This window comes from Lissotriton helveticus, chromosome 1_1, assembly GCF_964261635.1.
Source record: "Lissotriton helveticus chromosome 1_1, aLisHel1.1, whole genome shotgun sequence".
NCBI lineage: Eukaryota > Metazoa > Chordata > Amphibia > Caudata > Salamandridae > Lissotriton > Lissotriton helveticus.
The window spans coordinates 1,326,214,194-1,327,367,626 of NC_136057.1; the positions used below are offsets into that span (position 1 = coordinate 1,326,214,194).

The window sequence follows — 1,153,433 nt, forward strand, 5'->3', positions numbered from 1 at the left end:
TCTCATACAAGAGAAATGGATCGATATTATTGCAATACTTATAGTTAAGTAAAGTGCATACATTAAAAGAAATAGTATAAAATAATACTGTAAAAACATTGATATGGTTTCTAAGCCATAAGATGTTTAAAATGAATAAAATATATTACATACACATATACATTTGACTAAACGTACTCAACTGGTGTTTCTAAATACGCCTACCCCGTGTACCTGACCTAAGTCTAATACGTGGGCGGGAATAGAAAGTTACAGTTTAAGTTAGGTTTGTTTTTGCCAAGTGAATAACTAAAGAATTCTCTGTGAGGGGTTATTCAGTTCTGTACCTGGAATCTAGGTTGAATGAGGGATGGTATCTCTCGTCTCTGGTCTCGATATTCCAGGCTGCCTGCGAGGGCTACCCAGAAACGCCGGTGCTGGATTTCTCGGCAGGAGAAAGCAGCTTCTCTCAGCGCGTCAGAAAGGCGGGGCTGCGCCAGCGGGGTCTGCTCTGCTCTTCGCTTCGGCAAGTATGGCTGCTCCGTCTCGTCACCACGCGTGCGTTTGCATAGGGCAATATCGGTAATATTTATACCTTTAAGGTGCCGAGATTGACGTAAGGATGGACATAGATACGTCATTAAGGATGTCATACGACTTGCTCGTTAGCACATTCATTTACTGAAGTTCTCGGTGAAATCAAAACAATGGCCGCAGGGTTTTGCCCAGGTTGTCATAGGTTTGATTTGTTATGAGAACTCCGTATGCCTTATCAGGGGCTGGAGGAATATCGCTTGTCTAATTAGATCGCAAGCGTTATGACCTAATCAGATAACACGTTCCTGTGCCGTAGTGTGACTGCGTCAGATAACGGTATCTGCATCATGGGGGTTTTCTGCCTCATGGGCTGACTGCTAGTTAACTTGTTGGTTTGTTTAACCAGAATAGGGTCAGGAATAGGGGGATCGATTCAGAACCTATAGGAATACATGACACCCACTCCACGCTAACTATGGTCATATTTACTAATCTATGCATAGTATAACATAGTACAACATACTATAGAGTATAGTGTATACCTTACCACCCCAAAATACATAAATGCATTTTGAAATTTTCAAATATACGGAAAAATTGCAGTCATATGTATTGTATGCACTCAAGCTGTAGAATAATGCCAAAGTAATCGCATTTGTATACATTATTGCTATTTTGTATATGAGAATTACACATGAAATGGCTCTTAATAGAGAAGAAAAGTTCGAGACCATTTCATCACAGAATATAATAACAATGAACATACCAGCGGGCAGCTAATGTCTATAAGCTATCTAAAATTTAGAAACCTTAGTTCTCTAAGAATAGTTCTTACTTTATTTACAACAAGGGGTGGTGATGGACAGAGTCTCTGAATTAAGCAGAGTACTCTCACCCAGTCAAGAGATCAGGGCTAGATCCAACACCGTTTTTTAGCTCATTGCACCATCCCAGTTTCAGAACCTGGCTGTATGCAAATTAGTCTGTCCCTGGCCCAGTGCATCATGGGAACAGGGCAGACCAGACTACAAAAGCCAATTCTTACACTGGGAAGGAAACAAGCTTCCGGGGACCGGTTTCTGCCATTTCAGGCGTCTTCGGCCCGGCTTGCTTGAATCCTGATGGTGCAATGAGCAAGGGACTCACATCTGAGTATACCCTTCCACGCTTAGGGTGGACAAAATTATTTACAACAAGGGGTGGTGATGGACAGAGTCTCTGAATTAAGCAGAGTACTCTCACCCAGTCAAGAGATCAGGGCTAGATCCAACACCGTTTTTTAGCTCATTGCACCATCCCAGTTTCAGAACCTGGCTGTATGCAAATTAGTCTGTCCCTGGCCCAGTGCATCATGGGAACAGGGCAGACCAGACTACAAAAGCCAATTCTTACACTGGGAAGGAAACAAGCTTCCGGGGACCGGTTTCTGCCATTTCAGGCGTCTTCGGCCCGGCTTGCTTGAATCCTGATGGTGCAATGAGCAAGGGACTCACATCTGAGTATACCCTTCCACGCTTAGGGTGGACAAAATTATTTACAACAAGGGGTGGTGATGGACAGAGTCTCTGAATTAAGCAGAGTACTCTCACCCAGTCAAGAGATCAGGGCTAGATCCAACACCGTTTTTTAGCTCATTGCACCATCCCAGTTTCAGAACCTGGCTGTATGCAAATTAGTCTGTCCCTGGCCCAGTGCATCATGGGAACAGGGCAGACCAGACTACAAAAGCCAATTCTTACACTGGGAAGGAAACAAGCTTCCGGGGACCGGTTTCTGCCATTTCAGGCGTCTTCGGCCCGGCTTGCTTGAATCCTGATGGTGCAATGAGCAAGGGACTCACATCTGAGTATACCCTTCCACGCTTAGGGTGGACAAAATTATTTACAACAAGGGGTGGTGATGGACAGAGTCTCTGAATTAAGCAGAGTACTCTCACCCAGTCAAGAGATCAGGGCTAGATCCAACACCGTTTTTTAGCTCATTGCACCATCCCAGTTTCAGAACCTGGCTGTATGCAAATTAGTCTGTCCCTGGCCCAGTGCATCATGGGAACAGGGCAGACCAGACTACAAAAGCCAATTCTTACACTGGGAAGGAAACAAGCTTCCGGGGACCGGTTTCTGCCATTTCAGGCGTCTTCGGCCCGGCTTGCTTGAATCCTGATGGTGCAATGAGCAAGGGACTCACATCTGAGTATACCCTTCCACGCTTAGGGTGGACAAAATTATTTACAACAAGGGGTGGTGATGGACAGAGTCTCTGAATTAAGCAGAGTACTCTCACCCAGTCAAGAGATCAGGGCTAGATCCAACACCGTTTTTTAGCTCATTGCACCATCCCAGTTTCAGAACCTGGCTGTATGCAAATTAGTCTGTCCCTGGCCCAGTGCATCATGGGAACAGGGCAGACCAGACTACAAAAGCCAATTCTTACACTGGGAAGGAAACAAGCTTCCGGGGACCGGTTTCTGCCATTTCAGGCGTCTTCGGCCCGGCTTGCTTGAATCCTGATGGTGCAATGAGCAAGGGACTCACATCTGAGTATACCCTTCCACGCTTAGGGTGGACAAAATTATTTACAAAATTATTTACAACAAGGGGTGGTGATGGACAGAGTCTCTGAATTAAGCAGAGTACTCTCACCCAGTCTGAAACTGGGATGATGCAGTGAGCTAAAAAACGGTGTTGGATCTAGCCCTGATCTCTTGACTGGGTGAGAGTTTTCTGCTTAATTCAGAGACTCTGTCCATCACCACCCCTTGGTGTTAATTATTTTGTCCACCCTAAGCGTGGAAGGGTATGCTCAGACATGAGTCCCTTGCTCACTGCACCATCAGGATTCAAGCAAGCCGGGCCGAAGAGGCTGAAATGCCAGAAACCGGTCCCCGGTAGCTTGTTTCCTTTCCAGTGTAAGAATTGGCTTTGTAGTTTGGTTTGCCCTGTTCCCATCATGCACTGGGACAGGAACAGACTAATTTGCATACAGCCAGGTTCTGAAACTGGGATGATGCAGTGAGCTAAAAAACGGTGTTGGATCTAGCCCTGATCTCTTGACTGGGTGAGAGTTTTCTGCTTAATTCAGAGACTCTGTCCATCACCACCCCTTGGTGTTAATTATTTTGTCCACCCTAAGCGTGGAAGGGTATGCTCAGACATGAGTCCCTTGCTCACTGCACCATCAGGATTCAAGCAAGCCGGGCCGAAGAGGCTGAAATGCCAGAAACCGGTCCCCGGTAGCTTGTTTCCTTTCCAGTGTAAGAATTGGCTTTGTAGTTTGGTTTGCCCTGTTCCCATCATGCACTGGGACAGGAACAGACTAATTTGCATACAGCCAGGTTCTGAAACTGGGATGATGCAGTGAGCTAAAAAACGGTGTTGGATCTAGCCCTGATCTCTTGACTGGGTGAGAGTTTTCTGCTTAATTCAGAGACTCTGTCCATCACCACCCCTTGGTGTTAATTAATTTGTCCACCCTAAGCGTGGAAGGGTATGCTCAGACATGAGTCCCTTGCTCACTGCACCATCAGGATTCAAGCAAGCCGGGCCGAAGAGGCTGAAATGCCAGAAACCGGTCCCCGGTAGCTTGTTTCCTTTCCAGTGTAAGAATTGGCTTTGTAGTTTGGTTTGCCCTGTTCCCATCATGCACTGGGACAGGAACAGACTAATTTGCATACAGCCAGGTTCTGAAACTGGGATGATGCAGTGAGCTAAAAAACGGTGTTGGATCTAGCCCTGATCTCTTGACTGGGTGAGAGTTTTCTGCTTAATTCAGAGACTCTGTCCATCACCACCCCTTGGTGTTAATTATTTTGTCCACCCTAAGCGTGGAAGGGTTTGCTCAGACATGAGTCCCTTGCTCACTGCACCATCAGGATTCAAGCAAGCCGGGCCGAAGAGGCTGAAATGCCAGAAACCGGTCCCCGGTAGCTTGTTTCCTTTCCAGTGTAAGAATTGGCTTTGTAGTTTGGTTTGCCCTGTTCCCATCATGCACTGGGACAGGAACAGACTAATTTGCATACAGCCAGGTTCTGAAACTGGGATGATGCAGTGAGCTAAAAAACGGTGTTGGATCTAGCCCTGATCTCTTGACTGGGTGAGAGTTTTCTGCTTAATTCAGAGACTCTGTCCATCACCACCCCTTGGTGTTAATTATTTTGTCCACCCTAAGCGTGGAAGGGTATGCTCAGACATGAGTCCCTTGCTCACTGCACCATCAGGATTCAAGCAAGCCGGGCCGAAGAGGCTGAAATGCCAGAAACCGGTCCCCGGTAGCTTGTTTCCTTTCCAGTGTAAGAATTGGCTTTGTAGTTTGGTTTGCCCTGTTCCAATCATGCACTGGGACAGGAACAGACTAATTTGCATACAGCCAGGTTCTGAAACTGGGATGATGCAGTGAGCTAAAAAACGGTGTTGGATCTAGCCCTGATCTCTTGACTGGGTGAGAGTTTTCTGCTTAATTCAGAGACTCTGTCCATCACCACCCCTTGGTGTTAATTAGTTCTTACTTTAAGCAGAAGATAGTGTCCCGAAAAATATTAAAAATATTCTGGGGCTGCTGAAAAATTGCTGTCCGTGAACTGGAGGGGAAATTGTTCATGTGACTTTATTTTTGTAAAGTTGAAGGCCGAATTCAGGGAACGCCGTGTGCGAGCTTGTTCAAAAGTCTCTATTTCTGTTCTGGCGAGAACATCATATCATTTAGGCTTTCGAAAAAACTGTCAACAGCTTCCTGGGAAAGTTCCACTAACTCGGATATAGGTGTAATCATGCATTCGTGCGCATGATTGTCTCCATTGACATTCTGATTCGCATTGCTGACAGAAGGTCGTACCTGATCGATGCTGCTTTCATCTTGAACTTCACTACCCATCAATCGTAGTGGTGAAGCTTCCACGAATGCCGTCATCAGGATTGGTAGCCTTTGAGGGCAGCACAAAGCATGAACCTTGATCGGGCTCAACAATGTTTCTGCATCCATTGGCGCATCCGATTGTAGCGTCAGACAGGTGTCTAACACGCATTCTTCTCCGCATAGCAGACACCTTAATACAGGTAAAACACATCTTTGCCACATTGGTCGAAATGATAGAAACCAAGTCAATTCAATTCAATTAGTCTTTATTTCGAATGATAAAAATTCATAAAAGACAATATACGATCATGTACAATATAAAATACACTAGAAAGCCCTAGGGCTTAAAAAAACACAATACACAACAGTATACATAATATACATCTAAATGGGACGATCAGTGCAAAGGTGCATTCAGTTTCTTAATTCGGATCAGCCAAGACCATCCCAGGAATCTAGCAACACAAACCACCACAATTTCCGATCTTATTACTTGCAATTTCCTGAGTGCATCACGATAACCACTACAATTCAAGGATGCACATATGGGTTTTAGCCACTTATTTCTAGGATCACGATAAACAGGGCAACCAAAAAAAAGATGACCAATGCTTTCTTCCTGGTCAAAACACCAAGGACATTTACTTCCTGTCTTCGAATCCCATTTAGCAGTAAAGGAATTGACTGGCAAGGTGCCAGTACGAAACTGATGATAGAGCTTACGATCTAACACCTTGGGTATCAAATCCCAATACTGCTCTAATACGGGAGTGACCTTGTGCAATAAAAATATTCCTGTTAAATTAGTGTCCAGGGATTGGGTTACCAAGATGGATTTTTTCCATGCCCAGAAGAGCGCTTTGAACTCAGATTTGGATGGAAAGGTAGACCCCCCTGGATTTGACCAAAGCTCAGGAAGGCCCATCATATGTAGGGTGTTTCTAACTTCCCTAAACCAGTATAATTTTTGTGCACCCCATAATGATTTTACCTCGTCTAGTTCCCGAGCAAAAAGACTAAGCTCGGGAGTGGACCAAAGGCGACGCCATAGTGACACTATGCGATACTGGGCCAGATCATTGATTGGTCTACAACCTAGGTCAAGTAGTAAAGGTTTTATGGGTGCAGACTGCGGGAGACCTACCAGGTTCCGTAGGAACCTATTTTGTGCCACAGCCAAGCATGATAGATCTTTATGACCCCAGACTTCGGCTCCATATAAGGTTGCAGAAAGGACTTTAGCCTCGTAGATCTTAAGGGCGGGGGTAATACGTTTTGTAAAAGAGTTCTTTTGCTCAAGAACCAAACAACCGGCCAGCCTATTAAATTTCAGTTTGGACGTCTCCAATTGGGAGTTCCAATCGAGATGATGATCAAGAGTCACACCAAGATATGTCATAACCTTGACCTGCTCAAGTTGGACCCCGTTTAGAGACACCGAACAAATCGGGGGGGTTTTCTTACAAAAAACCATAAATTTGGTCTTTTCAACATTTATTTGTAAGTCGTTTGCATTACAAAACTCTGAAAATCTATTCAGGGCAACCTGGAGCCCTCCTCTTGTTTTCGAAAGGAGGAGGGTATCGTCTGCAAAAATAAGCATAGGATATTTGCGACCACCCAACATTGGTGCATCGGTCTGTGTATTGTTAAAATATTCGGCCACCTGGTTGATAAACAAGAGGAACAGGGTGGGTGCCAGGACACAACCTTGACGCACCCCACGTTGTACAGGGAAGCATTCGGTCACCTGCCCCTGGCTACCCCATCTTACCTGAGCGAAATTGTCCTCGTGTAAGCGCTGGACAAGGCTCAAAAGCTCTAAGGGAAGACCCATTGATCTGAGAGCTTCCCATAGCTTCTTCCTTGGGACTAAGTCAAAAGCCGACTTAAGGTCGACAAACGCGGCGTATATTACGCCACCGCCCAACAGAACCACTTTCCAAAAAAGAAGTGAAAACCGGAGAACCTGGTCAATAGTACTGATGCCAAACCTAAACCCTGCCTGCATAGGAGAAAGTATGTTATTGGTGTCGATCCATTCCTGGATTCTTACTAAAATCATCCTAGACACAATCTTCTGAATCGCATCGATCAGACTAATTGGCCGATAATTATTTGGGACGGAGCGATCACCCTTCTTATATACTGGCAGGATTTCCGCACCTTTCCAGGATTTTGGAATCACTGCGCCTGCGGCTATATTGTTGGCCAATAGTGTAATATAAGGAACCCATAAGTCAGGGTTAAGCTTAAAAAGATCAGCGGGGATAACATCTAGGCCGGGGGCTTTTCCCGACTGGACTGACTCAAGAGCTTGTAAGGCATCAGTTTCCAGAAAGGTAAGTCTATCTCCTGTTGGTTGTAGAGGACTCTGTGGGAAGGTTGCTATAGTGTGATCCAGAGCTATATTTGGGTCGTTGAATTGTGCCGAAAAAAATTCAACCCAAGATTGCGCTGACACGTGATTGTCGGGTGTTTGGGCAACTGAAGCCCTTCCCCTCCTCACGATCAGCCAGAATTCAGTTGGATTGGAAGACTCACAGGCTCTAAGAAGAGCGAGCCAGTAAGAGTCATCCCAATCCCGCTTGGCCGCCCAGAGAGTTTGTTTATAACGCTGCCTAGCAACCCTAATATCTGTGGTATTCCTAGCCTTAACAGCATCTATTAGGCTACTATGAGCTGCTCTGCAGCTCTTGTCATACCATTTTTTGTGCGCCTTAGTGGGGGCAGCTTTAGAGGGCTTAGTAAGGAGGTTTTTGAGACTCATAAAACACTCCTCATGGAGATCGATGACGGTTGGATCAACAACACCAAAAGGGGATAATGGTGGCATCCTGCTCCTCGTGCTCCTGACCTTCTCCTCTATCTTGGCGATAAGCGCTAAATCATCTAACACTCTGGTCCACTTTACACGACGTCTGTTGTCACACAAGACTACGTCTGACGTCAGGCAATTGGTTCCACAGGCTTGCGCACCCAAGCCGGAGACCAAAATCTCGAGTGAAAGAGGATTATGATCGCTCTCTGGACGGGGCTCTACCACCATATCTCGCACAATCGACCAATATTCAATATTGATCAATATGTAGTCGATACGGCTAGAGCTTAAACCATTATCAAAGGTATTTGTCCCTAATCTATCTGAGCGCGTGCGCCCATTAACAGCCCGAAGGCCCCGTTCCAAACAGAGGCCCAGCCAATGAAGTGCTGCCTCAGTACCCCTAACTCCCCTAGAGATAGTTAACGGGGGAATGTTCCAGGCTGTGTCCTCCTCTGCACCCACGTCCTCTGCCAGGGTGAGTATGGGCTCAAAGGAGGAATTCAAATCGCCCGCTACCATAACGATCTGATCGGCTGTGAGGTTCTTCAGTACCCGGTCAAGATCGTTCAACACGGTTTGTTTCCTCCCACCCTGGCAACCACGGGCATAGACGTTAACCAGAAAAAAGTCAATGGCATTGACTTTGCTCAAAGTGATGCACAGAAGATCCAGGCTCTCTACCAAAGTTTCCTTGCCATGAAAGCCCAGATTATTTTTAATCCAGATGGTTAAGCCACCAGAGGCCCTACCCTTGATACTCAGGGTGGCGGGTTTTGAGAAATTAAGATAACCCACCCTATATAAGGGGACTGTTGACCAAGTTTCCTGGAAGATAATGATATCATATAGGTCGATAAAGTTGGTCCAGTCGACGTTATCCAGGCGTCCCCTTAGCCTTGCGATGTTCCAGGATACCACTCTCAATGGGTTATCCGTACCATTTATTTGATAGGTGGAAGCCAGACCCTGCGCGTCAAACCCAGACATAGCCAGAACAACGCTAGGGTCAGGAGATGGACACAAGTTTCCAGGCATAGTGGGGCCAGTACTTAACGATGTTAAGGTAGTAGGTTGGGCTGCCTCCCTAGAATAGGGAGAGTTCGTCAGATTTCTAGGAGGAGTTAAATTGACACTAGATTTTATAGGGGTGGCAAATGGGCCTGTCTCCCTAGTGTGAGGGAGGTTCCTTAATGACAATATGTCAACAGACCCCCCATGTCAATCGACATCCTCCAGACAACCAAACATATTTGATGTCGGTACCCCCTGCCACCAATTATGCTGGGTGTACCCATCAGCCATATAAGTTGGCCGTCTAGAGTGCTGAACATTTGACCATAAGCCCTCCTTCATAGGTTGATATCTAGGAGGGTAAAAGAAAGTAAGTGGCCTCACAACGATAGTAGAGTTAGCTCCATAGGATGGCCGTACGCAGAGATGCTGGGCTGTGTGGGGGTCGGCAAAGGATACCACAACACAGTCACCCGCTATAGACTTATGCGTGGGGCCTATCCAAGGCACTCTCCGTACCATTAGGACACTACTTCTATACTGACCAGGGAGCTGTTTATTAGTATTAAGCCAATGAATGACCTTGTTTTTTAGGGAAAGATCATTCTCCTGAGAATGAGGGTCCAATTCAGGAACACCAGCTAATATAATTACATAGGACCCAGCTTCAGGGGGTAAATCAATAAACCCTCCACGAAAGTTAGAGCGGGTAGCCTGTCGTGGTAGGTATTTCGCGCGTTCAGGCCTTGAATATTGGTGGACTGCTACTCTTGGGACAGGATTCTGTCTATTGGCAGGTTTTTGCGAAGGAAGTGATAATGGTACATCTAAACTAGGAGTGGGTACTGCAGGATTGGCAATAATAGTGCGGGGCTTAGGTGTTGGTTTTGGTACTGACAAGGTCACAGGATTGCTTACAGATACATGCGGAGGGGATGGTATGGGAGCAGGTGCCTTGGGTTGGGAAATAGGGTCGGTTACACATGGGAGCTTAGCTTCCATGTTTTTTAGGCTCAAACTAGCCAGTGTGACTATGGTCCTGTCCATTTCCAGCAAGTTGTTCTCTATACGGGAAAGTCTTAATTCCAAAGGGGATAGTAATTGCTTAAGCGTGCCCCAAACTATCTTAAGGAATTCTTCATCCCCCTCCCTTCCATTCACGGGACAGCTCACCCGACTCTCCAGATTAACCACACTATTCTTCTCTGGGGGGGTGATAAGGATGGTATCTTCCACCAGGCTAGATGAACTGGGGATGTGTTCCCCCCCCATACCACTGGGAGTCATTTTATGACTATCATCTTTCGCCCCAAGAGAGCCCATGGTACGTCTGCGGTTAAAAAACTGTGATCTTGCGATTTTGGCTTTTTTCCGTGCATAAATAGACCTCGCTAGACATTTCTTTTTAAAGGTTGCTGCTTTCTTGGCACTACACGATCTAGTGATTGGGTTAGTTTTGGGAAAAGAAATGGAGCCTGTACCATCAGTTAGTGGGACAAGGGCTTTGCTTTGCTGCACTAGAGGTGGGATGGGGGTAGGGGGGGAATTTATAAGAGTTGATGGCGGTGCGGGATGAATAGCTGCCGTTGTTATTAAGGGCCGGGGAGCTATGGTACGATCAGGAGTACGGGCAGATGCAATATTCCCCAAGGATGATTTTTTTGTGCTGGCTATATGTTCTGACAGCCTTCTTGCAGCATCAAGTTCTAAGGAAACCTTGTGCTGCATTTTACTGATTTCTTGGTCAATAGCCAAATTGGTTTTGACCAAGAAATCATCCAGGGTTCTATTACAATTGCTAGCAGCCATGAGGGTTTTGCTCCGACTACCCCGTGAGCACATTTTACAGAATACAAGTGAATAAATAACAATACAAACAACAATAAAACTGTATAATGTGACAACAAGGGGGGGTGGCCCAGCCCAGCCCTCTTAGTCCTCGAACGGCCTCAAACGGCCCGCTCTTTGCCCGGTCTTCGCCCCGGGCTGCGTCCCGCGCTGCGGGAGTGTTGGGACAATAAATAAGTGGCCGAGTAAAACAAGGGGGCGTGGCAGCAGGGAGAGCGGACCGGATGTCAAGCAATGGTCTAGCAGGGACTCCTGGGCAATGGAGTCCCCTGCACGCTCGCAGCCCCGCTGACCGCACTCACCCGGTAGCCGGTGTCCAAAGCAGCGAAGCGGCACCCGCAGAGCGGGTGCGGCGAGTCGTCCTGCAAAGTCCTGCAGAGTCCTGGAAGGTACAGGGAGTACCGCTGTGGTTACAGGGTCAGCGACCAGAAGAGCCTCGAAAGTGCCTCAGTGCTTGTAATTGCGTCCCGCAGGTGAGGGGAAGAAGAGGGTTTTTAAACGGCAGAGGGCGGGGGGCGGCAGCAGGGAGAGCGGACCGGATGTCAAGCAATGGTCTAGCAGGGACTCCTGGGCAATGGAGTCCCCTGCACGCTCGCAGCCCCGCTGACCGCACTCACCCGGTAGCCGGTGTCCAAAGCAGCGAAGCGGCACCCGCGGAGCGGGTGCGGCGAGTCGTCCTGCAAAGTCCTGCAGAGTCCTGGAAGGTACAGGGAGTACCGCTGTGGTTACAGGGTCAGCGACCAGAAGAGCCTCGAAAGTGCCTCAGTGCTTGTAATTGCGTCCCGCAGGTGAGGGGAAGAAGAGGGTTTTTAAACGGCAGAGGGCGGGGGGCGGCAGCAGGGAGAGCGGACCGGATGTCAAGCAATGGTCTAGCAGGGACTCCTGGGCAATGGAGTCCCCTGCACGCTCGCAGCCCCGCTGACCGCACTCACCCGGTAGCCGGTGTCCAAAGCAGCGAAGCGGCACCCGCGGAGCGGGTGCGGCGAGTCGTCCTGCAAAGTCCTGCAGAGTCCTGGAAGGTACAGGGAGTACCGCTGTGGTTACAGGGTCAGCGACCAGAAGAGCCTCGAAAGTGCCTCAGTGCTTGTAATTGCGTCCCGCAGGTGAGGGGAAGAAGAGGGTTTTTAAACGGCAGAGGGCGGGGGGCGGCAGCAGGGAGAGCGGACCGGATGTCAAGCAATGGTCTAGCAGGGACTCCTGGGCAATGGAGTCCCCTGCACGCTCGCAGCCCCGCTGACCGCACTCACCCGGTAGCCGGTGTCCAAAGCAGCGAAGCGGCACCCGCGGAGCGGGTGCGGCGAGTCGTCCTGCAAAGTCCTGCAGAGTCCTGGAAGGTACAGGGAGTACCGCTGTGGTTACAGGGTCAGCGACCAGAAGAGCCTCGAAAGTGCCTCAGTGCTTGTAATTGCGTCCCCAAGTCATGTTCAGGTCTCTAAGCCGGGAGAGTCCCAGGATTTTTGATATCCGGTCCCGGTATCCAATGGCTAGGATTGTTTCTTCCCTTGTCGCAAGAGTTTTGTCTGTGACATCGGTTGCCATAACGAAAAATAAGGACTAAGAATAGGATTCCTGCAATTAGTCCCAAGATCAGGGGAAGTCCGCCAAAAATCGAATGGACGAAATCTGGAAAAATACCCAGTATGGCTTTGAATGGTGTTAATGCCATCAAAAATACTGTCTTAAATACCTTTGAGACCCCATTGGTATCAGAAATATTTAAGATTTCGTTTAGAATTTCTGCGAAATGTATGGGGGAATTAGTTGATAACAATGAATGTATCTCTGCAGTCGTCCTTGCGACTTGTAGATCATACGTTTCTTTTGATGACGTGAGCCATGTAGGCGTCTGAAGAAGCACTGTTTTCATTCTGCTTAAAGTATCTATTCGAATAGAAGTAATTTTCAAATTGGGCCATGCCCTTGCCTCCCTGTCTGGAAAGGAGCTGGGGAACAATGAGCGTCCACAGCACTTGACCTTCGCAGTCGTAGTTACTAGATAAGGAGTCCCGGGCATAAGACTACAACATCTGCGGTCTACAATTAGAATGTAACTCCCATTATAGAGTCTTTGAAAGAATGGTTCTATTTCTGTTGCAGGTGCGCCTTGCTGGTGACATGAAAGGTTGTATGAATTCCCTTCACAGGCTCCATGCAAACTAATTCCGTTACACAGAAGTGTGCCACTTAGTGACATCGCACAATTGTTGCCACTAAGAAACACTTTCTGTCCTTTATTACTGACACATGCATGTGAATAGGGCAGGTTCCATGTTGTTTTAAGGTACCCCTTTCCCAATTTCTCGTACATGCCAGCCTGTATATATTTTTGGCAGTATTGAAACCTGAAGGTTGAGATTGGAATATTTATTATCCCATGTATTATCCATTCACTGACAGGTCGTTCTGACATTGTCACTGGTAATCTTTCGAGTTTTTCAATGCTCAAGATTGTATAATCAGCACCCTTTTGTGCCATACTGATTTGTCTATCAGTAAGGTTAAAGATTTGGAATAGTGACGTTGTGTTGATTAAACGCCAAGGCACATAGCCTGAACGTAGATTTTGTAACGTCCAGCCAAGCTGTACAATAGAGCGCAATTGTGACTGACCGTGTTGTAATAACAGTAAGTCTTGCGACAATATGTCGATTGCTGAAGACACAATGCTGTCCAAAGAAAAAATTCTGGAGGACAGAGTCATTAACCCATTGTCCACTACAGAAAGTGATTTTTCCAAATTAATACGGTCAATTTCCCGTATTCTCTCTGCTGTTTCAATTTGAGTAACCTTCCAGGCCTCATTGTATGCTGCATATACAGAGGCTGCTATGAAACGTTTTTGACGCTGTTTGCGCGGTCCCATAATGAAATCACGCAAGTCAGCACCATCAGTAAGTAAAGTTAGGTGTTGTTTAATTTCTGCCAGTGTGGAAGTTTGTAGCCATTGAAGGCATAATTTGCCCACACTGTAGGTTGTTATTATCCCTGGGTGATGTCTTTGAGGATATCTAGGGTCTGGCCTGGTCATTTTGAACCCCTGTGTTTTATTCAGGAATCTGTCTTGACAGTTATTAGTATCTGTGGGCCAGATCAACCATTGTTTCCAATCAGGATGTGTTCTGTTTTGGTTTAATACATAATTTACGTCTATCTCTTCATCTGTAGAGCTATTGCTGAGCATTGTTGGCTTTGGAATAGACGGTTTATTTAAGTCTTTGATTTTGGCTAGGCCAAGACAGGTAGTTTGTTGAACAGTGTCATTTAAAAATATCATTTGTTCTGGGATCATGCAGGCTCTAAACAAAGATTCTATACCCTGCACTTGCCATTCTTTTGTACCCCAAACACTTTTCAATTCAACATTTTTGTCCCAATAATCAAAACCAAAAGTATTCATTTGTTCAAAAAATGAGTCTGAATATATCAATTTTGTGTTGGTTATCATGGTCTTTGTCCCTGTCTTGTTTGACAATTTAAAATAGAATGCTTCAGAATTACTTGTGTTAAAACCTGAAAAGTATGAATATTTGTCATAGAAGGTCCTTGAGCTTCCTTTTGGAGGGGTTGCACAATGTTCCCATTGATTATAATTTAAAACATTTCTAGGTTGTGCAGATCTATGTAAAAAATGGTTACCATAGTGGTTATAACAGTACATACTATCATAATTTGTAGAACCCTGCAAATAATCATGTTTGGTAAATTTAGCAGACATTACTAAGTCAGACATCATATTATTAATGCTTTCGAAGTCCCAATCATCAGCAAATGAGCTTGGTTTTACAAAGTCACTCAAGGAGATCTTAATTTGGTGTGGATATTTCAGGATTTCGACCGGACCATAAATTTCATAGTCAGTGTTGTCCCAGGCTACCCCACCCGGTATCGGATTGGCTGTGAAGTTGACTGAAGAAAGTTCTCTTTTCTCGATGTGTGAAGATGTGTGTGGTTTGAGGATCAAGTTGATTTTCTGACTTGCTGTGTCCATTTTTGCATATTTTCCCTCAATGAAGCGTCCCAAAGTTAGTATCATGATGAGCCAAAGTAAGAGGATAAATGCACCAAAACCCACCCAAAATTCAATCCATGGGGAAATCAGATATGTTTCTTTCAGTTGTTTCAAAAGTTCCTTCGCTTTGTCTTTAGCTTTATCTTTAAAGGTTTTTGATGATGGCTGTGTCTTTGATTCACTGAAGCCTTCAGAGGAATCATCGAAGTTTATGAAGTAGCCGGATGCTGTTCTGTCAATTGTTCCAATTGCTTCAGGATTACTGTTTCTTGCATTTTCACTTGGTACTTCATTATAGATTGGTGTGTCTCTGCTAAATGTTTTTATTTGGGTTTTCAGAGGTCTGAGTTCTATTGCATTGTTGCATAGTCCTTGTTGTTCTTCTATAGGCGTTTCGAATGTGATGAGCCTCTTCGTTAGGACCTCTGTACTGGTAGCAAACCTTGGTGTTCTGCTACTTATTGGGAGTCCACTTGGCCTACTGTTTGTTATCGGCCACATGTTGTGGTTTTACCAGGTCGATGGATACAACTCGGTTCTCCTTTTTTCCAGCAAGTGGCGGTAGTACAACTGATCTTGTCCCGTTGACAGACAAGACAGGAACTGCTTTTCTATAAGAAGGCCCAAATTCCTTCTTTACCGCGATCTTTTCCCTGACTAGATCCCCGACTTTTGGAATCCAGACAGGTCTTGCTGGGACAGGTGGTGGTTCTTCATTGGTTGTTGGCTGTTGTTTCAACTTTATGTTGCTCAGGTCTTTTCTTGTTTTGTTTAAGTCCTGCAAAATAGCCAAACGGTCTTTGATATCAAAGCTTTTTTCTTCTACCACTGAAGTCTGATTATCAATGTCAGAGATCAACATCCTAGTTCCAAATAATAATTCGTACGCACTGAATCCCTTCAGAGAATTTATTGGCAAGTTATTTAGACTACGTTGGACACTTATTAGATGTTTGACCCACCCAGCTCCCGAACCTAATATCCTTTCCGCTATAGATTGCTTTATTCCTTGGTTTTTTCTTTACACCATCCCGTACCCTCAGGAAGGAAGTGAGAAGATTCCCGCTGGGCTATGCTCATTTGGTCATCTTTCCCCTCAGGCTGTTGGGCTAGAGTGAAGACAATGGTCAAACGTAGCATGCTCTTAGCGTATATGCCATTTAGACTCGCAAATCTTTGTATAACAGTCCAGACGTCAGCCGAGTGCTGGTGATCTACATTATAAGTGGAACTAGCCTGTATATGTTAATCGCAACCCTTCCTTTTTACTCCTGATTTTTCCTGGAGTAAACCGACGAGGTATTAAACTGTTTCTCTCCCCACTGCGATCTCTGTTGCAGTTTGGGCAGTTTTTTACAAACATGGTGTGACGCAGGCTCATGCCTCGCCACCAGTACCGTGATTGTAATTCTTCCAGAGAATCTTTTAGTTTGAGGTGTCTGAGACCCTCGCCCATATGTGCGTCTGCGATTAACAAGTTTCTCCTGTCCATGTTTGGAATCACCCTATCTCCCACTCCAGGGATTCGAGCAAAAGGGACGGAGTTTGCATCGATTATGTATGTATAATTGAGTGGATAGTTGATCGGTAACGCTGAGCAGTCGCCTTTTGATGACGTTTTCACTGCCAGCACTGTTTCACCGTCAATGTATTTTAATGTACGCTTTTTTCGATCTACGGGAGCCAATTTAGTGGCTGCCGCTGTGGCTGTCTCAGCCAATGAATTCCCTGCAACGTGAACGCCATCACGCTGATGACTCAGTGAGTGTGTCACGTGAGTCTTTGGTAGTTCTTTTTGTAAAAGAGCTATTTGTTCCCAGAGCAGTTTCTGCTTTATTGGTGCATCTGTGTCATCTTTGTAACCGTTTCGAATCCATGTCTGCAAATCCTTGTTATATGATTTGACGCAGTAATATGAATCTGACACTATAAGTGTCGGGAATTCGCGATCTGCATTATCTAGCGCCATTTTCAATGCTAGTATTTCAGTTTGTTGTTCTGAATTAGTTTCTACTGAGTGTGTTTTTGTTAATAGAGGTTTTAGTTTACCTCCGCGCCACACTTCTTTTGTAATCCCACATGTGGGGTTGTATGCCTGTTCGCCCCAAACGGGGGGTTGAGCATGTCCGTCTGTATAAATTACACAGGCGTAATGTCGTAAAGGCAGAATATCGATTGGCAGAGGATATGTTTTTTCATATTCTAGATTTTTTAATTCTTCTAGTTCTGGATCAAAGTAGTAGAACACTTTGTCCGTTGTGATTGAATTCACCCATTGTATCCATTCCGGATTCAATGTTGTTGTTGGTAAATTACACGGTGTTGTTAGTGCCTCAAAGGCTGATTCTGCTGTTCTGACTGTGATATGTCTACCGTCCGCTTGATCTTTTTCTCTAGCTATTGCGGTTTGAACTGCATGAACCATTTTTTCTTTGTTGCTGAATTTCTGTTCAGCTTCTGTGTACAAGTGTGATTTGAATGCAATTGGTACCTTTTCTCCCTCATTAGAGGTCAGGTATGTGAATCCGCATCTCCCTGGGATGACTCGAATCACAAGATTGCGTGTGTTATCACGTGTTTCTAATTTTGTTTTAATTAGCATGTCTGTTTGTAGGGATCTCAAAATTTCTGTGTGTATTTGAGTCCAATTGGATCTTTTAAAATCTGGTTTTATCAGATCATATAGGGGTTTGACCCTTTCTACGTAATTCGCAATGTATGTTCTTCCGAAATTTAGGAAGCCTAGAATCGACTGTAGGTTTTTTAGTGTTCTAGGTGCTTGGATTACGGCACATTTCTCTAGGAAATTGTCAGCCAGGCTTTTGCCTTCACTTGATAATTCATATCCTAAGAACAGGACTGTCAGATGGGCAATTCTGGATTTTTTAAAGTTGAATTTGTAACCCTCTGCAGCGAACCCAAGTATTATGGTGTTCACTCTCTTCAAGTGAGTCTCCAAGTCATCATCTGTTAAGTAAATGTCATCGACATAAGATAATGCTTCATCATCATATATTTGTAGTAATTCTGTTACTCTCGCTGAGAATACTCCCGGGCTGTTCTTGTACCCCTGGGCTAACCGACAGAATTGTTTTTGAGTGCCATTTATTGAGAATGCAGTTAAATATCTGCTCTCTGGTGCTATGTTTTGACAAAAGAATCCATTAGAGATGTCTAATGTTGTTTTGTATTTTTTGCGCACTATGTTATTCATTAGTGCAGCACTATGTGAGTTTTGCACTGCAAAAGTTTTGCAACATGTGTTAAGGTGTCGGTAATCCAAAACTAGACGATATGAATTGTCTGGTTTGGAGACCGGAAACAAAGGGTTGTTCATTTGTGAGGTGCAAGTTTCAATCACCCCCTGGTATTCTAGCTGATCTAGTATTTCATTTACCTGTTTTTTAGCTTCTTGCTTAATTGGGTACTGCCTTTGTGCAGTAGGTTGTGATTTTAACTGGATTTTGTGAGGAAGAGAGTCCTCATCCCATCCCACGTGATTTTTATATAAAGCAGGAGCTAGAGCTACTGCCCACTTTCTGGCAAGTGTGTATTTTTTATGAATTGGGATATGATTTGAGAAGGCAGGCATAATTACTTCTTCGCCATGAGGGCACTCCCTGACAAACTCTGGTGGCCAGTCTTTTTCAGCTAGAAGGATATCATAGCCCTTGGAGAGATTATCCCAAAATAGTCCCCTTATTTTCCTAGTCTTATCTCCCTCTATACGCAATGTTATTTCGTATATTTTGTGAGGTTTGCTAACTCTGGTGTCCGCAGTTTCCACTTGAAGATATTCATTCGTGTCCACTGTCTCCAGATGATTCATAAGGACTTTGCGAGCTATGCTCACTTCTGCTGCGCTGTCTAGCATTGTCTGAGCCCATTCTCCGTTTTTCAGTTGTGTCCTCAGTATTCTCGGCATTGTTAACTACCTTGATACTGGCTACCTTCTTTTTTGGAAATTGTAATTTCTTTTTTAGCTGAGCAGGTTCCTTGTCTTTGGACTTGGTGTGCTCTTCTCTTTGTTCTGATCGTCCTCTTCTTTCCGATTTCTGCGAGGAAGTCTGAAAAGATTGAGAGGGACGTGTATCAATGTCTTGATATCTATCAGGCTTTTTAATATTATCCCTATTTCTAAGGTTATATCTTTTCCCAGAGGGGTCACTCTGAGGTGACCTGTGTCTTTGGTTCGGAGATTTTTCTCTTCGCCTAGGAGACCTTCCTCGGGACTGGAATTTCTTTTCTTTAGGATTGGATTGTTTGTTTCCATCCCAGTTCTTTTTTGGTGATGTATAATTATTATTAAAAAATATTTTTTCAGGACTTTCAATTAGTTGCGGTTTTACTGGTATTCCACCTAAACTATCTCTACCTAGTTCCTCATAGGATTTTTCGATGATTCTGGCAATTTCAGCTGGTTGGTCTGCTATATCTGTCTCTTTTAACCTCTGGCGGATCGCCACATTTGCTGCTTCACCTTTTATGTTGGCTAATAATATAGCCGAGACCTGCTTGAAGTCTTTTAGTAATTTCATACCAAGAGTTAAAGCGGGTTCAGGACCATATTCATCTTGAATTTGTTTTAGCACATCTGGTATTACCGAAATGGATGGAACACCGTGCGTTTTTGTGTAGATGGAAGCAAAGACTGTACCCCAAGTGTCACAGTCCTCAATGTGTGGTGCGATTCCCATTGGAAGACAGATAGTCAGAATCCTGTGCTTTTCTAGCGGGGTGGTGTCTGGAAACACCGCCTCTATTTGGGTGATTTTCTGCGCTAGCCAGAATGGTATTTGTTCCCGTTTAGCCGGTACTTTACCTAGGCAGGACTGGATGTTCTGTGGTGTAATTTTATTTGTGTTCCCCTGGTGAGGGGTCAGCTGTGGAAGTTTAATCGCTGGCTGAATTGTTGAAGTCCGCATCACATATTGGACTAATTGTCTGTGTATTTTTATTAGTTGTTTTAGCTGTGTTAAAAGGTTTGGTGCAGACATCCCATCGATGTCTGGATGTGGTGTGTATCCGGCTAGGACCGGCCACGTTGCTCCTGGTCTACCTAAAGGACCGAGCCTGGTGATGTGATTATTGTGTTTTAGGGCGCCATCAAATAAGAGCAAATGCTCTTGAAATTTGAGTGGTACTTCCACCTCCTCGAAAGGAGTGTACGTTTCAGGAGGTTCCTCTATTTTGTAATAGTGGAAGTACTTTGTTACAGGATTTGCTGCTGGAAAATTTATCCATGAATAGTATACCTCTGTCTGCCGATATTCGTGTGCCTCAATTACGAATATGACTGTACCACCTCTAGGTGTCAGTCCATTTTCTATAAGTTTTATGGTTATAGATTTCCTTTTAATGACAGGGATGAGTATTATATCCTCGTCTGCTGCCTGCATGGTAGCATCAGCTGCTGCGAGTTCAGTTGCTAATCTAACTGCCTCTCTTTCATCCTCATTGTCTGACATTTTACTGTCCAAAAGGTTTTTTCTTTTGTTTGCAGATCAGGTTTCTTATGGAAACAAAGATTAGATGCACAATATTTTGGAACCGTGTATCCTTCAACGTTGACTTGTACCAAGAACCATACATAGGAGTTCCCTCCTGCGAGGTCTGGCGGATATAACCTTTCACCCACTCCAGACGTCTTTGGAGTATTTGGGAAAAGGGGTCTGAAATGAGAAAGCACGACTGAGTTACTCTAAATGTCTTACGTTAGTTTTATCGCCCTTTCCAAACGCGTTGGGCGCCATGTAGTGTAGTTTCTATCATCCCAATAGGCTCTGCGCATTGGAATAATACCTACAGCAGTAAAGGCCTAGACCAGACGTTAACTAGGTCTACTACTGTCGATACTAGACTTAAAGTTTTGGGTTTGCCAGCTTAGCTCAGAGTTCACTAGAAACTTTCTCGAATGTTCAAGGAGGACTTAACTTCCCTGATTAGACAAGAAGGGATTTAGTTTCTGACAACCATAGAACATGACAACTTTGCTCTCCCCTAATCAAGAGTATATCTCGAGAGTCGTGTGAACAAAAGGCAATTTATTTTACTCAGTCAGTACGTGCATTCTTAGTCTCATCAGATTGTAGAGAAAAGGAAGAGACGGGCGTGTTCAATAAAAAGGTGTTATTTATTGATCAGTCTCTTTTCTCATACAAGAGAAATGGATCGATATTATTGCAATACTTATAGTTAAGTAAAGTGCATACATTAAAAGCAATAGTATAAAATAATACTGTAAAAACATTGATATGGTTTCTGAGCCATATGATGTTTAAAATGATTAAAATATATTTACATACACATATACATTTGACTAAACGTACTCAACTGGTGTTTCTAAATACGCCTACCCCGTGTACCTGACCTAAGTCTAATGCGTGGGCGGGAATAGAAAGTTATTCAGTTCTGTACCTGGAATTTAGGATGAATGAGGAATGGTATCTCTTTCTCTGCTCTCGATATTCCAGGCTGCCTGCGAGGGCTGCCCGAAAGCGCCGGTGCTGGGTCTCTCGGCTTGAGATAGCAGCGCGTCTCTCAGCGCGTCAGGAAGGCGGGGCTGCGCCAGCGGGGTCTGCTTCTGCTCTCGGCTTCGGCAAGTATGGCTGCTCCGTCTTGTCACCACGCGTGTGTTTGCATAGGGCAAGGTCGGCAATATTTATACCTTAAAGGTGCCAAAATTGACGTAAGGATGGACATAGGTACGTCAGTAAAGATGTCATACGACTTGCTCGTTAGCACATTCTTTTGCAAAAGTTCTCTGTGAAATCAAAACAATGGCCGCACGGATTATCCAGGTTGTCATAGGTTTGATTTGTTATGAGAACGTCGTATGCCTTATCAGGGGCTGGAGGAATGTCGCTTGTCTAATTAGATCTCAAGCGTTATGACCTAATCAGATAACACGTTCCTGTGCCGTAGTGTGACTGCGTCAGATAACGGTATCTGCATCATGGGGGTTTTCTTGCCTCATGGGCTGACTGTTAGTTAACTTGATAGTTAGTTTAACCAGAATAGGGTCAGGAATAGGGGGACTGATTCAGAACCTATAGAAATACACGACACCCACTCCACGCTAACTATGGTCATATCTACTAATCTATGCATAGTATAACATAGTACAACATACTATAGAGTATAGTGTATACCTTACCACCCCAAAATACATAAATGCATTTCGAAATTTTCAAATATACTGAAAAATTGCAGTCATATATATTGTATGCACTTAAACTATGAATTAAATGCAAAAGTAAACACGCATTTTTATGCATTATTGCTTATTGGTATATGAGAAATACACATGAAATGGCTCTCAATATGGCTATACAGAAAGGAAGTTCGAGACCATTTCATCACATAATAAAATATTTGTGAACATACCAGCGGGCAGCTAAAGTCTATATAAAGTATCTAAAAATAGAAATTTTAGTTCTCTAGGAATAGTTTCTTACTTTAAGCAGAAGATCAGTGTCCCGGGAACAATATAGGAAGAAAAATATTTTAGGGGCTTGCTGAAAAAATTGCTGTCCGTGAACTGGATTGTAATTGTTCATGTGACTTTATTTTTAAAAGTTGAAGGCCGAATTCAGGGAACGCCGTGTGCGAGTTTACTCAAAAGTCTCTATTTCTGTTCTGGAGAGAACATCATATCATTCAGGCTTTCGAAAAAACTGTCAACAGCTTCATGGGAAAGTTCCACTAAGTCGGAAATAGGGGTAACCATGCATTCGTGCGCATGATTGTCTCCATTGACATTCTGATTCGCATTGCTGACAGAAGGTCGTACCTGTTCGATGCTGCTTTCATCTTGAACTTCACTACTCTTCAATCGTAGTGGTGAAGATTCCAGGAATGCCGTCATCAGGATTGGCAGCCTTTGAGGGCAGCACAAAGCGTGAACCTTGGTAGGAACCAACAGTGTATCTGCATCCACTGGCGCATCCGATTGTAGCGTCAGACAGGTGTCTAACACGCATTCTTCTCCGCATAGCAGACACCTTAGTACAGGTAAAACACACCTTTGCCACATTGGTCGAAATGATAGAAACCAAGTCATGTTCAGGTCTCTAAGCCGGGAGAGTCCCAGGATTTTTGATATCCGGTCCCGGTATCCAATGGCTAGGATCGTATCTTCCATTGTCGCGAGAGTTTGATCTGTGACATGGGTTGCCATAACGAAAAATAAGGACTAGGAATAGGATTCCTGCAATCAGTCCTAGGATCAGGGGAAGTCCGCCAAAAATCGAATGGACGAAATCTGGAAAAATACCCAGTATGGCTTTGAATGGTGTTAATGCCATCGAAAATACTGTCTTAAATACCTTTGAGACCCCAGTGGTATCAGAAATATTTAAGATTTCGCTCAGGATTTCCGCGAAATGTACGGGGGAATTAGTTGATAATAATGTATGTATCTCTGCAGTCGTCCTTGCGACTTGTAGATCATATGTTTCTTTTGATGACGTGAGCCTTGTAGGCGTCTGAAGAAGCACTGTTTTCATTCTGCTTAAAGTGTCTATTCGAATAGAAGTAATTTTCAAACTGGGCCATGCCCTTGCCTCCCTGTCTGGAAAGGAGCTGGGGAATAAAGAACGTCCACAGCACTTGACCTTCGCCGTTGTAGTTACTAGATAAGGAGTCCCGGGCATAAGACTGCAACATCTGCGGTCTACAATAAGAATGTAACTCCCATTATAGAGTCTTTGAAAGAATGGTTCTATTTCAGTTGCAGGTGCGCCTTGCTGGTGACATGAAAGGTTGTATGAATTCCCTTCACAGGCTCCATGCAAACTAATTCCGTTACACAGAAGCGTGCCGCTTAGTGACATAGCACAATTGTTGCCACTAAGAAACACTTTCTGTCCTTTATTACTGACACATGCATGTGAATAGGGCAGGTTCCATGTTGTTTTAAGGTACCCCTTTCCCAATTTCTCGTACATGCCAGCCTGTATATATTTTTGGCAGTATTGAAACCTGAAGGTTGAGATTGGAATATTTATGATTCCGTGGATTATCCATTCACTGACAGGTCGTTCTGACATTGTCATTGGTAATCTTTCTAGTTTTTCAATGCTCAAGATTGTATAATCAGCACCCTTTTGCGCCATACCGATTTGTCTATCAGTAAGGTTAAAGATTTGGAATAGTGACGTTGTGTTGATTAAACGCCAAGGCACATAGCCTGAACGCAGATTTTGTAACGTCCAGCCAAGCTGTACAATAGAACGCAATTGTGACTGACCATGTTGTAATAACAGTAAGTCTTGCGATAATATATCGATTGCTGAAGACACAATGCTGTCCAATGAAAAAATTCTGGAGGACAGAGTCATTAACCCATTGTCCACTACAGATAGTGATTTTTCCAAATTGATACGGTCAATTTCCCGTATTCTTTCTGCTGTCTCAATTTGAGTAACCTTCCAGGCCTCATTGTATGCTGCATATACAGAGGCTGCTATGAAACGCTTTTGACGCTGTTTGCGTGGTCCCAGTATGAAATCACGCAAGTCAGCACCATCAGTAAGTAAAGTTAGGTGTTGCTTAATTTCAGGCAGTGTGGAAGTCTGTAGCCATTGAAGGCATAATTTGCCCACACTGTAGGTTGTTATTATCCCTGGGTGATGTCTTTGGGGATATCTAGGGTCTGGCCTGGTCATTTTGAAACCCTGTGTTTTATTCAGGAATCTATCTTGACAGTTATTTGTATCTGTGGGCCAGATCAACCATTGTTTCCAATCAGGATGTGTTCTGTTTTGGTTAAGTATATGGTTTACGTCTATCTCTTCATCTGTATCAGAGCTATTGCTAAACATTGTTGGCTTTGGAATAGACGGTTTAATTAAATCTTTGATTTTGGCTAAGCCAAGACAGGTGGTTTGTTGAACAGTGTCATTTAAAAATATCATTTGTTCTGGGATCATGCAGGCTCTAAACAAAGCTTCTAAACCCTGTACTTGCCATTCTTTTGTACCCCAAACACTTTTCAAATCAACATTTTTGTCCCAATAATCAAATCCAAAAGTATTCATTTGTTCAAAGAATGAGTCTGAATATATCAATTTTGTGTTGGTTATCATGGTTTTCATCCCTGTCTTGTTTGACAATTTAAAATAAAATGTTTCAGCATTACTTGTGTTAAAACCTGAAAAATATGAATATTTGTCATAAACGGTTCTTGAGCTCCCTTTTGGAGGTGTAGCACAATGTTCCCATTGATTATAACTTAAAACATTTCTAGGTTGTGCAGATTTATGTAAAAAATGGTTACCATAATGGTTATAGCAATACATACTATCAGAATTTGTAGAACCTTGCAAATAATCATGTTTTGTAAATTTAGCAGACATTACTAAGTCAGACATCATATTGTTGATGCTTTCGAAGTCCCAATCATCAGCAAATGAGTTTGGTTTTGCAAAGTCACTCAAGGAGATCTTGATTTGGTGTGGATATTTCAGGATCTCGACCGGACCATAAATTTCATAGTCAGTGTTGTCCCAGGCTACCCCACCAGGTATCGGATTGGCTGTGAAGTTGGCTGAAGAAAGTTCTGAAGAGAGTTCTCTTTTCTCGACGTGTGAAGATGTGTGTGGTTTGAGGATCAAGTTGATGTTCTGACTTGCTGTGTCCATTTTAGCATATTTTCCCTCAATGAAGCGTCCCAAAGTAAATACCATGATGAGCCAAAGTATGAGGATAAATGCACCAAAACCCACCCAAAATTCAATCCATGGAGAAATCAGATATGTTTCTTTCAGTTGTTTCAAAAGTTCCTTCGCTTTGTCTTTAAAGGATTTTGATGATGGCTGTGTCTTTGATTCACTGAAGCCGTCAGAGGAATCATCGAAGTTGATGAAGTACCCGGATGCAGTTCTGTCAATTGTTCCAATTGCTTCAGGATTTCTGTTTTTTGCATTTTCACTTGGTACTTCAGTATAGATTGGTGTGTCTCTGCTAAATGTCTTTATTTGGGTTTTCAGAGGTCTGAGTTCTATTGCATTGTTGCATAGTCTTTGTTGTTCTTCTGTAGGCGTTTCGAATGTGATGAGCCTTTTTGATAGGACCTCTGTGCTGGTAGCAAACCTTGGTGTTCTGCTACTTATTGGGAGTCCACTTGGCCTACTGTTTGTTATCGGCCACATGTTGTGGTTTTACCAGGTCGATGGATACAACTCGGTTCTCCTTTTTTCCAGCAAGTGGCGGTAGTACAACTGATCTTGTCCCGTTGACAGACAAGACAGGAACTGCTTTTCTGTAAGAAGGCCCAAATTCCTTCTTTACCGCGATCTTCTCCCTGACTAGATCCCCGACTTTTGGAATCCAGACAGGTCTTGCTGGGACAGGTGGTGATTCTTCAGTGGTTGTTGGCTGTTGTTTCAATTGTATGTTGCTCAGGTCTTTTCTTGTTTTGTTTAAGTCCTGCAAAATAGCCAAACGGTCTTTGACATCAAAGCTTTTTTCTATTACCACTGAAGTCTGACTATCAAGGTCAGAGATCAACATCCTAGTTCCGAATAATAATTCGTACGGACTGAATCCCTTCAGAGAATTTCTTGGCAAGTTATTTAGACTACGTTGGACACTTATTAGATGTTTGACCCACCCAGCTCCCGAACCTAATACCTTTGCCGTTATAGATTGCTTTATGTCACGGTTTTTTCTTTCAACAATTCCGTTCCCCTCAGGGTGAAATGGACAAGAGTACCGCAATTGCACGCCCATGCTGACCATGGCCTCCTTATAAGCCCGAGAGCTAAAAGCAGGACCATTGTCCGAATGCAGAATGCCAATTGCGTATGTGCCGATGAAGACCCGCAAATCTTTTATAACAGTTCTGGCGTCAGCCGTTCGCTGGGGCCACATCCATATAAATCTCGTGCATGAGTCCACTGCGACCAAGATATATTTATAGTTACCATCCCTTTGTAAGGGACCGCAGTGGTCTAGATAAACACAGGCTAATGGTTTATCCGAGATTAGAAGGGGCGTCTGCGCTGGACGTCTCACCGTTGATACTTTCATTTTTTGACATATTTCACATGCTAGAACATAGTTCCTTGTTTGTCTTCTCATCTGTGGCCACCAGTATCTCTGTTTTAATAATGATACTGTGGCTGAGACGCCAGCATGAATAGAAGCAAGCCCTTCGTGTGCCGCTATTATTAGTCCTAACCTATGTTCCATGTTTGGAATTGCCCTATCCCCCACTCCAGGGATTCGAGCAAAAGGAACATTGTTTGCATCAGTTATGTATGAGTATTTTACTGGAAAGCCTTTAGGGAGTGGTTCTATCGAATCCTTTTCTGAAGCGCTGACAGCTTGTAATATTTCGCTGTCTATTTTTGTTTTTGACCGGGTGACGGCAGCTACGGAAGCCGTTTGCACAGCTGCTTTCGCGGCCTCATCAGCCAATGAATTCCCTGCAACGTGAACGCCATCACGTTGATGACTCAGTGTATGTATCACGTGAGTCTTTGGTAGTTCTTTTTTCAAAAGAGCTACTTGTTCCCAGAGCAGTTTCTGCTTTATTGGTGCATCTGTGTCATCTTTGTAACCGTTCTGAATCCATGTCTGCAAATCCTTGTTATATGATTTGACGCAGTAATATGAATCTGACACTATAAGTGTCGGGAATTCGCGATCCGCATTATCTAGCGCCATTTTCAAAGCTATTATTTCAGTTTGTTTTTCTGAATTAGTTTCTACTGAGTGTGATTTTGTTAATAGAGGTCTTAGTTTACCTCCGCGCCACACTTCTTTTGTAATCTCACATGTGGGGTTGTATGCTTGTTCTCCCCAAACGGAGGGTTGTGCTGATCCGTCTGTATATATTATACAGCCGTATTGGTCTAGAGGCAGAATTTCGGTCGGCGGAGGACATTCAAATTCATATTGGAGAAATTCTTGTGTTTTTAAGTAAGGATCAAATTCGTACACCACGTCTGTTGCAGCAAGAGAGTTAGCCCATTGTATCCATCTCGGATGGAGTGCTTTAGCATTTAGAATGCTTGCCTTTGTTACCGCCTCTAGGGCTGGTATCGGTGTCACGATTATTATTCGTTTACCTTGTGCCAGGGCTCGTTCTTTTGCTATAGCTGTCTGTGTCGCTGTAAGAATTTTTTCCGTTGGGCTAAATTTCATTTCAGCCTTAGTGTACAAGTGTGATTTGAATGCAATTGGTACCTTTTCTCCCTCATTAGAGGTCAGGTATGTGAATCCGCATCTCCCTGGGATGACTCGGATCACAAGATTGCGTGTGTTATCACGTGTTTCTAATTTTGTTTTAATTAGCATGTCTGTTTGTAAGGATCTCAAAATTTCTGTGTGTGTTTGAGTCCAACTGGATCTTTTAAAGTCTGGTTTAATTAGATCATAAAGGGGTTTGACCCTTTCTGCGTAATTTGCAATGTATGTTCTTCCGAAATTTAGGAAGCCTAGAATTAACTGTAGGTTTTTTAGTGTTTTAGGGGCTTGGATTACGGCACATTTCTCTAGGAAATTGTCTGCCAGGCTTTTGCCTTCACTTGATAACTCATATCCTAAGAATAGGACCGTCAGATGGGCAATTCTGGATTTTTTAAAGTTGAATTTGTAACCCTCTGCAGCGAACCCAAGTATTATGGTGTTCACTCTTTTCAAGTGAGTCTCCAAGTCATCATCTGTTAAGTAAATGTCATCGACATAAGATAATGCTTCATCATCATATAGTTGTAGTAATTCTGTTACTCTCGCTGAGAATACCCCCGGGCTGTTCTTGTACCCCTGAGCTAACCGACAGAATTGTTTTTGAGTGCCATTTACTGAGAATGCAGTTAAATATCTGCTCTCTGGTGCTATGTTTTGACAAAAGAATCCATTGGAGATGTCCAAGGTTGTTTTGTATTTTTTGCGCACTATGTTATTCATTAGTGCAGCACTGTGTGAGTTTTGCACTGCAAAGGTTTTGCAACATGTGTTAAGGTGTCGGTAATCCAAAACTAGACGATATGAATTGTCTGGTTTGGAGACCGGAAACAAAGGGTTGTTCATTTGTGAGGTGCAAGTTTCAATCACCCCCTGGTATTCTAGCTGATCTAGTATTTCATTTACCTGTTTTTTAGCTTCTTGCTTAATTGGGTACTGCCTTTGTGCAGTAGGTTGTGATTTTAACTGGATTTTGTGAGGAGGGGAGTCCTCATCCCATCCTACATGATTTTTATATAAAGCAGGTGCTAAGGCCACTGCCCACTTTCTAGCAAGTGTGTATTTTTTATGAATCGGTATTTGATTCGAGAAGGCAGGCATAATTACTTCTTCGCCATGAGGGCACTCCCTGACAAACTCTGGTGGCCAGTCTTTTTCAGCTAGAAGGATATCATAGCCCTTGGAGAGATTATCCCAAAATAGTCCCCTTATTTTCCTAGTCTTATCTCCCTCTATACGTAATGTTATCTCGTATATCTTGTGGGGCTTGCTAACTCTGGTGTCTGCAGTTTCCACTTGAAGGTATTCATTCGTGTCCACTGTCTCCAGATGATTCATAAGGACTTTGCGAGCTATGCTCACCTCTGCTGCGCTGTCTAGCATTGTCTGAGCCCACTCTCCGTTTTTCAGTTGTGTCCTCAGTATTCTCGGCATTGTTAACTACCTTGATACTGGCTACCTTCTTTTTTGGAAATTGTAATTTCTTTTTTAGCTGAGCAGATTCCTTGTCTTTGGACTTGGCGTGCTCTTCTGATCATCCTCTTCTTTCCGATTTCTGCGAGGAAGTCTGAAAAGATTGAGAGGGACGTGTATCAATGTCTTGATATCTATCAGGTTTTTTAATATTATCCCTATTTCTAAGGTTATATCTATTCCCAGAGGGGTCACTCTGCGGTGACCTCTGTCTTTGGTTTGGAGATTTCTCTCTTCGCCTAGGAGACCTTCCTCGGGACTGGAATTTCTTTTCTTTAGGATTGGATTGTTTGTTTCCATCCCAGTTCTTTTTTGGTGAATTATTATTATTAAAAAATATTTTTTCTGGACTTGTAGTCAGTTGCGGTTTTACTGGTATTCCACCTAGACTATCTCTGCCTAGTTCTTCATAGGATTTTTCTATGATTCTGGCAATTTCAGCTGGTTGGTCTGCTATATCTGTCTCTTTTAACCTCTGGCGGATCGCCACGTTTGCTGCTTCACCTTTTATGTTGGCTAATAATATAGCCGAGACCTGCTTGAAGTCTTTTAGTAATTTCATACCAAGAGTTAAAGCAGGTTCTGGACCGTATTCATCTTGAATTTGTTTTAGCACATCTGGTATTACCGAAATGGATGGGACACCGTGCGTTTTTGTGTAGATGGAAGCAAAGACTGTACCCCAAGTGTCACAGTCCTCAATGTGTGGTGCGATTCCCATTGGGAGACATATAGTCAGAATCCTGTGTTTTTCCAGCGGGGTGGTGTCAGGAAACACCGCCTCTATTTGGGTGATTTTCTGTGCCAACCAGAATGGTATTTGTTCCCGTTTAGCTGGAACTTTACCTAGGCAGGATTGGATGTTCTGTGGTGTGATTTTATTTGTGTTCCCCTGGTGAGGGGTCAGCTGTGGAAGTTTAATCGCTGGCTGAATTGTTGAAGTCCGCATTACATACTGAACTAATTGTCTATGAATTTTTAGTAGTTGTTTTAGCTGTATTAACAGCTCTGCTGCAGGCATTCTTTCGATGTCTGGATGTGGTGTGTATCCGGCTAAGACCGGCCACGTTGCTCCTGGTCTTCCTAAAGGACCGAGCCTTGTAATGTGATTGTTATGTTTTAGGGCGCCATCAAATAAGAGCAAATGCTCTTGGAATTTGAGTGGTACTTCCACCTCCTCGAAAGGAGTGTACGTTTCAGGAGGTTCCTCTACTTTGTAATAGTGGAAGTACTTTGTTACAGCATTTGAATAGTATACCTCTGTCTGCCGATATTCGTGTGCCTCAATTACGAATATGACTGTGCCACCTCTAGGTGTCAGTCCATTTTCTATAAGTTTTAAGGTTATAGATCTCCTTTTAATGACCGGAATGAGTATTATATCCGCGTCTGCTGCTTGCATGGTAGCATCAGCATCTGCGAGTTCAGTTGCTAATCTAACTGCCTCTCTTTCATCATCACTCTCTGCCATTTTACAGACAGGATGGTATTATGTTTGTTTGCAGATCAGGTTTCTTTATGGAACAAAGATTAGATGTACAATATTTTGGAACTGTTTATCCTTCAACGTTGACTATACCAAGAACCTTACATAGGAGTTCCCTCCTGCGAGGTTTTGGAGGATATAACCTTTCACCCACTCCAGACGTCTTTGGAGTATTTGGGAAAAGGGGTCTGAGTGAGAAAGCACGACTGAGTTACTCTAAATGTCTTACGTTAGTTTTATCGCCCTTTCCAAACGCGTTGGGCGCCATGTAGTGTAGTTCCTATCTTCCCAATAGGCTCTGCGCATTGGAATAGTACCTACAGCAGTAAAGGCCTAGGCCAGACGTTAACTAGGTCTACTACTGTCGATACTAGACTTAATTTTTGGGTTTGCCAGCTAAGCTCAGAGTTCGCTAGAAACTTTCTCGAATGTTCAAGGAAGGATTAACTTCCCTGATTAGACAAGAAGGGATTTAGTTTCTGACAACCATAGAACATGACAACTTTGCTCTCCCCTAATCAAGAGTCAATCTCGAGAGTCGTGTGAGCACAAGGCAATTATTTTACTCAGTCAGTACGTGCATTCTTAGTCTCATCAGAATGTAGAGAAAAGGAAGAGACGGGCGTGTTCAATAAAAAGGTGTTATTTATTGATCAGTCTCTTTTCTCATACATGAGAAATGGATCGATATTATTGCAATACTTATAGTTAAGTAAAGTGCATACATTAAAAGCAATAGTATAAAATAATACTGTAAAAACATTGATATGGTTTCTGAGCCATATGATGTTTAAAATGATTAAAATATATTTACATACACATATACATTTGACTAAACGTACTCAACTGGTGTTTCTAAATACGCCTACCCTGTGTACCTGACCTAAGTCTAATGCGTGGGCGGGAATAGAAAGTTACAGTTTAAGTTAAGTTTGTTTTTGCCAAGTGAATAACTAAAGAATTCTCTGTGAGGGGTTATTCAGTTCTGTACCTGGAATTTAGGATGAATGAGGAATGGTATCTCTTTCTCTGCTCTCGATATTCCAGGCTGCCTGCGAGGGCTGCCCGAAAGCGCCGGTGCTGGGTCTCTCGGCTTGAGATAGCAGCGCGTCTCTCAGCGCGTCAGGAAGGCGGGGCTGCGCCAGCGGGGTCTGCTTCTGCTCTCGGCTTCGGCAAGTATGGCTGCTCCGTCTTGTCACCACGCGTGTGTTTGCATAGGGCAAGGTCGGCAATATTTATACCTTAAAGGTGCCGAGATTGACGTAAGGATGGACATAGGTACGTCAATAAAGATGTCATACGACTTGCTCGTTAGCACATTCTTTTGCAAAAGTTCTCTGTGAAATCAAAACAATGGCCGCACGGATTATCCAGGTTGTCATAGGTTTGATTTGTTATGAGAACGTCGTATGCCTTATCAGGGGCTGGAGGAATGTCGCTTGTCTAATTAGATCTCAAGCGTTATGACCTAATCAGATAACACGTTCCTGTGCCGTAGTGTGACTGCGTCAGATAACGGTATCTGCATCATGGGGGTTTTCTTGCCTCATGGGCTGACTGTTAGTTAACTTGATAGTTAGTTTAACCAGAATAGGGTCAGGAATAGGGGGACTGATTCAGAACCTATAGAAATACACGACAGTTAACTTGTTGGTTTGTTTAACCAGAATAGGGTCAGGAATAGGGGGATCGATTCAGAACCTATAGGAATACATCACAGTATCCGTCCCTCTATCTCCCTCTGTCTCCCTCCCTCCCGCTATCTCCCTCTGTCTCCCTCCCTCTGCCTGTCACCCTCTGTCACCTCACCCCAGCTTGCTGGGCACACACACAGCCACACAGAGTACTTTGCAGGTCTTTAAAAGACCATTTACTTGTTAATGGGGCTTTGTTGTGAGTGTCTCAGGAGTCCGCGCTGCTGCTGCGGACTCCGAGACACTTTCAAAGGAATTCCTCCTAATTAGCAGCAGTTATGTGCTAAGTGCCCTTAATACTGGTGTTATCCTGTGACACACCCACCATTTGCAGGCGACACAGTACTGTGTCGTGACACACAGTTTGGAAAGCTATGGCCTAGGGAGTAAGCCAGAGTCTCCATGCCCCTAGGGAGAGCTCCCACAACCGACACTATTGGAATTATATTGGGGTGTTGTTTGTTCTTTGGGGGGCTGGGCATGCACAACCTAATTGGTGGGTTGGTGTGGGTGGGAGGGGAGAGTTTGGGGTCACATTGCAACATAGAATTGTTTGTCAATTTAAAATTACGCTCACAACTGCAGATGCGCAGACCATTGTGTTCTACTACTGAGGAGCATACACACACAGTTGGTTGCCAATTACCGCACCGATCAGAACGGGCTGGGCGACACTACTTAGATCGTAAAATCAGAGGCGTGACAGTCCATTTCATTCCATGCATTAAGAGCCATGGCGATATTTAAGTTCTTAACATGGAACATTAGAGGTCTCACTGACCACAGGAAAGCCAAGCTGATTCAAACGTACTTGACCTATCACAATATCGACATCTGCTTCCTTCAGGAAACTAATTTGAGCACCACGTCAAGTACCAAAATACAACACAGATATTGGGGGAACATCTACTCAGCGATCTACTCGAATTATGCTAGGGGGTGGCAATCCTTATTCGCGCTGGTTAAAATGGATAACGTCACGTGTACAACTGGATACTAAGGGGAGGTTCGTTATCTTCAGGGGCTCGTTGGGTGGGACCGAGATGGGATTGGTAGCTATCTATGGCCCCAGCACTGGTGAGCCTGAATTCTTTTATAACATCTGGGCACACCTCGAGGGGTTAGGATGTGATACTATTATCCGGGGAGGGGACTTTAATGCCATACTGAATGATACCCTGGATAGGCGAGGCTCGATACAAAAACTACACCCCAGGGCAAGCACAAGTCTCAACACGCTCATACGGGACAATGCGTTAATAGATTTTTGGATTAACTAGAACACTGATGGTATAGAGGGCACATAACTTCCCACCACAGTGCCTGGTTGAGACTTGATTATTGGTTGGTCACCATAGATGTAATGGCGTGGAAAATAGATGTCCACCTGTCGCTCAGAATGCTCTCTGATCATGCCCCTTGCCTGTTACAAATTAGACTTTTTTTCGACACCGAGGCGGGTATTTAACCGAGGCTCCCACCTTTCGCTTTACTAGACTCGGCCGGCATTCCGAGAGGAAATCAGAACAGACATAATTGATTACTTTGCAGTGAACGAGGGGTTGGTGTCCTCAGCGAGCACGCTTTGTGAAGCCTTCAAGGTAGTAATTAGAGGGAGTTGTGTTGCCAAACAGTCCAGAGTTCTGAGGTCCATTAGGCAATCACTAAAATCCCCATAGACCCAGATCAAAGAAGAGGAAGAGCAATATTTTAAGACAGGGGGAAAAGTCACCTGGCCCCACTTAGGACTATACTTTCCGAACATGAGGAGGAAGCAAATTGCGAAGTGAACTTTCTGGGGAAATACAACACAGCCAGGAGATATGGGGAGGGAGACCGTCTAGGTAGAACCCTAGCTAACATGCTTAGACCACCACGAAACTCGGCATACATTACTGAACTTTGAGACAACACCGGCCCACCTACGAGAGGATCCCAGCAAATTCTTGAACACCTCACGCACTTTTACACTGAGTTGTGTTCTACCACCGCACCAGATATTTCTGCCAACCTACAGTCATATCTAGATTCTATAGAATTGCTATGGCTAGGTAATGCACACAGAGACTATTTAAATGAACCCCACTCCACTGAAGATATTATACAGGTCATAAATAGCCTACTTAATGACAAAGCCCCAGGCCTAGATGGCTCAACCACATTATTTTATAAAACATATTGCACAATGCTAGCGCCACACCTATTGGACGTATATCAAGAGTCACTAAAAATCAGTCGTCTTCCACCAACTATGCACGAAGCGCTGATACTAATGCTATTACAACCTGGAAAAGACCCGACTAGTCAGGATTTCTATCGCCTGCTATCACTCATAAATGTTGATAATAAAATATATGCAAAACTCATAGCACAAATACTACAGCCGATCTTCTACCTCATCGCCAGACCAGATCAATCCGGCTTCATACCGGGTCAATCAACTGCGCATAACTTAAGAACATTTTTGCAGTACTTCACTACCTTTGACCCCAAACACCTACACTAGCTGTGGTATTAGATGCCACTAAAGCTTTTGATTCCCTTGAATGGGCATATTTATTTACTATTCTGGCCTGAATAGGCATCAGCCCGGCATTTATTCGGCATATCAAGCTCCTGAACACTGAACCTACTGCCCGTCTGAAAGTTAATGGCCTTATGTCAGAGAGTTTCTCTAACCCTAGGAACACGAGGCAAGGGTGTCCTCTATCACCACTCCTTTTTCCTATAGCATTGGAGCCTTTAGCAGCACGCCTCCGACTACACCATGCAGCCAGAGGGCTGGGATTTACATTGAGAAGCCTGATAGTCTTGCCGATGATGTGACACTATACATAAGCATACCGGAGGAAAGCACAATCCCTGTACTCCATGAGATGACCAGGTTTATTGGACTGTCTGGTGTACATATCGACTGGTCAAAGTCAACTCTGTTCCCCTTAACAGACTACCCCTAGAGTGGGCCGAGGGGCTGGTTAAGTATTTAGGTGTCTGGCTGAGCTGTGATGTGCAGGAGCTCTGGGATACGAACTATGGTCGTACTGTGGGCTGGATTGAAGGGAAGATAAAAATCTGGTCTGACTGCCGCTGTCATTGGCAGGTAGAATAGCCATTGCCAATATGATCGTGCTGTCTGAACTATGATGATTCTTTGTTAACCTTCCTCTACCCCTCACTTAAACTTTCTTGAAATCTATGAGATCCCTGATGATTAATCTGGTCTGGGCTGGGAAACAGGAGAGAGTCCCTTTGGAGCTGCTGACACTACCACTTAGCCAAGGTGGACTGGGCGCGCCGGACATCCTGTGCATGCTTACTGCTTGCAAGGACATTTTCTACACTAGTGGATGTATCCCACCCCTTTCCAACCACATGTAGCGATTGAGTTGGATCGCACAACCTCTACCCCACTAAATCTGGTGATATTCTCCAAATTTCGAGACCTTGAAATGAAATAGACACCACTGAAACGCTGCTGGGCATGGGATGGGCTTCGTTTAAGACAGGGCTGGAGACGCTATATACCCCTCTGCCTCACTGGTACACAACCCCCAAATTACAGCGATGGCTGATAGGGGTGAGGTTATGCGGGCTGAGAGGATAGGCTTGAAAACATTTGCAGATATATTACCCTATGGTCGCTGAACTCTGAGGTTAAAAAAGAACTCACGTTCAAAAGCACAACAGTCCTGATCGAAATTAAGGGAGTGGACGCACCCCGTTCCTGATGTTTCTCCAGTGAATGGTCATCTTCGAGGTCATAGACCTTGGGTAAGCTGAGGAAGTCCCACAAGAAGCAGGAAATCCAAGCATGGATCTCCTTCACCCCACCACCCCCACTACTCAGAGATGTGATGCCACTAGCACCTCCAGACTGTAGAGTTGTTCCCTACGTAGGAACCGATCCTGATGCTAGTATCACTTCAGTCCCACCCTGAATGAATAGTAACACCATAGCACCTCCAGTAGCTAAAGTGACCAGAGACCTGATTTTTGGTGCTACACTGGATCACCTTTCTGCCTTCAGGTCCCACAGATCCGAGGGGACCGCCAGTCGGTCTGCTGTCGGCAGGTCTATCATTGATGTTAACTGCACCCTTTGACCTAGACTTGAGACCAACTTTGTCTCTGGCTTGGGCGTTACCAAACCATGTCCTGATTCTATCTACGGCTCCATACTTGGCCCCATGCACAATGCTGCGTTTGGTGCAACAACCAACGCTGATCGTCACATATGCTAGAAGGGGAACTGGTTGTACTGTCAAATTCAGAGACCCGCGCTCTACCACCCAGAACATTTGTCCATTCTGAGGCAGATTATGCCTCACATTACAAATTGGGCTATCTTGATCAGGATGACGATGAACAATATGACAAGAGCACATCTTTGAAGACCTCCAGGATACCAGTGGTCTAGACACCTTCCCAGACATTGATCTCTCCTCATCTAGTTCTGGAATAGCTACTGAAGAGTCCAAATCCTTGGGGCGCGGTCTCACCGAGCAGCAAGATGGCCACTCGTTAAGAGGGCTCAGTTGGCTTAGACAAAATCCGTTAAAAATCTAATGCTGCTGAGAGCCAACGACACAGGATAGCACACATGTCCGGCTGCCCAAGGGCCACTGCACCGGAAGGGCCGTTGTGGACACGCATTGCAGCACACTGAGCCGATTGCTAGGAGCTGGGCCTGCCAGACCTCTGCACGGTGGAGCGCCTGAGTGCTGTGGTCTGGGCGAGATAATACGGGGCCCACAGTTCTTGCTGCTGTGGAGTAACAGAGATTTGCTATGAGGCCGGCAGATCCTTTCTGTCTTGCCGATGAGTTCCGGAATCCCTGCTAGGAGCTGACCTGCTGCGAGGATTGCGGTGCGTCGGCGAGGTGCGGAGACCATTCTGGAGAGTGGCTCCTCGCCGAGAGGTGTGGGATGGTGCAGGAAGCTGCCACGCTTGGGTGCAACATCAGAACATAGCACTGTGAGCCGTCCTAGAAGCCCAGAACCTGAAAAAGGCCACAGCTGCATTTGAACAGAGGTGTAGCCACTGGTCCGCAAAACAGTGTTGAACTCAGAGGGGCAAGGTGGAATGTGATGTGACAACGGTAATCCGGAAGCAATCGGTTCAGGGCAAAGCGGAGAAGTCACTGCTCTGAATACCCTTGCTGAAGAGGGGATATATGGTAAATCCCAAACAGGGACCCAAATTAAATGAGCCAAGGTGACGGACAGCCGACTCCTTACTTACGTGTCTATTTGGGTCCTATGTAAACCTTGCTTAGTAAAGCACAACAACAAGGCCGCAAAGCACAGCGGCGTATCAATCGGTCGAGAGGAGAGCCTTAAGTTGGCAGAACTCAAGATCGAGGACAGCGGACCTATCGAGGCCCCCACAAGCCCAAAGACATGGGGAAAACGATCATGAAGAAAACAAAATTGCCCTTTGAGAACAAAAGGCTTACCCGCCAGGCAGACTCGAAACCCAACATGGACACCGAGAATAGAGAAGGTGCGGCTGAGAAAGGGGACGACCTCCGATCTATCCTTTTAGAGGTAAAATCAAGTCTAAAAATGATAGACACCAAAATCGATAAACTCACGATTGACTGGATCAAGTTAAAAAACAGGTAGACACCCATGAGCTGTGCCTCCACAAGCTGGAAAGTCGTGCTTCAGACGCCCATGAATTCCACGAGGAATCTCGGCAGCAATTGCTGAACATGGAGAAGGTCTTAGAGGTAATCAAGGCCAGAAATTATGATTTAGAGGCCCGATCCTGCAGAAATAACATTCGCATCACGGGAATCCCAGAGAACCACTGCTATGGGTAAGATGGAGGACTCTGTGGAGGCTTTGTTATGCAATCTGTTTGGAAAAGTACTTTATAACATGTTTATAGTGGCGCAAGCTCACTGATCCCCAGACCCGAAATCACTGGTGGGATCTACACCCAGACCCATCCTTGCACACCTGCTTAATTTCCGTGATCATGATGGAATTCTCTGCACCGCCAGGGACATGGGGCAAAAACGCACCAGGGAAACCAGATCTCCATCTATCTGCACTTTACCCCAGCCCTTTAGTCGGCAAGGAGGGAGTTTGTACCTTCCAAGCAAATTTTGAGACAGGCCAGGATTGTATACGCTCTGTTATACCCAGCCAAGATAAAGGTCACTCACAAGGAAAACCATCTTTACCTCTCAGATGCGGTCAGCCTTAAAATTTGCTTACCACCTGACAGGAAATAAACTCTCTGCAGGCCCCATGGGGTGAGTGGAAGAGGCGCTCAGTGACAATGATTAGCACTGCTGCTTTAATCCTATATTCCAAACTGATAACTACACCAGGGGCTGCGGTAAAATGGGTTGGTCGGGAGGTCAGCGAATCGAGAATACTTCTGAGTGCTACACTGGGCTCTGACTGACTTTGGGATCATTACTAAGTGTAGATATTTGTCATAATTGGTTTCTCATTAATATCTTAGCCACCTGGCCTTTGCCGAGGGCACAGCTTTCCAAACTTTTCATGTTGGGGACACACTTTTTGGAGATGCATCATTTTGGGACACAGTAAGTGAGTGTAGCGAGCAAGCGTAGTATAGCGAGCCCGAAACACCTAAGATTGATTCGGGGGGGTTCTCACTCACTCTGTCTGTCTCCCTCTCTCTCTCTAACTGTCTCCCTCTCTGTCTCCCTCTGTCTGTATCAGTCTGTCTCCCTCTGTCTGTCTACCTCCCGCTGTCTCTCTCTGTCTCTCTCGCTCCCTCTGTCACCCTCCTCCCTCTGTCACCCTCTTCCCTCTGTCACTCTGACTCCCTCTGTCACTTTGACTCCCTCTGTCACTCTGACTCCCTCTGTCACCCTCCTCCCTCTGTCACTCGGACTCCCTCTGTCACTCTGACTCCCTCTGTCACTCTGACTCCCTCAGTCTGACTAACTCCCTCTGTCACTCTGACTCCCTCTGTCACCCTCCTCCTTCTGTCACTCTGACTCCCTCTGTCACTCTGACTCCCTCTATCACCCTCCTCCCTCTGTCACTCTGACTCCCTCTGTCACTCTGACTCCCTCTGTCTGACTGACTCCCTCTGTCTGACTGACCCCCTCTGTCGGACTGACTGACTCCCTCTGTCACCCTCCTCCCTCTGTCACCCTCCTCCCTCTGTCACCCTGACTCCCTCTGTCACCCTGACTCCCTCTGTCACTCTGACTCCCTCTGTCACTCTGACTCCCTCTCTCTGACTCCCTCTGTATCTGTCTGTCTCCCTCAATCCCGCTCTCTGTATCTGTCCCTTCCGCTCTCTGTATCCGTCCCTCTATATCCGTCTGTCTCCCTCCCTCCCGCTCTCTGTATCCGTCCCTCCCGCTCACTGTATCCGTCCCTCTGTATCCGTCCCTCTGTATCCGTCTGTCTCCCTCCCTCCCGCTCCCTGTATCCATCCTTTTGTATCCGTCTGTCTCCCTCCCTCCCGCTCTCTGTATCCGTCCCTCCCGCTCTCTGTATCCGTTCCTCTGTATCCATCTGTCTCCTTCCCTCCCGCTCTCTGTATCCGTCCCTCTGTATTTGTCTGTCTCCCTCCCTCCCGCTCTCTGTATCCGTCCCTTTGTATCCGTCCTTCCCGCTCTCTGTATCCGTCACTCTGTATCTATCCCTCTGAATCCGTCCCTCTGTATCCATCTGTCTCCCTCCCTCCCGCTCTCTGTATCCTTCCATCTGTATCCGTCCCTCTGAATCCGTCCCTCTGTATCCGTCTGTTTCCCTCCCGCTCTCTGCATCCTTCCCTCTGTATCCTTCCCTCTGTATCCGTCCCTCTGTATCCGTCTGTCTCCCTCCCTCCCGCTCTCTGTATCCTTCCCTCTGTATCCGTCCCGCTGTATCCCTCCCTCCCGGTCTCTGTATCCTTCCCTCTGTATCCGTCCCTCTATCTCCCTCTGTCTCCCTCCCTCCTGCTCTCTGTATCCTTCTCTCTGTATCCATCCCTCTGTATCCGTCCCTCTATCTCCCTCTGTCTCCCTCCCTCCCGCTATCTCCCTCTGTCTCCCTCCCTCTGCCTGTCACCCTCTGTCACCTCACCCCAGCTTGCTGGGCACACACACAGCCACACAGAGTACTTTGCAGGTCTTTAAAAGACCATTTACTTGTTAATGGGGCTTTGTTGTGAATTGCCTGGCCCCCATAGCGCAGAGTGTCTCAGGAGTCCGCGCTGCTGCTGCGGACTCCGTGACACTTTCAAAGGAATTCCTCCTAATTAGCAGCAGTTATGTGCTAAGTGCCCTTAATACTGGTGTTATCCTGTGACACACCCAACATTTGCATGCGACACATTACTGTGTCGGGACACACAGTTTGGAAAGCTATGGCCTAGGGAGTAAGCCAGAGTCTCCATGCCCCTAGGGAGAGCTCCCACAACCGACAATGTTGGAATTATATTGGGGTGTTGTTTGTTCTTTGGGGGGCTGGGCATGCACAACCTAATTGGTGGGTTGGTGTGGGTGGGAGGGGAGAGTTTGGGGTCACATTGCAACATAGAATTGTTTGTCAATTTAAAATTACGCTCACAACTGCAGATGCGCAGACCATTGTGTTCTACTACTGAGGAGCATACATACACAGTTGGTTGCCAATTACCGCACCCTTCAGAACGGGCTGGGCGACACTACTTAGATCGTAAAATCAGAGGCGTTACAGTACATTTCATACCATGCATTAAGAGCCATGGCGATATTTAAGTTCTTAACATGGAACATTAGAGGTCTCACTGACCACAGGAAAGCCAGGCTGATTCAAACGTACTTGACCTGTCACAATATCGACATCTGCTTCCTTCAGGAAACTAATTTGAGCACCACGTCAAGTACCAAAATACAACACAGATATTGGGGGAACATCTACTCAGCGATCTACTTGAATTATGCTAGGGGGTGGCAATCCTTATTTGCGCTGGTTAAAATGGATAACGTCACGTGTACAACTGGATACTAAGGGGAGGTTCGTTATCTTCAGGGGCTCGTTGGGTGGGACCGAGATGGGATTGGTAGCTATCTATGGCCCCAGCACTGGTGAGCCTGAATTCTTTTATAACATCTGGGCACACCTCGAGGGGTTAGGATGTGATACTATTATCTGGGGAGGGGACTTTAATGCCATACTGAATGATACCCTGGATAGGCGAGGCTCGATACGAAAACTACACCCCAGTGCAAGCACAAGTCTCAACACGCTCATACGGGACAATGTGTTAATAGATTTTTGGATTAACTAGAACACTGATGGTATAGAGGGCACATAACTTCCCACCACAATGCCTGGTTGAGACTTGATTATTGGTTGGTCACCATAGATGTAATGGCGTGGAAAACAGATGTCCACCTGTCGCTCAGAATGCTCTCTGATCACGCCCTTTGCCTGTTACAAATTAGAGTTTTTTTCGACACCAAGGCGGGTATTTAACCGAGGCTCCCACCTTTTGCTTTACTAGACTCGGCATTCCGAGAGGAAATCAGAACAGACATAATTGATTACTTTGCAGTGAACGAGGGGTTGGTGTCCTCAGCGAGCACGCTTTGGGAAGCCTTCAAGGTAGTAATTAGAGGGAGTTGTGTTGCCAAACAGTCCAGAGTTCTGAAGTCCATTAGGCAATCACTAAAATCCCCATAGACCCAGATCAAAGAAGAGGAAGAGCAATATTTTAAGACAGGGGGAAAAGTCACCTGGCCCCACTTAGGACTATACTTTCCGAACATGAGTAGGAAGCAAATTGCGAAGTGAACTTTCTGGGGAAATACAACACAGCCAGGAGATATGGGGAGGGAGACCGTCCAGGTAGAACCCTAGCTAACATGCTAAGACCACCACGAAACTCGGCATACATTACTGAACTTTGAGACAACACCGGCCCACCTACGAGAGGATCCCCGCAAATACTTGAACACCTCACGCACTTTTACACTGAGTTGTGTTCTACCACCGCACCAGATATTTCTGCCAACCTACAGTCATATCTAGATTCTATAGAATTGCTATGGCTAGGTAATGCACACAGAGACTATTTAAATGAACCCCAATCCACTGAAGATATTATACAGGTCATAAATAGCCTACTTAATGACAAAGCCCCAGGCCTAGATGGCTCAACCACATTCTTTTATAAAACATATTGCACAATGCTAGCGCCACACCTATTGGACGTATATCAAGAGTCACTAAAAATCAGTCGTCTTCCACCAACTATGCACGAAGCGCTGATACTAATGCTATTAAAACCTGGAAAAGACCCGACTAGTCAGGATTTCTATCGCCTGCTATCACTCATAAATGTTGATAATAAAATATATGCAAAACTCATAGCACAAAGACTACAGCCGATGTTCTCCCTACTCGCCAGACTGAATCAATCCGGCTTCATACCGGGTCAATCAACTGCGCATAGCTTAAGAACATTTTTGCAGTACTTCACTACCTTAGACCCCAAACACCTACACTAGCTGTGCTATTAGATGCCACTAAAGCTTTTGATTCCCTTGAATGGGCATATTTATTTACTATTCTGGCCTGAATAGGCATCAGCCCGGCATTTATTCGGCAAATCAAGCTCCTGAACACTGAACCTACTGCCCGTCTGAAAGTTAATGGCCTTATGTCAGAGAGTTTCTCTATCACTAGGAACACAAGGCAAGGGTGTCCTCTATCACCACTCCTTTTTCCTATAGCATTGGAGCCTTTAGCAGCACACCTCCGACTACACCATGCAGCCAGAGGGCTGGGATTTACATTGAGAAGCCTGATAGTCTTGCCGATAATGTGACACTATACATAAGCATACCGGAGGAAAACACAATCCTTGTACTCCATGAGATGACCAGGTTTATTGGACTGTCTGGTGTCCATATCAACTGGTCCAAGTCAACTCTGTTCCCCTTAACAGACTACCCCTGGAGTGGGCCGAGGGGCTGGTTAAGTATTTAGGTGTCTGGCTGAGCTGTGATGTGCAGGAGCTCTGGGATACGAACTATGGTCGTACTGTGGGCTGGATTGAAGGGAAGATTAAAATCTGGTCTGACTGCCGCTGTCATTGGCAGGTAGAATAGCCATTGCCAATATGATCGTGCTGCCTAAACTATGATGATTCTTTGTTAACCTTCCTCTACCCCTCACTTTCTTGAAATCTATGAGATCCCTGATGATTAATCTGGTCTGGGCTGGGAAACAGGAGAGAGTCCCTTGGGAGCTGCTGACACTACCACTTAGCCAAGGTGGACTGGGCGCGCCGGACATCCCTGTGCATGCTAACTGCTTGCAAGGACATTTTCTACACTAGTGGATGTATCCCACCTCTTTCCAACCACATGTAGCGATTGAGTTGGATCGCACAACCTCTACCCCACTAAATCTGGTGATATTCTCCAAATTTCGAGACCTTGAAATGAAATAGACACCACTGAAACGCTGCTGGGCATGGGATGGGCTTCGTTTAAGACAGGGCTGGAGACGCTATTTACCCCTCTACCTCACTGGTACACAACCCCCAAATTACAGCGATGGCTGATAGGGGTGAGGTTATGCGGGCTGAGAGGATAGGCTTGAAAACATTCGCAGATCTATTCCCCGAGGATGCATTTGTTGCTCTGCCGATGCATGCTGGGGACTCCAAGTCGCACTCTTCGGGTCTGCTGCTTTATTATCATATAAGGGCATCGTGCCATCAGATAAACAGCTCCTTCCCTGCTCCCCACCTACACTACCAGCCTTCGAGCAAACATTGTCTAACTTATCGCCGCACAAACTAATAAAGTAGATTGAGTGCGGTTGGCGAGGAAGGTCAGGAGGGCCCTGGCTGTGTGTCTTTTCATTCTTTGTTTCAGTAGTCAACCATGCCGTATAAGTAATTGTAAGTTATTTGCTTGTTAGCATATGGACTCGACAATTGATGCAATGTTGTCCCCTAATGTTGTTCTTTTGTTTTTTCTTATTGTTTTCTAAGTATATACACTGCTATCATTGCTAATGTGATATCTGCAAACATGCTATTGATGATTTTCTGTGTCAGATGTATTCAAATACCAATAAATATATATATATATATATTTTTAAAGAGTCCAAATCCTTCGCCACAGGGTTTTGAAGGGTGGCTAATGCAACTGACCTCAACCTGGCAACCAAGGAGGTCAGAACTACTTATCTAATAAAGGTCCTTAAACCTGCACAATCTACTCAGGAGCCTCTACTCCCCTTTAACTAACGTACAGGAGGGCACCAAGTTAAAAAGCAGGTTGTGGCCTCCAGTCAGTAGGCAGATAATGAGGCTGCATAGACCAGCTTCAGGGGTTCCAGGCTTCCTCTTGCAGCGTCCCACCCTAGAGAGCTTTGTTCAAGCATCAATGAGGCGCTTGAACCCAAATGAATTCCTTACCAACCTGCCAGATAAAGAATAAGAAAGAATGAAGTCACACTTGACTCCTTCTCAACGTCTCCCCTTCATTAGAGCCATTATGGATATGGTGTTTTACGAGCCTTCCCTCTGCTTAAACATGTCCAGGACATTCAGCTACGATCCCCGTGTTTCAACCCCTGACCTGAATCTCAGTGCAGACAGCTCTTAGACTTATAGGCCTCTTGGCCTCCGGCATCCTGCTCGTGAACCATACCAGGTGGCACATTGAGGCTCTGCAGTGAGATCTGAAGTCTCAGTGCGCTCAACAGAAAGGCGGCCTGTCAGAGTATACCCAGGTATTAAAAGAGGCTGCTCAAAGCCTGCAGTGGTGGCTGCTCAACTGCAGGTGGTCCGGAAGAAGACCCATCTCCCTACCCCATCCAGAATGAATGGTTGTGACAAATGCATCATTACTGGGTAATCTGGGAGAGATGGAGATCAAAGGACTCTGGTCTCCAGCGGAAGATCACTGTCATATCAACTTGTTGGAGTTGCAAGTGATTCACTTTGCGCTGAAAAAATTCCTCCCCACCATCAAGGGGGACAGGTACTGGTGCTCACAAACAACACAACCGCCATATGGTACTGCAACATAAAGGGCCGCATGGGGTCGTGGACCCTGTGCCAGGAGGCTCAACGTCTCTGGAAGTGGGTAAAAGCTTAGGGCACATCCCTGATTGCACAACACCTGGCATAATCTTTACACAGCATAGCAGATTAACTCAGCTACCGTTGCCTAGTGGATTACGAATGGCAGATAACCTCACATGTGGCACAGGGCGTTTTCTACCAATGGAGAAAACACTGGCTCAAACTATTACCGCCACAGAGAACGTGCTGTGTTAAAGCTTTTGCACTGGAGTTCCCAAGGCAGTCCTCTCTAGGAGATTACTTCCACCTACAATGGGGCTGAGGACTCCTGTATGCCTTTCCACCTTTTCCTCTTCTGTCCAGAGTACTTTAAAAGAAGTCCAAGTCATCTTAGTCGCTCCAGACTAGGGGGCGAAGTGTGGTATCCAGAACCTCTGGCCTTAAGAAATTGTCCTCCGATCCATCTACCCCTTTCGGAGAGCCTCGTATCACAGAAGTAGGGATTGGGCCTGCACTCAAGCTTTCACAACCTACACTGCCATGTGTGGAGACTGAGCAGAAACAGTTGATGGCTTTTGATCTTCCTCCGAAGGGGTTAGCGTCATCTTGGCAACAGGCATCGTTCAACCAAATTGTTTTATGCAGGATGCTGGGAGAAGATTGTTGTCTGGTCCTCTTTCCCTAAAAGTTCATTTATCAGATGTTCTCCTGTTCTGTTGGTCAGTGGCCAAGTAAGGCTTTGCTGTGACAACAGCTAGAAGTTACCTTTCTGCTCTTTTGGCCTTCTGGCGTTTACCTGACCAGACATCGCTCTTCAAGTCATGTGCTGTAATGTGTTTTTGAAGGAACTGGATTCCAGGCATTGTCTGTGGTTCCCAGGCATATATCTTTCGTCCAGTACAAATGTGTCCTCTGGACAAAAGAAGCGATCCTGCCCACAGTAGTCAGACCCTTCCACATAAGGCAATCCATCACCTTGCTGGATTTCTGTGCACCGCCTCACTCCTCAAAAGATTCCTCACCGATCTCAAACTCCTCCCCATCTTGAAGGATAGTCTTAGGCAATTCAGTTGATTGCACCACACCTCAACTTATATGGTAACGTTTTTGTCCTCCCACCTCACTGGTGCAAAAAAAATGGATTGAAAAGTGAATCCTACACACAGGCGTAAGCACTTTAGGGATCCGGTGGTGTCATGACGATGTTGTTTCTGGTGCAATGTGAAGCCTGCACCCCCTACTGGTGTGGAAAAACAATGGAAAAGTTGCCAGATTCAGTCTGGTACCTGGAATATTCAGAAGGTGAAGAGTCTGCAGATAGATAGAACATCTACCAGAAAGATAGTTATCAAAGGTGAGTATCTTTTTCGTACAAGTGAGAAATTAGGACCCTGGGATCCAGGTTACTAATCAACTGCATCAGAAAGGTAAGAATATAGATAGGGTTTCCCGTTTTCAGTTGAAACTGATAGAGCCCAACCAAAGTAAATATTTTCTTAGTGGCAACTGGAAAACACTGGATTTTGGAGCAGTTTTACTGCTTTAGTCCCCTCTGGTGTCAAGGTATGTCAGTGCAGCCTCTAACTCTAAGCACTTTTATGTGGTTGATCTCCTCCTATGACCCACTCAAGACATGGTAAGCTATTTGAAGTGCCCAATTGATCATCAGCAAAGTCACTGGATCCCCTGTAGTACTGGAGCTAGTTCCACTCCTGTTTAGGGAGTATAGCTCTCATATGGATTCACTGACTCACTGATCACTGTGCATTGCTGTGCAGTGACTAGCAGGTTTCCAGCTGAACCTTGAGCAGGGTCTCAGTCCAGGGTAAGAGGCACCACTTGGATGCCATTCATTCTCCTTGACTGATAATGCGATGGCTTTGCCTTCTCAACCTTCAGTCATCAAGATACGGCCATAAAGAACATTGTGCCTACTGATGCCTCTAAAATCTATGTTCTCCTATTTAGCACTGTACCCAACTCCCCTGTTTTTAGTTTTACGTTGTGATGGTCTGAACAGAATGCCTGTAGGACCTGCAAACCTCATACAGAAGGCACTCAATAACCCCATCATAAAAATCTTCATCATCCATTCATAACCCGAGATAGGGTAAATGTGGCCATGTTGCTGTAAATGTTCTGCTTACACTGCATTCATACAATCAGAAAATGTACAAGATAGTATACAAGCTGCATTCATAGTGTGAATTGCACAGGCAAATGACCCTAGGAATCCTGCTAGTAATTTTTCATCTTATACTAGACAGAGATTCCTTACCTTTGGATTTTCCCCAGGCGTCAGATTGGATATGAAAAACCTTGAGCAGTACCTCAGCGCACCGGTAGATCACATCGATCAGCTCTGCATAAGTGTGTCTGTGTCAGGAGTGAAGTGTGCTGTGCCTATATAGTTGCCACCCCAGGGTGCTGACATCAGTTCTGAGCTCCCAGTATACATCGGGATGTCCCCTAAAAAACCTGCGTGGTTTAAAGTCTGTGGTTCCTGTCACAGGCAAATGTATGAGGCAGACCCCCACCTGGTTTGCTTGTGGTGCCTGGCCACAAATCCTAGGCCTGCCCAAACTATAAAGCAAATAACCCCAAGGCTGTCTCGGTGTGTGCCCTAAAGCTCCTGGCTGCCGACAGCAGACGACTGCGCACCACTTCAGGTTCCGGCCACGAGGAAGGTTCCGTGCCGGTTTTGGAGTCATTCTCACCGGTCATCGCCATGCTCCAAACCATCATGGGGTGAGTCCCACAAGAAAAAGAAACCGAAACCAAAGCTCTTTTGGCTGCGCCTCACCAGTCCAAGCCATAGGACGAGGAGGGGGAACAACACCACAAATCTAGGCCCATTCAGACACATCAGCTGCGAAGCCTGGCAATTTATGTAGTGTACCACATGTAGGGGTACACCATGCAAATAGTCCAGATGACCCTTATTCCTTTACAGGCGCTTACTTTAATAACCCCAAGTGCTCTTCTAGTGGTAGTGTGGGCGAGCAGCTTAACCTTATCAAACGAGAGTGTTGATCATTTGTACACAGATACTCAATAAATGACACACAGACTCAACAAGAAATCCGAGACTGATTTAGAAAAATAACACAGATTTTTATATAATTTTAGACAAGATAATCGAAATCAGGTAAGTATGTTCAGTGTTATCGATTTTTGAGGTATTAGAAAAATACAATCACGTAACGGTTTTGAGTTATGAGCCTTCGAACACGGTAATATTACCCTATGGGAGAAACATACACTGCATAGGTAGACTTGCAAATAGTTTTGGAGCATACCAAGGTTAAAGAAACACCGAGCAGTTTGGTTTACCTACCCTGGTGTGTCCGGGTGTAGAGGTGCTGGTCACGTTAGTAGCCTCGAGCACCATGCGGTAAAGTCAATGGCAAAGGCACCTGCAAAAGAAAAGCTGCAGTGGGGACTTGGGGACAAGTTCGGCAGAACCCAAAGGGAGGGCTCAGCTCTTGAGGGTCTCTGGAGTACAGGGACACAGTCGGTTTCAGTGAACCTGGGCCGGAGGTGGGGCTTGGGTGCAGAGGTGTTGTGGTTAGCGGGTTGCTGTGCTTAGAGGCTCTCACTTGGCTTGCTGACCTGAAGAGGGAGAGACTATCGGACATCAGGGACAATCTTGGTGTTGGCCACCGTGATCCTGATGTCCTTATTCCGCTGGTCGCCATTCAGTGGTGTATGGCGTGGACACACAAAAGGCCTTGGTTGCTCCAGTCCCCAGGGTGTTGGTGCTGGGCGAATTTTGGAGGGCCTGGCGTCTCCAAACTCGGCAGGGAGATGGATCTGACCTCCTGGAACAGCAAATACTTCTTACTGGCAAGATGCTACCTCCGTGGATCTGATGGTCGGCAAGTCGAGGTACATGGTAAGTGTGGTCGATACCTGCAGCTGCAGGGGAATGGCTCCTCCACCCCAAGGGAGATGCTGCTTGGTTGTTGAAGTACTGGACAGTCCTTCATGGGCTTGGGAGAATGCACAGCTTTTGGACGTGCTTGGCCAGTGCAATTGTCGAAATACCAGCATCAAGGCAGGGTTTGGCGCCAAGTAAAGGGTAAATCCTCAGATATCGCGGTGGCGGCTTTCTTCTGTTCTTCTTTGGTTCCCAGGTAGACAAATCTGAGTTCCTGATGTAAAGGGACCACCTAAATACTGAATTTAGAGGTGCTAAGGGGAGTGTAAGGTAGTAACCAATGGGTTACCTGTCCTTGGGGTGACTAAACTCGTATATGACCACTTCCTGTGGACAACAGGCATAACCCTGACCCAGAGTTTTTAGTTTCACCAAACACAAGATGGTGAAACCCTTCGCCGAGTGTCCATTTTAGGTGGCCCAACTTAGGCTGATAGTTTGACACGCTTACTAACTAGCTAATTTTCCCACCTGCTCTGATACCAAATGGGCCCCAGGGCAGGGCTGGCATTCTCCAGGTCTGGAGGAAGCTGGAGTCACAAATCAAAGGCGGCAGAGGCATTGAAGCCTCTGGCCTTGGTATGCTAATTCACTAGCCATCATGCTGGAGTAGGTATGATCACCTTCCTCAGGAGCATGCATTGTTCCTGACCTCTTAGAGCATTGGCTCTCCCAAGCAGGGGTTCAGAAGCTAGTCTGTTGTGGCAGGCTTGAAGAGTCCAGTCAGTCTTCACACTAGAAGCCTGGTAGGTTTTACGCAGTACCTCTAAGGTGCCCTCTGGGTGCATGTCATAATATATCCAACACTGACAGTGTAGATTTATTAAGACAAGGTGTTTGATACCAAACAACATTATTTTCAGTGAAGCCATTATGTAGTTGGGTAACTTGTAATGACCAGTGCCCAGTACATATGCTTAAAATGGCTTCCTGATCACTTGCAATGTAGTGGCAATGGATCCAGACATCACAGGGGGATATCTGTTCATGTGGATATGTCCTCAAATATAATATAAATCCACCCTGCCGTAGGACACTAAGCCCTGCTGTAGGGGTGACTTACATATAGTATATGCAGTGTGCATGGGCATGGTAGACAGGGAGTGTGCAATGTCATGTTTTCAAAAGTGGTTTGCACCATTCTACGCATTCTGCAATGGTGGTCTGCATGTAGTTTTTGTGTGGGTCCTAGGGGGTGGCATAATACATGCTGCAGCCCACAGGGACACTCTTTAGTACACATGCCCTGTGTGCCTTAGGTACCCTTTACTGGGGACTTACACGGATGCTAACGTTCTTGACAATTGAATTACAATTGAACATGTCAGTTTAGGGGCAAGAACACTGGCATTGGAGCCTAGTTAGCAGGCTTCAGTGCACTGTCAACGTCAAAAAACACAGTATCTAGTAGTTCAAATAGGAGCAAAAGAGGGAGAGACATTTGCAAACAAGTCTAGCTTACTACAGTCTCCCAGAGCGACCCCAGCATAGCTTAAAGAATTTTATGAGGTCATGAACCTCATATTTGGGCAGGCCAACCCCTCTGGAGCAGCTTCGGGCCCCACCTGGAATTCTGCTGGTGGGTTCGCACTTGACGCCAGTTGGGCCCTTTGGCTCCTTTCCTGGATCCGGATTCCCTCCAGTCATAAGTCCATGACCTTTCCCAGAGTCCATTCCAGTGGCGCAATTCCTGGTACTGCTACACCCCTTGGCGGTGCCAATTCCATTGTTGTACACATCTCCAATCCAGAGCTAGACCAGCATTATCCGACTATCCGACGTCTACTTCAGTGTCAACCGGACCAAGAAATAGTGTCTCCCTTTACTGAGAGGCCATGTGAAGAATACGCGTGGGCTGGATCTAAGGATCCATATGTTTTGGTTTAAAAAAAAAGTTTTATTGAATTTGTACAATGTAACAGTACAAACAATAGACCAACGAGTCAGCTACAGCCATCATCAACTATGCACAGAAGATTCAGACAGTAATACATTAACAGATCCATAGATTAGCATCATACTTTTAGCTATCTCATTTGCCATTGTCTATGGTATAGCTTGGGTGACACCAGTCCTCCCAGGTTAGCAGAGACCTTATCAGTAATTACATTTATGCGTCCATGGAGGTGGTGGAATCATACTCGTCCATGGAGGAGTGTTGCCTAGATCTCTCAAGGGCCAGAAAATTAGCGAGGAGCTCCCCGCAAACCTCAAGATCTTCTTCCACTTTATCATTGTGCCTACAATTTTTTAACCGCTTCTCCTCTGCCGCCACCTATTCAGTCACATTTGTCGTCCAGCGCTCCAAGCTGGGACCACATTGACGCATCCAGGTAATCGCCATAGCTAGTAACAGTAACAAATGTGAAAAAGTAAACACTATTTTCTTGGCTTTCTGTCTAAGGATGTCTCCCAGGAGGCAAACGGTGGGCTGCGCAGTAAGTGGGATTTGAACTACTTTTCTTACCTGAGCCAACAATGTCATCCAAAATGTCTGCATAGGTGGGCATACCCATGCAAATGCAAAAACAAAGCAACAGGACTCCGACATCAGGGGCAGCAGAGGGGCTGAGCAGGGTTTTTTTTATGAAAGAGCACAGGTGTTATGTATGTGCGGTGTAGGAAATGGAAGTGAGTGAGTCTGGACGTAGCATTACTCAGGATGGATATCACTAATGGACAAATTCTCGCCCGTTGTGCATCTTCACAATGTTCCCACAGGTCATTGTTCCGGGGGGGGGGGGGGGGGAATGGATGGGGGTTGGTGGACTGGCTTGACTTCTGGCTGCCTGTCCCAAGTGGTCTGTGGTAACAATGTCCTTGGCTTTGAAAATACTGCAAATCTTGCTGGACATGGTGGCTGGGAGTGTAGAGACAGGGTTGGAAACCCTTTATGTTGGCATGAAATGGGAAGAAGGCAGACTGGGTTGTTGAGTGGCCATAGAAAGGCCAAGGGTCTGGCTGTAGCCCTACTGTCCTTGAAACTCTCCAGCGCTGAGTCTGCCTTCTCACCAAACAGACAGGAGACATAAAAGTGCATGTCCATGAGCAAAGCTTGCACATCCCCATAAAAAAGCCAGTGGTTCTCAGCCAGGTGTGGTGTCTAAGGGCCACTGGCGAGGAATTCGTTCTGCCCTGCTAGTCAGTCGTATCAGGCCCACATCATATGGTGAACTTGGCTGTATCTCTCTCATCAGCAATTGACTGAGATAGTATGACTTGGGCCTCTTTCAAGGCCACAGGCAGCACCTGTCCACCCAAGTTCCAGATTGTATGGGAGTATCGGCCCAAGAGGTATGCAGAGTTTACTATCCACAATGCTTGGCTAGCAGAAGAAAACATCCTGTTACCATAGGCACCCAGTCTTTTGAATTCCCTATCCAGTTGGGTGGTAGGAAATGTGGCAGGGTTAGTTTTTGATATAAAGGCTTGGAGCACGTAGCCATCCGAGTTGGGGAGCTGTGTGGGAAAACAGGGGTTCCCTGTGGCGGGACTAGCGCAGTAGGCAATCAGTGCATGGCTTGAACTCGGCCCGAGAAGTACAACTGTAAGGGGTTCATGAAATTGAAGTATTAGTTCTGCGGGACCAGCTCCCGGCTGAAGCACCTCCATCAAGACATTTCTCTTGATTGCCACTGAGAGCAGCGTAAGGTCCAGGACCTCCCTGTCTTGCTGATGGAGGAAGAGAAGGTGCCTCCGGGCGCGCCCTATATTATATGCCAGGTGTGTAGGCTATGGGATATGGTGGTTGCTAGACTGATATGCTGGGCCCCGTAGGCACATTAAGATATATATTAAAATTTGTGACTTTAAGAGACGAAGCGTCTCGGTACACCTTCAATAGGAACCTTTCAAAAGCCCATGAGGTGTCACTATGCACTGTTGCACTTTTGCAGGCCTGGTCTCCAGCGCACTGGAAGCTCTTTTTAAAACATATGATCCCAGGAATAAGCTATGAAATGGACAAAGAATATTGTATCTAATTGAAGCATTACAAAACCTTTTCGGAAAACATAGTATTTAAAACCCCCGAACTTAATCCACAGTTTCAGTAAGAGCACATTGTAAGGCGCTGTATCCTTTTGCAATTGGGTATTCTCACTTTAAAAACATATTCCATCAGATGGGACGCCCCAAATAATCCTCTAGGCAAATGTGACTTGTGCAATGGCGGACCACAAGATCTGTACCATGTATTATTAATTTGTCATAACCCGACATTGGTAGAGGCTAGGCGTCGATATATAAAACCAATCCATTTAAGACATAACTCTATTTTAGCTCTAGATCTAATCATGGTGTGTGTCTCCCCCAAATGTATGTTGTTCGTGCCGACCACAAACTATTTACTTGTCTTTTCTTATAAAGAGTTTTTAAAATGTTTTTACCTACATAATCTAACATAATCTAACACTTTCTATTTTAGGTACTCATATTTGTTGGCCTCAGTTGAGGTCTGAATCAAATACAATTATTTGTCATTATTTGTTATTTGTATGGTGGAATTGGAACTAGGCAGGACGGGGCATTGCATGGGAGAATTTTTGTCTCATGGTTCTAAAAAATTGTCAAGAGCAGGGGATGGCTGGGGTTGTTGGGGAACGGTTGCTGATTGCCTTGATAGATTCAAAATGGTAGTGAGCCATAGCTGTAATTGTGACATGCCTATGTACCTTGTATCATCAAAACTATAAATAAAAATGATTTATAAAAAAAGGTCTCGAACCTCAGCTGCCCTCCACACCATACGAGGCACCCTCCTCAATAGCCACAGTAGATGAAGCACCCAGGCCATTGTCCGGGGGTATCCAGGCCACTGGCATCCGCCAGTTCCTCATACCAGATGTCCTCAGGATCTTCTGTTTGATAGCCATAAGGGTCGGCAAATCCCTCCCATTCATCAACCAATCAAGACCTATCTTAGCAATAAGCCCCTGGCTCAGATATCTGAAGTTTACCCCCGGTGGACGGCCGTAGTGGACAACACCCTCTGTATCGGAATCAGGAATGATGATGAGGTGGTGCCACCAATGGGCATTGGTGGAGCTGAGGGTGTCAGCACTGGAGCAGGTAACATGGAAGGTCAAGGACAATTGACCGTCACCGCTATAGATCTGTAACTGGATCCCTGGGGCCCGACTGGTGCACCTGTCATTTGACGACCAGTCGGGCCTCTCTCAGACACGTGGGGCCTCAGGGACACCAGAGGGGTCAAGCCGCCGAAGATGAGCTACATGGCCTGGTTAAATTCTTTCAGTTGGGCGGGAGTCGCTCTGACTACTGGAAACTCAGGAAGGCTCGGAGATGGCCCAGGCTCCACCACAACTCAGTCAAAAAGTGACAGGAGAGAGCCCTCTCTGGATCTGCGCTGACTGGCACGGAAAGAAAAGAACTGACATCAGTGCACTGGGATGGTGCCTATATGGAACAGCACACGTCACTTGCAGCGCAGGCAAAGTCACTTAGACCCGAACTATGCCACCTACTGGCATGTAGGGGTACGGCTCACCAAAAGTTTACGGATCCAGTCTGACACCTGGGAAATATTCTAAGGTAAGGAATCTGTGGCTAGAAGTCTCAATCAGATATACACAACTTTTGTGAGCACATCTGTAGCAATCACATTCATCATCCAAACTCCTTACATACAACCCTCTCTACTCATGCGGCATCCAACCACACAAGGATGTTCCAGCTAGCAATCCATTAAATAAGGCAACAGCGCTCCAAGACCACACTATTGGCACCTCTGCAAATAGCACATAACAACAACATAGCACAGGTCATTTTCAGTAAGGTGGGAAGAAATATGTGCCCGATATCTCTCTGGCTTCTTTCCTATGTGTCCATATAAGTCAGTACACACATCCCGGGGAAATATGAGGTCACCTGTGTGTTGGGCACTCTGGCAAGGAACAGCGGTACCCCACCACATATCCATGCTGGTGTGGGTACTTGTGAAGATTATTGGCTACTAAATGTCTTGAACATCTCTGTAGAAAGTCCTTTCAAGAAATTGCAAAGCAAAGACTTCAATTAATGTAAAGCAGAGTTTGAAGGTTTATTTCCACAGCAGAGACCCACAACAGTTCCAGTAATAGTTAGGCACAGAACGAATAATGCATAACAAACATTCTGGATTACAGAATCCTGTCTACATAACATTCTTATTACAACGTTTAAAGGTACACACATATACAATTAAATAACACTCCTCTGGAATATGTCAGACTCAGCTCTCTGGCAGTTCACTAGAGAAAGGGCAGCTGCCTTAGAACATTCACATTGACTGCTATCAGTTCCTTTGGTAAAACGTCTCTGTCAAGATGACCTCCCCGACTTCTGGTCATTCCAAATAGTTTCTAAAAACAGGCCCACATTATTGTTTTAATAGAATGGGGGTGTGAGAAGTGGGACTAGATAATCAGGAAAAAAAATGTATTTTGGCTTAGTCTTTTGCAGGAGAATAGCGCGCACAGATGGAGGACGAAAAGAAAAGGCAAAGTGTGTGGACCCTACACCATCATTACACAGATGGCCATCCTCAGGCCAAAAAATGCTCATTAACATTTATTTGTGTTTAAGCTTGGATACAGTGGAACACTGCAGTCCCACGAGCTGCCCCAGAACATGGGCCTGTGGTGTTGACATCTGTTTCCATGGCAGCAGGTATGAGCTGTCCCATTGTGTCCTCACGAGAAGTGATCCTGAACTTGTTCAGAATCGCTGACCTCTGCCAGCCGCAGTTATGATTGCCTAGGTCTTACTGTTGGTGGTGATTATGGAGGAGAGAACTTAGGAAGCGGCACCCTGATGTCTCATTTTTGTTCCAGGAGCTACTCGGATGAACTGCTCAGATGAGCGACTCCTGGGCTTTACCTGGTGGAGATGGATGAGGGTCAAGAGCTGGTAAGGGAGCCTCGTTCAATCCACAACAAACAGCATGAAGACAGACCAAGTGATTTCAGATTGAGCTCAAATATGTCCCAACTACAGTGTTAAGAATACTTAACAGTCCCCATTAGTAAAATGAGTTTATGTGACAAAAATGTCAAAATACATTAATAACCCACAGATAAAACTGTCATGACATTCAGGGGACAGAGCACTCTTTTACTTAAGTCTTAACAAGAATTGGAAAGACAATGTGTATTTATGTGTGTGCTGCCCTTGGATGTGGGGTGTATGTATGTGTTTATGTGTGTACTGCCCTTGGATGTGGTGAGTCTGTGTGTGCTTATGTGTGGGCTACACTTGGATGTGGTGAGTGTGTGTGTGTTTATGTGTGCTGCCCTTGGATGTGGTGTTTGTGTGTTTATGTGTGTGCTGCCCTTGAATGTGTGGAATACTCTGAAGACTGGTGGAATGTAGGGCAGTTGAAACAAGGGAAGGCTTACCTGTTCCCACTGTCTCCTTGGACTCCTGGTTAATTTATTTTAAAGTTTTGTACAGCGCGAACTAGACCCCAAAGGGTATCAGAGCGCTTCACAGTAATGGAAGGGGGAACAAAGTAGGGGAACGATTAGGTAAGAGAGGCTAACATGTTGAACAAATAAGATTGTACATAAATGCAAGCAAAATATAACTTAAAAAGTTAAGGCAAAACGTTACTTAATAAGTCAGGCAGAGCATCCTAGACATTACCAGTTAATAGGAAAAGAAAACAAGAAAAAAATACAAAAAAACGGAAATTTAAAGAACAGATGAGCCATGATCCAGTTAAGTCAGGAACTTGTTCATTAGGATTGTTTTTACTTTCTGTTTGAAAGCCACTATGTCTCTATTTTCTACTTTCTATTTCCTATTATATTTCATTGACAATATGTGACTTATGTGATTGCAGAATTTTTTTTCTTGGGGATTGTTGGGTGGAAATAAAGGTAAGGAGGTTGTTGAGGAGGTTGTTGTATTCTGTACTACTCTGTATCTCCTTTCTCCCTGCTCCTCAGCCTGTGTGTGTGATGTAATCAGAATGTTCATGGATGCATGGTTTGAATGAGTGGTCAGCAGGACGCGGCTCCCGGTGGGGCCTTCTTTACCATTCTACTTGTTATGAATAAATCTACTTAACTACACATCTGGCTACTGGATTACTTAACAACAAGAGCCCGTTCTTCGATGTAAAAGAGGTTCCTGTGGTAAAATAATGGATGTATTAGAGAATATTACAGCCTATTAATTTGTGATGTTATGCATCCAAACCAACCGTATTTTCAGTATTCTGCTATTTCTTTTGCATGATGAATTTGTCATGACCTGATCTATAGTATAAGTCCTTGTGAGAAATGGGATAAAATTGCTAAAAATATATATATTTTTTAATTGCCACTGTGTAGGGGATTTTGCAGATTTCCGGAATGAGAGGGTTCCAGATCTTGGGGGCGTGCCCAAGAAGGCTCTGAGTCTTGTTTTCTTTTCGCGTAAAGTCTGTGGTTTTGAGTAGCAATGAGGTAGCACTTCTGGAAGGTCTGCTACCACCTGATAATTCCAGTTTTGAGCTGGGTATCCAGGTGTTTTGAAATGGAGGGCTTTGTGCGTCAGACAAGCAATCTTTAGTTGTATTCTTGCTTTGTAGGGAAGCCTCTTTAACGATCTTAAGGCTGGGGGAATGTGCTAGTTTCTTTTAGTGTCAGTGATCAGCCTAGCAGCGGCATTCAGTGTGTTTCAACTACTGGCTTTCAAGTTCCATTAAGTTTGGAAGAAGAGTACCAGACCCACTTTTGTCTTCCTTGTGTCAACCCAGAACTGTCGAGGAGGAGCAGGATAAGCATAGGGTTGTTTTCAGACCTACATCAGTGGTGGAGCCAAAAAGCTGAATCATCATGTTACCACGTTGCATTCTTCCCTCGTGTGTGTGCCAATTCTACTGGTGAGGAAAGTGAGATGTATTCAATCTGAATACAGGAGCATTCCAGAGTGCATGTTCCGGTACTAAAACAAGCCTTTTGGACTAGCCAGTGTAGCATAGGAGTCTCAAAGGATCACAAACAAGATCTTCCATTGACACTGGGATTATGCATTTTCTACATAATGATGGATATGCTGTATTTGCTACATATTCCATCATCTTCTACATAGTTTGCAGATATTAACAAACCAACATTGTTTCTAGGTGCCACTCAGTGACAGCCCTTCTCCATGCAGGAACAGGTCATCTTTGTTTTGCTGTTTAGATGAAACCTCTGAAGGGGCTGTGCTAACATTGTAAAAAAAGACAAAATGATGAAGTAACCCTGCTACAAAAGACTGGTATTAAACCACATAATATATTTCTTCTAACCATAGAATTCAGTGAACCCTGTCTCATTATGAGTTCCTTCCCTCCAGCATAATTCAGGTGGCCCCAAGGCTTAGAGGAAATTACTCATTTGGTTGCATTTCAAGACAATCAGCTAGATTCATGAAGCCAAATTGCGATCACAATAGCTGCCAATTAGCAATTGCGATCGCAATTCGAATAAAAGGAATTCATGATAGTGAAAATACCCAAAAAGCGAATTTGCTAAAGAAATTTTGCGAATTCGCAAATAAATTCGCAGAATCCTTGAAAAAGCCCATTTGCGAATCTGAAATTGCGAGAAACCATGGATTCCGCGAATTCAATTGCGAACTCGCAAAATAATCACTATCGCTATTCATGGAAAATCGCTAAATGCGAAAAACCTGAAAATCGCAAATTGTGACGCGCAATTTAAGGAGAACCCAAACCAGGTGGTAATAAGTAAGGAAAAAAAAAATATTAAAAAAAACGTTAACAAACTACCAACAGGTGCAGGCCTGATCAAACACACTTGAGGACATGCAGCTGGAGCATGAGGACTCTCACAATGCCAGGACTCTACATGGTGGTCAGGCGGCGAAGGCTACAGCGAGCAGCACGGAACAGACGTAGGATCCAGGAGCGGATATTCCGCCAGGGGGTCACCCTTCTGGGCCAAACCAGGGAGCAAATTTACGCTAAGTACAGCCTGAATGGGGCAATGATCATCAAGCTGATCCGGGACCTAGACCGCCTGATGCAGCACCCAACAAGGAGGACCAATGCCGTGCCCACACACGTCCAGGTATTGTGCAGCCTGCACCTTCTGGCCTCCGGAAGCTTCCAGGGGATAGTCGCTGTTGCAGGGGGGATATCCCAGCCCACCATGTCCCGCTGCCTATGGAGTTTCCTGGATGCAATGCTGACCCGCTACACCACTACATCTCATTCCCCACCAGCCAACAGGACTTGAAGGACACCAAGCTACAATTTTACAACGTAGCACAATTTCCACATTTCATAGGATGCATTGACTGTACCCACATCCACATCTGCCCACCAGCACAAACGGAATACATGTTTCGCAACCGCAAGTGCTACCACTCCCTCAATATCCAGATGGTGTGCAATGCCAAGACAATCATCACGGACATAGTGGCACAGTACCCGGGGAGCACACATGACTCCTTCATATTCCGGCACCGCGGCATTCATACACGACTGGCCTGGGGAGACTTTGGAGAAGGACACCTACTAGGTAAGTACACATGACCCACAATAGTACACTGTGATAATGTAGCTGCGCAGAACAGGCACTCACCCTCGGCTCCCATCATACAGGTGACAGCGGCTACGCTCTCCGTGAGTACCTCCTCACCCCATACCTCAACCCTGCAACACCACAGCAAAGGCGTTACAATGCTGCACACATACGCACAAGAAATTGCATTGAGAGGACATTTGGCCTTTTGAAAAGCAGATTTCGCATACTGCACAAGACTGGTGGGGCCATGAAACACGAGCCTGAGGTCTGCTGCCGCATCGTAGCCGTGTGTGCAATCCTCCACAACATTGCTACCAAGCGCAAGATACCTGTTGACATCTCTGGCAGTGAGTCAGAAGGGGACAACCAACCACCTGCACATGTGCATCACGCACGCGGGGAGAATCCTGCAGAAGGACACAGGCGCCGTAACCAAATCTGCATGAACTATTTCTAGTGCACCCACTCCCCACACCCATAACTTCACTCATGCATGACAATAGTAATAATGACATGAGTCAGATTAAGTTAGACAGCATGTATGTTATTGTTATAGCACAATAAAGTGGGGATTTCCCAAACTGTTACATGATTGACATATTTCGTCATATGTCCCGTGTTCCTGTGGAGGGCATGCTTGTAGCAGCAGCATGGCCCCTAATGGTAATGTTCAATTGTTCAATGCCGCCTCCGGGCAGATGCTCCCAACCTCCTTTCACCATCCTCCTCCTGATTCGGCCGTGAGGCAGCAGAGAGCCTGCTGCTGCGGCGGGGTGCTACCACCGGTGGCACGGACTGGCTACTATGGCTGGAAGTAGCCTCACTGGTGTTGTCACCCCCCCCCCCCCCCCCGCCTGGCCATGGACAGTTGCCTGCATGGCCTGTACTGCTGCTGTCACCTGCGCCAGAGCTCTCGCAACGTCCTGACAAAACTGGACCATTTGGACCTGCATGGCCAAGGAGCGTCGCGAGAGCTGGGAGGTCGCGTAGCCAATTATGTAATTGGACCGCGTGTATGCTGACAGGCGGGTCAGCAACTGCTGGTGTCTGCGCCGTTAGAGGTGGCGCTGGCTGTACATGGCCTGGGTGTTGGCGTCCATAGCAACTGTCATCCTCTCCATGCGGTCAGACATCTGACCAACATTCCTGGCGGTCTTATTTAATTGGAGGTGTATAGCCGCCAAATGACGGGCTTGGGTTTGATGCACATGGAGCATACAGCTCACAATAGAGAGCCCACCTGGTCGCACGTTTGCTCCCCTGCCAGCGTGGGATGTGTTGTTGTGCTGCTCCCTCACCAGTCCGCTTGACTGGCTCCTCACAGCCGCAGGGCGGCGGGTTTGTTGGCGTGATGCTGCTGGTGTTGACAGCACCACTGGTGGTTGTGTGACGCGCTGTGGTACTGCTGCGCCTGTTGGCGCAGAGGTGGCACTGTCCACAGGGGCAGGTGGTGGAATGACCGCTGGTGCGGCAGCTTGCCCTGATGGTCCTGGCTGTGGTGATGGATTTAAGTCTCCCTCAGTGTCCTCTGGGATTTCCTCAATTAGCAGGGCATCACTGTCGGAACTGGGGACTTCTGCGCCACCTGTGATGTAAAGTGGACGTTGATTAGTTACATGTTTCTTCCACAATTGATCTTCCTACATGCATGCAGGCTAACATTCCCTGACTCACTGTTGGATAGACTCTCACTAAACAGGTCTAGCTTAATGGGGCTAGATGGTAATTGTGGCCAGACTACATCTCCCACAATGCAATAGCGCTTTTGTGGTATGCTTTGGCTACATGACTGGGGTTTGGGATGGGATGATCTGGAGTCAGGGACATTGTTAGGGGACAGGGGGCCGCAGTCGCATGGCACTTACCTTGTGTATCTTGTGTGGGTCGGGAGGAGTCCAGCTGGATCACCCCCACGCATGCCTGCGGATTAATGGTGTTCTCGACTCTGTCCTCGAGTGGTGTGTTTGGTGGGACAGTGGGTTTCCCTCCACCTGTCGCAGCACTCTCCCCCAGCCTCTCAGCAATCTTCTCCTTTGCCCGCCCTCTGAGATCGTACCAACGTTTCTTGATCTCATCAACAGTGCGCTGAGTCACCCCCACAGAGTTCACTTTTGCGCGGATGCGCATCCATATCCGCCTTTTATCGGCTTCAGGCACCCTTCGGGAGTCTCTACCAAAGAGACGATTATGGTCCTTGCAGACTCCCTGGATCCAATATTCGAGCTCTTGCTCGGAAAATTTAATTTTCCGTTTTCTTCCGGTGGAAGTTTCTCCTGCAGCTTCCTGTGACATGCTGGCCACTTGGGTGTCTCCTGGTTTTCACCTGTGGGCACTCTGGAGGGGAGCCCTGGCAATGCTGATTCCACTTCAGGCTCTCACTGCTGAATGAGGGTGGAACCTGCCTACTTCCTGGTTGTGATGTCATCACTGTGCTCTGAATGCGACTACCCGTTTTTGCGATCTCGCAATTAGCGAGATCGCAATTTGCGATTTCGGTAATTGCGAAATCGCAATTTCAACACGGGTATCGGCCGATTCTGCGATTTTTTAGCGATTTTTGTGAAGTCGCAATCGGCGATTGCGGACGATTGCGATTCGCTTTTTTTTCTCGCATATTATCATGAATGCCATTCTGCGATTTCTAAATTGCTATTCGCTATTTTTCGCAATTTAGAAATCGCAGATTTTGACATTGATGAATCTGGGTGAATATTCTTTAGTAGGAACAAGCTTGTGAATGTTGCAAACCTGGCAAAGAGAAAGCGTTAACCCTGATAATAGAGAAGTGTAAATTCATTTGCCTCGAGATTGAGTCCTGGGCTATTACACTACACATTTGGGAATTAAACCTAAACACAGTCATACTAATGCAATCCTTGTACAGAAATGCATTGTGGCAGTGGATTCTAGCAGTACAGGCATTAGTACAGGAAGGCACGGTGGCAGTGGATGCTAGCAATACAGGCATTAGTACAGGAAGGCACTGTGGCAGTGGTTGCTAGCAATACAGGCATTAGTACAGGAAGGCACGGTGGCAGTGGATGCTAGTAATACAGGCATTAGTACTGTGTTGTGTCATCAGCAAGATCCAAATGAATAGACTATGGGACGTGGCTCTGGAACATTAGGTGGGGCTGCAAAACACTATTCTGTAATCAAGAAAGGACTTCTGCCTCGAACTGGGCTACAGAACACCACTATGTGTTTCTGGGGTGTTAAACGTTAGTCCTCTGAGCTGCTCATAAGCCTTCAGTTAGTGTATTCTCACTGTTAGGGGGAAAACTTTCCAGATTTGTGGCAAAACTCAAGAGTTTCCAACTGGTTATTTAAACCTGGTAATAACAACCCTCATGCTGATTGTATGTCTAGGCCCTGCCTTTACAGACATGGTTGAACTTCAGCATAAAGTATTGTGTATACATATCTATATGTACAAATGATGCATATAAGAGAATGACTTTAGAATTTGGATAAAGGGATCTCTGCGGATGGGTGGAGTAAGGAAATGGAGTTGGCTGTTGCCCGTAATTTGGCAATCAGGGCTGGCCTATGGAACGCAAACTCCAAGGCAATGTATTTTTTTTTTATAAAGTTCAAGTGGATTTGACCATGGAAGGGGGAATACTATTGAGAGGAGGTAAGATTGACCCCCTCAGCTTGAAAAGATGTACTGTGGTGAAAAGTTGCGAGGGCAGCTCTGTAAATCTGGGAAAAAACGGAGAGTGATGGAACAATATTGGTGGGCAATTATGGATGATATGCTGGACAGATGATTCTAAGTTGTGCAGAGTCAGCAACAAATCTGCCAAACTGCGTTCCACTTTGTCACAACCTATCAACTTACCGAATGGGCCTTGGTGCAAGACTGGTGTGGATGTAGCTGGTCCATTTACCTTTTAGCCAAGGAAGGAGAGATGAGCATTAGTAGTAGTTATTTACTTCTCTAAGTAGCCAAAGCCGAGGTTGCTACTGATTGTGTGATCAAGTTTGTGGATGATTTTGTCTGTCGGGAGATTTTACCAGAAGACGTTGCAGTCAACAGTACACAATTTCGTACAGTAAAGAAGAGGAACGTTTGAGTTGATGTGTTAAGGACATCAAAGTGGGTCAATGGATGAAGATCCCACAACCTAAGAAATTGAGGAAAGGCTCTCCAAGTTGGTCAGATCCTGTTAGGGTGAAAGAAGTGTTGCATGGTGTGTTGAGGACTAAAAATGGTTCAGTTTGAAACCCGGGGAGGGTAATATGTATGATGAGAAGGAAGATTTTGGGTGTCAAGTGAAATCCTCTAGGTTAGATGACAAGGTTGATGATTGAGATGTGTTTGTTGATTTACCTTTGGAGGGCTTATTTGAGTCGCAAAATATTAGGAGAGATGTTGCAGTGCTGGGAGAGTGTGTTAGGTGAAGAAGCGGTTCCTACTAATGTGGTATAAGAATCTACCAGTCAGTAGGAACACTCCTGTGTCAACAGAATATAATTCCTATTTGAGGAAATTACCTGGCAAACTTTCTATGATTTTGTCTTGTTTTTTTTCTGGGAACGGTGCAGCGGTCTCTTATTATTATTTGTTGTGTGTTGTTTTGCACATTAGTGTTTTGTTCTTGTTTTTTTATTATTTGTTTTGTTAAAGGGGAAGATGTGCATTAGTCTTGTTTCGGTTAAAGGTGGCTTAAAGAGGGTTAGGCTGGCACATGCTTATTTATGTGTGTGCTTCCCTAAATGTATGGAATACTTTGTAGGCTGGTGGAATGTGATGCAGTTGGTGCAGGGAAGACGTGTAGTTCGTACCATCGCATCACTCTCCTGGTTGTTTTTAATACAAGCTTCCAGGTGTCAATGCATGTGTCAATGCAACACTACATGGTTAGCAAATGATGCTAGCAAATATTTTTAGCAGAACAAACCGAGATTGCCACAAGATAGGAAACTATGTGTGTGGCTTTCTTGTAATATTCAGAAGTATCCAAATGGATCCAGCACTCAATGTTGCCTCAAAAGGCTTTTGCCATAGAGATCAATTCCCCCGTGATGTGAAAGAGGGCCAGATATACAATTAGAGTTTTATCAAAAAGTGGTCACACATTGCACACTGAATGTTTTGAAATCCAGTAAGATTTTGAAAACCTACTTATGTACTATTAGGGAAGTTTGCAAAGTGCTGCATCGCAAAATGCGATGCAGCGCGCGCTACGAAATTCGTTTTATTAATTACATTGTTTACTTACCTCCAATTATCCATATGCCGGTTTTTAGCACCCTGCCTCTCCCCGCCCCGCTTCTCTGCCTCACCGCAACTCCCTCCACGGGCCGCGGCTGACTCCAACTGATGGCCATCACAGGGATGGTAGTCAGCTGGGGTCATCAGAATACTGAGTGCTTTAAAACAGCATGAATCACATACAAAGGTGTGAAATGAGAGGGAATGAGGAAAATGAGCAGTAGCAATGCATGTCAAGTTGGTGACGACTAATGATTAGGGGCCAAATGTAGGAAGGCTCTTACCGGTCGGTAACGGCCGAAATTAACGAATTTTGGCCGTTACCGACCGGTAATAGGCTTTTCTGATGTAGGTGCCGAAAATAAGGATTCGATAATTTACCGAATCGGTAATTTAAGGAATCGGTAAATTACCGATTTCTTAAATACCGATTCGTTAAATTACCGAATTCCTAATGTAGGGAGCACTTAAATGAGTGCTTATCCCATGTTAGGATTCGTTATTTACCACCAACTACAATTTGGTGGTAAATAACTAAAAGACCCCAAAAAGCAATTTTATGCAAATTGCTTCAGTACCATGTTGCAGACATATATGCCCTTAGGGCATGTATGTCTGCAACATGTGCCCCCATAAACAATTGAGGGGTGCAACAGGGTGTCAAAGTGACACCCTGCCGGGTGTCAAAGTGACACCCTGCCACTCTTCAATGTTTTCCCCCATTTACCGAATTGGTATTTACCGAATCGGTAATTGACATTCATTCCTATGGGCCTCCAGGCCCATAGGAATGAATGGCAATTACCGAATCGGTAAATACCGATTGGGTAAATACCGAATTTTACAGATTCGGTCAAATTTACTGAAAAATTACCTACATACTATTTACCTATTCTTAAATACGGAATCAGTAAAATTCAGTATTTAAGAATAGGTAAATAGTATTTACCTACATCTGGCCCATAGAACCTTACCTACTGCCCATCCCTACTGAACAGCGTATTTACTTGATAAGGTTTCATCTCAGCATGGCACTTTTTCTGGTATCATATCCAGCATCCGCCCACTGGGAAAGTGATTGGGAACCTTGTCCATGTGGTTCACACATGGCTCAGTCAGAATTACACCTTTTTATTTTTTGTAGCCTTTACAGTGCACCTAAAAAATGTATACTTAGGCCGCTGCTTAGGATATTAAACCTTAGGCAATGTAGGCCAGTGCTGTTGTATTTGTAATTGATGCAAACTGAGCTACTATGTTGTACAGTTTGTAGGAAAGTAGGATCTGCTTCTCATAGTTACCCCTACATTTTGCTTGATGTTTCACTGTTTTTGACTAGTCTGACTGGGATCCTGCTAATCAGGACCTCAGTCAATCTGCTTTCTCACTTAAATTGTCATGCATGTACTTTGGTACACTCCAGATTTGATACTGGGGTACCCTTATCAGTCCCTAGTATATGGTACCCATATACCCAGGGCATAGGTACCCCAGAGGCCTCCCATGGCCTGAAGCATGTATTGTGCCACCCATGAGAGGCCATGCAACCTGTGTAAGATGGTGCTTGCACCACTTATGGCAGATATAGGTTCACTTTATAGGTCACTACACTTAACACTTATAAATCACCCCTATAGCACGCCTTATCAATCCTGAAGGCAGGGTGCTGGGATTTTAGTGAGGGGGTGCCCCTGCATGAGCAGAGACCCTCTGCAGCCTTTGGAGACCATTCTCCCCGGTTGTCTGGACTCAGCCGGACATATAGGAAGAGGTGCATTATAACCTCACTGTAAATGCTATCTCGAAAACGGCTGCATGGAAACATATTGTGTTTGGTATCAACAACCTTGGAATCCTACCTCCACACCGGTAATTGGTGTGGGAGGTATGATTCCACCATTCTGAAGCAAGTTTCGTAGGGTCACTGGTCTATCCGGTGCCAGCCTTCTCGACCCGGTCAGCACAAAATGGATGCTGCCGACCAGAGACACATTTCTGCCCTCCTGCTGCTGAGCCAAGCTCAAGGAGAGGAAGGCAGCACAATAGGCATCCTGTCATGGGGAGGTGTTTCACTGTTACCGAGTGGGAAGAGTTTTGGCCCCACTGTTATCAAGTGGGTGGAGTTTCAGCACAGACCAGAGTGTGAGGCGAAGTGCCGTGCCGCCAATTTGGAAGAGCTCAAGGAGAAAGACGGCACCCTGCTTATCTCCACAGCGTGTGGGTGCACGATCCCAGTGTCATCCCGACACTCACCTGAAAGATCTCCACAAGATATGCCTGCCACCTGGGCGGAAGCTCAGGGTGCTTCATTGATTGAAATTGATAGGGCTCCTCCATGGGCATCACCTAATAATGTAAAGCACCATGGTCTCTAATGTTAGGATGAAGGTTCAGTGTTTGCGTGTTTACCTTTACTCCTTTTCAGGGCAGTCAGACAAGGTTCTAACTTGAGTAGAATTTATATTGTAATGATTTGAACATGGAAACAGACGCGGAGGCAATGTTTAAATTACTTACGGGTAATTCCATTACTAAGAAACCATTCTTCCTTATCCCAGTCCTTTAATAACCTCCTCCCTCCCAGTTGGCTTCCTAGCCAGGCCGACCTGAGGGTGGGGGTGGTGGGGGTCTGTACAGTACAGGAGATCTTCTTAATACATCTGTACAGTACTGGAGACATTCTTAGTAGGTGGTTGTAGGAAAGTGCCACTTTTGGCATGGTCCCCATCAACTTTTGCTCACTGGTACTGATGTTGTTGATTGGTTTGGCACTGGGTTCCTGCTGACCAGGCACCAAAGCCAGTGCTTTTTCCATAAACAATACAAATGCTGAATTGTAACCTAATTGGCAAGGACTTTAGCACCCCTGTAAGTCCCTAGTAAAAGGTACCCTCAGTACCGAGGGCATGGGTACTAAAGAGGGTCCCTAGGGCTTCAGCATGTATTATGCCACCCAAAAGGATACATACACAAACTGGTGCAAACCATTCTGAAAACAAGACGTGGCACACTCACTGTGTGCCATGCGCCTGTACACTGTATGTATTATGGTAAGTCACCCCTACAGCAGACCTTAGAGCCAAAGGCAGGGTGCATTATATTACATGTAAGGACATATCTGAATGAGCAGATGTTCCTATTTATCCCTGGTTCCATTCCTAAGCATTGCAATTGATCAAGAATCCATCCTAAGGTATGTACTGGGCACTAGTCATTATGAGTTACCCAGTTACATAATAGCCTCTCTGAAAATATTGATGTTTGGTATCAAACATCTTGTCTTAATAAATCTTTACTGATGCCAGTACTAGATTTATTCTGACATGCACCCAGTGAGCATCTTAGAGGTGCCCTCTGACACCCTACTAGTCACAGAGTGTGCTGGCTGACTAGTATCTTCCAGCCTGAAACTGCAGACTGCTTTCTGACCCCCCTGCAGGTGAAAGCCCACGATCTCTGAGGCCAAGAACAATGTCTGTCTGGCAAAAGGTGGTCACGCCTCCTCCAGCAGGATGGCTAGCAGGTTAGCATTTCAAGGCCAGAGGTTTCAAAGACTACACCACCTTTGAAATGCAACCACGGCTGCTTCCACCAGACCTTGCAAATACCACCTCCTGCCCTGAAGCCCTTTGGCACCAGAGCAGGAGAATTAGCTAGTCAGTAGACATTGTATGTATGTATGTATGTATGTATGTATGTTTGGATTTATATAGCGCTTATAACCCAGGGGTCTCTAAGCGCTTTGCCTTGGGAACCCGTCCTGGCTTTTCCCTGTGAGATAGCCCCTGCAGGGCATCCCCAAGGTGAAAGCCAGGCATCCCGCCGCGGGGGGCCGTTGTGGAGATTAAGCAAGCTTAATGCCCAGAGTTGCAGAGTGTGAACCCATGATTAGGTCAGGCACCGAAGCGAGAATTATCGAGTCCGTGGACATTTGAGCTCGAGACCCTGCAGCGTCGGGAATTGAACCCTGGTCCCGGGTCTGACCTCTGCTTCAGGGTCTGCCTGCTCTAACCCGTGAGCCACACTTCTCCACAGACATTTTGCGCTATCAGGTTGGGCTCACCTCTAAGGTGGATCACCTGAAGTGGAAATTCGAAGAAGGGTATGACCATCTTGGTTTTGGTGAAACTGGGAAATCATGATCAGAATTATGCCCACTCTTTGCAGGAAGTGGTCATATGGGGGTGTAGAAATCCCAGGGGTAGGTAGCCCATTGGCTACAACCCTACACTCCCCTAAAAGCCCCTAAATTCAGTATCTAGGGCCCCCCACAACACCAGAGGTTCATATTTGTCTACTTGGGAACAGAAGAAGGACAAAGAAGAACTGACACCACAAGAATAGAGGACATGGTCCAAAACTGGTGCCAAACCCTGCTTAGCTGCTGGTAACCTCAACAATTGTCAGACCAACTCGTCCAGAAGATGAACCTCCTCCCTAAACCCTTGAGGGTCTGTCCAGCTCTTCACCATCCACTTAGCATCTCCCTTGTGGTGGAGGGGGCATCCCCCTGCATCTACAGGCACTGACCGCACTTGTTCGATACTTCGTTTTGCTGGCCTTTGGGCCCACAGTGGGAGCATCTTGGCAGGACGAGGTCACTGTGGTTTCAAGAAGTCAGCCCCATCTCTCCAGTGAGTTTCGAGATGCTAGACCCTCCAGGAGCCCCCCTCACCAATACCTGGGTACCGCAGCATTTGCTGCAACCAAGTATTGTTGAGTCTCTAGCCCGGACACCACCGCTGCCAAAACCGACCTACCCACCAAGGGACATCAAGACTGACCGGGCTCAAATCAAGAGTGGCCCTGCTGTCTGTGTTCCTCCCCTCTGCAGGTCAAGAACTAGAACAGTGAGAGCCTCCAACTTGAGTGGGTAGCCGGCCAAACACGTCTGCACCAAGCCCTACAGCCCTGGTTCACGAAAACCAACTGCGACCCCTTGCTCCAGAGTCTCTCACAAGCTGAGCCCCCCTTTGGGATTTGCCTGACTTGTCCCCAAATCCCCACTTGCAACCTTTTTTGTTACAGGTATTTTGGACAAAAACGTATTGAATTCAAGCCTACCAACACGACCAGGACCTCTGCAGGGCAGACCTGGGCAGGTAAACCTGGACTGCTGGTGGCTCTTTGGACTTTAGGCCCCAAGCACCTTAAATCCTGAAGGGCACCCTCTACAATAGCTTGCGTGCATATGTATGCAATACATGTCTTTCCTCCCATTAGATAACAGTAACGCCTTTGAGGCTCATACCTCCAAAACAGTTATTTGAGCATTTTACTGTTTCTATGCAAAATTCATTACTCCGAAAGTTGATTCCGATGATCTTTGTATATAAAAATATATAAAAATCTGTTATTTTCATAAATTGGTCTTGAATTTCTTCTTGAGCGTGTATACCATTTATTAACTCTACGTGTGCAACAAATACTTAACACTTCCCTATGATAAGCCTAAAATTGCTTGACCACACCACAAATAGACCACTTGGGATTATTAAATTAAGCCCTGTAAACCAATAAGGGTTGTCTGGACTTTTTTCGTGGCGTTCCCCTACAATGGCCCACTACATAAAAAGCCTGCTTTCTACATTGGTGGTCCAGCAGTGGGATAGAAGACTTTGTCATTAGTCAAAAATGTTTTTACGAATTTTAGATTTTTTCAAATATTCTAATCTGAACTGTTAGGGCCATATGTTAAATCCCCAGTCCATTGCTGTTAGAAATTTGAAACGTTTCATAGATATTTAAGCTTTAAATGTCTTTTTAGAATTTTTTCTCAATTTTTCTAAAAAGGTCCCAACTATTCTAAATATATTTGGCACAGAGGAGATAGTACTGGAACTCAACCTGACTCCTTATCTGCAGCTTAGTATGCAGCAGTTATGGAACCTCTGTAAAGTTAAAACTTGCTTAAAGCCTACAAAAGCAAACCTCCAGGAGGCTCATTCAGAATTCGATGCAGCCCAGTTGGAAAAACAGTCCTGACCCTCTTGAAGAAGAAGTGGACAGTGACCATAAGACTTTTATCAGTACTGCAGGGGACAGTTCCCCTACCTACACCACAGAGGATGAGGTAGCAGGCAGACACCTCTATCCTAAAAATGTTCCTGGAGTGCCTTCTGCAGGAAGCTGGCTATTTATGTAGTGCTACAAATGTAGGGGCACACCAGGCAAATAGTCCAGACAACCCTTATTGGTTTACAGGTGCCTACTTTAATAATTCCAAGTGCTCCTCCAGTGGTAGTGTGGGCGAGCAGCTTAGGCTTATCAGAGGGGAGTGTTGAGCATTTGTTGTACACACAGAGTTTATAAATGAGTCACACTCAAAAAGAGATCCGAGTCCAATTCAGAAAAATAACACAGATGTTTATATAATGTTAGACATCAAAATCTTCGGGATCAGGTAATGGGGAACTTGGAGACAAGTCCGGCAGAACTCAATGTGTTGGCGCCAAGGAGATGCAGGCAGATGTTTTGTAGTTGGGCCGTGTGGGTTGGGTGCAGAGATGCTGACTAGCTGTTCACTTAGGGGTCGATTCCGATTTTGGGAAAACCGCTCCGAATAGCAGTTTGGAGCTTTTTTCCCGTACGAACCGTACCCTGCAACGTCCCCCGTACGTACGACCAAGTACGATACGTACCAGGAGCTGGACTCCGTATGAATCGCACAGAGACCGTACGACTCAAATCCCCGTACGAATCTCCCTCGGAACCCGCTGTACGCGACATTCGTATGGTTCGCGGCTAGTTTTTCCGACCCAGCTAGTACGATTCGTGTCGGGTACGCACCGTACAACCCTTTTTCTACGGGAGCTGAAAACAGCCATAAAAGCAGAGTTCGCCTCAAAACAGGTACGGAACAGCCCCCCCGGGTACGGTGCGTATACCCCATGATCGCAGGGGTGCAGTGCGTACCCCTGCGATCATGGGGTGTACGCACCGTACCCCGCGATCATGGGGTGTACGCACCTTACGCCATGTTCGCTGGGTATACGGACCATACCCTATGTTCGCTGGGTGTACGGACCGTACCCCATGTTCGCTGGGTGTACGATGCGTACACCCTGCGATCGCAGGGGTACGAATTGTACCCCCGCAATCATGGGGTGTACGAACCGTATGGTGTGTATGTGATTGTGTGCTTTACCGTACGAATTGCCCTTACCTGACGTGGATCGTACGAATCGCATCCTCATACCCCGGTCCAGATCGTACTCGTCGGGTCGTACGGCATGTTTACTTTTCGTATGGAGAGGGCTCTGGATACAAATCGTACGGACGGTTTTTTTCCAGGATCCGAATCGACCCCTTAGTGTTTGAGGCTCTTAAGGTTCTTGGGGTACCTGCAAAGGTGGAAAAAGAAACATAGCAGGGCTAGTCTCGGTGTGGAGCTTGGCTCCCCTGAAGTTTCTCAACATGCAGGTATGTTTTTTTCTGGCTGTGGTGTTAGGATTAAACCCAAACAGGTCATGGTGGACATGAGTTGCCCGGTAGTCAGGATATTGGTGCAGGGGGGCTCTTGGAGAGTCTAGCATGTCAAATTTCATCAGAGAAAAGGGGCTGGCCTCCTAGAGCCTCAGGAACTCCCTCCTGTCATGCTGCTCTTTTGGTGGCCCCGATGGCCAACAGTATGGTTTACCAGAAAGATGATTTTGGTGCCTACAGATGCAGGGGGCCGCCCTGCACCCCAAGAGAGATGCTGCCAGGTTGCTTAAATTGCCGAATGGTTCTCCACAGCTTTGGGAGCATGCACAGCTTCTGGACAAGTCAGTCAGTTCAGTTGTCGAGGTTCTAGCAGCAAGGCAAGGTTTGACGCCAAGTCGTGTTAACATCCTCCGTTCTTACAATGACTGCTCTTCTCTGACGTTCCTTCGGTTCCCAGTAGATGAATCTGAGTTCCTGATGTCAGAGGGCCACCTGAATGTTGAATTTAAGGGTGTTATTGGGAGTATAAGGTAGTAGCCAATGGGCTACCAAAAGCCGGTGTGACTACATCCCTTATATGACCATTTCCTATGGAGAGTGGGCTTACACCTGACCCAGAGTTTGTACTTTCACCAAAAACAAGAAGGTGAAACCCTTCTTTGAGTGTCCATTTCAGATGGCCCATTTGTGCCCAACCTGATAATGTAACAAGCCTACTGACTATCTAAATTTCCCACCTGCTCTAGTGCCAGTGCAGGGAGTGGCATTTTACAGATCTGGAGGAAGCCGGATCACATATCAAAGATGGCAGAGGCTTTGTAGCCTCTGGCCTTGATATGCTAATAAACTTTCCACGCTGCTGGAGGAGGCGTGATCACCATCCTCTGGAGCAGACAATGTTCCTGACCTCTGAGAGCATTGGTCTCCCAAGAGAGGGTCAGAAATGTATCTGCGGTGGCAGGCTGAAAGGTTTCAGGGGGAACATCTAAGGTGCCGTCTGTGTGAATGTCATAATAAATACACCACTGGCATCAGTATGGTTTTATTAAGAAGAGGTGTTTGATAACAAACATCATTATTTTTTGGTTAAGCCCTTTTGTAGCTTGGTAACTTGCAATCACCAGTGCTCAGTACATATGAGTAAGGTGGCTTCCTGAACTCCTGCAGTGTAGTAGCAATGGAACTAGACATCAAAGGGGTATATCTGCTCCTGTAGATATGTCCTCACATAAATTATAATGCACCCTGCCTTAGGGCCCTAAGCCCTGCTGTAGAGGTGACCTACATATAGTATTGTATTATATATAACTTTATTCGATATACAATATCATAAAAGTATAAAAACATTGTAAAAAGGGTGAAGGGGAAAAACTTCTCCCAGTTAAAAAACAATACCGTTTCCTGTGGGCTGGAGGGGCAGCCAGGGTGGCGCTGCGTACATGCTTCTTATCTACGTATTGCGGAGGACTTGACACCACGGACCTTCTGTCCTACTACCAAGCTTCCCATTTGCTTATCCTAAATGACTGGTGGTACAGCGACAGTAGTGATCCGGCCTACGCTCTAGAGTGCGCATTGATGGGCGATTATGCGCTCCACACGCTCCTCTACTCAGTCCGCCTGCGGCGGACATTGCCTAGAGTTACGAACACTGTCTTCATAGTGTGGCGACAAGCATTACGCCGCATGGGATGGTGGGGTAGACTAACTGCGGAAACACCGCTGTGGCATAACGGACGACTCCCAGAACTGGCATCACTGTCAGGATTCGACGGCTGGGACATGATCGGGATCTCGCTGCTGGGACATGTGATGTCCGGGGTCACACTCAAATCCTTCCAGGAACTTAGTGCAGAATTCCTCATGCCTCAGACCCAGTTCTTTCGATATCTGCAGTTTAGACATGCCCTGGCACCCAGCATTGCCAACCTAGACTCACTTCCTGAATTTAGCCCGATTGAGGCGAAAGTATTCATGGGTGACCTCGGAGACAAAAAGGTGTCCCGCATCTACCAGATGTTGGTCACCCACTGCTCCTCTACCCTCCTTCCCCTACGGACGGCCTGGGAGACTGACATTAGCCCTATGGATGACGATGATTGGCGGGAGGCCCTGGAGTCCCCGCGAGGAACTGCCATAGCAATGCGGCTCAGGTTAATCCAATTCAAAATCCTTCACAGGGCGTACTATACCCGTGAACGGTTGTGGAGAGCAGGGCTGATTGAGTCGGCGGAATGTTTGCGTTGTGAGGTGGAAGTGGGTTCACTGCTCCACACTGTATGGTCGTGCCCAAGAATAGCTGGTTTCTGGAGAGGTGTGTGGAGCTGCCTGTCTGAAGTACTGGATTGGGAACTTCCGCGCACTCATCGTCTGGGGCTACTTCACATCCTTGAAGGGGTCGGGGGGAACGTATATAAACGCCACTTGTTGCTTCTGGGGCTCGTACTGGCTAAAAGGGATCTGGCACGTGCTTGGAAAGATGAGAGGGCCCCCCCTGTGTGCATGGAGAGCTGGATTGGACTTTTGTATGGATCTGGAACGACCAATATTTGAGGCACGAGGGTGCCCCCGCAAGTACTTCAAAATATGGAAGAGGTGGGCTGCCTACAGGGAGTTGACACTTGATCCCCCAGTGGAACCTGAGGAAGATCCCTAGACACTCACCTTAAAGTTGGCCTGTGAAATGCGTCATATCTACCACACCAAGGTCAAACACTGCTGCTCCTTCTACACACGTGCACAGGGTTAGGGAGGGATAACCGGGAGGGACGGGGAAATGGGTGGTGGGAGTTGCGGGAGTGGGGGCGGGGGGGGGAAACATTCCTATTGTTCATGTGTTACTATAATTCACGATTGGACTTAGGTCCTGTGATGTAACTGTATCAAGATGACTGGTGGTTTCTCCTGATTGTGGGGTGCCACATTGATTGCTCTGCCTAACTCAATCAATAAAATGTTGTTGTGAAAAAAAAAAACAATACACAATATTTACAAAGGTGCAATATATAGCAAAGTCCATACATAATATATAATACATAGTACATGCATTGACAGACAAATTAGTCATGTGTTGGATGAGCAGTTAAAAATGGTTTGTCATAAAGAGACAAAATGCACATCGTTACAGGGTGGCAATCGGCAGTTCCACAGCCTATGCTTGGCTCATCCTAGAAAGTTTCATCCTCCTCAACCAGGCACAGCCAAGATATTTAGCCACCCCACAAATTAGGCTGGGAATCGAAGTCTCTGATGACAGAATACGCTGCGTCACCCTGTGGTCTCTACAACCTAGGTTAGAACAAACAGGTTTCAGCCATTTCCTCCTCGCCTGGCCATAAGCTGGGCCGGCGAAGAGGAAATGGGCGACCGATTCCGTAGGGGAGGCGCAGCCCGGGCACCCCAAGTCACTCCCCCTCAGGTGCCGCCAACCTGCTCTAAAGTCGTTCAATGGGAGGGTGCCAAACCTGAACTTCAGGTACAGGGCCCTGTCTTTCGGGGACTCGATAAGATCTAGGAGAGATTCTAGTTTAGGCGCAGGCTTAACGCTCAAGTAGATTTCTGTCAGTGTACCGCGGTTCTCACTTCTTACAGCGGCCGCGGCCACCCAATCCCAATAGGCCTTTTTTACAACTACTTTGGCAGCGGGTTCTGACTCACCCAAGCTTCCTCCAGATCTATAACCCCCACTAGCTGTTTCAATTTGGATAGCCAGACTATCTTGTGGCCCACGTCAAGTTCTATTAGTCCGGTAAATGCAGTAGCATAGTGGCATAACTCCAGGGACCTTCTAAGGGGTGTCCAAAACAATAAAGGGCGCAATCTTGCCACCTCGTTTATTGGATGTCTCCCCAGGTCATAGCGGAGAGGAACCAGTGGGGTCGATGGAGGAAGCGAGACCAAGTCTCTAAAGAACTTGTTCTCTGATATTACTAGGTCTGTGACCTTCTCCAAACCCCACAGTTCCGCTCCATATAGTGATGAGGGCAAGGCCTTACCCTTGTAGACCTTAATGGCGGGGGCCACAGGTCGACTATAGGAGAGGCGCTTATGTTTGGAAATAGCCCCCGACACTCTCTTGTGATTGAGGTGCATTTTGGCCAGGTGCGAGGACCAGGTCATCCGACTTTTTAACCTCACTCCTAGATAGTCAAAGGCCTCGACAAGTTCTAAGGGGGTATCATTTAATCTGATGTTGTTTTTAAAGTTTTTCGATGGTGCCAGGGCCATTAGTTTGGTTTTGGTTGTATTAATAATCAAGCCTCTACATCACAAAACTGGGTGAAGCGGTCAAGTAGTTTTTGTAGCCCCATGGGACTTTTTGAAATCAAAAGCGTGTCATCCGCAAAGAGCAGAGTGGGGATTTTTTCCCCTGCCAGGGTTGGGGCGTCGGCCCCGTCCTCCCTCAAGTGGTCCACCACTCCATTAACGAATAGGGAGAACAGGGTCGGGGCCATAACACAGCCCTGGCGGACCCCTCTCTTGACCGCTATCCTCTCAGTCAGTTGGCTCTCATTACCCCACCTCACTCTAGCGTAATTCCCCTTGTGGAGCCTTTTAATGAGGTCCAGGATTGGGGCGGGGGTGCCAAGATCGAACATTGTCTGCCATAGCTTGGCACGAGGGTCCAGGTCGAAGGCCGTTCTTAAATCAATGAATGCCAAATAAAGGCTGCCCTTTTTGATTGTAACAGACTTCCAGTAGAGAGCAAGAAATCTGAAGACCTGGTCCATCGTGCCAATCCCCTGTCTAAACCCAGCCTGGAAAAATGACAAAATGCCCTCTTCGTCAATCCAGGACCTCAGTCTTGTCAGAAGGACCCTACCAACTACTTTCTGGGCTACATCGATCAAACTGATCGGTCTATAGTTGGTGGGGTCCTCCCGATCCCCTTTCTTATAAATGGCCACTACCTCAGCACCCTTCCATGAGTCGGGCACTGGGTGTCCACTCGGAATGAGGTTGAGGATCCGGAGAATAAATTGTACCTCTCTTAGTCCAAACAGATGAGTGTGGGGCTCAGGAGGGTAGATCCTAGCGCCAGCTCAATGGGTGTGTTCTCTGCCCCACTGGAATACAGGCCATAAAAGTGCTCATACCATTGGCGCCCCACTATATGGTTTGCTGTATGGTCTACTCCTTTTCTGGTGCCAATGCTAATTAGCTCCCAGAATCTAGTGGAGTCTTTCAATTGGGCAGCAGATTCCAAATCTTGTCAGTGCATTTCCTCCTAGAGATGTTTGGCTACATCCACCGTCCGATAGTAGATTTTTCTCGCTATGACTATATTGGGTTGGTCTTTTTCTCTTAGGGCCTTTGACAGTTCCCGCCTCCTGGTCTTGCAGGCCAAGGAATATCAAGGGTTAGCAGCCCTTGGACGAGGGGCCTTACGGCCGCCCGTTTTCTTTGACCAGGAATAACTCGCCTACCTTCCCCATGACCTCCTTGTAAACTTTCGTAAGCTTTGACTCCTGCGGGGCCACTGGGGGGTGACTCGTTATGTCATCGAGTTCCAAGATGCTATGATTTATGGCCTCCCTAATACTTTCCAGGGTGGGTTCCTGCTTGGCGACCTTACTCCATCTCAGGCGACGGTTACAATTGGACGGTAATATCTCCCTTGTCAACTGCCTCGAGGGGCCAGGTGGCTCGATAGATGTAGTATCCTGTGCACGCTTCACCCGCATACATAGCGGATTGTGGTCGCTTTCACACCTGGGGACCATCTCCATGTCAATAAGGTCGACCCACGACCCTACATCTAATAGAATATAGTCGATGCGTGATGGGGACCTAGATCTAATGTAAGAGCATGCGCCCATAGAATCCGATCGAGTTCTACCATTTGCCGCTCGCAGATTATACTCCTGTGTTAGGGCATTAATTTGTAAAGCTCTCTGGGTCCATCTCTTAATAGGGACCAGGCAGAGTTGGGGTATGGTCCACTTGGAGTCCTCGTCCCCAATACCCAAAATATCCTTGTTGCATAAGGGTTCAAAGGTGCAGTTGAAGTCACCAGCAATGATGATCCCAGTGTTGGTATTGATGGATGGCAATTCCATCTCTAGTGTTGATATGGTAGAACTAGCCTGGGCACCCAAGGACCCTCTAGCATAGATGTTAAAAATTTCCAGATTGGCATTAGCCTCATTCCCTACAATTGAAATATGGAGAATGTCCTGGGATGGGGTATCACGTTTTGATACTCGCCAGTTCAGCTCAATGTTCACCCAGATAATGAGTCCCCCTGATGGACGCCCCCTGCCTGAGGTGGTTGCGGGGATATGGTATGTAGTGAACCCAGGCTTGTAAAGAGGGACCAGACTCCATGTCTCCTGGAATAGAATAATATCATAGTTATCTATGAAATCATTCCAATCCTGGTCGGCTAGGTTTTTTTGTAAGCCTGCTATATTCCAAGATATGAACTAGATGACCCCCGCTGTTCTCTGTCTGGAGTTCTCATCGTTAGCTGGACTTCTCCCTAGTCGATCGACCTTGTCCGGCGCCAAATCCCCGCTAGTCGAGGAAGCAACAACTGCTTGTTCCGGGGGGGCCTGACTCGGGTAGTTTCTACCTGGTTTGTGCAGATCTTGGGCCAAGGGGAGAGTGTGTGTGTTTGCTAGTCAATCAATTTGACTCAGCCCTGAGTCCTCTGGCGCACGAACCGGTGTCCAGAGGGGAAACCGTTGGATCTGAATAGAAGAGGGGTCGGGAGGTGATGTTCTGTAGTCAAGGGTTAAAAGGTTCTCTGCTATGGTGGAATCTGAGAATTCTATCTACACACAATCTGTTATGGAATCAGCCCTAGTTATCCTCCTTACTCTCGTCATGTCGTCTCTTATAATAGATCTACACCCCCTTGTGTGCCTCAACCAATGAATAGATTTATTGTGTATTGATTCGTTGCTTTCATAGCCCCCTACCATAATTAATTTGGGAACATGGGTCATATACACAATTGGCCTTGCCACGGGGCGGGGTGGCAAAAACCCTCGAGCACCTATGGATGATGAGGACCTGTTTGCATCTGGAATGTAGCGAGCCGCTGGTTGTTTAGGCCTCATGGAAGGAGCTTGCCCCAAAGAAGGCCCTGGTAGCAAATTGTAACTCAAAGAATCAGCATAGGACCTAGAGGTATCTGGTGGTCCACTTGCCCGCCCACCACCCTTCATATCATTAGTCTTAGGAGGAGGGACTTTTGGTGGCGCTACTCTCTGTGGGACACAACCAACCATGTTCACAGTTATTGGTTTCCCCCGAGGAGGAGGTGCGGGGGGGTCTGGACCCCTTATCATACTTCCTTTTACCAGACCCTCCACCTTCTCCGCTAGGGTTGGCACTAACTTTTCCAGGGATTGTATCCTATCAAGAAGATCCAACTTGGTGGTCATACATAGGTTACCACTGAGTCACCCCCCCCCATTTGCTCTATCACAATTGCCCCCCGGTGGTACTCTGGAATTTTCCACTATGACTGCACAATCTGAATCAAGAGGAGCAAACCTATTAGAACATTGAACCAATGGGAGTATAATTAACCAGGTCCTGATCCGTCCCTTCACTGGGATCTGGCTCTGATGTTTTTTGGGCAGTAAGATCAGGGTCTGGACCTGCTTTTAGCAAAGCGCTGGGGCTCTGCTTGCGAGGGTTCTGGCTGGTAAACATGGTGGGGATACATTTCTGTTTCAGCTTGGGTGTAACAACAGGGGACATTTGGACGACAGTGGCTAGAGCCGTGGTACTGTTACTGGCTAGGGTCTGTTCACACTCAGCGACTATGTCTTTAACTCGAGTTAGGACGCAGTTTATGGCCGCATGGGGCGTTTTTTGAGCTTTTTTCCCCTTTTTACTGGTGGGCGCACCCCCGCCCTCCATAACCTTTCGTTTTCCCATAACTCTTAACTAATGATATAGGTAGTGGATGGAGAGTTTTGGGGAACGGGGATTTGCCAAACTCAGGGGGAGCAATAGCAAACTGTCCCTTGGGATGCAAAAGGATTGTCAGATAATCAGACAGGCAGGGAATCCAGCCCCTCTTCCAGCGTTGGGTGTTAGACAGTTTGGAATGAACAGTACCTTTAATGGCCTGCAGCAGCAAACAGCAGATGAAATGGGGGTGGCTCGGCCCGGCCTCCTGTGGCAACGGACGGCCACAGACGGCCTCCCATTTGCCCGGGCTTAGCCCGACACACGCCCGCGCGCATCCCGCGGGGCCGGAAGTATTGCTTGCTTAAATCACCCCCGATGTCAAGGGGAAGGGTCCGCTGCACTCGTGGACTCCCTTGTGGCTCCTGGGTCCTGCCACCGCAAACGCTGCGTCTCCCGCGTAGCGGGAGGCGCGAGGTCAAAGATAATGCCCCCGGTGTCAAGGGGGAGGGTCCGCTGCACTCGTGGACTCCCTTGCGGCTCCTGGGTCCTGCCGCCGCAAACGCTGCGTCTCCCACGAAGCGGGAGGCGCAAGGTCAAAGATAATGCCCCTGGTGTCAAGGGGGAGGGTCCGCTGCACTCGTGGACTCCCTTGCGGCTCCTGGGTCCTGCCGCCGCAAACGCTGCGTCTCCCGCGAAGCGGGAGGCGCGAGGTCAAAGATAATGCCCCTGGTGTCAAGGGGGAGGGTCCGCTGCACTTGTGGACTCTCTGCGGCTCCTGGGTCCTGCCGCTGCAAACGCTGCGGGTCCCGCGAAGCGGGAGGCGCGTGGTCAAAGATAATGCCCCAGGTGTCAAGGGGGAGGGTCCGCTGCACTCGTGGACTCCCTTGCAGCTTCTGGGTCCTGCCGCCGCACACGCTGCGCTGAGCTAAATAACTGTGTTGACTTCATAACTTCTAGGTCAACATATTATATATAAGGAGCTGAGAAAATCGTGTATCTGTGTGTGGGGGAGGGGCAGCATGCATCGGCATGGCACACCGGGAGTGTGCCATGTTGTGTTTTCAAAATGGTTTGCACCATTTAATACACTGGTAGTATGTATGCAATTTGTGTGTGGGTCCCTTAGTGTGGCATAATACATGCTGCAGCCCTTAGGGACCCTTTTTAGTACCCCTATCCTATTTACATGGATTACCATTTACTAGGGACTTTCAGGGGTGCTAAAGTCCGTGACAATAGGATTACAATTAAACATTTACCTGTTTGAAAGGAAAAACCACTGGCACTGGGGACCTGGTTAGAAGGGACCCAGTTCACTTACAGTCGAAAAGCATCTGTACTAGGGCAAAAAGTGGGCGTGGCCATGTCAAATGGAGACACTTTCCTACGCCTTCCCATCTGGGGATAGGTCATGTCACATAGAAGAACTAGATGATCAATAGGTATTTCTTAAGAGATTAGCCATAAGAGTAGCCCTAGAAGCCAACATCCTGACTAGAGAAAGAGAGAGGGCTGAGATGGGTCTAACACCCATGGATGGTGGCAGCAAAGTAAATAAGGAGATAGAGGAAACTTTTGACTCCAAAATCCCCAAAGGGATTGTCCTCAATATGTGGAGGGTGATGACATCACTAAGAGGTTTACAGCCTTTCGAGAGAGCTTGTAAAGTAAGGACGTTATACCAACTCTGGGACTCTCTAATGTGGGAGTTATTCTCAGGAAAATGCATGGATAGACTCCTGACACTTAGGGCCAGATGTAGGTCACCCAATACCGGTCGGTAATGGCCGAAATTACCGAATTTTGGCTGTTACCGACCGGAATTGTGCTTTTTAGATGTCGGTAGCATTTTTGTAGGATTCGGTATTTTACCGAATCGGTAATTTAAGGATTCGGTAAAATACCGAATTCTTAACATACCGATTCGGCAAATTACCGAATCCAGGATGTAGGGAGCACTCAAGTTAGTGCATTCCTCAGTTAAGGATTCGTTATTTACCACCAACTAGAAGTTGGTGGTAAATAATGAAAACCTTTGATAAAGCATTTATTTTGCTTTTCCAACAGTGCCATTTTGCAGACATACATGCCCTTAGGGCATGTATGTCTGCAACATGTGCACCCATACACAATTGAGGGGTGCAACAGGGTGTCAAAGTGACACCCTGCCACCCTTCAATGTTTTCCCCCTTTTACCGAATCGCTATTTACCGATTCGGTAATTGACATTCATTCCTATGGGCCTCCAGGCCATAGGAATGAATGGCAATTACCGAATCGGTAAATACCGATTCGGTAAATACCAAATTTTACAGATTCGGTAAAATTTACCCAAAAATTACCTACATACTATTTACCTATTCTTAAATACCGAATCGGTATGATTCGGTATTTAAGAATAGGTAAATAGTATTTACCTACATCTGGCCCTTAATGAGGAAGATGCTGAGTCCTATGACCTCATGAAGGATACCCCAATTGAGGGCTTTGGATTCACCACTGAAGAGTACAGGATCAACTTTAGGGAGGCTCACAAAACCTTTAATCAGTTCTGGGTAGATTTTGTTAACTTCTCAGTCAAAACCCTAGGTGGCTTGTTGAAAGGCAGTAAGGTGCAAGATTATTATGGGCTCTATATTTTGATAATGAAGGAGCACCTGTTAAGTATATGTACTTCTAAAAACCTGCATCAGTACCTAGTGTACTTAGGGTTTGACTTTTCTCAAGAGTTGGGGAAGAAGGCTGGCCATTGGGTCAAGAGTGTCCAGAAAGACCCAGGGTGGGGGTGTCCAAAAGAAAGGCTTTACTGCTCCCCCATGGGAAAGATGTGGGACACAAAGGGGAAAACCCAAAGAATCTTATAAAGGCCCCTAAACTTCTGTTCATGAGTATGGGCCAGAGACTCTTCCCAATTTAAGGGTAGGTACGAGGGTAAAAACTTGGTTTCCAAGAAGGCATGGAGCCATCTCTGTAAGCAGAATGGTCACCAAACTGGGGGATCTACTTGTCCCAAAAGGGTTAACACTAGTCTAGCACCCACAGGGGTTGCTAGTCTCCAGATGGTATCCTTGATGTGCCATTACAAGGCTAATTCGAACGCTAAAGCTTTTTTAATCTCGGTGGGTGGATTTGGCTATCCTAGCTGTTTGGCCCAGTAACCAGGAGAAAAACAGACATAATCCAATCATAATTGGTGAAAAAGAGCTCTTGGAGCCTGGAATAATGATTCAAACCGCCAGAAGAAAAGGCAGGAAGGCTGGGAACCCAACATCTGAAAAGACACAAGCTCAGGTCCCCACTCCTCAGGAGGAAGACCTGTCAACCCTTGAGGAAATTGAGCCTCCGGAACTTGGGCCTTACACGGCAGAGCTCCTAAGACCAAGGTTACCCTCTAGGAAAGGTCTGTGCCAGGGACAAAACAACCTGTCCCTCTCCTGAGAGCCTGAAACAGCAAGCTGGCGCATGGAAAAGTGGGGATGTCTGTGATTCTCACAGGACGTATTGGGAGGAAGGACTCCTTTACACTAAAGCCAGAGATCCCAAACCTGGTGCCACTAGGAGAGTGTAGTGCCTCATTTGTAAAGGGAGTTTCTACTCACTTTGTCCCATGACATCTCTCTAGCTGGGCATCTAGGCCGGACTAAAACATGGAATGGTTGGTTGCCCACTTCTTCTGGCCAAACATGTCCCAGAAAGTCAAGGAGTTCTGTATTTCCATGGTTACCTATCAAATCAGTGGCAAGACAGTTCACAAACTAAAGACTCCCTTAATCCCACTACCACTGGTTCCCTTTGCAAGGGTAGGGGTTGACATTGCTGGCCCCCTGGATCGACAGCCAACTTCAGGCAACAGATTTATTCTGGTAATCATGGATCACACCACCAGATTTCCTAAGGCTATTCCCCTTAAGACTGGCACTGCTGCTGAAGTTGCAAGGCCCCTCTTCAGCATTTATTTTACTAGAGTGGGTTTCCCCAAGGAATTGGTTTCAGACAGAGATAGGATCTTCATGTCTGCCTAACTGAAAGTAATGTGGGCACAGTGTGCAGTAACATATAAGTTCACCACCCCATATCATCCACAAACAAATGGCCTTACTGAGAGGTTTAACAAGACCATGAATGGCATTATTATGGGACGCCCTGACAAACTCAGGCGGAGATGAGATGTCCTATTAAAATGCCTGTTTTTTGCCTACAGAGAGGTGCCACAGAAGGGAGTGGAATTTAGTCCCATTGAGCTTCTGTTTATCCATCATGTTAAAAGTCCACTGAGTCTGGTTAGGAAAAGCTGAGAGAAGCCTCTCAAAATAGTCTATGTGCATGGCCTTCGCTCAAGGATGTCTGAGTACATCGAAAAAACAAATCACAACCTTGAAGCAAGCCAGGAGCTACAGATGCAATAGTGTGACCAAAAGGCTGCACTGGTTGAGTTTTGGCCAGGGCAGAACGTATGGGTATTAGAACCTGTGGCAACTAGGGCCCTCCAGGACAAATGGTGTAAACCCTACCCTATCTTTGAGAAAAAAAGGGGCGGTCACCTACTTGGTAGACCTTGGCACTTCCAGGAAACCCCTGAGGGTTATCCATGTAAATCACCTTAAACCCTTTCATGACAAGGCTGATGTGACTCAGCTCATGGTCACTGATAAGGATAAAAAAGATGAGAATGAACCACTCCCTAACCTCCTCTCTTACAATCCTAAAGATAGGTCTGTTAAAGGAGTTGCCTTGTCATACACCTTCACGGCCCAACAGCAAACTGACTGCAGGCAAGTCCTGGGACAGTAGTCTGAGCTCTTTTCCCTAACACCTGATCAGACAACCTGGTGCAAACATTATGTGGAGACTTGGAACAGCCTTCCTGTCTAAAACAAAATTTACAAGCAGCCGGACCAATTTAAAGAAAGCAGCAGAGCTGAGGGTAGCAAGATGCTGGAGTTAGGGGTGATTGAACCCTCAGAGTCCTGGGCCAGCCTAGTGGTCTTAGCCCCCAAACCTCATTCCAAAGGAAGTAAACCAGAGCTGAGCTTTTGTGTGGGCTACAGGGGTTTCAATGCAGTCACAAAGACTGACGTACATCCTATCCCAAGAGCTGATGAACTAATTGACAGGTTGGGTGCAGTCAAGTTTCTTAGTACCTTTGACTTAACCTCAGGATACTAGCAGATTGATCTCACCCTAGAAGCCAAAGAGAAATCAACATTATTGACCCCAGATGAGCAGGCTGATAAACAATTCCTGGCTGGCCTGGAGTCTTTTAGTGCAGCATATCTTGATGAAATCGCTGTCTATAGCTCACTTGGCAGGATCACCTGATCCACCTTGGAATTGTACTTGAGGCCATGCAGAAGGCAAGACTCACTTTCAAGGCCAGTAAGTGCCAGATAGGACAGGGATCAGTTGTATACTTGGGCCACCTTGTAGGTAGAGGCCAAGTTCAACACCTGCTCCAACCACCCAGACTCAAGTCAGGGTATTCTTTGGCTTAACTGGGTACTACAGAAGGTCTGTGAAGGGGTATGGTATTGTGGAAACCCTCATAGAATTGACATCCAGAAAGTAACCAAAGAAAGGTAACTGGATGGTGAGCTGTCAAAAGGCTTTTGACACACTGAAGGAAGCAGTGTGCTCATCACCAACTCTAAAAGCTCATGGTTATACAAAGCAGTTCATTGTTCAGACTGATGCCTCTGAGCATGGGATAAGAGAAGTTCTATCGCAGACCAACGATGATGGCCAGGACTAGCCTGTTGCTTTTATTAGCAGTAGATTACTTCCCAGGGAATAACATTGGACTGCTATTGAGAAAGAAGCATTCACTGTGATTTGCTCCCTGAATAAGCTGAGACCGTACCTGTTTGGTTCTCACTTCCTAGTTCAAAATGACCACATACCTCTCAGATGGCTCATAAAAAAAGGTGAAAACCCCAAACTGTTGAGATAGTCCATCTCCCTACAGGGAATGGACTTTACAGTAGAACAAAGGCCTGGGCGTGCACTTGCCAATCCAGATGACCTTTATGGAAAAAAGACTCTCTTGGGAAAGGTTAGTCTCATTCTCTTTCATTGGGGGGGTGTAGGAAAGTTCCACGTTTTCACTTGGCCACCCCCACTTTTTGCTCACTGGTACTGTTGTTGATTGGTATGGCATTGGGTTCCTGCTGACCAGGCCCCATGGCCAGAACTCTTTTCCTAAAAAGAAGTCTAATGTTCAATTGTAACCCAAATGACAAGGACTTTAGCACCCCATAAGTTCATAGTAAATGGTGCCCCCATTACCCAGAGCCTGAAGGCAGGGTGCATTATATTACATGTGACGGCACATGTGCCTGAACAGATGTGTCCCCGTAATGCTGAGTTCCATTGCTAAGCATAGCAAGTGGTCACAAAGCCATATTAAGATATGTACTGGGCACAGGTCATTACGAATTACTCAGCTACATAATGGCTTCACTGAAAATACTGAGGTTTGGTATCAAATATCTTGTCTGAACAAATCCGTACTGATGCCAGAACCAGATTTATTCTGACATGCACCCAGAAGGCACCTTGGAGGTGCCCCCTGGAAACCTACTAGTCACAGAGTGTTCTGGCCAATGGGTAACTTCCATCCTGCCGCCACAGACAATTTTCTGGCCCCCTGTGGGTGAGAGCCAGGAACAATGCCTGTCCGGCAGAAGGTGATCACACCTCCTCTAGCAGGATGGCTAGCAGATTCACATCTAAAAGCCAGAAGCTTCAAAGCCTCTATCCTTTGAAATGCGACCATGGCTTTCCCCCAGGGCTGGGATTGACCACCCCCTGCCCTGAGACTCATTTGGCATCAGAGCAGGTGGGAATTTAGATAGTTAGGAGGCGTGTCACACTTACATGCTAAATATCTAATGAGGGTTTTGACCCATAATCAGTAAGGCTAGGCCAATTATTAACAAGCACACAAGCCAGTACTGATTTTTAATTTATCAATATTTCATTAGAGCACACACGACAACTTAATGTGACCCAGAAACATTTGTTTTTATTTCTTTTCTTTTATTTTGAGGGTTCATTTTTCCAAGACGGAAACTCAATTATTTGTAAATGTATATCGGATTTCACAAGAACAACATATAAAATAATATATCAACAGACCACAAACTCAGTTTTGAAAGAAATAATACAAAAAATTGACTATCACAAATTATATCTTTGGACAAGTCCTTGGCGTGACATAAACAACAAATTAGACATTCAAATGAATAGGCTAGAGTGCAATGCTTTAAAAAAAAGAGAATGAACACATTTAATAACAGAGTAAAGGATTAACTGAACACATTGGTGAAACAAAAAATATACAATAAAGCCCAAACAGGTTGAGATTACAGGCTAGGCACACCCCTAAGGTGGTCACCTAAAATGGACAGTAGAAGAAAGATTTCATCATCTTGGTTTTGGTGGAACTAGGAACCCTGGGTCAAGATTATGCCCACTCCTTGCAGGAAGTGGTTATATAGTATATTAGACACCCCAGGGTAGGTTGCTCATTGGCTACTGCTCTACACTGCCCTAAACACAGCCTAACTGCAGCATTTAGGGATCCACACAACACCAGAGCTTCAGATTTGTCTATGAGGGAACAAAAGAAGGACAAGAAGAGCTGACACTGCAAGAACAGAGGATGTGCTCCAAAACGCTGCCAAACCCTGCCTAACTGCTGGTAACCTCGACAACTGCCGGGCCAACTCATTCAGAAGCCAAACATCCTCCTCAAACCCTTGTAAGTTTGTCCAGTGCTTCAACAACCACCTAGCATCTCCCTGGAGGTGGAGGAGCCATCTTCCTGCATCTACAGGCACCGACTGCACTTGTTTGATACTTTTGTTTGCTGGCCATCGGGCCCACAAAGGGAACATCTCACCAGTAGGGGGTCTTTTTGGTTCCAAGAGGTCAGCCCATCCCTCCAGAGAGTTTTGAGATGCTAGACCCTCCAGGAGCCCCCCTGCACCAATATCCTGGGCACTGGAGCATTTGCCGCCAACCAAGACTGGTTGAGTGTCCAGCCAGGACACCGCCACCGCCAAAATCGACCTGACCACAGAAGGAAATCAAGAACGATGAGGCTCACATGGAGAGTGGCCCTGCTGTCTTTTTTCCTCCCCTCTGAAGGTCAAGACTGAGAACAATGAGAGCTACCACCTCAAGGGGCCAGCCGGCCAAACACCTCAACACACCCATTGCCCTGATTCATGGAAACCGACTGCGTCCCCTTCCTAGAACCAAGTCTCCCTTTGGGTTCTGCCAGACTTGTCCTCAAGTCCCCACTTGCAGTCTTTCTTGTTACAGATACTTTGGACTAAACCGTATAGCGTATAGGCTAACAACATGACCAGCACCTCTGCACCCAAACACACCAGTAATTATCAGAATTATCACGATTACGGGTACCAACAACACCAGTACAATCCTTTTTTAGGACAACGCCAAGCTCCATGGCGCCCACCCCGTGGCAGGGGCAACAACTGGGGCAGGGGCCAACAGCGCGGCCCTGGACAGAACTTGACCAACTGGGATGGTGGCAGAGGTCAGGCGCCCAAGCAAGTTCACTTCCAGTCAGAACAGCACGGAGAGAGAACCACCCGCAACAAGACCTACCGATGGTAATTCTTCCAGAGAACTTGAATCCCGTAATCAACATATCTCAACACAACTTGGATACAAATGAAATGAAGGTTCTAAGTAAAGGATTGTCGTATGTTCCGACCAATCGACCCGACAACTTCACGATACGCACTGAACTCTTCAAGTTCTTTCGCAAAATACGGTTGAAATACTTTTTCCGTGCGTCGGCAACACAGTCCAACCCTTCACTCACGGGACTACGAACACCCTCAACCTTTGTTCCGCATTCTGGTGCTATGTCATCCAAAATATTAGCCTATGAGGCAGTGGTTAGGAGAGATGTGCAGCAAACATTGGACACCAAATCTTTCACCAAACATAACATCAGCAAAGTTGAAAGGACAGCTTTGCAGTCACTCGCCCGCAATAATAAAGTTGTGATCAAGCCAGCGGATAAAGGCGGTGCGATAGTGATTCAGGACATGCTTGATTATGAATCCGAAATCCTCCGCCAACTTAATGATGGGGCAAGCTATCAACTATTAAGATCGGACCCAACCAAAGCTATCGCTACCGAGATTCAACTACTGACACAAGCTGGTCTGGACCAGGGTTTCTTGTCTGAAAACGAGTGCTCATATCTGAATCAGAAACATCCTCGACTTGCAACTATTTATACCATACCGAAAATACATAAAAGCATGATCAAACCACCTGGACGCCCCATCGTTTCGGGATGCGGGTTGATATTGGAACCACTTGGGAAGTATATCGATTTCTTCATCAAACCCTTGGCAGAGTCTTGTCAATCATACCTACGAGACACCATGCATACTATTAAGATCATCGAGAATCGACCTTTTGATCCACAGCGCCAAATATTGGCCACATGTGATGTGTTATCCCTCTACACCTGCATTCCTCAACAAGAAGCACTAGCAGTGATAACTAGATGTCTGAATCAACGACCAGCCCCGGTACAAGTTCCAACTGAATTTATCATAGCTCTACTGACGATAGCTATGACCAAAAACTTCTTCATTTTCAAAAATAAATTTTACCTTCAGATCTCCGGAGTAGCTATGGGGGCCCCATTCGCTCCGGACGTGGCAATTTTGTATATGGAGGCATTTGAGAACGACACTGTGCTGAACAACTTGAATCCATTCAGAGACCAACTCAGTCTCTGGATGCGATATATAGATGACATCCTTCTTTGGGGGGCGTGGCTGGCTGCATACTAGCGGAGCTCCGGCGTGATCCCACACTCAGGGGTTAAATTATCCGGCGAAATTAACACATAGGTGGCCCAAACTTGCAGCGAGTGATCATGAGGCGCTGACACAGCATCGGACCAAATCTTACGGTCCAACGAGCCCCGGGACCGCACCGGCACCAGCGAGGCCGCCATAGCCGAGGGAGTGATCGCGGACCCGGCCAGACCCGACAGGAAAGCCCGGTGCTGGAACCGGAAAAGTGGGCCACACAGACGAAGCGCCCGAGTGACGCGAGCTGAGGCGGCGGCACTGGGGCACACCAAGCGGACCGACCATTGGCGGATCATCGGAGGCGGAGGCGACCCGACAGGCAACGCACGGAGGGCAGAGGAGTGGCGCATCACCGGACAACTGGGGCCGCCATCCGGACTGCTGCGGCGGACCTGGACACGAGGAGGAGCCCATCCCCCACTCGGCCCACACCCGCGGAGCGGACCAGCACTGTGATCAACGGACCCGGGAACGGTTGGGTCGCCTGCTGGGCTGGCCGCCCATCAGGTCCCGGTGGAGCGGAGCCCGGAGGACCCGAGCGCCCCTCGGGTCGGAGATCGGATCCCCGACGCCGCCTGCTGTGACCTTGGGTGGTGAGTGCCGCGGCGCGAGGCGTACCAGCAACAGCAACTGCCTGACGGACACAGAGCGTGGGCTCACCGCGCCTAACACAGCGGAGCCTTAGCAGCACCTGCCCGACGGGCATAGAGCGTGGGCACACTGCGCCCAACTCAGCGGAGCCTGCCGGCCCGGACTCGCACGGCGGCGACGACCAGGCCTGGCACGCAGGCACCCAAGAAACAACTACCAGGGCGCCCAGTGGGCCGTGCCCGCGACCCACAGCGCAGGACGATCGCAGGGTAGTGCCAGAGGGAGCCGCTGACCGATTGCAGGGCTCGGGGTCCGACTGACCACGTCATCCGCCACAGCCACGGACGGCCGGAGGGCACTACTGCTGACCACACGCACGGAACTGTGGGGGCTGCTGGGTGTAGTGAGCGCCGTGGGGAGACACTGCCTGCCGCGCACTGCACACCACTCAGGTGCCCTTGAGATCACGGCGTACCTGGACGCCCGACGCAACAGGGGGTAAGCACGAAGCCCAGAACACATCCAACTGCGGGAGGGGCACAGCATAGCCCATTGCCAGAGCCTGAAACCGTACTGAGCAGAATAACGGCCACCACCGAATCACGCTGCGTTGTGGACGGCTCGACCACACAAGAGGCTCTAAGACGACCGTAACCTGCCCTGGAAACGCCACCGAAGCACCGGCCAGTGGCTCTGGTGATCGACGAGACCACGGACCGCCCCCCCATCCGGATCCTCCGAGAATCAGTTCCCTCTCATGTCTGGAGGTGCCGGGAAGCGCACCGGAACGGGGAGCACGTCCCAAAAGGGCAAAATGGACAAGTCGCAGAAGCAAACGGACTCGGATCCGGTAACGGCCAGACTGGACTCGGTACTGGCGGCCATGGAACGCCTGGAGAATTCCATCCAGTCCACCCGGACATCCCTGGAGGCGAAAATAGACGGAGTCGCCATAGACCTCACGCACTTGAAGGAGGACCATAAGAAACTGGCTGAGCGCACCAAAACCCTGGAAACCACAGTGACGGGCATGGAACCTCGTGTCGCCCAGTCAGACAAACATATTAAGGACCTCCTCAACAGGGTGGAGTTCCTGGAGGACAGGGCGGAGGATGCAGAAGGGCGGGCGAGACGCAACAACGTCCGTATAGTAGGTTTACCGGAAAAATGGGAAGGCAAAGATCCGACCGCCCACGTAGAGGACTGGCTACGCACCCTGTTACCCGAAGGCACCCTCTCGCCATATTTCGTGGTGGAACGGGCGCACAGAGTCCCGACCAGGCCACTCCACACCGGCTCTAACCCACGCCCTTTTCTGATTCGAATCCTGAACTATAGGGACCGAGACACTGTACTGCGAGAAACTCGAAAACTAGGCACCATTCAAGTTGAAAATGCAAACATAATGTTTTTCCCAGACTATACAATCCAGGTGCAGCGCCAGAGGCACTCCTTCCTAATGGTAAAGCCGAGGCTACGCCAACTGGGACTTACATACTCCCTCCTCTTCCCAGCGAAACTCAGAGTGATAGCGAATGAGAAAACACACTTCTTTGACTCCTCGGAGGACGTGGAAGCCTGGCTGGACAATGGGACAGACAAGAGTACGGGAAGATCGGGAAACCCGGACAGGCCCAGGAGACGCAGGAGGTCCAGGAGGAGACGTGGCGCCAGGTCACCCTCCCCAGCGGCCAGCAGCGGCCAGCACGGCGCAAGCCCACCGGAAGAGGAAATACGCAGGGAACAGCGGGAAGCCCTACGGATGGTCTCGGAGCTCAGCGGCTCCCCGTCACAGCGTTCCCCGCCTGCCACCAGCCCTAGGATATTACCGAGCGACGACGAAGCGATATATGGTCTCCCGGATTCGCAATTCTCAGGTGGGCTGCCAGACATCACCCCACAAACGGCGGACCTGTACGGCTGAAGAAGTGCCGCACTAAGGGGCTCTTAGCGGTGGAAACATTGACACGGTACTGCCTGGTGGTGACGGACGCTGAACACGCAGTAAGTTAAGATAACGTCACGCTTGCAATGATCCACTGCGGAGCGGACGCCCCATGGTGATCACACCGATTGGGCCACCGCATTGCAGGGTCCCTATGGGTGGGCGATGGTTACCAGCTACAAACTTGACCAGGGTAGTGCCCCCGTGTCTTTACGAATCCACTGCTCCATAAACGATGGGCCAACCTGCTGGCCGTTCAGACCTATAATCACACCCCCCTGGGAGGGCACTCACGCCTTCACGCTCAACAGACACTCACTGGCTGCTTGGACTGCGTGATGGACAGCAACCCCCCAGAATGGACTGTTCGCATTTTTTGCAGAATGTTTGGACGGCTGCCCGTTTGGCAACCGACCCGATGGTGTTATCCCCAGTTAATGTTTGCCCCCCTTTTCCCTATTGTGAACCGCTGCATGCATGGCCCACAGGAGTGCTTGCTAGACTATTCCAGGGGTTGCTCGGACAAGGGTGGGGAGGCTCTGGACCGGGATGTTGGAGGGCCCATTGAGAGGGTGCTTGAAGCAAGGGGGAGAGCGGGAGTGACTGCCTTGTTACACGCTGATGGCTGAAGTCATAATGTGTACCTGGAATGTACGCGGAATACACACACCCGCACGCAGGTACATGATTTATTCATACTTGAAGAGACACAAGGTGCAGATAGCACTCCTACAGGAGACACACCTGACGGCCCCAGAGGTACACACCCTGCGCAGGCGGTGGCGAGGTCAGATCTATGCGACTGGGTTCTCCTCTTATGCCAGGGGGGCGCTGATATGGGTGAGACCAGGGCTCCCGTTTGAAGTTGAAGACTCACACATAGACAAGGAGGGGAGGTTGGTGGCAGTGAGGGGACGCCTGGATGGACGACCGCTGGTGGTGGCGTCGCTCTATGCCCCTAATACAGACCAACAGAGCTTCCTCGAAATGGTGTCCACAACCCTAGCGTGCTGGCACGGGGTCCCCTGGATATTGGGGGGGGACTACAATAGTGTATTGGATACCACACTGGACCGCTCATTCCCACCTCTACCAAGCGCACCAGTGGTGGGTGCCATGAAAGCTCTTATAGCCTGGGCCTCGCACTGGAACTTACATGATGTGTGGCGTCACCGAAATCCAACGGCCAAGATATATTCGTACTACTCAGGAGCCCATACCCTGCACACCCGATTAGACAGATTCATGCTCACAGATGATCTACTCCCGCTAGTGACGGAAGCGCTTTACATGGGTAGGACACATTCCGACCATAACCCACACATGTTAACGGTCTCATGGGCGAACACTCGCCCCCTGTCCCCAACTGGAGACTGCAGCCGGACCTCCTGCTAGACGCACCCTTCCGGGACTCACTGTTCGCACATATTGTACACTACTTTGAGGATAATGCAGGTACAGCCACCTCTCTACAGATGGAATGGGAGGCGTTCAAAGTGGTCATTAGGGGACAGTGCTTGGGCACGCAGGGGAACCTCAAACGGCAAGTGGAGAGGGACTTACATAGGGTGGAGGAGGAATTGAGTTGGCACGAACGGGACTCGGTGGGAGGACACATCACTGGGCTTCAAAAAGCGCAGGCGACCCACGAAAAACTGCTGGAGAGACTCAGATGTCTGATTTTCGCGGCTCATGCGGCGCGCACACACGATAGGGGGGACAAACCCGGTAAGTTGCTGTTGTGGCTCATCGCTAGGGAAGACCGGACGAAGCCAGTCACAAAAGTACTAGACGCGAATGGGGTGCCCTTACATACGCAGTCAGAGATTCACGGAGCATTCACCACACACTACAAAACACTGTATCGCTCTTGCCTGCCCACACCCGCCCCGGACACGGAGGAATATCTTGACCAGGTACTGCTGCCGTCCCTTACCGATGCCCAACGTACCGTCCTAGCGGCACCCATTGCCCCCGAGGAGCTCCGGGAAATCATAGCGGCGCTCTCCAACGGAAAGTCCCCTGGCCCAGACGGACTCCCAGCGGAGTTCTATAAAGCATACCAAGACCTCCTGATTCCTGAACTCGTAAAACTGTACGAGACGGCTCTAGACGACTCCTCCCTGCCCCCATCTCTGAGTGAAGCTACCCTGGTCTCCCTCCTGAAACCGGGTAAAGATGAGACACTCATGGGCTCATATAGGCCCCTTGCCCTCTTAAACACGGACTACAAAATACTAGCCTCTACGCTAGCGAGGAGACTGGCCCAATACACACCTACCCTGGTCCACCCTGACCAGAACGGGTTCGTACCCACGCGCAGCACATCGCACAACATCCGCCGGCTGTTCAGAGTGCAGGAGTACGCGAGAGGCCCTTGGCCACTATCGGGTTGCATAGTGTTAGACCTGGAAAAGGCATTTGACTCGGTGGAGTGGCCGTTTCTTAGGGCGGTTATGCAAAAGTTTGGACTGGGAGACGCATATCTGGACATGGTGGGACTCCTATACCAAACGCCAACCGTTCGGGTCCGGATAGGGGGCCTGATATCGAAGGCCATACAGGTGAGGCGGGGCACACGACAAGGCTGCCCGTTATCGCCTCTACTCTTCTCGTTGGCCATGGAACCGCTGGCGGAGATACTGAGGATGCAGGGCGCCGAGTGGGGCATCCCGTTGATTGATGGGGTACACGCGGTTTCCCTATATGCCGACGACCTACTCCTCTACGTCAGAGACCTAACACGGATACCCCCGGGACTCACCGACGCTCTCCGTGAATTCACAACACACTCGGGACTGAGGGTCAACTGGGGTAAATCCGGGGTCTTCCCCTTCCACCCGGATATGCAGGAATGCGCAGTACAGCTAGGAGACACAACCCTGACATGGTATGCCGGTACCTTCAAGTACCTGGGCATCCACATATATAGGAATGCAGCAGATATACTGGGTGGCAACCTGATTCGAGCCATAAATTCCTTGCGGGCCCAGATCCAATTCTGGGGCACACTCCCGCTCAATGTCCCGGCCAGAATCACCCTGTCCAAAATGATAGTCCTACCTAGACTCCTGTACTATTTCTCGAACATACCGGTGTATGTCCCAGCTCGGGTCTTTAGAGACTTGGAGACCCTAACGCGAACACTAATCTGGAATGCGGGGAGACCAAGGGTGGCCCTGAAGAAATTGTATGCCCCGACGTCCTCGGGGGGGCTAGCGGTCCCGAACCAGGAGCACTACTACCTTGCCGCGCAGCTCCAATGGGTGGTGGCCTGGCTTGCGGGTAGGAACCTAAATGACACGGCCTCAACAGTCCCAGCCCTGACCCACGCGGAAGCTCTCGCACTGTTCCACCCCCTCAGAGGCGCGACACGCGAGACGCAACTACACCTAGCAGTGGCACTGAGATGCTACAGACGTGCACTGCGATTGACCAAGGACACTACCCCCTACGCTCCAGCCCTGCCACTAGAGGGACTGCCAAGGCCTGGGGGAGTGGTGACTGCAGCGCGCCTACATGACTGGGTGCAGGTGGGGCTTGAGACACTGGCGGACTTATATGACGACGGGGCCATGGTACGGTTGGAGGGGCTAGTGGAGAACCCAGGACTGCCAGCGGGACACTTCCTGATGCATGCATCAATGATACGGGTCCTAACGGACCACTGGGGCGATATGTCCGTGGAACCCGAGACACACCTCTTAATACAATACCTGCACGTTATGGGGCGGGGTCACATGTTGTGCACTGGTTAACGCAGGCGCTGAGATCCCACACAACAGCCTCCCTTCAGTCGCTCAGGGACAGGTGGGCCACAGACAGGGGGAGGGACTGGTCGGATAAAGAGTGGGAAAGGATCCTAGAGGGCCCGCAACACGTTCCCCGCAATTCGAGATTCAGAATCATACAGTTCTATATCATGCACAGGGCATATCTGTCCCCGGACAAGATTAACCGCTACTTTGGTTTGGATACCTCCAAATGCCCGCGATGCGCGCTACTGAATGCGGATCTCCTGCATATGCTGTGGGCATGTCCCAAGCTACGGACGTACTGGTATGATGTTAACACACTGTTGACGAAAGGGACGGCACTGGGCCTACGTCACGACTGGGACACCTGTGTGCTGGGCCTCCTCACCAGGACAAAGCATAACAAAGCGCACATGAGGTTCTGGGATCTGGGGCTGATAACCGCCAAAAGACTCATAACCCGTCACTGGAAAGCCGCGGAACCACCCCTGACGAAACATTGGAGTGCCTCCCTCATCTACTGGGCAACCGCAGAGGGAACGGTGCTACGTAGGGAAGAGACGGCGGGAAGGAGGGCCATACCGATAGCCCAGACATGGGAGGGCTTCCTGAGAGCATTCACCAGGGCCTGCCACGATAAAGGGGTGTTGTAAGGAGATGGCTCCTCCACAGTGGAACGGAGGGGACATGACCGAGCCACAGGCTGCGTAGTGAGAAAGGGGAGAACCGGGAGCCACACGCATACGGACATGAAACACCACCCCTGCAGTCCATCGCTCGCTCCCATGACCCCCCCCCCTTTTTTTCCCCTCCCCACTCCCCCCCCCCCAACTCCTCCGCCCATCCCGCCTTGCCCTGCCCCCCCCCCCACTTGTCAGCGGAGCCCGCATACACAGTCGGCCCCACCGATACGCCCCCACCCGAGACCTAGAGCTACCACACACCACTAGTACCTTCTCCCCGAGCACACTCGGAGCCAGCACCCTGCGAGACTATTGCGCCCGAAACTGACTAGACAGGACCCACACTGCAGCACCCCCCCCCCCACTTACCCCGAGATCGGAATCTTTACACCCTCACCTACTCTCCTGGTTTTCCCCAGTTTGCATTGGTGGTAACTACGGCAAGGACACCCCCCAGTTGTCCACGCTGGATCTGCCTTTCCCACACACGCCTTTCACTTTTGACACACGGCGACGAGACACAGGAGTGCAGCGCACATGCAAGCCACTGCCGCAGCCTACTACCTCGCGGGGGCGTACCACTGAACCTCCTAGCCGACCACAGCACACATACAAGTTGCCTGGAACCAGGCCCGGTTGGTTATCCACACCACTGGGGGACATCATGCTATATCACTAACCAGTGAGTGGCGAACAACGGGGGTGCGGCTGGCCATCAGGCTGCCCGCCCTGACGGGTGAGGTCAGGCACCATAGTAAGGTAGGCAGGGCGCATTGCACTATACAGTAGCAGTGAAGCGAATGGTTTGATGAATGCAGTGACCGCCCCATGACAACGAGTGCATTTATTGACTTTCAACCGTCGCCAACATTCGCATTGATGATGTACGTGCTACTCCAATTGTTGTTTCCCCTTTTGATTATGCACACAAGAATCGTAACTGTATGCCATGTGTACCAATAAAACAGATTTAAATAATAAAAAATAATTGAAAAAAAAAAAAAAAAATAGATGACATCCTTCTTATCTGGAACAGCAACTCGGACGAACTATCAGCATTCTTTATGTGGTTGAATCAACAATCACCACATTTAAAATGTACCAGTCAATCAGACAACAAGAAGATTAACTTTTTAGATATCACCATTTACGAAGAATCTGGAATCCTATTGACCACATTGTATCGCAAACCGGCTGAGAGGAATTCACTGTTACAATACAGCAGCCATCATCCCCGTGCCCTTCGCGATAATTTACCATTCGGACAGTTTCTTCGGATCCGAAGGAACTGCTCCAATAAAGAACACTACCTCCAGGAATCAGAAGATCTGGCCAACCGTCTTCAACAACGAGGATATCCGAAAAGATTGGTGAAGAAATCAAGGAAGCGTGCCTGGTTCTACCCTAGAGAAGAACTACTCATTCCAAAAGATAAGAAAGCGGTCAATGAGGAAAGGATAGTATGTGTAACCACGTATTCCACCAAAAGTAATCAAATCAAACGCATTATCAACCAGCATTGGCAATTGATATCTGATGATTCTAATCAAAGAGGATCTCCTCTACATGCATTCAAAAGAGCTAAGAGTGTGAAAGACCATGTGGTGCGTTCCGTTCTATCTGGCCCCGAAGACCCGAAAATCACTTCATTATGGAATCTTCCACCTGTTTTTGGCCACTTCAGGTGTGGGAAATGCAAGGCGTGCGACACAACTATTCAAACGAAAGAATTCGCACATCTTCAACATAGAATCCCACTCAAATTCCATAGTAACTGCAATACGTCCAACATCATTTACGCCATTGTCTGTCCATGCGGACTGATATACATTGGTCAAACCCAACAAAAGGCCAAAGTACGAATTCTCCAGCACATGAGCAGGATAAGATGCGAGGTGCAGGGGGCACCTCTAGTTGACCACTTCAAGCTCGCCACCCATTCCCCTGAGAGCCTAAGATGGGTGATACTAGAGAAGGCAGTGCTGGGACCACGGGGTGACAATATCTCTAATATTCTGAATATCCGTGAAATAAAATGGATGCTTCGCTTTGATTCAATTCAGAACGGACTCAATGAATATGACAGCTCCTTTTCACAGTTAGCGATATTACCTTAATATGTACTTCTATAACGCAGTGCACACAATTACAGGTTACAATTATTTCAACTGGCCTTTACCCTCATGTGAGAGGTACGCCTCATAATTGTGTCTAATGACCTTACCAGACTGTATACCTGTTCCACACCAATGTTTATAATGACAATGATTTCTTTAATTTCCTTAATGTTTTCCTAGTTTTGGAACTATTCCATTTGACAATTATAACCATCATATAATCGTATGGGACTTTACCCTCATGAGAGAGGTACGCCCGAATAACATGCACGGAGCGTACACCAATGCACTCTATTGAAGTATGAATTGTACATTTTTGGGTGTTGTACTGACCTAGACAATACGCTACTCATACTGAAATTATTGCAAACTTTGGTGTTGTTTCACTTTGCTTATTTTTACTTGTGAATTAACTCCAATTTTTCAATTATGCTATTACATAACCTCGTGTGAATCTACTTTGCCCATGAAATGTCCTTTTTATACAAGTCTTTTTTCATTGTCCATTAGATTGTTCCCATGGTTACCCCATACAACAGCCCCATCTTCTCCGGATACTGAGCTAGACAGTATGCATATGACCCTGGGACACACATTTAGATAACACCCAATCTGTATTGTCTTGGTGTCAATCGTCCTGAACAATACCCACGTCACCGTTGTCATTCACTCTGACGCGGGTCTGTCTTCAATGTCTATTTCGACTCAGACAATCACGTGCCCTGGCTTCCATGGTTACATACCTAACCAGGAAGTTTGCCTCGCCACGTCAGACGCGAGCGCATTTTGATGCTTGATCCGGTCGGCACTCGGTAAGCCTCTTCCTATGTTCCGCTATTTCACCATTTACAAACCGTCGTGGCCACATTCTTTGCTTCCCATTTGAAATGTTTTAAACTTAATGGCCCTTTATGATGTTGATTCCTAGGTCAACATACAAATCGATGTTGGAACCGCATACATTTTTTGAACCATCGCCGATCCTCCTGGACGACGCTGGTAAGCCTCCATGAGCCCGCAATGTGTAATAACCTGTTACAGTATAGATTGATTGCATATTTTGAAGTCAGACCATTATCGCTTTTCAGATATTGACTTGCACGCCGCCACATATCTTTCAACCATCGCCGATCCTTCTGGACGACGCTGGTAAGCCTGCCCTCCCTCCATGAGCCCGTAATGTTCAATAACCTGTTACAGTATAGATTTATTGCATATCCTAAAGTCAGACCATTATTGCTTTTCAGATATCGACTGGTACGCCGCCACAGGGCCGGCCTCTTCCTCCGCCTCTCTCTTTTTCACCTTCACTAAAGTAAGGATCAATTCATAATTGTTTGGATCACTTTGATTCAGATTGACTTAACTCCTCTCTCCGATTTTAATACCCAACAACTATTGATTTCTCCTTTACCCCTAGCTATGATAATATTCTTCATGACGGAAGCTGTGAAAAGATAGAGCGATAATCATAACGGTATGCTCTTTGTTGTGTGCTACATTACTTGAATTAATTCGGTCACTTGTAATGGACACTTTCTGCTAATTGATTAAACAATCCCTCTATATACATATTCATTAGGTTGCCTGCCCAGCTCCTTGTCCTGATGAAGACCCCGCTGCAAGGGCTCGACTAACCCTGCGATCATTTGAGGGTCGAAACGTCGACAACGTCTCCCTTTACGTCAACTCCATACACATATTTGACATTGGTTGCATTATTGGAGGATGACAAGTGTATATATCGTTATAGTGAACCACCAGTCCATTGCTCCTTTTTGTATTGTAATTGAAACACGAATGTATTTTTTGATATTGTCTTGATTTTATTGTCACAATCCTGTACCACACCATCCTCACACAACCACCTTCCCCCCCCCTTTTTTTCCCCTTTCTGGGCACTGTTCAACCTACTAAATGCTCTGATGAAGTGTTAGTATATTTGCTATATTGCTCCTCATTGTGAATTAAAACAATGTCGGCTTCATTCATTGTTGTTTGATGAATTCCTTCTAAAGTAAATCAGTACAATTATTGTTCTCACACTGAGACCCCTTCCTCTCAGTACCCAAACACACCAGGGCAGATAAACCTGAACTGCTGGTGCTTCTTAGGACCTTGGGTCCTAAGCACATTAAGTACTAATGAGCACCCTCGACAAACGCTTGCAAGTATATATCCAGTACATGTCTTTCCTCCCATAGGATAAAATTACTGCGTTCGAGGCCCATACCTCCATAACCGCTATTTGCGCATTTTACTGTTTCTTTGTAAAATGCATTACTCCGAAAGTACTTACCTGATGCTGATGATCTTGATGCCTACAAATTTATAAAAATCTAAGTTATTTTTTATAAATTAATTAGTGTTTGCCTTATTTGGAAACTAACTACCCAAAGATAATTTAATAAATACAAACAAACCAATAAAAACACTGCAAATTCAAATGAACCAATAGAAAACTAACTACTAACTCAAAAAAACACTATATAAACAATCACACACTAAACACAAACTACAACAAAAAAGAGAAAAAGACCAGAGACTCAAGATAACTTCAACTACACCTATAAGAAAACCAAGAAATAACTTCACATTCAACAAATTAAAAGTAAGTACCTAAACTAAACTAAATAAAACTAACAGCTAAAACTAAAATAAATATAAAATAATCTAAATAGTAATGAATATCTACTTTTTATGTTCTCCTACCACTACAGATTATTCTACAGAAAATCAACAAAGAACAGAAGTCACCAAAAAAGATACATATAAGAAAGTAAGTATCTCTAAACCACAAAAAAAATGTAATAACTCTGAGCTAAAACCAAAAACAAAAACTATCACTGCCACCTACAAAAAATATCTAAACAATTAATACAAATAAATGTACTTTTATTTTTTAGAAAACAGCATACTGAAAAAAAATATCACAACTGAACAGTAAAGAACATCAAACTGAAAAACAGATTTATCAACAATGTAAGTATATACTATAACGATGTTTTTTAAATTGAATTTCTAATACATAGAACAAGATCTTAAATAACTATAAAATATATTTCTTATAGATTAACAAACAGCAAAATGACAGAAGGAGCAGAATTTGTAACCAGCCAAAAGGGAAATTATTACTGTGCTATATGGGTTACACCTATACACAAGAAAAACAATTTGGTTTGAAAGTGAACTGGAAATGTTGTAAATATTACTCCAACAAATGTTACGGAAGGGCAACAACTAGAGAAACAACAGTACTTTATACTAGGGAACACAACCACCCACCAAACGTAACAGAAATTGAAGTAAGAACAGCATTACAAAATATAAAAGAAGCTAGTACCGCTTCCCAAAAACCAACAAGCGTCATTTTAAAAGAAGACATTCCCCTAATCCCTAAAACAGCCACCACACAAATGCCAAATATAGCTTGCCTAAAAAGAACAACTGCACGTACCAAAAAAACTACTACCACTACCACTCCACCTCCCAGAACATATAGCGAAATAATTTTAAATCCTGACCAAATCATAAGTTTAAACAAACAACCATTTGTCATTTATGATAATCAAAACAATGACAAAAAGCTAATAATATTTGGCACTGCTAATAACCTCATAAAACTACAGGAAAGCCACCATTGGATGATGGATAGGACTTTTAATATCTGTCCCAAACCTTTTTTCCAATTATACACAATCCATGGTGTAGTGTAGTTCCTATCATCCCAATAGGCTCTGCGCATTGGAATAATATCTTCAATAGTATAGACGTAGGACAGAGGTTAACTAGGTCTTCTACTGACGATATTAGACTTAAAGTTTAATGTTTGTGCCAGCTAGCTCAGAGTTCACTAGAAACTTTCTCGAATAGACAAGGAGGAGTTTAACTTCCCTGGATAGACAAGAAGGGATTTAGTTTCTGACAACCATAGAACATGACAACTTTGCTCTCCCCTAATCAAGAGTGTATCTCTAGAGTCGTGTGAAAACAAAATACAACTTATTTTACTCAGTCAGTTCAGTGCATTCTTAGTTTCACCAGATTGTAGAGAAAAGGAAGAGACGGGCGTGTTCAATAAAAAGATGTTATTTATTGATCAGTCTCTTTTCTCATACAAGAGAAATGAATCGCTATTATTGTAATACTTAGAGTTAAGTAAAGTGCATACAGTAATAACAGAATTATAAAATAATACTGTAAAAGCATTGATATGGTTTCTTAGCCATATGATACTTAAAATTGATAAAATAGATACATACATATATACATTGACTAATCGTACTCAACTGGTGCTTCTAACTACGCCTACCCCAATGTACCTGACCTAAGCCTAATACGTGGCGGGAGTAGATAAGTAGCAGTTTAAGTTAAGTTTGCTTTGCCAAGAGTCTGCTTCAAGAATTCTCTACAAAGGATGATTCAGTTCAGTACCTGGGAGTTTAGAAGGCTGGAAGGCTGGTATCTCTATCTCAGGTCTTGATATTCCAGCTGCCTGCGAGGGCTGCTTGGAAGCGCCGGAGCTGGATTTCTCGGCAGGAGAAAAGGCAGAGTCTCTCTCTCTCAGTGCGTCAGAAAGGAGGGGCAGCGTCTGTGGGCTTTGCTGTCAGCTGGGCTCCTCGGCAAGTCTCGCTGCTCCAATCTTGTCACCACCTCGTGTGTTTGCTTAAGGCAATGTCGGTATTATTTATACCTGAAAGGTGCCGGGATTGACGTAAGGATGGACATAAATACGTCAATAAGGATGTCATACGAACTGGTCGTTCGCACATTCTTTACTGAAGTTCTCGGCTAAATCAAAACAATGGCTGTGGGGATTTCCCAGGTCGTGGTAGGTTTGATTTGTTTTGAGAACACCGTATGCCTATTAGGGGGCTGGAGGAATAGTGCTTGCCTAATGAGATGGCATGCGCTATGACCTAATCAGATAACGGGCTTCTGTGCCGGTGTGTGGCCAATCAGATAACGGGTTTCTGTGCAGTTGAATGGCTGCTAGTTAATTATTAACCAGACAAGGGTCAGAAATAGGGGGATCGATACAGTACCCATAGTAAATACACCACACCCACTCCACGTAATCTATGTCCATATTTACAAGTCTAGGCATAGTAAACATACTAGTAGTGCATGTGTAAACCGAACCACCCCAAAATACAATCAAATGCATTTTGAAATTGCAAAATGGGAAATACACGAAAAGATGAGTATAGTCACTATATGCACTTCAAGCAGTATAATAGAGCTAAATCTAAACGCATATTTTGAAATCAGCATGAATGAAATGCGGAAATTACACATGAAATGGCTCTTAATACAGAAGAAAAAGTCGAGACCATCTCATCACAAAAATCATAATACTCGTGAACATGCTAGAGGGTAGCTAATGTGTCTTGAGTAGCTAAAGATAGAAATTTTGTTCTCTAAGAATAGTTTTACTTTAAGCAGAAGATAAGTGTCCCAAAAAAAAATTCGTAAATATTTTGGAATGGAAGGGGAAAAAATGTCTCGCTCTCTGTAAAAACTGGTGAGAAAATTTCTTTTTGCTTTATTTTCAAAGTTGAAGGCCAAATTCAGGGTGTAGGGAACGCCGTGTGCTAGTTTGTTCAAAGTCATTCTTTCTGCTCTGGTGAAAACATCATATTGTTGAGACTTTCGAAAAAACTGTCAACTGCTTCTTGTGAAAGTTCCACTAACTCGGATACATTTTGTAACATGCATTCATGAGCATGATTGCCTTCATTGATGTTTCGATCAGCATAGCTGACAGAAGGTCGTACCTGATCGATGCTGCTTTCATCTTGAACTTCACAACTCTTCAATCGTAGTGGTGAAGTTTCCACGAATGCCGTCATCAGGATTGGTAGCCGCTGGGGACAGCACAATGCATGAGCCGTTACCGGACCCAACAAAGTCTCTGCGTCCATTGGCACATCCGATTGTAGTGTCAGACAGGTGTCCAACACGCATTCTTCGCCGCATAGCAAGCACCTTAATACAGGCATAACACAACTTTGCCACATCGGTCTGAATGAAAGAAACCAAGTCATGTTTAAATCTCGTAGCCTTGCTAGTCCAAGGACTTTAGTTATGCGGTCCCGGTAGCCAATAGTTCGGATTGTTTCTTCCATTATCGCTGGTGTCTTGTCTGTGACGTGGTTTGTCATAGCGAAGTAACAGGATCAAAAATAGGATGCCTGCCACTAGTCCCAAAAGGAGAGGAAGTCCGCCAAAGATGGAATGGACAAAATCAGGAAAAATACCCAGGATGGCTTTGAATGGGGTTAAAGCTCCCGAAAACACTGTCTTAAATACATTCGCGATTCCGTTTGTATCAGAAATATTTAAGATTTCGCTCAGTATTTCTGCGAAATGTATGGGGGAATTGGTTGATAACAGTGAATGAATCTCAGCCGTTGTCCTTGCAACTTGGAGATCATATGTTTCTTTTGATGACGATAACATGGTTGGCGTCTGTAGGAGCACTGTCTTCATTCTGCTTAAAGTATCAATTCGAATAGAAGAAATCTTCAAACTGGGCCACAACCTTGCCTCCCTGTCTCGGGCATCGTTCGGGTACAATACTCGTTCACAGCACATGACCTTCGTAGTCACGGTTATGAGATAAGGTTTTCCGGGCAGCAGACTGCAACATCTGCGATCTACAATTAGAATGTAACTCCCGTTCGAGAGTCTCTTAAAGAATGGTTCTATTTGTGTTGCAGGTGTGCCTAGCTGGTGACATGAAAGGTTATTTGAGTTCCCTTCACAAGCTCCATGCAAACTAATACCCTGACACAGAAGTGTACCGCTTAGTGACCTTTCACAATTATTGCCACTAAGGAACACACTTTGTCCTTTATTACTAACACATGCCTGTGTATAGGGCAAGTTCCATGTTGACTTAATGTATCCTTTACCCAACCTTTCATACTGGCCTGCCTGTATATATTTTTGGCAGTATTGAAACTGGAAAGTTGTTATCGGAATATTTATTATCCCGTGTATTATCCATTCAATGACAGGTCGTTCTGACATTGTCAATGGTAATCTCTCAAGTTTTTCAATGCTCAGAATTGTATAGTCAGTGCCCTTCTGTGCCAAACTGATTTGTTTATCAGTAAGGTTAAAGATATTAAATAGTGACGTTGTGTTGATTGAACGCCAAGGCACATAGCCTGAACGCAGATTTTGTAACGTCCAGCCAAGTTGTACAATAGAACGCAATTGGGACTGACCGTGTTGTAACATCAGTAAGTCTTGCGATATTATATCGATTGCTGAAGATACAATACTGTCCAGTGAATATATTCTGGAGGACAGAGTCATTAACCCATTGTCCACAACAGAAAGTGATTTTTCCAAATTAATACGGTCAACTTCTCGTATTTTTTCTACTGTCTCAACTTGAGTTACTTTCCAAACTTCATTGTAAGCTGCATATATAGAGGCCGCTATGAAACGTTTTTGACGCTGTTTGCGTGGTCCCATAATGAAATCACGCAAGTCAGCACCTTCTTGAAGTAAAGTTAGGTGTTGCTTAATTTCTGCAAGTGTGGATGTTTGTAGCCATTGAAGGCAGAGCTTGCCCACACTGTAAGTAGTTACTATCCCTGGATGTTGTCTTTGGGAATATCTAGGGTCTGGCCTGGTCAATTTGAACCCCTGTATTTTGTTCAGGAATCTGTCTTGACAGTTATTTGTGTCTGTGGGCCAGATCAACCATTGTTTCCAATCAGGATGTGTTCTGTTTTGGTTTAAAATATGGTTTACGTCTATCTCAACCTCTTTTGAGTTATTACTATTCGTTGTTGGCTTTGGAATAGACGGTTTGTTTAAGTCTTTGATTTTGGCTAAGCCAAGATAGGTAGTTTGTTGAATAGTGTCATTCAAAAATATAATTTGTTCTGGGATCATGCAGGCTCTGAACAATGATTCTATACCTTGTACTTGCCAATCTTGTGTACCCCAAACAGTTTTTGTTTCAATGTTACTGTTCCAGAAATCAAAACCAAATGTATTCATTTGCTCAAAAAATGAATCTGAATATATCAATTTTGTGTTTGTAAGCATGGTCTTCATACCTGTCTTATTTGACAATTTGAAATAAAATGTTTCTGCATTACTTGTATTAAACCCTGAAAAGTATGAATATTTATCAAAAAATATTTTGGAACTACCCTCTGGTGGAGTAGCACAATGTTCCCATTGGTTATAATTTAAAACATTTCTAGGTTGTGCAGATTTATGGAGATAATGGTTACCATAGTGGTTATAGCAGAACATTTGATCATAATTAGATGAACCCTGTAAATAATCATGTTCTGTAAATTTAGCAGACATTACTAGGTCAGACATCATATCATTAATACTTTCAAAGTCCCAATCATCAGCAAATGTGCTTGGTTTTACAAAGTCACTTAACGAGATCTTAAATTGGTGTGGATACTTCAGGATTTCAACCGGGCCATAGATTTCATATTCAGTATTGTCCCATGCTACACCGCCTGGTTGGCTGTGAAGTTCACTGAAGAAAGTTCTCTTTTCTTGACATGTGAAGATGTGTGTGGTTTAAGGACCAAGTTGATTTTCTGGCTTGCTGTGTCCATTTTAGCATATTTTCCCTCAATGAAATGTCCCAAGCATAGTACCATGATGAGCCAAAGTATGAGGACAAATGCACCTAATGTCACCCAAATTTCAATCCATAGAGAAGTCAGATAGGTTCTCTTTAGTTGATGAAAAAGTTCCTTTGCTTTGTCTTTAAAAGTTTTTGTTGATGGCTGTACTTCTGGTTCGCTTTGTTCTTCTGAAGAATCATCGAAGTTGATGAAGTAGCCGGATGCCGTTCTGTCAATTGTTCCAATTGCTTCTGGATTACTTCTTGTTTTTGGCTTTTGCTTTGTTTCATTAGAAGAATCTGTAGTTACATCATCGTAGGTTGTTGTTTCTTGATGAAAAGCTTTGATTTGGGTTTTAAGAGGTTCAAGTTCCATTGCTTTGTTGCATAGTCCTTGTTGTTTCACTGTAGATTTTCCAAATGTGATCAGTCTTTCAGATTGAACCTCTGTGGATGTAGCAAACTTTGGTGTTCTGCTACTTCTTGGGAGTCCACTTGGCCTACTATTTGTTATCGGCCACATGATTGTGGTTTAACCAGGTCGATGGATATGACTCGGTTCTCCTTTTTACCAGCAAGGGGCGGTAGTACTACTGATCTTGTCCCGTTGATAGACAAGACAGGAACTGCTTTTCTGTAAGAAGGCCCAAATTCCTTCATTACCGCGATCTTTTCTCTGACCAGATCCCCGACTTTTGGAATCCAGACAGGCCTTGCTGGGACAGGTGGTTTTTCTTCAGTGGTTGTTGGCTGCTGTTTCAACTTTATGTTGCTCAGGTCTTTTCTTGTTTCATTTAAGTCCTGTAAAATAGCCAAGCAATCTTTGATATCAAAAGCATTTTCTTTAACCACTGAAGTCTGACTATCTAAGTCCTGGATTAACATTCTAGTCCCAAACAATAGTTCGTACGGACTGAGTCCTTTCAGAGAATTTCTTGGCAGGTTATTTAGACTACGTTGGACACTTATTAAATGTTTGACCCACCCAGCTCCCGAACCTAATACCTTTGCTGTTATAGATTGCTTTATGTCACGGTTTTTTCTTTCTACGATTCCGTTTCCCTCAGGATGAAATGGACAAGAATACCGCAATGCAATGCCCATGCTGGTCATGGCCTCCTTATAAGCTTGAGAGCTAAAAGCAGGACCCTGATCAGAATGTAGCATGCCAATTGCGTATGTGCCGATAAAGACTCGCAAATCTTTTATAACAGTTCTGGCGTCAGCCGATCGCTGGGGCCTACATTATAAGTGAAAATAGTCTCTTCATGTTAATACGACGCATTATTCATACTGGGTTTTATTTTTTTGTTGATTTGATACATTCTGGAGTGAAACGCCATGACATTAAACCGTTTCTCTCGCCACTGCGATCTCTATTGCAGTCTGGGCAGTTTTTTACAAAAATGTGATGATGCAGGCTCATGCCTGGCCACCAGTACACTGATTGTAATTCTTCCAGAGAATCTTTTAGCTTAAGGTGTCTGAGACCCTCACCCATATGTGCGTCTGCTATTAACAAGCCTCTCCTGTCCATGTTTGGAATTACTCTATCCCCCACTCCAGGGATTCGAGCAAAAGGGACTGAGTTTGCATCGATTATGTATGTATAATTGAGTGGGTAATTGATCGGTAGTGCTGAGTAGTCGCCTTTTGATGACGTTTTTACTGCCAGCACAGTTTCACCGTCAATGTATTTTACTGCACGCTTTTTTGTAGCTACGGAAGCTGATTTAGTTGCTACCGCTTTGGCTGTCTCAGCCAATGAATTCCCTGCAACGTGAACGCCATCACGCTGATGACTCAGTGAGTGTATCACGTGAGTTTTTGGTAGTTCTTTCTGTAAAAGAACTACTTGTTCCCAAAGTACTTTTTGCTTTATTGTTGCACCTGTGTCATCTTTGTAACCGTTTTGAATCCATTTCTGTAAATCGTTATTGTATGATTTGACGCAGTAATACGAATCGCACACAATAAGTGTCGGGAATTCGCGATCGGCATTATCTAGCGCCATTTTTAACGCTATTATTTCAGTTTGTTGTTCTGAATTATTTTCCACTGAGTGTGTTTTTGTAAGTAGAGGTCTTAATTTACCTCCGCGCCACACTTCTTTTACAATTTCGCATGTGGCGTTGTAAGCCAGCTCTCCCCAAACTGAGGGGTGAGCATTTCCGTCTGTATATATTACACAGGCGTACTGTCGTAAAGGCAGAATGTCGATTGGCAGAGGGTATTCTCTCTCATATTCTAGATATTTTAATTCTTTCATTTCCGGGTCAAAATAGTATTTTTGTCTGTAGCAACAGAATTTACCCATTGTATCCATTCTGGATTCAGTGCTGTTGTCGGTAAATTACATGGTGTTGTTAATGCCTCAAAAGCTGATTCTGCTGTTCTGACTGTAACCTGTCTACCATCGGCTTGGTATTTTTCTTTTGCTACAGCTGTTTGAACCGCATGAACAATGTTTTCCTTAATGCTGAACCTTTTTTCAGCTTCTGTGTACAAATGTGATTTGTATGCAATTGGTACCTTCTCTCCCTCATTAGAGGTCAGGTATGTGAATCCGCATCTTCCTGGGATGACTCGAATCACAAGGTTGCGTGTGTTGTCACGTGTTTGTAATTTATTTTATTTTTTTATTTTTTTTTTAAAGTTTTATTGTTTTATTGCAAGGAAATACAGCAAAACGTTATACTCAACAACATAAACAGAAAAAAAGCATGTAAGCAAAAAGAGCAGATTATTTTCAAAGAAAAGCAAGTTATATGACAGGATTTTGGCAGAAAACAAATTAAAATAGCAACTATAAAATACATAGATTTAAATCAAATCCACTCGGCAATTGGTGGCCATATTTTTTCTCCCATATTTTTTTTTTTAACCCCCTTGAGCTTGTAGATAGCCGACTCTATATTAAACATAAATAATAGTTTTTCCTTCCACATCAAAAAAGTAGGGGGTTCCTGGCTAATCCATTCCTTGGTGATACAAGATCTAATTGCGGCCATACACAGAAAAAGAAAATAAGAGATTGGTCTAGGCCGAGTAGTAGTATGATCTATACCAAGCAATACTAATTCATTGGTTATCTTTATATTACTTTTCAAAATAATAGACAAAAAAATTTCAATTTGTTGAAACAACGGCACTAGCTTAGGGCAAAAAAAAACAACATATGTAGTTCATCAGCTGCATACAATCCACATCGGCTACAATTCGTGCCTGCCATCGTGCTCCATTTAACTACTTTTTTGGGAGTATAATAAAGGTTGTGAATACACATAAAGTGTTGAGATTTCATCATCCCAGTTATGAGACATTCTGCAGCCATTCTAATTGACAATAAAACATCAACATTTACTATGTCTAGACTATTGGCCCATTTGGTCTGACATTGGCCTAGATCATCACCAAATTCCTGCATTAGGCTTAGATATATAGGACCTATGCGAGGTTTTCTTTGTAAAAGCTCTAATAAAGAATTTTTAATCAATGGAGTAACAGGGTGGCGCTGTAGGAAACTACGTAGTTGTAGATATTTAAAAAAATCATTTCTTCCCACGGAAAAGTTGGCCATTAGATCCTGGAACGAGATCATTTGCCCATTGCAAAATAAATCCCCCAAGTACTTAATTCCTTTCTGCTGCCACCTGTGCATAGTTAAATCAAAAAAGACTTCTGGAAATAGCTCCGTTGATATAAGAGGAGTATAGAGATTTAATTTCGCTAGTTTAATATGTTTTCGGATTTTCTGCCAGACTCCAAAAGCAGATTTCAAAGTCTTATATTTAGTTTTTTTGTAGTAGCTGGGTTCTACTAGTCTCAAAAAGCTACCCTTAACTTTCTCACCTAGAAGTAGTTGGTAAATTGATGGGGTCTGGCATTCTGCAAGCTCAGTTCTTTCACCTAAAATGAGAGGACCAATATATTGTAAAGCAGCAGAAAAGTAATAAAAAAGAAAAAACGGTACATTCCAGCCGCCACATTCCTTACTAAGAATCATTTTTTTAGCTGCTTTTCTATGGCGTTTATAGCCCCAGAGAAAGCGAAATGTGGTTCTTTCTAAGATTTTGAGAGAGTGTAATGAGAAATCCAAAGGAATTGTGCGAAACAAATATAAAACCTTCGGTAGGACCAGCATTTTTAAGATGTTGGAACGGCCAAAGAGGGACAATCGCAGATGATCAAGACGCTGTAGTAGGATGTTAATTTGGGCAATAATAGGGTTTAAATTACGTTCTGCAATTTTTTCTATAGGTAGTGAGATTTTAATACCTAAATAAGTAACTTCTGAAGAAGTGGGGATATTAGCAGGTAGGTTTTCTCCAGAACACAAAACTTGGGTCTTTTCTAGATTAAGTTTGTAGCCCGAAAAGTATCCGAACTGTTTGGCAATTAGATCAATAATAGGTAAAGCTGTTTGAACGTCTGTAGTTGAAATCACAATATCATCGGCGTAAGCAAGGACTCGGTAATTAATATTGGCTAAGTGTATGGGTTTGATATCCATTTCCGAAAAAAAACGATTAATTAAGGGATCTATATAAAAAGCAAAAAGTAAAGGGGAACAGGGACATCCTTGACGGGTACCTCTGGAAATTGATAAAGGTGAACATAATTGTCCATTAATTCGAATATACGCTTTTGGGGTAATATACAAGGTTTTCAAAGCTTTAACAATCCCCCGACCTAATCCCTTCCTGAGCAAAATTTCCCAAAGATAATCCCAAGCAACCCGGTCAAAAGCTTTTTCAGCATCTAAAAATACTAGTCCCATATTAGACCGAGTTGCTTGAGACCAATCCAAAAAAGAAATCACACGTCGAATATGATCAGCGGTGTCTCTAGCTGGAATAAAACCATGTTGGTATTTAGAGACTAAAGGGGAAATAATATTAGAGAGTCTACCCGCTAGGATTTTAGAAAAATTTTTACTATCGGAATTTATAAGTGAGATAGGGTGAAAAGATGAGGGCAATAAAGGAGGTTTCCCTTTTTTGAGAAACACCGTAATGATAGACTCATGCCAGGATTGAGGAGAGTTCCCTTGCTGTGCGTTTAAGCATAAATCTAATAGTTCTGTTTTTAATACTTTCCTAAAGTGTTTATAAAATTCTAGCGGAATGGCATCAGGTCCTGCAGCTTTTCCTGAGGCTAGGGACATTAAAGAGAGTTCAACCTCCTCCCAAGTGAATGGCAAATCTAGTTTCTCCTTCTCTTCAATAGAAAGAATACTATTCAGTACTGGATTGACAAATTGGTTGATCTGGTCTAAACACTCAGGACGAGCTTCGTCCGTATACAGTTGGGAATAAAAATCTCTAAAAACTCTCAGAATATCTTCAGCTCTGCTAACTGTTGTCCCTAAATGATTATCGATTTTATCAATACTAGCATAAGCTGCCTTCTGCCTTGCCCTCTTTGCCAAAATTTTTCCTGAATTTTCCCCCACTTCATATAGCTCTGTCCTGAATGCAGAGATCTGTTGTGCAAGTTTCGTAGCATATCGTTGATAAATCGTATTTTTAGAGCTATTAGTTTCTTTGTGGTATTTTCCGTAGATGACCCTTGCTTACATAGTTGCATAAGTTGAATCTCTAAAGCTCTGAGATTTTTAAATTCAGAAGTTACCTGATTTCGGGTCTCTTTTTGTTTATTCAAAGAATAACTAAGTGTTTCGCCCCGAACCCCACATTTAAAAGTATCCCAAACTATTTCTAATGATGTAGAGTCTTTATTGTGGTGAAAAAATTCTGGAATCCAAGCATTCATACGCTCAACATAACCAGGGTCATACAATAATTTGCGGTCAAAAGGCCATGCACGGGTAGTATTAGCCATATTTAAAACAAGCTTAAGTATTAGAGGGTTATGGTCTGAAATGACTTTTGGAAGAACCTCAAATTCCATTTGTACTAAATCATCATATAATCCCTTATAAACAAAAAAGTAATCTAATCTGAAAAATCTTTGATGCGGTGCAGAAAAAAAGGTATGCCCAAATATGTTTCCTCGCTTCTCATGCCCTACATCAGCTAATCTATACTCTTCGATGATCCCTTTAAGTGCTGTAAACACCTTCTTCTTCCTCCCCTTATATGGAACCCTACTATAAATATCAAAAGTTTCTACGAGGTGCAAATTAAAGTCTCCACAAAAAATAATATTGGGTGACCATTGTGCCAGCTCTATACTTAAAAAATCCAATGCACCCGAATCATCTAGTATAGATCCATACAAGGAGCATATAGTAACTACCAAACCTCCAATTTTAAGTCCTGCAATTACCCACCGTCCAGTTGGATCCTCTTTAACTCTTTTAACTTCACCCAATCCACGTCTCTTAAGTATTGCAACCCCACGTGTAGTGGAACCATGACGAGTGCATCCTACCACTTCCAGCCCAAGATCTTTTAGGGTCCCTCTATTGGACCAAGCAATGTGAGTCTCTTGAATGCAAACTACATCCACCCGCATAGTTGATAACATCTGGGCCAGTATACCTCTTTTCCTTTTATCATTCAAACCACATACATTAATGGAATATATTGATAATTTAGCCATTATAAAATATTTTTGAATAAACTAAGCTAAACATAAACATATGAGCAACATCTGCCATAATTCGATATCTGCCAAAAATAAGCCTTATACAAAAGTCAACATTCCAGCTGTATAGCCTTGCACCCCAAAAAAAAAAAATCTTCCCACCCTCCCACCCCATTGTTCCCCCCCACCCCTCCCTTCCCACACCACCCCCCCACCAGAAGCGTAAGGGCTAATGCCCTCATTGATGGTATGTGAGTATCAGCTGTGAGTTGCCCTCGGATCTGACCCTCCTGATAAAAGTAGCCTAAGGAAGCCTAAAGAAATACAATCCCAAAAAAAAAAAAAAAAAAAAAGCACCAAACCCCAATACTGCTTGGAAGATCTGTCTGTTTGGAGTAGCTGAATCACAACCGATTAAACATAGCTTTGTTCCTACAGCATTTTACTACATAGTCTCTAGATATTGTTGAGCCTTTATCTCTGATACAAAATATATAGTTCTTCCTTTATGCACAACTTTAAGTTTAGCTGGATTGAGTAAGAAAGTTTGACCCCCCTTAGCTTGCATTGGTGCCATCAGTTGTTTTAGTCTCCAGCATTGTTGGACAGTTGCAGCACAGAAATCTGGTCTCACAAAAAATTCATGCCCCAAGCCTTTTCTGGGTTTCGAAGGTCTTGCTAAGTCATACAGAATCTCACGGAGAAGATAATTCTGCACACAAATGAGAATAGCTCTTGGATATTTGTTCCTGCCTTCCTGGTCAGTCTTTTGGTTAAATGGAAATCGATGAGCTCTTATAATCTCCTTATCCCAATCCCAACCAGTGAGATCCTGAAAGGCATCAGCAAACAAGTCTATTACAAAGCGTCGAGTGTCTTTCCCTTCAGATTTTTCTCCAATTCCCAGGACACGTAAATTGTTACGTCGGGCGCGATTCTCTAAATCAATTAGCTTCCAGTCCACGTCTTGCCTGGTGCTATCCAGATCTTTGATTGAATTCTTATGTAGCGTTAACTCATCTTCTACTGCTGAAATACGCGTTTCCGTCTCTTGCACTCTCACGTTAGTATCCGTGCTAGACTTAGCCAGGCGTCGTACTACATTTTGAAGTTTTCGAACTGCTCCCTGAGTCCGAAGACCTTCCGCCTTGGTTTCTTCTCTATGAGTTAGTATCATACGATACATGGAGGCCTGTAGCTTGTATATAGATTTTAAGGTAATCTCCTCAGACTCTTCTAGTAACTCAGGAGTTTCAGAGTTTTCATCAACCGCTTCATTATTATTAGCACTGGCCCCGTCCCATTGAGGTTGGTCCATAACTAATATTTTCTCCTTAGATTTTCCCTCTATGACCTTGCGAACTGTGTTTGAGACTCCTTCATTGGTTAGGAAGTCAGGGCCTAGCATATCTTCCTCTGTAATTTGATTACACTCCTCCGCCCAATCTTTGACCTGAGAGTGTTCTTCTTCGCTGAGGAGTTCCTCCTCCATATCACCTTCTGAAGCAACAGATAGATCAGACATAGAAAAGAATTGGCCCCCGGATTCTACCGATTCTGCATCATGTTGTTGTTGTGGGTCATTTGATCTGGGTGAGACTCTAACTCCCTCTACTGCAAGGCAAAGCTCTGATACTGCGTCATCGTTGCTACCTTCCCCCCTTACACCATCTTCATTGACGTTGAAGTTAGCTCCTGCTAAGCCAGTATCATTTTTGGATGGTTGGTTCACATTGGATTTATCAAGGTTAGAGCATTCAGTAGCCCTTGCAGGGGTCGCTTCAGTTGTAGAGCTTTTATTAAAGGTAGTCGTAGGTTTTTTCTTGAATAGCTCAGGTATTGTGGGCTCTTTTACAACCCCATTAGACTGTGAATTACGACGTTCCAGATATGCTACTGTGGTGCTTGTTGGAGCATTTGCAGTACTCGAAGCATTTGCAGAATTGGCTAAGTTAGAGGCATTCTTTTTAGTAACTCTGCCTTTGGGAGCCATGTTGAATATTTCTATACAAGAGAAATCTTCTTTTCCCAGTGCAATCTAAAAAGTACAAACTTTTGCTGGGCTTTGCTAACTGCACAAAAAGTATTTTACTACGTGCAACCAGTTCGACAGTATAGCACAGAATAGCAAATTCAAAAAAAAGTGTGTACCTCACTGTAGAAGAATGGGTATGTAGCGAGAGGAAGAAAGTTGCAACACTTGCGGACCGCTAGAGTTGCAAGTACTGTCGTTATACACCTTAATCGTGTTCACGCGGCAGCCAAAACCATTATCCAAATCCTTCGAATCCTTCGTGAATTGGTACTGGCAACTAAGTATCCACAATGTCCGCAATGTAGCAGCAGGCGTCCCGAGTTGCTACAAACACTCTCACAGCAGTTCCGCAGCGATTTCCGCGACTCAGTCCGCCCGGTCCACAGCTGATTTCATCCTACGGGCGCCGCGGTTGAGAAACGCCGCGGGCGCTTGAAAAGCACTCAGGCCCTCCCACCAGCCGGCAGGGAAGGCGGTTAGCACAGTCCGGTAGCCGGGACCAGCGGCTTCAGCAGTGTACACGAGGGTCGGCCGACCCTTCTCGTTTCTTCTTACTCCTCGGTGCCACAAAAAAAGCTTCGTCACACGTCTCGGCTCCACAAAGCAATCAGCAGCGGCGGCAGAGCACCTCTCTCACGCCAGGACGGGACAGATCTCCGAGGGAAACACGCGCAGCTCCTCACACGGCTGCAGTAGCGGCCGCCATCTTGCTACGTATAATTTTGTTTTGACTAACATATCTGTTTGTAAAGATCTCAAAATTTGTGTGTTTTTGAGTCCAATTGATTCTTTTAAAATCTGGTTTTATAAGGTCATAGAGAGGTTTAACTCTCTCTGCATAATTTATAATGTAAGTTCTTCCGAAATTTAGGAAACCTAGAATTGATTGTAAGTTTTTTAGTGTTCTAGGTGCTTGGATTACAGCACATTTCTCTAGGAAATTGTCAGCCAGGCTTTTGCCTTCACTTGATAGTTCATATCCTAAAAACAGGACAGTTAGATGGGCAATTCTTGACTTTTTAAAGTTGAATTTGTAACCCTCTGCTGCGAACCCAAGTATTATGGTGATCACTCTCTTCAAGTGAGTATCCAAGTCATCATCTGTTAGATAGATGTCATCGACATAAGATAATGCCTCATCATCATATATTTGTAGTAACTCTGTTACTCTTGCTGAGAATAATCCTGGGCTGTTCTTGAACCCCTGGGGCAAACGACAGAATTTTTTTTGCGCGCCATTTATTGAGAACGCGGTCAAATATCTGGTCTCTGGTGCTATATTTTGACAGAAGAATCCATTAGAGATGTCTAATGTTGTTTTGTATTTTTTGCGCACTATGTTATTCATTAGTGCAGCACTATGCGAGTTTTGTACTGCAAAAGTTTTGCAACATGAGTTAATGTGTCTGTAGTCCAAAACAAGACGATATGAATTGTCTGGTTTGGAGACAGGAAACAAAGGATTATTCATTTGTGAGGTGCAAGTTTCAATCACCCCCTGGTATTCAAGTTGATCTAGGATCTCTTTTACCCGTTTTTTAGCTTCTTGCTTAATTGGATACTGCCTCTGAGCAGTAGGTTGTGATTTTAACTGGATTTTGTGAGGAGGAGAGTCCTCATCCCATCCCACATGGTTTTTATATAATGCAGGAGCTTGGGCTACTGCCCACTTTCTTGCAAGTGTATATTTTTTATGAATTGGAATATGATTTGAGAAGGCAGGCATAATTATTTCTTCGCCATGAGGGCACTCCCTGACAAACTCTGGTGGCCAGTCTCTTTCAGCTAGAAGGATATCATAGCCTTTGGAGAGATTATCCCAAAAGAGACCCCTTATTTTCCTAGTCTTATCCCCCTCTATACGCAATGTTATTTCATATATTTTATGAGGTTTGCTAACTCTGGTATCTGCAGTTTCCACCTGAATGTATTCATTCGTGTCCACTGTCTCCAGATGATTCATAAGGATCTTGCGAGCTATGCTCACTTCTGCTGCGCTGTCTAGCATTGTCTGAGCCCATTCTCCGTTTTTCAGCTGTGTCCTCAGTATTCTCGGCATGGTTGATTACTTTAATACTGGCTACCTTCTTTTTTGGAAACTGTAATTTTTTATTTTGATGAGCAGGTTCCTCGTCTTTGGACTTGACGTGCTCTTCCCTGTGTTCTGACCGTCCTCTCCTTTCCGATTTCTGCGAGGAAGTCTGAAAAGATTGAGAGGGACGTGTATCAATATCTTGATATCTATCAGGTTTCTTCAGATTATCCCTATTTCTAAGGTTGTATTTTTTCTCAGAGGGCTCCCTTTGGGGAGACTTGTGTCCTTGGTCCGGAGATCTTTCTCTCCACCGAGGAGACCTTCCTCTGGACTGGAATCTTTTTTCTTTAGGAGTGGATTGTTTATTTCCATCCCAGTTCTTTTTGTGAGTGTTTAGATTATTTTTAATAAATATTTTTTCAGGTTTTTCAATTAGTTGGGGTTTCACCGGTTTTCCACCCAAACTATCTCTTCCTAGTTCTTCATAGGATTTTTCTATGATTCTGGCAATTTCAAATGGTTGGTCTGCTATATCTGTCTCTTTTAACCTCTGGCGGATTGCCACATTTGCTGCTTCTCCCTTTATATTGGCTAGTAATACTGCCGAGACCTGCTTGAAGTCTTTTAGTAATTTCATACCAAGAGTTAAAGCAGGTTCTGGACCGTATTCATCTTGAATTTGTTTTAGCACATCTGGTATTACTGACATGGATGGAACACCATGTGTTTTTGTGTAAATGGAAGCAAAGACTGTACCCCAAGTGTCACAGTCCTCCACATGTGGTGCGATTCCCATTGGAAGACAGATAGTCAGAATCCTGTGTTTCTCAACCGGGGTGGTATCTGGAAATACCGCCTCTATTTGAGTGATTTTTTGTGCTAACCAGAATGGAATTTGTTCCCGTTTTGCGGGTACTTTACCTAGACTGGACTGTATGTTCTGTGGTGTAATTTTATTTGTGTTCCCCTGGTGAGGGATCAGCTGTGGAATTTTAATAGCTGGTAGGACTGTTGAAGTCCGCATTACATATTGGACTAATTGTCTGTGTATTTTAATTAGTTGTTTTAGCTGTGCTAAAAGATCTGGTGCAGACATTTCTTCAATGTCTGGATGTGGTGTGTATCCGGATTGGACCGGCCACGTTGCTCCTGGTCTACCTAGTGGACCGAGCCTGGTGATGTGATTATTATGTTTTAGGGCGCCATTAAACCAGAGCAGGTGCTCTTGGTATTTGAGTGGTATTTCCACCTCCTCGAAAGGAGTGTACTCATTTGGAGGTTCCTCTATTTTGTAATAGTGGAAGTCCTTTGTTACAGCGTTTGCTGCTGGAAAGTTTATCCATGAATAGAATACCTCTGTCTGCCGATATTCGTGTGCCTCGATTACGAATATGACTGTACCACCTCTCGGTGTCAGCCCATTTTCTATAAGTTTTAAAGTTATAGATTTTCTTATGTTGACCGGGATGAGTATTGCATCCGGGTCAGTTTGCAGTAGAGTATTGTCAGCTGCTAGGAGTTCAGCTGCTATTCTAACTGTCTCCCTTTCTTCTTCAGTTTCTGACATTCTAATGTCAAGAAAGTTATTTTATTTATTTGCAGATCAGGTTTCTATGGAAACAAAGATTAGATGCACAATATTTTGGAACAGTGTATCCTTCAACGTTGAATAAACCAAGAACCATACATAGGAGTCTCCTCCTACTAAGTTTGGCGGATTTAACCTTTCACCCACTCCAGACGTCTTTGGAGTATTATGGGGAAAAGGGGTCTGTGTGAAAAAGCACGACTGAGTTACTCTAATGTCTTACGTTAGATTTATCGCCCATCCAAACACGTTGGGCGCCATGTAGTGTACTTCCTATCATCCCACTAGGCTCTGCGCATTGGAATAATATCTTCAATAGTATAGACGTAGGACAGAGGTTAACTAGGTCTTCTACTGACGATATTAGACTTAAAGTTTAATGTTTGTGCCAGCTAGCTCAGAGTTCACTAGAAACTTTCTCGAATAGACAAGGAGGAGTTTAACTTCCCTAGATAGACAAGAAGGGATTTAGTTTCTGACAACCATAGAACATGACAACTTTGCTCTCCCCTAATCAAGAGTGTATCTCTAGAGTCGTGTGAAAACAAAAGACAACTTATTTTACTCAGTCAGTTCAGTGCATTCTTAGTTTCACCAGATTGTAGAGAAAAGGAAGACACGGGCGTGTTCAATAAAAAGATGTTATTTATTGATCAGTCTCTTTTCTCATACAAGAGAAATGAATCGCTATTATTGTAATACTTAGAGTTAAGTAAAGTGCATAAAGTAATAACAGAATTATAAAATAATACTGTAAAAGCATTGATATGGTTTCTTAGCCATATGATACTTAAAATGGATAAAATAGATACATACATATATACATTGACTAATCGTACTCAACTGGTGCTTCTAACTACGCCTACCCCAATGTACCTGACCTAAGCCTAATACGTGGCGGGAGTAGATAAGTAGCAGTTTAAGTTAAGTTTGCTTTGCCAAGAGTCTGCTTCAAGAATTCTCTACAAAGGATGATTCAGTTCAGTACCTGGGAGTTTAGAAGGCTGGAGGGCTGGTATCTCTATCTCAGGTCTTGATATTCCAGCTGCCTGCGAGGGCTGCTTGGAAGCGCCGGAGCTGGATTTCTCGGCAGGAGAAAAGGCAGCGTCTCTCTCTCAGCGCGTCAGAAAGGAGGGGCAGCGTCTGTGGGCTTTGCTGTCAGCTGGGCTCCTCGGCAAGTCTCACTGCTCCAATCTTGTCACCACCTCGTGTGTTTGCTTAAGGCAATGTCGGTATTATTTATACCTGAAAGGTGCCGGGATTGACGTAAGGATGGACATAAATACGTCAATAAGGATGTCATACAAACTGGTCGTTCGCACATTCTTTACTGAAGTTCTCGGCTAAATCAAAACAATGGCTGTGGGGATTTCCCAGGTCGTGGTAGGTTTGATTTGTTTTGAGAACACCGTATGCCTATTAGGGGGCTGGAGGAATAGTGCTTGCCTAATGAGATGGCATGCGCTATGACCTAATCAGATAACGGGCTTCTGTGCCGTTGTGTGGCTAATCAGATAACGGGTTTCTGTGCAGTTGAATGGCTGCTAGTTAATTATTAACCAGACAAGGGTCAGAAATAGGGGGATCGATACAGTACCCATAGTAAATACACCACAATGGCCTGTATCAAAACTGCAACATACCACTACTTTATGCACTCCTACCAAATAAAATGAATTCCACATATATGGAATTATTACAAACAATAAAACAAAAAACTAATGACTATTCCCCTGAAAAAACTAATACTAGATTATGAACAATCTATGCTTTCAGCTATCCTAAAAATACATTCCCATACCTGTATCCAAGGCTGTTATTATCACTTTAACCAGTGCCTATGGAGAAACTTACAAAAGACAACACTAAGCATAGAATATGCAACAAATGCATCTTTTGCCTATCAAATAAAAAAACTAACAGCACTTGCCTATGTCCCAGAAACAGATGTTGCAGAACACTACAACATTTTAATCAACAGCAACTTTTACAAACAAAATGAAAGTAAACTAAGTCCACTATTGGACTATTTTGAGGATACATGGGTGGGTAGACTCCATATATCTGGCCACAGAAGAAATCCTAAATTCTTAACACCCTGGTGGAACGTCTACAGAAGTACAATAAATGGAGAATCAAAAACAAACAACGCTGTCGAAGGATGGCACAATGCCTTACTTCAATCAACAGGCAGAACTAAACCAAGTTTAGAAAAATGTATTAAATGCCTACAAAAAGAACAAAGTTATCAAGAATTCAGAATGGAACAGTCCATTACTGAATTAACTCCCAAAAACATCTAAACAAACCAAACAAATGCATAAATACCTAGAACAACAAGTAAAGTTGTACCCTAGCACAAAAGGCATTGAATATCTCAACATAATAGCCAAAACACTCCTCTAAATTACTACCACCAACAAATCAGTAACAATAAAATATCAACAATAAAATGCATATAACAGTAATATATATTATCACAAAAATAATTAATGTGTGCAATATATTTCTAATATTTTATAAAATATATATATACACATTAATAATATTTGTAATAAAATAAAACATAACAATCATGATAAAAACATTACCCACCCACAATAAATAAAATGAAGAAACTTACCATGCATATTCCAAAGACTGTAGAATCCATTTTCACCAACATAATCCACTTATAAATAAAGGTTGCCCAAAAAAAATGTAAAAATACAACTGTACGAAAACTGAAGACTCGATGTATCGAGGGTCCTTCAAATAGCCATAAAAAAAAACGAAAATATATGAAAATAAAATAGAAACGCTCCAGGAAAACCGAAAAATTTAAAGAAGTGTTAAAAAGACATCAGTCAATAAAACTAACAAACACTTCTTTAAAAAAAAACGACTCCTCCTGATAGTAAAAACCTCTGAAATAAAAATACGTAAAACAAGTAACATACATTCCCACCCACATAAAACAACACATAAACACCTACTAACAATAATACTAACCTTATATTTCACCTAAATATACTTTAAACATTGCAACACTTAGGGGTCCATTAGGATATCGGGTGGATTGCCTCCGCCTGGGTGGCGGTGGCCACCGCCACCCTGGCGGAGGCAATCCGCCCGCCAACCCTTCTCGTTTTCCCGTCCGCCAGATTAGGATGCGACCGCGGCGGTAATAGATTAATATGGTGACGGTGTCCAATGGACACCGCCAGCCATATTACGATGGCAAAATATGTGGGCCTTTCCGCGGCGGCAATGCCGCCACGGAAAGGCAGGCGGAGATTGCTGTGGGGGCCCCCTGCAGGGCCCCCAGGTTGCCGCCACTGTCGGGGGGCACAAGGGGGGGACCTATGGTACCCCCCCACATTTACATATGCAAAGCGGCAGGCATCGCACGGTGCCTGCCGCTTTGCATGTGTGAATGCGTCAACTTATGTTTTACATTGTGGCGGGCGGTGCAGAGAGCACCGCCCGCCACAATGTAAAACATCTAGGATGTGCCCGCCACTGTGGCTTGCACATCCTAATACCCTCAACGGGACCCCCGCCCTTATGGCATGGCGGGCGGTCCCGATCTCCGTTAGGGTGTCCGCCCGTCATCCTAATGGACCCATAACTCTATAAAAAAGCCTATACAACGATGAAAATACGTAAAACTACCACACGTAAATACAACTTATCAAAACGCCTAATACAACAAACTAACTTCTAACTACACACAATAGTATTGAACTAGTACCTAAATTAATAAAAATTTAAAACATATAAAACAAACCTTACCTTTAGCGACGTGAAGAGTCTCCCAACCGCGAGCTTCTCTTCAATCCAAATGACACAAAACGACCTAGACCGGTTACAAAATAAAGGACCCAAAACAAAACAAAAAGGTTAACATTACAAATGTATAATGTTAAAAATTTAAATATTACTTTACACATGAAAAAATTCAATACTATGTCTAAAAATTGTATTTTTTTCCTTGTATAAAAATATATAACAAAATATACATTTATTGTAAAATTATAAAAAGAAATATTATGAACAAAATAATATTTATTAATATAATTAAAAAAATTATAAGAAATGTACAAAAAACTGTACAAATGTTTTTCAAATTGTATATAATTGTACATGTGTTAAAAAAATGTATAATTTAAAAATATAGTTTAATAAATTAATATTAATATTTTTAATGATAATATTAATTTAAAAAAAAACAATGGGGCCCATTATGATGTCGGGCGGATTGCCTCCGCCAGGCTGGCGGTGGCCACCATCGGCCTGGCGGAGGCAATCCGCCGACATCCATGTCCTGATTCCCCCGCCAGATTAGGATGGCGGAGGGGACAGCGGCGAACGGAAAGACCGTCCGCCGCTTTACTGCCGCGGTCGCCTTGCGACCGTGGCGGTAATAGATTAATATGGTGGCGGTGTCCAATGGCAAAATGTAGGGGCCTTTCCGCAGCGGCAATGCCGCCACGGAAAGGCAGTCGGCGATTGCTGCGGGGGCCCCCTGCGGGGACCCCAGATGATGGCAGTGCCTGCCGCTTTGCATATGCAAATGCGTGCTGACACGTTTATCATTGTGGCGGGCGGTGCTGAGTGTACCGCCCGCCACAATGATATACATGTAGGATGGGCCCACCACTGTGGCGGGCACATCCTAATTCCCCCTACGGGACCCCCGCCCTTATGGCGGGCGGTCCCGATCTCCATTAGCGTGCCATCCTAATGACCCCTATATATACCCAACATATATTGCAGTGCTAACATTGTATATTGTATGTGAAAAATGTTACTTTCTTTTTATCACTTCATACAAAATGTACTATTGTATTAAATATAATTTGTTAAAAAAATGTGCAATTTCTTACCAAATAAAAAACACTTAAAAAAAAGTTACAAAAAATGTAAAATGTACATAACAAATATTTCCAAATATATGCATTAATATATTTGAATGAAATAAAAATATAATAAAATTGTTCTGTTTCATTTTACTCATGTTAAAAAATAAAAATATTACAACTGTAAAAAAAATTGAAAGAAATCTATTTTTTTTACTTCTTTTAATTAATATAAAATTATTTTACTATTCCCACTCCAGTCTACATGAAATTGAGATAGGTGCTGGACACTAATTAAAAATAATTTAATATTCCCACTCCAGTCTACATTAAATTGGGGTAGGTGCTGGACACTAATTAAACATAATATATTATTCCCGCTCCAGTCTACATTAAATTGGGGTAGGTGCTGGACACTAATTAAAAATAATTTACTATTCCCACTCCAGTCTACATTAAATTGGTGTAGGTGCTGGACACTAATTAAAAATAATGTACTATTCCCACTCCAGTTTACATTAGATTGGGGTAGGTGCTGGACACTAATTAAAAATAATGTACTATTCCCACTCCAGTCTACATTAAATTGGGGTAGGTGCTAGACATTAATTTAAAAAAATTTACTATTCCCACTCCAGTCTTCATTAAATTGGGGTAGGTGCTGGACAATAATTAAAAATAATTTACTATTCCCACTCCAGTCTACATTACATTTGGGGTAGGTGCCGGACACTAATTACACATCATTTACTATTCCCACTCCAGTCTACATTAAATTGGAGTAGGTGCTGGACACTACTTAAAAATAATTTACTATTCCCACTCCAGTCTACATTAAATTGGGGTAGGTGCTGGACACTAATTAAAAATAATTTACTATTCCCACTCCAGTCTACATAAAATTTGAGGTAGGTACTGGACACAAATTAAAAATAATGTACTATTCCCACTCCAGTCTACATTAAATTGGGGTAGGTGCTGGACACTAATTAAAAATAATTTACTATTCCCACTCCAGTCTACATTAAGGGGCTCATTAGGATGGCGGACGGACTTGCGTCCGTCCGCCACCCTAGAGGAGGAGGGACCGTCCGCAGGGGCCGCGGCGGTCCCTCCAGTGCAATTAGGATGTGACCGCCAGCCTGGCGGTCACATCCTCAATATTTAACATTGCGGCGGGTGCTGCTTGAAGCAGCACCCGCCGCAAGGTTAAATATGCATGCTTAGCATTTGCATGCCGCGTGGTGCCTGCCGCTTCGTGCACGCAAATGCAGGGGGGTACCATAGGTACCCCCCATGTGCACCCCCACCCCCCCAATCTCCCTGGGGGCCCGCAACGGGCCCCCAAATAAATCACCGTATGCCTCTCCGAAAGGCATCTGTTTTCCGCCATCCTAATATGGCTGGCGGTGTCTGTTGGACACCGCCAGCCATGTTAGAGCTATTCCGCCGCAGTCGGAAGGCGACCGCGGCGGAAAAGCTGCGGACCGATTTTGAGACCCACCGCCATCCTAATTTGGCGGTGGGTCTTTTGTGCCTCCCCGGCGGTTTTCCCGCATCCTCCGGGCCGGCGGTGGCTTCCGCCGGCCCGGAGGATGCGGGAAAACCGCGATCCTAATGTGCCCCTAAATTGGGATAGGTGCTGGACACTAATATAATTTAAATATAAATATTTAAATTTTAAGAAATAATCACATTTTATAACAAAATATTGAAAATATAACTCTTAAAAATTATACTACTATAACTCCACACCCTTATCCCTTATAAGCTCAAATTCTTACTTAAAATATTTTGTTTTTACATTTTAAAACAAATTTAAATTTTAATTTTAAATTTGTTAGTTTAAAAAAATCCCACCCTTATGACCTATAAACAACACATCCTACATCAACACATTTTTAAATAACATCTATATAATAGTTTATTTGTTCAAATTTTTTAATTAATATTTTTTTTAAATTGTCAAAAATGTCTAAATTTTCAATTGCATTTATAAAATAATTTACTTTTTTTTTAAAACAAAACAAAAAAAGTACAAAAAAATTAAAAATTTAAAATATCTGTAAATTTTTTTAACATTTGTATTAAATTATTTAAAGACTCATTTTTTCGAATTATTTCTCCCTTATTCCCTATAAACACCAAAAATAACTCCTAATTTTTTCTAAAATTTGAATTTTAAAATTGTTATTTTTTAATGTAAATTTTTTTTATTTAAATTTAAATTTTTAATCAAAATGTTTAAAACACTCCCCACCCTTATCCCCTATAAACCCAACATCCCGCTCCTAAAACTATGGGCCTCATTAGGATGTCGGGCGGATTACCCCCACCAGACTGGCGGTAGCCACCGCCAGCCTGGCGGGGGTAATCCGCCCGACATCATAATGGGCCCCTATATATCAATTTTGAACTAACATAAATTAAAATTATTCAATACATTTAAATAAAATAAAAAAATACAAAAAAATTATCACATAAATAAAATTATTGTAACTAAAAACAACACTATCGATATTTATACACTACGATATTTTTACATTCGATATCTGTTACTTCGATATAAATATACACATACAAAAAACAATATTTTTAATAACGATATTAAAGATTTCGATATATTTTACTATCGATATTAAAGCATCGATATTTTGTCACATCGATATAAAAAAATCGATATTTTAGTATCTTACTGTGTAAGGTGATTAGTTATTGCATGGCTCACAGTGCATTGGAAACGTCAATAGGTCTTGTCTTTGGTCCTATTGGCTTTGCGAATGGGTTTTAGCAATGCTGGAAAAGTCAATAGGTCTTGTCTTTGGGTCCTATTAGCTTTGCCAATGGGTTTTAGCGATGCTGAAAAAGTCAATAGGTCTTGCCTTTGGGTCCTATTGGCTTTGCCAATGTTTTTAGCGATGCTGGAAAAGTCAATAAGTCTTGCCTTTGAAAGCCAATAGGTTTTAGCGATGCTAGAAAAGTCAATGGGGCTTGCCTTTGGGTCCTATTGGCTTTGCCAATTGGTTTTAGCAATGCTGGAAAAGTCAATATGTCTTGCCTTTAAGTCCTATTGGATTTGCCAATGGGTTTTAGTGATGCTGTACACTATGGGTACTTGCAAACATTCTCCCAGAGGCCAAAATCTATAGTCTGTGGTTTGGGCGATGGCTGCACTGATGTCAGCAGGGTGGGGCTCAGGGTAAAGGTAAATGAAGGTGGAAATAGGATGCGCAAAGCATGAACATGGTGTGGACTGTGAGTGATGGAGTTATTTAGAGGCTTTTGCTCCATACTGCCCTCTAAACCGAGCTGGGGGGGCACCGTTTTTGTAAGAATATTATGGTTTTACAAGCACCTCCTGCTGCATTCCTTGCTCCAGCAATTTTCAGGCAACAATAAAAATGTCAAGACAACTCCCCTGATTAATGTTCTTTCTGGAGAGAGATCACAGTTTTGTCTAGTGGAAGGTGGACTCATCGTAGGGCAGTACAGAGGGTTAATGTGCCTGCTGCAAAGAACGTGTATCATGCAGATCAAGTGCGTATAATGTAAATAAGTCCGTGGGTTGTTGCTTTAGTCAGAGAGATCCTTTGTTTCTTGCAGTTTGTACATTATAATCCTAACATGGAACAGTGAGCTATTAACTGTCATCAAAGAGCTGCATGCAAACTGCAGGGTATATGTTAGAGTGTTATGATTTTTTCCTCAGTTTTTCATTATCCTAATGTTGGAAAAAGGGTTCATTTGGTTAGAAATCAATTCTTAATATTAAAGAGAACCCACAACCATGGTGTTACATTTTAGTTTACGAGTTTGTGCTTCTCTAGACCAAGCACTCTTAAACTATACTGTCCACCAGTATGGATGATATGTGACTCTTGCAGCTTATTGTCCTCTGTCTTATGTAATATTTCCTATACACTGATTTACACAAGTATGCTTGATTTTGTCTGTGTAATGTGTGTGTGTGTGATGTAAAGTGTTTTGACACCTTACATTGGTATGAGTGGTGCTAAAAAAACAAATTAAATGCGTCTGAGAGAGAGTGGTTATGGGGACTTGAGGGGCACTGTTAAAGGGTGATAGTGAGAAAATCTGTGGCGGAGGTGGTCAATGGAGGGTGCCACACCGGGCGCCACCAGTGCTAAAGCCAGCCCTGCCTCTAAGAGACACAGATTTGACAATATTATGCTATGCTGCATCTGACTCGCAGTGTCACTATTACACCCTAGAGTATGACTTCTCTGCTTGCAATCGTTAACTTTAGCGAGTCAAGTGTGCAAAGGTAATAACTTGATTATTGAAGTAGAATGAAATAGATTCTTATGCCTCACAACCTCTTAGTTCTTTATTCTCTTGTCTGTAAAAAATAAATTAGTAATGCTTAGAAGCAGGCTCAGCTAAGGTAGCAAGTGTTTTAGAAACTCTGTGACAAAGACCCCCACTTTGTCAAGACTTGCACGATAAGTGTGCCTGATAAAAGGAGCATATGTATATGAATATGTGTTACTGCATTGTTTTCAGCTAGTCCTATTGACAGCTGTTATAATGTTTTGTTGAGATGTGAAGTACAGATGATAATAAAGTAATTTGTAAATATGCTTCATTGATGAAAACTAGTCTCTTTCAAACCTTGTGTGTCAACACTCAATACTGAAGTAAAAGCTAAGAAGTGTGCACTAGCTATTTGAGCAAATTCTATTTAAATCATAGTATGTCACTGTGGGACCTATTCCCAGCACGTACGTAAGGAGCATCAGACTGGTGCCGCGACCCTGGTGGCGCAGGACGGCTGTCACTGGGGCTGTTGTGGTGCATGTGTGGCGGCTGACTCCTGCGACGCATTGGGGCCTGTCCTGGAGTTGCGGGGTGGGGCCTGGAGGTCGCGGTCTAGTGCTCAGCTGGTGCCGGGGCTTTGTGGAGCCAACGTCCCTTTCTCCTCTGGGTGTGGTTGGCCCTCATCGGCTGCTGGAGCCGCCAGGGATTGCGGCTGCACAATGGAGCATTGGACTGCTCCATTGGTGCTGAAGATATAGGGCCATAAGTAGGTAATCACTATTTATCGATTTTTAAATACCGAATTTTACCGATTCGGTATTTGAAAATTGGTAAATAGTATGTAGGTAATAATTCGGTAAATTTTACCGAATCGGTTATATTTGGTATTACCGATTCGGTATTTACCGATTCGGTAATTCCCATTCATTCCTTTGGGCCTGGAGGCCCATAGGAATGAATGGGAAGCCATTCAGTATTACCAATTCGGTAAATACCGAATCGGTAATTTTGAGCATGAAATCGTGGGAAACTGTGTCGAATGCCGAGGATAGGTCCAACAGCACAAGAATCATAGAATGCCCCATATCCAGGGACATTCTGATGTTATCAGTCACTGAGATAAGTGCTGATTCGGTGCTGTACCTCGGCCTGAACCCAGATTGGGAGGGGTCAAGACAATCAGTGTGTTCAATGAAGTTCAACAGATGTGTATTAATGTGTTTTTCAGTCAGTTTGCTCAAGTAAGGAAGGAGTGAGATGGGACGGAGGTTGGACAATTCTGACCATGGAATGCTGGAATTTTTTGGGATGGGTCTCATCTGGGCAACCTTCCACTCTTGCGGCACAATGCCCTCAGTGAGGGATACATTGACTAGGGTCTGTACTATGGGGCCAAGTTGTTTAGACAGCAATTGGCTAGTTATGGCTGGGATAAAATCCGAGGGGGAGCCAGATTTAATCTGGCACATCAGGGTCTCAACCTCAGTTATGGTAATGGCAGGGAAGTTGTCAAGCAGCACATGATTTGCAAATTTGGGGGTGTGTGAGAGGACAGTATTGCTCACCAAATTTCCTGTTGTTAAGATTTTATCATATATCACCTCTATTTTGTGGGAAAAATAAGAGGAGATCTCATCCACATCTTTTGAGAAGGGGCTTCTAGACTTTCACATGCCTTGGGTTTGGTGAAAGATTGTAATATTTGATATAGCATTTTAGGTGAATTACCAGCTTGTGCCAATTGTAATGATATGTGCATTGTTCGTGCTGATCTTATATTCTTATGGTAGTTGGTCAAGGAACAGTGGTATTGGGTTCTATCCGATTCGGTATGTGAAGTTCTCCAGGCTTTCTCCAACTTCCTACAGGCTTGTTTTTTAGTATGCACAGTTGGTCTGTAAACCATACTTCCTGGCGATGACTAGGGCGCTTCCTACCACATTTAATAGGGGCTAACTGCTCAATCGCCTTGTTCATAGCAATGTTAAATTTGGATAGGGCTGTCTCAGTACTATCAGTGGCATCAAACTGAGGGGCTATAAACACATTCTGAAAGTTGTCCGCTGAGACCTTGTGCCACTGTCTTCTCGAATAAGATTTGGCCTGGGTCTGATTATTGTGTATAGTCAGATCTCGCATGTGAAATTCAATGATGAATTCGGTAATTTACCGATTCGGTATTTTAAGGATTCGGTAATTTACCGATTCCTTATATCCTGCCACCTACATCTCAAATCCCTAAATACCGGTCGGTAACGGTGAAATTTACCGAATTTCACCGTTACCGACCGGTAATACCCCACCTACATATGGCCCATAGTGGTGGCTCCCCAGGGAGTGAGGAGGGGCTGCAATGGCCCTGCTAATTTCCCTTGCTAATTTGGCCTAGGAGGAGTTGCCAGATTAAGTTCCATGACAGTGCCAGGGGCCCATGTGCTGCCAACGAGGGTTACTGCATCGGCGATGCCTCATTCACTATAGTGGGACACCGGTTGGCCACAAGTACACATACCCCGCAACTGGCAAGGATAAGGTGCAGTGGTTGTTTTATGAGGGGGCCCCTGAGGCACTGTGATCCAGCCTGACTGTATGTTGCAATAAGCAGCGCCCGAAGTGTATAGATCTCACCCCCAACAGACACATCCCTTGGTGCGATATGTTGCAAGCTGCCTCTCAAGGTGGTTTCATGCGTAGACATTTGAAGGTGCAAGGTGTGTGCAACTTACCTGGCAGTGACTAAAGTGAATGGCCTCCGATGCAACCTGGTGACTCTGCTGTTACGGCTGGCTGCTACTGTGCTGTTTTCTCCCTCTCTGGGGGTTTACCTTGGGGTTGTCACTGACAGAAAGTTTCACCCCCCCCAGGGGTAAGGCCAGGCCTCAGGGCCCGTGTCAAGGCAAAATTATGGAGCACTGAACCCCAGAAGAGCAATCACAGACAGACACGACAGAGTATTCTTCCATAGTAATATCTGAGCCTAGCGTATTCACAGATACTCATTATGGACAATAAGGAATTATTTGTGTTCGGTACTCAAAGAATAAAGCCTCAACCTCACTTAGGGCCTCATTAGGATGACGGGCAGGGGTCCCGGGGGTGCTATTAGGATGTGCCCGCCACAGTAGCAGGCACATCCTGTATTTTCAGCATTGTGGCGGGCTGTGCTCTCTGCACCGCCCGCCACAATGCTGAAAATGCACTTTCACATTGTCATTTACAAAGCGGCAGGCACCGCGCGGTGCCTGCCGCTTTGTAAATGACAATGAAGGGGGGTACCACAGGTACCCCCCATGTGCACCCCCACCTGTACTTCACTCTGGGGGCCCCAAAAATGTGAAGACCGCATGCCTTTCCGTGGCGGCATCGCCGCCGCGGAAAGGCACTGTAAACCAGACATCATAATATGGCTGGCGGTGTCTGTCAGACACCGCCACCATATTATTCCTTTTCTGCCTCGGCCGCAAGGCGACCGGGGCGGAAAAGTGGCGGACGGTCTTTCCGTCCGCCGTGGTCCTCCCCGCCATCCTAATATGGCGGGGGGAAATCTGGTTATGATATCGGGCGGATTGCCTCCGCCAGGCTGGCGGAGGCAATCCGCCCGATATCATAATGGACCCCTTAGAGTTTCATAGGAGTGTGTAATAGTACCACAAATTGCTCATACCATTCCCACACCCGGCATTCTTGCTGTTGCTATGATTTTATATTAAAATGGGAACTGACATGCACAATCCATGAATACACCGTTCTCGCTGTCAAATGAAAGCCCAGCTTGGCAATGCTGTATTGCTGAATATAAATAAAGTACAACCTCACGTTAAATAGTGAAAATATTTCAAATATGCAGCAATCCCCTTACGGTATGATAAACATCACGTTTCCTCGGATATTACCTATATAAGTGGCTGTTTCATAGCAGTTCTGTGGGCTATTGAGGCAAAAATTGCAAATGAGAGAGCTCTACATTTTAGATCATATATTTTCTTTCTTTCTGACTTTTTTTCCCATTAGAACCTGCTTCACAGTGCTGTAGAAAGTGAAGAAACCAGCATGGACACTGTAAATAATTCAATTGTATATCACACCATTTTAAAATTAAACCCCCACGAATAGCATAAAGTTAGTGAACGTGTTAACCATCTCCATATGGTCGGTCACTCAGGGTCACTCATGCTTATTTTCTCCCTCTTACAGCACTGAAGACTCTCCCCTTTGAGTTCTATATTCGCAACCTCTACCCTTTTGCCTCCCCAATTCAACTCTTCATTCCTAGTCTACGAGAATTCTCCGGAGTTTCATGGACATTTGTGGACTGCTATTTTGAAAAACAATTTATATTCAGAGTATGTTCTTTAAGTCTCACACAGTTGTCCATTTCCCATCAGTTTAATTTTTTATGGAAGAATCTTTATCCATTCATTTTGCAAAATTGTCTTTTGGCTACCACCCATGGTTTCACCACCAATGACGAAAAGGTCACAGCTGATAAAGTTCTATCTTGTAGTGGTATCGAAGTGTAAAATTATGAATACACATAAATTTGTCCTTGTAAATGTTAGTTAGTTTTGGTTTCTCCCAGCCACCTTCTTCTAATGTTGCCAGCCAGAAGCTGGACCAGACAATGGAGGAAACATCACTCAATGAGGTTTGGGTGTTCAGCGAATGATAGACATTTGTGAAAAATGCTGGAGTGGCCTGTTTGGTTTGAGCCACTCATGCTTTTCACAAAAAGTGAGACCTAAAGAGACACTTTCTCCATCATCTACAACAGACTATGAATCAATTTCCTAGTTAAATTCTCTAACTCCTGGACCTTCTTGGCTTTTCTGATGCACTCGTTTCAAAGCTCAAAAGGCTTACGCCTTGCGTAGTGATTCTGGAACATAATGAGAACAGTTCCTGGATACTTCCTTCACATTATGTATTAATTCCTCATTTCTCCGGTTTCGGTGGCCCTTATCAATTCTTTTTGATTCCCGATCCTTCCGTATAGTCTACCCATCATACACACAGTGTCGCCTGAGGAAGAATGGGGAGAATATGATCAATTTGTGGTACTATTACACACTAAGTTGTCAGGGTATGCTCAGACATGAGTTCCTTGCTCACTTTGCCACTGGAGTCAAGCAAGCCCGGCTGAAGACGGCAGTAATGCCAGAAACCGGTCCTGGGAAGCTTGATTCCGGTCCAGGGAAGACATGGCTTGGCAGTTCGGGCTGGACTGTTCCCATGAGGCACAGGGTCAGACTGATTTGCATATGGCCATGTCTGAACTGGGGTGGCGGAGTGAGCTAAAGAACGGTGTTGGATTAAACCCAGATCAGTTGACTGGGGGTGAGTGTTTGTATTGTCAACGCTCCGTCCATCACCACCTTTGGTTTTTCTTTGTTCGCCCTAAGTTGGCAGGGTATGCTCAGACGTGAGTCCCTTGCTCACTTTGCCACTGGAGTCAAGCAAGCCCGGCTGAAGACGGCTGTAATGCCAGAAACCGGTCCTGGGAAGTTTGATTCCGGTCCAGGGAAGACATGGCTTGGCAGTTCGGGCTGGACTGTTCCCATGAGGCACAGGGTCAGACTGATTTGCATATGGCCATGTCTGAACTGGGGTGGCGGAGTGAGCTAAAGAACGGTGTTGGATTAAACCCAGATCAGTTGACTGGGGGTGAGTGTTTGTATTGTCAACGCTCCGTCCATCACCACCTTTGTTTTTTTCTATTACACACTCCCCATGAAACTCTAAATGAGGTTGAAGCTTTACTCTTCGAGTACCGCACACCAATTACTCCTTTTTTCCATATTGAGTACCTATGAATACGCTAGGCTCAGATATCACTATGGAGTATTACTCTGAATATTTATTTTCTTTATTTAATTGTAGTATTTCTAAAGCATGGACCAGGCCACAAGGGCAGCGGAATGCTTTAAGATAGATCATACCATAACTCAAAACATTATGAAAGAGAGCAGTAGCCAAAGTAGAGAGAAAATAAGATGAATTAATCAGGAAAGCAGAGTTTCGTTTAGAATGGGGAGTGCCATGCAGAAATAGTGTTTCTATAAGATTTCCTGACATGTAAAAGTGCAGCCTTTTAATGTAAAAATTGCAAGGCATGCATGGATTCTACCGGAACATCTTATAGAGGCCATCCAGGGAATGTTGTCACAATACATCTCAAATCCCTGGCTGATATCATCAGACAAACATTCTTGATTAGAATATCTATTGTTGCCAATTGATATTTAGATATGCAGATCGGGGAAAAAAAACAGTTTTTTTCCTTATAATAGTATTTACATGACCGCAATAACTGCATAATGATTGCTGTTCGACCCACAAACTGACACTAATAATGAAGTTTAAAAAACAAAACTGTGAAATTAGCACCAGCTCTTTGCTGGTGATAAAGGATTCGATTTACCATATTGAAGTGCTGTATTATTGTGCCAGACATGGAGTGCAATCCCTTTACAGCACCTTCAACATTGGCTTTATCCACATGAGGGTGTTACTGCAGTTGTGCGAGTGATAGAGGCTCTGACTCCACCTTTACATTAATGATCATAGATTGCCTCTCATGGTGAACTCTTTCTGACTTTTTCATTTACCATTAGAGCTCGCCTCCCAGTGCAGTGGATGGTGAAGAGGCCATCAAAGGCACAGTAAGTAGTTTGGCCTATAATAGTTATGTTGCTTTAATGATTAAATCCAAAACTATTTCACAGTGCAAAGCATGGGTTTTCCTAAAAGCAGAATGCAATCATATTATTGTTTATTTTGTTATATATCTCCATGTGAGAGTCCATTTTATGGCATTTGTGATAATTTGTTTCCTACTGCAATTCTCAAAGACTCTCACTCTTTTAGCTCTATATTGACAACCCCATCTCCCCTTCACTCTTCTCTTCGTCTCCAGCCTGTATAAAATAGTATTGAAACATACAAGGACCTGTTTCCCAGTTAGAATCTTCATCGTCTGGACCTTCGGCTTTGCTAATGCATACACTTCAATGCACATAGAGGTTTATGTCTTGTGTTTTTAGTTTGGTACACAGCAAGAACCAGTTCCAGGTTATTCCCTTCAACATATCTAATTAACCCTCTGTTCTCTTGTGTAGTCAGTCTTTACCCATTCTTAGACTCCTGTTCCTTCAGTTCAATCCAATCATCAGGCATGCCACGTGTCCAAGGTCATTTCTCATCTTTGCTTGTATGTGGTCTTTTAACACATTATCATGTCCTCCCAGCCAGTTTTCTATGATTTCTGGATATGCATTTTCTGTTCCATAAACACAGTTTGAGGGTATTTTGCCACCGTTAAACGTGAGCTTAGCATGTTCACGAATAATCATTATACGTAATGAGTTAATATTGGTGTCAGTACCCATGCTGTAACCGCAAGACCCATTTAGAGATTGATGAAAAATAAGTAACAATACCAAAAATTGGTGATAGGATTCCCACACACGGTTTACACATTCATTTGTAAAAAAGAATATGGAATTAGCACAAGCTTTTTGTTGGTAATAAAATAATTAGTTCTTCCTGTTGTAATGCTGTAAAATTGTGCCATAAATGCAATATTAAATCTTTACATTGCACTGAACATTGGTTTTAGCTGGTCTGGCCTTATGTGAATGAAGTTAACTCTACAGTTGTTTAGGTTATAGAGACTATAATTGCATCTGTTAAAACTCAACATTAATTCTCATAGTCTGTCATTCATTGAGAAGACTTTTCTATATTTTCTTTTGCCATCAGAGTGTGCCTCCCCGTGCAGTGGATAGTGAAAAGGCTACGAGGGACACAGTAAGTAGTTTTGCTCTGTAATGATATGATGAAAGCCATTTCTCAGTCCATTGAAGCTTGGACGTCCGAAAAGCAGAAAACATTTATAAAGTTGATCATGTCCCTACATATCTGTACTTGAGAAGCCGTTCAATGTAATTTGTGCTTATTTTCTTCTTCTTAAAATCCTTTCGCTCTCTATTCCAAATCTCTTCCTCTTCACTCATCTCTTTTCTCATGCTTTACTACTTTATCCTCAATCTGTATATAAAAGTAATGTAAACATTTTCTAGTTTTCATGAACTTTTCTGGAAATCTGTTAATTTTGATGACTATTTATATACTGTGACTATTTTTAAGATTCTCATACACATGCCCATTTCCCATCAGCCAAATTAATTTCTTGGAGTGGTCATCGCATACCTCCATTTGTAAAATTACTTTTTACTTACACTTATGGCTTCATCATCAATGGTAAAGAGGCAGGGGCATTAGAAACCCAGGAATCATACCAGATGAAAGTCTTTATTGACTGAAAAAGAAATGTAAAATGATGAGCACACATCATTTTGTCTTGTTGTAAATGTTAGTTCTTTTTTGGGTTTCTTCCAGTCACCTACACCCAATGTTGCTGTCCAGAAGCTGGATCAGACAACTGAGGCAAACTCACTAGAAGAGGTTAGTGTATTAAGTCTGTGAATATACATTTGTGAAAAACTGAACAATGTCCTGTTTGCACTGAGTTGCCAATGCTTATGATGGGTCTGGGTTCCATGTCCTAGATTTTCCCGGGAACCCATGGTCAACAGACCGTTGGTTCTTGCTTAAAAGGGTAGAGGGGAGAAATATCTTATCTAATTAGATTTCACAATTCGAATAACCCATGACTCCTAAGAATCACTGACTCCAGGTTCTAAATTTAGATAGTTTATCACAATGCCAAGAAAAATTGGACACACAAACACCTCAGAATGAGGGTGTAAAAAAACATTAGAACTAATACAAAGCCAAACCTAAGGGCAACGTTCAATCTATGCAACATGCAGAGAATGACCAGTTCTAAAATCAGAATGCAGATGATCACTGCGTCGACATCTAGAGTATTCTTCATTTGAGATTCATAAGTAAAAGCATTAGTCTGTCCCTACACTAACACTAACATGACATCCCTACTTAGCATTTCCCCAAGCAAGTTAAGGAAAAAAGTGTCAGTGTGTGAAGACTTCCTAAGAAGTGCACTCACGTTGAATGGGCCAAGTAGCATAAAGCTACGGAGCTCATTCTACTATGCTCCTTCTCTCTCTGTCAGATCTCCTCTTCTAACCCAAAAACCCCAGGGCACTGTTCCCAATCAACATCACAATCCTAGTACACGCCCATCTTTGCATCACAAAATCATCCCATCCAGCTAGACACCTCCTCGTAGGTAACTTTCCATTCAGTTTCGATACTCTTGGAATCTGGCTTGATGACCCTGATTCTCAGGCCTTCTCCAGTGAGAAAGAGCATCGTCCCTCATTATTAGCATTCCTTGTTCAAATGTATCCTCTCCTCCCAATGCCTAATTCCTAAAACAAAAGCGTTATTCTAACTAACAAAGAGGAATTTTTCCACCTGCAACAGAAACGTGAGAAATATACGATTGTGCATACACATGAATATTGCAAATGTTGTGAGAGCCAGGAAGAAATACACATGAGGCCTACACAACATCAGCTAACTTAAGACTCGTCATAGATCTTCCTTAAACAAACATATACAAGAACATTGTTACTGTGCACCTTTAAATCAGTGCATTACATGTCAGTAAATGAATTTCTCATTTATCACTTGTAAAACGAACATTAAGACTTTACCATTCAATGCACAATTACAATGATAATTCCTCCATGTTGCACGAAATCCCTCTATCACATTACTTTAAACGCTATTACATTTCACACTCTAATGATCAAATGTTCACACAACCAACACAAGAATATATGCAGGTGCAGACTACTCGTGATTATAATGCACCCCTTGCTAAGAGAGAACACTAGAGATACACTTTGTCCATTATGTATGACAGAACAGGACCTGGTTCCATGGTTAAATTCTCCACCCTCTGGACCATCTTGGGTTTGCTGATATTCAGAGCCTACTGAGAGTGAAGTCTTGTGCAGTGACTTGGGTACACAGCATAAACTGTTTCAGGCTATTCCCTTCACACTATTCATTCCTCCGTTCTTTGATTTAGGCAGCCCTTCTTCATTTTTATGACTCCAGCTCCTTCAGTCCAGCCCACCCCTCAGACATCAAGTACCATCTGACCAAGGTACCATCTTCTGCAATTTGCACCAGCTTTTGTTGGTTCTAAAAGGATTAGGTTCCTATTAAGCAATGCTGCATTACAGTGTCACAAATGCAGTATGGTTTTATATGAATCTGACATTGCCTAAATGTCGGCACAACTACACTTGATTTGGTCACAGAGACTAACATTGCACCTGAGAAAACTGTCATCAATTATCATAGTTTGCCTTTCATGGAGGTCTCTTAATCACTTTCTCTTTTACCTTTAGACTATTCCTTCCATAGCAATCAATAGTGAGGAAGCCACAAGGGACACAGAAAGTAGTTTTGTTCTCTAATATATGTGCTGTTTTTATGTTAAAGCCAAAAACATTTCATAGTTCACTGAAGCTTGGGTGCATAAGCTTGGAATTCCTGTAAGCACAATATATTTATTTATTTATTTTGTGTTGACATTTTTTATTAAAAGTTTTAGATGAAAATACAAATGCACATACAGATGCAAGGAGAAAATATCATAAGATATTGATAAATGAAACATAGTACAAATGAGAAAACTTTACATAAATACTATAATTCATAAGGCAATGAAAAAAGGAAAACACGAGAAGGAATGTAATAGAAGAGAAGAGGGTAGAGAAAAGAAAAGAAAAAGGAAAGAAAAGAAAAGAAAAGGAGAGAGAAAATGGAAAAAGAAAAGGAAAGTAAAGAGAAAAGAAAGAAGAGCCCCAGAGTAACAAAACTAGTAAGGAAGATGAAATCAAGAAAGATGAGAAGAGGTGAAGAACAAAGGAACAGGAAAAGGGGGGACCATGACGATAATGGGATTAGGAAGGGATAGCAGTCGTAGGAGAGGAAGGAGTGGAGACAGAGCCACTATCCACTGCGGTTTCCAGAAATGGGGACCAGGTTTGGAGAAAAATGGAAGCCTGATCCTGCAAATTATAGATTATATGTTCGTGAGAAGCTGTTTGTACCATTGCCACCAACCACTCTTCCTGAGAAGGAGGCAAGGAAGACTTCCAATGACGTAATATACAAATTTTGGCCGTAGCCAAAGAAGTATGAAGAAGACGAGTCTGTGATTTAGAAAACTTCGGAAGGTCACGAAAATAATGCAACATAATATTAGCAAAAGCAAAGGGCAAAGGCAATGAAATGGAATTAGCCAAAATCTTCCTTATAAAAAGCCAAAATGATCTAGTACGGGGACATTCACAAATAATGTGCGTAATATCACAACCGGAAGCAGAGCATCTCCAACATAGAGAATGTGAAAGCAACTTAGCATGATGCAATTTGACTGGAGACCAGTGCCATTCATGGAGGATTTTAAAAATGCTAAATTTAAGGCGAGCTTCTCGTACCCCCTTATGCAATCCTTCTAGAATTTGATCCCATTGAGTATTTGAGTGTGTAACTGATAAGCGTGATTGCCATTTCAGTTGAAGAGCTTTTGAGAGGGGTTGAGAAAATAGAGGATGCAAGAAAGTCTTATAAAGACCAGAGGTTACACCTTTAAGATTTTCCCACAAATTCAGATAGGACAAAATAGGAGAGACAGATAACAGCTCAGGTGGGGAACCTAGATGTTTTGTGATAGCTTGTTGAAGTTGAGAATCTTTACAGGATTGTGTGGGTGGTAAGTGGAATTCCTCACCAGGGGGCCCATTACGATCGCGGACGGACTTGCGTCCATCCGCGATCCCTGTGTAGGAGGGAACGTCCACATGTGCTGCGGCGTTCCCTCCTGTGCAATTAGGATGTGACCGCCACCCTGGCGGTCACATCCTCTATATTTAACATTGCGGCGGGTGCGGCTTCAAGCTGCACCCGCCGCAATGTTAAAAACACATGCAGTGCATTTACATGCAGAAAGCGGCAGGCACCGCGCGGTGCCTGCCGCTTTCTGCATGTAAATGCAGGGGGGTACCATAGGTGCCCCCCATGTGCACCCCCCCACCTCCCTTCACCCAGGGGGCCTGCAACGGGCCCCCAGAGTGAAGATCCGTATGCTTTTCCACGGCCGAGAACCCCCCGCGGAAAAGCATCTCTTCTACGCCATCCTAATATGTCTGGCGGTGTCTGAGAGACACCTCCACCATATTAGAGCTTTTCCGCCGCGGTTGTAAGCCAATTGCGACGGAAAAGCAGCAGAAAAGCTGCGGACTGAAACCAGGACCCACCAGCCATCCTAATGTGGCGGTGGGTCTTTGGTGGGTCCGCCGAGGATTTTCCGCATCCACCGGGCCGGCGGTGGCTTCCGCCGGCCCGGAGGATGCGGGACATCCTCCATCATAATGTGCCCCTAAGTTGGGAAAAGGATTTAAAATCATTACCATGAAACAGTTGCTGTAGATAATGAACACCAGCTTCCTGCCATAGAGGCCAGAACAAAGTACGACCACGAACCCGAATAGCCGAGTTGATCCATAGAGGAGCTTTAATATGAAGCCGCGAGTTAGATTTAAGTATACGATGACTTCTTTGCCAAGATTTATACATTGCAGATAATATAGGATTTTTTGGATCGGAAGGACTGGAACCCTTACCATATAGAAGGGATAAACCAGTACCAGGGTCCAATAAATGGCGTTCAAGTGGAACCCATTGAGAGATGTCTTTAGACTTAGGCAAAAAGAAGGAAAGTTGTGAAAGATGAAGGGCAAGGGAGTAATGCTAGATGGAGGGACTACCCAATCCCCCTTGCAATTGGTGGGATTTTAATTTGGCCAAGGTGAGACGCGGTTTGGCCGTACCCCAGATACAAAGTTTAATTTTCGAGTCAATGGACCGAAGAGTAGTTAAGGGAATGTTCAGAGGGAGCATACCCAGAACATAAAGAAAGAGTGGTAGGGTAACCATCTTAACCGCCTGAACCCGTACCCAAAGTGATAAACCTAGGGCCTTCCATTTATCAAAGTCTCTTTGCATTTGTGTGATTAAAGGGGTTAAATTGTCCATGACAATATTATCCAATCCTCTGTTAATCAATATCCCTAAATATTTAAGCCGAGATGATTGCCTATGAAATGGAAAACCAGAGATTGCATCTTTTGTAGTACCAATGGACATGGGTAATGCTTCACTCTTATCCCAGTTTATTCTATAGCCAGAGAAGGAAGAAAAATCATTGATGACGCGGAGGAGAGCAGGAAGAGAGCGGGGAAGATCAGTAAGTGTGAGAAGAATATCATCCGCATATAAATACATTTTAGAGTGACCAATTGGAAGAGGAATGCCTACTACCGCAGTCGATTGACGTATTGCAGAAGCCAGAGGTTCCCTTGCCAAAAGGAAGAGAAGAGGGGAAAGTGGACAACCTTGACGGGTACCTCGCCGAATCGGAAATGGAGTAGAAAGGAAACCACCGCAGTTAACTTGAGCTGATGGGCTGTCATAAAGTAGTCGTACTTTAGCTATAAATTGATCGTCTAATCCAAATCTTTGCATTATGGTAAAAAGGTACTCCCATTCAATGCGGTCAAATGCTTTTTCAGCATCCAAAGAAAGAAGTAGGGCATCATCAGCAAGATGTTTAGCTGACCATAAAGCATGAGAGAGAGTACGTAAATGATTCCCGAATCTACCCTGAATAAACTGCAGCAAGTGCAGAACGCGGCGGCCAGGCTTTTGACGGGTCTTCCCAGGCGTCAATCTGCTCGCCCGGCGTTGAGGGCATTGCACTGGCTCCCTGTGAGGGACAGGGTGAAATTCAAGTCACTTTGTATCGCTCACAAAGTTCTGCACGGGGTAGGCCCACCTATTCTGGAGGAGATGGTCCAGCCTTACAAGGCCCCTCGCTCTCTTCGCTCTGACCATCAACATCTCCTTCAGGTTGGCAGGGTGAAAAAGGCAAGAACGGGTGGCAGAAGGTTTTCAATAAATGTGGCCTCTTTGTGGAACTCGTTGCCCCTACAACTGCGCTCGGAAGCTAGCCTTCTTCGGTTTCGAAAACTTTTAAAAACTTTTTTGTTTTCTGTTTAATCCCTTCATTCTCTAGTAGTGTTATGTTCTGGTAAGCGCTGGGATGCCTATAGGTAACCAGGCGCTATACAAAACTCAGAATAATAATAATAATAATAATAATAATTCCGAGATGAATGACCGGGAACAAAACCTACTTGTGAGTTATGGATTAAAGAAGGTAAAACCTTACGGAGACGTGATGCAAGAATGCTAGCAAGAATCTTAACATCAGTATTTAAGAGAGATATAGGACGGTAACTACCGCACAACAAAGGATCTTTACCAGGTTTTGGCAAAACGGCTATGATGGCCTTGTTGGAAATAGAACCAAGAGAAGATTCCTCTACGGCTTCCTCAAAGGCAGCATATGGAGTATCCATCATACTCTGACCAGTCCACTTAAAAAATTCAGGAGGAAAACCATCATCGCCCTCAAGGAGGGCTATGCCATCATCTGAGAGTCGTGGAAGATGCACCGCATCTAAAAATTTGGACATCGCTAGTGTATCTACGTGAGTGCTTGGGGAGTAGAGGGATCTGTAAAATGAGGCAAATTCTTCAACGATTTCTTGTGGTCGAGTAAGTATATCATCACGACTTGATTTTATAGCTGGAATTGCCATAGCGGCCTCTCTCTGATGCAGCTGGGCAGCCAATAGCCGACCAGCCTTTTCCCCTTGCTCGTAGTGACAACCTTTCATCTTTTGTAAGGCATATTCAGCCTTAGAAGTAAAAAGATTATTAAGAGACATGCGCGCCTGTTCCAATAACTTACGGTTTTGGAGAGTCGGTTTTGAAATATATAGCTGAGAGAGCCGACGAATGTCTTTCTACAGATTGACTTGTTTGGCAGCGTTTTCCTTGTTATAAAGAGCAGCATCCCGCATAAGTTGACCTCTGATGGTTGCCTTAGCAGCTGCTCAAACCATCCTTTTAGAGGAAATTGAGTCCTCATTATTTATAAGGTAATCACGCAAGTGTGACTGTAAAAGAAGCTTACCTGTTGGTGTTTTATATTTGTTTATGTTTAAACGCCACGACTTGCGCCCTGGACTCAAAAGACACAAATCAAGAGATAAGAAAACAGGAGAGTGATCAGATATGGCTGCTTCTAAAATTTCGGAGTCTGTAACCAACCGGACTGAATGGTGCGAAAGAAGAAAGTAGTTGAGACGTGAAAATGTACCGTGAGTATAAGAAAAGAACGTGTATTCTTTATCTTGTGGGTGGCTGAGTCTCCAATGGTCAACAAGACCAGTGTCAGTAAGAATGTCACGTAAGATGGCTCTATCGAGGCATTGACGGTATCAATGCAACCTGTTCTGTCAAGAGCAGGGTCCGGAGCCAAATTCCAATCACCTCCAATGAGAAATTGAGAAGCATTTATTTCTGCTAGAAGACGATTGAGTCGAAGGAAAAATTGTTTTTTGGGCCCTAGCGGGGCGTATACAGAACCAAGACAAATGAAGGAATTTCCAAGTTTCAGCTTAACAAAGACATATCGACCTACTGGATCAGACCATGTCTTTGAGATTGTGAAAGGAAGTGACTTCCGAAAAAGGATGGCTACCCCACATTTACGAATAGGGTTAGGGTTAGTGGGATCAGGTTTAGAAACACTACTATGAATGACTTTACCAACCCAGTCTCTGCTGAGCTTACTAGATTCAATATCGTCTAAGTGAGTCTCCTGCAATAAAGCAACGTCTACGTGTTTAGAGTGCAAATAAGAAAGAACTTTCTTATGTTTTATATAATGGGTGAGGCCATGAACATTCCAGGAAATCACAGATAACGGATGAGTAGAAGACATGATAATAGGATTCAACAAGTAAGGAATGAGGAAAAGAGGAAAGAAATAAATAGAGAGAAAAGAAGAGAGATGTTACTCTGGGAAACAAAAGACAAAAGGTGTGTAGAAGTTGGAAAAACCTGATTGGGGAAGATAAAACGAAAGAGGAGGGAGAAGGACAGAGAAAAGAAAAAAGGAAACGGAAAAGTAGGTTAGAAAAGCAGAGTACAGATCTGGAATAGACAAAGTACTTAGAAATAGAAGAAAAGAAGAATTAGAGATAGAGATAAAAGAAAAAGAGAAAGAAAAGAGAAAAGAGAAAAGCAACCTAGACTGTTAACTACGGGTCTGGGCGCACTTAGAGCAGCGCCAAGGGAGGCCGGACCCCCTTCGAGTAAAGAAGAATGGGGATCTAGGGGACAAATGATAACCTGGAATATGTGAAACTCAATGGAATAAAATTACATCATCAAAATTGTAAACCCCCCCCCATAAGAAATTGTCATGAAATATAGTGAGGAAAGTAGAAAAAGCATTAAAAACTCCATGACCTGAGAATCATACGATAAGAGCATGATACATAATAGAAGAGGTGTGGAATATAGAGTTAAAGAAATATGAAAGATAAAATAGAGGAGGAAATAGATCCAATCATTCCAGAAAAAGGGGGGAGAGAAAGAAATAGAAAGTAGAAAAAGAGGAGAGAGGAAGCCCATAGGGGAATGCATGAGAGTGGAAATATGAGAAATATCAGAACCTAATGGAAAATATATATGAAACAACAAAATAAATAGATACCGTACAAGAGCAGAATAACTATTGAAGTAAGTATATAATATCAAACTTAACAACAGTAAGAGCACCATAGGGAGAGGGATGAACAGGAAAAAGAACCTCCATAAGGGAGGTAGTAGCTATGATCGAGACCTGCAAATATATAAATACTCTTACGAGGCTGAAAGTGCCCAATGGAAAAATATAAAAGAACAATAAGATATAAACCTCAATATGAAACAAAAAACAAAAGTGACCATATCACAAAAACGCGACAGAAGAGCAAAATGAGACAAGAATGATAGGAGAAAAAGAAAAGACAGCAAAACAAGTGAAAAATAAAAGAAAACATGATACATAGCAAAAGAAACAACAAGCCAGCACTACCATATAAAAGAAAGAAAAAGGAAGAGGGAAATATGAAGTTATGTATGAGAGGAGAAATAGGAGAAAATAACAAAACTCGATCTAAACACATGAAACAATGAAACAAAATAGATATCAAGCAGGAACGGAATAGCTAATGAATGAAACATATAATGACAAACGTAACAAAAAGAACAACATCAGAGGAAGGGGAATGTAGAGGAAAAACAACCCCTCATGGAAGAGGCGGTAACCCTGTAGTATGTAATAAGCAGAATTTGAAAATAGATAAATAGCTGCAAAACTGTAAATAGTACAGAAGTAGAAAATATAAAACAACCGTGAGGCAAAGAGCACTATGTAAAACATGTAGTAGAAATGACCACATTAAACAGCGCATTGGATCCTCAACTGGCAAATCAAGCATCAAGAGCATTACCAACAACAAGGATTGCTACAAACTTTTGGATTCAGAAAAAGAAAACAGTAGAGCATAAAAGGAATTCAGTCAGCATCAGAAGGCTTCTTGAGAGGCTATCTAGACTTGTCTCTTTGCTGTGTGTGAGTGAGGGAGGAGACGGAATGTAGAGCTGAGTCCCTATCGTCCTGAGAGCGAGGCAGACGGGTGAGATCCCTACCACATTGCCTGTAGTCAGTAGATACATTCAAATGAGATGTTGGCAGATTCTTAGATGAAGTCTTGGATTGAGAAGGTTGAGAATAGGAAGAAGATTGAGTTTCCATATCATCGGACTTGATATCATCCAAAACTGCTGAAGAAGGGCAGGATAATAAAAGTCTTTAGACTCCCCATTTATGATAATACGAAAACGTGCAGGCTCAAATAACCCATACTTGATGTCCATTTGGCGTAGCTGGGGCCGTAGGGAAAGAAATGCCTTCCACCGTTCATTTGTTTCTTTAGAGAAGTCTGCAGCCATGTGGATGGTATGACCTTGAAATATAAAGGAGCCACGTGAACGAGCCATTGATAAGATCTGTCTGGTCTGTTCATGCCGAAGAAAACAGGCAATAATTGGTCTGGGTCTTGCAGAGGCACCAGAACGTGGTGGACCAAGTCTATGAGCACGTTGGATCTCAAGAGGAGGAGCAAAAGAGATCCCAGTCAAACTGGGAAGAGCATCACATAGAAAGTTCTTCATGTCTTGCTTTTCAATATTTTCTGGAAATCCGAAAAAACTGATATTGTCTCTACAGCTGCAATCTTCCAAATCGGTGATCTTACTGTGTAGAAAGAGTAGGTCTTGATCTGAACCCTGAACAGAATCCAGTCGACTTTCCATATCCATTATTTTAGAATCAATGACGTCAATCCTTGTATGAAAAGTAGTGAGTTCTGCCTTAATTGACTTAGTCTCTGCAGCTAATGATGTCATGGTAACATCCAGACCCTCCAGTCGACGGTTAACCCCAGAAAGTTCTTGTAAAATGTGTTGCATAGTATCAGACAAGGACTTGTCACTCTGAGGTGATGCAGCTTACGATGAAGGAGGCGACACAGAGCCACTACCTTTAATTGTCGAAGTAGAGGGTTGTTTTACCACTTCAGTGAAAAGTGTCTGCTTAGGTCCACGACCACCATTTCTGTTATTAGACATTGCAGTGCACCGTTGTAGAGACGGTCTACAATAGCGAATTGATGAAATATTAGAATATGAGGCAATGATGAAACCAATGACGCATCAAGTATCAAAGAGGCAGTGAAACATATGTAGCAAGTTAACCCCTTCCACGCTGATGACGAGCTGGGCTCGTCATGAGGTAGCCTCCTGGTACGCTGATGACGAGCCCAGCTCGTCATGTAACATGCGCTTTTGAAAACCTCCGCGTACGAGCGGAATTCCGCCCGCACGCATGCGGTTAATGCCCACTACAAACAGCATGTATTTAATGCTTGAAAGTGGAAAACAATACAACTTTGCCACAAAACACCAAGTATTATTACACTAAACCAGCGCAATACTGGAGGAACAAATCTTGCGCGCCAAAACTACCTCAGGAATAAAGCCTGTGGGTGCAATAAATGAGTGCGACAACAGACCAGTAATGCTATGTTGATAAATTGGCCTGTACACAGGAAGTGCATCTGTTAAGCTGGCAGTAGTATATGAGAGAGCAGAGTCATGTAAAACAACAAAAATGAAGTGATAAAATCCAATGGAGGGGTTAATTAATTGTCACCGACTGTCAGTTAGAGGCATCATAATGAAGGATGTAAAGCTCATTTGAAAAGATTCAAAAAGCAAAAGCAAACTGAGGCAGAGCAGAAAGTCCTGTGAGAAATACTTCAAAGGCCTCCAAAAGATGAAAGTCACCGTGAAAAATAAACCTCAGAGTGCTTCACCACAGAACTTCGAAGAAATCCTCTTAATAATGCATTTGAAGAGGGCGCCGTGTGTTAAGAATACACACAATGTTATTCACAGCATGTTCACAGTCAAAGGAGGGAGTGCGGCCGAAGGCATGAGAAAGCCCGGCCCTAAAGTTACAAGAGGCGTGGCTTACCCTGACAAGAGGCGCGGCGTCATCAACGCGCAAATCGCGATGCGCGCACCGGAGCAGGCAGTCACGTCGTCATGTCACCGGAGGGCAAAGGAATCCAGCGCTGCCCCACAAAAAAGACCGTTGCTGCGTTCCTCACAGTCTCCGCTGGCATAGGAGTACGAAAAGCAGGATCCCGGTTGCCAGGTAAGAGAGGGAAGCTTATCAGGGGTCCGTCCCTCGGCGGAGCTCTTCCCTCAGGCGGCCATCTTCCTGCGTGGCCAGACCACGCCCCCCAAAATATATTTATAAAATTGTTCCTGTTGTTACGTATCTCCACTCAAGAAGCAGTTCAATGTAATTTCTGCTTATTTTCCTCCTAGAATCCTCGAATACTCTCAATTAAGTATGGGTGAATTTTGCGGATCTGTGGTCCGCGAATTCACGGGAAATCGCAAAAAAGTCCGCTGATTCGTGGATTTTCCCGCGAAATCTTGGATTTTTTCGTGATTTCCATCTACTCAACTGGAGTACTTTCTACTGGCTAATCAGTAAGTGCTACCTCGTTGGGTAAATGTATAGTGCTTTTCCTACACTGCAGCTGCGTAAAGGGCCAGAAGATTTGTCTCCACTGACCATGTGTGCCTGTAACTATGCCACCGCGCCATAAGGCGCCGAGGTCCCTTGAGTGAGCTGTCCATCATGGTTGGGATTGGGAAAGGGCGGGAAGACGTTTGATACCGCTAGTGTGTGGTGCGTGGCTTCTATGCGTGTCAACATGCCTCTTGTGTATAAAGGGTCAGAGAGCGAGCAGGGCAGCAGGTGAGGAGAAAGCAGCCTCCTGGTCACAGGAACTACACGGGGATTGCGCTCGAGAAACACAGGGATGCATAGACCTCCCTCGGGTATCACAGCTAATTTTCGACTGCAGATATGGGGTTAAAGCACATTTGCCCAGCCTCGACCCTGCTCACTAATGCTTTTGGGCTGATTAAAACGTTACTGAATTTGAGCTTCAACTCGGGCACCTGCTTTATTTATATCTGTATGTGCTTCCTGTTGAGGTTTAATTTTTGTGACAGGAGCCTCGTGCCAGAATCAATCCTGCCCTGCATAGTTATCCACGAAGATGCCACCGTTTTGTGCAATACCTCTACTCAACTGGAGTACTTTCTACTGGCTAATCCAGTAAGTGCTACCTCGTTGGGTAAATGATAGTGCTTTTCCTACACTGCAGCTACGTAGGGCCAGAAGATTTGTTTCCACTGACCATGTGTGCTTGTGACTTTGCCACAGCGCCAAAAGGCGCCGAGGTCCCTTGAGTGAGTTGTCCATCATAGTTGGGAAAGGGCGGGAAGACGTTTGATGCCGCTAGTGTGTGGTGCGGGGCTTCTATGCGTGTTCACATGCCTCTTGTGTATAAAGAGTCAGAGAGTGAGCAGGGCAGCAGGTGAGGAGAAAGCAGCCTCCTGTTCACAGGAACGCGGATTGCGCTCGAGAAACTTAGGGATGCAAAGACCTCCCTCGGGTATTACAGCTAATTTTCTACAGCAGATATGGGGTTAAAGCACACTTGCCCAGCCTCGACTGTGCTCACTAATGTTTTGGGCTGATTAAAACGTTACTGAATTTGAGCTTCAACTCAGGCACCTGCTTTATTTATATCTGTTAGTGCTTCCTGTTGATGTTTAATTTTTGTGACATGAGCCTCGTGCCAGAATGAATCCTGCCCTGCATAGTTATCCACGAAGATGCCACAGTTTTGTGCAATACCTCTACTCAACTGGAGTACTTTCTACTGGCTAATCCAGTAAGTGCTACCTCGTTGGGTAAATGATAGTGCTTTTCCTACACTGCAGCTGCGTAAAGGGCCAAAAGATTTGTCTCCACTGACCAAGTGTACCTGTAACTTTGCCACAGCGCCAAAAGGTGCCGAGGTCCCTTGAGTAAGCTGTCCATCATAGTTGGGAAAGGGCGGGAAGACGTTTGATACCGCTAGTGTGTGGTGCGGGGCTTCTATGCGTGTCAACATGCCTCATGTATGAAGGGTCAGAGAGCGAGCAGGGCAGCAGGTGAGGAAAAATCAGCCTCCTGGTCACAGGAACGGGGATTGCGCTCGAGAAACTCAGGGATGCAAAGACCTCCCTCGGCTATTACAGATAATTTTCTACGGCAGATATGGGGTTAAAGCACACTTGCCGAGCCTCGACCGTGCTCACTAATGTTTTGGGCTGATTAAAACGTTACTGAATTTGAGTTTCAACTCGGGCACCTGCTTTATTTATATCTGTAAGTGCTTCCTGTTGAAGTTTAAATTTTGGCCCACAGGAAGCACTTACAGAGTTAAAGCAGGTGCCCGAGTTGAAGCTAACTTTGTAACCATTTTAGAATGGCGCCAGCAAGCCCTCTGGCAGCTTGCCGGCGCCATTCTAAAATGGTTACAAAGTTAGCTTCAACTTGAGCACCTGCCTTAACTGTGCTTTCTTTGGGTCCCCCAAAAAATTCCGCCCGCTCGCGAATTTGCTAATTTTTCGGCAATTTCGTGAGATTCGCGGATCGCGAAATTGCCACAAATTCGCAAATTTCACGAGCGGAGTGGATTTTGCGCCCATACCTACTCTCACTGCTTTAGCTCTTTATTCCAAATCTCATACTCTTCACGGATCTATTTTATTTTGCTTCAGCACTTCATCCCCAATTTGTATTTTCAAATTTTTCTGAACTTTTCTGGACAGCTTTTGTTTTCGACTATTCATATTCTGAGGCAATTTTTAGAATGCTTTTACACTTGTCTGTTTACTATCACATACTTCCATTTCTTAAAATTAATTGACTTACACTTATGATTCTGTCACCAATGGTAAAAATTAATGATTTGTAAAAAGAAATGCAAAAGGACAACCATACTTAATTTAGATTTGTTATAAATGTCTATTTTTTTGTAATTCTTTCAGCCTTCTACACCCAATGATGCTGATCACAAGCTGGATCAGACAATTGGGGAAAAACCCCTTGATGGTGTAAGTATATTCAGTCCATTGAAATACATTTGTGAAAAACTGATGAATATGCTGTTTGCCACTGCGCTGCATTGCTCATGGTTATCATGCTAACAGAGAACTAGAGACACTCTTTGTTAATAATATATGAAAAAGCTGGACCTAGTTCTAAGGTTAAACTCTCCACCATCTGTACTATCTTTACTATGGTGGTGCACACATTTTAGAGGTTATTCAGTCTAAAGTCTGCATTGACTTGGGCACGATGAAACCCACCAATATATACTCGACTATTTCAAACTAAACAAGCACTCTGTGGGAACCATCCTACACTATGGGAAGCCTTTAGGGCCTTTATTCTTGGTTACTGCATTTCCAAACAATCCAGCATATTACGGTTGACCCAAAACACTCCAAACTGAAAAGCGTTAGTCTAACTCCAGATACATGGGACTTGGCAGGCCTGCACTGGTAATTTAAATTGTACGCATCTGGCGTTAGACTACCGCATTTCAGTGTGGTACTCCGCATTACCACACTGAAATGCATTGTCACGCCTTTACTGTCATGTCCCCTGTCACTAAAAGCATTGAGTGAAACTTAGTCTGTGGCAGAGTGCGCCCGTGGTTTGCGCCCGCTGCTCTGGCAGGCTTTGAGCTCGCAGCTGCTGGCAGCCTCACTCCACTGCAACAGTGTATCATGCTGGTCATTCCAATCCCGAGGCGTGGCTCTGACTGTCCGCCTGGCGTCATCGCAGGGGACATCACATCCTGTTACGGAGCACGGGGAGTTTGTTTTGAGCGCGGAAAGGCGGCTGCCACGTTTGCGCCGTGTCGGGCAGCGCGGCCGATCATGGTTGGAAGTAATGCCACGTATTACCGCGGCCAAAGGGAGCGCTGCCCACTACAGAGGCCAAAGGAAGGGCTGGATATATTACCGTGGCCGAAACGTTGCGAATAATCATGGCCGCCCGTAGCGCTATAAGTCATCAAGGTGCCGTCCACGACGCTCTCTGCGCCGCCTGCAGCAGCTCGCACCAGCCCAGGCCGCCCTGTGCGATCAGCTGTTGTTGCCTACCCCCTGCGGAATTCAATATTTTACAGCAGACGGAGACTGGACGTCCTCGCCCAGGACACACAGGAGTCAGGATGGGACATCGGCCTGGACGGCTATCACTACTAGTGGTCAAACTTGAATTGCCAGGGCCCGCGGTGGCTCGCGGCCTGAGCCTGCCTGCAGCCAGCTTTGTAGACCTCAGTCTACCTGCAATTAAAGAGCGCCCGAGACCCGAATTGGATAAGAGGGTTATAGGAGCCCGGAACCATTGCCCTGCTTCTAAAGGTGCCCGGCGTCTCGTGAGCAGACATTTGACATGTATACATGAATAGTAAATGGTAAGACAATTTTTCCTGAAGTTGATATTGTGAAGTGAATAGAGGGATGTTGACCTCGAGCTTTGCGAGGGAGAGGTTGGTGTTTTTCCTCATTAGAGGTACCAAATACAGTGACCCGCCGTTTCCTAAATGCGTTTAAAACAAGATCTGTATTATATTTTATTAGCTCTTCTGGTTTTGCCTTCACAATCCTGAAGCACTGTAATGTTGCACTGAAAATTGTAACCTGCATTAGTCTAGTTAAGCAATATCATTTGAAAAGTAATTCCTGCTAAATACATGCGCAAGAAACTATAACAGTGCACATTATATTTTATCGCCAAAGCAACAGCTTTAGCCCAGCATCAATCCACAGACCTGCATATACCTGAACTCACTGTCTCTCGAGTGCATCTCTCTTTCATTCTCTCTGTGATTGACAGGCTGGCCTGTTTATGTGCTAAAGTACATATATGATATGTTTCCCTCGTCTTCATTGCTTGATTTTGCTTGTGAGAAAGTGTCACTCATAGTCATTGAATGTCACTCATAATTACACAGAAATGATGGGAAAGTCGCACATAGCAATCTGGAACCTTGGCAGCTATGCCTGGCAGCAATCTCACGATTTCTAAGGCGGTCAAATACAATTTCCATATATTCACAAAGGATAGTCGAAGAACGTATGAAAGGTTTGTTTAAAGAATTTCCTCCAGTACAAAGATTAGCACCTGAATGAGAGTTTAATACACTCTTGGCAGGATTGCTAAAAGCTCAGTTTGAACAAATACACAGAGTATCATTAATGCATTTAACATAAAAGACCGTTCTTTTATTTGCAATAACATCTGCAAGGAGAATAGGCAAAAGCAGGCTTTAAGATGCAGAGAACCATATTTAAAGTTTAGAAAAGAGAATGTGATGCTTATGACAATCCCTAAGTTTATACCAAAGGTACCAACTGTTTTTCATTTAAGAAAGAAGATAATATTACCAAAATGTTTTGAAAATCCTGCAACAGCAGCGGAAGAGGCGTTACATTCTTTGGACATTAAACAGTGTCTAAAGTTTTTTTTGCCAGCTACCAAAGACGGACAGATGGATCGACTGTTTGTTGTATATTGTTTGGGACACAAAGAAAAGGCAGTACCCAAACAGACATTAGGAAGGTGGTGGATTGTGACATGTATTGCTACAGCACAAACGTTGATGAACAGGCCACTGACAAGGAGAGTCAGGGCACATTCAACTAGAGAAATGGCAACGTCAACGGCTTACTTTGCAGGAAACTCATTGGAGAATATTTGTAAAGCAGCAACATAGAAGACAACACGTGCTTTTGTAAAGCATTATTGTGTGAACTTGCAAGTAAGCATAGACGTGAGAGGCAGTTTTGAGAAATGTATTTGCGTATGTTAAACCTCATTTATGGTATCTTTCAGAGATTCACATGCAGCCCTCCCACCTCCCTTTGGATGAGACTTTTAAGTGTGCGGAGAAATAACTAGGAATTAACGGTTTCGAATACAGTTGGAAGCTTCAGTGGGCAATCAGCTGGATGTAGATCATTTTGATTGGCTGGAGTTTAGATTGTAAATAGATGAGGATGACCTGCAAAAGATGGCTGTTGGTTTATGATGGTATGTTATACGTTAAGTATGCACTGCTGTGGGAAAATACCAGGGGTTCCCAGTCTGACGACTGGAATTATTCAATCATGTGAGTCTATGAAAGATAACAATGCTGGAGGACCGGAGTTACAGGTATGTAACTTATTTCCTTCTTCGCACTAGTGCATCAAGTGGATCCAGAGCTCCCTGCTGCTCAGAAAGCATTTGACTCACTTTCAATGACGTGCATTTTTTAGACACTTTCCTAGATGGGATTCAGAAAAGACCTCTTAGTGTGGATTCAGCTACTCTACCCCAGTACCAATAGCAATTGTGTAGACAAATATACAGCCTAGAATAAGTTGAGCCACATGGATACACTCTTACTCTAGGGGTTGAATAGCTGCCTACAATGTATAGTATTATTACCCAGTGTCCCAAGCCAAATATTTCTTTCACTGAATTCACCCAGCATTTCATCTCCCCTCACATATTAGTAAGCAATTAATGGTGGGTGCCACTCCTGTGATCACTTTTCCATCCAGGACCATAAATCTGACCAATTACTCTGATACCATCAAATGGACATTCCCATGCAGGATACCCTTTAACACATCATGCAGGTGTGAAAAGAATTCTTCTCCCCTTGGCCCCCAATTCACAATAACCATATTCTGCTGTTGTCCTATGAACCAAAAGTACAACAACAATTAGCGGCCTTAGATATTAAGACCCTTGAAGATCTGTTGATTGATATTAAATACCTGACACTCAAAATTTTTAAACAGAGTGTGAGAACCACCCCAATGGATGGCGTATTAAAAGAACGCCACAAACCCACTAAACACACTTCCCAAACCATCCACCCACCTTCGCAGCCTTGACCTTGTCCTTTGCCTCAGCATCTCTTTGGGTTAAAAAAAAATACATCTTTATTGATTTTCATAACAGAATAACAATGCAGTTCAACTACGGTCCCATACTTCCCAACCCCACTCCCCCCCAAACAGTCAAAGAGATGTAAGTCACAGCATAAGTTATCAGGTATAAATCCATACATGACATAAAGGTTGCTTAACCCCTTCCGTGCTCATGATGGAACCACGCCGTCATGAGCCACAGGCAGCGTGTGCCCATGACGGTGTGGTTCCGTCATGCTGCGGCCGCTCCGCCCATCCGGCACTGATTCACCGCTTGTGCAGGCAAATTGATGAGTGGGCGTGGTTATGACGAAACCACGCCGTCATGAGCACACGCCACCCATGACTCATGACGGCGTGGTTCCGTCATGAGCATGGAAGCGCCGCACTCACCCCCTAGCCCCCCCGCGCCGCGGCAGAATTCACGGTGCAGGGAAGGGGTTAAAAAAAAATTGGTATAATCGTTTCCAGGTGTAATACATCTACAACTTTACCACATTTGCCATATATCAAACATCCGGTTGATCCGCACTTTGTCCTGGCTCAGGGCCCTCCATTTCTTGTTGTTATCTGACCTCCCCTAAGTCCCATCCACATTTCCTCCCTGTTCAACTACGTTACAGACCAGTCTTTAACCCCTTCGATGCTGATGACAAAGCCAGCTCGTCATCAACGTTACCTGCGGTGCGCGGATGACGAGCTGGCTTTGTCACGATCGAGCCATTTTTGAAATTCCCGCGTACCGCGGGAAAACGCGGTAGCGCGGTAGCGGTTAAAAGGTACCCCACATTCAGCTCGTACCAACCTCGTGAATTCCCTTAGCCATTTTTGGCGTGGGCAATGGTTTGGTCACCCATCTCAAGGATACACACTTTTTTGCCATGGTGAGGCCAAGTTTTAATACTTTCTCTGCTTGTTTAATATGCTTAGTACGTGTCATTAGCCCCAATAAGCATATTTGAACCATTGGTTGCAGCTGTTTGTCAGTTAATATTCTTAGGGGCAGATTTAGAAGCCCCTTGCGCCACCAGATTTACAAGGAGAGGACAAGTCACTGTGCGTGACTTTTCCTCTCCTTGTAAATACGGCCCCTTCACACGCAGCACTTTGCGGTGAAGGGGCTTTCCATGGGTGTTGCTGTGGGTGTTCCCACTCAACACCCATGGAACAAGACACATCTCCAAATTTACAAGAAATCGTAAAACTGGAAATGCATCTGAATGCTATGCCACCCTAGAGGTGGCATAGCGAGGTGCAACGAGGAGAATTGTTTTAATTTCTATATTCTTCCTCTTTGAATGCGTGCTGCATTCTACAGCACGCATTGAAAGAGGAAAAAGCCTTTAGTGATTGTTGTTGTGCAGGAAGTTACCCCTTCCTGCACAAAAACAATCTCCCCATGGCGCAGGCATCCTTGCACCATGGTGCAAGGGTGCCTGCGCTGGCGCTTGGCAGCTGTTTCTGCGCCAGCGCAGTGGAGAGCACAGGAAGGTGACATATCATTGTAGATATGTTGCATTCCTGTGCTCTGAAAGTGTCGCAGCGTGGCGCAGCCAAAGGGCTGTGGTGCCACGCTGCGCACTTTCTTGTAGATCTGTCCCCTAGTGTCTGAATTATCTCACCCCAAAAGGCATTCCTGCCTGGGCATGTCCACCACATGTGAAGAAAGGTTCCCTCTGTTATTTTGCATTTGGAACACCATTCTGGTTTGGAGGGGTTTATTTTATGTAGCCACTGTGGTGTGAATTAGTCCCTGTACTTTTCTGCAATTTTTCATTATAGTTGTCCGGTCCCCATCCAAGTCATCTTCCCATTGCGACCTTAGTGTGAAGATGCGTGCATTGCGCACTCCCGGGCACTGTTACCTGCATAGGATAAGGAACTGATTTATATGCATTTAGTAGGAACCCAGAGTGCTCCTCCACCTGAGCCAGTACTGTATACCGCAGGCCATGTAGTCACTGGGTTTCTCAGTGTTAACAATATATCTTTGGCATAAATTAAGGTCAGTTTCCGTTGACCTCCTAACACTAAACCGCTCTTTGTGTTCTGGTGCATAAAATTGTGACAGCAGTTCTATAATCAGTGGAACTATCAGTGGTGAGAGGGGTCATCCCTGCCTAGTCCCTCTCTCCAGCGGCCAGCTGTTTGACATTCTATTGCCTACTTTCACTCTCGCCCTGCTCTTGGTATTCGGAGTTTAATTACTAGACTCTATAATGCAGCAGCAGGGTCATCAAATGGCCCTGAATCATTATCGAGAGCGAAATGGGAGCGAAACCTGAACCTATCTCTTAATGATACCATATGCAAATACTGCTGTCAGTAAATTCCGCAAAAAGCACTGAACAGCAGGCATAGAGTCATTCAATTTCAACATCTACATAAATTACATTCCACTCCTGTACCAGTGTATGCTAAAGGCCTTGCCGCAGATGTGAGCTGTCCCAAATATCATCATGTGGTCCTGCCCACCTATCTTCGCACTCTACAAATCGATATTGATAGATATCTGGCTCCCTCATGCTCCGGATGTCTTTGGCGTATGTCAAAAGCATTCCCAGACAGTCGAGAAGGTTCACAGGACTGGCCATTCTTTTTGCACAGGGCAGAGTTCCTATGAGGTGAGTGAAGGATCCTGCTCCTAAGAACACGGACTGTATCAACGACCTCATCTGCTACAAGGACAAGATGGATACTTATGCGTCCACACTCCTTTGTTCCTCATGCCTCAAGGATATTTGGATTCCTCCTTCCTTCATTCTTGTTGTCTCATGATACCCCTACATCACCCAAATTGAGCTAAGGATATTAGCTACATAACTTATAAATTGCATGATATGGGCTACTCAAATGTACATAATTACCTATGAATGTAAAAATGATCGCTATCATTTGAGGCTCTCGTAAGCAATAAAGTTATTTATATATTCACAAAAAAACAAAAGGTTAAAGATAAGTTATAGTTAGGAAAGCTTTATGTTTGATATACAAACCCAACTTAAACTACACAGACATTAGACATTCTAAAGTTATGGTTCCATTTTTAATTTTTCATTTGTGCACCCCTTTCAAATTAATATTTTATACTCATAACTCACATTTATACTATACACATCACCTTACAATTCATGTAACTTGTGCACCTCCGTACACAGTGTTCACACCTCACTCGCCACATTACATTAAATTTAACACACCCCTTCTTTATGCACTTATACCATATTAAAAACTTTAAAGCATGTGAAATGATTTCATTTATACCAACACGTATGACATCTGACATTATATAATGTGGCAGAACATAGTGCATGGTACAGTGACAAGGTTAGTTAATATAGTGTGATGATTGAGGTGAGAAGACTGTGCATGGCAGTGCGTTAGTTATTTGAATTTTAAGGTGGTGCATAAGTATAAATGTGAGTTATAAGTATGACATTTACTGAAAGTGGTGCATAAACTATAAATTAAATGTATAACTATAACTTTAGAATGGCTAATGTTTGTGTAGTTTAAGTTGCATTTGTGTAGAAACATAAGTAAAGTTTTCCCAACTATAACTTATCTTTAACCTTTGTTCTTTTTGGGAATTTCAATGGTTTTTCTAATGTTATTGACAAATTTGAAACAGTCATCCACTTTAGTTTTGTGGAGTACTGTTAAGTTGAGTATGGTACAATATACTGGAGGACAGTGGTGTAAAGTCTACTATGGTACAATAAATTGTGGTATAGTGGAGGAGAGTAAAGTGAAATCAGGTATACCGTAGAGGCATACAGTAGAAGGGTATAGAGTGGAGTGGCGTAGATTGAATTAGGATACAGTAAAGTGGCGTATATTGCAATGGTATAGAGTGTGGTGCCGTACACTACAGTGTTATACAGCGGGCTTGCATTGAGTGATAGATTAAAGAGTGGTAAAGGAGAGTTAAGTTTTTTAAAATTCTTGTTGCTTGGCATTCAATTGACAAAACAAGATCGTAGAGTTTTGGAAGTAGGGATTTAGTTGGACAGTTATTTTTAGCTTGATGAAATTCTCAAGTCTTCTGTTCTCTTTTTTCCTTCCATCTAGAACAATTGGAGGTCTCGTCCACCAGCACACCCGGAACAAGGACACAAGCCACAGGTAAGTTTCCTATACTTTTCCCTAGATTAATACTAATACAGGTACCCTTTTTTTCTGGGTATACGTCTCTTGTGGGGTTGCTGGGATGTGAGCGGTTTGATTTCTCTGTAGTCATGATGACCAAACAAAATGGTAGTGCCCAACTGAGAGTAAAAAAAGAGAAAAAAGTAGGAAAAGAAGGGAAAGAAGGAATCTTCTTTTTTTAACGTGCTCTTGGTCTTTCTTGCAAGTTATATGGTTCTTTTAGTCTTTGATGGCCCGGCTCGATTTCCATGCAGGTCAAGTGAGTAAGGGGGGTCGCTTTAGAGTGGGATAAATCGCCAGCTCCTACTAATCTCAGAAGAGATTCCCAATCTTAACGTGGCTTGGCAGTTTTAGGACGAATGAAGGAGTTTCATGCAGCATGAGAAACCTAACAAAAGAAGAGAAGAAAACTTGCCCATAATTTATGACACTCCACCTCCCCCTCCGCTAACACTGAAGTTCCAATGTGGGCTTATCTTAGGCTCCAAGTAGACCCTTGTGTGACCCCCTCTATCCACCCGGGCTGGAATAGCAACCAGTCACGTCCCTGAGCGAGCGGGCGGGGCTGGGTGAAGAATGAAGCCGGCGGCCCTCATGCCGTGCACAAATCCTCACGTCAGTGTCTTCATTCCCCTGGACTCCGTACAGCATGTCAGTTACCAGGTGTTCTCCAGTCGCAGTGTAATCCTGAGCACCCACACGCCCTTGGTCTCCTGCACTCGGATTTAAGGGCCTTGTAGGAGTAGTATCCAAGAAAGACTCCTCCCCTTCCTGTTTTCTTGTACCAACCAGGATAGGATTTCCTGTTGTCCCTTCAATTGAAGTGTGACCTTGTCCTTCCTTTTTTCTGTGATATCCTTGAAGGCCTGAAAAAGTGAAAGGGTGTTGTTGGTGTTTCAGTGGCAGCGCCGGTCAGGGACTAGGGCACATCATTGTTCAGCCCTTCACCCACTCCATTGTGACATATCCCCTTTTGGGAGGGAGGTGGGCAAGCCAAACCGAGACCCATTTTGTGTGTGAAAAAGGCTGCTTTATTGAAACAGGTGCATATTACAAAATAACCAACTGGCAACTGCCTTACAAAACTAAAGCCTTGCTACACATCAACTAGCTGAACCCTGATCCCCCTGCCCCTACGATTCCCTCAAAAGTTCCCCACCCTGGCATTAACATAACAACAACATTACACAGTATTGCAGTTAAAACCTTTCCTCCAATGACACCCCGTTCCCTACCTGCCTTCCTGCAACTGTAACTAACAAACGTCTATCCTGAAACTTAGACTACCTGCCCTTTTCCTGCCCTGCTCACAAACTTCCAATTCTTATCGAAAAACCTGTGCCAACCCAGGCGAACTTTACTAAACCCCGAAAGCACCTGTTCCAAGCGATAACCTCCATAAGATCCCTTATGCATCTGTCTCCACAAACCTGGTCTAAACCAAAGAATAAACCCCAAATACTCCACCCAGCTAAAATTCTTAAAAAGCGGGATGGGAGGGTGGGGCCAAGAAAACTATTACTAGCTACCCTGCTGCCAGCCACCAGGTCACCAAAACCTAAAATGGTGGATGGCCATTCCCCTCATAGGATTATGTAGGCATAGGGCTACTTGGGCTACAATTGGGCTATAAATGGGCTATAATTGGGCTACACCCTGAAAAAGCCCCAAACCACAAAATGGCCAATCCGGCCAGCCCAGGCCCCTCTAAAACTGCCCGGGGGCAGACCTCACTTCGTTTGGCTGCCCCCAAACTCCCCTAGGGCGGGAGGTGGCAAGTCTAGCCAAGAAACATTTTGTGTGTGAAAAAGGCCGCTTTATTGAAACAGGTGCATATTACAAAATAACCAACTGGATACTGCCTTACAAAACTAAAGCCTTGCTATACATCAAATAGCTGACCCCTGATCCCCCTGTCCCTACAATCCCCTCAAACGTTCCCCCACCCTGGCATTAACATAACAACAACATTACATAGTATTGAAGTTAACACTCTTTCCCCAATGACACCCTGTTCCCTACCTGCCTTCCTGCAACTGTAACTAACTAACATCTATCCTGAAACTTACACTACCTGCCTACCATTTTCCTGCCCTTGCTCACAAACTTCCAACACTTAACGAAAAACCTGTGCCAACCCTGGCCTACTTTACCAAACCCAGCAAGCACCTGTTCCAAGCGACAATCTCCATAAGATCCCTTATGCACCTGTTTCCACAAACCAAGCCTAAACCAAAGAATAAACCCCAAAGACTCCACCCAGCTAAAATTCTTAAAAAGAGGGATGGGAGGGTTGGGCCAAGAATCCCCTCATAGGATTATATAGGGATAGGGCTACTTGGGCTACCATTGGGCTATAATTGGGCTACACCCCGAAAAAGCCCAAAACCACAAAATGGCCAATCCGGCCAGCACAGACCCCTCCCAAACTGCATGGGGGCAGACCTCACTATGTTTGGCTGCCCCCCAAGTCCCCCTTGGTAGGGAGGCGGCAAGCCTAGCTGAGACCCATTTTGTGTGTGAAAAAGGCCTCTTTATTGAAACAGGTGCATATTACAAAATAACTAACAGGCAACTACCGTACAAAACTAAAGCCTCGCTATACATCAAATAGCTGACCCCTGATCCCCCCGTACTTACGATCTCCTCAAAAGTTCCCCCACCCTGACATTAACATAACAACAACATTACACTGTATTGCAGTTAAAACTTTTCCCCCAATGACACCCCGTTCCCTACCTGCCTTCCTGCAACTGCAACTAACAAACGTCTATCCTGAAACTTAGACTACCTGCCTACCCTTTTCCTGCCCTGCTCACAAACTTAAATACTTATATTCCAATACTTAACGAAAAACCTGTGCCAAGCCTGGCCAACTTTACTAAACCCAGGAAGCACCTGTTCCAAGCGACAACCTCCGTAAGATCCCTTATGCACCTGTCTCCACAAACCTGGCCTAAACCAAAGAATAAACTCCAAAGACTCCACCCACCTACAATTCTTAAAAAGAGAGATGGGGCCAAGAAAACTATTACTAGCTACCCTGCTGCCAGCCACCAAAACCGAAAATGGTGGCCAGAAAATCCCTTTATAGGATTACATAAGCATAGGGCTACGTGGGCTGCTTGGGCTACAATTGAGCTACAATTGGGCTATAATTGGGCTACACCCCTAAAAAGCCCCAAACCACAAAATGGCGAATCCAGCCATCCCATGCCCCCCGAAATTGCCCGGAGGGGGCAGCCCTCACTACGTTTTGTTGCCCCCCAAGTCCCCCTTGGGAGGGAGGCGGGCAAGCAAAACTGAGTCCCATTTTGTGTGTAAAAAAGGCAGCTTTATTGAAACAGGTGCATATTACAAAATAACTAACTGGCAACTGCCTTACAAAACTAAAGCCTCGCTATACATCAAATAGCTGACCCATGATCACCCTGGCACTACGATCCCCTTAAACATTCCCCCACCATGGCATTAACATAACAGCAACATTACATAGTATTGCCGTTAAAACTTTTCTCCCAATGACACCCCGTTCCCTACCTGCCTTTCTGACACTGTATCTAACAAACATCTTTCCTGAAACTTAGACTACCTGCCTACCCTTTTCCTGCCCTTGCTTACAAACTTCCAATACTTAACGAAAAACCTGTGCCAACCCTGGCCAACTTTACCAAACCCCGCAAGCACCTGTTCCAAGCTACAACCTCCATAAAATACCTTATACACCTGTCTCCACAAACCTGGCCTAAACCAAAGAATAAACCCGAAAGACTCCACCCAGATAAAATTATTAAAAAAAAAAAATATTTTTATTTGCATTTTTCAAACCCTAGAAACATAACAAGCATGTCACATAAGATTGTCCACCAAAACCTGCCCTCCCCCCACCCCCCGTCTCCACAGTTGCACACAGCAGGTCTCTTTGCCTGCATACAGTAACGTGTCATCCACTTCTACAATACGTAACAGCAGCCGAGTCCCTCCCCCGAATGCCAGGGCTAAAAGCAGGACACTTCGCACTCTTTCAAAGCCCCCCATCCAAACCATGATACCGTTTCCACATCCCCCACACTCTATTAAACTTCTTCAGGCAACCTCTAGCTTTGTATGTAACCCTTCTGGCTGCCATGTATATATGCATTCCCCTCCTCCATTCATCTAGTCTCGGGGGGTTGAAGCTCATCAGGCCTCAGCCACATCCCTCTTAGCTACCACTAAGGCCAATGTTAGAAAAATTAAGTGGGGTCGGGTCAAATCCACATCATTTGTTATCCCCAAGAGAACCAATTTAGGCTCCATTGGTAGGGCAGTTTCAAGTATTTCACCAAGTTCCCCCATTATCCCGGCCCAGTAGCTCTGGATGACTCTACATTCCCATATAGTATGATAAAAGTTTCCCTCTGCATTTCCGCATCTTACACAATTAGCGTCGCTAGCTCGTCCTATCTGATGCAAACAATATCTATCATAATAGACTCTATGGAGAATTTTAAATTGGATGAGTTGGAGCCGGGATTTTATTGCCACTTCCCTAGGATGCATCAGGGCAGTCTCCCAGTCAAGTGTGTCCATCTCCCCCAGATTTGATTCCCACGTATCTTTCAATTTCACCAGTTTGTCCGGCATGTTGTTAAGCAAAGTTTTGTAAGTCAAGGAAACTAGTTTCTCCGAGATCTGTTCCTGCAGTAGACGACCCTCTAGTGGAGCATACTCCAGCAACGGGCCTTAGAGCGCCCCCTCTGCCTGCCAGGCATGGCGTACTTGTGCATATTTTATACCCAGATAAAATTCTTAAAAAGCGGGATGGGAGGGTGGGGCCAAGAACTCTATTACTAGCTACCCTGCTGCCAGCCACCAGGTCACCAAAACCTAAAATGGTGGCTGGCAAATCCCCTCATTGGATTATATAAGCATAGGGCTACTTGGGCTACAATTGGGCTATAATTGGGCTGCACCCTGAAAAAGCCCAAAACCAAAAAATGGCCAATCCGGCCAGCCCAGCCCCTCCCAAACTGCCAGGGGGCAGACCACACTACATTCGACTGCCCCCCAAACCCCCCTTGGGAGGGAGGCAGCAAGCCTAGCCGAGACCCATTTTATGTGTGAAAAAGGCTGCTTTATTGAAACAGGTGCATATTACAAAATGACCAAATGGCAACAGACTTACAAAACTAAAGCCTCGCTATACATCAAATAGCTGACCCCTGATGCCCCCCGCCCCTACGATCCCCTCAAAAGTTCCCCCACCCTGGCATTAACATAACAGCAACATTACATAGTATTGCAGTTAAAACTTTTCTCCCAATGACACCCCGCTCCCTACCTGCCTTCCTGCAACTATATCTAACAAACATCTTTCCTGAAACTTAGACTACCTGCCTACCCTTTTCCTGCCCTTGCTCACAAACTTCGAATACTTAACGAAAAACCTGTGCCAACCCTGGCCAACTTTACCAAGCCCCGCAAGCACCTGTTCCAAGCGACAGCCGGGAAACATCATTTACCACGAAGGCATTACCACTACTCACGTTTACCACGTGACACTTACCACGCAGGGTGCCTTCCACGCAGGGTACCTTCCACGACGTCTTTACCACGGGCTAGGGGGGAGACGTGGTATTCCTTCAAGTCGATCTGCGTGGGCATGGGGGGGCAGAGGGAGGGGGGGGGCTCGGAGGGGGGCTGGGGGGGGTCTCCCCCCCCAAAAATAACAAGCAGGTTACTTTAACAAAAAAACGAACATAAATTTAAAAGAAAGAGGAAAGAGCCTCCCCCAAAGACGTGCCGTGTACGTCAAAAAAGCAGTCCTTTTTTTATTTTGGTATACGTGTTTTGACGCTTGTTTCAAAGGAGGATGGAAGTAAGGGCTCGTGGAGAAAGACGTGAAGGTAAGACGTTGCAACGCGTAGTAAAATGCTACGTTGTAAATACCAGCGTGGTAAAACCACTTGCGAGGTAAAATTCGCGTGGTAAAGCCATGCGTGGTAACTGAAATCGTGGTATAATCATATATTCGCGACAGCCTCCATAAGATCCCTTATATACCTGTCTCCACAAACCTGGCCTAAACCAAAGAATAAACCCGAAAGACTCCACCCAGATACAATTCTTTTTTAAAAATAAATTCTTTTTATTTGCATTTTTCAAACAATAGAAACATAATAAGCATGTCACATAAGATTGTCCACCAAACCCTGCCCTCCCCCCACCCACCACCCACCGTCTCCAGAGTTGCACACAGCAGGTCTCTATGCCTGCATACAGTAACGTGTCATCTACTTCTACAATACGTAAGAGCAGCCGAGTCCCTCCCCCGAATGCCAGGGCTAAAAGCAGGACACTTCGCACTCTTTCAAAGACCCCCATCCAAACCATGAAAACGTCTCCACATCCCCCACACTCTATTAAATTTCTTCAGGCAACCTCTAGCTTTGTATTTAAACCTTCCGGCTGCCATTTATATATCCATTCCCCTCCTCCATTCATCTAGTCTCGGGGGGGTTGAAGCTCCCCAGGCCTCAGCCACATCCCTCTTAGCTACACGGCCAAAGTAAAAAAAAATAAGTGCGGTCGGGTCAAATCAACATCATTTGTTATCCCAAGAGAACCAATTTAGGCTCCATTGGTAGGGCAGTTTCAAGTATTTCACCAAGTTCCTCCATTATCCTGGCCCAGTAGCTCTGGATGACTCTACATTCCCAGATAGTATGATAAAAGTTTCCCTCTGCATTTCCGCATCTTACACAATTAGGGTCGCTAGCTCGTCCCATCTGATGCAAACAATATCTATCATAATAGACTCTATGGAGAATTTTAAATTGGATGAGTCGGAGCCGGGATTTTATTGCCACTTCCCTAGGATGCATCAGAGCAGTCTCCCAGTCAAGTGTGTCCATCTCCCCCAGATTTGATTCCCACTTATCTTTCAGTTTCACCAATTTGTCCAGCATGTTGTTAAGCAAAGTTTTGTAGGTCAAGGAAACTAGTTTCTCCGAGACCTGTTCCTGCAGTAGACGACCCTCTAGTGGAGCATACTCCGGCAACGGGCCTGAGAGCGCCCCCTCTGCCTGCCAGGCATGGCGTACTTGTGCATATTTCAGACCCAGATAACATTCTTAAAAAGAGGGATGGGAGGGTGGGGCCAAGAACTCTATTACTAGCTACCCTGCTGCCAGCCACCAGGTCACCAAAACCTAAAATGGTGGCTGGCAAATCCCCTCATAGAATTATAAAAGCATAGGGCTACTTGGGCTACAATTGGGCTATAATTGGGCTACACCCTGAAAAAGCTCAAAACTACAAAATGACCAATCCGGCCAGCCAAGGCCCCTCCCAAACTGCTGGGGGCAGACCTCGCTACGTTTGGTTGCCTCCCAAGTCGCCCTTGGGAGGGAGGTGGGTAAGCCAAACCGGGACCCATTTTGTGTGTGAAAAAGACAGCTTTATTGAAACAGGTGCATATTACAAAATCACTAACTGGCAACTGCCTTTCAAAACTAAAGCCTTGCTATACATCAGATAGCTGACCCCTCATCCCCCCACTTCTACGATCCCCTCAAATGTTCCCCCACCCTGGCATTAATGTAACAGCAACATTACATAGTATTGCAGTTAAAACTTTTCTACCAATGACACCCCGTTCCCTACCTGCCTTTCTGACACTGTATCTAACAAACATCTTTCCTGAAACTTAGACTACCTGCCTACCCTTTTCATGCCCTTGCTCACAAACTTCCAATACTTAACGAAAAACCTGTGCCAACCCTGGCCAACTTTACCAAACCCCGCAAGCACCTGTTACAAGCGACAACCTCCATAAGATCCCTTATACACCTGTCTCCACAAACCTGGCCTAAACCAAAGAATAAACCCGAAAGACTCCACACAGATAACATTCTTAAAAAGAGGGATGGGAGGGTGGGGCCAAGAAAACTATTACTAACTACCCTGCTGCCAGCTACCAGGTAACCAAAACCTAAAATTGTGGCTGGCAAATTCCCTCATAGGATTATATAAGCATAGGGCTACTTGGGCTACAATTGGGCTATAATTGGGCTACACCCTGAAAATGCTCAAAACTACAAAATGGCCAATCCGGCAAGCCCAGGCCCCTCCCAAACTGCTGGGGGAGGCAGACCTCACTACGTTCGGTTGCCCCCCAAGTCCCCCTTGGGAGGGAGGTGGGCAAGCCAAACAGAGACCCATTCTGTGTGTGAAAAAGACAGCTTTATTGAAACAGGTGCATATTACAAAATACCTAACTGGCAACTGCCTTACAACGAAAGCCTTGCTGTACATGAAATAGCTGATCCCCCTGTCCCTACGATCCACTCAAATGTTCCCCCACCCTGGCATTAACGTAACAATAACATTACACAGTATTGTAGTTAAAATGTTTTCCCCCAATGACACCCTGTTTCCTACCTGCCTTCCTGCAATTGTATCTAACAAACATCTTTCCTGAAACTTAGACTACCTGCCTACCCTTTTCCTGCCCTTGCTCACAAACATCCAAAACTTAACGAAAAACCTGTGCCAACCCTGGCCAACTTGTCTAAACCCCGCCACCCAGGAAAAAAGGGGTGACAGCCACTACTGCCTAGGCCCCTTTTTTCTGCCCTCACCTGTCCTATAGGCCACTGAGTTTCTAGGGTGGCTCTGAACATTTAACATTCTGGCTAAACACCTTCCTAATGTCCAACAAATAAAGGTCCATTCCCAGCCTTGACAAGTGGACCCCGTCTCCTCCCAAAAATTTCACTGCATCAAAGCGAATGTCCCTGTGCACAATTCTACCAAAACTCAATTCCATGCAAAAACGAGACATCTCTGTTTTAAGCTTCCTCCTGACTCTGTCCACTGCTCCTGGATTAACTGCCCCCGCCAGACGCGGCGGGGCACAACATAGTCCATACCACAAAACATCCTGACCACTGTTGTTTAATTAGTGCTAAGTCCGTCTTCATGCTTCTCCTCAGGACTATGCCCTTCTCTTTACAAAAATTGTTTCCACCCAAATATATGACCAAAATGTCCGGACACCGACCCCGAACTAGCAGACCGTTAAGACACGGAATGAGCTCCTTTCAAAACATGCTCCCTCTTCTTTTCCGTAACACTTTAAACAGTTTATTATTATAACCAAGATTCTGTCCAAAATAACTTTCTCGTGCTTGTACGTGGGCCAACTTCACAAAGGAGTGTCCCATAACCCAGATTTACATTTTCAACGAAAGGGGGGCCAGCCACCGAACCTGAAACGAGAACCATTGCGTGAATTTATGCATTGAAACAACTGCGCTAAATTCCTTATCCCTGCTGTACAAAGTATCGCTTATAACAATCTGAGGATCCCCTCCCCAAGCGCATGATATCACCCTGTTTCCACCCTCTATTGCTTGCCTCAGATGCTGCCCCAATCTGGAAAGAGTGAGCCCCAATTCCTGCACTGTGTATGCCAATTCCTTCAGGGCCTTCCTCAGCACAGCTGGCTGCAGAAGGCTGCAACTCTTTTCCCATTCGCATGCACAAAAACGGATTCCCCGATCTCCTTGGATGCTGCTCGTCAGTGAAGCCCCCATCTATAAGGGCAAGTAAGTTTAGTCAATGGAGCCTACAACAACACCCATTTTCCCTTGCCCTTTAGATCCCTTTTGGACTTTTTTTTACCGTATATGTATACCCGCATTGCGCAAGACCACATCTTCCCACCCGATCCCCCCACCCCTTCCGTCCCCTAATAACTCAGACACTCTAAATGCACCAAAAAACATCCACCATCAGTGTTGAAAACAGACGTGACTCAAAGGCATCCGTGCAAATCCTAGGCAAAAGCTGTATTACGCTGCTCAGCAACTGCCATGACAAGGGTCTCCTGACTGTATTCAGCTGGCCACGCTCCCTGGCCCACCCTTCTAGCATCCTTGAGTCAAATTCATCCACCGAAGGCATGTAACCCCAGAGCAATTTACCCATGGATGCAATTCCTGCTAATTTCCTTGCAATTGATACCCTGGGTAAGCCTTTTCCAATCATATCCAGGATAAACTGAATCACATTGTTCCTTCGCTGTAACTCATTCGAGCGCCGCTGGCTGGTCCTGGTCAAGACCTGTCCCGTGAGCCCCCCTACTAAGCTTTCTGCTGCCCCCGCCTTAGCCCCCCTTCCCCCTCTTCTCAAATTTAAACCTTTGCCCTCCAAACCAGCTGACCCTCCCTGTGCAAGGTAAGCATCCACTTGACCCACTCTCCTAATGGCCCTCACCTCCTTATTCCATGAGGTGAAAATATCTAGCCCTTCCCAGGCATTACTGATAGAGATCGCAGGTCACCCGACCAATAAATTTACCACTTATGTTCTCGGGCCCATATACTTTAATTCATCCTATACATTGATCAGATGACCTTACAATCCACTATCAATAATTGTGGGTCCCTTTCGATTATTTCCAGTGTACCCAACTTACCATCCACCATTATGGGTACCTATGACCACGATGGGTCAGGGAGCTAGCTGTAAAAGGAAAGGCAACAAAATACAAAACCCAACATAAAATTACTTTGATATTTCATCAAATGACCACGGACAACTGGGAAGTTTTAAGTTTCTTTATCTAGGATTCAGTTTTGGAAAATCATAGCGTTTACAGTAAACAGTCAATAGTCAGAAATTATACTATGGAAATATTTCATGAATATGAATGAGAAATGAGGATCCTAAACAGCTATAGTAAGGGTGATAAGTGAAACCACGCTATAACTCTAGTAAAGTACTTCAGTTAGTTTTATACGCGAAAAGTATAGACCATATTAGGAAATTGCAAACTGCAATGGAGAAAATGATTTCTAAAAGGTAGGGTAACATAGGAACACGCTATGAAATTAAATGCAAATAACTTTATGATATGCAATGGTTGCGGAAAGCATGGAAAATTATCATATGCAAAGTATGTCTTTATTGAAGCAAAGACAGAAAAATAGAAAGGTGCAGTTTAGAGTTTTCGGCAAGATATTTACCTAGACTGGTGTGAAAACCAACCCTGGCCACGGGTCAGTTAAGGACAGGAAACACCCCAAGGAATAGCAGTCATCAATGGGACAGCAGGTGCAGTATGGACACCCCAAGACAGGACAGGAAACCCAGATTAAGATCAGGACAGGACCACCAGGACACGACCAGCACCGGCAGTTCGGAAGCAACGCCTGCGCTCCACCCTCTCTGCAGTTATCGATCAGAACCCCGATTGGGTTAGCGAACTCCCCAGCAAAGTGCTCCGCCAGCACTTTAAGGTTTAGTAAAACCTTAGTCTATGGTCAAATTCGGACAGAGTGCTCCGCAGCGCTCTGTATATTCAGTCACCTATTGAGTGCGTTGGGTCAGTGACAGGTCAGCTATTCGGACAAGTCGGACAAATTCCCTAGGTGAACCTAGGCTAGATATACTGTTTTGGGACAGTGTACCACCCCCCAAATGTTGCAAAGTGTCAGAATCCCCAATTTCGATTGGTCCTAAGGTAGGATTTGGTTAACACACCAATCAGAACAGACTATTGTAAGACCTATTTTGCATTCTAAGGTGCCGCCTAGCAAGATTGGGGTTCCCACGAAAAGTCGCACTGAATACAATGGAAAGAAATACAATGTATACAATAGAGTACAATCTAGTCCCTCTTGCTGGGTGAAGGTGCATCTTCCCATGCAGGCTTTGGCAGGAACCTTCTTTGGCTTGGTTTCAATGCCACCTCGTCACGGCTGGTCCTGCGCAGTGCTGCCCTCCAAGATGGACTCCCAAGCCCCCATCACCCCTCAGTACCGAGGATACGTGAAAAGTAAGCGAAAACAAATTAGCACATAGAAATAAAGGAATGTATTACATGTCATGATTTTGTATTTCAGTTTTATCATTATAAAAATGTACTATGCAATTTAAGTATTAGTGCAATATATAACGACACGAGAGCAATAGCACGAGCTTCACTTCATTATCACATTAAGCTGCCATTTTATGGCGATTACGCATGCGCACCCTTTCCCTCCAAAACTATCTCTACGTGAAGTCACGTGTGTGACTAACGCATGCGCAGAAGAGGAAAGTCAAGCAGCGGCCATTTTAGGAACAAGGATTAATCGTATTAGTAGAACACATAGGCAAGCATCTCTATGATACCCACACACATTCAAAATACATAAAATTAGTTAAAACGAAAGTTACGAGATTATAATAGATTTTTCGAGGTTCTTGACTCGAGCAAGTCGCGATGCGAAATCTTGCTCTATCAATCCCCTCTTTGATGATATTTACTATCATCAAAAAAATGGAACCAGATGCCAACTTTCTTTCATACCTTGTACATTTCTATCTCTTCCAACAGGCGATTCAGTTTCTCTTTCTCATTTTTGGTAGGGTGAGAATTTTTCACCTTTTTATAAATCTGATTATTCATTTCTTCCAATTCAAGCTCATCCGCACTCTGTTTCACTCCTCTCGCATTCACTTGGTATTTCTTTGTGTGTTTGCGACATTTGCAACAGACGAATATGAGAAATAGGATAAGACCTATCACTCCAATTGGCATCAGTACCTTAAGTAATAAGCTTTTACCTAAACTAGCAAACCAATGACCTACATTGGAGAGACCATCAACCAGTCTCTTCCAGGCACTGTCAACCTCGAGTGGTTTGAGTTCCTTTTCCAAATTAGTAATGTTTTTCACATATCTTTTGAGCTGTACGGAATGTAAGTGCAACAATGTTGCGCCTTCAACATCCGGCAGACTCCGCCCTCTTTTGCTAATAAGGTGTCAAGAGCAAGTCTGTTCTGCAAAACCATTGATCTGATGGCAACCATTTCAGTATTGACCAGCAGAAATCCATGAGCCGTGTCCGTAGACAACACATCCACTATTGTGGATAATTTGCAAATTCTGTGAGTGTTCAGAACCACTCCCACTCCAGGTATCAGTGCACTAAAAATACTACCCATTATTTCACCTACGCTTTCTCTTTTACTACGCACTTAGCCATTAGTGTTTTCGTTGCTTCCAGCCATTTCATTCACGTGGTATATTTTCGGGAAAACAATGCCAAAATAGCAGCTTCCATACCAATGATCTGGCAATTTGAAATAAGCCTTGTTTCCACATACATAATAAATTCCGGGAAACACAGGTTCTGACCCATTTTTGAAACCCCAACCTCCAATTACCTTGTAATTATGTTCACATTGACTGGAACCAATGAAAATATTATTATAATAACTAGTCTTCTCGCGATGAAGACAGAGTTTCCCTTTTTTTTCGAAATCCAGCAACAAAGCAGGCCCTGCCCCGCCATTTGAGGTGCTTTCCATGTCCTCAGCCCATTTTGGTGTTTTCTGTCTTTTGTCATTTGCCTTTCTTTGGTAACTCTCCCTTCTCTTCTCTGCCATGTTCAAAAATATATTTTCTTGTTCATGTAATGAACAGGTCAAGTTGTCTCTGTGTGCTTCATTTAAGTCTATTGTACCTATAGTCAGAAAGTATTCTCCCATATAACGTGTAACGTCACTTTTGGTATGTACAGGATTCAGATTTCCACGTATACGAAGTTCAGAAAAGATCACGTCATTGTTAGAGTAATAGTACTGTAACAGTCCTCTTTTGTAAAATAAGCTTGCTAAAATACTACAGGAGATTCCATAGGTCAGAGGTAGGTGATGATATGTCACGCCTTCAGCCACAGAAGTAGGTAGCTTCATGCAGACATAGCAATCTTCTATTTCCATAGTTTCTACATAATGCACTAACAGGTTTGCGAAAACATTTAAATGAGTCTGGTTTCTAACTCCGTGGTAATGTAGTCCTTCCTCATCTGATGCTTCTAAGTCTCGTTTTGTCTGTCTGAGTGCTTTTTCACGTCTTTCTACACTTCGTGTTGTCAGTTCTTCAGTGTCGGTAGTCTGAGTAGGGTCAATATTAGTATTTTTGCTTACCATAAAAGGAATGAAAACTGTTAATCCTATCCAAACTATTATTACTATAACTATACTACATATACATACCTTGCAGCATGTTTTGCAACAACTGCGGCTAGGTCTACCATTCACGCTTGAATCAGACATTTTGTCTCAGAAGAAGTTTTCAACCCCTCTTTGTGGCCTTGCCCAGGTACCTTTATGCTGAGCAATTTCACGGCGGTTCGTCCTCTTCCTCTGCAGAGTAATCAGTAATCGGTTCCCTGTCGCTTTCGTCAGTAATATCAAGATCCTCTAAATTTTCCAGAATCAGGTATGTCCATTCAGGATCCTGGTATTTCTCATTCAGTCTTTTTATTCGATCACTCCTTCTTTTGGAGCTTTCTCCAGCTTTATCTGCTATTCGTATGCTTTTTCTTCTGTCAGCAAGTTTCTCTTCTACTGTTTTTATTCTCAGTCTTAGTCTCTTAATGTATCTTGGTTCGATATTTTTCTTTTTCTTGAGTCTTTTGGTTGGCCCTGTCAGTGGACTTTCTTCTAATGTCTTTTGTTTTCATTCGTTTGTGGCGCTTCTTTTGTCTCTTCCCTTCCTGTCTGGCTAGTCCCAGGTCTTGTATCTAATTCTTCTGCCTGGTTACTATGCTGGCCTGGTTCAGGAGAATTTTGGTTCTGGCTTTTAAATGTCTCTGTTTCTATGTCCTGAACACGTTCTTCTAGTTCTGTCTGATCCTGTTCAAGCACTTTGATCTCTTGATTTTCTTCCGCCTCGAACTTTTGAACTAGTTCTACTCTGTCCCTTTTCAATATCAGGAGTCAGTGGAGGAGTATCGATCACTTGTTCTGTCCCTGTCTGACCTCCCTCTTCGTCCTCAGATTTGATGTGAATCTCAATGATCTGAGGGTCTTCGCCTGTGCCTGTCTCGACCTCTCTAATCCACTCTCTATCTTCGTAGATTCGCTCTCTTGTTCTGATTGGGTCTTCAATGAAATCGATTATAGGTATCCAATCATCTTGGCTGGTGCTCGGTTGCTCGTCATCAGCTACTTCCGGACCAACGTTTACAGGACCCTCAGCTGGACTGGTGCTTGGTTGTTCGTCTTCAGCTACTTCAGGACCGACATCCGCAGATCCCTCAGCTGGACAACCTTCAGCTCCAGGCTCCTTGTCTGGAATTACCTTTTGAGTATGGCTGGCATGGATCCACCTGGGAATGCCTGCACACTTCACTGCTGTCGTGGTCACCAGTATTACTTGGCGTTTTTCTCCCCACCTCGGTGCCAGGCAACTCGAACGAGTATGCTTCTTTATTCTAACCCAGTCACCTGGAACCAATTTGTGAACTGGAGTTGTCGGGTTGGCGACGGCGTCTTCCCCAATCTGGCGAGAGATAGAACGCACTTGGTCACCCAGTTTCCTGCAGTACTGAAGTACCAAATCATCAGAAATGCTTAACAGTTTGTTTCCTGGTACCCATGCTTGTCTCATCACTCTTCCCATCAATATTTCATGGGGGCTCAGGCCTGTTCTCCGATCTGGAATACTTCGGAGTCCCATCAGAACAAGAGGCAAAGCAGTAATCCAATTCATTCCAGTTGAGTCACACATTTTGGCCAACCTTGATTTAATAGTGCCATTTATCTGCTCTACCACTCCAGAAGCCTCTGGACGATGTGCACAGTGCAATTTTTGTGTGATTCCAAACGCTTTACAGAGTTGGTCCAACACCTCATTCTGAAAATGTCCGCCTCTATCTGATTCAATAGTGACTGGCACCCCGAACCTAGGTATCAATTCTCGTAGTAACAATTTGGCTACTGTTAAGGCATCACTGTGTGGGACAGGGTAAGCTTCCACCCATTTGGAAAATAGGCAGACCACTACAAGGACATATCTTTTTCCCTCGCAGCGTGGCATGGTGATGAAGTCAATTTGTATTCTCACAAAGGGACCCCCTGACTTTCCAATTTTCCCCAGTTCAACTACTGGTCTCTTGCCAGCGTTGAACTGTTGACACGTCATGCACCTCTGGCAAAGGGATTCTGCTACCTTCCTGAATTTTGGGTTATACCAGGTCTGTTGAAATACCAGAACCATGGCATCTCTACCAATGTGTGATCCTTCATGTATCAGTCTGGCCATAGGGGCAAGCAGGTTCCTAGGTAACACAGGCATACCATCTGGGCCCACCATGACACCATCCTCACGTCTTGGTTGACAACCAAGTCCCTTCCACTTCTCTTTCTCTTCCCAGGGCACAGCATGCTGCCATTCTCTCACTTCATCCCAAGTAGGCACTTCTTCAAACACCATAAGTTGGCAGCTGTTTCCAGTCCCACCCCGTCTGATATTCATTGACATGCGATCCATAGCACATTGTTTTGCTACCCGATCAGCAAAATCATTTCCCAATGACACAGGGTCAAGGCCCTTTTTATGAGCAACACATTTGACCACTGCCAATTCCTTTGGTAATTGGATTGCCTCTAGAAGGTCTTGGATAACTTTTCCATTTCGAATGGGAGTACCTGATGAAGTCAGGAATTCTCTTTGTAGCCATAATTGGCCAAAGTCATGCACAACCCCATAACAGTACTGGCTGTCAGTATACACTGTTATTCTTTGGTCTTTTCCCAATTTGCAAGCTCGTATCAAGGCAATTAGTTCGGCTACTTGTGCAGACTTTATTCCAAATAAACAGGATGCTTCTTTAACTTTGTCTAACGCAACCACAGCGTAGGCAGCACTTAGGCATACAAGTTCGTGTCTCATGCATGAACCATCCACAAACCATTCCTCATCATGTACAGGCAAGGGTGTTTCTTTAATGTCTGGGCGGGGTTTAGTACTGAATTCTGTCAGGTCAATGCAGTCATGCTCATTCTCTCCCTGGTCTTCTAAAACCATTGAGTCAGGGAGTAGAGTGGCAGGGTTCAGTATATTACACCGAGTGATGGCCACATTTGCAGCACCCACGAGAATCCTCTCGTATTTAGTCAGCCGACTAGGGGTGAGATACTGAGTCTTTGTTCTGGTTAGTAAAATCACAACTGCATGTGGAACATACACAGTTACAGGATGTCCCATGACAATAGATTCACTCTGTTCTAAACTTGTGCATGTTGCAGCCACTGCTTTCAAACATCCAGGTAATCCAGCAGCCACTGGATCCAAAGTGGCAGAAAAATATGCCACTGGCCGTTTAGTTAAGCCATGTTCCTGAGTTAGGACTGACAATGCACAATTGTCTCGTGTGTCACAGAACAGAGCAAACTCCTTGGAATAATCTGGCATTCCCAAAGCAGGAGCGGTACACAGACAATCCCGTAGTTTAGTGAATGCTGTTAAGCTTTCATCATCCCATTCCACAGGGTCCGATGCTCCTTTCTTTGTCATTTTTATTAAAGGCTTTGCATGGACTGCGAATCCCACAATCCATTGCCTGCAGTAACCTACAACTCCAAGGAACATTCTGATTTCTTTCTGAGTACGGGGTAACTGCATCTTTTGAATTATTCTGACTCTCTCTGAGGTGACTTTTCTGATTCCTTTTTCTATCTGGTGCCCCAGATATTTCACTGATTTTGAACAGAACTGCAATTTTTCAGGGGCCACTTTATGTCCCTTTTCACTTAGGTGATTCAGTAGGGCAATGGTGTCAATCACGCAATCCCTGTGACTTTTGGACGCCACCAAGAGGTCGTCAATGTATTGCACCAACACTGACTTTCTAGGTAAGACTAAAGTTTCCAGGCATTTTTTCAAGATCTGATTAAAGATAGAGGGGCTCTCTGTGTACCCCTGGGGGACCCTGTTCCAAACGTACACGTGACTGTTGAAAGCAAATGAGAAAATAAATTTGCTATCTGGATGCAATGGGATCGAAAAGAATGCATGACATAGGTCAATCACAGTGAACCATTCAGCATCCCAGGGAATCTGATACAGAATCACAGCTGGGTTTGGGACAATAGGACAGCAAGGAACCACAATTTTGTTTACCTTTCTCAGGTCCTGCACTACTCTGTACTTGCCACTAGGTTTCTTGATTCCGATTATTGGGGAATTACACGGGCTACTCATCACTTCTTGTATGATGTTTGCTTCTAGCAATTTCTGTATTTCAATGGCAACTCCTGCTCTTACTTCGGCACTCATTCTGTAAGGCTTAGTATTGGGGTAGGCTGCATTTTCCTTTATGACTATTTGTATTGGGTCTACATTGGCCATTAATCCTACATCCTTTCCTGTAAAGTCCCATACTTCTGGCTTCACTGTCTGTTGGAGTTCTTCAGGTAAGTCCTGTATAGTCATTCGTTTAATTTCTGAGTCGGGTCTGACTAACATTAGCTTGTAAATACCATCTTCGTCTGGGGTTTGAATCTCAACGCCCTTTGGTGTGCAAAAGATAGTACAGTTCATTTTGCACAGCAAATCACGTCCCAGTAAGTTCACTGGACTGGTATCACAGACGACAAATCTGTGCATTTCTTTGAAGTTCCCTATTGATATCTCCATGGGCTCGGTAACGGGGGTACTAATCAATTGATTAGATACACCCACTACTTGGATTGCTTCTCCCGAGAGGGGTAGGTTTGGAACGTCTGCTGTTCTCACAGTAGAACGGGTAGCACCAGTGTCCAATAGAAAGGTGACATCATTTCCATCAACCTTTCCTTCAATGTATGGCCCTGACTGGTCTACCGGCAAGGAGGCGCCAAGTACGCACTCCTTGTCCTCCCCTCTCAGGCCCCGTCAGTACTCGTCGTCACAGAAAAAAGTGTCATTCAATAAATATTGCGAAGTTGCTGCATTTCTGTTCTCATTGCCCCCCCAGATCTCTTTATCATCTCCCTGCGGTGATTTTCCCTTAAAAGTTGGCTTTGGCGCTCGGGGTATTTGAATCGTTTTTACCTGCTGCTGGGTCTTTCTTGGCTTTTCATTCTGCGTCTGTGGAATTAAATCAGGGGTTTGGGTATTATCGGACTGCAAATACGGACACTCGTCTCTCCAATGTCCAATTTCCCCGCACTGGTGGCAGGGAAATTTCTTTTTGGCTTCCTCTCTGCTCATTTTTGCTCGGGGCTTTCCTCCACCCCCACCCCCAGGGCTTTGGTTCTGAGTAATTTTATTTAACTTACTCAGTTGCTTTTCTTGCTGTTCTGCGAGCTTTACTTGTGCCCACATCACCTTCTCCTTTAAAGCCTTTTTCTTTTCTGCCATTTCGTCCTCACAGTACTTTGCATACCGTAGGACCTCGTCCATTTTCTTGGACTGCCAACAGATTTTGTTATCCTTTATCCATTGACAAATTTCGGGTCTTAAACCGTTTACAAACCTGTAAATGAAATGCTTCATGTCCTTCATTTCGATGTTATCTATACCACTGTACGTTTTGAACACCTGCAACAGCCTTTCATAAAAGGAATGCACAGTCTCGTCCCTTTCCTGCGTGGTTCTATCTATCTTGGTCCAATCAGTTTCCTTTGCGGGCACTTTTAGCTTCAGATGCTGAATTACTTGTTCATATTTCCTCATCACCTCAATAGACGGTTCACCTGTTTTGGAGTCCCTCTGGTATTCCTCACTAGGCCAAGCTATGGCTATTTTACACTCAGTCCACAGATCTACAGGGACCACTATGTCGAAGAATCCATCCAGGTCCTTCCACAAGCACTTTTGCACTTTTACAAATCTTTCCACCTGCCGGTACCAATCGACTGGCTTTTCTCGCAATTTCGGGAAATCATTGGTAAAGGAAACAATATCCTGTCGGGACCATGGAACATGTACATATTTTCCTCCTGGCACTTCGCGCATAGGGCACAACTGTTCTGGTTTGTCTGCTTCCTTTAGGACGAATTCAGGAGTTACCTGCTTAGACCTGGCCTCATCTTTCTTTCGGGCCCATCTTGCTTTCCATTTTTCTACTTCTCCCCATTTCTGTAACACTGTCAATAGTTCCTTGACCTGTGCCTTTTTTCCTGATATATTCAGGTTTTCCAAATCTTTGTCTGAAAATTCTGCTCTGTATGGTTTCTGCAAGGGTTTCGATTTTGAAATATCTATTCCCATGCTAGCAGCAGTATCTGTCAATTTTTCATGAAGTACTCGGGCATTTCGGGTAAGACTTTTGCACATAAATAACAGCTCTTCTTCAGAGTAGGTATTTAATCTGTCTAATCCTACATTTCCTGCCATTAGTTCTTCTATTTCTACTCTCAGTTTGTAGAGGTCTAAAGGTTTCGTCTGCGAAGTTTGTTTCTCTAATTCTTGGCTCCATCTTTCGATTTCCTCAGGTGTGACCAAAGTGACACTTCTAGTACCCAAAGTCGATTCCATTTGAATCTCCCTCGCATTGAAAGGATTATGTATTTTCTGCATTCTTTTCCCTGTATTTCTTTTGGGCAGATCCATTAGCGAGACTTCAGACTCTCCCTCGCTTGTCTGTTCATCTACAATTAAGGGTTCCGGTCTTGGCTGGGCTATGACTGGGGAAATGACTGGAGGTTTTGGACTTTCATGCCGATCCCCGTACAATGGAACCACGGGTCCGATTGTTACTGGGATTGTCAATGCCTCAGGACTGGTATTTAACTGGGACATTTTCTGAATTATCTCAGTTCTCTGCTTTGCTAGAATTTCTTGCTCCTTTTCTTCCAGTAATCTCTCTAAGGATTTGTCATGTAACACCTGCGGGGTCAGAGTGGGAGCATAACTCGGGGCAGTGGGATGAGTCTCACTGGGTCCTTCACCATAATTTGGTCTTGGGAACAAACTTCCTGTACCTAGGGACCTTGGTTCTCTTTCATATAGAGGCTGTAAAAATGGCATTCCTGAACCTGAGGGTCTTGGTTCACCCTCATAGGGAGGTCTCGGGGAAAAATCGCTTTCACGGGAGTACCTGGCATCCCCACTAGCTGATATTCTTGGATAGATATCCCTTGTATCTACGGGACCTAAGCTCTCGGTATAAGGAGGTATGGGGCAACCCCCTCCTGCACTGGCTGATCGGGCCTCATCCTGGGGATGAAGTCTTCGGGAATTGTCCCCCTCACTGGAAGGTCTATTTCTTTCATTATAAGGAGGCGGACTTCTCATAAACAGGTCATCTAATAATTCATCATCCGACTCTCCAATAGGTACCCAATGTTTGCACTTTTCTGTTTTCTTCTCCCCCCCAGGAGGACCACATGCTGGCATCATGGGAAACAGTCCTTCTACAATCATATTCTGTCTCCACTGTTTCATCTTTTTGGCTCTGGCTTCCTGCTTCAACTTTGGATAAAATTTAGTTAACCCTTTATCCATTCGGGGCTTATCCCTTTCAAAAGCCTCGATTTCCCATTCCTCTAGTGCTTCATACTGTGTTAACCTAGGTCTGGGATGTAAGTCATTCATTCGGGTTCTCAGATTGAATAGAATCCTACTGTTAAAGGTACCTTCTAACGGAAAAGCCAATACTCCATCATCTTTCGTGTATTCTGCCCAGTTCTCCAACCATACACATGTGTTGTACCCTTTATCGAACATCATGAAAGATGCGGGAGTGTTGGGTGGCGGTATGACAACACCTTCTCTAGTTTTAATCGGCTTGTCCTTTTTGAAATAATTCTTCACTTTGTTTACAAGAGACACTTTTCTCTTATTTCCGTACATAATATCGTTTTTAACGCCTTTCCACTGATCGTTCTCAAATCCCATATGCCGTGGATCAGGTCTGGTATGCGGTCTATACGAATGCCACATACGATTTTTACGAGTGACTTTGTTTACAAAATCACTTCCAATCCGAGTGCGTCTATTATTTTCGTGCGACCAATGAAATGCACGAATTCAAATAATTTCGACCAATGGGTGCGCGGCCCTTTCGCGAGACAGTTCCCACGCTCCGGCGCTCACCCCTCCTTTACAATTTCAGCTCTGCTACCAGCTCGCTACGCCTACCAATCCCAGCGCGGCACGGAGTGACGTCAGAGCAGCTTCGCGACTGACTCCCTCCTTCACAAGGTAACGGAAACTTTCTTTCTTTCTAAAGTGCTTAGTGCTTGGTTATTTAACAACGAATACACATTCGCCACTGTGCTCAAGTGTCTAGACAGTAAAGAGTTTTGTTTCACTGCAAGTAAACTACTTCCATTTACTTTTCACACTCTACGGGTAGATCTCTTCCGCCTACCCTTCACACTAGCATTGGGGCACCTGCTACTTCCCTAGACTCATCCACCTATCCGGGATATATCCAAGTCTAAAGTTTCACCAGCGAGCCCTTTTGCTTTCACTCAAGCTCCGATGAACCTGCTACTCTTCCGGTGTGACCCTCACTAGGTTATGCCACAATAGGAATTTTGCCAATGAACCTCGTTACTAACATTTATTCAATCATACATTCAGAAAAAACCCTAGTTAGTGCTTCTAGTTCTGCCTAACCTGCACCAACTTTCCTTGAAAGCCAGTGACCTCAAAGCAAGTGGATTCTATTCACCACTCGCTATTCAATTCCCCGGGGATTTCCGACAACATAGAAAGCGTTTTACATACGAATGGATTAGTACATATAACAGTATAATAACAAGAACAATGATTTTAAAACATTTCATAATTTTTCAAAGCAAACATTTCAAGTGAGTGATTAGATCCCCCCGAATTGCTTACTCTCGTTAGCAGCAAATAAAGTTTCCTACCTAGCAGCATCCAACTTAGCTAATCTAACTAGTCCTACCTATCCTTTAACTATTCCCTAACCATCCTCGATGCTACCAGAAAATTACTGATAGAGATCGCAGGTCACCCGACCAATAAATTTACCACTTATGTTCTCGGGCCCATATACTTTAATTCATCCTATACATTGATCAGATGACCTTACAATCCACTATCAATAATTGTGGGTCCCTTTCGATTATTTCCAGTGTACCCAACTTACCATCCACCGTTATGGGTACCTATGACCACGATGGGTCAGGGAGCTAGCTGTAAAAGGAAAGTCAACAAAATAAAAAACCCAACATAAAATTACTTTGATATTTCATCAAATGACCACGGACAACTGGGAAGTTTTAAGTTTCTTTATCTAGGATTCAGTTTTGGAAAATCATAGCGTTTACAGTAAACAGTCAATAGTCAGAAATTATACTATGGAAATATTTCATGAATATGAATGAGAAATGAGGATCCTAAACAGCTATAGTAAGGGTGATAAGTGAAATCACGCTATAACTCTAGTAAAGTACTTCAGTTAGTTTTATACGCGAAAAGTATAGACCATATTAGGAAATTGCAAACTGCAATGGAGAAAATGATTTCTAAAAGGTAGGGTAACATAGGAACACGCTATGAAATTAAATGCAAATAACTTTATGATATGCAATGGTTGCGGAAAGCATGGAAAATTATCATATGCAAAGTATGTCTTTATTGAAGCAAAGACAGAAAAATAGAAAGGTGCAGTTTAGAGTTTTCGGCAAGATATTTACCTAGACTGGTGTGAAAACCAACCCTGGCCACGGGTCAGTTAAGGACAGGAAACACCCCAAGGAATAGCAGTCATCAATGGGACAGCAGGTGCAGTATGGACACCCCAAGACAGGACAGGAAACCCAGATTAAGATCAGGACAGGACCACCAGGACACGACCAGCACCCGCAGTTCGGAAGCAACGCCTGCGCTCCACCCTCTCTGCAGTTATCGATCAGAACCCCGATTGGGTTAGCGAACTCCCCAGCAAAGTGCTCCGCAGCACTTTAAGGTTTAGTAAAACCTTAGTCTATGGTCAAATTCGGACAGAGTACTCCGCAGCGCTCTGTATATTCAGTCACCTATTGAGTGCGTTGGGTCAGTGACAAGTCAGCTATTCGGACAAGTCGGACAAATTCCCTAGGTGAACCTAGGCTAGATATACTGTTTTGGGACAGTGTACCACCCCCCAAATGTTGCAAAGTGTCAGAATCCCCAATTTCGATTGGTCCTAAGGTAGGATTTGGTTAACACACCAATCAGAACAGACTATTGTAAGACCTATTTTGCATTCTAAGGTGCCGCCTAGCAAGATTGGGGTTCCCACGAGAAGTCGCACTGAATACAATGGAAAGAAATACAATGTATACAATAGAGTACAATCTAGTCCCTCTTGCTGGGTGAAGGTGCATCTTCCCATGCAGGCTTTGGCAGGAACCTTCTTTGGCTTGGTTTCAATGCCACCTCGTCACGGCTGGTCCTGCGCAGTGCTGCCCTCCAAGATGGACTCCCAAGCCCCCATCACCCCTCAGTACCGAGGATACGTGAAAAGTAAGCGAAAACAAATTAGCACATAGAAATAAAGGAATGTATTACATGTCATGATTTTGTATTTCAGTTTTATCATTATAAAAATAAATGTACTATGCAATTTAAGTATTAGTGCAATATATAACGACACGAGAGCAATAGCACGAGCTTCACTTCATTATCACATTAAGCTGCCATTTTATGGCGATTACGCATGCGCATCCTTTCCCTCCAAAACTATCTCTACGTGAAGTCACGTGTGTGACTAACGCATGCGCAGAAGAGGAAAGTCAAGCAGCGGCCATTTTAGGAACAAGGATTAATCGTATTAGTAGAACACATAGGCAAGCATCTCTATGATACCCACGCACATTCAAAATACATAAAATTAGTTAAAACGAAAGTTACGAGATTATAATAGATTTTTCGAGGTTCTTGACTCGAGCAAGTCGCGATGCGAAATCTTGCTCTATCATTACTACCCCCCCCCGGCGGTTTCCCAATCCCCCAGGATTCCCTCTTCTTGCTCCCAACATCCATTTGAGCCCGGGCCTTGCCCAAACTCCCTCTATCTTCCTCCGCTCTCCGCTCTCCACTCCCCAAACCCAAGTTCCCATTCAAAATCCCTCAGGCCCTCACCCAACCGGGTATACCGCCTCCCAAATCCCAAAACCGCCCTTGCACACTCTCGCCGGAGCCTCAAAATGCGCAAGAGGCTCTGGTGCATGTTGGGAGAAAGGGGGCGCTCTTCTGGCCTAAGAGCAGCCCCTAAAACTCCCAGTTTTTCTTCTCGCCCGCCTAGGGGACGTGCAGGCCAAGACGGCGGCTGCCATTCACAAGAAAACTATTACTAGCTACCCAAGAAAACTATTACTAGTTACCGTGCTGCCAGCCACCAGGTCACCAAAACCTAAAATGGTGGCTGGCAAATCCCCTCATAGGATTATATAAGCCGCTCTTCAGGCCTAAGAGCAGCCCCTAAAACTCTGTTTTTCTTCTCGCCCGCCTAGGGGACGTGCAGGCCAAGACAGAGGCTGCCATTCACAAGAAAACTATTACTAGCTACCCATGAAAACTATTACTAGTTACCCTGCTGCCAGCCACCAGGCCACCAAAACCTAACATGGTGGCTGGCAAATCCCCTCATAGGATTATATAAGCATAGGGCTACTTGGGCTATGATTGGGCTACAATTGGGCTACACCCCAAAAAAGCCCAAAACCACAAAATGGTCAATCCGGCCAGCCCAGAACCATCCCAAACTATCCGGGGGACAGACCTCACTATGTTCAGCTGCCCCCACAAACCCCCCATCTCGGACAAGAAATCTGCGTTACAGTGATCTGTGGTGGACCTCAAACCAAAACGGGTGCAAGGAAATAAACCACCTCAGTATTCTAGGGTTATTCCACTTAGTTCGGCTCATCCATGTCAAGGGGGCATGCTCTGTGTATAGAATGAGTGGGTTACCCTCCAGGTAATATCACAACATTTTAAAAGCCAATTTAAGGGCTGAACATTCTATTTCAATGACCGGGTAACATTGTTCTGTAGGAAAGAGTTTTCTGATGATGAATAGGACGGGACTTCAAGACCTTCATTATTAGACTGAGAAAGGACCGATCCTATCCCCATGTATGAGGCATCTGTCAGAAAAAGAAAGATTTTAATACAATTTGGAGACGCTGAGACTGGACTCAAAGTGATGGCCTGCTTCAGTTCCTTAAAGGCTTCTATGGCTGCAGTGGAGGGTGGTTGGTGGTCCTTATTGGTCACTCCTTTTTTTAGCAGATTGGTTAGGGGTCTGCTTTGTCAGAATAATGGTGTAGAAACCTATAGTATTCTAGAGGGCCAAGAAAGACTTCCCATTTAATATGTGGAAAAGGAGTTTAATGAGACCATTACCTAAGACATACTCCAAAGACCTCACTTTCCTATATCCTGCTCTTGATTTTTTTGCCTTGATATGCAAGTTAGCTTTTCCCAGTTCTTGAAGGATTGCGTGAAGGTGGTTAAGATGGTCTTTCAAAGTATTGCTGAAGATGACGATGTCATGCAGATAAGCGGAGGAGGAAGCTTGATGGTTCTTTAATTCTCGGTTTATTAACTAATAAAATGTAGGGGGTTCAGTGAAGGCCAAAGGGCAAGACAATAAATTGAAATAAGCTGTACAGTATAGAAAAGGCTGTCTTTTCTTGGTCCTCCTTTTTAAGATGTACTTGCCAGTATCCCTTGGTAAGGTCAATGATAGTATTATAACATGCTTTTCTTAGTTTTTATTATCAGCTCATCAATCCTGGGGAGGGAAGACCCATCAAATTTGGATACCTCTGTTGATCGCTCTGAAGTCAATGCAGAAATTTATAGTGCCATCTGGCTTAGGGACCAATACTCTAGGGGACAACCAATTGCTTTGTGACGGTTCTATTACGTCCATCTGCAACATTTGTTCAACTTCTTTCTCGATTGCCTGTCTTCTAGCAGCAGGTATCTGATATGGTTTTTATGTTTTATGAAAAAAAAACACTTGTGTGGGGATGGCTTGTTCTGCTAATTGCTTTCTTCCTGGGAGATCAGAAAACAAAGAGGAAAAAGGTTGAAGTGTTTTTAAGAGCCCACTCTGCAGTTATTCCTTCAAGAATTCATTGAAGGGATGCTGCCCCAGAGTCCTAGGGGGGCTCTCCACTGCAGTCACTGCTTGTACTTATCGGGTAAGAGGTCCCAACCATTTCTTCAATAGATTGACATGATAATTCTGCTCTTTGTTAGGGGATATACGTAAATGATAGGAAACTTAGACCTCATTTTCTAAAACCAAGAAATAAAAGAGTCCCCCTCAGAACACATAAAGACCAATAGCGGAATGAGACAGTAGTTAGTCCCTGCTGCCTGGGAGTAACGGAAGAGAAAAAGGAGAGACAAAGAGGCAGCACCAACCACTATCAAGCAAGGATTTTTAAAGGACAATGAAACAAACAAATCAAAAGCAGGGGGATGGCTTTAAGCCAACATGACAAAATACAACAGGTCTTGAATGCTCAACCTAAAAAGAGTCTTTGGAGTATATCCATGTAGGCCTCTTTCGTTTTCTAGATCTTATCCGGTAAATCTCGTAATCAATCCCTAGATAGTTCCATATGAATTTCTTTATTTCCTTGAATGGGGTATCTCCCTGGGTGTTCATTATTTGGTATGCTGCCTGGGTTTCTCTAGTCAGAAGACGGAGGAGAAAAAAATAACACTTTTCTCTAGGCTAAGCATGAGTCCTAGCAGCTCATTTGAAGTATAACAATAAAGCATCAGGGTTTTTGCCCACAATATGCTTTTGTAAGTATAATGTGGAAGTAGAACCAAACCAGAAGTCAATTGAAACTGATCTTTATTCAAATGGTCCAACTGTGACTAGACCCCATTGCAGAATATCTCTCGGTCCGCTTTGGTCGAGGACATTTGCCTCTCTAATACCCATTCTAATTTCCTCTGTCCTTGTACTAATTGCTGTTCCACGGTATCAATTATGTAACAATGGAGGGCTGCCTGCTTTCTCAACCATGGGTTGCTTGGCATCTGATTGACAACACAAGATAGTTGGGTTTTGGAAGTAGGTATTTATTTGTACAGTTATTTTTACCTTGATAAAATTCTCAAGTCTTCTGTTTTCTGTTTTCCTTCTTTCTAGAATGGCCGGAAGTCTGGTCCATGGGCCCCCTCGAAACAAGGAAACAAGCCACAGGTGAGTCTCTTATACCTTTTCCCAGAGTAAGGTTAATACAGGTGACCTTGCCTTTCTCTGGGTATACCGTCTCTTGTGAGGTTAGTGAGGTGTGAGGGGTTCGATTTCTCTATAGTTGTGGAAGCCAAATAAAAGATAGGTCCCAAATGTGAGTAAGAAAAGAGAAACAAAATTGGAATAGAAGGAATCCTCTTCTTTTAACATGCACCTGGTCTTTCTTACAAGCTGCATGGTCCTTTTAGTCTTTGATGGCCCAACTCAATTTCCAACCAGGTTGAGTGAGTAAGAGCGGTGGTTAAAGGTGGTGCTCCAGACCAGCTACTTCTAGTCTTAGAAGAGATTTCAGATCTTAACCGTGGCTTAGCAGTTTTAGTACAAGTGAAGGAGTTTCATGTAGCATGCGAAACCTCATAAAAGATTAAACGAAAACCCACCTGTAATTTATGACACTCCACCTCCCTCCTCCGTTAATACTGAAGTTCCCATGTGGGCCTTATCATAGGCTCCATTTAGATCCTTGTGTGGCCCCTCCATCCATCAGTGCTGGAATAGCAACTGGTCACGTTCCTGGTGCGTGGCTGGGTGAAGCATCCTGCCAATGTCCCTCCTGCCATTAAGAGATCCTCCCATCAGCATTTTTATTCCCCTGGACTCCGTTCAGCTTGTCCAGTCTCAGATATTCTCCCATTGTAGTGCAGTCCTCAGCATCCACACCCTTTTTGGTCTCTAGGTACTCAATCTTTTTTAAAGGGTCTTGGGTGAGCAGTATCGGGGAAAAACGTATCCTCTTCCCGTGTTTTTGTAGCAATCAGGATAGGATTTCCTGTTGTCCCTTCAAATGATGCCTGACTTTGTCCTTCCTCTATTTCTGTGATATCCTCGAAGGCCTGAAAAAGTAAAAGGATTTTGTGATTTGGTTTTTCAGGGGGAGCGCCGGGCACGGGCCAAGACACGTCATCCGGTAAGTCCTCATTGTTCAGCCCTTCACCCCCTCCATTTTGACACTACTGTAGAGTATATTTGCATCCACTAAACTGGTGTACAGTGGAGTGCTATAGACAGGAGTATTGTACAGTCTAGGAGCATGTATTGGAATATCGTATATTGAAATAGCATACAGTTGAGTGGCATACAGTAGACTCAGGTACAGTGAAGTGGTGTAAAGTGGAATAGCGTACACTGGAGTGGAGTACAATGAAGTACCATAAGGTGGAGTGACATATAGTTTAGTAGTGCACAGTGGGCTTACGTAAAGTACGTAAATTGGCGAATGGCGAATGTCCAAATGGGGGTATAACCGGGCTCCAGTCCATCCGTCTCTCAGGCTGCAAGGCTGCAGTAGGCCCCGTTACTACTCCAGGCCCCACGTGTAGGCGTACACTCCCCCATTCTCCCTGTTGAGGCCTGCAGATGGGGGAGCCTCGCACAAACCAGCCGAGTAGCGCTTGCTCTGTCACTTCCTCTCACTGCCAGCACACGGAGTCCCTAAAGCTCTTCACTGATAAAGAGGGTATCCCCTTCAGGGAGATGTGATAGCCCCGGGTCCCTTATGTAGCTTCTGGTGGTGTGCTAGCTCTAGGCCGGATCCAGGCCCCACCGCCCGCAGCTCGGGACCGGCCGCCACCACACTCCGGCCCAGACTCCTCCCGTGCTCCTGTACGGATCACGAGCGCCAGCTGACCCCACTGGCCGAAGCTCTGGCGGTCGGAGGCCCGCTGTGCACCCGCCTCAGGGCCGCCCTGTACCCGCCGGAGACCCAGCTGCGTGTGGCTCGCCAGGCCCGGCTGCTACCCAGGGATCCAGCCGCTCACCTCCGTTGCTTCCACAGTGCACTCTGCACCAACTCACTAGCGGCACCTCTCACCTTCACCACCAGGCACCGGAGAAGTCGCCGCCAGCCCCAAAAGCCGCCACCAGCTCGCTGTCGGGGACACAGGATTTTGCCGGCCTCACCAACACAGTCCAGGCCCGGCTGCCATTTTCGCCTCTGCTGCCTCCGGCCACGTGGATTCCTCTCTCACCGTCCCACTAGTCACTCGGCTCCACCGGAGCAGTATCGGCGGCACTCAGAGTCCAGGAGTGAGCTCCCCCTCAATACCAAGCTGCTGGCTGGAGGCAATGCTGCTGCTGGCCAAGTTGGGTGCCGGAGAGCGGGGAGAGGATGTGGAACACATCTTACTCGTTCAGCATCTTGGCCACGCCCCCCAGCCATATAAGTTTAATCACAATTTTCCATTGTTGTATGGTCAGCGTTTTGCTAACTTATGGGTTAGGGTGTTATATATAATTAAGTATTACGTTGTATTGTTATTTACTACCTAATACCACTTTGTCAGTTGTAATAGGTTACCTTTTTGTTTACAAATGTGTAGATATTATCGACCTATGGATTTTTTGATATTTTCTCCTTTAGTAATGTTGGGCCCGTTTGTGGAATCTCATTGAAATGTAACATACTTGTTCCACCCGTTTTATTGTGGAAGTTGTAGAAGTTTTGTATGGTTTGGTCAAGGGGATCCAATAAAAAGAAGGTCCCAAAACGTGTGTAATTACAATATATTTCACGTACACTTTTGTATTTTCCGTTCCGTGGAAACCACCAGTCACATTTTGTTACAATGTGGCAGAATTACATATTATAGTGTCCACATGAATATTGTGTGTAGGTTAGGTAAGTAGTGTAACTAATTTGTAAGTTTTAGGGTTTTTAAAGTTAGTGATATCTGTTGTGCTTTTTAGCGAAATATGGAGGTATTTCGAGATAATATCACAGTTCATAGTGTTTACAAGTCATTAGCTGATTGTGTAATCTTTGGCTTTAGAAAAGTTAAACGCAGCTATGTTTTTGGGTACACTTTGCCCATTTTCTTTGTTACGCCTTCAGATGTAGGTAAGTATTCATGGGGTTGTATTTTTGCCCTAACTATTACCACTTTAGTGTAAAATATTTAAATATTTCTATATATTTTTAAAAAAACACAGAGAGCACGGTAGTACCGTGGTAACCTAAAAATATTTTGTAAGGTTAACATTTTTCTTTTTTATTTCTATAAATGTTTATAGCAGTGTATTCTAAGCTGTGTTGTTTTGTAAAGTAGCAGGGTAATTTTTACCTATTAGCACGCTACTCCATACAGAATTTTACAGTTTTTTGTATATATTCAAATATGCATAAAATGTTAAATACACTTTAGCACATTATATTTATAAAATATAGTGTCTGCTTTTTTGCAATTTTTTGAAAATATTTTTTTACGGTACTTTGGTACTTCCGATTAAAGAAAATATATATTTAAACTTATAAATATTTTTCTCTACCTATTACCCTTTTCCTAAAGTGGTAATAGGTAGGGAAAAATACCAAACCTAATACTTACCTACAATGAATGGTGTAATGCAGAACACAGGGAAACTTGAACTGAAAATAACATGGCTGCCTTCAACTTTTGTAAAGGCAGTCATTAGCCAATCAGCTAATGACCTGTCATCATTATATACCTGGAAAGTACTGCGGTACTGCTGTGGCCACAGATATAGCTAAATTTAAAACACTTAAAACATAACAAATACTTAACCTACTTACCTCCAGTACTCACAATATCATCTGCACACCATTACATATAATCCTCCCAAATGTTGTGAAATTCAGACTTACAGTTTTCCTGCTAAACGAAATACAAAAGTCTATGTAAAATGCATTGGATTTTACACCCATTTTGGAATCCCACTTTTTTCTTTGCACCCCCTTGATGAAACACAATGAAACCTTCAGGACTTTCAGAATAACACGGGGCAGTAGGTCTGCAAAGTTTCACGGATGTTCGTCAAACGGATGCAAAGAGATTAAGGGACAGAAATCTCTATCTCCAGTCACCCCAACTATAACTACAGAATGGCTACTGCCATAATACCTTAACTAGGAGTACCTCTGTCTGTACCAACAACCAATTAGTGTTGATGGGACATGTCTACTGTTGCTGATTGTTAGAGAAGAAATATTTCACAAAAAAAGCTTTTTTTGCATTAGGTGTTCTCTTTAATGTTTTCAACATGATATAAAATCATATAATGTTTCCCTTTTGACCTAAAAATGAGGATAGCAAATAATTTTTTTTAAAAGTGTGGAATTAGCATTCACTTTTATTGGTAATAAAATGATTAGTTTCCATATTATGCAATGCTGTATTATTGTTCCACAAATGCAGTATAATGCCCTTACAACTTGCTCAGCATAATATGGACCTGACTTTGCGGAAATGAGAGCACCACCACACTTGATTATGTCATAAAGACTAAAATTGAACCTGAGAAACTTTTATTAGTTAGCATAGTTTGTCTTTCACTGAGAACTCTTTCTGACTTTTTTTTTTTACCATTAGAGTTTGCCTCCAACTGCAGTGAATAGTGAAAAGGCAATGAGACGCATAATAAGCAGTTCCTCCTCTAATATACTGCTTTCAAACAAAATAAATCTAACAATGTTTCCCAGTTCAGTGAAGGTTAAGTGCAGTGGCGGCTCGCACAGGTAAGTGGGATGTATCGGGGCAGGGCGCAGCGGGGGGGAGTCGACCTACGACATAATGGGTATTATTTTTTTATTTAATTATATATATTCCGTAGTCTGTCGACTTCCCCCGCCCACCCTGCCCCGCCCCCACTCAGCCTCACCGCATTTACTCGTGCCGGCTGCTGTTGGTTAAGTGGACCAGCGAGGATTTTCTAAAACCTGAGTTCAACAATGTGATTGCTCATCTTGTTACGTATTGCCACCAGAAAGTTCATTCAATGTTATCCGTGTTTATTTTTGACCGCTACAATGTTCAAAGACTCTAATTCCTTTACCCTCATATAACATACTTAATCGCCAGTTTGTATATGATAGTAATGTAAACTTTTCCCAGAATGTCATGGCTTGTTTCTGACATGTGCTATTTTTAAAAGTTATTTGTATGCCAAGACAAATCTTTAGGTGCTTATACATTTATCATTTCCCATCAGTGAGATTAATTCCTCGTGGTGGTATTGACATATCCAAGCTCTTAAATGTATTGCATGGCCTTCACTCATGCCTCTATCACCAATGAAAAATAGTTTGAAAACATAAACCAAAAGTTGCACTGTTATAATGGATGTGTAATGCCACTCATGAATAGACCGCTTTTACGTAAACATGTCCTCGAAGTTTGAATAAAAACAAGTTAAAAAAAAACAATGAGAAAGAGGTCAAGGGCCTCAAACACCCTGTAATCAACATAGATAAAACTGATCGATTTGTGAAAGCAATGTGTAATATGAGGAGTATGCATTATTGTGTCTTTTTGTAAAAGTTACGGTATTTTTTTTTATTTACTCCAGCGACCTATTTCTGATGTACTTGTGCAGAGGCAAATTAAAATAGCTGAGAAAACATCAATTGAACAGGTTAGTATATTCCGCCTGTTGATATATATCTGTGGAAAACGTTTATGTATTATATTCAGAAGTGATTCACTCATGCTTATCACACAAAGAGAAAGCCAGAGAGAAGTCGGAGAAAGACCTGGGCCCCATGTTATATTCTTCATCGTCTGTACTTTCCATGTTTGCTAATGCACACATTTCCGAGCACAAAGAGACTCTTGTGTAGTGACTCTGGTACATAGTAAGAACAATTCCAGACTATTTCCTTTGTCTGTATTTTTACTTGGTTTCAGGGTATTTCTCCACAGAGAAACCAAAACCTTGCATGTTCCTGAGCATGATTATACAGAACGAGTTCATATCTGAGTTTATTACTCATATTAAAACCTTCAGACCCATTTAGAGAGTCATGAAACAGCACCATGAATTGGAGATAGGAAACCCACACGTGGAATTAAAGGTATTAACCCAATTGTAGCTAAGAACAGTGTGTAACAAACACAAACAGTGTTTCTAAAGTGTTTCTGATATTTAAAAGATTAGTGTTTTAACATAAAAATGGACAAGACATGAGTCTGCATCCACTTCGCCTTCCAGAAACCCACCACACACCACGGCACCCAACAGATCCCCCGCCGCTGCTGGAGCAAAATCACAGAAGAACAACTACACGCAAACATCGCTCTCAGCCCATCCACCGAACCCTACAATTTTGATGACGCTGCCCACAGCCTCAGACACTGGATCGAGGACTGCGCCAACACCCTCGCCCCACTGAAGAAACCCCACCACAGAGACACCAGCAAGAGGGCCTGCTGGTTCACCCCAGAACTCCTAGCCTCCAAGCACGCCTGCTGGAAACTAGAGAAGAAATGACACAGTGAACAAACTCCGGACAGCCACGCAGCACACAAGGACGCCATCCGCAACCACCACCACCTCATCAGGGCGGCCAAGAGGACCTCCTTCAAAGACCGCCTCGACAACAACGCACACAATAGCAAGGAGCTCTTCAACATTGTGAAGGAACTCTCCAACACCAACGACATCCCGCCGTCGCAAGCCCTGTGCGAATCCTTTGCCACCTTCTTTCCCCGCAAGACAGCAGACATCCACGACAGCTTCAACACCCAGACAGCCCTAACAGACAGCAACACAACAGACCCTCTGCACATCATCGACCGCGACCCCCTGCTAGCCTAGGCCAGCGTGAGCATCGATGACACCATCAAGACCATGCACACAATCCACTCCAGCTCTCCGTCAGACCCATTCCTGCACCACGTCTCCAGCAGAGCAAGCAGCTCCATCGCTCCCCACCTGCGCAACGGCATCAATCTCTCACGCGAGACCGCGACCTTCCCAGAGATCTGGAAACACGCCGAGATCAACGCCCTACTCAAAAAAGCTAAGGCAGACCCATGAGACCTCAAGAACTTCTGGCCCATCTCTCTGCTCTCCTTCCCGGCCAAGGTCATCGAGAAAACCGTCAACAGACAACTAACCCGATACCTCGAAGAAAATAGAATCCTGGACCCTTCCCAGTCAGGGTTCCGCAGCAACCACAGCACCGAGACTGCCCTCATCGCCGCCACCGACGACATCAGGACCCTGCTGGATAACGGCGAGACCGCAGCACTCATCCTCCTAGACCTCTCTACTGCCTTCGACACCTTCTGCCACCGCACACTACGTGCACACCTCCATGCCGCAAGGATCCAAGACAAGGCTCTGGATTGGACCACCTCCTTCCTCCCCGGCAGAACCCAGAGCGTCCGCCTCCCCCCATTCTGTTCCAAAGCCTCCGAGATCATCTGCGGCGTACCCCAGGGACCCTTCCTTAGCCCGACGCTGTTCAACATTTACATGGCCCCACTCAAACAAGTAGCCCGACAGCACGACCTCAACATAATCTCCTACGCCGACAACACTCAGCTGATCCTCTCCCTCACCAAGGACCCCATCACAGCCTAAGCCAACCTCCACGAATGAATGAAGGCCGTCGCCATCTGGATGAAGACCAGCCGTCTGAAGCTGAACTCGGACAAGACAGAGGTCTTCATCCTCGGCTCCAACCCTTCACCCTGGGACGACTCCTGGTGGCCGACGGCACTGGGGGCAGCCTAGACACCCACCGACAACGAAGCAACCTGGGAATCATCTTTGACTCAACGCTCTCAATGAGCAAGCAAGTCAACGCAGTCTCCTTCTCCTGCTTCAACACCCTCTGCATGGTCCGCAAGATCTCTAGATGGATCCCGACAAGAAAGACAGTCACCCAGGCCCTCGTTAGCAGCAGACTCGACTGCGGAAACACCCTCTATGCGGGAGCCTCGACCAAGCTCATCAAACGACTACAACGCTTCCAAAACGCCTCGGCATGACCGATCCTCGACGTACCAAGCCACAGCCACATCACCCCCCACCTGAGAAACCTGCACTGGCTCCCCATCAACAAGAGGATATCCTTCAAGCTCCTCACCCACGCACACAGGGCACTCCACAAGACCGGCCCAGCCTCCTTCTACATCCCCAACTGCCAGCTACACTCTCCCGACCTCTCACTCGCCACCGTCCCGCGCATCCGAAGAACAACCACCGGTGGGAGATCCTTCTCCCACCTCGCCGCCAAGACATGGAACACCCTCCCACTGAGCCTACGACAGACCCAAGACCTGCTGACCTTCAGGAGGATACTCAAGACCTGGCTGTTCAATCAGTAGCGCCCCCCAGCGCCTTGAGACCCTCGCTGGTTTGTTGTGCCCTTGAAAATAATTGATTGATTGATTGTATTGTATTGGAACTATTTAAGGGTGTCTACATAACTGATATAAATATTTAATAATTACTGTTTGACCAAAGAGTTACCAAAAATCGATTTTTTTCAATGTGGAATTAGCACTAGTTTTTTGTTGATGATAAAATGATTAGCTTTTCCATGTTGTAATGCTGTACAACTGTGTCACAAATGCAATATAATATCTTTACATCACACTCAACACTGGTTTTAGCTGGGTCTGGTATTGTCTTAACTAGGGTACCTCTGTTGTTGTGTGGGTTATAGAAAAACCAAGGGTGATGATGGACGGAGCGTTGACAATACAAACACTCACCCCCAGTCAACTGATCTGGGTTTAATCCATCACCGTTCTTTAGCTCACTCCGCCACCCCAGTTCAGACATGGCCATATGCAAATCAGTCTGACCCTGTGCTTCATGGGAATAGTCCAGCCCGAACTGCCAAGCCATGTCTTCCCTGGACCGGAATCAAGCTTCCCAGGACCGGTTTCTGGCATTACAGCCGTCTTCAGCCGGCTTGCTTGACTCCAGTGGCAAAGTGAGCAAGGGACTCACGTCTGAGCATACCCTGCCAACTTAGGGCGAACAAAGAAAAACCAAAGGTGATGATGGACGGAGCGTTGACAATACAAACACTCACCCCCAGTCAACTGATCTGGGTTTTACATAGTATTGCAGTTAAAACTTTTTTCCCAATGACACCCCGCTCCCTACCTGACTTCCTGCAACTATATCTAACAAACATCTTTCCTGAAACTTAGACTACCTGCCTACCCTTTTCCCGCCCTTGCTCACAAACTTCGAATACTTAACGAAAAACCTGTGCCAACCCTGGCCAAATTTACCAAGCCCCGCAAGCACCTGTTCCAAGCGACAACCTCTATAAGATCCCTTATATACCTGTCTCCACAAACCTGGCCTAAACCAAAGAATAAACCCGAAAGACTCCACCCAGATACAATTCTTTTTTAAACATAAATTCTTTTTATTTGCATTTTTCAAACAATAGAAACATAATAAGCATGTCACATAAGATTTTCCACCAAACCCTGCCCTCCCCCCACCCACCACCCACCGTCTCCAGAGTTGCACACAGCAGGTCTCTTTGCCTGCATACAGTAACGTGTCATCTACTTCTACAATACGTAACAGCAGCCGAGTCCCTCCCCCGAATGCCAGGGCTAAAAGCAGGACACTTCGCACTCTTTCAAAGACCCCCATCCAAACCATGAAAACGTCTCCACATCCCCCACACTCTATTAAATTTCTTCAGGCAACCTCTAGCTTTGTATTTAAACCTTCCGGCTGCCATTTATATATCCATTCCCCTCCTCCATTCATCTACTCTCGGGGGGTTGAAGCTCCCCAGGCCTCAGCCACATCCCTCTTAGCTACACGGCCAAAGTAAAAAAAAATAAGTGCGGTCGGGTCAAATCAACATCATTTGTTATTCCAAGAGAACCAATTTAGGCTCCATTGGTAGGGCAGTTTCAAGTATTTCACCAAGTTCCCCCATTATCCTGGCCCAGTAGCTCTGGATGACTCTACATTCCCAGATACTATGATAAAAGTTTCCCTCTGCATTTCCGCATCTTACACAATTAGGGTCGCTAGCTCGTCCCATCTGATGCAAACAATATCTATCATAATAGACTCTATGGAGAATTTTAAATTGGATGAGTCGGAGCCGGGATTTTATTGCCACTTCCCTAGGATGCATCAGAGCAGTCTCCCAGTCAAGTGTGTCCATCTCCCCCAGATTTGATTCCCACTTATCTTTCAGTTTCACCAGTTTGTCCAGCATGTTGTTAAGCAAAGTTTTGTAAGTCAAGGAAACTAGTTTCTCCGAGACCTGTTCCTGCAGTAGACGACCCTCTAGTGGAGCATACTCCGGCAACGGGCCTGAGAGCGCCCCATCTGCCTGCCAGGCATGGCGTACTTGTGCATATTTCAGACCCAGATAACATTCTTAAAAAGAGGGATGGGAGGGTGGGGCCAAGAACTCTATTACTAGCTACCCTGCTGCCAGCCACCAGGTCACCAAAACCTAAAATGGTGGCTGGCAAATCCCCTCATAGGATTATATAAGCATAGGGCTACTTGGGCTACAATTGGGCTATAATTGGGCTACACCCTGAAAAAGCTCAAAACTACAAAATGGCCAATCCGGCCAGCCCAGGCCCCTCCCAAACTGCTGGGGGGCAGACCTCACTACGTTTGGTTGCCTCCCAAGTCGCCCTTGGGAGGGAGGTGGGTAAGCCAAACCGAGACCCATTTTGTGTGTGAAAAAGACAGCTTTATTGAAACAGGTGCATATTACAAAATCACTAACTGGCAACTGCCTTACAAAACTAAAGCCTTGCTATACATCAAATAGCTGACCCCTGATCCCCCCACTTCTACGATCCCCTCAAATGTTCCCCCACCCTGGCATTAATGTAACAGCAACATTACATAGTATTGCAGTTAAAACTTTTCTCCCAATGACACCCCGTTCCCTACCTGCCTACCTGCAACTGTATCTAACAAACATCTTTCCTGAAACTTAGACTACCTGCCTACCCTTTTCATGCCCTTGCTCACAAACTTCCAATACTTAACGAAAAACCTGTGCCAACCCTGGCCAACTTTACCAAACCCCGCAAACACCTGTTACAAGCGACAACCTCCATAAGATCCCTTATACACCTGTCTCCACAAACCTGGCCTAAACCAAAGAATAAACCCGAAAGACTCCACACAGATAACATTCTTAAAAAGAGGGATGGGAGGGTGGGGCCAAGAAAACTATTACTAACTACCCTGCTGCCAGCTACCAGGTAACCAAAACCTAAAATGGTGGCTGGCAAATTCCCTCATAGGATTATATAAGCATAGGGCTACTTGGGCTACAATTGGGCTATAATTGGGCTACACCCTGAAAAAGCTCAAAACTACAAAATGGCCAATCCGGCCAGCCCAGGCCCCTCCCAAACTGCTGGGGGAGGCAGACCTCACTACGTTCGGTTGCCCCCCAAGTCCCCCTTGGGAGGGAGGTGGGCAAGCCAAACAGAGACCCATTTTGTGTGTGAAAAAGACAGCTTTATTGAAACAGGTGCATATTACAAAATACCTAACTGGCAACTGCCTTACAAAACGAAAGCCTTGCTGTACATGAAATAGCTGATCCCCCTGCCCCTACGATCCACACAACTGTTCCCCCACCCTGGCATTAACGTAACAATAACATTACACAGTATTGTAGTTAAAATGTTTTCCCCCAATGACACCCTGTTTCCTACCTGCCTTCCTGCAACTGTAACTAACAAACATCTATCCTGAAACTTAGACTACCTGCCTACCCTTTTCCTGCCCTTGCTCACAAACATCCAATAATTAACGAAAAACCTGTGCCAACCCTGGCCAACTTGTCTAAACCCCGCCACCCAGGAAAAAAGGGGTGACGGCCACTACTGCCTAGGCCCCTTTTTTCTGCCCTCACCTGTCCTATAGGCCACTAAGTTTCTAGGGTGGCTCTGAACATTTAACATTCTGGCTAAACACCTTCCTAATGTCCAACAAATAAAGGTCCATTCCCAGCCTTGACAAGTGGACCCGTCTCCTCCCAAAAATTCCACTGCATCAAAGCGAATGTCCCTGTGCACAATTCTACCAAAACTCAATTCCATGCAAAAACGAGACATCTCTGTTTTAAGCTTCCTCCTGACTCTGTCCACTGCTCCTGGATTAATTGCCCCCGCCAGACCCGGCGGGGCACAACGTAGTCCATACCACAAAACATCCTGACCACTGTTGTTTAATTAGTGCTAAGTCCGTCTTCATGCTTCTCCTCAAGACTATGCCCTTCTCTTTACACAAATTGTTTCCACCCAAATATATGACCAAAATGTCCGGACACCGACCCCGAACTAGCAGACCGTTAAGACACGGAATGAGCTCCTTTCAAAACATGCTCCCTTTTCTTTTCCGTAACACTTTAAACAGTTTATTATTATAACCAAGATTCTGTCCAAAATAACTTTCTCGTGCTTGTACGTGGGCCTTACTTCACAAAGGAGTGTCCCATAACCCAGATTTACATTTCCAACGAAAGGGGGGCCAGCCACCGAACCTGAAACGAGAACCATTGCGTGAATTTATGCATTGAAACAACTGCGCTAAATTCCTTATCCCTGCTGTAAAAAGTATTGCTTATAACAATCTGAGGATCCCCTCCCCAAGCGCATGATATCACCCTGTTTCCACCCTCTATTGCTTGCCTCAGATGCTGCCCCAATCTGGAAAGAGTGTGCCCCAATTCCTGCACTGTGTATGCCAATTCCTTCAGGGCCTTCCTCAGCACAGCTGGTAATTAGAAGGCTGCAACTCTTTTCCCATTCGCATGCACAAAAACGGATTCCCCGATCTCCTTGGATGCTGCTCCTCAGTGAAGCCCCCATCTATAAGGGCAAGTAAGTTTAGTCAATGGAGCCTACAACAACACCCATTTTCCCTTGCCCTTTAGATCCCTTTTAGACTTTTTTTTCCCGTATATGTATACCCGCATTGCGCAAGACCACATCTTCCCACCCGATCCCCCCACCCCTTCCGTCCCCTAACAACTCAGACACTCTAAATGCACCAAAAAACATCCACCATCAGTGTGGAAAACAGACATGACTCAAAGGCATCCGTGAAAATCCTAGGCAAAAGCTGTATTACGCTGCTCAGCAACTACCATGACAAGGGTCTCCTGACCGTATTCAGCTGGCCACGCTCCCTGGCCCACCCTTCTAGCATCCTTGAGTCAAATTCATCCACCGAAGGCATGTAACCCCACAGCAATTTACCCTGGGTAAGCCTTTTCCAATCATATCCAGGATAAACTGAATCACATTGTTCCTTCGCAGTAACTCATTTGAGCGCCGCTGGCTGGTCCTGGTCAAGACCTGTCCCGTGAGCCCCCCTACTAAGCTTTCTGCTGCCCCCGCCTTAGCCCCCCTTCCCCCTCTTCTCAAATTTAAACCTTTGCCCTCCAAACCAGCTGACCCTCCCTGTGCAAGGTAAGCATCCACTTGACCCACTTTCCTAATGGCCCTCACCTCCTTATTCCATGAGGTGAAAACATCTAGCCCTTCCCAGGCATTACTACCCCCCCCCCCCCCCCCCGGCGGTTTCACAATCCCCCAGGATCCCCTCCTCTTGCTCCCAACATCCATTTGAGCCCGGGCCGTGCCCAAACTCCCTCTATCTTCCTCCGCTCTCCACTCCCCAAACTCAAGTTCCCATTTAAAATCCCTCAGGCCCTCACCCTGCCTAACCCAACCGGGTATACCCCCTCTACCTCCCAAACCCCAAAACCGCCCTTGCACACTCTCGCCGGAGCCTCGAAATGCGCACGAGGCTCTGGTGCATGTTGGGAGAAAGGGGGCGCTCTTCGGGCCTAAGAGCAGCCCCTAAAACTTCCAGTTTTTCTTCTCGCCCGCCTAGGGGACGTGCAGGCCAAGACGGCGGCTGCCATTCACAAGCAAACTATTACTAGCTACCCAAGAAAACTATTACTAGTTACCCTGCTGCCAGCCACCAGGTCACCAAAACCTAAAATGGTGGCTGGCAAATCCCCTCATAGGATTATATAAGCCGCTCTTCGGGCCTAAGAGCAGCCCCTAAAACTCTGTTTTTCTTCTCGCCCGCCTAGGGGACGTGCAGGCCAAGACAGCGGCTGCCATTCACAAGAAAACTATTACTAGCTACCCATGAAAACTATTACTAGTTACCCTGCTGCCAGCCACCAGGCCACCAAAACCTAACATGGTGGCTGGCAAATCCCCTCATAGGATTATATAAGCATAGGGCTACTTGGTCTATGATTGGGCTACAATTGGGCTACACCCCAAAAAAGCCCAAAACCACAAAATGGTCAATTCGGCCAGCCCAGAACCATCCCAAACTATCCGGGGGACAGACCTCACTATGTTCAGCTGCCCCCACAAACCCCCCCATCTCGGACAAGAAATCTGCGTTACAGTGATCTGTGGTGGACCTCAAACCAAAACGGTTGCAAGGAAATAAACCACCTCAGTATTCTAGGGTTATTCCACTTAGTTCGGCTCATCCATGTCAAGGGGGCATGCTCTGTGTATAGAATGAGTGGGTTACCCTCCAGGTAATATCACAACTTTTTAAAAGCCAATTTAAGGGCTGAACATTCTATTTCAATGACCGGGTAACATTGTTCTGTAGGAAAGAGTTATCTGATGATGAATAGGACGGGACTTCAAGACCTTCATTATTAGACTGAGAAAGGACCGATCCTATCCCCATGTATGAGGCATCTGTAAGAAAAAGAAAGATTTTAATACAATTTGGAGACGCTGAGACTGGACTCAAAGTGATGGCCTGCTTCAGTTCCTTAAAGGCTTCTATGACTGCAGTGGAGGGTTTTTGGTGGTACTTATTGGTCACTCCTTTTTTTAGCAGATTGGTTAGGGGTCTGCTTTGTCAGAATAATGGGGTAGAAACCTATAGTATTCAAGAGGGCCAAGAAAGACTCCCCATTTAATATGTGGAAAAGGAGTTTAATGAGACCATTACCTAAGACATACTCCAAAGACCTCACTTTCCTATATCCTGCTCTTGATTTTTTTGCCTTGATATGCAAGTTAGCTTTTCCCAGTTCTTGAAGGATTGCGTGAAGGTGGTTAAGATGGTCTTTCAAAGTATTGCTGAAGATGACGATGTCATGCAGATAAGCGGAGGAGGAAGCTTGATGGTTCTTTAATTCTCGGTTTATTAACTAATAAAATGTAGGGGGTTCAGTGAAGGCCAAAGGGCAAGACAATAAATTGAAATAAGCTGTACAGTATAGAAAAGGCTGTCTTTTCTTGGTCCTCCTTTTTAAGATGTACTTGCCAGTATCCGTTGGTAAGGTCAATGATAGTATTATAACATGCTTTTCTTAGTTTTTATTATCAGCTCATCAATCCTGGGGAGGGAAGACCCATCAAATTTGGATACCTCTGTTGATCGCTCTGAAGTCAATGCAGAAATTTATAGTGCCATCTGGCTTAGGGACCAATACTCTAGGGGACGACCAATTACTTTGTGATGGTTCTATTACGCCCATCTGCAACATTTGTTCAACTTCATTCTCGATTGCCTGTCTTCTAGCAGCAGGCATCTGATAAGGTTTTTATGTTTTATGAAAAAAAAACACTTGTGTGGGGATGGCTTGTTCTGCTAATTGCGTTCTTCCTGGGAGATCAGAAAACAAAGAGGAAAAAGGTTGAAGTGTTTTTAAGAGCCCACTCTGCAGTTATTCCTTCAAGAATTCATTGAAGGGAAGCTGCCCCAGAGTCCTAGGGGGGCTCTCCACTGCAGTCACTGCTTGTACTTATCGGGTAAGAGGTCCCAACCATTTCTTCAATAGATTGACATGATAATTCTGCTCTTTGTTAGGGGATATACGTAAATGATAGGAAACTTAGACCTCATTTTCTAAAACCAAGAAATAAAAGAGTCCCCCTCAGAACACATAAAGACCAATAGCGGAATGAGACAGTAGTTAGTCCCTGCTGCCTGGGAGGAACTGAAGAGAAAAAGGAGAGACAAAGAGGCAGCACCGACCACTATCAAGCAAGGATTTTTAAAGGACAATGAAACAAACAAATCAAAAGCAGGGGGATGGCTTTAAGCCAACATGACAAAATACAACAGGTCTTGAATGCTCAACCTAAAAAGAGTCTTTGGAGTATATCCATGTAGGCCTCTTTCGTTTTCTAGATCTTATCCGGTAAATCTCTTAATCAATCCCTAGATAGTTCCATATGAATTTCTTTATTTCCTTGAATGGGGTATCTCCCTGGGTGTTCATTATTTGGTATGCTGCCTGGGCTTCTCTAGTCAGAAGACGGAGGAGAAAAAAAGAACACTTTTCTCTAGGCTAAGCATGAGTCCTAGCAGCTCATTTGAAGTATAACAATAAAGCATCAGGGTTTTCGCCCACAATATGCTTTTGTAAGTATAATGTGGAAGTAGAACCAAACCAGAAGTCAATTTAAACTGATCTTTATTCAAATGGTCCAACTGTGACTAGACCCCATTGCAGAATATCTCTCGGTCCGCTTTGGTCGAGGACATTTGCCTTTCTAATACCCATTCTAATTTCCTCTGTCCTTGTACTAATTGCTGTACCACGGTATCAATTATGTAACAATGGAGGGCTGCCTGCTTTCTCAACCATGGGTTGCTTGGCATCTGATTGACAACACAAGATAGTTGGGTTTTGGAAGTAGGTATTTATTTGTACAGTTATTTTTACCTTGATAAAATTCTCAAGTCTTCTGTTTTCTCTTTTCCTTCTTTCTAGAATGGCCGGACGTCTGGTCCATGGGCCCCCTCGAAACAAGGAAACAATCCACAGGTGAGTCTCTTATACCTTTTTCCAGAGTAAGTTTAATACAGGTGCCCTTGCCTTTCTCTGGGTATACCGTCTCTTGTGAGGTTAGTGAGGTGTGAGGGGTTCGATTTCTTTATAGTTGTGGAAGCCAAATAAAAGATAGTGCCCAAATGTGAGTAAGAAAAGAGAAACAAAATTGGAATAGAAGGAATCCTCTTCTTTTAACATGCACCTGGTCTTTCTTACAAGCTGCATGGTCCTTTTAGTCTTTGATGGCCCAGCTCAATTTCCAACCAGGTTGAGTGAGTAAGAGCGGTGGTTAAAGGTGGTGCTCCAGACCAGCTACTTCTAGTCTTAGAAGAGATTTCAGATCTTAACCGTGGCTTAGCAGTTTTAGGACAAGTGAAAGAGTTTCATGTAGCATGCGAAACCTCATAAAAGATTAAACGAAAACCCACCTGTAATTTATGACACTCCACCTCCCTCCTCCGTTAATACTGAAGTTCCCATGTTGGCCTTATCATAGGCTCCATTTAGATCCTTGTGTGGCCCCTCCATCCATCAGTGCTGGAATAGCAACTGGTCACGTTCCTGGGCGAGCCACGCTCCTCCTGGTGCGTGGCTGGGTGAAGCATCCTGCCAATGTCCCTCCTGCCATTAAGAGATCCTCCCATCAGCATTTTTATTCCCCTGGACTCCGTACAGCTTGTCCAGTCTCAGATATTCTCCCATTGTAGTGCAGTCCTCAGCATCCACACCCTTTTGTTCTCTAGGTACTCAATCTTTTTTAAAGGGTCTTGGGTGAGCAGTATCGGGGAAAAACGTATCCTCTTCCCGTCTTTTTGTAGCAATCAGGATAGGATTTCCTGTTGTCCCTTCAAATGATGCCTGACTTTGTCCTTCCTCTATTTCTGTGATATCCTCGAAGGCCTGAAAAAGTAAAAGGATTTTGTGATTTGGTTTTTCAGGGGGAGCGCCGGGCACGGGCCAAGACACGTCATCCGGTAAGTCCTCATTGTTCAGCCCTTCACCCCCTCCATTTTGACACTACTGTATAGTATATTTGCATCCACTAAACTGGTGTACATTGGAGTGCTATAGACTGGAGTGTTGTACAGTCTAGGAGCATGTATTGGAATATCGTATATTGAAATAGCATACAGTTGAGTGGCATACAGTAGACTCAGGTACAGTGAAGTGGTGTAAAGTGGAATAACGTACACTGAAGTGGACTACAATGAAGTACCATAAGGTGGAGTGACATATAGTTTAGTAGTGCACAGTGGGCTTACGTAAAGTACGTAAATTGGCGAATGGCGAATGTCCAAATGGGGGTATAACCGGGCTCCAGTCCCTCCGTCTCTCAGGCTGCAAGGCTGCAGTAGGCCCCGTCACTACTCCAGGCCCCACGTGTAGGCGTACACTCCCCCATTCTCCCTGTTGAGGCCTGCAGATGGGGGAGCCTCGCACAAACCAGCCGAGTAGCGCTTGCTCTGTCACTTCCTCTCACTGCCAGCACACGGAGTCCCTAAAGCTCTTCACTGATAAAGAGGGTGTCCCCTTCAGGGAGATGTGATAGCCCCAGGTCCCTTATGTAGCTTCTGGTGGTGTGCTAGCTCTAGGCCGGATCCAGGCCTCCTCCGCCCGCAGCTCGGGCCCGGCCGCCACCACACTCCGGCCCAGACTCCTCCCGTGCTCCTGTACGGATCACGAGCGCCAGCTGACCCCACTGGCCGAAGCTCTGGCGGTCGGAGGTCCGCTGTGCACCCGCCTCAGGGCCGCCCTGTACCCGCCGGAGACCCAGCTGCGTGTGGCTCGCCAGGCCCCGCTGCTACCCAGGGATCCGTTGCTTCCACAGTGCACTCTGCACCAACTCACTAGCGGCACCTCTCACCTTCACCACCAGGCACCGGAGAAGTCGCCGCCAGCCCCAAAAGCCGCCACCAGCTCGCTGTCGGGGACACCGGATTTGCCGGCCTCTCCAACACAGTCCAGGCCCTGCTGCCATTTTCGCCTCTGCTGCCTCCGGCCACGTGGATTCCTCTCTCACCGTCCCACTAGTCACTCGGCTCCACCGGAGCAGTATCGGCGGCACTCAGAGTCCAGGAGTGAGCTCCCCCTCAATACCAAGCTGCTGGCTGGAGGCAATGCTGCTGCTGGCCAAGTTGGGTGCCGGAGAGCGGGGAGAGGATGTGGAACACATCTTACTCGTTCAGCATCTTGGCCACGTCCCCCAGCCATATAGGTTTAATCACAATTTTCCATTGTTGTATGGTCAGTGTTGTGCTAACTTATGGGTTAGGGTGTTATATATAATTAAGTATTACGTTTTATTGTTATTTACTACCTAATACCACTTTGTCAGTTGTAATAGGTTACCTTTTTGTTTACAAATGTGTAGATATTATCGACCTATGGATTTTTTGATATTTTCACCTTTAGTAATGTTGGGCCCGTTTGTGGAATCTCAGTGAAATGTAACATACTTGTTCCACCCGTTTTATTGTGGAAGTTGTAGAAGTTTTGTATGGTTTGGTCAAGGGGATCCAATAAAAAGAAGGTCCCAAAACGTGTGTAATTACAATATATTTCATGTACACTTTTGTATTTTCCGTTCCGTGGAAACCGCCAGTCACATTTTGATACAATGTGGGAGAATTACATATTATAGTGTCCACATGAATATTTTGTGTAGGTTAGGTAAGTAGTGTAACTAATTTGTAAGTTTTAGGGTTTTTAAAGTTAGTGATATCTGTTGTGTTTTTTAGCGAAATATGGAGGTATTTCGAGATAGTACCACAGTTCATAGTGTTTACAAGTCATTAGCTGATTGTGTAATCTTTGGCTTTAGAAAAGTTAAACGCAGCTATGTTTTTGGGTACACTTTGCCCATTTTCTTTGTTACGCCTTCAGATGTAGGTAAGTATTCATGGGGTTGTATTTTTGCCCTAACTATTACCACTTTAGTGTAAAATATTTAAATATTTCTATATATTTTAAAAAACACAGAGAGCACGGTAGTACCGTGGTAGCCTAAAAATATTTTGTAAGGTTAACATTTTTCTTTTTTATTTCTATAAATGTTTATAGCAGTGTATTCTAAGCTGTGTTGTTTTGTAAAGTAGCAGGGTAATTTTTACCTATTAGCACGCTACTCCATACAGAATTTTAAAGTTTTTTGTATATATTCAAATATGCATAAAATGTTAAATACACTTTAGCACATTATATTTATAAAATATAGTGTCTGCTTATTTGCAATTTGTTTAAAATATTTTTTTACGGTACTTTGGTACTTCCGATTAAAGAAAATATATATATTTAAACTTATAAATATTTTTCTCTACCTATTACCCTTTTCCTAAAGTGGTAATAGGTAGGGAAAAATACCAAACCTAATACTTACCTACAATGAATGGTGTAATGCAGAACACAGGGAAACTTGAACTGAAAATAACATGGCTGCCTTCAACTTTTGTAAAGGCAGTCATTAGCCAATCAGCTAATGACCTGTCATCATTATATACCTGGAAAGTACTGCGGTACTGCTGTGGCCACAGATATAGCTAAATTTAAAACACTTAAAACATAACAAATACTTACCCTACTTACCTCCAGTACTCACAATATCATCTGCACACCATTACATATAATCCTCCCAAATGTTGTGAAATTCAGACTTACAGTTTTCCTGCTACACGAAATACAAAAGTCTATGTAAAATGCATTGGATTTTACACCCATTTTGGAATCCCCCTTTTTTCTTTGCACCCCCTTGATGAAACACAATGAAACCTTCAGGACTTTCAGAATAACACCTGGCAGTAGGTCTGCAAAGTTTCACGGATGTTCGTCAAACGGATGCAAAGAGATTAAGGGACAGAAATCTCTATCTCCAGTCACCCTAACTATAACTACAGAATGGCTACTGCCACTGTGTAATACCTTAACTAGGAGTACCTCTGTCTGTAACAACAACCAATCAGTGTTGATGGGACATGTCTACTGTTGCTGATTGTTAGAGAAGAAATATTTCACAAAAAAAGCTTTTTTTTGCATTAGGTGTTCTCTTTAATGTGTTCAACATGATATAAAATCATATAATGTTTCCCTTTTGACCTAAAAATGAGGATAGCAAATTATTTTTTTTAAAAGTGTGGAATTAGCATTCACTTTTATTGGTAATAAAATGATTAGTTTCCATATTATGCAATGCTGTATTATTGTTCCACAAATGCAGTATAATGCCCTTACAACTTGCTCAGCATAATATGGACCTGACTTTGCGGAAATGAGAGCACCACCACACTTGATTAGGTCATAAAGACTAAAATTGAACCTGAGAAAGTTTTATTAGTTAGCATAGTTTGTCTTTCACTGAGAACTCTTTCTGACTTTTTTTTTACCATTAGAGTTTGCCTCCAACTGCAGTGAATAGTGAAAAGGCAATGAGACGCATAATAAGCAGTTCCTCCTCTAATATACTGCTTTCATACAAACTAAATCGAACAATGTTTCCCAGTTCAGTGAAGGTTAAGTGCAGTGGCGGCTCGCACAGGTAAGTGGGATGTATCGGGGCAGGCTGCAGCGGGGGGGGAGTCGACCTACGACAGAATGGGTATTATTTTTTTTATTTAATTATATATATTCCACAGTCTGTCGACTTCCCCCGCCCACCCTGCCCCGCCCCCACTCAGCCTCACCGCATTTACTCATGCCGGTTGCTGTTGGTTAAGTGGACCAGCGAGGATTTTCTAAAACCTGAGTTCAACAATATGATTGCTCATCTTGTTACATATTGCTACCAGAAAGTTCATTCAATGTCATCCGTGTTTATTTTTGACCGCTACAATGTTCAAAGACTCTAATTCCTTTACCCTCATATAACATACTTAATCGCCAGTTTGTATATGATAGTAATGTAAACTTTTCCCAGAATGTCATGGCTTGTTTCTGACATGTGCTATTTTTAAAAGTTATTTGTATGCCAAGACAAATCTTTAGGTGCTTATACATTTATCATTTCCCATCAGTGAGATTAATTCCTCGTGGTGGTATTGACATATCCAAGCTCTTAAATGTATTGCATGGCCTTCACTCATGCCTCTATCACCAATGAAAAATAGTTTGAAAACATAAACCAAAAGTTGCACTGTTATAATGGATGTGTAATGCCACTCATGAATAGACAGCCTTTACGTAAACATGATACAACATGTTAACTTTGCTGGCTGTATACTGCTTATAAGATCCTGAAAATGTACATGTATGTTTTTTGTCCTCGAAGTTTGAATAAAAACAAGTTAAAAAAAAACAATGCGAAAGCGGTCAAGGGCCTCAAACACCCTGTAATCAACATAGATAAAACTGATCGATTTGTGAAAGCAATGTGTAATATGAGGAGTATGCATTATTGTGTCTTTTTGTAAAAGTTACGGTATTTTTTTTTATTTACTCCAGCGACCTATTTCTGATGTACTTGTGCAGAGGCAAATTAAAATAGCTGAGAAAACATCAATTGAACAGGTTAGTATATTCCGCCTGTTGATATATATCTGTGGAAAACGTAAATGTATTATATTCAGAAGTGATTCACTCATGCTTATCACACAAAGAGAAAGCCAGAGAGAAGTCGGAGAAAGACCTGGGCCCCATGTTATATTCTTCATCGTCTGTACCTTCCATGTTTGCTAATGCACACATTTCAGAGCACAAAGAGACTCTTGTGTAGTGACTCTGGTACATAGTAAGAACAATTCCAGACTATTTCCTTTGTCTGTATTTATACTTGGTTTCAGGGTATTTCTCCACAGAGAAACCAAAACCTTGCATGTTCCTGAGCATGATTATACAGAACGAGTTCATATCTGAGTTTATTACTCATATTAAAACCTTCAGACCCATTTAGAGAGTCATGAAAAATAAGTAACAGCACCATGAATTGGAGATAGGAACCCCACACATGGAATTAAAGGTATTAACCCAATTGTAGCTAAGAACAGTGTGTAACAAACACAAACAGTGTTTCTAAAGTGTTTCTGATATTTAAAAGATTAGTGTTTTAACATAAAAATGGACAAGACATGAGTCTGCATCCACTTCGCCTTCCAGAAACCCACCACACACCACCGCACCCAAAAGATCCCCCGCCGCTGCTGGAGCAAAATCACGAAGAACAACTACACGCAAACATCGCTCTCAGCCCACCCACCGTACCCTACAATTTTGATGACGCTGCCCACAGCCTCAGACACTGGATCGAGGACTGCGCCAACACCCTCGCCCCACTGAAGAAACCCCACCACAGAGACACCAGCAAGAGGGCCTGCTGGTTCACCCCAGAACTCCTAGCCTCCAAGCACGCCTGCTAGAAACTAGAGAAGAAATGACACAGTGAACAAACTCCGGACAGCCACGCAGCACACAAGGACGCCATCCGCAACCACCACCACCTCATCAGGGCGGCCAAGAGGACCTCCTTCAAAGACCGCCTCGACAACAACGCACACAATAGCAAGGAGCTCTTCAACATTGTGAAGGAACTCTCCAACACCAACGACATCCCGCCGTCGCAAGCCCTGTGCGAATCCTTTGCCACCTTCTTTCACCGCAAGACAGCAGACATCCACGACAGCTTCAACACCCAGACAGTCCTAACAGACAGCAACACAACAGACCCTCTGCACACCATCGACCGCGACCCCCTGCTAGCCTAGGCCAGCGTGAGCATCGATGACACCATCAAGACCATGCACACAATCCACTCCAGCTCTCCGTCAGACCCATTCCTGCACCACGTCTTCAGCAGAGCAAGCAGCTCCATCGCTCCCCACCTGCGCAACGGCATCAATCTCTCACGCGAGACCGCGATCTTCCCAGAGATCTGGAAACACGCCGAGATCAACGCTCTACTCAAAAAAGCTAAGGCAGACCCATGAGACCTCAAGAACTTCTTGCCCATCTCTCTGCTCTCCTTCCCGGCCAAGGTCATCGAGAAAACCGTCAACAGACAACTAACCCGATACCTCAAAGAAAACAGAATCCTGGACCCTTCCCAGTCAGGGTTCCGCAGCAACCACAGCACCGAGACTGCCCTCATCGCCACCACCGACGACATCAGGACCCTGCTGGATAACGGCGAGACCGCAGCACTCGTCCTCCTAGACCTCTCTGCCGCCTTCGACACCGTCTGCCACCGCACACTACGTGCACGCCTCCATGCCGCAAGGATCCAAGACAAGGCTCTGGATTGGACCACCTCCTTCCTCCCCGGCAGAACCCTTCAGCCTGGGACGACTCCTGGTGGCCGACGGCACTGGGGGCAGCCTAGACACCCACCGACCACGAAGTAAACCTGGGAATCATCTTTGACTCAACGCTCTCAATGAGCAAGCAAGTCAACGCAGTCTCCTTCTCCTGCTTCAACACCCTCTGCATGGTCCACAAGATCTCTAGATGGATCCCGACAGATACAAGAAAGACAGTCACCCAGGCCCTCGTTAGCAGCAGACTCGACTGCGGAAACACCCTCTATGCAGGAGCCTCGACCAAGCTCATCAAACGACTACAACGCTTCCAAAACGCCTCGGCATGACCGATGCTCGACGTACCAAGCCACAGCCACATCACCCCCCACCTGAGAAACCTGCACTGGCTCCCCGTCAACATGAGGATATCCTTCAAGCTCCTCACCCACGCACACAGGGCACTCCACACGACCGGCCCAGCCTCCTTCTACATCCCCAACTGCCAGCTACACTCTCCCGACCTTTCACTCGCCACCGTCCCGCGCATCCGAAGAACAACCACCGGTGGGAGATCCTTCTCCCACCTCGCCGCCAAGACATGGATCACCCTCCTACGACAGACCCAAGACCTGCTGACCTTCAGGAGGATACTCAAGACCTGGCTGTTCAATCAGTAGCGCCCCCCTGCGCCTTGAGACCCTCGCTGGTTTGTTGTGCCCTTGAAAATAATTGATTGATTGATTGTATTATATTGGAACTATTTAAGGGTGTCTACATAACTGATATAAGTATTTAATAATTACTGTTTGACCAAAGAGTTACCAAAAATCGATTTTTTTCAATGTGGAATTAGCACTAGTTTTTTGTTGATGATAAAATGATTAGCTTTTTCATGTTGTAATGCTGTACAACTGTGTCACAAATGCAATATAATATCTTTACATCACACTCAACACTGGTTTTAGCTGGGTCTGGTATTATCTTAACTAGGGTACCTCTGTTGTTGTGTGGGTTATAGAAAAACCAAGGGTGATGATGGACGGAGCGTTGACAATACAAACACTCACCCCCAGTCAACTGATCTGGGTTTAATCCATCACCGTTCTTTAGCTCACTCCGCCACCCCAGTTCAGACATGGCCATATGCAAATCAGTCTGACCCTGTGCTTCATGGGAACAGTCCAGCCCGAACTGCCAAGCCATGTCTTCCCTGGACCGGAATCAAGCTTCCCAGGACCGGTTTCTGGCATTACAGCCGTCTTCAGCCGGCTTGCTTGACTCCAGTGGCAAAGTGAGCAAGGGACTCACGTCTGAGCATACCCTGCCAACTTAGGGCAAACAAAGAAAAACCAAAGGTGATGATGGACGGAGCGTTGATAATACAAACACTCACCCCCAGTCAACTGATCTGGGTTTTACATAGTATTGCAGTTAAAACTTTTCTCCCAATGACACCCCGCTCCCTACCTGCCTTCCTGCAACTATATCTAACAAACATCTTTCCTGAAACTTAGACTACCTGCCTACCCTTTTCCTGCCCTTGCTCACAAACTTCGAATACTTAACGAAAAACCTGTGCCAACCCTGGCCAACTTAACCAAGCCCCGCAAGCACCTGTTCCAAGCGACAACCTCCATAAGATCCCTTATATACCTGTCTCCACAAACCTGGCCTAAACCAAAGAATAAACCAGAAAGACTCCACCCAGATACAATTCTTTTTTTAAAATAAATTCTTTTTATTTGCATTTTTCAAACAATAGAAACATAATAAGCATGTCACATAAGATTGTCCACCAAACCCTGCCCTCCCCCCACCCACCACCCACCATCTCCAGAGTTGCACACAGCAGGTCTCTTTGCCTGCATACAGTAACGTGTCATCTACTTCTACAATACGTAACAGCAGCCGAGTCCCTCCCCCGAATGCCAGGGCTAAAAGCAGGACACTTCGCACTCTTTCAAAGACCCCCATCCAAACCATGAAAACGTCTCCACATCCCCCACACTCTATTAAATTTCTTCAGGCAACCTCTAGCTTTGTATTTAAACCTTCCGGCTGCCATGTATATATCCATTCCCCTCCTCCATTCATCTAGTCTAGGGGGGTTGAAGCTCCCCAGGCCTCAGCCGCATCCCTCTTAGCTACACGGCCAAAGTAAAAAAAAATAAGTGCGGTCGGGTCAAATCCACATCATTTGTTATCCCAAGAGAACCAATTTAGGCTCCATTGGTAGGGCAGTTTCAAGTATTTCACCAAGTTCCCCCATTATCCTGGCCCAGTAGCTCTGGATGACTCTACATTCCCAGATAGTATGATAAAAGTTTCCCTCTGCATTTCCGCATCTTACACAATTAGGGTCGCTAGCTCGTCCCATCTGATGCAAACAATATCTATCATAATAGACTCTATGGAGAATTTTAAATTGGATGAGTCGGAGCCGGGATTTTATTGCCACTTCCCTAGGATGCATCAGAGCAGTCTCCCAGTCAAGTGTGTCCATCTCCCCCAGATTTGATTCCCACTTATCTTTCAGTTTCACCAGTTTGTCCAGCATGTTGTTAAGCAAAGTTTTGTAAGTCAAGGAAACTAGTTTCTCCGAGACCTGTTCCTGCAGTAGACGACCCTCTAGTGGAGCATACTCCGGCAACGGGCCTGAGAGCGCCCCCTCTGCCTGCCAGGAATGGCGTACTTGTGCATATTTCAGACCCAGATAACATTCTTAAAAAGAGGGATGGGAGGGTGGGGCCAAGAACTCTATTACTAGCTACCCTGCTGCCAGCCACCAGGTCACCAAAACCTAAAATGGTGGCTGGCAAATCCCCTCATAGGATTATATAAGCATAGGGCTACTTGGGCTACAATTGGGCTATAATTGGGCTACACCCTGAAAAAGCTCAAAACTACAAAATGGCCAATCCGGCCAGCCCAGGCCCCTCCCAAACTGCTGGGGGAGGCAGACCTCACTACGTTCGGTTGCCCCCCAAGTCCCCCTTGGGAGGGAGGTGGGCAAGCCAAACCGAGACCCATTTTGTGTGTGACAAAGACAGCTTTATTGAAACAGGTGCATATTATTTAATACCTAACTGGCAACTGCCTTACAAAACGAATGCCTTGCTATACATGAAATAGCTGATCCCCCTGCCCCTACGATACACTCAAATGTTCCCCCACCCTGGCATTAACGTAACAATAACATTACACAGTATTGTATTTAAAATGTTTTCCACCAATGACACCCTGTTTCCTACCTGCCTTCCTGCAACTGTAACTAACAAACATCTATCCTGAAACTTAGACTACCTGCCTACCCTTTTCCTGCCCTTGCTCACAAACATCCAATACTTAACGAAAAACCTGTGCCAACCCTGGCCAACTTGTCTAAACCCCGCCACCCAGGAAAAAAGGGGTGACGGCCACTACTGCCTAGGCCCCTTTTTTCTGCCCTCACCTGTCCTATAGGCCACTGAGTTTCTAGGGTGGCTCTGAACATTTAACATTCTGGCTAAACACCTTCCTAATGTCCAACAAATAAAGGTCCATTCCCAGCCTTGACAAGTGGACCCCGTCTCCTCCCAAAAATTCCACTGCATCAAAGCGAATGTCCCTGTGCACAATTCTACCAAAACTCAATTCCATGCAAAAACGAGACATCTCTGTTTTAAGCTTCCTCCTGACTCTGTCCACTGCTCCTGGATTAATTGCCCCCACCAGACCCGGCGGGGCACAACGTAGTCCATACCACAAAACATCCTGACCACTGTTGTTTAATTAGTGCTAAGTCCGTCTTCATGCTTCTCCTCAGGACTATGCCCTTCTCTTTACACAAATTGTTTCCACCCAAATATATGACCAAAATGTCCGGACACCGACCCCGAACTAGCTGACCGTTAAAACACGGAATGAGCTCCTTTCAAAACATGCTCCCTTTTCTTTTCCGTAACACTTTAAACAGTTTATTATTATAACCAAGATTCTGTCCAAAATAACTTTCTCGTGCTTGTACGTGGGCCAACTTCACAAAGGAGTGTCCCATAACCCAGATTTACATTTCCAACGAAAGGGGGGCCAGCCACCGAACCTGAAACGAGAACCATTGCGTGAATTTATGCATTGAAACAACTGCGCTAAATTCCTTATCCCTGCTGTAAAAAGTATCGCTTATAACAATCTGAGGATCCCCTCCCCAAGTGCATGATATCACCCTGTTTCCACCCTCTATTGCTTGCCTCAGATGCTGCCCCAATCTGGAAAGAGTGTGCCCCAATTCCTGCACTGTGTATGCCAATTCCTTCAGGGCCTTCCTCAGCACAGCTGGTAATTAGAAGGCTGCAACTCTTTTCCCATTCGCATGCACAAAAACGGATTCCCCGATCTCCTTGGATGCTGCTCGTCAGTGAAGCCCCCATCTATAAGGGCAAGTAAGTTTAGTCAATGGAGCCTACAACAACACCCATTTTCCCTTGCCCTTTAGATCACTTTTGGACTTTTTTTTACCGTATATGTATACCCGCATTGCGCAAGACCACATCTTCCCACCCGATCCCCCCACCCCTTCCGTCCCCTAACAACTCAGACACTCTAAATGCACCAAAAAACATCCACCATCAGTGTGGAAAACAGACATGACTCAAAGGCATCCGTACAAATCTTGGGCAAAAGCTGTATTACGCTGCTCAGCAACTGCCATGACAAGTGTCTCCTGACTGTATTCAGCTGGCCACACTCCCTGGCCCACCCTTCTAGCATCCTTGAGTCAAATTCATCCACCGAAGGCATGTAACCCCAGAGCAATTTACCCATGGATGCAATTCCTGCTAATTTCCTTGCAATTGATACCCTGGGTAAGCCTTTTCCAATCATATTCAGGATAAACTGAATCACATTGTTCCTTCGCTGTAACTCATTCGAGCGCCGCTGGCTGGTCCTGGTCAAGACCTGTCCCATGAGCCCCCCTACTAAGCTTTCTGCTGCCCCCGCCTTAGCCCCCCTTCACCCTCTTCTCAAATTTAAACCTTTGCCCTCCAAACCAGCTGACCCTCCCTGTGCAAGGTAAGCATCCACTTGACCCACTCTCCTAATGGCCCTCACCTCCTTATTCCATGAGGTGAAAATATCTATCCCTTCCCAGGCACTACTACCCCCCCCCCCGGCGGTTTCCCAATCCCCCAGGATCCCCTCCTCTTGCTCCCAACATCCATTTGAGCCCGGGCCTTGCCCAAACTCCCTCTATCTTCCACCCGCTCTCCACTCCCCAAACCCAAGTTCCCATTCAAAATCCCTCAGGCCCTCACCCTGCCTAACCCAACCGGGTATACCCCCTCTACCTCCCAAACCCCAAAACCGCCCTTGCACACTCTCGCCGGAGCCTCGAAATGCGCACGAGGCTCTGGTGCATGTTGGGAGAAAGGGGGCGCTCTTCGGGCCTAAGAGCAGCGCCTAAAACTCCCAGTTTTTCTTCTCGCCCGCCTAGGGGACGTGCAGGCCAAGACGGCGGCTGCCATTCACAAGCAAACTATTACTAGCTACCCAAGAAAACTATTACTAGTTACCCTGCTGCCAGCCACCAGGTCACCAAAACCTAAAATGGTGGCTGGCAAATCCCCTCATAGGATTATATAAGCCGCTCTTTGGGCCTAAGAGCAGCCCCTAAAACTCTGTTTTTCTTCTCGCCCGCCTAGGGGACGTGCAGGCCAAGACAGCGGCTGCCATTCACAAGAAAACTATTACTAGCTACCCATGAAAACTATTACTAGTTACCCTGCTGCCAGCCACCAGGCCACCAAAACCTAACATGGTGGCTGGCAAATCCCCTCATAGGATTATATAGGCATAGGGCTACTTGGGCTATGATTGGGCTACAATTGGGCTACACCCCAAAAAAGCCCAACATCACAAAATGGTCAATCCGGCCAGCCCAGAACCATCCCAAACTATCCGGGGGACAGACCTCACTATGTTCAGCTGCCGCCCACCTCGGACAAGAAATCTGCGTTACAGTGATCTGTGGTGGACCTCAAACCAAAACGGTTGCAAGGAAATAAACCACCTCAGTATTCTAGGGTTATTCCACTTAGTTCGGCTCATCCATGTCAAGGGGGCATGCTCTGTGTATAGAATGAGTGGGTTACCCTCCAGGTAATATCACAACTTTTTAAAAGCCAATTTAAGGGCTGAACATTCTATTTCAATGACCGGGTAACATTGTTCTGTAGGAAAGAGTTTTCTGATGATGAATAGGACGGGACTTCAAGACCTTCATTATTAGACTGAGAAAGGACCGATCCTATCCCCATGTATGAGGCATCTGTCAGAAAAAGAAAGATTTTAATACAATTTGGAGACGCTGAGACTGGACTCAAAGTGATGGACTGCTTCAGTTTCTTAAAGGCTTCTATGACTGCAGTGGAGGGTGGTTGGTGGTCCTTATTGGTCACTCCTTTTTTTAGCAGATTGGTTAGTGGTCTGCTTTGTCAGAATAATGGGGTAGAAACCTATAGTATTCAAGAGGGCCAAGAAAGACTTCCCATTTAATATGTGGAAAATGAGTTTAATGAGACCATTACCTAAGACATACTCCAAAGTCCTCACTTTCCTATATCCTTGTCTTGATTTTTTTGCCTTGATATGCAAGTTAGCTTTTCCCAGTTCTTGAAGGATTGCGTGAAGGTGGTTAAGATGGTCTTTCAAAGTATTGCTGAAGATGACGATGTCATGCAGATAAGCGGAGGAGGAAGCTTGATGGTTCTTTAATTCTCGGTTTATTAACTAATAAAATGTAGGGGGTTCAGTGAAGGCCAAAGGGCAAGACAATAAATTGAAATAAGCTGTACAGTATAGAAAAGGCTGTCTTTTCTTAGTCCTCCTTTTTAAGATGTACTTGCCAGTATCCCTTGTAAGGTCAATGATAGTATTATAACATGCTTTTCTTAGTTTTTATTATCAGCTCATCAATCCTGGGGAGGGAAGAACCATCAAATTTGGATACCTCTGTTGATCGCTCTGAAGTCAATGCAGAAATTTATAGTGCCATCTGGCTTAGGGACCAATACTCTAGGGGACGACCAATTACTTTGTGACTGTTCTATTACGCCCATCTGCAACATTTGTTCAACTTCTTTCTCGATTGCCTGTCTTCTAGCAGCAGGCATCTGATATGGTTTTTATGTTTTATGAAAAAAAAACACTTGTGTGGGGATGGCTTGTTCTGCTAATTGCGTTCTTCCTGGGAGATCAGAAAACAAAGAGGAAAAAGGTTGAAGTGTTTTTAAGAGCCCACTCTGCAGTTATTCCTTCAAGAATTCATTGAAGGGAAGCTGCCCCAGAGTCCTAGGGGGGCTCTCCACTGCAGTCACTGCTTGTACTTATCGGGTAAGAGGTCCCAACCATTTCTTCAATAGATTGACATGATAATTCTGCTCTTTGTTAGGGGATATACGTAAATGATAGGAAACTTAGACCTCATTTTCTAAAACCAAGAAATAAAAGAGTCCCCCTCAGAACACATAAAGACCAATAGCGGAATGAGACAGTAGTTAGTCCCTGCTGCCTGGGAGTAACGGAAGAGAAAAAGGAGAGACAAAGAGGCAGCACCAACCACTATCAAGCAAGGATTTTTAAAGGACAATGAAACAAACAAATCAAAAGCAGGGGGATGGCTTTAAGCCAACATGACAAAATACAACAGGTCTTGAATGCTCAACCTAAAAAGAGTCTTTGGAGTATATCCATGTAGGCCTCTTTCGTTTTCTAGATCTTATCCGGTAAATCTCGTAATCAATCCCTAGATAGTTCCATATGAATTTCTTTATTTCCTTGAATGGGGTATCTCCCTGGGTGTTCATTATTTGGTATGCTGCCTGGGTTTCTCTAGTCAGAAGACGGAGGAGAAAAAAATAACACTTTTCTCTAGGCTAAGCATGAGTCCTAGCAGCTCATTTGAAGTATAACAATAAAGCATCAGGGTTTTTGCCCACAATATGCTTTTGTAAGTATAATGTGGAAGTAGAACCAAACCAGAAGTCAATTGAAACTGATCTTTATTCAAATGGTCCAACTGTGACTAGACCCCATTGCAGAATATCTCTCGGTCCGCTTTGGTCGAGGACATTTGCCTCTCTAATACCCATTCTAATTTCCTCTGTCCTTGTACTAATTGCTGTACCACGGTATCAATTATGTAACAATGGAGGGCTGCCTGCTTTCTCAACCATGGGTTGCTTGGCATCTGATTGACAACACAAGATAGTTGGGTTTTGGAAGTAGGTATTTATTTGTACAGTTATTTTTACCTTGATAAAATTCTCAAGTCTTCTGTTTTCTGTTTTCCTTCTTTCTAGAATGGCCTGAAGTGTGGTCCATGGGCCCCCTCGAAGCAAGGAAACAAGCCACAGGTGAGTCTCTTATACCTTTTCCCAGAGTAAGGTTAATACAGGTGCCCTTGCCTTTCTCTGGGTATACCGTCTCTTGTGAGGTTAGTGAGGTGTGAGGGGTTCGATTTCTCTGTAGTTGTGGAAGCCAAATAAAAGATAGTGCCCAAATGTGAGTAAGAAAAGAGAAACAAAATTGGAATAGAAGGAATCCTCTTCTTTTAACATGCACCTGGTCTTTCTTACAAGCTGCATGGTCCTTTTAGTCTTTGATGGCCCAGCTCAATTTCCAACCAGGTTGAGTGAGTAAGAGCGGTGGTTAAAGGTGGTGCTCCAGACCAGCTACTTCTAGTCTTAGAAGAGATTTCAGATCTTAACCGTGGCTTAGCAGTTTTAGGACAAGTGAAGGAGTTTCATGTAGCATGCGAAACCTCATACAAGATTAAACGAAAACCCACCTGTAATTTATGACACTCCACCTCCCTCCTCCGTTAATACTGAAGTTCCCATGTTGGCCTTATCATAGGCTCCATTTAGATCCTTGTGTGGCCCCTCCATCCATCAGTGCTGGAATAGCAACTGGTCACGTTCCTGGGCGAGCCACGCTCCTCCTGGTGCGTGGCTGGGTGAAGCATCCTGCCAATGTCCCTCCTGCCATTAAGAGATCCTCCCATCAGCATTTTTATTCCCCTGGACTCCGTACAGCTTGTCCAGTCTCAGATATTCTCCCATTGTAGTGTAGTCCTCAGCATCCACACCCTTTTGGTCTCTAGGTACTCAATCTTTTTTAAAGGGTCTTGGGTGAGCAGTATCGGGGAAAAACGTATCCTCTTCCCGTCTTTTTTTAGCAATCAGGATAGGATTTCCTGTTGTCCCTTCAAATGATGCCTGACTTTGTCCTTCCTCTATTTCTGTGATATCCTCGAAGGCCTGAAAAAGTAAAAGGATTTTGTGATTTGGTTTTTCAGGGGGAGCGCCGGGCACGGGCCAAGACACGTCATCCGGTAAGTCCTCATTGTTCAGCCCTTCACCCCCTCCATTTTGACACTACTGTAGAGTATATTTGCATCCATATGTAGCTTCTGGTGGTGTGCTAGCTCTAGGCCGGATCCAGGCCTCCTCCGCCCGCAGCTCGGGCCCGGCCGCCACCACACTCCGGCCCAGACTCCTCCCGTGCTCCTGTACGGATCACGAGCGCCAGCTGACCCCACTGGCCGAAGCTCTGGCGGTCGGAGGCCCGCTGTGCACCCGCCTCAGGGCCGCCCTGTACCCGCCGGAGACCCAGCTGCGTGTGGCTCGCCAGGCCCCGCTGCTACCCAGGGAACTGTCCGCTCACCTCCGTTGCTTCCACAGTGCACTCTGCACCAACTCACTAGCGGCACCTCTCACCTTCACCACCAGGCACCGGAGAAGTCGCCGCCAGCCCCAAAAGCCGCCACCACCTCGCTGTCGGGGACACAGGATTTTGCCGGCCTCACCAACACAGTCCAGGCCCGGCTGCCATTTTCGCCTCTGCTGCCTCCGGCCATGTGGATTCCTCTCTCACCGTCCCACTAGTCACTCGGCTCCACCAGAGCGGTATCGGCGGCACTCAGAGTCCAGGAGTGAGCTCCCCCTCATTACCAAGCTGCTGGCTGGAGGCAATGCTGCTGCTGGCCAAGTTGGGTGCCGGAGAGCGGGGAGAGGATGTGGAACACATCTTACTCGTTCAGCATCTTGGCCACGCCCCACAGCCATATAGGTTTAATCACAATTTTCCATTGTTGTATGGTCAGCGTTTTGCTAACTTATGGGTTAGGGTGTTATATATATAATTAAGTATTACTTTATATTGTTATTTACTACCTAATACCACTTTGTCAGTTGTAATAGGTTACCTTTTTGTTTACAGATATGTAGATATTATCGACCTATGGATTTTTTGATATTTTCTCCTTTAGTAATGTTGGGCCCGTTTGTGGAATCTCAGTGAAATGTAACATACTTGTTCCACCCGTTTTATTGTGGAAGTTGTAGAAGTTTTGTATGGTTTGGTCAAGGGGATCCAATAAAAAGAAGGTCCCAAAACGTGTGTAATTACAATATATTTCACGTACACTTTTGTATTTTCCGTTCCGTGGAAACCGCCAGTCACATTTTGTTACAATGTGGCAGAATTACATATTATAGTGCCCACATGAATATTTTGTGTAGGTTAGGTAAGTAGTGTAACTAATTTGTAAGTTTTAGGGTTTTTAAAGTTAGTGATATCTGTTGTGATTTTTAGCGAAATATGGAGGTATTTCGAGATAGTACCACAGTTTATAGTGTTTACAAGTCATTAGCTGATTGTGTAATCTTTGGCTTTAGAAAAGTTAAACGCAGCTATGTTTTTGGGTACACTTTGCCCATTTTCTTTGTTACGCCTTCAGATGTAGGTAAGTATTCATGGGGTTGTATTTTTGCCCTAACTATTACCACTTTAGTGTAAAATATTTAAATATTTCTATATATTTTAAAAAAACACAGAGAGCACGGTAGTACCGTGGTAGCCTAAAAATATTTTATAAGGTTAACATTTTTCTTTTTATTTCTATAAATGTTTATAGCAGTGTATTCTAAGCTGTGTTGTTTTGTGAAGTAGCAGGGTAATTTTTACCTATTAGCACGCTACTCCATACAGAATTTTACAGTTTTTTGTATATATTCAAATATGCATAACATGTTAAATACACTTTAGCACATTATATTTATAAAATATAGTGTCTGCTTATTTGCAATTTTTTTAAAATATTTTTTTACGGTACTTTGGTACTTCCGATTAAAGAAAATATATATATTTAAACTTATAAATATTTTTCTCTACCTATTACCCTTTTCCTAAAGTGGTAATAGGTAGGGAAAACTACCAAACCTAATACTTACCTACAATGAATGGTGTAATGCAGAACACAGGGAAACTTGAACTGAAAATAACATGGCTGCCTTCAACTTTTGTAAAGGCAGTCATTAGCCAATCAGCTAATGACCTGTCATCATTATATACCTGGAAAGTACTGCGGTACTGCTGTGGCCACAGATATAGCTAAATTTAAAACACTTAAAACATAACAAATACTTACCCTACTTACCTCGAGTACTCACAATATCATCTGCACACCATTACATATAATCCTCCGAAATGTTGTGAAATTCAGACTTACAGTTTTCCTGCTACACGAAATACAAAAGTTTATGTAAAATGCATTGGATTTTACACCCATTTTGGAATCCCCCTTTTTTCTTTGCACCCCCTTGATGAAACACAATGAAACCTTCAGGACTTTCAGAATAACACGGGGCAGTAGGTCTGCAAAGTTTCACGGATGTTCGTCAAACGGATGCAGAGAGATTAAGGGACAGAAATCTCTATCTCCAGTCTCCCTAACTATAACTACAGAATGGCTACTGCCACTGTGTAATACCTTAACTAGGAGTACCTCTGTCTGTAACAACAACCAATCAGTGTTGATGGGACATGTCTACTGTTGCTGATTGTTAGAGAAGAAATATTTCACAAAAAAAGCTTTTTTTGCATTAGGTGTTCTCTTTAATGTTTTCAACATGATATAAATCATATAATAATTCCCTTTTGACCTAAAAATGAGGATAGCCAATTTTTTTTTTTTTTTAAAGTGTGGAATTAGCATTCACTTTTGTTGGTAATAAAATGATTAGTTTCCATATTATGCAAAGCTGTATTATTGTTCCACAAATGCAGTATAATGCCCTTACAACTTGCTCAGCATAATATGGACCTGACTTTGCGGAAATGAGAGCACCCCACACTTGATTAGGTCATAAAGACTAAAATTGAACCTGAGAAACTTTTATTAGTTAGCATAGTTTGTCTTTCACTGAGAACTCTTTCTGACTTTTTTTTACCATTAGAGTTTGCCTCCAACTGCAGTGAATAGTGAAAAGGCAATGAGACGCATAATAAGCAGTTCCTCCTCTAATATACTGCTTTCATACAAAATAAATCGAACAATGTTTCCCAGTTCAGTGAAGGTTAAGTGCAGTGGCGGCTCGCACAGGTAAGTGGGATGTATCGGGGCAGGGCGCAGCGGGGGAGGGAGTCGACCTACGACAGAATGGGTATTATTTTTTTATTTAATTATATATATTCCGTAGTCTGTCGACTTCCCCCGCCCACCCTGCCCCGCCCCCACTCAGCCTCACCGCATTTACTCGTGCCGGCTGCTGTTGGTTAAGTGGACCAGCGAGGATTTTCTAAAACCTGAGTTCAACAATATGATTGCTCATCTTGTTACGTATTGCCACCAGAAAGTTCATTCAATGTCATCCGTGTTTATTTTTGACCGCTACAATGTTCAAAGACTCTAATTCCTTTACCCTCATATAACATACTTAATCGCCAGTTTGTATATGATAGTAATGTAAACTTTTCCCAGAATGTCATGGCTTGTTTCTGCCATGTGCTATTTTTAAAGGTTATTTGTATGCCAAGACAAATCTTTAGGTGCTCATACATTTATCAATTTCCCATCAGTGAGATTAATTCCTCGTGGTGGTATTGACATATCCAAGCTCTTAAATGTATTGCTTTGCCTTCACTCATGCCTCTATCACCAATGAAAAATAGTTTGAAAACATAAACCAAAACTTGCACTGTTATAATGGATGTGTAATGCCGCTCATGAATAGACAGCTTTTACGTAAACATGATACGACATGTTAACTTCGCTGGCTGTATACTGCTTATAAGATCCTGAAAATGTACATGTATGTTTTTTGTCCTCGAAGTTTTAATAAAAACAAGTTAAAAAAAAAACAATGAGAAAGAGGTCAAGGGCCTCAAACACTCTGTAATCAACATAGATAAAACTGATCGATTTGTGAAAGCAATGTGTAATATGAGTAGTATGCATTATTGTGTCTTTTTGTAAAAGTTACGGTATTTTTTTTTATTTACTCCAGCGACCTATTTCTGATGTACGTGTGCAGAAGAAAAATAAAATAGCTGAGAAAACATCAATTGAACAGGTTAGTATATTCCGCCTGTTAATATATATCTGTGGAAAACGTAAATGTATTATATTCAGAAGTGAGTCACTCATGCTTATCACACAAAGAGAAAGCCAGAGGCAAGTCGGAGAAAGACCTGGGCCCCATGTTAGATTCTTCATCGTCTGTATCTTCCATGTTTGCTAATGCACACATTTCAGAGCACAAAGAGATTTATGTCTTGTGTAGTGACTCTGGTACATAGTAAGAACAATTCCAGACTATTTCCTTTTCCTGTATTTATACTTGGTTTCAGGGTATTTCTCCACAGAGAAACCAAAACCTTGCATGTTCCTGAGCATGATTATACAGAACGAGTTCATATCTGAGTTTATTACTCATATTAAAACCTTCAGACCCATTTAGAGAGTCATGAAAAATATGTGACAGCACCATGAATTGGAGATAGGAACCCCACACATGGAATTAAAGGTGTTAACCCAATTGTAGCTAAGAATAGGGTGTAACAAACACAAACAGTGTTTCTAAAGTGTTTCTGATATTTAAAAGATTAGTGTTTTAACATAAAAATGGACAAGACATGGGTCTGCATCCACTTCGCCTTCCAGAAACCCACCCCACACACCACCGCACCCAACAGATCCCCCACCGCTGCTGGAGCAAAATCACTGAAGAACAACTACACGCAAACTTCGCTCTCAGCCCACCCACGAACCCTCCAAATTTGATGACGCTGCCCACAGCCTCAGACGCTGGATCGAGGACTGCGCCAACACCCTCGCCCCACTGAAGAACCCCCCCCCCTCAGAGACACCAGCAAGAGGGCCTGCTGGTTCACCCCAGAACTCCTAGCTTTCAAGCACGCCTACCGGAAACTAGAGAAGAAATGGCGCAGTGAACAAACCCCGGACAGCCACGCAGCACACAAGGACGCCATCCGCAACCACCACCACCTCATCAGGGTGGCCAAGAGGACCTCCTTCAAAGACCGCCTCGACAACAACGCACACAATAGCAAGGAGCTCTTCAACATTGTGAAGGAACTCTCCAACACCAACGACATCCCGCCGTCGCAAGCCCTGTGCGAATCCTTTGCCACCTTCTTTCACCGCAAGACAGCAGACATCCACGACAGCTTCAACACCCAGACAGCCCTAACAGACAGCAACACAACAGACCCTCTGCACACCATCGACCGCGACCCCCTGCTAGCCTAGGCCAGCGTGAGCATCGATGACACCATCAAGACCATGCACACAATCCACTCCGGCTCTCCGTCAGACCTATTCCCGCACCACGTCTTCAGCAGAGCAAGCAGCTCCATCACTCCCCACCTGCGCAACGTCATCAATCTCTCCTGCGAGACCGCGACCTTCCCAGAGATCTGGAAGCCGCGATCAACGCCCTACTCAAAAAAGCTAAGGCAGACCCATGAGACCTCAAGAACTTCTGGCCCATCTCTCTCCTCTCCTTCCCGGCCAAGGTCATCGAGAAAACCGTCAACAGACAACTAACCCGATACCTCGAAGAAAATAGAATCCTGGACCCTTCCCAGTCGGGGTTCCGCAGCAACCACAGCACCGAGACTGCCCTCATCGCCGCCACCGACGACATCAGGACCCTGCTGGATAACGGCGAGACCGCAGCACTCATCCTCCTAGACCTCTCTGCCGCCTTCGACACCGTCTGCCACCGCACACTACGTGCACGCCTCCACGCCACAGGGATCCAAGACAAGGCTCTGGATTGGACCACCTCCTTCCTCCCCGGCAGAAACCAGAGCGTCCGCATCCCCCATTCCGTTCCAAAGCCTCCGAGATCATCTGCGGTGTACCCCAGGGATCCTTCCTCAGCCCGACGCTGTTCAACATTTACATGGCCCCATTCGAACACGTAGCCCGACAGCACACCTCAACATAATCTCCTACGCCGACGATACTCAGCTGATCCTCTCCCTCACCAAGGACCCCATCACAGCCAAAGCTAACCTCCACGAATGAATGAAGGCAGTCACCATCTGCATGAAGACCAGCCGTCTGAAACTGAACTCGGACAAGACAGAGGTCCTCATCCTCGGCTCCAACCCTTCAGCCTGGGACGAGTCCTAGTGGCCGACGGCACTGGGGGCAGCCTAGACACCCACCGCCCACGAAGCAACCTGGGAATCATCTTTGACTCAACGCTCTCAATGACCAAGCAAGTCAACGCCGTCTACTTCTCCTGCTTCAACACCCTCTGCATGGTCCGCAAGATCTACAGATGGATCCCGACAGATACAAGAAAGATAGTCACCCAGGCCCTCGACAGCAGCAGACTCGACTGCGGAAACACCCTCTATGCGGGAGCCTCGACCGAGATCATCAAACGACTACAACGCTTCCAAAAAGCCTCGGCATGACCGATCCTCGACGTACCAAGCCACAGCTGCATCACCCCCCACCTGAGAAACCTGCACTGGCTCCCCGTCAACAAGAGGATATGCTTCAAGCTCCTCACCCACGCACACAGGGCACTCCACAAGACCAGCCCAGCCCCTTTCTACATCCCCAACTGCCAGCTACGCTCTCCCGACCTCTCACTCGCCACCGTCCCGCGCATCCGAAGAACAACCACCGTGGGAGATCCTTCTCCCACCACGCCGCCTAGACATGGAACACCCTCCCACTGAGCCTACGACAGACCCAAGACCTGCCGACCTTCAGGAGGACACTCAAGACCTGGCTGTTCAATCAGTAGCGCCCCCCAGCGCCTTGAGACCCTCGCTGGTTTGTTGTGCGCTTGAAAATAATTGATTGATTGATTGTATTGTATTGGAACTATTCAAAGGTGTCTACATAACCAATATAAGTATTTAATAATTACTGTTTGACCAAAGAGTTTCCAAAAATCGATTTTTTTCAATGTGGAATGAGCACTAGTTTTTTGTTGGTGATAAAATGATTAGCTTTTCCATGTTGTAATGCTGTACAACTGTGTCACAAATGCAATATAATATCTTTACATCACACTCAACACTGGTTTTAGCTGGGTCTGGTATTGTCTTAACTAGGGTACCTCTGTTGTTGTGTGGGTTATAGAGACATATAACCAGTACTTTCAACAGGCCTGTACTGTTCGGTACGGAATACAAGCACTTTTTTATGTTGAGAAGAAGAGTACCAGCAATAGCTTGAATTGGAGAGCACCAGCACTTCGCTGAAAAAAGCAGGTACTCTGGCACAGAGTACCTGCACTTCTGTTTTTCCATTTCAAGCACTGGATTTATTCCACACCTCTGAAAACTCTACATTAATTCTCATAGTTTGTCATTCATCGAGAACTCTTTCTGATGTTTTCTTTTACCACTAGATTCAGTCTAGTGCAGTAGATAGTAAAAAGGTCACGAAGGACACAGTAAGTTGTTTGTTATCTAATATATACTGTTTTATGCTAAAAAACCAAAACAGATTCTTGTTAATTTAAGAGCAGGTGCATCAGCTTGGATGTCTTAAAAGCAGAATACATTTATACAATTGTTCATGTTGTTAAATATCCATACATGACAAACAATGTATTTCAACCTTATTTACTTCCTTTTAGAATTCTCTAAGACTCTCACTGCTTTAGCTCTTCACTCCAAATCTTTCCATCTCTTTTATCACCATTTCAGCACTCTTTATATAAAAGTATTGACATTTTTTTCCATATTGTGAACTTTTCTGGAAATCTGTTCTTTTCAACTACTATCTATATACTGTGACACTTTTTAAGGATTTTCATACACCTGCCCATTTCCCATCAGCCAAATTCAGTTTTTGGAGAGGTAATCACATACCTCCATTTGTCACATTATTTTATATTCACACTTATGGCTCCATCACTGGTAAAGTTCTCAGGCTTAGAAAGAAACCCAGTGATCAGAGCAATTGCAATTCTTTGATGTCTGTAATTGAAATGTAAAATGATGAGCACACATCATTTTTGTTGTTGTAAACGTTAGCTCTGATTTTTTATTTCTTCCAGTCACCTGCATTCAGTGCTGCTGTTCAGAAGATGGATCAGACAATCGAGAAAAAACCCCATGACAAGGTTAGTGTATTAAGTCTGTTAATATACTATTGAGAAACGCTGAAGAATATCCTGTTTGGCACTGAGTTGGTAATGCTTATCATGCTAAGAGAGAACATTAGAGACATACTTTGACTTTTATACAGAAAAGATCAGGACCTGGCCCGAGCATAGGTTATCCACCCTCTGGAGCATCTTGGTTTTGCTGATGCACACATTTCAGAACCTATTGAGGCTGAAGTCTTGGGCATTGGCATCGCAGAAACTGTTCCAGGCTATTCTCTTCATGCTATTCACACATCTGTTCTCTGATTATTAGTGCTTCATTTGAGTTGGTGAGGGCCACTGACACTCATTTTGGGGACCGGCACTTATTTTTCTTCATCAGACATTTACTGAGAAAAAGAAAGGAAAAAACAAAAAGCAGAAATTCAGAGGAAGAGAAAAATGGAAAAACCATCACTAAGAGAGAAAGCAATTACAGGCAAGTGTAAGAAAGGAACAGGGAGTGCCCGGTAGTAAATTAAAAGGCATGAAGTGGATTTAGGACTGTGCAGCCTTGATCATTTTCATGTCAACCTTTAATTTACCGGCATCCATCTTCTGAGCAGTTTTAGGCACTGGCCCTCAACCATTCTTTATTACTCCTGCTCCTTTAGTCCAGTCCACTCCTCAGACATGAATTACACCATCTATCCGAGTTTGCATTAATTAGTTATTATGAATGAATAGTTGTCTTCTGTATTCATACTATGCACCCTCAAACTTATTTAGAGATTTGTAAAGATTTGTGACAGTACCACACATTATTTAGAGAATTCCCACAGAAGGTATTCAAAGTATTAACACAACAATAGCTGAAAATGGGTAGTTCAATGCAGAGAGAGTGTTTCCACAACTTTTTTGACATTTTTGTATAGAATTTGGATGTAAAAAGTGACAGACATCAGTGGATCCCAAAGGAACATCTTAAGAGTGACGTCTTCTGAACGATGTTACAATACATCTAAAACAACAGCTGATGTCATCAGCAAAGAGGTTAGAATGCCTACTGTTGCTGATTGTTATAGATGCACAAGTGGGCAAAATACATTTCTTTCTTTACCCTGGACGGCTTCTTTAAGGGTGTCAACATGACCAAGGAAACTATTTAAGGATTCCTATTTGATCAAAAAATGATGATAAAAGTGCCCCTTCAAATAGTAAGGAATTAGCACTAGCTGGTAATAAAAGTATTAGGTTCCTATTAAGTAATGCTGTATTATTGTGTCACAAATGCAGTTTAATAACCATACAGCATGTTCAACAAAAAGCTGTCATCAATTATGAAGGATTATCTTTCATGGAAGTCTCTTTCTAACTTTCTCTGCTACCATTAGAGTCTTCCTCCCGCATTGGACAGCGAAGAGGCCACGAGAGAAACAGAAAGTAGTTTTGTTCTCTAATATATATGCTGCTTATATGAGAAAAGCCAAACAGATTTCACAGTTTATTGAAGTTTGGTCTTCCTAAAAGCAGAATATATTTATAAAATTGTTCATTTTGTTACGTACCTCCACTCGAGAAGCAGTTCAATGTCATTTGTACCTATTTCCCTCTTAAAACAATCGAGGACGCTCACTGCTTTAGCTCTTTTATTCCAAATCTCTTCCTCTTCACTCATCAATGTTAATATTGCTTCAGCACTTTATCCCCAAACTGTACATAGAAGTATTGTAAAGGTTTTCCAGAGTTTCATGAACTTTTCTAGAAATCTGTTGTTTTTAATTACCATCTATATTCTGAAACAATTTTTAAAATGCTCATATACCTTTCGATTTCCCATCAGTCACATTAATTTCTTGAGGAGTTAATCACATACCTCCATTTTTTAACATTATTTGTTGTCTAATGCTTCTGATTCCATCACAAACCTAGTGATCACATCAAGAAAATTCAAGGATTTGTAAAAAGGTAATACACAATTGTGAGAAGTTAGCCTGGCATATGATATCCACTATTCTAGTGGGCACCTTGCACCAGTCTAATCAAACCTTATTGATGGTGGTTGGAAAGTCAACCTTATAGACAAGCTATCCTAGTGGTAGCATGGACCAGCAGTCTTAGGCTAAAACTTCAGAGAGCATGTGAAGCCAGCTGTTTTACCAATTATAATCCCTTGAATACCAAATGAAAGGACACCACACCAGGTATATATCAAATATATATGTATTTATTTCTAACACAACCCCTCTGCACTCTTTATGAGGTCAGAGATCGAAGTACATCACAAGTTACTTAATTAGCATACGATAAGTTGCACACATACAGTTTTGCCCTAGGGGCCTCACAAACCATATACTAAGTAAGTGGTATAAGGACCACTACAGAAATAGTGAATAGGCCTATGGAATCACTGAGGCTACACTACACAACCAGAGGTTAGGAAGGAGGAGACCCACGGGAGACTCCTGCAGTGTCTAAACACAGGCGCGGGTTCCCATTGACTCATAATGGAGAACGAAGAAGTTACAGAGTTACTCTTTTAGGGCACTTCCGGGTGGACTATGACAAAACCCCTTTAGACTAGGACACCGCGAGAGTCAAGACCCACGGGAGCACCAGAGTACTCGTGTTACCTCACCCAGGGAAGCCGGGTGCATAGGTGCCTTTTGGTGTCGGGTTTTATCTGAAAGAAACAGGTTAGTATTAGATTCCTTACCTTAGAATATCCCCAGGCGTCAGTCTGGATCCGGAAACTTTTGCGTAGCAGTACCCCTGCGCGTCGGTAGGCATCGTCTGCAGGCGTCCCCTGCGGCTCCGCGTCGTCGGCGTCGTGCGCCGTGATGACGTCGCTGGAGTATATAGACGCCGCCTCCGCGCGCTGACGTCAGTTCTTCTCTTTTCCGCGCCAGTTAGCGCAGATCCGAAGAGCAGTACTCCGGTCTTTTGACCACGTTTTTGTTACATCTAACTCTATCTTCAGGTGCCGGTAGGATGCCCGGTTTTAAAAGTTGCGACGGGTGCGACCGCCTGATGTCGGTCACCGACCACCATCGACTCTGCCTCCGGTGTCTGGGCGCGGACCACGACGTGGAGTCCTGCGTCGACTGCCGGGCCTTGACAAGTAAAGCTAGGCGGGAGCGGTCCCGCAAGCTGCTCGAGCTCCGGGTGTCGGCCCCACGTCGAGAGCGGTCCCGGTCCGGTCGGAGGTCGAGGGAGCGGTCGAGAGAACGATCGCGGAGCCGCCATGAGCGCTCCGGGAGTCGCCACCATTCCTCCGGTTCCTCAGGTAAGCGCAAGAAGTCGGGGCGTCGTCATCGTACCCCCGACTCCCCCCGACGCCCGCGTGATGCGGCCGGGGGTTCGGGTGGCCCCACCCCCGCGGCCCCGCGTGGGTCGCCGACGCCGTCTGCCCCATACCCGTCGGTCCCTGGGGAAGGCGCGTCGCGCGAGGAGATTGAGGAGTTCCTCATGGCTATGAGGGCGATGTCTCCTCCGGCGGGGCCTACGGCGCCTGCGGGCCCGTCGGTCCCGTCTGGGGGCCCGAGCGGTTCGGGTGCACCTGCCCCGACACCGCCGGGTGCTCCGGCCCCGACGCCGCCGGCGGCTCCGGCCCCGGCGCCGCTGGGCCCTTCAGGGTCGTCGCCGGCTGGTCATCCGGCCTCTCCGGCGCCGATTCCATCGGGGCAACCCGTGGTGCCGCCTCCGCGCGGCGCCGTGACTCCGCCGTCGGTTCCAGCCGGCGTCGGGGTTCCGGCGCCGCGCGGCGCCACCCCCATTCCCTCTCTGACTCCTGACGCGGAGTCGGACCGGCATCGTCCGACGCCGAGTCCGGCGCCGTTGGGGCCCCTTGGCTCCGAGGAGCCGGTCTATATCGTTGACTCGAACTATGGCGATGAGGACGATTATGGAGAGGGTTGGGAGGGGTCTGAGGACCCTTTGTCACGAGCATGCCAGTACGACGTGGACTGGGTAGGTGACTTAGGTGAGGCCAGTGGTCTGGACGAGTCGCATAACCCTGGGTTTGTCTCGCCTCCCACTGTGGCGTCGGAGGCTGGGGCTGCCTATTCGGTGGTACTGATGAGGGCTGCCAAGGCCTTGAGCCTTGAGCTCCCCGTCGCTAAGGTGAAGCCTAACATCCTCACCGAGGTATTTAAACCGCAGTCATGCCCACAGGAGCCTCTGCTGCCGTTTAATGACGCCCTGACGGATGTCCTTTTGGGCACCTGGTCCAGGCCCGCTTCCGGTTCACCTGTTGACCGAAACGTTGCCAGGCGTCACCGTCCGTGTTCGGACGACCCTGCCTTCCTCTCCACCCATCCCTCCCCGGAGAGTCTGGTGATCCAAGCCTCCACTTCCCAGTCCGCATTCCCGACGGCCCCGCCCGATCGGGAATCTAAGCGTTATGACCAATTTGGCAAGAAGGTCTTTTCGTCTTTGAGTGCAGGACTGCGGTCTTGCAATACCGCATGCCTCTTAGGCCGCTACACCCACTCTCTGTGCGATACGGTCACGGAGTGTATGCCGCAATGCCCGCAGGAGGTGCGGGACAAGCTTAACCAGGCCTTGATTGAAGGCCGGGACGCGGCGAGATATTCCATACGGTGTGGTCTTGACACGACCGACTCGCTGGGGCGGGCTATGTCCACGACAGTGGCGATTCGTCGCCATGCTTGGCTGAGATCCGCCAACTTCTCGCCGGATGTCCAGAATGCCCTCATGGACATGCCTTTCGATGGCAGTCGCCTGTTCGGTGACAAAGCGGACAACGCGCTTGAGCGCTTCAAGGACTCCAGGGTCACGGCCAAGTCCTTGGGTCTTTCGACCCAGCGCCAGCAGACGGGTTCGTTTCGCTCCTTTCGTGGCCACGGAAGGGGCGGTCCCACACGTGCTGCCAGCCACGCACCGCAGAACGCTCCTCAGCGCGGTGGCGGCCGTGGATTCCGCCGGGGTGGCGGTAGGGGACAGCGGCGAGGTCAGTCCACACCTCCCCCCGCAGCAGCCTCCAAATCTTCCTAGTCCGAGCTTTCGGGCCCATGTGACGCCAGTGGGTGGCAGGGTTCGCCATCACCACTCCCGCTGGCGCACGATTACGTCGGACAGGTAGGTGCTGCAGCTCGTCCGAAGGGGCTACTCCCTCCCCTTCGAGTCCACACCTCCAGCCATGCCACCGCAGAACCACCGTGTATCGGGGGACCACTTGACACTTCTGCAGGAGGAAGTTACGGCCCTCTTGGCCAAGGGGGCCATCGAGCGCGTTCCTGGGCCAGAAGTAGGGTGTGGTTGCTACTCCCACTACTTTCTGGTACCCAAGAAGGACAAAGGGGGCCTACGTCCTATCTTGGACCTACGGAACGTCAACGGCTTCCTCCGGAAGGAGAAGTTCAAGATGTTGACTTTGGCTCAGGTCTTGGCTGCTCTAGACCCACAAGACTGGATGGTGGCGTTGGACTTGCAGGATGCGTATTTTCACATCCCCGTCCTGCCGGCCCACCGGCGTTACCTGCGGTTCACGGTAGGCCACGGGCACTTTCAGTTTATCGTGCTCCCATTCGGCCTTACCAGCGCCCCACGGGTGTTCACGAAAGTGATGGCGGTGGTCGCAGCTCATCTGCGCCGGTTAGGGGTTTCGGTCTTCCCCTACCTCGACGACTGGTTGTTGAAGGCGGGCTCGCCCCAGACAGTCGTCCACCACCTTCAGATGACGGCAGACCTCCTGCACGAGCTGGGGTTTTCCATCAATGTGCCGAAATCACACCTGTGTCCCTCTCAAAAGCTCCTTTTCATCGGAGCGGTTCTCGACTCGGCGCAGTTTCGGGTTTATCCTCCGGAACGGCGGGTCCGGGATATTCAGGCTCTGATTCCCATCTTTCAGCCGTTGTCCCAGGTTTCGGTCAGGTTGACGCTGCGGCTTCTGGGGCTGATGGCCTCCTGCATCCTTCTGGTGCATCACGCCAGATGGCGGATGCGGGCTCTGCAGTGGGACCTGAAGTTTCAGTGGGCCCAGCATCAGGGCAACCTGTCCGACCATGTCCTGATCTCGGAGGGCACTGCGAGACAGTTGCAGTGGTGGCTTACGGACCGCGATTGGGTCAGGGGCTGATCCCTCTCCCTTCCCCAACCGGAGCACGTAGTTGTGACGGACGCGTCCCTCCAGGGCTGGGGAGGCCACTTGGGAGAGGCGGAGATCAGAGGCATCTGGTCTCCGGCGGAGTCCCGGCTCGATATCAACATGTTGGAGCTGCGGGCGATTCGCCTAGCGCTGAAGGCATTCCTCCCCTTTGTCAACGGGAGTGTAGTGCAGGTGTTCACGGACAACACCACCGCCATGTGGTACTGCAACAAACAGGGCGGTGTGGGGTCGTGGACCCTTTGCCAGGAGGCTCTGCGCCTCTGGCAATGGCTGGAACGTCAGGGCGTGACTCTGACGGTTCAACACCTGGCAGGTTCTCTGAACGCCAGGGCGGACGAACTCAGCCGTCGGTGCTCGGTGGATCACGAATGGCGTCTGAACTCGGACGTGGCGAACGGCCTCTTTCAGCAATGGGGAGAGCCTTGGTTAGATCTATTCGCCGCAGAAGAGAACGCGCAATGTCATCAGTTCTGCGCGTTGGAGTTTCCAAGACGGCACTCGCTCGGCGACGCCTTTCGGCGCGAGTGGAGTTGCGGTCTGTTGTACGCCTTTCCGCCTATACCACTTCTGCCCAGAGTGCTGAAGAAGATCAGGCGCGACCGGGCCCATGTTATCCTTGTGGCTCCGGACTGGGCTCGAAGATACTGGTATCCCGAGCTACTCAGCATGTCAGTCGGTCCCTCGATCCGCCTGCCCCTTCAGGAGGACCTTCTGTCGCAGCAGCAGGGGACGGTCCTCCACCCAAACCTGTCCAGCCTCCACCTCCATGCGTGGAGATTGAGCGGCGACAGTTGAGGCCATTCGACTTGCCTCCTGAAGTCTGTGATGTGATTCTGGCAGCCAGGCGTCCCTCCACAAAGTCGGTATACGCCTGCCGGTGGAACAGATTTGTGGCATGGTGCACAGCAAAGGCTGTGGATCCCCTTTCTGCCCCTCTTTCCGAGGTTCTCCTCTTCCTTCTTTGTCTTGCCCAGCAGGGCTCTGCTCTGGGCACTATCAAGGGCTACCTTTCTGCCCTTTCCGCCTTCTTAAGGCTACCTGATCAGCCATCTTTATTCAAGTCCCCTATTGTACTGAGATTCTTGAAAGGCATCACGCACATGTATCCACCTGTTCCGTTCGTGATGCCTCAGTGGGACTTGAACCTGGTTCTGACATTCTTGATGTGTGCTCCCTTTGAGCCGCTTCATTCCTGTCCTCTCCGTCTTCTCACTTTAAAGACGGCCTTCCTGGTTGCCATCACCTCTGCCAGGAGAGTGAGTGAGCTCCAGGCTCTTTCTGTTAAACCTCCTTTCTTGTCCGTCCATCCTGACAAGGTGGTTCTTAGGACTAGGCCTTCTTTCCTGCCCAAAGTAGTTTCTGCTTTTCACATCGGGCAGTCCATCACCTTACCCTCCTTCTTCCCGCCTCCGCATCCTTCAAAAGATGAAGAGCGGCTCCATTGTCTGGACCCAAAACGTGCGCTTTCATTTTATATGGATCGCACACGCCAGTTCCGGGTGGATGACCAACTGTTTGTTGGCTACGTGGGTGAGAAGAAGGGAAGGGCAGTACAGAAACGAACCATCTCTCGGTGGGTCGTCCTGTGCATGAAAGCATGCTACTCTTTGGCTCGGAAGGAGCCTCCTGTTGGGCTGAGGGCCCATTCCACTCGGGCCACGGCGGCTACTACTGCCCTGGGCCGGGGAGTCCCTTTGCAGGACATTTGCCAGGCGGCTACGTGGGCCTCGCTGCACACCTTTGCGAGGCATTACTGCCGGGACAGTCAAGTCCGGAGGGACGACTTCTTTGGCCGTTCGGTCCTCCAGGATTTTCTGGTGTAGGATTGTATTGGTTCGCAGACCCACCACCGGGGTTGGTATTGCTGGGGTATCTATTCTAAGGTAAGGAATCTAATACTAACCTGTTTCTTTCAGATGAACAAGTTACTTACCTTCGGTAACGATATATCTGTAAGAAACAGTAGTTAGTATTAGATTCCTTACCGCCCCACCCGTCCTCCCCGTTCTGCGAACTGATACCTAGGGTTAAGGACATCCCTTTCAGGGCCCTAGTTTCAAATGGCACCAGTGTTAGTTCTCACATGGCTCTGCGTGTTCTGGCGCGGAAAAGCTGTGTGCAAAGAACTGACGTCAGCGCGCGGAGGCGGCGTCTATATACTCCAGCGACGTCATCACGGCGCACGACGCCGACGACGCGGAGCCGCAGGGGACGCCTGCAGACGACGCCTACCGACGCGCAGGGGTACTGCTACGCAAAAGTTTCCGGATCCAGACTGACGCCTGGGGATATTCTAAGGTAAGGAATCTAATACTAACTACTGTTTCTTACAGATATATCGTTACCGAAGGTAAGTAACTTGTTCGTCGATGCTTTCAATGGAGATCTGCAAAGAAGTGCTGCAGGCGGCCAGAGGAAGAGTGTCCGGGTGGATCCAAGGGTGGATCGAAAAACTGAAGAACCTGAAGGCAGAGGGGACAGAGTCTGGGTCACTAGCCAGTGACCAGGAAGGAACCAGGCGATGTTGCGATGATCTCAGGTGAAGAGGTGAAGCTTGACTCTGCAGCCACGAGGACCAGAAGGGGTCGACGACAACCAGGCGCTGGATTCGAGCTGCGCCACAAAGGATCTAGTTGACTGCGGTGTCGGTATCCGGACTGGACCCAACAAGCCTTGGCAAACGCAATCCACGCAGGAAGTGAAGATGGGCTTCCGGTCAGACCAGCAAGGTTTGGGGAGTTTCTCCTTTGCAGGGAAGCTGGAGCAAGCCTGGAGCAACCAGGAAAGCAAGGTTTGTCTTCAGGGGGCTCACTAGCCAGAGGGCTAGCAACCGGGAAGACGCATCAAGCTGAAATGCAAGAGCGGGCCCCACGCGGCACTCGTGGAGTGAGGGGTGCTGAGCTTCGGTGCAAATGGTGCTCGGGTCTGGGGCTTTTCGTACTCAAATGCACAACTGCAAGGGTACCTTGGTAGTTGAGCTGTTAGCAAAATGCAGGATATCCAGGGAGTCCGGTCCCACGTCTCTAGTGTCTGCCACGGGTCTCAGCTTTGCTGTGGATGTGGGTTGGAGTCAGAGAAGTCTGGAAGTCTAGTTCCTGTGTCACTGAGTCTTCGGGATCCATCGGGAGCAGCGACAAAGCAGACCGGCAAGTTACTGATGGTGCCTGTTTGCACAGGGTGGTCACTCCTTGACCACAAGGAAGATGTCTTCAGCCTTCTAGTCGAAATAGAACGTCGAAGGTCCAAGAGTTTGTATCAGATAATCTAAAGTCCTGGGGACACAGCTCCTATCTTTACACTAATCTTAGGGCCTGGATTACCTGCTAGGTCCCTCCTATGGGTGGAGCTTGGAAGGGGGTGGTTAAACACCCCTTTCCCTTTGTCCAGTTTCGCGCCAGAGCGTGGCTGGAGTGCCCCAGCAACTGGTTTGAACCGGGCTATGCATGGAGCACCTTGTGTGCCCCAGGCAGTGTCTCGTTTTGCAGCCCTCCATGCCCCAATACACTAAAAGCCTGTCTGGGGAGGTGCTAGCACCTCCCAAGGCAGGAAACCTATTGTCCAGGCCTACCCTGCCGGAATTTCGTCCAGCAGCAGGAGGTCAGACTCGTGTCTGTGGCAGCAGCATCCATTTTGTGATGCTGAGGCTCTGTTTAACTTTAACCTGGTAAAGCAGTAACCAACATGTCTTCTCCCTCTAGAAGGGTGGAATGCTACCCCCGATGCCAGAATTGGCAGGGGGGGGGCAGTATTCCAAAGTGTTTGACACCTTACATGACATGTTTTGATAAAGCCAAACCAAAGTGAGCATTAACCGTGAGGGTTATAATGCACTTAAGAGTATATGATATGGCTATATCATAGAACAGCTATAAGGAGATGGTTCAGAACGCTGCAGAGGGGCTCAGCTCATGCCAGAGCACCCTTTCACATAAAACCAAGCACTCTGCATCCAGGATTGTCGAGGCATACCATAGGAGTGACTTATAGGTGCATATGTGTCTATATATAAGGTAGATATAGGTATACTATATCTAAGTAAGGGGTGATTACACCACCTTACCCAAGCTGAGTGATCAGCCTGTGGTGTCAGTTTGGATGGCCAGCCAGGGGTGGCATAATACATGCTGTAGACCCTGGTAGGCCTTGGATGCACCTATGCCCTGGGTACCTATGGTACACTATACAGGGGCTCACAGAGGGGACCCAATTCCCAATCAGGTATGTACCTAAAGTACATAGTGTCCATTTTATAGAGAGCCGATAGCCTGGGGACTTGAATAGCAGGACCCCAGGCCAACTAAGTCGAAAACCAGCAAAACACTAGGCAAAATGTTGGGGTAACCATATAGTCAGATATCCACCTTCCTACAACAATCACAAGCACCCATAATATTTTTTTCTTTAACATTTTGGTTTTGATTTGGTTTCTTCCAGTCACCAATACCTAATGTTCCTCACCAGAAGCTGGATCAGACAATTGATGAAAAATCATGTGAAGAGGTTAGTATAACCAGTGCGTTAATATATATTTGTCAAACACTGAGGAATACTCTGTGTGGCACTGTGTTGCTCATGGTTATCTTGCTAGGAGAGAACTACAGACACACTCTGTCCATTATCTATAAAAGACCAGGCCTGGATCCACGGTTAAATTCTTAATCTTCTGCACCATCTTGGTTTTGTGGATGCACACATTTCAGAGCTTATTCAGGCTAAAGTCTTATGCATTGACTGGGCACATAGTATGAACTGTTTCGGACCATTCTTTTCACACTAGTAACCTCTCTGCTCTTTGGTTTAGGCAGCCCTTATCTATTCTTTATAACTCCTGATCTTTCAATCCAGCCCACCCCTCAGGCACGAAGTACTGTCTGTCCAAGTTCTTTTTCAATTTCCTGTATGCGACCTTTTAAACACATGTACTTCTTTATATGTATTTCGTATCTGTCATTGATCAAAGATTGTTGGATACGTATTTGCTGTTCCATAAACCCAGTTTCAAGCTAATTTGCCTCAGTGAATCCTGAGCCAAGCATATTTACGAGCACTCATTATAGGGAATGAGTTAATAGTGATGTTCATACCATGAATTTTCAAATTTGTTTGAGGATTCATATAAAATGAGTGACAGTACCACAAATTCCAGATATTAACACAGTCATAGCTCGGAATGGGAAGTTCCATGCAGAAAGAGAATTCCCACAAGTTTTGCTGTTATTTCAAAGTCCGAACTTTCCATGTAAAAATGTACAAGACATGAGTGATTTCAGTTTGAGTATCCTAAATGGACCACCCGGTGAGTTACATCATAATATATTTTAAAACCCTTATCATCAAACATTATACAAAGCCAACTGATGATGATTGTTAGAGTGTGCAAATAGATATTTTTTTTCTTTGAACTTAATGGCTTTGGTAAGGGTGTTGACATGAGCGGCAGAACTATACTATGATTTCTGCTTGACCTAACAAGATAATAAAAATGAATTTTCAGAAACAATGTGGAATTAGCATGAACTGTTGTTGGTGATAAAATGATTATCTTCCATAGTATGTAATGCTTTATTATTGGTTAACAAATGCAGTATAATACCCTTACAGCATGTCCAACACTGCTTTTATATGGGTCTGACCTTGTGGACATAAGGACACCACTGCACTTGATTTGGTCATAGAGACTAAAATTGCACCTGAGAAAACCTTCAATAATTACCATAGTTTGTCTTTCATGGAGAACTCTTTCTGACTATCTCTTTTATCATTAGAGTTGGCCTCCAACTGTAGTGGATATGGATAAGGCCATGATTGGCATAGTAAGCAGTTACTTCTCTAATATTTATACTGTTTTTATACTAAAATCTAACATTGTTCCCAGTTCAGTGTAGATTAAGTGATGAAGTGGCTCAGAGAGGATTTCTTAAAAACTGAGTTAAATTGCATGGCTGTTCACCTTGGTACATATTGGCACTCTAAAGGCCATTCACTGTCATTCATGCATATTTTCGTCCCCCTAACTCCCCTTGACTCTTAACTCCTTTACCTCTATATACCATACTTCTCCCCCTTCACCTAACCCCTGATTTACCACTTTTGCGCTTTATCCCCAGTTGGTATATAATAGTATTGTATACTTTTTTAGGTCTCGGCTAGCCGCGCGGAAGCGCGTCTCCGCCGAGAACTTATTGTGGCCGTGTCTGCTTCCCAGGAGACACTCCTGGCCGCGCGCAGGCGATTCCAAACTGGCACGCGCACAAGTACGAGCGCTGCGCGAAGCTCTCACACAACACACGCATGCGCATACACAGAAACACACACACAAGCGCACACGCACGCACATACATACAGAACCCCACCCACGCATACACACACGCGCTCACACACACACACACGAGTGCACCGCCCCCCCCCCCCCCTTTTAAACTTACTGTGGCAACCTGGGGTACTCCGCTCTCAGCACGGGCAGGCAGAGTTGACGCTGCGGCTCTTGGCAGCTCCTTTCGCGGGGCTCCCTCTTGGTCAAGGGAGCCCCGCAACACGTGCGCAACCTCCTGTTGTCGGCCCCGGGGCTCTCCACCGCTCACAGGAGCCCCGGGCCGCTCGACGCATTTCCTCCGCCTGCCTCCTCTTCCGGTCAGGACGCGGCTCCGCCCCCGTCACAGGCGACGTTGCCTGACTTCCGGTGCGGCCGCGGCGGGATTCCGGGGGCAGTAAGAGTTATTTGTTTTTCAATGCTGTTTTATTTCCGTCGCACGTATTTATATATTTATTAACATGCCTTATATATTTATTAACATGCCGGTTCTTAGTAAAGTACATGTCAAAGGCTAAGAAAAGTAGGTTATTGCAGTGAACTATATTAATAATGGCAAACCCTTGTTTTTCAATGCTGCTGTGAGTGTGCAGTGAGCGCAAAGTAGTGAGTGCAGAGTAGTAAGTGCAGAGTGAGTGTGCAGAGTAGTGAGTGCAGAGTGAGTGTTCAGAGTGCAGAGTAGTGAGTGCAGAGTAGTGAGTGCATAGTAGTGAGTGCAGTGTGCAGAGTAGTGAGTGCAGAGTGAGTGTGCAGAGTAGTGAGTGCAGAGTGAGTGTGCAGAGTAGTGAGTAGTGAGTGCAGAGTAGTGAGTGCAGAGTAGTGAGTGCAGAGTGAGTGTGCAAAGTAGTGAGTGCAGAGTGAGTGTTCAGAGTGCAGAGGAGTGAGTTCAGAGTAGTGAGTGCAGAGTAGTGAGTGCAGTGTGCAGAGTAGTGAGTGCAGAGTGAGTGTGCAGAGTAGTGAGTAGTGAGTGCAGAGTAGTGAGTGCAGAGTAGTGAGTAGTGAGTGCAGAGTAGTGAGTGCAGAGTGAGTGTGCAGAGTAGTGAGTGCAGAGTGAGTGTGCAGAGTAGAGTGTGCAGAGTAGTGAGTGCAGAGTGAGTGTGCAGAGTAGTGAGTGCAGAGTGAGTGTGCAGAGTAGTGAGTGCAGAGTGAGTGTTCAAAGTGGTGAGTGCAGAGTGAGTGTGCAGAGTAGTGAGTGCAGAGTGAGTGTGCAGAGTAGTGAGTAGTGAGTGCAGAGTAGTGAGTAGTGAGTGCTGAGTAGTGAGTGCATAGTAGTGAGTAGTGAGTGCAGAGTGAGTGTGCAGAGTAGTGAGTAGTGAGTGCAGAGTAGTGAGTGCAGAGTAGTGAGTGCAGAGTAGTGAGTGCAGAGTGCAGAGTAGTGAGTGCAGAGTGAGTGTGCAGAGTAGTGAGTGCAGAGTGTGAGTGTGCAGAGTAGTGAGTGCAGAGTAGTGAGTAGTGAGTGCAGAGTAGTGAATGCCGAGTAGTGAGTAGTGAGTGCAGAGTAGTGAGTGCAGAGTAGTGAGTGCAAAGTAGTGAGTGCAGAGAAGTGAGTGCAGAGTAGTGAGTAGTGGGTGCAGAGTAGTGAGTAGTGAGTGCAGAGTAGTGAGTAGTGAGTGCAGAGTAGTGAGTAGTGAGTGCTGAGTAGTGAGTGCATAGTAGTGAGTAGTGAGTGCAGAGTGAGTGTGCAGAGTAGTGAGTAGTGAGTGCAGAGTAGTGAGTGCAGAGTAGTGAGTGCAGAGTAGTGAGTGCAGAGTGCAGAGTAGTGAGTGCAGAGTGAGTGTGCAGAGTAGTGAGTGCAGAGTGTGAGTGTGCAGAGTAGTGAGTGCAGAGTAGTGAGTAGTGAGTGCAGAGTAGTGAATGCCGAGTAGTGAGTAGTGAGTGCAGAGTAGTGAGTGCAGAGTAGTGAGTGCAAAGTAGTGAGTGCAGAGAAGTGAGTGCAGAGTAGTGAGTAGTGGGTGCAGAGTAGTGAGTAGTGAGTGCAGAGTAGTGAGTAGTGAGTGCAGAGTAGTGAGTGCAGAGTGCAGAGTAGTGAGTGCAGAGTAGTGAGTGCAGAGTAGTGAGTAGTGAGTAGAGTAGTGAGTAAGGAGTAGAGTAGTGAGTAGTGAGTAGAGTAGTGAGTAGTGAGTAGAGTAGTGAGTAGAGAAGTGAGTAGAGTAGTGAGTAGTGAGTGCAGAGTAGTGAGTAGTGAGTTGAGTAGTGAGTAGAGTAGTGAGTAGTGAGTGCAGAGTAGTGAGTAGAGTAGTGAGTAGAGTAGTGAGTAGTGAGTAGAGTAGTGAGTAGAGTAGTGAGTAGTGAGTAGTAAGTAGTGAGTAGAGTAGTGAGTGCAGAGTGGTGAGTAGTGAGTTGAGTAGTGAGTAGTGAATGCAGAGTAGTGAGTAGAGTAGTGAGTAGAGTAGTGAGTAGTGAGTGCAGCATAGTGAGTAGTGAGTAGAGTAGTGAGTAGAGTAGTGAGTAGTGAGTAGAGTAGTGAGTAGTGAGTGCAGAGTAGTGAGTAGTGAGTGCATAGTAGTGAGTAGTGAGTAGAGTAGTGAGTAGTGAGTGCAGAGTAGTGAGTAGTGAGTAGAGTAGTGAGTGCAGAGTAGTGAGTAGTGAGTGCAGGGTAGTGAGTAGTGAGTAGAGTAGTGAATAGAGTAGTGAGTAGAGTAGTGAGTAGTGAGTAGAGTAGTGAGTAGAGTAGTGAGTAGTGAGTAGAGTAGTGAGTAGAGTAGTGAGTAGAGTAGTGAGTAGTGAGTAGAGTAGTGAGTGCAGAGTAGTGAGTAGTGAGGTGAGTAGTGAGTAGTGAGTAGTGAGTGCAGAGTAGTGAGTAGAGTAGTGAGTAGAGTAGTGAGTAGAGTAGTGAGTAGTGAGTAGAGTAGTGAGTAGTAAGTAGTGATTAGAGTATTGACTAGTGAGTAGAGTAGTGAGTGCAGAGTAGTGAGTAGTGAGTAGAGTAGTGAGTAGAGTAGTGAGTAGAGTAGTGAGTAGTGAGTAGAGTAGTGAGTAGTGAGTTGAGTAGTGAGTGCAGAGTAGTGAGTAGAGTAGTGAGTAGTGAGTTGAGTAGTGAGTGCAGAGTAGTGAGTGCAGAGTAGTGAGTGCAGAGTAGTGAGTGCAGAGTAGTGAGTGCAGAGAAGTGAGTGCAGAGTAGTGAGTAGTGGGTGCAGAGTAGTGAGTAGTGAGTGCAGAGTAGTGAGTAGTGAGTGCAGAGTAGTGAGTAGTGAGTGCAGAGTAGTGAGTGCAGAGTAGTGAGTGCAGAGTAGTGAGTAGAGTAGTGAGTAGAGTAGTGAGTAGAGTAGTGAGTAGAGTAGTGAGTAGTGAGTAGAGTAGTGAGTAGTGAGTAGAGTAGTGAGTAGAGTAGTGAGTAGAGTAGTGAGTAGAGTAGTGAGTGCAGAGTAGTGAGTAGTGAGTTGAGTAGTGAGTAGAGTAGTGAGTAGTGAGTAGAGTAGTGAGTGCAGAGTAGTGAGTAGTGAGTAGCGTAGTGAGTAGTGAGTAGAGTAGTGAGTAGTGAGTGCAGAGTAGTGAGTAGAGTAGTGAGTAGAGTAGTGAGTAGAGTAGTGAGTAGTGAGTAGAGTAGTGAGTAGAGTAGTGAGTAGTGCGTAGTAAGTAGTGAGTAGAGTAGTGAGTAGTGAGTAGTGTAGTGAGTGCAGAGTAGTGAGTAGTGAGTAGAGTAGTGAGTAGAGTAGTGAGTAGTGAGTGCAGAGTAGTGAGTAGTGAGTAGAGTAGTGAGTAGTGAGTAGAGTAGTGGGTAGTGAGTGCAGAGTAGTGAGTAGTGAGTAGAGTAGTGAGTAGTCAGTAGAGTAGTGAGTAGTGAGTAGAGTAGTGAGTTGAGTAGTGAGTAGAGTAGTGAGTAGAGTAGCGAGTGCAGAGTAGTGAGTAGTGAGTAGAGTAGTGAGTAGTGAGTAGTGAGTAGAGTAGTGAGTAGTGAGTAGAGTAGTGGGTAGTGAGTAGTGAGTAGAGTAGTGAGTAGATTAGTGAGTAGAGTAGTGAGTAGAGTAGTGAGTAGTGAGTTGAGTAGTGAGTGCAGAGTAGCGAGTAGTGAGTGCAGAGTAGTGAGTAGTGAGTAGAGTAGTGAGTAGTGAGTAGAGTAGTGAGGTGAGTAGTGAGTGCAGAGTAGTGAGTAGTGAGTAGAGTAGTGAGTAGAGTAGTGAGTAGTGAGTAGAGTAGTGAGTAGTAAGTAGTGAGTAGAGTAGTGAGTAGAGTAGTGAGTGCAGAGTAGTGAGTAGTGAGTTGAGTAGTGAGTAGTGAGTAGTGAGTGCAGAGTAGTGAGTAGAGTAGTGAGTAGAGTAGTGAGTAGTGAGTGCAGCGTAGTGAGTAGTGAGTAGAGTAGTGAGTAGTGAGTAGAGTAGTGAGTGCAGAGTAGTGAGTAGTGAGGTGAGTAGTGAGTAGTGAGTGCAGAGTAGTGAGTAGAGTAGTGAGTAGAGTAGTGAGTAGAGTAGTGAGTAGTGAGTAGAGTAGTGAGTAGTGAGTAGTAAGTAGTGAGTAGAGTAGTGAGTAGTGAGTAGAGTAGTGAGTGCAGAGTAGTGAGTAGTGAGTAGAGTAGTGAGTAGTGAGTAGAGTAGTGAGTAGTGAGTAGAGTAGTGAGTAGAGTAGTGAGTAGTGAGTTGAGTAGTGAGTGCAGAGTAGTGAGTAGAGTAGTGAGTAGTGAGTTGAGTAGTGAGTGCAGAGTAGTGAGTGCAGAGTAGTGAGTGCAGAGTAGTGAGTGCAGAGTAGTGAGTGCAGAGAAGTGAGTGCAGAGTAGTGAGTAGTGGGTGCAGAGTAGTGAGTAGTGAGTGCAGAGTAGTGAGTAGTGAGTGCAGAGTAGTGAGTAGTGAGTGCAGAGTAGTGAGTGCAGAGTAGTGAGTGCAGAGTAGTGAGTGCAGAGTAGTGAGTAGAGTAGTGAGTAGAGTAGTGAGTAGAGTAGTGAGTAGAGTAGTGAGTAGTGAGTAGAGTAGTGAGTAGTGAGTAGAGTAGTGAGTAGAGTAGTGAGTAGAGTAGTGAGTGCAGAGTAGTGAGTAGTGAGTTGAGTAGTGAGTAGAGTAGTGAGTAGTGAGTAGAGTAGTGAGTGCAGAGTAGTGAGTAGTGAGTAGCGTAGTGAGTAGTGAGTGCAGAGTAGTGAGTAGAGTAGTGAGTAGAGTAGTGAGTAGAGTAGTGAGTAGTGAGTAGAGTAGTGAGTAGAGTAGTGAGTAGTGAGTAGTAAGTAGTGAGTAGAGTAGTGAGTAGTGAGTAGTGTAGTAAGTGCAGAGTAGTGAGTAGTGAGTAGAGTAGTGAGTAGAGTAGTGAGTAGTGAGTGCAGAGTAGTGAGTAGTGAGTAGAGTAGTGAGTAGTGAGTAGAGTAGTGGGTAGTGAGTGCAGAGTAGTGAGTAGTGAGTAGAGTAGTGAGTAGTCAGTAGAGTAGTGAGTAGTGAGTAGAGTAGTGAGTTGAGTAGTGAGTAGAGTAGTGAGTAGAGTAGCGAGTGCAGAGTAGTGAGTAGTGAGTAGAGTAGTGAGTAGTGAGTAGTGAGTAGAGTAGTGAGTAGTGAGTAGAGTAGTGGGTAGTGAGTAGTGAGTAGAGTAGTGAGTAGATTAGTGAGTAGAGTAGTGAGTAGAGTAGTGAGTAGTGAGTTGAGTAGTGAGTGCAGAGTAGCGAGTAGTGAGTGCAGAGTAGTGAGTAGTGAGTAGAGTAGTGAGTAGTGAGTAGAGTAGTGAGGTGAGTAGTGAGTGCAGAGTAGTGAGTAGTGAGTAGAGTAGTGAGTAGAGTAGTGAGTAGTGAGTAGAGTAGTGAGTAGTAAGTAGTGAGTAGAGTAGTGAGTAGAGTAGTGAGTGCAGAGTAGTGAGTAGTGAGTTGAGTAGTGAGTAGTGAGTGCAGAGTAGTGAGTAGAGTAGTGAGTAGAGTAGTGAGTAGTGAGTGCAGCGTAGTGAGTAGTGAGTAGAGTAGTGAGTAGAGTAGTGAGTAGTGAGTAGAGTAGTGAGTGCAGAGTAGTGAGTAGTGAGTGCAGAGTAGTGAGTAGTGAGTAGAGTAGTGAGTAGTAAGTGCAGAGTAGTGAGTAGTGAGTAGAGTAGTGAGTGTAGAGTAGTGAGTAGTGAGTGCAGAGTAGTGAGTAGTGAGTAGAGTAGTGAGTAGTGACTGCAGAGTAGTGAGTAGTGAGTGCAGAGTAGTGAATAGAGTAGTGAGTAGAGTAGTGAGTAGTGAGTGCAGCGTAGTGAGTAGTGAGTAGAGTAGGGATTAGTGAGTGCAGAGTAGTGAGTAGAGTAGTGAGTAGAGTAGTGAGTGCAGAGTAGTGAGTAGTGAGTTGAGTAGTGAGTAGAGTAGTGAGTAGTGAGTAGAGTAGTGAGTGCAGAGTAGTGAGTAGTGAGTAGCGTAGTGAGTAGTGAGTAGAGTAGTGAGTGCAGAGTAGTGAGTAGAGTAGTGAGTAGAGTAGTGAGTAGAGTAGTGAGTAGTGAGTAGAGTAGTGAGTAGAGTAGTGAGTAGTGAGTAGTAAGTAGTGAGTAGAGTAGTGAGTAGTGAGTAGTGTAGTAAGTGCAGAGTAGTGAGTAGTGAGTAGAGTAGTGAGTAGAGTAGTGAGTAGTGAGTGCAGAGTAGTGAGTAGAGTAGTGAGTAGTGAGTAGAGTAGTGGGTAGTGAGTGCAGAGTAGTGAGTAGTGAGTAGAGTAGTGAGTAGTCAGTAGAGTAGTGAGTAGTGAGTAGAGTAGTGAGTAGAGTAGCGAGTGCAGAGTAGTGAGTAGTGAGTAGAGTAGTGAGTAGTGAGTAGTGAGTAGAGTAGTGAGTAGTGAGTAGAGTAGTGGGTAGTGAGTAGTGAGTAGAGTAGTGAGTAGATTAGTGAGTAGAGTAGTGAGTAGAGTAGTGAGTAGTGAGTTGAGTAGTGAGTGCAGAGTAGCGAGTAGTGAGTGCAGAGTAGTGAGTAGTGAGTAGAGTAGTGAGTAGTGAGTAGAGTAGTGAGGTGAGTAGTGAGTGCAGAGTAGTGAGTAGTGAGTAGAGTAGTGAGTAGAGTAGTGAGTAGTGAGTAGAGTAGTGAGTAGTAAGTAGTGAGTAGAGTAGTGAGTAGAGTAGTGAGTGCAGAGTAGTGAGTAGTGAGTTGAGTAGTGAGTAGTGAGTGCAGAGTAGTGAGTAGAGTAGTGAGTAGTGAGTGCAGCGTAGTGAGTAGTGAGTAGAGTAGTGAGTAGTGAGTAGAGTAGTGAGTGCAGAGTAGTGAGTAGTGAGTGCAGAATAGTGAGTAGTGAGTAGAGTAGTGAGTAGTAAGTGCAGAGTAGTGAGTAGTGAGTAGAGTAGTGAGTGTAGAGTAGTGAGTAGTGAGTGCAGAGTAGTGAGTAGTGAGTAGAGTAGTGAGTAGTGACTGCAGAGTAGTGAGTAGTGAGTGCAGAGTAGTGAATAGAGTAGTGAGTAGAGTAGTGAGTAGTGAGTGCAGCGTAGTGAGTAGTGAGTAGAGTAGGGAGTAGTGAGTGCAGAGTAGTGAGTAGTGAGTAGAGTAGTGAGTGCAGAGTAGTGAGTAGTGAGTGCAGAGTAGTGAGTAGAGTAGTGAGTAGTGACTGCAGAGTAGTGAGTGCTGAGTAGTGAGTAGAGTAGTGAGTAGAGTAGTGAGTAGTGAGTAGAGTAGTGAGTAGTGAGTGCAGAGTAGTGAGTAGTGAGTAGAGTAGTGAGTAGTGAGTGCTGAGTAGTGAGTAGAGTAGTGAGTGCAGAGTAGTGAGTAGTGAGTGCAGAGTAGTGAGTAGTGAGTGCAGAGTAGTGAGTAGTGAGTGCAGAGTAATGAGTAGTGAGTCCAGAGTAGTGAGTGGCTGGCCCTGTTTCTAGCTCAAGCGGCACCGGCACCTGTAGTCTAAAGATAATACCTCTGCCTCAAGTGAAGTACTCTGGTACCCAAGGATGACCAGCAAACAATATTATTCACAACGTTGCTTACTATTCAGCAACATTTGACAGTTTGCAAATCATCTTTATAAAACAATTCAGAGTTTGATAACAAATTAATGCAACACATTGTAATATACAATGCCAATAGCTCAAACTTTAATGCTGCGAGACCTATTGCATTGTAAATGCTTGTTTCAGATTGTCATGAGCTTTCCATGACATCTGCTATTTTCACAAACTATTGTATACAAAGACAAGTCTTTGAGTTCTAATACAATTATCAATTTTTCATCAGTGGAATTATACTTTACAATGGTATTGACATACCTCCATTTCTTAAAATTATGGTTTGGCCTTCACTCATGTCTCTGTCGCCAATGAAAAAGAGGTCAAGGGCCTCAGACAACCAGTATTCATCACAGATCAAATCTGATGGATTTGTGAAAGTAAAGTGGATATAAGGAGCACACCTAATTGAGTCTTGTTGTAAATGTTAGGGGTATTTCTTTTTTTGTTTCCTCCAGCCACCACCTCCTGATACTGCCACCCAGAGGCCAGATCAAGAAACCGAGGAACCATCAATTAAACAGGTTAGCATATTCAGACTGTTGAAATGCATTGTGCAAATCTTAAAGATATCATGTTGGGCACTGTGGCACTAATGCTTATCACGCAAAGAGAGAGGTAGATTCACATTTTGACCATCGTCCTACACAGAAAAGGACCTGGTTCCCTTGGTTCCGTTGTTACATTCTTTATTGTATGGACCTTCTAGGCTTTGCTGATGCACACAATTCAGAGCACAGAGACCTTTACCTTGTGTATTAGCTTTGGTACACAATATAAACTGTCCCAGACTATTCCCTTTGTCTTATCTATTTACATCTCAATGCTGTGGTGTGGTCAGTCTTTATCCACTGTTTCACTACTGCTCCCACAGTGCAGTCCAACCCTGAGACATGAGGTTCCATCTGTCAGATGTAGTTTATCGGCTTTTTCTACATGTGGCCTTTCAGATACATTGTGATCCTCTGAGCTGCTGTTCTATGATTTGTGGATATGTATTTGCTGTTCCATAAAGTCAGTTTCAGGTATTTTGTCGCAGAAAAAACAGAGACTTCCATATTCACAGGCCCTCATTATGTGGAATGAGTTAATATTGGTGTTCAGTGCTCATACTTACACCTTCCGACCCATTTGGAGAGTCACAAAAATAAGTAACAGTACCATGATTTAGTAATAGGATTCCCACAAATTGTATTTAAGCTATTAAAACAATTTGTAGCTTAGACTGGGGTGCACAAAACAGAAATAGTGTTTCCACAGATTTTGATGACATTTGCATGAGTAGTGTTTCAACGTAAAAATGAACAAGACATGAGTGTATTCTACTGGAACATTTTAAGGTGACTAAATGAACGACCAAAGTGTGTAATGATTACTGTTTGGACAAAAAATAATAAGGCAAATCCATTAAAAAAATGTGGAATTAGCACAAGCTTTTGTTGTTGATAAAATAATTAGATTTTACATGTTGGAATGCTGTATTACTTTGTCATAAATGCACTCTTAGCCCCTTACATCACACTTAACACTGCTTTTACGTCGATCTGGCCTTATCTAAATAAAGGTGTCACTGCAGTGATGTGTTTTATAGAGACTATGATTGCACTTGTGAAAATTCTACATTAATTTTCATAGTTTGTCATTCATAACACTTCTTTCTGACATTTTCTGTTGCCTTTAGAGTCTGCCTCCTAGCGCAGTGGATGGTGAAAAGGACACAAAAGACGCAGTAAGTAGTTTTATTCTCAGATATATACTGCTCTTATGATAACAGTTTCCCAGTTCTTTGAAACTAAATTGCATCAGCTTAGATATTCTAAAAGTAGAATTATTGTATAAAATTGTTCATATTGTTAAGTATCTCCAGTTAAAAAGTGAGTCAATGTAATTCATGCTCATTTTCTTCCTCTTCGCATCCTAAAAGACGCTGACTACTTTAGCTCTTAATTCCAAATGTCTCAATCTCTACCTCTTCACTTGTCTATTTTATCATCGCATCCTTTTCTAGAAATCTCTTTATTTTCAACAAAGATTTATATACTGTAGTATACAAAAAAGTGATGGATAGAATATTTGAACTAATTTCAGCTATTGTTAATTACTCGGGGCTGAGTCTCTGATTTTGCATATCACTGGGTTTAATCTGAAATAGCATGGTTGACAAAAGAATGATGGGTTGGAATGCTACACGAAGCGACTGCCAGTGTTTAGACTAATTGTAATCATTCATTCCATCATATTTTATTTCTGATAGATACATCTGCCAGTGGATTCCTCACCTTGTGAATATCCCCTGCGCAGCAGCCAATCGGAAACGTTTGTAGCTCTCCACGCCGGCGAGGTCATGGACGATGTCACAGAGGGTACGACTCCGCTTGCGACGCCGCTGACGTCACTGGATCCATAATAGGGCCTTGTCGGCGTGATGACGTCCGTTCCCTTTTTTCCGCGCCGTCGACGCCAACGGTTTCTTGGGACTCTCCGTAGTTACATTGTTGTTATAGTTGTTCTTGTCTGTTCTTCTCGTTTCCTTTCGAAGATGTCTGGGAGGAAATCTGGTTTCAAGCCCTGCAGGGAGTGTGGGAAGCAGATGTCAGTTACTGATCCGCACGAGGACTGCGTATGGTGCTTGTCTTCTGATCACGACATCGATGGATGTGCGTGTTGCAGGAAGATGACGTCTAAGGCTTTAAAGGAATGGGAAGCAAAGTTGTTCATTGCTAAAATGAAGAAGAGTAAGAAGGCGAGTAAAAGAAGATCGAGGTCGAGGTTGAGATCTCGGTCTGAGTCCAGGTCAGGCTCGAAGTCGGCGTCGGGACACTCGAAGTCGAAGAGGCATAAGAGAAAGAAGCGCTCTTCACGGCGTCACTCTGATAAGGAACCGGCGCCAAAGTCGTCTTCTCCTCGACGTCGCAGTAGTGATGTCGATCCTTCTCATTCAAAACCGGGTTCGCCAGAGAAGGAAGTGCCTCCTGAAGTCGAGGTCTCTCGTTCTCCGACGCCGGCGCCATTTGATTCGGTCCATTCTTCGGATCCGGGTGAAGCCGAGCCAGAGCAAGAAGATCAGGAGCAGCCTGAAGAGGTTCCTTTGTCGGCGCCGACGGGCCCGACTCCAGGTACACCGGCTTCGGAGCCGACTCCGGGAAATTATCCCCCTTTTCCGGCTCCAGGCCAAGACCCATCACACTATCTGAACGCAACGTATGGTGTCTTTGCAAGGGCTATGTACCCCTCTGGTGCGCCTGCGGGCCCCATAGGTCCTTTTGCCTTTAATTTGGGTGTCCCTCAGGCATATGCCCAGGCTACATTTATGCCCTTTCTTCCAGTTACGCCTGTAGGAGAGTGGGGTCTGCAATCCTATGGTCACCCCAGATTTTTGCTTCACTGGTTTACGACTTTCCCTGGCTGTGGGCCTGCTAATCAGACCCACAGCCTAGCTGTTCTCTCTCTAAATTGACAACCATGTACTTTAGGTGCATTTACCAATTGGTACTGGGCCACCTTATCAGTCCCTGTACAGTATACCTTAGGTATCCAGGGCATAGGTGTACCCAGGGCCTACCAGGGGCTGAAGCATGTATTATGCCACTCCTGGCTGGCCATCTAAAACTGACACAACTGGCTGCATGACAGCTGGGGCAAGGTGGTGTAATCACCCTTTGCTATAGATATAGTATACCTATATCTAACCCTAAAATGGACACATATATTCCTATCAGTCACTCCTATGGAAGGCCTTATCAATCCTGAAGGCAGAGTGCTTGGAATTATGTGAGATGGTGCTCTGGCATGAGCTGAGCTCGTTTGCAGCTTGCGGAACCAAGTCCTAATAGCTGTTCCATGATAACGCTATACCATATACTCTTAAGTGCATTATCAACCTCGCGGTTAAATGCTAACTCTGGTATAACATTATCAAAACATGTCGAGTAAGGTGTCATACGATTTGGAATACTACCCCCTCGCCAATTCTGGCAACGGGGGTAGCATTCCACCCTTCTAGAGGGACACGACATGTATGTAACTGTGAACCCCGGTTAAAGTTAACTCGAGCCTCAGCATCACAAAATGGATGCTGCCACCACAGACACAAGTCTGACCTCCTGCTGCTGGGAGTCCTTCCAGCAGGGATGGCTTGGACAAAGGGTTTCCTGCCTTGGGAGGTGCTAGCACCACCCCAGACAGGATTTTGTGTATTGAGGTAGGGAGGCCTGAAAGGTATGAGACATGCCTGGGGCACACAAGGTGTCCTGTGCATACACCGGTTCAAACCAGTTGCTGGGGCATCCCTGCCCCAGCTCTGGCACGAAACCGGACAAAGGATAGGGGGTGTAACCACCCCCCTTCCTGGTCCCACCCAGGGGAGGGACTTAGTCAGTAGTGCAGCCCCCTTTAGCAGAATAAAGGTAGGAGCTGGTCCCATTCCAAATTAGATTATCCTGAACAATTCTACAAGAAGAAACTCTGGACTTCGACGTTCTGCTCCACAGAAGACTGAAGAATCTCCCTTGTGGACAAGGAGTGTCCACCCTGCAACTGCAGGCACCATCAAGCGTCCAGCGGCTTCACTTTGTCGTCTTCCCTCGAGGATCCAGACTTCAGAGCCCGACGAGACCCAGATTCCCAGACCTCTCCGACCTCAACTCACATCTGCAGCAAAGCTGAGACCCGTGGGTGCGACGAGACACGTGGGACCAGCCATCTTGAACGAACCTGCACTTCGCTTCCAGCACGACTCCCGAGGTAAACTCGACCAAGTGCTTTGGGGATTGAGAAGCCCCAGCCCCGAGCAGCCCCTGCACCAAAGATCAGACCTCCAGCCTCCACGAGATCTGCGTGGGGCCCTTCTGCTTGTTTGCTACTCGACGCGTTGCCTGGTCACTTGCCGGCTGGCTAGTGGCCTCCTAGATGACGAACCTTTGAATCTTTGCTGCTGGTCTGGTTGCTCCAGACTGGCCCTTGCTCCCTTCCAAAAGAGGGGCACCCCGGACTCTCCTAGTCCGCACCAGACGCTTTCTTCACTCACCGCGTGGGTTGCCTTTGCCGAGGCCTGTTGACGCCGATTCCGAATCCAACACCGCCGACAGCGAGAGCCTGCGTGAGACAGCTCGTGCCTCCATCCTGGTCGTTGAAGACACCTCCTGGTCTACGTGGTTGCAGAGTCAAGCGTCCACTCTTCACCTGATCGCTAAAACAGCACCTGGTTCCTTCCTGGTTCCACACCGGTCACTGGCTAGTGACTTTGAACACTGTCCCCTCTGCTTTCAGGTCCTCTTCTTCACCGATCCACCCTTGGATCGCACCGGACATCTTCCTCCTGGTCGCCTGCAGCATCTTTTCTTCCAGGCTCCATTGACTTCAACGCGAGAACCCGACACACTTTGGCACCTATGCACCCGCAGCCCGTGGGTGAGGTAACGAGAGCATTTCGGTGCTCAAGGGTAGTCTAAATGTCCTAGTGTCCAATTCCACAGTCATTGTTGTCCTACCTAGTCAGGATTGTCTGTACTTACCTTTAAACTTGAACTGTACTGTCCATAGACGTTGTTACGCATCTCGCGTGTGAGTTCACACTCTGCACACGCGTTCCGTGGGCCTCCTATTACTTACCTGAAGTTAGTGTAGCGTGGTCCCATCTATTCAACAGCCTCTGGACAGCTCCATTCCTTTTATCGACTTTCACATTCCACTTACTTAGTATATGGTTTGTCGTGCCCCTAGGGCACCATTGTAATTTTGTGCAACTTGTCGTATTTTTCGTAAGAGATTGTCATGTGCTTAGCCCTCTGACCTCATAAAGAGTTCAGAGGTGTTGGTATTAATAAATATACTGTTTATTTTCATAACAACCTGTGTGGTGTCCTTTCATCTGGTATTCAAGGGGTTATATTGTGGTAAAACAGCTGGCTTCACATGCCAAAAGAGTTTAGCCTAAGACTGCTTTGTCCATGCTACCATTAGGATAGCTGGTCTATAAGGTTGACTTAAAACCAATCACCATAAGGGTTGTTTGGACTGATACAAGGTGATCACTAGAACTAGTGAGCATCATATATCAGGCAAACTTCTCACATTGGTGTGCAGCGGTTGGGTTTGAGCTTGCTGTTGTTTTTGCCACATATAATCTTGAAATATCATTTGAAAGATCACATAAGGTACTCTAGGTACATTAACAAGCTTAGAAATACTCTGAGTTCTACTGAACCAGCTGTTGTAGTAGAAAGGGCCTAGCACACCCTGACTACAACTCTTAGCAAGGGATCAGTAGGTAAACCCATAGTGTAGGTAGGTGCATCACTTACACCTCACTAGAAAGCATGTCTGCCCATGGAGAGACTTCAGGGACTCCCCTAGTGGTTAGTGACCCTCCACAGGTCCTTTCCAGATATGCAGCTCTCAGTTTCCAGGAGATGAGACAATTGTGTACCTCCAGGAAATTGAAACAGGGTTCTAACCCTACCAGTCCCTTTCTGTTAGGTCTCTTAGAGACATATGATGCTAGAAAGGCTTCTAACACAGATGGGAGCATGCCAGCTTTAGAAGGTACCCTTGGTGATCCAGATCTCCCTGAAACAGAGAATGTAGAGGAGGAGGAGGAGGAAGAAGGGGACACCTATGGGGATGAGGTAGACAAAGGTCCTGAGATAGTCAGCAGACTAACCAGGGCCAACTTAGACCTACATAGGGAAGGATCTTGGGGACCCCCAGTACTGACCCTGAGCAGGCCTAACTATGGAGTTAGAAGAGATAGGTCTCATTCTAGGGACTCCATTAGATCTGTGCACTCTCGTGCCTCTCATGCATCTGCTCAGAGGAGGATGACTTCCCCTCAGAGGAGAGAGCATGAGGCAAAGATGAAGGAAGCTAATCTGAGGATCCAGAGGGAAGAACTTGCCCTGGCCAAAGAGAAGCTTGCCTTTGCTAGGGAGCAACAGTTGAGTGGGGTAGTCCCCACTGGTGGCAGCAATATCCCTAGGGATAGAGACAGGAGTTTTGATAATAGACACCTGAGGAAAATAGTGCCCTCCTATAAGACAGGAGATGATATCCACAAGTGGATAACTGCTTTGGAGAGAGTCTGCAAAGTACAGCAGGTACCCCAGAGTCAGTGGGCAGCTATCTTGTGGCTCTCCTTTGAAGGTAAAGGTAGAGACAAGCTCCTCACTGTTAGAGATGAGGATGCTAATGATTACCAAGTCTTGAAAACTGCACTGATTGATGGGTTTGGCTTAACCACTGAAGAGTACAGGTTGATGTTCAGGGATACCCAGAAAACACAGGCTCAAGATTGGACTGACTTTGTTGATTGTGCCACTAAGGCTCTGGAGGGCTGGTTACTGGGAAGTAAAGTTACTGACTACACAGGATTGTATAATCTAATTATGAGAGAGCAAATCTTAAATAATTGTCAGAGCCAGTTGTTGCATCAGCACTTGATTGACTCAGATCTGACCTCTCCCCAAGAATTGGGAAAGAAGGCAGACAGATGGGTCAGGACAAGGGTCAAGCAGCAGAACCAGAATCAGGGTGGTGGCCAGAAGAAAGTAGACCAGAAGGGTAATGAGAATAAGCAAAATGACCAGAAGTCTTCAACAGGGCCCCAACAACCTAAGGAGGGTGGGTCCCAAACTTCCCAAAAGAAGAAGAATGATGGTCCTAAGAAACCATGGTGCCAACTGTAAAAGTAAGACTCACTGGTTTAGTGAGTGCACCAAGAAAGGCCAAACTCCTACCACTACTGTCCCTAAGACACCTGCACCCCCTAGTACAGTTAGTAGTGGTAGTGTACCGCCCAAGGCTATAGTTGGGTTAACCCTGGGAACTGAGGTGGGTTCTGACTTAGTCAGAACTCCTACTCAGGCAGTTCTTGTTTGTACTGGGGACATAGATATGACCCCCTACTGTAAGTCCTAGTACTCTGGGCAAATACAGGCAAACGCCTTTAATTATTGGAAAGATGGCTCAGGCCTACAGGGACACATGTGCCAGTGTCACCATGGTGACACCAACATTTGTGGACCCTGACCAGATCATGCTAGGTTCAGATTACCTATTGACCAATGCTAGCAATGTCACTACCAATCACAGTATGGCATTTGTTAATTTCTCCTGGGGAGGGGTAACTGGCCTCAAAAAGGTTGTAGTTAGTTCAGACCTCCCAGTAGATTGTCTTTTGGGCAATTATTTGGAATCCTCACTGTGCTCAGATGTGGAGTACAGGACTCATGTAGAAATGCTAGGTCTCTCCTCACATGTCCTTGCTGTGACTAGGTCACAGGCCAAGAAATGCCCAGCTGAACAAGTGCTGGATCCTGGAAGAATGGACCAGACACTACCCAAGAGAAGGAATGGTAGGGTTAAGGCAGAGCCTTCCCCCCTGCCTCAGGTTGAGGATCAGCCCTCTCAGGAGGCTGACCCAGAGACCTCAGAAGGAACTGTCCTAGAAGAGCTTGAACCTGATCAGGTTGTGTTTCTTGGGACAGGGGGACCTTCCAGGGCAGACTTGAGGCAGGCCCATTTAGATTGCTCCTCTCTTGAACCCCTCAGACAGCAGGCTGCTGCTGAGGCTTCAGGGAATGCTACAGGTGCCCATAAGGTATATTGGGATGATGGACTCCTATACTCTGAGGCAAGAGACCCCAAGCCTGGTGCTACCAGGAGGCTGGTCATCCCCTTGTCTCTTAGAGGTTTCCTTCTCACCTTAGCCCATGAGATTCCCCTTGCAGGTCACTTAGGCCAGAACAAGACTTGGGACAGGCTTGCCCCACACTTTCACTGGCCTCATATGTCTGAAGACACCAAAGAGTTTTGTCGCTCATGTATCACCTGCCAAGCCAGTGGCAAATCAGGTGGCACAACAAAGGCCCCCCTTATACCACTACCTGTGGTGGGGGTACCCTTTGAAAGAGTGGGGATAGACATTTTTGGACCAATGGACCCCCCAACAGCATCTGGGCACAGATTTATACTGGTGGTAGTGGATCATGCCACCAGGTATCCAGAAGCTATTCCCCTTAGGACCACTACAGCTCCTGTTGTGGCCAGGGCCCTACTTGGAGTTTTCTCCAGAGTGGGGTTTCCTAAGGAGGTTGTCTCTGACAGAGGTGCAAACTTCATGTCAGGATACTTGACTGCTATGTGGAAGGAGTGTGGAGTAAATTACAAATTTACCACACCCTATCACCCACAGTGCAATGGGCGTGTTGAGAAATTCAACAAGACCCTCAAAGGGATGATAAAAGGGTTACCTGAAAAGCTCAGGCGAAGATGGGACATCCTTTTACCCTGCCTCCTGTTTGCTTACAGAGAGGTCCCACAGAAGGGGGTTGGTTACAGTCCTTTTTAACTTCTGTTTGGGCATCCTGTAAAAGGACCCCTATGTCTTGTGAAGGAAGGATGGGAGTTACCTCTCAAAAAGCCTAAGCTTGACATAGTGGACTATGTACTTGGTCTCCGCTCCAGGATGGCAGAGTACATGGAGAAGGCATCTAAAAACCTTGAGGCCAGCCAAGAACTCCAAAAAGCTTGGCATGACCAAAAGACTGTCCTAACTGTGTACCATGCAGGACAGAAGGTGTGGGTGTTGGAGCTAGTGGCCCCAGCAGCTCTCCAAGACAAATGGTCTGGACCCCATACCATCATTGAGAAAAAGGGAGAAGTCACCTACTTGGTGGACATGGGAACTCCCAGGAGCCCCCACAGGGTGCTTCATGTGAACAGGCTCAAGGCATTTGTCAACAGGGAGGACATGGGCTTGCTCATGGCCACAGATGAGGGGCAGGAGGAAGAGAGTGACCCTCTCCCAGACCTGCTCACTCAGAACCCTGATGATGGGTCAGTAGATGGTGTAGTATTTTCTGACAGCCTCTCTGAACATCAACAAGAGGATTGTAAACAGGTTCTTCAATCCTTTAGACAAATGTTCTCACTGACCCCCAGTCAGACAAACGGGTGCACCCATGAGGTGGACACTGGTGAAAGTCTGCCTGTCAAGAGTAAAATCTACAGGCAACCTGACCACGTCAGGGACTGCATAAAGAAAGAAGCCCAAAAGATGTTGGAATTGGGAGTCATTGAACCCTCAGAGAGCCCTTGGGCTAGTCATGTAGTTCTAGTGCCTAAAGCTCACACCCAGGATGGTAAGAGAGAGATGAGGTTTTGTGTAGACTACAGGGGTCTCAATGCTGTCACTAAGACAGATGCCCATCCAATACCTAGGGCAGATGAACTGATAGACAAGTTGGCTTCTGCAACTTTCTTAAGTACATTTGACCTAACAGCTGGTTATTGGCAGATCAGGTTAGCTGAGGATGCCAAGGCCAAAACAGCATTTTCTACCCCAGGAGGTCATTACCAGTTTGTGGTGATGCCCTTTGGTTTGAAAAATGCACCTGCCACTTTTCAAAGGTTGGTGAACCAAGTTCTCACTGGGTTGGATGACTTCTGTGCAGCATATCTAGATGATATTGCTGTCTTTAGCTCCACCTGGGAGGATCACCTGATCCACCTGAGGAAAGTTTTGGAGGCCCTGCAAAAAGCAGGCCTCACTATCAAGGCTACTAAGTGCCAGATAGGGCAGAGTCAGGTTGTGTACCTGGGCCACCTTGTGGGTGGAGGCCAGGTTCAACCATTGGAGAGCAAGATACAGGTCATAAAGGACTGGGCTCCTCCAACCACCCAGGCACAGGTCAGAGCTTTCTTGGGCCTGTCTGGTTACTATAGGAAGTTTGTCAAAAATTATGGGTCCATTGTGACACCACTTAATGACATGACAAGCAAGAAAATGCCAAAGAAAGTTCAGTGGACAGTTAGCTGTCAGAAGGCATTTGATGACCTAAAGCAGGCCATGTGTACTGCACCTATTCTCAAGAGTCCTGACTACTCCAAAACCTTCATTGTCCAAACAGATGCATCTGAGTTGGGTGTGGGAGCTGTTCTATCTCAATTGAATATTGATGGTCATGACCAGCCCATTGCTTTTATAAGCAGAAGGCTGACCCCTAGAGAGAAACGTTGGTCAGCTATTGAGAGGGAGGCCTTTTCTGTGGTTCGGGCCCTGAAGAAGTTGAGGCCATACTTGTTTGGAACTCACTTCAAGATTCAGACAGACCATAAGCCCCTCTTGTGGCTAAATCAGATGAAGGGTGAAAACCCCAAACTTCTTAGGTGGTCCATTTCCCTACAGGGGATGGACTTTACAGTGGAGCACAGACCAGGGACTGACCATGGCAATGCAGATGGTCTCTCCAGGTATTTCCACTTAGAACAGGAAGACTCACCTGGTCAAGGTTAGTTTAATGTTCCTAAGTTTGGGGGGGGGGGGTTATGTAGGAGAGTGGGGTCTGCAATCCTATGGTCACCCCAGATTTTTGCTTTTTGCTTCACTGGTTTACAACTTTCCCTGGCTGTGGGCCTGCTAATCAGACCCACAGCCTAGCTGTTCTCTCTCTAAATTGACAACCATGTACTTTAGGTGCATTTACCAATTGGTACTGGGCCACCTTATCAGTCCCTGTACAGTATACCTTAGATATCCAGGGCATAGGTGTACCCAGGGCCTACCAGGGGCTGAAGCATGTATTATGCCACCCCTGGCTGGCCATCTAAAACTGACACAACTGGATGCATGACAGCTGGGGCAAGGTGGTGTAATCACCCTTTGCTATAGATATAGTATACCTATATCTAACCCTAAAATGGACACATATATTGCTATCAGTCACTCCTATGGAAGGCCTTATCAATCCTGAAGGCAGAGTGCTTGGAATTATGTGAGATGGTGCTCTGGCATGAGCTGAGCCCGTTTGCAGCTTGCGAAACCAAGTCCTAATAGCTGTTCCATGATAACGCTATACCATATACTCTTAAGTGCATTATCAACCTCGCGGTTAAATGCTAACTCTGGTGTAACATTATCAAAACATGTCGAGTAAGGTGTCATACGATTTGCAATACTACCCCCTCGCCAATTCTGGCGACAAGGTAGCATTCCACCCTTCTAGAGGGACACGACATGTATGTAACTGTGAACCCCGGTTAAAGTTAACTCGAGCCTCAGCATCACAAAATGGATGCTGCCACCACAGACACAAGTCTGACCTCCTGCTGCTGGGAGTCCTTCCAGCAGGGATGGCTTGGACAAAGGGTTTCCTGCCATGGGAGGTGCTAGCACCACCCCAGACAGGATGTTGTGTATTGAGGTAGGGAGGCCTGAAAGGAATGAGACATGCCTGGGGCACACAAGGTGTCCTGTGCATACACCGGTTCAAACCAGTTGCTGGGGCATCCCTGCCCCAGCTCTGGCGCGAAACCGGACAAAGGATAGGGGGTGTAACCACCCCCATTCCTGGTCCCACCCAGGGGAGGGACCTAGTCAGTAGTGCAGCCCCCTTTAGCAGAATAAAGGTAGGAGCTGGTCCCATTCCAAATTAGATTATCCTGAACAATTCTACAAGAAGAAACTCTGGACTTCGACGTTCTGCTCCACAGAAGACTGAAGAATCTCCCTTGTGGACAAGGAGTGTCCACCCTGCAACTGCAGGCACCATCAAGCGTCCAGCGGCTTCACTTTGTCATCTTCCCTCGAGGATCCAGACTTCAGAGCCCGACGAGACCCGGATTCCCAGACTTCTCCGACCTCAACTCACATCTGCAGCAAAGCTGAGACCCGTGGGTGCGACGAGACACGTGGGACCGGCCATCTTGAACAAACCTGCACTTCGCTTCCAGCACGACTCCCGAGGTAAAATCGACCAAGTGCTTTGGGGATTGAGAAGCCCCAGCCCCGAGCAGCCCCTGCACCGAAGATCAGCCCTCCAGCCTCCACGAGATCTGCGTGGGGCCCTTCTGCTTGTTTGCTGCTCGACGCGTTGTCTGGTCACTTGCCGGCTGGCTAGTGGCCTCCTAGACGACGAATCTTTGAATCTTTGCTGCTGGTCTGGTTGCTCCAGACTGGCCCTTGCTCCCTTCCAAAAGAGTGGCACCCCGGACTCTCCTAGTCCTCACCAGACGCTTTCTTCACTCACCGCGTGGGTTGCCTTTGCCAAGGCCTGTTGACGCCGATTCCGGATCCAACACCGCCGACAGCGAGAGCCTGCGTGGGACAGCTCGTGCCTCCATCCTGGTCGTCGAAGACACCTCCTGGTCCACGTGGCTGCAGAGTCAAGCGTCCACTCTTCACCTGATTGCGACGACAGCACCTGGTTCCTTCCTGGTTCCACACCGGTCACTGGCTAGTGACTTTGAACACTGTCCCCTCTGCTTTCAGGTCCTCTTCTTCACCGATCCACCCCTTGGATCGCACCGGACATCTTCCTCCTGGTCGCCTGCAGCATCTTTTCTTTCAGGCTCCATTGACTTCAACCCGAGAACCCGACACACTTTGGCACCTATGCACCCGCAACCCGTGGGTGAGGTAACGAGAGCATTTCGGTGCTCAAGGGTAGTCTAACTGTCCTAGTGTCCAATTCCACAGTCGTTGTTGTCCTACCTAGTCAGGATTGTCTGTACTTACCTTTAAACTTGAACTGTACTGTCCATAGACGTTGTTACGCATCTTGCGTGTGAGTTCACACTCTGCACACGCGTTCCGTGGGCCTCCTATTACTTACCTGAAGTTAGTGTAGCGTGGTCCCATCGATCCTACAGCCTCTGGACAGCTCCATTCCTTTTATCAACTTTCACATTCCACTTACTTAGTATATGGTTTATCGTGCCCCTAGGGCACCATTGTAATTTTGTGCAACTTGTCGTATTTTTCGTAAGAGATTGTCATGTGCTTAGCCCTCTGACCTCATAAAGAGTTCAGAGGTGTTGTTATTAATAAATATACTGTTTATTTTCATAACAACCTGTGTGGTGTCCTTTCATCTGGTATGCAAGGGGTTATATTGTGGTAAAACAGCTGGCTTCACATGCCAAAAGAGTTTAGCCTAAGACTGCTTTGTCCATGCTACCATTAGGATAGCTGGTCTATAAGGTTGACTTACAACCAATCACCATAAGGGTTGTTTGGACTGATACAAGGTGATCACTAGAACTAGTGAGCATCATATATCAGGCCAACTTCTCACAACGCCGTCCTGGAATTTTCCCGCGCCGAGGGCCCCAGCACCGTACCGAGAATCTCCGACGCCATATCGAGAATCTCCGGCGCCGTCTGTTCGCCCTCGATCGGCGCTAGCGGCGCCGTCGGATCCACGTTCGACGCCGGTTCCGAATCCGATGGAGTCGGTTGTGGATCCATCAACTCCGGTCCCGAGGATCCGCTCCAGGAGGGAGGCCCAAAGAGGTGTGGAAGAGGCACGCTATCAGAAAGACATGGAGGAAGGTGAACTTCCTGATTCTGAGGACTATTTTGCGGAATTGAAAGATGCAAGTGGTCTTGATGTCTCCCCTGAGTGGCACTTTTCTCCTGGTTCGGATGCTCCTTCAAAGGAGGTTGTCCCATATCACACAGTCGTGAGAAAAGCTGCGGAGTTATTGGACATTAATCTTCCAACCACTGAATTTAAGTCCAATCTATTGACTGAAGTGTTGCATTCTCCTTCCTCTGAGACTGAGCCTTTGTTACCATTTAATGAGGCAATTCTGGAGCCGGTGTTGGAGGTTTGGAAAAAACCTTTATCTGCTCCTGCTGTCTCTAGGACTGTGGCACGGAGATATAGAGTGGCACCGGAGGATCCAGAATTTTTGTCAGCTCACCCTTCACCTGAGACCCTTGTGGTTCAGGCGGCTTGCTCAAAGAAGTTTTCAGGAGCTTTTCCGCAGGTTCCAGCTGACAAGGAATCAAAAAGGATTGATCAATCCGCTAAGAAGGTGTTCTCATCAGCGAGCATGGCACTGAAGTCATCAAATGCAACTTGTCTGATGGGAAGGTATATCCATGCCTTGATGGATTCCTCTAAACAGTTGCTGCTGAAACTTTCTGATGATGACAGGAAGAACTTTCAGGAGGTTTTGGATGATACCCAATCTGCTGCGCGCCAGGTCATTCAAAGTGGCCTGGATACAGCCGACTCGGTGGCTAGGATTATGGGCTCTGCAGTAGCAACAAGAAGGGGGGCTTGGCTAAAGTCCTCAAACTTTTCACAAGATGTGCAGGCTACTTTATTGGACTTACCATTTGACGGTACGGGTCTGTTTGGTAAGAAGGCTGATGCCGCACTTAAAAGATTCAAAGATAGTAAGGCCACGGCAAGATCACTTGGCTTGCAGTCCCAGTCTAGAGGATCCTTTCGTAAATACAGAGGATTCAGGGAGTCATCCTTTCGTTCACAAGGGAAGCCTCGTCAGCAGCAACAGCAGCAGCAACAAAATACGCTGTATAAGTCTTATAGAGGAAGAAACAGAGGTCGTCCACGAGGTCGCCAACCCTCCTCCTCCTCTTCCTCTACCTCTCCTTCTATCACCGCAGCAAAGCAGCCCTAGATTCTCCATTCCCAGTCATGTTGGTCCTGTTGGGGGTCGGCTTACCCATTTTCTGTGGGATTGGGAATCGGTCACTACAGACCAATGGGTTCTCAATCTTGTGGCAAATGGGTATGCTCTTCCCTTCAGGGAATTCCCTCCGACTTACCCTCCTTGTCAAGGGGCTTGCTCAGAGGAACATCTCCGTCTCCTTCAGGAGGAGGTTCTGACCTTGATATAGAGAGGCGCAATAGAGGTGGTTCCAGAGCAGGAAAGGGGTCACGGATGCTACTCCTGGTATTTCCTGATTCCCAAGAAGGATGGCAGGCTTCGTCCAATCCTGGATCTCAGGCTCTTGAATCTTTATCTGAAAGAAGGAGAAATTCAAGATGCTTACTTTTGCGCAGGTTCTTCAGGTGCTGCTGGAAGAAGACTGGATGGTGTCGCTCGACTTGCAGGACGCGTATTTTCACATCCCAATCCTGAAGTCGAACAGGCAGTATCTCCGTTTTACGGTGGGGTCGCAAAACTACCAGTTTGCGGTCCTTCCGTTTGGTCTTACTACTGCGCCTCGAGTCTTCCACAAGGTGATGGCAGTGGTGGCAGCCCATCTCAGGAGGTCGGGGATTCCTGTATTTCCCTAACTGGACGACTGGCTGATCAAAGCAGAGTCTCCGGAGAGGGTGCTCCATCATCTGCAAGAGACAACTCAGTTGTTGTACAGGTTGGGTTTTTCGATAAATGTACCCAAGTCTCACCTGGTGCCCTCACAGCGCATCCTGTTTATAGGGGCAGTACTGGACACTACTGTTTGTCGGGCATTCCCTCCTCCTCAAAGGATTCTCGACATTCAGGAAATGATTCCTTTGTTTTACAATGGAGCGGTCGTTCCAGTCCTGAAGGTCCTTCGCCTGCTCGGTCTGTTTGCTTCCTGCATTCTGCTGGTCAACCATGCACGCTGGCACATGAGGGCGCTCCAGTGGTGCCTCCGCAGGCAGTGGTATCAGCACAACGGGGATCTCAGGGAGTCTGTGAGGATCTCCAGAGAAACTGCAGCGGATCTGTCTTGGTGGAGTGTGGAGGGCAAACTGTCTCAAGGAAAGCCCTTTCATCTGCCTCCATTGGTTGTCACAATGATCACGGATGCCTCCACTCTAGGGTGGGGTGCTCATCTGGGGGATCTGGAGATCAAGGGTCTTTGGTCTCAGAGGAAAGGTTGCTTCACATCAACCTTCTGGAATTGAGGGCGATTCGTTTGGCACTCAAGGCCTTCCTCCCTTCCCTTCGCGGTCAGTCGGTTCAGGTCCTGACGGACAACACGACTGCGATGTGGTATGTCAACAAGCAGGGAGGAGTGGGGTCGCAGTGTCTCTGCGTCTCTGGTCCTGGGTTCAGGACCACCAGATTTGTCTGATGGCAAAACATCTGGCCGGAGTTCTGAACGTTCGCACAGACAGTCTCGGCAGTTCTCAGCTGACCACGAGTCGAGGCTTCACCCAGAGGTGGTTCGTCACGTCTTCCGGACGTGGAGAACTCCTCAGGTAGACCTAATCGCCACTCGCGAGAATGCTCACTGCCCCTCATTCTGCAGTCTCCAGTATCCATTGCAGGGAGCTTTGGGGGACGCGTTTCAGTTGAGTTTGGGGCTCACAACTCCTTTACGCGTTTCCTCCCATACCCTTGATTCCTCGGGTTCTGAGGAAGATTCGCCAAGACTGGGCCCAAGTTATATTGGTCGCCCCGGATTGGCCCAGAAGGTTGTGGTACACAGATCTTCTCCACCTCTCCTCGTGCCTGCCGCTCCGTCTCCCTCTCACGGCAGATCTCCTCTCCCAGATGGAGGGGCAGGTTCTACACCCCCACCTCCAGACCTTACACCTTCATGCCTGGAGATTGAACGGGGCAACCTGAATTCCTTTTCTCTCCCGCCTGATGTGGTGGATGTAATTCTTTCGGCCAGGCGTCTTTTCACCAAGTCCATCTATTCTTATAGGTGGTCCAAATTTGTTTCCTGGTGTGGAGAGAAATCCATAGACCCCTTGAGAGCTCGTTTGTCTAATATACTTCAGTTTGCCCTTTCTTTGGCCCAGCAGGGTTTTGCTGTCGCGACTGTAAAGGGTTATTTATCGGCCTTGTCGGCTTTCCTTTGTTTGCCTGACCAGCCGTCATTATTTAAGTCACCTATTGTATTACACTTTATAAAAGGTCTTTGTGAGAAGTTGGCCTGATATATGATGCTCACTAGTTCTAGTGATCACCTTGTATCAGTCCAAACAACCCTTATGGTGATTGGTTGTAAGTCAACCTTATAGACCAGCTATCCTAATGGTAGCATGGACAAAGCAGTCTTAGGCTAAACTCTTTTGGCATGTGAAGCCAGCTGTTTTACCACAATATAACCCGTTGAATACCAGATGAAAGGACACCACACAGGTTGTTATGAAAATAAACAGTATATTTATTAATAACAAACACCTCTGAACTCTTTATGAGATCAGAGGGCTAAGCACATGACAATCTCTTAGGAAAAATACGATAAGTTGCACGAAATTACAATGGTGCCCTAGGGGCACGACAAACCATATACTAAGTAAGTGGAATGTGAAAGTCGATAAAAGGAATGGAGCTGTCCAGAGGCTGTAGGATCGTTGGGACCACGCTACACTAACTCTAGGTAAGTAATAGGAGGCCCACGGAACGCGTGTGCAGAGTGTGAACTCACACGCGAGATGCGTAACAACGTCTATGGACAGTACAGTTCAGGTAAAAGGTAAGTACGGACAATCCTGACTAGTTAGGACTAAAACGACTGTGGAACTGGACACTACGAGAGTCAATCTACCCTTGAGCACCGAAATACTATTGTTACCTCACCCACGGGCTGCGGGTGCATAGGTGCAAAGTCGTGTCGGGTTCCGGCATTGAAGTCTATGGAGCCTGGAAGAAAAGATGCTGCAGGCGACCAGGAGGAAGATGTCCGGTGTGATCCAAGGGTGGATCAGAGATGCTGAAGACCTGAAAGCAGAGGGGACAATGTTCACAGTCACTGGCCAGTGACTGGAGTGGAACCAGGAAGGAACCAGATGTCGTCGTCGCGATCAAGTGAAGAGTGGACGCTTGACTCTGCAGCCACGTGGACCAGGAGGTGTCTTGGATGAACAGGATGGAGGCACGAGCTGTCCCACGCAGGCTCTCGCCGTCGGCGGTTTTGGTTCCGGATTCGGCGTCAACAGGCCTTGGCAAAGGCAACCCACGCGGTGAGTGGAAAAGGCGTCTGGTGCGGACTAAGAGAGTCCGGGTTGCCCCTCTTTTGGAAGGGAGCAAAGGCCAGTCTGGAGCAACCAGACCAGCAGTGAAGATTTCAAGGTTCGTCGTCTAGGAGGCCACTAGCCAGCCGGCAAGTGACCAGACAACGCGTCTAGCAGCAAACAAGCAGAAGTGCCCCACGCAGATCTCGTGGATGCTGGAGGGCTGATCTTCGGTGCAGGGGCTGCTCTGGGCTGGGGCTTCTCAATCCCCAAAGCACTTGGTCGAGTTTACCTCGGGAGTCGTGCTGGAAGCGAAGTGCAGTTTCTTTCACGTGTCTCGACGCACCCACGGATCTCAGCTGTGCTGCAGATGTGAGTTGAGATCGGAGAGGTCTGGGAATCCGGGTCACGTCGGGCTCTGAAGTCTGGATCCTCGAGGGAAGACGACAAAGTGAAGCCGCTGGACGCTTGATGGTGCCTGCAGTTGCAGGGTGGACACTCCTTGCCCACAAGGGAGATTTCTTCAGTCTTCTGTGGAGCAGAACGTCGAAGTCCAGAGTTTCTTCTTGTAGAGTAGTTCAGGATTAATCTAATTTGGAATGGGACCAGCTCCTACCTTTATCCTACTAAAGGGGGCTGCACTACTGACTAGCTCCCTCCCCTGGGTGGGACCAGGAAGGGGGGTGGTTACACCCCCTATCCTTTGTCCAGTTTTCGCGCCAGAGCTAGGGCAGCAACTGGTTTGAGCCGGTGTATGCACAGGGCACTTTGTGTGCCCCAGGCATGTCTCATTCCTTTCAGGCCTCCCTACCTCAATACACAAAATCCTGTCTGGGGTGGTGCTAGCTCCTCCCAAGGCAGGAAACCCTTTGTCCAAGCCTCCCTCGCTGGAAGGACTCCCAGCAGCAGGAGGTCAGACTTGTGTCTGTGGTGGCAGCATCCATTTTGTGATGCCAAGGCTCGAGTTACCTTTAACCGGGGTTCACAGTTACATACATGTCGTGCCCCTCTAGAAGGGTGGAATGCTACCCCTGTCGCCAGAATTGGCGAGGGGGTAGTATTCCAATTCGTATGACACCTTACTCGACATGTTTTGATAATGCTATACCAGAGTTAGCATTTAACCGCGAGGTTGATAATGCACTTAAGAGTATATGGTATAGCGTTGTCATGGAACAGCTATTAGGACTTGGTTCCGCAAGCTGCAGACGGGCTCAGCTCATGCCAGAGCACCATCTCACATAATTACAAGCACTCTGCCTTCAGGATCGATAAGGCCTGCCATAGGAGTGACTGATAGGAATACATGTGTCCATTTTAGGGTTAGATATAGGTATACTATATCTATAGCAAAGGGTGATTACACCACCTTGCCCCAGCTGTCATGCAGCCAGTTGTGTCAGTTTTAGATGGCCAGCCAGGGGTGGCATAATACCCGCTTCAACCCCTGGTAGGCCCTGGGTACACCTATGCCCTGGATACCTAAGGTACACTGTACAGGGACTGATAAGGTGGCCCAGTACCAATTTGGTAAATGCACCTAAAGTGCATGGTTATCAATTTAGAGAGAGAACAGCTAGGCTGTGGGTCTGATTAGCAGGCCCACAGCCAGAAAAGTCGTAAGCCAGTGAAGCAAAAAGCAAAAATCTGGGGTGACCATAGGATTGCAGACCCCACTCTCCTACATAACCCCCCCCCCCAAACTTAGGGACATTAAACTAACCTTGACCAGATGAGTCTTCCTGTTCTAAGTGGAAATACCTGGAGAGACCATCTGCATTGCCATGGTCAGTCCCTGGTCTGTGCTACACTGTAAAGTCCATCCCCTGTAGGGAAATGGACCACCTAAGAAGTTTGGGGTTTTCACCCTTCATCTGATTTAGCCATAAGAGGGGCTTATGGTCGGTCTGAATCTTGAAGTGAGTTCCAAACAAGTATGGCCTCAACTTCTTCAGGGCCCAAACCACAGCAAAGGCCTCCCTCGCTATAGCTGACCAACGTTTCTCTCTAGGGGTCAGCCTTCTGCTTATAAAAGCAATGGGCTGGTCATGACCATCAATAGTCAGTTGAGATAGAACAGCTCCCACACCCAACTCAGATGCATCTGTTTGGACAATGAAGGTTTTGGAGTAGTCAGGACTCTGGAGAATAGGTGCAGTACACATGGCCTGCTTTAGGTCATCGAATGCCTTCTGACAGCTAACTGTCCACTGAACTTTCTTTGGCATTTTCTTGCTTGTCAAGTTATTAAGTGGTGTCACAATGGACCGATAATTTTTGACAAACTTCCTATAGTAACCAGACAGGCCCAAGAAAGCTCTGACCTGTGTCTGGGTGGTTGGAGGAGCCCAGTCCTTTATGGCCTGTATCTTGCTCTCCAAGGGTTGAACCTGGCCTCCACCCACAAGGTGGCCCAGGTACACAACCTGACTCTGCCCTATCTGGCACTTGGTGGCCTTGATAGTGAGGCCTGCCTTTTGCAGGGCCTCCAAAACTTTCCTCAGGTGGATCAGGTGATCCTCCCAGGTGGAGCTAAAGACAGCAATATCATCTAGATATGCTGCACAGACGTCATCCAACCCAGTGAGAACTTGATTCACCAACCTTTGAAAAGTGTCAGGTGCATTTTTCAAACCAAAGGGCATCACCAAAAATTGGTAATGACCTCCTAGGGTAGAAAATGCTGTTTTGGCCTTGGCATCCTCAGCTAACCTGATCTGCCAATAACCAGCTGTTAGGTCAAATGTACTTAAGAAGTTGCAGAAGCCAACTTGTCTATCAGTTCATCTGCCCTAGGTATTGGATGGGCATCTGTCTTAGTGACAGCATTGAGACCCCTGTAGTCTACACAAAACCTCATCTCTCTCTTACCATCCTGGGTGTGAGGTTTTGGCACTAGAACTACAGGACTAGCCCAAGGCTCTCTGAGGGTTCAGTGACTCCCAATTCCAATATCTTTTGAACTTCTTTCTTAATGCAGTCCCTGACGTGGTCAGGTTGCCTGTACATTTTACTCTTGACAGGCAGTCTGTCACCCACCAGTGTCCACCTCATGGGTGCACCAGTTTGTCTGACTGGGGGTCAGTGAGAACATTTGTCTAAAGGATTGAAGAACCTGTTTACAATCCTCTTGTTGATGTTCAGAGAGGCTATCAGAAAAGACTACACCATCTACTGACCCATCATCAGGGTTCTGAGTGAGCAGGTCTGGGAGAGGGTCACTCTCTTCCTCCAGCCCCTCATCTGTGGCCATGAGCAAGCCCATGTCCTCCCTGTTGACAAATGCCTTGAGCCTGTTTACATGAAGCAGCCTGTGGGGGCTCCTGGGAGTTCCCATGTCCACCAGGTAGGTGACTTCTCCCTTTTGCTCAATGATGAGATGGGGTCCAGACCACTTGTCTTGGAGAGCTGCTGGGGCCACTGGCTCCAACACCCACACCTTCTGTCCGGCATGATACACAGTTAGGACAGCCTTTTGGTCATGCAAAGCTTTTTGGAGTTCTTGGCTGGCCTCAAGGTTTTTGGATGCCTTCTCCATGTACTCTGCCATCCTGGAGCGGAGACCAAGTACATAGTCCACTATGTCAAGCTTAGGCTTTTTGAGAGGTAAATCCCATCCTTCCTTCACAAGACATAGGGGTCCTCTTACAGGACGCCCAAACAGAAGCTCAAAAGGGCTGTAGCCAACCTCCTTCTGTGGGACCTCTCTGTAAGCAAACAGGAGGCAGGGTAAAAGGATGTCCCATCTTCGCCTAAGCTTTTCAGGTAACCCTTTTATCATCCCTTTGAGGGTCTTGTTGAATCTCTCAACAAGCCCATTGCACTGTGGGTGATAGGGTGTGGTAAATTTGTATTTTACACCACACTCCTTCCACATTGCAGTCAAGTATCCTGACATGAAGTTTGCACCTCTGTCAGAGACAACCTCCTTAGGAAACCCCACTCTGGAGAAAACTACAAGTAGGGCCCTGGCCACAACAGGAGCTGTAGTGGTCCTAAGGGGAATAGCTTCTGGATACCTGGTGGCATGATCCACTACCACCAGTATAAATCTGTGCCCAGATGCTGTTGGGGGGTCCATTGGTCCAACAATGTCTATCCCCACTCTCTCAAAGGGTACCCCCACCACAGGTAGTGGTATAAGGGGGGGCTTTGTTGTGCCACCTGATTTGCCACTGGCTTGACAGGTGACACATGAGCGACAAAATTCTTTGGTGTCTTCAGACATATGAGGCCACTGAAAGTGTGGGGCAAGCCTGTCCCAAGTCTTGTTCTGGCCTAAGTGACCTGCAAGGGGAATCTCATGGGCTAAGGTAAGAAGGAAACCTCTAAGAGACAAGGGGATGACCAGCCTCCTGGTAGCACCAGGTTTGGGGTCTCTTGCCTCAGAGTATAGGAGTCCATCATCCCAATATACCTTATGGGCACCTGTAGCATTCCCTACAGCCTCAGCAGCAGCCTGCTGTCTGAGGGGTTCAAGGGAGGAACAGTCTAACTGTGCCTGTCTCAAGTCTGCCCTGGAAGGTCCCCCTGTCCCAAGAAACTCAACCTGTTCAGGTTCAAGCTCTTCTAGGACAGTTCCTTCTGGGGTCTTTGGGTCAGCCTCCTGGGAGGGCTGATCCTCAACCTGAGACAGGGGGGAAGGCTCAGCCTTACCCTTACTGCTCTTCCTCTTGGTTAGTGTCTGGTCCATTCTTCCAGGATCCAGCACTTGTTCAGCTGGGCATTTCTTGGCCTGTGACCTGGTCACAGCAAGGACATGTGAGGAGAGACCTAGCATTTCTACATGAGTCCTGTACTCCACATCTGACCACAGTGAGGATTCCAAATCATTGCCCAAAAGACAATCTACTGGGAGGTCTGAACTAACTACAACCCTTTTGAGGCCAGTTACCCCTCCCCAGGAGAAATTAACAACTGCCATACTGTGATTGGTCGTGACATTGCTAGCATTGGTCACTAGGTAATCTGAACCTAACATGATCTGGTCAGGGTCCACAAATGTTGGTGTCACCATGGTGACACTGGCACATGTGTCCCTGTACGCCTGAGCCATTTTTCCATTGAATAAAGGCGTTTGCCTGTATTTGCCCAGAGTACTAGGACTTATAGTAGGGGTCATATCCATGTCCCCAGTACAAACAAGAACTGCCTGAGTAGGTATTCTGACTAAGTCAGAATCCACCTATGTTCCCAGGGTTAACCCAACTATAGCCTTGGGCGGTACACTACCACTACTAACTGTACTAGGGGGTGCAGGTGTCTTAGGGACAGTAGTGGTAGGAGTTTGGCCTTTCTTGGTGCACTCACTAAACCAGTGAGTCTTACTTTTACAGTATTGGCACCATGGTTTCTTAGGACCATCATTCTTCTTCTTTTGGGAATTCTGGGACCCACCCTCCTTATATTGTTGGGGCCCTGTTGAAGACTTCTGGTCATTTTGCTTATTCTCATTATTACCCTTCTGGTCTGCTTTCTTCTGGCCACCACCCTGGTTCTGGTTCTGCTGCTTGACCCTTGTCCTGACCCATCTGTCTGCCTTCTTTCCCATTTCTTGGGAAGAGGTCAGATCTGAGTCAATCAAGTGCTGATGCAACAACTGGTTCTGACAATTATTTAAGATTTGCTCTCTCATAATTAGATTATACAATCCTGTGTAATCAGTAACTTTACTTCCCAGTAACCAGCCTTCCAAAGCCTTAGTGGCACAATCAACAAAGTCAGTCCAATCTTGAGCCTGAGTTTTCTGGGTGTTCCTGAACATCAACCTGTACTGTTCAGTTGTTAAGCCAAACCCATCAATCAGTGCAGTTTTCAAGACCTGGTAATCATTAGCATCCTCATCTCTAACAGTGAGGAGCTTATCTCTACCTTTACCTTCAAAGGAGAGCCACACTATAGCTGCCCACTGACTCTGGGGTACCTGCTGTACTTTGCAGGCTCTCTCCAAAGCAGTTATCCACTTGTGGATACCATCTCCTGTCTTATAGGAGGGCACTATTTTACTCAGGTGTCTATTATCAAAACTCCTGTCTTTATCCTTAGGGATATTGCTGCCACCAGTGGGTGCTAACCCACTCAACTGTTGCTGTCTAGCAAAGGCAAGTTTCTCCTTGGCAAGGGCAAGTTCTTCCCTTTGGATCCTCAGATTAACTTCCTTCATCTTTGCTTCATGCTCTCTCCTCTGAGGGGAAGTCATTCTCCTCTGAGCAGATGCATGAGAGTGCACAGATCTATTGGAGTCCCTAGAAGTAGATCTATCTCTCCTAACCCCAAAGTTAGGCCTGCTAATGGTCAGCACTGGGGGTCCCCCAGTTCCTTCCCAATGTAGGTCGAAGTTGGCCCATGTAAGTCTGCTGACTAAAGGTTGCCCATTGTCTGCCTCATCCCCAGATACATCCCCTTCTTCCCTATCTTCATTCTCTGCTTCAGGGAGGTTGGAGTCTGGATCACCAGGTGTACCTTCTAAAGGGGGGCATGCTCCCATCTGGATTACAGGGGCCTGCGGTAGCAGCCCTTCTGGCATCATATGTCTCTAAAGGACCTAACAGAAAAGGAGTGGTAGGGTTGGAACCCTGTTTCAATTTCCAGGAGGTACACAATTGTCTCATCTCCTGGAAACTGAGACCTGCATATCTGGAAAGGACCTGTGGGCGGTCACTAACCACTAGGGGAGTCTCTGAAGTCTCTCCATGGGTAGACATGCTTTCTAGTGAGGTGTAAGTGATGCACCTACCTACACTATGGTTTTTCCTACTGATGCCTTGCGAAGAGTTGTAGTCAGGGCGTGCTAGGCCCTTTCTACTACAACAGCTGGTTCAGTAGAACTCAGAGTATTTCTAAGCTTGTTATATGTACCTATAGTACCTTATGTGATCTTTCAAATGATATTTCAAGATTATATTTGGTAAAAACAACAGCAAGCTCAAATCCCAACCGCTGCACACCAATGTGAGAAGTTGGCCTGATATATGATGCTCACTAGTTCTAGTGATCACCTTGTATCAGTCCAAACAACCCTTATGGTGATTGGTTGTAAGTCAACCTTATAGACCAGCTATCCTAATGGTAGCATGGACAAAGCAGTCTTAGGCTAAACTCTTTTGGCATGTGAAGCCAGCTGTTTTACCACAATATAACCCCTTGAATACCAGATGAAAGGACACCACACAGGTTGTTATGAAAATAAACAGTATATTTATTAATAACAAACACCTCTGAACTCTTTATGAGATCAGAGGGCTAAGCACTTGACAATCTCTTAGGAAAGATACGATAAGTTGCACGAAATTACAATGGTGCCCTAGGGGCACGACAAACCATATACTAAGTAAGTGGAATGTGAAAGTCGATAAAAGGAATGGAGCTGTCCAGAGGCTTTAGGATCGTTGGAACCACGCTATACTAACTCTAGGTAAGTAATAGGAGGCCCACGGAACGCGTGTGCAGAGTGTGAACTCACACGCGAGATGCGTAACAACGTCTATGGACAGTACAGTTCAAGTAAAAGGTAAGTACGGATAATCCTGACTAGTTAGGACTAAAACGACTGTGGAACTGGACACTAGGAGAGTCAATCTACCCTTGAGCACCAAAATGCTCTTGTTACCTCACCCATGGGCTGCGGGTGCATAGGTGCAAAGTCGTGTCGGGTTCCGGCGTTGAAGTCTATGGAGCCTGGAAGAAAAGATGCTGCAGGCGACCAGGAGGAAGATGTCCGGTGTGATCCAAGGGTGGATCAGAGATGCTGTAGACCTGAAAGCAGAGGGGACAATGTTCACAGTCACTAGCCAGTGATTGGAGTGGAACCAGGAAGGAACCAGATGTCGTCGTCGCGATCAAGTGAAGAGTGGACGCTTGACTCTGCAGCCACGTGGACCAGGAAGTGTCTTGGACGACCAGGATGGAGGCACGAGCTGTCCCACGCAGGATATCGCTGTCGGCGGTGTTGGTTCCGGATTCGGCGTCAACAGGCCATGGCAAAGGCAACCCACGCGGTGAGTGGAAAAGGCGTCTGGTGCGGACTAGGAGAGTCCGGGGTGCCCCTCTTTTGGAAGGGAGCAAAGGCCAGTCTGGAGCAACCAGACCCACAGTGAAGATTTCAAGGTTCATCGTCTAGGAGGCCACTAGCCAGCCGGCAAGTGACCAGACAACGCGTCGAGCGGCAAACAAGCAGAAGGGCCCCACGAAGATCTCGTGGATGCTGGAGGGCTGATCTTCGGTGCAGGGGCTGCTCGGGGCTGGGGCTTCTCAATCCCCAAAGCACTTGGTCGAGTTTACCTCGGGAGTCGTGCTGGAAGCGAAGTGCAGTTTCTTTCAAGATGGCCGGTCCCACGTGTCTCGTCGCACCCACGGATCTCAGCTGTGCTGCAGATGTGAGTTGAGGTCGGAGAGGTCTGGGAATCCCGGTCTCGTCGGGCTCTGAAGTCTGGATCCTCGAGGGAAGACGACAAAGTGAAGCCGCTGGACGCTTGATGGTGCCTGCAGTTGCAGGGTGGACACTCTTTGCCCACAAGGGAGATTTCTTCAGTCTTCTGTGGAGCAGAACGTCGAAGTCCAGAGTTTCTTCTTGTAGACTAGTTCAGGATTAATCTAATTTGGAATGGGACCAGCTCCTACCTTTATCCTGCTAAAGGGGGCTGCACTACTGACTAGGTCCCTCCCCTGGGTGGGACCAGGAAGGGGGGTGGTTACACCCCCTATCCTTTGTCCGGTTTTCGCGCCAGAGCTGGGGCAGGAATGCCCCAGCAACTGGTTTGAACCGGTGTATGCACAGGGCACCTTGTGTGCCCCAGGCATGTCTCATTCCTTTCAGGCCTCCCTACCTCAATACAGAAAATCCTGTCTGGGGTGGTGCTAGCACCTCCCAAGACAGGAAACCCTTTGTCCAAGCCTCCCTCGCTGGAAGGATTCCCAGCAGCAGGAGGTCAGACTTGTGTCCGTGGTGGCAGCATCCATTTTGTGATGCCAAGGCTCGAGTTAACTTTAACCGGGGTTCACAGTTACATACATGTCGTGCCCCTCTAGAAGGGTGGAATGCTACCCCCGTTGCCAGAATTGGCGAGAGGGTAGTATTCCAATTCGTATGACACCTTACTCGACATGTTTTGATAATGCTATACCAGAGTTAGCATTTAACAGCGAGGTTGATAATGCACTTAAGAGTATATGGTATAGCGTTATCATAGAACAGCTATTAGGACTTGGTTCCGCAAGCTGCAGACGGGCTCAGCTCATGCCAGAGCACCATCTCACATAATTCCTAGCACTCTGCCTTCAGGATCGATAAGGCCTGCCATAGGAGTGACTGATAGGAATACATGTGTCCATTTTAGGGTTAGATATAGGTATACTTTATCTACACCACCTTGCCCCAGCTGTCATGCAGCCAGTTGTGTCAGTTTTAGATGGCCAGCCAGGGGTGGCATAATACATGCTTCAACCCCTGGTAGGCCCTGGGTACACCTATGCCCTGGATACCTAAGGTACACTGTAGAGGGACTGATAAGGTGGCCCAGTACCAATTGGTAAATGCACCTAAAGTACATGGTTGTCAATTTAGAGAGAGAACAACTAGGCTGTGGGTCTGATTAGCAGGCCCACAGCCAGGAAAAGTCGTAAACCAGTGAAGCAAAAAGCAAAAATCTGGGGTGACCATAGGATTGCAGACCCCACTCTCCTACAGTCTTACCAACAATTTCCCTCCAACTCCATGTATTGTGCCTCAATGGGACTTGAATCTCATCTTGACCTACTTGATGGGTTCACCCTTTGAACCTTTACACAAGTGTCCCATGAGACTTCTGTCTTTTAAGACGGTCTTCCTTGTTGCAATTACCTCGGCAAGGAGGGTAAGTGAGCTTCAAGCTCTTAGTTCAAAACCCCCGTTCCTGACCATTCATGCTGAGAGAATGGTACTTAGGACCAGGGCTACTATTCTGCCTAAGGTGGTAACTCCCTTCCATCTAGGGCAGTCCATTACCCTTCTTACCTTTTATCCTCCCCCTCACCCTTCCAAGGAGGAGGAGCGGCTTCACCGCCTAGACCCTAAGAGGGCGGTGAGTTTCTACCTCGATAGGATTAAAGACTATCGTGTGGACGACCAGCTTTTTGTTGGATTTGCTGGCTGTAAGAAGGGGAAAGCGGTGCACAAGTGCACGCTGTCGAGATGGATTATCCTGTGTATAAAGATTGAATGTTTTTTATAATGGATGTATTATATATTCATGCATATTGCATTGTTTTCACACTATGTGTGTTGGTCTGAATACTGTGCACTATGTATACTATTACTGTTTATGTCGGTCCATCCGTGTGCCTCGGGGGCACGGAAAAAAAGGGCAGAACTGACGTCATCACGCCGATGAGGCCCTATTATGGATCCAGTGACGTCAGCGGGGTCGCGAGCGGAGTCGTACCCTTTGTGACGTTGTCCATGACCTCGCCGGCGTGGAGAGCTACAAAAGTTTCCAATTGGCTGCTGCGCAGGGGATATTCACAAGGTGAGTGTGAGAAGTTGGCCTGATATATGATGCTCACTAGTTCTAGTGTGTATAGGATAAACAGGAGGGAACCCATAAACCAAGTTGGGATGGGTGTAGACTGTAAGTGTAAACAATTCCCAACAGGTATCAATAGGAAGACAGTTCAAAGGGTGTATGCAATATGCATTACAAATGAAAAGAAAAGGAGTCACTGTAAACTTGAGAACAAACGGGTATTATTCACCATTTAGAAAGCTAGGCAGGTCTTTTTACAACGTCATACAGTTAAACAGCACTGTATACAATAAATGGGGTGACAACCCGGTGGCACTTGGTGCAAGCGGTATATACATGAATATGTACAGTGAATAGTGACGGTGGTGCAAGTGCAGGGGTGAAAACAGCGTGGTCGGCGCGAAGTGACAGTGAAAAAATACACAGAGTAATGGCTCCAGGGATTTAAGTAATAATCACTTAAAACAAGATTCAATTCCAGGAGTACAAAACAGGTAAAGCGCCATAAAATTAGGCTGTATTGTCGACGGCGTTTCGATCCTCATCACTCGGGATCATCATCAGGACGGGGTTGTCGGGGGAAGACAGTGCTGTGGGGTAAGAGAGGACGAGTCAGGGGAGAACCTAAGGACTGACGGACGCGCGAGTGGCTTGCTGCTGACTGGGACGAGGCTCGGATAGCAGGGGGGCAACAAGGGCCACTGTGGGAGATACCAGGGTTCTAAGTAGGTTTGGAGCAGTGCGGCACGCGGCCGGGGACAGAACCTAGGAATGGCGCTTGTGGAGACGCTACAATTGAAGGGATAATGGGAGACGCTGCAGGTACCGGGATTGTGAGCAAGCTGTCTGGGGTCTCTGGTGGGTAGCAGACGGCTAGCGTTAAAAGCCGGGTTGGCGCTGCGGAGGGAGACTGGTAAATAAGCGTGGGCGTGGAACCAGCAAAACTGTCTGGGTTCGCGCTTCAGAGGGAGACTGGAAAATAAGCGCGGGCGCTGAGAAGGCAAAACTGTCTGGGGTCTCTGATAAGTGGCAGAGGGCTAACATTAAACCCGGGACTGGCGCTGCAGCGGAGGTCTAGAGGTTAGACGCGGGAGCTGTGCGGGAGGCAAGAAAGCAATAGCTTAAAGCGTAGATGAGCGGTAAACTTACAGATCCGCTGCTGTCAAGGTCGTGCAGTCGGAGGGGCTGGAAGTAAAGGTCCGGAGCTGCACAAAAAGGTGTTTTAATGTTAAAGAAGGCGGTAAATGGAGGAAAGATAAGTCGAGCCGAGGTGGCTTTGGATTTACCTGAATGCAGGGGAGACTTGAGTAGACGGTGGAAATCTGCGTCTGGGAGGGGGAAAAAGGGGGGTCATTAACCTTCAGGAAACTCTGGGAATGAAGTAGCCAACGGGGGTGGCGGGTGGGTGTACAAGGTGGCTTACCTGAATGAATCAAAGGTATGCCGGGTGGGTTATTCCAGGGTGTAGCTTCAAGCAATGAATGCGGGAGCGGAGCGCGGACAAAACAGCGCTGTTGAAGAAAGCGGTGGGCGGGGGGCGGGGCGGGAGGCGGGACACTGCGCGCGCACTGAGGGGTAGGGGGAGTGGCTGCTGGTTACCGCGGCAACTCTAGTCACTAGGAAAGGAAAGGAAAAGACGCGCGCATTTTCCTAACAGAGGCTGGTTGATATGGCAACCAAGGAAGCCGTGTCAGGGCGGATTGCCAGTGTCTAAGATGGAGCAGGGCGGTGGTTAATAAGATGCAAGGAGATGCATCAAGGTAACTCGGTCCTGTAAACCGGACAATAAGCCATCAGCAATTCACAATTACCAGGAAATATATACATTTACATATACACAGCCGGCGAAAAGAATTAATTATAAGCAATGTAGAGTTGCTTGAAGACATTGAATCTCCTATAGTCTGGCAATGACACATGTAAACATCAATCAACAAACTTGAAGTCGATGTGGAGAACAGCTGTATAAAGTTCAACCGTGTTCAAGCGGTAGGTGGCTGTTTACAAAAATCAATGTTCCACAGCAAGTCTTGGACAAGGGGGACTGCAGAGTAAACATACAAGCAGGCCCAGACAAGCAATATTATCATATGTACAATTTCAGAATGCATGCTGGATTTGATTATTGGAACATATGGGCATGAGAACTGCATGTGTGTACAAGGTGAAGGCAGGGGGTTTCAAGGATACCCAGGGCTCAGGTTGCATTTCAGATGAGAATAGTATTGTTCCACTCATCAAAGGTGTTTAACCCATGGTTCACCGAGTCCACTCTAGAGATCCATTTACATTCTGCTCTGTTGAGGAGGGCGGTCATGTTGCCACCTCTAACGGGTAATGTAGGTTTCTCGATGACAGTCCATCTGAGATCTGTGTCCGCATGTGCTTTTTCCAAGAAATGTGCAACTAGTGGAGCAGTTAGTACCTTGCAATTTATCCTACTTTTGTGTTGAATTATGCGTTGTTTCACCATTTGGGTGGTTTGGCCGATGTAGAGTAGGTCACATGGACAGCGGATGGCATAGACGACATTCTGGGTTTTGCAGTTAGAATGGTGCGTGAGTTGATGGCTTTGGCCATTAAACCGGAATTCTTTGGTGTTTGCAGTCAGGTCACAGACACTGCATGATTGGCATTTGAAATGTCCGATAACTGGCTCCAGTCCCCATGCAGAGGTGATGGTGTGTTTTTCGGTTGAGGTGGTAGCCCATGTGATTGCACGTACCAGGTGGTTGGCGATATTATTGCCCCTTTGGTAGGAGAAAAGGGGGGGCTCGCGGAATTGTTCCTCGCAGCGTAAAATCGGCCAGTTCTTCTTGATTATTTTGGACACTTTGTTGCTGTCCGGGCTGTATACCGACACGAAGGGAATTCGGGTCATGGTCTTCTTGTTGCTGTTGGGAACTAGTAGATCCTCGCGATGATTGTACCAGGCTCTCTTTTTGGCTTTGGTCACAAGGCGTCTGGGGTAGCCTCTGTTGGTTAATTTTGTGACCAGGATATCTGCTTCTCGAAAGTAGTCCTTACGCCATTTGCAATTACGGCGGATTCTTAAGAACTGTCCGTAGGGTAGGCCGTCTCGTAAGCCTCTGGGGTGGTAGCTTGAGTAGTGCAAAAGAGTATTGCGTTCTGTGGGTTTTCGAAAAAGGAGTGTACCCAGGGCACCGTCTTCGGCGTGAATGGTGACATCAAGAAATGGTAGATCATTCTTGGTCCATTCGCTGGTGAATTTTAAATGTTCCTGGGCAGTATTCAGCCAATTGACAAAAAGTACAAGGGTGTCCGATGTTCCATTCCAAATTAGTAGAATATCATCAATGTACCGGCGCCATAGATGGATTTGCGGCCGGTACAGATTGATGGGGTTGAGGATTAAGGATTTTTCCATCTCATGAACAAATAGAATCGCAAAATTCGGAGCGAAGCAAGCGCCCATGGATACTCCTTTCACTTGTAGGTAAAAGATGTTCTTGTACATGAAGTAGTTGTTCTGTAGGGCAACCCTTAGGAGATCCATGATGAAGTCAGATGGGACCCGGCTGGATTGAGGTCTGGAGTTTAGGAGTTTTTTAATGACCTCGAGTCCTTCTTGGTGGGGGATATTTGTATAGAGGGACTCGATGTCCATACTGACTAGTAGCTGGGATTCTTTGTCAAATGGTTGGTCTTCTATGGTGGTGATAAGATCCATCGTATCACGTATGTATGTATCTGTGATGGGCACGAAATCTTTAATGATCGCGTCCAGGTATTTACCAAGCGGTTCCAGTACTGATCCACAACCAGATACAATGGGGCGTCCAGGAGGATTCCTGGCATCCTTATGTATTTTGGGGAGGACATACAGAACCGGGGTTCTGGGATGAGGACTATTTAGATATTCAAATTCTTTCTTTGTGATAATGTCCCGATCCTTGGCTGTGGTCGTGATGGATAAGATCTTCTGTTTTATATCCGCCAAAGGGTCTTTAGATAAAACACGGTAATGTTCAGTGTTGGTAAGTTGTCGTTCGATCTCATGATCATATTGGGTGTTATTTAACACGACGATGCCTCCGCCTTTGTCCGCGGGTGTTATGACAATTTCGCTGTTGTTTTTAAGGGACATAAGTGCTTCCTTCTCTGTGAGGGGTAGGTTGTACGGAATGAACCGAGGTGTTGCCTTGAGGTCCATGACTTCCTTCATTACTAGTCTCTCAAACGCCAGTATTTCTGGTGGCATTTGGTTGGATGGAGGGTTGAAGGTGGAAGGCAGCCTGAACGGTGAGATGGAGACCGTGTCGGTGTCTGCTGTATTGGCAAAGAATTGTTTGAGTCGGATTCTCCTGAAGAATTTGAGGAGATTTGATTGCAGCTCTAGAAAGTTGGTTCTAACAGTGGGAACAAAGGATAATCCACGCGACAGTAGAGTGGTTTCTTCATGTGTCAAGATGTGATCAGACAGGTTGAAGATGGGGATAGCCATATCGCTGGAATTAGATGTGGTATTCATTGGGGGGGCCCCCATTGGTAATAGCGATTGCGTGTCTGTCGGTTGCCTGGTACCTGAGGCTGGTATTGTCTTGCTCTGGTGGCGGGGTTTTGCGGTGGTGGTTGTCCTCTGCCCCGGCCTCGGGCTAAAAAACCCGGTGGTAAGAGTGGTTGAGGTCCTGAGGTTGAGGCGGATGTAGAGGCGTCTGTATCGTCTCCAGAACTGTTAGATGAGACGGAGAAGGTGACCCGTTGGTTATTCCTGAAGCGGCCCCAGTAGCGTGTTCTTGGAGGATTCTGTTGAATGCTGTAGAATTCCTCGTCTAGGTAGGGGTACGTATTCTCTACTTTGTAGTTCTTTATGTCCCTTTCTATTTTGGTCACTTTCTTATTCACTTCAAAAGTGTTGAAGGTGGAGATGGTGTTATTGATCTTTTCCAATAGACTTTTGGCGTCGGTGATGGTGGTGTCTGATTGAATCTGTTTTTCTAGTTGGTCAATTTCTTCTAGTTCCAGACGGCTGTGTTCGATGGCTGTATCAATTCCTAGGACCATCCAATGTCTGGAGCAGGTGGTGGCTAGATAGCTAAAGTTTGTTCTGAATTTTGGGTCCTGGGTGAAGATGGCTGGGGTGTTGCGTATTTGCAATCCAAGAGGGATAACTCCTGAGCGCAAGTAGTCCGTCAGCATTCGTGCATGAAGGTCCGTTCTGATCTGCTTCTTTTTGAGCTTTTCAAGTTTGTCCAGTAAAACACGGGAGGTGTTTGGGGGTGGAGCAGTAGACGTGGATGTTGACGCTCCTGAAAGTAGGGAAGGGCCTGCCAGACGTGATTGAATGTATTCTTCTGAATAAGTAAGGGACTCCTTAGACATCTTGTGCAAACCGACAGGTTTTGTACCGATGTGTGCCTATATAAGTGAGGCAAGAAGGTAACGTACACTGGGGTACTACTCTCGCAGCTGTGCAGCTGCTCCTAACATGTATAGGATAAACAGGAGGGAACCCATAAACCAAGTTGGGATGGGTGTAGACTGTAAGTGTAAACAATTCCCAACAGGTATCAATAGGAAGACAGTTCAAAGGGTGTATGCAATATGCATTACAAATGAAAAGAAAAGGAGTCACTGTAAACTTGAGAACAAACGGGTATTATTCACCATTTAGAAAGCTAGGCAGGTCTTTTTACAACGTCATACAGTTAAACAGCACTGTATACAATAAATGGGGTGACAACCCGGTGGCACTTGGTGCAAGTGGTATATACATGAATATGTACAGTGAATAGTGACGGTGGTGCAAGTGCAGGGGTGAAAACAGCGTGGTCGGCGCGAAGTGACAGTGAAAAAATACACAGAGTAATGGCTCCAGGGATTTAAGTAATAATCACTTAAAACAAGATTCAATTCCAGGAGTACAAAACAGGTAAAGCGCCATAAAATTAGGCTGTATTGTCGACGGCGTTTCGATCCTCATCACTCGGGATCATCATCAGGACGGGGTTGTCGGGGGAAGACAGTGCTGTGGGGTAAGAGAGGACGAGTCAGGGGAGAACCTAAGGACTGACGGACGCGCGAGTGGCTTGCTGCTGACTGGGACGAGGCTCGGATAGCAGGGGGGCAACAAGGGCCACTGTGGGAGATACCAGGGTTCTAAGTAGGTTTGGAGCAGTGCGGCACGCGGCCGGGGACAGAACCTAGGAATGGCGCTTGTGGAGACGCTACAATTGAAGGGATAATGGGAGACGCTGCAGGTACCGGGATTGTGAGCAAGCTGTCTGGGGTCTCTGGTGGGTAGCAGACGGCTAGCGTTAAAAGCCGGGTTGGCGCTGCGGAGGGAGACTGGTAAATAAGCGTGGGCGTGGAACCAGCAAAACTGTCTGGGTTCGCGCTTCAGAGGGAGACTGGAAAATAAGCGCGGGCGCTGAGAAGGCAAAACTGTCTGGGGTCTCTGATAAGTGGCAGAGGGCTAACATTAAACCCGGGACTGGCGCTGCAGCGGAGGTCTAGAGGTTAGACGCGGGAGCTGTGCGGGAGGCAAGAAAGCAATAGCTTAAAGCGTAGATGAGCGGTAAACTTACAGATCCGCTGCTGTCAAGGTCGTGCAGTCGGAGGGGCTGGAAGTAAAGGTCCGGAGCTGCACAAAAAGGTGTTTTAATGTTAAAGAAGGCGGTAAATGGAGGAAAGATAAGTCGAGCCGAGGTGGCTTTGGATTTACCTGAATGCAGGGGAGACTTGAGTAGACGGTGGAAATCTGCGTCTGGGAGGGGGAAAAAGGGGGGTCATTAACCTTCAGGAAACTCTGGGAATGAAGTAGCCAACGGGGGTGGCGGGTGGGTGTACAAGGTGGCTTACCTGAATGAATCAAAGGTATACCGGGTGGGTTATTCCAGGGTGTAGCTTCAAGCAATGAATGCGGGAGCGGAGCGCGGACAAAACAGCGCTGTTGAAGAAAGCGGTGGGCGGGGGGCGGGGCGGGAGGCGGGACACTGCGCGCGCACTGAGGGGTAGGGGGAGTGGCTGCTGGTTACCGCGGCAACTCTAGTCACTAGGAAAGGAAAGGAAAAGACGCGCGCATTTTCCTAACAGAGGCTGGTTGATATGGCAACCAAGGAAGCCGTGTCAGGGCGGATTGCCAGTGTCTAAGATGGAGCAGGGCGGTGGTTAATAAGATGCAAGGAGATGCATCAAGGTAACTCGGTCCTGTAAACCGGACAATAAGCCATCAGCAATTCAGTTCTAGTGATCACCCTATATCAGTCCAAACAACCCTTATGGTGATTGGTTGTAAGTCAACCTTATAGACCAGCTATCCTAATGGTAGCATGGACAGAGCAGTCTTAGGCTAAACTCTTTTGGCATGTGAAGCTAGCTGTTTTACCACATATAACCCCTTGAATACCAGATGAAAGGACACCACACAGGTTGTTATGAAAATAAACAATATATTTATTACAAACAAACACCTCTGAACTCTTTATGAGATCAGAGGGCTAAGCACATGACAAGACTCTTAAGAAAAATACAGTAAATCGCACAAGTTACAATGGTGCCCTAGGGGCACGGTAAACCATATACTAAGTAAATGGTATAAGGAAATCGATAGAGGAAATGGAGATGCCCAGAGGCTGTAGGATCGCTGGGACTACACTACCGTAACCTTAGGTAAGTAGCAGGAGGCCCACGGGACGCGTGTGCAGAGTGTGAACTCACACGCGAGATGCGGAACAAAGTCAATGGGCAGAACAAATTACGAAAAGGTAAGTAACAGACAGTTCCGACTAGTTAGGACTAAAACCTGGACACTAGGAGGGTCAATCTACCCTTGAGCACCAAAATGCTCTTGTTACCTCACCCACGGGCTGCGGGTGCATAGGTGTCAAAGTGTGTCGGGTTTCCGCGTCGAAGTCTATGGAGCCTGGAAGAAAGATGCTGCAGGCGACCAGGAGGAAGATGTCCGGTGCGATCCAAGGGTGGATCGAGGAAGAAGAGGGCCTGAAAACAGAGGGGACAATGTTCAAAGTCACTAGCCAGTGACCGGTGTGGAACCAGGAAGGAACCAGGTGCTGTCTTTGCGATCAGGTGAAGAGTGGACGCTTTTCTCTGCAGCCACGTGGACCAGGAGGTGTCTTCGACGACCAGGATGGAGGCACGAGCTGTCCCACGCAGGCTCTTGCTGTCGGCGGTGTAGGATCCGGATTTGGAGTCAACAGGCCTTGGCAAAGGCAACCCACGCAGTGAGTGGAAACGGCGTCTGGTGCGGACCAGGAGGGTCCGGGGTGCTCCTCTTTTGGAAGGGAGCAAGGGCCAGTCTGGAGCAACCAGACCAGCAGTGTAGATTTTGTGGATCGTCGTCTAGGAGGCCACTAGCCAGCCGGCAAGTGACCAGACAACGCGTCGAGCAGCAATCAAGCAAAAGGGCCCCACGCAGATCTCGTGGATGCTGGAGGGCTGGTCTTCTGTGCAGGAGCTGCTCGGGGCTGGGGCTTCTCAATCCCCAAATCACTTACTCGAGGATGCCTCTGAAGTCGTGCTGGAAGCGAAGTGCAGTTTCTTCAAGATGGCCGGTCCAACGTGTCTCGTCGCACCCACGGGTCTCAGCTGTGCTGCAGATGTGCGTAGAGGTCGGAGAGGTCTGGGAACCCGGGTCTCCTCGGGCTCTGAGGTCTGGTTCCGGCAGGAAGGACGACAAAGTGAACCACTAGGATGCTTGATGGTGCCTGCAGTTGCAGGGTCGACACTCCTTGCCCACAAGGGAGATTTCTTCAGTCTTCTGTGGAGCAGAACGTCGAAGTCCAGAGTTTCTTCTTGTAAAGTTGTTCAGGATAATCTAATCTGGAATGGGACCAGCTCCTACCTTTATCCTGCTAAAGGGGGCTGCACTAGTGACTAGGTCCCTCCCATGGGTGGGACCAGGAAGGGGGGTGGTTACACCCCCTATCCTTTGTTCGGTTTCGCGCCAGAGCTGGGGCTGGAGTGCCCCAGCAACTGGTTTGAACCGGGGTATGCACAGGGACACCTTGTGTGCCCCAGGCATGTCTCATTCTTTTCAGCCCTCCCTACCTCAATACACAAAATCCTGTCTGGGGTGGTGCAAGCACCTCCCAAGGCAGGAAACCCTTTGTCCAGGCCTCCCTCGCTAGAAGGACTCCCAGCAGCAGGAGGTCAGGCTTGTGTCTGTGGTGGCAGCATCCATTTTGTGATGCTGAGGCTCTGCTTAACTTTAACCGGGGTTCACAGTTACATACATGTCGTGTCCCTCTAAAAGGGTGGAATGCTACCCCCGTCGCCAGAACTGGCGAGGGGGTAGTATCCCAATTCGTATGACACCTTACTTGACATGTTTTGATAATGCTATGCCAAAGTTAGCAATAACCGCGAGGATTATAATGCACTTAAAAGTATATGGTATAGCGTTATCATGGAAACAGCTAAAGGACTTGGTTCCCGAAAGCTGTAGACAGGCTCAGCTCATGCTAGAGCACCATCTCACATAATTCCAAGCACTCTGCCTTCAGGATTGATAAGGCCTGCCATAGGAGTGACTTATAGGAGTATATGGGTCCATTTTGGGGTTAGATATAGGTATACTATATCTACAGCCAAGGGTGATTACAACACCTTGCCCCAGCTGTCTTAGCAGCCAGTTGTGTCAGTTTGGATGGCCAGCCAGGGGTGGCATAATACATGCTGCAGCCCTTGGTAGGCCCTGGGTACACCTATGCCCTGGGTACCTAAGGGACACTGTACAGGGGCTGATAAGGTGACCCAGCATCCAATTAGGTATGTACCTAAGGTACATGGAGTCCATTTTACAGAGAGAGCAATTAGTCTGGGGTCCTGAATAGCAGGGCCCCAGGCCAACTAGGTCGAAAACCAGCTAAACACTAGGCAAAAAGTTGGGGGCAACCATAGTCAGATATCCACCTTCCTACAGTGAGGAATCCACAGGCAGATACTGTATCTACCAGAAAAAGCGTTACTGAAGGTAAGTAACTTGTTCGTTAGGTATATACTGTTACAATTTTTAGACTACTCATACACCTGTCCATTTACCATCACCCAAATGTATTTCTTGTCGAGGTATTTCCATAGCTCTATTTCTTAGAATTATTTTCTAACTTGCACTAATGACTCCATCCCCAATGTAAGGAGGTAAGGGGCATTAGAAACCCAGTGACCACATCAGATAAACTTCAATGATTTGTGAAATCCAAATGCCAAATTACCCCACACACAATTTTATTTTGTTGTAAATGTTAGTTCTTTTTTGTTTCTTCCAGTTACCTACAACAAATGTTGCTGACCAGAAGCTGGATCCAACAATTGAGAAAAAATCACTTGAAGAGGTTAGTATATTCAGTCTGTTGATCCATGTTTGTGAAAAGCTGAAGAATATCCTGTTTGGCACTGATTTGCTCATGCTTACCATGCTAAGAGGGAACTAGAGATACCCTTTGCCCATTATCAATGAGAGACGAGGGCTTGGTTCCAAGGTTAGATTTTCCACACTCACGACCATCTTTGTTTTGCTGGGGCACACATTTCAGAGTCATTTAAGACTAAAGTCTTGTGCACAGACTTGGGTACTTAGTTTCTGTAGTAGGGGATCTCTGTGTATAGTCATAATCTAGTGAATAGTCCCGCCCATGTGCGTGGACCCCGGAGCAGTCAAAAATAATCTCTTAAGTTGTCAAAACATGCAGAAATGCACAGACACTTAAGAGAGAATTTAGATAATGCAGCCTATATCCACAGGCTACACTGTCCAGTACTTCAACTAGAAATTCCACCAATCACCCACAAACAGCACAGCCTGCCCAGGTTTCTCCACAAAGAAAAACCTTGCCTTTAACAGCAAAACCCTCTGGAATGATAGAGAGGAAGAAGTGGACAGACAAGCCCCATAGGCTGCCATTATGTGGCTCAGAACAGGATACTGTGCCTTTAAGAGAACTTTCCAGAAGTTTCACAGTATCCCAGAATGCACTGCAGGTCCCTTTTACTTTCAGTTCTTTTTTCCGGCTCCTGCTAGCAGGATCCTGGAGCATTGAGCTCTCCCTTTCTAAGGGTTTATTTGGTGATTTTTCACTTTTTCAAGTGTTTGAGTGTTTTCATTTGAAGTACTTGGTGCTCTCTTCCTTGTGTGTGTTTCTGAACACCCTTTTTTTTGTCAAAATGCCTGCTTTGTTTGACAAATACCCAGAGTGTTCGAGGAAGAAGGCCAAGTCGGACCCAAACGAGGTGTGCATCATCTGCCTTCCCTCATCTCATGTCCCAGAGGAGTGTGACATTTGCCAGGGCTTCTCCAGCAGGACCCTGAGAGATAGGATGAAGATCAGGCTCCAAGGCCTGGAAGACAGAAGACTGAAGGCACAAGGTAGGTCTGGGCAGACTTCCTCTGCCCATGCTGAGGCCTTTGGGGGGGCTTCCCAGGGGCAGGAAGACAAGCAAACGTCCCTATTCTCCGTCGGCGTCGATTGCATCGACGACGGCGTCGAGAGGGATGACTGCAGCCTGTTCCCCGTCTCCCTAGGGCTCTGGGTCGAAGCCGCGTCGGCGCTCGGCGTCGAGGGAACTGAATAGACCGCCGTCGAGATCTCCGGTGACGATTTCATTGTCGTCGGCGTCGTCGTCGAGTGATCGACGTCGAGAGGTGGCCCGGCGTCGGCGCTCGCCGTCGAGGCGACACCGTCGTTCACCGTCGGCGAAGAGGAGGAGGTCGTCGTCAAGGGGATCCTTGACATCGAGGATGACGTCGAAGTCTCGCAGGCGTTCAGCGTCGAGGAGACGCTCGTCGTCGTGGCGTAGACGGTCGCCGTCAAGGCGAAGGCGTTCGCCTTCGAGGAGGAGGCGTTCGCCGTCAAGAAGGAGGCGTTCGCCGTCGAAAAGGAGGCGCTCGCCATCAAAAAGGAGGCGCTCGCCGTCGAGGGACCGACGGTCGCCGTCGGGGCGACGTTCTTCGACGCCAAAGAGGCGCAGAAGGAGTTCTGGCGCCAGGGGTCATTCTAGCCAGCGGCATGTGCCGATAGGGGACTCTCCATCGCCTAGGAAGAAGGGAAAGTCACCGGGCTCGGTGTACTCTGAGGTGTATACGCCTCCTAAGCCGAGGTCGACCCCTCCACCTCCTCCCTTGCCCAAGGAACCTCCACCGCAGACTCCCCCCGCCTCCGCTTCCACCTCAGCCTCAGCCTCAACCTCAGCCTCAGCCTCAGCCTCATCCTCAGCCTCAACCTCAGCCTCAGCCTCTTCCTCGGCTTCCACCTGGCGGACCGCCTCCGGTTCCTCCAAGGACAGCTTCACTGCCACGGTACCCGACTCCACCTAAGGGGACCCCTCAGCCGAGGCCCCCAGTCAGGCCAAGGTCGACTACTCCTGTGAGGCCTGTGGAGCGTCCGAAGCCAAGGAGAGGGAGATCGCGGAGTCGTCACAGGTCATCCACGAGATCAAGACGACGCCACAGGAGGCGCATATCACGGTCCCACGCGGACTCTTCTGGGACCAGGGACTACTCACCGACTGTGTCGGAATCCCCTGGGACGAGGGTGTCGCCCGTAGACGACATCGTCACATTCCAGGATGTTCTGCTGAGGGGTGCAGCTAAGTTGGGCATCACAGTGATGGTGCCTACGCCCACGACGTCCGTGATCTTCGAGACGCTCCACAAAAAGCACCTGTCTCGGCCATTGCTGCCTTTAGTACCAGGATTGGTAGAGCCCGCCGGGAAGTTGTTTCTCACTCCCGCGGTGACGAAGGCTGCTCCCTCCAGGCTCCTGAAGAAGTACTGGGCCCCGGATTCTGACCCGGCTTTCCTTTGGATGGATCCGACACTGGACTCTGTCATAGTGACGGCGGCTAGGAAGCAGCATGCCACAGCTCAGTCCTCTAGGGTACCTCCTGATAAGGAGAGCCGCTGGATGGACTCGGCAGGCAGAAAGGTCTGTGGGACGGCATCTACTGCGATGAAGGCGGCTAGTGCCACGGCTTTGCTAGGGCGATATGATCGAGCTCTATGGGAGTCCCTCCAACAATTCACTGAGCTCCTTCCTCAAGAGAAGAAAGAGGATTTTCAGGAGATTCTGAAGGAGGGTATGCTGGTGTCGAACCAACTCATCAGCGCGGCGGCTGATGTGTCTCTTCTGGCGGCACATGGGTACTGTCAACCAAAGACGCCACGCTTGGCTTCGCCTTACATCGCTCAAGCCAGAGGCTCAGCAGCAGGTGGCCAATCTGCCTTTCTCGGGGGAAACCCTGTTTGGCAAGCATGCGGATGACGAGATGGCCCGCATGAAGGCGGAGGCCGAGACCCTGACGGCTGTCGGGTTGGAGAAGCCCAAGGAGAAGAAGACCTACCGCCCATTCCAGAGACGGTTTGGGCGCAGGGCAGAGGGCGTGGGCAGTCTTCAGGACAGCAGCAACAACAGCAGCAGCATTTCCGAAGGCCCTTCCAGAAGCGCCAGAAGGGCAGGGGCGGCCAGCAGTCCGCAGCAGCGAACAAAGGCCCTGCTGGGTCTCGACCCTGAGAGGTTACTTCCCCTACATCCGTTACCAGCTCCGGTGGGGGGAAGCGTTCAATTTTTTCTGGCAGATGAAGAAAAATTACTCAGGACAAGTGGGTGCTGAATATTGTTTGCAGCGGATACAGTCTTCGGTTCACCAACCCGCCTCCAGCAATTCCTCCGGTCAGCTCGCGGTTTCAGCTGCGCGAGCTCCAGGTGGAGGCCGATATCTTGTTAAGGAAAATGGCGATAGAAGACGTACCTCTGTCTCGAAGGGGAAGAGGTCTGTACTCCCGGTTCTTTCTGGTTCGCAAGAAGGACAAGAACGAGTTCAGGCCCATTCTGGATTTGCGACAAGCAAACAAGTGGATTCGCAGAGAGAAGTTTCGCATGCTGTCGTTGCATCAGATTTATCCGAAGCTGCAGCAGGGAGACTGGCTCTGCGCTATAGACCTACAGGATGCGTACTTCCATGTGCCCATTGCACACAAACACAGGAAGTTCCTGTGATTCCAAGTCGGCGCCAATCATTATCAGTACACAGTACTGCCATTCGGGCTGAAGTCTGCGCCCAGAACATTCTCAAAGTGCATGGCAGTGGTAGCTGCACACCTGAGGAAGAACAAGGTGTTTGTCTACCCGTACCTGGACGATTGGTTGATCAAGGCCTCCTCCTTCTCGGAAGCTCAAGCGCACTTCCAGAAGACGTGCGTTCTCTTGAAAAGCTGGGGTTGCACATCAACATGTCCAAGTCTGTCCCGACTCCGGTCCAGTGCATACAGTACTTGGGAGCCTCCATCAATACGCTGTCAGCAAGCGTGTCTCCTCCGGAGGAGAGACGATTATCACTCCTTGGGAAGGCTCAGGCTCTTATGACCGCTCCATCTACAACAGTGAGGACGGTGTCTTCTCTACTGGGGTCGATGGCCTCTTGTATCTTCCTCACGCTACACGTGCGGCTGCACATGAGACCATTGCAGGAGTGCTTGGAGGATCAGTGGGATCAGAGGAAAGGATCTTGGGACGGCAAGATACGACTGTCTCTGCATGCTCTTCAGTCTCTGAAGTGGTGGTGTTCAGCGGAGAATCTCCTCAGAGGGGTTCCCCTCCACAAGGACATTCCCACACAGACTATCGTGACGGATGCGTCTCTCCACGGCTGGGGGGCGCACTACGGAGACTTACAGATACAAGGAACGTGGTCCTCGACGGAGTCCACTTATCACATCAATTTCCTGGAACTCAGAGCTGTTCACTTGGCACTGAAGGCCTTTAATCCGTCCTTCCAGACCAACTCTCTGCTGGTACAGACGGACAATACGACTACGATGTATTACCTCAACAAGCAGGGGGGCTCGAGATCGCACACTCTGTCGCAGGAGGCCCAGGCGATCTGGCACTGGCTTCTAGCCAGAGGACTGACGATAACAGCTACCCATCTGCCAGGTGTGCAGAATGTTCAGGCCGACGCACTGAGCAGACTGATTCAGATAAACCACGAATGGGTCATAAACAACGAAGTACTAGGAGAAGTCTTCGCAAGGTGGGGGACTCCAGACGTAGATCTGTTCGCCATCGCCGAAAACAGCAAATGCCGGGACTTCGCCTCCAGGTACTACCAGCCGGGGACACTGGGAAATGCGTTATGGATCAACTGGTCGAACAGCTTTCTGTACGCTTTTCCACCCATTCCCCTGATTCCGGCTGTGCTCATCAAGCTGTCCCAGTCCAGGGCGCGGATGATCCTGATTGCCCCGGAATGGCCCAGGCAGTAGTGGTTCACGGACCTGCTTCACCGGTCTCTCCTTCCTCACATACGGCTGCCGTGCTGGCCGGACCTTCTCACAAAGTTCGGGGGGCAGATAGTGCACCTCAACTTCTCGTCTTTGAGTTTGGCGGCATGGCTCCTGAGATAGTGCAATATGGCCATTTGAATCTACCAGAAGATTGTATGGACATACTGAAGGAGGCTAAGAGACCTTCCACCTGGACTTCCTATGCTTACAAGTGGAAGAGATTTTGCATCTGGTACAAGTCCAAGAACTATGACCCAACGACGTGTAAGGAAGATGTTATCCTTCCGTATGTTCTACATTTGGCGCAGTCTGGCCTTAATGTCCATTCCATTAAGGTTCATCTCGCTGCGCTGACTGCCTACAGGAAATGCCCTTCATAGACTTCCTTCTTCCAGATCCCTGTGATCAAAGATTTTTTGGAAGGCTTGAAGAAAGTGTTCCCTCCTGTCCGGCTTCCTTCACCTTCATGGGAATTGAACGTGGTGCTGTCCAGATTGATGAAGGAGCCTTTTGAACCTATTCATAAGGCTTCGTTGCAGCACCTATCCTGGAAGGCGGCGTTCCTCGTGCCCATTACATCGGCCCGCAGGGTGAGTGAAATTCAGGCGTTGTGTTGCCAAGAACCTTATACTGTATTTCATGCTGTTAAGGTTGTTATGCGTACTCACCCTAAATTTCTTCCAAAGGTTATATCTGATTTCAATGTTAACCAGACCATAACTTTACCTACGTTTTTTCAGAACCCTTCATCTCCAGCGGAAAGGTCCCTGCATTCCCTGAATGTTAGGAGGGTGTTGAAATTTTATCTTGATAAAACCAAAGATATTCGTAGGTCAGACCAATTGTTTATCAATTATGGAGCTGTCAGGACTGGTCTTGCTACCTCAAAGCAGTCCATCTCGAGGTGGATTGTGTCCTGTATACAATTGTGTTACCAAAAGGCTAATAAGACCTTAGGGGGTACACCTAAGGCTCATTCCATCAGGGGCAAAGCTGCCACGACTGCTTTGCTGCGTAATGTTCCAATTGCAGAAATCTGCAAGGCGGCCACTTGGAAGTCGGTCCATACCTTTGCTAAGCATTACTGTCTGGACACTGATGCCAAGGCAGATGCTCAGGTTGGGCAGGCTTCGCCGCAAAATCTGTTTGCACAGTAGTGGTGTTATTTCTTTTTTCTCCACCACCGCTTTGGTGTGGGGATGGGCTTGCCATTCTATTCACTAGATTATGACTACACACAGAGATCCCCTACTACAGAAGGAGTAGTTTCTGTCCTGTAACTCCAGTTCTGTAGTAGGGGTATCTCTGTTTTAGTCATAAGCGCCCGCCCTCCTCCCCGGTGGTTAGAGATATTCATGTAAGGAATGCTACAGGTCTGGCATGTTACGCCTTCAGAAAGAACTGAAAGTAAAAGGGACCTGCAGTGCATTCTGGGATACTGTGAGACTTCTGGAAAGTTCTCTTAAAGGCACAGTATCCTGTTCTGAGCCACATAATGGCAGCCTATGGGGCTTGTCTGTCCACTTCTTCCTCTCTATCAATCCAGAGGGTTTTGCTGTTAAAGGCAAGGTTTTTCTCTGTGGATTAACCTGGGCAGGCTGTGCTGTTTGTGGTTGATTGGTGGAATTTCTAGTTGAAGTACAGGACAGTGTAGCCTGTGGATATAGGCTGCATTATCTGTCTTTAAATTCTCTCTTAAGTGTCTGTGCAGTTCTGCATGTTTTGACAACTTAAGAGATTATTTTTGATTGCTCCTGGGTCCACGCACATGGGCGGGACTATTCACTAGATTATTACCATAACAGAGATACCCCTACTACAGAACTGGAGTTACAGGACAGAAACTACTCCAGCTATTCCCTTCACACATACACCCCTCTGTTGTTTGATTTAGGCAGCCCTTATTAATTCTTTATGACTCTTGCTCCTTTAGTCAAGTCCACTCCTCAGACATGAAGTACCATCTCTCCAAGGCCCTTTTTCGTCTTTTCCATGATGCAGCCTTTTGAACACATTCACTTCCTCGTATATATAAATCAGCACTGCCATTGATCTGTGATTCTTGAATATGTATTTGCTGTTGCAAAAACCCAGTTTAAAATATTTTGCCATAGTATATTTACGATTGCACATTATGGGTGATGAGTTAATAGTGGTGTTCAGTTTGTTTACTGGGACTCCTCAAACTCATTTAGAGATTCATGAAAAATGACCTACACAACCACAAATTAGTGACAAAATGCCCACCCAAGGTATCCAAGGTATGAACATATTCATAGCTTAGAATGGGGAGTTCCATGGAGAGGTTGTGTTTCTGCAAGTTTCTCTGACATTTAAGTGTTTAATGTCGGGCTCACCCTGAAAGGCACATCCACTAAAGGGCACTCACTCTTCTTATTCCTGCTTACAGTGTGGTACCACAGAACCCATTTTGGAGATGATACTTTCTCCTAGCAGAACCCAGTCATGGTCTTGCGAAACTGCAGCCTAGTCGGGTGTGTTCCACTGGGGAGGTAGTCCGCTGACCTGCCTCAGTCACTTACCTGACGCTAGGCGATGGAGACTGACTACCACCCTCTGCAGGGTGCTGGAATGTGGTGTGTAGGCATGCCTGGACAGCTGGAAACCAGAGCTGTGTGCTGTGGAGTGTGGCTGGGGCACGCCCGCAACAACCGCTCGGGCCAGTGGAGCTGCCTCTTTGTGAATTCCTGCGGGCTACAAGCCTACTTCCTGGGACCTGAGTAAGCCTAGCAGCAGTGAGATATTGGCGTCTGTCATGGGGGTGGAGTGGCACAGCAAGGTGAGAGGCTGACCGTCCGGGTTTGGGTGCTTCCGTGGCTACCGTAGTCTTGTGGCCGCAGCTGGGGTGCACAGGGGCTGCTGTGGCATGCTGACTCGCTGCAAGGTGTGCGGACCACTGTGTGATCACCTGCCTCAACACTGGGGACTTGGATCGAGTAAACTGTCCCGTGGCACTGCTGGCAGTACCGGCGCTTATAGGTGAGCCATCCCTGCGCCACTACAGTAACACTAGCACTGTGGAACATTCTGTGGCCTAGAGTTTATACCCTAATATCACTCTATAGATTGTTTGGATTCTCCACCATCATGTTCAACTGTAATTTAACACAGTAGGCCCCTTGAGATCTGGGTTTGTACCCCTCATTATTCCCCTGGCAAATCTTGGACCGCAGGACTTGCTCCGGGACTCTGACTTCTCGCAGAGGTGCTGATCCATTTTCTTACCAGCCCGCAGCATAGCAAGTGGATAAAATTGATCATCAGCAGTCAATGACCAGGGTGAGGGGGGCACCAACATAGGCTCCCCAGATATCTGTACATTGCTCCTAAATATGCAAAGTAGCCTGCAGGCAACAGATAAAAAAATATATACACTTATATCGCGAGCTGTCTTCATGCAGCACCACCTGGACAGAGCTGGTGAACTTATAAATGGCGCAGAACTTGACATATCTGAATTGGGCCATGGCCCTACTGCATACTTCAAAATGCATCAATGCCTTGAAAAACGTCTTGATGGAAATACTAATCCTTAAACATTACACGCACCAAACAAAGATCTCGAGCCATGGTCACTCCACAATGATTTGCACATTGTGGGGCTCCCGCATTCTATGACTGTTGGACTGATGGAACTGTTTGTAGGAAAGATGCTCCGCATTCTTGTTTGGCACAGGCAACCTATGATCTATGTCCCTAGTTGTAAGGGTGCTTCGATCCCTGGGTGTTTGCCCTCCTCCAGTAGCACCATCTAGACCTATCATAGCGCTTGTGCTAAATTATAGGGTCTGGCACGCTATTTTTCAGCTGTCAATTGCTGTTCAAAAGTCACAGCAGACCTTCCTCACATCCTTATATGCCAGGGACATAATACTGTAAAAGGTTTATCCTGTGGACAACCAAAACCCTGTTCTAAGAGAGATAATTAAACCTGGACAATTCTTTGGACTTCAAATTAAGTGGGATAAGTCCATGATCGTCCACTGACGTGCACTGTATCCCAATAAATTATAAACTTCCCCATGTTTTGGTGTCATAATTCAACGCTTTATCTCGGTATACAAATACACCGAAGGGTTTAGGCAGCCCTTATCTATTCTTTATAACTCCTGGTCTTTCAGTCCAGCCCACCCCTCATACAGGAAGTACTGTCTGTCCAAGTTCATTTTCAATTTCCTGTATGTGAACTTTTAAAGACATGTACTTCTTTATATGTATTTCGTATCTGTCATTGATCAGAGATTGTTGGATACGTATTTGCTGTTCCATAAACCCAGTTTCAAGCTAATTTGCCTTAGTGAATCCTGAGCCTAGCATATTTACGAGCACTCATTATAGGGAATGAGTTAATAGTGATGTTCATACCATGAATTTTCAAATTTGTTTGAGGATTCATATAAAATGAGTGACAGTACCACAAATTCCAGATATTAACACAGTCATAGCTCGGAATGGGAAGTTCCATGCAGAAAGAATTCCCACAAGTTTTGCTGACATTTCAAAGTCTGAACTTTCCATGTAAAAATGTACAAGACATGAGTGATTTCAGTTTGAGTATCCTAAATGGGCCACCCGGTGAATTACATCATAATATATCTATAAACCCTTATCATCAAACATTCTACAATGCCAACTGATGATGATTGTTAGAGATGCAGGAGTGTGCAAATAGAACTTTTTTTTCTTTGAACTTGATGGCTTTGGTAGGGGTGTTGACATGAGCGGCAGAACTATACTATGATTTCTGCTTGACCTAAACAAGATAATAAAAATGAATTTTCAGAAACAATGTGGAATTAGCATGAACTGTTGTCTATATCTATATCTATACTAATATTATAAAGAGAGAGCCCTAACCTTTGAGGCGGGTAATCTCAGTAACCACAGCACCAATCACAACACCCAATACAGCATTGGCAAGGGCAGTTGCAGCAGAAGGACATAGGCTATACAGATGGCCACCATATATATTTGAAAGGTAAAAGAACCTTGCCAGCAAAGTAGTCCCTTGTGGGCGTTTGCGTGGGCGGGGCGCGGCATGACGACAAAAAAAAATCGTTCCTTAAACGTATGCGTTGTGCTGGGGGCGTGTGCTGGGGGCATGACAAAGCCTGGGGGCGTGTGCTAGGGGCATGACAAAAATGGGCGCAGCAATTGCACAATTGCGCGAGAGCAAGGGGCAAGACAAACAACAATGGGCGCGGCAATTGCGGAATTGCACGGGAGCAAGGGGCATGGCCAATTGGCACGGAAATGTACGGGAGCAAGAGCGTTCAATGGGCGTCTGAGTTCAGCTGGAGGCGCGCCAATTGCGCAATTGTGCGGGAGCAAGGGCCGTGACAAACGACAATGGGCGCGCCAATTGCGGAATTGTATGGGAGCAAGGGCCGTGGACATTGGGCGCGGCAATCGACCGCCAACAATCGCGCCACATTCAAAAATTATGATGCCTTGCTGGTGGGGCGGTCAGAGTAGCGCTCCGCACCTGTTTCCTTTCCACGTATTGCGGGGGTCTGGCGACTTCGGACATCCTATCTTACTACCAGGCTTCCCATCTTCTCATACTAAATGACTGGTGGTATGGAGACCGGGGAGACCCGGCCTATGCCCTTGAACGATACCTGATGGACCCGGACACGCTCCACACCATCCTTTATTCGGCAGGCAAGCGGAAAAAACTCCCAATTGTTACTCAAGTGGTTTTCCGAGTGTGGCGGGGAGCCCTTCGCCGCATGGGTTGGTGGAATGTCTTGACGCAAGAAACGCCCCTTTGGCACAATGGACGTCTGCCGGCACTCGCGGCTCTCCAGGGGTTCCGGGGCTGGGATGACATAGGCATCTCGACACTGGGACACGTTATGCAAGGCACGACCCTTAAATCGTTTCAGGCTCTGCGGGATGAATACGATATGCCGCAGACCCAATTTTATAAATACCTACAATTCCGCCACGCTCTGTCCCCCTCGCTGTTAGGACTGGACAAACTGCCCGAATTTAGTCCCGTGGAAGCCAAGGTCTTTATGGGGGAACTGGGGGACAAGAAAATCTCCAATATATATCAGACTCTGGTCACGCACTGCTCTGCCTCACTAGATAAGCTACGCAAGGCATGGGAGGAAGATATTGGTGCCTTAGACGAGGATGACTGGAGGGAGGCCTTAGAGGCGCCACGAGGGGCGGCTGTTGCGGTGCGACTGAGATTTATTCAGTTTAAATATTTGCATCGTGCGTACTACACCAGAGAACGGCTGTGGCGAGCTGGCCTGATTGCTTCCCCTGAGTGTCTGAGATGTGGTAGCACGGTTGGAACGTTCTTACATACAGTGTGGTCATGTGTGCGGCTGACGCGGTTCTGGTCGGGTGTGTGGGACTGCCTGTCTGAGGTGCTGGGCTGGGACCTCCCCCGCTCCCCTAAACTGGGTCTCCTTCACGTAATGGAACAAGTGGGAGGGAATATCTACAAACGCCATCTGCTACTCCTGGGCCTTACAGTAGCCAAACGGGATGTGGCTCGTGCCTGGAAAGACCCCCGGGCTCCTGTACTGGAGGTGTGGAAGAGAGGGTTGGACTTTACAATGGGGCTGGAACGTCCGGTCTTTGAGGCCAGGGGGTGCCCCCGAAAGCACTTTAAAATATGGCAGCGCTGGGCTGAATATAGAGGGCTCTGGCTGGAACCGCCAGTGCAGCGGGACTCCGATGTGGACCACTTACCGATTGATTCTGGGTGAAGGGGCCAACACACTGATTGCGACTCCAAGAACTAATACTTTGAATCATACGAACACTGTGCCGGGGGGGGGGGGATCCGGGAGGGGAGGGCCAGGGTGGGAGTAGGGAGGGGGGAGTTGGTGGGGATCCTGTCCTTTGAAAATGTTGATTGCACTGCTGTTGTTTATTGATTACCTGCTTGTTCATTGGACCCCTGATCCATAGGGGACGGTGACCTGATTATATGCTATTTCAACGAAATAAAATCTGTTATGAAAAAAAAAAAATTATGATGCCAATCGTGCACCTGGGCGTATGCGTTCAATGGGCGTCTGCGTTCTGCTGAAAGCGTGGTAAGTAACCGTTCGCTCTACTCACTTGTGGGCCTGCATGTTGTGCTGGGGGCGTGGCACACATAATGGGGCCGAATGCAGTGTGTGCCTTGTGCTGGGTGCGTGTCAAACAGTCTGGGGCCCAATGCCGTCGGTGCCTTACTAAATTGCCGTTACGTTCCTGCCTTCACACCATGCGGGTCCTAAAAAAATAATAATACCGGGAAATAACTTTCAAGGGTCAAATAATTCGCATTGTAATACGGTCGCCGCTGGAGCCGGGCCTCAAGCTGGGGCACTCGCCACTGAGCGTGCCTGCGAGACAACAACTGCAGCGTCTCCTGCGCGCTGTCACTCAACTCTCTGCATAAACGAATTTACACACGGCGCACAACATCAACCAGGGCTGAAGCCGGCCTCAAGCGGCGGTTGACGCGACTAAGCGGCCCTGCTGGTACACTAACCTTCAAACTGACTGCACTTTCCCACACGCGCAGCGTCTCTAGCGCGACCTGTCACCCACTCAACTCTTCATACAAGGACAACGTCGGGACGGGCTGCTAGTTGGTGATAAAATGATTATCTTCGATAGTATGTAATGCTGTATTATTGGTTAACAAATGCCAAATGCAGTATAATACCCTTACAACATGTCCAACACTGCTTTTATATGGGTTTGACCTTGTGGACATAAGGACACCATTGCACTTAATTTGGTCATAAAAACTAAAATTGCACCTGAGAAAACTTTCAATAATTACCATAGTTTGTCTTTCATGGAGAACTCTTTCTGACTATCTCTTTTATCATTAGAGATGGCCTCCAACTATAGTGGATAGGGATAAGGCCATGAGTGGCATAGTAAGCAGTTACTTCTCTAATATGTATACTGTTTTTATACTAAAATCTAACATTGTTCCCAGTTCAGTGTAGATTAAGTGATTAAGTGGCTCAGAGAGGATTTCTTAAAAACTGAGTTAAATTGCATGGCTGTTCACCTTGGTAAATATTGGCACTCTAAAGGCCATTCATTGTCATTCATGCATATTTTCGTCCCCCTAACTCCCCTTGACTCTTAACTCCTTTACCTCTATATACCATACTTCTCCCCCTTCACCTAACCCTTGAAACCACTTCTTCTTCCTCTTTGCATCCTAAAAGACGCTGGCTACTTTAGCTCTTACTTCCAAATCTCTCAATCTCTACCTCTTCACTTGTCTATTTTATCATCGCATCCTTTTCTAGAAATCTGTTATTTTCAACAAAGATTTATATACTGTAGTATACAAGAAAGTGATTGATAGAACATTTGAACTAATTTCAGCTATTGTTAATTACTCGGGGCTGAGTCTCAGCCAATCGTTATTTAGCATATCACTGGGTTTAATCTGAAATAGCATGGTGGACAAAAGAATGATGGGTTGGAATGCTACACGAAGCGACTGCCAGTGGTTAGACTAATTGTAATCATTCATTCCATCATATTTTATGTTAGGTATATACTGTTACAATTTTTAGGCTACTCATACACCTTTCCTTTTCCCATCACCCAAATGTATTTCTTGTGGAGGTATTTCCATAGCTCTATATCTTAGAATTATTTTCTCACTTGCACTTATGACTCCATCCCCAATGTTAGGAGGTAAGGGGCATTAGAAACCCAGTGACCACATCAGATAAATGTCAATGATTTGTGAAATCCAAATGCCAAATTACCCCACACACAATTTTATTTTGTTGTAAATGTTAGTTCTTTTTTTGTTTCTTCCAGTTACCTACAACAAATGTTGCTGACCAGAAGCTGGATCAGACAATTGAGAAAAAATCATTTGAAGAGGTTAGTATATTCAGTCTGTTGATATATGTTTGTGAAAAGTTGAAGAATATCCTGTTTGGCACTGATTTGCTCATGCTTACCATGCTAAGAGGGAACTAGAGATACCCTTTGCCCATTATCAATGAGAGACAAGGGCTTGGTTCCAAGGTTAGATTTTCCACCCTCACGACCATCTTTGTTTTGCTGAGGCACACATTTCAGAGTCATTTAAGAATAAAGTCTTGTGCACAGCCTTGGGTACTTAGTATCTGTTCCCGGCTATTCCCTTCACACATACACCCCTCTGTTCTTTGATTTAGGCAGCCCTTATTAATTCTTTATGACTCTTGCTCCTTTAGTCAAGTCCACTTCTCAGACATCTCTCCAAGGCCCTTTTTCGTCTTTTCCATGATGCAGCCTTTTGAACACATTCACTTCCTCGTATATATAAATCATCACTGCCATTGATCTGTGATTCTTGAATATGTATTTGCTGTTGCATAAACCCAGTTTAAAATATTTTGCCATAGTATATTTACGATTGCACATTATGGGTGATGGGTTAATAGTGGTGTTTCGTTTGTTTACTGGGCCTCCTCAAATTCATTTAGAGATTCATGAAAAATGACCTACACAACCACAAATTAGTAACAGAATGCCCACCCAAGGTATCCAAGGTATGAACATATTCATAGCTTAGAATGGGGAGTTCCATGGAGAGGTTGTGTTTCTGCAAGTTTCTCTGACATTTAAAAGTGTTTAATTTCAGTCTCACCCTGAAAGGCACATCCACTAAAGGGCACTCGCTCTTCTTATTCCTGCTTACAGTGTGGTACCACAGAAACCATTTTGGAGATGATACTTCCTCCTTGCAGATCTCATTCATGGTCTTGCGAAACTGCAGCCTAGCCGGGTGTGTTCCACTGGGGAGGTCGTCCGCTGACCTGCCTCAGTCACTTACCTGACACTAGGCGATGGAGACTGACTACCACCCTCTGCAGGGTGCTGGAAGGTGGTGTGTAGGCATGCCTAGACAGCTGGAAACCAAAGCTGTGTCCTGTGGAGTGTGGCTGGGGCACGCTCGGGCCAGTGGAGCTGCCTCTTTGTGAATTCCTGCGGACTACAAGCCTACTTCCTGGGACCTGAGTAGGCCTAGCAGCAGTGAGATCTTGGCGGCTGTCATAGGGGGTGGAGTGGCACAGCAAGGTGAGAGGCTGACCGTCCGGGTTTGGGTGCTGCTGTGGCTACCATAGTCTTATGGCCGCAGCTGGGGTGCACAGGGGCTGCTGTGGCATGCTGACTCGCTGCAAGGTGTGCGGACCACTGTGTGATCACCTGCCCCAACACAGGGGACTTGGATCGAGTCAACTGTCCTGCGGCACTGCAGGCAGTACCCGCGCTTATAGGTGAGCCATCCCTGCGCAACTACAGTAACACTAGCACTGTGGAACATTCTGTGGCCTAGAGTTTATACCCTAATATCACTCTATAGATTGTTTGGATTATCCAAAATCATGTTCAACTGTAATTTAACGCAGTAGGCCCCTTGAGATCTGGGTTTGTTCCCCTCATTCTTCTCCTGGCAAATCTTGGACCGCAGGACTTGCTCCGGGACTCTGACTTCTGGCAGAGCCGCTGATCCATTTTCTTACCAGCCCGCAGCAAAACAAATGGATGAAACTGATCATCAGCAGTCCATGACCAGTTTTTGAAGAGAAAAAAAAACAGCAGCAAAAAGTGATGATGAGGATGGCTCCTCTCTCCCTAAGGGTGAGGGGGCACCAACATAGTCCCCCCAGATATCTGTACATTGCTCCTAAATATGCAAAGTAGCCTGCAGGCAACAGATAAAAAACATGTATACACTTATATCGCGAGCTGTCTTCATGCAGCACCACCTGGACAGAGCTGGTGAACATATAAATGGCGCAGAACTTGACATATCTGAATTTGGGGATGGCTCTGCTGCATACTTCGAAATGCATCAATGCCTTGAAAACGTCTTGATGGAAGTACTAATCCTTAAACATAACACGCACCAAACATAAAGATCTCGAGCCATGGTCACTCCACAATGATTTGCACATTGTGGGGGTCCCGCATTCTATGACTGTTGGACTGATAGAACTGTTTGTAGGAAAGATGCTCCTCATTCTTGTTTGGCACAGGCAACCTATGATCTATGTCCCTAGTTGTAAGGGTGCTTCGATCCCTGGGTGTTTGCCCTCCCCCAGCAGCACCATCTAGACCTATCATAGCGCGTGTGCTAAATTATAGGGTCCGGCACGCTATTTTTCAGCTGTCAATTGCTGTTCAAACGTCAGAGCAGGCCTTCCTCACATCCTTATATGCCAGGGATATAATACTGTAAAAGGTTTATCCTGTGGACAACCAAAACCCTGTTCTAAGAGAGATGATTAAACCTGGACAATTCTTTGGACTTCAAATTAACTGGGATAAGTCCATGATCGTCCACTGACACGCACTGTATCCCAATAAATTATAAACTTCCCAATGTTTTGGTGTCATAATTCAACACTTTATCTCGGTATACAAATACACCGAAGGGTTTAGGCAGCCCTTATCTATTCTTTATAACTCCTGGTCTTTCAGTCCGGCCCACCCCTCAGACACGAAGTACTGTCTGTCCAAGTTCTTTTTCCATTTCCTGTATGTGACCTTTTAAACACATGCACTTCTTTATATGTATTTCGTATCTGTCATTGATCAAAGATTGTTGGATATGTATTTGCTGTTCCATAAACCCAGTTTCAAGCTATTTTGCCACAGTGAAGCCTGAGTCTAGCATATTTACGAGCACTCATTATAGGGAATGAGTTAATAGTGATGTATAGACCACGAATTTTCAAATTTGTTTGGGGATTCATATAAAATGAGTGACAGTACCACAAATTCCAGATATTAACACAGTCATAGCTCGGAATGGGAAGTTCCATGCAGAAAGAGAATTACCACAAGTTTTGCTTACATTTCAAAGTCTGAACTTTCCATGTAAAAATGTACAAGACATGAGTGATTTCAGTTTGAGTATCCTAAATGGGCCACCCGGTGAATTACATCATAATATATCTAAAAACCCTTATCATCAAACATTCTACAATGCCAACTGATGATGATTGTTAGAGATGCAGGAGTGTGCAAATAGAACTTTTTTTTCTTTGAACTTGATGGCTTTGGTAAGGGTGTTGACATGAGCGGCAGAACTATACTATGATTTCTGCTTGACCTAAACAAGATAATAAAAATGAATTTTCAGAAACAATGTGGAATTAGCATGAACTGTTGTCTATATCTATATCTATACTTATATTATAAAGAGAGAGCCCTAACCTTTGAGGCGGGTAATCTCAGTAACCACAGCACCAATCACAACACCCAATACAGCATTGGCAAGGGCAGTTGCAGCAGAAGGACATAGGCTATACATATGGCCACCATATATATTTGAAAGGTAAAAGAACCTTGCCAGCAAAGTAGTCCCTTGTGGGCGTTTGCTTGGGCGGGGCGCGGCATGACGACAAAAAAAAAGCGTTACTTAAACGTATGCGTTGTGCTGGGGGCGTGTGCCGGGGGCATGACAAAGCCTGGGGGCGTGTGCTAGGGGCATGACAAAAATGGGCGCAGCAATTGCACAATTGCGCGAGAGCAAGGGGCAAGACAAACAACAATGGGCGCGGCAAATGCGGAATTGCACGGGAGCAAGGGGCATGGCCAATTGGCACGGAAATGTACGGGAGCAAGAGCGTTCAATGGGCGTCTGAGTTCAGCTGGAGGCGCGCCAATTGCGCGGGAGCAAGGGCCGTGACAAACGACAATGGGCGTGCCAATTGCGGAATTGTACGGGAGCAAGGGCCGTGGACATTGGGCGCGGCAATCGTCCGCCAACAATCGCGCCACATTCAAAACTGATGATGCCAATCGTGCACCTGGGCGTATGCGTTCAATGGGCGTCTGCGTTCTGCTGGAGGCGTGGTAAGTAACCGTTCGCTCTACTCACTTGTGGGCCTGCATGTTGTGCTGGGGGCGTGGCACACATAATGGGGCCGAATGCAGTGTGTGCCTTGTGCTGGGTGCGTGTCAAACAGACTGGGGCCCAATGCCGTCGGTGCCTTACTAAATTGCCGTTACGTTCCTGCCTTCACACCATGCGGGTCCTAAAAAAATAATAATACCGGGAAATAACTTTCAAGGGTCAAATAATTTGCATTGTAATACGGTCGCCGCTGGAGCCGGGCCTCAAGCGGGGGCACACGCCACTGGGCGTGCCTGCGGAGACAACAACTGCAGCGTCTCCTGCGCGCTGTCACTCAACTCTCTGCATAAACGAATTTACACACGGCGCACAACATCAACCAGGGCTGAAGCCGGCCTTAAGCGGCGGCTGACGCGACTAAGCGGCCCTGCTGGTACACTAACCATCAAACTGACTGCACTTTCCCACACGCGCAGCGTCTCTAGCGCGACCTGTCACCCACTCAACTCTTTATACAAGGACAACGTCGGGAAGGGCTGCTAGTTGGTGATAAAATGATTATCTTCGATAGTATGTAATGCTGTATTATTGGTTAACAAATGCCAAATGCAGTATAATACCCTTACAACATGTCCAACACTTCTTTTATATGGGTCTGACCTTGTGGACATAAGGACACCATTGCACTTAATTTGGTCATAAAAACTAAAATTGCACATGAGAAAACTTTCAATAATTACCATAGTTTGTCTTTCATGGAGAACTCTTTCTGACTATCTCTTTTATCATTAGAGATGGCCTCCAACTGTAGTGGATAGGGATAAGGCCATGAGTGGCATAGTAAGCAGTTACTTCTCTAATATGTATACTGTTTTTATACTAAAATCTAACATTGTTCCCAGTTCAGTGTAGATTAAGTGATTACGTGGCTCAGAGAGGATTTCTTAAAAACTGAGTTAAATTGCATGGCTGATCACGTTGGTACATATTGGCACTCTAAAGGCCATTCATTGTCATTCATGCATATTTTCATCCCCCTAACTCCCCTTGACTCTTAACTCCTTTACCTCTATATACCATACTTCTCCCCCTTCACCTAACCCTTGAAACCACTTCTTCTTCCTCTTTGCATCCTAAAAGACGCTGGCTACTTTAGCTCTTAATTCCAAATCTCTCAATCTCTACCTCTTCACTTGTCCATTTTATCATCGCAACCTTTTCTAGAAATCTGTTATTTTCAACAAAGATTTATATACTGTAGTATACAAGAAAGTGATTGATAGAACATTTGAACTAATTTCAGCTATTGTTAATTACTCTGGGCTGAGTCTCAGCCAATCGTTATTTTGCATATCACTGGGTTTAATCTGAAATATCATGGTGGACAAAAGAATGATGGGTTGGAATGCTACACGAAGCGACTGCCAGTGATTAGACTAATTGTAATCATTCATTCCATCATATTTTATGTTAGGTATATACTGTTACAATTTTTAGGCTACTCATACACCTGTCCTTTTCCCATCACCCAAATGTATTTCTTGTGGAGGTATTTCCATAGCTGTATATCTTAGAATTATTTTCTCACTTGCACTTATGACTCCATCCCCAATGTTAGGAGGTAAGGGGCATTAGAAACCCAGTGACCACATCAGATAAACGTCAATGATTTGTGAAATCCAAATGCCAAATTACCCCACACACAATTTTATTTTGTTGTAAATGTTAGTTCTTTTTTTGTTTCTTCCAGTTACCTACAGCAAATGTTGCTGACCAGAAGCTGGATCAGACAATTGAGAAAAAATCATTTGAAGAGGTTAGTATATTCAGTCTGTTGATCTATGTTTGTGAAAAGTTGAAGAATATCCTGTTTGGCACTGATTTGCTCATCCTTACCATGCTAAGAGGGAACTAGAGATACCCTTTGCCCATTATCAATGAGAGACAAGGGCTTGGTTCCAAGGTTAGATTTTCCACACTCACGACCATCTTTGTTTTGCTGAGGCACACATTTCAGAGTCATTTAAGACTAAAGTCTTGTGCACAGCCTTGGGTACTTAGTATCTGTTCCTGGCTATTCCCTTCACACATACACCCCTCTGTTCTTTGATTTAGGCAGCCCTTATTAATTCTTTATGACTCTTGCTCCTTTAGTCAAGTCCACTTCTCAGACATGAAGTACCATCTCTCCAAGGCCCTTTTTCATCTTTTCCATGATGCAGCCTTTTGAACACATTCACTTCCTCGTATATATAAATCATCACTGCCATTGATCTGTGATTCTTGAATATGTATTAGCTGTTGCATAAACCCAGTTTAACATATTTTGCCATAGTATATGTCCAATTATGGGTGATGAGTTAATAGTGGTGTTTCGTTTGTTTACTGGGCCTCCTCAAATTCATTTAGAGATTCATGAAAAATGACCTACACAACCACAAATTAGAAACAGAATGCCCACCCAAGGTATCCAAGGTATGAACATATTCATAGCTTAGAGTGGGGAGTTCCATGGAGAGGTTGTGTTTCTGCAAGTTTCTCTGACATTTAAAAGTGTTTAATTTCAGGCTCACCCTGAAAGGCACATCCACTAAAGGGCACTCGCTCTTCTTATTCCTGCTTACATTGTGGTACCACAGAACCCATTTTGGAGATGATACTTCCTCCTTGCAGAACTCATTCATGGTCTTGCGAAACTGCAGCCTAGCCGGGTGTGTTCCACTGGGGAGGTCGTCCGCTGACCTGCCTCAGTCACTTACCTGACACTAGGCGATGGAGACTGACTACCACCCTCTGCAGGGTGTTGGAAGGTGGTGTGTAGGCATGCCTGGAAAGCTGGAAACCAGAGCTGTGTGCTGTGGAGTGTGGCTGGGGCACGCTCGGGCCAGTGGAGCTGCCTCTTTGTGAATTCCTGCGGGCTACAAGCCTACTTTCTGGGACCTGAGTAGGCCTAGCAGCAGTGAGATCTTGGCAGCTGTCATGGGGGGTGGAGTGGCACAGCAAGGTGAGAGGCTGACCTTCCGGGTTTGGGTGCTGCTGTGGCTACCATAGTCTTATGGCCGCAGCTGGGGTGCACAGGGGCTGCTGTGGCATGCTGACTCGCTGCAAGGTGTGCGGACCACTGTGTGATCACCTGCCTCAACACAGGGGACTTGGATCGAGTCAACTGTCCCGTGGCACTGCGGGCAGTACCCGTGCTTATAGGTGAGCCATCCCTGCGCAACTACAGTAACACTAGCACTGTGGAACATTCTGTGGCCTAGAGTTGATACCCTAATATCACTCTATAGATTGTTTGGATTATCCACAATCATGTTCAACTGTAATTTAACGCAGTAGGCCCCTTGAGATCTGGGTTTGTTCCCCTCATTCTTCTCCTGGCAAATCTTGGACCGCAGGACTTGCTCCGGGACTCTGACTTCTGGCAGAGCTGCTGATCCATTTTCTTACCAGCCCGCAGCAAAGCAAATGGATAAAACTGATCATCAGCAGGCCATGACCAGTTTTTGAAGAGAAAAAAAACAAAAGTAAAAAGTGATGATGAGGATGGCTACTCTCTCCCTAAGGGTGAGGGGGCACCAACATAGACTCCCCAGATATCTGTACATTGCTCCTAAATATACAAGGTAGCCTGTGGGTAACAGATAAAAAAATTTATACACTTATATCGCGAGCTGTCTTCATGCGGCACCACCCGGACAGAGCTGGTGAACATATAAATGGCGCAGAACTTGACATATCTGAATTGGGGGATGGCCCTGCTGCATACTTCAAAATGCATCAATGCCTTGAAAAACGTCTTGATGGAAGTACTAATCCTTAAACATAACACGCACCAAACATAAAGATCTCGAGCCATGGTCGCTCCACAATGATTTGCTCATTGTGGGGGTCCCGCATTCTATGACTGTTGGACTGATGGAACTGTTTGTAGGAAAGATGCTGCTCATTCTTGTTTAAAAGGGGGTCAAACTATCCAGGCTGATGAAGGCTGATAGCCAGAAACCGGTCCTTGGATGCTTGATTCCGGTCTGGGAAAGACATGGCTTGGTAGTTCGGACTGGACTGTTCCCATGAGGCACAGGGTCAGAGCTGATTTGCATATAGCCAGTGTCTAACCCAGGGTGGTGTGGAGTGCAAAAAAACGATGGATTTAGACCCAGATCCTTGTACTGGGATGAATGTATGACATTGTTCTACATTCTGTCCATCAACTGTGTTTTTTGCAATTTTCACCCCGTGTGGGCTGGGTATGCTCAGACGTGAGTCCCAGGCTCTCCACACCACTGGAGTCAAGCTATCCAGGCTGATGAAGGCTGATAGCCAGAAACCGGTCCTTGGATGCTTGATTCCGGTCTGGGAAAGACATGGCTTGGTTGTTCGGACTGGACTGTTCCCATGAGGCACAGGGTCAGAGCTGATTTGCATATAGCCAGTGTCTAACCCAGGGTGGTGTGGAGTGCAAAAAAACGATGGATTTAGGCCCAGATCCTTGTACTGGGATGAATGTATGACATTGTTCTATTCTGTCCATCAACTGTGTTTTTTGCAATTTTCACCCCGAGTGGGCTGGGTATGCTCAGACGTGAGTCCCAGGCTCTCCACACCACTGGAGTCAAGCTATCCAGGCTGATAAAGGCTGATAGCCAGAAACCGGTCCTTGGATGCTTGATTCCGGTCTGGGAAAGACATGGCTTGGTAGTTCGGACTGGACTGTTCCCATGAGGCACAGGGTCAGAGCTGATTTGCATATAGCCAGTGTCCAACCCAGGGTGGTGTGGAGTGCAAAAAAACGATAGATTTAGGCCCAGATCCTTGCACTGGGATGAATGTATGACATTGTTCTACATTCTGTCCATCAACTGTGTATTTTACAATTTTCACCCCGAGTGGGCTGGGTATGCTCAGACGTGAGTCCCAGGCTCTCCACACCACTGGAGTCAAGCTATCCAGGCTGATGAAGGCTGATAGCCAGAAACGGGTCCTTGGATGCTTGATTCCGGTCTGGGAAAGACATGGCTTGGTAGTTCGGACTGGACTGTTCCCATGAAGCACAGGGTCAGAGCTGATTTGCATATAGCCAGTGTCTAACCCAGGGTGGTGTGGAGTGCAAAAAACCGATGGATTTAGGCCCAGAGCCTTGTACTGGGATGAATGTATGACATTGTTCTACATTCTGTCCATCAACTGTGGTTTTTGCAATTTTCACCCCGAGTGGGCTGGGTATGCTCAGACGTGAGTCCCAGGCTCTCCACACCACTGGAGTCAAGCTATCCAGGCTGATGAAGGCTGATAGCCAGAAACCGGTCCTTGGATGCTTGATTCCGGTGTGGGAAAGACATGGCTTGGTAGTTCGGACTGGACTGTTCCCATGAGGCACAGGGTCAGAGCTGATTTGCATATAGCCAGTGTCTAACCCAGGGTGGTGTGGAGTGCAAAACAACGATGGATTTAGGCCCAGATCCTTGTACTGAGATGAATGTATGACATTGTTCTACATTCTGCCTATCAACTGTGTTTTTTGCAATCCTCATTCTTGTTTGGCACAGGCAACCTATTATCTATGTCCCTAGTTGTAAGGGTGCTTCGATCCCTGGGTGTTTGCCCTCCTCCAGCAGCACCAACTAGACCTATCATAGCACGTGTGCTAAATTATAGGGTCCGGCACGCTATTTTTCAGCTGTCAATTGCTGTTTAAAAGTCACAGCAGGCCTTCCTCACATCCTTATATGCCAGGGACATAATACTGTAAAAAGTTTATCCTGTGGATAACCAAAACCCTGTTGTAAGAGAGATAGTTAACCTAGACAATTCTTTAGACTTCAAATTAACTGGGATAAGTCCATGATCGTCCACTGACGTGCAATGTATCCCAATAAATTATAAACTTCCCCATGTTTTGGTGTCATAATTCAACACTTTATCTCGGTATACAAATACACCGAAGGGTTTAGGCAGCCCTTAACTATTCTTTATAACTCCTGGTCTTTCAGTCCAGCCCACCCCTCAGACACGAAGTACTGTCTGTCCAAGTTCTTTTTCAATTTCCTGTATGTGACCTATTAAACACATGTACTTCTTTATATGTATTTCGTATCTGTCATTGATCAAAGATTGTTGGAGACGTATTTGCTGTTCCATAAACCCAGTTTCAAGCTATTTTGCCACAGTGAATCCTGAGCCTAGCATATTTACGAGCACTCATTATAGGGAATGAGTTAATAGTGATGTATAGACCATGAATTTTCAAATTTGTTTGGGGATTCATATAAAATGAGTGACAGTACCACAAATTCCAGATATTAGCACAGTCATACCTCGGAATGCGAAGTTCCATGCAGAAAGAGACTTACCACAAGTTTTGCTGACATTTCAAAGTCCGAACTTTCCATGTAAAAATGTACAAGACATAAGTGATTTCAGTTTGAGTATCCTAAATGGGCCACCCGGTGAATTACATCATAATATATCTAAAAACCCTCATCATCAAACATTCTACAATGCCAACTGATGATTATTGTTAGAGATGCAGGAGTGTGCAAATAGAACTTTTTTTTTCTTTGAACTTGATGGCTTTGGTAAGGGTGTTGACATGAGCGGCAGAACTATACTATGATTTCTGCTTGACCTAAACAAGATAATAAAAATGAATTTTCAGAAACAATGTGGAATTAGCATGAACTGTTGTCTATACTAATATTATAAAGAGAGAGCCCTAACCTTTGAGGCGGGTAATCTCAGTAACCACAGCACCAATCACAACACCCAATACAGCATTGGAAAGGGCAGTTGCAGCAGAAGGACATAGGCTATGAAATGAAATGAAAAAGAAACTTAATTAAGCGCACTGTGGCCAAGCGGCTTCCTGGCGCTGGGGGGTAAGGGGGAGAAGGGGAAGGAGTGGGAGGGAGGGGAGGGGGGGAGGGAAGGGAGGGGAAGGAAAAGAGAAAACGGGTTTGACACTACAAACAATAGGGCTAACCAGGGAAGGCCTGAAGAAAAAGAAAGGTTTTTAGTGCTTTTCGGAAAAACGGGTAGGTGGGAATTGATCGGATAGAGAATGGAAGACTATTCCAATACTGGGGGGCCAGCACCGAGAAACGGGTGCCGCCAATGCGAGCTTTACGGAAGCGGGGGACTTGAAGAAGAAGTTGAGAGGACGAACGAAGAGTGCGAGAAGGGGTGTAGGGAGTGATCAAAGAAACAATAAACAAAGGGGCAGAGTGGGTGAAGGCCAGAAAAGCTAGGCAAGCTAATTTGAAGGAAGAACGAAGGCGTACAGGGAGCCAGTGAAGGGACTTGAGGACAGGCGTGATGTGAGAGAATTTGGGAAGTTGAAAGATGAGCCGGGCGGCCTGGTTCTGTATGGCCTGAAGCCGGCGCATTTCATAGCCGGGGATGCCGGAGTAGAGGGCATTCCCGTAATCGAGACGGGAGGTAATGAGGGCTGAGATGATGGATTTGAGGGCATCAGTGGAGAAGAATCGGGATATCTTACGAATGAGGCGGAGGGATAAGAAACAGGATGAGATGACAGCACTAACTTGCGAATGAATGGAAAGGTCACTGCTGACTTTGAGGCCTAAAGTACGGACAGTGGGAACTGGAGTAGGGGGAGTGCCAAGAGAGAGGGGCCAGTAAGAAGGGGACCAGGGATTAGAGGGACCACCAGTGAGGACAAGCTCCGTCTTGTCGGGGTTTAATTTAAGGTGGTTCATGATCATCCAGTCCGAAATGAAAGTTAAAGTGGTACTGAAAAAAGAAGAAGAATCAGGAGTGGAGAGATCGAAGATGAGCTGGAGGTCATCAGCGTAGTTATACACGGAGACCCCCAGCTCACGAAGAGAGAAGATAAGAGGAAAGATGTAGAGATTGAAGAGGAGAGGGGAAAGAGAGGAACCTTGGGGGACCCCACACACCAAGGGGCGGGGAGGGGCGGAAAAACCAGCAAACTGGACTGCCTGGGACCTACCCCGAAGGAAGGACTTCAGCCAGGATAGTGCTGACCCCCCGATGCTGGCTGCGCTGACACGGTCGAGAAGGATGGCATGATCAACCGTGTCAAACGCAGCCGACAAGTCGAGGAGCACCAGCGCCTGGGGGGAGTTGGAATCAGCCCCTCCCTTAAGTTCATCCAGGACAGCAGTGACGACCGTCTCAGTAGAATGACCCGGGCGGAAACCCGCCTGGTGAGAGGCCAGAAGGCCATGCCTCTCGATGTAAGAGGAGAGGCAGGCGGTGACGTGGCTTTCCACAATCTTCCCCAGGTAGGGGAGGAGAGAAATAGGCCTAAAATTAGAGGGTGAAGAAGGGTCTAAACCGGGTTTTTTTATTATGGGAAAAACAGAAGCTATTTTGAAAGAGGAGGGAACAGATCCAAGGGCCAGGGATGAATTAAGGAGTGTGAGAGGGGGTCCGGGGGAGTGAGAAAAAAGGGTTTGAAGAATCCGGGCCGGCGCGACGTCAGCTGGCGATCCCGATTTGACCTTGGCCAGCAAAGCAGAGAATTGTGCAGTAGTAATAGGGGGAAAGAGATCTAATGAAGAGGGTGGGGGGGGAGGCGGGAAATCCAGGGTTTGAGAGACTGCAGGAATATTGGCTTTAATAGCAGAGATTTTATCAATAAAGTGATTATTGAGGGAGAGACAGAATGAGAGGGAAGGGGCGACACTAGCGCTGGTACGGTCGGACGTGGCCAGTTGCTTCACAAGTGAAAAAATCTCTCGAGATTTGTTGGAAGAGCGAGCGACTTTTCCAGAGAAGTATTCCTTTTTTGTCAAGATGATGGCTTTTTTATAGTCATTAAGTAGTGCCTTGTACTTAACGCGAAGGAGAGGACAATAGTGATGCCTCCATTGGCGTTCTGATCGTCTAAGATTGAGTTTTAACTCTTTGAGTTCACTAGTGAACCACCGGTGGGCCTCATGGGGCCGACCAGATTTGATGTTTTTCAAAGGGGCGACGAGATCACAGGAGGAGGATAACCAGGCACCAACCGCATCAGCTTGATCTTCCAGGGAAAGGTCGGTCAAGTCAGGTGTGGTGGAAGTCAGAGAGGAAGAGAGAAGGGAGAGATCTGTCTTGTTCCAGCAACGTGCTGTCAAGTTCTTGGGGTAAGGGACTTTGGGATGAGAGAAAGAAGGAATGTTAAAAGAAATTAAAAAATGATCTGACCAGAGACAGGGAAGGATGGAAAGAACAGAAAGGGGGCAACGCAGAGACCAGATTTGGTCCAAGGTATGACCCTTAGCATGAGTGGGTGAAAAAACGTGAGGTGAGAAGTTTAAAGAGCAGAGCGTTGCAGAGAAATCTTTAGAAGTCTGGCTTTCTCGAGGATCGTCCGGCCAGTAGTTGAAGTCGCCTAATAGGACGACTGCCGAGTTATTAACTGATAAAGTGGCTAAAATATCTTGAAAAAGGGGAACAAATTGGGGCATTGGCGAAGGGGGCCGGTAGACAAGGACAAAGGTAAGGGGGTCAGTGAGATTAGTGGACCGAGCGACCAGGAAATCCACGTTGGGAATGGGAGAGAAGTCAAGAAGCTGAAACTTCAGCGTAGACCGAATGATCATAGCCACTCCACCGCCGGTCTTGCTGGCCGGTCGGTCCGCACGGAGGGCGTAATATGTGTCAGGGAGAATAGCACGAAGGTCGGGGAGAGAATCAGGAGAAAACCATGTCTCCGTGAGGAAGAGGTAATCGGGGGAATCAGTGGAGAGAAGATTGAAAAGTTCAATCTGATGCTTAGCAGCTGACCGGGTGTTTAACAAAAGTGCCGAGGCTCCAGGGGAAGACAAGGGGAAGGAAGGGGATGCTTGACAAATTATTGGAGGGGGGGTGATAGGTAAGAGGGAAGGGGATAAGGTTGGACAGAGAGGAGCAGAAATGCCGAGTGAGGCAATGCGCGCAGCTAACGAAGGAGGGACAGTGAAGGAAGTTGTGATTGCAGATAGTTGAGCAGAGGTGTAGGACACAAATTGGGCAGGACCTGTGGCCCCTGGTCCCGGCCGGTCGCGGACGGGCGCAGACGGGCTTGCCTTAGGCGCGCCTTCGGCGCGCAAACGGCGCACCCGCTGCGCCCGTCCGCTGCGCGAACGGTGGAGACACATGGTAAATAGGGCTGCAGAGGGGCGTGTCCAGAAAGAGTGGGCGTGGCCGGGGGAGCGGCCGCTGAGGGCGGCGAACGGGGACTCCTGGGTCCGCTGCAGCGTCAAGCTCGGCTGCGCGGAAAGGCTGTAGCAGGGAGGGGTCCCTGGAAGCAGGTGAGAGTGATTAGAAACAAAGCGCTAAGCGAGCGCTATGCTGGCTAAAAATAAGTAAAAGAGTCAGGACTTTGGCTAATACTCCCGCGGAAGGCAGGGGAGGAATCCGTCTGATTACCTGAGCTCGTATTCAGCTCCTATCAAGGTTTCCAGGGGGCGTGGCCAGAAAGAGTGGGCGTGGCCGGGGGAGCGGCCGCTGAGGGCGGCGAACGGGGACTCCTGGGTCCGCTGCAGCGTCAAGCTCGGCTGCGCGGAAAGGCTGTAGCAGGGAGGGGTCTCTGGAAGCAGGTGAGAGTGATTAGAAACAAAGCGCTAAGCGAGCGCTATGCTGGCTAAAAATAAGTAAAAGAGTCAGGACTTTGGCTAATACTCCCGCGGAAGGCAGGGGAGGAATCCGTCTGATTACCTGAGCTCGTATTCAGCTCCTATCAAGGTTTCCAGGGGGCGTGGCCAGAAAGAGTGGGCGTGGCCGGGGGAGCGGCCGCTGAGGGCGGCGAACGGGGACTCCTGGGTCCGCTGCAGCGTCAAGCTCGGCTGCGCGGAAAGGCTGTAGCAGGAAGGGGTCCCTGGAAGCAGGTGAGAGTGATTAGAAACAAAGCGCTAAGCGAGCGCTATGCTGGCTAAAAATAAGTAAAAGAGTCAGGACTTTGGCTAATACTCCCGCGGAAGGCAGGGGAGGAATCCGTCTGATTACCTGAGCTCGTATTCAGCTCCTATCAAGGTTTCCAGGGGGCGTGGCCAGAAAGAGTGGGCGTGGCCGGGGGAGCGGCCGCTGAGGGCGGCGAACGGGGACTCCTGGGTCCGCTGCAGCGTCAAGCTCGGCTGCGCGGAAAGGCTGTAGCAGGGAGGGGTCCCTGGAAGCAGGTGAGAGTGATTAGAAACAAAGCGCTAAGCGAGCGCTATGCTGGCTAAAAAAAAGTAAAAGAGTCAGGACTTTGGCTAATACTCCCGTGGAAGGCAGGGGAGGAATCCGTCTGATTACCTGAGCTCGTATTCAGCTCCTATCAAGGTTTCCAGGGGGCGTGGCCAGAAAGAGTGGGCGTGGCCGGGGGAGCGGCCGCTGAGGGCGGCGAACGGGGACTCCTGGATCCGCTGCAGCGACAAGCTCGGCTGCGCGGAAAGGCTGTAGCAGGGAGGGGTCCCTGGAAGCAGGTGAGAGTGATTAGAAACAAAGCGCTAAGCGAGCGCTATGCTGGCTAAAAATAAGTAAAAGAGTCAGGACTTTGGCTAATACTCCCGCGGAAGGCAGGGGAGGAATCCGTCTGATTACCTGAGCTCGTATACAGCTCCTATCAAGGTTTCCAGGGGGCGTGGCCAGAAAGAGTGGGCGTGGCCGGGGGAGCGTCCGCTGAGGGCGGCGAACGGGGACTCCTGGGTCCGCTGCAGCGTCAAGCTCGGCTGCGCGGAAAGGCTGTAGCAGGGAGGGGTCCCTGGAAGCAGGTGAGAGTGATTAGAAACAAAGCGCTAAGCGAGCGCTATGCTGGCTAAAAATAAGTAAAAGAGTCAGGACTTTGGCTAATACTCCCGCGGAAGGCAGGGGAGGAATCCGTTTGATTACCTGAGCTCGTATTCAGCTCCTATCAAGGTTTCCAGGGGGCGTGGCCAGAAAGAGTGGGCGTGGTCGGGGGAGCGGCCGCTGAGGGCGGCGAACGGGGACTCCTGGGTCCGCTGCAGCGTCAACCACGGCTGCGCGGAAAGGCTGTAGCAGGGAGGGGTCCCTGGAAGCAGGTGAGAGTGATTAGAAACAAAGCGCTAAGCGAGCGCTATGCTGGCTAAAAATAAGTAAAAGAGTCAGGACTTTGGCTAATACTCCCGCGGAAGGCAGGGGATGGCCACCATATACATTTGAAAGGTAAAAGAACCTTGCCAGCAAAGTAGTCCCTTGTGGGCGTGTGCGTGGGCGAGGCGCGGCATGACAACAAAAAAAAGCATTCCTTAAATGTGTGCGTTGTGCTGAGGGCGTGTACTGGGGGCGTGACAAAGGCTGGGGGCGTGTGCTAGTGGGCGTGACAAAATGGGCGTGGCAATTGCGCAATTGCGCGAGAGGAAGGGGCAAGACAAACGACATTGGGCGCGGTAATTGCGGAATTTCACGGGAGCAAGGGGCATGGCCAATGGGCGCAGAAATGTACGGGAGCAAGAGCGTTCAATGGGCGTCTGAGTTCAGCTGGAGGCGCGGCAATTGCACGGGAGCAAGGGCCGTGACAAACGACAATGGGCGCGCCAATTGCGGAATTGCACGGGAGCAAGGGCCGTGGACAATGGGCGTGGCAATCGGCTGCCAACATTCGCGCCACATTCATAAATTATGATGCCAATCGTGCACCTGTTCAGAAAAGGGGGTGGTGATGAACAGAGTGTCTGAATTAAGCAGACCACTCTTACCCAGTGCAAAGATCACGGCTTGATCCATCACCGTTATTTAGCTCACTGCCCCATCCCAGCTCAGAACCTGGCTATATGCAAATTAGTCTGTCCCTGGCCCAGTGCATCATGGGAACAGGGCAGACCAAACTACCAAGCCAATTCTTCACCAGAAAGGAGACAAGCTACCGGGGACCGGTTTCTGGCATTTCAGCCTCGTCGGCCCGGCTTGCTTGAATCCTGATGGAGCAGTGAGCAAGGGACTCATGTCTGAGTATACCCTGCCACACCTATAGTGGCCAAAAACGATTCAGAAAAGGGGGTGGTGATGAACAGAGTGTCTGAATTAAGCAGACCACTCTTACCCAGTCCAAAGATCAGGGCTTGATCCATCACCGTTATTTAGCTCACTGCCCCATCCCAGCTCAGAACCTGGCTATATGCAAATTAGTCTGTCCCTGGCCCAGTGCATCATGGGAACAGGGCAGACCAAACTACCAAGCCAATTCTTCACCAGAAAGGAGACAAGCTACCGGGGACCGGTTTCTGGCATTTCAGCCTCGTCGGCCCGGCTTGCTTGAATCCTGATGGAGCAGTGAGCAAGGGACTCATGTCTGAGTATACCCTGCCACACCTATAGTGGCCAAAAACGATTCAGAAAAGAGGGTGGTGATGAACAGAGTGTCTGAATTAAGCAGACCACTCTTACCCAGTCCAAAGATCAGGGCTTGATCCATCACCGTTATTTAGCTCACTGCCCCATCCCAGCTCAGAACCTGGCTATATGCAAATTAGTCTGTCCCTGGCCCAGTGCATCATGGGAACAGGGCAGACCAAACTACCAAGCCAATTCTTCACCAGAAAGGAGACAAGCTACCGGGGACCGGTTTCTGGCATTTCAGCCTCGTCGGCCCGGCTTGCTTGAATCCTGATGGAGCAGTGAGCAAGGGACTCATGTCTGAGTATACCCTGCCACACCTATAGTGGCCAAAAACGATTCAGAAAAGGGGGTGGTGATGAACAGAGTGTCTGAATTAAGCAGACCACTCTTACCCAGTCCAAAGATCAGGGCTTGATCCATCACCGTTATTTAGCTCACTGCCCCATCCCAGCTCAGAACCTGGCTATATGCCAATTAGTCTGTCCCTGGCCCAGTGCATCATGGGAACAGGGCAGACCAAACTACCAAGCCAATTCTTCACCAGAAAGGAGACAAGCTACCGGGGACCGGTTTCTGGCATTTCAGCCTCGACGGCCCGGCTTGCTTGAATCCTGATGGAGCAGTGAGCAAGGGACTCATGTCTGAGTATACCCTGCCACACCTATAGTGGCCAAAAACGATTCAGAAAAGGGGGTGGTGATGAACAGAGTGTCTGAATTAAGCAGACCACTCTTACCCAGTCCAGCCACACCTATAGTGGCCAAAAACGATTCAGAAAAGGGGGTGGTGATGAACAGAGTGTCTGAATTAAGCAGACCACTCTTACCCAGTCCAAAGATCAGGGCTTGATCCATCACCGTTATTTAGCTCACTGCCCCATCCCAGCTCAGAACCTGGCTATATGCAAATAAGTCTGTCCCTGGCCCAGTGCATCATGGGAACAGGGCAGACCAAACTACCAAGCCAATTCTTCACCAGAAAGGAGACAAGCTACCGGGGACCGGTTTCTGGCATTTCAGCCTCGTCGGCCCGGCTTGCTTGAATCCTGATGGAGCAGTGAGCAAGGGACTCATGTCTGAGTATACCCTGCCACACCTATAGTGGCCAAGAACGATTCAGAAAAGGGGGGTGGTGATGAACAGAGTGTCTGAATTAAGCAGACCACCCTTACCCAGTCCAAAGATCAGGGCTTGATCCATCACCGTTATTTAGCTCACTGCCCCATCCCAGCTCAGAACCTGGCTATATGCAAATTAGTCTGTCCCTGGCCCAGTGCATCATGGGAACAGGGCAGACCAAACTACCAAGCCAATTCTTCACCAGAAAGGAGACAAGCTACCGGGGACCGGTTTCTGGCATTTCAGCCTCGTCGGCCCGGATTGCTTGAATCCTGATGGAGCAGTGAGCAAGGGACTCATGTCTGAGTATACCCTGCCACACCTATAGTGGCCAAAAACGATTCAGAAAAGGGGGTGGTGATGAACAGAGTGTCTGAATTAAGCAGACCACTCTTACCCAGTCCAAAGATCAGGGCTTGATCCATCACCGTTATTTAGCTCACTGCCCCATCCCAGCTCAGAACCTGGCTATATGCAAATTAGTCTGTCCCTGGCCCAGTGCATCCTGGGAACAGGGCAGACCAAACTACCAAGCCAATTCTTCAGCAGAAAGGAGACAAGCTACCGGGGACCGGTTTCTGGCATTTCAGCCTCGTCGGCCCGGCTTGCTTGAATCCTGATGGAGCAGTGAGCAAGGGACTCATGTCTGAGTATACCCTGCCACACCTATAGTGGCCAAAAACGATTCAGAAAAGGGGGTGGTGATGAACAGAGTGTCTGAATTAAGCAGACCACTCTTACCCAGTCCAAAGATCAGGGCTTGATCCATCACCGTTATTTAGCTCACTGCCCCATCCCAGCTCAGAACCTGGCTATATGCAAATTAGTCTGTCCCTGGCCCAGTGCATCATGGGAACAGGGCAGACCAAACTACCAAGCCAATTCTTCACCAGAAAGGAGACAAGCTACCGGGGACCGGTTTCTGGCATTTCAGCCTCGTCGGCCCGGCTTGCTTGAATCCTGATGGAGCAGTGAGCAAGTGACTCATGTCTGAGTATACCCTGCCACACCTATTGTGGCCAAAAACGATTCAGAAAAGGGGCTGGTGATGAACAGAGTGTCTGAATTAAGCAGACCACTCTTACCCAGTCCAAAGATCAGGGCTTGATCCATCACCGTTATTTAGCTCACTGCCCCAGCCCAGCTCAGAACCTGGCTATATGCAAATTAGTCTGTCCCTGGCCCAGTGCATCATGGGAACAGGGCAGACCAAACTACCAAGCCAATTCCTCACCAGAAAGGAGACAAGCTACCGGGGACCGGTTTCTGGCATTTCAGCCTCGTCGGCCCGGCTTGCTTGAATCCTGATGGAGCAGTGAGCAAGGGACTCATGTCTGAGTATACCCTGCCACACCTATAGTGGCCAAAAACGATTCAGAAAAGGGGGGTGGTGATGAACAGAGTGTCTGAATTAAGCAGACCACTCTTACCCAGTCCAAAGATCAGGGCTTGATCCATCACCGTTATTTAGCTCACTGCCCCATCCCAGCTCAGAACCTGGCTATATGCAAATTAGTCTGTCCCTCGCCCAGTGCATCATGGGAACAGGGCAGACCAGACTACCAAGCCAATTCTTCACCAGAAAGGAGACAAGCTACCGGGGACCGGTTTCTGGCATTTCATCCTCGTCGGCCCGGCTTGCTTGAATCCTGATGGAGCAGTGAGCAAGGGACTCATGTCTGAGTATACCCTGCCACACCTATAGTGGCCAAAAACGATTCAGAAAAGGGGGTGGTGATGAACAGAGTGTCTGAATTAAGCAGACCACTCTTACCCAGTCCAAAGATCAGGGCTTGATCCATCACCGTTATTTAGCTCACTGCCCCATCCCAGCTCAGAACCTGGCTATATGCAAATTAGTCTGTCCCTGGCCCAGTGTATCATGGGAACAGGGCAGACCAAACTACCAAGCCAATTCTTCACCAGAAAGGAGACAAGCTACCGGGGACCGGTTTCTGGCATTTCAGCCTCGTCGGCCCGGCTTGCTTGAATCCTGATGGAGCAGTGAGCAAGGGACTCATGTCTGAGTATACTCTGCCACACCTATAGTGGCCAAAAACGATTCAGAAAAGGGGGTGGTGATGAACAGAGTGTCTGAATTAAGCAGACCACTCTTACCCAGTCCAAAGATCAGGGCTTGATCCATCACCGTTATTTAGCTCACTGCCCCATCCCAGCTCAGAACCTGGCTATATGCAAATTAGTCTGTCCCTGGCCCAGTGCATCATGGGAACAGGGCAGACCAAACTACCAAGCCAATTCTTCACCAGAAAGGAGACAAGGTACAGGGGACCGGTTTCTGGCATTTCAGCCTCGTCGGCCCGGCTTGCTTGAATCCTGATGGAGCAGTGAGCAAGGGACTCATGTCTGAGTATACCCTGCTACACCTATAGTGGCCAAAAACGATTCAGAAAAGGGGGTGGTGATGAACAGAGTGTCTGAATTAAGCAGACCACTCTTACCCAGTCCAAAGATCAGGGCTTGATCCATCACCGTTATTTAGCTCACTGCCCCATCCCTGCTCAGAACCTGGCTATATGCAAATTAGTCTGTCCCTGGCCCAGTGCATCATGGAACAGGGCAGACCAAACTACCAAGCCAATTCTTCACCAGAAAGGAGACAAGCTACGGAGGAAACCGGTTTCTGGCATTTCAGCCTCGTCGGCCCGGCTTGCTTGAATCCTTATGATGGAGCAGTGAGCAAGGGACTCATGTCTGAGTATACCCTGCCACACCTATAGTGGCCAAAAACGATTCAGAAAAGGGGGTGGTGATGAACAGAGTGTCTGAATTAAGCAGACCACTCTTACCCAGTCCAAAGATCAGGGCTTGATCCATCACCGTTATTTAGCTCACTGCCCCATCCCAGCTCAGAACCTGGCTATATGCAAATTAGTCTGTCCCTGGCCCAGTGCATCATGGGAACAGGGCAGACCAAACTACCAAGCCAATTCTTCACCAGAAAGGAGACAAGCTACCGGGGACCGGTTTCTGGCATTTCAGCCTCGTCGGCCCGGCTTGCTTGAATCCTGATGGAGCAGTGAGCAAGGGACTCATGTCTGAGTATACCCTGCCACACCTATAGTGGCCAAAAACGATTCAGAAAAGGGGGTGGTGATGAACAGAGTGTCTGAATTAAGCAGACCACTCTTACCCAGTCCAAAGATCAGGGCTTGATCCATCACCGTTATTTAGCTCACTGCCCCATCCCAGCTCAGAACCTGGCTATATGCAAATTAGTCTGTCCCTGGCCCAGTGCATCATGGGAACAGGGCAGACCAAACTACCAAGCCAATTCTTCACCAGAAAGGAGACAAGCTACCGGGGACCGGTTTCTGGCATTTCAGCCTCGTCGGCCCGGCTTGCTTGAATCCTGATGGAGCAGTGAGCAAGGGACTCATGTCTGAGTATACCCTGCCACACCTATAGTGGCCAAAAACGATTCAGAAAAGGGGGTGGTGATGAACAGAGTGTCTGAATTAAGCAGACCACTCTTACCCAGTCCAAAGATCAGGGCTTGATCCATCACCGTTATTTAGCTCACTGCCCCATCCCAGCTCAGAACCTGGGTATATGCAAATTAGTCTGTCCCTGGCCCAGTGCATCATGGGAACAGGGCAGACCAAACTACCAAGCCAATTCTTCACCAGAAAGGAGACAAGCTACCGGGGACCGGTTTCTGGCATTTCAGCCTGGTCGGCCCGGCTTGCTTGAATCCTGATGGAGCAGTGAGCAAGTGACTCATGTCTGAGTATACCCTGCCACACCTATTGTGGCCAAAAACGATTCAGAAAAGGGGCTGGTGATGAACAGAGTGTCTGAATTAAGCAGACCACTCTTACCCAGTCCAAAGATCAGGGCTTGATCCATCACCGTTATTTAGCTCACTGCCCCATCCCAGCTCAGAACCTGGCTATATGCAAATTAGTCTGTCCCTCGCCCAGTGCATCATGGGAACAGGGCAGACCAAACTACCAAGCCAATTCCTCACCAGAAAGGAGACAAGCTACCGGGGACCGGTTTCTGGCATTTCAGCCTCGTCGGCCCGGCTTGCTTGAATCCTGATGGAGCAGTGAGCAAGGGACTCATGTCTGAGTATACCCTGCCACACCTATAGTGGCCAAAAACGATTCAGAAAAGGGGGGTGGTGATAAACAGAGTGTCTGAATTAAGCAGACCACTCTTACCCAGTCCAAAGATCAGGGCTTGATCCATCACCGTTATTTAGCTCACTGCCCCATCCCAGCTCAGAACCTGGCTATATGCAAATTAGTCTGTCCCTCGCCCAGTGCATCATGGGAACAGGGCAGACCAGACTACCAAGCCAATTCTTCACCAGAAAGGAGACAAGCTACCGGGGACCGGTTTCTGGCATTTCATCCTCGTCGGCCCGGCTTGCTTGAATCCTGATGGAGCAGTGAGCAAGGGACTCATGTCTGAGTATACCCTGCCACACCTATAGTGGCCAAAAACGATTCAGAAAAGGGGGTGGTGATGAACAGAGTGTCTGAATTAAGCAGACCACTCTTACCCAGTCCAAAGATCAGGGCTTGATCCATCACCGTTATTTAGCTCACTGCCCCATCCCAGCTCAGAACCTGGCTATATGCAAATTAGTCTGTCCCTGGCCCAGTGTATCATGGGAACAGGGCAGACCAAACTACCAAGCCAATTCTTCACCAGAAAGGAGACAAGCTACCGGGGACCGGTTTCTGGCATTTCAGCCTCGTCGGCCCGGCTTGCTTGAATCCTGATGGAGCAGTGAGCAAGGGACTCATGTCTGAGTATACTCTGCCACACCTATAGTGGCCAAAAACGATTCAGAAAAGGGGGTGGTGATGAACAGAGTGTCTGAATTAAGCAGACCACTCTTACCCAGTCCAAAGATCAGGGCTTGATCCATCACCGTTATTTAGCTCACTGCCCCATCCCAGCTCAGAACCTGGCTATATGCAAATTAGTCTGTCCCTGGCCCAGTGCATCATGGGAACAGGGCAGACCAAACTACCAAGCCAATTCTTCACCAGAAAGGAGACAAGGTACAGGGGACCGGTTTCTGGCATTTCAGCCTCGTCGGCCCGGCTTGCTTGAATCCTGATGGAGCAGTGAGCAAGGGACTCATGTCTGAGTATACCCTGCTACACCTATAGTGGCCAAAAATGATTCAGAAAAGGGGGTGGTGATGAACAGAGTGTCTGAATTAAGCAGACCACTCTTACCCAGTCCAAAGATCAGGGCTTGATCCATCACCGTTATTTAGCTCACTGCCCCATCCCTGCTCAGAACCTGGCTATATGCAAATTAGTCTGTCCCTGGCCCAGTGCATCATGGAACAGGGCAGACCAAACTACCAAGCCAATTCTTCACCAGAAAGGAGACAAGCTACGGAGGAAACCGGTTTCTGGCATTTCAGCCTCGTCGGCCCGGCTTGCTTGAATCCTTATGATGGAGCAGTGAGCAAGGGACTCATGTCTGAGTATACCCTGCCACACCTATAGTGGCCAAAAACGATTCAGAAAAGGGGGTGGTGATGAACAGAGTGTCTGAATTAAGCAGACCACTCTTACCCAGTCCAAAGATCAGGGCTTGATCCATCACCGTTATTTAGCTCACTGCCCCATCCCAGCTCAGAACCTGGCTATATGCAAATTAGTCTGTCCCTGGCCCAGTGCATCATGGGAACAGGGCAGACCAAACTACCAAGCCAATTCTTCACCAGAAAGGAGACAAGCTACCGGGGACCGGTTTCTGGCATTTCAGCCTCGTCGGCCCGGCTTGCTTGAATCCTGATGGAGCAGTGAGCAAGGGACTCATGTCTGAGTATACCCTGCCACACCTATAGTGGCCAAAAACGATTCAGAAAAGGGGGTGGTGATGAACAGAGTGTCTGAATTAAGCAGACCACTCTTACCCAGTCCAAAGATCAGGGCTTGATCCATCACCGTTATTTAGCTCACTGCCCCATCCCAGCTCAGAACCTGGCTATATGCAAATTAGTCTGTCCCTGGCCCAGTGCATCATGGGAACAGGGCAGACCAAACTACCAAGCCAATTCTTCACCAGAAAGGAGACAAGCTACCGGGGACCGGTTTCTGGCATTTCAGCCTCGTCGGCCCGGCTTGCTTGAATCCTGATGGAGCAGTGAGCAAGGGACTCATGTCTGAGTATACCCTGCCACACCTATAGTGGCCAAAAACGATTCAGAAAAGGGGGTGGTGATGAACAGAGTGTCTGAATTAAGCAGACCACTCTTACCCAGTCCAAAGATCAGGGCTTGATCCATCACCGTTATTTAGCTCACTGCCCCATCCCAGCTCAGAACCTGGCTATATGCAAATTAGTCTGTCCCTGGCCCAGTGCATCATGGGAACAGGGCAGACCAAACTACCAAGCCAATTCTTCACCAGAAAGGAGACAAGCTACCGGGGACCGGTTTCTGGCATTTCAGCCTCGTCGGCCCGGCTTGCTTGAATCCTGATGGAGCAGTGAGCAAGGGACTCATGTCTGAGTATACCCTGCCACACCTATAGTGGCCAAAAACGATTCAGAAAAGGGGGTGGTGATGAACAGAGTGTCTGAATTAAGCAGACCACTCTTACCCAGTCCAAAGATCAGGGCTTGATCCATCACCGTTATTTAGCTCACTGCCGCATCCCAGCTCAGAACCTGGCTATATGCAAATTAGTCTGTCCCTGGCCCAGTGCATCATGGGAACAGGGCAGACCAAACTACCAAGCCAATTCTTCACCAGAAAGGAGAAAAGGTACCGGGGACCGGTTTCTGGCATTTCAGCCTCGTCGGCCCGGCTTGCTTGAATCCTGATGGAGCAGTGAGCAAGGGACTCATGTCTGAGTATACCCTGCCACACCTATAGTGGCCAAAAACGATTCAGAAAAGGGGTGGTGATGAACAGAGTGTCTGAATTAAGCAGACCACTCTTACCCAGTCCAAAGATCAGGTCTTGATCCATCACCGTTATTTAGCTCACTGCCCCATCCCAGCTCAGAACCTGGCTATATGCAAATTAGTCTGTCCCTGGCCCAGTGCATCATGGGAACAGGGCAGACCAAACTACCAAGCCAATTCTTCACCAGAAAGGAGACAAGCTACCGGGGACCGGTTTCTGGCATTTCAGCCTCGTCGGCCTGGCTTGCTTGAATCCTGATGGAGCAGTGAGCAAGGGACTCATGTCTGAGTATACCCTGCCACACCTATAGTGGCCAAAAACGATTCAGAAAAGGGGGTGGTGATGAACAGAGTGTCTGAATTAAGCAGACCACTCTTACCCAGTCCAAAGATTAGGGCTTGATCCATCACCGTTATTTAGCTCACTGCCCCATCCCAGCTCAGAACCTGGCTATATGCAAATTAGTCTGTCCCTGGCCCAGTGCATCATGGGAACAGGGCAGACCAAACTACCAAGCCAATTCTTCACCAGAAAGGAGACAAGCTACCGGGGACCGGTTTCTGGCATTTCAGCCTCGTCGGCCCGGCTTGCTTGAATCCTGATGGAGCAGTGAGCAAGGGACTCATGTCTGAGTATACCCTGCTACACCTATAGTGGCCAAAAACGATTCAGAAAAGGGGGTGGTGATGAACAGAGTGTCTGAATTAAGCAGACCACTCTTACCCAGTCCAAAGATCAGGGCTTGATCCATCACCGTTATTTAGCTCACTGCCCCATCCCAGCTCAGAACCTGGCTATATGCAAATTAGTCTGTCCCTGGCCCAGTGCATCATGGGAACAGGGCAGACCAAACTACCAAGCCAATTCTTCACCAGAAAGGAGACAAGCTACCGGGGACCGGTTTCTGGCATTTCAGCCTCGTCGGCCCGGCTTGCTTGAATCCTGATGGAGCAGTGAGCAAGGGACTCATGTCTGAGTATACCCTGCCACACCTATAGTGGCCAAAAACGATTCAGAAAAGGGGGTGGTGATGAACAGAGTGTCTGAATTAAGCAGACCACTCTTACCCAGTCCAAAGATCAGGGCTTGATCCATCACCGTTATTTAGCTCACTGCCCCATCCCAGCTCAGAACCTGGGTATATGCAAATTAGTCTGTCCCTGGCCCAGTGCATCATGGGAACAGGGCAGACCAAACTACCAAGCCAATTCTTCACCAGAAAGGAGACAAGCTACCGGGGACCGGTTTCTGGCATTTCAGCCTGGTCGGCCCGGCTTGCTTGAATCCTGATGGAGCAGTGAGCAAGGGACTCATGTCTGAGTATACCCTGCCACACCTATAGTGGCCAAAAACGATTCAGAAAAGGGGGTGGTGATGAACAGAGTGTCTGAATTAAGCAGACCACTCTTACCCAGTCCAAAGATCAGGGCTTGATCCATCACCGTTATTTAGCTCACTGCCCCATCCCAGCTCAGAACCTGGCTATATGCCAATTAGTCTGTCCCTGGCCCAGTGCATCATGGGAACAGGGCAGACCAAACTACCAAGCCAATTCTTCACCAGAAAGGAGACAAGCTACCGGGGACCGGTTTCTGGCATTTCAGCCTCGACGGCCCGGCTTGCTTGAATCCTGATGGAGCAGTGAGCAAGGGACTCATGTCTGAGTATACCCTGCCACACCTATAGTGGCCAAAAACGATTCAGAAAAGGGGGTGGTGATGAACAGAGTGTCTGAATTAAGCAGACCACTCTTACCCAGTCCAGCCACACCTATAGTGGCCAAAAACGATTCAGAAAAGGGGGTGGTGATGAACAGAGTGTCTGAATTAAGCAGACCACTCTTACCCAGTCCAAAGATCAGGGCTTGATCCATCACCGTTATTTAGCTCACTGCCCCATCCCAGCTCAGAACCTGGCTATATGCAAATAAGTCTGTCCCTGGCCCAGTGCATCATGGGAACAGGGCAGACCAAACTACCAAGCCAATTCTTCACCAGAAAGGAGACAAGCTACCGGGGACCGGTTTCTGGCATTTCAGCCTCGTCGGCCCGGCTTGCTTGAATCCTGATGGAGCAGTGAGCAAGGGACTCATGTCTGAGTATACCCTGCCACACCTATAGTGGCCAAGAACGATTCAGAAAAGGGGGGTGGTGATGAACAGAGTGTCTGAATTAAGCAGACCACTCTTACCCAGTCCAAAGATCAGGGCTTGATCCATCACCGTTATTTAGCTCACTGCCCCATCCCAGCTCAGAACCTGGCTATATGCAAATTAGTCTGTCCCTGGCCCAGTGCATCATGGGAACAGGGCAGACCAAACTACCAAGCCAATTCTTCACCAGAAAGGAGACAAGCTACCGGGGACCGGTTTCTGGCATTTCAGCCTCGTCGGCCCGGATTGCTTGAATCCTGATGGAGCAGTGAGCAAGGGACTCATGTCTGAGTATACCCTGCCACACCTATAGTGGCCAAAAACGATTCAGAAAAGGGGGTGGTGATGAACAGAGTGTCTGAATTAAGCAGACCACTCTTACCCAGTCCAAAGATCAGGGCTTGATCCATCACCGTTATTTAGCTCACTGCCCCATCCCAGCTCAGAACCTGGCTATATGCAAATTAGTCTGTCCCTGGCCCAGTGCATCATGGGAACAGGGCAGACCAAACTACCAAGCCAATTCTTCAGCAGAAAGGAGACAAGCTACCGGGGACCGGTTTCTGGCATTTCAGCCTCGTCGGCCCGGCTTGCTTGAATCCTGATGGAGCAGTGAGCAAGGGACTCATGTCTGAGTATACCCTGCCACACCTATAGTGGCCAAAAACGATTCAGAAAAGGGGGTGGTGATGAACAGAGTGTCTGAATTAAGCAGACCACTCTTACCCAGTCCAAAGATCAGGGCTTGATCCATCACCGTTATTTAGCTCACTGCCCCATCCCAGCTCAGAACCTGGCTATATGCAAATTAGTCTGTCCCTGGCCCAGTGCATCATGGGAACAGGGCAGACCAAACTACCAAGCCAATTCTTCACCAGAAAGGAGACAAGCTACCGGGGACCGGTTTCTGGCATTTCAGCCTCGTCGGCCCGGCTTGCTTGAATCCTGATGGAGCAGTGAGCAAGTGACTCATGTCTGAGTATACCCTGCCACACCTATTGTGGCCAAAAACGATTCAGAAAAGGGGCTGGTGATGAACAGAGTGTCTGAATTAAGCAGACCACTCTTACCCAGTCCAAAGATCAGGGCTTGATCCATCACCGTTATTTAGCTCACTGCCCCATCCCAGCTCAGAACCTGGCTATATGCAAATTAGTCTGTCCCTGGCCCAGTGCATCATGGGAACAGGGCAGACCAAACTACCAAGCCAATTCCTCACCAGAAAGGAGACAAGCTACCGGGGACCGGTTTCTGGCATTTCAGCCTCGTCGGCCCGGCTTGCTTGAATCCTGATGGAGCAGTGAGCAAGGGACTCATGTCTGAGTATACCCTGCCACACCTATAGTGGCCAAAAACGATTCAGAAAAGGGGGGTGGTGATGAACAGAGTGTCTGAATTAAGCAGACCACTCTTACCCAGTCCAAAGATCAGGGCTTGATCCATCACCGTTATTTAGCTCACTGCCCCATCCCAGCTCAGAACCTGGCTATATGCAAATTAGTCTGTCCCTCGCCCAGTGCATCATGGGAACAGGGCAGACCAGACTACCAAGCCAATTCTTCACCAGAAAGGAGACAAGCTACCGGGGACCGGTTTCTGGCATTTCATCCTCGTCGGCCCGGCTTGCTTGAATCCTGATGGAGCAGTGAGCAAGGGACTCATGTCTGAGTATACCCTGCCACACCTATAGTGGCCAAAAACGATTCAGAAAAGGGGGTGGTGATGAACAGAGTGTCTGAATTAAGCAGACCACTCTTACCCAGTCCAAAGATCAGGGCTTGATCCATCACCGTTATTTAGCTCACTGCCCCATCCCAGCTCAGAACCTGGCTATATGCAAATTAGTCTGTCCCTGGCCCAGTGTATCATGGGAACAGGGCAGACCAAACTACCAAGCCAATTCTTCACCAGAAAGGAGACAAGCTACCGGGGACCGGTTTCTGGCATTTCAGCCTCGTCGGCCCGGCTTGCTTGAATCCTGATGGAGCAGTGAGCAAGGGACTCATGTCTGAGTATACTCTGCCACACCTATAGTGGCCAAAAACGATTCAGAAAAGGGGGTGGTGATGAACAGAGTGTCTGAATTAAGCAGACCACTCTTACCCAGTCCAAAGATCAGGGCTTGATCCATCACCGTTATTTAGCTCACTGCCCCATCCCAGCTCAGAACCTGGCTATATGCAAATTAGTCTGTCCCTGGCCCAGTGCATCATGGGAACAGGGCAGACCAAACTACCAAGCCAATTCTTCACCAGAAAGGAGACAAGGTACAGGGGACCGGTTTCTGGCATTTCAGCCTCGTCGGCCCGGCTTGCTTGAATCCTGATGGAGCAGTGAGCAAGGGACTCATGTCTGAGTATACCCTGCTACACCTATAGTGGCCAAAAACGATTCAGAAAAGGGGGTGGTGATGAACAGAGTGTCTGAATTAAGCAGACCACTCTTACCCAGTCCAAAGATCAGGGCTTGATCCATCACCGTTATTTAGCTCACTGCCCCATCCCAGCTCAGAACCTGGGTATATGCAAATTAGTCTGTCCCTGGCCCAGTGCATCATGGGAACAGGGCAGACCAAACTACCAAGCCAATTCTTCACCAGAAAGGAGACAAGCTACCGGGGACCGGTTTCTGGCATTTCAGCCTGGTCGGCCCGGCTTGCTTGAATCCTGATGGAGCAGTGAGCAAGTGACTCATGTCTGAGTATACCCTGCCACACCTATTGTGGCCAAAAACGATTCAGAAAAGGGGCTGGTGATGAACAGAGTGTCTGAATTAAGCAGACCACTCTTACCCAGTCCAAAGATCAGGGCTTGATCCATCACCGTTATTTAGCTCACTGCCCCATCCCAGCTCAGAACCTGGCTATATGCAAATTAGTCTGTCCCTGGCCCAGTGCATCATGGGAACAGGGCAGACCAAACTACCAAGCCAATTCCTCACCAGAAAGGAGACAAGCTACCGGGGACCGGTTTCTGGCATTTCAGCCTCGTCGGCCCGGCTTGCTTGAATCCTGATGGAGCAGTGAGCAAGGGACTCATGTCTGAGTATACCCTGCCACACCTATAGTGGCCAAAAACGATTCAGAAAAGGGGGGTGGTGATGAACAGAGTGTCTGAATTAAGCAGACCACTCTTACCCAGTCCAAAGATCAGGGCTTGATCCATCACCGTTATTTAGCTCACTGCCCCATCCCAGCTCAGAACCTGGCTATATGCAAATTAGTCTGTCCCTCGCCCAGTGCATCATGGGAACAGGGCAGACCAGACTACCAAGCCAATTCTTCACCAGAAAGGAGACAAGCTACCGGGGACCGGTTTCTGGCATTTCATCCTCGTCGGCCCGGCTTGCTTGAATCCTGATGGAGCAGTGAGCAAGGGACTCATGTCTGAGTATACCCTGCCACACCTATAGTGGCCAAAAACGATTCAGAAAAGGGGGTGGTGATGAACAGAGTGTCTGAATTAAGCAGACCACTCTTACCCAGTCCAAAGATCAGGGCTTGATCCATCACCGTTATTTAGCTCACTGCCCCATCCCAGCTCAGAACCTGGCTATATGCAAATTAGTCTGTCCCTGGCCCAGTGTATCATGGGAACAGGGCAGACCAAACTACCAAGCCAATTCTTCACCAGAAAGGAGACAAGCTACCGGGGACCGGTTTCTGGCATTTCAGCCTCGTCGGCCCGGCTTGCTTGAATCCTGATGGAGCAGTGAGCAAGGGACTCATGTCTGAGTATACTCTGCCACACCTATAGTGGCCAAAAACGATTCAGAAAAGGGGGTGGTGATGAACAGAGTGTCTGAATTAAGCAGACCACTCTTACCCAGTCCAAAGATCAGGGCTTGATCCATCACCGTTATTTAGCTCACTGCCCCATCCCAGCTCAGAACCTGGCTATATGCAAATTAGTCTGTCCCTGGCCCAGTGCATCATGGGAACAGGGCAGACCAAACTACCAAGCCAATTCTTCACCAGAAAGGAGACAAGGTACAGGGGACCGGTTTCTGGCATTTCAGCCTCGTCGGCCCGGCTTGCTTGAATCCTGATGGAGCAGTGAGCAAGGGACTCATGTCTGAGTATACCCTGCTACACCTATAGTGGCCAAAAACGATTCAGAAAAGGGGGTGGTGATGAACAGAGTGTCTGAATTAAGCAGACCACTCTTACCCAGTCCAAAGATCAGGGCTTGATCCATCACCGTTATTTAGCTCACTGCCCCATCCCTGCTCAGAACCTGGCTATATGCAAATTAGTCTGTCCCTGGCGCAGTGCATCATGGAACAGGGCAGACCAAACTACCAAGCCAATTCTTCACCAGAAAGGAGACAAGCTACGGAGGAAACCGGTTTCTGGCATTTCAGCCTCGTCGGCCCGGCTTGCTTGAATCCTTATGATGGAGCAGTGAGCAAGGGACTCATGTCTGAGTATACCCTGCCACACCTATAGTGGCCAAAAACGATTCAGAAAAGGGGGTGGTGATGAACAGAGTGTCTGAATTAAGCAGACCACTCTTACCCAGTCCAAAGATCAGGGCTTGATCCATCACCGTTATTTAGCTCACTGCCCCATCCCAGCTCAGAACCTGGCTATATGCAAATTAGTCTGTCCCTGGCCCAGTGCATCATGGGAACAGGGCAGACCAAACTACCAAGCCAATTCTTCACCAGAAAGGAGACAAGCTACCGGGGACCGGTTTCTGGCATTTCAGCCTCGTCGGCCCGGCTTGCTTGAATCCTGATGGAGCAGTGAGCAAGGGACTCATGTCTGAGTATACCCTGCCACACCTATAGTGGCCAAAAACGATTCAGAAAAGGGGGTGGTGATGAACAGAGTGTCTGAATTAAGCAGACCACTCTTACCCAGTCCAAAGATCAGGGCTTGATCCATCACCGTTATTTAGCTCACTGCCCCATCCCAGCTCAGAACCTGGCTATATGCAAATTAGTCTGTCCCTGGCCCAGTGCATCATGGGAACAGGGCAGACCAAACTACCAAGCCAATTCTTCACCAGAAAGGAGACAAGCTACCGGGGACCGGTTTCTGGCATTTCAGCCTCGTCGGCCCGGCTTGCTTGAATCCTGATGGAGCAGTGAGCAAGGGACTCATGTCTGAGTATACCCTGCCACACCTATAGTGGCCAAAAACGATTCAGAAAAGGGGGTGGTGATGAACAGAGTGTCTGAATTAAGCAGACCACTCTTACCCAGTCCAAAGATCAGGGCTTGATCCATCACCGTTATTTAGCTCACTGCCCCATCCCAGCTCAGAACCTGGCTATATGCAAATTAGTCTGTCCCTGGCCCAGTGCATCATGGGAACAGGGCAGACCAAACTACCAAGCCAATTCTTCACCAGAAAGGAGACAAGCTACCGGGGACCGGTTTCTGGCATTTCAGCCTCGTCGGCCCGGCTTGCTTGAATCCTGATGGAGCAGTGAGCAAGGGACTCATGTCTGAGTATACCCTGCCACACCTATAGTGGCCAAAAACGATTCAGAAAAGGGGGTGGTGATGAACAGAGTGTCTGAATTAAGCAGACCACTCTTACCCAGTCCAAAGATCAGGGCTTGATCCATCACCGTTATTTAGCTCACTGCCGCATCCCAGCTCAGAACCTGGCTATATGCAAATTAGTCTGTCCCTGGCCCAGTGCATCATGGGAACAGGGCAGACCAAACTACCAAGCCAATTCTTCACCAGAAAGGAGAAAAGCTACCGGGGACCGGTTTCTGGCATTTCAGCCTCGTCGGCCCGGCTTGCTTGAATCCTGATGGAGCAGTGAGCAAGGGACTCATGTCTGAGTATACCCTGCCACACCTATAGTGGCCAAAAACGATTCAGAAAAGGGGTGGTGATGAACAGAGTGTCTGAATTAAGCAGACCACTCTTACCCAGTCCAAAGATCAGGTCTTGATCCATCACCGTTATTTAGCTCACTGCCCCATCCCAGCTCAGAACCTGGCTATATGCAAATTAGTCTGTCCCTGGCCCAGTGCATCATGGGAACAGGGCAGACCAAACTACCAAGCCAATTCTTCACCAGAAAGGAGACAAGCTACCGGGGACCGGTTTCTGGCATTTCAGCCTCGTCGGCCTGGCTTGCTTGAATCCTGATGGAGCAGTGAGCAAGGGACTCATGTCTGAGTATACCCTGCCACACCTATAGTGGCCAAAAACGATTCAGAAAAGGGGGTGGTGATGAACAGAGTGTCTGAATTAAGCAGACCACTCCTACCCAGTCCAAAGATTAGGGCTTGATCCATCACCGTTATTTAGCTCACTGCCCCATCCCAGCTCAGAACCTGGCTATATGCAAATTAGTCTGTCCCTGGCCCAGTGCATCATGGGAACAGGGCAGACCAAACTACCAAGCCAATTCTTCACCAGAAAGGAGACAAGCTACCGGGGACCGGTTTCTGGCATTTCAGCCTCGTCGGCCCGGCTTGCTTGAATCCTGATGGAGCAGTGAGCAAGGGACTCATGTCTGAGTATACCCTGCTACACCTATAGTGGCCAAAAACGATTCAGAAAAGGGGGTGGTGATGAACAGAGTGTCTGAATTAAGCAGACCACTCTTACCCAGTCCAAAGATCAGGGCTTGATCCATCACCGTTATTTAGCTCACTGCCCCATCCCAGCTCAGAACCTGGCTATATGCAAATTAGTCTGTCCCTGGCCCAGTGCATCATGGGAACAGGGCAGACCAAACTACCAAGCCAATTCTTCACCAGAAAGGAGACAAGCTACCGGGGACCGGTTTCTGGCATTTCAGCCTCGTCGGCCCGGCTTGCTTGAATCCTGATGGAGCAGTGAGCAAGGGACTCATGTCTGAGTATACCCTGCCACACCTATAGTGGCCAAAAACGATTCAGAAAAGGGGGTGGTGATGAACAGAGTGTCTGAATTAAGCAGACCACTCTTACCCAGTCCAAAGATCAGGGCTTGATCCATCACCGTTATTTAGCTCACTGCCCCATCCCAGCTCAGAACCTGGGTATATGCAAATTAGTCTGTCCCTGGCCCAGTGCATCATGGGAACAGGGCAGACCAAACTACCAAGCCAATTCTTCACCAGAAAGGAGACAAGCTACCGGGGACCGGTTTCTGGCATTTCAGCCTGGTCGGCCCGGCTTGCTTGAATCCTGATGGAGCAGTGAGCAAGGGACTCATGTCTGAGTATACCCTGCCACACCTATAGTGGCCAAAAACGATTCAGAAAAGGGGGTGGTGATGAACGGAGTGTCTGAATTAAGCAGACCACTCTTACCCAGTCCAAAGATCAGGGCTTGATCCATCACCGTTATTTAGCTCACTGCCCCATCCCAGCTCAGAACCTGGCTATATGCAAATTAGTCTGTCCCTGGCCCAGTGCATCATGGGAACAGGGCAGACCAAACTACCAAGCCAATTCTTCACCAGAAAGGAGACACGCTACCGGTAACCGGTTTCTGGCATTTCAGCCTCGTCGGTCCGGCTTGCTTGAATCCTGATGGAGCAGTGAGCAAGGGACTCATGTCTGAGTATACGTGCACCTGGGCGTATGTGTTCATTGGGCGTCTGCGTTCAGCTGGAGGCTTGGTAAGTAACTGTTCGCTCTACTCACTTGTTGGCCTGCAAGTTGTGCTGGGGCGTGGCACACATACTGGGGCCGAATGCAGTGTGTGCCTTGTGCTGGGTGCGTGTCAAACAGACTGGGGCCCAATGCAGTCGGTGCTTTACTAAATTGCCGCTTAGTTCCTGCCTTCACGCCATGTGGGTCCTAAAAAAATAATAATACCGGGAAATAACTTTCACGGGTCACATAATTCGCATTGTAATACGGTCGGCGCTGGAGCCGGGCCTCAAGCGGGGGCACACGCCACTGAGCGTGCCTGCGGGGACAATAACTGCAGCGTCTCCTGCGCGCTGTCACTCAACTCTCTGCATAAACGAAATTACACACGGCGCACAACATCAACCAGGGCTGAAGCCGGCCTCAAGCGGCGGCTGACGCGACTAAGCGGCCCTGCTGGCACACTAACCTTCAAACTGACTGCACTTTCCCACACGCGCAGCGTCTCTAGCGCGACCTGTCACCCACTCAACTCTTCATACCCAGACAACGTCGGGACGGGCTGCTAGTTGGTGATAAAATGATTATTTTCGATAGTATGTAATGCTGTATTATTGGTTAACAAATGCAGTATAATACTCATACAGCATGTCCAACACTGCTTTTATATGGGTCTGACCTTGTGGACATAAGGACACCACTGCACTTGATTTGGTCATAGAGACTAAAATTGCACCTGAGAAAACGTTCAATAATTACCATAGTTTGTCTTTCATGGAGAACTCTTTCTGACTATCTCTTTTAGAGTTGGCCTCCAACTGTAGTGGATAGGGATAAGGCAATGAGTGGCATAGTAAGCAGTTGCTTCTCTAATATGTATACTGTTTTTATACTAAAATCTAACATTGTTCCCAGTTCAGTGTAGATTAAGTGATTAAGGGCCATATGTATCATCATACCGTTTAGCGATTCCTAAATAGCGATTTTTAAGGAATCGCTATTTAGGATTCGCAAAATGGTATGTATGTACAAAATCGCTTTTTTATAGCGATTCCTTACCATTCCTAATTTGCGATTAGCAAATTGCTAATCGCAAATTACCCATTCATTTCTATGGGCCAGGAGGCCCATAGGAATGAAGGGGCAATTTGGGTTTAGCAATTTGCTAATCGCAAATTAGGAATTTTTTCAAGGGTGCAGGGGTGTCTCAACAACACCCCGCTGCACCCCTGAAAATGACATTTGGGGCATATGGCGCACATACATGCCCTAAGGGCATGTATGAGCGTCATATGGCACCTTTGGAATTTAAATAAATTGCATTTTTAAAAGAATTCGCAACTTTCCACCAACTAGAAGTTGGTGGTAATCTGCGAATCCTTATTGGCATTTTTGCATTAATATTTGTTTGATACATTGCATTTAAGGAATCGCAAATTTTGCGATTCCTTAAGTGCAATCGCAAAATAAGGAATAGCAAAATGTGCGATTCCTTATTTTGCATCAAACATGTTACATACATACCATTTTGCTAATTAGCATTCGCAAAGGCCGAAATGCTAATTAGCTTGATACATATGGCCCTAAGTGGCTCAGAGACGATTTCTTAAAAACTGAGTTAAATTGCATGGCGGATCACGTTGGTACATATTGGCACTCTAAAGGCCATTCACTGTCATTCATGCATATTTTCATCCCCCTAACTCCCCTTGACTCTTAACTCCTTTACCTCTATATACCATACTTCTCCCCCTTCACCTAACCCCTGATTTACCACTTTTGCGCTTCATCCCCACTTGGTATATAATAGTATTGTATACTTTTTCTAGATTGTCATGAGCTTTCCATGACATCTGCTATTTTCATAAACTATTGTATACAAAGAGAAGTCTTTGAGTTCTAATACAATTATCAATTTTTCATCAGTGGAATTAAGTCTTTGCAATGGTATTGACATACCTCCATTTCTTAAAATTATTGTTTGGCCTTCACTCATGTCTCTGTCACCAATGAAAAAGAGGTCAAGGGCCTCAGACAACCAGTATTCATCACAGATCAAATCTGATGGATTTGTGAAAGTAAAGTGGATATAAGGAGGACACCTAATTGAGTCTTGTAAATGTTAGGAGTATTTCTTTTTTTTGTTTCCTCCAGACACCACCTCCTGATACTGCCAACCAGAGGCCAGATCAAGAAACCGAGGAAACATCAATTAAACAGGTTAGCATATTCAGCCTATTGAAATGCATTTGTGCAAATCTTAAAGATATCATGTTGGGCACTGTGGCACTAAGGCTTATCACACAAAGAGAGAGGGAGATTCATACTTTGACCATCATCCTACACAGAAAAGGACCTGGTTCCCTTGGTTCCTTCGTTACATTGTTCATTGTATGGACCTTCTAGGCTTTGCTGATGCACACAATTCAGAGCAAAGAGACCTTTGCCTTGTGTATTAGCTTAGGTGCACAATAAAAACTGTCCCAGACTAATCCCTTTGTCTTATCTATTTACATCTCAATGCTGTGGTGTGGTCAGTCTTTAGCCACTGTTTCACTACTGCTCCCGCAGTGCAGTCCAACCCTGAGATATAAGGTTCCATCTGTCAGATGTAATTTTTCGTCTTTTTCTACATGTGGCCTTTCAGATACATTGTCATCCTCTGATCTGCTGTTCTATGATTTGTGGATATGTATTTGCTGTTCCATAAAGTCAGTTTCAGATATTTTGTCGCAGAAAAACCGGAGACTTCCATATTCACTGGCCCTCATTATGTGGAATGAGTTAATATTGGTGTTCAGTGCTCATACTTACACCTTCCGACCCATTTGGAGAGTCACAAAAATAAGTAATAGTACCATGAGTTAGTAATAGGATCCCCACACATTGTATTTAAGCTATTAAAACAATTTGTAGCTTAGACTGGGGTGCACAAAACAGAAATAGTGTTTCCACAGGTTTTTATGACATTTGCATGAGTATGGTTTCAACGTAAAAATGTACAAGACATGAGTGTATTCTACTGGAACATTTTAAGGTGACTAAATGAACAATCAAAGTGTGTAATGATTACTGTTTGGACAAAAAATAATAAGGCAAATCCATATAAAAAAATGTGGAATTAACACAAGCTTCTTTTGTTGTTGATAAAATAATTAGATTTTACATGTTGGAATGCTGTATTACTTTGTCATAAATGCACTCTTAGCCCCTTACATCACACTTAACACTGCTTTTACGTGGATCTGGCCTTATCTAAATAAAGGTGTCACTGCTCTCATGTGTTTTATAGAGACTATGATTGCACTTGTGAAAATTCTACATTAATTTTCATAGTTTGTCATTCATAACACTTCTTTCTGACATTTTCTGTTGCCTTTAGAGTCTGCCTCCTAGCGAAGTCGGTGGTGAAAACGGCACAAAAGACGCAGTAAGTAGTTTTATTCTCAGATATATACTGCTCTTATGATAACAGACCAAAACGTTTCTCAGTTCTTTGAAACTAAATTGCATCAGCTTAGACTTCCTAGAATTAGAATTAATGTATAGAATTGTTCATATTGTTAAGTATCTCCAGTTAAAAAGTGACTCAGCGTAATTCATGCTCATTTTCTTCCTCTTCGCATCCTAAAAGACGCTGGCTACTTTAGCTCTTAATTCCAAATCTCTCAATCTCTACCTCTTCACTTGTCTATTTTATCATCGCATCCTTTTCTAGAAATCAGTTATTTTCAACAAAGATTTATATACTGTAGTATACAAGAAAGTGATGGATAGAACGTTTGAACTAATTTCAGCTATTGTTAATTACTCGGGGCTGAGTCTCAGCCAATCGTTATTTTGCATATCACTGGGTTTATTCTGAAATAGCATGGTGGACAAAAGAATGATGGGTTGGAATGCTACACGATGCGACTGCCAGTGGTTAGACTAATTGTAATTGTTCATTCCACCATATTTTATGTTAGGTATATACTGTTACAATTTTTTGGCTACTCATACACCTGTCCATTTCCCATCACCCAAATGTATTTCTTGTGGAGGTATTTCCATAGCTCTATTTCTTAGAATTATTTTCTCACTTGCACTTATGACTCCATCCCCAATGTAAGAAGGTAAGAGGCATTAGAAACCCAGTGACCACATCAGATAAACTTCAATGATTTGTGAAATCCAAATGCCAAATTACCCCACACACAATTTTATTTTGTTGTAAATGTTAGTTCTTTTTTTGTTTCTTCCAGTCACCTACAACAAATGTTGCTGACCAGAAGCTGGATCAGACAATTGAGAAAAAACCACTTGAAGAGGTTAGTATATTCAGTCTGTTGATCTATGTTTGTGAAAATTTGAAGAATATCCTGTTTGGCACTGATTTGCTCATGCTTACCATGCTAAGAGGGAACTAGAGATACCCTTTGCCCATTATCTATGAGAGACGAGGGCTTGGTTCCAAGGTTAGATTTTCCACACTCACGACCATCTTTGTTTTGCTGAGGCACACATTTCAGAGTCATTTAAGACTAAAGTCTTGTGCACAGACTTGGGTACTTAGTATCTGTTCCCGGCTATTCCCTTCACACATACACCCCCACTGTTCTTTGATTTAGGCAGCCCTTATTAATTCTTTATGACTCTTGCTCCTTTAGTCAAATCCACTCCTCAGACATGAAGTACCATCTCTCCAAGGCCCTTTTTCGTCTTTTCCATGATGCAGCCTTTTGAACACATTCACTTCCTCGTATATGTATATCATCACTGCCATTGATCTGTGATTCTTGAATATGTATTAGCTGTTGCATAAACCCAGTTTAAAATATTTTGCCATAGTATATATACGATTGCAAATTATGGGTGATGAGTTAATAGTGGTGTTCAGTTTGTTTACTGGGCCTCCTTAAATTCATTTAGAGATTCATGAAAAATTACCTACACAACCACAAATTAGTAACAGAATGCCCACCCAAGGTATCCAAGGTATGAACATATTCATAGCTTAGAATGGCGAGTTCCATGGAGAGGTTGTGTTTCTGCAAGTTTCTCTGATATTTAAAAGTGTTTAATTTCAGGCTCACCCTGAAAGGCACATGCACTAAACGGCACTCGCTCTTTTTATTCCTGCTTACAGTGTGGTACCACAGAACCCATTTTGGAGGTGATACTTCCTCCTAGCAGAACTCAGTCAAGGTCTTGCGAAACTGCAGCCTAGCCGGGTGTGTTCCACTGGGGAGGTCGTCTGCTGACCTGCCTCAGTCACTTACCTGACGCTAGGCGATGGAGACTGACTACCACCCTCTGCATGGTGCTGGAAGGTGGTGTGTAGGCATGCCTGGACAGCTGGGAACCAGAGCTGTATGCAGTGGAGTGTAGCTGGGGCACGCCCGCAACAACCACTCGGGCCAGTGGAGCTGGATCTTTGTGAATTTCTGTGGGCTACAAGCCTACTTCCTGGGACCTGAGTAGGCCTAGCAGCAGTGAGATCTTGGCGTCCGTCATGGGGGGTGAAGTGGCACAGCAAGGTGAGAGGCTGACCTCTGGGTTTGGGTGTTGCTGTGGCTACCTTAGTCTTGTGGCCGCAGCTGGGGTGCACAGGGGCTGCTGTGGCATGCTGACTCACTGCAAGGTGTGCGGACCACTGTGTGATCACCTGCCTCAACACAGGGGACATGGATCGAGTCAACTGTCCCTTGGCACTGCGGTCAGTACCCGCGCTTATAGGTGAGCCATCCCTGCGCCACTACAGTAACACTAGCACTGTGGAACATTCTGTGGCCTAGAGTTTATACCCTAATATCACTCTATAGATTGTTTGGATTATCCACCATCATGTTCAACTGTAATTTAATGCAGTAGGCCCCTTGAGATCTGGGTTTGTTCCCCTCATTATTCTCCTGGCAAATCTTGGACCACAGGACTTGCTCCGGGACTCTGACTTCTGGCAGAGCCGCTGATCCATTTTCTTACCAGCCCGCAGCATAGCAAATGGATAAAACTGATCATCAGCAGTCCATGACCAGTTTTTGAAGAGAAAAAAAACAAAAGCAAAAAGTGATGATGAGGATGGCTCCTCTCTCCCTAAGGGTGAGGGGGGCACCAACATAGGCTCCTCAGATATCTGTACATTGCGCCTAAATATGTAAAGTAGCCTGCAGGCAACAGATAAAAAAATTTATAGACTTATATCGCGAGCTGTCTTCATGCAGCACCACCTGGACAGAGCTGGTGAACATATAAATGGCGCAGAACTTGACATATCTGAATTGGGGGATGGCCCTGCTGCATTCTTCAAAATGCATCAATGCCTTGAAAAACGTCTTGATGGAAGTACTAATCCTTAAACATAACACGCACCAAACATAAAGATCTCGAGCCATGGTCACTCCACAATGATTTGCACATTGTGGGGGTCCCGCATTCTATGACTGTTGGACTGATGGAACTGTTTGTAGGAAAGATTCTCCCCATTCTTGTTTGGCACAGGGAACCTATTATCTATGTCCCTAGTTGTAAGGGTGCTTCGATCCCTGGTTGTTTGCCCTCCTCCAGCAGCACCATCTAGACCTATCATAGCGCGTGTGCTAAATTATAGGGTCCGGCACCCTATTTTTCAGCGGTCAATTGCTGTTCAAAAGTCACAGCAGGCCTTCCTCACATCCTTATAAGCCAGGGACATAATACTGTAAAAGGTTTATCCTGTGGATAACCAAAGCCCTGTTGTAAGAGAGATAGTTAACCTAGACAAGTCTTTGGACTTCACATTAACTGGGATAAGTCCATGATCGTCCACTGACGTGCACTGTATCCCAATAAATTAGAAACTTCCCCATGTTTTGGTGTCATAATTCAACACTTTATCTCGGTATACAATAACACCGAAGGGTTTAGGCAGCCCTTATCTATTCTTTATAACTCCTGGTCTTTCAGTCCAGCCCGCTCCCTCAGACACGAAGTACTGTCTGTCCAAGTTATTTTTCAATTTCCTGTATATGACCTTTTAAACACATGTACTTCTTTATATGTATTTCGTATCTGTCATTGATCAAAGATTGTTGGATACGTATTTGCTATTCCATAAACCCAGTTTCAAGCTATTTTGCCACAGTGAATCCTGAGCCTAGCATATTTACGAGCACTCATTATAGGGAATGAGTTAATAGTGATGTATAGACTATGAATTTTCATATTTGTTTGGGGATTCATATAAAATGAGTGACAGTACCACACATTCCAGATATTAACACAGTCATAGCTCGGAATGGGAAGTTCCATGCATAAAAGAGAATTCCCACAAGTTTTGCTGACATTTCAAAGTCCGAACTTTCCATGTAAAAATGCACAAGACATGAGTGATTTCAGTTTGAGTATCCTAAATGGGTCACCCGGTGAATTACATCATAATATATCTAAAAACTCTTGTCATCAAACATTCTACAATGCCAACTGATGATGATTGTTAGAGATGCATGAGTGTGCAAATAGAACTTTTTTTTCGTTGAACTTGATGGCTTTGGTAAGGGTGTTGACATTAGCGGCAGAACTATACTATGATTTCTGCTTGACCAAAACAAGATAATAAAAATGAATTTTCAGAAACAATGTGGAATTAGCATGAACTGTTGTCTATATTAATATTATAAAGAGAGAGCCCTAACCTTTGAGGCTCGTAATCTCAGTAACCACAGCACCAAACACAACACCCAGTACAGCATTGGAAAGGGCAGTTGCAGCAGAAGGACATAGGCTATACAGATGGCCACCATATACATTTGAAAGGTAAAAGAACCTTGCCAGCAAAGTAGTCCCTTGTGGGCGTGTGCGTGGGCGGGGCGCGGCATGACGACAAAAAAAGCGTTCTTTAAATGTGTGCGTTGTGCTGGCGGCGTGTGCTGGGGGCGCGACAAAAGCTGGGGGCGTGTGCTAGGGGCGTGAAAAAAATGGGTGCAGCAATTGCACAATTGCGCAAGAGCAAGGGGGAAGACAAATGACAATGGGCGCGGCAATTGCGGAATCGCACGGGAGCAAGGGGTGTGGCCAATGGGCGCGGAAATGCACGGGAGCAAGAGCGTTCAATGGGCGTCTGAGTTCAGCTGGAGGCGCCCCAATTGCGCAATTGCACGGGAGCAAGGGCCGTGACAAACGACAATGGGCGCGCCAATTGCGGAATTGCACGGGAGCAAGGGCCGTGGACAATGGGCGCGGCAATCGGCCGCCAACAATCGCGCCACATTCATAAATTATGATGCCAATCGCGCACCTGGGCGTATGCGTTCAATGGGCGTCTGCATTCAGCTGGAGGCGTGGTAAGTAACCGTTCGCTCTACTCACTTGTGGGCCTGCACGTTGTGCTGGGGGCGTGGCACACATACTGGGGCCGAATGCAGTGTGTGCCTTGTGCTGGGTGCGTGTCAAACAGACTGGGGCCCAATGCCGTCGGTGCTTTACTAAATTGCCGTTACGTTCCTGCCTTCATGCCAATTGGGTCCTAAAAAAATAATAATACCGGGAAATAAGTTTCAAGGGTCACATAATTCGCATTGTAATACGGTCGCCGTTGGAGCCGGGCCTCAAGCGGGGGCACACGCCACTGAACGTGCCTGCGGGGACAATAACTGCAGCGTCTCCTGCGCGCTGTCACTCAACTTTCTGCATAAACGAATTTACACACGGCACACAACATCAACCAGGTCTGAAGCCGGCCTCAAGCGGCGGCTGACGCGACTAAGCGGCCCTGCTGGCACACTACCCTTCAAACTGACAGCACTTTCCCACACGCGCAGCGTATCTAGCGCGACCTGTCACCCACTCAACTCTTCATACCCGGACAACGTTGGGACGGGCTGCTAGTATCTAAATAAAGGTGTCACTGCAGTCACGTGTTTTATAGAGACTCTGATTGCACTTGTGAAATCTCTACATTCTGTAGTAGGGGATCTCTGTGTATAGTCATAATCTAGTGAATAGTCCCGCCCATGTGCGTGGACCCTGGAGCAATCAAAAATAATCTCTTAAGCTGTCTTCATTGCAGTCCTGCATAGACACTTAAGAAAAATCTAAAGACAATAATGCAGCCTGTACCTACAAGGCTAGAAATGCCAAGGATATTCCACCAATATCACCTTAAACACAATCTGTCAAGTTTCACCCATAGAGAAACTTTCCCCCCTCACCAAATCCTTGGAATGATAGCGAGGAAGGGATGGACATACAAGTCTCCATAGGCTGCCATTATGTGTCTGTAAAAGGGATACCGTGCCTTTAAGGAACTCTCCAGAGACCCTCGGTATCCCAGCATGCACAGCCAAGTCCTTTTACTTTCAGTTCTTTTTTCCGGCTCCTGCTAGCAGGACCCTGGAGCATTGAGCTCTCCCTTTTTGGGTGTTTTGTCTAGTTTTTGGCACTTTTCAACTAATTAGAGTGTTTCACTCGACATATTTTCTCTTCCTCTTCCCTTTACTTGAGTTTTCTGGTGATTTTGGCCGCTCTTTTGTCAAATATGCCTGCCTTATTTGACAAGTGTCCTGAGTGTGCCAGGAAGAAGGCCAAATCAGATCAACACAGGCTGTGTATACTGTGTCTCCCTTCCTCTCATGTCCCGGAGGACTGTGAGATCTGCCAGCAGTTCTCCAGGAGGACCCTAAAGGACAGAAAGAAGATTCAGCTCCAAGGACTGGAGCAAAGAAGACTGCAAGGTCAAGGTGGGTCTGGGCATGAAGGGACCTCTTCCTCTGGCCGTGCTTCGGCCTCTGGGGGGCTCCCCAGTAAGGAGAAGGCCAGAAAACGGCACCGGACTCCGACGGCGTCAATCGCCTCGACGTCGGCGTCGAGAGGAATGACCACCGTATGCTCCCCATCTCCCCAGGGCTCTGGGTCAAAGTGACGTCGACGTTCGACGTCGAGGGGATTGACGACGAGGCCTCAAACGGGGTCGACGTCGAGGACTACTTCGTCGTCGAGACGCCATCAACATCGAGAAGGGTCCAGTGGCCACCGGCGCTTGCCGTCAAGGCAACACCGCCGTTCGCCGTCATCGTCTACTCGTCGTTCGAGAAGAAGATCATCGACGTCAAAGAGGAGATCAGCATCGAGAAGGGGACAATCGACGTCCAGGAGACTAAGGCCAGGACTGAATGCCAGGGCTCCATAGTCAGCCTATCCTCGGCTTCCACGAGTTCACGGTCACGGCGGCGCCGTCGCTCGTCTACGAGGAGACTGGCCTCAAGGTCACCCCCTTCAAGTCCGGCATGGAAAAGAAGGAGAGGAAAACAGTCTCCGGACTCGGAGTACTCTCAGGTCTATTCATCCTCCAGGCCCAGGTCACCTACGCCTCCCCCGTTGCCCAAGGACCCTCCTCCGCGTAATACTACTCCTCCTCCACCTCCTCCTCCTCCTCATCATCCTCCTCCTCCTCCACCACCACCTCCGCCGAGGTCTCTCTCTTTGCCACGTTTCCCGATGCCGCCTACGGGGCCTCCACAACCCAGGCTCCCGTTTTGGCCTCCACAGCTCCCTCCTCTACGGCCTATGGACCGCCTGAGGCCGAGGAGGTCGAGATCTCGCTCCAGACGGCGGGACAGATCCAGAAGTGGCCATCGCTCTTCCACGAGGTCCAGACGTCACCACAGGAGGGACAGGTCAAGGTCCCGCTACACGGACTCATCCAGTGACAGGGACCTTTCGCCTACACTGTTGAATTCCCCTCGGACGAGGGTGTTTCCAGTAGACGACATCGTCTCCTTCCAAGTGGTGTTGTTACTAGGGGCGACGAAGCTGGGCATTACACTCACGATGTCTGCGCCATCGACTTCGGTCATCTTTGAGACACTGCACAAGAGGCAATTGTCTCGCCCCTTGTTGCCCTTGGTGCCAGGGTTGGATGAACCCGCCATGGAGCTCTTCCTCACCCCTGCAGCTACAAAATCGGCACCTTCCAGGCTGCAGAAGAAATACAGCAGTGCCCCTGACTCGGACCCGACTTTTCTTCGTTTTGGACCCTGTGCCGGACTCGGTGATTGTGACTGCAGCGAGAAAGCAGCACGCCACCACCCCGTCATCGACAGTGCCTCCTGACAAGGAAAGCCGCTGGATGGACTCGGCAGGCAGGAAAGTCTGCGGTACGGCCGCCACTTCAATGAAGGCCGCGAGTGCCTCGGCACAGTTGGGCCGTTACGACCGGGCCTTGTGGGAGTCCCTACAACAGTCCCTGGAACACCTTCCCAAGCATAAAAGGGAGGATTTCCAAGAGATCATTAATGAAGTAATGATGGTCTCTACCCAGGTGATAAGCTCGGCTGCGGATTCCTCTCTCTTGGCAGCCCACGGTTACTGCCACGGGATCAACCTGAGGCGCCACGCCTGGCTGCGTTTGACATCATTGAAGCCTGAGGCGCAACAAAGAGTCACCAATCTACCGTTTTATGGAGTGACCCTATTTGGAAAACATGCGGATGAGGAGATGGCTGTCGGGTTGGAGAAGCCTAAGCAACAGAAAAAGACCTTCCGCCCGTTCCAGAGGCGTTACGGGGCACAAGGCAGAGGGCAAGGTCGGCAGGCTGGACAGCAGCAACAACAGCAGCAGCAGTACCAGCGGCGGCCTTTCCAAATGCGCCAGAGGGGCAGAGGTGGTCAGCAGTCCTCCTCCGTGACCAAAGGCCCGGGCGGGTATAGGCCCTGAGGTGCTACTTCCCCCTCGTCCGTTACCCACTCCGGTGGGTGGAAGCATCCAACTTTACCTGGCATAGTGGAGAAACATTACTCAGGACAAGTGGGTGCTGAATATTGTTTGCAATGGATACAGTCTTCGCTTCACCAGCCCGCCTCCGGCGAATCCACCGGTCGGCGCGCAGTTCCAACTGCGCGAGCTCCAGGCGGAGGCCGATACCCTGTTAAGAAAAAGGGCGATAGAAGACGTCACTCTGTCTCAAAGGGGAAAGGGTCTTTACTCACGTTTCTTCCTGGTCCAGAAAAAGGACAAGAACGAGTTCAGGCCCATTCTGGATTTGCGACAAGCAAACAAATGGATTCGCAGAGAAACGTTTTGTATGCTGTCTCTGTTATCCGCAGCTGCAGAGGGGAGACTGGCTGTGCGCGATAGATCTGCAAGATGCGTACTTCCATGTGCCCATTGCACTGAAACATCGGAAGTTCCTGCGCTTCCTTGTTGGCCCCAATCACTATCAGTACACCGTACTACTGTAGTGTAGTTCCTATATTCCCAATAGGCTCTGCGCATTGGAATAACATAAACGATAGTTTAGACGTAGGACTTAGGTCGACTAGGTCTCTATTGAATATGTTAGACTTAATTATGAATGCCAGCTAGCTCAGAGGTCACTAGAAACTTTCTCGAGTAAACAGGAAGGTGTTAACTTTCCTGAATAGAATAGAAGGGATTAGTTTCTGACAACCGCATAAACATGACAACTTTGCTCCCTCCAGAATAAGGAGTATATATCCAGAGTCACGGAAACAATAGATAACTATTTCACTCAGTCAATCGTGCATGCTTAGTTTCACCAGAAGCGCAGAGAAATAGATAGACGGACGTTTTCAATAAAAGTGGTCATTTACTGAACAGTCTTCTTTCTCATGCAAGAGAAGTGAGTTGCCACAATTGCAATACTTGTCATAAAGTAAAGTGCGTACAGTAAAAGGAGTATTATAAAATAATACTGTAAAAGCATGGTATGGTTTCTAAGCCATACGGTGTTTAAAATAGATACAATATATACATATATAAAACCATGACTAAACATACTCAACTGCTGCTTCTAAGATACGCCTACCCCGGTGTACCTAACCTAAGCCTAGTACTTGGGAAGGAGTAAGTGAGCTGCAGTTTAAGTTAAGTTTTTGCCAAGAATCTAAATCAAGAATTCTCTAAGGGTCTAATCAGCTCCGTACCTTGGTTATAGAATGAAGGAGGTCTTGTATCTCTTTCTCAGGATTCGATCTCCCAGCAACCCGCAAGGGTGACTGGAAACACTGGAGCTGGATTTCTCGGCAGGAGAAAAGACAGCGTCTTTCTCAGTGCGTCAATGGAAGGGTCGGCTTCCTTCGGCACTTGCCACAGCAGGGCGTCGGGCAAGTAGATAGCTGATCTGCTCCAAACCACTGTGTGTTTGCTAGGGCAGCTGTTGGTATATTTATACCTGGAAGGTGCCGAGTTTGACGTAAGGTTGGACATAAGACGTCACTAAGAACTCGCAGTTCTTTTAGGACTCCAGGAGTTCTAGGACAAATCAATACAGAAGCAGGGGGAATTCCCGGGCTGCTGGAGGCTTGGTTTGTTTAAGAACGCGTTGTGCTTTCTAGGAGTCTATGGGAGTAGCCTTGCCGTATTTGGACTGCATTGGCTATGACTAAATATGGATATGATTCTTATGTCTATATAAGGATATGTTTTGTTATAACCACATAAGGGCATAAATCGGGTCCTAGATACGTTTACAACACCCACTCCACGTATAATGTCCATCATTACTAAATACTAAGCAATTTTAAACATATGACTATGCATGTGTTTTCCATCCCACCCCAAAATACATAAAAATGTATTTGAAATGGTATATACACGAAAAATTTGTAATATACTGTACGTTTTCAAGCAGTGGTATAATTCAGATAATGCATATATAGTACGTTGAAATATTGGCTGAATGAATCACGAAAATTACATTTATGAAATAGCTCTTAATACAGAAGAGAAGGTCGAGACCATTTCATCACATATTTATACAAGATTGTACATGTGCTAGAGGCTGAATCAAAATATTGTCTCTAGATTTTCAAAATAGAAATCTTGTTCTTTAAGAATAGTTCTACTTTAAGCAGAGTATCATGTGGCAAAAAAAAGGTAAATATTTTGGGAACGGGGAAAAATAATTTCGCTCTCAGGGCAAAAAATAGTTCCTCAGTTTTTTAGAAGTTGCCGTTTTTCCAAATTGAAGGTCGAATTCAGAGTTCAGGGAACGCTATGTGCTCAAAAGTTATTCTTGTTGTTAGGAGAGAACATTAACTCAGATAGGCTGGCAAAGAGCAGAAATAGTGCAGATATGAGAAGCATTACTGTCATCGGTGTTCAGATCAGCAATGGTCACAGAAGGTGGTACCTGTGTGCCCTTTCATCTCGTACCTCACCGTCACCTAATCGTAATGGTGAGGTCTCAACGAATTCCGTCATCAGAATAGGTAGCCGCTGGGGATAATACGTTGCATGAGCCGTTACCGAACCAAGCAAAGTATCGATATCCAAAGGTACTGCTGATGGTAGTGTGAGACAGACGTCCAACACGCATTCTTCTCCGCATAGCAGGCCTCGTAGAACAGGTAGGATGCAATCTTGCCAGATTGGTCTGAATGAAAGAAACCATGTGGTATTCAGATCTCTTAGCCGAGCTAAGCCGAGTACTTTAGTTATTCTTTCTCGGTATCTCATCGCAAGGATCGTTTCTTTCATGGTAGCCTGAGTTTTGTTTGTGGCTGGATTTGCCATATCGGAGCAGAAGGAACAAAAATAAAATTCCTGCTACGAGTCCCAAGATGAGAGGGAGGCCGCCAAACACAGAGTGCACGAAATTCGGGAAGATGCTCAGGACTGCTTCAAACGGTGCTAATAGTCCCGAAAAAATTGTCTTAAATACATGTGCGATGCCACTGGTATCAGACATGTTTAAAATTTGACCTAACATTTCCACGAAATGCACGGGGCAATTTGTTGATAATAATGCATGTATCTCTGCCGCTGTCCTTGCAACTTGCAGATCATACGTTTCTCTAGACGAGGTTAAAGGCACAGTTGTTTGTAAAAGAATGGATTTTATTCTGCTTAAAGTATCAATTCGAATAGAAGAGATATTCAGAGAAGGCCATATCGTTGTCTCCTTGTCTGGTTTGCTGTTTGGATACAATACTTGCATACAGCAAGTGACCATGGAAGTTACACTGACGAGATAGGCCCTTCCTGGCACCATGCCACAACAGCTGCGGTCACTTAGTATAACGTAACTGCCATTGGAAAGTTGTCTGAAAAAAGAGGCTCTATCTGTGTAGCTGGGGTGCCGTGCAGGTGGCATGAAAGGTTATTTGATGAACCTTCGCAGGCTCCATGCAAGTTAATTCCTTGATAGTCCAAAAATTCCCTTGAACCACAGTACATGCAGGTTTATAAACACATTCCTCCAAATATATAATACACAAAAAATCTTAGGAAATAAAAAATCATTTATTGTGAATACATTGAATATAAAAACACAGATATTGGGCTGACTAATCTAGTGCCCTAATCTAAAATACATAAAAACAATACGGAATAATCAATTATGACCTGCACAATTGAAATTAGAGACAGAAACAGTAAAACATAAAAATTGTTAAATACAAATTGTACATTCGGACTCAATTATGTTTCCATCCATGTTATGCTACTGCAGTATCTGTACATCAACATCGATGTTAGAGTCTTGAATTGTACCCAAAGTGGCGTTGACACGTTTTGGTGGATTATAATGGATATTACCACCTTTTTCAAGACTTTCTTATTTTCTGTCACACACAGGGAGTCTTTCAGATCTTCCTATAATGGATATATATACACATAATTAGAGTGGTCGGTGAGAACTATATATTTGCTCACTGTGCAGCCAATGTGATACCAACTAATGCTTACACTGTGCTTCTTAACAGTCAATGATATTCTTATTAGAGAGGTCAAGTTAAGTCTACATTATTAAACTACCTGAGTTTTGCTTAGAGAGAAATTTATTTTATTACATACAAAACAGCTGATACATATAAACATTTTGATGTATAGAGAAGAAAATAGTTGATTAAACCACTGTTCGCTACCCCGGTTTAATAGCCCATATAATCCTAAACATGTGCCCCAAAGTTCACTTATAAGAGACATGTAGATCAACATGATCGTCATTAATAAAGCTGGATGGCAAGTATGTATCGAGTCTACTTCAGATCTAAGAATTAGCCTCTCTAGACAAGTAAAACTATTTATTACTAACTGTCTAACTGGAATTGTTTGTCCACCCTTGTGTGGCCACATTGTATGGTGCTCTTACCCTAGTCTTTCGGGTGGCTGATGTGGTGGGTAACAAAATGTGCTACTCTTATTGGTCCTGTTCTCTGTTGGGAGTCACGGGAACTGTACAGTTAAAATTGTAACCTAAATGGGTGATATATATAAAGAAGGATTGAGAATCGCTAGGTTAACAGATAAACCAAGTCCTAAGGTCTCGATCATAACTCAGACACCCACCTGTTGCGGGCTTTCAATCGGAAGATCATTACTTCATTCCAAGATGAAAACAGAATTTCGGGGGGAAAAGGATTTCCAAAGATTACTAGTATTCTGGTCTTTGTTGATCTAATTGGGAAAAATTGTGAAGAAGGACTTGTAAAAAAACGTTTAAAATCTGCTAAGCTAAGGTTATATCTACAAGTTGCTCAAGGTGAGAAAAGTACCTGCAGCGGTATCTGGAAAAGATCAGATACTCCCGTTTCTCAAAGTTGTCTGTAGGGGAATACCGTCTTACTCACTGTCCTGCTAAAATCAGCAGCCTTGAGAATAAGAAGAAAACCAAAAAGGCCTCATTAGAATATATACTGGTACCGGAGGAATCGTGGTCTAACTGCGTCTATCGGCGTGGAATCCATTAAAAGGTCTTACCTCGAAGCGCTCGCTGTAGTGGCGTGTGATGGGGTTCCGAGAGGAATACACACAGGAACGTGCCGCTCACATTTAAGAGCATGTGTGTGTTCAATGATTGGTCGAAAAGCCTGTCTCTATCAGCCAATTACGGGAGGACTTTTGAAGTCGTTACCGTGCATGTAAAGTGACTAGCAGTAGTGAAAGCTGATTGGTCCTTACTACATGCAAGGGTTCCCTTTCTGGTCCGGGTTTGCCCGGATAGATAGGTACGGCTACCATTCAAGCCGGCCTTCCCATTGGTTTACTAATACATCATCTCCGCTTGCTAGAGTTATCCTATCTGTAATGGGTGGAGGCGGGCTTTGAAACAGGAAATACTGATGCAAGTTAGAATAGGAAAAAATGGCTCGTGCGTGTAATCACACTACGAGTTAAAAAGGTTATGGCTTGACTTCAAATTGCTCGTGTGAGCCTTGTGAAAGAAAAAATGTATCAAAATATGAAAAGAGGATTGAAGAAGAATATATGGTAAGGATAATAAGAAGGGTATTGATACTAAACCTAAGGTCTCATCTGGCTGTGGATATCGTTCTAACTTAAATCGTATTGATTAAGAGAATCCACATAAAAGTGTCTGCAGTCTGTACCGTGTTCATAGTGAGTAACATTAAAGGCATTTAGCCCAATCTTCCCTCGTGTTCAGGCCTTTTAAGATGGTATTAAGATGGCAAAAATACCATTGTTCTCTGGTCTTTCTTATTTTATCAATGTCCCCGCCTCGCCGATTGGTCCTAATTTTTTCGAGAATAAACCATCTTAAATCCTCGCAAGAGTGGTTAAGTTTATTGAAATGTTCAGTCAGTGGTGCATTACATTTATTTGTACGGATGGCTGATTTGTGTTCTAGGACACGGGTACGTAGTTCCCTACTAGTTTCACCTACGTACCCCAAGTAGCAAGGGCAGAGGAGTAGATACACCACATTGGGGCTACGGCAATTGTTAAAGGTTGTAGAAGTCAATTTCTTCCCATTATATTCAAAGGTTTTACTGTTAATACAGTGGGGACATATGGAACATGTCCCACACTTGTAGTTGCCAACCGCTAGGTTCCCAGTCAACGTTAGTTGGGTTTCCTTGGTGGGCTTGTATGTATGAACTAGACAATTTCTAATTGTCTTGTTTCTCCTGAAGGAAAATAAAGGTTTATTGAGATGCTTCTCAGTATTGAAATTTAAAATTTTCCAATGTCTATTCACAATGTTTTTAATTTGATTGCTCACATGAGAGTACTGTGTAACAAAAACCACTCTGTCCAGAGAGGCATTGTTTCTATTTGTAGTTTTGTTTTGATCTAACAGACTGTCTCTATCATAAAAACATGCATGTACTGTGGTTCAAGGGAATTTTTGGACTATCAGGTTGGATAACCTCATTTCCCTTGACTAGCTTAAGGGGTACCTCTCTCTTCAATACACAGTTAATTCCTTGACACAGAAGTGTGCCGCTTAGTGAATTTTTACAGTTATTACCACTAAGAAATACCTCTTTTTTCCCCCCACTGTAACATTTATGTGTATAAGGTAGATTCCAGGTCGACTTGATGTAACCTTTACCCAACCTTTCATACAGGCCTGCTGGTATATGCTTTTGGCAATATTGAAACTGAAAAGTCGTTATCGGAATTGTAATTGTGCCATGTATTATCCATTCAATGACTGGTCTTTCGGAGACTGTCAATGGCAATTTTTTTAGTTTTTCAATGCTCAGCACCGTATAGTCTACTCCTTTTTGTGGCAAAGAGATTTGTTTATCAGTAAGGTTAAAGATAGAAAATAATGACGTTGTGTTGATTAGATGCCATGGCACGTAGCCTGAACGCAGATTTTGTAACGGCCAGCCTAACTGTACAATAGAACGTAATTGGGACTGGCCATGTTGTAACATTAGCATATCCTGTTCTATTATATCAATAGCAGATGATACAATGCTGTCCAGTGAATACATTCTGGAGGACAGAGCCGTTAACCCATTGTCCACTACAGACAGTGATTTTTCCAAATTAATACGATCAATTTCTCGTATTTTTTCTGCAGTTTCAATTTGCGTTACTTTCCAAGCTTCGTTGTAAGCAGCGTATATACCGGCGTATATGAAACGTTTTTGACGCTGTTTGCGAGGTCCCAATATGAAATCTCGCAAGTCAGCACCTTCTTTAAGTAAAGTCAAGTGTTGCTTAATTTCAGGCAGTGTGGATTTCTGTAGCCATTTGAGGCATAGTTTCCCTACACTGTCTGTTCTAATTATCCCTGGATGTTGTCTCTGGGAATATCTTGGGTCTGGCCTGTTCTGTTTGAACCCCTGTCTTTTATTCAGGAATCTATCTTGACAGTTATTAGCGTCTGTGGGCCAGATCAACCATTTTCTCCAATCAGGATTTGTTCTGTTTTGTTGTAAAATATGGGATACGTCTATTTCCGCATCTGTAGAGCTATTACTATCAGGTATGGGCTTTGGTATAGACAGTTTATTTAGGTCCTTTTTCTTAGCTTGGCCAAGACAGGTTGTTTGTTGAATGGTGTCATTCAGGAACATTATTTGTTCTGGGATCATGCAGGCTCTAAATAATGATTCTAGACCTTGTACCTGCCAATCTTTTGTACCCCAAATGGTTTTTGTTTCAATGTTGTTTTTCCAAAATTCAAAACCAAATGTAGACATTTTTTCATAATATTTTGTGGAATATATCAATTTAGTGTTTGTCAACATGTTTTTCATTCCTGTCTTATTTAACATTCTAAAATAAAACGTTTCTGGATCAGTGATGTTAAACCCTGAGAAGTATGGGAATTTCTCATAAAATGTTTTTGAACTGCCTTTTGGCGGTGTTGGACAATGTTCCCATTGATTATAAATAAAAACATTTCTAGGATTAGCAGATTTACGCAAATAGTGATGCCCATAATGATTAAAGCAATACATTTCTTCATAGTTTGATGAGCCTTCTAAATAATCATGTTCTGTAAATTTTGCTGACATTTCTAAATCTGACATCATATTATTAATATTTTCAAAGTCCCAATCATCAGAGAAAGTACTAGGTGATACAAAGTCACTTAATGAAACCTTGAACTGATGTGGATATCTCAAAAGTTCAACCGGGCCATAGATGTCGTAATCAGTAGCGTCCCATGCTACACCACCAGGTATAGGAATGGCTGTGATGTTTACTGATGATAGTTCTCTTTTTTCAATGTGAGAAGATCTGTGAGGCTTTAGGACCAAGTTGATGTTCTGACTTGCTGTGTCCATTGTACTATATTTTCCTTCAATCATTCTTCCCAAGCTTAAAACCAAAATGAGCCAGAGTAGGAGGAAAAGTACACCTAACACAATCCATAATTCAATCCATGGTGAAATCAGATATGTTTCTTTCAGTTGATGAAAGAGTTCAGTAATTCTTTCTTTGAAAGTTTTAGTTGCTGGCGTTTCTTCATGTTCACTTGGATCATCAGAAAAGTCATCGAAATTGATGGAGTAGCCAGATGCAGTTCTGTCAATTGTTGGAATTGCTTCTGGATTTTCATTAATCTTTGCATTTGTATAGTCAGAGGCTACATCATTGTAGATTGGTGTTTCTTGACAAACTGTTGCAATTTGGGTTTCAAGAGGCACAAGTTCCATGTCTGTTGCATAGTCCTTTTTTATTCACTGCAGGTTTATCAAATGTGATTAGTCTCTCAGTTTGAACCTCTTGAATTGTACCAAGGTTTGGTCTTCTGCTACTTCTTGGGAGTCCACTGGTCCAACTACATATTATTGGCCACATGATTGTGGTTTTACCAGGTCGATTGATACAACTCTGTTCTCATTTTTACCAGCAAGGGGCGGTAGTACTACTGATCTTGTTCCGCTGATAGCTAAGACAAGTACTGCTTTTCTGTAAGAAGGCCCAAATTCCTTATTCACCGCGATCTTTTCTCTGACCAGATCCCCAATCTTTGGAATCCAGACAGGTCTTGCTGGGACAGGTCGTTTTTTTTCAGTGGCCGTTGGCTTTAGCGTTGTGTTACTTAGACTTCTTCTTGTTTCATTTAAGTCCTGTAAAACAGCCAAACGATCTTTGATATCAAAGGTTTTTTGTTCTACCACTGAAGTCTGACAATCGAGGTCTTCGATTATCATTCTAGTACCAAACAAAAGTTCATACGGAGTGATTCCCCCCAGAGAATGTCTTGGCAGATTATTAAGACTACGTTGGACACTTGTTAGATGTTTAACCCACCCGTCACCCGAACCTAATACCCTCGCTGGTATAGATTGCTATATGTCACGTTTTTTCTCTCCACTACCGCATTTCCCTCCGGATGGAATGGACTAGAGTACCGCAATGCAATGCCCAAGCTGGCCATGGCCTCCTTGTAAGCTCGGGAGCTAAACGCAGGATCCTGATCAGAATATAGCATGCCAATTGCGTATGTGCCGATAAAGAGTTGTAAATCTTTTATAAAAGTTCTGGCGTCAGCCGAGCGCTGGGGCCACATCTAAATGTATCTCGTCTTAATAATTATGGGATCGCATTTTTCCGTGTGGATGTCTGCGTGTAGATAGCCTAATGCTGTCTAATAGAGGTGTCTGGGCTGGTGTCTGGTCCGGTTCACAACTGCGATCTCTGTTGCAGTCCTGACAATCCATTGCAAAGTTATACATTTGCAGTCCTGACAATCCATTGCAAAGTTATAAATTTGCACGCTCAACCCCGGCCACCAGTATTGTGATTGTAATTTTTTTAAACACCTTTATTTGGAACTGAAGGTTATACACAGCTTGCAGCCTACAACCCCAAGGGCCGGCAGCGAAAAACTTAAATAACTGGACTGCCGCACAGTCCGATAGTACACAGCCATGATGCCGACAACCCAGGGGCCCGGCGGCATACACCCTCCTTAAACAAAATCATAATTCAACATAATAGATATCTCACTGCATTTCCCATCTGCTGTGTTCCACGGCATCTAATAGGTCTATACCGCAGATAACATATCCTAGAACAATAGTGGCAGCGGTGTATTTTGATAGTCTGAATCAACTCTCACCTGTGCATAACCCACTGAAACTACCCCCCCCCCCCCGAGTGGAAACCTCTGAGCCCCCCCCCCAACAACGATAACCTGTTCCCAAGCCTGCGTGCCTTTGACATGTCTTACTACATGTCCCGCCTGTCCTTATTTCCCCCCCATTAAGTAAAGGCCCACCTGTGTAGGTCATGAATGTGTCTCCCCAGTTTAAGCTTACCAATCTGGAGATGTGAAGGACCTCCCAGTAGTGCCTAGCCCCAGATATCGATTGTCTGTCCCCTGTCACAAAGTCCCTGACCAGTTTCCCTCCCCAACCCTCTGGATGATCACCCGTTGTGGGGGCACAATGGAATTACATTTAACTGTACCACTATTCTGTCTCTTCCTGTCTGTCAGCTTGTGTGTCAGCAGTGCCCACTCTGGTGCTCCTAAAGGTTTGATATAGGCTCCAGAAGTTCTTCGTGCGGTCCGTGGGGGCGAGTAATTCACTATAATGCTCCGATTGCGTGCAGCAATATAGCATGTCTCAAGCCCACTGTCTCTTTGTCGGTATCGGGCCCCTCATCCAGCATTGCGCCACTATTCATCGAGCCATCAACATGCCCATGTCTGTCAGTCGTCTAATCGCCACGGGCAGACCCCTGGAGTGGCCAAGCTGTGCCAAAGCAGGGTCAGCAGGCAGTTCTATTTCCAGTATCTCTCCCATCTCCGCGAACACCTCCTCCCAGAATGTGCGTATGCTAGGGCATCCCCACGCCAAATGAAAGTCTGCGTTAGGCGCATGCCATCTCTCACAATCTGAAGACTGCCTGAGACCATAGTGGTGTAATCGTTCCGGAGTGTAGTACACTCTTTGCAGAAATGGCTTTCGAGGGATCAATTTTTGTGATTGTACCGTTTTAATGACGTGGGTAAGTTCCGGTAACTCCGGAGGCTCTTCCAAATCTGGTCCCAGGATATCCCTCAGCGCACTGCGGACCCTGTGAAATTGAAAACGCTGTAGCAGCGTAGCCCCTTCCGATGCGTGAGCCACTTGTCCCCAAGTCCTCGCCTTTCCATCTACAAATAGCTCGCCAGCCGTCTTAATTCCCAGTCCATGCAGCGCCTGAACCGCACCCTCCTCCTCGACAGGTGGTATCCACAGCGACCAGTCTACGGCCATCAAAGGGGAGTACATCAGGGTCCCATCTCTGGCCTTTAACAGCGCGTACCAAGCATGTTTTGTGGCAGTGATCGAGTCCAGGACTCCAGTTCTGCGGTCCATAGGAGTGCATATCGTGGCCGGCAACGGGAGAGAGTTCGCGAATAGCCGTTCCATACATACATGAGGGATGCCCTCTCCACCGTGAATCCACGTGTGCAGATGAGCAGCCTGCGCTACTCTGTAAAATCGTTCCATTTCTGGAGCTCCCAGGCCTCCCATTTCGTATGGAAGCGTGAGCGTAGACCATCGCACTCTTGGTTGTTTCCCGCTCCAAGCCAAGCGAACCATAAGTTTCGTCAGGTTTCCGAAGAAAACTTTTGACAGTACAATGGGTAAGTTATTAAATAGGAACAGGAACCGGGGCAGCACCACCATTTTCATAATGGCGATTCGGCCCATCAGTGATAGCGGGAGTCTACACCACTTCTCTACGTCATCTTCGAGTTTACTGAACGCTACTCCATGGTTCTCGCGGAACAGGACTTCGGCATCCGTGTGAATCATAATGCCGAGATATCGCACCGGGTCCGTTGACCAATGCAGTGGATATTCCATATCGAAACGTTCCGTAACTGGGGTCAGCGGGAACACCACTGATTTAGTCCAATTTATTTTGAGCCCAGAGAGCGCTCCAAATCGGACCACCTCCCTCAGTACCGGAGTGAGGTTCACCTCCGGATTGCATACATAAAGCAATGTGTCATCCGCATAGGTCGAGATTACAATTTTATACGTTGGGAAGCTTACCCCCCGGTGCCAATGGTACTCCCTTAGCGCACATGCCAGCGGTTCAGCCACCAACGCATACAGTAAGGGCGAGAGTGGGCATCCCTGGCTTGTGCCCCTGCTAATCTCAAAGGGGTCAGATACGCGATTACCTATGCGCAGTCTGGCCGTTGGCTTCCAGTACAATGCCCCGATTATTTGTAAGAACGGTTCACCTAGACCCAGCCGACGCAGGACCCGCAACATGAATGGCCACTCCACAGAGTCGAAGGCCTTCTCCGTGTCCAGGAAGATGGCAACCGCTTTCGCATCCTGCCTAACATGCTGTTAGGTCCCCAGTACAGTGAGGATATTGTAAGTTAGGTTCCTCCCGGGCACAAAGCCGCCTGCTCCGGAGCCACCAGTTCAGGGGCTAATAACGCCAACCGAGTAGCTAGTATCTTGGCGTATATTTTCGCGTCTACATTTAGTAGAGACAGTGGCCTGTGCGAGCCGCACACATTGGGGGGCTTGCCAGGCTTAAGAATGGTAACTATTAAAGCCTCACGCATCGACTGTGGCATACTACCCTCCACACACACATCGTCAAAGAGAGTGGACAGCTGAGGAATAAGTTTTTCTTTGAATGCGTTATAAAACTCTACTGTCAGTCCATCCGCCCCAGGGGCGCTATGCGCGCGCATGCTAGCTAGTGTGTCCGATATCTCATCTTTTTGTACAGGGAGCATTAAGAACTCCAGTTGTGAGTTTGTTAAGAAGGGCATTTGTATGTGTTCTAGATAATCATCCATGTCCGCCTCCATATTCTCCGTCCTAGACATGTATAGCCCCGAAAAGAATTCTCTGAATTCTTTCAAAATCTCATCGTCTGTCGTGACAGTGCCACCGGCAGTCGTTTCAAGTTCGGTTAATTTCGGGGTACACTTGCTGTTACGCAATAATTTGGCTAATAGAGAACTTGGACGCTCACTCTCCCCATACGTTCTCGCTGTCGCATATTTCCCCATGTGACGCACTTCCCTATCTGCCTCTTCGTTGAATTCTGCAATCAGGGTCTTTATTTCTTCCGCTATGGAAGGATTGGGGCCGTTTAGCTGTTGCTTTTCTAGTTCGGACAACCGTGACTCTAAGTATTTCAAGCGCTGGCGAATAGATTTTAGGACGCTGGAGTGCTTTGCCATAGCTACTCCGCGTATAAATACCTTGAACGCTTCCCACACTGTTTGGAAGCTGTCTACTGACCCTATGTTTGTTTCAAAGAAGGAATCAATCTCTACAGCAAGCTCCCCTCTAAAGGTTTCATCTAGTAACGAGTACGGGGGAAAGCGCCATGTGAAGGGGGGGATTCGTACTAGCGGGGTCTCTAGCACCAAGAGTAGTGGCGAGTGATCTGAAAGTGTGCGTGTCAGAACCGTACACGATAGTATGTGTCTGGAGACTGAGAAAGAGGCCAGCCAGTAGTCAATCCTGGTATGAATGTCGTGATATGCTGAGTAATGCGTGTACCCCCCTCTGTCAGCGTTCCTGACTCTCCATACATCAACAAGATCTAGCGTCAGGAACTCAGCTTGGAGTGCCACAGCCGCCGCCGAGGGACGTCGCTGGGGGCCTGAAGACCTGTCTAGGTCCGGGTCTATCACTAGGTTGAAGTCACCCCCCCAGAGCATCTGCGCCGTGGAATATTCTCGGCAGCACTTCGCCAAATTCTCGTAAAAGTCTGGGGAGTCGTAATTTGGACCATACACATTGACCACAATAAGATCATGCCCCTTCCCCGTGCATCTCGAAATGAGATACCTGCCCTCTGAGTCTGCCTGCAACAAGCCCAGTTCTAACTTGGATCTAGGATTTACCCATGTCAGGACCCCTCTGGAATGTGTTGTGAATCCCGCCACCGTAGTGTTACCTGATAGACCTCTACATAGAAGCATTTTGCTCGTAAGTGGAAGATGAGTCTCTTGAATAAGAGCTAGGTCAATGTGATGCCTCTGCAAATAATTCAACACTTTCCTGAGTTTCCGGTGATCGTTTAGCCCCCTCACATTCCAAGTTAGCGCTCTAAGGGTTTCCGTAGCATCACCTGCATGCACTTCGGTATTGCTGGTCATTTGTGCCATAGGGATGGGCAATGGTAACAAGGCGGCTCTGTGCAACATGAAATCACCCTGCCAGCAAGCAGAACAAACAGTAGTTCTTCAATCTTTTTCCCCACCCCAGAACCCCCCCTCCCCACTCACAGCACACCTACCCCAACCTGGTCCATCAGAAGTCTGGCCCCCACCCCCCACCCCAATCTCAGAACCCCAACTTTGAATACTGACAGCACACCCATGCTTAACGCGCAGGGGCAAAGGTAACCTTGTGTCCTAGTCGCTACCCAAGCCGCGGGTCACTCGTTCAGCCCACCGCCTGCCCCCGCCATGTACAGGATATGTAATCAGAGCAACGCATTTCTCATCTTAAGCAGTAATAATAACACCCCCGCTACACCTTCCTATGCATAAAGCTCTGCACGACCAATGTCCTTTGTGCAGTACCAAGCATTGCAAAGCGATCAGAACCACATGCTGTGAAAATTAAGCGTCCACCAAGTGTCCGAGTTATCAACCCTCCCCCCCATTCCCAAAACTACTTATCTTTGTAGTCCTCATTCACCGGAGTCAAGAACTCTATCTCTTGTGTCCTTGCCACTGGGCTGATGAGAGACTGCACTCGTCGATCACATCTCCAGTGCGCGGCAAATGTCTGCACCGTGGATATTCTCAGTCCTGATCGTCCAAACGGCTGCCACTCTCGCCCATGTCCGGCTCCTCAGTTCTGGTCCCTCGACCACCGCTTCATCGCCTGTTGCAGTTCCTTGGGGTCCGTAAACATGTGTGAGTGACCTCGCCTATTTACACGGAATTTAGCTGGGTATAGCAGTGCATAGTCCATGCCCATCTCTCTGAGGCGCTTCTTGTGCGGGATGAATTGCTTGTGCTCTTCTTGGACCTTCGCCGTGAAGTCTGGGTACAGAGATATGGCTGACCCTTCATATTGCAGCGCTTGTTTGGACCTAGCCAACCTAAGAGCAGTGTCCCTGTCACGGTAATTGAGTAGCTTCGCTATTATGGGCCGAGGAGGCGCTCCTGGTTTGGGGAGCGGGCCTAGGGACCTATGCGCTCGTTCCACTATAAACATGTCCGAGAACACACCTTCTCCGAGGAGAGTTATGAGTAGCTTCTCCACAAATTGCTCCATTGGGCCTGTGTGTGTACTCTCCGAAAGGCCTGTAATGCAGAGATTGCTCCGTCGCGATCGCGCTTCCAAGTCCTCAGTCTTGTCCTGTAGGACTTGTATCATCCTCTCCATCTTTTTGTGCGCTGTGTCCAAGTCTGTCTGCGCCTCTTCCACTTCCGTCACTCTTCTCTCGGCCATGTTGTGTCTTTCAGCATGTTTATCCAGACGTTCCGCCATGCGATCCATTCTATATGTCATGGCATCCATTTTGGTGCCCAATGCAGAGATGCTAGACTGGAGACTCTGCTCCATGGAAAGCAGCATGTCTTTAATGTCCGCGCTCGCCCCCGGCGATTCCTCTAGTCGCGTTTCAGCCCTACTCTCTGGCAGTGGGCTGTGCTGTTGCAGTCTCCTCTGTGCAAAGGGCAGTCTGCTCTGGGTCTTATCGCCTTTGCCCATCTTGTGTCCAGCAGCCCACACGTCGTCGGTGAGATCGCTCATTCAGCCCCCTGTGCTGAGGGTTACACCTGATACTGTGCCGCAGAGCCCCGCTCCACGATGTTAGAAGTCACCGCCACTCCGTTCGAGGGGGAGGGGGGGTAAGCTCTCAGGGCAACCTTGCAAGCACTCAGCCTCCAAGCTACAGTCAAGCCACCTTGTTCGGTCAGAGCAGGGTCCAGCTCCACTCCGCAATTCAGCTGCCTCACTGGGGGGCGTCGAATGGACTCACCGCAGGCGTCCCCCCGAGAAAGCGGCCGCACTCCCTATGCTCGTTTTAGGGCTCCGCACTGAACGCAGGAGGGGAGGGGTACGTCGCCTCACCCTCCTGTCATGGGGGGCGGTAGTAGCGTCGGCGCAGGACCCAGGTTCGCCTCAAGGACAGATCCACAGAGGAGAAGGCTAGCCACAGTCAGCAGTCGCCCGCCAGACGCTTTAGGGGGTCTCACGTCGCCAAAGCACTTTTGAGCAATACTCCGGGGGGGGGAAGAAGACTCGTCTTCCCTCCGAGGAGACCTAGGGGCCAATCCAAGCTGGAGACTGTCCTAGGGATCAGGCGTGCTCCTAACAGTCAGCTCAGGCCATATAGCGGCGCACATGCACGGGTCAGACCATGCGCACCCACCTTTCGCGTCGCCTTAATCCCACTCTGCCTTGTGGCCTTACGAGGCCCTGTCGGGGGGTTGATCACAGTCCTCTTGCTGCCGGTCACCGCTGGGCGCACAGGGCACTGCGCCTACAACACCAGATCACCGGAAGTACGGACGACGGAAGCAACGGGCCCCAGCGGCCGCAATTCCCCACCGCTGCTCTAAGGCCGATCTAAGGCCTCCACCGCCTCCAGGCGATCCCCCGGTGCTGCGATGGTTGGAGGGGGGGGAGGGGTAGGCGCCACACGGGTATGACCGCTCCGTGCAATAGCTACGAAACGCGCCCTCTACCTCTCTTCCTCATGCGCAGTGGTCGGCAGCCGTCTTTCAGATGGCGCACAGTGCTCCGGGTCACCCTCACTCCGGTAGCCGCACGTCGTCTTACGTCGCCCAGGCTCAGAGTGGACGTAAGACCGCGGCTCCTCGGCCAGCCAGGTCCCAGGATTCGTCGATCTGCGGCTCCTTCTGAAGGTCGCTCCCTCGGAGTTTTAGGGGTGTCGCCGGTTGCCCCCCAGGGCGACCAGGGGATCGGGAAGTGGGCTTTTATCGTCGCTCTAGTTTAATAATTGCAGGATTATTTGGCTGTGCATGGCGGAGCTTCGGCTTCAAGCGTCCATCTCGCTTGCTGGCTAGCTCCGCCCATCAGTATTGTGATTGTAATTCTATTAGAGATTTCAAGATCTCTTGGTGCCTCAGACCCATTCCCATGTGTGCTTCTTGAATCAAGTAAGCCCTCCGGTTCGTGTTTGGAATTACTCTGTCCCCCACTCCAAGGATTTGAGCAAAAGGAACGGAGTTCGCATCAATTATGTATCTATTGTCGAGTGGATAGTTGAGAGGTAATGCTGCATAGTCGCCTTTTAATGAGGCTTTTACTGCCAGCATGGTTTCTCCATCTATTTCTTTTTTAGAACGCTTTTTTGTAGCTACGGAAGCCGGTTGAACCGCTACCGTTCTGGCACTGCTAGCCAATGAATTCCCTGCAACGTGAACGCCATCACGTTGAAGACTCTGCGTATGTATCACATGAGTCTTTCGTAGTTCTTTCTGTAAAAGAACTACTTGTTCCCATAGTTTTTTATGCTTTATTGTGACACCTGTCTCATCTTTGTAACTGTTTTCAATCCAGGTCTGCATGAAATTATTGTAAGAGTGGACGCAATAATACGAATCGCACACTATTAGTGTGGGGAATTCGCGATCGGCATTCTCAAGCGCCATCTTTAAAGATCTTATTTCAGCTCGCTGAGCTGTACAGTTTCTAAGTGATTCAGTTTTAGTGACCATCGGTCTGAATTTACCTAAGCGCCAGCGACCTTTAACAATCGCGCATGCTGCATTGTAAATTTGTTTTTTCACAACGTAGTGTTGTGCGAATCTGTCCGTGTAGATTACACAGGTGCACTGTTCGAGAGGCAGAATTTCGATTGACAGAGGACATTCATGTTCGTATTCCAGATCTTCTAGTTTTTTCATTTTCGGATCAAATGCGTGTTTCACGTCTGTTGCAGCAAGAGAACTTTCCCATTGCATCCATTTTGGATCTAAAGCTTTAGCATTCGGAATGCTTGGTCTTGTTACTGCCTCAAGGGCTGATACTGCTGTTAAAACAGATATGCTCTTCCCTTGGGCTAGGGCTCTTTCTTTTGCTACAGCAGTTTGAACCACAGTCAGAATGTTTTCAGTAGAACTGAATTTCATTTCAGCTTGTGTGTACAAGTGTAATTTGTATGCTATTGGTACCGTTTCTCCCTCATTAGAGGTTAGGTACGTAAATCCGCATCTTCCTGGGATGACTCGGATTACAAGGTTGCGTTCATTTGCGCGTGTTTGCAGTTTTGTTTTAGTTAACATATCTGTTTGTATTGATCTTAAATTTTTTGTGTGTTTCTGAGTGCAATTGATTGGTTTGAAATCAGGTTTTATTAATTCGTAGAGAGGTATTACCCTCTCTGCATAGTTTAGAATGTAAGTTCTTCCAAAATTCAGGAAACCTAGAATTGATTGTAAGTATTTCAGCATTTTTGGAGCTTGGAGTACTGCACACTTCTCTAAGATGTTGTCTGCTAGGCTTTTGCCTTCACTTGATAATTCATATCCTAACAATAGGACAGGGAGGTGGGCAATTCGTGACTTTTTAAAGTTGAATTTGTACCCTTCAGATGCGAACCCAAGTATAATGGTGTTCACTCTTTTCAAGTGTGTCTCCAGGTCATTGTCTGTAAGATAGATGTCATCGACATAAGATAATGCCTCATCATCATACATTTGTAGTAATTCTGTTACCCTGGCTGAAAATAATCCTGGGCTGTTCTTGAATCCCTGTGGGAGACGACAAAATTGCTTCTGGGCCCCCATACAGGAGAAAGCAGTCAAATACCTGCTTTCTGGTGCTATCTTTTGACAAAAGAAACCATTTGGGATATCTAAAGTTGTTTTATATTTTTTGCGCACAATGTTATTCATTAGTGCTGCACTGTGTGAGTTTTGTACTGCAAATGTTTTGCAGCATGAGTTTAGATGTCTGTAGTCCAAAACTAGATGATATGACTCGTCTGACTTGGAGACAGGAAACAAAGGATTGTTCATTTGTGAGGTGCAGGTTTTCAATCACCCCCTGATATTCAAGTTGATCTAAGATCTCCCTGACTTGTTTTTTAGCTTCTTGCTTATCAGGATACTGCCTCTGTGCAGTAAGTTAATTTTTTAACTGAATTTTATGGTGAGGAGAATCCTCATCCCATCCTACATGATTTTTGTATAATGCAGGGGCTTGGGCCACTGCCCATTTTCTAGCAAATGTGTATTTTTTATGAATTAGAATGTGATTTGAGAAGGCAGGCATAATCATTTCTTCGCCCTGTGGGCACTCCCTGAAAACTCTGGTGGCCAGTCTTTCTCTGCTAGCAGGATATCATAGCCTTTAGATAGGTTCTCCCAAAAGAGACCTTTTATTTTCCTAGTTTTGTCCCCTTCTATACGTAATGTTATTTCATATAATTTATGGGGCACTCTAACTCTGGTGTCTGCAGTTTCCACCTGAATGTATTCATTTGTGTCCACTGTCTCCAGAAGATTCATCAGGATCTTGCGAGCTATGGTCACTACTGCTGCACTGTCTAGCATTGTCTGGGCCCATTCCCCGTTCTTGAGTTGTGTCCTCAGAATCCTCTGCATGTCTTATTTTAATACTGGCTACCTTCTTTTTTGGAAATTGTAATTTTTTACTTTGATGAGCAGGTTCCTTGTCTTTGGACTTGACGCGCTCTTCTTTATGTTCTGACCGTCCTCTTCTTTCAAATTTCTGTGAGGAAATCTGAAAAGATCGAGAGGGACGTGTATCATTATCTTGATATCTGTCAGGTATTCTTAATTTATCCCTATCTCTAAGGTTGTATCATTTTTCAGAGGGAGTGGAGACCTGCCCCCCCGTTCTGGAGATCTATTTCTCCATTGGGGAGACCTTCCTCTGGACTGGAACTGTTTTTCTCTGGGAGTAGTTTGTTTATTAGCCTCCCACTTCTTTTTTGGAGTAATGAGATTATTTTTAATAAAGCTCTTTTCAGGATTTTCAGTTAGTTGTGGTTTTAGTAGTTTCCCACCCAAACTATCTCTACCTAATTCTTCATAGGATTTTTCAATTATTCTGGCAAGTTCAAAAGGTTGTTCTGCTATATCTTTTTCTTTCATTTTTTGGCGGATCGCGACAGATGCTGCTTCTCCTTTTATGTTGGCTAATAGTATAGCCGAGACTTGCTTAAAGTCTTTCAGTAATTTCATACATAGATTTAAAGCAGGCTCTGGACCATATTAATTTTGAATCTGTCTTAGTACGTCTGGTATAACCGCCATAGATGGAACACCATGTGTTTTTGTGTATATCGAAGCAAAGGCTGTGCCCCAAGTGTCACAGTCCTCCACATGTGGTGCGATCCCCATTGGAAGACAGATAGTCAGAATTCTGTGTTTGTCATGAGGTGTAGTATCAGGAAATACTGCCTCTATCTGAGTAATTTTTTGAGCTAACCAGAATGGAATTTGTTCCTGTTTTGCGGGTAATTTGCCAATGACTGATTGTATAGTCTGTGGTGTAATTTTATTTGTGTTCCCCTGATGAGGGGTGTGCTGTGGAATTTTTATTGCTGGTTGGACTGTTAAAGTCCTCATGACATATTGGACCAATTGTCTATGTATTTTAATTAGTTGTTTTAGCTGAACTAAAAGTTCTCTGCTTGACATTTATTCATTGTCAGGATGTGGTGTATAGCCAGCTAGAACTGGTCATGTGGCTTCTGGTCTACCTAGTGGACCGAGCCTGGTGAAGTGATTTTGATGTTTTAGGGTGCCATTAAACCAGAGCTGGTGCTCTTGGTATGTTAGTGGAATTTCAATGTCCTCAAGAGGAACGTATTCCGTTGGAGATTCATCTATTTTGTAGTAGTGAAACTCGTGTGTCACAGCATGTGTTGCTGGAAAATGTATCCAGGAATAGAATACCTCTGTCTGCCGATATTCATGGGCCTCTACCACAAATATGACTGTACCACCTCTTGGTGATACTCCATTATTTATAAGTTTGTAAGTTACACTCTTCCTTACATTGACTGGGATGATTATAGCATCCGGATCATCTTTCCGGAGACTTGTGTCTTCCACTAAAAGTTGAGCTGCTAACGCTTCTCTTTCTTTATCCTCTTCACCTTCTGACATTTTGCTGACAGAAAGTTAGTTTGCAGAGCAAGTTTCAAGAAAACAAAGATTAGGTGCACAATATTTTGGAACACTGTATCTTTCAACGTTGACTAAACCAAAAACTAATACATAGGAATCTATTCCTACTAAGTTTTGGCGGATATTAACCTTTCACCCACTCCAGACGTCTATTGGCGTATTTACGGGAAAAAAGGGGTCTGTGTGAAAAGCACGACTGAGTTACTCTAGTATCTAGCGTTAAATTATCGCCTTACCAAACGTTGGGTGCCATGTAGTGTAGTTCCTATATTCCCAATAGGCTCTGCGCATTGGAATAATATAAACAATAGTCTAGACGTAGGACTTAGGTCGACTAGGTCTCTATTGAATATGTTAGACTTAATTATGAATGCCAGCTAGCTCAGAGGTCACTAGAAACTTTCTCGAGTAAACAGGAAGGTGTTAACTTTCCTGAATAGACAAGAAGGGATTAGTTTCTGACAACCGCATAAACATGACAACTTTGCTCCCTCCAGAATAAGGAGTATATCTCCAGAGTCGCGGAAACAATAGATAACTATTTCACTCAGTCAATCGTGCATGCTTAGTTTCACCAGAAGCGCAGAGAAATAGAGAGACGGGCGTTTTCAATAAAAGTGGTTATTTATTGAATAGTCTTCTTTCTCATGCAAGAGAAGTGAGTTGCCACAATTGCCATACTTGTCATAAAGTAAAGTGCTTACAGTAAAAGGAGTATTATAAAATAATACCGTAAAAGCATGGTATGGTTTCTAAGCCATACGGTGTTTAAAATAGATAAAATATATACATATATAAAACCATGACTAAACGTACTCAACTGGTGCTTCTAAGATACGCCTACCCCGGTGTACCTAACCTAAGCCTAGTACATGGGAAGGAGTAAGCGAGCTGCAGTTTAAGTTAAGATAGTTTTTGCCAAGAATCTGAATCAAGAATTCTCTAAGGGTCTAATCAGCTCCGTACATTGGTTATAGAATGAAGGAGGTCTTGTATCTCTTTCTCAGGACTCGATCTCCCAGCAACCCCCAAGGGTGACTGGAAACACTGGAGCTGGATTTCTCGGCAGGAGAAAAGACTGCGTCTTTCTGAGTGCGTCAATGGGAAGGTCGGCTTCCTTTGGCACTTGCCACAGCAGGGCGTCGGGCAAGTAGATAGCTGATCTGCTCCAAACCACCGTGTGTTTGCTAGGGCAGCTGTTGGTATATTTATACCTGGAAGGTGCCGAGTTTGACGGAAGGTTGGACAAAAGACGTCACTAAGAACTCGCAGTTCTTTTAGGACTCCAGGAGTTCTAGGACAAAGCAATACAGAAGCAGGGGGAATTCCCGGGCTGCTGGAGGCTTGGTTTGTTTAAGAACGTGTTGTGCTTTCTAGGAGTCTATGGGAGTAGCCTTGCCGTATTTGGACTGCATTGTCTATGACTAAATATGGATATGATTCTTATGCCTTTATAAGGATATGTTTTGTTATAACCACATAAGGGCATACATCGGGAATAATTAAATAGGGTCCTAGATACGTTTACAACACTACCGTTTGGACTGAAGTCTGCACCCAGGACGTTTTTGAAATGCATGGCTGTGGTGGCGGCGCACCTGCGAAAGAACAAGGTGTTTGTCTACCCTTACCTGGACGACTGCTTGATCAAAGCCTCCACCTTCCAGGAAGCACAATTGCATTTCAACAGGACGGCCGTTCTGTTGAGCAAGCTGGGGTTGCACATAAACATGTCAACTCTGTTCCGACTCCTGTCCAGTGCCTACAATACTTGGGAGCCTCCATCAACACACTGTCGGCAAGCGTGTCTCCTTCGGAGGAGAGGCGCATATCCATCCTTCGGAAGGCTCAGGCTCTCATAGCTGCTCCATCTACAACAGTGAGGACGGTGTCTTCTCTACTGGGATCGATGGCCTCTTGCATCTTCCTCACTCCGCATGGGCGCCTACACATGAGACCGCTGCAGGAATGCTTGGAGGATCAGTGTTTTTTTTTTTTTTTTAAGGGAACAAATGGTCCTCAACAATTCAAAGTAAGCAACAAAATATTAAATAGACCACAATGGGCTACTATTAAGTTCACAGTCCCTTGTCCAGCCGGACAGGGAATTTTAATAATCAAATACGTTTGTTATATATAAGAGTACAAATCTTAACCTAGCATGCAGGTTACAGTAGGGCACAATCCTGTACCGTACAGAGAAGGAAGTGAAAAGAGTGAAAAAAAGTCAAAGGAGTGAACAAGATATCAGGCAAACAGAGTGAGCTTGCAGGTCACTGTTACAAATTTAAATTAACAGTGTATCCTGGAGTCAACCATACATAGAATACTAGAATAGGGTGAAATGTATGATCACTCAAAGGAGTCGACGTTTCGATCCCACTCTCAATTATATAAGGGGATCATCTTTAGGACTTGGAAAATAATGTTGCCTGAATTGGACTTTTTGGACGCCACTCGGGGATAGGATGGCGGTTCAACACATATGGCATGAGCGGTTTCAGAGCATTCGGCAGTGTGATGCGATGGTCGGGCCACCGTTATTAAAACCAGGGGCTCTGAGAGATAGAGAGAAGGCACAGCCAGGGATCCTCTGGTTTGCAAGGTGCGTGGTGGCACAGTACGTATTAGGATGCGTGCATCTCGTGTATTTTCTGTCCTCAGTCAGAGATAATTCGGGGGTCCGGCGTAAACAGTGGCGCCGTCTATGGAAGCGCGGCCAGTGTGGTGGCTGATCCGCGGGTAGTTGGAGCGATGTCGGTAACGGGCTGTGCCTTGCCGGAATGCACAGCCCGTTGCTTACTTTGAATTGTTGAGGACCATTTGTTCCCTTAAAAATACTTGATGCCCATGGTCCTGAGCTACCTAATGGGTCTCCCTTGTCCTTTCTAAATGGAGGATCAGTGGGACCAGAGGAAAGGGTGCTGGGACGACAGGATCCAGTTGTCTCGTCACGCCCAACAGTCCTTGAGATGGTGGTGCTCGGCAGAGAATCTTCTCAGAGGGGTTCCTTTCGACAAGGATATCCCTACTCAGACTATCGTGACGGATGCGTCTCTCCAGGGCTGGGGAGCGCATTCAGACGCATCTACAGATCCAGGGAACGTGGTCTCCGGCAGAGTCCACGTATCACATCAATTTCCTGGAACTCAGAGCGGTTCACTTGGCACTGAAGGCCTTTCATCCGTCCTTCCAGACCAACTACTTGCTTGTACAGACGAACAATACAACCACGATGTATTACCTCAACAGGCAGGGGGGATCAAGATCGCACACACTGTCACAGGAAGTGCAGGCGATCTGGCATTGGCTGCTAGCCAGAGAGCTGACAATAACGGCAACTCATCTGCCCGGTGTGCAGAATGTTCAGGCGGACGCCCTCAGCAGGTTGCTCCAAGAAAACTACGAGTGGGTCATAAATGACGAGGTGCTCAACGACATCTTCGCCATGTGGGGCACTCCAGACGTGGATATGTTTGCCACCGCCGGAAAAAGCAAATGCCGAGACTTCGCCTCGAGGTATTACCAACCGGGGACTCAGGGAAACGCGTTATGGATCATCTGGTCGAACAGCTTTCTGTACGCTTTTCCACCCATTCCTCTGATTCCGGCAGTGTTCATCAAGCTGTCCCAGTCCCGGGCGCCGATGATTCTCATTGCTCCGGAATGGCCCAGACAGTGGTGGTTCACGGACCTACTTCACCGGTCGCTCCTACCTCATCGGCGGCTGCCGTGTCGGCCATACCTTCTCACGAAGTTCGGGGTGCACCCCAACCTCTCATCGTTGAGTTTGGCGGCATGGCTCCTGAGATAGTGCAATATGGTCACTTGAATCCTCCTGAGGATTGCATGGACATATTGAAGGAGGCTAAGAGGCCTTCTACTAGGACCTCTTATGCTTACAAGTGGAAGAGATTCTGCATCTGGTGCACGTCCAAGAACTATGATCCGACGACCTGCAAGGAGGATGTTATCCTTCCATACCTTCTGCATTTAGCTCAGTCTGGCCTTAATTTTCATTCCATCAAGGTTCACCTCGCTGCATTGACTGCTTACAGGAATGTCCTTCGCAGACATCCTTCTTCCAGATTCCTGTGATTAAGGATTTTTTGGAAGGGTTGAAGAAGGTGTTCCCTCCTGTTGGGCTTCCTTCACCTTCGTAGGAGCTGAATGTGGTGCTGTCCAGGCTTATAAAGGAACCTTTCGAGCCTATTCACAAGGCTTCACTGCAGCACCTGTCTTGGAAGGCGGCGTTCCTTGTGGCCATTACATCGGCCCGCTGGGTGAGTGAAATTCAGGCATTGTGTTGCCAGGAACCTTATACTGTATTTCATGCTGCTAAGGTTGTTATGCGTACTAACCCTAAGTTCCTTCCTAAGGTGATCTCTGATTTTCATGTTAATCAGACTATAACTTTGCCAACGTTTTTCCAGAACCCTTCCACTCCAACGGAACGGTGTCTTCATTCCCTGGATGTCAGAAGGGTGTTGAAATTCTATCTGGATAAGACCAAGGATATTCGTAGGTCCGACCAATTGTTTGTCAACTATGGGTCGGTTAGGACTGGTCTGGCTACTTCTAAACAGTCCATCTCCTGGTGGATTGTGTCATGTATCCAGCTATGTTACCAGAAAGCCAACAAGACCTTAGGGGGTAAGCCTAAGGCTCATTCTAGCTGGGGCAAAGCAGCTACAACAGCTTTGCTTCGAAATGTTCCCATTGCAGAGATCTGCAGGGCGGCCACTTGGAAGTCGGTCTACATCTTTGCTAAGCATTACTGTCTGGACTCTGATGCCAGAGCAGATGCTCAGGTTGGGCAGGCATCGCTGCGAAATCTGTTCGCACAATAGTGGTGTTGTCTATTTTTTTCTCCACCGCAGGGTTGGTTTTTGGATGGATTTGCCATTCTATTCACTAGATTATGACTATACACAGAGATTCCCTACTACAGAAGGAGTCGTTTCTTACATGTAACTCCAGTTCTGTAATAGGGGTATCTCTGTTATAGTCATAAGCGCCCGCCCTCCTCCCCGGTGGAGAAAATCTTATCTTATCTTATCTTATCTTAGGGGAAACTTATATAGCGCTCTGTCACCATAGGTTTCCTGGCGCTGGGTGGAGCTGAGAGATGTTAGAGAAGGGGGGCTAGCCAGACTGTGTAAAGAGAGTGGTTTTTAGAAGTTTTCGAAATTCCAGCAGAGCCGTGGAAGTTTTAAGCGATAACGGCAGCTGGTTCCAGAGTTTGGGAGCCAGATGGGCAAATCTGCAGCCACCGTATTTTTTTAGTTTAATTGGAGCCACAGTCAAAAGTTGACGATGGGAGGACCGTAGGTTACATGCCGGACGGTAAGGAGTCACTAGGGATCTTAGAAAGGCGGGAGACGTACCAGTCACGGCTTTGTAAGTCAGGCAGCCGATCTTGAATGCGGCTCTCTGTTCGACCGGCAACCAGTGGAGTTTGCGGAGCAGTGGTTGTGCCGACTGCCACTTTGAGGTCTTATAGGCTAGTCGGGCTGCCTGGTTCTGCACCACTTGCAGCCTATGAAGCAGGTATTTCAGTAGGCCGTGATACAGGGAGTTGGAGAAATCCAGGCGGGATAGCACAAGGGCGATCAGGACTTGTATCAGGGCTGCAGGCGAGAGGAGGTGGGAGACTTTCCTGATTCTCCGGAGCTGAAACATACAAGAAGATACGACTGCACCAACCTGAGGTTTGAGGGAGAGCTCCGAGTCTATGATCACCCCCAGACTCTTTGCCGACTTAGCCGGGACGGGCGGAGGGCCCAACTCTGAAGGCCAAAACTGGGGACCCCAATGGATGGAGCTGCTGCCCGGGAGAATTAGTTCTGTCTTCCCTGGGTTCAGCTTAAGCTGATTGAGGTTCATCCATTGCTGGATATGTAACATGACCGCCTGACAGTCGAGAGCTGCATTAAGGGTGTTAAGAGGAAAGATGATTTGCAGGTCGTCTGCATAATTGAAGACGGTAATGTCCCAGCTCTTCAAGGAAAGGATGAGCGGGCGAAGATAAAGATTAAAAAGCAGGGGAGACAGAGACGAACCCTGAGGCACGCCACAAATGGAAGGTTCCCTAGTAGCTGTGAAAGGACCCAGGTGGACAGCCTGGGTTCTGCCTGTCAAAAAGGATTTAATCCAAGCCAGGGCTGACCCCCGGATGCCGGCTTGTTCGACGCGGTGGAGAAGGATGTCATGGTCCACCGTGTCGAACGCTGCCGACAGGTCCAGCAGGATCAGAGCCTGAGAGGACCCTTTGTCGGCATTGCTCCTAAGGGAGTCCATAACCGCCAAGATCACAGCCTCATTAGAATGGGCAGGTCTGAAGCCGGCTTGGTTAGGCTCAAGATAGCCGGTGGACTCGATGAACTGGGAGAGTCAACAGGTGACATGCGCCTCCAAGATCTTAGAGAGATAAGGCAGGAGAGAGATAGGCCGATAGTTGGCAAGGTCCTCTGGATCGGCTCCGGGTTTTTTCAGCAATGGTACCAAGGCGGCCTCCTTAAAGGAGTTAGGTACAATGCCGGCCTCGAGAGAGGTGTTGAGTAGAGGCAAAATACAGTTCGGCAGAGCCAGGCAGATGTCCCTGAAGACAGAGGGAGGGCAGCAATCATAAGGGGAGCCAGATTTGACTCGAGAGGCGAGTTTGGCGAGGGAGGGAGTGTTAAGGAGGGGGAAGTGTGATAGTGAGCATGGGTTACCAAGGGAAGGGGCAAGAGGAGCGGCAGGAAGGGCAGGGGGAATGGTGTTCTTGATCTTAATGATCTTTTCAGTGAAAAAGCTATTTAAAGCATCACAGGAATGTTGGGTGGGGACCTGGGAAGGGAGGGTTCTGGCATCATACGTCAACTCGCCCATAATTCTGAATATTTCCTTGGACTTGTTGGGGGCAACAGAGATTCTTTCGGAGAAGTACGAAGATTTCGCAGCTATAATTGCGCTTTTGTATATTTTTCGTGCCTCAATGTAAGCCTCTCTGTCGGATGGTGAGTAGAGGCGCCTCCACCTGCGTTCCATCTGACGCAGTTTAAGCTGCTGGGATTTCAAAGAGGGATTGAACCACCTATGTGACTTGCTGTGGCGGGAGCGGGGAAATTTGGAGAGGGGGGCGAAGAGATCACTGGCTTTGTTGATCCAGCTGGAAAGATCGTTTTCCAAGGCCTGGACTGTCGCATTGCAGCGCAATGGAGGTTGAGTGTCAGCCAGGGAGGACAGAAAACCTTGCGAGTCGAGGGTGCCCCATTTGCGAGTGACCCCGCCTGCTACTGCAGGAGCTTTAACATGGCCCCTGATTGTAATCACCGTGTCGATTAAATGATGGTCCGACCAAATGCAGGGGGTAACCACAGGACAGGAGAGAGTGAGATTGTAGGCCCAGATGTGATCTAATATATGACCCTTAACATGAGTGGGGGAAGAGACAAGTTGATTCATGTTAAAGTTAGAGAGGACTTCGAACAGCTCTGCAGCATGGGGGCCGGCATCGCTATCGTTATACTAATAGTTGAAATCACAGAAGATAGCGAGGCGGGCAGATGAGGTGATCAGGTTGGCTAGTTGTTCGCTAAAAGTGGCAGAAAACAAAGGCATGGGGGACGGGGGCGATATAGGACAATAAGAGTGAGGGCTCCCTCTCCTGTTTCAAGACTGATGATGAGATTATCTCCATCAACAATAGTGAGGGAGGATGTAGAGATGAATTTAAGCTCCTTCCGTATGACAGCTGCCACCCCGCCACCAGCACGGCCGGGGGGACGATTGATGTTCAACATATAGTAGTCTGGGGGAAGGGCTGCCAGAATGTCAGGGAGGGAGTCATCAGTTAGCCAAGTTTCAGTGATTAGGAGGATGTCAGGGCGCTCATCAGTGAGTAGGATAAAAAGATCAGCATGATGTTTTACAAAAGATCGTGTGTTTAAGTATAAGACACGTATACGGGAGTCTTGATTATCCGTGCATACTGGGGGGTAGGCTATAGGGTGAGGAGAGGAGGCTGTGCGCGCGATGCCCAATAAGTAGATGCGATCCAGACAGGCAGGGGGTAGGTTACAAGGTTTGGGCTGTAGGTTTCTCAGGGCAGAGGGAGTATATGTAATAGTGGTGACAGAGTCCCTGGTCCCTGAGCCCGACCGAGCGGGGACGGGCGCAGACGGGCAGGACTCTGGCACGACTCCGGCGCGAGTCGGGCGCGCCCGCAAAGCGCGTCCGCTGCGCGGAGAAGTGGACATCCCTTTTATGCGCAACTAGAGTGCGCTAAACCCACCCACACACACACAAGATGGCCGTCACAGTTCTGTGCCCGGGACCAACTCCACAGCTTCAATACTCGGCTGGGAGTGGCCCAGGGCAGCGGGGAAGAGGGGGAAGGAGTCTGCAGGTCGAGCTTCTTCAATTCAAGCTATTTAGACCAAGTTGCAAAACGAGTGAAAAAACGCCGATTTTTGCAGGTATTATAAGTTTTAAAAACAGGTAAAATCAATATAGCACAGAACAGCACAACCTCCCGACTTCCGCCTCTGGCGGGACTCAGAGCACACACAATCAAGCGCCTGGCCGATAGGGACCCCTTTTATGCGCAACTAGAGCGCGCTAAACCCACCCACACACACACAAGATGGCCGCCGCAGTTCTGTGCCCGGGACCAACTCCACAGCTTCAATACTCGGCTGGGAGTGGCCCAGGGCAGCGGGGAAGAGGGGGGAAGGAGTCTGCCAGTCGAGCTTCTTCAATTCAAGCTATTTAGACCAAGTTGCAAAACGAGTGAAAAAACGCCGATTTTTGCAGGTATTATAAGTTTTAAAAACAGGTAAAATCAATATAGCACAGAACAGCACAACCTCCCGGCTTCCGCCTCAGGAGGGACTCAGAGCACACACAATCAAGCGCCTGGCCGATAGGGACCCCTTTTATGCGCAACTAGAGCGCGCTAAGCCCACCCACACACACACAAGATGGCCGCCGCAGTTCTGTGCCCGGGACCAACTCCACAGCTTCAATACTCGGCTGGGAGTGGCCCAGGGCAGCGGGGAAGAGGGGGGGAAGGAGTCTGCAGGTCGAGCTTCTTCAATTCAAGCTATTTAGACCAAGTTGCAAAACGAGTGAAAAAACGCTGATTTTTGCAGGTATTATAAGTTTTAAAAACAGGTCAAATCAATATAGCACAGAACAGCACAACCTTCCGGCTTCCGCCTCAGGAGGGACTCAGAGCACACACAATCAAGCGCCTGGCCGATAGGGACCCCTTTTATGCGCAACTAGAGCGCGCTAAACCCACCCACACACACACAAGATGGCCGCCGCAGTTCTGTGCCCGGGACCAACTCCACAGCTTCAATACTCAGCTGGGAGTGGCCCAGGGCAGCGGGGAAGAGGGGGGAAGGAGTCTGCAGGTCGAGCTTCTTCAATTCAAGCTATTTAGACCAAGTTGCAAAACGGGTGAAAAAACGCCGATTTTTGCAGGTATTATAAGTTTTAAAAACAGGTAAAATCAATATAGCACAGAACAGCACAACCTCCCGGCTTCCGCCTCAGGAGGGACTCAGAGCACACACAGTAATGTATGCTACAGGCCTTGCTTTATGCACCTTCAAAAAGAACTGAAAGTAAAAGGACTTGGCTGTGCATGCTGGGATACCGAGTGTGAGAAGTTGGCCTGATATATGATGCTCACTAGTTCTAGTGATCACCTTGTATCAGTCCAAACAACCCTTATGGTGATTGGTTGTAAGTCAACCATATAGACCAGCTATCCTAATGGTAGCATGGACAAAGCAGTCTTAGGCTAAACTCTTTTGGCATGTGAAGCCAGCTGTTTTACCACAATATAACCCCTTGAATACCAGATGAAAGGACACCACACAGGTTGTTATGAAAATAAACAGTATATTTATTAATAACAAACACCTCTGAACTCTTTATGAGATCAGAGGGCTAAGCACATGACAATCTCTTAGGAAAAATACGATAAGTTGCACAAAATTACAATGGTGCCCTAGGGGCACGGCACACCATATACTAAGTAAATGGAATGTGAGAGTCGATAGAAGAAATGGAGCTGTCCAGAGGTTGTAGGATCGTTGGGACCACGCTACACTAACTCTAGGTAAGTAATAGGAGGCCCACGGAACGCGTGTGCAGAGTGTGAACTCACACGCGAGATGCGTAACAACGTCTATGGACAGTACAGTTCAAGTAAAAGGTAAGTACGGACAATCCTGACTAGTTAGGACTAAAACGACTGTGGAACTGGACACTAGGACAGTTAAACTACCCTTGAGCACCGAAATGCTCTCGTTATCTCACCCACGGGCTGCGGGTGCATAGGTGTCAAAGTGTGTCGGGTTCTCGCGTTGAAGTCTATGGAGCCTGGAAGAAAAGATGCTGCAGGCGACCAGGAGGAAGATGTCCGGTGCGATCCAAGGGTGGATCAATCAAGAAGAGGACCTGAAAGCAGAGGGGACAGTGTTCAAAGTCACTAGCCAGTGACTGGTGTGGAACCAGGAAGGAACCAGATGCTGTCGTCGCGATCAAGTGAAGAGTGGACACTTGACTCTGCAGCCACGTGAACCAGGAGGTGTCTTCGACGACCAGGATGGAGGCACGAGCTGTCCCACGCAGGCTCTCGCTGTCGGCGGTGTCGGATCCGGGATTGGAGTCAACAGGCCTTGGCAAAGGCAACCCCTCAGGGTGAGTGGAAAAGGCGTCTGGTGCGGACTAGGAGAGTCCGGGGTGCCCCTCTTTTGGAAGGGAGCAAGGGCCAGTCTGGAGCAACCAGACCGGCAGTGAAGATTTCAAGGTTCCTCGTCTAGGAGGCCACTAGCCAGCCGGCAAGTGACCAGACAATGTGTCGAGCAGCAAACAAGCAGAAGGGCCCCACGCAGATCTCGTGGAAGCTGAAGGGCTGGTCTTCGATGCAGGGGCTGCTCGGGGTTGGGGCTTCTCAATCCCCAAAGCACTTGGTCGAGTTTACCTCGGGAGTCGTGCTGGAAGCGAAGTGCAGTTTCTTTCAAGATGGCCGGTCCCACGTGTCTCGTCGCACCCACGGGCCTCAGCTTTGCTGCAGAGGTGAGTTGAGGTCGGAGAAGTCTGGGAATCCGGGTCTCGTCGGGCTCTGAAGTCTGGATCCTCGAGGGAAGACGACAAAGTGAAGTTGCTGGACGCTTGATGGTGCCTGCAGTTGCAGGGTGGACACTCCTTGCCCACAAGGGAGATTTCTTCAGTCTTTTGTGGAGCAGAACGTCAAAATCCAGAGTTTCTTCTTGTAGAGTAGTTCAGGATTATTCTAATTTGGAATGGGACCAGCTCCTACCTTTATCCTGCTAAAGGGGGCTGTACTGGTGACTAGGTCCCTCCCCTGGGTGGGACCAGGAAGGGGGGTGGTTACACCCCCTATCCTTTGTCCGGTTTTCGCGCCAGAGCTGGGGCAGGGATGCCCCAGCAACTGGTTTGAACCGGTGTATGCACAGGGCGCCTTGTGTGCCCCAGGCATGTCTCATTCCTTTCAGGCCTCCCTACCTCAATACACAAAATCCTGTCTGGGGTGGTGCTAGCACCTCCCAAGGCAGGAAACCCTTTGTCCAATCCTCCCTTGCTGGAAGGACTCCCAGCAGCAGGAGGTCAGACTTGTGTCTGTGGTGGCAGCATCCATTTTGTGATGCCAAGGCTCGAGTTAACTTTAACCGGGGTTCACAGTTACATACATGGTGTGCCCCTCTAGAAGGGTGGAATGCTACCCCCGTCACCAGAATTGGCGAGGGGGTAGTATTCCAGTTCGTATGACACCTTACTCGACATGTTTTGATAACGTTATACCAGAGTTAGCATTTAACCGCGAGGTTGATAATGCACTTAAGAGTATATGGTATAGCATTATCATGGAACAGCTATTAGGACTTGGTTCCGCAAGCTGCAGACGGGCTCAGCTCATGCCAGAGCACCATCTCACATAATTCCAAGCACTCTGCCTTCAGGATTGATAAGGCCTGCCATAGGAGTGACTGATAGGAATATATATGTCCATTTTAGGGTTAGATATAGGTATACTATATCTATAGCAAAGGGTGATTACACCACCTTGCCCCAGCTGTCTTGCAGCCAGTTGTGTCAGTTTTAGATGGCCAGCCGGGGGTGGCATAATACATGCTTCAGCCCCTGGTAGGCCCTGGGTACACCTATGCCCTGGATACCTAAGGTACACTGTACAGGGACTGATAAGGTGGCCCAGTACCAATTGGTAAATGCACCTAAAGTACATGGTTGTCAATTTAGAGAGAGAACAGCTAGGCTGTGGGTCTGATTAGCAGGCCCACAGCCAGGAAAAGTCGTAAACCAGTGAAGCAAAAAGCAAAAATCTGGGGTGACCATAGGATTGCAGACCCCACTCTCCTACATAACCCCCCCCAAACTTAGGGACATTAAACTAACCTTGACGAGGTGAGTCTTCCTGTTCTAAGTGGAAATACCTGGAGAGACCATCTGCATTGCCATGGTCAGTCCCTGGTCTGTGCTCCACTGTAAAGCCCATCCCCTGTAGGGAAATGGAGCACCTAAAAAGTTTGGGGTTTTCACCCTTCATCTGATTTAGCCACAAGAGGGGCTTATGGTCGGTCTGAATCTTGAAGTGAGTTCCAAACAAGCATGGCCTCAACTTCTTCAGGGCCCAAACTACAGCAAAGACCTCCCTCTCAATAGCTGACCAACGTTTCTCTCTAGGGGTCAGCCTTCTGCTTATAAAAGCAATGGGCTGGTCATGACCATCAATATTCAGTTGAGATAGAACAGCTCCCACACCCAACTCAGATGCATCTGTTTGGACAATGAAGGTTTTGGAGTAGTCAGGACTCTTGAGAATAGGTGCAGTACACATGGCCTGCTTTAGGTTATCGAATGCCTTCTGACAGCTAACTGTCCACTGAACTTTCTTTGGCATTTTCTTGCTTGTCAAGTCATTAAGTGGTGTCACAATGGACCCATAATTTTTGACAAACTTCCTATAGTAACCAGACAGGCCCAAGAAAGCTCTGACCTGTGTCTGGGTGGTTGGAGGAGCCCAGTCCTTTATGGTCTGTATCTTGCTCTCCAAGGGTTGAACCTGGCCTCCACCTACAAGGTGGCCCAGGTACACAACCTGACTCTGCCCTATCTGGCACTTGGTGGCCTTGATAGTGAGGCCTGCCTTTTGCAGGGCCTCCAAAACTTTCCTCAGGTGGATCAGGTGATCCTCCCAGGTGGAGCTAAAGACAGCAATATCATCTAGATATGCTGCACAAAAGTCATCCAACCCAGTGAGAACTTGGTTCACCAACCTTTGAAAAGTGGCAGGTGCATTTTTCAAACCGAAGGGCACCACCACAAATTGGTAATGACCTCCTGGGGTAGAAAATGCTGTTTTGGCCTTGGCATCCTCAGCTAACCTGATCTGTCAATAACCAGCTGTTAGGTCAAATGTACTTAAGAAAGTTGCAGAAGCCAACTTGTCTATCAGTTCATCTGCCCTAGGTATTGGGTGGGCATCTGTGTTAATGACAGCATTGAGACCCCTGTAGTCTACACAAAACCTAATCTCTCTCTTACCATCCTGGGTGTGAGGTTTTGGCACTAGAACTATAGGACTAGCCCAAGGGCTCTCTGAGGGTTCAATGACTCCCAATTTCAACATCTTTTAAACTTCTTTCTTAATGCAGTCCCTGACGTGGTCAGGTTGCCTGTAGATTTTACTATTGACAGGCAGACTGTCACCAGTGTCCACCTCATGGGTGCACCAGTTTGTCTGACTGGGTGTCAGTGCAAACATTTGTCTAAAGGATTGAAGAACCTGTTTGCAATCCTCTTGTTGATGTTCAGAGAGGCTGTCAGAAAAGACTACACCATCTACTGACCCATCATCAGGGTTCTGAGTGAGCAGGTCTGGGAGAGGGTCACTCTCTTCCTCCTGTCCCTCATCTGTGGCCATGAGCAAGCCCATGTCCTCCCTGTTGACAAATGCCTTGAGCCTGTTTACATGAAGCACCCTGTGGGGGCTCCTGGGAGTTCCCATGTCCACCAGGTAGGTAACTTCTCCCTTTTGCTCAATGATGGTATGGGGTCCAGACCACTTGTCTTGGAGAGCTGCTGGGGCCACTGGCTCCAACACCCACACCTTCTGTCCTGCATGGTAAATAGGTAGGACAGCCTTTTGGTCATGCCAAGCTTTTTGAAGTTCTTGACTGGCCTCAAGGTTTTTGGATGCCTTCTCCATGTACTCTGCCATCCTGGAGCAGAGACCAAGTACATAGTCCACTATGTCAAGTTTAGGCTTTTTGAGAGGTAACTCCCATCCTTCCTTCACAAGACATAGGGGTCCTCTTACAGGATGTCCAAACAGAAGCTCAAAGGACTGTAGCCAACCCCCTTCTGTGGGACCTCTCTGTAAGCAAACAGGAGGCAGGGTAAAAGGATGTCCCATCTTCGCCTAAGCTTTTCAGGTAACCCTTTTATCATCCCTTTTAGGGTCTTGTTGAATCTCTCAACAAGCCCATTGCATTGTGGGTGATAGGGTGTGGTAAATTTGTAATTTACACCACACTCCTTCCACATTGCAGTCAAGTATCCTGACATGAAATTTGCACCTCTGTCAGAGACAACCTCCTTAGGAAACCCCACTCTGGAGAAAACTCCAAGTAGGGCCCTGGCCACAACAGGAGCTGTAGTGGTCCTAAGGGGAATAGCTTCTGGATACCTGGTGGCATGATCCACTACCACCAGTATAAACCTGTGCCCAGATGCTGTTGGGGGGTCTATTGGTCCAACAATGTCTATCCCCACTCTCTCAAAGGGCACCCCCACCACAGGTAGTGGTATAAGGGGGGCCTTTGTTCTGCCACCTGATTTGCCACTGGCTTGGCAGGTGACACATGAGCGACAAAACTCTTTAGTGTCCTCAGACATATGGGGCCAGTGAAAGTGTGGGGCAAGCCTGTCCCAAGTCTTGTTCTGGCCTAAGTGACCTGCAAGGGGAATCTCATTGGCTAAGGTGAGAAGGAAACCTCTAAGAGACAAGGGGATGACCAGCCTCCTGGTAGCACCAGGTTTGGGGTCTCTTGCCTCAGAGTATAGGAGTCCATCATCCCAATATACCTTATGGGCACCTGTAGCATTCCCTACAGCCTCAGCAGTAGCCTGCTGTCTGAGGGGTTCAAGGGAGGAACAGTCTAACTGTGCCTGTCTCAAGTCTGCCCTGGAAGGTCCCCCTGTCCCAAGAAACTCAACCTGTTCAGGTTCAAGCTCTTCTAGGACAGTTCCTTCTGGGATCTTTGGGTCAGCCTCCTGGGAGGGCTGATCCTCAACCTGAGACAGGGGGGAAGGCTCAGCCTTACCCTTACTGCTCTTCCTCTTGGTTAGTGTCTGGTCCATTCTTCCAGGATCCAGCACTTGTTCAGCTGGGCATTTCTTGGCCTGTGACCTGGTCACAGCAAGGACATGTGAGGAGAGACCTAGCATTTCTACATGAGTCCTGTACTCCACATCTGACCACAATGAGGATTCCAAATCATTGCCCAAAAGACAATCTACTGGGAGGTCTGAACTAACTACAAACCTTTTGAGGCCAGTTACCCCTCCCCAGGAGAAATTAACAACTGCCATACTGTGATTGGTAGTGACATTGCTAACATTGGTCACTAGGTAGTCTGAACCTAGCATGATCTGGTCAGGGTCCACAAATGTTGGTGTCACCATAGTGACACTGGCACATGTGTCCCTGTAGGCCTGAGCCATTTTTCCATTGATTAAAGGCGTTTGTCTGTATTTGCCCAGAGTACTAGGACTTACAGTAGGGGTCATATCCATGTCCCCAGTACAAACAAAAACTGCCTGAGTAGGTATTCTGACTAAGTCGGAATCCACCTCAGTTCCCAGGGTTAACCCAACTATAGCCTTGGGAGGTACACTACCACTACTAACTGTACTAGGGGGTACAGGTGTCTTAGGGACAGTAGTGGTAGGAGCTTGGCCTTTCTTGGTGCACTCACTAAACCAGTGAGTCTTACTTTTACAGTATTGGCACCATGGTTTCTTAGAACCATCATTCTTCTTCTTTTGGGAATTCTGGGACCCACCCTCCTTAGGTTGTTGGGGCCCTGTTGAAGACTTCTGGTCATTTTGCTTATTCTCATTACCCTTCTGGTCTGCTTTCGTCTGGCCACCACCCTGGTTCTAGTTCTGCTGCTTGACCCTTGTCCTGATCCATCTGTCTGCCTTCTTTCCCAATTCTTGGGGAGAGGTCAGATCTGAGTCAATCAAGTGCTGATGCAACAACTGGTTCTGACAATTATTTAAGATTTGCTCTCTCATAATTAGATTATACAATCCTGTGTAATCAGTAACTTTACTACCCAGTAGCAAGCCTTCCAAAGCCTTAGTGACACAATCAACAAAGTCAGTCCAATCTTGAGCCTGAGTTTTCTGGGTGTCCCTGAACATCAACCTGTACTGTTCAGTTGCTAGGCCAAACCCATCAATCAGTGCAGTTTTCAAGACTTGGTAATCATTAGCATCCTCATCTCTAACAGTGAGGAGCTTATCTCTACCTTTACCTTCAAAGGAGAGCCACAATATAGCTGCCCACTGACTCTGGGGTACCTGCTGTACTTTGCAGGCTCTCTCCAAAGCAGTTATCCACTTGTGGATATCATCTCATGTCTTATAGGAGGGCACTATTTTACTCAGGTGTCTATTATCACAACTCCTGTCTTTATCCTTAGGGATATTGCTGCCACCAGTGGGTGCTAACCCACTCAACTGTTGCTCTCTAGCAAAGGCAAGTTTCTCTTTGGCAAGGGCAAGTTCTTCCCTTTGGATCCTCAGATTAACTTCCTTCATCTTTGCTTCATGCTCTCTCCTCTGAGGGGAAGTCATTCTCCTCTGAGCAGATGCGTGAGAGTGCACAGATCTATTGGAGTCCCTAGAAGGAGATCTATCTCTCCTAACCCCAAAGTTAGGCCTGCTAAGGGTCAGCACTGGGGGTCCCCCAGTTCCTTCCCTATGTAGGTCTAAGTTGGCTCTTGTAAGTCTGCTGACTAAAGGTTGCCCATTGTCTGCCTCATCCTCAGATACATTCCCTTCTTCCCTTTCTTCATTCTCTGCTTCAGGGAGGTTGGAGTCTGGATCACCAGGTGTACCTTCTAAGGGGGGCATGCTCCCATCCGGATTAGAGGGGCCTGCGGTAGCAGCCCTTCTGGCATCATATGTCTCTAAGAGACCTAACAGAAAAGGAGTGGTAGGGTTAGAACCCTGTTTCAATTTCCTGGAGGTACACAATTGTCTCATCTCCTTGAAACTGAGAGCTGCATATCTGGAAAGGACCTGTGGAGGGTCACTAACCACTAGGGGAGTCTCTGAAGTCTCTCCATGGGTAGACATGCTTTCTAAAGAGGTGTAAGTGATGCACCTACCTACACTATGGGTTTTCCTACTGATCCCTTGCTAAGAGTTGTAGTCAGGGTGTGCTAGGCCCTTCCTACTACAACAGCTGGTTCAGTAGAACTCAGAGTATTTCTAAGCTTGTTCTATGTACCTAGAGAACCTTATGTGATCTTTCAAATGATATTTCAAGATTATATGTGGTAAAAACAACAGCAAGCTCAAATCCCAACCGCTGCACACCAATGTGAGAAGTTGGCCTGATATATGATGCTCACTAGTTCTAGTGATCACCTTGTATCAGTTCAAACAACCCTTATGGTGATTGGTTGTAAGTCAACCTTATAGACCAGCTATCCTAATGGTAGCATGGACAAAGCAGTCTTAGGCTAAATTCTTTTGGCGTGTGAAGCCAGCTGTTTTACCACAATATAACCCCTTGAATACCAGATGAAAGGACACCACACAGGTTGTTATGAAAATAAACAGTATATTTAGTAATAACAAACACCTCTGAACTGTTTATGAGATCAGAGGGCTAAGCACATGACAATCTCTTAGGAAAAATACGATAAGTTGCACAAAATTACAATGGTGCCCTAGGGGCACGGCAAACCATATACTAAGTAAATGGAATGCGAGAGTCGATAGAAGAAATGGAGCTGTCCAGAGGCTGTAGGATCGTTGGGACCACGCTACACTAACTCTAGGTAAGTAATAGGAGGCCCACGGAACGCGTGTGCAGAGAGTGAACTCAAACGCGAGATGTGTAACAACGTCTATGGACAGTACAGTTCAAGTAAAAGGTAAGTACGGACAATCCTGACTAGTTAGGACTAAAACGACTGTGGAACTGAACACTAGGACAGTTAAACTACCCTTGAGCACCGAAATGCTCTTGTTACCTCACCCACGGGCTGCGGGTGCATAGGTGTCAAAGTGTGTCGGGTTCTCGCGTTGAAGTCCATGGAGCCTGGAAGAAAAGATGCTGCAGGCGACCAGGAGGAAGATGTCCGGTGCGATCCAAGGGTGGATCAATGAAGAAGAGGACCTGAAAGCAGAGGGGACAGTGTTCAAAGTCACTAGCCAGTGACTGGTGTGGAACCAGGAAGGAACCAGATGCTGTTGTCGCGATCAAGTGAAGAGTGGACGCTTGACTCTGCAGCCACGTGGACCAGGAGGTGTCTTCGACAACCAGGATGGAGGCACGAGCTGTCCCACACAGGCTCTCGCTGTCGGCGGTGTCGGATCCGGGATTGGAGTCAACAGGCCATGGCAAAGGCAACCCACGCGGTGAGTGGAAAAGGCGTCTGGTGCGGACTAGGATAGTCCGGGGTGCCCCTCTTTTGGAAGGTAGCAAGGGCCAGTCTGGAGCAACCAGACCAGCAGTGAAGATTTCAAAGTTCGTCGTCTAGGAGGCCACTAGCCAGCCGGCAAGTGACCAGACAACGCGTCGAGCAGCAAACAAGCAGAAGGGCCCCACGCAGATCTCGTGGAAGCTGGAGGGCTGGTCTTCGGTGCAGGGGCTGCTCGGGGCTGGGGCTTCTCAATCCCCAAAGCACTTGGTCGAGTTTACCTCGGGAGTTGTGCTGGAAGCGAAGTGCAGTTTCTTTCAAGATGGCCGGTCCCACGTGTCTCGTCGCACCCGCGGGTCTCAGCTTTGCTGCAGAGGTGAGTTGAGGTCGGAGAGGTCTGGGAATCCGGGTCTCGTCGGGCTCTGAAGTCTGGATCCTCGAAGGAAGACGACAAAGTGAAGCCTCTGGACGCTTGATGGTGCCTGCAGTTGCAGGGTGGACACTCCTTGCCCTCAAGGGAGATTTCTTCAGTCTTCTGTGGAGCAGAACGTCGAAGTCCAGAGTTTCTTCTTGTAGAGTAGTTCAGGATTAATCTAATTTGGAATGGGACCAGCTCCTACCTTTATCCTGCTAAAGGGGGCTGTACTGGTGACTAGGTCCCTCCCCTGGGTGGGACCAGGAAGGGGGGTGGTTACACCCCCTATCCTTTGTCCGGTTTTCGCGCCAGAGCTGGGGCAGGGATGCCCCAGCAACTGGTTTGAACCGGTGTATGCACAGGGCACCTTGTGTGCCCCAGGCATGTCTCATTCCTTTCAGGCCTCCCTACCTCAATACACAAAATCCTGTCTGGGGTGGTGCTAGCACCTCCCAAGGCAGGAAACCCTTTGTCCAAGCCTCCCTTGCTGGAAGGACTCCCAGCAGCAGGAGGTCAGACTTGTGTCTGTGGTGGCAGCATCCATTTTGTGATGCCAAGGCTCGAGTTAATTTTAACTGGGGTTCACAGTTACATACATGTCGTGCCCCTCTAGAAGGGTGGAATGCTACCCCTGTCGCCAGAATTGGTGAGGGGGTAGTATTCCAGTTCGTATGACACCTTACTCAACATGTTTTGATAACGTTATACCAGAGTTAGCATTTAACCGCGAGGTTGATAATGCACTTAAGAGTATATGGTATAGCGTTATCATGGAACAGCTATTAGGACTTGGTTCCGCAAGCTGCAGAAGGGCTCAGCTCATGCCAGAGCACCATCTCACATAATTCCAAGCACTCTGCCTTCAGGATTGATAAGGCCTGCCATAGGAGTGACTGATAGGAATATATGTGTCCATTTTAGGGCTAGATATAGGTATACTATATCTATAGCAAAGGGTGATTACACCACCTTGCCCCAGCTGTCTTGCAGCCAGTTGTGTCAGTTTTAGATGGCCAGCCAGGGGTGGCATAATACATGCTTCAGCCCCTGGTAGGCCCTGGGTACACCTATGCCCCGGCTACCTAAGGTACACTGTACAGGGACTGATAAGGTGGCCCAGTACCAATTGGTAAATGCACCTAAAGTACATGGTTGTCAATTTAGAGAGAGAACAGCTAGGCTGTGGGTCTGATTAGCAGGCCCACAGCCAGGGAAAGTCGTAAACCAGTGAAGCAAAAAGCAAAAATCTGGGGTGACCATAGGATTGCAGACCCCACTCTCCTACACCGAGGGTCTCTGGAGAGTTCCTTAAAGGCACGGTATCCCTTTTCCAGACTCATAATGGCAGCCTATGGAGGCTTGTATGTCCATCCCTTCCTCTCTATCATTCTAAGGATTTGGTGAGGGGGGAAAGTTTCTCTATGGGTGAAACTTGACAGATTGTGTTTAAGGTGATATTGGTGTAACATCCTTGGCATTTCTAGTTGAAGTACTGGACAGTGTAGCCTTGTAGGTACAGGCTGCATTATTTTCTTTAATTTTCTCTTAAGGGTCTATGCAGGACTGCAATGAAGACAGCTTAAGAGATTATTGTTGATTGCTCCGGGGTCCACGCACAGAGAAAAACCTTGCCTATAACAGCAAAACCCTCTGGAATGATAGAGAGGAAGAAGTGGACAGACAAGCCCCATAGGCTGCCATTATGTGGCTCAGAACAGGATACTGTGCCTTTAAGAGAACTTTCCAGAAGTCACACAGTATCCCAGAATGCACTGCAGGTCCCTTTTACTTTCAGTTCTTTTTTCCGGCTCCTCCTAGCAGGGCCCTGGAGCATTGAGCTCTCCCTTTCTAAGGGTTTATTTAGTGATTTTTCACTTTTTCAAGTGTTTGAGTGTATTTCATTTGAAGTACTTGTAGCTTTCTTCCTTGTGTGTGTTTCCGGGCAGCCTTTTATTTGACAAATGCCCAGAGTGTTCGAGGAAGAAGGCCAGGTCTGACCCACACGAGGTGTGCAGTGCATCATCTGCCTTCCCTCATCTCATGTCCCAGAGGAGGGTGACATTTGCCATGGCTTCTCCAGCAGGACCCTGAGAGATAGGATGAAGATCAGGCTCCAAGGCGTGGAAGACAGAAGACTGAAGGCACAAGGTGGGTCTGGGCACACTTCCTCTGCCCATGCTGAGGCCTCTGGGGGGCTCCCCAGGGGCGGGAAGACCAGCAAACGTCCCCATTCTCCGTCTGCGTCGATTGCACCAACTACGGCGTCGAGAGGGATGACTGCAGTCTGTTCCCCGTCCCCCCAGGGCTCTGGGTTGAAGCGACGTCGACGCTCGGTGTCGAGGGAGCTGAATAGACCGCTGTTGAGATCACTGGTAACGATTTCATCGTCGTCGTCGAGTTATCGACGTAGAGAGGTGGTCCGGCCTTGGCACTTGCCATCGAGGCGACACCGCCGTTCGCCGTCGGCGTAGAGGAGGAGGCCGGCGTCGAGGGGATCCTTGACGTCGAGGATGGCGCCGAAGTCTCGCAGGCGTCTGTCGTCAAGGAGACGCTCGGCGTCGAGGCAAAGGTCACCGTCAAGGCGAAGGTCGCCGTCGAGGCGAAGATGCTCGCCGTCGAGGAGGAGGCGTTCGCCGTCAAGGAGAAGGCGCTCGCCGTCGAGGGGCCGACGGTCGCCGTCGGGTCGACGTTCTTCGACGCCGAAGAGGCGCAGAAGGAGTTCTGGCGCCAGGAGTCATTCTAGTCAGCGGCATGTGCCGATAGGGGATTCTCCATCGCCTCAGCCTAGGAAGGAGGGACAGTCACCGGGCTCGGTGTACTCTGAGGTGTATACACCCCCTAAGCCGAGGTCAACTCCACCGCCACCTCCCTTGCCCAAGGAGCCTCCGCCGCGGACTCCCCCCGCCGCCGCTCCCACCTCATCCTCAGCCTCAACCTCATCCTCAGCCTCAGCCTCATCCTCCTCCTCGGCTCCCAGCTGGCGGACCGCCTCCGGTTCCTCCAAGGACAGAATCTCTGCCACGATATCCGACGCCTCCTAAGGGGACCCCTCGGCCGAGGCCCCCAGTCAGGCCGAAGTCGCCTACGCCTGTGAGGCCTGTGGAGCGTCCGAAGCCGAGGAGATTGCGCTCTCGCTCCGGTCGGAGGGGTAGATCACGGAGTCGTCACAGGTCTTCTACGAGATCGAGACGACGCCACAGGAGGCGCAGGTCACGGTCCCACACGGACTCTTCTGGGACCAGGGACTACTCACCGACTCTGTCGGAATCCCCTGGGACAAGGGTGTCGCCCGTAGACGACATCGTCACGTTCCAAGATGTTCTGCTGAGGGGGGCAGCGAAGTTGGGCATCACGGTGACAGTGCCTACGCCCACGACGTCCGTGATCTACGAGACGCTCCATAAAAAGCACCTGTCTCGACCATTGCTGCCTCTAGTACCAGGATTGGTAGAGCCCGCAGAGGAATTGTTTCTCACTCCCGCGGTGATGAAGGCTGCTCCCTCCAGGCTCCTTAAGAAGAACCGGGCCCCGGATTCTGACCTGGCTTTCCTTCGGATGGATCCGACACCGGACTCTGTCATAGTGACGGCGGCTAGGAAGCAGCATTCCACCACCCCGTCTTCCAAGGTCCCTCCTGATAAGGAGAGCCGCTGGATAGACTCGGCAGGCAGAAAGGTCTGTGGGACGGCATCTACTGCAATGAAGGCGGCTAGTGCCACGGCTTTGCTAGGGCGGTACGATCGTGCCCTATGGGAGTCCCTCCAGCAATTCGCCGAGCTCCTTCCTCGAGAGAAAAAAGAGGACTTTCATGAGATTCTAAAGGAGGGGATGCTGGTGTCTAACCAACTCATCAGCGCGGCGACTGATGTGTCTCTTCTGGCGGCACATGGATACTGTCATGGTTTCAACCAGCGACGCCACGCTTGGCTTCGCCTTACATCGCTCAAGCCAGAGGCTCAGCAGCGGGTTCTGGGATACTGAGAGAGTTCTGGAAAGTTCTCTTAAAGGCACAGTATCCTGTTCTGAGCCACATAATGGCAGCCTATGGGGCTTGTCTATCCACTCCTTCCTCTATCATTCCAGAGGGTTTTGCTGGTAAAAGCAAGTTTTTCTATGTGGAGAAATCTGGACAGACTGTGCTGTTTGTGGATTTTTGGTGGAATTTCTAGTTAAAGTACTGGACAGTGTAGCCTGTGGATATAGGCTGCATTATCTGTCTTTAAATTCTCTCTTAAGTGTCTGTGCAGTTCTGCATTCTTTGACAACTTAAGAGATTATTCTTGATTGCTCCGGGGTCCGCGCACATGGGCGGGACTATTCACTAGATTATGACTATAACAGAGATACCCCTACTACAGAACTGAAGTAACAGGACAGAAACTACTCCTTCTCCCCCTTCACCTAACCCATGATTTACCACTTTTGCGCTTTATCCCCAGTTGGTATATAATAGTATTGTATACTTTTTCTAGATTGTCATGAGCTTTCCATGACATCTGCTATTTTCATAAACTATTGTATACAAAGACAAGCCTTTGAGTTCTAATACAATTATCAATTTTTCATCAGTGGAATTAAGTCTTTGCAATGGTATTGACATACCTCCATTTCTTAAAATTATTGTTTGGCCTTCACTCATGTCTCTGTCACCAATGAAAAAGAGGTCAAGGGCCTCAGACAACCAGTATTCATCACATATCAAATCTGATGGATTTGTGAAAATAAAGTGGATATAAGGAGCACACCTAATTGAGTCTTGTTGTAAATGTTAGGGGTATTTTTTGTTTCCTCCAGCCACCACCTGCTGATACTGCCATCCAGAGGCCAGATCAAGAAACTGAGGAAACATCAATTAAACAGGTTAGCATATTCAGCCTGTTAAAATGCATTTGTGCAAATCTTAAAGATATCATGTTGGGCACTGTGGCACTAATGCTTATCACACAAAGAGAGAGGTAGATTCATATTTCGACCATCATCCTACACAGAAAAGGACCTGGTTCCCTTGTTTCCTTTGTTACATTCTTCATTGTATGGACCTTCTAGGCTTTGCTGATGCACACAATTCAGAGCATAGAGACCGTTGCCTTGTGTATTAGCTTTGGTACACAATAAAAACGGTCCCAGGCTATTCTCTTTGTCTTATCTATTTATATCTCAATGCTGTGGTGTGGTCAGTCTTTATCCACTGTTTCACTACTGCTCCCACAGTGCAGTCCAACCCTGAGATATAAGGTTCCATCTGTCAGATGTAATTGTTCGTCTATTTCTACATGTGGCCTTTCAGATACATTGTCATACTCTGAGCTGCTGTTCTATGATTTGTGGATATGTATTTGCTGTTCCATAAAGTCAGTTTCAGGTATTTTGTCGCAGAATAAACGGAGACTTCCATATTCATAGGCCCTCATTATGTGGAATGAGTTAATATTGGTGTTCAGTGCTCATACTTACACCTTCCGACCCATTTGGAGAGTCACAAAAATAAGTAACAGTACCATGAGTTAGTAATAGGATTCCCACACATTGTATTTAAGGTATTAACACAATTTGTAGCTTAGACTGGGTGCACAAAACAGAAATAGTGTTTCCACAGGTTTTTATGACATTTGCATGAGTAGTGCGTGAACGTAAAAATGTACAAGACAGGAGTGTATTCTACTGGAACATTTTAAGGTGCCTAAATGAACGATCAAAGTGTGTAATGATTACTGTTTGGACAGAAAATAATAAGGCAAATCCATTTTAAAAAATGTGGAATTAGAACAACTTTTGTTGTTGATAAAAGAATTAGATTTTACACGTTGCAATGCTGTATTACTTTGTCATAAATGCAGTCTAAGCCCCTTACATCACACTTAACACTGCTTTTACGTGGATCTGGCCTTATCTAAATAAAGGTGTCACTGCAGTCATGTGTTTTATAGAGACTATGATTGCACTTGTGAAAACTCTACATTCATTTTCATAGTTTGTCATTCATAACAATTCTTTCTGACATTTTCTGTTGCCTTTAGAGTCTGCCTCCTAGCGCAGTGGATGGTGAAAAGGGCACAAAAGACGCAGTAAGTAGTTTTAATCTCAGATATATACTGCTCTTATGATAACAGTCTAAAACGTTTCCCAGTTCTTTGAAACTAAATTGCATCAGCTTAGACTTCCTAAAAGTAGAATTATTGTATAGAATTGTTCATATTGTTAAGTGTCTCCAGTTAAAAAGAGACTCAATGTAATTCATGCTCATTTTCTTCCTCTTCGCATCCTAAAAGACGCTGACTACTTTAGCTCTTAATTCCAAATCGCTCTATCTCTACCTCTTTACTTGTCTATTTTATCATCGCATCCTTTTCTAGAAATCTGTTATTTTCAACAAAGATTTATATACTGTAGTATACAAAAAAGTGATGGATAGAACGTTTGAACTAATTTCAGCTATTGTTAATTGCCCCAGTATTGGACTTTCATAGATTCCCATGCTTTGTATCATTCCCCGGTACAAAAGGGGGTGGTGATGGACGGAGCATCAGAACCAATCAAACACTCACACCCAGTCAAAAGATCTGGGTTTGATCCATCACCGTTCTTTAGGCCACTCTGCCACCCCAGTTCAGACATGGCTATATGCAAATCAGCCTGACCCTGTGCCTCATGGGAACAGTCCAGCCCGAACTGCCAAGCCACGCCTTCCCTGGACCAGAAACAAGCTTTCGAGGACTGGTTTCTGGCATTGCAGCCGTTTTCAGCCCGGCTTGCTTGAATCCAGTGGCAAAGTAAGCAAGGGACTCACGTCTGAGCATACCCTGCCACACTTATTGCGGCCAAAGCGGTACAAAAGGGGGTGGTGATGGACGGAGCATCAGAACCAATCAAACACTCACACCCAGTCAAAAGATCTGGGTTTGATCCATCACCGTTCTTTAGCCCATTCTGCCACTCCAGTTCAGACATGGCTATATGCAAATCAGTCTGACCCTGTGCCTCATGGGAACAGTCCAGCCCGAACTGCCAAGCCATGCCTTCCCTGGACCGGAAACAAGCTTCCGAGGACCGGTTTCTGGCATTGCAGCCGTCTTCAGCCCGGCTTGCTTGAATCCAGTGGCAAAGTGAGCAAGGGACTCACGTCTGAGCATACCCTGGCACACTTATTGCGGCCAAAGCGGTACAAAAGGGGGTGGTGATGGACGGAGCATCAGAACCAATCAAACACTCATACCCAGTCAAAAGATCTGGGTTTGATCCATCACCGTTCTTTAGCCCACTCTGCCACCCCAGTTCAGACATGGCTATATGCAAATCAGTCTGACCCTGTGCCTCATGGGAACAGTCCAGCCCGAACTTCCAAGCCATGCCTTCACTGGACCGGAAACAAGCTTCCGAGGACCGGTTTCTGGCATTGCAGCCGTCTTCAGCCCGGCTTGCTTGAATCCAGTGGCAAAGTGAGCAAGGGACTCACGTCTGAGCATACCGTGCCACACTTATTGCGGCCAAAGCGGCTGATGAGGATTATGAATCCAAAACCGGTCCCAGGATGCTTGTTTCCGGTCCATGGAAGACATGGCTTGGCAGTTCGGGCTGGACTGTTCCCATGAGGCACAGGGTCAGACTGATTTGCATATAGCCATGTCTGAAATGGGGTGGCTGAGTGGGCTAAAGAATGGTGATGGATTAAACCCAGATCAGTTCACTGGGGGTGAGTGTTTGATTTGCTCAAACGCTCCGTCCATCATCCCCTTTTGTATCGCTTTGTTCGCCCTAAGTGTGGCAGGGTATGCTCAGATGTGAGTCCCTTGCGCACTTGGCCACTGGATTCAAGATAGCCTGGCTGATGAGGATTATGAATCCGAAACCGGTCCCAGGATGCTTGCTTCCGGTCCATGGAAGACATGGCTTGGCAGTTCGGGCTGGACTGTTCCCATGAGGCACAGGGTCAGACTGATTTGCATATAGCCATGTCTGAAATGGGGTGGCTGAGTGGGCTAAAGAATGGTGATGGATTAAACCCAGATCAGTTGACTGGGGGTGAGTGTTTGATTTGCTCAAACGCTCCGTCCATCATCCCCTTTTGTATCGTTTTGTTCGCCCTAAGTGTGGCAGGGTATGTTCAGACGTGAGTCCCTTGCTCACTTGGCCACTGGATTCAAGATAGCCTGGCTGATGAGGATTATGAATCCGAAACCGGTCCCAGGATGCTTGTTTCCGGTCCATGGAAGACACGGCTTGGCAGTTCGGGCTGGACTGTTCCCATGAGGCACAGGGTCAGACTGATTTGCATATAGCCATGTCTGAAATGGGGTGGCTGAGTGGGCTAAAGAATGGTGATGGATTAAACCCAGATCAGTTGACTGGGGGCGAGTGTTTGATTTGCTCAAACGCTCCGTCCAACATCCCCTTTTGTATCTCTTTGTTCGCCCTAAGTGTGGCAGGGTATGCTCAGACGTGAGTCCCTTGCTCACTTGGCCAATGGATTCAAGATAGCCTGGCTGATGAGGATTATGAATCCGAAACCAGTCCCAGGATGCTTGTTTCCGGTCCATGGAAGACATGGCTTGGCAGTTCGGGCTGGACTGTTCCCATGAGGCACAGGGTCAGACTGATTTGCATATAGCCATGTCTGAAATGGGGTGGCTGAGTGGGCTAAAGAATGGTGATGGATTAAACCCAGATCAGTTGACTGGGGGTGAGTGTTTGATTTGCTCAAACGCTCCATGCATCATCCCCTTTTGTATCGCTTTGTTCGCCCTAAGTGTGGCAGGGTATGCTCAGACGTGAGTCCCTTGCTCACTTGGCCACTGGATTCAAGATAGCCAGGCTGATGAGGATTATGAATCCGAAACCGGTCCCAGGATGCTTGATTCCGGTCCATGGAAGACATGGCTTGGCAGTTCGGGCTGGACTGTTCCCATGAGGCACAGGGTCAGACTGATTTGCATATAGCCATGTCTGAAATGGGGTGGCTGAGTGGGCTAAAGAATGGTGATGGATTAAACCCAGATCAGTTGACTGGGGGTGAGTGTTTAATTTGCACAAACGCTCCGTCCATCATCCCCTTTTGTATCGCTTTGTATCATTCCCCGTCATCGGAATTGGAGCCTCGGTAATAGAAAAATACCATAGCAGTAGGTACAAAAGTGAAAGACAGGCCTAGGCCTCATCTAATTTTGTAGCCTCTCCGCCTCTTTTTGTAAAAGAGACCAACAAATTTGCAAAGACAATCAGAGTAGCCTCACCCAATAGAACCCTCCTGAGAGAGCCTCAGAGCCTCAGATTTTCTACCGCATGTCGTGCTAAAGAAGTCTCCTCTGAGCTCTGCTCAGATTTCTCTTCAGTTTTGGAATTTTCTTCTTTTTTCTACTCTAATATGTCTGATAAAGAGAAGAAGGCATTATTCAGAGCTTGTGCTACCTGTTCTAAGAAGAGGCTTTACATTGAGGACAAGCATAAGGACTGTATCTACTGCTTGTAACCGGATCACAAGGCCACAAGTTGTAAGATCTGCAGGACTTTCTCTACAAAGACCTTGAGAGACCGGGAAGGCGGCTGGTTACCCTGGTTGCAGAAAATGAAGTCTTGTAAGGAGGTTATATCATCCGACAGTGAGGATTCTTCCTCAGCTTTGTCCTCCAGGAGATCCAAGAAAAGGGGTAGGTCCTCCCCTTCAACATCTTCTGAGCCCCCTGTTAAGGCCCTGCAAGTGACCTCTGATAGGTCTGAGAGGCCTAGTCCCAAACAATCTCCTCACCGAGGTGTAAAGGAGAGGCTGAGACGGACTGAGGAGACGCAGTCATCAAAAATGGTATAGAAAACTCCTTCTATTGCTTCTCCACCATCTGATAAGGAGAAGGTATCCAAAAAACCTGCTACTGTCCCTCAGGAAGGAAGATCGGAAAAGAAATTTCGTCCTTCGAGGACGAAAATATCTGGTACGTCGACGACGACTTCCAAAATTACCTTGGGTTTTGTTACAGCTCCGTCGACAGGACCGTCGACGGCAGCTTCGTCGACGGCGGCTGCAGTGATATCTTCGTCGTCATTTAAGGTTCCCTTCTCGTCGACGATGGTGCTTACTTCTTCAACGTCGACGATGATAACATCATCCGGAGAGACCGCATCAACCAGACAGGAGGAGGCATCGCCATCATCCACAGGAACTCCATCCGCATCACGACCAACACCGACGACACCCGAGCACCTGCACTTCCAGATCCACATCAACCCCAGGACCACCCTCAGAGGCACCCTCATCTACAGACCCCCGGGACCACGCACACAATTCAGCGAGGACATCGCCGACTTCGTCAGCCCGCATGCCCTCCCCTCCGCTGACTACATCCTCCTCGGGGACCTCAACTTCCACCTGGAGAACAACAACGACCGCAACACCACCACCCTGCTGGACAACCTCGCCAACCTCGGACTCAAGCAACTGGTGACCACCCCCACCCACTACGCCGGACACACTCTCGACCCCATCTTCTCCTCCAGCAAGGACATCGCCTTCTGCCACGCCACCGGACTCCACTGGACGGACCACAGCTGCGTCCACTTCAGCTTCAAAAGGACCACGATCCACCACCACCAGCAACAGGTTGCACACAGAAGCTGGAACAAGATCACAGCCGATCAACTCGCAACTTCCCTGAGCAAGAACCCACCCACCAGCGCAGCCAACCCCAGCCAAGCGGCCACCAACCTCACGATGTGGATCAGCGACTGCGCAGACGACCTCGCCCCTCTGAGGACCCCGCCTAACAGACCCGGCAGCAAGAAAGCCCCATGGTTCACCGACGAACTCAAGAACTCGAAGAAGAACTGCAGAGCCCTTGAGAAAGCCTGGCGCAGAGACCCAACACCGGACAACATGACTACCCTCAAGCTCGCCACCCGAAAACACCACCAACTGATCCACGCCACCAAGAAAACTGCATTCAAGGAACGACTGGACAACAACGCACACAACAGCAAGGAACTCTTCCACATCGTCAAAGAGCTCTCCAACCCCAACGCCGGAAACAACGACATCACCCCTTCGCAAGGCCTCTGCAACTCCCTCGCCTCCTACTTCCACGACAAGATTACGGACATACACAACAGCTTCAGCACTCAACCGACGCACGCCACGACCAAACCACCGCTCCCCACCACCACCCTCCGCGCCTGGACCCCGATCAGCACCGAAGACACCATCCGCACGATGAACACCATCCACTCCGGATCTCCGACCGACCCTTGCCCTCACCACGTCTTCAACAAGGCCGACGCTGTCATCGCACCCCACCTGCGGGACATCATCAACACCTCCTTCGACACCGCTACCTTCCCGGAGAGCTGGAAGCACGCCGAACTCAGCGCCCTACTAAAGAAGCCATCAGCCGACCCCTCCGACCTCAAGAACTACCGACCCATCTCGCTGCTCCCGTTCCCCGCAAAAGTCATCGAGAAGACCGTCAACAAGCAGCTGGCCGCCTTCCTCGAGACGAACGGATCCCTCTACCTCTCGCATTCTGGCTTCAGGGCCAACCACAGCACCAAGACCGCCCTGATTGCAGCCACCGATGACATCCGAGCTCTGCTCGACAACGGAGAAACAGCGGCCCTCATCCTCCTAGACCTCTCCGCGGCCTTCGACACCGTCTGCCACCGTACCCTAGTACAGCGCCTCAGCAACGTCTGAATCCGGGAGAAGGCGCTGCAGTGGACCATCTCCTTCCTCGCTGGAAGGACACAGAGAGTCCGCCTCCCCCCGTTCAGATCAGAAGCCACCGAAGTCATCTGCGGCGTCCCTCAAGGCTCCTCGCTCAGCCCAACCCTCTTCAACGTCTACATGAGTCCACTCGCAGCCATCGCACGACAGCACAACCTCAACATCATCTCCTACGCCGACGACACCCAGCTGATCCTCTCCCTCACCAACGACCCCGCCACCGCCAGAGCCAACCTACACGAAGGGATGAAGGAGGTAGCCGAATGGATGAAGAACAGTCGCCTGAAACTGAACTCGGACAAGACGGAAGTCCTCATCCTGGGATCCTCACCCTCCGCCTGGGACGACTCCTGGTGGCCCCCCGCCCTGGGCAGCGCACCCAAACCAACAGACCACGCACGCAACCTGGGCTTCATCCTGGACTCATCCCTCTCCATGACCAGACAAGTCAACGCCGTCTCCTCGTCGTGCTTCAACATCCTACGCATGCTACGCAAGATCTTCCGGTGGATCCCCACCGAGTCCAGGAAGACGGTCACCCAGGCCCTCGTCACCAGCCGACTGGACTACGGCAACGCCCTCTACGCCGGAACCACCGCCAAACTCCAGAAGAGACTCCAGCGGATCCAGAACGCCTCAGCAAGGCTCATCCTGGACATCCCCCGCCGCAACCACATCTCCGGACACCTGCGAGACCTGCACTGGCTCCCGGTCAACAAGAGAATCACCTTCCGTCTCCTCACCCACGCACACAAAGCCCTGCACAACCAAGGACCAGGATACCTCAACAGCCGCCTCAATTTCTACGCTCCCAAACGCCAGCTTCGATCGACCGGCCACGCCCTCGCCGCCGTCCCCCGCATCCGAAGAGTCACCACCGGGGGAAGGTCCTTCTCCTACCTCGCCGCCAAGACCTGGAACTCCCTCCCGACCCACCTCCGCCTGACCCAGGACCACCTCGCCTTCAGGAAGCAGCTCAAGACCTGGCTGTTCGAGCAGTAGCGGCCCCCCCTCCCCAAGCGCCTTGAGACCCTCCGGGTGAGTAGCGCGCTATACAAATGCTTTGATTGATTGATTGATCGAAGATAGCGTCGACGGCTACAACATCGACGATGTCAGTGACGTCGACGACGACAGCGGTGATGATCATGACGACGAGATCGCCGACGACACCGTCAACTCAGTCCACCGTCGACGAGGTCCATCTTTCCGTCGACGGACCGCCGCCGACGATCTCGTCGACGATTTAAAAGGTCCACATTTCTATAAAAAGACAGCAGATCACCCCAGAGATGACCTCGCCTCGCAGAGTAACACTCTTACCTCCAACTTTGCTTTTCGAGGAGGAATCAGATGATGAGGATGGCCCTTATGGGGATGCTTATAGCCCATCCCAACTTCAAGTGAAGTACCATGATTCAGACTCTGAGGACTACTATACGGAGGAACGCCAGTTTGTTCAGCAAGAGAGGCCTCAACAACAACGAGACATGGTGTCAATGCCTTCTTCTCTCATAACGGATTTGCATTTGATGCTACAGGACTACAAAAGAAGATTTCCGTCTCAAGCTTCGGACCAGCAAGGGCAGCTTCCTCCTCCTTCCATTCCTGTTACTCCTCCAGTTCCAGTAACACCTCATGTTTCCCGAGCTTCGGAGCCAGATCCAAAAGAAAGCCATGGGGAGGTTATTGCTATTCAGGATGATGATAACTCAACTGATAACGATCATCAGGTAGATCAAGCCCCTGACCCGGATAGAGATTGGGACGAGTATGTTATTCAGGATCCAGTCTCACCATTGATGGATCCTGCTACGTCTCCTCCAGCAGACATTGGAGGTTTCCATAACCTTATGGAGAGAGCGTCCAAGAGATTTGGTCTTCCTATTACTACAGTACAGTCGGACTGTTTCCTTTACGACTTTAAGGAGCCTTACAGAAAATCTATCCGTTCATTTCCGATAGTTGAGCATGTGTGGTCGGAAGGTACTAAAGTAATGCAGAATCTAGCTACGGTCATTCCTGTTCTTCCCCGGCTGGAGAAAAAATATAATGCTCCAGAAAACAGTCCCGCTTGCCTGACTGTTCAACCAAAGCCGGATTCAGTTATTTCCCAGGCGGCGCAAGGAAAGCCCAAGAATCCCTTAGCGCCTCTGAAGTCACCGCCAGAAAAAGAAGGGAGAAGCCTGGACAATGTGGGAAAAAGGTTCTCCTCAATGGCCAGCCTTCTAGTCCGAGCTACAAATGCTCTTGCAATCTTGGGTAGATATGATCGCCAGATGTGGTGCGATTTGTCCCCATTTGTTGACCAACTTCCGGATGTGGCAAAGGAAGAGGCCAAGAAAATTCTGGAAGGAGGACAGCGTTCATCTTCAGAGGTGATAGATTATGCTATGGACATAGCAACCACCGCTTTCCGAGCTCTTGCGGGATCAGCAGTTTTAAGACGGCAGGGCTGGCTTCGGGCAACCTGGTTTCGCCAAGAAGTCCAAAATAAGATTTGGACTTACCTTACGATGGAGAAATACTTTTTGGTAAGCATATAGATGATGCCCTTCAAGACATCAAGAAGGACACGGATACGGCAAGATCTTTGGGGTCTTTGAATTACCGGAAGGTTCCTTTCAGGGGTGCAAGAGGAAGATGTTTTTCATCTTACAGAGGTGGCAACCAACAGCGCTACTCTTCGTACTCTCAGTCCTCTCAGTCGTACAAACCCCAATACTCACAGCGCCAGGGTCAATCTGCGTCTTTCTCTCGCCAACCATCAAGAGGACGACAGGGACGTCAGTGGAAAGATAAGTCTAAACGACAATAGAGGCTACATGGCTCTGTCTACTGTTCCTCCCCCTCTAGTAACATCAGTGGGGGGCAGGATATCAGAATATCTCCACAACTGGAAAATGATTACATCGGATCGGTGGGTCCTCAACATCGTACAATTCGGCCACACACTAGAGTTTCAAGAATTTCCAATAGGCTGCATTATCTATCTTTAAATTCTCTCTTAAGTGTCTGTGCAGTTCTGCATTCTTTGACAACTTATGAGATTATTTTTGATTGCTCCGGGGTCCGCGCACATTGACGGGACTATTCACTAGATTATGACTATAACAGAGATACCCCTACTACAGAACTGGAGTTACAGGACAGAAACTACTCCTTCTCCCCCTTCACCTAACCCATGATTTACCACGTTTGCGCTTTATCCCCAGTTGGTATATAATAGTATTGTATACTTTTTCTAGATTGTCCTGAGCTTTCCATGACATCTGCTATTTTCATAAACTATTGTATACAAAGACAAGCCTTTGAGTTCTAATACAATTATCAATTTGTCATCAGTGGAATTAAGTCTTTGCAATAGTATTGACATACCTCCATTTCTTAAAATTATTGTTTGGCCTTCACTCATGTCTCTTTCACCAATGAAAAAGAGGTCAAGGGCCTCAGACAACCAGTATTCATCACATATCAAATCTGATGGATTTGTGAAAATAAAGTGGATATAAGGAGCACACCTAATTGAGTCTTGTTGTAAATGTTAGGGGTATTTTTTGTTTCCTCCAGCCACCAACTCCTGATACCGCCATCCAGAGGCCAGATCAAGAAACCGAGGAAACATCAATTAAACAGGTTAGCATATTCAGCCTGTTGAAATGCATTTGTGCAAATCTTAAAGATATCATGTTGGGCACTATGGCACTAATGCTTATCACACAAAGAGAGAGGTAGATTCACATTTCGACCATCATCCAACACAGAAAAGGACCTTGGTTCCCTTGGTTCCTTTGTTACATTCTTCATTGTATGGACCTTCTAAGCTTTGCTGATGCACACAATTCAGAGCATAGAGACCTTTGCCTTGTGTATTAGCTTTGGTACACAATAAAAACTGTCCCAGACTATTCCCTTTGTCTTATCTATTTACATCTCAATGCTGTGGTGTGGTCAGTCTTTATCCACTGTTTCACTACTGCTCCCACAGTGCAGTCCAACCCTGATATATAAGGTTCCATCTGTCAGATGTAATTTTTCGTCTTTTTCTACATGTGACCTTTCAGATACATTGTCATACTCTGAGCTGCTGTCTATGATTTGTGGATATGTATTTGCTGTTCCATGAAGCTAGTTTCAGGTATTTTGTCGCAGAAAAAACGGAGACTTCCATATTCATAGGCCCTCATTATGTGGAATGAGTTAATATTGCTGTTCAGTGCTCATACTTACACCTTCCGACCCATTTGGAGAGTCACAAAAATAAGTAACAGTACCATGAGTTAGTAATAGGATTCCCACACATTGTATTTAAGGTATTAACATAATTTGTAGCTTAGACTGGGGTGCACAAAACAGAAATAGTGTTTCGACAGGTTTTTATGACATTTGCATGAGTAGTGTGTTAACGTAAAAATGTACAAGACAGGAGTGTATTCTACTGGAACATTTTAAGGTGACTAAATGAACGATCAAAGTGTGTAATGATTACTGTTTGGTTGATAAAAGAATTAGATTTTACATGTTGCAATGCTGTATTACTGTGTCATAAATGCAGTCTAAGCCCCTTACATCACACTTAACACTGCTTTTACGTGGATCTGGCCTTATCTAAATAAAGGTGTCACTGCAGACATGTGTTTTATAGAGACTATGATTGCACTTGTGAAAACTCTACATTCATTTTCATAGTTTGTCATTCATAACAATTCTTTCTGACATTTTCTGTTGCCTTTAGAGTCCACCTCCTAGCGCTGTGGATGGTGAAAAGGGCACAAAAGACGCAACAAGTAGTTTTATTCTCAGATATATACAGCTCTTATGATAACAGTCTAAAACGTTTCCCAGTTCTTTGAAACTAAATTGCATCAGCTTAGACTTCCTAAAAGTAGAATTATTGTATAGAATTGTTCATATTGTTAAGTATCTCCAGTTAAAAAGAGACTCAATGTAATTCATGCTCATTTTCTTCCTCTTCGCATCCTAAAAGACGCTGACTACTTTAGCTCTTAATTCCAAATCTCTCTATCTCTACCTCTTTACTTGTCTATTTTATCATCGCATCCTTTTCTAGAAATCTGTTATTTTCAACAAAGATTTATATACTGTTGTATACAAAAAAGTGATGGATAGAACGTTTGAACTAATTTCAGCTATTGTTAATTGCCCCAGTATTGGACTTTCATAGATTCCCATGCTTTGTATCATTCTCTGGTACAAAAGGGGGTGGTGATGGACGGAGCATCAGAACCAATCAAACACTCACACCCAGTCAAAAGATCTGGGTTTGATCCATCACCGTTCTTTAGCCCACTCTGCCACCCCAGTTAAAGACATGGCTATATGCAAATCAGTCTGACCCTGTGCCTCATGGGAACAGTCCAGCCCGAACTGCCAAGCCATGCCTTCCCTGGACCGGAAACAAGCTTCCAAGGACCGGTTTCTGGCATTGCAGCCGTCTTCAGCCCGGCTTGCTTGAATCCAGTGGCAAAGTGAGCAAGGGACTCACGTCTGAGCATACCCTGCCACACTTATTGCGGCCAAAGCAGTACAAAAGGGGGTGGTGATGGACGGAGCATCAGAACCAATCAAACACTCACACCCAGTCAAAAGATCTGGGTTTGATCCATCACCGTTCTTTAGCCCACTCTGCCACCCCAGTTCAGACATGGCTATATGCAAATCAGTCTGACCCTGTGCCTCATTGGAAAAGTCCAGCCCGAACTGGACATCATCTCCTACGCCAACGACACCCAGCTGATCCTCTCCCTCACCAACGACCCCGCCACCGCCAGAGCCAACCTACACGAAGGGATGAAAGAGGTAGCTGAATGGATGAAGAACAGCTGCCTGAAACTGAACTCGGACAAGACGGAAGTCCTCATCCTGGGATCCTCACCCTCCGCCTGGGACGACTCCTGGTGGCCCCCCGCCCTAGGCAGCGCACCCAAACCAACAGACCACGCACGCAACCTGGGCTTCATCCTGGACTCCTCCCTCTCCATGACCAGACAAGTCAACGCCGTCTCCTCGTCGTGCTTCAACATCCTACGCATGCTACGCAAGATCTTCCGGTGGATCCCCACCGAGACCAGGAAGACGGTCACCCAGGCCCTCGTCACCAGCCGACTGGACTACGGCAACTCCCTCTACGCCGGAACCACCGCCAAACTCCAGAAGAGACTCCAGCGGATCCAGAACGCCTCAGCAAGACTCATCCTGGACATCCCCCGTCGCAACCACATCTCCGGACACCTGAGAGACCTGCACTGGCTCCCGGTCAACAAGAGAATCACCTTCCGTCTCCTCACCCACGCACACAAAGCCCTGCACAACCAAGGCCCAGGATACCTCAACAGCCGCCTCAATTTCTACGCTCCCAAATGCCAGCTTCGATCGACCGGCCACGCCCTCGCCGCCGTCCCCCGCATCCGAAGAGCCACCACAGGGAGAAGGTCCTTCTCCTACCTCGCCGCCAAGACCTGGAACTCCCTCCCGACCCATCTCCGCCGGACCCAGGACCACCTCGCCTTCAGGAAGCAGCTCAAGACCTGGCTGTTCGAGCAGTAGCGGAACCCCCCTCCCCTAGCGCCTTGAGACCCTCCGGGTGAGTAGCGCGCTATACAAATGCTTTGATTGATTGATTGATTGATTGATTGACTACCAAGCCGTGCCTTCCCTGGACCGGAAACAAGCTTCCGAGGACCAGTTTCTGGCATTGCAGCCGTCTTCAGCCCGGCTTGCTTGAATCCAGTGGCAAAGTGAGCAAGGGACTCACGTCTGAGCATACCCTGCCACACTTATTGCGGCCAAAGCGGTACAAAAGGGGGTGGTGATGGACGGAGCATCAGAACCAATCAAACACTCACACCCAGTCAAAAGATCTGGGTTTGATCCATCACCGTTCTTTAGCCCATTCTGCCACCCCAGTTCAGACATGGCTATATGCAAATCGGTCTGACCCTGTGACTCATGGGAACAGTCCAGCCCGAACTGCCAAGCCATGCCTTCCCTGGACCGAAACAAGCTTCCGAGGACCGGTTTCTGGCATTGCAGCCATCTTCAGCCCGGCTTGCTTGAATCCAGTGGCAAAGTGAGCAAGGGACTCACATCTGAGCATACCCTGCCACACTTATTGCGGCCAAAGCGGTACAAAAGGGGGTGGTGATGGACGGAGCATCAGAACCAATCAGACACTCACACCCAGTCAAAAGATCTGGGTTTGATCCATCACCGTTCTTTAGCCCACTCTGCCACCCCAGTTCAGACATGGCTATATGCAAATCAGTCTGACCCTGTGCCTCATGGGAACAGTCCAGCCCGAACTTCCAAGCCATGCCTTCCCTGGACCGGAAACAAGCTTCCGAGGACCGGTTTCTGGCATTGCAGCCGTCTTCAGCCCGGCTTGCTTGAATCCAGTGGCAAAGTGAGCAAGGGACTCACGTCTGAGCATACCCTGCCACACTTATTGCGGCCAAAGCGGCTGATGAGGATTATGAAACCGAAACCGGTCCCAGGATGCTTGTTTCCGGTCCATGGAAGACATGGCTTGGCAGTTCGGGCTGGACTGTTCCCATGAGGCACAGGGTCAGACTGATTTGCATATAGCCATGTCTGAAATGGGGTGGCTGAGTGGGCTAAAGAATGGTGATGGATTAAACCCAGATCAATTAACTGGGGGTGAGTGTTTGATTTGCTCAAACGCTCCGTCCATCATCCCCTTTTGTATCGCTTTGTGCGCCCTAAGTGTGCCAGGGTATGCTCAGACGTGAGTCCCTTGCTCACTTGGCCACTGGATTCAAGATAGCCTGGCTGATGTGGATTATGAATCCGAAACCGGTCCCAGGATGCTTGTTTCCGGTCCATTGAAGACATGGCTTGGCAGTTCGGGCTGGACTGTTCCCATGAGGCGCAGGGTCAGACTGATTTGCATATAGCCATGTCTAAAATGGGGAGGCTGAGTGGACTAAAGAATGGTGATGGATTAAACCCGGGTCAGTTGACTGGGGGTGAGTGTCTGATTTGCTCAAACGCTCCGTCGATCATCCCCTTTTGTATCGCTTTGTTCGCCCTAAGTGTGGCAGGGTATGCTCAGACGTGAGTCCTTTGCTCACTTGGCCACTGGATTCAAGATAGCCTGGCTGATGAGGATTATGAATCCGAAACCGGTCCCAGGATGCTTGTTTCTGATAGATACATCTGCCGTGTGGATTCCTCACCTTGTGAATATCCCCTTGCGTCAGCAACATTCGGAATTTTTTCTTCGTAGCACGCCGGCGTGGACGACGTCACAGGAGCACGGCATCGCGCGCGACTCCGTCTGACGTCACCGACTCCTTATCAGGCCCACGTCGGTTTGATGACGTCAGTTCCCTTTTTTCCACGTCGTCTACGCTAACGGTTTCTGGGATCTTCTGCGATACTTTGTATCTTCTACTAGTTATAATATTACTGTTTCATCTTTGTTTGCTCCTTCTTCATCGAGAATGTCGTCGAGGAAGACAGGATTCAAGCAATGTGGATCTTGCGCTCGTATGATGTCGATCACCGATCCTCATAACGATTGTCTATGGTGTCTTGGATCGGACCACGATGTTAAAAACTGTCGATCCTGCTTCAAGATGAATCATAAGGCGTTACGTGAACGTGAAGCAAAACTTCTTCTTGCGAAGGTAAAGGGAAGAGAGACTGGGAGATCTTCAAGGTCGACGTCGAGACGCTCGAAGTCGAGACAGAAGTCGCGTTCGAAGTCGAGATCGAGGTCGGCTTCGAGGTCAAGGTCCAGAGCGAGGTCGAGATCCAGAGAGAGGTCGAAGTCTGGATCCAAGTCGGCTTCGGGTCATGCTTCGAGTTCCTCTAAGAGGAAACACAAGAGGAGAAAACACAGTTCCAGACATCATTTTGGGAAAGAGTCTTCGGATTCGAAGAAGAAGTCTCGTAAACATCACAAGGACTTCACATCTCCTTCTCCCTTACAGTCTATCGGAGGTTCCCCGGTTCCGGAGCAAGAACCGGATCCGGTGTCACACCATTCTTCGGAGCATGAAGATGAAGAGGAAGTTCCTCGAGCTCCGACTCCGGTAGAAGCCCCTGTAGATCAAGAGGGTCAGAATGTACTGATGTCGGAACATCCTCCAGAACATCCAGTAGGTTCGTATCCTCCCTTTCCTGGTCCAGGACAGGACCCCTCGCATTTCCTTAATGCGATGTTTGGAGTTTATTCGAGAGCAATGTACCCCACTGGTGCGCCGGCTGGTCCATTGGGTCCATTGTCTTTCAACTTGGGCATTCCTCAAAGTTATGCTCCAGCTCCTTTTATGCCGTTTATGCCGGCGCCTTACACACCTTGGCTCGGTACGGCTCCACCGAGGTCTTCGACTCCGCATACGGCTTCGCCGACTCCGGACGACCTTGTAATTTGGATCGAGGTACCACGCCGATCCGTGAGTCTCGTCCTCCATCTGCCCCGGCTCCTCGTTCGACGTCGGATCCGGCTCCGTCGGAGTCGTTACCGGATCCATCGACTTCGGTTCGTGTGGAGTGGTCGAGGCGCAGGGCTCAGCGTCTCTTGGAGGATAGAGATGTGAAGAGTCTGATGTTGAAGAAGGTGAACTTTTAGATCAAGGTGATTGTTTTGAAGACCTTCACAGTGCTAGTGGTCTGGAACTCTCTCCTGAGTGGGGTTTACCATCTGTTTCTGATGCACCATCTAAGGACGTGGCACCCTACCATGTGGTTATTAGAAAAGCTGCAGATCTACTCAATCTGACCTTACCTACTGTGGAGTATAAACCTAACCTCCTTACAGAGGTTTTACACTCTCCTTCTTCTATTATAGAGCCTACACTCCCATTTACTGAGGCTTTGACTGATCCAATAAAGGAGGTCTGGAAGAGACCGTTGACTGCTCCTGCTGTTTCAAGGTCTGTGGCAAGACGCTACAGGGTGGCACCTGGTGACCCTGAGTTTCTCTCTTCACACCCTTCACCAGAGAGTCTTGTGGTACAGGCCGCTTGTTCCAACAGGTCTGCAGGTTCTTTTCCTCAGGTGCCAGCAGACAAGGACTCTAAAAAGTTGGATCAGTCTGCGAAGAAGATTTTCTCCTCAGGTAGCATGGCTCTAAAATCCACTAATGCTACTTGCCTTTTGGGGAGATATGTTCATGCGTTGATGGACTCTGTGAAGCAGTTGTCATCTAAGCTTCCAGAGGATGACAGAAAAAACTTTAATGAAGTGGTTTCTGATACTCAAGCTGCTGCCCGCTTGGTGATTCAGAGTGGGATGGACACAGCAGACTCTGTTGCCAGGATTATGGGCTCTACTGTTGCCACCAGAAGGGGGGCATGGCTGAAATCCTCTGATTTCTCTGCAGATGTACAATCCACGTTGTTGGACTTGCCTTTTGATGGGACAGGCCTTTTTGGGAAGAAGGCGGATGTGGCTTTGGAGAGATTCAAAGATAGCCGTGCTACTGCAAGATCTTTGGGTCTCCAGACAAGAGGTTCTACCACTAAGAAATTTAGAGGGTTTGGTAGATCCTCCTTTCGTCCCTTCAGACAAGGTCAGCAACAACAGCAGCAGCAGCAGCAGAACCCTCTGTACAAATCCTATAGAGGTAGACAGAAGGGTCGTGGACGTGGTCGTCAGCTCTCCTCTTCCTCTACTTCCTCCGGTAATACCCAACCCCCACCTACATCAGCAAAGCAGCCCTAGATCCACCATTCTGGATCATTTGGGTCCGGTAGGGGGTCGGCTTACTCATTTTCTACGAGATTGGGAATCGGTTACATCAGATCTTTGGGTTCTCAATCATGTAGAAAATGGGTATGCACTTCCTTTTCAGGAGTTCCCTCCCAATTACCCCTCCTTGCCAAGGTTATTGTTCGGAGGACCATCTTCTTCTCCTGCAGGAAGAAATCCTGGCACTATTCAGAAAGGGTGCGATAGAGGTGGTTCCAGAGCAGGAAAGGGGTCAGGGGTGCTACTCCCGGTATTTCCTGATACCCAAGAAGGATGGCAGACTTCGGCCAATCCTGGACCTCAGGATTTTGAACCTCTATCTCAAACAGGAGAAGTTCAAAATGCTCACACTTGCACAGGTTCTTCAAGCGCTGATGGAAGAAGACTGGATGGTGTCGATCGACTTGCAGGATGCGTATTTTCACATCCCAATCCTGAAGTCGCACAGGAAGTATCTCCGTTTTACGGTGGGATCGCAACACTACCAGTTTGCGGTCCTTCCTTTTGGGCTTACTACTGCGCCTCGAGTTTTCACCAAGGTGATGGCAGTGGTGGCTACGCATCTCAGAAGATCGGGGATTCCTGTGTTCCCCTATCTGGACGACTGGCTGATCAAAGCGGAGTCGCCGGAGAATGTGCTTCATCATCTGCAAGAGACAACTCAGTTGTTACACAGGTTGGGTTTTTCGATAAATGTACCAAAGTCTCACCTGGTGCCCTCCCAGTGCAACCTGTTCATAGGTGCGGTACTGGACACTACTGTATGTCGTGCATTCCCTCCACCTCAAAGGATTAACGACATACAGGAAATGATTCCTTTATTTTACAATGGAGCGGTTGTTCCAGTCTTGAAGGTCCTTCGTCTGCTCGGTCTGATGGCTTCTTGCATTCTGTTGGTCAATCATGCACGCTGGCACATGAAGGCACTCCAGTGGTGCCTCCGCAGGCAGTGGTATCAGCACAACGGAGATCTCAGGGAGTCAGTGAGGATCTCCAGAGAAACTGCAGCGGATCTGTCTTGGTGGGGCGTGGAAGGCAATCTGTCTCAAGGAAAGCCTTTTCAACTTCCTCCATTGGTGGCCACAGTGATAACGGATGCATCCACTCTAGGGTGGGGCGCTCATCTGGGGGACCTGAAGGTCAAAGGGCTTTGGTCTCCAGAGGAAAGGTTGCTTCATATCACCCTTCTAGAATTGCGGGCGATACGTTTGGCGCTCAAGGCCTTCCTCCCTTCCCTTCGGGGTCAGTCGGTTCAAGTCCTGACGGACAACACGACCGCGATGTGGTATGTCAACAAACAGGGAGGAGTAGGGTCACAGTGTCTCTGCAGAGAGGCTCTGCGTCTCTGGTCCTGGGTTCAGGATCATCAGATTTGTCTGATGGCAAATCATCTGGCCGGGGTACTGAACGTTCGTGCAGACAGTCTCAGTCGGCAGTTCTCTGCCGACCACGAGTGGAGGCTTCACCCGGAGGTGGTTCACGACATCTTTCAGATGTGGGGGACTCCTCGGGTGGACCTGTTCGCCACTCGCGAGAATGCTCACTGCCTGTCATTCTGCAGTCTCCAGTTTCCGATGCAAGGAGCCTTGGGGGACGCGTTTCAGTTGAGTTGGAAGAATCAACTCCTTTACGCGTTTCCTCCCATACCCTTGATTCCTCGGGTTCTGAGGAAGATTCGCCAGGACCGGGCCCAAGTCATATTGGTCGCCCCGGACTGGCCAAGAAGGGTGTGGTACACAGACCTTCTCCACCTCTCCTCTCACCCGCCGCTCCGTCTCCCTCACAGGGCAGATCTCCTCTCTCAGATGGAGGGGCAGGTTCTACACCCCCACCTCCAGACATTACACCTTCATGCCTGGAGATTGAACGGGGCAACTTGAATTCTTTTTCTCTCCCTCACGATGTGGTGGATGTCATTCTTTCTGCCAGGCGTGACTCCACTAAGTCCATTTATTCGTATAGGTGGTCTAAATTTGTCTCTTGGTGTAGGGAGAGAGATGTTGACCCTTTGAAGGCTCATTTGTCTGACATTTTGCAGTTTGCTCTTTCTTTGGCGCAGCAAGGATTTGCTGTTGCCACGGTCAAGGGGTATCTTTCGGCTTTGTCGGCTTTTCTTTGTTTGCCGGATCAGCCTTCTCTTTTTAAGTCTCCAGTGGTTTTAAGATTCTTGAAGGGACTCACTAATAGATTCCCTCCTACTCCTTTTGTTATTCCTCATTGGGATTTGAATCTTGTGTTAACCTATTTGATGGGTTCCCCCTTCGAACCCTTACACAAGTGTCCCATGAGGCTTTTGTCTTTCAAGACGGTCTTCTTAGTAGCAACCACCTCGGCAAGGAGGGTGAGTGAGCTTCAGGCTCTTAGTTCCAAACCCCCATTCCTGACCATTCATGCTGAAAGGCTGGTTCTTAGGACCAGGGCTGCTTTTCTGCCTAAGGTGGTAACTCCCTTCCATCTAGGACAATCCATTACCCTTCCTACCTTCTATCCTCCCCCTCACCCTTCCAAGGAGGAGGAGAGACTTCACCGTTTGGACCCTAAGAGGGCGGTGTCTTTTTATCTGGACAGAGCTAAAGACTTCCGGATGGATGACCAGCTGTTTGTTGGTTTTGCTGGCTGCAAGAAGGGCAGAGCGGTGCACGAGCGCACACTTTCCAGGTGGATAATCCTGTGCATCAAGATTTGCTACTCCTTGGCGGGTAAGGACCCTCCTGAGGGTATTAGAGCACATTCAACTAGAGCAAAGTCTGCAACATCTGCTTTGTCTAGAGGTGTTCCTGTTGAGGACATTTGTAGGGCTGCGACTTGGGCCTCCCTCCACACTTTCGCAAAACATTACTGCTTGGATTCCGAGGTGAGGAGGGACGGCCACTTCCCGCGCTCTGTTCTCCAAGATTTCCTGGTATAGCAGAGTGGTCACCCTCCTCCGGGAGTGGGGACTGCTGTGGGACTCTATTCACAAGGTGAGGAATCCACACGGCAGATGTATCTATCAGAAGAACAAGTTACTTACCTTCGGTAACGCTTTTTCTGGTAGATACAATATCTGCCTGTGGATTCCTCACATGCCCACCCGCCTCCCCGTTGTCCACTCTGCTATACCTGGTTTTATTGTTTGTTTATATTTTGGGTTTTGATGCCTTTGCTATGCACTGTGTGCTATTTTGGTTTGTATGTACTGTGTACATTGTATATATGCATATTTACTGTCGTTGATCCGTCCGGGTGACTCGAAGGCACGGAAAAAAGGGCGGAACTGACGTCATCACGCCGACGTGGGCCTGATAAGGAGTCGGTGACGTGAGACGGAGTCACGCGCGATGCCGTGCTCCTGTGACATCGTCCACGCCGGCGTGCTACGAAGAAAAAATTCCGAAGGTTGCTGACGCAAGGGGATATTCACAAGGTGAGGAATCCACAGGCAGATATTGTATCTACCAGAAAAAGCGTTACCGAAGGTAAGTAACTTGTTCTTCCGGTCCATGGAAGACATGGCTTGGCAGTTCGGGCTGGACTGTTCCCATGAGGCACAGGGTCAGACTGATTTGCATATAGCCATGTCTGAAATGGGGTGGCTGAGTGGGCTAAAGAATGGTGATGGATTAAACCCAGATCAGTTGACTAGGGGTGAGTGTTTGATTTGCTCAAACGCTCCGTCCATCATCCCCTTTTGTATCGTTTTGTTCGCCCTAAGTGTGGCAGGGTATGCTCAGACGTGAGTCCCTTGCTCACTTGGCCACTGGATTCAAGATAGCCTGGCTGATGAGGATTATGAATCCGAAACCGGTCCCAGGATGCTTGTTTCCGGTCCATGGAAGACATGGCTTGGCAGTTCGGGCTGGACTGTTCCCATGAGGCACAGGGTCAGACTGATTTGCATATAGCCATGTCTGAAATGGGGTGGCTGAGTGGGCTAAAGAATGGTGATGGATTAAACCCAGATCAGTTGACTGGGGGTGAGTGTTTGATTTGCTCAAACGCTCCGTCCATCATCCCCTTTTGTATCGCTTTGTTCGCCCTAAGTGTGGCAGGGTATGCTCAGACGTGAGTCCCTTGCTCACTTGGCCACTGGATTCAAGATAGCCTGGCTGATGAGGATTATGAACCCGAAACCGGTCCCAGGATGCTTGTTTCCGGTCCATGGAAGACATGGCTTGGCAGATCGGGCTGGACTGTTCCCATGAGGCGCAGGGTCAGACTGATTTGCATATAGCCATGTCTGAAATGGGGTGGCTGAGTGGGCTAAAGAATGGTGATGGATTAAACCCAGATCAGTTGACTGGGGGTGAGTGTTTGATTTGCTCAAACGCTCTGTCGATCATCCCCTTTTGTATCGCTTTGTTCGCCCTAAGTGTGGCAGGGTATGCTCAGACGTGAGTCCCTTGCTCACTTGGCCACTGGATTCAAGATAGCCTGGCTGATGAGGATTATGAATCCGAAACCGGTCCCAGAATGCTTGTTTCCGGTCCATGGAAGACATGGCTTGGCAGTTCGGGCTGGACTGTTCCCATGAGGCACTGGGTCAGACTGATTTGCATATAGCCATGTCTGAAATGGGGTGGCTGAGTGGGCTAAAGAATGGTGATGGATTAAACCCAGATCAGTTGACTGGGGGTGAGTGTTTGATTTGCTCAAACGCTCCGTCTATCATCCCCTTTTGTATCGCTTTGTTCGCCCTAAGTGTGGCAGGGTATGCTCAGACGTGAGTCCCTTGCTCACTTGGCCACTGGATTCAAGATACCCTGGCTGATGAGGATTATGAATCCGAAACCGGTCCCAGGATGCTTGTTTCCGGTCCATGAAAGACATGGCTTGGCAGTTCGGGCTGGACTGTTCCCATGAGGCACAGGGTCAGACTGATTTGCATATAGCCATGTCTGAAATGGGGTGGCTGAGTGGGCTAAAAAATGGTGATGGATTAAACCCAGATCAGCTGACTGGGGGTGAGTGTTTGATTTGCTCAAACGCTCCGTCCATCATCCCCTTTTGTATCGCTTTGTATCATTCCCCGTCATCAGAATTGGAGCCTCGGTAATAGAAAAATACCATAGCAGTAGGTACAAAAGTGAAAGACAGGCCTAGGCCTCATCTAATTTTGAAGCCTCTCCGCCTCTTTTTGTAAAAGAGACCAACAAATTTGCAACAACCAATCAGAGTAGCCTCACCCAATAGAACCCTCCTGAGAGAGCCTCAGAGCCTCAGATTTTCTACCGCACGTCGTGCTAAAGAAGTCTCCTCTGAGCTCTGCTCAGATTTCTCTTCAGTTTTGGAATTTTCTTCTTTTTTCTACTCTAATATGTCTGATAAAGAGAAGAAGGCATTATTCAGAGCTTGTGCTACCTGTTCTAAGAAGAGGCTTTACATTGAGGACATGCATAAGGACTGTATCTTCTGCTTGTACCCGGATCACAAGGTCACAGATTGTAAGATCTGCAGGACTTTCTCTACAAAGACCTTGAGAGACCGGGAAGGCCGCTGGTTACCCTGGTTGCAGAAAATGAAGTCTTGTAAGGAGGTTATATCATCCGACAGTGAGGATTCTTCCTCAGCTTCATCCTCCAGGAGATCCAAGAAAAGGGGTAGGTCTGGTACGTCGACGACGACTTCCAAAATGACCTTGGGTTCTGTTACAGCTCCGTCGACAGGACCGTCGACGGCAGCTTCGTCGACGGCGGCTGCAGTGATATCTTCGTCGTCGTTTAAGGTTCCCTTCTCGTCGACGATGGTGCTTACTTCTTCAACGTCGACGATGATAACATCGAAGATAGCGTCGACGGCTACAACATCGACGATGTCAATGACGTCGACGACGACAGCAGTGATGATCATGACGACGAGATCGCCGACGACACCGTCAATTCAGTCCACCGTCGACGAGGTCCATCTCTCCGTCGACTGACTCGTCGGCGGTCCCGCCGACGACGATCTCGTCGATGATTCAAAAGGTCCACATTTCTATAAAAAGACAGCAGATCACCCCAGAGATGACCTCGCCTCGCAGAGTAACACTCTTACCACAGACTTTGCTTTTCGAGGAGGAATCAGATGATGAGGATGGCCCTTATGGGGATGCTTATAGCCCATCCCAACTTCAAGTGAAGTACCATGATTCAGACTCTGAGGACTACTATACGGAGGAACGCCAGTTTGTTCAGCAAGAGAGGCCTCAACAACAACGAGACATGGTGACAATGCCTTCTTCTCTCATAACGGACTTGCAGATGATGCTACAGGACTACAAAAGAAGGTTTCCGTCTCAAGCTTCGGACCAGCAAGCGCAGCTTCTTCCTCCTTCCATTCCTGTTACTCCTCAAGTTCCAGTAACACCTCATGTTTCCCGAGCTTCGGAGCCAGATCCAAAAGAAAGCCATGGGGAAGTTATTGCTATTCAGGATGATGATAACTCAACTGATAACGATCATCAGGTAGATCAAGCCCCTGACCCGGATAGAGATTGGGACGAGTATGTTATTCAGGATCCAGTCTCACCATTGATGGATCCTGCTACGTCTCCTCCAGCAGACATTGGAGGTTTCCATAACCTTATGGGGAGAGCGTCCAAGAGATTTGGTCTTCCTATTACTACAGTACAGTCGGACTGTTTCCTTTACGACTTTAAGGAGCCTTACAGAAAATCTATCCGTTCATTTCCGATAGTTGAGCATGTGTGGTCGGAAGGTACTAAAGTAATGCAGAATCTAGCTACGGTCATTCCTGTTCTTCCCCGGCTGGAGAAAAAATATAATGCTCCAGAAAACAGTCCCGCTTGCCTGACTGTTCAACCAAAGCCGGATTCAGTTATTTCCCAGGCGGCGCAAGGAAAGCCCAATTATCCGTTAGCGCCTCTGACGTCACCGCCGGAAAAAGAAGGGAGAAGCCTGGACAATGTGGGAAAAAGGTTCTCCTCAATGGCCAGCCTTCTAGTCCGAGCTACAAATGCTCTTGCAATCTTGGGTAGATATGATCGCCAGATGTGGTGCGATTTGTCCCCATTTGTTGACCAACTTCCGGATGGTGCAAAGGAAGAGGCCAAGAAAATTCTGGAAGAAGGAGAGCGTTCATCTTCAGAGGTGATAGATTGTGCTATGGACATAGCAACCACCGCTTTCCGAGCTCTTGCGGGATCAGCAGTTTTAAGAGGGCAGGCCTGGCTTCGGGCAACCTGGTTTCGCCAAGAAGTCCAAAATAAGATTTGGACTTACCTTACGATGGAGAAATACTTTTTGGTAAGCATATAGATGATGCCCTTCAAGACATCAAGAAGGACACGGATACGGCAAGGTCTTTGGGGTCTTTGAATTACCGGAAGGTTCTTTTCAGGGGTGCAAGAGGAAGATGTTTTTCATCTTACAGAGGTGGCAACCAACAGCGCTACTCTTCGTACGCTCAGTCCTCTCAGTCGTACAAACCCCAATACTCACAGCGCCAAGGTCAATCGGCGTCTTTCTCTCGCCAACCATCAAGAGGACGACAGGGACGTCAGTGGAAAGATAAGTCTAAACGACAATAGATGCTACATGGCTCTGTCTACTGTTCCTCCCCCTCTAGTAACGTCAGTGGGGGGCAGGATATCAGAATATCTCCACAACTGGAAAATGATTACATCGGATCGGTGGGTCCTCAACATCGTACAATTCGGCCACACACTAGAGTTTCAAGAATTTCCAATAGGCTGCATTATCTGTCTTTAAATTCTCTCTTAAGTGTCTGTGCAGTTCTGCATTCTTTGACAACTTATGAGATTATTTTTGATTGCTCCGGGGTCCGCGCACATTGGCGGGACTATTCACTAGATTATGACTATAACAGAGATACCCCTACTACAGAACTGGAGTTACAGGACAGAAACTACTCCTTCTCCCCCTTCACCAAACCCTTGATTTACCACGTTTGCGCTTTATCCCCAGTTGGTATATAATAGTATTGTATACTTTTTCTAGATTGTCCTGAGCTTTCCATGACATCTGCTATTTTCATAAACTATTGTATACAAAGACAAGCCTTTGAGTTCTAATACAATTATAAATTTTTCATCAGTGGAATTAAGTCTTTGCAATGGTATTGACATACCTCCATTTCTTAAAATTATTGTTTGGCCTTCACTCATGTCTCTTTCACCAATGAAAAAGAGGTCAAGGGCCTCAGACAACCAGTATTCATCACATATCAAATCTGATGGATTTGTGAAAATAAAGTGGATATAAGGAGCACACCTAATTGAGTCTTGTTGTAAATGTTAGGGGTATTTTTTGTTTCCTCCAGCCACCACCTCCTGATACCGCCATCCAGAGGCCAGATCAAGAAACCGAGGAAACATCAATTAAACAGGTTAGCATATTCAGCCTGTTGAAATGCAATTGTGCAAATCTTAAAGATATCATGTTGGGCACTATGGCACTAATGCTTATCACACAAAGAGAGAGGTAGATTCACATTTCGACCATCATCCTACACAGAAAAGGACCTTGGTTCCCTTGGTTCCCTTGTTTCCTTTGTTACATTCTTCATTGTATGGACCTTCTAGGCTTTGCTGATGCACACAATTCAGAGCATAGAGACCTTTGCCTTGTGTATTAGCTTTGGTACACAATAAAAACTGTCCCAGACTATTCCCTTTGTCTTATCTATTTACATCTCAATGCTGTGGTGTGGTCAGTCTTTATCCACTGTTTCACTACTGCTCCCACATTGCAGTCCAACCCTGATATATAAGGTTCCATCTGTCAGATGTAATTTTTCGTCTTTTTCTACATGTGGCCTTTCAGATACATTGTCATACTCTGAGCTCCTGTTCTATGATTTGTGGATATGTATTTGCTGTTCCATGAAGTCAGTTTCAGGTATTTTGTCGCAGAAAAAACGGAGACTTCCATATTCATAGGCCCTCATTATGTGGAATGAGTTAATATTGCTGTTCAGTGCTCATACTTACACCTTCCGACCCATTTGGAGAGTCACAAAAATAAGTAACAGTACCATGAGTTAGTAATAGGATTCCCACACATTGTATTTAAGGTATTAACACAATTTGTAGCTTAGACTGGGGTGCACAAAACAGAAATAGTGTTTCGACAGGTTTTTATGACATTTGCATGAGTAGTGTGTTAACGTAAAAATGTACAAGACAGGAGTGTATTCTACTGGAACATTTTAAGGTGACTAAATGAACGATCAAAGTGTGTAATGATTACTGTTTGATTGATAAAAGAATTAGATTTTACATGTTGCAATGCTGTATTACTTTGTCATAAATGCAGTCTAAGCACCTTACATCACACTTAACACTGCTTTTACGTGGATCTTGCCTTATCTAAATAAAGGTGTCACTGCAGTCATGTGTTTTATAGAGACTATGATTGCACTTGTGAAAACTCTACATTCATTTTCATAGTTTGTCATTCATAACAATTCTTTCTGACATTTTCTGTTGCCTTTAGAGTCCACCTCCTAGCGCAGTGGATGGTGAAAAGGACACAAAAGACGCAGTAAGTAGTTTTATTCTCAGATATATACTGCTCTTATGATAACAGTCTAAAACGTTTCCCAGTTCTTTGAAACTAAATTGCATCAGCTTAGACTTCCTAAAAGTAGAATTATTGTATAGAATTGTTCATATTGTTAAGTATCTCCAGTTAAAAAGAGACTCAATGTAATTCATGCTCATTTTCTTCCTCTTCGCATCCTAAAAGACGCTGACTACTTTAGCTCTTAATTCCAAATATCTCTATCTCTACCTCTTTACTTGTCTATTTTATCATTGCATCCTTTTCTAGAAATCTGTTATTTTCAACAAAGATTTATATACTGTAGTATACAAAAAGTGATGGATAGAACGTTTGAACTAATTTCAGCTATTGTTAATTGCCCCAGTATTGGACTTTCATAGATTGCCATGCTTTGTATCATTCCCCGGTACAAAAGGGGGTGGTGATGGACGGAGCATCAGAACCAATCAAACACTCACACCCAGTCAAAAGATCTGGGTTTGATCCATCACCGTTCTTTAGCCCATTCTGCCACCCCAGTTCAGACATGGATATATGCAAATCAGTCTGACCCTGTGCCTCATGGGAACAGTCCAGCCCGAACTGCCAAGCCATGCCTTCCCTGGACCGGAAACAAGCTTCCGAGGACCGGTTTCTGGCATTGCAGCCGTCTTCAGCCCGGCTTGCTTGAATCCAGTGGCAAAGTAAGCAAGGGACTCACGTCTGAGCATACCCTGCCACACTAATTGCGGCCAAAGCGGTACAAAAGGGGGTGGTGATGGACGGAGCATCAGAACCAATCAAACACTCACACCCAGTCAAAAGATCTGGGTTTGATCCATCACCGTTCTTTAGCCCACTCTGCCGCCCCAGTTCAGACATGGCTATATGCAAATCAGTCTGACCCTGTGCCTCATGGGAACAGTCCAGCCCAAACTGCCAAGCCATGCCTTCCCTGGACCGGAAACAAGCTACCGAGGACCGGTTTCTGGCATTGCAGCCGTCTTCAGCCCGGCTTGCTTAAATCCAGTGGCAAAGTGAGCAAGGGACTCACGTCTGAGCATACCCTGCCACACTTATTGCAGCCAAAGCGGCTGATGAGGATTATGAATCCGAAACCGGTCCCAGGATGCTTGTTTCCGGTCCATGGAAGACATGGCTTGGCAGTTCGGGCTGGACTGTTCCCATGAGGCACAGGGTCAAACTGATTTGCATATAGCCATGTCTGAAATGGGGTGGCTGAGTGGGCTAAAGAATGGTGATGGATTAAACCCAGATCAGTTGACTGGGGGTGTGTGTTTGATTTGCTCAAACGCTCCGTCCATCTACCCCTTTTGTATCGCTTTGTTCGCCCTAAGTGTGGCAGGGTATGCTCAGACGTGAGTCCCTTGCTCACTTGGCCACTGGATTCAAGATAGCCTGGCTGATGAGGATTATGAATCCGAAACCGGTCCCAGGATGCTTGTTTCCAGTCCATGAAAGACATGGCCTGGCAGTTCGGGCTGGACTGTTCCCATGAGGGTCACACTGATTTGCATATAGCCATGTCTGAAATGGGGTGGCTGAGTGGGCTAAAGAATGGTGATGGATTAAACCCAGATCAGTTACCTGGGCGTGAGTGTTTGATTTGCTCAAACGCTCAGTCCATCATCCCCTTTTGTATCGCTTTGTTCGCCCTAAGTGTGGCAGGGTATGCTCAGACGTGAGTCCCTTGCTCACTTGGCCACTGGATTCAAGATAGCCTGGCTGATAAAGATTATGAATCCGAAACCGGTCCCAGGATGCTTGTTTCCGGTCCATGGAAGACATGGCTTGGCAGTTCGGGCTGGACTGTTCCCATGAGGCACAGGGTCAGACTGATTTGCATATAGCCATGTCTGAAATGGGGTGGCTGAGTGGGCTAAAGAATGGTGATGGATTAAACCCAGATCAGTTGACTGGGGGTGAGTGTTTGATTTGCTCAAACGCTCCGTCCATCATCCCCTTTTGTATCGCTTTGTTCGCTCTAAGTGTGGCAGGGTATGCTCAGACGTGAGTCCCTTGCTCACTTGGCCACTGGATTCAAGATAGCCTGGCTGATGAGGATTATGAATCCGAAACCGGTCCCAGGATGCTTGTTTCCGGTCCATGGAAGACATGGCTTGGCAGTTCGGGCTGGACTGTTCCCATGAGGCACAGGGTCAGACTGATTTGCATATAGCCATGTCTGGAATGGGGTGACTGAGTGGGCTAAAGAATGGTGATGGATTAAACCCAGATCAGTTGACTGGGGGTGAGTGTTTGATCTGCTCAAATGCTCCGTCCATCATCCCCTTTTGTATCGCTTTGTTCGCCCTAAGTGTGGCAGGGTATGCTCAGACGTGAGTCCCTTGCTCACTTGGCCACTGGATTCAAGATAGCCTAGCTGATGAGGATTATGAATCCAAAACCGGTCCCAGGATGCTTGTTTCCGGTCCATGGAAGACATGGCTTGGCAGTTCGGGCTGGACTGTTCCCATGAGGCACAGGGTCAGACTGATTTGCATATAGCCATGTCTGAAATGGGGTGGCTGAGTGGGCTAAAGAATGGTGATGGATTAAACCCAGATCAGTTGACTGGGGGTGAGTGTTTGATTTGCTCAAACGCTCCTTCCAGCATCCCCTTTTGTATCGCTTTGTTCGCCCTAAGTGTGGCAGGGTATGCTCAGACGTGAGTCCCTTGCTCACTTGGCCACTGGATTCAAGATAGCCTGGCTGATGAGGATTATGAATCCGAAACCGGTCCCAGGATGCTTGTTTCCGGTCCATGGAAGACATGGCTTGGCAGTTCGGGCTGGACTGTTCCCATGAGGCACAGGGTCAGACTGATTTGCATATAGCCATGTCTGAAATGGGGTGGCTGAGTGGGCTAAAGAATGGTGATGGATTAAACCCAGATCAGTTGACTAGGGGTGAGTGTTTGATTTGCTCAAACGCTCCGTCCATCATCCCCTTTTGTATCGCTTTGTTCGCCCTAAGTGTGGCAGGGTATGCTCAGACGTGAGTCCCTTGCTCACTTGACCACTGGATTCAAGATAGCCTGGCTGATGAGGATTATGAATCCGAAACCGGTCCCAGGATGCTTGTTTCCGGTCCATGAAAGACATGGCTTGGCAGTTCGGGCTGGACTGTTCCCATGAGGCACAGGGTCAGACTGATTTGCATATAGCCATGTCTGAAATGGGGTGGCTGAGGGGGCTAAAGAATGGTGATGGATTAAACCCAGATCAGTTGACTGGGGGTGAGTGTCTGATTTGCTCAAACGCTCCGTCGATCATCCCCTTTTGTATCGCTTTGTTCGCCCTAAGTGTGGCAGGGTATGCTCAGACGTGAGTCCCTTGCTCACATGGCCACTGGATTCAAGATAGCCTGGCTGATGAAGATTATGAATCCAAAACCGGTCCCAGGATGCTTGTTTCCGGTCCATGGAAGACATGGCTTGGCAGTTCGGGCTGGACTGTTCCCATGAGGCACAGGGTCAGACTGATTTGCATATAGCCATGTCTGAAATGGGGTGGCTGAGTGGGCTAAAGAATGGTGATGGATTAAACCCAGATCAGTTGACTGGGGGTGAGTGTTTGATTTGCTCAAACGCTCCGTCCATCATCCCCTTTTGTATCGCTTTGTTCGCCCTATGTGTGGCAGGGTATGCTCAGACGTGAGTCCCTTGCTCACTTAGCCACTGGATTCAAGATAGCCTGGCTGATGAGGATTATTAATCCGAAACCGGTCCCAGGATGCTTGTTTCAGGTCCATGGAAGACATGGCTTGGCAGTTCGGGCTGGACTGTTCCCATGAGGCACAGGGTCAGACTGATTTGCATATAGCCATGTCTGAAGTGGGGTGGCTGAGTGGGCTAAAGAATGGTAATGGATTAAACCCAGATCAGTTGACTGGGGGTGAGTGTTTGATTTGCTCAAACGCTCCGTCCATCATCCCCTTTTGTATCTCTTTGTTCGCCCTAAGTGTGGCAGGGTATGCTCAGACGTGAGTCCCTTGCTCACTTGGCCAATGGATTCAAGATAGCCTGGCTGATGAGGATTATGAATCCGAAACCGGTCCCAGGATGCTTGTTTCCGGTCCATGGAAGACATGGCTTGGCAGTTCGGGCTGGACTGTTCCCATGAGGCACAGGGTCAGACTGATTTGCATATAGCCATATCTGAAATGGGGTGGCTGAGTGGGCTAAAGAATGGTGATGGATTAAACCCAGATCAGTTGACTGGGGGTGAGTGTTTGATTTGCTCAAACGCTCCGTGCATCATCCCCTTTTGTATCGCTTTGTTCGCCCTAAGTGTGGCAGGGTATGGTCAGACGTGAGTCCCTTGCTCACTTGACCACTGGATTCAAGATAGCCTGGCTGATGAGGATTATGAATCCGAAACCGGTCCCAGGATGCTTGTTTCCGGTCCATGGAAGACATGGCTTGGCAGTTCGGGCTGGACTGTTCCCATGAGGCACAGGGTCAGACTGATTTGCATATAGCCATGTCTGAAATGGGGTGGCTGAGTGGGCTAAAGAATGGTGATGGATTAAACCCAGATCAGTTGACTGGGGGTGAGTGTTTGATTTGCTCAAACGCTCCGTCCATCATCCCCTTTTGTATCGCTTTGTATCATTCCCCGTCATCGGAATTGGAGCCTCGGTAATAGAAAAATACCATAGCAGTAGGTACAAAAGTGAAAGACAGGCCTAGGCCTCATCTAATTTTGTAGCCTCTCCGCCACTTTTTGTAAAAGAGACCAACAAATTTGCAACAACCAATCAGAGTAGCCTCACCCAATAGAACCCTCCTGAGAGAGCCTCAGAGCCTCAGATTTTCTACCGCACGTCGTGCTAAAGAAGTCTCCTCTGAGCTCTGCTCACATTTCTCTTCAGTTTTGGAATTTTCTACTTTTTTCTACTCTAATATGTCTGATAAAGAGAAGAAGGCATTATTCAGAGCTTGTGCTACCTGTTCTAAGAAGAGGCTTTACATTGAGGACAAGCATAAGGACTGTATTGTACCCGCATCACAAGGCCACAGATTGTAAGATCTGCAGGACTTTCTCTACAAAGACCTTGAGAGACCGGGAAGGCCGCTGGTTACCCTGTTTGCAGAAAATGAAGTCTTGTAAGGAGGTTATATCATCCGACAGTGAGGATTCTTCCTCAGCTTCGTCCTCCAGGAGATCCAAGAAAAGGGGTAGGTCCTCCCCTTCAACATCTCACGAGCCCCCTGTTAAGGCCCTGCAAGTGACCTCTGATAGGTCTGAGAGGCCTAGTCCCAAACAATCTCCTCACCGAGGTGTAAAGGAGAGGCTGAGACGGACTGAGGAGACGCAGTCATCAAAAATGGTATAGAAAACTCCTTCTATTGCTTCTCCACCATCTGATAAGGAGAAGGTATTCAAAAAACCTGCTACTGTCCCTCAGGAAGGAAGATCGGAAAAGAAATTTCGTCCTTCGAGGACGAAAATATCTGGTACGTCGACGACGACTTCCAAAATTACCTTGGGTTCTGTTACAGCTCCGTCGACAGGACCGTCGACGGCAGCTTCGTCGACGGCGGCTGCAGTGATATCTTCGTCGTTATTTAAGGTTCCCTTCTCGTCGACGATGGTGCTTACTTCTTCAACGTCGACGATGATAACATCAAAGATAGCGCCGACGGCTACAACATCGACGATGTCAATGACGTCGACGACGACAGCGGTGATGATCATGACGACGAGATCGCCGACGACACCGTCAATTCAGTCCACCGTCGACGAGGTCCATCTCTCCGTCGACTGACTCGTCGGCGGTCCCGCCGCCGCCGATCTCGTCGACGATTCAAAAGGTCCACATTTCTATAAAAAGACAGCAGATCACCCCAGAGATGACCTCGCCTCGCAGAGTAACACTCTTACCACAGACTTTGCTTTTCGAGGAGGAATCAGATGATGAGGATGGCCCTTATGGGGATGCTTATAGCCCATCCCAACTTCAAGTGAAGTACCATGATTCAGACTCTGAGGACTACTATACGGAGGAACGCCAGTTTGTTCAGCAAGAGAGGCCTCAACAACAACGAGACATGGTGACAATGCCTTCTTCTCTCATAACGGACTTGCAGATGATGCTACAGGACTACAAAAGAAGGTTTCCGTCTCAAGCTTCGGACCAGCAAGCGCAGCTTCTTCCTCCTTCCATTCCTGTTACTCCTCCAGTTACAGTAACACCTCATGTTTCCTGAGCTTCGAAGCCAGATCCAAAAGAAAGCCATGGGGAGGTTATTGCAATATAGGATGATGATAACTCAACTGATGACGATCATCAGGTAGATCAAGCCCCTGACCCGGATAGAGATCGGGACGAGTATGTTATTCAGGATCCAGTCTCACCATTGATGGATCTTGCTACGTCTCCTCCAGCAGACATTGGAGGTTTCCATAACCTTATGGAGAGGGCGTCCAAGAGATTTGGTCTTCCTATTACTACAGTACAGTCGGACTGTTTCCGTTACGACTTTAAGGAGCCTTACAGAAAATCTATCCGTTCATTTCCAATTGTTGAGCATGTGTGGTCGGAAGGTACTAAAGTAATGCAGAATCTAGCTACAGTCATTCTTGTTCTTCCCCGGCTGGAGTAAAAATATAAGGCTCCAGAAAACAGTCCCGCTTGCCTGACTGGTCAACCAAAGCCGGATTCAGTTATTTCCCAGGCGGCGCAAGGAAAGCCCAAGAATCCGTCAGCGCCTCTCACGACACCGCCGGACAAAGAAGGGAGACGCCTGGACAATGTGGGAAAAAGGTTCTCCTCAATGGCCAGTCTTCTAGTCCGAGCTACTAATTCTCTTGCAATCTTGGGTAGATATGATCGCCAGATGTGGTGCGATTTGCCCCCATTTGTTGACCAACTTCCGAATGGTGCAAAGGAAGAGGCCAAGAAAATTCTGGAAGAAGGAGAGCGCTCATCTTCAGAGGTGATAGATTGCGCTATGGACATAGCAACCACCGCTTTCCGAGCTCTTGTGGGATCAGCAGTTTTAAGACGGCAGGGCTGGCTTCGGGCAACCTGGTTTCGCCAAGAAGTCCAAAATAAGATTTGGACTTACCTTACGATGGAGAAATACTTTTTGGTAAGCATATAGATGATGCCCTTCAAGACATCAAGAAGGACACGGATACGGCAAGATCTTTGGGGTCTTTGAATTACCGGAAGGTTCCTTTCAGGGGTGCAAGAGGAAGATGTTTTTCATCTTACAGAGGTGGCAACCAACAGCACTACTCTTCGTACTCTCAGTCGTACAAACCCCAATACTCACAGCGCCAGGGTCAATCGGCGTCTTTCTCTCGCCAACCATCAAAAGGACGACAGGGACGTCAGTGGAAAGATAAGTCTAAACGACATTTGAGTATACATGTCTCTGTCTACTGTTCCTCCCCCTCTAGTAACATCAGTGGGGGCAGGATATCAGAATATCTCCACAACTGGAAAATGATTACATCGGATCGGTGGGTTCTCAACATCGTACAATTCGGCCACACATTAGAATTTCAAGAATTTCCAATAGGCTGCATTATCCGTCTTTTAATTCTCTCTTAAGTGACTGTGCAGTTCTGCATTCTTTGACAATTTAAGAGATTATTTTTGATTGCTCTGGGGTCCGCGCACATGGGCGGGACTATTCACTAGATTATGACTATAACAGAGATACCCCTACTACAGAACTGGAGTTACAGGACAGAAACTACTCCTTCTCCCCCTTCACCTAACCCATGATTTACCACTTTTGCGCTTTATCCCCAGTTGGTATATAATAGTATTGTATACTTTTTCTAGATTGTCATGAGCTTTCCATGACATCTGCTATTTTCATAAACTATTGTATACAAAGACAAGCCTTTGGGTTCTAATGCAATTATCAATTTTTCATCAGTGGAATTAAGTCTTTGCAATGGTATTGACATACCTCCATTTCTTAAAATTATTGTTTGGCCTTCACTCATGTCTCTGTCACCAATGAAAAAGAGGTCAAGGGCCTCAGACAACCAGTATTCATCACATATCTAATCTGATGGATTAGTGAAAATAAAGTGGATATAAGGAGCACACCTAATTGAGTCTTGTTGTAAATGTTAGGGGTATTTTTTGTTTCCTCCAGCCACCACCTCCAGTCTAAACAACCCTTATGGTGATTGGTTTTAAGTCAACCTTATAGACCAGCTATCCTAATGGTAGCATGGACAAAGCAGTCTTAGGCTTAACTCTTTTGGCATGTGAAGCCAGCTGTTTTACCACATATAACCCCTTGAATACCAGATGAAAGGACACCACACAGGTTGTTATGAAAATAAACAATATATTTATTAATCACAAACACCTCTGAACTCTTTATGAGGTCAAAGGGCTAAGCACATGACAATCTCTTCTGTAAAATACGACAAGTTGCACAAAATTTCAATGGTGCCCTAAGGGCACGGCAAACCATATACTAAGTAAATAGTATAAGGAAATCGATAGAAGGAATGGAGCTGTCCAGAGGCTGTAGGATCGCTGGGACTACACTATCCTAACTTTAGGTAAGTAATAGGAGGCCCACGGAACGCGTGTGCAGAGTGTGAACTCACACGCGAGATGCGTAACAACGTCTATGGACAGTACAGTTCAAGTAAAAGGTAAGTACGGACAAACCTGACTAGGTAGGACTAAAACGACTGTGGAACTGGACACTAGGATAGTTAAACTACCCTTGAACACCGAAATGCTCTCGTTACCTCACCCACAGGCTGCGGTGCATAGGTGCCAAAGTGTGTCGGGTTCTCGCGTTGAAGTCAATGGAGCCTGAAAAAAAAGATGCTGCAGGCGACCAGGAGGAAGATGTCCGGTGCGATCCAAGGGTGGATCGGTGAAGAAGAGGACCTGAAAGCAGAGGGGACAGTGTTCAAAGTCACTAGCCAGTGACCGGTGTGGAACCAGGAAGGAACCAGGTGCTGTCGTCGCGATCAGGTGAAGAGTGGACGCTTGACTCTGCAGCCACGTGGACCAGGAGGTGTCTTCAAAGACCAGGATGGAGGCACTATCTGTCCCACGCAGGCTCTCGCTGTGGGCGGTGTCGTATCCGGGATTGGAGTCAACAGGCCTTGGCAAAGGCAACCCACGCGGTGAGTGGAAAAGACGTCTGGTGCGGACTAGGAGAGTCCAGGGTGCCCCTCTTTTGGAAGGGAGCAAGTGCCAGTCTGGAGCAACCAGACCAGCAGCAAAGATTTCAAAGTTCGTCGTCTAGGAGGCCACTAGCCAGCCGGCAAGTGACCAGACAAAGTGTCGAGCAGCAGACAAGCAGAAGGGCCCCACGCAGATCTCGTGGTTGCTGGAGGGCTGATCTTCGGTGCAGGGGCTGCTCGGGGCTGGGGCTTCTCAGTCCCCAAAGCACTTGGTCGAGTTTACCTCGGGAGTCGTGCTGAAAGCGAAGTGCAGGTTCTTTCAAGATGGCCGGTCCCACGTGTCTCGTCGCACCCACGGATCTCAGCTGTGCTGCAGATGTAGGTTGAGGTCGGAGAGGTCTAGGAGTCCGGGTCTCGTCGGGCTCTGAAGTCTGGATCCTGGAAGGAAGACGACAAAGGGAAGCTGCTGGACGCTTGATGTTGCCTGCAGTTGCAGGGTGGACACTCCTTGCCCACAAGGGAGATTTCTTCAGTCTTCTGTGGAGCAGAACGTCGAAGTCCAGAGTTTCTTCTTGTAGAGTAGTTCAGGATTAATCTAATTTGGAATGGGACCAGCTCCTACCTTTATCCTGCTAAAGGGGGCTGCACTACTGACTAGGTCCCTCCCCTGGGTGGGACCAGGAAGGGGGGTGGTTACACCCCCTATCCTTTTCCGGTTTCCCGCCAGAGATGGGGCTGGAGTGCCCCAGCAACTGGTTTGAACCGGTGTATGCACAGGGCACCTTGTGTGCCCCAGGCATGTCTCATTCCCTTCAGGCCTATCCTACCTAATACACAAAATCCTGTCTGGGGTGGTGCTAGCACCTACCAAGGCAGGACACCCTTTGTCCAAGCCTCCCTCGCTGGAAGGACTCCCAGCAGCAGGAGGTCAGACTTGTGTCTGTGGTGGCAGCATCCATTTTGTGATGCCAAGGCTCGAGTTAACTTTAACCGGGGTTCACAGTTACATACATGTCGTGTCCCTCTAGAAGGGTGGAATGCTACCCCCGTCGCCAGAATTGGCGAGGGGGTAGTATTCCAATTCGTATGACACCTTACTCGACATGTTTTGATAATGTTATACCAGAGTTAGCATTTAACCGCGAGGTTGATAATGCACTTAAGAGTATATGGTATAGCGTTATCATGGAAACAGCTAAAGGACTTGGTTCCGAAAGCTGTAGACAGGCTCAGCTTATGCTAGAGCACCATCTCACATAATTCCAAGCACTCTGCCTTCAGGATTGATAAGACCTGCCATAGGAGTGACTGATAGGAGGATATGTGTCCATTTTAGGTTTAGATATAGGTATACTATATCTACAGCAAAGGGTGATTACACCACCTTGCCCCAGCTGTTGTGTAGCCAGTTGTGTCAGTTTTAGATGGCCAGCCAGTGGTGGCATAATACATGCTTCAGCCCCTGGTAGGCCCTGGGTACACCTATGCCCTGGATACCTAAGGTACACTGTACAGGGACTGATAAGGTGGCCCAGTACCAATTGGTAAATGCACCTAAAGTACATGGTTGTCAATTTAGAGAGAGAACAGCTAGGCTGTGGGTCTGATTAGCAGGCCCACAGCCAGGGAAAGTCGTAAACCAGTGAAGCAAAAAGCAAAAATCTGGGGTGACCATAGGATTGCAGACCCCACTCTCCTACATAACCCCCCCCCCCCAAACTTAGGGACATTAAACTAACCTTGACCAGGTGAGTCTTCCTGTTCTAAGTGGAAATACCTGGAGAGACCATCTGCATTGCCATGGTCAGTCCCTGGTCTGTGCTCCACTGTAAAGTCCATCCCCTGTAGGGAAATGCACCACCTAAGAAGTTTGGGGTTTTCACCCTTCATCTGATTTAGCCATAAGAGGGGCTTATGCTCGGTCTGAATCTTGAAGTGAGTTCCAAACAAGTATGGCCTCAACTTCTTCAGGGCCCAAATCACAGCAAAGGCCTCCCTCTCAATAGCTGACCAACGTTTCTCTCTAGGGGTCAGCCTTCTGCTTATAAAAGCAATGGGCTGGTCATGACCATCAATATTCAGTTGAGATAGAACAGCTCCCACACCCAACTCAGATGCATCTGTTTGGACAATGAAGGTTTTGGAGTAGTCAGGACTCTTGAGAATAGGTGCAGTACACATGGCCTGCTTTAGGTCATCAAATGCCTTCTGACAGCTAACTGTCCACTGAACTTTCTTTGGCATTTTCTTGCTTGTCAGGTCATTAAGTGGTGTCACAATGGACCCATAATTCTTGACAAACTTCCTATAGTAACCAGACAGGCCCAAGAAAGCTCTGACCTGTGTCTGGGTGGTTGGAGGAGCCCAGTCCTTTATGGCCTGTATCTTGCTCTCCAATGGTTGAACCTGGGCTCCACCCACAAGGTGGCTCAGGTACACAACCTGACTCTGCCCTATCTGGCACTTAGTAGCCTTGATAGTGAGGCCTGCCTTTTGCAGGGCCTCCAAAACTTTCCTCAGGTGGATCAGGTGATCCTCCCAGGTGGAGCTAAAGACAGCAATATCATCTAGATATGCTACACAGAAGTCATCCAACCCAGTGAGAACTTGGTTCACCAACCTTTGAAAAGTGGCAGGTGCATTTTTCAAGCCAAAGGGGATCACCACAAAATGGTAATGACCTCCTGGGGTAGAAAATGCTGTTTTGGCCTTGGTATCCTCAGCTAACCTGATCTGCCAATAACCAGCTGTTAGGTCAAATGTACTTAAAAAAGTTGCAGAAGCCAACTTGTCTATCAGTCAGTCAGTCAGTCAAATACTTTATTCGATAAATTAATATCATGTAAAGACAATTGCACAAAACATAGATCACCACAAAAACATTACAAAAAGTAGAGTGTGCTTTCTAACATAATTGTTATATACAAGTTAAAAATCACATATCATCAACAATCCAATATATTTACACAATAAGTACAAAAATATTTTATATGTTAAAAAATGGTTAAAAGATTTAAGATGAAAATTTCATAAAATATCATAAAAGAGGTTATTTTAGATCAGTCGTCACAATCCTTTCATATTTACAAAAACATCAGATGAATCATAAAATAAGATTTTCAATGCAGAAGGTAGGTGCCTTTAGTCATTCATTATGATGCTATGACAGTTGGGTTATTTAACAGAAACCTCTTTTTTATCCTAACAGCACCCACTAAAAAATTAGCGACGTGGAACATAGTCCTTGGGGTCTGTAGTAGCTGTAGGAACATAAGTGCTGGTTTAACCTGAATGAACCCTGCCTCCTTTAAAATAGGGATCAAATATTTTCTTCTTGCTGCAGTGTAGTGTTCACAGAACATTAAGAAATGTAATGTGTTTTGGATCGAGAAATTATCACAACTACACGGCCCTGCGTTATCTGGGGTGCTCCAGGTTGGAAAGTGACCAAGGGTCAAGTGGATTAAATTAAGGCGAAAACGCGTTAAAAGAAATCGGTGATAAGAGTTGTTTACCGTTGTTAAATACAACTCTGGGCCGGCCTGTGTGCACAAAATAATGCTTGCCCTCACCGTAGGTTTCTCAAGTTCCATTTGTTCCCTCTCCAGTCTTAACCGGTCCCCCATCATTCCCTTTATCAACCCAATGTCCCTAGTGGTTATGGAGTCCGGTGAGGAAAAGAGCTCTGGACGCCCCAGCTTTACGAAGCTGTCTTTTATGTAGGTTAACCAAGGAATTTTGTTAGCTCTGTCTAACTGCAGGCAGTCTTTTAAGATACTGTGGTTTAGAGTAATTTCTTGATTCAGCCAAGTTTTTAGCCAAGTCAAGACCGGTGCCATTTTTATCTGATCCGTGATGTATCCCACTCCTAGTTCATTATGAACTGTATATGTCGGAGTGGACTAAGGGACTGAGAGAACAGCTCTTAGGAATTTGTTCTCCGTAATCTGGATATTAACAGGAGAGCAATATCCCCAGATTGGGCTCCCATAGGTGGCCACAGCAAGACATTTTGCTTTGTAGATTTTTATCAAAGCTGCTATTGGCCTAGCTCCCAGTTTCTTCGCAAAACCATGTAATGCAGAGGCTGATCTAGCGAGAGATAGATTTCTGTTTTTAAGTTGGGGGCCCCAAGTTCCTCTTTCGTCAAATGTTATCCCTAAATACGGAAAGGTGGCTACCCTACATAATTCTTGCTCACCACAAGTAAATGTTTTTGAAGTCTTATGCTTGCTTGCCTTGCCCATTATCATAACTTGGGACTTCCTTACATTAATTTTTAGGTCTAAAAGTCCCATAAAGTCTTCAAAGGAGTCCAGGAGGCGTTGAAGTCCAACACCAGTCCGTGAAAGCAGCACGGCATCGTCCGCGTACAGAAGGACTGGGATTCCCAGACCTCCTACACGGGGGACGTCAAGTGTTGCTTCCAAAAGGGCTGGTTCTAGACCGTTTATATAGATGGTAAAAAGGAGGGGTGCCAAAATGCACCCCTGCCTCACCCCCCTTTCTGATTTAAAGTGACTTGTGCATCGTCCCTCTGAGGTGACTCTAACTGATGCTAAGAGGTCTGTATGTAGATCCGCTAAGAGTTTGACAAGTGCTCTGTCTAGGCCCATCTTGATTAAGATATGCCACAATTTAGTACGGTTTACCAAGTCAAAAGCAGAAGAGAGGTCCATGAACCCCAGGTACATGGAACCCTCCTTTGCCCTAGTATACTTGTCTATTAGTAGATGTAGATTCAATCCTTGATCTATCGTGCTTCTCTTTGGTCTGAAGCCATACTGAACATTAGATAAAACCCCCTTTTCGTCCAGCCAGTCATTCAGTTTGGAAAGGATCACCCTGCCCAATATTTTCACTGAGGCATCGATCAAGGATATCGGTCTGTAACAGGAGGGGTCTTGCCTGTTACCTTTTTTAAAGACCGGTATAATGATAGACCTCTTCCATGTGGCCGGGCAGCTATCCTGTTTCAAAGCATTAAAGACATTACACAGGACTCTAGCCCAAAATTTCGGAGCATATTTAAAGACATCTCCAGGAACCCCGTCAGGGCCTGGCGCCTTATTTTTTATTGTCATCTCTATAACCCTCTCAACCTCAACCGCATCAAAATTAATACCAGGGGTCTCTTCAGTTTGTAACTCCATGTCGTCTATTTCCAGTATACCCATGGAGACAACAGAGCGGCTACTTTCCGCATAGATCTGTTCAAAGTGGTTAATCCAGGCCTCATCCGGTATATTAGCCTCCAGGGGAGTAGTCTCGTCCTCAGAGAATAGTGGCTGGTTAATAATTTCCCAAAATATGCCACTATTTTTGAGTGTGCCAGGATCAAGAAGTTGGTCCCAGGCTGTATTTTTCAGATCCCTTTTTCTATCGTGGATGGCTTTTTTATATGCAGTCCTGGCATTGATTATATTGGCGCGATTTTTTGGTATGGCCTTTAGTGCTTTTAGCAGATTTCCATGCGCCTTTGTACAGCTATTGTTAAACCATCTTTTGCCCTTTGATAACCTCTGCCCTGATTTGCTCTCTAGGCTGTGATTTATTTCTGAGCAGATATTATCAAAAGCAACCATTAGTTCTTTATTTTGGTTTCGATTAGCTAAGCAGATGCCTACTTCATCCTCCACTCTAGACAGGATATCTGGGAGAAATGTCTCATTGATTATTCTAGTCCATTTCAGCCTACGTTTTTGATCTCTGGTAACGACATTAGTTCCACCCCTATGTGTCACCGTTCTCAGGGAAATGAGTTTAGTATGCTTCACTTCAAGTAAAACAGGATTATGGTCACTAAATACTGAGACCTCTGTACAATACATTAACACACTATACAACAAAGAAGAAGACATAAAAATAAAATCTATGATAGTGCCGTCATCATTACACTTAAAGGTAGGGGACCGTTTTGTACCATTCCCACAACTTGACTCATAACGATTCCATCTAGCAAGGAAGATTTCAAGGAGCTCCCCTCTCCTGGAGTGTTCCATATGTGTTGGTATGGAGAGGGACGGACCTTCATCCTCCTGAATCAAACATGGTGCGGTACAAGGGTGAATATTAAAGTCCCCTAATAGCATTAATTCAAAAGTATTTCCATTAGCACTGTGTGCTGACAAAGATTTATCTAATACATCCAAATTGTAACTAGTACATTCATTTGGGTTAGCATTATAAAAATTCACAAAAAGGATCTTGGCCTTATCCTGCGTTGTGAGTTCAACAATTAGGCAGTTTTCATCGCCCGAGCGGCATTCCGTTAGTTGGCCTTTAATGTCCAATTTAAAAAGGGTCAGCAGGCCTCCCTTAGCTCTTCCTATAGTACTAGCAATTGCAGGGGAAAAAAATGCCTGTAACCATCAAGGGAGAAACTGTTTTGTTGGTCCCAAGTTTCTTGTAGTGCAATAATGTCAAATGATTTCATGATTTTAATCCAATCAGCATTCCCCATTTTGTTTTTGATCCCAGCAACATTCCATGTTCATCTACCCTAGGTATTGGATGGGCATCTGTCTTAGTGACAGCATTGAGACCCCTGTAGTCTACAGAAAACCTCAACTCTCTCTTGCCATCCTGGGTGTGAGGTTTTGGCACTAGAACTACAGGACTAGCCCAAGGGCTCTCTGAGGGTTCAATGACTCCCAATTCCAACATCTTTTGAACTTCTTTCTTAATGCAGTCCCTGACGTGGTCAGGTTGCCTGTAGATTTTACTCTTGACAGGCAGACTGTCACCAGTGTCCACCTCATGGGTGCACCAGTTTGTCTGACTGGGGGTCAGTGAGAACATTTGCCTGAAGGATTGAAGAACCTGTTTACAATCCTCTTGTTGATTTTCAGAGAGGCTGTCAGAAAAGACTACACCATCTACTGACCCATCATCAGGGTTCTGAGTGAGCAGGTCTGGGAGAGCCTCACTCTCTTCCTCCTGCCCCTCATCTGTGGCCATGAGTAAGCCCATGTCCTCCCTGTTGACAAATGCCTTGAGCCTGTTTACATTAAGCACCCTGTGGGGGCTCCTGGGAGTTCCCCTGTCCACCAAGTAGGTGACTTCTCCCTTTTTCTCAATGATGGTATGGGGTCCAGACCATTTGTCTTGGAGAGCTTCTGGGGCCACTGGCTCCAACACCCACACCTTCTGTCCTGCATGGTAAACAGTTCGGACATCCTTTTGGTCATGCCAAGCTTTTTGAAGTTCTTGGCTGGCCTCAAGGTTTTTAGATGCCTTCTCCATGTACTCTGCCATCCTGGAGCGGAGACCAAGTACATAGTCCACTATGTCAAGTTTAGGCTTTTTGAGAGGTAACTCCCATCCTTCCTTCACCAGACATAGGGGTCCTCTTACAGGATGCCCAAACAGAAGCTCAAAAGGGCTGTAACCAACCCCCTTCTGTGGGACCTCTCTGTAAGCAAACAGGAGGCAGGGTAAAAGAATGTCCCATCTTCGCCTAAGCTTTTCAGGTAACCCTTTTATCATCTCTTTGAGGGTCTTGTTGAATCTCTCAACAAGCCCATTGCATTGTGGGTGATAGGGTGTGGTGAATTTATAATTGACACCACACTCCTTCCACATTGCAGTCAAGTATCCTGACATGACGTTTGCACCTCTGTCAGAGACAACCTCCTTAGGAAACCCCACTCTGGAGAAAACTCCAAGCAGGGCCCTGGCCACAACAGGAGCTGTAGTGGTCCTAAGGGGAATAGCTTCTGGATACCTGGTGGCATGATCCACTACCACCAGTATAAATCTGTGCCCAGAGGCTGTTGGGGGGTCCATTGGTCCAACAATGTCTATCCCCACTCTCTCAAAGGGTACCCCCACCACAGGTAGTGGTATGAGGGGGGCCTTTGTTGTGCCACCTGATTTGCCACTGGCTTGGCAGGTGACACATGAGCTACAAAACTCTTTAGTGTCCTCAGACATATGAGGCCAGTGAAAGTGTGGGGCAAGCCTGTACCAAGTCTTGTTCTGGCCTAAGTGACCTGCAAGGGGAATCTCATGGGCTAAGGTGAGAAGGAAACCTCTAAGAGACAAGGGGATGACCAGCCTCCTGGTAGCACCAGGCGTGGGGTCTCTTGCCTCAGAGTATAGGAGTCCATCTTCCCAATATACCTTATGGGCACCTGTAGCATTCCTTGTAGCCTCAGCAGCAGCCTGCTGCCTGAGGGGTTCAAGAGAGGAACAGTCTAATTGGGCCTGTCTCAAGTCTGACCTGGAAGGTCCGCCTGTCCCAATAAACTCAACCTGCCCATCGACAGAGAACTATATGTTGCTGCGAGAAAAAAATATAAAGATGCAATTATGGCAGCTAAAGCTCTTCACATCTCGGAAAGGATCCTCACTGCTCATAATAAACCCAAGGAGATCTTTTCAGTCATGAGGGAGCTCACGTCTGATGCAAGGACTCTCCCCTCTCAGACTCCGACGCAAGAATCTTGCAATGCCTTAAATAGTTTCTTCATCAAAAAAATCGCCAAGATCAAGAATACTATCCCTTCTGTCTCTCCTGATGATATGCCAGCTTCCCCCCCGAAAACCCGCTCTCATTACTCTCTTTCCCTGCCCTCGAACCCAGCACTTTGGCTAAACTTGCGGCTCGGGTCAAATCCGGCTCGCCCAACGATTGCTGCCCTCCCTCTGTTTTCCGTGACATCTGCCTGTCCTTACCGGACTGCATCTTGCCTTTGCTAAATGCCTCACTGGAGGCACGAGCAGTGCCCAATTCCTTCAAGGAGGCTGTCCTTGTGCCCTTATTGAAGAAGCCTGGAGCTGACCCGGACGATCTCGCCAACTATCGGCCTATCTCTCTCTTGCCCTACCTATCCAAACTCCTGGAGGCACATGTTACTAGCTGCCTATCTGAATTTATCGAATATTCCAACTTTCTCGAACCTAATCAAGCTGGCTTCAGACCAGCTCATTCCACCGAGGCTGTGATCCTGGCAGTTATGGATATGCTTAGAGCTAATGCCGATAAAGGGACATCACAGGTGCTCGTCTTATTGGATCTGTCGGCCGCATTCGACACGGTGGACCACAACATCCTCGTCCACCGTGCCGAGCAAGCCGGCATCCGAGGCCTGGCTTCTGCCTGGCTCAAATCTTTCTTGTCGGGCAGAATGCAGGCGGTCCGGCTAGGTCCCTTCACAGCCGCGAAGGTCCCATCCATCTGCGGAGTGCCTCAGGGATCTTCCCTGTCCCCTCTGCTTTTTAATCTCTACCTTCAGCCGCTCATTTTTTCCCTGAAGAGGTGGAATTTCACCGTATTCAACTATGCAGACGATCTGCAAATCATCTTTCCGCTTAACACCCCCAATGCAGCTCTCGATTGCCAAGCAGTGATGCTACACATCCAACACTGGATGAACTCCCACCAGCTTAAATTGAACCCGGGGAAGACCGAGTTAATCCTTCCAGGAAACAGTCTCACTCACTGGGGCCCACAGTTTTGGCCGACTGAGCTTGGCTCCCCGCCCGTCCCGGCTAAGTCAGCAAAGAGCCTTGGGGTCATAATCGACTCGGAGCTCTCTCTTAAGCCTCAGGTGGGTGCGGTTGTGTCATCATGCATGTTCCAACTCAGAAAAATCAGGAAAGTTTCTCACCTCTTGACCCGGAGTCTCTGATACAAGTCCTGATTGCTTTGGTGCTCTCCCGCCTGGACTTTTCAAACTCCCTGTACCACGGCCTACCCAAATCCCTCCTTAATAGGCTCCAGATTGTACAGAACCAAGCGGCAAGACTGGCCTATAAAACCCCGAAGTGGCAATCTGCGAGACCACTGCTTCGCAGACTCCACTGGTTGCCGGTGGAGCAGAGGACTGAATTTAAGATCGGCTGCCTGACCTTCAAGGCTGTGTCCGGGACCTCCCCTGCCTTTGTCAAATCACTGGTCGTCCCCTACCGCCCAGTACGTAATCTCCGTTCTTCTCATCGCCTACTGCTAGCTGTCCCTCCTACCAAACTTAAAAAATCTGGCGGTCGGAGATTCACTTACCTTGCTCCCTCCTTTTGGAATCAGCTGCCCCTCTCGCTCAAATCTGCCAACTCCCTCCTGGCATTTAGAAAACTTCTAAAAACGTACCTTTTCACGCAGACAGGCTAGACCCCCGTCTCCCCATCTCATAGCACTCAACCAGCGCCAGGAAACCTTTGGTGTCAGTGCGCTATATGAGAGCCTCTTAAGATAAGATAAGATCAGGTTCAAGCTCTTCTAGGACAGTTCCTTCTGGGGTCTCTGGGTCAGCCTCCTGAGAGGGCTGATCCTCAACCTGAGGCAGGGGGGAAGGCTCTGCCTTAACCCTACCATTCCTCCTCTTGGGTACTGTCTGGTCCATTCTTCCAGGATCCAGCACTTGTTCAGCTGGGCATTTCTTGGCCTGTGACCTAGTCACAGCAAGGACATGTGAGGAGAGACCTAGCATTTCTACATGAGTCCTGTACTCCACAGCTGACCACAGTGAGGATTCCAAATCATTGCCCAAAAGACAATCTACTGGGAGGTCTGAACTAACTACAACCCTTTTGAGGCCAGTTACCCCTCCACAGGAGAAATTAACAACTGCCATACTGTGATTGGTAGTGACATTGCTAGCATTGGTCACTAGGTAATCTGAACCTAGCATGATCTGGTCAGGGTCCACAAATGTTGGTGTCACCATGGTGACACTGGCACATGTGTCCCTGTAGGCCTGAGCCATTTTTCCATTGATTAAAGACGTTTGTCTGTATTTGCCCAGAGTACAAGGACTTATAGTAGGGGTCATATCCATGTCCCCAGTACAAACAAGAACTGCCTGAGTAGGAATTCTGACTAAGTCAGAACCCACCTCAGTTCCCAGGGTTAACCCAACTATAGCCTTGGGAGGTACACTACCACTACTAACTGTACTAGGAGGTGCAGGTGTCTTAGGGACAGTAGTGGTAGGAGTTTGGCCTTTCTTGGTGTACTCACTAAACCAGTGAGTTTTACTTTTACAGTATTGGCACCATGGTTTCATAGGACCATCATTCTTCTTCTTTTGGGAATTTTGGGACCCACCCTCCTTAGGTTGTTGGGGCCCTGTTGAAAACTTCTGGTCATTTTGCTTATTCTCATTACCCTTCTGGTCTGCTTTCTTCTGGCCACCACCCTGGTTCTGGTTCTGCTGCTTGACCCTTGTCCTGACCCATCTGTCTGCCTTCTTTCCCAATTCTTGGGGAGAGGTCAGATCTGAGTCAATCAAGTGCTGATGCAACAACTGGTTCTGACAATTATTTAAGATTTGCTCCTGCATAATTAGATTATACAATCATGTGTAATCAGTAACTTTACTTCCCAGTAACCAGCCTTCCAAAGCCTTAGTGGCACAATCAACAAAATCAGTCCAATCTTGAGCCTGAGTTTTCTGGGTGTCTCTGAACATTAACCTGTACTGATCAGTGGTTAAGCCAAACCCATCAATCAGTGCATTTTTCAAGACTTGTTAATCATTAGCATCCTCAGAGCTTATCTCTACCTTTACCTTCAAAGGAGAGCCACAATATAGCTGCCCACTGACTCTGGGGTACCTGCTATACTTTGCAGGCTCTCTCCAAAGCAGTTATCCACTAGTGGATATTATCTCCTGTCTTATAGGAGGGCACTATTCTACTCAGGTTCCTGGTATCAAAACCCCTTTCTCTATCCCTAGAGATATTGCTGCCACCAGTGGGGACTACCCCACTCAACTGTTGCTCTCTAGCAAAGGCAAGCTTCTCTTTGGCAAGGGCAAGTTCTTCCCTTTGGATCCTCAGATTAGCTTCCTTCATCTTTGCTTCATGCTCTCTCCTCTGAGGGGAAGTCATTCTCCTCTGAGCAGATGCATGAGAGTGCACAGATCTATTGGAGTCCCTAGAAGGAGATCTATCTCTCCTAACCCCAAAGTTAGGCCTGCTGAGGGTCATTACTGGGGGTCCCCCAGTTCCTTCCCTATGCATGTCTAAGTTGGCCCTGGTTAGTCCGCTGACTACTACAGGACCTTTGTCTGCCTCATCCCCAGAGGTTTCCTCATCTTCCTCCTCCTCCTCTACATCTTCTGTTTCAGGGAGATCTGGATCACCATGAGTACCTTCTAAGGGGGGCATGCTCCTATCTGGATTAAAGGGGTCTGTGTCAGCAGCCCTTCTGGCATCATATGTCTCTAAGAGACCTAACAGAAAAGGAGTGGTAGGGTTAGAACCCTGTTTCAATTTCCTGGAGGTACACAATTGTCTCATCTCCTGGAAACTGAGAGCTGCATATCTGGAAAGGACCTGTGGAGGGTCACTAACCACTAGGGGAGTCTCTGAAGACTCTCCATGGGTAGCCATGCTTTCTAGTGAGGTGCAAGTGATGCACTTACCTACACTATGGGTTTTCCTACTGATCCCTTGCTAAGAGTTGTAGTCAGGGTGTGCTAGGCCCTTTCTACTACAACAGCTGGTTCAGTAGAACTCAGAGTATTTCTCAGCTTGTTATATGTACCTAGAGTACCTTATGTGATCTTTCAAATGATATTTCAAGATTATATTTGGTAAAAACAACAGCAAGCTCAAATCCCAACTGCTGCACACCAATGTGAGAAGTTGGCCTGATATACAATGCTCACTAGTTCTAGTGATCACCTTGTATCAGTCCAAACAACCCTTATGGTGATTGGTTGTAAGTCAACCTTATAGACCAGCTATCCTAATGGTAGCATGGACAAAGCAGTCTTAGGCTAAACTCTTTTGGCATGTGAAGCCAGCTGTTTTACCACAATATAACCCCTTGAATACCAGATGAAAGGACACCACACAGGTTGTTATGAAAATAAACAGTATATTTATTAATAACAAACACCTCTGAACTCTTTATGAGATCAGAGGGCTAAGCACATGACAATCTCTTAGGAAAAATACGATAAGTTGCACGAAATTACAATGGTGCCCTAGGGGCACGATAAACCATATACTAAGTAAATGGAATGTGAGAGTCGATAGAAGGCATGGAGCTGTCCAGAGGCTGTAGGATCGTTGGGACCACGCTACACTAACTCTAGGTAAGTAATAGGAGGCCCACGGAACGCGTGTGCAGAGTGTGAACTCACACGCGAGATGCGTAACAACGTCTATGGACAGTACAGTTCAAGTAAAAGGTAAGTACGGACAATCCTGACTAGTTAGGACTAAAACGACTGTGGAACTGGACACTAGGAGAGTCAATCTACTCTTGAGCACCGAAATGCTCTTGTTACCTCACCCACGGGCTGCGGGTGCATAGGTGCAAAGTCGTGTCGGGTTCCGGCGTTGAAGTCTATGGAGCCTGTCTGGGGTGGTGCTAGCACCTCCCAAGGCAGGAAACCCTTTGTCCAAGCCTCCCTCGCTGGAAGGACTCCCAGCAGCAGGAGGTCAGACTTGTGTCTGTGGTGGCAGCATCCATTTTGTGATGCCAAGGCTCGAGTTAACTTTAACCGGGGTTCTCAGTTACACACATGCGTGTCCCTCTAGAAGGGTGGAATGCTACACCCTTCGCCAGAATTGGCGAGGGGGTATTATTCCAATTCGTATGACACCTTACTCGACATGTTTTGATAATGTTATACCAGAGTTAGCATTTCACCGCGAGGTTGATAATGCACTTAAGAGTATATGGTATAGCGTTATCATGGAACAGCTATTAGGACTTGGTTCCGCAAGCTGCAGACGGGCTCAGCTCATGCCAGAGCACCATCTCACATAATTCCAAGCTTCACATGCCAAAAGAGTTTAGCCTAAGACTGCTTTGTCCATGCTACCATTAGGATAGCTGGTCTAGAAGGTTGACTTACAACCAATCACCATGAGGGTTGTTTGGACTGGTACAAGGTGATCACTAGAACTAGTGAGTGTCATATATCAGGCCATCTTCTCACATTGGTGTGCAGCGGTTGGGATTTGAGCTTGCTGTTGTTTTTACCAAATATAATCTTGAAATATCATTTGAGAGATCACATAAGGTACCATAGGTACATATAACAAGCTTAGAAATACTCTACTGAACCAGCTGTTGTAGTAGAAAGGGCCTAGCATACCCTGACTACAACTCTTAGCAAGGGATCAGTAGGAAAACCCATAGTGTAGGTAAGTGCACCGCTTACACCTCACTAGAAAGCATGTCTACCACAGGAGAGATCTCAGTGGCTCCCCTTGTGGTTAGTGACACTCCACAGGTCCTTTCCAGATATGCAGCCCTCAGCTTCCAGGAGATGAGACAATTGTGTACCTCCAGGAGACTGAAACATGTTTCAAACCCTACTACTCCTTTTCTGTTAGGTCTCTTAGAGACATATGATGCTAGAAGGGCTGCTAACACAGGCCCCTCTAATCCAGATGGGAGCATGCCCCCCTTAGAAGGTGATCCAGGTGATCCAGACTCTAACCTCCCTGATACAGAGAATGTAGATAGTAGGGAAGAAGGGGACTTATCTGAGGATGAGGCAGAAAATGGCCAACCTTTAGTCAGCAGACTTACCAGGGCCAACCTAGACCTACATAGGGAAGGAACTGGGGGAGCCCCAGTGCAATCCACAAGCAGGTCTAACCATGGGATTAGAAGAGATAGGTCTCACTCTAGGGACTCCAACAGATCTGTTCACTCCCATGCCTCCCATGCATCTGCTCAGAGGAGGATGCCTTCCCCTCAGAGGAGAGAGCATGAGGCAAAGATGAAGGAAGTTAATCTGAGGATCCAAAGGGAAGAACTTGCCCTTGCCAAAGAGAAACATGCTTTTGCCAGAGAGCAACAGTTGAGTGGGGTAGTCCCCACTGGTGGCAGCAATATCCCTAGGGATAAAGACAGGAGTTTTGAGAATAGACACCTGAGTAAAATAGTGCCCTCCTATAAAACAGGAGATGATATCCACAAGTGGATAACTGCTCTGGAGAGGGCCTGCAAAGTACAGCAGGTACCCCAAAGTCAGTGGGCAGCAATATTATGGCTCTCCTTTGAAGGTAAAGGTAGAGATAAGCTCCTCACTGTTAGAGATGAGGATGCTAATGATTACCAAGTCCTGAAAACTGCACTGATTGATGGGTTTGGCTTAACAACTGAACAGTACAGGTTAATGTTCAGAGACACCCAGACAACTCAGGCTCAGGATTGGACTGACTTTATTGATTGTGCCACTAAGGCTTTGGAAGGCTGGTTACTGGGAAGTAAAGTTACTGATTACACAGGATTGTATAATCTAATTATGAGAGAGCACATCTTAAATAATTGTCAGAACCAGTTGTTGCATCAGCACCTGATTGACTCAGATCTGACCTCTCCCCAAGAATTGGGAAAGAAGGCAGACAGATGGGTCAGAACCAGGGTCAAGCAGCAGAACCAGAACCAGGGTGGTGGCCAAAAGAAAGCAGACCAGAAGGGTAATAATGAGAACAAGCAAAATGACCAGAAGTCTTCAACAGGGCCCCAACAACCTAAGGAGGGTGGGTCCCAAAATTCCCAAAAGAAGAATGATGGTCCAAAGAAACCATGGTGCCAATACTGTAAAAGTAAGACTCTCTGGTTTAGTGAGTGCACCAAGAAAGGCCAAACTCCTACCACTACTGTCCCTAAGACACCTGCACCCCCTAGTACAGTTAGTAGTGGTAGTGTACCTCCCAAGGCTATAGTTGGGTTAACCCTGGGAACTGAGGTGGGTTCTGACTTAGTCAGAATTCCTACTCAGGCAGTTCTTGTTTGTACTGGGGACATGGATATGACCCCTACTGTAAGTCCTAGTACTCTAGGCAAATACAGGCAAACGCCTTTAATCAATGGAAAGATGGCTCAGGCCTACAGGGACACATGTGCCAGTGTCAGTATGGTGACACCAACATTTGTGGACCCTGACCAGATCATGCTAGGTTCAGACTACCTAGTGACCAATGCTAGCAATGTCACCCACCAATCACAGTATGGCAGTTGTTAATTTCTCCTGGGGAGGGATAACTGGCCACAAAAGGGTTGTAGTTAGTTCAGACCTCCCAGTAGATTGTCTCTTGGGCAATTATTTGGAATCCTCACTGTGGTCAGATGTGGAGTACAGGACTCATGTAGAAATGCTAGGTCTCTCCTCACATGTCCTTGCTGTGACTAGGTCACAGGCCAAGAAATGCCCAGCTGAACAAGTGCTGGATCCTGGAAGAATGGACCAGACACTAACCAAGAGGAAGAGCAGTAGGGGTAAGGCTGAGCCTTCCCCCCTGCCTCAGGTTGAGGATCAGCCCTCTCAGGGGATGTATGACATTACAACGCATGCTTTTACATCGCATGCCTTTACAACGCAAGTATTACAACGCAGTCCATTACATCGCATAGTGCTTTGGGGTGCTGGATAGTGAATAGTTTAATTTACTATTCCAACTCCAGTCCCCGTGGACACTAGGGAAGGTTATTGGATAGTAAATTAACCTATTCCCTATCCTAGAGCGCCCCCCAGAGCAATGCGTTGTAATAGTTTGCGTTGTAATGGTTGCGTTGTAAAGGCTCTGCGATGTAAAAGTTGCGTTGTAAAGGTTGTTTACCCTCTCAGGAGGCTGACCCAGAGACCCCAGAAGGAACTGTCCTAGAAGAGCTTGAACCTGACCAGGTTGAGTTTCTTGGTACAGGGGGACCTTCCAGGGCAGACTTGAGGCAGGCACAGTTAGACTGTTCCTCCCTTGAAACCCTCAGGCAGCAAGCTGCTACTGAGGCTGCAGGGAATGCTACAGGTGCCCGCAAAGTATATTGGGATGATGGACTTCTATACTCTGAGGCAAGAGACCCCAAACCTGGTGCTACCAGGAGGCTGGTCACCCCCTTGTCTCTTAGAGGTTTCCTTCTCACCTTAGCCCATGAGATTCCACTTGCAGGTCACTTAGGCCAGAACAAGACTTGGGACAGGCTTGCCCCACACTTTCACTGGCCTCATATGTCTGAGGACACTAAAGAGTTTTGTCGCTCATGTGTCACCTGTCAAGCCAGTGGCAAATCAGGTGGCACCACAAAGGCCCCCCTCATACCACTACCTGTGGTGGGGGTGCCCTTTGAGAGAGTGGGGATAGACATTGTTGGACCAATGGACCCCCCAACAGCATCTGGGCACAGATTTATACTGGTGGTAGTGGATCATGCCACCAGGTATCCAGAAGCTATTCCCCTTAGGACCACTACAGCTCCTGTTGTGGCCAGAGCCCTACTTGGAGTTTTCTCCAGAGTGGGGTTTCCTAAGGAGGTTGTCTCTGACAGAGGTTCAAACTTCATGTCTGGATACTTGACTGCAATGTGGAAGGAGTGTGGTGTAAATTACAAATTTACCACACCCTATCACCCACAGTGCAATGGGCTTGTTGAGAGATTTAACAAGACCCTAAAAGGGATGATAAAAGGGTTACCTGAAAAGCTTAGGCGAAGATGGGACATCCTTTTACCCTGCCTCCTGTTTGCTTACAGAGAGGTCCCACAGAAGGGGGTTGGCTACAGCCCTTTTGAGCTTCTGTTTGGGCATCCTGTAAGAGAACCCCTATGTCTTGTGAAGGAAGGATGGGAGTTACCTCTCAAAAAGCCTAAGCTTGACATAGTGGACCATGTACTTGGTCTCCGCTCCAGGATGGCAGAGTACATGGAGAAGGCATCCAAAAACCTTGAGGCCAGCCAAGAACTTCAGAAAGCTTGGCATGACCAAAAGGCTGTCCTAACTGTTTATCATGCAGGACAGAATGTGTGGGTGTTGGAGCCAGTGGCCCCAGCAGCTCTCCAAGACAAATGGTCTGGACCCCATACCATCATTGAGCAAAAAGGAGAGGTCACCTACCTGGTGGACCTTGGAACTCCCAGGAGTCCCCACAGGGTGCTTCATGTAAACAGGCTCAAGGCATTTGTCGACAGGGAGGACATGGGCTTGCTCATGGCCACAGAAGAGGGGCAGGAGGAAGAGAGTGACCCTCTCCCAGACCTGCTCACTCAGAACCCTGATGATGGGTCAGTAGATGGTGTAGTCTTTTCTGACAGCCTCTCTGAACATCAACAAGAGGATTGCAAACAAGTTCTTCAATCCTTTAGACAAATGTTCTCACTGACCCCCAGTCAGACAAACTGGTGCACCCATGAGGTGGACACTGGTGACAGTCTGCCTGTCAAGAGTAAAATCTACAGGCAACCTGACCACGTCAGGGACTGCATAAAGAAAGAAGTTCAAAAGATGTTGGAATTGGGAGTCATTGAACCCTCAGAGAGCCCTTGGGCTAGTCCTGTAGTTCTAGTGCCAAAACCTCACACCCAGGATGGTAAGAGAGAGATGAGGTTTTGTGTAGACTACAGGGGTCTCAATGCTGTCACTAAGACAGATGCCCATCCAATACCTAGGGCAGATGAACTCATAGACAAGTTGGCTTCTGCAACTTTCTTGAGAACATTTGACCTAACAGCTGGTTATTGGCAGATCAGGTTGGCTGAGGATGCCAAGGCCAAAACAGCATTTTCTACCCCAGGAGGTCATTACCAATTTTTGGTGATGCCCTTTGGTTTGAAAAATGCACCTGCCACTTTTCAAAGGTTGGTGAACCAAGTTCTCACTGGGTTGGATGACGTTTGCGCAGCATATCTAGATGATATTGCTGTCTTTAGCTCCACCTGGGAGGATCACCTGATCCACATGAGGAAAGTTTTGAGGCCCTGCAGAAGGCAGGCCTCACTATCAAGGCCACCAAGTGCCAGATAGGGCAGAGTCAGGTTGTGTACCTGGGCCACCTTGTAGGTGGAGGCCAGGTTCAACCCCTGGAGAGCAAGATACAGGCCATAAAGGACTGGGCTCCTCCAACCACCCAGACACAGGTCAGAGCTTTCTTGGGCCTGTCTGGTTACTATAGGAAGTTTGTCAAAAATTATGGGTCCATTGTGACACTACTTAATGACCTGACAAGCAAGAAAATACCAAAGAAAGTTCAGTGGACAGTTAGCTGTCAGAAGGCATTCGATAACCTAAAGCAGGCCATGTGTACTGCACCTATTCTCAAGAGTCCTGACTACTCCAAAACCTTCATTGTCCAAACAGATGCATCTGAGTTGGGTGTGGGAGCTGTTCTATCTCAACTGAATATTGATGGTCATGACCAGCCCATTGCTTTTATAAGCAGAAGGCTGACCCCTAGAGAGAAACGTTGGTCAGCTATAGAGAGGGAGGCTTTCAGGCTCCATAGACTTCAACGCAGAAACCCGAAACGACTTCGCACTGATGCACCCGCAGCCCGTGGGTGAGGTAACAAGAGCATTTCGGAGCTCAAGGGTAGATTAACTCTCCTAGTGTCCAGATTCACAGTTGTTTTAGTCCTAACCAGTCAGGATTGCCCGTACTCATCTTTTTCTTGAACTGTACTGTCCATAGACGTTGTTACGCATCCCGCGTGTGAGTTCACACTCTGCACCCGCGTCCCGTGGGCCTCCTATTACTTACCTAAGGTTAGGATAGTGTAGTCCCAGCGATTCTACAGCCTCTGGACAGCTCCATTCCTTCTATCGATTTCCTTATACCATTTACTTAGTATATGGTTTGCCGTGCCCCTAGGGCACCATTGTAATTTTGTGCAACTTATCGTATTTTTCCTAAGAGATTGTCATGTGCTTAGCCCTCTGACCTCATAAAGAGTTCAGAGGTGTTTGTTATTAATAAATATATTGTTTATTTTCATAACAACCTGTGTGGTGTCCTTTCATCTGGTATTCAAGGGGTTATATTGTGGTAAAACAGCTGGCTTCACATGCCAAAAGAGTTTAGCCTAAGACTGCTTTGTCCATGCTACCATTAGGATAGCTGGTCTATAAGGTTGACTTACAACCAATCACCATAAGGGTTGTTTGGACTGATACAAGGTGATCACTAGAACTAGTGAGCATCATATATCAGGCCAACTTCTCACAGACTCAGCTTTGGAACACCTCCAACAAGGAAAAAAGCATAGAAAACAGAAAAGGAAGGGAAGAAACCAAAAAATAACAACAGCGGTAATAGCCTGGGGCAAAGGCGCCACCAGTGTGAAAGCGACATCCAACCCATCGCAAGACGGGCTGATTGAGACGTGAGACGCTACAGACACAGAATATAACACTCCAGAAACCAGAAATCGGGAAGGGGGGAAAAAACCTGAAAGAAAACCGTCACTAGAAAGAAGGCCTACCACTAGCCCCTCCCATAAAAGCGAGGAAACAACATCGGACCAACCACAAGAAAGGCCGAACTCGATGAGAAATGACACAGAAAGGGCGTACAACCAACAAGAAACTGGAAACCTGGAAGACAGGATAATCCCTGAAAGGAACCCATCTCAAGACCAAAGCCCTATCTTTAGCCCTACCCAGATAAAGGAAGAAAGACAACCCCGAGGAAGCCCTCATCGGGCGGCAACTATGGCAAGCCCGCTCAGACTAAAACCAACGAAGAGTAGTGAAACGAGTAAAAAAAGATATGCAGTGGGAATCAAGGAACGCCACGGCTCAGGGGAGGACTCGACTAATGCTGACAACTGCCGGACACAAGATGGGGGGCAAACTGGCACAACCTCAATAGTCTTCCACCCGGAGTACAAATCGAGGGGCACAATAGACACCCTAAATAGGGGTAATATGTTACGCCTACTGAAAACTATCGATAGCCTCAAAAACATATCGACCAGCGATTTGGAATCGGTAGAATTTGTAGAACTCTCGGGATACTCAGAGGTAGAAGCAACAAAAACAGTATGGGCTACAGCAGAATTTCCGGAGAGACTGCTAAATGAACAAGCAAAGTTCGACTCTTGGGGAATAAAACTCCAGCCATTTCTTAAACCAAGACACCCAGATCCTTTGACACTTGATAACCAGCAAAGAAAAAAAGCAAATGGGCAGCCAAACCTGAATACAGTTCTAAGAGGGGCTCGGAGTAAAACCCCGGAGAACTTAGCCCATCGAGAACAGTCAAATAAGAGACTATCTGACAACTGTAGTCCGACCTCGCAAAAGTGGAGCGTGCTATCGAGAACTCTAAATGTCAAAGCCACAAACCAATGACATAGTAACGCAAAAGCAAATAACACACCCAACACCCTTAGCATGTGCTCCTGGAACATCAATGGCCTAGGAGACAAATTCCCGGATGTAGAACTAAACATCTACCTGCAAAGATTTGTCATCATTACACTGCAAGAAACCGGGTCCGATATCCCACCAGCACTGTCGGGATACAATTTGAACTTTCTGCCACCCACACAGAGCTCATTGTTTGGCCATAAGAAAGGAGGTCTTGCCACTTACTGCGCGCTACAATCTATTGTCGAAGTAGTACCCTGGCTTACAAGCTAGCCCCCCCAAATGCAATGCAAGCACTGCGACTGACATTTCGCAAACAGAACAAAAAAGAGGATATAACCCTAATAAACCTCTACTTACATCCCAAGGAAAAAACCAAGGGAGCAAAACAGCTGAAGGAAGAACTCGCAAAATTAATAAAAATTGAGAAAATGAACAGTTTGATCATCACAGGAGACTTCAACTTAAACATGCTCAGCAACCCAGCCTCCGAAAGTAACGACGACGAGGACCCCGTTGCCTGGGAGCAAAGCCATCAAGACCCCACCTCGGGAGGCAGAAGCTCAAAAACAGCTAGGAGCCTATTGGCGAAACTAGAAGAGCTGGGCTTCCGAGCACTCAACGGCAGATTTCCAGGTGACCGACCCCAATCCGCGACATTTCACAGTACTATGGCCAGCTCTACAATTGATTTTACCTTCTTCGCTCGCAGCATGTATCAAAGGGTAAAAGATTTCCATATCAGCACGATGGACTACAGTGATCACCTCCCTCAGGAAATCACGATCGAGGCACCAACAACACTAAGCCCTCCTGGTGCCAACAGATTAGGCTTAGATTTCTCAACAAATGAAAGACGGATAAAGTGTAAAACTAAAGATCCACAAAGCCTCTTACTGCAAACAAAACAAGCTTTAGGAGAGGCACAATCCGCATCCTCAAATTTAATTATATGCTGGGAGGCGTTCACAAAAAACTTGAGAGACAAAGCAGAAATAAACAAAAGCACCAGGACGGATGAAAAGGTAAACTCCGCGAAAAACAAGAACCATCATAACTTCAGAAACGATATTCGGCTAAAAAGGTTAAAGACCCAGATTAACAACACTCTCCGGAGAGCTGGGACAGACCCCACTGCCTGCCAAGTGCTGAGACAGCTAAAAGATAGCCGCAGGAAACTTATATGGCAACTCAAAAAAGATGCTGACGAGGTTTTTTTGGGGAAAACTCCTACACAACGCCAAAACAAACAACAGCGCACAGTTTTGGCAAAAGATCAACAGTTTGATCAGTGAGCGAAGCCAGGGGATTGAATCCCATGCGACGGAAGAGGCCTGGATAACATTCCTTGGCACACACTTTAATGACGGCAAGAATTGTGGAATGAACCATTTAATCCTAGAACCGGCTCTGAAGTACAGAAGTCTCCATACAAAGAAATTCCTGCATGTGACGAGGAATTCTCAATCACGAACTTACAAATATGCAATAGAATCTCGAAAGGGAGACGAGAGGGAGCACCAGGCCCAAACGGCATACCCCCAGTCGTATTCAAACAAGAGTCAGAATACTGGGCCGGTGTTTTCAAAACAATGTTTGAAAAAATCTGGCAGACCTCAACAATTCCACGATCCTGGAGGGGAGCAATTATCTCCCCAATCTTTAAAAAAGGAGATAGGAACGATTCAAGAAACTATTGCCTTATAGCCCTACTTGACAATGAGGCAAAATACTACGCTGGCCTCCTACTCCATGATTTAACATCTTGGGTGGAAGAAACAACAGCAATCCCATACAACCAAACCGGCTTTCGGAAAATATGGGGACGACAACAAACATACTAGCCTTATCGCTTTTGATTGACTCAGCTGTAGCGGCAAAACAACCTCTATACCTGTGCTATATTGATTATAGCTCCGCCTTCGACCATGTAAACAGAAACATGTTGTGGCAAAAATTAAAGAGAATGAAAATTCCACCATTGTTGCTGAACCAACTAATTCTCTTGCACAGCAATATCTGGGTCCAGGTTAAATTAGGAGCAGGAGACTTCTTATCTAAGAAGATCCCCACAAGCACAGGAGTACAGCAAGGATGCGTGCTTGCGCCAACTTTATTTAATCTTTTTATGGCTGAACTATCAACCTTGCTGAATGAAAACAACTCCCACGCACCAAAGCAAGGGGGCATCCAGCTGTCCAATTTATTCTACGCGGATGACTTGGTGTTGATCAGCCGGACTCCGATAGGCTTACAGCTGTTATTAGATATTACCTCCCAATACTCTAAAACAAACAAACTCAACATTAATCATGAAAAAACAAAAGTTATGTGCATTACCCATGGTAAAAAGAAATCAGCACCCAGCTGGTTCCTGGATACAAGGAAACTGGATGTAACAAGTAAATACAGATATCTGGGGGTCATTGTAGACCACAGGGGCAGCTTCATCCCACAACGCGATGAAATAAAAAAGAGAGGACTAATGACAGCTGTATCTCTAAGAAACTTAAAAAATAAGATCGCTGGACCAAATCTCGCTCCTCTAAAAAAGCTGATTCAAGCAAAACTGATTCCATCTATAACCTACGGAAGCAAAGCGATGAGAGGAAGGGATGCCGAAACAGTAGATGGAACAGTAACAAAAGCGATGCGCATGATCTTTGGCCTGCCGAGGTACACCTCACAGGCACAAATTAGACTTGAATTTGGGTTGGCAAAGGAAGAGCTGGCACGCAAAGGAGTATACCTAAAAAGCTGGTATAAAATAAGCAGGGGAGAAGCAACCACGCTCAACGCTCTCCTTTGGAAAGAACTGCAAATTAAAGAAAATTGCCCGGCCAGGCTTTTTCTAGAGGACGCAATAAAACAACTGGGGGTGCAACAATTGTGAGATCTACAAGGACCTCTGGCAGGCTTCAAAAAGGCAGTAAACAACATTGTCAGAAAAGAATCTCTCTTGCAGGACAAAGCTTCATTGTCGGAACGAGCACACAGCTGGCTAACTATACAATCTTATACCAAACCCAGCCCACAAACATACCTTCAGACAAGCTTCACCAAAAAAGTAAAAGAGACATTTTTGAAATACCGGTTAGGATTATTGCCCTCGGCAGACCACATGGCCCCCTGGCTGCGTCCCCCAAAGCCAGCAAAGTGCCACCGTGTGGGAATGACGAGGAAAACATCTTACACCTCAATACCACCTGCAAGGAGCTGCAGCAAGATCGCCGGAACCTTCTGAGACCATTATTTAACAAAAAAGGGATCAGGTCCTGTAGGCAAGCGGTCCTTGCATGTTTCTCGGATGATGAAGTTCAAATGACTTGCAGACTGGTAAAATACATTGAAGTTGCAGAAGCCCGACTTAACAAAAAGACAGAACAAACGGAAAAAGCCAAGTTGATGGAACCCAGTGTACCATCTGTATCCACAGAGTTAAAATAATCGGATCACACAGAGGCACAGCAGGATCGCAGGAGCACACGAGGACAGATCTCCATGAAGCACAAGCACATGGGGAAGAGAATGTCTTGCCTCTCACACGGACTCCGGACTGCAATAATTAAATGCACTCCAATGGGGAAAGTAGGTCAGCCGAACTATACAAAACCCCCCAAGAGGAAAATAGAAGTGCCTCAGTGGCGGGCCAACTTTCCCTCCTACCTGCTTCCTCTCTTTTAACAGTTTTTAATCTTAGTACTTTTTTATAGCTTTTTTACAATCTATCAGAGTATTTCTAAAAACTTTCCATGCTGCTACAGACATTCAAAATAGTTTTTATTGATGTTGGTTTGTAATGGTTTTTATTAACTGTACAATAAAGTATAATGATGATACTTCAAAATGCATCAATGCCTTGATGGAAGTTCTAATCCTTAAACATAACACGCACCAAACATAAAGATCTCGAGCCATGGTCGCTCCACAATGATTTGCACATTTTGGGGGTTCCGCATTCTATGACTGTTGGACTGATGGAACTGTTTGTAGGAAAGATGTTCCTCATTCTTGTTTGGCACAGGCAACCTATTATCTATGTCCCTAGTTGTAAGGGTGCTTCGATCCATGGTTGTTTGCCCATCTCCAGCAGCACCATCTAGATCTGTCATAGAGCGTGTGCTAAATTATAAGGTCTGGCACGCTATTTTTCAGCTGTCAATTGCTGTTCAAAAGTCACAGCAGGCCTTCCTCACATCCTTATATGCCAGAGACATAATACTGTAAAAGGTTTATCCTGTGGATAACCAAAACCCTATTCTAAGAGAGATCATTAAACCTGGACAATTCTTTGGACTTCAAATGAACTGGGATAAGTCCATGATCGTCCACTGACGTGCACTGTATCCCAATAAATTATAAACTTCCCCATGTTTTGATGTCATAATGCAACACTTTATCTCGGTATACAAATACACCGAGACTCTGCTCTAGTTTTACATGCTAATTATGGCCCAACAGTCCACAAAATCAAGCAGCAGACACAACACTAGGCTCCTCTCATTCTGTCTCTAGCATTCTTTCTCCCCAGACTGCTTTACCTATTTGTAATTGCTCCACTGCTCCTTACAAACACCTTTTTCAGCACAATCTGCTCCATTTGTATTACTTTTGCATAGGCCAACAAACAGGCTAGAATACGTTGAGCCATGCTGATACTACCTTACTCCAGGGGTGGAATGGTACGCACAATTTAGAGTATTATTACATCGTCTCCCAATCCAAATATTTCTTTCCCTGGATTCATCCAGCATTTCATCTTCCCTCACATACTCACGAGAAAGATATAGCAGGTGCCACTCCTTTGATCTAAAGTATGAGAGCCCTACAGTACCATAACACTATTGTATAGTAGTTGGTAAGTGATTCCCATTTGGGAGGTGAGTAAGCCACCGCCTCATGATAAAATAAATACTTTTTGATTACAAATGCTAAACATTCTATATTACATGTCTTGAACTTCGTCAATTCATTAGGTAAGCATTCTAAATTCTTCAATGAAGTAGATTAGTCATCTATTTGTATATAAATCATCTTGAAGATCTGCACAGCCAACAAGAGTTTCGCCGCTTTTGATACACAGGCCTGAGGTCTGTTCAAGGCGTTCTTGTTTCAATGATTTGTGCTATCTTCCCTAAGAAAAGGTTCCACGTCTGAACAGCTTCTCACTGTCAAAAAGGGGGTCGGAGGGGTGGAATGGGGGTATAGAGGTACCCCACTCATTATCAGTCAGATCAAGTCTCCGACTGGTCCAACATTATCTATGCTCCAATTGGTTCCCTGAGACGGCCAGCCGCGGCCGCTGCAGGTAAGAGTGGTGGGGCCAGGTGAGGGGGGATTTCGAGAGATGACCACGAGGGAAAATTAAATAAATAATTTCCCCTCGTGGTCGTCTCTCGAAATCCCCCCTCCTCACCTAGTCCCACCTCTCCTACCTGCATCTGCTATTTTCAATGAGTAAATATATGCCCAGATAATTCTTTGAATGCTTGTAAAGCGACCAATTTCCATTCAGCCCAATCAATTTCATGAGGGAGTATTTCGTCTTTTTCTCAAAATTCTCTTTGAGCTGCCAGCCAGAGCGCCTCCCACAATTGCAATCAACTACTGGATAAACTTGGAAGTACAAGAGATAGAGCTCTAAGGATTTGAAAAAGCAAAGTGTAAAATTAGAAGCAGATATAAGTTTTTCTCGTTGTAAATGTTAGTTGTTTTTTGGTTTCTTCCAGCCACCTTCTTCTGATGTTGTCAACCAGAAGCCGGATTTGACACCTGAAGAAATTTCACTTAAAGAGGTTTCATATATTTAGTCTGTATATATATTTGTGTCGAAAATGAAGGTTACCATGTTTAGCACAGAGTATGTGATGGTTATATACAATGAGAAATCTAGAAGCATGCTTTGTCCATCATCTACCACAGAGTAAGATCGGGTTCTCTTGTTAGACTCTCCAGCCTCTGTACCTCTTTGGCTTTGCTGATCCACAAATTACAAAGCAGATACAACTTTGTTGCTTGTGCAACAATTCTACTTTTTAATGAAAACAGTGCCAGGCTTTTCTCTTCATGATATTTATTCAACCCTTAGTTCCAGGATTTGTTCAGCATTTATTTAAGCTCATAGGTCCTGTCTTTCAATCCAGTCCACTCATAAGACTTGCAATTTTTTTCATGTTTCTAGTCTCCTTGATATGCTTTTCTATAAACTGAGGTTCTTGGGATTTCACCACAGTGCAACCTGAGCAAAGCATTTTGAAAAGTGCCTGTTATGGAGGATAAGACGTTATTGGACTATAATACTTATACTGAACCTATACCTATACTTAACACTGTCTCTGTCATTTAGAGATTCAGGAACAATGAGTGAGAGTACCAGAAATTGGTTAAAATAAAATAAAACTTACTTTGCTGCTGCCGTTGAGTTCCACGTCTTCTCTCCTGCTTGCCTGTGTCCGCCTCTAGGTTGGAACAGGAAGTAGGAAGCCAGACTCCCACACCTAAGCCAATCACAACGCTGCAATGCAGCGATATGAATAGTTTGAGTGCCATGACATGTCGCTCAGCCAGGGGCTGGAGGTGTGGACATGTTCTCCATTCAGGCTCTAATGCAGCCTGCATGGAGAACAGGGAAGTGTACATGACTGTTTTGGGTGGCCCGAGAGGGCAGACAAAACAGTGATTGCACACAGGAGTGTTCTACCACTCCTCCCCTGAAGCTCCACCCGCCCCTTCATGTACTGCCACAGAATGAGGAAAAAATAAAAGGATAATAATGTTATTATCATTTTATTATTTCCTTTCTTTGCTGCTCCTGTCAGTGGGGCAGCGCTCTGCCGCCTTAGCATAGGAGCCCCCACTGATCTATTGATAACTTGCTTTTTAATATAAAAGTTGTAATGATTTTATAACATGAGCCAAAACAATATTCTAGTTCATTGTGGGCTTCGTGCACCAGCCAGAATGTCTTGAAATGAGAGTACAACTATAGGCGTTTATATTGTTACATAATGTCGCCAGTGCTTGCTTTCCTCCTCTTACATCCCCAATGACTCTCCATGTTTGTTCTCTATATTCCCATCCCTCACCCAGTTCGCCTTCTACATCATGAATCCAAAACCGAATCTCTGGTCTTCATATGCAGGTATTGTAAACTTTCTTCAGGTTTTCAAGAACCTTCTTCGACAAGCACCAATTTTTATATTCTTTACCGCGGCTAGACTTTACGCTCAGAAAGTGGTCCATACCAGCTGAAGCAGTTGTTTGTGAGTTTATTTATATAGCTCTATTTATTTCATAAAAATATTGTTTCCTACAAATAGCATCTGTGACACATCGGTCAAAGTCCATGCAAAGCCAATATTCTCTGAAGGGAGAATTCTTTTCAGTTTCCTCCATCTAACTTCTGAAAGTGTTACTGCCCAGAAGCGGATGTATGACGTTACAACGCATGCTTTTACATCGCATGCCTTTACAACGCGGTTTTTACATCGCATACCATTACAACGCATAGCGCTTTTGGGTGTTGGATAGTGAATAGTTTAATTTACTATTCCAACTCCAGTCCCCGTGGACACTAGGGAATGTTATTGGATAGTAAATTAACCTATTCCCTATCCTAGAGCGCCCCCCAGCGCAATGCGTTGTAATGGTTTGCGTTGTAATGACCGCGTTGTAATGGTAGTGCGTTGTAAAAGTTTCGTTGTAAGTGATGTTTCCCCCCAGAAGCAGGACTAGATACCAGAGGATGTATCACTTGAGAAAGTCAGTATATTCAGACGTTTATATACATTTGCTGAAAGCTTTAGGGTTTCCAGGTCTGCACCGCATCACATCTCAATCCGGAGTAGGCTGGGGAGCAAGTTTGTCCCCCTGGAATGCCTTTTGACCTCCATTATCCATATGGGTCCAAATCAGGTTTGAAGCCTACGTAATTGCTGCCTAGTAAATCTGTTTATTCATTCCTGAATCACTGTTTCCACAACGATTCCTTCACGTTGTATTTATCTCACACATTTCACCATATTTTTTGTGGTGAAATTTACATGTGGGAAAAATTGGAAGTGCTGTATTCTTGCATTACTTTTCACAATTAAGGCGGCACTACCAGCCGCATCAGCATAACTTCTGCACTTGGAATAGGGTTGCTGGTGTCCTGCTCTAGCAGACTTCCATTTGAAACGCATTAGTTGTCCACTCCTAGGAGTGCCGGCTTTAGTGCGCAGCGGCCTGTGCGGCCGCACTGGGCACTGACCTGGAGAGGGGACACTGACCTCAAGGGGGCGCTGTGTTTAGCAATATGTTTACCATTTAAAGGCACCTACTGCAGAGTATCTTGTGCTCCCAGGTTTCAGGCAGTAATAAAAATGTCAAGATAACTGTTGCGATTAATATTCCTGCGAGAGAGAGATGGGAGTTTTGTCTAGTGGCAGTTTAGACTCGTTGCTAAACCCGGCCCTTCTTCCGCGGTGTGCACAGCCCTCAGCACTACTCTTCACCAGTTCATCCAGCCCATTCACTTGTTATATGTCGTCATTTCTCCAGCCTCATTCTTTCCCATGCTCAATGCAGCCTTGTTTCATTTCTTACCACTGTGCTTCTGTATGCCTGTATCTTTGCCTTGAGTTCAATGTGTTTCCATGGTTATGTGTAGGTCTAGTACATCCACGATGTAGACATGAGTCATTTTTGGTGCTCTGTGGTCATGCTAGACATCTTAGGACTGATTCACCAAACCATTTTCGTTCATAAAAGCGCTTTTGCAATCGAAATTGGCTGGATTATTTCTCACAATAGACTCACAAAAGGTGACTATTCAGACTCAGATCCATTTACTCCTACATAATATCACCCTACATTCTCATAACATTCAAAAACTCATCCCTGACCCTTCCACTATTTGAATAGAGGTGTAGATTTACACCCGACAAATGCTGGACTCAATCCCTTTCTATGATGTGAAGAGGAAGAGACCTCACCCAAACCTCCAGGGCTATAGGGATAGTTGATTCTCCAAATAGAAAAATGTTTTCTGTGTATAAAAAAACAAGAAGAAATAAACATGCAATTGCACAGCGGCGCTGCACAGTGTGTACAATTCCAATCTGTGAGGAGTACCTAACCACAAAAAGTTTCAAGACTATCTCAAGGGCCCATCTAGAATACTGTGAATGGCACAGCTTTCCAAATATACCACTGGTAAGGATTCAGAAGAGCCAAAAATTCTTAAATCTGTGCATATGCTTAGGAGTAGATGCACAGGAGTTGCTTTGTGAATCTGGCCTCCGGTGTATTTCTGTGGATTTATAAATCTAAAAGTGTACATGTATAGGTTGTACAGTAACACATTTCCACTACTTAAAGACTTCTTTTCTGTTTTACTTTTAGACTCCTTCCAGCAGTACTCAAAAGAGGGTAGATGTCAGACCGAAAATAGTAAGTCTTACGCACAAAACAGATTTTTGAAATCTGGTAGAATGCTTTTCTGCCCTCCGAGGCCATGCACACTTTTCACAAAAACAAATGTACTACTTAAAAAAGATTGCATGTTTAATCAAATTAATGCCTCCAGCCAGGAGCCATTAACGTACATGGCAACATTTAGAAACACAAGAGGGACACACAGAAAAATAAAAATCTGGACAATGTATTTTCCCCACTGACCTGCATTGAATTGGAGGTAATTTTAGGGGGAGACCACTAAAATAAAGTCGGGATAAATAAAGTTGGGAGTCTCCTGGCTGAATCCCGTGTGTGGGCATGCATGCACCAACCACTTCAGGATTCTCAAGTAACCCATGAGCTACGCCTCTCTGCAGCTCAGCTTACTAAATTAGAGGCTTTTGTTTGATTTAATTAATGTATGTATACCAAAATTTAAAAGCATAAATTCAGGATTAAAACCCATGCACTCTGAGAACATTTAAGGTGATGTTTGGTGAAAAATGCTAGTGTGTGTGTGTAGTTATGTTAGAGGGAGGCATGCTCAACGTTTGGAATTGAGCAGGACCAATTTCTGATAGCACGCCATGTCCATTATAATACATGTCCTCCTTACAGCATATTCAACTTTTTTAAAGCTATTATTTGACTGCTAAATCATGCGGTGTTGGGGAAATTTAATATTAATACTATGCCAAGAGCATTGCTACTATGGCTGGTATGTATTACCCATATACAGATATTCCATATTAGCAAAGCCTTTTTTACGTTTCGCCTGCACAATGCTTGCATTGTGCTTGCAAAATCTCTTGTAATGAAAAAAAAACTTAAAAGAGGCTTAGAGCCCGTCCTTTAATTACCGTTATTTTCTGTTGGCTGGCTTCTACATCTCTTACGGTTCCTCTCTTCTTATTGGTCAGCCGATCCTCCTGCCATCCAACTTCCTCCTAGGCTTCAGAGTTCTAGTCCAAGTTGTGGAGCTTGTACCAAGTACTGCTTCCTATGTCCTTTCACTGGTTGCAGGTACTCTTTTTTAAATTTACCACAGGCACTCTTACAGAGTGCGTGTCTGGAATCCTCTCCATGTGTCCGCAGTCACTTGACAGTTTAGCCCCCGATTCCATACCTAGCAGCACCCCTGCTTGTTCCCTCCTCTCTGACCTCTAATACAGCAGCAGTTTCTTGAACTTCAGCACCGCCTTCTCTCCGTCATCTCGCAGATTCTAAACCCCTTGGACAGCTCGGCTGCAGCTTTATTCTTGCCACTCACCGTGCGGCCCATCATGCGCCTCAGTCCCCACATCTTCCCAGCTGACAGAGACCCGAGCCTAGGACCGCAGCAAAGAGGCACGCTGACTCTCTCACAGGAAAATTCTGTTTAGCTGAGAGCCACTGTGCCCAGAGCAGCCCAGAAACCAGCCAGAGCCTTGGACGCTCTCAGCGCCGCCTACTGACACCCCTACCTGCACACACAGAGGTCGAGACTTGGCTCTACCCACTCTCTCCTTGCTCCCCAGGGACTATCTGCCATCCTCCCGCTCCACTCAGAACCCAACTCTGCCCACCATCTCTCCACTCCCCAGTGGCCAGCTACCATCTCGGTGCTCTGCTCAGGACTTGACCCTACCAGCTATCACTCACGTTAACATCTTATTCCTCCTCAAAAACCTTTCTTTGTCCTCCCTTATACATTTCTTCGTTTCACTATTTTCACTCACTAGTCTCGCTATATATTCTCTCCTGTAAGACTTCCTATTCTAGGATCACAGGATGTTAAGCCGATGCCGAGACTCTAACCTGGTTCCCTAAGTCTGCAACTCTTTCATTTATGCTACATCTATATACTCACATGCAGGGAGAGTAAATGATTTGCCCACAATCACAGGATGTTGAGTTGACACCAAGGATCACATCAGGATCTCAGCTCCAAAGTCTGGAACTCTTGCTGTTATGCCACATCCGATCCCTACATTGACAAACCCAATAGCTTTTGCAGGCGAAACAAATCTATTTGCTTTGCCGATGCTTGCTACGTTACTGTTGACAACTATGCCTGATGAACTGAAGTGATCACTGCTCGTATATTGCATATGGTGGCCACTAATGTGCCTGATGTGGTCCTTAATACAACTCTAATAATATTAATAGTTCGGGATGATTTTCATCCAACATAAGTAGCTCTAATCACAGAAAACGTTGGAGATCCCTGAAGCAGTTGTATCTGAAAGAGACACGTTAGTGATAGATTCCTTACCTTAGAATATCCCCAGGCGTCAGACTGGATCCGGAAATGTGTGCATAGCAGTACCCTTGCGCGTCAGTAGGCGTCGTCTGCGGCTCCGCGTCCGTCGTCGGTGTACTTAGACGCCGCCTCCGGCGCCGTCTTCGGGCGGCGCCGTCCCCGATGCCTCCCTCGATCCGGTTCCGGCGCCGCTCTCGACGCCGTTTGGAGAGTTTTACTTCCATGAACCTGCCCCATCATTTGACACCCCTGAATATCAGGAGATGGGTTATGAGGAGTATTGGGAGGGGTCTGAGGACCCTCTGACACGTGAGTGTCAGTCCCAGGAGGACTGGACAGGTGGACTTGGGGATGCCAGTGGTCTGGACACCTCGCCAGACACTGGTTTTGTCTCACCTCCTACCGTGGCTACGGAGGAGGGGACAACCAACAGTGTGGTGTTGACGTGGGCGGCCATGGCCTTGGGCCTTGAGCTTCCCGTCGCGGCCGTGAGGACTAACCTCCTCACTGAGGTCCTTAAACCGCAGTCAAGCTCGGCTGAGCCTCTGCTGCCGTTTAATGAGGCCTTAACCGATGTTCTTTTAGGCACTTGGTCCAGGCCCGCTACAGGTTCGCCTGTAGATAGGAACGTGGCCAGACGCCACCGCCCGGCCCCGGGCGACCCTTGTTTCCTGTCCAGCCACCCCACCCCTGAGAGCCTGGTTATCCAGGCTTCGAATTCCCAGACCGCACTCCCGTCGGCTCCACCTGACAGGGAATACAAGAGGTATGAGCAATACGGCAAAAAAGTATTCTTCTCCCTAAGTCTGGGACTGTGGTCTTCCAACACAGCATTCCTCTTGGGCTGCTACACCCACTCTCTGTAGGATACAATCGCAGACGTGCTGCCACAATGCCCGTTGGAGGTACGGGCTAAACTCGGCCGGGCCCTTGTGGAGGGCCGAGATGCAGCGCTGTATTCTATCCGGTGTGGGCTGGATACCACCGACTCACAGAGTAAGATCGGGTTGTCTTGTTAGACTCTCCAGCCTCTGTACCTCTTTGGCTTTGCTGATCCACAAATTACAAAGCAGATAAAACTTTGTTGCTTGTGCAACAATTCTACTTTTTAATGAAAACAGTACCAGGCTTTTCTCTTCATGTTATTTATTCAACCCTTAGTTCCAGGATTTGTTTAGCATTTATTTAAGCTTATAGGTCCTGTCTTTCAGTCCAGTCCACTCATAAGACTTGCAATTTTTTTCATGTTTCTAGTCTCCTTGATATGCTTTCCTATAAACTGAGGTTCTTGGGATTTCACCACAGTGCAACCTGAGCAAAGCATTTTGAAAAGCGCCCATTATGGAGGATAAAACGTAATTGGACTATAATACTTATACTGAACCTATACCTATACTTAGCACTGTCTCTGTCATTTAGAGATTCAGGAACAATGAGTGAGAGCACCAGAAATTGGTTAAAATAAAATAAAACTTACTTTGCTGCTGCCCCTGAGTTCCACGTCTTCTCTCCTGCTCCCCTGTGTCCGCCTCCAGGTTGGAACAGGAAGTAGGAAGCCAGACTCCCACCACTAAGCAAATCACAACGCTGCAATGCAGCGATATGAATGGTTTGAGTGCCATGACATGTCGCTCAGCCTGGGGCTGGAGGTGTGGACATGTTCTCCATTCAGGCTCTAATGCAGCCTGCATGGAGAACAGGGAAGTGTACATGACTGTTTTGGGTGGCCCGAGAGGGCCGTCCAAACAGTGATTGCGCACAGGAGTGTTCTACCACTCCTCCCCTGAAGCTCCACCCGCCCCTTCATGCACTGCCACAGAAGGAGGAAAAAATAAAAGGATAATAACATTCTGTTATTATCATTTTATTATTTACTTTCTTTGCTGTTCCTGTCAGTGGGGCAACGCTCTGCCGCCTTAGCCTAGGAGCTGCCACTGATCTATTGATAACTTGCTTTTTAATATAAAAGTTGTAATGATTTTATAACATGAGCCAAAACAATATTCTAGTTCATTGTGGGCTTCGTGCACCAGCCAGAATGTCCTGAAATGAGAGTACAACTATAGGCGTTTATATTGTTACATAATGTCGCCAGTGCTTACTTTCCTCCTCTTACATCCCAAATGACTCTCCATGTTTGTTCTCTATATTCCCATCCCTCACCCAGTTCGCCTTCTGCATCATGAATCCTATACCGAATCTCTGGTCTTCATATGCAGGTATTGTAAGCTTTCTTCAGGTTTTCAAGAACCATCTTCGACATGCACCAATTTTTATGTTCTTTACCGCGGCTAGACTTTACGCTCAGAAAGTGGTCCATACCAGCTGAAGCAGTTGTTTGTGAGTTTATTTATATAGCTCTATTTATTTCATAAAAATATTGTTTCCTACAAATAGCATCTGTGACACATCGGTCAAAGTCCATGCAAAGCCAATAATCTCTGAAGGGAGAATTCTTTTCAGTTTCCTCCATCTAACTTCTGAAAGTGTTACTGCCCAGAAGCAGGACTAGATACCAGAGGATGTATCACTTGAGAAAGTCAGTATATTCAGCCGTTTATATACATTTGCTGAAAGCTTTAGGGTTTCCAGGTCTGCACCGCATCACATCTCAATCCGGAGTAGGCTGGGGAGCAAGTTTGTCCCCCTGGAATGCCTTTCGACCTCCATTATCCATATGGGTCCAAATCAGGTTTGAAGCCTACGTAATTGCTGCCTAGTAAATCTGTTTATTCATTCCTGAATCACTGTTTCCACATCAATTCCTACACATTGTATTTATCTCACACATTTCACCATATTTTTTCTGGTGAAATTTACAAGTGGGAAAAATTGGAAGTGCTGTATTCTTGCATTACTTTTCACAATTAAGGCTGCACTACCAGCCGCATCAGCATAACTTCTGCACTTGGAATAGGGTTGCTGGTGTCCTGCTCTAGCAGACTTCCATTTGAAACTCATTAGTTGTCCACTCCAAGGAGTGCCGGCTGTAGTGCGCAGCGGCCTGTGCGGCCGCACTAGGCACTGACCTGGAGAGGGGACACTGACCTCAAGGGGGCGCTGTGTTTAGCAATATGTTTACCATTTAAAGGCACCTACTGCAGAGTATCTTGTGCTCCCAGGTTTCAGGCAGTCATAAAAATGTCAAGATAACTGTTGCGATTAATATTCCTGCGAGAGAGAGATGGGAGTTTTGTCTAGTGGCAGTTTAGACTCGTCGCTAAACCCGGCCCTTCTTCCGCGGTGTGCACAGCCCTCAGCACTACTCTTCACTAGTTCATCCAGCCCATTTACTTGTTATATGTCGTCATTTCTCCAGCCTCATTCTTTCCCATGCTCAATGCAGCCTTGTTTCATTTCTTACCACTGTGCCTCTGTATGCCTGTATCTTTGCCTTGAGTTCAATGTTTTTCCATGGTTATGTGTAGGTCTAGTACATCCACGATGTAGACATGAGTCATTTTTGGTGCTCTGTGGTCATGCTAGACATCTTAGGACTGATTCACCAAACCATTTTCGTTCATAAAAGCGCTTTTGCAATCGAAATTGGCTGGATTATTTCTCGCAATAGACTCACAAAAGGTGACTATTCAGACTCAGATCCATTTACTCCTACATAATATCACCCTACATTCTCATAACATTCAAAAACTCATCCCTGACCCTTCCACTATTTGAATAGAGGTGTAGATTTACACCAGACAAATGCTGGACTCAATCCCTTTCTATGATGTGAAGAGGAAGAGACCTCACCCAACCCTCCAGGGCTATAGGGATAGTTGATTCTCCAAATAGAAAAAATGTTCTGTGTATAAAAAAACAAGAAGAAATAAACATGCAATTGCACAGCGGCGCTGCACAGTGTGTACAATTCCAATCTGTGAGGAGTACCTAACCACAAAAAGTTTCAAGACTTTCTCAAGGGCCCATCTGGAATACTGTGAATGGCACAGCTTTCCAAATATACCACTGGTAAGGATTCAGAAGAGCCAAAAATTCTTAAATCTGTGCATATGCTTAGGAGTAGATGCACAGGAGTTGCTTTGTGAATCTGGCCTCCGGTGTATTTCTGTGGATTTATAAATCTAAAAGTGTACATGTATAGGTTGTACAGTAACACATTTCCACTACTTAAAGACTTCTTTTCTGTTTTACTTTTAGACTCCTTCCAGCAGTACTCAAAAGTGGGAAGATGTCAGACCGAAAATAGTAAGTCTTAGGCACAAAACAGATTTTTGAAATCTGGTAGAATGCTTTTCTGCCCTCCGAGGCCATGCACACTTTTCACAAAAACAAATGTACTACTTAAAAAAGATTGCATGTTTAATCAAATTAATGCCTCCAGCCAGGAACCATTAACGTACATGGTAACATTTAGAAACACAAGAGGGACACACAGAAAAAGAAAAATCTGGACAATGTATTTTCCCCACTGACTTGCATTGAATTGGAGGTAATTTTAGGGGGAGACCACTAAAATAAAGCCGGGATAAATAAAGTTGGGAGTCTCCTGGCTGAATCCCGTGTGTTGGCATGCATACACCAACCACTTCAGGATTCTCAAGTAACTCATGAGCTACGCCTCTCTGCAGCTCAGCTTACTAAATTAGAGGCTTTTGTTTGATTTAATTAATGTATGTATTCCAAAATGTAAAAGCATAAATTCAAGATGAAAATGCACTCTGAAAACATTTAAGGTGATGTTTGGTGAAAAATGCTAGTGTGTGTGTGTAGTTATGTTAGAGGGAGGCATGCTCAACGTTTGGAATTGAGCAGGACCAATTTCTGATAGCACGCCATGTCCATTATAATACATGTCCTCCTTACAGCATATTCAACTTTTTTAAAGCTATTATTTGACTGCTAAATCATGCGGTGTTGGGGAAATGTAATATTAATACTATGCCATTGATGCCAAGAGCATTGCTACTATGGCTGGTATGTATTACCCATATACAGATATTCCATATTAGCAAAGCCTTTTTTACGTTTCGCCTGCACAATGCTTGCATTGTGCTTGCAAAATCTCTTGTAATTAAAAAAAAAACATAAAAGAGGCTTAGAGCCCGTCCTTTAATTACCGTTATTTTCTGTTGGCTGGCTTCTACATCTCTTACGGTTCCTCTCTTCTTATTGGTCAGCCGATCCTCCTGCCATCCAACTTCCTCCTAGGCTTCAGAGTTCTAGTCCAAGTTGTGGAGCTTGTACCAAGTACTGCTTCCTGTGTCCTTTCACTGGTTGCAGGTACTCTTTTTTAAATTTACCACAGGCGCTCTTACAGAGTGCGTGTCTGGAATCCTCTCCATGTGTCCGCAGTCACTTGACAGTTTAGCCCCCGATTCCATACCTAGCAGCACCCCTGCTTGTCCCCTCCTCTCTGACCTCTAATACAGCAGCAGTTTCTTGAACTTCAGCACCGCCTTCTCTCCGTCATCTCGCAGATTCTAAACCCCTTGGACAGCTCGGCTGCAGCTTTATTCTTGCCACTCACCGTGCAGCCCATCATGCGCCTCAGTCCCCACATCTTCCCAGCTGACAGAGACCCGAGCCTAGGACCGCAGCAAAGAGGCACGCTGACTCCCTCACAGGAAATTTCTGTTTAGCTGAGAGCCACTGTGCCCAGAGCAGCCCAGAAACCAGCCAGAGCCTTGGACGCTCTCAGCGCCGCCTACTGACACCCCTACCTGCACACACAGAGGTCGAGACTTGGCTCTACCCACTCTCTCCTTGCTCCCCAGCGACTATCTGCCATCCTCCCGCTCCACTCAGAACCCAACTCTGCCCACCATCTCTCCACTCCCCAGTGGCCAGCTACCATCTCGGTGCTCTGCTCAGGACTTGACCCTACCAGCTATCACTCACGTTGACATCTTATTCCTCCTCACAAACCTTTCTTTGTCCTCCCTTATACATTTCTTCGTTTCACTATTTTCACTCACTAGTCTCGCTATATATTCTCTCCTGTAAGACTTCCTATTCTAGGATCACAGGATGTTAAGCCGATGCCGAGACTCTAACCTGGTTCCCTAAGTCTGCAACTCTTTCATTTATGCTACATCTATATAGTCACATGCAGGGAGAGTAAATGATTTGCCCACAATCACAGGATGTTGAGTTGACACCAAGGATCACATCAGGATCTCAGCTCCAAAGTCTGGAACTCTTGCTGTTATGCCACATCCGATCCCTACATTGACAAACCCAATAGCTTTTGCAGGCGAAAAAAATCTATTTGCTTTGCCGATGCTTGCTACGTTACTGTTGACAACTATGCCTGATGAACTGAAGTGATCACTGCTCGTATATTGCATATGGTGGCCACTAATGTGCCTGATGTGGTCCTTAATACAACTCTAATAATATTAATAGTTCGGGATGATTTTCATCCAACATAAGTAGCTCTAATCACAGAAAACGTTGGAGATCCCTGAAGCAGTTGTATCTGAAAGAGACACGTTAGTGATAGATTCCTTACCTTAGAATATCCCCAGGTGTCAGACTGGATCCGGAAATGTTTGCATAGCAGTACCCTTGCGCGCCAGTAGGCGTCGTCTGCGGCTCCGCGTCCGTCGTCGGTGTACTTAGACGCCGCCTCCGGCGCCGTCTTCGGGCGGCGCCGTCCCCGATGCCTCCCTCGATCCGGTTCCGGCGCCGCTCTCGACGCCGTTTGGAGAGTTTTACTTCCATGAACCGGCCCCATCATTTGACACCCCTGAATATCAGGAGATGGGTTATGAGGAGTATTGGGAGGGGTCTGAGGACCCTCTGACACGTGAGTGTCAGTCCCAGGAGGACTGGACAGGTGGACTTGGGGATGCCAGTGGTCTGGACACCTCGCCAGACACTGGTTTTGTCTCACCTCCTACCGTGGCTACGGAGGAGGGGACAACCAACAGTGTGGTGTTGACGCGGGCGGCCATGGCCTTGGGCCTTGAGTTTCCCGTCGCAGCCGTGAGGACTAACCTCCTCACTGAGGTCCTTAAACCGCAGTCAAGCTCGGCTGAGCCTCTGCTGCCGTTTAATGAGGCCTTAACCGATGTTCTTTTGGGCACTTGGTCCAGGCCCGCTACAGGTTCGCCTGTAGATAGGAACGTGGCCAGACGCCACCGCCCGGCCCCGGGCGACCCTTGTTTCCTGTCCAGCCACCCCACCCCTGAGAGCCTGGTTATCCAGGCTTCGAATTCCCAGACCGCATTCCCGTCGGCTCCACCTGACAGCGAATCCAAGAGGTATGAGCAATACGGCAAAAAGGTATTCTCCTGGGACTGTGGTCTTCCAACACTGCATGCCTCTTGGGCCGCTACACCCACTCTCTGTAGGATACAATCGCAGACGTGCTGCCAGAATGCCCGTTGGAGGTACGGGCTAAACTCCCTTGTGGAGGGCCGAGATGCAGCGCTGTATTCTATCCGGTGTGGTCTGGATACCACCGACTCACTGGGCAGGGCGATGGCAACGACGGTGGCGATTCGTCGCCACACCTGGTTGAGGTCCGCCAACTTCTAGGTCGATGTCCAGAATACACTCATGGACATTCCGTTTGATGGCCGTCGCCTTTTTGGCGACAAGGCAGACCATGCACTTGAGCGCTTTAAGGACTCCAGGGCTACCGCCAGGTCCTTGGGCCTCTCGGCCCTGCGCCAGCAAACGGGTGCCTTTCGCTCCTGTCGTGGCCAAGGAAGGGGCGCCCCCACACGTGCTGCCAGCCACGCACCGCAGACTAACATCCAACGCGGTGGCAGCCGTGGAAACCGCCGTGGAGGCAGTCGGGGACAACAGCGAGGCCCGTCCACACCCTCCCCCGCAGCATTCACCTCAAAACCCTCCTAGTCCGTGCTTTCAGGCCCATGTGACGCCAGTGGGGGGCAGGGTTCGCCATCACCTCCTCCACTGGCGCACTGTCACATCGGACAGGTGGGTGCTGCAAATCGTCCGAAGGGGCTACTCCATCCCATTCGAGGCGACCCCACCAGCCATGCCACCGCAATACCACCGCGTATCGGGGGATCATTTGCGACATTTGCAGGAGGAAGTTACGGCCCTCTTGGCAAAGGGGGCCATCGAGCGCGTTCCTGGGCCAGAATGTAAATGTAAATGTCATGGTACTTATAGAGCGCACTGTCACCAGACGGTCACCTTGCGTTGTCGCCTATTCGGCTTCCTGGCGCTGATACTCACACCGCTGTGGAACCCCTCCTGGCTTTCCCTGTGAAGTGTCCACTCCTGGGCACCCCCAGGGTGAAGCCAGGCATCCTTAGCGCTGTTGGGGCCGGTGTGGAGGCTAAGCAAGCTATTGCCCAGAGTTGCAGCGTGGGGCTCGTGATTAGAATAGGCACTGAGGCGAGAGAATTAACAGGTCCGGGGAAATTGAGCCCGAGACCCCGCCGAGGCGGGAATCGAACCCTGGTCCCTGACCAGAACTCTGCATCAGGGTCTGCCGCTCTAACCATTGAGCCACACTTCCTCCAGAAGTAGGGTGTGGTTGCTACTCCCACTACTTTCTGATACCCAAGAAGGGCAAAGGGGGCCCACGCCCTATCTTGGACCCACGGAACCTCAACGGCTTCCTCCGGACCCAGGAGACTGGATGGTAGCGTTGGACTTGCAGGACGCTTATTTCCACATCCCCGTCCTACCTGCCCACCGACGCTACCTGCGGTTCACGGTTGGCCACGAGCACTTTCAGTTTACCGTGCTCCCCTTCGGCCTTACCAGTGCCCCACGGGTGTTCACAAAGGTGATGGCGGTGGTCGCAGCTCAACTGCGCAGGTTACGAGTTTCAGTCTTCCCCTACCTCGACGACTGGTTGTTGAAGGCGGGCTCGCCCCAGACAGTCGTCAGCCACCTACAGACGACGGCAGATCTCCTGCACCAGCTGGGGTTCTCCATTAATGTGCCGAAGTCACACCTGTGCCCCTCTCAGAAGCTCCTCTTCATCGGAGCGGTTCTCGACTCGGCGCAGTTTCGGGTTTATCCACCCAAACAGCAGGTTCGGGATATTCAGGCTCTGATTCCACTCTTTCAGCCTTTATCCCGGGTTGACGGTGCGGCTTCTGGGGCTGATGGCCTCCTGCATCCTTCTGGTGCATCATGCCCGGTGGCGGTTGCGGGCTCTGCAGTGGGACCTGAAGTTTCAGTGGACCCAGCATCAGGGCAACCTATCCGACCATGTCCTGATCTCGGAGGGCACTGCGAGACAGCTGCAGTGGTGGCTCACGGACCGCGAATGGGTCAGCGGCAGATTCCTCTCTCTTCCCCAACCAGAGCACGTAGTTGTGACGGACGCGTCCCTCCAGGGCTGGGGAGGCCACATGGGAGAGGCAGGGATCAGAGGCCTCTGGTCTCCGGCGGAGTCCTGGCTCCATATCAACCTTTTGGAGCTGCGGGCGATTCGTCTAGCACTGAAGGCATTCCTCCCCTCTGTCCGGGGGAGTGTAGTGCAGGTGTTCATGGACAACACCACCGCCATGTGGTACTGCAACAAACAGGGCAGGGTGGGGTCGTGGACCCTTTGCCAGAAGGCTCTGCGCCTCCGGCAGTGGCTGGAACATCAGGGCGTGACCCTGGTGGTTCAACACCTGGCAGGTTCTCTGAACGCCAGGGCGGACGAACTCGGACGTGGCGCAAGGCCTCTTTCAGCAGTGGGGAGAGCCTTGGTTAGATCTATTCGCCACCGAAGAGAACGCGCAATGTCATCAGTTCTGCGCGTTGGAATTTCCAAGGCGGCACTCGCTCGGAGACGCTTTTCGTCGCGAGTGGAGTTGCGGTCTGTTGTACGCCTTTCCGCCTATACCACTTCTGCCCAGAGTGCTGAAGAAGATCAAGCGCGACCTGGCCCAAGTCATCCTTGTGGCTCCGGACTGGGCACGAAGGTACTGGTATCCCGAGCTACTCAGTATGTCAGCCGATCCCCCGGTTCGTCTGCCTCTTCAAGAGGACCTTCTGTCGCAGCAGCAGGGGACGGTCCTCCACCCGAACCTGTCCAGTCTCCACCTCCATGCTTGGAGATTGAGCGACGACAGTTGAGGCCATTTGACTTGCATCCTGAAGTCTGTAATGTCATTCTGGCAGCCAGGCGTCCCTTCACAAAATCGGTATATGCCTGCAGGTGGAATAAGTTTGTGGCATGGTGCACAGCAAAGGCTGTGGATTCACTTTCTGCCCCTCTTTCTGAGGTTCTTCTCTTCCTTCTTTATCTTGCCCAGCAGGGCTCTGCTCTGGGCACTACCAAGGGCTACCTTTCTGCCCTTTCCACCTTCCTAAGGCTGCCTGATCAACCTTCTTTGTTCAAGTCCCCTATTGCAACTTGTTTTCTGAAGGGCATCACACACATGTTTCCTCCTGTAACTGTTGTGATGCCCCAGTGGGACTTGAACCTTGTACTTACGTACCTGATGTGTGCTCCCTTTGAGCCGCTCCATAACTGTCCTCTCCGTCTTCTTACATTGAAGACTGCTTTCCTGGTTGCCATCACCTCTGCCAGGAGAGTGAGTGAGCTCCAGGCTCTTTCTTCCACACCTCCTTTCCTCTCTGTTCATCCGGACAAGGTTGTGTTGCGGACAAGACCCTCTTTCCTGCCCAAGGTTGTCACGGCCTTCCATATCGGGCAGTCCATTAACTTGCCCACCTTCTTTCCACCTCCGCATCCCTCAAAAGAGGAAGAGAGGCTGCACCGTCTGGACCCAAAACGTGCGCTCTCTTACTATCTGGATCGCACACGCCAGTTCCGGGGGGATGACCAACTCTTTGTTGGTTACGTGGGCGCTAAGAAGGGAAAGGCGGTGTACAAGCGGACCATCTCTCGGTGGATCATCTTGTGTATCCAGGCATGTTACTCCTTGGCTAAGAAGGAGCCCCCTGTTGGATTGAGGGCTCATTCCACTCGGGCCACGGCGACTACCACTGCCCTGGGCCGGGGAGTGCCCTTGCAGGACATTTGCCAGGCAGCTACGTGGGCCTCGCTGCACATGTTTGCAAGACACTATTGCCTGGACAGTCAAGTTCGGAGGGATGGCTTCTTTGGCCGTTCCGTCCTCCAGGACTTTCTGGTGAGATTATTGGTTCGCAGACCCACCACCGGGGTTGGTATTGCTGGGGAATCTATTCTAAGGTAAGGAATCTATCACTAACGTGTCTCTTTCAGATGCACAAGTTACTACTTGTGTAACGATATATCTGTAAGAGACATTAGTTAGTGATAGATTCCTTACCGACCCACCCATCCTCCCAGTTCTGCGAACCGATATCTAGGGTTAAGGTCATCCCCTTCAGGGCCCTAGTTTCAATGGCACCAGTGTTGGTTTTTAACATGGCTCTGTGTTTCTGGCGCGGAAAAGCTGTGTCTAAGGACTGACGTCAGCACGCGGAGGCGGCGTCTAAGTACTCCGACGACGTCATCACGGCGCCCACGATGCCGACGACGGACGCGGAGCCGCAGACGACGTCTACCGACGCGCAAGGATACTGCTACGCAAAAATTTCCGGATCCAGTCTGACGCCTGGGGATATTCTAAGGTAAGGAATCTATCACTAACTTGTGGAAAAGTAAATTTTGCCATGTTCTGTGTCCCTACGCCTCATCCATCATATGTTATGTGTGCATGACCAATATGCATATGTTATTCCCCATGTCCGATTAATGACGCAATTACAGTTGTGTCCACCTCTGGTATGTTAGTTTCCAGTCCTCGTGAATACTACGAATATCAGGCCTATGTAAAGTAATGTTGCCACGTTTCTCAGTGTGCACGTTATTCCATTATAAAATCCCCGTTTCTAGGCCTCAAAAGGGCCCGGACCCTGGATTCAGCTCCTGTCTCCTGAAAGCCTCGCTGAGGAGCGATACAGCCCCCACCTGTATCCTCGACCCTTCACTTACTTCCTGCCTCGCAGTGCCCGGTGCAGCTTGGCTCTGCCTCTGAGTCTGCCAAAAGTATGTTATAGTTCCAGCTATCAGTTCAGTCCTCCTCTTCTGCATTCCTAAGCTACTGAACTGCATCAATAGTTTCCGTCATTGTCTAGCCTACTCGGCTCCACGTTAGAGAAATACTGTATTTAATGGTCATTTAGTATTCTTCATCACGCACTACATGTAGAATAATGCATGGTCCAGTCTTAGAGTCAAGTTAGCCTCTCCCCTCATGACTTCTAGTTCATATCAACATGTTCCCTAAACATCAGATACCAGATAGGGTTTGGGTACATGTCGCTCCGACCCTCCAGACTCTAGTCTCTGCTCCTAGCACAGAGTTCGTAGCCCCCAGCTTCTCCTAGTAATACGTCATTGCCAGTTTTCGCGCACCATTAGGTTAGAGGTCCCGGCTCCTTAGGTAGCCCCCTCCTATGTTTCCGCCCATTCATGACATATTCTGTTACGTTCGCATCACATGTCTATGTATACTCCCAGTTACACCTCTTTTTACTGTTATCTTTCGCGACTGCTACGCGTCACGCCTTCTGCTCCACCCACTGTTACGCCTACTGCAATGTAATGCTATGTGTTCGCACTATGTATATATGTCAATGTTTTGTTATTAAATGTGAGCGCGCTCATCCCAGACCTACCCCCAGCAGCTGCTGGGCCTCTTTTCCCCTGCTGGGCCCCAGTTGTCCTGCTGGGCCCTGTCATTCTGTTCCTATGCAGGTTGTCCTGATCCTGTCCTTATGCTGTAATAAACCTGCAGAAACTCCTACTACCTCGAATCTTGACTCTTATTTATTGAGCTATCTGTTATGCTATAAATCTAGTCAAAAATAGGGTATTATTTATTTATTTACCACATAATGGCGCCCGAATAGGGACTTGCCCTTTCCCCACGCGTCGGTGAAGCCACGCCGACCCCCTGACCCTCTGCAGTCGTGACGGAACCATACCGTGCACTGGCAGATATTTCTGCTCCAAGTATCCCTCAGGCCCACGGAGGAGACGGAGGAGGCGGTCCAGCATCCAAACGAGACGGTGGAGGAACGCGGCGAGTCCCGACCAGAGCCCAAGCCGAGAGTCCAAGGTCCGAGGTATCCGGAGGCCCACCCGTAACTGAAGTCCGAAGTCCGAAGTCCGTCGTAGTCCAGTCCCGTCCGAGGCTTTCCGTTCCGTATTGCCCGGTGAGTACCATTGCTGGGGTAGTATCTAGACAGGGTCAGTCTAAATTGACTCCTGGTCCGTGGGTTGGTGGTACCCAAGCCCACAAACGAAGTGTTCACCTAGGTGGATACGGGTCTTGATGTGTTCCTTTATGGGACCGGTATGTTCCGTACTGTTATAGCAGTGCATCCAGCAACTCTAGTCTGTTCCGTTCTCGAGAATTCTGTTCTGTTTCTGTTTTCAGTATTTTCAGGTAGTATTCTGTTCGAACTGTTATGTTATGATATTGTTTAACGTATTTCCAATGTCGTGGTATGCCTGAATTGTTTTCCCAATTGTTATTGTTTTTCGTGTATTGTATTGTGTTCCGATTCAAGTTTAGAATGCCGCTCTTTTCCAAGTTACGTCAGTTAAAAACCAGAAAGGGTCTGTTAGAGGAAGCAGTTCCTGTCCCGCCTAGGGACAGTCCAGGTCACTTTATGTATCAGAAACATGGCATAAGCGCCATAATGTATCTAGATTTGTGGGTAGAGTATACCAAACAGTTAGAAGAAAAGTATAGATGGCCCGTATCGGGTACATGGGATGCCGAATGTATCATGCGAGTAGAAGAAGCATTATGGAAAAAGAAAGCCAGACAGTCACAGAAAGATGCCATCGAGTTATGGCGTAAGGAAGCTCATAAAAGAACGGAAAAGGAAGTCAGAAAGTCAGAGTTAAGTAGAGAATCCCAAGAACGAGCCCAAGAAAAAGAATTAATCGAGATAGGTGAACAAGTCAAAACCGAACAGTCAGACAGACAGAGGCATGCCCTTATTAAGGGTATGTATCCTCTTCTTGCCGAAGGTGTGCAAAAAGCGACCCCAGAGGCATCCAGTAATTTCCCGCCACCATTAGTTCCGACCAAGCTACGTCACAAACCGACCGCAGCTGATATTTTTATTTCGTCCTATTTGGACGACACAGTCCCCGAATATGCCAATCCTGTTCGCGCTCCGCCAGTCCCTGTAAACCAGGTAATTCATGTTCCTCCAGACACCGGAGTACCTGTTACGGTACCCCCGGTCCAGCCTATAGTTCCACTTCCCACTCTGCCAGGACGTAGAGCCTCAGTAGACGACTCCAGTTTAGGGGCCGCAGGAGGAGCTGCTCCTCAAACCCCGCCGCCACACAAGCGTTTATCAGCACTCGAATTACATGCTCAAGCATCACAGCGTACTCCTAAAAGTAATAAGTCTGTTACAGAAATCAGGCAAGCCCTTAACGAATGTGTTTATGATCCAGTTCCAGGCGAATATACTATGGTTTTATATTCCTTACGTGTAAGGAGAGTGACCGAGTATCTAGTCACCTTGCCGAATATGAAAGAAGATCTAGACAGAATATATCGTTTCATCCGTACAGGGGATGATCCAGAAAGTATTGGCGAGATTATGTCTCAAAGGAAAGCCGAGATTCAGCTCATGATATTAAAGTTCCTGATCAATTGTCTAATAAGAGAACAAGATTACCCGTCTAAAGATCCCGCCGAAATGAGAATCCTGACAAGGTGGAGTGATAATATAGCCGAGGGTAAGCACAAGACCGTCAGTGCCATGGAGAGTATGTACAAGAAAATTCGTAAAGAAATAGTAAGGTTACACGAACAGCGTAAAGTAGCACAAGTAAGCGAGAAAGAAAGTATCTCTGATCCTGAAGAGGAAGACGAGAATTCTGCCAGAATAGCGTATGTAGGAAAATCTAGATTTCCAGATCGCCATTTACGTCTAGAACCCAAGTCTATTTTTCATCATTCAGCAGCAGAACAAGGTTCTCTAGAACAAGTATTTCAAGCTACCGATCACATTCTGAAATCACGAGTCGGTTATAGTGAGTTAAGTACCATGCATGAACAAGAACTAGCCCGATCAGCAGTCCGATGGATTACTGATTCTACCACTTTTCCAGACGAAATAGTGGCACAAATGTTTCTGAAACTGCCCCCAGCCGAGCAGCGACTGGTGGGTATGTATATGATCCAGCACCTCATTACTCTGTATGAGTGTCAACATTCTGATCCAGGCCCGTTACACGATATCCTGAACGAGTTACTCCAGTATAAATGGAGAGGTCTAGGTACCGATTTAATTATTGTCATTCTAGAACAGCGCCACAAATATAGAACGTTTTTGAACCCGCATTTTGTTCATGTCTCACCCCCAGAAAGTAAATCGTTTTACATAGACAGACAGAATCCGTTACGAGAAGTCCACCCAGTCCAAGGGGCGGGTGGCGTAATGCAACGAGTGTTTGTATACACTCCGATTTCAAAGATGGAACTCCTCGAGATGAAGAAATTAATTCCCTGCCATGACAAAGATCCAGCAGGGTTCCATAGAGAATTAAAAGACATGCTCCGTATGGGAGAATACACTTACCCAGATATCATTAAAATGTTAAAGGTCCTGTTACCCGCAGGGGTGTATGAAAAGTTAAAAGAAAAAGAATGGGAGGTGGGAGAGAAAAAGATCGATTGGGCAGCTCTAGAAGCTGAAGACAAGGCACGAGTACCAGGTACCGGTCTTGGAGATAAATGTAAAGAATTACCAGAATTATTGATTCAAGTTTTACCCAGATTATTGACAACTAGGAAAGAAGACTGGGATGCAATCTCAGCCTGTAAACAGAAACAAGATGAAGACATTAGTGATTTTTATTCTAGATTCGAGAAATGTTTCAGTATTAACAGTGGTCTTAAGACAAGTAGTGAGTCATACCCTCATCTTTTCGTTACCAAATTAGTCGAGAATTCAAGTCCACAAATTAAAAACCGAGTTTTGAAAGTCGAAAGCACCTGGCAAGCAAATACTCCGTCCCAGATGCTCCAGATGCTCCAGTATCACCAGAATAGAATCAGAGAAGAGCAAGAACACGAGAGAAAACGTATGAAAGACACGAAAATGAAAGTGCTAGTTGCACAATCTGTTCCTCAAGACAGTCAGAAGAGGGGTCCGAATCAAGCCAGTCATCCTGCAGCTCCCGTTAAAGGGAACTGCAATTATTGTAAACAGCCAGGTCATTTTATAAACGAGTGTGCAGTTCTGAAACATAATATAGCTACTGGTAAGACTAAAGAAAGACCACGTCCGCCTAGACAAGAACAAGTTTCACAGATTCCTCAGCCACAGAATGCACAACAGACAGTTACAGTACCGCAGCCTATTGCTGCAACACAGCATGTTACATCGCAGATGTACCAGTATGCACAGTCTGAGTATCCAGAGTACCAGTCATATTCATGAAACAGCCTAGAGAGGGAGGTAGGCTTGCCTCTCATCGAGATACCTGTAGATCAAGAAGGTCCCTATGTTCACAGCCAAGTATTAGGGAAAGACAGAAAATTTTTGATCGATACAGGGGCAAGTAGGACCACAATTAGTCATGCCGAAGTTCCAGGGGCTCCGCTCTCAGGCTCAAGAAATGTTTCCCTTGGATTTTCAGGAAAACCCATCGTTAATGAGATATCAAAGCCAGTTACTCTAGAAGTAGGTCCATTGTCCCGTACTACTGATCTGTTACTTACTAAGTCATGTCCAGAAAATCTGTTAGGTATTAAGACACTGAAAGAGTTAGGTGCAGTTATTTGCTGTTCCCCAGAGGGAATACGTCTGTTCCTACGTGACTTTAAGGGTCACTATGTGTTACGAGATTTTGATTCAAGATTGTCTAATGTTCCGCAGCATTTATGGGCGCAAGGTCCAACTGATGTAGGTTACATGCAAATCACACCCCATCGTGTGACTCTCAAGCCAGGTGTAGTGTTACCCCGAATCAGACAGTACAGATTGCCACCTGAGGCTGTAGCAGCCTTATCCAAAATTATTGACGAGCTCATGGCTCAAGGAGTAGTTGTAGAAACTGACTCCAATGTATGCAATTCTCCGATCATTCCAGTCATGAAACGTACTGATCCAAATGCACCCCCAGTATATCGATTAGTGATTGATTTACGAGAGCTTAATAAATGTATAATTCCTCAGTACCCAGTTGTTCCAGACATCTCTTCCCTGTTAACAGCCATTGATTCCGAAGCCATGTTTTTCACTGTCATTGACCTCAAGAATGCATTTTTTTAGTGTTCCAATTCATCCAGACAGCCAGTTTCTTTTCGGATTTTGTTTAAATGGAAGGAGCTATATGTTTACACGCGCTCCTCAAGGTTTCACAGAAAGCCCTAGTATTTACAGTCAAGCACTCAAGAGACAACTAGACAATATTCACATGCCAACTGACACTGCCCTGCTCCAGTATGTCGATGATCTACTGATCACAGCCCGTTCTGAACGTGCTTGCGAGCGAGCATCACTTACAGTTCTGTATTTTCTAGCCGAGATGGGGCACAAGGTGTCACCTTCAAAGCTTCAATTCTGTGTCCAGCAAGTGGTATACTTAGGACACTTGCTGTCCAAGAGGGGTAGGCAGTTGACACCCGACCGTATCCAGTTAATAGCGAGTCTTCCCCAGCCCAGAACCCAGAAGGAGGTACGTGCCTTTATCGGCCTTACTTCTTATTGTAGACAATGGATTCCCCAGTATGCATTTCTAGCCAAGCCACTGATACAGTTAACGACACAGGAGGCAGCCGTATCGACTGTCCTCCCTTGGACATCTGAACATACACTTAGTTTCAACGAGTTAAAGAAAGCCCTATGTCAAGCTCCAGTTCTAGCTACACCGAACTACAGTAAGCCTTTTACACTTTTTGTTACTGAACGCGAAGGTACAGCATTATCTGTTCTCACACAAGATCAAGCAGGTCAATACAAGCCCTGTGCTTATTTTTCGAGCACATTAGATCCAGTCGCCCAGGCGTTGCCTGCGTGCCTCAAGTCAGTTGCAGCCACAGCACTAGCTATCAGACAAAGTGATTCCATAGTTTTAGGACATTCCCTGACAGTACAAGTTCCACATTCAGTAGAAGTTCTTTTAAACCGAACACAAACTCAGCACTTGACAATTGCACGTTTAACAGGTTATGAATTGACACTGTTCCAGCCACACATAGAAATTAGACGCTGCAACGTTCTGAATCCTGCTACACTGTTACCATCAGTTAATTCAAATCCAGACCCACATGATTGTGTGGAAGTAGTTAACATTACGACAAAACCAAGACAAGACCTGACAGACATTCCGTTACCAGATCCTGACCTGACACTTTATGTGGATGGTTCATGTATGAGAACTAGTACAGGAGAACTAGTCGCCGCGTATGCAGTGACTACTGACACTGAAGTTATTGAAACACACCGTATTGATACTCTGTCCGCTCAAGCAGCAGAGCTAGTTGCTCTGACACAAGCCTGTATACACGCCAAGAACCTGAAAGTTAATGTTTACACAGATTCACGTTACGCATTCGGAGTTGTACACGACTTCGGAGTGCTCTGGCAGGAGAGAGGTTTCATGACTTCTCATGGAACCAAGATTCAGCATGGTCTCCTTATTCAAGCCCTGTTAGATGCCATACATTTACCGACATCTATTGCTATCATGAAGTGCAAAGCACATACGAAAGTCACTGACATTATTTCCCAAGGTAATGATCTAGCAGACCGCACAGCCAAGCTTACAGCACAGACTCCAGACATTCCAGTAAACATGACACATACTCCAGATCTGATTACATGCATGACAGTTAAGGACCCTACACAAGATGTCATAGATATTCAGTTACATGCTACCCCCGATGAAATCAAGAAATGGTCTGTACAAGGAGGGGTCCAGACAGATCAAGGATGGTTAACGAAGGGTAGAGCCACATGGTTTCTCCCCGATTCTATGGTTCAAGTCATTATCAATACCGCACATAGTCCAGCACATTTAGGAGAAAAAGCTATGTTAGACAGTATCCAGAACATTTGGTTCAACAAGCATTTACGAGCTGCAGCCAAGCAGAAAGTCCGTACCTGTATGATATGTTGTCAGTTTAATCCAGGTAAAAGTGTCCCGGTGGAACAAGGTGGTTTCCAGCCCCCTGACCACCCTTTTGAGGTCCTCCAGATGGATTATATTCAGATGGAGCGATGTCGAGGTTTCAAGTATGTCCTTGTAGTAGTATGCGCTTTGTCCAGGTGGACAGAAGCATATCCAGTCCCAGATTACACAGCCGCGACCACTGCCAAGCAGTTGGTTCGTGAATTTTTCCCTAGATACGGACTCCCTAGAGTCGTATATTCTGATAACGGCCAGCCATTCTCCTCAGAACTCATGAGACACGTTTCCCTGTTGTTAGGGTACCAGTGGAAGTTCCATTGTGTACGCCATCCAGAAGCAGCTGGACTAGTCGAGAGACATAATCAGACTCTGAAAATCCGTATAGCAAAAGTCTGTAAAGACAAAGGTGTAGACTGGCTAGTAGCTCTGCCAGTTGCTTTATTTTACATGCGTATGGTCGCACATTCCAGATCAGGTCTGTCCCCGTATGAGGTCGTATTCGGCCGCCCCCCTAACATGTGGGGTACTCCTAGACCCCGAAGTATTACCGATGTTTCATGTAATATGCTGACAGATTACCTAGCTTCCTTGATGTCTGCCCTCAACTCATGTCGTTCACAGGTTGCCGCCGCATTTCCAGACAATACCGAGGTGGCACCGCACGAGATCGTTCCAGGTTCCTTGGTGATGATCAGAAATTTTGACAGATCAAGTCCGCTGGAACCACGTTGGAAGGAGCCACGTCAGGTCCTCTTGACCACCCGAACTGCCGTCAAGTTGGAAGGCAGGAAGGGGTGGGTACACCTTTCTCATGTAAAACTTTTCAAAGGACCGAAGCAAGTCTTCAAAAACATTTCCAAGAACATTTCCCAGGATTCAAAGGATTGCCAGAACATTGTTTTAAAGGACTGTCCCGCACCGGACATTATTACAACCCCTCCCTTGTTAGAGAAAACTCCGCAACAGGAGTATAAGTTAAAGCTCAGGTCTAATAAGTCAGCCAGTTTGATTGTATAAGTCCTCCCCTAGGTGAAACGGTTAAATTGTTTCTGACATGTATAAAATAGACCCCCATAGTGAGAGAGTCAGTCGAAGTTCACTTCAATGTATCGTTTTTCTGAGTTTCATATTATTTCTCAGCATAATGATTTCCTGCACCAGCTACGCATTTTTCCTGTATTTACCAGTTCCTCATGTAAATATGTCTGCTAATGCCACGGTAGAGCACACGTTTAGTGATCTGCCTCCTCACGAATATTCATACCGCCTCGCAATGCGTAATAACACATTCATCCGTATGTTACATTATTCACACCAGACCAGCAATGCCACTAATTGTTGGGTGTGTGGTCGACTCCCCCCTTTCCAGACACAGAAGGGAGTTCTGCCACTGTTTCCTTATCCATTCTCACATAATGGTTCGTGTGGAGCATGGTCCACGTTAACGTCGTCCTCAACAGATATGTCTTTTCTTAACAGTACATGTTTTCCAGACAAGCAAGGTTTTCCCCACAGGACAGGTTTAGATCTAGAAAATGAAGTATATAATTTAGGTAATTATTCGTCGAATTTCATGGTCCTGAATGTTCAGTCTGATACTACTCCAGACTTACCTGCTATTTCAGTACTACCAGTCAAAGGCGAATTATGTGTCCAAAGTTATGGTTCTATACACATAGGTCATAGTGAATGTACTACTGTTATTCAGTATAGTGACAGTGGGAAATCTGTTTTCAAAGCTTCACGTCATTCTTATTTTATTTGTGGTCAAACTGCATATGTCCGTCTGCCCCTCGATTGGGAGGGAACCTGTTACATTGCCTTCCTACTGCCACCTGTTTTCCTAGCCCCATCTGATTATCACAGAAACACACATCTAGTACACATTAGACATAGAAGGGAGTCCCCAATTGTCGATTATACTGAAACTACTCTAGAACAGTATACAGATTTCAATAAAGGTTTCTTCTTCTTTGTAGGACCTGTCCAGAATAGTAAACTGATCCGTAGGTTAACAAGAACCCTTGAAGCTGTAGTTAATGAGACTGCCTCTGCTCTAGGTAACCTAACCGAAGAACAATCTGCTATGAGATTTGTCGTTTTGCAAAATCGTCTCGTCCTTGACGTCATACTGGCCGATAGGGGCGGGGCCTGTAGAGTCATCGGATCTAGTTGCTGTATTTTCATTCCAAATAACGCGCCGTCTGTTTATTCAGCTATAACCAGACTCCATAAAATTGCCCATCTGTTACATCAAGATCCAGGCACCTGGACATGGTCCGGTTGGTTCTGGAATATAATTTCCGCATGGGGATGGAAAGTCCTGTCCTTCCTAGGTATTGCAGTAGCGATCATATTCAGCTGCTGCCTCTGTATACAATGTGGCCCTGCGATTTGCAGCATGTGTGCTACCTCTTGTATTCCTAGTCCCAAGCCCCGTTCTAAATCCCGTTCCAAGACAATTCGAGACGAGCAAATGGTACTGTATGAAATGATAGATGGTATCATGAAAATTGATGTTTCCTGATGGAAACGTAGTGACAAGGAGGGAATGTGGAAAAGTAAATTTTGCCATGTTCTGTGTCCCTACGCCTCATCCATCATATGTTATGTGTGCATGACCAATATGCATATGTTATTCCCCATGTCCGATTAATGACGCAATTACAGTTGTGTCCACCTCTGGTATGTTAGTTTCCAGTCCTCGTGAATACTACGAATATCAGGCCTATGTAAAGTAATGTTGCCACGTTTCTCAGTGTGCACGTTATTCCATTATAAAATCCCCGTTTCTAGGCCTCAAAAGGGCCCGGACCCTGGATTCAGCTCCTGTCTCCTGAAAGCCTCGCTGAGGAGCGATACAGCCCCCACCTGTATCCTCGACCCTTCACTTACTTCCTGCCTCGCAGTGCCCGGTGCAGCTTGGCTCTGCCTCTGAGTCTGCCAAAAGTATGTTATAGTTCCAGCTATCAGTTCAGTCCTCCTCTTCTGCATTCCTAAGCTACTGAACTGCATCAATAGTTTCCGTCATTGTCTAGCCTACTCGGCTCCACGTTAGAGAAATACTGTATTTAATGGTCATTTAGTATTCTTCATCACGCACTACATGTAGAATAATGCATGGTCCAGTCTTAGAGTCAAGTTAGCCTCTCCCCTCATGACTTCTAGTTCATATCAACATGTTCCCTAAACATCAGATACCAGATAGGGTTTGGGTACATGTCGCTCCGACCCTCCAGACTCTAGTCTCTGCTCCTAGCACAGAGTTCGTAGCCCCCAGCTTCTCCTAGTAATACGTCATTGCCAGTTTTCGCGCACCATTAGGTTAGAGGTCCCGGCTCCTTAGGTAGCCCCCTCCTATGTTTCCGCCCATTCATGACATATTCTGTTACGTTCGCATCACATGTCTATGTATACTCCCAGTTACACCTCTTTTTACTGTTATCTTTCGCGACTGCTACGCGTCACGCCTTCTGCTCCACCCACTGTTACGCCTACTGCAATGTAATGCTATGTGTTCGCACTATGTATATATGTCAATGTTTTGTTATTAAATGTGAGCGCGCTCATCCCAGACCTACCCCCAGCAGCTGCTGGGCCTCTTTTCCCCTGCTGGGCCCCAGTTGTCCTGCTGGGCCCTGTCATTCTGTTCCTATGCAGGTTGTCCTGATCCTGTCCTTATGCTGTAATAAACCTGCAGAAACTCCTACTACCTCGAATCTTGACTCTTATTTATTGAGCTATCTGTTATGCTATAAATCTAGTCAAAAATAGGGTATTATTTATTTATTTACCACAAACTAATGTCTCTTACAGATATATCGTTACACAAGTAGTAACTTGTGCTTCTGTTACATAAGACACATTTTTCTCATACTTAAATAGTGTCAACCCCTGCCCTGGCTCCATGAAACCTACATCCAAACTGACTCTATTAGCAAAACAACAAAAACACAACACCTAAAAAAAGTTATGCTTAGAATCTATATTGTTCACACATATGTGGGGGATCCTGCCGTAGGTCCCACCTAAGAAACCAAATCTTGTATATGTTCTGATTCCCTTTTATAAAGTTGTATACAAATTGTTTTGTGTCATATTGCAACATTTACATAGCACGTACTAAACGTATGTGGGGCACTGAAGGCTTTGACGAATTAGCTTTATGTAGAGATTTATAAAGGGAGAATGAAAAATGTACTAGCAAGCAGAACGGAAAGTTTCAATTCTATTGAGGACTCGGAGGCGAAGATTATACTATTCTTTCTCCACTTCATTGAATAGCAGCCATTCAAAGTGATTATTAAAAAAACTACCATTCAAATGAAACATAGGGAATGCCACAAAGTTTTAACACACTTTGGGCTAGATGTAGGTAATAGCAAATTACCGAATGGTAAATACCTAATTTTACTGATTCGGTATTTACTAATCGGTAATTGCTATGTAGGAAAAAAAATCGGTAAAAATACCGAATCGGTAAGATTTGGTATTTACCGATTCTGTAATTACAGAATCTGTATTTGTCATTGATTCCTATGGGCCTTGAAGGCCATTGGAATCAATGGCAAATACCGATTCGGTAATTACCGAATAGGTAAAATGACCGATTTGACAAGGGGGACAGGGTGTCACTTTGACACCCTGTTGTACCCCTGTTTCTGGCTTTAGGGCATGTATGTGTGCCACATGGCACAGGTGTACATGCACAGATGTGCATGTACACTAAAATACGTTATTTACCATGCAATAGTATTACATGGTAAATAACGAATCGGTAATGGCTTGTGGCACTGTTTTCAGTGCCACCTACATCTGTATTTACCGATTCGGTATTTTACAGAATCGGTACATTTACCGAATCGGTAAATATACCGATTCTGTATGTTTTGAGGCCCGTACATCTCCATTGGCAAATACCGGTCGGTAACGGCCGAAATCGGCCGTTACCGACCGGTATTTGCTGACCTACATCTGGCCCAGAGTGTCCAGGTGAGTCCACCAATCACAGAGCTCCCAACACCTCATAGTCCTCTGTTAGTCTCCACTACCCCTCTTTCGTCGCTCAAGGTCAGCCAGCTTGGACGCTTCACGACTCCTGTTTGTTGGAATTTCCTGCCAGAAGCAAACAATACAATTAGGCAACAGCCATGGCTAAGGATTGGCCCTGTCGGGGGAAAGTCACGGAAAACTACAAATGAGAGCATGAAGGGTCAAGGTAAACCTGAGTAAACTAAATAATTTAAGTTACAATAAGTTGTATCCTGGGTGGGATAATCCTCGTCTATGAGTCCTTAATAGAATTGAAACTTTCCGTTACGCTAGGTAGGACATTTTTCATTCTATGTCAGTACCGGAGGCGAGGATTATGCTTGTTTAAAGCTTGCTCACCACCGAGTGAACCATGTCACTCACCGATTTGAAGTAAAACCGCTTGAAGGTAGAGTCTGAAGACCAATCTGCTGCGTTCAGAATGTCTTCCAGACGAGCTCCGAGGGTAAATGCTTTAGAGACCATCGCCCCTCTGGTGGAATCAGCACCAAAGGCCCAGGGATCAATGCCGGCTTCCTGGATCACCCATCGCACCCAACGGGCTGTAGTGGGGGAGGAAAAAGCTTTATACAGCTTTTTAATGGCGATGAGCAGTTGACTTTCACCTGGGGGGACGAACGTCCTCCAACATCTCCTCACATAGTTTGAGACAGGACACCACGCACAGCTTCGGGGAGTCAGGGAAGGCAGGATAGGAACTGTACTTAGTTACCGTCTTTATCCGCCTACGGATTGTAAAAGTAACCCCTAAAGGGGAGAAAATTCTACCTGACACGTCCAGAGCCCGGACGTCCGAAACCCGTCTACACAGGACTAGGTAAAGGAGCATGGCTAGTTTTGCCGAAAGCTCCTTCTGCGAAATGAATCTATTCGGTTGCCAGGAGAGGAACAGGTTCAGGACCTAATTGAAGTCCCAAAGGACGGAATATCTGGGCTCTCAAGGCAAGGATATACGGATACCTCAGAGTAGGCGACAGACCAAAGGATGTTCCCCCACCGGGGAGCCATCCACCAAGCTGTGACCTGCTGAAATAGCAAAATGGAAGGTATTAATCGTTCTGTAAAGCAGGTCTTCCTCCTCCAGGCTAGCCCAAAAATTCAGAACAAAGGTCACATCTGCTGACACGGGATTGATACCCCATCACACACACCAACTGCACCACCTTCTCCTGGTTGAGCGGTAATGTTTAATGGTACTGTCAGCCCAGGCCGTTGACATGAACTTCTCAGCTACTCCCGAAAGGCCTGGGACCGCCCATCTTCCTCCGTAATCGGCCACACCAGGGCTTGGGAACCTTGCATGATGAGCGGATGGGGATCCTTGTCTGGGTTGAGAAGAAGTGCTGGAAAGCGGGGGGGTGGGTGGGATTGGAGAATCCCAAGAAAGTTCCAGTAGAACCGGAAACCAAACTTGCGAACTCCAAATTGGCAGTTTATCACCACACTCGACCGCTGGCATCAAACTTGGGCCAATACTGTTGTTGTCTTCGTGAACTGGGGAAAAGCAGAACCCGCTTCCTCTCGCCAGTCCTGTAGGAATAGGTCAGTTTTCTCCAACATGGGATCCGGTCTCCAGCTGAAGAACCGGGGAATCTGGTGGTCCAGCCTGGAAGCGAAGAAGTCCACTGGAAAGGGACCCCATACTCACTGGAGATCTGCAAACACTTCCGGGTGTAGCTTCCAGAGACTCGCATTGTTGAAATGGCTTGAGTGGAAATCCGCCACCTGATTGTCCTGTCCGGGAAGGTATTGCGCTCTGACAGAGATCTGGTGGCTTAGGCAATACTGTCTAAAATTCGCTGCCAGGTCCGAAATGGCCTTCGACCTTGTGCTACCAAGGTGATTGATATAGCGGACCGCTGAAATATTGTCCACTTTGAGGAGGACGCTTTCGCATTGGCATTGGTTAGGGTTCAAATTACTAGAACGAAAGAATGGCTTATGGTCTTTGATTTCGGCCCAGCTGGAAGTGAAAATAAGAAAGCCTCTTCCCCACCTAGCGATTGTTACTCCAAATGGAAAGCAGACAACATGCAGGCACTTCTGAATGGGTCCGGGTGTCGACAAGTTACACCGGGAGGAAGTCAGCATATTTCACTGGGCCCAGCCTGGAATACTCATCTGTATCAATAATAGTAGCCAGATCAGGGGTTGGGCTGGATATTCCCCTTATTTCCTGCAGTGAATTAACGTGGCCTACTAATTATTTCTTTAATCTTCTATTCCTCCTACGCAGTTCAACGCATTTTCTACTCCGTCACACTCCCTCTTTTTTACCTCAACCTACTACCCCTCACACACACCTTTCTTATGCTTCTAAACCTTGATTACTAGTAGCCCTGAATAGGGTGAGATATTTACCGCACCCAGAAAATATCTGTCCTCTCGGGTGCTGTATGTAATTGATGAAGTACATACTTATTCACAGATTTCCTCTGGAAAATGTGGAATTACATTTGGAATTGGTGCTTTCTACTTCAAATTTCATATATCTCAGGGTTCACTGTTTTTTTTTGTTACCAAGGTGAGTTTTGAAGAGATTTGGTGACTTTACAGAGTGATGGAAATTCAATGGCCCACTTTGTTTAGAGCCTGACCCATTAATTTTGCATTCAAGCTTAGATCTGGCCGGACTCTTCTTTTCTACACAGCCTACCCCTCCGAAGGTAGGCACTTCCAGTGAATGGATAGCATCTTTGAAATACTTTAGTTGGTGTGGGTCTGAAAATGTTTACCTGAGGGCATTCTGAAAAATTCAGACAGTGCAAAGCAGATATCTTTTGAAATGTGGTTCTGACCAAAATTGTAGAAATAGAACTGTACGATGACAATTGCGGGATTGACTAACTGATGTTGTTTAAAACTAGAGAGCTTTCTGAATTGAATAAACTAAATATTCTTTTTAAACAAGTTAAGTTGACTTTGGTATATAAACCCACTGAAGAAATATACACAATGCTGCAATGAAGTGGAAATAATTCAGCCATTAACTGATTTCGAATTGTTCTGAAGAAGGCTGCAATAATTTGTGGGATAGCTGATACATCATATCAACTTGCAGACAACAATTTGACCTTGTTTTTAGGTTTTAGGACTCCTTTTTTGTTTGTATTCAAATTAAGTTATTCCAAGGTACATGCATTATATGTGTGTAGGCAGATATACATGCAAAATATTTTTTTAAGGATTATATTGTTGTGGAGTGGCTAAGGAACACAACATAATTTTCTTTCTAATTTTTAATGCATTTATCATTTTAATTAATGTCCTTAGACAATAGCTGTATGTAGTAAGACAATATTTGCTTTTTTTCAGTATGTGTCAATATATCAAATATTTACATTTGAATAAAGTATTAAGAAGAACATATTTTTGTGCATATAAATAAAAGAAATATATAGATTTAATCACATGTTCAATTAGTCCCATTTGGTATATTTTCTAAATAAGGAATGGTTATTATCTTTATCCTGTGGGTGGGCTAAGTACCTGTGTTCCAGCAAGCTTATTTTTTTCAGAATGAGGGTTCATAAACAAAAGAATAGGGTTCACTGTGCTTTCTAGAATTTGTTGATACAGAGTCCCTTAACATGGGCTCTTCTGGTAGCTGTGCACCAGTCACACCAGAGCCAGGCTAAACCATTTGGATGCCAGCTCCAGTAATCAACCCAGTTTCAGGTTGGCCTAAGCTTCAGTAACCAAGACAGTTTTCGATTGGCCTAATGTTGCTTAATTAACAAATGCTATGATTAGAAAGGGAAGTGTCAAAAATGAACATAGATTAGTAGGCATTGTGCACTTGGATCAAGCAGCATCACCATGGAACCCCTTTAGAAGCTCTAGAATGATTTAAATATTATTACAACAAACAACAGTTATATATTTGTTTGTATTCTGTAGCCATTACAAGTCGTAAGAAACCGGATCCGAAAATTGAAGTCGACTGATACTAAAGAACTGCCACAGGCCAGACACAGTTCTAGTGAAGTACACATGCCACACCATCTTGGTTACATCCCAATTCTCAAAACTATGGTACAGTTCTTTCATAGATATTAAGAGATGTGTCCTTGAATAAGCATTGCAAGAAATGTAAAAGTATATCAATGATCAATGCACCAACATTTTATTACAGGATAATCATTGTTTAAAAAGAAATCTGGAAAAGGAGTATTTGTTCCTTCATACAAATAAAAAAGAGATCCAAATGATAGGATATTAAATAGTAGTATCTATGTGTTATCTGAAGATGTAAGCCTCATCCTAAATTCGTATGTAGCCCTGCATTCCGACAGTACGGCACTAGTGCTTAGAATGTGAGAGGTATAAATGGGACAAGAGAGTTTGGAAGAAAGAAACTAAGGCGATAGGACAGGTAGAGGCAAATGAGCACGAAGTCAAGAAACAAGAAATTAAACAGAAAGAGAAAGACAGAATTCAACGAAAACAAACTTTCTAGAGCCATGAAGCTGAATGTTCTTGGACTAACAATTAATGCTAATATGATGAGTACATACGTAAGGAGCACAGCAGAATAGCACTCCTTAAGCCATCACACCCCAAAGGATTATGTTCCCAACTATGCTGTAGCAACTAGTGTGATTGCAGGATGTGACTAGAGGATGAGGAAGTGACTACCTTACTGTGCAGTTATGCAACTGATGATAGTGACAAAAAGAAGTGTGAATGTATGAAGGATCTCATCAATGGAAGAAATAGGGCATACCGCAGCTCCGGACAACAAAAACAAGTACAAAGAAGATGCTGAGTGAGAAGTGGGAGACCTTTATGCATGGCATTCATTAATGTTTCAGTGGGCAAGTGAAATAGATAAAGAGGGCAATCTTTGAAGGGTTGTTTAATCTGCTACTATGAGTACCTTTGGATCCTTTCCCAGTAGAGCTGTGTCAGCGTTTAGCATTTCTGTAGATCCCCTAATGGTTGTTTTAGCCACAAACTGCCTGGCCTTATTAGGGAGTCCGCTGGCCTCTCATGGGGCCCTAGTAATGTAAGTTGAATAGCTTAAGAATGGGTACACTTAGATATCAATCAGCACTTATTCAACTAAATCTCACCCCCACTCGGTGCCTCACTCGGTATGGGCAACCAGTCAGCAGCTGATATTCTGAAAGTCAAAAAGGAAATAATGCTGCACTAAATCTTCTTCCTTGATTTGTGTTATGTCACATCACCAGTCCAAAGGAACCTCTATTTTCCGAACCTGACCTTGGGCCTTGAGTACAAAGGTTGGGTCAAAGTGCCCACCTCTCTAGCCAGGTTTTAGCATTTCATTCATAATCTTGGTCACAGTACTTCCAGCTAGTGCCTCTGTGCTCTATTAAAAATGTGTGGCTCAGGTCCCAAATCCCTGTTTTGGCCTTAGGGTCCCAAATAAAATCCAGACCTAATTTTTTCCCAATGTTAGCTTCAGCACCTCCCTCCTAACCTCTGCAGTAGTGTCCCTTTTCCAACAATAATCACCGCAGTATAGCTTCAATTCCAACCTTTGCATTTCTACTCTAATTGTTTCATTTAGGTGAAGGCGATTCTGCTAGTCCAAGATGGCCTGATTTAACAGAGTATCTTCAGCTGGCTTCGAACTGGAACAATTGTATCCAAAGCCTTGGGTACCCCTGATACACATGCATTATCAGGTCCATAGGAAGTAAATGAAGTCCAGACAGTAAGGGGCTCATAACGATGGCGGGCAGACCTGAGTCCGCCCGCCATTGTTGCGGTGTTTGGGACCGCCCGCCAGACATGCAGCAGTCTCACCACTGCAATTACGATGCGCCCGCCACATTGGTGGGCGCATCCAGGGAGTTTAACATTGCGGACAGTGTTTCAGTTGTTTTGCGGGGGGAGTTGGGGGGGGATTGTTTTAGCATGTCGCAAGGATCATACGTACTCACGCCCTTTAGGCCCCGTGCGCGGGCCCCTTGAAAAACTGTTGACTCGATGCAGGACACGCAAGCAAATAGCCCGGTTGGGGAAGGACTGGCCCAAGGCGGGATTAAGATACTAACGTGGAATGCTAACGGCCTTGGCAGCAAGATTAAGCGGGGGTTACTACACAACTATGTGAAGAGGTTAGGATCTGACGTCATACTGCTACAAGAAACACACTTGCAGGGCACCAAATGCACCTTTCTCTCCAAAGGACAGTACAGAGTCCTCGCCCATGCAGGGTTCACGTCGGGCTCAAGGGGGGTAGGAATACTGATTAAAAAACACCCACCATTTCAAATAACACAGACATGGATTGATCCTCTGGGGACGTAGGCGGGAGTGAGGGGACACTGGAGAAGGCAGGAGTACACATTTATCTCAGTCTATGCACCGCCCAAACTGCAGACAAGTACACTCAGAGCTGTCACTGATATCTTCCTGAACACGTCAGACACTGTGCAAATACTGGGGGGCGACTTTAACGATATCATAGACCCGGCAACAGATAGGACGGGAGACAGAGATAGGGCCCCGACCCCCACTTTGCTAGCTAGGATGATGACTGCAATGGGCTTGCTGGATGTGTGGAGATGGCTCCACCCGGAGACTAGGGCATACTCGTTCTTCTCCGGAGCACATAAAGTATATTCCCGGTTAGATTATATCTTCATGGCCAGACAGGCGCTGCATCTCACCGACATGGCGGAGTACCAGGCGCGGGGCATATCGGACCACTCGCCCCTGTTGGCTGGGGTGGGGGGGAAGGGACAGGAGGTGCGCTATGTGGCGTCTAGCGGCGTGGGATCTTCAAAACGCAGACATATTGCGAGGCCTCCGGATGTAAAGGTGTACATCGCGGAAAATGAGGGCTCAGTTTCGTCCCGGGTGGTGTTTTGGGAAGCCCTTAAGGCGGTACTGCGAGACAGGGAACAGAATAGGGTGGCGGGGGAAAAGAGGAAAGTGAGGGAGGAGGCTCGATTGCTGGAAGTCCAGATTCTGGCCTTGGAACAGAAACATCAGAATACTAGAGACGTGGGGGCCCTCAGACAGCTCTCAGACGTACAGCGTCAGTATAGACACCTGGTGACAGGAGAGGCTAAGACACTGGCCCTGGCGACGCTACACCGTCTGTACGACGTAGGAGATAAGTCTGGGAGGTTACTGGCATGGCTCAGTAGGAAAGAGAGAGATGTGAGATGGGTGGAGAGGGTGAGAGACAGTCAGGGGGCTGGGTTCGAGCAGACGAGCAAATAGCGGGGACCTTTGCGAGGTACTACCGATCCTTTTATGAAGCCAGGGACCTGGGGTCGCAGGAGGACGCGATGCAATACATGAGCCACATCGAGCTCCCGATCCTTCGCGGAGGACGACCAATGGCCCTAATGGCTTCCCGGCGGAATTTTTTAAAAAGACGGCAGACCTACTGGTCCGTCATTTACTGGGACTCTTCGAGGACTCAGTGGAAGAGGGAGAGTTGCCGCTAGATCTCCGCAAAGCCACAATCATTCCGATATATAAAGAGGGTAAGCCACCCGATGACTGCACGTCCTATAGACCCATTTCACTTTTAAATGTGGAGGTGAAGCTTCTTGCAACGATATTAGCTCTTCGCCTGCGGAGGGTGATATCGGGACTTGTGTACCTTGACCAAACGGGATTCCTCCCTGATAGGGCGACCAGATACAACCTCAGGCGGACCCATAATTGGTTAATGGAGGTACGCGCTAGAAGAGACCCACACCTATTTCTATCCATTGGCACAGAAACGGCGTTTGATGCAGTCCACTGGCCCTTTTTTGAAGGTGTACTGGTCCGATTTGGCTTCGGGCCCAAATATAGGACATGGATACGACTGCTGTACACCGATCCTAGGGCAAGAGTTAGAGTCATTGGGGTGTTGTCGGAGGATTTCCCAATACGGCGGGGCAACAGGCAGGGGTGCCCCTGTCCCCTCTGTTGTTTGCACTCACCATAGAGGTAATGGCATGTGCAGTCAGACAGAATGCGGAGATCAGGGGGTTCCGAATAGGTCAGGCAGATACCGCAGAGGAAAAAATATCCCTATATGCGGACGATGTCCTTCTGTACGTCTCGCACCTGGGCACTACGATACCAGCACTGTTCGCGGAATTGGCTCGCTTTGGTGCCCGAGCTGGCTACCAGATAAACTGGCATAAATCAATTCTTTACAATCTCCAAAGGATGGAGGCGTGGCCCAATCTGCCGGGGAGGCTGCAGACGACAGAGGAGGGTTTCGTGTATCTAGGGATCTTTGTGACGAATGACAGTACCCTATCCTATGACAGGCATATCAGGCGAATATTGACTAACTTTGCAGAGGATGCGGCGCGGTGGAGATTGCTCCCGCTTACAATGCTGGGCCGTGAAGCAATGTTTAAAATGATATCGCTCCCGAGATTTTTGTACGCCTTCCAAAATGAATACTTCCCCCTCCGGCGGTGGGTCTTCCACGACATTCATGCGGAATTAAGGGCCTTCCTATGGCTGGGAAAACAGCCCCGGGTGGCGCTGACAACCCTACAAAGACACCAATATAACGGGGGAATTTCGCTGCCCAACATAGAAGCGTACTATTGGGCGGAACATTTGGTGCCTATAAATGAGTGGATACATGCCCCGGCCACACATCCCACCTATGCGTTAGAAAGACACAGCATGGAGAAGCACACATGCATACATTACCTATATGGGGTAAGGGGAGGGACAGACTACTTCCTGCCACGAGAGACACGTTGGGGGTCTGGACAAGGGCAACAAAGGTTATGGGGTGGGAACGAAAACCGACAAAGCAAACTCCAATATGGAAATGTACCTGGTTGAGGCATCTGAGCAAGTTGGAGCGTTTCCTGAGCTGGGATGCTATTGGAATTTCGACACTGGTGATGTGATGAAGAGGGGAGAATTGCAGTCCTTTCCAGTACTGAGGAAGGAATATGGGCTACACCACACACAATATTTTAGATACACGCAGCTGAGACATGCCTGGAGGGCGGAGGGGGTTTTGACAGAGGCGCTTCCGGAGTATGCTCCATTGGAGGGTCGTCTTCTACAAGAACAGATCCCCGGTAGGGCGGTGTCTCTGACCTACAGAACCTTGATGAATAACTTACCGGATGGACTGGGAAACCTCAGAGCTACCTGGGAGCCAAATGTAGGGGAAATGGATGAAGTGGACTGGGGTACGGTCCTGATGCACCCGAGAGAGGTAGCAATTAAATCCCGTTTAAGGCTTATCCAATACAATGTACTTCTCAGAACCTACTTCGATAGAGTCCGACTGCATAGAAAAAGGAGGGCTACCGACCCGTGCTGCCTGCGTTGCGGCCAAGATAGGGGGGACTTCTTTCACACTCTCTGGTCCTGCCCGGCAATTCAGATTTTTTGGGGGGAAGTACTGAAAGAGCTGGGAGAGGTGTTGGAGATCACCCTGCAGTTAGACCCTAAACTGGTCCTCCTAGGCATGACAAATGATGTAGACTTGACTCGCCCACTGCTGTTCTTCCTGGTGCTGGCCTTAGTGGTGGCTAAGAGAGACGTGGCCAGGAAATGGGGGCACCGGAGCTACCAAAGCTAGAGGATTGGCGGAGGGGTATGGATTTATATATGGCAGCTGAAAGAGTCACGTATAAGGCGAGGGGATGCCCTAAAAAGTTTGGTAGGGTGTTGGGCAAGTGGCGCCGTTATCATGGCCTGGATGGAGGTCTCTGATCTGGGCGAAGGGGGCAGGCTCCTGGTCTCAAATGGAGGGGAGAGGGTTGGGAAACACAGAAATGAATTAGAATGGGTCGGGGTGAGAGGTGTGACTGTACTGGCAGATCAAGAGGACTGCGTCAGGGTTTTACGGGCGGAGGCGGGAGGGCGGGGGGTTGAAGGGAGGGGTATGATGATCAATAATGACATGCTTGTTATGTGGTTGCACAATGGAAAAGTTAATAAACCTATTTTTAAAAAAAACATTGCGGACAGTGCTGATGGCTGCAGCACCTTACTCAATGTTAAAATGGCATGCACTGCATTTCCCTGCACTACTTGGCAGGCACCATGCGGTGCCTGCCACACATTGCAGGGAAATGCGGGGGGTACCATGGGTACCCTCCCCCCAGTGCAGAAACACCGCCTCCCACAACAAGGGGGGCCCGCAACCCCTTTCCACCTGTCTTTTCGCTGTGAGATGTCCACTGCAGAAAGACAGGCGGAAAGGGATATCGTAATCCCTATGGCGGTGCCTACGAGGCACCACCGCAATGCTACCCTATCTTTTGGTTCTGCAAGGCGGGCAGAAATGGACAGCCTTGCAGAACCCTACACTGCCCTGAGGTTTCCACATGGCATCATAATCTGGCGGGGGAAAACTGCTGTCAGATGGCAGAAGAACGGCCACCGCCGGCCTTGCGGTGGTGGTCCTTCCGCCATCCTACTCGGCCCCTTAAGCTCAATGTCCCACAGAAGTCAAACAATACTGTCTTTATTACATTATCATCCCTGAGAGTTTCAGAACTTATCTGTTATGAGGCCATTTACTGAATGTGAAGAGGCCCCTTTCAATTATCATGATGTGTGTTTGTAAACATATAATGCAATTTTAACATTTTCTATAACTATATGTTCTGCTTGTCTAGGCAAGAAAAAACAATGGGCAAAAGTGTTGTAATAAACTTGTCTACAACAAAGATGCACTTTGTAATGATTGCTTCCCACCAAAATGTTGGGCACAACTTTGAACTGCCATTGTTTCTGGATATAAGATGTTCCAGCAGGTCAGCTCAGCGTTCACCCTTTCACCTGAAGCTCTGTACAACTGTCCAGTGCGTGTCCGCCTCAAGCGAGGAATATACTTCAGGTTGAGGCAACAACTTACTACTGCTGCGTCTGAGAGCAGAAATGGCGTAGGCTGCCCGGATTGTAGATAACCTGACTTGATTCAGCTCAGAGTTCCAGTTTCAGTTGTTCCATGTGCTGCCTTGTAGATGTTTTCTTTGACAAAGTGCTGCCAAGATTCCAGCCTAGCCCAAACGCTGCAGCGAGACAGAGAGAGAGTCAAGAAGTCACTGGGGCAGACAGTTTTGTGATGTATATACTGCCTGCGGTCTCTCACCCCTCCCTGTATTGCCAAAACCGTAAGGCATCCCTTTAATGTTAGTGCACACCGGCAGTAGATTTTCTCATGGCCTGGAGTTCAATTACTGAGGACTGCTCAAATGACTGCTTGGGGCACCAAGGTTTGTGTTGGGCCCATGAGCCCTCTGCCCTACCCCTGACGCCCTCTATTATGCCTTTTTCCTCCGAACTGTTAATGGCCTAGAACCACCTTTATTAATGTAGCTGCCCTGATGTGAGAAGGAGAAGATTGTTAGTCACGGTGAGATTAAGTGATTTGCCCAGAATCACAGGTAGTTGATCGTCCCTGCCATGACTCGAATCTGGGTTCCCCAGCTTCCAGGTCAACCCATCTAGTTGTTAGGCCACATCCTCTCCCTTGCACTGCATGTAGATTGGTTCCAGAGAATGCACCTAGTCAATTGTAGCGCAACCGGTGATACAGAGTATAGCAGTTCTGTTGAGTCCATTTAGGTCTTAAAACCTAAATACCGCTCATCAAAGTTTCTACATCTGTATCATAATCCAAAGAAAGGTGGAAAGTATGCCCCACCATGCACAGTCTTGTCATCAATTATGTCATTTCAGATGCAGCAGTAATGTCATAAATGATGTCATAGATCACGTCATGATCCTTAACCTTTGGATAACTTGCCTGTTCTGGTAGACTATACGGCAATTACTCATTTGCCCCTGAATGACGTAATCAATTGGTACACATCTAGAATGGTGAGAACCTCTCTCGCACATGGATTCTGAAAACCCAAACATTTACTAGAGTACCAGCCTCTCAGCTTCAGTGACCTCATACTGCACCCAAACACTTCTAGATAAAAGAACACACAGAGCAGAATAGACATGCATTATAACATTGAACAACTTTAGCAGTGTGTTAGCATGCTTGCTTAAGGCACTCAAAACACACAAGCACGAATGGTTAAATTCATGCTTAAAACCAAACATAAAATTAGACGTTAACGCTATGATTGCTTTATTATACTAATTTAATGACTGACTTAGTCTTGCTTTTCTGTTAATCCAGTGTTGTAATGAAGCTATTTCCAACCAGTAATTTAGCGACACGTAAGATATTTATATGCCTTGTTGTTTATTGCCGAATTGAGGCCATTAAGCATGTCTGTTATAAAAGTACGGTCTTGCAAATAAGTGTCTTTTACTTGCTTTCATTCTGCAGTCACTGATTAAGGAAGCAGACAGTGCATGTGCTTCAGGTGCAATGAGCAGCCGGCATGGATCTATAGTGAAGCAATTCCGATCTGATGTTTCCATTAAACGCTCAAACAAGGCCGACTGGAAGGAAGGCTATCCCACCAGCTTGACCCACGTGACGGTAGAGTCCATCATAAATATAGACAGACCCATCAGCTTTTAACTACTGCATTTCGAAGGCAAAGCTATTCTGGGTACATTCGAAATTTAGGAAGAGATTTTCAAAAGGACTTGGTACCTCCAGAAAAGATTGGGTTTGGGTCCTATATTTAGAAAAGCACAGGATATGAACTGGAGAACTGAGAGTCCTAGAAGTTCTTTATCTTTACCTTCTTGAGATATACACCTCTAATAGATAGGAGGTTGTTGCATGGCAATGGCCTTACAAACTGTCATTTGTTTGAGTGGTGGGTTGAGCTTTTAGGGCCTTTCACCAAGATGTGTTCTCCATCCTCCTGGTGCAAGTGAATGCGGACTCTGCCTACCTTTGCCCTCTCAACACCTCCTCTACTGACTTAAAGGCTAGTGCCTAGGCACATCAGTGGGGAATGGAGAGACAGGTGGAGTCAGCTGGGCCTGGTCAATATCAGCACGACCCTAGTGCAGGTGCACAGTAGCAAGAGCCAGTCACCACCAGCCTCTTGCTGACAGAACTGAACATGAACCCACGATTAACTTCTTAAAGGTACAGTGTGACACTGAATCCAGTACTGTATCCAGTACCAGATACAGAGGCAGCTTCATTACAATTCAGAAGAGTGCATACCTTGTACATCCATTAAAGACACAGATTGTCTGATCATGATGTTATTCCCACACCATCTCCCTGAGTAAGCCTTGGACTGCTCTGCCTCTCTATCCTGATGGCTAAATGCAAACCCACTTCCCAGGGCACTTGTAATGAGGGCCATAGAGGGAGTGCATTTCAAGTACCTTCCATTTAAAATATTCCTAATGAGTTCAGAGTCTCTACATGCACATTTTGTGGTGGTTTCTATCTGAGACTGCTATGGTTCACACAAGAGGCACTCAAGAAATAGGCGGTGAATCTTCCATCCTAAACTGGGTGGCAGTCCACCATTATTTCAAGTGGTTTGGAGTTATTACATTGCTGTCCTCACTGGTAAGGCCGGTGGCAGTTCATCCTAGGGAGTGCTGCCTTCAGTCACTACCTAAGCAGAGCAGCAGAATGACGAGGACAGCAGACAGACATCCACTATCCTCTAAATCATTCTCTTTGGGAGATGTTTGTTGGGTCAATGACACATTTAAATATTTGGCAAACCGCACGTTGACACCATAACCTGCAAAGGTTGAATACTTTTAATAGGAGGCGCCATAGTCCAATAAAAGCAGTGCCAACTATCCAGCACTTCAAATGATACCAACCCAAACATCACTGTCTCACTTCTATCCAATCTGTAGCCACTCAAAGAACAAGAGAACCAGAATAATACCTGGAAGGAAATGAACAAAAGCAGAGATTCCTCTAAAGACAAGAAACAATCAGGCGATGTGGACAAACAATCTTCCTCTTCCACCAGCCTTTTTCCTAAACTCATCAAGGTAAGGGTAGAGCAAATGTACAAAATAACTTTTTTTTCAAAGCTTTATTTATTCAGCATGACTTAAAAGCAACAAATTACATTGTGATGAGAGCATGAAGCAAATATAGGACATCGTTCATTCAAATACATCTAACCAGTGTTCATTTTCTCTCTATGTGATGCCCTTCCATCTCCCTCTCTGTCTTCGAGTCATGACCCTTTTACCAAAGCAACCCTAAACAAAAAGAAAGAAAAGCACCCTAACGTTGTTGTAAACAAGACCCCCTCCCACTACCCTCACCACTCCTTCCCTGCTGGTAGTAAATAATCTTTCTGAATGGCAATGAGTAGTCGGTCTGGCATCAGAACCGAGGTTCATGCCCTAAGTTAGTCTTGCAGGGCCAAAAGGGATTAGATGTATATCTGAAAGTGTTTGGGCAAGGGTGAGAAACCATCCTAAAGCTGAAAAAGGTGGGCATACTGCTAATGGGAGGCCACTCGAGAGAAAGGAAACCAGCAGTCTCCTCCGATATTCAAAACTTTTATATTCATCTATGAAGATATCTGCTAATCTTTCCATCATGAGTTGTCTCCAGAGCCGTGAGTGCCATAATGACACAGCCGGAGCCTCTCTCTTTTTCCAAGCTGCCGCTATTGTTGTTTTGGCTACTCCTAGACATGCCCATAAAATCACGCTATCTGCTTCTGTCTGATGCTCTAACCCCGGATCTCTGATGCCTAGAAGAACTGCCTCGATAGAGGTCGGTATGGGGTAACCTAGCATTCCTTTAATATGAGTTAGAATCTCCTCTCAAAAAGGGCGATAGTCGGGCCGTACCACCATATATGGCGTAAATCCCCAAGAAGGCTGCATCCATGCCAGCAGAGGCCGGAAGAGCTACGAAAGATCCTTTTTTTTTTTCATCTTTATTTAGCATTTTGTGAAAAGTAAAGCCGAGCACAGAGTTCAATTGCAGTATACATAGGGTACAGTGTGAATACAATCAACACCACAGGTCAATTAAGGCACTGTAGGACAATCAAGTGGTGACAATATCATATTTGATACACATTGTAAGTCTATCAAGCGATCCATCATTGTATCGATCTAATGGCTCCCTCCCAAGACCCCCACTATCCACATATACCAGAATTCACTACGGGCCCGTTTGTTATGTATACGTGGAACCACTGTCGGTACAACACCCTGCTCCCGTTGCGAGTGGGGATCTTGCTGCTGTATCGCAAGGAAAGCACAAAAGGGGGCCCCTATGTCTTTCGGCCTGGTGGAAGGCGGGATAGTGCCAGCATACAGGTCGCTCTTCATGGAGTGGGTCACAAGGCTTTGGATCCAACCAGTTGTCGTCGGTGCCCTCTTGCTACCCCAATGAATTGCGACTTCTCTTTTAGCTAGGAGTAGAAAGATAGCGACAAATCTGCGCACTTTCAGGGGGATCTGGACTAAATAGCCCAGGAGGGCTATCTCGGGCAAAGGTACAAGTGGAATCTGTATCATTTTACTTAAAAGTTCATGTACTGCTACCCAAAAGGTGTGGACTCGCGGGCAGGTCCATGCGAGATGTGAGAAGTCAGCCTGCGGGGGCTGACAGCACTGGCAACAATGCGGTCTGGTGGGATCTATCCTGTGTACTCGGGCACGTGTAATATAAATTCTACGTAAAATTGTAAAGTGTATCAGTTTATGTCTGCTTTAGGGATACTGTTCTAGAAACTCTGCAGCAGACCGCCCATTGTTCATCAGTGATTGGGTTGTCTAAGTCCAATTCCCATGCACTACGCAGTCTGTCATCGTCCACTGGGATCAGGTCAGAGCACGCCCTATACAAGTGAGATATAATATGAAACCCTTTGCTGCTAGCTATTACCAATGTAAGTGGGGAAAATGATGGAGGTTCTAGCGGGTATTCAGGAAGCCCGGCTCGCAGGGCAGAACGAAATCTGGCCAAAATAAATCTGTCCATGACCGTGGCATCTGAAAAGGTAGACATGTCCTCTGGATCAAAAACGTGGCCAGCCGGATAGAGGTCTCCTATCATGGCAATGTTAAATTTAGTGCAGGTCCTTTGTACCAGCTTTTCGCTAGTTATAGGTAGGAAAGTGGCATTAGGAAGCGGAAGAGAGGAGGAGTACAATGTTTGTGTGCGAGTGATACAGCGCAGCTTAAGCCATGCCCAGCTGTTGGTAGAGACTGGCTATATGTCTTTAGGGTCTCAAGGGATACCAGTGGGAAATACGGTGGCAAGTGTGTTAGGCAGAACAAAGTCAGATTCTGGGCGTAGGTATGTAATCTTTGCATCTGGGTGGTACCATGTCTGTGCGAAACTGCATTGAGCGGCCAGAAAGTATAATTGAAGATCCGGGACCCCGTAACCTCCTCGGTCACAGGGAAGTGTCATCACCGGCCATCTTACCCTGGGTGTCCTGTCTCCCCATACCAGTCTAATCAGGTGCGATCTCAGAGTATTGAAGAATTTGTTAGTGAGTTGGATTGGTATATTGTGAAACAGATATAAAAACTTTGGGAGTGAAATCATTTTTACCAGTGCAACTCGTCCCGCCATGGAAAGGGGAAGTTTAAATGCAAAAACAACAATTGATGGACAGAATGCAGAACAACGTCATACATTCACCCCAGTACAGATATCTGGGCCTAAATCCATCGTTTTTTTGCACTCCACACCACCCCAGTTCAGACATGGCCATATGCAAATCAGCCTTGACCCTGTGCCTCATGGGAACAGTCCAGCCTGAACTGCCAAGCCATGTCTTTCCTGGACCGGAATCAAGCATCCTAGGACCGGTTTCTGGCTATCAGCCGTCTTCAGCCACGATACCTTGACTCCAGTGGTGTGGAGAGCATGGGACTCACGTCTGAGCATACCCAGTGGGGAAAATGAGGGAGGTTCTAGCGGGTATTCAGGAAGCCCGGCTCGCAGGGCAGAACGAAATCTGGCCAAAATAAATCTGTCCATGAACGTGGCATCTGAAAAGGTAGACATGTCCTCTGGATCAAAAACGTGGCCAGCCGGATAGAGGTCTCCTATCATGGCAATGTTAAATTTAGTGCAGGTCCTTTGTACCAGCTTTTCGCTAGTTATAGGTAGGAAAGTGGCATTAGGAAGCAGAAGAGAGGAGGAGTACAATGTTTGTGTGCGAGTGATACGGCGCAGCTTAAGCCATGCCCAGCTGGTGGTAGAGACCTGCTATATGTCTTTGGGGTCTCTAGGGATACCAGTGAGCAATATGGTGGCAAGTGTGTTAGGCAGAACAAAGTCAGATTCTGGGCGTAGGTATGTAATCCTTGCATCTGGGTGGTACCATGTCTGTGCGAAACTGCATTGAGCGGCCAGAAAGTATAATTGAAGATCCGGGACCCCGTAACCTCCTCGGTCACAGGGAAGTGTCATCACCTGCCATCTTACCCTGGGTGTCCTGTCTCCCTATACCAGTCTAATCAGGTGCGATCTCAGAGTATTGAAGAATTTGTTAGTGAGTTAGATTGGTATATTGTGAAACATATAAAAACTTTGGGAGTACAATCATTTTTACCAGTGCAACTCGTCCCGCCATGGAAAGGGGAAGTTTAAGCCAGGATTAGGAAAGATCCTTTTAAGTTTGGTGGGGTAGAGGTACCAATACAAAATAACTTTTACAGTGTGAAAGGGGCAAACAATATATCTACATTTCATTCTTTCTGTTTCAGGATTTCTGGACATAAACATCCTTTACCACGCAGTTACTGCCACAATGTGCTTTTAAATGCAGTCACTACCCTGACTGCGATGTTACAATCGTTTCTTTACCCCGCAAGTCATCACAATGGGTGCGACTCCTTGGACTGATGTTGGAGTTTAGGTCCAACATCTTTCCTACTGTTGCGTAGACTATTCCAAAGTCCAGCGCCACCCTAAGGCAAGGTGTTGTAATGACTTGCGTGGTAAAGGAACGAGTGGTAATGTCGCAGTCGGGGTAGAGACTGCGTTATAAAGGCATGCGGAGTTCCATCATACAACCATTCACAATATCTCAACAACGAAAAAGAATCCTTAGAACATAAATATGTATTAACGATATCACACTAATAGCTGCTATTGATAGAGTTCTCTGATTATTAGTGCTTCAGTTGAGTTGGTGGGGGCTACTGACACTAGTTTCTTAGGACCAGCACTTATTTGTCTTCATCAGACATTCACTGAGTAAAAAGAAGGAAAAAACCAAAGCAGAACCTCAGAGGAAGAGAAAAACAGAAAAACCATCGCTAAGAGAGAAAGCAAGAACCTGCAAGTGTAAGAAAGGGACAGGGAGTGCCTTGTAGTGAATTAAAAGGCATGAAGTGTATTTAGGACTGTGCAGCCTTGATATTCTTTATGACAACCTTTAATTTACCGACTGCCAGCTTCTGAGCAGTTTTAGGCACTTGCCCTTATCCATTCTTTATTACTCCTGCTCCTTTAGTCCAGTCCACTCCTCAGACATGAATTACACCATCTATCCGAGTTTGCATTAATTATTTATTATGAATGAATAGTTGTCTTCAGTAGTCATACTATGCACCCTCAAACTTATTTAGAGATTTGTAAAGATTTGTGACAGTACCACACAATATTTAGAGAGTTCCCACATAATGTATTCAAGGTATTAACACAACAATAGCTTAAAATGGGGAGTTCCATGCAGAGAGAGTGTTTCCACAAGTTTTTTGACATTTGTGTGTGGAATTTAAATGTAAAAAGTGACAGACATCAGTGGATCCCAAAGGAACATCTTAAGAGTGACATCTGCTGAACGATGTTACAATACATCTAAAAAAACAGCTGCTGTCATCAGTAAAGAGGTTAGAATGCCTACTGTTGCTGATTGTTATAGATGCACAAGTGGGAAAAACACATTTCTTTCTTTACCCTGGACGGCTTCTTTAAGGGTGTCGACATGACCAAGGAAACTATTTAGGGATTCCTATTTGATCAAAAATTTATGATAAAAGTGCACCTTCAAATAGTGAGGAATTAGCACTAGCTGGTAATAAAAATATTAGGTTCCTATTAAGTAATGCTGTATTATTGTGTCACAAATTCAGTTTAATAACCGTCCAGCGTGTTCAACAAAAAGCTGTCATCAATTATGAAGGATTATCTTTCATGGAAGTCTCTTTCTAACTTTCTCTGTTACCATTAGAGTCTTCCTCCCACATTGGACAGCGAAGAGGCCACGAGAGAAACAGAAAGTAGTTTTGTTCTCTAATATATATGCTGCTTGTATGAGAAAAGCCAAACAGATTTCACAGTTCATTGAAGTTTGGTCTTCCTAAAAGCATAATCCATACTAATATTATAAAGAGAGAGACCAAACCTTTGAGGCTGGTAATCTCAGTAACCACAGCACCAATCACAACACCAATACAGCGTTGGAAAGGACAGTTGCAGCAGAAGGACATAGGCTATGCAGAAGGCCACCATTTTTTTTTTTTGCAGAGTTTTATAAAGCGTGAACTTGACCCGAACTGAATCAGGTATCAGAGCGCTTTATATAGCACCAGTTACGTTACATGAGGACACACATTCATTTTTGTTCGGCACGGGGAGATTAAGTGATTTGCCCAGAATCACAGGATGTTTGGCGTCGTTACCAAGACTCGAACCCAGATCCCCAGGTCCAAGGTCAAGCGCCTTAGCCGTTAGGCCAACCCCTCTATACATTTAAAAGGTAAAAGAACCGTGCCAGCAAAGTAGTCCCTTGTGGGCATGTCTGCGTTGTGCTGTGGGCGTGCGCGTGACTAACGCTGGGGGCGTGTGGTACGGCCATCACATAGTGGGCTTTGGGCGTGTGCTGGGGTGGTGACAAACGCTGGGGGCGTGACAAACGCTGGGGGCATGTGTCCGCCCTTCATGCCATGTGAGTCGTACATACAAGCGCCAATTACGTTGCTGCATCAAGGGGCACGCTGGGGGTGTGAGAAACGCTGGGGGCGTGTGTCCAGCCTTCATTCCATGTGAACGCAATTGCGCCGCATCAAAGGGCACGCTGGGGGCGTGTGCTACGTTCCGCCCTTCATGCCATGTGGGTCGTACATTAATCAGAAGATCGTCTGCTGTGGCCGTGTGCTGGGGGCGTGACAAACGCGTTCACCTGGAGGCCTGGTAAGTAACGTTACTGCAGCCTCTCCTGCGCACTGTTACTGAACTCTCTCATTCAACGAAATTACACGCGCCTGCTACCATCAACCAGGGCTCTAGCCAGGCTCAGGCGGCGGATCAGTACACTAATTACACGCGCCTGATAACATCAACCAGGGTTGCAGCTGGGCCTCAAGCGGGGGAACACGCTCCTGCTAACATCAAACAGGCCTGCATCTGGGCCTCGAGCGGGGGAACACGCAAATGAGCGTGTCTGCGGGGACAATTACTGCAGCCTCTCCTACTCGCTGTCACTCAACTCTCTCATTAAACGGATTTACCCGCAGCTGATAACTCTCTCATTCAACGACATTACACGCGTCTGCTAACATCAACCAGGGGTGTAGCCGGGCTCAGGCGGCGGATCACTACACCAATTACACGCGCCTGCTAACATCAACCATCGCTGCAGCTGGGCCTTCTCCGTCCCTATTCTAATGAAACAAAAAATGTTGTCTACCACAAGATTTTAAAATAAATTGCCCTTGCCAAATACACACATTACACACATTCTATTTCATACCCGGACAACGTCGGGACGGGCTGCTAGTATATTTATAAAATTGTTCATTTTGTTACGTATCTCCACTCGAGTAGCAGTTCAATGTCATTTGTACCTATTTCCCTCTTAAAACAATTGAGGACGCTCACTGCTTTAGCTTTTATTCCAAATCTCTTCCTCTTCACTCCTCAATGTTATTATTGCTTCAGCACTTAATCCCCAAACTGTCATAGAAGTATTGTAAAGGTTTTCCAGAGTTTCATGAACTTTTCTAGAAACCTGTTGTTTTTAATTACCATCTATATACTGAAACAATTTTTAAAATGCTCATATACCTTTCTATTTCCCATCAGTCACATTAATTTCTTGAGGAGGTAATCACATACCTCCATTTTTTAACATTATCTGTTGTCTAATGCTTATGATTCCATCACAAACCTAGTGATCACATCGAGAAAATTCAAGGAATTGTAAAAAGGTAATACTCAATTGTGAGAAGTTAGCCTGGTATATGATGTCCACTATTCTAGTGGGCACCTTGCACCAGTCTAAACGACACTTATTGATGGTGGTTGTAAAGTCAACCTTATAGACAAGCTATCCTAGTGGTAGCATGGACCAGCAGTCTTAGGCTAAAACTTCAGAGAGCATGTGAAGCCAGCTGTTTTACCAATTATAATCCCTTGAATGACAAATGAAAGGACACCACACCAGGTATATATCAAGTATATATGTATTTATTTCTAACACAACCCCTCTGCACTCTTTATGAGGTCAGAGATCGAAGTACATCACAAGTTACTCAATTAGCATACGAAAAGTTGCACAAATACAGGTTTGCCCTAGGGGCTTCACAAACCATATACTAAGTAAGTGGTATAAGGACCACTACAGAAATAGTGAATATGACTAGGGCCTAGGGAATCGCTGGGGCTACACTACACAACCAAAGGTTAGGAAGGAGGAGACCCATGGGAGACGCCTGCAGTGTCTAAACACAGGCGCGGATTTCCTTTGACTTATAATGGAGAACGAAGAAGTTACAAAGTTACTGTTTTAGGGCATTTCCGGGTGGACTACAACAAATCCCCTTTAGACTAGGACACTTCAAGAGTCAAGACCCACGGGAGCACCGGAGTACTCGTGTTACCTCACCCAGGGAAACCGGGTGCATAGGTGCCTTTTGATGTCGGGTTTCGTCGATGCTTTCAATGGAGATCTGCAAAGAAGTGCTGCAGGCGGCCAGAGGAAGAGTGTCTGGGTGGATCCAAGGGTGGATCGAAGAACTGAAGAACCTGTAAGCAAAGGGGACAGAGTCTGGGTCACTAGCCAGTGACCAGGAAGGAACCAGGCGATGTCGCGATGATCTCAGGTGAAGTGGTGAAGCTTGTCTCTGCAGCCACGAGGACCAGGAGGCGTCGGCGACAACCAGGAGCTGGATTCGAGCTGTCCCAAAAGGGTTTAGTTGACTGCAGTGTTGGTATCCGGACTGGACCCAACAAGCGTTGGCAAACGCAATCCACGCAGGAAGTGAAGATGGGCTTCGGGTCAGACCAGCAAGGTCTGGGGAGCTTCTCCTTTGCAGGGAAGCTGGAGCAAGCCTTGAGCAACCAGGAAAGCAAGTTGGTTTCAAAGGTTTGTCTTCAGGGGGCTCATTAGCCAGCGGGCTAGCAACCGGGAAGACGTGTCGAGCTGAAATGCAAGAGCGGGCCCCACACGGCACTCGTGGAGTGAGTGGGGCTGAGCTTCGCTGCAAATGGTGCTCGGGTCTGGGGCTTCTCGTACCCCAATGCACAACTGCAAGGGTACCTTGGTAGTCGAGCTGTTAGCAAAATGCAGGATATCCAGGGAGTCCGGTCCCACTTCTCTCGTGTCCGCCACGGGTCTCAGCTTTGTTGTGGATGTGGGTCGGAGTCAGAGAAGTCTGGAAGTCCAGTTCCTGTGTCACTGAGTCTTCGGGATACGTCGGGAGCATTGACAAAGCAGACCGGCAAGTTACTGATGGTGCCTGTTTGCACAGGGTGGTCACTCCTTGACCACAAGGAAGATGTCTTCAGTCTTCTAGTCGAAATAGAACATCGAAGGTCCAAGAGTTTGTATCAGAGTTTCTTTCCAGGATAACTAAAGTCCTGGGGACAAGGCTCCTATCTTTATACTAATCTTAGCGGCTGGATTACCTGCTAGGTCCCTCCTATGGGTGGACCTGGGAAGGGGGTGGTTCCCTTTGCCAGTTTCGCGCCAGAGCGGGGCTGGAGTGCCCCAGCAACTGGTTTGACCGGGCTATGCATGGAGCACCTTGTGTGCCCCAGGCAGTGTCTCTTTTTGCAGCCCTCCCTGCCCCAATACACTAAAAGCCTGGCTGGGGAGGTGCTAGTACCCCACAAGGCAGGAAACTTATTGTCCAGGCCTCCCCTGCCGGAGTTTTGTCCAGCAGCAGGAGGTCAGTCTCTGGCAGCAGCATCCATTTTGTGATGCTGAGGCTCTGTTTAACTTTAACCGGGTAAAGCAGTAACCAACATGTCTACTCCCTCTAGAAGGGTGGAATGCTACACCCGCCGCCAGAATTGGCGGGGGGGGGGGGTTAGTATTCCAAAGTGTTTGACACCTTACACGACATGTTTTGATAAAGCCAAACCAAAGTTACCATTAACCGCGAGGGTTATAATGCACTTAAGAGAATATGGTATGGCTATATCATAGAATAGCTATAAGGAGATGGTTCCGAATGCTGCAGAGGGGCTCAGCTCATGCCAGAGCACCCTCTCACATAAAACCAAGCACTCTGCCTCTAGGATTGTCGAGGCCTACCGTAGGAGTGACTTATAGGTGCATATGTGTCTATATATAAGGTAGATATAGGTATACTATATCTAAGTAAGGGGTGATTACACTACCTTACCCAAGCTGAGTGATCAGCCTGTGGTGTCAGTTTGTATGGCCAGCCAGGGGTGGCATAATACATGCTGCAGCCCCTGGTAGGCCTTGGATGCACCTATGCCTGGGTACCTATGGTACACTATACAGGGGCTCACAGAGGTGACCCAATTCCCAATCAGGTATGTACCTAAAGTACATAGTGTCCATTTTATAGAGAGCAGATAGCCTGGGGACTTGAATAGCAGGACCCCAGGCCAACTAAGTCGAAAACTAGCAAAAAAAATAGGCAAAATGTTGGGGTAATCATATAGTCAGATATCCACCTTCCTACAACAATCACAAGCACACATAATATTTTTTTCTTTAACATTTTGGTTTTGATTTGGTTGAAGAGGTTAGTATAATCAGTACGTTAATATATATTTGTCAAACACTGAGGAATACTCTGTGTGGCACTGTGTTGCTCATGGTTATCTTGCTAAGAGAGAGCTACAGACACACTCTGTTCATTATCTATGAAAGACCAGGCCTGGATCCACGGTTAGATTCTTAATCTTCTGCACCATCTTGGTTTTGTGGATGCACACATTTCAGAGCTTATTCAGGCTAAAGTCTTATGCATTGACTGGGCACATAGTATGAACTGTTTCGGACCATTCTTTTCACACTAGTCACCTCTCTGCTCTTTGGTTTAGGCAGCCCTTATCTATTCTTTATAAGTCCTGATCTTTCAGTCCAGCCCACCCCTCAGACACGAAGTACTGTCTGTCCAAGTTCTTTTTCAATTTCCTGTATGCGACCTTTTAAACACATGTACTTCTTTATATGTATTTCGTATCTGTCATTGATTAAAGATTGTTGGATACGTATTTGCTGTTCCATAAACCCAGTTTCAAGCTATTTTGCCACAGTGAACCCTGAGCCTAGCATATTTACGAGCACTCATTATAGGGAATGAGTTAATAGTGATGGTCATACCATGAATTTTCAAATTAGATTGGGGATTCATTTAAAATGAGTGACAGTACCACAAATTCCAGGTATTAACACAGTCATAGCTCGGAATGGGAAGTTCCATGCAGAAAGAGAATTCCCACAAGTTTTGCTGACATTTCAAAGTCCGAACTTTCCATGTAAAAATGTACAAGACATGAGTGATTTCAGTTTGAGTATCCTAAATGGGCCACCCGGTGAATTACATAATAATATATCGAAAAACCCTTATCATCAAACATTCTACAATGCCAACTGATGATGATTGTTAGAGATGCAGGAGTGTGCAAATGGAACTTTTTTTTCTTTGAACTTGATGGATTTGGTAAGGGTGTTGACATGAGCGCCAGAACTATACTATGATTTCTGCTTGACCTAAACAAGATAATAAAAATGAATTTTCAGAAACAATGTGGAATTAGCATGAACTGTTGTTGGTGATAAAATGATTATCTTCCTTAGTATGTAATGCTGTATTATTGGTTAACAAATGCAGTATAATACCCTTACAGCATGTCCAACACTGCTTTTATATGGGTCTGGCCTTGTGGACATAAGGACACCACTGCACTTGATTTGGTCATAGAGACTAAAATTGCACCTGAGAAAACTTTCAATAATTACCATAGTTTGTCTTTCACGGAGAACTCTTTCTGACTATCTCTTTTATCATTAGAGTTGGCATCCAACTATAGTGGATGGGGATAAGGCCATGAATGGCATAGTAAGCAGTTACTTCTCTAATATGTATACTGTTTTTATACTAAAGTTCAGTGTAGATTAAGTGATTAGGTGGCTCAGAGAGGATTTCTTAAAAACTGAGTTAAATTGCATGGCTGTTCACCTTGGTACATATTGGCACTCTAAAGGCCATTCACTGTCATTCATGCATATTTTCATCCCCCTAACTCCCCTTGACTCTTAACTCCTTTACCTCTATATACCATACTTCTCCCCCTTCACCTAACCCCCGATTTACCACTTTTGCGCTTTAACCCCAGTTGGTATATAATAGTATTGTATACTTTTTCTAGATTGTCATGAACTTTCCATGACATCTGCTATTTTCATAAACTATTGTATACAAAGACAAGTCTTTGAGTTCTAATACAATTATCAATGTTTCATCAGTGGAATTAAGTCTTTGCAATGGTATTGACATACCTCCATTTCTTAAAATTATTGTTTGGCCTTCACTCATGTCTCTCTCACCAATGAAAAAGAGGTCAAGGGCCTCAGACAACCAGTATTCATCACAGATCAAATCTGATGGATTTGTGAAAGTAAAGTGGATATAAAGAGCACACCTAATTGAGTCTTGTTGTAAATGTTAGGGGTATTTCTTTTTTTGTTTCCTCCAGCCACCATCTCCTTATACTGCCATCCAGAGGCCAGATCAAGAAACCGAGGAAACATCAATTAAACAGGTTAGCATATTCAGCCTGTTGAAATGCATTTGTGCAAATCTTAAAGTTATCATGTTGGGCACTCTGGTACTAATGCGTATCACACAAAGAGAGAGGTAGATTCACATTTTGACCATCATCCTACACAGAAAAGGACCTGGTTCCCTTGGTTCCTTTGTTACATTCCTCATTGTATGGACCTTCTAGGCTTTGCTGATGCACACAATTCAGAGCACAGAGACCTTTGCTTTGTGTATTAGCTTTGGTACACAATAAAAACTGTCCCTGACTATTCCCTTTGTCTTATCTATTTACATCACACTGCTGTGGTGTGGTCAGTCTTTATCCACTGTTTCAATACTGCTCCCACAGTGCAGTCCAATCCTGAGATATAAAGTTCCATCTGTCAGATGTAATTTTTCGTCTTTTTCTACATGTGGCCTTTCAGATACATTGTCATCCTCTGAGCTGCTGTTCTATGATTTGTGGATATGTATTTGCTGTTCCATAAAGTCAGTTTCAGGTATTTTGTCGCAGAAAAACCGGAGACTTCCATATTCACAGGCCCTCATTATGTGGAATGAGTTAATATTGGTGTTCAGTGCTCATACTTACACCTTCCGACCCATTTGGAGAGTCAAAAAAATAAGTAACAGTACCATGAATTAGTAATAGTATTCCCACACATTGTATTTAAGGTATTAACACAATTTGTAGCTTATACTGGGGTGCACAAAACAGAAATAGTGTTTCCACAGGTTTTTATGACATTTGCATGAGTAGTGTTTCAACCTAAAAATGTACAAGGCAGGAGTATATTCTACTGGAACATTTTAAGGTGACTACATGAACGATCAAAGTGTGTAATGATTACTGTTTGGACAAAAAATAATAAGGCAAATCCATTAAAAAAAAGTGGAATTATCACAAGCTTTTGTTGTTGATAAAATAATTAGATTTTACACGTTGCAATGCTGTATTACTTTGTCATAAATTCAGTCTTAGCCCCTTACATCACACTTAACACTGCTTTTACGTGGATCTGGCCTTATCTAAATAAAGGTGTCACTGCAGTCATGTGTTTTATAGAGACTATGATTGCACTTGTGAAAACTCTACATTAATTTTCATAGTTTGTCATTCAGAACAATTCTTTCTGACAGTTTTCTGTTGCCTTTAGAGTCTGCCTCCTAGCGCAGTGGATGGTGTAAAGGGCACAAAAGACGCAGTAAGTAGTTTTATTCTCAGATATATACTGCTCTTATAATAACATTCTAAAACGTTTCCCAGTTCTTTGAAACTAAATTGCATCAGCTTAAACTTCCTAAAAGTACAATTATTGTATAGAATTGTTCATATTGTTAAGTATCTCCAGTTAAAAAGCGACTCAATGTAATTCATGCTCATTTTCTTCCTCTTCGCATCCTAAAAGACGCTGACTACTTTAGCTCTTAATTCCAAATCTCTCAATCTCTACCTTTTCACTTGTCTATTTTATCATCGCATCCTTTTCTAGAAAGATTTATATACTGTAGTATACAAGAAAGTGATGGATAGAACGTTTGAACTAATTTCAGCTATTGTTAATTGCCCCAGTATTGGACTTTCATAGATTTCCATGCTTTGTATCATTCCCCGTCGTCGGAATGGGAGCCTCAGTAATAGAAAAATACCATAGCAGTAGGTACAAAATTGAAAGACAGGCCTAGGCCTCATCTCATTTTGTAGCCTATCCGCCTCTTTTTGTAAAAGAGACAAAAAAAATTGCAACAACCAATCAGAGTAGCCTCACCCAATAGAACCCTCCTGAGAGAGCCTCAGAGCCTCACATTTTCTACCGCACGTTGTGCTAAGGGATTCTCCTCTGAGCTCTGCTCAGATTTCTCTTCAGTTTTGGAATTGTCTTCTTTTTTCTACTCTAATATGTCTGATAAAGACAAGAAGGGATTATTCAGAGCTTGTGCTACCTGTTCTAAGAAGAGGTTTTACATTGAGGACAAGCATAAAGACTGTATCTACTGCTTGTACCTGGATCACAAGGCCACAGATTGTAAGATCTGCAGGACTTTCTCTACAAAGACCTTGAGAGACAGGGAAGGCCACTTGTTAACCTGGTTGCAGAAAATGAAGTCTCGTAAGGAGGTTATATCATCCGACAGTGAGGATTCTTCCTCAGTTTCGTCCTCCAGGAGATCCAAGAAAAGGGGTAGATCCTCCCCTTCAACATCTTCTGAGCCCCCTGTTAAGGCCCTGCAAGTGACCTCTGATAGGTCTGAGAGGCCTACTCCCAAACAATCTCCTCACCGAGGTGTAAAGGAGAGGCTGAGACGGACTGAGGAGACGCAGTCATCAAAGAAGGTATAGAAAACTCATTCTATAGCTTCTCCACCATCTGATAAGGAGAAGGTATTAAAAAAAACCTGCTACTGTCCTTCAGGAAGGAAGATCGGAAAAGAAATTTCGTCCATTGACGACGAAAATATCTGGTACGTCAACGACAACTTCCAAAAGTACAAAGTTCTGCGTAGGGTTATCACAATATTCAGAAATAGCACGGCGCTCAACAGATAGTGGATATAAGGTAATTTTTGTAGCTAGTAGTTGTTGGTGCTGCTTGATCAGAGATAACCCTGTTCTCTGGAAGGGGGAGAGGAGCTCTGCCTTCTGTATGTCTGTATGCAAGGTCAAGCGCACACAACCCAAGTATGATCAACAGTTGGTTGTGTATCTTTTGATGGAAGGATAAGATCAGACTTCACTTTAGTTGTTTCTTTCCTTGTTTATTATATCCATTGACAGTGTTTGTTTATACATGAAAACCAGCCGACACGTGTTTCGTCAAAAAACGGGGTAGACCCGTGACTCTTCAGGGCGTCGGACCGGTGATAATTCCAACCCGGTACTAGTCGGGTGTCAAATAATATACGTGGACGTGAAGGGAGTACTTCCTTTGTGTCCGGTGGATCTATGAAGTTAAGATTGTGCCGCCGTCGGGTATGTGGTCGGTAACACAAGGGCAAGCAAATCCGCTTGGCCCATCATTTCCGCTTGTTGTTAAGCCGATTTGGAGTGGAGTCGTCTGTCTGTTCTTCGGAACTTCCAAAATTACCTTGGGTTCTGTTACAGCACCGTCGACCGCTCCATCGAAGGGGACCGTCAGTGGCAGCTTCGTCGACGGCGGCTGCAGTGATATCTTCGTCATCGTTTGAGGTTCCCTTCTCGTCGACGATGATGCTTAATTCTTCAACGTCGACGATGATGACATCGAAGATAGCGTCAATGGCTACAACGTCGACGATGATGACGTCGACGACGACAGCGGTGATGATCATGACGACGACGTCGACGACAACAGCGGTGATGATCATGACGTCGACGATCAGTCCACCGTCGACGAGGTCCATCTCTCCGTAGATGGTCCCATCGGTGGTCCCGTCGACCACCATCTCTCCGACGACGTTGTCAACGATTCAAAAGGTCCACATTTCTATAAAAAGACAGCAGATCACCCCAGAGATGACCTCGCCTCGCAGAGTAACACCCTTACCTCCAACTTTGCTTTTCGAGGAGGAATCAGATGATGCGGATGGCCCTTATGGGGATGCTTATAGCCCATCCCAACTTCAAGTGAAGTACCATGATTCAGACTCTGAGGACTACTATACGGAGGAACGCCAGTTTGTTCAGCAAGAGAGGCCTCAACAACAATGAGACATGGTGGCAATGCCTTCTTCTCTCATAACTGACTTGCAGATGATGCTACAGGACTACAAAAGAAGGTTTCCGTCTCAAGCTTCGGACCAGCAAGCGCAGCTTCTTCCTCCTTCCATTCCTGTTACTCCTCCAGTTCCAGTAACACCTCATGTTTCCCGAGCTTCGGAGCCAGATCCAAAAGAGAGCCATCGGGAGGTGTGAGAAGTTGGCTTGATGTATGATGTCTCCAATTCTGGGGGCACCTTAAATCAGTCCAAACAATCCCTTATGGTGGTGGTTGTAAGTCAACCTTAAAGACAAGCTATCCTAGAGGTAGCATGGACTAAGCAGCCTAAAGGCTTAACTCAAGAGGACATGTGAAGCCAGCTGTTTTACCATATGCAATCCTGTAATATCAAATGAAAGGACACCACACAAGTTATATATTATAAAAATATATGTATTTATTCTCAGAATAATCCCCTGTACTCTTTATGAGTATAGAAGCACAAGCGTTTAAACAAAAGCACGGTATAACATATAAAAGTTGCACAATTATGGATGAGGCCGGTGGCCACTCAAACCATATATAAAAAAAAGTGGTATAAGTATCACTAATCGATCAGTGGTAAGGCCTAGGGCGTTGGGAATCGCTGGGACTACACTGGACTAACAGCAGTTAGGACGGGAGTAGCCCGCCGGATTCGGGTGCAGCGCTAAAAGCACACGCATGCACCAATGCAAAGTCAATGGTGCGTAAAAGTTATCGAGTTACAGTTTTAAGAGTCTTCCGACTGGACTAGAAGGACAAAACTTTAGACTTAGACACTAGAGGTATAAACCACTACAGGAGCACCGGCGTTCAAGAGTTACCTCACCCACAGGAAGCGGGTGCACAGGTGCAAAGATGTGTCCGGTTTCGTCACGAAGATCTATGGTGCCTGGAGATGAAGATGCTGCAGGCGTCCAGAAGAGAAGTGTCCGGTGTGATCCAAGGGTGGATTGAAGATGTAGAGTACCTGAAAGCAGAGGGGACAGAGTCTGGGTCACTAGCCAGTGACCAGGAAGGAACCAGGAAGGGACCAGGCAATGTCGGGCGCAATCAGGTGGTTGTCGTGAAGCTTGTCTCCACTACCACGTGGTCTCTGGGGCACAGAGGATGTCTTGGAGTGAATCACGAGCTGTCCCACAAAGGCTCTCGCTGTCGGCGGTGTCGGCTTCAAGATCGGAGTCAATAGACCTTGGCAAATGCAACCCACGCAGGATTCGAAGATCGCTTCTTACTCGGACCAGCAAGGTCTGAGCGGGTGCTCCTTTTCAGGGGAGCGAGGGCCAGTCTGGAGCAACCAGACTAGCAGAGCAAATTCAAAGGTTTGTCAGTACTGGGGCCACTAGCCAACGGGCAAGCGACCGGACCAACGCGTCGAGCAGGAAAATGCAAAAGGGCCCCACGCAGCATTCGATGAGTGTGGAGGGGTGAGCTTCGGTGCAAAAGCTGCTCGGGGGTGGAGCTTCTTAGACTCCAATGCACAGCTTCGAGGGAGCCTCGGATGCTGCACGGTCAGCGCTTTGTAGTTTTTCCAAGATGGCCGGCCCCACGCTTCAGGTCGCCTCCACGGGTCTCAGCTTTGCAGGGACTGTGGATCGGGCTGTTAGAAGACAGGCACGCTGGGTCTTGTCGATCTCTGTCGCTCGAGTTCCAGCGGGAACTGCAACAAAGCAAACGCCGAGGTGCTGGATGTTGCCTGTTTGCACAGGGTGGTCACTCCTTGACCACAAGGGAGATTCTGCAGTCTTCCACGTCGAGTGGGATGTCGAAGGGTCCAGAGTTTCGTGTCATAAGTTTCAGTTGATCGCTTGATGGTGCCTGCTTGCACAGGGTGGTCACTCCTTGACCACAAGGGAGATTCTTCAGTCTTCTATCTTCAGGTAGAACGGCGAAGGTCCAGAGTTTCGTTTCAAGTTTCAGTCAGGATAAATCTAAAGTCTTGGGACTCAGCTCCTACCTTTATTCCAAATCAAGGGGCTGGATTACCTGCTAGGTGCCTCCTATGGGTGGGACCCAGGAGGGGGGTGGTTACACCCCTTTCCCTTTGTCCAGTTTCGCGCCAGAGCTGGGGCTGGAGTGCCCCAGAACCGGTTTGACTGGATTTTGCCTGGGACACCTTGTGCGCCCCAGGTAGTGTCTAGTTTCTTTCAGCCCTCCCTGCTCCAATCCACTATCTCCTGTCTGGGGTGGTGTAGCACCTCCCTGTCACAGGAAACCCTTTGTCCAGGCCTCCCCTGCCAAGTTTCGGTCAGCAGCAGGAGGTCAGACTTGTGTCGGGGCAGCAGCATCCATTTTGTGATGCTGAGGCTCTGGTTAGGATTAACCGCGTTTTAAGTAAAGTAACATGTCTTCTCCCTCTAGAAGGGTGGAATCTACCCCCGTCGCCAGAACTGGCGAGGGGGTAGTATTCCAAAGTGTATGACACCAAACACGACATGTTTTGATAAAGCCAAACCAAAGTTAACATTAACCGCGAGGATTATAATGCACTTAAGAGTATATGGTATGGCAGTATCACTGGAACAGCAGTAAGGAAATGGTTCCGACCACTGCAGACAGGCTCAGCTCATGCTAGAGCACCATCTCACATAAAACCAAGCACTCTGCCTCCGGGATTGTAAAGGCCTGCCATAGGAGTGACTTATAGGTGTATATGTGTCCAGATATAGGTTTAGACATAGGTATACTATATCTAAGCAAGGGGTGAGTACACCGCCTTGCCCCAGCTGTGTGAACAGCCAGTTGTGTCGATTTAAGAACCAGCCAGGGGTGGCAAAAGATATGCTGCAGCCCCTGGTAGGCCTTGGATGCACCTATGCCCTGGCACCTATAGTGCACGGTACAGGGGCTGACAAGGTATCCAGTACCAAATTGGTGATGTACCTATAGTACATGTCTGTGAATTTAGAGAGAGAACAGCAGGCTGTGGGTCTGATTAGCAGGCCCACAGCCATATTAAGTCGAAAACCAGTGAAGCAAAAAGCAAAAATTGGGGTGACCATAGGATAGCAGACCCTACTCTCCTACACAACCCCCCCCAAACGCAGGGACATTAAACATAACCTTGACCAGATAAGTCTTCATGTTCTAAGAGGAAGTACCTGGAGAGACCATCTGCATTACCATGGTCAGTTCCTGGTCTGTGCTCCACTGTAAAGTCCATCCCCTGTAGGGAAATGGACCACCTGAGTAGTTTGGGGTTTTCACCCTTCATCGGATTGAGCCACAAGAGGGGCTTATGGTCTGTCTGAATTAGGAAGTGAGTACCAAACAAGTATGGCCTCAACTTCTTCAGGGCCCAAACCACAGCAAAGGCCTCCCTCTCAATGGCTGACCAACGTTTCTCCCTGGGGGTCAGCCTTCTGCTAATGAAAGCAATGGGCTGGTCTTGATCATCTACATTAAGTTGTGAAAGCACAGCTCCCACCCCCAACTCAGAAGCATCTGTCTGAACAATGAACTGTTTGGAGTAGTCAGGACTCTTAAGGATTGGTGCAGAGCACATGGCCTTCTTCAGGTCATCAAATGCCCTTTGACAGCTAACTGTCCACTGAACCTTTTTGGGCATCTTCTTGGATGTCAGATCATTCAATGGTGTCATAATGGACCCATAGTTCTTTACAAATTTCCTGTAATACCCAGCCAGGCCCAAGAAGGCTCTGACTTGTGTCTGGGTAGTTGGAGGAGCCCAGTCCTGTATGGCCTGGATTTTGCTCTCCAATGGTTGAACTTGGCCTCCACCTACTAGGTGGCCTAAGTACACAACCTTGCTCTGTCCTATCTGGCACTTGGTAGCCTTGATAGTCAGGCCTGCTTTTTGCAGGGCCTCCAGAACCTTCTTCAGGTGGATCAGGTGATCCTCCCAGGTAGAGCTAAAGACAGCAATATCATCTAGATATGCTGCACAAAAGTCATCCAACCCAGAAAGGACTTGATTCACCAACCTTTGGAAGGTGGCAGGTGCATTCTTCAAACCAAAGGGCATCACCACAAACTGATAATGTCCACTGGGGGTAGAGAATGCTGTTTTGGCTTTAGACTCCTCAGCTAACCTGATTTGCCAATAGCCAGCTGTCAAATCAAATGTGCTCAGGTATTTGGCAGAAGCCAATTTATCAATGCGGCCATCTGCCCTTGGAATGGGATGAGCATCTGTCCTAGTGACAGAAGTGAGACCTCTATAGTCCACACAAAATCTCATTTCTCTCTTTCCATCTTTGGTATGAGGTTTTGGCACAAGGACTACTGGGCTGGCCCAGGGGCTCTCTGATGGCTCAATCACTCCAAGTTCTAACATTTTCTGCACCTCAGCCTTTATACAATCCCTGACATGGTCAGGTTGCCTGTAGATCTTGTTCTTCACAGGCAGACTGTCACCAGTGTCCACCACATGGGTGCACCAGTTAGTTTGACTGGGTGTGAGAGAAAACATATGTCTATGGGCCTGCAACACCTGTCTGCAGTCCCTCTGTTGCTGGTCAGAGAGGCTGCCTGCCAAGGCTACTCTATCAGCTGAGCCATCATCAGGGTTTTGGGATAACAAGTCTGGGAGAGGGTCACTCTCTTCCTTCTGTTCCCCATATGTAGCCATGAGTAAACCCATGTCTGCCCTGTGCACATATGGTTTCAATCTGTTTACATGGAGCACCCTGTGGGGGCTCCTAGGGGTGCCAAGGTCCACCAAGTAGGTGACCTCTCCCTTTTTCTCAAGTATGGTGTGGGGTCCAGACCATTTGTCTTGGAGGGCTGCTGGGGCCACTGGCTCCAACACCCACACCTTCTGTCCAGGCTGGTACTCAGTCAGGACAGCCTTTTGGTCATGCCAAGCTTTCTGTAATTCTTGGCTGACCTCCAGGTTTTTGGATGCTTTCTCCATGTACTCAGCCATCCTGGAGCGGAGACCAAGTACATAGTCCACAATATCAAGTTTAGGCTTTTTGAGAGGTAACTCCCATCCTTCCTTCACAATACACAATGGACCCCTCACAGGGTGGCCAAACAAAAGTTCAAAAGGGCTGTAGCCAACCCCCTTCTGTGGGACCTCTCTGTAAGCAAAGAGTAAGCAGGGTAAAAGGATATCCCATCTACGCCTGAGCTTTTCTGGTAATCCTTTTATCATTCCCTTTAGGGTCTTGTTGAATCTCTCCACAAGCCCATTGCACTGAGGATGACAGGGTGTGGTGAACTTATAGTTCACTCCACACTCTGTCCACATTGATTTTAAGTATCCAGACATGAAGTTGGTACCTCTGTCTGAAACTACCTCCTTTGGAAAGCCCACTCTGGAGAAAACTCCAAGTAAGGCCCTTGCCACAACAGGAGCTGTTGTGGTCCTCAGGGGAATTGCCTCTGGGTACCTGGTGGCATGATCCACTACCACCAGGATAAATCTGTGCCCAGATGCTGTTTGGGGATCCATTGGTCCAACAATGTCAATCCCAACTCTCTCAAAGGGCACCCCCACCACAGGTAGAGGTATAAGGGGGGCCTTTGTGGTGCCACCTGATTTGCCAATGGCTTGGCAAGTGTCACAGGAGCGACAAAACTCCTTGGTATCTTCTGACATGTGAGGCCAGTGAAAGTGAGGGACAAGCCTGCCCCAAGTCTTGTTCTGGCCTAAGTGTCCTGCTAGGGGAATATCATGGGCCAAGGTTAGAAGGAAGCCCCTAAATTGCAGAGGTATAACCAACCTCCTGGTTGCACCAGGCTTGGGGTCTCTAGCCACTGAATAAAGGAGCCCATCATCCCAATACACTCTATGGGTACCTTGAGCATTCTCAGCAGCCTCAGCAGCAGCTTGCTGTTTGAGGGGTTCAAGAGAAGGGCAAGTTAATTGAGCCTGCCCCAGATCTGCCCTTGAGGGTCCCCCTGCCCCAAGAAACTCAACCTGATTAGGTTCAAGCTCTTCTGGGGCAGTCTCCTCTTGGATCTCAGAATCAGCCTCCTGTGAGGTCTGATCCTCAACCTGGGGCGAGTGGGAAGGCACTGCCTTGACCCTCTTGCTCTTTCTCTTGGGTTGTGGTTGGTCTATAGTTTCAAGATCCACCACAGGTTCAGGTAGGCACTTCTTGGCCTGGGACCTGGTTACAGCAAGGACATGTGCTGAAATCCCTAGCATCTCTGCATGAGTCCTGTACTCCACTTCTGACCATAAGGATTCCTCAATATCATTGCCCAAAAGACAGTCAACTGGGAGGTCTGCACTAACAACAACTTTCTTGGGGCCAGTTACCCCTCCCCAGGAGAATTCAACAACAGCCACACTATGTGTAGTAGTGGCATTGCTAGCATTGGTCACTAGGTAGTTCTCACCTAGTATCATCTGATCAGGGTCCACAAAGTTAGGTGTCACCATAGTGACACTGGCACAAGTGTCCCTGTAGGCCTGAGCCAGTTTCTCATTAATCAAAGGCGTCTGCCTGTACTTGCCCAAAGTATTAGGACTTATAGTAGAGGACATAGCTATGTCCCCATCACAGATCAGAACTGCCTGAGTAGGGACTCTGACTAGGCCAGATTCCATCTCAGTTCCCAGGGTTAACCCTACTATCCCCTTGGGTTGTGCACTACCACTGCTAACTGTATCTGAAAGAGACACGTTAGTATTAGATTCCTTACCTTAGAATATCCCCAGGCGTCAGACTGGATCCGGACATTTTTGCGTAGCAGTACCCTTGCGCGTCGGTAGGCGTCGTCTGCGGCTCCGCGTCCGTCGTCAGCGTCGTGGGCGCCGTGATGAGGTCGTCGGAGTACTTAGACGCCGCCTCCGCGTGCTGACGTCAGTTCTTCTTTTTTCCGCGCCAGCAAGCGCAGATCTGGAAAAAGCAGTTACCCTAGTCTTTTTTGACTAACTTTTTTGATCCTTTTGATTGCTTTTCGAAGTCTCTCGACTCCGAACGGTGCCGTAGGGATGCCCGACTTCAAGCACTGTGACGATTGCGACCGTCTGATGTCGGTCACGGATCCTCACCGCGTCTGTTTGTCATGTTTGGGCGTCGACCACGACGACAAGGCCTGCTCTGACTGCTGGGCCCTTTCCTCGAAGGCCAGGCGGGAGCGGTCCCGTAGGCGCCTCGAGCTCCGGCAGTCGGCCCCGCGCCGTGAGAGGTCCCGATCCCATGGGAGGTCGAGGGACAGGTCGCGGGCTCGGAGCCACCACAGCTCCGAGGGTAGGCCGCACTCCTCGGGGTCGAAGTCGTCGTCAGGTAAGAGGCACAAGAAGTCCAAGTGGCGTCATCGCTCCTCGGACTCCCCCCGACGTTCGCACGATGCGGCCGGGGGTTCGGGTGACACCACCCACGCGGCTCCGTCGGAGTCGCGGGCGCCGCGTGCAGCTCCACACCCTCCGGTCCCTGGGCTGAACGCGACGCCGGAGGAGATCGAGCGCTTCCTCATGGCCATGAGGAAACTCTCTCCTCCGACGGGCTCCGCGGTGCCTTCGGGCCCAGCGGACCCGTCTGGGAGCCCTAGCGGGTCGGCGGCTCCGGCCCCGACGCCGTCGGGTGCTTCGGCCCCGACGCCGCCGACGCCTTCGGGCCCGGCGCCGCAGGGCCCCATTATCTCGCCGGCGCCTTCGGGCCCGGCGCCGAGGGGTCCAGTATTTCCGACGCCGCTGGCGCCTTCGGGCCCGACGCCGCTGGTCCTCCTTCGGGTTCGGGATCGTCGCCGGTGGATCTGACGACCTCCCCGGTGTCGGACCCTCAAGTGTCGCCTCCGGTGCCGTCCTCGGGCGGCGCCGGCCCCGGTCCTGCCTTCGTTCCTGTTCACCGATACAGAAAAGGGGGTGGTGATGAACAGAGTGTCTGAATTAAGCAGACCACTCTTACCCAGTCCAAAGATCAGGGCTTGATCCATCACCGTTATTTATCTCACTGCCCCATCCCAGCTCAGAACCTGGCTATATGCAAATTAGTCTGTCCCTGGCCCAGTGCATCATGGGAACAGGGCAGACCAAACTACCAAGCCAATTCTTCACCAGAAAGGAGACAAGCTACCGGGGACCGGTTTCTGGCATTTCAGCCTCTTCGGCCCGGCTTGCTTGAATCCTGATGGAGCAGTGAGAAAGGGACTCATGTCTGAGTATACCCTGCCACACCTATAGTGGCCAAAACCGATACAGAAAAGGGGGTGGTGATGAACAGAGTGTCTGAATTAAGCAGACCACTCTTACCCAGTCCAAAGATCAGGGCTTGATCCATCACCGTTATTTATCTCACTGCCCCATCCCAGCTCAGAACCTGGCTATATGCAAATTAGTCTGTCCCTGGCCCAGTGCATCATGGGAACAGGGCAGACCAAACTACCAAGCCAATTCTTCACCAGAAAGGAGACAAGCTACCGGGGACCGGTTTCTGGCATTTCAGCCTCTTCGGCCCGGCTTGCTTGAATCCTGATGGAGCAGTGAGAAAGGGACTCATGTCTGAGTATACCCTGCCACACCTATAGTGGCCAAAACCGATACAGAAAAGGGGGTGGTGATGAACAGAGTGTCTGAATTAAGCAGACCACTCTTACCCAGTCCAAAGATCAGGGCTTGATCCATCACCGTTATTTATCTCACTGCCCCATCCCAGCTCAGAACCTGGCTATATGCAAATTAGTCTGTCCCTGGCCCAGTGCATCATGGGAACAGGGCAGACCAAACTACCAAGCCAATTCTTCACCAGAAAGGAGACAAGCTACCGGGGACCGGTTTCTGGCATTTCCTGTTCAGCCGTCGGAACGGCCCCGTTGGGCGCCGCTCCAGACGTCGTTTGGTGATTTTCACTTTTATGAACAGGCCCCATTGGTTGAAAACCCTGAATTTCAGGAGATGGGTGATGAAGAGGACTGGTAGGGGTCTGAGGACCCTCTGACCAGGGAGTGTCAGTCTCATGAGGACTGGACAGGAGACCTTGGGGAGGCCAGTGGCCTGGACACCTCTCCAGACACTGGGTTTGTCTCCCCTCCTACCGTGGCTTCGGAGGAGGGGGCAACATATAGTGTGGTGCTGATGAGGGCTGCCAAGGCCTTGGGCCTTGAGCTCCCTTTCGCGGCCGTGAGGACTAACCTCCTCACTGAGGTCCTTAAGCCGCAGTCAAGCTCGGCCGAGCCTCTGCTGCCCTTTAATGAGGCCTTGACCGACGTTCTTCTGGGCACTTGGTCCAAGCCCGCTACGGGTTCGCCCGTAGATAGGAACGTGGCCAGGCGCCACCGCCCAGCCCCGGGCGACCCATGTTTCCTGTCCTCCCACCCTACCCCCGAGAGCCTGGTCATCCAGGCCTCCAATTCTCAGACCGCATTCCCGTCCGCTCCCCTGGACCAGGAATCCAAGAGGTATGACCAGAATGGGAAGAAGATCTTCTCATCCCTTAGTCTAGGCCTGCGGTCTTCCAACACCGCCTGCCTCTTGGGACGTTACACCCACTCTGTGTGCGATAAGGTCGCGGAAGTGCTGCCAGAGTGTCCGTTGGAGGTACGGGCCAAACTCGGCCAAGCCCTTGTGGAGGGCCGGGATGCAGCCAAGTATTCCATCCGGTGTGGGCTGGATACCTCTGACTCGCTGGGTAGAGCGATGGCAACGACGGTGGCGGTCAGACGCCACGCCTGGCTGAGGTCCGCCAACTTCTCGGCAGATGTCCAGAACACACTCATGGACATGCCGTTCGATGGCTGTCGCCTCTTTGGCGACAAGGCAGACCATGCGCTTGAGCGCTTTAAGGACTCCAGGGCTACGGCCAAGTCATTGGGCCTCTCGGGCCAGCGCCAGTAATCGGCTGCCTTTCACTCCTTTCGTGGCCACGGAAAGGGTGCGCCCATACGCGCCGCCAGCCACGCACCGCAGGGCAATACCCAACGCGGTGGCGGCCATGGGAACCGCCGTCCGGGCGGTCGGGGGCAACGGCGAGGTCAGTCCACACCTTCCCCCGCAGCATCCGCCTCAAAACCCTCCTAGTCCGTGCTTTCAGGCCCATGTGACGCCAGTGGGGGGCAGGGTTCACCATCACCACCTCCACTGGCGCACTGTCACATCGGACAGGTGGGTGCTGCAAATCGTCCGAAGGGGCTACTCCCTCCCCTTCGAGGCGACTCATCCAGCCATGCCACCGCAGAACCACCGTGTATCGGGGGATCATTTGCGACTTCTGCAGGAGGAAGTTACGGCCCTCTTGGCCAAGGGGGCCATCGAGCGCGTTCCTGGGCCAGAAGTAGGGTGTGGTTGCTACTCCCACTACTTTCTGGTACCCAAGAAGGGCAAAGGGGGCCTACGCCCTATCTTGGACCTAAGGAACGTCAACGGCTTCCTCAAAATGCTGACTCTGGCTCAGGTTCTGGCTGCCCTGGACCCAGGAGAGTGGATGGTAGCGTTGGACTTGCAGGATGCTTACTTTCATATCCCCGTCCTGCCTGGCCACCGGCGCTACCTGCGGTTCATGGTGGGCCACGAGCACTTTCAATTTACCGTGCTCCCCTTCGGCCTTACCAGCGCCCCACGGGTGTTCACAAAGGTGATGGCGGTGGTCGCGGCTCATCTGCGCAGGTTAGGGGTTTCAGTCTTCCCCTACCTCGACGACTGGCTGTTGAAGGCGGGCTCGCCCCAGACAGTCGTCAGCCACCTCCAGACGACGGCGGACCTCCTGCACCAGCTGGGGTTCTCCATCAATGTGCCGAAGTCACACCTGTGCCCCTCTCAGAAGCTCCTCTTCATCGGAGCGGTTCTGGACTCGGCGCGGTTTCGGGTTTATCCGCCCGAACAGCGGGTCCGGGATATTCAGGCTCTGATTCCCATCTTTCAGCCGTTATCCCGGGTTTCGGTCAGGTTGACGCTGCGGCTTCTGGGGCTGATGGCCTCCTGCATCCTATTGGTGCATCACGCCAGGTGGCGGATGCGGGCTCTGCAGTGGGACCTGAAGTTTCAGTGGGCCCAGCATCAGGGCAACCTATCCGACCACGTCCTGATCTCGGAGGGCACTGCGAGACAGCTGCAGTGGTGGCTCACGGACCGCGATTGGGTCAGCGGCAGATCCCTCTCCCTTCCCCAACCGGAGCACGTGGTTGTGACGGGCGCGTCCCTCCAGGGCTGGGGAGGCCACATGGGAGAGGCGGAGCTCAGAGGCCTCTGGTCTCCGGCGGAGACCCGGCTCCACATCAACCTGTTGGAGCTCTGGGCGATTCGTCTAGCACTGAAGGCATTCCTCCCCTCTGTCCGGGGGAGTGTAGTGCAGGTGTTCACGGACAACACCACCGCCATGTGGTACTACAACAAACAAGGCGGGGTGGGGTCGTGGATCCTTTGTCAAGAGGCTCTTCGCCTTTGGCAATGGCTGGAACGCCAGGGCGTGACCCTGGTGGCTCAACAGCTGGCGGGTTCTCTGAACGCCAGGGCGGACGAGCTCAGCCGTCGGTGCATGATGGATCACGAATGGCGTCTGAACTCGGACGTGGCGCAAGGCCTCTTTCAGCGATGGGGAGAGCCTTGGTTAGATCTATTCGCCACCGAAGAGAACGCGCAATGTCATCAGTTCTGCGCGTTGGAATTTCCAAGGCGGCACTCGCTCGGAGACGCTTTTCGTCGCGAGTGGAGTTGCGGTCTGTTGTACGCCTTTCCGCCTATACCACTTCTGCCCAGAGTGCTGAAGAAGATCAAGCGCGACCGGGCCCAAGTCATCCTTGTGGCTCCGGACTGGGCAAGGAGGTACTGGTATCCAGAGCTACTCAGTATGTCAGTCGATCCCCCGGTTCGTCTGCCTCTTCAGGAGGACCTTCTGTCGCAGCAGCAGGGGACGGTCCTCCACCCGAACCTGTCCAGTCTCCACCTCCATGCTTGGAGATTGAGCGGGGACAGTTGAGGCCATTTGACTTGCCTCCTGAAGTTTGTAACATCATTCTGGTAGCCAGGCGTCCCTCCACAAAGTCGGTATACGCCTGAAGGTGGAACAGATTTGTGGCATGGTGCACAGCAAAGGCTGTGGATCCCCTCAATGCCCCTCTTTCTGAGGTTCTTCTCTTCCTTCTTTCTCTTGCCTAGCAGGGCTCTGCTCTGGGCACTATCAAGGGCTACCTTTCTGCCCTTTCAGCCTTTCTCAGGCTGCCTGATCAACCTTCTTTGTTCAAGTCCCCTGTTAGACCTGGCACCTTGGCGCGAGTTTCCCTTCCACTTTTTGCTGTTGTGCCTCAGATGTTTTTGCTGGTGTCCGCTGCTCAGGGCACTGCGCCACGGCCAACCCGTGCCGCAGTGCAAGTGCTCCCTACTGTAAAGTGAATATGTGATTGATGTCCATGATTGGTTCATTGGATTTACTGTCAGTCCCCAGTAAAGTGCACCAGGAGTGCCAGGGCTTGTAAATGCCAATACTGCTAGTGGTCCTGCAGTGCTGGTTGCGCCACCCACAGAAGCAGCCTTAAAATGTATCTAGGGTCTGCCATTGCAGAACCTGCGTGCAGTCTGTACTGTCATGCTGGCTGGGCAAGTGCACACACTTGCCAGCCCCTAAACCTTCCCTTAACTTCATATTAGTCACCCCTATGGTAGGCCCAAGAGCAGGGTGCATTGTTAGTGTAAGGTAGGACATGCTCTGATGTGTGTGGCATGTCCTAATAGTGAATTACTGCCAAATTCGTTTTTCACTATTGTAAGGCTACCTGTTCCCTTTAGGCCAGATGGGCTGCTGGAATTATTACACTCTATAATCCCAGCAGGCTCAGGGAACAAGGTAGAAATTAATGTTTAGTATGCCTGAACTCAGAATAATAAAATACTTCTTTTAGTAAAGTTTATTTTAATATCCTGTGTTTGCAAATGCTACTTTTAGAAAGTTAGCATTTGCTTGCCTAACCATTTCAGCCCGCCTCTGCTTGGATGTGTATCTGACTGTCTGGGTTGTGTGAGTGACAGGGCTGGGGGATGACAGGTGGTGAATGGAAGGATTACACCTTAGTGGGAGGTAGGAGTTTCCCTGGACTCTTCATCAGGCTGTGCTCTGCCACCACAATGCTGGCTCCGCCCCCCTGGGAAGCGACTGATGACTCAGCCTGCACCTGGCCCAGGAAGGGCGAAGCACTGTCAACAAGGTACTCCTGGCTGCCCCTGTCTCCACAATGCTGGCTCCGCCCCCCTGTGGAGCGTCTGATGTGCCTGCCCACACACTGAAAGCAGAAGCCAGAAGTACCCCCAACAAATGCTCAGAGGCTGAGAGCAGTTATGCAAAGGCCCCCCTGGCCTGTAAGAACAAAAGAAACTGTATAAAAGTAGGAGCCCTGCTCCTTGTAAATCAGAATCCTGTTTTACCACAAAGGACCTCTACCCGACTAGAAGGAGAAGAAGACGCTGGAAGGACTGGCCTGCTGCTTGTCTTGCTGAGAAAGGAGAGGAGAAGACTTGCTGAGAAAAGACTTTGTTGCTTTGTGCTCTAAACATTCTCCAAGGGCTTGAGTGAGCTTGCCCCCTGATCTGGACCCCAGGACTAGTGGGTTCATTGTGCCTTCGCTCGCTTCTATTTTGGCCGTGTGCTTCCCTGCTGGAGCTGAGACCTTGTGCCCCTTCGCCCCCTCCTAGGGCCGTGACACCCAGGAGCCTGGCAGCCCGTGTCCTGTGAGAGCCTCGCTCTTCTTAGAGTCGCTCTCTTCCCCGTGGACCTGGCCGCCTGCTCCCCTGTTGCCGCCTGCTACTGGAGCGCGTTGTGTGCTCCCTCTCGCCCCTCCCGCAGGAATTCCTCAACCGAGGGTGATCTACGCCTCGGGCCGCCGCCGTACGTCTACAGCGTACCCGGCGCCCCGCTTCGCCCTTTGCTCTGAGGAGAGGCCGTGCCGCCCCCCTGAAGTGCTCCCAGTACGTGTGGTACTGCCAGAGCCGGGCCGCACCTGCCTCCTGAAGCCACCGCCACCTACAGGTCCGAAGGTGCCCCCGCCGCGCACTAGAAGAGTGCGGGCCGTCCCTGCTTCCCCGGGACTTCAAGAGAAGGAACGTCTCGTCATCGGGCTCGGGGCCCGCAACGCCTTCTTTCCCCGCTTCTGGCTGCCAGCGCACTAAGGTACTGTGAATATCCCCCGCGGTGCGAGCCGTTCTTCTAACCAGACTCGCACCGCTCCGTGTGTCCCTGCAGCGCCCCCCTCTCGTGAGCGCCGCGCTGGGTGTCAGAGAGCAGCTGCGCGAGCCGTCCTGACAGAGCCTCGCGCCGCTCTGTGCCCTCTGGCCCCCCCCTTGGCAGTTCCAAGCCCTGCGCTCCCCTCAGTGCAAGTCCCGCATAGCTGGTGGGACCCGTACGTGTCACCAGACCCGACAGTGCCGAACGCGCCTCACGCGGGAAGCATGAGCTTGGGCAGGGCGGGCTCGTAGCTCGAATCACAGCAAGCCGAGAGTATCGAGGAGGCCCTGGGCAATCATAAAAGAAAGGGGAGAAGGCGGGAAAGTACCCCCAGAGTGCCCCCAGAGGCTAGGAGGACTATTGACTTTGAGAAAAACATAGAAAGAACTGTTGTTGGAACCTGTAAAGAAGAAATCTCCATTGAAGCCTGAACTAAAAAGAGAAGTTGCCTATTTACAATCTGTGGTGCTACAAAAACGTTATTTGGTCTTGTACTAAGTCTGAACTGCATAGATATATCTATTTTTATATAAAGAATCATATTTTGATATATCCACAGCCTGGTGTCCATTTGTGGGGGGATTGGTAAATTTTACTGTGTGTGTTATTACCAATGCTTAACTCCATAACGCCTGAAGAATAGCCTTGGCTGCTCACGCCACGCACCTAGAGGGTGAGCAAGGGTAATTCTAAGGGGTCATCCTTTGCCCTGACTTAGAGGAGAGGGTCCCTGCTTGTCACAAGTGCAAACTTGCGCCAACCAGAGACCCCCAATTCTAACATCCCCTATTGTAAATAGATTTCTTAAGGGCATCACACACACGTTTCCTCCTGTTCCGTTTGTGATGCCTCAGTGGGACTTGAACCTGGTTCTTACCTTTCTGATGTGCGCTCCTTTTGAGCCACTTCACAACTGTCCTCTTCGCCTTCTGACTTTGAAGACTGCTTTCCTGGTTGCCATCACCTCTGCCAGGAGAGTGAGTGAGCTCCAGGCCCTTTCTTGTACTCCACCTTTCCTTTCTGTCCATCCGGACAAAGTGGTGCTGCGTACCAAACCTTCTTTCCTGCCCAAGGTTGTCACGGCCTTCCACATCGGGCAGTCTATCACCTTGCCAACCTTCTTCCCGCCACCGCATCCCTCTAAAGAGGAAGAGCGGCTCCACCGTCTGGACCCAAAACGTGCGCTCTCATTCTACTTGGATCGCACACGCCAGTTCCGGGTGGATGACCAACTCTTTGTTGGTTACGTGGGCGCTAAGAAGGGGAAAGCGGTGCACAAGAGGACCATCTCCCGGTGGATCATCCTGTGTATCCAGGCATGCTACTCCTTGGCTAGGAAGGAGCCCCCGGTTGGACTGCGGGCTCATTCTACCCGAGCGACGGCGACTACCACTGCCCTGGGCAGGGGTGTGCCCTTACAAGACATCTGTCAGGCAGCTACGTGGGCATCGCTGCACACGTTTGCAAGACACTACTGCCTGGACAGCCAAGTCCGGAGGGATGGCTTCTTTGGCCGTTCCGTCCTCCAGGACTTTCTGGTGTGATTATTGGTTCGCAGACCCACCACCGGGGTTGGTATTGCTGGGGTATCTATTCTAAGGTAAGGAATCTAATACTAACGTGTCTCTTTCAGATGCACAAGTTACTACTTGTGTAACGATATATCTGTAAGAGACATTAGTTAGTATTAGATTCCTTACCGACCCACCCATCCTCCCCGTTCGGTGAACCAATATCTAGGGTTAGGATTGTCCCCTTTCAGGGCCCTAGTTTCAATGGCACCAGTGTTGGTTTTTAACATGGCTCTGCGTTTCTGGCGCGGAAAAGCTGTTTCTAAGAACTGACGTCAGCACGCGGAGGCGGCGTCTAAGTACTCCGACGACGTCATCGCGGCGCCCACGACCCCGACGACGGACGCGGAGCCGCAGACGACGCCTACCGACGCGCAAGGGTACTGCTACGCAAAAATTTCCGGATCCAGTCTGACGCCTGGGGATACTCTAAGGTAAGGAATCTAATACTAACTAATGTCTCTTACAGATATAGCGTTACACAAGTAGTAACTTGTGCACTAGGGGGTGCAGGTGCCTTAGGGGCTGCAGTGGTAGGAACTGGATTTCTCTTAGTGCATTCACTTCCCCAGTGGGAAGTGAACTTACAAGTATTGCACCAAGGTTTCTTTGGGCCATCAACCTTCTTTTTCTTGTTTCCATTTTGGGAACCACCCTCCTTATTAGAATTATTTTGGGGGCCTGTAGAAGACTTCTGGTCTTTTTCTTTCTTATATCCACCCTTCTGGTCTACTTTCTTCCGATCACCTCCTTGGTTCTGGGGTTTCTGCTTAACCCTTGTTCTGACCCATTTGTCTGCCTTCTTACCCAATTCTTGGGGAGAGGTCAGATCTGAGTCAATAAGGTGTTGATGCAATTGCTGGTTCTGACAGTTACTTAGGATCTGCTCTCTCATTATAAGATTGTACAATCCTGTATAGTCTGAGACTTTACTTCCCTGCAACCAACCCTCCAGAGCCTTAGTGGCACAATCAACAAAATCAGTCCAGTCTTGATTCTGTGCTTTTTGGGTGTCTCTGAACAACAACCTGTATTGCTCAGTGGTTAGGCCAAACCCTTCAATAAGAGCACTCTTCAAGACAGAGTAGTTTTTAGCATCCTCAGGTCTAACAGTGAGGAGCTTATCTCTCCCTTTCTCAGAAAAGGAGAGCCACAAGATTGCTGCCCACTGATCTTGAGGGACCTGCTGTACCATGCAGACCCTCTCCAGAGCAGTTATCCATTTGTGGATATCATCCCCATCTCTGTAGGGGGGCACAATCTTACTTAGGTTTCTATGTTCATAGGACCTGTCTTTATCCTTAGGGATAATGCTGCCACCAGTGGGAGTCTCCCCACTAAATCTCTGTTCTTTTGCCAAAGCAAGTCTAGCTTGGGCCAGGGCTACTTCCTCCCTTTCTATTTGGAGTCGAACAGCTCTCATCCTGGCCTCTCTTTCCTCTGAGGGGAAGTCATTCCTCTCTGAGATTCTCTTGAGGCACTAGTAATGTGAGAATCCCTGGAAGTAGATCTCTCTCTTCTATTGCCTGGGAGAAGTCTGCCATTGGGTCTGGGAAAGTGATTCCCTTCTCCATTCCCATGTAGGACCAAGTTGACTTGGCTAAGCCTTCAAACTGGTCCCTGGTTTTCTCTCTGATCCTGATCTGACTCTTCACCTTCTGATTCAGGGTCCACCTCCTCATCTTCTACTTCTACTGCTGGGGCGGTGTTCGTAGTATCTGGGGGGTTCACTCCTTCTCCTGACCCTGAGGGAACTATTCTAGCTTTCTCAAGATCATCCTTCTCCAGGATGGCTATCAGGACAGGAATGGTAGCCTCCTTGCAGTGCACAATGCACTCAAGTCCTTATGGCTGAATTTGTCATTGCTGGAGGTTGCCTGTGGAGGGTCAACCACCACAGGTAGAGAGCTTGGAGCTTCACCTGTGCCAGACATGACTCTAGTGATGTGTAAGTGATGCACTTACCTACACTAAGTGTTTTCCTACTGTACCATGCTAGTAAGTTGTAGTCAGGGTGTGCTAAGCCCTTTTATCTACAACTACTAAGTTCAGTAGAACTTAAATATGCAAAGCTTTGTTTATATGTAGCTATGGTACTTAATGTGATCTTTCAATTTGATAAAAGATTGCAATGGTAAAGCAACAGCAAGCTCAAATCCGTACCGCTGCTCACCAATGTGAGAAGTTGGCCTGATGTATGATGTCTCCAATTCTGGGGGCACCTTATATCAGTCCAAACAATCCCTTATGGTGGTGGTTGTAAGTCAACCTTAAAGACAAGCTATCCTAGAGGTAGCATGGACTAAGCAGCCTAAAGGCTTAACTCAAGAGGACATGTGAAGCCAGCTGTTTTACCATATGCAATCCTGTAATATCAAATGAAAGGACACCACACAAGTTATATATTATAAAAATATATGTATTTATTCTCAGAATAATCCCCTGTACTCTTTATGAGTATAGAAGCACAAGCGTTTAAACAAAAGCACAGTATAACATATGAAAGTTGCACAATTATGGATGAGGCCGGTGGCCACTCAAACCATATATCAAAAAAAGTGGTATAAGTATCACTAATCGATCAGTGGTAAGGCCTAGGGCCTTGGGAATCGCTGGGACTACACTGGACTAACAGCAGTTAGGACGGGAGTAGCCCGCGGGATTCGGGTGCAGCGCTAAAAGCACACGCATGCACCAATGCAAAGTCAATGGTGCGTAAAAGTTATCGAGTTACAGTTTTAAGAGTCTTCCGACTGGACTAGAAGGACAAAACTTTAGACTTAGACACTAGAGGTATAACCCACTACAGGGGCACCGGCGTTCAAGAGTTACCTCACCCACAGGAAGGTGCAAAGATGTGTCCGGTTTCGTCACGAAGATCTATGGTGCCTGGAGATGAAGATGCTGCAGGCGTCCAGAAGAGAAGTGTCCGGTGTGATCCAAGGGTGAATCGAAGATGTAGAGTACCTGAAAGCAGAGGGGACAGAGTCTGGGTCACTAGCCAGTGACCAGGAAGGAACCAGGAAGGGACCAGGCAATGTCGGGCGCAATCAGGTGGTTGTTGTGAAGCTTTTCTCCGCTGCCACGTGGTCTCTGGGGCACCGAGGATGTCCTGGAGTGAATCACGAGCTGTCCCACGAAGGCTCTCGCTGTCGGTGGTGTCGGCTTCAAGATTGGAGTCAAAATGCCTTGGCAAATGCAACCCACGCAGGATTCGAAGATCGCTTCTTACTCGGACCAGCAAGGTTTGAGCGGGTGCTCCTTTTCAGGGGAGCAAGGGCCAGTCTGGAGCAACCAGACTAGCAGAGCAAATTCAAAGGTTTGTCGGTACTGGGGCCACTAGCCAACGGGCAAGCGACCGGACCAACGCGTCGAGCAGGAAAATGCAAAAGGGCCCCACGCAGCACTCGATGAGTGTAGAGGGGTGAGCTTCGGTGCAAAAGCTGCTCGGGGCTGGAGCTTCTCAGACTCCAATGCACAGCTTCGAGGGAGCCTCGGATGCTGCACGGTCAGCGCTTCATAGTTTTTCTAAGATGGCCGGCCCCACGCTTCAGGTCGCCTCCACGGGTCTCAGCTTTGCAGGGACTGTGGATCGGGCTGTTAGAAGACAGGCACGCTGGGTCTTGTCGATCTCTGTTGCTCGAGTTCCGGCGGGAACTGCAACAAAGCAAACGTCGAGGTGCTGGATGGTGCCTGTTTGCACAGGGTGGTCACTCCTTGACCACAAGGGAGATTCTTCAGTCTTCCACGTTGAGTGGGATGTCGAAGGGTCCAGAGTTTCGTTTCATTAGTTTCAGTCAGGATAATCTGATGTGCATCTGCACAGCTCCTACCTTTATTCCAAATCAAGGGGCTGGATTACCTGCTAGGTCCCTCCTATGGGTGGGACCCAGGATGGGGGTGGTTACACCCCTTTCCCTTTGTCCAGTTTCGCGCCAGAGCTGGGGCTGGAGTGCCCCAGAACCGGTTTGACTGGATTTTGCCTGGGACAACTTGTGCGCCCCAGGCAGTGTCTAGTTTCTTTCAGCCCTCCCTGCTCCAATCCACTATCTCCTGTCTGGGGTGGTGTAGCACCTCCCTGTGACAGGAAACCCTTTGTCCAGGCCTCCCCAGCCAAGTTTCAGTCAGCAGCAGGAGGTCAGACTTGTGTCGGGGCAGCAGCATCCATTTTGTGATGCTGAGGCTCTGGTTAGGATTAACCGCGTTTTAAGTAAAGTAACATGTCTTCTCCCTCTAAAAGGGTGGAATGCTGCCCCCGTCGCCAGAACTGGTGAGGGGGTAGTATTCCAAAGTGTATGACACCAAACACGACATGTTTTGATAAAGCCAAACCAAAGTTAACATTAACCGTGAGGATTATAATGCACTTAAGAGTATATGGTATGGCAGTATCACTGGAACAGCAGTAAGGAAATGGTTCCGACCACTGCAGACAGGCTCAGCTCATGCTAGAGCACCATCTCACATAAAACCAAGCACTCTGCCTCCAGGATTGTAAAGGCCTGCCATAGGAGTGACTTACAGGTGTATATGTGTCCAGATGTAGGTTTAGACATAGGTATACTATATCTAAGCAAGGGGTGAGTACACCACCTTGCCCCAGCTGTGTGAACAGCCAGTTGTGTCGATTTAAGAACCAGCCAGGGGTGGCAAAAGATATGCTGCAGCCCCTGGTAGGCCTTGGATGCACCTATGCCCTGAGCTCCTATAGTGCATGGTACAGGGGCTGACAAGGTGTCCAGTACCAAATTGGTGATGTACCTATAGTACATGTCTGTGAATTTAGAGAGAGAACAGCAGGCTTTGGGTCTGATTAGCAGGCCCACAGCCATATTAAGTCAAAAACCAGTGAAGCAAAAAGCAAAAATTGGGGTGACCATAGGATAGCAGACCCTACTCTCCTACAGGAGGTTATTGCTATTGAGGATGATGATAACTCAACTGATGACGATCATCAGGTAGATCAAGCCCCTGACCCGGATAGAGATTGGGACGAGTATGTTATTCAGGATCCAGTATCACCATTGATGTCTCCTGCTATGTCTCCTCCAGCAGACATTGGAGGTTTCCATAACCTTATGGAGAGGGCGTCCAAGAGATTTGGTCTTCCTATTACTACTGTACAGTCGGACTGTTTCCTTTATGACTTTAAGGAGTCTTACAGAAAATCTATCCATTCAATTCAGATAGTTGAGCATGTGTGATCGGAAGGTACTAAAGTAATGCAGAATCCAGCTACAGTCATTCTTGTTCTTCCCCGGCTGGAGAAAAAATATAAGGCTTCAGAAAACAGTCCTGCTTTCCTGACTGGTCAACCAAAGCCGGATTCAGTTATTTCCCAGGCGACGCAAGGAAAGTCCAAGAATCCGTCAGCGCCTCTGATGACACCGCCGGACAAAGAGGGGAGATGCCTGGACAATGTGGGGAAAAGGTTCTCCTCAATGGCCAGCCCTCTAGTCCGAGCTACTAATGCTCTTGCAATCTTGTGTAGATATGATCGCCAGATGTGGTGCAATTTGTCCCCCATTTGTTGACCAACTTCCGGATGGTGCAAAGGAAGAGGCCAATAAGATTCTGGAAGAAGGAGAGCGTTCATCTTCAGAGGTGATAGATTGTGCTATGGACATAGCAACCACAGCTTTCCGAGCTCTTGCAGGATCAGCAGTTTTAAGGCGTCAGGGCTGGCTTCGGGCGACCTGGTTTCGCCAAAAAGTCCAAAATAAGATCTTGGACTTACCTTACGATGGAGAAATACTTTTTGGTAAGCATCATATAGATGATGCCCTTCAAGACATCAAGAAGGACACGGATACAGCAAGATCTTTGGGGTCTTTGAATTACCGGAAGGTTCCTTTTAGGGTTGCAAGAGGAAGAGGTTTTTCATCTTACAGAGGTGGCAACCAACAGCGCTACTCTTCGTACTCTCAGTCCTCCGAGTCGTGCAAACCCCAATACTCACAGCGCCAGGGTCAATCGGTGTCTTTCTCTCGTCAACCATCAAGAGGACGACAGGGACGTCAGGGGAAAGATACGTCTCAACGACAATAGCGGCTACATGGCTCTGTCTACTGTTCCTCCCCCTCTAGTAACATCAGTGGGGGGCAGGATATCAGAATATCTCCACAACTGGAAAATGATTATATCGGATCGGTGGCTCCTCAACATCGTACAATTCGGCCACACACTAGAGTTTCAAGAATTTCCACCATCCAGAGCTCCTCACGCCACGGAATCGAAACATCTAAATCTTCAGCGTCTCGAAGTCCAACAGCTTCTCATCAAAGGAGCGATAGAATCGGTTCTTCAGACCCAACGAGGGAAAGGATTCTATTCCAGGTTTTTCCTGGTTCGCAAGGCGGAAGAAAAGTGGCGCCCAATTCTAGACCTGAGGGAGCTCAACACCTATCTCATAAAACTCTCTTTTCGGATGGTTTCTCTCCAGGATATATTGCGTCTCCTAAATCCTGGCGATTATATAACAACTCTAGATCTAGAGGGCGCATATTTTCATGTTCCCATTCATCCGGCCCACAGGAGGTATCTTTGCTTTACAGTAGCCAAGAGCCACTTTCAGTTCAGAGTCCTACCTTTCGGACTAAGATCTGCACCGCGGAATTTTACAAATGTATGGGCACCAGTGGCAGCTTTTCTCAGAAGGCAGTCTCTGCAGGTGTTTCTCTACTTGGACGACTGGCTGATAAAAGCTCCAACTTCTCAAGCAGCCTCAAAAGCAGTCGAGGATTGTGTTCAGCTTTTCAGTCATCTGGGTCTAGGCCTAAACAGAAGCAAATCTGTCCTTCTTCCATCCAGGTCGGCAAGATTTCTGGGTGCCATTCTGGATACAACTCTCTGCAAAGCTTTCCCTTCAGAGGAGAGACAGAACAGACTGATTCTTTCTGCCAAACGATTTCAAAGGAAACAAACTCTTTCAGTCCGTCAGTACAAATCTCTTCTAGGATCGATGTCATCTTGCATTGCATTGATTCCGCACTGCAGGCTTCACATGCGCCCCCTGCCGGAACAACTAGACTTGCAATGGCGTCAAACAGAGGGGTCTTTCGAAGACAGGATAAAGATTACTCGTGTCATGAAAGAGGCGATCAGGTGGTGGACTATAACAAGCAATATCGAGGAAGGTCTCTCCTTCACGGTTCCTCCCTCTCCGTTAGTCCTGACCACAGACGCGTCTTTGGAAGGCTGGGGAGCTGTACTACAGGATCTTCAAGTGAGCGATCACTGGTCTCCAGAGCTTCGCATTTTTCACATCAACCTACTGGAACTGAGGGCAATTCATTTAGCTCTACAAGCTTTCCTTCCAAAAATTCAAAATTCTACAGTCCTGGTGCGTACAGACAACACAACGGCCATGCATTATGTGAACAAGCAGGGAGGAACAAAATCCAAACTCCTTTCGAAAGAGGCACAGGAGATCTGGGAATGGGTTATTCGTCACCAGATATTTCTCTCAGCAGAACATCTACCAGGTTCTCTCAATGTGCAGGCGGATTCGTTGAGCCTCCTAAGGTCTGTCTCCCATGAATGGGAATTAGATCAGAGAACGCTCGACAGAATATTCTCACGTTGGGGCACTCCTCTTATAGACCTGTTTGCGACTCCACAGAACAATGGTGTAATTAAGAGCATTTAGGAACAGGATAAATACAGTGGACCTAAACAAATTATTAACTCACGAATACCCAAAATACATGTCATCGGTTAAAAATAAAGATAATAGTTTCATAGGAATATCTTTTTTATTAGAGATTTTTAAAAATATATATCAAATACAATAAATACACAATAATTCAAGAGATTCATTAACAGAATATTGTTACTGAAACATATCAATGAGTATCAGGTCAGACAATCAATATTCACAATACAGTTCAGAAATGATAAGTCATAGTAAATCGGAGCATGCCTAGGGAATATGTTCCAACGCGCGTTTCGGCTATGTACCTTCATCAGGAAGCCATGTTTTCAAAGACAAAGATGTGACCTAGAGTGATATCCCACAGAATCAAGCAGTCGTAGAGCTGGTCGATGCCTGGTTGAATAGTTAAAAAGGGTTCTATGTTTAGAGGCGGTCAGTCAGGGCGAGATGTACAAAGCCCTGCGTCAGGGTCCCGGACCTTTCACCAAGTGTGCCAGAGTATCTACGAAGGTAGTTAAAAACGGTATAAAGATCCGGCTTCTATGGACGATGTGGCTGCTCTAGGATGCCTGAGTTACTCGTGTAAACGATGTTGTTGTGTCTGATCAGGGTAGATAGTAGCAGTCAAATTCAAGGCATTCGTGTTATGTGATGATCAGGGGCACGGGCTAAAAACTTGCTCAGTGCATCGTAAGTGTAGCGTCGGCAACAGGATGCGGCGTCCAACCGGCAGTCTACTCGGCAGCTTTCCTCCACTGGAGCAGAGGGCTGCCGAGTAGACTGCCGGTTGGACGCCGCATCCTGGCGCCGACGCTACACTTTTGTAATGTTCCCTGATTTAGGAACTTATTTCAGGGGTACCCCTTATTTTGCTCCCATTGACTCCACAGAACAAGAAATGCAAATTCTATGCAAGCAGGTATCACCATCGAGGGTCGCTGGGGAATGCCCTTTCGATAGCCTGGTCAAGCGCATTTCTTTACGCCTTTCCACCGATTCCTTTGATACCAAGGATACTGAGGAAACTCAAGACGGAACCCTGCACCATGATTTTAATAGCCCCAGCTTGGCCCCGCCAATTTTGGTTCACAGAGCTCCTCCTTCTATCTCAGGATCAACAAATTCTCCTGCGTCCAATTCCTACCCTGCTGATGATGTCCCAGGGCCAAGTGATGCACCTGGACCCGAACTCTCTGCAATTGACAGCTTGGCTCCTGAGCCCTGGAAGTTCAACGCTTTAGATATCTCTCAAGATTGTAAGGACATTTTAGCTCAAGCTCGGGCTCCTAGTACAAATAGGACCTATCGTGCAAAATGAAAGCGCTTTTGTGCATGGTGCCAAAAGGAAAATCTTCATCCTTTTACTTCGGCTCCTCATAAAATCTTACCATACATATTGACTTTGGCCAAGTCAGGACTTCAACATTCTTCCATTAAAGTGTATCTGGCAGCGATTTCGAGGTTCAGGCGAACAACCTCTGGCTCTTCTTATGGTCCGCGAGGGTGATCAAGCAATTCCGGAAGGGTCTATTCAGGGCTTACCCTCCGGTAAGACCTCCTCCTCCAATTTGGCAACTCAACCTGGTCCTTGCTCATCTCATGAGGGCTCTTTTTGAACCAATACAACGAGCGGACATGAATTTTGTGTCCTGGAAGATTGCTTTTCTTCTGGCGTTAACATCAGCCAGGAGAGTTGGGGAACTTAAAGCACTCACAATTGTTGAGCCTTTCTACAGTTCAAAAAAGAGGCTTTTACCTTACGGACAAATCCGAAATTTATTCCAAAGGTCCCTTCGGATTTTCACCTAAATGAACCTATAGTACTAAAGACTTTCTTTCCTCGACATTCATCTCTGGCGGAGAGATCCCTCCACACTTTGGATGTCCAAAGATGCTTGAAGTTTTATCTTCAACGTACGAAGGAATTCAGAAAGACTTCGCAACTTTTTGTCGCTTTTTGCGCTCCAAGGAAAGGTTTGGCCCTGTCAAAGCAGTGGATCTCACGTTGGATTGCCAGCACGATTCATTTGTGTCATCAAGCAGCGGGGAAGCCGCTGAGGGGACGGATCAAGGCTCATTCTACGAGATCAGTGTCAACATCTACGGCTCTGTTCTCTGGTGTCCCTATTAAGGATATTTGTAGGACAGCTACGTGGAGCAGTGCCCATTCTTTCACGAAACACTACTGTTTGGATTCTTCCACAAGGAGTGATACAGCAGTCGGACAAGTAGTCCTGAGGAATTTATTCCAATGAGCGGTGAACTTTCCTTTCTATCCCTCCTTCCTTCATTGCACATTTGGTATTTCATAATAATGTTTATGATGTGTTATGCTGATATGCATGTAACAGAATGTGCATTTATGGCTTACTGCTAGCTACTCTGATACAAAGCATGGGAATTTGTGAAAGTCCAATACTGGGGCAAGAAAACAAGTTACTTACCTGTAACTTTGGTTCCCCAGTATTGGTACTTTCATAGATTCCCATGCGCCCTCCCGCCTCCCCTGGGAAAGCTCAGCCTTCAGCAAATGTAATTACTTCTACACAACGGCTACGAAAATCTGAGGCTCTGAGGCTCTTTCAGGAGGGTTCTATTGGGTGAGGCTACTCTGATTGGTTGTTGCAAATATTTTGGTCTCTTTTACAAAAAGAGGCGGATAGGCTACAAAATGAGATGAGGCCTAGGCCTGTCTTTCACTTTTGTACCTACTGCTATGGTATTTTTCTATTACCGAGGCTCCCATTCCGACGACGGGGAATGATACAAAGCATGGGAATCTATGAAAGTACCAATACTGGGGAACCAAAGTTACAGGTAAGTAACTTGCTTTCTTACTCGGGGCTGAGTCTCAGCCAATCGTTATTTTGCATATCACTGGGTTTAATCTGAAATAGCATGGTGGACAAAAGAATGATGGGTTGGAATGCTACACGAAGCGACTGCCAGTGGTTAGACTAATTGTAATCATTCATTCCATCATATTTTATGTTAGGTATATACTGTTACAATTTTTAGACTACTCGTACACCTGTTCATTTCCCATCACCCAAATGTATTTCTTGTGGAGGTATTTCCATAGCTCTATTTCTTAGAATTATGTTCTCACTTGCACTTATGACTCCATCCCCAATGTAAGGAGGTAAGGGGCATTAGAAACCCAGTGACCACATCAGATAAACCTCAATGATTTGTGAAATCCAAATGCCAAATTACCCCACACACAATTTTATTTTGTTGTAAATGTTAGTGTTAGGAGAAGAATCTAGGTAGAGGCCAGAGACCCACATTGACAGACGCACAGCGGTATTTTCCTCCCTTTCTACCAGAAACTTGAGTTGTGAGACGTTCCCTGGAACCTTTAAGAGCCCGCCTCCACAACAACGCCTTGCTTGGCTTACTGCTTCCTGGTCGTGACCACGCCCCTCCCCGATACCCCAGTTCCTGTTTGCCTGTGAAATCTGTTGCTCCTGTTTTGGCGACTGCTTGGTATTTTACAGAACGCTATACCCGCGACGCCTTTGGTGACTCAACTCCTGGTACGAGTTGTGCGTTCTATTTTCCCCCTTCATTCCAGTATGAGCGGCGAGTAGTTTGTTGCTACTATTGCTTAGGAAGCTCCAAGATCCCCTTTTTGGAGTTGCCCGTTCCCATCACTCGGCTGCATCAGTCACCTAGCCTGTCTCTCGAGTACTCGTGTGTTCCGCTCCTCCTCCTCACCCTGAGCCGGACACCGAGGCTTGCCCTCCTTGTTCTTGTGTGTTCCTCTCCTCCTCCTCACCCCGAGCCGGACACCGAGTCTTACCCTCCTTGTTCTTGTGTGTTCCGCTCCTCCTCCTCACCCCGAGCCGGACACCGAGACTTGCCCTCCTTGGTGTTGTGTGTTCCGCCCGAGTTCCTTCCGAGCCAGACAAGCGAGCCTCCGCAACCAGTGCTCGTTTTGTTCCGCTCCTCCCCACCCCGAGCCGGACACAGAGGCTTGCCCTTAATGCTCTCTCTTGTGTGTTCTGCCCAGTTCCCAGAGCCGGACAACGAGACGAGCCTTTATTTCGTTTCTGTTTATTTTCCTCTTGTGTGTTCCACTCCTTGTATTTGGAGCAGAACCAAGTGAGAGACTGCTTTCATTTGTGCCATCTCTTCATTAGGTAGTGCTAGTCAGCATTAGGGTTGTCCCAGTTGCGCTGTGTTTCCCTTACTTCTTCTTGCTACTTGTTACCCTTCATGGAAGAAGATTACAGAGGAATTCCAACACAGTTGATGGGGTGAGTGCAGGATCTCCTGTCGTGTGTCAATGTGTATAGGGGTCTCTGATTTAGTGCATCTATTGTATATTTGTCACTCTTCTTTATACCCTTACAGCTTCCTACACCTTCAAGCTGCTGGGACCAAACACCTGACTAAATCATCTGGGGAAGAGTGGTGGTCACTCTTTTGGTTTATTCCCCACACTTTTAGTGAACAACCACTAGTGAGCACTTACTCTGGTTCTCCTGGTGCTGTTTGTGGAAAGTGTGCGGAACTTACATCTTCGCTCCTGTGGAATTCGTTGGATCATTGACAGTTAGTTCTTTTTTTGTTTCTTCCAGTTACCTACAACAAATGTTGCTGACCAGAAGCTGGATCAGACAATTGAGAAAAAATCACTTGAAGAGGTTAGTATATTCAGTCTGTTGATCTATGTTTGTGAAAACCTGAAGAATATCCTGTTTGGCACTGATTTGCTCATGCTTACCATGCTAAGAGGGAACTAGAGATACCCTTTGCCCATTATCAATGAGAGACAAGGGCTTGGTTCCAAGGTTAGATTTTCCACACTCACGACCATCTTTGTTTTGCTGATGCACACATTTCAGAGTCATTTAAGACTAAAGTCTTGTGCACAGACTTGGGTACTTAGTATCTGTTCCCGGCTATTCCCTTCACACATACAGCTATCTGTTCTTTGATTTAGGCAGCCCTTATTAATTCTTTATGACTCTTGCTCCTTTAGTCAAGTCCACTCCTCAGACAAGAAGTACCATCTCTCCAAGGCCCTTTTTCGTCTTTTCCATGATGCAGCCTTTTGAACACATTCACTTCCTCGTATATATAAATCATCACTGCCATTGATCTGTGATTCTTGAATATGTATTTGCTGTTGAATAAACCCAGTTTAAAATATTTTGCCATAGTATATTTACGATTGCACATTATGGGTGATGAGTTAATAGTGGTGTTCAGTTTGTTTACTGGGCCTCCTCAAATCCATTTAGAGATTTATGAAAAATTACCTACACAACCACAAATTAGTAACAGAATGCCCACTCAAGGTATCCAAGGTATGAACATATTCATAACTTAGAATGGGGAGTTCCATGGAGAGGTTGTGTTTCTGCAAGTTTCTCTGACATTTAAAAGTGTTTAATTTCGGGCTCACCCTAACAGGCACATGCACTAAACGGCACTCGCTCTTCTTATTCCTGCTTACAGTGTGGTAACACAGAACCCATTTTGGAGATGATACTTCCTCCTAGCAGAACTCAGTCATGGTCTTGCGGAACTGCAGCCTAGCCGGGTGAGTTCCACTGGGGAGGAATTCGTTGGATCATTGACAGAAAGCCAAGCCCACGAATTCATTCCACCCAAGCGAAGATGGAGCTTGAAGGACTTAGTGTTCCCGTGGATCCTGTCCTATATACCCCCTTACAGAGTCCTTCCTTAGAGGAATTAGCTAATGCTTTGGTAGACCTTCAATCAGAAATAGGGAGGTTAAGGTCTGAGAACCAACGATTACAGACTGAAGTTTGCAACTTAGGAATCCTGACACAATCCCGAAGAGTGGAACAAATTATATCCAACCAGCACTCTTCACAGTCCCTACCCAGTCTCCTGCCTCCTCTCGGGGAGAAGGCCTACCTCCAGTTCAGGTTACCACACACACCCCTAGTCCTGTTCCATTAGCAATGCCCGAGAGGTTTCATGGTGACAGCTCAAAATATAGCGTCTTTATGAATCAATGCCAATTGCACTTTCTCTGTAAAGCAGCTGCCTTCCCCGATGACGCCGCGAAGGTGGCTTTTGTTATTTCCTATTTAGCGGGCACTGCCGCAGAATGGGCAGTGCCGTTAGTAGTAAACAACGACCCCTTGTTGTGCATTTTCCATGACTTTCAAGAAAAAATGAAGTCTTTTCTCAAATCACTCGTTCATGCAGGCCAGTGACAACGCCCTCCTTAGTCTTAAACAAGGATCAAAGGACCTTCTTTCTTATATTACCACCTTCAATCGGTTGATAGCGGAAACACATTGGCCTGAAGACTAGAGAACCTCCTTGTTTTATTGAGGGTTGAATGATGAATTAAAAGATCTCTTGGCTAAAATTGTAAATCCCCCAGAGGAGTGCTCAGAGTTCATAGACCTGACTGTGAAGTTGGACCACAGGTTACATGAACGCAAAGGAGAAAATACTCGAGGTAGTTCTCCTCGATATGTAATGTTGCGTACCGAAAAGAAAGAAAGTAATGACTCCCCTGTGCCTATGCAAATAGGAGGAGTCAGAGGACACCTATCCGCCGAAGAAAAGGACAAGATAAGAAAACATAACCTTTGTTTATATTGCGGAAAGGGTGGGCATTTCGCCAAAGAATGTCCGGTGCGTCCTCGAGTACCTGTTAAAAGTGTGGCTAGCAGTCATTCTACCCCCTACGTAGAGGAAAACTAAAACACTTGAAGAAGGAAGAGATCGCTTCTTCAAGTATGAGCGTCATTCAGATCTCACCTACTAAAACATATGTGCCCATGATCCCAAGACAGTTTACAATGTCTGTTACCCTTATTGTATCTCCCCAAACCAGAAAGAACCTAGATATTCTCCTAGACTCTGGGGCAACTGGCAATTTTTTAGATATCCAACTCGCTAAGACTCTTGGTATCGTTTTTGTACCAAAGACAAATCCCGAGCCGGTAAGAGCTGTGGATGGCACAGAGTTGTCCTCTGGGTTACTCACTTATCAAACACCTATGATAGTCATGGTGTGTGGTAACGGAGACTCTGAGTCTCTTACGTTTGACCTCATCGATGCACCTCATTTTGGTGCCATCTAAGGGGGACCTTGGCTACAAGTCCACAACCCGCATATTGATTGGAAGGCCTGGACAGTCACCATAAAATCTTCGTACTGTCTTTTGCAGTGTTATCAAGAGGCAAGTGACAATATCTAGCCATTATGTTGTGCCATACACTCACAAGAAGAAAAGGGTACTCAGTTACCAGAAATTTACAACGAATTCCAAGCCGTGTTTGATGCCAAAGAAGCCACTAAGCTACCTCCACATCGTAGCTACGATTGTAGGATAGATCTGATCCCAGGGGCCCAATTACCTATAAGTCGGGTGTCTGCCCTCACCGGGCCTGAGACTGAATATCTGAAACAATACTTGGATGAGATGTTAGAGAAAGGTTTCATACGTCCGTCCACCTCTCCTGTATCATCTCCTCTTTTTTTTATACCTAAGAGAGAGAGTGGGTTAAGAGCATGCCTGGACTATCGTTCCTTGAATAAAGGCACTATAAAGAACAAATATCCGCTCCCTTTAATCTCCGTATTGTTAGACCAAATACAAGGAGCCAAGATCTTTACTAAGATTGACTTGCGAGGTGCATATCATCTCATTCGCATTAAAGCTGGAGACAAATGGAAAACGGCCTTCTGTACCAAATTTGGCCCATTCGAATATCGTGTAATGCCCTTTGGGCTTTGTAATGCCCCTGCGGTGTTTCAATACTTTGTTAACGATATCTTCAGAGAGTATCTCGATCTTTTTGTCATCGTGTATATCGATGATATACTGATATATTCCTAGAATGAACAAGAACATGTGGACCACGTTAGCAAAATCTTGAGTAAATTGCAAGAAAACCAACTCTATGCCAGGTTAGACAAAAGCGAGTTTCACACGACTCAAGTTGACTCTTGGGCTTCGTTATCTCACCCGATGGGATAAAGATGGATCCTCAAAAGATTGAGTCCATAGTCAATTGGCCCAGTCCTACCTCCGTTAAAGAGATACATTCCTTCATTGGTTTCGCCAATTTTTATAGGCGATTCATTGACCATTTTTCTGAATTGATTTCTCCTATTACTCGTCTTCTCAAAAAAGGAATTCAGTTTAAATGGACTGATGTGGCAGAAGTGGCCTTCAAGACTCTAAAAAACAAGTTCACTACCGCACCCATAATCCAACATGCTGACAACACTCAACCTTATTTTATGGAAGTTGATGCCTCTCAATGTGCTGTTGGAGGCGTTTTGTCTCAAAGAGATAAAAATACGGGTCACTTGCATCCCGTTGCGTATTTTTCCAAGACCTTGGCACCAGCGGAGTAAAACTACTCCGTAGGGGAGAGAGAATTATTGGCTATAAAGTTAGCCTTTCAAGAATGGTGACATTACGTATTGGGGTCACCACATGTACTAACTATCTTTACTGATCATAGGAATCTCCAATTTTTTAAAACAGCAGAAGCTCTCACCCCTAGACAAATGAGATGGGTTAATTTCTTTAGTGAATATGATTTCATCATTACCTACCATCCTGCGTCATTACAAGGTAAGGCGGATGCTTTATCTCATTTGGGACCTTATTCAGTTGATTTTTGCGAGCCCCACCCATCCATCATTCCTGATCACAGAATCATAGGGGTAGAGGAACATGGAGATGAAACCACCTTTGACTTCATTGACCAACTTAAGAGGCAATACACTAACATTCCAAGTCCTGAGTGGACTAATGATCCTTTAAATACCATCAAAGACGATCTATATTATCATGATGCTAAGCTTTACATACCTTCTGCAAAGCTACAACAACAGCTTATACAATGGTGTCACAATGACACCATGGCCGGACATCCCGGAAGCCACAAGACACTTAAAGCATGCCAAAGATGGTTTTGGTGGAAAAATAATGTCTAATGATATCTCCTTGTTTGTCAATACTTGTACCACTTGTGCCAGACAGAAAGCTGCTCACTGCGCTCCAACTGGTTTATTAAAACCCACGGAAATACCCCCTGCTCCATGGCATAGTACCAGTATGGACTTTATCACCGATCTCCCTAATTGTCAAGGATACACTACCATTTATGTTATAGTAGACATGTTAACAAAAATGGCCCACTTCATTCCTTCAAAGAAACTACCCTCTTCCAAAGAACTCGCACAGGTTTTTATAGAAAACATTGTGCGGTTACATGGCTTACCGTCTATTATCATTTCGGATAGGGGTGCCCGGTTTGTTTCCCGATTTTGGCAAGGTATGTGTAAGACACTTGGTATAGATCATAGACTATCCACTGCATACCATCCACAAACTGATGGACAAACAGAACGCACAAATCAAGCTTTAGAAACCTACCTCCGATGTTTGTTAACCACTATTGCAGGTACTTGGGTGCAAGCATTTCCTCTGGCAGAATTCGCTTATAATAACAGTGTCCACTCCTCTACTGGCGTTTCTCCCTTTTTCTTTGCTTTGGCCCATCATCCTAGGTTTCTGCCTATTACCCTCCCTTCAGAGATGAATAGAATCCCGGCTTTACAGGAACACCATCAACACCTCAGAGTCATATGGCAAGAAGCATCCAGGGAGTTAGCCAAAATGAAAGAGTTAATGAAAAAACAAGCGGATAAACACCGAAGACCTGAGCCTGAATACAGGGTAGGAGAAAGAGTATGGTTATCTACACGAAATCTGAGATTAGAAGGATCCAGAAAGTTACAGCCTCGTTTCATTGGTCCATATGTAATAACAAAAATACTCTCTCCAGTAACTTTACACTTACAATTACCTGCAAATCTAAAGATACACCCTGTATTTCACTGTTCACTGCTCAAGAAGTATACACCTCCCTTAGTACCTGAAAAACCTCCACCTCCAATTATCATTGAAGCCGAAGAGGAATATGAAGTGAATAAAATCCTTGATTCCCGCAGGCATCGAGGAAAACTTCAATACCTCCTTGACTGGGTGGGTTATTCCCCGGAAGACAGATCCTGGGAACCAGCTGGCAACATTCATGCACCTAGACTAGTCCGTAGAGTTCATGCCTTACACCCTACAAAACCTAAGCCAGGGAGGAGGTTTTTGGGGGGGAGAACTGTTAGGAGAAGAATCTAGGTAGAGGCCAGAGACGCACATTGACAGACGCACAGCGGTATTTTCCTCCCTTTCTACCAGAAACTTGAGTTGTGAGACGGTCCCTGGAACCTTTAAGAGCCCGCCTCCACGGTAACGCCTTGCTTGGCTTACTGCTTCCTGGTCGTGACCTCTCCCCTCCCCGATACTCCAGATCCTGTTTGCCCGTGAAATCCGTCGCTCCTGTTTTGGCGACTGCTGGGTATTTTACAGAACGCTACCCGCGACGCCTTTGGTGACTCAACTCCTGGTACGAGGTGTGCGTTCTACTTTCCCCCTTCATTCCAATATGAGCGGCGAGTAGTTTGTTGCTACTATTACTTAGGAAGCTCCAAGATCCCCTTTTTGGCGTTCCCCGTTCCCACCACTCTGCTGCATCAATCACCTAGCCTGTCCCTCGAGTACTCGTGTTTTCCGCTCCTCCTCCTCACGCCGAGCCGGACACCGAGACTTGCCCTCCTTGTTCTTGTGTGTTCCGCTGCTCCTCCTCACCCTGAGCCGGACACCGAGACATGCCCTCCTTGTTCTTGTGTGTTCCGCTGCTCCTCCTCACCCTGAGCCGGACACCGAGACTTGCCCTCCTTGTTCTTGTGTGTTCCGCTCCTCCTCCTCACCCCGAGCTGGACACCGAGACTTGCCCTTAATGCTCTCTCTCGTGTGTTCCGCCCAGTTCCCAGAGCCGGACAACGAGATGAGCCTTTATTTCGTTTCTGTTTATTTTCCTCTCGTGTGTTCCACTCCTTGTATTTGGAGCAGAACCAAATTGAGAGACATCTTTCATTTTTGCCATCTCTTCATTAGATAGTGCTAGTCAGCATTAGGGTTGTCCCAGTTGCGCTGTGTTTCCCTTACTTCTTCTTGCAACTTGTTATCCTTCATGGAAGAAGATTACAGAGGAATTCCAACACAGTTGATGGGGTGAGTGCAGGATCTCCTGTCGTGTGTCAATGTGTATAGGGGTCTCTGATTTAGTGCATCCATTGTATATTTGTCACTCTTCTTTATATCCTTACAGCTTCCTACACCTTCAAGCTGCTGGGACCAAACAACTGACTAATTCATCTGGGGAAGTGTGGTGGTCACTCTTTTGGTTTATTCCCCACACTTTTAGTGAACAACCACTAGTGAGCATTTACTCTGGTTCTCCTGGTGCTGTTTGTGGAAAGTGTGCGGAACTTACATCTTCGCTCCTGTGGAATTTGTTGGATCATTGACAGTTAGTTCTTTTTTTGTTTCTTCCAGTTACCTACAACAAATGTTGCTGACCAGAAGCTGGATCAGACAATTGAGAAAAAATCACTTGAAGAGGTTAGTATATTCAGTCTGTTGATCTATGTTTGTGAAAAGCTGAAGAATATCCTGTTTGGCACTGATTTGCTCATGCTTACCATGATAAGAGGGAACTAGAGATACCCTTTGCCCATTATCAATGAGAGACGAGGGCTTGGTTCCAAGGTTAGATTTTCCACACTCACGACCATCTTTGTTTTGCTGAGGCACACATTTCAGAGTCATTTAAGACTAAATTCTTGTGCACAGACTTGGGTACTTAGTATCTGTTCCCGGCTATTCCCTTCACACATACAGCCCTCTGTTCTTTGATTTAGGCAGCCCTTATTAATTCTTTATGACTCTTGCTCCTTTAGTCAAGTCCACTCCTCAGACATGAAGTACCATCTCTCCAAGGCCCTTTTTCGTCTTTTCCATGATGAAGCCTTTTGAACACATTCACTTCCTCGTATATATAAATCATCACTGCCATTGATCTGTAATTCTTGAATATGTATTTGCTGTTGCATAAACCCAGTTTAAAATATTTTACCATAGTATATTTACGATTGCACATTATGGGTGATGAGTTTATAGTGGTGTTCAGTTTGTTTACTGGGCCTCCTCAAATTCATTTAGAGAATCAGGAAAAATTACCTACACAACCACAAATTAGTAACAGAATGCCCACCCAAGGTATCCAAAATATGAACATATTCATAGCTTAGAATGGGGAGTTCCATGGAGAGGTTGTGTTTCTGCAAGTTTCTCTGACATTTAAAAGTGTTTAATTTCGGGCTCACCCTAAAAGGCACATGCACTAAACGGCACTCGCTCTTCTTATTCCTGCTTACAGTGTGGTAACACAGAACCCATTTTGGAGATGATACTTCCTCCTAGCAGAACTCAGTCATGGTCTTGCGAAACTCCAGCTATCTGGGTGTGTTCCACTGGGGAGGTCGTCCGCTGACCTGCCTCAGTCACTTAAGTGACGCTAGGCGATGGAGACTGACTACCACCCTCTGCAGGGTGCTGGGAGGTGGCGTGTAGGTATGCCTGGACAGCAGGAAACCAGAGCTGTGTGCTGTGGAGTGTAGCTGGGGCACGCCCGCAACAACCGCTCGGGCCACCGGAGCTGCCTCTTTGTGAATTCCTGCGGGCTACAAGCCTGCTTCCTGGGACCTGAGTAGGCCTAGCAGCAGTGAGATCTTGGCGTCTGTCATGGGGGGTGGAGTAGCACAGCAAGGTGAGAGGCTGACCGTCCGGGTTTGGGGGCTACTGTGGCTAGCGTAGTCTTGTGGCCGCAGCTGGGGTGCACAGGGGCTGCTGTGGCATGCTGACTCGCTGCAAGGTGTGCAGAACACTGTGTGATCACCTGCCTCAACACAGGGAACTTGGATCGAGTCAACTGTCCCGTGGCACTGCGGGCTGTACCCGCGCTTACAGGTGAGCCATCCCTGCACCACTACAGTAACACTAGCACTGTGGAACATTCTGTCGTTTAGAGTTTATACCCTAATGTCACTCTATAGATTGTTTGGATTATCCTCCATCATGTTCAACTGTAATTTAACGCAGTAGGCCCCTTGAGATCTGGGTTTGTTCCCCTCATTATTCTCCTGGCAAATCTTGGACTGCAGGACTTGCTCCGGCACTATGACTTCTGGCAGAGGCGCTAATCCATTTTCTTGCCAGCCCGCAGCATAGAAAATGGATAAAACTGATCATCAGCAGTCCATGACCAGTTTTTGAAGAGAAAAAAAAACAGCAGCAAAAAGTGATGATAAGGATGGCTCCTCTCTCCCTAAGGGTGAGGGGGGCACCAACATAGGCTCCCCAGATATCTGTACATTGCTCCTAAATATGCAAAATAGCCTGCAGGCAACAGATAAAAAAATGTATACACTTATATCGGGAGCTGTCTTCATGCAGCACCACCTGGACAGAGCTGGTGAACATATAAATGGCGCCGAACTTGACATATCTGAATTGGGGGATGGCCCTGCTGCATACTTCAAAATGCATCAATGCCTTGAAAAATGTCTTGATGGAAGTACTAATCCTTAAACATAACACGCACCAAACATAAAGATCTCGAGTCATGGTCGCTCCACAATGATTTGAACATTGTGAGGGTCTCCAATTCTATGACTGTTGGACTGATGGAACTGTTTGTAGGAAAGATGCTCCTCATTCTTGTTTGGCACAGGCAACCTATTATCTATGTCCCTAGTTGTAAGGGTGCTTTGATCCCTGGGGGGTTGCCCTCCTCCAGCAGCACCATCTAGACCTATCATAGCGCGTGTGCTAAATTATAGGGTCCGGTACGCTATTTTTCAGCTGTCAATTGCTGTTCAAAAGTCACAGCAGGCCTTCCTCACATCCTTATATGCCAGGGACATAATACTGTAAAAGGTTTATCCTGTGGATAACCAAAACCCTGTTCTAAGAGATAATTAAACCTGGACAATTCTTTGGACTTCAAATTAACTGGGATAAGTCCATGATCGTCCACTGACGTGCACTGTATCCCAATAAATTATAAACTTCCCCATGTTTTGGTGTCATAATTCAACACTTTATCTCGGTATACAAATACACCGAAGGGTTTAGGCAGCCCTTATCTATTATTTATAACTCCTGATCTTTCAGTCCAGCCCACCCCGCAGATACGAAGTACTGTCTGTCCAAGTTCTTTTTCAATTTCCTGTATGTGACCTTTTAAACACATGTGCTTCTTTATATGTATTTCGTATCTGTCATTGATCAAAGATTGTTGGATACGTATTCGCTGTTCCATAAACCCAGTTTCAAGCTATTTTGCCACAGTGAATCCTGAGCCCAGCATATTTACGAGCATTCATTATAGGGAATAAGTTAATAGTGATGTTCATACCATGAATTTTCAAATTCGTTTGGGGATTCATATAAAATGAGTGACAGTACCACAAATTCCAGATATTAACACAGTCATAGCTCGGAATGGGAAGTTCCATGCAGAAAGAGAATTCCCACAAGTTTTCCTGACATTTCAAAGTCCGAACATTCCATGTAAAAATGTACAAGACATGAGGGATTTCAGTTTGAGTATCCTAAAGGGGCCACCCGGAGAATTACATCATAATATATCTAAAAACCCTTATCATCAAACATTCTACAATGCCAACTGATGATGATTGTTAGAGATGCAGGAGTGTGCAAATAGAACTTTTTGTTCTTTGAACTTGATGGCTTTGGTAAGGGTGTTGACATAAGCGGCAGAACTATACTATGATTTCTGCTTGACCTAAACAAGATAATAAAAATGAATTTTCAGAAACAATGTGGAATTAGCATGAACTGTTGTTGCTGATAAAATGATTATCTTCCATAGTATGTAATGCTGTATTATTGGTTAAATAACAAATGCAGTATAATTCCCTTACAGCATGTCCAACACTGCTTTTATATGGGTCTGACCTTGTGGACATAAGGACACCACTGCACTTGATTTGGTCATAGAGACTGAAATTGCACCTGAGAAAACTTTCAATAATTACCATAGTTTGTCTTTCATGGAGAACTCTTTCTGACTATCTCTGTTATCATTAGAGTTGGCCTCCAACTAGAGTGGATAGGGATAAGGCCATGAGTGGCATAGTAAGCAGTTACTTCTCTAATATTTATACTGTTTTTTTTACTAAAATCTAACATTGTTCCCAGTTCAGTGTAGATTAAGTGATTAGGTGGCTCAGAGAGGATTTCTTAAAAACTGAGTTAAATTGCGTGGCTGTTCACCTTGGTACATATTGGCATTCTAAAGGCCAATCACTGTCATTCATGCATGTTTTCATCCCCCTAACTCCCCTTGACTCTTAACTCATTTACCTCTATATACCATACTAGCAGCCCGTCCCGACATTGTCCGGGTATGAAGAGTTGAGTGGGTGACAGGTCGCACTAGAAACGCTGCGCGTGTGGGAAAGTGCAGTCAGTTTGAAGGTTAGTGTGCCAGCAGGGCCGCTTAGTCGCGTCAGCCGCCGCTTGAGGCCGGCTTCAGCCCTGGTTGATGTTGTGCGCGTGTGTAAATTTGTTTATGCATAGTTGAGTGACAGCGCGCAGGAGAGGCTGCAGTTATTATCCCCGCAGGCACGCTCAGTGGCGACCCTATTACAATTCAAAATATGTGACCCTTGAAAGTTATTTGCAGGTATTATTATTTTTTTAGGACCCACATGGCGTGAAGGCAGGAACGTAACGGCAATTTAGCAAAGCACCGACGGCATTGGGCCCCAGTCTGTCTGACACGCACCCAATACAAGGCACACACTGCATTCGGCCCCAGTATGTGTGCCACGCCCCTAGCACAACGTGCAGGCCCACAAGTGAGTAGAGCGAACGGTTACTTACCACGCCTCCAGCTGAATGCAGACGCCCATTGAACGCATATGCCCAGGTGCGCGATTGGCATCATAATTTATGAATGGGGCGCGAATGTTGGCGGCCGCTTGCCGGCCCATTGTCCACGGCCCTTGCTCCCGTGTAATTCCGCAATTGGCGCGCCCATTGTCGTTTGTCACTGCCCTTGCTCCCACGCAATTGCACAATGGGCGCGCCTCCAGCTGAACTCGGATGCCCATTGAACCCTCTTTCTCCCGTACATTTCCGCGCCCATTGACCACGCCCCTTGCTCCCGTGCAATTCCGCAATTGCTGTGCCCATTGTCGTTTGTCTTGCCCCTTGCTCTCGCGCAATTGCGCAATTGCCGTGCCCATTTTTCACACGCCCCCAGCACAACGCACACGTTTAAGGAACGTTTTTTTTTTGTCGTCATGCTACGCCCCGCCCACGCACACGCCCACAAGGGACTAATTTGCTGGCAAGGTTCTTTTACCTTTCAAATATATATGGTTGCCATCTGTATAGCCTATGTCCTTCTGCTGCAACTGCCCTTTCCAATGCTGTATTGGGTGTTGTGATTAGTGCTGGGGTTACTGAGATTACCCACCTCAAAGATTAGGGCTCTCTCTTGATAATATTAGTATAGACTTCTCCCCCTTCACCTAACCCCTGATTTACCACTTTTGCGCTTTATCCCCTGTTGGTATATAATAGTACTAGCAGCCCGTCCCGACGTTGTCCGGGTATGAAATAGAATGTGTGTAATGTGTGTATTTGGCAAGGGGAATTTATTTTAAAATCTCGCGGTAGACAACATTTTTTGTTTCATTAGAATTGGGACGGAGAAGGCCCAGCTGCAGCCCTGGTTGATGTTAGCGTGTAATTGGTGTAGTGATCCGCCACCTGAGCCCGGCTAGAGCCCTGGTTGATGTTACCAGGCGCGTGTAATTTCGTTGAATGAGAGAGTTCAGTAACAGTGCGCAGGAGAGGCTGCAGTAACGTTACTTACCACGCCTCCAGCTGAACGCGTTTGTCACGCCCCTCAGCACACGGCCACAGCAGACGATCTTCTGATTAATGTACGACCCACATGGCATGAAGGGCGGAACGTAGTTCACGCCCCCAGCGTTTCTCACGCCCCCAGCGTGCCCCTTGATGCTGCGCAATTGCGCTCACATGGCATGAAGGCCGGATACACGCCCCCAGCGTTTGTCACGCCCCCAGCACACGCCCACAGCCAACGATATGATGGCCGTACCACACGCCCCCAGCGTTAGTCACACCCCCAGCCCACGACCACAGCACAACGCAGACACGCCCACAAGGGACTACTTTGCTGGCACGGTTCTTTTACCTTTTAAATGTATATGGTGGCCGTCATCATAGCCTATGTCCTTCTGCTGCAACTGCCCTTTCCAATGCTGTGTTGGGTGTTGTGATTGCTGCTGTGGTTACTGAGATTACCCGCCTCAAAGGTTTGGGCTCTCTCGTTATAATATTAGTATGGACTACATATGTTTTAATTTACTATATGTGAGTATTGATGTATATAAGTGATTATACGTGAGAGTGTGAGAGATTGGAAGAGTTCCTGTATAAATAAGTATGTGTTTCTATAAGTGATTGTTTAAGAGAGTAAGTATGTGTACGATTCTGTAAAAGTAAGTGTAGTGGTGTGTGTATAGCTGTATATGCAAGTAAATGGATGTTTGATAGTTTATTTGAATGTGTGAGTATGTGAGTAACTGTATGGATGAGTATCGGTGTGTAACAGGATGTATAGGTGTATAAGTACATATGATGAGTGAGTACATGTATGAGTGACTATATAGAACTGTTGGTGAATGAGTGGATGTGTATGTAGATTTTGTAATAACTGAATATGTTGTTCTAACTGGTATTGGTATCTCCATTTTTTTGAAAATTTTAGTTTCTATTTTTGAAGGTGTGTATCAAAGGTTATATCACGCTGAGAAGAGTTCTACCACTCTTTCACAAGGATGATGTCATCAGTGATGCCATTTGAGATGTCATCAGTGATGTCATGAGTGATGTCACTGACCATGTCATGAGTGATGTAATATGTGACGTCATCAGCAGTGCATTGCGAGCGCGCGAGTTATAGTTAGCTGAACTAACTGTATCGGGGGAATTTCAATGTTTTTGTATGAGTGAAATGTCCAGCTAACTATAACATGTGTGAAACCTATGATTTTTTCTGTGAATTTCTAAGGTTTTTTAAATGCTAATTCCTAACTATAACGTGGCTGAAACCTATGGTTTTTTCAGTGAATTTCAAAGGTTTTTTAAATGCTAATTCCTAACTATAACGTGGCTGAAACCTATGGTTTTTTCAGTGAATTTCAAAGGTTTTGTAAATGATAATTTTTAAATGTATTAATTGTTATTTTTTTATACTAATTTACTACATTGTTTTAAAGTATTTATTTTTAGATATTTTATTTTTTTAAATTACATTACATATTTTTAATATAAATTGAAAAAAAATGTTTTTAAAAATATTGAAATTGTATTATTTTTTAAAAAAATGTATATGGTGGCCGTCTGCATAGCCTATGTCCTTCTGCTGCAACTGCCCTTTCCAACGCTGTATTGGGTGTTGTGATCGGTGCTGTGGTTACTGAGATTACCCGCCTCAAATGTTTGGGCTCTCTCTTTATAATATTAGTATGGATTGTATACTTTTTTTAGATTGTCATGAGCTTTCCATGACATCTGCTATTTTCATAAACTATTGTATACAAAGATAAGTCTTTGAGTTCTAATACAATGATCAATTTTTCATCAGTGGAATTAAGTTTTTGCAATGGTATTGACATACCTCCATTTCTTAAAATTATTGTTTGGCCTTCACTCATGTCTCTGTCACCAATGAAAAAGAGGTCAAGGGTCTCAGACAACCAGTATTTATCACAGATCAAATCTGATGGATTTGTGAAGGTAAAATGGATATAAGGAGCACATCTAATTGAGTCTTGTTGTAAATGTTAGGGGTATTTTTTGTTTCCTCCAGCCACCACCTCCTGATACTGCCATCCAGAGGCCAGATCAAGAAACCGAGTGTTGGAAATGGGATCCCTGGCTGGCCAGGGCTTTCGCCAAAGTCAGTCAGAGACCACCACACCCAAGTCAGGGCAAGGGAGTTACACGCCAAGATAACCCCTACTCACCCTCTAGGTAACGTGGCGCGAGCAGCAAGGCTAATCTTGGAGGCAATGTAAGTTAAGTATTTGCGCACGCACCCCAGCAACAACAACCAAAGGCCCACCACAAAGGAAACTCCACACAAGGTTATGTAAAAATAGCCTTTGTATTATAATAAATATACATCAGATAAAACACACATCTGGTTACACTGTGCCAACAGGCACGGGCGGAATTTACAAGGGATATTGCACAGGACAGGGCCACTTGGACCACTGTCAGGGGTATCAGCACTTTTAGAAATAATACTTTCAGAAAGTAAAATCAGGGTAGCACACAATATAAAAATAGAGCACACAACCAGTAATCACTGGTAACAGGACCTCACTAGCACCACCTGTACTAGGGAGAAAAACAACCACCTACATGTCACACTACCTGTAGGGGTGTAAAGACAAAACACATGATGCATCAACATTCAGAGGTGTAGCAATAACATTGCGCAAAACTTAGATCAGTCACCACCTGTGACAGTCCCTGTGTCCCAATGTCAGGGCCTAAACGTAGCAGTTGCCCACAAAGTGCTGGGCAACTGGTGCAGGGAAAGTTAGGGCAACGTTGGAGCCTCTCTGGGCTCAAGAACCACCACTGTGGCACTGTGGAGCCTCACTGGGCTCCAGAACGAGGGAATGGCACCCTCAGAGCCTCTCTGGGCTCAAAGAACAAAATGGCCCCCAGGAGCCTCTCCGGGCTCCTCAACAAGGATGTGGGCGTCGGGGCCCCTCACGGGGGACCCTCGAACACGTGGGGGCGCTTCGGTGGAGTCCCCCCTCTGGGGACTCAGGAAGACAAATGGCAGCAAGAGCCTCTCTGGCTCGGGTTGGAGTCCCCCTCTTGGGGACTCGAATTGCCCAAAAATGCCCCCTAAGAGCCTCTCTGGCTCTGAACACAAGGGCGCGAGGTCGCGCTACCGGGGGAGGGGCGGACACCGACAATGTGTCCCGACGCCCCTCTCCCTTTTCAGGCACTCACCGGCTGTCTCGTGGCGGGCGGCGGCTCTGCACGAGAGCTCCCGCTCCTCGGGGGCTCTCTCCACACTTCTCCTGCTCCTCGCTGGGCTCCGGGGCTCTCCCTCGTCCTCGGGAGCCCCGGGGGCGGGACGCTGGGAGTAAGGCGGGACTTCCGGTCGGCCTTTCTCGGGCCGCGCTGTGAGTGGTCGGCCTCACAACCACTTCCGGGTCGCCGCGGGCAGCGCGGCGGCTCGCTTTTAGGCAGGCAGGCGGGCTCCCAGGTGATCCGAGGAGTGGGCTCCCTCGTGAATCACAAATTCACGGGCAAAACAAAGCGGCAATGAGCGGGGTGGCACCCGCGCCGCTAACTCGCCACACGGGGCAGTCAGATGCCGGGTGGGCACCGGCTGTGCACACCCAGCGCTAGCAGCGCTAGTAACGAAGGGCAGGCGCTCCCAAGCGCCTCCAGGACAGCATACAGCGCTCACAGCGCTATGGCCAAAATCAAGCGCTTTCAAGCGCTAGGCAGGCGATTTCAGCGCTCCCCAGCGCTGAAGGGCAGAGAGCAGCGCTCTCAGGCTGCAGGCAAGAAGTCCTCAGTGCTCCCCAGCACTGGAGGACAGGACAAGGCTCCAGCAGGGGCTGGAGGCAGGCAGGGGGGCAAGGCTGGGCCAGAGCCAGCACACTGGGTCTCCAGGCAGGGAGACACCCCAAGTGGCGGTCCTCCTGGCCCCAGCAGCAGCAACAGCCCCCTCTGGCAGGATCCAAAAGCAGAACCTTTTCTAAGGGGACACAGCCCCTTCTTATACTAACAAATCCTTTGTTTCAAGGTGCAGGGTGGGGGGAAACCAGTTGCAGCTGGCTCTGGAGCACTCTTGATGGCCCAACCACCCATTTCATTCACTGGGGAGGCTAGGGTCGTTAGACACACCACAGGGGGGCGGAGCCAGCATTGTGTGGGGAAAACCCAGCCCATCCAGGACACAGGTACACTCCTCCCACACATCACTCATGCTAATCTCCCACTCACCACCGGGCAGATCCATCCAGACTTCCTGGAGCCTGGCATGCCAGCCAGCTCCAGCCAATCACTCTCCAGCACCCTCACAGCACACGCACATCAATGTCCAGAAGTAGCACTTCCCTTCTAGACACATACATGCCGCAGACACCATCTCGCAGCATTCACTCTCACGAGTTTACACATACTAAACTCGAGCCTGCACTCCCCACGCATCAGGAACTACCAGGGACACACACATTCCCCATGCATTCCTATGGGAGGGCAGGCCAGCCATACTACACGCACGCACTTTCACTCTGGGACCCAGGTAAAAGTGCGCAGAGACCCAAAAATCACTGACACAGGGTCACAAATAACAGCAAAAAGTTTAGGGGTGAACCTGCCCTGCGGGCCAAGTCCAACACAACCCCCTTCCAGCCAAAACGCAGGGGAGAACAATCACCACCGTGATGGACTTCCCTGCTTGGGGCGATAGAACACGGACGCAGGCCCGCCACTGCCGGGACACCCTCCGGTTCTATGCCACGGTGAACCCCTAGGGTTCCTTCTAAAGCTACTGTAAGGACCAGCTGGGCTACCCCACTGGTACTCCTCAGCTGTCCGCGGCCAGGACCAGGCCCTAGGCCACCCAGGTGCCACTGGTTCCTGCCTACTCACAAAGTGGGGGGTAGTAACCCCAGGCACATAACAGCCACTCTCCACTCTTCCTGTCTGCAAGACAGGGCCAGACTGCCACTGGTTCTCCAGCCTAGGGTCTACAACCTCAGGCGGACCAGGAGTCTCAGGGAAGGCTCTCCTTCCCTTACCTCTTCTTTTAGGGTTCCTCCTCCTGCGAGGGGTACACCCAGAACGCCATTCAAACCCAGGGTTTAACCCCTCAGGTTGCACCGGGGTCAGAGGTGGGCTCTCCCACCCTCTGCACCCCCTTCCAGAGGTCTGCCCTCTCCCACCTGGAGAGGTTCCTCTGGAAGAAGAACCGGTCAGGACACTGGTTACAGTCGTCCTACCCTTCAGGTCAGGCTGACCCTGAACCTGGCCTTCCAACCTCTGGTCTAAAACCTTCGGTGGAACAATTGCCTGGCACTCCAGGACTTCTGGGGATTCACACACAATCCCCCTGAGGCTAACAAATGACACATCTGTTGTGTGACTGTCTGTCTGGCGCAGATCTCCCGCCCTCTGTCCACCTGACAGTGCGTGACGATCCCCCAGACCAGAAGTGGCACCACCCGGGTCCCTCCAAGAAGATCTAGCCCAACTGGCTAGTCTCTGGTCCACTGGTGCATCCACTGGGAAACTCATCCCCCAATCACTCCTCACGCTGGACTCCTGTACCCTCCTTACCGGAGCAGTACTGCCAGCTTCTAGAACCACAGGAGCTCTTTTTACAGACGCTCCAGGTCCTCTACTCACTAGGAGATCCTCCTCAAATGGGCTAACAGGACAGCCTAGGTCCCCAACCTGGTGTTCCCTCAAGAAACCACCCAGGTTCTGAGACAGGGCTTCGGGCCTCTGGGGGCTCTCAGCCACCCACTGACTCCTGCTCCACTGAGCCAGGTAGTCAGCCCCTACACCCTTCTCACTATACTGGGACCTAGCTGGGCTACACTGAGCATCTTCCACCACGCTGGGCTGGAAGATCCCTGAGCCACTACTTTCGGAGTCACTCACCAATGACTCTACAGAACCTCTGGTCCCTTCCCAGCGGTCTGCTTCCTCTGCCAGCTCACATGGTTCAGACAATCCACACCCTAACAGGTGTTGGCGCAACCCTGGTGAACAACAACTGAGCAACTGCTCTCTGAGAAACATATCGAACAATATGTCCCAATCACATTTCGTGGGCTCCCGTACCCAATCACACAGGGCTCCACAACAGTCATCCTCAAAGTCTTCCCAAGACTGATGAGACGGTTTCCTAAGGTTCCTAAACCTCAACCTATTCTCCTCCTCTGGGGAAACAGGAACCATACTCTGGGAACTGGGACTTTCTAGACTGAGATTTAAATAGCTGCCACCACTGGACTCAACCCTCCCTGGGGGATCCAGAAAATTAAGACTGCGCTCAGGGGATAACCTACACTCTAGGGCTATCTTCTCCCTGGCCAAGGCCCTCTCAGCCTCTGCAGTCCGCTCATTCACACCCAGCTGCGCCATCTCTCTGGCATACTCTAACCGGAGCTTCTCCATGGCCAGCTGGTGCTCCCTCTCTTCTCTCCTATCCAACCACTCCTCTGGGGACAGGGAAAGGGATGGGGTGCTACATCTGACACTGGACCCAGCAAGGGACTCCCTATCTAGGGGGTACTCGCTCTCTGCTGGCGCCCAGTCACTGTCACACTCACTCTCCACATCAGACTCTTCAGGGCTCCCCTCAGACCCACCACCCTCATGGTGTGCGGTCCGGGCCCTCTCTCTCTCACTGTGCTCACGCTCCCAGTCACTCTTCTGCCACAGGATCATGTTATCCCTAAGCTTGGACTGGGTGTCTGACTCACTCACTGTGATGTCTCTCTCCTCACAAAACCGCACCAACTCATGCATACTGTACCTAAACAGGCCACAGAGGTTAAAAGGAGATTCCATCTTGACAGGATGCGCACACACACGTGCAACACAAGGGACCTAGCAATCTGAAGTAAGAGTACACAATTCCAAAATTTCAACACTCTCCTTATCAAAGAGAACTCACTCATGCGTCCAGAAAAACACACCATTCATCCACACACACCCTCCCCTCGGATCGGTAAGGCAGTTTCTACCACCCCTGACTTCTCAACCTGACCAAAAGTGACACAGGTACCAAACTCTGGAAGCAGGGCGGGGGACAAATGCACTGAACACAATTATAAAATGACACTCTTCAGGAGAAGAAACAATGGAATTTTACCAAAAACAATAATCCCCAAAATGTGGTTATCTAAAAATGTAGAGCTTTGAAGTGCGGCCAGCCGCTACTGTGGTACAACGCAAACACAAATCCTTATCCTCACCGCTTGCCGCCAATGTTGGAAATGGGATCCCTGGCTGGCCAGGGCTTTCGCCAAAGTCAGTCAGAGACCACCACACCCAAGTCAGGGCAAGGGAGTTACACGCGCCAAGATAACCCCTACTCACCCTCTAGGTAACGTGGCGCGAGCAGCAAGGCTAAACTTGGAGGCGATGTAAGTTAAGTATTTGCGCACGCACCCCAGCAACAACAACCAAAGGCCCACCACAAAGGAAACTCCACACAAGGTTATGTAAAAATAGCCTTTGTATTATAATAAATATACATCAGATAAAACACACATCTGGTTACACTGTGCCAAAAGGCACGGGCGGAATTTACAAGGGATATTGCACAGGACAGGGCCACTTGGACCACTGTCAGGGGTATCAGCACTTTTAGAAATAATACTTTCAGAAAGTAAAATCAGGGTAGCACACAATATAAAAATAGAGCACACAACCAGTAATCACTGGTAACAGGACCTCACTAGCACCACCTGTACTAGGGAGAAAAACAACCACCTACATGTCACACTACCTGTAGGGGTGTAAAGACAAAACACATGATGCATCAACATTCAGAGGTGTAGCAATAACATTGCGCAAAACTTAGATCAGTCACCACCTGTGACAGTCCCTGTGTCCCAATGTCAGGGCCTAAACGTAGCAGTTGCCCACAAAGTGCTGGGCAACTGGTGCAGGGAAAGTTAGGGCAACGTTGGAGCCTCTCTGGGCTCAAGAACCACCACTGTGGCACTGTGGAGCCTCACTGGGCTCCAGAACGAGGGAATGGCACCCTCAGAGCCTCTCTGGGCTCAAAGAACAACATGGCCCCCAGGAGCCTCTCCGGGCTCCTCAACAAGGATGTGGGCGTCGGGGCCCCTCACGGGGGACCCTCGAACACGTGGGGGCGCTTCGGTGGAGTCCCCCCTCTGGGGACTCAGGAAGACAAATGGCAGCAAGAGCCTCTCTGGCTCGGGTTGGAGTCCCCCTCTTGGGGACTCGAATTGCCCAAAAATGCCCCCTAAGAGCCTCTCTGGCTCTGAACACAAGGGCGCGAGGTCGCGCTACCGGGGGAGGGGCGGACACCGACAATGTGTCCCGACGCCCCTCTCCCTTTTCAGGCACTCACCGGCTGTCTCGTGGCGGGCGGCGGCTCTGCACGAGAGCTCCCGCTCCTCGGGGGCTCTCTCCACACTTCTCCTGCTCCTCGCTGGGCTCCGGGGCTATCCCTCGTCCTCGGGAGCCCCGGGGGCGGGACGCTGGGAGTAAGGCGGGACTTCCGGTCGGCCTTTCTCGGGCCGCGCTGTGAGTGGTCGGCCTCACAACCACTTCCGGGTCGCCGCGGGCAGCGCGGCGGCTCACTTTTAGGCAGGCAGGCGGGCTCCCAGGTGATCCGAGGAGTGGGCTCCCTCGTGAATCACAAATTCACGGGCAAAACAAAGCGGCAATGAGCGGGGTGGCACCCGCGCCGCTAACTCGCCACACGGGGCAGTCAGATGCCGGGTGGGCACCGGCTGTGCACACCCAGCGCTAGCAGCGCTAGTAACGAAGGGCAGGCGCTCCCAAGCGCCTCCAGGACAGCATACAGCGCTCACAGCGCTATGGCCAAAATCAAGCGCTTTCAAGCGCTAGGCAGGCGATTTCAGCGCTCCCCAGCGCTGAAGGGCAGAGAGCAGCGCTCTCAGGCTGCAGGCAAGAAGTCCTCAGTGCTCCCCAGCACTGGAGGACAGGACAAGGCTCCAGCAGGGGCTGGAGGCACGCAGGGGGGCAAGGCTGGGCCAGAGCCAGCACACTGGGTCTCCAGGCAGGGAGACACCCCAAGTGGCGGTCCTCCTGGCCCCAGCAGCAGCAACAGCCCCCTCTGGCAGGATCCAAAAGCAGAACCTTTTCTAAGGGGACACAGCCCCTTCTTATACTAGCAAATCCTTTGTTTCAAGGTGCAGGGTGGGGGGAAAACCAGTTGCAGCTGGCTCTGGAGCACTCTTGATGGCCCAACCACCCATTTCATTCACTGGGGAGGCTAGGGTCGTTAGACACACCACAGGGGGACGGAGCCAGCATTGTGTGGGGAAAACCCAGCCCATCCAGGACACAGGTACACTCCTCCCACACATCACTCATGCTAATCTCCCACTCACCACCGGGCAGATCCATCCAGACTTCCTGGAGCCTGGCATGCCAGCCAGCTCCAGCCAATCACTCTCCAGCACCCTCACAGCACACGCACATCAATGTCCAGAAGTAGCACTTCCCTTCTAGACACATACATGCCGCAGACACCATCTCGCAGCATTCACTCTCACGAGTTTACACATACTAAACTCGAGCCTGCACTCCCCATGCATCAGGAACTACCAGGGACACACACATTCCCCATGCATTCCTATGGGAGGGCAGGCCAGCCATACTACACGCACGCACTTTCACTCTGGGACCCAGGTAAAAGTGCGCAGAGACCCAAAAATCACTGACACAGGGTCACAAATAACAGCAAAAAGTTTAGGGGTGAACCTGCCCTGCGGGCCAAGTCCAACACCGAGGAAACATCAATTAAACAGGTTAGCATATTCAGCCTGTTGAAATGCATTTGTGCAAATCTTAAAGATATCATGTTGGGCACTGTGGCACTAATGCTTATCACTCAAAGAGAGAAGTAGATTCACATTTTGACCATCATCCTACACAGAAAAGGACCTGGTTCCCTTGGTTCCTTTGTTACATTCTTCATTGTATGGACCTTCTAGGCTTTGCTGATGCACACAATTCAGAGCACAGAGACCTTTGCCTTGTGTATTAGCTTTGGTACGCAGTAAAAACTGTCCCAGACTATTCCCTTTGTCTTATCTATTTACATCTCAATGCTGTTGTGTGGTCAGTCTTTATCCACTGTTTCACTACTGCTCCCACAGTGCAGTCCAACCCTGAGATATAAGGTTTCATCTGTCAGAAGTAATTTTTCTTCTTTTTCTACATGTGGCCTTTCAGATGCATTGTCATCCTCTGAGCAGCTGTTCTATGATTTGTGGATATGTATTTGCTGTTCCATAGAGTCAGTTTCAGGTATTTTATTGCAGAAAAACAGGGGACTTCCATATTCACAGGCCCTCATTATGTGAAATGAGTTAATATTGGTGTTCAGTGCTCATACTTACACCTTCCGACCCATTTGGAGAGTCACAAAAATAAGTAACAGTACCATGAGTTAGGAATAGGATTCCCACACATTGTATTTAAGGTATTAACACAATTTGTAGCTTATACTGGGGTGCAGAAAACAGAAATAGTGTTTCCACAGGTTTTTATGACGTTTGCATGAGTAGTGTGTCAACGTAAAAATGTAAAAGACAGGAGTGTATTCTACTGGAACATTTTAACGTGACTAAATGAACGATCAAAGTGTGTAATGATTACTGTTTGGACAAAAAATAATAAGGCAAATCCATTAACAAAAATGTGGAATTAGCACAAGCTTTTGTTGTTGATAAAAGAATTAGATTTTACACGTTGCAATGCTGTATTACTTTGTCATAAATGCAGTCATAGCCCCTTACATCACACTTAACACTGCTTTTACGTGGATCTGGCCTTATCTAACTAAAGGTGTCACTGCAGTCATGTGTTTTATAGAGACTATGATTGCACTTGTGAAAACTCTACATTAATTTTCATAGTTTGTCATTCATAACAATTCTTTCTGACATTTTATGTTGCCTTTAGAGTCCGCCTCCTAGCGCAGTGGATGGTAAAAAGGGCACAAAAGACGCAGTAAGTAGTTTTATTCTCAGATATATACTGCTCTTATGATAACAGTCTAAAACATTTCCCAGTTCTTTGAAACTAAATTGCATCAGCTTAGACTTCCTAAAAGTAGAATTATTGTATAGAATTGTTCATATTGTTAAGTATCTCTAGTTAAAAAGCGACTTCTTCTTCGCATCCTAAAAGACGCTGACTACTTTAGCTCTTAACTCCAAATCTCTCAATCTCTACCTCTTCACTTGTCTATGTTATCATCACATCCTTTTCTAGAAATCTGTTATTTTCAACAAAGATTTATATACTGTAGTATACAAAAAAGTGATGGATAGAACGTTTTAACTAATTTCAGCTATTGTTAATTGCCCCAGTATTGGACTTTCATAGATTCCCATGCTTTGTATCATTCCCCGTCGTCGGAATGGGAGCCTCGGTAATAGAAAAATACCATAGCAGTAGGTACAAAAGTGAAAGACAGGCCTAGGCCTCATCTCATTTTGTAGCCTATCCGCCTCTTTTTGTAAAAGAGACCAACAAATTTGCAACAACCAATCAGAGTAGCCTCACCCAATAGAACCCTCCTGAGAGAGCCTCAGAGCCTCAGATTTTCTACCGCACGTCGTGCTAAGGGAGTCTCCACTGAGCTCTGCTGAGATTTCTCTTCAGTTTTGGAATTTTCTTCTTTTTTCTACTCTAACGTGTCTGATAAAGAGAAGAAGGCATTATTCAGAGCTTGTGCTACCTGTTCTAAGAAGAGGCTTTACATTGAGGACAAGCATAAGGACTGTATCTACTGCTTTACCTGGATCACAAGGCCACAGATTGTAAGATCTGCAGGACTTTCTCTACAAAGACCTTGAGAGACAGGGAAGGCCGCTGGTTACCCTGGTTGCAGAAAATGAAGTCTCGTAAGGAGGTTATATCATCCGACAGTGAGGATTCTTCCTCAGCTTTGTCCTCCAGGAGATCCAAGAAAAGGGGTAGGTTCTCCCGTTCAACATCTTCTGAGACCCCTCTCAAGGCCCTGCAAGTGACCTCTGATAGGTCTGAGAGGCCTAGTCCCAAACAATCTCCTCACCGAGGTGTAAAGGATAGGATGAGACAGACTGAGGAGACGCAGTCATCAAAGAAGGTATAGAAAACTCCTTCTATTGCTTCTCCACCATCTGATGAGGAGAAGGTATTCAAAAAACCTGCTACTGTCCCTCAGGAAGGAAGATCGGAAAAGAAATTTTGTCCGTCGACGACGAAAATATCTGGTACGTCGACTAAGACTTCCGAAATTACCTTGGGTTTTGTTACAGCTCCGTCGACGGCAGCTTCGTTGACGGCGGCTACAGTGATATCTTCGTCGTCGTTTAAGATTCCCTTCTCGTCGACGATGGTGCTTACTTCTTCAACGTCGACGATGATGACATTGAAGATAGCGTAAACGGCTACAACGTCGACGACGACAGCGGTGATGATCATGATCGGCGGTCCCGTCGACCACGATCTTGTCGACGACGTCGTCAACGATTCAAAATGTCCACATTTCTATAAAAAGACAGCAGGTCACCCCAAAGATGACCTCGCCTCGCAGAGTAACACCCTCACCTCCAACTTTGCTTTTCGAGGAGGAATCAGATGATGAGGATGGCCCTTATGGAGATGCATATAGCCCATCCCAACTTCCAGTGAAGTACCATGATTCAGACTCTGAGGACTACTATACGGAGGAACGCCAGTTTGTTCAGCAAGAGAGGCCTCAGCAACAACGAGACATGGTGGCAATGCCTTCTTCTCTCATAACGGACTTGCAGATGATGCTACAGGACTACAAAAGAAGGTTTCCGTCTCAAGCTTCGGACCAGCAAGCGCAGCTTCTTCCTCCTTCCATTCCTGTTACTCCTCCAGTTACAGTAACACCTCATGTTTCCCGAGCTTCGGAGCCAGATCCAAAAGAAAGCCATCGGAAGGTTATTGCTATTCAGGATGATGATAACTCAACTGATGACGATCATCAGATAGATCAAGCCCCTGACCCGGATAGAGATTGGGACGAGTATGTTATTCAGGATCCAGTCTCACCATTAATGGATCCTACTACATCTCCTCCAGCAGACATTGGAGGTTTCCATCACCTTATGGAGAGGACGTCCAAGAGATTTGGTCTTCCTATTACTACAGTACAGTCGGACTGTTTCCTTTACGACTTTAAGGAGCCTTACAGAAAATCTATCCGTTCAATTCTGATAGTTGAGCATGTGTGGTCGGAAGGTACTAAAGTAATGCAGAATCCAGCTACGGTCATTCCTGTTCTTCCCCGGCTGGAGAAAAAATATAAGGCTCCAGAAAACAGTCCTGCTTCCCTGATTGGTCAACCAAAGCCGGATTCAGTTATTTCCGAGGCGGCGCAAGGAAAGTCCAAGAATCCATCAGCGCCTCTGACGACACCGCCGGACAAAGAGGGGAGACGCCTGGACAATGTGGGAAAAAGGTTCTCCTCAATGGCCAGCCTTCTAGTCCGAGCTACTAATGCTCTTGCAATCTTGGGTGGATATGATCTCCAGATGTGGTTCGATTTGTCCCCATTTGTTGACCAACTTTCGGATGGTGCAAAGGAAGAGGCCAAGAAGATTCTGGAAGAAGTAGAGCGTTCATCTTCAGAGGTGATAGATTGTGCTATGGACATAGCAACCACCGCTTTCCGAGCTCTTGCAGGATCAGCAGTTTTAAGGCGTCAGGGCTGGCTTCGGGCAACCTGGTTCCGCCAAGAAGTCCAAAATAAGATCTTGGACTTACCTTACGATGGAGAAATACTTTTTGGTAAGCATATAGATGATGCCCTTCAATAAATCAAGAAGGACACGGATACGGCAAGATCTTTGGGGTCTTTGAATTACCGGAAGGTTCCTTTCAGGGCTGCAAGAGGAAGAGGTTTTTCATCTTACAGAGGTGGCAACCAACAGCGCTACTCTTCGTACTCTCAGTCCTCTCAGTCCTACAAACCCCAATACTCACAGCGCCAGGGTCAATCGGCGCCTTTCTCTCGCCAACCATCAAGAAGATGACAGGGACGTCAGGGGAAAGATACGTCTAAACGACAATAGCGGCTATATGGCTCTGTCTACTATTCCTCCCCCTCTAGTAACATCAGTGGGGGGCAGGATTTCAGAATATCTCCACAACTGGAAAATGATTACATCGGATCGGTGGGTCCTTAACATCGTATAATTCGGCCACACACTAGAGTTTCAAAAATTTCCACCTTCCAGATCGCCTCACGCCACGGAATCGAAACATCTAAATCTTCTGCGTCTCGAAGTCCAACAGCTGCTCATCAAAGGAGCAATGGAATCGGTTCCTCAGAATATATGAATGAGAGGTACCCCTTAAGAAACTCAAGGGAAATGAGGTTATCTAACCAGTCAAAGAATAGATTCCCTTGAAAGTATAACAGGATTTAGCTAAAACATAGCCTAAATATTCACAATGAAATCAATATTATTACAAACACAAATATATAGAGTACAAATCATTTATTATGCAACAGTAGTTAAAAACAATTAATAACGCTGCTAGACATATTCTGATTCCTAAGTTGATGGTTAAAAAACTAATCAAATTACACAATCAATTATGACCTGCACAATTGAGAAAACAGACATAAAATGTAAAACATAAAAATTGTAAAATACAAGTTGCACATTCGTAGCTCACAGATTCTGACACCTATGTTTTATCGTTACAACTTTAATATATAAACATTGGTGGTAGAGACATGAATTGTACTGGAGATTGGGCGTCGACGCGTTTCGGTTGTTAGAACTGATTATTTCCACCTTTTTCAAGACCTTTCTCTTTGTCTGTCGTAACAGGGGGTCTGATAAGTCACCCTACAATAAACATACATAAGATAAGAATTTAACACATAATCTTTCTCTTGCATCATTATAAGATCAGCCTGTCCCCTATTGTCTCAGCATAGTTAAAGGTATTAGGCCTAGGGCATACAGAATGTCAAAGTTTTAATCTACTCTATAAAATCTCCAATATATACATGTGAAACATTATTGAACATCATCAAGCTAAGAAAAGACTTAAATTGCCTTCACAATCCTATATCTAGGAGACTCCAATACCTATTAAGTCGTTTGAACGGTTTACCAAATGTTCTTCGGGCATGTATTAGTACTCTTTTCCCGTTTTCTAACGTACTTATTTATAATGTCATAGCCCCTATGGAACCTGCACTATATGTCTTACCCTTAGTTTGGCATGAAGGTAATGGATCTCTGCACTTCGTATTCCTGTTCTATTTTCGTCCAGAAAATGATATGTGTGCGGTCAATGAGAGATCCTGGGAGTACAAGAGAATGTATATATGTTTAAAATCAAATTCCTGCTGTGCCATCACAAAAAGCCGGCACTTCTTGAATTTTTAAAGACTGAAATTAGTGCATTTACCTGTTGTTACTTGGTAAGGCAGCAAGGGACGAGGTGTTATGATACACGTCCAATCTTTATTTATGTGTTTTCCATAAGAACTTTCTAGCCCTAATTAGGGGAAAAGGAACAAATTATAAGTGGGAAATTATACATGGGAAATTATGTGTATGCAGATCGAGGCTCTCTATTTTCCTAATCGGCATACCTGCAATAACAGAGGCTTGATTAATTTGTCCACACTTATCCGTTCATAGGCAGGAATAAGTCGATCCTTATTTTGGGACTTATTACCTAAGAAGACACAATATTAGTCTTCTTTTAAACACCATGTAACGTTACGTGTTGTTTAATTAGGTTGTCCCAATGTAGCCGCCGTAAAGCATACCTGCTGTGAGAAGAGCTCGGGTATTTTCGCCCAAGTAGCGCTGTCAAAATGCAGCTCAAGTGCCGTAATCTCTTCCAGGTCCTAAAGCCTGGTGGATCAAAAATTAGATAATGTAGCACGATTATAGTCTGGAAGAAAGAGTGACAGACGTGTCTCTATTAAAGCTTCTAATATCTATTCCTTACCTCCAGTACGAGTTCTCTCCCGCCTCAGCTAGGGTTTCATTGCGAATGTACGGCTCACCTGTTCATGCCGTGTTTTAAATATCCGCCCTGTGCTCATGATTGGATAAAAGGTAAGGTCCACCCAGCCAATCGTGTGGTGTACGCACAACGAGGGATAATTAGCATAATGTTACTGTTTGGGAATGCAAACTATTGGTCCACTGGGGATTACACTCGACTCCTCCTCCTACTTAGTTTGGTTCCCTCTCTGGTCCGCCGCAATGTTGCCATGTGCTTCCGGGTATCGGTGATGGCATGTTATAAGTGTTAACCCTATTGGTTAAAGAGTTTGTAACAGGAAATTCACACTTAGGGTATATTGGAAGATTCTATTGGCGAAATGTTCAGCCTATCTGAATACACTATTCATACGCCTTATGTGTATTTGAAAAAGACGGGCTACTCGCGCATTGTCTACCTCGTCGAGTTGTCACTGGTAACGGTGATCTTGCATTTACAATGCCTAACTTGCCACATTATAAAAAGGATGAGTAAAGCAGGTCAAGTATCTAATCTCTAGAGTATCGATAGGGATCTATGCTGCACATCATATTAAGATTCATTCTGACTGGACAGTGGTCATGCTAATAGTCTTACTATTCAGTCCTAATCTAAACGCCTGCACTAAGTTAAACCGCAGCGAAGCACGTCTAACTACTTTGCAATGCGCGGTACTCCAGTGGACCTAGGCATCAGGTGTTATTTACAGGCATCTGGCCCAATCTTCCCTTGTATTGAGGCCTTTCACTCTGGTGTTGAGATGACAGAAGTACCATTGTTCCCTGACTTTTCTCATTTTGTCAGTATCTCCACCTCTTCTGTTTGTCCTAACTTTTTCTAGTATGAACCATCTGAGGTCCTCACAGGAATGGTTCAATGTTCTAAAGTGTTCTGTCAGAGGCGCGTTGCACTTATTAGTGCGGATGGCCGATTTATGCTCAAGTACCCGTGTTTGTAGCTCTCTACTAGTTTCTCCCACATAGCCTAAGTTGAAGGGGCACAGAAGAAGATAAACTACATTCTGGCTACGGCAATTGTTGAGGGTTGAGGGGATGAGTTTTTTGCCATTATATTCGATACTTTTGCTGACTATGCAGTGGGGACATACAGAGCATGTTCCACATTTGTAGTTCCCTAAAGCAAGACTTCCAGTAAGGGTCCGTTGGCTTTCGGTAGAGGGCCTATAGGTGCTATGTGGGAGAAACTAGTAGAGAGCTACGAACACGGGTACTTGAGCATAAATCGGCCATCCGCACTAACAAGTGCAACTCGCCTCTGACAGAACACTTTAGAACATTGAACCATTCCTGTGAGGACCTCAGATGGTTCATACTAGAAAAAGTTAGGACAAACAGAAGAGGTGGAGATACTGACAAAATGAGAAAAGTCAGGGAACAATGGTACTTCTGTCATCTCAACACCAGAGTGAAAGGCCTCAATACAAGGGAAGATTGGGCCAGATGCCTGTAAATAACACCTGATGCCTAGGTCCCCTGAAGTACAGCGCATTGCGAAGTAGTTAGACGTGCTTCGCTGCGGTTTAACTTAGTGCAGGCGTTTAGATTAGGACTGAATAGTAAGACTATCAGCATGACCACTGTCCAGTCAGAATGAATCTTAATCTGATGTGCAGCATAGATCCCTATCGATACTCTAGAGCAGTGGTTCCGAAACTTTTGACTCCTGAGGACCCCCATTGAGTCACCACTGGAAGCCGGGGACCCCCAAGCAATTTGTATGAGTTAAATTTCAAACGTTAAAACAGTAATTCGAAAAAAATACACGTGTGCACACAAAACAAATACTCAAAGTACTAAGGATTATGGGGCCAGATGTACGACCATTTCATTTAGCGCCTCGCAATTGGCGACACATTGCGAGTGGCAAATCACGAGTTGCTAAATGAAATGTACAACAGTGTGTTTAACACTGTTTGGGATTCCCAATGGGGTCGCAAATTGCGAGGTTCATTAATATTAATGAGCCTCTTGCAATTTGCAAGCCCATTGGGAATGCCAGCCCTCCCAACGATGGTGGCCTGCTGGGCTCTGCAGGCCACCATGTCTCGGACTGCTTTTAAATAAAGCAGTTTTTTTGAAAAAAATGCAGCCTGTTTACCATGCATTAAAAAAAAGAAAATGAAACGTTTTCGTTTCATTCTCTGCAGGCAGGTAGAGGTCCCTGCCTGCCCTTAAAAAAAATTTTTGCATGCATTTGCAAAGGGGAAGGGGTCCCCTGGGGACCCCTTCCCACTTGTGAATGCATTACCATCTACTTGAAGTGGGTGGTAATTGTGACTGTTTTGCGACCGCAAAACATTTGTATATGGTTTTGAGACTCGCTATTTGGAAGGGAATGCCCCTTCCAAATAGCAAGTTGCAAAACCTATTTAGAGAGTCGCAAACAAATTGCAACTCGCGAAATAGGCTATGTACATGGCCCAATAGGTTTTTGCATGCGCAAACAAGTTCGCGAACCCGTTCGCACATATAAAAACAGATCATACATCTCACCCTTAGTATTTTATATTGAAGTAATAGCCCCTCTGTCACATGTATTTCATTTGTTTTATAGCATCTCTCTTAAAATTGTAGGATGTCAGAGCACTTTACATCACACACATATAGAGACATTGAATCATATATGTAAATCAGTGTGTATATAAAATGTTTAAAGAGTGCTTGGTCTGGAAAAGCACAAACTCAGGATTAAGAACATAACACAGTGGCTAGCATTGACTAACATTAAAAATGTATTTCCACCCAAATATATCATTTTAGCAGCATCAGGTTAATGAATAATTGGGACAAAATATAAGTTACTAACTGGTACTATGCAGTTTGCAAGCAGCTCTTTGATGACAGCTTATAGGTCCCTCTGCTAGATTACGTTTGTCACTTATGAAGTGCAAAGTAACAAAAAAAACTCTGTGACAAAAGCAGTAACCACGAACCTAGGCACATGAAATACTGCTTTTTAAGATGCATGTTTCACGTTCTTTGCAGTAGGCACGTTAACCCTCTGTGCTAGATTAGTTTAAATCAAAGCTGCCACTGAACACAACTCTCCTGCTCTCCAGCAGGTACATTAATCACTGGCATTCTCTTGACACTTTGATTGTTGCTGGAAGGCTGCTAATTATACAAGAAACGTTTCTGTGCTTTTAAAACTGTTGCCTACCCTGGGAATGTGTCACGGACCCCATGGGGTCCGCGGACCACAGTTTGGGAAACACTGCTCTAGAGATTAGATACTTGACCTGCTTTAGTCATTCTTTTTATAATGTAGCAAGTTAGGCATTGTAAATGCAAGATCACCGTTACCAGTGACAACTCGACGAGGTAGACAATGCGCAAGTAGCCCGTCTTTTTCAAATACACATAAGGCGTATGAATAGTGTATTCAGATAGGCTGGACATTTCGCCAATAGAATCTTCCAATATGCCCCCGTGTGAATTTTCTGTTACAAACCCTTTAACCAATAGGGTTAACACTTATAACATGCCATCACCGATACCCGGAAGCATATGGCAACATTGCGGCGGACCAGAGAGGGAACCAAACTAAGTAGGAGGAGGAGTCGAGTGTAATCCCCAGTGGACCAATAGTTTGCATTCCCAAACAGTAACATTATGCTAATTATCCCTCGTTGTGCGTACACCACACGATTGGCTGGGTGGACCTTACCTTTTATCCAATCACGAGCACAGGGCGGATATTTAAAACACGGCATGAACAGGTGAGCCGTGCATTCGCAATGAAACCCTAGCTGAGGCGGGAGAGAACTCGTACTGGAGGTAAGGAATAGATATTAGAAGCTTTAATAGAGACACGCCTGTCTCTCTTTCTTCCAGACTATAAACGTGCTGCATTATCTCATTTTTGATCCACCAGACTTTAGGACCTGGAAGAGATTACGGCACTTGAGCTGCATTTTGACAGCGCTACTTGGGAGAAAATACCCGAGCTCTTCTCACAGCAGGTATGCTTTCTGTAGGCTACATAGGGACAACCTAATTAAACAACACGCAACGTTACATGGTGTTTAAAAGAAGACTAATATTGTGTCTTCTAACTATTTTTAATCATTAGGTCATAAGTCCCAAAATAAGGATCGACTTATTCCTGCCTATGAACGGATAAGTGTGGACAAATTAATCAAGCCTCTGTTATTGCAGGTATGCCGATTAGAAAAATAGAGAGCCTCGATCTGCATACACATAATTTCCCATGTATAATTTCCCACTTATAATTTATTCCCTTTCCCCTAATTAGGGCTAGAAAGTTCTTATGGAAAACACATAAATAAAGATTGGACGTGTATCATAACACCTCGTCCCTTGCTGCCTTACCAAGTAACAACAGGTAAATGCACTAATTTCAGTCTTTAAAAATTCAAGGAGTGCCGGCTTTTTGTGATGGCACAGCAGGAATTTGATTTTAAACATATATACATTCTCTTGTACTCCCAGGATCTCTCATTGACCACACACATATCATTTTCTGGACGAAAATAGAACAGGAATACGAAGTGCAGAGATCCATTACCTTCATGCCAAACTAAGGGTAAGACATATAGTGCAGGTTCCATAGGGGCTATGACATTATAAATAAGTACGTTAGAAAACGGGAAAAGAGTACTAATACATGCCCGAAGAACATTTGGTAAACCGTTCAAACGACTTAATAGGTATTGGAGTCTCCTAGATATAGGATTGTGAAGGCAATTTAAGTATTCTCTTAGCTTGATGATGTTCAATAATGTTTCACATGTATATATTGGAGATTTTATAGAGTAGATTAAAACTTTGACATTCTGTATGCCCTAGGCCTAATACCTTTAACTATGCTGAGACAATAGGGGACAGGCTGATCTTATAATGATGCAAGAGAAAGATTATGTGTTAAATTGTTATCTTATGTATGTTTATTGTAGGGTGACTTATCAGACCCCCTGTTACGACAGACGAAAAGAAAGGTCTTGAAAAAGGTGGAAATAATCAGTTCTAACAACCGAAACGCGTCGACGCCCAATCTCCAGTACAATTCATGTCTCTACCACCAATGTTTATATATTAAAGTTGTAACGATTAAACATAGGTGTCAGAATCTGTGAGCTACGAATGTACAACTTGTATTTTACAATTTTTATGTTTTACATTTTATGTCTGTCTTCTCAATTGTGCAGGTCATAATTGATTGTGTAATTTGATTAGTTTTTTAACCATCAACTTAGGAATCAGAATATGTCTAGCAGCGTTATTGTTTTTAACTACTGTTGCATAATAAATGATTTGTACTCTATATATTTGTGTTTGTAATAATATTGATTTCATTGTGAATATTTAGGCTATGTTTTAGCTAAATCCTGTTATACTTTCAAGGGAATCTATTCTTTGACTGGTTAGATAACCTCATTTCCCTTGAGTTTCTTAAGGGGTACCTCTCATTCATATATTCTGAGGAACCGATTCCATCGCTCCTTTGATGAGAAGCTGTTGGACTTCGAGACGCAGAAGATTTAGATGTTTCGATTCCGTGGCGTGAGGCGATCTGGAAGGTGGAAATTTTTGAAACTCTAGTGTGTGGCCGAATTATACGATGTTAAGGACCCACCGATCCGATGTAAGCATTTTCCAGTTGTGGAGATATTCTGAAATCCTTCCCCCCACTGATGTTACTAGAGGGGGAGGAATAGTAGACAGAGCCATATAGCCGCTATTGTCGTTTAGACGTATCTTTCCCCTGACGTCCCTGTCATCTTCTTGATGGTTGGCGAGAGAAAGGCGCCGATTGACCCTGGCGCTGTGAGTATTGGGGTTTGTACGACTGAGAGGACTGAGAGTACGAAGAGTAGCGCTGTTGGTTGCCACCTCTGTAAGATGAAAAACCTCTTCCTCTTGCAGCCCTGAAAGGAACCTTCCGGTAATTCAAAGACCCCAAAGATCTTGCTGATCTTATAATGATGCAAGAGAAAGATTATGTGTTAAATTGTTATCTTATGTATGTTTATTGTAGGGTGACTTATCAGACCCCCTGTTACGACAGACGAAAAGAAAGGTCTTGAAAAAGGTGGAAATAATCAGTTCTAACAACCGAAACGCGTCGACGCCCAATCTCCAGTACAATTCATGTCTCTACCACCAATGTTTATATATTAAAGTTGTAACGATAAAACATAGGTGTCAGAATCTGTGAGCTACGAATGTACAACTTGTATTTTACAATTTTTATGTTTTACATTTTATGTCTGTCTTCTCAATTGTGCAGGTCATAATTGATTGTGTAATTTAATTAGTTTTTTAATCATCAACTTAGGAATCAGAATATGTCTAGCAGCGTTATTAATTGTTTGTAACTACTTTTGCATAATAAATGATTTGTACTCTATATATTTGTGTTTGTAATAATATTGATTTAATTGTGAATATTTAGGCTATGTTTTAGCTAAATCCTGTTATACTTTCAAGGGAATCTATTCTTTGACTGATCGGTTCCTCAGACCCAACGAGGGAAAGGATTCTATTCCAGGTTTTTCCTGGTTCGCAAAGCGGACGAAAAGTGGCGCCCAATTCTAGACCTGAGGGAGCTCGACACCTATCTCATAAAACTCTCTTTTTGGATGGTTTCTCTCCAGGATATATTGTGTCTCCTAAATCCTGGCGATTATATGGCAACTCTAGATCTAGAGGACGCATATTTTCATGTTCCCATTTATCCAGCCCACAGGAGGTACCTTCGCTTTACAGTAGCCAAGAGCCACTTTCAGTTCAGAGTCCTACCTTTCGGACTAAGATCTGAACTGCGGAGTTTTTACAAAGGTATTAGCACCAGTGGCAGCTTTTCTCAGAAGGCAGTCTCTGCAGGTGTTTCCCAACTTTGACGACTGGCTGATAAAAGCTCCAACTTCTCAAGCAGCCTCAAAAGCAGTCGAGGATTGTGTTCAGCTTTTCAGTCATCTGGGTCTAGGCCTAAACACAAGCAAGTCTGTCCTTCTTCCATCCAGGTCGGCAAGATTTCTGGGTGCCATTCTGGATACAACTCTCTGCAAAGCTTTCCCTTCAGAGGAGAGACAGAACAGACTGATTCTTTCTGCCAACCGATTTCAAAGGAATCAAACTCTTTCAGTCCATAAGTACAAATCCCTTCTAGGATCGATGTCATCTTGCATTGCATTGATTCCGCACTGCAAGCTTCACATGCGTCCCCTGCCGGAACAACTAGACTTGCAATGGCGTCAAACAGAGGGGTCTTTCGAAGACAGGATAAAGATTACTCGTGTCATGAAAGAGGCGATCAGGTGGTGGACTATAACAAGCAATATCGAGGAAGGTCTCTCCTTCACGGTTCCTCCCTCTCTGTTAGTCCTGACCACAGACGCGTCTTTGGAAGACTGGGGAGCTGTATTACAGGATCTTCAAGTGAGAGATCACTGGTCTCCAGAGCTTCGCACTTTTCACATCGACCTACTAGAACTGAGGGCAATTTGTTTAACTCTACAAGCTTTCCTTCCAAAAATTCAAAATTCTACAGTCCTGGTGCGTACAGACAACACAACGGCCATGCATTATGTGAACAAGCAGGGAGGAACAAAATCCAAACTCCTTTCGAAAGAGGCACAGGAGATCTGGGAATGGGTTATTCGTCACCAGATATTTCTCTCAGCAGAACATCTACCAGGTTCTCTCAATGTGGAGGCGGATTCGTTGAGCCGCCTACGGTCAGTCTACCACGAATGGGAATTAGATCAGAGAACTCTCTACAGAATATTCTCTCGTTGGGGCACTCCTCTTATAGACCTGTTTGCGACTCCACAGAAAAAGAAATGCCAATTCTATGCAAGCAGATATCACCATCGAGGGTCACTGGGGAATGCCCTTTTGATAGCCTGGTCAGGCGCATTTCTTTACGCCTTTCCACCGATTCCTTTGATACCAAGGATACTGAGGAAACTCAAAACAGAACCCTGCACCATGATTTTAATAGCCCTAGCTTGGCCCCGCCAATTTTGGTTCACAGAGCTCCTCCTTCTATCTCAGGATCAACAAATTCTCCTGCGTCCAATTCCTACTCTGCTGACGATGTCCCAGGGCCAAGTGATACATCCGGACCCGAGCTCTCTCCAATTGACAGCTTGGCTCCTGAGCTCCGGGAGTTCAATGCTTTAGATATCCCTCAAGATTGTAAGGACATTTTAGCTCTAGCTCGGGCTCCTAGTACAAATAGGACCTATCATGAAAAATGGAAGCGCTTTTGTGCATGGCGCCAAAAGGAAAATCTTCATCCTTTTACTTCAGCTCATCATAAAATCTTACCATACATATTGACTTTGGCCAAGTCAGGACTTCAACATTCTTCCATTAAAGTGCATCTGGCAGCGATCTCGAGGTTCAGGCGAACAACCTCTGGCTCTTCTTATGGTCCGCGAGGGTGATCATGCAATTCCTCAAGGGTCTATTCAGGGCTTTCCCTCCGGTAAGACCTCCTCCTCCAATTTGGCAACTCATCCTGGTCCTTGCCCATCTCATGAGGGCTCCTTTTGAACCAATACATAGAGTGGACATGAAGTTTGTGTCCTGGAAGATTGCTTTTCTTCTGGCGATAACATCAGCCATGAGAGTTGGGGAACTTCAAGCTCTCACAATTGTTGAGCCTTTCTTACAGTTCAAAAAAGAGGCTTTGATCTTACGGACAAATCCGAAATTTATTCCAAAGGTCCCTTCGGATTTTCACCTAAATGAGCCTATAGTACTAAAGACTTTCTTTCCTCGACCTTCATCTCGGGCGGATAGATCCCTCCACACTTTGGATGTCCAAAGATGCTTGAAGTTCTATCTTCAACGTATGAAGGAATTCAGGAAGACTTCGCAACTTTTTGTCACTTTTAGCGCTCCAAGGAAAGGTTTGCCCCTGTCAAAGCAGGGGATCTCACGTTGGATTGCCAGCACGATTCATTTCTGTCATCAAGCAGCGGGGAAGCGGCTGAGGGGACGGATCAAGGCTCATTCTACGAGATCAGTGTCATCATCTACGGCTCTGTTCTCTGGTGTCCCCATTAAGGATATTTGTAGGGCAGCTATGTGGAGCAGTGCCCATTCTTTCACGAAACACTACTGTTTGGATTCTTCCACAAGGAGTGATACAGCAGTCGGACAAGCAGTCCTGAGGAATTTATTCCAATGAGCGGTGAGCTTTCTTTTCTATCCTTCCTTCCTTTATGGCACATTTGGTATTTCATAATAATTACACTCAATGCTGCGGCGAGAGTCACCTATTTATCTGCACTTCACGAGACTAAAGTTTTAACAATACAAAAGTAAACAAATCTTTTTGACACTCTACTTGGAGTGGTCCACCGCAAAGACCACTAGACATAATACAAATAATCCCTGATGATGTCCCTGTAAGGACGAAACGCGTAGGCTGTATGCTGTAAAATTATATGCTTGATCAATCTTGGAAGTGACTGTGTTTGGATTTAAGAAACAAAAGAACAAATAAAAATTAAACAAGAAGAAGCAAAGCCTGCTTTGAAGAGTTTTTTTCTCGGAGAAAGAACTGTGTCTACATTGGGCCTTTTGAAAATATATTGCTGAATATATGATACTCCTTGGTTTTGTGTATTTATTTCATAATAATGTTTATGATGTGTTATGCTGATATGCATGTAAAAGAATGTGCATTTATGGCTTACTGCTAGCTACTCTGATGCAAAGCATGGGAATCTATGAACGTCCAATACTGGGGAAAGAAAACAAGTTACTTACCTGTAACTTTGGTTCCCCAGTATTGGTACTTTCATAGATTCCGATGCGCCCACCCGCTTCTCCTGGGAAAGCTCAGCCTTCAGCAAATGTAATTACTTCTACACAACGGCTACGAAAATCTGAGGCTCTGAGGCTCTCTCAGGAGGGTTCTATTGGGTGAGGCTACTCTGATTGGTTGCTGCAAATTTTTTGGTCTCTTTTACAAAAAGAGGCGGATAGGCTACAAAATGAGATGAGGCCTAGGCCTGTCTTTCACTTTTGTACATACTGCTATGGTATTTTTCTATTACCGAGGCTCCCATTCCGACGACGGGGAATGATACAAAGCATGGGAATCTATGAAAGTACCAATACTGGGGAACCTAAGTTACACGTAACTTGTTTTCTTACTCGGGGCTGAGTCTCAGCCAATCGTTATTTTGCATATCACTGGGTTTAATCTGAAATAGCATGGTGGACAAAAGAATGATGGGTTGGAATGCTACACAAAGCGACTGCCAGTGGTTAGACTAATTGTAATCATTCATTCCATCATATTTTATGTTAGGTATATACTGTTACAATACTCATACACCTGTCCATTTTCCATCACCCAAATGTATTTCTTTTGGAGGTATTTCCATAGCTCTATTTCTTAGAATTATTTTCTCACTTGCACTTATGACTCCATCCCCAATGTAAGGAGGTAAGGCATTAGAAAGCCAGTGACCACATCAGATAAACTTTAATGATTTGTGAAATCCAAATGCCAAATTACCCCACACACAATTTTATCTTGTTGTAAATGTTAGTTCTTTGTTTGTTTCTTCCAGTTACCTACAGCAAATGTTGCTGACCAGAAGCTGGATCAGAAAATTGAGAAAAAATCCCTTGAAGAGGTTAGTATATTCAGTTTGTTGATCTATGTTTGTGAAAAGCTGAAGAATATCCTGTTTGGCACTGATTTGCTCATGCTTACCATGCTAAGAGGGAACTAGAGATACCCTTTGCCCATTATCAACGAGAGACGAGGGCTTGGTTCCAAGGTTAGATTTTCCACACTCACGACCATCTTTGTTTTGCTGAGGCACACATTTCAGAGTCATTTAATACTAAAGTCTTGTGCACAGACTTGGGTACTTAGTTTCTGTTCCCGGCTATTCCCTTCACACATACCCCCTCTGTTCTTTGATTTAGGCAGCCCTTATTAATTTTTTATGACTCTTGCTCTTTTAGTCAAGTCAACTCCTCAGACATGAAGTACCATCTCTCCAAGGCCCTTTTTCGTCTTTTCCATGATGCAGCCTCTTAAACACATTCACTTCCTCGTATATATAAATCATCACTGCCATTGATCTGTGATTCTTGAATATGTATTTGCTGTTGCATAAACCCAGTTTAAAATATTTTGCCTTAGTATATTTATGATTGCACATTATGGGTGATGAGTTAATAGTGGTGTTCAGTTTGTTTACTGGGCCTCCTCAAATTCATTTAGAGATTCATGAAAAATGACCTAGACAACCACAAATTAGTAACAGAATGTCCACCCAAGGTATCCAAGGTATGAACATATTCATAGCTTAGAATGGGGAGTTCCATGGAGAGGTTGTGTTTCTGCAAGTTTCTCTGACATTTAAAAGTGTTTCATTTCGGGCTCACCCTGAAAGGCACATGCACTAAACGGTACTCGCTCTTCTTATTCCTGCTTACAGTGTGGTACCACAGAACCAATTTTGGAAATGATACTTTCTCCTAGCAGAATTCAGTCATGGTCTTGCGAAACTGCAGCCTAGTGTGTTCCACTGGGGAGGTCGTCCGCTGACCTGCCTCAGTCACTTACCTGACGCTAGTCGATGGAGACTGACTACCACCCTCTGCAGGGTGCTGAAAGGTGGTGTGTAGGCATGCCTGGACAGCTGTAAACCAGAGCTGTGTGCTGTGGAGTGTGGCTGGGGCATGCCCGCAACAACCGCTCGGGCCACCGGAGGTGCCTCTTTGTGAATTCCTGCGGGCTACAATCCTACTTCCTGGGACCTGAGTAGGCCTAGCAGCAGTAAGATATTGCCGTCTGTCATGGGGGGTGTGGAGTGGCACAGCAGGGTGAGAGGCTGACCGTCCGGGTTTGGGTGCTGCTGTGGCTACCGTAGTCTTGTGGCCGCAGCTGGGGTGCACAGGGGCTGCTGTGGCATGCTGACTCGCTGCAAGGTGTGCGGACCACTGTGTGACCACCTGCCTCAACACAGGGGACTTGGATTGAGTCAACTGTCCCGTGGCATTTCGGGCTGTACCCGCCCTTATAGGTGAGCCATCCCTGCGCCACTGCATTAACACTAGCACTATGGAACATTCTATGGCCTAGAGTTTATACCCTAATATAGATTGTTTGGATTATCCACCATCATGTTCAACTGTAATTTAACGCAGTAGGCCCCTTGAGATCTGGGTTTGTGCCCCTCATTATTCTCCTGGCAAATCTTGGACCGCAGGGCTTGCTGCGGCACTCTGACTTCTGGCAGAGGCGCTGATCCATTTTCTTACCAGCCCGCAGCATAGCAAATGGATAAAACTGATCATCAGCAGTCCATGACCAGTTTTTGAAGAGAAAAAAAAACAGCAGCAAAATGTTGATGAGGGTGGCTCCTCTCTCCCTAAGGGTGAGGGGGGCACCAACATAGGCTCCCCATATATCTGTACATTGCTCCTAAATATGCAAAGTAGCCTGCAAGCAACAGATACAAAAATGTATACACTTATATCGCGAGCTGTCTATATGCAGCACCACCTGGACAGATCTGGTGAACATATAAATGTCGCAGAACTTGACATATCTGAATTGGGGGATGGCCCTGCTGCATACTTCAAAATGCATCAATGACTTGATGGAAGTACTAATCCTTAAACGTAACACGCACCAAACATAAAGATCTCGAGCCATGGTCGCTCCACAATGATTTGCACATTTTGGGGGTCCCGCATTCTATGACTGTTGGCCTGATGGAACTGTTTGTAGGAAAGATGCTCGTCATTCATGTTTGGCACAGGCAACCTATTTATGTCCCTAGTCGTAAGGGTGCTTCGATCCCTGGGTGTTTGCCCTCCTCCAGCAGCACCATCTAGACCTATCATTGCACGTGTGCTAAATTATAGGGTCCGGCACGCTATTTTTCAGCTGTCAATTGCTATTCAAAAGTCACAGCAGGCCTTCCTCGCATCCTTATATGCCAGAGACATAATACTGTAAAAGGTTTATCCTGTGGATAACCAAAACCCAGTTCTAGGAGAGATAATTAAACCTGAACAATTCTTTGGACTTCAAATTAACTGGGATAAGTCCATGATCGTCCACTGCTGTGCACTGTATCCCAATAAATTATAAACTTCCCCATGTTTTGGTGTCATAATTCAACACTTTATCTCGGAATAAAAATACACCGAGACTCTGCTCTAGTTTTACATGCTAATTATGGCCCAACAGTCCACAAAATCAAGCAGCAGACAATACACTAGGCTCCTCTCATTCTTTCTCTAGCATTCTTCCTCCCCAGACTGCTTTACCTATTTGTAATTGCTCCACTGCCCCTTACAAACACCCTTTTCAGCACAATCTGCTCCATTTGTATTACTTTTGCATAGGCCAACAAAAAGGCTAGAATACGTTGAGCAATGCTGATACTACCCTACCTTACTCCAGGGGTGGAATGGCCGCCCACAATTTAGAGTATTATTACATTGTCTCCCAATCCAAATATTTCTTTCCATGGATTCATCCAGCATTTCTTCTTCCCTCACATACTCACGAGAAAGATATAGCAGGTGCCACTCCTTTGATCTAAAGTATGAGGGCCCTACAGTACCATTACACTGTTGTATAGTAGTTGGTAAGTGATTCCCATTTGGGAGGTGAGTAAGCCACCGCCTCATGATAAAATAAATACTTTTTGATTACAAATGCTAAACATTCTATATTACATGCCTTGAAATTCGTCAATTCATTAGGTAAGCATTCTAAATTCTTCAATGAAGTAGATTAGTCATCTATTTGTATATAAATCATCTTGAAGATCTGCACAGCCAAAATGCGTTCCGCCGCTTTTGATACACAGGCCTGAGGTCTGTTCAAGGCTTTCTTGTTTCAATGATTCGTGCTATCTTCCCTAGAAAAGGTTCCACTTCCGAACAGCTTCTTACTGTCAAAAAGGGGGTCGGAGGGGTGGAATGGGGGTATAGAGGTACCCCACTCATTAGCAGTCAGATCAAGTCTCCGACTGGGCTAACATTTTCTTTGCTCCAATTGGTTCCCTGAGACGTCCAACAGCGACTGCTGCAGGTAAGAGTGGTGGGGCGGTGGGGCCAGGTGAGGGGGGATTTCGAGAGATGACCACGAGGGAAAATTAAATAAATAATTTCCCCTCGTGGTCGTCTCTCGAAATCCCCCCTCCTCACCTAGTCCAACCTCTCCTACCTGCATCTGCTATTTTCAATGAGTAAATATATGCCCAGATAATTATTTGAATGCTTGTAAAGCTACCAATTTCCATTCAGCTCAATCAATTTCTTGAGGGAGTATTTAGTCCTTTTATCAAAATTCTCTTTAAGCTGCCAGCCAGGGCGCCTCCCAAAATTGCAATCAACTACTGGATAAACTCGGAAGTACAAGAGATAGAGCTCTATGGATTTGAAAAAGCAAAGTGTAAAATTAGAAGCAGATATAAGTTTTTCTCGTTGTAAATGTTAGTTGTTTTTTGGTTTCTTCCAGCCACCGTCTTCTGATGTTGTCAACCAGAAGCTGGATTTGACACCTGAAGAAATTTCACTTAAAGAGGTTAATATATTTAGTCTGTTGATATATATGTGTCAAAAATTAAGGTTACCATGTTTAGCACTGAGTATGTAATTTTTATATACAATGAGAAATCTAGAAGCATGCTTTGTCCATCATCTACCACAGAGTAAGATCGGGTTCCCTTGTTAAACTCTCCAGCCTCTGTACCTCTTTGGCTTCGCTGATCCACAAATTACAAAGCAGATAAAACTTTGTTGCTTGTTCAACAACTCTATTTTTTAATGAAAACAGTGCCAGGCTTTTCTCTTCATGTTATTTATTCAACCCTTAGTTCCACGATTTGTTCAGCATTTATTTAAGCTTATAAGTCCTGTCTTTCAGTCCAGTCCACTCATAAGACTTGCAATTTTTTTCATGTTTCTAGTCTGCTTCTTATGCTTTTCTATAAACTGAGGGTCTTGGGATTTCACCACAGTGCTACCTGAGCAAAGCATTTTGAAAAGCGCCCGTTATGGAGGATAAGACGTTATTGGACTATAATACTTATACTGAACCGATACCTATACTTATACTGAACACTGCCTCTGTCATTTAGAGATTCAGGAACAACGAGTGAGAGTACCAGAAATTGGTTAAAATAAAATAAAACTTCTCTCCTGCTCGTCTGTGTGCGCCTCCAGGTTGGAACAGGAAGTAGGCAGCCAGACTCCCACCCCTAAGCCAATCACAACGCTGCAATGCAGCGATAGGATTGGTTTGAGTGCCATGACATGTCACTCAGCCAGGGGCTGGAGGTGTGGACATGTTCTCCATGCAGGCTCTAATGCAGCCTGCAAGGAGAACAGGGAAGTGTACATGACTGTTTTGGGTGGCCCGAGAGGGCCGACCAAACAGTGATTGTGCACAGGAGTGTTCTACCATTCATCCCCTGAAGCTCCACCCGCCACTTCATCCACTGCCACAGAAGGAGGAAAAAATAAAAGGATAATAACATTCTGTTATTATCATTTTATTATTTCCTTTCTTTGCTGTTCCTGTCAGTGGGGCAATGCTCTGCCGCCTTAGCCTAGGATCCGCCACTGATCTATTGATAACTTGCTTTTTAATATAAAAGTTGTAATGATTTTATAACATGAGCCAAAACAATATTCTAGTTCATTGTGGGCTACGTGCATCAGCCAGAATGTCCTGAAATGAGAGTACAACTATAGGCGTTTATATTGTTACATAATGTCGCCAGTGCTTGCTTTCCCCCTCTTACATCCCAAACGACTCTCCATGTTTGTTCTCTATATTCCCATCCCTCAACCAGTCGCCTTCTGCATCATGAATCCAATACCGAATCTCTAGTCTTCATATGCAGGTATTGTAAACTTTCTTCAGGTTTTCAAGAACCATCTTCGACATGCACCAATTTTTATGTTCTATTCCGCGGCTAGACTTTACGCTCAGAAAGTGGTCCATACCAGTTGAAGCAGTTGTTTGTGAGTTTATTTATATAGCTCTATTTATTTCATAAAAATATTGTTTCCTACAAATAGCATCTGTGACACATCGGCCAAAGTCCATGCAAAGCCAATAATCTCTGAAGGGTGAATTCTTTTCAGTTTCCTCAATCTAACTTCTGAAAGTGTTACTGCCCAGAAGCAGGACTAGATACCAGAGGATGTATCACTTGAGAAAGTCAGTATATTCGGCAGTTTATATACATTTTCTGAAAGCTTTAGGGTTTCCAGGTCTGCACCGCATCACATCTCAATCCGGAGTAGGCTGGGGAGCAAGTTTGTCCCCCTGGAATGCCTTTCGACCTCCATTATCCATATGGGTCCAAATCAGGTTTGAAGCCTACGTAATTGCTGCCTAGTAAATCTGTTTATTCATTCCTGAATCACTGTTTCCACATCGATTCCTACACGTTGTATTTATCTCACACATTTCACCATATTTTTCTGGTGCAATTTACATGTGGGAAAAATTGGAAGTGCTGTGTTCTTGCATTACTTTTCACAATTAAGGCCGCACTACCAGCCGCATCAGCATAACTTCTGCACTTGGAATAGGGTTGCTGGTGTCCTGCTCTAGCAGACTTCCATTTGAAACTCATTAGTTGTCCACTCCAAGCAGTGCCGGCTGTAGGGCGATACGGGCGGTGCTGCCGCACTGGGCACTGACCTGGAAAGGGTGCGCTGACCTCAAGGGGGCGCTGTGTTTAGCAATGTGTTTACCATTTAAAGGCACCTACTGCAGAGTATCTTGGGCTCCCAGGTTTCGGGCAGTAATAAAAATGTCAAAATAACTGTTGCGATTAATATCTGAAAGAAACAGGTTAGTATTAGATTCCTTACCTTAGAATATCCCCAGGCGTCAGACTGGATCCGGAAACTTTTGTGTAGTAGTACCCTTGCACGTCGGTAGGCGTCGTCTGCGGCTCCGCGTCCGTCGTCGCCGGCGCCGGGATAACGTCGCTGGAGTACTTAGACGCCGCCCTCGCGTGCTGACGTCAGTTCTTCTTTTTTCCGCGCCAGCAAGCGCCGATCCGGAAAAAATTGTACCCTAGTCAATTTTTGACTAACTTTTTCGATCCTTTTTGATCATCTTTCGAAGTCTCTCGACTCCGACGGTGCCGGTAGGGATGCCCGGGTTAAAACCCTGCGTCGATTGCAACCGACTGATGTCGGTTACCGACCCCCATCGCCGGTGTCTTCAGAGTCTGGGGCCAGACCACGACGACAAGTCCTGCTCCGACTGCCAGGCCCTGACGTCCAAAGCTAGACGGGAGCGGTCCCGCAAGCGACTCAAGCTCCGGCAGTCAGCCCCGCACCACTCGAGGTCCCGGTCCGGAAGGAGATCGAGGGACCGGTCGCGGGGCCGGAGTCACCACAGTTCCGGGAGTCGTCATCAATCTTCGGGCTCAAAGTCCTCAGGTAAGAGGCACAAGAAGTCAAAGAGATGACATCGCTCTTCTGACTCCCCCGACGCTCGCGCGATGCGGCCGGGGTTCGGGCGACACCGCCCACGCGGCTCCGCAGGAGCCGCAGGAGTCGAGGCCTGCTCCATACCCGCCGGTCCCTGGGCAGCACGCGACGCCGGTGGAGATCGAGTCCTTCCTCATGGCCATGAGGTCGCTCGCTCCTCAGTTGAGTTCCGCGGCGCCTTTGGGCCCAGCGGCCCCGATTGGGTCCCCATGCGGGCCGGGTGCTTCGGCCCCGGTGCTGTCGGGTGATTCGGCGCCGCCGGCGACTTCGGTCCCGACATCGCCGGGCCGCAGGAGTCGAGGCCTGCTCCATACCCGCCGGTCCCTGGGCAGCACGCGACGCCGGTGGAGATCGAGTCCTTCCTCATGGCCATGAGGTCGCTCGCTCCTCAGTTGGGTTCCGCGGCGCCTTTGGGCCCAGCGGCCCCGATTGGGTCCCCATGCGGGCCGGGTGCTTCGGCCCCGGTGCTGTCGGGTGCTTCGGCGCCGCCGGCGACTTCGGTCCCGACATCGCCGGGCCCCGACGGATCCGACTCCAGATCCAGGTCTTCGCAGGTCGACCTCACAACCTCGCCGGCGCCGGCCCACAGGGTGTCACGCCCCTGCGCCGTCGCAGGACGACGCCGTGCCCGGTCCTGCCCTTACTTTGGGTCCGGCATCGCCGCTCTCGACGCCAATGGGAGATTTTTTACTTCTATGACCCGGCCCTATCCTTTGAACCTGAGTACCAGGTGATGGGTGACAAGGAGGATCGGGAGGGGTCTGAGGACCCTCTGGCATGTGAGTGTCTGTCTTCTCAGGACTGGACAGGGGAGCTTGGGAAGGCCAGTGTTATGGACACTTCGCCCGACACTGGTTTTGTCTCCCCTCCTACCGTGGCTACGGAGGAGGGGGCTGCCTATAGTGTGGTGCTGACGCGGGCTGCCAAGGCCTTGAGCTCCCCGTCGCGGCCGTGAGGACTAACCTCCTCACTGAGGTCCTTAAACCGCAGGCAAGCTCGGCCGAGCCTCTGCTGCCTTTTAATGAGGCCTTGTCAGACGTTCTTCTGGGCACTTGGTCCAAGCCCGCTACAGGTCCGCCTGTAGATAGGAACGTGGCCAGGCGCCACCGCCCCGGCTCCGGGTCGACCCTTGCTTCCTGTCTACCCACCCCATCCCCGAGAGCCTGGTCATCGGGAATCCAAGAGGTATGAGCAATACGGGAAGAAGGTATTCTCCTCCCTGAGTTTAGGGTTGCGGTCAGTCAACACCGCATGCCTCTTGGGCCGTTACACCCACTCTCTGTGGGACACGGTCGCGGACGTGTTGCCACAATGTCCGGAGGAGGTCCGGACTAAACTCGCCCAAGCCCTTGCGGAGGGTCGAGATGCGGCACGGTATTCCATCCGGTGTGGGCTGGATACCACGGACTCACTGGGCAGAGCGATGGCAACAACGGTGGCGAGTCGTCACTACGCCTGGTTGAGGTCCGCCAACTTTTCGGCTGATGTCCAAAACACCCTTATGGACATGCCGTTTGATGGCCGTCGCCGCTATGGCGACAAGGCAGACCATGCGCTTGAGCGCTTTAAGGACTCCAGGGCTACGGCCATGTCCTTGGGCCTCTCGGCCCCACGCCAGCAAACGGCTGCTTTTTGCCCCTTTTGTGGCCAAGGAAGGGGCGCCGCCACACGTCCTGCCAGCCAAGGGCCGCAGACTATCATCCAGCGCGGTGGCGGATGTGGAAACCGCTGTGGCGGCGATCGGGGACAACGGCGAGGCCAGTCCACACCTACTCCTGCAGCATCCGCCTCGAAACCCTCCTAGTCCGAGCTTTCAGGCCCATGTGACGCCAGTGGGGTGCAGGGTTCACCATCACCACCTCCACTGGCGCACTGTCACATCGGACAGGTGGGTGCTGCAAATCATCTGAAGGGGCTACTCCCTCCCCTTCGAGGTGACCCCTCCAGCCATGCCACCGCAGTACCGCCGCGTGTCAGGGGATCACTTGCAACTTCTGTAAGAGGAAGTTACGGCCCTCTTGGCCAAGGGGGCCATCAAGCGCGTTCCTGGGCCAGAAGTAGGGTGTGGTTGTTACTCCCACTATTTTCTGGTACCCAAGAAGGGTAAAGGGGGCCTACGCCCTATCTTGGATCTGCGGAACGTCAACGGCTTCCTCCGAAAGGAGAAGTTCAAGATGCAGACACTGGCTCAGGTCTTTGCTGCCCTGGACCCGGGAGATTGGATGGTAGCGTTGGACTTGCAGGACGCTTATTTCCACATCCCCGTCCTGCCGGCTCACCGGCGTTACCTGCGGTTCACGGTAGGCCTCGAGCCCTTTCAGTTTACCGTGCTCCCCTTCGGCCTTACCAGCGCCCCACGGGTGTTCGAGAAAGTGATGGCGGTGGTCGCAGCTCATCTGCGCAGGTTAGGGGTTTCAGTCTTCCCCTACTTGACGACTGGTTGTTGAAGGCGGGCTCGCCCCAGACAGTCGTCAGCCACCTTCAGACTACGGCCGACCTCCTGCACCTGCTGGGGTTCTCCATCAATGTGCCGAAGTCACACCTGTGCCCCTCTCAGAAGCTCCTCTTCATCGGAGCTAATCTAGACTCTGCGCAGTTTCGGGTTTACCCTCCCGAACAGCGGGTTCAGGATATTCAGGCTCTGATTCCGCTCTTTTAGCTGTTATCCCGAGTCTCGGTCAGGTTGACGCTGCGGCTTCTGGGGCTGATGGTCTCCTGCATCCTTCTGGTGCATCACGCCAGGTGGCGGATGCGGGCTCTGCAGTGGGACCTGAAGTTTAAGTGGGCCCGGTGAGAAGTTGGCCTGGTATATGATGTTCACTATTCTAGTGAGCACCTTGCACCAGTCCAAACAACCATTATGGTGATGGTTGTAAGTCAACCTTATAGACCAGCTATCCTAGTGGTAGCGTGGACAGAACAGTCTTAGGCTAAAAGACTCTTGAGGGCATGTAAAGCCAGCTGTTTTACCATATGTAACCCCTTGAATATCAAATGAAAGGACACCACACAGGATATATATAAAATATATATGTATTTATTTACTAACAAACTCCTCTGAACTCTTTATGAGGTCAGAGGCCAAAGCACATAACAAGACACTTAGTTAGAATACCTTAAGTTGCACAAAATACAATCAGGCCCTAGGGGCGAAGCAAACCATATACTAAGAAAGTGGTATAAGTACCACGTCAAGAGAAAAGGAAAGGCCTAGGGCCTAGAGAATCGCTGGGGCTACACTATCTGACCCTTAGGTTAGGAGTAGGAGGCCCACAGGCGGCGTGTGCAGTGTCTTTACACACGCAAGAGTCAATGTTAAGTCAATGGGAACTTAGTGTTTAGAAAAAGAAGGATTTAGGACACTTCCGGTCTAGCTAGAAGGAAACAACTAAAAACCTAGACACCCTGGATAGTCAATACCCGTGGGAGCACCGAAGTACTCGTGTTACCTCACCCACAGGAAGCGGGTGCATAGGTGTAAAGATGTGTCGGGTTTCGCCGTTGAAGTCTATGGAGCCTGTGAAGAAAGATGCTGCAGGCGACCAGGAGTAAGATGTCCGGGTGGATCCAAGGGTGGATCTAGGATGAAGAGGACCTGAAAGCAGAAGGGACAGAGTCTGGGTCACTAGCCAGTGACCGGATGGAACCAGGAAGGAACCAGATGACGTCGAGGAGCAATCAGGTGCTGTCGTGAAGCTTGGAAGGGTCCACTGACATCAGAGGCTCTGTCAGGCCAGGCCTGGCTGCCTCTGGGGCAGTTTCTTCACAAGGGGTAGGGTCAGTTCCCTGAGGAGGCTGACTCTCACCTAATGTCTGGTGAGAGGGAGACTTTTCTTCCTCCCCAATGCTCTCTGTCTGAGTGGAGTGATCCATAGTTTCAGGCTTCACAACACTAAAATCTGTTTGAGTTTGGGCTGTGACCATCACAGCCCTACCAACCTTTTCAGGAAGGAACTCTGTTTGGGTGTGGGCTGTGACCATCACAGCCCTTCCAACCTCTTTAGGAAGGAATTCTGCTTGAGCTGGGGCTGTAGCGATCACAGCCCCACTAACCTTTTATGGAAGGCCTACCATTTTGGAATGGGGTTCTTGTTCTACCTCAGCCCAGGCTGAGATCTCTAGATCATTCCCCAGTAGACAATCTACAGGCAAGTTTGTAGACACTGCCACTCTCTTAGGGCCAGTGATACATCCCCAGCTGAGATTTACTACTGCCATGGGAGGATCTTTCTGCACTCCATCAATGTTAGTCACCTGATAGTTGAACCCAGGTAAAAGTTGTCCTGAGGGGACTAGACTGTCAGTCACCATAGTGATGCTAGCCCTTGTGTCTCTGTAGGCTTCAACTTTCTGGCCATTGATGTGGGGCTCCTGTCTGTACTTGCCAAAAGTGTTGGGACAAGCAGTGAAGTTGGCAAATCCCATGCCATTTTCACAGACAAGAGTAGCTGTGGAAGGGGACCTGGTTAGGCCAGAGTCCACCTGAGTTCCCAAAGTAAACCCAGCCAAATTCTTGGGGGCACTCCCACCACCTGGGGGATTACTACTAACAGTAACAGGAGGTCTGGGAGTATTACTTGGGGGAATGTTTTCCTTATTGTTGGCCCTTGGGCAACTGCTGTCAGTCTTCCAGTGGCCAGGCTGTTTACAGACATGGCAATAAGGTTTATTTTGGTTAGAGGAAGTCTTTTGGGACCCACCCCCACCATTGGAGTTTTGGGGCCCCGTGGAGGACTTGTCTTTTGATTTATCCCCACCTTTCTCTTGAGGCTTGGTAGAATCTTTCTTCTGGTCACCACCCTGATTTTTAGGCCTAATCCTGGTTCTGACCCATTTGTCTGCCCTCTTACCCAATTCTTGTGGAGAGGTCAGATCTGAGTCCACCAGGTGCTGGTGTAGAAGCTGGTTTTGACAATTACGAAGGATCTGCTCCCTCATAATCAAATTATACAATCCTGTAAATTCCTGTACTTTGCTGCCCAATAACCAGCCCTCCAGAGCCTTAGTAGCACAATCTACAAAATCAGTCCAGTCCTGAGTCTGTGTCTTCTGGGTATCCCTGAACATCAACCTGTACTGTTCAGTGGTTAAGCCAAACCCATCAATCAGAGCACTCTTCAGGACAGAGTAGTTGTTAGCATCCCCATCACTAACTGTGAGGAGCTTGTCTCTACCTTTTTCTGAAAAGGAGAGCCATAAGATTGCTGCCCACTGACTTTGGGGTACCTGCTGCACTTTGCAGGCCCTCTCCAAAGCAGTTATACATTTGTGGATGTCATCCCCTTCTTTGTAGGGGGGCACAATCTTACTTAGGTGTCTATTCTCATAGGACCTATTTTTGTTCTTAGGGATATTGCTGCCACCAGTGGGTTCTAACCCACTCTCTCTTTGCTCTCTAGCACGAGCAAGCTTCTCTTTGGCCAAGGCAACTTAAAGTTCTTGCCTCTCAATCCTCAGAGCAGCTTCTCTCATTTTGGCCTCATGTTCCCTTCTCTGAGGAGAGGTCATCTCTCTCTGAGCAGGGCCATGAGAGCCATTTGAAGCTTGAGAGTGGAGAGATTCCCCTGAGGGGGATCTTCCTCTTCTCTGCCCCTGGATAAGCCCACTTGGGGGTCTGTATGAGGGCTGCCCATACTGGCTCCCATGTATGCTTAGGTTAGCCTGGCTAAGTCTCCTGACTGTGACCTGGCTGTTTTCCTCAAGATCAGAATCTTCCTCTACTCCCTCCTCATCTTCTGGTTCAACAGTATCATCTGTGGAGGGAAGGACTTCATCTGCACTACCTGAAGCACCTGAGTCAGGTGTCTTTTGAGCATCATATTCTTCTAAGAGCTCAACTAGGAATTTGAGGGTAGGGTTTGAACCCTGTTTTAGCCTTCTAGAAGTACACAATTGTCTCAATTCTTGGAAGGCTAAGGCTTCATATCTTGAGGCAGTCCCCAAGGGATCTACCTCTGCAGGCAGAGAACCACTGGGGTTCAATGGCTGAGACATGGTTTCTAGTGAGGTGTGGTGTTTCACCTACCTACACTATTTGTTTTCCTACAGAACCTATCTAGGAGTTGTAGTCAGGGTGTGCTAGGCCCAGGCTCTACAACAGCTAAGTTCAGTAGAACTTAAGTATACTAAGACTTGTTTTTATATGTACCTACAGGTACCTATGTGATCTTTTAAACGATATCTCAAGATTACAAGTGGTAAAATAACAGCAAGCTCTAATCCCAACCGCTGCACACCAATGTGAGAAGTTGGCCTGGTATATGATGTTCACTATTCTAGTGAGCACCTTGTACCAGTCCAAATAACCCTTATGGTGATGGTTGTAAGTCAACCTTATAGACCAGCTATCCTAGTGGTAGCGTGGACAGAACAGCCTTAGGCTAAAAGACTCTTGAGGGCGTGTAAAACCAGCTGTTTTCCCATATGTAACCCCTTGAATATCAAATGAAAGGATACCACACAGGATATATATAAAATATATATGTAGTTATTTACTAACACACTCCTCTGAACTCTTTATGAGGTCAGAGGCCAAAGCACATAACAAGACACTTAGTTAGAATACCTTAAGTTTCACAAAATACAGTCAGGCCCTAGGGGCGAAGCAAACCATATACACGAGAAAAGGAAAAGGAGCCTAGAGAATTGCTGGGGCTACACTGTCTGACCCTTGGGTTAGGAGTAGGAGGCCCACAGGCGGCGCGTGCAGTGTCTTTACACACACGCGAGAGTCAATGTTAAGTCAATGGGAACTTAGTGTTTAGAAAAAGAAGGATTTAGGACAATTCCGGTCTAGCTAGAAGGAAACAACTAAAAACCTAGACACTTGGATAGTCAATACCCGTGGGAGCACCTAAGTACTCGCGTTACCTCACCCACAGGAAGCGGGTGCATAGGTGTGAAGATGTGTCGGGTTTCACCGTTGAAGTCTATTGAGCCTCTGAAGAAAGATGCTGAAGGCGACCAGGAGGAAGATGTCCGGGTGGATCCAAGGGTGGATCTAGGATGAAGAGAACCTGAAAGCAGAGGGGACAGAGTCTGGGTCACTAGCCAGTGACCGGATGGAACCAGGAAGGAACCAGACGACGTCGAGGAGCAATCAGGTGCTGTCGTGAAGCTTGTCTCTTCAGCCACGTGGACCAGGAGGCGTCGAGGATGACCAGATGCTGGAGAGGAGCTGTCCCACGAAGGTTCTCGCAGATGGAGGGGTCGACTGCCGGATTGGAGTCAACAAACCTTGGCAAAGACAACCCACGCATGATTCAAAGAAGGTTTCTGAGGCAGACCAGCAAGGTCTGAGGGGCCTCACCTTTGCAGGGAGGCTGGGGCCAGTCTGGGGCAACCAGACCAGTGAGTTGGTTCAAAAAAATTGTCGTCACAGAGGTTACTAGCGAACGGGCCAGCAACCGGACAACGTGTCGAGCAGAACACAAGCAGAAGGGCCCCACGCAGAACTCGTGGAGTGTGAAGGGCTGATCTTCGGTGAAGGTGGAGCTCGGATTCGGGGCTTCTCAATCCCCAGTGCACAGCTTTGAGGATTCCTCAGGAGCTGCACAGTTAGCAAGTCGTGGACTTTTCAAGATGGCCGGTCTCACGTGTCTCGTCGCCTCCACGGATCTCAGCTATGCTGAAGAAGTAAAGAGAGAATCAGAGAGGTCTGGAAGTCTGGGTCTTGTCAGGCTCTGTGCTCGGGTTCCGGCAGGAAGCGTTGACAAAGCAAGCTGTTGATTTGCTGGTTGGTGCCTGGTTGCCCAGGGTGGTCACTCCTTGGCCACAAGGGAGATTCTTCAGTCTTCAGCTTCAGCAGAACGTCGAAGGTCCAGAGTTTCGTTTCAAGTTTCAGTTCAGGATCAAATCTAAAGTCCTGGGGCTCTGCTCCTACCTTTATACAACTAAAAGGGGCTGGATTACTTTTTAGGTCCCTCCTGTGGGTGGGACCAGGAAGGGGGGTGGTTACACCCCCTCTCCTTTGTCCAGTTTCGCGCCAGAGCTGGGGCTGGAGTGCCCCAGCAACCGGTTTGAACTGGGGCATGCATGGAGCACCTAGTGTGCCCCAGGCAGTGTCTCATTCTATTCAGCCCTCCCTGTCCCAATACACAAAGTCCTGTCTGGGGTGGTGCTCGCAAACCTCCGTGACTGGAAGAACTCCCAGCGGCAGGAGGTCAGTCTTGTGTCTGTGGCAGCAGCATCCATTTTGTGATGCTGGGGCTCGGGTTAACTTTAACCGGGATAGTCAGAACTAACATGTCTTCTCCCTCTAGAAGGGTGGAATGCTACCCCCATCGCCAGAATTTGCGAGGGGATAGTATTCCAAAGCGTATGACACCTTACACGACATGTTTGGATAAAGCCAAACCAAAGTAAGCATTAACCGCGAGGATTATAATGCACTTAAGAGTATATGGTATGGCAATATCATATAACAGCTATAAGGACATGGTTCCCAAAGCTGCAGACAGGCTCAGCTCATGCTAGAGCACCATCTCACACATAACCAAGCACTCTGCCTTCAGGATTGTTAAGGCCTGCCATAGGAGTGACTTATAGGTTACTATGTGTCTATATATAGGGTAGGTATAGGGATACTATACCTAAGCAAGGGGTGATTACACAACCTTGCCCCAGCTTAGTGATCAGCCAGTTGTGTCAATGTAGGTGGCCAGGCAGGGGTGGCATAATATATGCTGTAGCCCCTGGTAGGCCTTGGGTGTACCTATGCCCTGAGTACCTATGGTACACTATACAGGAACTCAAAAAGGTGACCCAATATCCAATTTGGTATGTACCGACAGTACATGGTGTCCATTTTACAGAGAGAGCAGATAGCCTGGGGTCCTGAATAGCAAGATCCTAGGCCAACTAAGTTGAAAACCAGCTAAACACTAGGCAAAAAGTTGGGGTAACCATAGTCAGGTATCCACCTTCCTACAAGCCCAGCATCAGGGCAACTTGTCCGACCACGTCTTGATCTCAGGGGGCACTGCACAACAGTTGCAGTGTTGGCTCATGGACCGCGATTGGGTCAGCGGCAGATCCCTCTCCCTTCCCCAACCGGAGCACGTAGTTGTGACGGACGCGTCTCTCCAGGGCTGGGGAGGCCAAAGGGGAGAGGCGGAGATCAGAGGCCTCTGGTCTCTGGCGGAGTCCCGTCTCCACGTCAACATTTTGGAGCTGCGGGCGATCCTGCTTGCACTGAAAGCATTCCTCCACTCTGTCCGGGGGAGTGTAGTGCAGGTGTTCACGGACATCACCACCACCATGTGGTACTGCAACAAATAGGGCGGGGTGGGGTCGTGGACCCTTTGCCAGGAGGCTCTGCGCCTCTGGCAGTGGCTGGAACATCAGGGCGTGACCCTGGTGGTATAACACCTGGCAGGTTCTCTGAACTCCAGGGCGGACTAGCTCAGCTGTCGGTGCATGATGGATCACGAATGGCGTCTGACCTCGGACGTGGCACAAGGCCTCTTTCAGCAGTGGGGAGAGCCTTGGTTAGATCTATTCGCCACCGAAGAGAACACGCAATGTCATCAGATCTGCGCGTTGGAATTTCCAAGGCGGCACTCGCTCGGAGACGCTTTTCGTCGCGAGTGGAGCTGCGGTCTGTTGTACGCCTTTCTGCCTATACCACTTCTGCCCAGAGTGTTGAAGAAGATCAAGCGCGACCGGGCCCAATTCATCCTTGTGGCTTCGGCTGGGCACAAAGATACTGGTATCCCGAGCTACTCAGCATGTCAGTCGATCCCCCGATTCGTCTGTCTCTTCAGGAGGACCTTCTGTCGCAGCAGCAGGGGACGGTCCTCCACCCGAACCTGTCCAGCCTCCACCTCCATGCGTGGAGATTGAGCGGTGACAGTTGAGGCCATTTGACTTGCCTCCTGAAGTTTGTGATGTGATTCTGGCAGCCAGGCGTCCCTCCACAAAACGGTATACGCCTGCAGGTGGAACAGATTTGTGGCATGGCTCACAGCAAAGGCTGTGGATCCACTCTCTGCCCCTCTTTCTGAGGTTCTCCTCTTTCTTCTCTCTCTTGCCCAGCAGGGCTCTGCTCTGGGCACTATCAAGGGCTATCTTTCTGCCATTTCCGCCTTCTTAAGGCTCCCTGATCAGCCCTCTTTGTTCAAGTCCCCAGTTGTAAATAGGTTTTTGAAGGGCATCACTCATATGTTCCCTCTTGTTCCTTTCGTGATGCCTCAGTGGGACTTGAACCTTGTTCTTACTTTTTTGATGTGTGCTCCTTTCGAGCCACTTTATAACTGTCCTCTACGTCTTCTTACTCTTAAGACTGCATTCCTGGTTGCCATCACCTCTGCCAGGAGAGTGAGTGAGCTCCAGGCTCTTTCTTCCAAGCCTCCCTTCCTTTCTGTCCATCCGGACAAGGTTGTGCTGCGTACCCGTCCTTCTTTCCTGCCCAAGGTAGTTACAGCCTTCCACATCGGGCAGTCCATCACCTTGCCCACCTTCTTTCTGCCTCCGCATCCCTCGAAAGAGGAAGAGAGGCTCCATCGTCTGTACCCAAAACGTGCGCTCTCCTTCTACCTTGATCGCACACGCCAGTTCTGGGTGGATGACCAACTTTTTGTTGGTTATGTGAGCGCGATGAAGGGACGGGCGGTGCACAAGCGGACCATCTCTCGGTGAGTTGTGTTGTGCATCAAGGCATGCTACTCTTTGGCTGAAAAGGAGCCTCCTGTTGGGCTGAGGGCCCATTCCACTCGGGCCACGGCGGCTACTATTGCCCTGGGCCGGGGAGTCCCCTTGCAGGACATCTGTCAGGCAGCTACGTGGGCCTCGCTGCACATGTTCGCAAGACACTACTGCCTGGACAGCCAAGTCTGGAGGGATGGCTTTTTTGGCCGTTCCGTCCTCCAGGACTTTCTGGTGTGATCATTGGTTCGCAGACCCACCACCGGGGTTAGTTTTTCTGGGGTATCTATTCTAAGGTAAGGAATCTAATACTAACCTGTTTCTTTCAGATGCAGAAGTTACTTACCTCCGGTAATGATATATCTGTAAGAAACAGTAGTTAGTATTAGATTCCTTACCGCCCCACCCATCCTCCCCGTTCTGCGAACCGATGTCTAGGGTTAAGGTCTTCCCCTTTCAGGGCCCTAGTTTCATGTCACCAGTGTTGGTTTTTATCATGGCTCTGCGTTTCTGGCGCGGAAAAGCTGTGTATAAGAACTGACGTCAGAGCGCGAGGGCGGCGTCTAAGTACTCCGGCGACGTCATCCTGCGCCGACGACGGACGCGGAGCCGCAGACGACGCCTACCGACGTTCAAGGGTACTGCTACGCAAAAGTTTCCGGATCCCGTCTGACGCCTGGGGATATTCTAAGGTAAGGAATCTAATACTAACTACTGTTTCTTACAGATATATCGTTACCAAAGGTAAGTAACTTGTGCATTAATGTAGCTGCCCTGAGAAGGAGAAGATTGTTAGTCACAGAGAGATTGTAGGGGCATATTATCAAGGGCTTTATCTCCGCTTTTTTGGCTTTAAAAGCCAAGAAAGCGGAGATAAAATTATCTCCCTATTACCAAGCTGTCGCTAACACCAGTTAGCGAGAGCTAATAGGAGATAGTGACCATCTTGGACCCCGCTTTGCATGTCAGTGATATTTATCACTAATGACATGCAAAGTGGGCGTGCCAAGATGTTAGCGACTGGAAACAGTCGCTAACATCGCTATCTCCTATTACCAACTTTTGGAGATATTCGCGCTAAGCGCGAATATCTCCAAAAGCTAACACCTGCCCAGGAGCAGTTCTTAGCCATGTTATCCAATGGGAGGTGGATAACATGGCTAAGAGCATTTGCTCGATAATGCATGAATATCGCTGACTTTTCAGCGATATTCATGCATTGCGGCCGTTTTTTATCGCATTTGCGATGAACCTTGCTAATAGCAAGGTTTATCTGCGATAAAAATCGCCGATTTGCGGCGATAATGTTTGTCTCTAAACAAGTTAGAGACAAAAATTATCTCTATTGGTTGGTAATATGCCCCAAGTGATTTGCCCAGAATCACAGGTAGTTGATTGTCCCTGCCGTGACTCGAACCCGGTTCCCTAGCTTCCAGGTCGACCCATCTAGCCGTTAGGCCACATCCTCTCCCTTGCACTGCATGTAGATTGGTTCCAGAGAATGCACCTAGTCAATTGTAGCGCAACCGGTGATACAGAGTATAACAGTTCTGTTTAGTCCTTTTAGGTCTTAAAACCTGAATACCGCTCATCAAAGTTACTACATCTGCATCATAATCTCAAGAAAGGTGGAAAGTAGGCCCCACCATGCACAGTCTTGTCATCAATTTTGTCATTTCAGATGCAGTAACAATGTCATAAATGATGTCATACATCACGTCATGATCCTTAACCTTTGGATAACTTGCCTGTTCTGGTAGACCATACGGCAATTACTCATTTGCCCCTGAATGACGTAATCAATTGGAACACATCCAGAATGGCGAGAACCTCTCTCGCACATGGATTCTGAAAACCCAAACATTGACTAGAGTACCAGCCTCTCAGCTTCAGTGACCTTATACTACACCCAAACCCTTCTAGATAAAATAACACACAGAGCAGAATAGACATGCATTATAACATTGAACAACCTTAGCAGTGTGTTAGCATGCTTGCTTAAGGCACTCAAAACACACAAGCGCTAATGTTAAATTCATGCTTAAAACCAAACATAAAATTAGACGTTAACGCTATGATTGCTTTATCATACTAATTAAAATAATTAAATGACTGACTTAGCCTGGTTTCTCTGTTAATCCAGTGTTGTAATGAATCTATTTCCAACCAGTAATTTAGCAACATGTAAGATATTTATATGCCTAGTTGTTTATTGCCGAATTAAGGCCATTAAGCATGTCTGTTATAAAAGTACAGTCTTGCAAATAAGTGTATTTTACTTGCTTTCATTCTGCAGTCACTGAATAAGGAAGCATACAGTGCATGTGCTTCAGGTGCAACGAGCAGCCGGCATGGATCTATATGGAAGCAATTCCGATCTATCTTTTCCATTAAACACTCAAACAAGGACGACTGGAAGGAAGGCTATCCCACCAGCTTGACCCACGTGAAGGTAGAGTCCATCATAAATATAGACAGACCCATCAGCTTTTAACTACTGCATTTCGAAGGCAAAGCTATTCTGGGTACATTCGAAATTTAGGAAGAGATTTTCAAAAGGACTTGGTACCTCCAGAAAAGATTGGGTTTGGGTCCTATATTTCGAAAAGCACAGGATATGAACTGGAGAACTGAGAGTCCTAGAAGTTCTTTACCTTCTTGAGATATACACCTCTAATAGATAGGAGGTTGTTGCATAGCAATGGCCTTACAAACTGTCATTTGTTTGAGTGGCGGGTTGAGCTTTTAGGGCCTTTCACCAAGATGGATTCTACATCCCCCTGGTGCAAGTGAATGCGGCCTCTGCCTACCTGTGCACTCTCAACACCTCCTCTGCTGACTTAAAGGCTAGTGCCTAGGCACATCAGTGGGGAATGGAGAGACAGGTGGAGTCAGCTGGGCCTGGTCAATATCAGCACGACCCTCGTCCAGGTGCACAGCAGCAAGAGCCAGTCACCACCAGCCTCTTGCTGACAGAACTGAACATGAACCCACGATTAACTTCTTAAAGGTACAGTGTGACACTGAATCCAGTACTGTATCCAGTACCAGATACAGAGGCAGCTTCATTACAATCCAGAAGAGTGCATACCTTGTACATCCATTAAAGACACTGATTGTCTGATCATGATGTTCTTCCCACACCATGTCCCTGAGAAAGCCTTGGACTGCTCTGCCTTGCTATCCTGAGGGTTAAATGCAAACCCACTTCCCAGGGCACTTGTAATGAGGGCCAAAGAGGGGGTGCATTTCAAGTACCTTCATTTAAAATATTCCTAATGAATCAGAGTCTCTACATGCACATTTTGTGGTGGTTTCTATCTGAGACTGCTATGGTTCACACAAGAGGCACTCAAGAAAGAGACAGTGAATCTTCCACCCTAAACTGGGTGCCAGTGGTTGGGAGTTACTACATTGCTGTTCTCTCTGGTAAGACCGGTGGCAGTTCATCATAGACACTACCTAAGCAGAGCAGCAGAATGACGAGGGCAGCAGACAGACATCCACTATCCTCTAAATCAGACCCTTTGGGAGATGTTTGTTGGGTCAATGACACATTTAAATATTTGGCAAACCGCACGTTGATACTGTGAGAACCTGCCCTGGCATATGATGTTCACTTTTCTAGTGAGCACCTTGCACAAGTCCAAACAACCCTTATGGTGACGGTTGTAAGTCAACCTTATAGACCAGCTATCCTAGTGGTAGCGTGGACAGAACAGTCTTCGGCTAAAAGACTCTTGAGGTCGTGTAAAGCCAGCTGGTTTACCATATGTAACCCCTTGAATATCAAATGAAAGGACACCACACAGGATATATATAAAATATATATGTATTTATTTACTAACACACTCCTCTGAACTCTTTATGGGATCAGAGGCCAAAGCACATAACAAGATACTTAGTTAGAATGCGTTAAGTTGCCCAAAATACAGTTAGGCCCTAGGGGCGAAGCAAACCATATACTAAGAATGTGGTATAAGTACCAAGTCACGTGAAAAAGAATGGCCTAGGGTCTGGAGAATCGCTGGGGCTACACTATCTGACCCTTAGGTTAGGAGTAGGAGGCCAATTGCAAAAACAACAATTGATGGACAGAATGCAGAACAATGTCATACATTCACCCAAGTACAGAGATCTGGGCCTAAATCCATCGTTTTCTTGCACTCCACACCACCCCAGTTCAGACATGGCCATATGCAAATCAGCCTTGACCCTGTGCCTCATGGGAACAGTCCAGCCCGATCTGCCAAGCCATGTCTTCCCTGGACCGGAATCAAGCATCCTAGGACCGGCTTCTGGCTATCAGCCGACTTCAGCCAGGATAGCTTGACTCCAGTGGTGTGGAGAGCACGGGACTCACGTCTGAGCATACCCGTCCCATTCGGGGTGACAATTGCAAAAACAACAATTGATGGACAGCATGCAGAACAATGTCATACATTCACCCCAGTACAGAGATCTGGGCCTAAATCTATCGTTTTCTTGCACTCCACACCACCCCAGTTCAGACATGGCCATATGCAAATCAGCCTTGACCTTGTGCCTCATGGGAACAGTCCAGCCCGAACTGCCAAGCCATGTCTTCCCTGGACCGGAATCAAGCATCCTAGGACCGGTTTATGGCTATCAGCCGTCTTCAGCCAGGATAGCTTGAGTCCAGTGGTGTGGAGAGCACGGGACTCACGTCTGAGCATACCCGTCCCACTCGGGCTGACAATTGCAAAAACAACAATTGATGGACAGAATACAGAACAATGTCATACATTCACCCCAGTACAGAGATCTGGGCCTAAATCCATCGTTTTCTTGCACTCCACACCACCCCAGTTCAGACATGGCCATATGCAAATCAGCCTTCACCCTGTGCCTCATGGGAACAGTCCAGCCCGAACTGCCAAGCCATGTCTTCCCTGGACCGGAATCAAGCATCCTAGGACCGGTTTCTGGCTAGTTTCCTGAGGGGAATCTTCCTTTTCTCATGCCCCTGGTTAAGCCCACTTGGGGGTCTGTATGAGGGCTGCCCATTCTGACTCCCATGTATGCTTAGCTTAGCCTGGCTAAGTCTTCTGACTGGGACCTGGCTGTTTTCCTCCAGATCAGAATCTTCCTCCTCTACCTCATCTACCTCATCTGGTACAACAGTATCAGTGGTATCTTCTGTGGAGGGCAGGACTTCATCTGTACTACCTGAAGCACCTGAGTCAGGTGCCTTTTGAGCATCATATTCTTCTAAGAGCTCAACTAGGAATTTGAGGGTAGGGTTTGAACCCTGTTTTAGCCTTCTAGAAGTACACAATTGTCTCAATTCTTGGAAGGCTAAGGCTTCATATCTTGAGGCAGTCCCCAAGGGATCTACCTCTGCAGGCAGAGAACCACTGGGGTTCAATGGCTGAGACATGATTTCTAGTGAGGTGTGGTGTTGCACCTACCTACACTATTTGCTTTCCTACAGAACCTATCTAGGAGTTGTAATCAGGGTGTGCTAGGCCCAGGCTCTACAACAGCTAAGTTCAGTAGAACTTGAGTATACTAAGACTTGTTTTTATATGTACCTACAGGTACCTATGTGATCTTTTAAATGATATCTCAAGATTACAAGTGGTAAAACAACAGCAAGCTCTAATCCCAACCGCTGCACACCAATGTGAGAAGTTGGCCTGGTATATGATGTTCACTATTCTAGTGAGCACCTTGCACCAGTCCAAACAACCCTTATGGTGATGGTTGTAAGTCAACCTTATAGACCAGCTATCCTAGTGGTAGCGTGGACAGAACAGTCTTAGGCTAAAAGAATCTTGAGGGCGTGTAAAGCCAGCTGTTTTACCATATGTAACCCCTTGAATATCAAATGATAGGACACCACACAGGATATATATAAAATATATATGTATTTATGTACTAACACACTCCTCTGAACTCTTTATGAGATCAGAGGCCAAAGCACATAACAAGATACTTACGTTAAGTTGCAAAAAATACAGTTAGGCCCTAGGGGCGAAGCAAACCATATACTAAGAAAGTGGTATAAGTGCCACGTCACGAGAAAAGGAAAGGCCTAGGGCCTGGAGAATCGCTGGGGCTACACTATCTGACCCATAGGTTAGGAGTAGGAGGCCCACAGGCGGCGCGTGCAGTGTATTTACACTAGAAGGACACTAGAAGGAAACAACTAAAAACCTAGACACTTGGATAGTCAATACCCGTGGGAACACCTAAGTACTCGCGTTACCTCACCCACAGGAAGCGGGTGCATAGGTGTGAAGATGTGTCGGGTGTCGCCGTTGAAGTCTATGGAGCCTGTGAAGAAAGATGCTGCAGGCGACCAAGAGGAAGATGTCCGGGTGGATCTAAGGGTGGATCTAGGAGGAAGAGGACCTGAAAGCAGAGGGGACAGAGTCTGGGTCACTAGCCAGTGACCGGATGGAACCAGGAAGGAACCAGACGACGTCGAGGAGCAATCAGGTGCTGTCGTGAAGATTGTCTCTTCAGCCACGCGGACCAGGAGGCTTCGAGGACAACCAGATGCTGGAGAGGAGCTGTCCAACGAAGGTTCTCGCAGATGGAGGGGTTGACTGCCGGATTGGAGTCAACAAGCCTTGGCAAAGGCAACCCACGCAGGATTCAAAGACGGTTTCTGATGCAGACCAGCAAGGTCTGAGGGGCCTCACCTTTGCAGGGACGCTGGGGCCAGTCTGGAGCAACCAGACCAGCGAGTTGGTTTAAAAGGATTGTCGTCACAGAGGCTACTAGCCAACGGGCCAGCAACCGGACAACACGTCGAGCAGAACACAAGCAGAAGGGCACCACGCAGAACTCGTGGAATGTGGAGGGCTGATCTTCGGTGCAGGTGGAGCTCGGATTCGGGGCTTCTCAATCCCCAGTGCACAGCTTTGAGGATACCTCAGGAGCTGCACAGTTAGCAAGTCGTGGACTTTTCAAGATGGCCGGTCCCACGTGTCTCGTCGCCTCCACGGATCTCAGCTATGCTGCAGATGTGAAGAGAGGGTCAGAGAGATCTGGAAGTCTTGGTCTTGTCAGGCTCTGTGCGCGGGTCCCGGCGGGAGCGTCGACAAAGCAAGCCGTTGATTTGCTGGATGGTGCCTGGTTGCCCAGGGTGGTCACTGCTTGGCCACAAGGGAGATTCTTCAGTTTTCTGCTTCAGCAGAACGTCGAAGGTCCAGAGTTTCGTTTCAAGTTTCAGTTCAGGATCAAATCTAAAGTCTTGGGACTCAGCTCCTACCTTTATACAACTAAAAGGGGCTGGATTACTTTCTAGGTCCCTCCTGTGGGTGGGACCAGGAAGGGGGGTAGTTACGCCCCCTCTCCTTTGTCCAGTTTTGCGCCAGAGCTGGGGCTGGAGTGCCCCAGCAACCGGTTTGAACCGGGGTATGATTGGAGCACCTAGTGTGCCCCAGGCAGTGTCTCAATCTATTCAGCCCTCCCTGTCCCAATACACAAAGTCCTGTCTGGGGTTGTGCTCGCACCTCTCCAGGCAGGAAACCTATTGTCCAAACCTCCGTGACTAGAAGTACTCCCAGCAGCAGGAGGTCAGACTTGTGTCTGTGGCAGTAGCATCCATTTTGTGATGCTGGGGCTCTGGTTAACTTTAACCGGGATAGTCAACAACAACATGTCTTCTCCCTCTAGAAGGGTGGAATGCTACCCCTGTCACCAGAATTGGCGAGGGGGTAGTATTCCAAAGTGTATGACACCTTACACGACATGTTTGGATAAAGCCAAACCAAAGTTAGCATTAACTGCGAGGATTATAATGCACTTAAGAGTATATGGTATGGCAATATCATAGAACAGCTATAAGGACATGGTTCTGAAAGCTGCAGACAGGCTCAGCTCATGCTAGAGCACCATCTGACACATAACCAAGCACTCTGCATGCTGCAGCCCCTGGTAGGCCTTGGTTACACCTATGCCCTGAGTACCTAAGATACACTTCTACAGGGGCTGACAAGGTGAACCAATTCCCAATTGTGTATCTACCTAGAGTACATGGTTAGAATTTAGAGAGAGTGCTTCTGGGCTGTGGGTCTGATTAGCTGGCCCACAGCCACATCTAAGTCGAAAACCAGTAAAGCAAAAGCAAAAAGTGGGGGAGACCATAGGAAGCAGACCCTACTCTCCTACACAACCCCCCCACCCCCAAACTTAGGGACATTAATCTAACCTTGACCAGTTGAGTCTTCATGTTCTAAGTGGAAATATCTGGAGAGTCCATCTGCATTGGCATGGTCAGTCCCAGGTCTATGTTCCACTGTAAAGACCATCCCCTGTAGGGAAATGGACCACCTAAGAAGTTTGGGATTTTCACCCTTCATCTGATTTAACCATAGCAGGGGCTTGTGGTCTGTCTGAATCTTGAAGTGAGTGCCAAACAAGTATGGCCTCAGCTTCTTCAGTGCCCACACCACAGCAAAGGCCTCCCTCTATATAGCTGACCAACGTTTCTCTCTAGGGGTCAGCCTTCTGCTTATGAAAGCAATGGGCTGGTCTTGACCATCTATATTCAGTTGTGAAAGTACAGCTCCCACACCCAACTCAGAAGCATTTGTTTGGACTATGATCTTTTTGGAGTAATCTGGACTTTTCAGAATAGGGGCAGTACACATGGCCTGCTTCAGGTCATCAAATGCCTTTTGACAGCTAACTGTCCACTGAACTTTCTTTGGCATCTTTTTGGAAGTGAGGCCATTCAGTGGTGTCACAATGGACCCATAGGTTTTTCACAAACGTCCTGTAGTACCCAGACAGGCCCAATAAAGCTCTGACCTGTGTCTGGGTGATTGGAGGCGTCCAGTCTGTGATGGTCTGGATCTTACTCTCCAGTGGTTGAACCTGACCCCCACCTACCAGGTGGCCCAGGTACACAACCTTGCTCTGCCCTATCTGGCACTTTGTGGCCTTGATAGTGAGGCCTGCCTTTTGCTGGGCCTCTAAAACATTCCTCAGGTGGACCAGGTGATCTTCCCAGGTGGAGCTAAAGACAGCAATATCATCAAGATAAGCTGCACAATAGTCTTCCAGTCCTGTGAGAACTTGATGCACCAACCTTTGGAAAGTGGAAGGTGCATTTTTCAAACCAAAGGGCATTACCACAAATTGATAATGTCCTCCTGGGGTCGAAAATGCTGTCTTGGTTTTTGCATCCTCAGCTAGTCTGATTTGCCAGTAGCCTGCTGTCAGGTCAAATGTGCTCAAGAACTTGGCAGAAGCCAATCTATCAATGTGCTAGGGATGGGATGGGCATCTGTCCTAGTGACAGCATTGAGACCTCCGTAGTCCACACAAAACCTCATCTCTCTCTTACCATCTTGGGTGTGAGGTTTTGGCACCAGGACTACTGGACTGGCCCAAGGGTCTCTGAGGGCTCAATAACTCCCAGCTCCAACATCTTTTGGACCACTGTCCTAATGCAGTCCCTGACATGGTCCGGTTGCCTGTAGATTTTATTGTTGACAGGCAGACTGTCACCAATGTCCATCTCATGGGTGCACCAGCTTGTCTGATTTGGGGTCAGGGAAAACAGATGTCTGAAGGACTGAAGAAATTGTCTGCAGTCCTGTTGCTGATGTTCAGAGAGGCTGTCAGCAAAGACTACACCATCTACTGAACCATCATCAAGGGTTCTGAGTCAGCAGGTATGGGAGAGGGTCACTCTCTTCCTCCTGCCCCTCATCTGTAGCCATGAGCAAGCCTATGTCTGCCCTGTCGACAAATGCTTTGAGTCTGTTGACATGAAGCACCCTGTGGGGGCTTCTGGGAGTCCCAAGGCCCACCAAGTAGGTGACTTCTCCCTTCTGTTCAACTATTGTATGGGGTCCAGACCATTTGTCCTGGAGTGCTGCTTTGGCCACTGGCTCCAACACCCACACTTTCTGTCCTGGCTGGTACACAGTCAGCACAGTTTTTTGGTCATGCCAAGATTTCTGAAGTTCTTGGCTGGCCTCAAGGTTTTTAGAAGCCTTCTCCATATACTCAGCCATCCTGGAGCGGAGACCAAGTACATAGTCCACTATGTCAAGCTTAGGCTTTCTGAGAGGTAACTCCCATCCTTCCTTCACATGACATAGGGGTCCCCTTACATGATGCCCAAAAAAAAGCTCAAAAGGGCTGTAGCCAACCCCCTTTTGTGGGACCTCTCTGTAAGCAAACAGAAGGCAGGGTAAAAGGATGTCCCATCTTCGCTTCAGCTTTTCTGGTAACCCTTTTATCATCCCTTTGAGGGTCTTGTTGAATCTTTCCACATGCCCATTGCACTGGGGGTGATAGGGGGTGGTGAACTTATAGTTGACACCACACTCCTTCCACAGTGCAGTTAGATATCCTGACATGAAGTTTGCACCTTTGGAAAGCCCACTCTGGAGAAAACTCCAAGTAGGGCTCTGCCATAACAGGAGCTGTTGTGGTCCTCAGGGGAATAGCTTCTGGATACCTGGTGGCATGATCCACTACCACCAGTATAAATCTGTGCCCAGAGGCTGTTTGGGGGTCCATTGGTCCTACAATGTGTATCCCCACTCTCTCAAAGGGTACCCCCACAACACAGGTAGTGGTATGAGGGGGGGCCTTTGTTGTGCCACCTGATTTGCCACTGGCTTGGCAGGTAACACAAGAGCGACAAAACTCCTTGGTATCTTCTGACATATGGGGCCAGTGAAAGTGAGGGACAAGCCTGTCCCAAGTCTTGTTCTGGCCCAGGTGTCCTGCTAAGGGAATATCATGGGCCAAGGTAAGAAGGAATTGCAGAGGTATAACCAACCTCCTGGTAGCACCAGGCTTGGGGTCTCTAGCCTCTGAATAAAGGAGCCCATCATCCCAATATACTTTATGGGTACCTTGAGCATTCCCAGCAGCCTCAGCAGCAGCTTGCTGTCTGAGGGTTTCAAGAGAGGAACAGTCTAATTGTGCCTGCCTCAGATCTGCCCTTGAAGGTCCCCCTGTCCCAAGAAACTCAACCTGGTCAGGCTCAAGCTCTTCTAGGACAGTTCCTTCTTGGATCTCAGAATCATCCTCCTGGGAGGGCTGATCCTCAACCTGAGGCAGGGGGGAAGGCACTGCCTTAAACCTCTTGCTCTTTCTCTTGGTTGGTGTCTGGTCTATTGTTCCAAGACCCAGCACCTGTTCAGGTAAGCACTTTTTGGCCTGTGACCTGGTCACAGCAAGGACATTTGCTGAGATTCCCAGCATTTCTGCATGGGTCCTATACTCATGACTGACCATCCTGCATCGTTGGAGGACCCCCCTTTTTTTTTAAACTGCGTAGAGTTATTCACGTACGAGCAGACAGTGAGATGATGCCCATGTGTTTCTATCAGCGCGTACCCCTGGCTGAGAGCCTTTAGATTCTTCACATCTCTGGAGTCCCTATATTTACGTAATTTTTGTATGGGAGGAGAAGTCGGATTCTATTAAAGGACATCCCCTTTACAAGAATAATGACCTAGGTGGATCTAATCCTTATGTGTCCTATACAGAGGAACACCTTTTCGAAGGCCCTTGGAACGGGAGAACTAATAGCCTGAGATGACATTACGAAATTGGATGTCTCTACATCTTTAAGCCCCGCTGTGCAAGAATTGTATTTTATTTGTATTGAAGAAGAAAAATAAGAAATTCTCTACATATTTGAAGAATTTATGTTATACCAAAATTGATTCCCTCTGCCCCCTGACGAAGGATCTGTGAACATTTGGTCCTTTTCCGAAACGCGCGTCAGCGCTTCCTTTTCCTTTTGTTTCTGTTTGTATATATTGTATATAATAGTTTATATTTGTTTTTAGGTTTCGTTTGATGAATTACTTTGTGTATGAGAGTGGAGTGGTGTTTGATAGGTTGAGTGGAAGCATTGTTTTTTGTACACATGATTAGATGAATGTATGTCTTTTTGGGGTTTTGAATATGTCTTCTTCTGGGGCTTATATAAGTCAATGCATTTAATATGAATTTGTTTATGTGTTCTATGATTAATGTCATTAAGAAATTATAAATAAATGAGAATGTTTTTCTAAATAATTCTTTGGATTGGGACAATGATGATTTATACATTAGATAAAAGTAATTGAATACTAAATTAGATATCGGTGAGAGGTCCGTTATTGTTCCTTGGGTCCTATACTCCACCTCAGACCAAACTGAGGTATCTGAAAGAAACAGGATAGTATTAGATTCCTTAAATTAGAATATCCCCAGGCGTCAGACTGGATCCGGAATTGTTTTGCGTAGCAGTACCCTTGCTCGTCGGTAGGCGTCGCCTGCGGCTCCGCGTCCGTCGTCGGCGTCGTGGACGCCGTGATGACGTCGTCTTAGTACTTAGACGCCGCCTCCGCGTGCTGACGTCAGTTCTTCTTTTTTCCGCGCCAGCAGCGCAGATCCGGAAAAAGTGGTAAGTTAGTCATTTTTTGACTAAACTTTTTACGATCCCTTTTGATCATTTTTCGAGTCTTCGACTCCGAATGTTGGCGGTAGCGATGCCAGGTTTTAAGCCTTGTGAGGACTGCGACCGACTGATGTCGGTCACCGACCCTCACCGCCGGTGCCTCCACTGTCTCGGCGTCGACCATGACGACAAGACCTGCTTCGACTGCCGGGCCCTTACTTCGAAAGCTAGGCGGGAGCGGTCCCGCAAGCGACTCGAGCTCCGGCAGTCGGCCCGTGCCGCGAAAGGTCCCGGTCCGGACGGAGGTCGAGGGACCGGTCGCGGGATCGGAGCCATCATAGCTCCGGGAGTCGACATCACTCCTCAGGGTCGAAGTCGTCAGGTAAGCACAAGAAGTCGAAGAGACGTCATCGCTCTTCTGACTCTCTCCGATGCTCGCGCAACGCGGCCGGTGGTTCGGGTGACACCGCCCACGCGGCTCCGTCGGAGTCACGGGCGTCGCTTCCGGCCCCACGCACGGCCGCCGCACGGAGGAGATCAAGCGTTTCCTCATGGCCATGAGGTCTGTCACTCCTCCGGCGGGCTCTGCGGTGCCTTCGGGCCCAGCGGACCCGTCTGGGGGCCCTAGCGGGACGGGGGCTTCGACCCCGACGCCGCCAGCGCCTTCGGGCTCGGCGCCGCAGGGCCCCGCTGGATCCGCTTCTAGATCCGGGTCGTCGCCGGTTGACCTGACGACCTCACCGGCGCCGGTCCCTCAGGTGTCACCTCCGGCGCCGTCTTCGGGCGGCGCCGTCGCCGATGCCTCCCTCGATCCGGTGCCGCTCTCGACGCCGTTTGGAGAGCTTTACTTCAATGAACCGGCCCCATCAATTGACAACCCTGAGTATCAGGAGATGGGTGATAAGGAGAATTTGGAGGGGTCTGAGGACCCTCTGACACGAGAGTGTCAGTCCCAGGAGGACTGAACAGGGGGACTTGGGGATGCCAGTGGTCTGGACACCTCGCCAGACACTGGTTTTGTCTCACCTCCTACCGTGGCTACGGAGGAGGGGGCAACCTACAGTGTGGTGTTGACGCGGGAGGCCAAGGCCTTGGGCCCTTGCGCTCCCCGTCACGGCCGTGAGGACTAACCTCCTCACTGAGGTCCTTACACCGCAGTCAAGCTCGGCTGAGCCTCGGCTGCCGTTTAATGAGGCCTTGCCCGACGTTCTTTTGGGCACTTGGTCCAGGCCCGCTACAGGTTCGCCTGTAGATAGGAACGTGGCCAGACGCCACCACCAGGCCCCGGGCGACCCTTGTTTCCTGTCCACCCACCCCACCCCTGAGAGCCTGGTTATCCAGGCTTCGAATTCCCAGACCGCATTCCCGTTGGCTCATGCCTCTTGGGCCGCTACACCCACTCTCTGTGGGATACGACACGGACGTGCTGCCAGAATGCCCGTTGGAGGTACGGGCTAAACTCAGCCAGGCCCTTGTGGAAGGCCGAGATGCAGCCGGTGTGGGCTGGATACCACCGACTCACTGGGCAGAGCGATGGCAACGACGGTGGTGATTCGTCGCCACGCCTGGTTGAGGTCCGCCAATTTCTCGGCCGATGTCCAGAATACACTCATGGACATGCCATTTGATTGCCGTCGCCTTTTTGGCGACAAGGCAGACCATGCGCTTGAGCGCTTTAAGGACTCCAGGGCTACGGCCAGGTCCTTGGGCCTCTTGGCCCGCGCCAGCAAATGGGTGCCTTTCACTCCTTTCGTGGCCAAGGAAGGGGCACCCCCACACGTGCTGCCAGCCACGCACTGCAGAGTAATATCCAACGCGGTGGCAGCCGTGGAAACCGCCGTGGCGGCGGTTGGGGACAACAGCGAGGACAGTCCACACCTTCCCCCGCAGCATCCGCCTCAAAACCCTCCTAGTCCGTGCTTTCAGGCCCATGTGACGCCAGTGGGGGGCAGGGTTCGCCATCACCTCCTCCACTGGCGCACTGTTACATCGGACAGGTGGGTGCTGCAAATCGTCCGAAGGGGCTACTCCCTCCCCTTCGAGGCGACCCCTCCAGCCATGCCACCGCAATGCCACGGTAATACCACCGCATATCGGGGGATCATTTGCGACTTCTGCAGGAGGAAGTTACGGCCCTCTTGGCCTAGGGGGCCATCGAGCGCGTTCCTGGGTCAGAAGTAGGGTGTGGTTGCTACTCCCACTACTTTCTGGTACCCAGGAAGGGCAAAGGGGGCCTACGCCCTATCTTGGACCTACGGAACGTCAACAGCTTCCTCCGGAAGGAGAAGTTCAAAATGCTGACACTGGCTCAGGTCATGGCTGCTCTGGACCCAGGAGACTGGATGGTAGCGTTGGGCTTGCACGACGTTTATTTCCACATCCCCGTCCTGCCGGCCCACCGGCGCTACCTGCGGTTCACAGTTGGCCACGAGCTCTTTCAGTTTACCGTGCTCCCCTTTGGCCTTACCAGCGCCCCACGGGTGTTCACAAAGTTGATGGTGGTGGTCGCAGCTCATCTGCGCAGGTTAGGGGTTTCAGACTTACCCTACCTCGACGACTGTTTCTTGAAGGCGGGCTCGCCCCAGACAGTCGTCAGCCACCTCCAGACGACTGCAGGCCTCCTGCACCAGCTGGGGTTTTCCATCAATGTGCCGAAGTCACACCTGTGCCCCTCTCAGAAGCTCCTCTTCATCGGAGCGGTTCTCGACTCGGCGCAGTTTCGGGTTTATCCTCCCAAACACCGGATTCGGGATATTCAGGCTCTGATTCCACTCTTTCAGCCTTTATCCCGGGTCTCGGTCAGGTTGACGCTGCGGCTTCTGGTGCTGATGGCCTCCTGCATCCTTCTGGTGCATCAGGCCTAGTGGCGGATGTGGGCTCTGCAGTGGGACCTGAAGTTTCAGTGGGCCCAGCATCAGGGCAACCTATCCGACCATGTCCTGATCTTGGAGGGCACTGCGAGTCAGCTGCAGTGGTGGCTCACGGACTGCGATTGGGTCAGCGGCAGATCCCTCTCCCTTCCCCAACCGGAGCACGTAGTTGTGACAGACGCGTCCCTCCAGGGCTGGGGAGGCCACATGGGAGAGGCGGAGATCAGAGGTCTCTGGTCTCCGGCGGAGTCCCGGCTCCATATCAACCTTTTAGAGCTGCGGGCGATTCGTCTAGCACTGAAGGCATTCCTCCCCTCTGTACGGGGGAGTGTAGTGCAGGTGTTCACGGACAACACCACCGCCATGTGGTACTGCAACAAACAGGGCGGGGTGGGGTTGTGGACCCTTTGCCAGGAGGCTCTGCGCCTCTGGCAGTGGCTGGAACATCAGGGCGTGACCCTGGTGGTTCAACACCTGGCTGGTTCTCTGAACGCCAGGGCGGACGAGCTCAGCCGTCTGTGCATGATGGATCACGAATGGCGTCTGCACTCGGACGTGGCGCAAGGCCTCTTTCAGCAGTGGGGAGAGCCTTGGTTAGATCTATTCGCCACCGAAGAGAACGCGCAATGTCATCAGTTCTGCGCGTTGGAATTTCCAAGGCGGTACTCGCTCGGAGACGCTTTTCGTCGCGAGTGGAGTTGCGGTCTGTTGGACGCCTTTCTGCCTATACCACTTCTGCCCAGAGTGCTGAATATCAAACGCGACCGGGCCCAAGTCATCCTTGTGGCTCCGGACTGTGCACAAAGGTAATGGTATCCCAAGCTACTCAGTATGTCAGTCGATCCCCCGGTTCGTCTGCCTCTTCAGGAGGACCTTCTGTCGCAGCGGCAGGTTACGGTCCTCCACCCGAACCTGTCCAGTCTCCATCTCCATGCTTGGAGATTGAGCGGCGACAGTTGAGGCCATTTGACTTGCCTCCTGAAGTCTGTAATGTCATTCTGGCAGCCAGGCGTCCCTCCACAAAGTCGGTATACGCCTGCCGGTGGAACACATTTGTGGCATGGTGCACAGCAAAGGCTGTGGATCCTCTTTCTGCCCCTCTTTCAGAAGTTCTTCTCTTCCTTCTTTCTCTTGCCCAGCAGGGCTCTGCTCTGGGCACTATCAAGGGCTACCTTTCTGCCCTTTCAGCCTTTCTGAGGCTGCCTGATCAACCTTCTTTGTTCAAGTCCCCTATTGTAACTTGTTTTCTGAAGGGCATCACACACATGTTCCCTCCTGTTCCGTTTGTGATGCCTCAGTGGGACTTGAACCTTGTTCTTAGCTTTTTGATGTGCGCTCCCTTTGAGCCACTTCACAACTGTCCTCTCTGCCTTCTTACTCTGAAGACTGCTTTCCTGGTTACCACCACCTCTGCCAGGAGAGTGAGTGAGCTCCAGGCTCTTTCGTCCAAACCCCCTTTCCTTTCTATCTACCCGGACAAGGTTGTGTTGCGGACTAGACCATCTTTCCTGCCCAAGGTTGTCACGGCCTTCCATATCGGGCAGTCTATCACCTTGCCCACCTTCTTTCCGCCACCGCATCCCTCTAAAGAGGAAGAGCGGCTCCACCGTCTGAACCCAAAACGTGCGATTTCGTTCTATCTGGATCGCACACGCCAGTTCCGGGTGGATGACCAACTCTTTGTTGGTTACGTGGGCGCTAAGAAAGGACGGGCGGTGCACAAGAGGACCATCATTCGGTGGGTTGTCTTGTGTATCGAGGCATGTTACTCCTTGGCGAGGAAGGAGCCTCCTGTTGGGCTACGAGCCCATTCCACTCGGGCCACGGCGGCTACCACTGCCCTGGGCCGGGGAGTCCCCTTGCAGGACATCTGTCAGGCAGCTACGTGGGCATCCCTGCACACGTTTGCAAGACACTACTGCCTGGACAGCCAAGTCCAGAGGGATGGCTTCTTTGGCCGTTCCGTCCTCCACGACTTTCTGGTGTGATTATTGGTTCGCAGACCCACCACCGGGGTTGGTATTGCTGGGGTGTCTATTGTAAAGTAAGGAATCTAATACTAACCTATTTCTTTCAATGAACAAGTTACTTAACTTCGGTAACGATATATCTGTTAGAAACAGTAATTAGTATTAGATTCCTTACTGCCCCACCCATCCTCCCCGTTCTGCGAACTGAAATCTAGGGTTAAGGTCATCACCTTTCAGGGCCCTAATTTCAATGGCACCAGTGTTGGTTTGTAACATGGCTCTGCGTTTCTGGCGCGGAAAAGCTGTGTCTAAGAACTGACGTCAGCACGCTGAGGCGGCGTCTACGTACTCCGACGACGTCATCGCGGCGCCCACGACGCCGACGACGGACGCGGAGCCGCAGACGATGCCTACCGACGCGCAAGGGTACTGCTACGCAAAAAATTTCCGGATCCAGTCTGACGCCTGGGGATATTCTAAGGTAAGGAATCTAATACTAACTACTGTTTCTTACAGATATATTGTTACCGAAGGTAAGTAACTTGTTCTTCAAGATCATTACCTAACAGGCACTCTACAGGAAGGTCTGAACTCACAACAACTCTTTTGAGGCCAGTTACCCCTCCCCAGGAGAAGTTAACAACTGCCACACTATGGGAAGTAGTGGCATTTCTAGCGTTGGTTACAAGGTATTTCTCACCCAGTATGATCTGTTCAGGGTCCACAAAGTTAGGTGTCACCATGGTGACACTGGCACATGTGTCCCTGTAGGCCTGAGCCATCTTGTCATTAATAAAAGGTGTCAGCCTGTTCTTGCTCAGATTACTGGGACTTACAGTAGAGGACATTGCTATGTCCCCATCACAGACAAGAACAGCCTGAGTTGGTACCCTGGCTAGCCCAGAGTCCACCTCAGTTCCCAGGGTCAACCCTACTACACCCGTTTGCTGGAAACCACCACTTACAGCTGGACTAGGGGGAACAGTTGCCTTATGGGCAATGGTGGTTGGTGCTGTGCCCTTCTTGGTGCACTCACTAAACCAGTGAGAGACTGACTTACAGTATCCACACCAGGGCTTCTTTGGGCTTTCTTGTTTCTGTTTGTTCTTTTTGGAGCCACCCTCCCCCTGTGCCTTTTGCGGGCCTGGTGAAGACTTCTGGTCTTTTGGTTTCTGCTCATTACCCTTCTGGTCTGCCTTTTTCTGATCACCCCCTTGGTTTTGTTTTTTCTGCTTAATCCTGGTTCTGACCCATTTGTCTGCCTTCTTTCCCAATTCTTGGGGAGAGGTCAGATCAGAGTCAATCAGGTACTGATGCAATAGCTGGTTTTGACAGTTGCTAAGGATTTGCTCTCTCATGATCAAATTATACAATCCTGTATAGTCCCTAACGTGACTTCCCAATAACCAGCATTCCAGAGCCTTAGTGGCGCAATCAACAAAATCAGTCCAGTCCTGAGTCTGTGTCATCTGGGTATCTCTGAACATCAACCTATACTGTTCAGTAGTTAGGCCAAACCCATCAATCAGAGCACTCTTCAGGTTAGTTGTTAGCATCCCCATCACTAACTGTGGGGAGCTTGTCTCTACCTTTTTCAGAAAAAGAGAGCCATAAGATTGCTGCCCACTGACTTTGGGGTACCTGCTGCACTTTGCAGGCCCTCTCCAAAGCAGTAATCCACTTGTGGATGTCATCCCCTTCTTTATAGGGGGGCACAATCTTGCTTAGGTGTCTATTTTCATAGGACCTATCTTTATCCTTAGGGATATTGCTGCCACCAGTGGGTTCTAACCCACTCTCTCTATGCTCTCTAGCACGAGCAAGCTTCTCTTTGGCCAGGGCAACCTCTAGTTCCTGCCTCTCAATTCTAAGAGCAGCCTCTCTCATTTTGGCCTCATGTTCCCTTCTCTGAGGAGAAGTCATCTCTCTCTGAGTAGGGCCACGAGATCCATTTGAAGCTAGAGAGTGGAGAGATTCCCCTGAGGGGGATCTTCCTCTTCTCTGCCCCTGGTTAAGCCCATTTGGGGGTCTGTATGAGGGCTGCCCATACTGACTCCCATGTATGCTTAGGTTAGCCAGGCTAAGTCTTCTGACTGGGACCTGGCTGTTTTCCTCAAGATCAGAATCTTCCTCCTCTACCTCATCTACCTCATCTGGTACAACAGTATCAGTGGTTTCTTCTGTGGAGGGCAGGACTTCATCTGTACTACCTGAAGCACCCGAGTCAGGTGCCTTTTGAGCATCATATTCTTCTAAGAGCTCAACTAGGAATTTGAGGGTAGGGTTTGAACCCTGTTTTAGCCTTCTAGAAGTACACAATTGTCTCAATTCTTGGAAGGCTAAGGCTTCATATCTTGAGGCAGTCCCCAAGGGATCTACCTCTGCAGGCAGAGAACCACTGGGGTTCAATGGCTGAGACGTTTCTAGTGAGGTGTGGTGTTGCACCTACCTATACTATTTGTTTTCCTACAGAACCTATCAAGGAGTTGTAGTCAGTGTGTGCTAGGCCCAGGCTCTACAACAGCTAAGTTCAGTAGAACTTAAGTATACTAAGACTTGTTTTTATATGTACCTAAAGGTACCTATGTGATCTTTCAAATTATATCTCAAGATTACAAGTGGTAAAATAACAGCAAGCTCTAATCCCAACCGCTGCACACCAATGTGAGAAGTCGGCCTGGTATATGATGTTCACTATTCTAGTGAGCACCTTGCACCAGTCCAAACAACCCTTATGGTGATGGTTGTAAGTTAACCTTATAGACCAGCTGTCTTAGTGGTAGCGTGGACAGAACAGTCTTAGGCTAAAAGACACTTGAGGGCGTGTAAAGCCAGCTGTTTTACTATATGTAACCCCTTGAATATCAAATGAAAGGACACCACACAGGATATATATAAAATATATATGTATTTATGTACTAACACACTCCTCTGAACTCTTTATAAGATCAGAGGCCAAAGCACATAACAAGATACTTAGTTAGAATACGTTAAGTTGCACAAAATACACTTAGGCCCTAGGGTCGAAGCAAACCACATACTAAGAAAGTGGTATAAGTACCACGTCATGAGAAAAGGAAAGGCCTAGGGCCTGGAGAATCGCTGGGGCTACACTATCTGACCCTTAGGTTAGGAGTAGGAGGCCCACAGGCGGCGCGTGCAGTGTCTTTACACACACGCGAGAGTCAATGTTAAGTCAATGGGAACTTAGAGTTTAGAAAAAGAAGGATTTAGGACACTTCCGGTCTAGCTAGAAGGAAGTCTAGTCTAGTCTAGTCTGGATATTTATATTGCGCAGACATATCACATCCCGTGAGGGAGTCTCATGGCGCATGCGGACAGTCCCAGAAAAAAATGGTGAATGATCCTATAAAGAAGGCCTAGCTAAAAAGCCATGTTTTCAACAACTTTCGGAAACTCATGTGTTCAATAGTAGCACGGATATTTAGAGGAAGTTTGTTCCATAGAAATGGTGCCATATGGGAGAAAGCACGTCCACCATTTCTAGCTGTTTGAACTCTAGATGGCGTGAGTTGGAACTTAGAGCTAGATCTCAGTTCTCGGCCAGGCTGGTACCATGTCAATTTTCGGTTCCAGTATTTTGGTCCTGTGCCGTGCATATGTGTATGCACTAGACACATGGTTTTAAAAATGGCTCTTTTTTTTATAGGGAGCCAGTGTAGACTTTTTAGGCATGGCAGGGAAGGGGATCGTTTTGGTAGTCCCAAGATCAGACGAGCAGCAGTGTTTTGAACAACTTGTAATTTCTTAATATGGCACTCATTTATGGCAAGCAAAAGGGAGTTACCATAGTCTAACCTATTTATTATGCGGCCCTGAACTAGAACTCTGCGTGCTTCTTTTGGTATCCATTTGAAAGCTCTGCGTAAGCTTCGCATGATTCCAAAACAGGTCCCAACAGTGTGGTTTACATGGTCCTTCATGGATAATTTATTATCCATGTGGATTCCAAGGTTGCGGACGGGTTCTTTTGGGACAGGACATTCCCCCATTTCCGGGGGCCACCAGTCCTGGGTCCAGTGTACACTGGCTTGACCAAATGTCATTATTTCAGATTTAGCACCATTCAGTTGTAGGTGATTCAGACTCATCCAGTCTTTTACCTCTATCAAACATTTTTTGAAACGCTTTTTGGTATCATTTATGTCATAGTCAAGGGTGACTAGTATTTGCGTGTCATCCGCATATGATAACACGTCAAATCCATGTGCCCTAATAAGATTGGCCAAAGGGGCCATATAAACATTAAAAAGCGAAGGGCTGAGGATAGAGCCCTGAGGCACACCCCTTGTAACTGGCCGTGTGCTGGCTAAGGTTTCATCTGTTTGCAGTGTGGTTGTTCGATTTGACAGATAGCTGATAAACCACCTTAAAACCTGCCCTTTGACACCATACTCCCACAGCCGTCTGACCAAGATGTGATGGGAGATGGTGTCAAAGGCAGCCGATAGGTCTAAAAGTACCAGAATGCATGACTGACGTTTGTCAAGGGCAAATCTGATGTTGTCAGTAACCTCGATCAGGGCTGTCTCCGTGCTGTGGGCAGCACGGAAACCTGACTGAGAGGTGTCGAGTAGATTGTTCCTCTCGAGATAGCCTATCAGCTGCTCATTTACAAATGCCTCCAACACTTTCCCTGAGAAGGGTAACAAGGAAATGGGGCGGTAGTTTGAGAAAGTGTTTACATCCGCACCGGGCTTTTTTAATAGTGGTTTTACTCTAGCCACTTTCCAGATTTTAGGAAATTCCGCTTCTATCAGGGATGTGTTTAGAAGGCAAGAGAGAGGATGGACCAACACTGGGGCAAGGGTGGAAAATAGTTTAGATGTTAGGTGATCGCAAGGAGAGCCTGATTTAATTTTCCGTCCTAGACGTATGGTTTTTTCGTTGTCCAACAACTCAAAAGTGGACCAGTTAAAAGAAGAGACATTTATATGTATATCTTGATTCGTGTGTAACTCTTTTTCCAGATGTTGAAGAGATATATTTTCTGTTTTAAACGGTTGACATATTTTTGTAATTTTGTCGTCTAAAAACATAGAAATGTCTTCCGTCCATTCCTTGGTTTTTGGGGTCTCTTGTGGACTTTTGAGGGAAGTAAGTTCTTTTAGAATGTGATGGAGCTCTTTGGACGAGTTTTCAGCTTTATTTATTCGTTCAGCTATATAGGTTCTTTTAGCTGCTTTGATTTCCCTCATATATTTGGTGTGTAGGGTTTGGTAAATTTTACGATCATTGGTGTTTTTAGTTTTCCGCCAGATTTTTTCGGCATTTCTTGTTTGAGTTTTAAGATGTTTTAGTTGGTCAGTAAACCATGGTGAGGTTTTTTCCCTACAGTACACCTTTCGTATAGGGGCTATCTTGTCCAGTGTCTTATAGATGGCAGACTCCAGGTGTATGGCTCCAAGATGTACATTTTCCTTAAGGTTTATATGATCTATTATGAAGTTCTCAGAAAAAGAGGCCAAAGTAATTTTTTTCATGTTTCTGCATGCCTTTTGTTTTTTATTTATTATGGTTTTGGATCTATGGCTACTTATAGAGAACTTCACGAGAAAATGGTCGGTCCATAATAATGGAATGGGGGTCATTAATATGACATTTGGCGAATTTGTAAATAAAAGATCAAGCGTGTGACCTGCTTGGTGGGTGGGGCCAGTGACCTTTTGTATCAGGTTGAGGGTGTTCATTGCAGAGATCAATTTTTCTGTATCAACATTGGACTGATCGTCCACGTGGTAGTTAAAATCACCTAATAATAGAAAATAGTCTGATGTCAGTACGTGCGAAGCGATAATTTCTAATAGGGTATTGGCAAAATCTCCTTTGTTTCCTGGAGGGCGATATAATAAAGCCCCTTTCCAAATGTCTTCTTTTTCTGGCTCGCTAATTTTAAAAATTAGAATCTCTGAATCATTTACCGCTAGGCTATCTATAATTTGAACATTTATGTTCTTTTTAGCTGCTATGAGTACTCCACCGCCTTTTCCTCCTATTCTATCACGTCTGATTATGGAGTATTGTGGGGGAAAGGCTATATGGAGATCAGGGGTCGCATGTTTGTGCAACCATGTTTCCGTTATAAAACACAGTTCTGGTTCTTCAAAATTAAGGAGACTCCATATCTCCAAGGCATGTCTTGGAATAGATCTGGCATTTAAATATAACAACTAAAAACCTAAACACTTGGATAGTCAATACCCGTGGGAGCACCGAAGTACTCACGTTACCTCACCCACAGGAAGCGGGTGCATAGGTGTGAAGATGTGTCGGGTTTCGCCGTTGAAGTCTGTGAAGAAAGATGCTGCAGGCGACCAGGAGGAAGATGTCCGGGTGGATCCAAGGGTGGATCTAGGATGAAGAGGACCTGAAAGCAGAGGGGACAGAGTCTGGGTCACTAGCCAGTGACCGGATGGAACCAGGAAGGAACCAGACGACGTCAAGGAGCAATCAGGTGCTGTCGTGAAGCTTGTCTCTTCAGCCACGCGGACCAGGAGGCGTCGAGGACGACCAGATGCTGGGGAGGAGCTGTCCCACGAAGGTTCTCGCAGATTGAGGGGTCGACTGCCGGATTGGAGTCAACGAGCCTTGGCAAACGAAACCTACGCAGGATTCAAAGAAGCCTTCTGATGCAGACCAGCAAGGTCTGAGGGGCCTCACGTGTGCAGGGAGGCTGGGGACAGTCTGGAGCAACAAGACCAGCGAGTTGGTTTAAAAGGATTGTCATTACAGAGGCTTGTAGCCAACGGGCCAGCAACCGGACAACGCGTCGAGCAGAACACAAGCAGAAGGGCCCCATGCAGAACTCGTGGAGTGTGGAGGGCTGATCTTGTGCAGGTGGAGCTCGGATTCGGGGCTTCTCAATCCCCAGTGCACAGCTTCGAGGATACCTCAGGAGCTGCACAGTTAGCAAGTTGTGGACTTTTCAAGATGGCCGGTCCCACGTCTCTCGTCGCCTCCACTGATCTCAGCTATGCTGCAGACGTGAAGAGAGGTTCAGAGAGGTCTGGAAGTCTGGGTCTTGTCAGGCTCTGTGCTCGGGTCCCGGCGGGAGCGTCGACAAAGCAAGCCGTTGATTTGCTGGAGGGTGCCTGGTTGCCCAGGGTGGTCACTCCTTGGCCACAAGGGAGATTCTTCAGTCTTCAGCTTCAGCAGAACGTTGAAGGTCCAGAGTTTCGTTTCAAGTTTCAGTTTAGGATCAAATCTAAAGTCTTGGGACTCCGCTCCTACCTTTATACAACTGAAAGTGGCTGGATTACTTTCTAGGTCCCTCCTGTGGGTGGGACCAGGAAGGGGGGTGGTTACACCCCCTCTCCTTTGTCCAGTTTCACACCAGAGCTGAGGCTGGAGTGCCCCAGCAACCGGTTTGAACCGGGGTATGCATGGAGCACCTAGTGTGCCCCAGGCAGTGTCTCAATCTATTCAGCCCTCCCTGTCCCAATACACAAAGTCCTGTCTGGGGTGGTGCTCGCACCTCTCCAGGCAGGAAACCTATTGTCCAAACCTCCGTGACTGGAAGGACTCCCAGCAGCAGGAGTTCAGACTTGTGTCTGTGGCTGCAGCATCCAGTTTGTGATGCTGGGGCTCTGGTTAACTTTAACCGGGATAGTCAGCAACAACGTGTCGACCCCATCTAGAAGGGTGGAATGCTACCCCCGTCTCCAGAATTGGCGAGGGGGTAGTATTCAAAAGCGTATGACACCTTACACAACATGTTTGGATAAAGCCAAACCAAAGTTAGCATTAACCGCGAGGATTATAATGCACTTAAGAGTATATGGTATGGCGATATTATAGAACCGCTATAAGGACATGGTTCCGAAAGCTGCAGACAGGCTCAGCTCATGCTAGAGCACCATCTCACACATAACCAAGCAATCTGCCTCCAGGATTGTTAAGGCCTACCATAGGAGTGGCTTATAGGTTACTGTGTGTCTATATATAAGGGTAGATATAGGAATACTATACCTAAGCAAGGGGTCATTACACGACCTGGCCCCAGCTGAGTGATCAGCCAGTTGTGTCAGTTTGAGTGGCCAGCCAGGGGTGGCATAATACATGCTGCAGCCCCTGGTAGGCCTTGGTTACACCTATGCCCTGAGTACCTAAGGTACACTTCTACAGGGGCTGACAAGGTGAACCAATTCCCAGTTGTGTATGTACCTAGAGTACATGGTTAGAATTTAGAGAGAGTGCTTCTGGGCTGTGGGTCTGATTACCAGGCCCACTGCCACATCTAAGTCGAAAACCAGTAAAGCAAAAGCAAAAAGTGGGGGTGACCATAGGAAGCAGACCCTACTCTCGTACAGATACCATAACCTGCAAAGGTTGAATACTTTTAATAGAAGGCGCCATAGTCCAATGAAAGCAGTGCCAACTATCCAGCACTTCAAATGATACCAACCCAAACATCACTGTCTCAATTCTAACCAATCTGTAGCCACTCAAAGAACAAGAGAACGAGAATGACGCCTGGAAGGAAATGAACAGAAACAGAGTTTCCACTAAAGACAAGACACAATGGGGCGATGTGGTTAAACAATCTTCCTCTTCCAGCAGCCTTTTTCCTAAACACATCAAGGTAAGGGTGGAGCAAATGTACAAAATAACTTTTTTTTCAAAGCTTTATTTATTCAGCATGACTTAAAAGCAACAAATTACATTGTGATCAGAGCATGAAGCAAATATAGGACATTGTTCATTCAAATACATCTAACCAGCCTGCATTTTCTCTCTATGTGATGCCCTTCCATCTCCCTCTCTGTCTTCGAGTCATGACCCTTTTACCAAAGCAACCCTAAACTAAAAGAAAGAAACCACCCTAACGTTGTTGTAAACAAGACCCCTCCCACTACCCTCGCCACTCCTTCCCTGCTGGTGGTGAATAATCTTTCTGAGTGGCAATGAGTAGTCGGTCTTCCATCAGAACCGAGTTTCATGCCCTAAGTTAGTCTTGCAGGGCCAAGAGGGATTAGATGTATATCTGAAAGTGTTTGGCCAAGGGTGAAAAACCATCCTAAAGGTCAAAAAGGTGGGCATACTGCTAATGGGAGGCCACTCGAGAGAAAGGAAACTAGTGGGCCCCACCGATACTCAAAACATTTATATTCATCTATGAAGATATCTGTTAATCTTTCCATCATGAGTTGTCTCCAGAGTCGTGAGTGCCATAATGACACATTATGCCGCTTTTGTTTTTTTGGCTACTCATAGACATGCCCATAAAATCACGCTATCTGCTTTTGTCTGATGCTCTAACCCCGGATCTCTGATGCCTAGAAGAACTTCATTGATACAGGTCGGTATGGGGTAACCTAGCATTCCTTTAATATGAGTTAGAATCTCCTCCCAAAAAGGGCGATAGTCAGGCAGTACCACCATATATGGCGAAAATCCCCAAGAAGGCTGCATCCATGCCAGCAGAGGCCGGAAGAGCTAGGAAAGATCCTTTTTTAAAAACCCAATGAATTGCGACTTCACTTTTAGCTAGGAGTAGGGAGATAGCGACAAATCTGCACACTTTCAGGGGGATCTGGACTACATATCCCAGGAGGGCTATCTCAGGCAAAGGCACCAGAGGAATTTGTATCATTTTACTTAAAAGTTTGTGTACTGCTACCCAAAAGGTGTGGACTTGCGGGCAGGTCCATGCGAGATGTGAGAAGTCAGCCTGCGAACAATGCGGTCTGGTGGGATCTATCCTGTGTACTCGTAAAGGTGTAATATAAATTCTACGTAAAAATGTAAAGTGTATCAGTTTATGTCTGCTGTTGAGGGATACTGTTCTAGGAACTCTGCAGCAGGTCGCCCATTGTTCATCAGTGATTGGGTTGTCTAAGTTCAATTCCCATGCACTACGCAGTCTGTCATCGTCCACTGGGATCAGGTCAGAGCACGCCCTATACAAGTGAGATATAATATGGAACCCTTTGCTGCTAGCTATCACCAATGTAAGGGGGGAAAATGAGGGCGGTTCTAGCGGGTATCCAGGAGGCCGGGCTCGCAGGGCAGAGCGTAATCTGGCCAAAATAAATCTGTCCATGAACATGGCATCTGAAAAGGTAGACATGTCCTCTGGATCAAAAACGTGGCCAGCCGGATAGAGGTCTCCTATGATGGTAATGTTAAATTTAGTGCAGTTACTTTGTACCAGCTTTTCGCTAGTTACAGGCAGGAAAGTGGCATTAGGAAACGGAAGAGAGGAGGAGTACAATGTTTGTGTGCAAGTGATTCGGCGCAGCTTAAGCCATGCCCAGCTGGTGGTAGAGACTGGCTGTATGTCTTTGGGGTCTCTAGTGATACCAGTGGGCAATATGGTGGCAAGTGTGTTAGGCAGAACCAAGTCAGATTCAGGGCGTAGGTATGTAATCCTTGCGTCTGGGTGGTACCATGTCTGTGCAAAACTGCATTGAGCGGCCAGAAAGTATAACTGAAGATCCGGGACCTCGTAACCTCCTCGGTCACAGGGAAGTGTCTTCACCTGCTATTTTACCCTGGGTGTCCTGTCTCCCCATATCAGTCTAATCAGGTGCGAACTCAGAGTATTGAAGAATTTGTTAGTGAGTGGGATTGGTATATTGTGAAATAACTTTTACAGTGTGAAAGGGGCAAACAATATATCTAAATTTCATTCTTTCTGTTTCAGGGTTTCTGGACATAAACACATCCTTTACCACGCAGTTACTGCCACAATGTGCTTTTAAAATGCAGTCACTACCCTGACTGTGACGTTACTATGCGTTTCTTTACCCCGCAAGTCATCACAATGGGGGCGACTCCTTGGACAGATGTTGGAGTTTAGGTCCAACATCTTTCCGACTGTTGCGTAGACTATTCCAAAGTCCAGCACCACCCTAAAGCAAGGAGTTGTAATGACTTGCGTGGTAAAGGAACGAGTGGTAATGTCGCAGTCGGGGTAGAGACTGCGTTATAAAGGCATGCGGAGTTATATCATACAACCATTCACAATATCGCAACGTCAAAAAAGAATCCTTAGAACATGAATATGTATTAACAATATAACACTAACAGCTGCTATTGGTAGAGTTCTCTGATTATTAGTGCTTCATTTGAGTTGGTGGGGGATACTGAGACTAATTTCTTGGGACCAGCACTTATTTTTCTTCATCAGACATTCACTGTGAAAAAGCCAAAGCAGAACCTCAGAGGAAGAGAAAAACGGAAAAACCATCACTAAGAGAGAAAGCAAGAACCTGCAAGTGTAAGAAAGGGACAGGGAGTGCCCTGTAGTGAATTAAAAGGCATGAAGTGGATTTAGGACTGTGCAGCCTTGATATTCTTCATGCCAACCTTTAATTTACAGACTGACAGCTTCTGAGCAGTTTTAGGCACTTGCCCTTATCCATTCTTTATTACTCCTGCTCCTTTAGTTCAGTCCACTCCTCAGGCATGAATTACACCATCTATCCGAGTTCGCAATAATTAATTATTATGAATGAATAGTTGCCCCAGTATTGGACTTTCATAGATTCCCATGCTTTGTGTCATTCCTCCGTCGTCGGAATGGGAGTCTCGGTAATAGAAAAAAACCATAGCAGTAGGTACAAAAGTGAAAGACAGGCCTAGGCCTCATCTCATTTTGTAGCCTATCCGTCTCTTTTTGTAAAAGAGACCAAAAAATTGCAACACCCAATCAGAGTAGCCTCACCCCATAGAACCCTCCTGAGAGAGCCTCAGAGTCTCAGATTTTCTACCGCACGTTGTGCTAAGGGAGTCTCCACTGAGCTCTGCTCAGATTTCTCTTCAGTTTTGTAATTTTCTTCTTTTTCTACTCAAATATGTCTGATAAGGAGAAGAAGGCATTATTCAGAACTTGTGCTACCTGTTCTAAGAAGAGGCTTTACATTGAGGACAAGCATAAGGATTGTATATACTGCTTGTACCCGGATCACAAGGCCACAGATTGTAAGATCTGCAGGACTTTCTCTACGAAGACGTTGAGAGACAGGGAAGGCCGCTTGTTAACCTGGTTGCAGAAAATGAAGTCTCGTAAGGAGGTTATATCATCCGACAGTGAGGATTCTTCCTCAGCTTCGTCCTCCAGGAGATCCAAGAAAAGGGGTAGGTCCTCCCCTTCAACATCTTCTGAGCCCCCTGTTAAGGCCCTGCAAGTGACCTCTGATAGGTCTGAGAGACCCAGTCCCAAGCAATCTCCTCACCGAGGTGTAAAGGAGAGGCTGGGACGGACTGAGGAGACACAGTCATCAAAGAAGGTACAGAAAACTCCTTCTATTGCTTCTCCACCATCTGAAAAGGAGAAGGTATTCAAAAAACCTGCTACTGTCCCTCAGGAAGGAAGATCGGAAAAGAAATTTTGTCCGTCGACGACGAAAATATCTTGTACATCGACGATGACGACTTCCAAAATTACCTTGGGTTCTGTTACAGCTCCGTTGACGGGACCGTCGACGACAGCTTCGTCGACGAAGGCTGCAGTGATATCTTCGTCATCGTTTAAGGTTCCCTTCTCGTCGACGATGGTGCTTACTTCTTCAACGTCGACGATGATGACATCGAAGATAGCGTCGACGGCTGCATGTCGACGACGACAGCGGTGATGATTATGATGACGAGCTCGTCGACGACCCCGTCGATGAGGTCCATGTCTCCGTCGACGGTTCTGTCGATGATCCCGTCGACGACGATCTCGTCGACGACGACATCGGCGATTCAAAAGGTCCACATTTCTATAAAAAGACAGGAGATTACCCCATAGATGAGATCTCCTCGCGGAGTAACACCTCTTCCTCCAACTTTGCTGGAGGAGGAAACAGATGATGAGGATGGCCCTCATGGGGATGCTTATAGCCCATCCCAACTTCAAATGAAGTACCATGATTCAGACTCTGATGACTACTATACGGAGGAACGCCATTTTGTTCAGCCTGAGAGACCTCACCAACAACAAGACATGGTGGCTATGCCTTCTTCTCTCATAACTGACTTGCAGATGATGCTACAGGACTACAAAAGAAGGTTTCCATCTCAGGCTTTGGACCAGCAAGCACAGCCCCTTCCTCCTTCCATTCCTGATAATCCTCCAGTTACAGTAACAACTCATGTTTCCCGAGCTTCGGAGCCAGATCCAAAGGACAGCAATCGGGAGGTTATTGCTATTCAGGATGATGATGACTCAACTGATAACGATCATCAGGTAGATCAACCCCCAGACCCGGATAGAGATTGGGACAAGTATGTTATTCAAGATCCAGTCTCACCAGTGACGGATCCTGCTACGTCTCTTCCAGCAGACATTGGAGGTTTCCATAACCTTATAGAGAGGGCTTCCAAGAGGTTTGGTCTTCCTATTACTACAGTACAGTCGGACTGTTTCCTTTACGACTTCAAGCAGCCTTACAGAAAATCCATCCATTCAATTCCGATAGTTGAACATGTGTGGTCGGAAGGTACTAAAGTAATGCAGAATCCAGCTACGGTCATTCCTGTTCTTCCCCGGGCTGGAGAAGAAATATAAGGCTCCAGAAAACATTCCCGCTTGCCTAACTGGTCAACCAAAGCCGGATTCAGTTATTTCCCAGGCAGCGCAAGGAAAGTCCAAGAATCCGTCAGCACCTCTGACGACACCACCAGACAAAGAGGGGAGACGCCTGGACAATGTGGGAAAAAGGTTCTCCTCAATGGCCAGCCTTCTAGTCCAAGCAGCTAATGCTCTTGCAATCTTGGGTAGATATGATCGCCAAATATGGTGCGATTTATCCCCGTTTGTTGACCAACTTCCGGACGGTGCAAAGGAAGAGGCCAAGAAGATTCTGTAAAAAGGAGAGCGTTCATCTTCGGAGGTGATAGTTTGTGCTATGGACATAGCAACCACCGCTTTTCGTGCTCTAGCGGGATCAGCAGTTTTAAGGCATCAGGGCTGGCTTCGGGCAACCTGCTTTAGCCAGGAAGTCCAAAATAAGATCTTGGACTTACCTTATGATGGAGAAATGCTCTTTGGTAAGCATATAGATGATGCTCTTCAAGACATCAAGAAGGACAGGGACAGGGCAAGGTCCTTGGGGGCTTTGCATTACCGGAAGGTTCCTTTCAGGGGTGCAAGAGGGAGAGGTTTTTCATCTTACAGAGGTGGCAACCAACAGCGCTACTCTTCGTACTCCCAGTCCTCTCAGTCGTACAAACTCCAATACTCACAGCGCCAGGGTCAATCGGCGTCTTTCTCTCACCAAACATCAAGAGGACAACAGGGACGTCAGGGGAAAGATACGTCTAAACGACAATAGCGGCTTCATTGCTCTGTCTACTGTTCCTCCCCCTCTAGTAACATCAGTGGGGGGCCGGATATCAGAATATCTCCACAACTGAAAAATGATTACGTCTGATCGGTGGGTCCTCAACATCGTATAATTCGGCCACACACTAGAGTTTCAAGAATTTCCACCATCCAGAGCTCCTCACGCCACGGAATCGAAACAGCTAAATCTTCTGCGTCTCGAAGTCCAACAGCTTCTCATCAAAGGAGCGATAGAATCGTTCCTCTGAACCAACGAGGAAAGGATTCTATTCCAGGTTTTTCCTGGTTCGCAAGACGGAAGAAAAGTGGCGCCCAATTCTAGACCTGAGGGTGCTCAACACCTATCTCATAAAACTCTCTTTTCGGATGGTTTCTCTCCAGGATATATTGCGTCTCCTAAATCCTGGCAATTATATGGCAACTCTAGATCTAGAGGATTCATATTTTCTTGTTCCCATTCATCCGGCCCACAGGAGGTATCTTCCCTTTACAGTAGCCAAGAGCCACTCTCAGTTCAAAGTCCTACCTTTCAGACTAAGATCTACACCGCGGATTTTTACAAAGGTATTGGCACCAGTGGCAGCTTTTCTCAGAAGACAGTCTTTGCAGGTGTTTCCCTACTTGAACGACTGACTGATAAAAGCTCCAACCTCTAAGGAACCTCAAAAGCAGTTGAGGATTGTATCCAGCTTTTCAGTCATCTTGGTCTAGGCCTAAACAGAAGCAAGTCTGTCCTTCTTCCGTCCAGGTCGGCAAGATTTCTGGGTGCCATTCTGGATACAACTCTTTGCAAAGCTTTCCCATCAGAGGAGAGAGAGAACAGACTGATTCTTTCTGCCAACTGATTTAAAAAAAAAAACGAACTCTTACAGTCCATCAGTACAAATCCCTTCTAGGATAGATGTCATCTTGCATTGCATTGATTCCGCACTGCAGGCTTCACATGCGTCCCCTGCAGGAACAACTAGACTTGCAATGGCGTCAAGCAGAGGGGTCTTTCTAATACAGGATAAAGATTACTCATGTCATGAAAGAGGTGATCAGGTGGTGGACTATAACAAGCAATATCGAGGAAGGTTTCTCCTTCACGGTTCCTCCCTCTCCCTTAGTCCTGACCACAGACGCGTCTTTGGAAGACTGGGGAGCTGTATTACAGGATCTTCAAGTGAGCGATCACTGGTCTTTAGAGCTTCGCACTTTTCACATCAACCTACTGGAACTGAGGGCAATTCGTTTAGCTCTACAAGCTTTCCTTCCAAAAATGCGAAATTCTACAGTCCTGGTGCGTACAGACAACACAACGGCCATGCATTATGTGAACAAGCAGGGAGGAACAAAATCCAAACTCCTTTCAGAAGAGGCACAGGAGATCTGGGAATGGGTTATTCGTCACCAGATATCCCTCTCAGCAGAATATCTACCAGGTTCTCTCAATGTGGAGGCGGATTCGTTGAGCCTCCTAAAGTCAGTCTCCCACGAATGGGAATTGGATCGGAGCACTCTCGACAGAATATTCTCTCGTAGGGGCACTCCTCTTAAAGACCTGTTTGTGACTCCAGGCAGGATTCACCTCTCCAGGCAGGATTTTGTGCATTGGGACAGGGACGGCTGAATAGAATGAGACACTGCCTGGGGCACACTAGGTGCTCCATGCATACCTCAGTTCAAACCGGTTGCTGGGGCACTCCAGCCCCAGCTCTGGCGCGAAACTGGACAAAGGAGAGGGGGTGTAACCACCCCCCTTCCTGGTCCCACCCACAGGAGGGACCTAGAAAGTAATCCAGCCCCCTTTAGTAGTATAAAGATAGGAGCTGACCCAGGAGACTTTAGATTAATCCTGATGAAACTTTGAAACGAAACTCTGGACCCTTCGACATTCACCTGAGCTGAAGACTGAAGAATCTCCCTTGTGGCCAAGGAGTGACCACCCTGGGAAACCAGGCACCATCCAGCAACTCGACGGCTTGCTTTGTCCCCGTTCCCGCCGGAACTCGAGCACAGAGCCTGACAATACCTCGACTTCCGGACCTCTCTTACCCCACTGCACGACTCCAGCACAGCTGAGCCCCGTGGAAGGCGTTGAAACCCGTGGACCCAGGTGTAGGAGAGTGGGGTCTGCAATCCTATGGTCACCCCAGATTTTTGCTTTTTGCTTCACTGGTTTACGACTTTCCCTGGCTGTGGGCCTGCTAATCAGACCCACAGCCTAGCTGTTCTCTCTCTAAATTGACATCCATGTACTTTAGGTACATTTACCAATTGGTACTGGGCCACCTTATCAAGTCCCTGTACCCAGGGCATACGTGTACCCAGGGCCTACCAGGGGCTGAAGCATGTATTATGCCACCCCTGGCTGTCCATCTAAATCTGACACAACTAGCTGCATGACAGCTGGGGCAAGGTGGTGTAACCACCCTTTGCTATAGCTATAGTATACCTATATCTAACCCTAAAATGGACACATATATTCCTATCAGTCACTCCTATGGAAGGCCTTAACAATCCTGAAGACAGAGTGCTTGGAATTATGTGAGATGGTGCTCTGGCATGAGCTGAGCCCGTTTGCAGCTTGCGGAACCAAGTCCTAATAGCTGTTCCATGATAACGCTATACCATATGCTCTTAAGTGCATTATCAACCTCGCGGTTAAATGCTAACTCTGGTATAACATTATCAAAACATGTCGAGTAAGGTGTCATACGATTTGAAATACTACCCCCTCGCCAATTCTGGCGACGGGGGTAGCATTCCACCCTTCTAGAGGGACACGACATGTATGTAACTGTGAACCCCAGTTAAAGTTAACTCGAGCCTCAGCATCACAAAATGGATGCTGCCACCAAAGACACAAGTCTGACCTCCTGCTGCTGGGAGTCCTTCCAGCGAGGATGGCTTGGACAAAGGGTTTCCTGCCTTGGGAGGTGCTAGCACCACCCCAGACAGGATTTTGTGTATTGAGGTAGGGAGGCCTGAAAGGAATGAGACATGCCTGGGGCACACAAGGTGCCCTGTGCATACACCGGTTCAAACCAGTTGCTGGGGCATCCCTGCCCCAGCTCTGGCAGGAAACCGGACAAAGGATAGGGGGTGTAACCACCCCCCTTCCTGGTCCCACCCAGGGGAGGGACCTAGTCAGTAGTGCAGCCCCCTTTAGGAGAATAAAGGTAGGAGCTGGTCCCATTCCAAATTAGATTATCCTGAACTATTCAACAAGAAGAAACTCTGGCCTTCGACGTTCTGCTCCACAGAAGACTGAAGAATCTCCCTTGTGGACAAGGAGTGTCCACCCTGCAACTGCAGGCACCATCAAGCGTCCAGCGGCTTCACTTTGTCATCTTCCCTCGAGGATCCAGACTTCAGAGCCCGACGAGACCCGGATTCCCAGACCTCTCCGACCTCAACTCACATCTACAGCAAAGCTGAGACCCGTGGGTGCGACGAGACACGTGGGACCGGCCATCTTGAACGAACCTGCACTTCGCTTCCAGCACAACTCCCGAGGTAAACTCGACCAAGTGCTTTGGGGACTGAGAAGCCCCAGCCCCGAGCAGCCCCTGCAGCGAGACACGTTAGTATTAGATTCCTTACCTTAGAATATCCCCAGGCGTCAGACTGGATCCGGAAATTTTTGCGTAGCAGTACCCTTGCGCGTCGGTAGGCGTCGTCTGCGGCTCCGCGTCCGTCGTCGGCGTCGTGGGCGCCATGATGACGTCGTCGAAGTACTTAGACGCCGCCTCCGCGTGCTGACGTCAGTTCTTCTTTTTTCCGCGCCAGCAAGCGCAGATCTGGAAAAAGCAGTAACCCTAGTCACTTTTTGACTAACTTTTTTGATCCTTTTTGATTGCTATTTCGAGTCTCTCGACTCCGAAACGGTGCCTTTAGGGATGCCCGGCTTCAAGCCTTGTGACGATTGCGACCGGCTGATGTCGGTCACGGATCCTCACCGCGTCTGCTTGTCGTGTTTGGGCGTCGACCACGACGACAAGGCCTGCTCCGACTGCCGGGCCCTCTCTTCGAAAGCCAGGCGGGAGCGGTCCCGTAGGCGCCTCGAACTCCGGCAGTCGGCCCCGCGCCGTGAGAGGTCCCGATCCCATGGGAGGTCGAGGGACAGGTCGCGGGCTCGGAGCCATCACAGCTCCGAGAGTAGGCCGCACTCCTCCGGGTCGAAGTCGTCGTCAGGTAAGAGGCACAAGAAGTCCAAGAGGTGTCATCCCTCCTCGGACTCCCCGCGAGGCTCGCGCGATGCGGCCGGGGGTTCGGGTGACACCGCCCACGCGGCTCCGTCGGAGTCGCGGGCGCCGCGTGCAGCTCCACACCCTCCGGTCCCTGGGCTGAACGCATCGCCGGAGGAGGTCGAGCGCTTCCTCATGGCCATGAGGAAACTCTCTCCTCTGACGGGCTCCGCGGCGCCTTCGGGCCCAGGGGACCCGTCTGGGGGCCCTAGCGGGTCGGCGGCTCCGGCCCCGATGCCGTCGGGTGCTTTGGCCCCGACGCCGCCGACGCCTTCGGGCCCGGCGCCGCAGGTCCCCGTTATCCCGACGCCGCCGGTGCCTTCGGGCCCGGCGCCGAGGGGTCCAGTTGTTCCGACGCCGCCGACGCCTTCGGGCCCGGCGCCGCAGGATGCCGCTGGTCCTCCTTTGGGATCTGGTTCGTCGCCGGTGGATCTGATGACCTCCCCGGCGTCGGACCCTCAGGTGTCACCTCCGGCGCCTGCCTCGGGCGGCGCCGTCCCCGGTTTCACCTTCATTCCTGTTCCGGCGTCGGGACGGCCCCGATGGGCGCCGCTCCAGACGCCGGTTGGAGAGTTCCATCTCTACGAACAGGCCCCATTAGATGAGAACCCTGAATTTCAGGAGATGGGTGATGAAGAGGACTGGGAGGGGTCTGAGGACCCTCTGACCAGGGAGTGTCAGTCTCATGAGGACTGGGCAGGAGACCTTGGGGAGGCCAGTGGCCTGGACACCTCTCCAGACACTGGTTTTGTCTCCCCTCCTTCCGTGGCATCGGAGGAGGGGGCAACTTATAGTGTGGTGCTGATGAGGGCTGCCAAGGCCTTGGGCCTTGAGCTCCCTGTCGCGGCCCTGAGGACTAACCTCCTCACTGAGGTCCTTAAACCGCAGTCAAGCTCGGCCGAGCCTCTGCTGCCCTTTAATGAGGCCTTGACCGACGTTCTTCTGGGCACTTGGTCCAAGCCCGCTACGGGTTCGCCCGTAGATAGGAACGTGGCCAGACGCCACCACCCCGCCCCGGGCGACCCATGTTTCCTGTCCTCCCACCCTACCCCTGAGAGCCTGGTCATCCAGGCCTCCAATTCCCAGACCGCATTCCCGTCCGCCCCCCCCGGACCGGGAATCCAAGAGGTATGACCAGTATGGGAAGAAGATCTTCTCATCCCTTAGCCTAGGCCTGCGGTCTTCTAACACCGCCTGCCTCTTGGGACGTTACACCCACTCTGTGTGTGATAAGGTCGCGGAAGTGCTGCCAGAGTGTCCGTTGGAGGTACGGGCCAAACTCGGCCAAGCCCTTGTGGAGGGCCGGGATGCAGCCAAGTATTCCATCCGGTGTGGGCTGGATACCACTGACTCGCTGGGCAGAGCGATGGCAACGACAGTGGCGGTCAGACGCCACGCCTGGCTGAGGTCCGCCAACTTCTCGGCAGATGTCCAGAACACGCTTATGGACATGCCGTTCGATGGCCGTCGCCTCTTTGGCGACAAGGCAGACCATGCGCTTGAGCGTTTTAAGGACTCCAGGGCTACGGCCAAGTCCTTAGGCCTCTCGGGCCAGCGCCAGCAATCGGCTGCCTGTCACTCCTTTCGTGGCCACGGAAGGGGTGCGCCCACACATGCCGCCAGCCACGCACCGCAGGGCAATACCCAACGCGGTGGCGGCCGTGGGAACCGCCGTCCAGGTGGTCGGGGGCAGCGGCGAGGTCAGTCCACACCTTCCCCCGCAGCATCCGCCTCTAAACCCTCCTAGTCCGTGCTTTCAGGCCCATGTGACACCAGTGGGAGGCAGGGTTCGCCATCACCACCTCCACTGGCGCACTGTCACGTCGGACAGGTGGGTGCTGCAAATCGTCCGAAGGGGCTACTCCATCCCCTTTGAGGCGACTCCTCCAGCCATGCCACCGCAGAACCACCGTGTATCGGGGGATCACTTGCGACTTCTGCAGGAGGAAGTTACGGTCCTCTTGGCCAAGGGGGCCATCGAGCGCGTTCCTGGGCCAGAAGTAGGGTGTGGTTGCTACTCCCACTACTTTCTGGTACCCAAGAAGGGCAAAGGGGGCCTACGCCCTATCTTGGACCTACGGAACGTCAACGGCTTCCTCCGGAAGGAGAAGTTCAAGATGCTGACACTGGCTCAGGTCCTGGCTGCCCTGGACCCAGGAGACTGGATGGTAGCGTTGGACTTGCAAGACGCTTACTTTCATATCCCCGTCCTGCCTGCCCACCGGCGCTACCTGCGGTTCATGGTGGGCCACGAGCACTTTCAGTTTACCGTGCTCCCCTTCGGCCTTACCAGCGCCCCACGGGTGTTCACGAAGGTGATGGCGGTGGTCGCAGCTCATCTGCGCAGGTTAGGGGTTTCAGTCTTCCCCTACCTGGACGACTGGTTGTTGAAGGCGGGCTCGCCCCAGACAGTCGTCAGCCACCTCCAGACGACGGCAGACCTCCTGACCAGCTGGGGTTCTCCATCAATGTGCCGAAGTCACACCTGTGTCCCTCTCAGAAGCTCCTCTTCATCGGAGCGGTTCTGGACTCGGCGCGGTTTCGGGTTTATCCGCCCGAACAGCGGGTCCGGGATATTCAGGCTCTGATTCCCATCTTTCAGCCGTTATCCCGGGTTTCGGTCAGGTTGACGCTGCGGCTTCTGGGGCTGATGGCCTCCTGCATCCTACTGGTGCATCACGCCAGGTGGCGGATGCGGGCTCTGCAGTAGGACCTGAAGTTTCAGTGGGCCCAGCATCAGGGCAACCTATCCGACCACGTCCTGATCTCGGAGGGCACTGCGAGACAGCTGCAGTGGTGGCTTACGGACCGCGATTGGGTCAGCGGCAGATCCCTCTCCCTTCCCCAACCGGAGCACGTAGTTGTGATGGACGCGTCCCTCCAGGGCTGGGTAGGCCACTTGGGAGAGGCGGAGATCAGAGGCCTCTGGTCTCCGGCGGAGACCCGGCTCCACATCAACCTGTTGGAGCTCAGGGCGATTCGTCTGGCACTGAAGGCATTCCTCCCCTCTGTCCGGGGGAGTGTAGTGCAGGTGTTCACGGACAACACCACCGCCATGTGGTACTGCAACAAACAAGGCGGGGTGGGGTCGTGGATCCTTTGTCAAGAGGCTCTTTGCCTTTGGCAATGGCTGGAACGCCAGGGCGTGACCCTGGTGGCTCAACACCTGGCAGGTTCTCTGAACGCCAGGGCGGACGAGCTCAGCCGTCGGTGCATGATGGATCATGAATGGCGTCTGAACTCGGGCGTGGCGCAAGGCCTCTTTCAGCGATGGGGAGAGCCTTGGTTAGATCTATTTGCCACCGAAGAGAACGCGCAATGTCATCAGTTCTACGCGTTGGAATTTCCAAGGCGGCACTCGCTCGGAGACGCTTTTCGTCGCGAGTGGAGTTGCGGTCTGTTGTACGCCTTTCCGCCTATACCACTTCTGCTCAGAGTGCTGAAGAAGATCAAGCGCGACCGGGCCCAAGTCATCCTTGTGGCTTCGAACTGGGCTCGAAGGTACTGGTATCCAGAGCTACTCAGTCTGTCAGTCGATCCCCCGGTTCGTCTGCCTCTTCAGGAGGACCTTCTGTCGCAGCAGCAGGGGACGGTCCTCCACCCGAACCTGTCCAGTCTCCACCTCCATGCTTGGAGATTGAGCGGCGACAGTTGAGGCCATTTGACTTGCCTCCTGAAGTCTGTAACATCATTCTGGCAGCCAGGCGTCCCTCCACAAAGTCGGTATACGCCTGCAGGTGGAACAGATTTGTGGCATGGTGCACAGCAAAGGCTGTGGATCCTCTTTCTGCCCCTCTTTCTGAGGTTCTTCTCTTCCTTCTTTCTCTTGCCCAGCAGGGCTCTGCTCTGGGCACTATCAAGGGCTACCTTTCTGCCCTTTCAGCCTTTCTCAGGCTACCTGATCAGCCTTCTTTGTTCAAGTCCCCTATTGTAAACAGATTTCTTAAGGGCATCACTCACACGTTTCCTCCTGTTCCGTTTGTGATGCCTCAGTGGGACTTGGACCTGGTTTTAACATTCCTGATGTGCGCTCCCTTTGAGCCACTTCACAACTGTCCTCTTCGCCTTCTAACTTTGAAGACTGCTTTCCTGGTTGCCATCACCTCTGCCAGGAGAGTGAGTGAGCTCCAGTCTCTTTCTTGTACTCCACCTTTCCTTTCCGTCCATCCGGACAAAGTGGTGCTTCGTACCAAACCTTCTTTCCTGCCCAAGGTTGTCACGGCCTTTCACATCGGGCAGTCTATCACCTTGCCAACCTTCTTCCCACCACCGCATCCCTCTAAAGAGGAAGAGCGGCTCCACCGTCTGGACCCAAAACGTGCGCTCTCATTCTACTTGGATCGCACACGCCAGTTCCGGGTGGATGACCAACTCTTTGTTGGTTACGTGGGCGCTAAGAAGGGGAAAGCGGTGCACAAGAGGACCTTCTCCCGGTGGATCACCCTGTGTATCCAGGCATGCTACTCCTTGGCTAGGAAGGAGCCCCCGGTTGGACTGCGGGCTCATTCTACCCGAGCGACGGCGACTACCACTGCCCTGGGCAGGGGTGTGCCCTTACAAGACATCTGTCAAGCACCTACGTGGGCATCTCTGCACACGTTTGCGAGACACTAATGCCTGGACAGTCAAGTCCGGAGGGATGGCTTCTTTGGCCGTTCCGTCCTCCAGGACTTTCTGGTGTGATTATTGGTTCGCAGACCCACCACCGGGGTTGGTATTGCTTCGGTATCTATTCTAAGGTAAGGAATCTAATACTAACGTGTCTCTTTCAGATGCACAAGTTACTACTTGTGTAACGATATATCTGTAAGAGACATTAGTTAATATTAGATTCCTTACCGACCCACCCATCCTCCCCGTTCTGCGAACCAATATCTAGGGTTAGGGTTGTCCCCTTCAGGGCCCTAGTTTCAATGGCACCAGTGTTGTTTTTTGACATGGCTCTGCGTTTCTGGCGCGGAAAAGCTGTGTCTAAGAACTGACGTCAGCACATGGAGGCGGCGTCTAAGTACTCCGACGACGTCATCACGGCACCGACGACGGACGCGGAGCCGCAGACGACGCCTACCGACGCGCAAGGGTACTGCTACGCAAAAATTTCCGGATCCAGTCTGACGCCTGGGGATATTCTAAGGTAAGGAATCTAATACTAACTAATGTCTCTTACAGATATATCGTTACACAAGTAGTAACTTGTGCATCAGCCCTCCAGCATCCACGAGATCTGCGTGGGGCCCTTCTGCTTGTCTGCTGCTCGACGCGTTGTCTGGTCACTTGCCGGCTGGCTAGTGGCCTCCTAGACGATGAACCTTTGCATCTTTGCTGCTGGTCCGGTTGCTCCAGACTGGCCCTTTCCTCCCCCCCAAAAAAGGGGCACCCCGGACTCTCCTAGTCCGCACCAGACGTCTTTTTCCTTCACCGCGTGGGTTGCCTTTGCCAAGGCTTGTTGAGTCCAATCCCGGATCCGACACCGCCGACAGCGAGAGTCTGCGTGGGACAGCCCGTGCCTCCATCCTGGTCATCGAAGACACCTTCTGGTCCACGTTTCTGCAGAGTCAAGCATCCACTCTTCACCTGATCGCGACGACAGCACCTGGTTCCTTCCTGGTTCCACACCGGTCACTGGCTAGTGACTTTGAACACTGTCCCCTCTGCTTTCAGGTCCTCTTCTTCACCGATCCACCCTTGGATCGCACCGGACATCTTCCTCCTGGTCGCCTGCAGCATCTTTTCTTTCAGGCTCCATTGACTTCAACGCGAGAACCCGACACACTTTGGCACCTATGCACCCGCAGCCCGTGGGTGAGGTAACGAGGGCATTTTGGTGCTCAAGGGTAGTCTAACTGTCCTAGTGTCCAATTCCACAGTCGTTGTTGTCCTAACTAGTCAGGATTGTCCGTACTTACCTTTAACTTGAACTGTACTGTCCATAGACGTTGTTACGCATCTCGCGTGTGAGTTCACACTCTGCACACGCGTTCCGTGGGCCTCCTATTACTTACCTGCAGTTAGTATAGCGTGGTCCCATCGATCCTACAGCCTCTGGACAGCTCCATTCCTTTTATCGACGTTCACATTCCACTTACTTACTATATGGTTTGTCGTGCCCCTAGGGCACCATTGTAATTTTGTGCAACTTGTAGTGTTTTTCGTAAGAGATTGTCATGTACTTAGCCCTCTGACCTCATAAAGAGTTCAGAGGTGTTGTTATTAATAAATATACTGTTTATTTTCATAACAACCTGTGTGGTGTCCTTTCATCTGGTATTCAAGGGGTTATATTGTGGTAAAACAGCTGGCTTCACATGCCAAAAGAGTTTAGCCTAAGACTGCTTTGTTCATGCTACCATTAGGATAGCTGGTCTATAAGGTTGACTTACAACCAATCACCATAAGGGTTGTTTGGACTGATACAAGGTGATCACTAGAACTAGTGAGCATCATATATCAGGCCAACTTCTCACACCAGGCAACCTGGAAAGTCTTCAACTTGCTAACAGTGCAGCTCCTGAGGCATCCTCGAAGCTGTGCACTGGGGACTGAGCCACCCCGACACCGAGCTCCACCTGCACCGAAGACCAGCCCTCCACACTCCACGAGATCTGCGTGGGGCCCTTCTGCTTGTGTTCTGCTCGACACGTTGTCCCGGTTGCTGGCCAGTTGGCTAGTAGCCCTGTGACGATGATCCTTTTGAAAATCCACTGCTGGTCTTGTTGCTCCAGACTGGCACTTGCTTCCCTGAAACGGTGAAGTACCTCAGACCCTCCTGGTCTGCACTAGAAGCCTTTTGTGTGTCCTGCGTGGGTTGCCTTTGCTTAGGCTTGTTGGCTCCGATCTTGAAGTCGACCCCTCCATCAGCGAGAACCTTCGTGGGACAGCTCCTCTCCAGCACTTGGTCATCCTGGACGCCTCCTAGTCCGCGTGGCTGCAAAGACAAGCTTCTCGACCGCACCTGATTGCTCCTCGACGACATCTGGTTCCTTCCTGGTTCCAACCGGTCACTGGCTAGTGACCTAGACTCTGTCCCCTCTGCTTTCAGGTCTTATTCAACTTCAATCCACCCTTGAATCCACCCAGACATCTTCCTCCTGGTCGCCTGCAGCATCTTCTTCCAAGGTTCCATAGGAATCAACGAGAAAACCTGACACACTTTTGACACCTATGCACCCGCAGCCCGTGGGTGAGGTAACGCAAGTACTTCGGTGCTCCTGTAGGGATTGACTACCCAAGTGTCTAGTTTTGTTAGTTGTATCTTCCTAGTTAGACCGGAAGTGTCCTAAATCTTCGTTACTTACCTTTTAAAGTTCCCATAGACTTTCTATTGACTCTCGCGTGAGTGTACTGACACTGCATGCGCCGCCTGTGGGCCTCCTACTCCTAACCTAAGGGACATATAGTGTAGGCCCAGCGATTCCCTAGGCCCTAGGCCTCTTCCTTTCACAAGTCGTGGTTCTTATACCACTTACTTAGTATATGGTTTTACGCGCCGCATGGGCCTAACTGTAAATTGTGCTATTTAAACTGTTTCAAAGAGTAAGTTGTTATGTGCTTTTGCCTCTGACCTCATAAAGAGTTCAGAGGAGTGTGTTAGTGAATAAATACATATATATTTTATATATATCCTGTGTGGTGACCTTTCATTTGATATTCAAAGGGTGCGGGGGGCAAGATGGCGTCCGGCTAGCTCCACTGCAGTGATGCTCCGCCGAGCTCCCCCGAGCACTTGTCGTCTACCTGGACTTTAAACCCCCTGAAAATGCGCTTATGAAGATGTTAGCATAATCCAGATGGTATGCGGAAACTACGAGAGAAAGCAGAAACATCCGTGGTTCTTACCTTCTCGATACAGCTTGACTACAACCTCCTGCTGATCACGCTGTCTCGCCGTGATGAGCTGGATCGGGCTCCCGCTCTATGGATGGTGATAGGTCTGAACCAGCCTTGCACCGGCCAGCCGAGCAGCAGACTGAGTCACAGCCCCCGCAGGTCCATCAAAGCGCTGACGTCAACTCGGAAACCGGCAGGCACGGTTTCTCGGCAGCAACTCCGGCAGGGTGAAGTTCGGAGCAGCTCTTACGTGGAATGTGGGCAAACAACATACAAGCACAGAAGATTCATTGAAACCGGACTCTCCAACCTCAACGCAATGCTGGAAACGCTGGAAATGTCGGGTAAGGGGCCCGGGTGACTAAACCAAAAATTCCGGCTAACGCTAACACTGCAAGCAATATGAATAATGGGAGCAATGTAAATCCTCGCACTCAACAGAGCTCAGCCTCTATGCCTCTCCGCCAGAGAAAAACGGACCCTTCCAGGCAGGATGTCTTGAAGCCTGAGGTACAGATGGCAAAAGGCAAACCAGGCACGGACAAAACACAAAAAAAGGATTTCACAGCAGCTAGGTTTCCCGGAGAAAGCTCCTCGGCCCCTTCCTCAAACTCCTTGAAAAAAAACGTCGGCTGCCAACCTCTAATCACTGCTAGCTTCGAGGCAGTGAGTAATGAGGTGGTTGCTGCAAGACTGGACAAACCGGCTGAAGTGGTTGAAGTGGCAAGAACCAACCCATCACAAATCTCAGCAACCTCTACCCCACAGGGCCTTAATACAGATGCAGCCACAGGCCCAGGTACACCTATTAATCTCCCTTCATCCCACATCCAGAAACCCATCCCCCCCTCATGCACAGACCCTCAGCAAATATCCAAAGCTATGGGGGGAGGGTCACAGGAACGTCTGATGAACACTCCAGATAACATCGACCTCTACTATTCCCTCACTGACGATTCTGTAGTATCAGATGTGAGCATCTCCCTATTCAGTGATGAGGAAGAAACAGGTGGAAACTGGTACAAAAGTTCAAATTCTGGGCAGCAGGAGCAGTATGCGTCCTCTAAAAAACTTTTTTTTAAAAAAGGGATAGAGTACGCCACAGCAAAGAGCCAGAGTCTTCTGACAAAGAGACCATTCCTGAATTAAAATGGGACTATAGCGGAACTCCACCACTGTTGGGGCATACGAACTCTGCAGACCTATCTGGGGGGAATCAGACCATCATTAATGCCAACATCGAATCAGAGGCTTTACAAGGTGGATACGACAGAGAACCCGCCCTGGCTGATATATTGGGGTCCATTAAAAGTTTTCAAGCCGAAGCCAAGGCAGACAGCCGCAGATCCCGCATGGCAGCAAAAAACTCCAAGGGGCAATGAGGAAAGTGGGCAGAACCTGTGTCGAAATCATGGATCGGATGGCGGCAGTTGAGGAGAGGATGGAGCAACTTGAGAAAAATGTCACTTCACTCCAGGCCAAATCTGAAGAGCATGAAGAAGCTGTCAAAGACATTATGTGGAAGCTTGAGGAACAGGAAAATCATCAACGACGGAACAATCTCCGCTTCCTCGGTATACCTGAGGGGGTAGAAAGGGACGATGCAAGGAAGTACATGATCACCCTCCTCAAGAACTCATTTCCGGAACTTCAGTCCTGGGACTGGGAGAAAGAGGTGCAAAGGGCTCATAGGTTTCCCTTAATGATTAAAACCCAGAAAGCATCATCTCAACAACATCCCAGAGCCATGCTCCTTTTTTTGGGAAACTTCTTACTCCGACAGGCCATCTATGATTTAGCCGACCCACTAGTAAGAGAACTTTTGAAGGGATATCTTTTTTTACCAGGCCAGATTTTTCCCACGCAACAGTTGAGAGGAGATGGCGTTTGAGGCAATTGTTTGACCCTTTTAAAAAAAAAAGGAGCCTCAGTATATTTGCAAAACCCGGCATGGTTAAAGATTGTCTATCAGGGCCATACCCGCAGCTTTGTCTCCGAGATCCAAGCAAAAACCTATCTAGACGAGATCTCAGGCCGTAAATAAATCAAATGGAGGGGGAACATATAATAACTCAGTAAAATCTTATGATATAGATTCTAGATTAAATTATATATGTAACTAACTCTGATAATGCATAGGATAGATTGACAAAAACTATTGAATATTGCACTTTTCTTTTCCTTTTCCTTCTTCTTTTTCTTCTTTCTCCTTTTCTTCTTCTTCTCTTAAGACTACAAACCAACAGGGCAGAATGTATAAATTACAATGCTTCCTCTTTCTTTCTTTTTCTTTTAAGAAGCACTTCTTAACAGGCCTGATATAGCTAATAGAGCAGACTCATAAGTCAATGCTGCAAAAATATATTAGATATTACGTTTCTGGAGAGCCTTCTCTGGTTGTATGGATGGCATCTCTGTTATAGCGTCTTGGAAATGTTCTTTTTTTCCCTTTCTCTAGGCTATTTGAAGTGTGCTTTTCTCTCGCTACTTATTCCTTTTTTTTTTTTAAGTGGGGGCTCGACGGGATCACTGGGGTGCTCTCGGTGGATGTCACGTCCCTGGCCCTTCCGGGGCCAGGTAACCTCCAGAGGTGGTGGTGGGTGGGTCGGTGGGGTTCAGGGGTGGGGGGGGGGTCAGGGGGAAGGTCAGACAGGATTTTTAAATATCACATGAAAAAAGGAAATTATAAAAGCATAGTTAAGACTCTGTCTTTGTGGGAATGTCATGTCAGGAGGTCGTGGACTAAGGAATGTCTTATTAGGATGTTTTGGATAAACGAATGGGGGCATTGAAGATAGATTATGTCACTCAATATATACGGCCTAAACGATATCAAAAAGAGACAAGCTGTTGCCGGAGGCTTACAAACCATAGGCCCCAATATTGTGTGCATGTAGGAGACTCATATTGAGGGCTCACAGATACACCTTTAAAATCATTGGGATACAATTTGGTCTGTGCCACCTCTCAAGGAGCACGTGTTAGGGGGGTGGCAATATTAGCTAGAGGCGGAGGGCTCAGTTTCAACTGATGCAAAGCGGATAAATTTGGCAGATGGGCAATAGCAGAATGCCAGATTGAACAATCACTATCTGTCACCATCTGTTCAATCTATGGGAGCAATTGTGATGATCCCACCGTGATCAACGAGGACTCTAATGAACTTGCACATTGGCCACTACCATTGCTCATCTGTGGGGATCTCAATATTAACCTACCCTCCGATTGGTCAATTAATAATAACTGGGTGTATCATGGACGGAAACCTAAAGTTGTTAAAGCCTTAAAAAATCTATGCCATTTGCACGCACTCCTGGATGGGTGGCAAATATCCAATTCTCAGGATCCCGGCTGTACCCTCTTTTGGAACCCACACCGTGTCCATGCGAGACTTGATTATTTTCTTTTCTCACAGACTTTGAGATCTACTACACAAATAGAAAAACTGCCCCGCGTGCTCTCCGACCACAATCCCCTTGTATGCACTCTAGGGCTAACCCAAACAGACCATAAACCAAGAACCTGGACCTTCGAGAAATCCCTTCTCCTTGAAGTTGACTATTGCAACCATATGCGAGCATGGATTCCCAACTTTTTAGAAGATAATATAGGGAGTACTACTATTGAAACGGTTTGGGATGCCCTAAAAGCAGGGATCCGCGGAGAAACCACACAATATTCAATGAGGGTGAATAAATTGGCTAGAGACCCATTTAGACTGCTATTGGAAAAACTAAAGAGGTCTGAAGAAGAACTTATTCCGGCAACCCATGACTCCCTACCGACAGAAGAACTGACAACAATTCAATATCAGGTGGCAATTAATAAAGCTGCTATCATGAATACATTCACTACCAAGGCAGTAAAAAAAGCCACCGCTCATAGTGAAAAAATCTATGAAGTAAGCTAATTGGTTGGCCATCAATTGGCTATTCGTATGAGACAACAAACATCTCAAAATCTCATACGTGAAATAGCAGATCCAGTGGTCGGTCTAATCTCAGAAAGTGATAAGATCAGAGAAGCATTCTGGCGCTTCTATAGCACTTTATACTCAGAGGAAGGAGGGGATGATATAAACGGCATGAGCAAATACCTAGACCAAGATATACCGAGCAGACTTATCGAAGAGGACTGTGATGCTCTAGAAGAGACCCCAGTTCTTGAAAATATTCTAGAGACAGTTAAAGCTCTACCTTGAGGAAAGGCAACAGGTTTGGACTCCATCCCTCTAGAATTTTCTATTACATTTCTAGATCAAATTAAAGTCATTCTGCTAGATCTCTGTGTGCACATATTTCAGGGGGGACAACCACCAAGATCATGGTCAAAAGCTAAAATAGTAGTCTTCCTCAAAAAAAAAAAAACCCTTAATCAACGTGGACTCAAAAACGTATTCCAAATTAATAGCGAACCGTATTGCACCATTAATCCACAAACTTGTCTCGAAATCCCAGTGTGGGTTCGTGCCCGGACGAGGAACCACAGATCACATACATAGAGTGATCAGCCTATTTGACAACACAGAGGTGACAGGAGACCCAATGGCGTTAATTCTCCTGGACGCCGAAAAGGCCTTCGACAGGGTGTGCTGGTCATTTCTGTGGATGGCAATGGGTCGATTGGGGTTTAAACAGGGATTTATCCAAGCGGCACAAAAACTATATATCGATCCTAAAGCTGTGGTAATGGTAAATGGCAAGTTATCTAAGGAACTAACAATATCAAGGGGAACCCGGCAGGGATGCCCGTGCTCCCCACTGCTGTTTGCAATCTACAGCACCCTTTTATTCGTAGGTTGGAATCCAATGCTGGTATTACTCCCATCGTGACCCAAGGATATATGACCAAAACCCTTGCCTATGCCGACAATATTGCCATAGTCACACCTGACCCGGTATCAGCTTTACCTATCATTGAAACTGACGCAAAAAACTTTGGCAATGTTGCCGGCTACGCTCTCAACCAGAGCAAAACCCAGGTGGTCCTAAATGATAAATGCACTATGCTAGATCCACGTGTGACAACCACGGTGACCTACCTGGGGGTATGTATCACATCCAAGCTTGATGAATTGGTTAATGTAAACATGACTCCCCTGTTAGATAAAATGCAGAACGATCTCCGCCGTTTGGACAACCTACATTTATCCTTGATTGGCCGGACAAATGCATTAAAAATGGTTTACTTTCCTAAACTACTTTATATGTTCAGGACAATCAATTTGGAAATCTCGGAACACTGGTTTAAACTGATGGAACGTACCTTTACGAGTTTTATCTGGGCGTATTCACAACCCCGATGAGCCTACAAGTTCTTGACCCTTCCCAAAGAAAAAGGAGGCTTAGCCCTCCCTAACCTTAAAGTATATTATTGGGCATCTATGCTATTATACAATCATGAACATTTTCTTTTAGATAACACAGAGACAGCCTCAGGGGTGGACCAACCTTCATTCATCAGCTGCTACTGGGCAATAAAAGTAAGGGATATTTATGGCGATTTCTCTATGACAGCTACCACAAAAAGGTCCGCCTTAAGACCTTGCTGGGGGGTTTAAAGCATGGAAAGCAGTGAGGAGATTACTGGGTATAGGGCGATTCTCATTCTATTCCCCTTTAGGCAATAACCCGGTCCTTCCTGAAATTTTTAAAGGTGCCTGGTTGACAGATGGATCACAGCTGGAATTACGCACATCGGATGTTTCTTTTCAAACGAAGGGTTACATTCCTTTGAAACTTTAAGAGAGACATATCAATTGGAATGGAGGAATTTCTTTAAATATCTTCAAATCAGAGACTTTTTATTACAACGGATTAGGGGAAATACCTCACTTGATAAAATAATGGCAGCTGAAACTCTAAAAAAGTCCAAGAAATACACCATTGGGGGATGTATTCTCTGTTATTATCCCTCTTTCCGGACAACCTTGAAAAAACGGCACAGAAATGGCAGGGAAAAATAACTATCACCACTGAAGAGTTTAATTATACTTATGAGTTGTCCCGAACTATTCTCATGTCAACAAAATTGCAAACTCAGTTTTATAAAACCTGCTTCTTTATGTATTATACTCCGGACAAAATTGCCAAATGGGGGAGTGGGAGGGGTACTTGCTGTTTCAGATGCTTGACGCCTAATGCTGATTGTGTACATATATTTTCTTCTTGTACAAATGTATCCTCCTTAAAATTTAGTATAGAACGATTTTTAATGAATGTCTTAAAAGCTGAACTAGTTCTCACCAATGAATTAATTAGGTTCGGAGCAACAAGTCTGCCAGATCCTCGACCGGGACATGAACTAATATTTATTGCCATGGCAGCTTTAAGAATCTTCATCGCCTCCGCCTGGCTGGATCCTAACCCTCCATCTTTTCAGCAATGGTTTTCTAGACTGCTAGCCATCTTTAACCTAGAAATAGCTATATATAAAAGAAAAGGTAGAAGGCGGAGGGCAAGGGGACTTAAAATCTGGAATCCCTTAATTGAATGGTCACAATCCCAAGGTAATTCTATGTAATATGATGTATCAATCAGATTGAGCTAAAAAATGTAAACACATTAATTGGTAACCTTTGCAAACTGTTTATAATTTATAATTCATTATATTATGTCTGCATTCCTGTAAACAGAAGCGAAACATTTTGATTGATTAACTTATCAAGTTATTATCAAGTTATTATTTTATGAACTACTAATCCATTGTTTCTAATCCCTATATATTTGTATCGGAATTATTCTATGTTAATTTTTGCTATCTTTCTTCTGTCTTGTCTGACCCGGGGGGGAGGAGGGGAGGGAGTGTCTTGTATATGTAAACTCCAATAAAAATGTTTTTAAAAACAATGATATTCAAGGGGTTACATATGGTAAAACAGCTGGCTTTACACGCCCTCAAGAGTCTTTTAGCCTAAGACTGTTCTGTCCACGCTACCACTAGGATAGCTGGTCTATAAGGTTGACTTACAACCATCACCATAAGGGTTGTTTGGACTGGTGCAAGGTGCTCACTAGAATAGTGAACATCATATACCTGGCCAACTTCTCACACTGACCCCCATCGCCTGTGTCTTCATTGCCTGGGGCCCGACCATGACGACAAGTCGTGCCTCGATTGCCAGGCCTTGACGTCGAAGGCTAGGCGGGAGCGGTCCCGCAAGCGCCTCGAGCTCCGACAGTCGGCCCGCGCCATTTGAGGTCCGAGTCCGGAAGGAGGTCGAGGGACCGGTCGCGGGCCGATGTCGTCACGGCTCGGAGGATCGTCACCACTCCTCGAGCTTCAAGTCCTCAGGTAAAAGGCACAAGAAGTCAGAGAGGCGGCATCCCTCTTCCGACTCCCTCTGACGCTCGCGCGACGTGGCCGGGGGTTCGGGCGACACAGCCCACGCGGCTCCACAGGAGCCGCAGGCGTCGCGGCCGGCTCCATACCCACTGGTCCCTGGGCAGAACACGACGCCGGGGGAGAGTGAGGTCTTCTTCATGGCCATGAGGTCGCTCACTCCTCCGAAGGGTTCCGCGGCGCCTTTAGGCCAAGCGGCCCCGACTGGGAGCCCAACCGGTCCGGGGGCTTTGGCCCCGGCACCGTCAGCGACTTCGGTCCCGACGCCGCAGGTCCCCACTGGATCCGGTTCCGGATCCGGGTCATCGCCGGTCGACCTTACGACCTCGCCGGCGCCGGCCCCTAGGGTGTCGCCCCCGGCGCTGACCTCGGTCGACGCCATCCCCAGTCCCCCCCTCGGTCCGGTTCCGACGCCGGAGCGGCGTCGCTCGACGCCGCTTTCGACGCCGATTAGAGATTTCTTCTTCTAAGAACCGGCCCCATCTTTTGACCCTGAGTACCAGGAGATGGGTGGCGAGGAGGATTGGGAGGGGTCTGAGGACCCTCTGGCACGTGAGTGTCAGTCTTCTCAGGACTGGACAGGGGAGCTTGGGGAGGCCAGTGGTCTGGACACTTTGCCCGACACTGGTTTTGTCTCCCCTCCTACCGTTGCTACGGAGGAGGGGGCTGCCTATAGTGTGGTGCTGACGTGGGCTGCCAAGGCCTTGGGCCTTGAGCTCCCCATCGCGGCCGTGAGGACTAACCTCCTCACTGAGGTCCTTAAACCGCAGGCAAGCTCGGCCGAGCCTCTGCTCCCTTTTAATGAGGCCTTGTCAGACGTTCTTCTGGGCACTTGGTCCAAGCCCGCTACAGATCCGCCTGTAGATAGGAACGTGGCCAGGCGCCACCGCCAGGCTCCCGGCGACCCATGCTTCCTGTCTACCCACCCCACCCCCTAGAGCCTGGTCCTCCAGGCCTCTAACTCCCAGACCGCATTCCAGACGGCTCCCCCCGATCGGGAATCCAAGAGGTATGAGCAATACGGGAAGAAGGTATTCTCCTCCCTGAGTTTAGGGTTGCGGTCAGTCAACACCGCATGCCTCTTCGGCCGTTACACCCACTCTCTGTGGGACACGGTCGCTGACGTGCTGCCACAATGTCCGGAGAAGGTCCGGACTAAACTCGCCCAATCCTTTGCGGAGGGTCGAGATGCCGCACGGTATTCTATCCAGTGTGGGCTGGATACCACGGACTCACTGGGCAGAGCGATGGCAATGACGGTGGCGATTCATCGCCACGCCTGGTTGAGGTCCGCCAACTTTTCGGCTGATGTCCAAAACACCCTTATGGACATGCCGTTTTATGGCCGTCGCCTCTTTGGCGACAAGGCAGACCATGCGCTTGAGCGCTTTAGGGACTCCAGGCTACGGCCAAGTCCTTGGGCCTCTCGGCCCCGTGCCAGCAAACGGTTGCTTTTCGCCCCTTTCGTGGTCAAGGAAGGGGCGCCCCCACACGTCCTACCAGCCACGGGCCACAGACTACCATCCAGCGCGGTGGCGGATGTGGAAACCGCCACGGCTGCGGTTGGGGACAACGGCGAGGCCAGTCCACACCTACCCCTGCAGCATCCGCCTCGAAACCCTCCTAGTCCGAGATTTCAGGCCCATGTGACGCCAGTGGGGGGCAGGGTTCGCCATCACCACCTCCACTGGCGCACTGTCACATCGGACAGGTGGGTGCTGCAAATTGTCCGAAGGGGCTACTCCCTCCCCTTCGAGGCGACCCCTCCAGCCATGCCACCGCAGTACCACCGCGTGTCAAGGATCACTTGCAACTTCTGCAAGAGTAGGGTTATGGCCCTCTTGGCCAAGGGGGCCATCAAGCGCGTTCCTGGGCCAGAAGTAGGGTGTGGTTGTTACTCCCACTACTTTCTGGTACCCAAGAAGGGCAAAGGGGGCCTACGCCCTATCTTGGATCTGCGGAACGTCAGCGGCTTCCTCCGGAAGGAGAAGTTCAAGATGCTGACACTGGCTCAGGTCTTAGCTGCCCTAGACCCAGGAGACTGGATGGTAGCGTTGGACTTGCAGGACGCTTATTTTCACATCCCCGTCCTGCCGGCCCACCGGTGTTTACTTGCGGTGCACGGTAGGCCATGAGCCCTTTCAGTTTACCGTGCTCCCCTTTAGCCTTACCAGCGCTCCACGGGTGTTCATGAAAGTGATGGCGGTGGTCGCAGCTCATCTGCGCAGGTTAGGGGTTTCAGTCTTCCCCTACCTCAACGACTGGTTGTTGAAGGCGGGCTCACCCCAGACAGTGGTTAGCCACCTCCAGACTACGGCCGACCTCCTGCACCTGCTGGGGTTCTCCATCAATGTGCCGAAGTCGCACCTGTGCCCCTCTCAGAAGCTCCTCTTCATCGGAGCGGTTCTAGACTCGGCGCAGTTTCGGGTTTATCCTCCCGAACAGCGGGTTCGGGATATTCAGGCTCGGATTCCGATCTTTCAGCCGTTATCCCAAGTCTCGGTCAGGTTGACGCTGCGGCTTCTGGGGCTGGTAGCCTCCTGCATCCTTCTTGTGCATCACGCCGGTGGCGGATGCGGGCTCTGCAGTGGGACCTGAAGTTTCAGTGGGCCCAGCATCAGGGCAACTTGTCCGACCACGTCTTGATCTCTGAGGGCACTGCACAACAGTTGCAGTGGTGGCTCACGGACCGCGATTGGGTCAGCGGCAGATCCCTCTCCCTTTCCTAAACGGAGCACGTAGTTATGACGGACGCGTCTCTCCAGGGCTGGGGAGGCCACAGGGGAGAGGCGGAGATCAGAGGCGTCTGGTCTCCGGCGGAGTCCCGGCTCCTTTTGGAGCTGCGGGCGATCCGCCTTGCACTGAAAGCATTCCTCCCCTCTGTCCGGGGGAGTGTAGTGCAGATGTTCACGGACAACACCACCGCCATGTGGTACTGCAACAAACAGGGCGGGGTGGGGTTGTGGACCCTTTGCCAGGAGGCTCTGCGCCTGGCAGATTCTCTGAACACCAGGGCGGACGAACTCAGCCGTCGGTGCATGATGGATCACGAATGGCGTCTGAACTCGGATGTGGCGCAAAGCCTCTTTCAGCAGTGGGGAGAGCCTTGGTTAGATCTATTCGCCACCAAAGAGAACGCGCAATGTCATCAGTTCTGCGCTTTGGAATTTCCAAGGCGGCACTCGCTCTGAGAAGCTTTTCGTCGCGAGTGGGGCTGCGGTCTGCTGTACGCCTTTCCACCTATACCACTTCTGCCCAGAGTGTTGAAGAAGATCAAGCGCGACCAGGCCCAAGTCATCCTTGTGGCTCCGGACTGGGAACGAAGATACTGGTGTCCCGACCTACTCAGCATGTCAGTTGATCCCCCGATTCGTCTGCCTCTTCAGGAGGACCTTCTGTCGCAGGAGCAGGGGATGGTCCTCCACCCGAACCTGTCCAGCCTCCACCTCCATGCGTGGAGATTGAGCGGCGACAGTTGAGGCCATTTGACTTGCCTCCTGAAGTTTGTGATGTGATTCTGGCAACCAGGCGTCCCTCCACAAAAACGGTATACGCCTGCAGGTGGAACAGATTTGTGGCATGGTGCACAGCAAAGGCTGTGGATCCACTCTCTGCACCTCTTTCTGAGGTTCTCCTCTTTCCTCTCTCTCTTGTCCAGCAGGGCTCTGCTCTGGGCACTATCAAGGGCTATCTTTCTGCCATTTCCGACTTCTTAAGGCTCCCTGATCAGCCCTCTTTGTTCAAGTCCCCAGGTGTAAATAGGTTTTTGAAGGACATCACTCATATGTTCCCTCTTGTTCCTTTCGTGATGCCTCAGTGGGACTTGAACCTTGTTCTTACTTTTTTGATGTGTGCTCCTTTCGAGCCACTTCATAACTGTCCTCTACGTCTTCTTACTCTTAAGACTGCATTCCTGGTTGCCATCACCTCTGCCAGGAGAGTGAGTGAGCTCCAGGCTCTTTCTTCCAAGCCTCCCTTTATTTCTGTCCGTCCTTCTTTCCTGCCCAAGGTAGTTACAGCCTTCCACATCGGGCAGTCCATCACCTTGCCCACCTTCTTTCTTTCCGCCTCCGCATCCCTCGAAAGAGGAAGAGAGGCTCCACCGTCTGGACCCAAAATGTGCACTCTCCTTCTACCTTGATCGCACACGCCAGTTCCGGGTGGATAACCAACTCTTTGTTGGTTACGTGGGCGCGAAGAAGGGACGGGCGGTGCACAAGCGGACCATCTCTCGGTGGGTCGTGTTGTGCATCAAGGCATGCTACTCCTTGGCTAAAAAGGAGCCTCCTGTTGGGCTGAGGGCCCATTCCAATTGGGCCACGGCGGCTACTACTGCCTGGGCCGGGAAGTCCCCTTGCAGGACATCTGTCAGGCAGCTACGTGGGCCTCGCTGCACACGTTCGAAAGACACTACTGCCTGGACAGCCAAGCCCGGAGGGATGGCTTTTTTGGCCGTTCTGTCCTCCAGGACTTTCTGGTGTGATCATTGGTTCGCAAACCCACCACCGGGGTTGGTATTGCTAAGGTATCTATTCTAAGGTAAGGAATCTAATACTAACCTGTTTCTTTCAGATGCACAAGTTACTTACCTTCGGTAACGATATATCTGTAAGAAACAGTAGTTAGTATTAGATTCCTTACCGCCTCACCCATACTCCCCGTTCTGCAAACCGATATCTAGGGTTACGGTCTTCCCCTTTCAGGGCCCTAGTTTCATGGCACCAGTGTTGGTTTTTATCAAGCCTGGGGCCCTGATTAGCAGGATCCCAGGCCAACTAAGTCGAAAACCAGCTAAACACAAGGCAAAAAATCTGGGGTAACCATAGTCAGGTATCCACCTTCCTACAGTCAGTAACCGACATCAGTCGGTTGCCGTCGACGCAGGGTTTGAACCCGGGCATCCCTACCGGCACCGTCGGAGTCGTTCGACTTCGAAAAATGATCAAAAGAGATCAAAAAGTTTAGTCAAAAAGTGACTAAAGGGTACCACTGTTCCCGGATCGGCGCTTGCTGGCGCGAAAAAAATAGGAACTGACGTCAGCGCGCGAGGGAACGTCTAAGTACTCCGGCAATGTCATCCCGGCGCCGACGATGGACGCGGAGCCGCAGACGACGCCTACCGACGCGCAAGGGTACTGCTACGTAAAAGTTTCCGGATCCAGTCTGATGCCTGGGGATATTCTAAGGTAAGGAATCTAATACTAACTACTGTTTCTTACAGATATATCGTTACCGAAGGTAAGTAACTTGTGCTTCTGTTACATATGACACATTTCTCTCATACTTAAATAGAGTCAACCCCTGCCCTGGCTCCATGAAACCTACATCTAAACTGACTCTATTAGCAAAACAACATTAACACAACACCTAAAAACATTTTATGTTTAGAATCTATATTGTTCACACATATGTGGGGGATCCTGTAGTAGGTCCCACCTAAGAAACCAAATCTTGTATATGTTCTGACTCCCTTTTATAAAGTTGCATACAAATTGTGTTGTATCGTATTACAACATTTACATAACACGTACTAACCGTATGTGGGGCACTGAAGGCTTTGACGAATTAGCTTTATGTAGAGATTTATAAAGAGAGAATGAAAAATTTCCTAGCTAGCGTGACGGAAAGTTTCAATTCTATTAAAGACTCGGAGGCAAGGATTATGCTATTCTTTCTCCACTGTACTGAAAAGCAGCCATTCAAAGTGATTATTAAAAGAAACTACCATTTGAATGAAACATAGGGAATGCCACAAAGTTTTAACAATAGAGAGTCCATGCACAAAGTGTACAGATGAGTCCACCAATCACAGGGCTCCCAACACTTCATAGTCCTCTGTTAGTCTCACTACCCCTCTTTCGTCGCTCAAGATCAGCCAGCTTGGACGCGTCACGACTCCTGTTTGTTGGAATCTCCTGCCAGAAGCAAAAAACACAATTAGGCAACAGCCATGGCTAAGGATTAGCCCTGTCGGTGGAAAGTCATGGAAAACTACAAATGAGAGCATGAACGGTCAAGGTAAACCTGATTAAACTAAATAATTTAAGTTACAAGAATTTGTATCCTGGGTGGGATAATCCTCGTCTCCGAGTCCATAATAGAATTGAAAATTTCCGTTACGCTAGCTAGGAAATTTTTCATTCTATGTCAGGACCAGGGGTGAGGATTATACTCCTTTAAAGATTGATCACCACCAAGTGAACCATGTTAACCACATCGTGGCGGCACATTTTCCCCTGCTGTGCTGGAATATGCAAAAACCCATTATTCATGACGAGCTGGGCTCGTCATGAGTGTGCGAGGAGGCTACCTCATGACGAGCCCAGCTCGTCATGAGCGTCGAAGGGGTTAATCACTGATTTAAAGTAAAACCGCTTGAAGGTAGAGTCTGAACACCAATGCATTCAGAATGTCTTCCAGACAAGCTCCGAGGGTAAATGCTTTAGAGACCATCGTCCCTCTGTTGGAATGGGCACCAAAGGCCAGGAGATCAATGCCGGCTTCCTGCATCCCCCAACGCATCCAATGGGCTATAGTGGGGGAGGAGAAAGCTTTATACAGCTTATTAAGGGTGATGAGCAGTTGATGCTCACTGGGGGGACGAAAGTCCTCCAACATCTCATCATATAGTTTGAGACAGGAGACCACGCACAGCTTCAGGGTGTCCGGGAAGGCAGGATAGGAACTGTACTTAGTTACCGTCTTTGTCCGCCTACGGATTGTAAACTTCCTCCTCCAGGCTAGCCAAAAAATTCAGAACAGAGGTCACATCTGCAGACATGGGATGGATACCCCATCGCACACACCAACTGCACCACCTTCTCCTGGTAGAGCGGTAACGTTTAACGGTACTGTCAGCCCAGGCCTTGGACATGAACTTCTCAGCTGCTCCCGAAAGGCCAGGGACCGCCCACCTTCCCCGGTAATCCGCCACGCCATCAGGACTAGGGAGCCTTGCATGATGAGCGGATGGGGATCCTTTTCTGGGTTGAGAAGAAGTGCTGGAAAGTGTGGGAGAGGGATTGGAGAATCCCAAGAAAGTTCCAGTAGAACCGGAAACCAAACTTGCAAACTCCAAATTGGGATTTTATCACCACACTCACCCCCTGGCATCGAACTTGGGCCGAAACGGTCGCTATCATCGCGAACAGGAGAAAAGCAGCACCCGCTTCCTCTCGCCAGTCCTGTAGGAACACATCCGTTTTCTCCACCAGGGGATCTGGTCTCCAGCTGAAGAACCGGGGAAGCTGGTGAACCAGCCGGGAAGTGAAGAGGTCCACTGAAAAGGGACCCCGTACTCACTGGAGATTCATGAACACTTCCGGGTATAGCTTCCAGAGACTTGTGTTGTTGAAATGGCGTGAGTGGAAATCCGCCACCTGATTGTCCTGTCCGGGAAGGTATTCTGCTGTGACAGAGATCTGGTGGCTTAGGCAATACTGCCAAAAATTCGCTTCCAGGTCTGAGAGGGCCTTCGACCTTGTGCTGCCAAGGTGATTGATATAGCGGACCGCTGAAATATTGTCCATTTTGAGGAGGACGCTTTGGCATTGGCATTGGTTAGGGTGCAAATGACTAGAACAAAAGAATGGCTTACGGTCTTTGATTTGTGCCCAGCTGGAAGTGAAAATAAGAAATCCTCTTTCCCACCTAGCGATTGTTACTCCAAATGGAAAGCTACCAAAATGCAGGCACTTCTGAATGGGTCCTGGTGTCGGCAAGTTACACATGGAGGAAGTCAGTATATTTCACTGGGCCCAGCCCGGAATACTGATCTGTATCAATAATAGCTGCCAGATCAGTGATTGCGCTGGATATTCCAGTTTTCCTCTGGAAAATGTGGAATTACATTTGAAATTGCTGCTTTCCACTTCAAATTTCATATATATCTGGGTTCACCGTTTTTTATGTTCCCAAGGTGAGTTTTGAAGAGATGTGGTGACTTTACACAGTGATGGGAATTCAATGGCCCACTTTTTTCAGAGCCTGACCCAGTAATTTTGCATTCAAGCTTAGATTGGACTGGACACTTCTTCTTTACACAGCCTACCCCTCCGGAGGCAGGCACTTCCTGGGAAGGGATAGCGTCTTTGAAATACTTTAGTTGGTGTGGGTCTGAAAATGTTTACCTGAGGGCATTCTGAAAAATTCAGACAGTGCAAAGCAAATATCTTTTGAAATGTGGTACTGACCAAAATTGTAGAAATAGAACTGTACGATGACAATTGCGGGATTGACTAACTGATGTTGTTTAAAACTAGAGAGCTTTCTGAATTGAATTAACTAAATATTCTTTTTAAGCAAGTTAAGTTGACTTTGGCATATAAATCCACTGAAGAAATATACACAATGCTGCAATGTAGTGGAAATAATTCAGCCATTAACTGATTTCGAATTGTTACGAAGAAGGCTGCAATAATTTGTGGGATAGCTGATACATCATATCAACTTGCAAACAACAATTTGATCTTGTTTTTAGGTTTTAGGACTCCTTTTTTGTTAGTATTCAAATTAAGTTATGCCAAGGTACATGCATTATATGCGTGTAGGGAGATATACACCAAGACAGTTTTAGATTGGCCTAATGTTGCTTAATTAACAAATGCTATGACTAGAAAGGGAAGTGTCAAAAAGGAACATAGATTGGTAGGCATTTTCTAGGCTTTATTGTGCACTTTGATCAAACAGCATCTCCATGGGAAACCTTTAGAAGTTCTAGCATGATTAAAATGTTATGACAACAAACAACAGTTATATATTTGTTTGTATTCTGTAGCCATTACAAGTCGTAAGAAACCGGATCCGAAATTTGAAGTCGACTGATACCAAAGAACAGCCACTGGCCAGACACAGCTTTAGTGAAGTACACATGCCACACCATCTTGGTGGCATCCCAATTCTCAAAACTATGATAAAGTTCTTTCATAGATATTAAGAGATGTGTCCTTGAATAAGCATTGCAAGAAATGTAAAAGTATATCAATGATCAATGCACCAACATTTTATTACAGAATTATCATTGTTTAAAAAGAAATCTGGAAAAGGAGTATTTGTTCCATCATATAATTAAAAAAGTGATCCAAATGATAAGATTTGGGACCTGAGCCACACATTTTTAATAGAGCACAGTCCTGTTTTGGCCTTAGGGTCCCAAATAAAATCCCGACCTGAGGTTCCGTGGTTTTCGACTCCGCTTCGTATCTAGCCGCCATTTTGTGTCTAGCCGCCATTTTGTGTTGCCTCACTCAGGCAGCACGGCGAACACAGTGTTTTTGCCTTGTGTCTTGTCTGTTAAAGAGTAACCCCTTGTCCTTGTTTACGCAACCGATGTTATGGCCTGGCCGAGTTTGCTAAACCCATGTCTAGACTGATTAATCCTTGTCTTACTCCACTGTTTGGATCCCACCATTCTTTCTGACTTTATCTTATTTGACTGGCCTTCGCTATTCTCTTCGTGTATTCTCTTGTTACATAAACTATCCTTTGAAGCATTCAAACATGTTCTACCACCTGCAAATTGAATTACGGGCACTAGTGTTGATTAACTTGAGGGGAGGAGAGCACACAGGGTCTGAAAGAAGGGTGTGTTTTGGACATTCAATAGCTTGTTTTCGAACTATTCCTATTCGTCAGTTTTGTATGTTTGGGAGTGGGCATTGTAAATCTGTGTACTATAATAGATTGTGCGCCACGGAATTAAGTGGCAGTCTCCTGAGAACTTACCACTGGTGTACTTCTAGGACCACTGTGCTTAGCTGCAGCTAATAAACCTGATTTTCTACGCCCAACAGAGTGTCTCGTGTCTCTGTCCGACAAGGCAGGTGAACCCAGAGATATTAGGCATGCCCTGCGCCGCATGGCCCATAAGGCCCGGATCTCCAATTGACGCCCAACGCGGGGCGACTTCAGTGGTAGTGGTTCAGCCCGAGGGTAGTGAGGAGCTTCGCCGGAAAATTCTGGAGGATTTGCGAACCACGTGAGCGACCCCTGTATGTCGAAGTGGACCGAAGGTCTTTTACAGCGCGGCTACTCCTTTCCGACGGCTGCTGACGACTGCTGCCCGGACTGTCGCCCTGCCTTGGCCCATCTGGTGATGATTGGTATCGCGAGACGTTAGACGGACATCTGTTGGCTTGAGAAAATATTTAGTTAAGTATTCGTGGGTAGCGCCCACTCTTTGTTTTGGTTTTTGTTATTCGATCAGTGCACTAATCGAAGCCAAGGGGTAAGTACGTTTGTGCTGTGACTATATTGTCTTAAAACCTCTTGACGTTTGGAATAAATCCAGTTTGTTACGAAATGCCTGGATTTAGTAAGTTAAGGAAATTCTGTTGCTTTGGTTGTTTTAGGGATTCCCGGCTAGAGGATTCTTGTCCGATTCATCCGGTTGGAACTCCCACTTACGAGCTCTATTCGAAACATGGTCTTGGTCCTATTATTTTTAATGAAACATGGATTCGATACACGAAAAAAGATGGTGTTTTACAGTGGCCACAAAATGGTAGCTTTGAGCCCGATATATTAAATAATTTGGAAGCGATTTTGTTTAAGAGAAAAGCCCGGCTGGCAATGTTTGACTCTTTCCGCCTCTGGCGTAAGGAAGCCAAACAGAAAGAAATTAAACAAGCAAAGAAAGATAAAAAAGCGCAAGACATGACGATATTACAGGCTGCCCAGCAATTTAAAAATATTGAGACTGATCAGCTGATTGAAGTTTCAGAAAGACAGCATCGTATGGCAAAAGATAGATGTTATCTGACGAAGATCCTTTCATGTCCCATCTATTGACATTACCTCCACCTTATGTATTAGGTGCTAATGCAGCCCCATTACAACCTGCTGCTAATCCAGTTATTCCGGTTCCCGCACATTTGCCTCTTCAAGTGATTCCACCTTCACCTCCTTTGCCACCGACTCCTGTACCTCAGTTTTCTATGCCTCAGTCTTCTTTACCTTCAGTTTCTTTTGCTACTAGCTCTTCTCCTGCCGTACAGAATACATTGTCTCCTGTTCTAGTGTCGGACTCCCCTACAGCTCGACAACGATTAGTTAACACTGTTTCTGGTCTTTTGTCACCTTTTCTTGGGCCTCTTCCTTTTTCTCCTGCTTCGTCTCGAAGGCAATCTCGTAGTCAGATTCCAGATCCGGAAGAGCAGATTAAGTTAAATTCTCTCGCTCGTAATTGGATCATGAGTAATCTACAGTATAGTGTGCGAGATATCTTAGACACTTTTCTTCAATGGAATGCGCCTACGCAGAGATATGTCTTTAATGTTATGTGTAATACTCTTATCAAAGCATGGGGAGATATGGATTTGGATTTACCTCCTCAGGGTTTGTTCGAGATACAGGATCAATTTGATAAGGGACTTATTGTGGGCCTGATGTAGAGCATGCTGTTCAAAAGCTTGTTACTTTCCGGTCTTCCTTTTTCTCTCAAGCTCCTCTTGAACCTGATCCTGCGGTTCGGCGTAAAAAGACACAATATCCTATGCGAGAAGTTCCTCCAATATGGAGAGATGCAGTTCCTCAAGCAGGTGCTAATCCGGCTGTCCCGGCTCATTTCCAGCGTATACGGGTACATGATCCTTGGAAAAGATCGGAAGTGTCGGCACTTAAACAGTCTTTACCGGACCCTCGTAAGAATCCTGCTGGGTATTATAAAGAGTTGTCCCAGACTCTTGATGTGTGTATTATGAATTTGGCAGATATTGATTTACTGATGGGAAATGTAGTCCCACAAGCTTTATGGGCTAGAATTCGTAAGGAAAATCATGATCAAGCTTTAGGTGGTAATTGGGCTGCTATAGTAGCCGCAGATGCAGGACAAATAGGTGGTGCCAAACCCGATTATTTGATAACGGAATTACCCGGTAGAATAATAGCTCTTATGAAAACGATGATGCCTGCTGTACGCGTTAACTGGGATAAGTTAGCAGTGTGCAAACAAAAGACGGACGAAAGTGTCTCCGATTTCTTTACTCGTTTCGAAGAAACTTTCATCGACCATAGTGGTCAAGATATGAGTACTGAAGGTGGACAGCGATTATTCGTAGATAAATTTGTCTTTAATTTGCTTCCAGAATTATCACATAAATTGAAACAATCAGAGAGTTCATGGGCCGTTTCGTCGACTGCCCAGATATTAGCTACTGCCCAGTATTATGAGAATAGGGACAAGGAAGAAAAGGATAAAGCGGAGAAAAAGACTAAAGACTTGAAAACAAAGATTCTTTTGCAACAGGCTTATCCCCCTCGTTCTGATGAGCCCCAATCGCAACAGCCTCCACAGTTTCAAAGATTATTGCAGAAACCTACACCTTTTGTTCCGCGACCTCCGTTGGGTCCTAATCAATGCGCCTATTGTAAAGAGGAAGGTCATTTTAAGATTAATTGTCCGGTTTTACTACAACGTACTGGAGGACAATCCCTGCCACGAGGTCGTGGTGGTTTCCAGTCAGCACCTATAGGTAGAGGGCGAGGTGCGGTGTCTCGAGAACAGCGTTCCTTACCTCCCCAGAATACTATGAATTACTTTGATCAGCAAGATTCTCAGTCTGCGCAATATTACAATGACGATTATTATGTAGAGAGTGAAAGTCCCGATTTCCAGACTAGCTAGGACAGCCATAGACAAAGTAAGGGAGTCGTATCAGTTCTAGTGAATCAGAATGGACCTTATGTTGATGTTGTAGCATTGGGTGTTACAGAACCATTTCTTTTGGATACTGGTGCAATGAGAAGTTCTATTATACATTCCAAACTCCCTGGGGCACCTTTGTCTGGCTTAACGAATGTTTCCGTAGGATTCTCTGGCGCCCCAGTTAGTAACCCTATTTCTTGTCCTTTGCCTATTTCCATTGGTCCGTATGATTTAGAAGCTCCACTTCTTTTGACGACGGGTTGCGGAGAGAATTTATTGGGTTTGGATTCATTAAAACGCTTGCATGCTACATTGTATTGTTCCCCCTCTGGTGTACATCTTACTTTGGGTGATAAATTGACTTCTCCAATGTATGTATCTAAAGACTAGTTGCCACTCGAATTGCGTTCACTTCCTGCTACGCTTTGGGCTACGGGTCCGAATGATGTTGGTTTGCTACAAATTCCACATTATGTGATTACTGTCAAGCCTGATGTTAAGTTGCCACGCATTCCTCAATATAAGATCTCTAATGATGGTGAGAGAGCTTTGCTGGCTATTGTTTATGACTTAGTTCAGAAGGGTGTGGTCAAGGAGACCAGAGGAAATGTTTGCAATAGTCCTGTCTGCCTGTTCTTAAACGTACTGATCCTTCTCAGCCACCTGTGTATCGTTTTGTGATTGATCTCCGAGAGGTCAACAAAATTGGTGTCCCTCAGTTTCCTGTTGTTCCAGATATCACTGCTTTGCTCACTATGATTCCTGCTTCGGCAGCTTGGTTTTCGGTTAATGATCTCAAAAATGCTTTCTTTAGCATTCCCATTGCTGAGGAGAGTAGGGATCTCTTTGGTTTCTCTCTTGGAGGCCGTAGCTTCCGATTTAAACGTGCACCTCAAGGCTATTGTGAGAGTCCCTCCATCTACAGTCAGGCTTTGAAATCTCAGCTTGACACTTTTTCTTTGCCTTCAGGTGCTACTCTTATACAATATGTGGATGATTTGTTAGTGGCTGCCGATTTAGAGGATGTTTGTAAAAGTTTGACTGTGTTACTTCTACAACATTTGTCTGACTTACATCATAAGGTGTCACCTTCTAAGTTACAATATTGTTGCCAAGAGGTTACCTATTTTGGTCATCTCTTGTCAAAGGAGGGAAGGCGATTGACCCCAGAACGTATCCATGCAATTGCACGAATGTCTGTGCCATCCACACAGAGAGGTGCGTGCTTTCTTAGGCATTATCTCTTATTGTAGACAATGGATCCCAAATTTTTTCTTGCTGGCCAAACCTTTGTTGGCACTTACTTTGAAAGATACACCCCAACCTCTTCCTTGGACTGATGAATGTCAGAAGACTTTTTCTGATTTACGTACTGCTTTGTGTTCTGCTCCGGTGTTGGGTACTCCAGACTATTGTAAGCCTTTCACACTCTATGTTCATGAGAGAGAGGGTTGTGCATTGTCAGTTTTGACACAACAATTTGGAGACAAACAAAGGCCATGTGCCTATTTTTCTGCTACTTTGGATCCAGTAGCCAAGGCATTACCTAGTTGTCTCAGAGCGACAGCGGCAGCGGCGATCTCCATTCGTCAATCTGCTGGACTAGTGTTAGATCACACTCTCAATGTTATGGTGCTACATGCAGTAGATACTCTTTTGAACAGAACAAAGACGCAACATTTAACGAGTGCTTATTTTTCTGGATATGAGTTGACGCTTTTAGCTAGTCACATACATATCAAGAGATGTAATGTTTCGAACCCAGCAACATTGTTACCTGTTTTAGATGAGAAAAATACACAAGACCATCATGATTGTTTTCTTCGTACAGAAGAAGAAACTAAAGGTTGAATTGATTTAAAAGATACACCACTTGCGGATCCGGATGGAACCCTGTGGGTAGATGGATCTTGTTTCAAGCTTCCTAATGGCGAGACGACAGCAGCTTATGCTGTTACAACTTTGCATACAGTAGTAGAAACCACGCATTACACAGAATTCAGCGCAAGCTGCAGAGTTAATTGCATTAACAAGAACATGTGTGTTGGCAAAAGGAAAGAGAGTGACTGTTTATACAGACAGTCAATACGCTTTTGGCGTTGCTCATAGTTTCGGCCGTTTGTGGAAGGAAAGAGGATTCTTTACCTCCCACGGCACTAAAATACAGCATGGTCAGTTGGTAACTGACCTTCTTGAGTCACTTGCTTTGCCTGCTCAAGTAGCGATTGTGAAGTGCAGTGCATATAAAAGGATTACTGATGATGTGGGTCGAGGGAATGCATTTGCGGATGAAGTAGCGAGAGAAACAGCGAAAGATGTTGAAAGTCACATATACGTTGCAGGCCCTGCAAGATCGGTCGCAGAAGGAGGTATGTGTGAAGACACAGTAGAAAGCGTGAAAATGATCCAGAAGGACGCAACTGAGAAAGAATTGAGTAAGTGGAGAGAGAGTACGGGAATGTTGGACACGATGGGATGTTGGACAGAGTTATCAGAGCATCAGCGGTGGTTGTTACCAGATGCGTATGTACTACCTGTAGTTACTATGGCACATGGACCAGCCCATATCAATGCAAGGGGTATAGGTAAACTTCTGGCTCCAGTATGGCAGAATGAAGGTATTCCCAAATGTGCAGAAAATGTGGTGAAGCATTGTATTGTCTGTTTGATGCACAATCCAGGAATGGGAACACCAACTCCGGCAGGTCATTTTGCTCCCGCTATGTATACTTTTGAGGTATTGCAAATAGATTACATTCACATGGAACGTTTCAACAACCTCAAGTATGTCCTGGTGGTGGTTTGTGCCTTTTCCAGATGGATAGAGGCCTACCCCCTAAAGGACAATACTGCTTTGTCCACTGCTAAAGTCCTTTTGAAGGAATTCTTCCCGAGGTTTGGTTTGCCGCGCATTGTCTGGAGTGACAATGGGAGTGAATTCGGAGGCCAAATTATGCAGAAGGTGTGTGTGGGACTTGGTATTAGACAGAAATTCCATGCGGCAAACCACCCTCAGTCAGCGGGTTAGGTAGAGTGTTATAACCCTCAAGCTCAAGTTGGCAAAGATACAGGCCAGCACAGGCCTTTCCTGGCCTGATGCCTTGCCTTTGGCACTCCTCTCAACAAGAACGACAGTCCATTTTCGTTTGGGGCTTAGCTCATATGAAATTGTTTTTGGACGCCCAGCCAATGTTTGGGGAGTCCCTCGACCCAAGAAATACTCGGACATTCCGTATCCATTGTTGGTTGACTATCTGCATGACCTCACCACTAAATTATGTGTTATTCCTCAACAGGTCCAAAACGCTTTGCCGGAGGCCTCCTCAGATCCAGGACACTCCATCCAACCTGGGGACTGGGTCTGCTTGAAAAACTTCCAGAGGAAAAAGAACCTGGAACCTCGTTGGGGGCCAACGAGACAAGTCTTGTTAACCACTCGTACAGCAGTGAAGGTCGTTGGGAAGAAAAACTGGATACACGGCGTGCACTGCAAAAGGGTACCATTACCTTTACCTTATGACCAGTGGGTCCGAGAAGGTGTTGGTGATAGTGAATGTGAGAAAGTACCCAGATTTGTACCATTCAGTAGAGCACCCCTGGACTGGACAAGTTCTGAAAAAGAAGACGACGACGTTTTGCAGGAAGCTGTACCATCGCACTTGCGTCTGAACACGTCAGATTCAAAGACTTTGTTTAAAGACCAAACGATACCTGGCAAGATGCGGTACAACCTACGACCAAGGTTGACCAAGGACAATTGAACTTTGTGTTTTATAATTTTGTTTTTATTAAAAAATATTCCTTTTCCATTATCCATCAAGTTGCAGGGTCACGGTAGGAGTCTTAGGCTGTGACCTGAATAGTGACTAGGTCAACAGGACTTGCAGTGTCATAGGACGGCTAACAATCACAGCCAAGTGATTAAGGAAGATTATCGTGAGCAACGCCTTTAGAGTAATGGATAACGAAATGGAAGGGGGCGGTATTAAAATGATGAAAAGAAACCATTATAAGAAGTTACTGTTTAGTCGTTGTGGCGTAGCATTATGCATTTTAGTATGTTTATGTAGTTTCTTAGCATTTGTAGGATGGATTGTACACATTATGCAGCCAGCTCCTACTTCTGTTTCTTTGATTTCCTCTACTACTATTTCTCCGCACAAATTCTATGCACTCCCAGACCATGAGCAGATGAGGAGAACGGAATATTTCAACAATTCATTTATCCAATTGTTACATCAGCATCAATTGGTAGTAAATACTACTGACTGTTGGGTCTGTGGGCTCATGCCCCATAATACAGAGAGAGGGATGCCGTATTTAGTTCTCCCATTTTCATATGAAGGTTCTGCTTTGGCTTATCTGGCTATGTTTTCTAATGCATACCAGAATCAACTTCTATATCCTCCCGGTGGGTCCTATAATGGTGGAGTAGATTTTAGCCACAGTCCTTTGATAAAGGGAATAGTAACGATGGCGAAAATTGCTGACATTAGCAAAATTCCTAAGGATGAGAAACGAGCATATGATGGGTGGAATGTGACTCGTTACATCACTAGCCTCACTGACAAGGTTAAGCAGAAAAGATCTTCCCAGATTTGGACTATACCTCATAAAGGTAATTTGTGTTTACAAATAAATGGTCAGAACACTAAGATCAAACAGGAAAAGATTAATTGTTCTCATACATACGTTTATACACCCGCAGTTTCTTCACCGTTTGTACCATCCCAAGGTACATATTTTATCTGCCACGATAGAGCCTTCCTACATATTTCTCGAGAACATGCTATATAGCTTTTCTTCTTCCTCCGACATATACTGCTCCTGCAGATCACCACAGAAAGAGATATGGTAGAGGGGTTATTGATGCTGAAGACACAGCTGGACAAGAGGGAGGAGATTTTCTGAAAGGGTTTCTTCCCTTTTGGGGTCCAATAGTTAATAGCAGAAACATCAGACGTCTAGTCCGTGTAGTCGATGCTACCATAAACGTGACTTCTGGAGCATTGAATAATCTGACAGTTGAACTTCAGGCGGATCGTCTTATGACATTACAAAACCGAATGGTTTTAGATATTGCCCTTGCAGATAGAGGAGGAGTCTGTAAATTAATTGGGTCTAGTTGCTGCGTTTACGTTCCTGATAATGCCCCTACAGTATACCAAGCCATTTCTAAGCTACATGTCATTTCCGAGTCCATTCATCAGGATACTATAGATTGGTCTGTGATGGGATGGTTTTGGGGACTACTGTCCACATGGGGATGGAAAGTATTAACTTTCCTTGGAGCGATTCTAGCGATCATCTTTTCTTGTTGCCTCTGTCTACAGTGTGCCCAGCCATCTGTGGACTTTGTGCCACTGTATGCGTTCCAAAGCCAGTGTCACAGATAACAGAGAATATTAGAATGATGCTACAGCAACAACTCAATGACCTCATGACCATTGACATCGACTCAGACTAGCATGAGTCCTTTGTGCCTTGCCTGAGTATGGCAAAAGGAGGGGCTGAGGTTCCGTGGTTTTCGACTCCGCTTCGTATCTAGCCACCATTTTGTGTCCAGCCGCCATTTTGTGTTGCCTCACTCAGGCAGCACGGAGAACACGGTGTTTTTGCCTTTTCAGCTGCTACGTGTCTTTTCTGTTAAAGAGTAACCCCTTGTCCTTGTTTACGAAACCGATGTCAGGGCCTGGCCGAGTTTGCTAAACCCATGTCTAGACTGATTAATCTTTGTCTTACTGCACTGTTTGGATCCCACCATTCTTTCTGACTTTATCTTATTTGACTGGCCTTCGCTATTTTCTTCGTGTATTCTCTTGTTACATAAACTATCCTTTGAAGCATTCAAACATGTTCTACCACCTGCAAATTGAATTATGGGCACTAGTGTTGATTAACTTGAGGGTAGGAGAGCACACGGGGTCTGAAAGAAGGGTGTGTTTTGGACATTCAATAGCTTGTTTTCGAACGATTCCTATTCGTCAGTTTTGTATGTTTGGGAGTGGGCATTGTAAATCTGTGTACTATAATAGATTGTGCGCCACGGAATTAAGTGGCAGTCTCCTGAGAACTTACCACTGGTGTACTTCTAGGACCACTGTGCTTAGCTGCAGCTACTAAACCTGATTTTCTACGCCCAACAGAGTGTCTCGTGTCTCTGTTCGACAAGGCAGGTCAACCCGGAGATATTAGGCATGCCCTGCATAAGGCCCGGATCTCCAATTGGCGCCCAGCGTGGGGCGACTTCAGTGGTAGTGGTTCAGCCCGAGGGTCGTGAGGAGCTTCGCAAGAAAATTCTGGAGGATTCGCGAACCACGTGAGCGACCCCTGTATGTTGAAGTGGACCGAAGGTCTTTTACAACGCGGCTACTCCTTTCCGACGGCTGCTGACGACTGCTGCCCTGACTGTCGCCCTGCCTTGGCCCATCTGGTGATGATTGGTATCGCGAGACGTTAGACGGACATCTGTTGGCGTGAGAAAATATTTAGTTAAGTATTCGTGGGTAGCGCCCACTCTTTGTTTTGGTTTTTGTTATTCGATCAGTGCACTAATCGAAGCCAAGGGGTAAGTACGTTTGTGCTGTGACTATATTGTCTTAAAACCTCTTGACGTTTGGAATAAATCCAGTTCGTTACGAAATGCCTGGATTTAGTAAGTTAAGGAAATTCTGTTGCTTTGGTTGTTCTAGGGATTCCCGGCTAGAGGATTCTTGTCCGATTCCTCCGGTTGGAACTCCCACTTACGAGCTCTATTCGAAACATGGTCTTGGTCCTATTATTCTTAATGAAACATGGATTCGATACACGAAAAAAGATGGTGTTTTACAGTGGCCACAAAATGGTAGCTTTGAGCCCGATATATTAAATAATTTGGAAGCGATTTTGTTTAAGAGAAAAGCCCGGCTGGCAATGTTTGACTCTTTCCGCCTCTGGCGTAAGGAAGCCAAACAGAAAGAAATTAAACAAGCAAAGAAAGATAAAAAAGCGCAAGACATGACGATATTACAAGCTGCCCAGCAGTTTAAAAATAATGAGACTGATCAGCTGATTGAAGTTTCAGAAAGACAGCATTGTATGGCAATAGATAGATGTTATCCTGTGTTGCCTACTTCCTCAAAGAGTAAGGGTCCTGACGAAGATCCTTTCATGTCCCATCTATTGACATTACCTCCACCTTATGTATTAGGTGCTAATGCAGCCCCATTACAACCTGCTGCTAATCCAGTTATTCCGGTTCCCGCACACTTGCCTCTTCCAGTGATTCCACCTCCGCCTCCTTTGCCACCGACTCCTGTACCTCAGTTTTCTATGCCTCAGTCTTCTTTACCTTCAGTTTCTTTTGCTACTAGCACTTCTACTGCTGTACAGAATACATTGTTTCCTGTTCTAGTGTCGGACTCCCCTACAGCTCGACAACGATTAGTTAACACTGTTTCTGGTCTTTTGTCACCTTTTCTTGGGCCTCTTTCTTTTTCTCCTGCTTTGTCTCGAAGGCAATCTCGTAGTCAGATTCCAGATCCGGAAGAGCAGATTAAGTTAGATTCTCTCGCTCGTAATTGGATCATGAGTATTCTACAGTATAGTGTGCAAGATATCTTAGACACTTTTCTTCAATGGAATGCGCCTACGCAGATATATGTCTTTAATGTTATGTGTAATACTCTTATCAAAGCATGGGGAGATATGGATTTGGATTTACCTCCTCAGGGTTTGTTCGAGATACAGGATCAATTTGATAAGGGCCTTATTGTGGGTCCTGATGTAGAGCATGCTGTTCAAAAGCTTGTTACTTTCCGGTCTTCCTTTTTCTCTCAAGCTCCTCTTGAACCTGATCCTGTGGTTCAGCGTAAAATGACACAATATCCTATGCGAGAAGTTCCTACAATATGGAGAGATGCAGTTCCTCAAGCAGGTGCTAATCCGGCTGTCCCGGCTTATTTCCAGCGTATATGGGTACATGATCCTTGGAAAAGATCGGAAGTGTTGGCACTTAACCAGTCTTTACCGGACCCTCGTAAGAATCCTGCTGGGTATTATAAAGAGTTGTCCCAGACTGTTGATGTGTGTATTATGAATTTGGCAGATATTGATTTACTGATGGGAAATGTAGTCCCACAAGCTTTATGGGCTAGAATTCGTAAGGAAAATCATGATCAAGCTTTAGGTGGTAATTGGGCTGCTATAGTAGCCGCAGATGCAGGACAAATAGGTGGTGCCAAACCCGATTATTTGATAACGGAATTACCCGGTAGAATAATAGCTCTTATGAAAACGATGATGCCTGCTGTACGCGTTAACTGGGATAAGTTAGCAGTGTGCAAACAAAAGACGGACGAAAGTGTCTCCGATTTCTTTACTCGTTTCGAAGAAACTTTCATCGACCATAGTGGTCAAGATATGAGTACTGAAGGTGGACAGCGATTATTCGTAGATAAATTTGTCTTTAATTTGCTTTCAGAATTATCACATAAATTGAAACAATCAGAGAGTTCATGGGCCGTTTCGTCCACTGCCCAGATATTAGCTACTGCCCAGTATTATGAGAATAGGGACAAGGAAGAAAAGGCTAAAGCGGAGAAAAAGACTAAAGACTTGAAAACGAAGATTCTTTTGCAACAGGCTTATCCCCCTCGTTCTGATCAGCCCCAATCGCAACAGCCTCCACAGTTTCAAAGATTATTGCAGAAACCTACACCTTTTTTTTTTTTATAATACATTTTTTTATTGAGCAATAAAATAAGAGTTACAGAGATGGGCCTACAACCACACGGGCTGGCCGCTAGTAGCAACGCACAACATAAGTAGCGAACGATCATTCCCGTGTCCGGGCACAGGGAAGGTACCAATTATTGCTCGAAGCATAGGACAGGACATGACAATTTTTATATTAATCATAAAAACAACAAACTCTAAACAAGGCGAATGCACAGTAATCAAGTCAGCCCAGGAGGCGGAGGGGAAAGCAACTAATCAGGAAGACAAAAGCAAAGCAATGAAACTCGGCATGGCCGGGGGGGGGGGGGGGGGCCAGCGGGGAGGGCAGGAAAATCCTAAGACCATAGGAAAAATTTTCGGGAACGTCAGCCTAGGGAGATAGGGTCACATCTGGAGCGTCAACCAAGGGAGGGGCACAAATATCTCCACGATATGCATTCCACTGACCCCAAATCTTCGTCCACGCCCTGGGTCTGCCCCTAGCCACATAGACGGTCTTCTCTCGGAACATGGACCAGTCCATGTTATCCTCCCACACCGAAACTTCGGGAGGTCTGGATGCGCCCCAAAGTTGCGCAATGTCCCGCTTCGCGACCATGTATCCCAAGGTCGCCCATCTGGTCTGGGCCACAGAATAGTCGGTGGGTTCCCACACGTTCAACAGGGAAACCTACACCTTTTGTTCCGCGACCTCCGTTGGGTCCTAATCACTGCGCCTATTGTAAAGACGAAGGTCATTTTAAGATTAATTGTCCGGTTTTACTACAACGTACTGGTGGACAATCCGTGCCACGAGGTCGTGGTGGTTTCCAGTCAGCACCTATAGGTAGAGGGCGAGGTGCGTTGTCTCGAGAACAGCGTTCCTTACCTCCGCAGAATACTATGAATTATTTTGATCAGCAAGATTCTCAGTCTGCGCAATATTACAATGACGGTTATTATGTAGAGAGTGAAAGTCCCGATTTCCAGACTAGCTAGGACAGCCATAGACAAAGTAAGAGAGTCGTATCAGTTCTAGTGGATCAGAATGGACCTTATGTTGATATTGTAGCATTGGGTGTTACAGAACCATTTCTTTTGGATACTGGTGCAATGAGAAGTTCTATTATACATTCCAAACTCCCTGGGACACCTTTGTCTGGCTTAACGAATGTTTCCGTAGGATTCTCTGGCGCCCCAGTTAGTAACCCTATTTCTTGTCCTTTGCCTATTTCCATTGGTCCGTATGATTTAGAAGCTCCACTTCTTTTGACTTCGGGTTGCGGAGAGAATTTATTGGGTTTGGATTTATTAAAACGCTTGCATGCTACATTGTATTGTTCCCCCTCTGGTGTACATCTTACTTTGGGTGATAAATTGACTTCTCCAATGTATGTATCTAAAGACCAGTTGCCACTCAAATTGCGTTCACTTCCTGCTACGCTTTGGGCTACGGGTCCGAATGATGTTGGTTTGCTTCAAATTCCACATTATGTGATTACTGTCAAGCCTGATGTTAAGTTGCCACGCATTCCTCAATATAAGATCTCTAATGATGGTGAGAGAGCTTTGCTGGCTATTGTTTATGACTTAGTTCAGAAGGGTGTGGTCAAGGAGACCAGAGGAAATGTTTGCAATAGTCCTGTTCTGCCTGTTCTTAAACGTACTGATCCTTCTCAGCCACCTGTGTATCGTTTTGTGATTGATCTCCGAGAGGTCAACAAAATTGTTGTCCCTCAGTTTCCTGTTGTTCCATATATTACTGCTTTGCTCACTATGATTCCTGCTTCGGCAGCTTGGTTTTCGGTTATTGATCTCAAAAATGATTTCTTTAGCATTCCCATTGCTGAGGAGAGTAGGGATCTCTTTGGTTTCTCTCTCGGAGGCCGTAGCTTCCGATTTAAACGTGCACCTCAAGGCTATTGTGAGAGTCCCTCCATCTACAGTCAGGCTTTGAAATCTCAGCTTGACACTTTTTCTTTGCCTTCAGGTGCTACTCTTATACAATATGTGGATGATTTGTTAGTGGCTGCCGATTCAGAGGATGTTTGTAAAAATTTGACTGTGTTACTTCTACAACATTTGTCTGACTTACATCATAAGGTGTCACCTTCTAAGTTACAATATTGTTGCCAAGAGGTTACCTATTTAGGTCATCTCTTGTCAAAGGAGGGAAGGCGATTGACCCCAGAACGTATCCATGCAATTGCACGAATGTCTGTGCCATCCACACAGAGAGGTGCGTGCTTTCTTAGGCATTATCTCTTATTGTAGACAATGGATCCCAAATTTTTCCTTGCTGGCCAAACCTTTGTTGGCACTTACTTTGAAAGATACACCCCAACCTCTTCCTTGGACTGATGAATGTCAGAAGAGTTTTTCTGATTTACGTACTGCTTTGTGTTCTGCTCCGGTGTTGGGTACTCCAGACTATAGTAAGCCTTTCACACTCTATGTTCATGAGAGAGAGGGTTGTGCATTGTCAGTTTTGACACAACAATTTGGAGACAAACAAAGGCCATGTGCCTATTTTTCGGCTACTTTGGATCCAGTAGCCAAGGCATTACCTAGTTGTCTCAGAGCGAAAGCGGCGATCTCCATTCGTCAATCTGCTGGACTAGTGTTAGATCACACTCTCAATGTTATGGTGCCACATGCAGTAGATACCCTTTTGAACAGAACAAAGACGCAACATTTAACGAGTGCTTGTTTGTCTGGATATGAGTTGACGCTTTTAGCTAGTCACATACATATCAAGAGATGTAATGTTTCGAACCCAGCAACATTGTTACCTGTTTTAGATGAGAAAAATATACAAGACCATCATGATTGTTTTCTTCGTACAGAAGAAGAAACTAAAGGTCGAATTGATTTAAAAGATACACCACTTGCGGATCAGGATGGAACCCTGTGGATAGATGAATCTTGTTTCAAGCTTCCTAATGGCGAGACGACAGCAGCTTATGCTGTTACAACTTTGCATACAGTAGTAGAAACTGCACGCATTACACAGAATTCAGCGCAAGCTGCAGAGTTAATTGCATTAACAAGAACATGTGTGTTGGCAAAAGGAAAGAGAGTGACTGTTTATACAGACAGTCAATACGCTTTTGGCGTTGCTCATAGTTTCGGCCGTTTGTGGAAGGGGAGAGGATTCTTTACCTCCCACAGCACTAAAATACAGCATGGTCAGTTGGTAACTAACCTTCTTGAGTCACTTGCTTTGCCTGCTCAAGTAGCGATTGTGAAGTGCAGTGCACATAAAAGGATTGCTGATGATGTGGGTCGAGGGAATGCATTTGCGGATGAAGTAGCGAGAGAAACAGCGAAAGATGTTGAAAGTCACATGTACGTTGCAGGCCCTGCAAGATGGGTCGCAGAAGGAGGTATGTGTGAAGACACAGTAGAAAGCGTGAAAATGATCCAGAAGGAAGCAACTGAGAAAGAATTGAGTAAGTGGAAAGAGAGTACGGGAATGTTGGACACGATGGGATGTTGGACGGAGTTATCAGAGCATCAGCGGTGGTTTTTACCAGATGCGTATGTACTACCTGTAGTTACTATGGTACATGGACCAGCCCATATCAATGCAAGGGGTATATGTAAACTTCTGGCTCCAGTATGGCAGAATGAAGGTATTCCCAAATGTGCAGAAAATGTGGTGAAGCATTGTATTGTCTGTTTGATGCACAATCCAGGAATGGGAACACCAACTCCGGCAGGTCATTTTGCTCCCCCTATGTATACTTTTGAGGTATTGCAAATAGATTACATTCACATGGAACGTTTCAACAACCTCAAGTATGTCCTGGTGGTGGTTTGCGCCTTTTCCAGATGGATAGAGGCCTACCCCCTAAAGGACAATACTGCTTTGTCCACTGCTAAAGTCCTTTTGAAGGAATTCTTCCCGAGGTTTGGTTTGCCGCGCATTGTCTGGAGTGACAATGGGAGTGAATTCGTAGGCCAAATTATGCAGAAGGTGTGTGTGGGACTTGGTATTAGACAGAAATTCCATGCGGCAAACCACCCTCAGTCAGCGGGTTTGGTAGAATGTTATAATGGCACCCTCAAGCTCAAGTTGGCAAAGATACAGGCCAGCACAGGCCTTTCCTGGCCTGATGCCTTGCCTTTGGCACTCCTCTCAACAAGAACGACAGTCCATTCTCGTTTGGGGCTTAGCTCATATGAAATTGTTTTTGGACGCCCAGCCAATGTTTGGGGAGTCCCTCGACCCAAGAAATACTCGGACATTCCGTATCCATTGTTGGTTGACTATCTGCATGACCTCACCACTAAATTATGTGTTATTCCTCAACAGGTCCAAAACGCTTTGCCGGAGGCCTCCTCAGATCCAGGACACTCCATCCAACCTGGGGACTGGGTCTGCTTGAAAAACATCCAGAGGAAAAAGAACCTGGAACCTCGTTGGGGGCCGCCGAGACAAGTCTTGTTAACCACTCGTACAGCAGTGAAGGTCATTGTGAAGAAAAACTGGATACACGGCGTGCACTGCAAAAGGGTACCATTACCTTTACCTTATGACCAGTGGGTCCGAGAAGGTGTTGGTGATAGTGAATGTGAGAAAGTACCCAGATTTGTACCATTCAGTAGTGCACGCCTGGACTGTACATGTTCTGAAAAAGAAGACGACGACGTTTTGCAGGAAGCTGTACCATCGCACTTGCGTCTGAACACGTCAGATTCAAAGACTTTGTTTAAAGACCAAACGATACCTGGCAAGACGCGGTACAACCTACGACCAAGGTTGACCAAGGACAATTGAACTTTGTGTTTTATAATTTTGTTTTTATTAAAAAATATTCCTTTTCCATTATCCATCAAGTTGCAGGGTCACGGTAGGAGTCTCAGGCTGTGACCTGAATAGTGACTAGGTCAACAGGACTTGCAGTGTCATAGGACGGCTAACAATCACAGCCAAGTGATTAAGGAAGATTATCGTGAGCAACGCCTTTAGAGTAATGGATAACGAAATGGAAGGGGGCGATATTAAAATGATGAAAAGAAACCATTATAAGAAGTTACTGTTTAGTCGTTGTGGCGTAGCATTATGCATTTTAGTATGTTTATGTAGTTTCTTAGCATGTGTAGGATGGATTTTACACATTATGCAGCCAGCTCCTACTTCTGTTTCTTTGATTTCCTCTACTACTATTTCTCCGCACAAATTCTATGCACTCCCAGACCATGAGCAGATGAGGAGAACGGAATATCTCAACAATTCATTTATCCAATTGTTACATCAGCATCAATTGGTAGTAAATACTACTGACTGTTGGGTCTGTGGGCTCATGCCCCATAATACAGAGAGAGGGATGCCGTATTTAGTTCTCCCATTTTCATAGGAAGGTTCTGCTTGGGCTTATCTGGCTATGTTTTCTAATGCATACCAGAATCAACTTCGATATCCTCCTGGTGGGTCCTATAATGGTGGAGTAGATTTTAGCCACAGTCCTTTGATAAAGGGAATAGTAACGATGGCGAAAATTGCTGACATTAGCAAAATTCCTAAGGATGAGAAACAAGCATATGATGGGTGGAATGTGACTCGTTACATCACTAGCCTCACTGACAAGGTTAAGAAGAAAAGATCTTCACCGATTTGGACTATACCTCATAAAGGTAATTTGTGTTTACAAATAAATGGTCAGAACACTAAGATCAAACAGGAAAAGAGTAATTTTTCTCATACATACGTTTATACACCCGCAGTTTCTTCACCGTTGGTACCATCCCAAGGTACATATTTTATCTGCCACGATAGAGCCTTCCTACATATTTCTCGAGAACATGCTATATAGCTTTTCTTCTTCCACCGACATATACTGCTCCTGCAGATCACCACAGAAAGAGATATGAGATATGGTAGAGGGGTTATTGATGCTGAAGACACAGCTGGACAAGAGGGAGGAGATTTTCTGAAAGGGTTTCTTCCCTTTTGGGGTCCAATAGTTAATAGCAGAAACATCAGACGTCTAGTCCGTGTAGTCGATGCTACCATAAACGTGACTTCTGGACCATTGAATAATCTGACAGTTGAACTTCAGGCGGATCGTCTTATGACATTACAAAACCGAATGGTTTTAGATATTGCCCTTGCAGATAGAGGAGGAGTCTGTAAATTAATTGGGTCTAGTTGCTGCGTTTACGTTCCTGATAATGCCCCTACAGTATACCAAGCCATTTCTAAGCTACATGTCATTTCCGAGTCCATTCATCAGGATACTGGAGATTGGTCTGTGATGGGATGGTTTTGGGGACTACTGTCCACATGGGGATGGAAAGTATTAACTTTCCTTGGAGCGATTCTAGCGATCATCTTTTCTTGTTGCCTCTGTTTACAGTGTGGCCCAGCCATCTGTGGACTTTGTGCCACTGTATGCGTTCCAAAGCCAGTGTCACAGAAAACAGAGAATATTAGAATGATGTTACAGCAACAACTCAATGACCTCATGACCATTGACATTGACTCAGACTAGCATGAGTCCTTTGTGCCTTGCCTGAGTATGGCAAAAGGAGGGGCTGAGGTTCCGTGGTTTTCGACTCCGCTTCGTATCTAGCCGCCATTTTGTGTCCAGCCGCCATTTTGTGTTGCCTCACTCGGGCAGCACGGAGAACACGGTGTTTTTGCCTTTTCAGCTGCTACGTGTCTTGTCTGTTAAAGAGTAACCCCTTGTCCTTGTTTACGAAACCGGTGTCAGGGCCTGGCCGAGTTTGCTAAACCCATGTCTAGACTGATTAATCTTTGTCTTACTCCACTGTTTGGATCCCACCATTCTTTCTGACTTTATCTTATTTGACTGGCCTTCGCTATTCTCTTCGTGTATTCTCTTGTTGCATAAACTATCCTTTGAAGCATTCAAACATGTTCTACCACCTGCAAATTGAATTACGGGCACTAGTGTTGATTAACTTGAGGGGAGAAGAGCACACGGGGTCTGAAAGAAGGGTGTGTTTTGGACATTCGATAGCTTGTTTTCGAACTATTCCTATTCGTCAGTTTTGTATGTTTGGGAGTGGGCATTGTAAATCTGTGTACTATAATAGATTGTGCGCCACGGAATTAAGTGGCAGTCTCCTGAGAACTTGCCACTGGTGTACTTCTAGGACCACTGTGCTTAGCTGCAGCTAATAAACCTGATTTTCCACGCTCAACAGAGTGTCTCGTGTCTCTGTTCGACAAGGCAGGTGAACCCGGGGATATTAGGCGTGCCCTGCGCCGCTTGGCCCATAAGGCCCGGTTCTCCAGACCTAATGTATTTTTCCCCAATGTTAGCTTCAACATCTCCCTCCTAACCTCTGCACTAGTGTCCCTTTTCCAACACTAATCACCGCAGTATAGATTCAATTCCAACCTTTGCATTTCTTCTCTAATTGTTTCATTTAGGTGAAGGCTATTCTGCTACTCCAAGATGGCCTGATTTAACGGAGTAACTTCAGCTGGCCTCAAACTGGAAAAATTGTATCCCAAAGCCTTGGGCACCCCTGATACACGTGCATTATCAGGTCCATAGGAAGTAAATGAAGTCCAGACAGTAAGGGGCTCATTACGATGTTGGGCAGACCTGAGTCCGCCCGCCATCGTTGCGGTGTTTTGGACCGCCCGCCAGACATGCAGCGGTCCCACCACTGCAATTAAGATGCACCCGCCACATTGGTGGGCGCATCCAGGGAATTTAACATTGTGGACAGTGCTGATGGCTTCAGCACCGTACGCAATGTTTAAAATGGCATGCACTGCATTTCCCTGCACTACGTGGCAGGCACCATGCGGTGCCTGCCACACATTGCTGGGAAATGCAGGGGGTACCTTGCTATTGTGGTCCTTCCGCCATCCTACTCGGCCCCTTAAGCTCAATATCCCACAAAAGTCAAACAATACTGTCTTTATTACATTATCATCCCTGAGAGTTTCAGAACTTATCTGTTATGAGGCCATTTACTGAATGTGAAGAGGCCCCTTTCAATCATCATGATGTGTGTTTGTAAACATATAATGCAATTTTAACATTTTCTATAACTATATGTTCTGCTTGTCTAGGCAAGAAAAAACAATGGGCAAAAGTGTTGTAATAAACTTGTCTACAACAAAGATGCACTTTGTGATGATTGCTTCCCACCAAAATGTTGGGCACAACTTTGAACTGCCATTGTTTCTGGATATAAGATGGTCCAGCAGGTCAGCTCAGCATACACCCTTTCACCTGAAGCTCTGTACAACTGTCCAGTGCGTATCCGCCTCAAGCGAGGAATATACTTCAGGTTGAGGCAACAACTTACTACTGCTGCGTCTGAGAGCAGAAATGGCATAGGCTGCCTGGCTTGTAGATTGACTTGATTCAGCTCAGAGTCCCAGTTTCAGTTGTTCCATGTGCTGCCTTGTAGATGTTTTCTTTGACAAAGGGCTTCCAAGACTCCTGCCTAGCCCAAACACTGCAGCGAAACAGAGAGAGAGTCAAGAAGTCTCTGGGCAGACTGTTTTGTGATGTATATACTGCCTGCGGTCGCTCGCCTCTCCCTGTGTTGCCAAAGCGGTATGGCGTCCCTTTAATGTTAGTGCACACCGGCAGTAGATGTTCTCATGGCCTGGTGTTCAATTACTGAGGACTGCTGAAATGACTGCTTGGGGCACCAAGGTCTGTGTTGGGCCCATGAGCCCTCTGCCCAACCCCTGACGCCCTCTATTATGCCTTGTGTCTTCTGAACTGTTAATGGCCTAGAACCACCTTTATTAATGTAGCTGCCCTGATGTGAGAAGGAGAAGATTGTTAGTCACGGGGAGATTGAGTGATTTGCCCAGAATCACAGGTAGTTGATCGTCCCTGCCGTGACTCGAATCCGGGCTCCCCAGCTTCCAGGTCGACCCATCTAGCTGTTAGGCCACATCCTCTCCCTTCACTGCCTGTAGATTGGTTCCAGAGAATGCACCTAGTCAATTGTAGTGCAACCTGTGATACAGAGTATAACAGTTCTGTTGAGTCCATTTAGGTCTTAAAACCTAAATAGCGCTCATCAAAGTTTCTACATATGTATCATAATCTCAAGAAAGGTGGAAAGTAGGCCCCACCATGCACAGTCTTGTCATCAATGATGTCATTTCAGATGCTGCAGTAATGTAATAAATAATGTCATAGATCACGTAATGACCCTTAAACTTTGGATAACTTGCCTGTTCTGGTAGACCATACGGCAATTACTCATTTGCCCCTGAATGACGTAATCAATTGGTACACATCCAGAATGGTGAGAAACTCTCTCGCACATGGATTCTGAAAACCCAAACATTGACTAGAGTACCAGCCTCTCAGCTTCAGTGACCTCATACTACACCCAAACCCTTCTAGATAAAAGAGCACACAGAGCAGAATAGACATGCATTATAACATTGAACATCCTTAGCAGTGTGTTAGCATGCTTGCTTAAGGCACTCAAAACACACAAGCACTAATGGTTAAATTCATGCTTAAAGCAAAACATAAAATTAGACGTTAACGCTATGATTGCTTTATCATACTGATTAAAATATTTAAATGACTGACTTAGCCTGGCTTCTCTGTTAATTCAGTGTTGTAATGAAGCTATTTCCAACCAGTTTTTAGCGACACATAAGATATTTATATGCCTAGTTGTTTATTGCCCAATTGAGGCCATTAAGCATGTCTGTTAAAAAAGTACAGTCTTGCAAATAAGTGTATTTTACTTGCTTTCATTCTGCAGTCACTGATTAAGGAAGCAGACAGTGCATGTGCTTCAGGTGCAATGAGCAGCCGGCATGGATCTATAGTGAAGCAATTCCGATCTGACGTTTCCATTAAACGCTCTGAAAAGGACGACTGGAGGGAAGGCTATCCCACCAGCTTGACCCACGTGCAGGTAGAGTCCATCCTAAATATAGACAGACCCATCAGCTTTTAACTACTGCATTTCGAAGGCAAAGCTATTCTGGGTACATTCAAAATTTAGGAGGAGAGTTACAAAAGGACTTGGTACCTCCAGAAAAGATTGGGTTTGGGTCCTATATTTCGAAAAGCACAGGATATGAACTGGAGAACTGAGAGTCCTAGAAGTTCTTTATCTTTACCTTCTTGAGATATACACCTCTAATAGATAGGAGGTTGTTGCATAGCAATGGCCTTACAAACTGTCATTTGTTTGAGTGGCGGGTTGAGCTTTTAGGGCCTTTCACCAAGATGCATTCTCCATCCCCCTGGTGCAAGTGAATGCGGCCTCTGCCTACCTTTGCCCTCTCAACACCTCCTCTGCTGACTTAAAGGCTAGTGCCTAGGCACATCAGTGGGGAATGGAGAGACAGGTGGAGTCAGCTGGGCCTGGTCAATATCAGCACGACCCTAGTGCAGGTGCACAGCAGCAAGAGCCAGTCACCACCAGCCTCTTGCTGACAGAACTGAACATGAACCCACGATTAACTTCTTAAAGGTACAGTGTGACACTGAATCCAGTACTGTATCCAGTACCAGATACAGAGGCAGCTTCATTACAATCCAGAAGAGTGCATACCTTGTACATCCATTAAAGACACTGATTGTCTTGATCATGATGTTCTTCCCACACCATCTGCCTGAGAAAGCCTTGGACTGCTCTGCCTTGCTATCCTGAGGGTTAAATGCAAACCCACTTCCCAGGGCACTTGTAATGAGGGCCAAAGAAGGGGTGCATTTCAAGTACCTTCATTTAAAATATTCCTAATGAATCAGAGTCTCTACATGCACATTTTGTGGTGGTTTCCATCTGAGACTGCTATGGTTCACACAAGAGGCCCTCAAGAAAGAGACGGTGCATCTTCCACCCTAAACTGGGTGGCAGTCCACCATTATTTCCAGTGGTTTGGAGTTATTACATTGCTGTTCTCACTGGTAAGGCCGGTGACAGTTCATCCTAGGGAGCACTGCCTTCAGCCACTACCTAAGAAGAGCAGCAGAATGACGAGGGCAGCAGACAGACATCCACTATCCTCTAAATCAGACCCTTTGGGAGATGTTTGTTGGGTCAATGACACATTTAAATATTTGGCAAACCGCATGTTGACACCATAACCTGCAAAGGTTGAATACTTTTAATGGGAGGCGCCATACTCCAATGTAAGCAGGGCCAACTATCCAGCACTTCAAATGATACCAACCCAAACATCACTGTCTCACTTCTATCCAATCTGTAGCCACTCAAAGAACAAGAGAACCAGAATGATACCTGGAAGGAAATGAACAAAAGCAGAGATTCCTCTAAAGACAAGAAACAATCAGGCGATGTGGATACACGATCTTCCTCTCCCAGCAGCCTGTTTCCTAAACACTTCAAGGTAAGGGTGGAGCAAATGTACAAAATACCTTTTATTTCAAAGCTTTATTGATTCAGCATGACTTGAAAGCCACAAATTACATTGTGATGAGAGCATGAAGCAAATATAGGACATCGTTCTTTCAAATACATCTAACCAGTGTTCATTTTCTATTTATGTGATGCCCTTCCATCTCCCTCTCTGTCTTCGAGTCATGACCCTTTTACCAAAGCAACCCTAAACAAAAAGAAAGAAAACCACCATAACGTTGTTGTAAACAAGACCCCTCCCACTACCCCCACCCCTCCATCCCTGGTGGTGGTGAATAATCTTTCTGAGTGGCAAAGAGTAGTCGGTCTTGCATCAGAACCGCGGTTCATGCCCTAAGATAGTCTTGCAGGGCCAAGAGGGATTAGACGTATATCTGAAAGTGTTTGGGCAAGGGTGAGAAACCATCCTAAAGCTGGAAAAGGTGAAGTGCTCTTATCGAAGGTGGGCATACCGCTGATGGGAGGCCACTGGAGAGAAAGGAAACCAGCGGGCCCCACCGATACTCAAAACTTTTATAATCATCTATGAAGATATCTGCTAATCTTTCCATCATGAGTAGTCTCCAGAGCCGTGAGTGCCATAATAACACAGCCGGAGTCTCTCTCTTTTTCCAAGCTGCCGCTATAGTTGTTTTGGCTACTCCTAGACATGCCCTTAACCCCTTCCATGCTGGTGACGAACCCCAGCCGTTACGCTCCACGGTGCTCGTGTGCTGATGATGGCTGGTGTTCGTCACGGCCCCGCCCTGTTCGTTCGGCGGCAGCACACAAGGGGAATCGCGGCCGCACGGAAGGGGTTAAAATCAAGCTATCTGCTTTTGTCTGATGCTTTAACCCCGAATCTCTGATACCTAGAAGAACTTCCTCGATAGAGGTCAGTATGGGGTAACCTAGCATTCCTTTAATATGAGTTAGAATCTCCTCCCAAAAAGGGCGATAGTCGGGCAGTCCCACCATATATGGGGAAAATCCCCAAGAAGGCTGCATCCATACCAGCAGATGTCAGAAGATCTAGCAAAGATCCTTTTAACTTTGGTGGGGTAGAGGTACCAATACAAAATAACGTTTAAATCTTTTCAAGTTCAAGCAGAAAATGATTGTACAAGATTTAAAAGCTAATGTTTCCATTGTCATTCATTGATTACATGAAGCCTTCTGTAGGGCAAAGGCACTTTGTCAGAGTCAAGAGGCTGGCGGAATGGCTCTGACTTAGTTAAAGCAGCGGGCAGCTTTAGTCGAGGTCAGCGTGGAGCTGGCTCAGCATCAGACAGTCCTATACGTTGGCTGTCATCTATGGAGCCGGTATCAGCAGATCGTGTTCTTGCGTGGGTTGTGGCATGGGAGAGGGATCCGTATGGGATGGTATGGGAACCCAAAACACAACCAGAGTGCCCAACTGGTGCCAATGCGAACCCACCAGCAGAAGCCCAGTTGGTAGGCCTCCCAGCTCCTTATGCCAGAAAGGTGCATTAGAGGGAGCTGGTAACAGGCTAATAAGCCGCAGCATGGTCTCATGGAATTCCTCAATCTGCTGCATCATCGCCAATGGCTCCAGAAATTCAAGTTGCCATGGGACAAGGGGCGAATCGGTTCTGAAGTGGAATGACTTTAGGAGCATGACTTGAAGACACACTGACACCGTAGCGCCTTCTCTGGGGATAGAGAGTGGTGACAAGGGGCCGAGCCCCTCCAGTGCTTGTTGTGCTTTCAGAACAGGATGATGATCTGCAGCGGGTACACCCTGAAGAGCTAGACAGGGACCTGCCTTTGGACCTCACCTAATCACAACGTGGGGTCTTGCGATGTTTCCCCAACAGAGCTTTGCTTCCTGGTCCTGGGTGGCCTTGGTTTGCATCAAGGTGCAATCACTGAAGGCCTTGGAGTTGTGATCCAATCCCAGGCATGACAGACAAATCAAGTGAAGGTGTGTCACAGTCATCTGTTTGTGATGTTCCCACGGGGTGTGAGCCCTGTAGATTTGGGTGGTGACATTTTCCCTTTGAAACTGTAGAACTTTAGTCTAAAGAGTGCCCTCAAGAGAGACAAGGAGTATCTCTGGATCAATGTCTTTTGGCACGGAAAAAGTAACTGTGAACGTGTATGGGTGGCACCTTTATAGGCCAGTGCAGCTCATGTCTGACGAGGACAACATGGCCTCTGAGATGCTGGTACGACCTGTTGGCACGCATGGGTACATCTAAAGATTTTCCCGATCCAGTCTGAGGTCTGGAAGAATAATCAAAAGGTGAGAATTTGGTATTCAGCCATCACTATCAGAATGAGAATTTGTTGGTGCCCGCTTTGCCTGAGTAACAATGAGCATTCTCTAATGACTGTTGTAATCCTCTGAATAGGGTCTACAGTAAATAGCAGACTTCATGGACATATGGACCTACTGAGATGCATATAATAAAGAGCATAACGCAGAGCCATAAAGTTTACCAGACAAAGAAGGCGTAGCTTTTGGCCTCATCTCCTTTCACTAATCTTCTCCCCTCTACCACATACTTAATTGTGCTTCTCTGTATACTTTGTGGGTAGTGAGCCTTGCATAAGGGATTTAAAGGGATAAATAAGTTACGGATTCACTTTCTGTGACCTCAAGTGATGCATTGTGATAGTGTATTTCATTGTTTCAATAAAAGTCCACCAACTCCCTTTCTTACCTCAAAACTGGGCTGAATCCATAGTCATTACTTGACACAGAGGGTGGTTTCAAATGAAGATTAAGATAAAATACTTGGTACGACAGAGCTATTTTTTCTTGAACCTTGTTGGCTGTACTGTGTCCCCATGTGCAGACATTTGAGTGACCATCCCTGCAGCGACTTTGAGCCTCATTAGGAGTTTGGCAGATGTACAAGGACTTCATTGTGATAAGCGAAAGATCAAAATGTAACTACTGAGGTGCTTCTCTGGAAGACAAGCCTAACCTTCCATTGAAACTGTAGCTTTTCAACGTCTGCATTGAGGATGGTTGAGTTTGAGTTTGAGTTTGAAAGTATTTATACAGCGCACTGCGACCAAGCGGCTTCCTGGCGCTAAACAGATAGATAGAATCAGATGGAAGAGGCAGCCAGGGGATTACAGGGTGGAGAAGGCTTGGGCGAACAGGTGTGTTTTAAGCGCCTTACGAAAATGGGAATAGACAGTGATAACCCGAATGGAAAGAGGGAGACTATTCCAGAAACGGGGGGCAAGAACAGAGAATCTGGTGCCGCCCGTTCTGGATTTACGAAAGCGGGGGATATCAAGGAGTGCAAGACTAGAGGAACGGAGAGTGCGGCTAGGGAGGTAGTGAGTGATCAGGGAATTGATGAAAGTGGGGGCAGTGCGGGCGCGGGCCATAAAGGCTAGGCATCCCATCTTGAAGAGAGCTCTCTGCAGGATGGGAAGCCAGTGGAGGGACTTGAGGAGGGGAGTGGTATGATGATGTTTGGGAAGTCGGTGGACAAGTCAGGCTGCCTGATTTTGGATGATCTGTAGGCGCCGAGGCTCGTAGGCCGGGATGCCCGCATACAGGCAGTTCCCGTAGTCTAGCCGGGAGACAATCATGGCTAAGACTATTGTCTTGAGGGCATCAAACGAAAAAAAACGGGATACCTTGCGGATGATCCTGAGGGACAGAAAGCAAGATGACACTACAGAGCTAACCTGGGGACGCATGGAGAGGTCCCGACTGATTTTGATGCGAAGAGTTTTTACCGTAGCCAAGGGGACCGGAGGAGGGCCGAAGATGGAAGGCCAAAGCGTTGGCGTCCAGTGACTAATGGCACCACCAGTCAGGACGAGCTCCGTTTTGTCCGGGTTGAGCTTAAGATGGTTTTGGTTCATCCACTCAGAAATAAAGATGAGCACAGTTTGAAGTTTAGAAGAGGAGTCAGGAGTAGGAGAAAGGTCAAAAATCAGCTGAAGGTCATCTGCGTAATTGTACACAGAGACCTCCATGCTGAGTAGAGAAACAATAAGGGGGTAGATGTATAAATTAAAAAGAAGGGGGGAGAGGGAGGAGCCTTGGGGAACTCCACAAGACACCGGACGGGGGGGGACAGAAAAGCCTGAGAGGCGAACCGCCTGCGTCCTATCCTGAAGGAACGAGGAGAGCCAGGAGAAAGCGGTGCCCTGAATGCCCGCCGCCCTGACACGGTCGAGAAGGATGGAGTGGTCGACCGTGTCAAAAGCAGCGGACAAGTCAAGGAGCACCAAGGCCTGAGGAGAGTTGGAGTCTGCCTTGCCCTTCAGTTCGTCAAGAACAGAGGTGACAACCGCTTCAGTCGAATGGGCTGGGCGGAAGCCCGCTTGATGGGAGGCGAGAAGATGGTTATCCTCCAAGTAGGTCGATAGGCAGGAGGTAATGTGGCTCTCCAGGATTTTGCCAAGATAGGGAAGCAGGGAGATGGGCCTAAAATTGATGGGAAGGGAGGGGTCAGATCCAGTTTTTTTTAAGATAGGGATAACTGTAGCCGATTTGAACGATGATGGGACTGGGCCCTGGGCGATCAAAGCGTTGAGAAGGAATAGAGGGGGATGACACCCAGTGAACAGCTCTTTCAGTATACGGGCCGGGCCATAGTCGGCGGGAGAGCCTGACTTGACCTTCCCGAGCAAGGCGAAAAAAAGAGTCTCGTGAAATAAAGGGATAGTGATCAAGGGAGGAAAGTAAAGGGGGAAGAGGAGCAGCAGGGAGAGAAAAAGAGGGTGGGGGAATGTTACGTTTAATATTGATGATCTTCTCGAGAAAGAAGTCATTAAGGGATAGGCAAAGAGATTGAGAGGGGGCGGGGTTAGGGTTGACTCTCTCTGAAGTGGCCAGGCTGTGGACGATAGAGAAGATCTCCCTAGATTTGTTAGTGACAGATAGAATTTTGCCCGAGAAGTATTGTAGCTTGCCTGATAAAATGGCTCCTTTGTAGTTTTTCAAGAGGGACTTGTAACGGTCCCTCAGGAGGGGACAATAGGTGCGTCTCCACTGTCGCTCTGCTTGCCGGAGGGCCAGTTTGAGAGTTTTTAGCTCGCAAGAGAACCATTTGTTGGCATCGTGGAGACGGCACGCTTTGACCCTCCTAAGAGGAGCGACCAAGTCACAGGAGGCGGAAAGCCAGGAATTAATGGAATCAACCTGTGAGTCAAGGGGGAGATCTGAAAGGTCAGGAAGAGAGGTCGCCTGTGAAGAGTGAAGGGCATTAAAGTCCAGCCGGTTCCAATTTCGTGCAAAGACATTTTTGGGCAATGGAGGCCTGTTGGTGACTGTAAGATCGATCGAAAAAGAAATAATCGAATGGTCCGACCAAGTGCAGGGGAGAATAGTGGTGGACGGTATGGTTCGACCTAACGACCAGATCTGATCCAGGGCATGTCCGCGGGTGTGGGTGGGAGTGTGAATATGGGGTATGAAGTTGAAACAGCGAAGTGTGTCAGAAAAAAGTTTGGAGGTCAGGTCTTCCCTGGGATCGCTGGGCCAGTAGTTGAAATCCCCCAGTAAAAGAACGGATGAGTTGTTAATCGCCAGGGTAGCCAACAAGTCTTGAAGGGCGGGCAGAAAGTGAGGCATGGGTTGGGGAGGACGATAAAGAAGGACTATAGTAAGAGGGGCCAGAAGATTCGTGGTAACTGATTCCTTTGGCGTTTGAGGCCCAGGGCGATGAGTCTCCAGTGCCATGTTCAGCTGAGAATTCAGTGGCTTCCAATATCCCTGGTCATCCCTCATCACATTGAGATGTAGGATGCAAAACCAGTCTTCTTTGACCATAGGATGTGTGGCAGGATGATGACTCTAGTGTTTTGGAAAAAGATAGCTTAAATTGTGGTCTGCACCACATAGATGTCATTTATGTATTCTTTCCTGCACCCAGAATGTCTGGCTATTCACCCAGCACTGTCTGCAGATGCAGGTGCAGCCTGCTTTAAGGGTGTCATGTGAGTCCTTCGATATTTCTTTGGTCTTATGTTCTGCAGCAGATCATGAGAAGATTTCTGGGTGACAGGAGACCCTAGGAGTTCAGGCACATGCTGAGACATTCCAAGCATGAGAATGCATGGGGTTTTATTCTGGAGCACGCACTAGGCACATCGCCTTAGTATCGCTGCGCACTTTGTCATGATTTTTTGTGGACCTGCCTCGTAATACCCGGGATACAATGGCGTCTTTCAATGTCCTGGTTTATGGCTGAAATAAGTGCGAGAACTACAAAAATGCACCCATCGCTAACTAGGAATCTGCCAGAGTTTTATGCTGAAAGGCTGGTCATTTGTCTGCCCTAAATATGCTTATTACATCCTTAGCTAATAAGGCCAACTTATCCTTTGCAACACTCCCCGTATCAGCACATTGCATTGGCTAAACCCACTAGAGTCCGTCAGATGAGTCATTGGCCACTAAATATTATAGTGGCACATTAAAAGGTAAGGACATATGTGATCCAAGTATGCCACTAGAAAAGGGTGCAACACCTTAGAGAAGCATTGATGTAAATTTAGTGACTGTATGCAGTAATTACAATATCTGAAAGAAACAGGTACGTGTTAGATTCCTTACCTTAGAATATCCCCAGGCGTCAGACTGGATCTGGAAAGTTTTGAGTAGCAGTACCCCTGCGCGTCGATAGGCGACGCCTGCGGCTCCGCGTCCGTCGCCGGCGTCGTGATGACATCGTCGGAGTACTTAGATGCCGCCCTCGCGCGAGATCTGGCATTCGGCCCGCGCCGCTCGAGGTCTCGGGCCAGGAGGGCCATTAAATTAGACGTTAACGCTATGATTGCTTTATCATACTGATCAAAATAATTAAATGACTGACTTAGCCTGGCTTCTCTGTTAATTCAGTGTTGTAATGAAGCGTTTTCCAACCAGTAATTTAGCGACACGTAAGATATTTATATGCCTAGTTGTTTATTGCCGAATTGAGGCCATTAAGCATGTCTGTTAAAAAAGTACAGTCTTGCAAATAAGTGTATTTTACTTGCTTTCATTCTGCAGTCACTGAATAAGGAAGCAGACAGTGCATGTGCTTCAGGTGCAATGAGCAGCCGGCATGGATCTATATTGAAGCAATTCCGATCTTGTGTTTCCATTAAACGCTCTGACAAAGACGAGTGGAGGAAAGGCTATCCCACCAGCTTGACCCACTTGAAGGTAGAGTCCATCATAAATATAGACAGACCCATCAGCTTTTAACTACTGCATTTCGAAGGCAAAGCTATTCTGGGTACATTCGAAATTTAGGAAGAGAGATTCAAAAGGACTTGGTACCTCCAGAAAAGATTGGGTTTGGGTCCTGTATTTCGAAAAGCACAGGATATGAACTGGAGAACTGAGAGTCCTAGAAGTTCTTTACCTTCTTGAGATATACACCTCTAATAGATAGGAGGTTGTTGCATGGCAATGGCCTTACAAACTGTCATTTGTTTGAGTGGTGGGTTGAGCTTTTAGGGCCTTTCACCAAGATGTATTGTCCATCCCCCTGGTGCAAGTGAATGCGGCCTCTGCCTACCTGTGCCCTCTCAACACCTCCTCTACTGACTTAAAGGCTAGTGCCTAGGCACATCAGTGGGGAATGGAGAGACAGGTGGAGTCAGCTGGGCCTGGTCAATATCAGCACGACCCTCGTGCAGGTGCACAGCAGCAAGAGCCAGTCACCACCAGCCTCTTGCTGACAGAACTGAACATGAACCCACGATTAACTTCTTAAAGGTACAGTGTGACACTGAATCCAGTACTGTATCCAGTACCAGATACAGAGGCAGCTTCATTACAATCCAGAAGAGTGCATACCTTGTACATCCATTAAAGACACAGATTGTCTGATCATGATGTTCTTCCCACACCATCTCCCTGAGTAAGCCTTGGACTGATCTGCCTTGCTATCCTGAGGGCTAAATGCAAACCCACTTACCAGGGCACTTGTAATGAGGGCCAAAGAGGGAGTGCATTTCAAGTACCTTCATTTAAAATATTCCTAGTGAGTTCAGAGTCTCTACATGCACATTTTGTGGTGGTTTCTATCTGAGACTGCTATGGTTCACACAAGAGGCACTCAAGAAAGGGGCGGTGCATCTTCCACCCTAAACTGGGTGGCAGTCCACCATTATTTCCAGTGGTTTGGAGTTATTACATTGCTGTTCTCACTGGTAAGGCCGGTGACAGTTCATCCTAGGGAGCGCTGCCTTCAGTCACTACCTAAGCAGAGCAGCAGAATGACGAGGGCAGCAGACAGACATCCACTATCCTCTAAATCAGACCCTTTGGGAGATGTTTGTTGGGTCAATGACACATTTAAATATTTGGCAAACCACATGTTGACACCATAACCTGCAAAGGTTGAATACTTTTGATAGGAGGCGCCATAGTTCAATGAAAGCAGTGCCAACAATCCAGCACTTCAAATGATACCAACCCAAACATCACTGTCTCACTTCTATCCAATCTGTAGCCACTCAAAGAACAAGAGAACCAGAATAATACCTGGAAGGAAATGAACAAAAGCAGAGATTCCTCTAAAGACAAGAAACAATCAGGCGATGTGGATACACGATCTTCCTCTCCCAGCAGCCTGTTTCCTAAACACTTCAAGGTAAGGGTGGAGCAAATGTACAAAATAACTATTTCAAAGCTTTATTGATTCAGCATGACTCGAAAGCAACAAATTACATTGTGATGAGAGCATGAAGCAAATATAGGACATCGTTCTTTCAAATACATCTAGCCAGTGTTCATTTTCTATTTATGTGATGCCCTTCCATCTCTCTCTCTGTCTTCGAGTCATGACCCTTTTACCAAAGCAACCCTAAACAAAAAGAAAGAAACCACCATAACGTTGTTGTAAACAAGACCCCTCCCACTACCCCCACCCCTCCATCCCTGGTGGTGGTGAATAATCTTTCTGAGTGGCAAAGAGTAGTCGGTCTTGCATCAGAACCGAGGTTCATGCCCTAAGATAGTCTTGCAGGGCCAAGAGGGATTAGACGTATATCTGAAAGTGTTAAGGCAAGGGTGAGAAACCATCCTAAAGCTGGAAAAGGTGAAGTGCTCTTATCGAAGGTGGGCATATCGCTGATGGGAGGCCACTCGAGAGAAAGGAAACCAGCGGGCCCCACCTATACTCAAAACTTTTATAATCATCTATGAAGATATCAGCTAATCTTTCCATCATGAGTAGTCTCCAGAGCCTTGAGTGCCATAATGACACAGCCGGAGTCTCTCTCTTTTTCCAAGCTGCCGCTATAGTTGTTTCGGCTACTCCTAGACATGCCCTTAAAATCAAGCTATCTGCTTTTGTCTGATGCTTTAACCCCGAATCTCTGATACCTAGAAGAACTTCCTCGATAGAGGTCAGTATGGGGTAACCTAGCATTCCTTTAATATGAGTTAGAATCTCCTCCCAAAAAGGGCGATAGTCGGGCAGTCCCACCATATATGGGGAAAATCCCCAAGAAGGCTGCATCCATACCAGCAGACGTCAGAAGAGCTAGCAAAGATCCTTTTACCTTTGCTGGGGTAGAGGTACCAATACAAAATAACGTTTAAATCTTTTCAAGTTCAAGCAGAAAATGATTGCACAAGATTTAAAAGCTAATGTTTCCATTGTCATTCATGGATTACATGAAGCCTTCTGTAGGGCAAAGGCACTTTGTCAGAGTCAAGAGGCTGGCAGAATGGCTCTGACTTAGTTAAAGCAGCGGGCAGCTTTAGTCGAGGTCAGCGTGGAGCTGGCTCAGCATCAGACAGTCCTATAGGTTGGCTGTCATCTATGTCGCCGGCATCAGCGGATCGTGTTCTTGCGTGGGTTGTGGCATGGGAGAGGGATCCGGTACTGAAATTGGTATGGGAACCCAAAACACAACCAGAGTGCCCAACTGGTGCCAATGCGAACCCACCAGCAGAAGCCCAGTTGGTAGGCCTCCCAGCTCCTTATGCCAGAAAGGTGCATTAGAGGGAGCTGGTAACAGGCTAATAAGCCGCAGCATGGTCTCATGGAATTCCTCAATCTGCTGCATCATCGCCAATGGCTCCAGAAATTCAAGTTGCCATGGGACAAGGGGCGAATCGGTTCTGAAGTGGAATGACTTTAGGAGCATGACCTGAAGACACACTGACACCGTAGCGCCTTCTCTGGGGATAGAGAGTGGTGACAAGGGGCCGAGCCCCTCCAGTGCTTTTTGTGCTTTCAGAACAGGATGATGATCTGCAGCGGGTACACCCTGAGGAGCTAGACAGGGACCTGCCTTTGGACCTCACCTAATCACAACGTGGGGTCTTGCGATGTTTCCCCAACAGAGCTTTGCTTCCTGGTCCTGGGTGGCCTTGGTTTGCATCAAGGCGCAATCACTGAAGGCCTTGGAGTTGTGATCCAATCCTAGGCATGACAGACAAATCAAGTGAAGGTGTGTCACAGTCATCTGTTTGTGATTTTCCCACGGGGTGTGTGCCCTGTAGATTTGGGTGGTGACATTTTCCCTTTGAAACTGTAGAACTTTAGTCTAAAGAGTGGCCTCAAGAGAGAGAAGGAGTATCTCTGGATCAATGTCTTTTGGTACTGAAAAAGTAACTGTGAACGTGTATGGGTGGCACCTTTATAGGCCAGTGCAGCTCATGTCTGACGAGGACAACATGGCCTCTGAGATGCTGGTATGACCTGTTGGCACGCATGGGTACATCTAAAGATTTTCCAGATCCAGTCTGAGGTCTGGAAGAATATTCAAAAGGTGAGAATTTGGTATTCAGCCATCACTATCAGAATGAGAATTTGTTGGTGCCCACTTTGCCTGAGTAACAATGAGCATTCACTAATGACTGTTGTAATCCTCTGAATAGGGTCTACAGTAAATAGCAGACTTCATGGACATATGGACCTACTGAGATGCATATAATAAAGAGCATAACGCAGAGCCATAAAGTTTACCACACAAAGAAGGCGTAGCTTTTGGCCTCATCTCCTTTCACTAATCTTCTCCCCTCTACCACATACTTAATTGTGCTTCTCTCTATACTTTGTGGGTAGTGAGCCTTGCATAAGGGATTTAAAGGGATAAATAAGTTACGGATTCACTTTCTGTGACCTCAAGTGATGCATTGTGATAGTGTATTTCATTGTTTCAATAAAAGACCACCAACTACCTTTCTTACCTCAAAACTGGGCTGAATCCATAGTCATTACTTGACACAGAGGGTGGTTTCAAATGAAGATTAAGATAAAATACTTGGTACGACAGAGCTATTTTTTCTTGAACCTTGTTGGCTGTACTGTGTCCCCATGTGCAGACATTTGAGTGACCATCCCTGCAGCGACTTTGAGCCTGATTAAGAGTTCGGCAGATGTACAAGGACTTCATTGTGATAAGCGAAAGATCAAAATTTAACTACTGAGGTGCTTCTCTGGAAGACAAGCCTAACCTTCCATTGAAACTGTAGCTTTTCAACATCTGCATTGAGGATGGTAACTGATTCCTTTGGCGTTTGAGGCCCAGGGCGATGAGTCTCCAGTGCCATGTTCAGCTGAGAATTCAGTGGCTTCCAATATCCCTGGTCATCCCTCATCACATTGAGATGTAGGATGCAAGACCAGTTTTCTTTGACCATAGGATGTGTGGCAGGATGAAGACTCTAGTGTTTTGGAAAAAGATAGCTTAAATTGTGGTCTGCACCACATAGATGTCATTTCTGTATTCTTTCCTGCACCCAGAATGTCTGGTTATTCACCCAGTACTGTGCAGATGCAGGTGCAGCCTGCTTTAAGGGTGTCATGTGAGTCCTTCGATATTTCTTTGGTCTTATGTTCTGCAGCAGATCATGAGAAGATTTCTGGGCGACGGGATCCCCTAGGAGTTCAGGCACATGCTGAGACATTCCAAGCATAAGATTGCATGGGGTTTTATTCTGGAGCACGCCTTAGGCACATCGCCTTAGGCTCGCTGCGCATTTTGTCATGATTTTTTGTGGACCCGCCTCGTAATACCCGGGATACAATGGCCCCTTTCAATGTCCTGGTTTATGGCTGAAATAAGTGCGAGAACTACAAAAATGCACCCATCGCTAACTAGGAATCAGCCAGAGTTTTATGCTGAAAGGCTGGTCATTTGTCTGCCCTAAATATGCTTACTACATCCTTAGCTAATAAGGCCAACTTATCCTTTGCAACACTCCACGTATCAGCACATTGCATTGGCTAAATCCACTAGAGTCCGTCAGATGAGTCATTGGCTACTAAATATTATAGTGGCACATTAAAAGGTAAGGACATATGTGATCCAAGCATGCCACTAGAAAAGGGTGCAACACCTTTGAGAAGCATTGATGTAAATTTAGTGACTGTAGGCAGTAATTACAATATCTGAAAGAAACAGGTTAGTGTTAGATTCCTTACCTTAGAACATAGCTTTCCAAACTGTGTGTCCCGACACAGTACTGTGTCGCCTGCAAATGGTGGGTGTGTCGCAGGATGACACCAGTATCTGAAAGAAACAGGTTAGTATTAGATTCCTTACCTTAGAATATCCCCAGGCGTCAGTCTGGATCCGGAAACTTTTGCGTAGCAGTACCCCTGCGCGTCGGTAGGCATCGTCTGCAGGCGTCCCCTGCGGCTCCGCGTCCGTCGTCGGCGTCGTGCGCCGTGATGACGTCGCTGGAGTATATAGACGCTGCCTCCGCGCGCTGACGTCAGTTCTTCTTTTTTCCGCGCCAGTTAGCGCAGATCCGAGAAGTGCAGTACTCCGGTCTTTTGACCAAAGTTTTGTGAATCCTTGATTCTTCTTACGGTGCCGGTAGGATGCCCGGTTTTAAGAACTGTGACGGCTGTGACCGCACGATGTCGGTCACGGATCATCACCGACTCTGCCTCCGGTGCCTGGGCCCTGACCACGCCGTGGACGACTGTGTCGACTGCCGGGCCCTGACGAGTAAAGCTAGGCGGGAGCGGACCCGCAAGCTACTCGAGCTGCGGGTGTCGGCCCCACATCGAGAGCGGTCCCGGTCCGGCCGGAGGTCGAGGGAGCGGTCGAGGGAGCGGTCGCGGAGCCGCCACGAGCGCTCCGGAAGTCGTCGCCATTCCTCTGGTTCCTCAGGTAGGAAACACAAGAAGTCGGGGTGTCGTCATCGTACCCCCGACTCCCCCCGACACGGCCGGGGGTTCGGGTGGCCCCACCCCCGCGGCTCCGCGTGAGTCGCCGGCGCGGCCTGCTCCATACCCTACGGTCCCTGGGCAAGGCGCGACGCCCGGGGAGATAGAGGAGTTCCTCATGGCCATGAGGGCACTGTCTCCTCCGGCGGGGCCTACGGCGCCTTCGGGCCCTGTGCTCCCGTCCGGGGGCCCTAGCGGTTCGGGTGCTCCTGCCTCGACGCCGCCGGGTGTTCCGGCCCCGGCGCCGCCGACGGCTCCGACCCCGGCGCCGCAGGGTCCCTCAGGGTCGACACCGGCTGGTCTACCGGCCTATCCGGCGCCGATTCCATCGGGGTTGCCCCCGACGCCACCCCCGCGCGGCGCCTGTGCTTCGGCGCCAGCTCTGGGCGGCGCAGCTCCCGTACCCTCTCCGACTCCGGACGCGGAGTCGGACCGGCGTCGCCCGACGCCGAGTCCGACACCGATGGGGCCTGTGGATCCCGGGGAGCCGGTCTACATTGTTGATTCCGAATATGGTGAAGATGTAGATTACGGAGAGGGTTGGGAGGGGTCTGAGAACCCTCTGTCACGCGAGTGTCAGTACAATGTGGACTGGACAGGTGATTTGGGTGACGCCAGTGGTCTGGACGACTCTCCTAACCCTGGTTTTGTCTCGCCTCCTACCGTGGCTTCGGAGGAGGGGGCTGCTTATTCAGTGGTGTTGATGAGGGCGGCCAAGGCCTTACACCTTGAGCTCCCCGTCGCGGCCGTGAGGCCTAACATCCTCACTGAGGTCTTCAAACCGCAGTCATGCCCACAGGAGCCACTGCTGCCGTTTAACAAAGCCTTATCGGACGTTCTTTTGGGCACGTGGTCTAGGCCCGCTTCAGGTTCGCCTGTTGATAGGAACGTGGCCAGACGCCACCGTCCGTGTCCGGATGACCCCAAGTTCCTGTCCACCCATCCCACCCCTGAGAGTCTGGTGATCCAGGCCTCGACTTCCCAGACTGCATTCCCGTCGGCCCCGCCCGACCGGGAATCCAAGAGGTACGACCAGTATGGAAAAAAGGTCTTCTCGTCCCTGAGTTTGGGACTGCGGTCTTGCAACACCGCATGCCTCTTGGGCCGCTACTCCCACTCTCTGTGGGATACGGTCGCGGACCTGCTGCCGGAATGCCCGCAGGAGGTACGGGCAAAGCTCGGCAAGGCTATGATTGAAGGCCGAGATGCAGCAAAATACTCCATCAGGTGTGGTCTTGATACGACCGACTCGCTGGGCAGAGCGATGTCCACGACGGTGGCGATTCGTCGCCACGCCTGGCTGAGGTCTGCCAACTTTTCGGCAGATGTCCAGAATGCCTTGATGGACATGCCGTTCGATGGCTGTCGCCTGTTTGGCGACAAAGCGGACCACGCGCTGGAGCGCTTCAAGGACTCCAGGGTCACGGCCAAGTCCTTGGGTCTCTCGACCCAGCGCCAGCAAACGGGTTCGTTTCGCTCCTTTCGTGGCCACGGAAGGGGCGGTCCCACACGTGCTGCCAGCCACGCGCCGCAACACATTTCTCAACGCGGTGGTGGCCGTGGAGTCCGCCGTGGAGGCGGTCGGGGACAACGGCGAGGTCAGACCGCACCTCCCCCCGCAGCATCGGCCTCCAAATCCTCCTAGTCCGTGCTTTCAGGCCCATGTGACGCCAGTGGGTGGCAGGGTTCGCCATCACCACTCCCGCTGGCGCGCTATCACATCGGACAGGTGGGTGCTGCAGCTCGTCCAAAGGGGCTACTCCCTCCCCTTCAAGACCACTCCTCCAGCCATGCCACCGCAGAACCACCGTGTGTCGGGGGACCACTTGACACTTCTGCAGGAGGAAGTTACGGCCCTCTTGGCCAAGGGGGCCGTCGAGCGCGTTCCTGGGCCAGAAGTAGGGTGTGGTTGCTATTCCCACTACTTTCTGGTACCCAAGAAGGACAAAGGGGGCCTACGTCCTATCTTGGATCTACGGAACGTCAACGGCTTCCTCCGGAAGGAGAAGTTCAAGATGTTGACTTTGGCTCAGGTCTTGGCTGCTCTAGACCCGCAAGTCTGGATGGTAGCGTTGGACTTGCAGGATGCGTATTTTCACATCCCCGTCCTGCCGGCCCACCGGCGTTACCTGCGGTTCACGGTAGGCCACGAGCACTTTCAGTTTATCGTGCTCCCATTCGGCCTTACCAGCGCCCCACGGGTGTTCACGAAGGTGATGGCAGTGGTCGCAGCCCATCTGCGCCGGTTGGGGGTTTCAGTCTTCCCCTACCTGGACGACTGGTTGTTGAAGACGGGCTCGCCCCAGACAGTCGTCCACCACCTTCAGATGACGGCAGACCTCCTGCACGAGCTGGGGTTTTCCATCAATGTGCCGAAATCGCACCTGTGTCCCTCTCAAAAGCCCTTTTTCATCGGAGCGGTTCTCGACTCGGCGCAGTTTCGGGTTTATCCTCCGGAACGGCGAGTCCGGGATATACAGGCTTTGATTCCCATCTTTCAGCCGTTATCCCGGGTTTCGGTCAGGTTGACGCTGCGGCTGCTGGGGCTGATGGCTTCCTGCATCCTTCTGGTGCATCACGCCCGGTGGCGGATGCGGGCTCTGCAGTGGGACCTGAAGTTTCAGTGGGCCCAGCATCAGGGCAACTTGTCCGACCATGTCTTGATCTTGGAGGGCACTGCGAGACAACTGCAGTGGTGGCTTACGGACCGCGATTGGGTCAGAGGCAGATCCCTCTCCCTTCCCCACACGGAGCACGTGGTTGTGATGGACGCGTCCCTCCAGGGCTGGGGAGGCCACTTGGGAGAGGCGCAGAGGCATCTGTTCTCCGGCGGAGTCCCGGCTCCATATAAACCTGTTGGAGCTGCAGGCGATCCGTCTGGCACTGAAGGCATTCCTCCCCTTTGTCAACGGGAGTGTAGTGCAGGTGTTCACGGACAACACCACCGCCATGTGGTACTGCAACAAGCAGGGCGGAGTGGGGTCGTGGACCCTTTGCCAGGAGGCTCTGCGTTTCTGGCAATGGCTGGAACGTCAGAGCGTGACTCTGACGGTTCAACACCTGGCAGGTTCTCTGAACGCCAGGGCGGACGAACTCAGCCGTCGGTGCTCGGTGGATCACGGATGGCGTCTGAACTCGGACGTGGCGAAAGGCCTCTTTCTGCAATGGGGAGAGCCTTGGTTAGATCTATTCGCCACAGAAGAGGACGCGCAATGTCATCAGTTCTGCGCGTTGGAGTTTCCAAGACGGCACTCGCACGGCGACGCCTTTCGGCGCGAGTGGAGTTGCGGTCTATTGTACGCCTTTCCGCCTATACCACTTCTGTCCAGAGTGCTGAAGAAGATCAGGTGCGACCGGGCCCAAGTTATCCTTGTGGCTCCGGACTGGGCTCGAAGGTACTGGTATCCCGAGCTACTCAGCATGTCAGTCGGTCCCTCGATCCGCCTGCCCCTTCTGGAGGACCTTCCGTCGCAGCAGCAGGGGACGGTCCTCCACCCGAACCTGTCCAGTCTCCACCTCCATGCGTGGAGATTGAGCGGCGACAGTTGAGGCCATTTGACTTGCCTCCTGAAGTTTGTGATGTGATTCTGGCAGCCAGGCGTCCCTCCACAAAGTCGGTATACGCCTGCCGGTGGAACAGATTTGTGGCATGGTGCACAGCAAAGGCTGTGGACCCTCTTTCTGACCCTCTCTCCGAGGTTCTCCTCTTTCTTCTCTCTCTTGCCCAGCAGGGCTGTGCTCTGGGCACTGTCAAGGGCTACCTTTCTGCCCTTTCGGCCTTTCTAAGGCTGCCTGATCAACCTTCTTTGTTCAAGTCCCCTATTGTAACAAGATTCTTGAAGGGCATCACGCACATGTATCCACCTGTTCCGTTTGTGATGCCTCAGTGGGACTTGAACCTGGTTCTGACCTTCTTGATGTGTGCTCCCTTTGAGCCACTTCATTCCTGTGCTCTCCGTTGTGAGAAGTTGGCCTGATATGCAGTGCTCACTATTCTAGTGATCACTATGTATCAGTCCAAACAACCCTTATTGATGATTGGTTGTAAGTCAACCTTATAGACCAGCTATCCTAGTAGCATGGATACGAGCAGTCTAAGGCTAAGACTCTAGAGGGCGTGTTAAGCCAGCTGTTTTACCATCACATTACCCCTTGAACACCAAGTGAAAGGACACCACACAGGTTGTTATGAAAATAAACAGATATTTATTTATAACAAGTCTACCCTGAACTCTTTATGAGTCAGGGAGCTAAGCACACAACAAAACTCTTAAAAAAATACTTTAAGTCGCACAATTTACACAAATGCCCGAGGGGCACGAAAAACCATATATTACAAAAGTGGAATGCGAATTACTAGCAGGTAAGTAACTATTCTCATAGACTTTAGAAACGCTAGGCCTACAATACTAAACCCTTAGATTAGTAGCAGGAGGCCTGTGGACGTCGTGTGCAGAGTGGGAACTCTCACGCGTAAGGCGGGAAAAAGTCTATGGAGGCTAGCAAGACAAAGTTACTGTTCTCGGGCGAACCCGACTAGGTGGGTCGAAAACAAGAGTGGATCCGAACACTTAGAGGGTTGGACTATGCTGAAGCACCGGAGTACTTGGTTTACCTAGCCCAGGGGCTGCGGCTACATAGGGTTCAAGTTGCGTCGGAAACCCTCGTTGAAGATCCAGGAGCCTGAAGAAAGAAGTTGCTGGCAGGCGGCCAGTGAAGGAGTTCGTGGTGATCCAAGCCTGGATCAGGGAAGAAGAAACCTGTAAGCAGAGGGGACCAAGTTCTGAATCACTAGCCAGTGATTTGAGTGGGCACCAGGATGGCACCGGACGAAGTCACCTCAGCCAGGTGAGTGGGCGCTGCTGGGCTCTGCAGTCTCTCGGACCAGGAGGCGTTGTCGGCGACCAGGATGGAGGTGCGAGCTGTCCCACGAAGGTACTTGCTGTCGACGTCGCTGGACCCAGGATTGGGCAACAAGTCTTGGCAAATGCAAGGCCCACGCGGTGGACCTAAAATGGCGTCTTGAGTGGACCAGGAGGGTCCAGGGTGCTCCTCTTTTGGAGGGGAGCAAGGGCTAGTCTGGAGCAACCAGACCAGCAGTGGTTGTTGTCGTGGAGCGTCGTGAGAGGGCCACTAGCCAACGGGCAAGCGACCTGGACAACGCGGTGAGCAGCAAAGAGCAGAAGGGCCCCACGCAGATCTCGTGGATGCAGGGGGGCTGAACTTCGGTGCTGGAGCTGCTCAGGGTCGGGGCTTCTCTTACCCCAAAGCACTCAGTCGAGGGTCACTCGGTGGTCGTGCTGGACAAGCGTCGTGCAGTTCTGAAGATGGCCGGTCCCTCGAGGTCTCGTCGCACCCACGGATCACAGCTGGGCTGATGATGTAGGTTGAGGTCAGAGGTGCCAGGGTAGCCGGTTCTCGTCGAGCTGAAGCAGTCTTGATCCGGAGGAGAGACTGGCAACAAACCGCGATGCTTGGTTGGTGCCTGCTGCTGCAGGGTGACTACTCCTTAGTCACAAGGGAGAATCTTGGGAAGAAGTCTTGAGTTCCTTTCGTGGAAAGTAGTTTCAGGATTCAAAGATGATCTGATTTGGAAGGGGGCCAGTTCCTACCTTTATCCTGCAAAAAGGGGCTGGCACGCGACTAAGTCCTGCCCTATGGGTGGGACTAGGAGGGGGGTGGTTACACCCCTCTCCTTTGGCGGGCTTTCCCCAGATCAGGGGCTGGAGTGCCCCTGGAACTGGTTCAAGCCGGCCTATGCACAGTGAGCACCGGGGTGCCACTTGCAGTCACCTTCCTCTAAAGCCCTGCCTACCTAGAATACACAAAATCCTGTCTGGGACGGTGCTGGCACCGCCCCTGGCAGGAAACCCTTTGTCCTTGCCTCCTGGGCTGGGAGGACTCCCAGCAGCAGGAGGGCAGACTTGTGTCTCGGTGGCAGCATCCATTTTGTGGAGCTAAGGCTCTGTCTGACTTTAACCGGGGTTACAGGTTACATACATGTCGTGTCCCTCTAGAAGGGTGGAATGCTAACCCCGTCGCCAGAATTGGCGAGGGGTTAGTATTCCAATTCGTATGACACCTTACTCGACATGTTTTGATAAAGCGATACCAGAGTTGGCACATAACCGCGAGGATTATAATGCACTTAAGAGTATATGGTATGCGATATCATGGAAACGGCTAAGGGATGGATCCCGAAAGCCGCAGACAGGCTCAGCTCATGCCAGAGCACTATCTCACACGATTCCAAGCACTCTGCCTTCAGGACTGTCAAGGCCTGCCATAGGAGTGACTGATAGGAGATCTGTGTGTCCATTTAGGTTTAGATATAGGAATACTATATCTACAGCAGAGGGTGAGTACACCACTCTGCCCCAGCTGTCAAGCAGCCAGTTGTGTCTGATTTAGTTAGTCAGCCCAGGGGTGGCATAATACATGCTGCAGCCCCTGGGAGACTTCTGGGTGCACCTCAGCCCTGGGTACAGGGACTTGAGAGGGCCCAGTGCCAATTCAGTACCTGGGTACAATTTGGAGCAGAGAGAACAGCTAGGCTGTGGGTCTGATTAGCAGGCCCACAGGCAGGGAAAGTCGTAAACCAGTGAAGCAAAAAGCAAAAATCTGGGTGATCATAGGATTGCAGACCCTACTCTCCTTCATGACCCCCCCCCAAACTTTGGGACAATAAGCTAACCTTGACCAGGTGAGTCTTCTTGCTCTAAGAGGAAATACCTGGAGAGCCCATCAGCATTGCCATGATCAGTACCAGGTCTATGCTCCACTGTAAAATCCATCCCCTGTAGGGAAATGGACCACCTAAGTAGTTTGGGGTTTTCACCCTTCATCTGATTTAGCCATAAGAGGGGCTTGTGGTCGGTCTGAATCTTAAAGTGAGTGCCAAACAAGTATGACCTCAACTTTTTCAGGGCCCACACCACAGCAAAGGCCTCCCTCTTAATAGCTGACCAATTTTTCTCTCTGGGGGTCAGCCTTCTGCTAATAAAAGCAATTGGCTGGTCGTTACCATCAAAATTCAGCTGAGATAGAACAGCTCCCACACCCAACTCAGAAGCATCTGTTTGGACAATGAAGGTCTTGGAGAAATCTGGACTCTTTAGGATAGGTGCTGTGCACATGGCCTGCTTTAGGTCATTGAATGCTTTCTGACAGCTTGCTGTCCACTGAACTTTCTTTGGCATCTTTTTACTTGTCAGGTCATTAAGTGGAGTCACAATGGACCCATAATTCTTGACAAATTTCCTATAGTACCCAGTCAGGCCCAAGAAAGCTCGAACCTGAGTCTGGGTGGTTGGAGGAGCCCAGTCCTTGATGGCCTGTATCTTGCTCTCCAAGGGTTGAACCTGGCCTCCACCCACAAGGTGGCCCAGGTATACAACCTGTGTCTGCCCTATCTGGCACTTAGTGGCCTTGATAGTGAGACCTGCCTTTTGCAGTGCATCTAACACTTTCCTCAGGTGGACCAGGTGATCCTCCCAGGTGGAACTAAAGACAGCTATATCATCAAGATATGCTGCACAGAAGTCATCCAACCCAGTGAGAACTTGATTCACCAGCCTTTGGAAGGTGGCAGGTGCTTTTTTCAAACCAAAGGGCATTACCACAAATTGATAATGCCCACCAGGGGTAGAAAATGCTGTCTTGGGCTTGGCCTCCTCAGCTAACCTGATTTGCCAATACCCAGCTGTCAGGTCAAATGTACTTAAGTAGTTGGCAGAAGCCAATCTATCTATAAGTTCATCTGCTCTTGGTATTGGGTGGGCATCAGTCTTAGTGACTGCATTGAGGCCTCTGTAGTCTACGCAAAACCTCATCTCTTTCTTACCACCCTGGGTGTGAGGCTTTGGCACTAGAACTACTGGGCTAGCCCAAGGGCTATCTGAGGGCTCAATGACTCCCAGCTCCAACTTTTTCTGCACTTCTGTCTTGATGCAGTCTCTGACATGATCAGGCTGTCTGTAGATTTTACTCTTGACAGGCAGACTGTCCCCAGTGTCCACTTCATGGGTACACCAATCAGTTTGGCTGGGTGTCAGAGAGAACATATGTCTGAAGGATTGCAGAACTTGTCTACAATCCTGTTGCTGATGTTCAGAGAGGCTGCCACAAAAGACAACACCATCTACTGATCCATCATCAGGATTCTGAGTGAGCAGGTCTGGGAGAGGGTCACTCTCTTCCTCCTGTCCCTCATCTGTGGCCATGAGCAAGCTCATGTCCTTCCTGTCGACATATGCCTTGAGCCTGTTCACATGGAGCACCCTGAGGGGGCTCCTGGGAGTTCCAAGGTCTACCAGGTAGGTAACCTCTCCCTTTTGCTCAATGATGGTGTGGGGCCCAGACCATTTGTCTTTGAGGGCTGCTGGGGCCACTGGCTCCAGTACCCACACCTTCTGTCCAGGCTGGTACTCAGTCAGGACAGCCTTCTGGTCATGCCAAGCTTTTTGGAGTTCTTGGCTGGCCTCAAGGTTTTTAGTTGCCTTCTCCATGTATTCAGCCATCCTGGAGCGGAGACCAAGTACATAGTCCACTATGTTGGTTGCAGGCTTTTTGAGAGGTCTCTCCCATCCTTCCTTCACCAAACACAGGGGTCCTCTTACAGGATGCCCATACAGAAGTTCAAAAGGGCTGTAGCCAACCCCCTTCTGTGGGACCTCTCTGTAAGCAAACAAGAGGCAGGGTATCAGGACATCCCATCTACGCCTGAGCTTTTCAGGTAGTCCATGAATCATCCCTTTGAGGGTCCTGTTGAATCTCTCAACAAGCCCATTGCACTGTGGATGATAGGGTGTGGTGAACTTGTAGTTGACACCACATTCCTTCCACATTGCAGTCAGATATCCTGACATGAAGTTTGCACCTCTGTCAGAAACAACCTCCTTAGGGAAGCCCACTCTGGAGAACACTCCAACTAGGGCCCTTGCCACTACAGGTGCTGTAGTGGTCCTAAGTGGAATAGCTTCAGGATACCTGGTGGCATGGTCCACCACCACCAGTATAAACTTGTGCCCTGATGCTGTCTGGGGTTCCATTGGACCAACAATGTCAATCCCCACTCTTTCAAAGGGAACCCCCACCACAGGTAGTGGTATGAGGGGGGCCTTTGTTGTGCCACCTGCCTTACCACTGGCTTGGCAAGTGACACAGGAGCGACAAAACTCCTTGGTATTCTCACTCATGTGAGGCCAGTGAAAGTGTGAGACAAGCCTGTCCCAAGTCTTTGTCTGGCCTAAGTGACCTGCAAGGGGAATCTCATGGGCCAAGGTGAGAAGGAAACCCCTCTGAGACAAGGGGATGACCAGCCTCCTGGTTGCACCAGGCTTGGGGTCTCTTGACTCAGAGTACAGGAGTCCATCTTCCCAGTATACCCTGTGGGCACCTGTGGCATTCCCTGCAACCTCAGCAGCAGCCTGCTGTCTGAGGGGTACAAGGGAAGGGCAGTCTAACTGTGCCTTCCCCAGGTCTTCTCTGGAGGGTCCCCCTGAGCCCAGAAACTCAACTTGATCAAGTTCAAGCTCTTTAGGCTCAGTTTCCCTCAGCTCTCTCAGATCAGCCTCCTCAGAGACTTGATCCTCAACCTGGGGCAAGGGGGAAGGCAAAGCCTTAACCCTACTGCTCTTCTTCTTGGAAGGTGTCTGGTCCATTCTTCCAGGATCCAGCACCTGTTCAGTGGGGCATCTTCTGGCCTGTGACCTAGTCACAGCAAGCACATATGCTGGCAAGCCTAACATTTCCATGTGAGTCCTCTGCTCCACTTCTGACCATAGTGATGACTCCAAATCATTGCCCAACAAACAATCCACTGGGAGGTCTGAACTAACCACAACTTTCTTTTGGCCACTTACCCCTCCCCAGGAGAAAGCAACAATCGCCATACTATGACTGGTAGTGACGTTGCTGGCATTGGTCACCAGGAAATCTCTACCTGGCATGATCTGTCCAGGGTCCACAAAGTTAGGTGTCACCATGGTGACACTGGCACAAGTGTCCCTATAGGCCTGAGCCATTTTGCCATTTATCAAAGGTGTCTGCCTGTATTTGCCCATAGTATTGGGACTTACTTCAGGGGACATATCCATATCCCCTGTACAGACAAGGACAGCCTGAGTGAGTGTGCCAACTAAGTTGTCAGACTCCTCAGTTCCCAAGGTTAACCCAACTAATCCCTTGGGAGGTGCACTACCACTACTGACTGTACTAGGGGGTGCAGTTGCCTTAGGGGCTGTAGTGGTAGGAGTTTGCCCTCCTCTTTTGGTGCACTCACTAAACCAGTGAGACTTACTTTTACAGTACTGGCACCACCTTTTTGACTGGCCTTCTTGAGTCTTCTTTTTCTGCTGTGAAGCCTGACCCCCACCCTCTTTGGTTTGTTGGGGACCTGTTGAAGACTTCTGGTCATTTTGTTCACTCTTAGTATTACCCTTCTGGTCTGCTTTCTTCTGACCACCCTGGTTCTGGTTCTGCTTGATCCTTGTTCTGACCCATTTGTCTGCCTTCTTTCCCAATTCTTGGGGAGAGGTCAGATCTGAATCAACAAGGTGCTGGTGCAACAACTGGTTCTGACAGTTATTTAAAATGTGTTCTCTCATCATCAGATTATACAATCCTGTGTAATCAGTAACCTTGCTACCCAGCAACCAGCCCTCCAAAGCCTTAGTGGCACAATCCACAAAGTCAGACCAGTCCTGAGACTGAGTTTTCTGGGTGTCTCTGAACAGCAACCTGTACTGCTCAGTGGTTAAACCAAACCCATCAACCAGTGTATTCTTCAGGACCTGGTAATTGTTAGCATCCTCCACTCTTGTAGTGAGGAGCTTATCTCTACCTTTGCCATCAAAGGAGAGCCACAGTATAGCTGCCCACTGACTCTGGGGAATGCACTGCACAGTGCAGGCCCTCTCCAAAGCAGCCATCCATTTCTGGATGTCATCCCCTTGTTTAAAGGGGGGCACTATCTTTGTCAGGTGTTTAGTATCTAAACCCTTCTCTTTTTCTCTTGGGAGATTGCTGCCACCAGTGGGTACTACCCCACTCATCTGCTGCTCCCTAGCAAAGGCAAGCTTCTCTTTGGCCAGGGCAAGTTCTTCCCTTTCAATCCCCAGATTAGCCTGTCTCATCCTTGCTTCATGCTCTATTCTCTGAGGGGAAGTCAGTCTCCTCTGGGGAGAATTCCTCCTCCTCTGAGAAGAGGCATTAGAGTGCAGAGATCTATTGGAGTCCCTAGAAAGAGATCTATCTCTCCTAACTCCAAGGTTAGGCCTCATTAGGGTCAGTACTGGGGGTCCCCCAGATCCTTCCCTAAGTAGGTCTAAGTTGGCCCTAGTAAGTCTGCTGACTAACTCAGACCTCTTGTCTGCCTCATCCCCAGAGGTCTCCTCTTCTTCCTCCTCCTCAACTGCATTTTCAGTGCCAAGGAGGTCTGGATCACCAAGGTGTCCCTCTAGGGCTGGCATATTCCCATCTCCCTGAGATGCTTTCCTAGCATCATATGTCTCTAAGAGACCTATCAGAAAGGGAATGGTGGGGTTAGACCCCTGTTTCAGTTTCCTGGAGGTACACACTTGTCTCATCTCCTGGAAACTGAGAGCTGCATATCTTGACTTGACCTGTGGAGGGTCAATAACCACAAGGGGAGTCTCAGTAGACTCTCCATGGGTAGACATGCTTTTTCTAGTGAGGTGTAAGTGGTGCACTTACCTACACTATATGTTTACCTACTGATCCCTTGCTAGAGTTGTAGTTTAGGGTGTGCTAGGCCCTAGGAGCTACAACAGCTGGTTCAGTAGAACTCAGAGTATTCTAAGCTAAGTTATATGTACCTTAGTACTTATGTGATCTTTCAAATGATATTCTTAGGATATGTGTGGTAAAACAACAGCAAGCTCAAATCCCAACCGCTGCTCACCAATGTGAGAAGTTGGCCTGATATGCAGTGCTCACTATTCTAGTGATCACTATGTATCAGTCCAAACAACCCTTATTGATGATTGGTTGTAAGTCAACCTTATAGACCAGCTATCCTAGTAGCATGGATACGAGCAGTCTAAGGCTAAGACTCTAGAGGGCGTGTTAAGCCAGCTGTTTTACCATCACATTACCCCTTGAACACCAAGTGAAAGGACACCACACAAGTTATTATGAAAATAAACAGATATTTATTTATAACAAGTCTACCCTGAACTCTTTATGAGTCAGGGAGCTAAGCACACAACAAAACTCTTACAAAAATACTTTAAGTCGCACAATTTACACAAATGCCCGAGGGGCACGAAAAACCATATATTACAAAAGTGGAATGCGAATTACTAGCAGGTAAGTAACTATTCTCATAGACTTTAGAAACGCTAGGCCTACAATACTAAACCCTTAGATTAGAAGCAGGAGGCCTGTGGACGTCGTGTGCAGAGTGGGAACTCTCACGCGTAAGGCGGGAAAAAGTCTATGGAGGCTAGCAAGACAAAGTTACTGTTCTCGGGCGAACCCGACTAGGTGGGTCGAAAACAAGAGTGGATCCGAACACTTAGAGTGTTGGACTATGCTGAAGCACCGGAGTACTTGGTTTACCTAGCCCAGGGGCTGCGGCTGCATAGGGTTCAAGTTGCGTCGGAAACCCTCGTTGAAGATCCAGGAGCCTGAAGAAAGAAGTTGCTGGCAGGCGGCCAGTGAAGGAGTTCGTGGTGATCCAAGCCTGGATCAGGGAAGAAGAAACCTGTAAGCAGAGGGGACCAAGTTCTGTATCACTAGCCAGTGATTTGAGTGGGCACCAGGATGGCACCGGACGAAGTCACCTCAGCCAGGTGAGTGGGCGCTGCTGGGCTCTGCATTCTCTCGGACCAGGAGGCGTTGTCGGCGACCAGGATGGAGGTGCGAGCTGTCCCACGAAGGTACTTGCTGTCGACGTCGCTGGACCCAGGATTGGGCAACAAGTCTTGGCAAATGCAAGGCCCACGCGGTGGACCTAAAATGGCGTCTTGAGTGGACCAGGAGGGTCCAGGGTGCTCCTCTTTTGGAGGGGAGCAAGGGCTAGTCTGGAGCAACCAGACCAGCAGTGGTTGTCGTCGTGGAGCGTCGTGAGAGGGCCACTAGCCAACGGGCAAGCGACCTGGACAACGCGGTGAGCAGCAAAGAGCAGAAGGGCCCCACGCAGATCTCGTGGATGCAGGGGGGCTGAACTTCGGTGCTGGAGCTGCTCAGGGTCGGGGCTTCCCTTCCCCCAAAGCACTCAGTCGAGGGTCACTCGGTGGTCGTGCTGGACAAGCGTCGTGCAGTTCTGAAGATGGCCGGTCCCTCGAGGTCTCGTCGCACCCACGGATCACAGCTGGGCTGATGATGTAGGTTGAGGTCAGAGGTACCAGGGAAGCTGGTTCTCGTCGAGCTGCAGCAGTCTTGATCCGGAGGAGAGACTGGCAACAAACCGCGATGCTTGGTTGGTGCCTGCTGCTGCAGGGTGACTACTCCTTAGTCACAAGGGAGAATCTTGGGAAGAAGTCTTGAGTTCCTTTCGTGGAAAGTAGTTTCAGGATTCAAAGATGATCTGATTTGGAAGGGGGCCAGTTCCTACCTTTATCCTGCAAAAAGGGGCTGGCACGCGACTAAGTCCTGCCCTATGGGTGGGACTAGGAGGGGGGTGGTTACACCCCTCTCCTTTGGCGGGCTTTCCCGAGATCAGGGGCTGGAGTGCCCCTGGAACTGGTTCAAGCCGGCCTATGCACAGTGAGCACCGGGGTGCCACTTGCAGTCACCTTCCTCTAAAGCCCTGCCTACCTAGAATACACAAAATCCTGTCTGGGACGGTGCTGGCACCGCCCCTGGCAGGAAACCCTTTGTCCTTGCCTCCTGAGCTGGGAGGACTCCCAGCAGCAGGAGGGCAGACTTGTGTCTCGGTGGCAGCATCCATTTTGTGGAGCTAAGGCTCTGTCTGACTTTAACCGGGGTTACAGGTTACATACATGTCGTGTCCCTCTAGAAGGGTGGAATGCTAACCCCGTCGCCAGAATTGGCGAGGGGTTAGTATTCCAATTCGTATGACACCTTACTCGACATGTTTTGATAAAGCGATACCAGAGTTGGCACATAACCGCGAGGATTATAATGCACTTAAGAGTATATGGTATGCGATATCATGGAAACGGCTAAGGGATGGATCCCGAAAGCCGCAGACAGGCTCAGCTCATGCCAGAGCACTATCTCACACGATTCCAAGCACTCTGCCTTCAGGACTGTCAAGGCCTGCCATAGGAGTGACTGATAGGAGATCTGTGTGTCCATTTAGGTTTAGATATAGGAATACTATATCTACAGCAGAGGGTGAGTACACAACTCTGCCCCAGCTGTCAAGCAGCCAGTTGTGTCTGATTTAGTTAGTCAGCCCAGGGGTGGCATAATACATGCTGCTGCCCCTGGGAGACTTCTGGGTGCACCTCAGCCCTGGGTACAGGGACTTGAGAGGGCCCAGTGCCAATTCAGTACCTGGGTACAATTTGGAGCAGAGAGAACAGCTAGGCTGTGGGTCTGATTAGCAGGCCCACAGCCAGGGCAAGTCGTAAACCAGTGAAGCAAAAAGCAAAAATCTGGGTGATCATAGGATTGCAGACCCTACTCTCCTACATCTGTCTCCTGACTTTAAAGACGGCCTTCCTGGTTGCCATCACCTCTGCCAGGAGAGTGAGTGAGCTCCAGGCTCTTTCTGTCAAACCTCCTTTCATGTCCATTCATCCAGACAAGGTGGTTCTGAGAACTAGACCTTCTTTCCTGCCCAAAGTAGTCTCTGCTTTTCACATCGGGCAGTCCATCACCTTACCCTCCTTCTTCCCGCCTCCGCATCCTTCAAAGGATGAAGAGCGGCTCCATCGTCTGGACCCAAAACGTGCGCTTTCATTTTATATGGATCGCACTCGCCAGTTCCGGGTGGATGACCAACTGTTTGTTGGCTCTGTGGGTGCGAAGAAGGGAAGGGCGGTGCATAAACGGACCATCTCTCGGTGGGTCGTCCTGTGCATCAAAGCGTGCTACTCTTTGGCTCGGAAGGAGCCTCCTGTTGGGCTGAGGGCCCATTCCACTCGGGCCACGGCGGCTACTACTGCCCTGGGCCGGGGAGTCCCCTTGCAGGACATTTGTCAGGCGGCTACGTGGGCCTCGCTGCACACGTTTGCAAGGCACTACTGCCTGGACAGTCAAGTCCGGAGGGATGGCTTTTTTGGCCGTTCTGTCCTCCAGGACTTTCTGGTGTAAGCTGTATTGGTTCGCAGACCCACCACCGGGGTTGGTATTGCTGGGGTATCTATTCTAAGGTAAGGAATCTAATACTAACCTGTTTCTTTCAGATGAACAAGTTACTTACCTTCGGTAACGATATATCTGTAAGAAACAGTAGTTAGTATTAGATTCCTTACCGCCCCACCCGTCCTCCCCGTTCTGCGAACTGATACATAGGGTTAAGGTCATCCCCTTCAGGGCCCTAGTTTTGCATGGCACCAGTGTTGGTTCTTCCATGGCTCTGCGTGTTCTGGCGTGGAAAAGCTGTGTGCAAAGAACTGACGTCAGCGCGCGGAGGCTGCGTCTATATACTCCAGCGACGTCATCACGGCGCACGACGCCGACGACGGACGCGGAGCCGCAGGGGACGCCTGCAGACGACGCCTACCGACGCGCAGGGGTACTGCTACGCAAAAGTTTCCGGATCCAGACTGACGCCTGGGGATATTCTAAGGTAAGGAATCTAATACTAACTACTGTTTCTTACAGATATATCGTTACCGAAGGTAAGTAACTTGTTCATTAATGGCACTTAGCACATAACTGCTGCTAATTAGGAGGAATTCCTTTGAAAGTGTCTCGGAGTCCGCAGCAGCAGCGCAGACTCCTGAGACACTCTGCACTATGGGGGCCAGGCAATTCCCAACAAAGCCCCATTAACAAGTAAATGGTCTTTCAAAAACCTGCAAAGTACTCTGTGTGGCAGTGTGTGTGCCCAGCAAGCTGGGTTGAGGTGACAGAGGGTGACAGGCAGAGGGAGGGAGACAGAGGGAGATAGCGGGAGGGAGGGAGACAGAGGAAGATAGAGGGACGGATACAGAGGGAAGGATACAGAGAGCGTGAGGGAGGGATACAGAGGGAAGGATACAGAGAGTGGGAGGGAGGGAGACAGACGGATACAGAGGGACGGATACAGAGGGACGGATACAAAGGGAAGGATACAGAGAGCGGGAGGGAGGGAGACAGACGGATAGAGGGACGGATTCAGAGGGACGGATACAGAGGGAAGGATACAGAGAGCGGGAGAGAGGGAGACAGACGGATACAGAGGGACGGATACAGAGGGAAGGATACAGAGAGCGGATGGGGGCGCTAGGTGGCGCCAAACAGAGATGGCCGCACTGGAGTGAGGCTCCCGCCCGACCTGGCACTCTTCACGATCCTACAATATCCTGATCGATTAAATTGACTTGGAACCCTCACCATCGGCTCCACGGCAGTATCCCGCACACAACGGTGTGACAATTGCTGAATTTGCGCGCCCGGCTGCCTTGGGAGAAGCCGGCGCTTCTGGAGCGGGAGAGACTGACGGAGCAGGGACTGCACACTGCCGGACCCACACACTGGGAAAGTCCGGGGATCAGCGGCCCACACAACGCGACTATCGGAAAACGGCGCGGAGGCTGAGTCCCTTCCCCCCCTCCCCTGAGGCCGGCCCGAGAAGCTACTGCGGCGAGACCCCCGGCGCTGTGCTGTGAAGTGAACATTGCTTTGAAACTGACGCCGCTCCCGCCAAGGTCAGCGCTGTACATTGCGCTCAGCCGGGAAGGTTCTGGCGGCTTAACGGAACGTATCGGAGGTGAGGTGGTTTGAGCGCCTATATTTCGCGCCTATTTTGCTCCGTTGGGCTTGCCTGGGTTGGGGTGATCCGAAGCGGCCCCCTGCCTGCACTCCACAGCGCGCCTGTCGGGGCGAAGCGCGACGTGACAGCGAGGAGGAGCGGCCTACACCGGCCTGGTCGGCAACGCGGGCCTGCGCTGCGGGGGAGCCTCGCCTACTGCTCTACTCGCTCCTTCTCTGTTCCACCTCATAGCATAGGAGCCCTGGCGGAGAGACAGCGTGTGGGCCTACGACTGCGGCCTGAGTGGGCAGAACAGGGTGCTGATCTGCGAGGCCACGAAGGTACTGGAAGTCTGGCCTAGGTGACGCAGAAATGAGACATTGAAGGGCCGTCCCCTGGGAGCAATCGCTGGGCCCCTTAAACAACGTGGACCTGCTTCGCTCGCTGAGTGAGCTCCCTGTCTAGGTGGCGAGGATCCCTTGCTCCAGAAAGATCCAAAAGACACTGTGTGAGCACCCCCTCTCCCGGGGTAAGAATCTGTCGATCCAACTGCCCCTGAGGTCGGCTACTCCCGCTAAAGGACTGGCTTAGTGGAAAGCGGGAATCCAAAGCGTGACCGGCACCCCTACACCCAGCTCAGGCGACAAGGTTAAATAGAAGACCTCATCCTGCGCAGCGTGTCTGCCTGGGCCCACCGCTGTCAGATCTCCTTTAGTTATAACTCTGGCGGCTTCTTCACTGGTGGCGGCCCGGACCCCGAGGCGCGAAATGGGACGCAACGATGCCAGACAGTCCAAGATACCGTTTGAGTCCAAAAAACCTGCCGGGAGGACGTCGGAAGTGGAGGGAAGCCCCCCCGCACAGTCCCCCCCGGACGAAGATTGGAAAACGCTTCTGCTTGGAATGCGGCAAAGCTTGTCGACCATTGATGCCAAGATTGACACCATTAACACGCGAATGGATAGTGTGGTGACGAGACTGGAGCAACATGACACCCGTATCAAGGAAACCGAAGACAGGATCTCTGTGCTGGAGGACGGGGCGACGACGACCACCAAGCAAGTTACGCAAATGGACAAACTGCTCAAAATAATTGCGGATAAAAATGAAGATTTAGAAGCGAGGTCCAGGCGCAACAACATCCGCGTCCTGGGCCTTGCGGAGTCCACAAACACTGGAAAAATTGAGATTTTCATGGAAAAGCTGGTGGTAGAACTGTTTGGGATGGAATCCTTCTCCCCCATCTAATAGTGGAAAGGGCACATAGATCTCTTGCTGCACCTCCTCCTCCTGGGGCGCCCCCGCGTCCCATCATCGCCCGCTTTCTGAATTACAGGGACAGGGATGCTGTACTTCGTCGCGCAAGAGAGCTCGGCACTGTAACATATGGCAATGAGACACTTTCCTTCTTTCCTGATTTTACCCCCTCTGTACAAGACGCAAGACGCAAATTCGCCGCTGTGAAAAAGAAACTCCAAACCCAAGAAATCCCCTATGCCATGCTTTATCCTGCGAAGCTAAAGGTCACTCAACATGGCACACATCATTTCTTTCACAACCCGCAACAGGTGAAGGATTTTCTTAAGCAGCAAAGGAAGGAACGGCTCCGAGATGAACGGGAGGAGCGAAGGTCCAGATCGCACTCTCCGTTGTCCCAACAGGACTAAAAAGAGCGACCAATATTCCCAATAGTAAAGTTACTGTAACAGCCATCACCAGGTCTAGATGTACCACTTCCTGGTGAGGTACCACTCCTGATTTCTGCTCTCATCGATCTACAACACTAACGAGTGCCGGATCACCCACCTCCGTCCCACGCCGCAGTCTGGACCTTGGTCCCGGGTGCTAGTGGGTGCAAGTAAGGAGGTGGAGGGCAGGTCTGGCGCCCCTTAGGCTACGCCTCCAATGGGCGATCCCCAAAACACCTCTCCCCCTTCTGGGGTTAGGGTGACTGTAGTTATTGTGTTGATTCTGGTTACACTTGGGTTGAGGGAAGGGGGTGGGTTTCGTATGCCCGGCGAGTTGGGGATGCCGGTGTGGGTGGGTGGACTGTATATACTGCCTCTGCGAGCATTAAAATGCTGGTTACAAAGACTTGGGAGGGGCGTTTAGGGGTTGCGGGATGGAGTGTGCTCCGGGTGGTCGGTTGGATCGGGGTGGGGGGGAGTTGGTATGTGCTTCGCACTGTTTTCTGTTTGTTGGAGTTGAGTCCCGGGAGGGGAGGGTCCTATAGTGTGAGGTTGGGAGATGTCCTCATCTGTACCTATGTTATGGCATGTCAGCTGTTAACTGCTACACCTACATGTCTTATTCCTTTTGCATTGCGGGGATGGATGACGTAACAAATTCACCGCCAATACTCCAAGTCCAGGTGATGTCATGGAATGTGCGAGGGCTTAATGACCCTAGAAAGAAGCGACAAATATTGAGATACCTCGACAGACATGGAGTGTCTATAGCTCTCCTACAGGAGACTCATTTGGCACCGACTGGGTCCCCTCTTTTCGCATCCAAATGGGCTTCGTGTAAGGTCTTTTCATCTTACTCCAGTTATGCTAGAGGGGTCACGATCCTCGTACGTAAAGGGGTGGGTTTTACCCCAGCGGGCACGGACATTGATAAGGGGGGGAGATATTGCATGGTATGGGGGAGACTGTACTCTCACACGGTACTTATCGCATGCTACTACGGCCCAAATACAGATGACCCGTCTGCACTTCTCACTATGTGGGGCAAAATTCAGACGTTAGGCATAGCAGAGGTGATAATTGGGGGGGACTTCAATACAGCGGTACAACCTGTTCTGGACAGGTCGCACCCACAATCACTCACTACACTATACGCATACACAACGCTCCTTACTCAGCATCATGGAGGACCACCATTTGACAGACGCATGGAGATTCTCACACCCCACCTTGCGGCAAGGTACCCACTACTCGGCAGTTCACTCCACCTGGGCTCGCATAGACTACATATTCCTCACGGCGGGCATTACTCCCTGGGTAGTTAACACTATGCATCTAGCTCGTACTTTTTCGGATCACTCTCCTGTCCTGCTATCCCTGCGCGTCCCCCACGCTGTCTCCCCTTATTTAAGCTGGCGCCTCAACCCCGCGCATTTTACAGACTCTGCCTTCAAGACGGAGCTGGAACAGGACATACAGGACTTCTTTGCTCGCAACATTAACTCAGTTGACAGCCTTACCACCGTATGGGAGGCCTTCAAAGTCACCGTGCGAGGCTGGTGTATCTCCAAGGGAGGGGGAGTAATCAAATCCCTTCGGGGGGAGCTGCGTAAGTTAGAAGCCGACATACGCGTGCTTGAGAGAGATGCTATGCGTGGAACACAAGAACACGAAGCGCGAGCTCGGCTCAGAGAAAAGATCAATGAGTACTCAGAAGCGGCGGATAGGGAGGGCCGATTCCTAGGGAAGCCCTATGTGGCGCGTATATATGGTGAGGGAGACAGGCCAGGGAGGGCTCTGGCCTCGGCTGTGAGGCCCCCTAGACATAACAACTACGTCACCTCTCTGCTGGATGACCATCAGGTGCCACAGAGAGACCTGCCTGGACAGCTTCGCGTCCTCACGGACCACTACAAGACGCTGTATACCTCTCAGAGGCAGGTGCCTCTAGACCTTAATGCATATCTTGACGACACAGCGATTGCGTGGTTGGGCCCGACACAACAGAAGTTCTTACACCATGAGCTGGAACTAGATGAAATCAAAGACGCCATTATGTCCATGGCATCTGGCAAATCTCCTGGGTCGGATGGTTTGCCGATAGACTTCTATAAGGCGTACATTCATCTACTCGCCCCCATCCTAAAGATGGTGTACTACTCAGCTCTCGAGGAAGGCTCATTGCCACCAAGTATGAGAGAGGCGTTGATAGCGTCTTTGCTCAAGCCGGGTAAGCCTCCTGAGCTCTGTGACTCCTACCGGCCCCTGTCATTATTAAACACTGACGTTAAAATACTGGCAAAAGTACTGGCGACGCGTCTGAATCTTTTGATGGAGAGGCTGGTCCTTCCGGATCAGGCGGGCTTTGTCCCGAACCGTGCGACTTCACACAACCTCCGCACCTTGCAGGCGGTCATGCAAGATATTGATCCTAAATGCGAAGCAGCGGCGGTCTTTCTTGATGCTACCAAAGCATTCGATTCCCTGGAATGGGACTACCTTCTGTCGCTGCTGGAACGGATGGGTATTCCGTTTAGTTTCTTAGACTGGATCAAGCTTCTTTACACTAAGCCAAGGGCCTCGGTCCTACTAAATGGGTCCCGCTCGGCCCCCTTCGGGATACGTAGAGGAACCCAACAGGGTTGCCCGTTATCCCCGGTTTTATTTGCCATAGCTATCGAACCCCTTGCAGCCAAGCTTCGTCAGCACCACAACCATAGGTCCCTGATTTACCCGGAACGCCAGCTACTTATTTCGTTATATGCCGACGATATGACTTTATATGTTCATAAACCGCAGGAAAACCTCAATCCCCTACTACGCGAGATTACCAAATTTGGAGCAATAGCGGGGGTACAGATCAACTGGTCCAAATCAGCCCTGTTCCCCCTCACGGATAACACCCCCCAGTTCCCCCTTGACTACCCGCTATTATGGGAAAGTGATGAGATAAAGTACTTAGGAATAACCGTGACCAGGAACCGTGAAGCTCTAATCAGGGCAAATTATGGTACGGTCCTCGATAAACTGTCGGACAGCATAACGAAATGGATTCATCTTCCACTGTCCATGGCAGGGCGCATATCCATGATTAAAATGGTCATTCTTCCTAAGCTGCTGTACCTTTTCACCAACATTCTCTACAGTCCAGGATTGCCTTTTTTTCGTGCACTAGAGTCCCAGCTCTCCCGCCTTATATGGGGGGGGAAGCAAGCGCGGTTAAAACTTGCTACGCTCATGTTGCCCTACCACCAGGGTGGATTTGAAGTGCCGAACTTTCGGCTGTATTACGATTGCGCACAAGGCCACTTTGCTTCCTACTGGCTTCACCCTCCTCCCTTTATGGCTCACCTTGCTGTGGAGGATGGGTATATGAGACCAGAAAAACCGTCGGGGTATCTTTACACGGAAGTCAGAGCGACGGATCGTGACCCCTCCACGGTGGATTGCACCGTACGAGCCTGGCGTCGAATCGCGGATCGTATGGGAGCGACCCTTATGTATTCCCCACGCATGACCCTAGCTAATGACCCTAGAGTAAGTATTACACGGGAGGAAATAGGCCGTCGACTTCTCTCCAAACTAGCTCTTCACACATGGGGAGATTTATATGTGCAAGGCCAGTTTCGCACTAGGGAGCAATTCTTCGGGGAGCACTCACCATCAGTTATGGACACATTCCTCTACGCGCGTCTACGACAGAATATCAAAACTGTAACACCAGAGTTCCCGGGTGAACCGGAAGTTTTTGCACCTTTACATGCATTGCTTCAACAGGACACCCCGAAACATGTGGTTTCCATGCTCTATAAGCACGCGTATGTTTCCTCCGCCTCCCCAGTACTGCGAGCTAAGCTAGAGTGGGACTTGGACTTAGACCCTCCCCTCTCAGAAGAACAATGGGAGGACAGCTGCTCCCACACGGTCTTAGTCACGGGAAATGCTCGCCTTAGACTGATCCACTATAAGTTCTTACACCGCCTCTATTACACTCCCGCCAAACTGTGGCCTTCGCGAAGATGACCGTTGCGCTAGATGTAAACAAGAAGGGGCGGACTTTATGCACTTAGCATGGTCGTGCCCAGCTGTTGCGTTATACTGGGCGCAGGTACATGAGGCCATATCCATGATGATAGGGGTGGAAATAGAATTATGTCCCAAAATTGCATTATTAGGGCTCCCCACCCCAGCGAACAACAAATACCGGAAACTCACTGCCCTGGCCTTCCTGCTCGCGAAACGCCATGTGGCGTGCCGATGGGGCCGGGGACGAGCCCCCAAATTCAAAATATGGCTGGCAACAATGTCAACCTGGCAGGACCAACTACATAACTATGCCGACTTGCTACCACATAAATCACGACCCAAAGACCTGTGGGGCCCGTTTTCTGCCTACCTACTCCGTGCCCAGTCTACGACTGACGCGGATGTTGAAGACCGGGGGGATGCTGGGTTGGTTGGGCAACCCTTTGAACTGCAAGATACTTCCCCTCAATCGCCACGCACCGCTACAACACCCCTATCGCCCACCCGCTAGTGACGCCCCGAGCTGAGAAGTAATGGCATTACTGCTTCTTCAAGCATGGGCCCGGAAGCCCTCATATGCATATCTTGGGGTGCCTACCGCTACATACCGGGCCTAACACGAGACGTTTTTTTTTTCTTTCTTGAATCTCTTGGTGTCGGAGTCGGACACTGCTATCCTCCTACCCCTCCCCCCCCTCTCCCACCCCATCCCCCCTCCTCCCTTTTCTCCCCACCCCCCCTACTTTCCCTGACATATTGCATACATCATGACACACCACGGGGGGTTATCTCCTTATCTCCCCCAGACCCGGATACTGGCGCAGGATTTGCGCGTGGCCGCTCCCCTCCCCCCCCCCCCCCTAGGGGATGTACGCGACTGGCCCTTACACCAGACAGTGTGCAAGCACTCGCACATTTAATCCAAGGCTCATTGACATACTCCGCTGTACTTGACGTTGAGGGACCCTACCTACCGCGACCCCCCTGACTGTGGACTCCACATGGGAGGAGGACTGACTACCTCAGCTCTGTACTATGTTATTGTTAACTGTTTAGAGTTCAACAAAAAGTAAAAAAGAGACCTCAAGTATTTAAGAATTTACATTGCCTAATCAACTGCCTGCGGAAGTATGCCTCCTTTTCACAGCTTCAAATAGCACGACTCGCGGCCGGCCCAAATGGGTTGTAGGCGACATGCTGTGTACACCTTAGGCTCCCTGCCCAGAGTTGCGGAGCATGATTGATCTATATGTTAACGCTGCCGGCCTGCTCCATCAGGTTGTAGGCACAAGGCTGTGTTCTAACTCTGCAACTGCAATAAAGGTCTTCAAAAATAAAAAAAAATTAAAAAAAAAGGATACAGAGAGCGGGAGGGAGGGAGACAGACGGATACAGAGGGACGGATACAGAGGGATGGATACAGAGAGCGGGAAGGATGGATACAAAGAGACAGATACAGCGGGATGGATACAGAGAGCGGGTGGGAGGGAGACAGACGGATACAGAGGGACGGATACAGAGAGCGGGAGGGAGACAGGCGGATACTGAGGGACGGATACAGAGAGCGGGAAATAGGGAGACAGACGGATACAGAGGGACGGATACAGAGAGCGGGAGGGACGGATACAGAGAGCAGGAGGGAGGGAGACAGACGGATACCGAGGGATGGATATAGAGAGCGGGAGGGAGGGAGACAGACGGATACAGAGGTACGGATACAGAGGAGCGGATACAGAGAGCGGGAGGGGCGGATACAGAGAGCAAGAGGGATACAAATGTCTGACAAAATATCGAGAGACAGAAAATCGACCTACAAAAATATCGAGACAAAAATATTGAAAGTCAAAAATATCGACATTATATCTACATAATGGTAAGTACAAAAATATCGAAAAAATAATATCGTAGTACAAAATTATCGAAATTTTAAAAATATCATTTTAAATGTATTAATAATAATGTAAAAATAATTTTAAAAAACATATAATTTAACAAATATTAAATAAAAACATTATAACATAATTTAAAAATTAAAAGTAATACATATACATTTAAAATAAATTAAAAACTTAATAATTTAATGTAATTATTTTGTTTTAATTTCATTTAATTGATTTAAAATAAATTTAAATTTATTTTATTTTTACCCTGTACGCCTGTACCCCAAAAACCCCAAACTGACCCTGAACCCTAAAAATACCCCTGTACCCCAAAAATCCAAAACTGACCCTGAACCCTAAAAATACCCCTTTACCCAAAAACTGAAAACTGACCCTGAACCCTAAAAATACCCTTTTATCCAAGAACTGAAAACTGACCCTGAACCCTAAAAATACCCCTTTACCCAAGAACTGAAAACTGACCCTGAACCCAAAAAATACCCCTTTACCCAAGAACTGAAAACTGACCCTGAACCCTAAAAATACCCCTTTACCCAAAAACTGAAAACTGACCCTGAACCCAAAAAATACCCCTTTACCCAAGAACTGAAAACTGACCCTGAACCCTAAAAATACCCCTGTACCCCAAAAACCCAAAACTGACCCTGAACCCTAAAAATACCCCTTTACCCAAAAACTGAAAACTGACCCTGAACCCTAAAAATACCCCTTTACCCAAGAACTGAAAACTGACCCTGAACCCTAAAAATACCCTTTTACCCAAGAACTGAAAACTGACCCTGAACCCTAAAAATACCCCTTTACCCAAGAACTGAAAACTGACCCTGAACCCAAAAAATACCCCTTTACCCAAGAACTGAAAACTGACCCTGAACCCAAAAAATACCCCTTTACCCAAGAACTGAAAACTGACCCTGAACCCTAAAAATACCCCTTTACCCAAGAACTGAAAACTGACCCTGAACCCTAAAAATACCCTTTTACCCAAGAACTGAAAACTGACCCTGAACCCTAAAAATACCCCTTTACCCAAAAACTGAAAACTGACCCTGAACCCTAAAAATACTCCTTTACCCAAAATTAATTAACATTATTTAATTACCAATTAATTATTAATTAACAATAACACTAAAGTAAATATATTAGCACATTAGCTATAATTAATTTAATTTACTAATTAATATTAATTAATTACCAATTAATTATTAATTAAAACTATGTCCAAAATTATATTAATTAATTAACTAATTAATATTAATTAATTACCAAATAATTATTAATTAAAAATATGTACAAAATTATATTAATTAATTAACTAATTAATATTAATTAATTACCAATTAATTAATAATTAAAAATATTTACAAACATATATTAATTAATTAATTATTATTACATTACTTCCCACCCTATTCCCCTATAAACCCACAACCCGCTCTAATACTAAAACGCAAAATGTTAACAAAATTACTAATTTTCAAACATACATTTCTAAACATATTTAGCAAACATATAAACAACAAAATAAAATACATAACACTAAACAACAAAATTTCGATATTACTAACATACATACCTTAATCTCGATATTCTGTCTGTCGATATTATGGCACATCGATATACTATACCATCGATATTAAAACATCGATATTATTGCATATCGATATTTTATTTTCGATATTTTGTCAGCCTACCGACGGATACAGAGGGACGGTTACAGAGAGCGGGAGGGACAGATACAGAGAGTGGGAGGGAGGGAGACAGATGGATACAGAGGGACGGATACAGAGGGAGTCAGGCAGAGGGAGTCAGAGTGACAGAGGGAGTCAGAGTGACAGAGGGAGTTAGGGTGACAGAGGGAGGAGGGTGACAGAGGGAGGAGGGTGACAGAGGGAGTCAGTCAGACAGAGGGGGTCAGTCAGACAGAGGGAGTCAGTCAGACAGAGGGAGTCAGAGTGACAGAGGGAGTCAGAGTGACAGAGGGAGGAGGGTGACAGAGGGAGTCAGAGGGAGTCAGAGTGACAGGGAGGAGGGTGACAGAGGGAGTCAGAGTGACAGAGGGAGTCAGAGTGACAAAAGGAGGAGGGTGACAGAGGGGGGAGGGTGACAGAGGGAGTCAGAGTGACAGGGAGTTAGTCAGACAGACGGAGTCAGAGTGACAGAGGGAGTCATAGTGACAGAGGGAGTCAGAGTGACAGAGGGAGGAGGGTGACAGAGGGAGTCAGAGTGACATAGGGAGTCAGAGTGACGGAGGGAGAGTCAGAGTGACAGAGGGAGGAGGGTGACATAGGGAGGAGGGTGACAGAGGGAGGAGGGTGACAGAGGGAGGAGGGTGACAGAGGGAGCGAGAGAGACCGAGAGAGACAGCAGGAGGTAGACAGACAGAGGGAGACAGACTGATACAGACCGAGGGAGACAGAGAGGGAGACAGTTAGAGAGAGAGAGGGAGACAGACATACAGAGTGAGTGAGAACCCCCCCCAGCCCCCAATCCATCTTAGGTGGTTCGGGCTCGCTATACTACGCTTGCTCACTACACTGCCTTACTGTGTCCCAAAATGATGCATCTCCAAAAAGTGTGTCCCCAACATGAAAAGTTTGGAAAGCTGTGCCTTAGAATATCCCCAGGCGTCAGACTGGATCTGGAAAGTTTTGAGTAGCAGTACCCCTGCGCGTCGATAGGCGACGCCTGCGGCTCCGCGTCCGTCGCCGGCGTCGTGATGACATCGTCGGAGTACTTAGATGCCGCCCTCGCCGAGGTCGAGGTCTCGGGCCAGGAGGGCCATTAAATTAGACGTTAACGCTATGATTGCTTTATCATACTGATTAAAATAATTAAACGACTGACTTAGCCTGGCTTCTCTGTTAATTCAGTGTTGTAATGAAGCTATTTCCAACCAGTAATTTAGCGACACGTAAGATATTTATATGCCTAGTTGTTTATTGCCGAATTTAGGCCATTAAGCATGTCTGTTAAAAAAGTACAGTCTTGCAAATAAGTGTATTTTACTTGCTTTCATTCTGCAGTCACTGAATAAGGAAGCAGACAGTGCATGTGCTTCAGGTGCAATGAGCAGCCGGCATGGATCTATATTGAAGGAATTCCGATCTTGCGTTTCCCTTAAACGCTCTGACAAAGACGAGTGGAGGAAAGGCTATCCCACCAGCTTGACCCACGTGAAGGTAGAGCCCATCATGAATTTAGAGAAACCCATCAGCTTTTAACTACTGCATTTCGAAGGCAAAGCTATTCTGGGTACATTCGAAATTTAGGAAGAGAGATTCAAAAGGACTTGGTACCTCCAGAAAAGATTGGGTTTGGGTCCTATATTTCGAAAAGCACAGGATATGAACTGGAGAACTGAGAGTCCTAGAAGTTCTTTACCTTCTTGAGATATACACCTCTAATAGATAGGAGGTTGTTGCATAGCAATGGCCTTACAAACTGTCATTTGTTTGAGTGGCGGGTTGAGCTTTTAGGGCCTTTCACCAAGATGTATTCTCCATCCCCCTGGTGCAAGTGCCTACCTGTGCCCTCTCAACACCTCCTCTGCTGACTTAAAGGCTAGTGCCTAGGCACATCAGTGGGGAATGGAGAGACAGGTGGAGTCAGCTGGGCCTGGTCAATATCAGCACGACCCTAGCGCAGGTGCACAGCAGCAAGAGCCAGTCACCACCAGCCTCTTGCTGACAGAACTGAACATGAACCCACGATTAACTTCTTAAAGGTACAGTGTGACACTGAATCCAGTACTGTATCCAGTACCAGATACAGAGGCAGCTTCATTACAATCCAGAAGAGTGCATACCTTGTACATCCATTAAAGACACTGATTGTCTGATCATGATGTTCTTCCCACACCATCTCCCTGAGTAAGCCTTGGACTGCTCCCCTTGCTATCCTGAGGGTGAAATGCAACCCCACTTCCCAGGGCACTTGTAATGAGGGCCAAAGAGGGGGTGCATTTCAAGTACCTTCATTTAAAATATTCCTAATGAATCAGAGTCTCTACATGCACATTTTGTGGTGGTTTCTATCTGAGACTGCTATGGTTCACACAAGAGGCACTCAAGAAAGAGACAGTGAATCTTCCACCCTAAACTGGGTGGCAGTCCACCATTATTTCCAGTGGGTTGGAGTTATTACATTGCTGTTCTCACTGGTAAGGCCGGTGACAGTTCATCCTAGGGAGCACTGCCTTCAGTCACTACCTAAGCAGAGCAGCAGAATGACGAGGGCAGCAGACAGACATCCACTATCCTCTAAATCAGACCCTTTGGGAGATGTTTGTTGGGTCAATGACACATTTAAATATTTGGCAAACCGCACGTTGACACCATAACCTGCAAAGTTTGAATACTTTTAATAGGAGGCGTCATAGTCCAATGAAAGCAGTGCCAACTATCCAGCACTTATAATGATACCAACCCAAACATCACTGTCTCACTTCTATCCAATCTGTAGCCACTCAAAGAACAAGAGAACCAGAATAATACCTGGAAGGAAATGAACAAAAGCAGAGATTCCTCTAAAGACAAGAAACAATCAGGCGATGTGGATACACGATCTTCCTCTCCCAGAAGCCTGTTTCCTAAACACTTCAAGGTAAGGGTGGAGCAAATGTACAACAAAACTTTTATTTCAAAGCTTTATTGATTCAGCATGACTTGAAAGCAACAAATTACATTGTGATGAGAGCATGAAGCAAATATAGGACATCGTTCTTTCAAATACATCTAACCAGTGTTCATTTTCTATTTATGTGATGCCCTTCCATCTCCCTCTCTGTCTTCGAGTCATGACCCTTTTACCAAAGCAACCCTAAACAAAAAGAAAGAAAACCACCATAACGTGGTAACCCTTTTACCAAAGCAACCCTAAACAAAAAGAAAGAAAACCACCATAACGTTGTTGTAAACAAGACCCCTCCCACTACCCCCACCCCTTCATCCCTGGTGGTGGTGAATAATCTTTCTGAGTGGCAAAGAGTAGTCGGTCTTGCATCAGAACCGAGGTTCATGCCCTAAGATAGTCTTGCAGGGCCAAGAGGGATTAGACGTATATCTGAAAGTGTTTGGGTATGGGTGAGAAACCATCCTAAAGCTGGAAACGGTGAAGTGCTCTTATCGAAGGTGGGCATACCGCTGATGGGAGGCCACTCGAGAGAAAGGAAACCAGCGGGCCCCACCGATACTCAAAACTTTTATAATCATCTATGAAGATATCTGCTAATCTTTCCATCATGAGTAGTCTCCAGAGCCTTGAGTGCCATAATGACACAGCCGGAGTCTCTCTCTTTTTCCAAGCTGCCGCTACAGTTGGTTTGGCTACTCCTAGACATGCCCTTAAAATCAAGGTATCTGCTTTTGTCTGATGCTTTAACCCCGAATCTCTGATACCTAGAAGAACTTCCTCGATAGAGGTCAGTATGGGGTAACCTAGCATTCCTTTAATATGAGTTAGAATCTCCTCCCAAAATGGGCGATAGTCGGGCAGTCCCACCATATATGGGGAAAATCCCCAAGAAGGCTGCATCCATACCAGCAGACGTCAGAAGAGCTAGCAAAGATCCTTTTACCTTTGGTGGGGTAGAGGTACCAATACAAAATAACGTTTAAATCTTTTCAAGTTCAAGCAGAAAATGATTGCACAAGATTTAAAAGCTAATGTTTCCATTGTCATTCATGGATTACATGAAGCCTTCTGTAGGGCAAAATGATTCAGAAAAGGGGGTGGTGATGAACAGAGTGCCTGAATTAAGCAGACCACTCTTACCCAGTCCAAAGATCAGGGCTTGATCCATCACCGTTTTTTAGCTCACTGCACCATCCCAGCTCAGAACTTGGCTATATGCAAATTAGTCTGTTCCTGTCCCAGTGCATGATGGGAACAGGGCAAACCAAACTACCAAGCCAATTCTTATACTGGGAAGGAAACAAGCTACCGGGGACCGGTTTCTGGCATTTCAGCCTCGTCGGCCCGGCTTGCTTGAATCCTGATGGTGCAATGAGCAAGGGACTCACATCTGAGTATACCCTTCCACGCTTATGGTGGACAAAATGATTCAGAAAAGGGGGTGGTGATGAACAGAGTGCCTGAATTAAGCAGACCACTCTTACCCAGTCCAAAGATCAGGGCTTGATCCATCACCGTTTTTTAGCTCACTGCACCATCCTAGCTCAGAACTAGGCTATATGCAAATTAGTCTGTTCCTGTCCCAGTGCATGATGGGAACAGGGCAAACCAAACTACCAAGCCAATTCTTATACTGGGAAGGAAACAAGCTACCGGGGACCGGTTTCTGGCATTTCAGCCTCGTCGGCCCGGCTTGCTTGAATCCTGATGGTGCAATGAGCAAGGGACTCACATCTGAGTATACCCTTCCACGCTTATGGTGGACAAAATGATTCAGAAAAGGGGGTGGTGATGAACAGAGTGCCTGAATTAAGCAGACCACTCTTACCCAGTCCAAAGATCAGGGCTTGATCCATCACCGTTTTTTAGCTCACTGCACCATCCCAGCTCAGAACTTGGCTATATGCAAATTAGTCTGTTCCTGTCCCAGTGCATGATGGGAACAGGGCAAACCAAACTACCAAGCCAATTCTTATACTGGGAAGGAAACAAGCTACCGGGGACCGGTTTCTGGCATTTCAGCCTCGTCGGCCCGGCTTGCTTGAATCCTGATGGTGCAATGAGCAAGGGACTCACATCTGAGTATACCCTTCCACGCTTATGGTGGACAAAATGATTCAGAAAAGGGGGTGGTGATGAACAGAGTGCCTGAATTAAGCAGACCACTCTTACCCAGTCCAAAGATCAGGGCTTGATCCATCACCGTTTTTTAGCTCACTGCACCATCCCAGCTCAGAACTTGGCTATATGCAAATTAGTCAGTTCCTGTCCCAGTGCATGATGGGAACAGGGCAAACCAAACTACCAAGCCAATTCTTATACTGGGAAGGAAACAAGCTACCGGGGACCGGTTTCTGGCATTTCAGCCTCGTCGGCCCGGCTTGCTTGAATCCTGATGGTGCAATGAGCAAGGGACTCACATCTGAGTATACCCTTCCACGCTTATGGTGGACAAAATGATTCAGAAAAGGGGGTGGTGATGAACAGAGTGCCTGAATTAAGCAGACCACTCTTACCCAGTCCAAAGATCAGGGCTTGATCCATCACCGTTTTTTAGCTCACTGCACCATCCCAGCTCAGAACTTGGCTATATGCAAATTAGTCTGTTCCTGTCCCAGTGCATGATGGGAACAGGGCAAACCAAACTACCAAGCCAATTCTTATACTGGGAAGGAAACAAGCTACCGGGGACCGGTTTCTGGCATTTCAGCCTCTTCGGCCCGGCTTGCTTGAATCCTGATGGTGCAATGAGCAAGGGACTCACATCTGAGTATACCCTTCCACGCTTATGGTGGACAAAATGATTCAGAAAAGGGGGTGGTGATGAACAGAGTGCCTGAATTAAGCAGACCACTCTTACCCAGTCCAAAGATCAGGGCTTGATCCATCACCGTTTTTTAGCTCACTGCACCATCCCAGCTCAGAACTTGGCTATATGCAAATTAGTCAGTTCCTGTCCCAGTGCATGATGGGAACAGGGCAAACCAAACTACCAAGCCAATTCTTATACTGGGAAGGAAACAAGCTACCGGGGACCGGTTTCTGGCATTTCAGCCTCGTCGGCCCGGCTTGCTTGAATCCTGATGGTGCAATGAGCAAGGGACTCACATCTGAGTATACCCTTCCACGCTTATGGTGGACAAAATGATTCAGAAAAGGGGGTGGTGATGAACAGAGTGCCTGAATTAAGCAGACCACTCTTACCCAGTCCAAAGATCAGGGCTTGATCCATCACCGTTTTTTAGCTCAATGCACCATCCCAGCTCAGAACTTGGCTATATGCAAATTAGTCTGTTCCTGTCCCAGTGCATGATGGGAACAGGGCAAACCAAACTACCAAGCCAATTCTTATACTGGGAAGGAAACAAGCTACCGGGGACCGGTTTCTGGCATTTCAGCCTCGTCGGCCCGGCTTGCTTGAATCCTGATGGTGCAATGAGCAAGGGACTCACATCTGAGTATACCCTTCCACGCTTATGGTGGACAAAATGATTCAGAAAAGGGGGTGGTGATGAACACCTGTAGGGCAAAGGCACTTTGTCAGAGTCAAGAGGCTGGCAGAATGGCTCTGACTTAGTTAAAGCAGCGGGCAGCTTTAGTCGAGGTCAGCGTGGAGCTGGCTCAGCATCAGACAGTCCTATAGGTTGGCTGTCATCTATGTCGCCGGCATCAGCGGATCGTGTTCTTGCGTGGGTTGTGGCATGGGAGAGGGATCCGGTACTGAAATTGGTATGGGAACCCAAAACACAACCGGAGTGCCCAACTGGTGCCAATGCGAACCCACCAGCAGAAGCCCAGTTGGTAGGCCTCCCAGCTCCTTATGCCAGAAAGGTGCATTAGAGGGAGCTGGTAACAGGCTAATAAGCCACAGCATGGTCTCATGGAATTCCTCAATCTGCTGCATCATCGCCAATGGCTCCAGAAATTCAAGTTGCCATGGGACAAGGGGCGAATCGGTTCTGAAGTGGAATGACTTTAGGAGCATGACCTGAAGACACACTGACACCGTAGCGCCTTCTCTGGGGATAGAGAGTGGTGACAAGGGGCCAAGCTCCTCCAGTGCTTTTTGTGCTTTCAGAACAGGATGATGATCTGCAGCGGGTACACCCTGAGGAGCTAGACAGGGACCTGCCTTTGGACCTCACCTAATCACAACGTGGGGTCTTGCGATGTTTCCCCAACAGAGCTTTGCTTCCTGGTCCTGGGTGGCCTTGGTTTGCATCAAGGCGCAATCACTGAAGGCCTTGGAGTAGTGATCCAATCCTAGGCATGACAGACAAATCAAGTGAAGGTGTGTCACAGTCATCTGTTTGTGATTTTCCCACGGGGTGTGAGCCCTGTAGATTTGGGTGGTGACATTTTCCCTTTGAAACTGTAGAACTTTAGTCTAAAGAGTGGCCTCAAGAGAGAGAAGGAGTATCTCTGGATCAATGTCTTTTGGCACTGAAAAAGTAACTGTGAACGTGTATGGGTGGCACCTTTATAGGCCAGTGCAGCTCATGTCTGACGAGGACAACATGGCCTCTGAGATGCTGGTACGACCTGTTGGCACGCATGGGTACATCTAAAGATTTTCCAGATCCAATCTGAGGTCTGGAAGAATATTCAAACGGTGAGAATTTGGTATTCAGCCATCACTATCAGAATGAAAATTTGTGGGTGCCCACTTTGCCTGAGTAACAATGAGCATTCACTAATGACTGTTGTAATCCTCTGAATAGGGTCTACAGTAAATAGCAGACTTCATGGACAAATGGACCTACTGAGATGCATATAATAAAGAGCATAGCGCAGAGCCATAAAGTTTGCCACACAAAGAAGGCGTAGCTTTTGGCCCCAACTCCTTTCAGTAATCCTCTCCCCTCTACCACATACTTATTTGTGCTTCTCTGTATACTTTGTGGGTAGTGAGCCTTGCATAAGGGATTTAAAGGGATAAATAAGTTACGGATTCACTTTCTGTGACCTCAAGTGATGCATTGTGATAGTGTATTTCATTGTTTCAATAAAAGACCACCAACTAATTTTCTTACCTCAAAACTGGGCTGAATCCATAGTCATTACTTGACACAGAGGGTGGTTTCAAATGAAGATTAAGATAAAATACTTGGTACGACAGAGCTATTTTTTCTTGAACCTTGTTGGCTGTACTGTGTCCCCATGTGCAGACATTTGAGTGACCATCCCTGCAGCGACTTTGAGCCTGATTAAGAGTTCGGCAGATGTACAAGGACTTCATTGTGATAAGCGAAAGATCAAAATTTAACTACTGAGGTGCTTCTCTGGAAGACAAGCCTAACCTTCCATTGAAACTGTAGCTTTTCAACGTCTGCATTGAGGATGGTAACTGATTCCTTTGGCGTTTGAGGCCCAGGGCGATGAGTCTCCAGTGCCATGTTCAGCTGAGAATTCAGTGGCTTCCAATATCCCTGGTCATCCCTCATCACATTGAGATGTAGGATGCAAGACCAGTTTTCTTTGACCATAGGATGTGTGGCAGGATGAAGACTCTAGTGTTTTGGAAAAAGATAGCTTAAATTGTGGTCTGCACCACATAGATGTCATTTCTGTATTCTTTCCTGCACCCAGAATGTCTGGTTATTCACCCAGCACTGTGCAGATGCAGGTGCAGCCTGCTTTAAGGGTGTCACATGAGTCCTTCGATATTTCTTTGGTCTTATGTTCTGCAGCAGATCATGAGAAGATTTCTGGGCGACAGGATCCCCTAGGAGTTCAGGCACATGCTGAGACATTCCAAGCATGAGATTGCATGGGGTTTTATTCTGGAGCACGCACTAGGCACATCGCCTTAGGATCGCTGCGCATTTTGTCATGATTTTTTGTGGACCCGCCTCGTAATACCGGGGATACAATGGCCCCTTTCAATGTCCTGGTTTATGGCTGAAATAAGTGCGAGAACTACAAAAATGCACCCATCGCTAACTAGGAATCAGCCAGAGTTTTATGCTGAAAGGCTGGTCATTTGTCTGCCCTAAATATGCTTACTACATCCTTAGCTAATAAGGCCAACTTATCCTTTGCAACACTCCACGTATCAGCACATTGCATTGGCTAAATCCACTAGAGTCCGTCAGATGAGTCATTGGCCACTAAATATTATAGTGGCACATTAAAAGGTAAGGACATATGTGATCCAAGCATGCCACTAGAAAAGGGTGCAACACCTTTGAGAAGCATTGATGTAAATTTAGTGACTGTAGGCAGTAATTACAATATCTGAAAGAAACAGGTTAGTGTTAGATTCCTTACCTTAGAACATAGCTTTCCAAACTGTGTGTCCCGACACAGTACTGTGTCGCCTGCAAATGGTGGGTGTGTCGCAGGATGACACCAGTATCTGAAAGAAACAGGTTAGTATTAGATTCCTTACCTTAGAATATCCCCAGGCGTCAGTCTGGATCCGGAAACTTTTGCGTAGCAGTACCCCTGCGCGTCGGTAGGCGTCGTCTGCAGGCGTCCCCTGCGGCTCCGCGTCCGTCGTCGGCGTCGTGCGCCGTGATGACATCGCTGGAGTATATAGACGCCGCCTCCGCGCGCTGATGTCAGTTCTTCTTTTTTCCGCGCCAGTTAGCGCAGATCCGAGAAGTGCAGTACTCCGGTCTTTTGACTAAAGTTTTGTGAATCCTTGGTTCTTCTTACGGTGCCGGTAGGATGCCCGGTTTTAAGAACTGTGACGGCTGTGACCGCACGATGTCGGTCACGGATCATCACCGACTCTGCCTCCGGTGCCTGGGCACCGACCACGCCGTGGACGACTGTGTCGACTGCCGGGCCCTGACGAGTAAAGCTAGGCGGGAGCGGTCCCGCAAGCTACTCGAGCTGCGGGTGTCGGCCCCACATCGAGAGCGGTCCCGGTCCGGCCGGAGGTCGAGGGAGCGGTCGAGGGAGCGGTCGCGGAGCCGCCACGAGCGCTCCGGAAGTCGTCGCCATTCCTCTGGTTCCTCAGGTAGGAAACACAAGAAGTCGGGGTGTCGTCATCGTACCCCCGACTCCCCCCGATGCTCGCGCTATGCGGCCGGGGTTCGGGTGGCCCCACACCCGCGGCTCCGCGTGAGTCACCGGCGCGGCCTGCTCCATACCCTACGGTCCCTGGGCAAGGCGCGACGCCCGGGGAGATAGAGGAGTTCCTCATGGCCATGAGGGCACTGTCTCCTCCGGCGGGGCCTACGGCGCCTTCGGGCCCTGTGCTCCCATCTGGGGGCCTAGCGGTTCGGGTGCTCCTGCCTCGACGCCGCCGGGTGCTCCGGCCCCGGCGCCGCCGACGGCTCCGACCCCGGCACCGCAGGGTCCCTCAGGGTCGACGCCGGCTGGTCTACCGGCCTCTCCGGCGCCGATTCCATCGGGGTTGCCCCTGACGCCACCCCCGCGCGGCGCCGGTGCTCCGGCGCCAGCTCCGGGCGGCGCAGCCCCCGTACCCTCTCCAACTCCGGACGCGGAGTCGGACCGGCGTCGCCCGACGCCGAGTCCGACACCGATGGGGCCTGTGGACCCCGGGGAGCCGGTCTACATTGTTGATTCCGAATATGGTGAAGATGTAGATTACGGAGACGGTTGGGAGGGGTCTGAGGACCCTCTGTCACGCGAGTGTCAGTACAATGTGGACTGGACAGGTGATTTGGGTGACGCCAGTGGTCTGGACGACTCTCCTAACCTTGGTTTTGTCTCGCCTCCTACCGTGGCTTCGGAGGAGGGGGCTGCTTATTCAGTGGTGTTGATGAGGGCGGCCAAGGCCTTACACCTTGAGCTCCCCGTCGCGGCCGTGAGGCCTAACATCCTCACTGAGGTCTTTAAACCGCAGTCATGCCCACAGGAGCCACTGCTGCCGTTTAACGAAGCCTTATCAGACGTTCTTTTGGGCACGTGGTCCAGGCCCACTTCAGGTTCGCCTGTTGATAGGAACGTGGCCAGACGCCACCGTCCGTGTCCGGATGACCCCAAGTTCCTGTCCACCCATCCCACCCCTGAGAGTCTGGTGATCCAGGCCTCGACTTTCCAGACCGCATTCCCGTCGGCCCCGCCCGACCGGGAATCCAAGCGGTACGACCAGTATGGAAAAAAGGTCTTCTCGTCCCTGAGTTTGGGACTGCGGTCTTGCAACACCGCATGCCTCTTGGGCCGCTACTCCCACTCTCTGTGGGATACGGTCGCGGACCTGCTGCCGGAATGCCCGCAGGAGGTACGGGCAAAGTTCGGCAAGGCTATGATTGAAGGCTGAGATGCAGCAAAATACTCCATTAGGTGTGGTCTTGATACGACCGACTCGCTGGGCAGAGCGATGTCCACGACGGTGGCGATTCGTCGCCACGCCTGGCTGAGGTCCGCCAAGTTTTCGGCAGATGTCCAGAATGCCTTGATGGACATGCCGTTCGATGGCTGTCGCCTGTTTGGCGACAAAGCGGACCACGCGCTGGAGCGCTTCAAGGACTCCAGGGTCACGGCCAAGTCCTTGGGTCTCTCGACCCAGCGCCAGCAAACGGGTTCGTTTCGCTCCTTTCGTGGCCACGGAAGGGGCGGTCCCACACGTGCTGCCAGCCACGCGCCGCAACACATTTCTCAACGCGGTGGCGGCCGTGGAGCCCGCCGTGGAGGCGGTCGGGGACAACGGCGAGGTCAGACCGCACCTCCCCCCGCAGCATCGGCCTCCAAATCCTCCTAGTCCGTGCTTTCAGGCCCATGTGACGCCAGTGGGTGGCAGGGTTCGCCATCACCACTCCCGCTGGCGCGCTATCACATCGGACAGGTGGGTGCTGCAGCTCGTCCGAAGGGGCTACTCCCTCCCCTTCAAGACCACTCCTCCAGCCATGCCACCGCAGAACCACCGTGTGTCGGGGGACCACTTGACACTTCTGCAGGAGGAAGTTACGGCCCTCTTGGCCAAGGGGGCCGTCGAGCGCGTTCCTGGGCCAGAAGTAGGGTGTGGTTGCTATTCCCACTACTTTCTGGTACCCAAGAAGGACAAAGGGGGCCTACGTCCTATCTTGGATCTACGGAACGTCAACGGCTTCCTCCGGAAGGAGAAGTTCAAGATGTTGACGTTGGCTCAGGTCTTGGCTGCTCTAGACCCGCAAGACTGGATGGTAGCGTTGGACTTGCAGGATGCGTATTTTCACATCCCCGTCCTGCCGGCCCACCGGCGTTACCTGCGGTTCACGGTAGGCCACGAGCACTTTCAGTTTATCGTGCTCCCATTCGGCCTTACCAGCGCCCCACGGGTGTTCACGAAGGTGATGGCGGTGGTCGCAGCCCATCTGCGCCGGTTGGGGGTTTCAGTCTTCCCCTACCTGGACGACTGGTTGTTGAAGGCGGGCTCGCCCCAGACAGTCGTCCACCACCTTCAGATGACGGCAGACCTCCTGCACGAGCTGGGGTTTTCCATCAATGTGCCGAAATCGCACCTGTGTCCCTCTCAAAAGCCCTTTTTCATCGGAGCGGTTCTCGACTCGGCGCAGTTTCGGGTTTATCCTCCGGAACGGCGAGTCCGGGATATACAGGCTTTGATTCCCATCTTTCAGCCGTTATCCCGGGTTTCGGTCAGGTTGACGCTGCGGCTGCTGGGGCTGATGGCTTCCTGCATCCTTCTGGTGCATCACGCCCGGTGGCGGATGCGGGCTCTGCAGTGGGACCTGAAGTTTCAGTGGGCCCAGCATCAGGGCAACTTGTCCGACCATGTCTTGATCTCGGAGGGCACTGCGAGACAACTGCAGTGGTGGCTTACGGACCGCGATTGGGTCAGAGGCAGATCCCTCTCCCTTCCCCACCTGGAGCACGTGGTTGTGATGGACGCGTCCCTCCAGGTCTGGGGAGGCCACTTGGGAGAGGCGGAGATCAGAGGCATCTGGTCTCCGGCGGAGTCCCGGCTCCATATAAACCTGTTGGAGCTGCGGGCGATCCGTCTGGCACTGAAGGCATTCCTCCCCTTTGTCAACGGGAGTGTAGTGCAGGTGTTCACGGACAACACCACCGCCATGTGGTACTGCAACAAGCAGGGCGGAGTGGGGTCGTGGACCCTTTGCCAGGAGGCTCTGCGTCTCTGGCAATGGCTGGAACATCAGAGCGTGACTCTGACGGTTCAACACCTGGCAGGTTCTCTGAACGCCAGGGCGGACGAACTCAGCCGTCGGTGCTCGGGGGATCACGAATGGCGTCTGAACTCGGACGTGGCGAAAGGCCTCTTTCTGCAATGGGGAGAGCCTTGGTTAGATCTATTCGCCACAGAAGAGGACGCGCAATGTCATCAGTTCTGCGCGTTGGAGTGTAGTGTAGTTCCTATCTTCCCAATAGGCTCTGCGCATTGGAATAGTACCTACAGCAGTAAAGGCCTAGGCCAGACGTTAACTAGGTCTACTACTGTCGATACTAGACTTAATTTTTGGGTTTGCCAGCTAAGCTCAGAGTTCGCTAGAAACTTTCTCGAATGTTCAGGAAAGAATTACCTCCCCTGATTAGACAAGAAGGGATTTAGTTTCTGACAACCATAGAACATGACAACTTTGCTCTCCCCTAATCAAGAGTCAATCTCGAGAGTCGTGTGAGCATAAGGCAATTATTTTACTCAGTCAGTACGTGCATTCTTAGTCTCATCAGAATGTAGAGAAAAGGAAGAGACGGGCGTGTTCAATAAAAAGGTGTTATTTATTGATCAGTCTCTTTTCTCATACATGAGAAATGGATCGATATTATTGCAATACTTATAGTTAAGTAAAGTGCATACATTAAAAGCAATAGTATAAAATAATACTGTAAAAACATTGATATGGTTTCTGAGCCATATGATGTTTAAAATGATTAAAATATATTTACATACACATATACATTTGACTAAACGTACTCAACTGGTGTTTCTAAATACGCCTACCCCGTGTACCTGACCTAAGTCTAATGCGTGGGCGGGAATAGAAAGTTACAGTTTAAGTTAAGTTTGTTTTTGCCAAGTGAATAACTAAAGAATTCTCTGTGAGGGGTTATTCAGTTCTGTACCTGGAAGTTAGGATGAATGAGGAATGGTATCTCTTTCTCTGCTCTCGATATTCCAGGCCGCCTGCGAGGGCTGCCCGAAAGCGCCGGTGCTGGGTCTCTCGGCTTGAGATAGCAGCGCGTCTCTCAGCGCGTCAGGAAGGCGGGGCTGCTGCCAGCGGGGTCTGCTTCTGCTCTCGGCTTCGGCAAGTGTGGCTGCTCCGTCTTGTCACCACGCGTGTGTTTGCATAGGGCAAGGTTGGCAATATTTATACCTTAAAGGTGCAGAGATTGACGTAAGGATGGACATAGGTACGTCAATAAAGATGTCATACGACTTGCTCGTTAGCACATTCTTTACTAAAGTTCTCTGTGAAATCAAAACAATGGCCGCACGGATTATCCAGGTTGTCATAGGTTTGATTTGTTATGAGAACGTCGTATGCCTTATCAGGGGCTGGAGGAATGTCGCTTGTCTAATTAGATCTCAAGCGTTATGACCTAATCAGATAACACGTTCCTGTGCCGTAGTGTGACTGCGTCAGATAACGGTATCTGCATCATGGGGGTTTTCTTGCCTCATGGGCTGACTGTTAGTTAACTTGATAGTTAGTTTAACCAGAATAGGGTCAGGAATAGGGGGATCGATTCAGGACCTATAGAAATACACGACACCCACTCCACGCTAACTATGGTCATATTTACTAATCTATGCATAGTATAACATAGTACAACATACTATAGAGTATAGTGTATACCTTACCACCCCAAAATACATAAATGCATTTCGAAATTTTCAAATATACTGAAAAATTGCAGTCATATATATTGTATGCACTTAAGCTATGAATTAAATGCAAAATTAAACACGCATTTTTATGCATTATTGCTTATTGGTATATGAGAAATACACATGAAATGGCTCTTAATACGGCTATACAGAAAGGAAGTCCGAGACCATTTCATCACATAATAAAATATTTGTGAACATACCAGCGGGCAGCTAAAGTCTATAAAGTATCTAAAAATAGAAATTTTAGTTCTCTAGGAATAGTTTCTTACTTTAAGCAGAAGATCAGTGTCCCGGAAAAAAAATATATAGAAAAATATTTTAGGGGCTTGCTGAAAAAATTGCTGTCCGTGAGCTGGAGTGAAATTGTTCATGCGACTTTATTTTTAAAGTTGAAGGCCGAATTCAGGGAACGCCGTGTGCGAGTTTACTCAAAAGTCTCTATTTCTGTTCTGGAGAGAACATCATATCATTCAGGCTTTCGAAAAAAACTGTCAACAGCTTCATGGGAAAGTTCCACTAAGTCGGAAATAGGGGTAACCATGCATTCGTGCGCATGATTGTCTGCATTGACATTCTGATTCGCATTGCTGACAGAAGGTCGTACCTGTTCGATGCTGCTTTCATCTTGAACTTCACTACTCTTCAATCGCAGTGGTGAAGATTCCAGGAAAGCCGTCATCAGGATTGGCAGCCTTGGAGGGCAGCACAAAGCGTGAACCTTGGTAGGAACCAACAGTGTATCTGCATCCACTGGCGCATCCGATTGTAGCGTCAGACAGGTGTCTAACACGCATTCTTCTCCGCATAGCAGACACCTTAGTACAGGTAAAACACACCTTTGCCACATTGGTCGAAATGATAGAAACCAAGTCATGTTTAGGTCTCTAAGCCGGGAGAGTCCCAGGATTTTTGATATCCGGTCCCGGTATCCAATGGCTAGGATCGTATCTTCCATTGTCGCGAGAGTTTGATCTGTGACATGGGTTGCCATAACGAAAAATAAGGACTAGGAATAGGATTCCTGCAATTAGTCCCAGGATCAGGGGAAGTCCGCCAAAAATCGAATGGACGAAATCTGGAAAAATACCCAGTATGGCTTTGAATGGTGTTAATGCCATCGAAAATACTGTCTTAAATACCCCTGAGATCCCATTGGTATCAGAAATATTGAAGATTTCGCTCAGGATTTCCGCGAAATGTACGGGGGAATTAGTTGATAATAATGTATGTATCTCTGCAGTCGTCCTTGCGACTTGTAGATCATACGTTTCTTTTGATGACGTGAGCCTTGTAGGCGTCTGAAGAAGCACTGTTTTCATTCTGCTTAAAGTATCTATTCGAATAGAAGTAATTTTCAAACTGGGCCATGCCCTTGCCTCCCTGTCTGGAAAGGAGCTGGGGAATAAAGAGCGTCCACAGCACTTGACCTTCGCCGTTGTAGTTACTAGATAAGGAGTCCCGGGCATAAGACTACAACATCTGCGGTCTACAATAAGAGTGTAACTCCCATTATAGAGTCTTTGAAAGAATGGTTCTATTTCAGTTGCAGGTGCGCCTTGCTGGTGACATGAAAGGTTGTATGAATTCCCTTCACAGGCTCTATGCAAACTAATTCCGTTACACAGAAGCGTGCCGCTTAGTGACATAGCACAATTGTTGCCACTAAGAAACACTTTCTGTCCTTTATTACTGACACATGCATGTGAATAGGGCAGGTTCCATGTTGTTTTAAGGTACCCCTTTCCCAATTTCTCGTACATGCCAGCCTGTATATATTTTTGGCAGTATTGAAACCTGAAGGTTGAGATTGGAATATTTATGATTCCGTGGATTATCCATTCACTGACAGGTCGTTCTGACATTGTCAACGGTAATCTTTCTAGTTTTTCAATGCTCAAGATTGTATAATCAGCACCCTTTTGCGCCATACCGATTTGTCTATCAGTAAGGTTAAAGATTTGGAATAGTGACGTTGTGTTGATTAAACGCCAAGGCACATAGCCTGAACGCAGATTTTGTAACGTCCAGCCAAGCTGTACAATAGAACGCAATTGTGACTGACCATGTTGTAATAACAGTAAGTCTTGTGATAATATATCGATTGCTGAAGACACAATGCTGTCCAATGAAAAAATTCTGGAGGACAGAGTCATTAACCCATTGTCCACTACAGAAAGTGATCTTTCCAAATTAATACGATCAATTTCACGTATTCTCTCTGCTGTTTCAATTTGAGTAACCTTCCAGGCCTCATTGTATGCTGCATATACAGAGGCTGCTATGAAACGCTTTTGACGCTGTTTGCGTGGTCCCATTATGAAATCACGCAAGTCAGCACCATCAGTAAGTAAAGTTAGGTGTTGCTTAATTTCAGGCAGTGTGGAAGTCTGTAGCCATTGAAGGCATAATTTGCCCACACTGTAGGTTGTAATTATCCCTGGGTGATGTCTTTGGGGATATCTAGGGTCTGGCCTGGTCATTTTGAAACCCTGTGTTTTATTCAGGAATCTATCTTGACAGTAATTTGTATCTGTGGGCCAGATCAACCATTGTTTCCAATCAGGATGTGTTCTGTTTTGGTTTAATATATGGTTTACGTCTATCTCTTCATCTGTATTAGAGCTATTGCTAAACATTGTTTGGCTTTGGAATAGACGGATTATTTAAATCTTTGATTTTGGCTAAGCCAAGACAGGTGGTTTGTTGAACAGTGTCATTTAAAAATATCATTTGTTCTGGGATCAAGCAGGCTCTAAACAAAGCTTCTATACCCTGTACTTGCCATTCTTTTGTACCCCAAACACTTTTCAAATCAACATTTTTGTCCCAATAATCAAATCCAAAAGTATTCATTTTTTCAAAGAATGAGTCTGAATATATCAATTTTGTGTTGGTTATCATGGTTTTCATCCCTGTCTTGTTTGACAATTTAAAATAAAATGTTTCAGCATTACTTATGTTAAAACCTGAAAAATATGAATATTTGTCATACACGGTTCTAGAGCTTCCTTTTGGAGGTGTAGCACAATGTTCCCATTGATTATAACTTAAAACATTTCTAGGTTGTGCAGATTTATGTAAAAAATGGTTACCATAATGGTTATAGCAATACATACTATCATAATTTGTAGAACCTTGCAAATAATCATGTTTTGTAAATTTAGCAGACATTACTAAGTCAGACATCATGTTGTTAATACTTTCGAAGTCCCAATCATCAGCAAATGAGTTTGGTTTTGCAAAGTCACTCAAGGAGATCTTGATTTGGTGTGGATATTTCAGGATCTCGACCGGACCATAAATTTCATAGTCAGTGTTGTCCCAGGCTACCCCACCAGGTATCGGATTGGCTGTGAAGTTGGCTGAAGAAAGTTCTGGAGAGAGTTCTCTTTTCTCGACGTGTGAAGATGTGTGTGGTTTGAGGACCAAGTTGATGTTCTGACTTGCTGTGTCCATTTTAGCATATTTTCCCTCAATGAAGCGTCCCAAAGTAAATACCATGATGAGCCAAAGTATGAGGATAAATGCACCAAAACCCACCCAAAATTCAATCCATGGAGAAACCAGATATGTTTCTTTCAGTTGTTTCAAAAGTTCCTTAGCTTTGTCTTTAAAGGATTTTGATGATGGCTGTGTCTTTGATTCACTGAAGCCGTCAGAGGAATCATCGAAGTTGATGAAGTAACCGGATGCAGTTCTGTCAATTGTTCCAATTGGTTCAGGATTTTTGTTTTTTGCATTTTCACTTGGTACTTCAGTATAGATTGGTGTGTCTCTGCTAAATGTCTTTATTTGGGTTTTAAGAGGTCTGAGTTCTATTGCATTGTTGCATAGTCCTTCTTGTTCTTCTGTAGGCGTTTCGAATGTGATGAGCCTTTTTGTTAGGACCTCTGTACTGGTAGCAAACCTTGGTGTTCTGCTACTTATTGGGAGTCCACTTGGCCTACTGTTTGTTATCGGCCACATGTTGTGGTTTTACCAGGTCGATGGATACAACTCCGTTCTCCTTTTTTCCAGCAAGTGGCGGTAGTACAACTGATCTTGTCCCGTTGACAGACAAGACAGGAACTGCTTTTCTGTAAGAAGGCCCAAATTCCTTCTTTACCGCGATCTTCTCCCTGACTAGATCCCCGACTTTTGGAATCCAGACAGGTCTTGCTGGGACAGGTGGTGATTCTTCAGTGGTTGTTGGCTGTTGTTTCAACTGTATGTTGCTCAGGTCTTTTCTTGTTTTGTTTAAGTCCTGTAAAATAGCCAAACGGTCTTTGACATCAAAGGTTTTTTCTATTACCACTGAAGTCTGACTATCAAGGTCAGAGATTAACATCCTAGTTCCGAATAATAATTCGTACGGACTGAATCCCTTCAGAGAATTTCTTGGCAAGTTATTTAGACTACGTTGGACACTTATTAGATGTTTGACCCACCCAGCTCCCGAACCTAATATCCTTTCTATTATAGATTGCTTTCTGCCTTGGTTTTTTCTTTACACCATCCCGTACCCTCAGGAAGGAAGTGAGAAGATTCCCGCTGGGCTGTGCTCATTTGGCCATGTTTCCCCCCAGGCTGGTTTGCCTGAGTGAAAACAATGGTCAAACGTAACATGCTCTTAGCGTATATGCCAATTAGACTCGCAAATCTTGTATAATAGTCCGGACGTCAGCCGAGTGCTGGTGATCTACATTATAAGTGGAAACTAGCCTGTATATGTTAATCGCAAGCCATTCTTTTTGCTGGTAATATTATCTGCCTTGATACGACGAGGTATTAAACTGCTTCTCTCCCCACTGCGATCTCTGTTGCAGTTTGGGCAGTTTTTTACAAACATGGTGTAGTGCAGGCTCATGCCTGGCCACCAGTACCGTGATTGTAATTCTTCCAGAGAATCTTTTAATTTAAGGTGTCTGAGACCCTCGCCCATGTGTGCGTCTGCGATTAACAAGTTTCTCCTGTCCATGTTTGGAATCACTCTATCCCCCACTCCAGGGATTCGAGCAAAAGGGACGGAGTTTGCATCGATTATGTATGTATAATTGAGTGGATAGTTGATCGGTAACGCTGAGCAGTCGCCTTTTGATGACGTTTTCACCGCCAGCAATGTTTCACCGTCAATGTATTTTAATGTACGCTTTTTTTGAACTACGGGAGCCGATTTAGTGGCTGCCGCTGCGGCTGTTTCAGCCAATGAATTCCCTACAACGTGAACGCCATCACGTTGATGACTCAGTGAGTGAGTCACGTGAGTCTTTGGTAGTTCTTTTTGTAAAAGAGCTATTTGTTCCCAGAGCAGTCTCTGCTTTATTGGTGCATCTGTGTCATCTTTGTAACCGTTCTGAATCCATGTCTGCAAATCGCTGTTATATGATTTGACGCAGTAATATGAATCTGACACTATAAGTGTCGGGAATTCGCGATCCGCATTATCTAGCGCCATTTTCAATGCGATTATTTCAGTTTGTTGTTCTGAATTAGTTTCTACTGAGTGTGATTTTGTTAATAGAGGTTTTAATATACCTCCGCGCCACACTTCTTTTGTAATCTCACATGTGGGGTTGTATGCTTGTTCTCCCCAAACGGACGGTTGAGCATGTCCGTCTGTGTAGATTACACAGGCGTAATGTCGTAGAGGCAGAATGTCGATTGGCAGAGGATACGTCTTTTCATATTTTAGATTTTTTAATTCTTCTAGTTCTGGGTCAAAGTAGTAGTATACTTTGTCCGTTGTGATTGAATTCACCCATTGTATCCATTCCGGATTCAATGTTGTAGTGGGTAAATTACACGGTGTTGTTAGTGCCTCAAAGGCTGATTCTGCTGTTCTGACTGTGATATGTCTACCGTCAGCTATGTCTTTTTCTCTAGCTATTGCGGTTTGAACTGCACGAATTATTTTTTCTGTATTACTGAATTTCTGTTCAGCTTCTGTGTACATGTGTGATTTGAATGCAATTGGTACCATTTCTCCCTCATTAGAGGTCAGGTATGTGAATCCGCATCTCCCTGGGATGACTCGGATCACAAGGTTGCGTGTGTTATCACGTGTTTCTAATTTTGTTTTAATTAGCATGTCTGTTTGTAAGGATCTCAAAATTTCTGTGTGTGTTTGAGTCCAATTGGATCTTTTAAAGTCTGGTTTAATTAGATCATAAAGGGGTTTGACCCTTTCTGCGTAATTTGCAATGTATGTTCTTCCGAAATTTAGGAAGCCTAGAATTGACTGTAGGTTTTTTAGTGTTTTAGGGGCTTGGATTACGGCACATTTCTCTAGGAAATTGTCTGCCAGGCTTTTGCCTTCACTTGATAACTCATATCCTAAGAATAGGACTGTCAGATGGGCAATTCTGGACTTTTTGAAGTTGAATTTGTAACCCTCTGCAGCGAACCCAAGTATTATGGTGTTCACCCTTTTCAAGTGAGTCTCCAAGTCATCATCTGTTAAGTAAATGTCATCGACATAAGATAATGCTTCATCATCATATAGTTGTAGTAATTCTGTTACTCTCGCTGAGAATACCCCCGGGCTGTTCTTGTACCCCTGGGCTAACCGACAGAATTGCTTTTGAGTGCCATTTACTGAGAATGCAGTTAAATATCTGCTCTCTGGTGCTATGTTTTGACAAAAGAATCCATTGGAGATGTCCAAGGTTGTTTTGTATTTTTTGCGCACTATGTTATTCATTAGTGCAGCACTGTGTGAGTTTTGCACTGCAAAGGTTTTGCAACATGTGTTAAGGTGTCGGTAATCCAAAACTAGACGATATGAATTGTCTGGTTTGGCGACCGGAAACAAAGGATTGTTCATTTGTGAGGTGCAAGTTTCAATCACCCCCTGGTATTCTAGCTGATCTAGTATTTCATTTACTTGTTTTTTAGCTTCTTGCTTAATTGGGTACTGCCTTTGTGCAGTAGGTTGTGATTTTAACTGGATTTTGTGAGGAGGAGAATCCTCATCCCATCCTACGTGATTTTTATATAAAGCAGGTGCTAAGGCCACTGCCCACTTTCTAGCAAGTGTGTATTTTTTATGAATCGGTATTTGATTCGAGAAGGCAGGCATAATTACTTCTTCGCCATGAGGGCACTCCCTGACAAACTCTGGTGGCCAGTCTTTTTCAGCTAGAAGGATGTCATAGCCTTTGGAGAGGTTATCCCAAAATAGTCCCCTAATTTTCCTAGCCTTATCTCCCTCTATACGTAATGTTATCTCGTATATCTTGTGGGGCTTGCTAACTCTGGTGTCTGCAGTTTCCACTTGACGGTATTCATTCGTGTCCACTGTCTCCAGATGATTCATAAGGACTTTGCGAGCTATGCTCACCTCTGCTGCGCTGTCTAGCATTGTCTGAGCCCACTCTCCGTTTTTCAGTTGTGTCCTCAGTATTCTCGGCATTGTTAACTACCTTGATACTGGCTACCTTCTTTTTTGGAAATTGTAATTTCTTTTTTAGCTGAGCAGGTTCCTTGTCTTTGGACTTGGCGTGCTCTTCTGATCGTCCTCTTCTTTCCGATTTCTGCGAGGAATTCTGAAAAGATTGAGAGGGACGTGTATCAATGTCTTGATATCTATCAGGTTTTTTAATATTATCCCTATTTCTAAGGTTATATCTATTCCCAGAGGGGTCACTCTGCGGTGACCTCTGTCTTTGGTTCGGAGATTTCTCTCTTCGCCTAGGAGACCTCCCTCGGGACTGGAATTTCTTTTCTTTAGGATTGGATTGTTTGTTTCCATCCCAGTTCTTTTTTGGTGAATTATTATTATTAAAAAATATTTTTTCTGGACTTGTAGTCAGTTGCGGTTTTACTGGTATTCCACCTAGACTATCTCTGCCTAGTTCTTCATAGGATTTTTCTATGATTCTGGCAATTTCAGCTGGTTGGTCTGCTATATCTGTCTCTTTTAACCTCTGGCGGATCGCCACGTTTGCTGCTTCACCTTTTATGTTGGCTAGTAATATAGCCGAGACCTGCTTGAAGTCTTTCAGTAATTTCATACCAAGAGTTAAAGCAGGTTCTGGACCGTATTCATCTTGAATTTGTTTTAGCACATCTGGTATTACCGAAATGGATGGAACACCGTGCGTTTTTGTGTAGATGGAAGCAAAGACTGTACCCCAAGTGTCACAGTCCTCAATGTGTGGTGCGATTCCCATTGGGAGACATATAGTCAGAATCCTGTGTTTTTCCAGCGGGGTGGTGTCAGGAAACACCGCCTCTATTTGGGTGATTTTCTGTGCCAACCAGAATGGTATTTGTTCCCGTTTAGCTGGAACTTTACCTAGGCAGGATTGGATGTTTTGTGGTGTAATTTTATTTGTGTTCCCCTGGTGAGGGGTCAGCTGTGGAAGTTTAATCGCTGGCTGAATTGTTGAAGTCCGCATTACATACTGAACTAATTGTCTGTGAATTTTTAGTAGTTGTTTTAGCTGTATTAACAGCTCTGCTGCAGGCATTCTTTCGATGTCTGGATGTGGTGTGTATCCGGCTAAGACCGGCCACGTTGCTCCTGGTCTACCTAAAGGACCGAGCCTTGTAATGTGATTATTGTGTTTTAGGGCGCCATCAAATAAGAGCAAATGCTCTTGGAATTTGAGTGGTACTTCCACCTCCTCGAAAGGAGTGTACGTTTCAGGAGGTTCCTCTACTTTGTAATAGTGGAAGTACTTTGTTACAGCATTTGCTGCTGGGAAATGTATCCATGAATAGTATACCTCTGTCTGCCGATATTCGTGTGCCTCAATTACGAATATGACTGTGCCACCTCTAGGTGTCAGTCCATTTTCTATAAGTTTTAAGGTTATAGATCTCCTTTTTATGACCGGAATGAGTGTTATATTCGGGTCTGCTGCTTGCATGGTAGCATCAGCATCTGCGAGTTCAGTAGCTAATCTAACTGCCTCTCTTTCTTCATCACTGTCTCCCATTTTACAGACAGGATGGTATTATGTTTGTTTGCAGATCAGGTTTCTTTATGGAAACAGAGATTAGATGCACAATATTTTGGAACTGTTTATCCTTCAACGTTGACTAGACCAAGAACCATACATAGGAGTTCCCTCCTGCGAGGTTTTGGAGGATATAACCTTTCACCCACTCCAGACGTCTTTGGAGTATTTGGGAAAAGGGGTCTGAGTGAGAAAGCACGACTGAGTTACTCTAAATGTCTTACGTTAGTTTTATCGCCCTTTCCAAACGCGTTGGGCGCCATGTAGTGTAGTTCCTATCTTCCCAATAGGCTCTGCGCATTGGAATAGTACCTACAGCAGTAAAGGCCTAGGCCAGACGTTAACTAGGTCTACTACTGTCGATACTAGACTTAATTTTTGGGTTTGCCAGCTAAGCTCAGAGTTCGCTAGAAACTTTCTCGAATGTTCAGGAAAGAATTACCTCCCCTGATTAGACAAGAAGGGATTTAGTTTCTGACAACCATAGAACATGACAACTTTGCTCTCCCCTAATCAAGAGTCAATCTCAAGAGTCGTGTGAGCATAAGGCAATTATTTTACTCAGTCAGTACGTGCATTCTTAGTCTCATCAGAATGTAGAGAAAAGGAAGAGACGGGCGTGTTCAATAAAAAGGTGTTATTTATTGATCAGTCTCTTTTCTCATACATGAGAAATGGATCGATATTATTGCAATACTTATAGTTAAGTAAAGTGCATACATTAAAAGCAATAGTATAAAATAATACTGTAAAAACATTGATATGGTTTCTGAGCCATATGATGTTTAAAATGATTAAAATATATTTACATACACATATACATTTGACTAAACGTACTCAACTGGTGTTTCTAAATACGCCTACCCCGTGTACCTGACCTAAGTCTAATGCGTGGGCGGGAATAGAAAGTTACAGTTTAAGTTAAGTTTGTTTTTGCCAAGTGAATAACTAAAGAATTCTCTGTGAGGGGTTATTCAGTTCTGTACCTGGAAGTTAGGATGAATGAGGAATGGTATCTCTTTCTCTGCTCTCGATATTCCAGGCTGCCTGCGAGGGCTGCCCGAAAGCGCCGGTGCTGGGTCTCTCGGCTTGAGATAGCAGCGCGTCTCTCAGCGCGTCAGGAAGGCGGGGCTGCTGCCAGCGGGGTCTGCTTCTGCTCTCGGCTTCGGCAAGTGTGGCTGCTCCGTCTTGTCACCACGCGTGTGTTTGCATAGGGCAAGGTCGGCAATATTTATACCTTAAAGGTGCCGAGATTGACGTAAGGATGGACATAGGTACGTCAATAAAGATGTCATACGACTTGCTCGTTAGCACATTCTTTACTAAAGTTCTCTGTGAAATCAAAACAATGGCCACACGGATTATCCAGGTTGTCATAGGTTTGATTTGTTATGAGAACGTCGTATGCCTTATCAGGGGCTGGAGGAATGTCGCTTGTCTAATTAGATCTCAAGCGTTATGACCTAATCAGATAACACGTTCCTGTGCCGTAGTGTGACTGCGTCAGATAACGGTATCTGCATCATGGGGGTTTTCTTGCCTCATGGGCTGACTGTTAGTTAACTTGATAGTTAGTTTAACCAGAATAGGGTCAGGAATAGGGGGATCGATTCAGGACCTATAGAAATACACGACAGGAGTTTCCAAGACGGCACTCGCACGGCGACGCCTTTCGGCGCGAGTGGAGTTGCGGTCTATTGTACGCCTTTCCGCCTATACCACTTCTGCCCAGAGTGCTGTAGAAGATCAGGCGCGACCGGGCCCAAGTTATCCTTGTGGCTCCGGACTGGGCTCGAAGGTACTGGTATCCCGAGCTACTCAGCATGTCAGTCGGTCCCTCGATCCGCCTGCCCCTTCTGGAGGACCTTCTGTCGCAGCAGCAGGGGACGGTCCTCCACCCGAACCTGTCCAGTCTCCACCTCCATGCGTGGAGATTGAGCGGCGACAGTTGAGGCCATTTGACTTGCCTCCTGAAGTTTGTGATGTGATTGTGGCAGCCAGGCGTCCCTCCACAAAGTCGGTATACGCCTGCCGGTGGAACAGATTTGTGGCATGGTGCACAGCAAAGGCTGTGGACCCTCTTTCTGCCCCTCTCTCCGAGGTTCTCCTCTTTCTTCTCTCTCTTGCCCAGCAGGGCTCTGCTCTGGGCACTGTCAAGGGCTACCTTTCTGCCCTTTCGGCCTTTCTAAGGCTGCCTGATCAACCTTCTTTGTTCAAGTCCCCTATTGTAACAAGATTCTTGAAGGGCATCACGCACATGTATCCACCTGTTCCGTTTGTGATGCCTCAGTGGGACTTGAACCTGGTTCTGACCTTCTTGATGTGTGCTCCCTTTGAGCCACTTCATTCCTGTCCTCTCCGTCTCCTGACTTTAAAGACGGCCTTCCTGGTTGCCATCACCTCTGCCAGGAGAGTGAGTGAGCTCCAGGCTCTTTCTGTCAAACCTCCTTTCATGTCCATTCATCCAGACAAGGTGGTTCTGAGAACTAGACCTTCTTTCCTGCCCAAAGTAGTCTCTGCTTTTCACATCGGGCAGTCCATCACCTTACCCTCCTTCTTCCCGCCTCCGCATCCTTCAAAGGATGAAGAGCGGCTCCATCGTCTGGACCCAAAACGTGCGCTTTCATTTTATATGGATCGCACTCGCCAGTTCCGGGTGGATGACCAACTGTTTGTTGGCTCCGTGGGTGCGAAGAAGGGAAGGGCGGTGCATAAACGGACCATCTCTCGGTGGGTCGTCCTGTGCATCAAAGCGTGCTACTCTTTGGCTCGGAAGGAGCCTCCTGTTGGGCTGAGGGCCCATTCCACTCGGGCCACGGCAGCTACTACTGCCCTGGGCCGTGGAGTCCCCTTGCAGGACATTTGTCAGGCGGCTACGTGGGCCTCGCTGCACACGTTTGCAAGGCACTACTGCCTGGACAGTCAAGTCCGGAGGGATGGCTTTTTTGGCCGTTCTGTCCTCCAGGACTTTCTGGTGTAAGATGTATTGGTTCGCAGACCCACCACCGGGGTTGGTATTGCTGGGGTATCTATTCTAAGGTAAGGAATCTAATACTAACCTGTTTCTTTCAGATGAACAAGTTACTTACCTTCGGTAACGATATATCTGTAAGAAACAGTAGTTAGTATTAGATTCCTTACCACCCCACCCGTCCTCCCCGTTCTGCGAACTGATACATAGGGTTAAGGTCATCCCCTTCAGGGCCCTAGTTTCGCATGGCACCAGTGTTGGTTCTTCCATGGCTCTGCGTGTTCTGGCGCGGAAAAGCTGTGTGCAAAGAACTGACGTCAGCGCGCGCAGGCGGCGTCTATATACTCCAGCGACGTCATCACGGCGCACGACGCCGACGACGGACGCGGAGCCGCAGGGGACGCCTGCAGACGACGCCTACCGACGCGCAGGGGTACTGCTACGCAAAAATTTCTGGATCCAGACTGACGCCTGGGGATATTCTAAGGTAAGGAATCTCATACTAACTACTGTTTCTGATAGATACATCTGCCGTGTGGATTCCTCACCTTGTGAATACCCCTTGCGTCAGCAACATTCGGAAATTCTTTTTTCGTAGCCTCGCGCCGACGTGGACTCCTGACGTCATAGAGACACGACCTCGCTCGCGACTCCGCTGACGTCACCGACGCCTATAACAGGCCCACGCCGGCGTGATGACATCAGTTCTCTTTTTTCCGCGTCGTCGACGCTAACGGTTTCGGGATACTCTGTAGCCATTAGTACATTGTTACTTCGTTTCTTCGATTCTCCATTCTCAAATATTTCTGTTCTGTTGTCATGTCGACAAAGAAGACCGGGTTTAAGCCTTGCAGAGAATGCGGGAAGATGATGTCCGTTACGGACCCTCACCAAGACTGTATCTGGTGTTTAAGCTCGGATCATGACGTCGAGGATTGTTCATCTTGTCAAAAGATGAATCCGAAGGCTCTTCGTGAGAGGGAATCTAAACTTCTTGTTGCCAAACTTAAAGCAAGTAAGGTTAAAAAATCCTCAAAGCGTCCGAAGAAGTCGAGGTCGAGATCCAGGTCAAGGTCTCGAGAGGCGTCGGCCTCGAAGTCATCGTCCGGTCATGCTTCTGGTTCCCACAAGAAGCATAAGAAGAGGAGACACGGATCACGTCATCATTCCAGATCAAAGTCTCCCAAAAGGATGAAGTCGAAGGTTATTCCTACTCATGAGCCGGTAGGTGAGGCTTCACCTTCGGAGTCGGTGGTCCATTCTCCGACTCCTGTTCCAGATCCGACTCCGACTCCGTCTCCGGCTCCGTCTCCGGCTCCATCTCCGGCTCCATCTCCGGCTCCGGAAGACGCCGATGGAGTTCCTGTTGAGGAAGGGACTTCGAATCCTGTTGAGGAAGCAGATTCTAATGTGCCTCGTGGTCAGCCTGAGCATCCACCATTCCCGACTCCAGGTCAGGACCCTTCTGCGTTTTTAAACGCGATGTATGGTGTTTTCTCGAGGTCGTGGTACCCCTCTGGAGCACCTTCGGGTCCCATGGGTCCGATGGCTTTCAATTTGGGTGTTCCACACTCGTATGCTCCGGCACCCTTCATGCCGTATATGCCGGCTCCGACTCCGTTGTGGCAGTACCAAGCTCCACCGAGGTCGACGCCGGTGTCGACGCCGGCTCGGCCGAAGTCGACGACTCCGGTCCCGGCGTCACCAACTCCCTTGGATTCTATGGGGCAGCCTTCTAAGCCCTCGGATTCGATTCCGAAGTCGGCTCCGGCGCCGTCGAATTCGGCGTTGGATTCGGCTGCACTTCGAGTCAAAATGAGGTCTCGTAGAGAGGCTCAACGGCTTCTGGAGGAGCGTAGAGTTACTGATTCATCTTCTGAGGTGGAAGAAGGTGAATTGGAAGGGGATTGTTTCGAGGACCTGGCGGATGCTAGTGGTCTTGAGTTTTCACCGGAGTGGTCTTTGCCTTCTGGATCTGATGCTCCCTCCAGAGATGTCCAACCTTATCATGTTGTCATGAAGAAGGCAGCAGGACTTTTAGGTCTGACTTTGCCCTCTGTCGAGTTTAAATCGAATTTGTTGACAGAGGTTCTCCATTCTCCTAGTTCATCAGTGGAACCTTTGCTCCCATTTAACGATGCCTTAAAGGATCCTATAATGGAGGTTTGGAAAAAGCCTTTTTCTGCTCCTGCAGTTGCAAAGAGTGTGGCTAGGAGGTATAGAGTGGCTCCTGAGGATCCTGCTTTCTTATCTTCGCATCCTTCACCTGAAAGTTTGGTGATTCAGGCCGCTTGCTCTAAGAAGTCTGTTGGGGCTTTTCCGCAGGTGCCTGGCGACAAAGAGGCAAAGAAACAAGATCAGGTAGCGAAGAAGATTTTTTCTTCGTCCAGCATGGCTTTGAAGTCTTCTAACGCCACTTGCCTCATGGGAAGGTACATCCATGCTCTTATGGACTCTATAAGATCTTTGGTCCCTAAGGTTCCTGAAGCTAGTAGAAAGGACTTTGAAGAAGCTTTATCTGACACTCAGGCAGCGGCTCGTCAGGTCATCCAAAGTGGACTGGATACAACAGATTCTGTGGCAAGAATTATGGGCACGGCGGTTGCCACGAGGCGTTCAGCCTGGTTGAAGTCATCTGACTTCTCAGCGGATGTGCAGTCTGCATTATTGGATTTGCCTTTCGATGGCGAGGGGCTTTTTGGAAAGAAGGCAGACGCGGCCTTGGAGAGATTCAAGGACAGCAGGGCAACTGCTAGATCTCTAGGCCTTCAGGTCAGGGGTTCTACGACCAGGAAGTTTAGAGGGTTTGGTCGCTCTTCCTTTCGGTCGTATAGACCAGCTCAGCAGCAGCAGCAACAACAGCAGCAGCAGAATACCTTGTATAGGTCTTACAGAGGGAAACAGAGATCACGTCCTCGAGGTCTTCAGGTCTCTTCCTCCTCCACCTCCTCCAACCCCCCAGCCACAGAAAAGCAGCCCTAGATCCGCCATTCAGGATCATGTGGGTCCAGTGGGGGGCCGGCTTACCTACTTTCTACGAGATTGGGAATCGGTTACATCAGATCTTTGGGTTCTCAATCTCGTAGAGAATGGGTATGCCCTTCCCTTTCGGGAATTCCCTCCCAATTACCCTCCTTGCCAGGGATATTGCTCAGAGGAACATCTGTTACTCCTACAGGAGGAAGTCCAAACACTTTTGAGAAAAGGTGCGATAGAGGTGGTTCCAGAGCAGGAAAGGGGTCAGGGATGCTACTCCCGGTATTTCCTGATTCCCAAAAAGGATGGCAGGCTTCGTCCGATCCTAGATCTCAGGATCTTGAATTTTTATCTGAAGCAGGAGAAATTCAAGATGCTCACCCTTGCTCAGGTTCTTCAGGCTCTGCTGGAAGAAGACTGGATGGTGTCACTCGACTTGCAGGATGCGTACTTTCACATCCCAATCCTGAAGTCGCACCGGAGGTATCTCCGTTTTACGGTTGGGTCACAACACTACCAGTTTGCGGTCCTTCCGTTTGGACTTACTACTGCACCTCGGGTCTTCACCAAGGTGATGGCAGTGGTGGCGGCGCATCTCAGAAGATCGGGGATTCCGGTATTCCCGTATCTGGACGATTGGCTGATCAAAGCAGAGTCGTCAGAGGTTGTGCTTCATCATCTGCAGGAGACAACCCAGTTGTTGTACAGGTTGGGTTTTTCAATAAATGTACCCAAGTCTCACCTGGTGCCCTCCCAGCGCAACCTGTTCATAGGTGCAGTACTGGACACAACCGTATGTCGTGCATTCCCTCCCCCTCAAAGGATTCGCGACATACGGGAGATGATTCCTTTATTTTACAATGGAGCGGTTGTTCCAGTCCTGAAGGTCCTTCGCCTGCTCGGTCTGATGGCTTCATGCATACTGTTGGTCAACCATGCACGCTGGCACATGAGGGCGCTCCAGTGGTGCCTCCGCAAGCAGTGGTATCAGCACAGCGAAGATCTCAGGGAGTCAGTGAGGATCTCCGGAGAAGCTGCAGCGGATCTGTCTTGGTGGGGCGTGGAAGGCAATCTGTCCCAAGGGAAGCCTTTTCAACTTCCCCCATCGGTGGCCACGGTGATATCGGATGCATCCACTCTCGGGTGGGGTGCTCATCTGGGGGATCTGGAGGTCAAGGGCCTTTGGTCTCCAGAGGAAAGGTTGCTTCACATCAACCTTCTAGAATTGCGGGCGATACGTTTGGCGCTCAAGGCCTTCCTCCCTTCCCTTCGCGGTCAGTCGGTTCAGGTCCTAACGGACAACACGACCGCGATGTGGTATATCAACAAGCAGGGAGGAGTGGGGTCGCAGTGTCTCTGCAGAGAGGCTCTGCGTCTCTGGTCCTGGGCTCAGGACCATCAGATTTGTCTAATGGCGAATCATTTGGCCGGAGTGTTGAACGTTCGTGCAGACAGTCTCAGTCGGCAGTTCTCTGCCGACCACGAGTGGAGGCTTCACCCGGAGGTGGTTCACGACATCTTTCGGATGTGGGGGACTCCTCGGGTGGACCTGTTCGCCACTCACGAGAATGCGCACTGTCTGTCTTTCTGCAGTCTCCAGTATCCGATGCAAGGAGCCTTGGGGGATGCGTTTCAGTTGAGTTGGAAAGGTCAACTCCTTTACGCGTTTCCCCCCATACCCTTGATTCCTCGGGTTCTGAGGAAGATTCGCCTAGACCGGGCCCAAGTCATATTGGTCGCCCCGGATTGGCCAAGAAGGGTGTGGTATACAGATCTTCTCCACCTCTCCTCTCACCCGCCGCTCCGTCTCCCTCACAGGGCAGACCTCCTCTCTCAGATGGAGGGGCAGGTTCTACACCCCCACCTCCAGACATTGCACCTTCATGCCTGGAGATTGAGCGGGGCAACCTGATTTCTTTTTCCCTCCCGCCTGACGTTGTGGATGTCATCTTGTCAGCCAGGCGTGACTCCACTAAGTCCGTCTATTCTTATAGATGGGCGAAATTTGTCTCGTGGTGTGGGGAAAGGTCTATTGATCCTTTGAAGGCCCGTTTATCTCATGTTCTTCAGTTTGCCTTTTCTCTGGCGCAACAGGGTCTTGCCGTTGCTACAGTGAAGGGCTATCTTTCTGCGCTGTCAGCTTTTCTCTGTCTGCCTGACCAGCCTTCTCTTTTTAAGTCACCTGTGGTTTTAAGGTTCTTAAAGGGCCTTATTAATAAGTTTCCTCCTGTCCCTTTTATTGTGCCTCAGTGGGACTTGAATCTGGTCTTGACCTTCTTGATGGGTGCTCCTTTCGAGCCTCTCCACAAATGTCCCTTGAGGCTTCTTACCCTTAAAACGGTTTTCCTCGTGGCAATAACCTCGGCAAGGAGGGTAAGCGAGCTTCAAGCTCTTTGTCACAAGCCCCCTTTCTTGTCCATACATGCTGATCGAATGGTTCTCAGGACCAGGGCTGCTTTTCTGGCTAAGGTGGTAACTCCCTTCCACCTAGGACAATCCATTACTTTACCTTCCTTCTATCCTCCCCCTCACCCTTCTAAGGAGGAAGAGAGACTGCACCGTCTGGACCCTAAGAGGGCGGTGTCCTTTTACTTGGACAGATCCAAGGACTTTCGTTTGGAGGACCAGCTCTTCGTTGGATTTGCTGGCTGCAAGAAAGGGAGAGCGGTCCATAAAAGAACTTTATCGAGATGGATCGTCCTCTGCATAAAGATCTGCTACTCTTTGGCCGGTAAGGAACCACCAGAGGGTATAAGGGCTCATTCAACTAGAGCTAAATCTTCGACCTCTGCATTGGCTAGAGGTGTGCCTGTTGAGGATATTTGTAGGGCGGCAACTTGGTCTTCCCTCCACACTTTCGCGAAGCATTACTGCTTAGACTCCGAAGTGAGGAGGGACGGTCACTTTGCGCGCTCTGTCCTTCAGGATTTCCTGGTCTAGAAGAGTGGACGCCCTCCTCCGGGAGTGGGGACTGCTGTGGGACTCTATTCACAAGGTGAGGAATCCACACGGCAGATGTATCTATCAGAAGAACAAGTTACTTACCTTCGGTAACGCTTTTTCTGGTAGATACTATATCTGCCTGTGGATTCCTCACTGACCCACCCGCCTCCCCGTTGTCCACTCTTCTTTGCCAGAGTTACTGTATTGTAATGTATATATATATTTTGTTGTCAAGGAAATGTTCCAATTTCTTTCCTGCTTTTGCTTAACACTGTGTGTTTTGCCTTGATTATTGTGTACTATGTATACTTGTATATTTCTACTGTCATTGGTCCGTCCGTGTGCCTCGATGGCACGGAAAAAAGGGCGGAACTGATGTCATCACGCCGGCGTGGGCCTGTTATAGGCGTCGGTGACGTCAGCGGAGTCGCGAGCGAGGTCGTGTCTCTATGACGTCAGGAGTCCACGTCGGCGCGAGGCTACGAAAAAAGAATTTCCGAATGTTGCTGACGCAAGGGGTATTCACAAAGTGAGGAATCCACAGGCAGATATAGTATCTACCAGAAAAAGCGTTACCGAAGTTAAGTAACTTGTTCTTCTTACAGATATATCGTTACCGAAGGTAAGTAACTTGTTCATTAATGGCACTTAGCACATAACTGCTGCTAATTAGGAGGAATTCCTTTGAAAGTGTCTCGGAGTCCACAGCAGCGCGGACTCCTGAGACACTCTGCACTATGGGGGCCAGGCAATTCCCAACAAAGCCCCATTAACAAGTAAATGGTCTTTCAAAAACCTGCAAAGTACTCTGTGTGGCAGTGTGTGTGCCCAGCAAGCTGGGTTGAGGTGACAGAGGGTGACAGGCAGAGGGAGGGAGACAGAGGGAGATAGCGGGAGGGAGGGAGACAGAGGAAGATAGAGGGACGGATACAGAGGGAAGGATACAGAGAGTGTGAGGGAGGGATACAGAGGGACGGATACAGAGGGAAGGATACAGAGAGTGGGAGGGAGGGAGACAGACGGATACAGAGGGACGGATACAGAGGGACGGATACAAAGGGAAGGATACAGAGAGCGGGAGGGAGGGAGACAGACGGATAGAGGGACGGATTCAGAGGGACGGATACAGAGGGAAGGATACAGAGAGCGGGAGAGAGGGAGACAGACGGATACAGAGGGACGGATACAGAGGGAAGGATACAGAGAGCGGGAGGGAGGGAGACGGACGGATACAGAGGGACGGATACAGAGGGATGGATACAGAGAGCGGGAAGGACGGATACAAAGAGACAGATACAGCGGGATGGATACAGAGAGCGGAAGGGAGGGAGACAGACAGATACAGAGGGACGGATACAGAGAGCGGGAGGGAGACAGGCGGATACTGAGGGACGGATACAGAGGGACGGATACAGAGAGCGGGAAATAGGGAGACAGACGGATACAGAGGGACGGATACAGAGAGCGGGAGGGACGGATACAGAGAGCGGGAGGGAGGGAGACAGACGGATACAGAGGGATGGATATAGAGAGCGGGAGGGAGGGAGACAGACGGATACAGAGGTACGGATACAGAGGAGCGGATACAGAGAGCGGGAGGGGCGGATACAGAGAGCAGGAGGGAGGGAGACAGACGGATACAAAGGGACGGTTACAGAGAGCGGGAGGGACAGATACAGAGAGTGGGAGGGAGGGAGACAGATGGATACAGAGGGACGGATACAGAGGGAGTCAGGCAGAGGGAGTCAGAGTGACAGAGGGAGTCAGAGTGACAGAGGGAGTCAGGGTGACAGAGGGAGTTAGGGTAACAGAGGGAGGAGGGTGACAGAGGGAGGAGGGTGACAGAGGGAGTCAGTCAGACAGAGGGGGTCAGTCAGACAGAGGAAGTCAGTCAGACAGAGGGAGTCAGAGTGACAGATGGAGTCAGAGTGACAGAGGGAGAAGGGTGACAGAGGGAGTCAGAGTGACAGAGGGAGTCAGAGTGACAGGGAGGAGGGTGACAGAGGGAGTCAGAGTGACAGAGGGAGTCGGGTGACAGAGGGAGGAGGGTGACAGAGGGAGCGAGAGAGACCGAGAGAGACAGCAGGAGGAGGGTGACAGAGGGGGGAGGGTGACAGAGGGAGGAGGGTGACAGAGGGAGGAGGGTGACAGAGGGAGGAGGGTGACAGAGGGAGCGAGAGAGACCGAGAGAGACAGCAGGAGGTAGACAGACAGAGGGAGACAGACTGAAACAGACCGAGGGAGACAGAGAGGGAGACAGTTAGAGAGAGAGAGGGAGACAGACAGACAGAGTGAGTGAGAACCCCCCCCCCCCCAATCCATCTTAGGTGGTTCGGGCTCGCTATACTACGCTTGCTCACTACACTGCCTTACTGTGTCCCAAAATGATGCATCTCCAAAAAGTGTGTCCCCAACATGAAAAGTTTGGAAAGCTGTGCCTTAGAATATCCCCAGGCGTCAGACTGGATCTGGAAACTTTTGAGTAGCAGTACCCCTGCGCGTCGATAGGCGACGCCTGCGGCTCCGCGTCCGTCGCCGGCGTCGTGATGACATCGTCGGAGTACTTAGATGCCGCCCTCGCCGAGGTCGAGGTCTCGGGCCAGGAGGGCCATTAAATTAGACGTTAACGCTATGATTGCTTTATCATACTGATTAAAATAATTAAATGACTGACTTAGCCTGGCTTCTCTGTTAATTCAGTGTTGTAATGAAGCTATTTCCAACCAGTAATTTAGCGACACGTAAGATATTTATATGCCTAGTTGTTTATTGCCGAATTTAGGCCATTAAGCATGTCTGTTAAAAAGTACAGTCTTGCAAATAAGTGTATTTTACTTGCTTTCATTCTGCAGTCACTGAATAAGGAAGCAGACAGTGCATGTGCTTCAGGTGCAATGAGCAGCCGGCATGGATCTATATTGAAGGAATTCCGATCTTGCGTTTCCCTTAAACGCTCTGACAAAGACGAATGGAGGAAAGGCTATCCCACCAGCTTGACCCACGTGAAGGTAGAGTCCATCATGAATTTAGAGAAACCCATCAGCTTTTAACTACTGCATTTCGAAGGCAAAGCTATTCTGGGTACATTCGAAATTTAGGAAGAGAGATTCAAAAGGACTTGGTACCTCCAGAAAAGATTGGGTTTGGGTCCTGTATTTCGAAAAGCACAGGATATGAACTGGAGAACTGAGAGTCCTAGAAGTTCTTTACCTTCTTGAGATATACACCTCTAATAGATAGGAGGTTGTTGCATGGCAATGGCCTTACAAACTGTCATTTGTTTGAGTGGTGGGTTGAGCTTTTAGGGCCTTTCACCAAGATGTATTCTCCATCCTCCTGGTGCAAGTGAATGCGGCCTCTGCCGACCTGTGCCCTCTCAACACCTCCTCTACTGACTTAAAGGCTAGTGCCTAGGCACATCAGTGGGGAATGGAGAGACAGGTGGAGTCAGCTGGGCCTGGTCAATATCAGCACGACCCTCGTGCAGGTGCACAGCAGCAAGAGCCAGTCACCACCAGCCTCTTGCTGACAGAACTGAACATGAACCCACGATTAACTTCTTAAAGGTACAGTGTGACACTGAATCCAGTACTGTATCCAGTACCAGATACAGAGGCAGCTTCATTACAATCCAGAAGAGTGCATACCTTGTACATCTATTAAAGACACTGATTGTCTTGATCATGATGTTCTTCCCACACCATCTCCCTGAGTAAGCCTTGGGCTGCTCCCCTTGCTATCCTGAGGGTTAAATGCAAACCCACTTCCCAGGGCACTTGTAATGAGGGCCAAAGAGGGGGTGCATTTCAAGTACCTTCATTTAAAATATTCCTAATGAGTTCAGAGTCTCTACATGCACATTTTGTGGTGGTTTCTATCTGAGACTGCTATGGTTCACACAAGAGGCACTCAAGAAAGAGACAGTGAATCTTCCAACCTAAACTGGGTGGCAGTCCACCATTATTTCCAGTGGTTTGGAGTTATTACATTGCTGTTCTCACTGGTAAGGCCGGTGACAGTTCATCCTAGGGAGCACTGCCTTCAGTCACTACCTAAGCAGAGCAGCAGAATGACGAGGGCAGCAGACAGACATCCACTATCCTCTAAATCAGACCCTTTGGGAGATGTTTGTTGGGTCAATGACACATTTAAATATTTGGCAAACCGCATGTTGACACCATAACCTGCAAAGGTTGAATACTTTTAATAGGAGGCGTCATAGTCCAATGAAAGCAGTGCCAACTATCCAGCACTTCAAATGATACCAACCCAAACATCACTGTCTCACTTCTATCCAATCTGTAGCCACTCAAAGAACAAGAGAACCAGAATATTACCTGGAAGGAAATGAACAAAAGCAGAGATTCCTCTAAAGACAAGAAACAATCAGGCGATGTGGATACACGATCTTCCTCTCCCAGCAGCCTGTTTCCTAAACACTTCAAGGTAAGGGTGGAGCAAATGTACAAAATAACTTTTATTTCAAAGCTTTATTGATTCAGCATGACTTGAAAGCAACAAATTACATTGTGATGAGAGCATGAAGCAAATATAGGACATCGTTCTTTCAAATACATCTAACCAGTGTTCATTTTCTATTTATGTGATGCCCTTCCATCTCCCTCTCTGTCTTCGAGTCATGACCCTTTTACCAAAGCAACCCTAAACAAAAATAAAGAAAACCACCATAACGTTGTTGTAAACAAGACCCCTCCCACTACCCCCACCCCTTCATCCCTGGTGGTGGTGAATAATCTTTCTGAGTGGCAAAGAGTAGTCGGTCTTGCATCAGAACCGAGGTTCATGCCCTAAGATAGTCTTGCAGGGCCAAGAGGGATTAGACGTATATCTGAAAGTGTTTGGGTAAGGGTGAGAAACCATCCTAAAGCTGGAAACGGTGAAGTGCTCTTATCGAAGGTGGGCATACCGCTGATGGGAGGCCACTCGAGAGAAAGGAAACCAGCGGGCCCCACCGATACTCAAAACTTTTATAATCATCTATGAAGATATCTGCTAATCTTTCCATCATGAGTAGTCTCCAGAGCCTTGAGTGCCATAATGACACAGCCGGAGTCTCTCTCTTTTTCCAAGCTGCCGCTACAGTTGGTTTGGCTACTCCTAGACATGCCCTTAAAATCAAGCTATCTGCTTTTGTCTGATGCTTTAACCCTGAATCTCTGATACCTAGAAGAACTTCCTCGATAGAGGTCAGTATGGGGTAACCTAGCATTCCTTTAATATGAGTTAGAATCTCCTCCCAAAATGGGCGATAGTCGGGCAGTCCCACCATATATGGGGAAAATCCCCAAGAAGGCTGCATCCATACCAGCAGACGTCAGAAGAGCTAGCAAAGATCCTTTTACCTTTGGTGGGGTAGAGGTACCAATACAAAATAACGTTTAAATCTTTTCAAGTTCAAGCAGAAAATGATTGCACAAGATTTAAAAGCTAATGTTTCCATTGTCATTCATGGATTACATGAAGCCTTCTGTAGGGCAAAGGCACTTTGTCAGAGTCAAGAGGCTGGCAGAATGGCTCTGACTTAGTTAAAGCAGCGGACAGCTTTAGTCGAGGTCAGCGTGGAGCTGGCTCAGCATCAGACAGTCCTATAGGTTGGCTGTCATCTATGTCGCCGGCATCAGCGGATCGTGTTCTTGCGTGGGTTGTGGCATGGGAGAGGGATCCGGTACTGAAATTGGTATGGGAACCCAAAACACAACCAGAGTGCCCAACTGGTGCCAATGCGAACCCACCAGCAGAAGCCCAGTTGGTAGGCCTCCCAGCTCCTTATGCCAGAAAGGTGCATTAGAGGGAGCTGGTAACAGGCTAATAAGCCGCAGCATGGTCTCATGGAATTCCTCAATCTGCTGCATCATCGCCAATGGCTCCAGAAATTCAAGTTGCCATGGGACAAGGGGCGAATCGGTTCTGAAGTGGAATGACTTTAGGAGCATGACCTGAAGACACACTGACACCGTAGCGCCTTCTCTGGGGATAGAGAGTGGTGACAAGGGGCCGAGCCCCTCCAGTGCTTTTTGTGCTTTCAGAACAGGATGATGATCTGCAGCGGGTACACCCTGAGGAGCTAGACAGGGACCTGCCTTTGGACCTCGCCTAATCACAACGTGGGGTCTTGCGATGTTTCCCCAACAGAGCTTTGCTTCCTGGTCCTGGGTGGCCTTGGTTTGCATCAAGGTGCAATCACTGAAGGCCTTGGAGTTGTGATCCAATCCCAGGCATGACAGACAAATCAAGTGAAGGTGTGTCACAGTCATCTGTTTGTGATGTTCCCACGGGGTGTGAGCCCTGTAGATTTGGGTGGTGAAATTTTCCCTTTGAAACTGTAGAACTTTAGTCTAAAGAGTGGCCTCAAGAGAGAGAAGGAGTATCTCTGGATCAATGTCTTTTGGCACTGAAAAAGTAACTGTGAACGTGTATGGGTGGCACCTTTATAGGCCAGTGCAGCTCATGTCTGACGAGGACAACATGGCCTCTGAGATGCTGGTACGACCTGTTGGCACGCATGGGTACATCTAAAGATTTTCCAGATCCAGTCTGAGGTCTGGAAGAATATTCAAAAGGTGAGAATTTGGTATTCAGCCATCACTATCAGAATGAGAATTTGTTGGTGCCCACTTTGCCTGAGTAACAATGAGCATTCACTAATGACTGTTGTAATCCTCTGAATAGGGTCTACAGTAAATAGCAGACTTCATGGACAAATGGACCTACTGAGATGCATATAATAAAGAGCATAGCGCAGAGCCATAAAGTTTGCCACACAAAGAAGGCGTAGCTTTTGGCCCCAACTCCTTTCAGTAATCCTCTCCCCTCTACCACATACTTAATTGTGATTCTCTGTATACTTTGTGGGTAGTGAGCCTTGCATAAGGGAATTAAAGGGATAAATAAGTTACGGATTCACTTTCTGTGACCTCAAGTGATGCATTGTGATAGTGTATTTCATTGTTTCAATAAAAGACCACCAACTACCTTTCTTACCTCAAAACTGGGCTGAATCCATAGTCATTACTTGACACAGAGGGTGGTTTCAAATGAAGATTAAGATAAAATACTTGGTACGACAGAGCTATTTTTTCTTGAACCTTGTTGGCTGTACTGTGTCCCCATGTGCAGACATTTGAGTGACCATCCCTGCAGCGACTTTGAGCCTGATTAAGAGTTCGGCAGATATACAAGGACTTCATTGTGATAAGCGAAAGATCAAAATTTAACTACTGAGGTGCTTCTCTGGAAGACAAGCCTAACCTTCCATTGAAACTGTAGCTTTTCAACGTCGGCATTGAGGATGGTAACTGATTCCTTTGGCGTTTGAGGCCCAGGGCGATGAGTCTCCAGTGCCATGTTCAGCTGAGAATTCAGTGGCTTCCAATGTCCCTGGTCTTCCCTCATCACATTGAGATGTAGGATGCAAGACCAGTTTTCTTTGACCATAGGATGTGTGGCAGGATGAAGACTCTAGTGTTTTGGAAAAAGATAGCTTAAATTGTGGTCTGCACCACATAGATGTCATTTCTGTATTCTTTCCTGCACCCAGAATGTATGGTTATTCACCCAGCACTGTGCAGATGCAGGTGCAGCCTGCTTTAAGGGTGTCATGTGAGTCCTTCGATATTTCTTTGGTCTTATGTTCTGCAGCAGAACATGAGAAGATTTCTGGGCGACAGGATACCCTAGGAGTTCAGGCACATGCTGAGACATTCCAAGCATGAGATTGCATGGGGTTTTATTCTGGAGCACGCACTAGGCACATCGCCTTAGGATCGCTGCGCATTTTGTCATGATTTTTTGTGGACCCGCCTCGTAATACCCAGGATACAATGGCCCCTTTCAATGTCCTGGTTTATGGCTGAAATAAGTGCGAGAACTACAAAAATGCACCCATCGCTAACTAGGAATCAGTCAGAGTTTTATGCTGAAAGGCTGGTCATTTGTCTGCCCTAAATATGCTTACTACATCCTTAGCTAATAAGGCCAACTTAGAGTCCGTCAGATGAGTCATTGGCCACTAAATATTATAGTGGCACATTAAAAGGTAAGGACATATGTGATCCAAGCATGCCACTAGAAAAGGGTGCAACACCTTTGAGAAGCATTGATGTAAATTTAGTGACTGTAGGCAGTAATTACAATATCTGAAAGAAACAGGTTAGTGTTAGATTCCTTACCTTAGAACATAGCTTTCCAAACTGTGTGTCCCGACACAGTACTGTGTCGCCTGCAAATAGTGGGTGTGTCGCAGGATGACACCAGTATTAATGGCACTTAGCACATAACTGCTGCTAATTAGGAGGAATTCCTTTGAAAGTGTCTCGGAGTCCGCAGCAGCAGCGCGGACTCCTGAGACACTCTGCACTATGGGGGCCAGGCAATTCCCAACAAAGCCCCATTAACAAGTAAATGGTCTTTCAAAAACCTGCAAAGTACTCTGTGTGGCAGTGTGTGTGCCCAGCAAGCTGGGTTGAGGTGACAGAGGGTGACAGGCAGAGGGAGGGAGACAGAGGGAGACAGCGGGAGGGAGGGAGACAGAGGAAGATAGAGGGACGGATACAGAGGGAAGGATACAGAGAGCGTGAGGGAGGGATACAGAGGGACGGATACAGAGGGAAGGATACAGAGAGTGGGAAAGAGGGAGACAGACGGATACAGAGGGACGGATGCAGAGGGACGGATACAAAGGGAAGGATACAGAGAGCGGGAGGGAGGGAGACAGAGGGATAGAGGGATGGATTCAGAGGGACGGATACAGAGGGAAGGATACAGAGAGCGGGAGAGAGGGAGACAGACGGATACAGAGGGACGGATACAGAGGGAAGGATACAGAGAGCGGGAGGGAGGGAGACAGACGGATACAGAGGGACGGATACAGAGGGATGGATACAGAGAGCGGGAAGGACGGATACAAAGAGACAGATACAGCGGGGTGGATACAGAGAGCGGGAGGGAGGGAGACAGACGGATACAGAGGGACGGATACAGAGAGCGGGAGGGAGGCAGGCGGATACTGAGGGACGGATACAGAGGGACAGATACAGAGAGCGGGAAAGAGGGAGACAGACGGATACAGAGGGACGGATACAGAGAGCGGGAGGGACGGATACAGAGAGCGGGAGGGAGAGAGACAGACGGATACAGAGCGATGGATATAGAGAGCGGGAGGGAGGGAGACAGACGGATACAGAGGTATGGATACAGAGGAGCGGATACAGAGAGCGGGAGGGGCGGATACAGAGAGCAGGAGGGAGGGAGACAGACGGATACAGAGGGACGGTTACAGAGAGCGGGAGGGACAGATACAGAGAGTGGGAGGGAGGGAGACAGACGGATACAGAGGGACGGATACAGAGGGATTCAGGCAGAGGGAGTCAGAGTGACAGAGGGAGTCAGAGTGACAGAGGGAGTCAGGGTGACAGAGGGAGTTAGGGTGACAGAGGGAGGAGGGTGACAGAGGGAGTCAGTCAGACAGAGGGGGTCAGTCAGACAGAGGGAGTCAGTCAGACAGAGGGAGTCAGAGTGACAGAGGGAGTCAGAGTGACAGAGGGAGGAGGGTGACAGAGGGAGTCAGAGTGACAGAGGGAGTCAGAGTGACAGGGAGGAGGGTGACAGAGGGAGTCAGAGTGACAGAGGGAGTCAGAGTGACAGAAGGAGGAGGGTGACAGAGGGGGGAGGGTGACAGAGGGAGTCAGAGTGACAGGGAGTTAGTCAGACAGAGGGAGTCAGAGTGACAGAGGGAGTCAGAGTGACAGAGGGAGGAGGGTGACAGAGGGAGTCAGAGTGACATAGGGAGTCAGAGTGACAGAGGGAGAGTCAGAGTGACAGAGGGAGGAGGGTGACATAGGGAGGAGGGTGACAGAGGGAGGAGGGTGACAGAGGGAGGAGGGTGACAGAGGGAGCGACAGAGACCGAGAGAGACAGCAGGAGGTAGACAGACAGAGGTAGACAGACTGATACAGACCGAGGGAGACAGAGAGGGAGACAGTTAGAGAGAGAGAGGGAGACAGACAGAGTGAGTGACAACCCCCCCCCCCCCAATCCATCTTAGGTGGCTCGGGCTCGCTATACTACGCTTGCTCACTACACTGCCTTACTGTGTCCCAAAATGATGCATCTCCAAAAAGTGTGTCCCCAACATGAAAAGTTTGGAAAGCTGTGCCTTAGAATATCCCCAGGCGTCAGACTGGATCTGGAAACTTTTGAGTAGCAGTACCCCTGCGCGTCGATAGGCGACGCCTGCGGCTCCGCGTCCGTCGCCGGCGTCGTGATGACATCGTCGGAGTACTTAGATGCCGCCCTCGCCGAGGTCGAGGTCTCGGGCCAGGAGGGCCATTAAATTAGACGTTAACGCTATGATTGCTTTATCATACTGATTAAAATAATTAAATGACTGACTTAGCCTGGCTTCTCTGTTAATTCAGTGTTGTAATGAAGCTATTTCCAACCAGTAATTTAGCGACACGTAAGATATTTATATGCCTAGTTGTTTATTGCCGAATTTAGGCCATTAAGCATGTCTGTTAAAAAAGTACAGTCTTGCAAATAAGTGTATTTTACTTGCTTTCATTCTGCAGTCACTAAATAAGGAAGCAGACAGTGCATGTGCTTCAGGTGCAATGAGCAGCCGGCATGGATCTATATTGAAGGAATTCCGATCTTGCGTTTCCCTTAAACGCTCTGACAAAGACGAGTGGAGGAAAAACTATCCCACCAGCTTGACCCACGTGAAGGTAGAGTCCATCATGAATTTAGAGAAACCCATCAGCTTTTAACTACTGCATTTCGAAGGCAAAGCTATTCTGGGTACATTCGAAATTTAGGAAGAGAGATTCAAAAGGACTTGGTACCTCCAGAAAAGATTGGGTTTGGGTCCTGTATTTCGAAAAGCACAGGATATGAACTGGAGAACTGAGAGTCCTAGAAGTTCTTTACCTTCTTGAGATATAAACCTCTAATAGATAGGAGGTTGTTGCATGGCAATGGCCTTACAAACTGTCATTTGTTTGAGTGGCGGGTTGAGCTTTTAGGGCCTTTCACCAAGATGTATTCTCCATCCCCCTGGTGCAAGTGAATGCGGCCTCTGCCTACCTGTGCACTCTCAACACCTCCTCTGCTGACTTAAAGGCTAGTGCCTAGGCACATCAGTGGGGAATGGAGAGACAGGTGGAGTCAGCTGGGCCTGGTCAATATCAGCACGACCCTCGTGCAGGTGCACAGCAGCAAGAGCCAGTCACCACCAGCCTCTTGCTGACAGAACTGAACATGAACCCACGATTAACTTCTTAAAGGTACAGTGTGACACTGAATCCAGTACTGTATCCAGTACCAGATACAGAGGCAGCTTCATTACAATCCAGAAGAGTGCATACCTTGTACATCCATTAAAGACACTGATTGTCTGATCATGATGTTCTTCCCACACCATCTCCCTGAGTAAGCCTTGGACTGCTCTGCCTTGCTATCCTGAGGGTTAAATGCAACCCCACTTCCCAGGGCACTTGTAATGAGGGCCAAAGAGGGGGTGCATTTCAAGTACCTTCATTTAAAATATTCCCAATGAGTTCAGAGTCTCTACATGCACATTTTGTGGTGGTTTCTATCTGAGACTGCTATGGTTCACACATGAGGCACTCAAGAAATAGGCGGTGAATCTTCCATCCTAAACTGGGTGGCAGTCCACCATTATTTCCAGTGGTTTGGAGTTATTACATTGCTGTTCTCACTGGTAAGGCCGGTGACAGTTCATCCTAGGGAGCACTGCCTTCAGTCACTACCTACGCAGAGCAGCAGAATGACGAGGGCAGCAGACAGACATCCACTATCCTCTAAATCAGACCCTTTGGGAGATGTTTGTTGGGTAAATGACACATTTAAATATTTGGCAAACCGCATGTTGACACCATAACCTGCAAAGTTTGAATACTTTTAATAGGAGGCGTCATAGTCCAATGAAAGCAGTGCCAACTATCCAGCACTTTAAATGATACCAACCCAAACATCACTGTCTCACTTCTATCCAATCTGCAGCCACTCAAAGAACAAGAGAACCAGAATAATACCTGGAAGGAAATGAACATAAGCAGAGATTCCTCTAAAGACAAGAAACAATCAGGCGATGTGGATACACGATCTTCCTCTCCCAGCAGCCTGTTTCCTAAACACTTCAAGGTAAGGGTGGAGCAAATGTACAAAATACCTTTTATTTCAAAGCTTTATTGATTCAGCATGACTTGAAAGCAACAAATTACATTGTGATGAGAGCATGAGGCAAATATAGGACATCGTTCTTTCAAATACATCTAACCAGTATTCATTTTCTATTTATGTGATGCCCTTCCATCTCCCTCTCTGTCTTCGAGTCATGACCCTTTTACCAAAGCAACCCTAAACAAAAAGAAAGAAAACCACCATAACGTTGTTGTAAACAAGACCCCTCCCACTACCCCCACCCCTTCATCCCTGGTGGTGGTGAATAATCTTTCTGAGTGGCAAAGAGTAGTCGGTCTTGCATCAGAACCGAGGTTCATGCCCTAAGATAGTCATGCAGGGCCAAGAGGGATTAGACGTATATCTGAAAGTGTTTGGGTAAGGGTGAGAAACCATCCTAAAGCTGGAAACGGTGAAGTGCTCTTATCGAAGGTGGGCATACCGCTGATGGGAGGCCACTCGAGAGAAAGGAAACCAGCGGGCCCCACCGATACTCAAAACTTTTATAATCATCTATGAAGATATCTGCTAATCTTTCCATCATGAGTAGTCTCCAGAGCCTTGAGTGCCATAATGACACAGCCGGAGTCTCTCTCTTTTTCCAAGCTGCCACTACAGTTGTTTTGGCTACTCCTAGACATGCCCTTAAAATCAAGCTATCTGCTTTTGTCTGATGCTTTAACCCCGACTCTCTGATACCTAGAAGAACTTCCTCGATAGAGGTCCGTATGGGGTAACCTAGCATTCCTTTAATATGAGTTAGAATCTCCTCCCAAAAAGGGCGATAGTCGGGCAGTCCCACCATATATGGGGAAAATCCCCAAGAAGGCTGCATCCATACCAGCAGATGTCAGAAGAGCTAGGAAAGATCCGTTTAACTTTGGTGGGGTAGAGGTACCAATACAAAATAACGTTTACAGTGTTAAATCTTTTCAAGTTCAAGCAGAAAATGATTGCACAAGATTTAAAAGCTAATGTTTCCATTGTCATTAATGGAGTACATGAAGCCTTCTGTAGGGCAAAGGCACTTTGTCAGAGTCAAGAGGCTGGCGGAATGGCACTGACTTAGTTAAAGCAGCGGGCAGCTTTAGTCGAGGTCAGCGTGGAGCTGGCTCAGCATCAGACAGTCCTATAGGTTGGCTGTCATCTATGTCGCCGGCATTAGCGGATCGTGTTCTTGCGTGGGTTGTGGCATGGGAGAGGGATCCGGCACTGAAATTGGTATGGGAACCCAAACCCAACCAGAGTGCCCCACTGGTGCCAATGTGAACCCACCAGCAGAAGCCCAGTTGGTAGGCCTCCCAGCTCCTTATGCCAGAAAGGTGCATTAGAGGGAGCTGGTAACAGGCTAATAAGCCGCAGCATGGTCTCATGGAATTCCTCAATCTGCTGCATCATCGCCAATGGCTACAGAAATTCAAGTTGCCATGGGACAAGGGGCGAATCGGTTCTGAAGTGGAATGACTTTAGGAGCATGACCTGAAGACACACTGACACCGTAGCGCCTTCTCTGGGGATAGAGAGTGGTGACAAGGGGCCGAGCCCCTCCAGTGCTTGTTGTGCTCTCAGAACAGGTTGATGATCTGCAGCGGGTACACCCTGAGGAGCTAGACAGGGACCTGCCTTTGGACCTCACCTAATCACAACGTTGGGTCTTGCGATGTTTCCCCAACAGAGCTTTGCTTCCTGGTCCTGGGTGGCCTTGGTTTGCATCAAGGTGCAATCACTGAAGGCCTTGGAGTTGTGATCCAATCCCAGGCATGACAGACAAATCAAGTGAAGGTGTGTCACAGTCATCTGTTTGTGATGTTCCCACGGGGTGTGAGCCCTGTACATTTGGGTGGTGACATTTTCCCTTTGAAACTGTCGAACTTTAGTCTAAAGAGTGGCCTCAAGAGAGACAAGGAGTATCTCTGGATCAATGTCTTTTGGCACGGAAAAAGTAACTGCGAATGTGTATGGGTGGCACCTTTATAGGCCAGTGCAGCTCATGTCTGACGAGGACAACATGGCCTCTGAGATGCTGGTACGACCTGTTGGCACGCATGGGTACATCTAAAGATTTTCCAGATCCAGTCTGAGGTCTGGAAGAATAATCAAAAGGTGAGAATTTGGTATTCAGCCATCACTATCAGAATGAGAATTTGTTGGTGCCCGCTTTGCCTGAGTAACAATGAGCATTCACTAATGACTGTTGTAATCCTCTGAATAGGGTCTACAGTAAATAGCAGACTTCATGGACATATGGACCTACTGAGATGCATATAATAAAGAGCATAACGCAGAGCCATAAAGTTTACCACACAAAGAAGGCGTAGCTTTTGGCCTCATCTCCTTTCACTAATCTTCTCCCCTCTACCACATACTTAATTGTGCTTCTCTGTATACTTTGTGGGTAGTGAGCCTTGCATAAGGGATTTAAAGGGATAAATAAGTTACGGATTCACTTTCTGTGACCTCAAGTGATGCATTGTGATAGTGTATTTCATTGTTTCAATAAAAGACCACCAACTACCTTTCTTACCTCAAAACTGGGCTGAATCCATAGTCATTACTTGACACAGAGGGTGGTTTCAAATGAAGATTAAGATAAAATACTTGGTACGACAGAGCTATTTTTTCTTGAACCTTGTTGGCTGTACTGTGTCCCCATGTGCAGACATTTGAGTGACCATCCCTGCAGCGACTTTGAGCCTCATTAAGAGTTCGGCAGATGTACAAGGACTTCATTGTGATAAGCGAAAGATCAAAATTTAACTACTGAGGTGCTTCTCTGGAAGACAAGCCTAACCTTCCATTGAAACTGTAGCTTTTCAACGTCTGCATTGAGGATGGTAACTGATTCCTTTGGCGTTTGAGGCCCAGGGCGATGAGTCTCCAGTGCCATGTTCAGCTGAGAATTCAGTGGCTTCCAATGTCCCTGGTCATCCCTCATCACATTGAGATGTAGGATGCAAGACCAGTTTTCTTTGACCATAGGATGTGTGTCAGGATGAAGACTCTAGTGCTTTGGAAAAAGATAGCTTAAATTGTGGTCTGCACCACATAGATGTCATTTCTGTATTCTTTCCTGCACCCAGAATGTCTGGTTATTCACCCAGCACTGTGCAGATGCAGGTGCAGCCTGCTTTAAGGGTGTCATGTGAGTCCTTCGATATTTCTTTGGTCTTATGTTCTGCAGCAGATCATGAGAAGATTTGTGGGCGACAGGATCCCCTAGGAGTTCAGGCACATGCTGAGACATTCCAAGCATGAGATTGCATGGGGTTTTATTCTGGAGCACTCACTAGGCACATCGCCTTAGGATCGCTGCACATTTTGTCATGATTTTTTGTGGACCCGCCTCGTAATACCCGGGATACAATGGCCCCTTTCAATGTCCTGGTTTATGGCTGAAATAAGTGCGAGAACTACAAAAATGCACCCATCGCTAACTAGGAATCAGCCAGAGTTTTATGCTGAAAGGCTGGTCATTTGTCTGCCCTAAATATGCTTACTACATCCTTAGCTAATAAGGCCAACTTATCCTTTGCAACACTCCACGTATCAGCACATTGCATTGGCTAAATCCACTAGAGTCCGTCAGATGAGTCATTGGCCACTGGCAGTAATTACAATATCTGAAAGAAACAGGTTAGTGTTAGATTCCTTACCTTAGAACATAGCTTTCCAAACTGTGTGTCCCGACACAGTACTGTGTTGCCTGCAAATGGTGGGTGTGTCGCAGGATGACACCAGTATTGTCGTGTATTTCTATAGGTTCTGATTCGATCCCCCTATTCCTGACCCTATTCTGGTTAAACTTACTAGCTAGTTAACTAACAGTCAGCCCATGAGGCAAGAAATCCCCCATGATGCAGATACCGTTATCTGACGCAGTCACACTACGGCACAGGAACGTGTTATCTGATTAGGTCATAACGCTTGAGATCTAATTAGACAAGCGACATTCCTCCAGCCCCTGATAAGGCATACGACGTTCTCATAACAAATCAAACCTATGACAACCTGGATAATCCGTGCGGCCATTGTTTTGATTTCACAGAGAACTTTAGTAAAGAATGTGCTAACGAGCAAGTCGTATGACATCTTTATTGACGTACCTATGTCCATCCTTACGTCAATCTCGGCACCTTTAAGGTATAAATATTGCCGACCTTGCCCTATGCAAACACACGCGTGGTGACAAGACGGAGCAGCCATACTTGCCGAAGCCGAGAGCAGAAGCAGACCCCGCAGGCAGCAGCCCCGCCTTCCTGACGCGCTGAGAGACGCGCTGCTATCTCAAGCCGAGAGACCCAGCACCGGCGCTTCCGGGTAGCCCTCGCAGGCAGCCTGGAATATCGAGAGCAGAGAAAGAGATACCATTCCTCATTCATCCTAAATTCCAGGTACAGAACTGAATAACCCCTCCTAGAGAATTCTTTAGTTATTCACTTGGCAAAAACAAACTTAAACTAAACTGTAACTTTCTATTCCCGCCCACGCATTAGACTTAGGTCAGGTACACGGGGTAGGCGTATTTAGAAACACCAGTTGAGTACGTTTAGTCAAATGTATATGTGTATGTAAATATATTTTAATCATTTTAAACATCATATGGCTCAGAAACCATATCAATGTTTTTACAGTATTATTTTATACTATTGCTTCTAATGTATGCACTTTACTTAACTATAAGTATTGCAATAATATCGATCCATTTCTCTTGTACGAGAAAAGAGACTGATCAATAAATAACATCTTTTATTGAACACGCCCGTCTCTTCCTTTTCTCTACATTCTGATGAGACTAAGAATGCACGTACTGACTGAGTAAAATAATTGCCTTGTGCTCACACGACTCTCGAGATTGACTCTTGATTAGGGGAGAGCAAAGTTGTCATGTTCTATGGTTGTCAGAAACTAAATCCCTTCTTGTCTAATCAGGGGAGTTAATCCTTCCTTGAACATTCGAGAAAGTTTCTAGCGAACTCTGAGCTTAGCTGGCAAACCCAAAAATTAAGTCTAGTATCGACAGTAGTAGACCTAGTTAACGTCTGGCCTAGGCCTTTACTGCTGTAGGCACTATTCCAATGCGCAGAGCCTATTGGGAAAATAGGAGCTACACTACATGGCGCCCAACGCGTTTGGAAAGGGCGATAAAACTAACGTAAGACATTTAGAGTAACTCAGTCGTGCTTTCTCACTCAGACCCCTTTTCCCAAATACTCCAAAGACGTCTGGAGTGGGTGAAAGGTTATTATATCCTCCAAAACCTCGCAGGAGGGAACTCCTATGTATGGTTCTTGGTCTAGTCAACGTTGAAGGATAAAACAGTTCCAAAATATTGTGCATCTAATCTCTGTTTCCATAAAGAAACCTGATCTGCAAACAAAAATAATACCATCCTGTCAGTAAAATGGGAGACAGCGATGGAGAAAGAGAGGCAATTAGATTAGCTACTGAAATAGCAGATGCTGATGCTACCATGCAAGCAGCAGACGCGGATATAATACTTATTCCGGTCATTAAAAGGAGATCTATAACCTTAAAACTTATAGAAAATGGACTGACACCTAGAGGTGGCACAGTCATATTCGTAATTGAGGCACACGAATATCGGCAGACAGAGGTATACTATACATGGATACATTTTCCAGCAGCAAATGCTGTAACAAAGTACTTCCACTATTACAAAGTAGAGGAACCTCCTGAAACGTACACTCCTTTCGAGGAGGTGGAAGTACCACTCAAATTCCAAGAGCATTTGCTCTTATTTGATGGCGCCCTAATACATAACAATCACATTACAAGGGTCGGTCCTTTAGGAAGACCAGGAGCAACGTGGCCGGTCCTAGCCGGATACACACCACATCCAGACATCGAAAGAATGCCTGCAGCAGAGCTATTAATACAGCTAAAACAACTACTAAAAATTCATAGACAATTAGTTCAGTATGTAATGCGGACTTCAACAATTCAGCCAGCGATTAAAATTCCACAGCTGACCCCTCACCAGGGGAACACAAATAAAATCACACCACAGAACATCCAATCCTGCCTAGGTAAAGTTCCAGCTAAACGGGAACAAATACCATTCTGGTTGGCACAGAAAATTACCCAAATAGAGGCGGTGTTTCCTGACACCACCCCATTAGAAAAACACAGGATTCTGACTATATGTCTCCCAATGGGAATCGCACCACACATTGAGGACTGTGACACTTGGGGTACAGTCTTTGCTTCCATCTACACAAAAACGCACGGTGTTCCATCCATTTCGGTAATACCAGATGTGCTAAAACAAATTCAAGATGAATACGGTCCAGAACCAGCTTTAACTCTTGGTATGAAATTACTGAAAGACTTCAAGCAGGTCTCGGCTATATTACTAGCCAACATAAAGGGTGAAGCAGCAAACGTGGCGATCCGCCAGAGGTTAAAAGAGACAGACATAGCAGACCAACCAGCTGAAATTGCCAGAATCATAGAAAAATCCTATGAAGAACTAGGCAGAGATAGTCTAGGTGGAATACCAGTAAAACCGCAACTGACTACAAGTCCAGAAAAAATATTTTTTAATAATAATTCACCAAAAAAGAACTGGGATGGAAATAAACAATCCAATCCTAAAGAAAAGAAATTCCAGTCCAGAGGAAGGTCTCCTAGGCGAAGAGAGAAATCTCCGAACCCGAGACAAAGGTCACCTCAGAGTGAACCCTCTGGGAATAGATATAACCTTAGAAATAGGGATAATATTAAAAAACCTGATAGATATCAAGACATTGATACACGTCCCTCTCAATCTTTTCAGAATTCCTCGCAGAAATCGGAAAGAAGAGGACGATCAGAAGAGCACGCCAAGTCCAAAGACAAGGAACCTGCTCAACTGAAAAAGAAATCACAATTTCCAAAAAAGAAGGTAGCCAGTATCAAGGTAGTTAACAATGCCGAGAATACTGAGGACACAACTGAAAAACGGAGAATGGGCTCAGACAATGCTAGACAGCGCAGCAGAGGTGAGCATAGCTCGCAAAGTCCTTATGAATCATCTGGAGACAGTGGACACGAATGAATACCTTCAAGTGGAAACTGCAGATACCAGAGTTAGCAAGCCCCACAAAATATACGAGATAACATTACGTATAGAGGGAGATAAGACTAGGAAAATAAGGGGACTATTTTGGGATAACCTATCCAAGGGCTATGACATCCTTCTAGCTGAAAAAGACTGGCCACCAGAGTTTGTCAGGGAGTGCCCTCATGGCGAAGAAGTAATTATGCCTGCCTTCTCGAATCAAATACCGATTCATAAAAAATATACACTTGCTAGAAAGTGGGCAGTGGCCTTAGCACCTGCTTTATATAAAAATCATGTAGGATGGGATGAGGATTCTCCTCCTCACAAAGTCCAGTTAAAATCACAACCTACTGCACAAAGGCAGTACCCAATTAAGCAAGAAGCTAAAAAACAAGTAAATGAAATACTAGATCAGCTAGAATACCAAGGGGTGATTGAAACTTGCACCTCACAAATGAACAATCCTTTATTTCCGGTCTCCAAACCAGACAATTCGTACCGTCTAGTTTTGGATTACCGACACCTTAACACATGTTGCAAAACTTTTGCAGTGCAAAACTCACACAGTGCTGCACTAATGAATAACATAGTGCGCAAAAAATACAAAACAACCTTGGACATCTCCAACGGATTCTTTTGTCAAAACATAGCACCAGAGAGCAGATATTTAACTGCATTCTCAGTAAATGGCACTCAAAAACAATTCTGTCGGTTAGCCCAGGGGTACAAGAACAGCCCGGGGGTATTCTCAGCGAGAGTAACAGAATTACTACAACTATATGATGATGAAGCATTATCTTATGTCGATGACATTTACTTAACAGATGATGACTTGGAAACTCACTTGAAAAGAGTGAACACCATAATACTTGGTTTCGCTGCAGAGGGTTACAAATTCAACTTCAAAAAGTCCAGAATTGCCCATCTGAAAATCCAGTACGGAGGATATGAATTATCAAGTATTGCCTGGTTAACAGTCTTTTAAGAACTAGAAGAATTAAAAAATCTAAAATATGAAAAAACGTATCCTCTGCCAATCGACATTCTGCCTCTACGACATTACGCCTGTGTAATCTATACAGACGGACATGCTCAACCCTCCGTTTGGGGAGAACATGCATACAATCCCACATGTGAGATTACAAAAGAAGTGTGGCACGGAGGTAAACTAAGACCTCTATTAACAAAATCACACTCAGTAGAAACTAATTCAGAACTACAAACTGAAATATTAGCTTTGAAAATGGCGCTAGATAATGCGGATCGCGAATTCCCGACACTTATAGTGTCAGATTCATATTTCTGCGTCAAAGCATATAACAAGGATTTGCAGACCTGGATTCAGAACGATTACAAAGATGACACGGATGCACCAATAAAGCAGAGACTGCTCTGGGAACAGGTAGCTCTTTTGAAAAAAGAACTACCAAAGACTCACGTGACACACTCACTAAGTCACCAGCGTGATGGCGTTCACGTTGTAGGGAATTCATTGGCTGAAACAGCCGCAGCGGCAGCCAGTAAACCGGCTCCCGTAGATCGAAAAAAGCGTACATTGAAATACATTGACGGCGAAACATTGCTGGCAGTAAAAACGTCATCAAAAGGCGACTGCTCGGCGTTACCGATCAACTATCCACTCAATTACACATACATCATAGATGCAAACTCCATTCCTTTTGCTCGAATCCCTGGAGTGGGGGATAGAGTGATTCCAAACATGGACAGGAGAAACTTGTTAATCGCAGACGCACACATGGGCGAGGGTCTCAGACACCTTAAATTAAAGGATTCTCTGGAAGAATTACAATCACGGTACTGGTGGCCAGGCATGAGCCTGCACTACACCATGTTTGTAAAAAACTGCCCAAACTGCAACAGAGATCGCAGTGGGGAGAGAAGCAGTTTAATACCTCGTCGTATCAAGGCAGATAACATCACCACTAAAAAGAATGGCTTGCGATTAACATATACAGGCTAGTTCCCACTTATAATGTAGATCCACAACACTCGGCTGACGTCCGGACTGTTATACAAGATTTGCGAGTCTAAATGGCATATACGCTAAGAGCATGCTACGTTCGACCAATTTTTTTTCCTTTTCTCAGGCAATCCAGCCTGGGGGGGGAAAGAATGGCCAAATGAGCACAGCCCAGCGGGAATCTTCTCACTTCCTTCCTGAGGGTATGGGATGGTGTAAAGAAAAAACCAAGACAGAAAGCAATCTATAATAGAAAGGATATTAGGTTCGGGAGCTGGGTGGGTCAAACATCTAATAAGTGTCCAACGTAGTCTTAATAACTTGCCAAGAAATTCTCTGAAGGGATTCAGTCCGTACGAATTATTATTCGGAACTAGGATGTTGATCTCTGACCTTGATAGTCAGACTTCAGTGGTAACAGAAAAAAGCTTTGATGTCAAAGACCGTTTGGCTATTTTGCAGGACTTAAACAAAACAAGAAAAGACCTGAGCAACATACAGTTGAAAGAACAGCCAACGACCACTGAAGAATCACCACCTGTCCCAGCAAGACCTGTCTGGATTCCAAAAGTCGGGGATCTAGTCAGGGAGAAGATCGCGGTAAAGAAGGAATTTGGGCCTTCTTACAGAAAAGCAGTTCCTGTCTTGTCTGTCAACGGGACAAGATCAGTTGTACTACCGCCACTTGCTGGAAAAAAGGAGAACCGAGTTGTATCCATCGACCTGGTAAAACCACAACATGTGGCCGATAACAAACAGTAGGCCAAGTGGACTCCCAATAAGTAGCAGAACACCAAGGTTTGCTACCAGTACAGAGGTCCTAACAAAGAGGCTCATCACATTCGAAACGCCTGCAGAAGAACAACAAGGACTATGCAACAATGCAATAGAACTTAGACCTCTGAAAACCCAAATAAAGACATTTAGCAGAGACACACCAATCTATACAGAAGTACCAAGTGAAAATGCGAGAAACAAAAATCCTGAACCAATTGGAACAATTGACAGAACTGCATCCGGTTACTTCATCAACTTCGATGATTCCTCTGACGGCTTCAGCGAACAAAAGACACAGCCATCATCAAAATCCTTTAAAGACAAAGCTAAGGTACTTTTGAAACAACTGAAAGAAACATATCTAGTTTCTCCATGGATTGAATTTTGGGTGGGTTTTGGTGCATTTATCCTCATACTTTGGCTCATCATGGTATTTACCTTGGGACGCTTCATTGAGGGAAAATATGCTAAAATGGACACAGCAAGTCAGAACATCAACTTGGTCCTCAAACCACACACATCTTCACACGTCGAGAAAAGAGAACTTTCTTCAGAACTTTCTTCAGCCAACTTCACAGCAATTCCAATATCTGGTGGGGTAGCCTGGGACAACACTGACTATGAAATTTATGGTCCGGTCGAGATCCTGAAATATCCACACCAAATCAAGATCTCCTTGAGTGACTTTGCAAAACCAAACTCATTTGCTGATGATTGGGACTTTGAAAGTATAAACAATATGATGTCTGACTTAGTAATGTCTGCTAAATTTACAAAACATGATTATTTGCAGGGTTCTACAAATTATGACAGCATGTACTGCTATAACCATTATGGTAACCATTTCTTGCATAAATCTGCACAACCTAGAAATGTTTTAAATTTTAATCAATGGGAACATTGTGCTACACCTCCAAAAGGGAGCTCTAGAACCGTGTATGGCAAATATTCATATTTTTCAGGTTTTAACATAACTAATGCTGAAACATTTTATTACAAATTGTCAAACAAGACAGGGATGAAAACCATGATAACCAACACAAAATTGATATATTCAGATTCTTTCTTTGAAAAAATGAATACTTTTGGATTTGATTATTGGGACAAACATGTTGATTTGAAAAGTGTTTGGGGCACAAAAGAATGGCAAGTACAGGGTATAGAAGCTTTGTTTAGAGCCTGCATGATCCCAGAACAAATGATATTTTTAAATGACACCGTTCAACAAACCACCTGTCTTGGCTTAGCCAAAATCAAAGATTTAAATAACCTGTCTATTCCAAAGCCAACAATGTTTAGCAATAACTCTGAAACAGATGAAGAAATAGACATAAACCATATACTTAACCAAAACAGAACACATCCTGATTGGAAACAATGGTTGATCTGGCCCACAGATACAAATAACTGTCAAGATAGATTCCTGAATAAAACACAGGGTTTCAAAATGACCAGGCCAGACCCTAGATATCCCCAAAGACATCACCCAGGGATAATAACAACCTACAGTGTGGGAAAATTATGCCTTCAATGGCTACAAACTTCCACACTGCCTGAAATTAAGCAACACCTAACTTTACTTACTGATGGTGCTGACTTGCGTGATTTCATAATGGGACCACGCAAACAGCGTCAAAAGCGTTTCATAGCAGCCTCTGTATATGCAGCATACAATGAGGCCTGGAAGGTTACTCAAATTGAAACAGCAGAAAGAATACGGGAAATTGACCGTATTAATTTGGAAAAATCACTTTCTGTAGTGGACAATGGGTTAATGACTCTGTCCTCCAGAATTTTTTCATTGGACAGCATTGTGTCTTCAGCAATCGATATATTATCGCAAGACTTACTGTTATTACAACATGGTCAGTCACAATTGCGTTCTATTGTACAGCTTGGCTGGACGTTACAAAATCTGCGTTCAGGCTATGTGCCTTGGCGTTTAATCAACACAACGTCACTATTCCAAATCTTTAACCTTACTGATAGACAAATCGGTATGGCTCAGAAGGGTGCTGATTATACAATCTTGAGCATTGAAAAACTAGAAAGATTACCGTTGACAATGTCAGAACGACCTGTCAGTGAATGGATAATCCACGGAATCATAAATATTCCAATCTCAACCTTCAGGTTTCAATACTGCCAAAAATATATACAGGCTGGCATGTACGAGAAATTGGGAAAGGGGTACCTTAAAACAACATGGAACCTGCCCTATTCACATGCATGTGTCAGTAACAAAGGACAGAAAGTGTTTCTTAGTGGCAACAATTGTGCTATGTCACTAAGCGGCACGCTTCTGTGTAACGGTATTAGTTTGCACGGAGCCTGTGAAGGGAATTCATACAACCTTTCATGTCACCAGCAAGGCGCACCTGCAACTGAAATAGAACCATTCTTTCAAAGACTCTATAATGGGAGTTACATTCTTATTGTAGACCGCAGATGCTGTAGTCTTATGCCCGGGACTCCTTATCTCGTCACTACGACGGCGAAGGTCAAGTGCTGTGGACGTTCTTTGTTTCCCAGCTCCTTTCCAGACAGGGAGGCAAGGGCATGGCCCGGTTTGAAAATTACTTCTATTCGAATAGACACTTTAAGCAGAATGAAAACAGTGCTTCTTCAGACGCCTACAAGGCTCACGTCATCTAAAGAAACGTATGATCTACAAGTCGCAAGGACGACTGCAGAGATACATACATTATTATCAACTAATTCCCCCGTACATTTCGCGGAAATCCTGAGCGAAATCTTAAATATTTCTGATACCACAGGGGTCTCAAAGGTATTTAAGACAGTATTTTCGATGGCATTAACACCATTCAAAGCCATACTGGGTATTTTTCCAGACTTCGTCCATTCGATTTTTGGCGGACTTCCCCTGATCCTAGGACTAATTGCAGGAATCCTATTCCTAGTCCTTATTTTTCGTTATGGCAACCCATGTCACAGATCAAACTCTCGCGACAATGGAAGATACGATCCTAGCCATTGGATACCGGGACCGGATATCAAAAATCCTGGGACTATCCCGGCTTAGAGACCTAAACATGACTTGGTTTCTATCATTTCGACCAATGTGGCAAAGGTGTGTTTTACCTGTACTAAGGTGTCTGCTATGCGGAGAAGAATGCGTGTTAGACACCTGTCTGACGCTACAATCGGATGCGCCGGTGGATGCAGATACACTGTTGGTTCCTACCAAGGTTCACGCACTGTGCTGCCCTCAAAGGCTGCCAATTCTGATGACGGCATTCCTGGAATCTTCACCACTGCGATTGAAGAGTAGTGAAGTTCAAGATGAAAGCAGCATCGAACAGGTACGACCTTCTGTCAGCAATGCAAATCAGAATGTCAATGGAGACAATCATGCGCATGAATGCATGGTTACCCCTATTTCCGACTTAGAGGAACTTTCCCATGAAGCTGTTGACAGTTTTTTCGAAAGCCTGAATGATATGATGTTCTCTCCGGAACAGAAATAGAGTCTTTTGAGTAAACTCGCACACGGCGTTCCCTGAATTCGGCCTTCAACTTTAAAATAAAGTCACATGAACAATTACAATCCAGTTCACGGACAGCAACTTTTTTCAGCAAGCCCCTAAAATATTTTTCTATATATTTTTTCCCGGGACACTGATTTTCTGCTTAAAGTAAGAGACTATTCCTAGAGAACTAAGATTTCTATTTTAGATACTTTATAGACTTTATAGACTTTAGCTGCCCGCTGGTATGTTCGCAATAGATTTTATGTGATGAAATGGTTTCGACTTTTTTTCTGTATAGCCATATTAAGAGCCATTTCATGTGTATTTCTCATATACCAACAATCAATAATGCATAACAATGCGTGTTCACTTTTGCATCTAATTCATAGCTTAAGTGCATACAATATATATGACTGCAATTTTTCAGTATATTTGAAAATTTCGAAATGCATTTATGTATTTTGGGGTGGTAAGGTATACACTATACTCTATAGTATGTTGTACTATGTTATACTATGCATAGATTAGTAGATATGACCATAGTTAGCGTGGAGTGGGTGTCGTGTATTTCTATAGGTTCTGATTCGATCCCCTATTCCTGACCCTATTCTGGTTAAACTTACTAGCTAGTTAACTAACAGTCAGCCCATGAGGCAAGAAATCCCCCATGATGCAGATACCGTTATCTGACGCAGTCACACTACGGCACAGGAACGTGTTATCTGATTAGGTCATAACGCTTGAGATCTAATTAGACAAGCGACATTCCTCCAGCCCCTGATAAGGCATACGACGTTCTCATAACAAATCAAACCTATGACAACCTGGATAATCCGTGCGGCCATTGTTTTGATTTCACAGAGAACTTTAGTAAAGAATGTGCTAACGAGCAAGTCGTATGACATCTTTATTGACGTACCTATGTCCATCCTTACGTCAATCTCGGCACCTTTAAGGTATAAATATTGCCGACCTTGCCCTATGCAAACACACGCGTGGTGACAAGACGGAGCAGCCATACTTGCCGAAGCCGAGAGCAGAAGCAGACCCCGCAGGCAGCAGCCCCGCCTTCCTGACGCGCTGAGAGACGCGCTGCTATCTCAAGCCGAGAGACCCAGCACCGGCGCTTCCGGGTAGCCCTCGCAGGCAGCCTGGAATATCGAGAGCAGAGAAAGAGATACCATTCCTCATTCATCCTAAATTCCAGGTACAGAACTGAATAACCCCTCCTAGAGAATTCTTTAGTTATTCACTTGGCAAAAACAAACTTAAACTAAACTGTAACTTTCTATTCCCGCCCACGCATTAGACTTAGGTCAGGTACACGGGGTAGGCGTATTTAGAAACACCAGTTGAGTACGTTTAGTCAAATGTATATGTGTATGTAAATATATTTTAATCATTTTAAACATCATATGGCTCAGAAACCATATCAATGTTTTTACAGTATTATTTTATACTATTGCTTCTAATGTATGCACTTTACTTAACTATAAGTATTGCAATAATATCGATCCATTTCTCTTGTACGAGAAAAGAGACTGATCAATAAATAACATCTTTTATTGAACACGCCCGTCTCTTCCTTTTCTCTACATTCTGATGAGACTAAGAATGCACGTACTGACTGAGTAAAATAATTGCCTTGTGCTCACACGACTCTCGAGATTGACTCTTGATTAGGGGAGAGCAAAGTTGTCATGTTCTATGGTTGTCAGAAACTAAATCCCTTCTTGTCTAATCAGGGGAGTTAATCCTTCCTTGAACATTCGAGAAAGTTTCTAGCGAACTCTGAGCTTAGCTGGCAAACCCAAAAATTAAGTCTAGTATCGACAGTAGTAGACCTAGTTAACGTCTGGCCTAGGCCTTTACTGCTGTAGGCACTATTCCAATGCGCAGAGCCTATTGGGAAAATAGGAGCTACACTACAGTATTAATGGCACTTAGCACATAACTGCTGCTAATTAGGTGGAATTCCTTTGAAAGTGTCTCGGAGTCCGCAGCAGCAGCGCGGACTCCTGAGACACTCTGCACTATGCGGGCCAGGCAATTCCCAACAAAGCCCCATTAACAAGTAAATGCTCTTTCAAAAACCTGCAAAGTACTCTGTGTGGCAGTGTGTGTGCCCAACAAGCTGGGTTGAGGTGACAGAGGGTGACAGGCAGAGGGAAGGAGACAGAGGGAGATAGCGGGAGGGAGGGAGACAGAGGAAGATAGAGGGACGGATACAGAGGGAAGGATACAGAGAGCGTGAGGGAGGGATACAGAGGGACGGATACAGAGGGAAGGATACAGAGAGTGGGAGGGAGGGAGACAGACGGATACAGAGGGACGGATACAGAGGGACGGATACAAAGGGAAGGATACAGAGAGCGGGAGGGAGGGAGACAGACGGATAGAGGGACGGATTCAGAGGGACGGATACAGAGGGAAGGATACAGAGAGCGGGAGAGAGGGAGACAGACGGATACAGAGGGAAGGATACAGAGAGCGGGAGGGAGGGAGACAGACGGATACAGAGAGACGGATACAGAGGGATGGATACAGAGAGCGGGAAGGACGGATACAAAGAGACAGATACAGCGGGATGGATACAGAGAGCGGGAGGGAGGGAGACAGACGGATACAGAGGGACGGATACAGAGAGCGGGAGGGAGACAGGCGGATACTGAGGGACGGATACAGAGAGCGGGAAAGAGGGAGACAGATGGATACAGAGGGACGGTTACAGAGAGCGGGAGGGACAGATACAGAGAGTGGGAGGGAGGGAGACAGACGGATACAGAGGGACGGATACAGAGGGAGTCAGGCAGAGGGAGTCAGAGTGACAGAGGGAGTCAGAGTGACAGAGGGAGTCAGGGTGACAGAGGGAGTTAGGGTGACAGAGGGAGGAGGGTGACAGAGGGAGGAGGGTGACAGAGGGAGTCAGTCAGACAGAGGGGGTCAGTCAGACAGAGGGAGTCAGTCAGACAGAGGGAATCAGAGTGACAGAGGGAGTCAGAGTGACAGAGGGAGTCAGAGTGACAGAGGGAGGAGGGTGACAGAGGGAGTCAGAGTGACATAGGGAGTCAGAGTGACAGAGGGAGAGTCAGAGTGACAGAGGGAGGAGGGTGACATAGGGAGGAGGGTGACAGAGGGAGGAGGGTGACAGAGGGAGGAGGGTGACAGAGGGAGCGAGAGAGACCGAGAGAGACAGCAGGAGGTAGACAGACAGAGGGAGACAGACTGATACAGACCGAGGGAGACAGAGAGGGAGACAGTTAGAGAGAGAGAGGGAGACAGACAGAGTGAGTGAGAACCCCCCAATCCATCTTAGGTGGTTCGGGCTCGCTATACTACGCTTGCTCACTACACTGCCTTACTGTGTCCCAAAATGATGCATCTCCAAAAAGTGTGTCCCCAACATGAAAAGTTTGGAAAGCTGTGCCTTAGAATATCCCCATTCAGAAAAGGGGGTGGTGATGAACAGAGTGTCTGAATTAAGCAGACCACTCTTACCCAGTCCAAAGATCAGGGCTTGGTGCAGTGAGCTAAAAAACGGTGTTGGATCTAGCCCTGATCTCTTGACTGGGTGAGAGTATTCTGCTTAATTCAGAAACTCTGTCCATCACCACCCCTTGTTTTTAAATATTTTGTCCACCCTAAGCGTGGAAGGGTATACTCAGATGTGAGTCCCTTGCTCATTGCACCATCAGGATTCAAGCATGCCGGGCCGACAAAGGCTGAAATGCCAGAAACCGGTCCCTGGAAGCTTGTTTCCTTCCCAGTGTAAGAATTGGCTGGGTAGTTTGGTTTGCCCTGTTCCCATCATGCACTGGGACAGGAACAGACTAATTTGCATATAGCCAGGTTCTGAACTGGGATGGTGCAGTGAGCTAAAAAACGGTTTTGGATCTAGCCCTGATCTCTTGACTGGGTGAGAGTATTCTGCTTAATTCAGAAACTCTGTCCATCACCACCCCTTGTTGTTAAATATTTTGTCCACCCTAAGCGTGGAAGGGTATACTCAGATGTGAGTCCCTTGCTCATTGCACCATCAGGATTCAAGCAAGCCGGGCCGACGAAGGCTGAAATGCCAGAAACCGGTCCCCGGAAGCTTGTTTCCTTCCCAGTGTAAGAATTGGCTTGGTAGTTTGCTTTGCCCTGTTCCCATCATGCACTGGGACAGGAACAGACTAATTTGCATATAGCCAGGTTCTGAACTGGGATGGTGCAGTGAGCTAAAAAACGGTGTTGGATCTAGCCCTGATCTCTTGACTGGGTGAGAGTATTCTGCTTAATTCAGAAACTCTGTCCATCACCACCCCTTGTTGTTAAATATTTTGTCCACCCTAAGCGTGGAAGGGTATACTCAGATGTGAGTCCGTTGCTCATTGCACCATCAGGATTCAAGCAAGCCGGGCCGACGAAGGCTGAAATGCCAGAAACCGGTCCCCGGAAGCTTGTTTCCTTCCCAGTGTAAGAATTGGCTTGGTAGTTTGGTTTGCCCTGTTCCCATCATGCACTGGGACAGAAACAGACTAATTTGCATATAGCCAGGTTCTGAACTGGGATGGTGCAGTGAGCTAAAAAACGGTGTTGGATCTAGCCCTGATCTCTTGACTGGGTGAGAGTATTCTGCTTAATTCAGAAACTCTGTCCATCACCACCCCTTGTTGTTAAATATTTTGTCCACCCTAAGCGTGGAAGGGTATACTCAGATGTGAGTCCCTTGCTCATTGCACCATCAGGATTCAAGCAAGCCGGGCCGACGAAGGCTGAAATGCCAGAAACCGGTCCCCGGAAGCTTGTTTCCTTCCCAGTGTAAGAATTGGCTTGGTAGTTTGGTTTGCCCTGTTCCCATCATGCACTGGGACAGGAACAGACTAATTTGCATATAGCCAGGTTCTGAACTGGGATGGTGCAGTGAGCTAAAAAACGGTGTTGGATCTAGCCCTGATCTCTTGACTGGGTGAGAGTATTCTGCTTAATTCAGAAACTCTGTCCATCACCACCCCTTGTTGTTAAATATTTTGTCCACCCTAAGCGTGGAAGGGTATACTCAGATGTGAGTCCCTTGCTCATTGCACCATCAGGATTCAAGCAAGCCGGGCCGACGAAGGCTGAAATGCCAGAAACCGGTCCCCGGAAGCTTGTTTCCTTCCTAGTGTAAGAATTGGCTTGGTAGTTTGGTTTGCCCTGTTCCCATCATGCACTGGGACAGGAACAGACTAATTTGCATATATAGCCAGGTTCTGAACTGGGATGGTGCAGTGAGCTAAAAAACGGTGTTGGATCTAGCCCTGATCTCTTGACTGGGTGAGAGTATTCTGCTTAATTCAGAAACTCTGTCCATCACCACCCCTTGTTGTTAAATATTTTGTCCACCCTAAGCGTGGAAGGGTATACTCAGATGTGAGTCCCTTGCTCATTGCACCATCAGGATTCAAGCAAGCCGGGCCGACGAAGGCTGAAATGCCAGAAACCGGTCCCCGGAAGCTTGTTTCCTTCCCAGTGTAAGAATTGGCTTGGTAGTTTGGTTTGCCCTGTTCCCATCATGCACTGGGACAGGAACAGACTAATTTGCATATAGCCAGGTTCTGAACTGGGATGGTGCAGTGATCTAAAAAACGGTGTTGGATCTAGCCCTGATCTCTTGACTGGGTGAGAGTATTCTGCTTAATTCAGAAACTCTGTCCATCACCACCCCTTGTTGGTAAATATTTTGTCCACCCTAAGCGTGGAAGGGTATACTCAGATGTGAGTCCCTTGCTCATTGCACCATCAGGATTCAAGCAAGCCGGGCCGACGAAGGCTGAAATGCCAGAAACCGGTCCCCGGAAGCTTGTTTCCTTCCCAGTGTAAGAATTGGCTTGGTAGTTTGGTTTGCCCTGTTCCCATCATGCACTGGGACAGGAACAGACTAATTTGCATATAGCCAGGTTCTGAACTGGGATGGTGCAGTGAGCTAAAAAACGGTGTTCAATCAATCAATCAAGACATTTATAGAGCGCACTACTCACCCGTAGGGTCTCAAGGCGCTATGAGGGGGGGTGCCGTTACTGCTCGAACAGCCAGGTTTTGAGCTTCTTCCTGAAGGAGAGGTGGTCTTGGGTCAGGCGCAGGTCGGTCGGGAGGGAGTTCCAGGTCTTGGCGGCCAGGTAGGAGGAGGACCTTCCTCCTGTTGTCGCTCTTCGGATGCGGGGGACGGCGGCGAGGGCGTGGCTGGTTGATCTGAGGTGGCGCTTGGGAGCGTAGAATTTGATTCGGTTGTTGAGGTATCCTGGGCCTTGGTCGTGTAGGGCTTTGTGTGCGTGGGTGAGGAGACGGAAGGTGATTCTTTTGTTGACGGGGAGCCAGTGCAGGTCTCTCAGATGTCCGGAGATGTGGCTGTTTCGTGGGATGTCGAGGATGAGTCTGGCTGAGGCGTTCTGGATCCGCTGGAGTCTCTTCTGGAGCTTGGCGGTGGTTCCGGCGTAGAGGGCGTTGCCGTAGTCCAGTCGGCTGGTGACGAGGGCCTGGGTGACAGTCTTCCTGGTCTCGGTGGGGATCCACCAGAAGATCTTCCGTAGCATGCGTAGGATGTTGAAGCATGACGAGGAGACGGCGTTGACTTGTCTGGTCATGGAGAGGGAGGAGTCCAGGATGAAGCCCAGGTTGCGTGCGTGGTCCGTCGGTTTGGGTGCGGTGCCCAGGGCGGGGGGCCACCAGGAGTCGTCCCAGGCGGAGGGCGAGGAGCCCAGGATGAGGACCTCTGTCTTGTCTGAGTTCAGTTTCAGGCGGCTGGTCGTCATCCACTCGGCTACATCTTTCATCCCTTCGTGCAGGTTGGCTCTGGCGGTGGCGGGGTCGTTGGTCAGGGAGAGGATCAGCTGGGTGTCGTCGGCGTAGGAGATTATGTTGAGGTTGTGTTGGCGTGCGATGGCCGCGAGGGGGCTCATGTAGACGTTGAAGAGGGTGGGACTCAACGAGGATCCTTGAGGGACGCCGCAGATGACTTCGGTGGCCTCTGACTTGTACGGTGGTAGGCGGACTCTCTGTGTTCTTCCGTCGAGGAAGGAGGTGATCCATTCCAGTGCCTTCTCCTGGATTCCGATGTTGCCGAGGCGCTGCACTAGGGTGCGGTGGCAGACAGTGTCGAATGCCGCGGAGAGGTCCAGGAGGATGAGGGCCGCTGTTTCTCCGTTGTCCATCAGGGTTCGGATGTCATCGGTGGCTGCGATGAGGGCGGTCTCGGTGCTGTGGTTGGCTCGGAAGCCAGACTGTGATGGGTCGAGGGATCCATTCGTCTCGAGGAAGGCGGCCAGCTGTTTGTTGACGGTCTTTTCGATGACTTTGGCCAGGAACGGGAGGAGCGAGATGGGGCGGTAATTCTTGAGTTCGGTGGGGTCCGCTGTAGGTTTCTTGAGTAGAGCGCTGAGTTCTGCGTGCTTCCAGTTCTCCGGGAAGGTGGCGGTGTCGAAGGAGGTGTTGATAATGTCCCGCAGGTGGGGTGCGATGACAACGTCGGCCTTGTTGAAGACGTGGTGAGGGCAGGGGTCGGTCGGAGATCCGGAGTGGACGGAGTTCACAGTGCGGATGGTGTCTTCGGTGCTGATCGGAGTCCAGGCGCGGAGGGTGGTGGTGGGTGGCGTTGCTGCGGTTGTGGCGTGCGTTGGTTGGATGCTGAAGCTGTTGTGTATGTCCGCGATCTTGTTGTGGAAGTAGGAGGCGAGGGAGTTGCAGAGGTCTTGCGACGGGGTGATGTCGTTGTTTCCGGCGTTGGGGTTGGAGAGCTCTTTCGCGATGTTGAAGAGTTCCTTGCAGTTGTGTGCGTTGTTGTCCAGCCGGTCCTTGTATGTGTTTTTCTTGGTGGCGCGGATCAGTTGGTGGTGTTTCCGGGTGGCGAGCTTGAGGGTGGTCATGTTGTCCATTGTTGGTTCCCTTCTCCATACTTTCTCGAGGGCTTGGCAGTTCTTCTTGGAGCTCTTGAGTTCGTCGGTGAACCATGGGGTTTTTCTGCTGCCGGGTCTGCTGGGCGGGGTCCTCAGAGGGGCGAGTTCATCCGCGCAGTTGCTGATCCACTTCGTGAGGTTGACGGCGGCCTGGCTGGGGTTCGCTGAGCCGGCAGGAGGGTGCTGACTCAGGGAGGCGGTGAGCTGGTCGGCTGTGATCTTGCTCCAGCTTCTTCGGGCAACCTGGTGCTGGTGGTGGTGGATCGTCGTTCTTTTGAAGGTGAAGTGGACGCAGCTGTGGTCCGTCCAGTGGAGTCCTGTTGCGTGGCTGAAGGCGATGTCTTTGCTGGATGAGAAGACGGCGTCGAGTGTGTGTCCGGCGAGGTGGGTGGGGGTGGACACCAGCTGCTTGAGTCCGAGGTTGGCGAGGTTGTCGAGCAGGGTGATGGTGTTACGGTCGCTGTTGTTCTCCAGGTGGAAGTTGAGGTCCCCCAGGAGGATGTAGTCGGCGGAGGGGAGGGCGTGCGGGCTGATGAAGTCGGCGATGTCCTCGCTGAATCGTGTGCGTGGTCCCGGGGGTCGGTAGATCAGGGTGCTTCTGAGGGTGGTCTTCGGGTCGGTGTGGATCTGGAAGTGCAGGTGTTCGGCGGTGGTTAGGGTGTCGTCGGTGTTGGTCGTGATGCGGATGGTGTCTCTGTGGATGATGGCGATGCCTCCTCCCATCTGGTTGGCGGTGCGGTCCCTCCGGGGGATCTTGTAGCCCTCTGGGATGGCGATGGCAATGTCGGGCGCTGAGGAGGCGTTCATCCAGGTCTCCGTGAGGAAGGCGATGTCAGGGGCTGTGGTGTCGAGGAGGTTCCAGAGTTCGATGGCGTGTCTGTGGACGGAGCGGGTGTTGAGCAGGATGCATTTGAGGTGGTTGCTGCTGGTGTTCGGCTTGGCGGGTGCTGGTGCAGGGTAGGTCCGGATGCAGGTGAATTTGCAGGCGTGGCAGCTGAAGGGTCCGTGGGTGTGCTTCGGGGTGGCTCGGTGACATCCCGGGATGCCGCCGGTGTTGAGTGCGATGAGTTCGGCGGCGTTGTAGGTTCGTCGGGTCGGCTTCCGTCGGTGGGGGCCAGGGGTCCTGGCACTGGGCGCGGTCCAGGCGCGGACGGCGCAGACGGGCTTACCTTTGGCGCGCCTTCGGCGCACAATCGGCGCGCCCGCTGCGCGTCAACGCTGCGCGTTCGCACGGTCGCCATATATGGCGAAGTGCGCGGGGGGGCGGAGCAGCTGGGAGGCGGGAGAGGGGAGGGTACAGAAGGCAAAAAGGGGCGGGGTTAGCGGCGGTGGCGGGAAGCGGGGAGGGAGGACGAAGGGTAGCTAAGTAACAGGCAATGCAGAAAGGAAAGGAAAATACAATAAACTAGAAAAACAGGCAATACAGAACGACAAAATACTATTCAAAAACAGCAAAGACAACAGGGGCCAGTCAGGCGAGCACGGACCACGCCGCTCGAAGGCAGGGGGCGTGGTCACGCGGCGGCAGCGAGGCAGTCAGGCAGGGTAGGCACACGCAGCAGCTGGTGGCCGTGCGGCGCGGGGGTGTCCTAGAACTGGGTCACACTCACCTGCGTCGCACGGTCGCCATATATGGCCAAGTGCGCGGGGGGGCGGAGCAGCTGGGAGACGGGAGCGGGGAGGGTACAGAAGGCAAAAAGGGGCGGGGTTAGCGGCGGTGGCGGGAAGCGGGGAGGGAGGACGAAGGGTAGCTAAGTAACAGGCAATGCAGAAAGGAAAGGAAAATACAATAAACTAGAAAAACAGGCAAAACAGAACGACAAAATACTATTCAAAAACAGCAAAGACAACAGGGGCCGGTCAGGCGAGCACGGACCACGCCGCTCGAAGGCAGGGGGCGTGGTCACGCGGCGGCAGCGAGGCAGTCAGGCAGGGTAGGCACACGCAGCAGCTGGTGGCCGTGCGGCGCGGGGGTGTCCTAGAACTAGGTGTTGGATCTAGCCCTGATCTCTTGACTGGGTGAGAGTATTCTGCTTAATTCAGAAACTCTGTCCATCACCACCCCTTGTTGTTAAATATTTTGTCCACCCTAAGCGTGGAAGGGTATACTCAGATGTGAGTCCCTTGCTCATTGCACCATCAGGATTCAAGCAAGCCGGGCCGATGAAGGCTGAAATGCCAGAAACCGGTCCCCGGAAGCTTGTTTCCTTCCCAGTGTAAGAATTGGCTTGGTAGTTTGGTTTGCCCTGTTCCCATCATGCACTGGGACAGGAACAGACTAATTTGCATATAGCCAGGTTCTGAACTGGGATGGTGCAGTGAGCTAAAAAACGGTGTTGGATCTAGCCCTGATCTCTTGACTGGGTGAGAGTATTCTGCTTAATTCAGAAACTCTGTCCATCACCACCCCTTGTTGTTAGAATATCCCCAGGCGTCAGACTGGATCTGGAAAGTTTTGAGTAGCAGTACCCCTGCGCGTCGATAGGCGACGCCTGCGGCTCCGCAGGAGGGTGACATAGGGAGGAGGGTGACAGAGGGAGGAGGGTGACAGAGGGAGGAGGGTGACAGAGGGAGCGACAGAGACCGAGAGAGACAGCAGGAGGTAGACAGACAGAGGGAGACAGACTGATACAGACCGAGGGAGACAGAGAGGGAGACAGTTAGAGAGAGAGAGGGAGACAGACAGAGTGAGTGACAACCCCCCCCCCCAATCCATCTTAGGTGGTTCGGGCTCGCTATACTACGCTTGCTCACTACACTGCCTTACTGTGTCCCAAAATGATGCATCTCCAAAAAGTGTGTCCCCAACATGAAAAGTTTGGAAAGCTGTGCCTTAGAATATCCCCAGGCGTCAGACTGGATCTGGAAACTTTTGAGTAGCAGTACCCCTGCGCGTCGATAGGCGACGCCTGCGGCTCCGCGTCCGTCGCCGGCGTCGTGATGACATCGTCGGAGTACTTAGATGCCGCCCTCGCCGAGGTCGAGGTCTCGGGCCAGGAGGGCCATTAAATTAGACGTTAACGCTATGATTGCTTTATCATACTGATTAAAATAATTACATGACTGACTTAGCCTGGCTTCTCTGTTAATTCAGTGTTGTAATGAAGCTATTTCCAACCAGTAATTTAGCGACACGTAAGATATTTATATGCCTAGTTGTTTATTGCCGAATTTAGGCCATTAAGCATGTCTGTTAAAAAAGTACAGTCTTGCAAATAAGTGTATTTTACTTGCTTTCATTCTGCAGTCACTGAATAAGGAAGCAGACAGTGCATGTGCTTCAGGTGCAAGGAGCAGCCGGCATGGATCTATATTGAAGGAATTCCGATCTTGCGTTTCCCTTAAACGCTCTGACAAAGACGAGTGGAGGAAAGGCTATCCCACCAGCTTGACCCACGTGAAGGTAGAGTCCATCATGAATTTAGAGAAACCCATCAGCTTTTAACTACTGCATTTCGAAGGCAAAGCTATTCTGGGTACATTCGAAATTTAGGTAGAGAGATTCAAAAGGACTTGGTACCTCCAGAAAAGATTGGGTTTGGGTCCTGTATTTCGAAAAGCACCGGATATGAACTGGAGAACTGAGAGTCCTAGAAGTTCTTTACCTTCTTGAGATATACACCTCTAATAGATAGGAGGTTGTTGCATGGCAATGGCCTTACAAACTGTCATTTGTTTGAGTGGTGGGTTGAGCTTTTAGGGCCTTTCACCAAGATGTGTTCTCCATCCTCCTGGTGCAAGTGAATGCGGCCTCTGCCTACCTGTGCCCTCTCAACACCTCCTCTACTGACTTAAAGGCTAGTGCCTAGGCACATCAGTGGGGAATGGAGAGACAGGTGGAGTCATCTGGGCCTGGTCAATATCAGCACGACCCTCGTGCAGGTGCACAGCAGCAAGAGCCAGTCACCACCAGCCTCTTGCTGACAGAACTGAACATGAACCCACAACTAACTTCTTAAAGGTACAGTGTGACACTGAATCCAGTACTGTATCCAGTACCAGATACAGAGGCAGCTTCATTACAATCCAGAAGAGTGCATACCTTGTACATCCATTAAAGACACTGATTGTCTTGATCATGATGTTCTTCCCACACCATCTCCCTGAGTAAGCCTTGGACTGCTCTGCCTTGCTATCCTGAGGGTTAAATGCAACCCCACTTCCCAGGGCACTTGTAATGAGGGCCAAAGAGGGGGTGCATTTCAAGTACCTTCATTTAAAATATTCCTAATGAATCAGAGTCTCTACATGCACATTTTGTGGTGGTTTCTATCTGAGACTGCTATGGTTCACACAAGAGGCACTCAAGAAAGAGACAGTGAATCTTCCACCCTAAACTGGGTGGCAGTCCACCATTATTTCCAGTGGTTTGGAGTTATACATTGCTGTTCTCACTGGTAAGGCCGGTGACAGTTCATCCTAGGGAGCACTGCCTTCAGTCACTACCTACGCAGAGCAGCAGAATGACGAGGGCAGCAGACAGACATCCACTATCCTCTAAATCAGACCCTTTGGGAGATGTTTGTTGGGTCAATGACACATTTAAATATTTGGCAAACCGCATGTTGACACCATAACCTGCAAAGGTTGAATACTTTTAATAGGAGGCGTCATAGTCCAATGAAAGCAGTGCCAACTATCCAGCACTTCAAATGATACCAACCCAAACATCACTGTCTCACTTCTATCCAATCTGTAGCCACTCAAAGAACAAGAGAACCAGAATATTACCTGGAAGGAAATGAACAAAAGCAGAGATTCCTCTAAAGACAAGAAACAATCAGGCGATGTGGATACACGATCTTCCTCTCCCAGCAGCCTGTTTCCTAAACACTTCAAGGTAAGGGTGGAGCAAATGTACAAAATAACTTTTATTTCAAAGCTTTATTGATTCAGCATGACTTGAAAGCAACAAATTACATTGTGATGAGAGCATGAAGCAAATATAGGACATCGTTCTTTCAAATACATCTAACCAGTGTTCATTTTCTATTTATGTGATGCCCTTCCATCTCCCTCTCTGTCTTCGAGTCATGACCCTTTTACCAAAGCAACCCTAAACAAAAATAAAGAAAACCACCATAACGTTGTTGTAAACAAGACCCCTCCCACTACCCCCACCCTTTCATCCCTGGTGGTGGTGAATAATCTTTCTGAGTGGCAAAGAGTAGTCGGTCTTGCATCAGAACCGAGGTTCATGCCCTAAGATAGTCTTGCAGGGCCAAGAGGGATTAGACGTATATCTGAAAGTGTTTGGGTAAGGGTGAGAAACCATCCTAAAGCTGGAAACGGTGAAGTGCTCTTATCGAAGGTGGGCATACCGCTGATGGGAGGCCACTCGAGAGAAAGGAAACCAGCGGGCCCCACCGATATTTAAAACTTTTATAATCATCTATGAAGATATCTGCTAATCTTTCCATCATGAGTAGTCTCCAGAGCCTTGAGTGCCATAATGACACAGCCGGAGTCTCTCTCTTTTTCCAAGCTGCCGCTACAGTTGGTTTGGCTACTCCTAGACATGCCCTTAAAATCAAGCTATCTGCTTTTGTCTGATGCTTTAACCCCGAATCTCTGATACCTAGAAGAACTTCCTCGATAGAGGTCAGTATGGGGTAACCTAGCATTCCTTTAATATGAGTTAGAATCTCCTCCCAAAATGGGCGATAGTCGGGCAGTCCCACCATATATGGGGAAAATCCCCAAGAAGGCTGCATCCATACCAGCAGACGTCAGAAGAGCTAGCAAAGATCCTTTTACCTTTGGTGGGGTAGAGGTACCAATACAAAATAACGTTTAAATCTTTTCAAGTTCAAGCAGAAAATGATTGCACAAGATTTAAAAGCTAATGTTTCCATTGTCATTCATTGATTACATGAAGCCTTCTGTAGGGCAAAGGCACTTTGTCAGAGTCAAGAGGCTGGCAGAATGGCTCTGACTTAGTTAAAGCAGCGGACAGCTTTAGTCGAGGTCAGCGTGGAGCTGGCTCAGCATCAGACAGTCCTATAGGTTGGCTGTCATCTATGTCGCCAGCATCAGCGGATCGTGTTCTTGCGTGGGTTGTGGCATGGGAGAGGGATCCGGTACTGAAATTGGTATGGGAACCCAAAACACAACCAGAGTGCCCAACTGGTGCTAATGCGAACCCACCAGCAGAAGCCCAGTTGGTAGGCCTCCCAGCTCCTTATGCCAGAAAGGTGCATTAGAGGGAGCTGGTAACAGGCTAATAAGCCGCAGCATGGTCTCATGGAATTCCTCAATCTACTGCATCATCGCCAATGGCTCCAGAAATTCAAGTTGCCATGGGACAAGGGGCGAATCGGTTCTGAAGTGGAATGACTTTAGGAGCATGACCTGAAGACACACTGACACCGTAGCGCCTTCTCTGGGGATAGAGAGTGGTGACAAGGGGCCGAGCCCCTCCAGTGCTTTTTGTGCTTTCAGAACAGGATGATGATCTGCAGCGGGTACACCCTGAGGAGCTAGACAGGGACCTGCCTTTGGACCTCACCTAATCACAACGTGGGGTCTTGCGATGTTTCCCCAACAGAGCTTTGCTTCCTGGTCCTGGGTGGCCTTGGTTTGCATCAAGGTGCAATCACTGAAGGCCTTGGAGTTGTGATCCAATCCCAGGCATGACAGACAAATCAAGTGAAGGTGTGTCACAGTCATCTGTTTGTGATGTTCCCACGGGGTGTGAGCCCTGTAGATTTGGGTGGTGAAATTTTCCCTTTGAAACTGTAGAACTTTAGTCTAAAGAGTGGCCTCAAGAGAGAGAAGGAGTATCTCTGGATCAATGTCTTTTGGCACTGAAAAAGTAACTATGAACGTGTATGGGTGGCACCTTTATAGGCCAGTGCAGCTCATGTCTGACGAGGACAACATGGCCTCTGAGATGCTGGTACGACCTGTTGGCACGCATGGGTACATCTAAAGATTTTCCAGATCCAGTCTGAGGTCTGTAAGAATATTCAAAAGGTGAGAATTTGGTATTCAGCCATCACTATCAGAATGAGAATTTGTTGGTGCCCACTTTGCCTGAGTAACAATGAGCATTCACTAATGACTGTTGTAATCCTGAATAGGGTCTACAGTAAATAGCAGACTTCATGGACAAATGGACCTACTGAGATGCATATAATAAACAGCATAGCGCAGAGCCATAAAGTTTGCCACACAAAGAAGGCGTAGCTTTTGGCCCCAACTCCTTTCAGTAATCCTCTCCCCTCTACCACATACTTAATTGTGATTCTCTGTATACTTTGTGGGTAGTGAGCCTTGCATAAGGGAATTAAAGGGATAAATAAGTTACGGATTCACTTTCTGTGACCTCAAGTGATGCATTGTGATAGTGTATTTCATTGTTTCAATAAAAGACCACCAACTACCTTTCTTACCTCAAAACTGGGCTGAATCCATAGTCATTACTTGACACAGAGGGTGGTTTCAAATGAAGATTAAGATAAAATACTTGGTACGACAGAGCTATTTTTTCTTGAACCTTGTTGGCTGTACTGTGTCCCCATGTGCAGACATTTGAGTGACCATCCCTGCAGCGACTTTGAGCCTGATTAAGAGTTCGGCAGATATACAAGGACTTCATTGTGATAAGCGAAAGATCAAAATTTAACTACTAAGGTGCTTCTCTGGAAGACAAGCCTAACCTTCCATTGAAACTGTAGCTTTTCAACGTCGGCATTGAGGATGGTAACTGATTCCTTTGGCGTTTGAGGCCCAGGGCGATGAGTCTCCAGTGCCATGTTCAGCTGAGAATTCAGTGGCTTCCAATATCCCTGGTCATCCCTCATCACATTGAGATGTAGGATGCAAGACCAGTTTTCTTTGACCATAGGATGTGTGGCAGGATGAAGACTCTAGTGTTTTGGAAAAAGATAGCTTAAATTGTGGTCTGCACCACATAGATGTCATTTCTGTATTCTTTCCTGCACCCAGAATGTATGGTTATTCACCCAGCACTGTGCAGATGCAGGTGCAGCCTGCTTTAAGGGTGTCATGTGAGTCCTTCGATATTTCTTTGGTCTTATGTTCTGCAGCAGAACATGAGAAGATTTCTGGGCGACAGGATCCCCTAGGAGTTCAGGCACATGCTGAGACATTCCAAGCATGAGATTGCATGGGGTTTTATTCTGGAGCACGCACTAGGCACATCGCCTTAGGATCGCTGCGCATTTTGTCATGATTTTTTGTGGACCCGCCTCGTAATACCCGGGATACAATGGCCCCTTTCAATGTCCTGGTTTATGGCTGAAATAAGTGCGAGAACTACAAAAATGCACCCATCGCTAACTAGGAATCAGCCAGAGTTTTATGCTGAAAGGCTGGTCATTTGTCTGCCCTAAATATGCTTACTACATCCTTAGCTAATAAGGCCAACTTATCCTTTGCAACACTCCACGTATCAGCACATTGCATTGGCTAAATCCACTAGAGTCCGTCAGATGAGTCATTGGCCACTAAATATTATAGTGGCACATTAAAAGGTAAGGACATATGTGATCCAAGCATGCCACTATAAAAGGGTGCAACACCTTTGAGAAGCATTGATGTAAATTTAGTGACTGTAGGCAGTAATTACAATATCTGAAAGAAACAGGTTAGTGTTAGATTCCTTACCTTAGAACATAGCTTTCCAAACTGTGTGTCCCGACACAGTACTGTGTCGCCTGCAAATGGTGGGTGTGTCGCAGGATGACACCAGTATCTGAAAGAAACAGGTTAGTATTAGATTCCTTACCTTAGAATATCCCCAGGCGTCAGTCTGGATCCGGAAACTTTTGCGTAGCAGTACCCCTGCGCGTCGGTAGGCATCGTCTGCAGGCGTCCCCTGCGGCTCCGCGTCCGTCGTCGGCGTCGTGCGCCGTGATGACGTCGCTGGAGTATATAGACGCCGCCTCCGCGCGCTGACGTCAGTTCTTCTTTTTTCCGCGCCAGTTAGCGCAGATCCGAGAAGTGCAGTACTCCGGTCTTTTGACCAAAGTTTTGTGAATCCTTGATTCTTCTTACGGTGCCGGTAGGATGCCCGGTTTTAAGAACTGTGACGGCTGTGACCGCACGATGTCGGTCACGGATCGTCACCGACTCTGCCTCCGGTGCCTGGGCCCCGACCACGCCGTGGACGACTGTGTCGACTGCCGGGCCCTGACGAGTAAAGCTAGGCGGGAGCGGTCCCGCAAGCTACTCGAGCTGCGGGTGTCGGCCCCACATCGAGAGCGGTCCCGGTCCGGCCGGAGGTCGAGGGAGCGGTCGAGGGAGCGGTCGCGGAGCCGCCACGAGCGCTCCGGAAGTCGTCGCCATTCCTCTGGTTCCTCAGGTAAGAAACACAAGAAGTCGAAGTGTCGTCATCGTACCCCCGACTCCCCCCGATGCTCGCGCTATGCGGCCGGGGGTTCGGGTGGCCCCACCCCCGCGGCTCCGCATGAGTCGCCGGCGCGGCCTGCTCCATACCCTACGGTCCCTGGGCAAGGCGCGACGCCCGGGGAGATAGAGGAGTTCCTCATGGCCATGAGGGCACTGTCTCCTCCGGCGGGGCCTACGGCGCCTTCGGGCCCTGTGCTCCCATCCGGGGGCCTAGTGGTTCAGGTGCTCCTGCCTCGACGCCGCCGGGTGCTCCGGCCCCGGCGCTGCCGACGGCTCCGACCCCGGCGCCGCAGGGTCCCTCAGGGTCGACGCCGGCTGGTCTACCGGCCTCTCCGGCGCCGATTCCATCGGGGTTGCCCCCGACGCCACCCCGCGCGGCGCCGGTGCTCCGGCGCCAGCTCCGGGCGGCGCAGCCCCGTACCCTCTCCAACTCCGGACGCGGAGTCGGACCGGCGTCGCCCGACGCCGAGTCCGACACCGATGGGGCCTGTGGACCCCGGGGAGCCGGTCTACATTGTTGATTCCGAATATGGTGAAGATGTAGATTACGGAGAGGGTTGGGAGGGGTCTGAGGACCCTCTGTCACGCGAGTGTCAGTACAATGTGGACTGGACAGGTGATTTGGGTGACGCCAGTGGTCTAGACGACTCTCCTAACCCTGGTTTTGTCTCGCCTCCTACCGTGGCTTCGGAGGAGGGGGCTGCTTATTGAGTGGTGTTGATGAGGGCGGCCAAGGCCTTACACCTTGAGCTCCCCGTCGCGGCCGTGAGGCCTAACATCCTCACTGAGGTCTTCAAACCGCAGTCATGCCCACAGGAGCCACTGCTGCCGTTTAACGAAGCCTTATCGGACGTTCTTTTGGGCACGTGGTCCAGGCCCACTTCAGGTTCGCCTGTTGATAGGAACGTGGCCAGACGCCACCGTCCGTGTCCGGATGACCCCAAGTTCCTGTCCACCCATCCCACCCCTGAGAGTCTGGTGATCCAGGCCTCGACTTCCCAGACCGCATTCCCGTCGGCCCCGCCCGACCGGGAATCCAAGCGGTACGACCAGTATGGAAAAAAGGTCTTCTCGTCCCTGAGTTTGGGACTGCGGTCTTGCAACACCGCATGCCTCTTGGGCCGCTACTCCCACTCTCTGTGGGATACGGTCGCGGACCTGCTGCCGGAATGCCCGCAGGAGGTACGGGCAAAGCTCGACAAGGCTATGATTGAAGGCTGAGATGCAGCAAAATACTCCATCAGGTGTGGTCTTGATACGACCGACTCGCTGGGCAGAGCGATGTCCACGACGGTGGCGATTCGTCGCCACGCCTGGCTGAGGTCCGCCAACTTTTCGGCAGATGTCCAGAATGCCTTGATGGACATGCCGTTCGATGGCTGTCGCCTGTTTGGCGACAAAGCGGACCACGCGCTGGAGCGCTTCAAGGACTCCAGGGTCACGGCTAAGTCCTTGGGTCTCTCGACCCAGCGCCAGCAAACGGGTTCGTTTCGCTCCTTTCGTGGCCACGGAAGGGGCGGTCCCACACGTGCTGCCAGCCACGCGCCGCAATACATTTCTCAACGCGGTGGCGGCCGTGGAGTCCGCCGTGGAGGCGGTCGGGGACAACGGCGAGGTCAGACCGCACCTCCCCCCGCAGCATCGGCCTCCCAATCCTCCTAGTCCGTGCTTTCAGGCCCATGTGACGCCAGTGGGTGGCAGGGTTCGCCATCACCACTCCCGCTGGCGCGCTATCACATCGGACAGGTGGGTGCTGCAGCTCGTCCGAAGGGGCTACTCCCTCCCCTTCAAGACCACTCCTCCAGCCATGCCACCGCAGAACCACCGTGTGTCGGGGGACCACTTGACACTTCTGCAGGAGGAAGTTACGGCCCTCTTGGCCAAGGGGGCCGTCGAGCGCGTTCCTGGGCCAGAAGTAGGGTGTGGTTGCTATTCCCACTACTTTCTGGTACCCAAGAAGGACAAAGGGGGCCTACGTCCTATCTTGGATCTACGGAACATCAACGGCTTCCTCCGGAAGGAGAAGTTCAAGATGTTGACTTTGGCTCAGGTCTTGGCTGCTCTAGACCCGCAAGACTGGATGGTAGCGTTGGACTTGCAGGATGCGTATTTTCACATCCCCGTCCTGCCGGCCCACCGGCGTTACCTGCGGTTCACGGTAGGCCACGAGCACTTTCAGTTTATCGTGCTCCCATTCGGCCTTACCAGCGCCCCACGGGTGTTCACGAAGGTGATGGCGGTGGTCGCAGCCCATCTGCGCCGGTTGGGGGTTTCAGTCTTCCCCTACCTGGACGACTGGTTGTTGAAGGCGGGCTCGCCCCAGACAGTCGTCCACCACCTTCAGATGACGGCAGACCTCCTGCACGAGCTGGGGTTTTCCATCAATGTGCCGAAATCGCACCTGTGTCCCTCTCAAAAGCCCTTTTTCATCGGAGCGGTTCTCGACTCGGCGCAGTTTCGGGTTTATCCTCCGGAACGGCGAGTCCGGGATATACAGGCTTTGATTCCCATCTTTCAGCCGTTATCCCGGGTTTCGGTCAGGTTGACGCTGCGGCTGCTGGGGCTGATGGCTTCCTGCATCCTTCTGGTGCATCACGCCCGGTGGCGGATGCGGGCTCTGCAGTGGGACCTGAAGTTTCAGTGGGCCCAGCATCAGGGCAACTTGTCCGACCATGTCTTGATCTCGGAGGGCACTGCGAGACAACTGCAGTGGTGGCTTACGGACCGCGATTGGGTCAGAGGCAGATCCCTCTCCCTTCCCCACCCGGAGCACGTGGTTGTGATGGACGCGTCCCTCCAGGTCTGGGGAGGCCACTTGGGAGAGGCGGAGATCAGAGGCATCTGGTCTCCGGCGGAGTCCCGGCTCCATATAAACCTGTTGGAGCTGCGGGCGATCCGTCTGGCACTGAAGGCATTCCTCCCCTTTGTCAACGGGAGTGTAGTGCAGGTGTTCACGGACAACACCACCGCCATGTGGTACTGCAACAAGCAGGGCGGAGTGGGGTCGTGGACCCTTTGCCAGGAGGCTCTGCGTCTCTGGCAATGGCTGGAACATCAGAGCGTGACTCTGACGGTTCAACACCTGGCAGGTTCTCTGAACGCCAGGGCGGACGAACTCAGCCGTCGGTGCTCGGTGGATCACGAATGGCGTCTGAACTCGGACGTGGCGAAAGGCCTCTTTCTGCAATGGGGAGAGCCTTGTTTAGATCTATTCGCCACAGAAGAGGACGCGCAATGTCATCAGTTCTGCGCGTTGGAGTTTCCAAGACGGCACTCGCACGGCGACGCCTTTCGGTGCGAGTGGAGTTGCGGTCTATTGTACGCCTTTCCGCCTATACCACTTCTGCCCAGAGTGCTGAAGAAGATCAGGCGCGACCGGGCCCAAGTTATCCTTGTGGCTCCGGACTGGGCTCGAAGGTACTGGTATCCCGAGCTACTCAGCATGTCAGTCGGTCCCTCGATCTGCCTGCCCCTTCTGGAGGACCTTCTGTCGCAGCAGCAGGGGACGGTCCTCCACCCGAACCTGTCCAGTCTCCACCTCCATGCGTGGAGATTGAGCGGCGACAGTTGAGGCCATTTGACTTGCCTCCTGAAGTTTGTGATGTGATTGTGGCAGCCAGGCGTCCCTCCACAAAGTCGGTATACGCCTGCCGGTGGAAAAGATTTGTGGCATGGTGCACAGCAAAGGCTGTGGACCCTCTTTCTGCCCCTCTCTCCGAGGTTCTCCTCTTTCTTCTCTCTCTTGCCCAGCAGGGCTCTGCTCTGGGCACTGTCAAGGGCTACCTTTCTGCCCTTTCGGCCTTTCTAAGGCTGCCTGATCAACCTTCTTTGTTCAAGTCCCCTATTGTAACAAGATTCTTGAAGGGCATCACGCACATGTATCCACCTGTTCCGTTTGTGATGCCTCAGTGGGACTTGAACCTGGTTCTGACCTTCTTGATGTGTGCTCCCTTTGAGCCACTTCATTCCTGTCCTCTCCGTCTCCTGACTTTAAAGACGGCCTTCCTGGTTGCCATCACCTCTGCCAGGAGAGTGAGTGAGCTCCAGGCTCTTTCTGTCAAACCTCCTTTCATGTCCATTCATCCAGACAAGGTGGTTCTGAGAACTAGACCTTCTTTCCTGCCCAAAGTAGTCTCTGCTTTTCACATCGGGCAGTCCATCACCTTACCCTCCTTCTTCCCGCCTCCGCATCCTTCAAAGGATGAAGAGCGGCTCCATCGTCTGGACCCAAAACGTGCGCTTTCATTTTATATGGATCGCACTCGCCAGTTCCGGGTGGATGACCAACTGTTTGTTGGCTCCGTGGGTGCGAAGAAGGGAAGGGCGGTGCATAAACGGACCATCTCTCGGTGGGTCGTCCTGTGCATCAAAGCGTGCTACTCTTTGGCTCGGAAGGAGCCTCCTGTTGGGCTGAGGGCCCATTCCACTCGGGCCACGGCGGCTACTACTGCCCTGGGCCGGGGAGTCCCCTTGCAGGACATTTGTCAGGCGGCTACGTGGGCCTCGCTGCACACGTTTGCAAGGCACTACTGCCTGGACAGTCAAGTCCGGAGGGATGGCTTTTTTGGCCGTTCTGTCCTCCAGGACTTTCTGGTGTAAGATGTATTGGTTCGCAGACCCACCACCGGGGTTGGTATTGCTGGGGTATCTATTCTAAGGTAAGGAATCTAATACTAACCTGTTTCTTTCAGATGAACAAGTTACTTACCTTCGGTAACGATATATCTGTAAGAAACAGTAGTTAGTATTAGATTCCTTACCACCCCACCCGTCCTCCCCGTTCTGCGAACTGATACATAGGGTTAAGGTCATCCCCTTCAGGGCCCTAGTTTCGCATGGCACCAGTGTTGGTTCTTCCATGGCTCTGCGTGTTCTGTCGCGGAAAAGCTGTGTGCAAAGAACTGACGTCAGCGCGCGGAGGCGGCGTCTATATACTCCAGCGACGTCATCACGGCGCACGACGCTGACGACGGACGCGGAGCCGCAGGGGGCGCCTGCAGACGACGCCTACCGACGCGCAGGGGTACTGCTACGCAAAAGTTTCCGGATCCAGACTGACGCCTGGGGATATTCTAAGGTAAGGAATCTCATACTAACTACTGTTTCTTACAGATATATCGTTACCAAAGGTAAGTAACTTGTTCATTAATGGCACTTAGCACATAACTGCTGCTAATTAGGAGGAATTCCTTTGAAAGTGTCTCGGAGTCCGCAGCAGCAGCGCGGACTCCTGAGACACTCTGCACTCTGGGGGCCAGGCAATTCCCAACAAAGCCCCATTAACAAGTAAATGGTCTTTCAAAAACCTGCAAAGTACTCTGTGTGGCAGTGTGTGTGCCCAGCAAGCTGGGTTGAAGTGACAGAGGGTGACAGGCAGAGGGAGGGAGACAGAGGGAGATAGCGGGAGGGAGGGAGACAGAGGAAGATAGAGGGACGGATACAGAGGGAAGGATACAGAGAGCGTGAGGGAGGGATACAGAGGGACGGATACAGAGGGAAGGATACAGAGAGTGGGAGGGAGGGAGACAGACGGATACAGAGGGACGGATACAGAGGGACGGATACAAAGGGAAGGATACAGAGAGCGGGAGGGAGGGAGACAGACGGATAGAGGGACGGATTCAGAGGGACGGATACAGAGGGACGGATACAGAGAGCGGGAGAGAGGGAGACAGACGGATACAGAGGGACGGATACAGAGGGAAGGATACAGAGAGCGGGAGGGAGGGAGACAGACGGATACAGAGGGACGGATACAGAGGGATGGATACAGAGAGCGGGAAAGACGGATACAAAGAGACAGATACAGCGGGATGGATACAGAGAGCGGAAGGGAAGGAGACAGACGGATACAGAGGGATGGATACAGAGAGTGGGAGGGAGACAGGCGGATACTGAGGGACGGATACAGAGGGACGGATACAGAGAGCGGGAAATAGGGAGACAGACGGATACAGAGGGACGGATACAGAGATCGGGAGGGACGGATACAGAGAGCGGGAGGGAGGGAGACAGACGGATACAGAGGGATGGATATAGAGAGCGGGAGGGAGGGAGACAGACGGATACAGAGGTACGGATACAGAGGAGCGGATACAGAGAGCGGGAGGGGCGGAAACAGAGAGCAGGAGGGAGGGAGACAGACGGATACAGAGGGACGGTTACAGAGAGCGGGAGGGACAGATACAGAGAGTGGGAGGGAGGGAGACAGATAGATACAGAGGGACGGATACAGAGGGAGTCAGGCAGAGGGAGTCAGAGTGACAGAGGGAGTCAGAGTGACAGAGGGAGTCAGGGTGACAGAGGGAGTTAGGGTGACAGAGGGAGGAGGGTGACAGAGGGAGGAGGGTGACAGAGGGAGTCAGTCAGACAGAGGGGGTCAGTCAGACAGAGGGAGTCAGTCAGACAGAGGGAGTCAGAGTGACAGAGGGAGTCAGAGTGACAGAGGGAGGAGGGTGACAGAGGGAGTCAGAGTGACAGAGGGAGTCAGAGTGACAGGGAGGAGGGTGACAGAGGGAGTCAGAGTGACAGAGGGAGTCAGAGTGACAGAAGGAGGAGGGTGACAGAGGGGGGAGGGTGACAGAGGGAGGAGGGTGACAGAGGGAGGAGGGTGACAGAGGGAGGAGGGTGACAGAGGGAGCGAGAGAGACCGAGAGAGACAGCAGGAGGTAGACAGACAGAGGGAGACAGACTGATACAGACCGAGGGAGACAGAGAGGGAGACAGTTAGAGAGAGAGAGGGAGACAGACAGACAGAGTGAGTGAGAACCCCCCCCCCCAATCCATCTTAGGTGGTTCGGGCTCGCTATACTACGCTTGCTCACTACACTGCCTTACTGTGTCCCAAAATGATGCATCTCCAAAAAGTGTGTCCCCAACATGAAAAGTTTGGAAGGCTGTGCCTTAGAATATCCCCAGGCGTCAGACTGGATCTGGAAAGTTTTGAGTAGCAGTACCCCTGCGCGTCGATAGGCGACGCCTGCGGCTCCGCGTCCGTCGCCGGCGTCGTGATGACATCGTCGGAGTACTTAGATGCCGCCCTCGCCGAGGTCGAGGTCTCGGGCCAGGAGGGCCATTAAATTAGACGTTAACGCTATGATTGCTTTATCATACTGATTAAAATAATTAAATGACTGACTTAGCCTGGCTTCTCTGTTAATTCAGTGTTGTAATGGTAGCTATTTCCAACCAGTAATTTAGCGACACGTAAGATATTTATATGCCTAGTTGTTTATTGCCGAATTTAGGCCATTAAGCATGTCTGTTAAAAAAGTACAGTCTTGCAAATAAGTGTATTTTACTTGCTTTCATTCTGCAGTCACTGAATAAGGAAGCAGACAGTGCATGTGCTTCAGGTGCAAGGAGCAGCCGGCATGGATCTATATTGAAGGAATTCCGATCTTGCGTTTCCCTTAAACGCTCTGACAAAGACGAGTGGAGGAAAGGCTATCCCACCAGCTTGACCCACGTGAAGGTAGAGTCCATCATGAATTTAGAGAAACCCATCAGCTTTTAACTACTGCATTTCGAAGGCAAAGCTATTCTGGGTACATTCGAAATTTAGGAAGAGAGATTCAAAAGGACTTGTTACCTCCAGAAAAGATTGGGTTTGGGTCCTATATTTCGAAAAGCACAGGATATGAACTGGAGAACTGAGAGTCCTAGAAGTTCTTTACCTTCTTGAGATATACACTTCTAATAGATAGGAGGTTGTTGCATAGCAATGGCCTTACAAACTGTCATTTGTTTGAGTGGCGGGTTGAGCTTTTAGGGCCTTTCACCAAGATGTATTCTCCATCCCCCTGGTGCAAGTGAATGCGGCCTCTGCCTACCTTTGCCCTCTCAACACCTCCTCTACTGACTTAAAGGCTAGTGCCTAGGCACATCAGTGGGGAATGGAGAGACAGGTGGAGTCAGCTGGGCCTGGTCAATATCAGCACGACCCTCGTGCAGGTGCACAGCAGCAAGAGCCAGTCACCACCAGCCTCTTGCTGACAGAACTGAACATGAACCCACGATTAACTTCTTAAAGGTACAGTGTGACACTGAATCCAGTACTGTATCCAGTACCAGATACAGAGGCAGCTTCATTACAATCCAGAAGAGTGCATACCTTGTACATCCATTAAAGACACTGATTGTCTGATCATGATGTTCTTCCCACACCATCTCCCTGAGTAAGCCTTGGACTGCTCTGCCTTGCTATCCTGAGGGTTAAATGCAAACCCCACTTCCCAGGGCACTTGTAATGAGGGCCAAAGAGGGGGTGCATTTCAAGTAGCTTCATTTAAAATATTCCTAATGAATCAGAGTCTCTACATGCACATTTTGTGGTGGTTTCTATCTGAGACTGCTATGGTTCACACAAGAGGCACTCAAGAAAGAGACGGTGCATCTTCCACCCTAAACTGGGTGGCAGTCCACCATTATTTCCAGTGGTTTGGAGTTATTACATTGCTGTTCTCACTGGTAAGGCCGGTGACAGTTCATCCTAGGGAGCACTGCCTTCAGTCACTACCTAAGCAGAGCAGCAGAATGACGAGGGCAGCAGACAGACATCCACTATCCTCTAAATCAGACCCTTTGGGAGATGTTTGTTGGGTCAATGACACATTTAAATATTTGGCAAACCGCATGTTGACACCATAACCTGCAAAGGTTGAATACTTTTAATAGGAGGCGTCATAGTCCAATGAAAGCAGTGCCAACTATCCAGCACTTCAAATGATACCAACCCAAACATCACTGTCTCACTTCTATCCAATCTGTAGCCACTCAAAGAACAAGAGAACCAGAATATTACCTGGAAGGAAATGAACAAAAGCAGAGATTCCTCTAAAGGCAAGAAACAATCAGGCGATGTGGATACACACTCTTCCTCTCCCAGCAGCCTGTTTCCTAAACACTTCAAGGTAAGGGTGAAGCAAATGTACAAAATAACTTTTATTTCAAAGCTTTATTGATTCAGCATGACTTGAAAGCAACAAATTACATTGTGATGAGAGCATGAAGCAAATATAGGACATCGTTCTTTCAAATGCATCTAACCAGTGTTCATTTTCTATTTATGTGATGCCCTTCCATCTCCCTCTCTGTCTTCGAGTCATGACCCTTTTACCAAAGCAACCCTAAACAAAAAGAAAGAAAACCACCATAACGTTGTTGTAAACAAGACCCCTCCCACTACCCCCACCCCTTCATCCCTGGTGGTGGTGAATAATCTTTCTGAGTGGCAAAGAGTAGTCGGTCTTGCATCAGAACCGAGGTTCATGCCCTAAGATAGTCTTGCAGGGCCAAGAGGGATTAGACGTATATCTGAAAGTGTTTAGGTAAGGGTGAGAAACCATCCTAAAGCTGGAAACGGTGAAGTACTCTTATCGAAGGTGGGCATACCGCTGATGGGAGGCCACTCGAGAGAAAGGAAACCAGCGGGCCCCACCGATACTCAAAACTTTTATAATCATCTATGAAGATATCTGCTAATCTTTCCATCATGAGTAGTCTCCAGAGCCTTGAGTGCCATAATGACACAGCCGAAGTCTCTCTCTTTTTCCAAGCTGCCGCTACAGTTGGTTTGGCTACTCCTAGACATGCCCTTAAAATCAAGCTATCTGCTTTTGTCTGATGCTTTAACCCCGAATCTATGATACCTAGAAGAACTTCCTCAATAGAGGTCAGTATGGGGTAACCTAGCATTCCTTTAATATGAGTTAGAATCTCCTCCCAAAATGGGCGATAGTCGGGCAGTCCCACCATATATGGGGAAAATCCCCAAGAAGGCTGCATCCATACCAGCAGACGTCAGAAGAGCTAGCAAAGATCCTTTTACCTTTGGTGGGGTAGAGGTACCAATACAAAATAACGTTTAAATCTTTTCAAGTTCAAGCAGAAAATGATTGCACAAGATTTAAAAGCTAATGTTTCCATTGTCATTCATGGATTACATGAAGCCTTCTGTAGGGCAAAGGCACTTTGTCAGAGTCAAGAGGCTGGCAGAATGGCTCTGACTTAGTTAAAGCAGCGGACAGCTTTAGTCGAGGTCAGCGTGGAGCTGGCTCAGCATCAGACAGTCCTATAGGTTGGCTGTCATCTATGTCGCCGGCATCAGCGGATCGTGTTCTTGCGTGGGTTGTGGCATGGGAGAGGGATCCGGTACTGAAATTGGTATGGGAACCCAAAACACAGCCAGAGTGCCCAACTGGTGCCAATGCGAACCCACCAGCAGAAGCCCAGTTGGTAGGCCTCCCAGCTCCTTATGCCAGAAAGGTGCATTAGAGGGAGCTGGTAACAGGCTAATAAGCCGCAGCATGGTCTCATGGAATTCCTCAATCTGCTGCATCATCGCCAATGGCTCCAGAAATTCAAGTTGCCATGGGACAAGGGGCGAATCGGTTCTGAAGTGGAATGACTTTAGGAGCATGACCTGAAGACACACTGACACCGTAGCGCCTTCTCTGGGGATAGAGAGTGGTGACAAGGGTCCGAGCCCCTCCAGTGCTTTTTGTGCTTTCAGAACAGGATGATGATCTGCAGCGGGTACACCCTGAGGAGCTAGACAGGGACCTGCCTTTGGACCTCACCTAATCACAACGTGGGGTCTTGCGATGTTTCCCCAACAGAGCTTTGCTTCCTGGTCCTGGGTGGCCTTGGTTTGCATCAAGGTGCAATCACTGAAGGCCTTGGAGTTGTGATCCAATCCCAGGCATGACAGACAAATCAAGTGAAGGTGTGTCACAGTCATCTGTTTGTGATGTTCCCACGGGGTGTGAGCCCTGTAGATTTGGGTGGTGAAATTTTCCCTTTGAAACTGTAGAACTTTAGTCTAAAGAGTGGCCTCAAGAGAGAGAAGGAGTATCTCTGGATCAATGTCTTTTGGCACGGAAAACGTAACTGTGAACGTGTATGGGTGGCACCTTTATAGGCCAGTGCAGCTCATGTCTGACGAGGACAACATGGCCTCTGAGATGCTGGTACGACCTGTTGGCACGCATGGGTACATCTAAAGATTTTCCAGATCCAGTCTGAGGTCTGGAAGAATATTCAAAAGGTGAGAATTTGGTATTCAGCCATCACTATCAGAATGAGAATTTGTTGGTGCCCACTTTGCCTGAGTAACAATGAGCATTCACTAATGACTGTTGTAATCCTCTGAATAGGGTCTACAGTAAATAGCAGACTTCATGGACAAATGGACCTACTGAGATGCATATAATAAAGAGCATAGCGCAGAGCCATAAAGTTTGCCACACAAAGAAGGCGTAGCTTTTGGCCCCAACTCCTTTCAGTAATCCTCTCCCCTCTACCACATACTTAATTGTGATTCTCTGTATACTTTGTGGGTAGTGAGCCTTGCATAAGGGAATTAAAGGGATAAATAAGTTACGGATTCACTTTCTGTGACCTCAAGTGATGCATTGTGATAGTGTATTTCATTGTTTCAATAAAAGACCACCAACTACCTTTCTTACCTCAAAATGGGCTGAATCCATAGTCATTACTTGACACAGAGGGTGGTTTCAAATGAAGATTAAGATAAAATACTTGGTACGACAGAGCTATTTTTTCTTAACCTTGTTGGCTGTACTGTGTCCCCATGTGCAGACATTTGAGTGACCATCCCTGTAGCGACTTTGAGTCTGATTAAGAGTTCGGCAGATGTACAAGGACTTCATTGTGATAAGCGAAAGATCAAAATTTAACTACTGAGGTGCTTCTCTGGAAGACAAGCCTAACCTTCCATTGAAACTGTAGCTTTTCAACGTCTGCATTGAGGATGGTAACTGATTCCTTTGGCGTTTGAGGCCCAGGGCGATGAGTCTCCAGTGCCATGTTCAGCTGAGAATTCAGTGGCTTCCAATATCCCTGGTCATCCCTCATCACATTGAGATGTAGGATGCAAGACCAGTCTTCTTTGACCATAGGATGTGTGGCAGGATGATGACTCTAGTGTTTTGGAAAAAGATAGCTTAAATTGAGGTCTGCACCACATAGATGTCATTTCTGTATTCTTTCCTGCACCCAGAATGTCTGGTTATTCACCCAGCACTGTGCAGATGCAGGTGCAGCCTGCTTTAAGGGTGTCATGTGAGTCCTTCGATATTTCTTTGGTCTTATGTTCTGCAGTAGAACATGAGAAGATTTCTGGGCGACAGGATCCCCTAGGAGTTCAGGCACATGCTGAGACATTCCAAGCATGAGATTGCATGGGGTTTTATTCTGGAGCACGCACTAGGCACATCGCCTTAGGATCGCTGCGCATTTTGTCATGATTTTTTGTGGACCCGCCTCGTAATACCCGGGATACAATGGCCCCTTTCAATGTCCTGGTTTATGGCTGAAATAAGTGCGAGAACTACAAAAATGCACCCATCGCTAACTAGGAATCAGCCAGAGTTTTATGCTGAAAGGCTGGTCATTTGTCTGCCCTAAATATGCTTACTACATCCTTAGCTAATAAGGCCAACTTACCCTTTGCAACACTCCACGTATCAGCACATTGCATTGGCTAAATCCACTAGAGTCCGTCAGATGAGTCATTGGCCACTAAATATTATAGTGGCACATTAAAAGGTAAGGACATATGTGATCCAAGCATGCCACTAGAAAAGGGTGCAACACCTTTGAGAAGCATTGATGTAAATTTAGTGACTGTAGGCAGTAATTACAATATCTGAAAGAAACAGGTTAGTGTTAGATTCCTTACCTTAGAACATAGCTTTCCAAACTGTGTGTCCCGACACAGTACTGTGTCGCCTGCAAATGGTGGGTGTGTCGCAGGATGACACCAGTATTAATGGCACTTAGCACATAACTGCTGCTAATTAGGAGGAATTCCTTTGAAAGTGTCTCGGAGACCGCAGCAGCAGCGCGGAATCCTGAGACACTCTGCACTATGGGGGCCAGGCAATTCCCAACAAAGCCCCATTAACAAGTAAATGGTCTTTCAAAAACCTGCAAAGTACTCTGTGTGGCAGTGTGTGTGCCCAGCAAGCTGGGTTGAGGTGACAGAGGGTGACAGGCAGAAGGAAGGAGACAGAGGGAGATAGCGGGAGGGAGGGAGACAGAGGAAGATAGAGGGACGGATACAGAGGGAAGGATACAGAGAGCGTGAGGGAGGGATACAGAGGGACGGATACAGAGGGAAGGATACAGAGAGTGGAAGGGAGGGAGACTGACGGATACAGAGGGACGGATACAGAGGGACGGATACAAAGGGAAGGATACAGAGAACGGGAGGGAGGGAGACAGACGGATAGAGGGACGGATTCAGAGGGACGGATACAGAGGGAAGGATACAGAGAGCGGGAGAGAGGGAGACAGACGGATACAGAGGGAAGGATACAGAGAGCGGGAGGGAGGGAGACAGACGGATACAGAGGGACGGATACAGAGGGATGGATACAGAGAGCGGGAAGGACGGATACAAAGAGACAGATACAGCGGGATGGATACAGAGAGCGGGAGAGAGGGAGACAGACGGATACAGAGGGACGGATACAGAGAGCGGGAGGGAGACAGGCGGATACTGAGGGACGGATACAGAGGGACGGATACAGAGAGCGGGAAAGAGGGAGACAGACGGATACAGAGGGACGGATACAGAGAGCGGGAGGGACGGATACAGAGAGCGGGAGGGAGGGAGACAGACGGATACAGAGGGATGGATATAGAGAGCGGGAGGGAGGGAGACAGACGGATACAGAGGTACGGATACAGAGGAGCGGATACAGAGAGCAGGAGGGGCGGATACAGAGAGCAGGAGGGAGGGAGACAGACGGATACAAAGGGACAGTTACAGAGAGCGGGAGGGACAGATACAGAGAGTGGGAGGGAGGGAGACAGACGGATACAGAGGGACGGATACAGAGGGAGTCAGGCAGAGGGAGTCAGAGTGACAGAGGGAGTCAGAGTGACAGAGGGAGTCAGGGTGACAAAGGGAGTTAGGGTGACAGAGGGAGGAGGGTGACAGAGGGAAGAGGGTGACAGAGGGAGTCAGTCAGACAGAGGGGGTCAGTCAGACAGAGGGAGTCAGTCAGACAGAGGGAGTCAGAGTGACAGAGGGAGTCAGAGTGACAGAGGGAGTCAGAGTGACAGAGGGAGGAGGGTGACAGAGGGAGTCAGAGTGACATAGGGAGTCAGAGTGACAGAGGGAGAGTCAGAGTGACAGAGGGAGGAGGGTGACATAGGGAGGAGGGTGACAGAGGGAGGAGGGTGACAGAGGGAGGAGGGTGACAGAGGGAGGAGGGTGACAGAGGGAGCGAGAGAGACCGAGAGAGACAGCAGGAGGTAGACAGACAGAGGGAGACAGACTGATACAGACCGAGGGAGACAGAGAGGGAGACTGTTAGAGAGAGAGAGGGAGACAGACAGAGTGAGTGAGAACCCCCCAATCCATCTTAGGTGGTTCGGGCTCGCTATACTACGCTTGCTCACTACACTGCCTTACTGTGTCCCAAAATGATGCATCTCCAAAAAGTGTGTCCCCAACATGAAAAGTTTGGAAAGCTGTGCCTTAGAATATCCCCATTCAGAAAAGGGGGTGGTGATGAACAGAGTGTCTGAATTAAGCAGACCACTCTTACCCAGTCCAAAGATCAGGGCTTGGTGCAGTGAGCTAAAAAACGGTGTTGGATCTAGCCCTGATCTCTTGACTGGGTGAGAGTATTCTGCTTAATTCAGAAACTCTGTCCATCACCACCCCTTGTTGTTAAATATTTTGTCCACCCTAAGCGTGGAAGGGTATACTCAGATGTGAGTCCCTTGCTCATTGCACCATCAGGATTCAAGCATGCCGGGCCGACAAAGGCTGAAATGCCAGAAATCGGTCCCCGGAAGCTTGTTTCCTTCCCAGTGTAAGAATTGGCTGGGTAGTTTGGTTTGCCCTGTTCCCATCATGCACTGGGACAGGAACAGACTAATTTGCATATAGCCAGGTTCTGAACTGGGATGGTGCAGTGAGCTAAAAAACGGTGTTGGATCTAGCCCTGATCTCTTGACTGGGTGAGAGTATTCTGCTTAATTCAGAAACTCTGTCCATCACCACCCCTTGTTGTTAAATATTTTGTCCACCCTAAGCGTGGAAGGGTATACTCAGATGTGAGTCCCTTGCTCATTGCACCATCAGGATTCAAGCAAGCCGGGCCGACGAAGGCTGAAATGCCAGAAACCGGTCCCCGGAAGCTTGTTTCCTTCCCAGTGTAAGAATTGGCTTGGTAGTTTGGTTTGCCCTGTTCCCATCATGCACTGGGACAGGAACAGACTAATTTGCATATAGCCAGGTTCTGAACTGGGATGATGCAGTGACCTAAAAAACAGTGTTGGATCTAGCCCTGATCTCTTGACTGGGTGAGAGTATTCTGCTTAATTCAGAAACTCTGTCCATCACCACCCCTTGTTGTTAAATATTTTGTCCACCCTAAGCGTGGAAGGGTATACTCAGATGTGAGTCCCTTGCTCATTGCACCATCAGGATTCAAGCAAGCCGGGCCGACGAAGGCTGAAATGCCAGAAACCGGTCCCCGGAAGCTTGTTTCCTTCCCAGTGTAAGAATTGGCTTGGTAGTTTGGTTTGCCCTGTTCCCATCATGCACTGGGACAGGAACAGACTAATTTGCATATAGCCAGGTTCTGAACTGGGATGGTGCAGTGAGCTAAAAAACGGTGTTGGATCTAGCCCTGATCTCTTGACTGGGTGAGAGTATTCTGCTTAATTCAGAAACTCTGTCCATCACCACCCCTTGTTGTTAAATATTTTGTCCACCCTAAGCGTGGAAGGGTATACTCAGATGTGAGTCCCTTGCTCATTGCACCATCAGGATTCAAGCAAGCCGGGCCGACGAAGGCTGAAATGCCAGAAACCGGTCCCCGGAAGCTTGTTTCCTTCCCAGTGTAAGAATTGGCTTGGTAGTTTGGTTTGCCCTGTTCCCATCATGCACTGGGACAGGAACAGACTAATTTGCATATAGCCAGGTTCTGAACTGGGATGGTGCAGTGAGCTAAAAAACGGTGTTGGATCTAGCCCTGATCTCTTGGCTGGGTGAGAGTATTCTGCTTAATTCAGAAACTCTGTCCATCACCACCCCTTGTTGTTAAATATTTTGTCCACCCTAAGCGTGGAAGGGTATACTCAGATGTGAGTCCCTTGCTCATTGCACCATCAGGATTCAAGCAAGCCGGGCCGACGAAGGCTGAAATGCCAGAAACCGGTCCCCGGAAGCTTGTTTCCTTCCTAGTGTAAGAATTGGCTTGGTAGTTTGGTTTGCCCTGTTCCCATCATGCACTGGGACAGGAACAGACTAATTTGCATATAGCCAGGTTCTGAACTGGGATGGTGCAGTGAGCTAAAAAACGGTGTTGGATCTAGCCCTGATCTCTTGACCGGGTGAGAGTATTCTGCTTAATTCAGAAACTCTGTCCATCACCACCCCTTGTTGTTAAATATTTTGTCCACCCTAAGCGTGGAAGGGTATACTCAGATGTGAGTCCCTTGCTCATTGCACCATCAGGATTCAAGCAAGCCGGGCCGACGAAGGCTGAAATGCCAGAAACCGGTCCCCGGAAGCTTGTTTCCTTACCAGTGTAAGAATTGGCTTGGTAGTTTGGTTTGCCCTGTTCCCATCATGCACTGGGACAGGAACAGACTAATTTGCATATAGCCAGGTTCTGAACTGGGATGGTGCAGTGAGCTAAAAAACGGTGTTGGATCTAGCCCTGATCTCTTGACTGGGTGAGAGTATTCTGCTTAATTCAGAAACTCTGTCCATCACCACCCCTTGTTGGTAAATATTTTGTCCACCCTAAGCGTGGAAGGGTATACTCAGATGTGAGTCCCTTGCTCATTGCACCATCAGGATTCAAGCAAGCCGGGCCGACGAAGGCTGAAATGCCAGAAACCGGTCCCCGGAAGCTTGTTTCCTTCCCAGTGTAAGAATTGGCTTGGTAGTTTGGTTTGCCCTGTTCCCATCATGCACTGGGACAGGAACAGACTAATTTGCATATAGCCAGGTTCTGAACTGGGATGGTGCAGTGAGCTAAAAAACGGTGTTGGATCTAGCCCTGATCTCTTGACTGGGTGAGAGTATTCTGCTTAATTCAGAAACTCTGTACATCACCACCCCTTGTTGTTAAATATTTTGTCCACCCTAAGCGTGGAAGGGTATACTCAGATGTGAGTCCCTTGCTCATTGCACCATCAGGATTCAAGCAGGCCGGGCCGACGAAGGCTGAAATGCCAGAAACCGGTCCCCGGAAGCTTGTTTCCTTCCCAGTGTAAGAATTGGCTTGGTAGTTTGGTTTGCCCTGTTCCCATCATGCACTGGGAGAGGAACAGACTAATTTGCATATAGCCAGGTTCTGAACTGGGATGGTGCAGTGAGCTAAAAAACGGTGTTGGATCTAGCCCTGATCTCTTGACTGGGTGAGAGTATTCTGCTTAATTCAGAAACTCTGTCCATCACCACCCCTTGTTGTTAAATATTTTGTCCACCCTAAGCGTGGAAGGGTAAACTCAGATGTGAGTCCCTTGCTCATTGCACCATCAGGATTCAAGCAAGCCGGGCCGACGAAGGCTGAAATGCCAGAAACCGGTCCCCGGAAGCTTGTTTCCTTCCCAGTGTAAGAATTGGCTTGGTAGTTTGGTTTGCCCTGTTCCCATCATGCACTGGGACAGGAACAGACTAATTTGCATATAGCCAGGTTCTGAACTGGGATGGTGCAGTGAGCTAAAAAACGGTGTTGGATCTAGCCCTGATCTCTTGACTGGGTGAGAGTATTCTGCTTAATTCAGAAACTCTGTCCATCACCACCCCTTGTTGTTAAATATTTTGTCCACCCTAAACGTGGAAGGGTATACTCAGATGTGAGTCCCTTGCTCATTGCACCATCAGGATTCAAGCAAGCCGGGCCGACGAAGGTTGAAATGCCAGAAACCGGTCCCCGGAAGCTTGTTTCCTTCCCAGTGTAAGAATTGGCTTGGTAGTTTGGTTTGCCCTGTTCCCATCATGCACTGGGACAGGAACAGACTAATTTGCATATAGCCAGGTTCTGAACTGGGATGGTGCAGTGAGCTAAAAAACGGTGTTGGATCTAGCCCTGATCTCTTGACTGGGTGAGAGTATTCTGCTTAATTCAGAAACTCTGTCCATCACCACCCCTTGTTGTTAAATATTTTGTCCACCCTAAGCGTGGAAGGGTATACTCAGATGTGAGTCCCTTGCTCATTGCACAATCAGGATTCAAGCAGGCCGGGCCGACGAAGGCTGAAATGCCAGAAACCGGTCCCCGGAAGCTTGTTTCCTTCCCAGTGTAAGAATTGGCTTGGTAGTTTGGTTTGCCCTGTTCCCATCATGCACTGGGACAGGAACAGACTAATTTGCATATAGCCAGGTTCTGAACTGGGATGGTGCAGTGAGCTAAAAAACGGTGTTGGATCTAGCCCTGATCTCTTGACTGGGTGAGAGTATTCTGCTTAATTCAGAAACTCTGTCCATCACCAACCCTTGTTGTTAAATATTTTGTCAACCCTAAGCGTGGAAGGGTATACTCAGATGTGAGTCCCTTGCTCATTGCACCATCAGGATTCAAGCAAGCCGGGCCGACGAAGGCTGAAATGCCAGAAACCGGTCCCCGGAAGCTTGTTTCCTTCCCAGTGTAAGAATTGGCTTGGTAGTTTGGTTTGCCCTGTTCCCATCATGCACTGGGACAGGAACAGACTAATTTGCATATAGCCAGGTTCTGAACTGGGATGGTGCAGTGAGCTAAAAAACGGTGTTGGATCTAGCCCTGATCTCTTGACTGGGTGAGAGTATTCTGCTTAATTCAGAAACTCTGTCCATCACCACCCCTTGTTGTTAAATATTTTGTCCACCCTAAGCGTGGAAGGGTATACTCAGATGTGAGTCCCTTGCTCATTGCACCGTCAGGATTCAAGCAAGCCGGGCCGACGAAGGCTGAAATGCCAGAAACCGGTCCCCGGAAGCTTGTTTCCTTCCCAGTGTAAGAATTGGCTTGGTAGTTTGGTTTGCCCTGTTCCCATCATGCACTGGGACAGGAACAGACTAATTTGCATATAGCCAGGTTCTGAACTGGGATGGTGCAGTGAGCTAAAAAACGGTGTTGGATCTAGCCCTGATCTCTTGACTGGGTGAGAGTATTCTGCTTAATTCAGAAACTCTGTCCATCACCACCCCTTGTTGTTAGAATATCCCCAGGCGTCAGACTGGATCTGGAAAGTTTTGAGTAGCAGTACCCCTGCGCGTCGATAGGCGACGCCTGCGGCTCCGCGTCCGTCGCCGGCGTCGTGATGACATCGTCGGAGTACTTAGATGCCGCCCTCGCTGAGGTCGAGGTCTCGGGCCAGGAGGGCCATTAAATTAGACGTTAACGCTATGATTGCTTTATCATACTGATTAAAATAATTAAATGACTGACTTAGCCTGGCTTCTCTGTTAATTCAGTGTTGTAATGAAGCTATTTCCAACCAGTAATTTAGCGACACGTAAGATATTTATATGCCTAGTTGTTTATTGCCGAATTTAGGCCATTAAGCATGTCTGTTAAAAAAGTACAGTCTTGCAAATAAGTGTATTTTACTTGCTTTCATTCTGCAGTCACTGAATAAGGAAGCAGACAGTGCATGTGCTTCAGGTGCAAAGAGCAGCCGGCATGGATCTATATTGAAGGAATTCCGATCTTGCGTTTCCCTTAAACGCTCTGACAAAGACGAGTGGAGGAAAGGCTATCCCACCAGCTTGACCCACGTGAAGGTAGAGTCCATCATGAATTTAGAGAAACCCATCAGCTTTTAACTACTGCATTTCGAAGGCAAAGCTATTCTGGGTACATTCGAAATTTAGGAAGAGAGATTCAAAAGGACTTGGTACCTCCAGAAAAGATTGAGTTTGGGTCCTGTATTTCGAAAAGCACAGGATATGAACTGGAGAACTGAGAGTCCTAGAAGTTCTTTACCTTCTAGAGATATACACCTCTAATAGATAGGAGGTTGTTGCATGGCAATGGCCTTACAGACTGTCATTTGTTTGAGTGGTGGGTTGAGCTTTTAGGGCCTTTCACCAAGATGTATTCTCCATCCCCCTGGTGCAAGTGAATGCGGCCTCTGCCTACCTGTGCCCTCTCAACACCTCCTCTACTGACTTAAAGGCTAGTGCCTAGGCACATGAGTGGGGAATGGAGAGACAGGTGGAGTCAGCTGGGCCTGGTCAATATCAGCACGACCCTAGTGCAGGTGCACAGCAGCAAGAGCCAGTCACCACCAGCCTCTTGCTGACAGAACTGAACATGAACCCACGATTAACTTCTTAAAGGTACAGTGTGACACTGAATCCAGTACTGTATCCAGTACCAGATACAGAGGCAGCTTCATTACAATCCAGAAGAGTGCATACCTTGTACATCCATTAAAGACACTGATTGTCTTGATCATGATGTTCTTCCCACACCATCTCCCTGAGTAAGCCTTGGACTGCTCCCCTTGCTATCCTGAGGGTTAAATGCAACCCCACTTCCCAGGGCACTTGTAATGAGGGCCAAAGAGGGGGTGCATTTCAAGTACCTTCATTTAAAATATTCCTAATGAATCAGAGTCTCTACATGCACATTTTGTGGTGGTTTCTATCTGAGACTGCTATGGTTCACACATGAGGCACTCAAGAAAGAGACAGTGAATCTTCCACCCTAAACTGGATGGCAGTCCACCATTATTTCCAGTGGTTTGGAGTTATTACATTGCTGTTCTCACTGGTAAGGCCGGTGACAGTTCATCCTAGGGAGCACTGCCTTCAGTCACTACCTAAGCAGAGCTGCAGAATGACGAGGGCAGCAGACAGACATCCACTATCCTCTAAATCCGACCCTTTGGGAGATGTTTGTTGGGTCAATGACACATTTAAATATTTGGCAAACCGCATGTTGACACCATAACCTGCAAAGTTTGAATACTTTTAATAGGAGGCGTCATAGTCCAATGAAAGCAGTGCCAACTATCCAGCACTTCAAATGATACCAACCCAAACATCACTGTCTCACTTCTATCCAATCTGTAGCCACTCAAAGAACAAGAGAACCAGAATAATACCTGGAAGGAAATGAACAAAAGCAGAGATTCCTCTAAAGACAAGAAACAATCAGGCGATGTGGATACACGATCTTCCTCTCCCAGCAGCCTGTTTCCTAAACACTTCAAGGTAAGGGTGGAGCAAATGTACAAAATAACTTTTATTTCAAAGCTTTATTGATTCAGCATGACTTGAAAGCAACAAATTACATTGTGATGAGAGCATGAGGCAAATATAGGACATCGTTCTTTCAAATACATCTAACCAGTGTTCATTTTCTATTTATGTGATGCCCTTCCATCTCCCTCTCTGTCTTCGAGTCATGACCCTTTTACCAAAGCAACCCTAAACAAAAAGAAAGAAAACCACCATAACGTTGTTGTAAACAAGACCCCTCCCACTACCCCCACCCCTTCATCCCTGGTGGTGGTGAATAATCTTTCTGAGTGGCAAAGAGTAGTCGGTCTTGCATCAGAACCGAGGGTCATGCCCTAAGATAGTCTTGCAGGGCCAAGAGGGATTAGACGTATATCTGAAAGTGTTTGGGTAAGGGTGAGAAACCATCCTAAAGCTGGAAACGGTGAAGTGCTCTTATCGAAGGTGGGCATACCGCTGATGGGAGGCCACTCGAGAGAAAGGAAACCAGCGGGCCCCACCGATACTCAAAACTTTTATAATCATCTATGAAGATATCTGCTAATCTTTCCATCATGAGTAGTCTCCAGAGCCTTGAGTGCCATAATGACAAAGCCGGAGTCTCTCTCTTTTTCCAAGCTGCCGCTACAGTTGTTTTGGCTACTCCTAGACATGCCCTTAAAATCAAGCTATCTGCTTTTGTCTGATGCTTTAACCCCGACTCTCTGATACCTAGAAGAACTTCCTTGATAGAGGTCAGTATGGGGTAACCTAGCATTCCTTTAATATGAGTTAGAATCTCCTCCCAAAAAGGGCGATAGTCGGGCAGTCCCACCATATATGGGGAAAATCCCCAAGAAGGCTGCATCCATACCAGCAGATGTCAGAAGAGCTAGGAAAGATCCGTTTAACTTTGGTGGGGTAGAGGTACCAATACAAAATAACGTTTACAGTGTTAAATCTTTTCAAGTTCAAGCAGAAAATGATTGCATAAGATTTAAAAGCTAATGTTTCCATTGTCATTAATGGAGTACATGAAGCCTTCTGTAGGGCAAAGGCACTTTGTCAGAGTCAAGAGGCTGGCGGAATGGCACTGACTTAGTTAAAGCAGCGGGCAGCTTTAGTCGAGGTCAGCGTGGAGCTGGCTCAGCATCAGACAGTCCTATAGGTTGGCTGTCATCTATGGAGCCGGCATCAGCGGATCGTGTTTCTTGCGTGGGTTGTGGCATGGGAGAGGGATCCGGCACTGAAATTGGTATGGGAACCCAAACCCAACCAGAGTGCCCCGCTGGTGCCAATGTGAACCCACCAGCAGAAGCCCAGTTGGTAGGCCTCCCAGCTCCTTATGCCAGAAAGGTGCATTAGAGGGAGCTGGTAACAGGCTAATAAGCCGCAGCATGGTCTCATGGAATTCCTCAATCTGCTGCATCATCGCCAATGGCTACAGAAATTCAAGTTGCCATGGGACAAGGGGCGAATCGGTTCTGAAGTGGAATGACTTTAGGAGCATGACCTGAAGACACACTGACACCGTAGCGCCTTCTCTGGGGATAGAGAGTGGTGACAAGGGGCTGAGCCCCTCCAGTGCTTGTTGTGCTCTCAGAACAGGATGATGATCTGCAGCGGGTACACCCTGAGGAGCTAGACAGGGACCTGCCTTTGGACCTCACCTAATCACAGCGTGGGGTCTTGCGATGTTTCCCCAACAGAGCTTTGCTTCCTGGTCCTGGGTGGCCTTGGTTTGCATCAAGGTGCAATCACTGAAGGCCTTGGAGTTGTGATCCAATCCCAGGCATGACAGACAAATCAAGTGAAGGTGTGTCACAGTCATCTGTTTGTGATGTTCCCACGGGGTGTGAGCCCTGTAGATTTGGGTGGTGACATTTTCCCTTTGAAACTGTCGAACTTTAGTCTAAAGAGTGGCCTCAAGAGAGACAAGGAGAATCTCTGGATCAATGTCTTTTGGCACGGAAAAAGTAACTGCAAACGTGTATGGGTGGCACCTTTATAGGCCAGTGCAGCTCATGTCTGACGAGGACAACATGGCCTCTGAGATGCTGGTACGACCTGTTGGCACGCTTGGGTACATCTAAAGATTTTCCAGATCCAGTCTGAGGTCTGGAAGAATAATCAAAAGGTGAGAATTTGGTATTCAGCCATCACTATCAGAATGAGAATTTGTTGGTGCCCACTTTGCCTGAGTAACAATGAGCATTCACTAATGACTGTTGTAATCCTCTGAATAGGGTCTACAGTAAATAGCAGACTTCATGGACATATGGACCTACTGAGATGCATATAATAAAGAGCATAACGCAGAGCCATAAAGTTTACCACACAAAGAAGGCGTAGCTTTTGGCCTCATCTCCTTTCACTAATCTTCTCCACTCTACCACATACTTAATTGTGCTTCTCTGTATACTTTGTGGGTAGTGAGCCTTGCATAAGGGATTTAAAGGGATAAATAAGTTACGGATTCACTTTCTGTGACCTCAAGTGATGCATTGTGATAGTGTATTTCATTGTTTCAATAAAAGACCACCAACTACCTTTCTTACCTCAAAACTGGGCTGAATCCATAGTCATTACTTGACACAGAGGGTGGTTTCAAATGAAGATTAAGATAAAATACTTGGTACGACAGAGCTATTTTTTCTTGAACCTTGTTGGCTGTACTGTGTCCCCATGTGCAGACATTTGAGTGACCATCCCTGCAGCGACTTTGAGCCTGATTAAGAGTTCGGCAGATGTACAAGGACTTCATTGTGATAAGCGAAAGATCAAAATTTAACTACTGAGGTGCTTCTCTGGAAGACAAGCCTAACCTTCCATTGAAACTGTAGCTTTTCAACGTCTGCATTGAGGATGGTAACTGATTCCTTTGGCGTTTGAGGCCCAGGGCGATGAGTCTCCAGTGCCATGTTCAGCTGAGAATTCAGTGGCTTCCAATGTCCCTGGTCATCCCTCATCACATTGAGATGTAGGATGCAAGACCAGTTTTCTTTGACCATGGGATGTGTGGCAGGATGAAGACTCTAGTGTTTTGGAAAAAGATAGCTTAAATTGTGGTCTGCACCACATAGATGTCATTTCTGTATTCTTTCCTGCACCCAGAATGTCTGGCTATTCACCCAGCACTGTCTGCAGATGCAGGTGCAGCCTGCTTTAAGGGTGTCATGTGAGTCCTTCGATATTTCTTTGGTCTTATGTTCTGCAGCAGATCATGAGAAGATTTGTGGGCGACAGGATCCCCTAGGAGTTCAGGCACATGCTGAGACATTCCAAGCATGAGATTGCATGGGGTTTTATTCTGGAGCACGCACTAGGCACATCGCCTTAGGATCGCTGCGCATTTTGTCATGATTTTTTTGGACCCGCCTCGTAATACCCGGGATACAATGGCCCCTTTCAATGTCCTGGTTTATGGCTGAAATAAGTGCGAGAACTACAAAAATGCACCCATCGCTAACTAGGAATCAGCCAGAGTTTTATGCTGAAAGGCTGGTCATTTGTCTGCCCTAAATATGCTTACTACATCCTTAGCTAATAAGGCCAACTTATCCTTTGCAACACTCCACGTATCAGCACATTGCATTGGCTAAATCCACTAGAGTCCGTCAGATGAGTCATTGGCCACTAAATATTATAGTGGCACATTAAAAAGTAAGGACATATGTGATCCAAGCATGCCACTAGAAAAGGGTGCAACACCTTTGAGAAGCATTGATGTAAATTTAGTGACTGTAGGCAGTAATTACAATATCTGAAAGAAACAGGTTAGTGTTAGATTCCTTACCTTAGAACATAGCTTTCCAAACTGTGTGTCCCGACACAGTACTGTGTCGCCTGCAAATGGTGGGTGTGTCGCAGGATGACACCAGTATTAAGGGCACTTAGCACATAACTGCTGCTAATTAGGAGGAATTCCTTTGAAAGTGTCTCGGAGTCCGCAGCAGCAGCGCGGACTCCTGAGACACTCTGCACTATGGGGGCCAGGCAATTCCCAACAAAGCCCCATTAACAAGTAAATGGTCTTTCAAAAACCTGCAAAGTACTCTGTGTGGCAGTGTGTGTGCCCAGCAAGCTGGGTTGAGGTGACAGAGGGTGACAGGCAGAGGGAGGGAGACAGAGGGAGATAGCGGGAGGGAGGGAGACAGAGGAAGATAGAGGGAAGGATACAGAGGGAAGGATACAGAGAGCGTGAGGGAGGGTTACAGAGGGACGGATACAGAGGGAAGGATACAGAGAGTGGGAGGGAGGGAGACAGACGGATACAGAGGGACTGATACAGAGGGACGGATACAAAGGGAAGGATACAGAGAGCGGGAGGGAGGGAGACAGACGGATAGAGGGACGGATTCAGAGGGATGGATACAGAGGGAAGGAGTACAGAGAGCGGGAGGGAGGGAGACAGACGGATACAGAGGGACGGATACAGAGGGATGGATACAGAGAGCGGGAAGGACGGATACAAAGAGACAGATACAGCGGGATGGATACAGAGAGCGGGAGGGAGGGAGACAGACGGATACAGAGGGACGGATACAGAGAGCGGGAGGGAGACAGGCGGATACTGAGGGACGGATACAGAGGGACGGATACAGAGAGCGGGAGGGACGGATACAGAGAGCGGGAGGGAGGGAGACAGACGGATACAGAGGGATGGATATAGAGAGCGGGAGGGAGGGAGACAGACGGATACAGAGGTACGGATACAGAGGAGCGGATACAGAGAGCGGGAGGGGCGGATACAGAGAGCGGGAGGGAGGGAGACAGACGGATACAGTGGGACGGTTACAGAGAGCGGGAGGGACAGATACAGAGAGCGGGAGGGAGGGAGACAGACAGATACAGAGGGACGGATACAGAGGGAGTCAGGCAGAGGGAGTCAGAGTGACAGAGGGAGTCAGAGTGACAGAGGGAGTCAGGGTGACAGAGGGAGTTAGGGTGACAGAGGGAGGAGGGTGACAGAGGGAGGAGGGTGACAGAGGGAGTCAGTCAGACAGAGGGGGTCAGTCAGACAAAGGGAGTCAGAGTGACAGAGGGAGTCAGAGTGACAGAGGGAGGAGGGTGACAGAGGGAGTCAGAGTGACAGAGGGAGTCAGAGTGACAGAAGGAGGAGGGTGACAGAGGGAGTCAGAGTGACAGAGGGAGTCAAAGTGACAGAAGGAGGAGGGTGACAGAGGGGGAGGGTGACAGAGGGAGTCAGAGTGACAGGGAGTTAGTCAGACAGAGGGAGTCAGAGTGACAGAGGGAGTCAGAGTGACAGAGGTAGGCAGAGTGACAGAGGGAGAGTCAGAGTGACAGAGGGAGGAGGGTGACATAGGGAGGAGGGTGACAGAGGGAGGAGGGTGACAGAGGGAGGAGGGTGACAGAGGGAGCGAGAGAGACCGAGAGAGACAGCAGGAGGTAGACAGACAGGGAGACAGACTGATACAGACCGAGGGAGACAGTTAGAGAGAGAGAGGGAGACAGACAGAGTGAGTGAGAATCCCCCCCCCCACAATCCATCTTAGGTGGTTCGGGCTCGCTATACTACGCTTGCTCACTACACTGCCTTACTGTGTCCCAAAATGATGCATCTCCAAAAAGTGTGTCCCCAACATGAAAAGTTTGGAAAGCTGTGCCTTAGAATATCCCCAGGCGTCAGACTGCATCTGGAAAGTTTTGAGTAGCAGTACCCCTGCGCGTCGATAGGCGACGCCTGCGGCTCCGCGTCTGTCGCCGGCGTCGTGATGACATCGTCGGAGTACTTAGATGCCGCCCTCGCCGAGGTCGAGGTCTCGGGCCAGAAGGGCCATTAAATTAGACGTTAACGCTATGATTGCTTTATCATACTGATTAAAATAATTAAATGACTGACTTAGCCTGGCTTCTCTGTTAATTCAGTGTTGTAATGAAGCTATTTCCAACCAGTAATTTAGCGACACGTAAGATATTTATAAGCCTAGTTGTTTATTGCCGAATTTAGGCCATTAAGCATGTCTGTTAAAAAAGTACAGTCTTGCAAATAAGTGTATTTTACTTGCTTTCATTCTGCAGTCACTGAATAAGGAAGCAGACAGTGCATGTGCTTCAGGTGCAATGAGCAGCCGGCATGGATCTATATTGAAGGAATTCCGATCTTGCGTTTCCCTTAAACGCTCTGACAAAGACGAGTGGAGGAAAGGCTATCCCACCAGCTTAACACACGTGAAGGTAGAGTCCATCATGAATTTAGAGAAACCCATCAGCTTTTAACTACTGCATTTCGAAGGCAAAGCTATTCTGGGTACATTCGAAATTTAGGAACAGAGATTCAAAAGGACTTGGTACCTCCAGAAAATATTGGGTTTGGGTCCTGTATTTCGAAAAGCACAGGATATGAACTGGAGAACTGAGAGTCCTAGAAGTTCTTTACCTTCTTGAGATATACACCTCTAATAGATAGGAGGTTGTTGCATGGCAATGGCCTTACAAACTGTCATTTGTTTGAGTGGTGGGTTGAGCTTTTAGGGCCTTTCACCAAGATGTATTCTACATCCCCCTGGTGCAAGTGAATGCGGCCTCTGCCTACCTGTGCCCTCTCAACACCTCCTCTACTGACTTAAAGGCTAGTGCCTAGGCACATCAGTGGGGAATGGAGAGACAGGTGGAGTCAGCTGGGCCTGGTCAATATCAGCACGACCCTCGTGCAGGTGCACAGCAGCAAGAGCCAGTCACCACCAGCCTCTTGCTGACAGAACTGAACATGAACCCACGATTAACTTCTTAAAGGTACAGTGTGACACTGAATCCAGTACTGTATCCAGTACCAGATACAGAGGCAGCTTCATTACAATCCAGAAGAGTGCATACCTTGTACATCCATTAAAGACACTGATTGTCTGATCATGATGTTCTTCCCACACCATCTCCCTGAGTAAGCCTTGGACTGCTCTGCCTTGCTATCCTGAGGGTTACATGCAAACCCCACTTCCCAGGGCACTTGTAATGAGGGCCAAAGAGGGGGTGCATTTCAAGTAGCTTCATTTAAAATATTCCTAATGAATCAGAGTCTCTACATGCACATTTTGTGGTGGTTTCTATCTGAGACTGCTATGGTTCACACAAGAGGCACTCAAGAAAGAGGCGGTGCATCTTCCACCCTAAACTGGGTGGCAGTCCACCATTATTTCCAGTGGTTTGGAGTTATTACATTGCTGTTCTCACTGGTAAGGCCGGTGACAGTTCATCCTAGGGAGCACTGCCTTCAGCCACTACCTAAGCAGAGCAGCAGAATGACGAGGGCAGCAGACAGACATCCACTATCCTCTAAATCAGACCCTTTGGGAGATGTTTGTTGGGTCAATGACACATTTAAATATTTGGCAAACCGCATGTTGACACCATAACCTGCAAAGTTTGAATACTTTTAATAGGAGGCGTCATAGTCCAATGAAAGCAGTGGCAACTATCCAGCACTTCAAATGATACCAACCCAAACATCACTGTCTCACTTTTATCCAATCTGTAGCCACTCAAAGAACAAGAGAACCAGAATAATACCTGGAAGGAAATGAACAAAAGCAGAGATTCCTCTAAAGACAAGAAACAATCAGGCTATGTGGATACACGATCTTCCTCTCCCAGCAGCCTGTTTCCTAAACACTTCAAGGTAAGGGTGGAGCAAATGTACAAAATAACTTTTATTTCAAAGCTTTATTGATTCAGCATGACTTGAAAGCAACACATTACATTGTGATGAGAGCATGAAGCAAATATAGGACATCGTTCTTTCAAATACATCTAACCAGTGTTCATTTTCTATTTATGTGATGCCCTTCCATCTCCCTCTCTGTCTTCGAGTCATGACCCTTTTACCAAAGCAACCCTAAACAAAAAGAAAGAAAACCACCATAACGTTGTTGTAAACAAGACCCCTCCCACTACCCCCACCCCTTCATCCCTGGTGGTGGTGAATAATCTTTCTGAGTGGCAAAGAGTAGTCGGTCTTGCATCAGAACCGAGGTTCATGCCCTAAGATAGTCTTGCAGGGCCAAGAGGGATTAGACGTATATCTGAAAGTGTTTGGGTAAGGGTGAGAAACCATCCTAAAGCTGGAAACGGTGAAGTGCTCTTATCGAAGGTGGGCATACCGCTGATGGGAGGCCACTCGAGAGAAAGGAAACCAGCGGGCCCCACCGATACTCAAAACTTTAATAATCATCTATGAAGATATCTGCTAATCTTTCCATCATGAGTAGTCTCCAGAGCCTTGAGTGCCATAATGACACAGCCGGAGTCTCTCTATTTTTCCAAGCTGCCGCTACAGTTGTTTTGGCTACTCCTAGACATGCCCTTAAAATCAAGCTATCTGCTTTTGTCTGATGCTTTTACCCCGACTCTCTGATACCTAGAAGAACTTCCTCGATAGAGGTCAGTATGGGGTAACCTAGCATTCCTTTAATATGAGTTAGAATCTCCTCCCAAAAAGGGCGACAGTCGGGCAGTCCCACCATATATGGGGAAAATCCCCAAGAAGGCTGCATCCATACCAGCAGATGTCAGAAGAGCTAGGAAAGATCCGTTTAACTTTGGTGGGGTAGAGGTACCAATACAAAATAACGTTTACAGTGTTAAATCTTTTCAAGTTCAAGCAGAAAATGATTGCACAAGATTTAAAAGCTAATGTTTCCATTGTCATTAATGGAGTACATGAAGCCTTTTGTAGGGCAAAGGCACTTTGCCAGAGTCAAGAGGCTGGCCAAATGGCTCTGACTTAGTTAAAGTAGCGGGCAGCTTTAGTCGAGGTCAGCGTGGAGCTGGCTCAGCATCAGACAGTCCTATAGGTTGGCTGTCATCTATGGAGCCGGCATCAGCGGATCGTGTTTCTTGCGTGGGTTGTGGCATGCGAGAGGGATCCGGCACTGAAATTGGTATGGGAACCCAAAACACAACCAGAGTGCCCCACTGGTGCCAATGTGAACCCACCAGCAGAAGCCCAGTTGGTAGGCCTCCCAGCTCCTTATGCCAGAAAGGTGCATTAGAGGGAGCTGGTAACAGGCTAATAAGCCGCAGCATGGTCTCATGGAATTCCTCAATCTGCTGCGTCACCGCCAATGGCTACAGAAATTCAAGTTGCCATGGGACAAGGGGCGAATTGGTTCTGAAGTGGAATGACTTTAGGAGCATGACCTGAAGACACACTGACACCGTAGCGCCTTCTCTGGGGATAGAGAGTGGTGACAAGGGGCCGAGCCCCTCCAGTGCTTGTTGTGCTCTCAGAACAGGATGATGATCTGCAGCGGGTACACCCTCAGGAGCTAGACAGGGACCTGCCTTTGGACCTCACCTAATCACAACGTGGGGTCTTGCGATGTTTCCCCAACAGAGCTTTGCTTCCTGGTCCTGGGTGGCCTTGGTTTGCATCAAGGCGCAATCACTGAAGGCCTTGGAGTTGTGATCCAATCCCAGGCATGACAGACAAATCAAGTGAAGGTGTGTCATAGTCATCTGTTTGTGATTTTCCCACGGGGTGTGAGCCCTGTAGATTTGGGTGGTGACATTTTCCCGTTGAAACTGTAGAACTTTAGTCTAAAGAGTGGCCTCAAGAGAGACAAGGAGTATCTCTGGATCAATGTCTTTTGGCACGGAAAAAGTAACTGTGAACGTGTATGGGTGGCACCTTTATAGGCCAGTGCAGCTCAGGTCTGACGAGGACAACATGGCCTCTGAGATGCTGGTACGACCTGTTGGCACGCATGGGTACATCTAAAGATTTTCCAGAGGGGCGTGGCCAAGATGGCGGTGTGAGCGGACATGCTTCTCGGTGCTCCCGCTGCCGGCCGCTAGCACAGCATTTTATACAGCACCTCATCCCCCGTATTTGGGCCCCCCCCGGAGAGCATTTGCCGCCCTGACGGCCTTGGTCCAGATGAGAAACTTTGCGGGGCGTCCTTGAGCTGCGGAGAGAGGTTCGACCCGGGAGCGGCCTGGTCTGGCCTAGCGGAGAGAGGAGACGAGGAGGCGTGGCCGAGGGTGACGGCGGAGCGTGCTCGGCCTGAGAGCACCTCGAACGGGGCTCTGCTACGCGAGAGCCAGTGCGTAGGTGGTGGGTCCGGCCCACGCAGTTTTTGCGTGAGGCCCCCGGGGTGGTGTCGCCCGTGGGGTACTGCGGACCTACCGCCGCCAATTGAGATCGGCCGCAGCCGAGGTGACCACTGCTGGGGCTGGCAGGGGACGGAAGCGGTGCGGCCTTGTGCGGGGGCCCGCCTGCAGAGCGCCGACTGCCTGCTGACCAGATATCGACTCCAGAAGACCCCGGCCTGAGGTGGGGAGCGGAGTGTGGACGAGGGGATTGCCCGGTGACCGCCTGAGCGGCCACGTGGATTGGTGAGCCGACGAGGCGCTGCGGCGCTATACTACCCCTGACCGCTGGACATTGGGGGTCTCGACTGGACAGGAAACCCACCTAGAGTTGGGCGGGGAGGTCGGTCACGGGCGCCGGGGCCTGGTTGGTGGGCGCGGGGCGGCCACAGTTACTGCGCGTTGGCGGCCGCCATTTTGGACAACACATTGGGCGCATAACTGAGCGAATGGTTGTCCTTCGTGAGGCGCCTTGAGGGAACGTGTTTGGTCCCCGGCATAGCGAGCAGAGGCCGGCAGTGGTGCGTTCCCCGGGAAGGTACGGCCTACATCAGGACTGGTGGCTGGAGCGACGATCGGTGGACGGCGACGCGTGGCCTAAAGACGCGGTAAGGGCTCTGTTGTGCGAGTGAAGGTGGGGTGGACGCCTTCCTGCCGCCAGTGTGGTGATTGGAGGAACATCAGTGGACCCCACAAAGGGGTTCTTTGTGCAGTCGGCAGCCCCACGCTTTCTGGTTGTGAATCGGGCCCCCCCACGTGCTTGGAACCCAGGCCCGCATCGCAGCATAGCACCAGTTGCGGCCCGGCTACGAGCCCCGTGAGATATGTCCTCTGTAAGAGGCCGGAAAGATAGGACCATTAAGGACCTGTTCACCCCTAACACGACGGGGAAGCGGGCTGACCCCACCACGACGGGTCAGCGGGCTGGTGCAGACAAGATGGCCACTGGCTCCTCTACCTCTGGAACGGCGAATACCGAGGAGCCCATCACCAAGGCTTTTCTTGAATCCCTCTTCGGTGGTCTGCGGGAGGACATTCACGCTCTGAAGAGGGAATTACAGGAAGAGATTAGGGAGGTCCGCCGCGACACGGACCCCATAGGAGAAAGGGTGGCTGATTTGGAGACCAAAGGCGAGGGGCGCGACATTGAAATAGAGGCTCTGCAGCAGGAAATCATCCGTATACATGACCAGCAGGTGGACCTTCAATCCCACGTTGAGGATTTAGAGAACCGCTCCCGGCGGCATAACATCAGGATCCGGGGGGGTGAAGCAGACTCCCGACACAGAGGATCTTTTCCACTTTACGCAAGGCCTATTTAACCACATTCTAGGTAGGCCAGCGGACTCCGCACTCCGCCTGGATAGGGCACACCGGGTGGGCCCGCCCAGGGCCGCTTCAGCCCTGCCGGCTGATATCTTAGTCTGCGTGCAGGATTTCGGTACCAAGGAAGAGATCCTTAGCAAGGCCCGACAAATGGGAACTATCTCCTTCGGAGTTCACTCGCCGTCTTTATATCAGGATTTGGCGGCCATCACCCTCGAAAAGCGTAGGTCCTTTAGACCGGTCACTGCGGAGCTGAGACGGCGCAACATCTCATATAGTTGGGGCCACCCCTTTCGCTTGGTGTTTAAGTTGGACAATAAGGTTTGCCAACTGTGGTCCTTCCGGGAAGCATGTCGTCTTTTGGGCATCGAGGAGCTGAAGGAGGAGGAGGGACCGCCTGTCCGGTGGGCGACTGGGGTGGACACCACCGGACAGTGGCAACAGCAACGGAGGAGGTGCAGGCCAAAACGTCCGCCCGCGGTGGAGATCAAGGAGGGTCAACGAGCGTCGGTGGAGACAGTAGCGACGGAACTGGCGGGCCATGACAGCGGTTGAACGCCGATCTCGACACTCTCTGACATAGCGGAGAAGAGATGGGATGACGCAAGACGAGTCGGCGGCGGGAGAGGAGGCGATGGATTCGGACACATTCCCCCAATATTGATCTTCACTGTGCATCTACATTAGTGGATGATGGACAAGACTGTTTTTTGTATCCTTCATGTTGGGGAGGGGGGTGTTGGTTGTATCCTTTCTGGGGGGGGGATGATGTGGGTGGGTTGGGGTTGTGGGTGGGATGGGGTCCAGGTCCAGGGATTCTTTTAGGCTCTGGTGTGTTACCTTCCGTAGACTCTAGTGAGATGCAGGCTTCAAGGTGTGCCTCGGGGAGGGGCCGGATGTACGAGAGAAGTGCTTGGCCACCGCTTGATTCTGCCCGGATACGGGTCCGGGTGGCCCACACGTTTCCCTATGCCTCCGACTGAGTTGCGAATTGTAGGAGAGTGGGGTCTGCAATCCTATGGTCACCCCAGATTTTTGCTTTTTGCTTCACTGGTTTACGACTTTCCCTGGCTGTGGGCCTGCTAATCAGACCCACAGCCTAGCTGTTCTCTCTCTAAATTGACATCCATGTACTTTAGGTGCATTTACCAATTGGTACTGGGCCACCTTATCAGTCCCTGTACAGTGTACCTTAGGTACCCAGGGCATAGGTGTACCCAGGGCCTACCAGGGGCTGAAGCATGGATTATGCCACCCCTGGCTGGCCATCTAAACAGACACAACTGGCTGGTAAGACAGCTGGGGCAAGGTGGTGTACTCACCCTTTGCTGTAGATATAGTTACCTATATCTAACCCCAAAATGGGCACATATATTCCTATCAGTCACTCCTATGGCAGGCCTTATCAATCCTGAAGGCAGAGTGCTTGGAAATTATGTGAGATGGTGCTCTGGCATGAGCTGAGCCCGTCTGCAGCTTGCGGAACCAAGTCCTAATAGCTGTTCCATGATAACGCTATACCATATACTCTTAAGTGCGTTATAATCCTCGCGGTTGAATGCTAACTCTGGTATAACATTATCAAAACATGTCGAGTAATGTGTCATACGAATTGGAATACTACCCCCTCGCTTATTCTGGCGACGGGGGTAGCATTCCACCCTTCTAGAGGGACACAACATGTATGTAACTGTGAACCCCGGTTAAAGTTAACTCGAGCCTTGGCATCACAAAATGGATGCTGCCACCACAGACACAAGTCTGACCTCCTGCTGCTGGCAGTCCTTCCAGCGAGGGAGGCTTGGACAAAGGGTTTCCTGCCTTGGGAGGTGCTAGCACCGCCCCAGACAGGATTTTGTGTATTGGGTAGGACAGGCCTGAAAGGAATGAGACATGCCTGGGGCACATAAGGTGTCCTGTGCATACACCGGTTCAAATCAGTTGCTGGGGCATCCCTGCCCCAGCTCTGGCGCGAAACCGGACAAAGGATAGGGGGTGTAACCACCCCCCTTCCTGGCCCCACCCATAGGAGGGACCTAGTTGCAGTACAGCCCCCTTTAGCAGGATAAAGGTAGGAGCTGGTCCCATTCCAAGTTAGATTAATCCTGAACTGAAACTCTGGAGTTTGACTTTCTACAACAGAAGACTGAAGAAATCTCCCTTGTGGGCAAGGAGTGTCCACCCTGCAACTGCAGGCACCATCAAGCGTCCAACGGCTTCACTTTGTCGTCTTCCCTCGAGGATCCAGACGTCAGAGCCCGACAAGACCCGGATTCCCAGACCTCAACTCACATCTGCAGCACAATTGAGATCCGTGGGTGCGACGAGACACGTGGGACCGGCCATCTTGGAGAAACTGCACTTCGCTTCCAGCACGACTTCTGAGGTAAACTCGACCAAGTGCTTTGGGGATTGGGAAGCCCCAGCCCCGAGCAGCTCCTGCACCGAAGATCAGCCCTCCAGCCTCCACGAGATCTGCGTGGGGCCCTTCTGCTTGTTTGCTGCTTGACGCGTTGTCTGGTCACTTGCCAGCTGGCTAGTGACCTCCTAGACGACGAACTTTGAAAAACTACACTGCTGGTCTCGTTGCTCCAGACTGGCCCTTGCTCCTTTCCAAAAGAGGAGCACCCTGGACCCTCCTGGTTCACTCCAGACGCCGTTTCCACTCACCGCGTGGGTTGCCTTTGCCAAGGCCTGTTGACTCCAAATCCGGATCCGACACCGCCGACAGCGAGAGCCTGCGTGGGACAGCTCGTGCCTCCATACTGGTCAACGAAGACACCTCCTGGTTCACGTGGCTGCAGAGACAAGCGTCCACTCTTTACCTGATCGCGACGACGACATCTGGTTCCTTCCTGGTTCCACTCCAGTCACTGGCTAGTGACTTTGAACATTGTCCCCTCTGCTTTCAGGTCTTCAGCATCTCCGATCCACCCTTTGATCACACCGGACATCTTCCTCCTGGTCGCCTGCAGCATCTTTTCTTTCAGGCTCCATAGACTTCAACGCAGAAACCCGGCACGACTTCGCACCTATGCACCCGCAGCCCGTGGGTGAGGTAACAAGAGCATTTCGTTGCTCAAGGGTAGCTTGACTCTCCTAGTGTCCAGATTCACAGTCGTTTTAGTCAGGATTGTCTGTACTCACCTTTTTCTTGAACTGTACTGTCCATAGACGTTGTTACGCATCTCGCGTGTGAGTTCACATTCTGCACACGCGTTCCGTGGGCCTCCTATTACTTACCTAAAGTTAGGGTAGCGTGGTCCCAACGATCCTACAGCTTCTGGACAGCTCCATTCCTTCTATCGATTTCCTTATACCATTTACTTAGTATATGGTTTGCCGTGCCCCTAGGGCACCATTGTAATTCTGTGCAACTTATCGTATTTTCCCTAAGAGATTGTCATGTGCTTAGCCCTCTGATCTCATAAAGAGTTCAGAGGTGTTTGTTATTAATAAATATATTGTTTATTTTCATAACAACCTGTGTGGTGTCCTTTCATCTGGTATTCAAGGGGCTATATTGTGGTAAAACAGCTGGCTTCCCATGCCAAAAGAGTTTAGCCTAAGGGTGCTTTGTCCATGCTACCATTAGGATAGCTGGTCTATAAGGTTGACTTACAACCAATCACCATGAGGGTTGTTTGGACTGATACAAGGTGATCACTAGAACTAGTGAGCATCATATATCAGGCCAACTTCTCACATTGGTGTGCAGCGGTTGGGATTTGAGCGTGCTGTTGTTTTTACCAAATATAATCTTGAAATATCTTTTGAAAGATCACATAAGGTACCATAGGTACATATAACAAGCTTGGAAATACTCTGAGTTCTACTGTGCCAGCTGTTGTAGTAGAAAGGGCCTAGCACACCCTGACTACAACTCTTAGCAAGGGATCAGTAGGAAAACCCATAGTGTAGGTAGGTGCATCACTTACACCTCACTAGAAAGCATGTCTACCCATGGAGAGACTTCAGAGACTCCCCTAGTGGTTAGTGACCCTCCACAGGTCCTTTCCAGATATGCAGCTCTCAGTTTCCAGGAGATGAGACAATTGTGTACCTCCAGGAAATTGAAACAGGGTTCTAACCCTACCACTCCTTTTCTGTTAGGTCTCTTAGAGACATATGATGCTAGAAGGGCTTCTAACACAGGCTCCTCTAATCCAGATGGGAGCATGCCCCCCTTAGAAGGTACACCTGGTGATCCAGACTCTAACCTCCCTGAAACAGAGAATGTAGCTGAGGAGGAAGAGGAAGAGTCCTCTGGGGATGAGGCAGACAAAGGTCCAGTAGTAGTCAGCAGACTCACCAGGGCCAACTTAAGCCTACATGAAGGTGGTACTGGGGGAGCCCCAAAACCATCCTCAAGCAGGCCTAACCTTGGGTATAGACGAGTTAGATCTCACTCCAGAGGCTCTAACAGATCTATTCACATCCATGTCTCTCAGGCATCTTCTCAGAGAGGGATGACATCCCCTCAGAGAAGAGAGCATGAAGCAAAGATGAGGGAAGTGAATCTAAGGATTGAAAGGGAAGAACTTGCCCTTGCCAAAGAGAAACTTACCTTTGCCAGAGAGCAACAATTGAGTGGGGTAGTCCCCACTGGTGGCAGCAATATCCCTAGGGATAAACAAAGGGGTTTTGATACTAGAAACCCGAGTAAAATAGTGCCCTCCTAAAAGACAGGAGATGATATCCACAAGTGGATAACTGCTCTGGAGAGGGCTGTGAGAAGTTGGCCTGATATATGATGCTCACTAGTTCTAGTGATCACCTTGTATCAGTCCAAACAACCCTTATGGTGATTGGTTGTAAGTCAACCTTATAGACCACTATCCTAATGGTAGCATGGACAAAGCAGTCTTAGGCTAAACTCTTTTGGCATGTGAAGCCAGCTGTTTTACCACAATATAACCCCTTGAATACCAGATGAAAGGACACCACACAGGTTGTTATGAAAATAAACAGTCTATTTATTAATAACAACACCTCTCAACTCTTTATGAGGTCAGAGGGCTAAGCACATGACAATCTCTTACGAAAAATACGACAAGTTGCACAAAATTACAATGGTGCCCTAGGGGCACGACAAACCATATACTAAGTAAGTGGAATGTGAAAGTCGATAAAAGGAATGGAGCTGTCCAGAGGCTGTAGGATCGATGGGACCACGCTACACTAACTCTAGGTAAGTAATAGGAGGCCCACGGAACGCTTGTGCAGAGTGTGAACTCACACGCGAGATGCGTAACAACGTCTATGGACAGTACAGTTTAAGTTAAAAGGTAAGTACGGACAATCCTGACTAGGTAGGACTAAAACGACTGTGGAACTGGACACTAGGACAGTTAGACTACCCTTGAGCACCAAAATGCTCTCGTTACCTCACCCACGGGCTGCTGGTGTTTAGGTGCCAAAGTGTGTCGGGTTCTCGCGTTGAAGTTAATGGAGCCTGAAAGAAAAAGATGCTGCAGGCGACCAGGAGGAAGATGTCCGGTGCGATCCAAGGGTGGATCGGTGAAGAAGAGGACCTGAAAGCAGAGGGGACAGTGTTCACAGTCACTAGCCAGTGACCGGCGTGGAACCAGGAAGGAACCAGGTGCTGTTGTCGCGATCAGGTGAAGAGTGGACGCTTGACTCTGCAGCCACGTGGACCAGGAGGTGTCTTCAACGACCAGGATGGAGGAACGAGCTGTCAAACGCAGGCTCTCGCTGTCGGTGGTGTCGGATCCGGAATTGGAGTCAACAGGCCTTGGCAAATGCAACCCACGCGGTGAAGAGAAAAGACGTCTGGTGCGGACTAGGAGAGTCCGGGGTGCCCCTCTTTTGGAAGGGAGCAAGGACCAGTCTGGAGCAACCAGACCAGCAGCAAAGATTCAAAGGTTCGTCGTCTAGGAGGCTACTAGCCAGCCGGCAAGTGACCAGACAACGCGTCGAGCAGCAGACAAGCAGAAGGGCCCCACGCAGATCTCGTGGATGCTGGAGGGCTGATCTTCGGTGCAGGGGCTGCTCGGGGCTGGGGCTTCTCAGTCCCCAAAGCACTTGGTCGAGTTTACCTTGGGAGTCGTGCTGGAAGCGAAGTGCAGGTTCGTTCAAGATGGCCGGTCCCACGTGTCTCGTCGCACCCACGGGTCTCAGCTTTGCTGCAGATGTGAGTTGAGGTCGGAGAGGTCTGGGAATCCGGGTCTCGTCGGGCTCTGAAGTCTGGATCCTCGAGGGAAGACGACAAAGTGAAGCCGCTGGACGCTTGATGGTGCCTGCAGTTTCTTCTTGTAGAATTGTTCAGGATAATCTAATTTGGAATGGGACCAGCTCCTACCTTTATCCTGCTAAAGGGGGCTGCACTACTGACTAGGTCCCTCCCCTGGGTGGGACCAGGAAGGGGGGTGGTTACACCCCCTATCCTTTGTCCGGTTTCGCGCCAGAGCTGGGGCAGGGATGCCCCAGCAACTGGTTTGAACCAGTGTATGCACAGGACACCTTGTGTGCCCCAGGCATGTCTCATTCCTTTCAGGCCTATCCTCCCCAATACACAAAATCCTGTCTGGGGTGGTGCTAGCACCTCCCAAGGCAGGAAACCCTTTGTCCAAGCCATCCTCGCTGGAAGGACTCCCAGCAGCAGGAGGTCAGACTTGTGTCTGTGGTGGCAGCATCCAGTTTGTGATGCCAAGGCTTGAGTTAACTTTAACCGGGGTTCGCAGTTACATACATGTCATGTCCCTCTAGAAGGGTGGAATGCTAACCCCGTCGCCAGAATTGGCGAGGGGGTACTATTCCAATTCGTATGACACCATACTCGACATGCTTTGATAATGTTATACCAGAGTTAGCATTTAACCGCGAGGTTGATAATGCACTTAAGAGTATATGGTATAGCGTTATCATGGAAACAGCTAAAGGACTTGGGGGTATATTACCAACAACTAGCGATAATTTTTGTCTCTAACTTGTTTAGAGACAAAAATTATCGCCGCACATCGGCGATTTTTATCGCAGATAAACCTTGCTATTCAAGGTTTATCGCAAATGCGATAAAAAACGGCCGCAATGCATGAATATCGCTGAAAAGTCAGCGATATTCATGCATTATCGAGCAAATGCTCTTAGCCATGTTATCCACCTCCCATTGGATAACATGGTGAAGAACTGCTCAGGGCAGGTGTTAGCTTTTGGAGATATTCGCGCTTAGCGCGAATATCTCCAAAAGTTGGTAATAGGAGATAGCGATGTTAGCGACTGTTTCCAGTCGCTAACATCTTGGCACGCCCACTTTGCATGTCATTAGTGATAAATATCACTGACATGCAAAGCGGGGCCCAAGATGGTCGCTATCTCCTATTAGCTGTCACTAACTGGTGTTAGCGACAGCTTGGTAATAGGGAGATAATTTTATCTCCGCTTTCTTGGCTTTTAAAGCCAAAAAAGCGGAGATAAACCCCTTGATAATATACCCCTTGGTTCCGAAAGCTGTAGACAGGCTCAGCTCATGCTAGAGCACCATCTCACATAATTCCAAGCACTCTGCCTTCAGGATTGATAAGGCCTGCCATAGGAGTGACTGATAGGAGGATATGTGTCCATTTTAGGGTTAGATATAGGTATACTATATCTACAGCAAAGGGTGTTTACACCACCTTGCCCCAGCTGTCGTGCAGCCTGTTGTGTCAGTTTTAGATGGCCAGCCAGGGGTGGCATAATACATGCTTCAGCCCCTGGTAGGCCCTGGGTACACCTATGCCCTGGATACCTAAGGTATACTGTACAGGGACTGATAAGGTGGCCCAGTACCAATTGGTGAATGCACCTAAAGTACATGGTTGTCAATTTAGAGAGAGAACAGCTAGGCTTTGGATCTGATTAGCAGGCCCACAGCCAGGGAAAGTCGTAAACCAGTTAAGCAAAAAGCAAAAATCTGGGGTGACTATAGGATTGCAGACCCCACTCTCCTACATACCCCCCCCCCCCAAAAAAAAACTTAGGGACATTAAACTAACCTTGACCAGGTGAGTCTTCCTGTTCTAAGTGGAAATACCTGGAGAGACCATCTGCATTGCCATGGTCAGTCCCTGGTCTGTGCTCCACTGTAAAGTCCATCCCCTGTAGGGAAATGGACCACCTAAGAAGTTTGGGGGTTTCACCCTTCATCTGATTTAGCCATAAGAGGGGCTTATAGTCGGTCTGAATCTTGAAGTGAGTTCCAAACAAGTATGGCCTCAACTTCTTCAGGGCCCAAACCACAGCAAAGGCCTCCCTCTCAATAGCTGACCAACGTTTCTCTCTAGGAGTCAGCCTTTTGCTTATAAAAGCAATGGGCTGGTCATGACCATCAATATTCAGTTGAGATAGAACAGCTCCCACACCCAACTCAGATGCATCTGTTTGGACAATGAAGGTTTTGGAGTAGTCAGGACTCTTGAGAATAGGTGCAGTACACATGGCCTGCTTTAGGTCATCAAATGCCTTCTGACAGCTAACTGTCCACTGAACTTTCTTTGGCATTTTCTTGCTTGTCAAGTCATTAAGTGGTGTCACAATGGACCCATAATGTTTTACAAACTTCCTATAGTAACCAGACAGGCCCAAGAAAGCTCTGACCTGTGTCTGGGTGGTTGGAGGAGCCCAGTCCTTTGTGGCCTGTATCTTGCTCTCCAAGGGTTGAACCTGGCCTCCACCCACAAGGTGGCCCAGGTACACAACCTGACTCTGCCCTATCTGGCACTTAGTGGCCTTGATAGTGAGGCCTGCCTTTTGCAGGGCCTCCAACACTTTCCTCAGGTGGATCAGGTGATCCTCCCAGGTGGAGCTAAAGACAGCAATATCATCTAGATATGCTGCACAGAAGTCATCCAACCCAGTGAGAACTTGGTTCACCAACCTTTGAAAAGTGCCAGGTGCATTTTTCAAACCAAAGGGCATCACCACAAATTGGTAATGACCTCCTGGGGTAGAAAATGCTGTTTTGGCCTTGGCATCCTCAGCTAACCTGATCTGCCAATAACCAGCTGTTCGGTCAAATGTACTTAAGAAAGTTGCAGAAGCCAACTTGTCTATCAGTTCATCTGCCCTAGGTATTGGATGGGCATCTGTCTTAGTGACAGCATTGAGACCCCTGTAGTCTACACAAAACCTCATCTCTCTCTTACCATCCTGGGTGTGAGGTTTAGGCACTAGAACTACAGGACTAGCCCAAGGGCTCTCTGAGGGTTCAATGACTCCAAATTCCAACATCTTTTGGACTTCTTTCTTTATGCAGTCCCTGACGTGGTCAGGTTGCCTGTTGATTTTACTCTTGACAGGCAGACTGTCACCAGTGTCCACCTCATGGGTGCACCAGTTTGTCTGACTGGGGGTCAGTGAGAACATTTGTCTAAAGGATTGAAGAACCTGTTTACAATCCTCTTGTTGATGTTCAGAGAGGCTGTCAGAAAAGACTACACCATCTACTGACCCATCATCAGGGTTCTGAGTGAGCAGGTCTGGGAGAGGGTCACTCTCTTCCTCCTGCCCCTCATCTGTGGCCATGAGCAAGCCCATGTCCTCCCTGTTGACAAATGCCTTGAGCCTATTCACATGAAGCACCCTGTGGGGGCTCCTGGGAGTTCCCATGTCCACCAAGTAGGTGATTTCTCCCTTTTGCTCAATGATGGTACAGAGTCCAGACCACTTGTCTTGGAGAGCTGCTGGGGCCACTGGCTCCAACACCCACACCTTCTATCCTGCATGGTAAACAGTTAGGACAGCCTTTTGGTCATGCCAAGCTTTTTGAAGTTCTTGGCTGGCCTCAAGGTTTTTAGATGCCTTCTCCATGTACTCTGCCATCCTGAAGCGGAGACCAAGTACATAGTCTACTATGTCAAGCTTAGGCTTTTTGAGAGGTAACTCCCATCCTTCCTTCACAAGACATAGGGGTCCTCTTACAGGATGCCCAAACAGAAGCTTAAAAGGGCTTTAACCAACCCCCTTCTGTGGGACCTCTCTGTAAGCAAACAGGAGGCAGGGTAAAAGGATGTCCCATCTTCGCCTAAGCTTTTCAGGTAACCCTTTTATCATCCCTTTGAGGGTCTTGTTGAATCTCTCAGCAAGCCCATTGCACTGTGGGTGATAGGGTGTGGTGAATTTATAATTGACACCACACTCCTTCCACATTGCAGTCAAGTATCCTGACATGAAGTTTGCACCTCTGTCAGAGACAACCTCCTTAGGAAACCCCACTCTGGAGAAAACTCCAAGTAGGGCCCTGGCCACAACATGAGCTGTAGTGGTCCTAAGGGGAATAGCTTCTGGATACCTGGAGGCATGATCCACTACCACCTGTATAAATCTGTGCCCAGATGCTGTTGGGGGGTCCATTGGTCCAACAATGTCTATCCCCACTCTTTAAAAGGGTACCCCCACCACAGGTAGTGGTATGAGGGGGGCCTTTGTTGTGCCACCTGATTTGCCACTGGCTTGGCAGGTGATACATGAGCGACAAAACTCTTTAGTGTCTTCAGACATATGAGGCCAGTGAAAGTGTGGGGCAAGCCTGTCCCAAGTCTTGTTCTGGCCTAAGTGACCTGCAAGGGGAATCTCATGGGCTAAGGTGAGAAGGAAACCTCTAAGAGACAAGGGGATGACCAGCCTCCTGGTAGCACCAGGCTTGGGGTCTCTTGCCTCAGAGTATAGGAGTCCATCTTCCCAATATACCTTATGGGCACCTGTAGCATTCCCTGCAGCCTCAGCAGCAGCCTGCTGTCTGAGGGTTCAAGAGAGGAACAGTCTAATTGGGCCTGCCTCAAGTCTTCCCTGGAAGGTCCCCCTGTCCCACGAAACTCAACCTGATCAGGTTCAAGCTCTTCTAGGACAGTTCCTTCTGGGGTCTCTCGGTCAGCCTCCTGAGAGGGCTGATCCTCAACCTGAGGCAGGGGGGAAGGCTCTGCCTTAACCCTACCATTCCTTCTCTTGGGTAGTGTCTGGTCCATTCTTCCAGGCTCCAGCACTTGTTCAGCTGGGCATTTCTTGGCCTGTGACCTAGTCACAGCAAGGACATGTGAGGAGAGACCTAGCATTTCTACATGAGTCCTGTACTCCACATCTGACCACAGTGAGGATTCCAAATCATTGCCCAAAAGACAATCTACTGGGAGGTCTGAACTAACTACAACCCTTTTGAGGCCAGTTACCCCTCCCCAGGAGAAATTAACAACTGCCATACTGTGATTGGTAGTGACATTGCTAGCATTGGTCACTAGGTAATCTGAACCAATCCCTAGTCCTAGGTCCAGCTCTTCCACTCTCGCTCTAAGAGACTTACACTGGCTTCCGGTATATCTGCGTGTGTTGTATAAAGCCGCGTGCCTGGTGTTTAAGGCAGTACACCAACAGGGCCCAATACCACTGCGGAATATGTTTGCCTGGTACTCTGCCTCACGGCCCCTTCGTTCCTCTTCGGCACAACTGCTGGTGGTCCCGAGGTTTCAGAGAGTTAGGATGGGTGGCCGCTCATTTAGTGTTGCAGCGGCCAAACTTTGGAACTCCCTGCCTCTTTCTCTGAGAAGCCACAATGACTACCTGCCGTTTAGGAAAGCGTTGAAAACGCATCTCTTTCCGAATATTGTCTGAGCAGTGAGAAGTGCAATCGTCCCGAAGTTCAAAGCGCCAGGATGCCCTCTGGGTGACAGGTCTGCGCTCAACAAGTACACAAAATAAATAAATAAATAAATGGTCTGGTCAGGGTCCACAAATGTTGGTGTCACCATGGTGACACTGGCACATGTGTCCATGTAGGCCTGAGCCATTTTTCCATTAATTAAAGGCGTTTGCCTGTATTTGCCCAGAGTACTAGGACTTACAGTAGGGGTCATATCCATGTCCCCAGTACAAACAAGAACTGCCTGAGTAGGAATTCTGACTAAGTCAGAACCCACCTCAGTTCCCAGGGTTAACCCAACTATAGCCTTGGGAGGTACACTACCACTACTAACTGTACTAGGGGGTGCAGGTGTCTTCGGGACAGTAGTGGTAGGAGTTTGGCCTTTCTTGGTGCACTCACTAAACCAGTGAATCTTACTTTTACAGTATTAGCACCATGGTTTCTTAGGACCATCATTCTTCTTCTTTTGGGAAGTTTGGGAGCCACCCTCCTTAGGTTGTTGGGGCCCTGTTGAAGACTTCTGGTCATTTTGCTTATTCTCATTACCCTTCTGGTCTGCTTTCTTCTGGCCACCACCCTGGTTCTGGTTCTGCTGCTTGACCCTTGTCCTGACCCATCTGTCTGCCTTCTTTCCCAATTCTTGGGGAGAGGTCAGATCTGAGTCAATCAAGTGCTGATGCAACAACTGGTTCTGACAATTACTTAAGATTTGCTCTCTCATAATTAGATTGTATAATCCTGTGTAATCAGTAACTTTACTTCCCAGTAACCAGCCCTCCAGAGCCTTAGTGGCACAATCAACAAAGTCAGTCCAATCTTGAGCCTGAGTTTTCTGGGTATCCCTGAACATCAACCTGTACTGTTCAGTGGTTAAGCCAAACCCATCAATCAGTGCAGTTTTCAAGACTTGGTAATCATTAGCATCCTCATCTCTAACAGTGAGGAGCTTGTCTCTACCTTTACCTTCAAAGGAGAGCCACACTATAGCTGCCCACTGACTCTGGGGTACCTGCTGTACTTTGCAGGCTCTCTCCAAAGCAGTTATCCACTTGTGGATATCATCTCCTGTCTTATAGGAGGGCACTATTTTACTCAGGTGTCTATTATCAAAACTTCTGTCTCTATCCCTAGGGATATTGCTGCCAACAGTGGGGACTACCCCACTCAACTGTTGCTCCCTAGCAAAGGCAAGCTTCTCTTTGGCCAGGGCAAGTTCTTCCCTTTGGATCCTCAGATTAGCTTCCTTCATCTTTGCCTCATAATCTCTCCTCTGAGGGGAACTCATCCTCCTCTGAGCCGATGCATGAGAGGCACGAGAGTGCACAGATCTAATGGAGTCCCTAGAATGAGACCTATCTCTTCTAACTCCAGGGTAAGGCCTGCTTAGGTTCAGCACTGGGGGTCCCCCAGTTCCTTCCCTATGTAGGTCTAAGTTGGCCCTTGTGAGTCTGCTGACTATCACAGAACCTTTGTCTGCCTCATCCCCAGATGGTTCTTCTTCTTCCTCCTCCTCTTCTACATTGTCTGTTTCAGGGAGGTCTGGATCACCAAGAGTACCTTCTAAGGGGGGCATGCTCCTATCTGGATTAGAGGGGTCTGTGTTGGCAGCCCTTCTGGCATCCTATGTCTCTAAGAGACCTAACAGAAAAGGAGTGGTAGGGTTAGAACCCTGTTTCAATTTCCTGGAGGTACACAATTGTCTCATCTCCTGGAAACTGAGAGCTGCATATCTGGAAAGGGCCTGTGGAGGGTCACTAACCACTAGGGGAGTCTCTGAGGACTCTCCATGGGTAGACATGCTTTCTAGTGAGGTGTAAGTGATGCACCTACCTACACTATGGGTTTTCCTACTGATCCCTTGCTAAAAGTTGTAGTCAGGGTGTGCTAGGCCCTTTCTACTACAACAGCTGGTTCAGTAGAACTCAGAGTATTTCTAAGCTTGTTATATGTACCTAGAGTACCTTATGTGATCTTTCAAATGATATTTCAAGATTATATGTGGTAAAAACAACAGCAAGCTCAAATCCCAACCGCTGCACACCAATGTGAGAAGTTGGCCTGATATATGATGCTCACTAGTTCTAGTGATCACCTTGTATCAGTCCAAACAACCCTTATGGTGATTGGTTGTAAGTCAACCTTATAGACCAGCTATCCTAATGGTAGCATGGACAAAGCAGTCTTAGGCTAAACTCTTTTGGCGTGTGAAGCCAGCTGTTTTACCACAATACAACCCCTTGAATACCAGATGAAAGGACACCACACAGGTTGTTATGAAAATAAACAGTCTATTTATTAATAACAACACCTCTGAACTCTTTATGAGGTCAGAGGGCTAAGCACATGACAATCTCTTACGAAAAATACGACAAGTTGCACAAAATTACAATGGTGCCCTAGGAGCACGACAAACCATATACTAAGTAAGTGGAATGTGAAAGTCGATAAAAGGAATGGAGCTGTCCAGAGGCTGTAGGATTAATGGGACCATGCTACACTAACTCTAGGTAAGTAATAGGAGGCCCACGGAACGCGTGTGCAGAGTGTGAACTCACACGTAAGATGCGTAACAATGTCTATGGACAGTACAGTTTAAGTTAAAAGGTAAGTACGGACAATCCTGACTAGGTAGGACTAAAACGACTGTGGAACTGGACACTAGGACAGTTAGACTACCCTTGAGCACCGAAATGCTCTCGTTACCTCACCCACGGGCTGCGGGTGCATAGGTGCCAAAGTGTGTCGGGTTCTCGCGTTGAAGTCAATGGAGCCTGAAAGAAAAAGATGCTGCAGGCGACCAGGAGGAAGATGTCCGGTGCGATTCAAGGGTGGATCGGTGAAGAAGAGGACCTGAAAGCAGAGGGGACAGTGTTCACAGTCACTAGCCAGTGACCGGCGTGGAACCAGGAAGGAACCAGGTGCTGTCGTCGCGATCAGGTGAAGATTGGACGCTTGACTCTGCAGCCACGTGGACCAGGAGGTGTCTTCGACAACCAGGATGGAGGCACGAGGTGTCCCACGCAGGCTCGCGGTGTCGGATCCGGAATTGGAGTCAACAGGCCTTGGCAAAGGCAACCCACGCGGTGAAGGGAAAATACGTCTGGTGCGGACTAGGAGAGTCCGGGGTGCCCCTCTTTTGGAAGGGAGCAAGGGCCAGTCTGGAGCAACCAGACCAGCAGCAAAGATTCAAAGGTTTGTCGTCTAGGAGGCCACTAGCCAGCCGGCAAGTGACTAGACAACGCGTCGAGCAGCAGACAAGCAGAAGGGCCCCACGCAGATCTCGTGGATGCTGGAGGGCTGATCTTCGGTGCAGGGGCTGCTCGGGGCTGGGGCTTCTCAGTCCCCAAAGCACTTGGTCGAATTTACCTCGGGAGTCGTGCTGGAAGCGAAGTGCAGGTTCGTTCAAGATGGCCGGTCCCAGGTGTCTCGTCGTACCCACGGGTCTCAGCTTTGCTGCAGATGTGAGTTGAGGTCGGAGAGGTCTGGGAATCCGGGTCTCGTCGGGCTCTGAAGTCTGGATCCTCGAGGGAAGACGACAAAGTGAAGCCGCTGGACGCTTGATGGTGCCTGCAGTTGCAGGGTGGACACTCCTTGTCCACAAGGGAGATTCTTCAGTCTTCTGTGGAGCAGAACGTCGAAGTCCAGAGTTTCTTCTTGTAGAATTGTTCAGGATAATCTAATTTGCAATGGGACCAGCTCCTACCTTTATCCTGCTAAAGGGGGCTGCACTACTGACTAGGTCCCTCCCCTGGGTGGGACCAGGAAGGGGGGTGGTTACACCCCCTATCCTTTGTCCGGTTTCGCGCCAGAGCTGGGGCAGGGATGCCCCAGCAACTAGTTTGAACCGGTGTATGCACAGGACACCTTGTGTGCCCCAGGCATGTCTCATTCCTTTCAGGCCTGTCCTACCCAATACACAAAATCCTGTCTGGGGTGGTGCTAGCACCTCCCAAGGCAGGAAACCCTTTGTCCAAGCCATCCTCGCTGGAAGGACTCCCAGCAGCAGGAGGTCAGACTTGTGTCTGTGGTGGCAGCATCCATTTTGTGATGCCAAGGCTCGAGTTAACTTTAACCGGGGTTCGCAGTTACATACATGTCGTGTCCCTCTAGAAGGGTGGAATGCTACCCCCGTCGCCAGAATTGGCGAGGGGGTAGTATTCCAATTCGTATAACACCTTACTCGACATGCTTTGATAATGTTATACCAGAGTTAGCATTTAACCGCGAGGTTGATAATGCACTTAAGAGTATATGGTATAGTGTTATCATGGAAACAGCTAAAGGACTTGGTTCCGAAAGCTGTAGACAGGCTCAGCTCATGCTAGAGCACCATCTCACATAATTCCAAGCACTCTGCCTTCAGGATTTACGACTTTCCCTGGCTGTGGGCCTGCTAATCAGACCCACAGCCTAGCTGTTCTCTTTCTAAATTGACATCCATGTACTTTAGGTGCATTTACCAATTGGTACTGGGCCACCTTATCAGTCCCTGTACAGTGTACCTTAGGTACCCAGGGCATAGGTGTACCCAGGGCCTACCAGGGGCGGAAGCATGTATTATGCCACCCCTGGCTGGCCATCTAAACAGACACAACTGGCTGGTAAGACAGCTGGGGCAAGGTGGTGTAATCACCCTTTGCTGTAGATATAGTTATCTATATCTAACCCCAAAATGGACACATACATTCCTATCAGTCACTCCTATGGCAGGCCTTATCAATCCTGAAGGCAGAGTGCTTGGAAATTATGTGAGATGGTGCTCTGGCATGAGCTGAGCCCGTCTGCAGCTTGCGGAACCAAGTCCTAATAGCTGTTCCATGATAACGCTATACCATATACTCTTAAGTGCATTATAATCCTCGCGGTTGAATGCTAACTCTGGTATAACATTATCAAAACATGTCGAGTAAGGTGTCATACGAATTGGAATACTACCCCCTCGCCAATTCTGGCGACGGGGGTAGCATTCCACCCTTCTAGAGGGACACGCCATGTATGTAACTGTGAACCCCGGTTAAAGTTAACTCGAGCCTTGGCATCACAAAATGGATGCTGCCACCACAGACACAAGTCTGACCTCCTGCTGCTGGGAGTCCTTCCAGCGAGGGAGGCTTGGACAAAGGGTTTCCTGCCTTGGGAGGTGCTAGCACCACCCCAGACAGGATTTTGTGTATTGGGTAGGACAGGCCTGAAAGGAATGAGACATGCCTGGGGCACACAAGGCGTCCTGTGCATACACCGGTTCAAACCAGTTGCTGGGGCATCCCTGCCCCAGCTCTGGCGCGAAACCGGACAAAGGATAGGGGGTGTAACCACCCCCCTTCCTGGCCCCACCCATAGGAGGGACCTAGTTGCAGTACAGCCCCCTTTAGCAGGATAAAGGTAGGAGCTGGTCCCATTTCAAGTTAGATTAATCCTGAACTGAAACTCTACAAGAAGAAACTCTGGACTTCGACTTTCTACAACAGAAGACTGAAGAAATCTCCCTTGTGGGCAAGGAGTGTCCACCCTGCAACTGCAGGCACCATCAAGCGTCCAGCGGCTTCACTTTGTCGTCTTCCCTCGAGGATCCAGACGTCAGAGCCCGACGAGACCCAGATTCCCAGACCTCTCCGACCTCAACTCACATCTGCAGCACAGCTGAGATCCGTGAGTGCGACGAGACACGTGGGACCGGCCATCTTGGAGAAACTGCACTTCGCTTCCAGCACGACTTCCGAGGTAAACTCGACCAAGTGCTTTGGGGATTGAGAAGCCCCAGCCCCGAGCAGCTCCTGCACCGAAGATCATCCCTCCAGCCTCCACGAGGTCTGCGTGGGGCCCTTCTGCTTGTTTGCTGCTCGACGCGTTGTCTGGTCACTTGCCGGCTGGCTAGTGACCTCCTAGACGACGAACTTTGAAAAACTACACTGCTGGTCTGGTTGCTCCAGACTGGCCCTTGCTCCCTTCCAAAAGAGGAGCACCCTGGACCCTCCTGGTCCACTCCAGACGCCGTTTCCACTCACCGCGTGGGTTGCCTTTGCCAAGGCCTGTTGACTCCAAATCCGGATCCGACACCGCCGACAGCGAGAGCCTGCGTGGGACAGCTCGTGCCTCCATACTGGTCATCGAAGACACCTCCTGGTCCACGTGGCTGCAGAGACAAGCATCCACTCTTCACCTGATCGCGACGACGACATCTGGTTCCTTCCTGGTTCCATTCCAGTCACTGGCTAGTGACTTTGAACATTGTCCCCTCTGCTTTCAGGTCTTCAGCATCTCCGATCCACCCTTGGATCACACCGGACATCTTCCTCCTGGTCGCCTGCTGCATCTTTTCTTTCAGGCTCCATAGACTTCAACGCAGAAACCCGACACGACTTCGCACCTATGCACCCGCAGCCTGTGGGTGAGGTAACAAGAGCATTTTGGTGCTCAAGGGTATCTTGACTCTCCTAGGGCCCGATGTAGGTAATTTTTTTTTACCGGTTCATAAATACCGACTCATACCGAATCGGTATTTATGAACCGGAAACCCAAATGTAGGTAAAAATCCGGTAAAAAATACTGATTTGGTATCAATCGGTATTCAAAGTCGGTAAATAACGAATCGGTATCTACCGAATCGGTAAAATCCGACTCGGTAACACCCATACAACCCTATGGCCTTCCAGTCCCATAGGAATGAATGGGAGACACCGATTCGGATTTTACCGATTCGGTAAATACCGAATCGGTAAATACCGAATCGGTAAAATCCGATCTTGAAATTTCGAATACATGACATGTGAGCCTGTGCACCAATCAGGGACACCCACCACACCCCACATCCTAGCATCTGAGAGATCAGCCAATCAGGTGCAAGTACCACACCCCAGTACCTGGAGGTGGCCACACCCATGCAGGTGCAGAGCAACAGAACTGCAGAGAGAGCTGGAAGGGAGACAGAGGAGCAGGCAGCAGTGAGACCAAGAGAAACAACATGGAGTCCCAGGAGGCAACAAAGGATGGAGGGGACAGGAAGAGAAAGATTAAATTCAGCCCCACAGAGCTCCAGGTGCTGGTGGAGGAGGTTGTGCAGCACTACAGCCAGCTGTTTGGGAAACAGTCTCTGCATGTTGCAGAGTCTGTAAAGAGGACCACCTGGCTGGCAATACAGAGCAAGGTCAATGCTCTAGGAGTGACCCACAGAGAAATTGACGACATGAAGAAGAGGTGGTATGATCTGAGGATCACCACCAAGAAAAAACTAGCCACCCAGATGAAGGAATCAGCAGCAACCGGTGGGGGGAAGAGCCGTGCCCCAAGCCTCACCAACCTGGAGCAGCTTGTGGAATCAACCATGGAGGCTGAAAGCATACATGGGATCGGGGATGCTGATAGCTCAGCCAGAGCTGCAAGTAAGAAAGGTAAGATGCATGGACATGTACCCCACCCATTCCCAGGCCTCTTCCCCAATGTGGGTGAATCACTCACAATCCAGCACACATGACTGTAGTCCCCAGCAATGCATCATGGTAGTTGTAGTCATAGGTACATACATCAAAGCTGCCAACACCGAACCCTGCATGCCATGCCACACTCCCATGCACAAACAGTCTAGGCAAATGAAAATGTGTCTTAGGAATCTGTAGTGGGAAAACAGGCAGCTGATCATTGTCCATGTCTGTTCACAGGAGAGTCATCGCACAGAGCAGCGCTGGGAGGGGAGTGTAGTGCCACAACATCGTCTGCGCGGGAGAAGGCAAAAGACACTGCTGGACCTAGCACTGTCCCTGAAGAAACATCCACACCCCAGGCACCCACAGCAATGGAGGACGACACCACTGCTCAGCCACTCTCGCCCTTGCTGTTCGACACACAGACTCAGCCAGCACCAGCAGGAGCTACAACACCCAGCTCAGGGTCCCCTGTGCGCGTGAGGCCAAGGAGGCAGGATGTCCCACCTTTACGGATCCTGGAGAGCTCCGATGAGGAGGTGGTAGTGGCTCCCAGACCTACTACACCAACAATGTCTGGCCACGCTAGACAACTTGGCTCACAGGGATCTGGCCGTGCAGGTGACTGTGTCCGTAGGGCACGAGAGCAGGATGAGGGGCAGGGTGTCTTCGCTGGGCTTGAAGCCACAATGGTGAAAGTCCAGCGTATGCAGGCCAGAGGCATCATGGCTGTGCACCGGCAGGTGCGCATCCTGAATACCAGGATGTCGGACATCGATCGGGGGATAGGTTCCCTGGCAAGGGGAATGGAGGCCATGGGCAAAGGGATGGAGGCAATGGGCAAAGGGATGGAGTCCATGGCAGAGGGGGTGAGGGGCATGGAGGAGCGCATGGGCACCCTCTGTGACAGGCTGCAAAGTGACCAAGAAGAGAGGCGCAAGTATAGGCGCGAGGTCAGGCTGCTCAATCAGTCGATTAACCGCTTGGCAACTTCCACCACCCTGCAGTGTCGCCGCTCTGTTAATCTGCAGACTGACATTGTTCACTGCTGCAGTGACTTGTCCCGGGGGATGGGGAGGGTGACCTCAGCAATGGAGGCAATGCTGACCCAGCTGACAGCCACAGGTGGCAACATGGTTGTTGGGGACACTGAGGAGACAACGAGCAGGAGTGGGTCCAGCACGCCTGTTCAGGACATACGTAGGAGCAGCAGACTCCATGCCGAAGACACCGGCACCACTTCACATGTAGACCCCCAGCCCCGTGCCTCGCAAAACAGCATGCGTAAGCGCAAGCATTGAAAGACATATTGATCACAGGACAGGTCAAAGTGAGGAAACTTTGGCAAAACATTGTGCAAGGTGCATTTAATTTGATTAATGTTTTTTTGGAAGGTGCAGTTGTGTACATTAAAGTGAGTGTTCCAATCACTGGACATGGCTGTGTGTCATCGCTCAATTAGAAGTATCTGTTGGTAATTTCAGCACGTCGCAGTCGACCATCTGTTGCTGGTGCTGCTCCTGCTGCATTGTGATCTGCTTGTACTGTCCCATCATCAATGTCCTCATGATATGTGTGTTCTATCTCTGTGCCCTCCTTGGTGGCAAGATTGTGCAGCATGGCGCAGGTCGCAATAATCTTGCAACAGATAATTGGCGTGTATTGCCGTGCACCTCCACTCTTATGGAGGCACCTAAATCTACTTTTCAGCAGCCCAAATGTACGTTCCACCACGCAACGTGTTGTTCTGTGTGCCAGGTTATAACGCCTTTCACTCCTGGTGGATGGGTTCAGGTAGGGGGTGAGCACAAATGAACGCAGGGCATATGCACTGTCACCTGGGTGGGAAAGGATAATAAGATTATTCACATACTCAGGAGTGCTCCTTCTGCATGAACTGTCAGGGTGTCTCACACATACCTACCCAGCAGGTATCCATCACCAAAATCATCAGCAACAAGGCGTCTGTATATCCCACTGTTGGTGAATATGTAGGAGTCGTGGGTACTCCCAGGATATTTGGCTACAATGTCCGTTATCATGTTGCTAGCGTTGCAGATCACCTGCACATTGATTGAATGTGTGGACTTCCGGTTTCTGTAAATGTGCTCAGTTGCTGCAGGTGGGCATAGTGGGATGTGCGTACCATCGATGCAGCCTATTATGTGCGGGAACTGTGCAAGTTGATAGAATTCGGTTTTTGTCCTTGCTAGTTCTGCAGGTGTCTCAGGGAACTCAATGTAGTGCTCCATCCTCTGCATCATGGCATTTAGGAATTTTCTGAAGAAGCATGACAGGCAGCTCTGGGACACTCCACCTACAGTGGCTATCACGTGCTGGTAGCTCCCAGAGGCAAGAAGGTGTAGGCAGCACAGCACCTGTACATGGGGTTGGATCGCGTATAACTCTTGGGGTTGGGTGTTCCAGATATGGGTAGAGGTCCCTGATCAAGTCCAGGATTGTTCTGGGGTGGAGTTGGTACCTTTGCAGGATCTCAGCTTCAGTGAGTTGGAAGAGGGTGATCCTCTGCCTATATACCTGCTCCTCCCTTAGCCAGACCCTCTCTCCTGCAGCCTGTATCCGTAGCCGCCTTGCAATTACGTAGAAGGCCGCCATTGTGGGTGTACTGTTGCATTTTGGGAGCTTCTTATATATCCTGTTCCTGGTTTCCACCTGCTCCCAATCCATGTTAATTACCGACTCTTAAATACCGAATTTCACGAAATTCGGTATTTCCTGACTTTGCTACATCTCAAATGGCCTTTTTTACCACTTCTTATTTACCGACTCGGTAAATATGAATTCGGTATTTACCGATTCGGTAACATACCATTTCTTATTTACCGATTCGGAGATTATGTATTCGGTAAATTCCGATTAGTGTAATACCGAATCGGTGTTTTACCGACTGGTATTTACCGATTCGGTACGTTTTTGGTGACATACATCTCGTTGCACTGATACCCGTCGGTAATGCCCGAATTTACCGATTTTCGGCCGTTACCGACCGGTATTTGGGTACCTACATCGGGCCCACAGTGTCCAGATTCACAGTCGTTTTAGTCGTAACTAGTCAGGATTGTCCGTACTCACCTTTTTCTTGAACTGTACTGTCCATAGACGTTGTTACGCATCTCGCGTGTGAGTTCACACTCTGCACACGCGTTCCGTGGGCCTCCTATTACTTACCTAAAGTTAGGGTAGCGTGGACCCAACGATCCTACAGCCTCTGGACAGCTCCATTCCTTCTATCGATTTCCATATACCATTTACTTAGTATATGGTTTGCCGTGCCCCTAGGGCACCATTGTAATTCTGTGCAACTTATCGTATTTTCCCTAAGAGATTGTCATGTGCTTAGCCCTCTGATCTCATAAAGAGTTCAGAGGTGTTTGTTATTAATAAATATATTGTTTATTTTCATAACAACCTGTGTGGTGTCCTTTCATCTGGTATTCAAGGGTTTATATTGTGGTAAAACAGCTGGCTTCACATGCCAAAAGAGTTTAGCCTAAGACTGCTTTGTCCATGCTACCATTAGGATAGCTGGTCTATAAGGTTGACTTACAACCAATCACCATAAGGGTTGCTTGGACTGATACAAGGTGATCACTAGAACTAATGAGCATCATATATCAGGCCAACTTCTCACACGAATCCTCACACTAAATGTGCGGGGACTCAACAATCCGGTGAAGAGGAGTGCTGTTCTTTCCCTTCTGGAGGCCTCTAAGGCTGACATATGCTTACTACAAGAGACCCACTTATTGCCGAGGGATTGCCACAGGATGCGCTCATGCTATTTCCCTCACCAATTTTACTCCTTCTCTTCCACTAAAACTGCGGGGGTGGCTCTCTTGGTAGCCCAGAGGTTCAGGGGAAAGGTCCTGCAGAAAGGGGTGGAGGTGAAGGGGAGGTTGTTGTCTTATAGATTCTCCCTTGGGGGGGCGACCTTCACGGTTTGTTCTATTTATGCCCCGAATGAAGATCAGGAAAAGTTTCTACACTCCCCACTCACGGAGGTGGCCGCGTCTCCTGATCGACATGTACTGGTAGGAGGTGACCTGAATTTGGTTATGGACAATGTGCAGGATAGGTCAGCGCAGCGCTCCACTCAGGCTGGGACACTTTCCGCTGGGGGGTTGGCTAGGCTAACAGACATGGGCATGGTGGATCTGTGGCGTCGATTTCATCCCTCTGAAAGGGAGTACACTTATTATTCCAATGCCCACAAAACGTATGCCCGCTTGGATTATTTTTTGGCCTCCCCTTCCTTACAGGCTCTTACAACGGCGGTGGAGATAGGAGCTGCAGCCCTCTCTGATCATTCCCACATGGTGGCTGTGTTCTCCCTGCCCCCGCTCTCACACGCACCGCGCTGCTGGAGGCTACGCGGCTCGCTGCTGCATCGCGCTGACGTGGTGGGGAAGGTTCGGGGGGCTATTACTGACTATCTGGCGCATAACAGCACTGAAACCACATTTCTGACCACTCATTGGGCAGCGCTTAAGGCGGTTCTGCGCGGCGAGCTTATAGCGATCCCAGACGCCGAGAACGCGGAGCGTGCACGGAAACGGGAGGAACTGTCGCAGAGGACGCGAGAACTTGAGCGCATGCACCAACGGACCGGGGCGCCGAGGATCTGGAGGTAGTTGCGACAAGCTAGGCAACAATTGGCAGCACTCGACCAAGACCGTGCGGAATATGCAGCGTTGAGGGTGCGACACTTATATTACACTGGGGGAGATCGTTGCGGGAGACTGCTAGGTCATGCACTTCGGGAAAAACAACGGAAACAATCGGTACGGGAGGTCGTCACGTCGGATGGGCGGGTGGTCACCGAGGACGCGGACATTGCGGGGGCATTTAGCACTTTTTATACCTCCCTGTATACCGGGTCGGTGCTTGACCCGGAAGAAGGTGAGAGGTTCTTGGCCTCGGTCGCCCTCCCTACGCTGACCCCAGAACAGTCGGATCTTCTGGAACGACCTATCCGGCCGGAGGAGGTGATTGCAGCTATCTCGCGCCTCAAATTGGCAAAAGCGCCCGGCCCGGATGGCTTCTCGGCGATCTTTTACAAGACGTTTTGTGCACAAGTGACACCTCTGCTGACCGCCCTCTTTAATTCTTTTGCGGACGCCGGGGCGATCACAAGCGATTTGCTGGAAGCTAACATCTCGGTCATCCCCAAACCGGGGAAGGATCACTCGAGGTGCGATGCATATCGCCCTATATCTCTACTCAATGTAGACCTAAAACTCTACACTAGCATACTAGCGGCGTGCCTCGCACCACTAATGCAGGGGCTGATCGACCCGGATCAGGTGGGATTCATCCCTGAACGTCAGACCGTAGACAACACTAAAAGGGCGCTGCACCTGATTGAGAAGGCCACGAGAACGTCGGGGGAGTTCATGTTGCTTGCGATAGATGCCGAGAAGGCATTCGACCGAGTCCACTGGCCTTATCTCGAGCAGGTGATCGTGAAAGCTGGGTTGTGCGACCGATTCCGTACGTGGGTCCTTAACTGCTATTCTTACCCTTCCGCGACGGTCAGGGTCAACGGATTCGCCTCGCCCCGATTTTCTATAGAGCGTGGCACTCGGCAGGGTTGCCCGCTGTCGCCCCTGCTCTTTGCCTTGTATATGGAGACGCTAGCACAACGGATGCGAACCACTCCTGAGGTACGCGGTATCACATTTGGGGCATATGTCCATACCATCAGCCTGTATGCTGACGATATCCTCCTGTCCTTGTCCTCCCCAGACATGTCCCTCCCATCCTGTGTGGAGGTCCTGAATGCGTTCTCCAGAGTGTCGGGGTTTAAGATGAATATGACCAAGTCGGAAGCCTTGGACCTCTCTCTGGCCCCGCATACGCGAGCCCACCTGCAGAGGCGCTTTCCGTTCCGCTGGGCGCAGAAGTCAGTTCCTTATTTGGGAATTCAACTGGCAGCAACGTTGTCGGACACGGTCGGGATCAACTATTCTCGGCTACGTCGGCTCATTCGTACTGAGCTGAACAGGTGGAAGCAACTCCCTATGTCATGGCTGGGTAGGGTAGCGGCCATCAAAATGACGGTCTTACCACAGATTCTATACGTATTCCGCGCCATCCCCCTCCGTCCACTGGATGGCTGGCTTCGCCAGATGCAATCAGAGCTGGCGCAATTTATATGGAATGGCAGGAAACCCAGAATGAAGCTCCGTCTCGCGATGCTACCTCCTGGGAAGGGGGGTCTGGGTCTTCCAGATCTCCTGCTTTACTACCAGGCGGTGCTACTGAGAACATTGGTGGAGTGGAGCAGGTGGGAGTCAGATAAACATTGGCTCTTTCAGGACCAGGCGGTCGCGAGCCGTCCGCTCCAGGAAGTGCCCGTTCTCCGCCGTCAGCACCGCCCCCCCCCCCCCAATCTTTACGCCTCCTACATCACGAGAGTGCCGCTAGAGGTCTGGGATTGCATCAATCTTAAATCTGAGTTGACCACCGTTCCGTCTCCGCTTACTCCCCTACTCGAGAACCCGGACTTCACTCCCGGGATGGATGTGGCGGCATTTGCGAGGTGGCGCCCGGCGGGCTGTAGATCCCTGTTCCATTTGTATACTAAAGATTATCCCATTCGAGACTTTCAAACAAGAATACCACCTGCCGGAATCAGAGCGCCTCCGGTATCTCCAAGCTCGGCACTGGGCGATGCATAGCCAGGTTCGGGAGGGGGCTGATCGACAGCTGCGGCCCTATGAATATTGGCTGATCACGAGAACCTCGGACAAACATCTCATTTCTGATCTATACCGCACACTACTAGACCGGTACTCTCGGGTGTACAATTCGGGCAGGGCGCGCTGGGAAAGGGGGTTGGGGCGCACCCTTAGCACCAGAGAATGGGACAGTATTTATTACCGCGCGCGACACTCTGCTTATCACATGGGACTGACCGACACCCTCACCAAAATAGCAACATACTGGTACTATACCCCTGAGAGACTGCACGAAATGGACCGCAAAAGGGAGGCGATGTATTGGAGAGGTTGTGGGGAGAGGGGGTCCTTGACCCATCTATTATGGGATTGTGTCCATCTGAAGGAGTATTGGAAATTGGTGTTGGATGAGGTCGATGCCCACTTTGATACCAAACTCCCTCGCTTTCCCTCCTACATACTACTGGGTTTGTCCAATCCTGTCACATATCCCTTGCGTTCCCGTAGGGGCAGGTTGATGGCCATTGCATTGGGTTCAGCATTGCAGAATATTGTGTCTCTCTGGCGCACCACTCACACGCCCACTTTTCAGGGGTGGCTTTATCGTCTGTGGGCGGTCCTGGGCATGGAAAAGCTCTCCCTGATTGGGGCAGGAAAGGGGGACAGATACGCGGAACTGTGGCAGCCATTTCTTTCCATGCTGGCTACGGAATTTAGGGAGGTCACGTGTCCTAGGTATCTGCGCCTGCTGCGCTTGGCCCAAACCGAACCTGATGGAGTCTGAGGGGCCTTGTCCTTACTTGCGGAGATTGTTGGACCTGGAGGAGGGAGGGGGGGATCGGGGTAGGGTGGTTCTTTTTGGGGTTTCTATTTTTGGGTTTTTTGTTTCCCAACATCTTAACAACTGTAGCCTATACAGCGGCAGCACCCGTTCACTGGGGCTTGGCGGGAAACTCTCCGGGGTGGCTATTTACTCGGGGGATCCTTGAGGTTGTACACCACGATATTCTCATCCCCCCACCTCGTCCCCCCGATTTGAGACGCGGCCGGCCCTTCGGGGTTGTAGGCGGCTTGCTGTGTTAAATCCTGACTGCATTACTGTCATCATTGTAACACCTGCACGGTACCACGATCTCAAGCCGGCCCATCGGGTTGTTGGCGGTTTTGTCATGAATGTTTGCTTCTACAATACTAATAAAACAGATTTAATACTAAAGATTTTCCAGATCCAGTCTGAGGTCTGGAAGAATAATCAAAAGGTGAGAATTTGGTATTCAGCCGTCACTATCAGAATGAGAATTTGTTGGTGCCCGCTTTGCCTGAGTAACAATGAGCATTCACTAATGACTGTTGTAATCCTCTGAATAGAGTCTACAGTAAATAGCAGACTTCATGGACATATGGACCTACTGGGATGCATATAACAAAGAGCATAACGCAGAGCCATAAAGTTTGCCACACAAAGAAGGCGTAGCTTTTGGCCCCATCTCCTTTCACTAATCTTCTCCCCTCTACCACATACTTAATTGTGCTTCTCTGTATACTTTGTGGGTAGTGAGCCTTGCATAAGGGATTTAAAGGAATAAATAAGTTACGGATTCACTTTCTGTGACCTCAAGTGATGCATTGTGATAGTGTCTTTCATTGTTTCAATAAAAGACCACCAACTACCTTTCTTACCTCAAAACTGGGCTGAATCCATAGTCATTACTTGACACAGAGGGTGGTTTCAAATGAAGATTAAGATAAAATACTTGGTACGACAGAGCTATTTTTTCTTAACCTTGTTGGCTGTACTGTGTCCCCATGTGCAGACATTTGAGTGACCATCCCTGCAGCGACTTTGAGTCTGATTAAGAGTTCGGCAGATGTACAAGGACTTCATTGTGATAAGCGAAAGATCAAAATTTAACTACTGAGGTGCTTCTCTGGAAGACAAGCCTAACCTTCCATTGAAACTGTAGCTTTTCAACGTCTGCATTGAGGATGGTAACTGATTCCTTTGGCGTTTGAGGCCCAGGGCGATGAGTCTCCAGTGCCATGTTCAGCTGAGAATTCAGTGGCTTCCAATGTCCCTGGTCATCCCTCATCACATTGAGATGTAGGATGCAAGACCAGTCTTCTTTGACCATAGGATGTGTGGCAGGATGATGACTCTAGTGTTTTGGGAAAAGATAGCTTAAATTGAGGTCTGCACCACATAGATGTCATTTCTGTATTCTTTCCTGCACCCAGAATGTCTGGTTATTCACCCAGCACTGTGCAGATGCAGGTGCAGCCTGCTTTAAGGGTGTCATGTGAGTCCTTCGATATTTCTTTGGTCTTATGTTCTGCAGCAGAACATGAGAAGATTTCTGGGCGACAGGATCCCCTAGGAGTTCAGGCACATGCTGAGACATTCCAAGCATGAGATTGCATGGGGTTTTATTCTGGAGCACGCACTAGGTACATCGCCTTAGGATCGCTGTGCATTTTGTCATGATTTTTTGTGGCACTGCCTCGTAATACCCGGGATACAATGGCCCCTTTCAATGTCCTGGTTTATGGCTGAAATAAGTGCGAGAACTACAAACATGCACCCATCGCTAACTAGGAATCAGCCAGAGTTTTATGCTGAAAGGCTGGTCATTTGTCTGCCCTAAATATGCTTACTACATCCTTAGCTAATAAGGCCAACTTATCCTTTGCAACACTCCACGTATCAGCACATTGCATTGGCTAAACCCACTAGAGTCCGTCAGATGAGACATTGGCCACTACAATATTATTGTGACACATTAAAAGGTAAGGACATATGTGATTCAAGTATGCCACTAGAAAAGGGTGCAACACCTTAGAGAAGCATTGATGTAAATTTAGTGACTGTAGGCAGTAATTACAATATCTGAAAGAAACAGGTTAGTGTTAGATTCCTTACCTTAGAACATAGCTTTCCAAACTGTGTGTCCCGACACAGTACTGTGTCACCTGCAAATGGTGGGTGTGTTGCAGGATGACACCAGTATTAAGGGCACTTAGCACATAACTGCTGCTAATTAGGAGGAATTCCTTTGAAAGTGTCTCGGAGTCCGCAGCAGCAGCGCGGACTCCTGAGACACTCTGCTCTATGGGGGCCAGGCAATTCACAACAAAGCCCCATTAACACGTAAATGGTCTTTTAAAGACCTGCAAAGTACTCTGTGTGGCTGTGTGTGTGCCCAGCAAGCTGGGGTGAGGTGACAGAGGGTGACAGGCAGAGGGAGGGAGACAGAGGGAGATAGCGGGAGGGAGGGAGATAGAGGGACGGATACAGAGGGATGGATACAGAGGGAAGGATACAGAGAGAGGGAGTGAGGGAGACAGAGGGAGATAGTGGGACGGATACAGAGGGAAGGATACAGAGAGCGGGAGGGAGGGATACAGAGGGACGGATACAAAGGGAAGGATACAGAGAGCGGGAGGGAGGGAGACAGACGGATACAGAGGGACAGATACAAAGGGACGTATACAGAGGGAAGGATACAGAGAGCGGGAGGGAGACAGACGGATACAGAGGGATGGATTCAGAGGGACGGATACAGAGGGAAGGATACAGAGAGCGGGAGTGAGGGAGACAGACGGATACAGATGGACGGATACAGAGGGAAGGATACAGAGAGCGGGAGGGAGGGAGGGAGACGGATACAGAGGGACGGATTCAGAGGGACGGATACAGAGGGAAGGATACAGAGAGCGGGAGGGAGGGAGACAGACGGATACAGAGGGACGGATACAGAGGGAAGGATACAGAGAGCGGGAGGGAGACAGACGGATACAGAGGGACGGATACAGAGAGCGGGAAGGACGGATACAAAGGGACGGATACAGAGAGCAGGAGGGACGGATACAGAGAGCGAGAGGGAGGGAGACAGACGGATACAGAGGGACGGATACAGAGAGCGGGAGGGAGGGAGACAGACAGATACAGAGGGACGGATACAGAGGGACGGATACAGAGAGCGGGAGGGAGGGAGACAGACGGATACAGAGGGACGGATACAGAGAGCGGGAGGGACAGATACAGAGAGCGGGAGGGAGGGAGACAGACGGATACATAGGGACGGATACAGAGGGAGTCAGAGTGACAGAGGGAGTCAGAGTGACAGAGGGAGTCAGGGTGACAGAGGGAGTCAGGGTGACAGAGGGAGGAGGGTGACAGAGGGAGTCAGTCAGACAGAGGGGGTCAGTCAGACAGAGGGAGTCAGTCAGACAGAGGAAGTCAGAGTGACAGAGGGAGTCAGAGTGACAGAGGGAGGAGGGTGACAGAGGGAGTCAGAGGGACTCAGAGTGACAGAGGGAGGAGGGTGACAGAGGGGGAGGGTGACAGAGGGACTCAGAGTGACAGAGGGAGTTAGTCAGACAGAGGGAGTCAGAGTAACAGAGGGAGGAGAGTGACAGAGGGAGGAGGGTGACAGGGGGAGCGAGAGAGACAGAGAGAGACAGCGGGAGGTAGACAGACAGTGGGAGACAGACTGATACAGACAGAGGGAGACAGTTAGAGAGAGAGAGGGAGACAGACAGAGTAAGTGAGAACCCTCCCCCCCGAATCCATCTTAGGTGGTTCGGGCTCGCTATGCTACGCTTGCTCGCTACACTGCCTTACTGTGTCCCAAAATGATGCATCTCCAAAGAGTGTCTCCCCAACATGAAAAGTTTGGACAGCTGTGCCTTAGAATATCCCCAGGCGTCAGACTGGATCTGGAAAGTTTTGAGTAGCAGTACCTCTGCGCATCGATAGGCGACGTCTGCGGCTCCGCGTCCGGCGTCGTGGTCGCCGGGATGACATCGTCGGAGTACTTAGATGCCGCCCTCGCCCGAGATCCGGCATTCGGCCCCGCGCCGCTCGAGGTCTCGGGCCAGGAGGGCCATAAAATTAGACGTTAACGCTATCATTGCTTTATCATACTGATTAAAATAATTAAATGACTGACTTAGCCTGGCTTCTCTGTTAATTCAGTGTTGTAATGAAGCTATTTCCAACCAGTAATTTAGCGACACGTAAGATATTTATATGCCTAGTTGTTTATTGCCGAATTGAGGCTATTAAGCATGTCTGTTAAAAAAAGTACAGTCTTGCAAATAAGTGTATTTTACTTGCTTTCATTCTGCAGTCACTGAATAAGGAAGCAGACAGTGCATGTGCTTCAGGTGCAATGAGCAGCCGGCATGATCTATATTGAAGCAATTCCGATCTGGCGTTTCCATTAAACGCTCTGACAAGGACGACTGGAGGAAAGGCTATCCCACCAGCTTGACCCACGTGAAGGTAGAGTCCATCAGGAATTTAGAGAAACCCATCAGCTTTTAACTACTGCATTTCGAAGGCAAAGCAATTCTTGGTACATTCGACATTTAGGAAGAGAGATTCAAAAGGACTTGGGACCTCCAGAAAAGATTGGGTTTGGGTCCTATATTTCGAAAAGCACAGGATATGAACTGGAGAACTGAGAGTCCTAGAAGTTCTTTACCTTCTTGAGATATACACCTCTAGTAGATAGGAGGTTGCGTCATTCCACTTCAGAGGGGGATGACATCGTCGGAGTACTTAGATGCCGCCTTCGAGCGAGATCCGGCATTCGGCCCTGCGCCGCTCGAGGTCTCGGGCCAGGTGGAGGTCGAGGGACCGGTTGCGGGGCCACAGTCATCACAGCTCGGCGAGTCGACACTACTCGTCGGGCTCAAAGTCCTCAGGTAAGTCGAGGCACAAGAAGTCGAAGAAGCGACATTGCTCTTCTGACTCCACTCGCGCGACACGGCCGGGGGTTTGGGCGACACCGCCCATGCGGCTCTGCCGGAGCGCAAGCGCCGCGTCCAGCTCCACACCCGCCGGTCCCTGGGCTGAACACGACGCCGGAGGAGGTCAGAGCCTTCCTCACGGCCATGAGGTCGCGCTTCCCTCCGTCGGGTCCCGCCGAGGTGCCTTCGGACCCGTCTGGGAGCCTAAGCGGGCTGGCGGCTTCGGCCCCGGCGCCATCAGGTGCTGCGGCGCCGTCGGCGACTTTGGTTCCAATGCCGCAGGGTTCCTCAGGATCCATGCCTGGATCCGTGACGACGCTGGTCGACCTTATGACCCCTCCGCCGGTGTCGTCATCAAGGGTGTCGCCCCCGGCGCCGTCCTCGGGCGGCGGCGGCCCCGATCCCCAACCCTGTCTGGATCCGGCATCAGACCGGCGCCTGCTTCGACGCCGTTCGGTGAGCCCTTCACCGAAGACCCGGCTCCATCATTTCTTCCTGACCTTCAGGAAATGGATGACGAGGGGGATTGGGAGGGGTCTGAGGAACCTCTGGCACTGCAGTGCCAGTTGAGCCAGGACTGGGCAGATGAACTGGGGGAGGCCAGTGGTCTTGACACTTCGCCCGACACTGGTTTTGTCTCCCCTCCTACTGTGGCTATGGAGGAGGGGGCTGCTTACAGCGTGGTATTGACTAGGGCGGCCAAGGCCTTGAGCTCCCAGTCACGGCTGTGAGGACTAACCTCCTCACTGAGGTGCTCAAACGGCAGGCAAGCTCCTCGGAGCCTCTCCTGAGGTTCTGTTGTGCACCTGGTCCAAGCCCACTACAGGCCTCCCTGCAGATCGGAACCTGGCCCGACGCCGGCTCCGGGCGACCCCAGTTTCCTGTCCGTTCACTCCACCCCTGTGAGCCTGGTGATCCAGGCCTCGACTTCCCAGATCGCATTCCCGACAACACCCCCCCGATCGGGAATCCAAAAGGTACGACCAGTTCGGTAAGAAGCTATTCTCCTCACTGAGTTTGGGGTTGCGGTCTGTCAACATCGCCTGCCTTTTGAGCCATTACTCCCACTCTTTGTGTTATACGGTTGCGGAAGAGCTGCCGCAGTGCCCGGCGGAGGTCCAGGCAAAGCTAACCCAAGCCCTTGCGGAGGGAAGGGATGCAGCATGATATTCTAGTTGGTGTGGACTGGATACCACGGACTCGCTAGGCAGGGCGATTGCAACTAAGTATGGGCGAATTTTGCGAATCTGCTGACCGCAAATTTGTGCGAATTTGCAAACAAATCTGCGAGTTTGCAAAACAATTCGCTAACTCGCAGATTTGACCAAATAGACTGTTTCCCACTGTCTACTGGCTAATCAGTAAGTGCTAACTCGTTGGGTAAATGTATAGTGCTGTTCCTACACTACAGCTACATGAAGTGCCAGAAGAGTTGTCTCCAGTGACCATGTGTGTGTTACTATGCTATCGCGCTGAAGAGCGCAGGGGTCCCTTGAGTGAGATGTCCATCATAGAGGGTAAATGGCGGGAAGACGGTGCACACCACTAGTGTGTGCGGCGAGGCCAAAGAGTGGGGCTTCTATGCGACATCACATGCCTCTTGTGTTTATAAAAGGTCAGAGACCGATCAGAGCAACAGATGAGGAGAAAGAAGCCCCTGGTCACAGGAACTTCAAGGGGATTGCACTTGTGAAAGTCAAGGATGCCGAGGCCTCCATCAGGCATCACAGCTAATATTCAATGGTAGATACGGGGAGAAAGCACACCTGCCCAGCGCCGAGGTCCCTTGAGTGAGCTGTCCATCATAGTGGGTCAGGGTGGGAATCCGGTGCACACCACTAGTGCGTGGGTGGGGCCAAAGAGCGGGGCTTCTATGCGTGTTCACATGCCTCTTCTGTGTATAAAAGGTCAGAGACCGATCAGAACAGCAGATGAGGAGAAAGAAGCTCCTGGTCACAGGAACTACAAGGGGATTGCGCTCGTGAAAGTGAAGGATGCAAAGGCCTCTATCCAGCATCACAGCTAATTTTCGACGGTAGATATGGGGAGAAAGCACACCTGCCCAGCCTCGACAAAGCTCACGATTGTTTTTGGGCAGATGAATGCGTTACTCAACTTGAGCATCTGAAAGAGACACGTTAGTGATAGATTCCTTACCTTAGAATATCCCCAGGCGTCAGACTGGATCCGGAAATGTTTGCGTAGCAGTACCCTTGCGCGTCGGTAGGCGTCGTCTGCGTCTCCGCGTCCGTCGTCGGCGTTGTGGGCGCCGTGATGACGTCGTCGGAGTACTTAGACGCCGCCTCCGCGTGCTGACGTCGGTTCTTCTTTTTTCCGCCCCAGCAGCGCAGATCCGCAAAAAGTGGTACCTTAGTCATTTTTTTACTAAACTTTTTACTATCCCTGACGTGCTACCAGAATGCCCGTTGGAGGTACGGGCTAAACTCGGCCAGGCCCTTGTGGAAGGCCAAAATGCAGCACGGTATTCTATCCGGTGTACCTTAGTCATTTTTTGAATAAAACTTTTTACAATCCTTTTTGATCTTTCCTTGGAGTCTTCGACTCCGAACGGTGCCGGTAGGGATGCCAGGTTTTAAACCTTGTGAGGATTGCAACCGACTAATGTCGGTCACGGACCCTCACCGTCAGTGTCTCCACTGTCTCGGCGTCGATCATGACGACAAGACCTGCTCCGACTGCCGTGCCCTAACCTCGAAAGCTAGGCGGGAACAGTCCCGCAAGCGACTCGAGCTCCGGCAATCGGCCCCGCGCCGTGAGAGGTCCCAGTCCGGACGGAGGTCGAGGGACTGGTCGCGGGAGCGGAGCCACCATAGCTCCGGGAGTCGACATCACTCCTCAGGGTCGAAGTCGTCAGGTAAGCACAAGAAGTCGAAGAGACGTCTTCGCTCTTCCGACTCCCCCCGACGCTTGCACGACGTGGCCGGGGGTTCGGGTGACACCGCCCATGTGGCTCCGTCGAGGGCGTCGCGTCCGGCCCCATACCCTCCAGTCCCTGGGCCACGCGCGTTGCCGAAGGAGATCGAGCGGTTCCTCATGGCCATGAGGTCCCTCACCCCTCCGACGGGCTCCACGGCGCCTTTGGGCCCAGCGGACCCGTGTGGGGGCCCTAGCGGGTCGGGGGCTTCGGTCACGACGCCGCCGGCGCTGCAGGGCCCGGCGCCGCAGGGCCCCACTGGATCTGCTTCTGGATCCGGGCCGTCGCCGGTTGACTTGACGACCTCACCGGCGCCGGTCCCTCAGGTGTCACCTCCGGCGCCGTCTTCGGGCGGCGCTGTCCCTAATACCTCCCTCGCTCCGGCGCCGCTCTCGACGCCGTTTGGGGAGTTCAACTTCCATGAGCCGGCCCCATCATTTGACACCCCTGAGTACCAGGAGATGGGTAATGAGGAGTATTGGGAGGGATCTGTGGACCCTCTGACACGGGAGTGTCAGTCGCAGGTGGACTGGACAGGTGAACTTGGGGAAGCCAGTGGTCTGGACACCTCGCCAGACACTGGTTTTGTCTCACCTCCTACCGTGGCTACGGAGGAGGGGGCAACCTACAGTGTGGTGCTGACGCGGGCGGCCAAGGCCTTGGGCCTTGAACTCCCCGTCGCGGCCGTGAGGACTAACTTCCTCACTGAGGTCCTTAAACCGCAGTCAAGCTCGGCTGAGCCTCTGCTGCCGGTAAATGAGGCCTTGACCGACGTTCTTTTGGGCACTTGGTCCAGGCCCGCTACATGTTCGTCTGTAGATAGGAACGTGGCCAGGCGCCACCGCCCGGCCCCGGGCGACCCTTGTTTCCTGTCCATCCACCCCACCCCTGAGAGCCTGGTGATCCAGGCCTCCAATTCCCAGACCGCATTCCCGTTGGCTCCGCCTGACAGGGAATCCAAGAGGTATGAGCAATACGGCAAGAAGGTATTCTCCTCCCTGAGTCTGGGACTGCGGTCTTCCAACACCGCATGCCTCTTGGGCCGTTACACCCACTCTCTGTGGGATACGGTCGCGGAAGTGCTGCCAGAATGTCCGTTGGAGGTACGGGCTAAACTCGGCCAAGCCCTTGTGGAAGGCCGAGATGCGGCACGTTATTCTATCCGGTGTGGACTGGATACCACTGACTCACTGGGCAGAGTGATGGCAACGACGATGGCGATTCGCCGCCACGCCTGGTTGAGGTCCGCCAACTTCTCGGCTGATGTCCAGAACACACTCATGGACATGCCGTTTGATGGCCGTCGCCTTTTTGGCGACAAGGCAGACCATGCGCTTGAGCGCTTTAAAGACTCCAGGGCTACGGCCAAGTCCTTGGGCCTCTCGGCCCCGCGCCAGCAATCGGGTGCCTATCGCTCCTTTCGTGGCCAAGGAAGGGGTGTACCCACACGTGCTGCCAGCCACGCACCGCAGAGTAATACCCAATGCGGTGGCGGCCGTGGAATCTGCCGTAGCGGTGGACAGGGACAACAGCGAGGACAGTCCACACCTTCCCTCACAGCATCCGCCTCAAAACTCTCCTAGTCCGTGCTTTCAGGCCCATGTGTTGCCAGTGGGGGGCATGGTTCGCCATCACCTCCTCCACTGGCGCGCTGTCACGTCGGACAGGTGGGTGCTGCAAATCGTCCGAAGGGGCTACTCCCTCCCCTTCGAGGCGACTCCTCCAGCCATGCCACCGTAGAACCACCGTGTATCGGGGGATCATTTGCGACTTCTGCAGGAGGAAGTTACGGCCCTCTTGGCCAAGGGGGCCATCGAGCGCGTTCCTGGGCCAGAAGTAGGGTGTGGTTGCTACTCCGACTACTTTCTGGTACCCAAGTAGGGCAAAGGGGGCCTACGCCCTATCTTGGACCTCCGGAACGTCAACGGCTTCCTCCGGAAGGAGATGTTCAAAATGCTGACACTGGCTCAGGTCTTAGCTGCCCTGGACCCAGGAGACTGGATGATAGCGTTGGACTTGCAGGACGTTTATTTCCACATCCCCGTCCTGCCGGCCCACCGACGCTACCTGCGGTTCACGGTTGGCCATGAGCACTTTCAGTTTACCGTGCTCCCCTTTGGCCTTACCAGCACCCGACGGGTGTTCACAAGGTGATGGCTGTGGTCGCAGCTCATCTGCGCAGGTTAGGGGTTTCAGTCTTCCCCTACCTCGACGACTGGTTGTTGAAGGCGGGCTCGCCCCAGACAGTCATCAGCCACCTCCAGACAACGGCAGACCTCCTGCACCAGCTGGGGTTCTCCATCAATGTGCCGAAGTCACACCTGTGCCCCTCTCAGAAGCTCCTCTTCATCGGAGCGGTTCTCGACTCGGCGCAATTTCGGGTTTATCCACCCGAACAGCGGGTTCGGGATATTCAGGCTCTGATTCCTCTCTCTCAGCCTTTATCCCGGATCTCGGTCAGGTTGACGCTGCGGCTTCTGGGGCTGATGGCCTCCTGCATCCTTCTGGTGCATCACGCCCGGTGGCGGATGCGGGCTCTGCAGTGGGACCTGAAGTTTCAGTGGGCCCAGCATCAGGGCAACCTCTCCGACCATGTCCTGATCTCAGAGGGCACTGCAAGACAGCTGCAGTGGTGGTTCACGGAACGTGATTGGGTCAGCGGCAGATCCCTCTCCCTTCCCCAACCGGAGCACGTAGTTGTGACGGACGCGTCCCTCCAGGGCTGGGGAGGCCACATGGGAGAGGCGGAGATCAGAGGTCTCTGGTCTCCGGCGGAGTCCCGGATCCATATCAACCTTTTGGAGCTGCGGGCGATTCGTCTAGCACTGAAGGCATTCCTCTCCTCTGTCCGGGGGAGTGTAGTGCAGGTGTTCACGGACAACACCACCGCCATGTGGTACTGCAACAAACAAGGCGGGGTGGGGTCGTGGACCCTTTGCCAGGCTGGAACATCAGGGCGTGACCCTGGTGGTTCAACACCTGGCAGGTTCTCTGAACGCCAGGGCGGACGAGCTCAGCCGTCGGTGCATGATGGATCACGAATGGCGTCTGAACTCGGACGTGGCGCAAGGCCTCTTTCAGCAGTGGAGAGAGCCTTGGTTAGATCTATTCGCCACAGAAGAGAACGCGCAATGTCATCAGTTCTGCACGTTGGAATTTCCAAGGCGGCACTCGCTCTAGGACGCTTTTCGTCGCGAGTGGAGTTGCGGTCTCTTGTACGCCTTTCCGCCTATACCACTTCTGCCCAGAGTGCTGAAGAAGATCAAGCGCGACCGGGCCCAAGTCATCCTTGTGGCTCCGGACTGGGCACGAAGGTACTGGTATCCAGAGCTACTCAGTATGTCAGTCGATCCCCCGGTTCGTCTGCCTCTTCAGGGGGACCTTCTGTCGCAGCAGCAGGGGACGGTCCTCCACCCGAACCTGTCCAGTCTCCACCTCCATGCTTGGAGATTGAGCGGCGACAGTTGACGCCATTTGACTTGCCTCCTGAAGTCTGTAATGTCATTCTGGCAGCCAGGCGTCCCTCCACAAAATTGGTATACGCCTGCAGATGGAATACATTTGTGGCATGATGCACAGCAAAGGCTGTGGATCCACTTTCTGCCCCTCTTTCTGAGGTTCTTCTCTTCCTTCTTTCTCTTGCCCAGCAGGGCTCTGCTCTGGGCACTATCAAGGGCTACCTTTCTGCCCTTTCAGCCTTTCTAAGGCTGCCTGATCTACCTTCTTTGTTTAAGTCCCCTATTGTAAATCATTTTCTGAAGGGCATCACACACATGTTCCCTCCTGTTCCGTTTGTGATGCCTCAGTGGAACTTGAACCTTGTTCTTACGTTTCTGATTGTCGCTCCCTTTGAGCCACTTCACAACTGCCCTCTCTGCCTTCTTACTCTGAAGACTGCTTTCCTGGTTGCCATCACCTCTGCCAGGAGAGTGAGTGAGCTCCATACTCTTTAATCGAAACCCCCTTTCCTTTCTGTCCATCCGGACAAGGTTGTGTTGCGGACTAGGCCGTCTTTCCTGCCCAAGGTTGTCACGGCCTTCCACATCGGGCAGTCTATCACCTTGCCCACCTTCTTTCCGCCACCGCATCTCTCTAAAGAGGAAAAGCGGCTCCACCGTCTGGACCCAAAACGTGTGCTCTCGTACTATCTGGATCGCACACGCAGGTGCCGGGTGGATTACCAACTCTTTGTTGGTTACGTGGGCGCTAAGAAGGGAAAGGCGGTGCACAAGCGGACCATCTCTCAGTGGATCATCTTGTGTAGCCAGGCATGTTACTCCTTGGCTGAAAAGGAGCCCCCTGTTGGATTGCGGGCTCATTCCACTCGGGCCACGGTGACTACAACTGCCCTGGGCCGGGGAGTGTCCTTGCAGGACATTTGCCAGGCAGCTACGTGGGCTTCGCTGCACACGCTTGCAAGACACTATTGCCTGGACAGTCAATCCGGAGGGATGGCTTCTTTGGCCGCTCCGTCCTCCAGGACTTTCTGGTGTGATTATTGGTTTGCAGACCCACCACCGGGGTTGGTATTGCTGGGGTATCTATTCTAAGGTAAGGAATCTATCACTAACGTGTCTCTTTCAGATGCACAAGTTACTACTTGTGTAACGATATATCTGTAAGAGACATTAGTTAGTGATAGATTCCTTACCAACCCACCCATCCTCCCCGTTCTGCGAACCGATATCTAGGGTTAAGGTCACCCCCTTTCAGGGCCCTAGTTTCAATGGCACCAGTGTTGGTTTTTAACATGGCTCTGCGTTTCTGGCGCGGAAAAGCTGTGTCTAAGAACTGACGTCAGCACGCGGAGGCGGCATCTAAGTACTCCGACGACTTCATCATGGCGCCCACGACGCAGACGACGCCTACCGACGCGCAAGGGTACTGCTACGCAAAAATTTCCGGATCCAGTCTGATGCCTGGGGATATTCTAAGGTAAGGAATCTATCACTAACTAATGTCTCTTACAGATATATCGTTATACAAGTAGTAACTTGTGCTTCAACTCGTGCACCTGCTTTATTTATAGCTGTAAGTGCCTCCTGTTGAGGTTTAATTTTTGTGACAGGAGCATCGTGCCACAATGAACCCTGCCCTTCATATTTATCCAAGAAGACGCACCCGGTTTGTTCGATACCACTACTCAACTGCCCAAAATCTGTCCCGCGCGTGGATTTGCGAATTTTTCAGCAATTTCGCGAGATTTGCGGATCGCAAAATTGCCGAAAATCTGCAAGCGGAACGGATCTTGCGCCGACCCTTAATTGTAACGATGGTGGCCGTTTGCCATCACGCGTGGCTGAGGTCCGCCAACTTTTCGGGAGATGTCCAAGCATCCGTTATGGTCATGCCCTTTGATGGCCGTCGCCTCTTTGGCGACAAGGCAGACATCGCGCTGAAGCATTTCAAGGACTCCAGGGCTACGGCCAAGTCCTTGGGCCTCGGCCAACGCCAGCAGACTTCCGCCTTTCGTCACTTTCATGGCCAAGGAAGGTGCGCCCCCACAAGTACAGCTAGCCACAGGCCGCAGAACCAACCTCAATGTGGTCGCGGACGTGGTAACTGCCGTGGCGGTGCCGGGGGACACCAGCAAGGTTAGTCCACACCCGCTCCCGCAGCATCTGCCTCAAAATCCTCCTACTCCGAGTTTTCAGGCCCATTCGACGCCAGTGGGGGGCAGGGTTCGCCATCACCTCCTCCACTGGCGCTCCATCACGTCGGACAGGTGGGTGCTGCAAATCGTCCGAAGGGGCTACTCCTACCCCTTCAAGGCGACCCCTCCAGCCATGCCACCGCAGTACCACCGCATGTCGGGGGATCACTTGCAACTTCTGAAGGAGGAAGTTACAGCCCTCTTGGCCAACGGGGCTGTCTAGCGCGTTCCTGAGCCAGAAGTAGGACGTGGTTGCTATTGCCACTACTTCTGGTACCCAAGAAGGGCAAAGGGGGCCTACGCCCTATCTTGGATCTAAGGAGCGTCAACGGCTTCCTCCGGAAGGAGAAGTTCAAGATGCTGACTTTGGCTCAGGTCCTGGTTGCCCTGGACCCAGAAGACTGGATGGTAGTGTTGGACTTGCAGGATGCGTACTTCCACATCCCCGTCCTGCCGGCCCACCGGCGTTACCTGAGGTTCACGACAGGCCACGAGCACTTTCAGTTTACCATGTTCCCTTTCGGCCTTACCAGCGTCCCAGGGGTGTTCACGAAAGTGATGGTGGTGGTCGCAGCTCATCTGCGCACATTAGGGGTTTCAGTCTTCCCCTATCTCGGCGATTGGTTGTTGAAGGCGGTCTCGCCCCAAACAGTTGTCTTCCACCTCCAGACTATGGCCGACCTCCTGCGCTCGCTGGGGTTCTCCATCAACGTCCCAAAGTCACACCTGTGCCCCTCCCAGAAGCTCCTCTTCATCGGAGCGGTTCTGGACTCAGCGCAGTTTCAAGTTTATCCTCCCGAACAGAGGGTTCAGGATATTCAGGCTCTGATTCCGGTCTTTCAGCCATTATCCCAAGTCTCGGTCAGGTTGACGCTGCGGCTCCTGGGGCTGATGGCCTCCTGCCTCCTTCTGGTGCATCACGCCAGGTGGCGGATGCGGGATCTGCAGTGGGACCTGAAGTTTCAGTGGGCACAGCATCAGGGCAACCTATCCGACTACGTCCGGATCTCGGAGGGCACTGCGAAACAGTTGCAGTGGTGGCTTACGAACCGCGATTGGGTCAGCGGCAGATCTCTCGCTCCCTTCCCCAACCGGAGCACGTAGTAGTGACGGATGCGTCCCTCCTGGGATGGGGAAGCCACATGGGAGAGAGGGAGATCAGAGGCCTCTGGTCTCCGGCGGAGTCCCGGCTCCATATCAACCTTCTGGAGCTGCGGGCGATCCGGCTTCCACTGAAAGTATTCCTTCTCTCTGTCCGGAGAAGTGTAGTGCCGGTGTTCACGGACAACACCACCGCCATGTGGTACTGCAACAAACAGGGCTGGGTGGGGTCGTGAACCCTTTGTCAGGAGGCTCTGCGCCTCTGGACATGGCTGGAACACCAGGGCATCACCCTGGTGGTTCAACACCTGGCAGGTTCCCTGAACGCCAGTGCGGACAAACTAAGCTGCCGGTGCATGATGGATCACGAATGGCGTCTAAACTCGGACGTGGCGCAAGGCCTCTTTCGGCTCTGCGGAGAGCCTTGGTTAGATCTATTCGCCACCGAAGAGAACACGCAATGTCATCAGTTCTTCGCGTTGGAATTTCCAAGGCAGCACTCGCTCGGAGACGCTTTTCGTCGCGAGTGGAGCTATGGTCTGTTGTACGCCTTTCCACCTATACCACTTTTGCCCAGAGTGCTGAAGAAGATCAGGCGAGACCAGGCCCAAGTCATCCTTGAGGCTCCAGACTGGGCACGAAGATACTGGTATCCCGAGCTACTCAGCATGTCAGTCGATCCCCCGATTCGTCTGCCTCTTCAGGAGGACCTTCTGTCGAAGCAGCTGGGGACGGTCCTCCACCCGAACCTGTCCAGCCTCCACCTCCATGCGTGGAGATTGAGCGGCCGCAGTTGAGGCCATTTGACTTGCCTCCTGAAGTCTGTGATGTGATTCTGGCAGCCAGGCGTCCCTCCACAAAATCGGTATACGCCTGCAGGTGGAACATATTTGTGGCATGGTGCACAGCAAAGGCTGTGGATCCTCTCCCTGCCCCCCTTTCAGAGATTCCCCTCTTTCTTCTTTCTCTTGTCCAGCAGGGCTTTGCTCTGTGCACTCTTAAGGGCTACCTCTCTGCCATTTCTGCCTTCTTGAGGCTTCCTGATCAACTTTCTCTTTTCAAGTCCCCTGTTGTAAAACGATTTTTGAAAGGCATCACGCACATGTTCCCTCCTGTTCCTTTCGTGATACCTCAGTGGGACTTGAACCATGTTCTAACCTATCTGATGTGCGCTCCTTTCGAGCCACTTCATAACTGTCCTCTTTGTCTTCTGACTCTTAAGACTGCATTCCTGGTTGCCATCACCTCTGCCAGGAGGGTGAGTGAGCTCCAGGCTCTATCTTCTAAACCTCCTTCCCTTTCTGTCCATCCGGACAAAGTTGTGTTAAAAACACGTCCTTCTTTCCTGCCCAAGGTGGTTACAGCCTTTCACATTGGGCAGTCCATCACCTTGCCCACCTTTTTTCCGCCTTTGCATCCTTCCAAGGAGGAAGAGAGGCTCCATGTCTGGACTCAAAATGTGCGCTCTCCTTCTACCTTAATCGTACACGCCAGTTCCAGGTGGACGACCAGCTCTTTGTTGGTTACGTGGGCGCGAAGAAGGGACGGGCGGTGCACAAACGGACCATTTCTCGGTGGGTCAGGTTGTGCATCAAGGTCTGAGGAGCCCCCTGTTGGGCTGAGGGCCCATTTCACTCGGGGCATGGCGGCTACTTCTGCCCTTGGTCGGGGAGTCGCCTTGCAGGACATGTCAGGCAGCTACATGGGCCTTGCTGCACACGTTTGCTAGACACTACTGCCTCGACAGCCAAGTCCGGAGAAATGGCTTATTCGGCCGTTCCATTCTCCAGGACTTTCTGGTGTGATCTTGGTCCGCAGACCCACCACCGGGGTTGGTATTGCTGGGGTATCTATTCTAAGGTAAGGAATCTAACACTAACCTGTTTCTTTCAGATTCACAAGTCACTTACCTTCGGTAACGATATATCTGTAAGAAACAGTAGTTAGTGTTAAATTCCTTACCGCCCCACCCATCTTCCCTGTTCTGCGGACGGACATCTAGAGTTAAGGTATTTCCCTTTGAGGGCCCTAGTTTTATGGCACCAGTGTGGGTCTCTGGCATGGCTCTGCGTTCCTGGCGCGGAAAGCTATGTACAAGAACTGACATCAGCGCTGAGGGTGGCGTCTAAGTACTCTGACGACATCATCCTGGCGACCACGACGCCGACGACTGACGCGGAGCCGCATACGACACCTATCGATGCGCAGGGGTACTGCTACGCAAAACTTTCCGGATCCAGTCTGACGCCTGGGGATATTCTAAGGTAAGGAATCTAACACTAACTACTATTTCTTACAGATATATCGTTACCGAAGGTAAGTAACTTGTGCTTTGAAATGAGTTGCAGAATTCTTTTTTGAATCGCAAAAGATGTTTAGTACACTAAAAAAATAAACACACTTTGAAGGATGCAAACTATGTGATTTCGCGAATTGTGTGATGTGTGCCTACAAAAGTGTTTCATACTTAAGGCCCTGTCCCACCCAGTCCTACATCTCTCCAGCATCTCATCCATTGATGAGAAGCACACAAATCCTCCATCAAATTGTAGATCCGTACATTTCGGTATGGAGAAGATATATAAACCCAAGCATGGCCATGCATACAAACTAATGTCCTGCAGGAGCTACAAGAGTTGTTCTTTGTCTTCGGCAACTAAAAAAGGAACTCCTCAATTGCATCTTCATCCTGTTGTCATGTATTCCTATAGGTTCTGAATCGATCCCCCTATTCCTGACCCTATTCTGGTTAAACTAACTATCAAGTTAACTAACAGTCAGCCCATGAGGCAAGAAAAGCCCCCATGATGCAGATACCGTTATCTGACGCAGTCACACTACGGCACAGGAACGTGTTATCTGATTAGGTCATAACGCTTGAGATCTAATTAGACAAGCGACATTCCTCCAGCCCCTGATAAGGCATACGACGTTCTCATAACAAATCAAACCTATGACAACCTGGAAAATCCGTGCGGCCATTGTTTTGATTTCACAGAGAACTTCAGTAAAAGAATGTGCTAACGAGCAAGTCGTATGACATCTTTATTGATGTATCTATGTCCATCCTTACGTCAATCTCGGCACCTTTAAGGTATAAATATTGCCGATCTTGCCCTATGCAAACACACGCGTGGTGACGAGACGGAGCAGCCATACTTGCCGAAGCCAAGAGCAGAGCAGACCCCGCTGGCAGCAGCCCCGCCTTCCTGACGCGCTGAGAGACGCGCTGCTATCTCCTGCCGAGAGACCCAGCACCGGCGCTTTCGGGCAGCCCTCGCAGGCGGCCTGGAATATCGAGAGCAGAGAAAGAGATACCATTCCTCATTTCATCCTAACTTCCAGGTACAGAACTGAATAACCCCTCACAGAGAATTCTTTAGTTATTCACTTGGCAAAAACAAACTTAACTTAAACTGTAACTTTCTATTCCCGCCCACGCATTAGACTTAGGTCAGGTACACGGGGTAGGCGTATTTAGAAACACCAGTTGAGTACGTTTAGTCAAATGTATATGTGTATGTAATATATTTTAATCATTTTAAACATCATATGGCTCAGAAACCATATCAATGTTTTTACAGTATTATTTTATACTATTGCTTTTAATGTATGCACTTTACTTAACTATAAGTATTGCAATAATATCGATCCATTTCTCTTGTACGAGAAAAGAGACTGATCAATAAATAACACCTTTTTATTGAACACGCCCGTCTCTTCCTTTTCTCTACAATCTGATGAGACTAAGAATGCACGTACTGACTGAGTAAAATAATTGCCTTGTGCTCACACGACTCTGGAGATACACTCTTGATTAGGGGAGAGCAAAGTTGTCATGTTCTATGGTTGTCAGAAACTAAATCCCTTCTTGTCTAATCAGGGGAGTTAATTCTTTCCTGAACATTCGAGAAAGTTTCTAGCGAACTCTGAGCTACGCTGGCAAACCCAAAACTTAAGTCTAGTATCGACAGTAGTAGACCTAGTTAACGTCTGGCCTAGGCCTTTACTGCTGTAGGTATTATTCCAATGCGCAGAGCCTATTGGGAAGATAGGAACTACACTACATGGCGCCCAACGTGTTTGGAAAGGGCGATAAAACTAACGTAAGACATTTAGAGTAACTCAGTCGTGCTTTCTCACTCAGACCCCTTTTCCCAAATTGTCCAAAGACGTCTGGAGTGGGTGAAAGGTAATATCCTCCAAAACCTCGCAGGAGGGAACTCCTATGTATGGTTCTTGGTACAGTCAACGTTGAAGGATACACTGTTCCGAAATATTGTGCATCTAATCTTTGTTCCATTAGAAACCTGATCTGCAAACAAACATAATACCATCCTGTCGGTAAAATGGGAGACAGTGATGAAGAAAGAGAGGCAGTTAGATTAGCAGCTGAAATAGCAGCAGCAGATACTGCACTAAAGGATGCAGACGCGGATATAATACTCATTCCGGTCAGCAAAAGGAGATCTATAACCTTAAAACTTATAGAAAATGGACTGACACCTAGAGGTGGCACAGTCATATTCGTAATTGAGGCACACGAATATCGGCAGACAGAGGTATACTATACATGGATACATTTTCCAGCAGCAAATGCTGTAACAAAGTACTTCCACTATTACAAAATAGAGGTACCACCTGACATTTACACTCCTTTCGAGGAGGTGGAAGTACCACTCAAATTCCAAGAGCATTTGCTCTTATTTGATGGCGCCCTAATACATAACAATCACATTACAAGGCTCGGTCCTTTAGGTAGACCAGGAGCAACGTGGCCGGTCTTAGCCGGATACACACCACACCCAGACATCGAAGGGATGTCTACTGGAGAGCTGTTAATACAGCTAAAACAATTACTAAAAATTCATAGACAATTAGTCCAGTATGTAATGCGGACTTCAACAATTCAGCCAGCGATTAAACTTCCACAGCTGACCCCTCACCAGGGGAACACAAATAAAATTACACCACAGAACATCCAATCCTGCCTAGGTAAAGTTCCGGCTAAACGGGAACAGATACCATTCTGGTTGGCACAGAAAATCACCCAAATAGAGGCGGTGTTTCCTGACACCACCCCGCTAGAAAAACACAGGATTCTGACTATATGTCTCCCAATGGGAATCGCACCACACATAGAGGACTGTGACACTTGGGGTACAGTCTTTGCTTCAATCTACACAAAAACGCACGGTGTTCCATCCATTTCGGTAATACCAGATGTGCTAAAACAAATTCAAGATGAATGCGGTCCAGAACCAGCTTTAACTCTTGGTATGAAATTACTGAAAGACTTCAAGCAGGTCTCGACTATATTATTAGCCAATATAAAAGGTGAAGCAGCAAACGTGGCGATCCGCCAAAGGTTAAAAGAGACAGATATAGCAGACCAATCAGCTGAAATTGCCAGAATCATAGAAAAATCCTATGAGGAACTAGGTAGAGATAGTTTAGGGGGAATACCAGTAAAACCGCAACTGACTGAAAGTCCAGAAAAAATATTTTTTAATAATTCACCAAAAAAGAACTGGGATGGAAACAAACAATCCAATCCAAAAGAAAAGAAATTCCAGTCCCGAGGAAGGTCTCCTAGGCGAAGGGAGAAATCTCCGAACCAGAGACACAGGTCACCCCAGAGTGACCCCTCTGGGAAAAGATATAACCTTAGAAATAGGGATAATATTAAAAAACCTGATAGATATCAAGACATTGATACACGTCCCTCTCAATCTTTTCAGAATTCCTCGCAGAAATCGGAAAGAAGAGGACGATCAGAACAAAGAGAAGAGCACGCCAAGTCCAAAGACAAGGAACCTGCTCAGCTAAAAAAGAAATTACAATTTCCAAAAAAGAAGGTAGCCAGTATCAAGGTAGTTAACAATGCCGAGAATACTGAGGACACAACTGAAAAACGGAGAGTGGGCTCAGACAATGCTAGACAGCGCAGCAGAAGTGAGCATAGCTCGCAAAGTCCTTATGAATCATCTGGAGACAGTGGACACGAATGAATATCTTCAAGTGGAAACTGCAGACACCAGAGTTAGCAAACCCCACAAGATATACGAGATAACATTACGTATAGAGGGAGATAAGACTAGGAAAATAAGGGGACTATTTTGGGATAATCTCTCTAAGGGCTATGATATCCTTCTAGCTGAAAAAGACTGGCCACCAGAGTTTGTCAGGGAGTGCCCTCATGGCGAAGAAGTAATTATGCCTGCCTTCTCGAATCAAATCCCGATTCATAAAAAATATACACTTGCCAGAAAGTGGGCAGTGGCTCTAGCACCTGCTTTATATAAAAATCATGTAGGATGGGATGAGGACTCCCCTCCTCACAAAATCCAGTTAAAATCACAACCTACTGCACAAAGGCAGTACCCAATTAAGCAAGAAGCTAAAAAACAGGTAAATGAAATACTAGATCAGCTAGAATACCAGGGGGTGATTGAAACTTGCACCTCACAAATGAACAATCCTTTGTTTCCGGTCTCCAAACCAGACAATACATATCGTCTAGTTTTGGATTACCGACACCTTAACACATGTTGCAAAACCTTTGCAGTGCAAAACTCACACAGTGCTGCACTAATGAATAACATAGTGCGCAAAAAATACAAAACAACCTTGGACATCTCCAATGGATTCTTTTGTCAAAACATAGCACCAGAGAGCAGATATTTAACTGCATTCTCGGTAAATGGCACTCAAAAACAATTCTGTCGGTTAGCCCAGGGGTACAAGAACAGCCCGGGGGTATTCTCAGCGAGAGTAACAGAATTACTACAACTATATGATGATGAAGCATTATCTTATGTCGATGACATTTACTTAAAAGATGATGACTTGGAGACTCACTTGAAAAGAGTGAACACCATAATACTTGGGTTCGCAGCAGAGGGTTACAAATTCAACTTTAAAAAATCCAGAATTGCCCATCTGACAGTCCTATTCTTATGATATGAATTATCAAGTGAAGGCAAAAGCCTGGCTGACAATTTCCTAGAGAAATGTGCCGTAATCCAAGCTCCTAAAACACTAAAAAACCTACAGTCAATTCTAGGCTTCCTAAATTTCGGAAGAACATACATTGCAAATTACGCAGAAAGGGTCAAACCCCTTTATGATCTAATTAAACCAGACTTTAAAAGATCCAATTGGACTCAAACACACACAGAAATTTTGAGATCCTTACAAACAGACATGCTAATTAAAACAAAATTAGAAACACCTGATAACACACGCAATCTTGTGATTCGAGTCATCCCAGGGAGATGCGGATTCACATACCTGACCTCTAATGAGGGAGAAAAAGTACCAATTGCATTCAAATCACACTTGTACACAGAAGCTGAACAGAAATTCAGTAATACAGGAAAAATCATTCGTGCAGTTCAAACCGCAATAGCTAGAGAAAAAGACATAGCTGACGGTAGACATATCACAGTCAGAACAGCAGAATCAGCCTTTGAGGCACTAACAACACCGTGTAATTTACCAACAACAACATTGAATCCGGAATGGATACAATGGGTGAATTCAATCACAACGGACAAAGTATACTACTACTTTGATCCAGAACTAGAAGAAGTAAAAAATCTAAAGTATGAAAAGACGTATCCTCTGCCAATCGACATTCTGCCTCTACGACATTACGCCTGTGTAATCTATACAGACGGACATGCTCAACCCCCCGTTTGGGGAGAACAAGCATACAACCCCACATGTGAGATTACAAAAGAAGTGTGGCGCGGAGGTAAACTAAAACCTCTATTAACAAAATCACACTCAGTAGAAACTAATTCAGAACAACAAACTGAAATAATAGCATTGAAAATGGCGCTAGATAATGCGGATCGCGAATTCCCGACACTTATAGTGTCAGATTCATATTACTGCGTCAAATCATATAACAGCGATTTGCAGGCATGGATTCAAAACGGTTACAAAGATGACACAGATGCACCAATAAAGCAGAAACTGCTCTGGGAACAAGTAGCTCTTTTACAAAAAGAACTACCAAAGACTCACGTGACACACTCACTGAGTCATCAGCGTGATGGCGTTCACGTTGTAGGGAATTCATTGGCTGAAGCAGCCGCCGCGGCAGCCACTAAATCGGCTCCCGTAGTTCGAAAAAAGCGTACATTAAAATACATTGACGGTGAAACAGTGCTGGCGGTGAAAACGTCATCAAAAGGCGACTGCTCAGCGTTACCGATCAACTATCCACTCAATTATACATACATAATCGATGCAAACTCCGTCCCTTTTGCTCGAATCCCTGGAGTGGGGGATAGAGTGATTCCAAACATGGACAGGAGAAACTTGTTAATCGCAGACGCACATATGGGCGAGGGTCTCAGACACCTTAAATTAAAAGATTCTCTGGAAGAATTACAATCACGGTACTGGTGGCCAGGCATGAGCCTGCATCACACCATGTTTGTAAAAAACTGCCCAAACTGCAACAGAGATCGCAGTGGGGAGAGAAACAGTTTAATACCTCGTCGTATCAAGGCAGATAATATCACCAGTAAAAAGCAGGGCTTGAGATTAACATATACAGGCTAGTTTCCACTTATAATGTCGATCCTCAGCACTCGGCTGACGTCCGGACTGTTATACAAAGATTTGCGAGTCTAAATGGCATATACGCTAAGAGCATGTTACGTTTGACCATTGTCTTCACTCTAGCCCTCCGGCCGGGGGGGAAACATGGCCAAATGAGCACAGCCCAGCGGGAATCTTCTCACTTCCTTCCTGAGGGTACGGGATGGTGTAAAGAAAAAACCAAGGCAGAAAGCAATCTATAATGGAAAGGATATTAGGTTCGGGAGCTGGGTGGGTCAAACATCTAATAAGTGTCCAACGTAGTCTAAATAACTTGCCAAGAAATTCTCTGAAGGGATTCAGTCCGTACGAATTATTATTTGGAACTAGAATGATTATCTCTGACCTCGACAGTCAGACTTCAGTGGTTCAAGAAAAAAGCTTTGATGTCAAAGACCGTTTGGCTATTTTGCAGGACTTAAACAAAACAAGAAAAGACCTGAGCAACATACAGTTGAAACAACAGCCAACAACCACTGAAGAATCACCACCTGTCCCAGCAAGACCTGTCTGGATTCCAAAAGTCGGGGATCTAGTCAGGGAGAAGATCGCGGTAAAGAAGGAATTTGGGCCTTCTTACAGAAAAGCAGTTCCTGTCTTGTCTGTCAACGGGACAAGATCAGTTGTACTACCGCCACTTGCTGGTAAAAAGGAGAACCGAGTTGTATCCATCGACCTGGTAAAACCACAACATGTGGCCGATAACAAACAGTAGGCCATGTGGACTCCCAATAAGTAGCAGAACACCAAGGTTTGCTACCAGTACAGTGGTCCTAACGAAGAGGCTCATCACATTCGAAACGCCTACAGAAGAACAACAAGGACTATGCAACAATGCAATAGAACTAAGACCTCTGAAAACCCAAATAAAAACATTTAGCAGAGACACACCAATCTATAATGAAGTACCAAGTGAAAATGCAAGAAACAGAAATCCTGAACCAATTGGAACAATTGACAGAACTGCATCCGGCTACTTCATAAACTTCGATGATTCCTCTGAAGGCTTCAGTGAATCAAAGACACAGCCATCATCAAAAACCTTTAAAGAAAAAGCTAATGAACTTTTGAACCAACTGAAAGAAACATATCTGATTTCTCCATGGATTGAATTTTGGGTGGGTTTTGGTGCATTTATCCTCATACTTTGGCTCATCATGGTATTAACTTTGGGACGCTTCATTGAGGGAAAATATGCTAAAATGGACACAGCAAGTCAGAACATCAACTTGATCCTCAAACCACACACATCTTCACACGTCGAGAAAAGAGAACTTTCTTCAGCCAACTTCACAGCCAATCCGATACCTGGTGGGGTAGCCTGGGACAACACTGACTATGAAATTTATGGTCCGGTCGAAATCCTGAAATATCCACACCAAATTAAGATCTCCTTGAGTGACTTTGTAAAACCAAACTCATTTGCTGATGATTGGGACTTCGAAAGCATTAATAACATGATGTCTGATTTAGTAATGTCTGCTAAATTTACCAAACAGGATTATTTGCAGGGTTCTACAAATTATGACAGTATGTATTGCTATAACCACTATGGTAATCACTTTTTACATAGATCTGCACAACCTAGAAATGTGTTAAATTATAATCAATGGGAACATTGTGCGACACCTCCAAAAGGGAGCTCAAGAACCGTTTACGACAAATATTCATATTTTTCAGGTTTTAACACAAGTAATGCTGAAACATTTTATTTTAAATTATCAAACAAGACAGGGATGAAAACCATGATAACCAACACAAAATTGTTATATTCAGACTCATTTTTTGAACAAATGAATACTTTTGGATTTGATTATTGGGACAAAAATGTTGATTTGAAAAGTGTTTGGGGTACAAAAGAATGGCAAGTACAGGGTTTAGAAGCTTTGTTTAGAGCTTGCATGATCCCAGAACAAATGATATTTTTAAATGACACTGTTCAACAAACCACCTGTCTTGGCCTAGCCAAAATCAAAGATTTAAATAAACCGTCTATTCCAAAGCCAACAATGTTTAGCAATAGCTCTGATACGGATGAAGAGATAGACGTAAACAATATATTAAACCAAAACAGAACACATCCTGATTGGAAACAATGGTTGATCTGGCCCACAGATACAAATAACTGTCAAGACAGATTCCTGAATAAAACACAGGGGTTCAAAATGACCAGGCCAGACCCTAGATATCCCCAAAGACATCACCCAGGGATAATAACAACCTACAGTGTGGGCAAATTATGCCTTCAATGGCTACAAACTTCCACACTGCCTGAAATTAAGCAACACCTAACTTTACTTACTGATGGTGCTGACTTGCGTGATTTCATTTTGGGACCACGCAAACAGCGTCAGAAGCGTTTCATAGCAGCCTCTGTATATGCAGCATACAATGAGGCCTGGAAGGTTAATCAAATTGAAACAGCAGAGAGAATACGGGAAATTGACCGTATTAATTTGGAAAAATCACTTTCTGTAGTGGACAATGGGTTAATGACTCTGTCCTCCAGAATTTTTTCATTGGACAGCATTGTGTCTTCAGCAATCGATATATTATCGCAAGACTTACTGTTATTACAACATGGTCAGTCACAATTGCGTTCTATTGTACAGCTTGGCTGGACGTTACAAAATCTTCGTTCAGGCTATGTGCCTTGGCGTTTAATCAACACAACGTCACTATTCCAAATCTTTAACCTTACTGATAGACAAATCGGTATGGCGCAAAAGGGTGCTGATTATACAATCTTGAGCATTGAAAAACTAGAAAGATTACCAATGACAATGTCAGAACGACCTGTCAGTGAATGGATAATACACGGAATCATAAATATTCCAATCTCAACCTTCAGGTTTCAATACTGCCAAAAATATATACAGGCTGGCATGTACGAGAGATTGGGAAAGGGGTACCTTAAAACAACTTGGAACCTGCCCTATTCACATGCATGTGTCAGTAATAAAGGACAGAAAGTGTTTCTTAGTGGCAACAATTGTGCTATGTCACTAAGCGGCACGCTTCTGTGTAACGGAATTAGTTTGCATGGAGCCTGTGAAGGGAATTCATACAACCTTTCATGTCACCAGCAAGGCGCACCTGCAACTGAAATAGAACCATTCTTTCAAAGACTCTATAATGGGAGTTAAATTCTTATTGTAGACCGCAGATGTTGTAGTCTTACGCCCGGGACTCCTTATCTAGTAACTACGACTGCGAAGGTCAAGTGCTGTGGACGTTCTTTGTTCCCCAGCTCCTTTCCAGACAGGGAGGCAAGGGCATGGCCCAATTTGAAAATTACTTCTATTCGAATAGATACTTTAAGCAGAATGAAAACAGTGCTTCTTCAGACGCCTACAAGGCTCACGTCATCAAAAGAAACGTATGATCTACAAGTCGCAAGGACGACTGCAGAGATACATACATTATTATCAACTAATTCACCCGTACATTTTGCGGAAATCCTGAGCGAAATCTTAAATATTTCTGATACCACTGGGGTCTCAAAGGTATTTAAGACAGTATTTTCGATGGCATTAACACCATTCAAAGCCATACTGGGTATTTTTCCAGATTTCGTCCATTCGATTTTTGGCGGACTTCCCCTGATCCTGGGACTAATTGCAGGAATCCTATTTTTAGTCCTTATTTTTCGTTATGGCAACCCATGTCACAGATCAAACTCTCGCGACAATGGAAGATACAATCCTAGCCATTGGATACCGGGACCGGATATCAAAAATCCTGGGACTCTCCCGGCTTAGAGACCTGAACATGACTTGGTTTCTATCATTTCGACCAATGTGGCAAAGGTGTGTTTTACCTGTATTAAGGTGTCTGCTATGCGGAGAAGAATGCGTGTTAGACACCTGTCTGACGCTACAATCGGATGCGCCAGTGGATGCAGATACATTGTTGGTTCCTACCAAGGTTCACGCTTTGTGCTGCCCTCAAAGGCTGCCAATCCTGATGACGGCATTCGTGGAGTCTTCACCACTACGATTGAAGAGTAGTGAAGTTCAAGATGAAAGCAGCATCGATCAGGTACGACCTTCTGTCAGCAATGCGAATCAGAATGTCAATGGAGACAATCATGCGCACGAATGCATGGTTACACCTATTTCCGACTTAGTGGAACTTTCCCATGAAGCTGTTGACAGTTTTTTCGAAAGCCTTAATGATATGATGTTCTCTCCAGAACAGAAATAGAGACTTTTGAGCAAGCTCGCACACGGCGTTCCCTGAATTCGGCCTTCAACTTTGAAATTAAAGTCACATGAACAATTTTTCCCACCAGTTCACGGACAACAATTTTTTTAGCAGCCCCAAATTAATTTATACAAAAAATTTTGGGACACTTATCTTCTGCTTAAAGTAAGAAACAATTCCTAGAGAACTAAGATTTCTATTTTTAGATACTTTATAAACTTTAGTTGCCCGCTGGTATGTTCACAAATATTTTATTATGTGATGAAATGGTCTCGAACTTTCTTTCTGTATAGCCGTATTAAGAGCCATTTCATGTGTATTTCTCATATACCATATAAGCAATAATGTATACAAATGCGTGTTTACTTTGGCATTTAATTCATAGCTTGAGTGCATACGATACATATGACTGCAATTTTTCAGTATATTTGAACGTTTCCAAATGCATTTATGTATTTTGGGGTGGTAAGGTATACACTATACTCTATAGTATGTTGTACTATGTTATACTATGCACAGATTAGTAAATATGACCATAGTTAGCGTGGAGTGGGTGTCATGTATTCCTATAGGTTCTGAATCGATCCCCCTATTCCTGACCCTATTCTGGTTAAACTAACTATCAAGTTAACTAACAGTCAGCCCATGAGGCAAGAAAAGCCCCCATGATGCAGATACCGTTATCTGACGCAGTCACACTACGGCACAGGAACGTGTTATCTGATTAGGTCATAACGCTTGAGATCTAATTAGACAAGCGACATTCCTCCAGCCCCTGATAAGGCATACGACGTTCTCATAACAAATCAAACCTATGACAACCTGGAAAATCCGTGCGGCCATTGTTTTGATTTCACAGAGAACTTCAGTAAAAGAATGTGCTAACGAGCAAGTCGTATGACATCTTTATTGACGTATCTATGTCCATCCTTACGTCAATCTCGGCACCTTTAAGGTATAAATATTGCCGATCTTGCCCTATGCAAACACACGCGTGGTGACGAGACGGAGCAGCCATACTTGCCGAAGCCAAGAGCAGAGCAGACCCCGCTGGCAGCAGCCCCGCCTTCCTGACGCGCTGAGAGACGCGCTGCTATCTCCTGCCGAGAGACCCAGCACCGGCGCTTTCGGGCAGCCCTCGCAGGCGGCCTGGAATATCGAGAGCAGAGAAAGAGATACCATTCCTCATTTCATCCTAACTTCCAGGTACAGAACTGAATAACCCCTCACAGAGAATTCTTTAGTTATTCACTTGGCAAAAACAAACTTAACTTAAACTGTAACTTTCTATTCCCGCCCACGCATTAGACTTAGGTCAGGTACACGGGGTAGGCGTATTTAGAAACACCAGTTGAGTACGTTTAGTCAAATGTATATGTGTATGTAATATATTTTAATCATTTTAAACATCATATGGCTCAGAAACCATATCAATGTTTTTACAGTATTATTTTATACTACTGCTTTTAATGTATGCACTTTACTTAACTATAAGTATTGCAATAATATCGATCCATTTCTCTTGTACGAGAAAAGAGACTGATCAATAAATAACACCTTTTTATTGAACACGCCCGTCTCTTCCTTTTCTCTACAATCTGATGAGACTAAGAATGCACGTACTGACTGAGTAAAATAATTGCCTTGTGCTCACACGACTCTGGAGATACACTCTTGATTAGGGGAGAGCAAAGTTGTCATGTTCTATGGTTGTCAGAAACTAAATCCCTTCTTGTCTAATCAGGGGAGTTAATTCTTTCCTGAACATTCGAGAAAGTTTCTAGCGAACTCTGAGCTACGCTGGCAAACCCAAAACTTAAGTCTAGTATCGACAGTAGTAGACCTAGTTAACGTCTGGCCTAGGCCTTTACTGCTGTAGGTATTATTCCAATGCGCAGAGCCTATTGGGAAGATAGGAACTACACTACACTGTTTGTCTAAAGGGGACTCAAATGATGAGCCTCGACCCATTCCCTTCTGAAGAGCAGCAGTGACAGTTGCAGATTAAGGAGGAAGACTCGCTTAACCACAAATAGTTCTTTTTTTTTTTACTTTTGGTGTTTTGGACTTTGCATCCAAGGATTTTGATGAGGAGGTATCAGAATTTGACCTGGACAACACATACGTCTCCATGCTCTGAAGAGGCTGGTTAGAGGCATGATATGTTAATGTCGAAACTAGTATTTATGAATGCAATAGGTTTCGCCTTGTACAACTCTCTCCTCAAACCCCAGGCAAAGCCATTTGTCTTGGATTTTGGAGATGTAAGTTAAGTATGTAAACTAGTATACCTCTTAACATATGATCACTTGTACTCGTTCTTCTCTTCTCCAAGCATGCCTGATGCTAACGTATTCTAATGATCCTATTTCTGCCATGGCTGCCCATAAAATGGGCATTGATTACCAGTATGATGGCCCAGCATGATGCCATGTATAACCACCATTGTGTCAGGGCATGCATTTTGCCAGGTATCACCACCACTGTGCTAGTGCCTGTATGTTGCCAGGGAATTCCTCAGTGTGCCAGGACCTGCAGATTGCCAGGAATTAGCACGTTTGTGTCAAGCCCAGCATCTAAGGAGTGGAAGCAAACACTTGCTCCTCACACACATGCAAGATGCCCTCACAAACATGCACTAACGCACATACTCAGTTACAAACACAGGCATGCACACATGCACCTACACACACACAGACATACCTGCACACACAGACACTCTCAGACATACAGACATACGCACACACGCACACACACACACACACCAACTCACCACCATAGTGCAAAACCAATTTTGACTTACCTGCTCCAACTGCCTGTCTTTTTTTTCTCCTCTCGCTCACTTACGCTTCCGGGGTTAGAGGGAGGAGGGGAAGTAACTTGGGTAGTTTGGGAGGGTGAGGCCTTTAGGGCAAAGTGGGTATGAATGCCTAGCAGGGCCAGAGGCCGGTAGCACTGCAGACCAACAACAAATGAAGCATGGGGAAGAGCCGAAGGGAATAACGCAGAAGCGCAAGAGTGGGAGGTGAGAGCAGGCCTTAGTGCTCAGCGGGAGTGCAGAGGAGAGTTGCACAATCAAGGGAAAGAGGGGAGTGACCAAACTGAGTGACTGGAGTGGGGGGCTTGTGGGGACGTGAACTAAACGAGGAGGTTGGCGAGGTGAATCAGCAGACATCAGATGTTTTTTTTGGGGGGGTGGGGAGCAGTGAAGGCACTGGCAGAGGGATTTGTTCACTCCATCCATGCATCTCCACGGGCAGGGAAAGACCATGCAGGCCTCCTTGCTATGTGAGTGGACGGATGCACTCTTCAGCTCACATAGCATCAGATTCAATACAGCAGTGTTTTAATACATGAGCAAAGCGGGCAATTGCCCTTGGCCCCACCTTCCAAGGGGCCCCCCTGGGAAAGTGAGTGTTCTCTCTCTCTATCTCTCTCTCTCTCTCCCAAAATCATTAAGGCAACACTGCTCGAACTGCTCCTAGCAAAGAGAGAGAAAAAACAAATTTTATACTTTTATCAACAACAGTTTTCAGTTCAATTTGCTGGGTGCAGCGCCATTAAGGCAAAACCCTAAAAGACCTGCAGAAATCATTTAGAAAAGAGGTAAACAATCTGAAGATATAAATACATGAACATATTTTGTTGTTTGTAATGGCTTCTGCTCTGTATCAGCATTTGTAGTTTTAGATTCAGTATAATTGGTTTTACCTTATAGAAGAGTGCGGGGATGGTTCATTATCATTAAGCAAAATGTTTGGGTATAGAAAATGCTTGCATACCTGCATCCGTAAAGTGTCTGGCTAATTTAGCCGATTTGGCAGCTCCATAAAATATCTCAGACATTTACAAAGGGGAAGCTACAAACTCCCTTGCAGTAGAAGCAGTGGTAACCAAGAGGACAGAAAACGGGGTATCAATAGTGTTTTGATGTACAGTATCATCTACGCTACTGTATGTTGGTTAAAAACCTTCAGATGGATCCTGATTTTAATTTGGCAAAAATGGAAGACAGGATTTGCTTGGGAAAAGTGGGATATAAATGAAGGGAGCCCCTGTCATCGGGAGAGAGCGACAGTAGAGGTGACCTGACAGTGAGAAATTCCGGCTACTCATACTGCTTATCGTAGGAGATATTTGTTGCCTCACCACTTTTTGGCACTGAAGTCTTTTCAAAATATTACCTGCATTGAGTTTTCAGAAGTCCAAACTGCTTCATTTGCAATTGGCCTCAATCCCTTTACTGAATGTGTTCTCACTTTCGCTATCCTCTTCCCTCTCCTTCTACTTAGCTTACTTCTTTAAATGTACAAAATCAGAACTCCCCAGCAGGCTCTAGAAACAAAGGAGGTGTCAAATTTGATCTCAAAAACTTCCTTTCTACCCATTTATGGAGTGTGCTTTAACAGCTGAAGGGTAGGATGTGGGGCTTTCAGGACCTTTAGTACCCTAGTACTGATGACCTGGGACCTTGGAAAGGGAGACAGGCTCAACCTACAAAGAGGGGAACTTAACTAAAGCCCTATTTATCTCCTTGAGTATTTTCCTCTAGTAGTCTATTCAGCAGGCACATGCTCCTTGGGGTTCCACAGCAGGAGTATCCTTATGTGATAGAGTACAAATCTGTTCAGGAATGAACAGGTCATTCAGAAGTACCAACACGTTGCAGCTTGGTTACGACATATACTCAGAAATGTGGCTACCAGGAGCTTTCCCCTCCTGAGTGGGTGGCAGAAGCCTCTGGTGGAACAGAGGTAGTTACCCTATTACTGGTAGCGATAAGTGCTGCCAATTCTGATACAATCCCTAGGCCCAAATAATACCCTTTAATTTAATCAGTGTGACATTTTCCATCCACCTTAAAAGCCCATGATCACCTTTGATACCCAGCGCTTCAGGGTCATCAAAAATAAATGCTTTCACATGGATACATTTATTTCAGACAAAAAGCACACAATATTAAGGTTTGCCTGTCACAAGACTTTGGTCTTGTAAGGGTCAGCTGCTGAGAACTGTTTGTTGCATGCCATGCAATCGCCTGAAGCATGCTGTAAACAGAGAGAGCGGCATTGGGAATCAATATCTTCCATATCCAAATAAGCCCCAAAAAAGTTAGCATAATGCGCCCCTTCTAGTAAGGGGATGCAGCGGGGGGAGTAGACCAGCAATTTCCAGAATAGGCAAGCAAGGGAGTAGCCAATCCCTCAATCCTGCCTATTTGGCATAAATAAAAGGAATTAGGTGAAGCAGTGGATGATGCATTTATGGAGCTTATGCATGTGGAAGGAGGCTTAAGGAAAGGTGTCCCAAAGTTCTTAAAGCAGCAGTGCTCTTTTTGAGACACTTAAGGAAGACAGAGTAATATTTTCCTTTAAAACTCCATATTTCTGCAGAGATATGATCCCATGATGGAGGTTCTCTTCTTTGTGACATCCCTCAGATCAGGCCCAAAGCAAAAACGTAATTGTGTAAGGGTTCAAAAATGGCAGTTCAACACAACTTACATATCAATTTTACAACAGCTCAGGTTGTGCTAGACTAGAAATCGACATTTCAGTTTTTAAACAGAATTTCTGTGGATTCAGTGACCAAATGCATGATAGAGTTAGAAGAGGATTGTACAGTCCTTTAAAAAATTTGGTCTAACAAAGGAACTGGTGAGTTATATTCAGAAGGAATATTGTATCAAGTTGCCTAAATAGTGTTCACATTAGTCTTTATTTAATTTTGTTTGTTAAGCGAACATGTGTGTCTTTAAGGAGGAGGAGTGGGCTATAGGTCAATTTAAGTGAGTACTATTGGATGTAAATAACAAAATGTTCGTTTTATTTCTTGGTTTGGCTTGTAATTTAGGACACTCCGGCCCTAGACATGGCAAAAGAAACAGTAGAAGAAAAGAAAACTGGATCTTGCCTCAGCATCTCTGCCTTTTTCCGTGGATGTGGAAGAAGGAGAAGGAAAAGCAATGTAGAACATCTCTTAGAGGAGGGACAAGAACTGGTCTGAAAGCCTGTTAGGGAAAAAGAACCAAGTCCATAGTGCTTTCAATGGAAAAAAACTGATCACCTCCAATTTTCATATCTCATTTTTAAATGTCAACAAACGCAATGAAAAATGTATCATATTCCTTCAGCATATTCGGGGATTTATACTACAAATACCCTCTGTTTCTTAAAGGGTGTCAAAGAATATAGAGGAAGACATTTTAATGCAGACTTGGATGAGCCAATGGGTTTCTTGTGTAAGCAACTCCAAAAACACAAAATGTGAACCTTTCCTGTCTGTAATCATGCCCTGCTCAGCAGTGGCTGTATTTAAATAAAATAAGAATATATTCCACTTCGGAAACTGAAATTCCCTCAACTGAGTAAGCATGTTTGTGTCTCAGAAGGTTTTCTGCAAGGTATCTGAGTGAAAATCTTCAACCCTTCTATTGTGTCTGTGAGGAGATCTCTTCCAAAGTGCAGGCGTTCTCCATACTCCTACGGAAATGTTTTTGTAGAACATGTGAATGGGACCATGGAGAGTAGTTATAAAATGGGGAATATTTGCACATCAATAGGAGGAGTTTAAGACAATTTAAGTGGGGTTTAGAGGGGCAGGAAGGATGTTAGGGAGCGGCATGCTAATGTACCACTCACAAAAGAGTGAGACCATTGTTATTCACAACTGAATCTTATGTTACTGCAACCCTAAAGGTCTCAAAACAGTATTAAATGTACTACAGCCAAACTTTGAGGTGAGTATAGCACCAAACATGGTCACTCTCAGGAGGCGGTGACTTAATCGAACCCAATGCAGCTCTAATTTAGGAAAAAGTTGAAGACACACTTTTTTAAAGAACACTAGATCACAATGCAGTAACAGTCCAATGAGCACATTCTTCTCCTATCATTTGTTGATTTTATGCTTATCTTTGACCTTGTACAGAACTTCGTTGTCTTTTTGACTAGATTCATGCTATACAAACGCCATGTTTTATATATATATATATATATATATATATATATATATATATATATATATATATATATATATATATATATATATATATATATATATATATATATTCCACGCACTTCTAACTCGGTTGAGTTAACAAATGGCCAGCACACAGGTATCCGCTTTCAGATGTTTATTTCACAAACCCCTCACCCCCGACAGACGCGTTTTGCTTTGCAGCTTCGTCAGTGTCGATTAGTGTACACACCAGATCACCATTTTAACCCTTAGGTCCGCCCCACAATTTCAACAACATAGAAGATGGTACACAATGTAACTAATGTGAACGCGGAAGACATCTTTAAATGCATATGAACTCATACATTTCCCTGGGTTATCATGGAATGTAATAAAGTGCTAAGTGCTCATTTAAAAACATGCGTCCATAACTAATTCATAAAGTGCATACGTGCTCCGACATTGCAAGGGAATATTTAACATAGTTCTAAATAACAGCGAGTCTCCTTTTATTCTGCTTGTAATAGCATTTTCCCGTGCTCGTTTTAATTAAGTATCCCTTACTTTGTAACTTTGTATAGCCCTAGTTCAAGTTCAGGAATTTGTATAGCGCACTACTCACCCAGAGGGTCTCAAGGCGCTTGGGGGAGGGGGTGCATTATTTATCGAATAGCCAGGTTTTAAGTTCCTTTCTAAAGGAAATGTGGTTCTGTGTAAGGCGGAGGTGAGTGGGGAGAGAATTCCAGGTCTTGGCCGCCAAGTAGGAGAAGGATCTTCCTCCCATGGTGGATCTGTGGATGCGCGGAACTGCAGCGAGGGCTTGATTGGAGGATCTGAGTTGGCGGGTGGGTGTGTAGAAGGACAGTCGTGTGTTGAGGCATTCGGGTCCTAGTTTGTAAAGGGCCTTGTGTGTGTGGGTGAGGAGGCGGAACGTTATTCTCTTGTTGACGGGAAGCCAGAAGAGGTCTCTCAGGTGACCGGAAATGTGAGCTTGACGAGGGATGTCCAATATGAGTCTGGCTGATGCGTTTTGGATGCGTTGGAGTTTTTTCTGTAGTTTGGCTGTGGTTCCGGCGTAGAGGGTGTTTCCATAGTCCAGTCGGCTGGTGACCAGTGCGTGGGTGACAGTCTTTCTTGTTTCGGTGGGGATCCAACGAAAGATTTTCTTGAGCATACGAAGTACGTTGAAGCAAGAGGATGAGACGGCGTTGACTTGTCTGGTCATCGAGAGGGAGGAGTCTAGGATGAAGCCTAGGTTACGTGCGTGGTCTGTGGGAATGGGTGCAGTGCCCAGGGCCGAAGGCCACCATGAGTCGTCCCAGGCAGAGGGGGATGATCCTAGGATGAGGACTTCCGTTTTGTCTGAGTTAAGTTTTAGGCGGGTGTTTTTCATCCATTCGGCTACTTCTTTCATGCCTTCGTGAAGATTGGTTTTGGCGGTGTTGGGGTCTTTGGTGAGGGAAAGGATCAGCTGGGTGTCGTCAGCGTAAGAGATGATGTTAAGGTTGTGATGTCGTGCGATGGATGCGAGGGGACTCATGTAAACGTTGAAGAGGGTGGGACTGAGTGATGATCCTTGTGGTACTCCGCAGATGACTTCGGTGGCCTCTGATTTGAATGGGGGGAGTCGGACTCTCTGGGTTCTCCCGGCGAGGAACGAAGTGATCCAGTCCAAGGCTTTTCCTTGTATGCCGATGTTGCTGAGGTGTTGTATGAGGGTGCTATGGCAGACTGTGTCGAAGGCGGCGGAGAGGTCGAGTAGGATGAGGGCAACTGTTTTTCCGTTGTCCAGAAGCGTTCGGATGTCGTCAGTCGCTGCAATGAGGGCGGTTTCGGTGCTGTGTTTGGCTTGGAAGCCGGACTGTGAGGTGTCAAGGGAGTTGTTGGATTCAAGGAAGGCGGCGAGCTGGCTATTGACGGCTTTTTCAATGACTTTGGCAGGGAGTGGGAGATGGGGCGGTAGTTCTTAAGTTCAGAGGGGTCTGCTGTGGGTTTCTTCAGGAGGGCGCTGAGTTCGGCGTGTTTCCAGCTTTCTGGGAAGGTAGCGGAGTTGAAGGAGCAGTTGATGACATCACGGAGATGGGGTGCGATGATGGAGGCTGCTTTGTTGAAGATGTGGTGGGGACAGGAGTCGGTTGGCGAACCTGAATGGATGGAGTTCATTAGGCGGATGGTGTCTTCAGTGGTGATTGGGTTCCAGGCGCTAAGGTTGTTAGAGGGCGGTTTAGGTTCGGAGGTGGGTGAAGTGGACTGTTCATTGGAAATGTTCTCAAAGCTGTTATGTATGTCGGCTATTTTGTTGTAGAAGAAAGGATAGCGAATCGCAGAGGTCTTGGGAGGGAGTAATGTCGTTTGAGGCTGCGGTGGGGTTGGTAAATTCTTTGACGATGTTGAATAGTTCCTTGCTGTTATGGGCGTTGTTGTCGAGTCGATCCTTGAATGCTGATTTCTTGGTGGATCGGATCAATTGGTGGTGTTTGCGGGTGGCTGACTTGAAGGTGGTCAGGTTGTCAGTGGTTGGGTCTTTTCTCCATGTTTTCTCGAGAGTACGGCATAGTTTCTTGGATTTCTTAAGGTCATCGTTGAACCAGGGGGCCTTTTTGCTACCCTGTTTGGTTTGGTGGTTTTTCAAGGGTGCTAATTCGTCAACGCTGTGAGTGATCCATTGTTTGAGTATGGTGGCAGCTTGGTTTGGGTCCGACGAGAGGGCGGGAGGGTTTTGTTTGAGCGATGTGAGGAGTTGGTTGGTGGTGATTTGGTTCCAGTTTCTTCGCGGAATAGGTTGTGGGGGGTTGTGGGTCGAGGTAGTTTTGTAGCTGAAGTGAACACAGCTGTGGTCCGTCCAATGGAGAGCTGTGGTGTCATCGAAGGAGATGTGCTTGCTGGAGGTGAAGATTGGGTCGAGCGTATGTCCGGCTACATGGGTGGGGGTGTCAACAAGTTGTTTGAGTCCGAGATTGGCCAGGTTGTCCAGAAGGGTGGTGGTGTTGCTGTCGTTTTTCTTTTCTAGGTGGAAGTTGAGGTCTCCCAGTAGAATGTAGTTCTCGGAGGTGAGGGCGTGTGGGCTGATGAAGTCAGTGATGTCTTCGTTGAATTGTTTACGGGTTCCTGGTGGTCTGTAGATGAGGGTGCCTCTAAGTGTGGTCCTGGGGTCGGTGTGGATCTGGAAGTGGAGGTGTTCGGCGGTTGCAAGGTTATCGTCAAAGCTGGTCGTGATTCTGATGGTGTTCTTATGGACGATGGCGATGCCTCCTCCTGTTTGGTTGGTGCGGTCTTTTCGGATGATCTTGTAAGCATCCGGGATGGCTATGGCGATGTCGGGTGCTGAGGATGCGTTCATCCAGGTTTCTGTAAGGAAGGCGATGTCTGGTGAAGCAGTGTCGAGTAGGTCCCAGAGTTCCGTGGCGTGTCTGTGGACCGAGCGGGTGTTCAGCAGGATGCACTTCAGGTGGTTAGAGTTGGAGCTGTGTTTGGAGTTAGTGGATTTGGTGTGGGTCTTGATGCAGGCGAACTTGCAGGAGTGGCAGGCGAAGGGACCGTGGGTACATCCTGGGGCAGCTTCATAGCATTGTGTTGTGCGTCCGGGGTTAAGGGCTAGGAGGGTGGCGGCGTCGTACGTTATGCAGGAGGAGTGTGGTTTGCGGGGGCCAGGGGGTCTGGCGTTGGGCACGGACGGGCGTAGACGGGCTTACCTTTGGCGCACCTTCGGCGCGCATGGGGCGCGACCGCTGCTCGTGGACGCTGCGCGCAGAAGCATCTGTCATATGTGGATGTTGGAGGGGGGAGGGGCGAGGGAGGATCAGCTGGGAGGCGGGAGCGGGGGCGGAGAGCCGGGCTGGGGGTCACAACAACAACAACAAAATGGCTGCAAGCCAAAAGGCGACCAGGACAAGATTGGGGCACAGGTAGGGCAAATGGCGGTCAGAACACCACTGTAAACGGTACAATCAGGCACAAAACGGCAGGCAGGCACAGGCAGCAATGTGCAATCAATAATTAAACAAAGCGCAGATTGGCGGCACCGCGGGGCTAATCAATTGAAGGCAGAGGTAGCAATGCACAATTAATTAATACACAGCAATGCGCAGTCTCGAATTCGGTAATGGCAGTGCGATGTCTCCAGGTCACTGAGCAGAGACGAGTGCAGCAGTAGCAGTGTGCGCAGTGCTACGATACCAAGCCGGGTCTGGGAGCAGCTGGGGAGCAACCGCCTTCGAGGCTCTCAGGACGGTCACAGCGCTTGGTGCGAGGGAACGGGCTCAATGCTTGCAGTGGGAGGGAGGATCAGCTGGGAGGCGGGAGCGGGGGCGGAGAGCCGGGCTGGGGGTCACAACAACAACAACAAAATGGCTGCATGCCAAAAGGCGACCAGGACAAGATTGGGGCACAGGTAGGGCAAATGGCGGTCAGAACACCACTGTAAACGGTACAATCAGGCACAAAACGGCAGGCAGGCACAGGCAGCAATGTGCAATCAATAATTAAACAACGCGCAGATTGGCGGCACCGCGGGGCTAATCAATTGAAGGCAGAGGTAGCAATGCACAATTAATTAATACACAGCAATGCGCAGTCTCGAATTCGGTAATGGCAGTGCGATGTCTCCAGGTCACTGAGCAGAGACGAGTGCAGCAGTAGCAGTGTGCGCAGCGCTACGATACCAAGCCGGGTCTGGGAGCAGCTGGGGAGCAACCGCCTTCGAGGCTCTCAGGACGGTCACCAATAACTGCCCTGTATGGGCAGTTATTGGTAATCAAATACGAAAACATGACAGTCGAATCGCACATTTGTATTACAGATAAATTCCCCTTTGCCGCCCCCTTATATAAGCTGATACCAGGAATTTTTTCGCATGATCCCATGCATGTGTTAGAGGTGTACCCACATTTCCTCATCGTTGTTAATTCCCCATGGGGCCATCGTTTTGAGGTCTATAATGTATTTCGATTCAAGCACTCGGAGTGCCTTAGTCCTGTCCCCTCCACGTTCTGAGCGTGCAATCTGATCTATGCAGTAAAAGCTCAAAAGGTCTCTATTGCTTTGATGTAATTCAGCAAAGTGGCGTGGTTGTTTACTTCACAACGCGTTTCGCCACTCGCAGTGGCTTGTTCACGTGAATAACAGGCATGTACATAGTAGTATATATCCCCCACAGGAAGTGAACATAGAGATGTGGACTGCGCATCTGAGCCAAGATCGTAAATGCCCCAATACAACATAAGTACTAATAAATACATAAATACAGAGACAGCCTCCCATCATTTCAAAAATTTCAAAAGGTTCACGTGAGCAAGCCACTGCGAGTGGCGAAGCGCATTGTGAAGTAAACAACCTTTGTCTACTGGTTGTTGTGTTGTTTCCTGAGAGCGTGATTACTCGGAATAAGGAAAGGATTTGTGTGCCGGTGTGCTCCGCCGGCGTTCACGCCACCCTTCACGGGTCCTGGAGGTACAGAAGGGGCGCAACAACCTTGATGTTATTGAGGACCTCATTTTGGGACCGGCCGTGGAATATTAAGTCAAGAAATAGAAGGGAGTATGAGTTCGACCAAGAAGCGCTGCAGGCTGTGACAGGTAAGCGGGTACTGGTGTTTCTGATAGATACATCTGCCTTGTGGATTCCTCACCTTGTGAATATCCCCCTTGCGCCAGCAAAGTTCGGAATTTTTCTTTGTAGCACGCCGGCGTGGGCGACGTCACAGGTACGCGGCATCGCGCGCGACTCTGTCTGACGTCACCGACCCCTTATTAGGCCTACGTCGGCGTGATGACATCAGTTCCCTTTTTTCCGCGTCGTCGACGCTAACGGTTTCAGGGATCTTCTGTTGTTACAGATAGAGACTTTGTTTCTTTTTGTTGTTACTGTTTCTGTTCTTCGTCGAAGATGTCGTCGAAGAAAACGGGATTTAAGCAGTGTGGCTCGTGTGCCAGAATGATGTCAATTACTGACCCACACGAAGATTGTTTATGGTGTTTGGGATCGGATCACGACGTCAAGGGCTGCCGATCCTGTTCAAAAATGAATCCGAAGGCTCTGCGTGAAAGAGAAGCGAAACTTTTATCTCAAACAGGAGAAGTTCAAAATGCTCACACTTGCACAGGTTCTTCAAGCGCTGATGGAAGAAGACTGGATGGTGTCGATCGACTTGCAGGATGCGTATTTTCACATCCCAATCCTGAAGTCGCACAGGAAGTATCTCCGTTTTACGGTGGGATCGCACCACTACCAGTTTGCGGTCCTTCCTTTTGGGCTTACTACTGCGCCTCGAGTTTTCACCAAGGTGATGGCAGTGGTGGCTGCGCATCTCAGAAGATCGGGGATTCCTGTGTTCCCCTATCTGGACGACTGGCTGATCAAAGCGGAGTCGCCGGAGAATGTGCTTCATCATCTGCAAGAGACAACTCAGTTGTTACACAGGTTGGGTTTTTCGATAAATGTACCCAAGTCTCACCTGGTGCCCTCCCAGCGCAACCTGTTCATAGGTGCGGTACTGGACACTACTGTATGTCGTGCATTCCCTCCACCTCAAAGGATTCACGACATACAGGAAATGATTCCTTTATTTTACAATGGAGCGGTTGTTCCAGTCTTGAAGGTCCTTCGTCTGCTCGGTCTGATGGCTTCTTGCATTCTGTTGGTCAATCATGCACGCTGGCACATGAGGGCACTCCAGTGGTGCCTCCGCAGGCAGTGGTATCAGCACAACGGAGATCTCAGGGAGTCAGTGAGGATCTCCAGAGAAACTGCAGCGGATCTGTCTTGGTGGGGCGTGGAAGGCAATCTGTCTCAAGGAAAGCCTTTTCAACTTCCTCCATCGGTGGCCACAGTGATAACGGATGCACCCACTCTAGGGTGGGGCGCTCATCTGGGGGACCTGGAGGTCAAAGGGCTTTGGTCTCCAGAGGAAAGGTTGCTTCATATCAACCTTCTAGAATTGCGGGCGATACGTTTGGCGCTCAAGGCCTTCCTCCCTTCCCTTCGCGGTCAGTCGGTTCAAGTCCTGACGGACAACACGACCGCGATGTGGTATGTCAACAAACAGGGAGGAGTAGGGTCACAGTGTCTCTGCAGAGAGGCTCTGCGTCTCTGGTCCTGGGTTCAGGATCATCAGATTTGTCTGATGGCAAATCATCTGGCCGGGGTACTGAACGTTCGTGCAGACAGTCTCAGTCGGCAGTTCTCTGCCGACCACGAGTGGAGGCTTCACCCGGAGGTGGTTCACGACATCTTTCAGATGTGGGGGACTCCTCGGGTGGACCTGTTCGCCACTCGCGAGAATGCTCACTGCCTGTCATTCTGCAGTCTCCAGTTTCCGATGCAAGGAGCCTTGGGGGACGCGTTTCAGTTGAGTTGGAAGAATCAACTCCTTTACGCGTTTCCTCCCATACCCTTGATTCCTCGGGTTCTGAGGAAGATTCGCCAGGACCGGGCCCAAGTCATATTGGTCGCCCCGGACTGGCCAAGAAGGGTGTGGTACACAGACCTTCTCCACCTCTCCTCTCACCCGCCGCTCCGTCTCCCTCACAGGGCAGATCTCCTCTCTCAGATGGAGGGGCAGGTTCTACACCCCCACCTCCAGACATTACACCTTCATGCCTGGAGATTGAACGGGGCAACTTGAATTCTTTTTCTCTCCCTCACGATGTGGTGGATGTCATTCTTTCTGCCAGGCGTGACTCCACTAAGTCCATTTATTCGTATAGGTGGTCTAAATTTGTCTCTTGGTGTAGGGAGAGAGATGTTGACCCTTTGAAGGCTCATTTGTCTGACATTTTGCAGTTTGCTCTTTCTTTGGCGCAGCAAGGATTTGCTGTTGCCACGGTCAAGGGGTATCTTTCAGCTTTGTCGGCTTTTCTTTGTTTGCCGGATCAGCCTTCTCTTTTTAAGTCTCCAGTGGTTTTAAGATTCTTGAAGGGACTCACTAATAGATTCCCTCCTACTCCTTTTGTTATTCCTCATTGGGATTTGAATCTTGTGTTAACCTATTTGATGGGTTCCCCCTTCGAACCCTTACACAAGTGTCCCATGAGGCTTTTGTCTTTCAAGACGGTCTTCTTAGTAGCAATCACCTCGGCAAGGAGGGTGAGTGAGCTTCAGGCTCTTAGTTCCAAACCCCCATTCCTGACCATTCATGCTGAAAGGCTGGTTCTTAGGACCCGGCTGCTTTTCTGCCTAAGGTGGTAACTCCCTTCCATCTAGGACAATCCATTACCCTTCCTACCTTCTATCCTCCCCCTCACCCTTCCAAGGAGGAGGAGAGACTTCACCGTTTGGACCCTAAGAGGGCGGTGTCTTTTTATCTGGACAGAACTAAAGACTTCCGGATGGATGACCAGCTGTTTGTTGGTTTTGCTGGCTGCAAGAAGGGCAGAGCGGTGGACAAGCGCACACTTTCCAGGTGGATAATCCTGTGCATCAAGATTTGCTACTCCTTGGCGGGTAAGGACCCTCCTGAGGGTATTAGAGCACATTCAACTAGAGCAAAGTCTGCAACATCTGCTTTGTCTAGAGGTGTTCCTGACATTTGTAGGGCTGCGACTTGGGCCTCCCTCCACACTTTCGCGAAGCATTACTGCTTGGATTCCGAGGTGAGGAGGGACTGCCACTTCGCACGCTCTGTTCTCCAAGATTTCCTGGTATAGCAGAGTGGTCACCCTCCTCCGGGAGTGGGGACTGCTGTGGGACTCTATTCACAAGGTGAGGAATCCACACGGCAGATGTATCTATCAGAAGAACAAGTTACTTACCTTCGGTAACGCTTTTTCTGGTAGATACAATATCTACCTGTGGATTCCTCACATTCCCACCCGCCTCCCCGTTGTCCACTCTGCTATACTTGGTTTTATTGTTTGTTTATATTTTGGGTTTTGATGCCTTTGCTATGCACTGTGTGCTATTTTGGTTTGTATGTACTGTGTACATTGTATATATGCATATTTACTGTCGTTGATCCGTCCGGGTGCCTCGAAGGCACAGAAAAAAGGGCGGAACTGACGTCATCACGCCGACGTGGGCCTGATAAGGAGTCGGTGACGTGAGACGGAGTCGCGCGCGATGCCGTGCTCCTGTGACGTCGTCCACGCCGGCGTGCTACGAAGAAACAATTCCGAATGTTGCTGACGCAAGGGGATATTCACAAGGTGAGGAATCCACAGGCAGATATTGTATCTACCAGAAAAAGCGTTACCGAAGGTAAGTAACTTGTTCTTCCGGTCCATGGAAGACATGGCTTGGCAGTTCGGGCTGGACTGTTCCCATGAGGCACAGGGTCAGACTGATTTGCATATAGCCATGTCTGAAATGGGGTGGCTGAGTGGGCTAAAGAATGGTGATGGATCAAACCCAGATCAGTTGACTGGGGGTGAGTGTTTGATTTGCTCAAACGCTCCGTCCATCATCCCCTTTTGTATCGCTTTGTTCGCCCTAAGTGTGGCAGGGTATGCTCAGACGTGAGTCCCTTGCTCACTTGGCCACTGGATTCAAGATAGCCTGGCTGATGAGGATTATGAACCCGAAACCGGTCCCAGGATGCTTGTTTCCGGTCCATGGAAGACATGGCTTGGCAGTTCGGGCTGGACTGTTCCCATGAGGCGCAGGGTCAGACTGATTTGCATATAGCCATGTCTGAAATGGGGTGGCTGAGTGGGCTAAAGAATGGTGATGGATTAAACCCAGATCAGTTGAATGGGGGTGAGTGTTTGATTTGCTCAAACGCTCCGTCGATCATCCCCTTTTGTATCGCTTTGTTCGCCCTAAGTGTGGCAGGGTATGCTCAGACGTGAGTCCCTTGCTCACTTGGCCACTGGATTCAAGATAGCCTGGCTGATGAGGATTATGAATCCGAAACCGGTCCCAGGATGCTTGTTTCCGGTCCATGGAAGACATGGCTTGGCAGTTCGGGCTGGACTGTTCCCATGAGGCACAGGGTCTGACTGATTTGCATATAGCCATGTCTGAAATGGGGTGGCTGAGTGGGCTAAAGAATGGTGATGGATTAAACCCAGATCAGTTGACTGGGGGTGAGTGTTTGATTTGCTCAAACGCTCCGTCCATCATCCCCTTTTGTATCGCTTTGTTCGCCCTAAGTGTGGCAGGGTATGCTCAGACGTGAGTCCCTTGCTCACTTGGCCACTGGATTCAAGATAGCCTGGCTGATGAGGATTATGAATCCGAAACCGGTCCCAGGATGCTTGTTTCCGGTCCATGGAAGACATGGCTTGGCAGTTCGGGCTGGACTGTTCCCATGAGGCACAGGGTCAGACTGATTTGCATATAGCCATGTCTGAAATGGGGTGGCTGAGTGGGCTAAAAAATGGTGATGGATTAAACCCAGATCAGTTGACTGGGGGTGAGTGTTTGATTTGCTCAAACGCTCCGTCCATCATCCCCTTTTGTATCGCTTTGTATCATCCCCGTCATCGGAATTGGAGCCTCGGTAATAGAAAAATACCATAGCAGTAGGTACAAAAGTGAAAGAAAGGCCTAGGCCTCATCTAATTTTGAAGCCTCTCCGCCTCTTTTTGTAAAAGAGACCAACAAATTTGCAACAACCAATCAGAGTAGCCTCACCCAATAGAACCCTCCTGAGAGAGCCTCAGAGCCTCAGATTTTCTACAGCACGTCGTGTTAAAGAAGTCTCCTCTGAGCTCTGCTCAGATTTCTCTTCAGTTTTGGAATTTTCTTCTTTTTTCTACTCTAATATGTCTGATAAAGAGAAGAAGGCATTATTCAGAGCTTGTGCTACCTGTTCTAAGAAGAGGCTTTACATTGAGGACATGCATAAGGACTGTATCTACTGCTTGTACCCGGATCACAAGGCCACAGATTGTAAGATCTGCAGGACTTTCTCTACAAAGACCTTGAGAGACCGGGAAGGCCGCTGGTTACCCTGGTTGCAGAAAATGAAGTCTTGTAAGGAGGTTATATCATCCGACAGTGAGGATTCTTCCTCAGCTTCATCCTCCAGGAGATCCAAGAAAAAGGGTAGGTCCTCCCCTTCAACATCTTCTGATCCCCCTGTTAAGGCCCTGCAAGTGACCTCTGATAGGTCTGAGAGGCCTAGTCCCAAACAATCTCCTCACCGAGGTGTAAAGGAGAGGCTGAGACGGACTGAGGAGACGCAGTCATCAAAAATGGTATAGAAAACTCCTTCTATTGCTTCTCCACCATCTAATAAGGAGAAGGTATTCAAAAAAACCTGCTACTGTCCCTCAGAAAGGAAGATCGAAAAAGAAATTTCATCCTTCGAGGACGAAAATATCTGGTACGTCGATGACTACTTCCAAAATTACCTTGGGTTCTGTTACAGCTCCGTCGACAGGACCGTCGACGGCAGCTTCGTCGACGGCGGCTGCAGTGATATCTTCGTCGTCATTTAAGGTTCCCTTCTCGTCGACGATGGTGCTTACTTCCTCAACGTCGACGATGATAACATCGAAGATAGCGTCGACGGCTACAACATCGACGATGTCAATGACGTCGACGACGACAGCGGTGATGATCATGACGACGAGATCGCCGACGACACCGTCAACTCAGTCCACCGTCGACGAGGTCCATCTCTCCGTCGACGGACTCGTCGGCGGTCCCGCCGCCGACGATCTCGTCGACGATTCAAAAGGTCCACATTTCTATAAAAAGACAGCAGATCACCCCAGACATTACCTCGCCTCGCAGATTAACACTCTTAACAACTTTGCTTTTCGAGGAGGAATCAGATGATGAGGATGGCCCTTATGGGGATGCTTAAAGCCCATCCCAACTTCAAGTGAAGTACCATGATTCAGACTCTGAGGACTACTATACAGAGGAACGCCAGTTTGTTCAGCAAGAGAGGCCTCAACAACAACGAGACATGGTGACAATGCCTTCTTCTCTCATAACGGACTTGCAGATGATGCTACAGGACTACAAAAGAAGGTTTCCGTCTCAAGCTTCGGACCAGCAAGCGCAGCTTCTTCCTCCTTCCATTCCTGTTACTCCTCCAGTTCCAGTAACACCTCATGTTTCCCGAGCTTCGGAGCCAGATCCAAAAGAAAGCCATGGGGAGGTTATTGCTATTCAGGATGATGATAACTCAACTGATAACGATCATCAGGTAGATCAAGCCCCTGACCCGGATAGAGATTGGGACGAGTATGTTATTCAGGATCCAGTCTCACCATTGATGGATCCTGCTACGTCTCCTCCAGCAGACATTGGAGGTTTCCATAACCTTATGGGGAGAGCGTCCAAGAGATTTGGTCTTCCTATTACTACAGTACAGTCGGACTGTTTCCTTTACGACTTTAAGGAGCCTTACAGAAAATCTATCCGTTCATTTCCGATAGTTGAGCATGTGTGGTCGGAAGGTACTAAAGTAATGCAGAATCTAGCTACGATCATTCCTGTTCTTCCCCGGCTGGAGAAAAAATATAATGCTCCGGAAAACAGTCCCGCTTGCCTGACTGTTCAACCAAAGCCGGATTCAGTTATTTCCCAGGCGGCGCAAGGAAAGCCCAAGAATCCGTTAGCGCCTCTGACGTCACCGCCGGAAAAAGAAGGGAGAAGCCTGGACAATGTGGGAAAAAGGTTCTCCTCAATGGCCAGCCTTCTAGTCCGAGCTACAAATGCTCTTGCAATCTTGGGTAGATATGATCGCCAGATGTGGTGCAATTTGTCCCCATTTGTTGACCAACTTCCAGATGGTGCAAAGGAAGAGGCCAAGAAAATTCTGGAAGAAGGAGAGCGTTCATCTTCAGAGGTGATAGATTGTGCTATGGACATAGCAACCACCGCTTTCCGAGCTCTTGCGGGATCAGCAGTTTTAAGAGGGCAGGCCTGGCTTGGGGCAACCTGGTTTCGCCAAGAAGTCCAAAATAAGATTTGGACTTACCTTACGATGGAGAAATACTTTTTGGTAAGCATATAGATGATGCCCTTCAAGACATCAAGAAGGACACGGATACGGCAAGATCTTTGGGGTCTTTGAATTACCGGAAGGTTCCTTTCAGGGGTGCAAGAGGAAGATGTTTTTCATCTTACAGAGGTGGCAACCAACAGCGCTACTCTTCGTACTCTCAGTCCTCTCAGTCGTACAAACCCCAATACTCACAGCGCCAGGGTCAATCGGCGTCTTTCTCTCGCCAACCATCAAGAGGACGACAGGGACGTCAGTGGAAAGATAAGTCTAAACGACAATAGAGGCTACATGGCTCTGTCTACTGTTCCTCCCCCTCTAGTAACATCAGTGGGGGGCAGGATATCAGAATATCTCCACAACTGGAAAATGATTACATCGGATCGGTGGGTCCTCAACATCGTACAATTCGGCCACACACTAGAGTTTCAAGAATTTCCAATAGGCTGCATTATCTGTCTTTAAATTCTCTCTTAAGTGTCTGTGCAGTTCTGCATTCTTTGACAACTTATGAGATTATTTTTGATTGCTCCGGGGTCCGCGCACATTGGCGGGACTATTCACTAGATTATGACTATAACAGATATACCCCTACTACAGAACTGGAGTTACAGGACAGAAACTACTCCTTCTCCCCTTCACCTAACCCATGATTTACCACGTTTGCGCTTTATCCCCAGTTAGTATATAATAGTATTGTATACTTTTGCTAGATTGTCCTGAGCTTTCCATGACATCTGCTATTTTCATAAACTATTGTATACAAAGACAAGCCTTTGAGTTCTAATACAATTATCAATTTTTCATCAGTGGAATTAAGTCTTTGCAATGGTATTGACATACCTCCATTTCTTAAAATTATTGTTTGGCCTTCACTCATGTCTCTTTCACCAATGAAAAAGAGGTCAAGGGCCTCAGACAACCAGTATTCATCACATATCAAATCTGATGGATTTGTGAAAATAAAGTGGATATAAGGAGCACACCTAATTGAGTCTTGTTGTAAATGTTAGGGGTATTTTTTTTTTCCTCCAGCCACCACCTCCTGATACCGCCATCCAGAGGCCAGATCAAGAAACCGAGGAAACATCAATTAAACAGGTTAGCATATTCAGCCTGTTGAAATGCATTTGTGCAAATCTTAAAGATATCATGTTGGGCACTATGGCACTAATGCTTATCACACAAAGAGAGAGGTAGATTCCCATTTCGACCATCATCCTACACAGAAAAGGACCTTGGTTCCCTTGGTTCCTTTGTTACATTCTTCATTGTATGGACCTTCTAGGCTTTGCTGATGCACACAATTCAGAGCATAGAGACCTTTGCCTTGTGTATTAGCTTTGGTACACAATAAAAACTGTCCCAGACTATTCCCTTTGTCTTATCTATTTACATCTCAATGCTGTGGTGTGGTCAGTCTTTATCCACTGTTTCACTACTGCTCCCACAGTGCAGTCCAACCCTGATATATAAGGTTCCATCTGTCAGATGTAATTTTTCGTCTTTTTCTACACGTGGCCTTTCAGATACATTGTCATACTCTGAGCTGCTGTTCTATGATTTGTGGATATGTATTTGCTGTTCCATGAAGTCAGTTTCTGATAGATACATCTGCCGTGTGGATTCCTCACCTTGTTCTCAGTCGGCAGTTCTCTGCCGATCACGAGTGGAGGCTTCACCCGGAGGTTGTTCACGACATCTATCAGATGTAGGGGACTCCTCGGGTGGACCTGTTCGCCACTCGCGAGAATGCTCACTGCCCGTCATTCTGCAGTCTCCAGTATCCGATGCAAGGAGCTTTGGGGGGCGCGTTTCAGTTGAGTTGGGGAAATCAACTCCTTTACGCGTTTCCTCCCATACCCTTGATTCCTCGGGTTCTGAGGAAGATTCGCCAAGACCGGGCCAGAGTCATATTGGTCGGCCCGGATTGGCCAAGAAGGGTGTGGTACACGGACCTACTCCACCTCTGCTCTCACCCGCCGCTCCGTCTCCCTCTCAGGACAGATCTCCTCTTCCAGACGGAGGGGCAGGTTTTACACCCCCACCTCCAGACATTACACCTTCATGCCTGGAGATTGAACGGGGCAACCTGAATTCCTTTTCCCTCCCTCACGATGTGGTGGATGTCATTCTTTCGGCCAGGCGTGACTCCACCAAGTCCATCTATTCGTACAGATGGTCTAAATTTGTTGTTTGGTGTAGGGAGAAGGCTGTTGACCCTTTGAGGGCTCATCTGTCTGATATTTTGCAGTTTGCTCTCTCTTTGGCACAGCAAGGATTTGCTGTTGCCACAGTCAAAGGTTACCTTTCGGCGTTATCGGCATTTCTCTGCTTGCCGGATCAGCCGTCTCTTTTTAAATCTCCAGTTGTTTTGAGGTTTCTGAAGGGCCTCACGAATAAGTTCCCTCCTCCATTTATCGTGCCTCAATGGGACTTGAATCTTGTCTTAACATTCTTGATGGGTTCTCCCTTCGAACCCTTACACAAGTGTCCCATGAGGCTTTTGTCTTTCAAGACGGTCTTCTTAGTAGCAATCACCTCGGCAAGGAGGGTGAGTGAGCTTCAAGCTCTTAGTTCTAAGCCCCCATTCCTTACCATTCATGCTGAACGAATGGTTCTTAGGACCAGGGCTGCTTTTCTGCCTAAGGTGGTGACTCCCTTCCACCTGGGGCAGTCCATTACCCTTCCTACCTTCTATCCTCCCCCTCACCCTTCTAAGGAGGAAGAGAGACTACATCTTCTGGACCCTAGGAGGGCGGTGTCTTTTTATTTGGATAGGACTAAAGACTTCCGGATTGATGACCAGCTGTTTCTTGGTTTTGCTGGCTGTCGGAAGGGCAGATCGGTGCACAAGCACACACTTTCCAGGTGGATAATCCTGTGCATCAAGATTTGCTACTCTCTGGCGGGTAAGGACCCTCCCGAGGGTATAAGAGCTCATTCTACCAGGGCAAGGTCTGCTACTTCTGCATTGTCTAGAGGTGTACCTGTTGAGGACATTTGCAGAGCCGCGACTTGGGCCTCCCTCCACACTTTCGCGAAGCACTACTGCTTGGATACCGAGGTGAGGAGGGACGGCCACTTCGCGCGCTCTGTCCTCCAAGATTTCCTGGTGTAGCAGAGTGGACACCCTCCTCCGGGAGTGGGGACTGCTGTGGGACTCTATTCACAAGGTGAGGAATCCACAAGGCAGATGTATCTATCAGAAGAACAAGTTACTTACCTTCGGTAACGCTTTTTCTGGTAGATACAGTATCTGCCTGTGGATTCCTCACTGACCCACCCGCCTCCCCGTTGTCCACTCTGCTATACCTGAGTTTGTGTATATTTTTATTTATATTTGGATATTTATTGAGTTTTTGATACCTTTGCTTCGCACTATGTGTGCTGTTCTGATTTGTATGTACTATGTACATTGTATATATGTATATTTGCTATCATTGGTCCGTCCGGGTGCCTCGAAGGCACGGAAAAAAGGGCGGAATTGATGTCATCACGCCGACGTAGGCCTAATAAGGGGTCGGTGATGTCAGACGGAGTCGCGCGCGATGCCGCGTTCCTGTGACGTCGCCCACGCCGGCGTGCTACAAAGAAAATTTCCGAACGTTGCTGGCGCAAGGGGGATATTCACAAGGTGAGGAATCCACAGACAGATACTGTATCTACCAGAAAAAGCGTTACCGAAGGTAAGTAACTTGTTCTTCCGTCCTTAGGGGTGTGGGGAGTGGTGCTTGACGACGGTTGGGCTTCGCTACCCTGGTACTCCGAGGCAGCGGGATGCTGGGGAACCGCGGTGCCTAACAGCAATGCGCAGACATGTACGATGAACTCTAATATATACCCTATTTAGTGGCCCAGGATTTTGGGGACCACTATACATATGGACTCAGACCATTGTACAGTTCCTGTTTGACTTGACTGCTATCACTGGCAAAGGGAACCCAGTATTCACTGGGGTGATCTAGCAACAACAGTTTGGAGTAGTTTTTGTGATAAGGGCAAGTATGGAAGAAGATGAAGATCGAACACGGGTGGCAAAGAGTCTATTTATGAGAACAACTCCCGCGGCGAAACCTAAGGACACTAGTAGCCAGACTCAACCCCTGGATGACAAACTGAAAATGTATGAAAAATTGAAGAAAACTGAGATCACCAAGTGGTGGGAGGCAACCTCCCTGCAGCATTATGTGGATCAAAACATGGTGCCTAGAGGTTTGAGAATTTTCACGACTCCCACCTACGAGAAACCAAACCCACTTATGTTAGAAGAATGGTCCACTAATTCAGCAATCAGTTCTAGAAGGATGTTAGAAATTCTTATAAAATATGCCTGGTTGGATCGAGAAAGTATCATCAAAGAAATGAATAAATTGATGGATGAACTTAAATCATGCACAGACAAAGACATTCTGGAGAAAGCCCTGGTTAATATCAGAGAAAGATTATCCAAACATGAATAAGACATAAAAGCGCGCAAGGAGAGGAAACTCAAACGCGACTACGGCGACTATGACAGTGGCCACATTTTGACTTTTAGTCACAAATACGATCATTTGTATCTGAGTGATGAATCTTCAACCAGGATTTTGGATGACTCAATAGTCAATACCACTAATGAAATTGCTTTAACCAGTGGGAGTGAATCAGATGTGTCTTTACTGAATGAATCATTACCCCGTACTACCAAGAAACAAGTGTCTTTTTTAGACGAGTATCGGACTCTGAGGAGGGGTCGTATAACGACAAGAGAAATGCCGACACCCAAACCGAAAGGACAGAGGGGATGAGGAAGGGGCCGCGGAAGAGGCAACGACCAAACAGAAGGAAAAGAATCAGACAAAGGTGGCTAAAGAGGCAGGGGCCGTGGCGCAGTGGGAATAAACAGACGCGCCAGAAGAGGCTATCAATGGAGGATATTATGGTGAATAAAACTATCATAAATCTTTCTAAGAGAAACTTAAAAATCAATGATAAAAGGACTCTTTGCCTTGGTTTATCCTTTTGTCCTTCCAGTTCCTCAAAATATACGGACAATAGGATTGATGTTTTTAAGTACATCCGTAAATTGAAATTGAAAAAATGGCACAAAATGAAAGGTGATGGTAATAATGTGTGTCTACAGGGTCTAATTCTTTCAATTTTAACATTAATGCCATTGAAGCACTTAGCACTTTGATTGATTTAGGGAGCTGTAATTTGGATACAGATATGTCCGTTACCAATAAACAATTACTGTCTGACCTTGATATCACTACTGATGCCTCTGCGAACACTAGGTTCAAACTAAAATCTACTTTTACACCCATATTATCTCATGATAGCATAGATACTTTTCATGAATGTGTGAGCAAGAATTTGAATGAACATAGACAAAGACAACAGAAACATAAATATAAGGTTTCCTCTAATCTTACTGTAAAACAAAGACTGACCTTAAAGACACTGATGGAAGATGAGAGTATTGTTGTCCGCCCGGCAGACAAAGGGGGCAATATTGTTATCCTTGATAGAGAACAATATTTGGAAGAAGCCGATAGACAGTTGTCTGATAATATGTTTTATGAATTGGTGAGTTTTGAACGTTACAGTCAGAGCATCACGGTCATTTGGGAACAACTATGTGACTGGAAAGACAGAGGCATTCTTACATGGGAGGAGTACTGCTATCTCAAATGTGACCATCCAGTACTCCCAGTCTTGTATCTCCTCCCTAACATTCATAAACATGCCACTAGACCACCTGGTAGACCCATAGTGTCGTCTCGTGGCAGTGTTTCTGAGTGTGTATCTAAGTATATTGATTACTTTTTGAGAGACGCAGTAGCCAATTTGGATAGCTATGTGCGAGACACAAAAGACTTCCTCAACAAAATCGAGGGTTTAGTATGGCACACAGATTACATTCTTATGACGTTAGATGTGCAAAGTCTCTATACCATAATTGATCACAGACAAGGTGTGGAGGCATGCAAATACTACCTTACCAGACGTCATATCAGATTTCGAGAACACACACGGATGCTTCTCGAAATTATGGAATATTGTTTGAGCAACAATATATTCTTGTTCAATGGCACACTGTATCGACAAGTGAATGGCTCAGCTATGGATTCATGTTTCTCCCCTAGTCTTGCCAATCTGTTTATGGGCAAATGGGAAGAAAACGTACGTGCGGACAGTGTGTTAGAACAAGACTTTGCAAAGGTAGTGTTGTGGCTACACTACATAGACGACCTCTTCATTGAATGGAAGGGGTCTGTCGATGAGGCCAACACATTTATTGAAAAACTGAATGAAAACTATTGCAACATTGTCCTGAGTGGCAATATTAGCAAGACTGAAATTGATTACTTGGATGTTAAAGTGGAAATAATAGCTAACAAAGTACACACCATATTACATCGCAAATCCACGGCTGGGAACAGCATCTTACACGCCCTCAGCAGTCATCCGGACAACCTGATATGGTCGATACCTTACGGAGAACTGCTGAGGCCAAACGTAATTGCAATACTGAGGATTCATACAAACTTGAGAGTGAGGTGATCGTGGATAGGTTCAGGGAAAGAGGCTATCCCAACTGGGTGCTTAAGAAAGCTCTTAATAGAGCTAACAAAATTGAGAGATCACATACACTGAGTGACACAGGCTCGTTGAGAGAACCTGAAGAGGACAACACCAGACTGATACTTACATATAGTTCAGATACCCAGGCCATCAGAAAAATCATTACTAAGAATTGGGATACACTCGAATCTGATAATGTTATCGGCAAGACCATTCCAGACAGACCGAGCATTACGTACCGACGCAGCCACAATATCAGAGATATGCTGGTACATAATGACATTACTTCCTACCCTATCACGACAGTGCAGGGCCTCAAGCGTTTTTTTCCTTTGTGGCCACTGCAAAGCCTGTGCTAATAGCAGAAGCTGTAGTGAGGTGAACTACAATGGTATATCTAGGAAAATCACTAAATTTTTATCATGTAGTTCTACGTTTGTGGTATATGCCATTGTTTGTACATGCAACAAGTGGTATATTGGCAGTACCACGTGCATGGCCAAAAAACGGATTCTAGAACATACCAGGGCCATCTCCAATTTTGACTCTAAGTACCCGGTAGCACGACACTTTAGGAGTACTCATTTTTCCTATCTGTAAAACCTAAGTTATATCATCCTTGAACAGATTGTAAATAATCCCAGGGGGGGCAACAGAGTCTTGTTACTTCGATAGCGAGAATCTAAGTTGATCATTGATTTCTCCAGCAAAGACCCTGGGGGGCTAAATCAAGATGAAGAACTGTCAGTTCATTTAAAAGAATGATTTGCCCGACGTTGATGTTTTCCTCAATTCTTCTTTTTCCTGTACAAATATCATCATTATGAGCCCTTGTTGTTTATGAACCCTGATATGCATAACATGAATTATGTAGCTTATGAGCTTTTTTAATATTTAATTAGTTCTTTTTTGTTAGTTTGGTTATATATAACCTTGCACTTTTGTTTATTTATTTTTTAGGAATTCTATGAGGGGCCCAAGTCACCTTCACTCACTCTACACGGGCAGTTTACCCTCTTCATTTTTCCGTTCACGAGCACCAAGGGGTTTTTTTCGGCACAAGTACACTACGTCTGTTACCACGGGTAACCAACATACTGTTGGAACTGCTTTGTTTTAGTGACCGTTAATGTTGTGTCCCATGTCAACCCAGATTTGAATATTTGTTGGTAATCCTATACTGCCACTTGCTAATTAGAAGGATATCCTAGCTAATTTGCTCCTATTTGCACTGTAAGGCACTTGTCTGTCATGATGGATCACTTTTTAAGCTACGAGCCTACCAGCCAGTTTAACACTGTATGGTCGGGGCACTTGCCAACAATTATGGTACTCTAATTTGCACTGTGAGGCACTGGCCTTTGATAGTACAGTATGCTTGTAGCAATTAGCCGACCTGTGGGGTGACCTTTGAATTTGGCATCTTTATTCAGTTCACCACGGCATACACGCATTTTGCGAGAGTTTTTTGGGGGGGAGTGTACCTACTGGTACGATTATCACGTGGGTCGCTACTTGGGGCATCTGTTTCCTTGAGGGTACGAACCGGCCAGTTTTTATGGATTAACTTGGCGGAAACGGGTATGTCTTTTCCGGATTGCATCTATATCTTATTAATATAAGTATGGAGCACCTTTCATGCCAATTTATGTTTGTATTTATAATTTGTGCAATTGTATCACAGATTAATATCATACATTAGTAGGTGGCAACAACATTTGAAACTTTTGAAATTTTTGAAATGATGGGAGGCTGTCTCTGTATTTATGTATTTATTTGTACTTATGTTGTATTGGGGCATTTACGATCTTCGCTCAGATGCGCAGTCCACATCTCTATGTTCACTTCCTGTGGGGGATATATACTACTATGTACATGCCTGTTATTCACGTGAGCAAGCCACTGCGAGTGGCGAAACGCGTTGTGAAGTAAACAACCTTTGTCTACTCCTTACTGGTTGTTGTGTTGTTTCCTGAGAGCGTGATTACTCAAAATAAGGAAGGGATTTGTGTGCCGGTGTGCTCCGCCGGCGTTCACGCCACCCTTCACGGGTCCTGGAGGTACAGAAGGGGTGCAACAAACTTTATATATATATATAGATATATATATATATATATATATATGTATATATATATATATACATCTTGTAGTTTCTAAGTTCATTTTGAAACTTACTGCAATATATATATAAAAAAATGAAATGTACTTAGAAACTACAAGATGTCGCACAGTCTAATTGAAGGATTGTAGTCCCTTTTTGCTGTCAATGCACTAATGAAATGCCTTTTAAACATGGCCTCCTCTTGTGTGTTCACTAACACCGAAGAAGGCAGATCGCTGAAATGCGTTTATTGCTGGCTATGAAATAAAACCTTTCAAATGCCCCCGAGAGTGCGAAGTTTCTTCCTTGAACTTGAGGGAACAGAGCGAGAATAATTTGCGGATTCCATGACCACACCCGCCCGAGAGTGCTTCGGAGGAGGTGGAGTTTTGAGCTGATATATATATATATATCAAAGCAATCCTGACCGCCCTTTGCTGCGGTCATAGACGGGCACGGACCTCCTTCTCCTCGTCTCCTTTCCTCTTACTTCCAAATCAAGTAAGGAACGCCAATACACCAAATAGTGTAGCAGTGCAGAAGTTTATTGACAGTATTGCCAGAGCAAGTGCCCTCCCTGACGCGTTTCGCTCCGCGGACGGATCTTGGTCACATATATATATACTGACATACATATGTACATACATATAACACTCAAAATGGCATAATAAATAAAAATATATACGTATGTATATTCAATGAGAAAAAAATAAAGGTTATAGTAATGTTATAGTAAGGTGAATATGTCAGTGACAATATTAACATTTTGGACAAAAAAAAAACCACAGAGATACACCAGTTATAGTTAACAGCGCTAACTATAAATTGCGCCCCTGCCATGCACTGCTTCGGACATCACATATTACATCACTCAAGACATGTTCCATGACATTATTTATAACATCACTGATGACATCTCAAATAACATCATTGATGACATTACTGGTAACTTCATCCAAACTTCTCTTGTACATATTACGCTATAACTTAATATGGCTTTAGAGGCCTGAAAGTAAGTACAAATAGCTCAGAATAATATAAAGCATCGTTAATGCCATCACTGATACACTTTCCTTAGATGTAGCAAGTCTGTGTTATGTGCAACATTGACCCTATAACATACACTTCACGGGTAGCCTAGGTTCACATTAACGATCAACCAGGTAAATATTGGAAACTCTCATTGAACATGGTGTTCAATATGTATACAACTGTTCAGAGAAAGTCAAGTTCCTAAAGATACTCAACGTCTGTTCCAAAATTAATGCCCTGCCACTGACCGCTTTGATCTGTATCAAACCCCTCACAGTCACTGAACCTACATTGAGAAATGAAATTGATATGAGTGGAAAAGTGGGTACTGTAAACAGTATTTACTCTATGGAGAGAGTTTACTCTGTAGCACCCTGTTTGCAGACAGTGAAACTCTCATGCGAAATACACTACACAGTATTAGAAAGTATCTACTAAGAACAGTGTACATTCTATGCAACACTTGTCGAAAAAGACACTATTCGCGTAATACAAGCAAGGTCTGAAGATGCTAAAGATCGTACTACCTGCAGCCTTCATACATTGGTAAAAAAATTACAGATAGCCCATCTTTGGAAGCAAAAGAAGCCCATGTAATAGTTTACACAGTCTTCTATGTTATGTAGAAAATGTCATGCTGAGAGGATTCAGATTAATACCTAAGGCTGCTTACAAGTCTTAGTATTTACTACGTGGAATCCTTGCCCTGTTGGAACTGCACACAAGGTTACTCTTCAATACAAAGATATATAACATGTTCGATACCTCTACACACCTGTGATAAATTAGAAGCACATGCATTTTGTAAACACTTACACCCATAAGCTGGACACAGGCTAAACAATAATAGATAGAAAAGTATTATGGTAGTTACCCGCTACTGTATAAACTGTACAACAAATTCATTGGATGATGTCATCTGTGATGTCATTAATCAAGTCATAGAACATGTTACGAGTGATGTAATATGTGTTGATCATAAGCAGTGAATGGCAGGGGCGCCAGTTATAGTTAGCTCTGCTAACTATAACCAGTGACGTACTGTGGATATTTGAGTTCAAAACGTTAATGTTGTCACTCACATATTCACCTAATTATAACTTTTCTTTAACCTTTGTTTTTTCCAGTGAATTTCTAAGTTGTTTTTAAGGCAAAAACAGATTCACACCTAACTAACTATAACGTTACTTTAACCCTTGTATTTTTCATTTAAATTTCAAGTTTTTTAAAACTTGAAGTAATATTTTATTGCCATCTGTAATGCCAACCCCATGCGCCCATGGGCTTTGGCAGCCAACCCCATGCTGTGCATGGGCTTTCATTGCGTGGGGTTGGCCGCAGGGTCTGTCTTGTAGCCGGGTCCTGCTTGCCACTCCCTGAAGGCAGTCAATCCCATATTGTGCACAGCCTATGTATGTGCGCAGAAGGGGTTTGCCCATAGGGCTTGGCCTGTGTCAGGCTGTCAACCCCACACTGCGCACAGCCTCTGGTGCATGCAGAGTAAGGTTGGCCTTCTGGCCCATGGAGCACCTTTCCTTGGGCCAAAACATAAATACTAAGGGGAGGGGGTGTGCAGCTCCCTCCCACACCCTTAATTGGCCCCAGAGACCTTATCTCCTGGGGCCAGTTCCAATCAAAATTGGATGGGGGCCGTGTGAACCCACTTCTCACACCTTAAAAGGCTATGGGGACCCTATCATCTGAGTCCAAATACAATTAAACAGGGAAGAAGGGCATACAGCCTCTCCCAAAGTCTTAATTGTGAACAGGGACCATATCCGCCGGGATCAAATGCAATAAGAACAGGGGGGAGACCAAGCACCTTCCATACCCCAGCCTTTTTAATCACGGAGACCTTCTCCCCAGGGCCAACATCTAAGGGGAGGGAGGACCTGCCGTCCCCTTCCATGAGCCTTATTAGGCCCCAGGAAGCCCATCCTGAGGCCTTTTTATATTTTTAAAGGGGACGGTGGCTGCATGGCCTCCCTTCCAGAGCCTTACCAGGACTCGGGGACCCAACCCCGGGGCCTAGCCAATTACAAAGGAGACGGGGCATACAGCCCCCCTCCCTGAGCCTTAATAAGCCCCAGGGAACACATCTACCGGCGTCAAATACAATAAAAACAAGCATTGGCATAGCCAATAGGTCTCGCTTTTGGGACCTTATAAGTGTTTAGCCATGCAACACTTGATGTTGTTTAATCAAGGATATTGTGCTGGATAACTAAACACTTATAATGTCCTAAAGACGAGACCTATCTGCTATGCATTTGTTTTCCTTATAAGTGTTTAGGTAGAGCTATTGACTTTGCCACTGTTTCTAAGCTGTGCAGTAGAGAAGTGTGGCTGCTGTGCAGCATGCTGAAAAGTTGTAATTAAAAAGTGTAAGAAGCACTGAGTGATTCTGTGGTGTCCCTGAGTTATGCTGTGGTAGCTTGAGTGATGATGTGCTGACCTTGAGTGATGCTGTGGTGGTCCTGTGTGATGCTGTGGTGGTTCTGACTGATGCCGATTGTTCCTGTGGCGCTGCAGAGTGATGCTGTGGTAGCATATAGGGATGCTGTGGTGGTACTGAGTGATGCTGTGGTGCTCCTGAGTGATGTGGTGGTGCTGAGTGATGCTGTGCTGGCCCTGAGGGATGCTGTGGTGGTCCTGAGTGATGCTGCGGTGGTGCTTCATGATGCTGTGGTGATGCTGATTGATGCTGTGGCCCTGCAGAGTGATGCTGTGGTGAAGGTGAGTGATGCTGTGGTGGCCCTGAGTGATGCGGTTGTGGTGCTGACTGATGATGTGGTGCTGACTGATGCTGTGGTGGTGCTGACTGATGATGTGGCGGTGCTGAGTGATCCTGTGGTGGCCCTGAGAGATGCTGTGGTGGTGCTGAGTGATGCTGTGGTGGGGCTGAGTGTTGCTGTGGTGACGTAGAGCGATGAGGTGGTGGCGCTGAGTGATGCTGTTGTGGCCTTGAGCGATATTGTTGTGGGCTTGAGTGATACTATGGTGGTGCTGAGTGATGCTGTGGTGATGCTGAGTGATGCTGTTGGAGTGCTGAGTGATGCTGTGGTGGTGCTGAGTGATGCTGTAGTAGCGCATAGTCATGCTGTGGTGGGATGCTGTGGTATTCCTAAGTGATGCTGTGGTGGTGCTGAGTGATGCTGTGGTGGCGTTGAGTGATGCTGTGGTAGCGCATAGTGATGTTGTGGTGGAGCTGAGTGATGTTGTGGTGGCGCTGAGTGATGCTGTTGTGGAGCTGAGTGATGCTGTGGTTATGTTGAGTAATGCTGTGGTTGTGCTGAGTGATGCTGTTGTGGTGTTGAGTGATACAGTTGTGGCGCTGAGTGATGCTGTGGTGATGCTGAGTGATGCTGTTGGAGTGCTGAGTGATGCTGTGGTGTTGCTGAGTGATGCTGTAGTAGCGCATAGTCATGCTGTGGTGGTACGCTGTGATGCTGTGGTATTCCTAAGTGATGCTGTGGTGGTGCTGAGTGATGCTGTGGTGGCGTTGAGTGATGCTGTGGTAGCGCATAGTGATGTTGTGGTGGAGCTGAGTGATGCTGTTGTGGAGCTGAGTGATGCTGTGGTTATGTTGAGTAAAGCTGTGGTTGTGCTGAGTGATGCTGTTGTGGTGTTGAGTGATGCTGTTGTGGCGCTGAGTGATGCTGTGAGTGCGCTGAGTGATGCTGTGCTGGCTCAGAATGATGCTGTGGTTGCGCTGAGTGATGCTGAGAGAAGGAAGGAGTGATATGAAAAAAGCAAAAGCCAATGTTGCCTTGTCCTGTGTGTGAAAAAGCCATAAATCTTAACATAAAAGTGAACCTGTGGTGTTGTTGAGTGATCCAGTGTGGGCCCTAAGTGATGATGTGGTGTCGCAGAATGATGCTGTGGTGGTGCTGAATGATGCTGTGGTGGTGCTGACTAATGCTGTGGTGGCGTTAAGTGATCCTGTGCTATCCCTGAGTGATGCAGTAGTGGCCCTGGGTGATGCTGTGGTGATGCCGATTGATGCTGTGGCACTGCAGAGTGATGCTGTGGTGATACTGAGTGATGCTGTGGTGTGCCTGAGTGATGCCGTGGTGGTGCTTAGTGATGCAGTTGTGGTGCTGAGTGTTGCTGTGGTTGCGTAGGTCGATGCTGTGGTGGCGCTGAGCGATATTGTTATGTGCTTGAGTAATGCTGTGGTGGTGCTGTGTGTTGCTGTAGTAGCGCTGAGTGATGTGGTGGTGCTGAGTGATGTTGTGGTGGTGCTGAGTGATGTTGTGGTGGTGCTGAGTGATGTTGTGGTGGTGCTGAGTGATGTTGTGGTGGTGTTGAGTGATCATGTGAAGGCGCTGAGTGATGCTGTGGTAGTGTATAGTGATGCTGTGGTGGTGTTGAGTGATGCTGTGGTGAACCTGAGAGATGCTGTGGTCGTGCTGAGTGATGCTGTGGTGGGGCTGAGTGTTGCTGTGCTGACCTTGAGTGATGCTGTGGTGGTCCTGTGTGATGCTGTGGTGGTTCTGACTGATGCTGATTGTTCCTGTGGCGCTGCAGAGTGATGTTGTGGTAGCATATAGGGATGCTGTGGTGGTACTGAGTGATGCTGTGGTGCTCCTGAGTGATGTGGTGGTGCTGAGTGATGCTGTGCTGGCCCTGAGGGATGCTGTGGTGGTCCTGAGTGATGCTGTGGTGGTGCTTCATGAGGCTGTGGTGATGCTGATTGATGCTGTGGCCCTGCAGAGTGATGCTGTGGTGAAGGTGAGTGATGCTGTGGTGGCCCTGAGTGATGCGGTGGTGGTGCTGACTGATGATGTGGTGCTGACTGATGCTGTGGTGGTGCTGGTTGATGATGTGGTGGTGCTGAGTGATGCTGTGGTGACCCTGAGAGATGCTGTGGTGGTGCTGAGTGATGCTGTGGTGGGGCTGAGTGTTGCTGTGGTGACGTAGAGCGATGATGTGGTGGCGCTGAGTGATGCTGTTGTGGCCTTGAGCGATATTGTTGTGGGCTTGAGTGATACTATGGTGGTGCTGAGTGATGCTGTGGTGATGCTGAGTGATGCTGTTGGAGTGCTGAGTGATGCTGTGGTGGTGCTGAGTGATGCTGTAGTAGCGCATAGTCATGCTGTGGTGGTACGCTGTGATGCTGTGGTATTCCTAAGTGATGCTGTGGTGGTGCTGAGTGATGCTTTTGTGGCGTTGAGTGATGCTGTGGTAGCGCATAGTGATGTTGTGGTGGAGCTGAGTGACGTTGTGGTGGCGCTGAGTGATGCTGTTGTGGAGCTGAGTGATGCTGTGGTTATGTTGAGTAAAGCTGTGGTTGTGCTGAGTGATGCTGTTGTGGTGTTGAGTGATGCTGTTGTGACGCTGAGTGATGCTGTGGTGATGCTGAGTGATGCTGTTGGAGTGCTGAGTGATGCTGTGGTGTTGCTGAGTGATGCTGTAGTAGCGCATAGTCATGCTGTGGTGGTACGCTGTGATGCTGTGGTATTCCTAAGTGATGCTGTGGTGGTGCTGAGTGATGCTGTGGTGGCGTTGAGTGATGCTGTGGTAGAGCATAGTGATGTTGTGGTGGAGCTGAGTGATGTTGTGGTGGAGCTGAGTGATGCTGTTGTGGAGCTGAGTGATGCTGTGGTTATGTTGAGTAAAGCTGTGGTTGTGCTGAGTGATGCTGTTGTGGTGTTGAGTGATGCTGTTGTGGCGCTGAGTGATGCTGTGAGTGCGCTGAGTGATGCTGTGCTGGCTCAGAATGATGCTGTGGTTGCGCTGAGTGATGCTGAGAGAAGGAAGGAGTGATATGAAAAAAGCAAAAGCCAATGTTGCCTTGTCCTGTGTGTGAAAAAGCCATAAATCTTAACATAAAAGTGAACCTGTGGTGTTGTTGAGTGATCCAGTGTGGGCTCTGAGTGATGATGTGGTGTCGCAGAATGATGCTGTGGTGGTGCTGAATGATGCTGTGGTGGTGCTGACTAATGCTGTGGTGGCGTTAAGTGATCCTGTGCTATCCCTGAGTGATGCAGTAGTGGCCCTGGGTGATGCTGTGGTGATGCCGATTGATGCTGTGGCACTGCAGAGTGATGCTGTGGTGATACTGAGTGATGCTGTGGTGTGCCTGAGTGATGCCGTGGTGGTGCTTAGTGATGCAGTTGTGGTGCTGAGTGTTGCTGTGGTTGCGTAGGTCGATGCTGTGGTGGCGCTGAGCGATATTGTTATGTGCTTGAGTAATGCTGTGGTGGTGCTGTGTGTTGCTGTAGTAGCGCTGAGTGATGTTGTGGTGGTGCTGAGTGATGTTGTGGTGGTGCTGAGTGATGTTGTGGTGCCCCTGAGTGATGTTGTGGTGGTGCTGAGTGATGTTGTGGTGGTGTTGAGTGATCATGTGAAGGCGCTGAGTGATGCTGTGGTAGTGTATAGTGATGCTGTGGTGGTGTTGAGTGATGCTGTGGTGAACCTGAGAGATGCTGTGGTGGGGCTGAGTGACGCTGTGGTGATGCTGATTGATGCTGTGATGATGCTGTGCTGATTGATGCTATGATGGTGCTGAGTGATATTGTTGTGTCCCAGAGTAAAGCTGTGGTGGACCTGAGTGATGCTTTGGTGGACCTGAGTGATGCTGTGGTGGACCTGAGTGATGCCGTGGTGGTGCTGATTGATACTGTGATGGTGCTGAGTGATATTGTTGTGTCCCTGAGTGATGCTGTGGTTACGCTGATTGATGCTGTGGGGGCGCTGAGTGATGCTGTGGTGGTGCTGATTGATGCTATGATGGTGCTGTGCTGATTGATGCTGTGATGGAGCTGAGTGATATTGCTGTGTCCCAGAGTGATTCTGTGATGGTGCTGAGTGAAGCGGCGGTGGACCTGAGTGATGCTGTGGTGGACCTAAGTGATGCTGTGGCGGTGCTGATTGATGCTGTGGTTGCGCTGAGTGATGCTGTGGTGGCGTTGAGTGATGCTGTTCAGACCAGGTAACATTCAGATACATCAGTATGGCAGGACATAATGCTATTATTTTCCAGCATGCCAGCACCTCTATGATCTCTAGTGTCCTCCAGCATCACATAAGAACACAACTGGTTCAAGTTCACATGCAGAATGTTCTACTCTGTAAAGAAGCTGTGCCGAAGGCACCTTTAGGATGCTTTAAAGCTGTATTAAAAATTCTATCATAATCATGGACTGTAAATAGAAGCAGGTTACTAAAATGATACGGGCAACTTATTTTATTGCTGCATTTTATGGTGTTACTGTGTGGCTCAGCAAAAATTGTACACATGCTATAAGACACTGTGTATTACTGACAGAGCGTGGACAGTGAGCTGGCTGTTCCCTAATTGTAAGCTTTAGTGCCAGTTAAAAGTTATTTAGGATACTAGAGGCAACAGTCCTTTATGGCAATTGGCACTCCTCGTTCGTGTCAGAGAGTTCTGCTACGGAAAGGGTGCCCGGCCTGCAGTGTGCTAGAAGCTGGTAAGGGCTTTGCTGCAGGCGGCTAATTAGGGGGGACAGAAACATCAGAGGCGTGAGAGATGCCAGGCAGAGCTGCATAAGCCATGATGAGAGAGTTAATGAGCCATGAGGAGGAAAGCCAGATGGCGCATCAGATGGCGGCTGTGCACGTGCACACGTGTATAACTGCCAGGTTTAAGCCACAAGCAAAGTCTTGTGGTCGGATTTCTAAAGCCCCACTCACTAAATAGCTTGCCAGATCAGCGCATGCGCTGGATCAGGCGAGACCTAAAAAGGAAGGGAGTATGTGTGTGGTTTTCCTCCCCAAGCTCTTTTGAGCCCTGTGGACCTCATCCCCAGGCTGAAAATGTAAGAGGAGGGGGTTCAGTGGCCTCCCTCCCCAAGCTTTATTAGGCCCGGGATGCGATTCCCTAGCTTTTTTATGTAAAAGGGGAGGGGGACTGCATGGCTCACTTCCCAGCCTTATCAGGTCTCAGGGGCCCCAGACCCCAGGTCCAAAGCCAACTTAAAGGGTGAGTGGGACGAGCAACCGCTGCCCCTCCCCAAGCCTTATTAGCAATGGGGACCACATCCCCCAGGGCCAAATACAATGAAAACTGGGAGGGAGGCCATGCGGCTCCCCTCCCTAATCCTTTTTATCTGGTTAAAAGGGGAAGGGGCTACATGACCACCACCCCTCCCCCCCTAGCCTTATCAGGCCCAGGGGAACACATCCCCTAGCCAAATTTAATTACAAAAAAGAGGAGGGTGGTGTGCGGCCCCCCTCCCTGAGATGTATTAGGCCCCCATGGACTTCACTGTAGGAGAGTAGGATCTGCTTACTATGGTTACCCCCACTTTTTGCTGTTGTTTCACAGGTTTTCAACTTTAGTCTGGCTGGGGCTCTGCTATCCAGGACCCCAGCCTAGCTGCTTCCTCTCTAAAATGATTGCATGTACTTTAGGTACACTCCAGTTTGGTTACTGGGGTACCCTAGTAAGTCCCCAGTATATGGTACACTATGTGCTAATGGCATAGGTACCCCAAAGGCCTACCAGGGGCTGCAGCATATATTATGCCACCCCTGGGAAGCCTTCCAAAATGACACCACAGGACTGCTACTGCAGCCTGGGTAAGGTGGTGCATGCACCCCTTACTAAGATGTAGGCTACCTATATCTACCTTCAATCACTGACAAATATAAACCTATCAGTTAATCCTATGGCAGGCCTTATCAATCCTGAAGGCAGAGTGGTGGGTTGTGTGTGAGAGGGTGCCCATGCATGAGCAGCACCCCTCTGCAGCTTTTGGAATTTATTCCCTGAGGCTGTTCTGTGAGGCAGCTAGACCATATATTCTTAAGTGAATTATAACATAACGGTAAATGCTAACTTTGGAATGGCTGCATGGAAACATGTTCTGTTTGGTGTCAAACACTTTCGAATCCTACCCACCCCCCCATCAGTCCTGGCGGCAGGGGTAGAATTCCACCCTTCTAGAGGGGAAAACATGTACACACTGGTCTGCCCGGTTATAGTTTAAATGAGCCCCAGCATCACAAAATGGATGCTGTAGCCACAGACACGCGTCTGACCTCCTGCTGCGAAACTCCGGCAAGGGAGGCCTGGACAATAGGTTTCCTGTTATAGCCAGACAGGCTTTAGTGTATTGGGGCTGTATGGGGGCACTCTGAGAGTGCCAGAAAGGCTGCACTACATAGTGCAGTTCAAACTGGTAGCAGGGACACTCAGCCCCTTCTCTGGCGTGAAATCAGACAAAGGAAATCGGTGTAACCACCCCTCTTCCCAAACCCTCCAATAGGTGGGTCTCCAGAGTATGTCCAACCTCTTTTCTTAGTATAAGTAAGGGACCCCTGGCAACAGGACTTTCAGATTACACCTGGACAAAACTCTGAAACTGAATCCTGGAACTTCGATGCTCTACAAACGATTAGAAGACGGGAGAATCTCCCTTGGGGTCAAGGAGTGACTCTCCTGTTCAAACAGGCACAAATGAAGCACTTGCCAGTCTACATCTCCGAAGCTCCCACTGGACTCCGAAGTAATTGCAGCCCAGGAAGAGGATTTCCAGACTTCTCGATGGTTGACCCGAGTTCCCAGCAAAGCCGAGACCCGCAGCCATCACGAGTGATGTGTAACCCACAGCGGACCCCACCGAACTCAAAAATTACCGCCCCATCTCGCTCCTTCCATTCCCGGCCAAAGTCATCGAGAAAGCTGTCAACAACCAGCTCGCCGCCTTCCTCGAAGCCAACAAATCCCTCGACTCCTCACAATCTGGCTTCCGAGCAAAACACAGCACGGAGACCGCCCTCATCGCAGCAACAGACGACATTCGAACTCTACTGGACAATGGAGACACAGTCGCCCTCATCCTCCTCGACCTCTCTGCAGCATTCGACACAGTCTGCCACAGCACCCTTCTACAACGCCTCAATAACATCGGAATCCAAGGAAAAGCACTTGAATGGATCACCTCGTTCCTCACCGGAAGAACCCAGAGAGTCCGCCTCCCACCATTCAAGTCCGAGGCCACTGAAGTCATCTGTGGCGTACCACAAGGATCCTCACTCAGCCCCACCCTCTTCAACGTATACATGAGCCCCCTCGCGACCATCGCCCGCCAACACAACCTCAACATCATCTCTTACGCGGATGACACTCAACTAATCCTTTCTCTCACCAATGACCCCAGCACCGCCAAAACTAACCTACACGAAGGAATGAAAGAAGTTGCTGAATGGATGAAACAAAGCCGTCTGAAACTGAACTCAGACAAAACAGAAGTCCTCATCTTAGGTACATCCCCCTCTGCATGGGACGACTCCTGGTGGCCGGAAGCCCTTGGAAAAGCACCCATCCCGACAGACCACGCACGGAACCTAGGCGTCATCCTGGATTCTTCACTCTCAATGAACAGACAAGTCAGCGCCGTCTCCTCTTCCTGCTTCAACATTCTTCGCATGCTCAGAAAAACATTTCGCTGGATCCCCACCGAAACAAGGAAAACAGTCACCCATGCTCTGGTCACGAGCCGACTGGACTACGGAAACACCCTCTACGCAGGCACTACCGCTAAACTCCAGAAGAAACTCCAACGAATCCAAAACGCCTCAGCCAGGATCATACTAGACATTCCACGCAACGAACACATCTCCGGTCACCTTAAAGACCTCCACTGGCTACCCGTCAAGAAGAGGATCACTTTCCGACTGCTAACCCATGCACACAAATCACTCTACGACATCGGACCAGAATGCCTCAACTCTCGACTGTCCTTCTACACCCCCTCCCGCCAACTACGTTCTTCCAACCAAGCCCTCGCCACTGTACCTCGCATCAACAAGACCACCATGGGAGGCAGATCCTTCTCATACCTGGCTGCTAAAACATGGAACTCACTCCCCGCTTACCTTCGCCTTACCCAGAACCACCTAGCTTTCAGAAAGCAACTTAAAACGTGGATTTTTGACAAGTAATCCTCCTCCCCTTTCTAAGCGCCTTGAGACCCTCTGGGTATGTAGTGCGCTATATAAATTCTCTGACTTGACTTGACTTGACTAACCGGAACTCCTGGACACCATGCACATTTGCTAGTGCATTGCCTTTCTGAGCTTCCCTGAAGTTGTGCTTTGGGTTACTTGTAGCCCAAGCCCGAGCATCATCTGCACCGAAGATTGTGGGCTTACACTCCACAAGTGTTCGGTGAGCCAGCTTCTTGCATTTCTGCGTGAGGCTCCTTCGCGCTCCCTGTTCCATTGACTGGTAGGTCCCCATGAAGGCCATTCTGATTTTCCTTGGGCTTCTCTGATTGCTCCAGATGTGCCCTGACTCCAAACCAAGTGGTGAGTCTCTCAGACCTTGCTGGTCTGCACTGAAGCCAATCTCTGCTTTCTGCGTGGGGTGGTATTGCCAAGGCTTGTTGGGTCCAATCCGGAAACCGACACTGCAGCACTTGACATTCTTTATGGGACAGCTTGAATCCGGAACTTGGTTGTTTTCGACACCTCCTGGTCCTCGTGGCTGAAATCACCCGACATTGGTGGGCATTCGACTATTGTGCCCCTGGTCACAGGCAGGTGACCCAGACTCTGTCCCCTCTGCTTTCAGGTTCTTCACATCTCTGATCCAGGCATGGATCACTCCGGACACTTTCCACTTGGAGGCCTGCAGCACTTTGCAGCAGATCGCCATTGAAAACATCCTCATCCAGATGGCGGATTCGCCATCTGGATGAGGACCTAAGCTCCGTGCACCTACCCGTACAGCACACCTACTCGCACAGAACGCCATTACGGACACGCCCGTTCTGAGGCTCCATTCACCGCTACGTACAGGCTTACCAGTCTGCTTTACCATCCGCGCTGCCAGACTATTTTACACTACATTGGCGCGCCGTCACTTTCCAAGCTTCTTATCTTCTATATCACAGCCCTGAAGAGTCACAGCCCTCACACGGTGTGACGAAACACGTGTCGGCTAATTATTCTCGTTTGTACTGATCAACACTGAAATATTAAAATGTGTGCACTTTGCGATGCTGGACTCCGACCTCATATTTTGAACTTCCACCAACACTCTTTGAGTTCTCACTTGAGAACGACATTATACATATATGTGTGCACAGGACACTCTTTGCATTTGTTTGGTAGAGAATTTGTTCTCTATTCTGGCAGGGGCTGTTTTCTGCTGGGTTTGTTCCCCTGACCTGTTTGCACCGTAGCTACTCCATCTGTGAAGATTACCCTAACACCAGATACCCGCTGAGCGCCATTTCTTCCTGACTCCCATCCACACCCAAATCTCTCCTCTCGCAACTTTTGAGAGCATGTAGGATCTGCTCCACAGATGAACTTTTTGAAATGGAAGCCAGGTCTATGATTTTGCGATTTTTAGAAAGAGGATATCCGGAACAGGCCCTAATGGAATCTAAACAGAGACTTTTGACCAAGAAAAGAGAGCAATTAATATTTACCACCACACAGATGAATACCACACCAGGAAACATCAATAGACCTGACCAGGAGATTTGGTTCTTCATGGGCTATAATATGGAACACAACTCGATCTGTGCCCTGATCATATGAAACTGGCATATATTGCAACACAATTAACATCTTACAGAGGTAGTAGGCCAGCATCAGAGCATTACATATCACCAGGAACTGGACTGGATTACTAGTAGAAATCAGGGCTTCAAGAAATATGTCACATGTAAAGCCTGTAAATTTGGATCTAATTGTACCACCTATGAGACCCTTGAGGGAAGAACCTGCAAGATTAGGGAGAAGATGACATGCAAAACTGATCTTGTGGTCTATGTGCTGGAATGCGGTTGTGGCATGCAATATGTAGAGAGTACTGTTAATAAGGTCAAACTCAGGATCCTACAGCACATCAGGGATATTAAACATCTGGATAGAATTTACCCCACGGCTAAGCATTAGTGGGAGGTACATCAAGGCAATCTGACATCCTTACCCTATTATGACATAAAGCACATCTGAAAGAGACACGTTAGTGATAGATTCCTTACCTTAGAATATCCCCAGGCGTCAGACTGGATCCGGAAATTTTTTGCGTAGCAGTACCCTTGCGCGTCGGTAGGCGCCGTCTGCGGCTCCGCGTCCGTCGTCGGCATCGTGGGCGCCGTGATGAAGTCGTCGGAGTACTTAGACGCTGCCTCCGCGTGCTGACGTCAGTTCTTCTTTTTTCTGCGCCAGCAGCGCAGATCCGGAAAAAGTGGTACCTTCGTCACTTTTTGACTAAATCTTTTTCGATCTTTTGATCATTCCTTTTCGAAGTCTTCGACTCCGAACGGTGCCGGTAGGGATGCCAGGTTTTAAGCCCTGTGAGGATTGCGACCGGCTGATGTCGGTCACCGACCCTCACCGTCGGTGTCTCCACTGCCTCGGCGTCGATCACGACGACAAGACCTGTTTCGACTGCCGGGCCCTGACTTTGAAGGCTAGACGGGAGCGGTCCCGTAAGTGGCTCGAACTCCGGCAGTCGTTCCCGCGCCAAGAGAGGTCCCGGTCCTGACGGAGGTCAAGGGACCGGTCGCGGGAGCGGAGCCATCATAGCTCCGGGAGTCGACATCACTCCTCAGGGTCGAAGTCGTCAGGTAAGCACAAGAAGTCGAAGAGATGTCATCCCTCTTCCGACTCCCCCCGACACTCGAGCGACGCGGCCGGGGGTTCAGGTGGCACCGCCCACGCGGCTCTGTCGGAGTCGCAGGCGCCGCATCCGGCCTCATAGCCTCCGGTCCCTGGGCCTAACGCGGCGCCGGAGGAGATCGAGCGGTTCCTCATGGCCATGAGGTCCCTCTCTCCTCCGACGGGCTCCGCGGCGCCTTCGGGTGCAGCGGACCCGTCTGGGGGTCCTAGCGGGTCGGGGACTTCGGCCCCGATGCCGTCGGGTGCTTCGGCTCTGACGCCGCCGGCTCCTTCGGGCCCGGCGCCGCAGGGCCCCGCTGGATCCGGATCCGGGTCGTCGCCGGTGGACTTAACGACCTCCCCGGCGCCGGCCCCGCAGGTGTCGCCTCCGGCACCGTCCTCGGGCGGCGCCGTCCCCGATGCCTCCCTCCCTTCAGACGCCGTTCGGAGAATTTACTTTCCATGAACCGGCCCCTTCATATTCTAACCCTGAGTACCAGGAGATGGGTGATGAGGAGGATTGGGAGGGGTCTGAGGACCCTCTGGCACGTGAATGCCAGTCTCATGAGGACTGGGCAGGTGACCTTGGGGAGGCCAGTGGTATTGACACTTCGCCAGACACTGGCTTTGTCTCACCTCCTACCGTGGCTACGGAGGAGGGGGCAACCTATAGTGTGGTGTTGATGAGGGCGGCCAAGGCCTTGGGCCTTGAGCTCCCCGTCACGGCCGTGAGGACTAACCTCCTCACTGAGGTCCTTAAGCCGCAGTCATGCTCAGCCGAGCCTCTGCTGCCGTTTAACGAGGCCTTAACCAACGTTCTTTTGGGCACTTGGTCCAAGCCCGCTACGGGTTCGCCCGTAGATAGGAACGTGGCCAGACGCCACCGCCCGGCTCCGGGCGACCCATGTTTCCTGTCCACCCACCCCACCCCCGAGAGCCTGGTCATCCAGGCCTCCAATTCCCAGACCGCATTCCCATCGGCTCTGCCGGACAGGGAATCCAAGAGGTACGAGCAGTACGGTAAAAAGATCTTCTCCTCCCTTAGTCTGGGACTGCGGTCTTCCAACACCGCATGCCTCTTGGGCCGCTACACCCACTCTCTGTGGGATACGGTTGCGGAAGTGCTGCCAGAGTGTCCGTTGGAGGTACGGGCCAAACTCGGCCAAGCCCTTGTGGAGGGCCGGGATGCAGCCAGATATTCTATCCGGTGTGGGCTGGATACCACCGACTCACTAGGTAGAGCGATGGCAACGACAGTGGCGGTCAGACGCCATGCCTGGTTGAGGTCCGCCAACTTTTCGGCCGATGTCCAAAACAAACTGATGGACATGCCATTTGATGCCCGTCACCTTTTTGGCGACAAGGCAGGCCATGCGCTTGAGCGCTTTAAGGACTCCAGGGCTACGGCCAAGTCCTTGGGCCTCTTGGCCCCGCGCCAGCAATCGGCTGCCTTTCACTCCTTTCGTGGCCACAGAAGGGGTGTACCCACACGTGCTGCCAGCCACGCTCCGCAGGGTAATACCCAACGCGGTGGCTACCGTGGAAACCGCCGCAGCGGCGGTCGGGGTCAAAGGCGAGGTCAGTCCACACCTTCCCCCGCAGCATCCGCCTCAAAACCCTCCTAGTCCGTGCTTTCAGGCCCACGTGACGCCAGTGGGGGGCAGGGTTCGCCATCACCACTTCCACTGGCGCACTGTCACGTCGGACAGGTGTGTGCTGCAAATCGTCCGAAGGGGCTACTCCCTCCCCTTCGAGGCGACTCCTCCAGCCATGCCACCGCATAACCACCGTGTATCGGGGGGTCATTTGCGACTTCTGCAGGAGGAAGTTACGGCCCTCTTGGCCAAGGGGGCCATCGAGCGCGTTCCTGGGCCAGAAGTAGGGTGTGGTTGCTACTCCCACTACTTTCTGGTACCCAAGAAGGGCAAAGGGGGCCTATGCCCTATCTTGGACCTACGGAACGTCAACGGCTTCCTCCGGAAGGAGAAGTTCAAAATGCTGACTCTGGCTCAGGTCTTAGCTGCCCTGGACCCAGGAGACTGGATGGTAGCGTTGGACTTGCAGGACGCTTATTTCCACATCCCCGTCCTGCCGGCCCACCGGCGCTACCTGCGGTTCACGGTTGGCCACGAGCACTTTCAGTATACTGTGCTCCCCTTCGGCCTTACCAGCGCCCCACGGGTGTTCACAAAGGTGATGGCGGTGGTCACAGCTCATCTGCGCAGGGTGTAGGAGAGTGGGGTCTGCAATCCTATGGTCACCCCAGATTTTTGCTTTTTGCTTCACTGGTTTATGACTTTCCCTGGCTGTGGGCCTGCTAATCAGACCCACAGCCTAGCTGTTCTCTCTCTAAATTGACAACCATGTACTTTAGGTGCATGTACCAATTGGTACTGGGCCACCTTATCAGTCCCTGTACAATGTACCTTAGGTATCCAGGGCATAGGTGTACCCAGGGCCTACCAGGGGCTGAAGCATGTATTATGCCACCCCTGGCTGGCCATCTAAAACTGACACAACTGGCTGCATGACAGCTGAGGCACGGTGGTGTAATCACCCTTTGCTGTAGATATAGTATACCTATATCTAACCCTAAAATGGACACATATATTCCTATCAGTCACTCCTATGGCAGGCCTTATCAATCCTGAAGGCAGAGTGCTTGGAATTATGTGAGATGGTGCTCTGGCATGAGCTGAGCCCGTTTGCAGCTTGCGGAACCAAGTCCTAATAGCTGTTCCATGATAACGCTATACCATATACTCTTAAGTGCATTATCAACCTCGCGGTTAAATGCTAACTCTGGTATAACATTATCAAAACATGTCGAGTAAGGTGGCATAAGAACTGGAATACTACCCCCTCGCCAATTCTGGCGACGGGAGTAGCATTCCACCCTTCTAGAGGGACACGACATGTATGTAACTGTGAACCCCAGTTAAAGTTAACTCGAGCCTTGGCATCACAAAATGGATGCTGCCACCACAGACACAAGTCTGACTCCTGCTGCTGGGAGTCCTTCCAGCGAGTGCGGCTTGGACAAAGGGTTTCCTGCCTTGGGAGGTGCTAGCACCACCCCAGACAGGATTTTGTGTATTGGGTAGGATAGGCCTGAAAGGAATGAGACATGCCTGGGGCACACAAGGTGCCCTGTGCATACACCGGTTCAAACCAGTTCCTGGGGCACTCCAGCCCCAGCTCTGGCGGGAAACCGGACAAAGGATAGGGGGTGTAACCACCCCCCTTCCTGGTCCCACCCAGGGGAGGGACCTAGTCAGTAGTGCAGCCCCCTTTAGCAGGATAAAGGTAGGAGCTGGTCTCATTCCAAATTAGATTAATCCTGAACTACTCTACAAGAAGAAACTTTGGACTTCGACGTTCTGCTCCACAGAAGACTGAAGAAATCTCCCTTGTGGGCAAGGAGTGTCCACCCTGCAACTGCAGGCACCATCAAGCGTCCAGCGGCTTCACTTTGTCGTCTTCCCTCGAGGATCCAGACTTCAGAGCCCGACGAGACCCGGATTCCCAGACCTCTCCGACCTCAACTCACCTCTGCAGCAAAGCTGAGACCCGTGGGTGCGACGAGACACGTGGGACCGGCCATCTTGAAAGAAACTGCACTTCGCTTCCAGCACAACTCCCGAGGTAAACTCGACCAAGTGCTTTGGGGACTGAGAAGCCCCAGCCCCGAGCAGCTCCTGCACCGAAGATCAGCCCTCCAGCCTCCACGAGATCTGCGTGGGGCCCTTTTGCTTGTTTGCTGCTCGACGCGTTGTCTGGTCATTTGCCGGCTGGCTAGTGGCCTCCTAGACGACGAACCTTTGAATCTTTGCTGCTGGCCTGGTTGCTCCAGACTGGCCCTTGCTCCCTTCCAAAAGAGGGGCACCCCGGACTCTCCTAGTCCGCACCAGACGTCTTTTCCCTTCACCGCGTGGGTTGCCTTTGCCAAGGTCTGTTGACTCCAATTCCGGATCCGACACCGCCGACAGCGAGAGCCTGCGTGGGACAGCTCGTGCCTCCATCCTGGTCGTCGAAGACACCTCCTGGTCCACGTGGCTGCAGAGTCAAGCGTCCACTCTTCACCTGATCGCGACGACAGCACCTGGTTCCTTCCTGGTTCCACACCGGTCACTGGCTATTGACTTTGAACACTGTCCCACCAGGGCTGGGGAGGCCACATGGGAGTGGCGGAGATCAGAGGCCTCTGGTCTCCGGCGGAGTCCCAGCTCCATATCAACCTTTTGGAGCTGCGGACGATTCGTCTAGCACTGAAGGCATTCCTCCCCTCTGTCCGGGGGAGTGTAGTGCCGGTGTTCAAGGACAACACCACCGCCATGTGGTACTGCAACAAACAGGGCGGGGTGGGGTCGTGGACCCTTTGCCAGGAGGCTCTGCGCCTCTGGCAGTGGCTGGAACAGCAGGGCGTGACCCTGGTGGTTCAACACCTGGCGGGTTCTCTAAACGCCAGGGCGGACGAACTCAGCCGTCGGTGCATGATGGATCACGAATGGCGTCTGAACTCGGACGTGGCGCAAGGCCTCTTTCAGCAATGGGGAGAGCCTTGGTTAGATCTATTCGCCACCGAAGAGAACGCGCAATGTCATCAGTTCTGCGCGTTGGAATTTCCAAGGCGGCACTCGCTCGGCGACGCTTTTCGTCGCGTGTGGAGTTGCGGTCTGTTATACGCCTTTCCGCCTATACCATTTCTGCCCAGAGTGCGGAAGAAGATCAAGCGCGACTGGGCACAAGTCATCCTTGTGGCTACGGACTGGGCACAAAGGTACTGGTATCCAGAGCTACTCAGTATGTTAGTCGATCCCCCGGTTCGTCTGCCTCTTCAGGAGGACCTTCTGTCGCAGCAGCAGGGGACGGTCCTCCACCCGAACCTGTCCAGTCTCCACCTCCATGCTTGGAGATTGAGAGGCGACAGTTGAGGCCATTTGACTTGCCTCCTGAAGTCTGTAATGTCCTTCTGGCAGCCAGGCGTCCCTCCACTAAGTTGGTATACGCCTGCAGGTGGAACAGATTTGTGGCATGGTGCACAGCAAAGGCTGTGGATCCTCTTGCTGCCCCTCTTTCTGAGGTTCTTCTCTTCCTTATTTCTCTTGCCCAGCAGGGCTCTGCTCTGGGCACTATCAAGGGCTACCTTTCTGCCCTTTCAGCCTTTCTTAAGCTGTCTGATCAACCTTCTTTGTTCAAGTCCCCTATTGTAAATCGATTTCTGATGGGCATCACACACATGTTCCCTCCTGTTCCGTTTGTGATGCCTCAGTGGGACTTGAACCTTGTTCTTACGTTTCTGATGTGCGCTCCCTTTGAGCCACTTCACAACTGTCCTCTCTGTCTTCTTACATTGAAGACTGCCTTCCTGGTTGCCATCACCTCCGCCAGGAGAGTGAGTGAGCTCCAAGCTCTTTCTTGTACTCCTCCTTTCCTTTCTGTCCATCCGGACAAGGTTGTGTTGCGTACTAAGCCATCTTTCCTGCCCAAGGTTGTCACGGCCTTCCACATCGGGCAGTCTATCACCTTGCCCACCTTCTTTCCGCCACCGCATCCCTCTAAAGAGGAAGAGCGGCTCCACCGTCTGGACCCAAAACGTGCGCTCTCATTCTATTTGGATCGCACACGCCAGTTACGGGTGGATGACCAACTCTTTGTTGGTTATGTGGGCGCTAAGAAGGGGAAAGCGGTGCACAAGAGGACAATCTCCCGGTGGATCATCTTGTGTATCCAGGCATGTTACTCCTTGGCTAAAAAGGAGCCCCCTGTTGGATTGCAGGCTCATTCCACCCGGGCCACAGCTACTACAACTGCCCTGGGCCGGGGAGTGCCCTTGCAGGACATTTGCCAGGCAGCTACGTGGGCCTCGCTGCACACGTTTGCAAGACACTACTGCCTGGACAGTCAAGTCCGGAGGGATGGCTTCTTTGGCCGTTCCGTCCTCCAGGACTTTCTGGTGTGATTATTGGTTCGCAGACCCACCACTGGGGTTGGTATTGCTGGGGTATCTATTCTAAGGTACGGAATCTATCACTAACATGTCTCTCAGATGCACAAGTTACTACTTGTGTATTGATATATCTGTAAGAGACATTAGTTAGTGATAGATTCCTTACCGACCCACCCATCCTCCCCGTTCTGCGAACCGATATCTAGGGTTAGGGTTATCCCCTTTCAGGGCCCTAGTTTCAATGGCACCAGTGTTGGTTTTTAACATGGCTCAGCGCTTCTGACGCGGAAAAGCTGTGTCTAAGAACTGACGTCAGCACGCGGAGGCGGCATCTAAGTACTCCGACGATGTCAACACGGCGCCCACGACACCGACGACGGACGCGGAGCCGCAGACGACGCCTATCGACGCGCAAGGGTACTGCTACGCAAATAATTTCCAGATCCAGTCTGACGCCTGGGGATATTCTAAGGTAAGGAATCTATCACTAACTAATGTCTCTTACAGATATATCGTTACACAAGTAGTAACTTGTGTGTCAAGGTTCACCCATGCAGAGGAAACAGGGAACTTGACTGCGTCAATGTGAATTGAGGATGATTGTACTTTTAGGCAGGGAAAAGCCTTGGGGCCATAATCTTGAGGCTGAGCTACATATTCACCTTTGAGGGATAACATTTGTTTCTCAATCATTGATGAACTGATGAACATATGATAATTGAAGTTCATCCCACAGCTGTGGGCTATGGCTGATCTTGTTCTGGATTTTAGTGCGTTTTTAGTGGGTTTTTTATTCAATTCTTGTTGTATTTAAAATGTACAAGTCTTTTTGCACTAGTAATTTGCACAGACACTTTATAGGGTGGGAGTTAGTAACACAGAAGACTCATTGGAGTATTCAGGTTGAACAGGTTATATATGTGGAGGCCTATGGCCCAGGTATTGTATACACAAGACCTTTCTATATATTTATGTAGATGCAGGAACAAGTGTGATGCCTTAGTATCGTATTGTTTAAGGGAGCAGAACTCATGAAATTTTCAATCGGTAAGTGTAACCTGGGTATATAATCTAAATGTATGGTTTACAGACAAATGTACCCTCAGACATAGCAGCAGCACCTTAAGTTGGAAACACTTTATATTGTCTTGGTAGTATCCACATATATACAGTTGCACTTTTTGAAAAAGGTATGATTTGTGTATTTATGTATTAGCAGTAGTTCTTTATAGAATCCGAGGAAGATTGTTTATCAATAGGCACTTGCACTTTTGCATTGTGGAATAATGTCTATAAAGAGGCATATACAGCCGAGGTGCATAGATAAAAAAACAGCTGCACTAAAAAATATGGCAGCGTGGTTAGATTGTCTATATAATTGCATTTTGAGCTTAATGGTCAAATTGAGAATTGAGATTCCCTCACTGCCACCCTCCACCAGTGCCCCCCATTGCGCCATATCCTCTCCCCTTTTTGACCTCCTCCTTGGATTCCCTCACAGCTACCCTCCACCAGTGCCCCTCGTAGCTCCATAGCCTCTCCCCCTATTGTCCTCCTCCTCTGATTCCCTAATTGCCACCCTCCACTAGTGCCCTCATTGCTCCATAGCCTCTCCCCCTCATCACCTCCTCCTCAGACTTCCTCACTACCACCCTCCAACAGTGCACTTTATCTCTCCGTAGCCCCCCCATGACATACTCCTTGGATTCCCTCACTGCCACCCTCCACCAGTGCCCCTCATAGCTCCACATCCTCTCCCCCTCATCACCTCCTCCTCAGACTTCCTCACTACCACCCCCCAACAGTGCACTTCATCTTTCGGTAGCCCCCATGACCTCCTCCTCGGATTCCCTAATTGTGACCCTCCAACAGTGTCCTTCATCTCTCTGTAGCCCCTCTCCCATATTCGATTTCATTTGTTGTATAGCGCTACTTATAGTGTAGGGTGTCACAGTACTTACATCATGCAGAGACAATGAATCATACAAGTATGTAAATCAGTCTATAGGGAATGTCACATAAGCCAATGAGGATTACAAGGTGTAGGTATCAAATGTCATCCATACTGGTGGGCACCATGTTTTAAGAGGGTTTGGTCTGGAGAAGCACAAACACAGGACATAAAGCATACCCCAGTGGTTGCAGAGTTGGCTTTACATATTAAAATGTATATCTGCCAAAACAAACGGTTTATAGCAACATTGGAGTAATGAAAGACAGGGTAAATTCTAACTATATTGCAACATCAAAAAAAATAAGTTATAATTATACTATTCAGGTTTGTATGCAGCTCTTTGATGTCAGTTCATAGGTCACTGTCCTATTTTAGGATTGTATCTTCTGTACTGCAAGTAACCCACTGAGCTATCCACAGAAATACAGTTTATCTGCATTTAAAAATGAGGAACAGACAAACTATTGCTCTCCAGCAGGATCATTAATCACCAGAGTTTTTTTTTTTTTTTATAAACAACCTTTATTATCCTTCACAATGTCATACACAGCTTGCAGCCAACAACCCGGGGGCCGGCAGCGAACCTTTAGCAGCAAAGCTACGCTCCCAATCATAGTATACACAGCCAATTAGCCGACAACCCGGGGGTCCGTCGGCGCTTTCAGCAAAGGTTAAACATGCCTAGACGGATGTGTCTGGCAACTCTATTATATCTTGTCTGCCCAGGGTCGGGTGGAACAATACTTCCCCCATCTTCCTATGGAGGGTGCTTGATAACTCCGAAGGTGTGTGTAGACCTATAACTCCTGAAGAAACTACTATCTAAGCAAAACCCCAACTCCCCCCCTCCCTAACTGTCGTACAACCCTCCCCACCTACCTGATTATGCTGTTGCCTTAACCCACGCTCTGTCATGCGTCCCGCCCAGCTAAGGAGGATCGTTGCTATGTGTAGAGTGCTGCCTGTTTCGTGTAAGGTAGAACTTCTGCTGGTCTTCTTTCCTGTCGCCGTGGGGGATCCATTATCTACGCCCTACGATACGTCAGGGTACATCCCCGTCCAACAAGTATCATTACGCTGCTCCTGAATCAGGGGCCGCCCCTTGTCTTCAAATGGTGTCAGGACTATCTGTCCGGCCTCGTTAACCTACCGCATCGTCATCCTCAGTGGGTGCTTGTACATCAAGTTTGTCTGCCTGTTTATCCAACTCTGCGCTCTTGGCTCTCAGATGGGCCTGATTCAGTCCCCAGAAATTCTTGGGGCGACTAGTGGGGGGAAGGAGCTCATTGTAGCATTCTGACTGAGTGCAACTGTATAGCATGTCGTGCGCCCATCTTTTTATAGTAGGCAGCGGCCCTCTCATCCAGCACATTGAAACCACTCGCCTAGCCATCAGCATGCCCATGTCAGCCAGTCTTCCCAGCGCCACCGGGAGTCCCCTGGAGTGACCTAGGAGTGCCAGAGCGGGGTCAGCGGGCAGCTCCATCTCTAATATTGTGCTCATTTCAGTGAACACTGCATCCCAGAACTTACGAATGCCTGGGCACCACCATGCAAGGTGCATAAAATCCGCTATCAGTGCATGGCATCGTTCGCATTCTGCCGTTTGTCTAAGGCCGTATCTGTGCAGTCTCTCCGGAGTGTAGCACACTCGTTGGAGATACTTAAAATGAATTAGTCTGTGCCGTCCATTGAGAGACAGTTTCCTGGTGCTCGCGCAGCAGTATTTCCACATTCCATCATCTATTGTAACCTGCAGGTCGCTCTGCCATGCCGTTCTTGCTTTCGATAGTTGTTGCTCCCTGTGGGTACCGCCCATTTTATATAAGTTGGTGACTAATTTATTGGGGGAGGTGGTCTTGATAACATAAGTAAGTTCCGGTACCTCCGGCGGTTCCGCCAGGTCCGGGCCCAAGAGATCAAATAACGCACTGCGTATTCTATGATATTGGAAGCGAAGTAAGAGTGGGGCCTCGCCAGGTACCGGCACAGTCTGCTCCCATGTTTTTACCTTGCCATTTAAAAATAAGTCTCCCATTGTGTTTATGCCAATCTTGTGTAGCGCACTGACCACTCCCTTCTCCGCCACCAGAGCAATCCATAATGCCCATTCTATCGGCACTAGAGGGGAGTATAATAACACACCGTCCTGTATCTGCAGCAGTGCATGCCATGCATGGTTAGTGGTCGCTATCGAGTCCAGCATGCCAACTCTGCGGTCCATCGGTTTGAATACCGTGGCCGGTAGCAGAATAGGGTCTGCAAAAAGCCTCTCCAAGCGCACATGCGGAATGCTGGTGTTTCCGTGGATCCACGTGTGTAAGTGGGAGGCTTGCGCCACCCTGTAGTACCGTTCCATTTCCGGGGCGCTTAGCCCTTCCAGCTCATACGGGAGCGTTAGTATTGTCCATTTCACCCTCGGCTGTTTACCTCCCCAAGCGAGTCTGATCAGTAGCTGCGTCAGGCTCTTGAAGAAGGCTTTCGAAAGAACTATTGGTATGTTGTTAAATAGGAATAAGAACCTGGGCAGAACGACCATTTTCATAATGGCTATACGTCCCATCAATGTCAAAGGGAGGTTGCACCAGGCGTCCACGTCATCTGCGAGCCCACTGAATGCAACACCGTAGTTTTCTCTCAGGAGAATATCTGGGTCGGAGTGGATCATAACTCCAAGATATCTAATCAGTTCTGTCGTCCATTGCAACAGATATTCCATTTCAAAACGTACCGTCGCTGGGGTCAATGGGAACGCCACGGATTTAGACCAATTTATGCGAAGTCCGGAAAGCGCACCAAAGCGGGCCACTTCCCTCAGTACTGCTGATAGGTTCGCCTCTGGGTCTCGGACATACAGAAGTGTGTCATCCGCGTACGTCGAGGTGACAATTTTGTAAGTTGGGAAGTTTATACCTTCGTTACAGTGATACTCCCTAAGAGCGCATGCCAGCGGTTCGGCCACCAGCGCATAGAGGAGCGTCGAGAGCGGGCAGCCCTGTCTAGTACCACGACTAATCTCGAATGGGTTAGAGACCCGGTCGCCTATACGGAGTCTAGCCGTAGGTTGGTGATATAGCGCTCCTACCATTTGCAAGAACGGCTCGCCAAGTCCCAGCTTTCGGAGAACACGCAACATGAATGGCCACTCTACTGAGTCGAAGGCCTTCTCCATAACAAGGAAGATAGCTATGGCCTTCGTATCTTGACGGACGTGCTGCAGAAATCCCAACACAGTGCGAATATTATAGGTAAGGTTCCTGGTCGGGATAAATCCCGCTTGCTCCGGGGCTACCAACTCCGGGGCCAATAACGCTAAGCGAGTCGCCAGGACTTTGGCGTACAGTTTTGCATTGACATTCATTAAGGACAGTGGCCTGTAGGAGGCACATGCAGTCGGTGGTTTTCCTGGTTTTAGAACGGTCACCAGCAACGCTTCCCTCATAGAGCGTGGCATACTGCCCTCAACACAGATGTCATCAAACAGTGTGGACAAGTGTGGGATTAGTTTATCCTTAAACGCTTTGTAGAAGCCCACAGTGAGTCCATCCGCTCCAGGGGCACTGTCCGAGCGCATCCCTGCCAGCGCCTCCAATATCTCATCCTTGTGTATGGGCAGCATCAAGAACTCCCGGTCCGAGTTGGTTAGGAAAGGCATTCTGATATAGCTCAGATAGTCGTCAATTTCCTTCTCAACATGGTCCGATCTAGTCGTGTAGAGTTCTGAGTAATATTTCCTGAATTCGTCTATTATCTCAGTCTCTTCCCTGAGTGTGTCACCGGATGCCGTCTCCAGTTCCGGTATAACCTGTGGGGGTCTATTGTTTTTCATCAGTCTGGCTAGGAGAGAGACGGGGCGCTCTCCCTCACCGTACGTCCGGGCTGTCGCATATTTCCCCATTTGTTGGACTTCCCTATCCGCCTCTTCTTTATATTCTGCTATGAGGTGTTTAATTTCCTCCGACACAAAGGAATCCTGGCCTCCCCGCTGCCTCCGCTCTAGCTCGGCAAGTTGCTTCTCTAAGTGCTGTAGCCTCTGCCGTATAGCCGTGAGGACACTCGAGTGTTTGGACATGGCTATCCCACGAATGTACACTTTAAATGCTTCCCAAACTGTTTGGAAGCTGTCGACCGAGCCTACGTTAATGTCAAAGAAGTTGTCAATCTCTTCCGCTAGCTCGCCTCTGAAGTGTTCATCTAGTAAGGAGTATGGGGGAAGCGCCACGTGAATGGCGGTATCTTTTTGGCTGGGGTCACCAATACCAGAAGAAGCGGTGAATGATATGAGAGGGTACGAGGAAGTACCGTACAGGTCTTAATGTGTCTCATAATCGAGGAGGATGCCAACCAGTAGTCAATTCTAGTGTGTATGTCATAGTAGGCCGAATAATGTGTATCCGTCTCTTGTTGTGTGCCTGCGTCTCCACACGTCCACTAAGTCTAGTGTCAACATCTCAGTCTGTATTTTCAATGCAGCTGCAGAAGGCCTACGTGCTGGGCCCACTGACCTGTCTAGCTCCGGATCCAGAACCAAGTTGAAGTCACCCCCCCAGAGCATTTGCGCCATGGCATGTTCTCTGCAGTGCTGAGCAAGGGTGTCATAAAACTCTGGGGAGTCATAATTAGGTCCATACACGTTAACCACAATGAGCTCATAACCCTTCCCCACACATCTAGATATTAAGTAGCGGCCTTCCGGGTCCGCTCTCAGTAAGGTTAAAGTCATTTTCGATCTTGGGTTCACCCATGTCAATACTCCCCTAGAATGTGTTGTAAACCCGGCTATTGTGATGTTTCCCACCAGCCCTCTACCAAGAAGCATTTTACTTGTGAGCGGGAGGTGAGATTCCTGAATTAATGCCAAGTCCACATTCTGTCGCTGCAAATAAAACCTTTCTGAGGTTACGATGGTCATTTAGACCTCTCACATTCCAAGTGACAGCTCTGAGCGTTCCCGGCTCCCCCTCCACAGCTACACCATGCGCGCCAGCCATCTCAGCAGCAATGCAGCTCGGCAAATGCCTGCCGATACATCAGGACCACCGCAGGCAGAGCCAACAGGCAGAAAAAACAACATTTCTCTCATAGACTCCCCCCTTACAACATTAAATTCCGAACCCATACCAGCCCCCCTCCCACAGCCAACCTCCCCAAACCTGGTCTAGCCGAACCCCTTCCCCCCCACCTCCCATTCCCCAGAACTTCCAATAGGGCCATAATGTACCCTGTGGTGCGATACGCGCTAGGGCCGAGGTCGCCTGCTAGGTTATGTGGACTAACGATGCGTGTCACCTCTCTCAGGCCTATTCCCCCAACCCCGCCGTGCCATGTGTCGTGCACCTAAGTGAGGAGTGTAGAACCAAAAAATGTCCAGCATTAATCCATGTCCTCTCTCCCCCCCCATGGATCCGCCACAAGCGCTGGGCTCCCACCGGAGAACCCCCCCCTCAATGTTTAGCACAAGTTACCTCCCAGATGTCGAGGTCCGAGTTCTCCCCACCGTTGAGGGTGGTATGTCTCTGTGGGAGCAATAGGGGAAGCACATCACGACAGGAGTGGCTTCCGTAGCAGTGGGCCCCCTCGCCTCTCATTGCACTGTCGTTATTCTTGGTCGTCCAGGCGGCTGTTGGTCTCGTCCTCCTCGTGATTGTCATCAGACCTGTTGATCCTGTCCCTCGCCCAGTTCTTCAACGCTTTCTGCAGTGCTTGTGTGTCCATGAAGATATGAGACTGCCCCTGTCGATTGACCCTGAGTTTCGCGGGGTAGAGCATCGCGTAGTCTAGACCCATCTCTCTCAGCCGCTTTTTGTAGGGCACAAATGGCTTCCGTGCTTCCTGAACCTTGGTGGTGAAATCTGGAAACAGTGAAATGGCTGAACCCTCATATTGCAGAGACTTGTGCGTTCTTGCTAGCCGTAAGGCCGTATCCCTGTCACGGTAGTTGAGGCGTTTCGCAATTATGGGCCGTGGAGGTGCACCCGGGCGGGGGGGAGGTCCCAATGTGCGGTGCACTCTCTCAACCACAAATATTGCCGAGAACACGCCCTCGCCCAACAGAGTGGTAAGCAGGCCCTCTACGAATTTCTCCATAGGGCCCGTAGAAGTCTTCTCCGGCAGACCCTTAATTCAAAGTTTACTGCGACGGGAGCGGGCCTCCAAATCCTCAGTCTTGTCTAGGAGGGCCTGCATGAGTTTATCCGTTCTTTTGTGTCCCGTATCTAACTCCATTTGGGCCTCCTCCACCTCAGATACTCTACGCTCGGTCATGTCCAGCCTTTCCGCGTGCTTATCTAAGCGTTCCGCCATTCGGTCCATTCTACAAGTCAATGCATCTATTTTGGTGCCCAGTGAGGATATGCTCGTCTGCAATCCCTTCTCCATTGATAACAGGAGGGCTTTGATGTCTGTGCCCGGCTCCTGCTATTCATCCCGTCGAACTAACTCTTTGTCCACTACCGGCGATTCACTGTGTTGCAATCGCCTCTGTGAGAAGGGAAGTTTACTCTGCGTTTTATCGCCCTTACCCATCATGCAAGGGTCTCCGATCACTGTGCTGCGTTTGCGGTGTCGCGTTGAGGCCTGGGGTCGGGATCCACGTTGTTCGACTTTTTCGCTTACCAGCTGCCTCTCGGGGCGCGTGCTCACAGGCCTAGTACGCTAATCCAGTGCCAGGCCCTGATGTTTCAATCCTGTAGGTCAGCCCTTCCCAGTGCATCCAGCGGCAGCACCTCGGCAGCGGATAGGTGCCGCCCGTGCAGACCCCGACACTCCTGCACAGTCTTCCGTCTCACTGGCCCCCTGCACTCGCCCCGTCAGAGTGGCTCACGGCAACCCATGACTCCAGTCATGTTACTAGGCCTATGGTCCTTTTAGGTCCGGCTGTTGCTGGGAGGATTGTTTTCTTTTGGGGGGGGGTGTACGCACCCCGCAGAAGCTTCGGGCCGCCCAAGATGGCCAGTATCCAGCTCTGATCGAAGCCCTACTTGACACCCCAGCCCTCGCAGGTAATGGCAGCTCTCAATGCTCCCCGGGCGGGCTTCTGATTCAAGGGGGGGGCCCCGCACAGCAAAGTCCCGGCGGGGGTATTTGCACGCTCAGTGTCCTCTCTGCAACACAAGCGGTGCCCCCAAGATGCAGCGTTCGGCCCCCAATGGCTGCGCCCTATCAGGTGAGACAGGCGGGGGGCCGGGATCAGTGGCGGCGCGCAGGCCGGGTCCGCTATCGGCCCCGGCGTGGCTCTCAGCAATCCCCCGCAACCGACAGTGACCACTGTGTAGTGGGGGTATTGTCCGCATGCACTCCTACCAGTGTATGATGCGGCGGAGGGTCGCAATAGTCGCGGCGTAGCAGCCACCGGGCATGCCGACCCCTTCTCGCCTGCACTGGCTGCACGTAGCGCGACGCACAGCGGATCCCTCACTACTCCAGTGCGGTGCTTTGAGGCCCAGCCTAGCACCTCACAGTCCGGATTCGCCGTTCTCCTCCAGGGGCAACCACCGCAGTCGGGCCGGGTCAGTGCACGCTCTGACACCTCCAACGCCCAGTGGGGGACAAGAGGACTCTGCAAACTCACTTTGGGCCAGAATATAGCAGTATATCAGCACGGCTTCAGCGGAGCTGTGGGATCAAGCGGCCATCACGGTTGCCGGCAAGCTCCGCCCCCCCTTAATCACCAGAGTTATCTGGCCATTTTAGTAGTTGTGTCTTGCATCCGTCATGATAACGATACAACGATATAAAATATACACAGCATACACGAAGTATGTGTCATGCTGGGCCCTCATAGATAATTTTTTTTTAAACTAATATACACACATCCTCGAAGCATACATCTAGCTGGGCCTTTGCAGATTAAAAAAAAAAACGGAACAATATAGCCACACATTCTCTTAACTGCTCCGTTCAAACTCTGTGGCACAGCCCAATCTCATAAACAGCTAAAGAGGTCAGGAAAGGTGAATCTGCATCAACAAACTCCTTTTCTCCAGCGCTGAAATATCCACGCAGTAGGGCAGTGCACACACATTACTCAGTACCAAAGAGGATTTCTCCCCTTCACCATGCCCCTGTACCTGCACAAGTGGGCGGGGACACAATCCACCTTCCTAAAAGGAGATGCGTGATTGGGGTGCCTGTGAAAAAAAGCCCAGGCCCAATCACACAACTCCTAGTAAAATAAGAAAAATAACGTACAGATGAACGTTTTAATTTCAGTGGCCATTTGCTGTTGCCCCTCTGACGTCAGGGCCACGGTTCATGTTTGGCTGGGCCAGGCTCATGTTTGGGTGGGCCAGGCTCATGTTTGGGTGGGCCTGGCCCACCCGCTAGAACCGGGCCTGGTGTGCCCCTATGCAATTCTCCCTCCATTGCAAAGCGCTCCCATCAATATTATGAGGAAGTATATTCCTCCAGGATGAAATGTGAATGGTCACTACCCTTGATAAAAAAAATCCCCAACCTCTGGATCTTGATTGTCCACAGAGTCCCAAAACTCAGTGTGGGAAATATTTGAACAGGGTCACAGTTTGTATCTGTGCAACTTGAAATGTCGTCTCTGTGAGAAGGTAAGCAGGCTTCCCAGCTGAAGGTGTGTGGTGTGGCAGGGGTTCCAATGCAGGGAAAAAATTGTCTGAAATTTGATATCTGTCATAAGGGTGGAACTAGAGTTTTTCCTCAAATAGAGCACACTTTACCCCATTTACATTTTGTCAGGTTTTTCCTGGCGAAATGTGAATGTGGAAAGAGCACAGCGGCGTATATTTCTGGAACACTCATGATTTCCATTCAGTGGTAACTTGTTTGACTGCAGTTTCCCATTTTTTGCGGGCGCACGCTGCTGAATAAAGCAAATGCCTTATCAGCACGCGACAGCTCCTTGGAGGGTCAGTGTATGCTGTCTGCAGATGGACTCCTTTACGCACTTAATCCCCACTCCTTCAAGATTACAAAGTCATAGATAATGGAGAAAATGTAATCACAGCAAATGACCGTCACTCCATTTAACAATTGCCTGTAATGGGGCTTGATCCAACATGTGATAGCCTGGTCTGGTGGCTCAGTGGACTAATGAGTCTACTGCAGTGGCCTGTGTTTGACCTCATGGTCCAAATCCCTGCAGGTTGACTCAGCCTTTCATCCATCTGAGGTCGATAAAAGGAGTACCATTGAGTTGGGTAGCAACAAACATCTGCTATTCAGCGCCAAGATACCCATAGTGGTGAACGTGCGCTTTACAAATACACATGTTATGTTATGACGCTCTCAATAAGAAAATTAAAAAAATGGCTTTAGAGGGTCATCCATTGCAACACCCAAAGCATGATTTCCTATTTGTGATCTAAAATGTGAATGCCACTCAAACAGAGCAATGGTTGATGGAGCCTGACCAAAATACTTCTAGGTACTACTGTGGTCTTTATTTATTGCAGAAGTCTACCAAGCAGCTAAATATGTCTCTAGCCTAAATCTAAACTAAGATACAATTTTACGTTTTGGCACGTACACGTTGGAATAGAAGCTGTAAAGTGCATTATGTGCCTGTGTAGGAAGGTGCATGGAAATTACTGTACAGTGCATAGTATACATTTACAAAGATAACAGACCTACTTTGTGCCTATAAAACTGCTCCACACTTGAAGACAAGTGTTCCCAGAGGCAAACAGAGGGCAGTTCGCTCATCAAGGACGTTTTTTCGGCAGACACCTATTCACGTGAGGCAGAAGGCATCTTTGTTCCCTCTGCCCCTCTCCTGCATTTCTGCAGACCGATGAGTGCCATTGGAAATGTCAGGATGGAGACCAATTAATGAGCAGCCTGGAGGGCCTCCTCTGAGAATCGCAATGCGATATTTCATTAAAAGCTTTTCAAATTGGTCTTGGACAAGTGGCAACTGGAGCCTTTCTTCAATCTCATATTCACTGGGGATAGAACGAGCATAAGTATCTTCCTATGCTTGTGTCGACGCTGTTCCATTTTTAGGTTTCGCCTGGCGTCCGCTGCGCCGCAGCGTTCGCGCAGGCGAAATCTTATGTTAGAACAGTATGGGGGCTTTGTCCCGCCTGGTCTGCCATTGGCTAGCTCCATAAATGGAGGCTAGCCATTGGAAGAGAGATCTGTCCGTCATTGCCGGAGCAGATTCGTGGGCGTTCCGGCGATTTTTACTCATCCCGCCCCTTTTAGAACGTCATGCGGCGGTGGCCGGTGGTTTATTATTTTTTTTCTTGGGTCATTTCTCCAGGCCGACCGCCGCCGGAAGAAGTCCAGGTGAGTGCTCCCCTCCCGCTGTCCCTGTGCCCATTCCCGCCCCCCCTCCCGCTGTCCGTGTGCCCGTTCCCTCCCCTCCCATGCCCATTCCCGCCCCCCCTCCCGCTGTCCGTGTCTCCGGTGGGAGTGGAGTCTGATTGCTGCTGAACTTTGGTTCTTCCTCGACCTGGGAGAGATGGATGCAGCATGACTCTTAGTAGTTTTGCTTAATCCAGGGCGTTAACACTGGCGCTGTATGTGATTCCGCTTGTATGTTGCAGGGTCCTGTGCTGCTTTGTTTCCAATAGAGTATTGTGCTTTGGTTATCACTCTGTACAGTTCTGCCCATGTGCCCGTTCCCGCCCCCCCCTCCCGCTGTCCGTGTGCCTGTTCGCCCCCCCCTCCCGCGCCCGTTCCCGCCCCATCTCCCGCTGTCCGTGTCTCCGGTGGGAGTGGAGTCTGATTGCTGCTGAATTCTGGTTCTTCCTCGACCTGGGAGAGATGGATGCAGCATGACTCTTAGTAGTTTTGCTTAATCCAGGGCGTTAACACTGGCTGTATGTGATTCCGCTTGTATGTTGCAGGGTACTGTGCTGCTCTGTTTCCAATAGAGTATTGTGCTTTGGTTATCACTCTGTACAGTTCTGCCCGTGTGCCCGTTCCCGCCCCCCCTCCCGCTGTCCGTGTGCCCGTTCCCGCCCCCCCTCCCGCTGTCCGTGTCTCCGGTGGGAGTGGAGTCTGATTGCTGCTGAACTCTGGTTCTACCTCGACCTGGGAGAGATGGATGCAGCATGACTCTAGTAGTTTTGCTTAATCCAGGGTGTTAACACTGGCGTTGTATGTGTTTCTGCTTGTATGTTGCAGGGTCCTGTGCTGCTTTGTTTCCAATAGAGTATTGTGCTTTGGTTATCACTCTGTACAGTTCTGCTTAAGCTGGTTTGTGATGACAGCATGCAAAGGAGAGTCTTATTGAGCGGTCCTCCTCTCTGGATGTTTCTGCATGAACCAGGATGCGATGGTTGATAGTGTACGCGGTTCTGTTTGGATCGGGGTATCTCTACATGAACCAGATGCAAAGGCTGCAACTCTGGTTATTTACTCTTGATCTGACGTAAGGTGGTTGCAGATTTGGGCAATTCTTTGTGAATCGACATGCGAGGGCTGCATTTTCGGGTAGTTCTGCTAGGACCTAGGTGTGATGAGCACAGGTGTAGCTGCGTCGGCTTGAATACGATTTCAACTGGAGATGTAGGCGGTTCTCCTAAAATGGAGAAGGCTGTTACGACTTTTTAGTTCTGTATGAACCTGTATGTGAGGACTGTAGGTGTATGCTGTTTGGATTGGGGTACGGTCGAAACCACTCCTGGAAGCCCAGCGTGAACCACAGCCACAACCTTGGCCTAGTTGCTTGGCCTCAGACTGCTGCAGCCCGCCCTGGCCCGAGCACAGAGCATCACTTGTTCTGACGCCCCTTCTCAGAAGTGGAAGGCGCCCAGGCAGCGAAGGCTGCTTCTCATTAACTGACAGATCTGCTACGTCCCCTGCAAGAGGAAGTGTACACGGGAAGTGCTCCAGCTCCATGGCTGCTGTGACACATTTTCTTTAGCCATTGCCACTTCCTGCTTAGTTTATTAACCCCTGCGTCGTGTTCTGTCCTAGAAAGGCCAGCTTCTCGAAGTTGTAATTAACGTTAATCCTGCCTACGCTTGGCTTGACCCTAGTTGAACATAATTACAGAGCTCAGGCCCGCGTCCCCCTCCCAAGTTTTAATAGCGCCATGCTAACTTTATGGCATGGCCATGTTGTATGCCGAGATAATGTAGGACAAAGGACCTTGGGCAAAGATCATGTGTAAAGAAACACTCGTAGGCACCTCGGACACGGTAAAATGCCACCAATTGAAACCATAATATCCAGTATTAAAACGCTAAATACTTTTAAAAAAAATTATCTTCACTGTTGAATTTCCTAAAAAATGGAAGCTACGGACGCAGAACGTGCCAATGGGGGCGAGGGAAGCTAAACACGCAGCAGTAATGTTAGAAAAGGGAGGACGAATCGGGCGTATTACAAGGAAAGATAACCGAGTTGCACGGCAAAAAACAAGACCGCAATCTTCTTGTTACAGACAATATTTTCTTTGTCGAATTTTCAAGCTTGGGGCCAGAAGGAATTAATAAAAACAATGATTTTAGCTGACATTATTGTAGCTCCTCCCTTCAGTCTGCAAAGCACCTTCTGCATCCCTCAGGGCTGGAATATTGAAGATGCATTTATGTAGGAGATAGGAGAACCCCTTAACGCACATTTTAAGGATATTGCAACAGTTTTGTTACGATATAGTGGAATGAGGCCAAAGGGCAACTTCTTATTCAGAACGTCGAAGGACTTACAATACCCTGGCTGTGCTTGCTCCCCTGCAACCTGGTTGTGCTTGCTTCCCTGCGCCCTGCCCCCTGGCTGTGCTGGCTTCCCTGCCCCCTGGCTGTGCTTGCTGCCCTGCCCCCTCGCTGTGCTTGCTTCCCTGCCCCCTGGCTGTGCTTGCTTCCCTGCCCCCTCGCTGTGCTTGCATCCCTGCCCCCTCGCTGTGCTTGCTTCCCTGCCCCCTCGCTGTGCTTGCTTCCCTTCCCCCTCGCTGTGCTTGCTCTCCTGAGTGTGGGTGTGGCTCTGGGTGGGTGTGTGTGGCTCTGGGTGGGTGTGTGTGGCTCTGGGTGGGTGTGTGTGTGTGTGTGGCTCTGGGTGTGTGTGGCTCTGGGTGTGTGTGTCGCTCTGGGTGTGTGTGTGGCTCTGGGTGTGTGTGTGGCTCTGGGTGTGTGTGTGTGTGGCTCTGTGTGTGTGTGTGTGTGTGGCTCTGGGTGTGTGTGTGGCTCTGGGTGGGTGTGTGTGTGTGGCTCTGGGTGTGTGTGTGTGGCTCTGGGTGGGTGTGTGTGTGTGGCTCTGGGTGTGTGTGGCTCTGGGTGTGTGTGTGTGGCTCTGTGTGTGTGTGTGTGGCTGGCTCTGGGTGTGTGTGTGTGGCTCTGGGTGTGTGTGTGTGTGGTAGTAATTGCTGTCTGCTGAGCTCGTCCGTAGGGTACAATAGGTCTCACATTTGCGAGAGATTAAGCTAATGGCAATGTAAATGACAATGCCATTTATTTATCTGTTTTCAAAACCAACACATAAATACAAAGTTTGTCATTTACAATGCCAATAGCTCTAACTTTTCCAAAGGCGAAACCATTGCATTGTAAATGCTTGTTAAACCTTCTTCACAGCAATCCCTGGGAGGGACTATAAGAGACACTCGAGCGGCCTGAAATATCGCCGGACTACAGACGTCGGTGCTCGGGAAGCATCTGCCGGCTTCCAGAAGCGTCTGAGGAGGGAATAAAGCAGGCAGAACCAGAAACGCATCACTGCTAATGACGCGGCATCTGCCGCTGACGTTTCTTAGCAGCACTTCCGACTTCGCATAGTTGAAGGTCACTCCATGACATCAAACAGCGGCGCACCGAGGCTTCAATTGAAGGGCAGAAAACATGCTCGACGCCCGAGGCTGTCGGAGTGGAGCCAGTGCTAAACTCTGAAAATATACAAAATATACAAGAAGCTTCTCTGCAATCTTTAAGGAGGCCTGGGCTGCAGAACTTTGAGGAGCCAAAAGCCAGCCCCTATGAGTCGAATACTGGTAAGCGTGCAATGTATATGCCCCTCGTTTAGAGGTGGCCAGAAAAGAGACATCGGGCATAAAATGGCGATGCCCGTTTTAACCACCTCTCAGTTTCCCTGCTGTTGTGATGTGGACCATGCCCACATGCTAGGGAAATGATCACACAGACACAGTGGGTAGGCTACTGGAACGGGCCACGAGCACGTGCACTCCAGCCCCTTTATTGGCAGGGTCACTTGATTGGTGACGCCTGTGTTGGACTGGTGTGGGGTGGGTGTATGGGCCAGCCCTCGGGGGAGTGGCTGGCACAACACTAGACTGTGTCCAGCAGGACACAACATTCCTCCAAAATATTATTTAAAACAATTATAGAAAATAAAAAGTCCAACCTGTGGGAAGGAATGAGAAGACAACTAAAAATAACTGAAGTCTCAGTTCTCAGATGCAGCCCGCAGGACAGCGGCGGACAGGTGCAGCTGGGAGCACCCGGGCATCTTGGCACATATCCATACTTTAACCAGGTACATCTGAACACAAACACGGTGCTGATGAAGTCTGGACCTTTCAGTTTTGCGTCAGTTGAGTGACAGTCCACCTATGTGATGTTAGTCGGTCTTATAGTTGGTGCATAAGGAGCGCAGGTGGAATCCACTGTGAACACCTGACGATGATGTTGCTTGATCCCTTGAAGACAGTCTTGGCATTCTGTGACCAGTTGAAGTCTCTGTTGAACGGTGTAATGAAGATAGTTGAGGCAATGATGAGCATGGAATGTTTTATTCCTTAAGATGTAAAGTAGAAACAGGCGAGTGCCAGATAACACGACTCACAGGCTCCAACAGCAACCGCAATGTGAGGTCTCAACATGGAATGCAGAAGACATTCGATTAGTACTATGACACACTATATCACGAGCCATTAAAGGGGCAACCATACAGTAACATATTTTTAAAGTGTTACACTACACATCCCCCCTTCTTCACAAAAAAGAAAAATTATGAAACAAAACTAAAGGAATGGGGACTAGGTTAGAAAAGAGGTAGGGAGGCCAGGGAAAGGAAAGGGAAAAAGAACACAGGAGAATGCTTAATGAATAAAACGCATAATAAAATTACATAATATAATCTTTCAACCACATAACATATTCTTTCAACCGGATCACTGACTAAATATCGAGGGACAAAATATAGACTACCCAAAATATCGATGCCAAAATATCGACAGACAAAATATCGAATTCCTATCTATAAACAGGTAAGTACCAAAATATCGAATTCAAAATATAGTTTAAAAATATATACTTTGTAAAAATATCGAATTTCTAAAAAATAATATAAAATTAAAAAAATATTAAAAATAAATAGCTAAAATATACTTAAAAATACTTAAATTATCCTAAAATGATTAAATAATTATTTTAACGTATAAAAAAACATACAATCATATATGTTAAAACATATATATATATTAACATAATATTAATAAAAAAAACACAATATTATTACCGTAGGATAGTGGGAGTGTAAAAATGACTATTCCCACTCCTGGAAGTGCAACAGTAGGGAAAGCGTTGGATAGCGTAGGGGTAAAAATTACTTTTCCCACTCCAAAGAGTGCAACAGTAGGGAAAGCGTTGGATAGCGTAGAGGTAAAAATTACTATTCCCACTCCAGAGAGTGCAACAGTAGGGAAAGCGTTGGATAGCGTAGGGGTAAAAATTACTATTCCCACTCCAGAGAGTGCAACAGTAGGGAAAGCGTTGGATAGCGTAGGGGTAAAAATTACTATTCCCACTCCATGAGAGTGCAACAGTAGGGAAAGTGTTGGATAGCGTAGGGGTAAAAATTACTATTCCCACTCCAGAGAGTGCAACATTAGGGAAAGCGTTGGATAGCGTAGGGGTAAAAATTACTATTCCCACTCCAGTGAGTGCAACAGTAGGGAAAGTGTTGGATAGCGTAGGGGTAAAAATTACTATTCCCACTCCAGAGAGTGCAACAGTAGGGAAGGCGTTGGATAGCTCAGGGGTAAAAATTACTATTCCCATTCCAGAGAGTGCAACAGTAGGGAAAGCGTTGGATAGCGTAGGGGTGAAAATTACTATTCCCACTCCAGAGAGTGCAACAGTAGGGAAAGCATTGGATAGCGTAGGGGTAAAAATTACTATTCCCACTCCAGAGAGTGCAACAGTAGGGAAAGCGTTGGATAGCGTATAACAATTAATTATCAATTAAGAATTAATTAATTACCAATTAAAAATTAATTAAAAATGTATTCGAAATAAATACCAATCAATAAATGTATATATTTAATTAATTATAATAAAATTACTTTCCACCCTATTCCCCTATAAACCCACAACCCGCTACAGAAAATAAATTATTATTCACATAATTATCAATTAATAAAAATTAATTATCAATTTAGAATTAATTAACAATTACAAATTAATTAACAATTTATTAAAAAATAAATACCAATAAATTAATTAACATATTTAATTAATTATAATTAAATTACTTCCCACCCTATTCCCCTATAAACCCACAACCCACTACAGAAAATAAATTAATATTATTCACATAATTATCAATTAATAAAAATAAATTATCAATTAAGAATTAATTAATTACCAATTAAAAATTAATTAACAATTTATTTTAAAAAATACCAATAAATTAATTAACATATTTAATTAATTATAATTACATTACTTTCCACCCTATTCCCCTACAAACCCACAACCTGCTACAGAATTAAATTACGCAAAAATTAAATAACATAAAATTAATTACTTAAAATAAATAAATTACAAAAAAATATACACTTTTCACACATATACTAACATACAAAACACTTAAAAAAATTCGATATTATTAAAAATGCGACATTTTTAATAACCTATATTATGTACTTCGATATTTTGACTTTCTATATTTTTTAAATCGATATTACATTACTTACCTTAAAAACAATATTTTTGATGTCTATATTCTGTCCATTCGATATTTTGTCCATTCTATATTTTGGAGTCGATATTTGTGTTACTCGATATTTTGGACTCGATAATTTGACCATATACCCTTTCAACCAACCAGGAAGAACTCTCCTCCTCTTACTTGAACAAGTCGTAAAATCCGTAGAATTTGTAGACTCATGAATAGGTTCAGTGTCAACATAATGACCAGCAGAATTACCAGACCCTTCCCCACTGGTTAAAGCAAAAGCAGAGAGGTTGGAATGAGTGGAGGAAGACTTCGAGTCTATGGTTTGAGTACCACTACTGACTTCATTAGGAAAGTTATCCAAACCCAAATGAGATTGGAGATTACTTTTGTCAAAATAATCTTCTACCCAGTCAAAATTAGATGAATGTAGGGGCACTGGATTATGCTCTACCAGTTGATGATTAACATCGAGAGCAACATTTTTGAGATTCCACACCCTGCCATCATTGAGTCTAATGGCATTGCGTAGAACCTCCACCACTTGTTGTGGAGACTCAAATTTACTTTCACCTTTGGGAACCTTCACAGGTTTCTTGATTTGAACCCAGTCACCCACCCTTACTGGAACATGTTTTGTGCCATGATGAGTATCATAATATTCTTTACTCTTCATATGTACAAATTCCAAATTTCTTTTCACTTCAATGGGGGACCATTGTTGTACTTTCCCTTCTAAAAGCCAACTTGGGTTGAATTTACTCCTGGGTATCCTCCCTCTCATCATGGTAAAAGGTGATAGTCCTGTGGTAGGGTGAATAGTAACTCTATAAGCCCAAATTGCTTTCTGTATCTCCTTTTTCCAATGTAATCTCTTACTCATAGCCGCTTGAATGACCCCCTTCATCACTAAAACGTTCCACAGTACCATTTCCAATAGGATTGTATAAAGATGTTGTTTTGTGCTTCCCTCCGCACTTATCAAAATAGTCATTGGCCAATTTGGAGGTAAATTGTACTCCATTGTCACTTAATACACAGACAGGTAACCCTTCCATAACAAATGTTTAATCCAAAATTTTTAGAACTACTTGTGTGTCTACTCTTTCCACAATCCTGGCAATTGGCCATTTAGAAAACCTGGTCAATAACCAGCAGGCCATACTGTTTCAAATCTCCCACAGGTCCAAAAATGTCAATAGCAATGGTTTGCCAAGGAAGACTGGAAATTAACCCCTCACTCATAGGTGGTCTTAAAGTTTTTAAAGGCTTGTCTGCAGAGGAACAAATAGAACATGCTTTGACAAAAATCTCCACATCTTTATTAATACCAGGCCACCAAAATATACTTTTGACGATCAACTTTGTTCTTACAAAATGACCTTGTTAATGTAATGTTATGTTAATGGGAGTCTTGTAGAGCGCTCGGCTACTCGGGGTGTCCCTTCATGGCACAATTGTAACACCTTATTTCGTAGAGTTGTTGGAGTAATGATTCTATCAGCTCTCAATAGCAAATCTTTGTCAGAAGACAACTCCACGCGGACATCCCAAAAAGATTTCAAATCACCAGAGAAATTTTGTTTCTTAGGTCACCCTTTACAAATGTGGTCTAAAACCATTTGTAAGTCATTGTCCTTTTTCTGTTCATCCACCCATTCGGTTTTAGAGATATCTGGAGTACCAGAATCATGGATGAAAGCAATACTGAAGTCTCCCCAAGGATCATCCACACATTCTTCCAAGGGAATCGGTAGTCTAGACAGACAGTCCACAACAACATTATCTCTACCAGGTACATTGATGATCTTATAGATATACTCCTTCATTCTCATGGATATCCTCGCTATTCTAGCAGAAGCTCCCACACTACCTTCCGTGGTTAAAATACGTACTAATGGTCAATGGTCTGTGCGGATTACCACCGGTTTGCCGCAAACAAAAGCACAGAGATGTTCCAGCGCCCAGGCGCAAGCCAAGGCTTCCCTTTCAATAATGGGGTACTTGCCCTCTGCAAGGGATAAAGCTCTGGAAGCAAACAGAATGATCCTTTCCTTTCCATCCTTCCTTTTCTGTGAAAGAACCGCTCCCAGCCCGTTATCACTAGCATCCGTGGTAACCAAACATTCTAAATTGGGATCAAAGCTACTCAGCGCATTCACACGTTGCAAATCACCCTTAATCAAATTAAACTCTTTGTCGCACTGTGTTGACCATTCAAATTTGACATTCTTTTAGAGGAGTAAACGTATGTTGTATACCTTGGATGCAAAGTTCGGTAGCGTTTCCTCAATCGTCGCCAGTTGTAATGAAGATAGTTGAGGCAATGATGAGCATGGAATGCTTTATTCCTTAAGATGTAAAATAGAAACAGGCAAGTGCCAGATAACACGACTCATAGACTCGAACAGCAACCGCAAGTGAAGTCTCAACATGGAATGCAGAAGACATTCCAATAGTACTATGACTCACTATATCACGAGCCATTAAAGGAGCAAGAACCATACAGTCACGTATTTACAAAGTGTTACACTACAAACGGCCATGCTACTTCCTGGAATCCATTGGTGGGGCAAAGTAAAGACCATCGCTCACTCATGTGGGTCCCCCCTTGGATGAGTTGCCACGGGACTGCCTGTGGGCTGCACTGGGGCTGCATATGTGTCTACATTTGGACAGTCTTAAGACCACCTTGGCGCCACCGCCTAGTCACTTGTGCAACATCGGGGGAGATCTGTCCTGGGCAGAACATACTTTCGCTACTGGGATTAGGATGTAAGCCAGTTACACAAATGGTTACTGGCTCTTCAGATCGTCCCTCTGTATGGCAATGGCGCAGGACTCCAGTCGTGTTACTTGATGTTCCAGGGATAGTGGTGATGCGCATGGCAAATGATGGAGTGGCTGCCATGAGATGACTTTTTCGACAGGTGGTGATGACGTGCATGAAGTAAGGGTGGCTGGAGGATCTTTGCAGTCATGTAGCTCATCTGAGACTTGGTACAGCTCTTCTTATTCTGTATGTGTGTTAGCAAACAGGGATGCCATTTACTTTAATCAGTCAGTGACAGGTGGCTGGATGGTCACACTGTGAAGCGTGGGGGCAGATACACAGTTTGCGCATGTAGGCGGCTTACTATTGGTATTCCCACTGGGCTATCTCCTGTGACGTCACCGCACCCCGGTGGCTAGCTTGTATCAGTAGGTGCACTCAGGTAATGGGACGAGTACTCATTCTTGTCCCCTTGTTTACTTCTCCTACACACCTGTGGTCATCTCTCCCCTCCTTTTCTTCTTTGCAAAATTTGGCAACGTGCCACGCTCTCTTCTTCTTTGGGTCTTGCTTCCTGTATAATGTGGCGTCTGGCCACATGTCTTCTTTGTAAATGTTGCAAAGTGGTGACAGGCCACGTACTGCATGTCTTTTCTGCACATGCTCTGAAGTGGCGACAGGCCACCTCTTCTCACAGGGACCTCCTGCTTACTCCATCACGTCCTTTGGACTATTCATCTTCTTCCGTCACAGACCGTTCGCAGGTCCGGTCCTGTCTGTAGGATGAAGCGTCTTCTCAGATGTGTCAGCCATTTCATGGACAGCAGTGAGGTAGGTGTGCTTTGATTGATCTATTCTGCAGTGCTGTCACGTTCTACCCCAGTATGACTGCGCACATGAGGAATATATGAGGCATGAGTGTGAGGACTACACTTCCCAGAATGCTGAGGGAAGGTGTGCCTCCTCTCCTTCTTTCTGTCCTGTCTACTTAAACTCCTCCTCTTCCTTAATCAGGTGCTTGTCACCTGATATTGTAGCCGGGTGTTTTTGATTCTATTCTGCCGTGGAGTACCGTGTTTGTTTCCCTTTTGTAGAGCGCGAGGTCAGGGCCTCACGCGTGGTCATGCACAGCATACAAGTGGACACACACACTAGTTGGAGGGTATGCCGGAAAGACCCCGAGCGGTCTACCGCGCTTTTATTATATACCTCGGGGCGTGCCCGTCCCGAGGGTGAAGGCGTGCGTGTGTGTGTGTGTGGATACAATGTTGTCTAGAGGCCGGGTGGCTCTCTACATCCCTCCTTCAATTTAGTTCATGTCCTAGACTGCTCATACATGTGTCTAAGGGGAGGTACACACAAAGTCTCGGAGTCTTTGGCTGGGCCCAGGATTGGGCCGCAGGTGATATCTGTGGTTGTGCCGGACAGGAGACCCAACAGCCCCGGCCGGGGTTGTTTCGTCGTCTCGGGCGGACGATTTATGCCCAGGTGTCTCACTTCGGGGCCTGACGAGTTGACGTCCTTCTTCTCTTGGCTTGTCATGGTTTGGGAGGGGCACCGAGTTTTGATTCCTCGTTCTTACCTCGTCCTGACAGCCTAAGTCGGCATCGATTGTTTCATCAGCGTCCCTGGGAACACCATCCGGCTTCCCTATTCTTTTGAAGCAAGACACGTTGCGGGTGACGGTCTGTTGGCCGAGACGGGCAGTCACCATTGTTCCCCGAATCTTCTCAATGATCCATCTTTCCGGTTCAAACGGGGTTCTGAATTTCCACCCGGGGTGTCGATCTTGCACCACCACGGTGTCTCCCTCCTGTAACCCAGGATGTTTTGCATGTCTCCCCTCGCTTGCTTTCTGATTGGTGACAGTTCTCCTCGACTGGATGGCGGCACTGTCTCTCTCTTCCGGGGTCCACGTAGAAGACGTGGGGATGTTGCCCCTTGGTGCCCTTTTGAACAGGACATGTGCAGGTGCACATTTCGTGGTGCTATGTGGAGTCTGTCGATATGCACTCAGGAATTGGTCCAACGCGGCTTCCGGGTCTATTCCATCGTTGACGGCGATGCGGAGTGCCCTGTTGAGAGTCCGCATGAGCCTCTCCACTTCGCCATTCGCCTGCGGCCACAACGGTGTGATTCTTCGGTGCTTTATCCCTAGTCCTTCCAGATATGCTTGGAACTCTCGCCCTTGGAAAGGGGGCCCATTGTCCGATTTCACTTCTTCTGGGAGTCCCATCGTGGCAAAGATATGGTCCAGCGCTTTCTTGACTTGTCCGAATGCTGTGGAAGAAAGCAATTCCACGACGGGGAATTTCGAAAAGGAGTCCACAACCACCAGCGTGTGTCGACCGTCTTGGAAGCTCCCGAAGTCTATGCTCAGCTGAGTTCCAGGGTGTTGTCGCCGCTTCTTCGGTGATGACTGGGGCCGGAGCCGGATCTGACCCCGTGATGGTGCAAGCGTGGCAGGAGCGCACCATATCGTCCACCATGCGATCCATGGCTGGAAACCATACTTTGTTGCGTAAGCGGGCTTTTGTTTTGGCTGTCCCTTGGTGGCCCGCGTGGGCTATCGTGAGTATTTGTTGTTGGAGGCTTGCAGGCACCACAATGAGATGTCCTCGCAGTATGACGCCCTCATCTCCGACGCTCAACTCATGGCGGATCTGCCATAGCTGTTGTCGGGCATGGCTTACTTCCGGTCGAAGTCCTTGCGATCCATCCAGAAACCGAGTCCAGCTCCCGTTCTCCAAGGCTTTCTTGACTCGGGTCAGAGTCTCATCTTCAGCGGTGGCTTCTCCTATCTCCGGCAAGGTGAGGGTCTCCGGGCACGCGGCCACGGACACCATGTGGACGAACTCCTCCACTACTTGCCCATCCGCCAGTGGGGTTGCTTTTTCTGGTTACATCTGGGTGCCTGGACAGATAGTCTGCTGGATTATGGGCGCCCGGCAGTGTTTGGCAATCTCATGTCGACGCACAGTCTGATTGCGCCAGGCTGTTTAGGTTTGGGGGCTACCACCAGCGGGGACACCCATGGGGTCGGTCCCGACACCTTCTCGATGACGTCAAGGTCTTCGAGCTTCTTTAGCTCTTCTTCCACCTGAGGGCGGAGGTTAAATGGCACTCTTCTGTGTCGCAGGGCGACAGGACGGATGGAGGTGTCTATATGCAGTTTGACTTTCTTGCCCTTGAGCTTTCCAAGGCCACTGAAAAGCGCAGGGAATTCTTCTAGCATGCTGTCGGCGTGTGATTGATGGACTTGGTTGGCGAAAAAAACCAATCCCAGATCTTCCGCTGTGTTGCAGCTGAGTAGTGTTCCTTTCTTTCCTTCGGTTATGTAGAACCGGGCCTCTGTCGTGTACTCTCCATTGCTGATGGTGGTGCTAATGACACCGCGTAGCGGCATGGGTTCTGTGCCCCTATAGGTATATATCCGGGCGTTCGACGGGGTAAGTGTGGGTTTAGGCGACATTTGGTCATACTGGTCAGAGTCCATGACGTTCACGGAGGCTCCTGTGTCGATCAGAGCTCTGATTTCGGAGCCTTCCACGGATATCGTGCACATGGGTGGTGGCCTCTTTCGGGTGGCAATCCGGCTGACATAGGATATTACATACACCTCATCGTCCTCCTCATCTTCATAATACGGCCTCCGGCCTTGGGCCTGCGTGTCTGGAGGTGGGTGGTCTTGCTCTAGTGATAGTTGTCTCACCCTGGAGGTCGTCGACCGAGACCCATATCCGCCTCGCGATCTCTGTGCATTGGGCCTGTACCTTCCTCCCTGGCACACAGCGGCAAAATGGTTGAGCCTGCCACACTTCGAGCACGTCTTCCCCTTCGCGTTGCAACGGCGGTCGCTGCATGGTCTCCACCGCAGTATGCGCACTGCGCGTCCCGGGGTTGCCACTGTCGTGCTCTTCCGCCCGTCGGTCTTCTTTGTATCGCGTCAACGGTTTCCTCCTTGATGGGCGCCATTTTGGGCACTGCCTGCGGAGCTATGGGGGACCGGAGCGCCAGCTCCATTTCGTCTGCTCTGGAGTCCGACAGTTCGTGGGAGCGAGCGAGGACAAGAATGGCGTCTAATGTGATTCCCGGTTGCCTGAGGATGAGCTTTCGGAGTAGTTTCGATTTGCATCCCACGATGATTTGGTCCCTGATTTCCTCACGCGGGTCGGCGAATGGGCAGCTGCTGGCCAGCCGGCGCAGCCTCGCGTAGTACATGTCCACGGATTCAGTCTCAGTCTGCCACGCCCGCTTAAATTTGAACTTCTCATAGTCGGTGTTCACCTGTGGGTCAAAGTGGGTATTCAGCGCGGCCACCACTGCGTCATAGTCATCATCCTCACCGGTGTTTGGGAGAGACTCGAAGAGGTCGTATATTTCTGGGCCTCCGTAGAGGATCAAGAGCGATCTCTTTACGGTGTCATCGGTCTCTCGGGTCCCTCTAAAGTACAGGTTTAGACGCCCCAGCCACGCCTTCCATCGCGGCGCCGCAGTTGCGGGGTCTGCAGTCTCGCTGAACGGTGGGATGGGGGCTACCCCGGTATGGGAGTGACCGACCACGTGCGTGTCTGCATCGCGACGTGGAGGTGGGCCTGCGGGCCCTGGCGCTGCGGCATTTGTGGCCGGCGCTGTGGGTGCGCCCCCTGTGGCGTCGTCGGGCATGCTGGTGATCTCTCCGTTGATAGGAATTGGATAGATGCACTGCTGTTTAACCAGTGTTTCTTGAAAATGCTTGTTTGTGTAGAGAAATTTTAAGGTGCTCCGCCAGGTGGCGCCGAGGGCCCAACGGCGTCAGTGGATACACAAGCAACGTGAAATTAGAGGATCTCTAGTTTCATCCCTGTGCAGGCACACTTGTCTTTGTCTTATTTGGAGAATAAAGACTTCCAATCAGAAAGGTTTTTCAAACTTTGCTTTATATTTCAGTTCATATTAGATTTAAGTTCCCAAATGTATTGTATAATAAGTTCAAATTCATGATGGAAAATTTTACTTCAGGCAATGTCTTTGTAAACGTGTCCAATGCATTTCAGGCATTGCTTTCATGCCCTTCGTCAGGGAATAGACACTGGAAAAATAATATGAGGAACTGTTAGTGTGTATCCTAACAGTGTCGTTATACATTACACGTTATATCAACAAACGATGTGATTAAACATGAACATAATGCATTGTGAAGTTCATAGTGCTAATACATGTGCGATGGTTCAAAGTAACAAATAATGTGCTCCGATGGTATGATTCTGAATGGACATGGACTACTACGGGTAAACAAAGAGGTAACGTGTCACTTACGTGCCTGTCTTGGAAAAATAAATCGGGTTCTGTAAAAAAGTGAAAGTGACGCGGTCAGTACTTGCTACTGGAGTCTAATGGCGGAGCATTCGAAATTAGCGGTAGTCGGGTTCAGTAACTGACCTGAAGATAGATGTAGCGTAGTTATAAATCGGGTGTTCGTCTTCACGGGACGCCGGTGCAGCTGGTCCTGCCCGCGTTTGAATATTTAGAGAATGGCTGATCACGTGACTTGTCACGTGTAAACATGATAAAAAGACTATGCCGGTCTGTACCGTGTACGAAGAAATATTGTGAGAACGTATGGGGTTATCACAAAAAGTGTGATAAAGTTGTGATAAAGTTATCCGGAACTATCCGGGGTAATGAAGGCTTACTGAAGGGTGAAAAATTAAATAAATGGAGGTGGATAAGGTGCTCGGTGAAAAAACGAGGGGTTTGAGGTGGATTCGAACAAGGGTAGGGCGATGACGGATGGACTAAATGCTAACGTGATGTGCTAACAGGGTGTGCTAATGCTGTGGTGGCTAGGACAGGGGTCAAAACGGGGATATGTAAAGGTGTCTAGATGTTTAATGGACAAACACAGTATTCACGAGTTGCGGTCTGTGGAGCAAATAATTAAAGATAACAAGACAGTTCAATTCTTTCATTGAGGCCCATCGGTTTTTGAGTTGACAATTTTTGGATCCAAAAGTTCTCTCTTCTGAGGAGGTATTTGTTGTTGTCTCTACCCTCCATTTTTTGTACAGTTTCCAGGACGATGTATTTAATTTGGGAAACGTTATGTTGCTCCTCAACATAATGAGATGATAATGATGACTTCACGTTTTTGAGTCTGATGTTCGACTTGTGTTCAGTAAGACGCACTTTGATGCGTCGTTCGGTCTTTCCGATATACATCTTGCCACAGGGGCATTTGATCCCATAGATCAGGTTACTCGTGTCACAGGTGGCGTTCACTCTAAGTTTAATTGCGTTACCTTGCATTGGATGATGGATGATGTTCCCTTTAATTATGCTGTTACAATTCCCACAATTCAGGCAGGGTTTAGTTCCGGAAAATGTTACAGACGGCATTGGTTTGTGCTGTAAGATTTCTCCCAAGTTCTTGGCCCTTGTGAACGCAAATAGTGGTGGTTGCCTAAAGGATTGTTTAAAATCAGGTTCCATGTTTAGTATTGGCCAATGTTTTAATATTGCGTGTTTGAATTTGTTGCTGGCTGTTGAGTATTTGGAGACGGCCACAATTCTAGTTTGCTCTGGTTTTGTTTTGGGGGTCAGAAGTTCCTGTCTATCGATGTGCGTAACCCTTGTTTTCGTTTCTTCCAGAAGAGTTTGTGGGTAACCTCTGTTGGTGAATTTATTTGACATATCCTTCAAGCTTGCATTTAGGGTTACAGTATCCGAGGTGATCCGTTTTACTCTGGCCATTTGAGAGAATGGTAGATTCCTGATCAAATTGGGTTCGTGAAAGCTCAAGTGTAAAAGCATATTATTTCAGTCGGTTGGTTTGACGTGAAGTTCTGTTATGAAGCCATGTTCCGTTACTGAAATTTTCACGTCCAAGAAATTTACAGAAGTATCTGATATGTTCCAGGTCAATTGGATACGTGGATCAATTTCATTGAATTTTGTGAGTTCTGTACGTAATAATTCCTCAGAGTTGTTCCAGATGATGAAATAATCATCAATGTATCTGATTATCATTCTTGAGTTGTTAATCCATGCTGATTGCGTGAGTATGTGTAAGTTCTCGTACCACTGCATGAAGATGTTGGCATACACGGGTGCGGCCGAATTGCCCATAGCCATGTAAATTTCTTGGACGTGAAAATTTCCGTAACGGAACATGGCTTCATAACAGAACTTCACGTCAAACCAACCGACAGAAATAAAACCAGAGCAAACTAGAATTGTGGCCGTCTCCAAATACTCAACAGCCAGCAACAAATTCAAACACGCAATATTAAAACATTGGCCAATACTAAACATGGAACCTGATTTTAAACAATCCTTTAGGCAACCACCACTATTTGCGTTCACAAGGGCCAAGAACTTGGGAGAAATCTTACAGCACAAACCAATGCCGTCTGTAACATTTTCCGGAACTAAACCCTGCCTGAATTGTGGGAATTGTAACAGCATAATTAAAGGGAACATCATCCATCATCCAATGCAAGGTAACGCAATCAAACTTAGAGTGAACGCCACCTGTGACACGAGTAACCTGATCTATGGGATCAAATGCCCCTGTGGCAAGATGTATATCGGAAAGACCGAACGACGCATCAAAGTGCGTCTTACTGAACACAAGTCGAACATCAGACTCAAAAACGTGAAGTCATCATTATCATCTCATTATGTTGAGGAGCAACATAACGTTTCCCAAATTAAATACATCGTCCTGGAAACTGTACAAAAAATGGAGGGTACAGACAACAACAAATACCTCCTCAGAAGAGAGAACTTTTAGATCCAAAAATTGTCAACTCAAAAACCGATGGGCCTCAATGAAAGAATTGAACTGTCTTGTTATCTTTAATTATTTGCTCCACAGACCGCAACTCGTGAATACTGTGTTTGTCCATTAAACATCTAGACACCTTTACATATCCCCGTTTTGACCCCTGTCCTAGCCACCACAGCATTAGCACACCCTGTTAGCACATCACGTTAGCATTTAGTCCATCCGTCATCGCCCTACCCCTGTTCGAATCCACCTCAAACCCCTCGTTTTTTCACCGAGCACCTTATCCACCTCCATTTATTTAATTTTTCACCCTTCAGTAAGCCTTCATTACCCCGGATAGTTCCGGATAACTTTATCACAACTTTATCACACTTTTTGTGATAACCCCATACGTTCTCACAATATTTCTTCGTACACGGTACAGACCGGCATAGTCTTTTTATCATGTTTACACGTGACAAGTCACGTGATCAGCCATTCTCTAAATATTCAAACGCGGGCAGGACCAGCTGCACCGGCGTCCCGTGAAGACGAACACCCGATTTATAACTACGCTACATCTATCTTCAGGTCAGTTACTGAACCCGACTACCGCTAATTTCGAATGCTCCGCCATTAGACTCCAGTAGCAAGTACTGACCGCGTCACTTTCACTTTTTTACAGAACCCGATTTATTTTTCCAAGACAGGCACGTAAGTGACACGTTACCTCTTTGTTTACCCGTAGTAGTCCATGTCCATTCAGAATCATACCATCGGAGCACATTATTTGTTACTTTGAACCATCGCACATGTATTAGCACTATGAACTTCACAATGCATTATGTTCATGTTTAATCACATCGTTTGTTGATAAAACGTGCAATGTATAACGACACTGTTAGGATACACACTAACAGTTCCTCATATTATTTTTCCAGTGTCTATTCCCTGACGAAGGGCATGAAAGCAATGCCCGAAATGCATTGGACACGTTTACAAAGACATTGCCTGAAGTAAAATTTTCCATCATGAATTTGAACTTATTATACAATACATTTGGGAACTTAAATCTAATATGAACTGAAATATAAAGCAAAGTTTGAAAAACCTTTCTGATTGGAAGTCTTTATTCTCCAAATAAGACAAAGACAAGTGTGCCTGCACAGGGATGAAACTAGAGATCCTCTAATTTCACGTTGCTTGTGGATCTCTCCGTTGAATCACTCCACCCCTGCGCAGGCCGCACAGCGCGATACGGGGCGTGGTTGGCACAAGTGTGGGCAGAGGGACACTCACAGACGTCCTCTGGTGGAGTTGGCGTGGACAGTGGCTGTTCAGCCTCTTTGTACGTAGCCCCAAAGCGAGGCGGCAGTTGGATTAGCTTGTGCTTGTTTATGGACGATCTTTTTTTTCTATTTTTTTTTTTTCTTCTCTTTCCCTCTGTCGCCTGCAGGGCCTGGGCAGGCCGCTTCCGTAGTGCAGAGTGTAGCGTGTGAAGGCGGTTGGCAGGGCAGGCGTTGGAGGCGCCGCGTGGTCGGGCCTCAGGCTGACGTGCAGCGTCTCCCCACTTCACCCCTCCCCCGCCGGGGCAGCACGCCAGGAAGCGCGCTTGCGCTGCGCGCAGAGCGGGGCGAGCCCCCAGACAGCAGCGCACGCAGCGCGGGGGGGCCGGGTCAGGCCGCAGGGAGTGGGGCACTCACCAGGCAGCTCCCGCCAGCTGAACACGCTCCGACCTCGGAGGCGCGTGGGCGGGGAGCCGACTTCGAGCAAAGGCAGCAGGCCGGCGGACGAGCTCCGCGGCCGGAGATAGTGCCAGGCAGATGCGGCCGGCAGCAGACAGCAGGTAAGGAGCGAGCAGCTCTGACAGGCGGCCAGGCACGCGCGGGGGCGGAACCGGCCTCGTCGCCAGTGTAGAGCGCGAGGTCAGGGCCTCACGCGTGGTCATGCACAGCATACAAGTGGACACACACACTAGTTGGAGGGTATGCCGGAAAGACCCCGAGCGGTCTACCGCGCTTTTATTATATACCTCGGGCGTGCCCGTCCCGAGGGTGAAGGCGTGCGTGTGTGTGTGTGGATACAATGTTGTCTAGAGGCCGGGTGGCTCTCTACATCTTTTGCTAACTGGTGAGCGCTTCCTGTTGCAACTGCTGAGTTATAGTGAGCGCATTGCCGCGCAGGATTAGTGGAGCCGCCAGGATTGTGAACTTGCATTGGTTTTCCCAAAAGCGCGAGGAAGCGCTTTCCCCGTTCGAGACTTCCTTTAGTTTTTTTATAATCAGTAGCGCGCTCGCTACAGGATTGTGAACAGCTGACTTGGAAGCTGTTTTGTGCACTTCGTTTTCTCCTGCGCATTGAAGCGCGATTGTGGAGATATTATTTTGTTCTAAGCTCAGAAGGAATTCGCCCTCACAAAGGTCAAGTGGGAGTGAGACACACCGGGAAAACATTGGAGCCATATCTATCCGGTGCACAGAGCTGTTGGGAGGCTCAAATTATCTCTGGGGCGCTATGAACCAGAACTACTTAAACCAGAAGTCTGTCTGGTTTTCAGATAAGTCAAGATCGCATGTTTAAGAGATGTGCAATCTAGTGCATTCATTTGAATGTGACAATCTCGGATTTTAGTGATCAGAACTTGTTCGTTTTCTTTTTCTTTGCTTTATTTTAACTTTGGGGGGGGGTTTCTGAAGAATACTTGCAGCAGTTTAAAATGTAAGTGTATGTTCTCACATAGTTTATTGATCTACACCACAGGGAGTGTGTATTATATGTATGACGTATTCTCTCTCCCCTGCAGGATTCACGGGCTAGAGAGGAGTGAGATCCACGCAGCTCCCAGCCAGTTCAGGATTGATTACTCAAACTGCTGCAACTTTATTGTTTCTTTGTCCCTTTTTCCCCTTCCCTTGGTGTGGTACAGTCTGTTTGAGTTTACTAGTCCTTGCAGGTGGTTCCATACAGGGGGAAGAGGGGAATAAGCATCAGTCATCGCTCCCGCTGTATCCGGCTGATGAGGTTAGTGGTAACCTATGTTCACTTCATGACAAGTGCCTTCTATACCCTTCTTCTGCTCAACAAGGTATTTCGGCTGCAACTCAGGATTGCTGTGGGAGGTAAGGGCTGCCTTTCTCTTGCGTCAGTGGCAGCTTGCCACTTAGAGCAAGCAACTCTCCTCTTGCCTGTCTTGGGCCACTGGCGATTCAGTCTTGAGGCAGTGTGAGGGAGGACACTCTGTGCTGTCTTTGACCCACAACGGGACAATGCTAGTGCAGTGAAGATGAACACAATCTCCTACCTGCACTCCGGCTACACTGGGCCCCTCCTCTAATCATCTCCTTGTGTGGAATCTCCTTGGTGCTTCGCTTATGGCGGGTAAGCTCCCTTCCACCTCCTCTTTGCTCTATAGCATCGCACTTGCGCCACGATTCTATGGCATCGCGGTGCTGGGTCTTGCCTAGACTCGGTGGTGCTTGGCAGGGTTGGTCACTCCATTTGATGTTCTCCTTGAAGAGCCAATGGAGGCCATGTGGTGTTGGCCGGCAAGCTGGTGCGTCTCCTTCCATGCAATGGTACATTGTCTCTATGCCCTCTTGGCATTGTCTCTGCGCAGGCAGTGGTGGGGCAAGTAGCCAGTTCTCATGGGTGCCATCTGCTGTTGCACAGTGTACGTGCTCTTTCCAGCAGTGATGGTGTCCTGCCACCATGGTGCACAAGTGCTCTTCTTCCTCTTTCAGGAGAGTCAATAATATTTCTTTTAGTTCACTGCCAAGGCAGCTTTCTCGGCTGGGGCAGCTTTTTGGCTTCTTGTGAGGATCAGCATTCTTGTGTTGTACTCAGAAATTATAGTTGTTATTCCTTGCTGATTTTCTACATCTGCTGGGGCCGTTCGTGTTTATAGCTTCCCATCTACGCTGTCATATCGGCAGTCAGGCTTGTCAAGGGGGTTCTCTGTAAAGATTCACAGTCTCTTCCCCTCTACAACCCTTAGGAAGGCCCAGGGAGGGTGTGTCACTCTTTTGAATAGTACTTTGCTGTTGTTGCTTCAGCCTCACATGGAGGCTGCTCTGCACAATAGTCTTGCTATTGTTGTACACCACTTTTCCAATGTATTAGTGGCGATAGGCGGTCACCAAGGGGTGTGCGGTGCTCTCAGCACCTATGCTGGTTGTTTCTCATAGCCTCTGCCTCAAATGGGGTGGCACTGTGCCTTCCCCAGTGCAGTGCCTCCTCTGCAGCACTTCACTTTACATTGGTGCAGCACTCTGTTCACTGCTTCACTGGCTCTCGTGCCCCAGTGTACTACAAGACGCGACCCCTGGTTGGCACCACTGCCACCACCCCTCTCAGACTATGGATTTTGCGGCAGTTCGTTGGTGAAAGGGGAAGCCACTCTCTGTACTGTGGGCAATAAAACACTGTGAGAGGAGCTTTGCAGGGCTGTCATACATGCTGCGTGGCTTCTTCATTTGTATTCGTATCTTTCTTTAAGCATTGAAAACTGCAGGTGTTAAAAGCCTGGGTTGGTTGCGGTGCAAACACATGACCGCTAGGTGGCGCTGTGAATGTGCATTGCTGCCGCAGTCAAGATTGTTAAGGCAGCGGGCCGGCAGCATGAGGGAAAGCAGGCTTCTTCAGCGGCAGGTAGGGACACACAAAGTTATGCTTTCCCCAAAATGGGTGTGGTTGCTGTTATGTTGATTTATTTGGTCCACGACTGAGCAGTCTCTCTATGTATCATGTGCAGACAGTCTTCACCACTACGGGAGCTGGTTGCACACTGCAGATGCGAGGGCCTTACACTTCGACTTAGGCCTCGCTTTCCTCGCCTGCTGGTGGAGAGCTTCAGCATGGTTGGTGGTCTATACCATGCTGTGCATGCCCGCGCCTCGAATGTTGAGGGCACAACGTGTTGACTGGGGAACTCCTCCCTTTTCACCGAGTTCTCCCTCACGGGGTCAGTGTGTATTGGGAAACACAGCAGCTCGTGTATGGCCAGGGACTGCCGGAGGACCCCCCCACTTCCGTTAACAAACATTATTAACCAGGACATGAGAGGGATGTTTTTGGAGGCAGGAGGTGGTTGTACAGCCCCCAGGACGTATTTATTAAAACATACAAATAAATCGAAAATTGAAATAAACAATATTTACACAATTATGCAGAAAACATTCCATGACATTCGATTACAATTGATATATACAGTTATCATATGGCTAACCTTAACATACTTCTAGTACAAGGTATATCCTATCCGAAACTAAGATATCAATCACATTATACAATATTTCTTTTCTGTGTATCCTATTTGGGCCTATGGCAAGGTCATTAACTGCTGTCAGATCATTATCACTAAAACCACGTCCTCCTGTCGGAGTGCGCATGCTCAGAGGGCCCGTTTACCTTGAGGGTACTTCTTCCCCTAGTTACCCCCGTACGCCCTATTAACCATGCCCTTCTGTCGAAGTGCGCATGCGCAGAGGGCCCGCTTACCATGAGGGTACTTCCCCTCCCCCGCACCCGTGTAGCCAACAGGCTGTAACTGCCCCTGGAGTTATAGGAGAGACCACTTGTCCCTCCCTTTGGACGACCCCATTCAAGTATGGCGCCGCCCCCTAAGGACGTTAAATTAAATGCGCACCAATCATGACCTTACTGCCTGACCAAGGAATAGCTATAAATACGACGATTGATGACCTGTAAACGGGATAAAGTTCTAAGGAACAAAACGTATTAGTCAGACACTCTTGTCATCTATAAACATCAGTATCCAAACAGTGAAAACCTTCATAACACACAATACCAATCCTCTGCTTCAGGGGATGGTGGGTGGGGAAAAAGAATTACAGCCTCCTAGAGGCTGGAGAGGCAGGCAGTGGCATTCGATTACAATTGATATATACAGTTATCAGATAGCTAACCTTAGCATACTTCTAGTACAAGGTATTTCCTATCCGAAACTAAGATATCAATCACATTATACAATATTTCTTTTTTCCGTATCCTATTTGGCCCTACGGCAAGTTCATTAACTGGCGTCAGATCCTTATCACTAAAACCACGCCCTCCTGTCGGAGTGCGCATGCGCAGAGGGCCCGTTTACCGTGAGGGTACTTCTTCCCCCGGTTACCCCCGTACGCCCTATTAAACACGCCCTTCTGTCGAAGTGCGCATACGCAGAGGGCCCGCTTACCATGAGGGTACTTCCCCCCCCGGTTACCCCCGTATGCCCTATTAACTCCATTAAAGGGGGCCCTTGCATCTCTGCGCTGTTTACTGCCGTCATTGTGCACGTGCGGGGTGGCCAACCAGCCTAGAGAAAGCATGACTCCCCCGTCCCCCGCACCCATGTAGCCAACAGGCTGCAACTGCCTCTGGAGTTCTAGGAGAGCCCACTTATCCCTCCCTTTGGGCGGCCCCATTCAAGAATGGTGCCACCCCCTAAGGACCTTAAATTAACTGCTCACCAATCATGACCTTACCGCCACAGGCCAGCCTGGTTGACCTACTATCTGGCCCCCCCTATCCTCCTACACTGAAAAGCTCATGCCCTGCCTCAAAAAATACCACTAGCCAAGCCATTATATTTTTCCGTCCGACTATCAGGCCCTACCAACTCACTGCATGGTCATGCCCTGTCCCTGCACGCCATTAAGTAGGCAAGACGATTCTCTGCGACGGTTTCATTCCCCGGTGTGGACCAATGGACGCCGTCTTTAAAGAAGCACGACTCACCCCTGATGCACCCCTGAGCTATAGTCTGTAAGTATCAAGCCCTAGCTAGCCTCACCATTTTTGTTACTAGGTATTTGTTTCCTGTGGCCCAATGGCCTCACAGACTTGCTTCCCCCTATTGGAAGCTCTGGAATGTCTGGGTGTACCCTGGGCACGGACATGTCAACCCACCCTTCTACCCAGGTGTACCCAGCCCTTCCCCACCCCCTCCCAAGTGTGGGCGAGATGTGCTAGGGCTGTCTGACTTAGGGAAAGTCAACCCGCCGCCCTGGGGCCACTAAATGGGCCCAATTGGTGGCATCACGCTGTGCCTGATAAGAGACGGCGCCTCAGACGCTGTCACTCCTTGTTGGTGCAATTGGAAGGCTACCCAGGGAACCACTGGCCCCCCCAAAAAAATCTCCCACTGGCATATCGTGAAGTCCGTGAACCACCTATACTTGACCACTACGCTCTGGGAAATGCTCTGTGTATGCCTACCTCCTTACTGTGGAATATCCCCACCACACAGTGTCTACTATGATGGCAACTGGGAACTCAGGCGCCCTAAAGGCAGAGTACTGCTTCCGGACAAAGGGTGCTGAGGTGTTGCATATGCCTATTACTCGGCACACCCCTGTGAAGAAGTCCTACGGCAGACACGACCAATTGGTAACGTACCTATATACCACCATACCGCCTTGGGGCCACTAACTGGGCTCAATTGATGGTATCACACTGTGCCCGATAAGACGCGTCACCCCAGATACTGACACTCATTGTTGGTGTAATTGGAAGGTTACCCCGGGAACCATAGGCCTCAAGATCTTGCATAACATATCATGAAGTCCGTAAACCCCCTTCACTGGACCACTATGCTCCACTACGGAATGTCCTAACCATTGCTGTGTCCATAACGGTGGCACCCGCCAGCGCAGGCACCGTAATGGTAGAATACTGTTTCCCGACAAGGGGTGGTAAGGTGCCTGTGAAGCAACATACTGCTAATTACTGCGGCTAGCACAACCTATGGTTAACACACCTATACACAATCAACCGAGTGTTGGCACCTCTTGAGCCCTTGAGTCATCGCCCATCACACTTGATGTCGTCGCTTGCCACTCATGTTCCGGATCTACCGATCCCCTTGGCTGTCTACCTCTTGCAGTTATTGCGGTGTGGAGCACTTCCCAGGTATCCGCCATGGATCCGATCATACATAAATGAAAACAAACACAAATGATTAGTGTTGTTTGGCTTTCAGACAAAAGATACAGTACACATGCCAGCCCTACTTCTTGAGACTGACCCCCTCTTTTCACTCCCACCCCCAACCTAGCGTGCACAGGGACTGTTCCAACACAACCCAACTTCTAATATGCCTGCCAAAGACTGTATTGACACTCTGTGATACTACACCTGTACCCTTTGCCCAAAATGTATGTGCCTGGGATGTACTGTATTTGACACCCTACGTGTTGATAATGTACTCACGTGACCTCACCTTGTATTAGGTTGCTGTAACCTGCGAGGCCCTTAGCTAAGAGTAGCACCAGATGCCTTCCCATCAGACATTCACATGCGAGCGCTTAGCATAGCATAAGTTGTGTCACATGAGGAGCATTTAAATTAGGCTTACAGTGAGGGTGCCTAAGATAGCGCCAGTTGCAAACATGGGGACCTCTGCGTATATTTTGCAAGATATGATATTCGGTTGTCATCATTCTTTTAGCAAGTGAAGCGGTGTTCGCTTCAGCGAGGGTTATGTTCATTGGGGCAACCATAAGAGTAACTTGTAATATCCTGAATATAATACCTTGGGTTCCTTGTGAGCCTGCCAAAATTCAATGTAACTGTTACTGGTCCTTGCCCCGAACTACTATTGTGTGAGCCTATGACAGCATTAGTTGTATGAAAATTCATTGAATACCGACATTCTATGAATGCCTCTAGATTAGCACCATTGGCATTCCCCTCAGACTTTGAACTGCGAGCGCTTAGCATAGCAATGGTCGCGTTACCTGAGGAGCATTGAAATTAGGCTCACAGTCAGGGTGGCTAGCATAGCACCGGTTGCAAACATGGGGACCTCTGCGTATATTTTGCAAGACATGAAATAATTTTTCCCAACACCTGTGTCAAGGCCATTGATATGACCCAATGAATGAAGCCTCTGAAGGAGAAGGGCAAGTGCCATCCCCCATCTTGGACCCTTATGAGAAGTGTTGCCAACCAATTGAAATGCCCATGGCTAACCCACCTTGTCTGACAAGGGGGAATGTAATCAATTACTTTCATCACAGAACAGGCTCAGCATACCTTGTACCCGGCCCATCAAGTGGGGAACATTGCGGCGATGTGACACAAACCGTAAGGCAGTATCTGTGTGTGAAGGAGGATTCCTCTCACGAAGGTTTGCGCTCTTCAATATGAAACTGTGGTTTCTTCTCATTATTTAATTAGAAATTAATTACACTTTTTCTGGTTCATTCTGTCGGTGAATTCATTGTTCTTTTTATTTTTTGACATCCATTTCTTGATAATCATTTAATCATAATCCATAGAAATAGTGCATTTTTCAATTAAAAAAGACACATCTTTTACTCCACCCAATGCATTTCGGGTCCTTGTGAAGTGACCCTTCTTCAGGGTTCTATAAAGAAAAAAAAAAAGGAAAAATACAGGACCAGATATAGTCTCTTGAACAAACATTGCTATACAATCTTACAGTTTAACACAACATTGGTAGATGACAGCTGTGAACGTGTGTATTCATTTGTCTAAGTAAAGTGCATGACGAACATTCCTAGTGAATGGTGCTTAAAACTCAAAAATGAATCTCTGTCATGATGTATTTTGGTCGTAAAAATAAATAAAACGAAATCATAGCGTGCTCCGGTGTTTAGTGCAATGAATTTCGCGGTTTTACTTGCGAAGTCTAACGTGCTCTAATTATAACCGTCTTGAAATGCTAGATTTTCATGCCGCAAAGGGGTTGCAAGTATTTAGTCATCACAAACTGTAAGGCATCAGACTTTCCCTTCTAACCGCTTGGCATAGGCACTTTGCATAGCCTCAGTTGCACCAGTTGAATTAAGTGAGGGATATTACACTCAAAGTTCCAACTAAGAGCTCCCCGCCTAGCACCAGTTGCGTTACATAAGGAACCTTGAAATCAGACTTTCGATGAGCGCGCCTAGCATAGCCTCCCATTAATCGCGCCTAGCATAGCATCAGATGCATTACCTACGGAACATTGAAATCAGATTTTCAATGATTTTCAATGATAGCGCCTGTCATAGCACCAGTTACATCAAGTGAGGAACATCAAAGAAAAGCTTTCAATTAAGAGCGCCTAACATCTCATCAGTTCCACTTACCTGAAGAACATTGAAATCTATGAAAGCGCTACGCGTCGCATTGTGTCTATTGCATTAAATGAGGGATGTTGCAATCTCTAATTCCAACTGAAGAAGTGCCAAGCCTAGCATCATTTGCATTACATAAGGGACATTTGACATCAGACTTGTAGAGAGACTTCGAGAGCGCTAAGCCCCAGTACCATTTTCCTTAAATGAGTAACATTGACTTCGTACTTTCAAATGAGAGCACTTGCAATGAGTGTAATAGTGTGTCGGCTCATTTTGGGGCTGGTTGACCTGAAGCAAAGGGACTCGGAGCATTGTAAATCCACCCTAGTTGAAATAAGACATGATGTTGAGAGCCCATAACATATCCTTCTCGCATAACATGAGGACACATCTGTAAGTGTTTAAGCCCGGGGCGATTAAGTGATCTCCTGCCTTACACCTGCGTCTCATGCGATGTAGCCATGCCAAGACAGACATGATCAATTGTGTTAAACCCCCCTCGCGGTAACACACATGCTGTAACACGTGGCAATACCCATGCGTTACACCTACCCCCTAAAGGCCATGTGGTATCGTCACCGCAGCCACCTTAATGCAGTATAGCAGTCACACCACACAAATACTTGTTAACACTTAGTGGTAACCCTTACCTGGTAACAAAAAACCTGATGCCACCCACGTGGTAACACACGGTCACATTCACGCCCTGACGTTCACGCAAATGCACATTGTGTATCTACAAGGGAACCGGCTGCCCAATGGTAACCTACTTTGGGCATACATACTGCGCGTCAGCAATTACATAGCAGACTATTGAAAAAAGGTGAACCACGTGAACCCCTTTGAAATTAAACTTGCTTTGAAGTTTCCCAGCCACTGTGCTGCAACAGTGCCAGAAATTACATTATGTAAAGTAATCCAACATTCTGGTATAGAATTGGCTAACTGTTAGAAATGGGATTTCCAGTTGGCTAAGGCTGGCGTCAAAACCAGGCTGAAACCACCACTCTAGTCAGGGCAAGGGAGTTACACGCCAAAGATAACCCCTGCTCAACCTCTAGGCAACGTGACGCGAGCAGTAATGCTTATCCCGGAGGCAATGTGAGTTAAGTATTTGCACACGCACCCAGCAACAACACCCAAGGCCCACCACAAAGGCAACTCCACACAAGGTTATATATAAAAATAGCCTTTGTATTATACCAAACAGATTAGATAATAAATACACACTTTACAATGTGCCATAGGCACGGGCAGAATCTACAGGGGATTATATACATGGGACAGGGCCACATGGACCACTGTCAGGAATAAGCACTTTCAAAACTAGCACTTGGTAGAATTAGCACTTTGTAGGAATAACACTTAGAACATAAAACATATCATTGAAGCACCAAATAACAACTGTAGCACACAACCAGTAACCACTGGTAATATGTAAGTACCACCTACGCATGAAAACGCATTCAGAAGTATAGGTAAGACACATGATGCATAAAAACACATTCAGCGGTGTAGGTAAGACACATGACGCATAAAAACACATTCAGTGGTGTAGGTAAGACACATGATGCATAAAAACACGTTCAGCGGTGTAGGTAAGACACATGATGCATAAAAACTCATTCAGCGGTGTAGGTAAGACACATGACGCATAAAAACACGTTCAGCGGTGTAGGTAAGAAGGCATTACACATTAGGCAGGTAATCACAAATTGCACAAAGATCACATAGGGCCAAAAACATGTACCCCACGCAAGAGCACAACACCAGAACTGTCCCCCAGGCCAACTGGCCTCTCAGGTGCTGAAACGCCCTGTGTGCAAAATGTCAGGGCAGGCTGCGCAGGGCAGCCAAAGAAGATTGCGCAAGAGGGGGAATCCTAAACAAAGCAGCTGCCCACTAAGTGCTGGGCAGCTGGGGATGTCCTCTGGCTTCCACAGAGACAAGGGGGGCCCAAAACCACGTGGGAGCCTCGCAGGCTCTAGACAAAACAACTGTGCCCCCAGGAGCCTCTGGGGCTCTGAATACGAAATGGTTGCCTGTAATGGAGGAGCCACGGGGCTCTGAACACCAAAGGAATGCCCCCAACGTTGGAGTCCCCCCTCTGGGGACTCGGAAACAAAGGAAATGGCCAGGAGCCTCTTGTGGGCTTGACAGAAATGCTCCCGTTCGGTGGAGTCCTGCTCAGGGGACTCGAAATAAGCCAATGCCCCCGGGGTCGTTGGTGGAGCTTCTCGGGCTCGGAATGCAATGCCTCTGGAGCCCTCGTGGGCTCTAAATGAAATGTGGCCCCCAGCGTTGGAGCCACGGTTTCTAGCACACAAATGCCCGCTGGACCCTCGTGGGCCCGAATGAACAATGCCCCTCTATGCAGGGGAGCGACCCGCTACCATCCGGTGTCGCTCCTCAACTGACTCGGTGCCCCTGCTTTGAGACGCCCACACTCACCGGGCCTCCTGGTGGCTCCTGTCTCACGGTGGCAGGGAAAGCTGCGCACGGGGCTCTCCTCTCTTCACGGGGAGCCCCCTCCTTATGGCGAGACTGCTGGCGGTTTCCTGGGCATACGCAGGAGCACGGGGTAGGCTCCCGCTGCCTCCTGCTTCTTCTCCGGGGCCTTCTCCTCGTCCCGCGGCTGCGGGTCTTCCGGATCTTCCCGGGCCGGCAGCCAATCACAGCGCGGCCCAGGGAATGACGTCACGGGGTGGCCGGGCCGGCAGCCAATCACAGCGCGGCCCGGGGAATGGCGTCACGGGGGTGTCCTGGGCCAGCGACGGTGAAGTCTTCGGGGCAAACGTGGGGTAGGCACCCTCTTTAGATAAATAACACTTAAGATCAGGCACAAGAGGGGTAGGCTCCCTCGGATTAACCCATAAAGCGGGGTGGCACCCGCTAGAAGTCACTTAAAATCAGCAAAATATGCGGCGTGGGCAGCCGCTAAGACGGCCAAGGCGACCAAAATGCAGGGTGGGCACCTGCTTTCACCTAAAATAACAAGGGGCAAGTGGCCAATAAATCGGCGCTCCTGGCAAGTGGAAAGAAAGCGCTCCCAAGCGCTAGGGGGACAAAGAAGTAGAGCCAAGCGCTCCCCAGCGCTAGTGTCCCCCAAAGTCCAGTAAAAGTCCTTCAGGAGGTGGGGGGGCAAAGGCTGGGCCCAGGGGCCAGCTCACAGGGCCCTCCAGGCAGGGAGGCAGTCCCCAGTGGCGGTCCTCCTGGCGCCCAGCAGCAGCAGGCCCCCTCCAAGATAGGATCAGGTAGAGAACATTTTGCAAGGGGTCCCAGACCCTTTTTATAGACATAAATCCTTTGTCTTTGTCTGTAGGGTGGGGGGAAAACCAGTCGCAGCTGGTTTTGGAGCACTCTGATGTGCTCAGCCACTCTTCTCATTCACTGGCCAGGCTAGGGACATTAGATGTATGTTATAACTTATGTTTCCCTGCTGCTCAGCTTGTATGTATGATGTGTGGAATGTTAGATGACTGGAATGTTGGTGTGCTGTGAATGTCAGTTGAGTGAGGGCTGAGCAGCAGGACAGCTGCTCCTGATGGGGTTATCTCTATAACTTATAACTTAACATCTTATCTAATAAAGTAACATAAGAACCTACAGTTCCAGCTTCTTTCTGATTACTTCAATGTACCAGAGTGGACAGAGCCAGCATTGTGTGGGGAAAACCCAGCCCTATTCAGGTCCCAGGTGCACCCCTCCCTCACATCAGTCATGCAGATCTCTCCACTGACCGGGCAGACCCATCCTGACTCATGGAGCCAGGCACACCAGCCAGTCTCAGCCAACTTACTTTTTATACACAGACAGACCAACTTCTAGAAGTGGCACTTCCACACTAGACACAATAACGCCGCACACATCATCGCGCAGCATTCACTCTCACGAGTTCGCACATACAAAACTCGCCCCTGCACTCCCCATGCATCAGGACCTACCAGTGACACATACATTCCCCATGCATTCCTATGGGAGGGCAGGCCAACCTTACCACACGCATGCACTTTACTCTGGGACACATGGTAAAGTGCGCAGAAACCAAAAATCACTAACACCAAGTCACAATTAAAAGCAAAAAGTTTTAGGGGTGAACCTGCCAGAAGGGCCAAGTCCAACACTAACCCAACTTCCTTTGCGAATCTGGCTCTGCCCAACTCAGGGAGGAGCACTCACATCTCTCCTCCATGTCTAATAGGCGGCATTCAGCGCCACAGCACGTATTACCACACACTAACAGGCCTTTTTATGAAGCTTGAGTGGTCACCTTTCTGTTGCTGATTGCTATATTCAGGAAATTTGCTCGGCCACTGTAACAGCGATAGCGAATCTTTTACATACCCTCTCTATTTTATTGTTAGATCTACCTGCATGCTATAGTTTTAATTACTTTAGCATTTTTAATTGTGAGTTTTTTTGTGCGTCTTTTATGGCCAGGCTCGTGTGATATCATACGCCATACATCAAATAAATTCATTGCCTAGCTGCGTAACGGGCCTTGTGCGAGGGAACCATGGCCGGAAAACTCACAAGAATAGGAAACAGGTTCTGAAATAAAAACAACAACACCCATCTTCTCCAGTTTATCACCCCTCCCAGGAGCCTGTCTACCTGCCCCATTAACACCCAACGACAGCTCAGCCGAGCAGTGGCGCAGCCTTGTTCCTCGGACACAGGGCGGTTACTCGACAATCCCTGAATTTCCTGATTTCAAAGCTGGCTCTGGATACGAAATAATGAGGCTGTGTCAGCGCAGCACCAGATGGCACAATGACTCCTGTTGTGTAGCCACTCATGCACAAACCCTGGATGTAAATGCTTCACCACTCCAAATATGCAAGTGTGCCCACAAGTCACACCTCACATTCCGGCTATTCTTCACATGACGCAAAAGGTACTAGAGCACCCCACATGAGCTCCCGGTATATTGCAGACGGACTTCATATTCCTACGTGTAAGCACTGTGCAAACCACGCTCCACTTTGGGATCACAAATGCGAGGAACCGCACGGCCCCGGGACCCCCCAGACTCGACCAGCATATCATGCCCGGAGCGAGCCTGCACCTCAGAAACCCCCAACCCACCACGCGCCATGCTCACAGATGCTTGGCGAAACGGCTATACCTGACCCCACAACCAGGGGCACATGCTAAGATAGCTGCAGCAGGAACAGCCCCAGCCCGCGTGCACCCTGCAGCGCGTGCAGCCCGCAGAGCGCGCACCCCCCTCCCTAGCAGCATTTTGTTCTGCTATTAGAAACTAGTAATACCCACTCATTACCATCCTCACATCACAGTCCGGAGCCGCTGCTCTTCCGTCTGTCATTCATTAGCACAGAAACAGTACACAGCTCTGGCAAAGCAGTGCCCCAATCCCGACCTGCAGCACATAGAACTATCTCACCAGTGAAACAGTCACTGCTCTAGCAAAGTACTCGGACCCAGACCTATAGCTCTTCCGGCTAACTTGGACAAGAACAGTACCCTGCTCTGCCAAAGCGCCCTATTTCTCCCCTCCAGCTTTAGCAAGACAGATGTGCAAGACGTTCTACTACCGGCGCTGTGCGCTGCTCAGGCCCCTCATCACCATGCAGAGCTTGCTTTGCGAACTGAGCACAGCCATACTCACCAATGCACGTGTGCTATCGGCTGGGATGGTCCGTTCTAAGGCGTCGATCTGTACCGGCGCTGCTTCTTGAGACTGCTTGGTGCCACAAACCCCTGTGTGTGCCGCAACCACCGAGGCCTCAGCCTCCCGAGCCCCATCAGTACTATTCTCCACGCTGCCCTCGTCCGCATCCCTGCAGTCCTCTGTCAGGAGCATTCTCGCCCGTGTCCAAAAGCGTCCCTTTCTAGGCATCATGCTCCCACCATAAACGAACTCCCGAAGACCTGCAAGGGCGAAACAAGAGAGAAAAAGAATTACAGCCTCCTAGAGGCTGGAGGGGCAGGCCGTGGCGCGCGGAGTCAGAGAGGCAGACTCCCATGTTCCACAGCCTTTTAACCCCTCTTCGGCCAGGCCGGATCTAACCGGCCTGGCCTTTGTTCCATAGTGACCCGGAAGAGAATCAACCATATGGCCCTAATGGCCAAGTGGTATCGTTACTGCAGCCACCTTCATTTTTTTGGGTCAAATCTGTTTATTGGCATTTATATTATTTAAACTTTTCAATAAATGCAGCATTCTATACAACGCATCTGGTTGGTTATGTCGAGCATTCTTTCATATGTAAAATAACATGTCAATTAGGCACCGCAACGTTACATATAAGTATCACACGGTTTAGAGTATGTGCCTGAATGTGACTGCAACATAGGGGAGTCTGTGTACCCCAGACCTGTATACAGAGATGATATTTATATAACAACTTTGGAAAATCAAATCAAAACAAACAGTGGCATGAGCACAGACATACATGTTTATGCTGGTCCCCTCCTAATCCCTTGCCCCCCCCCTCGACTCCCCCCGCCCCCCACGCTCGCACCCACCTTCAGCCTCAGCTGTTCCTGTGTTGCAAACCTGTGCATATCAGCGGACAATGGATGCAATGTCAAGTCCGGTGTACTGCCCACGGTGCACCCCCATCTCCCAGTATACCCATCTAATCCCCTGCTGCCCCCGCGCTCGCAAGTCTTTCTACTGGCTGTAGGGCGTTAAGCATGTGCTACCAGCGCTCTGCAATAGGTTCCCTGCAAAGCCCCACCGTTTCCTCCCTGCGTATTGCAGTCCATTCCGCCCGGGCCCAAGCCTGGAGGGACGAGGTCCAGGCCTGTACACTGGGTGAGTCACGCGCTTTCCACCTCTTCGTGAGGAGGCGCGTTGCCACTACCATCCCCAGATCTAAGAAGCGGGACGACACCTTATCTTTGGGCGGTCTCTGGAAGTGATGCAAAAGGTATTCAGACCAGTTAAAGGGAATAGTAAGCCTGGTGCAGTGCCTGAGTAGCTCGCTAATGTCCCTCCAGTAAGTGCCCAGCCCAGGACAGTTCCACAGGAGATGGAGAAGGTCTGCATCCACCTCTCCGCATCTGGGGCAGGACGCGTCGGATCTGTGGAAGTATTTGTTTATTAGTTCAGGAGTGAGATAGGTCCTATGAACGATATAGAGTTGGATTTGGCGAAAGCGCATGTTTCTGGGGATGCGCACTGGGCTTTTAAGGATTTTCCCCCATTCTTTATTGGTGAGTGCCCGTCCTAGGTACCGCTCCCATTTGCCTCGAAGTGGGGCTAAATCCAGCTCCGTGTGCGTCCGTAAGGACGCGGCAAACCATCGGATCAGGTGTCTGCCCCTACCCATGACGTGAAGGCCTTGCATGGTTAGATGCTGCTCAGGCTCCGCCGTGACATCTCCCACCTAGCCGTCATGTTTGAAATTAGGGAACGATGTAGTAAGAACCCCCCAGGTGGAAGCCCATCTTCTGAATCCATTGTCTCCTAGGGTGTCAGTATTCCATCCCTGTATAGGTCACCCAGCGTCTGGACATCCACCTCCTGCCACTGCTCTAACATGGGGCGCGTGAGAACCCCCTCGCCGCCCGGCGAGCCCTCTAAAGGCACCGCAGGCACGTAGGGGAGCACTTTTCGCGTGAGGAACAGTGCTCTAAAGCATTTGTACGCTACCGCCAGCAGCAACGGGGCGGGACGCTCAGTCGCCGTCAATGGGTGAAAAAGTGTAATGACCCACTCCAAAGTGTATGGCGGCTCACCCGTGGCAGTGTCCTCTCTCCCCCTATCTGACAACCAGCGGGCAATCCATTGGAGCTGCGCAGCTAGATAGTAATGCTCGAAGCAGGGAGCGGCCAGTCCTCCCCTGTCTGTGGGTAGGAACAATTTCCCAAGCGCCAGTCGATGCCGGGACGTGCCCCAAATGAAGTCTCGTAGGACCGTGTTAAGTGTGGAGAAAAAGGAAGCTGGTATAAATAAGGGCAGATTAGCAAAGTAGTACAGGAGGCGGGGAAGCATGATCATTTTGGCAAGGGCCACTCTGCCCGTGGGCATCAGCGGGAGTGCGGACCAGAAGCAGATCTGAGACCTGAGCGCTGCCACAGCTCGTCCCAGGTTTCCATCAAATAGTTCAGTCGGCTGACAATAGATCTGGATCCCCAGGTACTTAAAGGTGTCAGCTTTTCATTGGACTCTCGTGCCATGAAGGTGGTATTCCGGATCATCTACCTCGCTGCTAAATGCCTAGAGGCAGGACTTGCCTGCATTCACCCAAAGCCCGGAGACAGCTGCGAACCGACGTAGCATACGGGCCAGCTGCTCCGGTAGGTGTCCCACATCTCTCACGAATACCAACAGATCATCTGCATATAGTGATACCTGATGGGTGGCATCACCCAGGGAGATGCCGTCTCCCAGGGTCTGCCTCATGGCCGCAGCTAGAGGTTCCATGGCTAGTGCGAATAGCAGCGAGGACAGAGGGCATCCCTGCCGAGTGCCCCTGCCCACCGCCACTGCCTCCGAGACATATGGCCCCAGTCGTACGCAGACTACTGGGTTTCGATATAGAAGGTTGACCATCTGCAAGAAGTCCACATCCAGTCCATATCTCTCCAGCACCGACGACAGGTAACCCCACTCCAGACAGTCAAAGGCCTTTTCCAAGTTTAACGCCAGGCACCTTGCTCTAGGCCATTCCCTCATTGCCTCAGCCACCACCCTGAAATATCTCCTGAGGTTCAGAGATGTGGACCTCGCTGGCACAAATCCATTTTGATCTGAGTGGATTAAGTGGGGGACCACTGGCGCCAGGCGCTCTGCAAGTATTTTTGCAAAGACTTTATAGTCAACATTAAGCATTGCCAGCGGCCGATAGGAACCCAAGGCTGTAGGGTCTCTGTCCGGTTTGGGCAATGATACCAGAAATGCCTCTCGCACAGACGGTGGAAACGAACCTGCATCTATCGCTGCATTGTACAGCTGAAGGAGTCGGGCGCTAGGATTTCCCTGTTTGCTTTATAGTATTCAGCTGGCAGGCCATCTGGGCCTGGAGTTTTCCCTATCGCCAGGGCCTGAATCGCATCTCCCACTTCCTCCAGTGCAAGGGGGGCATTAAGTGTGTCTCTTTGTTCTTCAGAGGCTGTGGGCAGTGTAACAGAGCCCAGGAGCTCGACTAGTAGGTGTCTGGGGCCAGTGCCGCGGGCCGTGTAGAGCTGCTGGTAGTGATCAGTCAATGCCCGATGTATTTCACGTTGCATGTAGACCATCTCCCCTCCCCCTGCACAAATGGCTTCTATTGGGGCGCCGCGACCCGCCTTTTGTATTAACCAGGCCAGCAGCCGGCCAGCTCTATCTGCCTTGGTGTGTGTCCTGGCCGTGTGTGCTGCGTAATTGTGGCATCTCAGCTCTTCCATAAGATCCACATGTTTACCACGGAGGTCGCTCAGTGTGTTTGAGTGTCCGCCAGTCCCCTCACCTTCCCTCTCGTATCTCAGGAGCTCAGACTCCAGACGTGTTAGGTAAGCAGACAATGATTTGCAGATGTTCCATGTGGCCCCCATGCAATGCCCGCGAATAGCCGTTTTATGTGCATCCCATTCCACCATGGGATCGCTCGCCGTCCCTGCATTCTCCTCAAAATAGGCTAGGAGGGCTGTGCCCAGTGAGGAGCGGAATTCAGCGTCCTCGAGCGCGGCTGGCTGCAGCCTCCACGTGGGTACGAGAGGCCAGTCCGCCTCCCCGTTAAGTTGGAACCATAGGGGGTTATGATCGGAATGTGTCCTACCCAGGTATTCTGACCTAGCCAGGAGCGGGAGCAGTGATTGGGAGCCAATTATGCGGTCTAAACGGACATGCAGGTCATGGACTGGTGAGTAGTAAGAGTATATTTTATCTGCAGGGTGCTGTACGCGCCATAAATCATGTATCCCCCAGTGTGAGAGCCAGTCCCGGAACAACTGTGCATTTGACATTACTGCTGCAGCTCGGAGGGGGGGAAAGATCGGTCCAGGTGTGCATCCAGGACCATATTGAAGTCTCCGCCAAGTAACCAGGAAAGGCCCGCATACGGATGAAGGATGTGATTTAAGCTTGCCAGGAAGGAGGGCTGATCCGTATTAGGCGCGTATAAAGACCCCAGCAGAACCTCCTAACCGTTCAGTCACCCCCTCACTAAGGAGTATCTCCCCTCTGGGTCCACCTGAGCGTCTTCGCAAGCAAAGGGGACACCGGCCCTCACCCAAATCAACGTACCGCACGCATGTGCAGAGAAGGTCGTACCATATATTTGCCCCCTCCAGCATCTGCGGAGCCTGTCCAGCTCTACCTGGGTCATGTGTGTCTCCTGAAGGAGTGCAATCCCCACCCCGTGTCGCTGCAGATAGGAGAAGACAGAGTAGCGGCGCAATGGGGTGTGCATACCGGGGATGTTCCAGGTCATTATGTTAGTGCGTGCAATGTGTCGGGTGCAACGCAGTCGCCTGAGGCCAGGGGGGCGTCTTAAATGGGGTCTATGGCTATCATCTTGGGAGACGGGATCAGTGTGCCGCATCTGAAATGTGAGAACAGTAACTAACAGTGCAACAAAGTGGGCGAATTCCCAACAGGACATACGTCCAAACCTAAAATAGATCTACCACTTAGTGATGTGTTATCCCAGCGCAGTGGATATGCGGTGGAGCGTGCAGCCAATAATCAAGCTAAGGTACACCCCTACCTCAGGCCCTTAGGCATCCAAAAGGTGCTTGAGGAATGCTAGGGTGGAAAACGCGCAGAGCCGGTGCGAGTCACCCATAAGGGGGCCACTGCAGGCGTCGAGCACTCAGCGCCATTCAACCGCGAGCCTGGAAGCGCTCCTGCATACTCTAAGCTGTACATGCTCGCAAGGCAGTGCAAACACAGTTGGCTAATGACACATTTTAGCAGCGTGCAGTACAACAGCTTTGAAAGGATATAAGCAACGGAGCATTTAGAGACAGAAGCTTCTGTCTGGCCGCCGTAGCTCATTGTCCAGTCATACAATGTGGTCAGCTGTCTGGGGCGTCACCACGGGCAGGCCCATGTCCTCTGACAGCACAGTAGACGGGGAGGACGAACCACTCATGTTCAGGTCGCTTTGCGGTCGGGAGTCTGAGCGGGCAGCAGTGTTCACCACTCCCAATGTCACAACCACCTCAAGCTGTTCCTGCAGCTCCAGTTGCATCTTCTCCGGGGTAGATGCGACCTGGCCCAGGCCTGCGCCTCGGCGAGCCCTCCTCCTTCTCCACCTCCTTGAGCGATGCTCCTGCCCTCCGCCCTCCTCCGGGCCTGTGGGTCTTGTTCCTGACCATTGTCCCGTCTCTTCCAGCCTGTCCCAGACATCCGACGGGGCAGCGTGTGCCATCCTTGACGTCTACACGAAGGCGAGAGGGGAACAGCAGGGAGTAAGGCAACTCCAGCTCCCTCAACTGACTCTTTACGGCCATGTATGTGCTTCTCCTCTGCACTGTTGCCGTATAGTCTGGGAAAACATCACTCGGCTATTTCCCACTTTGAGATCACCCAGCTTCCTGGTTTCACGGAGCATCACATCACGGTCACGGTAGTTGAGGAGCTTGAAAAGGAGCGGGCGGGGCCGAGCCCCATGCCGCGAAGCCTGCGCTGGCACACTGCGCTCTTTCCACCACAAAGTGCGGGGACAACGCCCTCGGGGGCAAGAGTTCCCTCAACCAGGTCTCTGTGTAATGCTCCAGATCCTTCCCCTCTTCTCCCTCCGGCAGTCCGACCACCCGGACGTTATTGCGCCGAGAGCCCCCTTCTGCATCCTCGGCGCGGTCCTCCAGCGCGTGAACCCTGTCGATTAAATCTTGTAGTGCTGAGGCATGACTTTGCACCACAGGTTGCAGTTCTTGGATCGACTGACGCTGTGCAGAGACTGATTCCGACAGTTTACGATGGTCTACGTGCAGTAGTGTAAAGTCAGAGGTGACCTTGTCTATCCGGGCTTCTAGGGACATTTTGGTTTGCTCCAGAGTGGTTCCGATGTGCTCCACCGCCGCCAATAGAGAGTCCATCTTGGCTGCCAGAACTGCTGCAGGCTCCATGCTGTCCCGTCTGTTCCTGCGTGGGACCCAGGTCGCTCGCCGCCTGTTGCTTATGTTGGGATTTGTCCCAGAGCCTGCCCATCACTAGCTAGCTGCTGTGCTGTTGGCATCCACGTGCGGTGTCAGATTTTCAGCACTTAGAGGAAGGGGCACCTCACCAACTCGATTACTGCTACGGCAGTGCCAGGAGGGAGCCAACTGAAGAAGCGGGCTGTCTCCGCCAGGAGTCGTGTCGAGTGTCCCAGGGGTAGGACGCCGCCCAGCCCGACTCCAAGATTCTGATGCGCGTGCCGCCTCGGGCATGAGTAGCTCCCGCTGTTGACCTATACCTAAGGCTGCAGATGCTTCGGTAGCATAGGGGAATGAGTCCAGCGCACCTAGCACATCCCCAAAGTCCTGGCATCCGTGCACGAAGTCAAAGTTGTCCCGAGAGCAGAGTCCGCCTGCTGTGGCAATGTCTAAAATGGCGCCTAGTGTAAAATGGCGCCCAAGCCCAGGTGTGTCCAGTCACCACCAGTCCGTACGTGTCAACAAGGCCCACCGCTATGTCCCGACACAACCGCCACACAGCCAATTTCAGCGATCTCCAGTGCCCTGTGTCTTCCGTTGTCGTGCTTGGCACGATGCAGTGGCACACCGTCCCAATGTCCAGAAATCCCCGGTGCCTTGTCGAAATCTAGTGGACGATGGTCCCCGGCCTCTTGTGCATGTGACTTTGTCTCTCTCTTAGGGACACTTTAGCGCCAGCAGCACCCGCAGGGCAGCGCCCCACAGCCAGAGTCCAGCGCCCAAGGCCCTGCCACCCAGCGGGCCCGCGTAGGCATCAGGATGTCTTCCCTCAGTTTTCAGTGGACCACCGCAGGCCAGAGCCTCTATGGTCCACCTCCTGCAAAGCGCCGCGGGAGGCCCCAGTGCGTCGCCGCGTCCGGTCTGGGCAGCCAGCAGGGCAGCCAGCAGGCCCCCCCTGCCCCGCAGCAGCACCACCGTGCAGGCGCCTCAGTTCGGTCCTCGGCCCCGCTCCTCACCACGCTTCTGTAATGTTGCCCAGCCGCACCCTGGTCTTCCGCCGCGTGACGCCCCTCGCGAGTCGGCAGTCTGAGGGGCGCATGAGGGCTAAGTTGCACGGCTTCACGGGGCCACGGAGGTCACCGCAACTTACCTCAGCGCCATTCTGCCCGCTGCCGCAGGCACCGCAGGCTCCGCCGCCCAGGTCCAGATTATCCCTCCGGGCCACAGGCGTGGGCCCCGCTGGGTCCTCCCAGACGCCGCCCGCCTCTTGCCAGTGTCCCCAGGGGCTAGCCTCGGCTCACCACTCACGCTGCCGGCTACGGGGTCCGACGTCCCTCTCGAAGGGCTGCTCACGTCATGGGCCGTGGACGTCCGGGGCCCGAGCAGCCTCTATCCCCTCCCATCGAAGTCTCTGCAGCAGCATGGGAGTCACCAGCAGGCGCCGGATCTCCGGGTGCGTTTCGTGCCTTTGCCTGCCGGGTGGCACCGCCGCGGATCTGTCGTTTTTCTCCGCCGCCGCCACGATCCGGGGTTCACTGCATCCCGTGGGCTTCTCAATGCTTCCCTACACTGGCTCCGCTCCACTTGGGCACAGGTAAGCACCTCAGCAGGATAAATGCAGGAGATTTAGGGGCCTGTGGACGGAGCTCTAGCAAGTCGCATCCGCCATGTTCGCTGGCTGGCCGCTTCCCCCACTGCAGCCACCTTCATGCAGTCTAGCAGTCACACCACACAAATACTTGTTAACACCTAAGTGGTAACCCTTACCCGGTAACAAAAAATTGGATGCCACCCACGTGGTAACACACGGTAACATTCATGCCCTGACGTTCACGCAAATGCACATTGTGTATCTACAAGGGAACCGGCTGCCCAATGGTAACCTACTATGGGCATACATACTGAGCGTCTGCAATTACATAGCAGGCTATTGAAAAAAGGTGAACCAAGTGAACCCCGTGAACCCCTTTGAAATTAAACTTGCTTTGCAGTTTCCCAGCCATTGCGCTGCAAACAGTGCCAGAGATTACATTATGTAAAGTAATCCAACATTCTGGTATAGAATTGGCTAGCCCAACTTCCTTCGCGAATCTGGCTCTGCCCAACTCAGGGAGGAGCACTCACATCTCTTCTCCATGTCTAATAGGCGGCATTCCGTGCCACAGCACGTATTACCACACACTAGCAGGCCTTTTTATGAAGCTTGAGTGGTCACCTTTCTGTTGCTGATTGCTATATTCAGGAAATGCGCTGGGCCACTGTAACAGCGATAACGAATCTTTTACATACCCTCTCTATTTTATTGCTAGATCTACCTGCATACTATAGTTTTAATTACTTTAGCATTTTTAATTGTAATTTTTTTGTGCGCCTTTTATGGCCAGGCTCGTGTGACATCATACGCCATACATCAAATAAATTCATTGACTAGCTGCGTAACGGGCCTTGTGCGAGGGAACCATGGCCAGAAAACTCACAAGAAAAGGAAACAGGATCTGAAATAAAAACAACAACACCCATCTTCTCCGGTTTATCAACCCTCCCAGGAGCCTGTCTACCTGCCCCATTAACAACCAACGACAGCTCAGCCGATCAGTGGCGCAGCCTTGTTCCTCGGACACAGGGCGGTTACTCGACAATCCCTGAATTTCCTGATTTCAAAGCTGACTCTGGGTACGAATTAATGAGGCTGTGTCAGCGCAGCACCCGATGGCACAATGACTCCTGTTGTGTAGCCACTCATGCACAAACCCTGGATATAAATGCTTCACCACTCCAAATATGCAAGTGTGCCCACAAGTCACACCTCCCATTCCGGCTATTCTTCACATGACGCGAAAGGTACTAGAGCACCCCACATGAGCCCCCGGTATATTGCAGACGGACTTCACATTCCTACGTGTAAGCACTGAAATTCAAGGAACCGCACGGCCCCGGGACCCCCCACACTCGACCAGCATATCATGCCCGGAGCGAGCCTGCACCACTGAAACCCACAACCCACCACGCGCCATGCTCACAGATGCGTGGCGAAACGTCTATACCTGACCCCACAACCAGGGGCACATGCTAAGATAGCTGCAGCATGAACACCCCCAGCCGCGCGCGCACCCCGCAGCGCGTGCTGCCCGCAGATCGGGCACCCCACTCCCTAGCAGCATTTTGTTCTGCAATTAGCAACTAGTAATACCCACTCATTACCATCCTCACATCACAGTCCGGAGCCGCAGCTCTTCCGTCTGTCAATCATTAGCACAGAAACAGTACACAGCTCTGGCAAAGCAGCGCCCCAATCCCGACCTGCAGCACATAGAACTATCTCACCAGTGAAACAGTCACTGCTCTAACAAAGTACTCCGATCCAGACCTATAGCTCTTCCGGCTAACTCGGACAAGAACAGTACACTGCTCTGCCAAAGCGCCCTATTCCTCCCCTCCAGCTTTAGCAAGACAGATGTGTAAGATGTTCTACTACTGGCACTGTGCGCTGCTCAGGCCCCCCATCCACCATGCAGAGCTTGCTTTGCGAGCTGAGCACAGCCATACTCACCGATGCATGCGTGCTATCGGCTGGGATGGTCCGTTCTAAGGCGTCGATCTGTACCGGCGCTGCTTCTTGAGACTGCTGGGCGCTGCAAACCCCCGTGTGTGCCGCAACCACCGAGGCCTTGGCCTCCCGAGCCTCGTCAGTCCTGTTCTCCACGCTGCCCGCATCCGCATCCCTGCAGTCCTCTGTCAGGAGCATTCTCGCCCGTGTACAAAAGCGTCCCTTTCCAGGCATCATGCTCCCGCCATAAATGAACTCCCGAACACCTGCAAGGGCGAAACAAGAGAGAAAAAGAATTACAGCCTCCTAGAGGCTGGAGTGGCAGGCCGTGGCGGGCGGAGTCAGAGAGGCACACCCCCGCGCTCCACGGCCTTTTAACCCCTCTTCGGCCAGGCCGGATCTAACTGGCCTGGCCTTTGTTCCATAGTGATCCGGAAGTGATTCAATCACTTCCTGGTCACTCCGGGACCCGGGGTCCAATCTACGCTGTGGCGCGCCTGCCGCGTCATGGTGACGCGATGGGGGCGTGCCCTGACAGCTAGAGCGGGTAGCCAGTGGGGGCCGGTGCGCACCGCCATACCTGCGACGGTACCGATGTCGGCCCCGCCTTTCCATTCATGGGCTTCGCTGGGGGTTTGCCTTAGTTGAGCGAGCTCAGCTCACCCCTAGAGTGGATGGGGGCATGCAGGGGCAATTTGTTGGTGCTGTATTCGAGGGGCGCTTCTCACTCCACTGTCTACCAGAACCACATGTTAGTTGGCTCGGGATAGCAGACAGGCATGCTTCGGGCAGTCACCACATAAAGCTCTGACGTGCAGGAGCTGTAACAGCATGCTTTAAACAGTGTGTGCGCCTTATGCGGGTGACAGCACTTCTTCACCCTCCTTTTTTTCTCCAGCACTCACTTCTTTCCGTGCCAGGTGGCTTGTCACGGCAGGAAGGGGTTGCAGAGGCATGAGCACTAGGGCAGCCATAGGGGCCCTACCGGTAAACGCTGTTGAACACGTTGGGTGACTACTCCTTGCCTTCTCTGGCTACAGTCACTGTTACAATGGCAGCAGGTGTTGGGGGCCTCTCTTTGTGGCTATTCTTCCCTTTTCATGAGGAACTCCTGGCAGCAATGCATGCGGGACAGATCTGCTTGGACATCACCAGTGTTGTGATGTGGGCCCTGGGCCCACATGCTAGGGAAATGACCACACAGACACAGTGGGTAGGCTACTGGAACGGGCTACGAGCATGTGCACTCCGGCTTCTTTATTGGCAGGGTCACCTGACAATTGACACCTGTGTTGGATGGGTGTGGGGTGGGTGTATGAACCAGCATGCGGGGGAGTGTCTGGCAAAACACTGTGTACAGCAGCACACAACACCTGCCTCATTTATGGTTAAGGAAACCGCTGGGTGTCCAATGGTAAAGCCTTGGCCGTCAATCCACCTCAGAACCCCTAGGATAGAGGTGGCAGAAGACCTGCCCTGTTTGGGTCCTGAAATAATCACATGCCACACCAACAAAAGCATAGAAGGCCACTCACTTCATTAGGACAGATTTTTCTACATGTCTATGTAGGAGAGTAGGGTCTGCTTTCCTATGGTCATCCCACTTTTTGCTTTTTGCTTCACTGGTTTTCGACTTTAATGTGGCTGTGGGCCTGCTAATCAGACCCACAGCCCTGCTGTTCTCTCTCTAAATTCACACCATGTACTTTAGGTACATCACCAATTGGGAATTGGGTCACTCTTGTGAGTCACCTTTTCATGAGGAACTCCTGGCAGCAATGCATGCGGGACAGATCTGCTTGGACATCACCAGTGTTGTGATGTGGGCCCTGGGCCCACATGCTAGGGAAATGACCACACAGACATAGTGGGTAGGCTACTGGAACGGGCTACGAGCATGTGCACTCCGGCTTCTTTATTGGCAGGGTCACCTGACAATTGACACCTGTGTTGGATGGATGTGGGGTGGGTGTATGAACCAGCATGCGGGGGAGTGTCTGGCAAAACACTGTGTACAGCAGCACACAACACCTGCCTCATTTATGGTTAAGGAAACCGCTGGGTGTCCAATGGTAAAGCCTTGGCCGTCAATCCACCTCAGAACCCCTAGGATAGAGGTGGCAGAAGACCTGCCCTGTTTGGGTCCTGAAATAATCACATGCCACACCAACAAAAGCATAGAAGGCCACTCACTTCATTAGGACAGATTTTTCTACATGTCTATGTAGGAGAGTAGGGTCTGCTTTCCTATGGTCATCCCACTTTTTGCTTTTTGCTTCACTGGTTTTCGACTTTAATGTGGCTGTGGGCCTGCTAATCAGACCCACAGCCCTGCTGTTCTCTCTCTAAATTCACACCATGTACTTTAGGTACATCACCAATTGGGAATTGGGTCACTCTTGTGAGTCACTGTACAGTGTACCATAGGTACCCAGGGCATAGGTGCACCCAAGGCCCACCAGGGGCTGCAGCATATATTTTGCCACCCCTGGCTGGACATCCAAACTGACACAACTGGCTGATCACGCAGCCGGGGCAAGGTCGTGTAATCACCCCTTGCTTAGGTATAGTATTCCTATACCTACCATTATATATAGACACATATGCACCTATAAATCACTCCTATGGCAGGCCTTAACAATCCTGAAGGCAGAGCGCTTGGTTTTATGTGAGATGGTGCTCTAGCATGAGCTGAGCCTGTCTGCAGCTTTCGGAACCATGTCCTTATAGCTGTTCTATGATATAGCCATACCATATACTCTTAAGTGCATTATAATCCTCGCGGTTGAATGCTAACTTTGGTTTGGCTTTATCAAAACATGTCGTGTAAGGTGTCTTACGCTTTGGAATACTACCCCCTCGCCAGTTCTGGTGACGGGGGTAGCATTCCACCGTTCTAGAGGGAAAAGACATGTTGTTCCTACTAATCCCGGTTAAAGTTAACCAGAGCCTCAGCATCACAAAATGGATGCTGCTGCCACAGACACAAGTCTGATCTCCTGCTGCTGGGAGTCCATCCAGCGAGGGAGGCTTGGACAATAGGTTTCCTGTCTTGGGAGGTGCTAGCACCACCCCAGACAGGCCATTGTGTTTTGGGGCAGGGAGGGTTGAATGAAATGAGACACTGCCTGGGGCACACAAGGTGTCCCATGCATAGTCCGGTTCAAACCGGTGCTGGGGCACTCCAGCCCCAGCTCTGGCATGAAACTGGACAAAGGGAAAGGGGTGTAACCACCCCCTTCCCTGGTCCCACCCATAGGAGGGACCTAGCAGGTAATCCAGCCCCTAAATTTGGTATATAGGTAGGAGCTGAGTCCCAAGACTTTAGATTTATCCTGACTGAAACTTGAAACAAAACTCTTGACCTTTGACATTCTACCTGAAGATAGAAGACTGAAGAATCTCCCTTGTTGTCAAGGAGTGACCACCCTGTGCAAGCAGGCACCATCAAGCGATCAACGGTTAGCTTTGTCGACGCTCCCGCCGGAGCGCGAGCACAGAGCCTGACAAGACCCGGACTTCCAACAGCCTGATCCACAGTCACAGCAGAGCTGAGATCCGTGGAGACGACGAGAGATGTGGGACCGGCCATCTTGGAAAGCCAGCGAATTGCTTTTCGTGCAACTTCTGAGGCACCCACAAAGATGTGCATTGGGGATTGAGAAGCCCCAGCCCCGAGCACCAACTGCATCCAAGATCAGCCCTCCACACTCCACACTCCACGAGTTCTGCGTGGGGCCATTCTGCATTTTCCTGCTTGACACATCTGTCCGGTCACTTGCCCGTTGGCTAGTGGCCTCTGTGACAACGATCCTTTCAATTTACAATGCTGGTCTAATTGCTCCAGACTGGCTCCTGCGTCCCTGAAAAGGAGAAGCTCATCAGACCTTGCTGGTCTGATCGAAAAGCCATCTTCAATTCCTGCATGGGTTGGCTTTGCCAAGGCTTGTTGATTCCAATCCGGAAGCCGACACCGCCGACAGTGAGAGCCTTTGTGGAACAGTCCGTATCCAGCTCCTGGTTGTCGTTGACACCTCCTGGTCCACGTGGCTGCAGACACAAGCTTCATGACATCACCTGATTGCTTCGCGACATCGCCTGGTTCCTTCCTGGTTCCTTCCTGGTCACTGGCTAGTGACCCAGACTCTGTCCCCTCTGCTTTCAATCAATCAATCACAGCATTTATATAGCGTGCTACTCACCCAGAGGGTCTCAAGGCGCTTGGGGAGGGGGGGGGATCCGCTACTGCTCGAACAGCCAGGTCTTGAGCTGCTTCCTGAAGGCGAGGTGGTCTTGGGTCAGGCGAAGGTGGGTCGGGAGGGAGTTTCACGTCTTGGCGGCGAGGTAGGAGAAGGATCTGCCTCCTCTGGTGGCTCTTCGGATGCGGGGGACGATGGCGAGGGCGTGGGTCGTTGATCGAAGCTGGCGCGTGGGAGTGTAGAAGTTGAGGCGGCTGTTGAGGTATCCCGGGCCTTGGTTGTGTAGGGCTTTGTGTGCGTGGGTGAGGAGTCGGAACGTGATTCTCTTGTTGACCGGGAACCAGTGCAGGTCTCTCAGGTGTCCGGAGATGTGGCTGTGTCGGGGGATGTCCAGGACGAGGTTTGCTGAGGCGTTCTGGATTCGCTGGAGTCTCTTCTGGAGTCTGGCAGTGGTTCCGGCGTAGAGGGAGTTGCCGTAGTCCAGTCGGCCGGTGACGAGGGCCTGGGTGACCGTCTTCCTGGTTTCGGTGGGGATCCACCGGAAGATCTTACGTAGCATGCGCAGGATGTTGAAGCACGATGAGGAGACGGCGTTGACTTGTCTGGTCATGGAGAGGGAGGAGTCCAGGATGAAGCCCAGGTTGCGTGCGTGGTCTGTTGGTTTGGGTGCGCTGCCCAGGGCGGGGGGCCACCAGGAGTCGTCCCAGGCGGAGGGTGAAGATCCCAGGATGAGGACTTCCGTCTTGTCTGAGTTCAGTTTCAGGCGGCTGTTCTTCTTCCACTCGGCTACGTCTTTCATCCCCTCCTGTAGGCTGGCTCTGGCGGTGGCGGGGTCGTTGGTGAGGGAGAGGATCAGCTGGGTGTCGTCGGCGTAAGAGATGATGTTGAGGTTGTGTTGGCGTGCGATGGCCGCAAGGGGGCTCATGTAGACATTGAAGAGGGTGGGGCTGAGCGAGGAGCCTTGAGGCACGCCGCAGATGACTTCAGTGGCTTCTGATCTGAAGGGGGGAGGCGGACTCTGAGTCCTTCCGGCGAGGAAGGAGGTGATCCACTCTAGTGCCTTCTCTTGGATTCCGGTGTTGCTGAGGCGCTGCTCTAGGGTGCGGTGGCAGACAGTGTCGAAAGCCTCGGAGAGGCCCAAGAGGATGAGGGCCGCAGTTTCCCCGTTGTCGAGCAGGTCTCGGATGTCATCGGTGGCGGCGATGAGGGCGGTCTCGGTGCTGTGGTTGGCCGGGAAGCCGGACTGCGAGAGGTTGAGGGATCCATTTGTCTCGAGGAAGGCGGCCAGCTGCTTGTTGACGGTCTTCTCGATGACTTTGGCCGGAAACGGTAGGAGCGAGATGGGGCGGTAGTTTTTGAGTTCGGTGGGGTGCGCTGATGGTTTCTTCAGTAGAGCGCTGAGTTCGGCATGCTTCCAGCTCTCCGGGAAGGTTGCTGTGTCGAAGGAGGTGTTGATGATGTCCCGCAGGTGGGGTGCGATGACTGAGTCGGCCTTGTTGAAGACGTGGTGAGGGCAGGAGTCGGTTGGGGATCCGGAGTGGATGGAGTTCATCGTGCGTAGGGTTTCCTCGGTGTTGATCCGGGTCCAGGCGCGGAGGGTGGCGGTAGGGGGTGCAGGTGCTGTCGTGGGGTGTGTCGGCTCTGTGCTGAAGCTGTTGTGTATGTCCGTGATCTTGTTGTGGAAGTAGGAGGCGAGGGAGTTGCAGATGTCTTGTGATGGGGTGATGTCGTTGGTTCCGGCGCTGGGGTTGGAGAGCTCTTTGACGATGTTGAAGAGTTCCTTGCTGTTGTGGGCGTTGTTGTCCAGTCGTTCCTTGAATGTGGTTTTCTTGGTGGTGTGGATCAGTTGGTGGTGTTTTCGAGTGGCGAGCTTGAGCGTGGTCATGTTATCTGGTGTTGGGTCTCTGCGCCAGGGTCTCTCAAGGGCTCGGCAGTTCCTTTTGGAGCTCTTGAGTTCGTCGGTGAACCATGGTGCTTTCTTGCTGCCGGGTCTGCTGGGTGGGGTCCTCAGTGGGGCGAGGTCGTCTGCGCAGATGCTGATCCATTTCGTGAGGTTGTTGGCGGCCTGGGTGGGGTTCGCTGAGCTTGCGGGTGGGTCCTGGCTCAGGGAGGCGGTGAGCTGGTCGGCTGTGATCTTGTTCCATCTTCTGCGTGCAACCTGTTGCTGGTGGTGGCGAGTCGTGTTCTTTTTGTAGCTGAAGTAGTAGTAACAAGCTTTATTTCGATATAGTTCTCATATCTTAAAAAGCATTACAAGACAATAAAAGCAGTAAAAAATTCAGTGCATAAGTAAAAACATACATTTCATATTTAAGAAGAAGCAAGGGATTGCACATTGGAACAAGCTAAAACAGTTATTTATGCAAGATACAGAAGCCTAGAGGATCTGACTCGCCATGCCCAACCAAGAAATTTGGCCAGGCCACAAGCAAACAAGAGGCATGGGTCTGATCTTAAGATTCGTAAAGCCTCTTTGTGCGATCTAGTTCCAAGGCTCCTACAGAGTGGCTTCAACCATTTGCGGCGAGGAGCTGCATATGCAGAGCATTCGAACAGTAGGTGAGAAACTGACTCAGGCCTATTCGCACAAAAGGGGCAAAAAGGAGTCGTCTGTGCCGGCACCTTCCAGCTGGCAGTCAGTTTCCCTACTGGAAGTAGGCCCACCCTGAATTTAAAATATAATGCTCTGTCCCAGGTTTTTGTGATCATGTCCAGATAAGGTTCACAAAAGGGCACCTCCTTAACCATCAAAAATTCTACAGACGTTCTGCACAAATTGGCATTGCTATTCCTGCCATTGGTCACCCAGGCCCAGTATAGTTTCTTCAAGATCGGCTTGGGCGGGGCAGATCTGTTAGACCAGGCATTTTCAAGGCCAAGGTCAAAAAGGAGGCGCTTAACTTCCTTTAGCCAACGAACCTTGTGCCAGCCAGATGTTAGAAGAAGTTCCTTTAGACCTTCTGCATAACTGGTCAGTTCTGGAACCCTCCAAATACGTGCCCATAAAAGAAGGGGGCGCAACCTCACCAGATCGCTAATTGGGCGAGTACTTGCATCTAGGAGTAGTGGAAGAGATGGTGTACTATACGGGAGACCCATAAGGTCTTTATGAAATTTATTTTCTGAACGGGTCAAAGGATCTACGTTCTGCACGCCCCATAGTTCTGACCCATACAAAGCTGCACTCACCCCTCTTGCCCTATAGATGTCTAATATAGGAGCAATAGGTTTAAGTGAAGAAGCACGTTGTTCCTTAAGAAGGGCCCCCACCACCCTCTTGTGGGTTAACAACATCTTTTGGTGGTGGGATTTCCAGGATAGTATCACAAAGGCGGATGCCTAAGTAATCGAACTCCTTAACCCTCTCAAGTGGGACAGAGTTCAAGGAAGGTGGATTGACAGTCTTCCTCGGGGGGTTTAGGACCAGGAACTTGGTTTTCCCTACGTTAATAGCAAGTCCCCTGCAATCATAGAAGTTCTTAAAACTAGAAAGGAGACGTTGCAGGCCCACTGGGGTTTTTGAGATCAGGAGGGTGTCATCCGCAAATAGGAGGGTAGGAATTTTCCTACCAGCCAGGGAAGGTGCATCAGCTGGATGTTTTAGTAAGTGCTCCACCACTCCGTTAACATATAATGAAAACCGAGTGGGTGCTAGCACACATCCCTGGCGCACACCACTATTTACATGGATACGTGGTGTTTTTTGTCCCTGGTCACCCCACCTGATCTGCGCAAAGTTGTCTTCATGCAGCTTAATGAGCATATTAAGTAAATATGAGGGGATACCCAGTGCATCAAGGACACTCCAGAGTTGGCCACGTGGGACCAGGTCAAAGGCAGTCCGCAAATCTATAAATGCAAGGGACAGACTGCCCTTGCCCAGTACAACCACTTTCCAGTAGATCATTAATAACCGGAATGTCTGTTCAATGGTCCCCGTGCCAGTTCTAAAACCAGCCTGGAAGTCTGAGAGAATTTGCTTCTCTTCAACCCACTGTAAAATCCTTCCTAGGACTACCTTGCCAGCCAGCTTCTGTGTGGAATCTAACAAACTGATAGGGCGATAGTTAGCGGGGTCGTCCCGACTTTCTTTCTTAAAGATCGGGACGACCTCCGTGCCCTTCCATGAGTCCGGAAGAGACCCACCATACATGCCAACATTCAAAAGGGAAGCAATGAGTCTCCCCCACTCTTCTGGGTTAACCCGAAGTAGATCGCCTGGGATGCCATCAGGGCCCGCAGCCTTGTATGAAACAAGGCACTTAATCGCCCCCTCCACTTCCTTGGGCAAGAAGAGGTTTGCCTCAATGTGATCCTTGCATTCTATAAGGGACTGATCCATCAAGCTAGCAGTAGGACCCACAGATAGGTGATAGAGCTGGGAAAAGTGGTTGGACCACACCTCACCAGTTATATTACATGTTATTAAAGAATCTGCGGGTTTGTCCCTTACTCTCAACAATTCCCAAAAGCTCTTGGAATCTTTCCTAGAACTAGCCGCCTTTAAGTCGAACCAAAACTGGGTCTCATGCTCAGCCCTTGCCGTAGCTAAAGCCCTTCTGTATGTTTTTCTGGCAAGGCTACTCTGGCCGCTATTCTTAGCTTTCACTGCTTTAATTAGCTCCCGTTTAGAGGATCGACAAGCGGAGGAAAACCAAAGTCAAAGTCAAAAAGCTTTATTTCGATAAAATGTCATTATCATAAAAGCAGTTTAAAAGTAATAATAAAATTAATGATACATGTCCAGTTGATAACAAGAAGTACAGCATTTACTAGAATAAATATTGTTTAAGAAAAAATTAAACAGAGTATTTAAGCTTTCTGGCTCGAATAGCCCAAGCCCAAAATAGAAATTTTGCTAGGGCACAAGCATAGGGTACATAACTATCCGAAACAAGTATCCTGGTTGCCTCAGCATGGCTCCTAGTTCCAAGTTGCCGACACAAGTTCTTCAGCCACACCCTTCTTGGATTGGCATATTCCTTGCAGACAAATAAAAAATGAGCTAATGTCTCTGGGTGGGCTGAACATGATGGACACAGGTCAGTTTTGTCTGTACAGGATTTCCATGTTTTGGTAAAAGTGTTCAGTGGAAGAGTACCCGTTCTGAATTTAAAATACAAAGACCGGGCAAAAGGTTTCCCGATTGTGTCTAAATAGGGTTCTCGCCTGGGACAGTCTTTAAACATCAAAAAATCCTCTGTGAGTCTGCCAATGGATGGACTAGAATGCCTTTGGGAGCAAGCCCAATCCCGAAAGAGGTTTTTAAGAACTTGTTTTGGAGGAGAGGTTCTGCTGGACCAAGAGTCTGATAGGCCCAAATTTGACAATAGATTTTTCATATCAGTTAACCATTTGACTCTGGCCCAGTGTGGTGACTCCATTATTTCTTCCAAACTTCTCGCGTAGGCACTAAGTTCCTCTACCCGCCAAATGCGGGCCCATAATAGGAGAGGGCGAAATTTCGCAATTTCGCCGATCTGGGTACAGCCGAGGTCCATAAATAAGGGCAAAAGGGGGGTACTTTGAGGGAGGGACATTATTTGCCTACAGAATTTATTCTCAGATTTTTGCAGTGCTTGAGAAGATGCGAAGCCCCAAAGTTCAGCTCCATAAAGCGCAGAGCTGACACCTTTGGCGGCATAGATCTCTAGGACTGTTCCTATTGGTTTGAACGAACTGGAACGTTGCTCCCTTAATAGGGCACCTGTGATCCTTTTATGATTCAGCAGCATCTTATCTAGATGGGGAGTCCAATCCATTTTGTCAGAAATGCGTATCCCTAAATAATCAAATTCTTTCACCCTTTCCAGGGATTCGGTGTTTAAAGTAGGGGGGCGCACTTTCTGTTTAGGGGGATTAAGGACGAGGTATTTTGTTTTATTGGTGTTTATGACCAAGCCTCGGTCGGTACAAAAGGATTGGAAGTTATCCAAGAGTTTCTGTAGTCCCATAGGGGTTTTGGAGATTAGGAGCGTGTCTTCCGCGAAGAGGAGGGTAGGTATACGTACCCCCCCCAGGGATGGTTCGTCAGATGGAGATTTAAGTAAGTGCTCCACCACCCCATTAATGTACAGGGAGAAAAGGGTGGGAGCCAGAACACATCCCTGGCGGACCCCTCTCTCGACCGGAATACAGCCTGTTTTCTCCCCTCCGGAACCCCACCTGATTTGGGCAAAGCTGTCTTGATGGAGCCTAACTAATAGGGACAATAAGTACTGTGGGAGCCCCATGTTGGCCAGAACCCTCCATAGCGAGTCCCTGGGGACGAGGTCAAAGGCAGTCTTTAAATCGATGAATGCGAGATAAAGACTGCCCTTGCCTATCACTACCACCTTCCAGTGGATCATCATAAGCCTAAAGGCCTGCTCTATCGTTCCAGTGCCTACTCTAAAGCCGGCCTGAAAATCGGTAAGTATTTTGTTTTCATCCACCCAGTTGAGTATCCTGAGTAGAATGACTTTACCGACAACTTTTTGGCTTACATCCAGTAAGCTAATCGGCCTATAATTGGACGGATCATCCCTAGGGCCTTTCTTGTGGATGGGAACCACCTCTGCCCCCTTCCAAGAGACAGGAATGGGGGCACCCCTACAGATGGCAAGGAGGAGGGAGTGGATTAATTTACCCCAATTAGCACCATCAGCTTTTAGCAGATCCCCAGGGATGCCATCTGGTCCTGCAGCTTTTTGTGGAATGATGGAGTTAATAGCATACTCTACTTCCTTCAGTGTAAAATCGGGATCGCCAGGGAAAAGGGAGTAGTCAACATGAGGAGAAGAATGGACAGACCCTCTTCCATTCATATCGTCATGGCAGGAATACAGTTTGGAAAAATGAACCTCCCATACCTGACCCGGAATATTGCAGGTTACGAGGTCAATATCCGGTCTGTTTCGCGCCCTTATGGTGTCCCAGAAGGATTTAGAGTCTTTTTTCGTGCTGGCTTCCTTAAGGGTTAGCCAATAGTTATCCTCCCACTCCCTTTTTGCTACCAGTAAAGCCTTTTTATGGTCTCTTCTGGCAATTTGGATTAGAGGGAGAGACTTCCCTTTAACTGCCTCTATTAGGCGTGATTTGGCCTTCCTGCAATTTGCCGAATACCAATCATGTGTGCCTTTTGGTTTAGGTTTCTGTTTCCCTACTGGCAATTGTACCCAAAAGAGGTCCCCAATAGTTTTTATAGCAGCTTCAAAAACAGCGGTGACCTTGTCTGCTGCTATGGTCAGATTAATAGAGCCAATTTCAGCTTGCATGCCCTTAACCACTTCGTCTATTGTGGATAGTTTGTCGGTATTGCACATAAACTTACTCCACTTTAGACGCCTGCCACAAGTAGCGACAGTAATCCCCTGTGGGCGGCCAAGAGAGACTGGCAGTGCTTCAATGTTCCAAGGATTTTTTAAGGATAAGGAGAGTGGGTTATGGTCGCTCTCTACGGTATTGGTAATAACCATATCGTTAACATAACTCCAGAGGGCCCTATCCAGCAGGATATAGTCAATCCGAGTGCATTGGCCAACCCTGTTGAATGTGGGCGCACCCTGGAGATCAGATCGGGTGCGACCATTAGCAGCTCTTAATCCAAACTCCAAAGTAAATGCATTGAGATGGATTGCACTGCGAGTCCAGCGCTTAATGGGTGGGATAGAGAGAATAGGGATACCCCATCTGCTGTCCTCTTCTCCTAAATCTGGAATTCCTTCTAAGGGGAGTGGTTCATATGTACAATTAAAATCCCCTGCTATTAGGATATGTCCACAACCACTCTGCTCTCCCAGCTGAACCTCAAGCTCCTTCATTGTGGGTGAAATACACCCATTTTTTGTTCCCCTAATATAAACATTGTAAAGGTCAACGGTTATACTTCCCCGTAGACCCAATAGGGAGACACCAAGAATATCCGGAGTTCCTGCCTTCTTAGTAGTTATTCTGCAATTAAGCAGGATACTTATCCAGATAATAAGCCCCCCCGATGGCCGTCCCTTCCCCGCCTTGATTTTTACTGCTGGTACAAAGAGAGTGACAAACCCCACCCTATGCAGTGGCTCGATAGCCCATGTCTCTTGAAAAATGCAGATATTGTGGGCATCAACCAGGGCATTCCACTCCGGGAGGCCCAGCTTCCTTGAAATCCCAGCAAGGTTCCAGCTAAGGATTTTTAACTCGCCATGCGCTGGGTTTCCGGCAGGAACCGCAATACATCGAGGGTTAGATAAATCTGCACTGTCCCTAACTGATATAGGTGATGACACCTCTAAGTTTGTAGGGAGAAATGTACCCAACGATGCATCCTTTTTTCCCTCATTTACATGAGGGAGGTTAGTGACTAAACCTCCCTCAAAAGAGAGTCAATCAACCTCATCCAATACACAGTACCTATTGGGATGGGCAAACTGTGTATAGGAGGGGTTAAAGGACGGGGATGGAGACGGGTCCTGCCATGGCTGTTGCCAATAATGATTGGCAATGGATGGTTGCTGGGGAAGTTGCTGCCACTGCTCAGTAGAATGGAAAAAGGGCGGTACAGAGGGGAGAGGTTGCTGCCACTGGGGACCAGCATGGTACGGGACAAAGGGTGGAAAGTTAAACGGCTGTCGCCCGTGGTTAGGGACATATTGAGGGGGACGTGCAAGCCCTTGATTAATTGGATTAGCTGGCCGATGGAAATTGGGTTTTGTCAAGTGGGGAAGGAAGTGAGATAAGGGGAGTGGTTTGATCTGGGTGGCAGGACCACTATTAGGTGATTTACAAATAAAGGTCGCAGCCCCCACATCCCTAAAATTAACAGTAATTACATCCCCTGGTATTGTTTTCTTACTCCTACCCACCCAATCACCTCTCCGTACAGTTAGAATCTCCCCACTCATACTACTAGGCAAGGGTTTATGAATTTGGAGCCACTGAGCACATTTATTTCTTAACTCCACATAAGTCTCTTTAGCTCCTTCCTTCAGAGGGGGGACAGCAGTTACAACAACCACAAAAGGAGAGACTTCTGGTGGCAGGTTAATAGACTTGAAGCGAGGCTGCCTTGGTTTAGGGGCTTCAGAGTTGTTTGTGGGGTCAGAGGCTAGAGTATTCGTAGGTTTACTATTGGGAACCGTAGTTTGGGAGGTGTTAGATTTAGTACCAACGGCTAATTGCTGCACAGATGAAGAGTTGCTCACCGCTTTTGCATTGGAAATAAGTGGCGGTTGAGCAGGGTTAATCCCTAGGTGGGGAGAGTATGATACAGCTTGGTCCTTAGGAGGTGGAAGGATTTTCGCTTTATCAGTTATGGGCTTAGTGACCCTGGCTGACTGTTGGGAATTAGATGGCGGTTCTCTATACCCCTGTTGCTGAACAGGCCCAAGCTCATTAATTTTATTGGGCCATTTGGTATTAATGAGCGATGTTAACCTATCAAGTTTAGAAATCAAGGGTTTAATATGGGCCGCTATTGTAGCTTCAAGATCATGCTTAAGGTCCGTGACCATATTATCAACCCAGCATGGGATGCCTGGCGCTGTATGTGGGATAGGTGTTACCAAATTGTGATTACTAATTTTGGCTTTATCCTTCTCCTTAGGTTTGGACTCCTTATTTACAGATTTGTTTACCACTTTTATGGGAATAAGATCAGCCTTTCCCCTGGGATCGCTAGGCACATGAGGGGTCGACTTGGCAGCTAGATCGTCCATGCTCGGCTCCACCTCTCCAGGAGACTGACAGGCTTCTAGATCTGGGGTCGCCTCCAAATCCACAAAGGACGGGTCCGACTCCGAGCAGGAAACTGACAGGTCGACAGCACTCGGTACTGTGATAGTGCCTATAGTGGTCAAGGGCAAGGAGCAATTGTTGGAAGCTTGCTGAAGAGGTGAATTTGCGTTAGCAAGAGAACCCAGGGAAGAACGCTTGGCATTCATTAGGTCAAGGGAGACTCTTTTCTCTAGGAGTACAATGCTCTTGTCAATTGTCTCATTTACCCGAGAGATAAAAAGGTCAATGGGACCAGTCACTAGCGCTACCTCCGTAGCTTTTTTGGTGCAGCTTCTTGTTTTATGCCGCATGATTGACTTTGAAGATGAAAAATGCTATACCAGATATTGAATGGCAGTAGCCTCGAAGAAGATTGGATGGCAGCCGGCCTACCTGGATGGTGGTTTCAGGGCGATGAGACAGGGATTCAGGGCCTGGGCCGTCCTCTGCCGTCCTTGAACGGCCTTAAACGGCCCGCTCTTTGCCCGGTCTTCGCCCCGTGCTCCGCCCCGCGCGCGTCCCGCGTCGCGGTAGAGCTGAGGCCAGCAAAGAAGGAGGAGGCTAGGGGCGTGGCCGCCGGGGGAAGAGGCAGCAGCTGTGTGCAGCTGAGGCTGCTGGACCTCGCAGTCCCCCGGTAGGCTCCACGCACAATTTGCTGAATTTAGCCTCAACCTGGGAGCACGTTGCTCTCCACTGACTGTGGAGCCGCTCACACCAGGGAGGACGGGGCAAGAAGGCGGTGAGCGGCACCCGCGGAGCGGGTGTCGCGAACAGTTGCAGGAAATGCAGGAAATGCAGGAAATGCAGGGAAGCACACAGCACGAGTCTGGCTCCTCACGGATGGCAGGTAAGAATCCCAAGAAGCGCCAGTCAGCCAGAAAACCCAGGCGGTGTTAAATGCGGAGGCTGGGGGCGTGGCCGCCGGGGGAAGAGGCAGCAGCTGTGTGCAGCTGAGGCTGCTGGACCTCGCAGTCCCCCGGTAGGCTCCACGCACAATCTGCTGAATTTAGCCTCAACCTGGGAGCGCGTTGCTCTCCACTGACTGTGGAGCCGCTCACACCAGGGAGGACGGGGCAAGAAGGCGGTGAGCGGCACCCGCGGAGCGGGTGTCGCGAACAGTTGCAGGAAATGCAGGAAATGCAGGGAAGCACACAGCACGAGTCTGGCTCCTCACGGATGGCAGATAAGAATCCCAAGAAGCGGAGGAAAACCAACTCGCACTGCCCCTAGGTCCAGCTCTTGGCTTGTTCCTCGTGCCTGCTGGGTGAATAGTAAACAGTTCACCTAGTGCATTGATAGTTTCGAGGAACAGGGTTGGGACCTCGTGCACACTAGGCCCCATAGAATCTAGACAAGTCATTGCATTAGACATTATAGATTTTACTTCTAAGATCTTTCCCTCATTGGCAGCAATTTTGATCCATTTCAGCCGCCTGCCACAATTGGAAGGGCACACTTCATGTGTTGTTTTCCACATTTGTGGAGTTCGGGCTGGGGTCATACCCTTCCAAAGAGAGGACAAAGTCAAAGCTAGTGGATTGTGGTCACTATCAATAGATGGCAAAACCACCATATCTATCAGATGTGCCCAAAGCCTATAATTCAGGAGTATGTAGTCAATCCGTGAGGAGTGACCCACCCTATTAAATGTGTGTGCCCCAAGAGAATCGGATTTGGATCTGCCATTAGTTGCCCTAAGGCCAAATTCCAAACAGAGGGCATTAAGGTCTATAGCACTTTGGGTCCAGCTTCTGATGGGAGTGAGAGTGAGGGGGTTACTGCCTCTCCTAGCATCATCATCCCTGGTGCCTAATATATCCTCACGGGCAAGTGGTTCGAATGAACAGTTCAAGTCCCCTGCTAATAGAACGAGGGAATCAGCATTGCAAGTTCGGAATTCCTCCTCAATTCCTGTGAGTGGCAGCATAGAAGCACCACCCCTTGCCCCTCTTACATAGATGTTAACCACTTGGATGCTAAGCCTATTTGTTGATTCCCATGTAATTTCCATTGAAACCAATGGAAACTCCATGACGAGCTGGGCTCGTCATGAGCGTCGAAGGGGTTAAGGACTTCTAGCTTCTTCCCCCAAGGACCCTTAACTGATATTCTCTGCAGGTCAGGTGATTTTGTTGGTATGGACCTGAAGTATAAACCCAGGGAGATACTAACCCAGATTAGTAGGCCGCCAGACGGGCGGCCTTTACCGCCAGGTGGTTGTACAGCAGGCACAAAGTAGGTGGAATAGCCCACCTTATGGCGTGGTTCCAAACACCAGGTTTCCTGGAATAAACAAATCCCGAAGGATTCAACAAATGAATTCCATTCGGGTAGATCAATATTCCGTGCAAGGCCCGCTACATTCCATCTAAGCACCTTCAGTGCTGCACCGGCAACACCCCCTGACCCTGACACGAAGGCAGACACAAGAGGGTCAGGGGTGGAGCTAGGCTTCCTAGCCGTAGGCGGCGGCAGTAATTTCGCCTCAATTGCCTCCAGGGAGGGCTGAATAGCCTCCGCCACTGAGAGTTGCGTAGGTGGAGGAACAGAATCTCTACCAAAATTGTTTTTACGGCGGATTTCTGCATCCAGTGGCGATGGTAACGGGGAAGTATGGGGTGAACTACATAAAGCATAGGCCGCCCTTTGTGAGGGCTGGCTCGGCGCGCCCTGCTCAACTAAAGCCTCCCATGCTGTTTTGTCACAGGAGTGATTTGTGGCTGGATTAGGATCTAAAACACTAGTCACTACCCTTCCTATGTCGGTTTCTATTTTTACGTGTGGGCTACTCCTTCCTATGTTGCACTTGGTAGGCATAGATTCAGTGTTCAGCACAGGTGGTGAATCTTTGGAACCAGTCGGGGATGCCATTAACGTGGGGAGTCAATCTACCTCGTCTAGGCAGCCAAACCTATTAAAGGTTGGTGCCCCATTCCACCGTCTATTTGTACCCTGCCAGCCATCTGTCTCCTCCCCGAATGGGGTGTTGGGCCAATGACCAGTTCCCCCCTGTAATTCAGAGTAGGCAGTGGAGGATAGAAAAAGGTGAGTGGTCTAACTACAATGGGTGAGTTCTCACCACATGAGTTCCAAGAACTTATGTGATGTGCCGTGAGTGGGTTTTCAAATGAGACTACAATGCAATCGTCTGGAATGGATTTGCATGACAAACCTATCCATGGGACCCTACGCACCATTAGGATTTTGCTCCTTAGGTGGTTGGGAAGCGGTCTATTTACATTCAACCAATGAATGACCTTGTTTTTGAGAGACCAAAAATTTTCTTGACAATGGGACTCAATTTCAGGTACTCCCGCTAACACCACCACGTATGACCTTACATCTGGGGGGAGATCGATGTAGCCCCCACGAAAGTTCTCTAGGAGTTGTGGCCCCTGCGAGCAGGTTCGATGTGCCTTAATTTCTTTCGTCCTTGGGGCAACGACTTCTTTTAGAGGAACTATTGGTTGTGGAGGAGGTTGTATCAAAATCTTCTAAGGGGATTTAGTATCTTTGTTATCAAAGGCCTTTGTACCTAGCTTAAGTTTCGGTTTAATTGGGGGCGGTACTGTTGGAGCAGCAGATGGTGCCGGAGCAATTTTACCAGTTTCCAATGGAGGATTTGTTTTGGTATCCTTAAGGCTAAGGCTTGCTAGTGTTAGTATGCTCCTTTCTACCTCTAAAAGATGGTTTTCTATACGTGAGAGCCTACGTTCCAGGGGGGTTAGGAGCTTTTTTAAGGTTTCCCATACTAATTTTAAGAATTCCTCATCTTTTCCCTCTATCTCACATGTAGGTACCCCTTTAATTTGATCAATCTCCCCCTCTATAGTATCTGACTTGGGGACATCTATGACTGGACAATTCTCATCAATGCTAAGAAGCACCTGCCCTGGAACTTCGATCCTACCTACCCCACTTTCTACCATAGGCTTTCTGTCATTAAAGTAATGTGCCCTAGCAACTTTAGCCTTCTTCCTCGAGTAGGCAGATCTTAGGTTGCGTTTCCTTTTGTGGGCTACAGCCTTATTGCTAGCGCACGGGTTATTCCCATACACCTCATTAGTTGGAGAAATTTTTTAGGAGGTGGGCCCGGATCTGAGTCAAGTACGGACAAGGTGGGACTCTGGATGGTATGAGTGCGGGCAAGCTCTGGAGTGGTAGCTGCCACAAGTGAAGTTGTGGTTAGGTTATGGTGGACATCAGCCTGTGTGGTAATTAGTTGTAGGCCAGACGAACGCTCGGGTGTTTTAACAGTTGCTATGTGGCCCAGGGATGATTTCTTGGACATAGCAATAACCTGGGACAATCTTCTAGCCGCGTCTAGTTCTGTAGATACTCTTTTTTGCATTTTAGTAATTTCAATATCTATGGCTGTATTGGTCCTATTTATAAAATCATCGAGAGTCCCATTCATCATCTTCCCTCCTTTAGCAGTCCTACTATGGCTTACACGCGAACACATGATTTCTGAGGGACACGCCAGAAACTAGAGACAAAATGCCAGTACCAGTAGGGCAGAGATGGCGTCAAGGGTATGGCCCAGTCCAGTCTCTCTAGTCCTCGAACGGCCTCAAACGGCCCGCCCTTTGCCCGGGCTTCGCTCCGCGCTACGTCCCACGCGCGTCCCGCGAACGCGGGGAATGGGCTAGTTATGTATGAGTGAACGATGGGCGTGGCGGTCAGGGAGAGCGGCCCAGGTGCCTCGGGTCAAGTCAGTGGCAGGGACTCCTGGGAAATGGAATCCGAGCACCGACGCGCTCGCATCCCTGATTCTTCAGCGCCCACAGCAGCAGCCTTCAGGAGTTTCCTTTCCCCAGTGAGCAATGAGGGGCAAGCACCACGAAGCGGGATCCGCGGAGCGGGTCCGGCAAGAAGTAGCGCTTGAAGGGAAAGCAGCGCTCGATATGGCAATAGCGCTTCAGCAAGGGTCCACTCCCAACGTGGTAGGTTCAGAAGCAGTAAAGGGTCCCACGCAGGTCAGGAGGCCGGTAGCTTTAGTAGCGTTGTCAAGGGGCGTGGCGGTCAGGGAGAGCGGCCCAGGTGCCTCGGGTCAAGTCAGTGGCAGGGACTCCTGGGAAATGGAGTCCGAGCACCGACGCGCTCGCAGCCCTTTTGTAGCTGAAGTGGACGCAACTGTGGTCCGTCCAGTAGAGTCTGGTGGCGTGGCTGAAGGAGATGTCCTTGCTGGAGGAGAAGACAGGGTCGAGTGTGTGTCCGGCGTAGTGGGTGGGGGTGGTCACCAGCTGCTTGAGACCGAGGGTGGCGAGGTTGTCCAGCAGGGTGGTGGTGTTGCGGTCGTTGTTGTTCTCCAGGTGGAAGTTGAGGTCCCCGAGGAGGACGTAGTCAGCGGAGGGGAGATCGTGCGGGCTGATGAAGTCGGCGATCTCTTCGCTGAATTGTGTGCGTGGTCCCGGGGGTCTGCAGATGAGGGTGCCTCTGAGGGTGGTCTTGGGGTCGGTGTGGATCTAGAAGTGCAGTAGTTCGGCGGCTGTGAGCGTGTCGTCGGAGTTGCTCGTGACGCGGATGGTGTTCCTGTGGATGATGGCGATGCCTCCTCCGGTCTGGTTGCCGCGGTCCCTCCGGATGATCTTGTAACCGTCTGGGATGGCGATGGCGATGTCGGGCGCTGAGGAGGCGTTCATCCATGTTACCGTGAGGAAGGCGACGTCTGGTGATGTTGTGTCGAGGAGGTTCCAAAGCTCGACGGCGTGTCTGTGGACGGAGCGGGTGTTGAGCAGGATGCACTTGAGGTGGTTGCTGCTGGTTCTCGGCTTGGTGGGTGCGGGTGTGGTGTAGGTCCCGATGCAGGAGAACTTGCAGGAGTGGCAGCTGAAGGGTCCTTGGGTGCGCCTCGGAGTGGCTCGGTAGCATCCAGGGATCCCGCCGGTGTTGAGTGCGATGAGTTCGGTGGCGCCGTAGGACAGTCGGGTCGTTTTCCGTCGGTGGGGGCCAGGGGTCCTGGCACTGGGCCTTCGGCGCACAATCGTACGCACGGTCGCCATTTATGGCGAAGTGTGAGGGAGGGAGGAGCAGCTGGGAGGCGGGAGCGGGGAGGGCACAGAAAGAAAAGGGGGCGTGGCCGCACGCAGGCGGCGAGAAGCGGGGAGCGGGGCGGGGGGCGCGGGGACAGAGAGGGAAACGGCACGGAGCAAAGCAAAGGGAAACAGGCAAATTACACTACAATACGGGGACCAGTACAGTGGGAAGTAAAATACGAAATAAAACACACAAGTCAATCACGATCACGAAAGCAGCGGCGGGGGGCGGGGTCGTCGGGGCGGGCTCAGCGAGGCTGAGGGCAGCAGCGGGGGAGGACAGCACATGCAGCAGCTGGTGGCCGTGCGGCGCGGGGGTGTCCTGAGGGCAGGTCACACTCACCTGCGCCGCACGGTCGCCATTTATGGCCAAGTGTGAGGGAGGGAGGAGCAGCTGGGAGGCGGGAGCGGGGAGGGCACAGAAAGAAAAGGGGGCGTGGCCGCACGCAGGCGGCGGGAAGCGGGCAGCGGGGCGGGGGGCGCAGGGGCAGAGAGGGAAATGGCACGGAGCAAAGCAAAGGGAAACAGGCAAATTACACTACAATACGGGGACCAGTACAGTGGGAAGTAAAATACGAAATAAAACACACAAGTCAATCACGATCACGAAAGCAGCGGCGGGGGGCGCGGTCGTCGGGGCGGGCTCAGCGAGGCTGAGGGCAGCAGCAGGGGAGGACCGCACACGCAGCAGCTGGTGGCCGTGCGGCGCGGGGGTGTCCTGAGGGCAGGTCACCCGATCTGCCTTCGGATCCAACCGGACACTTCTCTCCTGGTTGCCTGCAGCATCTTTCTCCAAGGCTCCATAGGAATCAGCGACGAAACCCGACACACTTTGACACCTATGCACCCGCTTCCTGTGGGTGAGGTAACGCAAGTACTTCGGTGCTCCTGTGGGTATTGACTATCCGAGTGTCTAAGTTTTAAGTAGCTTTCTCCTAGTCCATCCGGAAGTATCCTAAAAGAACTAGTTTCCAATTCTTTCGTTCCTCTAGCAACGCTGGCCCTTTCAGATGTTGCAGAACCAGCAGCTCCAAACACCATTCCCAACTGCAGTCCCCCCACGGGTGCACCACACACTCACAGCTTTACTAACTGAAACACTACTTAGATTGGAAAGCTCTTCACTTTCTCCCTCTGCTACTCGAACTCTGCTTGCTATTTGCCTGTTTTGAAAGCTTTCTAATGCAGTAGTCACCTGGACAAGCCCATGGGCAACATCCCCTCTATAGTGAAGGGAAATCGTGCACCTTGATAATGTGACAGAATGTGACAGAAGCATGGGCAAGACGGTTGACTGATGAAGCGAAACCATTGATTCTTGCAAAAAATGTGTTTTCAACGCCTTTGTGACAAACTTTCCTGCTTTATCTGACCATATTAATTTGTATCTGTCACAGTAATGTTATCCAATTTGCCACCCAGTGATCTTTGGCCCTCTTCTACAGTAGTTGCCAATTGTTCAAAACCATCTTTAATTTTTTTCTGTAGCCCATGATTTATGTTGTAGGTACTGGGTAGTCACCAACGTTTAAACCACCAAATATTTAAGGAGTTCCAGCACCATCTCCAGAAGCAATTGTTGCTCAAGCTCATTCCCTCAATACAGCTACATAGAATGGAGCCAAGGGCTGTATCACTTGTTAAAGGCCCTGAACCGGAGTTATAACAAGGTAAACGGCCTTTAACAACCAGTATGCCAGAGGCTATAGAACATATAAGGCTATTAGAACATTCCACCTACTAAGGGTAGAGTGGTGTAAATTAAAAAGGGAGAAACATGAAGACAAACATTGGAATGTTTGAGCTCCGGGCTTATACCAGCCATTTTAAGCCTGGCGCTACTCCATAGTCTTCAGTGGAGATCTCATCATCCCAATGTTCTAATAGATATTAAAACATTGGAATGTGGAGAGCTCCACTGAAGACAATGGAGTATCTCCAGATTAGATGTCTTCATGTTTCACCATTATTAATTTAGAACATTCTACCTTCAGTGGGTGAAATGTTCTAATAGCCTTAAAGCCCTTCTACCTCAGGCTATACCTGTTGTTAAAGGCCCTCACTCTCATCTTAGACCCTCGCCTGCGACTCAGGTTATAACAACCGGTACAGCCCTCAGCAATAGGTTATAAATAAGGCTCCCCGTTTTCCATTTTTACAGATAAATACAGACAGAAAACAATGTGTTTTCTGCCAGCATTTTTTCTTAAAAATGGATAAATGTAGAAAATCTGCTTCTTTTCACTGACTCTTTGTGCTGTCTTTCCTGAATTTAGCCCAACAGCTGAGCAGATAGACAGCGTGGGAAATTAAAAAACAGGATGATATTTCTTTAAATAACTGCATTTGTCAACTAACATTTATGGTATAATGCTAATATTTGCCGGTGGATGAACTGTTATGTAATATTTGGCAAATATATAGCTAAAACATGACAGACATCAAAGTATGACTGCGCGTCTATCATTTAAATAAATATGGAAATGTACAGTTTTACAACTACATTTATACGCAAAACACTAAATAAATATGGATAAATACAGATAACATGGCCCAAAAATAAATATGGATAAATACAGATGGAAATGTTAAAAAAATAAATATCATAAAACCGGGAGCCCTATATTAAAACATTGGCATGTTTAGAGCTCCATTGAACACAAAGGAGTAGTTCTGGGCTTATAATGGGTGGTATAAGCCCCAAGCGCCAACATTCTGATGCTTGTCTTCATGTTTCTCCCTTTTTACATTCTACCCTAAGTGGGTTGAACATTCTAATAGCCTTATAACCCTTCTGCCTCGGGCTATATCATTTTTTAAAGGACTTCTACCTCTTTAAAGGGCCCCCGTCTGAGGTTGGGGTTATAACTCAGGTTCAGTGACTTTAACAGTTGGTATAGCCCTCTGTAGTGGGCTATAAGGGTATATTTGAACACTGGAATATTGAGAGTTGCATTGAAGACAATGGAGTGGCTCCAGGCTTTTAATAGATGGTATAAGCCTTCTGCTCCAACATTCAAATGTTTGTCTTTCTATTATAGGCCCTCGCCGTACTCTGGTTCAGGGCTTTTAACAACTGGTATAGCCCTTGTCAGCAGGCTATAGTGCTATATTAGAACATTTGAATGTTCAGCGCTCCGTTGAAGACTATGGAGAAGCCCCGGGCTTCTAATGGCTAGTGAAAGCCCGGAGCTCCAACATTCCAATGTTTGTCTTAACAGCAAAGGCTTCACATAGCCAAGGAGATTTCAACCCCCTTCTGCTCTCTGAGGCCTTTCTTTCACTAATTAGAACATTCTGCCCTGGCCGGGCAAAATGTTCTAATATCCTTACAGCCCACTGTAACCGTGGGTTATACCGGCCATTAAAGTCCACTTCCTCGCTGGAGCGGGCGTTTAATGGCTGGTATAGCTCGCTAGAGCAGGCTATATGGCAATAGTAATAACCCCATTGTAAAAGACATCTCCCTCTGGTATTGACTGCTTTGTGAGTGCCCTACATACATCCAGGTTTACTGTCATGGAGAATAACATGTATAGATACAAATTGTGCCAGTTTCCCATTCTTACACACAGGTTGGAGATGGCAATTGGCACAAGGAAACCTGGGGCTTTGCTTGCATGTTTGTATAAATGTTATGCTCACCTGGGCAATTTTGAATAACAGAAATGGCTTCAGATACTTGTGAAGCTACTTCTGCCATGCCCTTCTTGTGGTTGCACATTTAGTACCTGCACTTGCATCAGTGTATGGCACCATACAAATGAGGGAAAGCCTTCGCCTATCTGCATGTATCATACTATAGATTACAATACGCGGACAAAAAGGCTATTGGGGGAACTCCAAGTGTGTGGGTGACCTAGTAGGTATTGCATAGTGAATATGCTCCTCAAGAGTGCCTTTGGGAGTGTGTGTGGTCAGGCTGATGTTTGTGTACAGTTTACACGAAGAATCGGTAATAAATTGGAGAAATTAACACCTGCCCTGGAGGGGAATGATTTTTCTTTAATCTGGGGGATGGTCATGGTTTTCACTGGGTGCATTATTGCAAATAAGGATTGGGCCCCCAGTTCTGTAATATGGCTGTGCCTGCAAATGTCTGGACTAATATGCAAGGGGTGAAATTTGCTCTCCGCTCCAAAATGAAATAAGGGCTAGGTGTACCAAAAGATTTTGTGGTCACAAACCCTGCGATTTGCAAACACAATGAGATCGGAACGGCAAAATCCTTTTTGTCAGTCAGAAACCTTTTTCCTACTTATAAAATTGGCTCTGTGACCCATACGAAACCACAATTTAGAAGTATCGTGAAAGGGTCGTTCCTTCAAAATTGTGACTTGGCAGCCTTTTTAACAAAGGTTTGTGACAGAAATTCCAGTTGCAAACCATTGACTAGTTACTGACTCCTCAGAGGAGATAGTAAATGATTTGAAAATGGGACTGAGTGCCTTAGGGATGGACCCCTTTCCCATATTGAATTGGGGTGGAAGACTCAGGGGGAGTAGTAAGCAGTCCCTGGGACCACTTCCTCATCTCCCTAAAGTTTTCCAAAACAGAAAACTCCACTAAGAAACTAGAACTTCCTAAAATAAAAAGGTTTTCCCTTTTGAAATGCAGTTACAAGGATGATGGGTTGCTATCCCTTTCAGGCCATCATCCTATGAATGTAGCCAACCACAGTGAGTCACAAATTGCGACCTGCCTAATGAATATTAATTTAGTAGCTCCTCCTGTGATTCTTTATGTTGTGAACTGACCTAATAGTACATCGGTTAGGTCACAAAATCAGTTTCCTTCACAAAAGTCGGTGCACAACTTGAAACTAGGTTTTTTTTTTCTTTTTTTTGAAAAGCATTTGTACAGCGCTCGTTTACCAGGCGGTTTCATGGCGCTAGTGGGGGACAGTGGGGGGCAGCAACATGAGGGGGCTAAGTCAGGTAGGCTTGCGCGAAGAGGAAGGTTTTGAGGTTCTTCCGAAATAGAAGGTAGGAAGGAGAGGTGCGCAGGGTAGCAGGGAGGGAGTTCCAGAAGGTGGGAGCCAAGACAGCAAAACTCGATCCGCCCGCTTTCTGTTTTTTAAAACGAGGAATAGCAAGGAGGGCCGAGTGAGCGGAGCGAAGTTCTCTGCCAGGATGATAGGACTTGATGGCAGAACAGATGAATTCGGGAGCAGTGCCCGATCTGGCCTGATAAGTGAGGCAGCCAAGTTTAAAGAGGGCGCGCTCTTTTATTGGGAGCCAGTGTAGTGTTTTGAGCAGTGGGGTGGCCCGATGGTATTTAGGCAAGCCGTGGATCAGGCGAGCCGCCTGATTCTGCACCAGTTGCAAACGACGGATCGCCTAGGCAGGGGCCCCATTATAGACTATGTTACCATAGTCTATACGAGACAATATCATGGCCAATACGATTACTTTTAAGGCAGAGGAAGAAAAAAAACGGGAAACTTTCCTAATAATTCTAAGGGAGAAAAAACAAGAGGAAACCACGGAACTAACTTGTGAATGGACGGTGAGTTGAGAATTGAGGAGAATCCCCAGGGTTTTTACTTTGGGCACAGGGAGTGGGGGAACACCAAGGGAAGGGGGCCAAAAGGAAGGGGACCATGGACTGCAACCACCTCCGGTCAGAACCAGCTCGGTCTTGTCCGGGTTGAGTTTGAGGTGGTTGCAGTTCATCCAATCATGAATGAACGTCATTACTGTCTGGACGTTCAAAGCAGACGAAGATGAGTGGGATAGATTGAAGATTAGCTGGAGGTCATCCGCGTAATTAAACACGGTGACCTCCAGCTGCTGTAACATAAAAATGAGGGGGAAGATGTAAAGGTTAAACAAAAGGGGGGAAAGTGATGAGCCCTGGGGGACCCCGCACTCTACCTTGCGGGAGGCCGCAGCGTATCCAGCCAGACGGACCGCTTGAGTTCTCTCAGCGAGAAAAGACTCAAGCCATGAGAAGGCCAAGCCTTCTATGCCCACTGCCCTGACACGGTGGAGAAGGATGGAATGGTCCACCGTGTCAAAAGCGGCGGACAGGTCTAAGAGTATCAGGGCTTGCGGAAGGTTGGTGTCAATGCCTTCGCGCAATTTGTCCATTACTGAGATGACCACTTTCTCTGTAGAGTGCATGGGGCGAAAGCCAGCTTGACAAGGGGAGAGGCAATGATTTGCCTCGATATGGGTGGTTAAGGTAGTGGTGATATGGGTTTCGAGGACTTTTGCAAGGTAAGGTAAGAGTGAAATGGGACGGTAACTGGAGGGGGAAGATGAGTCGGCGTCCGTTTTTTTTAGGATTGGTATAACAATCGCCGATTTGTGTGGGCTGGGGACAGAACCGAGTGTGAGTGAGTCATTAAGAAGGGTCAGGGGAGGTGTAGGACATATTGAGTAAATTTCTTTGAGAATGCGGGCAGGAGCGAAGTCCAGGGGGGAGCCAGATTTGACCCGATGAAGAAGAGGGAGGAGAGTGTCATTAGTTAATAATGGAAAGTTGGTAAGCTTGACAGTAGTGATGGGTGGGGACGGGATGACGAAAGTGGGGGAGGGCAAGGGAATGTTTAGTTTGATTTTGACCACTTTATCTATAAAGAACTCATTGAGCGAGTCACAGAGGAGCTGGGAAGGGGGGATGGTGACCGTAGCTCTACTGGATGATGCTAGTTCGTGGACGGTGGAGAAGATTTCCTTTGATTGGGACTCGGCTGTCATTATCCTGTTGGTGTAATATTCGGTTTTTGCTTCGAGGATGCCCTTTTTGTAGGTTTGTAAGACAGACAGGTAAGTTGCCTTTTGTGCGGGATTGTATGTGTTTCTCCAAACTTGCTCGGCCCTTCTTGCAGCTAGTTTCATTACCTTAAGGTCCGGTGTAAACCAGCGATTAGCTGCGTGGGCCCGTTTGACTGTAAGCCGCCTTAAGGGAGCAAATTCATCGCCCGCCACAGTAAGCCAGTGGTCAATAGCGGCCAGCTGAGAAGTAGCTGAGAGGCCAGATAGATCAGGGTTGGTTTTGGCCAGGGCTGAGCAGAGAGAAGGCATGTCTGTTTTGCCCCATTTCCGAACCCAGATGTTTTTGGGAAGCGGAGGTTTGACCGTGGGTGCCAGGGCAAGGGAAAACGTGATGATAGAATGGTCCGACCACGAGCATGGAGATATAGTGGGGGATGTAGATGGAACATTCAGTGACCAGATTTGGTCAAGTGTGTGACCATGTATGTGGGTGGAGCTATGAATCAGTGGCAGAAAGTTTAGACTGTTCATTAGGCTGGTAAACTCCTTTGATTGGGGACTTTCGGCAGGGTCATTAGGCCAGAAGTTGAGGTCCCCTAGGACCAATACCGAAGAATTATTGATTACCAAGGTAGCCAGGAGGGTCTGGATATTGGGAAGAAATGAAGGGGTTTTGTGAATGGAATCTTCGCACATCAGGCCCTAAGTGCTAAAGTTGGTATAGATGCAATGTGCGTTCATTTTACAACGAATTAATTGGATGGGCCTTGAATACCTCCAGAACACACAGATCAAAGGCAGAATCAGGCACATTCACTGTATGGGTATCCAGATCTCTGCTGTCCTTCGAACGATAAGCAAATGGGAGAAGAGTAGCACATACACAGCTTGTTAAACACCCCAAGAATAGTAGTCATCATAAGGTGAAAGGTCATAATTTGGCAAGCAGTGCATTTCAGAGAATAATATCCTGAGCTTTTCATAAGTCTTGGATGTGGATAGATTCTCTATTTATAGTGTTTGTGCTCGTGTGAGCCAGCAGCGTGACTGATGGTCTCTCTTGTGTTGTTTCATCTCATATTTTCAAATTCCACAACTTGTGTGCTGGGTGCTGCCCAATCTAGCTGGACTGTGCCAGAATAAACACACACTGGAACCACCCCCTCTCTGCCCACACTCGTATCCTAAGTGAGAAAGGATTACTGTGGTGACGAATACAAAACGGACCTAGGTTTTATATTTAACACCTACAATGTTTCAGTAAATTTAGCAAAAAGCAAGCGCTGTTAAATTTACTGTGGCTTACCTGCTGTGTCTTTAAAATTCAAAGACCATTCTAAATATGTGAAATGAGAGAAAAAAAGAGTAAACGAAAGAGGAGAAGGGGGAACTGTTTGGTACAGGAAGAGAGAATGAAACAGGAGAAGCCGTGAGAATAAATGAAAGATGCCCTAGCACGTTAAATTGTGACCCACAAATGTGGGTACCCAAACAAGACGGACATTGAAAAGTGTTCTTTACAGCATACATAGTTAGGCTGTAGAAATGGTTCACTGGAAATGGGAACTTCTATTCCCAATCAGTGTTTCCAAAGGGGATAGATGGCTTCTTATTGAGGCATTGATTTATTTTCAGGTCATGCTGAACGTCACTATGGGCCTTTATTTTTCTGTTTCTGATAGTTGTATTTTGAGTGTTGAAGAAATGTTCTTATCTCCATCCTCTACTACCAGTTTGACTGACTTTTTAATAAGATTCATTTTTTTTAGTTTTTGCCTTTTTTGAAGGATGACTCACAAATTAGTAAATGGAAATACTCGACTGAGTAGACTTCCTTTCCTATTTTAGGAATACGTCTATTCAACTCTACGGCAATAACATTCTAACGTCTTGTTTTACAAACACAAGCAAATACTAAAATAGACGCACTCACAGGATGCATAGATGAAGGCAAAGTACTCCAGTCACAAAACAGAACGTGTTGATATCCAATGCTTTTCAGTGCTCTCCTTTATCACGAGGAAGTCCACTTTAGAACGTTTACGTCTTTCCCAAGATGATGTGGTTTATCTATTAACATCTGAAGGTGGATAGTGCTGCCAATATCCCCAGAAGCAATAGAGTGGCTACTCCATTCTAGTCCACTGTGAGCTTTAAGTCATCCTATTTGGATTCGAGGGCTGGTTCTGTGCTTGTGTCTGGTCTGAATCCATATGTTTGATACAAAATCAAGTCGTATTCATATTTGACATTGGAGAGTTGAGAAAAAAAGGAATTTTTACATATTTTGCTTTCGCACACGCCATTAGATTTTAGCTGTGGTTTGCTGGGATGTGTAGGTCAATGTTATTCTTTTTGGGGAGTGGTCTAATGTAACTGCTGTTTAATTTGGGTGGGAAAGACCCAAGATCCAAGGACTTGTCTAGCATGCTCTGGCTACTTCCCTGCACAGGTTGTGCGAAGGATTTCTTTGAAATTGAGGGCTGGGTCTTACGGAACTACTGCTGGCCTGCTGACACAAAAAGTCTTACAACCACTGACAGGGTATTTGATTGACGCTCATTTTCAAACTGCAACACGCAATGTCATTTACATTATCATCTCTCCCCGCCCTCCTACGACTGACCCAGGACCATCTCACCTTCAGGAAACACCTCAAGACCTGGCTCTTCGAGCAGTAGCAGCACCCCCCCTCCCTTCAGCGCCTTGAGACCCTTATGGGTGAGTAGAGCGCTCTATAAATGTATTGATTGATTGATTGATTGTATGAAATTGTGTGTGGGTCAAGCCACACATATGGTTAAACAGCGGATTTCACAACACAAAAAAAAGCCAGGTACGATGTCAAACTGAAGGTACTCATCTTGTACGACACTTCACTGATCATGGCCACAACGCGGATGAAATCTACTGGCAGGTGGTTGAAGTGGTGTTCTTGACCAGCAGAGGAGGTGACACCACTAATCAACTTGACCTAAGAGAATGCAATTGGATCACCCTTTTGGACAGTACTACGAAGGGTTTGAATGACATTAATGACATGAGGAGATTGTCATTTGCACATTTCTGGTATACAGCTGTCAAGGGACCTGTGTTATGGATTGCATTGGCTATGTTGGCTTTCAATCTTTGAGCTATCGACATGTGTGAAATATATGATTATTACAATTGTTTTATGCCAGAATAATTTATCCCTGTCAATCCCATGTGATACTTTATCCCTCTTTTAAAACCTGATGCGATTGAACGTTTGAGGTAGTGATGTTTCAATGGAGGTTGCTCCGTAACTTTTTTGGGGGGAGATGATATTTAGGGGAGATAATAAGTATGTATTGGACTTCAATATCTGCACATCTTGGCTATGTCTTTGATTCCTTTACTAACACCAGATAATGACCGATTAATTTATTCTTTTGCCTACCATGTGATATTTTACACCTGATGTTCCTCACAATTTGAGGTCCACTAACTTAGCTTAAACGATTTAACTATGATTTCTCCATGTCGCTAGACAAGGGAAATGACAAGCACCTTATGTATAGTCTCATTCTCACTTACAACCATGGGTTCATACATTTTCTGCACCTCCGAGACGGCAGTCGTAAGGTCAGCGTTTTAGTGTTTAGCCTGATATGATTACAAATACCAGGGCAGTATCTGCAGTGTCTTTATTCTGTATTGGCCAATGTAGCAGCAGGATGTGGTGAGGAGCACAGGGTTCTCCCTCACGTGAGTATTCGCACAGTTTGTGCATGGACTCGTATTGCAAAGATTAGTTTGCCAGGTTACAATGATACTAAATAGGCTTCCTTTTATACACAGTAGCACTGGATTACTCACCAGTTTACAAGACGGTTTAGACTGTGGTTATCCGTCACTTTTGGACTTTTTTTCCACTTCAGGTTTTGGAAAACAGAATGTTTTTTAGGATTGCTCTCATCCACCAGGGTTTCCCCTTGGTGGCGTGCTTCATCATTGGATTCTTCCCAATCCGCTGCGAAGTCCAGATTTTCCATTCCACTGCGAAGTCCGGATTTAGGTATTTTGCATATCTTCCAGATATAACAGCAAATCGGTCCTATATGTATAATTGTTTTACTATACTTAAAGCATGCAGTTGCTTTTCAACTAGAGTGTTGACAGGGGTGGAATCAGGGATTAGTAATCCTTGGTTCTGATGCATAGCCTTATGGTAGGGCTTGAAATATGCAGACCTCTGAAATAAGGAACATAGGGCCCGATGTAGGTCGGTCGGTAACGGCCGAAAATCGGTATTTTAGGCCGTTACCGATCGGTATCGAACAATCGGGATGTAGCAGTCCGAAAACCGCCCAAATCGGGGAAAATACCGATTCGGAAAAGTTACCGAATCGTTAGAATACCGAATCGGACATTACACAGATTCGGTAAATATACCGAATCGGTAACAAACCGAATCGGTAAAAATAGGGATTCGGTAAAATCACCGAATCGGTAGAATACCGATTCGGAAAAAACACAGAATCGGAAAAAAATTACCGAATCGGAATAGTCATCGAATCGGTAAAATTACCGATTCGGTATAAATCCAATTCTGTGTGAAAAACTGAAGATTGAGATATAGGAAAGCTCTGAAATACCGAATTTGCGTCAAATTCGGTATTTAAGAATCGGTAGTTACCATAGATTGGAATCAGGTGGTAACCAGGTGCAACCTACAAAAATGGACCCAAAATGCAATTCTTCTTGCACCATGGCGGCATTTTATGTCATAGCAAGACGGCTACGGCTACAGCATGAAGGAGAGAGGGAATGGCTGAGACAGGAGCAGGTGTATAGACAGCGGATCACCCTGGTCATGCTGACAGATGCATAGATCCTACAGAGGTACAGGCTGGACTCAGAGACCATCTTAGAGCTCATTAGGGACCTCCAACCCCTGTTGCAGCACACCACCCCAAGGGCACACGCAATCCCAGTGCACGTGCAGGTGCTATGCAGCCTTCACCTGCTTGCGTCTGGCAGCTATCAAAGTGTAGTTGCTGTGTCAGGAAGGGTGACCCAGAGCAGCCTGTCAAGGTTCTTCCACAAGTTCCTTGACGCCATGATACAAAGGATGGACCAGTACATTTCCTTCCCTGCAACCCATGCAGAACTGGTACAGACAAAAGCAGACTTCTACCAGATGGCAGGATTCCCCCACATCATTGGCTGCATAGATGGCACACACATTCCGATTTGCCCCCCTGCTGAAACGGAATACGTATACCGCAATCGGAAGTCACGGCACACCATAAATGTGCAGGTGATTTGTAATGCGAAGTGTGTCATCACTGACGTGGTAGCAACATTTTCAGGGAGTACCCATGACTCCTACATCTTTCAAAATAGCGGAATTTATGCACGGCTGACGGCAGGGGAATTCGGTGAAGGATACCTCCTAGGTAAGACACAGTGTCAGACCCCCAAAACCTCAATAGCAGTGTGAAGTACATGTATGCATGTGAGTAATGTTACCCCTTTTCCTTCTAGGCGACAGTGCATATGCCCTCCGCTCATTCATTCTTACCCCCTACCTCAACCCCTCAACACCCAGCCAAAGGAGGTATAACCGTGCGCACAAAAGCACAAGGAATGTAGTAGAACGGACCTTCGGCATCTGGAAGAGCAGGTTCAGATGCCTGCACAAGAGCGGAGGTGCAAGGCAATATGCCCCCATCACCTGCTGCAAGATAATAGCTGTCAGTGCAATGTTGCACAACCTTGCGGTCAAGAAGGGCACAGAGGTAGAGTTATCTGACTACGAGGACCCTGACGATGACATTGCTGTGCCACAAACACAACCTGCCGGAGTGTCTACACCAAGTGATGGCCGGTTCAGACGTGAGGAGATAACAGACAACTATTTCTGAGTGAGTACAGATGCACAGACACGTTATGTATGTGAAGAAAAGCAATTTTTAATTTTTGGTACAACGTTACAGCACTGATGTGCAACAAATGAAAAGATAAACTACAATGTGGGGACAGGAAATGGGCCGGGTTGCCTCACCCACACTGGCAGTGTCATTTCTTGCTGCGCTTTGCAGACCCACTGGGATGCGGCTCCCCCCCTTCTGCATGTCCGGCTGCCTCTGCGGAGCGCCTGGAGCTCCTGCGCGGCTCGGACACTGCGCTGGCCGGACTACTGCGGCTGCTGCTGTCCCCAGCCTCGGCCACGTCCAGGGCAGGATTCACCACTGCATTGGAAATGATGAGTGTCTCCATGGCACTGGTGATGCGGGCCATGCCCCTTGTCACCTCCGCAGTGTTTTGAGTGAGGCACTCTTCCATATTTGCCCCTCTGCGGCATAGCAGGGCTGTTGCTGCGGCAAGCCGGGTAATTGCCTGGTTTTGTACACGGGCATCCCTGCGCCTTATGTGCTCATGCTGGTCCATCTTGGCACACAGCTGTGTCATGGCAGTTGTCATTCGACCCATTCCTGTAGAAATTTCCCGGTTACTTGCCACTAAAGCCACAATTCCCTTTGTCAACTCCCCCATCTGCAGGTTATGTTGACGCAATTGCCAGTGGCAAGCGAGGATGGACTTGGCCTGCATCCGCTGTATTCGGACCATGCTCCCCTCAAGCCCTTGGAAGACGCTGCCCTCCCGTGATGGAATTGCACTGCTGGAAGTGCGTGGACGGGGGTGATCGGTGCTGGTCTGCTGGGTGGTCTACTGTGCCACAGGTGTCACAGGTGTGGGTGCTGGTGCCTGAACCGCAGCTCCCTCCATGATGGACAATGGGGCCACAATACTCCTCCTGGCTGGAGCTGTGGCAGGTGCTGGCTGGGACCTTGTGGGTGAGTTCTCTGGTGAGAACTGCAATCTTGGGGATTGTGACAATTGGGGGGAGTGTGCAAATAAGAGGGCATGTCCTGAGTCATCCTCATTAGCCATGGCACTGCTGTCCTCCACCTCCTGCGAGTCATCCATGCTGCTTGGCCCTGCCACCGCAGTGTCCGCTGTTGCTGGAGCTGACACTTGTGCAGCTGCTGCTCCACTACCTGATGGCGCCCCTAGGAATAAAGTAGCATTTGTCAACTGAGTGGAAATGTCTTCCTGTCACTACAATAAATGCATTGCACATGTCATTTTCATTACGGTGATTCTTTCGTAAGGAGCATTGCAGTTTATGTGCACTGTTAAATGTTCCTACATTAGCTGTCTACATTTCCCATCATGCATTGCTCATTTATTTTGCTAGCAGTACTGGACTGGGGTTTGCCTGTACATGGGGGCCAATGGGGAGGTGTCTGGTAGGGTGTGTCATGCTGTGCACGCTTCTTACCTTTAGCTTTGGCTCTGGCTGAGCTGTCCATGTCCCCAACTCCAACCACACTCTCCCTCTCAATCGTTGTGGACACCAGTTCCTCCAGTTCAGTGAGGGGGGGCGCGGGGTTCCTGCCGCCACCGGTCAGTCCTGCCTGCTTGTTGATCTCCGACAATTTCCTCTTGGTGAGGCTCCGGATATCATAGAACCTCTTCTTCAGGTCATCCATGCTCCTGGGGGTCACACCAACTGCATTGACCCTCTCACTGATGGCACTCCACAGTTTCCTCTTTGTTGACTCAGGGACTGTGAGGGACAGCCTCCCATACAGCTGCCTGTGGACCCTCACCACCTCCTCCACCAATACTTGCAGCTCCATGCTGCTGAACTTGACCTTGCGCTTTCTGTCAGCCTTCTGGCTCTAAGAGCTGCTTGCCATTTCCACTGTGTTGACAGATCTCCAATCACTCTCTCTCTGCTGCTCACTCTCACTGCTCAGCTCTGGCTGCCTCTCAAGAAAGTTCTGATCAGTTGCACCTGCCTGGGTTGCCACTCCCTGCTAGGGTGGGGGAGGGAGCTTCCACCTCATTGGCTGCTTTCATTAGTTTCACTTCCTTGTTTGCCGATCACGTGTTTACCGATTCGGTGTTTACCGATTCGGGAAATACCTAATCAGGAAACACCGAATCGGTAAATACCGATTCGGTTTTGCCAACGCATTCCTATGGGCCTTTTGGCCCATACGGTTGTATTGCCATTACCGAATCGGTATCTACCGAATCGGTATCTACCGAATCGGTAAGTGTCGAAACACGATACCGAATGTTACCGATTCGGTATTTTACCGATTTTTTTTCTCTACATATAATTTTCCGATTTCAGAATACCGATTTGGTAAAAATCGGTATTTTAAAATCGGTAAATGACATTTACCTACATCGGGCCCATAATTCCATTGAGTTTCACTCTTTCCTCATTTTTTAAACATACCTGTAGGAAGGTGGATCTCTGACTATGGTTACCCCCAACTTTTTGCCTAGTGTTTTGCTGGTTTTTGACTTAGTTGGCCTGGGATCCTGCTATTCAGGACCCCAGGCTTCCTGTTCTCTCTGTTAAAATGGACTCTATGTACCTTAGGTACATATCTAATTGGATACTGGGTCACCTTATCAGTCCCTGTACAGTGTACCTTAGGTACCCAGGGCATAGGTGTACCCAGGGCCTACCAGGGGCTGCAGCATGTATTTATGCCACCCCTGGCTGGCCATCCAAACTGACACAACTGGCTGCTAAGACAGCTGGGGCAAGGTGGTGTAATCACCCTTTGCTGTAGATATAGTATACCTATATCTAACCCTAAAATGGACACATATACTCCTATCAGTCACTCCTAGGGCAGGCCTTATCAATCCTGAAGGCAGAGTGCGTGGAATTATGTGAGATGGTGCTCTGGCATGAGCTGAGCCCGTCTGCAGCTTGCGTGTTACGCATCCCGCGTGTGAGTTCACACTCTGCACCCGCGTCCCGTGGGCCTCCTATTACTTATCTAAAGTTAGGATAGCGTAATCCCAGCGGTCCTACAGCCTCTGGCTTACTTAGTATATGGTTTGCCGTGCCCCTAGGGCACCATTGTAATTTTGTGCAACTTGTCGTATTTTTCCTAAGAGATTGTCATGTGCTTAGCCCTCTGATCTCATAAAGAGTTCAGAGGTGTTTGTTATTAATAAATATATTGTTTATTTTCATAACAACCTGTGTGGTGTCCTTTCATCTGGTATTCAAGGGGTTATATTGTGGTAAAACAGCTGGCTTCACATGTCAAAAGAGTTTAGCCTAAGACTGCTTTGTCCATGCTACCATTAGGATAGCTGGTCTACAAGGTTGACTTACAACCAATCACCATAAGGGTTGTTTGGACTGATACAAGGTGATCACTAGAACTAGTGAGCATCATATATCAGGCCAACTTCTCACAATACCCACTCCCATTTTCTTTACATTCTATTCATGAAGTTGAAGTTGAAAAGCATTTATTGAGCGCACTAACACCAAGCGGTTTCATGGCGCTGTACCCAGATTTCAGACAGAAAGAAAAAGGAAGGTGAGCAAAAAGTTCTTATAAAGGAAAAGCTATGGAAAAGAGGTAGGTTTTAAGAGCTTTCCGGAAATCCATATAGTTAGTTATGGACCGGATAAAGAAGGGGAGGCTATTCCAGAAGATGGGGGCAAGAGTGGAGAACCGGAGGCCACCGTGTTTTTTCCTCTTGAAGCGAGGAACTACCAGAAGGATTTGGGAGGAAGAGCGAAGGTCTCTCTTAGGAAGATAGGGCTGAATTTTGGATTTGACAAAACCAGGAGCAGTGCCTGCAAGAGCCATGAAGGTAAGGCAACCCAACTTGAAGAGGGAGCGTTGGGGAATGGGGAGCCAGTGAAGGGATTTGAGAAGGGGAGTGACGTGGTGGTACTTGGGGAGCTGATATATCCCCAGCCTGGTTCTGAATGAGCTGTAGGCGCCGGAGCTCATATGCCGAGATTCCTACAAAAAGTCCATTGCCATAGTCCAGGCGGGAGACAATCATGGCCATGACAATGAGCTTAAGGGCCTCTACAGAAAAAAATGGGAGATTTTCCGTATGATGCGTAGGGATAGAAAACAAGATGATACAACGGCGCTGATCTGAGGGCGCATGGTCAGATCTTGGCTAACTAAAATCCCTAGGGTTTTGGCTTTGACAGAAGGGGAAGGGGGGGACCAAGGGCAGGGGGCCAGAATGCAGGGGACCAAGGACTAGGGAGACTGCCCGTAAGTAACAGCTCTGTTTTGTCCGGGTTAAATTTGAGCTGGTTGGAATTCATCCAGTCAAATATAAAGGTAAGGACAGAACAGAGGTTAGAGCTGGAGTCAGGCGAGGGGGAAAGATCGAAAATGAGCTGGAGGTCGTCTGCATAGTTGTAGACTGACACCTCCATATTTTGTAGAGCCAGGATAAGGGGGTGGATATAAAGGTTAAAAAGAAGGGGGGAGAGAGCAGAACCTTGGGGAACCCCACAGGTGATCGGGCAGGGAGTGGCCGAGAAGCCGTCCAGATGGACGGCCTGAGTCCGGCCACATAGGAAGGAGGAGAGCCAGGCCAGGGCGGATCCCCAAATGCCCGCGCCCTCGACACGGTCGATAATGGATGGAATGGTCGACCGTGTCGAAGGCAGCGGACAGGTCGAGGAGGACCAAGGGGGCAAAGAAAAAATGTGATGGACTCTGTGTCTACCTGTAAAGTGTGTGCAACAAAAAGGAAATTAATCCCATCAGCCCACCCATATGGCAGAGCTTCATCATCTGGGATAGAACCAAAGATGGTCCGGTTAGGGAGCCACACACCTGTTGTAATTATGTGTTTCTCCAAACCCAAGGAACCACCAGTGATGGATCATACCAAAAATCAAATCAGTTTGGAATGGTGTGGGATGTTAAATTGCAGTGAGAAAAAATGTGTGCAAAAAGAATCAAAAAGTGAGATGTAAAATTGGCTACCATGATTTAAGGAAAACTTTATTAGGGAAAATCATGGTGTCAAAATTAAAATGAGTGTGAGACAGTTTGACACAATAACTGTCTATTAAGGATGGTATTTGGTCAACATGTTTCAGCCATTGTAGGAAAGTTAAGCCTACCGGGCTTTCGTCAGGACCTCTTAAACACTACTGCAATTAAGCTTAACCTAAGCTTAGTGAAAAAAAGCAAAAATTAACACAAATAAATGATACCAAACATCCTACCGTACATTGGATTTTCCAGACAGGGGATGTCTGTTTCATAAAGTATTCAGGATTCTTTCCTAAAAAGGAAGATACACAACAAGGGACAACAAATAGGTAGAACGCAGACATACATTTCTATTATTTTTGCGCCATATGTTTCTTTATGCCAATAGGTCATTCTCCAAAACGATAGAGATATGTTTTTTATTTATTTTTACTCACCCAAAAATGCTTGGGAGAAAGCCTCACCTAATCCAGGCCACTGCTCAGGGTTGGAGGCCCGCTCTAATTCGTGAAATAAAATAGTGGGTGTCTGGTTAGATCACATCCATACTAATGATTCACTGGCACAAAGTGCTAAAAACCTAGGCATTGTTTCTGAGTACATGACAGACAGCAACTACAAGGGCTGCCGTGAGAGTGAGACACAGTTAGTAACAGATCTCTGATTCAAACACTATATCAATGTAAGAGCAGTGAAAAAGGCTCTTCAAGGCTGGCTGAAAGCAAACCTAGTTCATTTAGTAACAATAATACATAAGGAGCTCATCAAACTCCGCTTTGTAATTGTAATCCAGCAGCCTGTATGCTGATATCCAGAGCGCTCTCCTAAGAATGAAAATAGAGAAACGCTTCGCTGTGTAAAGTTGGAAAATTAGCGCTCTCCTAAGTATGAAGTAGGAAACCACTTCGCTTTAGAGAGCTGCATGAGCTTAGCTGGCGTCGCTTCCTCACCTGTCCGTTGGTACCCCTGGACTGATCCTGAGCCGAGGGGGAGGTACCTACTGGATCAGGGAGGAAGTTAATATATGTTACATGGGCCAATGGGGATTCTCCATAGCTGTAGGACCAGAGTGGAAACTGTGTTGTCAGCCAATGAAATCGTTTTTACTTGACTGGAACAGGGAGGAAGTTAATAAGTGTAAATAAGTGTTACATGGGCCAATGAGGATGCTCCATAGCTGTAGGACCAGAGTGGAAGCTGCAGTATCAGCCAATTTATTTATTTATTTATTTATATTCTTGTAGAGCGCCAGAATAGACCCCCGAAGGGGTATCTCCGCGCTGTTGCTGCAAGGGAGTGTTCTATAACGGTATGTCCAGGGGTGGGATGTAGACAAGAGAGGCATTAATTACTGGGATACAAGTATGTTTTTAAAGTTTTCCGGAAAATCAGGTGACTGGTGAGTGACCTTAATTCTGGGGGCAGAGAGTTCCAGAGTACTGGTCCAGCATGGGCCAGCGCGCGGCCACCTTGTCTGGTCTTCTTTACTCTGGGTACCTGCAATAATTGCTGATTACTGGAGCGCAGAGAACGCCCAGGGATGTAGGGCTGAAAGATTTCAGTCAGATATTTAGGGCCTTCCCCCATCATACTCTTGTGGATGGTACATAGAGTTTTAAACTGGACTCGTTTCCTCACTGGAAGCCAGTGGAGTCTAATCAGTAGGGGACAGGAGGGAGTCCTTGGTGGAGCGTTCAGGACAATCCTTGCTGCTGTGTTTTGGATTACCTGCAGTTTGTTAAGTTGCTCCTCGTTAGCTCCGAGGAGCAAACCGTTGCAGTAATCCACCCTGCTGATGACAAGAGCCTGTACAAGCGTTTTCCTATGATGGTCCGGTAAGTAGGGGAAGACTCGTCTTAACATCCCGGTAGCCCGAAAGCAGGTACCGGCAACTTGATTTACATGATCTTTAAATGTAAGTTGCTGATCAAGTAACACTCCCAAGTTCCTAACCATGCTCTTGGGAGTGGGAACGGGGCCTAGCTCTAGGGGCCACCAGTCAGATGCCCAGTGTGTTGCCGCTTGTCCAAACAGCATGACCTCAGTTTTCCCTACGTTACACTGCAGACAGTTTGATGACATCCATTCTGCAATGGCTCTCATGCCATCTGCAAAAGATCTTTTTATTGCAGGTGTAAGGTTTTTGAAGGGAAAAAGGAGTTGGGTGTCGTCAGCGTACGACACCGGGGTGAACCCGAAGGATCTTGCTAAGTTGGCTAGGGGGGCCACATATACGTTGAAAAGTGTGGGGCTTAAACAAGAGCCTTGTGGCACTCCCTTGTTGAGCTCCCTATGAATGGATTTATGGGAGCCCAGCCTAACTTCTGGGAATCGACCAGACAAAAAGCTCTCCATCCATGCCAGAGCCCCTCCCTCCACGCCTACCTCCCTTAGGCGGTTGAGAAGCACCGTGTGAGACACCGTATCAAAAGCGGCGGAGAGATCCAGCAGCACCAGAATCATAGAGCTGCCGTCATCCAATGCCATTTTGATGTTATTGGTCACTGTTTGAAGGGCTGACTCTGTGCTGTGGTTTGGTCTGAACCCAGATTGTGAATAGTCCAGGCCTTCCGTCGCTTCAAGATGCTGAGAGAGATAGGTGTTCACGTGCCTTTCCGTAACCTTGCCTAAGTAGGGTAGGAGAGAGATAGGTCGTAAGTTGGAGAGGTCTGTCCATGGGGATGATGCTTTTTTTCTTGTCGGGTTCACCACCGCCTTTTTCCAGTCTGCTGGGACCTGGCTTTTCATTAGGGAGGTATTAATCACTTCCAATATGGGGGGTCCCAGGAGAGAAATCATAGGGCCAACCATTTTGGCAGGAATGAGGTCGTTGGGAGACCCTGATTTAATATGACTGCAGAGGGAAAGGAGCTCTGTGTTGTCAATCGGAGGGAAGGATATCAGAGGAGGTTTATTGTTTATTGCCGGGGTCTGAGGGGGGCATTTATTGGTCTTATTTGTAATATTATTGGCTGCTACTATTCTTTCGTAAATAGTGTTTATTTTATCCTCAAAGAATAGAGAGACTTCATCGCATAGATCTTGTGAGAAGTCGTCTGAGCTCTCACATGCAGTCGGTTTGATAACATTTTGCAGAATATTAAAAAGCTCCTTAGAGCAGTTGCCTGCTTGTGCTATCTGTTGCGTTAAGTGTTGTTTCCTAGCTAACTTTATATTTTTGTAGTACTCTGATTGGGCATCTAGGAAAACTACTCTGCTATTCTCGGTTTTCCTTTTCCTCCATGCCTTCTCAGCTCGTCTCCATTTTTGTTTTTCTGCTCTCAGTTCATAGGTATACCAACTTTCTTGTTTAGACACAGGATATTGCTTATGCCTTTTTAGAGGAGCTACGATATCAATGGCTTGCTCAATGGAGACATTGAGCTTAGCTAAGGCCATATCTGCTGTGTCTGTTGCTAGAATATCAGGACTTGTCCAGATTTCCTGGATTTTGTTGGCAGTGACTTTATGCTATTGTCGTCGCCAAATAGGGAGAAGAGGAGCACTTTTAACAGGTCTTGTTAGAGTTAGTAATGAAAATTCTAACATGGAGTGATCTGTCCATGATATTTCTTTTGCCGGGGAACAGATTACTTTGGCGCAGTTGCAGAAAAGTAGATCAAGCATATGTCCTCCTTTATGGGTGGGTTCATGGTTTTGTAGTTCTAGACCTAGGTTAAAAAGGTCTGTGATCAAAGCAGTGGATTCAGACAGTGTTGGCAGATCTACATGCGTGTTAAAATCACCCAAGAGAAGAAAATCTTCTTTGGATTTAAGATGGGGGGCTAGAATTTCCTGGAGGGTAAGCGCAAAATTCCGGTTTGGTCCCGGGGGCCGGTAGACCAAAGCACCTTTCCAGGTATTGTGATTGGTTAAAATGATTTTAAAAATCATGATTTCTAGCTGTGAGTGTATATGTTGTTCTCTGATGGTAAGTTTTATGTAGTCCTTATGTATAATTGCCAGGCCACCTCCTGTTTTAATTTCTCTATCTAAATGTTTGATCTTGTATCCGGAAGGAATCCCCATTGCTATGGCTGTAACTGTATGAGGTTTTAACCATGTTTCAACGAGAAAACAAATGTCCGGCTGGGTGGTGTGAATTAAATCCCAAACCTGATGTTGGTGTTTGGGTAGTGATCGCACATTTAAAAGGAAGCTCTTCAGGCCCTGTGGGAGGGTATTTAGGTCGGAAGGAGGAGTGCTGTTTTTAGAGAGACGCCGACATTGTAGACAAGAAAAGCCTCCCTCTACACGGTGCCATGGAATTTTGGTGTTACAATGCGTAGATGGTCTGAAGCTCAATAGCGTTTGGCCAGAGTAGGTAATTGTGTGGTTACCCTTACCGGTAGAGGCTCGTTGAGCAGTGTCAGAGTCCATCACCCCGCGCCCCGTCCTGTCGCGGACGGGCGCAGACGGGCTTTTCTTCGGCGCTTCTTAGGCGCGCTCGAAGGCGCCCCCTGCGCGCAACCGCTGCGCGCTTAGGGAGGGGCGAGGCTAAATAGCCCGGAGTGAGGTAGCCACTAGAGCGCTAACCTCAGCTCCGGCAGAACCGGAAGTGCTGCCTGGCTCTTACCTGTCCGCCCTCCGCACAACGGCACTGGTTGCCGAGTCGGAAAGAGGCGGGCAGGCTCCAATATCGAGCACAGGCAGTCGGTTGCAGGGAGAGAATGCAAGTATCAGTGGGACAAGTAAAACTGTCCTAATTTTAAAGAGATTTTGACTTTTAAAATCAGTCCGCTATTGCTTCTCGCAGCCCTCGCATGGATGATAGAGATCACAGGAAACTCACAGGTACAGCAGCGGGTCCGGGAGACACTGCCACCGTCTACCTACCGCTGTTTCCCTACCCATACTGCAGTTTCCACTCTGGTCCTGCAGCTATGGAGCATTCTCATTGGCCCATGTAACACATATTAACTTCCTCCCTGTTACAGGCAAGTAAAAACGATTCCATTGGCTGATAATGCAGTTTCCATTTCCTGCTTTAGTAAAAATGATTCCATTGGCTAATATTGCAGTTTCCACTCTGGTCCTACAGCTATGGAGCATCCTCATTGGCCCATGTAACACTTATTAACACTTATTAATTTCCTCCCTGTTCCAGTCAAGTAAAAACGATTTAATTGGCTGACAACACAGTTTCCACTCTGGGCCTACAGCTATGGAGCATCCCCATTGGCCCATGTAACATATATTACCTTCCTCCCTGATCCAGTAGGTACCTCCCCCTCGGCTCAGGATCAGTCCAGGGGTACCGACGGACAGGTGAGGAAGCGACGCCAGCTAAGCTCATGCAGCTCTCTAAAGCGAAGCGGTTTCCTACTTCATACTTAGGAGAGCGCTCATTTTCCAGCTTTACACAGCGAAGCGTTTCTCTATTTTCATTCTTAGGAGAGCGCTCTGGATATCAGCATACAGGCTGCTGGATTACAATTACAAAGTGGAGTTTGATGAGCTCCTTATGTATTATTCTTACTAAATGAACTAGGTTTGCTATCAGCCAGCCTTGAAGAGCCTTTTTCACTGCTCTTACATTGATATAGTGTTTGAATCAGAGATCTGTTACTAACTGTGTCTCACTCTCATGGCAGCCCTTGTAGTTGCTGTCTGTCATGTACTCAGAAACAATGCCTAGGTTTTTAGCACTTTGTGCCAGTGAATCATTAGTATGGATGTGATCTAACCAGACACCCACTATTTTATTTCACAAATTAGAGAGGGGCCTCCAACCCTGAGCAGTGGCCAGGATGAGGTGAGGCTTTCTCCCAAGCATTTTTGGGTGAGTAAAAATAAATAAAAAAACATATCTCTATCGTTTTGGAGAATGACCTATTGGCATAAAGAAACAAATGGCGCAAAAATAATAGAAATGTGTGTCTGTGTTCTACCTATTTGTTGTCCCTTGTTGTGTATCTTCCTTTTTAGGAAAGAATCCTAAATGCTTTATGAAACAGACATCCCCCGTCTGGAAAATCCAATGTACGTTAGGATGTTTGGTATCATTTATTTGTGTTAATTTTTGATTTTTTCACTAAGCTTAGGTTAAGCTTAATTGCAGTAGTGTTTAAGAGGTCCTGACGAAAGCCCGGTAGGCTTAACTTTCCTACAATGGCTGAAACATGTTGACCAAATACCATCCTTAATAGACAGTTATTGAGTCAAACTGTCTCACACTCATTTTGATTTTGACACCATGATTTTCCCTAATAAAGTTTTCCTTAAATCATGGTAGCCAATTTTACATCTCACTTTTTGATTCTTTTTGCACACATTTTTTCTCACTGTAATTTAACATCCCACACCATTCCAAACTGATTTGATTTTTGGTATGATCCATCACTGGTGGTTCCTTGGGTTTGGAGAAGCACATAATTCCAACAGGTGTGTGGCTCCATAACTGGACCATCTTTGGCTCTATCCCAGATGATGAATCTCTGCCATATGGGTGGGCTGATGGGATTCATTTCCTTTTTGTTGTACACACTTTACAGGTAGACACAGAGTCCATCACATTTTTTCTTTGCCCCCATAAGTTGTACAGACCATTGACAGTCCTTTTGTGTTGTTATACTGTGAATAAGGGGTTTGTCTGTCCTTTGGTCTTTAAATAATTTCCCCTTTAGACCCTCCACCAACCTTGTTTTTGACGAGGAGGACCAAGGCCTGGGAAGAGTTGGAGTCCGCACACTGCCTGAGCTCGTCCAGGACAGATAGAACCACGGTTTCCGGCGAGTGAACTGGATGGAAGCCGGCCTGGTGGGAGGATAAAAGATGGTTGTCCTCGACAAAAGTCGAGAGGCAAGAGATGATGTGGTTCTCCAGAGTCTTTCCTAGAAAAGGGAGAAGGGAAATAGGGCGGAAGTTGGGGAGGGAGGAAGGGTCACTCCTGGGTTTTTTCAGAATAGGAGTGATGATAGCCGATTTGAAAATGGCTGGGACGATGCCCTGTTGAATAGATGTGTTTAGCAGGGTGAGAGGGGGACCAGGACAGTTGGAAAAGACCTCATTAAGTATGCGGACAGGGCAACAGTCCAAGGGGGACTTCCTTAAAAGACCAAGGAAGGTCTCTTCTGAGAGTGAAGGAAATGAGTCAAGAAAAACGGAGGGAGGGGCGGAAATGGGGGGAAGAAAAGAGGGGGGGGGCTGGGGAATGTTGAGTTTGATGGCAGCTATCTTTTCAATAAAGTAGGAGTTAAGGGAGTTACAAAGGGATTGGGAGGGGACCGGTTTGGGCTGTACTCTATCTGCAGCTGCTAGATTGTGGACAATAGAAAAAATCTCCTTGGGCTTATTACTGGCTAGGAGAATTTTAGTAGAGAAGTACTCCGTCTTAGCCGCCAGAATCTCCTTTTTGTAGCTGCGAAGAAGGGCAGAATACTGGGATTTGAGAATGGGACAGTATGTGCGTCTCCAGTGACGTTCGGCTTGTCTTAAAGAGAGTTTAAGAACTTTGAGGTTTTCGGTGAACCACCTGTTGGCCTCATGTGAGCGACAAGACCTAACCAGCTTGAGAGGGGCAACTGACTCACAGGCTGCTGAAAGCCAGTTGTTAAGGGTGGTTGCCTGTGAGTCCGGGGAGGAGTCTGCTAGACCAGGAGAGGAGGCCACAAGGAATGCGCACAGGGCAGGCATGTCCACATGGTTCCAGTTACGGAGCCACCTGTTTTTTGGAGGGGGAACTTTATTGGCGGCTCCTAAATCGAGGCAAAACGAGATCAGTGAATGGTCGGACCAGATGCAGGGAGAGATGGACAGAGACGAGGTGGAGATATTGGCAACCCAAATCTGATCCAAGATATGGCCACCAGAGTGGGTGGGGAGGTGAATTAGAGGCGTAAAATTAAGGCAGCCAAGAGATTCAGTGAATTCTTTGGACATAAGGTCTTCTCGGGGATCATGGGGCCAGAAATTTAAATCTCCTAAAATGAGTATTGAAGAGTTGTTGACCACCAAGGTGGCCAACAGGTCTTGAATGGCAGTGATGAAATAAGGCATAGTCTGAGGGGGGCGGTATAACAATAAGCAGGTCAAAGGGACCGCGAGGTTAGTTGAACGGGCGACCAAGAAGTCTACAGATGGGATACCAGGGTAAGGCAGAAGTTGTAACTGAAATTTGGAATGGATGATTATGGCCACAAAGCCGCCGATTTTCCCATCCGGGCGGTCGGCACGGAGGGCGTAGTACCTTCATCTTCATCTTCATCTTCATCTATTAGAAACAACACCAAAAGTGCTCCCAAGTAACTCGTAGGTCGCAGCACACCCCGTTCCGTAGCGGAACGGGAAGAACCCAATGATAAAGCATGCCTCCAAGGGGAAACCCTTGGTGGTCAGGGTTATCTAAAGAAAACATTCTGTTCTCCAAAACCTGAAATGGAAAAAACTTCCAAAAGTGATGGATGGGCTCTCTTTTCTAAGATGAATTTCAATAACAGGACAAGTCCTTTTGTCTGTCTCCTTTACCTCCCCCCTTTGATATACACATAGTTTGTGCTTATGACAGTGTGGTAACTTTATACACCATGACACTCTTTGAGCTCTGTCTTCGGGTATACCATTTGTTTATCTTTATATCACTTGAGACACTTGGGAGAGGTACCAGGTTATTGTTAATCGGTTTTACATTGTCATGGATATATCCCATTTTTGTGAAGAGTGTAGTTCATATTCAGTAATGCTTGATTAAGGATGTCAGGGATCTCACATTCTAAGGGATCTCACATTCTAAGTAGACTACTAGATTATACTCTTGGCATGGGGTGCATGTTCACTATTTTCGGACTCTGAGCCAGGGAATAGGGAAATGGAGAAGTGTGTTGTTTCTCAACATGGATCACTGTAGTAAAGTTCTTGATCCCAGTGGTAGAATGAATGGAATTTGGACATTAGCTTGTGAGTTTCATATTAGTTTTTGGCTTTTGATTCTGCTCCAGAATCAATGGAAACAGACGGTTGAGATTATCCAACCCACATGAAGGTAGTGAGTAACTGCAGAGGTGGTGCTCACTATTTGGATTTAAACTTGTTATTGTAGTGCTGGTACTTAAGTTCTTCCGCTCTTTGTTTTCTACATGTACAGGTGTGGTATTTTGATCACGATATCCTGAGGAGACCCTTCAAATACTATGGGGTCGAAACGTCCTCAAACCCCCCAATTGGTTGACATCTACAACTAATAAGCAGGGATATCATATTTATTGGACCTTCCCAATGCCTTTCTGAGCCAATGTGATCATACAACCATTGGGGATTGTATAGTTTCTGTGCGCGTTAATTGTTGTAAATATGATCACCACGTGAGCACTGCATCATCTGCACTACACATTTGCATATTTTACGCCATGTTATATATGTATGAATACAATACATGTATGATGGAAATTCTGATTTCTATCCAGCACTGTGTTTTCTGTAGTAATGTTTCCACTCAACCAAGCTGATATTGAATGATGTTAAGTAGATGAGCGGGCCCTCACTCCTACGGATGAGCTTTCTACTTTTGAATGAGACCTGAGAGACATTTTGTGCAGATCTATATATACATATTTACCCATATCCCATGGGCATATAGGGTTGTCCTCGCTGTAGATTATAAAATGGGTAAAATTACCATCATCTGGACACCAAGAGGCTGATTACGAGCCTGGCGGTCCACGGACCACCAGACTCACGGGGCGCAGCGTTGGCAGTCTTCCAACTGCCCTATAATGACTCGGGCAGTTGGACGGCCCTAGAACCGCCACATCCACCATGGAACAGAGATCCCTGGTGGTGGCTCTGCGGTCCTGAGGCCGCAATAGGCTTGGCGGCACTGCAGCAGCCCCACAAAACCTATTAGGAGTTTTCTCTCCACCAAGGTTTTTATGGTTTCCTCCTGCAAGAAAACCATGACAGAGAGGAGACAAGCCCCCATTGCCTCAAGGCCTGGGGATGCATGCAGAGGGGCACATGGTGTACCCACTGTGTGAATGCACCCTAGTACCTGCACGGCATGGACTGGAGCTCTCCATGCCATGCAGGTACTGACTTTGATATTCCCATTGTGGTGTTTATTTCAAAGCCCATCCTGGGAACGCCAAACAACGACCTGCCACACACAAGAAAACTTGTAATACGGCGAGCGGCTCACACACAGGTTCGTTGTGGCGGCGCATTGCCAAACTCGAAATCAGGCCCTTAATGTGGTGGCATGCAAAAGGTCGGTGGACAGAAGGAGCCATTCTTGCCAGCTCTCCTGTTACTGCCCAAGTTCTAAATGAGGCTTATACGTTCTAGACATCCTAAGTATCTCTACTCTTAGTCCTTTTTTATCGCCATCTCTTAGCTGGCCATGTCAGCATCAGAAATAACCAGAGCTGCCACATCTGTAAGGAAAGATATTGCTCAGATGTAGAACACCTACTTATTGGTAATAAATTACTAGGAAAAAGCAGAAAATAGCCTTTTTTAAGATAACTGGGAGTGCTCGAGCAGCATACTTTCATTTTGCATGAAGCAATAAACATCCTTGCACAGTTTTTGATAATGACACCCACTTTACAGGTGTGCCAATGTCAATGCTGCAGTACTTTATTGACACCACTCCTATGTATTTATGGATGAGTGCGTATTTGTACCACAAAAAATCAAGCAAAAGGCAGCCCAGCCATGTACAGGAAGTTCAAAGGCAAGGATACAGTCAATAAGAGTTTAAAGATGTAGCTGACCTATGGACTATTACTGTATTATGATGCTTCCTATTTTCCCTGAATTTGAGCAGGGTTAAGCTGTCCTGGTGAATACAGGAATGTTGTTCCACTTTTTGGGTGCATACTTGGCAAAAGCCTCTTTACTTGTATTTTCTGTTTTGTACTCTGTCTCCATTCTGAAGATGTCCAAGGGCAGGTGTGCTGTGGGTTGGGCATGACCGTTTTATATCACAACCACCATTAGAAACTCTCGCTGGTAGCACTACTAACAACATGATTTATAGTGTGGTGGTAGTAAAAATCCCTAGAGGAGGGAGCTAGGGAAATGTTACTCTTGTTGTTCTTTGATCTCTTGATGTCAGCTTCCCCTAGGAGCTTTAGAGATAGATTTATGAGCAACATAAAATTACAACACAGACACCATGTGAACAAACAAAGCAAAAATAAAAAATCAGAACAGGTATCGGCACAGGATGAGAGTACGAGTCATTGGCAAGGCCAATGGTTCTGCCTTTTTTCGTAATGAGAAACATTTATGTGTGACTATGAAAATTTATTGTGTGTTTTGTTTTATAATATTGTGTGCCTAAAAGGATTGCTGGTATGCAGTTAGGTTAACTGCCAGAGTTTTAACCCTACATAATACACAACATTTTATAGAGGTGGTACTTTGTCTAAAGTTATGTTAATTGAAATGATTTAAAGAAATTAACATAATAATCCTTTTGAATAAACTACATTATCAGTTGCTGAATTATGAAAAGGTGCACTCTGGATCACGATGTAATCATAATAGCAATAGACTAGACTATATCATGAATTCATAGGGAAAATATAATACAAACCAAAATTTCATCTATATGTGTGTCCTAAAAATGCTCCCTCCTGGGTCTAAACGCCATTGACCGTTCTGACTACGAATTTAAACTGATCATATATTTGACTGTAGATTGATGCTCTGTGAGTAATGCTCTCCCAAGTAGTCTGCCACCTGTCTCTTCATTTTGGTACACATTTGGATAAAATTTAGTATTTCAATGTATTCACTGAAAGATTGCCTTTTGCACTGAGCCCTTTTTCATAATACTGTTATTGTTTATTTGTATTATAACCCCAAGATATTACATTAAAGGCCCAGTTTCATAGAGGGCCACAGCACACCACTTATTATCTTTATTTCCTTAAGGATTTACTCATGGCTTTCCCATTTCCTATTTGATCAAACAGTTTGTCCTTGGGAAATTACTGATCTCTAAAAGTGCCTTAGTTCCAATTTCTGAAAAGATTTGGGGAGCTTAGAAATGGGCCAGTATGGAGTAAAATATACACAATGGTACTTTTATATTATTTGTTGACATTTTCAGATATGGCAAGGGTTATGCAGCCACATCATCACCACTCACTACCCCTAACCCTGGAGCTGCTCCGAAGCATACTGACAGTGTGTGGTGAAACTAACAGAATTTATCAGGAGGATAGCTATACATTTTTAAATGTACATCGCAAGTACTCTGTTGGTTGTTATCATTGTAAGTGAACACTAGCAAAGCTTCTCTGTGGGACACCAATCTTGTTACTCAGGTGGGCTCTTTCATTTAATTTTAAAAAACAATTGCAGCAGTTGTCATGTGTGTTACACTCCATCCAATGGCACAGTACCTGCATGCATTTCTCAGCAAGAATGCCACATTTGGTGTTCGGTCATTGGAAAGTACCACCACTTGTATTCAGGGCAGTCAAAGGCCTAATAGGAGACTTGCTACAGTTTTATTGGGAAGTGGAAAGTGAGGGATTATAGGAGAGTGAATGGAACATGGAGGAAGGCAATGAACTCCCACTCAGCACCTCCATAGCAATGGCTCAAAGGTACAGATTTGTAACCCACACACTGTCTACTGATGAGATTGAGGAACCACCCAAAACCTGGACCCACCAACACCCAGGGATATGGAGCAAGCAACAGTGAGAGCAAAACAAGCGCACAAGTGGCTTCTTCTGAATCATAAAACTATATTAGAACATTGTATTGTTGAGTGCTCCATTGAAAACAATGGAGTGCTCTGGGCTTCTAATGACCGGCAGAAGCCCGAAGCATCCTCATTCCAATGTTTAACAAAAGCCTCAAGGAGCACGAGGCTCTCTCTGCGGCCTTTGTTTTACAAATTAGAACATTCTGCCCTTTAGGGGCAGAATGTTCTAATAGCCTAAGAGCCCTCCGTAACGGGCTCTACCGAGCATTAAAGGCTAGCTCTCTTTTTAAAGGCCCTCGCCATCGGTTTGGTCCTTTAACGCTGGAGCAGGCCTTTAATGGCTGGGAGAGCCTGCTACTTTGGGCTCTAAGGCTATGTTAGAACATTGGAATGTTGAGCGCTCTATTGAAGACAATTGAGTGGCTCAGAGATTATAATAGGTGGTATATGCCTTCTGCTTCAACAGTCTAAAGTTTGTATTTATGTCTCTCCTGTTTTTAATTTAGAACATTCAATCTAAGTGGGTGAAATGTTCTAATGGCCTTATACCCTTCTGCCTATAGCTGTACCGGTTGTTAAAGGTCCTCTCCCTCACTATAGGCCCTCGCCTGCGGCTCGAGCCAAAAACTCAGGTTCAGGGACTTTAACAACTGGCATAGCCCTTGGCAGCCAGCTATAAGGCTATATTATTTTTGAGCAAAGCTGAAAGAGGCCTTTTTTTGGAGTTATGCTTCCCTCCATTTCAAATGACAGTGGTTGTATTACAGACTGAGGAGCCTTTTCACAAACACATTTTTGAGTACATAAACTAGTACTGTTATTACTCTGTAATCTACTCATTACAAAACCTTTAAATTGTAATATTCATATGCAGTTAGTACAAATAGAAAGAACTGTGCCCTCTCTGCGCTTTTACTAATGGGGAGCCGGACATGTCAGGGCTGAATGACAACAGCTTTTGAGAGTACATAAAAGAGTACTCCTGCAGTATTACTTCCTGTGCCCATAAATGCTTTTCACAATCATGCCCTTGCAGTGCTTGCAATGTCGGGATTTGTGTTGGTAATGTGAGCAATGTATACAGCAGTTTTTTATCTAAGTAGGTACCCTTATCCACTGATTTAGTGGTATTGCAAAGCTGCACCAGCTTGCACACCTATCCTGACCCAAGCCTAAGATACATGTTGTGTCCATGTTGAAGTAAATTGACTCCATATGAAGTGGAATGATAATAACTGCGTTCAGGGCTCAGTAATGTAACTACAGAATGACAAAGGATCGTGCTCCAATAATATGTTGTTCAGGATATCGACTAGCATGATATCGTGAAAATACAAGTATATAAGTATAGATTTAAATTTATATATTCAAGGGACGTAGATGTGTACTTAAAAATATTAAATCTACACATACCTATATAGTATATACTCTTACCATCACAATATTGTGTTACTTGATATTCTAGACACAATATTATGGCAAACAAATCTTTAAAACTTGATATTTCAGCGGAATACCTTTTGCATGTCAGATGAGCTGAACAAAGGGAAATATTGCATCAATAGTTTTGATAGTCACACTAGGCTAGTTTAGAGGAGGAGTGACATAGGACATCTGACAAAAAAGCAGATAGTCACTTAACCCTCTGGTGTGTTACCCCTTCTCCACATAGTGGCCAAGGCAATTTTCCCAAAAGTTTAGCTGCATCCTTATCTGCCATAGAGAACACCGATCTGGCGGTATTGGCACTGCTGGAACTTGCATGGGACCTCTAAATTCTCAAGAACTGCCATCCTGTGCATTGCTGCAATTTCACGAAATTTACATTTACAAAGCATCAAAGTGTTTTTGTCAGTCGGTGTCTTTAACCGCATGCGTGCGGCGGCTTTTTTTGCGCTGTGCGGCGTTTTTCGAAAAGCCGCGTTACATGACGAGCTGAGCTCGTCATGAGCATGCGAGCGGCGCAAAGCGTGGAAGGGGTTAATAGCTCGGTATGCAAACGCGTTCCAGATGTTGAAAATCTACACCAAGAAAAGGAACATGAGCAGTGCCTAAATGCTTCGTTACATTTGAATTGAAGTTCTGGGAACTTACCTAATCATCAAAGTCAAATTTCTCTCAAAGACTGGCCTACGATCTGGAGATTATATCATGTATACACTGTTAGAACTCATATGGGGACCACAGGGCACACAGAGATTACTGAGCTGCAACTGTAATATTTGAGGTTGTTTGTCACTGAAATCTTGGGGTCAGTCCTACGATGGCATTGCTAAATGGGCCATGTAGACCCCTACTGTATTTGATTCTCAGAGTATCCATGGCAAGCAGTCCAAGGTGTCTGCAGAACTCAACAAACACACTTTAGACACAATTTGTGCTTTTCTTTTAGGGAAAAAAGGTACTTTGCTCATACCAGTCTGTAATATGATACATAAACAGAAAGTAACACAACTGGGATGAACACTGCGAGGTCTACAGGGTTTACTACACTGTAAAAATGAAAGTTCTAGATGAATTGCAGCTGAAGGCTCGCTTTGGCTGAAGTGGAGCTGCTAGCTCAGTTCATACACTAGACACAGCAGTTCTGCTATGCACAGGGGCATAGCTTAGCAAGTGAGATTCAGGGAGATGGTATTGGGAGGGGGAAGAGAGGAATGGTAAACTTCCTGACTCAAAAACAGTATGCCGAAGGGTGGAGGGCTGAGCAAGGTTTGAGATACACTGTTCCCATCAGGAACAAGTTCAAAACTGATTTGCATCAGATGGGTCCCTGCCTATGTTCCTGAAAAAAAACATAATAGCAAGTTAAAACCTTTTAGTCAAACAAGGACCAACAAAACCATAGGCGACCCCAGACACAACTCTCAAGCCAAGAATGAATTTATTTGGGGGTTGTCACACCCCTAACACTCCCCTCCACCCCGAGCTGTGCCCCGGGGTATGCCAGTTTTAGGCAATACTCCGACTCCTATCAAGTAGTTACCTTTAGCCAGTTCGCAATCAGTGTTGTCACAGGAGGTAACTGATCACTGGTGCACACTCGGATTGTTCAAGTGAGGATGTGATGTCATTTTGTGCATGGGGAAATCAGTTGCCCTTGCAGTCTCTTGTCACAGTGGCTTAGCCTCCTCCCCTCCACATCTGATAATGACGTGTGCAGTGGTTCAGTGTAGGAGACCCAGCTCCAGCACTTGCGGTGGGCATTGCAGATTCTCCTAGCCAGCTGGTGAAGGAAGGCCATTGTTTTATTCAATACAAATGAAGAAAATATTATGCAATTTCTTTTACTGCAATGTATTTAATTAGCGCATTCAAAGTACACTACATTTCCCATATTCCTGCTCTCCCAGGCAGGAAGTAACTACAAAGAAGAAATAAACCCAGCACTATAAACAGAGGCAGACCATTGCCAACATCCTCTTCTCTTAATGATTGAAATCTATTGTTATGTGGGAATCTAGGACCCTAGTGTAATTTTCCCGATCCATGCCCATATATAGGTATAATTCATCCAATCCTCATACAGGCATAGGAATCATTGTCTTATTTAGTTTAAGTGGTGCAAGGATATTTATTTACACTGGGCCTGCGACGGTTCTTCAAATAACTTTTCATGCCACCTGCACGGTTCGCCCTCCACTGCGATTGTACCGATTTTCAGGCAGCTATCCAATGGCAGCTACGTTATGCTGAATGATCACAGCTGTTGTGGCATGTTGCCAGGAAAAAGTTATCTCGTAACTGTGTCATCCATGGTCACTTGTTGTATGCAAGTATTGTATCGAAAAGAGACAGGAAGGGAAGACGGCTTTATGGCCTTCACTGAATATCTCTTCTATACAAATTGATACTTTAAGCAGAATGAAAGCCATTCTTTTACAGAAAAATGTGCCACTGGCCTCGTCTAGAGAAACGTATGATCTACAAGTAGCAAGGTCTTCTGCAGAGATACATGCATTATTATCAACAAATTGCCCAGTACATTTCGCAGAAATGTTAGGTCAAATCTTAAACATGTCTGATACCAGCGGCATCGCACATGTATTTAAGATGATTTTTTCGGGACTGTTAACACCATTTTTCCAAATTTCGTGCACTCTGTGTTCGGCGGCCTGCCTCTCATCTTGGGACTGGTAGCAGGGATTCTATTTTTATTCCTTCTACTCCGATATGGCAAGTCTAGCAACACCCAGACTACCATGGAACAATGCCTCCTTGCCATAAGGTATTGTGAGAGAATTTCACAGATTCTTGGCTTGGCTCGTTTAAGAGATCTGAACACCACCTGGTTTCTATCGTTCAGACCAATCTGGCAAGATTGCATCTTACCTGTTCTTCGATGCCTGCTTTGCGGAGAAGAATGCGTGTTGGACATCTGTCTTACACCCTCCATCAGTCCTGCCTGCGGATGTTGACGCTTTGCTAGGTCCAGTAACGGCTCATGCATTGTGTTGTCCCCAACGGCTGCCAATTCTGATGACAGCATTCATTGAAATCTCACCGGCAAGTCTAACTGAGGGTGAGATACGAGAAACTACAGGCATACAGGTACCACCTACTACGGAAATTGCTAATGCATCAAACGCTGATGGTGATGATCCACACTTCTGCACTTTTGAGCTGCTAACTGAAGTGGTTCAACTTTCAACTATGGCGGTAGACGGTTTCTTTGCGAGCCTAGATGATCTGATGTTTTCTCCTGACACTCCTGAGAATAACCTTTGATTATTTCACACAGCATTCCCTGAACTCTGCAATACGGCCTTCATTTTTCAAAACAATCAACTCATTTGAACTTTTTCCAAAATAGAACTTTTGGCACAAAGTAATCTGCCTAAAGTAGAACTATTCTTAGAGAACAAGATTTCATGTTTGAACTTCCTAAAAATGACAATATTTGGCCTCAACCTCGAAAAGAAACACAGTTAAAACTTATGCTATGGGACAGATTTCAGGTATCAATTGATGAATGTACTTTCGCTTTATGTAATGGGAGAATATATGCTCATAATTTATGCTTGATTTCAGATGATGCCTATGACTTTTGCATATAGTATACTCATTTCATATGTACAAACCTATTCAAATGCATTTTTGTAATTTGGGGTGGGATTGTGAACACTTTGCTTTAGATATATTCAGTGCTTAGGTGTTTTTGAACTTAATATTAGTGGAGTGGGTGTTATGTGGGAATCTAGGACCCTAGTGTAATTTTCCCGATTCATGCCCATATACAGGTATAATACACCCAATCCTTATATAGGCATAGGAATCATTGCCTTATTTAGTCTTAGCCTGTGCAGCCCAAATACGGCATGGCTACTTCCACTAAACTCCGAGAATCCACAATGATTTCTTGGAAAAATCAGCCTTCAGCAGTCAGGGATTTCCCCCTGCTTGAATACTAATTTATCCAAGAACTCCTGGAGTTTTCAAGGAACCAAGGCACTAGTGACGATATTATGTCCAATCTTACGTCAAACTCGGCACCTTCAAAGTATAAATATGCCTACAATTGCCCAGTCAAACACACGGTGGTTTAGGAGCAGATCGACTAACTATTTGCCCGATGCCCTGCTGCTGCAAGTGCCGAAGGAAGCCGACCCTCCAACTGACGCACTGAGAAGACGCTGTCTTTTCTCCTGCTGAGAAATTCAGCTCCGGTGTTTCCAGGCTACCCTTGCGGGTTGCTGGGAGATCGAGTCCTGAGAGAGAGATACAAGACCTCTATCATTCTAAAGCCAAGGTACGGAGCTGATTAGACCCTTAGAGAATTCTCGGACAGATTCTTGGCAGAGAAATACTAAACTTAAACTACTCCTCACTTACTTCTTCCCTTGTACTATGCTTAGGTTAGGTACACCGGGGTAGGCGTATTTTAGAAGCACCAGTTGAGTACTTTTAGCCACTCTTTTATCACTGTATGTATTTTATGCATTTTATGTATTCTATGTTTATGGCTTAGAAACCATATCATGCTTTTACAGTACTATTTTATAATACTATTCGTATTATATGCATAGTACTTTTTAACCAGCATTTCAATTGTAGCAGTGCATTTCTTATGCTTAAGAAAAAAGACTGTTCAATAAATACTTTTATTGAAAACGCCCGTCTCTCTATTTCTAAGCAACTCTGGTGAAACGAAACATGCACATCTGACTGAGTGAAATAGCCGTCTATTGTTTCCGCGACTCTAGAGATACATTTCATTCTGGGGAAACAAAGTTCTCATGTTATATGGTTGTCAGAGACTAATCCCTTCTTGTACTTTCGAGAAAGTTTCTAGTGACCTCTGAGCTAGCTGGCACTCACAATTAAGTCTAATATATTCGGCAGAGACCTAGTCGACATAAGTCCTACGTAAGCTGCAGGATATATTATTCCAATGCGCAGAGCCTATTGGGAATATAGGAACTTCACTACACTATAGACCATGGGAGAACTGAAACAGCATAAATAGAAGCAAACACCAAGAAGAACCCATTTAACATATTTGTCTTGATATACATTCATAAGGAACACATTCTTCCTCTGACAGGAATGCCTGCCTTCAAGCAAGTTGTCTCCTGGGATATCAGACTGTCACCTAATTAGCTGAGACTGGCACTTACTCTTGCATGTCTTCATGAATCGGCCGCAAACTACCTAAAATGGGATCAAAATGACAATATTTGGGTCATTTTCATATACGATAAGTACAAATAAAATGAACTGCGTTCTCTTTGCACTTTTACTATTCGAGAGTTGAACATTTCGATCTGATTTCGAAACGAATGTTGGAATACTCTTGTAATACTCATAAATGGTTTTGTGAATCCTCCCCATTGTTTGGTATTTTGTGTTACAATGTATTTAATTGGATAGGGCTGTTCAGCTGAATCAAACATAAATGTCTTGTAAATGTAGCCGTACTTGTAAAGCGCACTGATACTCCTGAGTTTCCTGGCGCTGTACTCATACCGCTAGGGAACCCTTCCTGGTTTTCCCCCGTGAAATGTCCACTCCTTGGCATCCCCAGGGTGCAACCAGGCATCCCTAGCGCTGTAGGGGGCCGTTGTGGAGACTATGCAAGCTATTGCCCAGAGTTGCAGCGTGGGACCCATGCTTAGAGTAGGCACCGAGGCGAGAAATCAGGTCCGAGGAATTATGAGCCCAAGATCCGCCGAGACCAGCCAAGGCAGGAATTGAACCCTGGTCCCGGGCCAGACCTCTGCATCAGGGTCTGCCGCTCTAACCATTGAGCCACACTTCTCCACTCTCTTCATAGTCATAGTCATAGTCATAGTCAAAGTCTGGTATTTTATGTTAGCATAAATCCATTGCTCGAGATCTCATTGGTAAAAGTGGGGAAAATTGTTGTTGCATTTTTCATGGATACAGACTTCAAATCACTCATCACAAACTGAACTGCATTTTAGCGCTAATTAAATTGGTGTGCTCTTCCCCTAACCCAGCGGTACTGATTTTATCCACCAGGAGCCATAAACAAATTAGGTAGCACCTACCAGAATTCAAACCTGTAACATATAGGTACACAGAGACATATACAGCAGATGCACAACCAGAGGAGCTATCTTACCAGAGAATAAAAAGCACACCTGGTTGGACCGCCCTCTGGCCTGGCATCCGTCACTGATTTATTTACCTTTTTCTGTTAAATTAGAAGTTAATTTCATCCTACTCATTTGGAACACTCGTCTAAAAGTCAGGCCTTTGCTTATAATGTTTCATTTCATGATCTCTTATTAGCAGTAAGTGTGTTTATAAAGCAAATCTCCAGATTGATTGGAGGCTCCGCAGAGCCAAATGCATCTCCCTAATGAAGCCTTGTTTGCAAACACGGTGAAGAATGTTCGAGCAGATTTTAATTTTAGAAGATCTCTATGTCATGGTCCTTGACTCACCTCTCAGAGGGCTGCATGGTCGCTCCTCTCTCCTGCACCCGGATGTTTGTGATTCATTAGGCAAGGAGTATCTCAGTATTAATGTATTTTTCCTTATTTTTGTTAGATAGGTACATTGACCTTTTTACCATGTACTGTTATTTTGCAAACCGTAGATCTAATTATTCAGTGTTATTCCTGTTAAAGAGTCTTTTCTCGTGAATCGCATCCGCGGTGAGGGCTTGGACGAGAATGTTTGGCCTTAGAGGAAAAGTCTGGTCTTTGGAGCTCCCCCATGCACCACCTGTAGGAAGCTGGCTCTCTATATAGTGCACTAACACAAAGCACACTCTGCAGAGACTCCGATGGATCCCAGATTGGTATACAGAGGCAAAAGTAGGCAATACTAATGCTCTATTTGCAGTAGTGCGGCCAAGCGGTTAGACTTATCAGAGGGTAGTGCTAAGCATCTGTTGTACTCGTAGAGGCAATACACGATACACACACTCAATATCAATAAGTTAGGGTACTCTCTAATTTCTTGTTGTAAAGATATTCCTAGAGCCAGTATCAAAATGATTCCCGCATTTCTGTACGCTGATGATCAATCAATCATAACGCTTGTAAAGCGCACTATACACCCGTGAGGGTCTCAAGGCACTGGGGGTGAGGGGGTTCCTGCTAGTGATCAAAGAGCCAGGTCTTGAGGAGTCTCCTGAAGGCCAGTAGGTCCTGGGTCTGTCATAGGTTGGTGAGGAGGGTGTTCCAGGTCTTGGCGGCGAGGTGGGAGAAGGATCTGCCACCGGTGGTCGCTCCTCCGATGCGGGAGATTGTGGCGAGGGTGAGGCTGGCAGAGCAGAGCTGGCGGGTGGGGGTGTAGAAGTTGAGTAGAGTGTTGAGGTATGCTGGGCCAGTCTTATGGAGAGCTTTGTGTGCGTGGATGAGGGACTTGAAGGTTATCCTCTTGTTGACAGGGAGCCAGTGCAGGTCTCTCAGGTGGGGTGCGATGTGGCTACGGCGGGGGGATGTCGAGGATCAGATGTGCTGACACGTTCTGGATGCGTTGTAATCGCCTCAAGAGCTTGGCCGCCGATCTTGCGTAGAGAGCGATTCCATAATCCAGCCTGCTGCTGACGAGGGCCTCGGTGACTGTTCTTCTTGTCTCGGTGAGGATCCACTTAAAGATCCTGCGGAGAATTTCGGAGGTTGTTGAAGCAGGATGATGAAACGGCGTTGACCTGCTTGGTCATGGAGAGGGTGGTGTCGAGGATGACCCCAAGCTGCGTGCGTGGGCGATGGGTGTTGGGGCTGTTCCTAGGGTTGCAGGCCACCAGGAGTCATCCCAGGCTGAGCAGTGCTTAATTTGTGCCGATGCTTTCCGTTGCTTAGCACTTCACTTCTTTATCAGGGCTGGGTCTAGACAAACCTGAACACCAACTCACATAGTGGTAACATGTGTCACACAATATCGGCACTTCAGTGCAGTCTCCGGTAAAGAGCCAGTCGATATATCACAAACTAAAATAAATCCATGCCTTCAGTCAGTGTTGCACTGGGTGGGTCACTGACTGGGCAGGATTTGATCCTGTGTGCGGCAGCGTAAGGTTTTAGAAATTCAACTCTTCCCTCCTTATCATGACGCACATACGCACGACGCACCAGCAGGCACTATTCAGTCAGTCAGTCAAGTAGAAGCAGGAAGCAGCGTGTTGTGCAGTGCAGCGGCAGGCTGGAAGCCTCGGAATTAGATTAATAAAAGCAGTAAGTAATTCTGCTTTTCCTTGAGCTTCCCAGCCATTACAGTATTATGCCAGCCAGCCTAGCCAGGTGAAGTGAAATTAATTTGTACCCACGTCGCTCCTCCTGGGAATAATGCCCCGTCATTCATAGCAGCTAACCTGACACATGGGAGATTTCCTCATAGAAAACTAGTTTTGTCGTGACCTAGAGACGACCCTCTAACTGATCCTCACTTCCGAGCTATACTTAGGAATATTTGTTTACTGCATGCTTGTTTTTTTAAAAATGTTTTTACTTTATTTAATTGAGACTTTTCTGGTACAAAAGATATACATTTCATTATGCCATAAAACATTATCATTAAAAAATAGCAAAGGCATGACATATAAAACCCGGATAAAGTGGTAAACAAATACATAGCATAGAATCAGTTTTTGAACGGGGAGATTAAAAAAGAGATAAAACACCTGACAAATATATACAAAAGGTATAAAAGGTTTGGCACAACCACAGCTATAAAAGTCTACTTAATTCCTAGATTAGTATATGAGCACTAACACGATTAACAATTTATCAATTTATAATCTGGAGTCCCTCCAACTTTGGAGTGGTGCCCATATATTCATACCCATTTCCTGGTTTTTTTTCCCTTTTGGTTATACAAACAGGATCCTATATTGTGCATACCCAACAATCTGGCGAGCCACATTTGAAAGGACGGAGCTGTAGTGTCCTTCCAGCCAGCGGAGATAATCCGGAGCACCGCAACGGAAATGAATGCCTAATATCATCAGGGTAGGGGATAGATTTACCTTAACATCTAGCAGCCCCTCCCAGAATTTCATGATTTCCCTGCGGATTGGGTTTAGTTTCTCACATGTGCAGTAAATCCGCTGGACCACCGTTGCACCTAGGGCATCTATCATCTTCTCTTACGCCCCAAGCAAACAGCTTTGCTGGGGTATAGTATAGATTGAATAATGTTTTATAATGCTGTGCCCGCAGGTTAGAGGAGCGAAATAGTTTCCTATTTAAAAGTAGGGCTTTATCGAGGTCAACATCTGGGTCCTCTAGTTTCGCTGCCAAAGAAGACTCAGTTGGTTCCAGATCGTCCTGGGTGCCTAACAACAGACAATTATATACTATTTTAATCTTTTTACCCCCTCTTAGTAGGTATTCCATCATTGTATTCCTTGTTCCCAAAGATATCCGGGGTCTAATGGCCGACAATGTTTGAAAAATCTGACCATATTTAAACAATTGGTTGGAGGGAATGCCATACTTCTGCTGAATAGTTTCGAACCCCTGGGTGGAATCCCCTTCCATAATGTCCCCTAAAGTCTTAACTCCGAGCTCCTCCCAAATCCGACAATTCCTATCAATCCCAAGCTGAGGGAACAGGCTAGAATTCCATAAATGGAGGTAGGCATTAATTTTTGGAATATCCAGGATCTTTTGCACCTTTTTCCAAACCCCCCAAGCCCCTTCCAGAACCTTATATCGTGTTTTCCTATAATAGCGGCGCTCGACTTCACGTAGCAGTAAGCACGTAGCCTTCCTCCCCAATAACAGCTCATATATGGAGGGTGGGCACTGATTACCCCTGGTAAGATAACCGTGTTAACAACTGGTTGGAAGAGTATGGTCATTTGAGTCAGCAGGCATGTCCAATGATAAAGCCTAAGATTCGGCATTGCCAGCCCTCCCCTTTCCCAGGGAAGTGACATATACTTTATTGAGCGCCTGACCTTGCCATACTGCCAAATAAACCTAATAAATATTGATTCTAAATTTTTAAACACTCCCTCATCTAACAGGAGTGGTATTGCACGAAAAAGGTACAAAACTTTGGGGAACATCGTCATTTTCAGATCATTCACCCTGTCTATCAAAGATAGATGTAACACATCAATTCTTTTCAATTCTGCCTCTATTGTTTCCATAAGTGGCAAATAATTATCAGCAATGATCCTATCCACTGAGGCATTCACTCTCACCCCGATATACACAGCGGAGTCCACATATCTTATATCTGCCTTAATGATATTTTTAGTGCAGATTATTTGGGTTTTTCCCTCATTTAATAAATACCCTGACCGGCTTCCGTACTCCTTTGCTATTTCGCCCAGAACTGGTATTGCCTGCTCGGGGTCAGAAGTTATTATCACCAGATCATCGGCGTATGCCAACAGTTTATTTTCAAAACCGTTGAGCACAACTGGGCTAATCTGCGCACAGTCAAGAATCCTCTGAATCAGGGGATCTATATACAATGAGAAAAGAATCGGCGAGCAGGGCCACCCTTGATGAGTCCCCCTCTTGATTAAGATCTTATCTGAGCTTTCCCCCATTACTTGGACTCGAGCCACGGGAACCTGAAACATTGCCATAAGAGCTCTCATAGCTTTGGGACCGAAGCCTCTGCCCACCAGTATGCCCCATAGATATTTCCATACCATGCAGTCAAAGGCTTTTTCCGCATCGAGGAGGATCATGGCCATCCCCCCCCGTGGCGGCATGGGCATCAAACAGCACGATAGCATGCCTAGTGTGGCCGGTCATGCCACGCCCCGGAACAAACCCATGCTGCCACGGAGAAACCAGACCGCCAATGAACCCCCCAGTCTCTTAGCCCAAACCTTGGGGTACAACTTTGTATCCGCGTTGATAAGTGAAATCGGGCGGTACGACCCGGGTTTCTCCTTTGGTTTCTTTTTCTTATGAAACACAATTATGCTGGTTTCTTTCCACCAATCTGGTATTATACCTGAAGACAATATCCCATTAAAGAGATCCAACAGTAGTGGGGCGATCTCATTTTCAATACATTTATATACCTCGGGGGAATACCGTCAGGCCCTGCGGCTTTACCCACGGCTAACTCCTGTAGTGCATCACTAATCTCTCTCATTGTCAGGTCCTTTTCTAACTCTTCTCTCACCCGTTCGTCCAACAGGGGGCCTCCATCCCCTAGCTCACCACTGGCTATTCTAGAATCACCCTCCTCATTATATAAAGACTGATAGAAATGTTTTAACACCCGCAGTATATCGTTTGGTTCAGTACACCCCTTACCACCCTCCTGTATACTAACAATCGCATTCTTAACCTTGTCGTGTCTTATTTGTAGCGTCAATGCTCTGCATGCCTGCTCCCCAGTTTCATAAAATGTTGCCCTAGAAGCTTGAAAATTACTAATTGCTTTCTGTGTTACCAATTTCTGAAGCTCTGCTTTTATAGTCATCAGCTTTTGCTGACTCTCAACACCTTCCTTTCCTTGCCCTATATCTCTAGCATGCTGTTCTTCTGCTTCAGCTAATTGCCCCGCAAGTCTCTCTCCCTCGGCTCTATCCTCTCTCCTAACCCTTGCAGAAAAGCTAATTGTCTCACTTCTCTGAGCAGATTTAAATGCATCCCATACACCATTCCTCTATGCACTATAACGGTTTGCATTAAAATACTCCACAGTTCATTTCCTAAGATGTTCCACATATCTATTATCAGCTAACAACCTTCTTTCAATGTCCATCTAGATTTTTTCCTAACTGCAGTATCCACCTCATAGCACAGTATCAATGAATGGTGATCCGATATTACTTTCGGGAGTTTCCTAATGCTGATCTTTCTTATTTCTGAAGAGGATATTAAAAAATAATCTAATTTAGTATTTCTCTTAAAGGGGTTTGAAAAAATACGTAAAGCCTGTGTTATTGGGCTCCTTTTTCCCCAAAACATCAGTCAACCCATGTGAGCTTATAAGGGATCTAAGTGCCCGGAAGACTCTAGACTTTTGCCCTACATATGGGGACTTGCCATACAAATCGACAGAAATGTTTAAGTCACCGCACACTATAATTGGGGTGGACCAGCTGGCTAGATCTCCTTCCAGGGCATCAAACACCTCGGGTTCATCCTGATTCGACCCATAGATCACACACAATGTGTATCCCATATATAGCTCAGCTATCGCCCATCTCCCTAAACAATCGGCTTTACACAGCTTAGCTCCCCCCAAGGATGATCCTGCTAGAATTGCGACACCTCTGACTGAAGAGGTTTGCGAAGAGCAAGCTAACAACTCAAAACCTCTTATATTGATCAAATGTCTCTTTGCCCAGGGTAAATGAGTCTCCTGGAGGCCCAGTACATCAATACCATTAAAATTGGCGAAATGAGCTAACCTTTGCCGTTTCCTCCAATCATTTAACCCCCCCAATATTAATTGTGCAGATTTTAATGTTCACCATTCTGTCGTCTTAAATTGCCACCATCAATCCTTTGAATCAGTTGTATCTGATACTCGACTGTGCCTTGACCAGGTCCTACCCAAAAACATACCAAAACTGCAGAGCACCAGAATATCTCATTTTTTTATTTTTCTCCCCTCCCTCTCTTCCCATCCCAACCCCCCACCCACACCCTAACCCTCAACCCTCTCAGTAGCCCCCCACCCCTCCACCCTTCTACCCTTTACCCCGAAACCCTGTGAAGCGCTCAGACCTAGGTCTGTGCATGTGATGGATACAGCATGAACGGGTTAAACACTCTCATGAGCTTAACAAAAAACAAACTATAATGAATGTTAGGAATGCAACTGACCCCACACCTTGCTACCAATTATAAAAAACAACACTGGTACACCCATACAAAAACCTTTGGCAGCTAAATTTTCCCCAAGAGTTATACAGATACAAGATTAATTGTACTTCTGGGGGAATGCCTTCAGCAAGTGATAGAGGCTAAAAAATGGCCAGTACAAGTCCGACATGATTACTCTTTAAAGCTTCCCACAGTATCCAGATATTCTTTGGCTTTGATTTCGGATGAAAAATACTTTGTCTGGCTATTGTAAATCACTTTGAGCTGTGCTGGATTAATCACATATGCCTGAGCATTTTTCTCCTGGAATGGCTTCATTAAATGTCTCAACCTCCAGCGCCGCTCAACTGTCGCATGACAATAGTCCGGTCGGACGAAAAAAGAGACCTCCCCTCTTGTTCTCCTTGCCTCCGGTCTCGTTTTCTCTGCAATCGCCTGACGTAAAAGGAAGTTACCCAAGAATATCGAAACTGCACGTGGTTTATCCCCTGTCTTTGAAGTATTGATTTTAAATGGGGTACGGTGGGCCCTTTGATTTTCTGTAGACCAATTCTACTCTGACAGCTCGGGGAAGGCAGATTTAAATAGATCAATAATGTAACGCCTGATATCAGACCCTTCTGCCCCCTCTGGAATCCCCAGGACCCTTAGATTATTTTTCCTCTGTCTGTTTTCAAAGTCTTCCAATTTCCACTGGATGTCCTTGATTCGTGCATTTTGATATTCCACCTGGGCAGATGCTGCGGTTGCTTCAGATTCGGTTGCAACTATCCTCTCCTCAAGGTTAGAGACTCTGTCCCCCACAGTAGCACAGGCTTTCGATACTTTTCCCACGACCCCTGCATCTTTCTCATTGCCGCCTGAGCCTTTTTACTATCTTGCTGTGTCTCCTCCCTATGTGAGAGGATAGCTTGATGAATTATTTCTAGCATAGCAGGAGAGGAAGCCCCAGTTTCCATGGAAGGAGCCCCCGTTGGAGAGGTAAGTAAGGTAGTGGAAGAGTAGTCCCATTTTAGATCGTTTCCTCTGCCTCTGCCTTGAACAACTGGCTGGTTTTTTGAGCGCAAAGTGATCGCTGGAGCATCAAGCCCACTCTCCTCGGAATCGGCATCAAGATTACTGTCCCCTAGTGATGAACCCCTCTCATCTTCGGACCATTCAGCCCCCTCTGAAACGGAGAAAAAACAGTCACTCGGGGCATTATCCGCTTCTACACCGTCCTTATCTTGGTCAACAATGTTGCCACCGCCTCGGTCAATAACCCCTCTTCCCCCAAAATGTTCAGTGGCCTACGATCAACAGTCAGCAGTTCTAATACAGCCTGAGGTGCTGGGCCATTCTCACCTCCTTTATCTTTATCTTGCTCCCCCAAGGTATCTGATTTTCCTATACCTTCAGTGCCTCCAGAAATCAAGTCTGAACCCACAGCTACAGGCTCCTGCACTTGGCGGCTTACCCTGGTTATTTACACCTATTGCCAGACTTAAAGGAGGAGTCAGGGGGACCAAGGGATTGGCCGGGCTCACCTCTCTGTTTTGTGGCTTAGTTACTTCCTTCTGTATGGGGGCCTCCAAAATTGTTTCTTCTTCTGCCACCTCCGAACCAGCCTGTGGGGTCTTGCTGCGATTAAGTAAATCTACTATTGTTGGACCGGCCGTCCGGATCTTGCTAGCTGCCCCGCCCCTGCCTTTCCTCAGCGTTGTTGGGGATGACTAAACCTCGCTTGGTGTTTTGCCTGCTTCCACCTCTGCGGCCGCCAAAGCCATACAAGTCTTCATAGGACTGGGAGCTGTTTCTATGCGCTTCCGCGCTGCCGCTGCTGCCGCCTTTGAGGCTGCGTTCACTGTTTTGGGGGCCATTCCGCTTACTCTCTCCGTGGTCTGCCGCCTGCACAGGTGGAGCAGGTATCTCCGGACAACCGGCTCCAAGTAGCGCCACCCGGGACCGATCACCGCCGCCCACAGTGAAATATATCTCCTCCGTTGTCCCAACATACAGACAAGAAGGCTCCCCCGTTACTGGTCCAAAGCTAAATTGTTCTCCGAGACTCGGGGAGACTTTGAGACATTAAATCAGGAATCAACACAGTCCGATGCACTCAGATACCAAGGTCAATATAAAAAAATAAAAAAAGTCCTTTGCAATAGCAGCACGTAGCGTTTGGCTAATCTGACCGGGCTGCGAAGGTTGCCTCCCACAAGAGCCACCGACGACGAGGGAGCCGCTGAGGGAGCCGCGATCTTCAGCTCAACCCCCCCCCGTCTCCTCCGCTCTCACCCACTGTAAGCCCAGCTCGCTAGGAGGACGCAGCACTCAGATTCCGGGACTTCGGGGATTAACCTCCGTTAAAGCATTTCCGAGCAGCCTGAAGAGCCGTGGCAAATGGCTTGAGACGAAAACGAAAACGCTTAGCCGACCCACACGCCGACACACCAGCAGCAGCTCATCTTCATCCAAGAGTGGGTCTGAGATCCAAGGTAACTTTGCTGAGGCATGGAGCTACACCATTTCCCTCTCGGGAACTGCTCAATACCACAGGAAAACTTGTTGTTAGGGTCTCCGCATTCCTTCTACCAGCTAACAACCCGACCTCTACTCGGTCGCCATCTTGCTGTGTTTACTGCATGCTTATTTTGATGTTCTAAACCAAGTATTGCCGAGAAAACATTACGTTATGTTAAAATAGTGTGGATAGCTAAGTTGGATATGGTGCATACTATTTTATTACAACACATTTGTATGACGTTTTTATCTTCCGACAGTAACAACTCTTTTCTACTGTGTGCCCCTCCAAAGCAGTTTGTTTCATTTTCTATGTGCTTCTCGGTAAATTGAATCAGAGTGAGACCAATTCGTGATTGGGTGGGAGGCAGGTAAATTGCTACAGAGAGTTAAATCTGTAGGAATTAATATGTTGATATCCCTCCCTACTAATCCATACATTTATATGATGCCTAACCACTACCAGCAGACTCTAGAGATTCTTGTGTTATGATTCTGTGTCCCAAGCTTTAAGATCAGCTGTTTACACATGTTCTGAATTGCCTGGTTGGTTTTCTGCTTTAAAAAACGTTTTGGTTGCAGAAGTGAGGGGTTGTGGTGCATTCTTGGTGAATATTCAGCCAGCAGCAGGCCCCTGCGGGGCTGGTTTAAACTGTTGATAAAGAAGGTGATTTCTTTAAAGTGTGCCATGTCTGGGTGCAGAGTTCAGTGGTAAGGAACCAGTAGAGCAGAGGAAATGCGCCTGAGAGGCCTTGCAGCAGTGAGCACATCTAGTGAGGCTGCTGGTGTTGTAACTTGTGACTGACAAGCAATCACACTTGAATGCCGGGTACCGGGCAGACCCCCAGGCGGCTGGAAGGTTGGGGGTCGTTTCTGAAACAGGCAGTGCTGATTTTCATTCTCGCTCTGATTGCAGTGAGCGTTCAGCAAGAGAGCAGGCGAGCGGGAGGACACGGGAGTAAGCCGAATTACGGCTCCTGGCACCCAGCTTTCGGCATTCGGCCGGCTTCAGCTTCCTTGCAGGGGGTTCAGCGCACCGTGTCTAGTGCAGCTGACCGACTGACTGTGCACAGGTGTGTACAGGCAAGTGCAGACTTTGGTCCACCCTGGTGCTTCTCCCTGGTGTTCGCGTTGGCTGGCCTCGAGGTTCTCTTGCCTGTTGGGAGGGTGTCACGATTCCCCTTGGTCGCTCTCTTGCGTGGTCACCTAAAGCAAGACTGGACCAGCTACTGTAGGCAAGAAAGGAGGCAGACAGGAAAGAACCCTCGCTGCGAACCACAAGCAGAGAGCCATTGCCAGTCAGCCAGCCATCCTCATGATTCAGATGCGTTCCAGCTTCTGAACGACTATCGCTGACTGCTGACTTCACCGGCGAGTTGTGTGAAAGGAGTGAGTGCCCCCGGTGGGTGCTGGAAACAGCAGAGAAAAGTGGAGCGGTCACGAAACGCTATGCAGCAGATGTGAAAAGGCTGAAGGGCTGTACAGTGTAGCCAGGCAGTAGCAGATACAGCACGCCGTTCACCGGAGCCAACACTGTGAGGTGAGGCCAGGGGCCTGGAGCAGTGGCAGTCTGATAAGCCTGACTAGAGCTGATTAGAGCTGAAGCAGAAAGCCTCCAAGCGTGGGGTGATCGGAGTGTGGTCTGGGCATCTGTAGCTGTTTATTACACACCTCTAGTAAAAGAGAGGGACCCCAAATCTAAAGGGGTAGGGTACCAAAAGACAGATTTGTCAAAACAAGAGCTCTCCTTTGGGTAACTTTACATTAGCATCAACGCTTATACACACCACATCAAATACACACTGGAGCAACAAGTAAACTATGTACAGTTTATTTCAACACATAATATGTAATACAGTATACAATATTAAAAATTATACAATAATTCATACAAAGTGGGAAACACGATAAGGAAGATGATTCCAATTAAAAAGTTGAGACAAATACACTAGTCCAAAACACAATCAAGCTCCAAACCATGTAATGCTATCGTGATTGGAGCAGTTGTTTCCAAAACTTAACGTATAATAACTCAAGTATTGCATCGACGCGTTTCGGTGGGCATATATTTAGGAAGCCATCACCTTCTTCAGGATTAAAATATTTGAATCCCACAAATAAATCATATATCTCATGTATGGTCGCACAGAGACCTCAATATTTCCAAGTTTCTTTCCACGATATAAAAACAGGGTTATCTTAGCCTTGTATGGAGGTCCCGTATTTATTTCAGAGGATAGAGGTTCGTGGATTGAGGTTCCTGGCCATCAAAGTTGAGGTCCTCAATCTGACTAATATCCTAGTTGATCACATAAATGAATGTCAGGCGTCCCAAACCATCAGTGGATATCCACTATTCGAGGCGTAGGACCCGACGTGCCGACAATATACATAAACAGCAGACTGCGGGCGGTCTTGCTTCACTTCTGTACCGGAATAATATTTTTACCCGCTTTTTCACCACGCCGCTCGTATTAGACGGTTTGGAAGGGTAAGAACCCCAAAGTTCCTAAACTGAGTAAATTGGTTGAAAGCCCAAAGGTGGGCCCTGTAATCATTGAGGCCTCACCTTCAACACATGGACTGGCATATGATGGGAAACCAGATGAAAGTGCTACCGGACTGCCAAAGACTGATGACGTATATTGGCTGAAAATAGGTGCCTTGATGAAGTTATCCCTGGAACCTTTATTGATGAGACTCTCCTCAATTGAGAACAGGCTTGTGGAACTCGAGTACTCGCTAACTATTGTTGCGAATAGGAATAAGAGTAATATTGTGGGTGGTGGACAAGGTAGAGACCCTTTGAGGGAGGAGGGTGGAGGGGAGCCTACGGTATTGGTAGGCACCGATCTAGTGACGAATGTGGGCCTGGGACCCCGATTGATAGCTAAAAATATGTCGAAGGTGGAAACATCTAGAGCAGTATCAGCGGCTGTAGAGCCACAGGGTGGGTCTAGTATCTCCAATGGTTAATCCCAGGGCCACCCCCAGCTAGCTGGTTTTGTTCATAGGGAGAACCAGAACGACAAGGAGGTAGAAAACTCCCCCCCCCGAGTGTTCCCCCTTTATCATTGTTTTGACTGGTGTCCCACCACTCAAACAGGGGCAACTTGAAACATATGATCAACTAAAGAATAAGACATTATACTGGTTAAACACCAATAGACCTTTGCCTCATGAGGTACAGTCCAAAATGTTATTTGTAAGAAGGGTGGGCTGCAACCAGAAAAATCTACCAGGAGATTGTATTGTTGTTAATTTTAACGACCCGAGAGCGGTTGATCATGTATGCTGGGTTGAACTGGCAAATCCACAAACTCCCATTCAGGCCAGGGATCTGAGCTATTTTTACAGACCCCCCCCCCCCCCCGGACTCTATGCCCAACCAAGGGAACTACGAGCTTGTTAAGGGCAGGAGGGGCCACCCAGGTAGGATGAAAATTTGCCCAAATGGGGAGAATAGTGTCCAATCATTAACAGCACCCCTATGTAATAGATTTAGTCTACTGGATTCAGTGGATTGACTGACCCCGGATGACACTGACCAGGTTATAATATCGGGAAAACAGAACACTGACAGTGGAGTATCGTGTGGAGATGTAGACCAACCCCCTAGATTATTGGGTGTAGTAAGGTACAACAAGGTTATAGTGCTGAGACCGGTGGGAAAAGGGGGGATCTTGTGGATGTCTCTTGCCCGAAGATAAGCGAGTATGATAGTGGAGAGCTTCTCTGCCATACAATAGGAACCATCCCGATCATCCCTGAACACAGCAACGCTAGGATTACTCCTGAATCTCATAACCTCGGAACTGTCCATGAATATAGTAATCTCGGGACTACTGATAGATCTACAGTAGAGGGAATGGATAGGCCAACCCTGCAATAAATTTCGGGTGGCCCTAGAATCCTATGGTGGAACATTGCGGTTCTCGTCTCTAAACTAGACCAAGTAGATTGGGGGGAATACATTGATTACCACGAAATATGCTTGTTCCAGGAAACTTGGGCGGTAGAGCCACAACATAGGGCAGGCTTTGTAGCATATTGTGAGGGGGCAGTGAAGGGACCCAAGGGAAGACCGTGTGGGGGTTTATGTATATGGGTGGCTACACATCTAGGATGTAAGGTCAAACAAATCGAGACACATTTCCCAGATATAACTTTCATTCTTTTGTCACGCAAGAATCTACCGAACTTTGCTATCATTAATATTTATTCCCGACTGGTTCAGTACGGCGGGACATCTCCAACGATAGATAGTTTGTCAAACCTTTTGAATAGACTGGCAGGAAACCTAAACTTTGTAATTTGTGGAGATTTTAATTACCACTTCGAGCCACTTAGTGGAATCATGCACCCAATCACTAGTGAAGAAGATTCTATCTGGGCAATCCCTCCCCCTAATATGTACTCTACTAATCGATGGACATCTCTAGTTCGTCAGTTAATCTCTCTGACCTTATGTTTCTCACTAAGGGCATGTAATGGCCGGTTCTCCGGCGATAGTCCTGGACGCCCGACCTTCAGGAGGCCTTGACAGGCCACGGTTATTGACTATATTTTGATTAGCACAGAGCTGTGGCACACTGCAGTGGATTTTGCTGTAGGTGAATGATGTGAGAGTGACCACAACCCTTTAGTGATGGAATTGGACTGCAAGTGGGTTGGTCCAAGAGGATATAGTGATGAGCCGTACCAAAATAACTTGGTGATTGTAGAATAGGGGAGATGGATCAGATGGGCCAAGTTAAAGACTTCGGAAGACACAATGTCAGATTTGTATGCCAGTATTATACCTGTCTTAGAGAGAACTAGTGTTGTTGCGGCAAATCTGACATACCCAGGTTTTGACAGTGACTTAGGGGCATTACACCAAGAACTGGTCTTGGTCTTGGCTGATTTTTTTTTTTAAGAGCGGTACTTGCAAACGCCAATCTGGCGGTGCAGGGAGATCATGGTACTCGAAAGCTTGCAAGACAGCGAAACTAACCTTGTTGACTGCACTAAAAGGGGACGACCGCCCTCGCATTAGGGAAGCTAGGGAGGCCTACAAGAGAATAGTTCTAAATGCGAAGACCGGGTGGGAGTCCGAAAGATGGCAGGAGATTAAGAAGGCCTGGACCAAAAAGATAGCAAAAGTTTTTGGAACCTGGGCCATTTTGGGAAGGTGGAAGGCAGAACTTCACTTGATCCCAGTATTGATGAGGACGCTTGGTTTTCATATTTTAAGGAACTATATTCTAGTTTCCACTTAGATGATTGTCCTAAAAAAACTCCATTGTGTAATTTTAATTTTCAAATACTACGCGATGCACCCACATATTCTATGGGAGAGTTGACACTAGCTTTAGCTAAACTACAGCCCAATAAGGCTCCAGGTTTGGATAAAATCCCGGGTGACCTGTTCAAAAGTGAACAGGTAATTTGGGCCCCATACCTTTTATCATTATTCAATGCAATCCAATATGGCCTCCCTCCACCGCCGACATGGGCTGGCGCAGATATCGTACCAATATATAACAAGCATTTACAATGCAATGGTTTCGCCTTTGGAAAAGTTAGAGCTATTGGCATTGTAAATGACAAAATTTGTATTTATGTGTTGGTTTTGAAAACAGATAAATAAATGGCATTGTCATTTACAATTTACGTATAACACTGCGCACCGACATTTTATTGTAAATATCCCCCCAAAGTATGATTGGGTTTCAGGCTTTGATTTTACTATCAAGGGCGTAGACTGAATCACTTCTTTTTTTGCATGTTAGAAAAGTGCAAGTAGCCTGCTCTTGATGAATTGTGTCCAAACCTTAACCATTTAAAGCCATGAGGCTTTTACTAACTAGACAAACAGTGAACTATTTTCCCATAGATGGCCACTGTGGAAACTACAGCCTTTCTCTGTACTTCATTCATTTCTTAATTTGCCTGGCCTTGCCACAGATACAGGAGGAACAAATGAGGAGCGCAAGAGGCGAAAAGAATGCTCGACAGAGGAGGTCGGAGAATAAAAACTGTTATGTTGATGCTGTCAGGCTCAAGTGTGAATGGCGCTGCACGTGGAGCAGGGGAAAAAGGCCGCATTCATGCGCGGCCCGTGCTGTGTGGGAAGCCAGGGAGCCAAGGAGGTCGCCATGTCAGGAGCGCGATTCACAAGACCTCCTCCGCAGCCGATTAGTAACATAAAAGGTCACAAGTAAAGAACATGCCATTATATCTGTTTTCCTCAGCCATGTCCCTATAAATTGGGATTAGTGCAATGTAGCTCTAGAACAGCTGTGAGATGAATCATGACGTCCGGAACTGGAGCAATTAGCTAAATTTAGTCAAGAAAGGGCTCTGAAAGGTGTCTAATTGAGTGCCTTGCTGCAGCGCTGTGAGGCAGTGGAAATCTGACAAGCACCCGCAATTAATTTTTGCTTTAACCTAATGGGACAACGATTGTTAATGTGCACACACTGTGTCATGTTTCAGCTCCTGTGAAAACAAACTTAGTGCAATGGCACTCATTTGGGACAGCCGTGTTGTGGAGGGTGCATTGTCTTTAAAGGGGACGCTCGCCATTGTGGCAGCACAACAGTTTTAGACGATAACCCACATTTACTAAATCACCGCAATGCAATTTAGTGGTGCGCACACAGGTCTTTAAAATAGTAAGTAAAGAGAATCATGTTTTGCTTTGCGTCGTGCGATCGCCCGCGCAAAACGTAAGTAAATGTGGGTTTGTGTGTTGTGGAAAAATATATTAGAATTGCTGTTATAGAGAGAACGACTTTGAAAGTAATAACAATTTGTTGTCAGTGATTATTCAAAATAAATTCGCTTAGTATGTTGTGCAAAAACAAACTGCTTTAAACCTGTCCTGCCTTAGAGAGTTCGCAGGGCCTGTGTAAGTGCTACAGTGTGTCTTTCAAGAGTGGGTTCAAAGGGAGTAATCTATCACACAGATAGAAAGTCCCTTTGAACTTGTCCTCAGCAGTGTTTATGACATTGGATAGGAAGGAAACCGGCGAATGAAGGCCGGAGTGGTGTTGATGTTGCCATTTTCAGCAATGGCGATATTGAACAGAGAGAAGGACAGAGACGGACAGGCCAGAGCTGCCACTACACACAATTAATTGGGGCGGACGCAAAGCTCAGAGTGCTGTGAAAAGACCCCGGGGGCCCGGCCCCTGACAGCTTATTTTAGCGCAGCCACTGAGCTCATCTGGCACTGTCAGGGATGCATTAGCATCAAGGCCCTGCCCGGGCCTTATCTGCTCACCCACGAAAGGCACCGAGCCATTTGCCCATGCACTGCTCCGACATGCAGCCGAGCGCCGGCGCTGCAGGGTGGGCAGGAGAGATAAACACATGCAAGGTAACTGCAGCGCCCAGAGAAACGTCCATATGCAAATTCAGGGCTACTCGACATGTTTAGGTCGCTGGCTTGTGTCAGCACGGACGAATTATATTTATCGAACCAACACGCAGCAGCCTCCTTTCCTGTCCATGTGCGAGCAAGGGCCGTGGGAGGAGAGGGGAGCATTTCTATTTCCCGAGCATCAAAAGGTTACGCACACGGGCAGGCTGATAGTATGCTCTGCACTGCGACCCTCGTGCCACTCGAGAAACAGTGACTCACGAACACAATCGAACACAATCAGACAATGCCAGGAGAAGGGGATAGAGGATAGAGGGATGTTCGTCAGCCACGAACAAATGATCACAACGCGCCGTCCCCCAATAAAAAAAATAACATCCGCCCACCGCCGGAATGACGTCACAAAGGGGTGGGATGAGAAAAACATGGCAGGAAAGCCCACGAATCGCCTGGGTGAATGACAGAAGCCTCTCTCTTCCAATGGCTAGCCTCCATTTATGGAGCTAGCAAATGGAAGAGAGAGGCTGAACTAAAGCACACAGTGTAACTCAAAAGATTTCGACCTGCGCCGAAAAGCTGCGCGACGCAGCTTTTCGCCAGGTCGAAACCTAAAAAAGGATCTCCACTGGAACCGTCTAATTATAGGCCTATTAGCCTTATCGACGTGTCTCAGAAACTTTATGGGAGGTTACTACTAGGGAGATTGCATGACTGGATGGAAGACCGTGAAATACTTACTCCACTACAAGCTGGTTTTAGAGCTAAGGTGTCAACTGTTGACCAGTTGTTTAGGTTGCAACTGATTTACTGGAAGCATGTGGTTTTGGAACAGGGGAGCCTTTATCTTACTTTTGTGGATTTGAAATCTGCGTTTGACATGGTTGATCGGGACCAGTTATGGAGTATCCTATTGACCATGGGGGTACCACCTTATCTCCTTATGTTCTCAAATCCAACGTCTTCATGAGGGTACTTACGCCAGAGTAAGATATGGCAAAGATGGACGACTAACATCCCTCTTCCCTGTTGATAACGGGGTTAGGCAGGGCTGTGTGTTCGCGCCGACCCTCTTTTCACTCTTCCTCAATGGATTAATTGATGACTTACTCTCGGCAAAAGATTTGGATTCCCCGAAAATAGCATCAGGTAAATATCCCGCACTGATGTTTGCGGATGATACCCAGCTCCTCTTAAAGTCACCGATGGGGGTGCAGCGAGTTTTAAGGGAATTCACCCAGTTTTGCAAAAGGAGAAAACTTTTAGTCAATATTAGTAAAACAAAATATATGGTTTTTAATGTGAAACTCACCACCTACCCGCATCCAGTAATGGATGATATTCCGCTAGAGCGAGTCCATATCTTTGAATATCTGGGGTTAACCCTGAACGATAAAATGGCCTTGTGCCCACAAATTGACAAGGCGAATCTGAGGCTTACACAGGAAATAGGGGGATTACGGAAAGTGCAGAAGGGCTCTGCTGTGAAGGAAATTGGCCCTCCCCTGGAAATTTATAAAGTGCAGGCACGTTCGGCTTCCATGTATGGGGCGGAATTGTGGGGGCACAGTAAATCAACTATATTGACCCTTACGGAAAAAAAAGTTTATTAGAAGTATTACGGCTCTGCCAACAAATACCCCACTGGTCCCCCTTAGGATGGACCTGGGCATCCTCCCAGTAGTGGACTTAATCTCGAGCCGACCCCTGTTATGTTGGCGTCGGCTATGGAGTACAGTAGAGGTGAGACACTACAGGGAGGAATTCAAGGTATTATTATTGCTACCAGGGGCCGTAGGTAGGATACCATGGCTGTCCTTCGTGAGGGGCTCGTTTTGAGATATTGGCAGGGAGGATCTATGGGTCTCTATGGAGGAGTCATGCCCAGCTACCCCCAAAAAAACTTAGGCCAAAGAACTTAGAGATTTTAAATTGGCTAGCCTAATCCAAGCAACTAGTGTTACGGGTTTGACGCATGGGTTTTTGAATTTTAAATCACACTATCAATTTGAACAGGTTCTAGATTTAATACATCCTTCATCCATAAGGAGGTTATTCCTTCAATTTAGATATGGGACACTCCCATTGTTTGCAATAACCAATAAGTTGTCAGAGGAAGCCTGCTATCTTTGCCCTGGTTGTCGTGTGGCAGAGGAAACAGAAACTCATGTATTTTTCTTCTGCCCGGCGTATAAGCAGGCTAGGCTTAAATGGATCATACAACTGTGTAGAAATCTGGGTATTAGGGACTACTCTGTCTTCCTTAGAATCTTAAAATCTGACACAGACCCAGTGTACGTGGTTGTAGTATCCAAATTCCTCCAGGCAATGTGGCTGAAACGAAGGTATCTCCTGGAAACTGATATCTAGTGAACTGTGATAGTCTTATTTAGTTGTAATCACTCTGGAGTGTTTTAACTAACTGTTTAAAATGTTTAATAATACTCTTAAATTTTTTATTCTAATTTATACTTTTAAAATCCGATGTTAACTCAAAATTGTTTTATTTTGCGATCGTTTTGCGATCATTTTGGGAACTTTGTGCACCCTTGCATCTGCCAATGCCTTTGTCACCACCGGATTTTAGGCTTTAGCGTCTATGGAAATGTAGAGTTAATTGTTATTAATTATTGTGCTTTTATGACTGTAACAGTCGCAATAAAGTTACTATGATGATGAAACATGCAGCTGGCTTTGTTACTGGAGGGCATTTTTTTTTTGTTGCAAAATCGGCCCACAGTAACAATATCAGAAGGCCACTGTGGCCGGCTGTACTCTGCGGTCTGCACTAAGCACATGATACTGCCAGCCTCCCTTTCTCCTTCCTGGCCAGCACCAGCAGCAAACACATTGTAGAGCGCAGGCTCAGCAAGCACACGCTTCACACGTGCTGACCCCGCATTGCTTTTTTTTTCTTTTTAAAATAAACATCACCCCATCCTATTGGGCGTCATTCAATTGGGTAGCGTGGAAGCGCTACAAATCTAACTGCTCTAGTGTGGTTGGTCTGCCTTGTCCCCATGGCCTCTGCCCTCACCATCACCATGGCACGCATGTGCATATTATATCATGCTTATGCTCGCACAGAGCATAAGCTTTAAAGATTATGCAAATGCTTATCTGGAGTCCCCAGTAGTTCCTCTCTGCAATGTGCAGGAGCCCCCTCCCTTCTGATATGTAATCCCTTGCTGGCTACCCCTTGCCATGCACACGTGCACAGGGCTCCCTGGGTGCTTCTGTTCAGAGGCAGAGTCACCTCAAGTTTTGGAGCCAGACTGTGTGGTACTTTCTCCAGTGTCGTCGGGCCAGGTGGGTGGAGAGCGGCACAGGCAGAGCATACTGGTGGTGGTGAGTATAACCTGCTAGGGTTGCATTGTCTGAACTTAGGGGCCGATTAGGATGGCGGTTTTTCCGCATCCTCCGGGCCGGCGGAAGTGTCCGCCGGCCTGGAGGATGCGGAAAAACCGCGGCGGAGACTCCAAAGACCCACCGCCAAATTAGGATGGCTGGTGAGTCTGGAATTCCGTCCGCCGCTTTTCCGCCGCGGTCGGCTTCCGACCGCGGCGGAAAAGCTATAACATGGCAGGCAGTGTCTATGAGACACCGTCCGCCATATTATGATGTTGGTGTAAATATGCTTTTCCACGGCGGCTTTTCCGCCATGGAAAAGCATACGGACATTCACTTTGGGGGCCCGTTGCGGGCCCCCTGGGTGAATGGGGGGTGGGGGGTGCACATGGGGGGTACCTGTGGTACCCCCCTGCATTTGCGTACACAAAGCAGCAGGCACCGTGCGGTGCCTGCCGCTTTGTGCATGTAAATGCAACACATGCATTTTTAACATTGCGGCGGGTGCAGCTTGAAGCTGCACCCGCCGCAATGTTATAAATAGAGGATGTGACCGCCACCCTGGCGGTCACATCCTAATTGCCATGGAGGGACCGCCGCTGCCCATGCGGACGGTCCCTCCTACTCAGGGGTGGCGGACGGACGCAAGTCCGTCCGCCATCCTAATCGGCCCCTTAGTGTGTGCCATTTCTATGCTTTCTGGCCTGGGCCGTAGGTACTGGAAATAGGTGTGTGGATGCTGCTGCAGCAACTCCAAAATAATCGCGGTAGAGTTCAAATAGGGGAATGGACAATGTAAGGTCTTTACGTTGTTTTCTTTTCATCTTGTCACATTTGCTGTGCTTTCAAAGACAGCTCAGACGGCACGCTATGTCACCTGACAAAGTGCTGTTTATTCGTTTTAAATGAATTGTGGTGTTTGCTTTTATTTTTGTGACTGTAAAATTAGTGGCTTTTGTAAAACAAACTATTTGTAAAGAAACTGCATTTCAAAAGTATATCAGCATTTCGAGAGGTGAAGCACATTATTTTGTAATTCTGAAGTGTGATGAAAACAATGATTTTAATAGGAACAACATTAATCAAGACACCTTACTTTGTGATGTGCAAATTGTAAATATAAACAGCTTCAGTCGGCTGTTCCTCATCCATTTGGCGACAGCCTTTATTCCTTCGTGGAGGTTGGTCTTGGCGGTGTGAGGGTCTTCGGTGAGGGATATGATCAGCTGGGTATCTTCTAAAGCAACATTTCCATTCATATTGTTTGAATGGCACATCGTATTATCAGTAAAACTGCATGTCGGTGGGAATTTATGGCAATTTGAATGGAAAATGTGCTGTCCATAGTTGACAGAGCGTTGCCACAGCATGTTTTAATAATATTTTTGCAACAGTAGTTGCCAAAAAGCCCCACTGCTTACATACTACACCCTCACCACCTCCGCAGGAATTTGCAAGGCTCATTTGCTATGCTTGTTCTTTGTATGATGCTTGGATTTTTCACAATCCTACCACTTCAGTGATGTCATTGTCATTTCAGTTAGTTTGTTTCAAAATTGTACTTTAAATGCATTTTTGTTTTCATCATTTTCAAAAGTGGTCATGGGTTAGAGGAACCTCCTATCAAAACCTTATTTGAGGAAGGCTCCCTTGCTGAAATTAAGATCGATTATTACATCGGCCTTTCAGCAGTGGCAGTTGAGGATGTGGGCGGGGCCACTAGAGTAGGAGGGTGGGGCCAGTGGAGCAAGTGGGTGGAGCCGGGGAAAGTGGGAGTGGCCTCTTACAAACATTTGAGCACCTGGACTTAATATTTTACAAATTAAGCACTGAGGCTGAGGGGGTGGAGCCGAGGATGAGGACCTCCGTCTTGTCCGAGTTCAGCTTCAGTCGGCTGTTCCTCATCCATTCGGCGACGGCCTTCGTTCCATCGTGGAGGTTAGTCTTGGCGGTGTGAGGGTCTTCGGTGAGGGATATGATCAGCTGGGTATCGTCGGCGTAGGAGATGATGTTGAGGTCATGCTTTCGGGCGACGTGGGTGAGGGGTGCCATGTAGATTTTGAACAGCGTCGGGCTGAGTGTCATGGCTCCAGGTTCTCCTCGGAATCGGGCCGAAGTTTAATGGGGTCCACCTCTCGACAGCCCCAAGTCCGGATGGAATAAATCCTCTCGGACTATTGGGATGGTCAAGCGAGGGAAGGAAAGGGTAGGAACAGCAGGGATGGAGATCTAGGAATAAACAGAGAGACAAACAAGTATTATTGAGGGGTACAACTCTCACTATCTCTATCTATCAGGCAGTAATTATAATGACCACTCTATAGCTATATCGGTATATATAACTACCTGTAAAGGAAAATAAGGTCGGCTTTAAAGGAGGGTGAGATCGGAGGGGGAAGTCACAAGGTATCAGCACAAATCTAATGCATGGAAAGAGTGAGTTTGCTATTATAAATAACATCAGGAAACATTCTCATTCAGTGGTTCTCAGGTCCATCCTGTCTATATGCATACCTGTGAAAGACTCAGGCTCGTCCCTTATCAAACGATACCAGCATAGCCCAGGATCCCCCCAACAGATCTCCCCATGAGATAAAAAATAAAGATAACACAGTACTGGTTGACTGAGAGATCCAAAGATGAGTACTTCAATTAATAGAACAACAATGTGCTGTAAATCTCACACTATTGCTTTATAATGTGAGGTAATGTTTCACCCAATACAAACAGTTTCGGATAACCAGGATTGCACCCAAAGTGAAGCTTGCAGTTACAATTGGTAGAAGAATAAAGGTACTCCAATTTTTATGCCAGGAAACAAAACAAAGGTCTTTCTCCCACAAGAGACCACCTTGGACTGCGCGTCTCGCCAACGGGAAAGAGGAATGAAAATAGCAGGCAGCCTTTATCTTCTCCCCGCAAGAGACCGCAGTGGAATACGCGTCTCGTCAACGGGTAGAAGAAACAAATTAGCAGGCAGCCTTTCTCTTCTTCTCGCAAGAGACCGCCTTGGACTGCGCGTCTCGCCAACGGGAAAGAGAAACGAATTAGCAGACAGCCTTTATCTTCTTCCCGCAAGAGACCGCTTTGGACTGCGCATCTCACCAACAGGGAAAAGAAGGCTGGAACTACTCTCGTAAAGATTCGAGTTACAAATGGGGGTGATACCAAGGAAATGCAAAGGGAGGTGCAACCGCACCCTTACCGTCCGGACAAAATCTGCAAAACAGCATTGGCAGGAATAATCGGCCTCCTCGTCCGGGCGCCATCTTGCCTTATACAATTCCGTTAGAGGCGTGTTGGCGTCAGTGCGTCCCAGGGAAACGTGCGCATGGCATGACGGGAAATGTAGTTTTCCGTCCCCGTGACACTCTGTGAGGCATGCCGCGTTACTTCCCCAGATGCGCCCTGACACTGAGGGAAGAGCGCTGGGGTACACCGCAGATGATTTCGGTGGCCGTGGAGCGGAAGGGTGGGAGGCGAACGCTCAAAGTTCTGCCGGAGAAGAAGGATGTTGTCCAGTCCAGGGCCTACTATTGATCCCGGCGTCATGTAGGTGTGTGCTTAGTGTGTGGTGGCAGACCGCGTCGAAGGCGGCTGACAGGTCCAGGAGGATGAGAGCTGCTGTTTCTCCGTTGTCAAGCAGGGTCCTGATGTCATCCGTGGCGGCGATGAGGGCGGTCTCGGTGCTGTGGTTGCTGCGGAACCCGGACTGGGATGGGTCCAGGATGTGGTTCTCCTCGAGGAAGCGGGTCAGTTGTTTGTTGACGATTTTCTCTGTGACCTTCGCCGGAAACGGGAGCAGGGAGATTGGTCGGAAGTTCTTGAGGTCCTTGGCGTCCGCCTTGGGTTTCTTGAGTAAGGCGTTGATCTCGGCATGCTTCCAGCTTTCTGGGAAGGTTGCTGTCTCGAAGGAGGTGTTGATTACTTTCCGGAGATGGGGTGCGATGGCTGTGCTGGCTTTGTTGAAGATGTGGTGGGGGCATGGGTCCAGTGGTGATCCGAAGTGGATGGTGTTCATGGTCTCGCTGGTTTCCTCATCATTGACGCTGGTTCAGGAGAGAAGGCGCTTGGTGCAGATGGTGGTCATTGGGGCGGTGGTTGTCGTGGCGATCGTGGCATTGAAGCTGTCATGGATGTCGGCGATCTTGCGGTGGAAGAAGGTGGCCAGTGAATCGCACAGGTCTTGCGAAGGCGGTATATCGTTGGTGTTGGAGCTGGGATTGGACAGTTCCTTCATGATGTTGAAGAGCTCTTTGCTGTTGTGTTCGTTGATATCTAGCCGGTTTTTGAAGGAGGCCCTCTTGGCGGTTCCGATGAGTTGATGGTGTCTGTGGGTGGCGTCCTTGCGGCCTGCGTAGCTCTCCAGTGTTCGTTCGCAGAGCCAGTTCTTCTCCAGTTTTTGGCAGGTTCGTTTGGAGGCCTGGAGGTCTTCGGGCAACAAGATGGCTTTCTTGCTGGTGTGGTTGTTGGAGGGTGTCTTGAGTGGGGCGAGGGTGTTGGCGCAGTCGATCCACTGTCTAAGGTTGCGGGCGACGGTGTTGGGGTCAGTGGGGTCAGGAGGTGGGCTCTGGGCGAGAGTGTTGGTTAGCTGGTCTTCTGTGACCTTGCAGCAGCAGCGTCGGGACATTTGTTGAGCGCGGTGGTGCGTGGTGGGCTTCCTGAAGGTGAAGTAGATGTAGTGGTGGTCAGTCCAGTGGGGTTCAGTGGTGTGGTCGAAGGAGACGTGGGGCTTGTGGTGAAGATGGGGTCCAGCGTGTGGCCGGTGGCATGGGTTGGTGTTGTCACGAGCTGTCTAAGTTAGAGGTTGTCGAGGTTGTCGATCAGGGTGGTGGAGTTGGTGTCGCTGTTGTTCTCTAGGTGGAAGTTCAGGTCCCCGAGGAGGATGTAGTCTGTGGAGGCCAGGGCGTGTATGCTGATGAAGTCGGCGATGGAGTCGATAAACTGTGTTCGGGGTCCGGGGGGTCTGTAGACGAGAGTTCCTCTGAGGGTTTTGTTTGGGTCGGTGTGGATCTGGAAGTGCATGTGTTCGGCAGTGCTGAGGGTGTCGTCGGTGTTGGTCGAGACTCTAATGGTGTTTCTGTGGACTATGGTGATTCCTCCTCCAATGGCGTTGGTACGGTCCCTGCGGGTGATCTTGTAGTCTTCCGGGATGGCTATGGCGATGTCGGGCGCTGAGGTGGGGTTCAGAAAGGTCTCCATCAGGAAGGCGACATCTGTGGAGGTAGAGTCGAGAAGGTCCCAGAGTTCGACGGCGTGTTTGCGGGCGGAGCGGGTGTTGAGGAGGATGCATCTGAGGTAGTTGGGTTCTTTTGTTGGAGGTTTGGTGGCCGGATGCTGGTGAAGCTGCAGTTCCGGCAGGAGAAAGGTCCTTGGGTGCGCTTCGGGGAGGCCAGGGGTTCTGGCGCTGGGCACGGGCCAGGCGCGGTCAGGCACAGACGGGCTTGTCTTAGGCGCGCCTCTCCCGCTGTGCGCGGCTGCTGCGCGGCTGCTACGCGGCTGCCATAAATGGGGAGGTGGGATGGAGGTGCATCTGGGAGGCGGGAGTGGGGTGGCCAATGGGGGAAGAGGGGGCGGAGCTGCAGGGGACACAGCGGCAGGAGCCAGGGATGGAAGGGGGTGGTGAGGGAGAGCATAGGTCAGGGGGAAAGCAGGGGAGCAATACCGATTCCTTAAATGCAATGTAGGTAGCACTTAAAACAGTGCACCTCAGCTTTAAGGAATAGCTATTTACCACCAACTCCAAGTTGGTGGTAAATAACGATTTCCTTTCAAAAAGCGCTTTTCTGCTTTTTGAAATGTGCCATGTGGCCCACATCCATGCCCTTAGAGCATGCATGTGTGTCACATGTGCACACATGCACATTTCAGGGGTGCAACAGGGTGTCCTTTGGACACCCTGGCACCCTTGAAATACCAAAACAACAAAAAAGGGGAGGAAAGAGGATACGGATAGAACCTACCTCCAGTGAAACTATATATAAACAACAAGGTTCTATCCCTAATATGTTTTTTTTGTTAATGTGAATATTTATGCTCGTGATGTGTTGTTGTAGCTAACCACCGTCACTGAGTGCTGCGAAAGCACTGCGTGTTTTTAAAATACCCCTCACACACTATGAATCCCATAGTGTCATGCTTCATCATAGGGGTCTTCCTGTCCCTCTACGGGGCGGGGCGTGCTTCGACCTACGACTATGCGGGAGCACTTGATTTTGTGATAATAGACTATGTGTGTGATAGGTGTGAGAGATCTAAGTGGTAGGGAAAGTGTGCAATAGAGAAATTACTTAAAAATTCCCTGGCTAGTAGAAAAATAGACTTTATTCGTATCTCTGGCTGGGAACTTTAAGAGATTGAATGACCTCCTAAGAGTTTCTACCAATGCGGTATTTTTGTGTTCATTAACCGTGCCCCATGAGTCAGCGCCGGGGTGGGGAGGGTTCTTTTCAATTTTCAATTGGTGAATACCAATGTTCCCTCATCCGTCCATGAAATACCTCCCAGTATTACCGATTCGGTAATACCGAATGGGTAATACAGAATGTCTTCACATTCATTCCTATGGGCCTCCAAGCCAATAGGAATGAATGGGTAGGTATTCGTTATTACCGAATCTCAATTACCGATTCGGTAATAACGAATATTAAGAATTTGGTATTTATTACCGAATTCTTACCTACATCTGAAATACCGATTCCTAAATACGGACTCTGTAAAATTCGGTATTTAGGAATCGGTTTTTCCCAGTTACCTATAGCTAGCCCTTTGACAGAGTCATTACATCTTATTTTTCCACATCAACAAAACATGGAGAATCAACACCAGTCAGAATATGTGAAATCAAAAAGTGGAAATAGGCTTCTAAGATTTGGTGGGTACGTTTATTGTAAGGAGAGGCTTACTGAGCCCAGGCGTCATTGGAGGTATGCTGACGATTTTACAGCCTGCTGCTAAGGCAGAGAGGTTACTCTTGGAGATATTGTTGAACAGACTACAGAACACAAACATTCTGCCTGTGCAATTGTGTTAAAAGTGAGAGAACATATGCGAGATATAAAGACACTTGGTGCATCCTCCAATGAACCCTGCAGTTCAGTATTAAGAGAGGTAGTACAGAACATACCTATGCATGTCGCAAGTAGTATGCCCAAAATTCAAAATTTAGGAAGAATGGTACAACGATAAAAACAAGTGAGTAATCAATCAATCAATCAATCATAGAATTTGTAGATCGCGCTACTCACCCTCTAGGGTCTCAAGGCGCGGGGGGTGGGGGGGTAGTCTCTACTGCTCAAACAGCCAGGTCTTGAGTTGTTTCCTGAAGGAGAGGTGGTCCTGGGTCAGCCGCAGGTGGGTGGGGAGGGAGTTCCATGTCTTGGCTGCCAGGTAGGAGAAGGATCTTCCTCTGGCGGTGGTTTTGCGAATTCGTGGGACGGAGGCGAGGGCGAGGCTGGCCGATTAATCAACAATTTAGAATCCCCAAAAACCTAATCCAATTTTAACGTTCACACAGAACTAACAGAATCCTTTAACCATTTTGTTCTCTGTGATAACAAACACCCTCAAAATGTATCACTATCTTTACAACCTTATATAACACCGTAACCCTTCAAAATAGTGAAATTTGGATGATCAATGGCAATTTTAAGTCAACCCCCTCATCCATTTAGAGAAATATTTCACTCTATATATCAACATAAATAACACTACTGTACCACTAAATTATAGATTACTTCCAGCGAATCAATCCTCAAAGTATTCAGATTTTGTATTAATATTAAAATCTAAAACTATAAACAAAAGTACTAGGAACATAATAATTTAATTTGAATGACAAATGGTTACTATCATTATTAAACTTTATTTAAAAAAACAATTTCAAGGATGTATTTTTAATTTTCATTGGGCATATTGGAAATGTTTTAAAAAAATATATTTAGCTGAGGATTACAAGTTGAGTCGTAAACTACAGTTTGAGCTAAGGAAACTTACTGCTTTCTGTTGTACCTCCTGAATGTGAAGATGACTTCTATACATCAGTTGTACTATTGAATTATTATCCTCAAATTTAAGGGAATTTGGCACCACTCGAAGAGACATGGATTGGCCATCTAAACAGGCCAGGTCGCAGGAGGAAACCATGTTTTATGAAAGAGTGTTAGAATTGCTGCACAACTTCATCAAATTCTTTATTCGGTTATTAAAGAAAAACAACCATAAAAGTAGAATAAAATCACAATTTACAGAATCTCATTATAAAATACAAATAATTCATCAACAATCAGGATATAAAAGATTTCCATGATCTAAAAACATTTTAAAAAAACACAGAAATTGATGCAACAGTTTAAATATTATCCATACATTGAACAGCTAAAAAAGCAGGGCGACAACGATTTATTTCCATGATCTTCAACAACGGGACAATCCATCTTTGTCTTGGAATTGAGTAAAATTTACAGAAGAAAAGGATATGAATATCTGATTGTTCGGAAATTTCATCACATGGACATCTAGATAAAACTCTTGTCCAATCATTCATATTAGGGAAGCTCAGCGACCTGAATATAATATTCAATCTAAAACGAGTTATTAAAAACCGCTCAAAATCACTCATATGTAGATTAACATACGGCTGCATTTTTGGGGTAATTATTACTAACTGGTGAGCGACCACCGTTTGTTTCATCATCTCGGCGGTAGTTATATGAGTTTCCAAATAACTCATGCACTTTTCCTTTAGAGCTTTTCTAGAAATGTCGCACATAGATAACGGTTCTGCAAAGTTATTTTCCAGACCTAGGTTGGTAAGAAACTTCCTCACGTAACAAAGCCATCCCACCATGCCACAATTATCTAACTTCATCAGGTCATTCAGGATGGAGCGGTTTAGCTTACATTCTTCAGTTATCCAAACCCTGTGCCATAACAGAACCGGTGCAACCTTTATTATATCTTCTAGATATGGTTCTCCAAGTTCTGTGTGGCATACATGTGTCGATACACTATCTGGGACGGCTAAAAGGTATTTCATGAAGGAGTTTTCCACCACCTGTAATGTGCTAACATTTGCATGTCCCCATAATCCAGCACCATATGTAACAGTTGCTACGCAGGTCGCTCTATATATTGTAAGCATCTCCCTAATAGGTATTCTACCCATTCTTCTGCTAAAAAATTTGAGGGCCATTATTGACTTGCAAAACAATAACCTTCTTGTTTTGATTGCGTTATTCCATCTACCAGTATGGTCAAATAAAACACCTAGGTGTGGGAAGGTTAGGGTGAAATCAACTGGACTTGAGGAGACATAGATTTTCTTTCTCTTTCTAGCTGCCCCATGGCCACAGTTCATGCTAAAGGTCTTAGAGCAATTTATCCTTAAATCCAGACTGGTCATAAAATCGGAGAAGGAAGTGACTATGGTTTGCATACCCATTGGTGTCCTGGCCATTAGGAGAGCATCATCTGCGTATAATAACGCTGGGATTGGTCTTTTGCCCACCATCGGCATGTCCATCACCTCTTGTAATAATATCTTTTCCACATCATTGATGTAGAGTGTGAAGAGAAAAGGGGGAAGGACACAGCCTTGTCGTACTCCCCTAGCAACTCCAAATGTTTTAGTACATTCACCGTTTTTCCCAAACCTAACTCTGGCTCTTGCCCCCGAGTAAAGTTCCCTGAGAAATTGAATTATAGAATTTTCTACTCCTAAGTTCTCAAGGACCATCCATAGTTAACAATGGGTGACCCAATCGAACGCTGAAGTCAAGTCAACTAAGGTTAAAAACATGAACCCATCCTTGGATTTAGTATATTTTTCAATAAGGACGTGCAGATTCAGGCATTGGTCAATAGTACTCAATCCTTTTCTAAAACCGTATTGAAGGTCACTAATTAATGCTTTTTCTTCCGCCCAGATCTGAAGTCTATTCAGAATTACGCGGCCCAAGATCTTAATAGGGGAGTCCAGGAGCGATATTGGGCGATAGCAATAGCAACTTGTTCTATCGCCTTTCTTAAATAGCGGGACAATTATGGACTCACACCAAGAAGATAGAAGACCAATACGAGAGGTAACATTAAAAAGCTGGGTCAAAAGCGGGCCCCATAAATCGGTATTATGTTTAAATAAATCCACCCGTACCCCATCGGGTCCGGGAGCTTTCCCTGCCCTGCTAGCATTTATGCTTGCAATAACCTCCCTTAAGGATATGGGTGGATTCAGTGTAACCAGTCTATACTGGGGATCCTCAGTAGTATAATCCATTACTGGCAAATCTACCTCGGAACACTTTTTTGAATATAATTCAGAGTAATGGTTCACCCAGTCCCTCTCAGTAATAGCTGTTTTTATCCTAGCTGGAGCATTGTCATTTATAGGCGGCGCATTTACTGCTTGCCAAAAGGCAACAGAATCTCTATTTAAAGATGCCGCGCACAATGCTTCCCACGCTTCGTTTTTTAGGGTATTCTTTCTCCTTTTCAAAGCCTTCTTATAATCATTTCTCAAGGCCTTGATTAGAGCACGGTCCTTATCAACAGCTTTTAAAGCATGTTTTAGCCTTGAATAGGCCTTAGTGCAGGCCGAGTCAAACCAACCAATTAAAGCCTTTTTAGGATTTTTTCAATTCTACCCATAGTCTGTTCTTTATGTGGGTAATAATATCTAAAATATTTGTTATAAAATCTAAATCGTCAACATTCCCATCATGCAGGCGTGGAATTGGGGCTCACATTTCTTAATCAGATTACAGAGGAAATCTTCAGGAACCACAGTGGTCCACTTCAGAGCATACCCATTTTTCCTAACCATAGCAATATCGTCCACGGACGGTTTTCAGTTGTTATGTCCACGTGGATCTTTAGGTTTACCTGATATTTTTAGACTAAGCGGAAAATGGTCGCTCAAAGGATTATCCAGGACTTGGAATGACTGGATCTTTCCCCCGTGTCTAGCCGTCATCAATATAAAATCTATTGTTAAATTTGCCCCTCTACCGTTAAAGGAGGGATCAAAGGGGGTCACTGATCTACCCATATTATTTACAAAACCCATGTCGCACCCAAAGATGATATCATTGAGAAGATCCATGCCCTTAGTATGCTCAAACTGACTTAAGCTAACATCATTATCGAGCATTATGCCGCAGGATCCTCTCTCACCACTTGGGCATAGAGAACAATCAAAGACCCCGCCCCAAATGACACAAACTTCTTTAAATCTCCCATTTAACGTAGATTTCATATCATTCCCTAGGTTTTTAAAAATATCTTCAACTGCCTCTGCAGGGACATTGTTATAAAAATTAACCAAAATCAAAGTGAACACTTTATCTACAGTTATCCTGATTATGTGGAGAAGTGTGGCTCACTGGTTAGAGGAGGCAGACCTGGAAGCAGAGGTCAGCCCGGGACCAGGGTTCAATTCCCGGCTCGGCGGGGTCTTGAGTCCTAAAATGTCCATGGACTCAACAATTCTCGCTCCGGTGCCTACTCGATTCACGGGTTCACACTCTGCGACTCTGGGCAATAGCTTCCTTAATCTCCACAACGGCCCCTCGCGGCGGGATGCCTGGCTTTCACCTTGTGGATACCCTGCTGGGGTTATCTCACAGGGGAATACCAGGACGGGTTCCCTAAGCAAGCGCTTAGAAACCGCTCGGTGATTTGCGCTATATAAATTCCTGTACATTTATGTGGTAATACATATTGTTGAAAAGAACCTCATTTTTCCGACAGTTGAACAAATTAGAAACATATGTGGCTAGACCCCCCTTTAGCCCTCCCATAAGCAGAGCCAATTGCTGGTGAGAAGAAAGTCTTAAAACCACATAGATGATTTGGGACAGTTGTCCAGGTTTCTTGTAAGCTCACAAAGTCATACATATTCACTAGGTTGGCCCATTTTTCATTTCCTAGTTTGTATTTTAAACCTGCAACATTCCAATACAAAAATGACCAGGTGGCCCTAGAGAACTCACCCTCCATCAAACTGGTAGCACCTTGTGGCTTAAATTTGATCAGAGGATTTACATCTTCAGTTATGTCCATTTGTGTCCCCACCCCACTTCCACTGATTTCCTTATAACTAACCCCTGTATCTGTATGTTTCTCAGATTCCCCTGATTTACCACCCAGAGAATTTACTCCAGCATTTCCTTCAAATGGGAGGAGGTTGGCAGGAGGAATTACAATATTAAGTCAGTCAACATCCTCCAACCCATGCAGGGTATCATATCGGTTGAACGTCGGAATATTAAATCTATTTCTATTTCCATCACTAAATTCCCATTGGTGCCATGCTTTTGTTTTAGCTAAGTCTGTATATGTAGGCAGATAGAAATAATTTAAATCTACACTTTGTATTCCGTTATTAGCGCTACCATTACTACCTGTCTGTCTCTGAAGTTAACTAGTATACAATCTCATTTTCAGTTTGTGTCCGACCCAGCCCACTCTCCGAACATTTAATATTTCACCATGAATATGGAGTGGGAGTGGCCTGTACGTATTGAGCCAAAAGGTTACTTTATTTTTCAGGTCCGAGTAAGTTTCTCTTTTATCAATATTCAGCTCTGGTACCCTAGCCAGGACTACAGTGTATGGTACAGATTGCGGGGGCAGATCAATACATGGATGAATAACCTTTTTATTGCTAAAAACCATGCCATCCTCTTGGTGTCTATTTTTACTGAGCTGCTCCATCGCAACCTTTTCTTTTGAAACCCCACTTTCAGCTTCTTTTATTTCTAATCCATTTAGGGTCAATGTCTGTGCTCTTAATAGTACCTCGGGCTGAGTTGGCCCATTTTGTCTCCCTGTTAATGGATTAGGCATACTACTAGGAGCTACAGATTTGCTAGCTTCCATAGATTTACTTATACCTTTAGGTTCCTGAGTGCTATTATGGCAATTAGCATCAAATTTTTTCAATAAGTCGGCATTCAGTAATGCAGTCTTTTCCAGGGACTCTAGTTTTCCAGATATATTTTTAATTCTTTCTAACAGGGGTAGAATTAATGACTTTACTAAGTGCTCCAATTGACCCATAAAAATCTCAGGGTTTGGGGGCACAAAATCAGGAACCCGCAAAGGTGGCGATATCGGGGGAATCGGTATGGGGTTAGTGCATGTTCGAGCAATGCTAGGTGTTAATAGCTGCGGCCGTATCGCCGGTTTCCCAACATTACTGGCAGTTTTAAATTGTTTGGGCGATCTGCCCTTTTGATGGATGGCCCCACGCTTTCTCTTACCAGTTGCCCCTAAACCCAGCGCCTGTTTTTTTGTATGGATACTGGCTCCTAAATTCTGTTTGTCATGTACGACCGGAGTCCAACAAGATCTGTGTGTTAGGTTGTGTTTTAGTTTTGATTGGGGGAATTGATTTAGTTCTACCCTAATGCTGTGCTCATTATTAGCCCGGACAATGATGTTAAAGAACTTGAATCATGATGGATCGTTACCTCCTCTATTGGGGCACAAATATGTGTTTTAGATATTACATTTTCAGGTGTTACTGCCAATATTATTGGTCCCAAAGACGAACGCCTGTTGTATATAGGTTCTAAAGACAGTCGGCGTTCTGTAAGTGCAATTTCCTTCTAAAACACTGATGTAGCTCTAGTAATAAACATATCTAATGTCCCGCTAACTTAACCACCTGTAACCTCAGGTATACATTTCCCTCCTTTCCCTGATCTTACAGCCATTACCAACACTCTACTTCCCCAGCCAGAATTTAATCAAGGAAATAATGTTTTCCAGTAGAGCATGGATAACAAGTCAAATTAACACCATCAAGAATCTTACGCAAGTAGCAATGTTAGAAGGGCGGCCCAGCCCAGCCTCCTCTGGCCTCGGACGGCCACAGACGGTCCCGCCCTTGTCCCGGGCTTAACCCAGCGGGATCCGCGCGCGATTCAACGACGCGGGGGCTCTCTTCATTTTTAAGCGCCTCCGGGCGCGGCGCTGTGCAGGCGGTGGTGGCTTCCGCTGCAAGGGCTCACGAGAGGTGTAGTCCCCCAGTCCGACCACGCTGCGCTAATGGCCAGGTGCAGCAGTGGGAGGGAAGCAACAGCGGGATACACAAAGCGCCAGTTCCAAGAGTCAGGTATGCCCCCAGTGAGATTTGCCACAGAGCCCCGCTCCACCAGGGCTCTCTTCATTTTTAAGCACCTCCGGGCGCGGTGCTGTGCAGGCGGTGGCGGCTTCCGCCGCAAGGGCTCACGGGAGGTGTAGTCCCCCAGTCCGACCACGCTGCGCTAATGGCCAGGTGCAGCAGCGGGACGGAAGCAACAGCGGGACACACAAAGCGCCAGTTCCAAGAGTCAGGTATTCCCCCAGTGAGATTTGCCACAGAGCCCCGCTCCACCGGGGCTCTCTTCGTTTTTAGGTGCCTCCGGGCGTGGTGCTGTGCAGGCGGTGGCGGCTTCCGCTACAAGGGCTCACGGGAGGTGTAGTCCCCCAGTCTGACCACGCTGCGCTAATGGCCAGGTGCAGCAGCGGGAGGGAAGCAACAGCGGGACACACAAAGCGCCAGTTCCAAGAGTCAGGTATGCCCCCAGTGAGATTTGCCACAGAGCCCCCAACTTATTTAGAGAAAGATATAACAACTAACAATGCCAAAGTGGGTTGGCATAACCCCCCAAAGGGAAAAGTCACCTCAGAACAAAGTTTTCAGGAAACGAGGCAGGCATAATCATTTACAGGTAGTCTAAATCTTTGTATTTTTAAAAGAAGTAACGAAATGTCAGAGAGATTAGCTTAAATCCAACAGTTTTCAATGTTGCTACAGACTTCTTGACAATATTGCATAAATCTTACATTACTAACCACATTGAGATAGTAAAAGCATTACTCTCCTGTTTTCAATAATCTTCATAAATTAATTGACATTTTTCAGAAATGATTTTTCGAATTTTGTAATTTATTTTGCACTAACTCTTGGTGATTACTTAACCTTCCACCCACCAAGAGACACAGGTAACAATAATTCATAAATATTTACCAGAATCCATAACCCACAACAGTGTATATTCTTAAAACTATAAACTGATTTCTATTTTCTTTTTTAAAAAGAGCAAAACTAAAACCACAACCTAATCTTCTTTCTTACATTACTTCTCTGTATTGCATTTTTTTCTATACTTTTCTATATCAACACTTTATGAAAAGATATTTCTTTAAAAAACGTACTTTAAAATAGGATTTATGCAACCCACTGATTATATCTTCTTTCTTCTTAGTCAAAGTTTTCCTCTTGAAAATTGAACATCTGATAATAAAAAATAAAAAAAATTGAAATTTAATTTTAAATCTTTATTTTCAAATTAAAATTAAGAAAAAAGACAACTGGCCAAATGTGCACATACAAACACGACCTGTATGGGGATGTTAAACTAATTAAAACATATCCTACATATAACACTTTAACATGTAACTAGCTCTCTACTTCTTTCCTTACAATACATTAATTAACCCATATGTTATTGTAAATAAATTGTATTGTTTTTACCTAACCCCATCTCCTCCATGCTTTAGATCTTGACCGCAACACTCCACTGACTGTAGTCACAAATGTGCAACCAAGAACATCAAACAGAAAAGCAAAAAAATATATATATTCTCCCTACCAAGGAAAATTATTTTTGAGGTATCATTTTAATGCTAATACTTTTTCAAATAAATGCCTGTGTAGTTTGTAAAATAAAATAAGATTTAAACAAATCTAATATATATTTTGTATTGAATTTTGAATGTGTTGCTTTATTAAATAAAAATAGATTTTGTAATACATTGTTAGGTACATTTTGTAATAATTAAAAAATATTTTTAGTGCATCTATTATATCAATCAATTGTAAAATAAATAAATGTCTTTTTACAATATAATTAATTTAAAAAGTAATTATCCTAATTGGCTTTTATTGCATTACATTTTACATTTAATGCATACCTTCATTTTCTTTAAATGCTGCTACACAAGTGTTTAATTAATACTTAGGTATTAGCACACTGACCCACCCATTATCACTAGATCCATAACACCCCTCTCTTAAAAAATTACTTTGCATTTTACAAACAAATATGTATTGTAATCTTAATAATTATATTTGAATTAAATATAATAATACACAGGTAAACTAACACCTGAGTATTATTACACTTCTCCACCCATTATCCATAATCTCTTACATTCCACTTCTAAAATGTTATTTTGCATATTTTCAAACAAATATGCATTGCAATTTTAATAATTACAATGTAATTAAATACATTTATACACAAGTATTTAAGTGAATACCTTAGTATTAACATACTTCTCCACCCATTTCCTCTAGATCCTTTACATTTTGCTCCCCAAAATATTTAGCATATTTTTAAAGAAATATGCCGTATAAATATATATATAGTAATTAAAACGATGAAAAGTTTATATATATATGTGTATGCACATACGCACACATTATTAACTTTACTCCCATTTGGTGAATGTCCATGAAACTCTGGAGACCTAAGGGCATATGTACAAGAAAAGTTTCCTGCGCCTGCCTCTGACATTTTCAAAATACAGGGATGTGCTTTATTTAAAACAATACAGCGCAACCCTGTGTTTTCCCTAGCGCTGGTGCTAAAAATAAGTGCCTAGCGCCAACACAGACACCATTGAGCCATAGTGCAAGGGTGTCTGCATTGCAGGGAATGATTGTTTATGTGCATGAAGGTGTCCCTTCCAAATAAATAATGTCGATTTGTTACTTCTATGTGTGCTGCATTCAGCAACACATATAGAAGTAGCAAATCGTCATTATAGCAATGGACGCTATGTAACGAGCTCCGTGGCCGGCCCACCCAATATCCTTCTCTATCCTATCTTCTGGACCTGAGAAGCTGGCAGAAATTGCCAGCAGATACTTGGTGGGCAAACGAAGTCTGTTGGAGTCCCGAAAGAACACTCTGCAGGCTTTGTTGCAGAGGACAGCAGTATCGAGGCCTGCACAGCCGTGCACTGCGGCTATCTGGAATGGTAGGACGCCTTAGCAGAAGACGGACAATGCGGAAGACTGTAATCAAGGTGGAGCAGCGTAGAGGCACAGCCAGCGACGGGCTCCCTGTAGGCAGTGTGGGTCCCGAGGACAAAGCAGCGATCGCGCCGAGGCGGGCGGCTCTGCCATGGACAGGGCAGCCCATGTGCTAACAGCCATATGGGAGACCGGCCTCTCCAACATTTCAGCTGAAGACTGATGAGACGAGGAAGGAGTCTGAAACGATGGCTAGCTGTGCGAGGCTCAAAGTGAACCTAGGACATTGACGGGAGGCCTGAGCATCAGCGGGGAGGTCCCTGATTGCCACCCTTAAGCCTGCAGCCAACAGAATCCTGAGAGGAATGTTGATGGCCCAGTGTAGACGGAAAGCCTGGTGAGCGGCGCAGGGCCACGTGGGTGCTGTTGCAAGCTGCACTGAGGCAGGAGATGCGGCCGGGGTGGGGTGGCCCATGTGCTACTGCCCGACGGGCGGGCAGACCCCCTTGAAGATAGAGGTGACAATGCACGCATGATCCGGTGCCCCTGGTGGAGACGACGGAGGAACCCGGGGCAGGGGTGAGCAGTGTGGGCCCTGCAGGGACTGGCTCCATCGGTGCGAGGACAGAGGTACCAACAAGGTAACGGGAGGCGCCCCTGGTACTGCCCCGTTGACTGCACTGGCCTGGACAGTGGGGAAAGGGAGGGCCAAACCAGGCAGGTACCACGGAGGATGGCCCACAAAGTTATCTAGAATTACTAGGAAGACCCCCCCCTGTTGTGTTGTAAGGGGTGTAGGGGAGCAACCCTGGCTTGGGATCCCTACGCTCAGGGGGCACCTGGGACCTAGAGGCCTGACACGTGGCCTGGTGGCATAAAGTAAGCACACGGACGCTGGGGTATTGCTTGTGGCTCTGCACGCCATCGCCAACTGGCGTACGTGCGTACGTGGGCCCTTTTTATTCACTTCGTCACGTGATGCTAGGCAGGACGCATCCTGCGCCCCGTGCGTAAATAGGCTAGAACACAACATTCCTCACCAAACACAAAAAGAAACAAAATGAAACACTGCAAACAAGACACATGTGGAAAGTACTATAGGCAGTCACTTTTAGTCTCTGGGACTCATTCCACAGTCTCATTTAAGAAATTCAAAACAACTGGATAGTGGAACAGTCTTACGTGAAGTGATCGCGGAGGCGGCAGGATGGCTCTGGGTTTCTTCTTAGTCGATATTGGGACGCCCCTCTGCTTGGAGTGACACCAGCCCCGGCCAGGAGCATGGAGTCACGGTTGCACCCTTCTGGGCTGCTTCCGCTCGGCTGCACGTTGATGTTCTCCGATTCCCCGGGAGGTGAGTCATCCCCACTGGCTAAGTCTGCAGATCCATCTTCCAGAGGGCACTCTGTCAGGATTGGAGATCCGATTGCCACCGGACTTGCAGATGCCCTGCTCTCGGGCCTCTCGGGCGAGGATGTAGCCAGTGTCTCTGGATGAAACAGTTTGAAATGCGACACGTTGCGAGTCACAGTCTCTCGGCCTCTGGTCGCGATGACACGAGTCCCTTTCACATTCACTACGGTCCAGGGCTGTGTCTCATTTGTCAATCAGAATTTTCCGCTGGTGATTCGATTCTTTAGTAGCACAAGGTCTCCCCGGGTGATTTGGGAGGTTCTGGCCCTTCGGCGCTTGCTGGTACGGGCATAGGCTTCCTGCCGCCGGGCTTCAATCCGGCTTTCATTGGAAGACTCTGGTCTCCAGCGCGGGTGATGAGGAATGGAATCTGCAACCACTCGCCCCATGAGCACATGTCCGGGAGCGACCCGTGTGGTTGTATGAGGGGTCTGTCGGTAGCTCCTCAGGAATGTAAAGATTGCCAGTTCTACGGACTGTTCCTTGTCATGAGCTATTCGAATCACCTTGTTGAGAGTTCGCATGAAGCGTTCCACCTCCCCATTGGCTTGTGGCCAACGGGGGGTTATTCTGCGATGCTTGATTCCAAGGATCCGGAGATAGGTGGCTAGTTCTTGTCCCTGGAACGGGGGACCGTTGTCGGTTCGTATTTCTCTCATTAACCCTTGGGCTGCTATGATCTTTTCGAGTTTGGGGATGACCTCCGTGGCACTGGTGGTGGGTATCACCTCTACTTCTGGGGACTTGGTAGCCGCCCATCCGGGAGGCTACCAAAGTCCAGACTGACACACTCCCAAAGACGTTGAGGCCGCGGCTCGGCGATGACAGGAGCTTCCCGCGGCGTGTCCCCAGTGACCTGACAGGCAGTACACGATCTCACGGTGTCCTCCACGAGAGCGTCCATGAGTGGAAACCACACTTTCGTTCTTAATCTGGATTTTGTTTTAACCATTCCTTGGTGGCCAACATGGGCCAGTTGTACTGCTTGGGCCGTCAAAACGGACGGTATTACCAGTCTGTGACCTCGCAACAGGCACCCAGTGTCATCTTCAGTGAGTTCCTCCCTCACATGATGTAGGCTTTCCATGATGCGTTGAGCTTCAGCCGTTAATCTTTTCCACTCTTCCTTGGCTTTGTGCCAACTACCACTGTGAATGGCCTTCATAGCTCTTTGTAGGCAGTCATCTCTTCTTGTGGCTTCAGCGATATTCTCCACAGACATGGGCATTGGGCATGACCGGGCCGTGACGCATCTCACGTATGCTTCAGTGTCAGCTGCGTCCTCCATTTCTTCTCGGGTGGCTGCTCTTCGGTGTCGGGACAGATAATCTGCAGGATTCATGGACCCGGGCTGGTACTCTACTCGGCAGTTGTAGTCTTGAAATTGGAGCATCCACTTCTCAATGCGAGGTGGGGGTTTGGTGGAAGTTCCGGAGAAAAGCGCGACCAGGGGCTTATGATTGGTAGCCACCACGAACGGCTTTCCGTAGACATATAGGTGGAAGTGTTGACACCCCCAATGAATGGCGATCGCCTCCTTCTCGATTTGAGAATATCGTTGTTCAGTCTCTGTGAGGGACTGGCTGGCAAAAGCCACTGGAGCCCAGTCCTTGTCCGCTCTCTGCCTTTGCATTAAAACGGCCCCTAGTCCTACCAGACCAGCATCCACGGCCACGAGTGTCAATTTCCGGGGGTCAAAGAATGCAAGTTTGGTGGCATCAGACAGAGCTCCCTTGATTTCCTGAAACGCTTTGGCCTGCTCCAGACCCCACCTCCATGGCATGTTGTCTTTTGTGAGTTCTCTCAGTGGCAGTGGCAGATTGGCGAGGTCGCGGATAAACCTTCCACAGTAGTTTACCATGCCCAGAAAGCTTCTGACTTCAGTAACTGTGGTGGGAGGAGCAGCCTCCTTAATGTCCTTCACCTTGTCGGGATCTGGGTTTACTCCGTCGGCGGAGAAGGTGTACCCAAAGAATTGCAATTTTCGTTTCAGGAATTCGCACTTCTCGCGATGCAATGTGAGGCCAGATTCTCTGAGCTTCCGAAACACCAGTGCTAAACGAGTGTTGTACTCCTGGACGGTTCTAGCGTGTACCATAATGTCGTCGCTGACATTGATTACCCCAGGTATGTCAGTTATTAGTTCTTGTATTACATTCTGGAATACTTCTGCCGCACTGGACACACCGAAACTAAGGCGGGTGTACCTCCGGAGGCCTACATGCGTCAAGAAGGTTGTGATGTTGCGTGATTCTTCGTCGAGCACCAGCTGATGATATCCGGAGCGTAGGTCAAGCTTGGAGAACCAGCTGGCCCCTGCCATTTCTCCAATTAGATCGTCAATGGTGGGCGTTATGTGGCGCTCTCTTTTTATGGCGGCGTTGGGGAGTCGCATGTCCACACAAATCCTGACTGCTCCTGGTTGTTTTGGTTTGCGTGCGACCACGATGGGTGAGACCCACGGAGCAGGGCCCGTGACCTTTTCTATGATCCCGGGCGCTTCCAATTTCTTGAATTCTTCCTCCACTTGAGGCCGGAGGTGGAATGCAATGTGGCGGTGTCTCAAGGCTACCAGCTGAATGGTGTGGTCGATGTGGAGATGTACCTTATTCCCCGTGAACTTTCCAATGCCCTCTAAGATGTCGGAGAACTCGGTAATTAGTTGCTGAATGGACTCCTGGTGGACTCCAAGAGCAAACATGACCACTCCCAGATCTTCCGCCGCCCTGCACCCTAGTAGCATGCCTTGCCCATCTTCCGAAACGAAGATGTTGGTGGTAATGGATTGGTCTCCATGCGATATGGTCGTCTTGAACTTCCCACGAATTCTGAGCGGGGTGTCCTGGCCATAGGCGAATACAACAATGGGTGACGGACATAGCTTCGGGAGTGGGTCCAATGTCTGATATAGGGCAGCGGCCATGAGATTGATGGTCGCCCCTGTGTCTACCACGGCCATGAGTTCTTGTTTGCCCACTCCGATAGTGCACTGAGGTAATCGCCTAGTTTGGCAGATCGCGGTGCCAATCATGTGTACTTTGTGTATCGTTCTTTCCTTCTCTTTCTCGTCATCATCCATATCGCTTGGACTGGGATCGCCTTCTGGCACGGGGTTTACCACCTGTCGGGGTCTGCGGAACTTTTTGGACCGACACACTTTCTCGAAATGATTGAATCGGCCACACCCCGATCACCGCTTTCCTTTGGCGGGGCAGGCAGCTGCCTGGTGCGGTGGCCCACCGCAGTATCCGCTGGTCTTCCCTGGCGTCCCCGCAGCAGCTCCTGTGCTTTTCCTATTCCACTTTGCTGGGGCTTTCACAGTCACTTTGTTGACTGGTTCTGCCTTCACTGGCGCTTGGAGCGCGGCTTCCATGTGTGCTGCGCGGGCCTTTGATAATTCTTTGGTTCTGCCTAGGGTTAGGATGTCCGCAAGAGGCTTTCCGGATTCCTCCAGAATGCGTTCTCGGAGCTTGGCGGATGCACATCCTTGTATGATTTGTCCCCGTATCTCTTCTGTGACGTCTGCGAACCCGCAGGTTGATGCCAAGTTCTTTAGTCGTGCATGATACGTGTCTAGGGACTCTTCTGGCAGTTGTCTGGCTTGTCGGAAGATGAACCTCTCATAGTCCTGATTGGCCATTGGCTCGAAGTATGCATTCAGGGCATTTATGAGTGAGTGGTGGTTTTTTGGTGTGGCTTCCACCAGAGTTTTAGCAATGTTGTGGACATCCTTTCCCCTAGGCGTAGGATCATGGCTCGCTTCTGGTCCTTGTGGACTTTAGTGGCTTCGAAGAAGATCAGCAGTCGATCTACCCAGTCCTTCCACTTTGGAGCCAATGACGACGGTGACCCTTCTACCACGAATGGCTCTATTGGGGGTATCGTGGCCATACTTGTGGTGATGATGAGCTTTGCAGCGTTTAGAACCTGTTCGTGTGACTCCGTGGACCAGAGTGGCGTTTGGAGGTGTCAATTCTTGTTGATGCTTGCAGGCAGGGGAGCCTGTCGTGCGTGACGCGTCGTGAGGCGCTTCGGTGATAGTTCCCCGAGTGTTCCCTGGAGCTGTCGATGCTCTCGTCTCTCCCACGGGGATAGTTCAGCCCCTTCAGTTACGCGGAGCGTTGTCTCCCCATTTCGGCAGGGCCTCGCTAGCGCGCAAGTGGTGCAGGGCACCGCGCCTAGGTCACGCGGAGGTAGAGGGGGCGTGGCTGCGGTAGTGCGGAGTGTCCCTCCCCCGTCGGCACCAACAGCGCGCTTCACGCACCGGCAGCCAGCCCAAGTGCGTCGCTGCTCGGGGCTTCTGTCGCCGACCGGGAGGCAGCTGGGGGCTGCAGCAGACAATGCGGCGCACAGGGGTCAGCCCGTGAGGCACAGTGCAGCGAGGCGTCGAATACACACAGCGTGCGCACATGCAGGGCGTAGCGGCTCACCTGCACGGAGTCCAGCAAACGGAGTGCTCCAGGCTGGTATCCTCTGGCGCGTGGCTGCCCTGGAAGCGGAGCGTGGGGCACGAGCAATGCGAGCGGGTGACAGAGCTTGCGGCCGCCCCAGCACATCGGGCGCGATGTACACACACAGCGAGGGAACGCCCACCCTCGTCGCCAGCTGTTGTGTTGTAAGGGGTGTAGGGGAGCAACCCTGGCTTGGGATCCCTACGCTCAGGGGGCACCTGGGACCTAGAGGCCTGACACGTGCCTGGTAGCATAAGTAAGCACACGGACACTGGGGTATTGCTTGTGGCTCTGCACGCCGTCGCCAACTGGCATACGTGCGTACGTGGGCCCTTTTTATTCACTTCGTCGCGTGATGCTACGCGGGACGCATCCTGCGCCCCGTGCGTAAATAGGCTAGAACACAACACCCCCCTAAGCGGCACATAGGAGCCTACTGGGCTAACCATGAGGAGGGCAGAGCAGCGACCCGGCTCTCTCTACCAATCGTCATGCTCACACCAGACGTGGGGAGAGAAACAGCACTCTGTTGGAGTGCGGAACCTCCGGAGGCACCCCACATCCTGTAACTTGAAAAGACACCACAATACACCGGAAGCTTGTTTCCTTTCCAGTGAAGAATTGGCTTGGTAGTTTGGTCTGCCCTGTTCCCATGATGCACTGGGCCAGGGACAGACTAATTTGCATATAGCCAGGTTCTGAACTGGGATGGTGCAGTGAGCTAAAAAACGGTGATGGATCAAGCCCTGATCTGGTGACTGGGTAGGAGTGTTCTGATTAACTCAGATACTCTGTCCATCACCACCCCCTTTTGAAATTATTTTGGCCACCACAAGTGTGGAAGGGTATGCTCAGACGTGAGTCCCTTGCTCACTGCACCATCAGGATTCAAGCAAGCCGGGCCAAAGACGGCTGTAATGCCAGAAACCGGTCCCCGGAAGCTTGTTTCCTTTCCAGTGAAGAATTGGCTTGGTAGTTTGGTCTGCCCTGTTCCCATGATGCACTGGGCCAGGGACAGACTAATTTGCATATAGCCAGGTTCTGAACTGGGATGGTGCAGTGAGCTAAAAAACGGTGATGGATCAAGCCCTGATCTGGTGACTGGGTAGGAGTGTTCTGATTAACTCAGATACTCTGTCCATCACCACCCCCTTTTGAAATTATTTTGGCCACCACAAGTGTGGAAGGGTATGCTCAGACGTGAGTCCCTTGCTCACTGCACCATCAGGATTCAAGCAAGCCGGGCCGAAGACGGCTGTAATGCCAGAAACCGGTCCCCGGAAGCTTGTTTCCTTTCCAGTGAAGAATTGGCTTGGTAGTTTGGTCTGCCCTGTTCCCATGATGCACTGGGCCAGGGACAGACTAATTTGCATATAGCCAGGTTCTGAACTGGGATGGTGCAGTGAGCTAAAAAAACGGTGATGGATCAAGCCCTGATCTGGTGACTGGGTAGGAGTGTTCTGATTAACTCAGATACTCTGTCCATCACCACCCCCTTTTGAAATTATTTTGGCCACCACAAGTGTGGAAGGGTATGCTCAGACGTGAGTCCCTTGCTCACTGCACCATCAGGATTCAAGCAAGCCGGGCCGAAGACGGCTGTAATGCCAGAAACCGGTCCCCGGAAGCTTGTTTCCTTTCCAGTGAAGAATTGGCTTGGTAGTTTGGTCTGCCCTGTTCCCATGATGCACTGGGCCAGGGACAGATTAATTTGCATATAGCCAGGTTCTGAACTGGGATGGTGCAGTGAGCTAAAAAACGGTGATGGATCAAGCCCTGATCTGGTGACTGTGTAGGAGTGTTCTGATTAACTCAGATACTCTGTCCATCACCACCCCCTTTTGAAATTATTTTGGCCACCACAAGTGTGGAAGGGTATGCTCAGACGTGAGTCCCTTGCTCACTGCACCATCAGGATTCAAGCAAGCCGGGCCGAAGACGGCTGTAATGCCAGAAACCGGTCCCCGGAAGCTTGTTTCCTTTCCAGTGAAGAATTGGCTTGGTAGTTTGGTCTGCCCTGTTCCCATGATGCACTGGGCCAGGGACAGACTAATTTGCATATAGCCAGGTTCTGAACTGGGATGGTGCAGTGAGCTAAAAAACGGTGATGGATCAAGCCCTGATCTGGTGACTGGGTAGGAGTGTTCTGATTAACTCAGATACTCTGTCCATCACCACCCCCTTTTGAAATTATTATGGTAGCATAAGTAAGCACACGGACACTGGGGTATTGCTTGTGGCTCTGCACGCCGTCGCCAACTGGCATACGTGCGTACGTGGGCCCTTTTTATTCACTTCGTCGCGTGATGCTATGCGGGACGCATCCTGCGCCCCGTGCGTAAATAGGCTAGAACACAACACCCCCCTAGGCGGCACATAGGAGCCTACTGGGCTAACCATGAGGAGGGCAGAGCAGCGACCCGGCTCTCTCTACCAATCGTCATGCTCACACCAGACGTGGGGAGAGAAACAGCACTCTGTTGGAGTGCGGAACCTCCGGAGGCACCCCACATCCTGTAACTTGAAAAGACACCACAATACACCCACTAGAGAGATGGCAGAACCGATGAGGGAGGGCCGCGGTTCTATGGCCCCTGAGGTTGTGGACCGGTGGACACTTGAGGAAGTCCCCCCTCGGGCCCCCTGGGGAAGGCTGTGGCAGTAGAAATGGGCATGGTGCACTGATGAGACTGAGGTACGTCTAATGTACAGACGCCCTACTGCTAGAGTACGTAGTGGTAGACTAGTCTCCACTCTAATATCCATTGAGCATGGTACGAGAAAGGGGTGCCTGCTGTCCCCACTCTTATTTGTGCAATAGAACCCTCACAATCCATCCGAAGAGGGACATGGTACACTGGGGCATGGTAGTGGGAGGATGCACACAACTCATTTCTCTTTACGCAGATGATGCACTGCTATATATATGCACCACCCTGCAGAAGCCACCCAGGTCCTCCTGACAGTGCTGGCTGACTTCGTGACATTGTCAGGACTGACTATTAACCAACAAAAGTCAGTTGCATTTCCTCTGGCAGGTTTAGCAGGAAGAGACATGGCAGAATTCCTGCCCCTGGCATTCACCTGGGAAAGCCACCATTTCCGCTACCTGAGGGTACAGGTCGCCCACACGGAAGCCTATTAATATGCCCTGAACATGGGAAAAACCCTCGAAGTGTTAAGGGCATCAATATTCTACTGGAACAGCCTACCGTTGTTGGTCAAGGGACAGGTAACTTTGGCGAAAATGGTGCCCTTTCCCTCGATGCCTATATAAGTTGCAAAACTCATTCTGTCGCATTCCTAATGACAGCTTCACCTCCCTGAACAGTCCCCTGATCTCATTTGTTTGGGCTAGTAAACATATCAGAGTAAAACTTGATCTCCTAAAACTAGACATGGATCACGGCAACCTGGGGCTCCCGGATTTGCGCCTCTCCTATATTGCAGGGCTTCTCCAAAACGCTACGCAATGGTGTGCGGATGGCCGGAATTCTGAAAAAAGATTGCTTGCAGGCTGGTACCCAGAGGCAGACATGCCCAAGTTCCTAATGATGGGCTTGAGGACTCCTCGAGACTGCCCATTTGTGATAGAACAGGTCACATGGGCATGGGAACGTTTGGTCGCCCTGATATTAAGGAAAGCCCCATATGCCTGCACACTTCCCTTAAAATGACCCCCAGGCTTTCATCGTATACAATCAATAATGGACTTGTCTGGGTGGTATAAAGGTGGCTGCACATCTGCAGGGGATCTCTATTTAAATGACACCTTCATCTCTTTAGAGGCCACGAAAGGGTTGCAGAAGGCCACTTCCTACAATATGCTCGGTAACATGTAAAGTCCACGAAACTTGGGTTACATTTCCGAGTGAGCCAGAAAAATCTAGCACACTGTGCACGATCATAGACCCAGGCTCCTTTAAGGGACTAATATACCGGCCCTGAAAACAGATTGCAGAGTCGACCTGGCAAAGACCCGGGACAGATGGGCAGAGGATTTGCCTGTGCCACTAACAGAGGAGGAATGGAAACGAGCATTTGCGCAGGTCCAAGAAATATCTAGCAATGCATTATTTTAGCTCACTCAGTTCAACTTCCTCCACAGCACTTACATGACCCCTACAACTATTGAAAATTGACCCGTCACGCGCACCAAACTACCCAAGATGATGCACTTCCCCTGCCCACTTCGTACATATGACCTGGGCTTGCCCCCTACTTTGTACATACTGGAGTACAATCCTAGACATGTTGCAGAAAGTGACGAAGCTTCCAGTTGAGGCAACAATAAACACTGTTTGTTGGGCGTGCTGCCAACCGCCAAGACCACAACCCATATGCAGCACAAATTCACCATACTGGGACTAGTGCTGACGAAGCGCTGCACCGCCATTCACTGGAGGCAGGACGCAGCAACTCTCCCAGAGAAGTGGAGGACAGACCTACGCAAATGGGGAGTTGCGGAGGAACATCACTTAATGTACCGTCTGCACAGATGAGAGCACAGAGAGAGACATCAAAACCTTGGTAATCATGCTGGGAAGGACACAGATGCCAGATCATCCTGATGGGAGGGACTCTGAGCTGTCTCAGAGTGGGACACGTGCACACACAGTGAAACTCACTGGCGAGCGCCAGCCAGGCCCCCCCCCCCCCAGCATCTGGCCTCATTTCCCGTTAAATGAATCTCTATCGGCTCACGACTGAGACATCCGTACAGACCACTGACCAGGCTGCATATTATTGTATTGGTTGCCTCTCTGATTAAATATGAGCTCCCCCAGTCGACTCACCAATCAAGCCACCCACTACACCACCCCCCACTCATCCTGAGGCACCCCTGAACGAGATAGGGATAGGGGGACTAAGTGGTACATGGAAGCCTCAACAAGTGCCACAAGACTTTAATGCTGGGATGCGCCGTAACCGCCAGATGCTGTCAGTTGTATTATATTGTTTAGGTTAACTCAAGAGGAAAAAATAAAGTGACACGAGGGAAGAAATTGTAAATAGAATACTCCACAAAACCAAAAAGACAAAATAACATGAGTAGCCATGGAACAGCATACGGGCTCTGTTTTGCATAGATACAGGCGAGGCCCACTGTCGTATCGTGGAGCCCCCAAGGATTACAGGAGACCGTGGCTTGGATTCAGGTATGTTTATTTCAATCTATTTTACAGCCTATGGATGCGTCCTGCCCCTTGTCCTCCTCGTCCTGTTGTGTCCCGCCCTGCTCCCTTGACCAGAAGTGGTGTCCGGTGTCCCCTTCCCACACCCCTGACCCAGGGTCCTAGTGCCCACTGTCTAGGCACGACATCTCCCCCTTTGTTGCAGACAACACATTTTCTGTGACACTGCCTGTGGTCACTGGTAGAGATGTAACAAGAGAGAGAGAGAGAGAGAGAGAGAGAGAGAGATCCTCACGGTGTCTCGTCACTTTACATCTCTTCAATCAGTCTCTTTGGTTTCTTGTATTCCCTTCTTGGCCGTGTCTCTCCGTTGTCCATTTGTGCACCCACTTCCTGTCTGGTTTCCTCCAGCGCTGGTGCCTGCTGTTGTTCTTCTTTTACTTTCAATTCCTTGAAATGCGAGCTGTTTCTTGTGATGTGATATCGCCCTGCTGATGCTGTTATCATAGGTCCTCTCACTTCCGTCACCGTCAGCGGATCCTTTGAGAACGGGCTGTCTAACTTCCTCACTTGTCTTTGCTGCACTACCACCATGTCTCCTTCTTTTAGTTTCGCTTTAGTGGCATGCCTCCTTTGATCGGCGTACGCTTTCATTTTTGCTTTTGCTACTTTGTCTTTGGCAGCTATGCAGCTTTGCTCCTCCCTTGGTGTCTCTTCCATCGGCGGTAGCCTTGTCCTGCTCGAAGGTCCGAGCACGAGCTTGGCGGGGCACCGCCCTGTGGAGCTGTGAGGAGTGTTCCTGTAGTCCCTTAGTATCTGGCATAGTGCCTGCCCTATCGATATCTGCCTTATCTTAGCTTGCTGTACCGCCTTCTTGATCGTTCCCATGAATCTCTGCCATTCCATTTGCCTTTGGCCACAAAAGTGTTATTTTCCGATGTCTGATCCCTAGGTAGTCCATGAATTTTCTGAACTCTTCTCCTGAGAACGGTGGGCCATTGTCAGTCTTTAGCGTTTGCGGGGAGCACCATGCTGCAAAAACATCATCCATGACTGGCAGTGTTGCATTTGCCGACGTTGACACTACTTGCCTTACAATTGGAAATCTGGAGAATTCGTCAATTATCACTAGCAGGTAATTTCCTGTCTCCAGGGGCCCATAGAAATCGGCTGCCAATTCGGCCCACACCACCTTCGGTAGTTCAGAAATCTGTAGCGGCTCCGGTTTGGACAGCTGCCCAGTCAGTTGGCAAACATGGCAATGCGTGACTGCGGCTTCAATCATGCTGTCTAGTCCCAGGAACCACACTTTTTCCTGCAGCATTTTCTTGGTTGCTACCATGCCTCGGTGTGATTCATGTGCCAGGTCTACCGTCTGTCTTCTCAGTGCCCGGGGCATTACTATTCTTGTTCCTCTCATCATTATGCCATTTTGGGTCTCTGAGAGCTCTTCATGAGTCTTCTTGAATACCAACAGTTCCTCTTTTATTACTCCTTCTTCCAAGATGCTGTTGTTATTGACGTGCCTCCACCTCTGTTGTCTTTTCACCTTCTGGATTGCTTGCATGGTGGGGTCTCGTTTCGTTTCTTGTTCCAGTTCTTCCATCGTTATTGATGCCAGTGTGTTGTGCTTCAGTATGAAGTTCAGGCATTCCTCCACCATTGTGGTTGCCACAACTGCATGTGGCAGGGGATGTCTTGACATGTACTCCGCCGGGCTGTGTTCCTTTCCTGGTTTATGTATGATTTTGAAATTGTAGTCCATTAGTCGTACTCCCCACCTCTCTATTCGGGGGGGGGGTATTTTTGCATTGGGATTTCCATAGATCGTTATTAGTGCTTGGTGATCTGTAATTATTGTGAACGGTTTTCCGTAAATGAACATGTGATAATGTTCGCATGCCCATACTACTGCCAGGCTCTCTTTCTCTGGTTGAGAATATGCTCTTTCAATGTCAGATAGGCTCTTGCTTCCGTAGGCCACTACACACCTTGGTGATTCCTTGCCTGGTCTGTGTTGTGCTTGTATTGCACCTAGCCCCACTGGGCTGGCATCCACCATCAATTCGGTGCAAAGCAGTGGATCAAAGTTTGAAATGGTGATCTACTGCTGTCACTGCGTGTCTGATCTCTTCAAATGCTTTGCTGCATTCTTCGGTCCATGCAAATGTTAGTTCTCGCAGTGGTGCGCTCACTGTGGCAAAGTCTTTTATGTAACTTGCGCAGTAGCTAGCAAGGCCAAGAAATGACCTCACTTCTGCAACGTCGCTTGGGTGTCTTGCTTTCTCTAGCGTGTCCACTTTGCTGCGATCCGGTCGCATTCCTTTTTTGGAGAAGATGTGGCCAAAGAACACCAGTTTGTCTCGCCCCAGTTCGCACTTGTCCACATTTAGCGTCAGCCCCGCCTGCTCTAGTTGGGAACACACCTCTCGTAGTGCCTTGTCGTGTTCATCATCTGACTTGCCGAACACCAGAATGTCGTCACTGTAGTTCAGACTGTTTTTCATGGGCCTTATTACTTGCCATATTGTTTCTTGAAATATTTCAGCAGCTGATGATATTCCAAAGTTCAGATGTTTATATCGGAAGAGACCCAGGTGCGTGGTAAACGTCATGATATATCTGGACTGAGGGTCGAGTTCTAGCTGATGATATCCCTTGCACAGGTCTAGTTTGGAAAAATGTCTGGTGCCTGTTAGACAACTGATCATATCATCGAGGTGAGGTCCAGGGTGTCTTTCTCGTTCAATTGCTGTGTTCGGTATTCTCATGGCGACACAGATACGAATCTTGGACGTGTTTTTCTTCGGCACTGCCACTATTGGTGATACCCAGGGCGTCGGTCCTTCGGCTGGCTCTATGATGTCCTGCTTGAGCAACGCTTCAGTCTCTTCTTCTACCTGCGGTTGCAGGTGTATTGGCACTCGCCAGTGCTGTTGAGCTACTGGCTTGACAGCTTTGTTGATGTGTAGTGTTATCTGGCACCCTTTTAACTTCCCTAGTCCTTGGAGAAGTTTGGGATATTCTTTGAAGATGCTTTCTTCTCTGACATGTGGTATGTCATTTCAAGGAGGCCCAACACCTGTGCTGTGACGTTGCTCAATAGGCACGGTGCCGGAATGTCATCTTTCAGCACGTGAATTTCTTCCTTTATGGTTTGGACTTTGTATGTCCGATTCTCTGTGAATTTTCCCATGTTCGTCACTGGTTTTCTTGACCCCTACGTGAATACCTCAACCTTTGACTGCATCAACACCAGCTTTGCTTCCATCTTCTCATATTCCGACACACACATGATATTACATGTTGCTCCGCTGTTTAGCACAAAACGTGCTTTGTGTGGTCCCACCTCTACAGTACGTTTCCTGTGGATTGCGGAGCGTAGAGTTTCGGAGCTCGGAGGAGGAGGAGCTTGGAGGAGCTTGGAGGTCGAGGTGAGCGCGATGTGCAGGGCAAGTGGAGCCCAGAGCACGGAACACAGGGACCGGAGTGCGGTGAAAACCGGAGCAGCAGAGACGGAGCAGCAAAGAAACATAAGGCTGCTTTCTCGCCTCCGACTCGGCTCGGCTCAGCTGCTGTGTCACGGGGGAGCTTTGCTGGAGGCCAGCCTCAGCCCCTGCAGCCACCACAATCCGCGATCCGCTCTATCTCGCGGAGGTTCCCTCAGACGAAAGCCGGCAGCGAAGAAAAAGCACGGCGAGCCGCCCCCTCCGCACCGCACTGTTTAGCGTAACCTCTACCTGCCCACAGAGAAAGAGATTAAGGAACGGAGCGATTAAGGAGTAGAGCGGAGAGTGGATGTGGAGTGAATGAACTGCGAGCAGGTTGATTAAAACAATACCCGTCACAGTCTTGCCCCCTGTATAATCGTTTCCACCGCTGCTAGGTCAGAATCTCTCTGCTGTCACTATTATCACTATTGAGTAATTTGTGCTTTTAAGCTAGCTTAGTTGCAGCCCCCTTTGGACGCTCCGAAATGGTATCCATGATAGATTTCCGAATACCAATAAATGAAATAGTTCCAAATGTTTGTCTGTTAAAACGCTGTTTATTTTATTTTTCTTCAGTTTCAGTTTTTTTGTTATTCCATTATTGCATCAATTAATCATCAAAGACGCTGTTCTCTCAAAATTATAAACCTCCAATGCATTTCGAGCAGTGTTTGATCTTCATCAGGGAGATCAATCTAGAATTTTTAAACAAAGGAAATGCAGTTATAATACATCTACCCTATATTTAGTGGTCTTCCATTATAAAGTTAACATCATTATATCAAAACATTATGCGCACATTGATATGTTTTCTGGTGAACTATAACTTGAATGGTGCCAATGAGCTGTGTATATCATTATCATCGGGTGGCTAAAAGACAACAATGGTGCCCATGATGAGAAGAAAGTGCTACAGTGATCGTACCATGCCGGGTAAGGTGAAGGTGAAAGGGGTTTAGAATGCCTTGCCGGTGGATGAATTTACCTGAAGTTGAACCTTCACTCGAAATTACTGCAAATTTCGAGCAACCACTAAAAAAACTAAAAATTGAGAACCTTTTCATTTCAATGTTATTTTCAATGTTACTCAGGAAGAGTCAGACAGACTCCAACCCAGAAGGCCAAGAGTGATAAGCCAAGCAAAAGAAAAAAGCACCGACCAAATCGGAAGGCTGTGACTTCAAGCAAAAAAGCCCATTAATATCTCCATTAATAACAATGTTCAGAAACATAGAAGAAGGCATCAAAAGGAAGTCAGCCTTGAGTGACAGATTCTCACTACTTAAAGACCCTGGAGCAGCTATCTACTCAACAACAGCAGAGATCCCAGGCCTCATGACTCCTCTAGCCCCACGGACAGCCACCTCAGCTACTTTTGGAAAAAAAGATATACAAAACAAACCCGTACAAAATTTAAATGTTTCAATCAACTCATGGCTCACGAATAAACCGACCCAGGACATGGATAAGTCTGGTTTAAATCAGGCGGTCCCTGTGGAGATGAACAATGAAGCCAGTTTAGGCATGATATCTAAAGAGGAAACATGCCTGAGCAATGATCTGCTTTGAGTCGACAAGACAAAAAGTGTAGACAACAAAAAACAATGAGGAAGAAAGATCAGACCATGAGAACCAAACAGCAGGTTCGCAATTTAATGATCAAAAAGTGCAAAAACGTAAGAACAACAAGGCTACAGACAGTCGTACAGGTCCATCAGGCAGACCAAGATGACCAAGAAGGCATGAATAACCGATTGGTGATTGACTCAATGTCTGTATCAACTAAAGACATCATGCAAACATCTGTTTTTGAAACAAGCGCCCCAACAGGGGGTACAAAAGGGGGTGGTGATGGACGGAGCATCTGAATCAATCAAACACTCACACCCGGTCAAAAGATCTGGGTTTAATTCATCACCGTTCTTTAGCCCACTCTGCCACCCCAGTTCAGACATGGCTATATGCAAATCAGTCTGACCCTGTGCCTCATGGGAATAGTCCAGCCCGAACTGCCAAGCCATGCCTTCCCTGGACCGGAAACAAGCTTCCAAAGACAGGTTTCTGGCATTCCAGCCGTCTTCAGCCCGGCTTGCTTGAATCCAGTGGCAAAGTGACCAAGGGACTCACGACTGAGCATACCCTGCCACACTTATGGCGGCCAAAAGCGGTACAAAAGTGGGTGGTGTTGGACGAAGCATCTGAATCAATCAAACACTCACACCCAGTCAAAAGATCTGGGTTTAATCCATCACCGTTCTTTAGCCCACTCTGCCACCCCAGTTCAGACATGGCTATATGCAAATCAGTCTGACCCTGTGCCTCATGGGAACAGTCCAGCCCGAACTGCCAAGCCATGCCTTCCCTGGACCGGAAACAAGCTTCCGAGGACCAGTTTCTGGCATTCCAGCCATCTTCAGCCCGGCTTGCTTGAATCCAGTGGCAAAGTGAGCAAGGGACTCACGTCTGAGCATACCCTGCCACACTTATGGCGGCCAAAAGCGGTGCAAAAGGGGGTGGTGATGGACGGAGCATCTGAATCAATCAAACACTCACACCCAGTCAAAAGATCTGGGTTTAATCCATCACCGTTCTTTAGCCCACTCTGCCACCCCAGTTCAGACATGGCTATATGCAAATCAGTCTGACCCTGTGCCTCATGGGAACAGTCCAGCCCGAACTGCCAAGCCATGCCTTCCCTGGACCGGAAACAAGCTTCCGAGGACCGGTTTCTGGCATTCCAGCCGTCTTCAGCCCGGCTTGCTTGAATCCAGTGGCAAAGTGAGCAAGGGACTCACGTCTGAGCATACCCTGCCACACTTATGGCGGCCAAAAGCAGTACAAAAGGGGGTGGTGATGGACGGAGCATCTGAATCAATCCAAACACTCACACCCAGTCAAAAGATCTGGGTTTAATCCATCAATGTTCTTTAGCCCACTCTGCCACCCCAGTTCTGACATGGCTATGTGCAAATCAGTCTGACCCTGTGCCTCATGGGAACAGTTCAGCCCGAACTGCCAAGCCATGTCTTCCCTGGACCGGAAACAAGCTTCCGAGGACCGGTTTCTGGCATTCCAGCCGTCTTCAGCCCGGCTTGCTTGAATACAGAACGGTGATGGATTAAACCCAGATCTTTTGACTGGGTGTGAGTGTTTGATTTATTCAGATGCTCCGTCCATCACCACCCCCTTTTGTACCGCCAACAGGGGGTAAGCATCATGTTAATACTCAAGATAATATGGACTTACATGGATTAAAAACTACCCAAACAAATACTAATAATAACCCCTTTAGGGGGACAAATGATATTAGTTATCTGTTTAATAAAGACCAAAAATTCAACCAAGAATCAAAGTCACAATTTCGACAAGGAGAGACATTTAATGACCAAAGTAGTTTTTCGGAGATTTTTAAATCTCTTTTAAAAACATTATAGACAACAATAAAGGCATTTAATATGCAAACGGATAAAATGGACACACAAATAGACCTAATGAATATCATAGCTTTACAAATTGCAGGGATTAACACCAAACTGGACAAATGAATAATTTGATTACAAGATTCCAAGCAAAATATTCAGTTCAGTGTGCCTGCAGCCCAATAATTGATAAAGTAAGCCTTCTGCCTACACTTCTAGAACAGATAACACTAATCAATAAATCAACTTTGGAAATGAGAGACAACAAAGACGAACTAACTGAATTTAACCCAGAACACATACAAGACCAATTAAGCCTGGTAACTCGCAAAGCTGAAGTAGATCATCAGTCAACCAAAAGTAGTGAAGCAACAAACCAGGATAAAAAAACCAATAAAGAACTAAAGATGTCGCGGGAACAAACAAAACGTGACAGGGAAGCTAGGAATAAAACGTCCTTATTAATGACGCAGCTCACTACCAAGGTATATCCAATTTTCTGCCCAGTCAGGACGAGTAATGTAGCAACAGACCCGGCTAGTGTTACAGATGATCATCGGTCTAGCAGTAATAAGCCAGAAAAGGTAGCAGAGAATATACCAGCAGATGAAAATCAGAAATCAGGAGGGGACATAAATCCAGTAGTAGTCACAAATCATGGACAATTACGGAAAACGATGAAAAGAAAAGGAGACATAAAATATGGACCCAAGAAAAAATATAATCAAGCAGGGAATAAATCTGGCAACATGCAAACGACTGATATAAAGGATTCCATAGAATCACAGAACAAAAAGTAGGCAAGGCATAGACCCCAACAAGGAAGATCCGATAAGCCATGAACAAAAAGTCCAACTACTAGTAATCCAACAGCTCACAACGCCCTTGGTCAAACAATTACGGAGAACAAGGTTGCAAACTACCGAAGAGGGGAAAAAAAGGATTACTGTCCCATGGAAACTCGTGAGGATGGGTGGCGAGAGCCAAAAATGGAACACAAAAAACAAGATAACTCAAACCCAGAGACCGAAAAACGCAGAGACAGCATGTCGGCAGGACGGATACTGGATAACCCAGAGGCCTATGTGTTTGGTCCTGGGGAAATTAGTCACATAGTGACAATTCCATTGAAACCCCAATTGAATCAGATAGGTGAGATCAGTCGATGGAATTTAGATTAGGAAGTAGTACCTAACAATAACATAGAAAGTCTTCAGAAGAACATCGTTTCGGCAGATAAACAAGTTCTAAACAGTACATTGGGACACAAGATCCAATATGTAAACTTAAAAGTTTAAATAACAGATGACAAGAAACAAATTACAGTCGATTATAAGAACAAAGACCCAATGTTACAAATAGATCATTGTAATTTGCTCCTGAAACAGCAACTACTCTTAACACCAGAATATGACTCGAAAGGGCCACAAGATATCCTGAACAGGGGGAACATATTGAAATTGAAATACAGAATGATCTGGCAACCGGAAAGGATGTGATTCAGGACAGTTGGCGCTGGTTGCCAGGAGCGCTAAGTTTGAATTCAGGCCATTGACCATTGGAAAAGACATCAGCCATACAATACCCAAGAAACATACAAATGCTCTCATGGAACATAGCTGGGGCAAAAAAATGGCTAGAAAACGGGTGTCAGCCAAACAATTGGGATAAATATGATATGATAGCACTGCAGGAGACCTGGGCACTGGAAAATCTCCCCCTGGCAAATTATATACATTACACTGTTCCAGCTATTAAAACTAAAATTTACGGACGGCCCAAAGGGGGACTGGCAGTCTATATATCTACAGACCTAAAAATCGACAGTGAACAGATGGTTTCAGAAGGACCTAATATTCAATTGATCAAACTAACCTCTGGGCCTGTGAGTAGAACAGAAACCGTCCTACTGATCAATACATATGCACATCCTCTAGCAAGAAACATATCAGCGCACACCGCCCAGTTGATCGCAATTATTACAGACATAAGGAGTACGTATCCCTTATGGGACTTGATACTTACAGGGGACTTTAATTCCAACTTAATACACACCCGGGACGAAGATGACATGCTAGTATCTGACAACATATACTGGAATGTTCCGCCGCAATATCAGCCAATAAGACCTACAGCGGATCACGTAGGTCAAGGACTGGTAAATGCTCTAGAGTTTCTTGGGCTGAGAGTAATAAATGGCAGAACAATAGACGATTTCCAGCCGCACACTTTTCATGGAGGAAAGACAAGATCAAGACTGGACTATACAGCAATTTCAGTATCATTGATGCCATTCCTCTTCTTTCTATAGAATACACAACCAGGAGTGACCATTCCTACCAGCACATACACTTCAGGCTGAAAATCAGCAAACATCAGGCAAAAACAACAATTGAAGGAAATATTCACACTGTTGACCTAAAACGCCTAAAATGGTCAAATGAGACAATCGATACATTACAGTCCAAGATAAAAATGAAGATAATGGCTAGTGAAGTTGAGGCCCAGAATAAAATTCAAGCTTGGGTAAAATTTACTGCGGATCTTTCAACATTAATGCCTAAAGGACAACACCAGGCAACAATTCACGGTAAAAAAAGAGAACCGAACAGAAAAACAACGGCTGGGTTGCGAGCCTTGAAATGCAAACTTAAAAAAGCAATTAGGAGGTTAAAAAGAACAGCTCCCGACCGACTAGCCTGGGAGAGGGTACGGCAGCTAAGGAAAACCTACAAAAAAGAGCTTTGGGGAGAAAAACGATTGAGCAACGATAAATTTTGGGCTGAACTGCTTTGTAGCGCTAATAAAATGAATTCAAACAAGTTTTGGGAAATTATAAAAAAAATTACACAGGCCGGTGAACGCACTCTCATCAAACATTCAAGAATACGAGTGGGCTGAATTTCTAACCACAAAGTTCATAGAACCCGTTACCCAAGACATGTCAGAAGTAAACTTCCAGACCCAGGCAGATGGAAAAGATATATCCTCGGGGGTTACCGAAACGAACAGCTCAGGAGAGGTGACCACACGTCATAAGAGAGAAAAGAAGGAAGTGGGGACTAGGCAAATTGAGGTAAAAGGGAAGTCGCTGGAAAAAAATGGCATTCATTCCCTGATAACAGCGACAAGCCATTCATCTTCGTCAAGCGAAGGAGTCACATGTATAATTAAGAAATGTAGAAGTGACGGTGCTCCTGGCCCTAATGGAATCCCTCAAGCAATTTTTAAGCATGACACATCGTTCTGGGGCAATCATCCTTTTAACCTATATAAAGAAATAGAGCTCCTAAATTACATACCACCGAATTGGCAAGGCTCGATATTGACACCTATTTTTAAAGGAGGGGAGAGAACTTATCCCTCAAACTACAGGTTAATATCCCTCCTGGACGTTGAAGCCAAATATTATGCCACACTCTTCTTAGAAGACCTGAAGGATTGGTCTGATAACCTCAACCTTATCCCTGTCAACCAGACAGGCTACAGGCAAGGAATAGGGACGATAACAAACATCTTAGCACTATCTCTAATAGCTAACAAGTGCAAGCAGAGGAAACAACAACTTTACCTCTGCTTTATAGACCTAAAGGAAGCATTTGATAGTGTTGATCGTCACCTCCCGTGGAAAAAGTTGCGAGCATGGGACATACCTGAAAAGCTACTAAAAGGTATACTGCTATTCTATTCCAACACATGGTTAAGAATTAAGATAGGTGATGGGACCAGACTATCAAGGAAGCTGACAACGACCAGATGCCTCAAGCAAGGGTGTGTCCTGGCCCCACATCTTTTTAATTTGTTCATGTCAGATCTTCTTCGCAGAGGCTAGACCTCACTAACTCTCACCCGCCAAAACTTGGTAAACTGGTACTCACTCACCTTTCATATGCCGACGATGTGGTGCTAATAAGTCAAACAAAGATCGGTCTTCAAAGAGTTTGAAATGAAATGTCAGATTACATTTCAGCAAACAAACTTGAAATAAAAACATCAAAGACTAAAACGATGGTGATTGGCAGGCAGCGGCGAGGTAAGCAGACAATCTGGCTTCATGGCAACCAACTTGAGGAAGTTAAAAAATATAAGTACCTGGGATTCTATGTTGACAATTCACAAAAACACACAGAACAAAAAAAGTATGTGATTCAGAGAACCAGTGCCCTCATATTCGCCTTCGGTCAACTGGCAAAAAAGTTGAAAGGTCCATCATACAAACCACTGCTCGCAGTAATTACGGCGAAAATCCTTCCAACGATAACATACGCCAGCGCTGCTTTTCATGGTGAAGACGGAGAGGTTTTAAACCAACTAACAGCATCCATTTATAAAAAAGTTTTTCAGATACAAAGGTCGGCCTCGCCGGCACAGGTCCATATTGAATTCGGCTTAATAAATGAAGACATAGGTAGAATCTATGCTACAGTAAAAACCTGGTACCGGCTGAAACAAAATGCAGCCACGTCAAATATTAATGAGGCCCTATGGACCGAAGTAGACGAGGACAGAAATTCTCCTTTTAATCAATACCTTTGTAAATCTCTTTCAATAACCTGTACAACTGACTTATGGAACAAAAATCTGCCGTATCAGTCTTTCAAACAAGCTATAAACAAAGTAGCTAAAACCCATTCAGCACAAACTGAAAAAAATATCTTTAGGCTAAGGTCACACGCTTGGATGGTGATAAATAATTACAAGTTTCTTGCACCAGCGTCATACTTGAATTTGTCATTTTCTATTGAGGTTAAAAACAATAAATGGCATTACGTTTTGGAAAATTACCATCTTTGGCGGATCAGCCAACCTGGGTGCATACAGGTCCTAAATCATGCCGGCTGTGTGATTACTACAAAGAAGACTTTATTCATGTAATTTGCACATGCAACAAACTTTACAATGAACAAGCAATTCTGCTCAAACAAAGTTTTAATGTGAGAGACATTAGGTCCTGTAGAGCTGCTATAATTGCGTGCCTAAACCCTTCAGACCCACAACTGAACGGTAGACTGATCAAATTCCTCAAAGTTTTTTCGAAGCTTTGTTAAGAGGGTCAGAATAATGAAATTTTGTGAGTGTCAAGCTGCGATAAAATGAATATATTGTATAATTCTCTTTTATTAATCTGTTTTGTATGATTCTTTTTTATTAATCTGTTTTGTATAACACAAGGCTTTTATATTGTTATGGTTTTAATTAACTAAACAATATACATTTACTTACTTACTTACTTACGTATGTGAATGCCGAATAAATAAATAGTCACGGACTCCGTCTTCTTTATTGTGTTCTTGTTCACGAGGCGGATGCTTTCTTGATTCCTGCATTCCTCAGTGGGCATGACTCTACCGAGGAGCTTCGGTTTCCTGTTTCCACATGTCTGACATGTCTGCTCGTCATCATCCGTGGTCTTCCCGATCTTCCTCTTTCATTTCTGAACTGCAGTCCCAGGCATACACTGGCAAAGTGTTTGCTTCTGTTGTATTTCCTGCATGTTTGGCCCATGACCGGGCACGTGCCTCTGTGCGGAAACTCAAGTCCACATCTGTAGCAGGTTGATTCAGGTTTCTTCTTTGTCACCTGTTTGTTGTGCCCCTTTTTCCAGCTGCTTGTGCGGTTGCTCTCTGCCATGCGGTGTGCCTGTTCGACTTGCCGTTCCTTTCCACGCTCCATCTGTTTTGCTTGCACTGTTGCTCTTGCCTCAGCCCTTGCCAGTGACAGGATCTTCTCCAGTGAGGTTGGTTCCTTCAGGATACTCACACGGAAGTCCGTGTCACGGCATCCTTCAATGATGCACAGGCGAATCGCTTGTTCGTTGTTGTACTTGTCGAATTCGCAGTGAGTTACTAGCTTCCACTGTCGCGTCGGAAAATCATCCAATGATTCATCCGTGTGTTGAAATGCTATTGTGAAGGTATATCGCTCAAAATCAATGTTTCTCTGTGTATCAAATGTGTTTGTTAGGCATTTTATTAGCCCTTTGTCCGTCGATAACTCATCTTCTGGTAGGGTTACAGGTAGATCGTCTACGTCATCACCCACTAGATTTAGGAACAGACCGAGTTGTTTGGCCTCTGTCACATCTGTGGCCTCCATGTACCTCTCGAATATCTTAACCCAACGCTCCCATCTTATTCCCACTTGCAGCTCTGAGAGGTTGAATGGGAGAGGTCTGCGATATTGGGCGCTCTGCTTTTCGCTCCTTGGTTCTGCCATCTCTGTTTTTTCTTCTTTATTATCCATTTTTTTTCTCTTTCCTTGATTTTTACTGTCTTGTGCTTGTTTGCACTGTCTTGTGCTTCTTTATCTATTACTTGTGCTCTTTTCGGCACTTTCCTTCCATTTTTTTGTTTTGCCTGGTTCCAAAATGGCCGCCGGCCTTCTCCGTGCTGCAATTGGCTGTTTTCGCCTGATTCTAAGATGGCCGCCGAAATCTTGCGCGATTTCGGCGCCAATCCACGCGTTGCCTGACCTCAAAATGGCCGTTCGGTCGTCGTCAGCGCTGATTGGTCACTCTGCCTGACCTCAAAATGGCCGCTCTCGTTCTCGCGAGAGTTCGCACGCTTTTTCAGATTCTTGCGCGAAGTCTTGGAAATTGGGTCACTTCTTACCGGCACTGCTCCCAGGCACATCGGACATCTCACACCGGCGCTGCAGTCACAGCCGAGGTAGGCTCTCGCGCCGTGGCTTATTTCCACGTGCGAAACAGGGTGGGCTCCTAGTCTCGCTTTCCAGATCAGTCGGGCACCGGACACACGTGTGTTCTGTCCACTCCTTCGTCCCCAGTTGTCGTATCGTGGAGCCCCCAAGGATCACAGGAGACCGTGGCTTGGAATCAGGTATGTTTATTTCAATCTATTTTACAGCCTATGGATGCGTCCTGCCCCTTGTCCTCCTCGTCCTGTTGTGTCACGCCCTGCTCCCTTGACCGGAAGTGGTGTCCGGTGTCCCCTTCCCACACCCCTGACCTAGGGTCCTAGTGCCCATTGTCTAGGCACGACACCCACCTCTATAATAGGTGGAGACAAGTTGGATAATGTAGAGACAAGCTCACCCTCATATGCTGTATAATTGCAGGGGGCGGGGCACATCTATGTTCTGGGCAATGTTCACTATAATTTTCTTTCTCCGTGTGCGGCAATAGAGCTGCTTCGTGCACTGCAACTAAGGCTGCCTGCACTGAAGATGAGTGAAAACTTAATATACATGCATGTGCAGTATGCCAGCTACCAAAAATCAGTGGCCTAGTGAGGATGCAATGGGCCCTAATTCAAACCAGTAAAAAACAGAACACCAAACACTCACACACTCCTCTGGGTTGTTATTAAAAGATACCCATTCCTGGGGCGCAAAGGGCTCCTTGCACCCTCAGCGCATAGGTGCCACTGAATCTTGTGTCCTAATGATTCTACCTATAATTCCTCTCTATTTGCTATCGCCTTACCACTATTATCTTCTACTTGCACCTTTTCTTATCTCTGTCAATCAATCATAACATTTATATAGCGCACTACTCACCCGGCAGGGTCTCAAGGCGGTTGGGGGAAGGGGTCCGCTACGGCTCGAACTGCCAGGTCTTGAGTTGTCTCCTGAAGGCGAGATGGTCCTGGGTCAGCCGGAGATGGATGGGGAGGGAGTTCCATGTCTTGGCCGCCAGGTAGGAGAAGGATCTACCTCCGGCGGTGGCTCTTTGGATGCGTGGTACGGCGGCGAGGGCGAGGCTTGTAGAACGTAGCTGGCGGGTGGGCGTGTAGAAGGTCAGGCGGTCGTTGAGGTACTTGGGGCCCAGGTAGTGGAGAGACTTGTGTGCGTGGGTGAGGAGCCTGAACGTGATCCTCTTGCTGATGGGGAGCCAGTGCAGGTCCCTCAGGTGGCTCGAGATGTGGCTGCGTCGGGGGGATGTCCAGTATGAGTCGGGCGGAGGCGTTCTGGATGCGTTGGAGTCTTTTCTGTAGCTTCGCTGTGGTTCCGGCGTAGAGGGTGTTTCCGTAGTCCAGTCAGCTGGTGACGAGTGCCTGAGTGACCGTCTTCCTGGTTTCGGTCGGGATCCATCGGAAGATCTTGCGGAGCATGCGTAGGGTGTTGAAGCATGATGAGGAGACGGCGTTGACTTGTCTGGTCATCGAGAGGGAAGAGTCCAGGATGAAGCCCAGGTTGCGCCCGTGGTCTGTTGGCTTGGGAGTGGTGCCAAGGGCGGGGGGCCACCAGGAGTCGTCCACTTCCACTTGATCTTCTAGCTTGTCCTTATAGCCTTCCTCCATTTTTTTTTCTCTCTCCTTGCTCTTCCTTACTGTAACACTTTTCTTTCTCAATTCCTGCTCTGCTCCTCTTTGTCCTACTCTTCTCTCTCCCACAAAGTTTTTCTAATCTCCCAGTTATTACTCATTCCAGCCTCACTCTGTCAAATCTATTTTTTGACCATGCTTTTAACCCATCTTGTTCCTCTCCTTGGCTCCGACCTCCCTGAATGCCACCTCTTGTCTACTTATCCCCTTTAGTTTGTTTTATTCTTTCTTTCCCTACCATTTTCCTATCCTTTCTATGTTTCACTCCCCTTTCTTTCTTTCCTCTCCCTGTCTTGCTTTCTATCTCACTTCCATATCTAATCCTCTCCATACATGTTTCCTTTTCTCCCTACACTCATATCTACCCTCTTCCTCACACTCCCAAATCGCCTTTCCTCTCCATCTCTCTAATATTTCTGTCCTTCCTACTTTCTAATATCTTATTCAGTACCTTTTCCTACTTTCCAATCCTTGTTTTCTTCCAATCCGAAACCTGTCTATGAAAATTTGCCATATTCAATGCCAGACGCAAATCATTTTTCTCTCATGCTTCAGTGGCCCCTTCTCTGTGGCATCGTCATTGCTTTCTGATTTTGCACAGGGAAGCAGCATTTGCTCAGCATTAGTCATTTGGTGACCTTATATTAGCTTGCAGTAAGAACACACATTATCCTCATAATATTGACAAGTACCTGTTTAGAGTTTCTGATCCAAAACTATTAACTCTGCGATTTCTTTGCATCATAAAAGTGACACAAACCCCGCACCTAGTTTTGTGGTTGGATTTACTTCCCAGCGCACATCATGATTTGTGTAGGTAAGTTGCCCACAGTAACACAAAGTAGCACTATGCACAAAATTGTGCTACTTTGCATCGGGGGCATACCATATGCAATACATGGGCATTCCCATGCAACCACCCAAAGATTTTGAGGCAAAACACTACCTAATAACATTTATAGATGAGAATTGAGCCCAAAAATGATGTCCCATCAAGGCAGGCATAACAGTGGAGTAACTTTTAAAAGTCTCCATATTTTGAAACTTTGCGAGTAGGATGCACTTTACAGCACAGATACAGTGAGAGATGTCTTAATGGATATTTTTTGTAATGGAAGGATCCCATTCCAGTACAAAACATACGCTTGACAAAATGCTCGCATCTTTGTACTAAGGTCAGGCACTGGAATTTTAAGATTTTGCATCCATGGCCTTTTATGCATGAGAATGGATTTGCCACATGTTCCACATAATCCATAATCTGTTGTATAATGTGCAGATTTTAATCCCAAAATATTACTTCTAGTTTAAATGGATAAAAAGTTACTAAAACCAGGTCTAACTGTATTGAAGGGAAGTGGAAGACATTACGCTTCATAACTTGCCTTTTCTTGCCGCATAATTTGGTCCTCTCCTGACGCATAATTCCAGTGGCCTGGACTATGGCAAAACGCAAAGGTCGGTGAGACCACAAATTAACAGGAACAAATGAGCCAAGGTTCTGCTCTGGCTCCTAGGAACCCATACACAAGCGAAGCCTTGAAAATATGCGGCATGTCAATCATGTAGCACAGATTGTGTTAGATTATTGTAAACTCTATCAGAAGAACCTCATTTTAGTACATCAGATTATGTGCAAAGTATTTAATAAACATAAACTGTGAGTCATTTCTGCTCCCCCACCACCACCCCTAAAAGACAATGTTTTTAGTGAACTAAAAGAAAAGTCAGGGCCAGGGGTCACGTGTACCCATATGTGGCCTACGTTAAAATTATAGATGGAGCAACTTTCTTTTGTACAGTGCAAAGCCTGAATTCATGTATTTGAAGGTGCATTCTTTGTGATGATGAATAAAAAAGAGGATCGGTTTAAAAGTATTTGCCTATTCTATTTGTCTATTCTTTAAGATTAGAGTTTGATGATTTTTTACCGTTTTTTTAGCAACCACGACAGTAAAGTATTGGAGCTCTTTGTTTGAGCATGAAGACTGGAACCTTTTTCCAGCACTGGCTTTAGCGCTGGAGGTGCCCATTGTGACACTGTTTGTGGGGCCCGCCAATGACCACCTCTGCCATAGATTCCCTCACTACCACCCTTTAGCAGTGCTCCTCACGTCTCCTTAACCACCCTCTCTATGATGCATTTAATAGTTTTATAGTGCCACTCATATCAGTGAAGGGTGTCAGAGCACTTTACATCACACACACATTACACAGAGGCAATTAATCATGCATGTGTACATCAGCGTACAGGAAATGTTACATAAGACAGAGGATTACAAGGTGTATTGTATTGTATTGTAATTGCATTTATATAGCGCTTACTACCCCTGATGAGGCGTCACACTGCTTTTTCGGCGAGTAGCCCGCTACTCCAGAACCCATAGAGGATTAGTGTTGAATTAGTATAGTGAAACATGCAAGTACATTTTAAGTGGTGGATAGGTTAGTCAGTTAATTGGATTTGGACTGATAGCAGAAGGATAGAGGAGGACAAAGGTTTATATTTATATAGCGTTTGACGCACGGTTTCAGGAAGCCTACAAAGGATTAGTGGTGAATTATTATGGTCAAATAGTAAGTAATTTCAGTGGTGGATATTAGTCTTCACTTCAAGAGTTCTTTATTCGACGGTTAAAAACCATCATAAAAGCACAATTTATATACAATTTAAAAGAACAATTAAATCAGCAATGAACCCGACTTACAATACAGTTCATAAAAAAAAAATATATCAAATTACATAATACAATCCAAAACATAGTATAAAAGTAATAATAGTGCAGTACTATACACAATATATAGGGCTGATCACAAGAAGTTTTACTCATCCCCTAGGGACCTCCTTAATCTCACTGCAATTTTAATAAAGTTAATTACACAACATAGCACCCAGGGGTCATTGACTTGTTGCAGGAATAATAGAGCTGTTTTGGCATGTCTAATTTTAGCACGTTTATTAACCCTGATTAAAAATTTTCGCCTTGGCATTGAATAAATAGGACATAAAAGTACAAAATGAAGGGAATCCTGCGAAGACCTATTGTCGCAGCCGCAGGCTCCCTTCTGCTCAATTGAAGTGTTAAAACCCATAGGGGATGCTAATAAGAACAGTAATAAATTGAGCCTAAAACGACATATAAAATACCTCTCCTGGGCATTGGGCATTGTGCATTAGGCGCAAGTAAGGCTGCATACCATCAGTGGTTACTATTAGATTGTGTGCTCCTACCGTAATTTTCGCCTCTTCTGCCTCAGCTCTAAGCTTTATTCTGGAATCTAAAAAAGCCTTCTTTATATGCAGCTTATGCGAAGGAACAATTTTTTCTGGGTTCCTAAAAAGGGAGCTGTACCCCAATGCATCCAAATTTGCCTTTACATAGCTGAGCCATGATATTCTCATACATTTGTCTTTTTTAAGGCAGTCACTTAGGATTTCTCTACTCAGAGTGGCATCAGGATTACACCATATTTTAATCCAAGCCAGTATTGGACTTCTTTTATTCAAATCTTCCAAGTATTGCATTCCCAATTCCCTATGAGCTATTGATGCTGGAACACTTTGGGGAATTTTGAGAATAGACCTTAAGTAAATGTCGGAATTTTGTAAAGCGCACAGCTACCTCCACCGGAGGTGTCCCGGCGCTGTCCGTATACCACTTAGGAACCCTTCCTGGCTTTCCTGGGAAATGTCCACTCCTGGGCACCCCCCAGGTGCAGCCAGGCATCCCAGCGCTTTTGGGGCCGTTGTGGAGACTAAGCAAGCTATTTCCCAGAGTTGCAGCGTGGGACCCATGATCAGAACAAGCACTGAGGCGAGAATATCCAGTCAGGGGAATTAATGAGCCGGAGACCCGCCGAGGCGGGAATCGAACCCTGGTCTCTGGCCAGAGCTCTGCATCAAGGTCTGCCTGCTCTAACCATTGAGCCACACTTCTCCACTAGTGACTATTTTCTTCCGTTTGTTATTTGCATACATTGACAAAACCCCATACTTCAGCCCCGTACGTAAGTTTCGAACAACACATAGAGCTGTACAGGTTCATTATTTGCTACGGGCACCATCTACCCACCCTCCTACCGTAACCTGCAATGGCTCCATTGGTGGATAACATTTTGGAACAACGATCTTCCACCAGGCTATCAAATTTTAAGGTTTCATCGAACAGTATGCCTAGGTATGAGAATGACTTCACTCTTTGGATCTTATGGTTTCCTATCGTGAACACTGGCTTTACCCCTGATTTGTGCCCTGCTACCATCACAAATGATTTTCCCAGGTTTACAGACAAATCCAGTTCTCCCATAAAACTGACAAACCCGTCTATTAGGGTTTGAAGAATCCTCGGGGTGCGGGCAAGCAAAACCGCATCGTCCGCGTATAGCAGTACTGGGATGAAACGTGCACCAGCTCTAGGACAATCGGTCTTCAGGTTAAATAAGTGCTGTTCCAGCCCATTAATGTAGAGGGAGAATAGGAAGGGGGCAAGAATGCACCCCTGCCTAACCCCACTCCTGCAGGGTAACGAATCAGTCAAACCCCCCTCCATGTTGTACCGTACTTTTGCCGAGGTCTCGGTATGAAGCTCCCTTAAAATATTAACCAGGCCCACCTCAATACCCATACTCAACATCATGGCCCTTAATTTTTCCCGGTTTACATGGTCGAATGCAGCCGCCAGGTCCATGAAACCCAAGTACATATTCTCGTTGCTTGCTTTAGTGTATTTAGCTGTTAACATATAAAGATTCAAGCATTGATCACCCGTGGACCTTCCTGACCTAAACCCGCACTGGGTGTTGGAGATAAAATTGTTTGTCTCCGACCACTCAGTTAGGCGATTCCCCCTCCCTAATAGCTTAGCTGACACATCTATCAGGGAGATAGGCCGGTAGCATTTCGGGTTGTCCCTATTTTCTTTTTTAAAAATGGGAACTATAATGGCGGTCGACCATGATCGTGGGAGGCCCGACTTAATAGCCGCATTGGTGACCCGTGTCATTATTGGTGCCCAAAGGTCCATACAGCTCAAAAATAAATCAGGGGGGAGCCCATCTGGGCCTGGGGCTTTATTTTTTGACAAGCTCTCCATCCCATCTTGAATCTCTTTAAGGGTGAATTCTATTGGTATACGATAAGATATGCTACCAACGTCACCCCCCCCCATTGCAGCCTCATGGTTGTATAGGCCCTTAAAGTGTTCAATCCATTGTTCCGGTAGGATGTTAGACCCTATGTTCTTAACAGTAGTCTTATTAAAACAAGGGTTGTTAATTACCCTCCAGAACTCTGACATGTCCTTGCTCTCTGCGGCTTCTCTAAGATCCGCCCAGGCCTCCACCTTTAATGCCTCTTTCCTTCTATTGACTTCCTTTTTATAAGCCCGTCTGCTCCGTAGTATTTCCAAATTGTCCCTAGGTCTTTTTTTTACGTTATGTTTGAGTTCCCTTAAGGCTCGAGAGCAATTACCATCGAACCATCTAGGTGCTGAGTTGGTTCTTGATGGTGCCTTAGTTCTCAACAACCCATCCACTATATCAGTTAATTGTCCGAATGTTTTCAGCAATAATTGTCCCTCTATTTCCATGTCTAAACAATCCTCTATACTGGCTCTGCCTACCTCCATCAATGACTTGTAGAAACGTGCCTCATCTAGATTAGCCCACCTGAGCCGGCGTCCCTGATCAGTGACCTTCTCCATAATCCCAGTGTGTTTTCTGCAGGCCCCAAACGCTTCCTCACACTGCAGGTTAAGTTCTAAAGGGTTATGGTCACTAAATGCGCTCCATGTAATTCCTACAGTATTTATTCTATTTTTAAGTGCCCTTGACACCAGTATAAAGTCAATGTATGACAGGCACCCTCTCCCTTTGAATGTGGGCGGTAGGGTGCCATTCTCTTCCCTAGCCATCATACTCATAGTGTGCACAAGGTCATGCTTAGCTATAATCCTACTGAGGGTTAGGCCAGCTTCCGAATGTTCAAAGTGGGGTCCGGTAGCAACTGGGCAAGATGACCATGTTTCATCAGTGCGATCCAGCGCTTGACAAAGATGACAATTAAAATCACCTGCTATAATGATACTGGGTGTAACCCCTTTCTTATCTATATTTACTTCTCCCAGTCTTGTTGCCAATTCCAATAGAGCTGAGTGATTCCTACTATCGCTGACTCTATTATAAACATTAAAAATTCTCATGATGAGTCCTCTCCCCCTAAACTGTACTACCTGTAAATCACATGCAGACCTGCCCACCTTTGACCAACTACCCACCAAACTCAAATTCCCGCAAATTGATAGGCCGCCCTTGGCTCTCCCCGATCTGGATTCTTGTGCCGGTTCGAAAAAGCACTTATATCCCTGTATGTGGAATGGGCAATTATCCATGGCCCACGTCTCTTGCAAGATGATCACTTGATATTGGCTGATATATGAGCGCCATTCGTGATTATTAAATTTAGCTGCTATTCCTGCTATATTCCATGAAATGATTTTGACCACACCACAATCCATACTCTGGACCTCTATACTGGCTTTATTCTGCATACAAACCCCCTCCACTAATGCTACTCTTTCCTCTGGTATCTGGGCACTTGTGCAGGAGCTAACTGCCCTTCCTATGTGTTGGTTCTCAACATTCCTTATAACATCGGGTGCAGATAGCTTTTTTGCCCTGCCATTCCACTCTACTTGATCATTCCCCGAATTATTCCCTATGTTTTCCCTATGTTTTCCCTAGCGCCTTGAGACCCTCCGGGTGAGTAGTGCGCTATATAAATGCTGTGATTGATTGATTGATTGATTGATTGATGTTTTCCCGCCCCATGATCTTCCTGATGGGCAGTCAATCATTGCTATCCAGTGAGCTAAGTGCCTGATAGCGATTACTTAGCCTAATTTCACTAAGCACAGGTGGTGTCAGGTGATTTACTTGTCTACTCACCCCTATTCCTGCCATTGATGGGTGATAAGAAAAGCCCAGAGACAAAACGTTGACAAAATCGTGTTGAATTTTGCCTGAGCCCGCCTGCTTTAAAATGTCAGAGACCAGCCTTGGGCAACCAAAGTTCACCACCACACAAACCCCCTCCATCATTTTCCGTGAGGTACCCACCCATGGCACTCTACGCACCATTTTGATGTGTTTACATAAGTGTTCCCCCAACACAGTTTTGGCAGAGAGGAAGTGTAGTACTTTGTTTTTGAGAGCATTCCAATCTTCAGCACGAGCTTCCTTAATTTTTGGTACATTTGCCAATACAAGGGTATAAGGGCACGCCTCTGGTGGAAGATTAAGAGAGAACTCCCTTTTTGCTTGAAATGCCCGTGGGCCTGGTTTCCCAGCCATAGTCACGGGGCCATCCTGGGAGCCCTGCCTTAAAGGAGCGTTTGTAGTGTGATTGCCCAGGACATTATTTAGATACCGTGCTTGGGGTCATGGGAGTTATCAACGGGTCTAACGGATCATTTACTCTAGGTATGATCCTACTCAGTGCAAGGGTTATATCAGCACCTTGTTTGTTTGTTTTAGCTAATGTTTGTCCCGTGCCTTCTGATATTCTTTTCTCCATTAAACTTAGCCTCACTTCTATTTGGTTCAATTTAGCCATAACTGGTGTTATGTAGTGTGCTAATCGCTCATCTAGAAGTGTAACAAAGTCCGTTATCTTGAGACCTCCTCCCTCGTGTGAGCCCTTCTCTAGATCTATTACCTCAACCGTGGCCGTGACCTTATCCGTACTATTTTTTGCGATGTCCGCCCTCTGCTCTGGAGGCTCCAGAGTTGTTTTTGTAGTTCTAGGCTGTTTGGCGTTTTGTCTGCTGTCCTTTGGGGGATTACAGGCCTTTCTTTTGCCTAGCGTGTGTTTAATAGCCCCAATAGAGGCTACCTTCGTAGTCTTAGTGGTCAAAACTGCCCTTGACTTCCTATTGTGCGTTAATGATGGTGCAATAAGTTGCCTATCTGGTGACGCTGGGCCCAATTGGGAGGGGGAATTGTCTTCCAATGGGCCGCTGTTTGCATCTATAGGTGCATGTACAGAAGCTATTGTAACTAACTCATTCCCTACTTTCTCAACAGGAACAAAGGGAATATCAGAACAATTTAAAAGATCAGCGCATGAGCCAGTTCCCACAGGGTTCGCCATTGGTGAGGTTATATCCTGAAACAATAGAGGAATGCTATCATTGAAAGACACATCATGTCCCTTACTCTCGTAAATCGTGGCAGGTGGGGGTGATGCAGCGTGCTGGATACGTCCCAGGGAAGATCGTTTATTTTTAATTAATTCTATCGAGCGGTGTCTCTCAGATCGCCGCTCAGAAAGTGCAATATCCCTGTCAGTTACCGATAAGGGTCGAGTGACAAAATTGTCAAGAGTGCCTCCTTTATTGCCTACTGCCATGGTCGGTTTGTCCTTGGTAGTAGACATCTGTGATGTAGGTCCGTCGCAGATAGAGAAGTGGCCCAGCCCAGCCTCCTCTGGCCTCCTCTGGCCTCAGAGGGCCCGCCCTTTGCCCGGGCTTCGCCCGGCGTTCGCCCGCGCGCGTCCCGCGACGCGGGAGGGCTGGCTTGTTTTTAAGCGCCTCCGGGCGCTGGCTGGAAGTGGGCGGCGTCAGCCGCAAAGGCTCTTGGGGGCTGTAGTCCCCCCCTCCCGGCGGCCGTGGCGCGCGATGGTCTGGCGTCTCCGGCGGCTGGGGGGGACCTGGGCTGATGTCAGGAGCACGCACGAGCAGCAGTGAACCAGGGCGAGTGGCAGGAGCCCAATACAGAAGCCCCAAAGGTAGGCACAAAAGTCCGTAGCTTAGGCAGAGTAATATTATATGGATATTAGTCAGTTACTTGGAGTGAGAAGGATAGCGGAGGGATAAAAAGGGAAGAAAGATTTTCATTCATATAGCACTTGTTACCCCTGATGTGTGTTGAAGCACTTTTCTGGCGAGTAGCACGCCACTCCGGAACCCATAAAGGATTACTGTTGAAAATTAGTATAGTAAAGAAATATGAAGTAATTTGAGTAGTGGATATATTATTCAGTTATTTGGGTAGTATATTAGTATAGTTTAATATGGAATTTGAGAAGTGAACATGTTAGTCTGTTAATTTCGATTGAAAAGGATATTGGAGGGATAAAAGAGTGAAGGATATGTTTTATTTTTTAGGTCTTAGCAGTAGTAGGAGGCTTTTGGATGAGTAAGAAGGAGTTTTGGAGGGGAGGACTTAGAGGGAAAGGTTTAAAAAGGTTTGTTTTAGTAGGAGGAGATCGGTTTGGTAAAAGAGGTGTCAGATGATGCAAGGAGGGGTAGAGTAGGAGAGAGTCTAGAAAGAGTTATTTTGGCAATCATAGTAGTGGTATGCGGTTTGGAATAAATGAGAGAGTGAATGTAGAGGATATATTGATAGATGTATAGGATGAGAGATAGGGTAGTGCATTTGAAGGAGGAGTAGAAGAAGTTTGAGATGAGTCAGAAGGTTGGGCTAGAAGATATATTGAGCGAAGTATAGGCTGAGAAATAGAGTAATGCATTGGAAATGCTAAATTAGAAGAAAGTGATGAATATATAGATACATAATTACATTGAAAGTTTATAGATACATAAAGGAGGTAAGTATATGTAGATTAAAGATATTGATAGAAGCAGACACACAGATCCAAGTACATGGAAGGTACATAGATGCACAATAGAAGTATGTACATGTAGACCAAAGATGATTTTTATTTATTTATTATTATTTTATTTTTTTTCTCTCAACAACATAAATATTTTACATGTTTATACAAAGTAATACACAAAGATAGGTACATATCGACAGTGAAAAAATGCTTGTATAGAGAGGGATATGCTGTAAATTTCTGTTTGCGTATGGTGCTTATGTGGGGAAGAGACAAATCTTGAGTAGTTTTCTGAAGATAAGGTGGTTGTCGGTGGACCTTATGTTGGGGGGTAAAGAGTTCCATAGTTTGGCTGCTTGAACAGAGAAGGATGTGACACCCATGTTTTTTTCTTGTATGGTGGGATTTTGAGGCGAGATGCTCCTTTAGAGCGGAGGTTCCTTTGTTGAATGTGTTTGGTGATTTTAATCCTGATGAAGAGTGTCCCATTCCATGTATTGCTTTGTGGGTGATACAAAGTAGCATGAACATGGATCTTCTGGCAACCGTTAACCAATGCGGGGCTTTCAAGGCAGGAGAGATGTGGTCTTGCGGTTTGATATGCAAGAGGGATGTATGATGTTACAACGCATACTTTTAAAACGCATGCCTTTACACCGCATTTTTTACAACGCAACATCCTTTCCAACGCATTCCATTACAACGCATGCCATTACAACGAATTGTCTAAAAACTACCTTTACAACGCATTCCATTACAATGCATACTACCTTTACAACGCATACCATTACAATGCATACCATTAAATTGAATGTATGGTAAGTATTGGATAGTATAGGGGTAACAATTACTATTCTAACACCAGGGGTGTGCATCAGTAGGGTAAGTGTTGGATAGTGTAGGGGTAAAAATTACTATTCTAAATCCAGAGGGTGCAACAGTAGGGTAAGTGTTGGATAGTGTAGGGGTACAAATTATTATTCTAACTCCAGGGGGTGCAACAGTAGGGTAAGATTTGGATAGTGTAGGGGTACTATGCGTTGTAATGGTATGCGTTGTAATGGTATGTGTTGTAATGACTGCATTGTAATGACATGCGTTGTAATGGTATGCGTTGTAGTGTCATGCGTTGTAATGGTTGCGTTGTAATGGCATGCGATGTAATGGATCTTGCGTTGTAAAAGTTTTGTTGTAATGGTAGTGCATTGTAAAAATTGTGTTGTAAAGGTTGTTTCCCATGCAAGAGAAGTCTGGCAGCCGAGTTCTGAATCTGTTGTAGTCTTTTCATAGTCGTTAAAGGTGATCCGTGGTTGAGGCTATTGGCGTAATCGAGTTTGAACAGAACAAGGGAGATGGTAGTTTGGACCTTGTGTGGAAATCCTAAATGAGGGAAAATTTGTTGCAGTATTTTTATAGTAGCAAAGCTTGATCTTGCTATTTTATCCACTTGGGCATTCATCAACAGCTTGGAGTCCATGGTCAGTCCGAGGTTTCTTACTTCCTTCGATACTTTAGGCGGTGATCCCAGTTCATCAGGCCATGCGGCAAGCGGGTTGTAATGTTTCCAATCGCCACACGTGAGTATTCAGTTTTTGAAGCATTCAATTTGAGATGGCTCCAGGTCATCCACTGATACACGGCTCTGAGACAGCTAAAAATTGGTGATTTTCCAATGTCTTTGGGGCATTCCAGTTGAAGGAGTATTTGTGTGTCATATGCATAGTTACAGCACGTAAGGTGAAATTTATTGATCAGTACTGGTAATGACTTCATGTAGATGTTGAAAAGCATGGGCGAGATGATAGAACCTTGAGGGACCCCTGCTTTTGTAGAGTACGGTTTGGACAAGAAAGGTGGGGTATGGATAACATTAGTTCTGTTTAGAAGGTAGGACGCGATCCAGTCTAGAGCCGTTCCCTCTATGCCGGCTTCATAGAGTCTTTGTTTCAGAGTGCATTGGTCAACCGTGTCAAAGGCAGCTGAGAGGTCCAAGAGGAGTAGCACAGCAACCCCGTTGCGTTCAACTGTATTCTTTAGGTCATCCCAGAAGGCAAGGAGGGCAGATTCAATGCCTCTTCCCGAACGGAATCCTGTTTGGAAGTCTGAAAGTATGTCATTCTCTTCAATTAATTGTGACATCTGGGCGAACGCTGCTCTTTCTATCAGTTTGCCCAGGAACGGTCCATGTGTAATGGGTCTGTAGTTGTCAGGGTTCAGCGGGTCCAAGTTTGTTTTCTTTAGTAAAGGGCGTATGTATGACTTTTTGAGTTCTTCTGGAGATATTCCAGTAGTTAAGGAATTGTTAATGATTCTTCTTACTGGAGTGGCAGCATAGGTTGTTAAAAGAATTGTCTTGAAAGTTTGTGGCGGACAGGGGTCAGAAGGGCTGCTGGCAGGCCTGCTTGCTTTGACCAGGTCCATAAATTCATCGTATGAGATATGTTGGAAGGAATGGAGAGGCTTGATTAGAGCTTTCTTGGATTGTTGTTTTGTTTGAGGGTTAGTGCTGGTGCTTTGTTTCTGTTTTAAGTACAATTCCAACGTGTCTGCTTTGTCCGTGTAATGATTTGCCACTTTGTCTGTGAAATCTTGAGTAACAGGATAAGTTCCTTGTAGGCAATTTCGTTTGCGAAATTCATTGACTATTTTATAGAATTCTTTACTTGCACATTTAGCGTTTTTAATTCTGTCTGAATAGTACCTTTTCTTAGCTTTTTTGATAGCAGACTTGTATAATCTGTTAATTTTCTGTAGGTGAAGTTTGTCTTGATTGGCGTTTGTTTTAAGCCAGGTACGTTGCAGCTTTCTAATTTGTTGTTTTATGTCTTCTATTTCTATGTTTCTCCAAGGCGCTTTTTTCTTTCGTTCTGTTGTGTGGTTTTGAGTGGAATCAGGATGTCAAAAGTTTCCTGTAGCCACTCATAGATTTTGACAGAATTTATGGTTTCCAGATTTGTACTGGATGTTAGTTGTGTTTCCAAGTGTTCCAAATTGAGTTTGTTCCACGGTCGATAGGTGGATGGATGTAAGGTAGTTTTAGGTGAGTCGCCTAGCGTTGTTTTATGTTGGAAGGCAAGAAAGTGGTGGTCTGACCATGTGACTGGAGTTATAGTTTGAAAGGTAATAGTTCAGTATTAGCAAAAATGACATCTAGGATATGTCCAGCGGTGTATGTCGGATTGTAGACAATCTGATGCACGTTCAATGCGTCTAGGCCGGTGATTATAGTTTTTGGATGGGTCATATTGGGTTTATCAAACCAAGTGTTAAGGTCACCCAGAACGCATAGGTTGGAGTGTATTGTTATCAGGTTTGAAACTGTGTCTAGAAGTGCGTCTGGGAATGTTGCCTTGCTAGGTGGAGGTCTGTAAAGGAGCAGGAAGTTACAGGAGGAAGACAGTGTAGGATTGCATCTTGTTAGAAGAGCCTCACAATTCTTTATGGAGATCTTGTCAATTTTAGAGATTATTTATTGTTTGCCTGAATACAACAGCTAGACCACCTCCTTTTTTGGCTATACGATTTTGGGTGATTATTTGATAGCCTAGAGGAATGGCTTCATGCAGGACTGGAGCCATATCTTCTCCCAACCATGATTTGGTAATGAATAGTATGTCTGGTTTTGCATCGGTGAGAAGGTCGTAGATGTGATGCTTGTTTTTAGAGATGGATCGAGCATTTATTAGTAGACAGTTTAGTGAGTGGCCTTCAGTGATAGTGGGACTTTGGTAGAATAGTGATCAGTATTGTGTGGGTTTGTAGAAGGTATGTTTTTAGTGCTGGTATTAACTGTATTAGGATAGCAATCTTGTATCTGTTCTATTTAGTGTTCCTCATCCAGCATGCTAAGAAGGCATTTTGATGGGTCTGCATGTGTATGTGTTGGAGATGGTGTTTGAGAGTGAGTTGGAGTGCTCTATTGCTTTTGTGGTGTAACATTGTTGTGAAGTAGACATGGGGAAGCAAAGTTGTGAGGTGTGGCATGTTACTTATATTTTTTGCGAATGTTTAAGGAGGAAGGTGTATGAGTCAGGGGAGGTGGTGCAGCATGTGGGTCATGTAGTAATGTTCTAAATTGTCCAATGGATGAGAGGTGGTTAGAAGAGAGATGCTGTATTGCTGTATCTGTGTTAGGTGTGGTGGAAGAGTGAAAGCTTGGCATTGGAGTTTGTTCATTTGTGTGGTTTGAAAGGTGTGTATATGTTTGTATTTTGTGATGGTCAGTATTATGAGGTGTTGCGCTTTGAAGATCTTGTTGTGCTGGTGTGTGTGATATGTTTTGCTTTTGAGGAGTAGTGAAAAAGGGTGCTGATGTATATGTTTCATGCAATGGATTTGGTTGTGTAGTATTGTTTGTGAGAGGAGGTTGTGACGTAGCGGGGGTGGTGATGTGTTTATGAGTAGAGTGTATGTTGTGTGTAGGAGGGAATGAAGTAGAGGTGAGAGTGTTTATCTTAGTCTGGTTTGTTGCAAGAGTTACAAAGTGTGGTGGTGTGTAGTGTGTGTGTTGTGTTATTATGGTAGAAGGGAGAGGAGGGTGTTTGTTGGACAACTGATGGAAGGATGTTTATATGTTTGTTAGTGATAAAATGTGGTCTGTCTTGTACCAATTACAAGACAGCCATACTGGAAGGCAGCATAATTTAAGAGTGCTTGGTGTGGAGAAATGCAAACTGAGGATATGAAATGTAACACCATGGTTGGGGGTTTTCTTTAATAATAACAATTGTTTTCTACGCAAACAAATCTTTTTTGCAACATTAGTGAAATGAAAAACTGGGTGGAAAATCATAACGCTCTATTATATACCTTGCAGTTTGCATGCAGCTCTTTAATAACAGTTAATAGCTTGCTGTTCTATTTTAGGATTTTAACTTATAATCTGCAAGTAGCTAAAGAATGTCTCTAACAAAAACAGTAACACACTGAGCTTTCTTCATGAATACAGTTCTGTGATTTGAATGGTACAGGTCCTTTGCATCAGGCATATTCACCCTCTACGCTACCCTACAAAACGTCTGCTAGACAAAACTCTGATCTCACTCCAGGAAGAACATTAATCACTGGAGATATATTTCCATTTTTATTGGTGTCAGGAACTAGGCAGCAGGTGCTTTTTATTAAACTTTAATATACTTGCCCCAGAGCCGGCCCTTCAATGTTCCCTCGGTTCCAGTGTCAGCCGCACTGGTGTAATGACACATCCACACCCTCTCATTGCAGTGTGAAACACATTTACATATGTTTTGTTTCACACTGCCTGCTAGGGGCCTCTTCAAACACTGGAAGCAGCCCCTTTATCATTTAATCGATTTACTGTGGCTCCTCCTGCGCTGCCGGCTTTGAAAAGGGACGTTTTCACGCTGCCCTTTTGTTATGTATTCTGCTACACGAAGGGAGAGCGCGTTCCCACAGATTGTCTGGGCGCTGTAAGAAGCAAGACTGTGTGTACGTGCACAAGCGCAGCCTTGAGGGAACATAGGTTATGGGTACATGATACACCTCACCTTATACAAGGTAACATGTATTTTGAAAGTGTATGTTCATTGAATCTATTTTCTAATTGTCATAAAAAAATTGTAATTAAAATAAAATTATTGTGTATGTGCAGAAAGGGAAACCTCCCTGTACATAAACAATCATTATTGGTGTTTTGCTCCTTCTATGTGTGCTACAAAATGCAGCACACATAGAATAAGCAAAAACAAGGAGAAATAAATGTATATTTCTTTGTTGCGCCATTCTAACACCTGTTATTTCATGAGTGTTTATTTTTGGAGCTCCCTCAGATTGACACCTCCTTGTGAATCTGGGGCAGGGTACAAAAGCAATGGATGTTGCGTTGGAATGCCCACAGCAACACTCATTGCACGCCCCTTCCAAGCAGATACCTGCGTGAAAGGGTACCATATTTACAAAGCGGTGTTAAGCCACAAAAAGTGATGTTCTGGTGGGGGTTTCTCCTTCTTAATATGCCCCCTATTATCCCCATTTCATTGTCAGAGTAGTGAAAGTTTTGTGGTGTTTGGTCAAGGGGATGCAAAGAAAGAAAGAAAGAAAGCTGGTCTCAAAACGCAAAACAACCAATGCATTTTGCATAGACTTAGCTTGCTCGAACTTTCATTTAATACCAACAGCAGATACAGACTTTAATTAAGCCCTGAAGAAGTCCCATGAGGGATGAAACACATTGGCAATCAATTGTGTGGTGCTTTTAAAAGAACAAGTGTTTATCAATAAAATATTCATACTTTCGGGTGCAGGGTCAATCTTTAGTTTTACACAGCATTTTAGCATGTTTTTGGACCCTCACAAAATGTAAATATATCAAAATATCAATCAATCAATCAATCACTGCATTTCTAAAGCGCGCTACATACCCGTGAGGGTCTCAAGGCACTGGGGGGGGGATGCTACTGATCGAAGAGCCAAGTCTTGATAAGTCTTCTGAAGGCCAGCAGGTCCTGTCGTAGGCTGGTGGGAAGAGTGTTTAAGGTCTTGGCGGTGAGGTAGGAGAAGGATCTGCCGCCGGTGGTGGCTTTCCAGATACGAGGAACTGTGGTGAGGGCGAGGATGGCTGAGCAGAGGCTTCGGGTGGGGGTGTGGAAGCTAAGTCGGTTGTTGAGGTATGTAAGTCCGGTGTTGTGTAGGGCTTTGTGTGAGTGGATGAGGAGTTTGAAGGTGATCCTCTTGTTGACGGGGAGCCAGTGCAGGTCTCTCAGGTGGGGTGCGATGTGGCTGCGTCGGGGGACGTCGAAGATCAGTCGTGCCGAGGCGTTCTGGATTTGTTGTAGTCGTCTCAGGAGCTTGGTTGTTGTTCCTGAGTAGAGGGCGTTCCTGTAGTCGAGTCTGCTGGTGACGAGGGCCTGGGTGACGGTTTTTCTTGTGTCGGGGGGGATCCATTTGAAGATCCTGGGGAGCATTCGGAGGGTGTTGAAGCAGGACGCAGAGACTGCGTTGACTTGCCTGGTCATGGAGAGGGTGGAGTCGAGGATGACCCCCAGGTTGCGTGCGTGGTCTGTGGGTTCCGGGGCTGTGCCTAGCGACATGGGCCACCAGGAGTCATCCCAGGCCGATGGGGTGGGTCCAAGAATGAGGACCTCCGTTTTGTCTGAATTCAGCTTCAGTCTGCTGTCCTTCATCCAGTCGGCTACTGCCTTCATTCCTCTGTGGAGGTTGGCTTTGGCGGTGTGGGGGTCTTCGGTGAGGGATATGATCAGCTGGGTGTCGTCGGCATAGGAGATGATGTTTAGGTTGTGTTGTCGTGCGACGTGGGCGAGTGGTGCCGTGTAGATATTGAACAGCGTCGGACTGAGGGAGGATCCCTGTGGGACGCCGCAGATGATCTCTGTGGTTTTTGAGTGGAAGGGTGGGAGGCGGATGCTCTGGGTTCTGCCTGGATTCCGGCGTCATGGAGGCGTGCTGATAGGGTTCGATGTCAGACTGTGTCAAAGGTTGCTGATAGGTCCAGAAGGATGAGGGTGGCTGTTTCTCCTTTGTCCATCAGGATGCTGATGTCGTCAGTGGCGGCGATGAGGGCGGTCTCGGTGCTGTGGTTGCTGCGGAAACCAGACTTGGTAGGGTCCAGGATGTTGTTGTCTTCGAGGTAGCGGGTTAGCTGTTTGTTGACGATCTTCTCTGTCACTTTTGCCGGGAACGGGAGCAGGGAGATGGGCCGGAAGTTCTTGAGGTTGTTGGGGTCCGCCTTGGGCTTCTTCAGGAGGGTGTTGATCTCGGCGTGCTCCCAGCTTTCCGGGAAGGTTGCTGTCTCAAAGGAGCTGTTGATTGTTTTCCGGAGGTGGGGTGCGATGGCTGTGTTGGCTTTGTTGAAGACGTGCTGAGGGTAGGGGTCGGATGGGGATCCGGAGTGGATGGAGTTCATGGTTTTGATGGTGTCTTCGTCACTGACGTGGGACCAGGCGGTCAGGCAGCTGGTGCGGGTGGTGATCGCAGGGGTGGTGGGCTCGGTGGTGGGTGCGGGGTGTCGGAGTTGAAGCTGTCGTGGTTGTCAGCGATCTTGTGGTGAAAGAAGGTGGCCAGGGAGTCGCACAGGTCCTGTGATGGTGGGATGTCGTTGGTGTTGGAGCTGGGGTTGGAGAACTATGTTTTGGAACCACCGCAGGACCAGGCAGATGAAGGTTTGAAAGATGAACTCTAGGAACGGAGGCATATGTGACGAGTGGGGTAATGTCTACGGGCCTCATTTATGAAAGCCTTGTGCCACCGGTGCGTCACTTCTTCCCATGTTAAAAGTGACGCACCGGCGGCTCAAGGCCTTTATAAATAAGGCCCTACAACTTTGTTGTATTGTGGATTGCTGTAACAATGTACTGGGAATGTATACTGCTGGTTTTTAATACATATGTGTACCATCCAGAAGAACTTTGCCTTGTTGAAACTGATTACAATAAACAGAATTAAAAAAATATATATATATTTTGGACATAAAACATTGACATCTTTTGAAACACTTTAATGCTACATTTTCCTTAATTTACACACTCCACTTTACTTCACACCGGGAAACATCCATTACAATGCAACTATTACAACGCAGTACAATTACAATGCATCCATTACAACGCAGGTGCCTTTATAACGCATGCTTTTACAACGCATGCTATTACAACGCAGGTGCTATTACAACGCAGGTGCTATTACACCGTAAGTATTCTTTTTTTTTTTTTTTTTTAAGAATAAGTATAATATTTTATATCAATTAAAATATTAATTTATTAATGTAATCATTTTTTAAAAACATCATGTAAAAAAATAGATAATTTAAAATAATTATGTATATTAATTATATTTAAAATATATTGGTATTTGTAAATTACTCAAGTATTAATATACAAGTTTAATTATAAGTGTAATATATTTGTCATTAATAAAAAAAAAAAATTAAAAATGAGTTGAATGTTAATTATAAATATATATAAAGAAATTATTTTAATATTATGTTATGTTAAAAAGTACATAATATTTTAATGAAATGTTAGGTTTATTAATAAAAATGACGTTATGTTAAAAAGTACATAATATTTTAAAAATATTAGGTTTATTAATAATGTTTAATAAACATTGGTATTTGTAAATTACGCAAGTATTAATATACAAGTATTTAAAAAATACTCTAGTATTAATACTCAAGTATAATATTAATAGTAATATTTCTATTACTTTTTAAAATTTATATTATTTTAAAAATACTTTTTTATATATAAATTTAATAATATTAAACAAAAATAAAGTAATTTTAAAAGGTATTTTTATTTTATTTAATAATAATTAAGAATATTTTTTTATACAGTAAACATTTAAACACCCATAGTAATTTACTGAAATGAAAAAGTATTTATTTTTAAAAAATTCCCACGCTTTTCCATTGAGATCAATGGGTTGTATTGTCCTTCATTTATTTTCATAGTTATGTGTATGTTTGCCGCAGATCAGATTTACAAGTTCATTTGAAGCTAGATGCGGGACAGACCAGAAGTAAATGGAACATGAACAGAGGTAAGAGCATTATTATATAAAATATGAAAGCAGTACATACATTTTAAAATTAGAAAGAACATTTTTAAATAAAGTAAAAGTCGGAATGCATAATGGTTTTAAAATATATTTATTAGAAAAATATATTTTTAAATAAAGAATATTTTTTTTAATGTTATTATATTTTTGTTTTATAAACATATGTGTACATCATATGTATAAAAATTGTTTCAGATAACTTTAAAGTAAAATAATAAATAACATTAATAATTTGTCCTTTTTTTTGTTTGTTACTCTAGATGATGTAGACGCGTAAACGTGAAGGTGGCGGCCATTTTGGAGAGCGTCGTTGGACAAAGCAGCAGGAAGCAGATCTGCGCTCAGGTAGGAAACATTTTTAACTTTATTCAATGTAAAAAAAAAAGGTATAGGAGTATATATATTGTAACGAGAGAATAAGGAGAGGTTGCATGTGTTACTATTAACATAATTCACAGTTTTTCAGCATGTCGCCGATCATGTAGCTAGAGTATGCCGTTGTCGGGTCGCCTGTTTAGAGTATTAAAAGTGTATTATTTATGAAAAAAAGTATAAATATGTTCATTTTTAAGTTTGCAAATGTAAATACATTATTTATTTTAAAAAAATACATGTGTAAAGAAAAAAAAGAAGAAGATCGTATACGCGGATTTTGGATTTTGAAGGAGTTGGTTTTTTTTGGTATCAGAATTTTGAAAATGGTTTTTGGAGAAGTACTTTTCAATTATGGTTTTTTTGGATGGATGTTTTTGCAAATTCGGAATCGGGATGAGAAAAAAGAAGAAGGATCGCGGAATTATTGATCGAAACTTTGGAGACAGATCGATTTTGGGATTGGAGAAAGCTTTTGGATAAAGATAAAAAAAACACTTGGGATGGAAATTTGGTATTCGATCTTCAACTGTTTTGATATTACACATTTGGACTGGATTATTCGAATATGGAGATTTTTTTTTTTTAAAGCTCGATTTTTGGGGAATTGTTTAATTGAAAAGATGAATGGTAAACATTTTTGAAACACTGGAGTGGATTTGTTGGTGGATTAAACATAAGAATGGATTCACAGGAAGATAGAAGACATCTAAAGGTAAGGTGACCCGACATTTACATTTTGAAAAATGTTTTACAAAAAAGCCAATTGTAATTAAATGTTTGGTGAATTTAGGGTAAAGCAGGAAAGTAAAGGGTGAATTTAGGGTAAAGCAGGAAAGTAAAGTTGTTTTTTTAGTTAAAAATGCAGTATGTTAGCAACATTATCAAGGTAGTCTAAAGCCACGCACAATGAAAATTGTTGTAAAATAGCCAATAGTCTCTCTGACAAACTTTGCTCCTTCTTCAAAGTTTCCCAAAAATGATAAAAGTTGGGGTGAGGTTTGCCAATTGTATGGTTGAAGGAGTTATGCCATCCCTCTATGGCATTGTTTGTCTTTGCTTCTCCTTCTAAAGCAGCTTGTGTAGCAGTTCCACCACTCCACATGGAAACGTGGCTTCCTCCTGCGACCCGACCTGCATAGATGCCCAATCCATGTGTCCTCAAAATAATTTAGTAAGGGTGCACATTTTTCTTCATTTTCAGTAAAAAACTTCAGATTCTGTAATGGCAGTGTAGTACTCGTCTACACTTTCAGGAGGAACAAAGCAAAGAGCTGTTAGTTTTTTAGTTCATATTGAAGTTTGCTATCCAAAGAATAATCTACAACCAGGGATGTGTTTTGTAATTTACGCCAAAAAGCCTGGGAAAAATGGAAAAAACATCCCTGAATTTGGGTATCCGTGTACGTTTTGGTAATAACATTAATCATTGCAAATTCGAAATCAATAATTATTTTCCTAGGACTTTTGTTTGATGTTTTGTTTTTAATTACTGACAAAAGTTCAGTGTAGGTTATAGATTGTTTGTCAGGTAGCAAACTGTACACTAAGGGAATAACATTGTTGTTAATTTTAGCATGAATAGTGTAAATTTGAGTGAATGGATGGGACGTGCTTTTAAATGTCCCATCCATCATCCATATTTCACTATTCTCTAATTTGACAAGGTTGCGGGGTGTCCTGAAGATAAGAATACGTTTATGAGGGTTTTGGTTGTCATGCAGGAGGAAAGGTTCATTAGAAAAAGATATAGTGAGTTCAGGAGGAATGTGAATATCAGAAAAGGTTTCATGAGTGGTTGTATGTGTGTTACTTGCCTGCTTTTGTCTTTGAATTATCCTTCTCAGATTTGGAATTGTAGGCATACTGATAGCTACATGACTGGGGACATGCTATGCAACCTCTCTTAAAATAGAACCAGAAGTGTAATTGGAGGTGCATGCAATTTCCTTCATCTCGTTAACAGTTTCACGAACTTCAATGTCCATTGCAGAGGCAGAGTGGTTGTGGTCTGTTGTTTTTATGACTGTCTCATCAAGAGTAACCGCTCTGCCTCTGCAATGGCTTGAGTAATATTGCACGCACCTCCAATGTCTTCGTGGTTCACTTATTCTCTCCTTACAATATATATATATATATATCCTGCATGTTTTAGTAATCTGTTTCCTCTATTGGATTTGATGTATGTGGCAGTTTTTTTCTGCTGACATTATCTGAAAAGAAAGAGAAAAAGATTTTGTAATTTCATGTATTTGTTTAACTTTGATTTTTTTCAAAATTTGACTTACAATCCCTACACTATCCATGACTAATAAAAGTGCTACACCTTCCTGGAGTTTGAAAAGTAATTTAAACCCCTACACTATCCATCACTTACCCTACTGTTACACTTTCCTGGAGTTAGAATAGTAATTTAAACCCCTACACTATCCTACATTTTCCCTACTGCTACACCTTCCTGGAGTTAGAATAGTAAATTAAACACCTACGCTATCCAACATTTTCCTTACTGCTACACCTTCCTGCAGTTAGAATAGTAAATTAAACCCCATCACTATCCATCACTTACCGAACTGCAACACCTTCCTGGAGTTGGAATAGTAAATTAAACCCCATCGCTATTCATCACTTACCCTACTGCTATACCTTCCTAGAGTTAGAATAGTAAATTAAACCCCTGCACTAGCCATCACTTACCCTACTGCTACACCTTCCTGGAGTTAGAATAGTAATTTAAACCCCTACAATATCCTACACTTTCCCTCCTGCTGATGGAGCAAGGATTCGCACGTACAGCGACTTGCTTGTAATCATGAACCTCGAATAACCTTAATGAACTAAATCAATCTGTTTGTCTTACTAATTTTCCCTTTATTCTGACATTTGGGGTGTCCCAGTGATGCTTGCTTATGTGTTTTCTAATCATAATACGCTTGCCACTAAAATGGCTGCTGCTACGCCGGAATTTCATCTGCGCATGCGTCGGTCATACCCATGTGATGTGACGTACTCGCAGTTCTGGTGGGAAATCTTTTGCACTTGCGCAGTAGTATTAAGATGACCGCTTTGTGTTCTCACATGCCTGCAAGCTTGCATCGTTGCTTTCGCTATGCTGTTTATTCTGCATTCATTCTAACGCTATAGTTATTATAAAGTACTGGGAATAGTATAGGGATTCATGGTATACAGTGCATTAATTTTTTCTGTGTTCTAAAACTATTTCTTTTCCATTTCATGATACATTACGAAATATGGCCTGATGTCCCTTGCTATTCTCCATCTTGCTTGAAACTGAGTCTGCGCGAGATTCGGCGAGTCTCCACAGCAGATGACCTTCGCAATACTGCCAAGGAGCTGACCGACTGAGCCGATGCTCATGCGAACCTCACCTTATGATCCCCAGAGAATTACAATGTATTTGTAAATAGAACATGTATTGTTGTACAAATGAAGATGTCATGTGAACCTGAAGTTCGAAAGGCGTGCCCAGAAAATGTAAATTAGGGGCTTGAGAAAGTCAAATCCCAGCTGGTGTAATGACCTGTCCTTTCTTTTGTCCAATCGAAATTGGGGATTCTTACACTTGCAACATTTGGGGGGTGGAACCCTGACCCGAAAACAGTATAACTAGCCTAGTTTAGCTGGAGAATTTGTCCGACTTGTCCGAATAGCTGACCTGTCACTGACCCTACGCACTCGATAGCTGATTGAAACAGAGGTGCTGCGGAGCACTCTGTCCGACCGACTCACAGACCCATTCGGGGTTTTGAGAACCTTAAGTGCAGGCGAAGCACTTTGCTGGGGATTTCGATAACCCAATCGGGGTTTTTGGCTGATAGCTGCAGAGAAGGTGTAGTGCAGGCGTTGCAACTGAACTGCGGGTGCTGGTCTTACCTTGGTGGTCCTGTCCTGATCCTAATTTGGTTTTCCTGTCCTGGGTTTCCATCCTGCACCAGCTGGCCTACTGTTGACTGCATTCCTTGGGATTCCTACTGTCCTTAACTGACCGCGGCCAGGGTTGGTCTCCACACTGTTCTAGGTAAATGTAAATCTGTGAGGCAAACACACTTACGTCTTTTTCTGAAACTGCTAGAGTCTTATTTGCGCATTTGTTCCTTTTTTCCTCCCTGTGCTGACCAATAATAAAGTTTTACGCTTTAGCTGTTTATTAGCATGTTCCATTTTTCCCCATCCTATAAGTAAAATTGTGACATACCGTTCATGAAAAATAGATGTTCCTTTTCTTTACCCTCCTTTTTAGCTGAATTAACCCCTTGCGTGCTCGTGACAGAACCGTCCCGTTGGAGCCTCGGGTGGGCTGTGCTGGTAACAGAACGGTTCCGTCACAGCCCGCTCGCCGTGCCTGGGCGGCGCGAATTCCGTGCCTGCACTGACGTTCTGAAGAGTGGGCGGGGCCGTGACGGAACCATTCCATCATAAGCACAGCTCACCCGAGGGCCATGACGGAGCGGTTCCGTCACTAGTACGCGAGCGCTGCACGCCCCCCCCTCCCCCTTAGCACTGCGGCGGAATAGCCGGCGCAGTGAAGGGGTTAAAGTGATTGCTCTGAATCATTAGTGTGTTCCATTTTTCCCTTCCCTATAGCTACATGTTACCTCCAAATTCCCTATATACAAATTAAAGTTCTTTTGCCTTACCCACCTTCGGGGGGTATTCAAACTGTGACATTCTAGCATGTTCCTTATTTCCCGACCTTTAGACATCTTACCAAGTCAAAATTTCTGAAAATTGCATACTAGCATGTTCCCTGTTCTTACCTTTCCTTTACAGTTATAGATGGTTGGCCTAATCTGGTTCATGCATAGTTACACTATTTTCATGATCTTGGTTATTGATAGTTTGCTCACTGTGAATTTCATGCTTTCCACGTTTGATGAAGACTAGTAAAGGTTTTCAAAACTTCCTGAGTCTGTGGTTATTATAAAGAGTGCAAATATTATAAATGTTATCGTATTTTGTGACTGCTTATCTTTTACAGCTAGCTCCCTGATCCATTGTGATCATAGGTACATGAGACGAGGATTGGTAAGTCAGGTACATTGGAAATAAATAGGAATGAACAAGGGTTACTGGTAGTAGTGTGTAGGTTACCCAATTAAATGAATATGGTAAATTGAATTTATGGGCCCAAGTGTGCATATGGTAAAATTGTTGGTCGGATGACCTGTGCGCTCTATCAGTAATTTTCTGGTAGCAGAGGTGATGGTTAGGGACTAGTTGAAGGTAGGTAGGACTAGTTAAGATAGGTAGATAGGTTAACTGCTGCTAAATGTGAAAATGTATTGCTGCTAAAAGTATTGATCGATCAAAAATAAAATTGTTTTGCTTTGAAATGTTATGAAATGTTTTAAAATTGTTTTTTGAAATGCTGCTATATTGATTATATGTTCTAACAAAACTCGTTAGTGATTGTTATATGTTTGTCTGGAATCCCCGGGGGGCAGAATAGCGGGTGGTGAGGAGAATCCACCTCGCAGTGAGGTCAGTTGCTCGAGGAAAATTTGGTGCAGGTTGGGCAGAACTGGAAGCACTATTAGGGTTTTCTGTATAAATGTATGAATAAATGATAGCAAAGAGTTCGCTGGCAAAACTTCTATTGTGATATCACCTAGTAAGGGTCACACGGAAGGAGTAGCAGGTTCGTCCGAGCTTGTTTGATAGCAAAGGGGTTCAATGGTGAAACTTTTGGCTTAGTATATATCCCAAAGTGGATGAGTCGAAGGAGTAGCAGGTTCTATAATGCTTGTGTGAAGAGTAGGCAGAAGGGATCTACTCGCAGTATATGAAAAGTAAATGGAAGAGGTTTACTTGCAGTGAAACAAATCTTTTCTTTCTAGACACTCGAGTACAGTGGCGAATGTTTTTGCGTTGTAAATTAAACAGAGCACTTGCACTTTAAGTTGCACTTTCAGTAAAAGAATTACATTTTACCATACCTTGTGAAGGAGGGAGTCAGTAGCGGAGCTGCGCTGACGTCCCTCAGTGCTGCGCTGGTATTGGTCGAGACAGCAGGCGTGTAGCTGAGATAGTATTGTAAAGGAGGGGTGAGCACAGAAGCGTGAGAACTCGTATGATGAGAAACGCCGCGCACCCATCGGTTGAAGTTATTTGAAACTGCACATTTGATTGGTTGCAGAAAAATAAAAGACGCATTTGTATTGGAAGTGGTTTTGTAAACAAAATAAATTGTGGAAAAGTATATGTGGCATCAAACCCATCCAGAAATTCGACCTGACCCAAGATATCAAGGGTTTGGGAGAGATCAGTGGAAAGGTCGTAGATATAACATTATATACGGAAGCAAGAGAAAAATGACATTTGTAGACAAAGTAAAGAATTATTTCAAGAAAGACAAGCCTATCAAAACTAGAGAAGGAGTTATCATTCCACCACCTAATACTCCCGCATCATTTATGATGTTTGACAGAGGCTACCATGCTTGCGTATGGTTAGAAAATTGAGTGGAATATACTAAAGATGACGGAATTTTAGCCTTTCCGTAAGAAGGTACATTTAACAGTAGGATTCTGTTCAATTTGAGAACCCGAATGAATGAATTGCATCCCAGACCTAGACTGACGCAATATGAAGCCTTAGAAGAATGGGAAATATAGGCTTTTGAGCGAGACAGACCCAGAATGGATAAAGGGTTAGCTAAATTTTATCCAAAAGTGCAGAAAGAGACCTGAGAAAAAAGAATGAAGGAATGGAGACAAAACATGATGGTAGAAGGACTGTACCCTGTAATAACAGTAGAAGAGCCCATGGGAGGGAAAAGGACAGAAAAGACCAAACATTTGATGACCAGTGGTGATTCAGACGATGATTATCTGGAGGATTTGTTAATGAAAAATCCACCACCGTATAATGAAGGACCAAGATCTTTAAATGCGAGAGATCCATGTCTAAGACCTCCTTATCAGGAGGTATCAAGATCTTTGAGTACGGGAAACCCCTTTCTGAAACCTAATTATGGTGAGGGACGAGGTATGACACATCCGACTGCCCCGAGTTTTAGCCCTTCATTAGTTCCGCAGATAGTACATGAAACCTCCATGGAAAAGGTACTGCAGGATAGAGAACGAGAGGCTTTAGTTAAGCAAAGAACAGAATTAATTCAGAAAATCTCCCAATTAAATACAAGTCCTGAAGCTTTGACAATTCCAGTAACTATTGGACCAGTTGTTCCTCTGTACGGGGATAAGCAAAGTAGGCCGAAAACTCCAATTATAACCCCATCAGTAGTATAGCCAAGAAAAGAGCCTTTGATAGTAGATGATCAAGCACGTGAATGTGAATCTGTGATCTCCTTGATGGATTTACCGATAAGGGAACCAGAAGGGAGTTCACAGAGAAAGAACACCCCATTTACTTCGAGAGAAGTTCAAATTGAGTCATCTTCAGGTACTAGAAGTGCTACCGTAGTGACTCCTGAAGAAATAGACAGATGGACCCGAGAATTAGAGAAACCAAATCCTCAGCCAAAACCATTAGATATATACAAATTGAGAATAGAATTGTAGGAACTAATAGCTGGGAATGTGGGTATGGACAGACTGAACACCCTTAGCGAAGAGGAATTGTTATTCATTTGTAAAAGTCTTACCCGGAATACCAGAGTGTATCATGAGAAATTAATGGACACGGCAGCTAGTATAGGTATGGACATTAGCCAATCTAAAGTTTTGCAAAAACCCTACAGAGCAGAATTCTCAGACAAAGATTTGGAAAACATGAACGTGTCAGGGAAAAAGGTGCAAATAAGAGAATTGCTAAACCTGTTACAAAAATGGGGAGATTTAGAAATATGGAAAGCCAGGTGGGCCAAGAAAAAAGAAGATAGTAGATCAAAGCGAATGACATCTGAAAATGTTTTAAAAGAAGCAGAAAAGGTAGAAAAGTTATATCCTATGCGAGAAGTGCCAGGTGGAGGATATGTACATGTTCCATGGTCCAGACAGGATATTGTGTCCTTTACAAATGACTTCCCAAAATTGCGAGAAAAACCTGTAGACTGGTATAGACAGGTCGAAAGATTTGTGAAAGTTCAAAAATGTCTCCTGAAAGATTTGGATGGTTTCTTTGACATTGTAGTTCCTGTAGACTTATGGACAAAATGTAAAATTGCTGTTGATTGGCCTAGTGAGGAATTCCCGAGGGACCCGAAGACAGGGGCTCCTTCAGGGGACGTGTTGAGGAAGTACGATCAGGTAATGTTGTATCTGAAAGGAAAGGTGCCTGCAAAAGAAACTGATTGGACCCGAAAAGATAGGACTACTCAGAATCGAGATAAAACTGTGCATTCTTACTATGAACGACTGTTACAGGTGTTCAAGACATACAGTGGTCTGGACAACATTAAGATGAAGGACATGACCCATTTTATTTATCGATTTGTGTTAGGGTTAAGGCCTGAAATCTCTCAGTGGATCAAAGACAATAAAATCTGCTGGCAGGCTAAACCAATTGATGAAGTCCTGAAGTATGCTAAATACTGCGAAGATGAGCTAGCAGATAAACGGAAAGAGTTAAAGGAAAAGGTCATGTGGGCACAGGTAAAATTAGCAGAGCACCAGTAACAGCAGTTAAGCAAAATGACTAATAATCAGAGTCAAGGCCCCGGGGGTGGGGGAAAGCCCAGAGTAAAACTGAATAGAGAAGAGGCAAGGAAGAAGTTCCCCTGTCACGGGTGCGGAAAAATAGGTCACTGGAGAGACGAGTGTAAGGCTGTACAGAATGGTAATGTGTAAATTAATGATTTGAATCCACAGACGCAGAATGAGACACCACGGAAGACCCAGCAGCAGGTAAAACAGAATCAGTTGCCTCGTGCACCTAGGCCAAACTACAGGAGCAAAGCACAACAGAGTGAAGACACTGAAGCTTGGGAAGGAAGGGAGGATAGAAATGCAGCAACTTCACAATTGCTGTTAAATGATACATTTCTCTGTGATGACACCTACTGACGGTGCCTGAGGGGGGAGGACGAGGAGTGCGTGCTTGGTGTCTCCTTGCCGGTGGACCAGTCAGGGCCATACATTGAAGGAAAGGTTGAAGGAAATGATGTCACCTTTCTGTTGGACACTGGTGCTACCCGTTCTACTGTGAGAACAGCAGACGTTCCAAACCTTCCCCTCTCGGGAGATGCGATCCAAGTAGTGGGCGTTTCTAATCAGCTAATTAGTACCCCAGTTACAGAACCTATGGAGATTAAAATTGGGAATTTTAAAGAAATGCATAGATTTGTTGTGTGTGATTCCAGTCCTGTAAACCTGCTAGGACGAGATGTGCGGTGCAAAATGAACTGCACTATCTTTTGCACTCCAAATGGTGTTGAAATTCAGACCCCAGATGAAGACGGAATATACAAATTAATGTTAGCAAGACCCGATTCAGAAATGTAAAAACTGACAATACAGGACTTACCTGAAAAACTCCAAGAGACAGTGAAACCAGAGGTATGGGATTTTACTGGAAAAGATGTAGGATTAATGGCAAATGTTGACCCCATAAAAATAGCCATAAAGGAAGATGCAGTCTACCCAAACACCAAGCAGTACAAAATTAGTGCAGAAGTGAAAGCAGGAGTTGCTATTGAGATAAAAAGATTGCTAGAGGCAGGCATATTGCAAGAAGTATTGAGCACTCCTTGTAACTCACCGATAATTGGCATAAAGAAACCTAGTGGTAAATACAGGGTCGTACAGGACTTGCGCAAGGTTAATAAAATCGCAGTTCCTTGCTGTCCTGTTGTACCAAACCCTTCAGTGATTCTATACCAAATACCATCGAATGCTGGATGGTTTACCATCATTGACTTATGTCATGCATTCTTTTCAATACCATTGCATCCAGACAGCAAATTTCTTTTCTCATTTGAATTCGACAGCCATGTCTACGTCTGGAATTGCGTCCCTCAAGGGTACACGGAAAGCCCTTCGATCTTTAATCAAATTCTGAAAAGGTGTCTTGAAACCCTAGTATTGCCGGGAAAATCAGTCCTGGTGCAATATATAGACGACCTCTTGGTGGCGTCTAAGAGCAGAAAAGACTGTGTGACTGACACCATTGGCTTACTGAACCATTTAGGTGAAGGAGGACATAAAGTGTCACCAGAAAAACTGCAGTTCTGTACCTCTTCCGTAAAATATCTGGGGCACCACATAGAGAGAGGTATCAGGAAAGTTACCACAGAAAGAATTAGAATAATGCGAAACATGGAATTGCCAAACACCCAGAAAGAAATCAGAATGTTTCTAGGAGTTGTAGGATACTGTAGGCAGTGGATTGTGGGATTTGCAGTCCTAGCAAGACCATTGATAAAAATGACAAAGAAAGGAGCCAAAGATCCTGTGGAATGGGATGACGAAAGCATGACTGCTTTTGTAAAATTGAGAGAATGTCTGTGCACCGCTCCTGCATTAGGAATGCCTGACTATTCAAAAGATTTTGCACTTTTCTGTGATACACGAGACAATTGTGCACTTTCAGTCCTGACCCAAATTCATGGTTTGACTCGACGTCCAGTGGCTTATTTCTCTTCCACATTGGACCCAGTAGCAGCTGGATTACCTGGATGCTTGAAAGCTGTAGCTGCAACATGTATGAGTCTTGAACAAAATGAGTCCATTGTGATGGGACATCCAGTAACTGTATATGTTCCATATTCTGTTGTAATTTTGCTGACGAGAACCAAAAACCCAGTACCTCACACCTAGTCGGCTGACTAAGTATGAGAGAATCCTTGTAGGAGCAGGAAACGTAACCATTGCTAGATGTAATATTCTGAACCCAGCTACCTTACTGCCTAGTTCATTCGCAGCAGAAGTGAGGGAAGAAACTGAACATGATTGTATTGATTTGACCGAGTTTAGCACAAAACCACGCCCAGATATAAAAGAAAATCCTTTAATTAATGAAGATTATGAGCTGTTTGTAGACGGCTCATGCATGAGACATGAGGAAGGTGGCCTAAGTGCTGCCTACTCAGTGTGTACTCTAGGAGGTCCAGTGGAAGCATCCTATTTATATGGAGTCAAGTCTGCACAAGTAGCTGAATTGGTTGCATTAACAAAAGCTTGTAGATTTGGGAGGAATTCGAAAATAACCATATATACTGATAGCCAATATGGTTATGGGGTTGTGCATGACTTTGGCCAGTTATGGATGCAAAGGGAGTTCCTGACTTCTTCAGGCACCCCTATCAGAAATGGAAATTATGTCCAGAATTTACTGGAAGCAATCCAGTTACCAAAAGAATTGGCTGTGGTCAAGTGTGCTGCTCACAAATCTGGTGATGACAAAGTGACAGCAGGTAATCGATATGCTGACCAGTTAGCCCAACATTGTCCAAGATACCGAATAGCAATCAATATAAAGGTTGGGGGAAACGGAAACAGCTGCCAACTTTTGATGCTGGAGGGGGTGAGTACATGGGAGTAAGTGAGAGAATTACAGGACTCGGCAGAGCCACAGGAAAAACAAAGATGGAGAAACTTTGGTTGCCAGAGGAGGGGGGAAGACGGTGTCATTGTTTACTTGGATGGTATGCCTGTGTTGCAAGACTGTCTGCTTGCTCCTATGGCTAGGTTGATACATGGAGACACCCATTTAGGCAGAGACGCCATGATTCGCATGTTTCGCCAGACCTGGTTCAATTCGAAATTCAGAAACATAGCAGAAGCACTCTGCCAGAGGTGCCTGATTTGTCAGCAATTTAACCCAGGAAAGAAAACTGTAGTGTTACCAGGAAAGATTGGAAAGGCAGAAGGCCCTTTTATTAGACTACAACTTGACTTCATTCAGTTGCCCCCTTGTCGAGGAATGAAATACCTACTTGTCATTGTCTGCCTGTTTTCAAAATTTTTGGAAGCTTACCCTGCACGTAGAAATGACAGCATTACAGTAGCCAAATTGTTACTTAGAGAGCTTATACCTCGTTACGGTTTCCCAGTCGCGATTGAATCTGACAGAGGAAGTCATTTCCAAAATGAAATAATAAAACAAATCTGTGAAGCATTCAAAATCACGCAAAAACTGCACTGTGCATATCGCCCAGAGGCTTCTGGAGTGACATGTCAATGTCAATGTCAAAATATCTTTATTCGACTTAATCCAAGTCATACAAAGAAACAAAAACAATAAAACATACCATAGAAAGCATACTTACTCTTCCTATTAGCTAAAAAAGAACATCAAACTAGATGTACATTATAAATACTATTTACAAGATTTTAAAAGATACATATCATCTCATTACAAAAAACAGTTTTTTAGGGCGGGGTTTGGCCGACTGCTTTCACCCTCGCAGCGGCCACTAAGAAATTAGCAAGACTAAACGTTGTGCGGGGGTTTGTCATGAGCTGTAAATAGAGCAGCGCAGGGCGCACCTGTGTGAATCCTGCTTCTTTCAGAATGGGGAGCAAGTATTTTTTCCTCTGCTCATGATACAGACTGCAAAACATGACAAAGTGCATTGTGTCCTGCACAGAAAAAAGGTTACAACTGCAGGGGGCGGCTGATTCTGGCTTCTGCCAGCCCTTAAAAGAACCAAGATAAAAATGTAAAAGGTTAAACCTAAGTTTAGTTAATAAAAACCTGTGATAAGGGAGCGTTACAAAGCCGAGATAAGGTGCCAGATTGGGTACACTAACCAATAGGTAGTGGGCCCTAACTGCTGGTTTCTGCAGTTCAACTGCCTCACGACATGCTTCCTTTCTATCATTAAATAGCTTTTTTATGTGGCCTATATCCTGGGCCCTAATATTTTCTGGGCAAAAGAAAAGTTCTGGGCAACCCAGAACTGTAAATGATTTGTTTAAGTAGGCCAACCAAGGAATTTTGCTATAATTATCCAATGATTGAACATCCTTCAAAATTTTGTGATTCAGTGAGAGGTCAACATTTAACCACATTTTCAACCACATAGTCAAGGGCGCTAAACTTAGTGAGTCCGACAAATATGGCAAGCCCACCTCCTTATGAATGGAATAGGTTGGGGTGGACTGGGGTACAGATAGGAGGGATCTTATAAATCTGTTTTCTGCTCTCTGAATGGGGTCGAGATTTACATACCCCCACAGAGGGGATCCGTATGATGCAATGGCCACAGGTTTACACTTATAGATCTTTAGCAACGCTTCCATAGGCCTGGCTCCCAGCTTACCAGCGAAACCCAAGAGCGCAGAAGCAGATCTGGTAACCGCCAACCTCTTTGCACTTATCTGTGGTCCCCACGTTCCTTTTTGATCGAACAAAACGCCCAGATAGGGAAACGTGGTAACCCTAGAGACAGGGACCCCGCTGCAGAAGAATGATTTGTGTCTTTTCTTAGTACACTCGCGGCCCATGACCATCGTGTGGGATTTGGACACATTAACCTTAAGGTCCAAATTATCCATAAAGGACCCAAAGGAATTCAGGAGAACCTGGAGTCCAACACCAGTGGGGGCAATCAGCACGGCGTCATCCGCGTACAGGAGTGCCGGGATTTGGGCATCTCCTGCACGTGGTACATCCGCGCCCTGGCCTCGCAGGTGCGCCCCCAGGCCGTTGATATAGATAGTGAAAAGCGTGGGGGCCAAAATGCAACCTTGCCGTACCCCTCTTAAGGATTTAAATAAAGGGGTACACCTGCCGTTGTTTGACACACGCACGGCTGCAAAAAGCTCCTGGTGCAGTGTGGCCATAAACATGACCAGGGCTTCATCGATGCCCAGTTCCAGCAGGGTCAGCCATAGTTTGGACCTATTTACGAGGTCGAAGGCCGAGGAGAGGTCCATAAATGCAAGGTACACTGAACCCTCCTTGGCCACCGTGTACTTTGAGATAAGTAAGTGCAAATTAATGCATTGCTCGATGGTCCCTTTTCTCTCTCTAAAACCATATTGCAGTTCACACAGCCCACCACATCCCTCAACATTTTCCCTCAATCTAAATAAAAGGACTCTGCCCAGAACTTTAATTGTTGAGTCTAAAAGGGATATAGGCCTATAAAATGCTGGGTCGTCCCGCTGGCCTTTGTTTTTATAAATGGGGACGATGGTAGATATGGCCCATGATGCAGGAGCTGAATTGCCATTAACTGCATTAAATACATTAGACAACACCTTCGACCACAATTTAGGCGAGTGCATGAAGAAATCAGCCGGGACTCCATCAGGTCCCGGTGCCTTATGTTTGGTCGTTGCCGAGAGTGCCTTTTCCACTTCTTGGGGATAAAAGATGATAGGATGTGCAACCCCACTAGGCAGATGACCCATGTTAGTGCCCTCATCAACTTCATCACCCCCATATACGTTTTTGAAGAAAGACAGCCATTTATCATCAGTAATCACGCAGTCCATGGGTGCGTTACTATCTTCGGAGAATAGGGGCTGCTTAATGATCTCCCAAAATCTCCTACTGTCCTTCAGCACCGACGCCGAAAGGAGGTTATCCCAAGTTTCGCGTTTGATGAGATCTTTGCGATTCTTTACGGCAGTCTTGTAGATTTTCCTTAACCTCACGATATCATCAGTTACTCTCGGCACAATTTTTAAAGCCACCAGCAAATCTCTATGGGCCTTCGAACATACAGGATCGAACCATCGCTTGTGACCCTGGGCTCCCTGAATTGGTTTGGCTAAAAGATCCTTGGAGACCTGGGCACATATTTCCTCATAGGCTGCTACCATAACGTTCCCTTGAGTGTCCGGGTTCTGACAGAGCTCAACCTGGTCTTTAATCTTAGGAAGGCATTTACTATAAAAATTATCCGGGATCACATTTGCCCACTTCACTCTTCTATCTTGATCACTGGTCCTCAGGGGATGTGCTGGTTTTACAATTGACGGTGATGCACCCATCTGAGCTCCCCAAGCCACTTCGAGTAATACTGGATTATGATCACTGAAGTGAGTTGCTACCGTACGATAGGCAGAGGTCCGGATTAGGATACCAAGAGAGACAAAAATATAGTCTATCACCGTTCCATGGTGGCCACCAATAAAGGTTGGTATTCTCGACCCAAAATCGGGTTCATATAGATTATAGTTTGCAAGTAAATCTTCAAGCTACTGGCCCTCCACTGAGTGTTCGAAGTGAGGCACTAATGGGGCAGCGTCGTCATCTTCGCTAACTCCTCTTCCCTTACAGGCTAATTTACATAAATGAATATTAAAATCACCTACTAAAATGAACTCAGAAGCGAATGCGATATTCTGTAAGACTGTGTTTAAAATGCTGTCCAAGCTGGCGATGTTACCGGCATCATAGACACTGTTCCCAGAATTATAAAAATTAACATATAAGGTCCGACTAGTTTTGTTGATGACCCTTTCAACAATTAGTATGTTATCAGATTCAGAATTAATCTGCCTGAAACTTCCTTTTAGGTCCAAGGCAAAGAAGATCGCCAGGCCGCCTTTGGGCCTGCCCATTCTGCTAGGGACTGCGGGTCTTGTGAAACTGGTAAACCCATCCCACCAAATATTACTGGATGTGTCCCAGGTTTCCTGCAGGGCGATGATATGATGCTTGGAAAGAAAGTTCCGCCAAGCAGGATCCTGGCGTTTAGCATTAAATCCTGCCACGTTCCAGCTTATAATCTTGCACGAGTCCGTGGTAGTCCTTAGCTCATTACCACCCTCTAGGTCGCCCTCCGCTGAAGGTTGCGACAAAGGTGCCTCGCTAGATTTCGCTTGACCATGGCTCTGTGTGACCTCTCCCATGGGACCCGGGTTAGCACCAGCCACAGTCCCAGATGAAATTAAATGCTGATCATTAGTTATAGATGGTTGGGACTCAGAGGCAATGTTAAACATAGGAAGACTAGAAAAATCATCAGTGCTAAAGCCTCCACTGCTAGGTTTTGTGTTATTCAGCCCCCCTCTTTTTCGATCGACTACTGATACAAGTCAATCACAGGTATTTAGATCAGATAGAGGGCCAAACCTATTACCTGTGGGGAAACCCCATGCAGATGGAGTGGCTGCCGGAACCTGTCCATTTAGAGCTGGGTTCCACAAAGAATGTGGGGTGTTTGGGCGGATCAAGAAGGGTTCAGTTCTCTGTCAACGTGTTGGCCTTATACCCCGCACACTATGATCATAACCCAGTGGGCCAAGCCCCCACCCGTTTGTTCTTAACTCATACGGGTGGACAGACTGGATATTTTGCTCATAAGGATAGATAGGTCTTCCTAACTCTCGATGTGCGATAGGCTGAAACCAGTCATTAGAGTATCGCGATCCCATGACCCCTCCCCAACTACTGATATTCATGGGCCTGTTATGCCTGTTATTATTGGGTATAGTAGCGGACTGAGACTCATCACAAAAAAACTTGGGAGTCAATGGAATTATAGAGCCGCTACGACGTTGAGGTGGAAAAACGTTACTCAAAATATCTGGGAGAACCTCGGCATTGGCAAAATTTAAGATGACACAATCGCCTTTGAACTTTTTCGGCTTACTGCCAATCCATGGTACCCTCCTAGTCGAAACTATATCCCCAGCCAATTTGTCAAACCCTTCTTGAGCCATATGCATATTATTTGAAAGCCAATGTAAAGCTTTATCTTTAAGACCCTGATTGGACTCTGTTTTATCCTTTGAAAGAACAGGGACATTAGCCAGCACCAGGACTACCGGTGAGGCTTCCATGATAAATTGGACTGTGAAGTCCTCTTGATGTCTTACCGTTGTTGCATCAATGGGAATGATGTGAGAATCCCCAGTTACAACGTTCTGGTCTGGGACGGTTAATGATGCTGGTGAAGGTGGAGGCAACAGCCCTTGTTGGGTGGGCTGTGGGATACTTTCAATTGGAGGAAGTTCCTCATCCGTGGCTGTTAAATCCATGACGAGGGAAGATAAATTCTCTACCTCCTTGGCCAAATTGCTCTGAGCCCCACCCAACTTCCTAACTTCAGCAGTTAGTTTATCCACTTTCCCGATCAGAGGTTTAATAATGGTCCTGATTTTAATATCTATCATGTCTTGAATCCTATTGAAAAGGTCATCGTCAATAATGCGTTTAGACTCAATAGCTACGTCGGCGTCTGCATATTTGCCCACCCGTCTAGGAGGAGGGGTGGCAGGCTTTTTCCTACCTAGTTGTTTCCCCCCTCGTTTCGCTGAAGGTTTTCTACATGCTCTAACAGCACGTGTTTTTGGCAGCTGGGGTTGTAGATCTTCATCCGTAGCAACTATCTGACTGTTTGAATCAGTGATTGCATTATCAGATAGGTCTATGAGATCTATCCTCTCCGTAGCAGGATCTGGGTCGTCATCAGCCTCAATACAATTATCCAAAGAATTAGAGACTTCTTGGTTAGACGGAGAGTTTTCTAGCAAAGAAGCGGACATAGCTGTGCTTACTGCGCTTGTAGATGGGCTTTCTGCAGGCAGCACAGGTGATTGGCTTAAGCCCAAAGATTGCCTTCGTTTATTGTTAATGCTACTGACCACTTGAACCAGATAAGAGTCTAATGTATTCAGAGTCTCGACAGGGGCGGGTACCAATTTTTTCCCCATACTCTGGACTATGGTTCTAAGGGGTCATACAATCAAAGCTGGGCTTAGGCCAAATCAGAAGATGTACATTGAATGATGTAGTATGGATATTAAACAGCTAAAGTCTGGAAATAAGTAGATATCGCCTGTACAAAGTTATATACCAAATATTAACCTGGAAACAGTACCTTTGTGACCACTCGATAGATGTCAAGGGAATGGCCTTGCCTGGCCTTCTCGTGCCTCGGAGGGCCTCAGAGGGCCCGCCCTTTGCCCGGGCTTAGCCCCGGGCGTCCCGCTCGCGTCCCGCTGCGCTGTAAACTGATCAAGATAAGGAGGTTTTACACGCAGGGGGCGTGTCTTCCTGGGGGCGCGCCCGTGCACACCTGTGCAGCGCAGGGACTCCTGGTCTTATGAGTCCCTGCGGCGCGCTCCCTCGATGTTTTCGCGATGTTCCCTCCTCCTGGGACAGGACCCACGGCGCTAGTACTCCCCCAGCCTCGACCCCACGCCACTCACCGCGCAGCAGCGCCCGCGAAGCGGGTGCTGCAAGTTGTAGCGTTGCGGGAGGGCGGTCAATCCCGCCTGGGACACAGGGAGGCCGGGTAAGAGCAGGGCAAGGGTTGAAGATCAAACGGCGATAACAGCAGCAGTCTGGTCAGTACAAAGAGATCCCGCTGGAGACTACTCGGTATCCCGCTTTAATAATCTGGACACGCAGGGGGCGTGTCTTCCTGGGGGCGCGCCCGTGCACACCTGTGCAGCGCAGGGACTCCTGGTCTTATGAGTCCCTGCGGCGCGCTCCCTCGATGTTTTCGCGATGTTCCCTCCTCCTGGGACAGGACCCACGGTGCTAGTACTCCCCCAGCCTCGACCCCACGCCACTCACCGCGCAGCAGCGCCCGCGAAGCGGGTGCTGCAAGTTGTAGCGTTGCGGGAGGGCGGTCAATCCCGCCTGGGACACAGGGAGGCCGGGTAAGAGCAGGGCAAGGGTTGAAGATCAAACGGCGATAACAGCAGCAGTCTGGTCAGTACAAAGAGATCCCCTTCTGGAGTGGTTGAACAACTGAATGGCACAATTAAAGCAAGATTGGGAAAGATGTGTGAATACACTCAATTGGAGTGGCCTGATGCTTTGCCACTCGTGTTGATGGGACTCCGAAGTATTCCAGACCGGAACACAGGCTTGAGTCCCCACGAGATACTGATGGGAAGAGCAATGCGGCAAGCATGGGTGCCAGGATACAAACTGATAAGCATATCTGATGATTTGGTACTAGAACACTGTAAAGAGCTGGCTGACCAAGTGCGTTCTATCTCTCACCAGGTTGGGGAGACGCCTTCGCCAGGCCAACGACTCCAGCACATGATCTGAATCCAGGTGACTGGGTCGTAATAAAGAAACATACCAGGAAAAGTTGCCTTGAACCCAGGTGGAGAAAGCCACGACAGGTGATTCTAGTAACCACCACAGCTGTGAAGTGTGCAGGAGTACCTCACTGGATCCATCCCAGCCACACAAAGAAAGTGACAGAACCTGAAGAAACTGAGGCTGAAGGTTGTGCAGCTGAGGGGTCCCAAGATATCGGACCTGAAGTAGCTGAAGAGGAACAACCGAGCTCCAGTCAAGACGATTGGGTCCCAATAATCGACCTGACTATCGACCCTATACGAACCAGAAGACAAATCTATTTAGATAGACAGTGGGATAATGAGGACGAGACAGGTATAGAAGAAGATACTCAGATCATCGAAATCCAAGTCAAATCTGATTCTGAGGAGGACCAGATAGGGAAAGAACAGGTAATTGACACTCCACCAAGAACTCCTGAGCTAGGAGAGGGACAGAAAGACATTAGGGCGGAAGTTCAAGCGGAAGAAAATCAAGAGTTCGAAGACCTTGAACAGGACCAGACAGGACTAGACAATTGTGTTCAGGAAGAAGAAAACAATACAGACCAAAGCCAAAATCAGCATACACCTGAACAAGGCCAGTTTAGGGACCAGGCAGAAGAGACTGATGAAAGAGCTGGACCTAGGCAGTTAGGGAAAATACAAAAGACGAACTTGAACCAAATGTGCCACAACTGAACGATAACAAAAGAAAGTTTGAAGAAGGCCAAGAGACAGTGCCAGTTAAAAGACTCAGAAAATGTGACTCGGTACCTAGATTTGTGAAAAGACTGAGAGTGCGACTAAAGACAATAAACGAAGAGCCTGAACAGATAAATGAAGTGTCAAGCCAAACTGACCCAGCTGAAATAAAACCAAAACGAAGAAGTGCTCGTATAAAGAAACTGAATAACAAGTACCCCAGTCCTGAGTGGACCTACTTTGTACTGGAAGAATTTGAAGATGTGGAATTAAGTGACGAAAGTGATGAAGAATTGATTACTGACCAGGCCAAAGAAGAAGCGAAACCAACCTGAGAAGTAGCTTGAGTAAGCAAGCTGCGTAGAGTTACAAAGAAGGGTTGAAGCTTCTTTTATGAAAAAAAAAACGTCTGATTCTTCTGTGGATGGGACACCGAGACGAAGTTGTTTAAAAACATGCTGCCAAGTATGTTTTTGTAGTGTAGCAATAGTACTGATACTTTGGATAGGACTAACAATAACGATTCCTTCTATGATGAGTAAAGATCCGAATCTGTACCCAAATAATCACTTACCAGAGGACACTGTAGAATCATACACTAGAAATACACCACAAAGAGTAGATGCACCAGAAAAGCCACTTAGCCTTAAGCAAACAAGACTAGATTTAGAAGCACCAGATGAGAAAGGATTACATTTCAATAAAATCAAGAGCAAAACTCATTTAAATGTTTTTGCAAACCTGTTAGTACATTATGTAGAAGCTATGGAAATAGATGATTGTTATGTCTGCATGAAGCTACCTACTTCGGTTGCTGAAGGTGTGACGTATCACCACTTGTCCTTAACCTATGGAATCTCCTGTAGTATACTAACTAGTTTATTTTATAGAAGAGGACCTCTACAGTATTATTACTCAAACTCTGATGTGACATTTTCTGAACTTCCTGTCCGAAGAAACCTGAACCCTGTACATACAACTAGAGATGTAGCTAAATACATGAGTGATTATTTTCTAACTGTAGGTAAAATAAATATAGATGATGCACACAAAGATAACTTAAATATGGTAGATGAAAGAAGAGAAAGTTTCCAAAAGAAAGCAAAGGATAAAAATCAGAAAATTCCTAAATGGGCCGAAAGCATAGAAAGCACCTCAAATGGCGGGGCTAATGCTGCCATGTTGCTGGATTTCGAAAAGAAAGGAAAACTTTGTCTTAAAAGAGAGAAAACTAGTTATTATAACAATATCATCATTGGTTCCAGTGAATGCGAACACAATTAAAAGGTAATTGGGGGTTGGGGTTTCAAAGATGGGTCAGAGCCTGTGTTTCCTGGAATTTATTTTATATGTGGGAACACGGCTTATTTCAAATTGCCCGACTATTGGTACGGAAGCTGTTATTTTGGTATTGTCTTCCCAAAGATATACCATGTGGGGAAAATCACTGGAAGCACTGAAAGAACTAATGGTTTAGTACGTAGTAAAAGACAAAGTGTTTGTGAAATAGTAGGTGATATTTTTAGTGCAATGATACCTACAGTGGGAGTGGCTCTGAACACACACAGAATTTGCAAATTGTCAACAGTGGTAGATCGGTAATCAACTGACACTGCTGGAGGTTTCCTAATCGTCAATACCGAAATGGTTGCGATCAGATCAATGGTTTTACAAAACAGACTTGCTCTTGATACGTTATTGGCAAAAGAGGGCGGAGTCTGCCGAATGCTGAAAGCGCAATATTGTTGCACTTATATACCTGACAAAAGTGTGGAAATCAAAGGGTATGTGAGGAACATTACTAATTTGGAAACAGAGCTGAAACCACTTGAGGTTGACAGTGCATGGAAGAGACTTACTGATGGTCTCTCTGCTGTAGGTCATTGGTTTTCTAACCTAGGTAAAAGTCTTTTGAGTAAAGTACTGATGCCAATTGCGGGAATAGGGTTAGTAATATTTATAATAGTAATTTGCTGTAAATGTCGAAAACACCAAAAGAAATATACTGTGAACAAGAGAGGTGTGAAACGAAATGTTGATGAGCTTGAATTAGAAGAACTAAATAATCAGATTTATAAAAAGGTGAAAATTCCCACCCTAATAAGGAAACTGAGAAAAAGCTGAACAGAATGTTTGAGGAGATTGAACTGGGTAAAATGTGAAAAGTTGGCATCTGGTTCCATTAATTTGTGATGATATAAAATATCATCAAAGAGGGGATTGATGGAGCAAGGATTCGCAGGTACAGCGACTTGCTTGTAATCATGAACCTCGAATAACCTTAATGAACTAAATCAATCTGTTTGTCTTACTAATTTTCCCTTTATTCTGACATTTGGGGTGTTCCAGTGATGCTTGCTTATGTGTTTTCTAATCATAATACGCTTGCCACTAAAATGGCTGCTGCTACGCCGGAATTTCTTCTGCGAATGCGTCGGTCATACCCATGTGATGTGACGTACTCGCAGTTCTGGTGGGAAATCTTTTGCACTTGCGCAGTAGTATTAAGATGGCCGCTTTGTGTTCTCACATGCCTGCAAGCTTGCATTGCTGCTTTCGCTATGCTGTTTGTTCTGCTTTAATTATAACGCTGTAGTTATTATAAAGTAATGGGAATAGTATAGGGATTCATGGTATACAGTGCATTCATGTTTTCTGTGTTCCAAAACTGTTTCTTTTCCATTTCATGATACATTACGATATAAGGCCCGATGTCCCTTGCTATTCTCCATCTTGCTTGAA

At 47.4% G+C, this 1,153,433-nt stretch overlaps 1 protein-coding gene across 15 annotated transcripts; it reads left to right on the forward strand.

Annotated features, from left to right (window-relative positions):
* Positions 1-153,144: 153,144 nt before the first annotated feature.
* LOC144823590 (uncharacterized) lies at positions 153,145-892,943 on the forward strand. Of its 15 annotated transcripts, none has more exons than XM_078682228.1 (48): positions 153,145-153,674; positions 160,255-160,308; positions 188,226-188,279; positions 189,205-189,240; positions 193,635-193,700; positions 204,826-204,879; positions 205,824-205,859; positions 210,316-210,381; positions 220,442-220,495; positions 221,440-221,475; positions 225,431-225,496; positions 229,481-229,546; positions 250,251-250,316; positions 251,474-251,521; positions 289,198-289,263; positions 394,778-394,843; positions 396,001-396,048; positions 405,255-405,320; positions 420,684-420,749; positions 421,859-421,906; positions 457,837-457,902; positions 461,492-461,539; positions 467,949-467,996; positions 491,800-491,934; positions 500,162-500,317; positions 501,622-501,762; positions 513,671-513,736; positions 514,896-514,943; positions 584,138-584,203; positions 604,006-604,161; positions 683,712-683,867; positions 685,171-685,311; positions 692,314-692,469; positions 693,767-693,907; positions 725,925-726,080; positions 727,363-727,503; positions 759,985-760,140; positions 761,438-761,578; positions 767,722-767,877; positions 769,175-769,315; positions 793,827-793,982; positions 795,279-795,419; positions 807,273-807,428; positions 808,726-808,866; positions 819,561-819,716; positions 821,013-821,153; positions 828,655-828,795; positions 892,465-892,943. In XM_078682228.1, the coding sequence occupies exons 1-48, from the start codon at positions 153,672-153,674 to the stop codon at positions 892,615-892,617; spliced, it is 4,665 nt and encodes a 1,554-aa protein (XP_078538354.1). In that variant the 5' UTR covers positions 153,145-153,671; the 3' UTR covers positions 892,618-892,943. The 15 variants fall into 15 exon arrangements, with proteins under 15 accessions (XP_078538354.1, XP_078538363.1, XP_078538380.1 ...); XM_078682237.1 differs by lacking the exon at positions 514,896-514,943 and adding an exon at positions 568,480-568,527; XM_078682254.1 differs by lacking the exon at positions 892,465-892,943 and adding an exon at positions 863,476-863,619.
* The last annotated feature ends 260,490 nt before the right edge of the window (positions 892,944-1,153,433 follow it).

Bases quoted from the DNA above. Each gene is read 5' to 3' on its own strand.
- LOC144823590 (XM_078682228.1), top strand. The intron at 229,547-250,250 runs GTTAGTGTATTA...TGTTTCCTCCAG, and splicing joins AGAAAAAACCCCATGACAAG to CCACCACCTCCTGATACTGC. The intron at 685,312-692,313 runs GTAAGGGTGGAG...TTCATTCTGCAG, and splicing joins TGTTTCCTAAACACTTCAAG to TCACTGAATAAGGAAGCAGA.